A 1083126-nucleotide genomic window follows, 5' to 3' on the forward strand; every position below is an offset into this window, starting at 1 on the left:
TGTGTTTTTCAGACCGTGAGGAGCATGAATATGTGTTTCTTCTGCAAATCTGAGCTCTGTGTCAAAAGTTGCGTTTTCTGGCTGAATTGAGCCCTACTGCCAATTCTCAGATGCCCTTTGGTCTAACTCCCCAGGGAAAGCTCGTACTTGAAAATTGAAGGCGTTTTTGTGCTTTTCAGACTGTGAGGAGCATGAATATGTGTTTCTTCTGCAAATCTGAGCTCTGTGTCAAAAGTTACTTTTTCTAGCTGAATTGAGCCCTACTGCCAATTCTGAGATGCACTTTCATCTAACTCCCCAGGGAAAGATCGTACTTGAAAATTGAAGGCGTTTTTGTGCTTTTCAGACCGTAAGGAGCATGAATATGTGTTTCTTCTCCCAATCTGAGCTCTGTGTCAGAAATTACTTTTTCTAGCTGAATTGAGCCCTACTGCCAATTCTGAGATGCACTTTGGTCTAACTCCCCAGGGAAAGCGCATACTTGAAAATTGAAGGCGTTTTTGTCCTTTTCAGACCGTGAGGAGCATGAATATGTGTTTCTTCTGCAAATCTGAGCTCTTTGTCAGAAGTTACTTTTCCTAGCTGAATGGAGCCCTACTGCCAATTCTGAGATGCACTTTGGTCTAACTCCCCAGGGAAAGCTCGTACTTGAAAATTGAAGGCGTTTTTGTGCTTTTCAGACTGTGAGGAGCATGAATATGTGTTTCTTCTTGAAATCTGAGCTCTGTGTCAGAAGTTGCGTTTTCTGGCTGAATTGAGCCCTGCTGCAAATTCTGATATGCACTTTGGTCTAACTCCCCAGGGAAAGCTCATACTTGAAAATTGAAGGCGTTTTTGTGCTTTTCAGACCGTGAGGAGCATGAATATGTGTTTCTTCTGCAAATCTGAGCTCTTTGTTAGAAGTTACTTTTCCTAGCTGAATGGAGCACTACTGCCAATTCTGAGATGCACTTTGGTCTAACTCCCCAGGGAAAGATCGTACTTGAAAATTGAAGGCGTTTTTGTGCTTTTCAGACCGTGAGGAGCATGAATATGTGTTTCTTCTGCAAATCTGAGCTCTGTGTCAGAAGTTAGGTTTTCTAGCTGAATTGAGCCCTACTGCCAATTCTCAGATGGACTTTGGTCTAACTCCCCAGGGAAAGCTCGTACTTGAAAATTGAAGGTGTTTTTGTGCTTTTCAGACTGTGAGGAGCATGAATATGTTTTTCTTCTGCAAATCTGAGCTCTGTGTCAAAAGTTGCATTTTCTGGCTGAATTGAGCCCTACTGCCAATTCTCAGATGCACTTTGGTCTAACTCCCCAGGGAAAGCTCGTACTTGAAAATTGAAGGTGTTTTTGTGCTTTTCAGACTGTGAGGAGCATGAATATGTTTTTCTTCTGCAAATCTGAGCTCTGTGTCAAAAGTTGCGTTTTCTGGCTGAATTGAGCCCTGCTGCAAATTCTGAGATGCACTTTGGTCTAACTCCCCAGGGAACTTGAAAATTGAAGGCGTTTTTGTGCTTTTCAGACTGTGAGGAGCATGAATATGTATTTCTTCTGCAAATCTGAGCTCTGTGTCAAAAGTTGCGTTTTCTGGCTGAATTGAGCCCTACTGCCAATTCTCAGATGGACTTTGGTCTAACTCCCCAGGGAAAGCTCGTACTTGAAAATTGAAGGTGTTTTTGTGCTTTTCAGACTGTGAGGAGCATGAATATGTTTTTCTTCTGCAAATCTGAGCTCTGTGTCAAAAGTTGCATTTTCTGGCTGAATTGAGCCCTACTGCCAATTCTCAGATGCACTTTGGTCTAACTCCCCAGGGAAATCTCGCACTTGAAAATTAAAGGCTTTTTTGTGCTTTTCAGACTGTGAGGAGCATGAATATGTTTTTCTTCTGCAAATCTGAGCTCTTTGTTAGAAGTTACGTTTTCTGGCTGAATTGAGGCCTACTGCCAATTCTGAGATGCACTTTGGTCTAACTCCTCACGGAAAGCTCGTACTTGAAAATTGAAGGCGTTTTTGTGCTTTTCAGACCGTGAGGAGAATGAATATGTTTTTCTTCTGCAAATCTGAGCTCTTTGTTAGAAGTTACGTTTTCTGGCTGAATTGAGGCCTACTGCCAATTCTGAGATGCACTTTGGTCTAACTCCTCACGGAAAGCTCGTACTTGAAAATTGAAGGCGTTTTTGTGCTTTTCAGACCGTGAGGAGAATGAATATGTGTTTCTTCTGCAAATCTGAGCTCTGTGTCAAAAGTTGCGTTTTCTGGCTGAATTGAGCCCTACTGCCAATTCTCAGATGCACTTTGGTCTAATTCCCCAGGGAAAGCTCGTACTTGAAAATTGAAGGCTTTTTTGTGCTTTTCAGACTGTGAGGAGCATGAATATGTGTTTCTTCTGCAATTCTGAGCTCTGTGTCAGAAGTTACTTTTTCTAGCTGAATTGAGCCCTACTGCCAATTCTGAGATGCACTTTGGTCTAACTCCCCAGGGAAAGCTCGTACTTGAAAATTGAAGGCGTTTTTGTGCTTTTCAGACCGTGAGGAGCATGAATATGTGTTTCTTCTGCAAATCTGAGCTCTGTGTCAAAAGTTGCGTTTTCTGGCTTAATTGAGCCCTACTGCCAATTCTGAGATGCACTTTGGTCTAACTCCCCAGGGAAAGCTCATACTTGAAAATTGAAGGCGTTTTTGTGCTTTTCAGACCGTGAGGAGCATGAATATGTGTTTCTTCTGCAAATCTGAGCTCTTTGTCAGAAGTTACTTTTCCTAGCTGAATGGAGTCCTACTGCCAATTCTGAGATGCACTTTGGTCTAACTCCTCACGGAAAGCTTGTACTTGAAAATTGAAGGCGTTTTTGTGCTTTTCAGACTGTGAGGAGCATGAATATGTGTTTCTTCTGCAAATCTGAGCTCTGTGTCAGAAATTACGTTTTCTGGCTGAATTGAGCCCTGCTGCAAATTCTGAGATGCACTTTGGTCTAACTCCCCAGGGAAAGCTCGTACTTGAAAATTGAAGGCGTTTTTGTGCTTTTCAGAAAGTAAGGAGCATGAATATGTGTTTCTTCTGCAAATCTGAGCTCTGTGTCAGAAGTTATGTTTTCTGGCTGAATTGAGCCCTGCTGCAAATTCTGAGATGCACTTTGGTCTAACTCCCCAGGGAACTTGAAAATTGAAGGCGTTTTTGTGCTTTTCAGACCGTGAGGAGCATGAATATGTGTTTCATCTGCAAATCTGAGCTCTGTGTCAAAAGTTGCGTTTTCTGGCTTAATTGAGCCCTACTGCCAATTCTGAGATGCACTTTGGTCTAACTCCCCAGGGAAAGCTCATACTTGAAAATTGAAGGCGTTTTTGTGCTTTTCAGACTATGAGGAGCAGGAATATGTTTTTCTTCTCCAAATCTGAGCTCTGTGTCAGAAGTTACGTTTTCTGGCTGAATTGAGCCCTGCTGCAAATTCTGAGATGCACTTTGGTCTAACTCCCTAGGGAAAGCTCGTACTTGAAAATTGAATGTGTTTTTGTGCTTTTCAGACCGTGAGGAGCATGAATATGTGTTTCTTCTCCAAATCTGAGCTCTGTGTCAAAAGTTACTTTTTCTAGCTGAATTGAGCCCTACTGCCAATTCTGAGATGCACTTTCATCTAACTGCCCAGGGAAAGATCGCACTTGAAAATTGAAGACGTTTTTGTGCTTTTCAGACCGTAAGGAGCATGAATATGTGTTTCTTCTGCCAATCTGAGCTCTGTGTCAGAAGTTACTTTTTCTAGCTGAATTGAGCCCTACTGCCAATTCTGAGATGCACTTTGGTCTAACTCCCCAGGGAAAGCTCATTCTTGAAAATTGAAGGCGTTTTTCTGCTTTTCAGACCGTGAGGAGCATGAATATGTGTTTCTTCTGCAAATCTGAGCACTGTGTCAGAAGTTACGTTTTCTGGCTGAATTGAGCCCTACTGCCAATTCTGAGATGCACTTTGGTCTAACTCCCCAGGCAAAGCTTGTACTTGAAAATTGGAGGCGTTTTTGTGCTTTTCAGACCGTGAGGAGCATGAATATGTGTTTCTTCTGCAAATCTTTGCTCTCTGTCAAATGTTAGGTTTTCTGGCTGAATTGAGCCCTACTGCCAATTCTGAGATGCACTTTGGTTTAACTCCTCACGGAAAGCTCTTACTTGAAACTTGAAGGCGTTTTTGTGCTTTTCAGACCGTGAGGAGCATGAATATGTGTTTCTTCTCAAAATCTTAGCTCTGTCTCAAAAGTTACGATTTCTGGCTGAATTGAGCCCTACTGCCAATTCTGAGATGCACTTTGGTCTAACTCCTCACAGAAAGCTCTTACTTGAAACTTGAAAGCGTTTTTGTGCTTTTCAGACCGTGAGGAGCATGAATATGTGTTTCTTCTGCAAATCTGAGCTCTGTGTCAAAAGTTGCGTTTTCTGGCTTAATTGAGCCCTACTGCCAATTCTGAGATGCCCTTTGGTCTAACTCCCCAGGGAAAGCTCGTACTTGAAAATTGAAGGCGTTTTTGTTCTTTTCAGACCGTAAGGAGCATGAATATGTGTTTCTTCTGCAAATCTGAGCTGTCAGAAGTTACTTTTTCTAGCTGAATTGAGCCCTACTGCCAATTCTGAGATGTACTTTGGTCTAACTCCCCAGGGAAAGCTCGTACTTGAAAATTGAAGGCGTTTTTGTGCTTTTCAGACCGTGAGGAGCATGAATATGTGTTTCTTCTGCAAACCTGAGCTCTGTGTCAAAAGTTGCGTTTTCTGGCTGAATTGAGCCCTACTGCCAATTCTCAGACGCACTTTGGTCTAACTCCCCAGGGAAAGCTCGTACTTGAAAATTAAAGGCGTTTTTGTGCTTTTCAGACCGTGAGGAGCATGAATATGTGTTTCTTCTGCAAATCTGAGCTCTGTGTCAAAAGTTGCGTTTTCTGGCTTAATTGAGCCCTACTGCCAATTCTGAGATGCACTTTGGTCTAACTCCCCAGGGAAAGCTCATACTTGAAAATTGAAGGCGTTTTTGTGCTTTTCAGACCGTGAGGAGCATGAATATGTGTTTCTTCTGCAAATCTGAGCTCTTTGTCAGAAGTTACTTTTCCTAGCTGAATGGAGTCCTACTGCCAATTCTGAGATGCACTTTGGTCTAACTCCTCACGGAAAGCTCGTACTTGAAAATTGAAGGCGTTTTTGTGCTTTTCAGACCGTGAGGAGCATGAATGTGTGTTATTTCTGCAAATCTGAGCTCTGTGTCAAAAGTTGCGTTTTCTGGCTGAATTGAGCCCTACTGCCAATTCTCAGATGCATTTTGGTCTAACTCCCCAGGGAAAGCTCATAATTGAAAATTGAAGGCGTTTTTGTGCTTTTCAGACCGTGAGGAACATGAATACGTGTTTCTTCTCCAAATCTGAGCTCTGTGTCAGAAGTTACGTTTTCTGGCTGAATTGAGCCCTGCTGCAAATTCTGAGATGCACTTTGGTCTAACTCCCCAGGGAAAGCTCGTACTTGAAAATTGAAGGCGTTTTTGTGCTTTTCAGAAAGTAAGGAGCATGAATATGTGTTTCTTCTGCAAATCTGAGCTCTGTGTCAGAAGTTATGTTTTCTGGCTGAATTGAGCCCTGCTGCAAATTCTGAGATGCACTTTGGTCTAACTCCCCAGGGAACTTGAAAATTGAAGGCGTTTTTGTGCTTTTCAGACCGTGAGGAGCATGAATATGTGTTTCTTCTGCAAATCTGAGCTCTGTGTCAAAAGTTGCGTTTTCTGGCTTAATTGAGCCCTACTGCCAATTCTGAGATGCACTTTGGTCTAACTCCCCAGGGAAAGCTCATACTTGAAAATTGAAGGCGTTTTTGTGCTTTTCAGACTATGAGGAGCAGGAATATGTTTTTCTTCTCCAAATCTGAGCTCTGTGTCAGAAGTTACGTTTTCTGGCTGAATTGAGCCCTGCTGCAAATTCTGAGATGCACTTTGGTCTAACTCCCTAGGGAAAGCTCGTACTTGAAAATTGAATGTGTTTTTGTGCTTTTCAGACCGTGAGGAGCATGAATATGTGTTTCTTCTCCAAATCTGAGCTCTGTGTCAAAAGTTACTTTTTCTAGCTGAATTGAGCCGTACTGCCAATTCTGAGATGCACTTTCATCTAACTGCCCAGGGAAAGATCGCACTTGAAAATTGAAGACGTTTTTGTGCTTTTCAGACCGTAAGGAGCATGAATATGTGTTTCTTCTGCCAATCTGAGCTCTGTGTCAGAAGTTACTTTTTCTAGCTGAATTGAGCCCTACTGCCAATTCTGAGATGCACTTTGGTCTAACTCCCCAGGGAAAGCTCATACTTGAAAATTGAAGGCGTTTTTCTGCTTTTCAGACCGTGAGGAGCATGAATATGTGTTTCTTCTGCAAATCTGAGCACTGTGTCAGAAGTTACGTTTTCTGGCTGAATTGAGCCCTACTGCCAATTCTGAGATGCACTTTGGTCTAACTCCCCAGGCAAAGCTTGTACTTGAAAATTGGAGGCGTTTTTGTGCTTTTCAGACCGTGAGGAGCATGAATATGTGTTTCTTCTGCAAATCTTTGCTCTCTGTCAAATGTTAGGTTTTCTGGCTGAATTGAGCCCTACTGCCAATTCTGAGATGCACTTTGGTTTAACTCCTCACGGAAAGCTCTTACTTGAAACTTGAAGGCGTTTTTGTGCTTTTCAGACCGTGAGGAGCATGAATATGTGTTTCTTCTCAAAATCTTAGCTCTGTCTCAAAAGTTACGATTTCTGGCTGAATTGAGCCCTACTGCCAATTCTGAGATGCACTTTGGTCTAACTCCTCACAGAAAGCTCTTACTTGAAACTTGAAAGCGTTTTTGTGCTTTTCAGACCGTGAGGAGCATGAATATGTGTTTCTTCTGCAAATCTGAGCTCTGTGTCAAAAGTTGCGTTTTCTGGCTGAATTGAGCCCTACTGCCAATTCTGTGATGCACTTTGGTCTAACTCCCCAGGGAAAGCTCGTACTTGAAAATTGAAGGCGTTTTTGTGCTTTTCAGACCGTGAGGAGCATGAATATGTGTTTCTTCTGCAAATCTTTGCTCTCTGTCAAAAGTTAGGTTTTCTGGCTGAATTGAGACCTACTGCCAATTCTGAGATGCACTTTGGTCTAACTCCTCACGGAAAGCTCGTACTTAAAAATTGAATGTGTTTTTGTGCTTTTCACACCGTGAGGAGCATGAATATGTTTTTCTTCTGCAAATCTGAGCTCTTTGTAAGAAGTTACGTTTTCTGGCTGAATTGAGCCCTACTGCCAATTCTGAGATGCACTTTAGTCTACCTCCCCAGGGAAAGCTCGTACTTGAAAATTGAAGGCGTTTTTGTGCTTTTCAGACCGTGAGGAGCATGAATATGTGTTTCTTCTGCAAATCTTTGCTCTCTGTCAAAAGTTACGTTTTCAGGCTGAATTGAGCCCTACTGCCAATTCTGAGATGCACTTTGGTCTAACTCCTCACAGAAAGCTCGTCCTTAAAAATTGAATGTGTTTTTGTACTTTTCAGACCGTGAGGAGCATGAATATGTGTTTCTTCTGCAAATCTTTGCTCTCTGTCAAAAGTTACGTTTTCAGGCTGAATTGAGCCCTACTGCCAATTCTGAGATGCACTTTGGTCTAACTCCTCACGGAAAGCTCTTACTTGAAACTTGAAGGCGTTTTTGTGCTTTTAAGACTGTGACGAGCATGAATATGTGATTTTTCTGCAAATCTGAGCTCTGTGTCAAAAGTTGCATTTTTTAGCTGAATTGAGCCCTACTGCCAATTCTGAGATGCACTTTGGTCTATCTCCTCACAGAAAGCTCGTACTTAAAAATTGAATGTGTTTTTGTGCTTTTCAGACCGTGAGGAGCATGAATATGTTTTTCTTCTGCAAATCTGAGCTCTGTGTAAGAAGTTACGTTTTCTGGCTGAATTGAGCCCTACTGCCAATTCTGAGACGCACTTTAGTCTACCTCCCCAGGGAAAGCTCGTACTTGAAAATTGAAGGCGTTTTTGTGCTTTTCAGACCGTGAGGAGCATGAATATGTGTTTCTTCTGCAAATCTGAGCACTGTGTCAGAAGTTACGTTTTCTGGCTGAATTGAGCCCTACTGCCAATTCTGAGATGCACTTTGGTCTAACTCCCCAGGCAAAGCTTGTACTTGAAAATTGAAGGCGTTTTTGTGCTTTTCAGACCGTGAGGAGCATGAATATGTGTTTCTTCTGCAAATCTTTGCTCTCTGTCAAATGTTAGGTTTTCTGGCTGAATTGAGCCCTACTGCCAATTCTGAGATGCACTTTGGTTTAACTCCTCACGGAAAGCTCTTACTTGAAACTTGAAGGCGTTTTTGTGCTTTTCAGACAGTGAGGAGCATGAATATGTGTTTCTTCTCCAAATCTTAGCTCTGTCTCAAAAGTTACGATTTCTGGCTGAATTGAGCCCTACTGCCAATTCTGAGATGCACTTTGGTCTAACTCCTCACAGAAAGCTCGTCCTTAAAAATTGAATGTGTTTTTGTACTTTTCAGACCGTGAGGAGCATGAATATGTTTTTCTTCTGCAAATCTGAGCTCTGTGTAAGAAGTTACGTTTTCTGGCTGAATTGAGCCCTACTGCCAATTCGAGATGCACTTTGGTCTAACTCCCCAGGGAAAGCTCGTACTTGAAAATTGAAGGCGTTTTTGTGCTTTTCAGACCGTGAGGAGCATGAATATGTGTTTCTTCTGCAAATCTTTGCTCTCTGTCAAAAGTTAGGTTTTCTGGCTGAATTGAGCCCTACTGCCAATTCTGAGATGCACTTTGGTCTAACTCCTCACGGAAAGCTCTTACTTGAAACTTGAAGGCGTTTTTGTGCTTTTCAGACTGTGACGAGCATGAATATGTGATTTTTCTGCAAATTTGAGCTCTGTGTCAAAAGTTGCATTTTCTAGCTGAATTGAGCCCTACTGCCAATTCTGAGATGCACTTTGGTCTATCTCCTCACAGAAAGCTCGTCCTTAAAAATTGAATGTGTTTTTGTACTTTTCAGACCGTGAGGAGCATGAATATGTTTTTCTTCTGCAAATCTGAGCTCTGTGTAAGAAGTTACGTTTTCTGGCTGAATTGAGCCCTACTGCCAATTCTGAGATGCACTTTGGTCTTACTCCTCACAGAAAGCTCGTCCTTAAAAATTGAATGTGTTTTTGTACTTTTCAGACCGTGAGGAGCATGAATATGTGTTTCTTCTGCAAATCTTTGCTCTCTGTCAAAAGTTAGGTTTTCTGGCTGAATTGAGCCCTACTGCCAATTCTGAGATGCACTTTGGTCTAACTCCTCACAGAAAGCTCGTACTTAAAAATTGAATGTGTTTTTGTGCTTTTCAGACCGTGAGGAGCATGAATATGTTTTTCTTCTGCAAATCTGAGCTCTTTGTAAGAAGTTACGTTTTCTGGGTGAATTGAGCCCTACTGCCAATTCTGAGATGCACTTTAGTCTACCTCCCCAGGGAAAGCTCGTACTTGAAAATTGAAGGCGTTTTTGTGCTTTTCAGACCGTGAGGAGCATGAATATGTGTTTCTTCTGCAAATCTTTGCTCTCTGTCAAAAGTTACGTTTTCAGGCTGAATTGAGCCCTACTGCCAATTCTGAGATGCACTTTGGTCTAACTCCTCACAGAAAGCTCGTCCTTAAAAATTGAATGTGTTTTTGTGTTTTTCAGACCGTGAGGAGCATGAATATGTGTTTCTTCTGCAAATCTGAGCTCTGTGTCAAAAGTTGCGTTTTCTGGCTGAATTGAGGCCTACTGCCAATTCTGAGATGCACTTTGGTCTAACTCCCCAGGGAAAGCTCATACTTGAAAATTGAAGGCTTTTTTGTGCTTTTCAGACTGTGAGGAGCATGAATATGTGTTTCTTCTGCAATTCTGAGCTCTGTGTCAGAAGTTACTTTTTCTAGCTGAATTGAGCCCTACTGCCAATTCTGAGATGCACTTTGGTCTAACTCCCCAGGGAAAGCTCGTACTTGAAAATTGAAGGCGTTTTTGTGCTTTTCAGACCGTGAGGAGCATGAATATGTGTTTCTTCTGCAAATCTGAGCTCTGTGTCAAAAGTTGCGTTTTCTGGCTGAATTGAGCCCTACTGCCAATTCTCAGATGCACTTTGGTCTAACTCCCCAGGGAAAGCTCGTACTTGAAAATTAAAGGCGTTTTTGTGCTTTTCAGACCGTGAGGAGCATGAATATGTGTTTCTTCTGCAAATCTGAGCTCTGTGTCAAAAGTTACTTTTTCTAGCTGAATTGAGCCCTACTGCCAATTCTGAGATGCACTTTTGTCTAACTCCCCAGGGAAAGCTCATACTTGAAAATTGAAGGCGTTTTTGTGTTTTTCAGACCGTGAGGAGCATGAATATGTGTTTCTTCTGCAAATCTGAGCTCTGTGTCAAAAGTTGCGTTTTCTGGCTTAATTGAGCCCTACTGCCAATTCTGAGATGCACTTTGGTCTAACTCCCTAGGGAAAGCTCGTACTTGAAAATTAAAGGCGTTTTTGTGCTTTTCAGACCGTGAGGAGCATGAATATGTGTTTCTTCTGCAAATCTGAGCTCTGTGTCAAAAGTTGCGTTTTTTGGCTGAATTGAGCCCTACTGCCAATTCTCAGATGCACTTTGGTCTAACTCCCCAGGGAAAGCTCGTACTTGAAAATTAAAGGCGTTTTTGTGCTTTTCAGACCGTGAGGAGCATGAATATGTGTTTCTTCTGCAAATCTGAGCTCTGTGTCAAAAGTTACTTTTTCTAGCTGAATTGAGCCCTACTGCCAATTCTGAGATGCACTTTTGTCTAACTCCCCAGGGAAAGCTCATACTTGAAAATTGAAGGCGTTTTTGTGTTTTTCAGACCGTGAGGAGCATGAATATGTGTTTCTTCTGCAAATCTGAGCTCTGTGTCAAAAGTTGCGTTTTCTGGCTTAATTGAGCCCTACTGCCAATTCTGAGATGCACTTTGGTCTAACTCCCCAGGTAAAGCTCATACTTGAAAATTGAAGGCGTTTTTGTGCTTTTCAGACTATGAGGAGCAGGAATATGTTTTTCTTCTGCAAATCTGAGCTCTGTGTCAGAAGTTACGTTTTCTGGCTGAATTGAGCCCTGCTGCAAATTCTGAGATGCACTTTGGTCTAACTCCCTAGGGAAAGCTCGTACTTGAAAATTGAATGTGTTTTTGTGCTTTTCAGACCGTGAGGAGCATGAATATGTGTTTCTTCTGCAAATCTTTGCTCTCTGTCAAAAGTTAGGTTTTCTGGCTGAATTGAGCCCTACTGCCAATTCTGAGATGCACTTTGGTCTAACTCCTCACAGAAAGCTCGTACTTAAAAATTGAATGTGTTTTTGTGCTTTTCAGACCGTGAGGAGCATGAATATGTTTTTCTTCTGCAAATCTGAGCTCTTTGTAAGAAGTTACGTTTTCTGGGTGAATTGAGCCCTACTGCCAATTCTGAGATGCACTTTAGTCTACCTCCCCAGGGAAAGCTCGTACTTGAAAATTGAAGGCGTTTTTGTGCTTTTCAGACCGTGAGGAGCATGAATATGTGTTTCTTCTGCAAATCTTTGCTCTCTGTCAAAAGTTACGTTTTCAGGCTGAATTGAGCCCTACTGCCAATTCTGAGATGCACTTTGGTCTAACTCCTCACAGAAAGCTCGTCCTTAAAAATTGAATGTGTTTTTGTGTTTTTCAGACCGTGAGGAGCATGAATATGTGTTTCTTCTGCAAATCTGAGCTCTGTGTCAAAAGTTGCGTTTTCTGGCTGAATTGAGGCCTACTGCCAATTCTGAGATGCACTTTGGTCTAACTCCCCAGGGAAAGCTCATACTTGAAAATTGAAGGCTTTTTTGTGCTTTTCAGACCGTGAGGAGCATGAATATGTGTTTCTTCTGCAATTCTGAGCTCTGTGTCAGAAGTTACTTTTTCTAGCTGAATTGAGCCCTACTGCCAATTCTGAGATGCACTTTGGTCTAACTCCCCAGGGAAAGCTCGTACTTGAAAATTGAAGGCGTTTTTGTGCTTTTCAGACCGTGAGGAGCATGAATATGTGTTTCTTCTGCAAATCTGAGCTCTGTGTCAAAAGTTGCGTTTTCTGGCTGAATTGAGCCCTACTGCCAATTCTCAGATGCACTTTGGTCTAACTCCCCAGGGAAAGCTCGTACTTGAAAATTAAAGGCGTTTTTGTGCTTTTCAGACCGTGAGGAGCATGAATATGTGTTTCTTCTGCAAATCTGAGCTCTGTGTCAAAAGTTACTTTTTCTAGCTGAATTGAGCCCTACTGCCAATTCTGAGATGCACTTTTGTCTAACTCCCCAGGGAAAGCTCATACTTGAAAATTGAAGGCGTTTTTGTGCTTTTCAGACCGTGAGGAGCATGAATATGTGTTTCTTCTGCAAATCTGAGCTCTGTGTCAAAAGTTGCGTTTTCTGGCTTAATTGAGCCCTACTGCCAATTCTGAGATGCACTTTGGTCTAACTCCCCAGGTAAAGCTCATACTTGAAAATTGAAGGCGTTTTTGTGCTTTTCAGACTATGAGGAGCATGAATATGTTTTTCTTCTGCAAATCTGAGCTCTGTGTCAGAAGTTACGTTTTCTGGCTGAATTGAGGCCTACTGCCAATTCTGAGATGCACTTTGGTCTAACTCCTCACGGAAAGCTCGTAATTGAAAATTGAAGGCGTTTTTGTGCTTTTAAGACCGTGAGGAGCATGAATGTGTGTTATTTCTGCAAATCTGAGCTCTGTGTCAAAAGTTGCGTTTTCTGGCTGAATTGAGCCCTACTGCCAATTCTCAGATGCATTTTGGTCTAACTCCCCAGGGAAAGCTCATAATTGAAAATTGAAGGCGTTTTTGTGCTTTTCAGACCGTGAGGAGCATGAATATGTGTTTCTTCTCCAAATCTGAGCTCTGTGTCAGAAGTTACGTTTTCTGGCTGAATTGAGCCCTACTGCCAATTCTCAGATGGACTTTGGTCTAACTCCCCAGGGAAAGCTCGTACTTGAAAATTGAAGGCGTTTTTCTGCTTTTCAGACTGTGAGGAGCATGAATATGTATTTCTTCTGCAAATCTGAGCTCTGTGTCAAAAGTTGCGTTTTCTGGTTGAATTGAGCCCTACTGCCAATTCTGAGATGCACTTTGGTCTAACTCCCCAGGGAAAGCTCATACTTGAAAATTGAAGGCGTTTTTGTGCTTTTCAGACCGTGAGGAGCATGAATATGTGTTTCTTCTGCAAATCTGAGCTCTTTGTCAGAAGTTACTTTTCCTAGCTGAATGGAGCCCTACTGCCAATTCTGAGATGCACTTTGGTCTAACTCCCCAGGGAAAGCTAGTACTTGAAAATTGAAGGCGTTTTTGTGCTTTTCAGACTGTGAGGAGCATGAATATGTGTTTCTTCTGCAAATCTGAGCTCTGTGTCAGAAGTTGCGTTTTCTGGCTGAATTGAGCCCTGCTGCAAATTCTGAGATGCACTTTGGTCTAACTCCCCAGGGAAAGCTCGTACTTGAAAATTGAAGGCGTTTTTGTGCTTTTCAGACCGTGAGGAGCATGAATATGTGTTTCTTCTGCAAATCTGAGCTCTGTGTCAAAAGTTGCGTTTTCTGGCTGAATTGAGGCCTACTCCCAATTCTCAGATGCACTTTGGTCTAACTCCCCAGGGAAAGCTCATACTTGAAAATTGAAGGCGTTTTTCTGCTTTTCAGACCGTGAGGAGCATGAATATGTGTTTCCTCTGCAAATCTGAGCTCTGTGTCAGAAGTTGCGTTTTCTGGCTGAATTGAGCCCTGCTGCAAATTCTGGGATGCACTTTGGTCTAACTACCCAGGGAAAGCTCGTACTTGAAAATTGAAGGCGTTTTTGTGCTTTTCAGACCGTGAGGACCATGAATATGTGTTTCTTCTGCAAATCTGAGCTCTGTGTCAAAAGTTACTTTTTCTGGCTGAATTGAGCACTACTGCCAATTCTGAGATGCACTTTGATCTAACCCACCAGGGAAAGCTCGTACTTGAAAATTAAAGGCGTTTTTGTGCTTTTCAGACTGTGAGGAGCATGAATATGTTTTTCTTCTGCAAATCTGAGCTCTGTGTCAGAAGTTACTTTTTCTAGCTGAATTGAGCCCTACTGCCAATTCTGAGATGCACTTTGGTCTAACTCCCCAGGGAAAGCTCATACTTGAAAATTGAAGGCGTTTTTGTGCTTTTCAGACCGTGAGGAGCATGAATATGTGTTTCTTCTGCAAATCTGAGCTCTTTGTCAGAAGTTACTTTTCCTAGCTGAATGGAGCCCTACTGCCAATTCTGAGATGCACTTTGGTCTAACTCCCCCGGGAAAGCTATTACTTGAAAATTGAAGGCGTTTTTGTGCTTTTCAGACTGTGAGGAGCATGAATATGTGTTTCCTCTGCAAATCTGAGCTCTGTGTCAGAAGTTGCGTTTTCTGGCTGAATTGAGCCCTGCTCCAAATTCTGGGATGCACTTTGGTCTAACTACCCAGGGAAAGCTCGTACTTGAAAATTGAAGGCGTTTTTGTGCTTTTCAGACCGTGAGGAGCATGAATATGTGTTTCTTCTGCAAATCTGAGCTCTGTGTCAAAAGTTACTTTTTCTGGCTGAATTGAGCACTACTGTCAATTCTGAGATGCACTTTGATCTAACCCACCAGGGAAAGCTCGTACTTGAAAATTAAAGGCGTTTTTGTGCTTTTCAGACTGTGAGGAGCATGAATATGTTTTTCTTCTGCAAATCTGAGCTCTTTGTCAGAAGTTACGTTTTCTGGCTGAATTGAGCCCTACTGCCAATTCTCAGATGCACTTTGGTCTCATTCCTCATGGAAAGCTCGTACTTGAAAATTGAATGTGTTTTTGTGCTTTTCAGACCATGAGGAGCATGAATATGTGTTTCTTCTGCAAATCTGAGCTCTGTGTCAAAAGTTGCGTTTTCTGGCTGAATTGAGGCCTACTCCCAATTCTCAGATGCACTTTGGTCTAACTCCCCAGGGAAAGCTCATACTTGAAAATTGAAGGCATTTTTCTGCTTTTCAGACCGTGAGGAGCATGAATATGTGTTTCTTCTGCAAATCTGAGCTCTGTGTCAAAAGTTGCGTTTTTTGGCTGAATTGAGCCCTACTGCCAATTCTCAGATGCACTTTGGTCTAACTCCCCAGGGAAAGCTCGTACTTGAAAATTAAAGGCGTTTTTGTGCTTTTCAGACCGTGAGGAGCATGAATATGTGTTTCTTCTGCAAATCTGAGCTCTGTGTCAAAAGTTACTTTTTCTAGCTGAATTGAGCCCTACTGCCAATTCTGAGATGCACTTTTGTCTAACTCCCCAGGGAAAGCTCATACTTGAAAATTGAAGGCGTTTTTGTGTTTTTCAGACCGTGAGGAGCATGAATATGTGTTTCTTCTGCAAATCTGAGCTCTGTGTCAAAAGTTGCGTTTTCTGGCTTAATTGAGCCCTACTGCCAATTCTGAGATGCACTTTGGTCTAACTCCCCAGGTAAAGCTCATACTTGAAAATTGAAGGCGTTTTTGTGCTTTTCAGACCATGAGGAGCATGAATATGTGTTTCTTCTGCAAATCTGAGCTCTGTGTCAAAAGTTGCGTTTTCTGGCTGAATTGAGGCCTACTCCCAATTCTCAGATGCAGTTTGGTCTAACTCCCCAGGGAAAGCTCGTACTTGAAAATTGAAGGCGTTTTTCTGCTTTTCAGACTGTGAGGAGCATGAATATGTTTTTCTTCTGCAAATCTGAGCTCTGTGTCAGAAGTTACGTTTTCTGGCTGAATTGAGGCCTACTGCCAATTCTGAGATGCACTTTGGTCTAACTCCTCACGGAAAGCTCGTAATTGAAAATTGAAGGCGTTTTTGTGCTTTTAAGACCGTGAGGAGCATGAATGTGTGTTATTTCTGCAAATCTGAGCTCTGTGTCAAAAGTTGCGTTTTCTGGCTGAATTGAGCCCTACTGCCAATTCTCAGATGCATTTTGGTCTAACTCCCCAGGGAAAGCTCGTAATTGAAAATTGAAGGCGTTTTTGTGCTTTTCAGACCGTGAGGAGCATGAATATGTGTTTCTTCTCCAAATCTGAGCTCTGTGTCAGAAGTTACGTTTTCTGGCTGAATTGAGCCCTACTGCCAATTCTCAGATGGACTTTGGTCTAACTCCCCAGGGAAAGCTCGTACTTGAAAATTGAAGGCGTTTTTCTGCTTTTCAGACTGTGAGGAGCATGAATATGTGTTTCTTCTGCAAATCTGAGCTCTGTGTCAAAAGTTGCGTTTTCTGGTTGAATTGAGCCCTACTGCCAATTCTGAGATGCACTTTGGTCTAACTCCCCAGGGAAAGCTCATACTTGAAAATTGAAGGCGTTTTTGTGCTTTTCAGACCGTGAGGAGCATGAATATGTGTTTCTTCTGCAAATCTGAGCTCTTTGTCAGAAGTTACTTTTCCTAGCTGAATGGAGCCCTACTGCCAATTCTGAGATGCACTTTGGTCTAACTCCCCAGGGAAAGCTAGTACTTGAAAATTGAAGGCGTTTTTGTGCTTTTCAGACTGTGAGGAGCATGAATATGTGTTTCTTCTGCAAATCTGAGCTCTGTGTCAGAAGTTGCGTTTTCTGGCTGAATTGAGCCCTGCTGCAAATTCTGAGATGCACTTTGGTCTAACTCCCCAGGGAAAGCTCGTACTTGAAAATTGAAGGCGTTTTTGTGCTTTTCAGACCGTGAGGAGCATGAATATGTGTTTCTTCTGCAAATCTGAGCTCTGTGTCAAAAGTTGCGTTTTCTGGCTGAATTGAGGCCTACTCCCAATTCTCAGATGCACTTTGGTCTAACTCCCCAGGGAAAGCTCATACTTGAAAATTGAAGGCGTTTTTCTGCTTTTCAGACCGTGAGGAGCATGAATATGTGTTTCCTCTGCAAATCTGAGCTCTGTGTCAGAAGTTGCGTTTTCTGGCTGAATTGAGCCCTGCTGCAAATTCTGGGATGCACTTTGGTCTAACTACCCAGGGAAAGCTCGTACTTGAAAATTGAAGGCGTTTTTGTGCTTTTCAGACCGTGAGGACCATGAATATGTGTTTCTTCTGCAAATCTGAGCTCTGTGTCAAAAGTTACTTTTTCTGGCTGAATTGAGCACTACTGCCAATTCTGAGATGCACTTTGATCTAACCCTCCAGGGAAAGCTCGTACTTGAAAATTAAAGGCGTTTTTGTGCTTTTCAGACTGTGAGGAGCATGAATATGTTTTTCTTCTGCAAATCTGAGCTCTGTGTCAGAAGTTACGTTTTCTGGCTGAATTGAGCCCTACTGCCAATTCTCAGATGCACTTTGGTCTCATTCCTCACGGAAAGCTCGTACTTGAAAATTGAATGTGTTTTTGTGCTTTTCAGACCATGAGGAGCATGAATATGTGTTTCTTCTGCAAATCTGAGCTCTGTGTCAAAAGTTGCGTTTTCTGGCTGAATTGAGGCCTACTCCCAATTCTCAGATGCACTTTGGTCTAACTCCCCAGGGAAAGCTCGTACTTGAAAATTGAAGGCGTTTTTCTGCTTTTCAGACTGTGAGGAGCATGAATATGTTTTTCTTCTGCAAATCTGAGCTCTGTGTCAGAAGTTACGTTTTCTGGCTGAATTGAGGCCTACTGCCAATTCTGAGATGCACTTTGGTCTAACTCCTCACGGAAAGCTCGTAATTGAAAATTGAAGGTGTTTTTGTGCTTTTAAGACCGTGAGGAGCATGAATGTGTGTTATTTCTGCAAATCTGAGCTCTGTGTCAAAAGTTGCGTTTTCTGGCTGAATTGAGCCCTACTGCCAATTCTCAGATGCATTTTGGTCTAACTCCCCAGGGAAAGCTCATAATTGAAAATTGAAGGCGTTTTTGTGCTTTTCAGACCGTGAGGAGCATGAATATGTGTTTCTTCTCCAAATCTGAGCTCTGTGTCAGAAGTTACGTTTTCTGGCTGAATTGAGCCCTACTGCCAATTCTCAGATGGACTTTGGTCTAACTCCCCAGGGAAAGCTCGTACTTGAAAATTGAAGGCGTTTTTCTGCTTTTCAGACTGTGAGGAGCATGAATATGTATTTCTTCTGCAAATCTGAGCTCTGTGTCAAAAGTTGCGTTTTCTGGTTGAATTGAGCCCTACTGCCAATTCTGAGATGCACTTTGGTCTAACTCCCCAGGGAAAGCTCATACTTGAAAATTGAAGGCGTTTTTGTGCTTTTCAGACCCTGAGGAGCATGAATATGTGTTTCTTCTGCAAATCTGAGCTCTTTGTCAGAAGTTACTTTTCCTAGCTGAATGGAGCCCTACTGCCAATTCTGAGATGCACTTTGGTCTAACTCCCCAGGGAAAGCTAGTACTTGAAAATTGAAGGCGTTTTTGTGCTTTTCAGACTGTGAGGAGCATGAATATGTGTTTCTTCTGCAAATCTGAGCTCTGTGTCAGAAGTTGCGTTTTCTGGCTGAATTGAGCCCTGCTGCAAATTCTGAGATGCACTTTGGTCTAACTCCCCAGGGAAAGCTCGTACTTGAAAATTGAAGGCGTTTTTGTGCTTTTCAGACCGTGAGGAGCATGAATATGTGTTTCTTCTGCAAATCTGAGCTCTGTGTCAAAAGTTACTTTTTCTGGCTGAATTGAGCACTACTGCCAATTCTGAGATGCACTTTGATCTAACCCACCAGGGAAAGCTCGTACTTGAAAATTGAAGGCGTTTTTGTGCTTTTCAGACTGTGAGGAGCATGAATATGTTTTTCTTCTGCAAATCTGAGCTCTGTGTCAGAAGTTATGTTTTCTGGCTGAATTGAGCCCTACTGCCAATTCTCAGATGCACTTTGGTCTCATTCCTCACGGAAAGCTCGTACTTGAAAATTGAATGTGTTTTTCTGCTTTTCAGACCATGAGGAGCATGAATATGTGTTTCTTCTGCAAATCTGAGCTCTGTGTCAAAAGTTGCGTTTTCTGGCTGAATTGAGGCCTACTCCCAATTCTCAGATGCACTTTGGTCTAACTCCCCAGGGAAAGCTCGTACTTGAAAATTGAAGGCGTTTTTCTGTTTTTCAGACTGTGAGGAGCATGAATATGTTTTTCTTCTGCAAATCTGAGCTCTGTGTCAGAAGTTACGTTTTCTGGCTGAATTGAGGCCTACTGCCAATTCTGAGATGCACTTTGGTCTAACCCCTCACGGAAAGCTCGTACTTGAAAATTGAATGTGTTTTTGTGCTTTTCAGACCGTGAGGAGCATGAATGTGTGTTATTTCTGCAAATCTGAGCTCTGTGTCAAAAGTTGCGTTTTCTGGCTGAATTGAGCCCTACTGCCAATTCTGAGATGCACTTTGGTCTAACTCCTCACGGAAAGCTCGTACTTAAAAATTGAATGTGTTTTTGTGCTTTTCACACCGTGAGGAGCATGAATATGTTTTTCTTCTGCAAATCTGAGCTCTTTGTAAGAAGTTACGTTTTCTGGCTGAATTGAGCCCTACTGCCAATTCTGAGATGCACTTTAGTCTACCTCCCCAGGGAAAGCTCGTACTTGAAAATTGAAGGCGTTTTTGTGCTTTTCAGACCATGAGGAGCATGAATATGTGTTTCTTCTGCAAATCTTTGCTCTCTGTCAAAAGTTACGTTTTCAGGCTGAATTGAGCCCTACTGCCAATTCTGAGTTTCACTTTGGTCTAACTCCTCACAGAAAGCTCGTCCTTAAAAATTGAATGTGTTTTTGTACTTTTCAGACCGTGAGGAGCATGAATATGTTTTTCTTCTGCAAATCTGAGCTCTGTGTAAGAAGTTACGTTTTCTGGCTGAATTGAGCCCTACTGCCAATTCGAGATGCACTTTGGTCTAACTCCCCAGGGAAAGCTCGTACTTGAAAATTGAAGGCGTTTTTGTGCTTTTCAGACCGTGAGGAGCATGAATATGTGTTTCTTCTGCAAATCTTTGCTCTCTGTCAAAAGTTAGGTTTTCTGGCTGAATTGAGCCCTACTGCCAATTCTGAGATGCACTTTGGTCTAACTCCTCACGGAAAGCTCTTACTTGAAACTTGAAGGCGTTTTTGTGCTTTTCAGACTGTGACGAGCATGAATATGTGATTTTTCTGCAAATTTGAGCTCTGTGTCAAAAGTTGCATTTTCTAGCTGAATTGAGCCCTACTGCCAATTCTGAGATGCACTTTGGTCTATCTCCTCACAGAAAGCTCGTCCTTAAAAATTGAATGTGTTTTTGTACTTTTCAGACCGTGAGGAGCATGAATATGCTTTTCTTCTGCAAATCTGAGCTCTGTGTAAGAAGTTACGTTTTCTGGCTGAATTGAGCCCTACTGCCAATTCTGAGATGCACTTTGGTCTTACTCCTCACAGAAAGCTCGTCCTTAAAAATTGAATGTGTTTTTGTACTTTTCAGACCGTGAGGAGCATGAATATGTGTTTCTTCTGCAAATCTTTGCTCTCTGTCAAAAATTAGGTTTTCTGGCTGAATTGAGCCCTACTGCCAATTCTGAGATGCACTTTGGTCTAACTCCTCACAGAAAGCTCGTACTTAAAAATTGAATGTGTTTTTGTGCTTTTCAGACCGTGAGGAGCATGAATATGTTTTTCTTCTGCAAATCTGAGCTCTTTGTAAGAAGTTACGTTTTCTGGGTGAATTGAGCCCTACTGCCAATTCTGAGATGCACTTTAGTCTACCTCCCCAGGGAAAGCTCGTACTTGAAAATTGAAGGCGTTTTTGTGCTTTTCAGACCGTGAGGAGCATGAATATGTGTTTCTTCTGCAAATCTTTGCTCTCTGTCAAAAGTTACGTTTTCAGGCTGAATTGAGCCCTACTGCCAATTCTGAGATGCACTTTGGTCTAACTCCTCACAGAAAGCTCGTCCTTAAAAATTGAATGTGTTTTTGTGTTTTTCAGACCGTGAGGAGCATGAATATGTGTTTCTTCTGCAAATCTGAGCTCTGTGTCAAAAGTTGCGTTTTCTGGCTGAATTGAGCCCTACTGCCAATTCTCAGATGCATTTTGGTCTAACTCCCCAGGGAAAGCTCATAATTGAAAATTGAAGGCGTTTTTGTGCTTTTCAGACCGTGAGGAGCATGAATATGTGTTTCTTCTCCAAATCTGAGCTCTGTGTCAGAAGTTACGTTTTCTGGCTGAATTGAGCCCTACTGCCAATTCTCAGATGGACTTTGGTCTAACTCCCCAGGGAAAGCTCGTACTTGAAAATTGAAGGCGTTTTTCTGCTTTTCAGACTGTGAGGAGCATGAATATGTATTTCTTCTGCAAATCTGAGCTCTGTGTCAAAAGTTGCGTTTTCTGGTTGAATTGAGCCCTACTGCCAATTCTGAGATGCACTTTGGTCTAACTCCCCAGGGAAAGCTCATACTTGAAAATTGAAGGCGTTTTTGTGCTTTTCAGACCGTGAGGAGCATGAATATGTGTTTCTTCTGCAAATCTGAGCTCTTTGTCAGAAGTTACTTTTCCTAGCTGAATGGAGCCCTACTGCCAATTCTGAGATGCACTTTGGTCTAACTCCCCAGGGAAAGCTAGTACTTGAAAATTGAAGGCGTTTTTGTGCTTTTCAGACTGTGAGGAGCATGAATATGTGTTTCTTCTGCAAATCTGAGCTCTGTGTCAGAAGTTGCGTTTTCTGGCTGAATTGAGCCCTGCTGCAAATTCTGAGATGCACTTTGGTCTAACTCCCCAGGGAAAGCTCGTACTTGAAAATTGAAGGCGTTTTTGTGCTTTTCAGACCGTGAGGAGCATGAATATGTGTTTCTTCTGCAAATCTGAGCTCTGTGTCAAAAGTTGCGTTTTCTGGCTGAATTGAGGCCTACTCCCAATTCTCAGATGCACTTTGGTCTAACTCCCCAGGGAAAGCTCATACTTGAAAATTGAAGGCGTTTTTCTGCTTTTCAGACCGTGAGGAGCATGAATATGTGTTTCCTCTGCAAATCTGAGCTCTGTGTCAGAAGTTGCGTTTTCTGGCTGAATTGAGCCCTGCTGCAAATTCTGGGATGCACTTTGGTCTAACTACCCAGGGAAAGCTCGTACTTGAAAATTGAAGGCGTTTTTGTGCTTTTCAGACCGTGAGGACCATGAATATGTGTTTCTTCTGCAAATCTGAGCTCTGTGTCAAAAGTTACTTTTTCTGGCTGAATTGAGCACTACTGCCAATTCTGAGATGCACTTTGATCTAACCCACCAGGGAAAGCTCGTACTTGAAAATTAAAGGCGTTTTTGTGCTTTTCAGACTGTGAGGAGCATGAATATGTTTTTCTTCTGCAAATCTGAGCTCTGTGTCAGAAGTTACGTTTTCTGGCTGAATTGAGCCCTACTGCCAATTCTCAGATGCACTTTGGTCTCATTCCTCACGGAAAGCTCGTACTTGAAAATTGAATGTGTTTTTGTGCTTTTCAGACCATGAGGAGCATGAATATGTGTTTCTTCTGCAAATCTGAGCTCTGTGTCAAAAGTTGCGTTTTCTGGCTGAATTGAGGCCTACTCCCAATTCTCAGATGCACTTTGGTCTAACTCCCCAGGGAAAGCTCGTACTTGAAAATTGAAGGCGTTTTTCTGCTTTTCAGACTGTGAGGAGCATGAATATGTTTTTCTTCTGCAAATCTGAGCTCTGTGTCAGAAGTTACGTTTTCTGGCTGAATTGAGGCCTACTGCCAATTCTAATATGCACTTTGGTCTAACTCCTCACGGAAAGCTCGTAATTGAAAATTGAAGGTGTTTTTGTGCTTTTAAGACCGTGAGGAGCATGAATGTGTGTTATTTCTGCAAATCTGAGCTCTGTGTCAAAAGTTGCGTTTTCTGGCTGAATTGAGCCCTACTGCCAATTCTCAGATGCATTTTGGTCTAACTCCCCAGGGAAAGCTCATAATTGAAAATTGAAGGCGTTTTTGTGCTTTTCAGACCGTGAGGAGCATGAATATGTGTTTCTTCTCCAAATCTGAGCTCTGTGTCAAAAGTTGCGTTTTCTGGTTGAATTGAGCCCTACTGCCAATTCTCAGATGGACTTTGGTCTAACTCCCCAGGGAAAGCTCGTACTTGAAAATTGAAGGCGTTTTTCTGCTTTTCAGACTGTGAGGAGCATGAATATGTATTTCTTCTGCAAATCTGAGCTCTGTGTCAAAAGTTGCGTTTTCTGGTTGAATTGAGCCCTACTGCCAATTCTGAGATGCACTTTGGTCTAACTCCCCAGGGAAAGCTCATACTTGAAAATTGAAGGCGTTTTTGTGCTTTTCAGACCGTGAGGAGCATGAATATGTGTTTCTTCTGCAAATCTGAGCTCTTTGTCAGAAGTTACTTTTCCTAGCTGAATGGAGCCCTACTGCCAATTCTGAGATGCACTTTGGTCTAACTCCCCAGGGAAAGCTAGTACTTGAAAATTGAAGGCGTTTTTGTGCTTTTCAGACTGTGAGGAGCATGAATATGTGTTTCTTCTGCAAATCTGAGCTCTGTGTCAGAAGTTGCGTTTTCTGGCTGAATTGAGCCCTGCTGCAAATTCTGAGATGCACTTTGGTCTAACTCCCCAGGGAAAGCTCGTACTTGAAAATTGAAGGCGTTTTTGTGCTTTTCAGACCGTGAGGAGCATGAATATGTGTTTCTTCTGCAAATCTGAGCTCTGTGTCAAAAGTTACTTTTTCTGGCTGAATTGAGCACTACTGCCAATTCTGAGATGCACTTTGATCTAACCCACCAGGGAAAGCTCGTACTTGAAAATTGAAGGCGTTTTTGTGCTTTTCAGACTGTGAGGAGCATGAATATGTTTTTCTTCTGCAAATCTGAGCTCTGTGTCAGAAGTTATGTTTTCTGGCTGAATTGAGCCCTACTGCCAATTCTCAGATGCACTTTGGTCTCATTCCTCACGGAAAGCTCGTACTTGAAAATTGAATGTGTTTTTCTGCTTTTCAGACCATGAGGAGCATGAATATGTGTTTCTTCTGCAAATCTGAGCTCTGTGTCAAAAGTTGCGTTTTCTGGCTGAATTGAGGCCTACTCCCAATTCTCAGATGCACTTTGGTCTAACTCCCCAGGGAAAGCTCGTACTTGAAAATTGAAGGCGTTTTTCTGTTTTTCAGACTGTGAGGAGCATGAATATGTTTTTCTTCTGCAAATCTGAGCTCTGTGTCAGAAGTTACGTTTTCTGGCTGAATTGAGGCCTACTGCCAATTCTGAGATGCACTTTGGTCTAACCCCTCACGGAAAGCTCGTACTTGAAAATTGAATGTGTTTTTGTGCTTTTCAGACCGTGAGGAGCATGAATGTGTGTTATTTCTGCAAATCTGAGCTCTGTGTCAAAAGTTGCGTTTTCTGGCTGAATTGAGCCCTACTGCCAATTCTGAGATGCACTTTGGTCTAACTCCTCACGGAAAGCTCGTACTTAAAAATTGAATGTGTTTTTGTGCTTTTCACACCGTGAGGAGCATGAATATGTTTTTCTTCTGCAAATCTGAGCTCTTTGTAAGAAGTTACGTTTTCTGGTTGAATTGAGCCCTACTGCCAATTCTGAGATGCACTTTAGTCTACCTCCCCAGGGAAAGCTCGTACTTGAAAATTGAAGGCGTTTTTGTGCTTTTCAGACCATGAGGAGCATGAATATGTGTTTCTTCTGCAAATCTTTGCTCTCTGTCAAAAGTTACGTTTTCAGGCTGAATTGAGCCCTACTGCCAATTCTGAGTTTCACTTTGGTCTAACTCCTCACAGAAAGCTCGTCCTTAAAAATTGAATGTGTTTTTGTACTTTTCAGACCGTGAGGAGCATGAATATGTTTTTCTTCTGCAAATCTGAGCTCTGTGTAAGAAGTTACGTTTTCTGGCTGAATTGAGCCCTACTGCCAATTCGAGATGCACTTTGGTCTAACTCCCCAGGGAAAGCTCGTACTTGAAAATTGAAGGCGTTTTTGTGCTTTTCAGACCGTGAGGAGCATGAATATGTGTTTCTTCTGCAAATCTTTGCTCTCTGTCAAAAGTTAGGTTTTCTGGCTGAATTGAGCCCTACTGCCAATTCTGAGATGCACTTTGGTCTAACTCCTCACGGAAAGCTCTTACTTGAAACTTGAAGGCGTTTTTGTGCTTTTCAGACTGTGACGAGCATGAATATGTGATTTTTCTGCAAATTTGAGCTCTGTGTCAAAAGTTGCATTTTCTAGCTGAATTGAGCCCTACTGCCAATTCTGAGATGCACTTTGGTCTATCTCCTCACAGAAAGCTCGTCCTTAAAAATTGAATGTGTTTTTGTACTTTTCAGACCGTGAGGAGCATGAATATGTTTTTCTTCTGCAAATCTGAGCTCTTGTAAGAAGTTACGTTTTCTGGCTGAATTGAGCCCTACTGCCAATTCTGAGATGCACTTTGGTCTTACTCCTCACAGAAAGCTCGTCCTTAAAAATTGAATGTGTTTTTGTACTTTTCAGACCGTGAGGAGCATGAATATGTGTTTCTTCTGCAAATCTTTGCTCTCTGTCAAAAATTAGGTTTTCTGGCTGAATTGAGCCCTACTGCCAATTCTGAGATGCACTTTGGTCTAACTCCTCACAGAAAGCTCGTACTTAAAAATTGAATGTGTTTTTGTGCTTTTCAGACCGTGAGGAGCATGAATATGTTTTTCTTCTGCAAATCTGAGCTCTTTGTAAGAAGTTACGTTTTCTGGGTGAATTGAGCCCTACTGCCAATTCTGAGATGCACTTTAGTCTACCTCCCCAGGGAAAGCTCGTACTTGAAAATTGAAGGCGTTTTTGTGCTTTTCAGACCGTGAGGAGCATGAATATGTGTTTCTTCTGCAAATCTTTGCTCTCTGTCAAAAGTTACGTTTTCAGGCTGAATTGAGCCCTACTGCCAATTCTGAGATGCACTTTGGTCTAACTCCTCACAGAAAGCTCGTCCTTAAAAATTGAATGTGTTTTTGTGTTTTTCAGACCGTGAGGAGCATGAATATGTGTTTCTTCTGCAAATCTGAGCTCTGTGTCAAAAGTTGCGTTTTCTGGCTGAATTGAGGCCTACTGCCAATTCTGAGATGCACTTTGGTCTAACTCCCCAGGGAAAGCTCATATTTGAAAATTGAAGGCTTTTTTGTGCTTTTCAGACTGTGAGGAGCATGAATATGTGATTCTTCTGCAATTCTGAGCTCTGTGTCAGAAGTTACTTTTTCTAGCTGAATTGAGCCCTACTGCCAATTCTGAGATGCACTTTGGTCTAACTCCCCAGGGAAAGCTCGTACTTGAAAATTGAAGGCGTTTTTGTGCTTTTCAGACCGTGAGGAGCATGAATATGTGTTTCTTCTGCAAATCTGAGCTCTGTGTCAAAAGTTGCGTTTTCTGGCTGAATTGAGCCCTACTGCCAATTCTCAGATGCACTTTGGTCTAACTCCCCAGGGAAAGCTCGTACTTGAAAATTAAAGGCGTTTTTGTGCTTTTCAGACCGTGAGGAGTATGAATATGTGTTTCTTCTGCAAATCTGAGCTCTGTGTCAAAAGTTACTTTTTCTAGCTGAATTGAGCCCTACTGCCAATTCTGAGATGCACTTTTGTCTAACTCCACAGGGAAAGCTCATACTTGAAAATTGAAGGCGTTTTTGTGCTTTTCAGACTATGAGGAGCAGGAATATGTTTTTCTTCTGCAAATCTGAGCTCTGTGTCAGAAGTTACGTTTTCTGGCTGAATTGAGCCCTGCTGCAAATTCTGAGATGCACTTTGGTCTAACTCCCTAGGGAAAGCTCGTACTTGAAAATTGAATGTGTTTTTGTGCTTTTCAGACCGTGAGGAGCATGAATATGTGTTTCTTCTCCAAATCTGAGCTCTGTGTCAATAGTTGCGTTTTCTGGCTGAATTGAGCCCTACTGCCAATTCTCAGATGCATTTTGGTCTAACTCCCCAGGGAAAGCTCGTACTTGAAAATTGAAGGCGTTTTTGTTCTTTTCAGACCGTAAGGAGCATGAATATGTGTTTCTTCTGCAAATCTGAGCTGTCAGAAGTTACTTTTTCTAGCTGAATTGAGCCCTACTGCCAATTCTGAGATGTACTTTGGTCTAACTCCCCAGGGAAAGCTCGTACTTGAAAATTGAAGGCGTTTTTGTGCTTTTCAGACCGTGAGGAGCATGAATATGTGTTTCTTCTGCAAATCTGAGCTCTGTGTCAAAAGTTGCGTTTTCTGGCTGAATTGAGCCCTACTGCCAATTCTCAGATGCACTTTGGTCTAACTCCCCAGGGAAAGCTCGTACTTGAAAATTAAAGGCGTTTTTGTGCTTTTCAGACCGTGAGGAGCATGAATATGTGTTTCTTCTGCAAATCTGAGCTCTGTGTCAAAAGTTGCGTTTTTTGGCTGAATTGAGCCCTACTGCCAATTCTCAGATGCACTTTGGTCTAACTCCCCAGGGAAAGCTCGTACTTGAAAATTAAAGGCGTTTTTGTGCTTTTCAGACCGTGAGGAGCATGAATATGTGTTTCTTCTGCAAATCTGAGCTCTGTGTCAAAAGTTGCATTTTCTGGCTTAATTGAGCCCTACTGCCAATTCTGAGATGCACTTTGGTCTAACTCCCCAGGGAAAGCTCATACTTGAAAATTGAAGGCGTTTTTGTGCTTTTCAGACCGTGAGGAGCATGAATATGTGTTTCTTCTGCAAATCTGAGCTCTTTGTCAGAAGTTACTTTTCCTAGCTGAATGGACTCCTACTGCCAATTCTGAGATGCACTTTGGTCTAACTCCTCACGGAAAGCTCGTACTTGAAAATTGAAGGCGTTTTTGTGCTTTTCAGAAAGTAAGGAGCATGAATATGTGTTTCTTCTGCAAATCTGAGCTCTGTGTCAGAAGTTATGTTTTCTGGCTGAATTGAGCCCTGCTGCAAATTCTGAGATGCACTTTGGTCTAACTCCCCAGGGAACTTGAAAATTGAAGGCGTTTTTGTGCTTTTCAGACCGTGAGGAGCATGAATATGTGTTTCTTCTGCAAATCTGAGCTCTGTGTCAAAAGTTGCGTTTTCTGGCTTAATTGAGCCCTACTGCCAATTCTGAGATGCACTTTGGTCTAACTCCTCACGGAAAGCTCGTACTTGAAAATTGAAGGCGTTTTTGTGCTTTTCAGAAAGTAAGGAGCATGAATATGTGTTTCTTCTGCAAATCTGAGCTCTGTGTCAGAAGTTACGTTTTCTGGCTGAATTGAGCACTACTGCCAATTCTGAGATGCACTTTGATCTAACCCACCAGGGAAAGCTCGTACTTGAAAATTGAAGGCGTTTTTGTGCTTTTCAGACTGTGAGGAGCATGAATATGTTTTTCTTCTGCAAATCTGAGCTCTGTGTCAGAAGTTATGTTTTCTGGCTGAATTGAGCCCTACTGCCAATTCTCAGATGCACTTTGGTCTCATTCCTCACGGAAAGCTCGTACTTGAAAATTGAATGTGTTTTTCTGCTTTTCAGACCATGAGGAGCATGAATATGTGTTTCTTCTGCAAATCTGAGCTCTGTGTCAAAAGTTGCGTTTTCTGGCTGAATTGAGGCCTACTCCCAATTCTCAGATGCACTTTGGTCTAACTCCCCAGGGAAAGCTCGTACTTGAAAATTGAAGGCGTTTTTCTGTTTTTCAGACTGTGAGGAGCATGAATATGTTTTTCTTCTGCAAATCTGAGCTCTGTGTCAGAAGTTACGTTTTCTGGCTGAATTGAGGCCTACTGCCAATTCTGAGATGCACTTTGGTCTAACCCCTCACGGAAAGCTCGTACTTGAAAATTGAATGTGTTTTTGTGCTTTTCAGACCGTGAGGAGCATGAATGTGTGTTATTTCTGCAAATCTGAGCTCTGTGTCAAAAGTTGCGTTTTCTGGCTGAATTGAGCCCTACTGCCAATTCTGAGATGCACTTTGGTCTAACTCCTCACGGAAAGCTCGTACTTAAAAATTGAATGTGTTTTTGTGCTTTTCACACCGTGAGGAGCATGAATATGTTTTTCTTCTGCAAATCTGAGCTCTTTGTAAGAAGTTACGTTTTCTGGCTGAATTGAGCCCTACTGCCAATTCTGAGATGCACTTTAGTCTACCTCCCCAGGGAAAGCTCGTACTTGAAAATTGAAGGCGTTTTTGTGCTTTTCAGACCATGAGGAGCATGAATATGTGTTTCTTCTGCAAATCTTTGCTCTCTGTCAAAAGTTACGTTTTCAGGCTGAATTGAGCCCTACTGCCAATTCTGAGTTTCACTTTGGTCTAACTCCTCACAGAAAGCTCGTCCTTAAAAATTGAATGTGTTTTTGTACTTTTCAGACCGTGAGGAGCATGAATATGTTTTTCTTCTGCAAATCTGAGCTCTGTGTAAGAAGTTACGTTTTCTGGCTGAATTGAGCCCTACTGCCAATTCGAGATGCACTTTGGTCTAACTCCCCAGGGAAAGCTCGTACTTGAAAATTGAAGGCGTTTTTGTGCTTTTCAGACCGTGAGGAGCATGAATATGTGTTTCTTCTGCAAATCTTTGCTCTCTGTCAAAAGTTAGGTTTTCTGGCTGAATTGAGCCCTACTGCCAATTCTGAGATGCACTTTGGTCTAACTCCTCACGGAAAGCTCTTACTTGAAACTTGAAGGCGTTTTTGTGCTTTTCAGACTGTGACGAGCATGAATATGTGATTTTTCTGCAAATTTGAGCTCTGTGTCAAAAGTTGCATTTTCTAGCTGAATTGAGCCCTACTGCCAATTCTGAGATGCACTTTGGTCTATCTCCTCACAGAAAGCTCGTCCTTAAAAATTGAATGTGTTTTTGTACTTTTCAGACCGTGAGGAGCATGAATATGTTTTTCTTCTGCAAATCTGAGCTCTGTGTAAGAAGTTACGTTTTCTGGCTGAATTGAGCCCTACTGCCAATTCTGAGATGCACTTTGGTCTTACTCCTCACAGAAAGCTCGTCCTTAAAAATTGAATGTGTTTTTGTACTTTTCAGACCGTGAGGAGCATGAATATGTGTTTCTTCTGCAAATCTTTGCTCTCTGTCAAAAGTTAGGTTTTCTGGCTGAATTGAGCCCTACTGCCAATTCTGAGATGCACTTTGGTCTAACTCCTCACAGAAAGCTCGTACTTAAAAATTGAATGTGTTTTTGTGCTTTTCAGACCGTGAGGAGCATGAATATGTTTTTCTTCTGCAAATCTGAGCTCTTTGTAAGAAGTTACGTTTTCTGGGTGAATTGAGCCCTACTGCCAATTCTGAGATGCACTTTAGTCTACCTCCCCAGGGAAAGCTCGTACTTGAAAATTGAAGGCGTTTTTGTGCTTTTCAGACCGTGAGGAGCATGAATATGTGTTTCTTCTGCAAATCTTTGCTCTCTGTCAAAAGTTACGTTTTCAGGCTGAATTGAGCCCTACTGCCAATTCTGAGATGCACTTTGGTCTAACTCCTCACAGAAAGCTCGTCCTTAAAAATTGAATGTGTTTTTTTGTTTTTCAGACCGTGAGGAGCATGAATATGTGTTTCTTCTGCAAATCTGAGCTCTGTGTCAAAAGTTGCGTTTTCTGGCTGAATTGAGGCCTACTGCCAATTCTGAGATGCACTTTGGTCTAACTCCCCAGGGAAAGCTCATACTTGAAAATTGAAGGCTTTTTTGTGCTTTTCAGACCGTGAGGAGCATGAATATGTGTTTCTTCTGCAATTCTGAGCTCTGTGTCAGAAGTTAATTTTTCTAGCTGAATTGAGCCCTACTGCCAATTCTGAGATGCACTTTGGTCTAACTCCCCAGGGAAAGCTCGTACTTGAAAATTGAAGGCGTTTTTGTGCTTTTCAGACCGTGAGGAGCTTGAATATGTGTTTCTTCTGCAAATCTGAGCTCTGTGTCAAAAGTTGCGTTTTCTGGCTGAATTGAGCCCTACTGCCAATTCTCAGATGCACTTTGGTCTAACTCCCCAGGGAAAGCTCGTACTTGAAAATTAAAGGCGTTTTTGTGCTTTTCAGACCGTGAGGAGCATGAATATGTGTTTCTTCTGCAAATCTGAGCTCTGTGTCAAAAGTTACTTTTTCTAGCTGAATTGAGCCCTACTGCCAATTCTGAGATGCACTTTTGTCTAACTCCACAGGGAAAGCTCATACTTGAAAATTGAAGGCGTTTTTGTGTTTTTCAGACCGTGAGGAGCATGAATATGTGTTTCTTCTGCAAATCTGAGCTCTGTGTCAAAAGTTGTGTTTTCTGGCTTAATTGAGCCCTACTGCCAATTCTGAGATGCACTTTGGTCTAACTCCCCAGGTAAAGCTCATACTTGAAAATTGAAGGCGTTTTTGTGCTTTTCAGACTATGAGGAGCAGGAATATGTTTTTCTTCTGCAAATCTGAGCTCTGTGTCAGAAGTTACGTTTTCTGGCTGAATTGAGCCCTGCTGCAAATTCTGAGATGCACTTTGGTCTAACTCCCTAGGGAAAGCTCGTACTTGAAAATTGAATGTGTTTTTGTGCTTTTCAGACCGTGAGGAGCATGAATATGTGTTTCTTCTCCAAATCTGAGCTCTGTGTCAATAGTTGCGTTTTCTGGCTGAATTGAGCCCTACTGCCAATTCTCAGATGCATTTTGGTCTAACTCCCCAGGGAAAGCTCGTACTTGAAAATTGAAGGCGTTTTTGTTCTTTTCAGACCGTAAGGAGCATGAATATGTGTTTCTTCTGCAAATCTGAGCTGTCAGAAGTTACTTTTTCTAGCTGAATTGAGCCCTACTGCCAATTCTGAGATGTACTTTGGTCTAACTCCCCAGGGAAAGCTCGTACTTGAAAATTGAAGGCGTTTTTGTGCTTTTCAGACCGTGAGGAGCATGAATATGTGTTTCTTCTGCAAATCTGAGCTCTGTGTCAAAAGTTGCGTTTTCTGGCTGAATTGAGCCCTACTGCCAATTCTCAGATGCACTTTGGTCTAACTCCCCAGGGAAAGCTCGTACTTGAAAATTAAAGGCGTTTTTGTGCTTTTCAGACCGTGAGGAGCATGAATATGTGTTTCTTCTGCAAATCTGAGCTCTGTGTCAAAAGTTGCGTTTTTTGGCTGAATTGAGCCCTACTCCCAATTCTCAGATGCACTTTGGTCTAACTCCCCAGGGAAAGCTCGTATTTGAAAATTAAAGGCGTTTTTGTGCTTTTCAGACCGTGAGGAGCATGAATATGTGTTTCTTCTGCAAATCTGAGCTCTGTGTCAAAAGTTGCATTTTCTGGCTTAATTGAGCCCTACTGCCAATTCTGAGATGCACTTTGGTCTAACTCCCCAGGGAAAGCTCATACTTGAAAATTGAAGGCGTTTTTGTGCTTTTCACACCGTGAGGAGCATGAATATGTGTTTCTTCTGCAAATCTGAGCTCTTTGTCAGAAGTTACTTTTCCTAGCTGAATGGAGTCCTACTGCCAATTCTGAGATGCACTTTGGTCTAACTCCTCACGGAAAGCTCGTACTTGAAAATTGAAGGCGTTTTTGTGCTTTTCAGAAAGTAAGGAGCATGAATATGTGTTTCTTCTGCAAATCTGAGCTCTGTGTCAGAAGTTATGTTTTCTGTCTGAATTGAGCCCTGCTGCAAATTCTGAGATGCACTTTGGTCTAACTCCAAAGGGAACTTGAAAATTGAAGGCGTTTTTGTGCTTTTCAGACCGTGAGGAGCATGAATATGTGTTTCTTCTGCAAATCTGAGCTCTGTGTCAAAAGTTGCGTTTTCTGGCTTAATTGAGCCCTACTGCCAATTCTGAGATGCACTTTGGTCTAACTCCCCAGGGAAAGCTCATACTTGAAAATTGAAGGCGTTTTTGTGCTTTTCAGACTATGAGGAGCAGGAATATGTTTTTCTTCTCCAAATCTGAGCTCTGTGTCAGAAGTTACGTTTTCTGGCTGAATTGAGCCCTGCTGCAAATTCTGAGATGCACTTTGGTCTAACTCCCTAGGGAAAGCTCGTACTTGAAAATTGAAGGCGTTTTTGTGCTTTTCAGACCATGAGGAGCATGAATATGTGTTTCTTCTGCAAATCTTTGCTCTCTGTCAAAAGTTACGTTTTCAGGCTGAATTGAGCCCTACTGCCAATTCTGAGTTTCACTTTGGTCTAACTCCTCACAGAAAGCTCGTCCTTAAAAATTGAATGTGTTTTTGTACTTTTCAGACCGTGAGGAGCATGAATATGTTTTTCTTCTGCAAATCTGAGCTCTGTGTAAGAAGTTACGTTTTCTGGCTGAATTGAGCCCTACTGCCAATTCGAGATGCACTTTGGTCTAACTCCCCAGGGAAAGCTCCTCCTTGAAAATTGAAGGCGTTTTTGTGCTTTTCAGACCGTGAGGAGCATGAATATGTGTTTCTTCTGCAAATCTTTGCTCTCTGTCAAAAGTTAGGTTTTCTGGCTGAATTGAGCCCTACTGCCAATTCTGAGATGCACTTTGGTCTAACTCCTCACGGAAAGCTCTTACTTGAAACTTGAAGGCGTTTTTGTGCTTTTCAGACTGTGACGAGCATGAATATGTGATTTTTCTGCAAATTTGAGCTCTGTGTCAAAAGTTGCATTTTCTAGCTGAATTGAGCCCTACTGCCAATTCTGAGATGCACTTTGGTCTATCTCCTCACAGAAAGCTCGTCCTTAAAAATTGAATGTGTTTTTGTACTTTTCAGACCGTGAGGAGCATGAATATGTTTTTCTTCTGCAAATCTGAGCTCTGTGTAAGAAGTTACGTTTTCTGGCTGAATTGAGCCCTACTGCCAATTCTGAGATGCACTTTGGTCTTACTCCTCACAGAAAGCTCGTCCTTAAAAATTGAATGTGTTTTTGTACTTTTCAGACCGTGAGGAGCATGAATATGTGTTTCTTCTGCAAATCTTTGCTCTCTGTCAAAAGTTAGGTTTTCTGGCTGAATTGAGCCCTACTGCCAATTCTGAGATGCACTTTGGTCTAACTCCTCACAGAAAGCTCGTACTTAAAAATTGAATGTGTTTTTGTGCTTTTCAGACCGTGAGGAGCATGAATATGTTTTTCTTCTGCAAATCTGAGCTCTTTGTAAGAAGTTACGTTTTCTGGGTGAATTGAGCCCTACTGCCAATTCTGAGATGCACTTTAGTCTACCTCCCCAGGGAAAGCTCGTACTTGAAAATTGAAGGGGTTTTTGTGCTTTTCAGACCGTGAGGAGCATGAATATGTGTTTCTTCTGCAAATCTTTGCTCTCTGTCAAAAGTTACGTTTTCAGGCTGAATTGAGCCCTACTGCCAATTCTGAGATGCACTTTGGTCTAACTCCTCACAGAAAGCTCGTCCTTAAAAATTGAACGTGTTTTTGTGTTTTTCAGACCGTGAGGAGCATGAATATGTGTTTCTTCTGCAAATCTGAGCTCTGTGTCAAAAGTTGCGTTTTCTGGCTGAATTGAGGCCTACTGCCAATTCTGAGATGCACTTTGGTCTAACTCCCCAGGGAAAGCTCATACTTGAAAATTGAAGGCTTTTTTGTGCTTTTCAGACTGTGAGGAGCATGAATATGTGTTTCTTCTGCAATTCTGAGCTCTGTGTCAGAAGTTACTTTTTCTAGCTGAATTGAGCCCTACTGCCAATTCTGAGATGCACTTTGGTCTAACTCCCCAGGGAAAGCTCGTACTTGAAAATTGAAGGCGTTTTTGTGCTTTTCAGACCGTGAGGAGCATGAATATGTGTTTCTTCTGCAAATCTGAGCTCTGTGTCAAAAGTTACTTTTTCTAGCTGAATTGAGCCCTACTGCCAATTCTGAGATGCACTTTTGTCTAACTCCACAGGGAAAGCTCATACTTGAAAATTGAAGGCGTTTTTGTGTTTTTCAGACCGTGAGGAGCATGAATATGTGTTTCTTCTGCAAATCTGAGCTCTGTGTCAAAAGTTGCGTTTTCTGGCTTAATTGAGCCCTACTGCCAATTCTGAGATGCACTTTGGTCTAACTCCCCAGGTAAAGCTCATACTTGAAAATTGAAGGCGTTTTTGTGCTTTTCAGACTATGAGGAGCAGGAATATGTTTTTCTTCTGCAAATCTGAGCTCTGTGTCAGAAGTTACGTTTTCTGGCTGAATTGAGCCCTGCTGCAAATTCTGAGATGCACTTTGGTCTAACTCCCTAGGGAAAGCTCGTACTTGAAAATTGAATGTGTTTTTGTGCTTTTCAGACCGTGAGGAGCATGAATATGTGTTTCTTCTCCAAATCTGAGCTCTGTGTCAATAGTTGCGTTTTCTGGCTGAATTGAGCCCTACTGCCAATTCTCAGATGCATTTTGGTCTAACTCCCCAGGGAAAGCTCGTACTTGAAAATTGAAGGCGTTTTTGTTCTTTTCAGACCGTAAGGAGCATGAATATGTGTTTCTTCTGCAAATCTGAGCTGTCAGAAGTTACTTTTTCTAGCTGAATTGAGCCCTACTGCCAATTCTGAGATGTACTTTGGTCTAACTCCCCAGGGAAAGCTCGTACTTGAAAATTGAAGGCGTTTTTGTTCTTTTCAGACCGTGAGGAGCATGAATATGTGTTTCTTCTGCAAATCTGAGCTCTGTGTCAAAAGTTGCGTTTTCTGGCTGAATTGAGCCCTACTGCCAATTCTCAGATGCACTTTGGTCTAACTCCCCAGGGAAAGCTCGTACTTGAAAATTAAAGGCGTTTTTGTGCTTTTCAGACCGTGAGGAGCATGAATATGTGTTTCTTCTGCAAATCTGAGCTCTGTGTCAAAAGTTGCGTTTTTTGGCTGAATTGAGCCCTACTGCCAATTCTCAGATGCACTTTGGTCTAACTCCCCAGGGAAAGCTCGTACTTGAAAATTAAAGGCGTTTTTGTGCTTTTCAGACCGTGAGGAGCATGAATATGTGTTTCTTCTGCAAATCTGAGCTCTGTGTCAAAAGTTGCATTTTCTGGCTTAATTGAGCCCTACTGCCAATTCTGAGATGCACTTTGGTCTAACTCCCCAGGGAAAGCTCATACTTGAAAATTGAAGGCGTTTTTGTGCTTTTCAGACCGTGAGGAGCATGAATATGTGTTTCTTCTGCAAATCTGAGCTCTTTGTCAAAAGTTGCGTTTTCTGGCTGAATTGAGCCCTACTGCCAATTCTCAGATGCATTTTGGTCTAACTCCCCAGGGAAAGCTCATAATTGAAAATTGAAGGTGTTTTTGTGCTTTTCAGACCGTGAGAAACATGAATATGTGTTTCTTCTCCAAATCTGAGCTCTGTGTCAGAAGTTACGTTTTCTGGCTGAATTGAGCCCTGCTGCAAATTCTGAGATGCACTTTGGTCTAACTCCCCAGGGAAAGCTCGTACTTGAAAATTGAAGGCGTTTTTGTGCTTTTCAGAAAGTAAGGAGCATGAATATGTGTTTCTTCTGCAAATCTGAGCTCTGTGTCAGAAGTTATGTTTTCTGTCTGAATTGAGCCCTGCTGCAAATTCTGAGATGCACTTTGGTCTAACTCCCCAGGGAACTTGAAAATTGAAGGCGTTTTTGTGCTTTTCAGACCGTGAGGAGCATGAATATGTGTTTCTTCTGCAAATCTGAGCTCTGTGTCAAAAGTTGCGTTTTCTGGCTTAATTGAGCCCTACTGCCAATTCTGAGATGCACTTTGGTCTAACTCCCCAGGGAAAGCTCATACTTGAAAATTGAAGGCGTTTTTGTGCTTTTCAGACTATGAGGAGCAGGAATATGTTTTTCTTCTCCAAATCTGAGCTCTGTGTCAGAAGTTACGTTTTCTGGCTGAATTGAGCCCTGCTGCAAATTCTGAGATGCACTTTGGTCTAACTCCCTAGGGAAAGCTCGTACTTGAAAATTGAATGTGTTTTTGTGCTTTTCAGAGCGTGAGGAGCATGAATATGTGTTTCTTCTGCCAATCTGAGCTCTGTGTCAGAAGTTACTTTTTCTAGCTGAATTGAGCCCTACTGCCAATTCTGAGATGCACTTTGGTCTAACTCCCCAGGGAAAGCTCATACTTGAAAATTGAAGGCGTTTTTGTGCTTTTCAGACCGTGAGGAGCATGAATATGTGTTTCTTCTGCAAATCTGAGCTCTTTGTCAGAAGTTACTTTTCCTAGCTGAATGGAGCCCTACTGCCAATTCTGAGATGCACTTTGGTCTAACTCCCCCGGGAAAGCTATTACTTGAAAATTGAAGGCGTTTTTGTGCTTTTCAGACCGTGAGGAGCATGAATATGTGTTTCTTCTGCAAATCTGAGCTCTGTGTCAAAAGTTACTTTTTCTGGCTGAATTGAGCACTACTGTCAATTCTGAGATGCACTTTGATCTAACCCACCAGGGAAAGCTCGTACTTGAAAATTAAAGGCGTTTTTGTGCTTTTCAGACTGTGAGGAGCATGAATATGTTTTTCTTCTGCAAATCTGAGCTCTTTGTCAGAAGTTACGTTTTCTGGCTGAATTGAGCCCTACTGCCAATTCTCAGATGCACTTTGGTCTCATTCCTCACGGAAAGCTCGTACTTGAAAATTGAATGTGTTTTTGTGCTTTTCAGACCATGAGGAGCATGAATATGTGTTTCTTCTGCAAATCTGAGCTCTGTGTCAAAAGTTGCGTTTTCTGGCTGAATTGAGGCCTACTCCCAATTCTCAGATGCACTTTGGTCTAACTCCCCAGGGAAAGCTCATACTTGAAAATTGAAGGCGTTTTTGTGCTTTTCAGACCGTGAGGAGCATGAATATGTGTTTCCTCTGCAAATCTGAGCTCTGTGTCAGAAGTTGCGTTTTCTGGCTGAATTGAGCCCTGCTGCAAATTCTGGGATGCACTTTGGTCTAACTACCCAGGGAAAGCTCGTACTTGAAAATTGAAGGCGTTTTTGTGCTTTTCAGACCGTGAGGACCATGAATATGTGTTTCTTCTGCAAATCTGAGCTCTGTGTCAAAAGTTACTTTTTCTGGCTGAATTGAGCACTACTGCCAATTCTGAGATGCACTTTGATCTAACCCACCAGGGAAAGCTCGTACTTGAAAATTAAAGGCGTTTTTGTGCTTTTCAGACTGTGAGGAGCATGAATATGTTTTTCTTCTGCAAATCTGAGCTCTGTGTCCGAAGTTACGTTTTCTGGCTGAATTGAGCCCTACTGCCAATTCTCAGATGCACTTTGGTCTCATTCCTCACGGAAAGCTCGTACTTGAAAATTGAATGTGTTTTTGTGCTTTTCAGACCATGAGGAGCATGAATATGTGTTTCTTCTGCAAATCTGAGCTCTGTGTCAAAAGTTGCGTTTTCTGGCTGAATTGAGGCCTACTCCCAATTCTCAGATGCACTTTGGTCTAACTCCCCAGGGAAAGCTCGTACTTGAAAATTGAAGGCGTTTTTCTGCTTTTCAGACTGTGAGGAGCATGAATATGTTTTTCTTCTGCAAATCTGAGCTCTGTGTCAGAAGTTACGTTTTCTGGCTGAATTGAGGCCTACTGCCAATTCTGAGATGCACTTTGGTCTAACTCCTCACGGAAAGCTCGTAATTGAAAATTGAAGGCGTTTTTGTGCTTTTAAGACTGTGAGGAGCATGAATGTGTGTTATTTCTGCAAATCTGAGCTCTGTGTCAAAAGTTGCGTTTTCTGGCTGAATTGAGCCCTACTGCCAATTCTCAGATGCATTTTGGTCTAACTCCCCAGGGAAAGCTCATAATTGAAAATTGAAGGCGTTTTTGTGCTTTTCAGACCGTGAGGAGCATGAATATGTGTTTCTTCTCCAAATCTGAGCTCTGTGTCAGAAGTTACGTTTTCTGGCTGAATTGAGCCCTACTGCCAATTCTCAGATGGACTTTGGTCTAACTCCCCAGGGAAAGCTCGTACTTGAAAATTGAAGGCGTTTTTCTGCTTTTCAGACTGTGAGGAGCATGAATATGTATTTCTTCTGCAAATCTGAGCTCTGTGTCAAAAGTTGCGTTTTCTGGTTGAATTGAGCCCTACTGCCAATTCTGAGATGCACTTTGGTCTAACTCCCCAGGGAAAGCTCATACTTGAAAATTGAAGGCGTTTTTGTGCTTTTCAGACCGTGAGGAGCATGAATATGTGTTTCTTCTGCAAATCTGAGCTCTTTGTCAGAAGTTACTTTTCCTAGCTGAATGGAGCCCTACTGCCAATTCTGAGATGCACTTTGGTCTAACTCCCCAGGGAAAGCTAGTACTTGAAAATTGAAGGCGTTTTTGTGCTTTTCAGACTGTGAGGAGCATGAATATGTGTTTCTTCTGCAAATCTGAGCTCTGTGTCAGAAGTTGCGTTTTCTGGCTGAATTGAGCCCTGCTGCAAATTCTGAGATGCACTTTGGTCTAACTCCCCAGGGAAAGCTCGTACTTGAAAATTGAAGGCGTTTTTGTGCTTTTCAGACCGTGAGGAGCATGAATATGTGTTTCTTCTGCAAATCTGAGCTCTGTGTCAAAAGTTGCGTTTTCTGGCTGAATTGAGGCCTACTCCCAATTCTCAGATGCACTTTGGTCTAACTCCCCAGGGAAAGCTCATACTTGAAAATTGAAGGCGTTTTTCTGCTTTTCAGACCGTGAGGAGCATGAATATGTGTTTCCTCTGCAAATCTGAGCTCTGTGTCAGAAGTTGCGTTTTCTGGCTGAATTGAGCCCTGCTGCAAATTCTGGGATGCACTTTGGTCTAACTACCCAGGGAAAGCTCGTACTTGAAAATTGAAGGCGTTTTTGTGCTTTTCAGACCGTGAGGACCATGAATATGTGTTTCTTCTGCAAATCTGAGCTCTGTGTCAAAAGTTACTTTTTCTGGCTGAATTGAGCACTACTGCCAATTCTGAGATGCACTTTGATCTAACCCACCAGGGAAAGCTCGTACTTGAAAATTAAAGGCGTTTTTGTGCTTTTCAGACTGTGAGGAGCATGAATATGTTTTTCTTCTGCAAATCTGAGCTCTGTGTCAGAAGTTACGTTTTCTGGCTGAATTGAGCCCTACTGCCAATTCTCAGATGCACTTTGGTCTCATTCCTCACGGAAAGCTCGTACTTGAAAATTGAATGTGTTTTTGTGCTTTTCAGACCATGAGGAGCATGAATATGTGTTTCTTCTGCAAATCTGAGCTCTGTGTCAAAAGTTGCGTTTTCTGGCTGAATTGAGGCCTACTCCCAATTCTCAGATGCACTTTGGTCTAACTCCCCAGGGAAAGCTCGTACTTGAAAATTGAAGGCGTTTTTCTGCTTTTCAGACTGTGAGGAGCATGAATATGTTTTTCTTCTGCAAATCTGAGCTCTGTGTCAGAAGTTACGTTTTCTGGCTGAATTGAGGCCTACTGCCAATTCTGAGATGCACTTTGGTCTAACTCCTCACGGAAAGCTCGTAATTGAAAATTGAAGGTGTTTTTGTGCTTTTAAGACCGTGAGGAGCATGAATGTGTGTTATTTCTGCAAATCTGAGCTCTGTGTCAAAAGTTGCGTTTTCTGGCTGAATTGAGCCCTACTGCCAATTCTCAGATGCATTTTGGTCTAACTCCCCAGGGAAAGCTCATAATTGAAAATTGAAGGCGTTTTTGTGCTTTTCAGACCGTGAGGAGCATGAATATGTGTTTCTTCTCCAAATCTGAGCTCTGTGTCAGAAGTTACGTTTTCTGGCTGAATTGAGCCCTACTGCCAATTCTCAGATGGACTTTGGTCTAACTCCCCAGGGAAAGCTCGTACTTGAAAATTGAAGGCGTTTTTCTGCTTTTCAGACTGTGAGGAGCATGAATATGTATTTCTTCTGCAAATCTGAGCTCTGTGTCAAAAGTTGCGTTTTCTGGTTGAATTGAGCCCTACTGCCAATTCTGAGATGCACTTTGGTCTAACTCCCCAGGGAAAGCTCATACTTGAAAATTGAAGGCGTTTTTGTGCTTTTCAGACCCTGAGGAGCATGAATATGTGTTTCTTCTGCAAATCTGAGCTCTTTGTCAGAAGTTACTTTTCCTAGCTGAATGGAGCTCTACTGCCAATTCTGAGATGCACTTTGGTCTAACTCCCCAGGGAAAGCTAGTACTTGAAAATTGAAGGTGTTTTTGTGCTTTTCAGACTGTGAGGAGCATGAATATGTGTTTCTTCTGCAAATCTGAGCTCTGTGTCAGAAGTTGCGTTTTCTGGCTGAATTGAGCCCTGCTGCAAATTCTGAGATGCACTTTGGTCTAACTCCCCAGGGAAAGCTCGTACTTGAAAATTGAAGGCGTTTTTGTGCTTTTCAGACCGTGAGGAGCATGAATATGTGTTTCTTCTGCAAATCTGAGCTCTGTGTCAAAAGTTACTTTTTCTGGCTGAATTGAGCACTACTGCCAATTCTGAGATGCACTTTGATCTAACCCACCAGGGAAAGCTCGTACTTGAAAATTAAAGGCGTTTTTGTGCTTTTCAGACTGTGAGGAGCATGAATATGTTTTTCTTCTGCAAATCTGAGCTCTGTGTCAGAAGTTACGTTTTCTGGCTGAATTGAGCCCTACTGCCAATTCTCAGATGCACTTTGGTCTCATTCCTCACGGAAAGCTCGTACTTGAAAATTGAATGTGTTTTTGTGCTTTTCAGACCATGAGGAGCATGAATATGTGTTTCTTCTGCAAATCTGAGCTCTGTGTCAAAAGTTGCGTTTTCTGGCTGAATTGAGGCCTACTCCCAATTCTCAGATGCACTTTGGTCTAACTCCCCAGGGAAAGCTCGTACTTGAAAATTGAAGGCGTTTTTCTGCTTTTCAGACTGTGAGGAGCATGAATATGTTTTTCTTCTGCAAATCTGAGCTCTGTGTCAGAAGTTACGTTTTCTGGCTGAATTGAGGCCTACTGCCAATTCTGAGATGCACTTTGGTCTAACTCCTCACGGAAAGCTCGTAATTGAAAATTGAAGGTGTTTTTGTGCTTTTAAGACCGTGAGGAGCATGAATGTGTGTTATTTCTGCAAATCTGAGCTCTGTGTCAAAAGTTGTGTTTTCTGGCTGAATTGAGCCCTACTGCCAATTCTCAGATGCATTTTGGTCTAACTCCCCAGGGAAAGCTCATAATTGAAAATTGAAGGCGTTTTTGTGCTTTTCAGACCGTGAGGAGCATGAATATGTGTTTCTTCTCCAAATCTGAGCTCTGTGTCAGAAGTTACGTTTTCTGGCTGAATTGAGCCCTACTGCCAATTCTCAGATGGACTTTGGTCTAACTCCCCAGGGAAAGCTCGTACTTGAAAATTGAAGGCGTTTTTCTGCTTTTCAGACTGTGAGGAGCATGAATATGTATTTCTTCTGCAAATCTGAGCTCTGTGTCAAAAGTTGCGTTTTCTGGTTGAATTGAGCCCTGCTGCCAATTCTGAGATGCACTTTGGTCTAACTCCCCAGGGAAAGCTCATACTTGAAAATTGAAGGCGTTTTTGTGCTTTTCAGACCCTGAGGAGCATGAATATGTGTTTCTTCTGCAAATCTGAGCTGTTTGTCAGAAGTTACTTTTCCTAGCTGAATGGAGCCCTACTGCCAATTCTGAGATGCACTTTGGTCTAACTCCCCAGGGAAAGCTAGTACTTGAAAATTGAAGGCGTTTTTGTGCTTTTCAGACTGTGAGGAGCATGAATATGTGTTTCTTCTGCAAATCTGAGCTCTGTGTCAGAAGTTGCGTTTTCTGGCTGAATTGAGCCCTGCTGCAAATTCTGAGATGCACTTTGGTCTAACTCCCCAGGGAAAGCTCGTACTTGAAAATTGAAGGCGTTTTTGTGCTTTTCAGACCGTGAGGAGCATGAATATGTGTTTCTTCTGCAAATCTGAGCTCTGTGTCAAAAGTTACTTTTTCTGGCTGAATTGAGCACTACTGCCAATTCTGAGATGCACTTTGATCTAACCCACCAGGGAAAGCTCGTACTTGAAAATTGAAGGCGTTTTTCTGTTTTTCAGACTGTGAGGAGCATGAATATGTTTTTCTTCTGCAAATCTGAGCTCTGTGTCAGAAGTTACGTTTTCTGGCTGAATTGAGCCCTACTGCCAATTCTCAGATGCACTTTGGTCTCATTCCTCACGGAAAGCTCGTACTTGAAAATTGAATGTGTTTTTCTGCTTTTCAGACCATGAGGAGCATGAATATGTGTTTCTTCTGCAAATCTGAGCTCTGTGTCAAAAGTTGCGTTTTCTGGCTGAATTGAGGCCTACTCCCAATTCTCAGATGCACTTTGGTCTAACTCCCCAGGGAAAGCTCGTACTTGAAAATTGAAGGCGTTTTTCTGTTTTTCAGACTGTGAGGAGCATGAATATGTTTTTCTTCTGCAAATCTGAGCTCTGTGTCAGAAGTTACGTTTTCTGGCTGAATTGAGGCCTACTGCCAATTCTGAGATGCACTTTGGTCTAACCCCTCACGGAAAGCTCGTACTTGAAAATTGAATGTGTTTTTGTGCTTTTCAGACCGTGAGGAGCATGAATGTGTGTTATTTCTGCAAATCTGAGCTCTGTGTCAAAAGTTGCGTTTTCTGGCTGAATTGAGCCCTACTGCCAATTCTCAGATGCATTTTGGTCTAACTCCCCAGGGAAAGCTCACAATTGAAAATTGAAGGCGTTTTTGTGCTTTTCAGACCGTGAGGAGCATGAATATGTGTTTCTTCTCCAAATCTGAGCTCTGTGTCAGAAGTTACGTTTTCTGGCTGAATTGAGCCCTGCTGCAAATTCTGAGATGCACTTTGGGCTAACTCCCCAGGGAAAGCTCGTACTTGAAAATTGAAGGCGTTTTTGTGCTTTTCAGAAAGTAAGGAGCATGAATATGTGTTTCTTCTGCAAATCTGAGCTCTGTGTCAGAAGTTACGTTTTCTGGCTGAATTGAGCCCTGCTGCAAATTCTGAGATGCACTTTGGTCTAACTCCCCAGGGAAAGCTCGTACTTGAAAATTGAAGGCGTTTTTGTGCTTTTCAGAAAGTAAGGAGCATGAATATGTGTTTCTTCTGCAAATCTGAGCTCTGTGTCAAAAGTTGCGTTTTCTGGCTGAATTGAGCCCTACTGCCAATTCTCAGATGCACTTTGGTCTAACTCCCCAGGGAAAGCTCATACTTGAAAATTGAAGGCGTTTTTGTGCTTTTCAGACTATGAGGAGCAGGAATATGTTTTTCTTCTGCAAATCTGAGCTCTGTGTCAGAAGTTACGTTTTCTGGCTGAATTGAGCCCTGCTGCAAATTCTGAGATGCACTTTGGTCTAACTCCCTAGGGAAAGCTCGTACTTGAAAATTGAATGTGTTTTTGTGCTTTTCAGACCGTAAGGAGCATGAATATGTGTTTCTTCTGCAAATCTGAGCTGTCAGAAGTTACTTTTTCTAGCTGAATTGAGCCCTACTGCCAATTCTGAGATGTACTTTGGTCTAACTCCCCAGGGAAAGCTCGTACTTGAAAATTGAAGGCGTTTTTGTGCTTTTCAGACCGTGAGGAGCATGAATATGTGTTTCTTCTGCAAATCTGAGCTCTGTGTCAAAAGTTGCGTTTTCTGGCTGAATTGAGCCCTACTGCCAATTCTCAGATGCACTTTGGTCTAACTCCCCAGGGAAAGCTCGTACTTGAAAATTAAAGGCGTTTTTGTGCTTTTCAGACCGTGAGGAGCATGAATATGTGTTTCTTCTGCAAATCTGAGCTCTGTGTTAAAAGTTGTGTTTTTTGGCTGAATTGAGCCCTACTGCCAATTCTCAGATGCACTTTGGTCTAACTCCCCAGGGAAAGCTCGTACTTGAAAATTAAAGGCGTTTTTGTGCTTTTCAGACCGTGAGGAGCATGAATATGTGTTTCTTCTGCAAATCTGAGCTCTGTGTCAAAAGTTGCATTTTCTGGCTTAATTGAGCCCTACTGCCAATTCTGAGATGCACTTTGGTCTAACTCCCTAGGGAAAGCTCGTACTTGAAAATTGAATGTGTTTTTGTGCTTTTCAGACCGTGAGGAGCATGAATATGTGTTTCTTCTCCAAATCTGAGCTCTGTGTCAATAGTTGCGTTTTCTGGCTGAATTGAGCCCTACTGCCAATTCTCAGATGCCCTTTGGTCTAACTCCCCAGGGAAAGCTCGTACTTGAAAATTGAAGGCGTTTTTGTGATTTTCAGACCGTCAGGAGCATGAATATGTGTTTCTTCTGCAAATCTGAGCTGTCAGAAGTTACTTTTTCTAGCTGAATTGAGCCCTACTCCCAATTCTGAGATGCACTTTGGTCTAACTCCCCAGGGAAAGCTCGTACTTGAAAATTGAAGGCGTTTTTGTGCTTTTCAGACCGTGAGGAGCATGAATATGTGTTTCTTCTGCAAATCTGAGCTCTTTGTCAGAAGTTACTTTTCCTAGCTGAATGCAGCCCTACTGCCAATTCTGAGATGCACTTTGGTCTAACTCCCCAGGGAAAGCTAGTACTTGAAAATTGAAGGCGTTTTTGTGCTTTTCAGACTGTGAGGAGCATGAATATGTGTTTCTTCTGCAAATCTGAGCTCTGTGTCAGAAGTTGCGTTTTCTGGCTGAATTGAGCCCTGCTGCAAATTCTGAGATGCACTTTGGTCTAACTCCCCAGGGAAAGCTCGTACTTGAAAATTGAAGGCGTTTTTGTGCTTTTCAGACCGTGAGGAGCATGAATATGTGTTTCTTCTGCAAATCTGAGCTCTGTGTCAAAAGTTACTTTTTCTGGCTGAATTGAGCACTACTGCCAATTCTGAGATGCACTTTGATCTAACCCACCAGGGAAAGCTCGTACTTGAAAATTAAAGGCGTTTTTGTGCTTTTCAGACTGTGAGGAGCATGAATATGTTTTTCTTCTGCAAATCTGAGCTCTGTGTCAGAAGTTACGTTTTCTGGCTGAATTGAGCCCTACTGCCAATTCTCAGATGCACTTTGGTCTCATTCCTCACGGAAAGCTCGTACTTGAAAATTGAATGTGTTTTTCTGCTTTTCAGACCATGAGGAGCATGAATATGTGTTTCTTCTGCAAATCTGAGCTCTGTGTCAAAAGTTGCGTTTTCTGGCTGAATTGAGGCCTACTCCCAATTCTCAGAGGCACTTTGGTTTAACTCCCCAGGGAAACTCGTACTTGAAAATTGAAGGCGTTTTTCTGCTTTTCAGACTGTGAGGAGCATGAATATGTTTTTCTTCTGCAAATCTGAGCTCTGTGTCAGAAGTTACGTTTTCTGGCTGAATTGAGGCCTACTGCCAATTCTGAGATGCACTTTGGTCTAACTCCTCACGGAAAGCTCGTACTTGAAAATTGAAGGCGTTTTTGTGCTTTTCAGACCGTGAGGAGCATGAATATGTGTTTCTTCTGCAAATCTGAGCTCTTTGTCAGAAGTTACTTTTCCTAGCTGAATGGAGCCCTACTGCCAATTCTGAGATGCACTTTGGTCTAACTCCCCCGGGAAAGCTATTACTTGAAAATTGAAGGCGTTTTTGTGCTTTTCAGACTGTGAGGAGCATGAATATGTGTTTCCTCTGCAAATCTGAGCTCTGTGTCAGAAGTTGCGTTTTCTGACTGAATTGAGCCCTGCTGCAAATTCTGGGATGCACTTTGATCTAACCCACCAGGGAAAGCTCGTACTTGAAAATTAAAGGCGTTTTTGTGCTTTTCAGACTGTGAGGAGCATGAATATGTTTTTCTTCTGCAAATCTGAGCTCTGTGTCAGAAGTTACGTTTTCTGGCTGAATTGAGCCCTACTGCCAATTCTCAGATGCACTTTGGTCTCATTCCTCAAGGAAAGCTCGTACTTCAAAATTGAATGTGTTTTTGTGCTTTTCAGACCATGAGGAGCATGAATATGTGTTTCTTCTGCAAATCTGAGCTCTGTGTCAAAAGTTGCGTTTTCTGGCTGAATTGAGGCCTACTCCCAATTCTCAGATGCACTTTGGTCTAACTCCCCAGGGAAAGCTCGTACTTGAAAATTGAAGGCGTTTTTCTGCTTTTCAGACTGTGAGGAGCATGAATATGTTTTTCTTCTGCAAATCTGAGCTCTGTGTCAGAAGTTACGTTTTCTGGCTGAATTGAGGCCTACTGCCAATTCTGAGATGCACTTTGGTCTAACTCCTCACGGAAAGCTCGTAATTGAAAATTGAAGGCGTTTTTGTGCTTTTCAGACCGTGAGGAGCATGAATGTGTGTTATTTCTGCAAATCTGAGCTCTGTGTCAAAAGTTGCGTTTTCTGGCTGAATTGAGCCCTACTGCCAATTCTCAGATGCATTTTGGTCTAACTCCCCAGGGAAAGCTCATACTAGAAAATTGAAGGCGTTTTTGTGCTTTTCAGACTGTGAGGAGCATGAATATGTGTTTCTTCTCCAAATCTGAGCTCTGTGTCAGAAGTTGCGTTTTCTGGCTGAATTGAGCCCTACTGCCAATTCTCAGATGGACTTTGGTCTAACTCCCCAGGGAAAGCTCGTACTTGAAAATTGAAGGCGTTTTTCTGCTTTTCAGACTGTGAGGAGCATGAATATGTATTTCTTCTGCAAATCTGAGCTCTGTGTCAAAAGTTGCGTTTTCTGGTTGAATTGAGCCCTACTGCCAATTCTGAGATGCACTTTGGTCTAACTCCCCAGGGAAAGCTCATAATTGAAAATTGAAGGCGTTTTTGTGCTTTTCAGACCGTGAGGAGCATGAATATGTGTTTCTTCTGCAAATCTGAGCTCTTTGTCAGAAGTTACTTTTCCTAGCTGAATGGAGCCCTACTGCCAATTCTGAGATACACTTTGGTCTAACTCCCCAGGGAAAGATAGTACTTGAAAATTGAAGGCGTTTTTGTACTTTTCAGACTGTGAGGAGCATGAATATGTGTTTCTTCTGCAAATCTGAGCTCTGTGTCAGAAGTTGCGTTTTCTGGCTGAATTGAGCCCTGCTGCAAATTCTGAGATGCACTTTGGTCTAACTCCCCAGGGAAAGCTCGTACTTGAAAATTAAAGGCGTTTTTGTGCTTTTCAGACCGTGAGGAGCATGAATATGTGTTTCTTCTGCAAATCTGAGCTCTGTGTCAAAAGTTGCATTTTCTGGCTGAATTGAGCCCTACTGCCAATTCTGAGATGCACTTTGGTCTAACTCCCCAGGGAAAGCTCATACTTGAAAATTGAAGGCGTTTTTGTGCTTTTCAGACCGTGAGGAGCATGAATATGTTTTTCTTCTGCAAATCTGAGCTCTTTGTCAGAAGTTACTTTTCCTAGCTGAATGGAGTCCTACTGCCAATTCTGTGATGCACTTTGGTCTAACTCCCCAGGGAAAGCTCGTACTTGAAAATTGAAGGCGTTTTTGTGCTTTTCAGACCGTGAGGAGCATGAATATGTGTTTCTTCTGCAAATCTGAGCTCTGTGTCAAAAGTTGCGTTTTTTGGCTGAATTGAGGCCTACTGCCAATTCTCAGATGCACTTTGGTCTAACTCCCCAGGGAAAGCTCGTACTTGAAAATTAAAGGCGTTTTTGTGCTTTTCAGACCGTGAGGAGCATGAATGTGTGTTTCTTCTGCAAATCTGAGCTCTGTGTCAAAAGTTGCGTTTTCTGGCTGAATTCAGCCCTACTGCCAATTCTCAGATGCACTTTGGTCTAACTCCCCAGGGAAAGCTCGTACTTGAAAATTAAAGGCGTTTTTGTGCTTTTCAGACCGTGAGGAGCATGAATATGTGTTTCTTCTGCAAATCTGAGTTCTGTGTCAAAAGTTACTTTTTCTAACTGAATTGAGCCCTACTGCCAATTCTGAGATGCACTTTTGTCTAACTCCCCAGGGAAAGCTCATACTTGAAAATTGAAGGCGTTTTTGTGTTTTTCAGACCGTGAGGAGCATGAATATGTGTTTCTTCTGCAAATCTGAGCTCTGTGTCAAAAGTTGCGTTTTCTGGCTTAATTGAGCCCTACTGCCAATTCTGAGATGCACTTTGGTCTAACTCCCTAGGGAAAGCTCGTACTTGAAAATTGAATGTGTTTTTGTGCTTTTCAGACCGTGAGGAGCATGAATATGTGTTTCTTCTCCAAATCTGAGCTCTGTGTCAATAGTTGCGTTTTCTGGCTGAATTGAGCCCTACTGCCAATTCTCAGATGCCCTTTGGTCTAACTCCCCAGGGAAAGCTCGTACTTGAAAATTGAAGGCGTTTTTGTTCTTTTCAGACCGTAAGGAGCATGAATATGTGTTTCTTCTGCAAATCTGAGCTGTCAGAAGTTACTTTTTCTAGCTGAATTGAGCCCTACTGCCAATTCTGAGATGTACTTTGGTCTAACTCCCCAGGGAAAGCTCGTACTTGAAAATTGAAGGCGTTTTTGTGCTTTTCAGACTGTGAGGAGCATGAATATGTGTTTCTTCTGCAAATCTGAGCTCTGTGTCAAAAGTTGCGTTTTCTGGCTGAATTGAGCCCTACTGCCAATTCTCAGACGCACTTTGGTCTAACTCCCCAGGGAAAGCTCGTACTTGAAAATTAAAGGCGTTTTTGTGCTTTTCAGACCGTGAGGAGCATGAATATGTGTTTCTTCTGCAAATCTGAGCTCTGTGTCAAAAGTTGCGTTTTTTGGCTGAATTGAGCCCTACTGCCAATTCTCAGATGCACTTTGGTCTAACTCCCCAGGGAAAGCTCGTACTTGAAAATTAAAGGCGTTTTTGTGCTTTTCAGACCGTGAGGAGCATGAATATGTGTTTCTTCTGCAAATCTGAGCTCTGTGTCAAAAGTTGCATTTTCTGGCTTAATTGAGCCCTACTGCCAATTCTGAGATGCACTTTGGTCTAACTCCCCAGGGAAAGCTCATACTTGAAAATTGAAGGCGTTTTTGTGCTTTTCAGACCGTGAGGAGCATGAATATGTGTTTCTTCTGCAAATCTGAGCTCTTTGTCAGAAGTTACTTTTCCTAGCTGAATGGAGTCCTACTGCCAATTCTGTGATGCACTTTGGTCTAACTCCCCAGGGAAAGCTCGTACTTGAAAATTGAAGGCGTTTTTGTGCTTTTCAGACCGTGAGGAGCATGAATATGTGTTTCTTCTGCAAATCTGAGCTCTGTGTCAAAAGTTGCGTTTTTTGGCTGAATTGAGCCCTACTGCCAATTCTCAGATGCACTTTGGTCTAACTCCCCAGGGAAAGCTCGTACTTGAAAATTAAAGGCGTTTTTGTGCTTTTCAGACCGTGAGGAGCATGAATGTGTGTTTCTTCTGCAAATCTGAGCTCTGTGTCAAAAGTTGCGTTTTCTGGCTGAATTCAGCCCTACTGCCAATTCTCAGATGCACTTTGGTCTAACTCCCCAGGGAAAGCTCGTACTTGAAAATTAAAGGCGTTTTTGTGCTTTTCAGACCGTGAGGAGCATGAATATGTGTTTCTTCTGCAAATCTGAGTTCTGTGTCAAAAGTTACTTTTTCTAACTGAATTGAGCCCTACTGCCAATTCTGAGATGCACTTTTGTCTAACTCCCCAGGGAAAGCTCATACTTGAAAATTGAAGGCGTTTTTGTGTTTTTCAGACCGTGAGGAGCATGAATATGTGTTTCTTCTGCAAATCTGAGCTCTGTGTCAAAAGTTGCGTTTTCTGGCTTAATTGAGCCCTACTGCCAATTCTGAGATGCACTTTGGTCTAACTCCCTAGGGAAAGCTCGTACTTGAAAATTGAATGTGTTTTTGTGCTTTTCAGACCGTGAGGAGCATGAATATGTGTTTCTTCTCCAAATCTGAGCTCTGTGTCAATAGTTGCGTTTTCTGGCTGAATTGAGCCCTACTGCCAATTCTCAGATGCCCTTTGGTCTAACTCCCCAGGGAAAGCTCGTACTTGAAAATTGAAGGCGTTTTTGTTCTTTTCAGACCGTAAGGAGCATGAATATGTGTTTCTTCTGCAAATCTGAGCTGTCAGAAGTTACTTTTTCTAGCTGAATTGAGCCCTACTGCCAATTCTGAGATGTACTTTGGTCTAACTCCCCAGGGAAAGCTCGTACTTGAAAATTGAAGGCGTTTTTGTGCTTTTCAGACCGTGAGGAGCATGAATATGTGTTTCTTCTGCAAATCTGAGCTCTGTGTCAAAAGTTGCGTTTTCTGGCTGAATTGAGCCCTACTGCCAATTCTCAGACGCACTTTGGTCTAACTCCCCAGGGAAAGCTCGTACTTGAAAATTAAAGGCGTTTTTGTGCTTTTCAGACCGTGAGGAGCATGAATATGTGTTTCTTCTGCAAATCTGAGCTCTGTGTCAAAAGTTGCGTTTTTTGGCTGAATTGAGCCCTACTGCCAATTCTCAGATGCACTTTGGTCTAACTCCCCAGGGAAAGCTCGTACTTGAAAATTAAAGGCGTTTTTGTGCTTTTCAGACCGTGAGGAGCATGAATATGTGTTTCTTCTGCAAATCTGAGCTCTGTGTCAAAAGTTGCATTTTCTGGCTTAATTGAGCCCTACTGCCAATTCTGAGATGCACTTTGGTCTAACTCCCCAGGGAAAGCTCATACTTGAAAATTGAAGGCGTTTTTGTGCTTTTCAGACCGTGAGGAGCATGAATATGTGTTTCTTCTGCAAATCTGAGCTCTTTGTCAGAAGTTACTTTTCCTAGCTGAATGGAGTCCTACTGCCAATTCTGTGATGCACTTTGGTCTAACTCCCCAGGGAAAGCTCGTACTTGAAAATTGAAGGCGTTTTTGTGCTTTTCAGACCGTGAGGAGCATGAATATGTGTTTCTTCTGCAAATCTGAGCTCTGTGTCAAAAGTTGCGTTTTTTGGCTGAATTGAGCCCTACTGCCAATTCTCAGATGCACTTTGGTCTAACTCCCCAGGGAAAGCTCGTACTTGAAAATTAAAGGCGTTTTTGTGCTTTTCAGACCGTGAGGAGCATGAATGTGTGTTTCTTCTGCAAATCTGAGCTCTGTGTCAAAAGTTGCATTTTCTGGCTGAATTCAGCCCTACTGCCAATTCTCAGATGCACTTTGGTCTAACTCCCCAGGGAAAGCTCGTACTTGAAAATTAAAGGCGTTTTTGTGCTTTTCAGACCGTGAGGAGCATGAATATGTGTTTCTTCTGCAAATCTGAGTTCTGTGTCAAAAGTTACTTTTTCTAACTGAATTGAGCCCTACTGCCAATTCTGAGATGCACTTTTGTCTAACTCCCCAGGGAAAGCTCATACTTGAAAATTGAAGGCGTTTTTGTGTTTTTCAGACCGTGAGGAGCATGAATATGTGTTTCTTCTGCAAATCTGAGCTCTGTGTCAAAAGTTGCGTTTTCTGGCTTAATTGAGCCCTACTGCCAATTCTGAGATGCACTTTGGTCTAACTCCCTAGGGAAAGCTCGTACTTGAAAATTGAATGTGTTTTTGTGCTTTTCAGACCGTGAGGAGCATGAATATGTGTTTCTTCTCCAAATCTGAGCTCTGTGTCAATAGTTGCGTTTTCTGGCTGAATTGAGCCCTACTGCCAATTCTCAGATGCCCTTTGGTCTAACTCCCCAGGGAAAGCTCGTACTTGAAAATTGAAGGCGTTTTTGTTCTTTTCAGACCGTAAGGAGCATGAATATGTGTTTCTTCTGCAAATCTGAGCTGTCAGAAGTTACTTTTTCTAGCTGAATTGAGCCCTACTGCCAATTCTGAGATGTACTTTGGTCTAACTCCCCAGGGAAAGCTCGTACTTGAAAATTGAAGGCGTTTTTGTGCTTTTCAGACCGTGAGGAGCATGAATATGTGTTTCTTCTGCAAATCTGAGCTCTGTGTCAAAAGTTGCGTTTTCTGGCTGAATTGAGCCCTACTGCCAATTCTCAGACGCACTTTGGTCTAACTCCCCAGGGAAAGCTCGTACTTGAAAATTAAAGGCGTTTTTGTGCTTTTCAGACCGTGAGGAGCATGAATATGTGTTTCTTCTGCAAATCTGAGCTCTGTGTCAAAAGTTGCGTTTTTTGGCTGAATTGAGCCCTACTGCCAATTCTCAGATGCACTTTGGTCTAACTCCCCAGGGAAAGCTCGTACTTGAAAATTAAAGGCGTTTTTGTGCTTTTCAGACCGTGAGGAGCATGAATATGTGTTTCTTCTGCAAATCTGAGCTCTGTGTCAAAAGTTGCATTTTCTGGCTTAATTGAGCCCTACTGCCATTTCTGAGATGCACTTTGGTCTAACTCACCAGGGAAAGCTCATACTTGAAAATTGAAGGCGTTTTTGTGCTTTTCAGACCGTGAGGAGCATGAATATGTGTTTCTTCTGCAAATCTGAGCTCTTTGTCAGAAGTTACTTTTCCTAGCTGAATGGAGTCCTACTGCCAATTCTGTGATGCACTTTGGTCTAACTCCCCAGGGAAAGCTCGTACTTGAAAATTGAAGGCGTTTTTGTGCTTTTCAGACCGTGAGGAGCATGAATATGTGTTTCTTCTGCAAATCTGAGCTCTGTGTCAAAAGTTGCGTTTTTTGGCTGAATTGAGCCCTACTGCCAATTCTCAGATGCACTTTGGTCTAACTCCCCAGGGAAAGCTCGTACTTGAAAATTAAAGGCGTTTTTGTGCTTTTCAGACCGTGAGGAGCATGAATATGTGTTTCTTCTGCAAATCTGAGCTCTGTGTCAAAAGTTGCATTTTCTGGCTTAATTGAGCCCTACTGCCAATTCTGAGATGCACTTTGGTCTAACTCCCCAGGGAAAGCTCATACTTGAAAATTGAAGGCGTTTTTGTGCTTTTCAGACCGTGAGGAGCATGAATATGTGTTTCTTCTGCAAATCTGAGCTCTTTGTCAGAAGTTACTTTTCCTAGCTGAATGGAGTCCTACTGCCAATTCTGAGATGCACTTTGGTCTAACTCCTCACGGAAAGCTCGTACTTGAAAATTGAAGGCGTTTTTGTGCTTTTCAGACCGTGAGGAGCATGAATGTGTGTTATTTCTGCAAATCTGAGCTCTGTGTCAAAAGTTGCGTTTTCTGGCTGAATTGAGCCCTACTGCCAATTCTCAGATGCATTTTGGTCTAACTCCCCAGGGAAAGCTCATAATTGAAAATTGAAGGCGTTTTTGTGCTTTTCAGACCGTGAGGAACATGAATATGTGTTTCTTCTCCAAATCTGAGCTCTGTGTCAGAAGTTACGTTTTCTGGCTGAATTGAGCCCTGCTGCAAATTCTGAGATGCACTTTGGTCTAACTCCCCAGGGAAAGCTCGTACTTGAAAATTGAAGGCGTTTTTGTGCTTTTCAGAAAGTAAGGAGCATGAATATGTGTTTCTTCTGCAAATCTGAGCTCTGTGTCAGAAGTTATGTTTTCTGGCTGAATTGAGCCCTGCTGCAAATTCTGAGATGCACTTTGGTCTAACTCCCCAGGGAACTTGAAAATTGAAGGCGTTTTTGTGCTTTTCAGACCGTGAGGAGCATGAATATGTGTTTCTTCTGCAAATCTGAGCTCTGTGTCAAAAGTTGCGTTTTCTGGCTGAATTGAGCCCTACTGCCAATTCTGTGATGCACTTTGGTCTAACTCCCCTGGGAAAGCTCGTACTTGAAAATTGAAGGCGTTTTTGTGCTTTTCAGACCGTGAGGAGCATGAATATGTGTTTCTTCTGCAAATCTTTGCTCTCTGTCAAAAGTTAGGTTTTCTGGCTGAATTGAGACCTACTGCCAATTCTGAGATGCACTTTGGTCTAACTCCTCACGGAAAGCTCGTACTTAAAAATTGAATGTGTTTTTGTGCTTTTCACACCGTGAGGAGCATGAATATGTTTTTCTTCTGCAAATCTGAGCTCTTTGTAAGAAGTTACGTTTTCTGGCTGAATTGAGCCCTACTGCCAATTCTGAGATGCACTTTAGTCTACCTCCCCAGGGAAAGCTCGTACTTGAAAATTGAAGGCGTTTTTGTGCTTTTCAGACCGTGAGGAGCATGAATATGTGTTTCTTCTGCAAATCTTTGCTCTCTGTCAAAAGTTACTTTTTCTGGCTGAATTGAGCCCTACTGCCAATTCTGAGATGCACTTTGGTCTAACTCCTCACAGAAAGCTCGTCCTTAAAAATTGAATGTGTTTTTGTACTTTTCAGACCGTGAGGAGCATGAATATGTGTTTCTTCTGCAAATCTTTGCTCTCTGTCAAAAGTTACGTTTTCAGGCTGAATTGAGCCCTACTGCCAATTCTGAGATGCACTTTGGTCTAACTCCTCACGGAAAGCTCTTACTTGAAACTTGAAGGCGTTTTTGTGCTTTTCAGACTGTGACGAGCATGAATATGTGATTTTTCTGCAAATCTGAGCTCTGTGTCAAAAGTTGCATTTTCTAGCTGAATTGAGCCCTACTGCCAATTCTGAGATGCACTTTGGTCTATCTCCTCACAGAAAGCTCGTACTTAAAAATTGAATGTGTTTTTGTGCTTTTCAGACCGTGAGGAGCATGAATATGTTTTTCTTCTGCAAATCTGAGCTCTGTGTAAGAAGTTACGTTTTCTGGCTGAATTGAGCCCTACTGCCAATTCTGAGACGCACTTTAGTCTACCTCCCCAGGGAAAGCTCGTACTTGAAAATTGAAGGCGTTTTTGTGCTTTTCAGACCGTGAGGAGCATGAATATGTGTTTCTTCTGCAAATCTGAGCACTGTGTCAGAAGTTACGTTTTCTGGCTGAATTGAGCCCTACTGCCAATTCTGAGATGCACTTTGGTCTAACTCCCCAGGCAAAGCTTGTACTTGAAAATTGAAGGCGTTTTTGTGCTTTTCAGACCGTGAGGAGCATGAATATGTTTTTCTTCTGCAAATCTGAGCTCTGTGTCAGAAGTTACGTTTTCTGGCTGAATTGAGCCCTGCTGCAAATTCTGAGATGCACTTTGGTCTAACTCCCCAGGGAAAGCTCGTACTTGAAAATTGAAGGCGTTTTTGTGCTTTTCAGACTGTGAGGAGCATGAATATGTGTTTCTTCTGCAAATCTGAGCTCTGTGTCAAAAGTTACTTTTTCTAGCTGAATTGAGCCCTACTGCCAATTCTGAGATGCACTTTGGTCTAACTCTCCAGGGAAAGCTCGTACTTGAAAATTGAAGGCGTTTTTGTGCTTTTCAGACTGTGAGGAGCATGAATATGTATTTCTTCTGCAAATCTGAGCTCTGTGTCAAAAGTTGCGTTTTCTGGCTGAATTGAGCCCTACTGCCAATTCTCAGATGCACTTTCGTCTACCTCCCCAGGGAAAGCTCGTACTTGAAAATTAAACGCGTTTTTGTGCTTTTCAGAAAGTAAGGAGCATGAATATGTGTTTCTTCTGCAAATCTGAGCTCTGTGTCAAAAGTTGCCTTTTCTGGCTGAATTGAGCCCTACTGCCAATTCTGAGATGCACTTAGGTCTAACTCCCCAGGGAAAGCTCGAACTTGAAAATTGAAGGCGTTTTTGTGCTTTTCAGACCGTGAGGAGCATGAATATGTTTTTCTTCTGCAAATCTGAGCTCTGTGTCAGAAGTTACGTTTTCTGGCTGAATTGAGGCCTACTGCCAATTCTGAGATGCACTTTCATCTAACTCCCCAGGGAAAGCTCGTACTTGAAAATTGAATGTGTTTTTGTGCTTTTCAGACCATGAGGAGCATGAATATGTGTTTCTTCTGCAAATCTGAGCTCTGTGTCAAAAGTTGCGTTTTCTGGCTGAATTGAGCCCTACTGCCAATTCTCAGATGCATTTTGGTCTAACTCCCCAGGGAAAGCTCATAATTGAAAATTGAAGGCGTTTTTGTGCATTTCAGACCGTGAGGAGCATGAATATGTGTTTCTTCTGCAAATCTGAGCTCTGTGTCAAAAGTTGCGTTTTCTGGCTGAATTGAGCCCTACTGCCAATTCTCAGATGCACTTTGGTCTAACTCCCCAGGGAAAGCTCATACTAGAAAATTGAAGGCGTTTTTGTGCTTTTCAGACTGTGAGGAGCATGAATATGTGTTTCTTCTCCAAATCTGAGCTCTGTGTCAGAAGTTACGTTTTCTGGCTGAATTGAGCCCTGCTGCAAATTGTGAGATGCACTTTGGTCTAACTCCCCAGGGAAAGCTCGTACTTGAAAATTGAAGTCGTTTTTGTGCTTTTCAGAAAGTAAGGAGCATGAATATGTGTTTCTTCTGCAAATCTGAGCTCTGTGTCAAAAGTTGCGTTTTCTGGCTGAATTGAGCCCTACTGCCAATTCTCAGATGGACTTTGGTCTAACTCCCCAGGGAAAGCTCGTACTTGAAAATTGAAGGCGTTTTTCTGCTTTTCAGACTGTGAGGAGCATGAATATGTATTTCTTCTGCAAATCTGAGCTCTGTGTCAAAAGTTGCGTTTTCTGGTTGAATTGAGCCCTACTGCCAATTCTGAGATGCACTTTGGTCTAACTCCCCAGGGAAAGCTCATACTTGAAAATTGAAGGCGTTTTTGTGCTTTTCAGACCGTGAGGAGCATGAATATGTGTTTCTTCTGCAAATCTGAGCTCTTTGTCAGAAGTTACTTTTCCTAGCTGAATGCAGCCCTACTGCCAATTCTGAGATGCACTTTGGTCTAACTCCCCAGGCAAAGCTTGTACTTGAAAATTGAAGGCGTTTTTGTGCTTTTCAGACCGTGAGGAGCATGAATATGTTTTTCTTCTGCAAATCTGAGCTCTGTGTCAGAAGTTACGTTTTCTGGCTGAATTGAGCCCTGCTGCAAATTCTGAGATGCACTTTGGTCTAACTCCCCAGGGAAAGCTCGTACTTGAAAATTGAAGGCGTTTTTGTGCTTTTCAGACTGTGAGGAGCATGAATATGTGTTTCTTCTGCAAATCTGAGCTCTGTGTCAAAAGTTACTTTTTCTAGCTGAATTGAGCCCTACTGCCAATTCTGAGATGCACTTTGGTCTAACTCTCCAGGGAAAGCTCGTACTTGAAAATTGAAGGCGTTTTTGTGCTTTTCAGACTGTGAGGAGCATGAATATGTATTTCTTCTGCAAATCTGAGCTCTGTGTCAAAAGTTGCGTTTTCTGGCTGAATTGAGCCCTACTGCCAATTCTCAGATGCACTTTCGTCTACCTCCCCAGGGAAAGCTCGTACTTGAAAATTAAACGCGTTTTTGTGCTTTTCAGAAAGTAAGGAGCATGAATATGTGTTTCTTCTGCAAATCTGAGCTCTGTGTCAAAAGTTGCCTTTTCTGGCTGAATTGAGCCCTACTGCCAATTCTGAGATGCACTTAGGTCTAACTCCCCAGGGAAAGCTCGAACTTGAAAATTGAAGGCGTTTTTGTGCTTTTCAGACCGTGAGGAGCATGAATATGTTTTTCTTCTGCAAATCTGAGCTCTGTGTCAGAAGTTACGTTTTCTGGCTGAATTGAGGCCTACTGCCAATTCTGAGATGCACTTTCATCTAACTCCCCAGGGAAAGCTCGTACTTGAAAATTGAATGTGTTTTTGTGCTTTTCAGACCATGAGGAGCATGAATATGTGTTTCTTCTGCAAATCTGAGCTCTGTGTCAAAAGTTGCGTTTTCTGGCTGAATTGAGCCCTACTGCCAATTCTCAGATGCATTTTGGTCTAACTCCCCAGGGAAAGCTCATAATTGAAAATTGAAGGCGTTTTTGTGCATTTCAGACCGTGAGGAGCATGAATATGTGTTTCTTCTGCAAATCTGAGCTCTGTGTCAAAAGTTGCGTTTTCTGGCTGAATTGAGCCCTACTGCCAATTCTCAGATGCACTTTGGTCTAACTCCCCAGGGAAAGCTCATACTAGAAAATTGAAGGCGTTTTTGTGCTTTTCAGACTGTGAGGAGCATGAATATGTGTTTCTTCTCCAAATCTGAGCTCTGTGTCAGAAGTTACGTTTTCTGGCTGAATTGAGCCCTGCTGCAAATTGTGAGATGCACTTTGGTCTAACTGCCCAGGGAAAGCTCGTACTTGAAAATTGAAGTCGTTTTTGTGCTTTTCAGAAAGTAAGGAGCATGAATATGTGTTTCTTCTGCAAATCTGAGCTCTGTGTCAAAAGTTGCGTTTTCTGGCTGAATTGAGCCCTACTGCCAATTCTCAGATGGACTTTGGTCTAACTCCCCAGGGAAAGCTCGTACTTGAAAATTGAAGGCGTTTTTCTGCTTTTCAGACTGTGAGGAGCATGAATATGTATTTCTTCTGCAAATCTGAGCTCTGTGTCAAAAGTTGCGTTTTCTGGTTGAATTGAGCCCTACTGCCAATTCTGAGATGCACTTTGGTCTAACTCCCCAGGGAAAGCTCATACTTGAAAATTGAAGGCGTTTTTGTGCTTTTCAGACCGTGAGGAGCATGAATATGTGTTTCTTCTGCAAATCTGAGCTCTTTGTCAGAAGTTACTTTTCCTAGCTGAATGCAGCCCTACTGCCAATTCTGAGATGCACTTTGGTCTAACTCCCCAGGGAAAGCTAGTACTTGAAAATTGAAGGCGTTTTTGTGCTTTTCAGACTGTGAGGAGCATGAATATGTGTTTCTTCTGCAAATCTGAGCTCTGTGTCAGAAGTTGCGTTTTCTGGCTGAATTGAGCCCTGCTGCAAATTCTGAGATGCACTTTGGTCTAACTCCCCAGGGAAAGCTCGTACTTGAAAATTGAAGGCGTTTTTGTGCTTTTCAGACCGTGAGGAGCATGAATATCTGTTTCTTCTGCAAATCTGAGCTCTGTGTCAAAAGTTACTTTTTCTGGCTGAATTGAGCACTACTGCCAATTCTGAGATGCACTTTGATCTAACCCACCAGGGAAAGCTCGTACTTGAAAATTAAAGGCGTTTTTGTGCTTTTCAGACTGTGAGGAGCATGAATATGTTTTTCTTCTGCAAATCTGAGCTCTGTGTCAGAAGTTACGTTTTCTGGCTGAATTGAGCCCTACTGCCAATTCTCAGATGCACTTTGGTCTCATTCCTCACGGAAAGCTCGTACTTGAAAATTGAATGTGTTTTTCTGCTTTTCAGACCATGAGGAGCATGAATATGTGTTTCTTCTGCAAATCTGAGCTCTGTGTCAAAAGTTGCGTTTTCTGGCTGAATTGAGGCCTACTCCCAATTCTCAGAGGCACTTTGGTTTAACTCCCCAGGGAAAGCTCGTACTTGAAAATTGAAGGCGTTTTTCTGCTTTTCAGACTGTGAGGAGCATGAATATGTTTTTCTTCTGCAAATCTGAGCTCTGTGTCAGAAGTTACGTTTTCTGGCTGAATTGAGGCCTACTGCCAATTCTGAGATGCACTTTGGTCTAACTCCTCACGGAAAGCTCGTACTTGAAAATTGAAGGCGTTTTTGTGCTTTTCAGACCGTGAGGAGCATGAATATGTGTTTCTTCTGCAAATCTGAGCTCTTTGTCAGAAGTTACTTTTCCTAGCTGAATGGAGCCCTACTGCCAATTCTGAGATGCACTTTGGTCTAACTCCCCCGGGAAAGCTATTACTTGAAAATTGAAGGCGTTTTTGTGCTTTTCAGACTGTGAGGAGCATGAATATGTGTTTCCTCTGCAAATCTGAGCTCTGTGTCAGAAGTTGCGTTTTCTGACTGAATTGAGCCCTGCTGCAAATTCTGGGATGCACTTTGATCTAACCCACCAGGGAAAGCTCGTACTTGAAAATTAAAGGCGTTTTTGTGCTTTTCAGACTGTGAGGAGCATGAATATGTTTTTCTTCTGCAAATCTGAGCTCTGTGTCAGAAGTTACGTTTTCTGGCTGAATTGAGCCCTACTGCCAATTCTCAGATGCACTTTGGTCTCATTCCTCAAGGAAAGCTCGTACTTCAAAATTGAATGTGTTTTTGTGCTTTTCAGACCATGAGGAGCATGAATATGTGTTTCTTCTGCAAATCTGAGCTCTGTGTCAAAAGTTGCGTTTTCTGGCTGAATTGAGGCCTACTCCCAATTCTCAGATGCACTTTGGTCTAACTCCCCAGGGAAAGCTCGTACTTGAAAATTGAAGGCGTTTTTCTGCTTTTCAGACTGTGAGGAGCATGAATATGTTTTTCTTCTGCAAATCTGAGCTCTGTGTCAGAAGTTACGTTTTCTGGCTGAATTGAGGCCTACTGCCAATTCTGAGATGCACTTTGGTCTAACTCCTCACGGAAAGCTCGTAATTGAAAATTGAAGGCGTTTTTGTGCTTTTCAGACCGTGAGGAGCATGAATGTGTGTTATTTCTGCAAATCTGAGCTCTGTGTCAAAAGTTGCGTTTTCTGGCTGAATTGAGCCCTACTGCCAATTCTCAGATGCATTTTGGTCTAACTCCCCAGGGAAAGCTCATACTAGAAAATTGAAGGCGTTTTTGTGCTTTTCAGACTGTGAGGAGCATGAATATGTGTTTCTTCTCCAAATCTGAGCTCTGTGTCAGAAGTTGCGTTTTCTGGCTGAATTGAGCCCTACTGCCAATTCTCAGATGGACTTTGGTCTAACTCCCCAGGGAAAGCTCGTACTTGAAAATTGAAGGCGTTTTTCTGCTTTTCAGACTGTGAGGAGCATGAATATGTATTTCTTCTGCAAATCTGAGCTCTGTGTCAAAAGTTGCGTTTTCTGGTTGAATTGAGCCCTACTGCCAATTCTGAGATGCACTTTGGTCTAACTCCCCAGGGAAAGCTCATAATTGAAAATTGAAGGCGTTTTTGTGCTTTTCAGACCGTGAGGAGCATGAATATGTGTTTCTTCTGCAAATCTGAGCTCTTTGTCAGAAGTTACTTTTCCTAGCTGAATGGAGCCCTACTGCCAATTCTGAGATGCACTTTGGTCTAACTCCCCAGGGAAAGCTAGTACTTGAAAATTGAAGGCGTTTTTGTACTTTTCAGACTGTGAGGAGCATGAATATGTGTTTCTTCTGCAAATCTGAGCTCTGTGTCAGAAGTTGCGTTTTCTGGCTGAATTGAGCCCTGCTGCAAATTCTGAGATGCACTTTGGTCTAACTCCCCAGGGAAAGCTCGTACTTGAAAATTGAAGGCGTTTTTGTGCTTTTCAGACTGTGAGGAGCATGAATATGTGTTTCTTCTGCAAATCTGAGCTCTGTGTCAAAAGTTGCATTTTCTGGCTGAATTGAGCCCTACTGCCAATTCTCAGATGGACTTTGGTCTAACTCCCCAGGGAAAGCTCGTACTTGAAAATTGAAGGTGTTTTTGTGCTTTTCAGACTGTGAGGAGCATGAATATGTTTTTCTTCTGCAAATCTGAGCTCTGTGTCAAAAGTTGCATTTTCTGGCTGAATTGAGCCCTACTGCCAATTCTCAGATGCACTTTGGTCTAACTCCCCAGGGAAATCTCGCACTTGAAAATTAAAGGCGTTTTTGTGCTTTTCAGACTGTGAGGAGCATGAATATGTTTTTCTTCTGCAAATCTGAGCTCTTTGTTAGAAGTTACGTTTTCTGGCTGAATTGAGGCCTACTGCCAATTCTGAGATGCACTTTGGTCTAACTCCTCACGGAAAGCTCGTACTTGAAAATTGAAGGCGTTTTTGTGCTTTTCAGACCGTGAGGAGCATGAATATGTGTTTCTTCTGCAAATCTGAGCTCTGTGTCAAAAGTTGCGTTTTCTGGCTGAATTGAGCCCTACTGCCAATTCTCAGATGCACTTTGGTCTAATTCCCCAGGGAAAGCTCGTACTTGAAAATTGAAGGCTTTTTTGTGCTTTTCAGACTGTGAGGAGCATGAATATGTGTTTCTTCTGCAATTCTGGGCTCTGTGTCAGAAGTTACTTTTTCTAGCTGAATTGAGCCCTACTGCCAATTCTGAGATGCACTTTGGTCTAACTCCCCAGGGAAAGCTCGTACTTGAAAATTGAAGGCGTTTTTGTGCTTTTCAGACCGTGAGGAGCATGAATATGTGTTTCTTCTGCAAATCTGAGCTCTGTGTCAAAAGTTGCGTTTTCTGGCTGAATTCAGCCCTACTGCCAATTCTCAGATGCACTTTGGTCTAACTCCCCAGGGAAAGCTCGTACTTGAAAATTAAAGGCGTTTTTGTGCTTTTCAGACCGTGAGGAGCATGAATATGTGTTTCTTCTGCAAATCTGAGTTCTGTGTCAAAAGTTACTTTTTCTAGCTGAATTGAGCCCTACTGCCAATTCTGAGATGCACTTTTGTCTAACTCCCCAGGGAAAGCTCATACTTGAAAATTGAAGGCGTTTTTGTGTTTTTCAGACCGTGAGGAGCATGAATATGTGTTTCTTCTGCAAATCTGAGCTCTGTGTCAAAAGTTGCGTTTTCTGGCTTAATTGAGCCCTACTGCCAATTCTGAGATGCACTTTGGTCTAACTCCCCAGGGAAAGCTCATACTTGAAAATTGAAGGCGTTTTTGTGCTTTTCAGACTATGAGGAGCAGGAATATGTTTTTCTTCTGCAAATCTGAGCTCTGTGTCAGAAGTTACGTTTTCTGGCTGAATTGAGCCCTGCTGCAAATTCTGAGATGCACTTTGGTCTAACTCCCTAGGGAAAGTTCGTACTTGAAAATTGAATGTGTTTTTGTGCTTTTCAGACCGTGAGGAGCATGAATATGTGTTTCTTCTCCAAATCTGAGCTCTGTGTCAATAGTTGCGTTTTCTGGCTGAATTGAGCCCTACTGCCAATTCTCAGATGCCCTTTGGTCTAACTCCCCAGGGAAAGCTCGTACTTGAAAATTGAAGGCGTTTTTGTTCTTTTCAGACCGTAAGGAGCATGAATATGTGTTTCTTCTGCAAATCTGAGCTGTCAGAAGTTACTTTTTCTAGCTGAATTGAGCCCTACTGCCAATTCTGAGATGTACTTTGGTCTAACTCCCCAGGGAAAGCTCGTACTTGAAAATTGAAGGCGTTTTTGTGCTTTTCAGACCGTGAGGAGCATGAATATGTGTTTCTTCTGCAAATCTGAGCTCTGTGTCAAAAGTTGCGTTTTCTGGCTGAATTGAGCCCTACTGCCAATTCTCAGACGCACTTTGGTCTAACTCCCCAGGGAAAGCTCGTACTTGAAAATTAAAGGCGTTTTTGTGCTTTTCAGACCGTGAGGAGCATGAATATGTGTTTCTTCTGCAAATCTGAGCTCTGTGTCAAAAGTTGCGTTTTTTGGCTGAATTGAGCCCTACTGCCAATTCTAAGATGCACTTTGGTCTAACTCCCCAGGGAAAGCTCGTACTTGAAAATTAAAGGCGTTTTTGTGCTTTTCAGACCGTGAGGAGCATGAATATGTGTTTCTTCTGCAAATCTGAGCTCTGTGTCAAAAGTTGCATTTTCTGGCTTAATTGAGCCCTACTGCCAATTCTGAGATGCACTTTGGTCTAACTCCCCAGGGAAAGCTCATACTTGAAAATTGAAGGCGTTTTTGTGCTTTTCAGACCGTGAGGAGCATGAATATGTGTTTCTTCTGCAAATCTGAGCTCTTTGTCAGAAGTTACTTTTCCTAGCTGAATGGAGTCCTACTGCCAATTCTGTGATGCACTTTGGTCTAACTCCCCAGGGAAAGCTCGTACTTGAAAATTGAAGGCGTTTTTGTGCTTTTCAGACCGTGAGGAGCATGAATATGTGTTTCTTCTGCAAATCTGAGCTCTGTGTCAAAAGTTGCGTTTTTTGGCTGAATTGAGCCCTACTGCCAATTCTCAGATGCACTTTGGTCTAACTCCCCAGGGAAAGCTCGTACTTGAAAATTGAAGGCGTTTTTGTTCTTTTCAGACCGTAAGGAGCATGAATATGTGTTTCTTCTGCAAATCTGAGCTGTCAGAAGTTACTTTTTCTAGCTGAATTGAGCCCTACTGCCAATTCTGAGATGTACTTTGGTCTAACTCCCCAGGGAAAGCTCGTACTTGAAAATTGAAGGCGTTTTTGTGCTTTTCAGACCGTGAGGAGCATGAATATGTGTTTCTTCTGCAAATCTGAGCTCTGTGTCAAAAGTTGCGTTTTCTGGCTGAATTGAGCCCTACTGCCAATTCTCAGACGCACTTTGGTCTAACTCCCCAGGGAAAGCTCGTACTTGAAAATTAAAGGCGTTTTTGTGCTTTTCAGACCGTGAGGAGCATGAATATGTGTTTCTTCTGCAAATCTGAGCTCTGTGTCAAAAGTTGCGTTTTTTGGCTGAATTGAGCCCTACTGCCAATTCTCAGATGCACTTTGGTCTAACTCCCCAGGGAAAGCTCGTACTTGAAAATTAAAGGCGTTTTTGTGCTTTTCAGACCGTGAGGAGCATGAATATGTGTTTCTTCTGCAAATCTGAGCTCTGTGTCAAAAGTTGCATTTTCTGGCTTAATTGAGCCCTACTGCCAATTCTGAGATGCACTTTGGTCTAACTCCCCAGGGAAAGCTCATACTTGAAAATTGAAGGCGTTTTTGTGCTTTTCAGACCGTGAGGAGCATGAATATGTGTTTCTTCTGCAAATCTGAGCTCTTTGTCAGAAGTTACTTTTCCTAGCTGAATGGAGTCCTACTGCCAATTCTGTGATGCACTTTGGTCTAACTCCCCAGGGAAAGCTCGTACTTGAAAATTGAAGGCGTTTTTGTGCTTTTCAGACCGTGAGGAGCATGAATATGTGTTTCTTCTGCAAATCTGAGCTCTGTGTCAAAAGTTGCGTTTTTTGGCTGAATTGAGCCCTACTGCCAATTCTCAGATGCACTTTGGTCTAACTCCCCAGGGAAAGCTCGTACTTGAAAATTAAAGGCGTTTTTGTGCTTTTCAGACCGTGAGGAGCATGAATATGTGTTTCGTCTGCAAATCTGAGCTCTGTGTCAAAAGTTGCATTTTCTGGCTTAATTGAGCCCTACTGCCAATTCTGAGATGCACTTTGGTCTAACTCCCCAGGGAAAGCTCATACTTGAAAATTGAAGGCGTTTTTGTGCTTTTCAGACCGTGAGGAGCATGAATATGTGTTTCTTCTGCAAATCTGAGCTCTTTGTCAGAAGTTACTTTTCCTAGCTGAATGGAGTCCTACTGCCAATTCTGAGATGCACTTTGGTCTAACTCCTCACGGAAAGCTCGTACTTGAAAATTGAAGGCGTTTTTGTGCTTTTCAGACCGTGAGGAGCATGAATGTGTGTTATTTCTGCAAATCTGAGCTCTGTGTCAAAAGTTGCGTTTTCTGGCTGAATTGAGCCCTACTGCCAATTCTCAGATGCATTTTGGTCTAACTCCCCAGGGAAAGCTCATAATTGAAAATTGAAGGCGTTTTTGTGCTTTTCAGACCGTGAGGAACATGAATATGTGTTTCTTCTCCAAATCTGAGCTCTGTGTCAGAAGTTACGTTTTCTGGCTGAATTGAGCCCTGCTGCAAATTCTGAGATGCACTTTGGTCTAACTCCCCAGGGAAAGCTCGTACTTGAAAATTGAAGGCGTTTTTGTGCTTTTCAGAAAGTAAGGAGCATGAATATGTGTTTCTTCTGCAAATCTGAGCTCTGTGTCAGAAGTTATGTTTTCTGGCTGAATTGAGCCCTGCTGCAAATTCTGAGATGCACTTTGGTCTAACTCCCCAGGGAACTTGAAAATTGAAGGCGTTTTTGTGCTTTTCAGACCGTGAGGAGCATGAATATGTGTTTCTTCTGCAAATCTGAGCTCTGTGTCAAAAGTTGCGTTTTCTGGCTTAATTGAGCCCTACTGCCAATTCTGAGATGCACTTTGGTCTAACTCCCCAGGGAAAGCTCATACTTGAAAATTGAAGGCGTTTTTGTGCTTTTCAGAGTATGAGGAGCAGGAATATGTTTTTCTTCTCCAAATCTGAGCTCTGTGTCAGAAGTTACGTTTTCTGGCTGAATTGAGCCCTGCTGCAAATTCTGAGATGCACTTTGGTCTAACTCCCTAGGGAAAGCTCGTACTTGAAAATTGAATGTGTTTTTGTGCTTTTCAGACCGTGAGGAGCATGAATATGTGTTTCTTCTCCAAATCTGAGCTCTGTGTCAAAAGTTACTTTTTCTAGCTGAATTGAGCCCTACTGCCAATTCTGAGATGCACTTTCATCTAACTGCCCAGGGAAAGATCGCACTTGAAAATTGAAGACGTTTTTGTGCTTTTCAGACCGTAAGGAGCATGAATATGTGTTTCTTCTGCCAATCTGAGCTCTGTGTCAGAAGTTACTTTTTCTAGCTGAATTGAGCCCTACTGCCAATTCTGAGATGCACTTTGGTCTAACTCCCCAGGAAAAGCTCATACTTGAAAATTGAAGGCGTTTTTCTGCTTTTCAGACCGTGAGGAGCATGAATATGTGTTTCTTCTGCCAATCTGAGCACTGTGTCAGAAGTTACGTTTTCTGGCTGAATTGAGCCCTACTGCCAATTCTGAGATGCACTTTGGTCTAACTCCCCAGGCAAAGCTTGTACTTGAAAATTGGAGGCGTTTTTGTGCTTTTCAGACCGTGAGGAGCATGAATATGTGTTTCTTCTGCAAATCTTTGCTCTCTGTCAAAAGTTACGTTTTCAGGCTGAATTGAGCCCTACTGCCAATTCTGAGATGCACTTTGGTCTAACTCCTCACGGAAAGCTCTTACTTGAAACTTGAAGGCGTTTTTGTGCTTTTCAGACCGTGAGGAGCATGAATATGTGTTTCTTCTCAAAATCTTAGCTCTGTCTCAAAAGTTACGATTTCTGGCTGAATTGAGCCCTACTGCCAATTCTGAGATGCACTTTGGTCTAACTCCTCACAGAAAGCTCTTACTTGAAACTTGAAAGCGTTTTTGTGCTTTTCAGACCGTGAGGAGCATGAATATGTGTTTCTTCTGCAAATCTGAGCTCTGTGTCAAAAGTTGCGTTTTCTGGCTGAATTGAGCCCTACTGCCAATTCTGTGATGCACTTTGGTCTAACTCCCCAGGGAAAGCTCGTACTTGAAAATTGAAGGCGTTTTTGTGCTTTTCAGACCGTGAGGAGCATGAATATGTGTTTCTTCTGCAAATCTTTGCTCTCTGTCAAAAGTTAGGTTTTCTGGCTGAATTGAGACCTACTGCCAATTCTGAGATGCACTTTGGTCTAACTCCTCACGGAAAGCTCGTACTTAAAAATTGAATGTGTTTTTGTGCTTTTCACACCGTGAGGAGCATGAATATGTTTTTCTTCTGCAAATCTGAGCTCTTTGTAAGAAGTTACGTTTTCTGGCTGAATTGAGCCCTACTGCCAATTCTGAGATGCACTTTAGTCTACCTCCCCAGGGAAAGCTCGTACTTGAAAATTGAAGGCGTTTTTGTGCTTTTCAGACCGTGAGGAGCATGAATATGTGTTTCTTCTGCAAATCTTTGCTCTCTGTCAAAAGTTACTTTTTCTGGCTGAATTGAGCCCTACTGCCAATTCTGAGATGCACTTTGGTCTAACTCCTCACAGAAAGCTCGTCCTTAAAAATTGAATGTGTTTTTGTACTTTTCAGACCGTGAGGAGCATGAATATGTGTTTCTTCTGCAAATCTTTGCTCTCTGTCAAAAGTTACGTTTTCAGGCTGAATTGAGCCCTACTGCCAATTCTGAGATGCACTTTGGTCTAACTCCTCACGGAAAGCTCTTACTTGAAACTTGAAGGCGTTTTTGTGCTTTTCAGACTGTGACGAGCATGAATATGTGATTTTTCTGCAAATCTGAGCTCTGTGTCAAAAGTTGCATTTTCTAGCTGAATTGAGCCCTACTGCCAATTCTGAGATGCACTTTGGTCTATCTCCTCACAGAAAGCTCGTACTTAAAAATTGAATGTGTTTTTGTGCTTTTCAGACCGTGAGGAGCATGAATATGTTTTTCTTCTGCAAATCTGAGCTCTGTGTAAGAAGTTACGTTTTCTGGCTGAATTGAGCCCTACTGCCAATTCTGAGACGCACTTTAGTCTACCTCCCCAGGGAAAGCTCGTACTTGAAAATTGAAGGCGTTTTTGTGCTTTTCAGACCGTGAGGAGCATGAATATGTGTTTCTTCTGCAAATCTGAGCACTGTGTCAGAAGTTACGTTTTCTGGCTGAATTGAGCCCTACTGCCAATTCTGAGATGCACTTTGGTCTAACTCCCCAGGCAAAGCTTGTACTTGAAAATTGAAGGCGTTTTTGTGCTTTTCAGACCGTGAGGAGCATGAATATGTGTTTCTTCTGCAAATCTTTGCTCTCTGTCAAATGTTAGGTTTTCTGGCTGAATTGAGCCCTACTGCCAATTCTGAGATGCACTTTGGTTTAACTCCTCACGGAAAACTCTTACTTGAAACTTGAAGGCGTTTTTGTGCTTTTCAGACCGTGAGGAGCATGAATATGTGTTTCTTCTCAAAATCTTAGCTCTGTCTCAAAAGTTACGATTTCTGGCTGAATTGAGCCCTACTGCCAATTCTGAGATGCACTTTGGTCTAACTCCTCACAGAAAGCTCTTACTTGAAACTTGAAGGCGTTTTTGTGCTTTTCAGACCGTGAGGAGCATGAATATGTGTTTCTTCTGCAAATCTGTGCTCTCTGTCAAAAGTTAGGTTTTCTGGCTGAATTGAGCCCTACTGCCAATTCTGAGATGCACTTTGGTCTAACTCCTCACGGAAAGCTCTTACTTGAAACTTGAAGGCGTTTTTGTGCTTTTCAGACCGTGAGGAGCATGAATATGTGTTTCTTCTGCAAATCTGAGCTCTGTGTCAAAAGTTGCGTTTTCTGGCTGAATTGAGCCCTACTGCCAATTCTGTGATGCACTTTGGTCTAACTCCCCAGGGAAAGCTCGTACTTGAAAATTGAAGGTGTTTTTGTGCTTTTCAGACCGTGAGGAGCATGAATATGTGTTTCTTCTGCAAATCTTTGCTCTCTGTCAAAAGTTAGGTTTTCTGGCTGAATTGAGCCCTACTGCCAATTCTGAGATGCACTTTGGTCTAACTCCTCACGGAAAGCTCGTACTTAAAAATTGAATGTGTTTTTGTGCTTTTCACACCGTGAGGAGCATGAATATGTTTTTCTTCTGCAAATCTGAGCTCTTTGTAAGAAGTTACGTTTTCTGGCTGAATTGAGCCCTACTGCCAATTCTGAGATGCACTTTAGTCTACCTCCCCAGGGAAAGCTCGTACTTGAAAATTGAAGGCGTTTTTGTGCTTTTCAGACCGTGAGGAGCATGAATATGTGTTTCTTCTGCAAATCTTTGCTCTCTGTCAAAAGTTACGTTTTCAGGCTGAATTGAGCCCTACTGCCAATTCTGAGATGCACTTTGGTCTAACTCCTCACAGAAAGCTCGTCCTTAAAAATTGAATGTGTTTTTGTACTTTTCAGACCGTGAGGAGCATGAATATGTTTTTCTTCTGCAAATCTGAGCTCTGTGTAAGAAGTTACGTTTTCTGGCTGAATTGAGCCCTACTGCCAATTCGAGATGCACTTTGGTCTAACTCCCCAGGGAAAGCTCGTACTTGAAAATTGAAGGCGTTTTTGTGCTTTTCAGACCGTGAGGAGCATGAATATGTGTTTCTTCTGCAAATCTTTGCTCTCTGTCAAAAGTTAGGTTTTCTGGCTGAATTGAGCCCTACTGCCAATTCTGAGATGCACTTTGGTCTAACTCCTCACGGAAAGCTCTTACTTGAAACTTGAAGGCGTTTTTGTGCTTTTCAGACTGTGACGAGCATGAATATGTGATTTTTCTGCAAATTTGAGCTCTGTGTCAAAAGTTGCATTTTCTAGCTGAATTGAGCCCTACTGCCAATTCTGAGATGCACTTTGGTCTATCTCCTCACAGAAAGCTCGTCCTTAAAAATTGAATGTGTTTTTGTACTTTTCAGACCGTGAGGAGCATGAATATGTTTTTCTTCTGCAAATCTGAGCTCTGTGTAAGAAGTTACGTTTTCTGGCTGAATTGAGCCCTACTGCCAATTCTGAGATGCACTTTGGTCTTACTCCTCACAGAAAGCTCGTCCTTAAAAATTGAATGTGTTTTTGTACTTTTCAGACCGTGAGGAGCATGAATATGTGTTTCTTCTGCAAATCTTTGCTCTCTGTCAAAAGTTAGGTTTTCTGGCTGAATTGAGCCCTACTGCCAATTCTGAGATGCACTTTGGTCTAACTCCTCACAGAAAGCTCGTACTTAAAAATTGAATGTGTTTTTGTGCTTTTCAGACCGTGAGGAGCATGAATATGTTTTTCTTCTGCAAATCTGAGCTCTTTGTAAGAAGTTACGTTTTCTGGCTGAATTGAGCCCTACTGCCAATTCTGAGATGCACTTTAGTCTACCTCCCCAGGGAAAGCTCGTACTTGAAAATTGAATGTGTTTTTGTGCTTTTCAGACCGTGAGGAGCATGAATATGTTTTTCTTCTGCAAATCTGAGCTCTGTGTAAGAAGTTACGTTTTCTGGCTGAATTGAGCCCTACTGCCAATTCTGAGACGCACTTTAGGCTACCTCCCCAGGCAAAGCTTGTACTTGAAAATTGAAGGCGTTTTTGTGCTTTTCAGACCGTGAGGAGCATGAATATGTGTTTCTTCTGCAAATCTTTGCTCTCTGTCAAATGTTAGGTTTTCTGGCTGAATTGAGCCCTACTGCCAATTCTGAGATGCACTTTGGTTTAACTCCTCACGGAAAACTCTTACTTGAAACTTGAAGGCGTTTTTGTGCTTTTCAGACCGTGAGGAGCATGAATATGTGTTTCTTCTCAAAATCTTAGCTCTGTCTCAAAAGTTACGATTTCTGGCTGAATTGAGCCCTACTGCCAATTCTGAGATGCACTTTGGTCTAACTCCTCACAGAAAGCTCTTACTTGAAACTTGAAGGCGTTTTTGTGCTTTTCAGACCGTGAGGAGCATGAATATGTGTTTCTTCTGCAAATCTGTGCTCTCTGTCAAAAGTTAGGTTTTCTGGCTGAATTGAGCCCTACTGCCAATTCTGAGATGCACTTTGGTCTAACTCCTCACGGAAAGCTCTTACTTGAAACTTGAAGGCGTTTTTGTGCTTTTCAGACCGTGAGGAGCATGAATATGTGTTTCTTCTGCAAATCTGAGCTCTGTGTCAAAAGTTGCGTTTTCTGGCTGAATTGAGCCCTACTGCCAATTCTGTGATGCACTTTGGTCTAACTCCCCAGGGAAAGCTCGTACTTGAAAATTGAAGGCGTTTTTGTGCTTTTCAGACCGTGAGGAGCATGAATATGTGTTTCTTCTGCAAATCTTTGCTCTCTGTCAAAAGTTAGGTTTTCTGGCTGAATTGAGCCCTACTGCCAATTCTGAGATGCACTTTGGTCTAACTCCTCACGGAAAGCTCGTACTTAAAAATTGAATGTGTTTTTGTGCTTTTCACACCGTGAGGAGCATGAATATGTTTTTCTTCTGCAAATCTGAGCTCTTTGTAAGAAGTTACGTTTTCTGGCTGAATTGAGCCCTACTGCCAATTCTGAGATGCACTTTAGTCTACCTCCCCAGGGAAAGCTCGTACTTGAAAATTGAAGGCGTTTTTGTGCTTTTCAGACCGTGAGGAGCATGAATATGTGTTTCTTCTGCAAATCTTTGCTCTCTGTCAAAAGTTAGGTTTTCTGGCTGAATTGAGCCCTACTGCCAATTCTGAGATGCACTTTGGTCTAACTCCTCACGGAAAGCTCTTACTTGAAACTTGAAGGCGTTTTTGTGCTTTTCAGACTGTGACGAGCATGAATATGTGATTTTTCTGCAAATTTGAGCTCTGTGTCAAAAGTTGCATTTTCTAGCTGAATTGAGCCCTACTGCCAATTCTGAGATGCACTTTGGTCTATCTCCTCACAGAAAGCTCGTCCTTAAAAATTGAATGTGTTTTTGTACTTTTCAGACCGTGAGGAGCATGAATATGTTTTTCTTCTGCAAATCTGAGCTCTGTGTAAGAAGTTACGTTTTCTGGCTGAATTGAGCCCTACTGCCAATTCTGAGATGCACTTTGGTCTTACTCCTCACAGAAAGCTCGTCCTTAAAAATTGAATGTGTTTTTGTACTTTTCAGACCGTGAGGAGCATGAATATGTGTTTCTTCTGCAAACCTTTGCTCTCTGTCAAAAGTTAGGTTTTCTGGCTGAATTGAGCCCTACTGCCAATTCTGAGATGCACTTTGGTCTAACTCCTCACAGAAAGCTCGTACTTAAAAATTGAATGTGTTTTTGTGCTTTTCAGACCGTGAGGAGCATGAATATGTTTTTCTTCTGCAAATCTGAGCTCTTTGTAAGAAGTTACGTTTTCTGGCTGAATTGAGCCCTACTGCCAATTCTGAGATGCATTTTAGTCTACCTCCCCAGGGAAAGCTCGTACTTGAAAATTGAAGGCGTTTTTGTGCTTTTCAGACCGTGAGGAGCATGAATATGTGTTTCTTCTGCAAATCTTTGCTCTCTGTCAAAAGTTACGTTTTCAGGCTGAATTGAGCCCTACTGCCAATTCTGAGATGCACTTTGGTCTAACTCCTCACAGAAAGCTCGTCCTTAAAAATTGAATGTGTTTTTGTGTTTTTCAGACCGTGAGGAGCATGAATATGTGTTTCTTCTGCAAATCTTTGCTCTCTGTCAAAAGTTAGGTTTTCTGGCTGAATTGAGCCCTACTGCCAATTCTGAGATGCACTTTGGTCTAACTCCTCACGGAAAGCTCGTACTTAAAAATTGAATGTGTTTTTGTGCTTTTCACACCGTGAGGAGCATGAATATGTTTTTCTTCTGCAAATCTGAGCTCTTTGTAAGAAGTTACGTTTTCTGGCTGAATTGAGCCCTACTGCCAATTCTGAGATGCACTTTAGTCTACCTCCCCAGGGAAAGCTCGTACTTGAAAATTGAAGGCGTTTTTGTGCTTTTCAGACCGTGAGGAGCATGAATATGTGTTTCTTCTGCAAATCTTTGCTCTCTGTCAAAAGTTAGGTTTTCTGGCTGAATTGAGCCCTACTGCCAATTCTGAGATGCACTTTGGTCTAACTCCTCACGGAAAGCTCTTACTTGAAACTTGAAGGCGTTTTTGTGCTTTTCAGACTGTGACGAGCATGAATATGTGATTTTTCTGCAAATTTGAGCTCTGTGTCAAAAGTTGCATTTTCTAGCTGAATTGAGCCCTACTGCCAATTCTGAGATGCACTTTGGTCTATCTCCTCACAGAAAGCTCGTCCTTAAAAATTGAATGTGTTTTTGTACTTTTCAGACCGTGAGGAGCATGAATATGTTTTTCTTCTGCAAATCTGAGCTCTGTGTAAGAAGTTACGTTTTCTGGCTGAATTGAGCCCTACTGTCAATTCTGAGATGCACTTTGGTCTTACTCCTCACAGAAAGCTCGTCCTTAAAAATTGAATGTGTTTTTGTACTTTTCAGACCGTGAGGAGCATGAATATGTGTTTCTTCTGCAAACCTTTGCTCTCTGTCAAAAGTTAGGTTTTCTGGCTGAATTGAGCCCTACTGCCAATTCTGAGATGCACTTTGGTCTAACTCCTCACAGAAAGCTCGTACTTAAAAATTGAATGTGTTTTTGTGCTTTTCAGACCGTGAGGAGCATGAATATGTTTTTCTTCTGCAAATCTGAGCTCTTTGTAAGAAGTTACGTTTTCTGGCTGAATTGAGCCGTACTGCCAATTCTGAGATGCACTTTAGTCTACCTCCCCAGGGAAAGCTCGTACTTGAAAATTGAAGGCGTTTTTGTGCTTTTCAGACCGTGAGGAGCATGAATATGTGTTTCTTCTGCAAATCTTTGCTCTCTGTCAAAAGTTACGTTTTCAGGCTGAATTGAGCCCTACTGCCAATTCTGAGATGCACTTTGGTCTAACTCCTCACGGAAAGCTCTTACTTGAAACTTGAAGGCGTTTTTGTGCTTTTCAGACCGTGAGGAGCATGAATATGTGTTTCTTCTCAAAATCTTAGCTCTGTCTCAAAAGTTACGATTTCTGGCTGAATTGAGCCCTACTGCCAATTCTGAGATGCACTTTGGTCTAACTCCTCACAGAAAGCTCTTACTTGAAACTTGAAAGCGTTTTTGTGCTTTTCAGACCGTGAGGAGCATGAATATGTGTTTCTTCTGCAAATCTGAGCTCTGTGTCAAAAGTTGCGTTTTCTGGCTGAATTGAGCCCTACTGCCAATTCTGTGATGCACTTTGGTCTAACTCCCCAGGGAAAGCTCGTACTTGAAAATTGAAGGCGTTTTTGTGCTTTTCAGACCGTGAGGAGCATGAATATGTGTTTCTTCTGCAAATCTTTGCTCTCTGTCAAAAGTTAGGTTTTCTGGCTGAATTGAGACCTACTGCCAATTCTGAGATGCACTTTGGTCTAACTCCTCACGGAAAGCTCGTACTTAAAAATTGAATGTGTTTTTGTGCTTTTCACACCGTGAGGAGCATGAATATGTTTTTCTTCTGCAAATCTGAGCTCTTTATAAGAAGTTACGTTTTCTGGCTGAATTGAGCCCTACTGCCAATTCTGAGATGCACTTTAGTCTACCTCCCCAGGGAAAGCTCGTACTTGAAAATTGAAGGCGTTTTTGTGCTTTTCAGACCGTGAGGAGCATGAATATGTGTTTCTTCTGCAAATCTTTGCTCTCTGTCAAAAGTTACTTTTTCTGGCTGAATTGAGCCCTACTGCCAATTCTGAGATGCACTTTGGTCTAACTCCTCACAGAAAGCTCGTCCTTAAAAATTGAATGTGTTTTTGTACTTTTCAGACCGTGAGGAGCATGAATATGTGTTTCTTCTGCAAATCTTTGCTCTCTGTCAAAAGTTACGTTTTCAGGCTGAATTGAGCCCTACTGCCAATTCTGAGATGCACTTTGGTCTAACTCCTCACGGAAAGCTCTTACTTGAAACTTGAAGGCGTTTTTGTGCTTTTCAGACTGTGACGAGCATGAATATGTGATTTTTCTGCAAATCTGAGCTCTGTGTCAAAAGTTGCATTTTCTAGCTGAATTGAGCCCTACTGCCAATTCTGAGATGCACTTTGGTCTATCTCCTCACAGAAAGCTCGTACTTAAAAATTGAATGTGTTTTTCTGCTTTTCAGACCGTGAGGAGCATGAATATGTTTTTCTTCTGCAAATCTGAGCTCTGTGTAAGAAGTTACGTTTTCTGGCTGAATTGAGCCCTACTGCCAATTCTGAGACGCACTTTAGTCTACCTCCCCAGGGAAAGCTCGTACTTGAAAATTGAAGGCGTTTTTGTGCTTTTCAGACCGTGAGGAGCATGAATATGTGTTTCTTCTGCAAATCTGAGCACTGTGTCAGAAGTTACGTTTTCTGGCTGAATTGAGCCCTACTGCCAATTCTGAGATGCACTTTGGTCTAACTCCCCAGGCAAAGCTTGTACTTGAAAATTGAAGGCGTTTTTGTGCTTTTCAGACCGTGAGGAGCATGAATATGTGTTTCTTCTGCAAATCTTTGCTCTCTGTCAAATGTTAGGTTTTCTGGCTGAATTGAGCCCTACTGCCAATTCTGAGATGCACTTTGGTTTAACTCCTCACGGAAAACTCTTACTTGAAACTTGAAGGCGTTTTTGTGCTTTTCAGACCGTGAGGAGCATGAATATGTGTTTCTTCTCAAAATCTTAGCTCTGTCTCAAAAGTTACGATTTCTGGCTGAATTGAGCCCTACTGCCAATTCTGAGATGCACTTTGGTCTAACTCCTCACAGAAAGCTCTTACTTGAAACTTGAAGGCGTTTTTGTGCTTTTCAGACCGTGAGGAGCATGAATATGTGTTTCTTCTGCAAATCTGTGCTCTCTGTCAAAAGTTAGGTTTTCTGGCTGAATTGAGCCCTACTGCCAATTCTGAGATGCACTTTGGTCTAACTCCTCACGGAAAGCTCTTACTTGAAACTTGAAGACGTTTTTGTGCTTTTCAGACCGTGAGGAGCATGAATATGTGTTTCTTCTGCAAATCTGAGCTCTGTGTCAAAAGTTGCGTTTTCTGGCTGAATTGAGCCCTACTGCCAATTCTGTGATGCACTTTGGTCTAACTCCCCAGGGAAAGCTCGTACTTGAAAATTGAAGGCGTTTTTGTGCTTTTCAGACCGTGAGGAGCATGAATATGTGTTTCTTCTGCAAATCTTTGCTCTCTGTCAAAAGTTAGGTTTTCTGGCTGAATTGAGCCCTACTGCCAATTCTGAGATGCACTTTGGTCTAACTCCTCACGGAAAGCTCGTACTTAAAAATTGAATGTGTTTTTGTGCTTTTCACACCGTGAGGAGCATGAATATGTTTTTCTTCTGCAAATCTGAGCTCTTTGTAAGAAGTTACGTTTTCTGGCTGAATTGAGCCCTACTGCCAATTCTGAGATGCACTTTAGTCTACCTCCCCAGGGAAAGCTCGTACTTGAAAATTGAAGGCGTTTTTGTGCTTTTCAGACCGTGAGGAGCATGAATATGTGTTTCTTCTGCAAATCTTTGCTCTCTGTCAAAAGTTACGTTTTCAGGCTGAATTGAGCCCTACTGCCAATTCTGAGATGCACTTTGGTCTAACTCCTCACAGAAAGCTCGTCCTTAAAAATTGAATGTGTTTTTGTACTTTTCAGACCGTGAGGAGCATGAATATGTTTTTCTTCTGCAAATCTGAGCTCTGTGTCAAAAGTTAGGTTTTCTGGCTGAATTGAGCCCTACTGCCAATTCTGAGATGCACTTTGGTCTAACTCCTCACGGAAAGCTCTTACTTGAAACTTGAAGGCGTTTTTGTGCTTTTCAGACCGTGAGGAGCATGAATATGTGTTTCTTCTGCAAATCTGAGCTCTGTGTCAAAAGTTGCGTTTTCTGGCTGAATTGAGCCCTACTGCCAATTCTGTGATGCACTTTGGTCTAACTCCCCAGGGAAAGCTCGTACTTGAAAATTGAAGGCGTTTTTGTGCTTTTCAGACCGTGAGGAGCATGAATATGTGTTTCTTCTGCAAATCTTTGCTCTCTGTCAAAAGTTAGGTTTTCTGGCTGAATTGAGCCCTACTGCCAATTCTGAGATGCACTTTGGTCTAACTCCTCACGGAAAGCTCGTACTTAAAAATTGAATGTGTTTTTGTGCTTTTCACACCGTGAGGAGCATGAATATGTTTTTCTTCTGCAAATCTGAGCTCTTTGTAAGAAGTTACGTTTTCTGGCTGAATTGAGCCCTACTGCCAATTCTGAGATGCACTTTAGTCTACCTCCCCAGGGAAAGCTCGTACTTGAAAATTGAAGGCGTTTTTGTGCTTTTCAGACCGTGAGGAGCATGAATATGTGTTTCTTCTGCAAATCTTTGCTCTCTGTCAAAAGTTACGTTTTCAGGCTGAATTGAGCCCTACTGCCAATTCTGAGATGCACTTTGGTCTAACTCCTCACAGAAAGCTCGTCCTTAAAAATTGAATGTGTTTTTGTACTTTTCAGACCGTGAGGAGCATGAATATGTTTTTCTTCTGCAAATCTGAGCTCTGTGTCAAAAGTTAGGTTTTCTGGCTGAATTGAGCCCTACTGCCAATTCTGAGATGCACTTTGGTCTAACTCCTCACGGAAAGCTCTTACTTGAAACTTGAAGGCGTTTTTGTGCTTTTCAGACTGTGACGAGCATGAATATGTGATTTTTCTGCAAATTTGAGCTCTGTGTCAAAAGTTGCATTTTCTAGCTGAATTGAGCCCTACTGCCAATTCTGAGATGCACTTTGGTCTATCTCCTCACAGAAAGCTCGTCCTTAAAAATTGAATGTGTTTTTGTACTTTTCAGACCGTGAGGAGCATGAATATGTTTTTCTTCTGCAAATCTGAGCTCTGTGTAAGAAGTTACGTTTTCTGGCTGAATTGAGCCCTACTGCCAATTCTGAGATGCACTTTGGTCTTACTCCTCACAGAAAGCTCGTCCTTAATAATTGAATGTGTTTTTGTACTTTTCAGACCGTGAGGAGCATGAATATGTGTTTCTTCTGCAAATCTTTGCTCTCTGTCAAAAGTTAGGTTTTCTGGCTGAATTGAGCCCTACTGCCAATTCTGAGATGCACTTTGGTCTAACTCCTCACAGAAAGCTCGTACTTAAAAATTGAATGTGTTTTTGTGCTTTTCAGACCGTGAGGAGCATGAATATGTTTTTCTTCTGCAAATCTGAGCTCTTTGTAAGAAGTTACGTTTTCTGGCTGAATTGAGCCCTACTGCCAATTCTGAGATGCACTTTAGTCTACCTCCCCAGGGAAAGCTCGTACTTGAAAATTGAATGTGTTTTTGTGCTTTTCAGACCGTGAGGAGCATGAATATGTTTTTCTTCTGCAAATCTGAGCTCTGTGTAAGAAGTTACTTTTTCTGGCTGAATTGAGCCCTACTGCCAATTCTGAGACGCACTTTAGGCTACCTCCCCAGGCAAAGCTTGTACTTGAAAATTGAAGGCGTTTTTGTGCTTTTCAGACCGTGAGGAGCATGAATATGTGTTTCTTCTGCAAATCTTTGCTCTCTGTCAAATGTTAGGTTTTCTGGCTGAATTGAGCCCTACTGCCAATTCTGAGATGCACTTTGGTTTAACTCCTCACGGAAAACTCTTACTTGAAACTTGAAGGCGTTTTTGTGCTTTTCAGACCGTGAGGAGCATGAATATGTGTTTCTTCTCAAAATCTTAGCTCTGTCTCAAAAGTTACGATTTCTGGCTGAATTGAGCCCTACTGCCAATTCTGAGATGCACTTTGGTCTAACTCCTCACAGAAAGCTCTTACTTGAAACTTGAAGGCGTTTTTGTGCTTTTCAGACCGTGAGGAGCATGAATATGTGTTTCTTCTGCAAATCTGTGCTCTCTGTCAAAAGTTAGGTTTTCTGGCTGAATTGAGCCCTACTGCCAATTCTGAGATGCACTTTGGTCTAACTCCTCACGGAAAGCTCTTACTTGAAACTTGAAGGCGTTTTTGTGCTTTTCAGACCGTGAGGAGCATGAATATGTGTTTCTTCTGCAAATCTGAGCTCTGTGTCAAAAGTTGCGTTTTCTGGCTGAATTGAGCCCTACTGCCAATTCTGTGATGCACTTTGGTCTAACTCCCCAGGGAAAGCTCGTACTTGAAAATTGAAGGCGTTTTTGTGCTTTTCAGACCGTGAGGAGCATGAATATGTGTTTCTTCTGCAAATCTTTGCTCTCTGTCAAAAGTTAGGTTTTCTGGCTGAATTGAGCCCTACTGCCAATTCTGAGATGCACTTTGGTCTAACTCCTCACGGAAAGCTCGTACTTAAAAATTGAATGTGTTTTTGTGCTTTTCACACCGTGAGGAGCATGAATATGTTTTTCTTCTGCAAATCTGAGCTCTTTGTAAGAAGTTACGTTTTCTGGCTGAATTGAGCCCTACTGCCAATTCTGAGATGCACTTTAGTCTACCTCCCCAGGGAAAGCTCGTACTTGAAAATTGAAGGCGTTTTTGTGCTTTTCAGACCGTGAGGAGCATGAATATGTGTTTCTTCTGCAAATCTTTGCTCTCTGTCAAAAGTTAGGTTTTCTGGCTGAATTGAGCCCTACTGCCAATTCTGAGATGCACTTTGGTCTAACTCCTCACGGAAAGCTCTTACTTGAAACCTGAAGGCGTTTTTGTGCTTTTCAGACTGTGACGAGCATGAATATGTGATTTTTCTGCAAATTTGAGCTCTGTGTCAAAAGTTGCATTTTCTAGCTGAATTGAGCCCTACTGCCAATTCTGAGATGCACTTTGGTCTATCTCCTCACAGAAAGCTCGTCCTTAAAAATTGAATGTGTTTTTGTACTTTTCAGACCGTGAGGAGCATGAATATGTTTTTCTTCTGCAAATCTGAGCTCTGTGTAAGAAGTTACGTTTTCTGGCTGAATTGAGCCCTACTGCCAATTCTGAGATGCACTTTGGTCTTACTCCTCACAGAAAGCTCGTCCTTAAAAATTGAATGTGTTTTTGTACTTTTCAGACCGTGAGGAGCATGAATATGTGTTTCTTCTGCAAACCTTTGCTCTCTGTCAAAAGTTAGGTTTTCTGGCTGAATTGAGCCCTACTGCCAATTCTGAGATGCACTTTGGTCTAACTCCTCACAGAAAGCTCGTACTTAAAAATTGAATGTGTTTTTGTGCTTTTCAGACCGTGAGGAGCATGAATATGTTTTTCTTCTGCAAATCTGAGCTCTTTGTAAGAAGTTACGTTTTCTGGCTGAATTGAGCCCTACTGCCAATTCTGAGATGCATTTTAGTCTAACTCCCCAGGGAAAGCTCGTACTTGAAAATTGAAGGCGTTTTTGTGCTTTTCAGACCGTGAGGAGCATGAATATGTGTTTCTTCTGCAAATCTTTGCTCTCTGTCAAAAGTTACGTTTTCAGGCTGAATTGAGCCCTACTGCCAATTCTGAGATGCACTTTGGTCTAACTCCTCACAGAAAGCTCGTCCTTAAAAATTGAATGTGTTTTTGTGTTTTTCAGACCGTGAGGAGCATGAATATGTGTTTCTTCTGCAAATCTTTGCTCTCTGTCAAAAGTTAGGTTTTCTGGCTGAATTGAGCCCTACTGCCAATTCTGAGATGCACTTTGGTCTAACTCCTCACGGAAAGCTCGTACTTAAAAATTGAATGTGTTTTTGTGCTTTTCACACCGTGAGGAGCATGAATATGTTTTTCTTCTGCAAATCTGAGCTCTTTGTAAGAAGTTACGTTTTCTGGCTGAATTGAGCCCTACTGCCAATTCTGAGATGCACTTTAGTCTACCTCCCCAGGGAAAGCTCGTACTTGAAAATTGAAGGCGTTTTTGTGCTTTTTAGACCGTGAGGAGCATGAATATGTGTTTCTTCTGCAAATCTTTGCTCTCTGTCAAAAGTTAGGTTTTCTGGCTGAATTGAGCCCTACTGCCAATTCTGAGATGCACTTTGGTCTAACTCCTCACGGAAAGCTCTTACTTGAAACTTGAAGGCGTTTTTGTGCTTTTCAGACTGTGACGAGCATGAATATGTGATTTTTCTGCAAATTTGAGCTCTGTGTCAAAAGTTGCATTTTCTAGCTGAATTGAGCCCTACTGCCAATTCTGAGATGCACTTTGGTCTATCTCCTCACAGAAAGCTCGTCCTTAAAAATTGAATGTGTTTTTGTACTTTTCAGACCGTGAGGAGCATGAATATGTTTTTCTTCTGCAAATCTGAGCTCTGTGTAAGAAGTTACGTTTTCTGGCTGAATTGAGCCCTACTGCCAATTCTGAGATGCACTTTGGTCTTACTCCTCACAGAAAGCTCGTCCTTAAAAATTGAATGTGTTTTTGTACTTTTCAGACCGTGAGGAGCATGAATATGTGTTTCTTCTGCAAACCTTTGCTCTCTGTCAAAAGTTAGGTTTTCTGGCTGAATTGAGCCCTACTGCCAATTCTGAGATGCACTTTGGTCTAACTCCTCACAGAAAGCTCGTACTTAAAAATTGAATGTGTTTTTGTGCTTTTCAGACCGTGAGGAGCATGAATATGTTTTTCTTCTGCAAATCTGAGCTCTTTGTAAGAAGTTACGTTTTCTGGCTGAATTGAGCCCTACTGCCAATTCTGAGATGCACTTTAGTCTACCTCCCCAGGGAAAGCTCGTACTTGAAAATTGAAGGCGTTTTTGTGCTTTTCAGACCGTGAGGAGCATGAATATGTGTTTCTTCTGCAAATCTTTGCTCTCTGTCAAAAGTTACGTTTTCAGGCTGAATTGAGCCCTACTGCCAATTCTGAGATGCACTTTGGTCTAACTCCTCACAGAAAGCTCGTCCTTAAAAATTGAATGTGTTTTTGTGTTTTTCAGACCGTGAGGAGCATGAATATGTGTTTCTTCTGCAAATCTGAGCTCTGTGTCAAAAGTTGCGTTTTCTGGCTGAATTGAGGCCTACTGCCAATTCTGAGATGCACTTTGGTCTAACTCCCCAGGGAAAGCTCATACTTGAAAATTGAAGGCTTTTTTGTGCTTTTCAGACTGTGAGGAGCATGAATATGTGTTTCTTCTGCAATTCTGAGCTCTGTGTCAGAAGTTACTTTTTCTAGCTGAATTGAGCCCTACTGCCAATTCTGAGATGCACTTTGGTCTAACTCCCCAGGGAAAGCTCGTACTTGAAAATTGAAGGCGTTTTTGTGCTTTTCAGACCGTGAGGAGCATGAATATGTGTTTCTTCTGCAAATCTGAGCTCTGTGTCAAAAGTTGCGTTTTCTGGCTGAATTGAGCCCTACTGCCAATTCTCAGATGCACTTTGGTCTAACTCCCCAGGGAAAGCTCGTACTTGAAAATTAAAGGCGTTTTTGTGCTTTTCAGACCGTGAGGAGCATGAATATGTGTTTCTTCTGCAAATCTGAGCTCTGTGTCAAAAGTTACTTTTTCTAGCTGAATTGAGCCCTACTGCCAATTCTGAGATGCACTTTTGTCTAACTCCCCAGGGAAAGCTCATACTTGAAAATTGAAGGCGTTTTTGTGTTTTTCAGACCGTGAGGAGCATGAATATGTGTTTCTTCTGCAAATCTGAGCTCTGTGTCAAAAGTTGCGTTTTCTGGCTTAATTGAGCCCTACTGCCAATTCTGAGATGCACTTTGGTCTAACTCCCCAGGTAAAGCTCATACTTGAAAATTGAAGGCGTTTTTGTGCTTTTCAGACTATGAGGAGCAGGAATATGTTTTTCTTCTGCAAATCTGAGCTCTGTGTCAGAAGTTACGTTTTCTGGCTGAATTGAGCCCTGCTGCAAATTCTGAGATGCACTTTGGTCTAACTCCCTAGGGAAAGCTCGTACTTGAAAATTGAATGTGTTTTTGTGCTTTTCAGACCGTGAGGAGCATGAATATGTGTTTCTTCTCCAAATCTGAGCTCTGTGTCAATAGTTGCGTTTTCTGGCTGAATTGAGCCCTACTGCCAATTCTCAGATGCATTTTGGTCTAACTCCCCAGGGAAAGCTCGTACTTGAAAATTGAAGGCGTTTTTGTTCTTTTCAGACCGTAAGGAGCATGAATATGTGTTTCTTCTGCAAATCTGAGCTGTCAGAAGTTACTTTTTCTAGCTGAATTGAGCCCTACTGCCAATTCTGAGATGTACTTTGGTCTAACTCCCCAGGGAAAGCTCGTACTTGAAAATTGAAGGCGTTTTTGTGCTTTTCAGACCGTGAGGAGCATGAATATGTGTTTCTTCTGCAAATCTGAGCTCTGTGTCAAAAGTTGCGTTTTCTGGCTGAATTGAGCCCTACTGCCAATTCTCAGATGCACTTTGGTCTAACTCCCCAGGGAAAGCTCGTACTTGAAAATTAAAGGCGTTTTTGTGCTTTTCAGACCGTGAGGAGCATGAATATGTGTTTCTTCTGCAAATCTGAGCTCTGTGTCAAAAGTTGCGTTTTTTGGCTGAATTGAGCCCTACTGCCAATTCTCAGATGCACTTTGGTCTAACTCCCCAGGGAAAGCTCGTACTTGAAAATTAAAGGCGTTTTTGTGCTTTTCAGACCGTGAGGAGCATGAATATGTGTTTCTTCTGCAAATCTGAGCTCTGTGTCAAAAGTTGCATTTTCTGGCTTAATTGAGTCCTACTGCCAATTCTGAGATGCACTTTGGTCTAACTCCTCACGGAAAGCTCGTACTTGAAAATTGAAGGCGTTTTTGTGCTTTTCAGACCGTGAGGAGCATGAATGTGTGTTATTTCTGCAAATCTGAGCTCTGTGTCAAAAGTTGCGTTTTCTGGCTGAATTGAGCCCTACTGCCAATTCTCAGATGCATTTTGGTCTAACTCCCCAGGGAAAGCTCATAATTGAAAATTGAAGGTGTTTTTGTGCTTTTCAGACCGTGAGGAACATGAATATGTGTTTCTTCTCCAAATCTGAGCTCTGTGTCAGAAGTTACGTTTTCTGGCTGAATTGAGCCCTGCTGCAAATTCTGAGATGCACTTTGGTCTAACTCCCCAGGGAAAGCTCGTACTTGAAAATTGAAGGCGTTTTTGTGCTTTTCAGAAAGTAAGGAGCATGAATATGTGTTTCTTCTGCAAATCTGAGCTCTGTGTCAGAAGTTATGTTTTCTGGCTGAATTGAGCCCTGCTGCAAATTCTGAGATGCACTTTGGTCTAACTCCCCAGGGAACTTGAAAATTGAAGGCGTTTTTGTGCTTTTCAGACCGTGAGGAGCATGAATATGTGTTTCTTCTGCAAATCTGAGCTCTGTGTCAAAAGTTGCGTTTTCTGGCTTAATTGAGCCCTACTGCCAATTCTGAGATGCACTTTGGTCTAACTCCCCAGGGAAAGCTCATACTTGAAAATTGAAGGCGTTTTTGTGCTTTTCAGACTATGAGGAGCAGGAATATGTTTTTCTTCTCCAAATCTGAGCTCTGTGTCAGAAGTTACGTTTTCTGGCTGAATTGAGCCCTGCTGCAAATTCTGAGATGCACTTTGGTCTAACTCCCTAGGGAAAGCTCGTACTTGAAAATTGAATGTGTTTTTGTGCTTTTCAGACCGTGAGGAGCATGAATATGTGTTTCTTCTGCCAATCTGAGCTCTGTGTCAGAAGTTACTTTTTCTAGCTGAATTGAGCCCTACTGCCAATTCTGAGATGCACTTTGGTCTAACTCCCCAGGGAAAGCTCATACTTGAAAATTGAAGGCGTTTTTGTGCTTTTCAGACCGTGAGGAGCATGAATATGTGTTTCTTCTGCAAATCTGAGCTCTTTGTCAGAAGTTACTTTTCCTAGCTGAATGGAGCCCTACTGCCAATTCTGAGATGCACTTTGGTCTAACTCCCCCGGGAAAGCTATTACTTGAAAATTGAAGGCGTTTTTGTGCTTTTCAGACTGTGAGGAGCATGAATATGTGTTTCCTCTGCAAATCTGAGCTCTGTGTCAGAAGTTGCGTTTTCTGGCTGAATTGAGCCCTGCTCCAAATTCTGGGATGCACTTTGGTCTAACTACCCAGGGAAAGCTCATACTTGAAAATTGAAGGCGTTTTTGTGCTTTTCAGATCGTGAGGAGCATGAATATGTGTTTCTTCTGCAAATCTGAGCTCTTTGTCAGAAGTTACTTTTCCTAGCTGAATGGAGCCCTACTGCCAATTCTGAGATGCACTTTGGTCTAACTCCCCAGGGAAAGCTAGTACTTGAAAATTGAAGGCGTTTTTGTGCTTTTCAGACTGTGAGGAGCATGAATATGTGTTTCTTCTGCAAATCTGAGCTCTGTGTCAGAAGTTGCGTTTTCTGGCTGAATTGAGCCCTGCTGCAAATTCTGAGATGCACTTTGGTCTAACTCCCCAGGGAAAGCTCGTACTTGAAAATTGAAGGCGTTTTTGTGCTTTTCAGACCGTGAGGAGCATGAATATGTGTTTCTTCTGCAAATCTGAGCTCTGTGTCAAAAGTTGCGTTTTCTGGCTGAATTGAGGCCTACTCCCAATTCTCAGATGCACTTTGGTCTAACTCCCCAGGGAAAGCTCATACTTGAAAATTGAAGGCGTTTTTCTGCTTTTCAGACCGTGAGGAGCATGAATATGTGTTTCCTCTGCAAATCTGAGCTCTGTGTCAGAAGTTGCGTTTTCTGGCTGAATTGAGCCCTGCTGCAAATTCTGGGATGCACTTTGGTCTAACTACCCAGGGAAAGCTCGTACTTGAAAATTGAAGGCGTTTTTGTGCTTTTCAGACCGTGAGGACCATGAATATGTGTTTCTTCTGCAAATCTGAGCTCTGTGTCAAAAGTTACTTTTTCTGGCTGAATTGAGCACTACTGCCAATTCTGAGATGCACTTTGATCTAACCCACCAGGGAAAGCTCGTACTTGAAAATTAAAGGCGTTTTTGTGCTTTTCAGACTGTGAGGAGCATGAATATGTTTTTCTTCTGCAAATCTGAGCTCTGTGTCAGAAGTTACGTTTTCTGGCTGAATTGAGCCCTACTGCCAATTCTCAGATGCACTTTGGTCTCATTCCTCACGGAAAGCTCGTACTTGAAAATTGAATGTGTTTTTGTGCTTTTCAGACGATGAGGAGCATGAATATGTGTTTCTTCTGCAAATCTGAGCTCTGTGTCAGAAGTTGCGTTTTCTGGCTGAATTGAGCCCTACTGCCAATTCTCAGATGGACTTTGGTCTAACTACCCAGGGAAAGCTCGTACTTGAAAATTGAAGGCGTTTTTCTGCTTTTCAGACTGTGAGGAGCATGAATATGTATTTCTTCTGCAAATCTGAGCTCTGTGTCAAAAGTTGCGTTTTCTGGTTGAATTGAGCCCTACTGCCAATTCTGAGATGCACTTTGGTCTAACTCCCCAGGGAAAGCTCATACTTGAAAATTGAAGGCGTTTTTGTGCTTTTCAGACCCTGAGGAGCATGAATATGTGTTTCTTCTGCAAATCTGAGCTCTTTGTCAGAAGTTACTTTTCCTAGCTGAATGGAGCCCTACTGCCAATTCTGAGATGCACTTTGGTCTAACTCCCCAGGGAAACCTAGTACTTGAAAATTGAAGGCGTTTTTGTGCTTTTCAGACTGTGAGCAGCATGAATATGTGTTTCTTCTGCAAATCTGAGCTCTGTGTCAGAAGTTGCGTTTTCTGGCTGAATTGAGCCCTGCTGCAAATTCTGAGATGCACTTTGGTCTAACTCCCCAGGGAAAGCTCGTACTTGAAAATTGAAGGCGTTTTTGTGCTTTTCAGACCGTGAGGAGCATGAATATGTGTTTCTTCTGCAAATCTGAGCTCTGTGTCAAAAGTTACTTTTTCTGGCTGAATTGAGCACTACTGCCAATTCTGAGATGCACTTTGATCTAACCCACCAGGGAAAGCTCGTACTTGAAAATTGAAGGCGTTTTTGTGCTTTTCAGACTGTGAGGAGCATGAATATGTTTTTCTTCTGCAAATCTGAGCTCTGTGTCAGAAGTTACGTTTTCTGGCTCAATTGAGCCCTACTGCCAATTCTCAGATGCACTTTGGTCTCATTCCTCACGGAAAGCTCGTACTTGAAAATTGAATGTGTTTTTCTGCTTTTCAGACCATGAGGAGTATGAATATGTGTTTCTTCTGCAAATCTGAGCTCTGTGTCAAAAGTTGCGTTTTCTGGCTGAATTGAGGCCTACTCCCAATTCTCAGATGCACTTTGGTCTAACTCCCCAGGGAAAGCTCGTACTTGAAAATTGAAGGCGTTTTTCTGTTTTTCAGACTGTGAGGAGCATGAATATGTTTTTCTTCTGCAAATCTGAGCTCTGTGTCAGAAGTTACGTTTTCTGGCTGAATTGAGGCCTACTGCCAATTCTGAGATGCACTTTGGTCTAACCCCTCACGGAAAGCTCGTACTTGAAAATTGAATGTGTTTTTGTGCTTTTCAGACCGTGAGGAGCATGAATGTGTGTTATTTCTGCAAATCTGAGCTCTGTGTCAAAAGTTGCGTTTTCTGGCTGAATTGAGCCCTACTGCCAATTCTCAGATGCATTTTGGTCTAACTCCCCAGGGAAAGCTCATAATTGAAAATTGAAGGCGTTTTTGTGCTTTTCAGACCGTGAGGAGCATGAATATGTGTTTCTTCTCCAAATCTGAGCTCTGTGTCAGAAGTTACGTTTTCTGGCTGAATTGAGCCCTGCTGCAAATTCTGAGATGCACTTTGGGCTAACTCCCCAGGGAAAGCTCGTACTTGAAAATTGAAGGCGTTTTTGTGCTTTTCAGAAAGTAAGGAGCATGAATATGTGTTTCTTCTGCAAATCTGAGCTCTGTGTCAGAAGTTACGTTTTCTGGCTGAATTGAGCCCTGCTGCAAATTCTGAGATGCACTTTGGTCTAACTCCCCAGGGAAAGCTCGTACTTGAAAATTGAAGGCGTTTTTGTGCTTTTCAGAAAGTAAGGAGCATGAATATGTGTTTCTTCTGCAAATCTGAGCTCTGTGTCAAAAGTTGCGTTTTCTGGCTGAATTGAGCCCTACTGCCAATTCTCAGATGCACTTTGGTCTAACTCCCCAGGGAAAGCTCATACTAGAAAATTGAAGGCGTTTTTGTGCTTTTCAGACTGTGAGGAGCATGAATATGTGTTTCTTCTCCAAATCTGAGCTCTGTGTCAGAAGTTACGTTTTCTGGCTGAATTGAGCCCTGCTGCAAATTCTGAGATGCAGTTTGGTCTAACTCCCCAGGGAACTTGAAAATTGAAGGCGTTTTTGTGCTTTTCAGACTGTGAGGAGCATGAATATGTATTTCTTCTGCAAATCTGAGCTCTGTGTCAAAAGTTGCGTTTTCTGGCTGAATTGAGCCCTACTGCCAATTCTCAGATGGACTTTGGTCTAACTCCCCAGGGAAAGCTCGTACTTGAAAATTGAAGGTGTTTTTGTGCTTTTCAGACTGTGAGGAGCATGAATATGTTTTTCTTCTGCAAATCTGAGCTCTGTGTCAAAAGTTGCATTTTCTGGCTGAATTGAGCCCTACTGCCAATTCTCAGATGCACTTTGGTCTAACTCCCCAGGGAAATCTCGTACTTGAAAATTAAAGGCGTTTTTGTGCTTTTCAGACCGTGAGGAGCATGAATATGTGTTTCTTCTGCAAATCTGAGCTCTGTGTCAAAAGTTGTGTTTTCTAGCTGAATTGAGCCCTACTGCCAATTCTCAGATGCACTTTGGTCTAACTCCCCAGGGAAAGCTCGTACTTGAAAATTAAAGGCGTTTTTGTGCTTTTCAGACCGTGAGGAGCATGAATATGTGTTTCTTCTGCAAATCTGAGCTCTGTGTCAAAAGTTGCGTTTTTTGGCTGAATTGAGCCCTACTGCCAATTCTCAGATGCACTTTGGTCTAACTCCCCAGGGAAAGCTCGTACTTGAAAATTAAAGGCGTTTTTGTGCTTTTCAGACCGTGAGGAGCATGAATATGTGTTTCTTCTGCAAATCTGAGCTCTGTGTCAAAAGTTGCATTTTCTGGCTTAATTGAGCCCTACTGCCTATTCTGAGATGTACTTTGGTCTAACTCCCTAGGGAAAGCTCGTACTTGAAAATGGAATGTGTTTTTGTGCTTTTCAGACCGTGAGGAGCATGAATATGTGTTTCTTCTCCAAATCTGAGCTCTGTGTCAATAGTTGCGTTTTCTGGCTGAATTGAGCCCTACTGCCAATTCTCAGATGCCCTTTGGTCTAACTCCCCAGGGAAAGCTCGTACTTGAAAATTGAAGGCGTTTTTGTGATTTTCAGACCGTCAGGAGCATGAATATGTGTTTCTTCTGCAAATCTGAGCTGTCAGAAGTTACTTTTTCTAGCTGAATTGAGCCCTACTCCCAATTCTGAGATGCACTTTGGTCTAACTCCCCAGGGAAAGCTCGTACTTGAAAATTGAAGGCGTTTTTGTGCTTTTCAGACCGTGAGGAGCATGAATATGTGTTTCTTCTGCAAATCTGAGCTCTGTGTCAGAAGTTACTTTTCCTAGCTGAATTGAGCCCTACTGCCAATTCTGAGATGCACTTTGGTCTAACTCCCTAGGGAAGGCTCGTACTTGAAAATTGAATGTGTTTTTGTGCTTTTCAGACTGTGAGGAGCATGAATATGTGTTTCTTCTGCAAATTTGAGCTCTGTGTCAAAAGTTGCGTTTTCTGGCTGAATTGAGCCCTACTGCCAATTCTCAGATGCACTTTGGTCTAACTCCCCAGGGAAAACTCGTTCTTGAAAATTGAAGGCGTTTTTGTGCTTTTCAGAAAGTAAGGAGCATGAATATGTGTTTCTTCTGCAAATCTGAGCTCTGTGTCAAAAGTTGCGTTTTCTGGCTGAATTGAGCCCTACTGCGAATTCTCAGATGCACTTAGGTCTAAGTCCCCAGGGAAAGCTCGTACTTGAAAATTGAAGGCGTTTTTGTGCTTTTCAGACCGTGAGGAGCATGAATATGTGTTTCTTCTGCAAATCTGAGCTCTGTGTCAGAAGTTACTTTTTCTAGCTGAATTGAGCCCTACTGCCAATTCTGAGATGCACTTTCATCTAACTCCCCAGGGAAAGATCGTACTTGAAAATTGAAGGCGTTTTTGTGCTTTTCAGACCGTAAGGAGCATGAATATGTGTTTCTTCTGCAAATCTGAGCTGTCAGAAGTTACTTTTTCTAGCTGAATTGAGCCCTACTGCCAATTCTGAGATGCACTTTGGTCTAACTCCCCAGGGAAAGCTCGTACTTGAAAATTGAAGGCGTTTTTGTGCTTTTCAGACCGTGAGGAGCATGAATATGTGTTTCTTCTGCAAATCTGAGCTCTGTGTCAAAAGTTACTTTTTCTGGCTGAATTGAGCACTACTGCCAATTCTGAGATGCACTTTGATCTAACCCACCAGGGAAAGCTCGTACTTGAAAATTAAAGGCGTTTTTGTGCTTTTCAGACTGTGAGGAGCATGAATATGTTTTTCTTCTGCAAATCTGAGCTCTGTGTCAGAAGTTACGTTTTCTGGCTGAATTGAGCCCTGCTGCAAATTCTGAGATGCACTTTGGTCTCATTCCTCACGGAAAGCTCGTACTTGAAAATTGAATGTGTTTTTCTGCTTTTCAGACCATGAGGAGCATGAATATGTGTTTCTTCTGCAAATCTGAGCTCTGTGTCAAAAGTTGCGTTTTCTGGCTGAATTGAGGCCTACTCCCAATTCTCAGATGCACTTTGGTCTAACTCCCCAGGGAAAGCTCATACTAGAAAATTGAAGGCGTTTTTGTGCTTTTCAGACCGTGAGGAGCATGAATATGTGTTTCTTCTGCAAATCTGAGCTCTGTGTCAGAAGTAACTTTTCCTAGCTGAATTGAGCCCTACTGCCAATTCTGAGATGCACTTTGGTCTAACTCCCTAGGGAAAGCTCGTACTTGAAAATTGAATGTGTTTTTGTGCTTTTCAGACTGTGAGGAGCATGAATATGTGTTTCTTCTGCAAATCTGAGCTCTGTGTCAAAAGTTGCGTTTTCTGGCTGAATTGAGCCCTACTGCCAATTCTCAGATGCACTTTGGTCTAACTCCCCAGGGAAAGCTCATACTAGAAAATTGAAGGCGTTTTTGTGCTTTTCAGACTGTGAGGAGCATGAATATGTGTTTCTTCTCCAAATCTGAGCTCTGTGTCAGAAGTTACGTTTTCTGGCTGAATTGAGCCCTGCTGCAAATTCTGAGATGCACTTTGGTCTAACTCCCCAGGGAAAACTCGTTCTTGAAAATTGAAGGCGTTTTTGTGCTTTTCAGAAAGTAAGGAGCATGAATATGTGTTTCTTCTGCAAATCTGAGCTCTGTGTCAAAAGTTGCGTTTTCTGGCTGAATTGAGCCCTACTGCGAATTCTCAAATGCACTTTGGTCTAAGTCCCCAGGGAAAACTCGTACTTGAAAATTGAAGGCGTTTTTGTGCTTTTCAGACCGTGAGGAGCATGAATATGTGTTTCTTCTGCAAATCTGAGCTCTGTGTCAGAAGTTACTTTTTCTAGCTGAATTGAGCCCTACTGCCAATTCTGAGATGCACTTTCATCTAACTCCCCAGGGAAAGATCGTACTTGAAAATTGAAGGCGTTTTTGTGCTTTTCAGACCGTAAGGAGCATGAATATGTGTTTCTTCTGCAAATCTGAGCTGTCAGAAGTTACTTTTTCTAGCTGAATTGAGCCCTACTGCCAATTCTGAGATGCACTTTGGTCTAACTCCCCAGGGAAAGCTCGTACTTGAAAATTGAAGGCGTTTTTCTGCTTTTCAGACCGTGAGGAGCATGAATATGTGTTTCTTCTGCAAATCTGAGCTCTGTGTCAAAAGTTACTTTTTCTGGCTGAATTGAGCACTACTGCCAATTCTGAGATGCACTTTGATCTAACCCACCAGGGAAAGCTCGTACTTGAAAATTAAAGGCGTTTTTGTGCTTTTCAGACTGTGAGGAGCATGAATATGTTTTTCTTCTGCAAATCTGAGCTCTGTGTCAGAAGTTACGTTTTCTGGCTGAATTGAGCCCTACTGCCAATTCTCAGATGCACTTTGGTCTCATTCCTCACGGAAAGCTCGTACTTGAAAATTGAATGTGTTTTTCTGCTTTTCAGACCATGAGGAGCATGAATATGTGTTTCTTCTGCAAATCTGAGCTCTGTGTCAAAAGTTGCGTTTTCTGGCTGAATTGAGGCCTACTCCCAATTCTCAGATGCACTTTGGTCTAACTCCCCAGGGAAAGCTCATACTAGAAAATTGAAGGCGTTTTTGTGCTTTTCAGACTGTGAGGAGCATGAATATGTGTTTCTTCTCCAAATCTGAGCTCTGTGTCAGAAGTTACTTTTTCTGGCTGAATTGAGCCCTGCTGCAAATTCTCAGATGCACTTAGGTCTAAGTCCCCAGGGAAAGCTCGTACTTGAAAATTGAAGGCGTTTTTGTGCTTTTCAGACCGTGAGGAGCATGAATATGTGTTTCTTCTGCAAATCTGAGCTCTGTGTCAGAAGTTACTTTTTCTAGCTGAATTGAGCCCTACTGCCAATTCTGAGATGCACTTTCATCTAACTCCCCAGGGAAAGATCGTACTTGAAAATTGAAGGCGTTTTTGTGCTTTTCAGACCGTAAGGAGCATGAATATGTGTTTCTTCTGCAAATCTGAGCTGTCAGAAGTTACTTTTTCTAGCTGAATTGAGCCCTACTGCCAATTCTGAGATGCACTTTGGTCTAACTCCCCAGGGAAAGCTCGTACTTGAAAATTGAAGGCGTTTTTGTGCTTTTCAGACCGTGAGGAGCATGAATATGTGTTTCTTCTGCAAATCTGAGCTCTGTGTCAAAAGTTACTTTTTCTGGCTGAATTGAGCACTACTGCCAATTCTCAGATGCACTTTGGTCTAACTCCCCAGGGAAAGGTCATACTAGAAAATTGAAGGCGTTTTTGTGCTTTTCAGACTGTGAGGAGCATGAATATGTGTTTCTTCTCCAAATCTGAGCTCTGTGTCAGAAGTTACGTTTTCTGGCTGAATTGAGCCCTGCTGCAAATTCTGAGATGCACTTTGGTCTAACTCCCCAGGGAAAACTCGTTCTTGAAAATTGAAGGCGTTTTTGTGCTTTTCAGACCGTGAGGAGCATGAATATGTGTTTCTTCTGCAAATCTGAGCTCTGTGTCAGAAGTAACTTTTCCTAGCTGAATTGAGCCCTACTGCCAATTCTGAGATGCACTTTGGTCTAACTCCCTAGGGAAAGCTCGTACTTGAAAATTGAATGTGTTTTTGTGCTTTTCAGACTGTGAGGAGCATGAATATGTGTTTCTTCTGCAAATCTGAGCTCTGTGTCAAAAGTTGCGTTTTCTGGCTGAATTGAGCCCTACTGCCAATTCTCAGATGCACTTTGGTCTAACTCCCCAGGGAAAGCTCATACTAGAAAATTGAAGGCGTTTTTGTGCTTTTCAGACTGTGAGGAGCATGAATATGTGTTTCTTCTCCAAATCTGAGCTCTGTGTCAGAAGTTACGTTTTCTGGCTGAATTGAGCCCTGCTGCAAATTCTGAGATGCACTTTGGTCTAACTCCCCAGGGAAAACTCGTTCTTGAAAATTGAAGGCGTTTTTGTGCTTTTCAGAAAGTAAGGAGCATGAATATGTGTTTCTTCTGCAAATCTGAGCTCTGTGTCAAAAGTTGCGTTTTCTGGCTGAATTGAGCCCTACTGCGAATTCTCAAATGCACTTTGGTCTAAGTCCCCAGGGAAAACTCGTACTTGAAAATTGAAGGCGTTTTTGTGCTTTTCAGACCGTGAGGAGCATGAATATGTGTTTCTTCTGCAAATCTGAGCTCTGTGTCAGAAGTTACTTTTTCTAGCTGAATTGAGCCCTACTGCCAATTCTGAGATGCACTTTCATCTAACTCCCCAGGGAAAGATCGTACTTGAAAATTGAAGGCGTTTTTGTGCTTTTCAGACCGTAAGGAGCATGAATATGTGTTTCTTCTGCAAATCTGAGCTGTCAGAAGTTACTTTTTCTAGCTGAATTGAGCCCTACTGCCAATTCTGAGATGCACTTTGGTCTAACTCCCCAGGGAAAGCTCGTACTTGAAAATTGAAGGCGTTTTTCTGCTTTTCAGACCGTGAGGAGCATGAATATGTGTTTCTTCTGCAAATCTGAGCTCTGTGTCAAAAGTTACTTTTTCTGGCTGAATTGAGCACTACTGCCAATTCTGAGATGCACTTTGATCTAACCCACCAGGGAAAGCTCGTACTTGAAAATTAAAGGCGTTTTTGTGCTTTTCAGACTGTGAGGAGCATGAATATGTTTTTCTTCTGCAAATCTGAGCTCTGTGTCAGAAGTTACGTTTTCTGGCTGAATTGAGCCCTACTGCCAATTCTCAGATGCACTTTGGTCTCATTCCTCACGGAAAGCTCGTACTTGAAAATTGAATGTGTTTTTCTGCTTTTCAGACCATGAGGAGCATGAATATGTGTTTCTTCTGCAAATCTGAGCTCTGTGTCAAAAGTTGCGTTTTCTGGCTGAATTGAGGCCTACTCCCAATTCTCAGATGCACTTTGGTCTAACTCCCCAGGGAAAGCTCATACTAGAAAATTGAAGGCGTTTTTGTGCTTTTCAGACTGTGAGGAGCATGAATATGTGTTTCTTCTCCAAATCTGAGCTCTGTGTCAGAAGTTACTTTTTCTGGCTGAATTGAGCCCTGCTGCAAATTCTCAGATGCACTTAGGTCTAAGTCCCCAGGGAAAGCTCGTACTTGAAAATTGAAGGCGTTTTTGTGCTTTTCAGACCGTGAGGAGCATGAATATGTGTTTCTTCTGCAAATCTGAGCTCTGTGTCAGAAGTTACTTTTTCTAGCTGAATTGAGCCCTACTGCCAATTCTGAGATGCACTTTCATCTAACTCCCCAGGGAAAGATCGTACTTGAAAATTGAAGGCGTTTTTGTGCTTTTCAGACCGTAAGGAGCATGAATATGTGTTTCTTCTGCAAATCTGAGCTGTCAGAAGTTACTTTTTCTAGCTGAATTGAGCCCTACTGCCAATTCTGAGATGCACTTTGGTCTAACTCCCCAGGGAAAGCTCGTACTTGAAAATTGAAGGCGTTTTTGTGCTTTTCAGACCGTGAGGAGCATGAATATGTGTTTCTTCTGCAAATCTGAGCTCTGTGTCAAAAGTTACTTTTTCTGGCTGAATTGAGCACTACTGCCAATTCTCAGATGCACTTTGGTCTAACTCCCCAGGGAAAGCTCATACTAGAAAATTGAAGGCGTTTTTGTGCTTTTCAGACTGTGAGGAGCATGAATATGTGTTTCTTCTCCAAATCTGAGCTCTGTGTCAGAAGTTACGTTTTCTGGCTGAATTGAGCCCTGCTGCAAATTCTGAGATGCACTTTGGTCTAACTCCCCAGGGAAAACTCGTTCTTGAAAATTGAAGGCGTTTTTGTGCTTTTCAGAAAGTAAGGAGCATGAATATGTGTTTCTTCTGCAAATCTGAGCTCTGTGTCAAAAGTTGCGTTTTCTGGCTGAATTGAGCCCTACTGCGAATTCTCAAATGCACTTAGGTCTAAGTCCCCAGGGAAAGCTCGTACTTGAAAATTGAAGGCGTTTTTGTGCTTTTCAGACCGTGAGGAGCATGAATATGTGTTTCTTCTGCAAATCTGAGCTCTGTGTCAGAAGTTACTTTTTCTAGCTGAATTGAGCCCTACTGCCAATTCTGAGATGCACTTTCATCTAACTCCCCAGGGAAAGATCGTACTTGAAAATTGAAGGCGTTTTTGTGCTTTTCAGACCGTAAGGAGCATGAATATGTGTTTCTTCTGCAAATCTGAGCTGTCAGAAGTTACTTTTTCTAGCTGAATTGAGCCCTATTGCCAATTCTGAGATGCACTTTGGTCTAACTCCCAAGGGAAAGCTCGTACTTGAAAATTGAAGGCGTTTTTCTGCTTTTCAGACCGTGAGGAGCATGAATATGTGTTTCTTCTGCAAATCTGAGCTCTGTGTCAAAAGTTACTTTTTCTGGCTGAATTGAGCACTACTGCCAATTCTGAGATGCACTTTGATCTAACCCACCAGGGAAAGCTCGTACTTGAAAATTAAAGGCGTTTTTGTGCTTTTCAGACTGTGAGGAGCATGAATATGTTTTTCTTCTGCAAATCTGAGCTCTGTGTCAGAAGTTACGTTTTCTGGCTGAATTGAGCCCTACTGCCAATTCTCAGATGCACTTTGGTCTCATTCCTCACGGAAAGCTCGTACTTGAAAATTGAATGTGTTTTTCTGCTTTTCAGACCATGAGGAGCATGAATATGTGTTTCTTCTGCAAATCTGAGCTCTGTGTCAAAAGTTGCGTTTTCTGGCTGAATTGAGGCCTACTCCCAATTCTCAGATGCACTTTGGTCTAACTCCCCAGGGAAAGCTCATACTAGAAAATTGAAGGCGTTTTTGTGCTTTTCAGACTGTGAGGAGCATGAATATGTGTTTCTTCTCCAAATCTGAGCTCTGTGTCAGAAGTTACGTTTTCTGGCTGAATTGAGCCCTGCTGCAAATTCTCAGATGCACTTAGGTCTAAGTCCCCAGGGAAAGCTCGTACTTGAAAATTGAAGGCGTTTTTGTGCTTTTCAGACCGTGAGGAGCATGAATATGTGTTTCTTCTGCAAATCTGAGCTCTGTGTCAGAAGTTACTTTTTCTAGCTGAATTGAGCCCTACTGCCAATTCTGAGATGCACTTTCATCTAACTCCCCAGGGAAAGATCGTACTTGAAAATTGAAGGCGTTTTTGTGCTTTTCAGACCGTAAGGAGCATGAATATGTGTTTCTTCTGCAAATCTGAGCTGTCAGAAGTTACTTTTTCTAGCTGAATTGAGCCCTACTGCCAATTCTGAGATGCACTTTGGTCTAACTCCCCAGGGAAAGCTCGTACTTGATAATTGAAGGCGTTTTTGTGCTTTTCAGACCGTGAGGAGCATGAATATGTGTTTCTTCTGCAAATCTGAGCTCTGTGTCAAAAGTTACTTTTTCTGGCTGAATTGAGCACTACTGCCAATTCTGAGATGCACTTTGATCTAACCCACCAGGGAAAGCTCGTACTTGAAAATTAAAGGCGTTTTTGTGCTTTTCAGACTGTGAGGAGCATGAATATGTTTTTCTTCTGCAAATCTGAGCTCTGTGTCAGAAGTTACGTTTTCTGGCTGAATTGAGCCCTACTGCCAATTCTCAGATGCACTTTGGTCTCATTCCTCACGGAAAGCTCGTACTTGAAAATTGAATGTGTTTTTCTGCTTTTCAGACCATGAGGAGCATGAATATGTGTTTCTTCTGCAAATCTGAGCTCTGTGTCAAAAGTTGCGTTTTCTGGCTGAATTGAGCCCTACTGCCAATTCTCAGATGCACTTTGGTCTAACTCCCCAGGGAAAGCTCATACTAGAAAATTGAAGGCGTTTTTGTGCTTTTCAGACTGTGAGGAGCATGAATATGTGTTTCTTCTCCAAATCTGAGCTCTGTGTCAGAAGTTACGTTTTCTGGCTGAATTGAGCCCTGCTGCAAATTCTGAGATGCACTTTGGTCTAACTCCCCAGGGAAAACTCGTACTTGAAAATTGAATGTGTTTTTCTGCTTTTCAGACCATGAGGAGCATGAATATGTGTTTCTTCTGCAAATCTGAGCTCTGTGTCAAAAGTTGTGTTTTCTGGCTGAATTGAGGCCTACTCCCAATTCTCAGATGCACTTTGGTCTAACTCCCCAGGGAAAGCTCATACTAGAAAATTGAAGGCGTTTTTGTGCTTTTCAGACTGTGAGGAGCATGAATATGTGTTTCTTCTCCAAATCTGAGCTCTGTGTCAGAAGTTACGTTTTCTGGCTGAATTGAGCCCTGCTGCAAATTCTGAGATGCACTTTGGTCTAACTCCCCAGGGAAAACTCGTTCCTGAAAATTGAAGGCGTTTTTGTGCTTTTCAGAAAGTAAGGAGCATGAATATGTGTTTCTTCTGCAAATCTGAGCTCTGTGTCAAAAGTTGCGTTTTCTGGCTGAATTGAGCCCTACTGCGAATTCTCAGATGCACTTAGGTCTAAGTCCCCAGGGAAAGCTCGTACTTGAAAATTGAAGGCGTTTTTGTGCTTTTCAGACCGTGAGGAGCATGAATATGTGTTTCTTCTGCAAATCTGAGCTCTGTGTCAGAAGTTACTTTTTCTAGCTGAATTGAGCCCTACTGCCAATTCTGAGATGCACTTTCATCTAACTCCCCAGGGAAAGATCGTACTTGAAAATTGAATGTGTTTTTCTGCTTTTCAGACCATGAGGAGCATGAATATGTGTTTCTTCTGCAAATCTGAGCTCTGTGTCAAAAGTTGCGTTTTCTGGCTGAATTGAGGCCTACTCCCAATTCTCAGATGCACTTTGGTCTAACTCCCCAGGGAAAGCTCATACTAGAAAATTGAAGGCGTTTTTCTGCTTTTCAGACTGTGAGGAGCATGAATATGTGTTTCTTCTCCAAATCTGAGCTCTGTGTCAGAAGTTACGTTTTCTGGCTGAATTGAGCCCTGCTGCAAATTCTGAGATGCACTTTGGTCTAACTCCCCAGGGAAAACTCGTTCTTGAAAATTGAAGGCCTTTTTGTGCTTTTCAGAAAGTAAGGAGCATGAATATGTGTTTCTTCTGCAAATCTGAGCTCTGTGTCAAAAGTTGCGTTTTCTGGCTGAATTGAGCCCTACTGCGAATTCTCAGATGCACTTAGGTCTAAGTCCCCAGGGAAAGCTCGTACTTGAAAATTGAAGGCGTTTTTGTGCTTTTCAGACCGTGAGGAGCATGAATATGTGTTTCTTCTGCAAATCTGAGCTCTGTGTCAGAAGTTACTTTTTCTATCTGAATTGAGCCCTACTGCCAATTCTGAGATGCACTTTCATCTAACTCCCCAGGGAAAGCTCATACTAGAAAATTGAAGGCGTTTTTGTGCTTTTCAGACTGTGAGGAGCATGAATATGTGTTTCTTCTCCAAATCTGAGCTCTGTGTCAGAAGTTACGTTTTCTGGCTGAATTGAGCCCTGCTGCAAATTCTCAGATGCACTTAGGTCTAAGTCCCCAGGGAAAGCTCGTACTTGAAAATTGAAGGCGTTTTTCTGCTTTTCAGACCGTGAGGAGCATGAATATGTGTTTCTTCTGCAAATCTGAGCTCTGTGTCAGAAGTTACTTTTTCTAGCTGAATTGAGCCCTACTGCCAATTCTGAGATGCACTTTCATCTAACTCCCCAGGGAAAGATCGTACTTGAAAATTGAAGGCGTTTTTGTGCTTTTCAGACCGTAAGGAGCATGAATATGTGTTTCTTCTGCAAATCTGAGCTGTCAGAAGTTACTTTTTCTAGCTGAATTGAGCCCTACTGCCAATTCTGAGATGCACTTTGGTCTAACTCCCCAGGGAAAGCTCGTACTTGAAAATTGAAGGCGTTTTTGTGCTTTTCAGACAGTGAGGAGCATGAATATGTGTTTCTTCTGCAAATCTGAGCTCTGTGTCAAAAGTTACTTTTTCTGGCTGAATTGAGCACTACTGCCAATTCTGAGATGCACTTTGATCTAACCCACCAGGGAAAGCTCGTACTTGAAAATTAAAGGCGTTTTTGTGCTTTTCAGACTGTGAGGAGCATGAATATGTTTTTCTTCTGCAAATCTGAGCTCTGTGTCAGAAGTTACGTTTTCTGGCTGAATTGAGCCCTACTGCCAATTCTCAGATGCACTTTGGTCTCATTCCTCACGGAAAGCTCGTACTTGAAAATTGAATGTGTTTTTCTGCTTTTCAGACCATGAGGAGCATGAATATGTGTTTCTTCTGCAAATCTGAGCTCTGTGTCAAAAGTTGTGTTTTCTGGCTGAATTGAGGCCTACTCCCAATTCTCAGATGCACTTTGGTCTAACTCCCCAGGGAAAGCTCATACTAGAAAATTGAAGGCGTTTTTGTGCTTTTCAGACTGTGAGGAGCATGAATATGTGTTTCTTCTCCAAATCTGAGCTCTGTGTCAGAAGTTACGTTTTCTGGCTGAATTGAGCCCTGCTGCAAATTCTGAGATGCACTTTGGTCTAACTCCCCAGGGAAAACTCGTTCTTGAAAATTGAAGGCGTTTTTGTGCTTTTCAGAAAGTAAGGAGCATGAATATGTGTTTCTTCTGCAAATCTGAGCTCTGTGTCAAAAGTTGCGTTTTCTGGCTGAATTGAGCCCTACTGCGAATTCTCAGATGCACTTAGGTCTAAGTCCCCAGGGAAAGCTCGTACTTGAAAATTGAAGGCGTTTTTGTGCTTTTCAGACCGTGAGGAGCATGAATATGTGTTTCTTCTGCAAATCTGAGCTCTGTGTCAGAAGTTACTTTTTCTAGCTGAATTGAGCCCTACTGCCAATTCTGAGATGCACTTTCATCTAACTCCCCAGGGAAAGATCGTACTTGAAAATTGAATGTGTTTTTCTGCTTTTCAGACCATGAGGAGCATGAATATGTGTTTCTTCTGCAAATCTGAGCTCTGTGTCAAAAGTTGCGTTTTCTGGCTGAATTGAGGCCTACTCCCAATTCTCAGATGCACTTTGGTCTAACTCCCCAGGGAAAGCTCATACTAGAAAATTGAAGGCGTTTTTGTGCTTTTCAGACTGTGAGGAGCATGAATATGTGTTTCTTCTCCAAATCTGAGCTCTGTGTCAGAAGTTACGTTTTCTGGCTGAATTGAGCCCTGCTGCAAATTCTGAGATGCACTTTGGTCTAACTCCCCAGGGAAAACTCGTTCTTGAAAATTGAAGGCCTTTTTGTGCTTTTCAGAAAGTAAGGAGCATGAATATGTGTTTCTTCTGCAAATCTGAGCTCTGTGTCAAAAGTTGCGTTTTCTGGCTGAATTGAGCCCTACTGCGAATTCTCAGATGCACTTAGGTCTAAGTCCCCAGGGAAAGCTCGTACTTGAAAATTGAAGGCGTTTTTGTGCTTTTCAGACCGTGAGGAGCACGAATATGTGTTTCTTCTGCAAATCTGAGCTCTGTGTCAGAAGTTACTTTTTCTATCTGAATTGAGCCCTACTGCCAATTCTGAGATGCACTTTCATCTAACTCCCCAGGGAAAGATCGTACTTGAAAATTGAAGGCGTTTTTGTGCTTTTCAGACCGTAAGGAGCATGAATATGTGTTTCTTCTGCAAATCTGAGCTCTGTGTCAAAAGTGGCGTTTTCTGGCTGAATTGAGCCCTACTGCCAATTCTCAGATGCACTTTGGTCTAACTCCCCAGGGAAAGCTCATACTAGAAAATTGAAGGCGTTTTTGTGCTTTTCAGACTGTGAGGAGCATGAATATGTGTTTCTTCTCCAAATCTGAGCTCTGTGTCAGAAGTTACGTTTTCTGGCTGAATTGAGCCCTGCTGCAAATTCTGAGATGCACTTTGGTCTAACTCCCCAGGGAAAGATCGTACTTGAAAATTAAAGGCGTTTTTGTGCTTTTCAGACTGTGAGGAGCATGAATATGTGTTTCTTCTCCAAATCTGAGCTCTGTGTCAGAAGTTACTTTTTCTAGCTGAATTGAGCCCTACTGCCAATTCTGAGATGCACTTTCATCTAACTCCCCAGGGAAAGATCGTACTTGAAAATTAAAGGCGTTTTTGTGCTTTTCAGACTGTGAGGAGCATGAATATGTTTTTCTTCTGCAAATCTGAGCTGTCAGAAGTTACTTTTTCTAGCTGAATTGAGCCCTACTGCCAATTCTGAGATGCACTTTGGTCTAACTCCCCAGGGAAAGCTCGTACTTGAAAATTGAAGGCGTTTTTGTGCTTTTCAGACCGTGAGGAGCATGAATATGTGTTTCTTCTGCAAATCTGAGCTCTGTGTCAAAAGTTACTTTTTCTGGCTGAATTGAGCCCTACTGCCAATTCTGAGATGCACTTTGATCTAACCCACCAGGGAAAGCTCGTACTTGAAAATTAAAGGCGTTTTTGTGCTTTTCAGACTGTGAGGAGCATGAATATGTTTTTCTTCTGCAAATCTGAGCTCTGTGTCAGAAGTTACGTTTTCTGGCTGAATTGAGCCCTACTGCCAATTCTCAGATGCACTTTGGTCTCATTCCTCACGGAAAGCTCGTACTTGAAAATTGAATGTGTTTTTCTGCTTTTCAGACCATGAGGAGCATGAATATGTGTTTCTTCTGCAAATCTGAGCTCTGTGTCAAAAGTTGCGTTTTCTGGCTGAATTGAGGCCTACTCCCAATTCTCAGATGCACTTTGGTCTAACTCCCCAGGGAAATCTCGTACTTGAAAATTAAAGGCGTTTTTGTGCTTTTCAGACTGTGAGGAGCATGAATATGTTTTTCTTCTGCAAATCTGAGCTCTGTGTTAGAAGTTACGTTTTCTGGCTGAATTGAGGCCTACTGCCAATTCTAAGATGCACTTTGGTCTAACTCCTCACGGAAAGCTCGTACTTGAAAATTGAAGGCGTTTTTGTGCTTTTCAGACCGTGAGAAGCATTAATATGTGTTTCTTCTGCAAATCTGAGCTCTGTGTCAAAAGTTGCGTTTTCTGGCTGAATTGAGCCCTACTGCCAATTCTCAGATGCACTTTGGTCTAATTCCCCAGGGAAAGCTCGTACTTGAAAATTGAAGGCTTTTTTGTGCTTTTCAGACTGTGAGGAGCATGAATATGTGTTTCTTCTGCAATTCTGAGCTCTGTGTCAGAAGTTACTTTTTCTAGCTGAATTGAGCCCTACTGCCAATTCTGAGATGCACTTTGGTCTAACTCCCCAGGGAAAGCTCGTACTTGAAAATTGAAGGCGTTTTTGTGCTTTTCAGACCATGAGGAGCATGAATATGTGTTTCTTCTGCAAATCTGAGCTCTGTGTCAGAAGTTACGTTTTCTGGCTGAATTGAGCCCTACTGCCAATTCTCAGATGCACTTTGGTCTCATTCCTCACGGAAAGCTCGTACTTGAAAATTGAATGTGTTTTTCTGCTTTTCAGACCATGAGGAGCATGAATATGTGTTTCTTCTGCAAATCTGAGCTCTGTGTCAAAAGTTGCGTTTTCTGGCTGAATTGAGGCCTACTCCCAATTCTCAGATGCACTTTGGTCTAACTCCCCAGGGAAATCTCGTACTTGAAAATTAAAGGCGTTTTTGTGCTTTTCAGACTGTGAGGAGCATGAATATGTTTTTCTTCTGCAAATCTGAGCTCTGTGTTAGAAGTTACGTTTTCTGGCTGAATTGAGGCCTACTGCCAATTCTAAGATGCACTTTGGTCTAACTCCTCACGGAAAGCTCGTACTTGAAAATTGAAGGCGTTTTTGTGCTTTTCAGACCGTGAGGAGCATGAATATGTGTTTCTTCTGCAAATCTGAGCTCTGTGTCAAAAGTTGCGTTTTCTGGCTGAATTGAGCCCTACTGCCAATTCTCAGATGCACTTTGGTCTAATTCCCCAGGGAAAGCTCGTACTTGAAAATTGAAGGCTTTTTTGTGCTTTTCAGACTGTGAGGAGCATGAATATGTGTTTCTTCTGCAATTCTGAGCTCTGTGTCAGAAGTTACTTTTTCTAGCTGAATTGAGCCCTACTGCCAATTCTGAGATGCACTTTGGTCTAACTCCCCAGGGAAAGCTCGTACTTGAAAATTGAAGGCGTTTTTGTGCTTTTCAGACCATGAGGAGCATGAATATGTGTTTCTTCTGCAAATCTGAGCTCTGTGTCAGAAGTTACGTTTTCTGGCTGAATTGAGCCCTACTGCCAATTCTCAGATGCACTTTGGTCTCATTCCTCACGGAAAGCTCGTACTTGAAAATTGAATGTGTTTTTCTGCTTTTCAGACCATGAGGAGCATGAATATGTGTTTCTTCTGCAAATCTGAGCTCTGTGTCAAAAGTTGCGTTTTCTGGCTGAATTGAGGCCTACTCCCAATTCTCAGATGCACTTTGGTCTAACTCCCCAGGGAAATCTCGTACTTGAAAATTAAAGGCGTTTTTGTGCTTTTCAGACCATGAGGAGCATGAATATGTGTTTCTTCTGCAAATCTGAGCTCTGTGTCAAAAGTTGCGTTTTCTGGCTGAATTGAGCCCTACTGCCAATTCTCAGATGCACTTTGGTCTAACTCCCCAGGGAAAGCTCATACTAGAAAATTGAAGGCGTTTTTGTGCTTTTCAGACTGTGAGGAGCATGAATATGTGTTTCTTCTCCAAATCTGAGCTCTGTGTCAGAAGTTACGTTTTCTGGCTGAATTGAGCCCTGCTGCAAATTCTGAGATGCACTTTGGTCTAACTCCCCAGGGAAAACTCGTACTTGAAAATTGAATGTGTTTTTCTGCTTTTCAGACCATGAGGAGCATGAATATGTGTTTCTTCTGCAAATCTGAGCTCTGTGTCAAAAGTTGTGTTTTCTGGCTGAATTGAGGCCTACTCCCAATTCTCAGATGCACTTTGGTCTAACTCCCCAGGGAAAGCTCATACTAGAAAATTGAAGGCGTTTTTGTGCTTTTCAGACTGTGAGGAGCATGAATATGTGTTTCTTCTCCAAATCTGAGCTCTGTGTCAGAAGTTACGTTTTCTGGCTGAATTGAGCCCTGCTGCAAATTCTGAGATGCACTTTGGTCTAACTCCCCAGGGAAAACTCGTTCTTGAAAATTGAAGGCGTTTTTGTGCTTTTCAGAAAGTAAGGAGCATGAATATGTGTTTCTTCTGCAAATCTGAGCTCTGTGTCAAAAGTTGCGTTTTCTGGCTGAATTGAGCCCTACTGCGAATTCTCAGATGCACTTAGGTCTAAGTCCCCAGGGAAAGCTCGTACTTGAAAATTGAAGGCGTTTTTGTGCTTTTCAGACCGTGAGGAGCATGAATATGTGTTTCTTCTGCAAATCTGAGCTCTGTGTCAGAAGTTACTTTTTCTAGCTGAATTGAGCCCTACTGCCAATTCTGAGATGCACTTTCATCTAACTCCCCAGGGAAAGATCGTACTTGAAAATTGAATGTGTTTTTCTGCTTTTCAGACCATGAGGAGCATGAATATGTGTTTCTTCTGCAAATCTGAGCTCTGTGTCAAAAGTTGCGTTTTCTGGCTGAATTGAGGCCTACTCCCAATTCTCAGATGCACTTTGGTCTAACTCCCCAGGGAAAGCTCATACTAGAAAATTGAAGGCGTTTTTGTGCTTTTCAGACTGTGAGGAGCATGAATATGTGTTTCTTCTCCAAATCTGAGCTCTGTGTCAGAAGTTACGTTTTCTGGCTGAATTGAGCCCTGCTGCAAATTCTGAGATGCACTTTGGTCTAACTCCCCAGGGAAAACTCGTTCTTGAAAATTGAAGGCCTTTTTGTGCTTTTCAGAAAGTAAGGAGCATGAATATGTGTTTCTTCTGCAAATCTGAGCTCTGTGTCAAAAGTTGCGTTTTCTGGCTGAATTGAGCCCTACTGCGAATTCTCAGATGCACTTAGGTCTAAGTCCCCAGGGAAAGCTCGTACTTGAAAATTGAAGGCGTTTTTGTGCTTTTCAGACCGTGAGGAGCATGAATATGTGTTTCTTCTGCAAATCTGAGCTCTGTGTCAGAAGTTACTTTTTCTATCTGAATTGAGCCCTACTGCCAATTCTGAGATGCACTTTCATCTAACTCCCCAGGGAAAGCTCATACTAGAAAATTGAAGGCGTTTTTGTGCTTTTCAGACTGTGAGGAGCATGAATATGTGTTTCTTCTCCAAATCTGAGCTCTGTGTCAGAAGTTACGTTTTCTGGCTGAATTGAGCCCTGCTGCAAATTCTCAGATGCACTTAGGTCTAAGTCCCCAGGGAAAGCTCGTACTTGAAAATTGAAGGCGTTTTTGTGCTTTTCAGACCGTGAGGAGCATGAATATGTGTTTCTTCTGCAAATCTGAGCTCTGTGTCAGAAGTTACTTTTTCTAGCTGAATTGAGCCCTACTGCCAATTCTGAGATGCACTTTCATCTAACTCCCCAGGGAAAGATCGTACTTGAAAATTGAAGGCGTTTTTGTGCTTTTCAGACCGTAAGGAGCATGAATATGTGTTTCTTCTGCAAATCTGAGCTGTCAGAAGTTACTTTTTCTAGCTGAATTGAGCCCTACTGCCAATTCTGAGATGCACTTTGGTCTAACTCCCCAGGGAAAGCTCGTACTTGAAAATTGAAGGCGTTTTTGTGCTTTTCAGACCGTGAGGAGCATGAATATGTGTTTCTTCTGCAAATCTGAGCTCTGTGTCAAAAGTTACTTTTTCTGGCTGAATTGAGCACTACTGCCAATTCTGAGATGCACTTTGATCTAACCCACCAGGGAAAGCTCGTACTTGAAAATTAAAGGCGTTTTTGTGCTTTTCAGACTGTGAGGAGCATGAATATGTTTTTCTTCTGCAAATCTGAGCTCTGTGTCAGAAGTTACGTTTTCTGGCTGAATTGAGCCCTACTGCCAATTCTCAGATGCACTTTGGTCTCATTCCTCACGGAAAGCTCGTACTTGAAAATTGAATGTGTTTTTCTGCTTTTCAGACCATGAGGAGCATGAATATGTGTTTCTTCTGCAAATCTGAGCTCTGTGTCAAAAGTTGCGTTTTCTGGCTGAATTGAGCCCTACTGCCAATTCTCAGATGCACTTTGGTCTAACTCCCCAGGGAAAGCTCATACTAGAAAATTGAAGGCGTTTTTGTGCTTTTCAGACTGTGAGGAGCATGAATATGTGTTTCTTCTCCAAATCTGAGCTCTGTGTCAGAAGTTACGTTTTCTGGCTGAATTGAGCCCTGCTGCAAATTCTGAGATGCACTTTGGTCTAACTCCCCAGGGAAAACTCGTACTTGAAAATTGAATGTGTTTTTCTGCTTTTCAGACCATGAGGAGCATGAATATGTGTTTCTTCTGCAAATCTGAGCTCTGTGTCAAAAGTTGTGTTTTCTGGCTGAATTGAGGCCTACTCCCAATTCTCAGATGCACTTTGGTCTAACTCCCCAGGGAAAGCTCATACTAGAAAATTGAAGGCGTTTTTGTGCTTTTCAGACTGTGAGGAGCATGAATATGTGTTTCTTCTCCAAATCTGAGCTCTGTGTCAGAAGTTACGTTTTCTGGCTGAATTGAGCCCTGCTGCAAATTCTGAGATGCACTTTGGTCTAACTCCCCAGGGAAAACTCGTTCTTGAAAATTGAAGGCGTTTTTGTGCTTTTCAGAAAGTAAGGAGCATGAATATGTGTTTCTTCTGCAAATCTGAGCTCTGTGTCAAAAGTTGCGTTTTCTGGCTGAATTGAGCCCTACTGCGAATTCTCAGATGCACTTAGGTCTAAGTCCCCAGGGAAAGCTCGTACTTGAAAATTGAAGGCGTTTTTGTGCTTTTCAGACCGTGAGGAGCATGAATATGTGTTTCTTCTGCAAATCTGAGCTCTGTGTCAGAAGTTACTTTTTCTATCTGAATTGAGCCCTACTGCCAATTCTGAGATGCACTTTCATCTAACTCCCCAGGGAAAGATCGTACTTGAAAATTGAAGGCGTTTTTGTGCTTTTCAGACCGTAAGGAGCATGAATATGTGTTTCTTCTGCAAATCTGAGCTCTGTGTCAAAAGTGGCGTTTTCTGGCTGAATTGAGCCCTACTGCCAATTCTCAGATGCACTTTGGTCTAACTCCCCAGGGAAAGCTCATACTAGAAAATTGAAGGCGTTTTTGTGCTTTTCAGACTGTGAGGAGCATGAATATGTGTTTCTTCTCCAAATCTGAGCTCTGTGTCAGAAGTTACGTTTTCTGGCTGAATTGAGCCCTGCTGCAAATTCTGAGATGCACTTTGGTCTAACTCCCCAGGGAAAGATCGTACTTGAAAATTAAAGGCGTTTTTGTGCTTTTCAGACTGTGAGGAGCATGAATATGTGTTTCTTCTCCAAATCTGAGCTCTGTGTCAGAAGTTACTTTTTCTAGCTGAATTGAGCCCTACTGCCAATTCTGAGATGCACTTTCATCTAACTCCCCAGGGAAAGATCGTACTTGAAAATTAAAGGCGTTTTTGTGCTTTTCAGACTGTGAGGAGCATGAATATGTTTTTCTTCTGCAAATCTGAGCTGTCAGAAGTTACTTTTTCTAGCTGAATTGAGCCCTACTGCCAATTCTGAGATGCACTTTGGTCTAACTCCCCAGGGAAAGCTCGTACTTGAAAATTGAAGGCGTTTTTGTGCTTTTCAGACCGTGAGGAGCATGAATATGTGTTTCTTCTGCAAATCTGAGCTCTGTGTCAAAAGTTACTTTTTCTGGCTGAATTGAGCCCTACTGCCAATTCTGAGATGCACTTTGATCTAACCCACCAGGGAAAGCTCGTACTTGAAAATTAAAGGCGTTTTTGTGCTTTTCAGACTGTGAGGAGCATGAATATGTTTTTCTTCTGCAAATCTGAGCTCTGTGTCAGAAGTTACGTTTTCTGGCTGAATTGAGCCCTACTGCCAATTCTCAGATGCACTTTGGTCTCATTCCTCACGGAAAGCTCGTACTTGAAAATTGAATGTGTTTTTCTGCTTTTCAGACCATGAGGAGCATGAATATGTGTTTCTTCTGCAAATCTGAGCTCTGTGTCAAAAGTTGCGTTTTCTGGCTGAATTGAGGCCTACTCCCAATTCTCAGATGCACTTTGGTCTAACTCCCCAGGGAAATCTCGTACTTGAAAATTAAAGGCGTTTTTGTGCTTTTCAGACTGTGAGGAGCATGAATATGTTTTTCTTCTGCAAATCTGAGCTCTGTGTTAGAAGTTACGTTTTCTGGCTGAATTGAGGCCTACTGCCAATTCTAAGATGCACTTTGGTCTAACTCCTCACGGAAAGCTCGTACTTGAAAATTGAAGGCGTTTTTGTGCTTTTCAGACCGTGAGGAGCATGAATATGTGTTTCTTCTGCAAATCTGAGCTCTGTGTCAAAAGTTGCGTTTTCTGGCTTAATTGAGCCCTACTGCCAATTCTGAGATCCACTTTGGTCTAACTCCCCAGGGAAAGCTCATACTTGAAAATTGAAGGCGTTTTTGTGCTTTTCAGACTATGAGGAGCATGAATATGTTTTTCTTCTGCAAATCTGAGCTCTGTGTCAGAAGTTACGTTTTCTGGCTGAATTGAGCCCTGCTGCAAATTCTGAGATGCACTTTGGTCTAACTCCCTAGGGAAAGCTCGTACTTGAAAATTGAATGTGTTTTTGTGCTTTTCAGACCGTGAGGAGCATGAATATGTGTTTCTTCTCCAAATCTGAGCTCTGTGTCAATAGTTGCGTTTTCTGGCTGAATTGAGCCCTACTGCCAATTCTCAGATGCCCTTTGGTCTAACTCCCCAGGGAAAGCTCGTACTTGAAAATTGAAGGCGTTTTTGTTCTTTTCAGACCGTAAGGAGCATGAATATGTGTTTCTTCTGCAAATCTGAGCTGTCAGAAGTTACTTTTTCTAGCTGAATTGAGCCCTACTGCCAAATCTGAGATACACTTTGGTCTAACTCCCCAGGGAAAGCTCGTACTTGAAAATTGAAGGCGTTTTTGTGCTTTTCAGACCGTAAGGAGCATGAATATGTGTTTCTTCTGCAAATCTGAGCTCTGTGTCAAAAGTTGCATTTTCTGGCTGAATTGAGCCCTACTGCCAATTCTCAGATGCACTTTGGTCTAACTCCCCAGGGAAAGCTCGTACTTGAAAATTAAAGGCGTTTTTGTGCTTTTCAGACCGTGAGGAGCATGAATATGTGTTTCTTCTGCAAATCTGAGCTCTGTGTCAAAAGTTGCATTTTCTGGCTGAATTGAGCCCTACTGCCAATTCTGAGATGCACTTTTGTCTAACTCCCCAGGGAAAGCTCATACTTGAAAATTGAAGGCGTTTTTCTGCTTTTCAGACCGTGAGGAGCATGAATATGTGTTTCTTCTGCAAATCTGAGCTCTGTGTCAAAAGTTGCGTTTTCTGGCTTAATTGAGCCCTACTGCCAATTCTGAGATGCACTTTGTTCTAACTCCCCAGGGAAAGCTCATACTTGAAAATTGAAGGCGTTTTTGTGCTTTTCAGACTATGAGGAGCAGGAATATGTTTTTCTTCTGCAAATCTGAGCTCTGTGTCAGAAGTTACGTTTTCTGGCTGAATTGAGCCCTGCTGCAAATTCTGAGATGCACTTTGGTCTAACTCCCTAGGGAAAGCTCGTACTTGAAAATTGAATGTGTTTTTGTGCTTTTCAGACTGTGAGGAGCATGAATATGTGTTTCTTCTGCAAATCTGAGCTCTGTGTCAAAAGTTGCGTTTTCTGGCTGAATTGAGCCCTACTGCCAATTCTCAGATGCACTTTGGTCTAACTCCCCAGGGAAAGCTCGTACTTGAAAATTAAAGGCGTTTTTGTGCTTTTCAGACCGTGAGGAGCATGAATATGTGTTTCTTCTGCAAATCTGAGCTCTGTGTCAAAAGTTACTTTTTCTAGCTGAATTGAGCCCTACTGCCAATTCTGAGATGCACTTTTGTCTAACTCCCCAGGGAAAGCTCATACTTGAAAATTGAAGGCGTTTTTGTGCTTTTCAGACCGTGAGGAGCATGAATATGTGTTTCTTCTGCAAATCTGAGCTCTGTGTCAAAAGTTGCGTTTTCTGGCTTAATTGAGCCCTACTGCCAATTCTGAGATCCACTTTGGTCTAACTCCCCAGGGAAAGCTCATACTTGAAAATTGAAGGCGTTTTTGTGCTTTTCAGACTATGAGGAGCATGAATATGTTTTTCTTCTGCAAATCTGAGCTCTGTGTCAGAAGTTACGTTTTCTGGCTGAATTGAGCCCTGCTGCAAATTCTGAGATGCACTTTGGTCTAACTCCCTAGGGAAAGCTCGTACTTGAAAATTGAATGTGTTTTTGTGCTTTTCAGACCGTGAGGAGCATGAATATGTGTTTCTTCTCCAAATCTGAGCTCTGTGTCAATAGTTGCGTTTTCTGGCTGAATTGAGCCCTACTGCCAATTCTCAGATGCCCTTTGGTCTAACTCCCCAGGGAAAGCTCGTACTTGAAAATTGAAGGCGTTTTTGTTCTTTTCAGACCGTAAGGAGCATGAATATGTGTTTCTTCTGCAAATCTGAGCTGTCAGAAGTTACTTTTTCTAGCTGAATTGAGCCCTACTGCCAATTCTGAGATGCACTTTGGTCTAACTCCCCAGGGAAAGCTCGTACTTGAAAATTGAAGGCGTTTTTGTGCTTTTCAGACCGTGAGGAGCATGAATATGTGTTTCTTCTGCAAATCTGAGCTCTGTGTCAAAAGTTGCGTTTTCTGGCTGAATTGAGCCCTGCTGCAAATTCTGAGATGCACTTTGGTCTAACTCCCTAGGGAAAGCTCGTACTTGAAAATTGAATGTGTTTTTGTGCTTTTCAGACTGTGAGGAGCATGAATATGTGTTTCTTCTCCAAATCTGAGCTCTGTGTCAATAGTTGCGTTTTCTGGCTGAATTGAGCCCTACTGCCAATTCTCAGATGCCCTTTGGTCTAACTCCCCAGGGAAAGCTCGTACTTGAAAATTGAAGGCGTTTTTGTGATTTTCAGACCGTCAGGAGCATGAATATGTGTTTCTTCTGCAAATCTGAGCTGTCAGAAGTTACTTTTTCTAGCTGAATTGAGCCCTACTCCCAATTCTGAGATGCACTTTGGTCTAACACCCCAGGGAAAGCTCGTACTTGAAAATTGAAGGCGTTTTTGTGCTTTTCAGACCGTGAGGAGCATTAATATGTGTTTCTTCTGCAAATCTGAGCTCTGTGTCAGAAGTTACTTTTCCTAGCTGAATTGAGCCCTACTGCCAATTCTGAGATGCACTTTGGTCTAACTCCCTAGGGAAAGCTCGTACTTGAAAATTGAATGTGTTTTTGTGCTTTTCAGACCGTGAGGAGCATGAATATGTGTTTCTTCTGCAAATCTGAGCTCTGTGTCAAAAGTTGCGTTTTCTGGCTGAATTGAGCCCTACTGCCAATTCTCAGATGCACTTTGGTCTAATTCCCCACGGAAAGCTCGTACTTGAAAATTGAAGGCTTTTTTGTGCTTTTCAGACTGTGAGGAGCATGAATATGTGTTTCTTCTGCAATTCTGAGCTCTGTGTCAGAAGTTACTTTTTCTAGCTGAATTGAGCCCTACTGCCAATTCTGAGATGCACTTTGGTCTAACTCCCCAGGGAAAGCTCGTACTTGAAAATTGAAGGCGTTTTTGTGCTTTTCAGACCGTGAGGAGCATGAATATGTGTTTCTTCTGCAAATCTGAGCTCTGTGTCAAAAGTTGCGTTTTCTGGCTGAATTGAGCCCTGCTGCAAATTCTGAGATGCACTTTGGTCTAACTCCCTAGGGAAAGCTCGTACTTGAAAATTGAATGTGTTTTTGTGCTTTTCAGACTGTGAGGAGCATGAATATGTGTTTCTTCTCCAAATCTGAGCTCTGTGTCAATAGTTGCGTTTTCTGGCTGAATTGAGCCCTACTGCCAATTCTCAGATGCCCTTTGGTCTAACTCCCCAGGGAAAGCTCGTACTTGAAAATTGAAGGCGTTTTTGTGATTTTCAGACCGTCAGGAGCATGAATATGTGTTTCTTCTGCAAATCTGAGCTGTCAGAAGTTACTTTTTCTAGCTGAATTGAGCCCTACTCCCAATTCTGAGATGCACTTTGGTCTAACACCCCAGGGAAAGCTCGTACTTGAAAATTGAAGGCGTTTTTGTGCTTTTCAGACCGTGAGGAGCATTAATATGTGTTTCTTCTGCAAATCTGAGCTCTGTGTCAGAAGTTACTTTTCCTAGCTGAATTGAGCCCTACTGCAAATTCTGAGATGCACTTTGGTCTAACTCCCTAGGGAAAGCTCGTACTTGAAAATTGAATGTGTTTTTGTGCTTTTCAGACCGTGAGGAGCATGAATATGTGTTTCTTCTGCAAATCTGAGCTCTGTGTCAAAAGTTGCGTTTTCTGGCTGAATTGAGCCCTACTGCCAATTCTCAGATGCACTTTGGTCTAATTCCCCACGGAAAGCTCGTACTTGAAAATTGAAGGCTTTTTTGGGCTTTTCAGACTGTGAGGAGCATGAATATGTGTTTCTTCTGCAATTCTGAGCTCTGTGTCAGAAGTTACTTTTTCTAGCTGAATTGAGCCCTACTGCCAATTCTGAGATGCACTTTGGTCTAACTCCCCAGGGAAAGCTCGTACTTGAAAATTGAAGGCGTTTTTGTGCTTTTCAGACCGTGAGGAGCATGAATATGTGTTTCTTCTGCAAATCTGAGCTCTGTGTCAAGAGTTGCGTTTTCTGGCTGAATTGAGCCCTACTGCCAATTCTCAGATGCACTTTGGTCTAATTCCCCAGGGAAAGCTCGTACTTGAAAATTAAAGGCGTTTTTGTGCTTTTCAGACCGTGAGGAGCATGAATATGTGTTTCTTCTGCAAATCTGAGCTCTGTGTCAAAAGTTACTTTTTCTAGCTGAATTGAGCCCTACTGCCAATTCTGAGATGCACTTTTGTCTAACTCCCCAGGGAAAGCTCATACTTGAAAATTGAAGGCGTTTTTGTGTTTTTCAGACCGTGAGGAGCATGAATATGTGTTTCTTCTGCAAATCTGAGCTCTGTGTCAAAAGTTGCGTTTTCTGGCTTAATTGAGCCCTACTGCCAATTCTGAGATGCACTTTGGTCTAACTCCCCAGGGAAAGCTCATACTTGAAAATTGAAGGCGTTTTTGTGCTTTTCAGACTATGAGGAGCAGGAATATGTTTTTCTTCTGCAAATCTGAGCTCTGTGTCAGAAGTTACGTTTTCTGGCTGAATTGAGCCCTGCTGCAAATTCTGAGATGCACTTTGGTCTAACTCCCTAGGGAAAGCTCGTACTTGAAAATTGAATGTGTTTTTGTGCTTTTCAGACCGTGAGGAGCATGAATATGTGTTTCTTCTCCAAATCTGAGCTCTGTGTCAATAGTTGCGTTTTCTGGCTGAATTGAGCCCTACTGCCAATTCTCAGATGCCCTTTGGTCTAACTCCCCAGGGAAAGCTCGTACTTGAAAATTGAAGGCGTTTTTGTTCTTTTCAGACTGTAAGGAGCATGAATATGTGTTTCTTCTGCAAATCTGAGCTGTCAGAAGTTACTTTTTCTAGCTGAATTGAGCCCTACTGCCAATTCTGAGATGTACTTTGGTCTAACTCCCCAGGGAAAGCTCGTACTTGAAAATTGAAGGCGTTTTTGTGCTTTTCAGACCGTGAGGAGCATGAATATGTGTTTCTTCTGCAAATCTGAGCTCTGTGTCAAAAGTTGCGTTTTCTGGCTGAATTGAGCCCTACTGCCAATTCTCAGATGCACTTTGGTCTAACTCCCCAGGGAAAGCTCGTACTTGAAAATTAAAGGCGTTTTTGTGCTTTTCAGACCGTGAGGAGCATGAATATGTGTTTCTTCTGCAAATCTGAGCTCTGTGTCAAAAGTTGCGTTTTTTGGCTGAATTGAGCCCTACTGCCAATTCTCAGATGCACTTTGGTCTAACTCCCCAGGGAAAGCTCGTACTTGAAAATTAAAGGCGTTTTTGTGCTTTTCAGACCGTGAGGAGCATGAATATGTGTTTCTTCTGCAAATCTGAGCTCTGTGTCAAAAGTTGCATTTTCTGGCTTAATTGAGCCCTACTGCCAATTCTGAAATGCACTTTGGTCTAACTCCCTAGGGAAAGCTCGTACTTGAAAATTGAATGTGTTTTTGTGCTTTTCAGACCGTGAGGAGCATGAATATGTGTTTCTTCTCCAAATCTGAGCTCTGTGTCAATAGTTGCGTTTTCTGGCTGAATTGAGCCCTACTGCCAATTCTCAGATGCCCTTTGGTCTAACTCCCCAGGGAAAGCTCATACTTGAAAATTGAAGGCGTTTTTGTGTTTTTCAGACCGTGAGGAGCATGAATATGTGTTTCTTCTGCAAATCTGAGCTCTGTGTCAAAAGTTGCGTTTTCTGGCTTAATTGAGCCCTACTGCCAATTCTGAGATGCACTTTGGTCTAACTCCCCAGGGAAAGCTCATACTTGAAAATTGAAGGCGTTTTTGTGCTTTTCAGACTATGAGGAGCAGGAATATGTTTTTCTTCTGCAAATCTGAGCTCTGTGTCAGAAGTTACGTTTTCTGGCTGAATTGAGCCCTGCTGCAAATTCTGAGATGCACTTTGGTCTAACTCCCTAGGGAAAGCTCGTACTTGAAAATTGAATGTGTTTTTGTGCTTTTCAGACCGTGAGGAGCATGAATATGTGTTTCTTCTCCAAATCTGAGCTCTGTGTCAATAGTTGCGTTTTCTGGCTGAATTGAGCCCTACTGCCAATTCTCAGATGCCCTTTGGTCTAACTCCCCAGGGAAAGCTCGTACTTGAAAATTGAAGGCGTTTTTGTTCTTTTCAGACTGTAAGGAGCATGAATATGTGTTTCTTCTGCAAATCTGAGCTGTCAGAAGTTACTTTTTCTAGCTGAATTGAGCCCTACTGCCAATTCTGAGATGTACTTTGGTCTAACTCCCCAGGGAAAGCTCGTACTTGAAAATTGAAGGCGTTTTTGTGCTTTTCAGACCGTGAGGAGCATGAATATGTGTTTCTTCTGCAAATCTGAGCTCTGTGTCAAAAGTTGCGTTTTCTGGCTGAATTGAGCCCTACTGCCAATTCTCAGATGCACTTTGGTCTAACTCCCCAGGGAAAGCTCGTACTTGAAAATTAAAGGCGTTTTTGTGCTTTTCAGACCGTGAGGAGCATGAATATGTGTTTCTTCTGCAAATCTGAGCTCTGTGTCAAAAGTTGCGTTTTTTGGCTGAATTGAGCCCTACTGCCAATTCTCAGATGCACTTTGGTCTAACTCCCCAGGGAAAGCTCGTACTTGAAAATTAAAGGCGTTTTTGTGCTTTTCAGACCGTGAGGAGCATGAATATGTGTTTCTTCTGCAAATCTGAGCTCTGTGTCAAAAGTTGCATTTTCTGGCTTAATTGAGCCCTACTGCCAATTCTGAAATGCACTTTGGTCTAACTCCCTAGGGAAAGCTCGTACTTGAAAATTGAATGTGTTTTTGTGCTTTTCAGACCGTGAGGAGCATGAATATGTGTTTCTTCTCCAAATCTGAGCTCTGTGTCAATAGTTGCGTTTTCTGGCTGAATTGAGCCCTACTGCCAATTCTCAGATGCCCTTTGGTCTAACTCCCCAGGGAAAGCTCGTACTTGAAAATTGAAGGCGTTTTTGTGATTTTCAGACCGTCAGGAGCATGAATATGTGTTTCTTCTGCAAATCTGAGCTGTCAGAAGTTACTTTTTCTAGCTGAATTGAGCCCTACTCCCAATTCTGAGATGCACTTTGGTCTAACTCCCCAGGGAAAGCTCGTACTTGAAAATTGAAGGCGTTTTTGTGCTTTTCAGACCGTGAGGAGCATGAATATGTGTTTCTTCTGCAAATCTGAGCTCTGTGTCAGAAGTTACTTTTCCTAGCTGAATTGAGCCCTACTGCCAATTCTGAGATGCACTTTGGTCTAACTCCCTAGGGAAGGCTCGTACTTGAAAATTGAATGTGTTTTTGTGCTTTTCAGACTGTGAGGAGCATGAATATGTGTTTCTTCTGCAAATTTGAGCTCTGTGTCAAAAGTTGCGTTTTCTGGCTGAATTGAGCCCTGCTGCAAATTCTGAGATGCACTTTGGTCTAACTCCCCAGGGAAAACTCGTTCTTGAAAATTGAAGGCGTTTTTGTGCTTTTCAGAAAGTAAGGAGCATGAATATGTGTTTCTTCTGCAAATCTGAGCTCTGTGTCAAAAGTTGCGTTTTCTGGCTGAATTGAGCCCTACTGCCAATTCTCAGATGCACTTTGGTCTAACTCCCCAGGGAAAGCTCGTACTTGAAAATTGAAGGCGTTTTTGTGCTTTTCAGACCGTGAGGAGCATGAATATGTGTTTCTTCTGCAAATCTGAGCTCTGTGTCAAAAGTTACTTTTTCTGGCTGAATTGAGCACTACTGCCAATTCTGAGATGCACTTTGATCTAACTCCCCAGGGAAAGCTCATACTAGAAAATTGAAGGCGTTTTTGTGCTTTTCAGACTGTGAGGAGCATGAATATGTGTTTCTTCTCCAAATCTGAGCTCTGTGTCAGAAGTTACTTTTTCTGGCTGAATTGAGCCCTGCTGCAAATTCTCAGATGCACTTAGGTCTAAGTCCCCAGGGAAAGCTCGTACTTGAAAATTGAAGGCGTTTTTGTGCTTTTCAGACCGTGAGGAGCATGAATATGTGTTTCTTCTGCAAATCTGAGCTCTGTGTCAGAAGTTACTTTTTCTAGCTGAATTGAGCCCTACTGCCAATTCTGAGATGCACTTTCATCTAACTCCCCAGGGAAAGATCGTACTTGAAAATTGAAGGCGTTTTTGTGCTTTTCAGACCGTAAGGAGCATGAATATGTGTTTCTTCTGCAAATCTGAGCTGTCAGAAGTTACTTTTTCTAGCTGAATTGAGCCCTACTGCCAATTCTCAGATGCACTTTGGTCTAACTCCCCAGGGAAAGCTCATACTAGAAAATTGAAGGCGTTTTTGTGCTTTTCAGACTGTGAGGAGCATGAATATGTGTTTCTTCTCCAAATCTGAGCTCTGTGTCAGAAGTTACTTTTCCTAGCTGAATTGAGCCCTACTGCCAATTCTGAGATGCACTTTGGTCTAACTCCCTAGGGAAGGCTCGTACTTGAAAATTGAATGTGTTTTTGTGCTTTTCAGACTGTGAGGAGCATGAATATGTGTTTCTTCTGCAAATTTGAGCTCTGTGTCAAAAGTTGCGTTTTCTGGCTGAATTGAGCCCTACTGCCAATTCTCAGATGCACTTTGGTCTAACTCCCCAGGGAAAGCTCATACTAGAAAATTGAAGGCGTTTTTGTGCTTTTCAGACTGTGAGGAGCCTGAATATGTGTTTCTTCTCCAAATCTGAGCTCTGTGTCAGAAGTTACGTTTTCTGGCTGAATTGAGCACTACTGCCAATTCTCAGATGCACTTTGGTCTAACTCCCCAGGGAAAGCTCATACTAGAAAATTGAAGGCGTTTTTGTGCTTTTCAGACTGTGAGGAGCATGAATATGTGTTTCTTCTCCAAATCTGAGCTCTGTGTCAGAAGTTACTTTTCCTAGCTGAATTGAGCCCTACTGCCAATTCTGAGATGCACTTTGGTCTAACTCCCTAGGGAAGGCTCGTACTTGAAAATTGAATGTGTTTTTGTGCTTTTCAGACTGTGAGGAGCATGAATATGTGTTTCTTCTGCAAATTTGAGCTCTGTGTCAAAAGTTGCGTTTTCTGGCTGAATTGAGCCCTACTGCCAATTCTCAGATGCACTTTGGTCTAACTCCCCAGGGAAAGCTCATACTAGAAAATTGAAGGCGTTTTTGTGCTTTTCAGACTGTGAGGAGCCTGAATATGTGTTTCTTCTCCAAATCTGAGCTCTGTGTCAGAAGTTACGTTTTCTGGCTGAATTGAGCCCTGCTGCAAATTCTGAGATGCACTTTGGTCTAACTCCCCAGGGAAAACTCGTTCTTGAAAATTGAAGGCGTTTTTGTGCTTTTCAGAAAGTAAGGAGCATGAATATGTGTTTCTTCTGCAAATCTGAGCTCTGTGTCAAAAGTTGCGTTTTCTGGCTGAATTGAGCCCTACTGCGAATTCTCAGATGCACTTAGGTCTAAGTCCCCAGGGAAAGCTCGTACTTGAAAATTGAAGGCGTTTTTGTGCTTTTCAGACCGTGAGGAGCATGAATATGTGTTTCTTCTGCAAATCTGAGCTCTGTGTCAGAAGTTACTTTTTCTAGCTGAATTGAGCCCTACTGCCAATTCTGAGATGCACTTTCATCTAACTCCCCAGGGAAAGATCGTACTTGAAAATTGAAGGCGTTTTTGTGCTTTTCAGACCGTAAGGAGCATGAATATGTGTTTCTTCTGCAAATCTGAGCTGTCAGAAGTTACTTTTTCTAGCTGAATTGAGCCCTACTGCCAATTCTGAGATGCACTTTGATCTAACTCCCCAGGGAAAGCTCATACTAGAAAATTGAAGGCGTTTTTGTGCTTTTCAGACTGTGAGGAGCATGAATATGTGTTTCTTCTCCAAATCTGAGCTCTGTGTCAGAAGTTACTTTTTCTGGCTGAATTGAGCCCTGCTGCAAATTCTCAGATGCACTTAGGTCTAAGTCCCCAGGGAAAGCTCGTACTTGAAAATTGAAGGCGTTTTTGTGCTTTTCAGACCGTGAGGAGCATGAATATGTGTTTCTTCTGCAAATCTGAGCTCTGTGTCAGAAGTTACTTTTTCTAGCTGAATTGAGCCCTACTGCCAATTCTGAGATGCACTTTCATCTAACTCCCCAGGGAAAGATCGTACTTGAAAATTGAAGGCGTTTTTGTGCTTTTCAGACCGTAAGGAGCATGAATATGTGTTTCTTCTGCAAATCTGAGCTGTCAGAAGTTACTTTTTCTAGCTGAATTGAGCCCTACTGCCAATTCTCAGATTCACTTTGGTCTAACTCCCCAGGGAAAGCTCATACTAGAAAATTGAAGGCGTTTTTGTGCTTTTCAGACTGTGAGGAGCATGAATATGTGTTTCTTCTCCAAATCTGAGCTCTGTGTCAGAAGTTACTTTTCCTAGCTGAATTGAGCCCTACTGCCAATTCTGAGATGCACTTTGGTCTAACTCCCTAGGGAAGGCTCGTACTTGAAAATTGAATGTGTTTTTGTGCTTTTCAGACTGTGAGGAGCATGAATATGTGTTTCTTCTGCAAATTTGAGCTCTGTGTCAAAAGTTGCGTTTTCTGGCTGAATTGAGCCCTACTGCCAATTCTCAGATGCACTTTGGTCTAACTCCCCAGGGAAAGCTCATACTAGAAAATTGAAGGCGTTTTTGTGCTTTTCAGACTGTGAGGAGCCTGAATATGTGTTTCTTCTCCAAATCTGAGCTCTGTGTCAGAAGTTACGTTTTCTGGCTGAATTGAGCACTACTGCCAATTCTCAGATGCACTTTGGTCTAACTCCCCAGGGAAAGCTCATACTAGAAAATTGAAGGCGTTTTTGTGCTTTTCAGACTGTGAGGAGCATGAATATGTGTTTCTTCTCCAAATCTGAGCTCTGTGTCAGAAGTTACTTTTCCTAGCTGAATTGAGCCCTACTGCCAATTCTGAGATGCACTTTGGTCTAACTCCCTAGGGAAGGCTCGTACTTGAAAATTGAATGTGTTTTTGTGCTTTTCAGACTGTGAGGAGCATGAATATGTGTTTCTTCTGCAAATTTGAGCTCTGTGTCAAAAGTTGCGTTTTCTGGCTGAATTGAGCCCTACTGCCAATTCTCAGATGCACTTTGGTCTAACTCCCCAGGGAAAGCTCATACTAGAAAATTGAAGGCGTTTTTGTGCTTTTCAGACTGTGAGGAGCCTGAATATGTGTTTCTTCTCCAAATCTGAGCTCTGTGTCAGAAGTTACGTTTTCTGGCTGAATTGAGCCCTGCTGCAAATTCTGAGATGCACTTTGGTCTAACTCCCCAGGGAAAACTCGTTCTTGAAAATTGAAGGCGTTTTTGTGCTTTTCAGAAAGTAAGGAGCATGAATATGTGTTTCTTCTGCAAATCTGAGCTCTGTGTCAAAAGTTGCGTTTTCTGGCTGAATTGAGCCCTACTGCGAATTCTCAGATGCACTTAGGTCTAAGTCCCCAGGGAAAGCTCGTACTTGAAAATTGAAGGCGTTTTTGTGCTTTTCAGACCGTGAGGAGCATGAATATGTGTTTCTTCTGCAAATCTGAGCTCTGTGTCAGAAGTTACTTTTTCTAGCTGAATTGAGCCCTACTGCCAATTCTGAGATGCACTTTCATCTAACTCCCCAGGGAAAGATCGTACTTGAAAATTGAAGGCGTTTTTGTGCTTTTCAGACCGTAAGGAGCATGAATATGTGTTTCTTCTGCAAATCTGAGCTGTCAGAAGTTACTTTTTCTAGCTGAATTGAGCCCTACTGCCAATTCTGAGATGCACTTTGGTCTAACTCCCCAGGGAAAGCTCGTACTTGAAAATTGAAGGCGTTTTTGTGCTTTTCAGACCGTGAGGAGCATGAATATGTGTTTCTTCTGCAAATCTGAGCTCTGTGTCAAAAGTTACTTTTTCTGGCTGAATTGAGCACTACTGCCAATTCTGAGATGCACTTTGATCTAACCCACCAGGGAAAGCTCGTACTTGAAAATTAAAGGCGTTTTTGTGCTTTTCAGACTGTGAGGAGCATGAATATGTTTTTCTTCTGCAAATCTGAGCTCTGTGTCAGAAGTTACATTTTCTGGCTGAATTGAGCACTACTGCCAATTCTGAGATGCACTTTGGTCTAACTCCCCAGGGAAAGCTCATACTAGAAAATTGAAGGCGTTTTTGTGCTTTTCAGACTGTGAGGAGCATGAATATGTGTTTCTTCTCCAAATCTGAGCTCTGTGTCAGAAGTTACTTTTCCTAGCTGAATTGAGCCCTACTGCCAATTCTGAGATGCACTTTGGTCTAACTCCCTAGGGAAGGCTCGTACTTGAAAATTGAATGTGTTTTTGTGCTTTTCAGACTGTGAGGAGCATGAATATGTGTTTCTTCTGCAAATTTGAGCTCTGTGTCAAAAGTTGCGTTTTCTGGCTGAATTGAGCCCTACTGCCAATTCTCAGATGCACTTTGGTCTAACTCCCCAGGGAAAGCTCATACTAGAAAATTGAAGGCGTTTTTGTGCTTTTCAGACTGTGAGGAGCCTGAATATGTGTTTCTTCTCCAAATCTGAGCTCTGTGTCAGAAGTTACGTTTTCTGGCTGAATTGAGCACTACTGCCAATTCTCAGATGCACTTTGGTCTAACTCCCCAGGGAAAGCTCATACTAGAAAATTGAAGGCGTTTTTGTGCTTTTCAGACTGTGAGGAGCATGAATATGTGTTTCTTCTCCAAATCTGAGCTCTGTGTCAGAAGTTACTTTTCCTAGCTGAATTGAGCCCTACTGCCAATTCTGAGATGCACTTTGGTCTAACTCCCTAGGGAAGGCTCGTACTTGAAAATTGAATGTGTTTTTGTGCTTTTCAGACTGTGAGGAGCATGAATATGTGTTTCTTCTGCAAATTTGAGCTCTGTGTCAAAAGTTGCGTTTTCTGGCTGAATTGAGCCCTACTGCCAATTCTCAGATGCACTTTGGTCTAACTCCCCAGGGAAAGCTCATACTAGAAAATTGAAGGCGTTTTTGTGCTTTTCAGACTGTGAGGAGCCTGAATATGTGTTTCTTCTCCAAATCTGAGCTCTGTGTCAGAAGTTACGTTTTCTGGCTGAATTGAGCCCTGCTGCAAATTCTGAGATGCACTTTGGTCTAACTCCCCAGGGAAAACTCGTTCTTGAAAATTGAAGGCGTTTTTGTGCTTTTCAGAAAGTAAGGAGCATGAATATGTGTTTCTTCTGCAAATCTGAGCTCTGTGTCAAAAGTTGCGTTTTCTGGCTGAATTGAGCCCTACTGCGAATTCTCAGATGCACTTAGGTCTAAGTCCCCAGGGAAAGCTCGTACTTGAAAATTGAAGGCGTTTTTGTGCTTTTCAGACCGTGAGGAGCATGAATATGTGTTTCTTCTGCAAATCTGAGCTCTGTGTCAGAAGTTACTTTTTCTAGCTGAATTGAGCCCTACTGCCAATTCTGAGATGCACTTTCATCTAACTCCCCAGGGAAAGATCGTACTTGAAAATTGAAGGCGTTTTTGTGCTTTTCAGACCGTAAGGAGCATGAATATGTGTTTCTTCTGCAAATCTGAGCTGTCAGAAGTTACTTTTTCTAGCTGAATTGAGCCCTACTGCCAATTCTGAGATGCACTTTGGTCTAACTCCCCAGGGAAAGCTCGTACTTGAAAATTGAAGGCGTTTTTGTGCTTTTCAGACCGTGAGGAGCATGAATATGTGTTTCTTCTGCAAATCTGAGCTCTGTGTCAAAAGTTACTTTTTCTGGCTGAATTGAGCACTACTGCCAATTCTGAGATGCACTTTGATCTAACCCACCAGGGAAAGCTCGTACTTGAAAATTAAAGGCGTTTTTGTGCTTTTCAGACTGTGAGGAGCATGAATATGTTTTTCTTCTGCAAATCTGAGCTCTGTGTCAGAAGTTACGTTTTCTGGCTGAATTGAGCCCTACTGCCAATTCTCAGATGCACTTTGGTCTCATTCCACACGGAAAGCTCGTACTTGAAAATTGAATGTGTTTTTCTGCTTTTCAGACCATGAGGAGCATGAATATGTGTTTCTTCTGCAAATCTGAGCTCTGTGTCAAAAGTTGCGTTTTCTGGCTGAATTGAGGCCTACTCCCAATTCTCAGATGCACTTTGGTCTAACTCCCCAGGGAAAGCTCATACTAGAAAATTGAAGGCGTTTTTGTGCTTTTCAGACTGTGAGGAGCATGAATATGTGTTTCTTCTCCAAATCTGAGCTCTGTGTCAGAAGTTACTTTTTCTGGCTGAATTGAGCCCTGCTGCAAATTCTCAGATGCACTTAGGTCTAAGTCCCCAGGGAAAGCTCGTACTTGAAAATTGAAGGCGTTTTTGTGCTTTTCAGACCGTGAGGAGCATGAATATGTGTTTCTTCTGCAAATCTGAGCTCTGTGTCAGAAGTTACTTTTTCTAGCTGAATTGAGCCCTACTGCCAATTCTGAGATGCACTTTCATCTAACTCCCCAGGGAAAGATCGTACTTGAAAATTGAAGGCGTTTTTGTGCTTTTCAGACCGTAAGGAGCATGAATATGTGTTTCTTCTGCAAATCTGAGCTGTCAGAAGTTACTTTTTCTAGCTGAATTGAGCCCTACTGCCAATTCTGAGATGCACTTTGGTCTAACTCCCCAGGGAAAGCTCGTACTTGAAAATTGAAGGCGTTTTTGTGCTTTTCAGACCGTGAGGAGCATGAATATGTGTTTCTTCTGCAAATCTGAGCTCTGTGTCAAAAGTTACTTTTTCTGGCTGAATTGAGCACTACTGCCAATTCTCAGATGCACTTTGGTCTAACTCCCCAGGGAAAGCTCATACTAGAAAATTGAAGGCGTTTTTGTGCTTTTCAGACTGTGAGGAGCATGAATATGTGTTTCTTCTCCAAATCTGAGCTCTGTGTCAGAAGTTACGTTTTCTGGCTGAATTGAGCCCTGCTGCAAATTCTGAGATGCACTTTGGTCTAACTCCCCAGGGAAAACTCGTTCTTGAAAATTGAAGGTGTTTTTGTGCTTTTCAGAAAGTAAGGAGCATGAATATGTGTTTCTTCTGCAAATCTGAGCTCTGTGTCAAAAGTTGCGTTTTCTGGCTGAATTGAGCCCTACTGCGAATTCTCAAATGCACTTAGGTCTAAGTCCCCAGGGAAAGCTCGTACTTGAAAATTGAAGGCGTTTTTGTGCTTTTCAGACCGTGAGGAGCATGAATATGTGTTTCTTCTGCAAATCTGAGCTCTGTGTCAGAAGTTACTTTTTCTAGCTGAATTGAGCCCTACTGCCAATTCTGAGATGCACTTTCATCTAACTCCCCAGGGAAAGATCGTACTTGAAAATTGAAGGCGTTTTTGTGCTTTTCAGACCGTAAGGAGCATGAATATGTGTTTCTTCTGCAAATCTGAGCTGTCAGAAGTTACTTTTTCTAGCTGAATTGAGCCCTACTGCCAATTCTGAGATGCACTTTGGTCTAACTCCCCAGGGAAAGCTCGTACTTGAAAATTGAAGGCGTTTTTCTGCTTTTCAGACCGTGAGGAGCATGAATATGTGTTTCTTCTGCAAATCTGAGCTCTGTGTCAAAAGTTACTTTTTCTGGCTGAATTGAGCACTACTGCCAATTCTGAGATGCACTTTGATCTAACCCACCAGGGAAAGCTCGTACTTGAAAATTAAAGGCGTTTTTGTGCTTTTCAGACTTTGAGGAGCATGAATATGTTTTTCTTCTGCAAATCTGAGCTCTGTGTCAGAAGTTACGTTTTCTGGCTGAATTGAGCCCTACTGCCAATTCTCAGATGCACTTTGGTCTCATTCCTCACGGAAAGCTCGTACTTGAAAATTGAATGTGTTTTTCTGCTTTTCAGACCATGAGGAGCATGAATATGTGTTTCTTCTGCAAATCTGAGCTCTGTGTCAAAAGTTGCGTTTTCTGGCTGAATTGAGGCCTACTCCCAATTCTCAGATGCACTTTGGTCTAACTCCCCAGGGAAAGCTCATACTAGAAAATTGAAGGCGTTTTTGTGCTTTTCAGACTGTGAGGAGCATGAATATGTGTTTCTTCTCCAAATCTGAGCTCTGTGTCAGAAGTTACGTTTTCTGGCTGAATTGATCCCTGCTGCAAATTCTCAGATGCACTTAGGTCTAAGTCCCCAGGGAAAGCTCGTACTTGAAAATTGAAGGCGTTTTTGTGCTTTTCAGACCGTGAGGAGCATGAATATGTGTTTCTTCTGCAAATCTGAGCTCTGTGTCAGAAGTTACTTTTTCTAGCTGAATTGAGCCCTACTGCCAATTCTGAGATGCACTTTCATCTAACTCCCCAGGGAAAGATCGTACTTGAAAATTGAAGGCGTTTTTGTGCTTTTCAGACCGTAAGGAGCATGAATATGTGTTTCTTCTGCAAATCTGAGCTGTCAGAAGTTACTTTTTCTAGCTGAATTGAGCCCTACTGCCAATTCTGAGATGCACTTTGGTCTAACTCCCCAGGGAAAGCTCGTACTTGAAAATTGAAGGCGTTTTTGTGCTTTTCAGACCGTGAGGAGCATGAATATGTGTTTCTTCTGCAAATCTGAGCTCTGTGTCAAAAGTTACTTTTTCTGGCTGAATTGAGCACTACTGCCAATTCTGAGATGCACTTTGATCTAACCCACCAGGGAAAGCTCGTACTTGAAAATTAAAGGCGTTTTTGTGCTTTTCAGACCATGAGGAGCATGAATATGTGTTTCTTCTGCAAATCTGAGCTCTGTGTCAAAAGTTGCGTTTTCTGGCTGAATTGAGCCCTACTGCCAATTCTCAGATGCACTTTGGTCTAACTCCCCAGGGAAAGGTCATACTAGAAAATTGAAGGCGTTTTTGTGCTTTTCAGACTGTGAGGAGCATGAATATGTGTTTCTTCTCCAAATCTGAGCTCTGTGTCAGAAGTTACGTTTTCTGGCTGAATTGAGCCCTGCTGCAAATTCTGAGATGCACTTTGGTCTAACTCCCCAGGGAAAACTCGTTCTTGAAAATTGAAGGTGTTTTTGTGCTTTTCAGAAAGTAAGGAGCATGAATATGTGTTTCTTCTGCAAATCTGAGCTCTGTGTCAAAAGTTGCGTTTTCTGGCTGAATTGAGCCCTACTGCGAATTCTCAAATGCACTTAGGTCTAAGTCCCCAGGGAAAGCTCGTACTTGAAAATTGAAGGCGTTTTTGTGCTTTTCAGACCGTGAGGAGCATGAATATGTGTTTCTTCTGCAAATCTGAGCTCTGTGTCAGAAGTTACTTTTTCTAGCTGAATTGAGCCCTACTGCCAATTCTGAGATGCACTTTCATCTAACTCCCCAGGGAAAGATCGTACTTGAAAATTGAAGGCGTTTTTGTGCTTTTCAGACCGTAAGGAGCATGAATATGTGTTTCTTCTGCAAATCTGAGCTGTCAGAAGTTACTTTTTCTAGCTGAATTGAGCCCTACTGCCAATTCTGAGATGCACTTTGGTCTAACTCCCCAGGGAAAGCTCGTACTTGAAAATTGAAGGCGTTTTTCTGCTTTTCAGACCGTGAGGAGCATGAATATGTGTTTCTTCTGCAAATCTGAGCTCTGTGTCAAAAGTTACTTTTTCTGGCTGAATTGAGCACTACTGCCAATTCTGAGATGCACTTTGATCTAACCCACCAGGGAAAGCTCGTACTTGAAAATTAAAGGCGTTTTTGTGCTTTTCAGACTTTGAGGAGCATGAATATGTTTTTCTTCTGCAAATCTGAGCTCTGTGTCAGAAGTTACGTTTTCTGGCTGAATTGAGCCCTACTGCCAATTCTCAGATGCACTTTGGTCTCATTCCTCACGGAAAGCTCGTACTTGAAAATTGAATGTGTTTTTCTGCTTTTCAGACCATGAGGAGCATGAATATGTGTTTCTTCTGCAAATCTGAGCTCTGTGTCAAAAGTTGCGTTTTCTGGCTGAATTGAGGCCTACTCCCAATTCTCAGATGCACTTTGGTCTAACTCCCCAGGGAAAGCTCATACTAGAAAATTGAAGGCGTTTTTGTGCTTTTCAGACTGTGAGGAGCATGAATATGTGTTTCTTCTCCAAATCTGAGCTCTGTGTCAGAAGTTACGTTTTCTGGCTGAATTGATCCCTGCTGCAAATTCTCAGATGCACTTAGGTCTAAGTCCCCAGGGAAAGCTCGTACTTGAAAATTGAAGGCGTTTTTGTGCTTTTCAGACCGTGAGGAGCATGAATATGTGTTTCTTCTGCAAATCTGAGCTCTGTGTCAGAAGTTACTTTTTCTAGCTGAATTGAGCCCTACTGCCAATTCTGAGATGCACTTTCATCTAACTCCCCAGGGAAAGATCGTACTTGAAAATTGAAGGCGTTTTTGTGCTTTTCAGACCGTAAGGAGCATGAATATGTGTTTCTTCTGCAAATCTGAGCTGTCAGAAGTTACTTTTTCTAGCTGAATTGAGCCCTACTGCCAATTCTGAGATGCACTTTGGTCTAACTCCCCAGGGAAAGCTCGTACTTGAAAATTGAAGGCGTTTTTGTGCTTTTCAGACCGTGAGGAGCATGAATATGTGTTTCTTCTGCAAATCTGAGCTCTGTGTCAAAAGTTATTTTTTCTGGCTGAATTGAGCACTACTGCCAATTCTGAGATGCACTTTGATCTAACCCACCAGGGAAAGCTCGTACTTGAAAATTAAAGGCGTTTTTGTGCTTTTCAGACCATGAGGAGCATGAATATGTGTTTCTTCTGCAAATCTGAGCTCTGTGTCAAAAGTTGCGTTTTCTGGCTGAATTGAGCCCTACTGCCAATTCTCAGATGCACTTTGGTCTAACTCCCCAGGGAAAGGTCATACTAGAAAATTGAAGGCGTTTTTGTGCTTTTCAGACTGTGAGGAGCATGAATATGTGTTTCTTCTCCAAATCTGAGCTCTGTGTCAGAAGTTACGTTTTCTGGCTGAATTGAGCCCTACTGCCAATTCTCAGATGCACTTTGGTCTAACTCCCCAGGGAAAACTCGTTCTTGAAAATTGAAGGCGTTTTTGTGCTTTTCAGAAAGTAAGGAGCATGAATATGTGTTTCTTCTGCAAATCTGAGCTCTGTGTCAAAAGTTACTTTTTCTAGCTGAATTGAGCCCTACTGCCAATTCTGAGATGCACTTTGGTCTAACTCCCCAGGGAAAGCTCGTACTTGAAAATTGAAGGCGTTTTTGTGCTTTTCAGACCGTGAGGAGCATGAATATGTGTTTCTTCTGCAAATCTGAGCTCTGTGTCAAAAGTTATTTTTTCTGGCTGAATTGAGCACTACTGCCAATTCTGAGATGCACTTTGATCTAACCCACCAGGGAAAGCTCGTACTTGAAAATTAAAGGCGTTTTTGTGCTTTTCAGACCATGAGGAGCATGAATATGTGTTTCTTCTGCAAATCTGAGCTCTGTGTCAAAAGTTGCGTTTTCTGGCTGAATTGAGCCCTACTGCCAATTCTCAGATGCACTTTGGTCTAACTCCCCAGGGAAAGGTCATACTAGAAAATTGAAGGCGTTTTTGTGCTTTTCAGACTGTGAGGAGCATGAATATGTGTTTCTTCTCCAAATCTGAGCTCTGTGTCAGAAGTTACGTTTTCTGGCTGAATTGAGCCCTACTGCCAATTCTCAGATGCACTTTGGTCTAACTCCCCAGGGAAAACTCGTTCTTGAAAATTGAAGGCGTTTTTGTGCTTTTCAGAAAGTAAGGAGCATGAATATGTGTTTCTTCTGCAAATCTGAGCTCTGTGTCAAAAGTTGCGTTTTCTGGCTGAATTGAGCCCTACTGCGAATTCTCAGATGCACTTAGGTCTAAGTCCCCAGGGAAAGCTCGTACTTGAAAATTGAAGGCGTTTTTGTGCTTTTCAGACCGTGAGGAGCATGAATATGTGTTTCTTCTGCAAATCTGAGCTCTGTGTCAGAAGTTACTTTTTCTAGCTGAATTGAGCCCTACTGCCAATTCTGAGATGCACTTTCATCTAACTCCCCAGGGAAAGATCGTACTTGAAAATTGAATGTGTTTTTCTGCTTTTCAGACCATGAGGAGCATGAATATGTGTTTCTTCTGCAAATCTGAGCTCTGTGTCAAAAGTTGCGTTTTCTGGCTGAATTGAGGCCTACTCCCAATTCTCAGATGCACTTTGGTCTAACTCCCCAGGGAAAGCTCATACTAGAAAATTGAAGGCGTTTTTGTGCTTTTCAGACTGTGAGGAGCATGAATATGTGTTTCTTCTCCAAATCTGAGCTCTGTGTCAGAAGTTAAGTTTTCTGGCTGAATTGAGCCCTGCTGCAAATTCTGAGATGCACTTTGGTCTAACTCCCCAGGGAAAATTCGTTCTTGAAAATTGAAGGCCTTTTTGTGCTTTTCAGAAAGTAAGGAGCATGAATATGTGTTTCTTCTGCAAATCTGAGCTCTGTGTCAAAAGTTGCGTTTTCTGGCTGAATTGAGCCCTACTGCGAATTCTCAGATGCACTTAGGTCTAAGTCCCCAGGGAAAGCTCGTACTTGAAAATTGAAGGCGTTTTTGTGCTTTTCAGACCGTGAGGAGCATGAATATGTGTTTCTTCTGCAAATCTGAGCTCTGTGTCAGAAGTTACTTTTTCTATCTGAATTGAGCCCTACTGCCAATTCTGAGATGCACTTTCATCTAACTCCCCAGGGAAAGATCGTACTTGAAAATTGAAGGCGTTTTTGTGCTTTTCAGACCGTAAGGAGCATGAATATGTGTTTCTTCTCCAAATCTGAGCTCTGTGTCAGAAGTTACGTTTTCTGGCTGAATTGAGCCCTGCTGCAAATTCTGAGATGCACTTTGGTCTAACTCCCCAGGGAAAGATCGTACTTGAAAATTAAAGGCGTTTTTGTGCTTTTCAGACTGTGAGGAGCATGAATATGTGTTTCTTCTCCAAATCTGAGCTCTGTGTCAGAAGTTACTTTTTCTAGCTGAATTGAGCCCTACTGCCAATTCTGAGATGCACTTTCATCTAACTCCCCAGGGAAAGATCGTACTTGAAAATTAAAGGCGTTTTTGTGCTTTTCAGACTGTGAGGAGCATGAATATGTTTTTCTTCTGCAAATCTGAGCTGTCAGAAGTTACTTTTTCTAGCTGAATTGAGCCCTACTGCCAATTCTGAGATGCACTTTGGTCTAACTCCCCAGGGAAAGCTCGTACTTGAAAATTGAAGGCGTTTTTGTGCTTTTCAGACCGTGAGGAGCATGAATATGTGTTTCTTCTGCAAATCTGAGCTCTGTGTCAAAAGTTACTTTTTCTGGCTGAATTGAGCCCTACTGCCAATTCTGAGATGCACTTTGATCTAACCCACCAGGGAAAGCTCGTAATTGAAAATTAAAGGCGTTTTTGTGCTTTTCAGACTGTGAGGAGCATGAATATGTTTTTCTTCTGCAAATCTGAGCTCTGTGTCAGAAGTTACGTTTTCTGGCTGAATTGAGCCCTACTGCCAATTCTCAGATGCACTTTGGTCTCATTCCTCACGGAAAGCTCGTACTTGAAAATTGAATGTGTTTTTCTGCTTTTCAGACCATGAGGAGCATGAATATGTGTTTCTTCTGCAAATCTGAGCTCTGTGTCAAAAGTTGCGTTTTCTGGCTGAATTGAGGCCTACTCCCAATTCTCAGATGCACTTTGGTCTAACTCCCCAGGGAAAGCTCGTACTTGAAAATTGAAGGCGTTTTTCTGCTTTTCAGACTGTGAGGAGCATGAATATGTTTTTCTTCTGCAAATCTGAGCTCTGTGTCAGAAGTTACGTTTTCTGGCTGAATTGAGGCCTACTGCCAATTCTGAGATGCACTTTGGTCTAACTCCTCACGGAAAGCTCGTACTTGAAAATTGAATGTGTTTTTGTGCTTTTCAGACCGTGAGGAGCATGAATGTGTGTTATTTCTGCAAATCTGAGCTCTGTGTCAAAAGTTGCGTTTTCTGGCTGAATTGAGCCCTACTGCCAATTCTCAGATGCATTTTGGTCTAACTCCCCAGGGAAAGCTCATAATTGAAAATTGAAGGTGTTTTTGTGCTTTTCAGACCGTGAGGAGCATGAATATGTGTTTCTTCTCCAAATCTGAGCTCTGTGTCAGAAGTTACGTTTTCTGGCTGAATTGAGCCCTGCTGCAAATTCTGAGATGCACTTTGGGCTAACTCCCCAGGGAAAGCTCGTACTTGAAAATTGAAGGCGTTTTTGTGCTTTTCAGAAAGTAAGGAGCATGAATATGTTTCTTCTGCAAATCTGAGCTCTGTGTCAAAAGTGGCGTTTTCTGGCTGAATTGAGCCCTACTGCCAATTCTCAGATGCACTTTGGTCTAACTCCCCAGGGAAAGCTCATACTAGAAAATTGAAGGCGTTTTTGTGCTTTTCAGACTGTGAGGAGCATGAATATGTGTTTCTTCTCCAAATCTGAGCTCTGTGTCAGAAGTTACGTTTTCTGGCTGAATTGAGCCCTGCTGCAAATTCTGAGATGCACTTTGGTCTAACTCCCCAGGGAACTTGAAAATTGAAGGCGTTTTTGTGCTTTTCAGACTGTGAGGAGCATGAATATGTATTTCTTCTGCAAATCTGAGCTCTGTGTCAAAAGTTGCGTTTTCTGGCTGAATTGAGCCCTACTGCCAATTCTCAGATGGACTTTGGTCTAACTCCCCAGGGAAAGCTCGTACTTGAAAATTGAAGGCGTTTTTGTGCTTTTCAGACTGTGAGGAGCATGAATATGTATTTCTTCTGCAAATCTGAGCTCTGTGTCAAAAGTTGCGTTTTCTGGTTGAATTGAGCCCTACTGCCAATTCTGAGATGGACTTTGGTCTAACTCCCCAGGGAAAGCTCGTACTTGAAAATTGAAGGCGTTTTTGTGCTTTTCAGACTGTGAGGAGCATCAATATGTTTTTCTTCTGCAAATCTGAGCTCTGTGTCAAAAGTTGCATTTTTTGGCTGAATTGAGCCCTACTGCCAATTCTCAGATGCACTTTGGTCTAACTCCCCAGGGAAATCTCGTACTTGAAAATTAAAGGCGTTTTTGTGCTTTTCAGACTGTGAGGAGCATGAATATGTTTTTCTTCTGCAAATCTGAGCTCTGTGTTAGAAGTTACGTTTTCTGGCTGAATTGAGGCCTACTGCCAATTCTAAGATGCACTTTGGTCTAACTCCTCACGGAAAGCTCGTACTTGAAAATTGAAGGCGTTTTTGTGCTTTTCAGACCGTGAGGAGCATGAATATGTGTTTCTTCTGCAAATCTGAGCTCTGTGTCAAAAGTTGCGTTTTCTGGCTGAATTGAGCCCTACTGCCAATTCTCAGATGCACTTTGGTCTAATTCCCCAGGGAAAGCTCGTACTTGAAAATTGAAGGCTTTTTTGTGCTTTTCAGACTGTGAGGAGCATGAATATGTGTTTCTTCTGCAATTCTGAGCTCTGTGTCAGAAGTTACTTTTTCTAGCTGAATTGAGCCCTACTGCCAATTCTGAGATGCACTTTGGTCTAACTCCCCAGGGAAAGCTCGTACTTGAAAATTGAAGGCGTTTTTGTGCTTTTCAGACCATGAGGTGCATGAATATGTGTTTCTTCTGCAAATCTGAGCTCTGTGTCAAAAGTTGCGTTTACTGGCTGAATTGAGCCCTACTGCCAATTCTCAGATGCACTTTGGTCTAACTCCCCAGGGAAAGCTCGTACTTGAAAATTGAAGGCGTTTTTGTGCTTTTCAGACCGTGAGGAGCATGAATATGTGTTTCTTCTGCAAATCTGAGCTCTGTGTCAAAAGTTACTTTTTCTAGCTGAATTGAGCCCTACTGCCAATTCTGAGATGCACTTTTGTCTAACTCCCCAGGGAAAGCTCATACTTGAAAATTGAAGGCGTTTTTGTGCTTTTCAGACCGTGAGGAGCATGAATATGTGTTTCTTCTGCAAATCTGAGCTCTGTGTCAAAAGTTGCGTTTTCTGGCTTAATTGAGCCCTACTGCCAATTCTGAGATCCACTTTGGTCTAACTCCCCAGGGAAAGCTCATACTTGAAAATTGAAGGCGTTTTTGTTCTTTTCAGACCGTAAGGAGCATGAATATGTGTTTCTTCTGCAAATCTGAGCTGTCAGAAGTTACTTTTTCTAGCTGAATTGAGCCATACTGCCAATTCTGAGATACACTTTGGTCTAACTCCCCAGGGAAAGCTCGTACTTGAAAATTGAAGGCGTTTTTGTGCTTTTCAGACCGTAAGGAGCATGAATATGTGTTTCTTCTGCAAATCTGAGCTCTGTGTCAAAAGTTGCATTTTCTGGCTGAATTGAGCCCTACTGCCAATTCTCAGATGCACTTTGGTCTAACTCCCCAGGGAAAGCTCGTACTTGAAAATTAAAGGCGTTTTTGTGCTTTTCAGACCGTGAGGAGCATGAATATGTGTTTCTTCTGCAAATCTGAGCTCTGTGTCAAAAGTTGCATTTTCTGGCTGAATTGAGCCCTACTGCCAATTCTGAGATGCACTTTTGTCTAACTCCCCAGGGAAAGCTCATACTTGAAAATTGAAGGCGTTTTTCTGCTTTTCAGACCGTGAGGAGCATGAATATGTGTTTCTTCTGCAAATCTGAGCTCTGTGTCAAAAGTTGCGTTTTCTGGCTTAATTGAGCCCTACTGCCAATTCTGAGATGCACTTTGGTCTAACTCCCCAGGGAAAGCTCATACTTGAAAATTGAAGGCGTTTTTGTGCTTTTCAGACTATGAGGAGCAGGAATATGTTTTTCTTCTGCAAATCTGAGCTCTGTGTCAGAAGTTACGTTTTCTGGCTGAATTGAGCCCTGCTGCAAATTCTGAGATGCACTTTGGTCTAACTCCCTAGGGAAAGCTCGTACTTGAAAATTGAATGTGTTTTTGTGCTTTTCAGACTGTGAGGAGCATGAATATGTGTTTCTTCTGCAAATCTGAGCTCTGTGTCAAAAGTTGCGTCTTCTGGCTGAATTGAGCCCTACTGCCAATTCTCAGATGCACTTTGGTCTAACTCCCCAGGGAAAGCTCGTACTTGAAAATTAAAGGCGTTTTTGTGCTTTTCAGACCGTGAGGAGCATGAATATGTGTTTCTTCTGCAAATCTGAGCTCTGTGTCAAAAGTTGTGTTTTCTGGCTTAATTGAGCCCTACTGCCAATTCTGAGATCCACTTTGGTCTAACTCCCTAGGGAAAGCTCGTACTTGAAAATTGAATGTGTTTTTGTGCTTTTCAGACTGTGAGGAGCATGAATATGTGTTTCTTCTCCAAATCTGAGCTCTGTGTCAATAGTTGCGTTTTCTGGCTGAATTGAGCCCTACTGCCAATTCTCAGATGCCCTTTGGTCTAACTCCCCAGGGAAAGCTCGTACTTGAAAATTGAAGGCGTTTTTGTGATTTTCAGACCGTCAGGAGCATGAATATGTGTTTCTTCTGCAAATCTGAGCTGTCAGAAGTTACTTTTTCTAGCTGAATTGAGCCCTACTCCCAATTCTGAGATGCACTTTGGTCTAACTCCCCAGGGAAAGCTCGTACTTGAAAATTGAAGGCGTTTTTGTGCTTTTCAGACCGTGAGGAGCATGAATATGTGTTTCTTCTGCAAATCTGAGCTCTGTGTCAGAAGTTACTTTTCCTAGCTGAATTGAGCCCTACTGCCAATTCTGAGATGCACTTTGGTCTAACTCCCTAGGGAAAGCTCGTACTTGAAAATTGAATGTGTTTTTGTGCTTTTCAGACCGTGAGGAGCATGAATATGTGTTTCTTCTGCAAATCTGAGCTCTGTGTCAAAAGTTGCGTTTTCTGGCTGAATTGAGCCCTACTGCCAATTCTCAGATGCACTTTGGTCTAACTCCCCAGGGAAAGCTCATACTAGAAAATTGAAGGCGTTTTTGTGCTTTTCAGACTGTGAGGAGCATGAATATGTGTTTCTTCTCCAAATCTGAGCTCTGTGTCAGAAGTTACGTTTTCTGGCTGAATTGAGCCCTGCTGCAAATTCTGAGATGCACTTTGGTCTAACTCCACAGGGAAAACTCGTTCTTGAAAATTGAAGGCGTTTTTGTGCTTTTCAGAAAGTAAGGAGCATGAATATGTGTTTCTTCTGCAAATCTGAGCTCTGTGTCAAAAGTTGCGTCTTCTGGCTGAATTGAGCCCTACTGCGAATTCTCAGATGCACTTAGATCTAAGTCCCCAGGGAAAGCTCGTACTTGAAAATTGAAGGCGTTTTTCTGCTTTTCAGACCGTGAGGAGCATGAATATGTGTTTCTTCTGCAAATCTGAGCTCTGTGTCAAAAGTTGCGTTTTCTGGCTTAATTGAGCCCTACTGCCAATTCTGAGATCCACTTTGGTCTAACTCCCCAGGGAAAGCTCATACTTGAAAATTGAAGGCGTTTTTGTGCTTTTCAGACTATGAGGAGCATGAATATGTTTTTCTTCTGCAAATCTGAGCTCTGTGTCAGAAGTTACGTTTTCTGGCTGAATTGAGCCCTGCTGCAAATTCTGAGATGCACTTTGGTCTAACTCCCTAGGGAAAGCTCGTACTTGAAAATTGAATGTGTTTTTGTGCTTTTCAGACCGTGAGGAGCATGAATATGTGTTTCTTCTGCAAATCTGAGCTCTGTGTCAATAGTTGCGTTTTCTGGCTGAATTGAGCCCTACTGCCAATTCTCAGATGCCCTTTGGTCTAACTCCCCAGGGAAAGCTCGTACTTGAAAATTGAAGGCGTTTTTGTTCTTTTCAGACCATAAGGAGCATGAATATGTGTTTCTTCTGCAAATCTGAGCTGTCAGAAGTTACTTTTTCTAGCTGAATTGAGCCCTACTGCCAATTCTGAGATGCACTTTGGTCTAACTCCCCAGGGAAAGCTCGTACTTGAAAATTGAAAGCGTTTTTGTGCTTTTCAGACCGTGAGGAGCATGAATATGTGTTTCTTCTGCAAATCTGAGCTCTGTGTCAAAAGTTGCGTTTTCTGGCTGAATTGAGCCCTACTGCCAATTCTCAGATGCACTTTGGTCTAACTCCCCAGGGAAAGCTCGTACTTGAAAATTAAAGGCGTTTTTGTGCTTTTCAGACCGTGAGGAGCATGAATATGTGTTTCTTCTGCAAATCTGAGCTCTGTGTCAAAAGTTGCGTTTTCTGGCTGAATTGAGCCCTACTGCCAATTCTGAGATGCACTTTTGTCTAACTCCCCAGGGAAAGCTCATACTTGAAAATTGAAGGCGTTTTTCTGCTTTTCAGACCGTGAGGAGCATGAATATGTGTTTCTTCTGCAAATCTGAGCTCTGTGTCAAAAGTTGCGTTTTCTGGCTTAATTGAGCCCTACTGCCAATTCTGAGATGCACTTTTGTCTAACTCCCCAGGGAAAGCTCATACTTGAAAATTGAAGGCGTTTTTCTGCTTTTCAGACCGTGAGGAGCATGAATATGTGTTTCTTCTGCAAATCTGAGCTCTGTGTCAAAAGTTGCGTTTTCTGGCTTAATTGAGCCCTACTGCCAATTCTGAGATCCACTTTGGTCTAACTCCCAGGGAAAGCTCATACTTGAAAATTGAAGGCGTTTTTGTGCTTTTCAGACTATGAGGAGCAGGAATATGTTTTTCTTCTGCAAATCTGAGCTCTGTGTCAGAAGTTACGTTTTCTGGCTGAATTGAGCCCTGCTGCAAATTCTGAGATGCACTTTGGTCTAACTCCCTAGGGAAAGCTCGTACTTGAAAATTGAAGACGTTTTTGTGCTTTTCAGACCGTGAGGAGCATGAATATGTGTTTCTTCTGCAAATCTGAGCTCTGTGTCAGAAGTTACTTTTTCTAGCTGAATTGAGCCCTACTGCCAATTCTGAGATGCACTTTGGTCTAACTCCCCAGGGAAAGCTCGTACTTGAAAATTGAAGGCGTTTTTGTGATTTTCAGACCGTCAGGAGCATGAATATGTGTTTCTTCTGCAAATCTGAGCTGTCAGAAGTTACTTTTTCTATCTGAATTGAGCCCTACTCCCAATTCTGAGATGCACTTTGGTCTAACTCCCCAGGGAAAGCTCGTACTTGAAAATTGAAGGCGTTTTTGTGCTTTTCAGACCGTGAGGAGCATGAATATGTGTTTCTTCTGCAAATCTGAGCTCTGTGTCAGAAGTTACTTTTCCTAGCTGAATTGAGCCCTACTGCCAATTCTGAGATGCACTTTGGTCTAACTCCCTAGGGAAAGCTCGTACTTGAAAATTGAATGTGTTTTTGTGCTTTTCAGACCGTGAGGAGCATGAATATGTGTTTCTTCTGCAAATCTGAGCTCTGTGTCAAAAGTTGCGTTTTCTGGCTGAATTGAGCCCTACTGCCAATTCTCAGATGCACTTTGGTCTAACTCCCCAGGGAAAGCTCATACTAGAAAATCGAAGGCGTTTTTGTGCTTTTCAGACTGTGAGGAGCATGAATATGTGTTTCTTCTCCAAATCTGAGCTCTGTGTCAGAAGTTACGTTTTCTGGCTGAATTGAGCCCTGCTGCAAATTCTGAGATGCACTTTGGTCTAATTCCACAGGGAAAACTCGTTCTTGAAAATTGAAGGCGTTTTTGTGCTTTTCAGAAAGTAAGGAGCATGAATATCTGTTTCTTCTGCAAATCTGAGCTCTGTGTCAAAAGTTGCGTCTTCTGGCTGAATTGAGCCCTACTGCGAATTCTCAGATGCACTTAGGTCTAAGTCCCCAGGGAAAGCTCGTACTTGAAAATTGAAGACGTTTTTGTGCTTTTCAGACCGTGAGGAGCATGAATATGTGTTTCTTCTGCAAATCTGAGCTCTGTGTCAGAAGTTACTTTTTCTAGCTGAATTGAGCCCTACTGCCAATTCTGAGATGCACTTTGGTCTAACTCCCCAGGGAAAGCTCGTACTTGAAAATTGAAGGCGTTTTTGTGCTTTTCAGACCGTGAGGAGCATGAATATATGTTTCTTCTGCAAATCTGAGCTCTGTGTCAGAAGTTACTTTTCCTAGCTGAATTGAGCCCTACTGCCAATTCTGAGATGCACTTTGGTCTAACTCCCTAGGGAAAGCTCGTACTTGAAAATTGAAGGCGTTTTTGTGCTTTTCAGACCGTGAGGAGCATGAATATGTGTTTCTTCTGCAAATCTGAGCTCTGTGTCAAAAGTTGCATTTTGTGGCTGAATTGAGCACTACTGCCAATTCTAAGATGCACTTTGGTATAACTCCCCAGGGAAAGCTCGTACTTGAAAATTGAATGCGTTTTTGTGCTTTTCAGACTGTGAGGAGCATGAATATGTGTTTCTTCTGCAAATCTGAGCTCTGTGTCAAACGTTGCGTTTTCTGGCTGAATTGAGCCCTACTGCCAATTCTCAGATGGACTTTGGTCTAACTCCCCAGGGAAAGCTCGTACTTGAAAATTGAAAGCGTTTTTGTACTTTTCAGACTGTGAGGAGCATGAATATGTGTTTCTTCTGCAAATCTGAGCTCTGTGTCAAAAGTTACTTTTTCTAGCTGAATTGAGCCCTACTGCCAATTCTGAGATGCACATTGGTCTAACTCCCCAGGGAAAGCTCGTACTTGAAAATTTAAGGTGTTTTTGTGCTTTTCAGACTGTGAGGAGCATGAATATGTTTTTCTTCTGCAAATCTGAGCTCTGTGTCAGAAGTTACGTTTTCTGGCTGAATTGAGCCCTGCTGCAAATTCTGAGATGCACTTTGGTCTAACTCCCCAGGGAAAGCTCGTACTTGAAAATTGAAGGCGTTTTTGTGCTTTTCAGACCGTGAGGAGCATGAATATGTGTTTCTTCTGCAAATCTGAGCTCTGTGTCAAAAGTTACTTTTTCTAGCTGAATTGAGCCCTACTGCCAATTCTGAGATGCACTTTGGTCTAACTCCCCAGGGAAAGCTCGTACTTGAAAATTGAAGGCGTTTTTGTGCTTTTCAGACTGTGAGGAGCATGAATATGTGTTTCTTCTGCAAATCTGAGCTCTGTGTCAAAAGTTACTTTTTCTAGCTGAATTGAGCCCTACTGCCAATTCTGAGATGCACTTTGGTCTAACTCCCCAGGGAAAGCTCGTACTTGAAAATTGAAGGCGTTTTTGTGCTTTTCAGACTGTGAGGAGCATGAATATGTATTTCTTCTGCAAATCTGAGCTCTGTGTCAAAAGTTGCGTTTTCTGGCTGAATTGAGCCCTACTGCCAATTCTCAGATGCACTTTCGTCTAACTCCCCAGGGAAAGCTAGTACTTGAAAATTGAATGTGTTTTTGTGCTTTTCAGACCGTGAGGAGCATGAATGTGTGTTATTTCTGCAAATCTGAGCTCTGTGTCAAAAGTTGCGTTTTCTGGCTGAATTGAGCCCTACTGCCAATTCTCAGATGGACTTTGGTCTAACTCCCCAGGGAAAGCTCGTACTTGAAAATTGAAGGCCTTTTTGTGCTTTTCAGACCGTGAGGAGCATGAATATGTGTTTCTTCTGCAAATCTGAGCTCTGTGTCAAAAGTTACTTTTTCTAGCTGAATTGAGCCCTACTGCCAATTCTGAGATGCACTTTGGTCTAACTCCCGAGGGAAAGCTCGTACTTGAAAATTAAACGCGTTTTTGTGCTTTTCAGAAAGTAAGGAGCATGAATATGTGTTTCTTCTGCAAATCTGAGCTCTGTGTCAAAAGTTGCGTTTTCTGGCTGAATTGAGCCCTACTGCCAATTCTCAGATGCACTTAGGTCTAACTCCCCAGGGAAAGCTCGAACTTGAAAATTGAAGGCGTTTTTGTGCTTTTCAGACCGTGAGGAGCATGAATATGTGTTTCTTCTGCAAATCTGAGCTCTGTGTCAAAAGTTGCGTTTAATGGCTGAATTGAGCCCTACTGCCAATTCTCAGATGCACTTTCATCTAACTCCCCAGGGAAAGATCGTACTTGAAAATTGAAGGCGTTTTTGTGCTTTTCAGACTGTGAGGAGCATGAATATGTTTTTTTCTGCAAATCTGAGCTCTGTGTCAGAAATTACGTTTTCTGGCTGAATTGAGCCCTGCTGCCAATTCTGAGATGCACTTTGGTCTCACTCTTCACAGAAAGCTGGTACTTGAAAATTGAATGTGTTTTTGTGCTTTTCAGACTGTGAGGAGCATGAATATGTGTTTCTTCTGCAAATCTGAGCTCTGTGTCAAAAGTTGCGTTTTCTGGCTGAATTGAGCCCTACTGCCAATTCTCAGATGCACTTTGGTCTAACTCCCCAGGGAAAGCTCGTACTAGAAAATTGAAGGCGTTTTTGTGCTTTTCAGACTGTGAGGAGCATGAATATGTGTTTCTTCTCCAAATCTGAGCTCTGTGTCAGAAGTTACGTTTTCTGGCTGAATTGAGCCCTGCTGCAAATTCTGAGATGCACTTTGGTCTAACTCCCCAGGGAAAGCTCGTACTTGAAAATTGAAGGTGTTTTTGTGCTTTTCAGAAAGGAAGGAGCATGAATATGTGTTTCTTCTGCAAATCTGAGCTCTGTGTCAAACGTTGCGTTTTCTGGCTGAATTGAGCCCTACTGCCAATTCTCAGATGGACTTTGGTCTAACTCCCCAGGGAAAGCTCGTACTTGAAAATTGAAAGCGTTTTTGTACTTTTCAGACTGTGAGGAGCATGAATATGTGTTTCTTCTGCAAATCTGAGCTCTGTGTCAAAAGTTACTTTTTCTAGCTGAATTGAGCCCTACTGCCAATTCTGAGATGCACATTGGTCTAACTCCCCAGGGAAAGCTCGTACTTGAAAATTTAAGGTGTTTTTGTGCTTTTCAGACTGTGAGGAGCATGAATATGTTTTTCTTCTGCAAATCTGAGCTCTGTGTCAGAAGTTACGTTTTCTGGCTGAATTGAGCCCTGCTGCAAATTCTGAGATGCACTTTGGTCTAACTCCCCAGGGAAAGCTCGTACTTGAAAATTGAATGTGTTTTTCTGCTTTTCAGACCGTGAGGAGCATGAATATGTGTTTCTTCTGCAAATCTGAGCTCTGTGTCAAAAGTTACTTTTTCTAGCTGAATTGAGCCCTACTGCCAATTCTGAGATGCACTTTGGTCTAACTCCCCAGGGAAAGCTCGTACTTGAAAATTGAAGGCGTTTTTGTGCTTTTCAGACTGTGAGGAGCATGAATATGTATTTCTTCTGCAAATCTGAGCTCTGTGTCAAAAGTTACTTTTTCTAGCTGAATTGAGCCCTACTGCCAATTCTGAGATGCACTTTGGTCTAACTCCCCAGGGAAAGCTCGTACTTGAAAATTGAAGGCGTTTTTGTGCTTTTCAGACTGTGAGGAGCATGAATATGTATTTCTTCTGCAAATCTGAGCTCTGTGTCAAAAGTTGCGTTTTCTGGCTGAATTGAGCCCTACTGCCAATTCTCAGATGCACTTTCGTCTAACTCCCCAGGGAAAGCTAGTACTTGAAAATTGAATGTGTTTTTGTGCTTTTCAGACCGTGAGGAGCATGAATGTGTGTTATTTCTGCAAATCTGAGCTCTGTGTCAAAAGTTGCGTTTTCTGGCTGAATTGAGCCCTACTGCCAATTCTCAGATGGACTTTGGTCTAACTCCCCAGGGAAAGCTCGTACTTGAAAATTGAAGGCCTTTTTGTGCTTTTCAGACCGTGAGGAGCATGAATATGTGTTTCTTCTGCAAATCTGAGCTCTGTGTCAAAAGTTACTTTTTCTAGCTGAATTGAGCCCTACTGCCAATTCTGAGATGCACTTTGGTCTAACTCCCGAGGGAAAGCTCGTACTTGAAAATTAAACGCGTTTTTGTGCTTTTCAGAAAGTAAGGAGCATGAATATGTGTTTCTTCTGCAAATCTGAGCTCTGTGTCAAAAGTTGCGTTTTCTGGCTGAATTGAGCCCTACTGCCAATTCTCAGATGCACTTAGGTCTAACTCCCCAGGGAAAGCTCGAACTTGAAAATTGAAGGCGTTTTTGTGCTTTTCAGACCGTGAGGAGCATGAATATGTGTTTCTTCTGCAAATCTGAGCTCTGTGTCAAAAGTTGCGTTTAATGGCTGAATTGAGCCCTACTGCCAATTCTCAGATGCACTTTCATCTAACTCCCCAGGGAAAGATCGTACTTGAAAATTGAAGGCGTTTTTGTGCTTTTCAGACTGTGAGGAGCATGAATATGTTTTTTTCTGCAAATCTGAGCTCTGTGTCAGAAATTACGTTTTCTGGCTGAATTGAGCCCTGCTGCCAATTCTGAGATGCACTTTGGTCTCACTCTTCACAGAAAGCTGGTACTTGAAAATTGAATGTGTTTTTGTGCTTTTCAGACTGTGAGGAGCATGAATATGTGTTTCTTCTGCAAATCTGAGCTCTGTGTCAAAAGTTGCGTTTTCTGGCTGAATTGAGCCCTACTGCCAATTCTCAGATGCACTTTGGTCTAACTCCCCAGGGAAAGCTCGTACTAGAAAATTGAAGGCGTTTTTGTGCTTTTCAGACTGTGAGGAGCATGAATATGTGTTTCTTCTCCAAATCTGAGCTCTGTGTCAGAAGTTACGTTTTCTGGCTGAATTGAGCCCTGCTGCAAATTCTGAGATGCACTTTGGTCTAACTCCCCAGGGAAAGCTCGTACTTGAAAATTGAAGGTGTTTTTGTGCTTTTCAGAAAGGAAGGAGCATGAATATGTGTTTCTTCTGCAAATCTGAGCTCTGTGTCAAAAGTTGCGTTTTCTGGCTGAATTGAGCCCTACTGCGAATTCTCAGATGCACTTAGGTCTAAGTCCCCAGGGAAAGATCGTACTTGAAAATTGAAGGCGTTTTTGTGCTTTTCAGACCGTGAGGAGCATGAATATGTGTTTCTTCTGCAAATCTGAGCTCTGTGTCAGAAGTTACTTTTTCTAGCTGAATTGAGCCCTACTGCCAATTCTGAGATGCACTTTCATCTAACTCCCCAGGGAAAGATCGTACTTGAAAATTGAAGGCGTTTTTGTGCTTTTCAGACCGTGAGGAGCATGAATATGTGTTTCTTCTGCAAATCTGAGCTCTGTGTCAGAAGTTACTTTTCCTAGCTGAATTGAGCCCTACTGCCAATTCTGAGATGCACTTTGGTCTAACTCCCTAGGGAAAGCTCGTACTTGAAAATTGAATGTGTTTTTGTGCTTTTCAGACTGTGAGGAGCATGAATATGTGTTTCTTCTGCAAATCTGAGCTCTGTGTCAAACGTTGCGTTTTCTGGCTGAATTGAGCCCTACTGCCAATTCTCAGATGGACTTTGGTCTAACTCCCCAGGGAAAGCTCGTACTTGAAAATTGAAGGCGTTTTTGTGCTTTTCAGACTGTGAGGAGCATGAATATGTGTTTCTTCTGCAAATCTGAGCTCTGTGTCAAAAGTTACTTTTTCTAGCTGAATTGAGCCCTACTGCCAATTCTGAGATGCACATTGGTCTAACTCCCCAGGGAAAGCTCGTACTTGAAAATTGAAGGTGTTTTTGTGCTTTTCAGACTGTGAGGAGCATGAATATGTTTTTCTTCTGCAAATCTGAGCTCTGTGTCAGAAGTTACGTTTTCTGGCTGAATTGAGCCCTGCTGCAAATTCTGAGATGCACTTTGGTCTAACTCCCCAGGGAAAGCTCGTACTTGAAAATTGAAGGCGTTTTTGTGCTTTTCAGACTGTGAGGAGCATGAATATGTGTTTCTTCTGCAAATCTGAGCTCTGTGTCAAAAGTTACTTTTTCTAGCTGAATTGAGCCCTACTGCCAATTCTGAGATGCACTTTGGTCTAACTCCCCAGGGAAAGCTCGTACTTGAAAATTGAAGGCGTTTTTGTGCTTTTCAGACTGTGAGGAGCATGAATATGTATTTCTTCTGCAAATCTGAGCTCTGTGTCAAAAGTTGCGTTTTCTGGCTGAATTGAGCCCTACTGCCAATTCTCAGATGCACTTTCGTCTACCTCCCCAGGGAAAGCTCGTACTTGAAAATTAAACGCGTTTTTGTGCTTTTCAGAAAGTAAGGAGCATGAATATGTGTTTCTTCTGCAAATCTGAGCTCTGTGTCAAAAGTTGCCTTTTCTGGCTGAATTGAGCCCTACTGCCAATTCTGAGATGCACTTAGGTCTAACTCCCCAGGGAAAGCTCGAACTTGAAAATTGAAGGCGTTTTTGTGCTTTTCAGACCGTGAGGAGCATGAATATGTGTTTCTTCTGCAAATCTGAGCTCTGTGTCAAAAGTTGCGTTTAATGGCTGAATTGAGCCCTACTGCCAATTCTCAGATGCACTTTCATCTAACTCCCCAGGGAAAGATCGTACTTGAAAATTGAAGGCGTTTTTGTGCTTTTCAGACTGTGAGGAGCATGAATATGTTTTTCTTCTGCAAATCTGAGCTCTGTGTCAGAAGTTACGTTTTCTGGCTGAATTGAGGCCTACTGCCAATTCTGAGATGCACTTTCATCTAACTCCCCAGGGAAAGCTCGTACTTGAAAATTGAATGTGTTTTTGTGCTTTTCAGACCATGAGGAGCATGAATATGTGTTTATTCTGCAAATCTGAGCTCTGTGTCAAAAGTTGCGTTTAATGGCTGAATTGAGCCCTACTGCCAATTCTCAGATGCACTTTGGTCTAACTCCCCAGGGAAAGCTCATACTAGAAAATTGAAGGCGTTTTTGTGCTTTTCAGACTGTGAGGAGCATGAATATGTGTTTCTTCTCCAAATCTGAGCTCTGTGTCAGAAGTTACGTTTTCTGGCTGAATTGAGCCCTGCTGCAAATTCTGAGATGCACTTTGGTCTAACTCCCCAGGGAAAACTCGTACTTGAAAATTGAAGGTGTTTTTGTGCTTTTCAGAAAGGAAGGAGCATGAATATGTGTTTCTTCTGCAAATCTGAGCTCTGTGTCAAAAGTTGCGTTTTCTGGCTGAATTGAGCCCTACTGCGAATTCTCAGATGCACTTAGGTCTAAGTCCCCAGGGAAAGCTCGTACTTGAAAATTGAAGGCGTTTTTGTGCTTTTCAGACCGTGAGGAGCATGAATATGTGTTTCTTCTGCAAATCTGAGCTCTGTGTCAGAAGTTACTTTTTCCAGCTGAATTGAGCCCTACTGCCAATTCTGAGATGCACTTTCATCTAACTCCCCAGGGAAAGATCGTACTTGAAAATTGAAGGCGTTTTTGTGCTTTTCAGACCGTACGGAGCATGAATATGTGTTTCTTCTGCAAATCTGAGCTCTGTGTCAGAAGTTACTTTTTCTAGCTGAATTGAGCCCTACTGTCAATTCTGAGATGCACTTTGGTCTAACTCCCCAGGGAAAGCTCGTACTTGAAAATTGAAGGCGTTTTTGTGCTTTTCAGACCGTGAGGAGCACGAATATGTGTTTTTTCTGCAAATCTGAGCTCTGTGTCAGAAGTTACTTTTCCTAGCTGAATTGAGCCCTACTGCCAATTCTGAGATGCACTTTGGTCTAACTCCCTAGGGAAAGCTCGTACTTGAAAATTGAATGTGTTTTTGTGCTTTTCAGACCGTGAGGAGCATGAATATGTGTTTCTTCTACAAATCTGAGCTCTGTGTCAAAAGTTGCATTTTCTGGCTGAATTGAGCACTACTGCCAATTCTAAGATGCACTTTGGTATAACTCCCCAGGGAAAGGTCGTACTTGAAAATTGAATGCGTTTTTGTGCTTTTCAGACTGTGAGGAGCATGAATATGTGTTTCTTCTGCAAATCTGAGCTCTGTGTCAAACGTTGCGTTTTCTGGCTGAATTGAGCCCTACTGCCAATTCTCAGATGGACTTTGGTCTAACTCCCCAGGGAAAGCTCGTACTTGAAAATTGAAGGCGTTTTTGTGCTTTTCAGACTGTGAGGAGCATGAATATGTGTTTCTTCTGCAAATCTGAGCTCTGTGTCAAAAGTTACTTTTTCTAGCTGAATTGAGCCCTACTGCCAATTCTGAGATGCACATTGGTCTAACTCCCCAGGGAAAGCTCGTACTTGAAAATTGAAGGCGTTTTTGTGCTTTTCAGACTGTGAGGAGCATGAATATGTTTTTTTTCTGCAAATCTGAGCTCTGTGTCAGAAATTACGTTTTCTGGCTGAATTGAGCCCTACTGCCAATTCTGAGATGCACTTTGGTCTCACTCCTCACAGAAAGCTGGTACTTGAAAATTGAATGTGTTTTTGTGCTTTTCAGACCGTGAGGAGCATGAATATGTGTTTCTTCTGCAAATCTGAGCTCTGTATCAAAAGTTGCGTTTTCTGGCTGAATTGAGCCCTACTGCCAATTCTCAGATGCACTTTGGTCTAACTCCCCAGGGAAAGCTCGTACTTGAAAATTGAAGGCGTTTTTGTGCTTTTCAGACTGTGAGGAGCATGAATATGTGTTTCTTCTGCAAATCTGAGTTCCTGTGCGTGCCAGCACCCATAATGCAATGCGAACCCTCCCGCATGTGCACATGACCCTCCCCCGCGCATGCACCCAACATTGTGCATGCGCGCCCTGCATATGCACTTCGGGCACCCCTCTCTCAGTTTTGGGCCTGGAAAGTCATTCTTTTGAGGGCAGTCCGGGGCTTCCCTGTGTCCCCGCCCGATAAGACTTCTGGCATAGCCCCAGGCCTCCGGAGAGAAGCCCTGGCCTGCTGCTCCTGCCACCGCCATCCCCTTGCCCCCAGCAGGAGCGGTTCTCGTACTGCCCCAGGACTGGAGGAGAGCGCAGCTGCTCACTCATGGAGATCCACCGGTGGGGAAATCATCATGGAAAGCGGTAACACATTCAATTTTCAAGTACGAGCTTTCCCTTAGGAGTTAGACCAAAGTGTATCTGAGAATTGTCAGCAGGACTCAATTTAGATAGAAAACTTAACTTTTGACTCAGAGCTCAGATTTGCAGAAAAAAGACATAGTCATGTTCCCTATGGTCTGAAAAGCGCAAAAGAGCCTTGATAGTACAGTGGTTTAGTGCACCCTGTTATTAACACAGCTGCCTGCAATTTCTGCTGGTTCGAATCTCTCCAAGGCTCAAGGTTGACTCAGCCTTCCATCCTTTCTAAGGTAGGTGAAATGAGGACCCAGTTTGTGGGGGCAATAAGCTGACTTTGTATAAAATATACAAAAGAATGAAAGCTATTGCTTAACACATTGTAAGCCGCCCTGAGTCTCCGGAGAAGGGCGGCATATAAATTACATTAAAAAAAAACAGACATTCAATTTTCAAGTACGAGCTTTCCCTGATGAGTTAGACCAAAGTGTATCTCAGAACTGGTGGTACGGATCAATTCAGCCAGAAAACGGAACTTTTGACACAGAGCTCAGATTTGCAGAAGAAACACATATTCATGTTCCCTATGGTCTGAAAAGCACTAAACACATTCAATTTTCAAGTACGAGCTTTCCCTGATCAGTTAGACCAAAGTGTATCTCAGAACTGGTAGTACGGATCAATTCAGCCAGAAAACGTAACTTTTGACACAGAGGTAAATTTTCAGAAGAAACCCATATTCATGTTCCCCACAGTCTGAAAAGAACAAAACACATTCCATTTTAAAGTACGAGCTTTCCCTTAGGAGTTAGACCAAAGTGTATCTGAGAATTGGCAGTACGGATCAATACAGCCAGAAAACGTAAGTTTTCACACAGAATTCTGATTTGCAGAAGAAACACCTATTCATGTTCCCTATGGTCTGAAAAGCGCAAAAACACATTCAATTTTCAAGTACGAGCTTTCCCTGAGGAGTTTGACCAAAGTGTATCTCAGAATTGGCAGTATGGATCAATTCAGCCAGAAAATGTAACTTTTAACACAGAGCTCCGATTTGCAGAAGGAACACATATTCATGTTCCCTATGGTCTGAAAAGCACTAAACACATTCAATTTTCAAGTACGAGCTTTCCCTGAGGAGTTTGACCAAAGTGTATCTCAGAATTGGCATTACGGATCAATTCAGCCAGAAAACGTAACTTTTGACACAGAATTCTGATTTGCAGAAGAAACACATATTCATGCTCCCTATGTTCTGAAAAGCGCCAAAAAACATTCAATTGTCAAGTACGAGCTTTCCCTGAGGAGTTTGACCAAAGTGTATCTCAGAATTGGCAGTACGGATCAATTCCGCCAGAAAACGTAACTTTTGAAAAAGAATTCTGATTTGCAGAAGAAACACATATTCATGTTCCCTATGGTCTGAAAAGCGCAAAAACAAATTCAATTTTCAAGTACGAGCCTTCCCTGAGAAGGTAGTCCAAATGTATCTCATAATCGGCGGTAGGGCTCAATACAGCCAGAAAATGTAACTTTTAACACAGAGCTCAGATTTGCAGAAGAAACACATATTCATGTTCCCTATGGTCTGAAAAGCGCAAGAACACATTCAATTCCCAAGTACGAGCTTTCCCTGAGGAGTTAGACCAAAGTGTATCTCAGAATTTTCAGCAGGACTCAATTCAGACAGAAAACGGAACTTTTGACTCAGTGCTCAGATTTGCAGAAGAAACACATATTCATGTTCCCCACGGTCTGAAAAGCGCAACAACACATTCCATTTTCAAGTACAAGCTTTCCCTTAGGAGTTAGACCAAAGTGTATCTCACAATTGTCAGCAGGACTCAATTTAGAAACAAAACTTAACTTTTGTCTCAGAGCTCAGATTTGCAGAAGAAACACATAGTCATGTTCCCTATGGTCTGAAAAGGGCAAGAACACATTCAATTCCCAAGTACGAGCTTTCCCTGAGGAGTTAGACCAAAGTGTATCTCAGAATTGTCAGCAGGACTCAATTCAGACAGAAAACGGAACTTTTGACTCAGTGCTCAGATTTGCAGAAGAAACACCTATTCATGTTCCCTATGGTCTGAAAAGCGCAAAACACATTCAATTTTCAAGTACAAGCACCTCTTACTGCGCCCACTCCATGAGTGAGAAGCTGAGCTCTCCTCTGGTCCTCCTGGGGTAGCTCGCCTCCCCGCTGGCAGCTTTTCCTTCTCCTTGCTGCTCCAGGAAAAGCCTGAGACTTAGCTTTCCTTGACAAAGTGCTTCATCATTTCAGCGCAGGGAATACGCGTGGCGCCGGGGGATCCGTGCAGCTACTATCCCACCCCTCCTCAGCCTTGGCCACGCCACGAGGCTCCAACTCAAGGAGGAGAAGACGGAGGAAGGGAGGGGGAGTCCAAATGGCAGCTACCTGAAGCAAGCTGCAGCGCGATTATGCAGGGCTGTTGGAGAAGCGGCAGAAATAGCAGCCAGGGCTGGGCTTTCAGCGGGTAAGCAACGCTACCTCTGCCATGGGGAACTTTGGATAGGGCAGGGGCAGGCTGTGCGAGCAGCCTGTCTCTTAGCTGGCGAGAACGGCTACAGCCTGCCCCCGGTCTCTCTCTCCAAAGTTCCTCATGGCAGAGGCAGTGTTGCTTACCCGCTGAAAGCGCAGACCTGGCTATTTCTGCCTCTTCTCCAGCCACTCGGAGCCCTGCATAATAGCGCTGCAGCTTGCTTGAGGTAGCCCGCGTTTAGACTTCCCCCGCCCCCCTCTTCCTCCATCTTCTCCTTGAGTTGGAGCCTCGTGGCGTAACCAAGGCTGAGGAGGGGTGGGATACTAGCTTCAGGGATCCTCTGGTGCCACCCATTTCCCCTGCCCTGCAATAATGAAGCGCTTGGAGAAAACAGCAGAAAGCAGAGGATGAGGAAGTTGGGAAGCCATGAAACAGGATTAAGGGAAGGAAGGGAACGGATAATTCAAGCAGTATATTGGTCTTTCCGTACAACGGAAGGAGCAGCAGACTGGGGCTTCAATCCCTTCCCCCAAAGGTCTGGGCCATGCCTTGCACAGCCTGCCCCTGCCCTCTCCAAAGTTCCCCATGGCAGAGGCAGCGTTGCTTACCCACTGAAAGCCCAGCCCTGGCTGCTATTTCTGCTGCTTCTCCAACCGCCCTGCATAATCACGCTGTAGCTTGGTTCAGGTAGCTGCCATTTGGACTCCCCCCCTTCCTCCATCTTCTCCTCGAGTTGGAGCCTCGCGGCGTGGCCAAGGCTGAGGAGGCGTGGGATAGTAGCTGCACGGATCCCCTGGCGCCATGCATGTTACCTGCACTGCAATGATGAAGCGCTTTGCCGAGGAAAGCTGAGTCTCAGGTTTCTCCTGGAGCAACAAGAGAAGGAAAAGCTGCCAGCGGGGAGGCGAGCTGCCCCAGGAGGACCGGAGGAGAGCACAGCTTCTCACTCATTGAGATCTACCGGTTGGGAAGTGGGCGCGGTAAGAGGTGCACTGACCACAAAGCGGTCATGCTCCCTAGCCAGAGAGGGTTGCACAAACCTTTGCTGGAGTGAACATGCAACCCTCTCCTGCCAGGGAGCATGATCGCTTCCTGGCTCGTGCATTTCTTACCACTTTCTGCGACCATTTTCCCACTGGTGGCTCTCCATGAGTGAGGAGCTGCGCTCTCCTCCAGTCCTCCTGGGGCAGCTTGCCTCCCCACTGGTGGCTTCTCCTTCTCCTGCCTGCTCCAGGAGCAGCCTGTCTGTTGCCCAGCGAGAATGGCTTGCCACCACAGCCTGCCCCCGCCTCTCTGCCCCGGCAGTTGCTCCTGGTGCTGACGGAGAAGCAGCAGCACGACAACCGCTCTTGCTGTGGGCAAGGGGGTGGCTGTGGCAGGAACAGTAAGTGCGGGCTTCCCTCCACCCCTCCCTTCCTCCCTCTGGAGGCCTGGGGCTATGCTAGAAGTCTGCTCGGGTGGGGAGACAGGGAAGATCCGAACCGCCCGTCCTTGCCACCACCGCCCCTTCGCCCTTGGCGGCAGCGATTCTCACACAGCCGCTTCCCTGGCAGTGGTAGGAGCAGCTGGCAGGGGAGAGGGGATGGCGGCCGGCTGCGGCAGAAGACTGTTTGAGCTGGCTAAGAGGCAATGTTCTTCCTCCTGCCAGCCTTGAGCTCAGCTCCAGGCAGCATCCAGCCAGCCATACCTGGCCTCCCCCTGTGGCAGACCACATGGATTCCAGGCAGCGCAACTTCGGGGCCTTTCCTCATGGTGGCGGTGACGAGGCAGGTAGGCAGCCGGGTGCATGGGAGCGACTGGCGGCAGCGCTCCTGGCTGGTAAAGGGCGGAGTCCCGGGGCTGCATGCAGGCAATGACGGCAAAACTGGTGCGCACGCGCACTAAGACATTAAGGCCAGCTGATCGTTGCACACGCATACGCACCAGTAACCAGCAGACTAGCTGGCTGGTGCGCATGCGTGCCCTGGAGACCTGGAAGAAGAATGGGTGATGCCACGCGTGCCGGGCGACATGGCTCTGTGTGCCACTTCCGGCACGCGTACCATAGGTTCGCCAACACGGCCTTAGGAGTTAGACCAAAGTGTATCTCAGAATTGTCAGCAGGACTCAATTTAGAAACAAAACTTAACTTTTGACTCAGAGCTCAGATTTGCAGAAGAAACCAATATTCATGTTCCCCACGGTCTGAAAAGCACAAAACACATTCCATTGTCAAGTACGAGCTTTCCCTGAGGAGTTTGACCAAAGTGTATCTCAGAATTGGCAGTACGGATCAATTCAGACAGAAAACGTAACTTTTGACACAGAATTCTGATTTGCAGAAGAAACACATATTCATGTTCCCCACAGTCTGAAAAGCGCAAAAACACATAAATTTTTTAAATACGAGCTTTCCCTGAGAAGGTAGACCAAATGTATCTCAGAATCGGCAGTAGGGCTCAATAGAGCCAGAAAATGTAACTTTTAACACAGAGCTCCGATTTGCAGAAGAAACATATATTCATGTTCCCCACGGTCTGAAAAGCACAACAACACATTCAATTTTCAAGTACGAGCTTTCCCTTAGGAGTTAGACCAAAGTGTATCTCAGAACTGGTAGTACGGATCAATTCAGCCAGAAAACGTAACTTTTGACACAGAGCTAAATTTTCAGAAGAAACCCATATTCATGTTCCCCACGGTCTGAAAAGCGCAAAAACACATTCAATTTTCAAGTACGAGCTTTCCCTGAGGAGTTAGACCAAAGTGTATCTCAGAATTGGCAGTACGGATCAATTCAGACAGAAAACGGAACTTTTGACACAGAGCTAAATTTTCAGAAGAAACCCATATTCATGTTCCCCACGGTCTGAAAAGCAGAAAACCCATTCAATTTTCAAGTACGAGCTTTCCCTGAGGAGTTTGACCAAATTGTATCTCACAATTGGTAGTACGGATCTATTCAGCCAGAAAACGAAACTTTTGAAACAGAATTCTGATTTGCAGAAGAAACACATATTCATCTTCCTTATGGTCTGAAAAGCACAAAACACATTCAATTGTCAAGTACGAGCTTTCCCTGAGGAGTTTGACCAAATTGTATCTCACAATTGGTAGTACGGATCTATTCAGCCAGAAAACGAAACTTTTGAAACAGAATTCTGATTTGCAGAAGAAACCAATATTCATGTTCCCCACGGTCTGAAAAGCACAAAACACATTCCATTGTCAAGTACGAGCTTTCCCTGAGGAGTTTGACCAAAGTGTATCTCAGAATTGGCAGTACGGATCAACTCAGACAGAAAACGTAACTTTTGACACAGAATTCTGATTTGCAGAAGAAACACATATTCATGTTCCCCACGGTCTGAAAAGCGCAAAAACACATAAAATTTTTAAGTACGAGCTTTCCCTGAGAAGGTAGACCAAATGTATCTCAGAATCGGCAGTAGGGCTCAATAGAGCCAGAAAATGTAACTTTTAACACAGAGCTCCGATTTGCAGAAGAAACACATATTCATGTTCCCCGTGGTCTGAAAAGTGCAACAACACATTCAATTTTCAAGTACAAGCTTTCCCTTAGGACAGGGATGGCGAACCTTTTTCTCGTGGCGTGCCGGAAGTGTGTATGTGCGCGCGCAACAGCTCCTGTGCGTGCCAGCACCCATAATGCAATGCGAACCCTCCAGCATGTGCACATGACCCTCCCCCGAGCATGCACCCAACATTGTGCATGCGCGTCCTGCACATGCACTTCGGGCACCCCTCTCCCCGTTTTGGGCCTGGAAAGTCATTCTTTTGAGGGCAATCCGGGGCTTCCCTGTGTCCCCGCCCGATAAGACTTCTGGCATAGCCCCAGGCCTCCGGAGAGAAGCCCTGGCCTGCTGCTCCTGCCACCGCCATCCCCTTGCCCCCAGCAGGAGCGGTTCTCGTACTGCCCCAGGAGGAGTGGAGGAGAGCGCAGCTGCTCACTCATGGAGATCCACCTGTGGGGAAATGATCGTGGAAAGCGGTAAGAAATGCGCGAGCCAGGAAGCGGTCATGCTCCCTGGGAGGAGAGGGTTGCACATTCACTCCAGCAAAGGTTTTTGCAACCCTCTCTGGCCAGGGAGCATGACCGCTTCCTGGTCAGCGCACCTCTTACTGCACCCACTCCATGAGTGAGAAGCTGAGCTCTCCTCCGGTCCTCCTGGGGCAGCTCGCCTCCCCGCTGGCAGATTTTCCTTCTTCTTGCTGCTCCAGGAGAAGCCTGAGACTCAGCTTTCCTCAGAAAAGCGCTTCATCATTTCAGCGCAGGGAACACGCGTGGCGTCGGGGGATCCGTGCAGCTACTATCCCACCCATCCTCAGCCTTGGCCACGCCACGAGGCTCCAACTCAAGGAGGAGAAGACGGAGGAAGGGAGGGGGAGTCCAAATGGCAGCTACCTGAAGCAAGCTGCAGCGCGATTTTGCAGGGCAGTTGGAGAAGCGGCAGAAATAGCAGCCAGGGCTGGGCTTTCAGCGGGTAAGCAACGCTACCTCTGCGGTGGGGACCTTTGGATAGGGCAGGGGCAGGCTGTGCGAGCAGCCTGTCTCTTAGCTGGCAAGAACGGCTACAGCCTGCCCCCGGTCTCTCTCTCCAAAGTTCCTCACGGCAGAGGCAGTATTGCTTATCCGCTGAAAGCGCAGACCTGGCTATTTCTGCCTCTTCTCCAGCCACTCGGAGCCCTGCATAATAGCGCTGCAGCTTGCTTGAGGTAGCCCGCGTTTAGACTTCCCCCGCCCCCCTCTTCCTCCATCTTCTCCTTGAGTTGGAGCCTCGCGGCGTAACCAAGGCTGAGGAGGGGTGAGATACTAGCTGCAGGGATCCTCTGGTGCCACCCATGTTCCCTGCCCTGCAATAATGAAGCGCTTTGCCAAGGAAAGCAGAGTCTCTCGGTCAGGCAGGAGGCAAGATCTGGCATCGCAGGCATGGGAGACTGACAGCCTTGCAAGCCCATTCTCTCTTGGCTGCTTGGAGAAAACAGCAGAAAGCAGAGGATGAGGAAGTTGGGAAGCCATGAAACAGAATTAAGGGAAGGAAGGGAACGGATAATTCAAGCAGTATATTGGTCTTTCCATGCAATGGAAGGAGCAGGAGACTGGGGCTTCAATCCCTTCCCCCAAAGATCTGGGCCATGCCTTGCACAGCCTGCCCCTGCCCTCTCCAAAGTTCCCCACGACAGAGGCAGCGTTGCTTACCCGCTGAAAGCCCAGCCCTGGCTGCTATTTCTGCCGCTTCTCCAACCGCCCTGCATAATCACGCTATGCTAGAAGTCTGCTCGGGCGGGAAGACAGGGAAGATCCGGACCGCCCGTCCTTGCCACCACCGCCCCTTCGCCCTTGGCGGCAGCAATTCTCACACAGCTGCTTCCCTGGCAGTGGTAGGAGCAGCTGGCAGGGGAGAGGGGATGGCGGCAGGCTGCGGCAGAAGACAGTTCGAGCCGGCTAAGAGGCAATGTTCTTCCTCCTGCCAGCCTCGAGCTCAGCTCCAGGCAGCATCCAGCATCCAGGAGTTAGACCAAAGTGTATCTAAGAATTGGCAGTAGGGCTCAATTCAGCCTGAAAACGTAACTTTTGACACAGATCTCAGATTTTGAAGAGAAACACATGTTCATCTTCACCAGGGTCTGGAGGGCTGGGAAACCGCTTCATGATATGTGAACTTTCTGCAAGGAGTTAGCCCAAGTCGTGTCAGAATTGGTGGTAAGACTCAGATAAAGAAGAAAAGTTTTGACACTTTTGACACAGAACTGAGATTTGGAAACGAAACACATATTAAAGTTCTGAATGGTATGGAAATAAAAAAAAACCCTGTCCATTTTGAGATGTGAGCTTTCCCTGAGGTGTTACCTGAAGGGGGATCTGAGAATTGGCGGTAGGACTCATTTCAACCAGAAAACCTTACTGGTTTGGAAAATAAACATATTTATGTTTTCCAAGGTCTCGAAAGCCAAAAACCCGCTCCAATTTGAGATGTGAACTTTCCCTGAGAGTTAGCTCAAGGCATAACTCAGAATTGTTGGTAGGACTCAATTAAGGAAGAAAACTTCAGTTTTGACACAGAGCTCAGATTTGGAAAAGAAACACAGTTTAAGTTGTGCAGTGTGTGGAAAGTCGAAAAACCACTCCATTTTGAGTTCCAGCACTCCCTAAGAAGTTAGCCCAAGGGAGATTGAGAATTATCGGCAGGACTCAATTCAGCCAGAAAACATCAGTTTTGACACAAAGTCAGATTTGGAAAAGAAACACACATTAAAGTTCAGCAGGGTGTGGAAAGCCAAAACACCACTCCATTTTGAGATCCGAGCTTTCCTTGAGGAGTTAGCCAAAGGGGATCTCAGAATTGGTGGTAGGAATCAATTTAGCCAGAAAAGGTCACTTTTGACAGAGTTCAGATTTGGAAAAGAAACACATATTCATCTTATCAGGGGTATGGAAATCAAAAAATACCTGTCTATTTTGAGATGTGAGCTCTCCCTGAGGAGTTAGCCCAAGGGGTATTTGAGAATTTGGTGTAGGACTCCCCAGCCAGAAAACTTCGCTTTTGACACAGAGCTCGGATTTGAAAAAGAAACACACAATCAAGTTGCACAGGGTGTGGAAAGCCAAGAAATCACTCCATTTTGAGACATCACATTTCCCTGAGGAGTTAGCCCAAGGCGTATCCGATTTTGGTGCAGCACTCAATTAAGCAAGAAAACTTCACTTTTGAAACACTCAGATTTTGGAAAAAAACATAGTCAAGTTCAGCAGGCTGTGGAAACACTACTCCATTTTGACATGTGAGCTTTCCCTGAGTAATTAGCCCAAGTCATGTCTCAGAAGTTCAATACAGCTAGAAAATTTCACCTTTGACGCAGAGATTTTTTAAAAAATTTGATTTATATGCCACCCTTCTCCAGAGACTCAGGGCGGCTTACAATGCGTTAATACAATGCCTTCATACTTTTGTATATTTATACAAAGTCAGCTTATTGCCCCCACAAACTGGGTCCTCAATTTACCTACCTTAGAAACGATGGAAGGCTGAGTCAACCTTGAGCCTGGTGAGATTCGAAGTTACAGTAATTGCAGACAGCTGGTGCTAATCACAATGTTATCAGTCTGCTGAGCCACCAGGCTCAGATTTTTTCCAGATTTGGAAAAGAAATACACATTCAGCAGTTCAGCAGTGTGTGGAAAGCCAAAACACCACTCCATTTTGAGATCCGAGCTTTTCTTGAGGAGTTAGCTAAAGGGGATCTCAGAATTGGCAGTAGGAATCAATTCAGTCAGAAAAAGTCACTTGACACAGAGCTCGGATTTGGAAAAGAAACACATATTCATGTTGAACTGGGTCTGGAAAAACGATAATCCACTCCACATTGAGACATGAGCATCCCCTGGTGAGTTAGCCCAATGGGTATTTAAGAATTGGGGGTACAACTCTGTCACTTTTGACACAGAGTTCAGATTTGGAAAATAAACATATTTATGTTCCCTAAGGTCTAGAAAGCCAAAAACCCGCTCCATTTTGAGATGTGAACTTTCCCTGAGAGTTAGCCCAACTCAGAATTGTTAGTAGGACTCAATTAAGGAAGAAAACTTCACTTTTGACACAGAGCTCAGATTTGAAAAAGAAACAAATATTTAAGTTGTGCAGTGTGTGGAAAGTCGAAAAACCACTCAATTTTAAGTTCCAGCTCTCCGTAAGGAGTTAGCCCAAGCGGGATCTGAGAATTATCGGCAACTGAATTTCGCCAGAAAACATCAGTTTTGACACAGAGCTCAGATTTGGAAAAGAAACAGACATTTAAGTTCAGCAGGGTGGGGAAAGCGAAACAACCACTCCATTTTGAGATCCGAGCTTTCCTTGAGGAGTTAGCCAAAGCGGATCTCAGAATTGGCGGTAGTAATCAATTCAGCCAGAAAATGTCACTTTTGACAGAGAGCTCAGATTTGGAAAAGAAACATATTCATCTTCACCTGGGTCTGGAAGGCTGGATAACCGCTTCATATTGACGTGAGCTTTCTGCAAGGAGTTACCCAAGTCATGTGTCAGAATTGATGATGGGACTCAGTTAAGGAAGAAAAGTTCACTTTTGACACAGAAGTGAGATTTGGAAATGAAACACATATTGAAGTTCTGAATGGGATGGAAATCCCCAAAACCTGTCCATTTTCAGATGTGAACTTTCCCTGAGGATTTAGTCGAAGGGGGATCTGAGAATTGTCTGTAGGACTCATTTCAGCTAGAAAACTTCACTTTTGACACAGAGCTCAGATTTGGAAAAGAAACACATGTTAATCTTCACCAGGGTCTGGAGGGCTGGAAAACCGCTTCATATTGACATGTGAGCTTTCTGCAAGGAGTTAGCCCAAGTCAAGTGTCAGAATTGGTGGTAGGACTCAATTCCGTCAGACAACTTCACTTTTGACACAGAGCTTAGATTTGGAAAGGAGACTCATATTCATGTTCCCTTGGGTCTGGAAAACCAATTTACAAATCTAATCTTTCCAGGAGGAGTTTGACCAAGCTTAAAATTGACGGTAGGACTCAATTCAGCCTGACAACTTTTGACACAGAGCTCAGATTTGGAAAAGGAACACATATTCATCTTACCAAGGGTATGGAAAGCCAAAAAAACCCTGTCCTTTTTGAGATGTGAGCTCTCCCTGAGGAGTTAGCCCAAGGGGTATCTCAGAATTTGGTGTAGGACTCCTCAGACAGGAAACTGGGTCTGAAAAGCCGATAACCCACTCCACATTGAGACACGAGCGTTCCCTGGTGAGTTAGCCCAATGGGTATCTAAGAATTGGGGGCACAATTCTCTGTCACTTTTGACACAGAGCTCAGATTTGGAAAATAAACATATTTATGTTCCCTAAGGTCTGGAAAGGCAAAAACCTGCTCCATTTTGAGATGTGAACTTTCCTTGAGAGTTAGCTCAAGGCATAACTCAGAATTGTTGGTAGGACTCAATTAGGGAAGAAAACTTCACTTTTGACAGAGAGCTCAGTTTTGGAAAAGAAACACAGTTTAAGTTGTGCAGTGTGTGGAAAGTCGAAAAACCACTCCATTTTGAGTTCCATCTCTCCCTGAGAAGTTAGCCCAAGGGGGATTGAGAATTATCGGCAGGACTCAATTCAGCCAGAAAACGTCAGTTTTGACACAAAGCCAGATTTGGAAAAGAAACACACGTTCAAGTTCAGCAGGGTGTGGAAAGCCAAAACACCACTCCGTTTTGAGATCCAAGCTTTCCCTGAGGAGTTAGCCCAATCAGAATTGGGGTAGGACTCAATTCAGCTAGAAAGCTTCCCCTTTGACACAGAGCTCAGATTTGGAAAAGAAACACATATTCATGTTCACCAGGGTCTGGAAAGTAAAAAAACTGCTTCATATTGACATGTTAGCTTTCCCTCAATATGATCTCAATATGGAATGGGCCAATATCAACATGAATGTGTTTCTTTTCCAAACCAGAGATCTCTTCAAGAAAATTGGAAATATGAAGGGAGCATTTCATGGAAAGATGGGTATGATAAAAGACCAAAATGGCAGGGACCTAACAGAGGCAGAAGAGATTAAGGAGAGGTGGCAAATTTACACAGAACTATAGAAGAAGAAGCTTAACATCCTTGATAAACACTGACTTCGAGGTAGACATCCTGGAATGCGAAGTCAAATGGGCCTTAGGAAGTCTGAGCAACAACAAAGCTAGTGGAGGCAACAGTATTCCAGCTGAGCTATTCAAAATCTTAAAAAACAATGCAGTAAAAGTGCTACTCAATATGCCAGCAAATTTGGAAAAGTCAACAGTGGCCACAGAATTGGAAAAGGTCAGTTTACATTCCAATTCCAAAGAAGGGCAATCCCAAAGAATGCTCAAACTACTGCACCATTGCACTCATTTCACATGCTAGCAATGTTATACTTAAAATCCTACAAGTTAGGGTCCAGCAGTATGTGGACCGAGAACTACCAGAAGTGCAGGTAGGATTTCCAAGAGGCAGATCAACTAGAGATGAAATTGCCAACATATGCTGGATCATGGAGAAAGCTAGGGAGTTCCAGAAAAACATCTACTTCTACTTCATTGACTATGCTAAAGTCTTTGATTTTGTGGATCACAACAAATTGTGGCAAATTCTCAAAGAGATGGAAGTACCAGACCATCTTATTTGTCTCTTGAGAAACCTATATGCGGATCAAGAAGCAACACTGAGAACTGGACACTGAACCACTGATTGGTTCAAAATTGAGAAAGGAGTCCAGCAAGGCTGTATACTGTCACCCTGGCTTCCTATTTTTGCCCTGCTCAGCCAACAATCTTAAAACTATGGAACTGAATGTATGTCCTTGTTCATTGCAATTTGAGGCTACCAATTAGTTTCGGTCTCTTCTAACCACTTGCTCATGTTCTCGCACGTCCAAAGTAAATTATAAAAAACATGTAAGTAGCATTTAGTGGCAGGGGGAGGGAATAGGAGGGCTAGAAAAAAACAGGGGTTACTAAAATGCTCATAGTTTGTTTTTGCGTTATTTAATATATTTTTTTAAAAAACCCACTTCAAAAAATTCAGATTTTTAGAACACAACTTTTCAAGAAGAAACAATATTTTAGAAATGACCTTTTTGTATTTATGTTTTTGCACATGCAGTGAAACTAATGTTTAAAATATTGTTCCATTTCTGTAGGAAGAAAGTTTCTTCTTAACCTTAAGTTTTAATATTTTTAGATATTCTATCTTAGTGGTTCCCAAACTTTTTCAGTCCATCGCCCCCTTGGTACTACAAACTCATCCTCAGTGCCCCCCACCCAGGGGTGGGTTCTACTTACCTTTACTACCGGTTTGCAGCGGGGCCGCGCATTCGCACATGCACGCACTCTTCTGCACATATGCAGAAGCGTTTTGGTGATGTCGGGGTCAGTGGGCGGGGCCTCCTGCCAGTTTTACTATTGGTTCTATATAACTGGTGAGAACCGGGCAACCCACCACTACCCCCCCTATAGATAGCATTGTTCGGAATAGCGGTTTGCATGACCCACTAAGGAAGATAGTAACAGTAAAATACATGGAATACAGCCATTTTTGGCCTCCTGAAGCCTTACCCCGCATGTCTCATTTTTGTGAAAAACGGGCCCACTTTTCGCAAAAACAGGGTGCGCAGAGCCTTTGGGAGGCCTGCAGGCTGCTCCAATACAAATCTATCCCTGTAACAAAAATAGCTAACACTATTAGTTAACACTACAGAAATCCCCTGAATCAACCAATCTAGAGCAATGATTCTCAGCTGGGGGTTCCTTTTGAATTTGCTGACCACCAGCGAGTGGGAGAAAGCTATTTCACAGAGGAGGGGATGGAGAGGGCTGTGGGATGAATTCACACCCATTCCCAGACCCCTTGGGATCAACCTGCAGCCCTCCCCTGCCTCCTCAGGCGGTGGAGCGTGTGGTGGGGGGATGCTTTTTAAGAAGTCACAAAGAGGGCTGAGAGCTGGTTTCTGTCTCACAAGTAAGATTTGGTCCAGAACCAACCCCAACATAAAGGTCTTTTATTTGCTCCTTGTACTCTTTGTCTTTGCATTTTTAACAGGTAATAAATTAAATTTCCGATGATGTAAAAATAGCTCATAACTCACCTTTCTAGACAGCTATTATCATGTCTAAAAGTAAGATACTCTTCTCTATCTTTTGTCTGGAGTACCATTTAATTCCAGAAGTCCAAGTTTAAAGAATGGACTTCTGGAATTAAAGCTCAATTTTTTAGCTAAAACTTAATTCACATCTGTTAGTTTTGTTTGAGCAGTGTGAACAATTGACAGTGTGATCCTCCAAAGGTATGAAAAATATATCATTGATTTTTCTTTGGCATTTAAACTAGATAACCAATGTGAAAAAGTGCATCAAGGAAGGACTGGAAAGCCAATTCATACTGAACTGTATTGGGTTTTCTGTTATTTGAATAAAATGAAAAGAAATCAAATAGTGGTACCTAGTGTGGAAAAAGAGACGAAATAATGGGTCATTCTCAACACTTGAATTCTCTACACTTCAAATATCTAGAAATTATTATGGTTAAGTGAGCTTTGCCCCATTTTACGATTTTTCTTGCCATAGTTCAAATCAAAGTTCAAATCAAAGATTTGATAGTTCAAATCAGAGATTTGATAGTTCAAAGATTTCTGAGACCAATGTTGAATACTTAAATTTCAGTAATCACCAATCCCAGTTTTAAAATGAGTTTAGAATCAGTGGGAGTCACTGATAACAATGAACTACTAGCTACTGATAATGAGTCCAGCCCTGCCTTTCTTTTCCTTCTGTTCAAGTTTTGCAAGTATTTTTTCCAGGTATATGTTTTATTCCAATGTATACACACCATTATTGTTAGGGAAAAATGGGTCTTCCAAGCAATTTTAAAAGACACTGTCAGAATGACTCTGCCCTCAGCCCCCCTTGTGGCTCCTTGAAAAACATCTCCCCCACATATGTAAATGAAAAGAATAAGCTTAAAAATCCTAGCCCTTTAAAACTGAAAATATGGAGAATTGGGAGGATGAATATGAGACACTAAGAGAGATGTTTCAAAAGGTAAGGGAGGCATTTAAGGGAAATAAAGAAGCAGAAAATTGGTTAGCTTGCAAAAAAGAAAGAGAAAAGATGAATGAGAAGCAAGAGAAAAAAGGAGATAATATTGAAAAGGAAATAATTGAAAAACAAGATAAAGATGATTACACTGGGTTCAATGATGATAGAATAAAAATGGATATGGGAAAATACACCCCAAATATGACGAAAAGAGAAATAAATGGGGTAAGATTGAGAATGAAAAGTAATAGAGTTAAAATTAAAGGAAAAAGGCTGAAGGGGAGATATAAGAACAGGAGAAAGAAGGTAAAGAAATGGGAGAAAAGGAGGAAAACATCAAGAAAGAGAACTGTGGAGAGACTAAGAGAAAGTGGTTAAGAGTCAGTGAAAATGTTAATTTGTTAATAAAGAGAAGGATGCTAGTTGTAGAAATTATATGTGAAAATGCTGTTAAATGAAAAATAGAACAATATAATGTGAAAGAAAGAATGATATTGGAAGAAGCACTAAAAGGAGAGAATAAATTATAATATAAGAATTAATTGAATAAGATGGAATATGGAAATTAAATGTAAAACTGAATGAAATTGAAATGCAAAAAATGATTCAAATGATATACTTGTAAGAAGTAAAGTAAAAATATATTGTTAAAAGTAAAAAGTCTAAGGATTGGAAGATTGTTTGAGTAAAGATTTTTTTAAAAATGGAATAAGATGAAATATACTGCTAATAATTAAAAAGATGAGGGGAAATTTTGAGAAATATACTTGATAAATGAAAGAAAGACCAGAGTTGCCTGGACTCCATAGTGGAAAATATAAAATTGAAAATGAATACAGCAATAGAGAGGGATGAAGGAAGGAGAGAGAGGGAAGGAAGAGAAGGGAGGAAGGAAGGGAAATTAGAGTAGGAGTGAGGGTAAGAGAGGGAGGAAGAGAGGAGAAGAAGGAGAAAGGAAGGGGAAGTAGGGAAGAGAAGAAGAGGGGGGGAGAGAAAGTAAGAAGGAAAGAAAAGAAAAGAAAAGAGAGAGGTGGTAGGTTTGAGGAGAAAGATTGCTATACAATAAAAAAGATGAAATGGAAGAAAGGCAACCCCAAACAAATATAAAGATATTAAGATAAAGAGTGAATTGTTAAACTTTAAAGAATAAAAGAGAATGAATATGAATAAATAGCAATAATTAGAAACACACATACAAACATACAATGTATTTTCTTTGAACAGAGTATTTGGCCAGTTCACAAATTTAAACAGTGTTTAGTCATTTCAATTAAATTTACAATTTCTATATTTCCTTTTTGCCATATTTATTCCTCATCTATTTTTTTTAAAAAAACAATATTACCCTTCATCCTCATCTCTAATCTTAATCAAATTCAATTTTTCCCTTTTATTCTATATTATACCCCTTCCCATTGTCATCTATTTTTATATCCATCCTCACATTGGTTAATTATGTAATATTACAGTTGTTTAATACAAATTCAACATTTTAATATATGTACCTGGATGAAGCTATCTATCTGGACCCGTACCAGTCGGGCTTCAGGCAGGGGTACAGCACAGAAACGGCATTGGTCGCATTGGTGGATGATCTCTGGAGGGCTCGGGACAGGGGTTATAGAGGTGCAGATGACAGACTCAATAATTCCTCTGTAGAACTTTATCAGCAGCTCTTGGGCAGATATGGTAGAACCTAGAAATTTGAAGGTCTCTAGTATTGATACTGTGTTGTCTAGTATTGTAACCGGTGGTAGTATGGGAGAGTTTCTCCTAAAGTCCACCAACATTTCTACGGTTTTGAGTGTGTTCAGTTCCAGATTGTTCTGGTTGCACCACGAGGCTAGTTGTTCAACCTTCCGACTGTATGCGGATTCATCAGTCTCGAATGAGACCGATCACTGTTGTGTCATCTGCAAACTTCAGTAGTTTAACAGATGGATCGTTTGAGATGCAGTCATTGGTATATAGAGAGAAGAGATGTGGAGAGAGCACACAGCCTTGTGGGGCCCCTATGCTAATTGTGGGGCCCCTGTGCTAATTGTATTGATAGCCATGGCATTGTTTTGGAGAAAACATTCACACAAAAGGAACCATACCAGTAGATATGTAGGAAATGTTTTAATTACTTTTATATTGAGAATTATGGCTGTAACACTAAATGTATTTTCCTATCATGCCTAATTGAGTACATTTAGCATAAGCTAAAATCTTAAACCTATTAGTTGTTATTCACTTATCTGAAATGGTATAGGTTCTCCTGATTGAGCAGAGGGCTGGACTATAAGACCTCCAAGGTCCCTTCCAGCTCATTCTATTATATCATAAAAAATCAATCTACCATTTTTTCTTAATTAATTATCTCTGAGTCCCAAAAAGAAAAATTCTATTTTCTTTACAATAATAATCTTTAAAATCCTTCGTATAAATTTATATCCAAAATTTCTTAATTTTTGTGCAAATCCACCAGCATAATAAAATGCCCCTTATGTTTTCATATTTTCAACATTTGTACATTTTGATAATTTATTTGGTGTCATAGACCAATGATACATCACTTTACAATTTTTCTCATAAATTATTAATCTAAATTTAATACCAGTTTCCCACATTCTTTCTCAAATCTCTATGTTTTACCTCAAATTATTAGCCCATTTTGTCATGCCCATTTTAACATGTTCTTCTGTTTCAAACATTAATAAAATTTTATTAATTTTTGCTATTATGTTCATAATTTGTACACATTATAGTTCAATTTCAAATTATGTTTTGTAATTTTCAATTCAAATTGACTTTTTATTCATATTGTATTTTTTATTCATATTGTATCTTTCATTTAACTGTGCATATAATCAGAAACAATGTCCTTCTACAGTTAATTGTTCTCTTGACTTTATCTCAATTTTTCCACCCTCTTGTACACTAAATGACACTAAATCTTTGTATGCTAACTATTTATTTCTATCAGCGGTTACTCTTCTATAGAATGCTTCCTGTATGGAGGTTGATAAAAGATATATTTGGACTCCTGGGTTTATATTTCAATATAGCACTTTTCACATAATGATTTTTAAAATCTACATTAATATTAACTTTATTGTATCATAAAAAAGCTCATGTCTGACAAACTTCATTATTTTATTTCTCAGCAGGTCCCATTTTTTCATCCAACCCAAACAAAATACTGCAGAATACAATTTTAAATCAGGTAATCCTAATCAGTCTTTTGTATCCTGCAGAATTTATATTTAATCTTTGGTTTCTTTCTCTGCCATAGAAATCTAGATAATAACTTGGCCATTGTTTAAAAGGCAAACCATTTTTCAAAATTGGTATTGTTTGAAATAAAAACAACACTCTAGGTAACATTTTTATTTTTCTCCCAGAAATTTCTCCAAGAAAGAATAAATTTCATCTTTCCCCATCTTAATAGATCTTAATTTCATTCCATACTGTAATATAATTATGTTAAAATAACATACCATTCATGTTTGACATAGTAATATCCAAATATTTTACCTCTTTTAAAATTTGAAAACCAGTTATTAAGATTTTTTTCATTGTAATCATGTTTCTATGTTATTTAACTCCTCATGAAGAAGCTCATTTAATACACTGCTCTGTTTCAAAGCCTCTACGTTGTAAACATCTTCACTAATGACAGGTATGTTATCTGTTCGTTTTTCAGCTGCCAGTTCATCCTCATTGTCAGAAAGTGAGCAGAGAAGAGTATCATTTTCATAGGTAGGAAAATAGTACCTAAACAGAACAAAAAAAAGTAATATATCTAATTAATGTTTTCTTTGCCCACACCACTTATAGCATTATGACTGAACCTAACATTACTGAAATGGACATGGCTACTGCAACCACATAAACAGCAATAGCCTGTCATATAAGCAGAAATTGGCAATAGTTGCGGCTATCTCTTGCTACTGCTGTAGTTTGTGTGATACTGGTTAGGGTGGACTGAAATGCTATGCGGTGCACTATAGATCTATTACTATTTCAGTGCTAATGGAAGAATGGCAAGGCAGCAATAACTGCTACTGCATGTAGGTAACACCAAATAAAGAACACATGTAATTGGATCCTATTCCCCAATTCCAATTCTTAACACAGTTCCCAATGAAATGGGAAGCATCACTGGGAAACTGCTTCACAATTTATGATATGTGCACATAATGAATATGTTCACATGCATATATATTCATATAATCAATATTTTCAGTCACTACAGATTCTTGAAGGTACAAACCAACAATGCTGGTGGTGCTTGTTTTTGAATTTCAAGTCTGTAGTTAATTAATTCTGTTTTCCTACTTTCTGTAAACTTTAAATCATCTTGCATTTTTAAACACATTGAATAGTTTGTAATAGAAAACTTACTGTTCTCTATTTGTCACTTATTAAGTGATATGCCCTGTCTAATGAAAATATTCTATCCTTTCTTTTTAAATCTAGCAAAAATACCTAGCAAATTGTATTAGTGCTTTTAGTTTGAAAGTGTGTAGATCAGAGAGCATTCTGAATGATTGGCTGGTTTGTAGCCTGCATAGATTAAGAGAATACAAACCTTGACTGTCAAATTAAGTCTTATAATACACTGTCTACAATATTGATGGAACACGCATACATAACTTACTGTGGTTGATCCCAAACAGATCTTTCAGGTAGAACTGCTATATGTTTGCTATCTTCCAAATGACATATTAACTCTTTTTTTAAATGGAATTTTTTCTCACACTTAAAACACTGACATTGGTGCACCTGTCTTCTGATGAAATTCATTAGTTTTACTTGTTGATAGAAATTCAGATCTAGTAAACAAAAAATAGGTTTTAGGGAAGAAGTAGATATATCTAAATAAGATTCTTGGATCAAATTAATCTTGTGTTTCTAGTATTTAAACTACATTTATTATTCTTAAATAAGTTAAAGTTCTGCATATCTTTTGATCTTTTGAAATAGAAGGGTATGACAGATTCTGACATCTATTGTATATTGCTTAAGGAGAAATAAAGCAAATAGTGCCATGCCACTACTTGTTATTTACTACTTCAGTGCTGAAACCTGAGCAGCTATTAAGAAATCATGCAGCTCATTTATATGTCGATATATATTAACATTTAAGAAAGGAAAATTGCAGTAAAAGTCCAGGTAATTAAAAAAAACCTTGAATTGTATAGATTGATTTATATTCTAACACCCCCCTCCATTTTTTATGAGGAGCAATTTCTTTAATACAAAGTATGGATTACTTACCATGCTCAGATTTAATTTTTAGCAAGTTAAATCCATGAGCCTCCTAGGTTTGGAAAGAAAAAACGTTTTTGAAAGATTTTGAATTAGTTATATTTGCTGAATGCTAATTTTGTGAAAACTAGAAATAGTATAATTGTACTGTACAATATTATACTGCTCAAAAAAATAAAGGGAACACAAGCAGAAGACATCCGAGATCTGAATGAATGAAATAGCCTTATTAAATACTTTGTTCTTTACATACAGTAGTTTATACACTGCCCAAACAACTAAAGGGAACACAAAACTACTGTATGTAACGAACAAAGTATTTAATAAGGCTATTTCATTCATTCAGATCTTGGATGTCTTCTGCTTGTGTTCCCTTTATTTTTTTGAGCAGTGTATATTAATAATAATAATAATAATAATAATAATAATAATAATAATAATAATAATAATAATATTTCTATACCGCCCTTCTCCCGAAGGACTCAGGGCGGTGTACAGCCAATTTAAAAACACAAGACAAAACAATGATTAAAATTAAAATAATTAAATAAATTTGGCCGGTTTAAAACCCCCAAAATTTAAAATACCCCAATTTAAAATTATTATGTTGATAGCCCAGCCTGGCGGAACAACAGGGTCTTCAGTGCGCAGCGAAACACCCGGAGGTCGGAGATATTGAAGCATACTGCTGTATTATTTTTTACCCAACTATTTGTTGCAATTATAAATGTTACAAAAAAAATCCAATAAGCACAGTGAAAACATAAATTCTTCTAAATGTTTGCTGCCTTCTCAAAGCCTTACAATTAGGGACTATAACTTTTATCCAGCAAACAATGTTTATATAAATCATGTCTTAGCACGAAGTTTAAAGGAGCCACAGCTTCTTAGGTGAATATTTTTAGTCACTAAACTTTATCCCAAGTTGGATGCAGACTTCAGCCCCTTTCAGTTTTTCAGTTTAACACATAAATCATTTCAAACTGAACAGGCAACTCCATCACAGATACAGCCCTTTTCCTACTCTCTCAAGTATTAAAATAACTTGGGGAGGCATGGTTGTCACTGCGTTTTTTATTTCCCAGCTGAGCTTCATTATTTTTGGACTAATAGACTTACTGTAGTTTGCCAAGTTCCTTATCAGTATTTTACTACGCATGTCCGCATTCCTTCACTTGCTTCACACACTCTTTCCTTTGTTCTCTTGCCAGAAAGGTCCGGCTGAGAAATAGCCGGCAAAAGCTATTTCAAAATGTAGCAATTACTTTTCTTAGTTAGTGAGGTGTTTTATTTTCTTTATAACAAATAAATGAGTTTTATTAGAGAACTTTTCTTCGTGTTTTCTTTTTCAGAATATTGCAACAAGGAATAAGCCACGATCCATCCTCTAATTAAACCAGGGTGATTTGTCCCAGAGCCAAATATGGGATTAATCAATGCCCTGACAATGGTCACGGCGGTATGACAGTCACTTTGAGGGCTCTCAAGGACCCGTCGATATCTCCGCTGTCCAGAGATCCTCGGTGATCTAAGTTGTCCTGTAGGAACGACAAACAAGAGGAGCACATACCAGTCAGCACAGGGAGATCGTAAACTCCCTGGCAGAATCGGAAGAAGCTCCTCAAACTGGACAGTGCAGAAAGCGACCTAGAAGTCGCTAGGAAGCTGGGGCGGCCGCAACAAAAGAGGAAGAAAAGAGACAGCATGTGACATTGAGGTGAGAGTGACTTGTTTTGTTTTTTTTTTGTTTTTTTTTTGAGAGTTTCTCTTCAAATCCATCTGAAAGATCCATAGAGTGGAAAAGACTAACTGAGAGCGAGGAGTGAGAGTGGATGTGTATTCGCTCTCACATCTAGTAATTTGATGACGAGGAAAGCGCAATCGGAAGTTTTTACTATATTGTTATTGAAGGGGGGAAAAAGGATTTAGGGAACTTTTAACTTTTATAAAACTTGACAATAAAAATTTGGATAATGAATTTAATGGAAGATTTGAATGAAATGTTACAGAATGGTGGTGATTGCTAGAAGAAAATTTTGAAACAACAAAGCTTAAAGAAGTGAATGTACTGTGTTAATGCTAAAAGTTAACCTGCAGTGTCATTTAGTGGCAGAAGAAAAAAATAGATCTTTACTTTGAAGAAATCCAAATAAATTGACCTTGACATTTTGGCTAAATGATAATAGAACAGCTGTGGAAGAGAGAAGACTAGACTTTGAACTTGTTTTTGAACTTTTTTTTTCTTTTTGGCATTTAATCTTTTTTTTTTTCTCCTGGGGTGACTAGTTCTTTTTGAAGTATTTTGTTTTGAGACTTGCTGGTGGGAAAGTGAAAAGTCTATATTCTTGATTTGTTTTTTACCCAGATGCTTTTTTACTGAATTTAATAGAATTGGACTATCAAAGTTTGGATTATGACCTGAAGAGTCAGAAAAAAAAAAACTTTTTTTAAAAAATCTTTTTTTTGGTTATTCTTGTTTGGATTTTGATTTTGAATTTTTTTACCTTTTGGGCAGCTGGATTAGCTTTTCTTTTTTTCCTTCTCTTTTCTCTCCTCTTGTTTTTTAAATTTCTTTATGGGAGATTTGGAATCTTAAATTTTTGGAGGAAGGTGGTTTATTGGGATTTTCCCCCCCTCTTTTTTCTTTTTGCTAATTCAACCATTGAGTGGATTAGATATTTGGATTATAATTAAACCACAAGTGGATTACAAATTATAGAAATGAAGAAATTTACAGCCCATTTGCATCCAGCATCAAGCCCCTCAGCAGCAGAAACACAGAAAACTTCAGAGATGATGGGACTAAGAAATTTTATGCAATCGCTTCATGATGATATAAAACAGGAATTAAAAGAAATGAAAGATAACTACACACCTCTGGTTAAAAGAATAAAACAGGATTTGGAAAAATGGGAGAAAGTGCAATTATCACTCTTGGGCAGGATAGCATCGATAAAGATGAATATCCTGCCCAAGTTTTGGAATACCTATTCCAAACGATACCATATCCTGCCCAAGTTTTGGAATACCTATTCCAAACGATACCCATTATTTTAGACAAATTTTTTTTCACAGAAATCAAAATTATTAGGAAATTCATTTGGGCCGGGAAAAAAACAAGAATTAATTTGTGATCACTACAAGACAACAGAAGCAGGGGAGGTTTTGGACTCCCAGCGTGGGAAGTATATTATAAAGTGGCCATCCTAGAATAGATAAGGGAATGGGTTAATTTAAGAAACAAAAGAATCCTAATTTTGGAAGGGCACAATCTACAAAAAGGGTGGCACGCCTTCTTGTGGGACAAAAAGAAAAAGACCAAGTATGGGAGGAAATTAGAAGAAAACAATACATGAAAATCCCGAATTGGCTATTGACGATGGAAGCCATGATATACCCAAATACATTAGAGATTAATAAAATGATTAGTTACAAAGAGCTTCTAGATAATCAAGGAAATCGTATAAGTAATCAATCGGTAGATGAACAGGGAATACATATTGACTGGTGGCCATACCTACAGATTCAATCTAGGTACAAAAAAGATAAGGAAGAATTTGGCATTGAGATGGAAACAAACACATTAGACAAATTACTAATAGGCCCAGAAAAAAAGTACTATCTAGATTATACAATTATCTTTTAGAATTCGATAGGGCAGAAGAGGTAGTAAAAGAGCCAATGATAGCATGGGCCAAAAATATTGGACATAATATAAATTTGGACGAATGGGAGATGATTTGGAATAGTAACTATAAATTAACAAAAGCGGCAACATACAAAGAAAACCAATATAAAATGCGATATAGATGGCACCTAGCACCCGTGAGATTAGCCAAAATCTATCCAAATGTAAGCCCCAAATGTTGGAAATGTGGATGACACCAAGATACCTTCTTTCACATGTGGTGGTCCTGTCCCGAAGCGATGAGGTATTGGAAAAATTCAAAATTGGCTACAAGAATCAACCAATGAAAAAATCAAATTGATACCTGAAACATTCCTCCTGGGAATACTAAAGACAAAATATCGGGGAAAAAAAAGATATCTAATCATACATATACTCACTGCACCAAGAATAGCATACGCCCAATATTGGAAAGGAAAGGACATACCACCAGAGGAACATATTATTCAGAAGGTTCTGGAATGTACCGAAATGAACAAATTAACGTTAGTATTAAATGAGAATGAAGAATATTATACGGTGTGGGATGATTGGTACAGGTGGATTGATAATAGAATAAAGAATAGATAAAAGTTAATATAAATTTTAAGATGCATATGTAAATTACGTTATATTACGATGAAAAGTAAAAGAAGAATCAATGTAACCTGTGTAGAAAAATAACACTGACTGATTGTACTGTATTGTATTATAATAAATTTCAATGAAAATAAAAAAAAAAGAAATGAAAGATATGATGGGGAAAAATGAAGAGGGAACCCAGAAAGTAGAAGAAAAGGCAGAAATGACAGAGAAGAAAGTTGAGGAATTAGAAGAAAAATTGGTGTCAACTGATAAATTACAAGAAAGAACAATTATCATGCTGGAAATGGAGCGTTCTGAATTCTACTTAAGATTTCAAAATATAAAAGAAGAAAAAAAGAGAAAATTTACCTGAGGTGATTGCTGAGATTTTGTCAGAAGTTTTGGAACAATCCAAGGAAAAGATTTTAAATGAGATTGATGAAGCATTTAGAGTTTCAAGATATGCAATGAGGAATAAACTACCAAGAGAAGTACGTGTAAGATTTACAAAGAAGGCAGTGAAAGCAGAGATACTACAAGTAGCAAGAATTATAGCACTGAAACATAAAAATAAAGAACTTGTGGTTTTACGACAAATACCCAGAAGAGTTAGGGACTTGAGAGAATATCAATTTTTAACAAAATTCTTAATATTTAAAGGAGTGAGTTTTAGATGGTTAATACCTGAAGGAATTATGGTGACATGGCAAGAACAAAGACATAGACTTGATTCTATTGAAAAAGCAAAACTATTTTATCAACAATTTTGTGGACCATTAGAAGAAGAATCTACTTCAAGCAATCAAAAAATTAGAAACTAAATTACAGAACAGCCCACAAAATTCCCAATTACAAGAACAATTGATTTTTCATAAACACAAACTCAATTTAGTTGATCAGGAAGAATTGGTTAGAAACTTTAAGGCAAATAAACAAGTATACTTCAAACAAGCAAATAAGCCAGGAAGATGGCTATCTTATAAACTTAAAAGAGAGAGAGAGAAAAGAACCATCTACCAACTACAAGATGAAAATGGAGATTACCAACACACAATAGAAAAGAAAAAAAAGATTGCACATAAATATCTTGAGGATCTCTATAAGAAAGAAAGAATAGATGAGGATCAGATTAGAGAGTATCTAAAAGAAAAAAGAACCCGAGAAATAAAAGACGAACTGAAAGAAACCCTGACTAAGGATATAACTATGATGGAATTAAATCAAGCAATTAGATCCCAGAAAAGTAACAAAACACCGGGCCCCAATGGTTTTCCATCAGAATTTTATAAGGTAATAGAAGAACAAGTAGGACCAATAGTGGTTGATCTATACAATGAGATATTAACATCAGCTAAAATGCCGGATACATGGAGGGAAGCATTAATTTCGCTAATCAGGAAGGGGGATACAGATGCCAGACTGATACAAAACTATAGACCAATCTCTTTGTTAAACGTAGATTTTAAATATTTGCTACTATTATTGCCAACAGATTAAAGAAAATTTTAAACGACTATATACACACTTAGATCAAAATGGATTTCTTCCAAATAGACAAATCAGGAATAATTTAAGAATAATAATGGACAGTTTAGAATATTACGAAGCCCACCCGGAGAAACAAGTAGCCTTCGTCTTCTTGGACGCCCAAAAGGCATTTGATAACCTCAATTGGCAATTTATGATTCAACAAGTTTATGATATGAATTTGGGCACTAAATTTGAGAAATAATAACAGCAATATATTTGATACAAAAAGCAAAAATTATAACTAATGGAGAAAACACCCAAACTTTAAATATAGAGAAAGGAGTTCAACAAGGTTGTCCTCTATCTCCTCTGCACTTCATACTGTCACTAGAAGTATTATTAGAACGAATCAGACAAAATTCAGAAATAAAAGGATTGAAAACCAGAAATGAAGAATATAAATTGCAAGCATTTGCAGACGATTTGGCTTTTATTATCGAAAAACCAATAGAGAAAGGACAAATACTAATTAAGGAATTAGAAAGATATGGCGCTGTAGCAGGACTGAAAATCAATAGACAGAAAACATAACTTCTAGCAAAAAATTTAACAGAACTACAAATAACAGAATTGGAAAGAACACTTGGACTCCAAACAACAAGAAAAATTAAATACTTAGGTATATGGTTAACAGCACATTGCAAATCGATAAAGAAGAAGAACTATAACAAACTATTACAACAAACAAAAAAAGATTTAAAACTATGGATTAACATGCAACTGTCACTTTTAGGAAGAATAGCAGCCATAAAAATGTCTATATTACCAAAATTTCAATACTTGTTCCAGTTAAATTAGAAAAGACCTTTTTTAATGACCTCAATAAAACAATAGCAAAATTTATCTGGTAGGGGAAAAAACCCAGAATAAAAATGAAATTACTACAAGATATGAAGAGCAGAGGAGGATTTGGATTGCCAAACTGGGAATTATACTATAGTGTAGCAACATTAGTTTGGTTAAAAGATTGGATCAATTTGAAGAATAAAAGAGTACTAGCTATAGAAGGTCACGACCTGCAGAGAGGATGGCATGTCTTTCTGTGGGAAACAGGATGTATAAAACAACAATACTTCCACAGACACTTGATTAGAGATTCGCTAATAAATAATTGGATTAAAGTTAAAAATAAAGACTACATAAAAATCCCAAAATCTTCCACAATGGAAGCGATGACCCATCCAAACAATTTAGATTTGAATAAAATGTTAAAATATAAAGACCTATTAGATAACCATGGACCTTACAGGACCTCCAAGAACAAGGGCTACGAGTTGACTGGTGGGCTTATCTCCAATTACAAAACTGATATAAACAAGATATAAAAGATTATGGAATATATCTTAAACCACAACAACTAAACAAAATTTTATTAGGACCAGACAAAAAAATATTACTAAAATTTACAAATACCTTTTGGAAATAGAATTGGAGGAAGAAGTAGTGAAAGGATGCATGATTGCATGGGGTCAAAATATTGGACACAACATAAAACTATCAGATTGGGAGAACATATGGAACAGAAACCATAAACTAACAAAACCAGCAGCATATAAAGAAAACGCATATAAAATGTTCTACAGGTGGCACTTACCCCCTTCGAGTTTAGTGAAAATGTACCCTAAAATGAGCCCCATATGTTGGAAATGTAAAAAGAAAGAGGGAACATACTACCATATGTGGTGGTCCTGTCCTGAGGCTCGAAAATATTGGCTAAAAATTAAAGATTGGCTACAGGAAATTACTAATGAACAATTAGACTTAGAACTGGAACTCTTCCTATTGAGGATCTTCAAAAAAAAAAAATGTGAAGGGCACAAAATATCTAGTACTACACATATTAACTGTTGCCAGGATTGCCTACGCTCAATATTGGAAACAGCCATGTACACCCGCAGAGAAACTGGTCATACAAAAGATCATGAATTGCGCAGAAATGGACAAATTAACACTGAGTTTAAAAGATAAAGAGACATCAATATTTTACAATGTGTGGGAACAGTGGTATAACTGGATAGAACAGAGATAGATTGAAGATAGATAGTTATTAAGTACAAGTAATAGATAAAATAAGAATGTAAATACGCACAATTTAATTTTTGTAAATAATGAACGAATTATTGTCACAAGAAAAACACCACAATTAGCTGTTGTTGAGTGAAATAATTTTTTATGTTTTTAATGTAATAAAAGTTTAATAGAGTTTATAAAAAAAAAGAAGATTTGGAAGCAGTAGGACAGACAAAACAGAGAAATGAAGAGAAAGAGAAAGATGAAAAAACAAAAGAAGAAAAAGCGTTAAGGGAAGGGGTGAGATTCAAAGATTCAATGGAACAAAGAGAGACAAGGGCGATGAAGTTAAAAACTACTACTACTACTACTACTACTACTACTACTACTAGTAATAATAATAATAATAATAATAATAATAATAATAATAATAATATTTTATTTCTATACCGCCCTTCTCCCGAAGGACTCAGGTGTACAGCCTATTTAAAAACACAGACAAAATAGCAATTTAAAATTTAAAATAATTAAATAAATTGGCTCAGATTTAAAACCCCAAAAAATTTAAATACCCCTGTCTTCCTACTTTCTTTCCTGCTGTCAGTGCTTCAGGCCAGCCAAAATGGCTGTTTTTTTCCCCTCCGGAATTAAGAGGTTTCTCCTGAACCTTTGGGATGGTTGCTTTCCCCCCAAGGTCCTTTTTTCTATTGATCTCTCCGGGATCAATAGTGCCTAAAACGGGAATATTGGAATTTCAAGAATGGAGCTCCATTCTCTAGTTCCAAATAAGTTGACATCACCGCCGGAAGTCCAAGAAATGCATTGTTATTGGTATGGGAAAAAGTTAGAGATAAATATTATGTGAAAATACCAATATGGTTATCAACAATGGAAGCTTTAATACAACCGGATGTTTTTCATTTTGGAAATTAATTATCCTTATACTAACATATATTGTTAGATATAAGGATTTATTAATAGATAAAGCGGAATTGAAAGGGAAACGAGAATTGGAAGAACAGGGGATTGAAATGGATTGGTATATGTATTTGCAAATACAAACAAGATATGAAAAAGATGCTAAATTACATGGTTTTTACTTAGAAAAGACTGAGCTGGATAAGATACTCACAGGATCAGAGGATAAATTAATAAAAAAATGTTATAACTTTTTATTGAGTATTGAATTAGAGGAAGAACAAGTAAAGGAAACAATGATAGTTTGGGCAAAAAAAATTGGATATTCAATTGACTTAGATAAATGGCAACAGTTATGGGAAAGGAATTACAAACTAACAATGTCCACTTCATATAAGGAGAATCAATATAAAATGTTTTACAGATGGTATATGCCCCCTGAGAAATTGGCAAAAATGTTTAAAGACAAATCAGCTAAATGTTGGAAATGTCACCAGTTACCAGGTTCATATTACCATACGTGGTGGACATGCTCTGAAGCAAAGAACTATCGGAATAAAATTAAATTATGGTTGGAGGAAATGATACAACAACGTATGGATTTAAAACCAGAGCTGTTCCTATTGGGTATCTTACCAGAGAAAATTAGTAAAAACAATATATATTTGATTATACATGTAGTAATAGCTGCGAGGATTGCCTATGCACAAAATTGGAAAGCAGAGAATATACCATCGGAGGGAGAAGAAATTAAAAAAATTTTAGATTGTGCAGAAATGAATAGATTAACTATGAAGATAAAAGAAAGAGAAGACTCAGAATATTTTAAGATATGGAATCAATTAAAAAAAAAGATATAAATAAGCTTTAATAGAGATAGATATAGCATGTTACAACTAGAACATTAGATCAGTGAGAAATGTTTGTAATGGACTTGGCGAGAACGAAGATAGTAGAAAAGTTTTTGGAGATAACACCGAGATGTCATATGGAAGAAATGAATGGTGTACTAAATGTTTGTTTGTCTAAAAAAAATAAAAAACTTTTTTTAAAAAAAAATTAAAATAACTCAAGAAGCGTGGGAAATTCTGGAAAATATGATCATAAAAGTCCAGTCCAACACAACACCATTGAAAAAGAAAAACAAGAAATTCAAGAAGAAACCAACATGGTTGCACAAATATGCCTCTGATAAACTGAAAGACAAAAAGGACAAGTACAAAAAATGGAAAGAGGGACACATAACCAAGGCAGAATATCAGCAGATAGCCCAAATCTGCAAAGATTAAGTCAGGAAAGCAAAGGCTCAGAATAAACAAAGACTTGCAACAAAAGTCAAAAACAATTTAAAAAAAGTTTCTTTCAACATATAAATAACAAGAAAAAAAGGAAACAATCCATCCACTACAGAGAAAAGATGGCAAGGAAGTCACAGGCAGTAGAGAGAAAGCAGAGTTGTTTAATTCATTCTTTGCATCAGTCTTCATGCAAAAAGAAACTATATCCCAACCTACCAAAAGTATAATTGTAAAAGACAGACTAGAAATAAAAATTAAAATAAACAGGAAAATGGTAAGAGAACACCTGTCTGATCTTGATAAATATAAATCATTGGGACTTGATGGATTATATCTCAGAGTTCTGAAGGAGCTGGCAGATGTTATTTCAGAATTATTGTACCATTTCAGAATTATTGTACCATATCTTAAAAAAATCCTGGAGCACTGGGGTTTGGAAAAGAGCTGATGTGGTTCCCATCTTTAAAAAAAAGGGGTGGGGTGGGGAACCAAACCCAGGAAACTACAGACCAATCAGCCTAATATCAATACCTGGAAAGATACTAGAAAAAATAATTAAAAAACAGACCTATGAACATCTAGAAACAAATAGTAGCCAGCATGGGTTTGTTAAAAACAGACCATCTTATTTCATTCTTTGACAGAGTGACTAAATTAGTAGACCAGCAAAATGCTGTGGACATAGTATACTTAGACTTCAGCAAGGCATTCAACAAAGTAGACCACAACTACTTCTTGGTAAACTAGAGAAATATGGGATAGACAGTATCACCACCAGATGGATTTGTAGCTGGCTGACAAACCATACTCAATGAGTAGTCCTTAATGGTACTACATCTACATGGAGGGAAGTAAGCAGTGGGGTACCACAAGTTTCTGTCTTAGGTCCAGTATTCTTCAATATCTTCATAAATGACTTAGATGAGGGAATAGAAGGGAAGTCATCAAATTTGCAGATGATACTAAATTGGCAGGAATAGCCAACATCCAGAAGACAAGCTCAGGATCCAATAAGATCTTGACAGACTTGAATGGGCCCTATCCAACAACATGAAATTTAATGTGGAGAAAAGCAAGGTTTTACACCTAAGCAGGAAAAACCAAGGATACAAGTACAAATTAAGTGAAACCTGGCTCAATAACTGTGTGAGGGACCTTGGGGTTCTAGTGGATGATCACTTAAACATGAGCCAGCAGTGTGCAGCAACAGCCAAAAAAGCTAATATAATCATTGGCTGTATAAATAGAGGCATAGAATTAAAATCATGTGAAGTAACGCTTTATAAATCCTTAGTAAGACCACATCTGGAATATTGTATCCAGTTTTGGTCACCACATTACAAAAAAGATGTTGAGACTTGGGAAAAAGTGCAAAGAAGAGCAATTAAGATGATTAAGGGCATGGAGACAAAAATATATGAAGAACAGTTGCAGGAATTGGGTGCGACCAGTCTAGAGAAAAGAAGGACTAGGGGTGATATGATGACAGTATTCCAGTATTTGAGGGGCTGCCACAAAGAAGAGGGGGTCAACTTATTCTCCAAAGCACCAGAAAGTAAGACAAGAAACAACCGATGGAAACTAATCAAGAAGTGAAACAGTGGTGGTATTCAGCTGATTCTATCTGGTTTGGGTGAACTGGTAGTGGCAGCTGCGGAAGGCTCCGCCCACCAACCTGGATGTCATCACGTCCAGTTTTTGACGCTCTGCGCATGCACGGAAGGACCTGCATGCACGTGCTCACATTTGTGAACCAGTAGCGAGGGTAAGAGAATACCACCCCTGGAAAGAAGCAACCAGGAATGAAGGAGAAACTTCCTGACAGTGAAAACAATTAACTAGTGCAGGGGTCAGCAATCTTAAACATTCAAAGAGCCACTTGGACCCGTTTCCTACAGAAAAAAAAAACTCACCGGGAGCCACAAAATCTGGGTGGGCATGGCCAACTCAATGTCACTTACTCCCACCCAGTCACATGACCACCTAGCCATGCCTACCCAGCTACAAAACTATTATCTATGTCTCTCTCCCCCTCTCCCTATCTCCCCCTCTCCCCCCTCTTTCTGTATCTCTGTGTCTGACCCTCTCCCTATCTTCCCCCCTCTTGTGTCTCTCTCCCTCTGTATCACTCTCTCTCCCTCTCTTCCCCCCTCTCTATGTATCATTCTCTCTCTCTCTCTGTATGTGTGTGTATGTCTCTCTCCCACCTCCCTTCGGGCGACCTTCCTCCTCCTCCCCCCTCTTCTCGTAACTCCCTGGCCAGCTGTGGCTGAGCCAGAAGCGTTCGCACGCGCATGGAGACCCTCCTCAAGTGAGCGCCAAAACACAGTAAAGGCATGCGTGGGGTGGGTGGCCGCTCACTTAAGAGGGTCTTAACAGGACGCGGCTTCTCTCTTGCACTAATGCTCTGGCCATCGCCTTGCCATGTCATCGCCCACCCCTGGCAGTTCTTCGGCCGAAGGGAGCGCGGAGGGAGAGAGAGAGAGAGAGAACATGCATGTGTCTTTCCTGAGGGCGTAACTTTAACTCTGTTGAGGCAACTGAAAAGTTCATGTGGATGTGTAATAGTTGCATATTAGGAAGTCATATGAATTGCTAAAGCAATATGTTACTCTCTCTCTTATACAACACTAATAGTAATTACCTTGGGGATTTGTATTGCCATTTCAAAGTGAGGAGTTTCCATTCCTGTCCCATCACTGGTTGGCCCCGCCCCTCTTATTTCTTTTTGGGACTCTAGCCTGAAGTGGCAGGAAGCGAAGGCTGCCTTATGTGCAAATGTGGCGCAAAAGCAGATACAGGGCAGCTTCACTCCTGCACTCTCCGGCGACCCTCTTCCCCCTCCTCCTCTCAGGACGCCCAGGCCAGCTGTGGCTGAGCTGGGAGCGTGCACACATGTGGGGAGACCCTCCTCAAGCGAGCACCAAAGCTCAGGAAAGGCGCGCACGGGGCGGGCAGCGGCTCACTTGAGGGTCTCTTCGCACGTGCGCACACTCTCGGCTCATCCACAGCAGGCCATGGGGTTACGAGAGGAGGGGGGGAGGAGAGTGCAGGAGCAAAGCTGCCCTGTACCTGCCTTCACGCCACATTTGAGCGTAAAGCAGCCTTCGCTTCCTGCTACTTTGGGCTGGAGTCCAAAAAAGAAATAAGAGGGGCGGGGCAAACCAGTGATGGGACAGGGAGCCGTGGCAGAGGGCCCAAAGAACCGCTTGTGGCTCTGGAACCGTGGGTTGCCGATCCCTGAACTAGTGGAACAGTTTGCCTTCAGAAGTTGTAGGTGCGTCATCACTGGAGGTTTTTAAGAAAAGACTGGACAGCCACCTATCTAAAATGGTATAGGGTCTCCTTCTTGAGCAGGGGGTTGGACTAGAAGACCCTCAAGGTACCTTCCAGCTCTATTCTGATTCTTTGGATTCTCTTTTACAAACCTCATGTGTTGATACTGGAGGTTTTATGGAGAGGTGTACTTGTATTCTTTGCACCATGTATCCTGTCCACACATCTAGAATGTTAATTAAATGGAATCCTAGACCGCAAACAAAAGTGCTACATTACATTCATGGAAAGCATAGCTGCCCTTTAAGAGCAAGATCAGTGTCTATACATCATTCTCTACTAAATCTGAAGCCCACCATACATTTATCTAAACCCCTAAACGATTTAAAATAGATTTCCTGAAACTTCTGAGTCAAGATGTTCCTCCTTTCTCCAACATGAATAGCTCTGCATCTAATCTATCTATCCAAGGCTATAATTCCATTAAAATTAATGAATACTAACAAAGAAATTAAAAGACGCTTGCTCCTGGGGAGGAAAGCTATGGCAAATCTAGACAGCATACTAAAAAGCAGAGACATCACCCTGCCAACAAAAGTGTATATAGTCAAGGCTATGGTTTTCCCAGTTGCAATGTATGGCTGTGAAAGTTGGACCATAAGAAAGGCAGAGCACCAAAGAATTGAGGCCTTTGAACTATGGTGATGGAGAAGACTCCTGCGAGTCCCTTGGACTGCAAGGCGATCAAACCGGTCAGTCTTAGAGGAGATCAACCCTGACTGCTCTTTAGAAGACCAGGTTCTGAAGATGAAACTCAAATACTTTGGCCACCTAATGAGAAGGAAGTCTGGCTGGAGAAGAGCCTAATGCTGGGAAAAATCGAGGGCAAAAGAAGAAGGGGACGACAGGGAATGAGGTGGCAGGATGGAGTCACTGAAACAGTCGGCATGAGCTTAAATGGATTCCAGAGGATGGTAGAAGATAGGAAGGAACAAAGAAAGAAATAACAAACAACTGGTGTATTATAATGGCTAAGGTGTTAAGGACTGGGGAGATGTAAGTCTACCCTTAGTCAGGGAAATTCACCGGTTCATCTCTCTGCCCAACTTTTTTTTACAGGTTTATTGTAGATAAAATGAAGAGGAACCTCATGAAAGTTCCTCTGAGCTCTTGGGGGAAAATTGGATCTAAATGGAATAAAGAAATTCATAATAAAGAACCTGCTAAAACAAATACCTTCCTAACAAACCCACAATATGTAATTTACAATGCATAATCTAAAATTATACATTACTACATTCTTCTTACCTCCATGTGAACATAGAGTTTTTCTGTGGTGTCAGTTTGCTTTTCACAGAAGAGACAGATTGCACAAACAGGATGTTCTTCCCAATCAGACCAGTCCCTATAAAAAAAAACAATGCAAAGAACCATCTGTAACTGGCATTTTGGAATTATTAGAAAAATTGTAGGCATGGAAACAAAATCTGTTTTAACTCATCTATTCCTGCAAAAAGCAGAAAGGTGTAATTCTGCTCTCATCAGTCAGCTGCAATCTTAAACTATTTCCTCTTCCATACCTGTCCCCATTGGCTTTTAGTTCCTCCTTCCTACCCCTGAAGATACTCAGTTTTCTGTTATCACTGAGCAGGTTTAATCCACTCTACGTTGTTTTGTCATATATACTTTTTCCCACATATTATTTTTGTAGCATTGCAAGTTTTGCAATTCCCAAGCATGCTGCTATTTTCTTCTTATTCTTGGTCTTAGTATTTTGAGGAGATAACTATTCCATCTATTAACTGTTATAAATTGTAACAACATACATCACCCAAATGGGTCAAAGGTACTTATGACTGGATGCTGCTTATGTCAAAGAAAGAAAAAAATAACATATCCCAGAATGGGGTTTTTTTTGCAGTTACCAAAATTTAAGTGGTTAATTTTTAGCAGCAAAACAAAGTAGATGCCATGTTTTTAAGCTTAAGTATAGTTTTATCCCGCTAAAAACCAACACCTCCCCGCTATCTCTTTTCCATGTACTGCAATGATGCCACCATAATATTCTGACTCCATTGTGATTTAATAGCATTGCTTGTGTCAACAGATATTTTACAACCTATATCCTGGCACCAAAGAGCCCTGAGATCCTCTTAACGTGGAGGAATGTTTATGATAGCCATGTGGATCGTTTTACTTTAAAGGATAACAGTGTGAATACATGTTTGTTTGGGTTCTCAGGGAAACTAGTAAAGAAAACATCTTCACACTTGTGTATTGGCTAAAATCTGCATTCTGATTTAAAGGGAGAGGTCTCTACTGCTTTAATCCTACTTGTCTTGCCTAAGGGTATTCAGATCTTGCTTTAACTTGCTTGCTTTCACTTCTGCTTAATAAAAGGTTCCTTTTGAACGACCACGTTTCAAGAGTCTTTACTTTCTTAAGTTGGCAGGAGAGGCAATCATTACACTAACATTTTTTCCTTAGGGTGCAAAAGTAAATTTGAGGTGGGATATTGTCATGCCAATTTATAATCTTTATATACTATTGTTGCTCTCTATCCCCATCTAGTGGCCGGACAGACAAATACCAATTATATTGTTTTGAAGTTGACCCAATCCCTTTACCCATCAGCCTGCACTCTCAAAACAAGTGCACTCTCAAAACAAGTGCACGCTGGGAAGCCAGACTTCATTTTTCTTTAGCATTTGGAGGAGACAGAAGCACAAAGAAGAATCCATCTTAATCTGTGGCACATGTTCATCCAAGGACAAATCCACATCCCAGACAGAGCATCACTGGTAAGATTTAGATTGCTTGTATTTATTAATTGTTATGTTCAGCAGTAACTCAATCCTGCCTATCTTGTATTTGGTTCTCATTATATGTATTTCTATCTTCCCCAGTTTCACCATATCTTGTTCTTTCAATAAAGCATCTAGATCTATGCACACAGTTTGTTTTATTGGCGGATAGGTAGATTTAGCTACATGTTGAGCTGCACACAGACTAACTGATAGTGAGGACAGAACTGATATAATTTAAAAAATAAAATGAAAGGTATTAAATTATCCTTTTTTAATCTGACTATCCCAATTCACTTCCATTCCCCATAATTACTAATCATACTTGAAAATGTTGAAAATCTCATTTTTAATTTTTTCAGTGACTGCTATTTTGTCTATCATTATCATGTCATCAAGCCTAAAGAAGCCCATGTTACTAGCCCTTAAATATGAAACAAAAATTCCAAATACTCTTCTTGATTGTGGAACAATTCTTGATCATCTTCTGACTGAACCTGTTCCCAGGACTTCCCAAATTCCTGAAAAAAATAAAAATGTGTTAAGCAAACTAAAAGTTTTAGATTTATTCAGAAAAAGCAGACATTCCTAAATTAGAAATGGAAACTCTCAGCAATCCTTCCCCTTGGTGATATCCACTGAAGAACTTGAATGCTGCAGCTTAGTAACACCTGGAGAGTCACTGGCTCACCTTTATCTCATCTAAGTTTTGTCTGTACCTTATCTGATGGGGTACTTAAGATAAAGTAATTTCATAGTTTTTTATGTAAAATATTAATTCACTCAGTTGGAAATGTATTTCTCCTTGTGAAAATAACTCAAATGCAAGGAAATATGGGATTTCATCAAGAGTCCATAGCAAGCATGACAATCCCTTACAGGAACTGAATTTTGACCCGTATCACAGTTTTATTATGGAACCCAAATCATGTTCATTTCTTAGGTTTGCTGGATTTTGTAATGATTGTATTCCTGACTCATATGATAAATGTGTGTGATTCAAAAAAAGGTCCTAACAATTAAGTACTGATGGCATGCTCATTATAGGATATGGAAATCATCCAATGTATTTAACTATTTTTATGTACTTTTCTGCATTGTTGTGGAAAGTACTAGTCTAGTGGAAAGCTCTATGGAGCAAGATAAGCCCTCTTTGAATAAATGACGGATGGATTAAAAAGAAGTCTTTCATTTTCAGGAAAATGTCTGAGTTCCTATGTTAGTATACTGATAAAGAGTATTAGCTACCTGAGAATACCAATACATTGGATTGAAATAAGACTGAGCATTACTAAAAGATAGTGAAATACAAGGCACTATATTTGTTTCTCTGCATTGACATAAAGTCTAGTTTTAGGATGGATTTCTTTAATGTGCTATCCTGTACAATGAAACCATTTACCTATGCATGATGGGTCCCCATTTCCTTACAGGAACTGATCTATGGTTTGTAGATCTTCCTGGGCTCAGACTGTTATAGATAAGAGTAATTTTATTTTAATCTTCCAGTACTGTAAATTTTTGGGGAAATAAAGAAGTTTCTTATGGTTCAAAGCAGTGGTCACCAACCGGTGGTCCATGGACCAGTGGTGGTCCACAGAAAAATTATTTGAGGACCCCTCAAACTACGGCCCCTAGGCTGGATACATGCAATGAATGTTTGTGTTGCTGCAGAGTCTCCCCCTTCTGGTTCTTTTTGTGCAGGTCAGAGGGGGGCAGAAATTCCGACTTGGGGTCTGCTTTAGACTCCTGGTGCGGGGCTTTGGGTGAAGCCTGGAGGGAAGTGCCGCTGGTGCGAAGAGCCGAAGGGCCTTGTTCCAGAAGGACAGCATCATGGTCTGGAACTGGCTGACCATCTCAGCCTGCTTAGCCTCCAGGCGCTGGCACCTGGCCTGCAGGTCTTTCTTCTGCTTGGAAAGCCTATGCTTGTAGTCCTCAGTGAGGAAGCGCGGGAGGACCCCTTGGAGGGTAGAGCCGAGGATTTTGTTCAGTATCTGCATGACAAAATCACTCAGATCCGGGAAGATTTGGACTCCGACTGGGTAGTCTCAGGGGGAGGGACTGGGGCAGGTCTTGAGAATGTTATCTGGGATGAGTTTGATCCTGTGACCCCTGAGGACGTGGACAGGATTCTGGGTAGACTGAACGCGACCACTTGTTTATTGGACCCGTGCCCCTCCTGGTTAGTGCTGGCTTCCCGGGAGGTGACGCGAGGCTGGCTCCAGGGGATTATAAATGCTTCGTTGGGTGAGGGTGACTTCCCCGCCGCCTTGAAAGAGGCGGTGGTGAGGCCTCTCCTCAAGAAGCCTTCCCTGGACCCAGCAGTGTTGGCTAATTATCGTCCAGTCTCCAACCTTCGTTTTGTGGCGAAGGTAGTTGAGAGTGTGGTTGCGCGACAGCTCCCCCAGTACCTGGATGAAGCGACGTATCTGGATCCGTTCCAGTCGGGCTTCAGGCCTGGGTACAGCACGGAAACGGCATTGGTCGCGTTGGTTGATGATCTCTGGAGGGCTCGGGACAGGGGCTGCTCCTCTGTCCTGGTCCTATTAGATCTCTCAGCGGCTTTTGATACCATCGACCATGGTATCATGCTGCACCGGCTGGAAGAGTTAGGGGTGGGGGGCACTGTTCTACAGTGGTTCTCCTCCTTTCTCTCTGACCGGTTGCAGTCTGTGTTGGCAGGGGGGCAGAGGTCGTCCCCGAGGCCCCTCGTATGTGGGGTGCCACAGGGGTCGGTCCTCTCGCCCCTTCTGTTCAACTTTTATGTGAAGCCGCTGGGCGAGATCATCCGTGGTTTCGGGGTGAAGTTCCATCAGTATGCTGATGACACCCAGCTGTACATCTCCACTCCGGACCACCCCAACGATGCCCTTGAAGTGATGTCCCGGTGTCTGGAGGCCGTGCGGATCTGGATGGGGAGGAACAGGCTCAGCTCAACCCATCCAAGACCGAGTGGCTGTGGTTTCCGATGTCCCGATATAGTCAGTTGATGCCATCGCTGACTATTGGGGGCGAATCACTGGCCCCCATGGAGAGGGCTCGCAACTTGGGTGTCCTCCTGGATTCACGGCTGTCTTTAGAAGAGCACTTGACGGCCGTGACCGGGAGGATTTTTCATCAGGTTCGCCTGATCCGCCCTTTCTGGATCGGGACTCCCTACACACAGTCACTCATGCCCTTGTCACCTCCCGACTGGACTATTGTAATGCTCTCTACATGGGGCTCCCCTTGAGGAGCACGCGGAGGCTCCAACTGGCGCAGAGTGCGGCCGCGCGGGTGGTTATGGGAGCAACATGGCGCTCCCGTGTAACACCTCTCCTGCGCGAGCTGCACTGGCTCCCGGTGGTCTTCCGTGTGCGCTTCAAGGTTTTGGTTACCACCTTTAAAGCGCTCCATGGCTTACGACCTGGTTATTTACGGGACCGCCTACTACCACAAATAGCCTCCCACCGGCTGGTACGCTCTCATAGAGAGGGTCTCCTCCGGGTGCCATCAGCCAAGCAGTGTCGACTGGCGGCCCCCAGGGGGAGGGCCTTCTCTGTGGGGGCACCCACTATCTGGAATGAGCTCACCCCGGAGATACGGAGGATCCCGGATCTGCGCACCTTCCGCCGTGCTCTTAAGACCCTTTTATTCCAGCAAGCCGGCCTGGCCTAATTTTTCTCCCCTTTCTTTTAAATTTTAAATTGAAATTTTAATTTGTTTTAAATTTATTGGGATTTTAATTGTCGTGGGCCAATATTATTTAATTTGGTTTTAAATTGTTTTTAACTTTTGTATTTCTGTATTTTATCTTGTGCCTGTTCACCGCCCTGAGTCCTTCGGGAGTAGGGCGGTATACAAATTTAATAAAACAAACAAACAAACATAAAACAAAGTATTCGAGTTATTACCGACTATAAGGCATCTTCCCTGACATGTAAGAGTGACATAGATTTTTTAAACAAGCTAAACATGTTTTTTGGACAGTTTGGAGGCTGCAAACAACATTCCAGGAAGGAAGGCTGTCCCCCTTCCTGATGAACAGGTTTGATACAACTGCTGTTTGGAAGGTCCTGTGGAAAGTCAACATTCAAAAAGCTATGGGTTCTGAAGAAACCGGAAGCGTCGTGGTGAGACCGGCTGGAAAAATAGTGGGCTCTGACAACCTCCATGAAAATCCAGCCGGACAAACCGCTGTTGGGGGAGTCTTCGGACCGGAACTGTCCTGTAGGAATGGTGAAGAAGGAGAGGTGCCTTGGATGACCAAGAGGAACAGGCAAGTTCCTTGAAAGGCCATTGAAAAATGACTGCTCTGAAGCTAGGATAACCGGACTAGGTTTTTTGTGCAGGAGCAGTGTCTGAACGGAGTGCTGGTACCGGGTGAGTGATTGGCCAACTCACAGGTAAAAAAAGAAACTGGATTTAAAATTGGACCTGGAGAAACTAAAAATAATAAAAGAAACCCGAGGAAAAGCACTCTTTATGTGGATTTAAAATATTTTGACAGCTTTGATACTCAGTTGATCTGAGAATATTGTGGATTTGAGAGTGACATCTGTTGGCAGAAAGAGACTACTGCAATATTGGTTGGAAGATAGAAGAGAAAATAACAGCTGTGACCTTGACTAATAAAAGATAATCCTGAAACTGTGAGAACTTTTAAGGAATATCTGTTTTTCTGAACTGCTTGGTTTCAACTCTCAACAGTTGTGGAAGATAACAAAGCTTTAACTTGGAGTGGATTGGATAAATATTTGAACTGGATACTATTTGGAACTAAAAAGAGACTATATGGACTTTAAAATTTTAATTAAATATAAATCAAAAGCTTTAACAATTTTTTAAATTGACAATATGGAGTCTTGGATGTGTGAGGAATTAATTGAGATGTTTAAAAACATGTGTGGATCACTAAAGGGTAATAAAAAGTCAGAAATTTTGCTGGAACACACAGAACAGGAAAAAATGAGCATAAATGAGGAGCAAGAAAATAATATTGAAGGAAAAGGAATTGAATGCAAAAAGCAGTTAGATGATTTCACTGGGATTAACAATGGCAAAAAAAGAGTGGATGGGGGGGAATATTCCCCCCAAAAGAATCAATCAAAGGGAAAAGAAGGAAATAGTGGAAAGAGATTAAAAGGCTTGGGGAGAATTACTTGAGTAATATATTTAAAAGTGACAAAAAGGATTCAGGAGAAAAGCTATAATAAATACAAAAAGAAAAAAAGAAAAAGAAGAAGTTAAAAGAATGGGATAAAAGGAGGAAATTATTAAGAAGTGGAATTTTGGAGAGACCAAGAGAAAATGGTTAAAGAGGGAAAAAATAGTGGAAAGGAGGAAGGGAAATAAGGTTATTAGTAGATTTAAGGGAACTGTATTAATATTATTAATTGTAGACTGTCAATTAAGTTAAAGGGTTTTAATGTAAGAAGTGAATATGATGATGTATATTGCTTATAGCAAAACAGAATAGCAAATAAAGTATGAAATGGCAATTGGATTTAATTATGAAGACAAGTTAAATTAAGAGACAAAATTGAAATGTTAAAAAGTGGGATGGGGATTTTGAGAAATATATTCTGCAAAAGGAGAAATAAGATAATTAATTGATGTTAGTGTAAGAAATTAGGAATTAAAGGGTGGATAGTGATACTGTTTATGTATTATGTATTAAGAAGAGATTAAGATCAGATAAAGAAATATGGAAAAAGAATATTGTGGCCGAAATTGGAAATATATAAAATGTATTGGGGGGGGGGGGAGGAGAAAGAAGAGATGAAATAACAAGATATGGTGAAAAATGATGAATTTGTGATAAAGAATTATATAAAAGGGATGAATATGGAAAAAGTGGGAAGATTGGAATAGATTATAAAAATTAATATATATAAGATGTATAAGATGTGACCTGGACAACACTCTGTTCATAAAATATGTGTGATGAAAGAAAAAATGTTAATAAAACTTGTTTACAAAAAAAAAAAAGAAAAAAGCTATAGGTCCTGATAATACCCCTGGGCAAGTACTTAAGGAGTGTGCTGACCAGTTGGCCACTGTTCTCACAGACATCTTCAATCTCTCATTGCATCAGGCCATGGTTCCGTCATGTTTTAAGACTGCAATCATTGTACCAGTGCTCAAAAAACCAATACATGCTTTAATGATTACCGTCCAGTTGCACTCACTTCCATTATGATGAAGTGTTTTGAGAGATTGGTAAAGGATTATATGGTTTCATGCCTTCTCCCTACATTTGACTGTAATGAGTCAAATGTAGGGAGAAGGCATGAAACCATATAATCCTTTACCAGAAGTACCTCTATAGATGATGCACTTCCTGTATGCTTCATCTTAGCTTGGCGCACCTGGAGGAGGAGAATATTTATGTGCAGATGAATTGATTTTAGTTCAGCATTCAAGACAATCATTCCTCAGCATTTGGTGAACAAACTGGGCCTATTAAGTTTTAATATTCCTTTATGTAACTGGATACTTGATTTCCTTATTGATAGACCCCCGTTTCTGCAAGTTGGAAGAAAAGTTTCCAACTCCATCTCCTTGAGTACAGGTTCCCCACAGGGCTGTATCTTGAGTGTGCTATTGTTCACCTTGATGACCTATGACTGCTGTGCCAAATCTGCTACAAATCATTTTGTGAAGTATGCAGATGACACGGCAATGGTGGGCCTTATCCAGAACAATAACGAAGATGCTTATAAGGAAGAGGTGAAGACTCTGGTGGACTGATGCAATAAAAGTAACCTGGTTCTAAATGTTAATAAAACAAAGGAGATCATCATAGATTTTAGAAAAAGCCATCATGGTCATACTCCACTCAGTATCAAGGATGCAGCTGTAGAGCTGTAGAGGTGGTCAAACGTATTAAGTATCTGGGGGTGCAGATAATTAACAATCTGAATTGGTCTCTCCACATGTCATCCTTAGTGAAGTGTGCAAACCAGCGTCTGCATTTCCTGTGTTGGATGAGGAGAGTACATCTTTCTCCTTCTGTCCTGGCCACTTTTTACAGAGGAATGATTGAGAGCATTTTAACAAGTTGCATCACTGTTTGGTTTGATGGTAGCAGTGCCTCAGCTAGAAGGTCTGTACAGAGAGTGGTAAGGACAGCTGAGAAGATTATAGGAAGCTCGCTTCCCATTATTTAGGATGTTGCTTAAAAGCGCCTGTGCTTAGAGCTCAAAGCATTGTTAGAGACCCCATACACCAGTGGTGGGTTCCTACCGGTTCGCTCCGGTTCAGGTGAACCAGTAGCAGCGGTGGCGGGAGGCTCAGCCTATCCACCCAAACGTCATCAAATATGCAGAAGCTTTGCACGCACAGAAGCTTCACACGAGTGAACCAGTAGCAAAGGTAAGTGAAACCCATACCTGCCACAGACCCACTTTACGGCCTGTTTCTGTTGCTTCCCTTTGGGAGGAGGTTTTGCAGTATTTCTAGCAGGACTACCCGATTCTGTAACAGCTTTGTTCCCTATGCCATCCTTCTGGTAAACTCGCAAGATTCATTTTTCTCATCATGTACATCTATACATGCAAATTAGACTATGTTGTTTCTCTGTATCATATAATATATGTGGGTATATACATAATTTTTCTTTCTTTCTTTGTCATGTTTATGTAGTGTATATTGGAGATGGTGACCCTTTGAGAGCTGTATGCAACAAATTTTCATTTTAATGTACACCGATTAGTGTACATTTAAAGTGACAATGAAGTTTTTTTAATAAGGGGGGGAAATGATGAGATTGCTGCACACTTTTATGATGGGAAATTCGGAGGGGGAATTGACAGTTGAAGAAGAACAGAGCAGCCTGGAATCCAATTTGTGCTGGTGCCCTGGCATCCTCAAGTTCGTTTGCCCTGAGTGTGGAATTTCACCAACCCAAACATCTCAGAGTTTATCACAATATCACAGTGATGCTGGATTGGCTATGCTATGGATTACGGGGGGAGGTCTAGGGAAACTGGGGTTTTAGTTCTGTATTGCTGAGTGGGAATTTCAGATTCCACTTGATTCTACTGCAATCAGTATTCCTTAGTAAAAGTGCCTTTCACTTCAAATGGAGTCAAGAGTTTTATTTCCTTAAGGGATTAAACTGGGGCAGGTCTGACATTAAGCAGAATCTGCAATTGTGATCAGCCTGGAAAGGACATCACTTCTAACGTGGGGACCGTGCACACAGTGTCAGCTCAAGCGAGTGACCAGGAGACCGAATGCTGGGGGGAGGCTTCATCCAGGCCCCTTTCCTGGCTGGATCTCTCTGAATGGTGGTCCCTGGGCATTGGAAGGAAGGACTGGGAAGAGAAGCCCTTGGAGGTGACTTTCACCTGCAGAAACTGTGGCAGTCCCCAGTGGAACAGAGAATAGAGCTGGAAAAACTGGAGGAGGAGGAAGAGGCGGGCAGAGAACAGGGCCAAGCTGACTGGATGATGGAGCAAGCTATCAATTTTGTGCGGGGAGCTTTCAAAAACCTCAAGGCAAAGAAACCACAGCAGAGCGGAGACAGTTCTTTGCAAGGTGAGTCTGGTGCAGTAGGATGGGAGGAGGGGAATCAGTTTTGGCAGGCAGGGGGGAATAGGTTGAATGTTGCAATGCCTCTGCGGTTGTTTGTAAGGGCAAATGACTGCTATGGTGCTTCAGCATTAGTAATTTCGGGACTTTTGGGGGGACACTTGGGGGAGTTATTGCGTAACTTCGAACAGCCACAAAATGAACTGTCGTAACTCGAGGATTACCTGTTCTTCAGAATGAACAAGATACAAATAATTTGGTGGTATAGGTTAACTTTCTTGACTTTCAGTTTTATCACTGGTGATTTTTACTTGGATTTCTCTGGGTACTGCAAGTGATCCAACAAAAATAAATCAGTACATAGCTACTATGTGATCTTTGGACATTGTGACAAGAGCTTGGCCTTTTATTGCCAATTTAAAACATGCGATTTAACGCAGGAGGTATCTGTATTGCCTAAAATTGTGAAATGACAAAGTATTTATATTCAGTCCAATTACCTCTTCATTTCATGAGTTCAGAAATGTCCAGAGGATCTAAAACTCCCAAATTACAGAGGATTGGAACACAGCACATGTTTTGTATGCCTACTATATTTTTTCTAAACAATTTAAAATATTGCTTAATTATTTGCAAGAATTCTGAAATTAAGAATTGTAATACATTGCATTAACTAATGAAGGTTTGCAACCTGAGAGTCTTTATGTACTGTAAGTGTATCTCAACCACTTAAGGCTGCCAAGCAATTAATCAACTAACTATTAAGTTGGAAGGATTTCTTGAAAAATTCTAAGGTAAAGGTTGACAACAAGAAGATAACTGCCAACAAGGAAAAAGTGCTTTAATTCTGAATAACCCAAAGAGACAGAATTGCCTGTAAAATTCTCAATCCCCAACAGTTATGGTGTATTACAGATAACACAGATTCACTTATATCTTATTTTTACTATACTATATAGTTATTTTAAAATTGATAAACTTATTTTTTTTAAATCTAAAATTGTAATCTGATATGATTTTATAGCATTATAATAGAGTTCTGAGTTCCATAATTGCTTCACAGTAGCTTTTATGGTCTATGTTATTACTACAGTTTTGTAGCTATTTCCTTTACAATTTAAAGGCACAGGCTGTTCTTAAATTATACCAACTTAAATTATATCAACAGTTACAGTTGATTTTGTAACCTTACAATTGATTCTGTAGCCCCAAATTAACAGCCAATAATAGCCACTTTTAGTTGGTCAAAAACTGAAACAGTCATTTGACTGAACCCAGTTAAATGATCACCCGTCTGTGCATGAAGCACATTAATAGTTGGTATTTTATTGTTGATCTAAAATGCAACTTGGTATTAATTCAATATAATTAAAAGGAAATATAAATTAAATATATATATGTATACATACAGCTTACCAAATAATTAATAATATAAAATCTGTCATATTCTTGGTTTTTAGCATTGATTTTACGATGTTGCTTCTTCCTCATGTGGTCCTTGAGTTTGTTCTTATCCCCAAATGTTTTTTCACAGTATAAACATTGGAAACTAGGAGTTAGCAAAAGAAAAATGAAATTATTATAATACTATCAATTAGCAAAATTACTTGTGATGCTAACCAAACTGGTTCATTTTTAAATATGTAAGACTCTCTTTATAGGCATCAGAAAGATATTTAAGAAAACTTTTGTTAATAAATTATTCAAGCAACATCTGCAGCATCCAAAATCAACTCTGTTCAATTGTTAAACTGGAGAGGCAGTTTAATGTAATGGTTAAGGTGTTAGCCTATAAACCAGGAGATTGTGAATTCTAATCCCACTTTAGGTATGAAAAACCAGCTGGGTGACTTTGAGCCAATCATTCTCTCTCTCTTATCCCAACTCACCTTATGGGTCGTTATAGAGGGAAAACAGAAGGAAAGAATATTGGTATTTTTGTGCCATGAACTGCATATGAAAAAAAGATGGAATAAAAAAATCTAAAAATAAAAATTAAAGTGCCCGGAATCTAGGCTCAAATATCACTTATTTTATAACTAACCCACAACAATATGACTTATTTTATAATTAACTCACAGCAATGTTAAAAGCCTCCCAAATCCTTCCATGATTAAATAGATGTCAGGTAAATCAGTAATAGACAGTTTCAGAAAAGATACAACATTCAGAACAGTGGTAATTCAACTTTTTATTTATTAAAAAAGAGAAGAAAAAAGAGAAAGTAAATATATAAATTTAAAACAGAATGTGGAGCTACCATTATAAAACAAAACTAATAACATAAGGGTGCTTTTTCAAGAGGCAATTAGACTTTCTGGTTTTTCTTTGAAGATGTTTAGCTTTTTATCCAAGAAGCTTCTTCACCTCTGACTGGATGGTGGGGAATGGAAGGATTTATACTCCTTACAGACAACTGGTCATTTGCATTCTTTCAGTGAGTTGTTAAGGCCACCTGGAGGTTTATCTGTGTCATCAGGGTCAAACTTGATTAGTGCAAATGGGTGTGGAGCAGTAGTGGGTTCCACTTACCTTTGCTATCGGTTCGGAATCGGGAGTGCGCACGCAGGGCACTTCTGCGCAGAACCTTCTGTGCATGCGCAGAGTGACCGTGATGATGTCCGAGCGGGTAGGCAGAGCCTCCCGTCGCCGCCACTACTGGTTCACCCGAACCGGGGCAGACCACTAGAAACCCAACACTGGTGTGGATCCTTCTTGGAACTGTTGAAAGGACTGTGTTATAGACTGCAGATAGATGATGTCATATCCCGCCCACTCTAGTTTAGAGAAGGCTGTTCAATTTTGACATAGATAGTCTCTTTGACCCATCTTTCAAACCAGTGGTCCTCTCTGTCCAAATTGTGGGCTTTGCTGTCTTCAAAAGAGTGGCCTTTGTCTTTCAAATGCAGATGGACTGCTGAATCTAGTCCTGATGGGTTTGTTCTCCTATGTTGTGCCATGTGTTTATGAAGTGGTTGTTTTGTTTCCCTAATGCAGAGATCTGCACATGGCTCATTGCCTTTTACTGCACATACCACATTGCTTAGTTTGTGTCTGGGTGTTTTATCCTTGGGGTGGACAAGTTTCTGCCTTAGGGTATTCTTGGGTTTGAAGTATGTTGTGTTGGCTGAAGATCCTCCTAAGCTTCTCCGATATTCCTGCAACGTATGGAATGATAACGTTGCTTCATTTATTGTATTCTTTGTTGTCTGCTATGGAGGAGCTCCTATAGGGTCTTTTTTGAGATTTGATGAAGGCCCATTTGGGATAGCCACACGTTCTGAGGGCTTCCTTGATATGTTTTAGTTCTTTGTCTTTCCCATCTTTGCTCATAGGCAGGCCTTCAGCTTGGTTGTGTAGGATTCTGATGACTCCCATTTTATGCTCCAGTGGGTGGTGGGAATCAAAATGTAATTATTGATCTGTGTGTAGGGGTTTTCTGTAAACTTCAATGTTTACAGGCTTCTGTATTCTTTGATGTGTACTGAACAGTCCAGGAAGGCTAGACTATTTTCCTTAACACTTTCCCATGTGAATTTGATGTATTTGTCCACAGAGTTGATATGTTTGGTGAACCCTTCCTGTGCCATCTATGTCAAAATTGAACAGCCCTCTCTCAACAGAGGGGGACGGATATGACATTATCTATTTCCAGTCTACAACACAGTCCTTTCAACAGTTCCAAGAAGACTCCATTCCCATTTGCACTAATCAGGTGACCCTGACAACAGATAAACCTCCATGTGGCCTCGACGACTCGCTAAAAGAATGCAAATGACCAACTTTTTCCAAGGAGTATAAATCCTTCTATTCCCCATTCAGTCAGAGCTGAAGAAGCTTCTTGGGTGAGAAGTGAAAAGTCTTCAAAGAAAAACGAGAAAGTCCAATTGACTCTTGAAAAAGTACCTTTGGGACAATTGTGACTGAATGACTGAGAATCTCCATAGACAAAACTAATATCACATACCACTTATGTAGATACTTTAATTCAGTGCTTCCCAGACTTTGTCCTTCATTCTCAAACTTTTCTATCAGAAGATCCTTTTTACCCAATATTACCGTACTTTTTGAAGTATAAGACACACTCCCCCCCCCAAAGAGGGTGGAAATATTGGTGCGTCTTATACACCGAACACAGCCATTTTTGGCTTCCTGAAGCCCCCCCCTCCGGCGCATCACATATTTTCAAGAAACGGGCCTGTTTTTCGCAAAAACGGGACGCACAGAGGGTTTGGGAGGCCTGTAGAGTGCTCCTGGGGGACGGGGAGGGCAAAAACTTTTTTTTCTTGCTTACCTCTTCAAAATCTTGGTGCGTCTTATACACCGGTGCATCTTATAGTCCAAAACATACGGTAATAAACTACTTTAAATTAATTGAAATGTCCTGGCTGTCAGGGTTCCAAGTAACATACGCATAGCAAACAAAACTCTGAGGTAGGTAAATTCCTCAAAGAATAAGTTTATTGGATAAATCATATTGGCACAGGCTGGTGAAAACTGACTTTGCCTATTCCTGCGGTTTTCACCTAATTAAAAGTTTTTCACTTTCTCAGAACAATCATTCACATGGTCCAATCAGGATACTGTCCAGTTGCTAGGTGACTCCAGTCCCCTCCTTCCGAGCAGCTGCAAGAACGTCTTTGGTTCCCAAGAGAAAGTATTTTGTTTTGACTATAAACCCCAACTATCTCTATTCCCTCCTCCCTATACCTCTTCTCCAGTGTCTCAGCGCTGAAGTCTTAAAATGGCCTCAGTCAGGCCAGCTTCAGGGTTGACACTGGCTGTGCTTGCGCTATCCTTTCCTGTGTCACTTTTTCCCAATTTTGGACAATTTACCCAGGTTTGAGAAGCCAGACAATTAACCCAGGTTTTAATTCTTGGCCATATACAAATAGGTACCTGTCAATTTTTTTCTGAAGAACATCCAAAAACTCCTTACAGTTCACAATGTTATCTGGCAATCCAATATTGAATGCATGATCTTTTGCCATGTGATTGACAAGGACTGACCTAAAAAATAAAAGAAACAAAATACAGTGTATCTTTTTCTTCTTCTACCTACATTTTAGGGCACCATTAAATATACTCAAATGAAAACCATAATGCTTGGAATTAAGCAGTGCTGCTAGAATGAAGGTAGTTTATCCTTTTGCTTAGATTTCCAATTTCACTGTAAACAGCATGCAGAGATGAATAATACTCAAAGCAACTCTTAATATTCAGAAATTCACAAATGCTACTTGAAATACGTTCCACGAGTGACTAAATAACTGTAGTGATTCTTTTACTGATAGAATTTGTGCTTAACCAAAGAAAAATGTGAATTTCAGACCAATAAAACTATTATTGAATAACTTTCTAGCAGCAAAGATTTTTGACGCATATATTTGCAAGTTATTTCCGTCTCATATCAGCATATCACAACATCATCTGCATCTTTAAAACCAAAATCAATTACTGATTTTGATCAATATGGTAATTATGCATTTCAGACTGCAGCAGAAAAGACAAATGATTTCAACAGAGGAGGGTGGGCAATATATTTCATACCTCATTAGAATGGAAACACTGGTGGCAAACAAACAGAAGCACATATATTTATTTAAAGCAAAGACTATACAAAGATAATACAGAAATCAATTTTATTACTTGGAGCGATAATCACTCACTATGTAGATTCCACTCACAAAGTAGTACTACTGTAATTCATTGATTATTTAGATACAGCAAACCAAACATATTGCCTCCCCTCCCCTCTCAAGTCTCAGTTCAGTAATTCCTGTCTTGGTTAAATGCTGTTTGAAGTTCAGAGAGTGGAGCCCACACATCCTGGCTCATTCCCATGTTCATATCATACTATTTGCTGGGCTGAATAGTTGTATCAAAAATAGAATAATATAGAGAACCAGAATGATATTCAGGGTGAGCAGGGCACAGCCTACATATCATTTTGAGATTCCAGGATTCAAAACTTTCTGCTTTGTTAAGTTTCAGTATGTTGAAACTTTGAACTTTTGTTAACTAAAAATAATAGAAATAATTTAAAATTTAATATAGTTTTAAAAGGTAAAGGTAAAGGTTCCCCTCACATATACGTGCTAAGTCGTTCCCGACTCTAGGGAGCGGTGCTCATCTCCATTTCAAACCGAGGAGCCAGTACTGTCCGAAGAAATCTCTGTGGTCATGTGGCCGGCATGACTAAACGCCAAAGGCGCACGGAACACTGTTACCTTCCCACCAAAGGTGTCCCTATTTTTCTATTTGCATTTTTTATGTGCTTTCGAACTGCTAAGTTGGCAGAAGCTGGGACAAGTAATGGGAGCTCACCCTGTTACGCGGCACTAGGGATTCGAACTGAACTGCCGACCTTTCAATCAACAAGCTCAGCGTCTTAGCCACTGAGTCACTGCGTCCCACTATAATAATATATATATTATATATATATTTGTTTTCTCAGGTTTTCGCGGGTGTTTGTATGTAGGTCTTTGGTTATTCGGGTCTTCTCCCACGTAAAATTGGAAGTGTCTTGGCGACGTTTCGACGAAGTCTCATTCGTCATCTTCAGGCTGGTGTTCTCGGCTTCATGCTTCCAGGAGCAATGTGAGATCGCAGCTGTCTCTTCCTTTTAACTGCTAGTGGAGGTGTGAGCTGATTGGGTGGGAACTTGGCTGTGTTCTGATTGGGTGGAGGTGTGTTCTGATTGGTTAGGGGCTTGGCTGTGCTCTGATTGGCTGGGGTTGTGTTCTGTTTGGGTGGGGGCTTGGTTGTGCTCAGCTTAGTCTGAGTTGCAGGGGGATTTGAGCTGGTGAGCTGCGTTGTTGTTGTTTGGCTTCGTGTTTGTGGCCGTGCGAGCTCTTCATGGTGGGTGTCAGTCTGCTTCATGTATGGATTGGAGGGTTTTAAAGTGGCTAATGATGCAGCTGCGGTCTGGCTTCTGGTCCTTGGTCGTGGCTCATTATCAGTGTGGGTTTGAGTCTGCTTTCTGCGTGGATGTGTGGTGGTGACATCAGGTGTGGCACTCGTGAGTGTGGGTCTGGTGTCATTCGTCGTGTTAGGGACTCGTTTGTCAATAAGGGCGGGTTTCCAAATGGCTGGTAGGCGGGAGGTATCGTCTCGTTTGTTCATGCTGTGTGGGCGTTTTTCTATCTCAATGGCTTCTCTGATTATTCTGTTGTTAAAGTGTTCAGTTTTGGCGATAGTTCTGGTCTTTTTAAAGTCAATATCATGTCCTGTGGCTTTAAGGTGTTGGACCAGGGAAGAAGTTGGTTCCTCTTTTCTGACTGAGTTCTTGTGTTCTTCTATGCGTGCACTTATTCGTCTGTTGGTTTGTCCGATGTATGTGGTGGGGCAGGCGGTGCATGGGATTTCATATACTCCTTGATTTTCTAACTCAATTTTGTCTTTGGGGTTCCTTAGGATGGTGGATATTTTTCGGTTTGTGCAGAATGCTGTCTTGATGTTATGTTTGTGGAGGATTTTGCTTATTCTGTCTGTGGTGCCTTTTATGTATGGGAGGAGGGCCTTGCCGTTTTCTTGTTCTCTGTCTTGGATTTTAGTGGGGGTTTCTTTTTGGATTAGGTTGGTGATCTTATTTCTTTGGAATCCATTGGATGTGAGTACGTTAGTGAGGGTGTGTAGTTCGGTTTTTAGGTGTTGTTCGTCAGCTAAGCGTTTTGTTCTGGAAATGAGTGTTTTGGCCACAGAGTTGATCTGGGCAGGGTGGTGGTGTGAGAGTGCGTGCAGATAGCGGTTTGTGTGTGTTTTCTTCTGGTATATAGTGTGTCCTAGGGAGCCATTGGATTTTCTGTAGACTAAGACATCCAGGAAGGGAAGTTGGTTGTTCACTTCTGTTTCCATGGTGAACTGTATTTTGGGGTGTAGGCTGTTGAGGTGTGTGAGGAAGTTGTCCAGTTTTTCTTTCCCATGTGGCCAGATTATGAAGGTGTCGTCCACATATCTGAGCCAGAGTTTGGGTTTGTGATCGGATTTTTCTAGGGCTTGGGTTTCAAAGTATTCCATATAGAGGTTGGCAATGACAGGTGAGAGGGGTGATCCCATGGGTGCTCCTTCTGTTTGTTTGTATTTCTGTCCATTATAGATGAAGTATGTGTTGGATAGGCAGTGGTTGGTCAGATCTAAGATGTGCTTGGGGGGGTTATATTTGTTTTGGATAACTGTCAAGGCTTCTTTGATTGGTACTTGGGTGAAGAGGGATATGACATCAAAGCTCACGAGTAGGTCACTGGGCTGTAACTTTTGTTGCTTTATGATGTCTATGAACTGGAATGAGTTTTTTACGTATGAGGTGATGGATTCTGCATAGGGCTGTAGTTGTTTGGCGAGAAATTTGGCTAGGTTTTGTAGAGGTGAGCCTATGGAGCTGACTATGGTACTAAGTGGGGTTCCTTTTTTGTGTATCTTGGGGAGACCATAAAGCTTAGGGCATCTGGATGATTTCTCTCTGGGTATGATTCTTTGCTGAATCTCTTCGCTGATGGGGGAGGCTTTTATTTTGGATCTGGTGGTTTTTTCCAGGTAGGTGGTGGGGTCTGTGTTTAGGGGTTTGTATATGGAGTCTTGGAGTAGGTTGGTTAATTTGGTTTGGTAGTCAGATGTGTTCATAACCACCGTGGCATTGCCCTTGTCTGCTGGTAGGATTATTATGCTGGTGTCTTCTTTCAGGTTAAGTAGTGCTGTCTGTTCCTCTTTGGGTAAGTTACTTTTGGGTGGCTTGCTGGTGCAGAGGATATTGGTGATTTCGAGTCTGATTCTGTTTGCATAGTCGGGGTTGATTTTGGTCAGGCTGGTTTCAACTCCGCATATAATGGTTTCAGTGGGGATGCTTTTGGGAGCGACTGCAAAGTTGAATCCTTTGGAAAGGACATTGGTTTCGGCTTTGGTGAGGATCCTATCTGAGATGTTATGCACTGTTTGTTTCATGTGTGGCTGTGAGGGTGGAGGGGATTGTTTCTGGCGTTCTTGTAGTCTTCGGAGTTTGTTGGTGTGTGTGTCTGTCTTGAGGGTGGTCTGTGTTTCGGCTCTCCGGATGGCAAGTTGTTTGGATTTGTCCCAAAGTGCGGGGTGGATCTTGTTGCTGAGTTTGAGGTGAAGTGTGAGGAGATATTTGTTGATTCGGTCTAGGAGGAATCTTTTTCTGTGGAGTTCATTTCTGATTAGGGCTAGTTCTGTTCTTTTCAGAATGCGTTTGGTGGCTGCAGAGTTGAAGTGGAATTTCAGTTGGAAGCCTGTGGGGATTAAATTTTGATCTCGGCAGTTGCGTAGGAATGCAAGGTCACATAAAATGGAAGCTCTTTGGACTTCGAGTTTTTCATAGGTCCTGGTCAGATGGTGGATTTCCTCCCCGTAGAGGTGGGATATTTGTTTTCTCAGGTTTTCGCGGGTGTTTGTATGTAGGTCTTTGGTTATTCGGGTCTTCTCCCACGTAAAATTGGAAGTGTCTTGGCGACGTTTCGACGAAGTCTCATTCGTCATCTTCAGGCTGGTGTTCTCGGCTTCGTGCTTCCAGGAGCAATGTGAGATCGCAGCTGTCTCTTCCTTTTAACTGCTAGTGGAGGTGTGAACTGATTGGGTGGGAACTTGGCTGTGTTCTGATTGGGTGGAGGTGTGTTCTGATTGGTTAGGGGCTTGGCTGTGCTCTGATTGGCTGGGGTTGTGTTCTGTTTGGGTGGGGGCTTGGTTGTGCTCAGCTTAGTCTGAGTTGCAGGGGGATTTGAGCTGGTGAGCTGCGTTGTTGTTGTTTGGCTTCGTGTTTGTGGCCCTGCGAGCTCTTCATGGTGGGTGTCAGTCTGCTTCAACGCAGCTCACCAGCTCAAATCCCCCTGCAACTCAGGTGGTGGTGTGCTTCCATTTGCTCCTGTAACACATATACATATACATATATATACACACACACACACACACATATATATAGATATACATATATGTCTATGTAAGTTTTCACGGGTATATATGTGTGTACAGTTTATATCTTGAGTTTCTTCCCGTGTAATTGTAAACATATCCTTAAAAGGGTAGTAGCGATGTTTCCACGAGTTCGCATTCGTCATCTTCTGGCTGATGTTCTCGGTTTGGTGCTTATGGGCAAACTGTGATTGTAACTGACGTTTTTCTATGAAAAGAGGCAAAGGTGTATTCTGATTGGGCGACAGTGTTGTTGTATTCTGTTTGGCTGATGACGTAGATGTATTTCGATTGGGTGGAAGCGCTGTTGCTTGGTTGTGGGTCAATGGATAAGTTATGCTGGAACTGGTGGCAACACAGGCCACCTTTGATCTATGGTTTATATTTTGTGTTAAGATTCGTCTGTCTATGAGAGCAGGTTTCCAAATAGTAGGCAGACGGGAAGTGTCATCACTTTATTCATACAATATGGTCTTTTCTCTATTTCAATGGCCTCTCTGATTATTCTGCCATTGAGATGTTCTATTTTTGCAACTGTTTTTGTGTTATTTTGTGTTATTAAAATTAATATTATGTCCTGTGGCATTTATGTGTTGTACCGGGGCAAGCAATTGCTCTCAGACAGCAAGTGCGAGCCCCCAACACCTGATGTGGTCCCCTGCTCCCGCCATATCTGCCCCTCCCATTCACCGTGCCGATGGTACAGCCCTCATAGATATCGTCCCCCATCCCTTTTCCAATCCCTCGTCCAGTGCCCCCCCGGATTGTTACCCTGTGCCGGGCACGGCTCTGACCCTGGTGGATTTCCCCCCCCATCCGCCATAGTCATCTTCCCAGTATCTTTAAAAGAATAATTACAACCCCCCCCCAGAACCCCTTAAAATCTTTAAATCTTGCAGGACGAGGAGTTCCGACACCGAATAAATATAGCCATCAGGGGAAACAGTCCAAGGGTGGGGGACCGCTGATGTTATAAGCGTAGGGAAAATTCCAGTCCATGGTCAGGCTGCCAAGCTCCACTGTCCTCTCACGACAGTGGCTAAGGAGGTGCATATCATTCGACCCTGAAAGTTTCCAGGGCGGCCGTCTCTCACCAGGCCAATCCATGGAGACTTTGATAGAAAGCTCAAGGATGAGGATAGCCATATTCCGCCTCCTCAGGCCTCATGTCCATAGAACCAGTATCCCTCCTGGGATTAGCAGCATCAGGGAATCCAATATCCAGCTCAAAGGAGGTTTAAGTTCGTAAATGTTCGTCAAAGAAGTTCTACATGGTAGGGAATCCAGACAGGCCAGATGGAAGTGGGGAAAAATTAGGAGTAGTTCAGCAGGCCAAGATGGATGGGAAGCTATGATCGTAATAGGCCAATAGGCCAAAACTCAGTCCGAAGGAAGGAGGGGGGGGATTCAAACCGCATAAGTTTGTAGTCATTTTCCGGCCCCAATAACCCTCAACCTTCCATTCTAGTGGGTGAAGCTCCCCTATTTCGTCCCCCCCATCCAGCTCACCCTGGGGGGGGGTCTCTGGGTCTCCCTGGAGGTAACCCTTCCCTCAAGGGTCGTATACTCTCCAGTCACCCCAAAATCAGATCTAAAACCACTGCTGAAAAGTCCTGGTCCGTCTGTTTGGAAGTCTGTAGGCCCTTGGGAGCCGCCCCAACCTTAGGCGCCCCCGTCACGACCACCGCCGCGGCCTCCGCAGTCCCCACCGCCATCCGCGCCATTGGCCCCCCCACGGACGTCCCCAGCCGCCCCCTGCCTCCAAAGATCCACCTCGAGGCATCCAGGGGCGTGGGGAACCTCCGTAGGGGCCTCACAATGCCGATGTCGTCCAGGAGCTGCCGCCGCCGCCGCCATGACCACCCGCGACCGCCGCCGCCGCTCCCCTGCAGGCCGCAGACCGTCACCCACCGTCGTCCTGACGTCATCCCCCTCAGCGCTGGGATGGTCCGGGGAGCCGACAAAGCTCCCAACGGGCTCCTCAGATGTTGCTTCGCCCGGGCGGGGGGTCATAGATGTTCGAAATGACCCCCCTGAGCCCCCCCAAGCCGAGGCATCGCCCCCAAGAAGCCGAGACTCAACGTCGGAGCGCCATCTTGGGCATGCGCAGAAGACCAATATAGGGCAAGATGGCTTTCCCATTGTTTTGTTCCTCTTGTTGATTTCTCTTCTGTCTGGGTGTTGCATGCTGGATCATACTGATGATTTTATTTCTACAGAACCCATTTGATGTCAGTATGTTAGTTAATGTATATAATTCTGTTTGTAAATGTGCTTCATCAGCCAGACGTTCAGTTCTTGTGGTTAATGTTTTGGCAACAGAGTTTATTTGTGCTGGATGGTGATGTGATTTAGCGTTGAGATAGCGGTTCGTATGTGTCTTCTTTTGATAGATGGTATGTCCTAAGGTGCCATCAGATTTTTTATAAATTAATACATCAAGGAAAGGCAACTGATTTTCTGATTCTATCTCCATGGTGAACTTTATTTTGGGATGGAGGTTGTTCAAATATACTAAGAAGTTTTCCAGTTTATCTCTTCCATGCGGCCAGATCACAAAAGTGTCATCAACATATCTAAGCCACAATTTTGGCTTGTTAACAGTTTTTTCTAAAGCATTGGTTTCGAAATCTTCCATGAAAAGATTAGCGATAACCGGTGATAATGGTGATCCCATTGGTGCACCTTCTATTTGTTTATATCTCTGTTCTCTGTGTATGATATATGTGTTGGATAAACAATGTTCTGTTAAGTCTGTGATATGTTTCGGTAGTTGATATTTGTTTTTAATTGATGACAGGGCTTCTTTGACAGGTATTTGCGTGAATAGTGATACAACATCGAAGCTTACAAGTAAGTCATTTTCTTTTATGTGTTGCTTTTTCATTATTTGTATAAAATGGTATGAGTTCTGTACATATGAAGCAGCGGATTCTGCATAAGGTTGTAGATGTTTTGCTAGGTATTTGGCTAGATTTTGTAACGGTGAGCCTATGGAACTTACTATGGGTCTAAGAGGTATTCCATCTTTGTGTATTTTTGGGAAGCCATACAGTTTTGGACATTTTGATGATTTTTCTCTGGGAATAATTGTTTGTTGGATTTCTTTACTTATAGTACTTGATTTTATCTTTATCTTCGTGGTTTTTTCTAGATATGTTGTTGGGTCTGTGTTTATGGGTTTATATGTGGCATCTTGAAGTAAGTCAGACAGTTTCTTTTCATAGTCCACTCTGTTCATTACTACCGTTGCATTGCCTTTATCTGCTGGTAATATCATTATGCTATTATCGTTTTTTAAAACTTGTAGTGCTTTTTGTTCTTCTTTTGATAAGTTGCTTTTAGGTGGTTTACTAGTGCGTAGAATGTTGGTGACATCATGTCTAACTTTATCAGCATCATCAGCACTGAGTTTCTTTAAGCTGGTTTAACTTCGTATATGATGGTTTCTATAGGGATTTTCTTAGGTGCCACTGCAAAGTTAAAGCCCTTTGCTAAGACATTTGTTTCTGCTGTTGTTAGTTCTTTATTGGAAACATTGTATACTACTTGTTTTAAATGATGCTGTGCTGTGGTTAGAGGTTTTTTATGTTCTAATTTCTTAAGTTTCTTTAAATGTCTGTAAGTTTTATGAGTGGTTTCTATTTCAGATCTCCAGATGGCAAGTTGTTTTATTTTGTCCCATAATATGGGGTGAATAATATTGCTTATCTTTAAGTATAAAGTTAATAGATCTTTGTTTACTTGATCCAATAGGAATCTTTTGCTATGAATTTCATTTCTAACTAATGCCATTTCAGTTCTTCTCAGAATGCGTTGGATAGATGTTGTGTAGGTATGGAATTTCAATTTAAAGCAAGTAGGTATTATATTTTGATCATGACAGTGACATAAAAATGTTAAATCACACAGTATTCGAGTTCTTTTTATCTCTAACTTCTTGTAAGTTCTGGTAAGTTTATACATCTCCTCCCCGTAGAGGTGTGATATTTGTCTATGTAAGTTTTCACGGGTATATATGTGGGTACAGTTAATATCTTGGGTTTCTTCCCGTGTAATTGTAAACATATCCTTAAAAGGGTAGTAGCGACGTTTCGACGAAATCGCATTCGTCATCTTCTGGCTGATGTTCTCGGTTTGGTGCTTATGGGCAAACTGTGTGATTGTAACTGACGTTTTCTATGAAAAGAGGCAAAGGTGTATTCTGATTGGTCGACAGTGTTGTTGTATTCTGTTTGGCTGATGACGTAGCTGTATTTCGATTGGGTGGAAGCGCTGTTGCTTGGTTGTGGGTCAATGGATAAGTTATGCTGGAACTGGTGGCAACACAGGCCACCTTTGATCTATGGTTTATATTTTGTGTTAAGATTCGTCTGTCTATGAGAGCAGGTTTCCAAATAGTAGGCAGACAGGAAGTGTCATCACTTTATTTATACAATATGGTCTTTTCTCTATTTCAATGGCCTCTCTGATTATTCTGCCATTGAGATGTTCTATTTTTGCAACTGTTTTTGTGTTATTAAAATTAATATTATGTCCTGTGGCATTTATGTGTTATACTAATGATGATGTGTGTTCTTTCTTTTGTACTGAGTTTTTATGTTCCTCGATGCGCACACTCATTCTTCTGTTGAAAACAATGGGAAAGCCATCTTGCCCTATATAAAAGGAACAACGGATAAAATTAGCAAAGTACTGCATAGACACAACATCAAAACCATATTTTGCACAGATAGAAAGATATTGTCTATTCTGAGAAACCCTAAAGACAAAATAGAATTAGAAGATCAAGGCATATACGAGATCCCATGTGCTTCCTGCCCCTCAGCATATATTGGACAGACCAACAGAAGAATGAGTGTGCGCATCAAGGAACATAAAAACTCAGTACAAAAGAAAGAATACACATTATCATTAGTACAACACATAAATGCCACAGGACATAATATTAATTTTAATAACACAAAAACAGTTGCAAAAATAGAACATCTCAATGGCAGAATAATCAGAGAGGCCATTGAAATAGAGAAAAGACCATATTGTATGAATAAAGTGATGACACTTCCCGTCTGCCTACTATTTGGAAACCTGCTCTCATAGACAGACGAATCTTAACACAAAATATAAACCATAGATCAAAGGTGGCCTGTGTTGCCACCAGTTCCAGCATAACTTATCCATTGACCCACAACCAAGCAACAGCGCTTCCACCCAATCAAAATACACCTATGTCATCAGCCAATCAGAATACAACAACACTGTCGACCAATCAGAATACACCTTTGCCTCTTTTCATAGAAAAACATCAGTTACGATCACACAGTTTGCCCATAAGCACCAAACCGAGAACATCAGCCAGAAGATGATGAATGCGATTTCGTCGAAACATCGCTACTACCCTTTTAAGGATATGTTTACAATTACATGGGAAGAAACCCGAGATATTAACTGTACACACATACACACACACACACACACATACACACACACACACACACATAATGTAATAATATATAATAGTAATATAGTTACTATTTATTTAAATAGTAAACATATGTTTATAAAATACTATTAAACATATTTTATGCAGCCTCATAAAAATGACTCTTAGTGGCTCGCATACATAGAAAAGAACCTGATATCAAACAATCCCGTACATAAATAAAAACACAGCAACACTGCAAGAATAGAAATAAAATAAAAGATGACAATATGAAATCCAATTGGAAGAAGGCTGTTTGAAAAATCTTGGTTTTTTGGAGTTTGGTGAGAACAGCAGAGAGGAGCCAGTCTGACAGCTGCGGCGTGCGGTCCTCAGACCCCCCCCTTTTTTTAACCTTTTAAAAGCATTTTTTTACAACCTATTCGCCTGAATAGGTTGTAAAAAATGCTTTAAAAAAATAAAAAAGTTGGCCAGTCACATTACCCCCACCAAGACACACCCACAGAACTGGTAGTAACGAATTTTACATTTCACCACTGATTACAATTAACCTATTGGGTAAAGTCAATGGCTAAGGATCAACAAAAGCCAATAGCTGTTGAGTTATGTGGTTCACACCTTTGCTATAGGCAACTACCCTAAACTGTAAGCATAATATAATAACAATGTCTGAAAGCTGTTCTGTGAAACCCCATCTGAACTTTCCCCAATTATACAGCATCAGGATGTTCATGAACATAAAAACATACTGTAAAATATTCGGTACTAACCTGTTACCCAAAAAAAGCTGGTCACAAAACATGCATATGCCATGAAAATCTGCATCATATCTTTCTTGCTGCTGTTGATCCAGAATATCTTTCTATTGATTGAAAAACAAAATATTCCATCATATTTTTAATAAGAACCTGTTGCAAATTATTCCTAGAAAAAATCACTTTAATTCATTCACTTAAACCATTCATTACTTCATTAATCATTTACCATCTTTTACATGTTTTCTTCCATTATAATATCATATTGCACTGTGCTGAACTATATACAACATATTCTTGTAATATATTGTATAATATGTGGTGCAATATCATTTGACCATTGGAAAAAACATTTTGCTGTTATATATATATATATTTTCTGAGGTTTTCGCGGGTGTTTGTATGTAGGTCTTTGGTTATTCGGGTTTTCTCCCACGTAAAATTGGAGGTTTCTTGGCAACGTTTTGACGAAGTCTCATTTGTCATCTTCAGGCTGGTGTCTTCGGCTTCGTGCTTCTAGGAGCAATGTGTGTGATCGCAGCTGTTTCTTCCTTTTAACTGCCAGTGGGGGTGTGAACTGATTGGGTGGGAGCTTGGCTGTGTTCTGATTGGGTGAAGGTGTGTTCTGATTGGTTGGGGGTTTGGCTGTGCTCTGATTGGATGGGGGTTGGCTGTGCTCTGATTGGATGGGTGTGTGTTCTGTTTAGGTGGGGGCTTGGTTGTGCTCGGGTTAGTCTGAGTAGCAGGGGGATTTGAGCTGGTGAGCTGTGTTGCTGTTGTTTGGCTTCGTGTTCGTGGCCGTGCCACCTCTTCATGGTGGGTGTCAGTCTGCTTCATGTATGGATTGGAGGGGTTTAAAGTGGCTAATGATGCAGCTGTGGTCTGGCTTCTGCTCCGTGGTCGTGCCTCATCATCAGTGTGGGTTTGAGTCTGCATTCTGCGTGGATGTATGGTGGTTACATCCTGTGTGACTCTTGTGAGTGTGGGTCTGGTGTCATTCTTTGTGTTAGGGACTCGTTTGTCAATAAGGGCGGGTTTCCAAATGGCTGGTAGGCGGGAGGTATCATCTCGTTTATTTACGCTGTGTGGACGTTTTTCTATCTCGATGGCTTCTCTAATTATTCTGTTGTTAAAGTGTTCAGTTTTGGCGATTGTTCTGATCTTTTTAAAGTCAATATCATGTCCTGTGGCTTTGAAGTGTTGGACCAGGGAAGAAGTTGGTTCCTCTTTTCTGACTGAATTCTTGTGTTCTTCAATGTGTGCACTTATTCTTCTGTTGGTTTGTCCGATGTATGTGGTGGGGCAGGCGGTACATGGGATTTCATATACTCCTTGATTTTCTAACTCAATTTTGTCTTTGGGGTTTCTTAGGATAGTAGATATTTTTTGGTTTGTGCAGAATGCTGTTTTGATGTTGTGTTTGTGGAGGATCTTGCTGATTCTGTCTGTGGTGCCTTTTATGTATGGGAGGAGGGCTTTGCCGTTTTCTTGTTCTCTGTCTAGGATTTTAGTGGGGGTTTCTTTTTGGATTAGGTTGGTAATCTTATTTCTTTGGAATCCATTAGATATTAGTACGTTAGTGAGAGTGTGTAGTTTGGTTTTTAGGTGTTGTTCGTCAGCTAAGCGTTTTGTTCTGGAGATGAGTGTCTTGGCTACGGAGTTGATCTGTGCTGGGTGGTGGTGTGAGAGTGCATGCAGATAGCGGTTTGTGTGTGTTTTCTCCTGGTAGATGCTGTGTCCTAGGGAGCCATTGGATTTTTTGTAGACTAAGACATTCAGGAAGGGAAGTTGGTTGTTCGCTTCTGTTTCATGGTGAACTGTATTTTGGGGTGTAGGCTGTTGAGGTGTGTGAGGAAGTTGTCCAGTTTTTCTTTCCCATGTGGCCAGATTATGAAGGTGTCGTCTACGTATCTGAGCCAGAGTTTGGGTTTGTGATCCGATTTTTCTAGAGCTTGGGTTTCAAAGTGTTCCATGTAGAGGTTAGCAATGACAGGTGAGAGCGGTGATCCCATGGGTGCTCCTTCTATTTGTTTGTATTTTTGTCTGTTATAGATAAAGTTTGTGTTGGATAGGCAGTGGTTGGTCAGATCTAGGATGTGCTTGGGGGGGTTATATTTGTTTTGGATAGCTGTCAAGGCTTCTTTGATTGGCACTTGGGTGAAGAGGGATATGACATCGAAGCTTACGAGTAGGTCGCTGGGCTGTAAGTTTTGTTACTTTATGATCTCTATGAACTGGAATGAGTTTTTTACATGTGAGTTGATGGATTCTGCATAGGGCTGTAGTTGTTTGGCGAGAAATTTGGCTAGGTTTTGCAGAGGTGAGCCTATGGAGCTGACTATGGGTCTAAGTGGGGTTCCTTCTTTGTGTATCTTGGGGAGACCATAGAGCTTAGGGCATTTGGATGATTTCTCTTTGGGAATGATTCTTTGCTGGATCTCTTTGCTGATGGGAGAGGCTTTTATTTTGGATCTAGTGGTTTTTTCCAGGTAAGTGGTGGTATCTGTGTTTAGGGGTTTGTATGTGGAGTCTTGGAGTAGGTTGGTTAATTTGGTTTGGTAGTCAGATGTGTTCATAACCACCGTGGCGTTTCCCTTGTCTGCTGGTAGGATTATTATGCTAGTGTCTTCTTTCAGGTTAAGTAATGCTGTCTCTTCCTCTTTGGGTAAGTTGCTTTTGGGTGGCTTGCTGGTGCAGAGGATGTTGGTGATTTCGAGTCTGATTCTGTTAGCGTCGTCGGGGTTGACTTTGGTCAGGCTCGTTTCAACTCTGCATATAATGGTTTCAATGGGGATGTGTTTGGGAGCGACTGCAAAGTTGAATCCTTTGGAAAGGACATTGGTTTCGGCTTTGGTGAGGATCCTATCTGAGATGTTATGCACTGTTTGTTTCATGTGTGGCTGTGAGGGGGGGAGGGGTTTGTTTCTGGTGTTCTTGTAGTCTTCGGAGTTTGTTAGTGTGTGTGTCTATCTTGAGGGTGGTCTGTGTTTCGGCTCTCCAGACAGTGAGTTGTTTGGATTTGTCCCAAAGTGCGGGATGGATCTTGTTGCTGAGTTTGAGGTGAAGTGTGAGGAGATCTTTGTTGATTCGGTCTAGGGGGAATCTTTTTGTGTGAACTTCACGACGCTAACAGAATCAGACTCGAAATCATCTGACCCAATAATTGAGAAAGCAACAGCAGAGGAACCATCTTGAGAGACTGCACACGTCTCACCACATTCCGGATGATGACCAGGCGTTCCTGAGAAAGGAAGACTAGGCTGGATAAGATGTTGATTTGTGCACTGAGGTGGACAAGGTCGATAGAGGGAGTGAGATGACTCTTCTCCCAGTTCACGGTGAACCCATGTTCCTGGAGCATCCTCATTGTTACCTGGAGGTCGAGTTCCGCCTGTTGGGGTGAGTAAGAGCATGCGCGAAGATGGCGGCTCGTAGGTGAAGCTCCGATGCCTCGGAGGAGAAGTAGGGCTTACTGAGGACTTTTGGGGGGGCCGAATATCAGCTGTTGGCCCCCGCCCAGCAAGAGGAATGTGTGGGCAGCCTGTCGCGAGCTTTTGAGCTCCCCTGGATGATCGGCGTGGGCGGCTGGAGCCGAAAAACGCCGCGAGGCTATGGCGGAGGTGAACGGGAGGCTGGAGCAAGGTCGGGGCGGCGCCGGGTTGCCTTGGCGTCCCCCCCAGCGGCGCCCTCCCAGTGTTGGCCGGAGCGGGGAGGGGTGTGGGGAGACAGCGGCTCGTTGGAGCGTCCCCCCCGGAAAAGCACCCCGATATGGTTCCCAGCTGTCAGCAGCGGCCGCGACGGTTGGAGCGGCGGCTGCGGCGGCTGGGGATGAAACGACGGCCGCTTGGGCGGTGCTGGGTGAAACGGCACTATCCTGGCTGTTCTCAGACCGACTTTAGACCTTTTTACCAGGGTCGGTTATTTACTGCGGAGGGAGGAAGGGAAGAATGCAGTCTAACTGGTTGCTGACTTCTGAAGACCCCTGAAGACCGGGGCTTAAAGGGGATTAGAAGACCCTATGGAGACTGGGGGTTTGGCAAAGTTGGGCGACTGGCCTGCCTCCCCCTAGCCTGTATCCATTTTCCCCTCCCCGCCGCGGCCTGGTTATGGGCGTGGGCGGGGCCGTGGCCATTTGATCTGGACCTTATCTGCACCGGCACTGGACTGCATTGGACTTATTGGACCCCTGACCTGACCTGACTATAATTGACCCCTGGTTTCCGGCTATATCATCAGTCCCAGTCACATTTACAATGCCTTGCTATGTGGAGAGGCTTAAGCCTGGGTGTGGTCACCGAGGGAGTCACCTTGCTGTTATTGCCACTGAATTAGACCTGTCGATACCAGCCGCCGTGAGAGGGTGGCTTGGTCATTGTTTTCTCAGGACATCGGCTTGAGACTCCTCTCCACTGCCGTGAGAGGACAGTGGAGCCCCGGTTCTGATCCGCGCCAAAATGGTGAACTGTCTCTCCTGGACTTTTAAGTGTACCATCATTGAATCCTTAGCTTGACTCTATTTCCCCAGGTGAACTTGCAGGAATGTATTCACCGGCTGAGCTCTTTGCCTTGCGAGACTCCCCCCTCTCGCAAGCCTGGCCTTCCATTTTATCGAAGGCCTACCTCGATGAAGGGCTTTGGAACTCAGAGAGGTGGCATGTCGCGAAGAGGGGGTTGAGGGGTTTTTTATATAAAGTTTTAGCAAATGTCTTAAGGGGTTCCGGAGGGGGGGAGGGTTGGATCAGAAGTAAGGCCATGGGTATGGGGGATAACCCACTAAGGGGAGGGCCAGGTAAGGCTATGGAGCACGGCATGGGGGGTGGGGGGCCCGGGGTCAAGAGGGGGGATAAAGTTCATCCAGATAAGGTTTTTACCATCAGTACTGTGGGTGGGAGGGGTAGATATGGCGGGAGCAGGGGGCCATATCGTGTTAGGGGAGCGCGCGCCCGCTGTCTTCGAGCGGTGGCGCGCTCCGGCCCCCAAAGCTCCACTCGTTTTCCAGGTGGCGCAGATCCTCAGGGCCCTGGCCTCCGTCTGATGTTATGCAATGCCAGGTTTGTAGTAAATAAAACCCCCCTCATTTGTGATCTTGTTCAGGAGGGGGGAGCGGACCTGGCAGGTATTACGGAAACCTGGTTGGGCCAAGAGGGGGGGGCCCTCTTGTTGAAATGTGCCCACCACGTTTCCGCGCATTCCATCAGCCGAGGTTGCAGGGTAGGGGCGGGGGGGTAGCGGTTATTATTAACGAAGGTCTGAGACCGAGGGAGGCCACTGTTCCTCAGACGGCCGGCTGTGAATCCCTTCTTGTGAAATGGGGCCACGGGGTTCAGATGGGTTTGCTGATCACATACCTGGCTCCCTGCCATGTGGCAGAAGCCCTGCCCGAGCTACTCAGTGTCATCGCCACGGTGGCAGTTGAGACCCCTAGGCTTATGGTCATGGGGGATTTCAACTTGCCGTCCGTTGGTGAGGCATCTGAGGTGGCTCGGGAGTTCATGGCTTCCATGACAGCCATGGACCTGACCCAGTTAATTCATGGCCCTACCCACACGGGGGGAAACACGCTGGATCTGGTTTTTGTCTCTGGACAGTGGTTGAGTGATCTCGAGATAGGGGATATAGTCATGGTCTGATCACTCTCTCCTTCGTCTCGACCTTTGAACCACTACACCCCGCCGCAGGGAGGCGGAGCCGGTAAGATGGTTCCGCCCCAGGCGCCTGATGGAACCGGATAGGTTCCAGATGGAGCTTGGGCCATTCCCTGAGGCTCTGGCACACGCCTCGACTGGAGACCTAGTGGCCGCCTGGGATAGGGCGGCCGCTGGAGCTCTGGATCGGGTCGTGCCTTTGCGGCCTCTGACCCGGCGCTGATCTCATTTAGCTCCTTGGTTCACTGAGGAGCTGAGGGAGTTGAAGCGCCGGAAAAGACGCCTAGAGAGTAGTTGGAGGGCCAGTCTTTCTGAATCTGACCGGACAGTGGTAAGAGCTCATATTAGGAATTACCTAGTGGCGATAAAAGCAGCGAAATGTAGCTATTTTGCTGCTCTTATTGCATCATCAGATAATCGCCCGGCCGCCCTGTTTAGGGTGACCCGCTCCCTGCTCCACCAGGAAGCGCGGGAGGACCCCTTGGAGGGTAGAGCCGAGGATTTTGTTCAATATCTGTATGACAAAATCGTTCAGATTTGGGAAGATCTGGACTCCGACTGGATAGTCTCAGGGGGAGGGACTGGGGCAGGTCTTGAGAATGTTATCTGGGATGAGTTTGATCCTGTGACCCCTGAGGACGTGGACAGGATTCTGGGTAGACTGAACGCGACCACTTGTTTATTGGACCCGTGTCCCTCCTGGTTAGTGCTGGCTTCTCGGGAGGTGACACGAGGCTGGTTCCAGGGGATTATAAATGCTTCGCTGGGTGAGGGTGTCTTTCCTGCCGCCTTGAAAGAGGCAGTGGTCAACAAACAGCGAACCTATCTGAACCCTGAAACTTGGAAACGCAAGTATCAGCGCTTTGTTGACTTTTCAAACCGAGACAAATTTGAGTGAGTGAAAGTGCTTTGAAAAAAAACATGGCGCTTAGCCTTAAAGTTAACGAGCCAATGAATGTGGATTGGTGAAGTTATTTTGTGTTACAAGTTTCCAAGTTGTTGCAAAGTTACTTTGTTTGCTATAAGAGAAGAGAAGCAAGTGGAAAATTTCTCCCTTTTTAATACTGGACTTTGTTTTACTTTAGCTTTTAACTGATTAAATCTGGGGGACTTTTTTAGAAGTCTTTGTGCAGGAGGGAAAGGAAAAGGAACTTCCCCTTTTAGAAAATCCAGACTACGTGGCAAGATGGCTTCAAAGAAGCAGGAAGGGAAGGCAGCAGGGGGGGGATCCCCCACACATAAACAAGAAACGCAGCCTCCCTCTGCACAGCAGTTACAGACCCAGAAAAAAGAATTTGATGTGGGAGATTTAAAACAATTTATTTCTAAAACTCTGGATGATAAATTTTTAAAATGTCAACAGGAGATAGATGATAAACTTCAAAAATCACATCAGGAATTTATGCAGGAAATTAATGAAGTTAAAGATATGGTGAAACAGAATCAAAATAAGGTGACCAAAAAAATTTCAGAAGTGGTGTCTGGCCTGGCAGAATTTATTGGGAAAGTTGATTTTAAAGTTGAAGAATTTAAATCAGAAGTTAATGTCAAGATGAAAGACAATGATTATAAAATTGATGAAGTTGACAATAAAATGCAGAGAATTGAAGATGAGATTGTTATGATACAATTCCGGGCGATGGAATTCGCCATACGGCTTCGGGGAATTCGAGAGGGGGAGAGACAGGATTTGAGACAAGTTTGTTCTGAAGCCTTGGCCAAGATTTTACAAGTTAATCCTGATGTGGTATTTCACAAAATAGATAAAAGCTATAGAGTGAACTCTTGGGTGGCCAGACAAAGACAACTGCCTAGAGATGTGGTCATATATTTTACAGATAGGGGAATTAGAAATGATATCCTGCAAAAATCTTTTCATACTTCTGTACAAGTGGGGGGTTCACGACTTGAAATCTTTAAAGAACTACCTCCTAAAATGTTGAAAGCCAGAAAAGAATTTGGTTTTCTTGTTAAGGAATTGAGAAATTTACAGATACCCTTCCGGTGGGACGCTCCTGCTGGGATAATTTTTAGATATAAGGGAGAAGGATATCGGTTGAATACCGTGGAGAAGGCACAACACTTTTACACTACTATTCTTAAGGAAAGAACACCATCTCCACGTACATCCACAGTTTTGGAGATTAAAGAGAGTGAAGAGAGGCAATTGCAAGAACAGTCTAAGCAGGAATTAGAAGTAGTGCAAGGTGCAGAAGGAGGTTTTTTGAGTGAGCCCTTGTTTGATTCTTCTCCAATTTTGGATTTGATTCAGTTGACTGAAGTTAAAGATCAACGTATAACTAGAGCTCAATCTAAACTACTTAAACAAAAGCAACAACAACAACAGGAAAGACAAGACAAGAAGGCAGTTAAGAGTACTGTACAAGAGAGTGGAGCGATGGGAGGAGCGAGATCGAAGCTTTCGGATGATCTTCAAGCATTTTGCTCTGTGCTCCAGAAAGAGGCTGATGACCTTTAAGTGTTTATCTTGGAACGTCAATGGGTTGAACTCAGCACAGAAAAGGAAGAAACTATTTACATATTTGAAACAATTTAATAATGATATAATATGTCTACAAGAAACGCATATTACAACTCAAGATCAAAAATATTTGATAAACTCAAAACTAGGAACACATTTTATATCTTCAACTTCGCAGAAAAAGAATGGTGTGGTTATTTATGTAAATAAAAAGTTAACAGCTAAAGTTATAGAAGCAGATCAAGATGGTAGGTTTGTAGCAATTGAATTGTTTACAGCAAATGGCCAAATTCTTTTGATTGGAATTTATGCTCCCAATCAACAACAGGACTATTTTTATAAGATGTTACATACTAAAATATTGCAATGGGACTATAGATCTATTTTAATTATGGGAGACTGGAACGGAGTAATTGATTCTAAACTAGATAAAAAGAGTTTGGCAAAGTCTAGAATTAGACTACCACAGACTTTTTTTGATATGAAAGAAGATATGGAATTAAAAGATGTTTGGAGAATACATAATCCAAAAGAATTGGATTACACTTTCTTTTCTGATAGACATAGATCCTTTTCTAGGATTGATTTTATCCTGTTGTCAAATGATCTACTTGTTAAGACAAAAAGAACAAAGATTTTTCCAAGAACTTTGACTGACCATAGCCCTGTATGGATAGAAATTGAGATGGATAAGGTTGAGAGACGTTCTTGGAGATTAAATGAGAACTTGTTTAGATATGAAAAAAATACAATAGAACTTAAAAAGCATTTGAAAGAATTTTTTGAAACAAATTTGAATAAAGGTACCCCAATTGAAATTGTTTGGGACGCAAGTAAAGCTTATATGAGAGGGGTACTTATCTACATGAACTCTAAACATAGACTGTTCCGACAAAAGAAAAGATCTGAATTGGAAACGGAAATAAAGAATAAAGAACAGTTACTTATTAAAAACCCAACAGATGAAAGAATACGAAGTGCTATAAAACTTTTGAAAGACCAATTTCAAATGCTTATGGCGGAACAAGTTGCAACAAATTTACAATATGCGAAGCATAATACATTTTGCAACGCTAACAAACCGGGCAGATGGTTAGCTTACACACTGAGGAAAAAACAAAGTATACGGACTATTGATAGTATTGATATTGGAGGGAAAGAAATTTTTCAACAAAAATTAATTAAAGAAGCTTTTGTGGACTATTATACCAAACTATATGCCAAAGAGGAGGTGCAGAATGGACTTATAGAAAAATATTTAAATGATAAGAGAGTTACAAAAATTACTGATCAACAAAAGGAAAGAATGAATCATCTTATAACAGAGGAGGAGATAATAGCAGCAATTAAACAGTTAAAAACAGCCAAAGCTCCTGGCACGGATGGTTTGACCGCAGTGTATTACAAAACTTTACAAGCTGAAATGGTGGGACAACTTAGAGATTTATTTTGCAATATTCAACAAGGGGGTAAAATACCCCCATCATGGACAACTGCTTATATATCTTTGATACCAAAAGAACAAGTTGGTCCTAAAAAACCAGAGAATTATAGACCAATATCTCTTTTGAATACAGACTATAAAATCTATGCGAAAGTATTAGCCAACAGGTTGATGCCAGTAATTCAAAAGGTGATTCATGAGGATCAAGCGGGATTTATTGAGGGCAGATATATGAAGGACAATGTAAGGCAAGTAATAGATTTATTGGAATATCTTGATAGGAATAAACAGACTCCTGCAGTGCTGGTTTTTTTGGATGCAGAGAAGGCCTTTGATAGAGTGGATTGGAATTTTCTACTAAAGACTTTAAAAAAGATGGACTTTGGGGACCAATTTATACAGGCGATTTTAGCAATTTATCAAGAGCAAAAGGCACAGATTATTATTAATGGAAGTCTGACGACAGAGTTTAAAATTGAAAAAGGAACAAGACAGGGATGTCCGTTGTCCCCACTTTTATTTATTTTAACATTGGAAGTCTTGCTAAATACAATACGGGACTCTAAAATTTTGAAAGGCATAATGATAAGGCAAGAGGATTATAGAATAAAGGCATTTGCAGATGATCTGGTTGTTACCCTATCACAACCAATGGAATCAACAATCCTGATGAAGGACATTATACAAGACTATGGTAGAGTTTCAGGTTTTAGACTGAATTCAAAAAAGACTAAAATGATAGTTAAAAATATGACACAAGATCGCAAACATGAGCTTGAAAGGAGGGCAGGTTTTGAAATTGTAACTAAGGTAAAATATCTTGGAGTCCAGGTTGCAGAATCAAACATGAAATTGTTTCAAAATAATTATGAGGTGTTGTGGCGAGAGGTTCAGAAAGACATGGAGACTTGGAAAAAGCTGCAACTGTCTTTACTTGGAAGAATAGCAGCAGTTAAGATGAATATTTTGCCAAGATTTCTGTTTTTGTTTCAAATGATTCCGGTGCTTAAAAGTGATAAACAACTGAAAGTTTGGCAGTCTGGTGTGAATAAGTTTGTCTGGAACGAGAAGCCGAGAGTGAAATTGAAAATTATGCAAGATGTTCCAGAAAGAGGAGGCCTTAAACTCCCAAACCTACAGTTATATTATGATGCAGCAGCTTTAACTTTAACAAGTGATTGGTTTGGAAGTAAAAAGACTGGAATATTGAATGCAGAAAGTTTTGATCTTGAATTTGGATGGCATGCTTATTTATTTTATGACGACAAAGTAGATAAAGTATTTAAAAGTCATATACTTAGAGACTCTTTGATGAGAGTCTGGAAGAAGCACCGACTCAAATGGGATTATAAAATACCGCTATGGCTGGATCTTGGTCATACTTTGTGGAATACAAATATAATGTCACTCGGGGGGTTTTTATATAAAGAGGTTCTTTTCACAGATGCGGGCAGATGGCAGCTGAAGACATTACAGACACTGTTGGATGAAGGGTTTAACTTAACTTGGTTACAATATAATCAATTACAACTGAGATGGAAAGAGGACCAAAAAACTGGTATTATGTTGCATGAGGAAGAATTGGTTAGACATATAAGAGAGAAAGGTCCAATGCATATTAAAAGGCTTTATAATGTTTTGTTAGAAAGAGATTCAGAAACGGAATTAGTTAAAGATTGTATGATTAAGTGGGCACAGAATTTTGAAGAACCAGTGATGCTGGAAACTTGGGAAAAAATTTGGGTTCAGAATGTTAAATTTACACAGTCGCAAAACCTGAGAGAAAATTTTTATAAAATGTTTTATAGATGGCATTTAGATCCTAAAAAGTTGTCATGTATGTACCCTAATGTTCAGCCAAAATGTTGGAGATGTGAATGTTTAGATGCTACGTATTATCATGTTTGGTGGACCTGTAGGAAAGTTAGGGCTTTTTGGATAAAAATTTGGTGGGTCATGCAGAATGTTTTGAAGAAAAACATTCAATTTTCTCCACAGTTGTTTTTATTGGGTATAGTTAAGGGTTTTACACGGGGTGAAATAAAACTGATATTGTATATGATAACAGCAGCAAGATTGTTGATAGGTAAATATTGGAAGAATGAAGCTTTGCCCACTATCGAAGAATGGACTTTGAAGATGGCTAGTTTTGCAGAGATGGCGAAGATTTCAGCATATTTAAAAGACTGTCCACAAGAGACTTATGAATGGGAATGGAAAAGGTGGATAGAATATGTTCAGAACAAATACCAAACTAGAAAGTATCAAATAGCTTTTATTTGAAAATAATGTATTAGAAATATTTTAATGTAAAGAGACAAAGAGGAAAAATTACACAGGGGGAGGGATGGGTTCAAGCTTATATATCAGTGTTATTAGTTATGAGTACATAATAGGGAAGTCTGGGGGGGGAGGGTTAGGGAGGGTTAGGGAGGATGGGAAGTTTGGGGAGGGAGGTGGGGGGGGGGTGAAAAAAGGGGTGAAAATGTAATTGTAAAACTTTTGCAATAAAAAAAAAAAAAAAGAAAGAGGCAGTGGTGAGGCCTCTCCTGAAGAAGCCTTCCCTGGACCCGGCAATGTTGGTAAATTATCGTCCGGTCTCCAACCTTCGTTTTGTGGCGAAGGTTGTTGAGAGTGTGGTTGTGCAACAGCTCCCCCAGCACCTGGATGAAACGACGTATCTGGATCCGTTCCAGTCGGGCTTCAGGCCCGGGTACAGCATGGAAACGGCACTGGTCGCGTTGGTTGATGATCTCTGGAGGGCTCGGGACAGGGGGTGCTCCTCTGTCCTGGTCCAGTTAGATCTCTCAGCGGCTTTTGATACCATCGACCATGGTATCATGCTGCACCGGTTGGAAGAGTTAGGGGTGGGAGGCACTGTGTTGCGGTGGTTCTCCTCCTTTCTCTCTGACCGGTCGCAGTCTGTGTTGACAGGGGGACAGAGGTCGACCCCGAGGCCCCTCATATGTGGGGTGCCGCAAGGGTCGGTCCTCTCACCTCTCCTGTTCAACATTTATGTGAAGCCGCTGGGCGAGATCATCCGTGGTTTCGGGGTGGAGTACCATCAGTACGCTGATGACACCCAGCTGTACATCTCCATCCCGGATCACCCCAACGATGCCCTTGAAGTGATGTCCCGGTGCCTGGAGGCCGTACGGATCTGGATGGGGAGGAACAGGCTCAGGCTCAACCCATCCAAGACCGAGTGGCTGTGGTTTCCGACGTCCCGATATAGCCAGTTGACGCCATCACTGACTATTGGGGGCGAATCATTGGCCCCCACGGAGAGGGCTCGCAACTTGGGCATCCTCCTGGATTCACGGCTGTCTTTAGAAGAGCACTTGACGGCCGTGACCGGGAGGATTTTTTATCAGGTCCGCCTGATTCGCCAGTTGCGTCCTTTTCTGGATCGGGACTCATTACGCACAGTCACTCATGCCCTCGTCACCTCCCGCCTGGACTATTGTAATGCTCTCTACATGGGGCTCCCCTTGAGGAGCACCCGGAGGCTCCAACTGGCGCAGAGTGCGGCCGCGCGGGTGGTAATGGGAGCGACATGGCGCTCCCATGTAACACCTCTCCTGCGCGAGCTGCACTGGCTCCCGGTGGTCTTCCGGGTGCGCTTCAAGGTTTTGGTTACCACCTTTAAAGCGCTCCATGGCTTAGGGCCTGGTTATTTACGGGACTGCCTACTACCACCAATAGCCTCCCACCGGCCAGTACGCTCTCATAGAGAGGGACTCCTCCGGGTGCCGTCAGCCAAACAGTGTCGACTGGCGGCCCCTAGGGGGAGAGCCTTCTCTGTGGGGGCACCTACCATCTCGAATGAGCTCCCCCCCGGAGATACGGAGGATCCCGGATCTGCGCTCCTTCCGCCGTGCTGTGAAGACCTTTTTATTCCATCAAGTGGGCTTGGCCTGATCTCTTCCCTTTTTAAATATGTAAATTTTAATCTGTTTTTAAATTATTGGGGTATTTTAATTTGTCTGGGCCAAAAAGTTTAATTTGATTTTATCGGGTTTTTAAATTTTGTGTATTTATGTATTTTATTGTTGGCTGTTCACCGCCCGGAGTCCTTCGGGAGTAGGGCGATATACAAATCAAATAAAGTAAACTAAACTAAACTAAGAGAGAATTAAAATATCATCTAGATAACATAGCAGTCTGATAGGCGTTGCTCGTAAATGAGCAGCCACCACGTCCAGGAGCATGATGAAGGTGCGGGGGGCAGACAAGAGCCCGAATGGCAAAGCCCTATACTGGAAATGGGCCCCATTGTAGCAGAATCTAAGGAATCTCTGGTGAGCTGGTCTGAGGAGAACATGGAGATAAGCCTCCCGGAGATCAATGGATGCCAAAAAATCTCCGCATCTGATGCCGCCCAGGATACTATGCAGAGATTGCATCTTGAAGTGCCTGTACTGTATATGTAAATTCAAGCGCTTCAGATCTAGCATGGCCCTGCTTCCCCTCGACTTCTTTTGAACCAAGAAGAGTATCAAATAGGAGCCAGAACCCCAATGATCTGGGAGCACTGGCTCAATGGTTTGAATGGCCAGGTGGTGTTGAATTTTGGCTTCCATCAGAGCTCTCTTGGAGGGATCCGTGGACCTGGAACATCAAATGAATCTCCGTGGGGGATCGGAAATAAATTCGAGGGTGACCCCGAGGGAAACTGTCTGAAGAGCCCAGGCATCGGTGGTCGTATGGCGCCAGGTGGTTACAAATTTGGCAAGCCGACCGCAATGGGCTCGAGATCTGAGTAGTTACTTATTTCTGTGGTAGGGGTGGAAGTTTTAGCCCTGAAAGGGTCGTTGAGAGTGAGGTTGCTGGGATCACTCTCTGAAGGGTTGTCTGCCCTGGGCTCTATCAGTGGGGTGGTTGAAGGGCCGCTGGTAGGCTGGGGATTGGAACCCGGGATCCGAAGGACAAAAGGAATGCCTTCGGTAAGGAAAGGAGGATCGCCGATTGGACCATCTGGAGACATAGGGAAGGACCTTCTTCTTGTCCCTACCTTCTACGAGGATCGGATCTAAGGCTTCCCTGAAGAGGGAGCCCCCTTTAAATGCTGCTGCGGCTAACCGCCATTTGATCCTCATGTCCACCTGCCAATGGCGCAGCCAGAGGTGGCATCTGGATGTGATATTGGATGCCAGTGCTCGTGACGCAAATTTTGCTGAGTTGAGTCAGCGGAAAACTCAGCAGCGGCGATCAATTTATTAACATCCTGATGCAGATGAGAGTCCTCTGGGGAAATCCTGGAGTGCATCTGATGTAGCCAGATGAGAGACATCCTGACAAAGGACGCGGCCATGGCAGATCTGATGGCCCATGCAGCAGCCTGGTGTGTCTTACGGGTTGAAATTTCAGCCCTTCTGTCTTCAGTTCGAAGACCCTCAGCAGCATCAGAAGGCAGAATGCTAGGCAAGGTCAGATGTGCCAAGGGGACGTCAATCCTCGAGCTCCTGGTCCACGGTGTACAATTTTTTGTCTAGTCCACTTGAAGTCGGAATGGACCCCAGCTGAACCCATTGCCTTTGGACTATGTCAATAAAGAGCTTGGGCAATGGGATGGTTTCATGCTCTGTGAGCACCTCAGTGAAAAGAAGGTTGGTGGAATCTTGAGGGTCCAAAGAGCCCTCTTGACATGCAACTGTAACACACATAGTAGCAGTAACCGTCACCTTATGCAGCAGGGTCTTAAACATCTCATGGCGGAAGTGACTGGTGGCATGGGGTCTGTCAGAGGCAAATTCTTCTTCCTCACCAGAGAGATTGTAGTCAAAAATATCGTCACCCATCAGCAACGGATCGCTATGGTGGGACGGAGAAGGTGAATGAGTAGCTTGCGAAGAGTCAGTGTCCATGTGGCTCGACGGTTGGACAGGTCTGGGTGCCTGAACCAGAACTGACAATGGAGCTAAAATGCCCCTTTGTGTGAGAGCTGCATCGATTCCTCTGGTCACAGTATGAATAATGAAATCGCACATTTCCTGTGGCATGACAGAAACGTGGCCTTCCACTGGACGGAGCCCCGCTGCAGTAGGAGTAAAGGTTGCAGACGGCTTTGTCAGCCTGGGGATCTAGGCAGTTCCGCGATGGAAGCAGATCCTTGAGAGAAAACTTCTCTGATTACCGCCTGATTATCTTGTGCTTCAACAGAGAGATTGGGAAACCAGGTAGAATGGTCCTGAGATATTTGAGGTGAGGGCTCCTGTTTTTGAGCTAAGATGGGGTGCCCCCCAGGTTCAGAAGAAGCAGTGGCGCTGTTGGTTGCTGCCTTCTTTGGGCCTTGTCAAACTGCTTGCTTAAGACAAGGTGTCTGCGTTTGACATCTTTCTCTGCAGCAGAAGACGAGGATGCAGTGGCAGAAGATTTAGCCCTGGTTGAATGGGCTTTGGATTTTGATCTGCCCCTCTGTGTAGTAGGAAAGGGAAGAGATCTAGATCGACGTGAGGGAGAGCGGCTGCAATCCGCTATTGTGTAATGAGTCTCCCTCCAGGCAAACCGGTCAAATTCAGTGGATCTGCAGACAAGGTAGTAAAAGCCCTCCTAAGGTGGCGCAGAACTGACAGAACAGCTAATTACCAGAGGAGAGCTGCCAGAAATGGTAGGGAGCCAACAACACAGCTCCACAGGGCCCTGAGCAGGATCAATTAAAGGCGAGGGTTAGGCACGGAGCTGATAGGACGATCCCAAAACTCCTTGGGGAGGGCTGAGAGAAACGGCGCGGAGCCAGCAACACAGTTCCACAGCACCTCTAATCAGATAGAAAATGGCGTGGAGCTGACAGAACAGCTCAGGCATCCACACCAACAGATACAAAATGGCTTAGAGCCGACAACACGGCTCATCTAGCACCCTTGCAAGTGAAACAAAATGGCGCTGAGCCGTCAGAACAGCTCCCTCGCGGCAAGAAAACAAGCCTGAAATGACAGGAGCCGACAAAACAGCTCTGCGAATGGCAAGGCAATGGGCCACGCAGGGAGAGTTCAGCTCCGAGAACACGGAGCTCCTCTTGATCCCTGCAGTGCCAAGGTGACACCATGGCTTCCCTCGCACTTCCAATCCACTCACTGTTAGGTTGCGCTCTCCGCGAGGTGATGAAATTGGCAGGGATTGGTGAAAATGGCGATGCCCGGAGAGTGGAATCCACGACACCAGTGGCAAGCTGCAGCTCAGCTGAGCGGCGCTCGGCCAAACATGAGGTCCCCCCCGCTACCGCAAGTTCAGCAAGAATCCAGCAAGGAAACAGCCACAATAAAAAAAGTTAAAATTCTTCCAAAAATGCTAGTCAGAAAGTCCATTAGAATGAGCTGAGGCTTATATCAGAGGCTTAACAATTGCCTATACTGCACAAAAAAAGCCAAACAAACAACAAATAAAACAAAATTTACAGACAATATTACATCAATATGAATTAGATCTACAGAAACAGCCACATAACCAAAAAAATAAGGAGAAAATAAATTTAACAAGGCATAAATTAAATTTGATCACAACAACAGAAATAGCAAGAAAAATAAAAATCGCTAAACAAAACCAATTTGAACATGCAAACAAAACCGGACGAAGGTTAGCATATAAATTGAAAATAGAAAAAAAGAGGAATATTATAATACAGTTAAAAGACGTAGATGGTTGTTTATACCAAAATATTGAAGACAAAAAACAAATTGCAAAGGAATTTTTCAAAAACTTATACGCAAAGGAAGAGATTAAAGAAGAAAATATCATAGAATATTTAAATAAAATAAAGATTCCAGAATTAGAAGAAGAACATATAGAATTATTGAACAGACCAATCTCAATGTTAGAATTAATAGAAGCGAGGAAGAAACAAAAAAATAACAAGACACCGGGAACAGACGGTATACCGGCAGAGTTTTATAAGACATTCCAACAACCATTAGATGATATATTAATACAAGTTTTCAATGATGCAATAATAGAAGCTGAAATTCCGCAGTCATGGAATGAGACAATAATCACATTAATACCAAAACAAGATTCGGATCCCACGGAAATTAAAAATTATAGACCAATTTCTCTTCTCAACGTAGATTATAAACTATTCACATCAATTATAACACAGAGATTGAAAATCAATAATCAAATACTATATACATCCTGATCAAAATGGTTTTATTCCTGGAAAACAAATTCATAACAATACAAGAACAATTATTGACATTCTGGAATTCTATGAGCAAAGATCGGAAAACCAGTTAGCTCTAATTTTCCTAGATGAGCAAAAAGCGTTTGATAATCTCAACTGGACATTTCTAATAGCACAATTAGAAAAGATGAAATTTGGAGAAAGATTTATAAAAATGATTAAAAAGATATACAACACCCAAACAGCAAAAATACAAATTAATGGAGATACAACTGAACAATTTGATATAAAGAAAGGAGTGAGACAAGGATGACCATTATCTCCTATATTGTTTATATTAACATTGGAAATATTACTAGAAGAAATCAGGAAAGATACAGAAATAACTGGACTAAAAATAAAAAATCAAGAATATAAACTGCAAGCCTTTGCGGATGATATAGTACTCATCTTAGATAAACCCATACAATCTGGACCAAAATTAATGATAAAAGTACAACAATATGGAGAAGTAGCGGGATTGAAAATTAATAAACAAAAAACTAAAATTTTAATAAAGAACCTTAACAGGTATCAAGAAGAAGAATTGGAAAATATATTAGGGATACAACAGCAAAGAAAGTTAAATACTTAGGAGTATGGATTACAAACAAAATATCAACGTTGAAGGAAGACAATTATATTAAACTGGCTAAACAAATAGAAAAGGATTTGGAAAGATGGGCAAAACTCCAATTGTCTCTTTTAGGCAAAATTGCTACCATTAAAATGAATATAAGTGTTATACTTATTTAGGGTGATACCAGTAAACCCAGGAAGAACATATTTTAAAGATTTAGACAGAATGATATTAAAAAGCAAGAATCAAATTAAAACATCTACAAGACAAAAGCGAGAGAGGGGGAATGGGACTCCCTGATTGGCAGAGTTATTACAAAGCCTCAGCGTTAACATGGATAAAAGATTGGATCGAACTCAAAAACATAAGAACATTAATATTGGAAGGTTTTGACTTGACAAGGGCATATCTTTGGGGAGAGAAAATTATAAAACAAGAACAATTTCGCAGACACATTGTAAGAGACAATTTGCTTAAAATATGGAATGAAATCAGAAAATATCACTATGATAAGATTCCTAGGTGGACTTCCATAATGGAAGCACATATTTATCCAAATACAATAGATACAAATAAATTAAAAACATATCAGGACATCTTAAATGAAGAAGGAAAACTAAAAACAAGAGAAGAATTGAGAATGCAAAATGTGGAAATAGAGTGGTGGTCATATTTGCAATTAAAATCCAGATATAAATCCGATATGGAAAAAACTGGAATTCAAATGGAATCAAATCAGTTGGATAAAATTTTATTAGGCCCCAATGAGAAATTAATAACCAAAATTTATAATTTTCTATTGGAATATAAACTAGCAGAGGAAGTAGTTAAAGAGAATATGATTACATGGGCGACGAATTTTGGGTATGCAATAGAATTAAGTAAGTGGGAAAAATTGTGGAAAAGTATTAATAAATTAACATTATCTGTACCATACAAAGAAAATGCTTATAAATTGTTCTATAGGTGGCATTTACCACCGGCACGAATTTCTAAAATGTTTCCCAGTACATCTCCACTCTGTTGGAAATGTAAAGCGCATAAAGGGACATACTATCATATATGGTGGTCATGTCCCAAAGCTAAAAAATTCTGGAACAATATAAACATGCAACTGGAACAAATAATAACTCAAAAGGTACCATTAAAACCAGAAATTTACTTATTAGGAATACCTACAAGCAAATATGAAAAAGAAATAATATATTTAATAACACACATTTTGACTGCAGCAAGAATCATATACGCAAAAAATTGGAAACAAGAAGAGGTCCCGACTCAAGAGAAATTAATATCCAAAATTATGGAATGTGCTGAGATGGATAGACTCACCAAGGAGATCCAAGGAAAGGAAGAATCTGAATATTATCTGGTCTGGCAAAAGTGGTATAAATGGTTAGCGGTAAGTGAAAAAAAAGAGAAGAAGAAAGAAAGAAAAATTAAATAAAGGAAAAGATATCAATAGAGTAAAATAAATTTTTACATCAAATAAAATTTAAGAAAGAGACACCAGATATCAATAAAATAATATCATTATATAAGATGAGAGAAATAATATATACTGAAGAATATAGGATATTGATATTGTAACAATTCAGATATTATAGGGTAGATGTCATTAAGATGATGCTTGTTGTAAATTGTTTTACTTGCATTTATAAATGTATTATGTGGTTTCTTAAATTAATAAAAGTTTAAAAATTAAAAAAAAAAGAATGAGCTGAGGCTAAAAGGGTCTCTAAGGCTGGACTGAGTTAATGAATTGGAGCCACACCGGAAAAGGAGGTGTGTTTAAACAAATCTTAACTCAGTCTCTGGCCAATGACATGAGGACAACCCATTCAATGCACTCTCTAAGCAGCGCAATGGAGAACAAGGAAGAAGACCTCCTGAATATTATGATAGAGTTGTTGGCGGACAACCTGAAGATAAGTAAGTGTGAGTTGCAAAATGGTATTGACGAATTGTATAGGGTGCATACTAATTATGCACAGCGAAATGAATTGCCACGTGAGGTACACATACGATTTACTAAAAAAACAATTAAAGATGAAATCTATAGGTGAATGCGAGATACAATGATGACATACAAAGGGAACGAGATTCTGACTCTCAAACAAATACCCAGGAGGGTAAGGGAGCAAAGGCGGAGCTACCACTTCCTCTCCTCCCAACTTATCAAATATAAAATAATGTTCCGGTGGTTTATTCCAGAAGGTTTACTAGTGACCTGGTAAGACAAAAAAATTAGGTTGGATACATCAGAGAAGGCTCAGGAATTTTACGATCAGTGTATAGCAATAGATGAAGAGAGGGAAAGTGGGGACGAGACAGAAGATAAGAGTCAGGAAGAAGGGAAGGAGTCGGAATTGGAATTATAGGAGAGGATTGAAAGAGAACAGCGGGAAAGAACAGGGACAAGGTCAAGGACACAAACAGAAACGAGATTAAGGAAAGGAACCAGGGCTGTCAGTAAAAGGTAAAATGGAAGAAGAAATTAAATTAATTTTGATTTATATAAATGGTTTAAACTCCCCAACCAAAAGGAGACGGATTCTATCCAAATTACAAAAACACAATTCAGACATCACACGGTTACAAGAAACCCATATTAAAAAGCAACAAGGACATCTATTAGAAGACCCTAAATTAGGAAAACTATATTCAGCTCTTGCACCACAAAGAGAGGAGTAGTTTTATATATTAAAGATTGACTACAACCAAAACAAATTTATGCAGATGAGGAAGGTAGAATTTTACTAACTGAGATAATAAGACAAAAAAAATGTTATTGGTGGCTATCTATGCACCGAACATTAGACGGAACATTAGAGGAATTTTATTACAAATTACATAAAAAAATAGTGGAATTGGAAACTGAAAATATTTATTTATTGGGAGACTTTAATGCGGTCATAGATACAAAATAAGATTATGGATCTGGGAAGAAAAATAAAAAGCAGAAGAGGATACTACCACCCACTTTTTTTGACATGGTGCAAGAACTGAATCTAAAAGACATCTGGAGAGCACAATATCAATATATTTAAACAAAATAATATCTTACCAGTCTTTGTTGTTGAAGTTTCTCCCTTAGTTCTCTGTCTTCAGGTAAGGCATCACATAAAAGAAAATAATTGTCCTGATCCTCTGTTACAAAGTAAACATAAGTGTCAAAGCAAATAGTGTAACTTTTGTTAGTATACTAAGATACTTCTTAAATGGCACAATGCATTGAGATCTCAAATTATGCAAATATGAAAAGATGAAATGGTTACTCATCCTAATCTCCTATATAGATAGAGCAGAAGAGGAAGCTGTAACCAAAAATATATTTAAATCCTGGGAAATTAGAAAGCAAAACAAAGGAATTCAAAACAACTGTTCCTTGATGGGCTAGGTAGAAGTTGAAATAGAGGAGAGCTTGTCAGGCTTTCAAGATTGTCAAGATTGAGTTGCAATGTCCTAACCACAAACTACACAGAGGCCATGTGGCCTCTGAAGCAGGCCCCAGTTTGGGATTCATTTTGGCCATTCTGAAATAGCTCCTGCTTCCAGGACATCATCAGATGGCCTTGTAATGTATAAAAGGCTGATGGGTGGATCAGCTGGTTGTCGTTCACAAAGCAATCTCTTCATGGAGATGGACTCAAAAGCACTCAAAAAGCAATCCATGATTCTGTGCTGCCAGGACCCCGGTTCACTCTCAAAGAGTTGCCACTGGAAGGATTTGCTCTAAGAGTTGCCTGCTGGATGATGCCGTACCTATGTAGTGAATGAGATATTCTGATATTTTGGGTAAGAATATAGTCATTCATCTAGATGACATTTTGATTTTTTTCCCAAGACTATTCTCTACATTCTTGTTCGTGTCAGGAATGTGTTCAATACACATCCCAAAATAAACTGCATGGTAATTTGGAAACATGTGACTTTGATCTTCCTCAATTAAATGATCTGGTTGATTGGATTTTTATGGAAGGTATGCAGGTAGAACATTCAAATGTTCAGGCTTCCAATGTGTGGTTTCCAATTTTGGAATTTGCCAACATTTTACAAAATATTAATCTCTGTATAGAGAACACTAGGCCATTAATTCAACTTCTGAAAAATGGAATGCCAATTTAAATAGTCTATTCTAGAAGAAAGCATCTTTTGGGTATTGACCCTCTTTTCATTTCAACTGCATCTCAAGACATCTAGATATTCTGGAACTTTGTCTAGAGTAAGAACAGATGTTAAAGATGCCATATCTGTCTTTGAGTCAGAGCTGTAATACTAAGTTGGCCAATTTGCTCCAGAGCATGTTTTTCAGTGCAGAGGTTTAGTCAAATATATAATCCTGAATTAGGGTTGTTAATTTGCAGCAAGATTTTGTTGAGCATACCAGATAACGTAAATCTAATCTTAACCTCTATTTTTCACTCTAAGTATGTATATATAAGAATATGTATAATAATATTCCCCCTATTCCTAATCTCTTTATCTATTCTAATTCTTAATACAGCCAATCTTGATTATTAACAAAAAGAATCCTTCCTAACCATCATCTCTCACCCTCTTAGGAGTTACACTTTTTCCCTTTTCAACCTGCCTTCCATATTCCTCCCTTAAGTCCTCATCTACATCTTTCATATTCCGTCCAACCATTGTTTCCATTTCCATATTTTTTGCTGCCAATTCTCTCCTGGATTTGCCAAACCCTCCATCTTTTCCCCAGAGATATCTTTCGGTTTACTCAATTCCATTTTTCTAACTCTTAATATAAATTCTCCCAATTTTATATCACCCAGCTTTGTTATCTCCTCCTTCTTTTCTTCTTGTTTTGTTTGTTGTGTGGCCTGTTCTATACCTTCTAAACTTCCAATTGTCCCCCTTGATTCCTGGGTTTTATTTTCTTGTTCTATTTATTGTGTAGACTGTTCTATACTCTCTACACTTCCCATTATACCCCTTGGTTCCTGGATTTTATTTTCTTGATTCATTATTCCTTGTTGTGAATCTTTGGTCTTCCCAGTAATGACGTGTAATAAATCTTTTATCACCCTGGAATTTCTCATCATAGTGGTGTAAATATTTTGGATCATCCACACAGTTTCTTGTTGGAGTGCCTCCAATTCTTCCTAATGAGCCTTCTTGTCTTGTTTTAAAAAGTCCAGATATCACTAAATATTCAGTCAATTGCCACTGCTCAAAAGTTATCTTCTTTTTTCACTTCCCATTGTCAGCAAACTGCTTAATATTGTTCATCAGGAAATACAATAGTTATATATTTTTTAAAATTATTTTTTATATCCCACAATTAGTCAGTTGGTTCTATTTATGCAATCCAGGGGTTTTTCCAAGTAATTCCTTAAGTCCACTCTTTAAATTGCTAGTTAATTCCAATATTCAAAAGTTATTCCCTTAGATATCCTCCAGGTTTCCAAGGTTAATCCTCTAATAACTATATATTAGAAAAGTATATAGTAGTAGATAATACAACAGACCTCCAAATGTACATTTTTCTTATCAGAATTTTTCAGGGTTATTTTGTTATTCTAGAAGTAAACATTCACCAATAGAGGGTGCCATCCGTTTAAAATTCAACATTAAGACTCTTCTTCCAGTTAATTATTTCCAGATTGATTCAAAACAAATATTCAATTGTTCCATAAACAGTCAAATATCCATGGTAGCTATTTTGGCTGCCTCGTCCTCATCTTTGGTAAAGAGGAAACCCTGTGTCAAGCAAAAGAGTTGCCACTCTCTGCCGCCTACAGGCAGCTTGTCAGATCTGTGTATCTGCTATTCTTTGTGGAAGAAGTGGGGGGGGGAGGATTTGGAGTTGTCACATTTAGTTCTTTTTCCTATGTGTCCTATTTCCTGCCTGGTCCTCTTAGTATAAACTTTAACCTGATTTATAACCGTTGCCTGGTGTCAGGAATGCCTGGAGAATTCTCACACCTTGGGAAATGAAAGGGGAAGGAGGAATGAGTGGATTGCAAGATGACCCTGAGAAGCTCTTCTTATCTGTTTCTCAGAGAAGCTGGTACAATTCATCTTCACACCGGTGGATTGGTCAGAATCCACATTGGACGGTGGGGAGGGGGTTCCTAATTTCCTTTATCCTGAACTACATACCCTGAAGGTCCCCAGAGCCTGTGTTTTGACTTGCTTTCTCCTTTTGAAATCCAAAGTTCTGAAGAGTTTGTACTTTCTTGGAAGGGGGGAAGAAGCTGATCCTTATGGAGCTCCTCCTTTATATGTCACTCCTACAGAGTGACTTTAGGCCCCTGGGGGGCCCTCTGACAAAGAGAATTTGGCGTGGGGATACAGAACAACGCTTCCCTGCGCCAACCTCGCCGCGACGTGTAACTGGAAATCTGCAGCCAGATTTTGGAAAGTCCTCTGTCGCATACTGGTTATTTACATTCATTTGTCACTATCTCATCTCCCAGTCAAACAGGAAATTAGAGAAGACTAAATGTTGAAACCATTTTTGCATTGTTAGTTTCTATAAAGATATGTTTGGAGATAATCTTGATGAAGGAATGTATTAGTTATTAAGAAAAATGACAACTCAGTTCTGGGAAAGTAAAAACTCTGAGAACCCCAAATAATCCCACAATAATTATGTTTGGTATAAAAGGAAGCAGAGAGAAATTCTGGCAGGCCTTCAACGTTTTATTATTATAGCTTACAACAATGAAGTAGCATTCCTATATTCCTGGCAATGTCTGTTTCCTGACTGGTCTACCTTGAACTTCTGACAGTTTCTTATCAATGGGACAATTAGGTTGATTTCTTGTCATTTGCACTCTCTGCACTTCTCAATGGTTCCCTTTCAAACAGTTTATGGACCATCAAGCAGTTTATGGAAACAATCCTCTCTGCTTAAAAATTTTGTCTCTATGGTTCCATAACTCGTGATTTCCTCTAAGACATAGATGGCATAGTTCCTTTTAATATAACAGTCAGATTTGGCTAAAGCTGTGCATAAACATATAGCAGGTACATATACATATGGAAGAAGACACTAAGATTGCTGTGGGGGATATAGTTTATCTATCCATAAAGTTTTTTTACTTTTCTCCAATCTATCCAAGAAATAAGTTTCAAGGTTTATTGGCCTATTCCCTATTATAGATCAGTACAGCTCGATGGTTATGCATTTGCAACTGCCTACCTCAGACAACACACATTTTACAATTCTGTTTGTCTATGGAGATTCCCAGTCTCCAGGTCATGGTTGTCTCAAAAGGTGCTTTTTCAATAGACAGCTGGACTTTCTTTGTTTTTCATTGAAGACGTTTCACTTCTCATCCAAGAAGCTTCTTCAGTTCTGAACATTTTGATTTTCTTTTTCTCCATGGGTCCTTCTTTTCAACTTAAAGTGCAAAATCTGATCAAAGACTTAACTCATCTTAATTATTTGATTTTCAAATAGAAATTGGTGAGAAGATATGGTCCCAAATTTGACTATTTTCTGCTGCATTTCAATTCCTAAAGTATTTTGGGAATCGCAATAAAATGTGATTTAGGGTTGCCCAGTCCTATCCCTATATCTTTAACTTTACAGTATTTCACAGCCACAAACTAAATCAAAGCATTTATGGAACATAAATCCTCAAACAGGTGTTTTTGCATGTAAGATAATTAAGTACAAAGTAAAAACTTGGTGATTAGTAAAAACAGAGATCTTTCACACCAGGTCTACAAAACTTCTATTACAAAACTCACTTACCTAAAGCTGTTTCAGAGTTTGTTTTTATTATACAACAGAAGTCAGCAATAGGCTGTTCTGTGAATCTTTTCTTCCAGTACAATACATACCTTCAGAGGAGAAAAATAAGAAAAATTATAGACAACTCTATAATTGTCTTACTATACAATTAATTAATTCTATTAACATTTAAATAAATAATTCTTGCAGTATTTGGAAACTTCATTAGTACTTCTACTCTTCTATGAAGGCATTTCTTCAAACACTTCTATTTAGCCATAATAATATACCCAACATATGAATAAGATACAAATTGAGAATCCTTTGTTAAACATTTTTCAGATGAACAGCTTACACACAGAACCCAGACATTATGACTGGAATTTGTTTTTAAACATGGGAAGCTAAACGTATTGAATAACCCAACTATTTAAGGATTTTATTTGCTCTACATTCTTTCTTTCTATTATTTTATTTATTATTTATTTATTTATTTATTTATTATTTATTTATTTATTTATTTATTTCAATTTATTTATTTCACCCTTCTCCTAGTGGACTCAGGGCGGTGAACAGCCAGAGCTAAAACATATGCAGATACAAAATTTAAAATTGTTAAAAGAATTATATAACTGGCCCAATTTGAAACAGTTCAATTTAAAACCCCATGACAATTTAAAACTAAAAAACTAAAAAAACTAAAAAAGGGGGAGGGGGTTCACGCCAGCCCTGCTTGATGGAAAAGAAAAGTTTTCAGGGCATGGCAAAAGACCCGGAGATCCGATATCCTTCGTATCTCCGGGGGCAAATCGTTCCAGAGGGCAGGAGCTGCCACAGAGAAGGCCCTCCCCCTGGGGGTCGCCAGCTGACATTGCCTGGCTAACGGCACCCTGAGGAGTCCCTCTCTGTGGGCGCGTACTGGTCGGTGGGAGGCTATCGGCGGCAGAAGGCGGTCCTGCAAATACCCAGGTCCTATGCCATGGAGCGCTTTAAAGGTGGTAACCAACACCTTGAAGCGCACCCGGAAGACAACTGGAAGCCAATGCAGCTCACGCAGGAGAGGTGTCACATGGGAGCGCCCCCTGGCTCCCATAATCCCCCGTGCGGCCGCATTCTGCATCCGTTGGAGCCTCCGGGTGCTCCTCAAGGGGAGCCCCATGTAGAGAGCATTGCAGTAGTAGGCGGGAAGTGACAAGTGCCTGAGTGACTGTGCGTAAGGAGTCCCGATCCAGAAAGGGACGCAACTGGCAAATCAGGCGGACCTGATGAAAACCCCCCTGGCCACGGCCATCATATGCTCTTCTAAAGACAGCCATGCATCCAGGAGGACACCCAAGTTGTGAGCCCTATCCGTGGGGGCCAATAACTCGCCCCCAATAGCCAGCGATGGCACCAGCTGGCTATATCGGGACGCCGGAAGCCACAGCCACTTGGTCTTGGATGGGTTGAGACGAAGCCTGTTACTCCCTATCCAGATCCGCACAGCCTCCAGGCACCGGGACATCACTTCAAGGGCATCGTTGGGATGGCCTGGGGTGGAGATGTACAGCTGAGTGTCATCAGCGTACTGATGGAACTCCACCCCAAAGCCACAGATGATCTCACCCAGCGGCTTCACATAAATGTTGAACAGAAGGGGCGAGAGGACCGACCCGAGGCACCCCACAAACAAGGCGCCTCGGGGTCGACCTCTGCCCCCCTGCCAACACTGACTGCGACCGGTCGGAGAGATAGGAGGAGAACCACCGCAAGACGGTGCCCCCCACTCTCAACCCCCCCAACCGGCGCAGCAGGATACCATGGTCGATGGTATCAAAAGCCGCTGAGAGATCTAACAGGACCAGGATAGAGGAACAACCCCTATCCCGAGTCCTCCAGAGATCATCCACCAACGCGACCAATGCCGTTTCCGTGCTGTGCCCAGGCCTGAAGCCGGACTGGAGCGGATCCAGATAGACAGCTTCATCCAGGTACCCAGGAAGTTGTCGCACCACTACACTCTCAACAACCTTCGCCAAGAAGGGAAGGTTGGAGACCGGACGATAGTTAGTCAAAACAGCCGGATCCAGAGCAAGCTTCTTGAGGAGGGGCCTCACCACCGCCTCTTTCAAGGCGGATGGCAAGACACCCTCACTCAAGGAAGCGTTGATAATCCCCTGGAGCCAGCCTCGCGTAACCTCCCGGGAGGCCAGCACCAACCAGGAGGGACACGGGTCCAATAAACATGTGGTCGTGTTCAGCCGCCTGAGTATCCTGTCCACGTCCTCGGGAGCAACAGGATCGAACTCCTCCCAAATGACAGTCTCAAGACCGGCACCCATCATCCCGTCTGTACCTACCCAGTCAGAGACTAAGCCTTCCCGAATCTGAGTGATTTTATCGTGCAGATACTGAACAAAATCCTCAGCACGACTCTGCAAGGGATCCTCCCGCGCTCCCAGATGGAGGAGGGAGCGGGTCACCCTAAACAGGGCGGCCGGGCGATTATCTGCCGATGCGATAAGAGCGGAAAAATAGTTACATTTTGCCGCTTTTATCACCACTAGGTAAGTCTTAATATGAGATCTTACCAGTGCTCGGTTGGGTTCGGAGCGACTAGATCTGCAACTGCTCTCTAGGCGTCTTTTCTGGCGCTTCATCTCCCTCAGCTCCTCGGAGAACCAAGGAGCCAGGTAGACTCGGCGACAGGTCAGAGGCCGCACAGGCACGACTCGGTCCAAAGCGTCAGCAGCCGCCCTATCCCAGGCGGCCACCAACTCCTCAGCTGAGCCATGAGTCAGAGCCTCAGGAAATGGCCCAAGCTCCATCTGGAACCTATCAGGATCCATCAGGCGCCTGGGGCGGAACCATCTGGTCTGTTCCGCCTCCCTGCGGTGGGGTGTGGCGGTTAGAAAGTCAAGCCTAAGAAGGGAATGATCCGACCATGACAAGGGCTCAGTCACTAACTCCCCTATCTCAAGATCATTCATCCACTGTCCAGAGACAAAAATCAAGTCCAGAGTGTGTCCTCCCGTGTGCGTGGGTCCATGAATTAATTGGGTCAGGTTCATGGCCGTCATGGAAGCCATGAACTCCCGAGCCGCCTCAGATGCTTCGCCGACAGACGGCAAGTTAAAGTCCCGCATGACCATAAGCCTGGCGGTCTCCTCCACCACTTCGGCAATCACGTTGAGGAGCTCGGGCAGGGCCGCCGACACATGGCAGGGAGCCAGGTACATAATCAGCAAGCCCATCTGCCTCCCTTGTCCCCACTTCACAAGGAGGGACTCACATCTGGCTATCTGAGGTACAGTGACCTCCCTTGGGGTGATACCTTCCTTTACCAGAACTGCCACTCCCCCACCCCTCCCCTGGGACCTCGGCTGATGAAATGCGTAAAGCCTGGAGGGCACATCTCAACGAGGGGGACACCCCCCTCCTGGCCCAACCAGGTCTCCGTAATACCTACCAGGTCCGCACCCCCCTCCTGAACCAGATCACAAATGAGGGGGGCTTTATTTACCACGGACCTGGCATTGCACAACATCAACCGAAGGCCCCGGGCCTGAGGGTCTGAACAACCCAGGGTGCAAGACGAGCATTGAGGGCCGGAGCACGCAATCGCCTGCAGACAGCGAGTGCGCCCTCCCCTAACACGATATTTTGCTTTAAGTCTTGATATTGCATAAGAAATAAATGGATTCTTTGTGCAAGCTTGGTTTCAAGCCTTTGAAAAATGTATGTTGTTATGAATGCTGAGCCTTACTTAGCAGTTTAATTATCCAACAAAATAAATATTGAAAAGTTCTGCAGGAGCCAGCTACAGTATATACCACAATACCATGTGCTACCATATGGCCATTCTATCTAAGAAGTCAATTTCTGGATGTATGTATAATAGAAATACAATATGCCAAGAAAAGGAAAAATGAATCAAATATTCTTAGTAGACCTTTATAAAACATATACAAAAATCTTTGTTAGAAAACTTGAAAATTATCACTTCCGGTTTCCTCGTCTTCGGCTGCGGCGGTGCCTTTTGAAGCTCCGCCAGCCCCGCCGCTTGTAGAGCCGCTTCGCGATTAAGAAGCGGCTCGAAAACTTCAAAAATCTCTAGGATTTTTGAAGAGAGATCGCAGGGCACAGGTTGAGCCCCTGCAACCCCCCCAGGGAATAGTTTCTGGGGAGGGAACAGGAGCGGCTCCCATTCAACCTGCTGGAACTCCGGGCGGCGTGGGACAAGTCTGCTTCTGCAGAACAAGCCGGCTACAGGAAACTTTAAACTGAAAGAAAAGGAACCAGCCTTAATAAGCAGCATACTGTTACTTGAACCCTGAAACTCGGAATCGCAAGTATTAGAGTTTTCTTGGCTTTCTAATTTGAGTGAAAAAATGTGGATGAGTGAAAGTGAACTGCAAAAACATGGCACTTAGCCTTAGAGTTAACGAGCTGGCGAGTGTGGATTGCTGAACTCATCTTGCTTTGTTACAAAGTTTCTAAACTGCTACGAAGTTGCTTCGCTTGCAACAAGAGAAATAAGAGAGAAATTTCTCCTTTTTCAATACTGGACTTTGCTTTACTTTGGTTTTTATTTGATTAAATCTGGGGGACTTTTTCAGAAGTCTTTGTGGAGGTGGGAGAGGAAGAAGAACTTCCCTTTTTAGTAAAACCAGCCTATGTGGCAGGATGGCCTCAAAGAAGCAGGAAGCGAAGGCAACAGGAGGTGGATCTCCCACACATAAAGCACAGCCTCCCCCAGTACAACAGATACAGACTCAGAAAAAAGATTTTGATGTGGGAGATTTAAAAGAATTTATTTCTAAAACTTTGGATGATAAATTTCAAAAATCTCAACAGGAGATAGATGATAAACTTCAAAAATCACACCAGGAATTTATGCAGGAAATTAATGAAGTTAAAGATATGGTGAAACAGAATCAAAACAAGGTGACCAAAAAAATATCAGAAGTGGCGTCTGGCCTGGCAGAATTTATTGTGAAAGTTGATTCTAAAGTTGAAGAACTTAAATCAGAAGTTAATGTTAAGATGAAAGACAATGATTATAAAATTGCTGATGTTGACAATAAAATGCAAAGAGTTGAAAATGAGATTGTGATGGTACAATTCAGGGCAATGGAGTTTGCCATACGGCTTCGAGGAATTCGAGAAGAGGAAAGACAGGATTTGAGACAGGTTTGTTCTGAGGCCCTGGCCAAGATTCTACAAGTTAATCCTGATGTGGTTTTTCACAAAATAGATAAAATTTACAGAGTGAATTCTTGGGTGGCCAGACAAAGACAATTGCCCAGAGATGTGGTCATATATTTTACAGATAGAGAAATAAGAAATGACATCCTGCAAAAATCCTTTTACACTTCTGTGCAAGTGGGGGGCTCACGAATTGGAATTTATAAAGAATTACCTTCTAAAATGCTGAAAACCAGAAAAGAATTTGGCTTTCTTGTTAAGGAATTGCAAAATTTACAGATACCATTTCGGTGGGACGCCCCAGTTGGTATAATTTTCAGATACAAGGGAGAAAGATATCGTTTGAATACCGTGGAGAAGGCAGAGCATTTTTACACTACTATTCTTAAGGAAAGAACACCATCCCCACGTACATCTACAGTTTTGGAGATTAAGGAGAGTGATGAGAAGCAACCTCAACGAGAACTGCAAAAACAGTCTAAGCAGGAATTAGAGGAAATGCAAGGCGCAGAAGGAGGTTTTCTGGATGAGCCTTTGCTGGAATCTTCTCCAATCTTGGACCCGGTTCGGATGATCAAAGTTAAGGATCAACGTATAACTCGAGCTCAATCTAAGTTACTTAAACAAAAGCAACAACAACAACAGGAAAGACAAGACAAGAAGGCAGTTAAGAGTACTGCACAAGAGACTGGAGCCATGGGGGGAGCAAGATCGAAGCTTTCGGATGACCTTCGATTATTCTGCTCTTTGCTCCAGAAAGATGAAGATGACGTTTAAGTGTTTATCTTGGAATGTTAACGGGTTGAATTCAGCACAGAAAAGGAAGAAATTATTTACATATTTGAAACAATTTAATAATGATATAATTTGTTTACAAGAAACGCATATCACAACTCAAGATCAAAAATATTTGATAAACTCCAAACTAGGAACACATTTTATATCTTCAACTTCGCAAAAAAAGAATGGTGTGGTTATTTATGTAAATAAAAAGTTAACAGCTAAAGTTATAGAAGCAGATGAAGATGGTAGGTTTGTAGCAATTGAATTGCTTATAGCAAATGGCCAAATTCTTCTGATTGGAATTTATGCTCCCAATCAACAACAGGACCATTTCTATAAGATGTTACATACTAAAATACTGCAATGGGACTACAGATCTATTTTAATTATGGGAGACTGGAATGGAGTAATTGATTCTAAATTAGATAAAAAGAGTTTGGCAAAGTCTAGGATCAGATTACCACAGACTTTTTTTGACATGAAAGAAGATATGGAACTAAAAGATGTTTGGAGAATACATAATCCAAAAGAATTGGACTACACTTTTTTTTCTGACAGACACAGATCCTTCTCTAGGATTGACTTCATTTTGTTGTCAGATGACTTACTTGTCAAGACAAAAAGAACAAAGATTTTTCCAAGAACTTTGACTGACCATAGCCCAGTATGGATAGAAATTGAGATGGATAAGGCTGAGAGACGTTCTTGGAGATTAAATGAGAATTTGTTTAGATATGAAAAAAATACAACAGAACTTAAAAAGCATTTGAAAGAATTTTTTGAAATAAATTTGAATAAAGGTACCCCGATTGAAATTGTGTGGGACGCAAGTAAAGCTTATATGAGAGGGGTACTTATCTACATGAACTCTAAACATAGACTGTTTCGACAAAAGAAAAGATCTGAATTGGAAATAGAAATAAAGAATAAAGAACAGTTACTTATTAAAAATCCAACAGATGAAAGAATATGCAGTGCTATAAAACTTTTGAAAGACCAATTTCAAATGCTTATGGCGGAACAAGTTGCAACAAACTTACAATATGCGAAGCATAATACATTTTGTAACGCTAATAAACCAGGCAGATGGTTGGCTTACACATTGAGGAAAAAACAAAGTATACGGACTATTGATAGTATTGATATTGGAGGGAAAGAAATTTTTCAACAAAAATTAATTAAAGAAGCTTTTGTGGACTATTATACCAAACTATATGCCAAAGAGGAGGTGCAGAATGGACTTATAGAAAAATATTTAAATGATAAAAGAGTTACAAAAATTACTGATCAACAAAAGGAAAGAATGAATTATCCTATAACAGAGGAGGAGATAATAGTAGCAATTAAACAGTTAAAAACAGCCAAAGCTCCTGGCACGGATGGTTTGACCACAGTGTATTACAAAACTTTGCAAGCTGAAATGGTGGAACAACTCAGACATTTATTTTGCAATATTCAACAAGGGGGTAAAATACCCCCATCATGGACAACAGCTTATATATCTTTGATACCAAAAGAACAAGTCGGTCCTAAAAAACCAGAGAACTATAGACCAATATCTCTTCTGAATACAGATTATAAAATCTATGCGAAAGTATTAGCCAACAGGTTGATGCCAGTAATCCAAAAGGTGATTCATGATGATCAAGCGGGATTTATCGAGGGCAGACACATGAAGGATAATGTAAGGCAAGTAATAGATTTATTGGAATATCTTGAGAAGAATAAACAGATTCCTGCAGTGCTGGTCTTTTTGGATGCAGAGAAGGCCTTTGATAGAGTGGATTGGAATTTTCTACTAAAGACTTTAAAAAAGATGGATTTTGGGGATCAATTTATACAGGCGATTTCAGCAATTTACCAAGAGCAAAAGGCACAGATTATTATTAATGGAAGTTTGACAACAGAGTTTAAAATTGAAAAAGGAACAAGACAGGGATGTCCGTTGTCCCCACTTTTATTTATTCTAACACTAGAAGTCTTGCTAAATACAATACGGGACTCTAATATCTTGAAAGGTATAATGATTAGGCAAGAGGATTACAGAATAAAGGCATTTGCAGATGATCTGGTTATTACCCTATCACAACCAATGGAATCAATAATCCTGATGAAGGACATTATACAAGACTATGGTAAAGTTTCAGGTTTTAGACTGAATTCAAAAAAGACTAAAATGATAGCTAAAAACATGACACAAGATCGTAAACATGAGCTTGAAAGGAGGGCAGGTTTTGAGACTGTACCTAAGGTAAAATATCTAGGAGTTCAGGTTGCAGAATCAAACATGAAATTGTTTCAAAATAACTATGAGGTGTTGTGGCGAGAGGTGCAGAAAGACATGGAGACTTGGAAAAAACTGCAGCTGTCTCTACTTGGAAGAATAGCAGCAGTTAAGATGAACATTTTGCCAAGATTTCTTTTTTTGTTTCAAATGATTCCGGTGCTTAAAAGTGATAAACAATTGAAAGTCTGGCAAACTGGACTCAATAAGTTTGTCTGGAACGAGAAAAAGCCGAGAGTGAAATTGAAAATTATGCAAGATGTTCCAGAAAGAGGAGGTTTTAAACTTCCAAACCTACAGTTATATTACGATGCAGCAGCTTTAACTTTAACGAGTGATTGGTTTGGAAGTAAAAAGGCTGGAATATTGAATGCAGAAAGTTTTGATCTTGAATTTGGATGGCATGCTTACTTATTTTATGATGACAAAGTTGATAAAGTATTTAAAAGTCATATACTTAGAGACTCTTTGATGAGAGTTTGGAAGAAGCACCGACTCAAATGGGATTATAAAATACCGCTATGGCTGGATCTTGGTCATACTTTGTGGAATACAAATATAATGTCACTCGGGGGGTTTTTATACAAAGAGGTTCTTTTCACAGATGCGGGCAGATGGCAGCTGAAGACATTGCAGACACTGTTGGACGAAGGGATTAATTTAACTTGGTTACAATATAATCAATTACAATTGAGATGGAAAGAGGACCAAAAAACTGGTATTATGTTGCACGAGGAAGAATTGGTTAGACATATAAAAGAGAAAGGTCCAATGCATATCAAAAGGCTTTATAATGTTTTGCTAGAAAGGGACTCAGAAACTGAATTAGTTAAAGATTGTATGATTAAGTGGGCACAAAATTTTGAAGAACCAGTGATGTTGGAAACATGGGAAAAAATTTGGGTTCAGAATGTTAAATTTACACAGTCGCAGAATCTGAGGGAAAATTTCTATAAAATGTTTTATAGATGGCATTTAGATCCCAAAAAGTTGTCATGTATGTACCCTAATGTTCAGCCAAAATGTTGGAGATGTGAATGTTTGGATGCTACGTATTATCATGTTTGGTGGACCTGTAGGAAAGTTAAGGCTTTTTGGATAAAAATTTGGTGGGTTATGCAGAATGTTTTGAAGAAAAAAATTCAATTCTCTCCACAATTGTTTTTATTGGGTATAGTTAAGGGTTTTACATCGGGTGAAACAAAATTGATATTGTATATGATAACAGCAGCAAGATTGTTGATAGGTAAATATTGGAAAAATGAAGCTTTGCCCACTATTGAAGAATGGACTTTGAAGATGACCAGTTTTGCAGAGATGGCGAAGATTTCAGCATACTTAAAAGATTGTTCGCAAGAGACTTATGAATGGGAATGGAAAAGGTGGATAGAATATGTTCAGAACAAATATCAAACTAGAAAGTATCAAATAGCTTTTATTTGAAAATAATGTACTAGAAATATTTTAATGTAATGAGGTAAAAAGAAAAATTATACAGGGGAGGGAGGGGTTCAAGTTTACACATAAGTGTCATATTAAGGGGTTTTTTTTGTGTGTTTTTTTTTACCAGTTATGAGTATATTATAGGGAAGTCTGGGGGGAGGGGAGGGTTAGGGAGGGTTAGGGAGGTTGGGAAGTTTGGGGGTGGTGGTGGTGGGGGGAAAAGGGGTGAAAATGTAATTGTAAAACTTTTGCAATAAAAAAAAAAGAAAACTTGAAAATTATAATTTGTATTTTAATTTGTACAAGAGAAGCGAAAGTAGGCAGTTCTATTTGCTCATGCCAATTTACAATGCACAAAACATATTGTATCTGTTGAATTCCAGTTATTTTATCCTTTGTATAAATGAACATTTCTCCCATCAAGTCTAATCCTTCTGTAATCTTTCCACACTAGAATAATGTTTTCTTCTAAAAAATTATTTAAAATTTTGTATATTCTTAATCTTTTAAGTTTGAGGAATATTCACTAGTTTCGACAAAATCCCTGGTAAATTTATGAACATTCAATAATTCTAATTTCTCATAATTAACACATAATGCTGAGACTAGTGCAAAACTGAAATGTTTTATTTATTTACTGGGCTTATAGGTCATTCTGACTACAAATGATTTTTTTTTTTAAAAAAAGTTTGTACAGCATTAACTTCTGTATGTCCAAGTTCATATCATCAACAAAAACTTTAGGAAGTATTCATTAACTTTCATATTTTGATATATGCATCACTGCATAGAACTGAGTCTAAAGTTAACCCTTTACAATGATAATAAAACTGAATAAATGCGTTTATATGTATATGTTAATAAGCAGTCTGTTTCTTCTCTCTTCCCTATCTCCTTATGACAGGGGTCGGCAACCCGCGGCTCCACAAGCGGCTCTTTGGGCCCTCTGCCACGGCTCCCTGTCCCATCACTGGTTTGCCCCGCCCCTCTTATTTTTTGGGGGGACTCCAGCCCGAAACGGCAGGAAGCGAAGGCTGCCTTACATACAAATGTGGCGTGAAAGCAAGTACAGGGCAGCTTCGCTCCTGCACTCTCCTCCCCCCCTCCTCTTGTAACCCCGACTGGCTATGGCTGAACTGGGAGTGCACACGTGCGGAGAAACCCTCCTTAAGCAAGCAGCTGCCAGCCCTGCACGCACCTTTCCTGAGCTTTGGCGCTCACTTGAGGAGTGTCTCCTCACCCGTGCGCAGCTCCCGGCTCAGCCACAGCTGTCCCGGGCATCCTGAGAGGAGGAGGGGGAAGAGGGTCGCTGGAGAATGCAGGAGCAAGCTGCCCTGTACCTGCCGTTGTGCCACATTTGCACATAAGGCAGCCTTCGCTTCCTGCCACTTCAGGCTGGAGTCTCCCTGCGTGTGCGAACACCCCTGGCTCAGACACAGCTGGCCAGGGAGTTACAAGAGGAGGGGGGAAGAGGAGGAAGACGGTTGCCCAAAGGGAGGGGGAAGACACACACACATACAGAGAGAGAGACACACACATAGAGAGAGACATACAGAGTGATACACAGAGAGGGGGTGAGAGAGGGGAAGAGAGGGAGAGACACAGAGGGGGGAGGGGGAGAGAGACATAGAGAATAGTTTTGTGGCTGGGTAAGCGTGGCTAGGTGGGAGTGAGTGACATAGAGTTGGCCACGCCCACCCAGGTTTTGTGGCTCCTGGTGTGTGTTTTTTTCTGTAGGAAGCAGGTCCAAGTGGCTCTTTGAGTATTTAAGATTCCCGACCCCTGCCTTAAGATAATCTGTTACAAGTACAATTTATTATCACAGTCTTAAACCAGAACAAATAAAAGCACTCAGTATATATACACTTAAGAATTCAGGTATAAAATAATAAATAACAACTAAAATGTGTATTTGCGGGACCGCCTTCTGCCGATAGCCTCCCACCGACCAGTACGCTCCCACAGAGAGGGACTCCTCAGGGTGCCGTCAGCCAGGCAATGTCCGCTGGCGACCCCCAGGGGGAGGGCCTTCTCTGTGGCAGCTCCTGCCCTCTGGAACGATTTACCCCCGGAGATACGAAGGATATCAGATCTCCGGGTTTTTCGCCGTGCCCTAAAAACTTTTCTTTTCCATCAAGCAGGGCTGGTGTGAACCCCCCCCTCTTTTTAGTCTTTTTAGCTTTTTAAATTGTCAAATGGGTTTTAGTTTTCAATGTTTTAAATTTTGGGGCCACAGTTATTTAATTCTTTTAATAATTTTAAATTTTGTATTGATATGTGTTTTAGTTCTGGCTGTGCACCGCCCTGAGTCCACTTGGAGAAGGGTGGGATATAAATTGATTAATTAATTAAATAAATAAATAAATAAATAAATAAATAAATAAATAAATAAATAAATAAATAAATCTATAATAAAATCCAGTGTCAATTATACATGGTCTGACTATACTGGCGCCTTCCCAGTTGGCCAATGAGCAATTTGATTTCGGACTCTGAAACTGGGGGCCATTCAAGTAAGTCCTTCATTGTATACCTTATACTCTCACTCTTTGTACATTCTCCAAAAGTAAAGTTCCCAGGTTGTAGGAGGTATGTGGATGTCTAATGGGGTATGAATTCTGTCAGAATGACTAGCTATTAGACACCAGAATAGAGAAGAGTTCTTTTGCTTTGCTGCCACAATTTAGCTGTTTCCAGGAGGACCTTGTGTCTTGTCTCTTCTTAAGAGCAATCAGTTGCTTATATTGTTTTTTGAGAGTAATAAGATGTTTAAGACTTGTTTTATCACCATTCCCAGTCTCGCTTTTATACATCTTATAGGCCAAGGTAAGAGCTTTCTTGGTTTCTACACAATCCTTGTCAAACCATGGTTTGGAAGCGATACAGGGACTCTTAGCTGAAAAATTCCGGTCATGTACTAGTATTGCTTGTAGCTTATGAACTATGTTTTTATATAGTTCTAGTAAATCTTGGGAAGGGTTGGCTGTAATAAAGGCTGAGCGAAGTTTTTGAAGATTGTCCTCTGATAGAGCTCTTCTCACCTTCTGGTCAAGTTGTTGGGACCATTTCACCCTATATCTTGTTTGGGCTGCTGGAGAAATTGCAGGAATAAATTGGTCCCCGAAGGGCATCTGCCGGATGAAGGGCTTCATGTATATACATAAAGGTAGATGATCGCTTTTCAGGTAAGGTAGGACTTCAAAATTTTCTACGTAATGTAATAAGTCCATTGAAGTTAGGATATAATCAATGGTGCTGGTTTTGGACCTTTCCATAAATGTAATCTCACCAGGAGTTGCCAGCCCAAGAGCTGTTGGATAAAGGTTGAATTTATTCACTATCTTTGCAAGACAGAGGCCAGTGAAATTTGCTCTCTTGTCTTTAGAGAATTGTGTGAGGGAGGAGCTGGTTCTTATGGGAACCTCTGATGGTGGATAATGATGGTATTTCGTATATAGTGTATAATCATTTGGTCCCAATCTAGCATTGAAGTCTTCCCCTAGTAAGACCCTGGCTTTTGGATGGTCCATGTGGAGTTTACTAATATAATATTCCAACTCCATCCATACTGCATCCATTCTTGTTTTCAATAAAACATATACCCAAAGCTCCTTTTCTTTTCTAGATGTAAATTTCACTTGTCTTGTTCCTTTTTTGTTTTTAGCTTTCCGTGCTGTATATACCTTTCAAATGGACATATACTATAAGCAAATCTGATAAGGAGCATTTATATTATTTGGGAATAAATCTAATATGCCACTTTTGTTTTGCTGTATTTTCCTTATACAAAGATAAGTGCTACCGTGTTTCCCTGGAAATAAAGCTCTAGCCTGATTTTTAAGAGTGCACCTAATGGAAGGCCAACCACAAAAATAAGCCCTAGTGAAGGGTGGTGGGGATGGCCAGCACAGGAGATGGTGAGCACAGAGGCAGCCACTGTCAACCCTGGAGCCATCTTTGAGGGTCTTCAAGGCTGGATGGAGCTGTGGGAATGGGAGGAGGGAGTAGAGATAGTTACGGGAATATGTAGCCAAAATAGCATTCATTCTTCTGGGAATCAAGGACACTCTCACCAGCACCTGGAGGTGAGGCATCCAGGATGGAGATAGAGACCTGATTGGGGCATGTGATGGTTATGTGTGATGGCAGGGAAAAACTTTGGATTTTGAACTGGGTGGGGAAAACCTGGGGGACTTCCGATTCGGGTTTTCACCAGCTATGCCAATATGACATGCCTAATAAATCAATTGAGGAACCCTGCCTTGTAGTTTGTATTTCATATGGGCTGTTACTTGGAACCCTGACAGCTGAGCCCACGCAGGTGAGTTGATTACCTGTCCAAGCAGCAGGCGGAGGCAGAGTGGGGGAAAATGCAGGCGATCCGGACGCACCGCATGAGCTGTGGAAAAGCAGAGAGTTGGTGAGTCATCTCTCAGCTTTCCTGTGGCCCGTGTAGCGCAATGAGATTGCCTGTCCTTTGCCCCGTGCCTCTGACTCCATCTGCTGCTGGTGCCACCGCGCAAAAAACAACCCTCCAGCAACCAGCTGCCCCAACCCACAGACTCTCGGCTTTCTGGTGGCATATCCAGTTTGCCTGCTTCCCCCGTGCACCTCTGCCTGCTGCTTGGACAGGGCATCAACTCACCTGTGCTGTGTTGGCTGCACCACCTGCGTGCCCCAACCAAAGGACTGGCAGGCTGCACCTGCTGCTGGATACCGGCGGTCCCCGCACGATTGCTGCCTCTTGTGCGCATGCCAGGGTGCGGCACACCCAGCTGGACTGATTGCCCTGAAATCATGTTTTCCCCAAAATAAACCCTAGTACTTATTTTGAAGCCCCCCAAAATAAGACCCAGTCTTATATTTTTGGGGAAACATGGTATGTCTAACAAATTTCAGACATAGTTTGGTAAACAATCAGATGGAAGCTTACAGTAAAGAGACCTACCACTTTGTGGTTCACTTAAAAGCAGTAATACGTTAAAGAAAGTCCTGCTGTAGTGTAAAGAGTCCTTGACTTACAACATTCATTTAGTGACTGTTCAAAGTTACAATGGCATTGAAAAATGTGACATGACCATTTTACACACCATTACATCCCCATGGTCATGTGATCAAAATTCAGACATTTGGCAACTAACTCATATTTGTGATGGTTGCAGTGTCCTGGGGTCATGTAATCACTTTTGTAACCTTTTGACAAGCAAAGTCAATAGGGAAGCCAGATTCGCTTAACAACCGTATTATTAACTTAATAACTTCAGTGATTCACTTAACAACTATGGCAAGAAAGGTCATAAAAAGGGGTAAAACTTACTTAACAGATGTCTCACTTAGCCAAATAAATTTTGGGCTCAATTGTGGCCACAGGTCAAGGACTACCTGTATTTAGGTAAATCCTGCTTTATTAGATGAGGAATAATTCAGTTGATATAATTCCTCAAATATTCCCTTTTGCCTTTCAATAAATCTTGCTAAAGACATTCTGTGAGAATGGTGCTTGAAAAAGAACTGTTGGTATAGGCAGATAACTGACAATTTTTTTACTATGGTTATTTTTTAGGTTTTCTTATTAAATTATTTGTATTTGTGTTTAAAATCTTCTGTAAAATACTTACATTTGAATATCCATCTTTTAACAGGACGAAATTTAAATATAAAATGGCAGAAAGTCAGAAAGAAATCAGAACCAAATATGTTTTGTTCCACTATGTAGAGTTGGTGCTAATTCATAGAATAACTTGAAATGAACGTTGGGCTTACCCAAGAGAGTCCAAGTGTGGGTTTATTTCAGTCTGTTGTGACGTCACTGAGTTGGAATTTTTTGGCCACATCTTCCTCTTTCCGGCCGAGCCTGTTTTTTCAACGAAACTGGAACCAGGGAAGACACCATCAGTTGGAAGAACCAATCACTCCTGGACCCCGGACCAGTACAAGCCAAGGTGGGATTTGGACTCTCTAGCAGCGCACATAGATGGAACATTCAAGGTAAGCCCAAGGTTCAATCTCCTGTACACTGCTTGGAGAGTCCAAGCGTGGGATATACCCAAGCTAAGATGATGTGGGAAGCAGATTGGTCCAGGATCCCCTCAGCCGGTAGGACTCTCTGTAAGACACGCCTCCCAAATGCTGCCTCAGCTGATGCGAACTGGTCCAGCTTGTAGTGCCTCACGAACGGTGAAGGGGAAGTCCAAGGCTCTACAGATGTCAAAAATGGATGCTTGCGTAGCCCAGGCAGCCGAAGTGGCAGCACTACGAGTACGGTGTGCCGTGATGCGACGAGGCACTGGATGACTTGTTGTTCATAAGCTAAGGCAATACATGCCTTGAGCCAACGTCCAATGGTAGATGGTGATACCTTTTTTCCCATCGATGTGGGCTGTAACAACATGAACAAGGCCTCCGTCCATCGAAAGGATGCCGTCCGCTTGACATAATGCCTCAAAGTCCTGTGCACATCCAGCGTATGCCAGCGCTTCTCCGTCTGATTTCTGGGATTCAGGCAAAAGTCCGGTAGAATAAGTTCCTGCACCCTGTGGAACCAAGAATTAACTTTTGGCACAAATGTAGGGTCCAAGCGAAGAATGACACGGTCCGGGTGAAAGATGCATAAATCCTGGCGCACGGAAAGCGCCGCCAGTTCAGAAATTCTACGTGCAGAATAGCCACTAAAAAAACAACTTTGAAGGTGAAGAGTCTGAGTGTGGTAGTCCGCAACGGCTCAAAAGGAGGCGAGGTGAGCGCCTGCAAGACCAGTGATAGGTCCCAGGTCGGGTAGCGATGAACAACAGGAGGTAACAAATTGGCAGCTCCTTTCAAAAAGCTGCAGACCTTAGGATGGTGTGAAAGTGGAATAGGTCCCTCACCTGGCAAAACCGTCGCCAAACCTACAACCTGTCGACGCAGCGTATTAGTTGACAGTTTCTTTTTCAGACCTTGCTGGAGAAAGGCTAGGACTTGTGGGACCATCGCGGCTGTCAGCACCAAATTCCCTCTAGCGCACCATCGACAAAACGCTGCCCAGGTGGCCTGATAAATGGGAACTGTTGACTGTTTCCTAGAAGCTAGAATGGTGGAAATTATCTCAGAGGGATAGTGTTCCTTCCAGAGAGCTTCCCGCTCAATCGCCAGGCAGCTAACTTGAGCCACTGAGGATCTGGATGTCGAATAGCGCCCTGACTGAGGGAGACCTGGTGTGGTGGTAATATCCGGGGCGCTGTGTCGACAGCGACATGAGGTCTGCAAACCATGGATGTCTCGGCCAATATGGTGCTACTAGTACCACCTCTCCCTGCTCCTCCAGGATCCTTCTGATCACCTTCTGAAGCAACAGAATAGGAGGGAAGGCATACAGCAACTCGGTCGGCCACGGGCAACGAAGGGCATTGACCCCTTCGGCTGTTGGAGTCCAAAATCTGGTGAAAAACCGAGGCAATTGAGTAGTCTGCAGGATAGCGAACAAGTCCAGAGTCGGGGCCCTGAAATGAACTGTAATGAAACAAATCTGGGTGAAGGTGCCATTCAGATTGGTCTATTATTGTCCGGCTCAACCAGTCCGCTGTTGAGTTGGACGTCCCGGCGATATGTTCTGCCCTCAAGGACCGAAGATGTCGCTCTGCCCAGAAACACAGTTTCCTCACTTCACACATGAGGGCTTTCGAACGAGTGCCCCCTTAGCGGTTGACATGCGCGTTGGCCATGACATTGTCCGTTAACAGAAGAACATGTCGATCTGACAGCTCGGCTTGAAATTGTCGAAGCGCCAGGTATGCAGCCCTCAGCTCCAGCCAGTTGATATTGTTGAGATCCTCCTGAGACCAGCGTCCTTGTGTCATAGTGGACCCCAGATGCGCCCCTCAGCCGAAGAGGCTAGCATCCGATGTTAGCACCAGTCTGGGAGGATCCCAAAACAGACATCCTTTCTCTAAAGCCTTCGACAGCCACCAATCCAAGGAGCGAAGCACCTGTTGAGGAACCCTGATTCTGCCCAGTGAGTTGCTGTGCCCTGACTTCTGACTGGGGAGGAGGAGCCACTGTAAGGCTCTGGTGTGCAATCGAGCCCAGGGAACTATGGCTAGGCAAGAAATCATTTTCCCCAACAGTTGGGAAAGAAGAAGGGACACTGAACCTGATGCCTGAACCTGCCTTATCAGCTGTCTTATACTATCCCTGCGTTCCTGAGACAGAAACACCTGGGATAATTGGGTGTCTATTACCGCCCCCAAATGGATCAGTCTGGTAGACGGAATCAGATGGCTTTTCTCCCAGTTTACTGAGAAGTCATGATACTGTAGAGTCTGGATGGTGAGTCGTAGGTCCCGCTCTGCCTGACTGAAGGACGATGACTGGATCAGCACATCATCTAGGTAGCACTGTAGACCGACTGGATGAGCCTGCAAACATGCCACCACCATGTCCAGTAATTTGGTGAAGGTGCGTGGTGCTGATGACAGGCCAAAGGGAAGGGCCCGGTATTGCCAGTAGCGGCCCGCAAAGGCAAACCTGAGAAATCTCCTGTGGGAAATCCTTATGGGCACATGGAGGTAGGCCTCTTTGAGATCTATCAATGTTAAGAAATCTCCTTGCCTGAGGCCCCCCAGGATTGAATGCAGTGAGTGCATTTTGAACCTTTTGTACTTTATATAATATTGAGGTTTTTCAAATTCAATATTGCCCTTTGGCTTCCCGAACTCTTGGGAACTAGAAAGAGTACAGAGTAAAACCCCAAACCCCTTTGACCAATCGGTACCGGTTCTATGGCTGTGATATCCAGCAAGTGCTGAATTTTGGTCTCCATCATGGCCCTCTTGGTGGCCTCCCTGGGCATTGGACACTGAATGAAACGATGAGGGGGTCTGGAACAAAATTCTAAAGTTAGTTCGAGAGTTACAGTTTGTAAGGCCCACACGTCCGTGGTGGTATCCCTCCACTGGTCGGCAAACATCTTTAACCTGCCAATAGGGATGTGGGCCCAGGAGTCACTTGGAACGGCGGTAGGGGCATCCCCCTGAAGCCCTGTAGGGGCGCCTGGACTGTGACTGCCGAGATCTGTCTTGGAATCCTGACCTGTCCTGAGATCTGTCTCAATGGAAATATGGTCTCTGAGACTGGGAGGCAGGGAATCCCACCTCCGTATTCCGAAAGGGCTGCCTACGGTAATAAGGAGTTGGTCTCCTATCATATCTCCTATTCAGTTGAGGTAGCACCTTCCTCATCTTTCCCTTCCACCAGGATGGGATCTAACACATCTCCAAACAGCTGCTGTCCTTTAAAGGGTGCAGCAGCCAGACACCCTTTGGACCTGACATCCGCCTGCCATTGGCACAGTCATAACAAGCGTCTGGAGGCCACATTAGACGCTAGAGCCCTAGAGGCAAATTTTGCAGCAGTAATAGATGCATCTGCCATGTATTCCATTGCTGCAATCAGTTTACTAAGATCTTGCTGGAGGCGGAGATCCTCTGGGGAAACTCTGGCCTGATGCTGCTTGAACCATAGGAGCGATGTTCTGGACATAAAGGAAGCCGCTGTAGCGGATCTAATCGCCCAAGCAGCAGCCTCGTGAGTCTTACGTGCGGCCAAATCTGCCTTCCTATCCTCTGACTTCAACCCTTCTGCGTTATCAGAAGGGTGAGTAGCAGCAGAAGCTAAATTAGTTAAGGGAGAATCCACTGTAGGAATTTGGAGAAGTTCTTCAAGTTCCTTCTCCACTGAATACATCTTTTTGTCCATGCCACTAGGCAGTGAAACAGATATAGGATGTTCCCATTGCCTTTTGATTGTATCGACAAAAAACTGTGGAGAGGGGATAACCTCCTGGGTAGTGACCTGTTCTGAAAACAGGCTAGCACAAAGATCCTGGGAATCCTTAGGAGCTGAAGCAGATTTGTCCACCTGGCCCACATTAGCAGTCATTTTAGCCTTAAGTAATAAGGTTCTGAAAAGATGAGGGCGGAACAAACCAGAGTATGCTCGCTTATCATGAACAATGCCCTCATCCCGACATCTCAAATTCACTTAATTCCTCCTCACCTTCCAGTGAAGCCTCACTGTGAAGGGATTGAGTGTCATGATAGGATTCTTCCCTGTAATCCCTATGTCTATGTGACTGATGAGGCACAGGATCTGCCCTGGAAGGCCCTGGATGGGAAGGAGCCAAAATACCCCTCTGGGCCAGCACCTCATCAATGTCCTGGGTAATGGTTTGCACAATGGCATAACGTAATTCTGAGGATAAAGTTTGTTGTACTGGCACCTGAGGGTGGAGACCCGCTGTGGGCGTAAAGGTGGCAGAAGGCACAGTGCGCTGTCTGCCTGGCACCTGAGAAGAATCAGGAGGAGGCTGAACCGTGGGCAATACATAACTCTCCTGAAAAGGAACTGCTTGAAACCCATGTTGTTCCTGAATAATAGTGGGAGACCAGTTAGGTTGCTCCTCTTGTACTTCCTGAGTTTGTAAAACAGTGGGAAAAATATTAGAAGCCTCACCCTGATCCCTTGAACCCACAGGGGATTTAGGAGCTGCAGCCTGTTGCTGAGCCTTTGCAAAATGCTTTTCCAAGGCTTTTTGCCTTCTCAGGGCATCCTTTTCAGCTGCTACAGAGGAAGATTTAGTCTGCTTAGCTTCGGTGCTAACAGAAGGCTTACTGGATCTCAATCTTGGTTTGTTAATGCTAGAGCATTCTGGCTGAGGTGAGGTGGTGAAGACCCCTCAGAATCACTGCTATTGGCCATAATAGACACATTTCACAATTTCAAACCAAGAAAATTAAGACAATAAAATAAAGGTTACTCACTGCGCAGTTCAGGGCTCAATTTACTCTAAACCGACAACACGGTTTATTTGTGAGTATAATATACAGCAGCAGCTATAATCAGGGCACTCCAGGAATAAAAAGGTTGTAAGGCTTTTATCAAGGATGTTAAAGCCACCAAACACAGTAAAAATAGACCAGTACAGAGGTGTACTTGCGTGGAAAGTAGCTGCTCCGGCTTCCAATTAGTAGATCAGGCCCAATCATCGCCCAGCTGCACTCATGTAAAGTATTTTGCTGCGTTGTATAGCCCAAACAAAATGGCGGCTATCGGCCGCATAGTCAGCGCTCCTTCTCCCTGCGATCCGCAGCTCTCCGACAACAAAAAGAGGAGGATTCCGAAGCCTCGGAGCTCCTGAAGGCCTCCGGTGCCTTTCCCAACAATCGGAGTGGCTATCCCATCCACGTGGCAATGGCCGCCGCCACAGCAATTGAAACGCTGCCTCACAGGGTGCCCAGCGCTAACTCGCTCTCTGCGCTCTGTCTGCAAGCCACCCAAGCCGAATTTTAAAGAGGCTCTTATATATATATATATAATTCCAACTCAGTGACGTCACAACAGACTGAAATAAACCCACGCTTCGACTCTCCAAGCAGTGCACAGGAGATGATATGTTTCTCTTCAGGGTGTTCAGTTTTAAGTTTGGAAATTTTATGTTTAAAATTCCAAAATGAGGTCTACATTTGTATAATGATCTAACTCTCCACTTTTTCATAACTAGAACTATTTGGCACATATACAGTGGGGCAAAAAAGTATTTAGTCAGCCACAAATTGTGCAAGTTCTCCCACTTAAAAAGATGAGAGAGGCCTGTAATTGTCATCATAGGTAGACCTCAACTATGAGAGACAAAATGAGAAAAAAAATCCAGACAATCACATTGTCTGATTTGGAAAGAATTTATTTGCAAATTATGGTGGAAAATAAGTATTTGGTCAATATCAAAAGTTCATCTCAATACTTTGTTATATATCCTTTGTTGGCAATGACAGAGGTCAAACGTTTTCTGTAAGTCTTCACAAGGTTGGCACACACTGTTGCTGGTATGTTGGTGCATTCCTCCATGCAGATCTCCTCTAGAGCAGTGATGTTTTGGGGCTGTCGCTGGGCAACACGGACTTTCAACTCCCTCCAAAGGTTTTCTATGGGGTTGAGATCTGGAGACTGGCTAGGCCACTCCAGGACCTTGAAATGCTTCGTTGCCCGGGCGGTGTGTTTGAGATCATTGTCATGCTGAAAGACCCAGCCACGTTTCATCTTCAATGCCCTTGCTGATGGAAGGAGGTTTGCACTCAAAATCTCACGATACATGCTCCATTCATTGTTTCCTGTACACGGATCAGTCATCCTGGTCCCTTTGCAGAGAAACAGCCCCAAAGCATGATGTTGCCACTCCCATGCTTCACAGTAGGTATGGTGTTCTTTGGATGCAACTCAGCATTCTCTCTCCTCCAAACACGACGAGTTGTGTTTCTACCAAACAGTTCTACTTTGATTTCATCTGACCATATGACATTCTCCCAATCCTCTTCTGGATCATCCAAATGCTCTCTAGCAAACTTCAGACGGGCGCGGACATGTACTGGCTTAAGCAGGGGGACACGTCTGGCACTGCAGGATCTGAGTCCCTGGCGGCATAGTGTGTTACTGATGGTAGCCTTTGTTACGTTGGTCCCAGTTCTCTGCAGGTCATTCACTAGGTCCCCCCGTGTGGTTCTGGGATTTTTGCTCACCGTTCTTGTGATCATTTTGACCCCACGGGGTGAGATCTTGCGTGGAGCCCCAGATCGAGGGAGATTATCAGTGGTCTTGTATGTCTTCCATTTTCTAATTATTGCTCCTACAGTTGATTTCTTCACACCAAGCTGCTTGCCTATTGCAGATTCAGTCTTCCCAGCCTGGTGCAGGTCTACAATTTTGTTTCTGGTGTCCTTCGACAGCTCTTTGATCTTCACCATAGTGGAGTTTGAAGTGTGACTGTTTGAGGTTGTGGACAGGTGTCTTTTATACTGATAACAAGTTCAAACAGGTGCCATTAATACAGGTAATGAGTGGAGGACAGAGGAGCCTCTTAAAGAAGTAGTTACAGGTCTGTGAGAGCCAGAAATCTTGCTTGTTTGTAGATGACCAAATACTTATTTTCCACCATAATTTGCAAATAAATTCTTTCCAAATCAGACGTGATTGTTTGGATTTGTTTTCTCATTTTGTCTCTCATAGTTGAGGTCTACCTATGATGAAAATTTCAGGCCTCTCTCGTCTTTTTAAGTGGGAGAACTTGCACAATTGGTGGCTGATTAAATACTTTTTTGCCCCACTGTATTCTTCACCATGGGTAATTCTAATCCTGTACCTATAGTTTCCAGGATGGACTTTTACATCTACAATTCTAAAACTACGAAAAAATGTAAATTTGTTGTTTGCATATCTATTATTTATTATCTGTTATTATTTCTCTTATTTAAACCAATCATTAAAATCTTCACTGATCTTCATTAATCATCTTCTTCCATTTGCAGTATTTACCAGAATAAACAATGGTTGATGTATTAGAATTAGATCATGGTATCTCTGTGCTAAGATCCATTACTTAATTTCAAGGAAACATACCTTCTAAAATCTGCAATCAGCTTGACATCTGCTATGACAAGTTTGTGTTTTATGATCATGTGTTTCAGATTTTGATTTTGTTCTGATATTGGATAATATTCTTCACAGAATAGACAAGGCACATATGGAGATTCTTCTTCAGCAGAAATGCCACCTGGACTTTCTGGCAGGGAAAGTGGTTCCAAAATATAGTCTTGGTGGTCTAAAGAGAATATCAGGATCAGAATTAATACATATGTACAAATATACTTTTTTGCAATTACATTCTATCTGCATTTTTTCTGAAATATAATCAATAATTCATATATGCATTTTTGCATAAACTCATATATACAAGAATCTATTTTAAACAATCAAGTAATGGTTTTCATTCTAGTGCCCAAGGACTGGCATGAATGGGAAAACAGAATCAGAATACCTTTGTCATCATGAAATGTATTCCTTAAATGTCTGCCATTCTGCTCCAAAATTCAACCCCCAACTCACCTTGCTTGCCCAGTCTAAACTATAAGCAATGGGGACACAACTTGTTGCTTCCTGTTGTCAAAGCCCAGAGAGGAAAAGGCAAACAATACTTCCATTGCAAAACACAAGACAAATTATAATTACATCATTTTCAAAATAGCATAGAACATTTGATGCAATTCCATTTAAAATGGCTGTGGTTTGTTCCATATTCAAACATGCCAGCAAGTTTTGTTCCTATTGAAACAAAACTCATGAAATACATACTGCTTTGAGTAAATCATTTGATGTAGCTCAAACCATTCTTTTGCAAATCCTTACTGTTTAACAAGGAAGAAAAACACATTTTCTAACAAAATATTAAATTCTTATTATTGAGCCACAATAGCACTTCTGGAAGCTACTGCTAAGGAACTGGATACTTTACTCTCTAATATGACAGATATCAGTCTAAATCAAAGGAAAATAAGACCCTTTGGGCTCTTGGTTTAGTCAACTAATCCTCAGCCTAATTTGAGAAATTATCTATGAAGGATAAATTCAGGCCTCTGGGAATAACTACATCACCTCCTTCCAAACATATTCTTAGACGAAAGAGAAAGAAAGTGTCAATAAATTGAGGAGATGGGGTTGTCTGAAAAAATGTGTTTCAAAGCAAGGGTGTCTAATTCACTTTTAGCACAAACCCTAACTATTGTTTCAGATCGACCTTTCCTATAATTTCCATCAGTTTGGCCAAAGAAACATGTTCTTTATATAATTTTTTCCCCAAAAGCCTAAGGAACTACTTACTAACAAGCAAGCAGGCAAGTGTACTTATAGTCTTTGATTTATGATCACAAACAGACAAATACTTTTGCACTTGATTTCATGGGGTTTTTTGCCACTATCATTAAGCAATCCACCTTCCTTTATTGATTTTGCTTGTTGGAAGCCCCCTGGAAAAGTCACAAATGGAGATCACATGTCTCCAAGATGCTGCAACAGTTTTAAATACATGTTGATTGCCAAGGACCTGAATTCTGATCATGTGACTACTGGGACAAGTATGAGGAATGTTCATAAGTCACTTTCTTCAGCACCACTGTAACTTTGAACAGTCATTAAATGCATGGTCGTAAATCAAGGACTACCTGAATACAGGAATCTCAATTCACTTGAATAAATAGTGGAATCCAGCATAGCATATGTCACATCCACATCCATCCATAAGGTTCATATATAATTAAAATGATATCTTATAAAATATTTATTCTTCCTTGCACGTGCACCAAAATGTCAGTTTTTTGGATGGTTTATCGCTAAGCAAGCTTCACATACTAGGGGCTATGTTTTGATCCCTGGCATCCTCAGATAGAAATGAACCTGTCTGCAAATTAGTGAATGAATTAGCTAGTCTGATTTAGAACAAGGCACATTTATGTATGTTCTTTCAGATTCTCCATCCAGTAGAATTGCAAAAGACATGGTTGTCAGAATTTCTTTTGCCTCTCCAAGTGAGGAGAACAAAGACTGTTGAGGGTTTTTTTGTGTTTTAAAATACTAGAAATATAATCCTTTAACAATTCCTAACTTCCCGTATCCCTTAGGTTCATCTTGGATCATGGCCACCTCCATATATAATTCTTGATATCCTGTACAATGTCTGGTTTAACACTCAAACAGATGGAAATGGCACATCCCTGCTCCTGAAGAATGCCAGAAATTCTCAGAACTATCTCATCAAACAAAATTAGGCATGACACATTTTTTGTGATCCTCTCATCAATTCCTATTAATCTGGACACACCCATGAGTTTAGCAGATACTACATTTGATTAAGTGCAGCAAGAAAAATTACTTAGACCACCTTGGACATTAACTTTAGTCTTTTGTAGAAACCCAAAACCAAAAGTAAAAAACCAAATTGAAATCTAGATTTTATTGTTCACAAACACTGGAGATATAGATGAAGATTATAGTGATATATTGTAGACTTTGTGTTATAAAAAGTTTTGGTTGATCTTTTAAGAATATGATATATAAATATGGGTATTGATGTGTTTGTCAGCTCACCATGTTGAAATAATTGTACCAAAACAAAATAAGTACATCTACTGCATTATTGTTTTTCTAATTAAAGCCAGCAGTTGAATTAATAAATTCATTAGCAACAAGCCTGCTTTATTATCTCATTCATACAGCTAGCTAATACAAGAGATTAGTTGAACTTGACAACAATTCCCAAAACAAGGAACAAAAAGAAATGTATTAAGAAGTAATAAACAGCAAAGAAAACAAATCAGTATAAGAAGAAGGATGCTTTCAGTAATTCTGAAACTCATATATTAAAAAGATGTGTATAACAAAAAGGGAAGAAATGGTTTCTCTAGTATTTATCTGCCAAAAAAAATCCTTTTTTTAATCAAGTATATTAGAAAAGAAGAAATAATGTCAATCAGGAAAATTTGCTAGCAAGGGGATGGAATAAATATCAGATGATTTCTATGATAGTTTTTAATGAGTGGCTTTATTACGTTTCCATGATCCTGAAAAGACTACCATTATGAAATTAGAATCCCTTCAGTTAGTCTCCATCTGCTTTCTAAGTCTACAAAATGCCAAATATATATTCTATAAACCAAATATTTTTAAGATCTGATTATTTTTACATTATAGTGATAGCACATAATACTTATAACTTAAGTTAACTTAAGAGAATTAGAACTAGAGAATACATAAATATGGCTAAGCAACTTTGTGCAGGGTTTATTGGAGAAGTATGGTAACAATGCATGGTGTCAGCATTCCAGCAAAAAACCCCTCTCCAAGTAAAGACACGGAAGCAAGGATTTTCCAAAGTCCTCTTTACTAGAATAGGCAAACTGGCACATCTGGGAAATCCCAAATCTGAAAAGCCCGGGCTTTCCTTCAGTAATTCAAAGCTCCCAAAACCATCCCATTTCTCCCCAGTCGGCCACATGCTCCAATCAACGTCCATTCCACCTCGACTCAGCCCCTGACCTTGACTTATGTCTACTAATTCTCCTCTCCTAAATCCTCCCTCCTACTTTCCCACACACGAGGAGATGGCAGCATTGAAGCTTCCGGCCTAATATGGCTTCCAAGACTGACACATGGTGGGACCACACTTGCCTTATCTTTGCCTCTGGAAATATGTAAATTCTCAGTGGTTCTATAATCTCTTCCCTACCACAAATGTCAAACATTGGTGGCAGTTTCTCTATTTTTTGAGAAGAAAAATATCCCCCACACACCACATACCCCCTCCCCCTCACACATGTAGGCTTAACAGGCTCTTAACAGTTTCAAAAAACAACAACTCCATATTCCCAAGAAATCCAAAAAAATCCTTTATCAATCTAATGTGTGCCAAGACTCACTAACTCTACACATCATTCTATCCACCGCTATCCAGACTACCTAAATTGTGTTAGATTTGATTATGGGACAAGAAGACAACAACTATGCTCTTTCATTGTTATAAAAAAAAGACAACTAAATTCATGTTAAATCCAATTGTGTTGATTCCTGATAAGTACAGCCTGTTTCCTGTGTCTATTTATAATAAGGTAATGGACAGGGACCTAAGACAAAGTGCAGATTGAAATATGGCAATTGTCAATTTAGTCAATTTAGCTATCTCTGCTAACTCCACCAACTTTTGTGCCATTCATCCATTGTAGGAATCGAAGTGTCATTCCATTTTTCTGCATAAAGTAATCTTGCTGCCATCAACATACAGTGCATTCAGATAGTATTCAGACCCCCTTCACTTTTGTCAATTTTGTTATGCTGCAGCCTGATTCAACAGTAGTTGAAATTCATTTTTCTCATTAATCTACACTCAGTACCCCATGATGACAAAGTACCCCATGATGACAAAGTGAAAACAGAATTTTAGAAATGTCTGTAAATTTATTAAAAAGGAAAAACTGAAACATCACATTGGCATAAGTAGTCAGATCCTTTGCAAGAACACTTGAAATTTAGCTCAGCACCTCCCACTTCTCTTGATCCTTGCTGACATGTTTCTACATCTTGATTGGAGTCAAGGTGTAGAAACTGTGGTAAAATTAAATTGATTGGACATGATTTGGCTTCTATAGAAGGCCTCAATGCATACTGTAGCAGAGCAAAAGCTATGAGGTCAAAGGAAGCTTCTCTTCAGTGCAAAACACAGAAAGCCCCCTTGGACTTTGCAAAGAAAGCACCTGAAGGACTCTCAGACTGTGAGAAAGAAGATTATCTGGTCTGTTGAAACCAAGATTGAACTGTTTGGCCTCAATTCTAAACATTATGTCTGGAGGAAACCAGGCACCACTCATCACTTGCCCAATATCCTCCCAACAGTGAAGCATCATGCTGTGGGGGTGTTTTTCAGCAGCAGAGACTGGGAGACTGGTCAGGATTGAGGGAAAGCTAAATGGAGCTGTGATGACCTGGGGCGTGGCATGAAAGCAAAACAACCAGAGAACAGGTCTAATTCCCCTTTATAGCTCCAACTGTGCCTCCAAACATTCAATACAAGTCCTGGAGCAAAGCTCTCACATGCACCTTCAGAAGCCTCTGGCTGCAAGTAGTCCAGTAAGCCAGGTTAACCAAACAGCAACCAGGGCCAGCAGTCCAATAAGTTAGCTAAACAGTAGCCAGAGCAAGAAGTTCAGCGAAGCAAGCAAACTGGCAAGCCCCACAAGACAGAGTACAGCAATCTCCAGGCTTTGGAAAGTGCACACGAGGCTCCACAGATTCAACGCTTGTTCCCGATAAATGCCCCTCCCACTGACACCTCCTTACATCTCAGTTCCCAGGTGTGCCTTGCAAAAGGGGGTGGGGCACTCTCTTCCCTCGTAGCTGGCTCAATCTGCCGTTTCTCTTCCCTCCTTGCTCACAGATCAGGAGGAGGTAGTCCTTGCTTTTCTCCTGAGCTCTCCCTGTCTGTAGGCCTTACTAATTCAGAAAAGCCTTGCCTGGATTGACTCTGCCCTTCCCCCGTTTCCTCCAAGGCCAACGGAACTGGCCTCTCAATCTCTGCCATTCCTGTTCCAGCTCAACTTCCCCCGCAGATTCAGACTCCAACAGGGGCATGACAGGAGCAAAGTACAGGGATATTGTCAATTGAAACTTGTTCCACAGTGCTCAGGACCTCAGACTATCCAACACGACAATGAACCTAAGCACACAGCCAAGACAAGACAGGAATGGCTTAGGGACAACTCTGTGAATGTCCTGGAGTGGCGCAGACAGAGCCCTGACTTGAACCCTATTGAACATCTCTGCAGGGACCTGAAAATGGCTGCCCACTGATGGTTGTCATCCAACCTGACTGTGTTTGAGAGGAGAGCAAGGAAGAATGGCAGAAAATCCCCCAATCCAGGTGTGCAAAGCTTGTCGCATCATATCCAAAAAGACTCGAGGCTATAATTGCTGCTGAAGGTACAAAGAACTGAATGAAGGGTCTGAATAGTTATGCTAATGTGATATTTCAATTTTTTTCTTTTTAATAAATTTACAGACATTTCTAAAATTCTGTTTTCACTTTAGTGATATGGGGTAGTGAGTGTAGATTAATGAGAAAAAAAAAGAACTTCAATAACTGTAGAATCAGGGTGCATCATTCCAAAATTGACAAAACTGAAGGGGGTCCGAATACTTTCTGAATGCACTGTATATTATATCAAATTTATATATATCCCATTTTCCCCCAAGTCCTTTTCCATTAAACCCAAAAGAAAAGTTTCTGGTTTTATCTTTACATTCACTTTAAGAACCTTCTGTTCTTCATTAGGATATGAATCCTACTCGAATATTTCTTTGCTTTATCACAGGTTCACTATAAATGATAAAAAGTCCCTTTTTACATTTTAGTTCCAACATCCATTTGAAATACCTTTATACATTCTTGACAACCTGTCTGGTGTTAAATACCAGCGATACATCATCTTATAACATTTTTCTTTTAAATTGTAATTTGGTAAACCCAAATTACAATTTAAAAGAAAATCTGGTAAAACCCAATCTGGAAAACCAAATCCAAGGAGGCATCTTCGTAAAAAACCTTGTTTCATATCTATTCCAAACTCTTAGAATGGCACGTCTAACAATGTGGTTGTTAAAATCAACATTTACTTTAACCTTGTCATACCATAAAATCTTAATTCATGACCTTCTAGATCAAGTAGCCTCTTATTTTGAGGTTCACCCACTCTTTTAAACGGACCAAACAACTTGCATCAAAATACAATTTCCAATCTGGTAAACCCATTCCCCCCTTTTTCCTTATTATCTTGTGGTGGTTTATATCTAATTCTTGGATTTTTTCCCTTGCCATATATACTGAGAAATATCTATCTGTCATTGTTTAAATGATTAAACACGTCTAGAAGCCTGAATAGTGGAAATCACCCACCCTGAGAGATTGTCCTTCCTTAGGAGGATCCTCTAAAGTGCCAGACGGTCAACTGGAGCCACTGTGGCTCTGGGTGCAGTATGACCCCCTGGCTGAGAAAGATCCTGTCCCTGGGAATCCTCCAGGGACAGGCAACAGACAGGCTCACCAGATCCGTGTACCAGGGCCAGCGAGGCCAGTGTGGGACGACTAGCAGGACCTCTGCTCTCTCCGCTAACATCTTGCGAATTACCTGTGGGATGAGCGGAAGGGGTGGAAAGGTGTAGAGCAGGCCCTGAGGCCAGGGACACCAGAGAGCGTTGCAACCCTCGGCCCCGGGGCATGGAAAACGGGCAAAGAATCGAGGCAATTGAGTGTTGGTCGGGTGCGCAAACCGGGCGTCCAAATCGGCAGGACAACTCGCAGAAGAGCAAAGGATGAAGATGCCACTCTGCGTGATCTATCTGCGTCCTGCTCAACCAATCTGCTTGGATATTGGTGGACCCGGAGATGTGTTCCGCCGTCAGAGAGATCGTGTGCTCTGCCCAGGTTAGCAGTTTGGTTGATTACTCTATGAGTGGCACGACCGAGTGACGCCTTCACAGTTCATGTGCGCTTTTGTGGTCGTGTTGGCCTGCTACGGAGGAGCAGAAGTGGCTTAGGGCAAGCTGGATTGCCCGTAGCTCCAGACAGTTGATGTCATTGAGCAACTCCGTCGGAGACCAACGACCCTGGGTTACTCAGGAGTGAAGATGGGTGGCCCACCCGAGCAGGCTCGCATCCGTTGAGAGTCACGCATTAAGGTTCTTGAAACAGACATCCGTTGTGCATGGCCCTTGAGGTCCACCAGTGAAGGGACAGAAGTACAGTCACCGGGAGCTGAATCCGCGCCCTGGAGTTGCTGCGGCAGGTTCTCTGGTACGGTAGAAGGTACCACTGCAACAGACGGGAATGAAATCTCACCCAAGGGATGATAGTGATGCACGAGATCATTTTCCCAAGCAACTGCGACAGGAGGATCAGTGGCACAGTCCAGAGCGAGAGAACCTGGAGCACCAAGGAATTGATGCTGAGGCAGCGATCCGGAGACAGAAAAACCTTGCCCTGAACAGAATCTATCACTGCACCCAGGTGGAGTATGCGAGTGGTTGGATGAAGCTGGCTTTTCTCCAGGTTCAGGGAAAAGCAGTGTAGTTGCACGGTCTGGCGCACCATGACAAGATCCCGCAAGGCTTGGTCAATAAAGGATGACAAGATTAGAATGTCATCCAAGTAACAGAGCACTCTGATGGGAATCTGCCTGAGGGAGGCCACCACTGTTGCCAGTAATTTTGTGAAGGTCCTGGGGGCCGATGACAGGCCGAATGGCCTGTCGTCGTATTGAAAATGCCGATTGGCATACGCAAAACGCAGGAACCTTTGGTGTGAGGTCCGAATTGGAATGTGAAGATAGGTCTCTTTGAGGTCTATTGAAGTCATCAGATCCCCGTGTCTTATGCAACCCAATATCAACTTGCGGGATTGCATTTTGAATTGGTGGTACACAATAAGTTTGTTCAGTTCCTTGAGGTCTAAGATCCCTCACCAGTCCCCTGGTGACTTTTGGTCACCAGGAAAAAGATGGAGTAGAAGCCGGTCCCTTGTTGTTCTGTGGGAACCGGCTCTATGGCACAGATGTCCAGGAAGTGTTGGATTTCTGCGTTCATCAACCTCCTCTTCTCTGGGTTGGCCGAAACCGGGCATTGAATGAATCGGTTGGGAGGGCTGGAGCGGAATTCTAAGGTGAGTCCCAGCCTCACTGTTTGGAGGACCCAGGCATCCGTCGTGGACAATTCCCATTGGCTTTGGAAATGCTGGAGTCAACCGCTAATGGGAGAAATAGATAGGCAGTCACTTGCCTCTTCTGAAGGGCCTATTGCCTGATCCTCTGAACGGGCGCTTGGCTGGGGGCTGGCGCCTACCTCTGTCTCGAAAGGTAGACCTGTCGGAGGGTCTGATGAACCCCTGGGCATAGGGTCGGCTATTGTAGGACCCACTGGGTCCGGTCTCAGTCCGAAAGGGCTGCCGTGGAGTATAAGGCGTGTACCGACGATCAGCCCATCTGTATGAAGAAGGCATTACTTTTCGTTTATCTTTGCCCTTCACCAATATTGGGTCTAAAGCTTTGCCAAACAGGTTGGATCCCTTGTATGGAGCCGATGCCAGCTTCCACTTGGATTTAATATCCGCCCTCCAAGGGCACAACCAAAGGAGGTAGCGAGAAGTTACCGTTGAAGTTAGGGCTTGGGAAGCAAACTTTGCAGGATCCAAAGATGCGTCAGCAGAGTATTCCGTGGCCACCACCAATTTATTAATGTCCTGATGGAGCCACGTATCCTTGGGAGGAATACGGTCCTGCAGCTGGCGTAGCCAAATTAACGAGGCACGATTGAAGAAGGACACCGATGTAGCTGCTTTAATAGCCCAAGCTGCTGCTTGGTGTGTTTTGCAGAAAGTGAGTTCCGCCTTTCTGTCCTCCGTACATAGGCCATCAGTGATGTCATTGGATAACACGGTGGACGATGTCAAATGCACAACCGGGGCATCCACTAAAGGCAGTTGAAGTAAGTCCTGAAGATTGGGGGCTGAACAGTAAAGCTTCTTGTCCAGACCGTTCGGTGCAGCTAGGGAGCCTGGAATGCCCCACGGATGTTGGACGACCTCAGAGAAAAGTTGCGGACAGAGAATAAACTCCTGCTCCGCTTTTGGCACTGTAAACAACTCATCATGCAGGCGAGAAGCATCTTACGTGTCAGACTGACCTTCCAAGGACACCAGATTAATCGTTACCTTGGCCTTATGCAATAAGGATTTAAAAAGGGATGCACAGAAGAGCTGTGTAAGAGGTGATCTGTCCGGTAAGAGGCCCTTGTCATCTGAGAACTCCATCTCCCAGTGGTCCTCCTCATCCCACAAGGAATCCTCGCTATGGACAGAATCCTGGATGGCGGTGTAATCTGGATGGCGGTCCACATGTATCAGGGCATGCGAATAAGAAGCTGTCTGCAAGGCAGAAGGGTGAGTGCCATGATGAGCTCCAGCCGCTATAAATTTAGAGATTGTCTCTGTAACCAGAGTCTGGATATCAAAAGGCAGACTCGGCTGTATCCCATCCCCCGTGTGGAGCCTTGCAGCAGTGGGGGTAAATATAGCTTCTGGAGCAGCGCGTCCAACAGACAGTTGGGAGGAAGCTGAAGCCCCAGAACGAACCTGTCTAAACACTGGGTCTGCGTGGGAGCATGCAACCACATCACACTGTGACACGGCCACTTCAGAATTTCGACCCTGGGGATTCATCTGACGAGATCTGAGGGCCTGAGGTCCCTAGGCCACTGCTTCAGATGTGGTTGATGGTTGATGGCCAGAGGTCTGGGCCTTATGCTGAGCCAAGGAGAATTGCCTTTCCAAGGCCCTATTTCTCCGCTGTGCATCCTTCTCATTGGCCGACAAATGTTTGGAGGCCCAGGAAGTAGACGGCTCAAACCTGCTAGAAGCATGCTTAGTGTGTGTCTTACTCCCTTTGGGTGCAGGCTTCGCATGCACAATGGGCTTGCGGGGGCTGCAGGTTTGTTCCAAGTCTGATGACAGCTCCGAGTCAGCCATGGTATGAAGCCGCTTAGACAATAACACAGGCCAGTCAGGCCAGTAAGGGAAGCTGGAAAGGCAAGTAAATGGCACGATTTTTTTTTTTAGGACAGGTGGGGTGTGTGTGCAAGTAATTATGTCTTCAGCTCAGACTCCAATCTAAATCCCCAATGCACAGTGCCTGGATCTGACAACAGGTAAGTTGGGCTGCTATAAAATGTCTGCCTGACAATAGAAGAGGCAAGGAAAGTCCGTGGTCGAAAACACTGTGTCAGGTTTCGATGCTATCTCAAAATAAATGAATTTCCAAACTGCCGATCTTTGAGGAAATTTTCTCTTTATTGAGCATAGTGATCTGTCCCTGGCTCTTTCATGGTCAGCACTGAGCTTTGCCCCCCAAGCCCTCCCTTTCCGATCCCCAATTCTCTACGTCTCATTGGCTATCTTCCAAGCCACTCTCCTCATCCCATCTCCATCAGATCACAGGAATGTCTCCCCTCCTCCCATCTCCGAGGAAACAGAATCTTCAAAGGAATTAAGTAGGCAAAAGTTCAAGCTTCTCCTCTCTTTTCATATATCAGCGCTGGAATGCTGACATCCGGCCCCTCCCCCTTCATTTTCCCAGTGAGGCTTGCACGAGACAAACAACAAGTTTAGTACCATTACCCCGTCTGAGGGTGTGTCAGGCGGTCAGCTTGGATGTTTGTGCTCTTGACCCAGGAAGCTCCTGACAAGGGGTAACCCTTCCACTAAATTAAGTATTGGAGGCGCCCTCTGTGCCACCTCGAATCAAGAATTCGCTGTACTTCATACTGAGTGTGGCCCCCAATGATCAAGGGCCCCGGGGGATCACATGGGACCGACCTTAAAGTTGAGCCCACCACAGGTTTCAGGAGACTACTGTGAAAAATGGGGTGTATCTTTCCTAGTAACCGGGGCAACTGCAATTGTACTATGACCGGGCTGATTATTTTTACTATAGGAAATGGTCCTATAAATTTCGGGCCCAGCTTCCTGGTTGGGAGCCTGAGTCTGAAATACTTGATGGAGAGGTAGACTTTCTCTCCTACTCGGAACGGTCTTTGGGGGGCTCAGTGCTTATCTGCTTGTTTCTTATAAGACTGTGCCGCCTTGCCTAATGCCTTCTTGATGTTCTCCCAGGTTTCTCTCAGCGTTGCCATCCAATCGGTAAAGCTAACTGAAGAAGGGGGTTCACTTGGGTACTCTGGCATAGGGATGAAATCCATACCCCTTACTATCTTAAATGGGGTTAGTCCTGTGCTACTGTGGACAGCATTGTTATATGCGACCTCCGCAAAGGATAGGAGGTCCGCCCAGTTCGATTGTTGGTAGTCAACGTAGCACCTCAGATACCGCTCTATCATGGCATTCAATCTCTCCGCCCCCCAATTGGTGCTCGGGTGAAACGCTGAGCTGAGGCCTTGGGATGATCCTATGGATCGGAGGAATTCCCTCCAAAATTTTGCTGTAAACTGGACACCTCGATCGGAGATGATTCTTCTGGGTACTCCGTGCAGGCAGTAGATGTGTTTCATGAACAGTTTGGCCAACTGGCAGGCTGAGGGTAGTCCACTGCAGGGTACATAATGTGCTTTTTGGAGAATAAGTCTGTTACAGTCCAGATCACTGTGTTTCCGCCACTCCTTGGCAGCTCTACTATGAAGTCCACAGCAATCTCCTCCCATGGCCTTAACGGTTCAGCCACTGGCTGCAGCAGCCCAGGAGGTTTTCCTGGTTGGGTTTTCATCGTGGCACAGATAGTACAACTTTTTACATAGCTGTCTACGTCTTTTCTCATGTAGGGCCACCAAAACTGTCTCCGTGCTAAATGCAGAGTCTTTAGGAAACCGAAACGCCCTGCTGGTTTAACGTCGTGACTCCTCTTTAGGACCAGGGTGCGTAGAGTCTCTGGGACATAAAGTTTCGTCCCTTTCCATGCTAGGTCGTCCCTTTTTGTCAAGAGATGTCAATTGTCTCGGAACCAGGCGTCCGCCAATGTTTCTGCTTTGAGCCTTGTCGTCAGGTCACTTGCTGGTTGGCTCTGCTGGTCGCGATGCTGGCGTCTGGTGGTTACCTGACCCACTCCTTGAGGAGAGGGGATGATGGCATTCACCACCTGCTCCCGTTCACTGTTGTATTGGGGCATTCGGGAGAGAGCATTGGCCAGAAAGTTCTTCCCCCCTGGGATGTGCTTCAGCTCGAAGTTGAAATGATTGAAGTATTGGGCCCACCGGACTTGCCTGGTCGATAATTTCTGTGGGGTCCTAAGGGCCTCCAGGTTTTTATGGTCAGTCCAAACCTCAAATGGTCTCTGGCCTCCTTCTAGCAGATGTCGCCAGGTCAACAGCGCCCACCTCACTGCGAACGCCTTTTCCCACGCCACCCATCGTCTCTCTGTGTCGGTGAGTTTACGGATGTGTAGGCACAGGGATGTAGGTCCCCTTGGCTATTCTTTTGGAGTAGGACAGCCCCCACGTCACTGGCATCTGCTTGGATGACGAAGGGTTGCTCGGGGTCAGGGTGCTTCAGGACTGGTTCTTTTGCAAACATTTCTTTTAGTGTCTCGAATGCCTGTTGGCAGGCCGGGTCCCACTGTAGAGGCTGTCCCGGGTGGGGTTTTGTTGCCGGAGTCCCTGTTTTTAGGAGGTCCATCAGAGGTTTGGCAATTCTTGCAAAGGAGAGGATGAATTGCCTGTAGAAGTTCGCGAACCCCAGGAAGCTTTGCAGTTGTCTTCGGGTGCGAGGGGGTCGCCAGTCTAGGACTGATTGTACTTTGGCTGGGGCCATTTCTATCCCCTCGCTTGACACTCGGTAACCTAAGTAGTCTAGCCGCAACTGGTGGAACTCACATTTTGATAGTTTGACATAGAGGTTCGCCTTCAGTTTTTCCAGCACTTTGCGGACGAGGGATATGTGTTCGTCTATGGTTTCTGTGTAAATGAGGATGTCATCTAGGTAGACGAGGACTCCCTTATAGAGGTGGTCGTGTAGGACCTCATTTATGAATTGCATGAACACCGCTGGGGCCCCCTGTAGCCCAAATGGCATCACCTTAAATTGGAAACTCCCTAGTTGGCAGTTGAATGCTGTCTTCCACTCGTCCCCTTTCCTGATGCGTATTCGGTAGTAGGCTTCGTGAAGGTCTAGTTTGGTGAAAACTTTCCCTTTGGCCAGGTGGGCTAGCATGTCTTTCATTGGGGGGGGGATATAAGTTGTGTATGCAGACAGCGTTGATATCTCTAAAATCAACTACTAGGTGCATAGAGCCATCTTTCTTCTCTTTGAAAAGGACCGGTGCTGCGACTCGCGGTTTGGCTGGCTAAATGAAACCCCTTTGTAGGTTCTTGTCTATGTAGTTTCGCATTTCTTGCATTTCACAGGGCATCGCGTTGGGGGGTAGGACGTCACACTCGGCCTCGCTAAACACCTCTGCAAGGTCTTGGTACTCTTTTGGGATCTGTTCTTCTTCATGGGAGCTGTTGGATGTGGGCCCCAGCTTCGCAATACCCTTTGGGAGGGGCCCTTGTGTCGGCGTCATCTTCTTTTGTTCAGGTGGGAAAAGTTGGGGCTTGTGGGGGGGGCGTCTCTCCTGGTTGGAGCAGCAGAGGTTGGGGCCCCTTTACTATCCTCAATCTGTGGGTTCCCTCTTGCCACCAGATGATTGGGCCCACTTGTCTAGCCAGGAAAGTCCCAGTATGACTGGATCGGTCATCTTGGGGGCTATTATGAACCGAATTGGGCTTTGTCTTACCTGAAAGCCCTTTCTGATTGTGGTGGGTCCGGTGGTCATCTTCCATGGGGTATGCTCATCCGATGACGACGGATCGGGTCTGCTAGCTGAGAAGCTCCTCCCTTCCTGTAGCCTCCCAGCTTTCTGATGAGATACGATTTGTAGCAGACCTACACGGTGAGCTGCAAGAAAGGAAACAGGACACCAGGACCCCGCCGAATCGGCCCTGGGCATAAACAGGGCGGGGCTGACCACCGGACCCACCACAATCAGAAAGGGCTTTCAGGTAAGACAAAGCCCATTCTCATTGATCTTGGGTCCGGTGGTCATCTTCCATGGGACATACCAAAGCCTAGAACTATAGGGAGGGACTTGCCCTGGCCGATGAGGAGGTCCGCTGAAGGACCTGTTGGAGAACCCTACGCCCAAATGCCGCATCCGCAGATGCGAACTGGTCTAGTCGATAATGTCTAATGAAAGGGGTCGGGGACGACCAGGCTGCAGCCCGGCAGATTTCCTCCAAGGAAGCTTAGGTGGCCCAGGCAGCCGAGGTGGCCGCACTGCGGGTGGAGTGGGCCGTGATCCGGGGTGGAACTGGCAACGCCTGGGACCCGTATGCTGTGGCTATGGTGGCTCTGATCCAACGCCCCACCGTAATGGATGAGACTTTTTGGCCCATACTGGATGGCTGGAAGGAGACCAGAAGGGATTCCGATCTCCTGAAGTCAGATGTCCGACGGATGTAGATCCGAAGGGCCCTCCTCACGTCCAGGGAGTGCCAGGCCCGTTCTAAGGGCCGGCTGGGACGTGGACAAAAATTCGGAAGGACTAGTTCCTGTGCTCTGTGGTAAGGGCAATTCACCTTAGGGAGGAACGTGGGGTCTAACCTAAGCACCACCCGGTCAGGATGAAAAACACAGAGATCAGCCCTGATGGAGAGGGCTGCCAACTCTGAAATTCGCCTGGCCGAAGTTATGGCCAGCAGAAAGGCGACCTTATAAGACAGGAAACGTAGGCCCACTGACCTTAGGGGCTCGAAGGGGGCCCTAGTGAGGGCGTCTAGTACTAAGGGCAAATCCCAGGAAGGGTATCTGTGGATAGACCCCGGGCGAAGGTTAGAAGCCCCCCTGAGGAAGAGGCGGATAAGGGAACGGCTCGAGAGGGGGTGTTTAGAACCACAACACAAAATGGTGGACAGGGCAGAGACCTGTCGGCGGAGCGTGTTAGGGGCCAGGCCCGCTTCAAAGCCGTCCTGTAAGAACACCAGTACCTGCACCATGGAGGCCGCCGTAGGGACGATGGAGCGACGGTTGCACCATGACACAAAGGAGCGCCAGGTGGAGTCATAAATTCGTGTCGTTGAAGGGTGTCGAGCCGCTTGGATGGTGCTGGCGACACGAGAAGGAACCCTGGCCGCCGTCAGCAAGCTCCGCTCAACCGCCAGGCGGTTAGCTGAAGCCATGCCGGATCCGGGTGGAGCAGCGGCCCTTGACGAAGAATCACTGTCGCGAGGAAGACGCCAGGGATGCTGGACGGACAGGGCTTGGAGGTCCGCGAACCATGGCCTACGGGGCCAGAACGGAGCAATCAGCAGGAGCTCCGCCCGGAGGAACAGCATCTTTCTGATGACTTTGGGAATGAGAGGCAGAGGCAGAAAGGCATAGAGGAGGCAGGCCGGCCAGTCGCTGTGTATTGCGTCCACGGCCTCTGCCCCCGGTTCCGGGTAGCGAGAGAAGAACCTCTCTGTCTGGTGATTGGTCTGAGTGGCGAAGAGGTCCACCACAGGGAGGCCCAGGCGGTCGGTGATCATCCGAAACAGGTCCGGGTCGAGTGCCCACTCCCCCTGGTCCACTGACTCCCGGCTGAGCCAGTCCGCCTGGGTGTTTGTCACGCCCGATATGTGAGATGCCCGGAGGGACCTCAGGTGAGACTCTGCCCAGGCTCCCAGACTCTCGGCCTCCTCCATGAGGTGGCGAGACCGGGTCCCCCCCAGGCGGTTTACATGAGCCTTGGCGGCTACATTGTCCGTCCGTACCAGAACTTGTTTGTCTGACACCTGATCCTGGAAGATCTGGAGAGCCAGATGGATGGCCCAAAGTTCCAACCAGTTTATATTGTGTGTCAAGTCGGACTGGGACCAGCGCCCCTGGGCCATGGACGAGAACAGATGAGCCCCCCAGCCCAGAAGACTGGCATCTGTTGTCAGAATAAGGTATTGGGACACCCTGTACTCCCTCCCCTTGAGGACTGCTGCTGAAGACCACCACTGGAGGGAGAGGAGAACCTTGTGGGGAAGGAGGACCTTGCGGTCGGAAGTCCCTAGTTGACGCTTTTGGTACGGGAGCAGAAACCACTGCAGATCCCTGCAGTGGAGACGCGCCCAAGGAATGATCCCGATGCAGGAGACCATCTTTCCCAGGAGCTTGGACAGGGATGCCAGGGAGACTGGTCTCCCTGACGACACTGACCTGACCAGTGACTGCAGGCTGGACAGGCAGTCCTGGGAAAGATAAACCCTGCCCTCCACCGAATCGATTATGGCCCCCAGGTGCTGTATGCGAGTCGTGGGTATCAAATGGCTCTTGGCCATGTTGACGGAAAACCCGTGGCTCTCCAGGACCCGGAGGGTGGTTTCCAAGTCCTGGCGCGCTAGATCCTCCGAAGTCGATTGGACGAGGAGATCGTCCAGGTAGGCCTGAATCCTTATTGGAAGAGTCCAGGGGTAGCCCACTAGCGCGGCCATGATTTTTGTAAAAACTCGGGGCGCCGAGGATAGGCTGAATGGAAGGGCTCGATATTGATAATGACAACCCGCATAATAGAAGCGAAGGAACTGCCTGAAATCCGCGTGGATGGGGACATGGAGATAAGCCTCTGTCAGGTCTATTGATGAAAGGAGGTCCCCGGGCCTGATGCCCTCCAGGATGGAGCTGAGGGACTGCATTTTGAACCAACGGTAGATGACCCGTCGGTTCAGGGATTTGAGGTCTAGAATTGCCCTCCAACCCCCTGACGACTTCTGAATGACGAACAGGCAGGAGTAAAAGCCTTGTCCGTGCCGCTCCTGAGGGACCGGTTCGATGGCCTGAATTTCGAGTAGATGTTGAATGGCCGATCCCATCAGGAGCCGGCGAGCCCGATCCCGAGAGAAGGGGCATTTGAGAAATCGGGTCGGGGGGTGGAGAGAAATTTGAGGGAGAGGCCCACCCTGACCGTCTCCCTGACCCAGACGTCCGAGGACGTGGCCTCCCATTGGCTGGCAAACAGGGCCAGGCGGCCGCCGATGCGAAGGCTTGAAGAACCGTCAGCGGGATCTGCGGGCAGAGCACCCACGATCCCCACGGAAGGAGTGTTTGAATTGGCCCCGCTGAGATTGGAACCCTTGACGCTCGGAGGGGCGGAATTGTCTAGATGGGAAGGACCTCTGACCTTGGCGAGGGTAGGAATTTCCTTCTGGCCCTCGAAAGGGACGAAAGGAGGAGGAGGAGGAGGGGAATCTTTGGCCTGATCTACGAGACATGGCCGGTAAGTATTTACGTTTATCCCTGGATTCTGCTAAGAGAGGTTCCAGTGGAGTCCCGAATAAGAGGGAGCCTTCGAACGGGGATGACGCCAGGCGCCACTTAGACTTGGCGTCTGCCTGCCATTGCCTGAGCCAGGAAAGTCTACAGGCCGTGATAGTCGCCCCCATGGCCTTAGCCGTGAACCTGGATGAATTCAAAGTGGCATCGGCCGAAAACTCTAATGCCGCCAGTACCTTGTTAATGTCCTGATGGGAGCGTGAGTCAGACACTGGAAGACATTCTTGCAGCTGCTTGAGCCAAAGAATGGAGGCACGGTTGAAGAAAGAAGCTGCCATTGTAGATCTGACTGCCCATGCAGACGCTTGGTGAGACTTGACCAATACGTGCTCCAGACGGCGTTCCTCCGGCCGGAGGTTCTCCTCTGGAGGGCCCGCAGTATATGATGAGGCCGAAAGGGCTGCAACAGGAGCATCAACCGAGGGCACTTGTAGAAGGGAAGAAAACTCCGGGGCCATATTATATATGCGCTTGTCCAGTGTATTGGGTCTAGGCCCCGATGCAGGAGCGAGCCATTGCTTAGTGAGAACATCCCTGAACAACTTGGGCCCTGGGATCTCTTCGGTCTCAATGAGAGGTTCCTCAAAGAGAGGTACAGAAGAAGAAGAAGTCCCCTCCCCCGTCGAATTAGGGCGGGGTGTCCCTAAACCAGTCGTTAGCTTAGCTTTATGCAATAAAGATCTGAACATTTGTGGTTTGAATAGACCTATGAAAGAAGGTTGGTCTGGGGATAAGTCATCATCGTCAGACAACTCAGCATCCTTCACATCCTCACCAGCGAGAGAACCTTGGACAGAAGAAGCTGATGAATGAGCTCTGGCAGAGGGTTGAGCCCTATCGGACATGAGGCAGGAACCTTCCACATCTATGTGAGAAGGTGAGTCAGAGACCCATGAGGCTGTTCTTCGCTGCCTGCCAGCTTGAATGCCCTGCTGTATGGCCTGATGTATGTAAGCCACCAAATCTGGGGAAATTACAGGCCCCTCTTGAACTTGGTCACCCGTACTCTCTCTGCAGGGCTGGAGAAGGAGAAGCCCTGGGCACCACAGGAGATTGAGCCCTAGGGGACCTTTCTTCCTGATTTCCAAAAAGGGATTCATTAACTGTGGCTGCACACAAATCCCATCCCCATCCGGGGACAAGGCTGGAAGCTGGGCCTGAGGAATGGATTCAGGTCTCACAGGTGAGGAGGCCCAAGTAGGGATAGAGGTTGAAACATCAGCTTCCTTAATGGAGGCCTCCTTGAGGGCCTTTTGTATTGAGCGCTCAATGGCCTGGTGCAGCCTCACCTCCTCCCTTGATCTAGACTCTGAAGATTTGGAGGAGGATTTCTTAATCTTTTTTGTAGGAACCTCAGCTGAAGTTCCAGGCTGGTCAAAGGAAGTGCCCTGTCTTTTGGGCTTGGACTGCCTGGTGGATGCCATCGTGAAGAAGGGCCCAGACCATGCAGAATTGCAAATGGCGGAGGGAGCAGGAGAGTCAAAATGGCGGCCGCCACGAGGAGAGGAGGGATCCCTGGAGTGACCTAGCAATGGCTGCCACAGCCGTCTGCCAAAGAAAAGGCAATTAGGGCAAGGAGGGGAGGTCAGATCCTTTAAACTACCCCCCCCTTCAGGGAGAAACTTACAGCCGCCTGCGTTGAGCTCCAAACCTCCGAAGCTCTGCTGCTTCTCCTTTAAATCCCTCCAGGCGCGTGGGTGAAAGCCCAAGAGGCGCCAAAATGTTGCTGCGCTGGGCAGCCGAACTGCCCTGCCCGCGGTCCCAAAGGAGCTGAAAGGCGAACCAGTGGAAGCAGAGGCAATCCTGCCCCTGAAGGAAGGCTCACAGCTCCTGCGCCTTCCGGCGCGATGCAGCCCAGCGGAGCAGAGAAGGCTGCGACTTTCCCCGCCCCTTCTGAAGCTGATGCGGCGGGGGGGGAAACAATCAATTAATTCCTGCCGAAGGGCTGCTACAGCGGCATAGGGAGGAGGCCCCTCTCGCTGTCAGGGAAGGCTCTACCTAGTGGGAGCCTATCCCACCGCAAGCGGTCTTCAGCGGCCTTGGGACGAAACCTTGCTCGCTGAAAACGTTCCCCCCCCTGGGGGGTAAACAGGCAGGAAGGCAGGAACCAATTTAGAAAAATTCCAATTAAAAGTTAGAAAAAAACCTCCAATTTAAGGAGCAGCTCAAACCGTGACTTGATCCAAATCGGATCGAGTCTGAAAGCTGGGAGGCTACAGGAAGGGAGGAGCTTCTCAGCTAGCAGACCCGATCCGTCGTCATCGGATGAGCATACCCCATGGAAGATGACCACCGGACCCACGATCAATGAGAACGTCTCCCAGTGATCCCCTAGCTCCAGCTTCACTGGCTCGGTCAGGTGTGTGGCGTAAGCCCCGCCTACTAGGGTCCCATCAACTTGCTCAAATCGAATTGGGTGGTTGAGCTTCTTAGCTCGGATCCCCAATTTTAGGACTGTGGGTAGATTAATCAGGCACTTAGTGCAGCCCGAATCTATCAAGGCTTGGAAAGTCCCTTGGGTCCTTGTTTTTGAGGCTGTTAGGCGTATGGGGAAAAGGAAAGGGTGGATGGGTCCACTCAACATTGGGTCGTCTTCACCATCATCCTCGCTGTCATACGAGTCGGGGGATTGATCTCCATCATCTGGGACTCTCCTTGCTTCGGTCAGGTGGTCGAAGACCTCTGTGCCTGGGGGAGATTTCGTGGCGCATCGGTGGCGTGGTTGGGGCCCCGTTCCGGTCGTGCCTTTAGCCGTGGGTTTGGCCTCGGCCCTGAGGTTCCACACGCTGCTGCCAGATGGCCTGTTCCCCCACATCTGTAGCACCTCATTAGGTTCCGCGGAACGAAGGGCCATAGGCCGTAGTGCCTCGTCTGGTATGTGGTCTCGGGTCCGATTGGTATCTCTTCTTGACCTCTGGTTGCTTTAGCATATTGTTGGCGTGCAGTCCCCTCTCAATTTGCATCACCACCCGGAACCATTCGGAGAGTCGGTTCGGGATGTCCCAATAAGCGGTCACTTGGGCGATTCGCTTATCTAGGCTTGTTCTGAAGAAATACACCAGTAGTCACTCTGGTAGGGGAGATAAGGTGCCAACGACTCTTCTGAATTCACGAATGTGCTCCTTGATGGGCTTCCCTTTCTGCATTAGGTTTCTGAGTTTGTCTTCCACATAGGGGTCCTCCCCTGCCTCCTCGAACCTAGCCCGTAGTAGTTGCAAGAAACATCTGCATCTTGCAGTTGGGGGGCCCTATTCTTGTAGAGGGCTGCTGACCAGCTCCTTGCTTCTCCCTCCAGCCCTTCTGAAATGGCACTGACTAGGGCTCTGGGGAATGGATAGAGGTGTCCATAGCGCTCGATGTAGATCTCAGCTGGGTCAAGGAACTGCGCTACCTGGTCTGGATCCCCATTGAACTTCCCTCTGAACCGGGGTGGCTCAGCCCTCGGTGGCCCCTCCTCCCATTGCGGGGCTCTGTGAGCCTGCCCAGGGTGCTGTTGGACTTCCTCATCTCTCATTTGGGGATGGGAGGGGGCGATGTCCTGCTTAGGCTGGTGTGCTTGCTGGGCAGAGGGGGAACCCATGGATGTACACTGGGACTTTCTTTCCTTCTGGTGTGGGAGGGAGGAGGCTGCGCTCCCGTCTATGGTGACTCAGTTCAACAGGCTCAGCTGGCCTCCCCCTCTCCTTGGGCCTGCAGGGTGGTCCCTCCCCCAGTCAGACGGCACGGTCAAAACCTTCCTTCAAGTTCTCCATGGGGCTCTCGAGTGGCAGCTTTGAAGCTTTTTGCTGTCTGGCTTGTTGCCAGTCCCATAACCAGTCCGCCCTTCCCAATTCACTCAGAGCAGTGGTTCTCAACCGTTTTTTGCAATTCAATTTCTTTCTGTCTAATTTCTTCCAATATATTTCTTGGGATTTTTTTCTTCTCTAGGTGATTATATTCTATAAAATAACCCCTTACAACTGCTTTACTAACATCCCAAAGAGTCATTAAATTTGTCTCTTTACCTAGATTATAAAAATATTCATTTAATTTCTTTTTACAGTCCTTTCTGATTGTCTCCTTTTGCAAGATAGATTCATTTAATCTCCATCTATAAGTCAAACTCTTTTTTCTATGTACCAAAAGAACTGGGTTGTGATCAGAAAAAGATTTAGATCAAATGTCAACTTTTAGAATTTTATTTGCAAGATTTTTAGAAGTGCATATCATACCAATCCTTGAAAAATACTTATGTCTTTCTGAAAAAAGTATATTCTCTAGCAGAGCCGTTTCTTTGCCTCCACATATTGATCTTTCCAAGCATCTGCTGCAGTTTTTTATTTATTTATTATTAAATTTTTAATTAAAGACAAAACACAAAACCACACCCAGTGTATAATACAAAATAGGGAGAAACAGAGGAATTTTTTCTTCATTTTCAGGTCTTCCAAAATTCTCTTTGCATTGGCACTGGCATTATTTCTTCCAAGTTCCCGATTGCGTAGTTCACAAATAGTTGCCATATCCTCCAAAATATATTTTCTTTCAATAGTCCTTTTTTGAATTTTATATCACACGTTAACTTATCATTAAGAGCAATTTTCCAAACTTCTCTGAACCATTCATTTATTTTGTATTCAATATTCAATTTCCAGGATCTTGCAATCACAATTCGTCCCATAATGACCAATATCCTTACAAGCTCTCTTTCATCAATTGTTAACACCTTGTCATTCAACTTTAATATGAGGATGGTATCTACTCCCAACCTTACCTTTTTAATTATTTTACTAGATTCTTCTTCTATTCGTAACCAAAAATTCTTCACTTTACAACATCCATACCACATGTGTTCGTATGTCCCATTCTCCACTTTACATCTCCAACATAACTTGCTAGCACTTTTATTCATTTTATATAATCTTATTGGGAACAGGTACCATTTCCAGATAACTTTATAACTATGTTCCTTTATTCTTATTGATAAGGTCCTCATTATTCTACTATTCCAATTCAAAATCCATTCCTGTTCTGTAATATCTGTTTCTAAATCTTTTACCCAATTATCTTTCATCACCATTTGTAAATTACTATCCAAATTAATAATTTTATATACCTTACTAACCAATCTCTTAATTCCAATTTCTTCCATTCCTAATTGGGATACTATTTCTTCAAATTCCGTTTTTAACCTTTCTGCCCTCGTTTTATTCTTATATTTCTTATTCCAATTGTTAACCTGTATCTTCTCCCACCAATTCAATTTCCACTTTTCTTATATTTCCTCTTTTTTTAAATCATCTCTTACCACATTTATCCATTCTTTTATTCCTTCCAGATTTTCTTCTTTTAACACCTGTTTCCTCTCCCTATTTAAATTTATGGGAAAATCCCCAACTTCCAAATTCTCCAATTGTAATCTATCTGGAATCAATTTTCTGTCAAATTTATTCCAAATTTTCAACAAACTATTTAACAAATCATTTCTAACTTTAATTTTTTCCGCTATATTCTCCATAAAATATATTCTTCCCCATTTTTCAATTTCTCCCAACTCAAATTTTCCCCATAATTCGTTTCGACTAACAATTATTTTAACTACAGTCCTCACTTGAAAGGATCTATAATAATTAATCAATTTAGGTATCCCAAGACCTCCTTCCTTTTGATTTTGATACCATAATTTTTTAACTATCCTAGACCTTTTATCACCATTACAAAATTTGTCGATTTTCTTTTGATATAATTCCATATCCTTTTCAGTGATATATATTGGGAGCATTTCAAATAGAAAATTGAATTTCGGTAATAACATCATTTTACTTAATGCCACTCTCTCAAACCAAGAGAAATTTAATTTCTTGTACTTCCCAATTTTCTCATCAATTTCTCTTATCAGTTTGTCATAATTCAACTTTTTCATTTCATTTATCTTTGTTGATAATATTATTCCTAAATATCTTATATTTTCTTTAACTTTTATTCCGAATTGATTTTTAAATTTCTCTTTTCCTTTTTTTTATATCCCAATTTAATAACATTTCTGATTTAGCCCAATTTATAGATAATCCAGTAAACTCTTTAAATTCCTCTAAGTGCATCTTAATCTTTTCAATATCTTTTTCTGGATTTTTCATTACAATCAGGGTGTCATCAGCATACAAATTAATTTTAACACCTTTATATCCAATAATATCTTCGTCTTCTTCTATTTTTACTGCTAAGATCTCCATAGCTAGTAAAATCAATACTGGGGATAAAGGACACCCTTGTCTTGTACCCGCTTCCAGAATTATCTATTTTGTTAAAATCCCATTCACTTTTACTCTGGCAACCCCCTTTTGATATAATTTTGAAATAACTTGAGTAAATTTATCTCCAAATCCATAACACTTAATCAATTCTATAATCGTTTCCCATTGAATTGAATCAAATGCTTTAAATATATCCAACGCTAATATTCCTATTCTATCATTATATTCTGCAATATTTATAATATTCAAAACTCTCCTAACTATGTCTGACATATATCTACCTTTCACAAAACCTACTTCATTACCATTTATATATTTGTCTATAAAGCTATTTAATCTATTCGCTAAAATAGCTGTAAATATTTTTGCATCCTGATTTATTAGGGAAATAGGTCTATAAGATTCTACAAATTCTAAATCTTTTCCTGGTTTGGGAATCAAAGAAATCAGTGATCTATTCCAAGACGCTGGAATATCCGCACCATGCAAAATTTTGTTATACAATTTTTCTAATTTTGGCACTATTATGCCTTTAAATTCCTTATAAAATTCTGCCGGCAACCCATCCTCACCTGGTGCCTTCCCCAATTTTAATTTTTGGATCGTTTCTATAATTTCTTGCTGGGTTATACTTCCCTCCATTTTTTCCTTATGTTCCATTTCTATTTTTCTATGTTCATATTTTTTTCAAAAAGTCCTTCAATTTCTTACTATCTATTTCCTTTTTAGAGTAAAGCTTTTGAAAAAAATTTCTAACAATCTTACATTTATCTTTTTTCTTATTACATCTTTTACCTTTTTCATCTATTAATATTCCAATTTCTCTTCTACATTTCTTATCTTTAGCCATCCTTGCCAATAATTTAGAGTTCTTATTACCAAATTCAAAAAATTCTCTTTTCAAATACATTAAATTCTTTTTAACAACTTCAATATCTTCAATTATCTGCTTATCTTTTAATTGTCTCAATTCTTCCCCAATTTTTTTATTTTTAGTTCTTGAAAATTCATTTTCTAATTCTTGTATTCTTTTCCCTTCCATTTCCATTTTTTTATAATCTTTATACTTTTTACATGACAATTTTATACTTTCACCCCAAAAAATCGCCTTCATTGTATCCCATACCACATTATAATTCACTTCATCATTATCATTCCATTTCCAATTTTCCTCCCAAATTTCAATCATTCTTTTGTCTTCTTCATTTTTATACAATTTAGCATCATACCTCCAATTATTCTCTTTTTTCTCAGTATATAGATTCAACTCCATAATTACATTTGCATGATCTGATTCTTTAAATATCCCTACATCAACTTTTCCAACTCTATTAAGTAAATCTCTTGACACCATAATATAATCAATCCTTGAATATGTATTATATACTTTAGAATAGAAAGTATAAACCCTTTCTTGACCTTTAATTTCCCGCCATGTATCAAATATTCCATTTTCTATCGTCCAATTATCTAATATACTCATTTGAACATTATCACCATACCGGGCTACATTAGTAGTATCATATTTACTTCAAATAAGATTGAAGTTATCCGTCACAATCAGTCTACCCTTACTTTCTTTCCACAGTATTTTTGATATTCTCATCAGGAATTCATTTTGTTTTTCATTAGGTGCGTAAATATTAACCAATGTTACAGTTTCTTTGTTAATATTACCAACAATTATCAAATATCTACCTTCAGAGTTCGCTACACTTTTTAATTTTTCAAACTGAACTCTTACTTGAAATTAAAGTTGCGACCCCTCTCGATTTTGAGATTCCAAATGATTTCTCATAGAACTGTATTCCTTTTATATACAACTTATTTGAGTCCTCAGACTTTTGATGAGTCTCTTGCAAAAAGATTGTATCAGGTGACTCCCTTCCCATTTTTAATTCTAAGCGTTTTCTTTTAATTTGATTCCCAGTGCCTTTAACATTCCATGACATAATTTTAATCACATCCATCATTATATTCAATATTTTCCATTTCTTCCTCCTTCTCCCTACTGTGAATCTTTCCCCAACCCACCACCAATAACAAATTTTTTTTAAAAAATTTTCTTCTTCTTCCCCCATCGCCTTCATTCAATTCCAGCCGCCTTGTCTTCCAAAAATAGGGGAAAGGGAATGTGTCTGTCAATCCAGCCATCTCTAGCTCCAGGCATTGTTCTTATGCTTCTTTCTATTACTCTATTACTTCTTTTCCGCACTCAGATCCATCACTTGAGTCAGGCCCAGAACCGAGTTGATCTTCCATCTCACTTTCTTCACCAACATTTTCTCCTCCATTTTCTCTACTTTTTTTTTTTTGAAAATCCAACCGCTCTTTTGTTGGCTTTCTTTTACGTTGTGGTTTAACTTTAAGTTCTGGGCCCTCCTTGTTCCTTATCCAGATTTAATTCCTTCCTCACTCCATATCCACCCATCTGAAGCAACTCAGCTTTCATACTAATAACATCATCTTCTTTCTCAATCAGCCCAAGTTTATGCAAATAATCAACAGGATCAATTTTAGTATCATTAGTATGCATTCTTCTATTATAAAAATTATAAAATTATAAAAAAAATTTAATTGTTGTGGGAATCTCCAATTATATTTAATGCCTTTATTTCTCAATAATTTTGTAATTGGATTTAAAGTGTGCCTCCATATACGTTCCTCCCGAGAAATATCCTGGTAAACCTCTATCTTGTCCCCTTCTATTTGAAGAATCTTATCTCCATCCTCTCTAATTTTTGACATCACTTTCAATTTATCGTTTATACTTGCAAATTTAATCAGAACGTTTCTCTTCTTTCCTTTATTACGTCTCATTCCAATTCTGAAGACACTTATTAAATCCTCCACCGTCATCATTTTGTCCATTCCAATTGAGTTTAGCCAGTCCAGTACTCTCTTTCGTATATTATCTACAGTTTGTTCAGAAATTCTTCGGAAGACCAGATTGGCTTTCCTTACTCCTTCCTCCAATAGGCATAATCTCTTATCTTTTTGACAATATTTATAAACGAGATCCCCGATTTATCCATCCATTTTTTTAATATGTATTTGCAATTGATCAATGTCATCTTTTATCATAGCTGTCTCTGCTGCATATTTTGCAAAATTATCATTAATCTCACCCATAAATTTTTTATGTTTCTACATTTTGAGCTTTAATCTGTTCCAATTGTTCAGCTCTTTCTTTCTTTTCCTCCTCCATTCTTTTATTTAAACCTTCATCCATTGTATTTAATCTTTCAGTAATTTAATTGAGAGCCAATACTATTTGTGCCATATCAGTTGTCATCTGGGCTGAAGATTTTATACTCATATGATCAATAATCAATAGTCAGTAATCAAATTTTATTTGCTTAGAGGGTCTAACAAGGGACCATGTGCTGCTTTCCAATTTCGTATAAAAAGTCTGAGACAGCTTAAAAATTGGAAAAAGAAAATCTGAGATTCCAAATCACTTTCATCCACTTTTAGCACAATCTTTACAAAAAAAGAAATTTTTATCTTGTTTTTAATTCCCCAGTCGTGTAATATTTCTGTTCAACCATCCGATGGCAGCATCCACAATCCACTGATTGTGTATCCAATCACAATCAGCTTATTACAACATACTATCATCCGCCTTCACTTTTAACTTTATCGCCATTTTTACTTGCAAGTCATTGTATAAATAATAAATTTCAACAATTTATCTTCCCTTCTTCCACCTAATCTTTTCTTTCTACTTTTATCCAGTCAGAGGAATTTTATTTACTGAGCAAAGTTTCAAAAGTTCCTTATTTAAGTCTTCGTCCTTTCTTTTTTTTCCCCCCGAGCGTTTTAACAACCACAATTGGAGTGCTTGATGTAATTCCAAACTTTACTTACTCCTCGAGTGTTACAAACTCTGCAACTCCGCAGGACTGATCCCCTTGGCTTAAAACTATCATTATCGCCTTTTTAATGTCTTCAGACTGCCAGTTATGCGTTTATCTCAATCCCCTTCCCCCATTCCCCTCCAGGCGGTTGAGCCCCCTGGAGAGTTTGCAGGGTTTCCGGGAACCGAGACCCAATCCAAACCAATCCTTAAAATCAGAACGCTCTCTGCTCACTTTTAAACTTCTTCTCAGCTTTTCTTTTACCGTGCTATTTCAGGTTCTTCATCGCTTTCAGTTTACTATGCCGGAGCGAGACATTGGAGATGTTACTACGCTGGCATCAGGCCACACACCCCTGGCCTATCTCTTTCACAGACTCTAAATATGCATGCCGAGGCACAAGTCTGAAAAAGCCATATTTGGCCTTCTATTTGGCAAATGGCCAGCCAGCAGAAATTTTGCCTCAGAGCAATAGTTTCCAGTCAAAGGTAAGGAATAGGCAGGTGGCCCTGGAATTTTTTCAGGGCCTTTCTTTTGTCTTTGACTGGACACATTGCCTCAAAGGTGCTTTTTTTAAAAAGAGAATGCCATTGAATGGTAGAGATTTGGGAGGGAACAAAGCAGCCATCCATCCTTCCCAGGACAGAGTCTTGATTTTATTTTTTCTAAGAAGCCTCCAATTCCCTTTTTCCTGTATGTGATGTAAAGTAGCTTCTTAGTTAATTACTTTCCTTTGTGAGCTAGAGATAAGCTAGCAAAAGCATAAAAGGAAGTTCAAAGGCCTTTAGAATGGGACGCTGCTCGCCTGAACGTCCCTTCTGGGCGTGCTGCTGGAGAATCCAAGAGCGTGGGTAGTTTCCCCTCAGCTTGCCTGATACTGAGTGTATATGTCTTTAAGAAGATCGTTGACCCCCAGGACCCGGCTGAGGCTCAGTTTCTTTCACAAAGAAAAGCACAAGTCCAAAAGACATCCGGAACCCCAGAGCAGTAGCCGGTCAGGGTGGGTTGGATTCTCCAGCAGCGCACTCAGAAGGGACGTTCAGGCGAGCAACGTCCCATTCTCTGGCGCGCTGCTTGGAGAATCCAAGAGCGTGGGATGTACCCAAGCAAGTATTAGACTGGGGGGGGGAGGCTGAGTGCTCCTGGGTGGCTGGAGCGGAGATAACAGATTGTAGGACACGTCGTCCAAAGGACGCCTCAGCCGAGGCGAAGGAGTCAACCTTATAATGTCGTATGAAAGGGGTAAGTGAAGTCCAGGATGCTGCACGGCAAATGTCTAGGATGGATGCCTGTGTGGCCCAAGCTGCCGTCGTTGAGGCGCTTCTAGTTGAGTGCGGCAGAATGCGCCCAGGCGGCGCTTTATTCCTAAGGGCGTAAGCTGTGGCGATACATGCCTTGAGCCAGCGACCAATTGTTGAAGAAACTTTGTGTCCCATTGACGCAGGCAAAAAGGAGATGAAGAGTGCCTCCGATTTTCGAAACTGAGCAGTCCGTTTGATGTAATAACGGAGTGAACGCCAGATGTCGAGGGTATGCCACATAACCTCTCTGTGATGTTGGGGCTGCAGACAAAAATCCGGCAGGATCAGTTCTTGAGAACGGTGGTAGAGCGAATTGATTTTTGGCAAAAAAGAAGGGTCCATCCGAAGCACCACTCTGTTCGTGTGGAAGATACAGAGGTCGGGACGGACGGATAGAGCCGCAAGTTCAGAGACTCTCCTGGCCAAGGTAATCGCCACGAGGAACGTGACTTTCAGAGTCAGGAAATAAAGAGTGGCGGAAGGCAAGGGCTCAAAGGGCGGTGACATCAGTGCCTGGAGGACCAGAGCAAGATCCCATGTGGGATACCGGTGGACTACCGGGGGGCGGAGATTAGTAGCCCCTCGAAGGAAGGTTTGAATCTTCAGGTTCATCGACAATGGACAATCCGATGCGCCTGGTAAGACCGAGCTCAAGGCCGACACCTGCTGGCGGAGCGTGTTCGGTGTGAGGCCTTTCTCAAGACCATCCTGAAGAAATTAGAGTAGAACAGATACGGAGGCCCCGATAGGATCGATGGCATTTGTGGTGCACCAGCGTCGAAAAGCACGCCAGGTGGCTTCGTATATTCGAGTAGTAGAAGCCCGGCGGGATGCTTGCATGGTGGAAATAACTCACCCTGACAGGTTGTCCTTCCTCAGGAGGGTCCTCTCAAATGCCAGACGGCCAACTGGAGCCATCCCGGCTCCGGGTGTTGGATGGGCCCCTGGCTGAGAGATATCTGGTCCTGGGGGATCCTCCAGGGACGGCTGACAGGTCCAGTAGATCCACATACCATGGCTGACGCGGCCAGTGCGGGATGACGAGAAGGACCTCCGTACCCTCCAACAGGATCTTGCGCACCACTCTCGGGATGAGCGGAAGAGGCAGGAAGGCGTACAACAGGCTGGGGGGGGCAGGGACAGCGGAGAGCGTCCGTTCCCTCGGATGTCGGACTGGGAAACCGGGAGAAAAACCGAGGAAGCTGTGCGTTGCAGGGGCTCGCAAACAAGTCCAGAATGGAACCCCAAACCGGGTCGATAGTTCCCGGAAGATCCCCGGGTCCAAGCGCCACTCTGCATGATTGATCTGGGAACGGCTCAGCCAGTCCGCCTGGATGTTGTCCGTCCCTGAGATGTGTTGCGCCGAGATAGAAAGTATGTGCTTCTCCGCCCACGAAAGAAGGGATATGGCCTGGTCCAACAGAGGTTTGGAGTGAGTGCCGCCCTCCCGATTGACATGTGCCTTGGCTGTGGTGTTGTCCGTTAGGACTAGCACATGTTGTCCCTCTATCTCGGGCTGGAAGTGTCGCAGAGCCAGGTGGATCCCACGCAACTCCAGCCAATTTATATCGTGTCGTAGGTCCGTCGTCGACCAACGGCCTTGTGTCATCCTGATAGAGAGATGGGCACCCCAACCCAGGAGGCTCGCATCCGTGGTCACAGTTACTCTATGCAGTTCCTGAAACAGGCACTCCCTCGTAATTGCGGCGGAGGTCCACCAACAGAGGGACCATTTGATCGAACTGGGAAGACTGATTCGTGCCCTGGAGTTGCTGCCCAGAGACTTCTGATAAGGTAGTAGGTACCATTGAAGGGGGCGGGAGTGGAGACAAGCCCAAGGAACGATGTTGATACACGAGATAAGTTTCCCGAGCAGTTGAGACAGCTGTAAGACGGAAACTTTCTGAGAGGAGCGAACCTGCGAAATCGAAGTTGCGATGCTCAGACGACGCTCCGGTGCCAGGAAGACGTGACCAGAAGTCGAGTCGATGATTGTTCCAAGATGCAAAATACGAGTGGTGGGCTGCAGGTGGTTTTTCTCCAAATTCAGAGAAAACCCGTGCCATTGCAAGGTGTCTCGTACAACCTCCAGGTCGTTGAGGGCCCTCTAATGAGAGGCTGAGAGGACAAGGATGTCGTCCAAGTAGCAAAGGACCCTGATGGGAATGAGCCGGAGAGAAGCGGCAACTGCTGCTAGGATTTTCGTAAAATTTTGGGGTGCCGACGAGAGGCCGAACGGCATGGCCATGTACTGGAAGTCCTGGTTGGCGTAGGAAAAACGAAGAAAACACCCGTGGGATGGTCTGACTGGTATGTGGAGGTAGGCCTCCTTGAGGTCGATAGAAGTCATCATGTCCGATCGCCTGATGCAGCCCAAGATCGAGTGAAGGGACTGCATTTTGAATTGATCGTAAGTGATCAGTTTGTTCAGCTCTTTTAGATCCAATATCCCCCTCCAGCCCCCGGAATTCTTTGGGACGAGGAAAAATATAGATTAGAAACCGGTTCCACGATGTTCTCTGCGAACCGGCTCTATAGCGCAAATGTCCAGAAGATATTGAATTTCCATGGACATCAGGCACATCTTCTCGGGATTGGTGGAGACCGGACATTGGATGAATCGATTGGGAGGGCAGGAGGAGAACTCCAGTGTCAGACTGAGACGAATAGTTTGGAGGACCTATTCGTCCGTTGTCGAAAGGGCCCACTGATGAAAGAAGTAACCAAGACGACCGCCGATGGGGTAGGGCTCGGTGCAGTCATTTCCCTCGTCTGAAGGATCGTGAACCCGCGCCACGAAATGGACGTTTGGCGGGCTGCTGACGTCTAGCACGGTCATGAAAGGCAGACTGGTCGGAGGGACGATCATAGGAGAAAGATGACGGCCGGTAAGTGGCAGAGCTGCTGGTTCCGGGCTCGGACCGAAAGGACTGCCGCTGATTGTAAGGAAAATAGTGGCGATCTGCTCTGTGATAAGAGGATGGCATGATTTTCCATTTGTCCTTATCCTCTATGAGGATAGGGTCCAGCGCCTCTCCGAAAAGCCGGGAACCTTTATATGGAGCCGAGGCGAATCTCCATTTAGACTTTACATCAGCCCGCCAATTACGGAGCCACAAAAGGCGGCGTGAGGTGACAGTGGATGCCAGCAAGCGGGAGGCGAATTTGGCCGCTGCCAGGCCCGCATCGGCGGACTATTCGGTGGCAGCCACCAACTTGTTAACATCCTGGTGAAGGTGCCGATCGTCAGGTGGGAGCCGCTCCTGAAGCTGGCGAAGCCAGATGAGTGAAGCCCTGTTGAAGAACGAGGCAGACGTGGCGGCCCGTATAGCCCAGGCCGCCGTCTGGTGGGCTTTGCGAAATATGAGCTCGGCCCTTCTGTCCTCGGATCGTAACCCATCCGCAATGTCAGTGAACAGGACCGCGGAGGAAGTCAAGGTGGCGATAGGAGCATCCACTGTTGATAGTGCGAGCAGATATTGCAGGGTGGGAGCCGAGCAGAACAGCTTTTTGTCGATGCCATTCAGTGCCGCAAGAGCCCCGGGCTGAGACCAGGGACACTGGACCACTTCAGAGAAGAGCTGCGGGCAAGGAATGAATTCCTGGTCCGGCTGTGGGACGGCAAAAAGAGCGTCATGGGGATTGGAATCATCCTGGCGTTCAGGGAGAGCCTTGGAAGCGGCCAACTGTGTGATAGCAATGGCCTTGTGGAGTAAGGCCTTGAACAGAGAGGGCCAGAACAGACCCGTAAAGGTTGGTTTCTCAGGCAACTCATGTTCGTCGTCCAAAAACTCCATATCCCTGACGTCGTCATACTCAAATTGGGAGTCATCACTGTGGGCCGACTCCTGCAAGGAATATTCCCTGGGGTCGACCTCGGCATGATGGACGACCTGCCTGGAAGCTTCAGGGTGACAGGCTTGAGATGTACAGGCCTGTGATGGACCTTGGATTTGAGGCCCTTGGGGTGGGATGCCATGAGGAAAACCCGCCGCCATCATCCTGGAGAGAGTAGCCCAGATCATAGCCTGAATATCTTAATAACCAGGTTGAGGACCATCAGGCGGGCGGAGCCCTGCCGACGTAGGAGTAAAGGTGGCCTCTGGCAGACGACGTGGTGGGGGAGGCTGGGACAGAGGAACGGTCGCTGCGGTTGGAGGTAAAGCAGTCAAGTCGGCCTGCTGACGCAAAACGTTCACTTGTGGCACAACGATGAACCCAGCCGAATCCCCTTGAAGAGAGGCCGGAGCTGGTAGCGGGTCCCACGGATGAGGAGATGCGGGCGCCACTGTGGGAGGGGCAACCGGTGCAGTATGGGCCTGAGCCTTGCGCTGTACCTGGTCAAAACGACGCTCCAGGGCATCATGTCTCCGCTTAGCGACCTTATCCTCCGCATTAGATGACTTGTGAGACTTAGATGTAGAAGATTTAGTAGAACAGGAGGTGGTTTTGGAGCGCTTCTTTGTCTCCTTCTTTGAGGAAGTTTAGAAGACTGGGCCTTGGGAGGACTTTGTGCCTGTTCAAGATCTGACGAGAGCTCTGAATCGCCCATAATAAATTTGGAGACGGGTCGCAGACCAAATGTATATATATATAGAAAAATATATACAAGCGGTTTTCTTTTTGAGGGGGGGGTTATGGTATGAGTTCTGTACATATGAAGCAGCAGATTCTGCACAAGGTTGTAGATGTTTTGCTAGGTATTTGGCTAGATTTTGTAACGGTAAGCCTATGGAACTTACTACTATTTGTGTATTTTTGGGAGGCCATACAGTTTTGGACATTTTGATGATTTTTCTCTGGGGATAATTGTTTAAACAAAGATCTATTAACTTTATACTTGAAGATAAGCAATATCATTCACCCCATATTATGGGACAAAATAAAACAGCTTGCCATTTGGAGAACTCATACCATTTCATACAAATAATGAAAAAGCAACACATAAAAGAAAATGACTTACTTGTAAGCTTCGATGTTGTATCACTATTCACGCAAATACCTGTCAAAGAAGCCCTGTCATCAATTAAAAACAATATCAACTACTGAAACATATCACAGATTTAACAGAACATTGTTTATCCAACACATATTTCATACACAGAGGACAGAGATACAAACAAATAGGTGCATCAATGGGATCACCTTTATCACCGGTTATCGCTAATCTTTTCATGGAAGAATTCGAAACCAATGCCTTAGAAAAAACTGTTAACAAGCCAAAATTGTGGCTTAGATATGTTGATGACACTTTTGTGATCTGGCCGCATGGAAGAGATAAACTGGAAAACTTCTTAGTATATTTGAACAGCCTCCATCCCAAAATAAAGTTCACCATGGAGATAGAATCAGAAAATCAGTTGCCTTTCCTTGATGTATTAATTTATAAAAAATCTGATGGCACCTTAGGACATACCATCTATCAAAAGAAGACACATACAAACCGCTATCTCAACGCTAAATCACATCACCATCCAGCACAAATAAACTCTGTTGCCAAAACATTAACCACAAGAACTAAACGTCTGGCTGATGAAGCACATTTACAAACAGAATTACATACATTAACTAACGTACTGACATCAAATGGGTTCTGTAGAAACAAAATCATCAGTATGATCCAGCATGTAACACCCAAACAGAAGAGAAATCAACAAGAGGAACAAAACAATGGGAAGGCCATCTTGCCCTATATAAAAGGAACAACAGATAAAATTAGCAAAATACTACATAGACACAACATCAAAACCATATTTTGCACAGATAGAAAGATATCGTCTATTCTGAGAAACCCTAAAGACAAAATAGAATTAGAAGATCAAGGCATATACGAAATCCCCTGTGCTTCCTGCCCCCAACATATATTGGACAGACCAACAGAAGAATGAGTGTGCGCATTGAGGAACATAAAAATTCAGTACAAAAGAAAGAACACACATCATCATTAGTACAACACATAAATGCCACAGGACATAATATTAATTTTAATAACACAAAAACAGTTGCAAAAATAGAACATCTCAATGGCAGAATAATCAGAGGCCATTGAAATAGAGAAAAGACCATATTGTATAAATAAAGTGATGACACTTCCTGTCTGCCTACTATTTGGAAACCTGCTCTCATAGACAGACGAATCTTAACACAAAATATAAACCATAGATCAAAGATTCATCACAATGCCTGTGTTGCCACCATTTCCAGCATAACTTACCCAGTAACCCACAACCAAACAACATCGCTCCCACCCAATCAAAATACAGCTACATTATCAGCCAATCACAATACAACAACACTGTCGACCAATCAGAATACACCTTTGTTTTTTGGGAAAATGACAGTCAGTTCGATTATGTATTGGAATTTTGAAAAAGAAAACCGTAATAAAAATATATCATAAATATATATATATATATATATAAAATATATCTTTTCATAGAAAAACGTCAGTTACAATCACACAGTTTGCCCATAAGAACCAAACCAAGAACTTCAGCCAGAAGATGGCAAATGTTATTTTGTCGAAACGTCGCTGCTACCCTTCTAGGGATATGTTTGCCATTACACGGGAAGAAACCCGAGATATTAACTGTATTAACTTAAAATCCTAGCTTAAAATCTTCTAAAAATCATTACAGAGCACTCTGCAAGGTCCTTTAAAATCTTAGCTAAAATCCTACCAGTAACTTTAAAAGTCTTTCTTATAGCAACGTTTCGACAGGCTCACAACCCTGTCATCTTCAGGCTCTTATCTAGTTTAAAAGCTGTGGGTGTGTTGTCGGAGCTGTCGCTTTTCTATGTTTGCTGCTGCTGACGTATGCTGATTAGTCTGTAACTCTATGTTGTGATTGGAGGACAGCAGTTTTTCTTCCTGCTTCCTCATCCCGGCTGTTTGGCTGCGAGTTACAGGCCTAACTTTCTCAGGTTCTCTGTTATTATCTGTCTGCTGTAGAGGGGAAAGGATTCTGGTAGGCATCACAGCACCCTTGATTGTTAGTTGAGATCTCAGCCTGTCTTCTGGCTTGATCCTCTCTCTCTCCCTATTTCTAGCCACCCTCTGCAAAGAAGGAAGAATTCTGGCAGGCCTTACAACATATACACACCCGCGAAAACTTAAGAAGACAGATATATATATATTCTACAGCTAGGGCTGTAGAAAAATCTTGGCTACATAGGAAAAACCTGGCTAAAAGAAAAACATATTTGCTTTAATTTATATGCCGCCCTTCTCCGGAGACTCAGGGCGGCTTACAATGATGCATTTGAATCATTTCAAATGATACCTATTCCATTAGATTTTTTTTTTTTTTTTTGCAGAACTTAATAAAATTACCACTAAATTTGTCTGGGCTGGGAAAAAAGCAAGGATAAAATTGCGATTGTTACAGTATAGCAGAAGTAGGGGTGGTTTTGGTCTTCCGGCATGAGAAATATACCATAAAGCTGCCACTCTAGTCTGGATAAGAGAATGGGTTAACTTAAGAGATAAAAGAATTTTAACCTTGGAAGGACATGGCCTACAAAGAGGGTAGCATGCTTTTATGTGGGATAAAAAGAAAAAGACACAAATATATTTCTTTAGACATAAGATTAGAGAAGCACTAATTTGAGTATGGGAAGAAGTAAGGAGGAAGCAGTATATGAAAATTCCGAGCTGGTTATCAACTATGGAAGCCATGATCTATCCCAATACAGTATAAATTAGTAAAATGGTTAGATATAAAGAAATTTTAGATAATCATGGAAAACTTAAAAGCAATCAGGCTTTAAAAGATCAGGGAATATCTATCGATTGGTGGCCATATTTACAAATACAGTCCAGATATAAGAAAGATATGGAAGAATTTGGCATTGAGGTAGAATTAAATGAATTAGATAAGTTGTTGATGGGTCCAGAAAGAAAATCAATATCTAGACTATATAATTATTTATTAGAATTCGATAGCGCGGAGAGGTGATAAAAGAACCAATGATATCTTTTGGTAAAAGAACCAAAAATATAGGACATAATATAAATTTAGATGAATGGGAATTTATTTGTAATAAAAATTACAAATTAACAAAATCGGTAGCATACAAGGAAAATCAATATAAAATGCTATATCGATGGCATCTAGCGCCTGCAAGATTGGCGAAGATATATCCAAATTTAAGCCCCAAGTACTGGAAGTGTAACCACCACCAAGGTACCTTCTTTCATATGTGGTGGCTATGTCCCGAGGCGAAGAGGTATTGGAGCAAAATACAACATTGGTTACAAGAACTAATCAACAGTAAAATCGAACTAATTCGAGAAACATTTCTCCTGGGCATACTAAAAACTAAACACACACACAAAAAAAAGGTATCTGATTTTACACATACTTACAGCAGCAAGAATTGCTTATGTGCAACATTGGAAAGGAAATAATGTACCACCAGAGGGATTAATTATTCAAAAAATATTCAAATGTGCTGAAATGAAGAAATTAACTTTAGAACTAAAAGGAAAACAGCATTCAGAATACTATGCGGTGTGGGATAAATGGTACATGCCCACTGTATGCAAAACATAAATTTGTTCCATCTGGAGATAACCAGAACACCGAATCTTCTTATGCTGGGAGAACAAGAAAGAGGCAGCCAGGGGCAGGGTCTTCACACGACCTAGCGTCTCCTGGGCCTTGGTACCTGTTACAGTGGGAGGCAAACATGTTTCTTTTCTTGTGGACACTGGCATTACACACTTACTCCTAAATCAGGAGCTATATCAGTTTTTGGAACTTCTGGACAAGCCCAACGTAACTCCTTTTTACAACCCTTGGAAATGGCAGTTGGAAGGAAAAAGTTGATATATAGCTTTTTGTACATGCCTGACTGTCCTATTCCTCGTTTGGGACGTGACTTTCAAAATTACAAGCCACTATTTCTTTTGACCAAGGGAAAGTCACTATGTTTCTACCTAAACATGAATCCTGGAAACTTGTTTTGCCTCTCTTGGAAACTATTTATATATAAGAGCCTCCACATCCAAGGAAATCTATCTTACATGCAGTTAAGCCATGGGTGTAGGCATCAGGTTTCCCAGGGCAAGCAAAATATATTCCTATGGAGATTACTCTGAAACTGTAGGCTGAACCTATGCACATTAAATAGTATCTCAGGAGGCTAAGGCAGGATTGAAGCCAATTATTGAGTATGGTCTTCTCAAAAAGGGGAAGTCCGCTTATAATAGTCCCATCCTACCTGATAAAAAGCCTGATGGATCCTTTTGTTTGGTTATTGATCTCTGCTTTTATTAATTCACTTACAGTAACCATTCACCCCACTGTGCCAAACCCTTATATACTGATGTCTCTGATTTCACCTGATTTTGCATGGTTCACTGTATTGGATTTAAAGGATGCTTTCTTTTGTATTCCTCTTCAAGTGGATAGCCAGAAATTGTTTGCTTTTCAATGGTCTGAAAATGAACACATGCAGGGCACTCAGACATATTGGACTTTTACACCCCAAGGATTTAAAAATAGTCCAACTATTTTTGGAGAAGCTCTTGGGTCTGATTTACTTAGATGGACCCCCTACCAGGAACGAATACCACAATGTTGCAATATGTGGATGATTTATTACTGGGAGCTCTCTCTGAGGTAGAATGTGAACAAAACACTATTAGTCTTTTAAATTTTCTGGGTGAATGTGGCTATAAAGTTTCTTTACCAAAGGCTCAGTTAGTTCAAACTTCTGTTTTCTACTTGGGATTCAAAATCTCTCAAGGACAGTGTCAGCTTACCTCCCAAGGTATTGAAGCTGTCTGCAGAATTCCACCCCCTAAAACCTGTCGTCAACTCAGGGAATTTTTGAGGATGGCAAGATTTTGTTGTATTTGGATCCCAAATTTTGGTGTTTTATCCAAACCTCTTTATGAAGCCACAAAAGGAGAAGATAGCGATATTTTAAGTGGATCTCTCAATGTGATCATGCATTTCATCAACTTAAACAAGCCTTAATATTCGCACCAGCTTTAGGCTTGCCAAAGTTAAACTGTTTTACCTTTCAGTAGACAGGGGAAAAGGAGATCGCAACTGGCGTTTTAACTCAGAAATTAGGCAGCTGGGAGTGGCCTGTGGCATATTTTTCTAAACAATTAGATCGTGTCGCTCTTGGATGGCCAGCCTGTCTGAGGGCTGCTGCTGCTATAGCACTGCTAATTGTTGAGTCAGAGAAGCTCACTTTTAGAAAGGACTTAGAAGTGAGAGTGAAGTTAAAGAAGTTAAAGAGCTTTTACAGATTAAATGCAGCCATTGGCTCACCACCAACTGTTTAACAAAATAACAAGCTATTTTTTCTGCCTCTCCAAATGTCAGACTTGTGACTGTTAATAAACTTAATCCAGCTTCTTTGATGCCTGCAGATGATTTATCTGACGATTTTCCTCATGATTGTTTGCAAGTTCTTGATGTGGTCTATTCCAGTAGACCAGATTTGACAGATCAACCTTTACAAAATGCTGAATTGGAACTGTTCATTGATGGCAGTAGTTATGTTTTGGATGGCCAGCAAAGAACTGGGTATGCTGTTGTCACTCTTTTTTTTAATACGCAGGAAGCACTGCCTATTAATACATCAGCTCAAAAGGCAGAACTCGTTGCTTTAAATCTGCTTTGAAATTGGCAAAAGGGAAAATGATCAATATTTCCTTGGATAGCCTTTGGTGTTGTACATTCCCATGGAGCCCTGTAGCAGGAAAAAGGTTTAATTATAGCCAAAGGTAGTTAGATTAAATATGAAGAAATATTGCAGAGCAGGTCGCAGCCAGGAGGGCCTTCGTGCAAGTTGTGCGCCAGTTACGCCCTTTCCTGGACCTGCAATCCGTACCAACAGTCACTCATGCCTCAGTTATTTCCCGTCTTGACTATTACAACACGCTCTACATGGGGCTGCCCTACAAGAGCATCCGGAAGCTCCAGTTGGTGCAAAATGCAGCAGCCTGCATGGTTTTGTGCAGACCCCAGTGTGCACATGTATCACCTCTCCTGCAGGAGCTGCATTGGCTGCTGATTTGCTTCCAGGTGCAATTCAAGGTGCTGGTTGTCACCTTTAAAGCCCTTCATGGCTTGGGACCAGGTTATCTGAGGGTCTGTCTCTTGCCAGTCACATCTACTCAATCCATCAGAGCGGGGAGGCAGGGAATGCTGTGGGTCCCATCCCTGAGGGAGATACATCTGGTGGGACCCAGAAGAAGGGCCTTCTCTGTGGTGGATTTTAATCTGATTTTCTCTCTTTTAAAGTGATGTTCAGATTAGCTTTTAACATTTCTAAACTGATGAACAAGCTGGAGACTAACTCCAGATAAGTAAAGTTGGTCAGTACAACTTGGGATCTGGCTTATCTCTTTTGTGAATTCTAAACAACCTTTTTCCTTACAATTTATAACCCTTCAGACCTCAGACCTCATTTTAATGAGCATGTATGCTATTATCCTGTCCAATCAATTTTCCTCTTTCAGAGTTCTTTGTTATGTTAACTATAAAACAGGATAAAAGCTAAAGATTGGGATTCCCTAGCAGGCATTACGGAGACCTGGTTGGGCCAGGAGGGGGGAGTTCCCCTCGTGGATATGTGCCCACCAGGCTTCGTGCATTTCATCAGCCGAGGGCTCAGGGTAGGGGCGGGGGGGGTGGCAGTTATCATAAAGGAAGGTCTGGATCCGAGGGAGACCACTGTTCCACAGATAGCCAGATGTGAGTGCCTTTTTGTGAAGTGGGGCCGTGGAGTACAGATGGGCTTGTTGATCACGTACCTGGCTCCCTGCCACGTGGCAACGGCCCTGCCCGAGCTGCTCAACGTCATAGCCAAGGTGGCGGTTGATACCCTCAGACTTGTAGTCATGGGGGATTTCAACCTGCCATCCATCGGCGAAACGTCTGAGGTGGCTTGAGAGTTCATGGCTTCCATGATGGCCTTGGACCTTACTCAGTTAATTCATGACCCCACTCACACGGGTGGACACACTCTGGACTTAGTTTTTGTCTCTGGTCAGTGATTGAGTGGCCTTGATACAGGGGATATAGTCATTGAACCCTTGTCATGGTCTGACCACTCACTCCTTCGACTGGAGGACCGACCAGGTGGTTTCGTCCCAGGCGCCTGATGGATCCTGATAGGTTCCAGATGGAGCTTGGGCCATTCCCTGAGACTCTGGCTCATGACTCGGCTGAAGACCTGGTGGCCGCCTGGGATAGTACGGCCACCGGGGCCTTGGACCGCATCGTGCCTTTGCGGCCTCTGACCCGGCACTGAACTCACCTAGCTCCTTGGTTCTCCGAGGATCTGAGGGAGATGAAGCGCTGGAAAAGACGCCTAGAGAGCAGTTGGAGGACCAGCCGCTCCGAATCCGACCGAACACTGGTGAGGTCTCATATTAAGACCTACCTAGTGGCGATAAAAGTGGCGAAATCCAGCTATTTTGCCGCTCTTATCATGTCATCAGATAATCGCCCAGCCACCCTATTTAGGGTGACCCTCTCCCTCCTCCATCTGGAAGCACGGGATGACCCCTTGCAGGGTCGAGCTGAGGATTTTGTGCAGTATCTACATGACAAGATCGCTCAGATTCGGGAAGGGCCGGCCTCTGACTGGGTATGTCCGGACGGGATGACTGAGGCAGGTCTTGAGAGCGTTATCTGGGAGGAGTTCGATCCTGTGGCTCCCAAGGACATGGACAAGATCCTGGGACGGCTGAACGTGACCACATGTTCATTGGACCCGTGTCCCTCCTGGTTGATACTGGCTTCCCAGGAGGTTACACGAGGCTGGCTCCAGAGGATTGTTAACGCTTCTCTGAGTGAGAGGGTCCTGCTGGCTGCTTTGAAAGCAGCGGTTGTGAGGCCCCTCCTCAAGAAGCCCCCTCTGGATCCAGCTGTTTTGGCTAACTATCGTCCAGTCTCCAACCTTTGCTTCGTTGCGAAGGTTGTTGAGAGTGTGGTAGCGCAGCAGCTTCCCCGGTACCTGGATGAAGCTGTCTATCTAGACCCGCTCCAGTCCAGTTTCCGACCTGGGTACAGCACAGAAACGGCATTGGTCACGTTGGTTGATGATCTCTGGAAGGCTCGGGATAGGGGTTGCTCCTCTATCCTGGTCCTGTTAGATCTCTCAGCGGCTTTTGATACCATCGACCATGGTATCATGTTGCACCGGTTGAAGGGGCTGGGGGTGGGGGGCACCGTTCTGCGGTGGTTCTCCTCCTACCTCTCTGACCGGTCGCAATCTGTGCTGACATGGGAGCAGCGGTCGACCCCGAGGCGCCTTGCTTGTGGGGTGCCACAAGGGTCGGTCCTCTCACCCCTTCTGTTCAACATTTATGTAAAGCCACTGGGCGAGATCATCGGTGGCTTCGGGATGGAGTTCCATCAGTACGTTGACGACACCCAGCTGTACATCTCCACCCCAAGCCACCCCAACGATGCCCTTGAAGTGATATCCCAGTGCCTGGAGGCTGTGCGGGCCTGGATGGGGAGAAACAGGCTGTGTGCTTCCGGCATCCCGATATAGCCAGCTGGTGCCATCACTGGCTATTGGGGGCGAATCATTGGCCCCCACGGAGAGGGCTCGCAACTTGGGCGTCCTCCTGGATGCACGGCTGTCTTTAGAAGAGCATATGACCGCCGTGGCCGGGGGGCTTTTTATCAGGTTCGCCTGATACGCCAGTTGCGTCCCTTTCTAGATCGGGACTCCCTACGCACGGTCACTCAGGCACTCGTCACCTCCCGCCTGGACTACTGCAATGCTCTCTACATGGGGCTCCCCTTGGGGTACACCCGGAGGCTCCAGCTGGTCCAGAATGCGGCCGCACGGGGGATTATGGGAGCGATGGGGTGCTCCCACGTGACACCTCTCCTGCGCGAGCTGCAATGGCTCCCGGTGGTCTTCCGGGTGCGCTTCAAGGCGTTGGTGACCACCTTTAAAGCGCTCCATAGCTTAGGGCCGGGGTATTTACGAGACCGCCTTCTGCCACCAATAGCCTCCCACCAGCCAGTACGCTCGCACAGAGAGGGCCTCCTCAGGGTGCCGTCCGCCAAACAGTGTCGGCTGGCGACCCCTAGGGGGAGAGCCTTCTCTGTGGCAGTGCCCACCCTCTGGAACAACCTCCCCCCAGAGATACGTACAATACCAGACCTCCAGACTTTTTGTCGGGCCCTAAAAACTTATTTATTTCACCTAGCCGGGCTGGCTTGACCCCATAGTTTTGGTTAATTTTAAATTGATTTTAATTGGGTTTGTTTTAAATTGCGGCCAAAAATATTTAATTATTTTAAAATTGTTTTTTAAATTTTGTATGTTCTGTTTTGTTCTGGCTGTTCACCACCCTGAGTCCTGTTGGAGAAGGGCGGTATACAAATTAAAACAAATAAAATAAATAAATAAATAGAGAGGAATCCCTTTTGTCTGAATATTCTGATAAATTGTAATAAAATGAACTTCCTGTCCCGGTTTGTCTCTTTGGAAAATATGCATGTCAAGGTACGAGCCCGAAAAAGCCATATTTGGCCTTCAGTATTCATGATCTACAGGAATAACGAAGGGTGGGAAGTTTCAACTCAAGGACTCATTTCAAGCCACTTTTAATGGCTGTTCTTCCTCCCAAAAATGCCACGCTGCCCTTTAATAACATTTAAAAAATTGAAACCCAATTCCTTCATGCTTCTTTCAAGGGGCCATTTTTACGGAATTACATATAGACTGAAGGACTTCTCGCTGCCTTGCGGAAAACGAACCAGATTCTCTTTTAAGCCTTTAACTCCGTCCTCCATCTTTGCCCAGCGTCTCATTTTTGAGCTTCTAAACAGAGTCCCGGGAATCTTGACACTCGAGGCACGCTTCTTCCCCTTAACAGGGAAAAGCGCCGGGAAGAAGATATCCGACTTACCCTTCCCCTCCTCAGCCGCCCAGTCCCGCGAACAAGCCATCCCGTCAGGGATGTAGGTACAGCAATTTCTCCCCAAAGCGCCGCCTTCCAGCCTTGGATTGGCGCCTATACCAATAGGAAGCGGTAAGGCGTCTCCCTTCCCCGAACTCCTCCTTCTTCCCTGGCCCAAAGTATGTCGGGAGCGGCCGTCTTTTGGTTCACCAGCGGGCTCCGCGAAGAAGAGCTGCAAGAAGGATAGGCGTGTCTTTCGGGGTGGCTGGTGAGCAAAATACTCCGTTTCCCAGCATGCAGAGGGGCCCTGAAGATTCGGTGGGGTGGAGACGGAGCTCGCTGTCACTGTCTCAGAGCTCGAGCTGGTTTAGTCAATCAGAACAATGACTTCTCCGCTGAAGGCTGCGGAGCGAAGCTGAGCCGCGCGCAAAAGCAATCACGCCTGTATTACCGCTGGCCGCTGGGCGAGGAGGAGAGAGTTATTGGCAACGGCAGCAGTTGCTGCTGTTTTTTTGAGCTGGAGAGGATCTGCAGCTGTTTCTGGTATTGTTTGCAAAAAGAGGACCAAAAGGCACACTCATGTGGATTCCTACAGAGCACGAGAAATACGGAGTCGGTGAGTGACATCTCCCTTCGGCATTTGATGCCTCTCTGTCCTCTCTGCCATCCCCGGGGCTGTTCTGTGGGGCTCGGAAAATAGACCAGGGAGGAATCTCCGTTCGTACACTCTATCCTTTGCTCCCGCACTAGTTCCTAGCTTTGATCAGAGCAATTCTGTATTTTTCTACTGTGCTGTCCAGAAAGACGTTTAAGGTTTCGAGAGAAAGAGTGTGTACTGTATTGGTTTCGTCGTCGCCGCTTTCTCGCAGTTTCCCCTTCCTGCTTTTTGCCTCCCCTGTCCCCGAAGTGTCGTTTGGACAGCTTTTGGTTTTAAAAATGTAGAATAAATAAAAAAGAGGAGAGATAATTTATTCAATTGCAGTAGTGGTTACTAGTTGTCGTGGGGAGAGACTAATTGCTTTTTGGAATACTGTATTGGAAGATGCTTTTAACCGAGCGTCCGATTTAACCGCATCTTTCAAAGGTCCACTGAATCCGCGTCCAGAAAAAGCAGTCTAAGCAATGCCGGGATGCTGTTAAAAATCTGTGGCTTTGGTTGTCGAGTGTCATTGCAACTTAAAACTGCCACCTCCTTTGTAAATCGTAAACAACACCAACGTACGGTTGAATGTGGTGTGTGTTTAGTTTAAAATCGGATAGTAGCCTACTTCTAATGCTGGTGATGTTTTTGTTCTGCTTTTTTTAATACAAAAGTGTTTGCCTTACACAAGAAAACAGACTGGGCATTGTCAAGGAAGTTACAGGGCAGAGCATAAAAAAGCTGTTTATATCGTCTTTTGTTCAAAAGATGAACAACAAAGAACATTAGATGTTGACTGATGGATGTGGAATTTCACATCCTTCTCTGTTCACCCATCTGCTGAATACTTAAAACCACTTACTCCTTTTATTCTTTTTCTATTCTGATACCGGGTTTCCTCGAAAATAAGACCCTGTCTTATATTTTCTGAACCCTGAAATAAGCGCTTGACCTTATTGCCATGCACTCAAAAACCCGATTGGGCTTATTATCAGGGGATGTCTTATTTTGGGGAAAACAGGGTACTTATCTGATACTGATTCTGAAACTGTCAAAAAATAATAATACAATCATGTAACTAAGCTTTTTTAAATCTGGGAACCTGTGATAACACTTTCTACCATATATTTTTTATTCAGATAAAAAATAATTGAAAGACCAAGAGCATAAACTTTAATTCATAAACTGGTTTTTTTGTTGTTGTTGTTTTTTTGCTAGATTAATTTTCTATTTCTGGCTTGGAGCTGGAGTGCAGATACTTTTCGGCTGATAAGCAAAGTAATGAATCCCAGACTATTTACATGGAAGTAAACCCTACTAGAAAAATTAGCTTCTTGATAAACATACATAGGATTGAATTAGAATAATGCTTCTTGTTTTTAAAGTCTTCTGAAAAACAAAGATATCAATATTTGCACAAAATAGCTAGTGAAAGGCATGACAAAAATATTAGAAATTAGAGATATGCCACACTGTTGAATAGTGTATTGGACAAAACAATTAAAACAAAAATGCAAATACTTCCCTATATGATATCACATGCTTAATAAATAGTAGGAGGAAATACAGGTTCCGCACAATTAACATTCTTAAAATTGATCCCAGATGTTGTTTCTGATCCAAATATTAATTTACAAAGTTCATTAATAGATTTTCTTGATTTCTGTCTAGATATTGATTATGATTACTGCAACAATGTATAGATTTTTCAAAACCATTCTAGTATATAATGGAACAGCATGTGTAATATTGGTGGTCAAATATTTCAAGTTATAAAAACCTTGCTTTTTTTAAGGGAAAATAAAGACAAAAATATCAAATAACATTTTTATTAGAAGGTTATTTTAGCTGCATGGAAAGGAAAAGTAACATGCTGAACAATAACTACAAAATTAATCTGATTGACTATGTATATGTATGTGTTTCTGTGTGTATATATATTCAGCCTGATTCCACAGTTGTTGAAATTCATTTTTTTCTCATTAATCTATATCTTGTACCCCATAATGACAAAGTGAAAACAGAATTTTAGAAATGCCTGTAAATTTATTAAAAAGAAAAAAATAAAATATCTCATTGGTATAAGTATTCAGATCCTTTGCAACAACATTTGAAATTTAGCTCATGTGCCTCCCATTTCTCTTGATCCTCGCTGACAGGTTTCTACACCTTGATTGGAATCAACCTGTGGTAAATTAAATTGATTGGACACGATTTGGAAAGGCACACACACATTATAAAAGGCCTCACAACTGACAATGCATACTATAGCAGAGCAAAAGCCATGAGGTCAAAGGAACTGCCTGCAGAGTTCAGAGACACGATTATAGCAAGGCACAGATCTGGGGAAAGGTACAATAAAATTTCTGCTGCACTGAAGAGTCCTAAAAGCACAGTGGCCTTCATAATTCTCAAACGGAAGAAGTTTGGCACAACCAGGACTCTTCCAAGAGCTAGTCACCTGGTCTACCTGAGCAGTTGGAGAAGAAGAGCCTTAGTAAGACAGGTGACCAAGAACCCAATGGTCACTCTGGCTGAGCTCTAGAGATCCTGTACGGAAGTGAGACAGAATTTCAGAAGGGCAACACTGCAGCCTTCCACCGATCTGGGCTTTATGGCAGAGTGGCTAGACAGAAGCCTCTCCTCAGTGCAAAACACATGAAACCCCACTTGGAATTTGCAAAAAAGCACCTGAAGAACTCTCAGATTGTGAGAAACAAGATTCTCTGGTCTGATGAACCAAGATTGAACTGTTTGGCCTCAATTCTAAACATTATGTCTGGAGGAAACCAGGCACTGCTCATCACCTGCTCAATATCCTCCCAACACTGAAGCATGGTGCAGGGCAGCATCATGCTGTGGGGGTGTTTTTCAGCAGCAGAGACTGGGAGAATGGTTATAGTTGAGGGAAATCTGAATGGAGTAAAGTACAGGGATATCCTCAATGAAAACCTGTTCCACAACGTTCAGGATCTCAGACCGGGCCAAAGGTTCACTTTCCAACATGACAGGGATCCTAAGCACACAGCCAAGACAACACAGGAATGGCTTAGGGACAACTCTGTGAATGTCCTGGAGTGGCCCAGACAGAGCCCTGATTTGAACCCTATTGAACATCTCTGGAGGGACCTGAAAATGGCTGTCCACTGATGGTTGCCATCTAACCTGATTGAGTTTGAGAGGGTTTGCAAGGAAGAATGGCAGAAAATCCCCCAATCCACGTGTACAAAGCTTGTTGCATCATATCCAAAAAGACTGTAGGCCCGTGATGGCGAACTTATGGCATGCGTGCCACCTGTGGCCATATCAGTGGGCACACGAGCTCAGTTCTGGCATGCATGCGCGTGCCAGCCAGCTGATTTTCGGGCCTTCTGGGCCCACCAGAAGTAGGGAAACAGGCTGTTTCCTGCCTTCAGAAGGTCTCGGGGGTGGTGGGGAAGGCCCGATTTTCTCTCTCACCTGGCTCCAGAGCCTTTCTAGGAGTCTCAGGAGGGTGAAAATGGCCTTCCTCACCCCCCCCAGAGGTCCTCCAGAGGCCAGAAACGGCCCATTTGCCAAATTCCAGTGGGACCCCCGCCCCCCCCTCCTGGCACGCAATGGCAAAAAGGTTAGCCATCACTTCTCTAGGCTGTAATTGCTGCCAAAGGTGCTTCAACAAAGTACTGAGTGAAGGGTCTGAATAGTTATGCTAATGTGATATTTCAGTTTTTTTCTTTTTAATAAATTAACAGACATTTCTAAAATTTTGTTTTCACTTTGTCATTATGGGGTATTGAGTGTAGTTTAATGAGAAAAAAATGAATTATAATAACTGTAGAAGCAGGCTGCAGCATAGCAAAATTGACAGAAGTGAAGGAGAGCTGAATACTTTCTGAATGCACTATATATTCAGTATGTTGCTCCTTCTCTAGATATAATTATATTTTCTATGGAAGAATATCAATTTTACTAAACTATTATCCATCTAATATTGAAGCCTGACATGCATTTTAATGAAAAACAAATACAGTATTTTTGAACTTGCCTTTACATATTTAAATATTGATGTCAGCACTTCAAGCTGCATTTACTCTAGTGCTGACATAAGAAGGAGAAGGGAGGTGTCTGGAAAGGGACGTTTGACTTTTCACCTACTTATTTTCCCTGGAGATAATATCCCCTAGGAGATGGGATGGGAGGGGGAAATTCCTTTGAGCTGGAGCAGTAGATTAGGGGTAGAATGACTTGGAAGATGGCCAATGAGTGCAGGGGAGTGGGGAACGGAAAGGGAGGGTTTTGGGTCTGGAAGTCAGTGTTGGCTTCAATGGAGTCGGATTTTAGAATGTCGTGCTTAATCAATAGGAGTTTTCCTTCAAAGACTTTGTTTGAAATGCAATTTATTTGAGACGACCTCGAAACCTGACAGAAAGCCAACACTCCTTTCCAAGCCAAACTGGCTGACCTCCAGATCTCCAGCTCCCTGCCAGATGTATGGAGTGAGTGGAGAAGAAGTCCGGATGTCATGGCAGAAAGCAAACTGTCCGAAGAGAGTTTAATTCAGGCAACTGGAAAAGAGCCAATCTTGATCCCAGCCAGTTTGGATGCTATGGACCCTCAACCCCTCCCTCCTCCAGCGAAGCTGCAAGACAGCCAAGGTCAGACGATCGTGCCACAAACCAAGAAAAAAAAAAGATGAGTATTGGTGGGCTTTGCCAAAATCTGCAGAAGCTGAGTTTCCCTTCCTGAACGCGCAAGGGAAGGGGAAACCCCTGAGTGAATTGGGGAGGGCAGACTGGCTATGGGATTGGCAGCAGGCCAGGCACCAAAAAGCTTCAGGGAAACCACTCGAGAGCCCCATAGACGAATTGAAGGAGAAATTTGACCGTGCCATCATTCAAGAGGAGGGGCCATCATGCAGGCCAGAGGAGAAGGGAGAGCCAGTTTGGTCTGCTGAACCGAGAGGCCGTAGACTGAAGCACAGCCCTCCCCCCTCCCATAGCAGAAGGAGAGGAAGCCCAAATATGCATCCATGGGTTCCCCCCTTACACAGCAAGCAGAGCAGCCTAGATAGGACATCACCTCCCTACCCTAGAAGGAGAGATGAGGAAGTGGCACAGAGGGCAAGTTTACAGAGTCCCGCAGTGGGAGGAGAGGGCAGAGAGGGAGGAGCCATCCCGTTTCAGAGGGAAGTTCGATGGCAATCCAGACCAGCTAGCGCAATTCCTCGACACAGCTGAGATCTACATCGAGCGCTATGGCACCTCTACCCATTTCCCAGAGCCCTAGTGAGTGCCATTTCAGAAGGGTTGGAGGGAGAAGCAAGGAGATGGTCAGCAGTCCTCTACAAGAACAGGGCCCCCCAACTGCAAGACGCAGATGGGTTCTTACAACTACTACGAGCCTGGTTCAAGGAGGCAGAGGAAGACCCCATGTGGAGGATGAGCTCAGGAACCTAATGCAGAAGGGGAAGCCCATCAGAGAGCATATCCGTGAATTCAGGAGAGTCATTGGGATCTTACCTCCCTTACCAAAGCGACTACTAGTGTATTTCTTTAGAACAAGCCTAGGCAAGCGAATCGCCCAAGTGACCGCTTATTGGGACATCCCGAACCGACTCTCCGAATGGTTCCAAGTAGCGATAAAAGTCGACAGAGGGTTGCAGGCCAACGACATGTCAAAGAAACCAGATGGAAAGCAGAGAGGCCAACCGGACCAGGGACCACCCAGTAGATGAGAAACTACAGCACAGCCTACCCAGAGGCCAGTCGCCCCACGGAGCCCGCTGAGGTGCTACAGGTGGGGGGGGATTGGTCACCTGGCAGCAGCGTGTGGAACCCTGAGGCCGCAGTCAGACCCACCGCCCAAGGCACAACCGGAACGAGGGCCCAAGCACGCCACCAACATGCCACGGAAAATCCCCCAGGGTCCAGAGGTCTTCGCCCACCTAACTGAAACAAGGGGGATCCCAGATGATGGAAATCAATCCCCCGAATCATATGACAGCGAGGACGAGGATGAAGACGACCCAATGGTGAGTGGACCCATCCACCCTTTTCTCTTCCCTATACGCCTAACGGCCCCAAAAACAGGGACCCAAGGGACTTTCCAAGCCCTAATAGATTCGGGCTGCACGAGGTGCCTGATTAACCTACCCACAGTCCTAAAATTGGGGATCCGAGTCAAAAAGCTCAACCACCCAATACGATTTGAACAAGTTGATGGATCTCTAGTGGGGGGAACTTACGCCACACACCTGACCGAACCAGTGAGGCTGGAGCTAGCAGATCACTGGGAAACGATTTGGTTCATAATAGCCCCCAAAATGACAGATCCAGTCATACGGGGACTCTCGTGGCTGGACAAATGGGGTCCAATCATCTGGTGGCAAGGGGACACGCAGGTTGAGGATATCAAAGGGCCCCCAATCCCTGCCGCCCCAACCAGGGGAGATGCCCCCCATGCAGGGACCCCAATCCCTCCCACCTCAGCAAAAGAAGACACCGCCAATGCAAGGGCCCCTCCCTGAGGGTATAGTGGGGCAACTGTCGGCCGCATCCGACAGCTCTTATGACACAGATCAGATCCCAGGGGAGTACCAAGACCTTGCAGAGGTATTCAGTGAGGCCGAGTGTGACGTGTTACCCCCCCACTGCGAGGCCAATTGTGCTATTAAGATCATCCCTGGAGCGAAACTGCCTAAACCTAAACTGTATGCCATGACACCCCATGAAATGTGGGAAATGCGGAACTACATAGACAAGAACTTACAAAGGGGTTCCATTGAGCCAGCCAAACCACGGGTCGCGGCACCGGTCCTTTTCAAAGAGAAGAAAGACGGCTCTATGCGCCTGGTAGTTGATTTTCACACTATCAATGCTGTCTGCGTACACAACTTATATCCCCTTCCCCTCATGAACGACATGCTAGCCCACCTGGCCAAAGGAAAAGTTTTCACCAAACTAGACCTTCGGGAAGCTTACTACCGAATACGCATCAGGGAAGGAGATGAGTGGAAAACAGCATTCAACTGCCCCCTGGGGAGTTTCCAGTTCAAGGTAGTGCCCTTTGGACTGCAAGGAGCCCCGCCGGTGTTTATGCAGCTGATAAATGAAGTCCTACATGAGCACCTTTACAAAGGGGTCCTCATCTACCTGGACGATATCCTCATTTACACGGAAACCATAGACGAACACATACGTCTCGTCCGCCAAGTGCTGGAAAAACTGCTGAGGGCGAACTTGTATGTCAAACTGTCAAAATGCGAGTTCCACCAATCACGACTAGACTACCTAGGCTACCGAGTATCAGCCAAAGGAATAGAGATGGACCCAGCCAAAGTCCAATCAGTTCTACAGTGGCAGCCCCCTCGCACCCGCAGACAACTGTAAAGCTTCCTAGGGGTCACAAACTTCTACAGCAGCGGTTCTCAACCTGGGGGTCGTGACCCCTTGGGGTCGCCAAAGCCATCTCTTCCCCCCCACGCCTTCACTCACCCTCACCCTCTGCCTCTGTTGGATCGCCAGTCACTGTTCGCTTACCCCGCCCACTCCCAATCTATTGCTGCCTCCTGAGTCCCAGCTGATGGCTAGAGGGAAACAAACCAGTGATGGGATTCTGCCAGTTCTAGGTGGTTTGGCCAAACCGTTTGTTAAATTGCTGGCTCGCCCCGCCCCTTGCCAATAAATAGTGGGGGTGGGGCGGGGCGAGGGGTCGGCGAGCCAGTAATTTAACAAACGGTTCGGTGTTTTTTTGCAATTTATTGGCCTCGCAGCACACCGAACCATTTGTTAAATTGCTGGCTCATCCGCCCCTCGCCTTGCCCCGCCTCCCACCCACGCGGCGTCAGCCTACCCTAGCCCAGGGCTGGGCAATTGTGACTCTTTTACAACCTGTGGACTTCAACTCCCGCCTAGCCCATTCTGGGGAATTGTGGAGAATTCTGGGAGTTGAAGTCCACAAGTCTTAAAGCTGCCAAGGTGGGAGACATCTGCTGTTACACTGTAGAATCCTTTCAAGCATGAAGATGGCCAAGTATCCTCCTTGAGAGACAACAGTTGAACATCAGGGGGTCTGTTAGAAGGCAGGGCTACATTTGGAAATTTTTGCATTTTTGCATTTTTGCAGGTGGTGCAATACAATCTGGTGTCGTATCGCAGGTTAGTGAAGGGATGTGGCTGTCATGGAAGGTTTGGGGGGGTGAGGGACCACTGTGTTTGTTGTGTAGAGAGGGGGAGGGGAACAGAGAGAACGTTGCTGCCAGCCCTGGATAACTCTCCGAGGTTGGATTAGATCTTTCTCAGCAACTTTGGGTGAATCGGCTCCAGGCCGGGTCAAGGGCTTAGAGTCGGAGTTTTACAACCATAGTGAATTAGCTTTAGGACTTGAAAACCAGCTAAATGTTAGTACAAGGGATTTCATTAGCCAACACAGTATGCTCACTTCTCAGACAGTCTTGGCCATTTTTGACCAATTTGCAGAGGTGCGTTTAAAGTTGGACTCTGTGATCAATCTTATTTCTGCGGCACAGACGAAAAAGCCGCAGGTACGTTCAACTGGCTGTCAGACAGAACGACCTGGCCAGATGGTGCAACCGAGGGAAAGAACAAGCGGACAATATATTGACTGTAAGCATGGAAAAAAAGCAAGAGATGGTGAGCTGGTTGGACCTGAAATCCCACGGTACAAGAGTGGGGGGGGGGAAACAGGCGATTATTGAAGGAGCAGATTGTATTGAATATATATAATTCTGAGATAAATGTGGGTAGATGGTCTTCAAAAAAACAGATAGTGACCTCTTTGTCACAGCTTACTCGGTGTGACAAGGGGGCAGTAGATTTGGCAGCATATGAACATCTTCCACAACGTGATAATTATATCAGAATTCTTTTTAAGTTCAAACAACAGCTCTTCCCAAGCCTGCTTATGCGAATGAGAGGATTTTTGGCTTATTATCAAATTTTACCTACCCGAGTTTTTTCTAGTGGTGAGGCCATTCCGCTAATTCAGAGAGCCCCTAGGGAGAGTGTGGCAGTGCATGGGACAGCTGTTTGGGAAAGTGGACTGAATAGGGAAAGCAGGCTGGCCAAGGTAGGGAGGAGATTTAGTGTTACAGAGGAAATGTCGGTTAGGGTGTTGGACCCAGCTGAAGTGAAACTTCCTTCAATTGGCTTGGTACAAGATGAGACATTTGATTCTGCCTGTTTGGAAACTTTTTCCTCACTTTCACAAATGGAGCAGTAAGAAGTACTTAAAAAACTTAAAGAGACGAGGAAGCTGCTGAAGCAGACTATTTCTTCTGCCGCTCCTTTAGCGTCGATAGCTCTACCCCCTTCAAGGCACGATGCAGCTCCGGAGAGCCAACAGCCTATAAACCCAGGAAGCCTGATGCCCACGTCTATACAGCACAAGGTACCAGAGACAGTAGATTTGATAACACAAAGTGTTGTGGGACAAACATCGGAGATGGAAGGCACCCAGGAAGGAATCCCCCAATCCCCCTTAGCGGCAAAGATGATATCAAGAAACGACACAAACGCGGTGCCTCATGCAAAATCATTTACCGTGGAGGCAGAGACTAATAGAGCCCATGGACCTGCAAGTCCGAAAGTAACAGGCAGTGCAATGATGCCCAAACAGACTTCTATTGAACTCAGGCGATTAAATGGGTGTGTGTGTGTAAACGAGGGAGGAGGGGTAGGAGAGATTATCCAAGAAGCCTGACTAGGAAATAGTGAGCAACCACGTCCTTCAAGAGTGCACTTCCTCTCTTGGAATGTGGCAGGATGGAGAGGAAGTTGGTGCACAGATGATTGTATTAAATTTTTAAATAGGTACCATGTAATTGCCTTGCAGGAGACATGGGTTAGCAACGATGAGACCCCAATTGAGCTCCCCGGGTTTAATATTTGGCAGCTGCCAGCAAAGAGAGTAGCTAAAAAAGGAAGAGCCTCTGGAGGATTGGGCATTTTGGTGAAAGCCGAACTAGGATGGAAGGGAAATGAGATATGCTTGGAGGATGGCCCTCTATTTTTTCAAGCAATCCATTTGAAATATGAAGGGAAGTCAATGATATTTGCAAATGTGTACGTCAACCCAGCAATGGGGGATTTGTGGGAGACTCTAGAGGTAAAAATATTAGAAATACGGAAAAAATTCACAAAAACACCTCTAATTTTGGCAGGAGACTTTAATGCGTGTGTGGGTCCCTCGTTGGAACCTTTTGTTGAAAACGGTACAATTCCTGAGGGATATTTACATAACCAACAATCATGGGTCTCCCAAGACAGGAAAAAGAACAAAGATGGGGGGAAATTTCTAACTATGATATATAACTGTAACCTCCAAATTGTAGGCCAGTACTCGGAGCTCAGAAGGTACCCCATAACTTTTTTTGGCCCCAAGGCATGTAGTTCTATTGATTATTTTTGTGTCTCTCACAGCCTAGTAGCAGGGGCAACTTCGGTCTTGACGTTACCAAGGTCAGAAAGTGATCACCTTCCTATTGCGACGTCCCTGGCAATCCCTTCAGATTTAAGGAAAAGGAATCAATCAATCCAACAAATAGGCCTCAACTTAGAAATAGCCCAAGAGAAAAGATTAACATGGAAGAGGGTTGATAGCAAAGCAGTGACTGAATTTATGAATTCACCATGTATGGAAGCCTTAGCGCATATATGCGCAAACAGTACGGGTGAACAAGAGCCTATAGTTTGTTTTGCGGAAATATGCCATAAATTGAAGCATTTTTCCATGACTACCAAGCCAATGGGCCCGTCTGATTCTAGTAACTCATCATGGTTTGACAGTGACTGTAAGGAAAAGAAAAAACAGCTTAGGAAAACACTTAGGAGATACTTAAGCAGCCCAAACATGGAACTACAGAAGGAGTATATTACCATAAGGCAGAAATATAAGCAGCTACTGAAGAGAAAAAAGGCCTCCTATATCGACAACCTATGGGCTGGTCTAGAACAGGCAGCAAAGCTGGCCTCCCCCACACTATTCTGGTTGGAGGTCTCAAAAATTATTAGAGATAGAAAACCAATAAGTGACCCAAACATTAGTGCAGAAAGATGGGAGAAGCATTTGGCCTCGCCAGCAGCAGTAGAAAACTCTGATGAGCTTATATCCTCTCCGAGCTTGATACAGGAATATGAAGCCTTACCGCAGTGGGAAGAAGTGTCAGTCACGGAGGTGAGGCGTTTAATCTCCTCCCTGAAGATAAACAAAGCTCCAGGACAGGATGCGCTCCCGGCATCCTTATTTAAAGATAACATAGCCTGGTGGGCGCCTGTCTTGGCGGGTCTCTTTACTTTTATCAATAGAACAGGGCAAATTCCTGCCAGTTGGCGTTCATCAATAATTATCCCCTTACATAAAAAAGGTTCTAGAGATAATCCTGATAATTTTTGATTAATTAGTCTAATCGATATTTCAGCAAAAATTTATGCTAAGCACTTGCTTCATAAATTAGAGGACTGGATAATGAGAAATAACATCTTAGCTGAAGAGCAGTCAGGTTTCAGGAGCAGAAGATCTACTATGGATAATTGTTTTGTGCTGGACCATCTAATAACAAAGTTTAAGTCTTGGAAAAAACCTCTGTATGTGGCATTCATAGATTTGATAACTCTCCGAGGTTGGATTAGATCTTTCTCTTTCTCTCTCTCTCTCTCTCTCTCTCTCTCACACACACACACACACACATCATTCTTTCTTTGGTATCATAGCACTGATGGCCCTTCCAGGATTACAAGGCTGAAGGCTTCGGATGGAGCATTTTGGGGATGTGTGTCTGTGCTGCAATCCCAAGTAAAGAAAGATCAGCAGGAAAAGGAGGAGGAGGCCGGCAGCTGGGGAGGTGCTCTGGAGATCTGGGCTGAGTTTCACAGCCCTCACTGGTTCAGCTGATCAGCGGGCAGCAATTAAGGGGCTGAACCTCCAGGAGGTGACCGGGGAAGGGAAGGGCTGCCTCCTGTGCTGGCCACACCCACCCCTTCACTAGGGCTTATTTTCGGGGGAGGGTGTATATTTATGCCCGCCCCAAAAATCAGGCTTGGCCTTATTTTGGGGACATGTCCTATTTTCAGGGAAACACAGTATTATAAACCTGCTTCATTTAGTAATGAACATAACCTTTAGGAATGCTCACAATATTTGTATTAAAGTGTTTGAATTCAAAATAGCCTCTGTTCAACTTTCCTGCCACCCGCTATCTCAACTGCTGTCAAGAGCCACACCGCAGGGTGCTCTTTCTTCTGATTCCCCTCCGAGGGATCTGGGACTCCAAAAAGTCCACCACTCAGTTGGAAGTTGCTGAAAAAGCGACTCTCTAGACTGGAGAGCCCCTTTACACAGCTTTCTTCCTTGACAGCTGGCTCAACCCCTGATCACTTAGCTGTTTTTGATATTGTCAGTCATTGCATTCTTTTGGATTGACTGCAAGGTTTGGGAGTTGGAGGTACCATGTTATGGTGGTTCTCATACTTTTTTGGGGGGGATCTGCTCGGTGTTGGTAGGGAGAAAGGGATTGAGTTGGATGTCCTTGCTTTGCAAGGGGCTCTGAGTCTGATATATTGTATTTTCCCCTTGTCGGGGTTCCAAGTAATACACCCAGAGCAAGCAAAACTCTGAGGCAGGTAGATTCCTCAAAGAAAAGTTTTATTTGATATATCAGCACAGTTCTGATGAAAACGAACTCTGAAGTTTTCACCTAATTAAAAGTAAAAGTTTTTCCTCTTCCCCAAGCAATCAGTCACATTGTCCAATCAAGGTGCCATCCGGTTGCCTGGTATCATCATTCTATCTCTCTCTCTGACCAGGTGCAACAATGTCCTTGGTTCCCAGGAGAAAGTATTTTGTTTAGGCTACAAAACCACAGCTATCTCTATTCCCCCCTCCCTATTCCTCAGCTCCAGTATGGCAACACTGAAGCTTCAAAATGGCTTCGGTCAAGTCAGCTTCAGGATTGACAGATGGCCCTCCTTAATTGAAAAGGACTTTTTTTTAAATTTTGATTTATATGCTGCCCTTCTCCAGAGACTCAGGGCGGCTTACAATGCATCAAGCAATAGCCTTCATACTTTTGTATATTTATACAAAGTCAGCTTATTGCCCTCACAAACTGGGTCCTCATTTCACCTACCTTAGAAAGGATGGAAGGCTGAGTCAACCTTGAGCCTTGGAGAGATTTGAACCAGCAGTAATTGCAGACAGCTGTGTTAATAACAGGGTGCTTAGACCACTGTACTATCAAGGCTCTTGACTTCCTACAAAGAAAAATTTCCTACAAAAAAAAAAGAAAGCACAGAGAGGTTACTCAAAGTTCAGTCTAACCTCCCCTTCCTCCCCCTGGAGACCGCTTAGGATTCTGGGGGTACTCATCATGAAACTGTTTGACTAACCTATCTGCTTTCACATCCCAACTCTTGACCCAGGTGGCCTCAGAGCGTGAGTATCCCTTCTACTGCACAAGGTACTGCAACTGGCCCCTGTGCAAATTAGAATCCAGGATCTTCTTCACCTTGCAATGTGTTTCCCCTTGCACTACTATTGGTTTTGGGGCTGCTGGTCTGATCTGGGAGCCTACTGCCGGCTTTAACAAGCTGCTGTGAAAGACTGGATGCACTTTCCCTAAAAAGCGAGGGAGTTTAAGCTGTACCATAACAGCTGATTATTTTCACTATAGGGAAAGGCCCTATAAACTTTGGTCCTAGTTTTTTGCAAGGGAGTTTTAACTTTAGGTACTTCATTGAGAGATAGATTTTGCTCCCGACTCGGAATGGCACTTGGGAGCTGCAGCATTTGTCAGCTTGCGTTTTATGGTTTTTTGCCATTTCCTGTAAAGCCTGCTTGGTATTTTCCCACCCCTGCTTCAGTGACTCCATTCATTTAGTGACATGGATGAGGGGGGCTCCCTGGGAAGTTCAGGCATGGGGATGAATTCCATGTCACTGGTGACCTGGAAAGGGGTCAAGCTGGTGCTGCTGTGCACTGCATTATTGTAGGCCCCATCAGTGAATGGCTGCAACTCTGCCCAATTAGACTGCTGATAGTTGACATAACACCTCAAGTACTGCTCCACCCTGGTGTTCACATGTTCTGTGGACCCATTGGTACTTGGATGGAATGCTGAGCTAAACCCCTGTGAGGACCCAGTGGACCTAGTGAACTCCATCCAGAACTTAGCGATGAATTGGAGAGATGATTCTGTGGGGGACACTGTGTGTTCTGCACCCGTCTCCACACACACACAAACACAGCCAGCCGAGGGTTAAGAAAGCACTTGGCACGCACACAGGTTGTTATCAGAAACTTGGTAGCAATACGAGCACCGACTGCCAAGTGCTTTTACTTCAATAAACGGAATATCCCTTCACCAGATAAACAGAAATACACACATTTTATAAATAGTCCAGTTCCAAACAAGAAACCTTCGGCAGCTTTAAGCGTTGTTCAAGTGACTAGCCAGAGTTAGTTTTTGTTCGTCACAGAGTCTTAAATGGCCACCACACACTCTTATATAGTCTCTGGGGTGTGGTCCAGTGACTCAGTTATAATCCCTGGCACACCTCCTTAACTGCTGCAACCGTTTATCACGCCTTCGTTGGCGTGGATCCAGGAATGACAGATCACCTCCCTTGCTCTCATCGGAGACACCTGGCTCCTGGCTAATCTCCTCTTCCTCGGCCAGCACTTGAGGCAGTGCCAGAGGGGAGGGGCCTGGAGAGGGAGGCCTGGCCGACTCCTCTTCTTCATGTTCAGAGCCTTCTTCCTCTGATGAGATAGGCTCGGAGGGCGGGGCCACAACACTGTGCAACCTATAAATATGCCTTATAAACAGCCTGGACAGTTTTTTTTGCTGGCAGAAGCCCTGGGCAAGCTATGAAATGGGCTTGCTTCAAGAACAAATCTATTACAGTCCAAATGACCATATTTCCTCCACCCTCAGGGAGCTCAACAATTAAATCCATGGCAATCTCTTCCTAGAATCTGGATGGGTCTGCCACCTGCTGAAGCAGCCCTGGGGGTTTCCCTGGCCTTTTTTTTCATGACTTCACAAGTGGCACAGTTTTGACATAGTCCTCAACGTCTTTTTTCATCTTTGGCCACCAAAAGTGCCTTCTGGCCAAGTGCAGGGTCTTCAAATAGCCAAAGTGTCCCGCTTGCTTAGAATCGTGACTCTGCTGGAGTACTTGAAGTTGCAGGCTACTAGGCACATACAATTTTGAGCCTTCCCAGACTAGTCCATCTCTCAGGGTCAGTGCCTCTTTATTTTCGGCTGGCAGTTTGTCCCTTAGTTTTTGGGTCAACCCCCTCCATCTGTGGCCTGTGCTCTGATAGTGGCTTGCAAGGCAGGTTCGGAGGAGGGAATCATAGCATGAACCACCTCTTCACATTTACTATTGTACTGTGGCTTACGTGATAGGGCATCTGCCAGGAGGTTTTTTCCCTCAGGGATGTATTCTAGCTCGAAGTTGAACTGGTTGAAGTACTGGAATGAACCTGCTTTGGGGGAAGTTTTTGTGGAATCTTGAGTGCCTCTAGGTTCTTGTGATAAGTCCACACTTCAAATGGAACGTGGCTTCCCTCAAGAAAGTGTCGCCAGTTCATTAGGGCCCATTGGACTGCATAAGCTTCCTTCTCCCATACCTCCCACCTTCTTTCAGTCTCAGTTAATTTTTTGGAGGTGTATGTGCAGGGTTGTAAGTTGCCTTCAGCATTCTTCCAAAGGAGAACTGCTTCGACGACCACATCGCTGGCGTCGGCTTGGACTTTGAAGGGCTGTTCTGGGTTAGGGTGCCTGAGGATTGGCTCCTTGGCTAATAGAGCTTTCAGTGCCTTAAATGCCCGCTGGCATTCTAAAGTCCAGTTTAGAGTTGGTTTGGCCATAATTGCTGCCCCCCCATCACCATTTTTAATAGCTTGGTGATGGGCAGGGCAATTTCAGCAAAGGAGGGAATGAATTGCCTATAGAAGTTAGCAATCCCCAAGAAGCTCTGCAGCTGTTTTTGCATGTGAGGGGGCTGTCAGTCTAAGACCGCTTTAACTTTAGCTGGGTCCATCTCTATGCCTTCGTTTGACACTCGGTAGCCCAGGCTAGTCTTATGGAATTTGCATTTTGACAACTTTACCTATAACTTAGCAGAAAAGAGTTTTTTCAGCACTTGGCACACCAATTTAACATGCTCTTCTAGAGTCTCAGTGAAAATGAGAATGTCGTTTAGGTACACAAGGACTCCTTTATACAGGTGTTTATGTAGCACTTCATTTATCAGTTGCATAAAGACTGCAGACTCCCTGGAACTCAAAGGGCATCACTTTGAATTGAAAGCTTCCCAAGGGACAGTTGAAGGTGGTTTTCCACTCGTCTCCTTCCTTAATTCACACCCAGTAGTATGCCTCTTATAGATCTAGGTGTGCCAGCATGTCTTTTATGAGGGGGAATGGGTATGTGTTTTCCACACATAGGGCATTAACATCTCTAAAATCCACACAGAGCCTCATCGACTCTATTTGAAAAAGAAACCTCTGTTTACTATATTTTGCTCCTGGGTTGTCTAAAAATAGTCACACTGTGTGCACTCTGACAGGTTATGGGCCCAGTCCAGAGCAAAGGCTGGAGTGATTAGAGAAACCAGAGAGAAGAGAAACCCAGTGAGAGTTTGCACCAGAGTCAGAGGGGTTGTGCATCATGGTTTGTTAGTGGTTGGTGCTTGTAACGGAAACAAGCAACCTGGCTTCTGTTGGCATAATGGGAGGAGATTTTGTGTTATCTCAGCTGAATGAGACAAACTACCTCTCCTGGAATATAAAGATGGAGATGTATCTATGAAGGGAGGAGTTGTGAACGATAGTTACTAATCCACCAGCAGTCCTGGATGATGGGGACGGGAGAAGAAATGAAAAGGCATTAGCCAGCATAATTCTGGCTTTAGAGGACAGTCAGCTGATACATGTGAGGGGTCTCCAGTCTGCAAAAGAGTGCTGTGAGGCATTGCGCAGTGTGTATGTTAGAGAGACTGCGGGCAGTAAAGTGTTGCTGACAAGGAGACTGTATAAAGCACAACTAAAACGGGGAGAGCATGTCCACACATCTGCAGGCTATGAGAAAGACATTCCTGGAATTAGAGGAAAGAGGAATGACGTTTACTGAGGCACACAAGGTGTATGTGGTGCTCAGTTCATTAGATACTTCATGGGATGTTCTTGTGACTAGCCTAGAGTCTATGCAAGAGAGGGACCTAACCATGACATATTTGATTGATCAATTGTTGGGGGAAGAACAGAAATGGCTGGAGAGGCAACTAGGAAGGGGAGGAGATAATGCTGAGCACAGGCCAACAACTGCAACAACCCAGGATGCCAGCAGAGCAGCTGAGACTGTTTACACAGTGAAGCGGTGCTACACATGTAGTTCTACAGAGCATCTCCAGAGATTCTGTCCTGAGAGGAGAAAAGGAGGAGCAGTGAGACAAGGGTGTAGGACTACTCAACAGATGAGGAGTGGTTCTTCATCGTTGATGTTTTCCTTGGCAGCAACATCATCTGAAAACACTAGAAACATTTGGTTGTTGGACAGTGGGGCGAGTCAGCATATTGCTAATAATCCACAAACGTTTTCTGGCTTGAGACCAGCTAAACAAACATTGGTTAGTTTGGCCAATGGTCAACGATCTACTGTTAAAGAGGAAGGTAAAGTACCTGAGATAGGAGAAACATTATACAATGTCTTATAAGTACCTGAATTAGATCATAATCTGTTGAATGTTTCCAGGTTAGATAGCCATGGGTATGAAATACTGTTTGCTAGAGGACAATACACTATAAGGAAGGGTGGAAGAATTCATGCATGAGGAGTTAAGCAGGATGGTCTGTACATACTAGGAAGGCAAGAGAATAGTTGTGTACGAACACTTACAAACACTCCCAGACATGACAATTGTGTACATTTATTGCATAGGAGATTGGAGCATGTAAATTTTAGAGTACTGCAGAAGATGCCAGACCTAGCTGAGGGACTTGGGATATAGAAATGCAATGTGTATTTAGATTGTGCTGTTTGTAAGGCATCAAAGTCCAGGGTGTATCCTGTAAGTAAGAAAAACTCAAGGCAAACAAACAGAGTCATACCTAGGAGACCTGAAATGTTTAATAATTGAATACCTCCTGCACGGTTCACTGCAAATGGGGTTAGAGTAGGTAGTATTCGTAATAAACCCAGTAAGTACCAAGAGATGTGGTCATTGCCTAAGGAAGAACAAGATAAATGGAGGAAGGTAAAGAGAGTGTCAGGCAGACAGATAAACCAAACTGAGGAAACTGAGCTAGTGAAAAGAGAAAATGAAGGTATTCAGCCAAGAGATGGTGAACAGGATGTAAAGAAAAGGGGTGTTGGTCCTACCTGACACGCTCCTTCTCGGGGTGCGGGGAAGATCATCCAGGATTGGGTAGTGCTCTTGCTTCGCTGTTTGGAGACTGAGTTAATTTTTCTTAGCCACACCTACCCTGCCTGGGTGCTCCCCAGTTCGATGAGGCGCAGCAAAGATGATGATGATGAGGAGGAGGCTCACAATCTGCAAAAACATAAGCCCCTCCCAGACTATGGACCAGACGGTCACCAGGGTGGGGCTGGATGATCTTCCCCGCACCCTGAGAAGGAGCGTGTCAGGTAGGACCAACCCCCCCCTCTCCATTGTGGTGGGGAAGATCATCCAGGATTGGGACTTACCAAAGCCGGTTAGTCGTACAGGAGGGAAGCCGTCTGGGCCCAAGTCCCGTGTTGCGTTCAAATGCTCTGGAGGACTCTTCCGGTGAGCCGCCAAGTGTAACAGCAGGGGCTGGGGATAGGGAGACCAAAGACTCCCCTTACCTTTCTGAGAGAAGAACGTGCGCCCGCATCCAAGGCGTGGCCGTGGCACAGGAGGCCGTGCTGAGAGACACGATGTCAGCTGTGCTTCCTTCAAAGTCCAGGAAAGAATGAGCCAAACTCCATATTTTATAGAGTAATGTACTTTCACTGGAAGATGAAATGAACGCAAGCAAGGAAAGCTGAAACTAAAGCAATAGGCGCGAAAGTTGCATATAGAAAGCATCCCCTCCCACTGTCCATCATCAATCACCCAATCCAAAGGTCTCTCAGAGGTCAGGTCGACACACGTCTGGCATCGTCATCAATCAGGAACGCGATGACGGTTGGCCCGATAGCCACTTCGGTGCTTAGGTTTCGTTTCTTCAAAAATCCACCAGCTTGCTTCCCTCCCCCCACGCTCTTCCCACCCCCGTTTCTTATGGCAGCCAAAGCAGAAAGTCGGAGGCTGACATTCGGCCCCTCCAGAGAAAAGACATTAGTCCTAGATAGGGAATATGAAGGAAAGGGAGGGGAAAAAATTGCAATATAGACATTAAGGCTTATCAGGATATTTGTTATGAAGCAACTGTACTTTCTTTGGTGCTCGGACATCATGCTTGTTCACCCACTCAGCTTGAGACAACGGGAAATGTTTCCAAGCCACCAAATATTGCACCCTACCATGGTGTTTCCTAGAGTCTAAAATTTCTTTGACTTCGAAATGTTGCTCCCCTTCTATCAGTATGGGAACAGGAGCAGAATCTTGTTCCGGTCGTAAAGGTGACAAGTGTTCTGGTTTCAACAAACTAACATGAAACACAGGGTGTATCCGTCTCAACGTTTTTGGCAATTCTAATTCAACTGTGACTGCATTAATAACTCTAGTGACCAGGAAAGGACCCACATACTTGGGTCCAAGCTTTTTTGATTTCTGTGAAGTCTGTAAGTATTTGGTGGAAAGATAAATCCTGTCACCCACTTTATATACATGTGCCCGGGACCGTTTTTTATCTGCTTGTGTCTTATGCGCTTGGTGTGCATCATCTAAGGCTTTTCGAGTTACAGTCCAAGTGCTCCGTAACTGTTCGATCCACTCAGCTAATGATGGGTTTTGTGGGGTGTCTTGTGGTAACTCGGGAATTGGCACAAAATCCTGACCAGACGCTACCTTAAACGGAGTGAACCCGGTGCTTCTATAGATAGAATTGTTGTATGCCACCTCCACAAATGGCAATAAGTCCACCCAGTTGTCTTACATAACATGTAAGATGTTATGTAAGATGTTACATAACATCTCAGGTACTGTTCTAACACAGCATTGGTTCTCTCAGAGGCCCCATTAGTCTGGGAGTGGTGGGCGGAGCTTAGTCCTTGGGCGGAGCCTATTAACTTTAAAAACTCCTTCCAAAAGTTGGAAGTAAATTGTACACCCCTGTCCGAAATTATACATTTTGGAGCTCCATGTAATCTGTAAATATGACGAATAAAGAGTTTTGCAAGAGTTTTTGCTGAAGGGATTTTAGAGCAGGGGATGAAATGCACTTGTTTGGAAAACAAATCCATTACTGCCCAAATGATTGTGCACCCTTCCTTAGAAGGGTACACCCTACCTTAGAAAGGAAGAAAGGCTGAGTCAGCCTTGAGCCTGGTGAGATTTGAACTTGCAGTAATTGCAGGCAGCTGATGTTAATAACAGTGCTTTAGTCTGCTGCGCCACCAGGGCGCTAGTATACACTAGTAGTCCCTCTTCTCTTATTTCTATCACTTATTCTAGCTTTTAATCCTGTCACTCTTTATAAAAAAACTTTTCCTTTCTATCTTATCTAATTTCTAAGCATGTCACCCACCTAAAAGAAAAAAAGAAATGAAAGAGAAGGAAAAACAAATCAGAACAAAAAGGAGAAATCATCTATCCATTGTCTCTTGCCCACGTCAGTACTTTAATTGCTATGCTTTAAAAGAGAGAGAGAAAGGGAGAGGCAAATCAGAACAACAACAAAAAAGACTCATCTATCCATCATTTCTTACCCACTTCAACACTCTAGTTGCTATGCTTTTTTTAACTTGTCTCCCAAATTCCTCTCTTGGCTCTTTTTTTGTATCAAAATCTGCTTCATGGCTATTCAGTCTCAGTATTTCTCTCACCTTTACCTTCTTCCAATGTCTAATTTCCAAAATTTCTGCCCAGGTCCCTGTCTCCTTTTTAAACATATCTTCCAACTCTCTTAATACATTTTCCCCCTGGTTTAATTCATCAATCACTATTATTTCAATTGCTAACTCCTCTTTGTCTTCTTTTTCCTTCATTTCTTCTGCTGACTCCTCCCTTTCCTGGGTGTCTTGTTCTTTACTCATCATCTCTTGTATGGTATTTTCCATTTTTTCCATGATCTCCATGGTGTCTTTTGTGCTTTGAAAAAGTAACACCATCTCCTTTGAAATTCCACTCGTTTTTGCCTTATAAAGTATCTTGTTTTCTTTTCTTTTTTTCAAATTCAACTTTTGTCCAACAGTCCAAGAACTATTTATTCAGTTCTTAAGTTGTCCTTCAGGGAGTACACTAGTCTCAGTTCTTTATATTCAGTAGATAAACAATCAGTTACATTTAAATAAACCCACAAGTTATCCAAAACCTCTTTGTGTCCCCTTTACAAGTTCAATCTTCTAGCCTATCATTCAGGGGTCCCTTTAGTTGAAAGAAAACTTCCTTATTATCATATCAAGGTGTCCAGTAATCATAGAGTAATTAAAAATAATCCAATAGGTATTTTCCTGCAGGTCCTCCAGGCTTGTAATTTTGCCTTTCGTCAGCTGGTGGTACTCTCAGCTTCAGTAATGCCACTAGTCAAATGTTCTTTTGGTTATAGAATGATCATGAAAGCAGAATAAGTTTGGTAAGTACATGATTCCAGCATTTCAGAATGCCTTCCCAGTACCACTTCTTCCCAATTTAAGAGTCCAATTTTCTGTATATTTCAAGATTTATTATTTTTCTCTCCCATGCCCCTCACTTCCAGTCTGGTAGTTTCTCAGAATGCTTGGACACCACTTTTACAAATAGTTCTGAGCCAATAGTTCTAAATTGTTCCTTGGGGTTAAATTTAAAGAAAATCCTCTCCCCCCAGATCCAGCCACTGTTCACCTGCTTTGCTCCAGCACCAGTCTAAGATGGTCATCAGTTGTCACAGCTTTGTGGCAGCCATCTTTAGTTGCCTCTTCTTCTTGCCGTGGCTGAGAGGAAAAGTGAACCCCAGGTTTCAAGGAGACCTGCGACTCTCCTTGACCTCACAGAGTGCCCCTTTTTGCTTCACCACCCCTCCAGGGTGGCTTTGGCCCCTCATGGAGCCCACCAACAGGAAGAATTCAGCACAGGCGATGGAGCTCCATTCTCCTGTGTCTGAAAGATGCCATGACGTCAACCAGAAGTCCTGATTTTGATTTTTCTAATCTATTAAAAATTATTTTACTTTTTATTACCGAATTCAGTCCATTTATATTGATTGACATTAATTTAAATTCTTCTTCCATAGTTATTTGTAGATAGATTTTGTCGTTCTAGTCATTCTTATCTCTCTTGGTTCTTTTGCTCTTGCCCCCTCTCTTATCACTATTTCCTCCCAGTCTCTTTCATCTTTTTTTTTTTGTATGCTCCTCTCTTCCATCACTCCTTCTCATTGTTTTGGCTCTTCTTTATCACTTATTCTCATTTCCTCTGTGATCCCCTGTGGATCCCCTGTGATCCAAAATATTGCTCATAAAATTGTTCTTCTTTTTCTATAGAGTCCAATCTGTGTCTTTGCTCCATCCAGGTCACCAGTATTCCCTCTGGAATTAACCATCTAAAGTTTACTCCATGCTTCATTAATTGTCTTGTTAAGAATTAGTATTCTCTCCTTATTTATCTTACTCTCCTTGGGACCTGTTTTAGTACTACGATTTCCTTCTTGTATTTTGAAGGCTCATCACTCGCTCTTTGTAGAATTTCTGCCTTCATTGCTTTTTTTGTGAATCTCACATGGACCTCTCTGGGAAGTTTATATCTCGCCGCATATCTAATGTTGACTCTAAGTATCTCATCAATATCTGCCAGAATTTTTTCTTTGTCCACTTCTAGGGCATCTGCCAATAACTCTGCCATTATTTCTGCTATATTTTCTCCTTTTTCTTCCTCCATATTCTGGAACCACAAATAATAGTCAGCCCTGTCCATTTCCAGAGAGATTATTATTCTCTTTATTTTTGTCTACCAATGTAAATCTATTATCAACTTCATCCACTTTTTTCTCTGCTTGTTCAACTTTTTCTTCTACTTTCTGTATATGTTGTTCATTACTTGCCATCATTTGTTGAACATTCTCTAGCTTGTCTTCTACTTTCTCAATTTTTTCTTTGACTTCTTTGAAATCATCCCTCAACTTTTCTGATCTGCGTCTGGGCATTTCTATGTTGAAGCATCAAACGAAACACAAGCCTGCATCATCGTGCAATGCTTGGATCATTGCTTCAATTCTATCTGCATTGTGTTTGCTTTCTCTTGTTGTAATAAAGCATTCAAGGTCCTCTGTCCAGCTGCTGACGATGATGCTGACAGTGTTTTCCATATTGTTATATTGTTATGTATACTACTATATAATGTTTTAAAGTTAATATGTAGAGGGAAGGATCAGAAGCTGAAAGATGATTGTATTATATACCTTTAAACAATATTATTAAGGTTATCATGGTTATTAACATTGAATAATATATAATACAAACAATTAAATGATGAGTGATACAATACAAGGTGGGGCAAATATTACGTTATCAACTTTAATTGCATATTTATAATGTTATGATAATATGAGTATGACTAATGTAATTAATATAATTAAAATGGATAAGAGATGAAGGATAGAAATATAATACTTACATAAGATTGGCATTATCTATGAAATAGAGGTAGAAATTAGAAAGGGGGAAATAGTACAATAAATATTGTTATATAACATGTTAAAATCAGCAGGTAGATGAAAGGATAAGTTGAAAGATGACTGTATTATGTATAAAGTTACTAGAAAGATGTGAGTATGGTTATTGTAAGGTGATCAAAATTGTCAATTTTATTATTATTATTTGGTATCAAAATTAACACCCAGAAACCATACTGTTTATGTATTTAATACTTATATACATTTAAAAATAAAAAACTTAAATAAGTACAAGGATGCAGCTGTAGAGGTGGTCAACCATCTTAAGTATCTGGGGGTGCAGACAACTAACAATCTGAACTGATCTCTCCACATGTCATCAGTGAAGCGTGCAAACCAGTGTCTGCATTTCCTGCATCAGATGAGGAGAGCACATCTTTTTTCTTCTGTTCTGGCCACTTTTTACAGAGGCACAATTGAGAGCATTTTAACAAACTGCACCACTGTTTAGTTTTGTGGCTGCAGTGCCTCAGATAGAAGGTCCATACAAGAGTGGTAAGTACAGCTGAAAGGTTATAGGAAGCTCACTTCCCGTTATACAGGATACTGCTTATAAGTGCTATATGCTTAGAACTCAAAGCATTGTTCGAGACCCCACACACCCACTTCATGGTCTGTTTCTATTGCTCTCCTCTGGGAGGAAGTTTCGCAGTATTTCTAGCAGGACTACCAGATTCTGTAACAGCTTTGTTCCATATGCCATCCATCTGGTAAATGCGCAAGATTAGTTTTTCTCGCCATGTACATATATACATCTGAACTAGACTGTTGTTTCTCTGTGTCATATGATATATGTGGGTATATGCATAATTTTGTATTTATTTAGTTATTTTATAATGTTTATGTAGTGTATATTGGAGGTGGAGACCCATTGAGAGCTGTATGCAACGAAATTTCATTTTAATGTATGCTGATTAGTGTACATTCAAAGTGACAATAAAGTTATTCTAAGTTCTAAATTATTTTAAGCTATCTCCAATTCCCCCTCTGGAGAATGATCATAGATGGGCTTTTCCCATCAGGTTCTCCCTTTCCAGAGGAGCTTCAGTCTGCTTCATTCCCACCCCCACCCCCCCACAAATGTTTTGGGACACTTGTTAAAACAGTTCTGTCTGCACAGAAATATAATCCTTTATAATATTCAGGTAGGGTCTATTGTAACATGGTTCATTTCTAAAATAGTATATTTTACATGGTTCATTTCTAAAATAGTATATTTTATATGTATTTGTGTGAAAATTGTTATTGTTAACCACTTAGAGCCCCTGGGAATGGATTAATACAATAAACAAGCAAATTGGTTGAGAGCTTTGTAACATTTCCTGGGAACTTTTAATTCCAGTAGCTAACGAGGCTTAAAGGGGCTAAAGCCTGCTAGGTAGGCTTGGTTCACATTCAGATAACTTAAGAGCTGTTTGTTAATGGTTCTGAGTCAGTTTTCTGAGATGAGCAAGCTCTTAATATGTAGAAAACTGATTATTGGCAGTGGAATATTACTCCTTCACTCACAAAACATCTAATCAGTTACAATTTATGAAATAAAGAAGAGGTTGCAGAGCAGATTTCATACTTCATATAGCAAGCTCAAGAATCAAGAAGTACACCGATTTTAAAAAAAGAAAAACTTCATTTATGCTAGTCAGAATAAAAATACCATGTCTTGAAAACCCTAAAACTAAGAAAGACTTATAGCAAGCCAATTTGACACTCCCCCATGATACCCACCTTTAAACAATGCTGCCTTATCTTGCATCCACTGAATTCTTCCTCCCCACCTGTTTCCCTTAGTTTTTCAAACCAGTTCTAAATGGTTACTTCAGTCTGCCTAATGGCAGTACAACTCATTTATCAACAACAGCAAAACTGTGACTGGAAAGCTTCTTTCAACCCATCACCCAGCTGGAGAAGATATAAGTAGGCTATCTGTGTCTTGCTAAACAAGGCTATGCTGTAAATAGTTTATTTTATATTTAGTATAATATGTTGTGTTAACTTAGTCTTTGTAGATAATGAACAGTGGCTCAATATAGTGTGCAAAACCAGCCAATCATACTTCATTCAATGAATAGATTTAATGTGATAGCCATGATAATCTTAGGATTTCTGGATGGAAAGGTTTTTATTCCGTAACAGCTCTATGCTTGGCACTATAGATAATTTAAAGAAAAGTCTTGAGGTTTTAATATTGATTTGACTAGCAGGCTAGCTATGCTGTAATCCTGTTTTTACATATTTTAGAATTCATCACAATAAATGCACATGTTTTATATAAATACATGAATTTTACTTGTTTCATTTAAAAGAGGTTGCAAACTCTGACTTTCTACATATTACTACTCAAACTATTAAGTTTATCACTGAAGACTCTTCTGTTAAGTTTCCTCATTTACTAAAATTAAATGGAAAAAATATTTTGAGTCCTTAGTAATAGTTCACCAAAAAACTAACTTGGCATCTGCTTTATATTTTCTGGATGAAAAAGATCTTTTCAGTGAAGATCTTTTTTTTTTATTCATGGAACTCTTTTCTGAATTTTTGCTTGAGTCATGTTATGATGTGTTAAGTAGTTTTAGTTTGCTTAAAATAAAATAAAATAAATAAATAGATTCATAAAATAAATAAAATAAAATAAAATAAAATAAAATAAAATAAAATAAAATAAAATAAAATAAAATACTTGCTGAAAAGCACCGCCTTCACTGTGCTCATCAGAATGACCCATCATGAAGAAAAATGCCTTCAACAATACTTGCAGGACCGTATAGAGCAGCGGTTCTCAACCTGGGGGTCGCGACCCCTTTGGTGGTCGAACGGCCATTTCACAGGGATCGCCAAAGCCCTCTCTCACCCTCCCCCCTTGCCTTCACTCACCCTCACTCTCTGCCTCTGTTGGATTGCCAGCCGTTCGCTTACCCCGCCCACTCCCAATCTATTGCTGCCTCCTGAGTCCCAGCTGATGGCTAGAGGGAAAAAAAAAACTGTTTAAATTCTTGCCGCGGGGCTTCAAAGGGCTGCCCTATAGCTGATCAGTGTTAAAAGAAAACAAATGAGTAGACCGGTGCCTGCAAAAATAGAAAAAACAGCCCCTTTCAGTTTCAGGATAGGTTAATTAGCACAAGTTGATTAGATCAGCCTCGACTCTCAGCTGATTTGCTCTCAGCTGTTTTGCGGAGGGCTCTGTTGCTAGGTGCAAAAAAATCTGGAGCAGATTTTTTTTCCCCTAGCTATCCTGAAAAATGAAACTGAAAGTAAAGCAGGGTCTTTGCTGCAACGTGACAAAATGAGGCAGAGAGAGATTTCTTTTTCTTTTTCCTCACCAAAAAAGGTAGGTGCAAAACTGCAAACAATGGGAAATTTAAGGCAAAAAAGGAGGTTCAAGATTTTAAAACACAAAAGAAAAAAAGCTCTATTTAACTAGGGAATTGTAATAATTGAGATCCTATTAATTGTATATTGTGTTGAAAGCAGAAATGGTTAAGTTGTGGTTTGGAGGAATATATGGGGGAAACTATTTGGTTTATTATTATTGGTAAATATAATTAATTAATTTGTAAGAAATTGGATTGCATGGAAATAATTGGAATATTCATGTTCATATTGATTAATATACAAAAAAGATAGTTATATAACTAATTGATTTATATTAAAATGTTGAATTTGTATTAACCAACTGTATTACATAATTACATAATTAACCAATGTGAGGATGGATATAAAAATAGATGACAATGCGAAGGGGTATAATATAGAATAGAAGGGAAAAATTGAATTTGATTAAGATTAGAGATGAGGATGAAGGGTAATATTGGTTTTTTACAAAAATAGATGAGGAATAAATATGGCAAAAAGGAAATATAGAAATTGTAAATTTAATTGAAATGACTAAACACTGTTTAAATTTGTGACTCAGCCAAATACTCTGTTCAAAGAAAATAAATTGTATGTTTTTATGTATGTTTCTAATTATTGCTATTTATTCATATTTGTTCTCTTTTATTCTTTAAAGTTTAACAATTCATTCTTTATCTTAATATCTTCATATTTGTTTGGGGTTGGTTTTCTTCCCTTTCATCTTTTTTTATTGTACAGCAATCTTTCTCCTCAAACCTACCACCTCTCTCTTTTCTTTCCTTCTTACTTTCTCTCCCCCCCTTCTCCTCCCTACTTCCTCTTCCTTTCTCCTTCTCCTCCTCTCTTCCTCCCTCTCTTACCCTCACTCCTACTCTAATTTCCCTTCCCTTCCTTCATCCCTCTCTATTGCTGTATCCTTTTATGCATATGGACTACTCAGAGGGCTGAAAAAGTTATTTCTGACTGGTCCTCGCACTTTTGACCAGTCCTCGAACTTACGACTGTCCTCACATTTTACGTTTTTGCCCTATCTTGTCACCATGGTGAAGAGAAGCAGTTGTGAAATGAGTGACACGGTTGTTAAGAATGCTACAATGGGCATAAATGATGACCAGTCATAAGTGCGAAGATCGGTCAAAAGTGCGAGGACCTGTCAAAAATAACTTTTTTCAGCCTTCTGGGTAGTCCTTTTGTGCACATGGACTAGTCAGAGGGCTGAAAAAGTTATTTTTGACTGGTCCTTGCACTTTTGACCAGTTCTCGAATTTACAACTGTCCTCACATTTTACGTTTTTGCCCTATCTTGTCACCATGGTGAAGAGAAGCAGTTGTGAAATGAGTGACACGGTTGTTAAGAATGCTATAATGGGCATAAATGATGACCAGTCATAAGTGCGAAGACCGGTCAAAAGTGCGAGGATCTGTCAGAAATTTCTTTTTTCAGCCTCTGGGTAGTTCTTTTGTGCACATGGAGTACTCAGAGGGCTGAAAAAGTTATTTTTGACTGGTCCTTGCACTTTTGACCAGATCTCAAATTTACGACTATCCTCACATTTTACGTTTTTTGCCCTATCTTATCACCATGGTGAAAAGAAGCAGTTGTGAAATGAGTGACATGGTTGTTAAGAATGCTGCACGGGCATAAATGTGAGGATGGTCATAAGTGTGAGGACCAGTCAAAAGTGCGAGGACCTGTCAGAAATGTCTTTTTTTCAGCCCTCTGAGTAGTCCCTATACACATAGCCATGGCCACCCGGTCACATGACCAACTAGCCATGCCCACCCAGTCACATGACCTCCAAGCCACGCCCACAAAATAAGCCACGCCCACAGAACTGGTAGTAAAAAAAATTAGAACCCACCCCTGGTTGGGGGTCACCACAACATGAGGAACTGTATTAAAGGGTCGCGGCATTAGGAACGTTGAGAACCACTGGTATGCAGGACTCCTGGTTGAGTGCCAAAGCAGATGAAATTCAGAAGTTTGCTGATAGAAATGATTCTAAACTGTTCTACGAAGCCCTCAGATCCTTGTACAGTCCTCTGCCCTCAGGGAGCTCCCCTTTACTGGATTCAGATGGTGAAACTCTCATTACTGAGAAGACTCTGATTTTACAGCATTGGGCTGAGCACTTCCAATCCATACTGAACCACCCATCTTCCATCATCAATGAGGTGATTGACAGAATGCCTCAGGCAGATATCAATGACAGCCTGGGTGCCCCACCATCAAAGAGTGAAACCCTACAGGCCATCAGCCAACTGTCCAGTGGCAAGGCCCCAGAATCTGGTGCGATCCCAGGGAAGTCTATAAGGATGGTGGTGCAATGCTTGTTGACACACTTACTCAGCTATTCCAGTCCTTCTGGAATCAAGGATCCATTCATTAGGGACTGAAAGACGCATCCACCGTACACCTCTACAAGAGGAAAGGGAATCGACAAGTCTGTGATAATCATAGAGGAATATCACTGCTTTCCATCACAGGCAAGATCCTTGCATGAGTGTTGCTGAACCACCTGACTGACCACCTAGAACAGGGTTTATTACCCAAGACACAGTGCGGTTTCCGCAAAGAACGTGGCACAGTGGACATGATCTTCACAGCCCGATGGCTCCAAGAAAAGTGTCAAGAGCAGAATCGTGAATTGTACACCATTTTCGTGGATCTCACCAAGGTGAGATGCTATCAATTGCAAAGGTCTGTGGCATTATGTCGAAGTTTAGGTGCCCTGATAGATTAATCCTGATGGTATGTCAGTTCCACAATAGCACGACAGCTCGTGTTCTGGACAACGGAGATGCTTCAGAGGCCTTTCCCATCACAAACACTGTCAAGCAAGGGTGCATTCTCGCACTGACCCTGTTCAGCATAATGTTTTCAGCCATGCTGTCAGACGCCTTTGAGAACAGTTCCTTGGGTGTCAGCCTGAGATACAGGACCGATGGGAGACTGCTCAACCTGTGAAGACTCCAGGCTGTCACCAAGATAAAGGAGACTGTGCTATGAGACCTCCTTTTTGCTGACAACTGTGCCCTGAATGCTGGATCAGAGCAGGAAATGCAAGCCAGCATGGATAAATTCACAGCAGCATGCGGCAACTTCGGCCTCCTCATCAACACAAAGAAGACCGAAGTGATGCACCAGCCAGCTCTGAATGCCCAACACCAAGAGCCCATCATCACAGTGAAGGGACAAAAGCTGCAAGCAGTGGACCAATTTACATACCTTGGTAACACCCACTCCTGTGCAGTGACAATTGACACTGAGGTCAACTGCAGAATCGCATTTGGCAGACTACTGACCAATGTGTGGATCACTGTGGAATAAGCCTTGCTACAAAGCTCAAAGTCTACCGAGCAGTAGTGCTAACTACCCTGATGTATGCCAGTGAGACTTGGACTGTATACAGGAGGCATGCTAGGCGACTGAAATATTTCCACATGATCTGCCTCCGCAGACTTCTGAGGATCCGGTGGCAGGACAAGGTACCAGACCCAAAAGTCCTCTCCAGAGCAGTCCTGCCATCAGTTTACATCCTGCTGATTAAAGCCAAGACACACTGGGCAGGTCATGTTGCAAGAATGCCAGACCACCGCATCCCCAAAAAGCTCCTTTATGGTGAGCTGTCTCAAGGAAAGCGATTGCATGGGGGACAAAGGAAGTGATAAAAAGACATGCTGAAAGCCTTTCTTGAGTCCCCTAGATATCGATACCATCTTCTGGGAAACCCTGGCACAAGATAGACCGACATGGCGCACATTGATCCACCAAGGCTGCCAGACATTTGAAGACAGAAAGACAACCGTAGCACAAGAAAAGCAAGCACTCCATAAAGCCAGAGCTGCCAATGCTGCAATAGTGCTGCCCACATATGTCTGCTTGACATGGGGCAGAACATTCCGTGCCTGTATAGGCCTTACCAGCCACCTGCGGACACACTGCGGATTCAAAATTCTTTGAATCAAAATCAACTCCTGGAAACTATATGTTCAGTTCTCAGCCCATATTTAATAACTATAGTTCTTTGCAGAAAAAGAAGAAGAAAACATGAATTGGACACTGTTTAGAATTTTTTGGCTGAATAGTATATTTACTGTATCTGTTTTTCTGGTAACAATACATATTTCCATAAACCACATCAGGAGACTGTATATTTTGTTTTGAAATTGCAACACAGTAATATTAAGATGGGTGTCTGATGGGTAAATGAAGTGTTGCTTTTAGATTTTTAATTCTTACTAGAATGTCTCAAAAGAGAACAGGCAATGAACAGGCAATTTCTTTTTAACAGGGTTTGTAGTACATTCACATACTTCATGTCTGTTGAAGCCTAATTAACCAATGTTTTATGCAATCTTGAAAATATGCAGGATGAAAAAAAAACTTTAAATATAGATAATTGTGGACAGTCTAATTGTGACCTGCAGAAGTTTATAGTACATGAGTAGGGTGCACATGTGTTCAAAATATTTTTATCATGCCCTGTGAAGAACTGTGTTTCCATTTCATTACATATTAGTTTTAATATATCTTTCGAGCATATTTTGAGGTAGTTCGGAGTGGAGTTAGTATCTTTATGTAGTGATGCTGAGCCAAGCAGTTTTTGATAGAAAAAAATTACATGAAGGCTGATTTGACTGACCAAGTTTTTTTTTTTAAAAAAAACTTTTCTGAACTACAAATAGTGGATGTTGAGTAATCAGAGGAAGCTTTCGTAAGTTCTGATTCCAATTAGTAATTATTTTTTGCCTTTAAGTTGTGTAAGAGTTTAAACTACAGAATTTGTCAGTGTTTTCAGTTCTTTCTTTTTTAAAAATGAAGTATGATTTTTAAGAACATTTATCTATTTGTCTTGTCAGGAATAAGCAGAAATAATTGGCTAATAATTTTTTGAAATATGCATTAGTTTTCTGACAAAGAGTCAATTGGCATAATTGAAGATATTGTGGGGTTTTGTAGTTTTTTGAAGAAACTGAAGTAAATTATGTAGGATAACCATACGTTGAGTTTTTGCAGAATTCTATACAGAATTCTGACACATCTGTTTATCTAAAACTATACTTAGGTAATATTTACCATCAGAGAATTAAATATCTCCTGTCATATAGGCAAGTAGACCAAATGTAAGAGTAAATAATCAACACACAGTGGGCCATTAAAATAATAACAGATGGACAAATATGCTACTGGATGTCTAGTCCCTCAGTAACATTATGACAGGGTATAGTAGAGGTACTCTTTGACATATGACCACAATTGAGCCCAGAATTTATGTTGCTAAGTGATGTTGGAAATGAATTCAACCAACAAGCATAGGTGGATGAAAACAAAGAGACTTTATTAAAAGAAAATAATAAAAACAATTTTGCAAAATAGGGTGGTATCCCAGCAGACCTCAACAAGGAGTTTGAGCCAGGAAGCCACACCTGAAATTTCAAAAGCGTTACATTTTATAGTTCCCTATCCCGACACGCCCCCCCCCAATGCCCCTCCTACATCGCATCCAGTGACTGATCACGGCTAATCCGAAGCGCTTTTTAGAGAGAACATCATCTCTTTCGCTAATTACATGTTCATCAACACCTCCCTATAACTACACATCAAATATTTTGCAAGCATGGCTCTTTCTTATCTTTATTGCCTTGGCATTAAAGAGTGGGCCTCTTTCTAACAGGCCTCAAACAAAAGAAGATCTATTCTAACACAACATTGTTACACATTGGTATGCTTTCAACATGTTCTCCAACTATCTTAAAGCAGAATAAAATCTAACAAATTTACCAGAGTAGCAGAGTTGGAAGGGACGCTGCAGGTCATCCAGTCCAACCCCATGCCTGAGCAAAATTGAATCTTCACTTATATGCATTTCTAACCTATATACCTACATACTATTTTATTTTTGAATTTTCTCATATCCTACAATCCACCCATTCTATTTTTTACACATTTCATAAAATAAAATATTACTTCCGGAATTCTCTTAAACTTTCTCTAATTTCTTCAACATTTTCAAATTTCATCATAGCAGTACATTCATTTACATCATTCAACATCAGCATCATGTGTTTCTCTTTATTTTGTATGGCAGTTATCATACCTTCAATAGTACTTTGTACTACATTCTTTATAAGGGGTATAAGACATGGTAAACAGATTAATCCAACATAACCATACCTGCCATAAATAAAACTTGCTTCCAATTATTAAAAATCCTCCCCCCAAAAAATCCTTCACCATCCAGAATCCCTGTCCATTTTTGTACTGGAACATGAGCTATTTTTCTCATCTATCTGTGATTTGTCTAATTACTTCTCCTGTATCAATTTCTAGGCAACAGTTAGTTAAATTAAATTTACCAAAGACGCCTCCCTCTTTAAGTAGTACATTCCATCAGCTGCCCAATTTTTATATCACTGGGTTGTACCAATCTTTTTGCTCTAACATTATTTGCTAAACTATCATGCACAATCAGTCCCAACAGTTGTTTTTGCTTCATGGGAAGAAGGAAAAAATCTGGTTTAATTATTTCCAATATACAAGATACAACATACCACCCCTTGGATAGATATCCATAGGCATATTTTCCACATATCCAATACATACCTTCCAGAGCTACCCAGTCCAGGGTGTGACTTTCAGGATCCTTCAAGTAAGCCATCTCCATTATTTTACTTCATGTTCCTCTTTCGAGGTTCCACTTTCTTCCCACCAACTGTTGTTAGTCCATACAGTTAAGCAAATCTTTCTAACTCCCTTCTTTTTCTTCTTTCTCTCATAGCACACTTTTCTTACCAAATTCATTGTTAACGCCCAAGTACCCTCTTTTCCTTTTGTAAATTTTAGAGTTTCTTCAGCCAATTGCATGGACATGTTTATTGCTTTCTTAGGGAATTCAGGCAATTCTAATTTCTCAAACTCCTGATAGTATGACCAAAATATACTTTTGTGTACTGGTTTTACTTTGGTGGTTTCTAAATTAGTGTGTTCTCAATCTTCCCCTCCCTCTTTGTTATTTTATACATTGCCTACACTCTTGTAATGGTTGGGCTGCATTTAAGAGTATAATAAAAATGTCCCCCAATAATCTTCAATGATTTTAATGTCACACTCTATCTTGCACCCAGTACACAGAACACAATCAATGCAATGAGAACAATAGCAGCACCCACAAGCACAGTTACAAAACCAACACATCTGGGAGCACGCACAATTGAATCTGCTCAGTTGTAGTCCTCTTCAGTTGGGGAAACAGCATAGGCAACCACTCAGTCCTAAGAAAGAAAAATACAAAAATAGCCCAGATGATGAAGAACGCTATTCCCACTGGTAACATTACTGCTCACCAGTCCATTGGGTTCTTTGGATTGTCAACTTCAATGGATCTCCTTGGTGAGATTCCACCTTCCACTCCTTTGGGGCTGGCACGGGCCCTTTCACTTGGGGTTTAACTTCTCCTTCCAGCTCTGGATCAACACCCAATCATCGTGGTGGAATTTGTCGACTGGAAACTCCAAAGGTGGTGTTTGGGCTAATAGTCCTGTTTACTAAGAACTTCAAAATATCTGGTCAATTTATACACATATTGTTTCAACACTTTGTCTCTGGTTTCCAGGGAATCAATGCATATGCTTCCTGGAGTGAAAACTACTCCAAACAACAATTCATATGATAATAATCCAATATTCTTTCTAGGTTCAGTCTAACTAAACTCTTGACACTACTGTTGCTGTAGCATTACTGCAGGGAAAAGCTTCAACCCACCCTGTGAGGTGGTCCATTAATGACCAATAAATATTTTACTCTCCCCACTTTTGGTAATTCTGTAAAATCCACTTGAATACATTGAAATGGTCTTAAAGCTGGTGGTCTCCCACCCATCTCAAATTCCAAGGTTCAGATTCAATTAATTTTGCATACAGGCATTTCGTACGATCAGCATACCAATCAATCCAGAGTCTGCAGTATCCAACCAAACCTAAGAATTTCCTTAGTTCTTTCTTGTTTTTAGGTAGAGGCTGAGATGCCACCCCTTCTATCAGGAGTGATTTTCCTACTCCCTTCACTAATTAAGTGTATTCTAATGCTTTGTCCACTTAATCTGATCTCTGTCAATTAAAAACACCACTTCCTCTTCCTTAGGTCCCACTACTAAATTTATCAAGGGCTCTCTGTGGAACTCAAAAAGGAATCACCCAACACCACTAATACTGACTTTCATCTTCTGCCATCATATTGTACACTTATGCCTCCCTTCTTTGGATTGGGCAGTCTTTAACTCTGTCTTCCCTGCCCGTACCACCACTTCTTCTACCCATTATCACTTGGTTCCACCCTCGCATTCCTTTCTTCCTTCCCTGTCCGAAGGTTCCCTATGATCCAAAAACAAATCACATACCTTCTCCCTTCCATCAGGTTCTATTTTCTCTAACTCCTTCTTTTTTTTCCCAAAATTTTTATTTTTCAAAACACAAAACATAAAATACATCTTTTTAGAGCAGGTGCTTGTCCCATCATATAATAAGTACAATTACTAAGATTCCCACAATTTTGTTCCCATTTTTATCCAATTACATCTTTTTTTAAAAAGAAAAAAAAAATCTTATTCTAAACATTTATCATTTAGTTATTTCGCCCAACATTCTAGACTATAAACACCATTCTAAATCTCTATCATTTTAACAATATTTCATATATATTTCTCAATTTAAGACCCATTACACCAAATCTATATTTCACCTCTTCTTGATCACAACTAATATCCAAATGTTATCAAAAATTTATTTCCCTTTTCTCTTAGTAGTTTATATATCTCCAATCTGATTATTTAACTGGTTCACAGTTATATTATTATTCTCCTGCAAAGTTTCTTCCACTTCCTCCTAATTTTATTTTTTAGCTGGTTCACATCTTGATCTGCTGCTTTCCAGCAAGGCTTACCTCCACTCCTGACCTTGAATTGTTTTGGCTGGTTCACAGTATGATTTTAACTACACACCAACCTTATCTCCTTTACTACTCCTATATTTATTTTATAACTGGTTTACAACTTAAATAGTTGTTTTCCAGCAGTGCTTTCCTCCGCTCCCACCTTTATTTTTAACTGGTTCACAACTATATTTCAATTATTCCCCAGGTATAGTCTCCTCCACTCCTAACTTTATATTTTTTGGCTAGTTCACAGTTTAGCTTTAGCTGTTACCCAGTATATGCTTTCCTCCACTCCTAATCTATATATTAATTGGTTCGCAGCTTTACTTTAACTGTCTTCTAGTGCATATTTTCCTCCGCTCCTACCCCTATTTTTAACTGGTTCACAATTATATTTCAATTGATCCCCAGGTATAGTCTCCTCCACTCCTACCTTTTTATTTTTAACTGGTTCACAGTTCATATAAACTGTTACCCAGCATATGCTTTCCTCCACTCCTTACTCTGTTTATTGGCTGGTCCACAGCGTTGCTTTAACTGTTTTCCAGCTCATGCTTTCCTCCACTCCTAACTCTTATTTTAATTTTTAACTAATTCCAAGCTTTGTTTCAACTGTTTTCTAAAATAATACCTTCCTCCACTCCTAGTCTCTTATTCAATCTGTTAGCTTCAAATTACTTCACAATGTATTACCCATATTGTTTTTCCATTTATTCTCCTTCATATTTCTAATTTAAAATAAATATATATATTAACAAATATCTTCCAATGTCTTAAAAAAACCTTTTCTTCTAAGTTGTTGAATCTATGAAAAATTCAAAGTTTAAGAAAAAGTTAAAGCCTCCAGAGATCATATTTTTCTTAAATCATTTGTGCTCTTATTTCTTAACCAAATTATTTGTGTATTTATATATATATTTTATTTATTTATTTTATTTTATTTTGAATTATATATTATATATATATATATATATATATATATATATATATATATATATATATTAAATATATATATTAAAACAAGGTAGTGATAGTAATAACAAGGAAAATAATAACAATAGTAATTACAATAAAAAAATAAGGAAGTAATAAAGACATCAGTAAAAAAGGAAAAGGGAGTTTAAAAATAACAAAAAAAAAGAATTAAACAATTATATTAGAGAGAAAAAAGAGAGAAAATAGGGAAGGGAAAAAAAGCAAATGAGAAAATAATAAAACAAAGAGAAAAAAGAAAGATAAGAAATAAAAAGAAAGCATAGAAAAGAAAGAAAAGTATCTCCTAACATTAATCATTCACCCAATAACAATTACATCCATTTGAATCAAAATGTGATATTTTGTTATTTTGTTACTTGATTTATTCCATTGTTTGTTTATTTTTATCCAATCTGTCCAAATGTATTTCTTTTCCCTTTCAGTGTCATCAAAGTTATAAGTTCTGCAAAGTTAATTCTGGAACTATTCCATATATGGTATCATCATGTCTTCCTTTTGTTGCCACGCCTTTCTCTTATAATCATTTTTATTTAATTCAGTTTCCATTATTCCATTTAATTTCTTCTTTCAAATCTTCCATAAGTCCTCCAGTGAACAGATTATGTATCAGAAACCAAGGTCTCTAAGTCTTTTCTCAGTATCAATTCAGTACAAGTAATAAGCAACATAGTTTCTCTTTTCAATTAACAAATAGTCTGTGATTCATACTTTCCCTTCAGAGCTAGCAGCCATTTTATCCATCACCGTTTGTCCTTAAAACATAGTTGTTTCCTCTTCTCCTTCCTCTCTCCCAGATATAATCCAGTCTCACTCCACAAAATCAGTCTAGCCTCATTTATCCACAGGGAAAAAAAACAATAGTTTAAAAAATTGTAACTAAGCCATTTCCACACAGTCATAATAAGTGCTTTCTATCAAACAGGACCTTTGTCTTTTAGCCCCTGTAGTTCTTAGCCGCTATTAAAACAGGGGCATACTTGTTGCAATCCACATCTGAGGGCAGCTCCCGCCTGGGTAATTGTTAAACTCACCCGGCATACAAGCTCCCTGTTCTTCTCTGCTTCTCCTCCTCTCCTCCAGCACGATCTTTGTTCCTGGTTGCCGCGGTTTTGGGACAGCCGCCATGGCTGTCGTTCCACTGCCGCCAGCCTGAAGGGAAAGCCTCCAGCCCCAAGGAACCTGCCCATTCCTCTCAGCCGCCCAAGGGGTCCCCTCTTGTCCCCCTGTCCCTTCAAGACAGGGGAGGTCCGAAGACCTGTCAGCGGCAGCTTGGCAGACCGGGTTTTGGCAGAGCTCCGCGGAGCTCTCCATTTCCCCTGTCTGTGTCCCCGCAGCGCCAACCGGAAGTCTCTAACTACTTCTTCTTATAACACTAAACATTCAATTCCTCCTACCACTGCCATCCTGCTTCCAAGTCAGCACAAGTCTGTGCAGACCAACTTAAAGACAACTTTCTGGCTTCCACTAAAACTTCCTCTCTCCCTTCTACTATTGTATATCCATCTATAAACAAATTAGCTCTTTCTTCCAAAGGAACATCCATTAAATCAAGTTTAACCCTAGACTATAATACAACTACCCCAACACAATAATGTTACTGCTTTCATTAATCAAATGTCCTAAGTATTTTATCTCTCTTTCTACATATTATAACCCATCTCTGTAACAATTTCTAAAAGGGCAACAACTTATGCTGCTAACAAACAAATAATGCCATAGGATGGAGCACCTAAGCATTCAAAATGCACACAGACATAAAGATATTTTTTTTAAAAAAATGGAGGTAAGAAGAACAGCTTCAAAAATAAAACAAACAATATAAATGAAGTATTTTGGATCAATGCTCTGAAATATATTTGGATCAAACTTTAGTGTCAATTCTCTGCCTTTAGTAAAATGTGAGTCAGATTCAGAAAATCTTTCAAAGTCATTTTTTTAAAATATAGGTTTAATTAAGCATTTTAAACCTCAAAAATTTCCAGAAAAAAAATAAAATCAAAATTGTATTCAGAGCAGAAAAGAAAATATATCTGCATAGCTTTTATATGCAGATGAAAGAGACCAAAACAGTGAAAGGTGAGCAGGTCACCCATTTTCCCCTCCTTTCTTAGACAGGCTCAGCAGAAAGAGGGAGGTAAGAGAAAGGGGAAAAAATGGTTAAAACGAGCAGAAAAGCCTCACTCCACACTCCACTCAGCATTCTTTCAACAAAACAACACTCTCTGCATTTCTCTCTAGCCTCAACAACTCGCAGACATTTTCTACAAATTTCTACTTACTTCACAACAACAACAACAACAACAACAAAACCTTGCAACTTACTGTTTCTTTATACGAAAGGGAATCAAAGTACATTCACACCAACTTTTACCCTCAACATACTCACATTTGCACTGCAATCAAACTGCTTATGTACACCAATTTCACATGCAAAAATCCCATTTCATGTAAATCAATCATTACAAATATTTCAGGGAGCTTTTTTCACAAGCCAATGAGCTCCATTTTCTAAATAATTTTGTGTACTATTATTAGAGGATTTCATCCTCCATCCAGCTCCTTCCACTTTTTCTTTCCTTGGTCAATCTGTAGCTCATTCTTCAAACAGTGGGAAAACTCAGGAAGTAGTTTTAATCACAAATGTGATTTTGGGCCCTAACCTCTGCCTGTTTCCCACAGCTTCAAGCCCAAGTTTACTTAATTTGCTGGCCAGCCAAACATATCATAATCAATTCAATCCCATTCAATTCTACACACTATCATTATAGATGCAAATCAACAAAATAATTTTTAACAGAAATCACATCAAATTAATCAATTCAAATTATCTGATTCTTCCCATTTAGACAGGCTTTACCTTTTTATTACCTGATAAACCCCGAGTGGGAAGAACAATAAACAATTTCTTCTCTATTTTTAGTTCTTTCAGAGTTCTCTAGCTCTTTTAAGAATGGTAAATTATCAAAATCTTTATAACACTGCAGTATTTCTTTTCTCCTACTTTGGGGTCCTCCTACCACACATAACAGCATAAACTAACCATATCTTCTTTGGTCAGCCCCAAGATCTGAATCATCTTACTGTATGGTGGGGCTTCCCAACTTCTAAGTATTTTTCCCTAAAGGACTAGTCAGGGCTATTTACAGTTTGGGATTCTTCCTAATTGTTTTAGTGAACTTCTCACTTTTACTCAAAGTTACACCCATTGTTCTATCTCCTCAAGCACTGGATTGTCTCTGCCCTGGGGATGTTCTGTCTAGCTCTTTCTAGCTTGGGTCTCCCAGCAGACGCTGGTGTATTTCTAAAGATCCAAAATGTATAGAGACTTTTGTTCACACATCATTTGCACCTGGCCAGGGCTCTCATGAGCAAGTTTGAACTCCACTTTTCTTTTCTTTTCTCTCTCTCTCTCTCTCTTTTTAAAACAACTTTACTGCTGTAACAGTTTTAACATGTCCCTGGGTGGGCTAGCACAGTCCAGAGAGGACATTTCCCTTGGGGCCACCTGAGTGTCCCATGGATTAGTTACCAGACTGGAATAATCCTTACCAACTTGATCAGTCCTTTACCACAGCCCGAAGACCTCTAGGGACTACTCCACAAGTCTCAGATTTTCACAGTCCTGAATTTCCCTTGCCTGGTTACCAGACTTGAGACATCCTTACCAATTTGATCTAGTGAGACCTTTATTACAACACCTTTCAGGCGCGAATCACCACTCCTCTATCGTTTCGTCCTTTACTATGGCCAAAGACCACTAGTGATTTCTCATCCACACACTTCTCACACAAGTCTCAGATTCTCATAGTCCTACCCAACCCACCAACCACCTAGGGAGTGCATTCTTATTTTACCAGAACTACTTACCCCTAGGTTTGTGCACAAAGTCTGCCCGGTCTATTCCGGCACTTCCAAAAACCTGGTACCTTCCCTCTCTTTCCGTTTCAATCGGCCACTATTTAAAACAGGGGTCCATGTTTTTCTCTGCACTCCTGAACAGCCAAGTCGACTGCAGACCATTGAAATCAACGGGGCATGCCTTCTTTACTCGACCCCACTGCCCAGGACACCAGAAGAAAACAAAAGATTGCCCGCATCCTCCACCATTTTGTTGGAAATGAATTCAACCAACAAGCATAGGTGAATGAAAACAAAGAGACTTTATTAAAAGAAAATAATAAAAACAATTTTGCAAAATAGGGTGGTATCCCAGCAGACCTCAACAAGGAGTTTGAGCCAGGAAGCCACACCTGAAATTTCAAAAGCGTTACATTTTATAGTTCCCTATCCCGACGTGCCCCCCCCCCAATGCCCCTCCTACATCGCATTCAGTGACTGATCACGGCTAATCCGAAGTGTTTTTTAGAGAGAACATCATCTCTTTCGCTAATTACATGTTCATCAACACCTCCCTATAACTACACATCAAATATTTTGCAAGCATGGCTCTTTCTTATCTTTATTGCCTTGGCATTAAAGAGTGGGCCTCTTTCTAACGGGCCTCAAACAAAAGAAGATCTATTCTAACACAACATTGTTACACATTGGTATGCTTTCAACATGTTCTCCAACTATCTTAAAGCAGAATAAAATCTAACAAATTTACCAGAGTAGCAGAGTTGGAAGGGACGCTGCAGGTCATCCAGTCCAACCCCATGCCTGAGCAAAACTGAATCTTCACTTATATGCATTTTAACCTATATACCTACATACTATTTTATTTTTGAATTTTCTCATATCCTACAGTGAGAAATTTGTTAAATGAGTTTTGCCTCATTTTACAACTTTTCTTGCTACATTTGTTTTTTTTTAAGTTTTTTTTTATTTTTTTAAACACGCAGACAGACACACATACAATATATTTTTTCTGAACAGAGTATTGGTTGGTTCACAAATTTAAACAATTTTTAATTTCAACACAATTTATATATTCCCTTTTTGCCATAGTATTTATTCTCTCTATTTTTCTTCCCCCCTTTCTTTTCTCTCTTTTTTAAAAAATCATATTACCCATTCATCCTATCTCTAATCTTAACCAAATCCCATTTTTCCCTTCCTCTCTATATTAAATCCCTTACATTTGAAATCTCCTTTAACATAGTTCCTAATATTACAATCATTCATTTCATATCAAAATAATAAGACATTTTATACCATACATTCCTTAGATCTTATTCCACATAATATACTCCAACATCTTAATAAAAATCAGTTAATTATATAACAGTTTTTTTTCTCTTTGTATAATAATAATAAACCAAGCTGCTTCCTTAAATCTTATCTCTAATTTTTAAATACTTTGTCAAAAGTATATATTTACTCTTCAAACCACATCTTAATTATTTCTCTTTTCACCTCAGTCTAATTAATTCAAATATGCAATTAAAAATATTTATAAGCTCCAACAATACAGTTAAAAATATTCCAATCATTACAATTTCTCTAATTTTAAGTAAAACATATTTCTAAATCTTATTTCATTTCATTCGTACATCCATATAATTTTACATTATTTTAAATTACTTGATTAGTATCACAATGTTATCTTTTTTCTAACATTTATTTCATCTATAAATTTTACTTCAATTCATATTTCAATTCAAAATGTATACAGCATATTCCTCTTTCATTTCTTTCTCCCTTTCTCCTTTTCTCCCTTTCTATTTTTATTTTCTTTTTCTTTCCCCTTCTTTTCTTTTGTGCTCCTGAACTCTCCTATTTTGTCCTATATTTCCCATTATTTCCCATCTCTTTTCCCTTTTTCTTATATTTCCATTGTTAATCCCAATGTAATCATTTTGTATTTTAAAGTCATAAACTGTTCTATTTTGCCCTATATTTCCCATTGTTTTCCATCCCTTTTCCTTCTTCCTTGTATTTCCACTGTTAATCCCAGTGTAATCATTTAAATTTTTTATATTCTTTCCATTTCCCACTCTTTTCCTTCTTTGTCTCTTTCTCCCTTTCCTATTTTTTCCATTGTTAATCCCAATGTAATCTTTAAAGTTTGTTGTTTCGATGAAGAAAGACGCGTAGGCAGGAAGATGGTTCACGGGAAGGCCTCTCGGGTGGAAGGCACCTTGATCAAGGCACCCCGATTCCATCCAAACGGCTTCCTTTTATTGTCATTTTACAACTATCATGGCAAAACATCAATCAACGTATACTTGTCCTGATTGGCTACAGAAAGCTCGTGAAGTCCATATGGATCCCTGGTGTTTCCCTCATGTTATTTCCTGTAACAGACAATTGCCTACGTGTTGGGCCCTCATGCCTGGTATGTCTGAGATAAGGTCTTCCAGACATCCTGTTTTACATTTCTAAGAAGATTAGGACATATGGTAATGTTGTTTACCCAGTGCGGTTTGCCAGCAACTGAGATAACACCATCTCCACATATCCTCCTTTTTTATTTTATTTTTTATTGTTTAATATTTTGCAAGCATACATAATTTCAGATTTGGAGGGCCGAATTCTTGGACGAAATATCGCTAATAACCCAGGCAAACATTGTAAGCAACAACAACAACAAATTAAGGCAATGATGACTATTATAATGATGGATACTATTTGTCGCACCCATCCAAAATCTGGGAGCCAAGACCATAACCATTCCCATGGAGATTGTGGAATAGTGGAGCCAATTGGATTATCTGCAATCATATTTTCCATGTGCTCAATTGTAGTTGAAATGTTTGCTTTATAATCAGTAACATACATACAACAATGTGAATGAATCAAAGCACATACACCACCCTTGGCTGCTAAAATAATATCTAAAGCATAACGATTTTGTAACACTATATCTCTAATTTGTGACATCTCTTCATTGATCAATTTTAGGGAGTAAACAGTAGCCTTAAATAATGCAGTTGTCCAATTTGATAAAATATGCAAATCTCTATAATTCATCATTACTCCTAAAGGAGGAAGAACACCCCTTGCTAACATGGTTGCAGTGTAATAATTAATGGGATTTTGAACATCTATGTTTCGACGATTCCTTAATCGTCCTTTAAGTAAATGATCAGATATCACTACAGAGGGAGCAATGTATCCCAGAGTACAACGACCAGACCACCATGCAGGAATATGTTTATATGCCCTTCTACCACACAGCATCCAAATATTATTTAAAAGTGGAACTGCTAAATTATCTGGTGACTGGGTCTGCTGGACCATAGACTCCACTGCATTACAAAGAAACAATCCAATGCATTTTAAAACATCTGTTGGTCCTGAACATGGGCATGTTGTAGGACATCTTAATATCTGGAATGTACATCCATAGTGAGTGAAATTGTGTAAATGTTCATATATGGTGCTATTAAAAAAAGAATTGTTTCTCTTCATAGTGGTGCTAAGAACAAATGTTGTGTTACAGTAAGGATACTTTCCAACGTCCACTGATGCACGTCTAGTATTATTGTTAAATTCCCAACAGTATGTAGCTGTTTCTTGAAACCTGCTTCCAATGGCTAGAATATTGTTCTTGCCAGTTGTCGCAATGCCTCTAACGCCTCCATCCTTCCAAGTGAAAGTCTTCCATCTCGTGTCATTAAAAGGAACAGCATGTATTAAAAGTCCTCCTTTGGCATGTGGGGGAACGTGCATGCAGATCCAGCAATCAGTTTTACCTATTAATCGAGAGATATTCTGCACATCCCATATATAGGAATTTTGATCCCAAAGTCCTTGCTCTGGAATTCCATGTTGCAAAGTCATTGTAGCCACACAAGAAGGGAAAATACACATAAGAATAATACACATTATAATGGTTACAGAATTAGCATTTAAACAAGCAAAAGCTGCTACTAAAAAGTTCTCTGGTGTTTGCGATATGTCCTTTTCCTGTAGCAGTTTTGTAGATTGAGCAGAGAGAGCTTTAATCTGTCCCCAGGTCACTTGATGAGCTTGGTGAGGTGCTCGATCCCGATCCTGCTGAGGGTTTTGCAGGCTGAGTGAGAAGTTTGGGATTGGGTTCTTCAGTCCTTGGTGCCACACCATCCTTCCACGGTTTCACACACCGAGCAGGGATCCACACCGGACCTGTATGTGTAAGCACAGCAGCATATCCCCTTCCCCATGTCAATAAGGGAACAGGTCCATGCCATTCACGGTTAGGCAATAACCTATACATTACCTGTGGCTGGGGATGACTTATTCTACTTCCAAAATGATCATCTACTGGAGTTGATAAATTTGTGATATTAAGATGATTCAGAGTAAGCAGAACTTTATTTAACCATTCCTGTTTACCAGGGAGACCTAGAGGAATTCCCCCCGTTTGTTTATGTTTGTCTAAAGCAGACTTTAATGTATAATTGGCTCGTTCCACTACGGCTCGCCCTGTAGAATTAAAGGGTATGCCAAAAAGATGTTTAATTTGCCATGTGCCACAAAATTCAGCAAAGGAGCGACTACAATATGCAGGGCCATTATCTGTTTTTAACGTAGAAGGCAGACCCATGACAGCAAATGTTCGAATACAATGATTAATAACATGTTTAGTAGCTTCTCCTTTCTGAGGGGTAGCCCAAATAAAATGAGAAAAGGTATCAATGGTTACATGAAGATATTTCCAAGGAGCGAAAGAGGGATATCGAGTTACATCCATTTGCCAAAGTTCGTTTGCTTTAAGCCCTCTTGGATTCACCCCAATGGAAGGAGATGGGGTAATTTGAGAACATTGAGGACATTGTTGTATGATGGCTCTAGCATGATCTAGAGGAATGTGAAATTGTTTTGCTAAAGCCTTGGCATTTTGATGAAACATAGAATGACTTTCCCATGGAGTAACAGATAAAACATGTTGCTTCGTTGCAGTGTCTGCAACAGTATTTCCTTCTGATAACATACCTGGGAAAGACTGATGCCTCCTAATATGTGCAATATAAATTTGATTCTTTCTGAAGTGCAAAAGCTGTTGCAACGTTAAAAAGAGGGACAAGAGATCCTCATCCAAAGATGGTGTAACATATGCACCAGGGAGGGAGGTGACAATTTGACAAACATACTGACTATCTGAAATAATATTAAGGTCTTGAGTTGGAAAGGTTTGCAAAGCCAAAATTACCACTGCAACTTCTGCACGCTGAGCAGATTTTTGTGGGGGTGTTATTTTAGTAACCCATTTTCCATTCTCAAGCCAGGCAACTGCACCCCACTTTGCCCCCCCATCAGTGAAGACTGTGAGGGCATTCACCAAAGGTTTTAACGAGATACCATTCTGAACTATGATTTCTATCTGATTAAAAGCAAGCAGGCGTGGATCTGCAGGAATATGATAAGAGATTTTCCCAACGTAATCAGTCAGTGCTGCTTGCAAAGAAGAGGAGAGGCTAACCATACGCTCCCAATCTTTTAATGGCAATGGAACTACAATATTAACAAGATCGAGACCTAGGAGGACCTTACAGCATTCCTCTCGGCTTGTCGTTCGTTCAGAACTGCGATAGGAAATAATCACCAGTAACACACAGAGAATCAGGGTTTACTTTGGCAATGATAAGCTTGCAGTCAAAAGTAAAGTACAAGTCGGTGTTTTGGTTCAAAGTCAGCGCTGGGTGTAATCACACCACAGCGCTATTTAACAAAAACTCAGCCCCTTAAACATACATCCGGTGATTATCAATCAAGCACCCCCCACTCCCTTAACAGTAACAGCTGCGAGCAGCGAGGACAGCAGAATCGGAGAGGCCCAGCAACGTCATCAATCATTGCCCTGAATGCTGCTATCCAGGAACTGTTTGTGTGTTCTCTGCGGCTGCTTATCTCCACTCCTTCGTCTCCCACACACCCCATTGATGGCGAGCTCCGGCAGGACTCGACAGGCGGCCCCCCCTACCAGGAGCTCACCTATAAATGGAAAGCATACAGATGTTAGTCACTGTTACGATCCTGCATTAGGTTTGGCTGGGTATTTCCGATGGAACCGTTGTATCAATCGGGCAGCGTGAACATCGGGTGCTGCCACCCACGAGGCCTGTGTTACAGGGTATCCTTTCCACCGCACAAGATATTGTAACATCCCCCTACGAACCCTGGAGTCCAATATTCGGTCTATCTCATATTGGTTGGTATGCACGGGACCCGGTGGAGTAGTTGAGGTACCTGGCCTTTCTATCGTCACCGGTTTCACCAAACTGCTATGGAATACGGGATGTATCCTACTGAACAGAGGGGGAAGTTTAAGAGCTACCGTTACCGGATTGATGACTTGTGTTATGGGAAATGGTCCTATATATTTAGGTCCTAATTTTTTACTGGGCAGTCGGAGTTTAAGGTATTTCGTAGATAAGTATACTTTGTCTCCTATCCGGAATGGTTTTGGATCAGCTCTTTTCTTGTCTGTATATTTTTTGTACTCGTCTGCTGCCTTTTGTAATGCTGTTTTTACACTTGGCCATACATTACTAATTTTATCGGCCCAACTGCGTGGCGTGTCACCGTCTGTCATAGGGGGATCTAACTCTGGAATGGCTGAAAACTCTCGGCCATATATTACTTGGAAAGGGGAGAACCCAGTACTGCGGTGGGGTATGTTGTTATATGCCACTTCGGCGAAAGGCAGGAGTCCTGACCAATTCGTCTGCTGGTATGAAACGTAGCATCTGATATATCTTTCGACCATGGCATTGGCCCGTTCAGCCGCCCCGTTAGTGCTCGGGTGGAATGCTGAACTTAACCCTTGAGAGGACCCAATTAAACGGACAAATCGTCTCCAAAACTTAGAGGTGAATTGAACACCGCGGTCGGATATAATCCTCTTAGGTGCTCCATGGAGACGATAGATATGTTGCAAAAAGAGTTCGGTTAATTGTCGCGCGGATGGTATGCTTTTACATGGCACAAAGTGGGCCTGTTTCGAAAACAGATCTACCACCGTCCAAATTACAGTGTGGCCATGGCTAGGGGGGAGATCTACTATGAAATCCATAGCTATCTCTTCCCAAGGCCTGCTAGGATTCGCGACTGTCTGTAATAGTCCTAACGGTCGTCCAGACCAGGGTTTGGCGGTTGCACAGGTTGTACAACCTTTTACGTATGTTTCTATGTCCTTACGCATTCGTGGCCACCAGAATTGCCTCCTCACAAGGTGTAGAGTTTTTAAATACCCAAAATGGCCTGCTGATTTGGCATCATGGCACCTGCATAACACTACGTTCCGTAAACGTTCTGGAACATATATTCTATTCTCCCTCCACGCTATTCCATCATTATAGCTAACCATAGAGGGGTTTTGGATTACCCATCGATCCTGTTGTAAAGCTGTTTTAAACTCGGTACGTAAGTGACCATCTACTTCTGTAAGTCTTAATAGGGTTTGGGAAGGTGCAATTAGAGGTTCTATCACTTCCTCTCGCTTGCTATTATACTGTGGCATCCGGGACAGTGCATCAGCCAGGAAGTTTTTCCCAGCAGGAACATACCGCAACCGGAAAGAGAAACGCTGAAAATATTGTGCCCACCTTATCTGTTTGGGAGATAGTCGCCTGGGCGTTTGTAAGGCTTCTAAGTTTTTATGGTCCGTCCATACCTCAAAAGGATGAGACGCCCCCTCCAAGAGATGTCGCCATGTCATCAACGCCCAACGGACCGCGAATGCCTCTTTTTCCCAGATCGCCCATGCCCGCTCTGTCGTGGTTAACTTTTTAGACGTATAGGCACAAGGTTGTAACCCTCCCTGCTGTGTTCTTTGTAGGAGTACTGCTCCTACAGCCACGTCGCTAGCATCTGCTTGGACTACGAATGCCTGCGTTGGGTCTGGATGCTTGAGTACTGGTTCTTGAGCAAAGAGTGTTTTTAACTGCTCGAAAGCCATTTGACACGCTGACGACCACGTCAACGCTTGTCCCGGCTTTGGTTTAGCTGTGGCCGGTTTGGTCCGTAACAGATCTGTTAGTGGTAGGGCTATTTCAGCAAATCTGGGAATGAACTGCCGATAGAAGTTTGCAAAGCCTAGAAAGCTCTGTAATTGCTTTCTGGTTCTAGGGGCCTGCCATTCAAGCACTGCCTGGACTTTTCTGGGATCCATCTCTACCCCGCTCTCTGATATTCGATAGCCTAGATAATCTATCCTCTTTTTGTGAAACTCACATTTGGATAGTTTCACGTACAGCTTAGCAGCTAATAATTTGTCTAAGACCTGTCGGACCAGAGATATATGTTCCTCTTCAGTTTGCGTGTAAATTAAGATGTCATCCAAATATACAAGGACACCCCTGTACAGATGTTCATGCAGCACTTCATTGATGAACTGCATGAACACCGCAGGGGCGCCCTGTAGTCCGAACGGCATGACCTGGAACTGATAGCTTCCCAAGGGACAATTGAATGTTGTTTTCCACTCATCCCCTGGTTTGATTCGTATCCTATAATACGCTTCGCGTAGGTCGAGTTTCGTAAAGATACGACCGGTGGCTAGGGCAGCTAACAGGTCCTTCATTAAGGGAAGTGGATAGAGGGGCTCCACACACACTGCATTGAGATCTCTGAAGTCAACGCATAAGCGTAAACCCCCGTCTTTCTTCCCACGAAACAGGACAGGGGCAGCCATCTTTGATCGACTAGGTGTGATAAAACCCCGGGCCAAGTTCTTGTCTATATATTTCCGTAATTCTTTTAGTTCGGGTTGTGTCATTGAATACATCCGGGGCTTGGGTAGCTTCGCCCTGGGTATTAACTCAATACTGCAATCCGTAGGCCGGTGAGGGGGCAGGGTCTCACATTCCTCCTCACTAAAGACTCTGGCGAGATCCCTATACACATCAGGATACGTCGTGTCTACTAGTGGGCTCTCTGCTTCTATTCCCCCTGCTGGCTCCTTTTCCTCCTTGGTAGGGGGAGGTCCCAACGGTAATCGAAGTTTGCGAAAACCCCCTTCCCACCATATCGTAGGAGCCCACTTGTCCAACCATGCTAATCCTAAAATCACTGGTTCTAACATTTTCTCCACTATAATAAACCGAATAGTTTCGGTGTGCTCCCCAATATCGAGGTGCACCTTTTCTGTTATATGAGTCACTGGTGCCCCTCCCAGCAATGAACCATCCATTTGTTCAAAGGTAATAGGGGTTCTCAACCGCACAACCCGCAGCCCAAGCTCGTCAACTATCGCCCTACGAATTAAACAACGAGTACACCCTGAATCAATCAATGCCTCATATCGGCGTCCAGTGGTGGCCCGTGGGTTTCGGAGTACGACTGGTACCACAAAAGGTCGGATGGGGTCGCTCACCATCGGGTCATGTGGGTCCTCATCGTCATCATCACTATCCCCAGCCGCAATCGGGAACTTTTCCGCCACCACTTTCTTAGTATCTGTAGCCAGGGGATCCCTCTCCATACAGGATGTTCGAGTCATTTGGGACCGTTCGGATGTTGGTCGGCCTCTGCCTCTCAACACAGCTCTAGGAGGGGGGTTTTGGTCCAAGTTACGGGGCATGGGATGAGGACAGTCGGCTGCTCGATGACCAAGGCGATTACATCTGAAGCAACGAAACGCAGGCCGCTGGATCCTTTCCCCCAAGCCGGAGCCAGCATTCGGTCTAGTCTCCTTGGGTGTTTGTGTGCGTTCTGCTGGTCGTTTTCCTTGACTTGCAACCCCTTCACCCCGTATACGGAATTCTCGGAGACCGACGTCCAATTCGATGGCTGCCTTGTACCACACACTCAACTTGGGGGGCAAGCCCCGGTACACGCAGGCTTGCCGTAAATCACGGTCTAGTCCTTTATGGAATTGGTGCACCAGAAGACGTTCTGGCCACCCCACCAACCGAGCCGCAATCTTTCGGAACTCCTGTACATATTCCTTTGCTGGTACGCCCCGTTGCTTAAGCGCAAACAAATCCCCCTCTGCAACCTGGGCGCTTGTTTCGTCTTCAAATCTGGCACGAAGAGCCTCCAGAAATCGTCCCAGGTCCACGAGTTCCCTTGCATGTTTAGCATGGAGGCCTGCCACCCACTCAGCTGCTTCTCCCGTCAGGACCCCTGTAACAGCAACCACCATAGCCCACTGGGAGGGATACCACTGTCCATATTGGTCCATATGGCTTATCACCTGGCTTAAGAAAATAGCCACTCGTTCAGGGTTTCCGTCAAAGGAAGTCTGCAGGGCAGGTGGTCCCCAAACGGCCTGCGGGACCCACAGCCCCGGCGGGGCCCCCGGAGGCCAAGGCATGGGGCCTGGGGTCCTCGCTGCTCCAGTCGCTCTCCTGTCCTGCCTAGGTTGGTCCCTCGCCGCCCCACGACCCCCAACAGGTAAGCCCCCTGCCAATTGCGTTGGTTGGGGCTCAGGACCGGCTCCAAGGTCTCCCGATGAGGCACCTTGGTCTTGTTCTGGAGGGGGTTGGTCCATGGATCGTCTAGAGGTCCGCTCCATCCTCAATTTAGGACTTGTGAGCCGGAACTGGGTCTCCGAAGCGGTCACCCCTGTATCCTGCCAAGAAGAACCTGGAGGCTCCAGCCCTGCAACCCAGGGCTGCCAGGATGGGGCGTCACGAAATCCAGATTCCCCAAAACGCTCACGTAGCGTATCCATGGTGCTGGGACCGGATGAAGCAGGATACCCCCAATCCCCTTCATCCTCCTCAGTCCATCGTCTTTCCCTCCAGCCCTGGAAAGATGCTCCCAAGCGAGGGGGTGTTGGCATCCGTGGCCCGAGGAGAACAGAGCTGTGCCACCAATCCCCCGTCCGAGCCCGTTGTCCTGGAAAACTCTCCTCCTCCGGCCGGGGCGGGGCGCTCTTGGGTTGCTTGACTTTTGGTTTCACTGCCAACTGTTCCACACTCTCCTTCACCTCCTCTATCAGTGGTTCCTCCCCCTCCACATCTCCACCACACTCCTGCTCTTCCAAGGCCGTCCCTTCTGCCATATCCCCCTTTGCTGCAAAGCCACAGGGAATCCTCACCTCTTGCGAAAAGGAACCAAGCGCTGACTTTCTCTCGGCTTGTCGTTCGTTCAGAACTGCGATAGGAAATAATCACCAGTAACACACAGAGAATCAGGGTTTACTTTGGCAATGATAAGCTTGCAGTCAAAAGTAAAGTACAAGTCGGTGTTTTGGTTCAAAGTCAGCGCTGGGTGTAATCACACCACAGCGCTATTTAACAAAAACTCAGCCCCTTAAACATACATCCGGTGATTATCAATCAAGCACCCCCCACTCCCTTAACAGTAACAGCTGCGAGCAGCGAGGACAGCAGAATCGGAGAGGCCCAGCAACGTCATCAATCATTGCCCTGAATGCTGCTATCCAGGAACTGTTTGTGTGTTCTCTGCGGCTGCTTATCTCCACTCCTTCGTCTCCCACACACCCCATTGATGGCGAGCTCCGGCAGGACTCGACAATTCCCTTCCTTTAAAAATCAACTCTGCATGCATTTGTGCTGGCCCACTAATAGTATGACCAGGGCTATGTGAAAGATATAGCCATTCAATTATTAACAAGGAAGGCTTAGGCTTATTTTGTTGTTGGAATTCCTGAGCTAATACTGCTGTAGGTTGTTTTGCGGTTGGAATAATAATCATTGACAAAGGAAGATTTTCTTGACATCTATCTACCCAAACCAATTTCAATGCTTCATTAAGTTTTGTGAAGACTGCTTTATGAAACAAATCCTTCCAATCTTGTGGAACTAAATTGTAACCATTAGAAATACCTTTCATCATCCCAGTAGTATAGGTGGAACACAAACCTGTCTCTGTGATGCCTTTCCTCAGCTCTCTCAGAATTTGATATGGCAAAGGATTCCACTGATATTGACCTTGCCCCTGGGGATTAACCGTCTTTATGACAGGAAAAGCTTGGAGACCCTCTGTTATTTCTACCCCAGTGAGAGTTGCTTTTTGTTGCTCTTCCTGAAACCCTGCTCTGACAGCTGAAAGTGTCTCCTGTAAAGGAGGAACCAATAAGGGAGCTGTCGGGGAACTAATTTCTTCTGGCTGCAATGTAGTTGTAGCTGGTAAAGTTAGCTGAAAATGAGAAGGAGAGAGAGCAGACCCCTGATCAGAAGACAGAGAAAGAGATGGAGACGGTGCCTTGAGTCCCCATAACCTCTACTGCTTCCTTACATTTTTGCCACAGCAACAAATGCTTTATTTCTGCTCATGGTGGTGAGTGTAAGTGAGTTCCAATTTTAATCCAATCCTGCAAGTCCAAGGTTCCATCTTCTGGATACCATGGGCATTGGCAACCTATTTCATGTACTAATTGTTCTAACTCTCTTAACTTAATTCCTGCCATTCCATTACTTTTAAGTATTTTTCTCAATTCTTGTGCATGAAGCTTCTGCAAAATTGAGATTTCCATCCCCATCCTTACGAAATATTGGGAGCGAAGTTCACTGAGGTGCACCTGGGCTCGTCCGGCCGAGTAAGCATAGGAGGAATCACGTCGGGGTCACCAGATGTTGTTTCGATGAAGAAAGACGCGTAGGCAGGATGATGGTTCACGGGAAGGCCCCTCGGGTGGAAGGCACCTTGATCAAGGCACCCTGATTCCGTCCAAACGGCTTCCTTTTATTGTCATTTTACAACTATCATGGCAAAACATCAATCAACGTATACTTGGCTACAGAAAGCTCATGAAGTCCATATGGATCCCTGGTGTTTCCCTCATGTTATTTCCTGTAACAGACAATTGCCTACGTGTTGGGCCCTCATGCCTGGTATGTCTGAGGTAAGGTCTTCCAGACATCCTGTTTTACATTTCTAAGAAGATTAGGACATATGGTAATGTTGTTTACCCAGTGCGGTTTGCCAGCAACTGAGATAACACCATCTCCACAAAAGTTCTCCTTTTTATTATTGCTACCCACATCCTCATTTGATTTTCCATAGTCAATCTCTTTGTCTTTGTCTTCTTCTTTATTGTCAGTCTCTCTTTCTTGCTTCTCATTGGTTATTTCCTTGTCAACTTGTATGTGTTCTAACTCAGTTTTTGAATCATCAGATTTCTGTTTACCATGCAACATCGTAGTCATTTCCCTTATTTCCATTTTTGGTGATAAGAACATCATTTTCATCATTTCCTTAAATTCCTGCACCATTTTGTTCTTTCTGAATTAATATTATTCCAATTTAAAGTTGCTTTGTAATCCTCCATTTTTAATCATCAAAGTCAAGCTGTTTACAGACAAACAGACCCTCCTTAGTCCAGCTGTTATTGCTTTCAAAGTTCAAGGTTCCCTCACTGTTGTTATTCCTTTCAAAGTTCAGAGTTTTTTCCAGAGCAAAAATTTAATGTTGTAATGATCTTGTTTCTCCTGAAGATGTCTCTCTACAATCCACAATTCCAATCAATAATTATCCATTATTATCCATTGATAATAAGTATCCATTTTGTTTGCAATCTACTTTAACAATCTTTACTAGTTTAAATTTTTCTCCTTTTTTCTTTATATGCACCAAATCAGTTTATAGTCCAATCTGAATTTACCAAGTCCAAATTCCAACTTTATATTCCAGTTCAAGTTCAATTTAAAGTCTTTAGCTGGGCTTTTCTATTACAGGCTTTTCTTCATTCTTTAATTTTCTTTTAAAGTTCAAAATTTTCTAAACAGTTTATATCCTGTCCTGTTCCAAAGGTATTTTCTTTTGGGTTTCTTTTCTTATAGTCAATTTAGTCTCTCCAAATTTTATATCCACATTTAAAATTTAAGTATCCAGTTCCATTTTGGGCTTTAGTGCTTTCACTTCCGCTTTCTCTCTTCTCTATCAATTATCTCCCCCCAATGCTATTTAGCTGCTGTTTCCACACTGGGGTAACTTTAAAATTTTCAATTTTTTTTCCTTTATTACCTGTGAGTTGGCCAGTCACTCACCCGATACCAAAACTCCGCTCAAATCTTCACTCCTGCACAATTCTTATTCCTGATGCCCCAGCTTCATGGCGGTTCGCAATGTCCGCTGTCCTCCGTCGTAGGATCAAAGAGTTTTCTCTGGTTTTTCGAGGAACTTGCCTGTTCCTCTTTAGCCAACTGAGATGCCTCTCCTTCTTCACTGTCCCTACAGGACATTTCTGGTCCAAAGACCCCCCAACAGCAGTTCGTCTGGCTGCATTTTTGCCAGGCTTGTTAGAGCCTGTTGTTTTCCCAACCAGTCTCACCACGATGCTTCCGGGTTCCCACTTTTCTTGCTACATTTGTTAAGCGAATCACTGCAGTTGTTAAATTAGTAACACAGTTAAGTGAATCTGGATTCCCAATTGACTTTGCTTATCAGAATGTCACAAAAGGGCATCACAGGACACTGTAACCGTCATAAATATGAACCAGTTGTTAAGCATTCAATTGTAAATCATGTGATAATGGGGATGCTGCAATAGTCATGTGCAAAAAATGGTCATAAGTCAATTTTTTCAGTGCAATTTCAATTTTTTTGTAAATTCGAATGATCAGTAAACAAACAATTGTAAGTTGAGGACTACCTGTATGTGTGCGGAGAGATGAACTGAATCTTTTCCATCAGGTATCACCTGGGGAAATGAATTGTCCCCTTTTTTGCTGTTTAAAACAAAAAGAAAGAATAAAAGCAACACATTTAATGGAGCACTAAGCTATGATTTGAGTTCCCCCCATCAGGAAGGTAGCTTGGTCACACCCTGTATCACATTAACTAATATGAAGTGTTATGATCATAGGAGGAACTGAGTCACATTTGCTTGATGGTTTCAGGCTCTCATATGATAGGTTGGAGGAAAGAAACTTTTGGACAGTCTGTTGGACAGAGAAGAGAGGGAAAGGTAATAAGGAATGGAAAATCTTGAATGTAAAAGTAGTCAATGACTTTGAATTCTGGTCTTATGTATCATATGCTCACTTATTGCCAACATCAAGCACATTTTAGGGATATTTTTGTGTCCTTCCACTGACTATAAATATGCAATACAATAGGTAGCTTTAGAAGAATGAACATGTGATTTTCCAAAATACTGATGAACTACACCTGGTAATTTTAACTTTCTCCTGTCCATACACCTAGGGCTGCTGAAACTTATGGTTAGGGACTGTATTTTCCACACACAGTAACTACCATATACCATCATTGAGGACATCCCTTCCTTTCCAAAGATAGCTCAAAAGGATTCCCTGAAGCAGCAAAATGGCCTCTAATTCCTGTCTTTCATCTGTTTCTGATGCAGCAGTTCACCCTTCACTGAACCTACTCATCAAATTGAGGGATTGTGTAGTCAAGCCCTGCCATAGCCACTTCATGCAGTGTTTCACTCTGAGGACAAGCAAGATGTATTGGTTTTGTGCTTGCTCCAGAAGACAGTAGTAGTTATTTCCCTTTGGGATGTTGATTTTGGTCTTTGTTGGCAAGATTATCTGAACATGATTAGGAGTTACTGTCCAGAAGAACTGACTGCCTTGATGCCTTGCATTATTAGGGTATTGATGCAAGGAAAGCAAATGAATTTAGACATCTGTAAGCTGTTACAGGGTAAGGTCCAGTGATCAGCATATTTTATGAGCTGGTTTGTCTATTTTCCATTATGTGCAATGAAGTAACTGCTTCAAATTGTTGTTCAGAACTCTGGGTGGATTAATTTGTCATTTTTCCATATCAGCTGCACAAAGCAAGACTTCAGATGTATCCTGGAAATGTAATTGTAAACAAGCTTTTCTTTTATAATGTTCACCAATTTTCTGTACTCTTTATTAATCCAAAAAATATTCCCACTGAGATCTGTTTTCTTTGTCTATATTAATTCAATTTGTTCAAAAGCACTTTCACCAAAAATAATATTTCAAAATGTATATTTATTTATTTATTTATTTATTTATTTATTTATTTATTTATTTTCAAATTTATAGAGCGCTCTTCTCCCGAAGGACTCAGGGCAGTGTACAGCCAAAATAAAAAACATAGATACAAACATTAAAAACAATTTTAAAAGATATATATAAATTTGGCCCCAAAGTTAAAAAGTTGTAACAAAACATATTAAAAACATTTAAAAAGCATTAAGCCAGCCCGGCTTGCTGAAAAAGGAAGGTCTTCAGGGCACAGCGGAAGGCACCGAGGTCTTGAATTCTTCGTATCTCTGGGGGCAGTTGATTCCAGAGAGCAGGTGCCTCCACAGAGAAGGCCTTCCCCTGGGAGCCACCAGTCTACATTGCTTGGCCTATGGCACCCTGAGGAGGCCCTCTCTGTGGGAGCGCACCGGTCGGTGGGAGGTCGGTGGTGGCAGCAGACGGTCTCGAAGGTATTCAGGTCCTATGCCATGGAGCGCTTTAAAGGTGATAACCAACACCTTGAAGCGCACCCGGAAGACCACTGGGAGCCAGTGCAGCTCACGCAGAAGAGGTGTTATGTGGGAGCGCCATGCAGCTCCCGTCACTACCCACACGACCGCATTCTGGACCAGGTGAAATCTCTGGGTGCTCTTCAAGCTCTTCCCCCTGGCCACAGCCGTCAGATGTTCCTCCAAGGACAGCTGTGTATCCAGGAGGATGCCCAAGTTGCGAGCCCTCTCCGTGGGGGCCAACGACTCACCTCCAATAGTCAGTGATGGGGTCAACTGACTATATCGGGATGTCAGGAACCACAGCCACTCAGTCTTGGATGGGTTGAGCCTGAGCCTGTTCCTCCCCATCCAGATCCGCACGGCCTCCAGGCACCGGGACATCACTTCAAGGGCATCATTGGGGTGGCCCGGGGTGGAGATGTACAGCTGGGTGTCGTCAGCGTACTGGTGGTACTTCATCCCGAAGCCACGGATGATCTCACCCAGCGGCTTCACATAAAAGTTGAACAGAAGGGGCGAGAGAACCGACCCCTGAGGCACCCCACATATGAGGCATCTCGAGGTCGACCTCTGCCCCCCTGCCAACACGAACTGCGACCGGTCCGAGAGAAAAGAGGAGAACCACCGTAATACAGTGCCCCCCATCCCCAGCTCTTCCAACCGGCGCAGCATGATACCATGGTCGATGGTATCAAATAGTTTAAAATATCCATTTTAAACTTTCTTATACCTATGCCTTTGCCAAAAGTTTTTAATTGTTTGGAACCCCCCTTTTATTTTTTAATCAAGAAATAATATTGATACACTAATTGGAAGTCTCTTATCATGGCACTCAGAAGATCACTCTTTAGTTATAAATTAATTACATCCAAAAGTATTTAAGGATCAGGCTTGAACTCACTTTGTGTCTAAATAGGCTGCCTTACAGTGATGAGCTTAGTTGAAATCCCTTGATTCCTTGCCTCTCAACTCACAAATCACAGCAAAAATCTTGTAACCTGCACTTTACTTATAAGGAGTTCAGAGGGGATGATCTCACTATCGCTCTTTTTTTCTGAGAATTTTCTCTGGCCAGAATTTACCATTTGGCCACTGATCTCTGTTGCATTGCCTTCAGGGAGTCTAGTCCATCATGAATCTCATCAGAAGCCATAAAAGCTCCTCAGATATCTGAAACATATTTTCATACATATAGTTTTAGATTCTTAATTCTCTTCAACTTGAGTTACAGGCATCAGTTCTATGTTTTATTTTCGCAAAACGTTAATCTGAGGTCTGAGCCTGGTGCCAAAGCCAATGAAGAAAACCGACACTAGATGCAAGTTTTGTTTGCTTTTATTGAAGCACTCCGAGAAAAGGAGTCCTGGCTAGAAAATGCCAAGGAACCTTGAACAATAGAATTAAGAAAGCAGAATGTGGAACGTGGGATAAGGCACGTTTATAAGGTATATAAAACAAATAATCTAATAAACATTTTAGTAATGACCTAATAATTGTCCTATTGGTCTCTAGCCATCCCTGTTCCTAAGCCTTGGATAATGAATGTTCCAGGAGTTATCTAATACACATTCTATTTGCTCCAGGCCATCCATATCTGATATCTCTAACTTCTAGCTGAGATATGCAAGATGTCTAACTCTTTGTTACTGTTATCAGTCCTAGAATAGAAAAAAACAGCTAGAATTGATACAAGTGTTACATATACATATTCTCTGTGAATAAACATTCTTTGTTCTTGCCAGTCAGACTCCACAATTACAGGCATCTCAGTTTTCTTTCAAGTGCATGCCATAACCTTGTTTCATTTTAGCAGACAGCCCATCTCTACTGCCCCCCTCCCAAGTCCCTTGCTGCATCATAAATTGGGCATATTTTACAGCAACTAGAAGTGCTCATCAGCCAAGATGCAATTGTTGTAATATTTTGACTGCTTGGGCTAGGTAACAGAAAGAACTGAAAGAACTCAAGAAGAAAACAAAGATGAAATTATATCTATTATCTACAAGATTTATTACTTTATTTTATAAACCTACTATTTTAGTGTTATTGTATTTTACAATACAGTATATGTTATGACCTAACATATACAATTTACTTAATGAGATAAACATATTAAAAAAATAATTGTAGTAGTTAAGGCAATGGCCTTCTGAGAGAAAGGGTTAGAAGGGTAATAGAGAAAAGGAAAAGTGAAGAAAAAAGAGAGAGATTTATTACCGGTCTGTCTTTGCTGTTCTGCCTGGAAAGTAGAGGAGAAGTGATGATTCACTAAGGGAAACCCAGCTGGAAAGCTCATCATCATACAGGAGATGAATTGGTGGCTTCGGATTCAAGTGGGAAAAAAAGAAGCAGCTTTGCAGACAAGGGATATCCTATTTAATTGTTTTTGTTTTTTTATTGAAAAAGTTTTTCAAATACAAATTTTTCCCCCTTTTTTTCCCCCTCCTCCCTAACCCCCCTCCCCCTCCCCTTAAACTAAACAATCAATAAACTAACCTGTCTCCACCCACTTTCTTACAAGACTACCATACTTAATAAATCTTAATATCTTTATTCTTCTGCCCACTCCCCTAAAAAATATTCCCTTATGTAAATAAAATCCTCTTAAAAAGACTTTAGGCTTGTAATCCATATAATATCTTCTGTAATGTCTTTCAGCTGGATTGTAAACTCCATCACCCATGTTAAGGTAACATCACATCCTAATTCCAACAGTATGTTCGGTATCTTCAATTACTGTCTGCCTCCATCAATAGCAAATATCTTCATATTAAAAAAAACAACAACAACCACCCGAGTGACTTTATATTTCTATTCCATATAGTGTCTGTAGAGGTGTCTTTTATCCAAAATATTAATTCCTACCACCGTAATAGGGTAACAACCAGATCTTCTGCGTGCCCCAATCCCATAACTCTCTTGCCTTGTAACTCAGCATAAACGTAGTATATTTATCAAAGAATCCGGAAAAAAAAAGATAGTTCCAATCCATTCAATTTAAGGCCCTTTTCACATCCCAAAAGTACAGCACTGCAGAGGTCTGTCACTCTCCTCAGGATAAAATAAACCAATACTTTGCCAATTATCTTTTCATATATTCAATCATCTCTTAAATAACTGGCATTACACTGTTGTTTAGTTTAAAAGTTTTTGTTTTTGTGAGACCTGCTTCTTCTTTTCTTGACTTTTTGTGGGTTGGATCTCCATCCTGAATTCCTTTCTGTAAATTGTATATCAACTATTTGGCTTTCATGCTGATCTATAACTTGATCTTGTTGGTTTTGCTTTTGTGGCTTAAATCTTTCTGGTTCTATAAGTTGTATATCAACTGATTGATTTCCATGCTGGTTTGTGACTTGATAAGTCGTTACATTAGAATCCGGAACCGCCTCTCTTGTATTAAATAGTCCAGCTGAGACCTCTGAAAGAGAATCCAAAAGCGGCTCATCTGTAGAGACCTCTGTAACTTGTTGTTTCTTCATTACTTGCATGTCCTTCTGCTTTTCTTGAATTTCTATCTCTTGTTGATTTTGCTTTTTAAGGACCTTGTAGTAAAATTCTTCCGCTTTTTCAACAGTATTTAACTGATATCTTTCTCCTTGATATCTCAATATTATACCCACTGGAACATCCCACCTGAATAAAATATTTTGTTTTTTTAGCTCAGTCACCAAGAGTCCAAATTTCTTTCTATCTTTTATCATCTTAGGCGGCAGTTCTTTATATATCCGGATTTTTCTCCCATACAGTTGTGGAGTAGAATTAAAGCATTTTTGCACAATATCATTTCTTATTTCTTTATCTGTAAAGTAAATCACCACATCTCTAGGCAGTTGCCTTTGCTTTGCAATCCAAGAATTTACTCTATAGGCCTTGTCAATTTTACAAGATACCTCCTCAGGATGAACCTTTAAAATCCCAGCCAGAACTTGAGCAGATATTTTTCTTAGATCATCTCTGTTATTTTCCTGTAACCCTCTCATTCTGACCGCAAATTCTGTGAGCCTGTATTGCATCATTACAACTTCTCTTTCAATCCCTTGCTTTATATCTTCTGCATTGTAAGTCTCATGACCAGCTTCCTTTTTAGACTTTACTTCTAAACTATTGTCTTGAATATTTATCGAATCATTTTCAATTCTTTGTATTTTATTGTCCAAATTATAAATCTTATCATCAACTTCCTCAATTTTAGACTCTAATAATTTGATATTTGTATCCATCTTTATGACAACTTCTGAAAAAGCATTAGTCACTGTTACAATCTTTCGTTGCAGATTATCATACTTTAGTTGTATCATTTCTTTAATTTCCTGCCTTAATTTTTCAAATTTCTGGTTCACAGTCTCATGATATTTTGCCATTTCCTCCTGAAGAAATTCTTTTAAATTAAAACCATTCTGCAAAGTCTGTAGGCTCAGAGCTTGTTCAGATAATTGTGGATGGGGGAGCACCCCCACCCCCACCGCTTGTCTGTCAGGCTTCATTAACTTTAACGCCATCCTGCCACACAAAAAAGCTCTTTTTTAAAAAAGAAAACTTTTCCCCAAACAAGATCAAATACAGATCTCCAAGAAAAAAGAAACTTAAAATGGATATTTTCCTTCTAGTCTAGCCGGCACTGTATATTTCGCTACTGTGTAGCTTATTACGGAAGGACTTTCACTTTCGGCTTTCTCAAGCCTCAGCAGTCGCCATTTTAAACTTATTTTTTCCGTTCAAATAGAAACACTTGTAAAATCATTAAAAATACTTGCGATTAGGGTCCCAGGTACAAATCTTGCTCTCTTCAATTAAACCATCTGTTATTTTATTAATTGATCCAGTCCTGGCGCCTAGCTCTGCAAAAAAAAAGCAGAGTCATCCCGAAGCCCGGCGCATCGGCGAGGGAAAATAGGGAGCCCCGCTCTGCTTGTCCCCAAGAGCAAAAAAAAAACTCTGGGGACTTCGCAGAGGGCTCTACCTACCCTCGCCTGCTCTAACTCACATTTCCATCAGGAAATGGAGTTTTTCGAGCTGCCTTTCAGATGTAAAGGCGGCTCCTTACAGGCAACGGGGCTGGCGGTCACGGAGGACCGTCTGGCGGTGACGGAAGCCAGACAGGAAGTGGCTATCCTATTTAATTGTTATTGCAGGCCAGGACAGTTTTAGATTTGGATCTGGGAATCAGAAATAATACTGATGTTGATGGTCTCTGAAGAAAGTTGATTTCTTATGCTTCTAACCCTAACAAAAGATAGGCAGTAGGTTTAAAGTGTGTTAATTGTATTTATTTATTTATTTGTAACATTTATTGGACATCCATCTTACAGTAATTCTTAAGGTAACCCTGGGCAGCTTACAGTTACATCTAAGCTAAAACATACAAAATTAAAATCAAAGACATGGGGAGGGCTGGGGCACAGTGTGTGTGTGTGGGGGGGGAAGTGGGATCAATCAACCACCTCTATTGTGCTGTTCTCTCACTGGAGCCCCAAGCCGACTGGCAAAACCACATCTTTAGGCCCTTATGAAAAGATAAGAGGGTTGGAGCCAACCTCACATCAGGGGGCAAGATGTTACAGAGAGCAGGACCAACAGCAGAGAAGGCCCTTCTCCTGGACTCTGTCAGCTGGAATAATCGGGTTGATAGGACCCGCAACATGCCTCCTTTGCCAGCATGAATGATAGTAGCCAATCCCAGTGGGGTTATCTCCTTGTTTTCAGTGCTTTAGTTAGTCTTTGATAGGTGATTTTGTTTTATATTATTATATATTTATTATTTATTTATTAAATTTATTTGCCACCCATCTCATTTTGAAGCGACATTAGAACTTCAGGATTGGGCATTTGCAAAGTCAGGAGGTCCTCATACTAGTGGTATATTCTATTGTCCTTTTCAAGGGATAATTTAAGTAGTTTTCTGAGTTGTTTATGTCAAGTATTTGCATTGGCACATGTGTCATATAGACACCAGTGGAGGCAGAGAGTGTCTCCACCCCTATGTGGAAAGGAGGGGCTTACCCTGAGTATAAAACCCCCTCCAACCTTTTCTACCTCGCTCTCTCTCTCACTTCTTGTGTTTGTTCCTCATGAGACTTGATCTCTGTTGTACATAGTTAATATGATTTATCATATGAATAAATATGTTTAAGACATTTATTTATGCATCTGCCTCTGAACTCTTCTATGCTCTGGGTGTTTCTACAATCCCAATTCCACAGAATGGTAGCAAAGGGAATGGTAGCAGAACTCCACTCCAGGAGCTGTTGAAAAGGCAAGATGCCCTCCAAAATAACCTGTGAGAGAAGCTCTCCTGTTGTGACCAGAGGCCTTCAACGGAGGAGAACTTCACATCAGCCCCAATCTGAATCGCCGATGGAAAACACCCGGCGAAGACGGTCTCTTCTTAAGGACCTCCAGCCCCGCCATCTGTAGAGCCGCTTCGATATCAAGAAGCAGCTTGAAAACTCCGAAATCCGTAGGATTGCAGGAGGAGAGAAGGCAAGTTACAGGTTGAGCCCCTGTGAGCCCCCAGAGAATCGCTGCTGGGGAGGAAACAGGTGCGGCTCCCTTTCAACTTGCCAGACTCCGGACGGTGTGGGACGATTCTGCTTCCTGCAGAACAAGCCGGCTGCAGCAAACGTTTAAATTGAATGAAACCAACCTTAACAAACAGCGGAAATATCAACTTGAACCCTCAAACTTGGAAATCGCAAGTATTAATGCTTTGGTGACTTTTTAACTTAAGAGAAAGTACGAACGAGTGAAAGTGATTTGAAAAAAAAAATGGCGCCCAGCAGCAGAGTTAACGAGCTAGCGAGAGTGATCTTGTGAAGCTACTTTGATCTGTTACAAAGTTGCTCTGCCTGTAATAAAGAGGAACAGGAGAAGAGGAAAAAACTCTTTCTTTAAAATCTGAGCCTGCTTCAGTCTAGTTTCTATTTGATTAAACCTGGGGGACTTTTTCAGAAGTCTTTGTGGAGGTGGAAAAGGAAAAAGGATTTCCCTTTTCAGAAAATCTAACCTACGTGGCAGGATGGCTTCAAAGAAGCAGGAAGGAAAGGCAGCAGGGGGGGGGATCCCCCACACATAAACATGAACTGCAGCTTCCTCCCGCCCAACAGACTCAGAAAAAAGATTTTGATTTTGAAAATTTAGAAGAATTTATCTCTCAGGCTTTGGATGATAAATTTCAAAAATCTCAACAGGAAATAGATGATAAACTTCAAAAATCTCAACAGGAAATTATGCAGGAAATCAATGAAATTAAAGATATGGTGAAACAGGATTATGGCAAGGTGACTAAAAAAATATCGGATGTGGCGTCTGGCCTCGCAGAATTTATTATTAAAGTGGACTCCAAAGTGGAAGAATTCAAATCAGAACTCAATGTTAAGATTAAGGACAATGATTATAAAATTTTTGATGCTGATGATAAAATGCAGAGAGTTGAAAATGAAATTATAATGATGCAATTCAGGGCCATGGAATTCGCTATAAGGCTCAGAGGAATCAGAGAGGATGATAGACAGGATTTGAGACAGATCTGCCTTGGCTGTGTTATTAAAAATTAATCCTGAAGTGGTTTTTTATAAAATAGATAAAATTTACAGAGTGAATTCCTGGGTGGCCAGACAAAGACAATTGCCTAGAGATGTGGTGATATATTTTACAGACAGAACAATAAGAAATGATATCCTGCAAAAATCTTTTCTCTCCTCTGTGCAAGTGGGGGGGGGGCTCAAATTGGAGTTTATAAAGAATTGCCACCCAAAATGTTGAAAGCTAGAAAAGATTTTGGTTTTCTAGTAAATGAATTGAAAAAACAAGAGATACCATTCCGGTGGGATGCCCCAACTGGTATAATTTTGAAATATAATGGAGAAAGACATCGGTTGAACACTGTTGAGAAGGCGGAACATTTTTATTCTACTATTCTTAAAGAGAGAACACCATCTCCACATACATCCACAGTGTTGGAGATTAAGGAGAGTGATAAGAAGCAACTCCAGCAAGAGCTGCAAGAACAGTCTAAGCAGGTGGAGCCAGAGGAAATGCAGGGTGCTGTAGGAGGCTTTCTGGAGGAGCACCTGTTAGAATCTTCTCCAATCTTGGACCCGGCTCGGATGGTTGAAGTCAAAGACCAGTGTATAACTCGTGCAAAATCTAAGCAACTTAAAGAAAAGCAACAACAGGAAAGACAATACAAAAAGGGAGCTAAGAGTACTACACAAGAGACTGAAGCCACGGGGGGAGCAAAACTGAAGATTTCGGAAGATCTTCAGCTATTCTGCTCGTCGCTTCAAAAAGATAAAGATGACAATTAAGTGCTTATCTTGGAATGTGAATGGGTTGAATTCATTACAGAAAAGGAAGAAGTTATTCGCATATTTGAGACAATTTAATAATGATATAATTTGTTTACAAGAAACTCATATTAGAACTCAAGATCAAAAATACTTGATAAATTCTAAATTAGGAACACATTTTATAGCTTCAACTTTGCAAAAAAAAGAATGGTGTGGTTATTTATGTAAACAAAAGATTGACAGCTAAAATCATAGAAGCAGATGAAGATGGTAGGTTTATAGCAATTGAATTGCTTACAGTAAACAGCCAAATTCTTTTGATTGGAATTTATGCTCCCAACCAACAACAGGATCACTTCTATAAAATGCTACACACTAAAATACTGCAATGGGACTATAGATCTATTTTAATTATGGGAGATTGGAATGGAGTAATTGATTCTAAATTAGATAAGAAGAGTTTGGCGAAATCTAGGATCAGACTACCACAGACTTTTTTTGATATGAAAGAAGATTTGGAATTAAAAGATATTTGGAGAATACATAACCGTAAAGAATTGGACTATACTTTTTTTTCCGATAGACATAGATCCTTCTCTAGGATTGATTTTATTTTGTTGTCAGATGATCTACTTGTTAAGACAAAAAGAACAAAGATTTTTCCAAGAACTTTGACCGATCATAGCCCAGTATGGATAGAAATTGAGATGGGTAAAATTGAGAGACGATCATGGAGATTAAATGAAAACTTGTTCAGATATGAAAAAAATATAACAGAATTTAAGAAGCAGCTGAAAGAATTTTTTGAAATGAACTTGAATAAGGGTACCCCAGTTGAAATTGTGTGGGATGCAAGCAAAGCTTACATGAGAGGGGTACTCATTTATATGAATTCTAAACACAGACTGAATCGACAAAAGAAAAGATCTGAATTGGAAGCAGAAATAAAGAATAAAGAACAGCTACTTATTAAAAATCCAACAGATGAAAGAATACGTGGTGCTATAAAACTTTTGAAAGATCAATTTCAAATGCTTATGGCGGAACAAGTTGCAACAAACCTACAATATGCGAGGCACAATACATTTTGTAATGTCAATAAACCGGGCAGATGGTTGGCCTATACATTAAGGAAGAAGCAGAGTATACGGACTATTGATAGTATTGATATTGGAGGGAAAGAAATCTTTCAACAAAAATTAATTAAAGAAGCTTTTGTAGACTATTACACTAAACTATATGCTAAAGATGATATGCAGAATGGACTTATAGAAAAATACTTAGATAATAAAAGAGTCACAAAAATTACTAATCAACAAAAGGAAAGAATGAATTATCCTATAACAGAGGAGGAGATAATAGTAGCAATTAAACAATTAAAAACAACTAAAGCTCCTGGAACGGATGGTTTGACTGCAGTGTATTATAAAACTTCGCAAGCAGAAATGGTGGAACAACTTAGAGATTTATTTTGCAATATTCAACAAGGGGGTAAAATACCCCCATCATGGACAACAGCTTATATTTCTTTGATACCAAAAGAGCAAGTAGGTCCTAAAAAACCGGAGAATTATCGACCAATATCTCTTCTGAATACTGATTATAAAATTTATGCAAAAGTACTAGCCAACAGGTTGATGCCAGTAATCCAAGAGGTGATTCATGATGATCAAGCGGGATTTATCGAGGGCAGATACATGAAGGATAATGTAAGGCAAGTAATAGACTTATTGGAATAACTTGAGAGGAATAAAAAGGTACCTGCAGTGCTGGTCTTTTTGGATGCGGAAAAGGCCTTTGATAGAGTGGATTGGAATTTTCTATTAAAGACTTTAAAAAAGATGGACTTTGGGGACCAATTTATACAGGCGGTTTCAGCAATTTACCAAGAGCAAAAGGCACAGATTATTATTAATGGAAGCTTGACAACAGAGTTTAAAATTGAGAAAGGAACAAGACAGGGATATCCGTTATCCCCATTGCTATTTATTTTAACACTAGAAGTCTTGTTAAATACAATACGGGACTCTAATATCTTGAAAGGTATAATGATAAGGCAAGAGGACTACAGAATAAAGGCATTTGCAGATGATCTGGTCGTTACCCTAACACAACCAATGGAATCAATAATCCAGATGAAAGACATTATACAAGACTATGGTAAAGTTTCAGGTTTTAGATTGAACGAGAAAAAAATTAAGATGATAGTTAAATATGACACAAGATCGTAAACATGAGCTTGAAAGGAGGGCAGGTTTTGAGATTGTACCAAAGGTTAAATATCTAGGAGTTCAGGTTGCAGAATTAAATATGAAACCGTTTCAAAATAATTATGAGATGTTGTGGCGAGATGTGCAGAAAGATATGGAGACCTGGAAAAAACTGCAGCTGTCTCTACTTGGAAGAATAGCAGCAGTTAAGATGAACATTTTGCCAAGATTTCTGTTTCTGTTTCAAATGATTCCGGTGCTTAAAAGTGATAAACAACTGAAAGAGTGGCAAAGTGGAGTGAATAAGTTTGTTTGGAACGAGAAAAAAACGAGTGAAATTAAAAATTATGCAAGATGTTCCAGAACGGGGAGGTCTTAAACTTCCAAACCTACAGTTATATTATGAAGCAGCAGCTTTATCTCAAGCAAGTGATTGGTTTGGAAGGAAAAAGACTGGAATATTGAATATAGAAAGTTTTGATCTTGAATTTGGATGGCATGCTTACTTATTTTATGAAAATAAAGTGGACAAAGTATTTAGAAGTCATATACTTAGAGACTCCCTGATGAGAGTTTGGAAGAAGCACCGACTTAAATGGGATTATAAAATACCACTATGGCTGGATCTTGGTCATATTATTTGGAATACAAATATAATGTCACTCGGGGGGTTTTTATACAAAGAGGTTCTTTTTACAGATGCGGGCAGATGGCAGTTGAAGACATTGGAGACACTGTTGGACAAAGGGATTAACTTAACTTGGTTACAATATAATCAACTTCAATTGAGATGGAAAGAGGACAAAAAAACTGGTATTATGTTGCATGAGGAAGAACTGGTTAGACATATAAAAGAGAAAGGTCCAATGCATATTAAAAGGCTTTATAATGTCTTGTTAGAAAGAGATTCAGAAACTGAATTGGTTAAAGATTGTATGATTAAGTGGGCACAGAATTTTGAAGAACCAGTGATGTTGGATACATGGAAAAATATTTGGGTTCAGAATGTTAAATTTACACAGTCACAGAATTTGAGGGAAAATTTTTATAAAATGTTTTATAGATGGCATTTAGACCCTAAGAAATTATCATGCATGTACCCTAATGTTCAGCCAAAATGTTGGAGATGTGATTGTTTAGATGCTACATATTATCATGTCTGGTGGACTTGCAAGGAAGTTAAAGCTTTTTGGATAAAAATTTGGTGGGTTATGCAGAATGTTTTGAAGAAAAAAATTCAATTTTCTCCACAATTGTTTTTATTGGGTATAGTTAAGGGGTTTACATTGGGTGAAACAAAGTTGATATTGTACATGATAACAGCAGCGAGATTATTGATAGGTAAATACTGGAAAAATGAAGCTTTGCCCACTATCGGGGAATGGACTTTGAAGATGGCCAGTTTTGCAGGGATGGCGAAGATTTCAGCATATTTAAAAGATTGTTCACAAGAGACTTATGAATGGGAATGGAAAAAGTGGATAGATTATGTCCAGAACAAATATCAAACTAGGAAGCATCAAATAGCTTTTATTTGAAAATGTTAGATTAAGATAGAAATATTTTAATGCAATGAAGATGAAAAACTATAAGGGGGATGGAGGGGTTCAAGTTTTATACAAAGGGGGTTTCTTCTTTTGATCCGAGTATATTGTGTGGAAGTCCGGGGGGAGGGGAGGGTTAGGGAGGGTTAGGGAGGATGAGGTTGGGAAGTTTGGGGTGGGTTGAGCGGGGGGGAAAGGGGTGAAAATGTAATTGTAAAACTTTTGCAATAAAAAAAAAAAGAAAACATCGAAGGGGGTTTCCATCCAGCTACAACCTGGCAGCCAGAGGCCACCCAGATGCAGCAAGAGATCCCAGGGGCTGAGCCAAGCGATGCTGGAGACGGCTTCTTCAGCACTGATGACGAAGGGGCAGAAGGACAAGATGAAAGTCTGGACAGGCAAGTGGCTGAGATGTCAGAAGAGGAGTGTCGAGCAGCGCTCGCCTCCCTCCTGAAGACAAGGGCAGCAGCCAGAAAGAGGCCTGAGAAGGCAGCACCAGAGATGCCTGCCATCCCGGTAAGGACTCCCCTGCCTGATCTCTCCAAGGTGGCGCCTGCCGCCAGAGAGACTCTCCCCTCACACATTTTCCCGCCAAACAAAATGGCCGCCAGCTCCCTTCTGGAGCCAACTTCCCCCAAGATGGTGGCTCCCCTGGGCACTTTGCCAGAACCACGAGCCAGGCCTACCCCAGCTCCACGGTCCAAGCCTATAACGCCAGCCAGTCAGTTCAGCACTCCAGCGGCCAAGAGAACCATTCCGAACCTACAAGCCCCTTGCCAGGCCGCGCCTACCACGGCAAGCATCAAAGAAGCCATAGAGACCCTGATCACTGCCCTGGAAATTAGGGAGCAACCTCCTACCAGCCACCCCGAGGTCCCAGATCCACCTCATCTGATGTGCCTCCAGTCTCCTGAAAGATCTCCAGGCTTTCTTCCAGCTCCTCCAAGGTTTCCCTGCCACACAACTGATTTTCGGGCCTATGCTGAGCCTTCAGCCAGGCCTGACTTCAGAACCCAGAGAGGAAGATCAGAGCTCCAACAAGAAAAGGCTTTGGAGCATGCTCCATTTCCTGCATGTGCCCAGTTGCTTCAAACTACAGAAAGACTACAAGAAGGAGCCAGACCTAAGCAATCAATCCCAGGCTTAGGGATCCCAATGCCATTCACAACAGGCTCTTTTCAGCCCTTTGAACAACTCCCCATGCAGTTTAATGGTAATAGTTTTGTAACTTTGCCAAATAATTTTGAAAAATTACATTTAAGTGGTCAGAATTTTAAAAAAATGGTGTAAAGAGATTCAGATAATTCTCTTAAGAGAAAATACCCTGGACATGATCAAAAGACCACCTCCTTTACCTTGGAGCCCTGAAATCGAGTTCCTGCATAAAAGAGCTTACACAACTCTGTTAAGTTCTATAGATACAGTTCTTTATGCCAGTCTTTCAGATGGTCTCACAGCTCAGGAAATTTGGACTGCCCTATATAATTTGTTCCATAGTGACAATATGGCTGCAATCAGCAGATTGTCAAGAATTTTTCACAATTATAAACTCAAACCTGGTGTCAAGATGGGGGAACATTTGGCAACGCTTAAAGCTATGAGGCATGAGCTTATACAGAGGGGGGAGCCTGTTCCTGAATCCACTTTAATTAGTGTAATGTTAAACTCCCTAGACAAATCCTGGAGTCCCTTCATTATTTCTCTAGAAGGGGTTTCTAGGGAACAAAGAAATATAGAATACTTTTCTGGTCGCTTTATTGAGGAAGATTTAAGGCGCAGAGATGAGGAACAACAAGAAATGAAGGAGGCATATCACAGGCCTAGGCCTCAGAGGAGGCGCCAGGACACAAGTGAAAGGATTAATACCCTTCCCACCTGCTTTGACTGTGGCATGCAAGGTTACTTTAAAAGGGAGTGCCCTCGCTCTAGGGCCAACACAGCTGGACCTAAGCATAATAAAAATAAAAGAGGCCGTGGAAGAGGGGGAGGTGGTCATAAAGGATACCAATTCTATAGTGTCACAGGTGACAATCCCACCTCCCAGGTACAGGATGCTGAGGGGCTGTGGCTTCTTGATTCAGGTGCATCAACGCATATAGCTAACAAGAAGCAACAATTTAAGATTTTACACCCACTCAAGTCCTCAGTAAAAGTTGCCACTGGGGACAAGGCAGAGGTAACTGGGGAAGGCGTGATCAATGTGCCTGGTATAGGAGATGTTACTGGGGCACTGTATGTTCCCTCAATCAAGAACAACCTTTTAAGTATTTTAAAATTGACTGAGGATAAAAATGTAAAACTGGTATTTGAGAAGGGTGGAGGTTATATTTTCAAAAGTGGGGATGTTGTTGGCGATATTGTAAAAATCAACAATTTGCCTTATTCTTCCCCAAAAGCAAAGGTCAAAAGGCACAAGACACCTAATAAGAGGGCACAGGGGGCTAGCGCCCAGATAGAGCAGAAAGCTCCTGTGCTAGCCCCCAGGTTGTCCAAACTCAAGGATGCTGGCCCTAATACCAATGAAGCTCCTAAACCGGCTCCTAGGACATCCAAAGCCATTAAGGCTGAGCCCATTAACATCACAACTCCTCAGCCAGCCCTGAGGAAGTCTAAGGTGACCATTAATCCTGTGCCTACTGTCATTACTGCACAGACTGGTAATGATAAGATACATAAGGTTGACAAAGTGTGCATGGGTAAACCTTTATATTTGGATTGTGCACATATTTTACACCGCAGGCTAGGCCATGCCAGCTTCCCGGTTATTAGGAAAATGCAAGATTTTTCCTATGGGCTTAAGATAAAGAATTGTAATACCTATTTGGAATGTGCCATCTGTAAGGCAGCCAAATCAAAAACTGCTGCTTTACCTAAGGTTTCTTCCCGACGTGCAAGGTACCCTTATCAGCTGGTACACATGGATTTGGTTGGTCCTTTTAGACCAGTGGTTCTCAACCTTCTAATGCCGCGACCCTTTAATACAGTGCCTCATGTTGTGGTTACCCCCAACCAGGGGTGGGTTCTAAATTTTTTTACTACCGGTTCTGTGGGCGTGGCTTATTTTGTGGGCGTGGCTTGGAGGTCATGTGACTAGGTGGGCATGGCTAGCTGGTCATGTGACTGGGTGGCCATGGCTATGTGTATAGGGACTACTCAGAGGGCTGAAAAAAGTCATTTCTGACAGGTCCTCGCACTTTTGACTGGTCCTCACACTTATGACCATCCTCACATTTATGCCCGTGCAGCATTCTTAACAACCATGTCACTCATTTCACAACTGCTTCTTTTCACCATGGTGATAAGATAGGGCAAAAAACGTAAAATGTGAGGATAGTCGTAAATTCGAGATCTGGTCAAAAGTGCGAGGACCAGTCAAAAATAACATTTTCAGCCCTCTGAGTAGTCCATGTGCACAAAAGGACTATCCAGAGGGCTGAAAAAAGAGATTTCTGACAGGTCCTCGCACTTATGACCGGTCTTCGCACTTACGACTGGTCATCATTTATGCCCATTGTAGCATTCTTAACAACTGTGTCACTCATTTCACAACTGCTTCTCTTCACCATGGTGACAAGATAGGGCAAAAACGTAAAATGTGAGGACAGTCATAAGTTCGAGGACTGGTCAAAAGTGCGAGGACCAGTCAGAAATAACTTTTTCAGCCCTCTGAGTAGTCCATATGCATAAAAGGATACAGCAATAGAGAGGGATGAAGGAAGGGAAGGGAAATTAGAGTAGGAGTGAGGGTAAGAGAGGGAGGAAGAGAGGAGGAGAAGGAGAAAGGAAGAGGAAGTAGGGAGGAGAAGAAGAGGGGGAGGAAGAGAAAGTAAGAAGGAAAGAAAAGAGAGAGGTGGTAGGTTTGAGGAGAAAGATAGCTGTACAATAAAAAAGATGAAAGGGAAGAAAGCCAACCCCAAACAAATATAAAGATATTAAGATAAAGAATGAATTGTTAAACTTTAAAGAATAAAAGAGAACAAATATCAATAAATATCAATAATTAGAAACACACATACAAACATACAATGTATTTTCTTTGAACAGAGTATTTGGCCGGTTCACAAATTTAAACACTGTTTAGTCATTTCAATTAAATTTACAATTTCTATATTTCCTTTTTGCCATATTTATTCCTCATCTATTTTTGTAAAAAACCAATATTACCCTTCATCTTCATCTCTAATCTTAATCAAATTCAATTTTTCCCGTTTATTCTATATTATACCCCTTCCCATTGTCATCTATTTTTATATCCATCCTCACATTGGTTAATTATGTAATATTACAGTTGTTTAATATAAATTCAACATTTTAATATAAATCAATTAGTTATATAACTACCTTTTTTGTATATTAATCAATATTACAATATTGCTGAGCACATTGTAAGCCGCCCTGAGTCTTCGGAGAAGGGCGGCATATAAATCAAATAAAAAAAAAAATATGAACATGAATATTCCAATTATTTCCATGCAATCCAATTTCTTACAAATCAATTAATTATATTTACCAATAATAATAAACCAAATAATTTCCCCCATATATTCCTCCAAACCACAACTTAATAATTTCTGCTTTCAACACAATATACAATTAATAGTATCTCAATTATTACAATTCTCTAATTAAATAGAGCTTTTTTTCTTTTTTTTGTTTTAAAATCTTGAACTCTTCTTTTGCCCTAAATTTCCCATTGTTTGCACCTACCTTTTATGGTGAGGAAAAAGAAATCTGATGCCTGATTTTACAACGTTGCAGCAAACAGCAAAGCCAACAGCCTGTTTTACTTTCAGTTTCGTTTTGAGCTTGGTTTGCACAAGGAGAAAAAAAAATCTGCTGCAGCAATTTAGCAAGCTGCAGAGCCCTGAGCAAAACAGCTGAGAGCAAATCAGCTGAGAGTCGGGAGCCGATCTAATCAAGGGGTAATTAGCCTATGCTGAAGCTCCGTGGGCCAATAAAATTACAAAAAAACACCGAACCATTTGATAAATTGCTGGCTCGCCCGCCCCTCGCCCACCACTATTTATTGGCAATAAATAGTGGTGCGGAGGGGTGGGGCGAGCCAGCAATTTAACAAAGCCCCATGGCAAGAATTTAAACAGTTTTTTTTTCCTCTAGCCATCAGCTGGGACTCAGGAGGCAGCAATAGATTGGGAGTGGGCGGAGTAAGCGAATGGCCGGTGATCCAACAGAGCAGAGAGTGAGGGTGAGTGAAGGCGTGTGGGGGGGGCGAGAGAGGGCTTTGGCGACCCCTGTGAAATGGCTGTTCGACCCCCAAACGGGTCGCGACCCCCAGGTTGAGAACCGCTGTTTTAGACCCTCCCTTGGCAAGGGGCGTTATTTTTTAACAGTAGTCGATGATTACTCTTGTTATGGCCATGTATTTATTTTAAAGGACAAAACTGAAGTCTTTACCAACTTCAAATATCTTTACAACCAGATCCAAACACAAGACAAGGTGTGCATCGCTCAGGTGCAGAGCGATAGGGGAACTGAGTTTATATCCAGGACTTTTGCAAAGTGGATGAAGGAGAGAGGTATCCTCCATTTTAAATAATCACCTCAAACGCCTTCAGAGAATGGCATTGTAGAAAGGAGAAATGGCGTGCTGCAGAATGTCATGAACTGCTTACTTGCAGATACCGACATGAGCCAAGGTTTTTGGGCAGAAGCGGTCAAAATGGCTAATTATCTAGTCAACAGGACATGGAGTAGTGCCATTAACCAAACCCCATACTTCCTGGTCCATGGAAGGAAACCTAGCCTCTCACACCTGAGAATGTTTGGTTCCTATGCCTGGGTCCATATTCCCAAGCATCTCAGAAGAAATGGGGGCAAGGCATCGAGGAGGCTCAGATTTATAGGTTATGCAACTGGCAGAAAGGCCTCTAGATTTGTAGACAAAAATAACCTTGTCATTGTCTCAAGATCAGCTTCCTTTGAGGAGGGGTCAAATTGGTCAAGAATTCATTCCAATGAACCCGGTTATTCCCCTATTAGAAATGACACTGAACTATCAGCACCACCTACAGAGGATGAACCAACATACTCCAAACTACAGACCAGCGAAGAGACGGATGGTGATGAATCCCTATCTGACTCTGACGATTTGGAGAAGCAATCCCTGGGTGACTTCACAACTCCCGCCTCACCAAAACGTCCAAATCTTCGCAGCACCTGGGACAGAGGCCTGCGTCATTTCGATTGGGAAGATGTATCCGGCAGCTCCAATTCTGACACCAATGCTCTGGATGACAGTGATGATGGTGACTGGCAATTCCCCAGACAGTCAAAATTCTCCAATAAAGGGGTGCCACCCAAAAGGTTGGACATTGGCTGTATGGCCTTGGTCAACAGCGTTACCATGGCCCCTAAAACATACACAGATGTCCTCCAGCTTCCCAAGGAAGAACAGCGCAGGTGGAGGGTGGCAAAGGAGCAAGAAATGGACAGTCTCAAAAAATTGAAAGTCTTCATCCCCATGGAAGTCCCCAAACAGAGGAAGGCAATTGGCACCCGTTGGGTCTACAAAGTCAAGCCAATGCCCAACAACAAACTCCTTTATAAGGCCTGGCTAGTAGCACAAGGCTACGCACAGTGCTACTTACAGGACTTTGATGAAACCTACTCCCCCACCGTGAGAGCAGAAAGTGTGAGGGCTGCTTTGGTCACCGCAGCAGCACATGGGGAACACATTTTTCAATTCGACGTGCAAACTGCTTATTTACATGCACATCTAAAACAAAAAAATTACATCAGAGGTGCCCCCGGATTCCAGCAGCAGGAAGGCCACACCTGGCTTCTGAAGAAAAGTTTGTATGGCCTCAAACAATCAGGCAGAATGTGGTACAAATGCCTGACTACAGCACTCAAATCACTGGGTTTCCATCCATCTCCAGCTGATAAATGTACCTTCACAAGGGATACCAAAGGGGGGCTGGAGAAAGTCCTAGTGTATGTCGATGACCTTTTATATATAGGGCCTGACAAGGGATGTAATATATTTGCCAGGACCCTACAAAAAAGGTTCACCCATCCATTGGCATGTGGGACAACAGAAATTTGTTTTGTGCTCCACCGCTGAGGCCAAATTTGCATGCCTATCAGAGGCAGGGAACGAGCTGATATGGTTTGATGCCTTAATCTCTAGCATCTGGACACCACCGATTTTGCCCAACCAAATTATAGAAGACAACACCGGGGCCATAGGCATTGCCAAAGCCTATGCGGTGGGGAAAAGGTCCAGACATATTGATATCCGTTATCAAAATGTTAGACAACTAGTAGAGATGGGGTTTATTTCTTTAACAAACTGTCAGACCAAACATCAAACAGCTGACATTTTCACAAAACCCGTACCAGCGGATAGGCACAAAGAAAGTTATGTCTCACAGGGTAAAATCTGTTGTGCATTGCATTAGTGTGTTTGCATGCCATTGGCTCGCAAGGAGGGGAACTGTCAAGTATTTGCAAGCCGTTGGCACATGTGTCATATAGACACCAGTGGAGGCAGAGAGTGTCTCCACCCCTATGTGGAAAGGAGGGGCTTATCCTGAGTATAAAACCCCCTCCAACCTTTTCCACCTCGCTCTCTCTCTCTCACACACACACACACACACATACACACACACACACACTTCTTGTGTTTGTTCCTCATGAGACTTGATCTCTGTTGTACATAGTTAATATGATTTATCATATGAATAAATACGTTTAAGACATTTATTTATGCATCTGCCTCTGAACTCTTCTATGCTCCTGGGTGTTTCTACGATCCCAATTCCACAGTTTAATTCTGCATAGCTGTATCCAGACGCACTTCCAGCTATATTCAAACCAAGTGGCTGTATAAGAGAATGCACAAACCTTTGCTTAATGGCAACAATTTACTTTTTAGGCAATCATGTTCAATGATTTTTGCACCTCCCCACTTATTTGTAGTGTGTGATGGGTAAAGTATTAGCTTCCTAATACTTCCTACTCACTTGTCGTGTTCTTTTTGTGAGCACAAATGTAATGTATGTACCAAGGAGCTTTCTTACTTGTAGAAGCTCCCCAATTATTGTTGTTAAAAAAATTGTTGAAGAACTTTAACTTTGTTCTTATATATGATTGCTTTAACTCTGTTTTTATTTATGTTTTTTATACTATGGTATGTTTTTATTGCAAACTGCCCAATATCACTTAAGTGAGATAGATAGTGTAAAAATACAATCAATAGAGGGCTATAGAAATGTGTAGTAGGAATGAAATAGGAGATGGTTCATGTTATGTGTCTCACATACAAGGGTGAAATCTACTTACCTTCCCTACCAGTTTGGAAGTGTGTGCTCAGTGCGCATGTGCATTATGTGCACACTTGCACCTTCTGCACATGCACAAAGCCATAGAATTCAACTTGTTTGCTGATTGTTCAATTCACAAATACTCCTTCCAGATTGAGGTACTCCATACCTTAGTGTGTGTGAATAAATGCCTTTCCTAATGAGCATTAAAAAAGTTTGAAAGAATTGGTTGTTGTAGATCTACATTGTGCCTCTGGACATTTTGTGTGCTTATTTAATGTAGTGAGTGATTATGTGTGCAATGCAGAGGTGGTATTTGACCGGTTGAGACCGGTTCGGGTGAACCTGTAGCGGAAATTTTAGCTGGCTTGCCGAACTGGTAAATACCACCTCTGGCTGGCCCCGCCCATGCCCTCCCAGTTGCCACTTGCCGCTCGCCCCTTCCGGCTGCTCACCCTGCCCACCCCGCCCTATATATGTTGCCTTCACCTCACAGCCCAGCTAATTGCCTCACCAGTCGCCTCGCCGATGCCTGCTCAAGTCACCAAAGGTAAGCAATGCATGCCGCCCGCTCACCCTTTGCCTTGGGTTGGGGGCTGGGATCCCAGGGATGCGCCATTCTCCAAGGCCCCGGAGCCACCGCCTGCCTCAGCCAGGTCAGGAAATGCACCTCTGTTTTCCGGCTCCGTCGTTGCCCCAGAGGTCCACCCACTCGCCGCCCACCTTGGCCTTACAAAGGTAACTAAAATAAGAGGATAAGGAGCTTGTTATATTAAAAATGATCAAGCCAAACAACTCCATATGATTAGAATCAGTATATATGTTTTATTTTATAACTAAACTAATAATTCAATCCTTAAATATTCTATCTCAGTACATTACATCACTGAAACACAGACGAGAGTGAGGGAAAAGAGAAGGTGAGTACCTTTTATATCAGGTGGGAGGGGGGAGTGGAACATTGCATTATGGGACATCTAGTTTAAATAGAACATGTTATATTGATGATGTTTATACCAGATTAAAACACTCTGGTATTTCATCTCAACAATACCCCTTCTAATACCAGATTGGTTTAATCGAAATAATTACAAGTACTGTAACTATAATATACTATTTATATATTTACACATAGTCTCTTTGTTAAATAAATATGCTGATTTGATGGGAGTGGTTTAGTTAATATATCTGCGGTTTGTTCTTTTGTTCTTTTGTTTTACAATATACTGCCTTTATAAATCCCATTTCTGATAACTGTCTCACATGTTTATATTTAATGTCTATATGTCTGGATCTTTGACCAATTGCGTCAGCTTTAGATACGTCAATGGCGGCGTTGTTGTTTTCCCGTATGATTATTGGATATGCAGGCTCTTTCCAAATGTCTATCATTAAATCATCGAACCATATTAAATTGTTTGCCGCTTTTGACAAACATACGAACTCTGCCTCTGTAGTTGAGGTTGATACAAGCTTTTGTTTACCCGTGTACCAATGTATTGGGCTTTCATTTAAATACATGACATAACCTGAGGTGCTTTTTCTTGTTTTAATGTCACTAGCCAGTCAGCATCTGCATAACATGAGAGTATTGGTGACTTGGATATGTTTGGAGTGAGTGTTAATGTGGCGTTCATTGTATGTTTCAGATACTTTAGCAATCTTTTAACAGCTTTCCAGTGATATATCTTCGGGTTATTTACATGTCTAGATAGTAAATTGACAGGGAGAGATATATCGGGTCTGGTCCAATTAGCTATATAGAGCAATGAACCGATTGTTGATCGATATAGTGTATTTTCATTAAAAGTTTCATCATCATTATACATATTTCTTATAAAATCAGCCTGCATAGGCGTATCAGATGGTTTAGCATTGGTCATGTTGCATTTTAATAACAATTCTAATTTTTTTTCTTTTTGTGATAGTATGAAACCATTCTCAGTTTTGGTAATTTGAACTCCCAGGTATTTATCAATCTTTCCCAATGATTTTAGTGAAAAATGTTCATTGAGTTTTTGAGCAAATTGATCAGATTTGGATTTACTTTTACCGATGTATAAAATATCGTCAACATATACTAATACCTTTTCATAGGAACCCTGATCTCTCCTGACAAACACACATTTGTCAGCTGATGTGTTTCAGAAAGGCAATCATACCAACGCTTACCCGATTGTCGCAGACCATAGAGACTTTTCTTTAATAACCATGTTTTGCCCTCATCTTGGTCAATTCCTGGTGGTGCTCTGACATAAATTTCTTTATCTAGTTGTGCGTGTAAGTACGCCGTCTGTACATCAAATTGAAACACATGTTCGTTTAGAATTGATGCAATGACTAGTGCGGTTTTTACACTTTCTGGCCTGACAGTAGAAGAATAGGTATCTGTGTAATCATCTGGAAATCTTTGAGAAAATCCTTGTGCTACAATTCTTGCCTTATATAAATTGTTGTTATCTTCTAAATGTTTTATCTTGAATACCCATCTCATTCCAATTGTTTTTGTGTGTGTGTGTGTGTGTTTGGGGACTCTAGCTGGTGTATATACTTTTAGTGCCCTTAAACTATCCATCTCTTTTTGCATAGCATTTTTCCACTTTATTTGTTCCTCCTTGGGAAGAGCCAAAATGTCCTCATAGTTTTTTGGCGTAGTGACATCACAATTAATGGACATCACATAATCCTTTAAGATTTTAGGCGTGTTCCCTTTGTTTGATCTAGGTGATCTTCTGATGTTTTTTTCTGCTTTATTAGTATTTTCAGATGATTCGTTGGTGTTCTCTTCATCAATGTCTCGTGTATTAATGATGTGGTGGCCTTCTTTCCAATTCTTAATAGCTACTTTATGTTTGATTGATTTGTTGATGTGTATGTGAGGTTTTGATTGTGTTTGATTATCTTTATATGTGTGTTTATCTAATATGATTTCATTTGAATGTATTTTGTTCCAATTAGCATTTTCATCAAAATTCGCCGATCCTGAAATTATTATTTTATGATTGTTGTCCATAAATCTATATGCTTTGGTTTTGGACTCATAACCTATGAATCTTAGCCTTTTTGAAATTTTGTCCCCCTTTCTTCTAAATTGTTTGGGAATATGTACGTTGGCCATTACCCCAAAGACATGAAAGTGAGATAATTTGGGTTGGCAGTTATACATGATTTCATATAGGGTTTTTTAAATTACGCTAGACCATAATCTATTCAATGTATAATTTGAATATAGAATGGCCTCTCCCCAGTATGAAAAACTTAATCCTGCATCTTCCAAAACACACCTAACCATAGTCTGTAAAATACCATTTCTGTGTTCAATTATGCCATTTTGATATGGCGAAAACAGTGAAGTTTTGTAATGTATCAAACCATTTTTGTTAATCCAATTACTAAATTCTTTGCACATGAATTCAGAACCTCGGTCTGTCATTATCTGTTTGACTTTGATATTATGTTGAGTTTCGACTCTCTTATAAAATTCTTTGAATTTTGCAAATGTTTCACTTTTGTGTTTGAGAGTGTACACAAAACCGTATCTACTATGGTCGTCAACAATTGAAAAGAAGAAATGTTTGTTGCCAATTGAAGGCTTCAATGGGCCAACTAAATCCATATGCACCAGTTGAAAAATGTGTGTGGTGCTCCTTATAGATTTCTTTGGTCGGGGTCTGTTTTTTAATTTTGAGCTTTTACAAATAGAACACTCTAAATAATTATCACAGTTGTTTACTTTAAGACCTTTAGAACAGTTTAACATCTTTTTTATAATCGGGAAACCAATGTGTCCCAATCTTCGGTGTAATAGGTGGGCGCAATTATCATGCATAGGTTTACCGATAGAAATACATTTGTTATTAATTGGTTCAGTTACAATATGTTCAATATTAACGTTATTAACATTGTTACTATTTTCCCCTTCTGTATTATATTCATTAGTATTACAATCATCATCTATATTCTCTTCCCCTTCTTTTCCATAGTCATCAGTATTACAATCGTCATCTATGTTCTTTTCCCTTTCTTTTTTCTCTACACCATCACTATCATCATCTTTGTTACTAAAGCTAGCACTTATCTGTTCAATAGATTCGTGAGATGGTATATAGTAAGGTAGTCCTCCTGATATAACTACGATTCCTACTTCTTTTCCATTGTTAGTTAACAATACATTACCATCTCTGAATAATACTTCTATTTTTGTTTCTTTACTCAACTTTACCTTAGCAAGAACATTGTAAGGTATTTCTGGTATGAAAAGAACATCGCTTACATTGCCAATACCTGAAATATGAACATTTTCCTTCCCATCAACTTTTACGAGTTTTTGATTGGCTAATTTAATGTTGAATGACATTTTGGTGAAGGAGGTAAACAATTCTTTGACACATGAAGTATGTGACATAGCCCCAGAGTCTAATAACCAGTAATTTCCTTTCTTACCCCTGTTAAGGATGGGATCAATATCCCTGAATTCGTTTACATATTCACTATTGTTCCTATCTTTTTCTCTTTCGGATACTCTACCCCTTCTTGGACTAGGTGATTTTTTGCCCCTTGAGTTAATATTTATTCTTTGATTACTATGAGTCCTGTCATAATATCTCTGCCTGGAATTAGATCTCTTTCTATGGGCATTGATATTGTGTGTTCAGACATATTCATTAATTGGTCTTTCTCTAAAATTTCTTGGGCAATCTTTCTTAAAATGATCCTTTGAACCACATGTATAGCACCCTTGTAGGACATTTACTTGCTCATCAAAATCCACCCTCCTTGTATTTCTGTTTTCCCTACGCATTAATGCTCTATCCCTTCTGAGGTTATCCTTAGCTATTAATCTTCCAGATAGACTTTCAAGAGATAAATTTCTGTATTCTGGGTTATCTAACTGATTAAGAAAATTGTCCCAGGATGAATCGAGGGAACTGATAATAATACTAATAAAACTCTTTTCAGGTATAATTTCTCCCCTTTGTAATAATTGAGATCTCATAGCATTTAATTTAAGCAAATGTTCACTCATGCTCATAGCTGGCTTTAATCTGGCAGAGTGAAATTCTCTAGAAATTCTAGAGGTAGTACTTCTGTTTTTGCTGTGGAAAAAATTACAGATTTTTTTCCATATTTCGAATATTGTAGAATATTGGGTATAATGTAGTAAATAGCTGGTTCAAGTGAGCTTAGCAATAAACAGAATGCTTTATGGTGGACGCAATCCACTTCTAATGACCATGGTTTTTTGGGTGGACTCAATATGAGGAAAAGTGCATTTTCTCTCATTAAAGCGAATTGAAATTGTTGGGCCTATTCTATTAAATTATTACCTGTGGCGCATAATTTAGGGATACCGTTTGGCAGAATGTTAGGTTGTGTACCACTGTTATTCATAAATTGTTGTTGAAGGTGACCCTGAACGTGAAAATATTGACAGAAGGGTATGGGTATACATGTAGTAAGGTTTGAAAATTCTGTTGGTCTTCTTTCTTGAAAGGTGATCGAATTTGTTGAAGTAAACAATGATTTATCTTGTGTTGATCGCTGATTGGAGATGCTCTCTGTGTGGTTGCTGTCAGATGTGGTATTTCAGAAGATTGTTGAATGTTTGGACCTTTCAAATTCAGTAGAAAAGGATTGTTGCCTGAAGATTGACTTTGTTTAGCAGGGTAGAATCCTTGCGTATAATAATCGCCCTGTTGATGTTGTAGATTGAATGACATCATGGGTACAGTATTGTTAGGTATGCTTCCATGAATGGTTTGATCTCCTGAAGTAGTTGCAGTCATTTCTTGAGGTTTTGTTGAAAAAATGTGATAAAACTGAGAGATATCTTCAGTAAGCATTGTATTCATCCCGAGAATCTCAGTTGAAGCTGGGTCGTTGTTTACAATGTTGCTTTTCGAAGACGTTTCTGTCTGAGTTTTCTTTAACAACCTGGCTGCTTCTTCTGTCTTCTGAGCTGTTGTTAGTAAGGTACCTGAATAGCGATCTGCTTCAGTGTTTTTAAAGATCGGGAGATTTAAAATGCTGCCAAATGCGGCTTCTAAAGTCTCTATTGTCTTCGCAATTTCTGTATCTGAAGGTAAGCTTTTGTCTTTGATTTTTTGGAGTTTGGTTGTCTGTATTAAATTTCTGGAGTGCCTTTGGCTTGTTTGAGATGCATTCGTTGTTATTGGTCTTTGGGCGGCCATTTTGATTGATTGAGTTTGAAAAGTCTGTTGCTCTGAAAATGGCGCCTTGGCTTCATTATCAGGTTCTGACAACATCAAATTGTCTCCTGAGGGGCTCGTTGGGTCAGCATCATTAGCTTTGATATAATCTTCTAAAGGCGATTTTATTTCCGCTTTTGAATTTTTACTTCTTTTAGATATATTAATTATTTTAGTTATAGTAGAATCTATATCGTTACCTTTAAAAGGTGTTTCATCTTGTTTCTCAATTTCTTCAGTGGATGTATTTATATTTTCTTCATCCGGAACAGCTCCTGTTATTGTCTTTACGGGAGTCAATTGAGCCGCTATTTTGTGGGTGAAGGCTCTCGTGTTAATTCTTATTTTTTCTGATTTTGACATCTTTTTTTTTTTTAAGTGAGTTAAGTTTGGCTAACCATCCTCTTGCTACCAAATTGTTATATTAAAAATGATCAAGCCAAACAACTCCATATGATTAGAATCAGTATATATGTTTTATTTTATAACTAAACTAATAAGTCAATCCTTAAATATTCTATCTCAGTATATTACATCACTGAAACACAGACGAGAGTAAGGGAAAAGAGAAGGTGAGTACCTTTTATATCAGGTGGGAGGGGGAGTGGAACATTGCATTATGGGACATCTAGTTTAAATAGAAAATGTTATATTGATGATGTTTATACCAGATTAAAACACTCTGGTATTTCATCTCAACAGAGCTCACTAAAAGCTGTCACACAGTGACCATCTTGCTCTCCTCCTCCTATTTTTTACATTTACATTTGTGCCGTTACTGGGAACTGATTTTGAGTTGTGAGCATTGGGGGAAAATTTGATAGTTAAAACAGTGCACAGAGTAAAAAATGTATAGCCTGGTAGAAGGTTAAGCAACAAATTCTTTCTCATAGTAGATCTACAGATCTAGGAACTGAATGGGGTTTTTTTTGTCCAGAAAAAATTTCCATTCTTCCTTCCTGCTTGACGCATGCAATTGAAATGTAAGGTTAAAGCTTGAAATGACTATTAATGAAGCTGCTATTGTTATGGGAAGAAAAAGGAATAGGTTTAAAGTGAAATGGTGGTGTAAAAGAGAGGTGGAGTTTTTTTTTTCCCATTTTGTTTCAGTCACTGACAGAATCTGATAATTTCCTAGCTGTTCCTAATAAATCCCACATGGATAGATTGCATTGTTCTATCAGTGCACTATCCACTTGTTGAAAGACCTGCTTTCCTATCTTATTGTTTAATGAGCTCTGTAACTATAGCAACACCCACTGGCAAACAGTGATATTACAGTACCGCTGTTGTCTCGCCTATAACTTTCTTCTCTCCTCTTGGCACACTGACCTAGAATTCTGCCCTACATCTTAGCAGAGTGTTTCTTTTTAATAGTCTTCATTTGGGATAATTCAGTTGTTGCACTTGTGTTTGCTAGGTTGGGATATAATAAGTGGCTTTTGAGTATTTTTTAAGCAATCACTACTGGTTAATTTAAATAAGAGCACTGTTTTCATGGGATTAACTCTTTGCAGTCAGATATGTACAGATATGATTGCTTTTCCATTGTATTGATATGATCATAGCCAATCCTTATCTAAACATTATAAACATACATGGTTTGTGTTGTTGTTGTTGTTTTGTCATTTTTCACTTACACAGGGTTACCTAAATTGGTTGTCATCAGACTTTAGAGAGTAACTTACATACATTCATTGCTTAAGGTGCTGGCCTAGAAACTAGGAGACTGTAAATTCTAGTTCCACCTTAGCTATGAAAGCCCAACTCACCTCACAGAGTTGTTGTGGGGAAAATAGGAGGTGGAAGGAGTGTTAGGTATGCTTATCTTATTCAATTACTTATAAAGTAATAAAGGCAGGATTAATAAATAAGTAATAAGAAGAAAAAGAAAGGGGTTGTGATATATATTAAAGGAGGAATAATAGCTAAACAAATCTATGCAGACTCAAAAGGAAGAACATTAATGGTGGAAATAAAGAGAGGATATACTTCAATTTTCTTAGTAGTTATTTATGCGCCTAATAAAAATCGGGGACTATTATAAGAAATTACATGAAAAAATAATTATGACAGGTCATAGGAACATTTGTATTGTGGATGACTATAACAGGATAGTAGACACCAAAAAAAAACTATGCCAGTGGTAAGGATAAGAAGAAGAAAAGAAGTTATAACTTTTTTACCCTTATACATCATCGGTTCTTCTCTGGTTATATTATATAGGATATCACAGTCTTTTTTCCTGGTAAATCTAATGTGGACCTCTCTTGGTAACTGATGTCTTCTAGCATAATTTGTTTGGACTCGGTATACCTTGTCCAATTCTGTTATTATTTCTTGCTTGTCCCTCTGTAGGGCCTCTGCAATCATTTCTGCCATTACCTGTCCCAAATCTTCCTTGTTTCCTTCAGTTACATTCTGAAATCTCAGATAGGTCCATTTCCAGTTGTATAATGGAGTCTTCAAGTTCTCTATTCTGGGCCATCAATTTTTGGTCTACCTGTTCCAGTTTCCTTTCATTTTGTTCCATTTTAATTTCTACATTCTTTATTTTTTGTTCATTTTTATAGATTGAATCTTGTATGGGATTTATTTTGCCTTCCAAGATCTGAATATCGGTTTTCATTTCATTGTGATTACTGGACATTTTCTCCTGCATCTTGACCATCGTCTCCTGTATTAATGTTAAGGTGGTTTTCATGGCCTGCATTGTTGGAATTACAATGGATTTTTCCATCTTCGTCTGTCCTTCTGTTGACCATTGAGTTGAAGGGGATGCCGTGGTAATTGTTGGGTTTGATGTAGTTTTCTTTCCCGCCTTTAAAGTTGTTGTGGAAAGACTAGTCATTTCTTTCAGTATCCTTCTCTGATCTCCCAAAATCCTATATATATTTTTCCAAGCTATCATCCACTATTATTACCTGTTTGTCTTATTCTTGTCCTTCTTTTCTTTTCTCGTATTAGTCTATAGTATCCCACTAATGATCTCCCAGTATTTTAATCAATAGAGACTTATATCTTTTAGCTTATGTTTTGTGCTTTCTTATCTCTTCTATTAATACATATATTCTCTAATTAAATTAGTCAAAGTAGTCTTAAATGTAATCTTAAATTTCTATACAGTAAAGTCTATATTTAAACATATAAAAATAGATTAAATCAATATCAAAGTCTATCTTTCAATTAATATTCTAATAGATTATAGGATTAATATTTAGTAAATTATACTTAGTTAATAATTAGCAATTAGCTTACTTCTCAAGTATTCACAAATTAATTAATTAATCACTCAACAATAGTATAGAAGAGGGGGAGGGGTGGTAAGAGAATAACAAAATAAGGAGTAATTATATTGACAGATATATAACAAAACACTATTCAGAAGTTATTCCACACTATTATAATAAAGCTCTTTTTAACATTCATACAACAACCTTTTCATACGTCTTCAGATCCTTGTGCTGTTCCAGCTATTAATACTTAAAGTTCTACTGTCTTTTTAAATTATTATCGATGTTCTTCTTCTGTCACCACACTGTCCTCGTGATTTTCCGTTCAAATATTAGTTCAGGTATGAGTCCAGATATCTTATAATAGTCCTTTTTTTCTTTTACAGTTCTATTAGTCTATTAGTCAATCCTCTTTCTCTATTTATGATCTACAATGGCGGCTCTTTCTACTTCCTTTTTTTCCGGCCCCAGTCTTATCTCTTTTGGCCCCAGTCTCTCTACAATACCAGCACTCCCTCCTATTTGATATTGACCAACTTTTCCTCTCTGTGCCTCTGCTGTACCAAAAGTATTGTTTCTCTTCGATGTCATCTTGTCAGTTGAAGTTATTCTGCTGATTCATTCTCCATCTGCCCAATCGCCGCTTGATCTCCTTCCGTGAGTCTTCTATTCTGACATGACCGATCTCACTTCTCCAAATTCTTGCACCTTTACAGTCTTCTGGCAAATCTCCACTACTAACACCATCTGCTCTGATCTTCTTCTCTCCCCATCTATTTGTCAGCTTATCACAGCCTCGAGTCTGCCATTTCAAAATGACAGACACATTCGTGCTGGGTTAACAGAGGCACCCATTCGAGCGGCAAGCACTCACCCCACGCTTTGCTGCTCTCCAGACTCCCTCTCTGGTTCTCAATGCCCTCCAGGCTCTTGTGCCTCTAAGGCAGTGGTTCTCAACCTTCCTAATGCCGCGACCCTTTAATACAGTTCCTCATGTTGTGGTGACCCCCAACCAGGGATGGGTTCTAAATTTTTTTACTACCGGTTCTGTGGGCGTGGCTTATTTTGTGGGTGTGGCTTGGAGGTCATGTGACCGGGTGGCCATGGCTATATGTATAGGGACTACTCAGAGGGCTGAAAAAAGTCATTTCTGACAGGTCCTTGCACTTTTGACTGGTCCTCACACTTATGACCATCCTCACATTTATGCCTGTGCAGCATTCTTAACAACCATGTCACTCATTTCACAACTGCTTCTCTTCAACATGGTATAAGATAGGGCAAAAAACGTAAAATGTGAGGACAGTCGTAAATTCGAGGAGTGGTCAAAAGTGCGAGGACCAGTCAAAAATAACTTTTTCAGCCCTTTGAGTAGTCCATATGCATAAAAGGATACAGCAATAGAGAGGGATGAAGGAAGGGAAGGGAAATTAGAGTAGGAGTGAGGGTAAGAGAGGGAGGAAGAGAGGAGGAGAAGGAGAAAGGAAGAGGAAGTAGGGAGGAGAAGAAGAGGGGGAGGAAGAGAAAGTAAGAAGGAAAGAAAAGAGAGAGGTGGTAGGTTTGAGGAGAAAGATTGCTGTACAATAAAAAAGATGAAAGGGAAGAAAGCCAACCCCAAACAAATATAAAGATATTAAGATAAAGAATGAATTGTTAAACTTTAAAGAATAAAAGAGAACAAATAGCAATAAATATCAATAATTAGAAACACACATACAAACATATAACGTATTTTCTTTGAACAGAGTATTTGGCCGGTTCACAAATTTAAACAGTTGTAGGAGGTTAGCACCCACCCCTTTCCTAGAAGAATGAAATATTTTGGGAAATATTAAAAAGGCAGAATATTATATTTCCCTACCCGGATGAGAAATGGAGAAGCATATTTTACAGACAAAGCAACTCCCACCTTCCTGCCCCCCACCCTTTGTTAATGGGCCAGAGGCAGAAAGTCAATCCTTTGTCAAAGGACATTTGCAACACAATAGCAACAGAAACTAACACAATGGGCCCCATCAAGCCATGTGATCCTGTCCACCATTAAACCATCTTTCCAAGCAGTCTCCATGTTTCCAGTGTCTTTTTCCCCACTTGGAGCAGAACCCAGAAGGATATTTCTTCCAACACAGTATTTAGTCATTTCAATTAAATTTACAATTTTTATATTTCCTTTTTACCATATTTATTCCTCATCTATTTTTAAAAAAACCAATATTACCCTTCATCCTCATCTCTAATCTTAATCAAATTCAATTTTTTCCTTCTATTCTATATTATACCCCTTCCCATTGTCATCTATTTTTATATCCATCCTCACATTGGTTAATTATGTAATATTACAGTTGTTTAATACAAATTCAACATTTTAATATAAATCAATTAGTTATATAGCTACCTTTTTTGTATATTAATCAATATGAACATGAATATTCCAATTATTTCCATGCAATCCAATTTCTTACAAATCAATTAATTATATTTACCAATAATAATAAACCAAATAATTTCCCCCATATATTCCTCCAAACCACAACTTAACCATTTCTGCTTTCAACACAATATACAATTAATAGTATCTCAATCATTACAATTCCCTAGTTAAATAGAGCTTTTTTTCTTCTGTGTTTTAAAATCTTGAACCTCCTCTTGCCCTAAATTTCCCATTGTTTGCAGTTTGCACCTACCTTTTTTGGTGAGGAAAAAGAAATCTCTCTGCCTCATTTTGTCACGTTGCAGCCAAGACCCTGCTTACTTTCAATTTCCCTTTCTCAGCATATCTAGGGGGGAAAAAATCTGCTCCAGGAATTTACCTCTTTGCAGCTAGCTAGCAACAGAGCCCTCCGCAAAACAGCTGAGAGTAGGGCGGCTCTTTGAAGCCCCGCGGCAAGAATTTAAAGTTTTTTTCCCCTCTAGCCATTAGCTGGGACTCCGGAGGCAGCAATAGATTGGGAGTGGGCGGGGTAAACGAACGGCGACCGGGCAATCCAGGAAAGGGTGAGGGTGAGTGAAGGCGTGGGGGGGGCGAGAGAGGGCTTTGGCGACCCCTGGGAAATGGCCGTTCGACCCCCAAAGGGGTCGCGACCCCCAGGTTGAGAACCGCTGCTCTAAGGGTTCCCAAAACATGAAGAAATCTGGGCTTGAAGAGTGGGGGGTCACTTTCCTTCCACCATCTTGCCACAAATCTCCAACTGGAAGTCAATGGTATGGTAGATGAACTAAATTTAATAGACATGTGGAGAATTCTTCACCCAAAGAAAAATAAATATACCTTTTATTCCAATCCTCATGCATCTTGGTCCAGAATTGATATGCTGTGGATGAATAGGGAACTAGGATTAGGAATAGAAAAAACTGAGATTTCCCCTAATATGTGGGCAGATCACAACCCCCTTGAGGTAACATACTCAACATACTCAACATACTCAAATATTAAAAGAAAAGGAGTATATAGAAAGGATAATGAAGGAACTGAGATTATTTTTTAAAGAAAATAAAAAACAACACACCTCGCTAACAAATTTATAGGATACTATGAAAGCCTACATAAGGGGGATAACAATAGCCTACAATGCAAAGAAAAATAAAGAAAAATGGAAGATGCACAATACTCTATTGGAAGAAATTGGAAATCTGGAGAAGCGACTCCAAATAAAACCAGGAGATGAATCAACTAAAGAGAATTTGACCCTTGTGAGACATAAGCTAAATTTATTAGAGCAAGAGGAAATTGCAAAAAACTTAAAACATTCTAAATAATTTTATTTTGAACATGCTAACAAAACCAGAAGGTGGTTGGCCTAAAAATTGAAAAAAGAGAGAGAAGGTCGGATTATCCAACAACTGGATGATATTCAGAATAATGAAGAAGAGAAAAAGAAAATAGCATAAGATTATTATGCAGATCTGTACAAAAAAGAGGAAATACCAATGGAGAAGATTGATAATTATCTAATGGAAGAAGAGATTATACCATTAGGGAAGGAAAAAAGGGAACTGTTGAATAAAGAAATAACATCAAAAGAACTGAGAGTGGCAATTTTAAGACTCAAGAATAACAAGACACCAAGACCAGATGATCTCCCAGGAGAAATCTATACAAAATTAGATGAAATTATAGAACCAATATTATTGGAAATTTGCAATGAAGCATTATATGAAGTGAAGATACCAGAATTGCGAAGGGAAGCAAACATCACTCTACTTCCGAAAGGAGATACAGATAAGAGTCAAATTAGAAATTATAGACCAATATCCCTTTTAAATACAGATTATAAAATATTTATGAACATTATTGCAGAAAGGTTGAAAAAAATACTAAACGTCACTATACATCCTGATCAAAATGGTTTTCTCCCCAATAGACAAATAAGAGACAATACGAGAATAATTGTAGACACCCTGGAAGCTCATCCAGAGAAACAAGTGGCTCTTGTTTTTCTGGATGCCCAAAAAGCCTTTGATAACTTGAACTGGCAATTTATGATTCAGCAAATTAAATTAATGAAATTTGGAACTAAATTTGAGAATATGATAGAGACAATATATAAATTACAAAGGGCAAAGGTAATAGTGAATGGGGATACTACAAATATATTCTAGATAAACAAAGGGCTATGACAAGGATGCCCATTGTCACCATTGCTATTTATTCTAACATTAGAAATCCTATTAAACAGAATTAGAGCAAATGGTGAGGTAAAGGGAATGGAAATAAAAAGAGAAGAATACAAGGCACAGGCCTTTGCAGATGATGTAGTGTTTATCATTGAAGAACCTCTTGAATCTGGCCCAGTTTTATTGCAAGAAATAGGAAGGTATGGGAAAGTATCTGGACTTAAAATCAACAAAGGGAAAACCAAAATGTTGATTAAGAATTTAACAATAACCCAGAAAAAAGAACTAGAAAAGGAATTGAATTTACAAATTGTTAAAAAAATTAAATACCTAGGGATATGGTTAACAGCAAGATGCTCATCCCTAAAAGAAGATAATTATGTGGCTTTGGTCCAAAAAATAAAAAAAGATTTGGAAAAGTGGAAAAAATTACAAATATCGCTTTTAAGTAGGATAGCGTCTATTAAGATGAATAATCTACCTAAACTACTATATATATTTCAAACGATACCCATCCCATTAGATAAAAAAATTCTTTACAGAACTTAATAAAATTATCACCAAATTCGTCTGGTCCGGGAAAAAGGCAAGGATAAAATTACAATCGCTTCAAGATAGTAGATGTATAGGTGGTTTTGGTCTCCCGGCGTGGGAAATATATCATAAAGCAGCTACTTTAGTTTGGATAAGAGATTGGGTCAATTTAAGGAATAGAAGAATTTTAACTCTGGAAGGACATGACCTACAAAAGGGGTGGCATGCTTTTATGTGGGACAAAAGGAACAGGACACAATCATATTTTTTTAGACATAAAATTAGAGATGCATTGATACGAGTTTGGGAAGAAGTAAGGAGGAAGCATTATATGAAAATTCCGGGCTGGCTATCAACCATGGAAGCTATGATCCACCCCAACACAGTAGATATCAGTAAAATGCTTAGATACAAAGAAATTTTAGACAAGGAAAACTTAAAAGTAACCAGGTACTAAAAGAACAGAGAATGCTCATTGATTGATGGCCCTATTTACAAATACAGTCCAGATATAAGAAAGATATGGAAGAATTTGGTATTGATATAGAACTAAACCAATTAGATAAATTGCTGATGGGCCTCAAAAGAAAATTAATATCTAGATTATATAATTACATATTGGAATTTGATAGAGTGGAGGAGACAGCAGGAACTGTCCAGTCTGAGAGGCTGCCTTTTGTGGGGTTCCAGAGTAATAATCCCTACAGGTCTGAGGCACCAAGTGCTGGACTCCTTGCATATTGGCCAGCCGGGCATTGCCTGAATGAAGGCCTTGGCCCACAGTTACTTATGGTGGCCCAAGTTAGATGGAGCCATCACTGTACGGGTCGCGGAGTGCCAACAGTGCCAGCTTAATAGTACAGCTCTCCCCCCGAGCACCATTGAGGGAGTGGGAGGAGCCAAGGGGTCCCTGGTCCCGATTACATGTAGATTTCGCGGGGCCGTTCCAAGAACATACTTTCATGGTAACTGTAGACACTTACTCAAAGTGGGTTGAGGTGACATCAATGGTCTCAACCACGGCTGACATTGTAGTTCAGGCCCTGCGGCGGCTATTTGCAACCCATGGGTTGCCCGATGTAGTGGTAACAGACAATGGCCCTCAGCTAATGTCAGCCACCTTCCAAACATATTTGGCAAGGCATGGGATTAGGTATGTCACCGTGGCTCCTTACCATCCAGCCAGTAATGGCCTGGTTGAACACGCCGTGAGAGCCGTCAAGGAAGTCCTCACCAAACTAGGGCCAGGGGACTGGCGAAATAAACTAGCCATCTATTTGCTAGCCCAACATGCAACCCCATGTCCAACGACCAACAGAAGCCCAGCCGAACTATTGATGGGATGTCAGCTGCGGATAGACCTGGACCGTCTGCATCCTGACTACTGCCCCGAGAAGCCCCCTGACTCCAGTGGCGGCACCTGTGTCTTCACCGAAGGAGACAGGGTGTATGCACAAAATTATGGGGGGGATCCTTGTTGGCTGCTAGGCAAAGTAATTGCAGTAACAGGGCCTCGCTCTTACAAGGTCCTGCTGGAGGATGGCCGTAGGCATGTGGACCAACCCGGTGCCGTCACTTGCCTCCATTAGACACAGGCACTAGCCAGGCCCAACTCGGCCCTGTCAGATCTGAGGCTACTGAACAACCATCAACCTCTACCCCTCAAACCGGGGTACAGCAGGCAGCGGTCTTACCAGTCGTTCCTGGGCCCACACCATCAGTTGATCCTCTTGTTAAAGTAGCAGAACAGTTGCAAGGAGTTCCGGAGGTGCTGAAGATAAGTCTGCCTAACCTGACTGAAAGTATTGGCCTGCGCCGTTCTGGGAGGAGCCGGAGACACCCAGCTTACCTTGCCAACTACGCATGCACCATCCAAGGAGAGAGGGGTGTTGCATCCAGAGGCCACAAACATGACAAGCAGCTGATTGGTCCAATCGATGGCTACCAGCCGGCAGGAAATGGGCACATCCTGATTGGCCCAGCCGCTGATAGCTCTGCATATTTAAGAGCTGTCAGTGCCTCAGAAGCTGCCCCAGTCTCCAAGGTCCTCAGCACCGAGCGGGTCTGATGTTGCTTGTATGTACACTGAGTGCTTATGCACCAGAGACAAATTCCTTATATGTGTCCAGTCACACTTGACCAATAAAGAATTCTGTTCTGTTCTGTTCTGTTCTTTGTGTAGCTTAAGCAGTGGTGGGATTCAGCCAGTTCGCACCACTTCAGGAGAACTGGTTGTTAACTTTCTGAGCAGTTTGGTGAACTGGTTGTTGGAAGAAATCATTAGGGCAGAGAACCAGTTGTTAAATTATTTGAATCCCACCACTGAGCTTAAGGGAAGGTGAAGTAATGCAGGGAGATTGTCCTGCTACTTGAAAGTTAAATTAACAGTGAAAATGATGTTTCTACAATAGGAAGTATGACATAGAGGTTATCTTGTTTTCTAGAACACAATCTAGGACCATGATGGTGAACCTATGGCATGTGTGCCACAGGTGGCACGCATAGCCATATCGGTGGGTATGCAAGCTCAGTGGACCGGTCTCACTGGAAGTTGGCAAACAGGCCGTTTCTGGCCTCTGGAGGACCTCCGGGGTGGGTGGGTGGGGAAGGCTGTTTTCACCTTCCCCAGACTCCTAGAAAGGTTCTGGAGGCTGGGGAGAGCAAAAAACAGGCCTTCCGGTCCCACCGGAAGTTGGCAAACGGGCTGTTTCTGGCCTCCGGAGGGCCTCCAGGTGGGTGGGTGGGGAAGGCTGTTTTCACCCTCCCCAGACTCCTAGAAAGGTTCTGGAGGCTGGGGAGAGCAAAAAACAGGCCTTCCGGTCCCACCGGAAGTTGGCAAACGGGCTGTTTCTGGCCTCCGGAGGGCCTCCAGGTGGGTGGGTGGGGAAGGCTGTTTTCACCCTCCCCAGACTCCTAGAAAGGTTCTGGAGGCTGGGGAGAGCAAAAAACAGGCCTTCCAGTCCCACCGGAAGTTGGCAAACGGGCTGTTTCTGGCCTCCGGAGGGCCTCCAGGTGGGTGGGTGGGGAAGGCTGTTTTCACCCTCCCCAGACTCCTAGAAAGGCTCTGGAAGCTGGGGAGAGCAAAAAACATGCCTTCTGGTCTCATCAGAAGTTGGCAAATGGGCCGTTTTCAGCCTCCAGAGAGCCTCCGGGGGTGGGGAAGGCTGTTTTCACCCTCTCCAGACTCCTAGAAAGGCTCCAGAGCCTGAGGAAAGAAAAAATGGGCCTATTGCCATCGTATGCCAGGAGCGGGGGGAGCAGGGAGGTCGTGCACACATGCATGGGGTGGGGTACATAGAATTATGGGTGTGGGCATGTGCGTGTGTGACACCCCGCCCCCCGCTCCTGGCATGTGATGGCAAAAAGGTTAGCCATCACTGATCTAGGAGATTGCAATGTGTGGGAAGAAAGAAAGGTCACTGCTTCAACCACACATACAACAATGGTTATGAAAAACATCATAGCCTAATGTTTTTCAAATAGTTAGGAACGTGTATTCTAATTAATCCCAATTAGAATAGTCAAACAGAAAGTGTGCCTTAATTTCTCTGAACAACTTGAGCCATAGGCTTAGAGTATCAATAATTACAAACAGGTGACATACGTGTTCATTTTGAAGTCATTATTTCCATTTATATTTTAACTTTTTATAAAGTTGTGCTGCCTCTGTCACTTTTGTTGTGGTAAAGATAAGTAGAACACTGAAAACTTGGCCACTATACATTTTCTTTCTTTCTTTATCATAAATTGTCACCCACTATTGTCTTTCTGTATTTTTGCAGTTTCATTCTTAACAGCAGGTTCTTTTATTAATAAGCCTTCAGTCTCAAGTGGTGGTATTATATTCAAGTTTTATCAATAGAGATTTCTTGATATTATCTGTGAATCTGCTTATTCGATGGAAGAGAGGAAATATATTTATTAACAGCAAGTGTCTTGAAATACTTTTTTTGCATTCACTTTTTTCACCACATGGAAATGTTTGATTAAAAGACTGCTAACTGAAAATAAAAAATAAAAAATCTTACTTATATCAGAAGTGGGTGATGTTATGGGGGATTGTTGTGGGGGAGGGTTCTATAAATATATTGTATTTATTTTGTTCATCTCATAACTGAGAGGAACCACCTTCAGGATTTTTAAGGCTGTCATTGATCTTGCATGCACTCAATTTTCCATTGTGAGAGAACAGCTGGTATTCTAAAGGCAATTTGTCATGTAGCTGAATCTTGAAATATCATTGCTGTTCCTTGATTGGGTTGATAATTCTCCATGTACATCTGAAGTTCCACAGCTGCTTCCTCCTTATCAGAATCTTGCTTTCTCGTGTAAATTTAATGGTTTTTCATTCTTTCTCACCCATGGACTTGTTTAGTTGAACATTTTCCTTTTACTCAGTTTCTGTCCTTTTCTCTACGTTGGGTTTATGGAATATACTATAAACTTTTATCTAAATGTTAGTGAATTTATTGTCTTATTTACCAATTAAATATATTTTCATCATTACATTTTTATCATTTCCTTTCCCAATCATTAAACCATGCATGTTAATTCAGTGTGGTATATTGATTTGTGTAAAGAAAGAGAGAATTGGACTACTTCCCCTCCCCTTAAAATTTGGAATTTTATCCAGGAGTGCCTACTGTTAGAAGGAATATCTATCTGGTTCCGTTCCAAGCTGGGAGAAAAACACTGGGAACATGGAGGCTGATTGGAAAGATGGTTTATTGGTGAAGCAGAACCACATGTAATTCTGGGCAGCTGATAAAATGGAGTTGAGAGTTTTAATACCTTCTTTGGACATTGTATTTGAGCTTCCTGTTCCTGTGCAAGAACATGTCCTTTAATATTCTATCTGGCTGTTGTCAGATTCCTACATAATATAGGGGTTATGTAGGGGTCATAGCTGGCTCTATAGGCAAAAGAGGAAATGCAAATCCTAGGTGTTTATCTGAGTTAATCTGGTCAACCTCTTTCTTATTGTTTATCTGAGCTCCCAGGTGAAGTTTGGACTGCTCTGGGATGGTGCAATGAAGGGGCTTTCATTCTGAAGGGGCGGTGGGTAATTTCTATTGTGCCTAATGGCTTTCATCCTGTGTTGGATCTTGGGTGAGGGCTGCTTCTAATCCTACCATTCTGCCTTTGTTTCAAAATATCCTGTTTTGAATGGGTTACCAAATCTGCATTTCTAAAAGGTGGCCTCCTCAGTTTCTGCTTGGAGCAGGGAAACGGGGAGTCGTTTCTGCCTTCCTTAAGTTTTTTTTATTTCTCCTTTAGGGGAAATATTTTATCCTGTCTTTATTTCCCAAAATACTTCATTCTTCTGGGAGTGGGGGTGGGCTTCCCACACTACCATGATGAGTGAGAAATCACCTTGGATAATTGATATAGGAAGACATTAAGTCCAGCACTCTAGTTTTTTCCTCATGCTGGAGAGTACAGTTGTTACCACATACAGATTGTCTAACTTCTTCAAAACTAATCTGTTGCCTTCCAGGTATGCTGAAAAATGCCAGTTTATCATGTAATTTGCTTAGCTTGCTCACAGAGTTCAGCACAAATATAATGTCTGAATGTGCATAAATTTTTGTTAGTTTTCTTTCACAAGTGTAATAAGATTTGTATGTTGTTCAAATCACAGATGAAGCCACATGTTACTTAATTCAAATTAAAAGAAATCATGTTGAAACTGAACTAATTTAAAAGAGTACATAGCAAAAGATAGCCAGGAGTCTTCAAGACTGATTACCCTCTCTATACTACACTACCTTGTTTGAGCTTTTGGAATTGGCTACAACTGCAGCCATGTATTCTATCAATATATTCCTATCTGCCTGCTCATTTTGCTACCTTTATGTTGACTACTGATAGGTAGCTTCCAGCTCTCTATCTAAAGGCCTTGGCTATCAGAAAGCACACTTCTATCTGAAGAGTTATTCAATCTAAATTCAGATGAATGCCAATTAAAGATAAGAGTACCAATGACTTCAAGTGGCTTATCACTAGACAGTTTACTGGCAATTAGATGGAATGACTCAAACAAGTGGGATGATGTAGAAGAAGCACCCCTTTAAAGTTAACATTAAAATTATGTAGGCCTTTATCACTTTGAATAGTTCTGGAAGAAGTAGGCAAAAATCTCAAATATTTAATATTAAGTATTAAAACTGCACCATAAATATTTCAGTAGTGGTTAGTGATTGGAGAAAAAGAATGGAAGGGAAGGAGAGGAAAGTAACATCAAAATTCCTGTTCATAATGTTTTTATGTATGTTTTTCATTTTTTCATTTGTATTCATTTTTCATTTTATTTTTTATTCCTTTGTATTCTTTAAATTTATTATTGCATAAAATTATGCAATATAATTAAAAAATATTTTTTGTGAAACATAAATTATTTTCTTGCTGAATTCTCCCCCCCCCCATGCTATTAAACAAACTGTCCGTTTTTATATAAAAAGGGGATTTTAAAAGAAGGCTGTTACTATATCTATAAATGTATGACAAAATCGCTCAGATCTGGCGAGATTTGGACTCTGACTGGGTAGATCAGGGCAGAGTGACGAGGAATAGTCTTGAGAATGTTATCTGGGAGGAGTTTGACGCTGTGACTCCTGATGATGTGGACAGGATTTTGGGGAGACTTAGTGCGGCCACATGTTTACTGGACCCGTGTCCCTCCTGGTTGGTACTGGCTTCCCGGGAGGTTACACAAGGCTGGCTCCAGGGTGTTATCAATGCTTCGCTGAGTGAGGGCCACTTTCCCGTTGCCTTGAAAGAGGCGGTGGTGAGGCCTCTCCTCAAGAAGCCGTCCCTGGATCCGGCAATATTGGCCAACTATCGTCCTGTCTCCAACCTTCGCTTTATGGCGAAGGTTGTTGAGAGTCGCGTGACAGTTCCCACAATTCCTGGAGGAAACATCTTATCTAGATCCGTTCCAGTCAGGTTTCAGGTCTGGGCACAGCACGGAAACGGCATTGGTCGCGTTGGTTGATGATCTCTGGAAGGCTCGGGACAGGGGTTGCTCCTCTGTTCTGGTCCTGTTAGATCTCTCAGCGGCTTTTGATACCATTGACCATGGTATCATGCTGCACTGGCTGGAAGAGTTGGGGGTGGGAGGCACCGTGTTGCGGTGGTTCTCCTCCTTTCTCTCCGACCGGTTGCAGTTTGTGTTGGCAGGGGGGCAGAGGTCGACCTCGAGGCCTCTTATCTGTGGAGTGCCACAGGGATCGGTCCTCTCGCCCCTTCTGTTCAACATTTATGTAAAGCCGCTGGGCGAGATCATCCGTGGCTTTGGGGTGAGATACCACCAGTACGCTGATGACACCCAGCTGTACATCTCCACCCCAGGCCACTCCAATGATGCCCTTGAAGTGATGTCCCAGTGCCTGGAGGCTGTGCGGATCTGGATGGGGAGGAACAGGTTCAAGCTCAACCCTTCCAAGACTGAGTGGCTGTGGCTCCCGGCATCCCGATATAGTCAGTTGACTCCATCACTGACTATTGGGGGCGAGTCTTTGGCCCCCACAGAAAGGGCTCGCAATCTGGGAGTCCTCCTGGATAGGCAGCTGTCCTTGGAGGAACATTTGACAGCTGTAACCAGGGGGACCTTTTGTCAGGTTCGCCTGATTCGCCAGTTGCGGCCCTTTCTTGATCGGGATTCCTTGTGCACAGTCACTCATGCCCTCGTCACCTCTCGCTTTGACTACTGCAACGCTCTCTACATGGGGCTCCCCTTGAAGAGCACCCGGAGGCTCCAACTGGTCCAGAATGCAGCAGCGCGGGTAGTGATGGGAGCAGCATGGCGCTCCCATGTAACACCACTCCTGCGCGAGCTGCACTGGCTCCCAGTGGTCTTCCGGGTGCGCTTCAAGGTGCTGGTTATCACCTTTAAAGCGCTCCATGGCATCGGGCCTAACTATCTTCGAGACCGCCTGCTGCTACCAACGACCTCCCATCATCCCGTGCGCTCCCACAGAGAGGGCCTCCTCAAGGTGCCATCAGCCAATCAATGCAGGCTGGTGACCCCCAGGGGGAGGGCCTTCTCGTGGGGGCACCTACCCTCTGGAATCAGTTGCCCCCAGAGATAAGGAGAATCCAAGACCTTAGCGCCTTCCGCCGTGCCTTTAAAACCCACTTTTTCCAGCAAGCCGGGCTGGCTTAAGAAGAAATTTTAAATGTTTTAATTGGTTTGTATTTTTAATTTTGGGCCAAATTTATATATATTTTAATTGTTTTTAATATTTGTATTTCATGTTTTTTAATTCTGGCTGTACACCGCCCTGAGTCCTCAGGGAGAAGGGCGGTATATAAATTTAAAATAAAATAAAATAAAATAAAATAAAATAAAATAAAATAAAATAAAATAAAATAAAATAAAATAAATAAATAAATAAATAAATAAATAAATAAATAAATAAATAAATAAATAAATCCAGTGATGTGAAATTTCAGTCCAAATTGAGGTGGGAAGATTTCACTAACTGCTTTTGCTTTCAATAGCACACTGCTAAATATCAAACGTGGTTTTTCTTTTCTTAAAAATATGGTTCAATAGAATTTAATATCTTTTCTAGTAATTGCAAGTTTTCGAGGAACAATCCCTCATGGTTTATCACTGGAGATTGGAGACACTGTTCAAATACTAGAAAAATGTGATGGTAAGTGTTGAAAAAGCAAGCAACTGTCACTTGTCAAGAGACTTAAAAATCAACTCACCTAATTATGCTAAAGCAAATATAAATGTTTGCTAAAGTTGAAAACCTATTTAATAAGACTAATAGCCAAATTTAATTTTGTATGAACAAAAGTTTATTGAAATAATAGATGTATTAATAACAGTAAAATTTATCCAGTCTGAAATGTCTCAAAATAATCTATCCAGTTTGTTGCTGTAAAAAGATAACTCTAATTGCAAGGAAATAATTATTCTGAATATAGTAACATTTTTTTTCTAGCAATAACTATAGAATAAAATCTGATTGGAGTATACATTACTTCTTTATAATGAACTGTTAAACTCTTTCCTCAAAAAAATTAGTTTATGTATTTTGAATTAAATTCATAAGATTTTGTTAGATTGTGTGTTTCTGTATGAAGGTACATATATTTATATGATGTAATGAGATATAGCAGGGGTGTCAAACCCAAGGCCCGTGAGCTGGATTCGGCCTGCAGGGTGCTTAGATCTGGCCTGCGCGCCCGACCTGGGGACAGCGAAGGACAGGTCCGCTGTGCCTCTGCCAGCGAAAATGGAGCTCAACAAGGTTGCGCGAAGCCCTCCCAGGCTCCATTTGCCACTTCCATTTTCGCTGGCAGAGGGCTGCAGGAGGCCGTTGTGGCTGAAAACGGAGCCTTGATGAGTGACGTTGAACTGGCCACGCCCTCCCTGGGCATGCCTCCTTGGTCCCCTGAGGTCAAATACAACCCTGATGCAACTCTCAATGAAATTGAGTTTGACACCACTGAGATATAGGGTAGAAAATAGAGCACTGTAGAAATACTGCAATACTCTGGAGTTCTTTTGTAAGATTTTGCTAAGTCTTTGTCACATGCATGCAAAGACAGCTAAGAGCAGCTTCTGAAGGAGATATGCAAGTGTGTAATCATGTGTAAATGATTACCTCAAGATTAATTAGAACAGTTTTTAAATCTGGATTTCCTTAGTCCTAGCCACTAAATTTGAGCATATTTTCTTTCTATAACTGTTAAACATGGAATTAAAGAGATTAAAAGGGTTTAAAAGAGTTTTCAAACTATTAAAGCAACTGTGTCACTTCTTAAACCTGCATTGATCTTTACATAGAAATGCTATTGAATGGTATGAATCTGATCTGCTTATAACTGATGATACAATAGTAGTATTCTATAAATATCCTTGTATATTTTTGTTATTTGGGGAAGATACATACAGGTAAATTTTCATATTAAATATATATGGAAGTTGAACTATAAATTCTTACAGTTGTATTTCTGTTGTACTTTTCTTTTGATAAACTGATTTTTAGTTGGAAACTGTCCAGAGATATTTGGAAGTCAGGCACTCTATAAATAAAGTAAAATGAAATATAAAATATTTCTTTTCAGGTTGGTACAGAGGATTTGCCTTAAAAACCCCAAATCTCAAGGTAAATTAATTTTTGCTTCTAAATTAAAATGTGTGTGAAAACTTGAGGTATTCATATAAAAGTAAAAGTACATAGTTTATTTGAGCAGTCATACAAAATGTGTGCCAAGTGGGAATAATGTTTAATTCTGGGTTAATTATTTGATAAGAGCTAAAGGGAAACTATAATTTGCTATGGGATTATGCTAAAATGCACTAAGAAAAAGATAACTCTGCATGTGTCTCCCAATGCCATTGTTGCAATACTTAGAAACCCCACACCCCAGGATCCTGATGATTTTAGCCATGAATGCTTAATTCTATAGTGCAATTTTTAATGTTGTCTGTGCTTTACAAAATAAAGCTCAAATAAGGTTAAGTCATTAAATCTTAAAGTACATATTTTGAATAATCTGCCTTCCCCACTCAAAATAGAAAATGTCATCCTTTTTATTATTGGTAAGGTCACTACACCTCCATCATTCCCTTGCTTGGAATTCTGATTTTATAAAGTTGGGGCTCCAGTTGGGGCTCTCAACTAGTGAACCCAAAATAAGGAAAAACTCTTGGGAGCTTTGAATTCCCAAAAATAAATCTTTATTGGATACACCATTTTGGAATCAAAACCAGCTCTGGTTTTCCCCTGCAAATGCTTGCTTAGTTAAACAATAACTTCCCTTTCCCCCCACCCCTGGATGATCATATTATCCAATTATGAGACATCATTTTGTTACAGGAACAGTCCATCTCTTTCTCAAACACCTGCAGTGGTGACCTTGATGATTGCCAGGCTCTCACAGTCCAAGACCCATCTTTCTTTTCTTTGAAGAGCACTGGAGCTGCCATCCTAGATTTTGCTGGGTGGGTAAAGCCCCTAGCTAAATTTTATCCATGAAGCTTCTAAGTTCCTCCATCTCTGTTGAGGACATTGAGTACATCTTTGCTTTGGGTAATTTCACCCCAGGCAGTATTTCAATGGCACATTCAGTGGGGTGATGGGGAGGGAATACATATGATACCCGTTCGTGAAATACTTCAGCCCCTTTTGGCCACTCTAAGCTAGTGCATTCACAGGTTCTATCTGTTGTGGTCCGCCAGCAGCCTGCGGAGCTGGCAGCAGAGTTGGACAGTGAGGAGGTTGAGAAGGACCATGGGCCAGTCCTGGAGTCTGGGGAAGGCTCGGATGAGGGCTCTATGTTGGAGGCAGAGAAAGGGCCATCTGGGAGGTACATGCTGCCTCCAGAGCCTCCAGAGTCGGACCTCAGTGAGGCAGAGGAACAGGGGGAGCCTGTTCCCAGTGCGCACATGTGCAGAACTGCCAGAAGGCAAGAACAGCTAAAACAAAACGGACGACTCAGAAGTAGGGCTGGGAGATGATTGGCTGCTCCCATAAGACTTAAAAGAGGAGCAAAGGCATGTGGGCCTTTGCAGGAAGCAATGTTTGTTCATTTGGTTCAGTTTAAAGCCTGAAGCTCTGTTTGATTCTGGACTCTGTGTGGCTTTGTCAATTAAGTCTTTGGCAGCGTGTCAAGGGAGATAAAGGTGGGTGATTATCCCGAAGGACTTCTCCCGAAGGACTCTTTATAACTAATTTGGACTCATCTGTGAATGAACAGAATTCACAGATGTTGCAAATAAAAGAGGTTTTTGGGACTACTCATTGTTTTAATGACTCAGGAAGCCTAGGTCAGAACACTATCTTTCCCATTCCCATGTCATCTGTTGTTCTTCTAGTTGACTGCTGGATTCCCTTTCTTCAGCCATGCCAACCCCAATATCATAGTCTCTGCCATTTAGGGGGCTATTATAAATTGAATAGTGTCCTCATGGCTCCCTGCCTTCAGGGTTACTGGCTTGGTTAGGCATGTGGCAGGCAACCCTCCAGTGAGGGAGCCATCAACTTGTTCAAACTTCATAGGCTGCTTCAATTTTTTAAGTCTCAGTCTCATCTTTTCCACAGTCCATTGGCTAACCAAGAAGCGGGTGTAATCCAAGTCGACCAGGGCAGTGAAGACCCCTCTTGCTCCTGAGTGGGGCACTAACATCACCTGGGTGGTCAAAGGGGTGATGGTTCCACTTACCATCAGGTCGTCGTTCCCCTCGCTGTCACTCTCGTAGAAGACCAGGTTAGGCTTGCTGGGGTTCAGAGTTCCCTCCCCTTTGCTGGAGGGGGAAGAGACCTCCATGACCTGTTGCACCACCTGTGTCTTCTCCTTCATCTTCCTCGGCACCTTCTTGGCCTTCGGTTGACTCTGAACCCTCGGCACTGACATGGACTCGGCCATTGGCAGCCCAATGGCCCTCTTCCCCACATCGGAAGCAAGTTCCAGGAGGGCATCACAGACTCTCCTTTGGAGTTGAGGGTGGGACTGTCAGCCCCTTGCACACTGACAGTCATCTCTCTTGGATTCGTCAGGGATGACCCTTGTGCTGTGTTTTGCTGGTACTCCAACAGGTCTAGCTTCATTGTGGTCGCCAGCTGGTACCATGCCCGGAGGTCCGGAATTCCCCGGGGCAGGTAGTTTTGGTACAGTTCCTTGTTTAATCTCAGAAGTGGTAGACCAGGAAGCATTCTGGCTACCCCCCTCAGCTTCCCAGCCAGGCTGCGGAACTCCTGAATGTATTTGGCTACAGGCCTACTCCCTTGCCTTATGGCACAGATCCTAGATTCCACTCACTAGGCTTGTGCAGGGTCTCCAAATCTAGCCTAAAGCTCATCCAGGAAGGCATCCACATCCCACAACTCAGGGCACCTTCGTCATGGAGGAACATCACCCAGTCTGCCTTCTCTCCTTCTAGTTTCAAAGTAATTGCGTTCACAGAGGGAACTTTGTCTGGGACATTGCTCCATATCTCTCCAAGTAGTTTCACATCTGGTTCAGGAAATAGGCTAGCTTCTCTGGCCACCCAATAAACAGGACCTTCAGAGATGAGGGTTCTCAGTCTTCCTGAACTCAATTAGCCTCACTTGAGCCTGAGCTCCTGCTGCTGCAGGATCCTCCTGGGCTTGTCCCGCAGCCAAAGGAGGGATGATAACCCTCCTGGGGGGACCTCAGCTCCTTGTCCCATGCTTCCCAGCCTCGTCAGTTGGGGTGGAGATGGGGATGCGGTTGTTGACGCTTGACCAGTCCCAAGTCCTGCTCCCAGGACCGACTATTTTGTCAGAATATTCATGACTGGGAAGACATGATAACAAGGTCAACCAATGAATAGGCATAGCAACTAAGTCAGCCAATTGGGAGCTGAGACAGACTGGAGCCAGGGCATGTCTTAGTCTGCAGCTTCTGATTCTGTGCAGAGTATTGAAACTCAAACCAAGCAGTCTGCATACTGTCTGATCTGAGCTGAAATGAAACTCTGAATCTGCTGTTGGTATTGTAAATTTACTTCATGTATTATTGTGAATATAAAGAAGTTAATGAATCCTGCTGCATCAGTTTATCTGTGTGTGTTTCTGGATTTGTTTTTTGCAACAAACTGACATAATTCATCAATGTCGCTGCTCCGCATCTCCATTCCAACAGATCTTTCTGCTGTTCCACTGAAAAGCTATGGCATGCTTAACTGGTTCTTCCCAGTCTGCAGCTCTCCTGGCCTTCCCTTTGCTCCCTCAAGTCATGGCCATTCCAGGCAGGATCAAGGGGAATTCTGCTTTGGCTGCCTTCCCCACTCTGCTCGGCCATCATGTCTTCGGTTCAAGGCAAATGGATCCTGCCACGGTTTCTTCATCACGCACCAGTGGCTGCTCAGCCTTCTCTGCCCTCACCTTGGATCGGGTCACCATCATCTGTGTCCTGGAGTCAGTATGGGCTGCTGCTGGTGCCTCCCGTGGAAGGACCAAATCAAGCTTCACTGCAGCATCAACTTTCCACTCCATCCTGGACATCGTTAGATCGCAGCTCTCTCGGAGGCATCCAAGTAGGCTGTGTTAAGTTAAAGAGAGCTGGTTTAATGTCAATTGTCTGTCAACTGCCCAATTAGCAAACCCAAAACAAGGAAACAGTCTCAGGAGAATTGAATTCCCAAAAGTAAAATTTTATTGGATACACCATGTTGGTACTGAAGAAACAAAACCAACTCAGGTTTCCTGTGCAAATGCTTGCCCTGTTAAACAATACTTTCTCCTTCTCCCCACCCCTGGTTGATCACATTATCCAATTATGAGATGGTCTTTTGTTATGAGCACGGTCCGTCTTTTTCTCAAGCACCTGCTGCGGGGACCTTGCTGCTCTCCATGCTCTCACAATCTCTGCATACATTCTCCACATTCCATTTTGAATTCCCGAAAGTAAAACTCTATTGGATACACCATTTTGGTACTGAAGAATCAAAACCAACTCTGGTTTTCCCGCACAAATGCTTGCTTAGTTATAAATAACTTCTCTTTCTCCCCACCCCGAGTGATCACATTGTCGAATTATGAGATCTCCTTTTGTGATGGGAACAGTCCATTTCTTTCTCAAGCACCTGCAGTGGTGACCTTGATGGTTGCCAGGCTCTCACGGTCCATGCACACATTCTCAACATTCTATTTCTCCCTTCCCTCCCCCCCCAGTTCATTGTCAAGTTGAAAAGCATTAAGGTTTGAAAGAAGCAAAGTAGTTCAATCTTGACACTCATCTGTTATCTTGCCTTAAATTAAAGGGGTTGGTGATATAACCTAAAATGGATGTCATAGCACTCAAGGTATCACTAAAAGTGATCACTAGCTTCCCAGAGGTTGCCGGGAGGAGCTGCTGGCTGTAAGCGGGGAGACTGGGAGGGAATACAGAGGACAAAGATAGAGCGAGCCTGCCTCCATTTCATTTTAACTTCCCGGAGGCTGCTGGGAGGAGCTGCTAGCTGTAAGTGGGGAGACTGAGAGGGAGTAAAGAATCATATAACTAAAAACCAAAAATAGCAATATAACATTCAGGGTTAGTGCACTTGAAATTGTGATTTTATTTTATTTCAAAATGACCGGCTTAGTTCAGTGCAATACTTGTTTTGCAGCTGTCTTTCGCAGTAATCTTTTCAAATTTGGGTACTGTCCTCTTTGAAAACAAATTACTTGTCTACATGGACAGATTACCTATCTAGAATCTCTAATCTGTGCTCTCCAAGAAGAAATTAGGTGCCCAATTCAGCCATTTCACTCTATTGAGCTGCCGCACTATCAGCCCCCTCTACCACAAAGATATAGGAGGAGAAGGGCAGTATGGACAACCATGGGATCTGGCAGGGTGAGTATTGTGAATCAAAAACACAAAACTTCCGCTGTGTTCCAACATAACAGATACAGTGCCCTAGCTGGCCTTAATAGGGACACTAAAGTGACAGGTCAAGGTAGTTGTGATAATGATAACTCAAATAAGCAGGGGATTGTGGTCCAAGATGAAGAACTTATTTTGGAAAGGGGAAAGTGTGAATCAGGTATTACACATCAGTCACACAAGAAGAGCAAGCTATCCAAAAAGAGACACTACCTTCTGATTGGTGATTCAATTGTAAGGGATGTAAATGTAGGAAAGGATATGGAGGTTTGAAAGAGGTCAGGTGTCTGCCAGGTGCTACTGCCAGCAGAGACAAGAGGCATATTCTTAAAATAGTCAAGAATGCCAGTAAGGACTATGATGTTGATGGTATTATACATCTTGGCACAAATGATCTGTCCCAAAAAGGTGTACTTTCTGTGCAGAATGATCTCCAGAGCTTGGGGTATGAATTTAGTAGTATAGGTTGTAGGCTTAGCTTTTCAGAGGTTTTACCAGTATACAGGTGAAACTCGAAAAATTAGAATATCGTGCAAAAGTTCATTTATTTCAGTAATGCAACTTAAAAGGTGAAACTAATATATGAGATAGACTCATTACATGCAAAGCGAGATAGTTCAAGCCTTGATTTGTCATAATTTTGATGATTATGGCTTACAGCTCATGAAAACCCCAAATTCACCATCTCATAAAATTAGAATATTGTGAAAAGGTTCAATATTCTAGGCTCAAAGTGTCCCACTCTAATCAGCTAATTAAGCCATAACACCTGCAAAGGGTTCCTGAGCCTTTAAATGGTCTCTCAGTCTGGTTCAGTAGGAATCACAATCATGGGAAAGACTGCTGACCTGACAGATGTGCAGAAAACCATCATTGACACCCTCCATAAGGAGGGAAAGCTCAAAAGGTAATTGGAAAAGAAGTTGTATGTTCCCAAAGTGCTGTATCAAAGCACATTAATAGAAAGTTATGTGGAAGGGAAAAGTGTGGAAGAAAAAGGTGCACAACAGCAGGAATGACTGCAGCCTGGAGTCAGGAAAAGGCTGGATTGTCAGGAAAAGGCCATTCAAAAGTGTTGGGGATTTCACAAGGAGTGGACTGAGGCTGGAGTCGGTGCATCAAGAGCCACCACACACAGACGGATCCTGGACATGGGCTTCAAATGTCTTATTCCTCTTGTCAAGCCGCTCCTGAACAACAAACAACGTCAGAAGTGTCTTACCTGGGCTAAAGACAAAAAGAACTGGTCTGTTGCTCAGTGGTCCAAAGTCCTCTTTTCTGATGAGAGCAACTTTTGCATCTCATTTGGAAACCATGGACCCAGAGTCTGGAGGAAGAATGGAGAGGCACACACTGCAAGATGCTTGAAGTCCAGTGTGAAGTTTCCACAGTCTGTGTTGATTTGGGGAGCCATGTCATCTGCTGGTGTTGGTCCACTGTGCTTCATTAAGTCCAGGGTCAACGCAGCCATCTACCAGGAGATTTTGGAGCACTTCATGCTTCCTTCACAGATGAGCTTTATGGGGATGCTGACTTCATTTTCCAGCAGGACTTGGCACCTGCCCACACTGCCAAAAGTACCAAAACCTGGTTCAGTGACCATGGGATTACTGTGCTTGATTGGCCAGCAAACTCGCCTGACCTGAACCCCATTGAGAATCTATGGGGCATTGCCAAGAGAAAGATGAGAGACATGAGAACCAAACAATGCAGAAGAGCTGAAGGCCTCTATTGAAGCATCCTGGTCTTCCATAACACCTCAGCAGTGCCACAGGCTGATAGCATCCATGCCACGCCGTATTGAGGCAGTAATTGATGCAAAAGGGGCCCAAACCAAGTACTGAGTACATATGCAAGCTTATACTTTTCAGAGGTCCGATATTGTTCTAGGTACAATCCTTGTTTTATTGATTTCATGTAATATTCTAATTTTCTGAGATTGTGAATTTGGGGTTTTCATGAGCTGTAAGCCCTAATCATCAAAATTATGACAAATCAAGGCTTGAACTATCTCGCTTTGCATGTAATGAGTCTATCTCATATATTAGTTTCACCTTTTAAGTTGCATTACTGAAATAAATGAACTTTTGCACGATATTCTAATTTTTCGAGTTTCACCTGTATAAGGAACAAAAAGGGAAAGGCCAGCATGTAGCGGAGTTTAATGTGTGGCTAAAGGAATGGTATAAAAGGGAAGGCTTTGGTTTTATTAGTCATGATGTCTGCAGCTGGTCCAATGAAAAACTGTACAAAAGAGATGGTTTGCATCCATCAAAGAAAGGGACTGAGTTACTTGGCATTAAATTCACCGATTTTCTGGATAAACATTTAAACTGAACAGCGGGGACAGAGAATTAATTGATATAGAACAGTTCTGTCTCCAACAATCTAAAATTAATAGAGTGATCAGTGCATGTAACATAGATGTTTGTGCAGGTAAGATTATCAACCTTGCTGTCAAGCAAAACCAAGCATTTAATAGTGCCATACCATGTGCACTAATCAAACAGGTGGCAAGAAAGTAGGGGCAGTCAGGCACAACACAGGTTATGTAGATAGTAAGCACAGGGTCAATCAAAATGGATTCAAATGTCTATACACCAATGCACAGAGTATGAGGAATAAACAGGGTGAATTAGAAATTCAAGTAAATGAGGGCAGATATAATATTGTTGCCATTACTGAAACTTGGTAGGATGAAACCTACAAATGGAACATACAGCTAGAGGGATTTAAATTATTTAAAATAAATAGACCAAATAAAAGAGGAGGTGGAGTTGCACTATATATAAGAAATAACTACATCTCTACAGAAATAGAGCACAACAATGATGAAAATTATCTTGAATGCATTTGGGTCAATATTAAAGGGGGGGATGACATTGCTGTTTCAAGAAGTTTAATCAAAATGCAGTTAGCCCTGATAAGCCATCATTAGGAATATGTATGTATGTGTGTGTGTGTGTGTGTGTGTGTGTATTCCTTTTTCATAGGCTTTTATGTGCATATTCTTTCTAGCTGGGTTTTACCTACGTAAACTTAGTTGTTCTACAGCCCTAGGTTCTGTGAAATCTCATTCACAAGTTCACAGTCCAACCTTGTCAGAGTTCGTTGTAGAAATTAAATCCAGAAAGCACACACAGGCAGACTGATGCAGCAGGATTCATTAACTTCTTTATATACATAATAATACATGAATTCTTCTTCAACATGGTAGCAGTTACAAGCAAAACACAAGGCAGGAGAGAACAGTTAGTTTCATTTCAGCAGGCTAGTTCAGGCTTGTTTCATTTCAGAACTGAGCACAGAGCTTAATACAAAGAGAGCCTCCTCTATACAGATCAGTTAAGCTTCTGCACAGACTCAGTTGCCTAAACCATGCGTAGACTTCTAGCTTAAGTTTCTGTTTATAAACAGCCTTCATTGGCTGAGTCTGTTACCATGCCAATTCATTGGCTGACCTTATTACCATGTCTCCATTCAGTCCCCATTGGCTGATCTATTCCAGTCCATGAATATTCATACTCTGACAAACCTATCAAAAACAGCAACACAAAAAACAGATTAGGAACCCAAGTTAAAATAGGGAAGAAAATGGTAAGTGAATACCTGTCTACCCTAGACAAGTTCAAATCACTAGGACCAGATGGATTACACCCAAAGGTTCTGAAGGAATGGGCAGATGAGATCTCAGAACCACTGTACAATATCTTTCAAAGATCCTGGAGCACCGGGGAACTGCCAGAGGACTGGAAAAAAACTAATGCAGTTCCCATCTTCAAAAAAGGAAAAAAAATTAGATCCAGGAAACTATAGACCTATCAACCTAACCTAACCAGAGAAGATTCTGGAAAAGATAATCAAGCAACGAATCAGCAGACACCTAGAAGCAAACAAAGAAATAACCAAAAGCCAACATGCGTTTGTCAAAAAGAGATCATGACAGACTAATCTTATTGCATTCTTTGACAAAGTGACAAAATTAGTGGACCAGAGGAATGCTGTCAATATAATTTACTTGGACTTCAGTAAGGCATTTGAGAAAGTAGACCATAACCTACTACTAGATAAAGTAGAAAAATGTGGGTTAGACAGCATCACCACCAGATGGATTCATAACTGGCTGACCAATCGTACTCAATGTGTAATCCTCAATTTCAGCTTTATGAGCTTAAGTTGCAAATGTGAATTTCTGTTCTGAGGTGCTTAAGAGTTGCTGTTGCTTCAAAGTTAAGCTTCAAATTTTGATTGATCACATTCTCAGACATCATTTGTTCCTTTCCTAAAACAGCAACCAAAATCAAATGTATAAATTGCTTTTAAAATGTTGTTTATCCAGGCACATTTCATATATCAGTGACTGTCTGAATATATAAAGATACACAATGTTTCTGTCTAGAAATTATTGACTTTTTAAAAATACATGTTTATATCACTCTTGATGGTTTATTGCATTTATTTAATTTCTTTTTCAGGGTATCTTCCCATCCAGCTTTGTTCACTTGAAAAATGTATGTGTTAAGAACAAAGGGTAAGTGGAAATTCGAAAACCCTGAATTTTAGCAAAAGACAAGGAAAAGACTTTGGTATCTTATAGCATTCCTAATGTAGTGGCAATATATTTAATGTGACAAATAATTAAGCATATGGAAATATCTGTATTTAATTAAATTACTTCATTATACTTTATTTAATTTAACTCTTTTTAAGCTGACCCAATTACTTTTTTGTGTATGCTGGTCAAGAATGGGACCTTCAGGCTCCTACCCTTGGCCGTGCCTCCTTCACCTCCAGCCTCCCACCTCAGCCCATTTACAGCCAGCTTTCCTCCTCTGCTAGGCCTCCCCCAGCCATTTGCCCTGGCCAATGGGCCTCTGGCCCTCTGGCCCTCTGGCCCATGCTTTTTGGCCCAGCCCATTCACCGAGACACCGTTTGGCCACACGGCCTGCCTGAATGTCTTCTCCCTCACTGCCCCTCTTGCAGCTTTTTGTGGTGATTTATTTTTCTTTTTTTTTCAGTCTTTCTTATTTTCTTTTGGAATAAATTCTACATGTCAAGATCCAGCTGCTGCCAAGGTCCCCTGTACCTGATCCTGCCTGCCTGACCCCAAGCGGGCAGTTGGTGCCAGGCAGGTGGCAGGGAAATGGGGAAAAATGCACCGAACTGCTGTCTCAGCAACGGCAAATGTCAGACTCAATTGCAGTCATAAAGTTGAGCAGGAGACCCTTGCAGAATCATGGAATAACAAAGTTGGAAGGGACATTGGAGGTCATCTAGTCCAACCCCCTGCTCAAGCAGGGTTATATTTATGACGTTCGCCATAAAGACAGGTAAAGAAATTTCAGCTAGTCCTCAACTTACAACTGCAGTGGAACCCCAAATTTATGTTGCTAAAGGGTCTTCCGGGCAGTATTCCTTGATTTACAACCATAATTGAGCCCAACATTTCTGTCTCTAAGCGACACACTTATTAAGTGAGTTTGGCCCCATGTCACGACCTGTCTTGCCGCCATCATTAAGTGAATCCCTGCCAGTGTTAACTTAGTTACATGGTTGTTAAGTGAACCCTGGCTTCCTGCTTGTCGGAAGGTCGCAAAAGGGCTCTATGACCTCATAAATATCAGGTGCCAAGCGTCTGATTTTTTTATTCTGTGACTACGGGGATGCTGCGATGGTCATAAGTGTGGAATAGGGTCCTAAGTCCTTTTTTTGGTGCTTAGTGACCAATGGTCACTAAGTGAATGGTTGTAAATTGAGGATTATCATTCAGTTCATTTAGTGACCATTGAAAGGTACAACGAAGAAAATGACTTAAAACTGTTTTTCACACTTACGACTGTCGCTTCATCCCTGTGGTCACGTGATCACAATTCAGACTTTTGGCAACTGACTCATATTTATGACAGTCACAGCATCCCAGAATCATGGGATCCCCTTTTGCAACCTTCTGCCAAGCAAAGTCAAATGGGGAATCTGGATTCGCTTAACAACCCTGCTCTAATTTAACAACTGCATTGATTCTCTTAACAACAGTAGCAAGAAAGCTCATCAAAGGAGGCAAAACTCAAGCAACGTCTCACTTAGCAACAAGTGTAGTGACTCAAGTGTGGTTGTACTACCTATAAAAGAAATGAAATTGCAGCCTGGAAGAGCCTTTAGCCAGATAAATTTGAGCCTCCATTGTGGTCGTAAGGTGAGGATCAGCTGTACTGAAGTCTAATTTCCTAACCATCGGGCTAAATCCAAGATACAATCTGGGGAATCCGAGATATAATCTGGGGAAGAGGAGATTTTACTTTGAATGGTGATCATAAGTTGGAGGACTCCCTCTATTCTGTTTGAATGACAGATCGGCATCCTGTTGGATGGCTGACCATCCTTCCACCTTCTCCGCTCTCTCAAAAACCCAACATCTTAATAACGAAAGGAGATTTTCCACCTGGCGCTGCTGTACATCTCTCTTCCCCACCTCTGAGCATGTACTGAGTTCAGCTGGCCTTGATCAGATGGGATTAATTCTATTTATGCCACATGCTTCGGATGGCCGCTTGGCCAGATCCCAAATCAATCCAATTTAGCCTTTCCCTCCAGCCTTTCCCTCCCTTCTATTTATGACCACAAATTGAGACTGAGCTTTACATTGTGAAATGAACAATTTACAAAGCGAATTTGTCCCATTTTCTGACTTCTCTCGCCATGTTTTTGAAGGAAATCGCTGCAGGTGTTAAATCAGTCACATGGTCATTGTGGTCAGAGATTTGGCTTCCCCAAATCTCCGTTGCTAAGCAAGACAGCTGTTCAGTGAGTTTGGACCCATTTTACGAGTTTTCTTGTTACCGCTGTTAAATGAATCATTGTTTAAGTCAGTCAGGCAGTCTTTAAGTGAAGCCGGCTCCCCCAGTGACTTTGCTTGTCAGATGGTCACAAAATCCGTGGTTTTGGGTGTGGTATCATCAGTACGCTGATAATACCCAGCTTTTTATATCCACCCCAGACCAGACCAGTGATGCCCTCGATGTGATGTCCCATTGCCTGGAAACGGTATGGACCAGGATGGGGAGGAACAGGCTCCGACTCAACCCCACCAAGACCAAGTGGCTGTGGGTACCGGCATCTTGGTCCGATTGAGATCTTCCATCGTTGACCATCGGGGTGAGGTGTTACCCCCTATGGATAGGGCTCGCAACTTGGGTGTCCTCCTGGATTCACGGTTGTCTCTGGAAGATCATGTAACGACCGTGGCCAGGGGGGCATTTGCCCAGGTTTGCCTTGTACACCAGTTGCGCCCTTACTTGGACCAAGATGCCCTACGCACTATTACTCATGCGCTGGTCACCTCCCGTCTTGACTACTGCAACGTTCTCTACCTAGGGCTGCTCTTGAAAACCACTCGAAGGCTTCAGCTGGTGCAGAATGCGGCCATGTGGGTTGTAATGGGAGCGTCCCGACACTCCCATGTTACACACCTCCTGCGCGACTTGCATTGGTTACCGGTTGCCCTTCAGGTGAGGTTCAAGGTGCTGGTTATTACCTACAAAGCCCTTCATGGCCTAGGCCCGGGATATTTGTCGGACCCCCTGCAGCCAGTGACAATCCCCAATCGCCCAGTGCATTCCCACAGACAGGGCCTCCTCAGGATGCCGTTGGCCAGACAGTGTCGGCTGACGACCCCCAGGGGGGAGCTTTCTCTGTGGGCACACCCACCCTCTGGAACCAGCTTCCTTTGGACCTCCGGATGGCCCCTGACCTTTGCTCGTTCCGCCACGACTTGAAGACCTAGTTGTTCCGCAGCCTGGACTGATGGGGGAGGGGGGGTAATGAATTTTTAAATTGTTTTAAATTGGGATTTTAATTTTATATTGGCAGGAATTATGCATTTTACCGTTGTGAGCTGCCCTGAGTCCTCGGAGATAGGGCGGCATACAAATTGCATAAAATAAATAAATAAAATAAAAAGAGGAATCACATGACACCAGGACATTGTGACCATCTTAAATGCAAGTCAGTTGCTAAGCAACTGATTGTAAATCATGTGACCATTGGGATAATGCAATGGTCGTAAGTGTGAAAAATGGTCATCAGCGGCCTTGTAACTTTGAATGGTCAGAGTATGAACTGTTGTAATTCGAGGATTACCTGTACTGTTTTCCAATTTGATGGCAGTCCTTGACTTTCGACCATCACGGCCAATCTTGACAGATGTCGTATATCCGTACCTAAGATTGCACTGTACGGAAAATCATATATCCTTCACACAACCTTCCTATGATGGTCACATAGCGAGACAGTTGTCAAACAGGACCATCCAACCATTTTACGACCATTGTTGCGGCAGTCACTAAGCAAATCCCACCATGGTTAAACAAACATCACCATTGTTAAACCAAAACCCTGGTTTGCTATGGCCTTGACAGCTGGAACTTCAGAACTGGGACATACATTTGGTTACCCCCCCCCCATAGGTTATAACTTGGAATGGTCACTAAGCGAGTGGTCATAGATTGAGGACTTCCTGTTACAAGACTTATCGAATTGGTTCAATTCCAGCACATCTGGAATCAGCTTTGTACAGAGTGTATGAGTGACTCTGCTACATGGTCTTTGGAGTATCTTGAGTTTATTTTGGTCTGTACGTAATCTTAGCTGGTTTTGACTAGCCACACTCAATTACCAAAGCAACTTTTTTTTTAGTCGAAAAGTAATGCCACTTTGGATTTTTATTTGACAGTTTTTTCTTCTGATTTTAATAGGCAGTTTGAAATTATTATTCCAGCAGAAGATTCTGTTATTACAGAGATGACTTCCACTTTAAGAGACTGGGGGACAATGTGGAAACAGCTTTATGTGGTAAATAAATCATTATTTTTCAATAGACAATATACTGTATTTGTGTATACAGTACTGCTTTTTGACAATATGTTCCCAATCCTTCAAAACAGAACATGCAACAGAAGAAAACAATGTAATCTTATCTGTGTTGAAAGAGAAACATATGCTAACATATACTGTGTTGAAAGAGAAACATATAATATCAAAAGAAAGCATAACAATGGCAATGGGCAAGCATTATAAGATCTTTTAAAGAACTTTCAGATACAGTAAAATACATTTTAGATTCAGGTGTTGGAAGAAAAGGCTGAAATCCCCATGGCATATGTAGTGATCAATAACTATAATTAAATATCAGAGATTTCTCCTTGATTCTTTAATGTTCCAACTTTAAAAAATCCATTTTAAAAAATTATTTTAGAAAAGATTATGTATGCCTCGTCTAGGAATTTTTAGGGGGACAGATATGCAGATATGCAAGATAAATTTCTTAGGGTATAACTAAAACATTTATTCATGTGTTACATATTTGTGATATCGGGTTTACTGGTTTTCTTGCTTCAGTAGTAACATTGGGTAGAATATACAGCTCCACTCTGGTTCTCCCACTCTTCTTAAATGTGGAAGGAATCAATAAATGAATACTTTATAACTTTTAAAATCAGAATGTTGTTTTTGTCAGCAAGCGTGTTTTGACTGCTTTATTCAAAGATTCTAAATTCAGGCCTGAATCCAAAGAAAGATAGATATCTATAAAGACAACTCTATATGTATACACACATTCCTTACAGAATGGATGTGGGCATGCATGTCCGCAACCCCTCCCCCCGCGCTTCCTCCGCTTTTGGCAAGCGACGGTAAAAAGGTTAGCCATCACTGCCCTACACCATTTCTGACAAATGACAGTCCAATCTCTTCTTGAAACACACCAACAACAGCCAAACCTCCTGCAACTGACCCCATCTCAGACACACCAACAACAGCCAAACCTCCTACAACTGACTCCATCCCATTGGGGTCACAACCCCTGGTGATCACAGAAAAGGAAGTGCCAGGAAAAGCACCAGGCCCAGACACGATAACTCTTTCTTGCTTAAAAGTCTGTGCTGACCAATTGGCCCCCATCTTTACCTGAATCTTCAATAAATCACTAGAGATGTGCCACGTTCCTTCTTGCTTCAAATGCTCCACTATCATCCCAGTGCCGAAGAAGCCCTCCATCAAGGAACTGAATGACTACAGACCAGTTGCTCTAACATCTGTAGTTATGAAAACCTTTGAAAGGCTAGTGATGTCCCACCTGAAAACCATCATGGATCTGCTGTTAGACCCCCTGCAATTTGCATACTGAGCAAATAGATCGACATATGATGCTGTTAATGTGGCTCTGCACTACATCGTACAACATCTTGAATCTCCAAAGACCTATGCAAGGGTCCTCTTTGTAGACTTTAGTTCAGCATTCAATACCATCATACCGGACATTTTTCTAACTAAACTAAATCAGTTAGCGGAACCTGAACACACTTGTAAGGACTCTGGGCGGCTTACACCAAAGATAGCATACTAAATAGCATATTGCCCCCAACAATCTGGGTCCTCATTTTACCCACCTCAGAAGGATGGAAGGCTGAGTCAACCTTGAGCCAGTGAGATTTGATCCGCTGATCTGCTGAACTAGCTAGTCAGCTGAAGTAGCTGCAGTACTGCACTCTAACCACTGCGCCACCTCGGCTCTTATCAAACAGTAGAGACCTTCAAATTTCTAGGTTCTATCATATCTCAAGCGCTAAAATGGACACTTAACATCAAAAACACCTACCATCCTCTCAGAATGAAAAACATGTAAAAAAACCCCACATTGTTAAGGAAATTCCACCTGAAATATCCTCACAAACCATCGTAAATGTGAATGTATTATATATTTTATGTCTTTCTAGGTGGATTTTCCATTTTTCTGAGGGGGATTTGGATTTGTCACATTTAGTTCTCTTTCCTATGTATCCTAAGTATCCTATTTCCTACCTGGTCCTCTTTGTATAAACTTTAACCTGATTTATAACCATTGCCTGGCACCAGAAATACCTGGAGAATTCTCATCTCCTGGGAAATGAGAGGGGAAGGGGGGACATATGGATTGCAAGATGGCCCTGAGAAGCTCTACTTATCTGCTTCTCAGAGAGGCTGGTATGATATCATCTTCACACCGGCGAATTGGTGGGAATCCACATCGGATTGTGGGGAGGGGTTCCTAATTTCCTTTATTCTGGACTGCATGCCCTGAGGGACCTCAGAGCCTGCTTTGAATGTTTTTTTGTTTTTTTTAATCAACTTTTTTATTTTTTAAAAAACAAAAACAAAACATAAAAACATTATCATTTCAAACAATTATAGACAGTGTGTCGATTGGTGACATTTTTTGTGTTGCTCCTCTTTTCACCTTATCACTAAACATCTCAACTTATTTCCGTATACATTTTTTTACTTATTTTATCTTATCTCAACTAGTTTCATAATTATCTCCAGGTTTTATCGTCGATCCATTGATAAAATAAATCCCATTTATTTTTATTTTTTTTTATTTATTTATCGAATTTCTATACCGCCCTACTCCCGAAGGACTCAGGGCGGTGTACAGCCATGAAATAAAACACATAAATATACAAAATTTAAAATCGAATAAAAATGAATTAAATAAATTTGGCTGAATTAATACCCATAATTTAAAATACCCCTAATTTTAAAATACATTAAAAATTTAAAATTTACATTTAAAAGGGAGAAGATTTAGGCGAGGCCCGCTTGATGAAATAAAAGCGTCTTCAACTCGCGGCGGAAGGTGCGCAGATCCGGGATCCTCCGTATCTCTGGGGGGAGCTCATTCCAGATCGTCGGTGCCCCCACAGAGAAGGCTCTCCCCCTAGGGGCCGACAGCCGACATTGTTTGGCCGACGGCACCTGGAGGAGCCCTTCTCTGTGGGAGCGTACTGGTCGGTGGGAGGCTGTTGGTGGTAGTAGGCGGTCCCGTAGATAACCAGGTCCTAAGCCATGGAGTGCTTTAAAGGTGGTAACCAGAACCTTGAAGCGCACCCGGAAGACCACCGGGAGCCAGTGCAGCTCGCGCAGGAGAGGTGTTACGTGGGAGCTCCATGTTGCTCCCATAACCACCTGCGCGGCCGCACTCTGCGCCAGTTGGAGCCTCCGGGTGCACCTCAAGGGGAGCCCCATGTAGAGAGCATTACAATAGTCCAGACGAGAGGTGACGAGGGCATGAGTGACTGTGCGTAACGAGTCCCGATCCAGAAAGGGACGCAACTGGCGAATCAGGCGAACCTGATGAAAAATCCTCCCGGTCACGGCCGTCAAGTGCTCTTCTAAAGACAGCCGTGAATCCAGGAGGACGCCCAAGTTACGAGCCCTTTCCGTGGGGGTCAATGATTCGCCCCCAATAGCCAGCGATGGCACCAGCTGACTATATCGGGACGTCGGAAACCACAGCCACTCGGTCTTGGATGGGTTGAGCCTGAGCCCGTTTCTCCCCATCCAGATCCGTACGGCCTCCAGGCACTGGGACATCACTTCAAGGGCATCGTTGGGGTGATCCGGGGTGGAGATGTACAGCTGAGTGTCGTCAGCGTACAGATGGTACTTCACTCCGAAACCACGGATGATCTCGCCCAGCGGCTTTACATAAATGTTGAACAGGAGGGGCGAGAGAACCGATCCCTGCGGCACCCCACATATAAGGGGCCTCGGGGTCGATCTCTGCCCCCCTGTCAACACAGACTGCGACCGGTCAGAGAGAAAGGAGGAGAACCACCGTAAAACGGTGCCTCCCACCCCCAACCCTTCCAGCCGGTGCAGCATGATACCATGGTCAATGGTATCAAAAGCCGCTGAGAGATCTAACAGGACCAGGACAGAGGAACAACCCCTGTCCCGAGCCCTCCAGAGATCATCAACCAACGCGACCAATGCCGTTTCCGTGCTGTACCCAGGTCTGAAGCCCGACTGGAACGGATCTAGATACGACGCTTCATCCAGGTACTGGGGTAGCTGTCGCGCAACCATTGATAAAATAAATATTGTTTATCTTCCTGTTCTCTTATTTTTAATGTCAATTTGCTCATTTCAGCACATTCCATCATTTTCTTAATGATTTCTTCATCAATAGGTATCTTTTCTCCTTTCCAGTTTTTGGCAAATACAATTCTAGCCGCTGTTAAAAGGTTCACAATTAAATATTGCAAATCTTTGTTATATGTCTCTGGTAAGATCCCTAATAAAAATATCTCTGGTTTCAAGTCAGTATGTCTCTGTCATTTTTTCCAACCATGTGTATATCTTAGTCAATATCTCTTTGCTTCTGCGCATGTTCACCACATGTGGTAATAAGATCCTGGAGTCTGGTGACATTTCCAACACTTCTCTGATTTATTCTGGAACATCCTGGCTATCCTCGTCGGGGATAGATGCCACCTGTAAAACATCTTCTACAAATTCTCCTTATATGCTGCAGACATTGTCATTTTATAATTATGTGAGCACAATTTTTGCCATTTCTCTAAATCAATACCATACCCAAAATTCTTCCCCCACGCTATCATTGATTCTTTAACTTGTTCATCTTCCAATTTTACCTCTAACAAATATCCATATAACTTTTTAATTACATGGTCATCAGAACCCAATAAAATCTTATCCAGATTAGTCAAAACATTATAAAAACCTTCTTGTTTGAGATCTTCTCGATAGCTAGAAAGTATTTGCATATATGAAAACCAGTCCATCTTACATCCCTGCTCTTCTATTTCCTGCTTTAATTTGAGTTCACCTTTTTCATCCAATAATTCCCTATATCTAACAATTTGTTCTCTCCTAAATGTCACTGGATATGAAAAAGCTTCAATTGTAGATACCCAGACTGGAATCTTCAAATAGTGATGTTTTTTAACCACATCCCAGTTCAGCCATAAGGCTTCCTGTAACTGAAAATACCCCTGTATTTCTAATTCCCTTTATTCTGGACTGCATGCCCTGAGGGACCTCAGAAACTGCTTTGAATGTTGCTTTGCTTTCATCCCTTTTCAATAAAAGGTTTCTTTTGAAATACAAAGTTTTCAAGAGTTCGTACTTTCTTGGAAGGGGGGAAAGGCTGATCCTTACACATCCTATGTTTTAGCCTCCTAATCATCCTGGTTGCTCTTCTCTGTATTTGTATTTGCATACAAATAAGAAGAAACTCACTACCAAAGCAAACTACACATCCATAAATGTGTATTTAAACAAAGGAGGATTTTTTAAAAGAAAAGATTAATTTAGTTTGACTATTTCCATCTCAATAAGCATGGTTTTCCCTCTTTTCCTGGATTATGCTTCTGGAACAGCAACAAATTTGAATAAGAGACATGATTTTGATAATCTGAAAATTAACTTCTGTATTTGACAGAGAAATGAAGGTGATCTATTTCACCGACTGTGGCACATAATGAATGAAATCCTAGATCTGCGACGTCAGGTACTGGTGGGTCATCTGACCCATGATCGGATGAAGGATGTAAAAAGGCACATTACTGCTCGCTTGGACTGGGGCAATGAGTGAGTAAGAGTCAATTGATAAAACTGTTACATTGATTGCCATTCATTGCTATTTTAATGTTTATGGCAAGATGACAAAAAGGCAATGGATTTTGCTGTGTGCTGATAGCTTGTTGCAAGTGGGCTGTGACATAAAGAATAAGCAGCTTTTCAGTAAGAAGGTTTAAAAAACCTTTATTGATGTCCTTAGGCTGTTTATACTCAATAAACAGACAATTTCTAGTAAAACCTCTTGTTTAAATGGAGGACAGTTCTTTTCTTGCCAAAGTCTTCTGTCTATTTGATCAGAAGAAGTTTTTCTTAAATTGTGAAGGCTGCAGGTAAGAGAAATGTTAAGAAGAGCCCTGTAGTTCTTTGAATGCTGCCAATTGCCTGAATTTATACCCTTCTTTGTTCAGTAACATAGGATGGCACTGTATTTTGATTTGAAAGTTCCAGACAGATAGTAGGAGCTGACCATGTAGATCTTTCCCATCACATTAATACTATACAAGGAATCCCTGAAAGATCATCATATCTGTCCTATAAAATAGTGTGAGAATATATGTCCTTGACTTAACAATGGAATGTTTAACAACCATTCAAAATTACAGTGACTCTGAAATATACTTTATGGTCCATAAAGCACTCCTGCCCAGCCATCAGAAAATGTGTTGTGTCCCCTCTCCCCATCACATAATTGCGATCTGGATGCTCATCATGTGATAACCATTTGCAGCCACCACCTTTTGGCTTCTCCAGAAAATCAGTGGGGAGGTAAGGATGGAAGTTTGCAAATTGCTGTGCCCTGCTGAAATGACTCTCTCTTGTCTCTGGGAGCTGGCTGAGAGACTTGCTTATTGAGAGGAGCTGAATTCCTCCACCAGGGTGAAGAAATGGAGCTTATATTCTGAAGATCCAACCTCTATTCTTGCAATCCACCAGAGCAGTTCTTTTCAATGCATTGAGGGGAGACAAATTCCTCCTGGGGAGTGGAGAAACTAAGTTGAGATCCTGAAGATCCAAGCTCTGATCTTTATGCCTAATAAAACAGTTTCCTTCTGTGCATGGAGGAGAGCTGAACTCAGCATTTTATTCTGTCTGCTTAATGGCCACAACCAGGATTACAGTCACTGAGTCACATCTCACTTAATGATCACTTCGCTCAACACCCAAGATTCTGGTCCCAATTGTATTTGTAAGTGGAGGACTACTTATAGAGTGTTGGCAAACCTTTTCAGCAGAGTGCCAAAATGGGAGCGTGCGCACGTGGGGGGGGAGTGCCAGAAACTGGAAGAGCAGCTCCCTGATGTGCCCGTGCAGGAGCGCCAGAAACTGGAAGAGCAGCTGAACAGCTGAGCTGCTGGTTTCTGGCGTGCGCATGAGTGCCGGTCACCTGGTCTTCCAGTTTCTGGTGCACATGCACGTGTGAAGACCAGTTGGCTGGTGCACATGTGTGCGCTGGAATCCGGAAGAGCAATGGGCGATGGCTGGCGTGCCCAGAGAGGTGGCTCTCAGTGCCACTTCTGGCACATGTGCCATAGGTTCGCCATCACAGACCTATAGTATGGGATTGTGCCAAGAGCAAACATTCCTTAGATGTCCCTGGTGAAGAGGAACACTTTATTAGAGCTGCCTCAAAGATTTGCTATTTAATTTTCAAAAATAAATATTGTTAGTGCTTCTATTGCTTTTGGCTGATATTGCATCTAAATTTGATTTGTTCTGCTGCACTGAGTGAGATGAATTTCTATTTGGATAGTGTCAGAAAAGGTTACAAAGTAAGAAAAGTACCCACTGGCTTAAAGCATTCAAGAAATCTTTGCTGTTATCTGAATATTTGCTTGAAAACCTTGAGTAAATCAACCCACTGTTAGAATTTTTATGATAGACAGGTATTTCTTTATGTGTTTATGCTTACTAAATGCATACCATATCAAAGTCTTTCACTTTGCTTATTACTGAATACATAATGCTTGGAAAGTGAAGAATTCATAGAACAATATTTTGTTGGATATATTTTGAATGCTGCCAGGCATAGCTCATGCTGATCTTGACATTATCTTGCTGACTTTGAAAGACTAATTAGAGCATCTATAGAATAGAGATGAAGCTTGTCAGAAAGAATAAAAACAGTGGGTTTCTTATAGTTGATAATATTTGTAAAAAGAGCTGTCTAAAAAACATTTTGGTGCTTCCATTTCCTTTTAACAGCTACATTCCAATAGTAAGGTGGTGGATGTACGGCTCTTTTGGCTCATTCTTCAAAAATTCCAAGTATATTAGGACTTTGTTTTATGTCTCTTTGATGTATGTTTCCTGACAGATAAATAGACAGACCTTAGAAAATGAACCATGTCATATGGATAAATTTCTATATCAGAAGTATGCAATCCAGAAATATTATCACTGCTGTCTAAGATTTTTATTTTTTTAATTTTGCAGTCTAGCCCTGGGATTATCTGATGATCTTGCACTCAATATTCTAACCTGTTTACCTATTTGAGACCAGCCAAAGAAAACTATCTAAGAAAAAAGGAAACAAAGCAGCTGTGTACAAACATACATATGTGTACAAACACACATACACACAAATATTTGGAAACAACTGCATCTTCTTCCAGATCTCTCTGTCCCAAATGTGTATTTGTACACAGCTGATTTGTTTCCCTTTTTCATATAGGTATATATATGAAAGATGTAGATAGATGTATAGAAAATATAAATATACCTTCCAGATATATTTGGATAGATAGATAGATATATAGATAGATGGATGGATGGATGGAAGAAAGAAAGAAAAGAAAGGAAGAAAGAAAGAAAGAAAGAAAGAAAGAAAGAAAGAAAGAAAGAAAGAAAGAAAGAAAGAAAGATGGATGATAGGAAGATGCAGTTGTTCCCAAATAGCAGTTGTTGCAAACTAGCTGTTTTTTAACTTTAACAGCCCTTATGAATATTGGAAGCTGACAAGGTGCTGGCTTTAGTTAAAAGCAGCTCTTTATTTTAATTCTAACTTTTACATTGATTTCAGGATAAAAACATAGCCTTTCTATTTTGCTTTCCTAAGCTGTTATTTTCCTGGACTGTGTTGTCAAAAATGTGAGTTATTTGCTATTAATCCCTTAGTGTTTTAGTACATAATTTTTAAAGTTAGATAATAGGTAGAGAGTGAATAAAGAATAAAACCATGCAATAGAAATGGCAGAAATGTGTTCTATTAATACTGCTTTTTATTATCTGTAATTTGCAATAATCATAGATTGTACATTGCATATTTTTCCTGTTAAGTGTGCAGGGATAATGGTAATAAGAATGATAGATTGCTTCAGATTTAAACTCTGTATGTTTTCTATAAATTTTAACTAAGAATTTTAAATTGTTCTTCTAATTAGACTTTGTACACATTTGCAGACAGCTAGGGTTAGATTTGGTTCCAAGAAAGGAATATGCAATGGTGGATCCAGAGGAAATCAGTATTACAGAGTTGTACCAATTGGTAAGCAAATAACTCATTTTATTTATGGGTGAATGCTGCTGTGTTGTGTGCTCTCCCCCTCCCCCTCCCTCCCTCCCCCTTCTCCCCTCTCCAAGATTGTCATGCAGAAGGAAAATCATTAAATCTATCCTGAGGTTTCTGGGAAAGAGTGCTAAAAATGTAATGGATATGTGAAAAAGTGACCTTTGTGTTTATCTGAAATAATGATTGGCTAATGAATCTAAAAACAAGATGTTGTCTAGTATTGTCTCACAAGAAACAGATGAACAATTCAAATGTTTGATTTAAACAATCACAAGTTGTTAACAAAAATAAAGTGATGAGCAAAAAATGCCTTTCTATATGTTTATATTTCATGAATTAAAATAAGCATAAACTGGTTTGATCTTTGTTTGGCACTCTAGATGGAACATCGTCATCACAAAAAAGACACACCAATCCCAGCAAGCAGCCACCATCTCTTTGTGCAGATGAAGAGTTTGATGTGTTCTAATCTAGGAGAAGAACTAGAAGTTATCTTTTCACTTTTTGATAGTAAAGAGAATCGACCAATCAGGTAGCACCTCCTTTTTAATAATGAATGAAGAAATATACAGCTTTATCAGTTCTGGCATTTACCTGGATAACAAAGTCATTTTGACTTTTTAACACTGAATCTTGAAGTCCATAAATATAGTCCCACGTGTATTTCATGTTGTTGTTGCTATTGAATGCTTTTAATCTGGCACTAAGTCACTGGACATGTGGGTTCAACTGATATGTGGATACAGAAAATTCTTACTCACTATACTAGAGATCATAAAAGTGTTAGCTAATGTATCTAATAAACTAATAGAGTTCATAAAGATAGGGATGCTCAAATAGCGTGTTAAGGCATTATGTATTTTGCTTGGTTTTTATTTAGAATGAGCATAATATTGCGACTTATAATAGACAATGGTTTGTGCCCTGGGATTCTAATAATGATGCATTATTTTATCTTAAACAATGGTTAAAATTAACAATGGCTTAGTGTGATGTATGATTTCAACTGTATCATGGATAGAGAAACCTAGTATAATAAGCATACACTATAGTTTCTGTGGAACATATTTTTGCTATAAATAAAATGGTTATATCTGATTAAATATTGCCAGTGATATTACTGACAATAATACATATTTTTTCTTCCTACGTTCACATGATTGTTTCCATTTTGACTCATGTCTTTTTGATTATTTTCTAGAAACGGTCATATTTTTTTAAAAAATAATGAATGGTAAGAAAATAAGAGAAGCAATTTTGAGCAGCGTCAAACATTGTAGTTTTTACACCCTAAATTCTGGAATAATAGCAACCACAAGGATGAAAGTGGTTAATAATAGGCCATAAATGGAAGGCTATTGCAATGTTATATATATTTGGGTATGTGAAATTCCCCAAAACAGGTTAAGTTAATTTATATTAAGAACCAATGAATCTGGGTCCTAGAAAACATATTGTAGGATGCAGTCACACAAAATATAGACTTGGCTAGCCTTTCCTTGCAAGTCTTCTTTCTTTTTGGCTACTATGACTCAGCCTTCCATCCTTCCAAGGCCAGTAAAATGAGGACTCAGATTGTTGGGGGCAATATGCTGACTCTGTAGCCCACTTAGAGAGGGCTATAAAGCACTGTGAAGCGGTATATAAGTGCTATTGCTATACCTTCACTTTTACAGACAGTGGAGGGACAGCAGCACATTTGGAAGACTCATATGGCTAGTTAGAAAGCTGTGTCTAGCTATCTTTGCTATGGAAAGCCACTTTATTTTTTCCCTGGAAAAAAGACAACCCTGCTTTATTGCAAAAAGCAAAGATACTTGATAGTCTAAGGAAGCTCTGTTTCCTCCTTATTATGCATTGGCCTAATGACATCTAAAATGTGTCCACTTCTGGATCTTGCAATTTAAGTGGGATCCTGACAAACTGGAGCATATCCAGAGATAAAGGTCTTGGAAAGAAAAACTTAAAAAGAACAGTAAGAACTGTTCAGCTGTGGCACAGAGATAGCAGATTCTCCTTCACTGGAGACATTTAAACAGAGGCAGGATGTTTGTCTATGGAGATGCTGTAGCAATAGATTCTTGAACTGGACTTGGTGTATATAATTGGACTGTGTGATCTCTAAATTGCTTCCAACCTTTACAGTCTGATTGATTTGAACGCTTTGCATAATCTTATTTGATACTATGAAACATAATATATTTTTATTTATTGACAAGTTATAATTTTTCTCAGAGGTGTAAAGCAGTTATTAACTTTGCATTACATGTAATGGTGATAAGAGAAAAGATGCAGATTATTTGCTGCATGATGCACAGGTTATTTCCTAATGGAAGGGAATCCACTGTTTTCCTCTGTGAGGTCCTGCCTCACCAGCATTCTCAAGAAAGCAGAACTCTTGAAACAAATGGCATTTCAAAAGGAACTTTTATTGGAAGACAATGATAGCAGAGAGAGTTTAGGCAGAATCTGAATTTCTGTTCTGCCCCAGCTACGGACCCCAAAGAACACAGCATACACAAAGTTTGTACAAAACTTAATTTACTAAAATAACTCAGCCTTTTTCAAAATAAATGCTGTTAATAAAGTTTCTTAACAGCCTATAAGAAACCAAAGATAAAGTAATCACAATCTTACTAAGGTTGGCAGAAAGCCCAGAAGCGATTTGCAGAGAATCCAGATGCGAAGGAGAGTGAACTAAAGTTGTTCCCTACAACTTGCTTCAGTTGGCGTTCCTCCTTAAATAGGCTAAGGGAGTGGCCAATTAGCCCCAAGCCTTACTCTCAAGGAGACCTCCTCCTCCTCAGGCAGCTCTGCGTGCCTGTGCATCGAGAAGAGGCTCCTCCTCTTCGTCCTCTTCACTTAAAGGAGCTTCTGGAGGTTCTGAAGGCCCTGGCTGAATCCCTGCCTCTGGCACCACATCTTCTCCAGCCTCCTCATTGTCTGACTTGAGTGCCAGCTGCACAGGCTGCTGGCGCAGCACCACACCAGCCTCCTTGTTGTCAGAATCAGCTACAATCCGCACAGGCCGCTGATGGGCCACAACATTTTCACGTGCTGGAGCGTTAGTTTAAACCCCTCCTTTTGAGGCCCCTCCCAATGTCCAGTTCATCTTTGAATCAATCCAAAGGTGCAAAGATGTTGTGAGAACTTCAGGCTGAGAAGGTGATAACAGGCAGTTCTTAGGCTCCACGATCTCGCAACTCCGGTGTTGACACAAAATAGATGGCCCAAGGAACATTCTTTCCCCCCTCCCAACATCCCAAAGATACAAGCAGAGAAAAGGAACAAAGGAAAATCACACACAAGCGTAACCCAAATCCTTCCCCCTCCTACCAGAATGGCAAGGTCCTGATAGAGATCTATGGAACCTGGGGCGTGGTTATGGCCGTGGTGGTGTGAGGACGTTTTCTCCACTTCGCAGGGCATTTTACGGAAGATAAATGTGGATTAAAGTGTTTGAAATGCACTGATAAGGACCAAAATTTTATAAATTGTATCGGAAGAGCTACTGGCCCAGTAGACTGACTTTGGAATCGGTAGGTCACCCTGAACGACTCGAATTTTGAAGCTTTTCATAGCGTGGGAAAGTGGAAGGAGCGAGGGGTGACCAGATAGGCAGTCGCGATTGCGTATTTGGAGCAAATAGCTGCCTTTGTTCTCATTATTACCGCGATCTGTGTTTGTTTTTGCTGGGGGATAAAGGCACGGAACATCAAAAGACCGGTGGAAAGGGTTTGTTTTTTTTTTCTTGGAAGAATAAGTGAATCTTAAATTGATCTTTTGTTTGTGAAAGTGCCTGAGCCGAAGCGGCACAACGCATTTCTGGGCAGTGCCTTCCAACGGATGTTAGCTTTTTCTTTTTCTTTTCTTTTTTCTTTTTTAGGGAAATTATGTAAGCTGAATTGAGAACTATAAACTTTTATTGCTGGTCCTTTTGAGTGCAATAATAAGCTGTCTCAGCTTCAGTTGTGGATTGCTGTCCCTTAATCTTCATTACAGACCCTCTTGGCAAAAGTGGATAATTAAAACTTATTAAAAAATGGCGACCCAACAATCTTTAGAAATGCAACAAGTTGCTGTGGCCTTAACTAAAATTGGTGAAAAGATATCAGGACTGTCAGATAGTATGGATAATATGATATTGGAAATTAAAAGAATGAAGCAAGAAATGAATGAAAATTTTGCAAAGCAAACAGTAGAAATGACAATAATTAAAGATGAAATTGAACAGATTCATACACATGATGCAAAGATAGATCGGCAAATTGGAGAAATCTTTTTTAAAAATGAACAACAAGATAAAAAAATTTGTCTTTTGGAAGAAGAAGCGAGGAAATATAATCTGGTTATTCGAGGAATTCAAGAAGAAAAAGTGGACAATTTGAAACAACGAGTTTTAAAATGGCTCAATGACCTGGATACACAAATCACATTTACAGCAACAAATCTGGCAAGTGTTTGTAGAATTCGGTTTAAAAGACAAAACGGCTTAAATAGAAATGTACTTGTCAGATTTGCAAATCTTAGTGGCAAACTGGAAGTGATGGTGAAAGTGAGAGAGATGGGTGAAGCTTTGAAATTTGAGGAGAAAATTATTCAAGTCTTTCCGGATATATCTAGAGAAGAAAGGGCGTGGAGATTTTTTTTGAAGCCAATTACAAAGGTTCTGAGAGACAATGGAATTAAATATAATTGGAGGCCGCCACAGCAACTAAAATTTTTTTATAAAGGAAGAATGAGAATAATTACTTTGGAAACAGATGCAGTGTCATACTTACATGAACTTGGATTGATTGTAAAGTATGAGGACATAACAGAGATAAAAGATCAAATGCTCAAGATGGGTGGAACATATGCAAAAACATCAACACCAGAAGAAAAAGGGGCTGCTGGAGGACAAGATCCTAAAGGATTAAAGCGGAAGGAAATCTCACCTGTGATGGTTGAACAAAAGTAAAGTCGTGATGATATAATGGGAGATGGAGCGGATAAGAAATTGAAGGATCTTGAAAAAGAATTGCAGGAAGCTGAGTGCGGGGAGAAGTTACCACCCTTTTCTCTGAGAGATGAATTTAAGTAGACTACCCGAAAGAAGTGACCCGACCATTAGCAAGTCCCCTCTCCCCCACTCTCTTTATAGAGGCGGAAACCAATTGAGGATGTGGGGGATGAAGATTGTTTGTTATTTAATGTTTGATGTGTCTTTTGTCCCTTTTTATTTTTTTTTTATTTTTTTTCTTCTATGTTGAATGTTGTTTGGAATGTGGGAGATTGGTGCTGGGATCTGGGCACAGAAAGGAAGAGGAGGGGAAAGGATTAAAAAAGTTACTGTTTAAATGGGTTTAATAAAAATAATGACATGGAATGTGAAGGGTACAGGGAACCAGATCAAGAGAAGACGATTGGAACTTAAAATTAAAAGAAATTTACCAGATCTATTATTTTTGCAAGAAACCCATCAGAAATCTGAAGGCTCAAATAAAATAGCACAGGGTGAAATATTGTATATGTTGTTTGTAATGTTAAAGTAATAAAAAATTATTTTAAAAAAAAAGAGATCTATGGAATCTGACATCCTGTCTTTCCTTTGCACTTATTAAAAGCCATTAATAAGGCTTTAAGCAGCATTACACCTGCTACCTACTGAGCCTTTTATTTACCAGATCTGTTTATGATGGATATATGTTTATGTGATTTGGGAAAAGAAAGGCAGAGTTTTTCAGTTATAATAAATAATTTTCTGAAAGAGGAATACCCAATGCTAAAATATTAGAGTAAGGTTCATTTTTCTAGTCATAAAACTACTCAGTGCTTAGATTTACATGGTTTGTAAGATAGAATAGAAAACCTCAGGTACATGATCCTAATCTCATCTTTATTAGAGCAACGGAAGTTTCTGTAAGGATTGCCTCTCCTTTCAACATAAGAAAGTAAAGACTCTTGAAACGTGGTAGTACAAAAGGATCCTTTTATTAAGCAGAAGTGATAGCAACCAAGTTAAAGCAAGATCTGAATACCCTTAGTCAAGACAAGTGGGATTAAAGCAGTAGAGACCACTCCCTTTAAATCAGAATGCAGATTTTAGCCAATACACAAGTGTGAATATGTTTTCTTTACTAGTTTCCCTGAGAACCCGAACAAACATGTATTCACATCGTTATCCTTTAAAGTGAAACAACCCACATGGCTATCATAAACATTCCTCCATGTTAAGAGGATCTCAGGGCTCTTTGGTGCCAGGATATAGGTTGTAAAATATCTGTTGACACAGGCAATGCTAGTAAATCGAATCCAAGTCTCCCCCTTCTCCCAATTAATTGGCAGTATCACTTTTAGGGATCTGACCGTTTCATTATACCAGTGGTTCTGAACTTGTGGTCAGTGGACCACTGGGGGAGAGTGGGCAATGTTACAGGAAGTCTGCAAAGATTTGAAGAAATGTTATGTTTTAAATATTAAGTCTTGGGAGTCTGTGGCCACAAAAGGTATTTAAAGGGGGTCCCTTGTAAAGAAAAGATTGAGAATTACATTACATTACATTACATTACATTACATTACATTACATTACATTACATTACATTACATTACATTCAGGAGTGAAATCTAAAATTTTTCCCTACCGGTTCTTTGGGCATTGCTTGATGGGGGGGTGTCCTGTGACTGAGTGGGCATGGCCAACTCAAAGTCACTCACAGCCACGCCTACTCAGTCACAAGACCCTTTCCCACCAAGCCATGCCCACAGAACCCAGTAGGAAAACTTTTTAAATTTCTATTCTGCCGGCGTGTCCTTACCATTCTCCCACAGCTCCGCCCACCCGCCCCATTCCCCGACTCCTATTGCCTACCTTTCTCCCGCAGCTGGCTGTCAGGGAAGGCAAGCACCCGAAAGGTACCTGAGTCACTCACTCTCCTTCTTGAATGAGCCACTCTGGTCCACGCGCCAGCTGCGCAAGCACACACCTTTTATTTAATTCACTCATCAGTGGCAGGTTGGGTGTGCGCTTGCACAGCCGGCGTGTGGACCAGAGTGGCTCATTCAAGAAGGAGAGTGAGCGACTCCTGTACCTTTTGGGCGCTTGCCTTCCCTGACAGCCAGCCGCGGGAGAAAGGTGAGCAGTAGGAGTCGGGGAATGCACCATTCCCCGATGCCGGCCTTGCCGCGGAGCCGCTGCCACTCGCCCTTCACCATGCGGCTCCGCCCACCCGCCCCATTCCCCAGAGTCAAATTTCTTCCCATTTTGAAGAAAGCTCGAATGGCATTCTTCAAAATGAAAAAGGTCTTCTGCAGTCACAACATAAGCCTAAGACTGAAAATCAGGCTTATCAAATGTTACATCTTTTCTATCCTGCTCTATGGAGTAGAGAGTTGGTCTCTGACAGAAAACCACTTGAAGAAAGTAGAAGCATTTGAAATGTGGATTTACAGACAGCTGTTACGTATAAGCTGGGTTAACAAAATCACAAATGAGGAGATGATAAGCCGTCTGGGAAAGCAAAGGGAAATAATCAAAGCCATTAAAAAGTGAAAGTTAGAGTATTTTGGACATGTGATGTGACACCCAGAAAAATACAGCATCCTTCACTTAATTGTCCAGGGAAAGATCAAAGGCAAACGAGGTCCAGGCAGAAGAAGAACATCATGGCTTCAAAACCTAAGGGAGTGGTTTGGACAAAACTCAGCAGCACTTTTTCATACAGCTGTTGACAAAAATAGAATTGCCAACATGATCGCCAATGTCCGATGGCGGACATGGCACAAGAAGAGGAATAATTGCATAAACATTAGCAATTATAAATTATAGCAGGTGGAGATTCTACGTCATATGTGTATAAACTTGGTATCCATGCATGTTCATGTTATAAGACAGAATATACTCAATTTATTTTTCCAAATAACAATTAGTAAAGGTAAAGGTTCCCCTTGCACATATGTGCTAGTCGTTCCTGACTCTAAGGGGCGGTGCTTATCTCCGTTTCTAAGCCAAAGACCTTTTTTTAAAAAAACAAGTTTTATTGATTTTTTTTCCACATACATATTTTATGAACTGAGTGTTGACCAAATCATATCTTATACAACTTGTCACATCCAAATACAATTTACATATTTCAATTTCTGTCAAAGTATTCTTTTTCCCTACTTTTTTATCTTGTCTTAATATCTTCTATACTTATTATATAAACAGTATCACCATCTGCCCATCCAATCCTAATTTCTTAACATTATTTCAATTAATTATCTTATCCATTGTTAATCATACATATTCTCTTTTAACTTTAATATTAATTCATTCTTCATCTTGATAAGTTTGAGTATATTCAGGGTTGCTCTTCTACCATTCCATCTCCCTTATTTTACAACAATCCTTCTCCTTCTCCTCTCTTTCCCTTCCCTCTCTCCTTCTATCTGTTTCTACTTTCTTCTTTCCTCCTCTGCTTCCCCTTCTCTCCTTCCCCTTCCTTTCCCCCACTCCTCCTTTCTTCCTCCCTTTCTAACTTTCTCTCCTACTCTTGTTTCCCCTCCCTTTCTTCCTTTCCTTTTACCTTTCTTCTATTCTTCTCCCTCCTTCCTCTCTTCTCCCCTCCTTTCTATCCCTCTACTCCTCTTTCCATTCTCTCTCCATTGTTGTATTTTTCAATTCAATATTTTCCAGAATGGTATCCAAGCAACCCCGATTTTTTCTCCATTTATTGAATATGTTTCTCAAAATCCCCATCACATTTTTTGGTTATTAACAATGTATTTGATCTTATTCCATTCTTACATTGAAACCTAATTAACCTTCCACCTCTTATTTTCCTTAATTCCTAATTTCTTATTCTAACATCAATTAATTATTTTATTTCATCATTTACAACATATTTTTTCAAAGTCCCCATCACGCTTTTTAACATTTCAATTTTATACCTTAATTTCAGTTATTTTCATAGTTAAACCAGATTACATTTCATATTACATCTGCTGATCCATTTTACAATAAGCAATATACATCTTGTTTGCTTCTTACATACAATTTCTACTATTAACACATTTCCCTTAAATCAACTAATATATGCTGTCGAGCCCAGCCATGGCTTGCCACACAAACACGACGATCATGCAATGATTCCAGGGGGGAATGGGCACCAGGTGGCTAGGCTTCAGTTGTGGTGATGGTTGTTCACTAGGTGTTACTGATGGTGGTGGTATCACATACGAAGACAAGTTGGAATGTACCACAAGATGACAGAGAAGCAGCATCGTGGCTTCAGGAGCAGCGTAATCTCGGCTAGAGCAAGCAGGAAGTGGCCACCAAAATACTAAACAGCTGAGACGCACTGCCAGGGTGGGGCGCGGGCGGCACGGCTTATTTAAATGATGCTGAGAGGCGGTTGCTCTCAGCGCTGACTTTAGACTATTCATACTCGTCTTTTCCTGATCTCCGTGTATAGCGAATTAAACAAGCACTGATCAACCCACCCGGTGAACTGGCTTTGATTGCTTCAGTGTTCGTTTGCATATTCGTGGATTGGAAACCCGAGAGAAAGTCGGCACTGGCTATACTCAACCTGCTGTTTGCAGCTGTGAGTAACGCTATGGCTGAGGGGACGTCTCCGGCTGTGCCTGATGCCATGGAGGCTGAAGGAGAAGAGGCGGTGGTTGTAGCTGTGACACCCAAGGAAAGTGAGGTCTTGGTGGTGCTGCCAAAGGAGAGGAAAGTCCCGAGTGAGGACCGTCTGGTAGAACATCAGGGGGAGATGGAGAAGGGGATAAAGCAATCCACCTCAGGGAATTGGTGGCACAGCTCTGCAATAACAGATCCTGGGGAGGCTCGGGACAGAACCCCACCACCTGTTGGGCCAGCAGCATTTCAAAGATGGAGGGAGAGACAGTGGACAGAAGAGGATGACCGGGACTGCAGTTATTCCACGGGTTCTGGGGCCACCACTATGCAGGTGCTTAGAGAACGCTTCGGGGAGGCTAGTTTTTGGGATGCGCCTTCATGGCAGCCCTGGGAAATGGGACTGGACCCCTCAAACACCTGGAGAGGGACTGGCAGCGGGTCTGGTTCTGATTCGCGTTTCCGCCTCATCAGCCCTAAATTGTGAAGAGAGCAGGATCCCCGATGGTTTAGGGGTACAGAACAACCTACTGGAGTCTTGTTACCAGCTACTGGGGAGGCAGTATGTGGGCCTGGTCGGGTCTAGCGGAAGTTATGAGGTACTTGACACCAGACCCCCACCTGCAAGGACACGGTTGGAATCCCACCGGCCAGTTGGTGGAAGTGGGGATAACATCAGAGGGTGTGAACAGGTGCCAGTTTGGCCTGTTGGTTCATGGCTTCAACAACCACCTTTCTGAGGCCCGCCACCCATCCAAGCCTCCTTCGATGGGAGTCCTGATAGAGTAGCATTGTTTCTCAGTCAAGTCATTAGCCATTTCGACCTCTATGGTAGGTTCTACCCCTCACAATGGGTGATGGTGGTAGCCGTCACAACAGCACTGAAGGGGGAGGCAGCAGATTGGGTAGGCGACCTCCACAGTGAGCATGCCCGGGAGCTAACAAATCTGGGCATGTTTCTGGAGGGTCTCAGGGTCCAATTTGAGGATGAAACCAGGGCCCAATCCGCTGAGGGTGAGATAGTAGCGATTAAACAATGTGGCCGGTCCGCTAAGGAATATGTTAGAGAGTTCAGGAAAATTGCAGGGAGACTGAGAACCTGGCCCAAACACTTACTGATTCATCAATTCCATATGGGACTGGATTGGGACTTGAGGCAGGCATGTGTCTATCGGGGATTGCTGCCACATCTTGCTGACTGTTCAAGGCCGCCATAGATATGGATATGGGATTTCAAGAGTTTAGAGACCGAGGCGAGGCCAGGATGGCATATCCACGATGGACAGCGGACAGAACACCCCCTAAAAGAGACAGTATCCAAGACAAGGGGAGGGCATTCGGCTCGTCGGCTGGTTTTCCGATGTTTCCGATGTAATCAGGAGGACCATCGCATGGCTGAGTGCCCCTTACCGCCACCGGGATTGCCAGGATTACAAACCCCTGTGATAGGAGACAAACCAAGAGACCGTAATTGACCGACGTCTGAACGAACATGACTTGCATCTCAAACCATACCCATGAAGATTGTTATGCCAGGGAAGGATGTTGGAGGACCATCCGAGGTGGAGGTTGGACAATTACCTTTGGTAGCTGAGGAGAGTGATGAGGATGCATCGATCGATGGTGAGCAGACCTGTTCGGCCATTTGTGATCCCTGTGATGATACAGAACACCCGCACAGCAGTGGGATGTGAACAAGGAGCATTAATTGATTCGGGATTTATCCAGTGTCTGATCCGTAGGTCTGTGGTGGATGAGTTAGCTGTACAAGTCAGGAAACTACATACACCCATCAAATTTGAGTAGATGGATGGTTCGGTGCTGGGGGGTCAACCGTCTACCCATGTAACTGACCTTGTCCAATTAGAGATAGGAGACCACTGGGAGCATATACAGTTCAAGTTGTGGATAAAATGGTTGAGCCCCTGGAACTTCCGGTTGGCGCTGCAGGGACACAGACGGGGATATGGCAAGCTCCACAGAACTTTGCCAAAACCCCGTCTGCTAAGCTGCCACCGACAGGTCTGCGGACCTCCCCTGTCTTCTAGGGACAGGGGGACAAGAAGGGACCCCTTGGGCAGCCGAGAGGAACAGGCAGGTTCCTCGGGGCCGGAGGCTTTCCCTTCATGCCGGCGGCAGTGGAACGACAGCCATGGTGGCTGTCCTGAAACTGCAGCAACCGGGAACAAAGATCGTGCTGGAGGAGAGGAGAAGAAGCAGAGAAGAATAGAGAGCGAGTATCTCGAAGCCGGATGAGTGACACCAACCCAGGCAAAATAACAAATATATTTGGATTTAAAAAAAAAAAGACCCCAAACTTCAAATAGCGGCTACAGAGCCGTGGGGCTTGAAGATTGAAAAAAAAAAATGGAAATGAAGACCAGAAATAGAGTTTGTTTTATTAAATTTGGCTTAATTAGCTTTTAACAACTCAGTAAATTGACTTCGCTTTTATTTGGAATGGATTGGAGAAATGTCTCTTTGGGAATTTACACCTTTGAAAGTTAACGAAGCTAATGAAGACAGACAGACAGATGGCTACAAAATTGCCATGGAGTCTGCGGTGACTAAGCAGGAAAGTGGATTGAAGTGTTTTTCTTTCCGTTTGAAAAAGAAACATTTTAAATGGCTTTTTACTTTGGATTACTTTGAAATTAACTTTAGATATATTGACTTTGGAGATTTCTATTCTGTCCCAGATGATTTTAAGAAGAAAGAAGGAATATTTTGGACATTTGACAATGGAAATTAACAAGCTTAGCAAAAAAAAAATTAGGTGTGGCACAGGAAAAAAAGACAGGAAGTTGATGCATCACACATGGAACAGACATTATAAAAGCATTAAAGGAACATACAGAATTTTTTAATTTGAACAGATGAACTTTGAAATGGAACATTTATGGACAGAGAGAAAAAGGAAGAAAAGGAGGAAATAAAGTAATAAATTTTAAATGTAACTAAACTGAAATGTAAAGATTAAAAGCCTAAAGGTATACACGTTTTTTGGATAAAAACAGAAAGGCTTCTAGAGTAATAAAAATAGAAAATAAGAGATGGCAATTAAAATAGAGGATGATATATAGGTGGTTAAAACAATAAAGAAGAGTATATATTACTGTGAGACAACTTTAAGAAAAATTTACTGCTTGATGTAACATATTTTAATTTTAATTTGCAAACAAATGTTAGATTGATAATTATGCTGGATTAAGGTTTTATTGAACAAAGTATCAGACACACAGATATTAGTGACAAATTGTGATTTAATTTAATATATGATGGAAATGATGATTATTATGAAATATATTGAGAATTAATTTGAAAGACTATGCTGGAAACTGACATAAAATAGATAATTATATGTTAAGGGGAAGTTAAAATAAGAAGGATGGATACCAAGTAGATAAGAGTTTGAGACTCGGAGGAAATATGTTGGAAACTAGTTAAAATGCTGGAAATCAGCCAAACACTTACAGGAGAGTTGGAGGAGACTATGCTGGAAATCAGCCAAACAAGAGTGGGAGCCCTGGAGGGGACTATGCTGGAAATCAGCCAAACATAATATGCTGGAAATCAGCCAATAAAATGCTGGAAATCAGCCAAACAAACAGGAGGAGAGTTGGAGGAGACTATGCTGGAAATCAGCCAAACAAAATATGCTGGAAATCAGCCAATAATGGCGGTAGGTTTGGAGGAGATTATATTGAAATTAGCCAAAAATAGTTGGTGCTCTGGAGAAGAATATGCTGGGAATCAGCCAAACAGAACACGTTGGATAATAGCCAAATAATAGAGGGAGGTATGGTGTGATAAATCTGTGTAACATGAAAAGTGTAATAGATGATAAGTTGGATAAAATCAAAGATAAATGGATAAAGTTTAAGATATTAAGAATCGAGGAAAGGGTCAAGAGATTAAGAATTAGATGGAATTTTATCTTATAAAGTGTAATAAAATGGAGTGGTATGGAATTTGAAATTAAGATTTGTGGTGATAAAATTGTAGGGTAAATAATTAGAATAAGAGGTTAGAATATTGTTAAAAATTTTTTTGATGCTGATGATAAAACATATAAGGTGAAGAAGAACAAGATGTAATTAAGTTTGATATATAGATATAAAAATGAGTGAAAGTTAATTTGAAATTAAAACTGTATTGATATAATGGATTTGCTTAGATGAAGATGTTAGAATTTATGTTAAAACTTGCTTTTTTATGTTTTGAATTTTCATTTGTAAAAGATGTAATGGGAAATTGTGAATGGAGCTTGTTAAAGAAATGTAAGCATGGTAACCATCTATGGACCGGATTGAGACTCTGCTCTTGAAAGTTATATTTTATGTTTAAGTTTGAAAAAAAATAAAAAAAAATATTTACAAAAAAAATATGGTTGAGCCCCTCATCCTGGGTCTCACGTGGTTAGACAAATGGCAGCCAACTATATGGTGGGAAAATGGGTTTAGGAAGCTGAGACTGACCCTTGGTCCTGAACCACCAAAGGACCAGGCAAAAGTGGAGACATCACATGAGGCGCTTAGTACTGGTGCGGGAGGAAGGTTTCCAGAGATGTACGAGGATTTGGAGGAGGTGTTTAGTGAAAAGGAATATGAGGTGTTGCCTCCACACTGGCCTACTGATTGCGCTATAGAATTGATATCGGGCTAGATTTCCTAAACCTCGCATGTATTCAATGACCCCGAAGGAACTCGAGAGCTTAGGTGTTATATCGATAAAAACCTAGCCAGAGGATTCATAAGACCCAGCAGTCTTACATGGTGGCGCTAGTTCTTTTTTGAGAAAAGAAAGATGGCAGTCTCTGTCTATGTGTTGACTTTCGTGGACTCAATGAGTGTGCGTAGAGCATTTGTATCCTCTTCCGCTGATGAAAGATCTATTATCTACCTTAGCATCTAGCAGAAACTAGACTTGCGAGAAGCCTACTACCAGATGCGCATTAGACCAGGGGATGAGTGGAAAACAACCTTTAACTGTCCCCTGGGAAGTTACCAATTCCAGATAATGCCGTTCGGTTTACAGGGCGCCCCGGATATGTTTATGCAGGTGATAAATGGAGTACTGCATGAACATTTCTATCGGGGAGTCCTTGTATATTTGGACGATATACTGATATACACAAAAACAATGGAAGAACACACCCAGTTGGTTCATCAGATTTTGGAGAAGTTATTGGTGGCTAAATTGTACATAAAATTGTCAAAATGTGAGTTCCATCAAACGGCCGTAGATTATTTGGGTTATCATATATCAGAGAAGGGGGTTGAAATGGATCCTAAGAAAGTACAAGCCATACTTGTACTGGCAGGCTCCTAAAACGAGGAAACAGTTACAAAGTTTCTTCGGATTTCCAATTTTTATTGGCAGTTTATTCCATCATTTGCACAATTGGCCTTGCTTTTAACGAATTTATTACGCACAAAACCTAGCACCACAAAACCATGACCAGGACAGTTGATCGCATGGATATCTGAGTGTCACACGGTATTTGAGATGCTAAAGGGACTGTTTGCTTGTGAGCCAGTCTTACAACACCCTGATCCAACAAAGCCGTTTATCATACAAGCAGACGCAAGTGATGTGGCTGTAGGAGCTGTTCTGCTCCAAAGGAATAACTATGGAAAACTACAACCCTGTGCATATACCTCGAGAAAACTCATGATTACAGAGAGGAGGTGAGCCATATGGAAAAAGGAGGCTTTCACGGTGAGGTGCGCCCTGCTCACCTGGCAGCATCTGCTTGAGGGGGCGGGGACTCAGTTTGAGGTGGGGACGGACCACAAAAACTTGGAAGCCTTACAAACGCCCAGGAAACTGTCCCCTAAGCAGGTTAGATGGGCACTATACTTTCAGAGATTCGATTTCACCCTGAAGTATGTGCCCGCCAGCAACAACTTCTTAGCAGATGCACTATCACGCATGCAACAGCAAAAGGGAGGAGGTGGTACAGGCGATGATACCTTTCCACCAATCGGTAGGGCAGATTGATAATACCAGGATGGTAAATCCCTGGTACGATGAGGTGAAGAAGGCTTTAGGGACAGACCCTTGGTTAGGTGGGAATAGACTTTTAGTGACAATGAGGGATGGTCTTGCCTGGAAAGGTGATAAATTATATATTCCACCAACCCTTCAACTCGCAGTGCTCGGTAAATGTCATGACGTTAAGCCTGCTGGTCATTTTAGGTTTCTCAAAACTTTGAACCTGGCCATACGTCAATTTTGGTGGTCATGGATGTGTAAAGACATAGAGGAATACACACGTAAGTGTAGAATTTGTGCTACAACAAAACCACGCCCTGGAAAACCTTTTGGCCTATTACAGTCGGTAGCCAATCCTAGGAGGCCATGGGATGAAATCGCTATGGATTTCATAGTAGACTTCCCAGAAAGCAATGGCAATATGATGGTATGGACTGTGATAGACCGGTTTTCCAAACAGGCACAATTCATACCATGTAAAGGGCTTCCCTCAGCAAGAAGGCTAGCAAAGATGTTCATTCAACACATTTACCGTCTACATGGCATACCCCATAGAATTATACCCCATATTATATATATGATAGGGGAGTGCAGTTTACTGCCTGGTTTTGGACGGATTTCATCCATATGATAGGGTCATCTCAAGGGCTGAGCTCAGCATTCCACCCTAGCACTAACGGTGCAGTGGAACGGACCAATGCTATGGTGGAACATTACTTGAAAAGCTACGTGTCATATCAGCAAGTGGACTGGTCTAGTCTCCTACCATTTGCTGAAGTGGCGAACAACAACGCTGTACATCAGAGTACTGGCCTTACTCCGTTCCACGTAGTGACAGGAAAGGATTTCCCTGCAATACCTGAGTTAGAGACACACACTCCAAGTCAACTGTCTCCTGCAGACTGGGCTGATAAAATCCGGGAGGTCTGGCCACAGGTAAAACAATCTTGATGAAGGTTGCGGATGAATATAAGTTGCAGGCCGACAAAAGGAAGACAGAAAATAAGCTGTTTCACATAGGTGACTGAGTATTCTTTTTTTTTTTTGAAAAGTTTTTTTTATTTTTTAAAACATAAAACATAAAATACATCTTTTTAGAGCAAGGATTTGATCCGGTATAAAGTAAATACAAATACTCACATTCCCTCAACCAATTTTGTTCCAAATTTTATCCATTTACATCTTTAAAAAAAAAGAAAGAAAAAAAATCTTATTCTAAACATTTAGATTTTAGACATTCTACTATGTCACCCTAAATTCTAAACAATTATTTCCAAATAGACATCATTCCAAATCTTTGTCATTTTAACAATCAATATTTCATATATATTCCTCATTTCTAAGACCCGTTACATCGAGTCTATATTGTACCTCTTTTAAATGGCAACTAGTATCCATAATCTTGACAAAGAATATTTTCCTCCTCTCTTAATTGTTTCTAAATCAATCAACATTTCTATCTAAAATTTGTCACTCCCAAAATACTTTATTTTAAAGTCTAATATTTAATGGATTCATAATTTAAATAGCTATTTCCCAACAGTGTTTTCCGCCACTTCTATCTCTATTTATTTAACTGGTTCACATTTTGGCTTAACTATTCTCCAGTATTGTCTCCTCCACTTCCTCCTGAGTTTATTTTTTGGCTGGTTCGCATCTTAATCAGTTGCTTTCCAGCAATGCTTTCCTCCACTCCTAACCTTACTTATTTGAGCTGGTTCACAGTATAATTTTAACTGCATACCAACGTTATCTCCTTCAATCCTCCTAAATCTATTATGAACCTGGTTCGCAACTCAAATAGTTGCTTCCCAGCAATGCTTTCCTCTGCTCCAACCTCTATTTTTAACTGGTTCACAACTGTATTTCAGTTGCTCTCCAGGTATATTTTCCTCCACTCCTAACTTTTTATTTTTTGGCTAGTTCACAGTTTTGCTTTAAGCACCTAGCGTATGCTTTCCTCCACTCCTAACTCTAATGGCTGGTTCATACCTTTACTTTAGCTGTTTTCCAGCCCATGCTTTCCTCCACTCCTAACTCTTATTTTTATTTTTAACTGGTTCCCAGTTTTGCCTTAACTGTTCTCCAGTATGATGCTTTCCTCCACTCCTACCTTATTTGTAAGACTAGGAGTGACCAAGTATTCTTATCCACCAAATATATTAAGCTCAGAATCCCATGTAAAAAACTGGGGCTGAAGTACATGGGGCCGTTCATGATCACCAAAGTCATTAATCTTGTCACTGTAATGCTAAAACTCCCTCCTTTGCTGAAAAGGATACATCCAGTCTTTCATAGCAGTTTATTGAAACCCATAGGACAAGTAATGTTCACAGATCCTCCTGGATCTGTTAATGGAAATGAATATAAGATAGAAGAGATACTAGATTATAAAACGGTAAGGGGACGGTTAAAATATCTGGTAAAATGGAAAGGGCATACATGTGAAGAGGCATCATGGGTTGACAGGGACGATGTCCAAGCCCCACGGTTGATCTGATAATTCCATAAAACATACCCACATAAACCAAGGATAACCCCTGATGGCTAATATTGATTTTCTGTTTGTTCCTTGCAGATGGACTCCTGGTAGAGGAGGCCACCTGTTGAGCCCAGCCATGGCTCGCCACACAAACATGACGATCATGCAATGATTCCAGGGGGGGAATGGGCACCGGGTGGCTAGGCTTCAGTTATGGTGATGGCGGTTCACTAGGTGTTACTGATGGTGGTGGTACCACATATGAAGACAAGTTGAGAATGTACCACAAGATGACGGAGCGGCAGCATCATGGCTTCAGGAGCAGTGTAATCCCAGCTAGAGCAAGCAGGAAGTGGCCACCAAAATACTAAACAGCTGAGATGCACCGTCGGGGTGGGACGTGGGCGGTGTGGCTTATTTAAACGATGCTGAGCGGCAGTTGCTCTCAGCGCTGACTTTAGACTATTCGTACTCGTCTTTTCCTGATCTCCGTGTATAGCGAATTAAACAAGCACTGATCAACCCACCCAGTGGACTGGCTTTGATTGCTTCAGCATTCGTTCGCATAATCGTGGATTGTGTCCTGCGAGTGAACTGAGCATGTGTGTGGCGATTGCGCACAAAGCGCGCGACCGAAGAGGCAATCGCGCATGAAGTGCACACACAAAGAGAACTGGTAGTAAAGCCGGTTAGAACCCACCCCTGATTTGTTGGGAACAAATGCTGAATTCATGGAGTGTTGAGTGCCGACATTTGAACTTTCCTGGATTCCTTGATTCTTTCTGGATTTCTGGATTACTTGCCTTGCTCCTTTGCTTTCTGGACTCCTCAACTTGCCATGCTGGATTTCTTGCTTTGCAGCCATGGTACTCACAGTGTTGGGCTAGACTATTTGCAGCCAGACGCTGCTTGAGGTGTGTGTCATCACTTTACTCTGGGACTTGCCAGAAACATGGAAGCGTTTGGGGAAATTTGAGCAATAAAGGAGCAGTTTGAACTGCCAGCTGCCTGTGTTACCTCTGTGCCATGCCCCGGGTTATCACAATATGTTTGAAGCATATGTTACTTTTAAATGGAAATAAAACCTTAATTTTGGAGATCATTAACATTAAACTATTACAGTTCTTGTTTTAGACTGAGCTACAGAGTGTTACAATACTGCTTCTACGTGAATTGAGATACTCCTACATTTTGAGAGGAAGATCTTGTTTGTCACTAGTTCAGAACAACTTGTTTATGCTTGCTGGTAGGTGCCATATTAAATCAATATTATTTTAGAAAACCTATAAAATGATGAACAACTGAAATGGTTATACAGGTAGTCCTTGACTTATGACCACAATTGAGCCCAAAATTTTTGTTGCTGAGTGAAACATTTGTTAATTTTGCCCCATTTTATCACCTTTTTGCCACAGTTGTTAAAACAATGAACACAGGGATGCTTCCAGGGATAGCAACCCAGGGACCATGTACGGCTTCAGACATGGTAAAGCGGACTCCAAGCAAGGGACAAATGAGAACATGTGTGGCTTCTGGATTCAGGAGCCACTAACCACACAACCCAAGACAGACTTCAAGATCAGGATGGCTAACCAGAGCACAGCCAAGGTCATAGGGAGAGGGAATGTACATATACCAGGGATTGGGAAAATAGAGGGGGTACTGTACGTACCAGAGATACCTCACAATGTCTTAGCCATTGCAAAGCTCACAACAGACACAGACACAGAGGTAACATTCAAGGAAGGCAGGGTACAGTTACTCAACCAAGGAAAAAGGGTTGGCAAGGTAACCACACATGATGGACTACCATACTTTACACCCAGTGAGAGCAGCAAGGGAAGTATAAACACAAGCATCACTCATGAGCAGGAAGGAAACACTGAAACAAGAGGGGGACCCCAGAGGGAAACAAACACTGTGTCACCAGGCAAAAACAAGGTATCCATGGGAAAACCCATCCACGACAATTGTGCCCACCTCCTTCACAGAAGGCTAGGACATATCAGCTTCCCGGTTGTAGAAAAAATGCTAGAATGTACAGAGGGTTTGAAAGTAAAAGACTGCAAAAATTATTTGGAGTGTTCAGTGTGTAAATCTTCGAAAATTAAGGTCAAAGCGAAGCCCAAAAGGTCAGAGCGCACAACTGACCACACATTTCAGCTAGTACACATGGATTTAGTGGGACCACTGAGGCCCTCCATTGGACACAGGAAAAGGTTTCTCCTAACCATAGTAGACGACTACAGCAGGTATGGCTATGTATACTCTCTCAAGCATAAAAATGAGACATTCCAAAGGTTCAAAGACTTTTATAAAAAGGTGGAACTGCAACATGGGGTGAAAATCAAACAGATAATGACTGACTGGGGTATGGAATTCATGGCCAAGGACTTTGCAAGATGGTTAAGGGAGAGGGGCATATTGCATTTTAGCTCCACCCCTTTTTCCCCATTTCAGAATGGGGTCTCAGAACGAAAAAACGGCGTACTCCAAACGATGATGAGGTGTATATTGGAGGACGCTGGAATGAACCAATCATTCTGGTCAGAGGCATTACACTATTCCAAATACACGCTAAACAGGTTGTGGTCAAGTTCAATCAATAAAACCCCATATGAACTAATGTACAAAAGAAAACCCAACCTAGCCCACCTACACATATTTGGTGCCCCAGCTGACGCCCACATTCCCCGACAGCTAAGGAAGAAAGGAGAAAAGGTGTCAAAAAGACTAAGATTCGTGGGCTATGAGCCTGGGACAAAGGGTTTCAGATTTGTGGACTGCAATAACAAATCTATTGTATCCAGGTCTGCGGAATTCCATGAGCACTCGAATTGGTCAAGGCTCCATTGCAATGACATTTTCCTTGGCAGAGACATGCACCCACACAACCAAAGTGACAAAGAACTGACCACCAGAGGGCCAGAGGAAACTGAAACAAACAGGCCAAACACCAAGAACTGAGAGCCGAGGAATGGAAAGAAGGACACCCCACACTGAACCTAGATAGCCTCACTGAAAAAGAAGCCGAATGCCTGCATGAAGCAGACACGCCTCCTGACAGACCAGCTAAATCCAGTAGGAACAAATTATCAAAGAGACTAGAGGACTATGTCATGTCCATACACACAGAGCATCTCACACCCAGTTCCTACGAAGAGATACTTGGCCTCCCTCAGGAAGAGAAAGAAAAGTGGAGACAAGCCATGGAAAAGGAGATGGAGAGCCTCCGAGACCTACAGGTATACTCACCAGCTCAAGTACCTGAGAACAAAAAGCCAATTGGGACCAAGTGGGTGTTTAAGGTCAAAACACTCGAAGACAAAGCGCTCTACAAAGCAAGGTTGGTCGTGCCATGCTTCGCCCAAAGGTACCCGGAAGACTACTGGACACCTACTCCCCCACAATCAGGGCTGAGAATGTCAAGAGCGCTCTAGTAATTGCCACCATCCTAGGGCTGGAAGTATTCCAATTTGATGTGCAAACCGCATATCTACACGCAGAATTGGATAAGGAAATCTATGTTAAGGCCCCACCAGGATACAATGAAGGGAAGGACAACACATGGCTTCTGAACAAAAGTTTATATGGACTCAAACAGTCTGGCAAGAGGTGGTACGACTGTCTAGCCAAAGCTCTCAACACCATGGGCTTCAAAGCCACCTCTGCAGACAAATGTTTTTTCACAAAGAGAGAGGGAGGAGCATTCGAAGGCGTTCTTGTGTATGTGGATGATATATTGTACATAGGGAAGCAAAGGACCAAATGCGATAAATTTGCCACCGAGTTAGGAAATCATTTCTCTCTGAAGTCACTAGGGAAGATAGACAAGTACCTAGGGGTGCAAGTAATTAAGACTGACAAAGGCTTCCGGATCTCACAAAGAGAGAAAATCATGGAACTGTTATCCAAATGCAACATGTCAGAGGCAAAACCCTGTGAGACACCCATGCAACCGGACTTCATAAGGAGCATATACAATGAAGCTGAACCCTTCGTTGACAGGTCGACAATAGGCTCGCTACTCTACATCGCCAACTGGACGAGGCCTGACATTGCTCTGGCTGTCAATCTACTGTCCAGACACGTGAGCAAGCCCACTGTCCTGCACTGGGATGCCATAAAAAGGCTGCTCAGGTACCTGAAACACAGTGTCAACGCCCAGCTGTGCCTCGAACCAGATCTGTCTGTGAAACCCAAGTTAACCTGTTATGCAGACGCTGACTGGGCAGGGGATGCCAAAAGTAGAAAAAGCACTTCCAGGTACATAGTCTTCTTAAACAATAGCCCTATACATTGGTATATGGGAAAACAGAAGCTGGTGGCCACTTCTACCACCGAAGCCGAATTCGTCTGTTTATCAAAAGCGGCAAATAACCTAGTGTGGTTCGATGATTTACTTACTGACATCTGGGCCGAGCCAACATACCCCATAGTCATACATGAAGACAATAAGGCGGCTATAGAAATATCAAAGACAGGGGGCGTGGTTATGGCCGTGGTGGTGTGAGGACGTTTTCTCCACTTTGCAGGGCATTTTACGGAAGACAAATGTGGATTAAAGTGTTTGAAATGCACCGATAAGAGCCAAAATTTTATAAATTGTATCGGAAGAGCTACTGGCCCAGCAGACTGACTTTGGAATCGGTAGGTCACCCTGAACCACTCGAATTTTGAAGCCTTTCATAGCGTGGGAAAGTGGAAGGAGTGAGGGGTGACCAGATAGGCAGTCGTGATTGTGTATTTGGAGCAAATAGCTGCCTTTTGTTCTCATTATTATCGCGATCTGTGTTTGTTTTTGCTGTGGGGCAAAGGCATGGAACATCAAAAGACCGGAGGAAAGGGGTTTTTTGGAAGAATATGTGAATTTTAAGTTGATCTTTTGTTTGTGAAAGTGCCTGAGTCGAAGCGGCAAAACGTTTCTGGGCAGTGCCTTCCAACGGATCTTAGGGGTTTTTTTTAAAGGAAATTACGCAAGCTGAATTGAGAACTATAAACTTTTATTGTTGGCCCTTTTGAGTGCAATAATAAGCTGTCTCAGCTTCAATTGGGAATTGCTGTCCCTTAATCTTCATTAAAGACCCTCTCGGCAAAAGTGGACAATTAAAAACTTATTAAAAAATGGCGACCCAACAACCTTTAGAAATGCAACAAGTTGCTGAGGCCTTAACTAAAATTAGTGAAAAGATATCAGGACTGTCAGATAGTATGGATAATATGACATTGGAAATTAAAAGAATGAAGCAAGAAATGAATGAAAATTTTGCAAAGCAAACAGTAGAAATGACAACAATTAAAGATGAAATTGAGCAGATTCATGCACATGATGTAAAGATAGATCGGCAAATTGGAGAAATCTTTTTTAAAAATGAACAACAAGATAAAAAAATTTGTCTTTTGGAAGAAGAAGCGAGGAAATATAATTTGATTATTCGAGGAATTCAAGAAGAAAAAGTGAACAATTTGAAACAACGAGTTTTAAAATGGTTCAATGACCTGGATACACAAATCACATTTATAGCAACAAATCTGGCAAGTGTTTTTAGAATTGGGTATAAAAGACAAAATGGCTTAAATAGAAATGTACTTGTCAGATTTGCAAATCTTAGTGACAAACTGGAAGTGATGGTGAAAGTGAGAGAGATGGGTGAAGCTTTGAAATTTGAGGAGAAAATTATTCAAGTCTTTCCGGATATATCTAGAGAAGAAAGGGCGTGGAGATTTTTTTTGAAGCCAATTACAAAAGTTCTGAGAGACAACGGAATTAAATATAACTGGAGGCCACCACAGCAACTAAATTTTTTTTATAAAGGAAGAATGCAAATAATTACTTTGGAAACAGATGCAGTGTCATACTTACATGAACTTGGATTGATTGTAAAGTATGAGGACATAACAGAGATAAAAGATCAAATGCTCAAGATGGGTGGAACATATGCAAAAACATCAACACCAGAAGAAAAAGGGGCTGCTGGAGGACAAGACCTTAAAGGATTAAAGCGGAAGGAAATCTCACCTGCGATGGTTGAGCAAAAGAAAAGTCATGATGATATAATGGGAGATGGAGCAGATAAGAAATTGAAGGATCTTGAAAAAGAATTGCACGAAGCTGAGTGCGGGGAAAAGTTACCATCCTTTTCTCTGAGAGATGAATTTAAGTAGACTACCAGAAAGAAGTGACCCGACCATTAGCATGTCCCCTCTCCCCCACTCTCTTTATAGAGGCGGAAACCAATTGAGGATGTGGGGGACGAAGATTGTTTGTTATTTGTTTGATGTGTCTTTTGTCTTTTTTTATTTTTTTTATTTTTTTTTATTTTATGTTGAATGTTGTTTGGAATGTGGGAGATTGGTGCTGGGATTTGGGCACAGAAAGGAAGAGGAGGGGAAAGGATTAAAAAAGTTACAGTTTAAATGGGTTTAATAAAAATAATGACATGGAATGTGAAGGGTACAGGGAACCAGATCAAGAGAAGACGATTGGAACTTAAAATTAAAAGAGATTTACCAGATATATTATTTTTGCAAGAAACCCATCAGAAATCTGAAGGCTCAAATAAAATGTATATAAAGGGTATGCAAATTTATGAAAAATCTTTTGGAACTTCAAAAGCTAGAGGAGTTGCAACATTGATATCAGATAGGGTATATTTTGAAAAAGAACAAGTAATTGTGGATGATGAAGGAAGATATGTAATAATTGTGGGAAATATTAATGAGGAAAAAGTGACACTGGTTAATTTATATCTACCGAATGAGAAGCAAAAAGAATTTCTTGAAAAAATAACTAAAATTTTGGGAATTGAAAGTGTAGGGAAAGTAATTGTGGCTGGGGACTTTAATTTAATTAGAGATAAAATAGATAGTACTAACCCCATTCGTTGTGGAGGAGCAAATAAAATGGGGACCTTAAATAAATGGATGTTTCGAAACGGCGTGGTGGATGCCTGGAGAGAAGTGAAAGGAACTGAAAGAGTGTACACTTTTTACTCTAAGATACATAATACATATTCAAGAATTGACTATATCTTAATTTCTAAAGATTTGTTGAATAATGTGGATAAGATAGATGTGGGAATTTTTAAGGATTCTGATCATGCAGAAGTTACGATGGAAATAGATTTTAATTTTGAGAAAAAAGGAAGTAGTTGGAGATATGATGAAAAACTGTATAAAAATGAGGAGGATAAAAAAATGGATATTTAAAAAATGGGAAGAATGTTGGAGATTGAACGATAATGGAGAGGTTAAATTTGAAACTGTTTGGGATGCAATGAAAGCAGTGTTTAGAGTGGAAAGTATCAAGTTATCAAGTAGAAAATATAAAAATTATAAAAATAAAATTGAAAAAGATAAAAGCCAGATTAAGGAATTGGAGAATCAATTTTTGCTTACTAAAGAAAATTTTTTTTTGGAGGAACTAAATTTGCTAAAAAATAAATTGATAGAAGAGATATAGAATTGGTAAAAAAGAATATGAGATATTTAAACAGGAATTTTTTTGAATTTAGTAATAAAACTCTAAGTTATTGGCAAGGATGGCAAAAAATAAAAGAGAGAAGAGAGAAATTGGAGCCTTGATAGATGATAAGGGTATAAGATGCTATAAAAAATTAGAAAAATGTGAAGTGGTCAGGAACTTTTTTCAAAATTTATATTCGAAAAAATTAATTGATCGGGAAAAACTGAGAAGTTATTTAGAAAAACATGTTGTGAAAATTGACCAAACATATAAAGACTTGATGGAAGAAGATATAACACAAGACGAGATTAATGGAGTAATACAAAAAATAAAATTAGGGAAAGCTCCAGGTGAAGATGGATTACCTGCTGAGTTTTATAAAGAATTTAAGGAAATAATAATACCAAAATTGCAAAAATTATTTAATGGAATTTTACATGGTGGAGAAGTTCCGTTGTCATGGAATAGAACGGTGATATCTATAATCCCTAAACCAGATAAAGACTTAGAAAGGATTGAGTCCTATCGGCCCATCTCTTTAATTATCAAGATGCAAAGATATTTACCGCCATTATAAGTAATAGATTAAGTAGATTTATAGATAGATATATAAGTTATAACCAAGTAGGCTTTGTGAAGGGTAGATACATGAGTGATATTGTCAGAAGAGTATTAAATATTATAGATGTTGCTGAATATAATGCTGATAAAATAGGTATAGTATCATTAGATATTTTTAAAGCTTTTGACTCTGTACAATGGGAAACTATTAAAACAATCGTTGAGGTACTAGGTTTTGGTAATAAGTTTATACATGTTATTTCAAAACTGTATCAAAAAAGTAGTGCAAGAGTGAAGGTGAACGGAAGGTTGACAGAAGAGATAAGATTGGAAGCGGGTACGAGACAAGGATGTCCCCTGTCTCCAAAATTATTTTTATTAGTTATGGAAATTTTGACTAAAATGATAGAAAAAGATGAAGAATTGGAAGGGTATAAGGGATATAAGATAAATCTGTATGCAGATGATACTTTGATTATTTTGAAAGATATAGAGAAAGATTTGAAAAAGATACATAAGCATTTCGAAGAATTTGAGGAAATGACAGGTTTGAAAATAAACTGGTCAAAATCTGAACTATTAATGAATAATAATGGTAAGGAGTGGGAGAATATGCAAGAACAACTTGGGATAAGGATTAAAAATACATTGAAATATTTGGGCATCACACTTTCACTCAAAGTTAAAGAAATGAAAAAACTAAATTATGACGTGGTGATGAATGAAATTGAGAAAAAGATAGATAAATATAAAATGATAAAGTTGTCTTGGTTTGGTAGAATTGCAATGTGTAAGATGATGTTGTTGCCAAAGTTTAATTTTTTATTTGAGATGTTACCGTTAAACTTGACAGAGAAAGATATTGAAGGATATCAGAAGAAATTGGATAAATTTTGCAATGGTGGGAAAAGACCTAGATTAGTGAAGAAAATGTCATATCAAAATCAAAAGGAAGGTGGATTGGGAATCCCCAAACTACTCAATTATTATTGGGCTTATGCTATTCAGACTGTGGTAAAAATATTTAAAGGTGAAGATAGTCATTGGAGAGATTTAGAATTAAAAGACATCAAGAGATTTGGCTTAGATAAAGCCAAATCAAAATGTGCAATTAATAGCTATTGGTTAAAGGGACTGAGTAAAATTTGGAATAAATTTGTTAAAATTTTAATTCCAGATATAATTTTCTTAGGGAAGACAATTGAAAATTGGCCGATTAAAACTAATATAAGTCGTGATAGGGTAATGGAAGATGAAAATATACAAATTATAATAGATTGGTTAAAAACTTCAGAAAATGAAAGGAGGAAAAAAGAAATCATTGAAAAATTGGGTTTAGGCTGGTTTGAAAATAATACAGATAGAAAAATGGACTAGGAAAGTAAGGGACAATTGTTCGATAAGTAGAAGTAAAACTGAACTTGAACATTTAGTATTCCAAATTATGAAAGATGAAATTAGGCTAAAGGGACTCGTTAGTAAGATATATAAGATTATAAATTTTGATGGAAAACCACAAAGGATGATGAAGTTGAATTGGGAAAAAGAACTTAATATTAAAATATCAGATTTAGATTGGAATGTGAATTGGAAGAGTAGAATTATGAAGACTTTATCTGTAAGGATTAAAGAGCATAATTATAAGGTTGTTTGGAAATGGTATTTGACTCCATTAAGATTGTCATTGATGGATAACAAAATTAGTAAACAATGTTGGAGATGTGATATGGAATTAGGGACTTATGAACATATGTGGTACAAATGTGATAAAGTTAAAAAGTTTTGGCAACAATTGGAGAAAATGATATTTGAAATGATGGGGAAAGCAATAATATTGAGACCAGAAACTATATTACTGTTGATAATTAAGGAAACAGAACCAACAAAATATGAGAAAGAATTGATTAGAATTATGATTATAACGGGTAGAATTATAATAGCCAGATATTGGAAATTAGATGTGAATTTTAGAATAGAAGAATGGTATTGTGAAATGTGGAAATTAGCTTTAAACGATAAAATGACATGCGATATTAGAATTAGAAATGGTGACTATAAAGAAGATATTTTCTGGAAAATTTGGAAACCATTCATGGACTATGTGCTGGGAAAATTGGATGCTTCGGTACCTGTACCCCGAGAACGTGGATTTTGGCGATCATGAGGATATATCTGAAGAACCAAATCTTCCTTTCTTATGTATAGCACAGGGTGAAGTATTGTATATGTTGTTTGTAATGTTATTTAAAAAAAATTAATAATTAAAAAAAAAAAAGAAATATCAAAGACAGATGCCGTGGGACAGAGATCGAGACACATAGACATAAAATATAAACATGTTAGGCAATTCTTAGAAATGGGTTTCATTAAAGCCATATACTGTGACACTGAACAACAAACGCAGACATACTTACAAAACCATTACCTCAAAAGCAACACGCATATCTCACATCAAGAATATGTGTATAGGACTTCCAGTCTGGCTTCTGTCGCCACCAGACGGTCCTCCGTGACTGCCAGCCCCGTTGCCTGTAAAGAGCCACCTTTACATCTGAAAGGCGGCTCGAAAAACTCCATTTCCTGATGGAAATGCGAGCCAGAGCAGGCGAGGGCAGGTAGAGCCCTCTGCGAAGTCCCCAGAGTTTTTTTTTACTCTTGGGGACAAGCAGAGCGGGGCTCCCTATTTTCGCTCGCCACTGCTCCAGGCTTCGGGAGGACTCTGCCTTTTTGCAGAGCTAGGCGCCAGGACCAGACCAACTAATAAAATAACAGATGGTTTAATTGAAGAGAGCGAGATTTGTACCTGGGACCCTAATCGCAAGTATTTTTAATGATTTTACAAGTGTTTCTAATTGAACGGAAAAATAAGTTTAAAATGGCGACTGCTGAGGCTTGAGAAGAAAGCCGAAAGTGAAAGTCCTTCCGTAATAAGCTACACAGTAGCGAAATATACAGTGCCGGCTAGAATCTAGAAGGAAAATATTCATTTTAAGTTTCTTTTTTCTTGGAGATCTGTATTTGATCTTGTTTGGGGAAAAGATTTCTTTAAAAAAAGAGAGCTTTTTTGTGTGGCAGGATGGTGTTAAAACTAATAAAGCTTGACAAACAAGCAGTGGGGGGGGGTGCTCCCCCAACCCACAATTATCTGAACAAGCTCTGAGCCTACAGACTCTGCAGAATGGTTTTAATTTAAAAGAATTTCTTCAGGAGGAAATGGCAAAATATCATGAGACTGTGAACCAGAAATTTGAAAAATTAAGGCAGGAAATTAAAGAAATGATACAACTAAAGTATGATAATCTGCAACGAAAGATTGTAACAGTGACTAATGCTTTTTCAGAAGTTGTCATAAAGATGGATACAAATATCAAATTATTAGAGTCTAAAATTGAGGAAGTTGATGATAAGATTTATAATTTGGACAATAAAATACAAAGAATTGAAAATGATTTGATAAATATTCAAGACAATAGTTTAGAAATAAAGTCTAAAAAGGAAGCTGGTCACAAGACTTACAATGCAGAAGATATAAAGCAAGGGATTGAAAAAGAAGTTGTAATGATGCAATACAGGCTCACAGAATTTGCGGTCAGAATGAGAGGATTACAGGAAAATGACAGAGATGATCTAAGAAAAATATCTCCTCAAGTTCTGGCTGGGATTTTAAAGGTTCATCCTGAGGAGGTATCTTGTAAGATTGACAAGGCCTATAGAGTAAATTCTTGGATTGCAAAGCAAAGGCAACTGCCTAGAGATGTGGTGATTTACTTCACAGATAAAGAAATAAGAAATGATATTGTGCAAAAATCCTTTAATTCTACTCCACAATTGTATGGAAGAAAGATCTGGATATATAAAGAATTGCTGCCTAAGATGTTAAAAGATAGAAAGAAATTTGGACTTTTGGTGACTGAGCTAAAAAAACAAAATATTTCATTCAGGTGGGATGTTCCAGTTGGTATAATATTGAGATATCAAGGAGAAAGATATCAGCTAAATACTGTTGAAAAAGCAGAAGAATTTTACTACAAGGTCCTCAAAAAGCAAAATCAACAAGAGATAGAAATTCAAGAAAAGCAGAAGGAGGTGGAAGTAATGAAGAAACAACAAGTTACAGAGGTCTCTACAGATGAGCCGCTTTTGGATTCTCTTTCAGAGGTCTCAGCTGGATTATTTAATACAAGAGAGGCGGCTCTGGATTCTAATGTAACGACTTATCAAGTCACAAACCAGCATGGAAATCAATCAGATGATATACAATTTATTGAACCAGAATGGAGATTTAAGCCACAAAAGCAAAACCAACAAGATCAAGTTATAGATCAGCATGAAAGCCAAATAGTTGATATACAATTTACAGAAAGGAATTCAGGATGGAGATCCAACCCACAAAAAGTCAAGAAAAGAAGAAGCAGGTCTCACAAAAACAAAAACTTTTAAACTAAACAACAGTGTAATGCCAGTTATTTAAGAGATGATTGAATATATGAAAAGATAATTGGCAAAGTATTGGTTTATATTATCCTGAGGAGAGTGACAGACCTCTGCAGTGCAGTACTTTTGGGATGTGAAAAGGGCCTTAAACTGAATGGATTGGAATTATCTTTTTTTGGATTCTTTGATAAATATACTATGTTTATGCAGAGTTACAAGGCAAGAGAGTTATGGGATTGGGGCATGCAGAAGATCTGGTTGTTACCCTATTACAGTGGTTGGAATTAATAATTTGAATAAAAGACACCTCTACAGACACTATATGGAATACAAATACAAAATCACTCGGGTGGTTGTTGTTGTTGTTTTTTATTATGAAGATATTTGCTATTGATGAGGGCAGATGGTAATTGAAGATACCGAATATACTGTTGGAATTAGGATGTGATGTTACCCTAACATGGGTGATGGAGTTTATAATCCAGCTGAAAGACATTACAGAAGATATTATATGGATTACAAGCCTAAAGTCTTTTTAAGAGGATTTTATTTACATAAGGGAATATTTTTTAGTGGAGTGGGCAGAAGAATAAAGATATTAAGAATTATTAAGTATGGTAGTCTTGTAGGAAAGTGGGTGGAGACAGGCTAGTTTATTGATTGTTTAGTTTAAGAAAAGGGATATTATGTTTAGATACGAATATATGTAAAAGATTTGAGTTAAGAGATATATCGATGGGGGTGGAGGAAATGGGTAGGCTATGAATTGAATAAATGTTAAATTAGGATTTATTATATAGTTTTATAGCAGAAGATTGTTTTGAAATGTTAGATTAATATACATAAAAGATTTGACTTATTATGCTAAATTAGGAGTTATTATATAATGTTATTGTAGAATGTCATTTTGAAATGTATAGTATAAGGGGGATATGATAATCTTACTAGAAAGAAAGGGTCAGCATATGGGGATGGAGTGAGGGGATGGTAAAGTATTATATAATCTGTTATGAATTTGGGTTTTATTATGAAGAAGTCACAGGGGGAGGGGAGGGGGAGGGGGGGTTAGGGAGAAGGGGGGGAAAAAGAGGGAAAAAAATTGTATTTGAAAAACTTTTTCAATAAAAAAAAAAGAAATGAAAAAATAAAAGAATATGTGTATATATGTAGATCATGTGTTTTATGTGCCTAACGTGTATGTTCACAAATATCATATGTCCGCCGCTGATTAGACATTTAGAGGGGGATTTGTCAGGGTAAATGTCTAATCCTCCCAGGCAGGGGCTGGCACCTCCCCATATCCCATCATACCCCCTTACCTCAGACTCTTCCCCTGGTGTATAAAAGAGTCCTACACGTGGGCATCCAGGAGTTCCAGAAGTGTACCTGCAAAGGCAAGACAGAGGTCAGTGACCTTTACCTTGAATGGGCCTACGACCACTCCAGGCCTAAAATAAAGAATTGATGGAAGAGATTCCACTGTCTCCTGTGAGTTATTGGGTTAGATCCATCCAGCATTAACATTAGATCTTGTACAAAAGTATAGAACTAGTGTTAAGGTGTTTAAAATTTAATAGCTGGAGCAATGAAGGGTTGGACAATGAGTAAAAACACACACTTATAATTGGTTAAAGAGAACTGGCCACTGCATGAGGGAATCTGAGTTGTAATTGGTTGCTGTGAGAGTAAAGGGAAAGTTTCCTTGTTTCCCACCTTTTTCCTCTGTGTGCCCTGAATGCTTTCTGTGATTTACCTGACTATGCTCCTGTTTGTCTATCTTATTTATTGTAAATATATTTATTTGTATAAAACAACAAGTTCATGTCAGTTTCTCTAACTCCATCTGGACACTGGCTGTATAATTCCTTGACAGGTTATGGGCCCAGAAGCAACCTGAAGAGCCAGTAGTATTTCTCTGAGGTAAAGGTTTTGTAGGAAGAAAAATCCATCTGGTTCAGTTCCAAGCTGGGAGAAAGGTGCTGTAAATAAAATGGAGGCTAGCTGCTTAGGACAGAAGGTCCGTTTTTTGCAGTTTTGGGATAGCTGACAAATTAGCTTGATGAGTGCAAGGATTTTTATACAGTTTACAGTATTTTGTAATTTTGAGGTTTGCTTTGTGTGCTTTTATTATTTGATTGGTTTTACTTGTTTCTCAAAGCCTTGTGATGGGTCTTAATTATCAGCTTCCTTGGTCCTAATCTTGTCAGGCATGTGTAATTGATTTTAACCTGTTATCTATTGCCTCTAGCCCAGCAGTCACCAACTGGTGCTCCGTGGACCAATGGTGGTCCGTGAGAAAATTTTGGTGGTCCGCAGAAAAATTATTTGCATTTTTATATTGCACTAAATCAGGGGTGCTCAAACTATGGCCCCTCAGCCAGATATGTGCAATGAATGGTTGTGTTGCTGCAGAGCGTCTCCCCCTTTGCGGTCTTTTTGTGTGGGTCGGAGTGGGGCAGAAATTCTGACTTCGGATCTGCTTCAGCCTCCTGAAGGGCGAAGGCTGGATGGAAGCGCCGCTGGTGGCGAAGAGCCAGAGGGCCTCATGGCCTGGAATTGGCTGACCATTTCAGCCTGCTGTGCCTCCAGGCGCTGGTACCTGGCCTTGCACTCCCGCAGGTCTTCCCTCTGCTTGGAAAGCCTATGCTCATAGTCCTCAGTGAGGTGCTTCTGCGAACCTCCTTCTTGGTCAGATCCAATTTGAACTGAGCTCTTTTGCCAACTCTTTCTCATGGTGGCTGCTTAGCTCCAACAACTGCTTCCTTTTGGGGCACTAAGGAGCCTGGGCAGGCAGGGGAGGAGGGGCTGGGAGGGGAGAGGCGAGTAGAGGTTGGCTCAATGTGAGTGACCACACCCTCCCAGTCACATGACCACTTAGCCATGCCCACCCAGCTAGTCATTAAGCAGATCATATTAGTGATTTGCATGATTTAAAATTATGAATTTACTGGTCCCTGAGGGCCGAAAGGTTGGTGACCCCTGTTCTAGCCTGCCTTTCTTAATGGACCTGTATAGTTTCCACTTTTCTCCATAAATGCGGTTAATCCCATCACCTGGAGGTGAATGTGTTTTGTTTTGTTTTGTTATATTTAATTTTTTAATTTATTTTGAATACAAGTAATGCAAACAATATGAACATACAAATCTAAATTCAAAAAAAAAAAGAAAAAAAAAGATACAAATAATACAGTGCGCTCCCACACCCGGAGACCATTTCCCCCCCCTTATATTTCTTCTTCTATAACAGCTAAAAATATATAATATATTCTAATTGTGCCCTTATCCCCTCCAAAACAGCATATGTTCTTGAGTAGGTGGAGGGGGTTAGGGTTCCCCTTGCTATCCTCAACTTCGACTTCCCCCTTTGCCACCAGATGATTGGGCCCCACTTGTCTAGCCAGGAGAGTCCCAGTATGACTGCGTCTGTCTTTTGGGGGGCTATTATGAATCAAATTACTTCCCAGTGATTCGCTAGCTCTAGCTTCACTGGTTTGGTCAGGTGAGTGGCATGGGCTCCCCCCAATAGGGACCCATCAACCTGTTCGAACTTGATCCGGTAGGCCAGCCTTTTTGCTCTAATCCCCAGTTTCAGGACTGTGGTTAGGTTGATCAAGCATCTAGTGCAGCCTGAGTCTATTAGGTCTTGAAAAGTCCCCTGGGTTCCTGTTTTTGGGGCTGTGAGGCATATTGGGAAAATGAAAGGGTGGATCGGTTCACTTACCATTGGGTCATTTTCACCTTCATCCTCGCTGTCAGAATCTGGTGACTGGTCATTGTTGGCTGGGGTTCCATCCCTTCGGCTGGGTGGGGAGGGCGCTCTGCAGTCTGGAGGGCTTTTTGAGATGTGTTGATGGCATGTCTGGGGCCTTGTTCTGGTTGTGCCCTGGGTGGTGGCTCGACTTTGGTTTTGGGGCTGGGGTTGCACATGCTGATGCCATGTGGCCTATCCCCCCACATCTGTAGCATTTCAGTGGGCTTCATGGGAGGGTTGGTTTTGGGGCCAGCTGTGGTGCTGTGGCTCCCTGTTGGCTGGGTGGTCTCTGGTCTGGTTGATCTTTCTCTTTGGTGTCTGGTTGCTTTCTCATGTCGTTGACGCACAATCCGCTGTCAACTTTTATGGCTACTTGGAACCACTCAGAGAGTCAGTTCGGGACATCCTGATAGGCAGTTAGCTGGGCAATATGCTTGTCCAGGCTTGTTCAGAAAAAATGAACTAATAGCCGCTCTGGCAAAGGAGGTAGCTTTGCCATGACTTTCCTGAACTCATGGATGTGTTCCTTAATGGGTCGCCCCCTCTGCTTTAGGTTTCTGAGCTCATCTTCCTCCTCCACCTCCTCAAATCTGGCCTCTAGCTGTCGTAATCTACTTCTTGCAGTTGGGGGGCTCTCCTCTTGTGGAGGGCTGCTAGCCATTCTCTTGCTTCTCCGTCTAGCCCTTTGGCAATGGTATTCACCAGGGCTCTGTGGGATGGGTAGAGGTGTCCATAGCACTCTAGGTGGATCTCAGCCGAATCAAGGAATAGAGCCAGCTGATCCTCATCAAATTTCCCCCTGAAGCAGTGCAGCTTGTTCAGCACTGCTCCGCCTGCACATGATGTGGTTGGCCGTCTTCCTTGTCTCTAGTTCGTAGAGAGGGGAGGCTGTCTGCTCTGGGTGTCCCAGAGAAGACTTTATATTCTACGTGGAGCATTCCGCTACCCTTGATGGGGATGTTATTTCCTTTATAATCTCTCAAACGAATATGACTACACATAAGCTTCCACTCAGCTTCGTGTTGCACCAATTTCTGTAGAGTCTGCCAGGATACAATTGTTGTTGCTGACCCCGTATCCACTTCTATCCAGCAGGGAGATCCCACAATAAGGACAGTAATGTAAATTTTACTACTTCCTGGAATCCCGATTTGATTGCTCACCCTCTCTGAACAACAGGCATCCGTGTTAATAGTAAAACATTCATCCTCTGGGGTTCTTAGCCTCAGTGGGCGATGCTTCCCCCTATTACACATTGAAGTCTGTCCAGTTGGGGGGGGGGCAGGCAATGCGTCATGGCAAACTTGTGCTAGGTGATCCTTCTTCCCACACTGTCTACAAATGGTGTTTTTATGGCAACACATAGCTCTCAGATGGTTTCCGCCGCACCCTATACATGAGGAGAACAACTTTCAATCCTCTGTCACTCTGCGATCCTTGCTGGTTGCTCTCGACTGATGGACATCATCATGATTATCTCCCTCATCTTCAGTGTCCTCCCATAATTCCACCTCTCCCGAATGGACGGTTTCCCCCCTTCTAGCCGCCAGGGGGCTGCCCGACTTCTGTATCTCTTCCGTCGATCGATGATTCGGCGGCTTGCGCCTCCTCTACTGCTGTCTGTAGCGTTAATGTTGGTTGCACCAATAATCGTCTCTGTAACCCGAACCCTACAGACCAAAGGGCTTCATCTAAGTTGCTAAATTCCCAATAGATAGCTGTTTTCCTGAGGGCCGCCATATAACAACTGATAGACTCACCCGCTGCCTGGTCCTTATGGTAAAAAGCATGTCTTCTAGTTATGCAATATGGTAAAGGAGCATAATGTTCCCTCATTTGCTTAATAATATGTCCCAAGGAACTGTCTGCAGGGGTTGGGGTGCAATGAGGGCCCTCGCCATCTCAAACACTTATTTTCCACAAATGCTCAAAAAAAGTGCTTGTTTACGATTGTCTGTGATATTTGTATAGTCATTAGCTTCCAATATAAAGTCAAAAAAGATTAGATAAGAATCCCACGTCTGTGTTTCAGGGTCAAACGGAACAAACTGTGGTGAGTTAGCCATTGTTTTTCCAAAACAAACAGTCTCCACTCACGTGTGCCTCTTTTATCTCTACATTGGCTCAGGGCCCAGCAATTCCTCCTTCGTCGCCAATGGAATGTGTGGGAGTGGGAACACAGACAAGAAGCCAAACTTCCAGCAGCAATGTTTATTGCAGATAATGACTCAGTAAAACCAACATGCAATTTCTAGCTGATAACCCCTTTTAAAGGAAACCTATCAGCCTTTAACCAATAACATTAAAATATGTCCCACACCTGCGTGGCAGAAGAAATTCTCTGCTCACACCTGCACGGACATAACAAAAATCATGGTCTTCTTGAAAGATGCAGACTTTTTCCTGTACTACTGCTTGAAGAAAGTGTCTTCTAAAAACTGGCAGTAGGTTTGGGGATTAATTTTGAGCCCATCTTCAACATGAAAAGATCCAACTAGCTCATCTTTGATAATACCAGCCCATACCACTACCCCACCTCCACCTTGCTGGCCTCTGAGTCGAATCTGATCCATAAAACCTTTGAAAAATCTGTCTTCAGATATTTTTTGGCCCAGTCTTGCCTTTTCAACTTGTCTTGTTCAGTGGTGGTCAGATTTCAGTGTTCCTTATTTGGCCATGTCTCTGAGTACTGAACACCTTGTGCTTCTGGGCACTCCAGGTAGGTTGCAGTTCTGGAATATGACAGCACTGGAGGATAATGGATTCTTGGTAGCTTCACATTTTATTCTTCTCAAATCTTTGGCAGTTAATGTGCATCTTTTTTTTTTCTCAACACCTTTCTTGCAACTCTGTTGATTATTTGCAACAAAATGTTTGATGGTTCTGTGATCATGCCCCAATATCTTAACAATTTCAAGGATGTTACATCCCTCTGAAAGACTTTTTACAATTTTGACTTTTCAGACTCAGTTAAATCTCTTTTTTGACCCATTTTGCCTGAGGAAAAGAAGCTGCCTAATAATTATGCATACCTTAATACAGGGTGTTGATCTCCTTAGGCCACACTTTTCCTCATTACACAAATACACATCACCTGATATGCTTATATCCACTAAGCATTCAGATTTATACAGCTTGGAGGTGGAAAATATATATAAAAATGATGATATGGTCAAAACACTCACCTGCCTAATAATTGTGCATACAGTGTAAATTACATCTATGGTACTATGCAAAGTTTTGAAGATAAAAGCTCACATTTGCTGTTTGCTCAAAAGTGTTTAATAATTATTAACATCAAATAATTTAGACATGCTTGGTGTAATAGTATTTTTTATTAAGAATTTGGATGGATGATCTTGAATTGAGGATCTTTGTGATAAGGGTTTGTGTCCACTTCAAGATTTCTGTTGAGGTTCTTACTTCTTTGTTGACCTCTATTTAATGTCTCGGTTCCTTCATGGGCATTGGATCTGTCATCGTTTCCCTTGCTGAAATCAGCAGAGCATGCCTTCTTCCCTGCAGGGCCATCTCTAGGCTACCCGGATGCCATTCTGGAGCCCCACATTGGGCACCAAATTGTGCATAACAAATTCACACAATACTTGGGTCAATCAGAAGTAAGATTTATTAAAAGTGTTTGCAAAGGCTAGTGAAATTTCAGGTCAGCCTATTTTATACAATTCTATCACTGGCCACTTGTCCCTCCTTACCAGACCCAGCTGATAAGCCCAGGTCAGTCCACCTATACTCTGCTATTTTACCTAAACTTTACACTTAGTTTGGCCTGTGTTGCTAAGCACCCAGCCCCTTCATTTCTCATCTTTTTGGTATTCCCTTATCTTGTTTTTCTGTACAACTCAGTACCTGGTATTTATCTCAATCCAGAAGTTGTGTATGTCCAAGGTTCACACATCGGACAAACATGGCTGTGGTCTAGATATATAATAGTATGTCTATACTTTAAAATACTAACTCTAGACAAATGAACAAAGAATAAACCTTATATAAATTGTATAATATCTTTCATAAGCAATATGATAATCTACATTATGGAAAATTATAACTTATTATATTGTATCCCATATTTACTTATTCCCTTGTTAGGTCAGGTAAAGACATAACTCTGTATGTCTTTATTCTGATAATAATAACTTTTAAAATATCCCCTACACTATTAAATCTAGAATTCTCCACTCCCCATATTTTTTCAAAATAAATAATTCATCTGTCTAGTCTACTTAACTGCCTTGGTTTGTCATTTTTTAAGAAGTATTTAACTCTTGCACAATAGTTTAGCAGATAATATTTTTCATATGTCCTTGTCAATATGAAAATCACTTACCTTTCCTGCAAACTTTGACTTCGCATGAAACTCTGAATTTTGGTACCAAAAATTAGAACCTATGTAGAAAATAGAATATTTCAGACCTATGAATTTCTAATATTGAATTTGAACTAATTAAAGCATTTCATCTGAATTTAAGTGACAAGAATGGAATCTTCACTGAAGACTGTTCAACCTTATGAAAGGTTTGGAAAATGTACAAGATGCAGCTGTTAATATTAGCCTTTTATTCTGCCTTTTAAAAGACTGGAATAGATGTTTTGGCTGCAATTTTTACTGTTGTATATGGAAAAGAACATATGGGTGACAAATTACTTGCCCTTGAGAAGAGCTGAAGAAACAGCTGAGAAAGCTTTATTTAAAAAATAATGCACAGAGCAATCTCTTATTTATGGCAAAACTTTGGAATAAGATGATTAGAAGACACAGAAAGGGAAGCCCCCTCCTCAAATTATGGATTTAATTTTAATCTCTTCAGTATTGTTTCTTTTGATTAGTATTTCTTTTAATAGCATCTTAAAATTGCATTTTAAGTTTCTAATTTAGATTCTTGAGTGAAAAGTTGATGACTGAGTACTGAGTCACTTATAATTTGTTCATTTTTTCATAAAATATAAGAAAACAAACGTCATACTGAAGTATAATGTACTTATTTTAAACTTTTTCCTCTTCTTGACTTTTTTATTTTTATCCTGCAAGAAAATTTTCATCACAAATTTTATCCTGTATCTGGATAAATCAGCTGGAATGGGAATAGCAATTCTTGGTTTAAAAAACAGAGCAAGTAATAATATTCTTTTTAGCTTCCACTTTTTTATTTGCTAAAACAAAATTTGAACATCCAAACAAGTATCGCAAATTATTTTTATCTAAGATGATTTTGTCAATTGTTTGTCACTATTTTTCTACCAGTAACCTTACTATATAAATGGATGAGCCTTTGTTGGTCCTGATAGATTATTTCTAGTTCAGTTACTGAGTTCAGTAACATATTAGTTGTGAAATGAATTTAAAATAATTCATTGACTGAAGCAGCAACTCCTTAATAATGAAAAATATAATTAAGGAGTTGCTGCTTTATTCAATGAGTTATTTTAAAGAGGCATCTGGCTTTGATTCCATATCAGTAGCTCTTTTAGCAATTAACTCAACCTCATGGAATTCTGCATTTTGACCTAGAGTGAGCTGGCTTTTGTAGCAAAAGTATCAGTTACTTTGGTAATTTAAAAAAAAAAAAAAGGCTTGTTTTGCAACCTTGTTCTAGAATTTTAGAAAAGATTGTTTTGAAAACAGTGATAAAAAATATTATTTATCCAAATACTGAATAGGGGGTGGGTTTGGGGTTTTTTTTGCACATTGCTGTGACAGATAAATTTATCTGTTCCAATTATAATATTTATCTTACAGTGAGAGATTTTTTTTAAAACTAAATCGGAATGGTTTGCCAAAATGTCCAGAGAAGCCAGAAAAATATTGCTCTCTTTTTGTGGTGAGTTGCTTTATATATGTTTGTCCTTATTTGCTGTATTTTAATGAGTTTTTTTATTCCTTATTCGGTAATCCAAATAAATGACCAGAGTGTATGCAATAGTGATGCTTCACACTAATATCTAAGAAATTAATAAGAACAAAGCAACATAATAATAATAAACTTGTCCATTTGGCCAATAACAAGTAGAGCAATTTTATTTTTAAATATATGATAGGCACAAAGATAGCTTTGATGTTGCTTCTGAGATATATTTTAGTTCAGAATTAAAGGAGTCTTTTGTTTTCCAATATGAAACATAGTGTTTAACATTTCAGTGGGACTTTGTGAGAAAGTTTCTAAATTAGGTTTAAGAATAATCTGAATGGGATTTATTTTGATGGATAGAATCAGATTTATGGTATAATATCACTTACATTGTGATTATTCATATCTGATCAACTAGGACTTCATCTAGTTTCAAAAAGCTGGCTGACATCATGGCAGCACCATAATAAAACTACAACTGGATAGCTTTTGATACTCAGGGCTACAACCATAACTGCACAGTGAGACCTATTTCTGCTAGAAGCCTAGAGATAGTCATTCCAAATTCTCTGACTTGAAATCTTGACTTAATGCAGATTTGGAGGATTGAAGACCTCCAAAAAAAGATGGTTACATCACTAACTTTTTTACTAATATTTCTCAGGACCATGAACACGTACAAATGTGTTAATGAAATATATTTGAATATCCCATATTTTATTTTTTCTTTACTGCTATTCAGTATGCTAGGCAGAAGTACACTTAAAATTTTTAAATTGTTTATATCAATAATCCATAAAAAAATTATATGATAATTTTGGATTGCTCTGATTCTTCACAGGATTTGGGAAGCAGTGAACTTAGGAAGGACATCTACATTACTGTGCACATTATACGCATTGGTATGCATATACTAATTTCTGCTGATAAAGAAGGAAAATTTTTAATTATACACCAATTGTTGTTAAGGAGCCACATACATTATATTAAATGTATTACATATCAGTCTCATATCCTTTTTAGGGCAGATATAAACTAACAGTTTTCTGTCCTATTAAACTATAGGGCAGAGTCACATGAATTGACAAGTTATTGCTACTGTTGTTATGTTATTATTACTACTTATTAAAACTTTGAAATGTTCATATGCGCAGAAAAACGATTGAAGTCTCAATTAAGCTAGCTACTCTGGAAGATATATGTATATGTATATGTGTGTGTATGTGTGGATTATCAAGTATAAATGGAATTGTTAATATTTTGTTGAGTTCATTTCCTATTTGAGCTGCATCTGTTCAGTTGCCTATGATTTCTTGCCCCTGCATCTATTCAGTTGCCTATGATGTCTTGCAAAGTCAAGACTAGATCCTAGGTTTGTTGTTCTCTTTTTTATTTTACTACAAACATTCCAATGAAATTTAATGGCAAAAGTGCAAGTTATTTTAAAACAAAGATGTGACAATAATGATCAAGCATGTGATTTGTTAATAAGAATGTGCCTTTTGTTGCTCCATAATTTAAATATATAATTCATGTGTATTTAAGGCAGAGATTGAGAGAACCTCTTTTCCTGATAAAAGATTTAGTGACTATATACAGCTGGAGCTTAAGAAATTTAATGTGGGTTCCTCTTTGGTAGCAATAGCAATAGCACTTAGACTCATATACTGCTTTACAGTGCTTTGCAGCCCTCTCTAAGTGGTTTACAGAGTCAGCATATTGCCCCCAACAATTTGGGTCCTCATTTTACCCATCTGGGAAGGATGGAAGGCGGAGTCAACCTTGATGTCAATAGAGGGCTTATAGTGAACTGTGAATGCTCCTAAGAAAAGTCAAATTTAGAATGCTGGCTCACATAGTTTAATGTAGGCATTTTGTCTATTTATTATACAATTAGGTCAATTCAGAAGGATACAGATTGAAGGTGCTCTTAAATGTTGGCACAGTTAGCATCCAATAAAATTATTAAATTAACTGCAGGTGGTAGCAGATATGTATTTATTTAGTGTCTTTTGTTTTTTTCTTTCACAATATATTTTGTTTTGACAGGCCGAATGGGAGCAGGTGAAAAGAAAAATGCTTGCAATATACAATATCGGCGACCTTTTGGTTGTGCGGTCCTCAGTATAGCAGATCTACTGGCTGGTGATACAAAAGATGACCTTATTTTAAAAGTATATATGTAAGAATACATATATTTGTTATATGTTCCAACAATATTTAAATCACATTTTATCAATGAAATATAATCTGTAGACTATTTTTCCTTTCAAGTTCTATGGATAAAATGAAATGAATGAGATTTTATCTTTATATATACATATATACATATACATATACATATATATATACATATATACATATATACATACATACATATATCAAAAAAATAAAGGGAACACAAGCAGAAGACATCCGAGATCTGAATGAATGAAATAGCCTTATTAAATACTTTGTTCTTTACATACAGTAGTTTATACACTGCTCAAACAACTAAAGGGAATACAAAACTATTGTACGTAACGAACAAAGTATTTAATAAGGCTATTTCATTCATTCAGATCTCGGATGTCTTCTGCTTGTGTTCCCTTTATTTTTTTGAGCAGTGTATATGTATGTATGTATGTATGTATGTATGTATGTATGTATGTATGTATAGTTTATACTTATACACACACATACCGTGTTTCCCTGAAAATAAACCCTACCCCAAATATAAGCCCTAGTGAAGGGGATGGGCATGTCCAGCACAGGAGGCAGCCATGTCCACCCCCTTCACTAGGGCACTTTGTCCCCTCACAAACATGGTCAGCGATCCATGAGGCAGTGCTTAGCACAGCAGCTCCTTCCCTTCTCCGGTCACCTCATGGAAGCTCGGCCCCTTAATTGCTGCCCTGCGGATCAGCTGAGCCAGTGAGGGCCAGGAGCTGCCTCTCAATCTGTCTCTCTAGGTGCCTGGAGGTGTTTCCAGCACACTCTCACCAACCCCAACCCTGCCCACAGCACCTGGCAATCTCCCAGCTGAGTGCCCCGCTCTTCTGCAACTCACCTTGTGGCTCTGGAGCAGGCGGCAACCATGATTTGCGCTCTGCCAGCTTGGGTCTTACTCGGACTGCTGCTACTGTACGATGAGGCAAAAGGCTGTGTGGTGCATCAGGATCGCCTGCTTCTCCCCCTCATGCTTCTGGCCAGCTGCTAGGCCTGCTGCACCTGCTGCTGCTGGCCTTACAGGAGCTCTTTGCCCTTTGGGCCACGCTGCTTTTGGCCACCCCGCAGCTTTGGTGGGCAGGAGTTCCATGGCGGCCCTGCAGCAGGATGGAGAAGGGAGGGAGAGATTGCCCCTTCCTCCTTTGTGCCTCAAAACCCTGTCTTCCCTGTCCACCAAGCCCCCAGCCTGCACCCCTGCGCTAGAAGGCAAGCAAAACACGCAACTCAATGTTACTGGTATGCCATGCAATGCAAGCCATGCAAAGCAAACTGCCCCAACAGTCTTGGCTCCAGGGATGATTCCGGATGCGGGGGGGATGCTGAAAAATTGCTCCACCCCTCTCCCACTGAAGCATGGTTCCACCCCTCCCCTGTCCTGCATGGCTTCGGAGGGCAGGAGCTCCCTTGTGGCCCTGCAGTGGGACAGATGGATGGAGAAGGGAGAGGAGATTGCCTCTTTCTCCTTTGTGCCCCACAACCCTGTCTTCCCTGGCTGCAAAGCCAGTCCAGGCAGGTTGGGGGTTGGTCAGCAGAGGTTGTGGAGGTCTCCAGCCTTGCAATTCTGTGCAGGGAAGGCAGAGGTTTGCTCTAGAGCTGTGGCAGAGGGAGGCCTCTGCAAGTAACATTGAGTTGCGTGTCTTGCTCCTGCGAAAGGGGTGCAGGCTGGAGGCTTGGGGGCCAGGGAAGATGGGGCTTCGGGGCATAAAGGAAATAGGGGCGATCTCCCCCTCCCTCCTGCTGCAGGGCCACTACAGAGCTTGCACAGGGCAGGGAAGGGGTACAGCCCGAAGGTGATGGCAGGCGAGATGGCATTGCTCTACCTTGCACTGCTCTCGGTTGGGCAGCTCCTGTTGGCCTGCAATGGCCACTTTGCCAGCAGTTGCCAGTGGAGCCTCCAGAGGCTGTGGAGACCTCCAGCCTTGCAATCATATGCAGGGAAGGCAGAGGTTTGCACTGCGGCAGAATGTTGCACCGGGAGGCCTCCACCCTGGGGATCCTGTGCTGTCTCCCTTTGGGATCATCCCCAGAGCCAAGAGGGTCAGACAGGTTGCTTTGTATGGCTTGCATTGCACGGCATACCGATAGCATTGAATTGCATGTCTTCTCACCTTTCCAGCACAGACGTGCAGGCTGGGGTTTCGGCGGCCAGAAAGATGGGATTTTGGGGTGCAAAGGAGGAAGGGGCAATCTCCCCCTCCCTTCTCCATCCCGCTGCAGGCAGGGCTGCCACAGAGCTCGCACAGGTTAGGGTAGGGGTGCAGCTCAAAGGTGACAGCAGACTAGGCGCTCTAGAGGTCGTAGATCTGAGCCAAGTTGTCCCATGCTAGGTAGGAGCAGCCCAGCATGGCAGCCAAGAGCAGTGCAGCCAGGATGGCGAAGAGATCCCATGAGGCTAGCAGCAGCAGGTGCAGCAGGCCCAGCAGCTGGGCAGAGGCATAGGGGAAGGACCAATCCTGATGGCCCGCATGACCTTCTGCCTCATCATAGCAGCAGCCTGAGCAAGACCCGAGCTCCAGTGCCCCAGGAGCAGCAGGGCCAACAGGCAGGGCAGGCAACACGCCAAGAGATTGGCCTGTTGCAGCCACAAGCAAGTAGACGGTTGGACAGAGGACAGGGCTGGCGATAGCAGCGTTCCCACTCCTGTCGGCACCTGCATTCATCAGAGCATATATATATATTTTCTGAGGTTTTCGCGGGTATTTGTATGTAGGTCTTTGGTTATTTGAGTTTTCTCCTGCGTAAAATTGGAAGTGTCTTGCCAAGACACTTCCAATTTTACGTGGGAGAAAACCCGAATAACCAAAGACCTACATATATATATATAATCAGTATATATATCCATCAGCTGGGGTCATGGATCAGTTGAATTTTAACAGAGAATAGCAATCTTGGTAACAACTAAGAGACTTAACACTTTCCATTCCCTACCATCTGCAGCAAGGATTTGCTTATTGAATATAAGAGATGAGGCTAGTAAGATTATCAGCCAGACAGAACAACTGTGGAAATAGAATATATGCATTCCACTCCGAAAATTGAGAAAAAAAATGGGAAATTTGTATTTTTGTCTAGTTCCTGAATGTGGTTCAATTTCTGGAGGTGTAAAGATTCAGAGCTATCTGAAATCTGACACTAGAAGGTTAGAGAAAGGCTTTAATCTCTTCTTCCCTCTAGTTCATTCTTAGCCAATTTGCTACAATACAATAAATTGTATTGATTAATCATATGCCTATATTAAAATTTTAAGAAAACAGTACAGAAGAAACAGTAGGACATCTTCATCCGTGCATTCAACACCAATCTCTTACAGATAGTTTATCTTTTTCAAAATGGTTTTGAGGTAAAAATTGTAGTAATATACAGTGGGGTGAAATCCAGCAGGTTCTGACATACTCTGGAGAACCAGTAGTGGAAATTTTGAGCAGTTCGGAAAACTGGTAATGGAAATTTTGAGTAGTTTGGAGAACCGGCAAATACCACCTCTGGCTGGTCCCAGAGTGGGGAGGGAATGGGGATTTTGCAGTATCCTTCCCCTGCCACACCCACCAAGCCACGCCCACCAAGCCACATCATGCCCACCAAGCCACGCCCACAGAACTGGTAGTAAAAAAATTTAGATTTACAGGTTTGAATTTTGGGACAACCAAAATGAGAGAAAATTTGAGATCTTATTCTGTGGTTTTTATTTGTCAGCCACGTTCTGGAAATGTTTGTTATTTTTAAAATTAGGATTAGGATTCATTATGTGTCTCGAGGGAAACTTTTCTCGAGTGGGGTCCCCAGGATCCTAAATTAGAGCTGTGGGAAGCAATGGAAGACTTTACAACAATATCATGGGCTAATAGTATAATGGATTCTTTTTACTTTTGTTAAAATTCAGTTAGAAGTGTTCCCTGCTGAACGTATCAGCAGTGGAGAATTTTATTTTCCAACTGTGTTTTCTATTGAGAATATATTTTTAAGCTTTTCTTTAAAGCAGAGAATAGGGTCTAGAATCATGAAGTTGGAAGGGACCATGTCAAGCCACGAAGTCCAACTTCTGATCTTTGCAGAAATCCAAATTAAAACACCTTGGACTTACTGATATATTCACTTAATCTAAATTCATATCCCACTGGCAGTTGATATAGGGCTGAGTTCTCATGTGCAAACTTGCCTAATAGCAGCAATAACTCATTTACCAATTAGAATTGCACACAATGTTATGAAACAATGCTCTGTCAAGGTTTCACATTGCATGCATATTACATATTTATATTATGTAAACAGACAATAGAACACGTGCTGCTGTCTCAGTTGATTAATCTGGTAAAATGATGGGTGAGTGGATTAAAGTTACTACTGAAAGTAACTACTTGGATAGCTACTGCAAAGGGCAAGTTTGCTCAGGATATCCTTCAATCTGGAGCTGACAGGATCATTCACATTTTTACTTTTCCTGTTGATACAGCATAAACTTCTGAGCAATGTTTTACAATGTTACTTTTTTTACAGGTGTAACACAGAGAGTGACTGGTTTCAAATTCATGAAAGCATCATAAAAAAACTAAATGCACGCTATAACCTGACAGGATCCAATGCTGGTAAATATATTTTATTTATTTATTTAATTTAATTTTATTAAATTTCTATACCGCCCTTCTCCTGAAGGACTCAGGGCAGTGAACAGCTACGAGATAAAACACATAAATACAAAAATTTAAAATGAATTAAAAATGAATTAAATAATTTGGCTGAATTTAAAATACCCCATAATTTAAAACAAATTAAAATTTACATTTAAAAATTTACATTTAAAAAGGGGAGAAGATTTAGGCCAGGCCAGCTTGATGGAATAGGAAAGTCTTAAGCGTGCGACGGAAGGTGCGCAGATCCGGGATCCTCCATATCTCTGGGGGGAGCTCGTTCCAGATCGTAGGTGCCCCCACAGAGAAGGCTCTCCCCCTAGGAGCTGCCAGTCAACATTGTTTGGCCGACGGCACCCGGAGGAGCCCCTCTCTATGGGAGCGTACTGGCCGGTGGGAGGCTATTGGTGGTAGCAGGCGGTCCCGTAGATAACCAGGTCCAAAGCCATGGAGCACTTTAAAGGTGATAACCAGAACCTTGAAGCACACTCGGAAGACCACCGGGAGCCAGTGCAGCTCGCGCAGGAGAGGTGTTACATGGGAACTCCACGTTGCTCCCATAACTACCCACGCGGCTGCACTCTGAGCCAGTTGGAGCCTCCGAGTGCACCTCAAGGGGAGCCCCATGTAGAGAGTGTTACAATAGTCCAGACGAGAGGTGACGAGGGCATGAATGACTGTGTGTAGAGAGTCCTGATCTAAAAAGGGATGCAACTGGTGGATCAGGCGAACCTGATGAAAAATCCTCCCGGTCATGGCCGTCAAGTGCTCTTCTAAGGACAGCCGTGAATCCAGGAGGACGCCCAAGTTGCGAGCCCTTTCCGTGGGGGCTAATGATTCACCCCCAATAGTCAGCGATGGCACCAGCTGACTATATCGGGACGTCGGAAACCACAGCCACTTAGTCTTGGATGGGTTGAGCCTGAGCCTGTTTCTCCCCATCCAGATCCGTACGGCCTCCAGGCACCGGGACATCACTTCAAGGGCATCGTTGGGGTGGTCCGGGGTGGAGATGTACAGCTGGGTGTTCGTCAGCGTACTGATGGTACTTCACCCTGAAACCACGGATGATCTCGCCCAGCGGCTTTATATAAATGTTGAACAAAAGGGGCAAGAGGACCGACACCTGTGGCACCCCACATATGAGGGGCCTCGGGGTCGACCTCTTCCCCCCTGTCAACACAGACTGCGACCGGTTGGAGAGAAAGGAGGAGAACCACCATAATACGCTGCCTCCCACCGCCAACGCTTCCAACCGGTGCAGCATGATACCATGGTCGAGGGTATCAAAAGCCATTTAGAAATCTAACAGGACCAGGACAGAGGAGCAACCCCTGTCCCAAGCCCTCCAGAGATCATCAACCAACGTGACCAATGCCGTTTCCGTGCTGTACCCAGGCCTGAAACCCGACTGGATCGGATCTAGATACGACGTTTCATCCAGGTACTGGGGAAGCTGTCGCGCAACCACACTCTCAACAACCTTCACAACAAAGCGAAGGTTGGAGACTATTTTCTGGTTTTGTTTGCAGACAGCACTTTGCTTTGCATGTGTTACAAAACATATGGTTCCTTTTCAGCTTGGAAGCTGTTTAGGGAACATTTAGGATAGGTTAGGAAATCACTGTTCCTGATTTAAAAAATTGAAAATTTTGTAACTTTATTCTTTTTATTTTTTATTTTTTAAAAATAGTTTTTATTAAGCATTTTTCACCTTTAAAAACAGAAAAAAACAATAAAAAACAAGACAAACAAAACAATGTATCGTATTTTTACAGACTTCCGCGTTGGCATGTATATTCTGCTTTTGTAATTAGCTCTTCTACTTTCTTTCTATCCTTTATAACAACTATAACAGCCGTTATAACCATACTAACTACGTATATTTACATTATACTTACATAATCAGTAATTTAACTTTGACCGTAATTAATAACTTTAATTATTATTTAATCAATATTTATTTAAAACTCCTATTTCTTATTTAGCTTTCTATTTTCTAGCCACTTGTACATTCTATTCCATACTTTGTAGTACTCCGAATCTTCTCTTTCCTTTATTTCCATAGTCATTTTGTTCATTTCTGCACATTCAAGTATCTTTCTGATCACTTTTTCCTCTGATGGCGTATTAATCTGTTTCCAATCTTGTGCGAGGGCAATCCTAGCCACCATTAATATGTGTAGTATTATATATTGCAAGTATTTTTCCATTCTTGGGTCTAATATTCTTAATAAGAACAGCTCCTGTTTAAGTTCTATCTTTCGTTGTGCAATTTCTTCCAGCCATCTCTTAATTTTACACCAGTATTTTTTTTGTATTGGGGCACGTCCACCACATATGGTAGTACGTTCCTAATTTATGGTTGAAGAGAGGGAGAAGGAGATGAAGAAAAGAGAGGGGAAAGAAGAGTAGGAGAGAAGGATAGAAAGGGAGGAAGAAAAGAAGAGTGGGGGAATGGGAGGGGAAGTAGAAGGGGAGGAGATTTATAAAGAGTAATCTATGGCCACATTTCCAACATTTGGGAGATAAATTTGGAAACATTTTGGCCAATCTCGCTGGGGGCAAATGCCATCTTTTATAGATGGCATTTTATAGAGATTTTCTTTATAGGCTACTGCCATCATAAATTTTAATTTCTTTTCCATAATTTATTCCATTCTAATTCTATATTGTGTCTGAAATTTCTGACCCAACTAATCATTGTCTCCTTTATGGTAATTTAGGTAATATATTCATTTTAATTGTTGAAATTCTGCCAATTAATGGTATTTGTAATTTAGTCTAATTCTCCAAATATTTTTGTATTTGTTGCAGTAGGTTATTGTAATTATCTTTTTTTATTGTAATACACTTTGCCAATAACCATATTCCCAAGTATTTAACTTTTTTGGCTCTCAAGATCCCCAATTTCTCCTCTAGTTCTTCATTCTGTCTATTGGTTAGATTTTTAGTCAATATTTTAGTTTTCTCTTTATTTATTTTGAGCCCTGCCACTTTGCCCAATTGGTTTATATCTTGTAGTAATTTTTGTCCAGATTCTAAAGGTTCTTCTATAATAAATGCCAAATTATCCGCAAAGGCCTGAACTTTGTATTCCTGTGTTTTAATTTTCAATCCCTTTATTATATATAATTTGTAACATTAGCTAACTCACCATTTTACTCAAATCTGTGGTATTTTGGTGTATCATTGCCTCTATAATTATAATTATAATTATAGTTATAATTTGTAACATTTCCACTAAGAGAATGAATAACAGAGGAGATAAGGGGCATCCCTGTCTTACTCCTTTAGCTATGTTGAAACCTTAATAAGGTCTCTTTTTTTTGCATAAATGTTTTTATTTTTATTTCTCATAAACATATTTACTGTATTTTTCATAGTATAAGACGCACCTGCAAAAGAGGCTGAAAATTTGGGTGTGTCTTACACTAGCCAGCGTTCTTCCCAGCTTTGCCTGCTCCCTCAACTCTCCGCTGTGCTTTAACGAGGCGCTAGTGAGTGAAGCAATCTCCATGCTTTCCTCCGATTCTCAGGTGTTCTTTAGAAGCTTTTTTTCAGCCCTAACTAGGCACTAGCCGAGTGAAGCGATCTCCCCACCCCTGCTTTGCCTGCCTTTCTTATTGCTGCTTCCTCTCAGCTGTGCCTTAGAAGCTGTTTTTTATCCCCAAGCAGGGGATAAAAAACCAGCAAACTAATGTGCTGAAGCTGACCAGACTAAGGATGCTAGCCAGATGAATACTTGGTAGGCAGATTCCCCTCTCCCCCTATTTTCCTCCCCAAAAACAAAGCTGCATCTTATACTCCGAAAAATACGGTAAGTGTACAATCTCTTATCCATCATTAATCATTGATCATTCATCTTATCCTTTAACTTTCATTTTTATTTTTTCGGGGCTGCTCTTTTACCATTTCCTCTTCTTTGTTTTACCACAACCTTTCCTCTTCTTCTTCCCTCCTCTTTCTTCTTCTGTCCCTTTCTACTTTCTTCATTCCTCCTCTCCTCCCCTTCTACTTCCCCTCCCATTCCCCCACTCTTCTTTTCTTCCTCCCTTTCTATCCTTCTCTCCTACTCTTCTTTCCCCTCTCTTTTCTTCATCTCCTTCTCCCTCTCTTCAATCCCTCTTTCTCCTTTCCTCTCTTCTCCCCTTCTTCCCTCTCTCTATTCCTCTCTCCTTTCCCACTCCTTTGTTGTATCCATTTTCAACTTAATTTAGAATAGTATTCGAGCAGCCCCGATTTTCTATTTACATATATCTAATATATTACATATATATAATTACATCTGTTTTATCATTCATGTACACTTTTAGAGTAGCTTTTTTCCTCTTCCCCCCTTCCCCCTTTTCCATTTACCTAGGTGTCATCTGAGTTTCTATTCTTTTTATTGTCTTTTCTCTTATTTATCTTTTCCCTATTCACTTCCTCTCTCTATCTTTAATTATATTTCTTTTCTAACCATTCATAAAAACTTCCCCATGTCTTGAAATACATCGATTCCTCTTTATCTTTTATTCTCAATGTTAATCTATTCATTTCTGCACATTCTAAATTTTCTTTATTATTTCTCCTTCCGATGGGATTTTGTCTGCTTTCCAGTTTTTTGCAAATACTATTCTAGCCGCTGTTATTATGTGAATGATCAAATATATATCTTCTTTGCTATATTTCTCCAGTATTATTCCCAATAAGAATATCTTTGGTCTTAGCTCTATTTGTTGCTGTAGCATTTCCTCTAACCATATCTGTATTTTAACCCAATAATTTTTCGCATCTTTACACGTCCACCACATATGGTAATATGATCCCGGCAGTTGATGACATTTCCAATATTTAGCTGATTTATCTTTGAACATTTTAGCTAATCTTTCTGGTGGCATATGCCATCTATAAAACATCTTATACAAATTTTCTTTATATGCTGTTGCCATTGTTAATTTTTAATTTCTCTCCCATAATTGTTGCCATTTCTCCAATTCAATAGTATACCAAAGTTTTTTGCCCATGCTATCATTGTTTCTTTAACTTCTTCATCTTCTAATTCAATTAGCAATAAGTATTTATATAATTTCTTAATCATTTTTTCATCTGTTCCTGTCAATATCTCATCCAATTCTGATTTCCCCAAATTAAAACCATGCTGTCTATGGTCTGCTTCAAATCTTGATTGTATTTGCAATCTTGTATACCAATCTGTCTCAATCTCTTGTTTTTCTAACTCTTCTTTTTGTTTCAATTCTCCCCGTTCTGTTAATATATCTTTATATCTAACAATATTCCCCATATTTACAATATTTGGATATGTCAAAGCTTGAAAGCCACATTGGTATATTAAAATAAGTTTTTTTTTCACTCTCTCCCACACTAATAACAAACCATTTCTTACATAATGTTTCCGGAAATATCCATGTATCCTTTGTTTCCCATACCATAGGAAAGCTTGCCAATCTAGTTGTAAATCATGTCCCTCCAACGTCAATAGTCTTATGTTTCTCAGTAAAATCCATTCCTTAATCCACGTTAATGCTACGCTTGATAATATAGTTCCCAATTCGGTAGTCCAAACCCACCTCTAATTCTTGCATCTTATAGCATTTTTATATTAATTCTTGCTCTTTTTCCTTGCCATACATTTTTCCAATTATTCTCTTCAAATTTTCAAAATACTTTTTCTCCAATTTTATTGGTATCGTTTGAAAGAGAAATAACAATTTTGGTAATATGCTCATCTTTATTAATGCTATTCTTCCCATTAATGATAGTTGCAGATTCCTCCATTTCTCCAAGTCTGTTTCAATTTGTTTTTTCAATTTATAGTAATTATCTTCCTTGATAGTTACACATCTTGACGTTAAATAAATACCCAAATACTTCACTTTCTTCACTATTTGAATGTCCAGTTTCTCCATTATTTCCTTTTTTAAAATTTTCTCTCATATTTTTTACTAATATTTTTATCTTATCTTTATTAATTTTCAGGCCTGCTACTTCTCCATATTCTTCTATTTGCTCAAGCAGCTTTGGAGCTGTCTCTACTGGATCTTCCATAATAAACACCAAATCATCCGCAAATGCTTGCAATTTATATTCCTCTTTTTAAATTTTCATTCCTTTTATATCCTTGTCCTGTCTCACTTTTCTATTTAAAATCGCTAGTGTCAAGATGAATAACAACAGAGATGATGGGCAACCTTGTCTTGTTCCTTTTCTAATATACACTTTTCCTGTCATTTTGCCATTTACCTTTGCCGATTGATCTTTGTATATAGTTTTAATCGTATTTATAAATCTATTCCCAAAGTCCATCATTTTTAACTGTATTGTCATAAATTGCCAATTCATATTATCAAACGCTTTCTGTGCATCTAAAAACAGCAATGCTATTTGCTTCTCTGAATGTGCTTCATAATATTCCAAGATGTTTAATATAATCCGCATATTGTCTCTAATCTGCCTTTTCGGTAAGAAACCATTTTGGTCCACATGTATAAACTTATTTAAAAGTTTTTTCAATCTTTCAGCCATAATTGGTGCAAAAATTTTATAGTCCACATTTAATAGGGATATTGGCCTAAAATTCTTTACTTGTTGTAAATCTGACTCTTCTTTTGGTATCAAGGTTATATATGCCTCCATCCATGAGTCCGGAATTTTGGCTTTCAATAGTAATTCATTAAATACCTGCAACATCACATTACTTAATAAAGTTGGTAGTTCTTTTTATTGAATAGCCCGAAGGCCTTTTCAAAAAAAAGAAAGAAAGAAAGAAAGAAAGAAAGAAAGAAAGAAAGAAAGAAAGAAAGAAAGAAAAAGATAAAACAAACAGTTACAGAAATAACAGTATATAAATATAGGATATATGACATTTAAAATTTAACAATATCGAAGTTCAATAACTAGATTTCCAAAACTAGATAACCCAAATAAGATAGCTCCTCTCTAACTCAGCTCATCTTTCTTACAATCAATGAAATTCTTTTCGATATAACTGGCTTGTATTGCTAAATATAAATATATAAAACATCTTGTAGTGTTTTATATACCTCTGCTGGTAATCCATCTGGACCTGGTGTTTTCTCATTCTTTTGTTTTTTAATTCCTCTACTAATTCCATCATTGATATTCTTTCTTCTAACATTTTTAAAATAATTTCTGGAATCTTAGGTATTTCAGCTTTTTCTAAGTATTGTTCTTTCTTTTCCACTGCAACTATCTCTTGTTTATACAGTCCATTATAATATTTCTCAATTATTCTTTTCCTCATTTTTGTAACATACATTTCCATCTTGGACTAATAATTGACTTATTAGCTTCTTTCTCTTTTTTCATTTTATATGCTAGCCACTGTCCTGGTTTATTTGCATTTTCAAAAAAGTTTTGCTTTGTAAATTTTATTTTGTTTGTCAACTCTTCATTTTCCATTAAATTCAATTTGTGTTTTTTCAAGCCCATCAGATTCTTAATTTTTTTGTCTTGTGGATTTTTCTGTAACTCAATCTCTAACTTCTTGTACTCCTCCCCTAATTTCTTATGCATTTGTTTATTTTGCTTATTCTGTTTTCTTAAATATGTCATTGTCAATCCTCTGAGGAGTGCCCATCTGACTGCATAGACTTCCTTTTCCCACACAGCTCAATGTTGTTCTGCTTCAGTTAAGTGTACACGCATGGCTGTAACTGTCCTTGGTCATTTTCTTGCAACGATACAGCCCCCACTGCCACATCACCGGCATCAGCTTGGATGACAAATAGCTTGTTTGGGTTTGGATGCATTAGCACTGGTTCAGCAGAAAAGAGCCATTTAAGTTTTCTGCCTGGCATTCTATAGTGCATTTTAGTGGTTGGTTGGATTTAGGTTTATCCCCCCCCCTTTTTTTTCCCCAGCAAGTTTGTGATGGGTAGGGCAATCAGCACAAACAAAGGAATGAACTGCCGGTAAAAATTAGCAAACCCTAGAAAGCTCTGCAATTGCTTTCTGATTCGGGGCGGTGCCCAGACTTACTCTGGGTCCATCTCAATCCCTCATGGGAAATTCTGTGCCCAAGAAGTCAATTTTGTCCTTATGGAATTCACATTTGGACAGTTTGATATACAACTGAGGTGCACAGAGTTTCTGTATGATTGCTCTACCAGTTTTACGTGTTCAGCGTTAGTTTTGGAGTAGATTAAAATGTCATCCAAGTAGACCAGAATGTCTTTGTATAAGTGTTCATGCAAAACCTTACTTATCAGTTGCATGAAGACTGCAGGCCGAATAGGACAGGGGTGAAATGCTCCCGGTTCGGACCAGCTTGGGCGAGTAGGTAGCAATGGTGGCGGGCAGTTTGGAGAACCGGTAGCAAAAATCCCTTCCCCCACCAGCCTCCAGCTTGCTTACCTTCGCACGACTGCCTTGCTTCGCTTGCTGTAATCCCTGCAATCCATTGCATCAGCAAGCAACTGAATCTCCCTCCTGCAATCAAGCGCATCGGTGAGCAGCTCTTTCTGCCTGCCTGCCTGCCTGTCTGCCTGTAAGTTTTTTTCCCCTTTGGGAGCTTTAAAAAAATAGTTAATTGGGTTTTTTTTTAGTTGTTCTTTTTTTAGACCTAGCCATTTAAAATTTAGGAAGTTTTAAATTTAGCTGCTTTTATATAAAAATAAAATAAAATAAAATAATATTTGTGCGGCTTTCTGAGATTTTGTGTGTTTCTGTAGTATTTCACTCTAACTACACAAATACACAAAATCTCACAAAGCTGTATGTGGAATTTTGTGTGTGTAAAGTGTGAAAGTTGGTTTTTGGGGCTTTTTGTGGCTGTGTGAGGTTCCTGCTTGTTGCAGGGGCCATTTTGGGTCTAGTACAGCTGCTTTTACATTGTGGGTGAGCCAGTTGTGTTTTGTAGGTTAAAAAAGGGCAAAGAAGTGACATCAACTTGGCCACACCCACCTGACCAACAAGCCACACCCACCCAGTCATCTGACCACTAAGCTCCGGCCACTAATTAAGCCACGCCCACAGAACCGGTAGCGAAAATGTTTAGATTTCACCCCTGGAATAGGAGCACCCCAAACTGGAAGCAGCTGAGTTGAAAGCAGTTTCCCACTTGTCTCCTTCTCTGATCCTAATGCGATAACAAGCCTCCCACAAATCCAGCTTGTTGAAGATCCTCCCCTCAACAGATGGGCTAGTGTGTCTTTCATGAGTGGGAGGGGGTACATGTTTTCCACACAAACTGTTGAGAGATCTATAATCTATGCAGAGATGTAAGGACACATCTTTCTTTTCTATAAATAGTACCTGGGAGGTGTCAGTGTATAAGAGTTCATAAATTGGAATAGACATGGTAACAGGTCAGTCAATGGGGACTGTTTGGTGACTCAAACAGCTCGGAGCCTGGGCATGGCTTAGCTTGACTGATTTGTATGTAAGAGTTGCTTTGTCCTTAAAATATAGCCTCTGTATTATATAGCTTCTATAGCTTCTGTGCATATGTGATTCTTTGCTTCTGGATTCTGAGTTCTGCTGCATGGGTAGTGTATACATGCAGCCTGCTTTATATTATTGTATATAAACAAGTTTCTTCTATAAATGATTCCTGCTGAATTATTTACTTGTGTGCTGTTGGATTGCTGCAAACTCTAACAGATTATGGGCCCAGAGCACACCAAGCACACAGTAAGACTAAACTATAATTAAGCTGAAAGACAGCCTGTGTTATAATAAAAAGAGAACAAGGCTGAGAAGGTTTGCAGGATGGCTGTTGAGTTCAAGGAGAGCTCTCTGCCTCGGTTGGGACAGAAGAATTATATTATTTGGGCTGCAAAAATGGAATTAGCCTGAAGGCTAAGGAGCTCTGGGATATTGTTATTAATCCACCCCAGACACCATTAGCAGCAGCAGATCAAAGGCACTGGCCTACAATATCTTAAATTTAGAAGATGAACAATTCTTGAATGTAGCTAATTTAAAAACTGCAAAGGAGGCTTGGCTGAAATTAAGAAGTGTACATGTGAGTGCGTCAGCATGTAATATTGTGCAATTATCGAGACAATTGTACAGAGCCAGACTGTTACCACAAGAGAATGTGGAGAAGCATTTGCTGCAAATGCAAACTTTATTTATTGAGTTGGAACAGTGTGGCATGCAGATCCCTGAATCTCAGAAGGTGCTGTTGGTGTTAAATACTCTCATAAAATGAAATGGGAATAAAGCAGGATAATCTTTATGTGTTGCAGCGACAAAAGGTTCAATGTGCCCAAACATTTGAAAATGTGGCACAACATGATTCATGTGTTCATCTCTTGCATAGAAAGCTTGGCCATGCCAGCTTCAGAGTTTTGCAAAAGATGCAACAGATTGGAAAAGGGTTAAACTTAAAAAGGTGTAAAGCATACTTGGACTGTGCAGTATGCAAATCATCAAAGTCTAAGGCATTCCCAGTAAGCAAGAGTAGCACAAGGCAGACATCAAAAGCTCTAGAGCTGGTACATGCAGATTTGGTGGAGCCAATGCAAGCCAGTTTGGGAGGAGCAAAGTATGTGCTGGTCATTGTAGATTACTACAGCAGATTTTGTTTTTGCTATTTACTAAGTGTAAAATAGAGATGCTACAGAAATTTAAGCAATGGGTAAGCTTTGTAAAAAGGAGATATAAACAACAGGTATGTGAGCTGCAAACTGACAGAGGTTCAGAATTCATGTCAACAAGTTTTCAACAGTGGTTGAGACAGTTAAGAATAAAACACAGATGCACAAATCCATACACAGCAGCTGAGAATGGCATGGTTAAGAGACAGAATGGTATCTTACAAATAATGAAGGACTCACTACTGGAGGATTCTGGTCTTAGCAGGTTGTATTGGGGTGAAGACATAGTGACTAATTGTTTGATCAATAGGCTGTGAAGTTCCTCAATTAATGATACTCCATATGCAGTGTTATATGGGAGAAAGTCATCTCTGGCACATTTAAGGGTGTTTGGAAGCAATGCATAGATACATATTCCAAAAGCAATCAGGAGAAAAGGTCAACCAAAGCGTAGAAAGCCTGGCTCAAAGAGCTATCACTTTAGTGATGGGAGCAAAAGAATAGTGATTTTCAGGTCTGCTAGCTTTGCAGAGCAAAATTGGAAAAGAATTGATGCCAATTTTTGGAATGATCCACTTAGTGACAGTGACCCACTTAGTAATGGTAACTCACTCAGTGACAGTGTCAGCGTTCAGGGAGGAGAAACTGAAAAAGAACAAGAAAAGGGGTCAGGAGAAGATGATGACTAGGATATCAAACAAGAGAGGGTTGACACACAAGAGCAGTCAATGCCACGCAGGTCAGAGCAATGGAACAAGAGGATTCTACCTGACACGTATTCTGCTAGTGAAATAAAGTTGTGTAATGTTTGGTGTAATGCCAAGAAACTATAAAGTATTGGCATTACCCAAAATTGAACAAGTAAAGTGAAAATAAGCCATGGACAAAGAAATGAAATCCATGGGTGAACATAAAGTGTTCACATCTATGACTTTGCCACAAGGTTGCAAAGCCATAGGATTTAAATGGGTGTACAAAAAAAAAGTACTACTCAACAATGAGGTACAATATGAAGCAAGATTAGTCGCACAAAGTTTTTCACAAAGGAAAAACGTGCACTGTGATGAGGTATTCGCGCCAACAGTAAAGAGTTGAAAGCATAAGGTTGGCATTAGCTTTGGCAGTGGCACGTGGCCATAAAATTTGGCATTTTGATATAACCACAGCATTCCTCAATGCAGAATTAGAGGAAGAAATTTACATGGTTCAAGCACCAGGGTATGAGAGTAAAAAGCCTAACACTGTATAAATTGAACAAGGCCATTTATGGGCTGAAGCAGTCAGCCAGGAATTGGAATATCTGTTTAACTATGGCATTGAAGGGTCTTGGCTTCAAGAGTTGCAAGGCTGATGGTTGCATATATACTGGAAAGTTAAAAGGTGGGGATTGTCAATTATTAGCATTTGTGGATAATCTTTGTTTCATTGCAAAAGATCTGTCACAGGTAAAAGAATTTGCTAATCAATTAGAGAAAAAAATGAATTAAAAGCTTTCGGAGAAATACAAAACTGTCTTGGTGTAGCGATACAAAAAACTGAGAAAGGTGGTTATGTTCTCAGTCAAAGGAGGAAAATTGAACAGCTGTTGAAGAGCTACAACATGTAGGATTGTAATTCTGCTCCAACACCTATGAGCACAGATTTCCATAACAATTTGGGTGAGGACAAAAGTGAAGGCTGTGATCAAGAGATATATCAGTCAGCAATAGGGAGCTTGCTATATCTGTCACAGTGGTCCAGACCAGGCATAGGTTATGCAGTAAGCATCTTAAGTCACTTTACTGCTGCACCAACACAATTGCATTGAATGGGTATAAAAAGGATTCTCAGGTATTTGAAGGGAACTTCAAATACAGGTCTCTGAAGAATTGAAGTTGAAATGTTATGTTGACAATGATTATACCAATGATGTAAAAACCAGAAAGTCCAATTCTGGGATTGTGGTATTGTTTGGAGGGGCTTTAATTGGTTGGAAGTCCAGAAAACAAACAACTGTAGCCATTTCTACGGCAGAGGCAGAATTTATTGCTCTGTCTGAACTTCGTTTGGAGGTAACTTGGTACATATAGCTGTTAAAGGATTTAAATGTAAAAATAACTGAAGCTGTAATGGTGTTTGAGGATAATGCTGCTTGCATTAAAATGGCATCAGGTGACAGAGTAAAGAATAGGAGCAAGCATGTGGGTGTTAAATATTGTAATGTAAAAGAAGCCATCAAATGTAAATTAATTAGCTTGCTTCACTGTTCATCAGAGGACAATCCAGAAGATATAATAACCAAGCCATCAGATGGAATGCACCATGGGAAGAATATTAAGTTATTCGGTTTTATATCTATTCCAGTCATGAAGGGAAGAGAGTCAGTGTATAAGACTTCATGAATTGGAATAGACATGTTAACAGGTCAGCCAATGGGGGCTGTTTGGTGACTCAGACGACTCAGACCCTGGGTGTGGCTTAGCTTGACTGATTTGTATATAAGAGTTGCTTTGTCCTTACAATATAGCCTCTGTATTATATAGCTTCTATAGATTCTGTGCATACAGTATGTCACAGAAGTGTGTACACCCCCTCACATTTTGTAAATATTTACTGTATTTTTTGGAGTATAAGACGCACCTTAGTTTTTGGGAAGGAAAATAAGTAAAAAGCTGATTGGTGGGTGGATCGGCCTCCCGGAATACCCCCGATCAGCTGTTTCTAGAGGTGAATTTTAGCGACAGGTTTTTTGGTTGTGAGCTCTGTGCCTTGCTTTTTTTTTTTTTTTTTGCTTTTTTTTCTGCCTCTGAAAGCCTCCGAAACAGAGCTTCAGAAAAAGGCTTTTTTTCTGAAGCTTCTTTCAGAGGCTTTTATTCTAAAGGACTATCTGTACTCTGTTCAATCTCCTTTCTTTAGTATTGGTATGTAGATTAACCTCTTCCGATCTGTTGGTTATTGTGTCATTCTCCAGATTTGTTAACATAGTTTGGTTAGAACCTTTACTGATTCTGCTTTTGTTGCTTGCCATATTATTTTAGATAAAAGCCTTTCAGAGGCTTTTTTCCTGAAGCTTTGTTTATGAGGCTTTTTTTCTGAAGCTTCTTTCAGAGGTGTTAGGAAATGATTTTACCTAACTTGTTGGGTTGGCAATATATCAACCATCATTGTAGCTTTAAGAATGCTGTATTGCATCATACTGTGTCCTGATTGGTTAGCTCTGTAGCCAATGTCCTTAAGAGGGAGCTAGAAACATGGTTTGTTTCTCTTTGTTTCTCTTTGATCTTTGCTGTTTGCTGTGTGCTCGTTACTGCTCTTTGCTGTGTTTGCTACTGTTTGCAACTGTTAATGTGTATGACTACAATGACTGGTAAGAAGACTTTGTTATTGGATTATTTACTATCTACTGCTTTATCTTGTGTCTGACCTGGACTGTTTATTATAGGCTGCGAGGATCGCCAGAGTCCATCGCTGCCTCCGTGGGTGGCATTTTTGGCCTCCACGCATCATGTTTTTGGCCATCACATGCTCCATTTTAGACACATTCCAGGCTGTGGGGATCACCACAGCACATCGCCGGTGATTGTTGCCTCCACACGTCATGATATCCGCACGTTGCATTTTTGGCCTCTGCATGTCCCGTTTTTTGCCTCCGAGCATCACATTTTTGGCCGATTCCAGGCAGTGGGGAACGCCACTGCCACTCCCCACCACCTGGAACCAGCCAAAAATGTGATGCACGGAGGCCAAAAACAGGGTGTGCAGAGGCCAAAAATGTGACGTGTGGAGGCCACATTTGGTGATGATATGCTGTGGCAATCCCCACAGCCTGGAACAGGTCTAAAATGGGGTATGCGGAGGCCAAAAATTCGCCGCGCAGAGTCCAAAAATGGCTGAAGGGTGGGGGCTGGTGGGTGGGCGGGGCTTCAACATTCTGTGTATAAGACGCACCACAATTTTCACCCAATTTAGGGGGGGAAGTGCACATTATACTCCAAAAAGTACAGTATATATTTTCATGTGACAACACTGAAGAAATGACATTTGACTACAATGTAAAGTAGTGTGTATACAGCTTGTATAACAGTGTAAATGTGCTGCCCCCTCAAAATAACACAATACACAGCCATTAATGTCTAACCTGCTGGCAACAAATGTGAGTACACCCATAAGTGATAATGGGTCCAAATGGGGTCCAAGTAGCTGTTTTACCTCCCTTGTGTCATGTGACGCATTAGTATTACAAGGTCTTAGGTGTGAAGGGGGAGCAGGTGTGTTAAATTTGGCGTTATCACTCTCACTCTGTCATAGTGGTCACTGGAAGTTCAACATGGCACCTCATGGCAATGAACTCTTTGAGGATCTGAAAAAATGAATTGTTGCTCTACATAAAAATGGCCTAGGCTATAAGAAGATTGCCAAGACCCTGAAACTGAGCTGCAGCACGGTGGCCAAAACCATACAGCAGTTTAACAGGACAGGTTCCACTCAGAACAGGCCTCACCATGGTCGACCAAAGAAGTTGAGTGCCCATGCTCAGCGTCATATCCAGAGGTTGACTTTGGGAAATAGACGTATGAATGCTGCCAGCATTGCTGCAGAGGTTGAAGGGGTGGGGGGTCAGCCTGTCAGTGCTCAGACCCTATGCCACATGCTGCATCAAATTGGTCTGCAGGGCTGTCATCCCAGAAGGAAACCTCTTCTAAAGATGATCCACAAGAAAGCCTGCAAATGGTTTGCTGCAGACAAGCAGACTTAGGACATGGATTCCTGGAACCATGTCCTGTAGTCCAATGAGACCACGATAAACTTATTTTGTTCATATGGTGTCAAGCATGTGTGGCAGCAACCAGGTGAGGAGTACAAAGACAAGTGTGTCTTGCCTACAGTCAAGCATGGTGGTGGGAATGTCATGGTCTGGGGCTGCATGAGTGCTGCTGGCACTTGGGAATTACAGTTCATTGAGGGAACCATGAATGCCAACATGTACTGTGACATACTGAAGCAGAGCATGATTTCCTCCCTTTGGAGACTGGGCCACAGGGCAGTATTTCAACATGACCTTGCTAAAGAAGCTGAGGGTAAAGGTGATGGACTGCATACAAGCATGTCTCTAGAGCATCTATTGAGCATCTGTGGGGCTCCTGAAATGGAAGGTGCGCAAGGTCTCTAACATCCACCAGCTCCGTGACGTCGTCATGGAAGAGTGGAAGAGGACTCCAGTGGCAACCTGTGAAGCTCTGGTGAATTCTATGCCCAAGAAGGTTAAGGCAGTGCTGGAAAATAATGGTGGCCACACAAAATATTGACACTTTGGGCCCCATTTGGACATTATCACTTAGGAGTGTACTCACTTTTGTTGCCAGCAGTTTAGACATTAAATGGCTGTGTGTTGCATTATTTTGAGGGGGCAGCACATTTACACTGTTATACAAGCTGTATTCTCACTACTTTACATTGTAGCCAAGTGTCATTTCTTCAGTGTTGTCACATGAAAAGATATACTTAAATATTTACAAAACGTGAGCGGGTGTACTCACTTCTGTGATATACTGTATGTGATTCTTTGCTTCTGGATTCTGAGTTCTGCTGCATGGGTATTGTATACATTCATCATGCTTTATATTATTGTATATAAACAAGTTTTTTCTACAAATGAATCCTGCTAAATTATTTACTCGTGTGCTGGTTGGATTGCTGCAAACTCTAACAAGTGGCCACTCAGGGTCTGGCTGGTTGAATAAATCCCTGAGCCAAGTTCTTATTGATGAATGTACGAAGTTTGTCTAGCTCTCTCAGAGTCATTGAGTAGAGCTTCGGTTTCGGTAGCTTAGCCCCTGGGATAATTTCAATGGTGCAATCTGTGGGCCGCTAGGGAGGAAGCTCATCTGATTTCTTTTCACTAAAACTTCCCTTAGGTCCCAATACTCTTTAGGAATGGCCAGTAGAGGTCTCCCTTGTATCGCGGTTTCTGCCTCTTGATACAAAACTCCCTTAGTAAAATGTTCCTTTGGGACAGCCAGTAGGGGTCTCTCTTGCCCTGCAGCTCCTCCCTCCTAATGCCTAATTCCTTTAGTTAGGTGCTCACGGCTGCGTTTGGATTTTCTGTGTGGTAGGAATTTTAACAGTCCCTTTCTCCAGTCCACCCAGAGATGGACCAGATGTTAGCCCATGACTTCAGCCAGGCTAGCCCCAGGACCAGGGGTCTTTCCATCCCTAGGGCAATTATAAAACTTAGAGTCTCTGAGTGGAGCCCATTTGCATCCTCAACGGTTCAGTAGCAAACGTACCAGGAATACCCCCTGCAGCTGAGCCATCCAACTGGCAAGAAGCAATTAGAGTTTTAAGTCTCCTCAAGCAAATCCCCAGTTTCTCCACCAGAGCTGGGCTGACTAGGCATCTAGTGCACCCAGAATCTAGAAGAGATTTTAAAGAGACTTTCTGTCCAGTTCCAAGAAGTTTTAATTCTATGGGCATAGTTACAGGGACAATGGGGCAACTTCTGAATCACTGTCGGTCAGCCCCTGGTCTTCTCTGGTGGGGTCGGAATTCTCTCCTCTCAGTTGGGGGAGGGAATGAACACTGGTCTCCAAGCCTTTTATTTATTTATTTTCATGTTTTATTTGTTTTATTTATATATAACATTCAATTTTCATCAAACAGTGTGTGTTCTGGGTACAGTTATGTTTAAATAGTCATATTACATATCTTTGTTGTGATATTCATCACCATCATATTGATAATATAATAACATAATAATGTAATAATATTAATACATAACACTTAACATCATCTTCTTTTACAACTCTCCACTTTACCATTTCCTCTTTTTCTATCTCCTCCTTTCTAACTTGTTTCTGTTATCTAGCCATTGATAAAATATCTCCCATATCAAAAAATATTCAGTTTCTTCTTTATCCTTAATAGTGTTAGTCTATTCATTTCTGCACATTCTAATATTTTCTTAATTACATTCCCCTCAGACAGGATCTCATCATTTTTCCATTGTTGCGCAAATACAATTCTAGTTGCTGTTAGTATATTCAAGATCAAGTATGTAGCCTTTTTATCATATTTTTCTGGTAGAATGCCCAACAAAAATATCTCTGGTTTCAGATCTATATGTTGTTTAATCATTTTTTCCAGCCACATGTGTATTTTCGTCCAGTATTTTCTTGCTTTTGGGCATGTCCACCACATATTTGGATGAACTTCCAGGTAGCTGACCAAAATGGCGGCTCCGTGCTAAACGCCGAAATGCGGAGGCATATGATAGGTACCTTTGAGGTGTTGGGGGGCCCGCAGAACATCTAATGGCCCCTTTCCTGGAAAGTGAAACATCACCCGTCCGATCGATCTATGGACGAAGGGGGTGTGGAGGACGCCAGTGATGGTGAGGCCAGAGCCTGCTTGCCTGATTGCTGCTGCCTAACAGATTTAAAGGCTCCCATTCTAATTGACAGTTACAACAGCTGTGGCGCTCGAATCGCTGGAGAAAGCTGCTCTGAAGCTGGTTGGGGCCTTGGGAGATGGCAGCAGCTGCGGCAGCGTTTTCAACGTCTGTAGGGATAATGATGATGGTGGTGGCAGTGAGGAGGGTGGAGACATCTGGAGGCTGCCATAGAAGAAGTCGGTGATGCAGAAGGCTCAGGATTCACTCTAAGTTTAGGGCGATCTGGATACCCCCTTTTTCTGATCTGCAGGGGGACTAGAAGTCATCTAAGGATGAAGGGCCTTTGAAAAAGAAGTCTGGAGGAGTACGGTTGAGTGGGCGGAAGACTACAAGAAGGGGATGTTGATTGATTTCCCCCTTTGATAAACCTCTCCCCCCCCATCAGGCCTAGGCCTAGTATGGCCTCTCAGCTCAATTTTAATGATTCCCTGCTTTGACACCCCCACCTGAATATCTCTCCCTCGCTGTGTTACCCCATCAGCTGTTGTTCCATCAGCACTTACTCCGCTCTTTGATATACCATCCTACCCCTTTAATTCCATCCCGGCTTCCATGGATATCGAAGGGAATGAAGACACTGACACTGTGAATCCTTATTTGCCCCCTGTTTATTTTGTAGGGGAATGGACCATCTCCTCTTAAATCCTTTTGGACTCTGGATTGATCATCATGAGAAGGCGGCCATTAAGACCTTTATTTCCCCCTGGACAGAATTCTAATTTTCAGATTTCTCATCACTATGAGAGGGCGGTTATTGTTCTAGTATGTTGGTGCTCTACATAACATCTTCTTCCCCTCTACTATGACCATCTCCAACACCTTCAGAAGATTGTCTCTCATCCCCTCCATCCTTTTCTTCTATTTACGGTGTACTCAGCTGCAGAATTCCTTGCACTGCGAGACTCCCCCCTCTTGCAGGTTTGGCCCTCTCAACTATCGAGGGCCACCCTTGGAACCCCGAGAGGTGGTACGCTAAAAAACGGAGGACCTGGGGTTTTTTAAATAGATTTTTAGACCCAATTTTAAGGGGATACGGGAGGAGGGTGGTTTTTAACAACAAAAATGAGACTGGGGGAGGGTCTCTTAAGGATCAGCAGCCATGCCATTCTGACGGTCCCGGTGGATTGGGGGGGTTGGGAGTCGTAGAGGATGTACGGAGAGGGGTGGGACATTCTATACCTGTGATGATGGGATGGGGCAAAAGAAATGGAAGTAGGGGTCGGGAGCATCACACCAGATGCATTCGGGTGGTGACTTGCTCCCATGCCTCCTGCTCACCCTGCTTTCCTGGGGATGCGAGAGCGAGGGACCCTGGTCTCTGTCTGGTGTATGTGAATGCCAGGTCCATGGTGAATAAAGCCCCCCTCATACGAGATCTTATTGATGAAGAGGGTGCGGACCTGGCCTGTATCACAGAGACCTGGTTGGGGCAGGAGGGGGGAATCCCTCTCTCTGATTTATGCCCCCTGGGCTTTCGTGTGCTGCACCAGCCGCAACACCAGGGAAGGGGCGGAGGGGTGGCGGTGGTTGTTAGAGAAAGTCTTAGTCCTAAGGAGGTCACTGTCCCTCAAATAGGCGGGTGTGAGTCTTCTATTGAAGTGGGACCCTGGAGTTCAGTTGGGCTTGTTGCTCACATACCTATCTCCCAGCTACGTTGCCACAGCCCTGCCCCGCACTGCTCGATGTCTTGACTGAAGTGGCTCTTGAACTCCCCAACCTTTTGGTTGTGGGAGATTTCAATCTGCCTTCGATCGGCGAGTCATCTGAGACAGTCTGGGAGTTCATGGCCTCCATGGCAGCCATGGACCTGACTCAGGTTATTCAGGGCCCAACTCATAGGGTAGGACACACACTCGATCTGGTTTTTCTCTCTGGGAAATGGATAAATGGTCTTGGTGGGGGGAACTTTCCATCGCCCCCCTGTCATGGACCAACCATTTCCTCCTTAGACTGGACTTTCAATCTACCAACCCTTGCCGCTGGGAGGTGGGACCCATTAAATGGTTCTGCCCCAGGCGCCTGATGGACCCAGAGAGGTTCTTGATGGAGCTTGGGACATTCCCCACCTCTCAATCCTACGATTCGGCTGAGGCTCTGGTGGCATCCTGGGAATGGGCGGCTGCTGACGCCTTGGACCGAATTGCACCTTTGCGGCCTCTGACCCGACGCAGATCCCAGGTCGCTCCTTGGTTTTCTTTTTTTCTTTTTTTTTTTATTGAAAAGTTTTACAAAAAACAAAAATTTTCCTCCCCCACATATTCCCCCCACAATTTTCCTCCCCTCATCCCACCCTCCCTCCCAGACTTCCTAGAGCAAAATACAAGGTGTTTCATTTAACAATCATAAACTAGATTAACCTACTTATCCTCGGACTACTAACTCCCCCCCTGAAACCTTAACTCCACTATAGATAACAAAATACTTCTAATACTTAACATTCATTCATAAGCTATTTGATATTTTCTTGTCTGATACTTATTTTGAATATAGTCAATCCATCTTCTCCATTCCGATACATATCTTTCTTGTGTATAGTCCTTCAAGTACGCTGAGATTTTCACCATTTCTGCTAGGTTCGTTACTTTCAATATCCACTCTTCAATAGTAGGCAAAGAGTCCTTCTTCCAATATTGTGCTACCAACAGCCTAGCTGCTGATATTAGATTCAAAATCAACTTAGTCTCTGATACTGTACAGTCCATAGTTGTTCCCAATAGGAACAATTGAGGAGTAAATTTCAACTTTTCAAAATATTCTGCATCACCCACCAAATTTTTATCCAAAATGCCTTGATTTTCTTACAAGTCCACCATATATAATAATAGGTTGCATCATTACATTCACATCTTCAACATTTAGTTTGCAAATTAGAATACATACATGATAATTTTTTAGGATCTAAGTGCATATAAAAAAAACATTTTATAAAAATTCTCTCTCAAATTTTGTGCTTGCGTAAATTTAACATTTCTGACCCAAATCTTTTCCCACGTTTCCATCATCACTGGTTCCTGAAAGTTTTGTGCCCATTTTATCATACAATCTTTAACCAATTCCGTTTCTGAATCTATTCCCAATAATGCATTATACAACCTTTTAATATGCATCTGGCTTTGATCTCTAATCTGTTTCACCAAATTTTCCTCATTTTGCATAACACCAAATTTTTGATCTTCCCTCCATCTAGCTTGAAGCTGACCATACTGGGCAGCTGTCTTTGTTTCGCCAACCAGGAATTAACCCTGTAAATTTTATCAATTTGAATTGCCACATCTTCTGGTCTTTCTTTAATTAACTCTGCCATAGCATCAGCACAAATATCTTTTAATTTTTCTTTGTTATTTTCTTTCAGGCCTCTCAATCTCAGAGCAAACTCCATGGATCTGTATTGTAACATTACCAATTCATCATCCACTTTCTCTGTTCTGGTCATGACATCACCCATTTTGCTTTCCAAATTTAAGTTGGCTTCATTAATTTCTTCAACTTTCCCATCAAGCTGGATAACAAGGTTTGACAATCCTGATACAGCATAAACAATATCTTCTCTTATTTCATTGTGTTTTTCTGCAACCACCTCCTTGATTGATCTGATATCCTCCTCAACTTTCTTTAATTTCCCTTCCACAAGTAGTGTTAGATTATTCCTTGCTGTGGCTTGATTATTCATAGCTTCTTTCATTGCTATTGCTTGATTATTCATAGCTTCACTCATTGATGTTGCTTGATTATTCATGGCTTCTTTCAGAAATTCTTTAAAATCATTAAGTGCAGCCTCCTGACTCTGAGTCTGAGTCTGTAGATCAGCCAGAAGTTGTGCTTTCTGTGTCACCACTGACACAACTGGAGAACCTCCCCCTCCTTTAACAATTCCTGGTTTCACTTGTCTAGAAGCCATTCCCCCCCTCTTTTAAGAAGATCTTTGAAAGCCACAAAGTCTTTTAAACAACTTTAAAATGTTTGTAATTTATAGTCTCCAATTTATTAGGCAGGATAGGGTTTTTTTTTTTTTTTTGGTTTTCCACAAACTCTCACTTCCCAGCAGTTACTAAGCAGCTAGTCACTCTCCCAGTGCAAAGTTCTCAAGCACTTTCGTTTCTGGCTTTCACTTTCAAAACCATAACAAAGACGCCATCTTCAGCCTCCAGCTCAATGAAATTCAGTTTGAAACAAAGTAACTTCGGAGTTAAGCTCTGTACTTTTAAAGCTTGTTCTCCTGTTTTCCGCTCTGCCTGCGCTTGTAATCAGTCAAACTCACTTTTGAAAGCAGGATCGGATCGCAGCTTCTCGCTTTGCTTTCGCAAAGTCGTCCTGGCTCCGGAGCTTCTTGGTGGGCTGGCTGAGAAGCTCTCACCCTCCAAGCCTCTGGAAATGTTCCAGAGGGCTTTCGGGGAGCTCTACTCTCGCCCACCGGCTCTCCTCTCCTTCTTTTCCCGAAGGAGAGTTTTTCAGCCGCCAGACAGCCGGTTTGTGCTGTCAAAGCGGCTTTTACGAAGACACAGGGCTGGCGGTCTTAAAAGACCGTCCACGGAGCCTGCGGTGCCGACCGGAAGTCGCTCCTTGGTTTTCCATGGAGCTCCGGGAAATGAAACGTCGGAAAAGACGCCTAGAGGAGAGTTGGAGGTCCTCCCAATCTGAATCTGATCAAACACAGTTAAGAACTCATACTAGGTCTTATCTAGTGGCGATGGAAGCGGCGAAGCGAGATTACTTCGCTGCCCTCATTGCATCTGCAGAAAACCGCCCAGCAGCCCTGTTTTGTGTGACCCGCTACCTCCTTAATCAGGGAGCGAGGGAAGACCCTTTACAGGGCAGAACTGAGGATTTTGTACAGTTTCTGCATGATAAAATCGCTCAGATCCGGATCGGATTGGACTCTGACTGGGCAGAATCCAATGGGGAGACTAGGGTAGGTCTTGAGAGTAATATCTGGGTTGAGTTTGACCCTGTTTCTGTCAAGGAAGTGGACAGGATTATGGGTAAACTTGGTTCCTCCACCTTCTTATTGGATCCTTGTCCCTCCTGGTTGGTTTCGGCTGCCAGGGAGGTGACTAGAGACTGGATCCAGGCAATTGTCAATGCTTCGTTGAAGGAGGGGGTCTTCCCCACCTCTCTTAAGGAGGCGGTGGTTCAACCTCTCCTCAAAGTCTTCCCTGGATCCAGACTCACTTAATAACTATCGTCCTGTCTCTAACCTTCACTTCATTGCAAAGGTTGTTGAGACTGTGGTGGTGCAACAGCTCCCACAGTTCCTGGAGGAAATGGAATATCTAGACCCGTACCAATCAGGCTTCTGACGCGGGCACATCACGGAAACGGCAATGGTCGCTCTGGTGAATAGTCTCTGGTGGGCTCAGGATGGTGGCTGTTCCTCCATCCTGGTCCTACTTGACCTCTCAGCGGCTTTTGATACCATTGACCATGGTATCCTACTGCAGTGACTTGTGGGGTTGGGGGTGGGTGGCACTGTTTTACAGTGGTTCTCCTCCTACCTCTCAGGTTGCTTGCAGTTTGTATGGGCAGGGGGGCAGAGGTCCACCCCAAGGCCCCTAAATTGTGGGGTGCCTCAGGGGTCAGTTCTCTCCCCCCTGCTCTTTAACATCTATATGAAGCCGCTGGGTGAGATCATTTGTGGCTTCGGGGTGAGATATCATCAATATGCTGATGATACCCAGTTATACATCTTCACACCAGACCACCCCAGAGATGCCCTTTTCGTGATATCTCATTGCCTGGAGGCGGTGCGGGCCTGGATGGGTAGAAACAGACTCAGACTCAACCCCTCCAAGACTGAGTGGCTGTGGATGCTGGCATCTCGGGTTTCAGAGACCCCATCACTTTTGATGGGTGGGAAAAACTTGCCCCCGTTGATAGGGCTCGCAACTTGGGTATCCTCCTGGATGCTTGGCTGTCCCTAGAAGACCACCTGATGGCCGTGACCAGGGGGGCCTTCGCATAGGTTCGCCTGGTGCGCCAGTTGCGCCCTTTCCTGGACCGAGATGACCTTCGCACTGTCACTCATGCCCTGATTACTTCCCGCTTGGATTACTCCAATTCCCTCTACATAGGCCTGCCCCTGAGATGCACCCGGAGACTCCAGCTGATCCAGAATGCAGCCGCACGGGTTGTTACGGGAGCCCCTCGTTACTCCCATATAACACCTCTCCTGCGTGAGCTACCCTCGTTACCACTGGTTCTCCGGGTCCGCTTCAAGGTGCTGGTTCTCACCTATAAGGCCCTACATGACTTAGGTCCGGGATATTTGCAGAACCTTCTCCTGCCTGCCTCTCACCGTCCTGTTCGCTCACATAGGGCTGCTCTTCTCAGGGTTCCGACGGCGAGTCAATGTCGTCTGGCGGCACCCAGGGGTAGGGCGTTCTCTGTGGGTGCTCCCACCCTCTGGAATGAGTTGCCTACTGAGCTCCGGATGGCTCCTGATCTCCGCTCCTTCCATCGGGACCTGAAGACTTGGCTGTTCAAGCAAATAGGCTGACTCTCATTCTGGGTTTTATTATTTATTATTTATTAATTAATTTGGTTTAAAATGGGATTTTGTTGTACATGTTGTCGAATGATGAACTGCCAATTTAAATTGGCAAACACTTTTTGTGCATCTAGGAAGTTCAGTGCTAATTGGAATATTATGAAGCCCAGGATGGGCTTCATAGTACTCCAGGACGTTCATAATCATTCTAGTGTTGTTCCTCAGCTGTCTTTTTGGTAGGAACCCATTTTGATCTGAATGAATGATTTCATTTAATAATCTTTTTAATTTTTCTGCAATTATAGATGCAAATATTTTGTAATAGACATTTAATAATGAGATGGGCCTATAGTTTTTTATCTGTTGGTGATCTGTATTTTCTTTCGGTATTAATATAATGTATACCTCTGTCTGTGATTTCGGTAGCTTAGCTTCTGCTAATGCTTCGTCTTATATCTCCAACATTAATGCCTCTAGTGGTCCTTGTATGGTTTTATACAATTCTGCAAAGAGTCCATCAGGTCCCGGTGTTTTATTATTATTATTATTATTTTCTTAACTGCCTCAGTTATTTCCATCATAGTTATTTTGTCGTTTAACATCATTCTCTTTGTGTCCAGTTTTTTGGTTATGCCCCTCTTGTCTAAATATTATTTGATACTATCTTCCAGTATATTTTCCTGGCTGTACAAACTCTTAAAAATTTTGAATTATGTTTTTTTATCTTCCATCCGATAGTGTACACTTCCTTTCTCATCCTGCAGTTGTTGTATTAGTTCCTTCTCTTTCTCTTTTTTATTTTGTATGCTAACTATCTCCCTAGTTTATTTGCATGTTCAAAAAAATTTTGTTTAACCATTTTAACTTTTTGTGCTATTTCTTCTTGTGCCAATAAATTTAATCTATGTTTTATTAAGTCCCTTTTTTCTTTTCTTTTATTTTTTGGGGGTTCTTTTTGTAGCTCTGACTCCCAACTTTTTAACTTTGTCCTGTAAATGTGTTTTGTTGTTGTTTCTTTTTTTTAATTCTTTTATTCTTCCTTGCCATGTATGCTATAGTTAAGCTTCAAATGTACGCTTTAGTTGTATCCAGTGGTTGGATTCAGCCAGTTTGCACCACTTCAGGAGAACCGGTTGTTAACTTTCTGAGCAGTTTGGCAAACTGGTTGTTGGAAGAAATCATTAGGGCAGAGAACCAGTTGCTAAATTACTTGAATCCCACAAAAGTTGTATCCCACAAATTTTGCAGAGATGTTTCTTCTTTCCTATTTTCTTTGAAAAAGAGTTTCATTTCTTTTTCCATCATTTGTGTATATTCCTTTCCTTTCAAGATGGTTTGGTTTGTCCATCTCTGCCTTTTCTTCTGTCCTTTCCATATCACTTTTAGGGGGTTGTGATCTGCCAATGTGTTTGTCATTATGTCTACTTCATTTATATCTCCTCTCAGTCCTGGGTTCATCCATACCATATTGATTCTTGACCATGATTTGTGTGTATTTGAATAAAAAGTGTATTGATTATTCTTTGTATTTAATTCCCTCCAGACATCTTTCATTTCATTTATTGGATTTGTAAATTTAGTTCTTGCGTCATCTCGAAAAATGTGTTTGGCAATGTTCTTCTCCCTCCCCCCCCTCTCTCTTGGTTTCTTTTATTGATTCTATAATCTTTTTTGATATCTACTACTGCGTTAAAGTTACCTATTAGGCAGATATTCTCATAATCAGTCTCCATTATTTTTTCATGTAATTTCCTATAGAATTCTTTCTGGTTATTATTTGACACATTGATTGCAGCAAGCAACATTCATTTCTGATTTGTTATGATTTCCATCATTAATATTCTTCCTTCCTCTTCAGCATATATTTGTTTAGGTTTTAGCCATTCTTTGATATATAGGGCTATTCCTCTCTTCTTTTGTTGTGTGAGGGATACATAGAGCTTTCCTATTTTGGGGTATTCTAGTATGTTGCCATATTGTTTCTTAATATGAACTACTTGTAGGCATACTATGTCCATGTTTAGTCTTTGTAATTTTGTCAACATTTGTTTCCTTTTTGCCGGGGAGTTCAATTCATTAATATTAATTGAAATCATCTTAATTTCCTCCTCCATCTTGTTATTTAAATATAGTCTCGGTCTTCTGGTTGTCCTTGTCTGTATTCTTGTTCTTGCACCTTCTCATTCAGTTTGTTCTTTTTCCAGCTGTATTCTTTCCTCTCGGTCTGCCTCCTTTTCTTCTGATTGCTGTTCTTCTTGACTCTTGCTCTCTATTTCTTCCCTACTTTCTTGTTCCTCATCTGTAGTGAAGTGATGCTCAAAAAATTCATGGGCTTTATCAAGAGTATCAATCTTAAATTTCTTGTCCTGCCTGTTGTAGTCTGCCAGCAGCCTGTGGAGCTGGCAGCGGAGTCAGACAGCAATGAGGCTGAAGAAGAACATGGGCCAGTCCTGGAGGCTGGGGAAGGCCCAGATGAGAGCACTGCATCAGAGGCAGAGATGGGGCCAGGGTCATCGGGGAGTGATGTGTGGACTTCAGAGCCTCCAGAGGCTGACAGTAGAGAGGCAGAGGAACAGGAGGAGCCTGTTCCTAGTGCATGTATGAGAAGAGATGCCAGAAGGCAGGAGTAGACAAAGCAGAGAGGACGACTCGGGAGTAGGGCCAAGAGGTGATTGTCCCCTCCCATAAGGCTTAAAAGACCAGCAACAGCTCTTGGCCTCTTTGCCGAAAACGTTGAAAGATTTGCTTCTTGTTTCACTGTATCCATTTCTTATTGGCGTCTTCTGCTTCTGAACTTTTGCCAAGAAAAGCCTTTGGCAGTTTGCCTAATTATATCAAGGTCAGTGATAAACTGAGGAATGGTGTTTTGAAGAATTTGCTTTAATTTAGTTTGGACTACACTGAGAACAAGTTAATTCTCAGCTGTTCTAATAAAGTCTGTTTGTTTTTGAATTGTTTGTATTTAATACTAACTACTTGGGCCTGGGTCACTACACTGCCACGTGATCAAGATTCTTTCTGGGATGAGCCACCTAAACATCACCTTATATTTGATCAGTTACGTAGTTAGGAATTGATAATGTTTTCTCTGTTCCCTGACTCTTCTAGGAATCTGCTTTAGAGTTTGGATTTCTCTCCCTTTATAAATCATTGGTTCCTCCCTTGTTCTCTTGTATATTTCATCTCTCGTGGTGAACCTCACGTGGACCTCTCTTGATAATTTATACCATCTTGCGTAATTTGTATGTATTCTATATACCTCATCAATATTACCTTGAATCTCATGTTTATTTTTCTGTAGACTATCTACTAGTAATTCTGTTATAATCTTCACTAAGTCTTCTTCCTTGTTTTCGGCTATATTTTGAAATCTCAGATAAAGGGCTGCTTTTTCCATTTCTAAATATACAATCAACTCTTCCAGATCCTTATTCACTAAATTAAGTTTCTGTTTCATTGTTTCTAATTTCTTTTCTGTTTGTTCTGCTTTTATTTCCACCATTTGTATTTTCTGTTCATTGTTCGTTGGATTGTTCCTATTTTCTCATCCATTTTTCAGATATCTCCCTTCATTTCTCCCATCTCATTTTTTATCTCCTCATGGTTTCTTGTTGTTGACTCTTGCGTTTTTATCATCATTTCCTGAATCATGAGGAGAGTTGACTGCATAGTCTGCATGTTCAGTGTGGAGCTTGATTTTTTTCCACACCGAGCATACTGTCTATTGAATGTTGACTTGATGTGGATGATGTTGTGGATGCTGGATTTGATGATGTCTTCTTTCCTATTTTAGTAATAGTCGTTATGCTTGTCATTTTCACAGCCCGAAAAATATTCTTCCAAAATAACATATATAAATTGCTATCCCCCTTTAAATCTTCCCCCTTTTCCTACAGTAATTTCTCCAAGTCTATAGAAAAATTTACTATTCCATATAACAGTGATGGCTAACCTTTTTGCCATCGCGTGCCAGGAGAGGGGGGGGCAGGGGAAGGTCGCGTGTGCACGTGCCCACACGCATGCGCATGCAACCCCACCCACCCCCACTCTTGGCACATGATGGCCTGGTAGGCCCGTTTTTCTTTCTTACCTGGTTCCAGATTCTCTCTATGCATCTGGGAAGGGCGAAAACAGCCTTTCCCACTCCCTTGGAGGCCCTATGGAGGCTGAAAGGGCCCATTTCCCAACTCTTGGTGGAAGTGACATTTTTTGCTGTCCACAGCCTCCAGAATCTCTCTAGGAGTCTCTAGGAGCCTCTCTAGGAGTCTCTGGAAGCTGGGGACAGGAAAAAACGTCACTTCCTGTCCCACCGGGAGTCAGGAAATGGGACCTTTCAGCCTCCGTAGGGCCTCCAAAGGAGTGGGAAAGGCTGTTTTTGCCCTTCCCAGATGCATAGAGAGGATCTGGAGCCAGGTAACAAAGAAAAACGGGCCTTCCCCTCCCCCCAGGCCCTCCAGAGGCAGGAAACAGCCTGTTTCCCTACTTCTGGTGGGCCCAGAAGGCCCGAAAATCAGCTGGCAGGTGTGCGCATGCACCCCAGAGCTAAGCTGGTGTGCCCACTAATATGGCTCCGCGTGCCACCTGTGGCACACATGCCATAGGTTCGCGATCACGGCCATATAATATTAAATAGTACTAATATAATGGTACTATAGGGATATATATATCAATTAATATGATTATATGTTAATATGGCTATATGTATAAATAAATGTTGAATAAATATATAAATATATGTAAATATATATTAGTTTAAGTACATAGGTTTATAAGTACAAGATTATATAAATATACCATAACTTTTAACAATGATCAATTGGGGTTTCTCTATGTATTATAACTTTATCAACCGCTTAATCCGATCTTGAAATTATACACACTTCTTTCTCCTTCCCCCCCTAATATTCTAGTATTTAGTATTCTAATTTATAATTTTTCTTCCCCGCCTTTTTTCCAGTCCACAAATTTTCCACAAAAACAAAGATAACAAAAAGGAAAAAGCATTCCTCTAACTGATGTTATTGAGGATATTGCATCAGTTACTTTGTGTCTTCATGTCTCTAGATGGCAGTCTCATTCTATTTAGCGCAGTCTCTCCAACCACTTTTAAAATTTTCTACAAAGTTCTATATTCCATCGCAATCACAATCACAGTCCCACTACATACGCATATAGTGTATCCTAAAAATATCCTAAAAATATAAATGCTATTTCAGGATTTCTCCTCTCTCCCTTATCCTTCTCAGTCAACAATATCTGTCTGATAGTATCAAGTGCTCCCATCACTAAGTCACCACTGCGTCTTGGGAGGGAAAATCCTACCCCTCTCTTTGGAGTTCCACTTTTGCTGTTAGTGCTGTTTGTAGGCAAATCGTTTTATTGAGCCTTAAATCGACTGGATCCTCACTGATACCATCGCACTGCTTCCCTCTTCTCTCTTCCCGATCTACGCCTGGCTGTCACAGCTCCAGATCCACCATATTGGCTGATCTCTTCCCTGCTGAATTTGAGGGGTCTTCTCTCGTCCAAACAGGAGCTCGTGTTTTTCCTCATCGAGTCCGGATCTTACCCTCTATCTTGTCAATCCCTCCAGGATTAACGCTGCCTTTTAAGGCCACCAAGCAAGGAAAATCAGTCAATGAGAACGGAGCCTCGTTCTTTTGCTCCACTTTGTCGTGACATCACCATTGGAAGTCTTGCTTTCAGATTTTGAAAAGCATCCATTGTGAATTGCATGGCTTGGCACAGTCGGGTTCATCCCCTTCCTCTACCTCATCCTCCAGCATTGCCAGCTCCTCTCTCCATTCTTTCCGACAAGTGCCTCTGGTGAGGGTGACTCCTTTTGTTCTCCCTTCCCAGTCATCTTTCTTCCCAATGCCTATGGACCATCTAGGCTTGGTTGAGTTTTGCAGGTTAGCAGCTTCCTCCCTCCCTCCATCCAAGCTTACAGTCATCTGAGGTTTGACCAAAGCATCGCCCCAGTATTTGGTTTCTTCTTGGTCACTGCCTTGGGTTAACATTGTTTGCATGGTCCCTTTGGTAGGGAAGGTGCCTCTCTGGTTGACCAATTTGGAGATTCCGCCTAATGTAAGGACCTACCTCAACTACCTACCTTCCTCCCTGTGGCTCCTGCCTGCACCCCCCACTCTTCTCATCACAACTTTGCCCCCTGCCCCTCCAAGTAGCTGCCACCTGCCGCTTGTCCCACTTCAAGCCAACTTTGCCAATTGCTGCTCCGAGCGACATGCTGCTGCTGCCACCGCCAGTGCCAACCGATCCTGTTTGCCCAATGCATGCCTCCAGCCTGGCTTGGCAAAGAATCCACTTCACTTCAGTGAAGGAAAGAAGCCCTACCATCCTGGTTCAGCAGTGCCCCACTGGCATCCAGCTTCACTGACAGTGGGCTTGCAAAGGGAAATTGTGAGCTGCTGCTTGCATCAAGCTAGACTGGAGAGAGAGAGGGAGTGCATGAGTGGGTGCCAAGGAGATGGTGGGAGAAGGGAAACCAGGCAAAGGGGCCAGCAAGGGGTGTTCACAGCATGCCATAGCACATGCACTTTCCCTCAATGGAAATAGACGGAGTAGAATCAAATGATAAAAAATCCAACATACATATAATACGTATAAATCCCAAACTTTTAAAGGCTTATCAGGGTATTTACTGTGAAATCTCTGTAAAGGTTTCGGAGCTCTAACATCTTGCTCATTCACCCATTCCAATTGAGAGGACGGGAAGTGTTTCCAAGCCAACAAGTACTGTACATTTTCTGGAATCAAGGATTTCTTTGACCTCAAAATGTTGTTCCTCTTCAATGAGAAGTGGAACCGGAGGGGGGGTTGGGTACAGACGAATCGAGGAGACAGGTACAGTTTTCAGCAAACTTACATGGAACACCGGGTGGACTTTCCGGAGGGTTTTGGGTAGCTCTAACTATACTGTGACCGGGTTTACGATTCACACAATGGGAAATGGTCCAACATATTTAGGCCCAAGTTTTTTTGACTTTTGGGTAGTTTGTAAGTACTTAGTGGAGAGGAAAACCCCATCACCTACTTGGTAATCCCTTGGTGTAGCCCATTTCTTATCAGACTGTTTCTTATGGGCTCTATGAGCCTTGTCTAACGCCTTACAAGCTACAGGCCAGGTAACCTGAAGCTGTTCAATCCAATCTACCAAGGATGGAATTTGAGGTTTTCCCTGTGGTAACTCCGGGATAGGCACAAAATCCTGACCCGACACCACTTTGAATGGTGTAAACCCAGTACTGCTGTGTATGGAGTTATTATAAGCCACCTCTGCAAATGGTAGTAAATCTGTCCAGTTATCTTGCTGGTAATTTACATAACACCTGAGGTATTGTTCCAACACCGAGTTAGTTCTTTCGCAAGCCCCATTAGTCTGAGGATGGTGGGCGGAGCTTAGCCCTTGGATGGAGCCTAACAACCTCAAGAATTCCCTCCAAAAGTGGGAGGTGAACTGAACTCCTCTAACGGAAATTATTCATTCTGGAACCGCGTGTAATCTATAGACATTTTGAATAAACAGTTTAGCCAATGTCTTTGCCAAGGGAATCTTGGAACAGGGTACAAAGTGCACTTGTTTGGAGAACAAGTTCGTAATCACCCAAATGACTGTATTTCCATTACTTTCAGGTAGTTCGACAATAAAATCCATGGATATCTCCTTCCAAGGAGCCCCCGGTCTGGCCACAGTCTGGAGTAACCTGGGTGGCTTCCCAGGTGGCCTCTTTGCTGAAGCACATACTGGGCAGCTAGCAACATATGCCTTGATATCCTTCTTTAGGGGAGGCCACCAAAATTGTCTTTTGACCAAATCTAGAGTCTTTACAAACCCAAAATGTCCAGCCACTTTTGCATCATGGGACTGTTGTAGCACTGCGTCCCTCAGACTGGCCGGGATATACAACTTGGCCCACCCATGCGAGACCATCATGAACAGTACACTTGTTGCCGTGAGAGGTGAACCAGTCATCAGTTTTTAGTGCTTCTTTTATCTGCTCCCATAAACTAGTGGGTAAGTCCAGTTCTCTTCTCGCCTGGGTTCTGGTAACAACAGGAGCTGCCAACTGTTTCAAAGGGATAACCGGGTGGATCACCTCCAGCCATGCGCCATTGTATTGAGGCAGTCGTGAGAGGGCATTGGCCATAAAATTCTTTCCTCCCAGTAGGTAGCACAAGGAGAAATTGAAGCAATTTATGTGTTGTTCCCACCAGACTTGTTTTGGCGATGAAAGGAGCTTCCATGTGAGGGTGTTTTAGAACCAGCGGAATGGATGCACAACTACCCTATCCTCCAGTTCACCTGGGGGTTCCATTTCCATAGCCAAGGCAGTCCAAGCGAAAGGGGTCATTCCATGCCTGGGGCCACGATAAAACTCAAGACCTCTCGGTGGTCCCCCATCCGCATTTCAATCAGTTCTATCACAAAGTGGGCTGCCCGCCCCCCAGCTACTGATCCATCCAACTGGCAAAATGCGATGGGCACTTTCATGGTTTTTAGTCTCAGTCCCAGTTTGTCCACCACCTCGGGGCTGATGACACACCTGGTGCATCCAGAGTCTAAGAGGGCTAGCATCTTCCCCTGGGCACTGGATGAAGGCACCCTTAGTTCTACTGGGATGGTCATGGGGCCCCCACGCTGACTTACCAGGGGGTCATCACCGGAATCAGTTTTGGTATCACTGTCATCTGTGGTGGTCGGAGTTCTCAACTCCGCCAGGCCTGGAGAAGCAAACTCAATGACTTCCACCTCCTTCAGGACCATCTCGCAATTCTTTGCTGGAGGCTTGTCAGCTCTCTTCCCATCAGTAGGGGTTGGCTTGGAGCTAAGTTTGGAGAAACAATCAGCAGCTCGGTGGCCTTCCTTCCCAAATTGGAAGCACACTGTAGATTTTGGCTTCATTGCTGACCCCCCTTTGGATGCTCTAGGGCATTCTTTCTGTGTGGCAAGGGAAGGCTTGTTCCAAACTCGGCCCCCATGGAAGCGATCCCTGATCAGGTCAATTTCCACATCAGCTGCCATCACGTACCAGTGTTGCAGGTCTCGAGGGCCCCCACGGGAGCAGCAACCCTTGTAGACATCCTCATTGAGGCCATCCTTATAACATTCCATCAGGGCTTCCTGGAACCACCCCCTCATGTGGTGCACCAGCTCGCGAAACTCCTGGTGTATTCAGCCACTGATCTCCGCCCTTGATTTATAGACTTCATCCTGATTCTGGCCTTCCATTCAGCTAGGGGGTCCTCGAAGCGCCCTCTGAGTTCCACCATGAACTGGTCATAATTCCTCAACGGGAGAATTTTCATCATGGAGGCCCACCCACCAGTCAGCAGCCTTCCCCTCCAGGGCCATAGTGATGCATCTCACATGGGCGGCTTCCGATGGGAAATCCTCTCCATACTCCTCCATGTGATTCCACACTTGGGATAGGAAGAATCCCAAACCCTTGGGGTCTCCTCCGTATTTTACATTAAGTGGAGGAACCTTTGGAATTTGATGCCTCCTGGTTCCTGCCCCCCTCATAGGGGGCCCTGGGCTGCAGTCGCAGCTTGAGCCCCAGCAGCTTGTTCTCTTTCTGGCTGAACCCCGGGAATCTCTTTTGTGCTTGCTGAAGCCTCTGCTTCCCCCCTGGGCATTCAGTCTCCCTCCGGGCTGGCAATGCATAACTTTCATGGGCTTTCCAACTCTCAAAAGCCTCTTTCAGGAGTTGCATGGCTTGAGTCAGCAGGAGATCTTCTCTGTCCTCTTCCTGCCAAGCTGCCTCTCCCCGCTGGCGTCTTGTAGCTGTCACCCCTGAGGGAATTTCTTCTGAAGGATCCATCCTCCCCATGCCCAGCGACCACTTAGCTCTGGCTGGCTTTTCTTCAAGCTGTAACTCTGACATCCAGTCTGAAACCTCCCTATCTCGCTTGGATAAGGGAGGGGTGGACCCAGCGGCTCCCATGTCCTCTTGGTCACTGTCTTGATCAGACACTCTTGGCTCAGCCCCCACAGTAGAGTTTTCTCCGGGATGGCTGTTAAAGCAGACTTTGTTTAATGTCAGGCTTGCCTCCATTCAAAACTCAAGAAAGAAAAACCCCGACTCCATGTTGGTAGAGGTACTTTTACTGAGTATGAACTGAATGCAGTGAAAGAAAAGCAAAATCTGAGGCAATAGGCGTGAAAATTACATATTGAAAGCATCCCCCAAATCCCTTCCCCCACAGTCCCAGGTTGAATGTCCAATCCACATCTCCCCAAGGTGTCATGTGGGGTACTTCTTTAGATGGCCCCATCTATCTTGTATGCTGGGACGGTTGACCTTGACAGTTATCAGTGCAGCTGCTAAAAAGACAGAATTTTCCTCCATTTTCTGAGACATCTCCACCAGCTCACTTCCCTCCCCCCCAAATACCTACAATACCTCCCCCCTCCTGTTACAATGGCAGCCGAAAGCAAGCAAGCATCATGAGGCTGACACCACGTTTCTTGTCACCCCATTAGCCAGCCTGTCAGTGGGAAATGAGTAGGTGGGCTTTATTGCATTCCAGGCATTTCCTACCCATATGGCACGCCACATTTGCAATGGGCGGGAGGTGTTTGGGGAAGGCAGTGGGGGAAGGGGGGTGGCAGAGGAGCCACTTTTGAGCCATTGGTTTTGACAGGGCGGAGAGTCTCCCCTTAGTTATGCAGGCAGAGGTGTGCTTCCTATTTCAGTAGTCCCCAGTAAGGGGGGGAAATATTAGGAATGACCCCCATCTCGAGCCTGAGATGGGGTTCATTCCTCCATCTTGGTGCTACTTGACCTCTCAGCGGCTTTCGATACCATTGACCATGGTATCCTTCTGGGATGACTAAGGGAGTTGGGAGTGGGAGGTACCGTGTTACAGTGGTTCTCCTCCTATCTCTCTGGTCGGTCACAGTCAGTGTTGGTAGGAGGACAGAGGTCAACCCCTAGGCCCCTCGTTTGTGGGGTGCCTCAGGGCTCAGTCCTCTTTCCCCTCCTATTTAACATCTACATGAAGCCGCTGGGTGAGATCATCCGACGATACGGGGTGAGGTATCAGCAATACGCTGATGATACCCAGCTGTATATCTCTACCCCGCATCAATTCAGTGAGGCGGTGGATGTGATGTGCCGGTGCCTGGAGGTCGTGAGGGTCTGGATGGGAGTCAACAGGCTCAGACTTAACCCAGACAAGACCAAGTGGCTGTGGATATTGCCTCCTAAACACTATGTTGATTGTCCATCCTTGGTTCTGGGGGGGGGAGAAATTGTCCCCCTCAGAACGGGCTCGCAATTTGGGTGTCCTCCTAGACTCACAGCTAAGATTAGAGCAACATCTGTCAGCTGTGGCTAGGGGGACCTTTGCACAGGTTCGCCTGGTGCACCAATTGCAACCCTACTTGGGTCAGGAGGCTCTCCTCACAGTCACTCATGCCCTTGTCACTTCACGGTTAGATTACTGCAACACGCTCTACATGGGGCTACCCTTGAAAAGTGTTCGGAGACTACAGTTGGTCCAGAACACAGCCGCGCGAGCTGTCGTGGGTGCACCTAGGTACACCCACATTACACCAATTCTCCGCGAGCTGCACTGGCTCCCTATTGGTCTCCGGTCACAATTCAAGGTGTTGGTTATTACCTTTAAAGCCCTACATGGCTCAGGGCCAGGTTATCTTCGAAACCACCTTCTACCGCATAGCTCCCAGCGACCGGTAAGATCCCACAGAGTTGGTCTCCTCCGGGTCCCGTCAACTAAACAATGCTGGTGGGCCCATGGGGGAGGGCCTTCTCTGTGGCTGTCCCAGCTCTCTGGAACCAGTTACCTCCTGAGATCCGGACCATCCCCACCCTATTGGCCTTCCGAAAAGTGGTGAAGACCTGGCTTTTCCGGCAGGCCTGGGGCCGTTGATCTCGCTGTTGCGATCTGGCGAGATCCGGCCATGAATGGTGTGAATGGGTTTTAATTGTTTTTAATGTTATAATTTTTAATGTTTTTATATATGGTTTTTAAATGCATTGTAAGCCGCCTTGAGTCTTTGGAGAAAGGCGGCATACAAGTTGAACAAACAAACAAATAAATATTAAACCATGGCTCAAGTGGGCTGCCGGGCTAACGGCAGAACATCGGTGCCCAGGATGGACCCACCATGCCACCCATACGTGCGTTTCCAACGGCAGCAGATTGTGTGTACAAAATGAGAGACTTTGCTTCCCCTGGGCAGTAGAGTTGTGTCTCTCATTAATGCCAGAGAGGCTGAGGAGAAGACATTGCGTGCCTGCCAAAATGTCTTTCTGACAGCCTCACCTGTAGCAGAGATGAGAATATCAACTGTCTCTAGCCCCTAATTCTCCTTAAGCATTGCCAAATGAGGAACAGCACTGGCAAACTTTCCAAGCCTGCCTAAAGCAAGTAAAGCTTTACCTGCAGGACGAAAAAGAGATGTTAATAGGGCTAACCCTATTAACATCTCTTTTTCGTCCTGCAGGTAAAGCTTTACTTGCTTTAGGCAGGCTTGGAAAGTTTGCAGCTTTTGTCTGAAGGAGGAGGAGGAGAGGGGAGAAGAAAGAGGGAAAGTGGCCGAGTGAGAAGTGCCCCACCTGCCAGGCACTGAAGCGCCGCTGCTGCTGTTGCAGCGAGCGAGAGAGCAAGAGAGCGATCCAATCCAACCTCTGTGTGTGTGTCAGAGAAAGAGAGAGAGAGAGATCTCCAATTCAACCTTGGAGAGTTATACCACGGCTGGTGGTGGTGTGCTCTCTCTCTCTCTCACTCACTTTCTGTTTGTCTCACTGTGGCAGCAGTGGCAGTGCTTCAGTGCCTGGCCAGTGGGGCGCTTCTCACTCAGCTGCTTTCCTTCTTTCTTTGTTTCCTCCCACCCCTCACCCACTGGAGGCCCCTGGATTCCCTCCCCAACCCCGCCTGGCACCCATAGGCATCACTCATGCGAGCAACATCAAGATGGCCATGCCCCCAGGCCACACCCAGTCAGCCATGACCACTCTGGCCACGCCTCTCCCCCCGACCCCCAGAGGACAACCACAATGCTGATCCAGCCCACAATGAAATCGAGTTTGCCGATTTCAAACAACCTACTTACTGTCATTTATTTTTCTCTTCTTGTTTGTAGGTCTAGCTGTCTCTCTTCAGCTACTCCATGGAGACATTGAACAAATCAGGAGGGACTACACATCCATGTTTACCCATGGAGTATCAATAGCAAGGAAGTTGGGCTTTTCCAATATTATTATGCCAGGTATGTTGTAAGAAAATCCTACCTTAACACGAATATTTAAGTGTGAGTAACTTTGTTTGGTTATTTATGAAGGCTTCGATGCCACTTCACTTGCAACTTTAAGTGGTTTCCAAGCAGAAAAATGAGAGTACAAACATGCAGTAACCCCAAACAAGTATAAAATAATAACCTAGTAATAATAATATAGATATTGATATGTATTACCAATGCCTGCTATTGTCCGACGCACAACCAAACATTTCAGCAACCAAATTCTCTTTGTAGTGTGGTGTTAAAAATTATCTTAAACAGCAGCAACAAAGTTATTTCTGATGGGAGGGCATTCCAAAAGATAGGAGCTCCTACAGAAAATACTCATTTCCAAGTTTCTTTTCATTGTACTTTGTACAGGGTGGGGAATATCATAAGATATTATCTATAGGTATGTTTGGAATGGGCAAATTCTATTTCAATTAAGTGATCTCAAAAACAATTATCCAAGAAAAAAATAGTTAACTGGCCCACTAAATAATCCAAAATGCATATGACCTTATGATCTTCAGCAAAGAAATGGCTCATAAATTTCTTTATCAACTAAATCTTTTTCAGTTCAACTAAATTGTTTTTTTCAGTTCAACTAAATTATTTTCAGTTCACTGAGGTTGTTTCTCAAATTGCTGATCGTCTATTCCCTTTTTTAAATATGTTAATATTGGTAAATATGTCTTAAATAAACATTTGTATGATTGCAAGGCAAAGTAAAGAAATAAAGATTACTGTGTCAGGAAGTAGAAAAATTTGGCATCAAAGCATTTTGGTTTCAGAGACTGACAGTAGTTGACATGTGTATTTTCTAGAATTCTGACCTCTTTATCTATGGGACTTAAAAATTGAGGATAGTTAATAGCCAGTTATTTCCACAAGATAAGCATTTGGATATTAAGTGGCACAGTGGTTAGAATGCAGTATTGCAGGCTAACTCTGCCCACAGCCTGGAGTTTGATCCTGACAGGCTCAAGGATTCAGCCTTTATCCATTCAAGGTCGGTAAAATGAAGACCCAGATTGTTGGGGGCAATATGCTGATATTGTAAACAGCTCAGAGAGTGCACTATGTAAAGTACTATGGAGCAATATATAAGTCTAAGTGCTATTGCTGTTTGCAAATAGATTGTTTTTAAAATTGCAACAACCAAGAATGAGTCCTTTCATAAATTATATAGATTCTTTCCTATTCTTTCTTGTTTGGTGTTATGCCATTACAAATAGGAGTAGAGGATCAATAGCAATCTTTTGTTTGTTGCTCTGATTCTACCTGAAATATTATGAGAATGACACAAAAATACTCAGAAATAGAAACTTAAACTTCATTTCATACCAATAATCCTCAATCACTATTTTAATAAAAATGTATTACTATCATAATTGTGCTCATCCTGAAAGTGTTTTATGCCTATTTACTGAGAAACAAAATCAATTGAACTTCATGTGGATTTATTTCTGAATCGATGTGCATAGAATGACATTATGAATGTCAGTTTATTTATTTATTTGTATCTTGCCTTTATTATTTTTATAAATAACTCAAGACAGTGAACAAATGTAACACCTTCCTTTTTCGATTTCCCCCCACAACAACCCTGTGATATACACTGAGCTATGAAACGATTGACCCAAAGTCACCCAACTGACTTAGCCACTTTTATGGCTAAGGTGGGAATTGAGCTCATAGTCTTTTGCTTTGTAGCTTTGTACTTTAACCACTAGATCAAATTGGCTCTCAGTTCATCCCATTTCTTAATCTTGCTGGTATACCAGTTACTTTTTTCAAAACTCTGTGTATATATAGCTGGTAATATCATGTACATTGCAAACTGATATTAAATTATTTTATTAAATATTTTTATTAAATGTCAGACATTCTCATTTGCTCCATCCCATTCTTTGTTATGATGCATGATACAACAACTCTCTCCTGTCCACTGTCACATTTTTCTCTGACTCCTATATATGCATTTTCTTCTTTTGATTTTGGAGATTAGGAGGTAGAGTGATGTGCAGTGATGTTGTGAAAATGCAAATTATAGTTGAAAAATATTTTTTTAATATTTTTTTTATTTTTAAACAAAAATAAAACATAAAAACATCATTATTCCATACAGTTACAGACAGTATATTGATCGGTTTGTATCCTTCTGTGCTCCCTCCTCTCTTCAAAATATCACTATACATCCCAAGGTTATTTTCATATATATATAAAAAAAAAGAAATTCACTTCATTTATCTCAGCATCCACATATTTTATGTTTATCTCCATTTTTTATTGTCCATCCATTGATAAAACAAATCCCATATCAAATAATATTGTTTATCCTCCTGCTCTCTTATTTCAAATGTCAATTTACTCATTTCGGCATAGTCCATCATTTTCTTTTTTTTTTTTTTTTTATTGAAAAAGTTTTTCAAATACAGATTTTTCCCCCTTTTCCCCCTCCCTCCTCCCCCCCACCCCCCCTCCCCTTGACTTCCTCATAGTAAAACCCAAGTTCATAACAGATTATATCATACTTTACTATCCACATACTCAATCTCCATATACTGACCCTTTCATTTTAATAAGATTATCATACCCCCCGTATACTATGCTATAATAAGCATTTCAAAGTGACATTCTATTATAACATTATCTAATAACTCCTGATTTAAAATAATAATATTATTATATCTCCCAATTTAACAATTTCTACTCGTAGTCTACCCTTTTACTACCCCTCAGACAATATAACATTTCAAAATATACTTCTATTCTAAGTATTCAAAAAGTCCTAATTTAACACTTATTCAGTTCCAGTAGCCATTTCGTTTCCCCCCTTCATTACAAATATTCACATCTAAACATTTCTTTAAAATAGACAATCCATAACCTAACCTTTCTCCACCCACTTTCCTACAGAATTACCATAATTATTCTTAATATCTTTATTCTTCTACCCAATCCCCTAGAAAAATATTCCCTTATGTAAATAAGATCCTAAAAGAAAAAAAAAAAACTTTAAACTTATGATCCATATAGCATCTTCTGGAATATCTTTCAACTGGATGATGAATTCCACCCATGTTAGGGTAACATCGCATCCTTATTCCAACAGTATTTTCGATATCTTCAGTTACCATCTGCCCCCATCAGCAACAAATATCTTCATATTGGAAAAGAAAAAACCCCGACAACCACCCGAGTGACTTTATAATTATATTCCATATAATGTTTATGGAGGTGTCTTTGATCCAGATAAGTGGTTCCAACCATCATAATAGGGTAACAACCAGATCTTCTGCGTGCCCCAATCCAATAAGTCTCTTGCCATATAGCTCAGCATACACGTATTTATCCGGAACTCCAAAAAACAAACAAGATATTTCCAACCATTTGGTTTAAGGCCTTTTTCACACCCAATAATTCAGCACTGCAGAGATCTGCCACTCTCCTCAGGATAAAATAAGCCAATATTTTGCCCATTATCTTTTTATATATTCAGTCCTCTCATAAGTAACTGGCATTACACTGTTGTTTAATTTAAAAGTTTTTATGTTTGTGAGACCTACTTCTTCTTTTCTTAACTTCTTGTGGGTTGGATCTCCATCCTAAACTCCTTTCTGTAGATTGTGTATCAACTATTTGGTTTTGCTGAAGAGTAGCTTGATCCTGTTGGGTTTGCGTCTGTGGCTGAGATCTTTCTGGTTCTGTAAATTGTATATCAGCTGATTGACTTACATGCTCGTTTGTGGCTTGACAAATCATTGCATTAGGGTCCGGAACCGCCTCTCTTATATTAGATAATCCAGCTGAGGCCTCTGAAAGAGGATCCAAAAGCGGCTCATCTATGGAGACCTCTTTAATTTGTTGTTTCTTCGTTATTTCCATCTCCTTCTGCTTTTCTTGGGTTTCTATCTCTTGTTGATTTTGCTTTTTAAGTACCTTATAATAGAATTCTTCCGCTTTTTCAAGAGTATTTAACTGATATCTTACTCCTTGATATCTCAATATTATACCCACTGGGACATCCCACCTGTATAAGATATTCTGTCTTCTTAACTCAGTCACCAAGGGCCCAAATTTCTTTCTATCTCTTAAGATCTTAGGCGGCAATTCCTTATATATCCAAATTTTTCTCCCATTCAGTTGTAAAGTAGAGTTAAAGGATTTTTGCACAATATCATTTCTTATCTCTTTTTCTGTAAAGTAAATTACCACATCTCTAGGCAATTGCCTTTGCTTGGCAATCCAGGAATCCACTCTGTAAGCCTTATCAATTTTACTGATTACGTCCCCGTGATGAACCTTTAAGATCCCAGCCAAAACTTGAGCAGATGTTTTTCTTAAATCATCACTATTATTTTCCTGTAAGCCTCTAATTCTGATCGCAAATTCTGTGATCCTGTATTGCAACATTACAGCCTCTCTTTCAATTCCTTGCTTTATATCTTCTAGATTATAAGTCTCGTGACCAGCTTCTTCTTTAGACTTTACTTCTAAGCTATTATCTCGAATATTTGCTAAGTCCTTTTCAATTCTTAATATTTTATTGTCCAAGTTATCAATTTTCTCCATTTTAGACTCTAGCAATTTAATATTTATATCCAACTTTATCGCAATTTCTGAAAAACCATTAGTCACTGTTACAATCTTTTGTTGCAAATTATCATACTTTAGTTGTATCATTTCTTTAATTTCCTGCCTTAAATTTTCAAATTTCTGATTCACAGTTTCATAATATTTTGCCATTTCCTCCTGAATAAATTCTTTTAAATTACAACCATTCTGCAGAGTCTGTAGGCTCAGAGAGTGGGGGAGCACCCCCCCCCTTTCTTGTCTGTCAGCTTTTATTAACGCCATCCTTCCAGCAGACTTTTCTCTTTTACCCCCCAAACAAGATCAAGTAATCACCAGGAAGAGAGGAACCTAAAATAACTATGTTGTTTCAAATTGTAGCCAGCGCTGTATATTCCGCAACTTTGTATCTGTTATAAAAAGACTCTTCTTTCTTCTACTTCCCAAGCCTCCGCGGCCATTTTAAAACTTTTTTTTTTTTCCTTCTCTTCACTTTAAAATGCTTATAAATTCATTAAGAATACTTGCGGTTTAGGGTCCCAAATCCAAATCCAAATCTCATATTTTTTTAAATAAATCCATCTGTTAAGTTCATTGATTAGTCCGGTTCCAGCGCCTGGCTATGCAAAAGTGCATAGTGCACCCGATGCCTGGAGCGGCGGCGAGGGAAAAAGGGGGAGCGCCAACCTGCTCGTCCCCAAGAGTTTAAAAAGACTCTGGGGACTTCGCAGAGGGCTCTACCCACCCCCACCCGCTCAGACTCGCATTTCCATCAGGAAATGGAGTTTTTCGAGCCGCCTTTCAGATGTAAAGGCGGCTCTTTTACAGGCAACGGGGCGGCGGTCGCAGAGGACCGTCTGGCGGCACCGGAAACCAGACAGGAAGCCAGATCATCATTTTCTTAATAATGTCTTCATCAGTAGGTGTCCTTTCTCCTTTCCAATTTTTTGCAAATACAATTCTAGCTGCTGTTAAAAGGTTCACAATTAAATATTGCAATTCTTTATTATATGTCTCTGGCAAGATACCTAATAAAAATATCTCTGGTTTAAAATCAATCTGTCTCTTAGTCATTTTTTCCAACCACGTGTGTATCTTGGTCCAATATCTCTTTGCATCTCCGCATGTCCACCACATGTGGTAATAGGATCCTGGAGTCTGATGACACTTCCAACACTTCTCCGATTTATTCTGGAACATTCTGGCTATCCTCGTCGGGGATAAATACCACCTGTAAAACATCTTCTACAAATTCTCCTTATAAGCTGTAGACATTGTCATTGTCATAATTATGTGACCACAATTTTTGCCATTTCTCTAAATCAATATCGTAACCAAAATTTTTCCCCCACGCTATCATTGTTTCTTTAACTTGTTCTTCTTCCAGTTTTACTTCTAACAAATATCCATACAACTTTTTAATTATATGATCATCAGAGCCCATTAAAATCTTATCTAAATTAGTCAAGACATTATAAAAACCTTCTTGTTTGAGATCTTCTCGATATCTAGAAAATATTTGCATATATGAAAACCAATCCATTTTATATCCCTGATCTTCTAATTCCTGCTTTAATTTAAGTTCACTCTTTTCATCCAACAATTCACTATACCTAATAATTTGTTCCCTTTTAAGTATTACTGGATATGAAAAAGCTTCAGTTGTAGATATCCAGGTTGGAATCTTCAAATGATATTTTTTGACCTTCTCCCAATTCAACCATAAAGCTTCACGTATCTGATGTCTTCTAAAATACCCTTGTATTTTTGTGCCTTTGTACCATAAAAAAGCGTGCCACCCCATCAACAGATCATGTCCCTCCAAATTCAATAATCTAGAATTTCTCAAAGTTATCCATTCTTTAGTCCACATTAAATTTGCTGCTTGATAATACAATTCAAAATTAGGCAAACCAAAACCACCCCCTGGCTTTAGCATCTTGTAACAGTTTTGATTTTATTCTCGCCTTTTTTCCTTGCCAAATATATTTCAGTATCATTTTGTTTAAATCTACAAAAAATTCCTTACCCAACTTGATTGGAATTGTCTAAAATAGGTACAAAATTCTAGGCAGAATATTCATCTTAATAGTTGAGATCCTACCAATCAAAGATAACTGCAGATTAGCCCATTTCATCAAGTCTTGCCCTATCTGTTGTTTAAGCTTATTATAGTTATTTTCTTTAAGTACACTACACCTTGGTGTTAAATATATCCCCAAATATTTTACTTTGTTTATAACCTGCATTTAAAGGATGTGCTTCATAATACTCTAAAGTATCCAAAATTATTCTTATATTATCTCTAATTTGTCTTTTTGGTAGGAATCCATTTTGATCCGCATGTATAAAATTGTTCAAATATCTCGTTAAGTCTCTCTGCCAATATTGAAGCAAAAATTTTGTAGTCCAAATTTAGCAAGGATATAGGTCTGTAGTTTTTGATTTGTTGTGGGTCTGTGTCTTCTTTGTGAATCAATGTAATATACACCTCAGTCCATGTTTTAGGTATTTGCTTCTTTGTCATCACTTCATTCATCACCTCCAATAGTGGAAGGGTCAAAGATTCTTGTAGTGTCCTGTAGTATTCAACTGGTAGACCATCTGGCCCTGGCGCCTTCCCATTCTTTTGCTTCTTGATTGCCTCTGTTAACTCCATCATCGTTATGTTTCTTTCCAACATCTCCTCCACATCTTTACAAATCCGAGGTAATTTTGCTTCTTGTAGATACTTTAGCACTTTTTCCTCCTCTATTGTCTCTCTTTTATATAGTTGTCTATAAAACTCTTGTATTATCTTCCCCATCTCTTTATTTCCAAATTTACTTTGCCCTTGTGCATCGACTAAGTGTGTTATTTTCCTCGATTCTCTTTCCTTTTTCAATTTATAAGCTAACCATCTGCCTGGTTTATTTGCATTTTCGAAGTAGGTTTGTTTGACACTTCTTATTTTTTGGGCTAATTCTTCTTTCTCCAGTAGATCCATTTTATGCTTTATTGTATCCATTTTGATTTTGATATCCTTCTTGTGTGGATCTTTCTGGAGTTCCTTTTCGAACCTTTTGTAATCATTGGTTAATAATTTCAAAGTTAGCATTTTTTTGCATTGCTTTTCCTTGTGTAGTCTATAATTATTCCTCTGGCATATTATCACAGGATTATGGTCCACCCATAAATTGGTTTTTATTTCCACATAGTCTATATTCAGCAACAAATCCATTGTTGTCTGTATCATATCTAATCTGGACCAAGATGAATGTCTGTCAGAGTAGAAAGTATATTGTTTGTTTCTTTCTCTCCATGTATCTTTCATATTTATTTCCTCCATCATCTTAAAGAAGGATCTTGGTAGTATCTTTCTAGTATGTTTTGTTGCCTTATTCGTTTTGTAATCCAAATTTTCATCCACAATTCCATTGCAGTCCCCCATCATACATATATTATCGTATTCCATTTCAATTATTTTATTATGTAATCTTCTATAAAAGTCACTTTGATTTTCATTTGGAGCATATATTGCTATTAAAAGAATTTTCATATTGTTATCAATTATTTCAACCATCAAAATTCTACCTTCTAAGTCTGAATATTTTTGTTCTGCCACTATTGTATTTTTAATATATAATACGACTCCTCTTTTTTACTTTGTGATAGGGATAAAAAGGTTTTCCCAAGTTTTGGTTGTGTCAATAAGTATTCGTGTTGTTTTTTAATATGTACTTCTTGTAAACAAATTATATCAGCTTTTAGTTTCTCTAATTTGTGGAATACTTTCTTTCTTTTAATAGCCGAATTAAATCCATTTATATTTATTGAAATTAATTTCCTTTCTTCCATATTCATATTTTATATGTAGGTTTTATTGCTCTAGTAGATCTTAATTCACGTTGTTCCTTTTGTTAGATAGCTCCCCCAACTGCTCCCTCTGTCGACTCAAGTATTGCCAATTCTTCCTCTGTAAATTTTATTGGGACTACAGGTTGGATTTCAAATTGCATTTCCTTTTCTTTTTCTCTAAGAAATTGATCATAGAAAGCTCTTGCTTTATCAATTGTGTTCAGCCGGTATCTTTGAAGTTGCCATACAAAAGTTAGCCCTTCTGGGGTCAACCATCTGTAGTTAATTCCTTTTTGCATTAAGATTTTCGTCAAAAACTGGTACTCTCTTCTCAGCTCTCTTATTTTCCTTGGTATTTGTTTTAAAACCACCACTTCTTTTTCTTTGTATTTCAAGGTTTTTTCTCTTGCTGCTTGAAGAATTTGTGCTTTAATCGATTTCTTAGTAAATCTTATATGTACCTCTCTTGAGAGTTTATTACGTATTGCATATCTAGTGTAAACTCAGTAAATCTCGTCAACTCCTTCCATCACCTTCTCTTTAGTAGTTTCTAAGGCTTCAGACAGCAACCCAATCATCACATCTGGAAGGTTTTCTCCTTTTTCTTCTTCCACATTTTGAAATCTTAAATAAAATTCTGCTTTTTCTATTTCCCATCCGATTAATCCACTTGCTTCTAATTCCACATCTCCCAGTCTATTCTCAATTTCTTTTATTTTCTCTTCCTTTTGGTCTTCCTTCTTCTCTAGTTTTGACAGTCTCTCTTCATTATTCACCATTGTTTGCTGAATATTATCCACTTTTTCATCTGTCTTAAGTAGCTGTTGTTCCATCCTTTAAACTTTTTCATCTGCCTTAGATAGTTGTTGTTCCACTTTAGTCAGTTGTTGTTCCGTTCTTTGTACTGTTTGTAAAATTGTTTGTATTGGCGATTCTTTATCTTTGTCTTTTTCTTGTTGCAACATTGTCTAGATAGATCTTTGCCCACCAGATGGTGATGATGCAGGTGTAGTTGCAGCAGATCCCACTGTTGCTACTTTTCTGCTCATTTTGTAATCCAATCAAGTGAAGAAAAAAAGGAAGAAAAAAAAAAGAAAAAAAGAAAAAAAATCCAAAAAAGAGGGAGAAAAAGGGGGAGAAAAAATAAAGGAGGAAAAATCAAGAACAGAAAAAAGACAAAAAAATTGATCAAATCAAGCTCTTCTGGTTCTTCCAAGCTGTAATCCTTTAGATATTAAAAAGGAAAAGAGAAAAAGAGAAGAATAGAAAAAGCAAAAAAAAGGGATCCAGCAAAAAGAGGTAAAAAAGAAAAATAAACCATAAAAAGTCAAAAAGATAAAAAATAAAAATAAGGATACCAATTACAAAAAACAAAAACAAAAACCAGAAGTTCTTCAGGCACTTGATTACCTTAATCCAATACAATTATATCCAAATTGTGAGAAGGGGCAGGAAAAAAAAAGAAAAAAGAACAGAGAAAGCTCAAAAATATGAGAATCAAAGGGAAAAAAGAGAAAGCATTCAGAGAGTGATACTTTAGTCAAGCCACGATATTAAGAGCAATAGTTCAGAAAAAAAAAAAAATCGCAAGTAGCAGCTCTACAGAACACAGTGACCTTATATCTTATTTCAAGGCTTCTGTTTCCATAAGAACCAGCCAAAGCACCTGTTTAAACAGTGCAAATAAACCACATTCTCCAACTGTTCACAGGTCTTATCAACTTCACATACAGCCTCTTTGTTTTGTCTACACTGTAGCTCTTAGCTGTCAACTTGAATAAACATAAAAACAAGTTTCTCCAGCAGGTACACTCTCCTGTCTTTCTACTAACAAAGATTACCAAAAAAGAAAAGTTTTATAAGTTTTAAAACTTTTAAAAGGAATAAAACAAGAAGAAAAAACTTCAAACCCAATCAAATACTCCAGCCAATATCCACCAGTTCTTCTCTTAAAAAAAAACAACAAAGATTACCAGTCCTGCTAAGCTTCTCTCTTTCAATTCAGTCCCAGTCTCAGTCAATAGTGAAAGTGAAGCAATTAAACAATTAAATCCTTTAGCTAAGTAGCCGAATAGGGTAAAAATATTTTTTCCCCTTCTTTAATTTCGCCGCTTATCTCATCTTAGATGCAATCTTCAAAACCATTTGCCCTCAGGGTGTTCTCTGTATTATTTAGTAATTGAAAGCTCTCACCGATCCGATACGCTGTCACTTTCTCTCTCTCTTCAAGCTGCCCCAGCCTTGGCAGCCATTAATGGCTGCTACCCCGACACGGGAAAAAGAGCTTTTCCTGGATCAATCAGGGGGCTTGTGGTACCCCTGAGATCGCAGAGAAGTGCTCTACACTACCGCAGTCAAAACTAGATTGCGGGGTCCCGAAGGAACCGTCTGGGATCGGGGCTGTCGGCGGGGGTTTCTGGAGCTCAGAAATCCCCGTGCGTGTTGCGCGGCATCAGCTGACTCCTCCCCCAATTGAAAAATATTAAATCATTAAGGGACTTGGGTTAGCTGCCAGCAATTTTTTCTGCATATAAATTGTAATGTGAAATTTCATTGACTTTATGCTTTTGTTAGAATACTGTACAACCTTTGTCTATCACCATTGGTATAAATGAAATTTGTGCTGATTGGAACAGTTTTATCTTAATAATTATGAAGCTAATAAGCTATTATAGAAAATAAAAAAGCAAAAAAAGTATTTTGGTTTAATTTACCTTATTGTGCCATACCTCTTAGATGCTAACTTGGAGGACACTGCCCTTTAGTTTAGGTCTGACATTATTTCAGAAATAATCTATAGTTTCAATGAAAAAAATATTCTTTATATATCCCTGAACATATATACTTTAATACTACAACTGGTTGATAATACAATTCCTGATAACCAATCATTCCCCAGTTATCCAGGAAAAATCATTTATTTACAGGTAGTTTTAGACAAGTTGTTCACTTAGAAAAAAGAAAGTGAGATATTAGAAGCCTATAGTTGATGTAATTATTGTGGAATAGTTAACTCCCCATATAAAGTTGGCACATAAAACTGTACATAATCAGCTGAGAATGTTTTTTTCTTTTTTTTTTAATTAAAAAGTTTTACAAAAAGTTTACATATTCCCCCCCCTTCCCTACCCCAGCCTCCCCCCTTCCCCCTCCTCTTCCCAGAACAAATTACAGGGTATAACCTTCAACAATCATGATCAATCCTAGTCTAAATAATTATAACATTCCACATCTCTTGTTCCTTCAATTCCCTAATTACCCGCCTAACTTGATTACTTAAAGACACACCAAATATCTATATAGTTATTCATAACCTATCTGCAATTTCTTATTCCGGTACTTGTTTTGAATATAATCTATCCATCTTCTCCAGTCTCTTAAATATCTTTCATTTGAATGATCCTTCAAGTACGCCGAAATTTTTGCCATTTCCGCTAGGTTTGTAACTTTCATTGTCCACTCTTGGATTGTAGGTAAATCTTGCTTCTTCCAATATTGTGCCACCAACAGTCTTGCTGCAGTTATTAAATTCAAAATCAATTTAGTCTCTATAACTGTACAATCCGTAACTATACCCAGCAGAAACAGCTGTGGTGTAAATTTCAACCTCTTTTTAAGAATATTTTGTAAAATCCACCAAATTTTTATCCAAAACGCTTTAACCTTTTTACATGTCCACCAAATGTGAAAATAAGTGGCATCCACACAATTACATCTCCAACATTTTGGTTGTACATTCGGATACATACGAGATAACTTTTTTGGGTTTAGATGCCATCTATAAAACATTTTATAAAAGTTCTCCCTTAAATTTTGCGCTTTAGTAAATTTCACATTTGTCACCCATATTTTTTCCCAAGTTTCCATCATTATTGGCTGTTCAAAATTCTGCGCTCATTTTATCATACAGTCCTTAACTAATTCTGTTTCCGAGTCCATCTCTATCAATATATTATACAATCTTTTTATGTGCATTGGGCTGTGGTCTCTAATTTGTTTAATTAAATTTTCATCACTTTGTATAACACCAGTTTTCTGGTCTTTTCTCCATCTGGCTTGTAATTGTACATATTGAAACCAAGTTTGAATTATTTTCTCCTCTTTCAACACATTCACAGGTTTTGATTTTAATATACCTCCCTCCATAATGAGAATATCTTTATATGTAATTACATCCTGTCTACTTTCTATACTCGTATTCTCTATTGCGTGCCTGGGTGCTGTCCATATAGGTATCTTTTCATTTAACTTGTATTGATATTTCTTCCAGACACGCAATAAAGCATTTCTCAATATATGACTCTTAAATGCTCTATCCACCCTTTTTTTCATACACTAAATAAGCATGCCAACCATAGACCAAGTCATGCCTTTCAATATTCAATATCCTTCCATTTGTTAGATTAATCCAATCACTAATTGCTGATAAATCAGCTGCTTCATAGTACAATTTTAAATTTGGCATTTTCAATCCTCCTCTTTCTCGTATGTCCTGCATTATTTTCAGTTTTATCCTTGGTTTCTTACCTTGCCATACGAACTTATTAATACCTTTCTGCCATTCTTCCAGGTTGGCATCCTTTTTTAGTATTGGTATCATTTGAAAGAGGAATAAAAACCTAGGTAAAACATTCATTTTTATAACTGCTATTCTACCCAACAAGGACAGTTGTAATTTTTTCCATTTATCCATTTCAGCTTGTATTTTATGCCATATCAGTTCATAATTATGCTTATATAAGGTGACCAGATTTTAACATTGGTAAAGAGGGACATTGTGGGCGTGGCTTACTTTGTGGGCGTGGCTAGCTGGTCACGTGACTGGGTGGGCGTGGCTAGCTGGTCACGTGACTGGGTGGGTGTGGCTAGCTGGTCATGTGACCGGGTGGCCATGGCTATGTGTATAGGGTAAGGTGAACAGATTTTAACATTGGTAAGAAGGACACCATTGTGGGCGTGACTTATTGTGTGGGCGTGGCTTGGAGGCCATGTGACTGGGTAGGCGTGGCTAGCTGGTCATGTGACCGGGTGGCCATGGCTATGTGTATAGGGACTACTCAGAGGGCTGAAAAGTCATTTCTGACAGGTCCTCACACTTTTGACTGGTCCTCACACTTATGACCATCCTCACATTTATGCCCGTGCAGTATTCTTAACAACCATGTCACTCATTTCACAACTGCTTCTCTTCACCATGATGACAAGATAGGGCAAAAATGTAAAATGTGAGGACAGTCGTAAGTTCGAGGACTGGTCAAAAGTGTGAGGACCAGTCAAAAATAACTTTTTCAGCCCTCTAAGTAGTCCATATGCACAAAAGGACTAACCAGAGGGCTGAAAAAATCATTTCTGACAGGTCCTCGCACTTTTGACTGGTCCTCACACTTATGACCATCCTCACATTTATGCCCATGCAGCATTCTTAACAACCATGTCTATTTATTCATATTTGTTCTCTTTTATTCTTTAAAGTTTAACCATTCATTCTTTATCTTAATATCTTTATATTTGTTTGGGATTGGCTTTCTTCCCTTTCATCTTTTTTATTGTACAGCAATCTTTCTCCTCAAACCTACCACCTCTCTCTTTTCTTTCCTTCTTACTTTCTCTTCCCCCCCTCTTCTTCTCCTCCCTACTTCCTCTTCCTTTCTCCTTCTCCTCCTCTCTTCCTCCCCCTCTTACCTTCACTCCTACTCTAATTTCCCTTCCCTTCCTTCATCCCTCTCTATTGCTGTATCCTTTTATGCATATGGACTACTCAGAGGGCTGAAAAAGTTATTTTTGACTGGTCCTCGCACTTTTGACCAGTCCTCGAACTTACGACTGTCTTCACATTTTACATTTTTGCCCTATCTTGTCATCATGGTGAAGAGAAGCAGTTGTGAAATGAGTGACATGGTTGTTAAGAATGCTGCATGGACATAAATGTGAGGATGGTCATAAGTGTGAGGACCAGTCAAAAGTGCGAGGACCTGTCAGAAATGACTTTTTTCAGCCCTCTGGTTAGTCCTTTTGTGCATATGGACTACTCAGAGGGCTGAAAAAGTTATTTTTGATTGGTCCTCGCACTTTTGACCAGTCCTCGAACTTACGACTGTCCTCACATTTTACATTTTTGCCCTATCTTGTCATCATGGTGAAGAGAAGCAGTTGTGAAATGAGCGACATGGTTGTTAAGAATGCTGCATGGGCATAAATGTGAGGGTGGTCATAAGTGTGAGAACCAGTCAAAAGTGTGAGGACCAGTCAAAAATAACTTTTTCAGCCCTCTAAGTAGTCCATATGCACAAAAGGACTAACCAGAGGGCTGAAAAAATCATTTCTGACAGGTCCTCGCACTTTTGACTGGTCCTCACACTTATGACCATCCTCACATTTATGCCCATGCAGCATCCTTAACAACCATTTCACTCATTTCACAACTGCTTCTCTTCACCATGATGACAAGATAGGGCAAAAATGTAAAATGTGAAGACAGTCGTAAGTTCGAGGACTGGTCAAAAGTGCGAGGACCAGTCAAAAATAACTTTTTCAGCCCTCTGAGTAGTCCATATGCATAAAAGGATACAGCAATAGAGAGGGATGAAGGAAGGGAAGGGAAATTAGAGTAGGAGTGAAGGTAAGAGGGGGAGGAAGAGAGGAGGAGAAGGAGAAAGGAAGAGGAAGTAGGGAGGAGAAGAAGAGGGGGGGAAGAGAAAGTAAGAAGGAAAGAAAAGAGAGAGGTGGTAGGTTTGAGGAGAAAGATTGCTGTACAATAAAAAAGATGAAAGGGAAGAAAGCCAATCCCAAACAAATATAAAGATATTAAGATAAAGAATGAATGGTTAAACTTTAAAGAATAAAAGAGAACAAATATGAATAAATAGCAGTAATTAGAAACACACATACAAACATACAATTTATTTTCTTTGAACAGAGTATTTGGCCGGTTCACAAATTTAAACAGTGTTTAGTCACTTCAATTAAATTTACAATTTCTATATTTCCTTTTTGCCATATTTATTCCTCATCTATTTTTAAAAAAAAAAACAATATTACCCTTCATCCTCATCTCTAATCTTAATCAAATTCAATTTTTCCCTTCTATTCTATATTATACCCCTTCCCATTGTCATCTATTTTTATATCCATCCTCACATTGTTTAATTATGTAATTATGTAATACAGTTGTTTAATACAAATTCAACATTTTAATATAAATCAATTAGTTATAAAACTATCTTTTTTGTATATTAATCAATATGAACATGAATATTCCTATTATTTCCATGCAATCCAATTTCTTACAAATCAATTAATTATATTTACCAATAATAATAAACCAAATAATTTCCCCCATATATTCCTCTGAACCACAACTTAACCATTTCTGCTTTCAACACAATATACAATTAATAGTATCTCAATTATTACAATTCCCTAGTTAAATACAGCTTTTTTTTCTTTTGTGTTTTAAAATCTTGAACTCTCCTCCTAAATTTCCCATTGTTTGCAGTTTTTCACCTACCTTTTTTGGGGAGGAAAAATAAAAATAAAAATAAATCTCTCTCTGCCTCATTTTGTCACGTTGCACCAAAGATCCTGGTTTCGTTTTCGTTTCTGCAGCTTAGCTAGGGGAAAAAAAAAACTCTTTACACTGATTGCCTGTAGGGCGGCCCTTTGAAGCCCCGGGCAAGAGTTTAAACAGTTTTTTTTTTCTTCTAGCCATCAGCTGGGGCTCAAGAGGCAGTGGGACTGAGGAGGCAGAATGAAAAATCGGGACTTTTTTGAAACGCCGCGGGACGCGGGACAAATTGCTAAAAATCGGGACTGTCCCGCCAAAAGTGGGACGTCTGGTCACCTTATGCTTATACAATTTACCATTAGAAGATGCAATATAAACTCCTAGGTATTTAACTTTTTTAACTATTTCACATCCCGTTACCCTTTGTAACTCCTCTTTTTGATTTGTTGTCATATTTTTAACTATCATCTTTGTTTTTCCAATGTTTATCTTAAACCCAGATACTTGACCATACTGTTTTATTATATCCATCAAAACCTTTGCTGATTCCACTGGATGAGTTAAGGTCATAACCAAATCATCTGCAAATGCCCGTACCTTGTATTCATAGTCTCTAACTTTGATTCCCTTTATCTCATCTATATTACGTATTTTGTTTAGCAACAATTCCAAAGTTAATATAAATAATAATGGCGATAAGGGACATCCCTGCCTCGTACCTTTTTCAATTTTAAAAGTTTCTGTCAAACTGCCATTAATAATTATCTGAGCTGTCTGTTCCTGATATATTGCTTTTATGGACTGCATAAAGCAATTCCCAAATTGCATCCTATTAACCACTCTCAATAAAAATTGCCAATCTAATCGATCAAAAGCTTTTTCCGCATCCAAAAATATAAGCACCGCAGGGATTTGGTTATTCCTTTCCAAATATTCCAATATGTCAACAATTTGTCTTACATTATTTTTCATTTGTCTACCTTGTATAAAACCAGTTTGGTCAGCATGAATCATTTTTTGCATTACTAGCATTAACCTATTTGCCAATATCTTAGCAAATATTTTACAATCTGTATTCAATAATGATATGGGTCTATAGTTTTTGGGATGTGTCAAATCTTGATCTTCTTTTGGAATTAACGAAATAAAAGCTGTTTTCCATGAAGGTGGTACCCCTTCACCCAACTGAATTCTATTAAATAATTCTTTAAGAGGTACAACCATCTCCAATTGTAAATATTTATAATACACAGCTGTTAATCCATCCGTGCCAGGAGCCTTACCAGTTTTTAACTGTTTAATTGCTGAGAGGATCTCCTCCTCTGTTATTAATTGGTTTAACTGTTCTCTTTGTTCTTCTGTAACTATAGGAATATTCTGTCTATCCAGATATGTCTCTATCTCTGCACCTTGTATTTTATCTGCAGTATATAGTCTTGCATAAAATTCTAAAAATGCCTTTTTAATCATATTTTGGTGATACACCTCTTTACCTTTGTACTCTATTTTCTCTATGGTACGAGATTTTTGTTTTTTCCTCAGCATGTATGCCAACCATCTACCTGGTTTATTTGCATTACAAAAAGTATTATGTTTAGCATATTGTAGATTGGTTGCCACTTGGTCTGAAAGCATCATATTAAATTGCCCACGTAATAGACTGATCTCTTCTTTGATTTTCTTATCCCCTGGGTTATCAATTAACACCCTTTCTTTTTTCTTGATCTCTTCTTCTAATTCCCTTGTTTTTTCCACCTGTCTACGCCTATATGCATTATTCATATTTATCAAAACTCCTCTCATGTATGCTTTACTAGCATCCCATCCCATATCCATAGATGTTCCCTTGTTCATATTAAAAACAAAAAATTCCTTCATTAGTTTTTTACATTCTATTACATTTTCTCATATCTGAAAAGGTTTTCATTTAACCGCCAAGATCTCCTAGATCTTTCCCCACACTCCAGTTCCATCCAAACTGGACTATGATCAGTTAAAATTCTGGGACAAATCTTTATCTTCTTTACCCTGGAAAAAAAATTGTTTGTAATTAATATAAAATCAATTCTTGAAAAGGATTGATGTCTATCTGAAAAAAATGTAAAATCTTGTTCTCTATAATTCCGTTCATGCCAAATGTCTCTTAATTCCATATCCTCCATCATGTCAAAAAAAGTCTTAGGCAGTCTGGATCGCAATTTAGTAGATTGTACTATTCTTTTCTTATCAATACTAGGGTCTATCACTCCGTTCCAATCTCCCATCAATATACATGAATTATAATCCCAATGTAGTAATTTTGTATGTATCAATTTATAAAATTTCTGTTGTTGTTGGTTAGGAGCATATATCCCCAATAAGAGTATTTTCTTTCCTTCTATCATTATCTCAATTGCCAGAAATCTTCCTTGTTGATCTGCCTCAACTAGTTTAGCCATCAAATCTCTTTTCAAGTAGATCACTATTCCATTCTTTTTTTCTGGGGCTGATGCAACAAAATGTGTTCCCAATTTTGTATTTATTAAATATTTTTGATCAGTTGTCCTTATATGTGTTTCCTGCAGGCATATTATTTCACTTTTAAATTGTCTCAAGTGGTGAAATATTTTCTTCCTTTTTTGTGGTGAGTTTAAACCATTAACATTCCAGGTTAAAAACCTAGAAGCCATCCTCAGACTCTCGAAGCTTGGCGAGAACCGCTTGATAATCCTCTTGGAATTTTCTTTTGGGTCTCGCCCCTCCCACAGCTTCTGCACCAGTATTCACTTCTTGTGATAAAGCCTGCTCTTGTAACTTTTTAAACTCTTCAACTTTACGTTTAGTAGCTGCTCTGGTTTGTCTTTGATCTTTGCTTTCTTCTTGTTTTTCAACTATATCCCATGCTTGGACAGCACTTGAAAGTTGCAGTACCTCCTCCTGCATACTCATAGCTCCGCCTTCCAATTGCTTCTGCAGATCCTCTTTCCGCCCCTCTGTCGCCTCTCTTGCTTTTTTAACTCCCGGCACTGGTGGTTGTCCAGCCAGTATGTTACTATAAAAATCTCTTGCTTTGCATGTTGTATTGAGACGATATCGCTCTCCTGCATAGTCCACCGATAATCCAACTGGCACTTCCCATCTGTACTGTATCTGTCGATTCCTCAGCTCATCTGCCAGAAAAGCATACTCTTTCTTGGATTTCAGCATTTTGGGTGGCATTTCTTTAAATACTGCAACTTCTTGTCCTGCCACTTGCAACTTGTAAAATCTCATTTCTAATCCTTCTGGTGACAAAGTAGATCACAACATCTCTTTGTAGTTTCCTTTGTCTAGCTACCCATGAATTAACACGATAGATCCGGTCAATTTGCCATTCAAGTTCACCTCTGGGCTGTCCTATAAACTGTGCCAGAGCATCTTCAAAAATCTCTTTCAAATTTTCCTTAGAATTTTCTTTCAAGCCTCTTATTCTCACAGCAAATTCCATCATCTTGTATTGTGTCAACAACATTTCAGCTTCTGTTTTGTCAATCTTAGTTTGTGATTCCTCAACTTTACCATCTAAAATCTCATTGGCTTGAACAACCTCATCAATTCTATCTTCTACATGACTAACATGTTTTGCCAGTCCCTGGAGTGCAAGAACTATATCTTCCCTTATATGTTGATTTCTTGTCTTAATTATGTCCTTCCTTTCTTCCATTTGTTCTGAGACTCCTTTAAATGCAAATGCAATGTCCTCTTTAAAACCTTCTTTAATTTATTTCATGGCTTCCTGAAACATCTCAAGTATTAACATTTGTGCTTGTGGTTGTGATTGTGGTTGTAATTGAGCTTGTGTATCTGCTGGAGGCAATAAAGTTTGCAACCTGCTAGTTTGAGCTGGGGAGCTTCCCGCACTCCCTGCTTTAGGCAGTACCAATTTTGTCTGCTTTGAAGCCATTTTAAAACACACAGTCTCAGAAACAGTTCTTAAAGTTCTTATAGCCAGCGAGGAAAAATCAGAAAATCTTTAAAATCTTTAAATTTTTATTCCCAAAGTACAAAATATAAGGTTAAATCCAAAACGTTTTAAGCGGAGTTGTTAACTGATAGGCATTAATGAGTTAACAAGTCTGTAAGAACTTTCTTCTTAACTTTCACTTTCGTCTCTTTGTCTTAACGAGCCAGCGCCATCTTCCCCTCCCTTTCCACTCCAGCTCCGCTCTTAGAGGCTCGAAAAGAAGTGATGTTCAGAGGAATTAAAGTATAAATACTTGCAATTATGTAGTCTCCTGTCTTTGTTCTGCCTGCTTCAATTTTCACTTTGTATCAATTTGTAGCAGGGGCGGACGTGGCGTTTTGCTCTGCCTTCTGGCAGAGGCGTCCCGGCTTTGGAGCTTTCCCAGGTTTTTGGGGAGCTCACACCTTTCGAGCCCCAGAATTAATTCTAGGGCTCTTATGGAGCTCTACCCTGCACCTTGCTGCTCGCTTCCCCCTCTTCTCCTGGGGGGGGAAGGTTCTTCACTGCTAGACAGTGATTTTTTGCTGTTCTAGCGGCTAACAAAGTCGCGGGGCTAGCGCTCACCCAGGGAGCATCCTCAACATCCTACGGAGCCGCCGGAAGTCCCGAGAATTTTTTTTTCTTAATGTTTAGTTGTAATCCCATGTCCATAAGGCAGCAATATAATGATAAATTATTTGCATTTAGTGACTTCAAACTTGAGTAATTTCACTTGCAGGGATCTAATTCATATATTGTATATTTATAATATATATTTGTAATTCATATATTCATATATTTGTAAATTCAGTAGCAATTTAGTGAACTGTATTTTATGCTGGAAAAACTCTAAATATAATCAGAACTGAAATATCAGATAACCATGTGGATTTTAGTAATGTATTTGTTTACTCTTTAAAAAACACATTTAGAAGAACCCAGCTGTTGATTTTTCCCTTATCAGTATATCCTCAAATACTTTTCTTCCAAATAAACCCCACTATTCTGCTTTAAAAAGTTATGTGTCTCCCTGAAAAAATCTAGGATGTTGTCATTGTACTGTATTCCTAATTCCACAGCAGCATATATAGTTGAGTTGTGTGATCTTGCCTTGAAAATGGTGACTGATACACACAGGCGTTTAGTGCTGACTGATTTGCTGATCTTGCAAGGAGATTAGGAGTGAGTCAGGATTTTTAAGTAGCAATGAAATCATGGATTTATTTCAGGTCAATATGGCTTGAAACATATGCAAGATCATTTATTATATGATCATAGATGTGACGACATGATTTGATGGTGAGGAATAAATTTTGATATGTGAAGCTATCAAAATGCTAATTCCATTGTGCACGGCTAGACTACCTGGGTTATCGAGTGTCAAATGAGGGAATAGAGATGGATCCAGCCAAAGTGCAAGCTGTCCAAGGTTGGCAACCCCCTCACACCCGTAGACAGCTACAAAGCTTCCTAGGGTTTGCAAACTTCTACAGGTAATTCATCCCCTCCTTTGTGAAGATTGCTAAACCCATGATGGACCTCCTGAAAAAAGAGGGAGCCCAGGAACAAAACCCCACCCGGGACAACCTCTACAGTGGGACCTAACCTGCCAAGAGGCATTTGAAAACTAAAAAAAATGTTTGCGAACAAACTGGTGTTGAAGCATCCTGACCGCAAACAATCCTTCGTCATCCAAGCAGGCGCCAGCAACATAGCAGTTGGAGCAGTGCTATTCCAAAGAAATAGTCAAGGAAATCTACAACCCTGTGCCTACACCTCCCGCAAGCTCATGGACACAGAGAGACGATGGGCAGCATGGGAAAAGGAGGTGTTCATGGTGAGATGGGCACTGCTAACCTGGCGACACCTGCTGGAAGGGGGCCAGAAACCGTTCAAAGTCTGGACGGACCACAAAAACCTGGAGGCCCTCAGGACCCCATGAAAACTATCACCCAAACAAGTCAGTTGGACTCAATACTCAATGCCCTGTTTCCACGCATTCCATCAGCCGAGGACACAGGGGAGGGGCGGGGGGGTGGCGGTTATCATTAGAGAAGGTCTTGGTCCGAGGGAGGCCACTGTTCCTCAGACGGCTGGATGTGAGTCCCTCCTTGTAAAGAGGGGTCATGGGGTGCAGATGGGCGTGCTGGTTACGTACCTGGCTCCCTGCCACGTGGCAGCAGCCCTGCCCAAGCTGCTCAACGTTATAGCTGTGGTGGCGATTGACACCCCTAGGCTTATAGTCATGGGGGATTTTAACCTACCATCCGTCGGTGAGGCGTCTGAGGTGGCTCAGGAGTTCATGGCTTCCATGACGGCCATGGACCTGACCCAGTTAGTTCATGGCCCTACTCACACGGGGGGAAACACGCTAGACCTGGTTTTTGTCTCTGGTCAGTGGTTGAGTGGTACTCAAGCCCTTGTCATGGTCGGATCACTCCCTCCTTCGCCTTGACCTTTGAACCGCCGCACCCTGCCACAGGGAGGCGGAACCATTGAGGTGGTACTGCCCCAGGCGCCTGATGGATCGAGATAGGTTCCAGACGGAGCTTGGGCCATTTCCTGAGGCTCTGGCACACGGCTCGACTGAGGAGCTGGTGGCCGCCTGGGATAGGGCAGCCGCTGGAGCTTTGGATCGGGTCGTGCCTTTGCGGCCTCTGACCCGGCGCCGATCTCACCTGGCTCCTTGGTTTACCGAGGAGCTGAGGGAGATGAAGCGCCGGAAAAGACGCCTGGAGAGTGGTTGGAGGGCCAGCCATTCTGAATCTGACCGAACACTGGTAAGGTCTCATATTAAGACCTACCTGGTGGCGATAAAAGCGGCGAAGTATAACTATTTTGCCACTCTTATTGCATCATCAGATAATCGCCCGGCCGCCCTGTTTAGGGTGACCCGCTCCTTGCTCCACCAGGAAGCGCGGGAGGACCCCTTGGAGGGTAGAGCCGAGGATTTTGTACAGTATCTGCATGACAAAATCACTCAGATTCGGGAACACCTGGACTCTGACTGGGTAGATTCAGGGGGGAGGAGAGAGGCAGGTCTTGTGAGTATTATCTGGGAAGAGTTTGATTCTGTGATGCCCGAAGACATGGACAGGATACTGGGCAGACTGAGCGCAGCCACATGTTTACTGGACCCGTGTCCCTCCTGGTTGGTGCTGGCCTCTCGGGAGGTTACACGAGGCTGGCTCCAGGGTATTATAAATGCTTCTCTGAGTGAGGGTGTCTTCCCTGCCACCTCGAAAGAGGCGGTGGTGAGGCCTCTCCTCAAGAAGCCTTCCCTGGACCCGGCAGTGTTGCAAATTATTGTCCAGTCTCCAACCTTTGCTTAGTTGCGAAGGTTGTTGAGAGTGTGGTAGCGCGACAGCTCCCTCAGTACCTGTATGAATCGTCATATCTGGATCTGTTCCAGTCGGGCTTCAGGCCTGGGTATAGCATGGAAACAGCATTGTTGCATTGGTTGATGATCTCTGGAGGGCTCGGGACAGGGGTTGTTCCTCTGTCCTAGTCCTATTAGACCTCTCAGCGGCTTTTGATACCATCGACCATGATATCATGCTGCACCGGCTAGAGGAGTTAGGGGTGGGGGCCACCGTCCTATGGTGGTTCTCCTCCTTTCTCTCTGACCGGTCGCAGTCTGTGTTGACAGGGGGGCAGAGGTCGACCACGAGGCCCCTTGTATGTGGGGTGCCACAAGGGTCGGTCCTCTCACCCCTTCTGTTCAACATTTATGTGAAGCCGCTGGGTGAGATCATCCGTGGTTTCAGGGTGAAGTACCATCAGTACGCTGACAACACTCAGCTGTACATCTCCAACCCGGACCACCCCAACGATGCCCTTGAAGTGATGTCTTGGTGCCTGGAGGCCGTGCGGATCTGGATGGGGAGGAACAGACTCAGGCTCAACCCATCCAAGACCGAGTGGCTGTGGTTTCCGACATCCCGATATAGTCAGTTGGTGCCATCACTGACTATTGGGGGCGAGTCATTGGCCCCCACGGAGAGGGTTCGCAACTTGGGTGTCCTCCTGGATTCACGGCTGTCTTTGAAAGGGCACATGACGGCCGTGGCCAGGGGACTTTTTATCAGGTCCGCCTGATTCGCCAGTTGCGTCCCTTTCTGGATCGGGACTCATTAAATACGGTCACTCGTGCTCTCGTTACTTCCTGCCTGGACTACTGCAATGCTCTCTACATGGGGCTCCCCTTGAGGAGCACCCGGAGGCTCCAGCTGGTCCAGAATGCGACTGCGCGTGTGGTTATGGGAGCGACATGGCGCTCCCATGTGACCTCCCTCCTGCGCGAGCTGCACTGGCTCCCGGTGATCTTCTGGGTGCGCTTCAAGGTTTTGGTTACCACCTTTAGAGCGCTCCATGGCATCGGACTGGGGTATTTACGAGACCGCCTTCTGCTACCAATAGTCTCTCACCGACCAGTACGCTCCCATAGAGAGGGGATTCTCAGGGTGCCGTCGGCCAAACAGTGTCAGCTGGCGGCCCCCAGGGGGAGAGCCTTCTCTGTGGGGGCACCTTCCATTTGGAACGAGCTCCCCCCGGAGATATGGAGGATCCCGGACCTGCGCACATTTCGTCATGCTCTCAAAACTTTTTTATTTCAGCAGGCTGGCCTGGCCTAACTCTCCTCTTTTAAATTTTTAATTCGTTTGATCTTATAAATTGGGTGTTTTAATCTGTGTTTCGGCCAAAATATTTAATAATTTTAAGGGACTTTTAATATTTGTATTATCTGTATTTTATCTTGGCTGTTCACCGCCCTGAATCCTTCGGAAGTAGGGCGGTATAGAAATTTGATTAATAAATAAATAAATAAATACTTCAACCATTTCAACTTCATACATCTTATACTCCAAAAAGTACAGTAATTGCAGATCGCAGAGTCCAATACATTTTATGTTTTGGGGACCATTCAGGGGCTCAGCTCTTCACATCATCCAGCTACTAATGGTACCTGTGAATGTATGAATGGGGTCTTGGAGCATTACCAACACGAAAATTGGGTGAACCTTCTTCTATTGGAGGTTGCCTACAATAACTTAGTACACAGTAGCACCAGGTTCATTTCATTTAAAATGGCCACAGGATAGGATTTTGTATCTATCCCTGAATTGCCTCAGGCAACTCCATCGACTGGATCGCTAAAAGAGTGGGTCACCCAGCTCCAGAATACCATGCCAGTGGTGATAAAGACTTTGGATGAAGCTAGGGAAACATAAAAAACAAGCCAATAAAAAGTGCATTAAGCCAAAGGACTTTAAAGTGGGAGATAAGGTATATATGTCAACCAAATTCTTACAATCTAGACAACCATCAGAAAAATTGGGGCTGAAATACGTTGGACCTTTCTCCATGAAAAGGATTATTAACTCAGTGACTGTAGAACTTTCTTTAAACATTTTATTAGATTATGGATATAACACAAAATACAAACGCAAATAGGAAGACACTGTTGGGGGGAGGGGAGTAGGGGCAAGAGAAGTGAGAGGAGGAGAGAGAAAAGAAAAAAAATGTGTTGACTTCCAACTCCCTCTGCTGCAGTAAAATTAAGTATTAACATCGAACCACAACTTTTTACTTTTCCATCATAATATAATAATATCAACCAAATGGAGTCAAGGGTCTTTCTTTCCTAAGGGATCAGATTGGGGCAGGTCTGACAGTCTGCCTCAGACATCTCATGGTTCCAATTATCCTTCAGGAAATACTTGAGGAATTTCCTAGCAATTTAGATGGCAGTTTTGTTTAGATGGCCTGACCCTATGGGCTGATCTTGGAGCAGGGGTGTTCATTGATTTCCTGATAATCTTTGGGAAAGGAAATACCAGGAGTTGTACTGTCAAAGATGAAGAACAAATCCACTTGGGACTGTGTGTCAAGTTTGAAAAACAACATAGGGTTAAGTGTTAAAGTGGCCTAGTACAGACCCTCAGAGTTTTTGCTTGCAATGGATCTATTACTTGGAACTGTGACCCATAGTCTTTTTTAATTAGACCCTTTTAAGGACCCTTTAAGGGAAAAATGGGTCAGAAGATTTGTTAGAGGGCCATGAAAACATGTTAGTAAAGCACTTCATGGATAAAATGGCTTGCCATTGCTTGGAATTAGAAGTTAGTCTGAAAAGATGAACAGAAAAATGACTTGTGAGGATATGTGGAAAGTGGGTAAACCTTTTACTCCTGACGAAGTAGACATAGACTTCGTACATTGTAATCCATCATCGGTGGATTGGATCTACACCCACCTAGCTTCTATAAATGGCCATAGAGGAGATACATCCAAGCAATGGTAAATGTCTCACTTTGGGAAGGAGTTTTCTAGAAACCCTAAAGAGGGTTCTAGAATGATATAAGTCCCACTAGTTAGACCAGAAAATCCACTCCATAGGAAGACAAATTATACTTTATTGATATTGGCTATAACAACAGAATCTGACATGTCAGATTGTGCAATATCCTCCTTCTTATAGCCTTATGAATTAGGGAGGTATATGCATGAACCACTTCCAATTTGTTTCCTATGAGTTAAAGAATGTTTCAGCCCTTTTTGCCTAGGTAACATTTCTTATTCATTTCTGTCAAGATAATTTCCCTTATTCTCCCTATAGAGATACAGTAGACGTCTTGACCGGATGTTTGGAAGCTCTGGGTTGGAAGTAACAAGTTGAGACTTTGTCTGAACAAGATGCGAGTGGCTGTTAAATGAGAAACCACCTGATTCTCAGATTGTTCCAATGGTAGCATTCCATATTCCACCAGAAAGAACTGGTTTCATAAACTGGGGGCTTTTCTGGACTCACAGATCTTGCTAAAATAATAGGTGGAAACTGTGACCATGAGAATCTTTGTCCAGCTTTGGTTAACAACAGTTAACTAACTGTTAAGACTGTTCCTTGAATGGGAAGCATTAGCCACACTCAGACATGCCCTTATCACTTCTTGAAGGGACTACTGTGGTGCAATGTATATCAGACTGCCCTTGAAAACCATTCATAAAAATTTCATCTGGTACAGGATATAGCTGCCCATCTAATAATAGGAAATTCCAAGTATTTTAATGTAATACCTGTACTGTGGAAGGTGCACTGGTTACCAGTTTCTTTCTGGGTACAATTCAGGAATATAATAGTAACTTGCAATATCCCATATGGCTTATCACCTGGATATCTATTTGACTGCATACTTAAAGTAGAAACTACCCATTGGTAGATATGTGCGTAGGATGAGCCTGGGTGGCGCAGCAGACTAAAGCACTGTTAAGTAACACCAGCTGCCTGCAATTACTGCAAGTTCAAATCTCACCAGGCTCAAGATTGACTCAGCCTTCCATCCTTTCGAGGTAGGTAAAATGAGGACCCGGTTTGTGGGGGCAATAAGCTGACTTTGTATAAAAAAAGAACACCACTGGGGGGGGGCGGGGTGAAAGCCCTACTAAGCAGGTATATACAAAAGTATGAAGGCTATTACTTAACGCATTGTAAGCTGCCTCTCTGGAAAAAGACGGCATATAAATCGAACCAATAAATAAATAAATAATAAATAAATAAATAAATGTGACTATAACACAACTATGCTAAGAATATCTCCCCCTCCCAAGACTGCAAGAAGAAACTTTGAAACAAGCTTTTTTCTGTTGGATGCCAATCAGATCAAGATCCTGTTGATTTTAGCAGACTTTTAGGTACTAGTATGGAGAATATATGTATTTTGACACTGCTAACAATGTATGATTGCTCTTTTATATCATTTATTATGAGGCACTGTTATACATTGTTTTGTAAAACACTTGTTTGACAAACAGCATAAAATAATATATGATTAACTAGCTGAATACCCTTGCTCTGCTACGAAACTATGTGATCGGGCTTGATAAATCGACACTTAGAGTTTGAAAATTAATGAGTTGTTACAATCGGCCTCTCCTCTCCCCTTCTCTCCATGAGGCTTGCCCCACAGAAGCCTGTCCTATGCTATCCCATTCTCTCCAGAGTTATTTTCAAGTTGGGAGGGGGAATAGAACATCTAACTAATTAGCATCAGAGCGTATTATAATAATATAGGAAATACTATATATTATACTATACTGTATGGTCATTTCGAAAAATCCTTTCTTAGTGAGCACCTAGAAGCTAAGAGGAACATATGAGGCAAATTTCAAGTTTGTAGGCTTTATGGTTCTGGAGATTTCGTGATTAATGCATCAGTGGCTTTTGCTTTTATCTAATATATATAGATAAATAATAATTCCCCCCTCTCTAGTACGTTCAGTGGCATACTACATCAATTTACTATGATTCACCATGTTTTTAAAAGGGTAAATCATTAAAAGAAATATAAATGTATAGTATAGCCCTTAAACAGTGGGACTGTATGGTTCCTAACAATCACAGGATGATGATGGTGTTGGTGGTGTTGGTACTGATAATTTTCTGGGACTATATGCAGCATGGCATATAATTTATTTGAGATTCAAGTATTGAATAATTTTCTATAAGCAAATGATAAAGGAATGGATTGAGGATACAACACACATTTGAGACCTCTCCTTCAATACAATACCTAGTTTGTGATCAAGATGATGGAACGGAAGAAATAGATATTTGGGCATATAAAGTGGATTTAGCTTTATTGAGAGAATAATTTATTTTTGTTTATTTAATTTATTTCTGCCTTTGTTATTACTATAAACAACTCAAGGGGGTGAACATATCTAATACTCCTCACTCCTCCTATTTTCCTCACAATAACAAGCTTGTGAGGTGAGTGGAGCTTGTGAGGTGAGACAGAGTAGCTAGCCTAAGGTCATCCAGCTGGCTTTCCTGGCTAAGTCAGGACTAGAACTCACAGTCTCCCTGTTCCTAGCAAAAAGTGTAAAAAGGGGAAATTTTCTTGACTTTAGATAAAATGTATACACAATTGACCAGGAGCAGTAGTGTGTGTTCATGTGTCTGTCTATTTATCTGAATAGAAAGAGAAAATATACGGAAAACATTTGAAGCCCACACCACAGATTCAAGTGTCAATGTACACAATTACCATGCAATTGTTCTGTCCCCGTACCACGCACACACCCAACCAGCCAGCGGAGGGTTAAATAAACTCTTCAAACACTCAACGTCAGTGATAAGAAACTTGGCAGCAACTCCGTGGCTGCCTGCCAAGAACTTTTACTCCGATAACACAGACAAAAATACACAGTTTGAATAGTCCAGTTTGTAATTAAATCCACAGCAAATAGGCGTTGTGTCCAAAGGTGCAAAGTGACTCATCAGAGATTAGCTTTGTCCGTCACAGAGTCTGAATGGCCACCACACTCCCTTTTATAGCCTGTGGGGTGTGGTCCAGTAACTCAGCTTAATCTCTGGCATGCCTCCTTTCTGCTGCGCACGCTTGTCTCTCCGACGCTGGCGTGGGTCCAACCACAATGTTTCTTCGTCACTATCCGACGGCTCGGAAACACCTGGCTCCTGGCCAATCTCTTCTCCTTCGGGAGACACCTGAGGCATTTCCAGAGAGGAGGGTCCTGGAGAGGGAGGCCTGGCCGTCTCCTCTCCTTCATGTTTGGAGCCTTCTTCCTCCAATAAGATAGGCTCGGAGGACAGAGCCACAACAGCAATTAATATTGAAATGAATTATTTCAGATATCAAGACTTTCAAACCAGTTTCCAGCTCATTATATATGTTTATATCTCAGTGTCATGCTGCTTGGGAATTTGTGTTATTAATCAACATGACAAATTTAGATGCTGGATGTGAGTACCATCTACAGGGAAATGTCTTCATGAGGAAAAATAAACTTCTCAACAAATGAAATCTTGTGAAATTTGAGTTTTGCCCATGTATTAATGGCTTTAATTATATTTCCAGCATTCAGTTTTGATTTTAATATTTTGCGGACCCTCCTGATGTATTCCTTTTGCACTGACTCTTTGACTTTTCCATTCAAGATGTTATCTGCTTCCAATATGTGTAGGTATTTGTAACCGTCATTTATTTATTTATTTATTAGTTCAATTTATATGCCGAGACTCAAGATGGCTTACAATGCATTTTAAAAAACTATTATAAAACCATTTAAAAATTAAAACATTAAAACCCATTCACACCTTTCATGGCCAGATCTCACAAGATCGCTCTGTCAAGTTTCCGAAAGATGCCCTAATTAATTCATGAGCCATGATCCAAACTTCAAAGGAAATATAGTGATTTATTTGGAGCACCATTTCGGCAATACTCGGATGCAATCAGGACTGACCCCACGTAGATTTACGTTCCCCTATGACCCTGTCTCTCCCCTCCCCCCTGGCCATGTCATAAATCACATTCTCCAATTAACCACTTTGGCTGGCTGTGAAACCTAACACCCTCCTTCTGATTGCGATCAGAAAAATGTATGGAATTCACTTCAGGTCTCCCTCCCTCATGCTCATGACAACTTGAAAGCTTTGCAAGTTGACATTCAGCTCCCCTCACTTCCTGAGGGCAACCTGCGCAAAGCAAAACAATTTGAGTACAGATGTAGAGTTTAGGGATGTGACCCCCCCCCCCACCAGGCTTGTTTGGATTTTCTGCATGAAATTTGGCTATAAGGTGATCAGCCTGGATGTTTCGACTCTTTACCCAAGATGCCTCTGATAAGGGGTAACCCTTCCACTTGATTAAATATTGGAGTTGCCTCCTGTGCCATCTCGAATTGAGGATTTGCTGCACCTCATAATGGGTCTGGTCCCCTATGACCACGGGGCCTGGGGGCTCACAGGGTAGTGGCCTCAGGGTCAATCTGACCACGGGTTTTAAGAGGCTACTATGGAATACTGGGTGTATCTTCCCTAGCAATCGGGGCAACTTCAATTGCACTGTGACTGGGTTGATTATCTTTACTATGGGGAATGGTCCTATAAATTTTGGTCCCAATTTCTTGCTAGGAAGTTTTAACCTCAAATATTTTGTGGAGAGGTAAACTTTCTCCCCCAATTGAAAAGGCCTTTGGGGAGCTCAGTGTTTGTCTGCCTGTTTCTTATAGGTTTGTGCTGCCTTAGCTAGTGCTTTCTTGACATTCTCCCAGGTTGCTTTCAGTGTCGCCATCCAATCGGTCAAGCTGACTGAGGAGGGAGGCTTCCTTAGGTACTCAGGCATTGGGACAAAGTCCATGCCGCTTACTATCTTAAACGGGGTTAGCCCCGTGCTACTGTGAACAGCATTATTATACGCAACCTCAGCGAAAGACAGGAGGTCCGCCCAATTGGACTGCTGATAGTTCACGTAGCACCTCAGGTACTGCTCTACCATGGCATTCAGTCTCTCTGCCCCCCCATTGGTGCTTGGGTGAAACGCTGAGCTGAGGCCTTGGGATGACCCTATGGACCGTAGGAATTCTCTCCAGAATTTTGCTGTGAACTGGACACCTCGATCGGAGATGATTCTTCTGGGTACTCCATGCAGGCGGTAGATGTGTTTTAGGAACAGTTTGGACAACTGGCGGGCTGAGGGTAGCCCGCTGCAGGGTACGAAATGTGCCTGTTTGGAGAATAAGTCTATTACAGTCCAGATCACTGTGTTTCCATCACTCCTCGGTAGTTCTACTATAAAGTCCATTGCAATCTCCTCCCATGGTCTTGTGGGTTCAGCTACTGGTTGCAACAGTCCAGGAGGGTATCCCGGTCTTTTCTTCATTGTGGCACAAATGGTGCAACTTTTTACATAACTGTCTACGTCCTTTCTCATGTGGGGCCACCAGAACTGCCTTCGTACTAAGTGCAGAGTCTTTAGGAAACCGAAATGTCCCGCTGGTTTAACGTCGTGGCTCCTCTTGAGGATCAGGGTGCCTAGAGTCTGTGGGACATAGAGCTTTGTCCCCTTCCATGCTACGTCATCCCTTTTCATCAAGAGATGTTGATTGTCTCGGAACCAGGGGTCTGCCGATGTTTCAGTTTTGAGTCTTGTCGTTAAGTCACTTGCAGGTTGGCCTTGCTGGTCACGACATTGCCGTCTGGTGATTACTTGACCTACTCCTTGGGCAGAGGGGATGATGGCATTCACTACCTGCTCCCACTCACTGTTGTATTGAGGCATTCGGGAGAGGGCATCGGCCAGAAAGTTTTTCCCCCCTGGGATGTGTTTCAGCTCGAAGCTGAAACGATTGAAGTATTGGGCCCACCGTACTTGCCTGGGTGTCCTGAGGGCCTCCAGATTCTTATGGTCAGTCCAAACTTCGAACGGTTTCTGGCCTCCTTCTAGCAGGTGTCGCCAGGTCAGCAGGGCCCATCTCACTGCAAACGCTTCCTTTTCCCACGCCGCCCATCGTCTTTCTGTGTTGGTGAGTTTGCGGGATGTGTAGGCACAAGGTTGTAGATTCCCTTGGCTATTCTTTTGGAGTAGCACGGCCCCCACTGCCACATCGCTGGCATCTGCTTGGATGACGAAGGGTTGTTCGGGGTCAGGATGCTTTAAGACTGGTTCTTTTGCAAACATTTCTTTTAGTGTTTTGAATGCTTGTTGGCAGGTCAGGTCCCATTGTAGAGGTTGTCCTGGGTGGGGTTTTGTTGCTGGACTTCCTGTTTTTAGGAGGTCCGTCTGAGGTTTAGCAATTCTTGCAAAAGAGGGAATGAATTGTCTATAGAAGTTCGCAAACCCCAGGAAGCTTTGCAGTTGTCTGTGGATGCGAGGGGGTTGCCAGTTTAGGACTGATTGTACTTTGGCTGGGTCCATTTCTATCCCCTCGTTTGACACTCGGTAGCCTAAGTAGTCTAGCCATGACTGGTGGAATTCGCATTTTGATAGCTTGACATATAGGTTCGCCCCCAGCAGTTTTTCCAGCACTTGGCGGACGAGGGGTATGTGTTTGTCTATGGTTTCCGTGTAAATGAGAATGTCATCTAGGTAGAAGAGGACCCCCTTATAGAGGTGCTCATGCAGAACCTCATCTATCAATTGGATGAACACCGCCGGGGCTCCCTGCAGTCCAAATTGCATCACTTTAAATTGGAAACTCTCTAGGGGGCAGTTGAATGCTGTTTTCCACTCATCAAATAAATGAAAAAATGAATGAATCTCCTTCCCTGATGCGTATCCGGTAGTAGGCTTTGTGGAGGTCTAGTTTGGTGAAAACTTTCCCTTTGGCCAGGTGGGCTAGCATGTCTTTCATGAGGGGAAGGGGATATAAGTTGTGTATGCAGAGAGCATTAAAATCTCTATAATCAACCACCAGACGCATAAAGCCGTTTTGTCGGATGTGGCTGCCAGATGTTCTGGTGTGCTCTTTTGGAGGGTTCCCTGCATGGGTGGTATTTCTGCTTGCTGGTGCGGGAGGGATTGGGGCCCCTTTGCTATTCTCAGTCTGCGGGTACCCCCTTGCCACCAGATGGTCGGTCCCCACTTGTCTAGCCACGAGAGTCCCAGTATGACTGGATCTGTCATTTGGGGGGCTATTACTAATTGAATTACTTCCCAGTGATCCACTAGCTCTAGCCTCACTGGTTCAGTTAGGTGAGTGGCATAGGACCCCCCATTAGGGACCCATCAACCTGTTCGAACCGGATTGGGTGGGTCACTCTTTTTGCTCTGATCCCCAGTTTCAGGACTGTGGTTAGGTTGATCAAGCATCTAGTGCAGCCTGAGTCGATCAGGGCTTGAAAGGCCCCCTGGGTCCCTGTTTTTGGGGCTGTGAGGCGTATTGGGAAAACGAAAGGGTGGACTGGTTCCCTCACCATTGGGTCATTTTCACTCTCGTCCTCGCTATTATAGGATTCTGGCAACTGGTCATCATTGTCTGGTGTTCCCCCCACTTCGGCTGGGTGGGAAGGGACCTCTTCAGCCCGGAGGGCCCTCTGGGACCTGTTGGTGGCTCATTTGGGGCCTTGTTCCAGCTGTGCCCTGGGTGGTGGCTCTGGTCTAGGCCTTGGGGCTGGGGTCGTGCACACAGATACCATGTGGCCCTTCCCCCCACATCTGTAGCACTTCAGCAGGCTTTGAGGGAGGGCTGGTTTCAGGTCGGGTTGCTCACTGTCTTTCGTGTCTGGTTGCTCTCTTATGTTGTTGGCACGCAATTCACTGTCGACTTTTATTGCTACTCGGAACCACTCAGAGAGCTAGTTTGGGATGTCCAAGTAAGCGGTTACCTGGGCAATTTGATTGTTCAGGCTTGTTCTGAAAAAGTGCACTAGCAACCGCTCTGGCAAAGGGGGTATCATCAGTGTACTGCTGATAACTCTCCCTGTATCTTTGGATGATCTCACCCAATGGCTTCATGTAGATGTTAAATAGGAGGGAGAGAGGACCGAGCCCTGAGGCACCCCGCAAACAAGGGGCCTAGGGGTCAATTTCTGTCCTCCTACCAACACCGACTGTGACTGACCAGAGAGATAGGAGGAGAACCCCCGTAACACAGTGCCTCCCACTCCCAGCTCCCTTAGTTGTCCAGAAGTATACCATGGTCAATGGTATTGAAAGCCGCTGAGAGGTCAAGTAGCACCAAGATGGAGGAATGACCCCCATCTCGGGCTCGCCAGAGATCATCCATCAGTGTGACTAAAGCAGTTTCCGTGCTGTAGCCAGGCCTGAACCCAGTTCCCACTTCTATTTCTTTATATTTTTTCCATTTTTCCTCGCTACATGGATAGTATAGCGCATTTTTCAAGTCGAAAGTTCATTCTGATGTCGCTGCTGAACAGTTGAACTGTGATTCAAGTTCAGTGGGGCTCTTCACATACAGTTTTAAGTCATCCATGTATAGTAGATGATTTATCTTGCCATTTGGCTTGAGTTTTTGTAGCCCAGTTTTGTGTTTCATAGGATTATTGCTAGTGGAATTAATGCAATGCTAAACACTAGTGGCGAAAGTGAGCCCCCATGGAAGATTCCTCGTCTGATGTTGACTTCACCAATGTTCTCCCCATTTGCTGTTAGAACTGTTTTCCATTTTTGCATATTTGCTTTAAAAAATGTACAAATATTTTTGCTGATTCCAAAGTTTTCCAGACAGGTATTAATCCAGCTGTGGGGCAATGTGTCAATGTGTCAAATGGCTTCTTGTAATCTATCCATGCCATATTTAAATTTGTTCTTCTTTGTTTTGCATTTTTTAGTACCATTTTTATCAATGAGCAGCTGATCTTTTATTCCGCTTTATTTTTGGTAATTTCCTTTTTGTTCTATTGGGTATCAGATGATTGAATACTGAATTTCCCAGTACTCTTGTAAAAAGTTTGAATGTTGTTGGCAGACAAGTAATTGGGCGATAGTTGCTTGGTTCTGTGCCCTTTTCTGGATCTTTCATTAAGAAGTATGTTCGGCCAGCTGATAACCATTCTTTGCTTGTTGCATTTTGAAGCATTTGATCAAATTGAGTGGCCATGCGGTGATGGAGGCTGGTTAGGTGTTTTAACCAGTATCCATGCAGTTCGTCCAGGCCAGGTGCGCTCCAGCTCTTGACCTTCTTTATTTGTTGTGCAACTATACCAGTTGTTATTACAATATTCTCCATTTTGTTTTGTGTTGCTTGTTTTTGACTATCTTTGATCCAGGAGGCAGTTTTGTCATGTTCCACTGGGTTTTCCCACAGTTGTTTCCAAAAGTTCAAAGTTTTTTCTTTACATGAGTGAACATTAGTATGATCTCAACTTACATCAAGTGACCGATAGAAGAGGTGTTGATTTCTTATAAACTGGCATTTTCATGATATTTTATTCGTCCTTTGTATCTTTCAATTTTCTTTGCAGTTGCTATTACATGCTGTTTTAGTTCTTCCATAATTTCTGTTATTGTTTTTTCCTCCAGTTTTTTGTGTAAACTGTTTTTCAGCTTTTTATTCTTTAGTTTTCCTTCTTTCAAGTATTTCAAATTGCTGACATCTCCTCTTTTCTTTTTTTTATTTTCAAGACGAATTTTCCACTTTAATGTTCCAGTGGGGTTGTTGTTGTTGTTGTTTGGCATTTTATAACCCAATTGTGCAGTTATAATGACAGCTGTGCTGTACATTAGTTGGTTTGTATCACGTAGTGTGCTGGATGGGATGGAAGTTAAAATGTTGTTCACGGTATTTAGTAGATCTTTCACTTATTTGCTATGTACTTCGAGAATGGCAGGCAGTCTTTTTCTTTTTGTGTTTTCTTTGATGTGGTTTTCAATCTTTTCTTTCAGCATTTTTGCTAGATCACTTAACTCTATAGTTTCGAGTTGTTGCACAGGAAGATCTTCATCCTGTATGTTGGTTTCTTCCACTGGTTGGTCAGTTTGTTCAGGTGTTGGAACAGTTTCTTCAGCCTGTTCCTCATTACTTGTTGTTTTCTTTCTAGCCAATGTTTCTAGATGTTGCATTTCCACATCTGTGAAAACTTTATTACAGATGATGAAACGTCTTTGATCCATTAATCTTTGTTCAGTTATGTCGCTTTCTGGTTGTTTTTCCTTCCACAGTTGCACCATTCTTTTTTGAAATCCCCTGGCTGTTGGTTCTGCCTGGTAGTAACATTTGATGATTTCTCGATTTTCTTTGGTTGTCCAAGTTTTGCGCTTTTGTCCCAGTCGCTTTACAGTTGCATGCCCTGGTTCCCCAGCAGCAGCAACTGAGCCCTGTAGCCCATTTTTTGAAAGATGTCCAGGAGCCATAGCATATGACATGGTCTTTGTTGACCCAGGCGACGACCGATCTGGTATGGAATTTTGTTGATTTCTTCTCATCATTGGTGATGGTAGGTGCCTGAGTTGGTTTACAGTGGCTAAGCCACTACCGATCTGAAGACCAGCAATCCCATGACCATAGGGACTGCACACGATAGCCATCCAGGCCCAGCCACAGGATTATTATTATTATTATTATCTTTATTCATTAAATATGAAATTTAGTAAACTGAAAATTCAAAAATGCATCACAAATACCATTGACTGGTGCTAATGGTTGATACGGGTTGCTGCCAGTGTTCTAGGTATCAACCAAGTACCTTCTTAAGATGTATGATGTTGTAAGTAGCACAGTTTTTTGCAGTTCCACTGGTGTTATTGCAGGAAGCTGCAATTTGCTGATGTATGTTATAAAATTCTTGGACATGGTGCCAAGTGCCCCGATGACAATGGGTATCACTGTTACATGTTTCATCCATAGCCGTGTAGTTTCGATGGCCAGATCGTGATATTTCATGATTTTTTCCAGTTCTTTTTCTTCGATTCTGGCATCTCCTGGTACTGCGATGTCAATAAATTGTATGTTTTGGTTTTTTTTTTTTTTTATTGCAAAAGTTTTACAATTACATTTTCACCCCTTTCCCCCCCCCTCCACCCCCCCAAACTTCCCCATCTCCCCAACCCTCCCTAACCCTCCCCTCCCCCCAGACTTCCCTATAATATACTCATAACTCGTAAAAAAAACACATAAAAAAACCCCTTAATATGACACTTAAGTATAAACTTGAACCCCTCCCTCCCCTGTATAATTTTTCTCTTTACCTCATTACATTAAAATATTTCCAATACATTATTTTCAAGTAAAAGCTATTTGATACTTTCTAGTTTGATATTTGTTCTGAACATATTCTATCCACCTTTTCCATTCCCATTCATAAGTCTCTTGTGAACAATCTTTTAAGTATGCTGAAATCTTCGCCATCTCTGCAAAACTGGCCATCTTCAAAGTCCATTCTTCAATAGTGGGCAAAGCTTCATTTTTCCAATATTTGCCTATCAACAATCTTGCTGCTGTTATCATATACAATATCAATTTTGTTTCACCCAATGTAAAACCCTTAACTATACCCAATAAAAACAATTGTGGAGAGAATTGAATTTTTTTCTTCAAAACATTCTGCATGACCCACCAAATTTTTATCCAAAAAGCCTTAACTTTCCTACAGGTCCACCAAACATGATAATACGTAGCATCCAAACATTCACATCTCCAACATTTTGGCTGAACATTAGGGTACATACATGACAACTTTTTGGGATCTAAGTGCCATCTATAAAACATTTTATAGAAATTTTCCCTCAGGTTCTGCGACTGTGTAAATTTAACATTCTGAACCCAAATTTTTTCCCATGTTTCCAACATCACTGGTTCTTCAAAATTTTGTGCCCACTTAATCATACAATCTTTAACTAATTCAGTTTCTGAGTCCCTTTCTAGCAAAACATTATAAAGCCTTTTGATATGCATTGGACCTTTCTCTCTTATATGTCTAACCAATTCTTCCTCGTGCAACATAATACCAGTTTTTTGGTCCTCTTTCCATCTCAATTGTAGTTGATTATATTGTAACCAAGTTAAATTAATCCCTTCGTCCAACAGTGTCTGCAATGTCTTCAGCTGCCATCTGCCCGCATCTGTAAAAAGAACCTCTTTGTATAAAACCCCCCCGAGTGACATTATATTTGTATTCCACAAAGTATGACCAAGATCCAGCCATAGCGGTATTTTATAATCCCATTTGAATCGGTGCTTCTTCCAAACTCTCATCAAAGAGTCTCTAAGTATATGACTTTTAAATACTTTATCAACTTTGTCATCATAAAATAAGTAAGCATGCCATCCAAATTCGAGATCAAAACTTTCTGCATTCAATATTCCAGTCTTTTTCCTTCCAAACCAATCACTCGTTAAAGTTAAAGCTGCTGCATCATAATATAACTGTAGGTTTCGAAGTTTAAGACCTCCTCTTTCTGGAACATCTTGCATAATTTTCAATTTCACTCTCGGCTTTTTCTCGTTCCAGACAAACTTATTCACTCCAGTTTGCCAGACTTTCAATTGTTTATCACTTTTAAGCACTGGAATCATTTGAAACAAAAAAAGAAATCTTGGCAAAATGTTCATCTTAACTGCTGCAATTCTTCCAAGTAGAGACAGCTGCAGTTTTTTCCAAATCTCCATGTCTTTCTGCACCTCTCGCCACAACACCTCATAATTATTTTGAAACAATTTCATGTTTGATTCTGCAACCTGAACTCCTAGATATTTTACCTTAGGTACAGTCTCAAAACCTGCCCTCCTTTCTAGCTCATGTTTGCGATCTTGTGTCATATTTTTAGCTATCATTTTAGTCTTTTTTGGATTCAGTCTAAAACCTGAAACTTTACCATAGTCTTGTATAATGTCCTTCATCAAGATTATTGATTCCATTGGTTGTGATAGGGTAACAACCAGATCATCTGCAAATGCCTTTATTCTATAATCCTCTTGCCTAATCATTATACCTTTCAAGATATTAGAGTCCCGTAGTGTATTTAGCAAGACTTCTAATGTTAGAATAAATAAAAGTGGGGACAACGGACACCCCTGTCTTGTTCCTTTTTCAATTTTAAACTCTGTTGTCAAACTTCCATTAATAATAATCTGTGCCTTTTGCTCTTGGTAAATTGCTGAAATCGCCTGTATAAATTGATCCCCAAAATCCATCTTTTTTAAAGTCTTTAGTAGAAAATTCCAATCCACTCTATCAAAGGCCTTCTCTGCATCCAAAAAGACCAGCACTGCAGGAATCTGTTTATTCTTCTCAAGATATTCCAATAAATCTATTACTTGCCTTACATTATCCTTCATGTATCTGCCCTCGATAAATCCCGCTTGACCATCATGAATCACCTTTTGGATTACTGGCATCAACCTGTTGGCTAATACTTTCGCATAGATTTTATAATCTGTATTCAAAAGAGATATTGGTCTATAGTTCTCTGGTTTTTTAGGACCGACTTGTTCTTTTGGTATCAAAGATATATAAGCAGTTGTCCATGATGGGGGTATTTTACCCCCTTGTTGAATATTGCAAAATAAATCTCTAAGTTGTCCCGCCATTTCAGCTTGCAAAGTTTTGTAATACACTGCGGTCAAACCATCCGTGCCAGGAGCTTTGGCTGTTTTTAACTGTTTAATTGCTACTATTATCTCCTCCTCTGTTATAGGATAATTCATTCTTTCCTTTTGTTGATCAGTAATTTTTGTAACTCTTTTATCGTTTAAATATTTTTCTATAAGTCCATTCTGCACCTCCTCTTTGGCATATAGTTTGGTATAATAGTCCACAAAAGCTTCTTTAATTAATTTTTGTTGAAAGATTTCTTTCCCTCCAATATCAATACTATCAATAGTCCGTATACTTTGTTTTTTCCTCAATGTGTAAGCCAACCATCTGCCCGGTTTATTGGCATTACAAAATGTATTATGCTTCGCATATTGTAAGTTTGTTGCAACTTGTTCCGCCATAAGCATTTGAAATTGGTCTTTCAACAGTTTTATAGCACTACATATTCTTTCATCTGTTGGATTTTTAATAAGTAACTGTTCTTTATTCTTTATTTCTATTTCCAATTCAGATCTTTTCTTTTGTCGAAGCAGTCTATGTTTAGAGTTCATGTAGATAAGTACCCCTCTCATATAAGCTTTACTTGCATCCCACACAATTTCAATTGGGGTACCTTTATTCAAATTTATTTCAAAAAATTCTTTCAAATGCTTTTTAAGTTCTGTTACATTTTTTTCGTATCTAAACAAATTCTCATTTAATCTCCAAGAACGTCTCTCAACCTTATCCATCTCAATTTCTATCCATACTGGGCTATGGTCGGTCAAAGTTCTTGGAAAAATCTTTGTTCTTTTTGTCTTGACAAGTAAGTCATCTGACAACAAAATGAAATCAATCCTAGAGAAGGATCTGTGTCTGTCAGAAAAAAAAGTGTAGTCCAATTCTTTTGGATTATGTATTCTCCAAACATCTTTTAGTTCCATATCTTCTTTCATGTCAAAAAAGGTCTGTGGTAATCTGATCCTAGACTTTGCCAAACTCTTTTTATCTAATTTGGAATCAATTACTCCATTCCAGTCTCCCATAATTAAAATAGATCTGTAGTCCCATTGCAGTATTTTAGTATGTAACATCTTGTAAAAATGGTCCTGTTGTTGATTGGGAGCATAAATTCCAATCAGAAGAATTTGGCCATTTACTGTAAGCAATTCAATTGCTACAAACCTACCATCTTCATCTGCTTCTATAACTTTAGCTGTTAGCTTTTTATTTACATAAATAACCACACCATTCTTTTTTTGCGAAGTTGAAGATATAAAATGTGTTCCTAGTTTGGAGTTTGTCAAATATTTTTGATCTTGAGTTGTGATATGCATTTCTTGTAGACAAATTATATCATTATTAAATTGTTTCAAATATGTAAATAATTTCTTCCTTTTCTGTGCTGAATTCAACCCGTTAACATTCCAAGATAGACACTTAAACGTCATCTTCATCTTTCTGGAACAAAGAGCAGAATAATCGAAGGTCATCCGAAAGCTTCGATCTCGCTCCCCCCATGGCTCCAGTCTCTTGTGCAGTACTCTTAACTGCCTCCTTGTCTTGTCTTTCCTGTTGTTGTTGTTGCTTTTGTTTAAGTAACTTAGATTGAGCTCGAGTTATACGTTGATCCTTAACTTCAATCATCCGAACCGGGTCCAAGATTGGAGAAGATTCCAGCAAAGGCTCATCCAGAAAACCTCCTTCTGCGCCTTGCATTTCCTCTAATTCCTGCTTAGATTGTTCTTGCAGTTCTCGTTGAGGTTGCTTCTCTTCACTCTCCTTAATCTCCAAAACTGTAGATGTACGTGGAGATGGTGTTCTTTCCTTAAGAATAGTAGTGTAAAAGTGCTGTGCCTTCTCCACGGTATTCAAACGATATCTTTCTCCCTTATATCTAAAAATTATACCAACTGGGGCGTCCCACCGGAATGGTATCTGTAAATTTTGCAATTCCTTAACAAGAAAGCCAAATTCTTTTCTGGTTTTCAGCATTTTAGGAGGTAATTCTTTATAAATTCCAATTCGTGAGCCCCCCACTTGCACAGAAGTGTAAAAGGATTTTTGCAGGATGTCGTTTCTTATTTCTCTATCTGTAAAATATATGACCACATCTCTAGGCAATTGTCTTTGTCTGGCCACCCAAGAATTCACTCTGTAAATTTTATCTATTTTGTGAAAAACCACATCAGGATTAACTTGTAGAATCTTGGCCATGGCCTCGGAACAGACTTGTCTCAAATCCTGTCTTTCCTCCTCTCGAATTCCTCGAAGCCGTATAGCAAACTCCATTGCCCTGAATTGTACCATAACAATCTCATTTTCAACTCTTTGCATTTTATTATCAACATCAGCAATTTTATAATCATTGTCTTTCATCTTAACATTAACTTCTGATTTAAGTTCTTCAACTTTAGAATCAACTTTCCCAATAAATTCTGCCAGGCCAGATGCCACTTCTGATATTTTTTTGGTCACCTTGTTTTGATTCTGTTTCACCATATCTTTAACTTCATTAATTTCCTGCATAAATTCCTGATGTGATTTTTGAAGTTTATCATCTATCTCCTGTTGAGATTTTTGAAATTTATCATCCAAAGTTTTAGAAATAAATTCTTTTAAATCTCCCACATCAAAATCTTTTTTCTGAGTCTGTATCTGTTGTACTGGGGGAGGCTGTGCTTTATGTGTGGGAGATCCACCTCCTGTTGCCTTCACTTCCTGCTTCTTTGAGGCCATCCTGCCACGTAGGCTGGTTTTACTAAATAGGGAAGTTCTTCTTCCTCTCCCACCTCTACAAAGACTTCTGAAAAAGTCCCCCAGATTTAATCAAATAAGAACCAAAGTAAAGCAAAGTCCAGTATTAAAAAGGGAGAAATTTCTCTGTTATTCTCTTGTTACAAGCGAAGCAACTTTGTAGCAACTTTGTAACTTTGTAACAAAGCAAGATAACTTCACCAATCCACACTTGCTGGGTCGTTAACTCTAATGCTGGGCGCCATATTTTTTCAAGTCACTTTCACTCATTCGCATTTTTTCTTAAATTGAAAAGTCAACAAAACGCTAATACTTGCGATTCCAAGTTTCAGGGTTCAAGTGTATATCCGCTGCTTGTTAAAATTGGTTCCTTTCGCTTTAAATGTTTACTGCAGCCGGCTTGTTCTGCAGAAGCAGAATCGTCCCACGCCGCCCGGAGTCTCAGCAGGTTGGAAGGGAGCCGCGCCTGTTTCCTCCCCAGAAACAATTCCCTGGGGGGTTACAGGGGCTCGACCTGTGCCCTGCTATCTCTCCTCCAACAATCCTGAGGATTTTGAAGTTTTCGAGCCGCTTCTCGATCGCGAAGCGGCTCTACAGGCGGCGGGGCTGGCGGAGCTTCAAAAGGCACCGCCGCCGCCGAAGGCTAGCAAACCGGAAGCTCGTATGTTTTGGTTTTTGACAACTGTGATATCTGGTGTGTTGTGTTCCAAATGATTATCCATCTGTATTAGAAAGTCCCACAAGGGACTTCCAGCAGTGACAACATCGTGAGTGGGGTGAGGAAACGGGGCTGCCATTTCTGGAACTCGAAACTCTCTATTAGAAGCTCTTTGTGAGCATTCCCGATCCCGTAGAGATCGGGAAATAAAAGGGGAAGTCTTGAAGCCCCCAGGCATAGCGCTAGCATTGGAGGGGATACAAGACGAACGCCTTTAAATTGGTGGACAGGAAGTCGGCCTTCAGGGTAGACAGGAGCGATGGTGGCCACCTAGAGCGAAGCTAAGAGTGGATAGCAGTTTCGAGCGGTTGAGCGAAAAATCCCCAGAATTGATGAACTGTTCAGAGAAGCGCGGACTGAGGTGGGCACAAAATCGATGGACTAATTAGCGGTGGCAATTTAAAACCAAAGCGCAATAAGACATAAGGAGTAACAGCGCGAGGAAGAAGAAAACCACGGAGTGACTAGGCAATATTGGAGGACTGAAATCCTTAAGATCCCGAGGCTGTGGCGGAGGAGCAGGAAGCTGGAGAAGGAAATATCTAAGGCGAATTGGAAGGACTTTAGAACTGCCTGGAGGACTTAAGAGTACGACTGGCGATAGTAACAACTGTAGAGATAAAGACTAAGACGAGGACCAAGGGGGAGAAATACGGACACGAAGGGACAGTAGGAAATAGCCACATTTAAAGCCATTTAAAGCCACCGACGAGACTGGACTAGAAAGCTAAGTACTACCAAGGAAATGGGGGGGGGGAGAATCCTTTTTCCTTGCTTCTATTGTTAACAGCTCTTATATATTGTATATATTGTATATATTGTATAGTTAGCAAGGTAACGAAAAATATATAGAGGAAATAGGAAATATATTATAATTTATAATTTAGAAATATATATTGTGTAGTGAATCTATATAATTTGAAAAAGGTGGAATGTGAATGAATTATAACAGAGATTGATTGATTGAAAATATTGTAAAGTAAGAAGTGAAAATCTGTAGAAAAATAATTAAGTACTGTTGAATGATTAGTAATTAATGATAGTGTGATTAAAGTGTGGATAGTTTATATGTCTAGAAGTAAAAAGAGGTGAAGAATTTGAAGGAATAGAGGAAGGAAAATTAACGATTAAGAATTATATGTTAGCCTGGGAAAGTCTCTCACAAGCATTAAAAATGTCAACAATACCTACCATAACAAAAACAGGGAAAAAGCCAGCTGTAAATGCCACAGTAATGGTGGCATCACCACTACAACAAAAAACATTAGATAATATGGTGGAAAAAGAAAAGGAGAAAGAAAAACCAGAATTGACTTTAAATACCATGCAAAGTATGTTTTCAATGATTCAGGAAACATTATTAAAAACACAGGAAAAAATAGCAGAGAATCACGAAGAAATGAGAACATTCCATGCAGAGATTAAAAATGAAATCGGAGAAGTTAGGGAGGATATTAAAAATATGAACGATAAAATTGGAGATTTTCAACTATCAATAACAGAAAACGAATAAAGAATTAGAAAAGCAGAAACAAAAATAGATCAAGTAGAGACAAAAGTAGAGGCAATGGAATAGAAAACCTTTCAATTAAATAAGGAACTGTCTGACTCATTAGTGATGCTTGAGATGGAGAAAGCCTTATATTTCCTCCGTTTTCAAAATATACCAGAAGAAAAAGATGAAGACTTGGGTGAAAAAATGGCAGAGATAATGGCAGAAATAATACAAAAAGATAAACTGGAAATAAAAGGACAATTGGACGAAACTTATCGTGTACATACAAATTATATAAGAAGGCACCGATTGGTGAGAGAAATACATGTTAAATTTTCAAAATGATCAATTAGAGACGAGGTATATAGGAAATCTAGGGAAGGGATGTTGACATATAAAGGAAAAGAAATCACAGTGTTAAAACAAATACCCCGAAGTATCAGGAACCAGCGTCAACAATACCAGTTCCTAACAAATCAGCTGAATAGATATAAAATAACCTTTAGATGGCTAACTCCGGAAGGGATTTTGGCCATCTGGGAAGACAAAAAATATAAAATAGACACGCTAGAAAAAGCAAGGGAATTCTACAACACGCACTTTAACCAGGAAGATGAACAGGAAAGTAAAGAAGAAACAGACAGTAGAAGCCAGGAAGAAGAGCAAATAGAGGTGGTGCGAGAGAAGGAAGTAAGGAGAACTCAAGAGAAAGAAAGGGAGGAAAGAGAAGGTGCAAGAACAAAATCTCGGATGGAAACTAGACATAGTAAAAAACAATTACATTGGGCAATGAAAGAGGCAATGAAACGTTTTTCTGTAAATATAAATGGCCTGAACGCACCAAAGAAAAGATCTCAAACTTTCACAAAATTACAAAAAATAGGAGCAGATGTGACTTGCCTTCAGGAAGTACACATTAAAAAAGGACACCAAAAAATATTAGAAAATTCAAAACATGGTATCATGCTGCACCGGCTGGAAGAGTTGGGTGTGGGAGGCACTGTGTTACGGTGGTTCTCCTCCTTTCTCTTCGACCGGTCACAGTTTGTGTTGGCAGGGGGGGCAGAGGTCGACCTTGAGGCCTCTCATTTGTGGAGTGCCGCAGGGATCGGTCCTCTCGCCCCTTCTGTTCAACATTTATGTGAAGCCACTGGGCGAGATCATCCGTGGCTTTGGGGTGAGTACGCTGGTGACACCCAGCTGTACATCTCCACCCCAGGCCACCCCAACGATGCCCTTGAAGTGATGTCCCAGTGCCTGGAGGCTGTGCGGATCTGGATGGGGAGGAACAGGCTCAAGCTCAACCCTTCCAAGACTGAGTGGCTGTGGCTCCTGGCATCCCGATATAGTCAGTTGACTCCATCACTGACTATTGGGGGCGAGTCGTTGGCCCCCACAGAGAGGGCTCGCAATCTGGGAGTCCTCCTGGATATGCAGCTGTCTTTGGAGGAACATCTGACGGCTGTAACTAGGGGGACCTTTTGTCAGGTTCACCTGATTCGCCAGTTGCAGCCCTTTCTTGATCGGGATTCCCTGTGCACAGTCACTCATGCCCTCGTCACCTCTCGCCTTGACTACTGCAACGCTCTCTACATGGGGCTCCCCTTGAGGAGCACCCGGAGGCTCCAGCTGGTCCAGAACGCAGCAGCGCGGGTAGTGACGGGAGCAGCATGGCGCTCCCATGTAACACTGCTCCTGCGCGAGCTGCACTGGCTCCCAGTGGTCTTCCGGGTGCGCTTCAAGGTGCTGGTTATCACCTTTAAAGTGCTCCATGGCATAGGGCCTAGCTATCTTCGAGACCGCCTGCTGCTACCGACAACCTCCCATCGACCCATGCACTCCCACAGAGAGGGCCTCCTCGGGGTGCCATCAGCCAAACAGTGCAGGCTGGTGACCCCCAGGGGGAGGGCCTTCTCTGTGGGGGCACCTACCCTCTGGAATCAGCTGCCCCCAGAGATAAGGAGAATCCAAGACCTCAGTGCCTTCCGTCGTGCCCTTAAAACCTATTTTTTCAAGCAAGCCGGGCTGGCTTAAGAAGAAATTTTTAAATGTTTTAAATGTTTTAATTGGTAGTGAGTTTTAATTGGGCCAATTTATATATCTTTTAAGTGTTTTTTAATATTTGTACTGCATGTTTTTTAATTCTGGCTGTACACTGCCCTGAGTCCTCAGGGAGAAGGGCGGTATAGAAATTCAATAATAAATAAAATAAATAAATAATAAAATAATTTAAATTTGATAAATTTTATTTTCTAGCACAGAAAATAAAAATGGCCAAACAGAATTATTTTGAGTTTGCAAACAAAACGGGTAGATGGCTGGCCTACAGACTGAAAAAAGATAAAGACAAAAGAATGATACACCAATTTAGAGATGCAAATGGGGAAATCCACTACAGCAGGAAAGCGAAAAAAAAGAAATTATCCAGACATTTTATGCAAATTTATATAAACAAGAAGAAGTAGAAGAGGAAAAGATAAAACAATATATAGAAAGATCAGATATTCCAGTAATTACAGATGAACAAAGAGAAATGTTAAACAGACCAATAACTAAGATGGAATTGGATGCTGAACTGAAAAAGCAAAAAATAATAAAACTCCAGAACCAAACGGCCTACCGGTGGAATTATATAAAACTGTACAAGAAACAATAGGAGGGACCATGCTGGAGCTATATAATGAGGCTTTAGAGAAGACAAAAATCCCGCTAACCTGGACGGAAGCAATAATTACAATCATACCCAAAGAGGATACTTATCACCAATTAATTCAAAACTTTAGACCAATATCTCTATTGCATACAGATTATAAAGTATTTGCAATAATTTTAGCGGAAAGAATCAAAAAAGTACTGAATAATTATATTCATCTGGACCAAAATGGATTTCTGCCGGGCCGCCAAATTAAGAACAATATAAGAGTAATAATAAATGCACTTGAATATTACGAAGCACATCCGGAGAAACAAGCTTCAATGGTTTTCTTTGATGCCCAAAAAGCATTCAACAACTTAAATTGGAAATTTTTAAAAGGGCAACTAGAGAGTATGCAATTCGGAACAAACTTTGAAAAAATTATAGGAGAAATATACATGAAACAAACAGCAAAAGTAATTTTGAACGACCACATGACTGATCAATTCGATATAACAAAAGGGGTTAGACAAGGATGTCCACTTTCTCCACTACTGTATATTTTAACATTGGAGATCTTGCTAAAAAAACATTAGGGAAGACCAAGAAATCAAAGGGTTAAAAATAAGATGAGAGGAGTACAAGGCTCAGGCTTTTGCTGATGACTTTGTATTTATAGCAGAAGAGCCATTAGAAGTAGTACCAAAATTGTTTAAGAAAAAAGAAGAATTTGGAGAGGTGGCTGGCCTTAAAATAAATAGAAATAAATCAAAATTAATACTAAAAAATCTTACGAAGATCCAAGAGACAGAACTGGAGAACAGGATACAAATCCAAGCAATGAAGAAAATAAAATAAAATACTTAGGGATCTGGCTGTCACCAAGAATCTCATCAATAAGAGAAAACAATTATGGACTTCCGGTTTCCCTGTCTTCGGCAACGGCGGCACCCTTTGAAGCTCCGCCAGCCCCGCCGCCCGTAGAGCCGCTCCGAGACGAGGAAGCGGCTCGAAAACTTCTAAATCCGTAGGATTGAAGAAGGAGAGATCGCAGGGCACAGGTCGAGCCCCTGTAACCCCCCAGGGAAGTTTCTGGGGAGAGAACAGGCGTGGCTCCCTCCCAACCTGCTGAAACTCCGGGCGACGTGGGACGATTCTGCCTTTGCAGAACAAGCCGGCTGCAGGAAACTTAAAGCGAAAGAACCAGCTTTAATCAACAGTGAAACTATCTGAATCCTGAATCTTGGAAACGCAAGTATCACCGCTTTGTTGACTTTTCAATCTGAGAAAACGCGAATGAGTGAAAGTGCTTAGAAAAAACATGGCGTTTAGCCTCAGAGTTAACGAGCCAGCGAGTGTGGATTGGTGAAGTTATCTTGCTTTGTTACAAAGTTTCCAAGTTGCTACAAAGTTGCCTTGCTTGTTATAAGAGAAACAATTGGAAAATTTCTCCCTTTCAAAATTTGACTTTGCTTTACTTCAACCTTTATTTGATCAAATCTGGGGGACTTTTTTAGAAGTCTTTGTACAGGAGGGAAAGGAAAAGGAACTTCCCTCTTTAGAAAAACTAGATCACGTGGCAGGATGGCTTCAAAGAAGCAGGAAGGGAAGGCAACAGGGGGGGGATCCCCCACACATAAACATGAAACGCAACTTCCCCCTGCTCAGCAGTTACAGACTCAGAAAAAAGAATTTGATGTGGGAGATTTAAAAGAATTTATTTCTAAAACTTTGGATGATAAATTTCAAAAATCTCAACAGGAGATAGATGATAAACTTCAAAAATCACATCCGGGGATAGATGATAAACTTCAAAAATCACACCAGGAATTTATGCAGGAAATTAATGAAGTTAAAGATATGGTGAAACAGAATCAAAACAAGGTGACCAAAAAAATATCAGAAGTGGCATCTGGCCTGGCAGAATTTATTGGGAAAGTTGATTTTAAAGTTGAAGAATTTAAATCAGAAGTTAATGTTAAGATGAAAGACAATGATTATAAAATTGCTGATGTTGACAATAAAATGCAGAGAGTTGAAGACGAGATTGTCATGATACAATTCAGGGCAATGGAGTTTGCTATACGGCTTCGAGGAATTCGAGAGGAGGAAAGACAGGATTTGAGACAGGTCTGTTCTGAGGCCCTGGCTAAGATTTTACAAGTTAATCCAGATGTGGTTTTTCACAAAATAGACAAAATTTACAGAGTGAACTCTTGGGTGGCCAGACAAAGACAATTACCTAGAGATGTAGTCATATATTTTACAGATAGAGAAATAAGAAATGATATCCTGCAAAAATCCTTTTACACTTCCGTACAAGTGGGGGGCTCACGAATTGGAATTTATAAAGAATTACCTCCTAAAATGCTGAAAGCTAGAAAAGAATTTGGTTTTCTCGTTAAGGAATTGCAAAATTTACAGATATCTTTCTGGTGGGACGCACCAGTTGGCATAATTTTCAGATACAAGGGAGAAAGATACCGTTTGAACACCGTGGAGAAGGCACAGCACTTCTACACTACTATTCTCAAGGAAAGAACACCATCTCCACGTACATCTACAGTTTTGGAGACTAAAGAGAGTGAAGAGAAGCAACCTCAACGAGAACTGCAAGAACAGTCTAAGCAGGAATTAGAAGAAGTGCAAGGTGCAGAAGGAGGTTTTCTGGATGAGCCCTTGCTGGAATCTTCTCCAATCTTGGACCCGGTTCGGATGATTGAAATTAAGGATCAACGTATAACTCGAGCTCAAGCTAAGTTACTTAAACAAAAGCAACAACAACAACAGGAAAGACAAGACAAGGAGGCAGATAAGAGTACTGCACAAGAGATTGGAGCTATGGGAGGAGCGAGATCGAAGCTTTCGGATGATCTTCAATTATTTTGCTCTTTGCTCCAGAAAGAGGCTGATGATGCTTAAGTGTTTATCCTGGAATGTTAATGGGTTGAATTCAGCACAGAAAAGGAAGAAATTATTTACATATTTGAAACAATTTAATAATGATATAATTTGTTTACAAGAAACGCATATCACAACTCAAGATCAAAAATATTTGATAAACTCCAAACTAGGAACACATTTTATATCTTCAACTTCGCAAAAAAAGAATGGTGTGGTAATTTATGTAAATAAAAAGTTAACAGCTAAAGTTATAGAAACAGATGAAGATGGTAGGTTTGTAGCAATTGAATTGTCTACCGCAAATGGCCAAATTCTTCTGATTGGGATTTATGCTCCCAATCAACAACAGGACTATTTCTATAAGATGTTACATACTAAAATATTGCAATGGGATTACAGATCTATTTTAATTATGGGAGACTGGAATGGAGTAATCGATTCTAAATTAGATAAAAAGAGTTTGGCAAAGTCTAGAATCAGATTACCACAGACCTTTTTTGACATGAAAGAAGATATGGAACTAAAAGATGTTTGGAGAATACATAATCCAAAAGAACTGGACTATACTTTTTTTTCTGACAGACACAGATCCTTCTCTAGGATTGACTTTATTTTGTTGACAGATGATTTACTTGTTAAGACAAAAAGAACAAAGATTTTTCGAAGAACTTTGACTGACCATAGCCCAGTATGGATAGAAATTGAGATGGATAAGGTTGAGAGACGTTCTTGGAGATTAAATGAGAATTTGTTTAGATATGAAAAAAATATAACAGAACTTAAAAAGCATTTGAAAGAATTTTTTGAAATAAATTTGAATAAAGGTACCCCAATTGAAATTGTGTGGGATGCAAGTAAAGCTTATATGAGAGGGGTACTTATCTACATGAACTCTAAACATAGACTGTTCCGACAAAAGAAAAGATCTGAACTGGAAATAGAAATAAAGAATAAAGAACAGTTACTTATTAAAAATCCAACAGATGAAAGAATACGTAGTGCTATAAAACTTTTGAAAGACCAATTTCAAATGCTTATGGCGGAACAAGTTGCAACAAACTTACAATATGCGAAGCATAACACATTTTGTAACGCTAATAAACCGGGCAGATGGTTGGCTTACACATTAAGGAAAAAACAAAGTATACGGACTATTGATAGTATTGATATTGGAGGGAAAGAAATCTTTCAACAAAAATTAATTAAAGAAGCTTTTGTGGACTATTATACTAAATTATATGCTAAAGAGGAGGTGCAGAATGGACTTATAGAAAAATATTTAAACGATAAAAGAGTTACAAAAATTACTGATCAACAAAAGGAAAGAATGAATTATCCTATAACAGAGGAGGAGATAATAGTAACAATTAAACAGTTAAAAACAGCCAAAGCTCCTGGCACGGATGGCTTGACTGCAGTGTATTATAAAACTTTGCAAGTTGAAATGGTGGAACAACTTAGAGATTTATTTTGCAATATTCAGCAAGGGGGTAAAATACTCCCATCATGGACAACAGCTTACATATCTTTGATACCAAAAGAACAAATCGGTCCTAAAAAACCAGAGAACTATAGACCAATATCTCTTTTGAATACAGATTATAAAATTTTTGCGAAAGTACTAGCCAACAGGTTGATGCCAGTAATTCAGAAGGTGATTCATGATGATCAAGCGGGATTTATCGAGGGCAGATATATGAAGGACAATGTAAGGCAAGTAATAGATTTATTGGAATATCTTGAGAAGAATAAACAGATCCCTGCAGTGCTGGTCTTCTTGGATGCAGAGAAGGCCTTTGACAGAGTGGATTGGAATTTTCTATTAAAGACTTTGAAAAAGATGGACTTTGGGGATCAATTTATACAGGCGATTTCGGCAATTTATCAAGAGCAAAAGGCACAGATCATTATTAATGGAAGTCTGACAACAGAGTTTAAAATTGAAAAAGGAACAAGACAGGGATGTCCGTTGTCCCCACTTTTATTTATTTTAACACTAGAAGTCTTGCTAAACACAATACGGGACTCTAATATCTTGAAAGGTATAAAGATTAGGCAAGAGGATTACAGAATAAAGGCATTTGCAGATGATCTGGTTGTTACCCTATCACAACCAATGGAATCAATAATCTTGATGAAGGACATTATACAAGACTATGGTAAAGTTTCAGGTTTTAGATTGAATCCAAAAAAGACTAAAATGATAGCTAAAAACATGACACAAGATCGTAAACATGAGCTTGAAAGGAGGGCAGGTTTTGAGACTGTACCTAAGGTAAAATATCTAGGAGTTCAGGTTGCAGAATCAAATATGAAATTGTTTCAAAATAACTATGAGGTGTTGTGGCGAGAGGTGCAGAAAGATATGGAGACTTGGAAAAAACTGCAGCTGTCTCTACTTGGAAGAATAGCAGCAGTTACGTAGCAGATGCTACGTATTATCATGTTTGGTGGACCTGTAGGAAAGTTAAGGCTTTTTGGATAAAAATTTGGTGGGTCAAGCAGAATGTTTTGAAGAAAAAAATTCAATTTTCTCCACAACTGTTTTTATTGGGTATAGTTAAGGGTTTCACATTGGGTGAAACAAAATTGATATTGTATATGATAACAGCAGCAAGATTGTTGATAGGTAAATATTGGAAGAATGAAGCCTTACCCACTATTGAGGAATGGACTTTGAAGATGGCTAGTTTTGCAGAGATGGCGAAGATTTCAGCATATTTAAAAGACTGTTCACAAGAGACTTATGAGTGGGAATGGAAAAGGTGGATAGAATACATTCAGAACAAATATCAAACTATAAAGTATCAAATAGCTTTTATTTGAAAATAATGTATTGGAAATTTTTTAATGTAATGAGGTAAAGAGAAAAATTATACAGGGGAGGGAGGGGTTCAAGTTTATATATAAGTGTTATATTAGGGTTCTTTATGATTATGAGTATGAGTATATTATAGGGAAGTCTGGGGGGAGGGGAGGGTTAGGGAGGGTTAGGGAGGTTGGGAAGTTTGGGGGGGGTGGGGGGGGAAAGGGGTGAAAATGTAATTGTAAAACTTTTGCAATAAAAAAAAATAAGAGAAAACAATTATGATAAATTAATAATAGAGATAAAAAAAGATTTGGATAATTGGAAAAACCTACAGATCTCATTAAGGGGAAGAATTTCCACTATTAAAATGAGTATCTTACTAAAACTGCTATACCTGTTCCAGGTTGTGCCAATAAAATTAGAGAAAAAATTCTTTGAAATTTTAAATAAGATGATTTCTAAATTCATATGGCAGGGGAAACGACCATGAATAAAACTGAAGTTACTCCAGGATACCAAAGATAGAGGAGGAACAGCACTCCTGGATTGGGAACTTTACTATCAAGCTGCGGTGTTATCATGGGTTAAAGACTGGATGGAACTGAAAAACAGCAGAACATTAACAATCGAAGGTCATGATTTACAAGTGGGCTGGCACTCCTTTCTATGGGATGAAAAATATAAAACACACACTTATTTTAAGAGACATACAATTAGGAACACATTACTATTAATTTGGCTCAAAATTAAAAAACAACAGTATACAAAAATTCCGATTTGGCTTTCACCATCAGAAGCGTTAAGGCATCCAAACGTAACAGAACCTAAAAATATAATTAGATACAAAGACTTATCTGACTATCAAGGGAAATTGAAAACTAAACAACAATTGGAAACAGATTTAAATAGAGAAATCGATTGGTGGACCTTCTCACAGATTCAATCGAAACATAAGGAATATATAAAAACATACGAAATTCACAAAGATTCACAATTAGAAGAAGGATAGAATAGAAATGTAAATATGTATATAAATAACTTCCTACGGGCAGATAAATCCGTAGAGGGAAATTTAAAAAGAAAGGGATAATCCAAATATATAGTATAGATTACTAAGGGGAGAATTCTTAGGGGAGGAAAAGAGTGGGGAGGGGGAAATGGAAAAAGAAAATTATTAGGTTAAGATTAAGGGGAATAAGTATAATCGTACTAACTGAAGGACCAATACGAAACAAATGCTTCAAAAGATTAATTTACTTACATCTTATTTGTTGTGTAGATGTTTTTATATGTGTTTTATACGTGTTTTAATAAAGTTTATAAATTTTTAAAATTAGAAAGTCCCACAAGATCTTCACTGTTTCATTTTCTGTAATTTTTTCCACTTTGTGCTCCCATGACTTTTTGGATATGTTGTATTTTTTACATAGTGGCCAGTGGACTAATTTACCAACTCAATCATATCTAGCTTTGTAAACAGTTTGTGTGATTTTGCTGCACTCACATATTAAGTGTGAAACAGTTTCAATTTTGTCATTGCAAAGTCAGCAGTTTAGATTGTCAGTGGATTTTTGTATCTTTGCTTTCATGGTGTTAGTTTGTAGTGCTTGTTCTTGAGCAGCAAGTATTAAACCTTCTGTTTCTTTCTTGATTGTTCCCATCTTAATTCATGCCCATGTAAAGTTGTCATCACATTTTCCTTCAATGTTTTTCAAGTGCTGTCCATGCAAAGCTTTGGTTTTCCATCTATTAATCTGTCATCCAGCTGTTTTTCCTTATATTCTGCCTTTGTTTCTGTTGTTTTTATAATGTTCTCCGTTTACACAGCCTGCAGCAATTTTTCTGTACTTTGGTTCACATAATCATTCAAACTTTGTTTTTCTTCTTCTACAGTTTGATGGATTTGCAATAGTCCTCTGCTTCCTATTTTTCTTTGTAGATTCAACCTGTCGATGTCACTTCGTAAAGCGTATACATATTCAAAAGTGTGCATGTTTTCCGGTCCATGTTTTCCACTTCAGCCAAAGTCCAGTTGATGAGTCCAGCTGAGTAGCGTACCACTGGAACTGCCCACGTATTAATGACTTTAATTATGTTCCCAGCATTCAGCTTTGATTTTAATATTTTGCGGACCCTCCTGATGTATTCCTTTTGCATTGACTCTTTGACTTTTCCATTTAAGATGTTATCTGTTTCCAATATGCCTAGGTATTTGTAACCATCATCCTTTGCTAATGCTTTTATTATGTTTCCATTTCCCAGTTCTATTCCTTCTATTTTTTCCATTTTTCCTTGCTTCATGGATAATATAGCACATTTTTCAAGTCCAAAGTTCATTTTGATGTCACTGCTGAACAGTTGAACTGTGTTGAGTATTGATTTAAGTTCAGTGGGGCTTTTTGCATACATTTTTAAGTCATTCATGTATAGTAGATGGTTTATCTTGCCATGTTGGCTTGAGATTTGGTTTCCCAGTTTTGTGTTTTGTAGGATTATTGTCAGTGGAATTAATGCTATGTTGAACAGTAATGGTGAAAGTGAGTCCCCCTGGAAGAGTCCTCATCTGATGTTGACTTTGTGAAGTTTCTGAAAGATGCCCTAATTAAATCCTGAGCCTCGAGCCAAGTTTCAAAAGAAATCCAATTATTTATTAGGAGCACCATTCTGGCAATTACTCAAATGGAGTCACGTAACCTCCCACGTATTTGCAGGCCCCTATGACCCTGTTCCTCCCTTCCTCCCTGGGCATGTCATAAATTATGTTCTCCAATGGACCACGTTGGCAGGCTGAAAACTCCACCCCTCCTGCTTACCACAGTAACCTAGGATACAATCTTTGACAAAGCATGTGTGGAATGTATTTTCCATTGGGGCAGCTGAGCAGCTTCATCAGTTCTCCCCCTCCTGCTTATGGCAACTTGAAAGCTGGTCTGGAAAGCTTTGCAAGTTGACATTCGGCTCCCCTCACTTTCCGAAGGTGACTTGTGCAAAGCAAAAATAATTTGAGTGCAGGTATAAAGTTTAGGGATGCGGCCCCCCCAAGCTTTTTTGGATTTTCTGCATGAAATTTGGCTATAAGGCGATCAGCCTGGATGTTTTGACTCTTTACTCAAGATGCCTCCGATAAGGGATAACTTGATTAAATATTGGAGTTGTCTCCTGTGCCACCTTGAATCAAGGATTCGCTGCACCTCATAATGGGTTTGTCCCCCTATGACCATGGAGCCCGGGGGCTCACAGGATAATGGCCTCAAGGTCAACCCGATTACGGGTCTTAAGAGGCTACTGTGGAAGACCAGGTGTATCTTCCCTAGCAGTCGGAGCAATTTCAATTGCACTGTGACTGGGTTGATTATCTTTACTATGGGGAATGGTCCCATGAACTTTGGCCCAGATTCCTGCTAGGGAGTTTTAACCTCAAATATTTTGTGGAGAGGTAAACCTTCTCCCCCAATTGGAATGGCCGTTGGGGAGCTCAGTGTTTGTCTGCCTGTTTCATATAGGTTTGTGCCGCTTTAGCTAGTGCTTCCAGGTCGCTTTCAGCGTTGCCATCCACTCAGTCAAGCTGACTGAGGAGGGGGGAATCCCTTGGGTACTCAGGCATTGGGACGAGATCCATGCCGTTCACTACCTTGAACGGGGTTAGTCCTGTGCTACTGTGAACAGCATTACTGTACGCGACCTCAGCGAAAGACAGGAGGTCTGCCCAATTGCACTGCTGATAGTTCACGTAGCATCTCAGGTACTACTCTACCATGGTATGACCCAATGGACTGCAGGAACTCCCACCAAAACTTAGCAGTGAATTGGATCCCTCTGTCTGAAATAATTCTTTGTGGTACTCCATGTAGGAGGTAGATGTGCTTCAGGAACTGTCTGGCCAACTGGTGGGCTGAGGGTAGTCCACTGCAGGGTATGAAGTGCGCCTGTTTGGAAAATAGGTCTATTACAGTCCAGATCACAGTGTTTCCCCCACTTTTTGGCAACTCTATTGCAATCTCCTCCCATGGTCTCATCCATTGCAATCTCCTCCCATGGTCTCGTTGGCTCTGCTACCGGTTGCAGTAGTCCGGAGGGTTTACCTGATCATTTTTTCATTGTGGTGCAGATGGTGCAACTTTTCACATAAGGCATTTATGCCAAGCCACCAGAATTGCCTTTGTGCTAAGTGTAAAGTCTTTAGGAAGCCAAAGTGGCCTGCTGTTTTAGCGCCGTGGCTTCTCTGGAGGATTAGGGTATGTAGGGATTCTGGAATGTAGAGTTTCATCCCTGTCCATGTGAGGTCATCTCTTTTTGTCAAAGTGTGTTGATTATCTCGGAACCAGGGGTCTGCTAGCAGTTCAATTTTGAATTTTGCAGTTAGGTTGCTCACTGATTTATCTTGTGGGTCTCAGTGTTGTTGTCTGGTGGTCACTTGGCAGCTACTTGAGTATGGGGAATGATTGTGTCCACTACCTGCTCTGCTCGCATTTGTACTAGGGTATAAGGGAGAGGTCATCAGCTAGAAAGTTCCTCCCCTCTGGGATGTGCTTTAGCACGAAGTCGAAATGGTTGAAGTATTGAGGCCAATGGATTTGTTTGGGTGATAGCTTTCTTGGGGTACTGAGGGTCTCCAGATTTTTGTGGTCAGTCCAGACTTTTAATGGTTTCTGGCCTCCTTCCAGCAGGTGTCACCAGGTTAGCAGTGCCCATCTCACTGCGAAAGCCTCCTTTTCCCATGCGGCCCATCATCTCTCTGTGTCTGTGAGCTTGAGGGAGGTGTAGGTGCAGGGCTGTAGGTTTCCTTGGCTGTTTCTTTGGAGTAGCACTGCTCCCACTGCTATGTTGCTGGCATCTGCTTGAATAACGAAGGGTTGTTCAGGGTCAGGATGCTTCAGCACTGGTTCCTTTGCAAACATTTTTTTTAGTTTTCAAATGCCTCTTGGCAGGTTAGGTCCCACTGTAGAGGTTGTCCCGGGTGGGATTTTGTTCCTGGGCTCCCTCTTTTTTCAGGAGGTCCATCATGGGTTTAGCAATCTTTGTGAAGGAGGGGATGAATTGCCTGTAAAAGTTCGCGAACCCTAGGAAGCTTTGTAGTTGTCTGCAGGTACGAGGGGGTTGCCAGCCTAGGACAGCTTGCACTTTGGCTGGATCCATCTCTATTCCCACACTTGACACTCAATAATCCAGGTAGTCTAGCCGTGCATGATGGAATTTGCATTTTGATAGCTTCACATACAGTTTGGCTGCTAGATGTTTTTCTAGTACTTGGTGGACAAGGGATATGTGGTCATCCATGGGCTCCGTGTAAATGAGAATATCATCTAGGTAGATGAGAACCCCCTTGTAGAGGTGCTCATGCAGCACCTTGTTTATTAATTGCATGAACACCGCTGGGGCTCCCTGCAATCCGAGAGGCATCACTTTGAATTGGAAGCGCCATTCAAGCAGTTGAATGCTGTTTTCCACTCATCTCCCTCCCTGATGCATACTCCATAGTATGCTTCTCTGAGGTCTAGTTTGGTGAAGACTTTTCCCTTGGCCAGGTGAGATAGCATGTCCTTCATGAGGGGGAGTGGGTATAGGTTGTGTACGCACACGGCATTTATTCCTTGAAAGTCCACACACAATCTCATAGTTCCATCTTCTTTTTCTTTGAAGAGGACTGGCGCTGCGACCCATGGCTTGGCTGGCTCAATGAACCCTCTCTCTAGGTTTTTGTCTATGTAATTGCACATTTCTTGCATTTCCCGGGGTGTCATGGCATACAGTTTGGGCTTGGGTAGTTTTGCCCCCGGGGTGATTTCAATGGCGCAGTCTGCTTCAAGGTGGGGAGGCAGGACATCACCCTTGGCCTCACTGAATACTTCTGTGAGGTTCTGATATTGCCTCTGGATCTGTTCAATCTCTGAGGTTTTGTCCGATGTGGCTGCCAGTTGTTCTGGTGGATTTATTTATTTATTTGTTTGTTTGTTTGTTTGTTTGTTTGTTTGTTTGTTTATTTTATTTCTTAGATTAATATGCCGCCCTTCTCCCGTAGGACTCGGGGAGGCTAACAGAATAAAAAACATATAACAATAAATAAAACTAAAATCATCCAAATGTAAAAATTCCAACAACTAAAATCTTGAAGGGTTCCCTGCATGGGCGGTGTTTCTGCTTGCTATCCTCAGTCTGTGGGTACCCCCTTTCCACCAGATTGTTGGTCCCCACTTGTCTAGCCAGGAGAGTCCCAGTATGACTGGATCTGTCATTTTGGGGGCTATTATGAATCAAATTACTTTCCAGTGATCTGATAGCTCTAGCCTCACTGGTTCGGTCAGGTGGGTGGCATAGGCTCCTCCCATTAGGGATCCATCAACTTGTTCAAACTGGATCGGGTGGGCCAGTCTTTTTGCTCTGATTCCGAGTTTCAGGACTGTGGTTAGGTTGATCAAGCATCTAGTGCAGCCTGAGTCTATTAGGGCCTGAAAAGTCCCCTGGGTTCCCATTTTTGGGGGCGTTAGGCATATTGGGAAAACGAAAGGGTGAACTGGTTCACTCACCATTGGATCGTTTTCGCCATCTTCCTAACTGTCATAGGGTTCCGGCTATTGGTCGTCGTTGCCTGGGGTTTCCCCCCCTCCTTAGGCTGGGTGGGGAGGGACCTCTGCAGCCAGGAGGGCCTTCTGGGATGTGTTGATGGCACGCTTGGGGCTTCGTTCCGGTTGTGCCCTGGGTGGTGGCTCTGGCCTTGGTTTCAGGGCTGGGGTTGCACATGCTGCTGCTATATGGCCAATCCCACTGCATCTGTAGCATTTCAGCAGGCTTCGTGGGAGAGCTGGTCTTGGGGCAGGCTGTGGTGCTGTGGTTCCCTGTTGTCTGGGTGGTCTCTGGTCTGGTTGACCTCTCTCTTTGGTGTTTGGTTGCTTTCTCATGTTGTTAGTGCACAGCCCACTGTCAACTTTTATGGCCACTCGGAACCACTCAGAGAGTCAGTTCGGGATGTCCTGGTAAGCGGTTACCTGGGCGCTTTTCTTGTCCAGGCTTGTTCTGAAGAAGTGCACCAACAGCCGCTCTGGTAAAGGAGGTAGCTTCCCAATGACTCTCCTGAATTCATGGATGTGTTCCCTGATGGGTTGCCCTCTTTGCATTAGGTTTCTGAGCTCATCTTCTGCATATGGGTTCTCCTCTACCTCCTCAAATCTGACCTCTAGCAGTTGTAAGAAGTCATCTGCGTCTTGCAGTTAGGGGGCTCTCCTCTTCTGGAGGGCTGCTAGCCATTCCCTTGCTTCTCCCTCTAGCCCTTCTGCGATGGCATTCACTATGGTTCTGAGGGATGGGTAGAGATGCCCATAGCATTCTAGATGGATCTCGGCCGAGTCAAGGAATAGAGCTAGCTGGTCTGAGTTGCCATCAAACTTTCCCTTGAATTGGGGTGGTTCATTCAGCGCTGCTCCTCCCTCCTCCTGTGGGCCCCTGTAAGCCTGCGCTCGATGCAGCCGGCTCTCTTCCTCAGCTCTAGTTTGGAGAGAAGGCAGGGGTTGTCTGCCCAGGCTGGCCTGCTTGCTGCGTGAGGGGCACTGGATGCAGTCCTGGGCTTTTTCTCCTTCTGACAGGCGGAGAAGGGGGGCTGCATTCCAGTCTGCGGCTCCTCACTTCAAAAGGATCAGCTGTCCCTCCCCTCTCCTTTGGCCAGCATGATGGTCCCTTCTCCTGAATGGTGATATGGTCAAATTCCTTCCTCAGTTGCTCTATGGAGCTCCCCAGGGGCTCCTCAGGACCTTTGAGAGCCTGGCTTGTTCCCAGTCCCACATCCAATCCACTCTTCCCAGTTCACTCAGGGGCTTCCGCTTTTTCTGGACATTGGGATGAGGGAACTCAACCTCAGCTGCTTTAGGTGTTAATCTCCACCAGTACTCATCCCTTCTTGCTTCAGCTGCTACAACGGGCATCTCAGCTTTGATGTCTGGGGGAGGCTGCACACCAGTTGCAGTCGGGCTGCTGGAGCCTGGAATTGCCTATTTTCCAGTTGCTTGTAGCAGGCTTTCTTTGGACAGTCTGCCCTCTGCCATGGTTGCCTGATTTTCTCTCCAAGCCTCCCAGATATCGGGGAGTGATTTGGGAGTCCGGGATTCAGGTAGCCCGGCAATCTCGCTTGATTTAGTAGAGTTGACTCTCTGTGAAGTTTCTGAAAGATGCCCTAATTAAATCATGACCCTTAAGCCAAGTTTCAAAAGAAATCCAGTCATTTATTAGGAGCACCATTCCGGCAATTACTCAAATGGAGTCAGCACTAATCCCCTCACGTGATTTGCAGGCCCCTATGACCCTGTTTCTGCCTTCCTCCCTGGGCATGTCATAAATCACGTTCTCCAATGGACCACGTTGGCAGGCTGAAAACCCCCACCCCTCCTGCTGACCCCAGTAACCTAGGATACAATCTTTGACAAAGCATGTGTGGAATGTATTTTCCATTGGGGCAGCTGAGCAGCTTCATCAGTTCTCCCCCTCCTGCTTATGGCAACTTGAAAGCTGGTCTGGAAAGCTTTGCAAGTTGACAGACTTCACCAATGGTCTCCCCATTTGCTATTAGAACTGTTTTCCATTTTTGCATATTTGCTTTCAAAAATGTACAAATATTTATGCTGATTCCAAAGTTTTCCAGACAGGTGTTAATTCAGCTGTGGGGTAATGAGTCAAGTGCCTTCTTGTATTCAATCCATGCCATATTTAAATTCGTTTTTCTTTGTTTTGCATTTTTTAGTACCATTTTGTCAATGAGTAGCTGATCCTCTTGATTTTTTATAATTTCCTCTTTGTTCTACTGGATACGAACTGTTTTCCATCAGATGATTGAATACTGAATTTTCCAGTATTCTTATAAAAAGTTTGAACGTTGTTGGCAGACAAGAAATTGGGCGATAGTTGCTTGTCTCTGTGCCCTTTTTCTGGATCTTTCATTATCAAATATTTTGACCAGCTGTTAACCATTCTTCACTTGCTGCATTTTGAAACATTTGATCAAATTGAGTGGCTATGCGATGATGGAGGTTGGTCAGGTGTTTTAGCCAGTATCCATGCAGTTCGTCCAGGTCAGTTGTGCTCCAGTTCTTGACCTTCTTTACTTGTTTTTCAACCATGTCAGTTGTTATTACAATTAGGTATTATTGTTGTTGTTGTTGTTATTGTTATTATTGTTGTTATTGTTGTTATTGTTGTTATTATTATTATCTTTTTAAAGATATGCTGAGGTGATATTTTTGTTTTGGTTAACTTGCTTTATTTTTTTCTCCTGTAGGTGAAATGAGAAATGATCTATATATCACAATAGAAAGAGGAGAATTTGAAAAAGGAGGGAAAAGTGTGGCCAGAAATGTGGAAGTCACAATGTACATTGTGGACAGCGGTGGACAAATTTTGAATGTAATTTCTGTTTAACTTCTTTTTTAAATTATAAATATTATTTCAAATTACAACTTTTATAATGGGGAACAACCCAGAGATTATGCTCCTAGATGACTAACAGTAGGATTTTTTAATGTCTGAGTTAAGCTTTGCCAATTCTGCTAAAGAGAAATCTATATGTTAGGTACTGACATACCATTACATTAGTTTCAAACAATCTGTTGTTAGGCCTGCATAATTAATGTAATGAAACTGAAAAGAGATCATGAATTATGCTGATATTGGACTGGACCTGTTAAATTGCTGCTGGATCTGTCTGAACTCTTCCCAATAGCTTGAATTGCAATTATCAGCTTCTTAGTGAAAGATGCTCAGACGTTCTATTCTGAGGATCTGTCTGTTGCAGTCAATGTAAACTGTATCCAAGGTACAAACCATTGATTGAAATTTTAGTAATCTCCCTAGTTTCCAAGTGCAATCTTTAAAGGTGGGGATGATATACTCAAATTTCCTAGTAACAAACTTAATGACATTCTCTTTAACATGGCAAAAGAATGCCAGTACATCCCTAATGTCTAAAGACTGATATTATGATTCCCAGTCTTAATCAACTGTTCCAGAGCATTAACTAACTGGCAAATATAAGGCCTTCATGACTGCTTCTAGCCTAAATTAATTAAAGTTTTTGGCCAGATCTGCCTAGGCAGCCATATATTTTTGGATCATTACGTGGAACATAGACACCGTCCACCTCAATACTAGCCTCCAGTGCCTTCACAAATGATAGATATTTTGGGCCCTACCCAAGGCTCTGGTCAAGCCTGTAGTACAGTGGACTAAAGCACTGTTATTAACATCTGCTGCTTGCAATTACTGCAAGTTCAAATCTCACCAGGCTCAAGGTTGACTCAGCCTTCCATCCTTTCAAAGGTAGGTGAAATGAAGACCCAGATTGTGGGGGCAATAAGCTGACTTTGTATAAATATACAAAAATATGAAGGCTATTGCTTAGCGCATTGTAAGCCGCCCTGAGTCTCCGGAGAAGGGCAGCATATAAATTAAAGCAAAAAATAAATAAAAAAATAAAAAAGATAAGGTAAGACAAGTGACCTATCTAGGATCCAAGTTTAAATTTTTGAGTTTTTTTGTTCCTTCTATCTTCCATGAAGGCCAAAGCACAAAATGAGATCTTGAAACCCAGTGATCAATTCCTAGCTGAGAAAGCCATAGAAATAGTGCCATTGGCTGACAATCTTTTAGGTGCATTAAATTTTCTTCATAATGCCTAAAAAGAATAGGGATTGGAGAACATCCTGAATTTTAAGTGGCTAAATTGACATGACAGTACTATCAGTTTTTCTTGGAGAAATTAAAGTTCATCTTAGGCTACGAGAACAATTTTGATTATTTTGAGAACAAAATAATCAATCTGGATGGTGAATATCATGGCCTCAGAATACTAAATAGCTCAATGTTTTCATTTCCTTTTTTAAATTTGACTAGTACAAAAGGCAAAGATGAAGAGGCAGAAAACATGCTGATGCTTCCAGACAGGGGTATCAAACCAGATGCATTACATGCAGGCCACGCCCACCTTGGCTCTGCAAAGGCAAAAAATGTCACAATATGCTGTGATACGTCATGTGACATGATCAAGTTTGACACCTGTGTTCCAGAAGATTCTAGCATTCTGAGTTAGTGCATTTGTCCATTGATTTACCATGAGCCATGCAGTTAGAGTGGACTGTCTCCCCCAGGGAACATAATGTCACATCAGATTATATACAGGTTATATTTACATATCTGGTAAATACATATTAGGTACCAAGACTTGTGCGATACAGATTACAATGTAATTTCTATGCAGATCATCTTAGCTTCCCATGGAACACTGACAGACAAATTTAAGATATCACCTATGCTTTTTCCTTGAAAAGGAAGAAGGAAATTAGGCTGGTGGTCCCTGTTCCTGAGATACTTTTTTCCAGTCAAGCCAATAATGTATAACCCAAAACACTCTGAGGGATTATGCTTCTCAATGCCCATAAATCAAGATATACATGCTGCTGGAGGAACTTCTCCTATAATGTCCCCATCTAAGGTTTTCACCTGATTCTGAAAATGTTACAAATCATCCGTTCAAATTTATCAACCAAGTGAATGTAAATCTGTTACCTTGAAAGTGACCTTCCTCATTGCCATAATATTATCCAGGTACATCTTTGGAGCTGGCAGTCTTATCAACTAATGAAGAAGTCTGTGATCATGTTCACTCAGTGGACTTGTGCACAAATCCCTCATGCATGCCCAAAGTGTACTCCACTTTCCACAGCGCACAGGTCTAATTCTGCCTACATCCAACCACTGTCTTAGAGCAACATTCTCCTAAGCTGGATTTTTGAAGAATAATAAATGCAGGCAGTCCTTGATTTACAACCACAATTTCTGTTGCTAAATGAAAGGGTTAAAAGTGAGTTTTTCCCCATTATATAACCTTTCTTGAAACAGTTACTAAGTGAATTACTACAGTTCAGGGATGAAATGTAAAATCCGTTATTACCGGTTCTGTGGGCGTGGCTTGGTAGGGGGGGGGTAATGTGACTGGGTGGGCGTGGCCATTTTTTTTTTTTAACTTTTCAAAACATTTTTTCTAATGCTTTGAAAAACCTCTGCCAATCAGGCAACTCAGCTGGGAGTTGCCAGAGACTTTTCAAAGCATTTTTTTACCACTTCTTCAGCCAAGAGGTTGAAGAAAAAAATGCTTTGAAAAGCCTCTGATGATCCCAGTTGAGCCATGTGATCATCAGCCATGTGATCATCATTTTTTACTTTTAAAAGCATTTTTTCTTCGGAAGAGGTTGTAGAAAAAATGCTTTCAAAAGTAAAAAAAAAGCCTCTGATGATCGTGCGGCTCAGCTGGGCATGGTGTGGGGGGGGGGGCGCAGGGATTTTTGCTACCGGTTCTCCGAACCACCCACCGCCATCGCTACCAGATCGGATGATCCGGTCCGAACCGGGAGCATTTCACCCTTGCTACAGTTGTTAAGTTAGTAACACAGTTAAGTGAATCTGGATTCCCAACTGACTTTGCTTGTCAGAAGGTCACAAAAGGTAATCACATTACCCCTAGACACTGCAACCATCATAAATATGAGTCAGTTGCCAAGCATCTCAATTTTATTCATGTGACCATTGGGGTGCTGCACAGAGATGGTATTCAGCCAGTTTGCACCGGTTCGCATGAACCGTTGGCAAAAATTTGGCCAAGGTCACCGAACCAGTAGCGATGGCCAGCTGGCCACGCCCCTGAACCGGTCCCTCAGTCGCCATTCACTCACCCCGCCCACCATGTTCATCACCGCCATGTTCTTCACGCACGCACATCACATTGCCTTGCAAGTCCAATGGGATATGCATGCGCGAAGAACATGGCGGCAACGGCAGCAGCTTTTTCCGTGAACTCCAGTACTTTTCTGGTACTCTTTGCCAGTGCTTTCCAGCAGCGGTGGCGGACTGGGAGCCACAGAAAATAAGCAGCAGGAACAAAGAGGCTGTGGTGGTGGGGGAAGCGGGGCTAGGGCCGGGGCCACTAAAGGAGGGGAAACGGTGGCGACTGGCGAAGGGAGGGCAGGGGTAGATAGGTGGAAATTCCAAAAATTTTCCTACCTTTTCTTGTGGGCGTGGCTAAGTGGGGGGGGTCATGTGACTGAGTGGGTGTGGGTGTGAGTGATGTCAAGTTGGCCATGCCCACTCAGTCACATGCCGCCCTCACCTAGCCATGGTCACTGAATCAGTAGCGAAAATTTTTGAAACCCACCACTGGTGTTGCAAGGGTTGTAATTGTGAAAAATAGTTGTGTCACTTTATCAGGGCTGTTGTAACTTTGAACTGTCACTTAATAAACTGTTGTAAGTCAAGGACTATTCCAAAAGAACCAAAAACTGGTTTAGATGATCACATTACTTCCTCCAGTTTTGTCTTTATCAGCCACAAGAAGTTTTCCCTACCTCTGGATTTTTTCAAAGAGAAGAATAGCATTTAAATGAAATCTGAAATGAACCGTTAAGTAACTATTCCACACAGTTGAAAAGCAATTCTATTAGACAAATTACTCTCTCTCATGCACACACAAAGTATTGCTGGTTTCTTGAATTTGCATCATTGGTATTTTGAATAAATGGGAAAAAAAAGACTTATTGTGGTATAGTGAATTTCAGAGAAATACCCAGAATCATCAGAGTGAATGTGTAAGGTGGGTGGTTATGTATATTGATTGAATGAATAAATGAATGAATGAATGAATGAATGAATGAATGAATGAATGAATGAATGAATGAATGAATATGCTTCCCCATGACAATTGGAAAACCTGATATAACATTTTTACAGAATTCATTTGCATACAAAATGCATATAAAATATAGTAATGCAGTAAGTTGCAATAAATCTAATATTAAAGCTGCAGACAAAATAAGTTAAAGCAAAATAAATGTAAAATGAGAAACACTGAAAATTATATAATACAGGCCCATGCCCGAAGGAAATATTGGCACAGTAGTCCCAAAGGTGCTTTTTCAAGAGACAATTGGACTTTCTGGTTTTTCTTTGAAAATCTTTTGCTTTTCATCCAAGAAGCCTCTTCAGCTGAAGAGAGTGGAAGAAACTTCTTCGATGAGAAGTGAAATGTCTTCAAAGAAAACCAGAAAGTCCAGTTGCTTCTTGAAAAAACACCTTTAGGACAGCCATGACCTGGATGACTGAGAATCTCCATAGACATTTGGGCATGGTAGGTTGATGAATGTGATAATACCATGGACCGTGATAAAGGATTTCCTTCATGCTTTCTTACTGAGTGAACAATAAGCATTTTTTCTGCCCTTACTGGTATTTAAATTAAATTTACCTCACTCTCTGTCTTTGCCCCTGCTTGTGCCTTTCAAAAGTCCATGGAAAACAAAATGTTATGTTCTGTTTACTGTAGATCTTTCAGGATACTGACCATTGGTTATACAAGTGAAGTAATTTGGGTTTTTTTTTAAATGCTTTCTTTTTAAGGATTTTATCTCCTTTGGCTCTGGAGAGCCACCAGCCTCTGAATTCCATTCTCTTGTGTTGTATCATAACAACAGTCCCAGGTGGGCTGAGCTGCTGAAACTACCTATTCCAGTGGATAAATTCAGGGGAGCACACCTTCGGTTTGAATTCCGCCACTGTTCCAGTAAGACCTATTCAGAAGTAGTAGTGATTTTAAATTACAATCTACATTTTTTAAACAAATGTTCTTCATACCTGCTGGTTGAGGAAAGGCTGTCATATGGGCATCACAATGAAAAAAAAAAAACCCGTATGCACTAAAACAGCAGTTTTGCATTAGAATATTCCGCAAAAATAAATGTATGGTTGCCTGTAACTGAAGATTAATTATGCTTTTAAACACCAATGATCCAACAACGACTGGTTATTTAATGACTGTTGGAAGGTAAAATGGCCTGGGAAATAGTGCTTCTATCTGTTGTAAAATGATGCGTCTCTCCTGGCAATCACATGAAGGATGCTTGGCAACCAGTTCACACTTACAGCTGGTTGTAGATTGAAAGAGAAATGGAAGAGTAGCTGATATGGGATTAGAATCTCTTGCCAGTTTAATTCAGAACAGAGAAAAATGTTGCCAAAAGGATGATGCAGAATGAGTTGTTAGATGATAAAGGCTTATTTTCTTCAAAAAAATTCCTTTTGATTTTAGTTGGAGATTGACCTTTCTTTTCCTTTTCAATCTCTTTTATTTCCTAAAGTCACAAGAGTTTGCATAGAATCCCCTAAACCTCTTGGATCATTTAATTATTTTAGTGAATCCAATATCTAAATTTCAAGTAATTTCTCTTTGGCCATTGTAATTTTAATGTATTTTTTAATGAAAAAATTGTGGATATAAATATTAACATATTTAATTTAATAGCAGTGTGCTTTTCCTATGTACCGTATTTTTTGGAGTATAAGGTGCACTCCCCCCCAAAAGTGGGTGGAAATGTCTGCGTCTTATTCACCAAATGTTGTCGAAGCCCCACCCACCCACTAGCCCCCACCCGCTGGCCATTTTCGGCCTCCACATATCATGTTTTCGGACTCCACATGCTCTATTTTAGACCCATTCCAGGATGCAGGGATCGCCACAGCACATTGCTGCCTCCGTGCATCGCATTTTCAGCTGGTTCCACAGGTGATGTGCTGGGCAATCCCGGCAGCCTGGAACGCGTCTAAAACAAAGCATGTGGAGGCTGAACACGCAATGTGCAGAGGCCAAAAATGTCAGATAATTATCTGAAACAGTGCCACTGAACCACACTGTCTATACTGGAAGGATGATTTTGTGTTTATACTTTCCCTCCATTTTGTCTAAGGGACTGAAGGGGGAGTGGCTTAGCCACCCTATAAATATGACCTCCCCACAGGGGAGACACAGGGGAGACACACAGGAGAAAAGAGAGAGGAAGGGATTATGCTCTAGGCACATTTACCTCAGAAATAAATAAAGACCAAGATACAATGTTCTGTGATTTAAAATGTAAATAGTTTATTGATTTTAAATAAACAAAGTTTTTCTTGATAAAAGAAATCTGGCTTAATTGTAGTTGCTGGGACATTCCAAGATCTTATTGACCTCTACAACATAAACTAAAAACTTTTCTAACGAATTGATAGCAAGAGGATGGTTGTGGTCTAATGATCTTTAGCAAGCTCACATATGTCATCTAAAATAAAAGGGGTCACTAAAAAGAAAATTACTTGGACCCGTGAATCCCCGGTATTAACCAGAGCCTGGAGGATTCAGATGGCTAGCCAGCATCAAGAAAACTGCAAAACAGACTTCCGGTTGGCATCGCAGGCTCCGTGGACGGTCATTTATGGCCGCCAGCCCTGTGTCTCCGTAAAAGCCGCTTTGACAGCGCAAATCGGCTGTCTAGCGGCTGAAAAACTCTCCTTCGGGAAAAGAAGGAGAGGAGAGCCGGTGGGCGAGAGTAGAGCCCCCCAAAAGTCCTTTGGATCATTTCCAGAGGCTTGGAGGGTGAGAGCTCCTCAGCCAGCCCGCCAAGAAGCTCCGGAGCCAGGACGACTCTGCAAAAGTAGAGCGAGAAGCCGCGATCCGATCCTGCTTTCAAAAGTGAGTTTGATTGATTTCAAGCGCAGGCAGAGCGGAAAACAGGAGAACAAGCCTTAAAAGTACAGAGCTTAACTCCGAAGTTACTTTGTTTCAATTTGAATCTTAAGCTGGAGGCGGAAGATGGCGTCTTTGTTATGGTTTTGAAAGTGAAAACCAGAAACGAAAGTGCTTGAGAACTTTGCACTGGGAGAGTGGATTAGCTGCCTATTAACTGCTGGGAACTGAGAGTTTGTGGAGGGAAGAGAATAAAAAAAAAACTACTCTGTCTGGCAAATTAGAGACTATAAATTAACATCTTTAAAGACTTCGTTGCTTTTAAAGAAAAGGGGGGGGAGGAAAAAAAGTGGCTTCTAGAGAAGTGAAACCAGGAGCTGTTAAAGGAGGGGGAGGTTCTCCAGTTGTGTCAGTGGTGACACGGAAAGCACAACTTTCAGCTGATTCACAGAGCCAGACCCAGAGTCAAGATGCAGCACTTAATGATTTTAAGGAAGCTATGAAAGAAGCCATGAATAATCAAGCAACAGCAATGAGAGAAGCAATGAACAATTTAACACTACTTGTTGAAGGGAAATTTAAGAAAATTGAGGAGGACATAAGCTCGATCAAGGGAGCAGTCGCAAAGGAACACGATAAAATAAGAGATGATATTGTTTTTGCTGTATCAGGACTCTCAAATCTTGTTATCCAGCTTGATGGGAAAGTTGAAGGAATTAATGAAGCCAACTTAAATTTGGAAAGCAAAATGGGTGATCTCATGACTAGAACAGAGAAAGTGGATGATGAATTGGTAATGTTACAATACAGATCCATGGAGTTTGCTCTGAGATTGAGAAGCCTGAAGGAAAATAGCAAAGAAAATTTAAAAGACATTTGTGCTGATGCTATTGCGGAGATAATTAAAGGAAGACCAGAAGATGTGGCAATCCAAATTGATAAAATTTTGAAATCTGGCTTAATTGTAGCTGCTGGGACATTCCAAGGTCTTATTGACCTCTACAACCTAAACTAAAAACTTTTCTAACAAAAAATGTGACGCACAGAGGCCAAAAACATGACGCATGGAGGCAGCAATGGACTGTAGCGATCCCCACAGCCTGGAACAGCTGATTGGTGGTATTCCGGGATGCCAATCCAACTGCCAATTAGCTGCTCATACTGAATCAGGCTGCGATAATGTGCTGAAGCTGACCAGGCTGTTTGCTGCAAGGACCCTATCCAGATGAATACTGATTGATGCTGGTAGGCAGAGGCAGAATTTTTTTTCTTGTTTTCCTCCCCAAAAACTAATGTGCCTCTTATACTCTGAAAAATATGATATTCTAAAATAAAAATAAGTTATTCTGAAGTTATCTTGAAGAATGCAGTATTGCAGGCTAATTTTGTTGACTGCTGGCTGCCTGCAGTTTAGCATTTCGATTCTCACCGGCTCAAGGTTGACTCAGTCTTCCATCTTTCCAAGGTTGGTAAAATGAGGACACTTAGAGAGGGCTATAAGGCACTGTGAAGTGTTATACAAGTTTAAGTGCTATTGCTATTCATTAAATTATAAGTATAATTGTGTGATCCGGATATATATCCTTCCAGCTTTGACAAATGCATGCAATTTTTGTAGCAAGATTTTTAAAATTGGTTTGCCCTCACCTTTTTCTTGATAGGGATGAGATAGAAAGTGGCTGGCCTAAGGTCCTCCAACTGGCTACACCAATCTGGTTCTCATGCTGATGGTAGAAGTCCTGAATTTAATTGAAGTCGATGGAAATCAAATGAATCATCTCTTAATTGCCTTGTGTGATTAATATATCTATACATTCAATTGATTACATGGCACTCTTGAGTTTAGTTGCAAATATATGTGCAATTTTATTTTATTTTCATTTATGAACTTTCATTCCAGCTTAGAATATGGTGTATTTTTAATGTGTGTGTGTGTTTCAGCAAAAGAGAAGGGAGAGAAGAAGATGTTTGGTTTTTCTTTCGTCCCTCTGATGCAGGAAAATGGAAGGACCCTGCCAGACGGAATTCATGAGCTCATTGTGCACAAGGTATTTTCAAAAAGAAGCCAGAAAAAACATAGCTTATTCAGTAAAAAAATCCTAGATTGATTCAACTGTCAGAAGAATGCTAGATTTGTCATTGTGAAACATGTCCTATCATCATACCCTTTCCAATTTATGTTGCTGATTCTTTATATTACACATGTATACATGGGTATAGATGAATTTAGCTCTCTCACACATGAGGAAAAAGGTGAATATCAGTTTTGAACATATCAAACTTGGGACATGAGGGATGTGGAAATTTTAGAGCATAGGAAGTGGATATAGATATAAAATATTATCAGTACATAAGTATCCTGAAAGCATAGCAAACCATGGATATACCTAGAAAGTACATAGGAAGAAAATGTTAGAAAATACAGTTGATTAGCAGTACAAATGTTTTTTCTAATGGCTTTAGATTTGACAGTTCTATGCTGCATTTTTTTTTATTAGGCATAGTGAGTTAAAATGCAATTTTAATTGTTCTCTCAGTGTGAAGAAAATACAAATCTTCAGGATTCTAGTCGCTACCTCAAATTTCCCTTTTCAAAAGGGCATCTTCTTGCAAACAACCACCAAGCAATAAAATCTACTAAGGAAACTTTCTGGATTACATCTTTTCTGTGTTCAACTAAACTCACACAAAATGGTAAAGTATACTGCATAATACAGTATAATAGATGAGCTTATTAAGATAAGTATATTGTATATAGTTGTTGATAAACCAAGAATTTTAAGTGCCAAAAGCCCCAAATCAGGTTCCACTTATCCACAAATGCCCTTGTCCATGGTATAAACAGCAACACTGTTTTACTATTTCTAATTCCCAGACATACTTATGTATGGGAATTAGAAATATATATGTGATGGTCTGCTTCACCCATTTGTGGTGAAGCAGACCATCACATTTTAAACAAAGATACATGAACTGAGTCAGCTTATCCATAGGTTGCACAATTTTCATATTTTGGTTAAAAATTTGAGGGTTGTCTTATTCATGGATAAGCTTATTCTCAGGCATAATACAGTATTACAAATATATTTTATAATTCAATATTAGTAATATTGATGCTAAACATATTTAATAGACTATTGATTAGCTCAATACATGAATAAATTATCTGTTGACCTGTTTGTAAGCAGACTAAAAATGCAGCAGTTTTAATGTGACAATATTTTTTAAGTAGCACATCTATAGATTGTTTTTTTTAATTACCATTCAATGCTTTCAGATTAAAAAAAAATGCCCTTACTGTGTTTATTGCCCAAAATGATAAAATATTGTGAGAAATATGAGGACTTCTGAGGAATATTATTAAAATTTTTGGCATTGAATATAATGCATGACACAGATTTAAATAAATGGAGCAAAAATGTAGTTTCATGTTGAACAGTGCAATTCTATTTCTCTACGCAGAAGTAAAATGCATTAATTTTTAGGGGATTACTTGTGAGTGAATAAAATGAATGTTATATTTCATGTGTCACAATTTTTTTAATAGCATATACAGATATGCAGCTTAAAACATGGGCTTCATTTAGGGGAGATATACAGTATAACCTTTTCCTTTTGGCTATTTCTAAAATTAATGTATGTATAATAAATTGTTTGCTTACAATTGTATTTTTGCTAAACTTTATTTTGCAGGAGATATGCTTGACCTTCTTAAATGGCGAGCTCACCCAGAAAAAATTGCAGGTTGCCTCTCAAAACTGAAAGAAATTGATGGTTCTGAAATAGTGAAGGTGAATACAATTGGCACTGTTTATTTTTCTCACTGAGATAAAATATAAGAATAACATTTCCAAAGGATATAATTCTTAAATTTGTCTTCCTTCACTTAGTTTCTTCAAGATACGCTAGACACTTTATTTGGGATTTTAGATGAAAATTCTCAAAAGTATGGCTCTCAAGTATTTGACTGTTTGGTAAGGCATATTTTATTATTCATTGTATTTGTTTTGATTTTTGAAATTGGCTAAAATAAACTAATATACATTTTTTCCCTTAGGTTCACATAATTAATTTGCTGCAGGACAACAAGTTTCATCATTTTAGGCCAGTTATGGATACCTACATTCAAAGTCATTTTGCAGGAGCTCTTGCTTACAGGTAGAAAGGTTTCAATGCTTTGAATATAGATGCAATCAGATGATTGGCAGTTGACAGCATCTTTAGTTCAAATGTGTTGCAGTCTCCATGGTTAAAACCAAAGTGTAATAAACTGATATATTAAACTAATTATACTTTGTTGTAAAAATTTATCTGAGCTTTTACATTTGGTTATCGATACTAAATCAATCATCTGACATATAATTCTTTTGCTTTTATATAAACCTAAGTTCATACTGTATGTGTCTTTAACTGTTTTCTGAGTTGGGAAAATGCTTAATATTAAACCAAATTCAAACTCATAGAGAGGTAGATTTATTCTCCAAAGCACCTGAGGGCACATCAAAAAGCAATGGGTGGAAGCTTGTTAAAGAGAGATCCTGTAATGATTGTCTCTCCTTCTAACCTAAGAAAGTAAAAACTCTTGAAACGTGGTTGTTCAAAAGAGACCTTTTAAGGAGAAATGTCCTGACAGAACAATGAATCAGTACAGTAGAAGTTTTCAAGAAAAGATTGGACAGCCATTTGTTTGGGATGATATAAGGTCTTCAGCCTTGGGCAGGAGGTTGGACTAGATCTCCAAAATCCTTTCTGGGCTTATGTTTTTAGGATTCTAAGTAGTTTCCCCCTAATTCTCAAAGGATTTATTAATAGCCCCTTAAACCACATGGTTTGAATATGAATGAGTAAATTAGAGCACAATCAAATCTGAGACTACAAAAGGAATGATGAAGGATTAAGGAAAGAATTTAGTTACTAGGTCAGTGTAACATTTTGAATTTGGAGGCTTGGATTTAGGTTGGCATCATACAGCAACTGTGGAAAATACCTATTTGAAGCTAGAAAAAGTTGTGGCTGCTTTTAAGGAGTTGTAGAAAGGAACCAGATTTGTATTTCATGTGTGATGCAGGACATTTTTGCCCTTGAACTGCTGTGCTGCACTAATGAGATACCTGACCATTTATGGTCTTATGGTACATTTCAATGGGCCACGATTGTTACATGTAGTGCTTGACTTACAGTTTGCCGTTTCGTAATCATTTTATAACAGATCTCTTCCCAAAGTACTTAGAACCCAGAAATGAAGTTCCTATGAATGCATAACCTGCATTCATGTGATCATATTTTGTATACTTGGCAAAAATACCTCATAGAAAACAATGGATTTGTTTAATGACTGCCATATCTGCTTTATGACTGCCACAAAAAAGATCATAAAATTGGATCAGTCACATGATGACCTTCTTTACAACAGTTGCAACTTAGAACCACAATTGGAAGTCTCCATTATGTTCATAAGTCAAGGACTACTTGTATACCTAACCTGGGACATGAAATATATCTTTCTTCTCCATATAGAAAGCAGTCATGGACTTATTATTCTCACAAAACAATATATACTCCAAGTCCTAACTTGGTCTGCTTTATTTGGTTTAATTCGCCTCCTTCAGAATAAATGATATGTGCTGTTCTCAAGGATTTTGAGAATCTCTCCCTTTATTTTCATGTAACATTTTTTATTGAGCCCAACATTGTATTGATTGAAATGTTCTCTCTAGGAATGTGTACAAAGTTTCATAGCTAATGGAGCATATTCATTAAACAAATATCTATTATATACCAAATCAGACTATTGGCCCACATTGCTTCAGGATAGAGTATTATTTTATATGAGTGGTACATATAGCTATTCTAACATTTGCCTCCGGTTCAAGGACAAATTATGCATTGTATTGTATTGTATTGTATTGTATTGTATTGTATTGTATTGTATTGTATTGTATTGTATTGTATTGTATTGTATTGTATTGTATTGTATTGTATTGTATTGTATTGTATTGTATTGTATTGCATTGCATTGCATTGCACTGACTGCACTGCAATGCAATGCAATGCAATGCAATGCACTACATTATATTATATTACTGAAAATACTGAGTGAGGAGAATCATGTCCTATTCAGACTGTGAGAGCAAAAATTATCGAGGATGTTTGAGTTCCTAACATTTGGAGATGAAAGCCAAAACAATGTTTATGAATCATGCCAGACTCAAACAAAATTTCATTCAGTGGTGGTGTCTCATTATTTAGAAGAATTCAGTGACCTTGCACATACTACAATGAAGTTGGCTAATGAACTTTCCTTCCCACCTAGAAAGCAAGGTATATTACTATCTTAAAAGCAATCAAACTATATTATATTTGTTAATATGTATACCAATAATAATGTACTATTCTCTACATTCATAATTCAGCAATTTAAATATAGGAGATTATCCACTGAATAGTTTTGTTTTCAATTACATTTTATTGGAATTGTTCTGCAGAATTGCTTACTTCCCTAGGAATAGTTTATTGAGGCTTAATTTTCAGTAGATATATGTACTGATTAAATTATGAATTATTATTCATGCAGGTTATTAGTCTACTTAACAATGAATTAAGACTTCAATGTAGAACTAAGTTTTGTTTTATATTTTAGAGATCTCATAAAGGTATTGAAGTGGCATGTTGATCGATTTACTGAAGCAGAAAGACAAGCACACAACCAGGAAGTATTAAAGGTAATAAACCTGAAACAAATGGTGTAATCTTAGCTAGCTTTTTCTAACCTGCTTCTATTCAGAGGCTTTTACGAGATTACAGTTCCTGTAATTTCCAGTTAGGGTTGCTGCATTTATCTGACACATCTGACTAGAAGCAGGTTGCAGAAGCTGATTTAATATGATTGTTAATATTTTTTGTATATAAATGTAAAAATGCTAATTCATAACAAATGAAGTTACCATAGCTTGTATCTGGAATAGAGTCAATTGCATTTTCCTGTGCAAGATTATTTTTATTAGCTTTTCTCAAACCTCTCATCCCATTGATTCACCCTGAAACTTGTGTGAGTGAGAGATTGCAACTGTGGAAAGAACTGTATGGGTGCATGATAGATCTCTCTCTCTCTATATATATATATATACAAGCGAAAACTACTGACGCATTAATCACAATATCTCCAGGACCATAAAGCCTACAAACTTGAAATTTGAAACGTATGTTCCCCTTGGCTTCTAGGTGCTCACTAAGAAAGGACTTTTTGAAATGACCATTAGAGCATTATTATTTCCTATATTATTATAACACGCTCTGATGCTAATTAGTTAGATGATCTACTTCCCCTCCCAACTTGAAAATAACTCTGGAGAGAATGGGATAGCATAGGACAAGCTTCTGTGGGGCAAACCTCATGGAAAGAAGGAGCTAGAAAGCCTGAGGGAGAGAAGGGGATAGAATAGGAGATGTTTCTGTGGGGCAAGGCTGAGGGAGAGAAGGGGAGAGGAGAGTCTTTTGTGGGGCCAGCCTGAGGGAGAGAAGGAGAGAGGAGAGGATCTATGGGGCCAAGCCCCTATTGGCCAAGTGTTTTTGAGTTGCACTATCCAGTCTGCCAAGGAAGGCATTTGAGGTTTCTCTTGAAGCAGCTCTGGCATAGCTACAAAATCCTAACCAGAGCCTACCTTAAATGGGGTAAACTCTGTGCTACTATGCATTGAATTATTCTATGCCGCCTCTGCAAATGGTAAAAGATCAGTCCAATTGTCTTGTTGATGTAGCACCGAACTACTGTAACAGGACCGAATTAGTCCTCTCTCACACTTTGAGTTTCCATAAGACTTTTAGACGTGTACGTGCAGGATTGTAGCAGGCCTTGGTCATTCTTTTGTAATAGTGCAGCCCCCACGGCTACATTACTTGTGTCTGCCTGAATTACAAAAGGAGAAGTTGGATCAGGGTGCTTTAGCATGGGCTGCGCCACAAACAGCTGTTTGAGTTTTTTGAATGCCACTTGGCACTCCATAGTCCACATAAGTAACTGACTCTGGCTTCGGCTTGCCTTCGCCCTTAGTTTTTAAAAGGTTGGTGATTGATAATGCAATTTTGGTGAATGAAGTGATGAATTGCCAGTAGAAATTGGCAAAACCTAGGAAACTTTGTAATTGCTTCCTAGGGGGCAATTTAACACTGACAGCACCTTTTCTGGGTCCATTTCTACTCCTTCATTAGATATACAATAACCCAGGTAATTTACATTTAGAAAGCTTCACATACAATTTGGCTGCTCAGAGTCTTTTTAGGACCATCCACACCAATTTCACATGCTCTTCCAGTCTAAGTATAGTCTCAGTATATATTAAAATATCATTCAAATACACCAACACCCCCTTATACAAGTAGTCATGCAACACCTCATTAATCAGTTATATGAACATAGCTGGGGCCCTCTGCAGCTGGGGCCCAAAGGGGAGTACTCGGAATTGAAAACATCCCAGAATGGCAGTTTTCCATTCATTGCCCTCCTTGATTTGAACCCAGTTATAAGCCTTCCACAGATCTAATTTAGTGAAGATTTTGCCTTTGGCTAGATGTGCAAGCATGTTTTTCATCAGGGGCAATAGATAGACATTTTCCATGCACACTGCATTTAGCCCTCTATAGTCTAGTGCAGAGTTCCATCCTTTTTCTCCCGGAGCAATACTGGGCCTGCCACCCATGATCTAGCCAGTTGAATGACATCCCATAGATCCCAGTACTCCTTGGGGATTCTGGGCTCACTTTTCAGGTGCTCCTGCATGACTGCCCCTAGCTCCCTTGTTTCTTTGGTTTTCTTGCCTCTGGGTGTGGAATTTCTTCCCCTTTTTTGATGACCTTATGCCAGATTTTTAAGAGCCCTCTTTTCCAGTTCACATAAGGTTTCCATTTCTGGAGCCAAGACAGTCCAAGCAGGAGGGATCTCTCCATCCCTGGTATAACTATAAAACTCAGAGTTTCTTTGTGCTTTCTGTCAACTGTCTGACTAGAGAACGCAAAAAAAGTAAACACTTTCAGGAGCTAAGAATTTCCAAAAATAAAACTTTATTGGATACACCATCTTGGAACTGCAGAAGCAAAACCGGTTCTGAGTTTCCCGCATAAATAACCGCTTAGTTCAGGGGTCCTCAAACTACGGCCTGTGGGCTGGGTACAGCCCGCTGACACAATGTATCTGGCCCATGCAGTGGTGGGATTCAGACCCGCCCCCTGCCCTGCCCCCCGCCCCACCACTCCCACCCACTCCTAGCATGGCTGAATTTCGGCCGAAGAGGTTGTAGGGAAAAAATGCCTTTAAAAGCCTCTGGCGATCCCAGCTGAGTCGCCTGATTGTCACAGGCTTCTAAAAGCATTTTTTCCTGCAACCTCTTCAGCCGAAGAGGTTGTAGGAAAAAAAATGCCTTTAAAAGTCTCTGGCAATCCCAGCTGAGTTGCCTGATCGGCAGAGGCTTCTAGAAGCATTTTTTTCCTGCAACCTCTTAAGGTTGTAGAAAAAATGCTTTTAAAAGTAAAAAGAAAAAGTTGGCCATGCCCACCCATCGTGACCCGATGGTGCGGTAGGTGTGCTGCCACCGCCACTGCCCGGGCGGGAGAGGAGAAAGAGAGATGAAGGAGAGAAAGAGAGATGAAGGAGAGAAAGAGGGGGGAGAAATAGATGGAGAGAAAGAGAGATGAAGGAGGGAAATGGGGGGAGAAAGAGAGAGATGAGAGAGATGAAAGAGACACATAGAGATACTTGTTTAAAAGAAAATACTTGGAGCCACAAAACCTGGGTGGGAGTAAGTGATATGGAGTTGGCAATGCCCACCCAGGTTTAAGGTTGTGTTTAAGTGTTTACATGTGTTTAAGGTTGAGTGTTTAAAGTTGCAAACCCCTGACCTATCCCATCCGATCGCTTCACCCTGCAGCCAGCCCTATAGGCCTGCGCCCACCTCCCACCTGGGCAGCAGCGGCCTACCTACCCCGGTTGTATCACCTTGCCCTGCAGCTTGCCCGAACGCCCACTCAGACTGCCTCCGACCGCTCCAGTAGGTCATTTTTATTTAATTAATTTAATTAAGTGCTGCAATTGGCATAAATAATGACCAGTCAAAAGTGTGAAGACCTATCAGAAATCACTTTTTTCAGCCCTCTGGGTAGTCCCTATGTGCATATGGACAACTCAGAGGGCTGAAAAAGTTATTTTTGACCAGTCCTTGCACTTTTGACCAGTCCTTGCACTTATGACTGTCCTCACATTTTACGTTTTGCACCCTATCTTGTCACCATGGTGAAGAGAAGTAGTTATGAAATGAGTGACATGGTTGTTAAGAATGCTGCAACGGGCATAAATGTGAGGATGGTCATAAGTGCGAGGACCGGTCAAAAGTGCAATGGCCAGTCAGAAATGACTTTTTTCAGCCCTCTGAGTAGTCCCTATGCACATAGCCATGCCCACCCGGTCACATGACCACCAAGCCACACCCCCAACTAAGCCATGCCCACAGAACCGGTTGTTAAAAAAATTGAATCCCACCACTGAATGGAATGGAACAAGGTTTCTCTTCCCCACCCCCATTTGCTCTTGTAGGAGACGTTTCTTTCTTGATAGAGAGATGGGAGGGAGAGAGTGAATGGAATGGAATGGGATTCAGCAAGGTTTGTCTTCCCCACCCCCATTTGCTCTTCTAGGAGAGAGGGAGGGAGAGGGAGAGGGAGAAAGATGGATGAATGTTGATTGTAACCTCCTTGGAGCTGAGAAGAATTGCTGCAAAACTGAGTTTTCTGAAGTGGACCACTAGACTTGTAAACAACTTAAAAAATGATCTAGTAAAAAGAAAAGTTAAACAAAAGCAAATAAAACATTCCCAGGAGGAAAACAAATTAAAGTTTCATTTGTGTGTATTATTTAATGCACTGCTAAATTGGCAAAATGGACTGCTAAATTGGGCACGCCCACCCAGCCATGGCCACCCAGTCACATGACTACCTAGCCACGCCCACCCAGTCACATGGGGGGCCCAACCACACCCACCTAGCCGGTCCGCCCCCCCCAGCAGTCTGAGGGACCCTGAAGTGGCCCCTTGTTCAAAAAGTTTGAGGACCCCTGGCTTAGTTAAACAATAGATTCCCTTTTCCCCCACCCCTAGGTGTTCACATTGTCCGTTTATAAAACTTCCTTTTGTTACGGGAACAATTCATTTCTCTGTCTAACACCTGCTGTAATGACCTTGATGGGGTTCAGGCTCTCACAGTCCATAGATAAAATCTTAGCATTCCATTCCACCCCTCCATCTTCCCGCTTGAATGACAAGTTGAATAGCAATATAAACTCAGAGGAAGTAAAGCAATTCAATTTTGGCATACCGACCCCCTGGAGGAAGGTTAGACCTAGAAAAATATCAAACACAGATTAACATTTTTACTCAGGAATCTTTAGCTCTCAATTGTCCCTTTGGACATTGTGGTTATTTAACACGGAACCTTCTGACTAGTTCTAACATTATGGGCAGCACTAACATTATGGGCAGCAACCCACTCAGCATCAGTTGAGAGGTATCCTTTCCACTGAACTAAGTATTGTAATCCCCCTTTAAAACAATTTGAGTCCAGTTGTAAGGACCAGCCTCTCCCCCCCTTCAAGAAAGTAGACTCTTGAAAAATTAGCAGGTCAAAAGGAACCTTTTATTGAACACCCCTGTCTGAGATAATTCGTTGGGGAGATCTATGGAGGTGATAAATGTGTAGTAAAACATTTTTGCTAATGCCTTGGCCGTTGGGATTTTCTGGCAGGGTATAAAATGGACCTGTTTTGAAAAAAGGTCTGTTACAATCCAAATAACTGTGTTTTCTGCGCTTTCAGGCAGTTCCATTATAAAATCCATGGAAATCTCTCTCCAGGGTGCTGAAGGTTTTGCTACAGTTTGTAAAAGTCCTGGGGATTTTCCTTGTCGTTGTTTTGCAGCTCTGCAGGTGGGGTAGCTAGCACAGTAACTCTCAATATTTTTTTTAAGGGATGGCCACCAGAATTGTCTTTTGATGAGGTGTAGAGTTTTTACAAATCCAAAATGTCTAGCTATTTGGAGTCGTGGCATTGTTTCATGAGGTCCAGTCTTTGGCTGACAGTTTGTTCTTTACCCAGGCTAAACCGTCTTTAAGTAAGCAAATATGTGTGTGAGCTTGGAACCAGTCATCCTTAAGCAGTGCCACCTTAAATTTGGAATCCGTCACATTGTCAGAAATCGGATCTTTTTTGGCTTGTGCTTGGGTGATTACTTTGGCTGCTAGCTGGGGTGTCTGAAGGATAGGTTTAACAATTTCAGTCTTTTTGCTGTTGTATTGGGGTTTTCTGGACAGGACATCAGCTAAAAAGTTTTTCCCTCCTGGGAGATACTTGAGAATGAAATTAAAACGTTTAAAGTATTACGCCTAATGCACTTGTTTGGGGGAGAGTTTTCGTGGAGTTTTCAGAACTTCTAAATTTTTATGATCAGTCCAGACTTTGAAAGGGATTTTGTTCCCTTCTAGGAAATGTGGAGGAGGACCCTTTGTATGGCGTATGCCTCTTTTTCCCATATGGCCCATTTTTGTTTGGTTTCTTGGATGTGTATACACATGGTTGCAATTGACCGCTCCTACTGCCACATCACTGGTGTCTGCTTCGGTAACAAATAGTTGTTCTGGGTCTGGGTGTTTTAGGATTGGTTCGGTTGAGAATAGTTGTTTACGTTTTTCAAATGCCGTTTGGCATTCCATGGTCCAGCCTTGGTTTTGGTTCCCCCCTCCCTTTTTGTTTTTAACAAGTTTATAATAGGGAAGACAATTTTTGCAAAAGCCAGAATTAACTGATGGTAGAAGTTTGTGAATTCCAGGAAACTTTGTAGTTGTTTGCAGGTTTGGGGTGGCTCCCAATCGATGATGGCTTTTACTTTTTGTGGATCCACTCTATTCCCTCGTGGGATATTTTATATACCCAGGTAGTATGCCTCTCATAAATCTAGCTTTGAAAAGAGTTTTCCTTTAGAGAGATGGGCCAGCATGTCCTTCATAAGGGGTAGTGGGTATATATTTTCCATGTTGACTATGTTTAAATTTCAATAGTCCACACAAAGGCATAAGGTACCATCTTTCTTTTCGCAGAATAATACTGGGGCTGCTATTTTTGCTCATGTGGGTTCGATAAATCCCCTTTTTTTATTTTTGTCGATAAACGTTCTGAGTTTATCTAATTCTATGGGGGACATGCAGTGCATTTTCAGTTTCAGAAGTTTAGCCCCCAGCAGAATCTCAATGGCACAGTCATGGCGCGATGAGCTGGGAGTTCATCAGATGCCTCCTCACTAAACACTTCAGCCAAATCCTGGTATTCTTTGGGAATGCTAGTGGGCTCAGCAGGGTGGCCAGCAATGGCCCTTTCCCTGTTCTCTTTTCCTTTCTCTCCTTCCTCTGGGATGTTCGCGAAAATGATGTGGCCCTAGAATTTTACAATTCCTCTCTTCCAATTTATTTTAGGATTCCACTTCTGTAGCCATGTGAGCCCTAGGACTAGTGGCCATTCCATTCCTGGGGCAACTATGAAAATGAGGGTCTCGCTTTGAAGTTTTATTTGTAATTGTTCTGTGGCAAAAATGTCTGGCTCCCCCCTGCTACTGTCTCATCTAGCTGGCAGAAGGCGATGGGGGTTTTCATTTTCCTTAGGTAAATTCCCAATCTCCCTACCAGGGTTGGGCTGATTAGGCATTGGGTTTACCCCAAGTCCAGTAATGCTGCTACTTCCTTCTCTTTCCCTCGGCTGGGGATAAAAAGTCTTAGGGGCAGGGTGAGCAGTTCAATTGAGTCGCTTACCAGTGGGTTGTCTTCCGGATCGCTTTCAGACTGGCTCAAGTCTTCTCGGGGTGCCGGAGTTCCTTCCTCTGGGTTTTGAGAGGAACGGAACTCCATGGCCTCTTGGCTTCTCAGCCCGGTTTCTTTTCCTCGGTGGGGAGTTTGCAGGTTTGCCCCCTGACATGCAATCAGGATTTCTGGCAGAGGCTTTTGAATGGTACTCTGCTGCATGGTGCCTTCCTTCCCACACTTGAAGCAACCTAATGGCCTTGGTGCCATGGTGGTTTGGGGTTTGAATGGCTCCCACTTCCCCTGGGGTGGGGATCTTCTCCAAGCTCTGCCACTGCAGTACTGGTTTCGGGTCATATTCATTTATTTTGAGATAGCATCGAAACCTGAAACAGTCTGTCAGGTTTCGATGCTATCTCAAAATAAATGAATTTCCAAACTGCCGATCTTTGAGGAAATTTTCTCTTTATTGAGTACAGCCATCCGATCCTGGCTCTTTCGCGGTCAGTACTGACCTTTACCCCGCAATCCCTCCCTTTCCGATCCCCAATTCTCTGCTTCTCATTGGCTATTTTCCAAGCCACTTTCCTCATCTCTTTTTTGTCAGATCACAGGAATGTCTCCCCCCCTCCCATCTCCGAAAAGACAGAATCTTCAAAGGGATTTAGTAGGCAAAAGTTCAAGCTTCTCCTCTCTTTATATATGTCAGTGCTGGGACACTGACAGCCTGCTTTATGTAAGGACCAGCCTCTCCACCCTTCAAGAAAGTATAGACTCTTGAAAACTTTGCAGTTCAAAAGGAACATTTTATTGAAAAGAAGTGAAAGCAAGTCAAAATTCAAAGGAGGCTCTGAGGTCCCACAGGGCATACAACTAGGATAAAGGAAATTAGGAATCCCTCCCAACAGTCCAATGTGGATTCCACCACAGGTGTGAAGATGTTTTTGTACCGGCCTCTCTGAGAAACAGATTAGAACTGTTTCTCAGGGCCATTTTCTGGCATTGCAATCCACATGGCCCTCCCTCCCCTTACATTCCCCAAGAGGTGAGAATTTTCCAGGCATCAGAGATGCCAGGCAGTAGTTATAAATCAGGTGAAAGGTTATACAAAAAGACAAGGCAAGAAATAGGATACCTAAGCTACATAGAAAGGAAAAAGAACTAAATGTATCAAAACCAAACTCCCACTCCCCTCTTCCACTAAAGAATGGCAAATACACAGATTTTGATTTCATAGTGTTCCTGACCTCCCACTTTAACAGCAGGTGGAGGCACCTTTGTCTCAACTTAGAACTGTGAAAGGATTTTATCAAACTACAGTGGAACACTGGATGGACTCGCCTAAGTACCTTTGGCAACCGCAATTCTACCATGACTGGGTTTATAATCCTAACTATTGGAAAAGGCCCTATGTATTTGGGACCCAGTTTCTTACAGAGTTACCTCAACTTTAAGTATTTAGTAGATATACTTTATTCCCAGTCCTAAATTCGTTCTGGAGGGCTTTTCTCCAGTCAGCCTGTTTCTTTTGCGACTCTCTGGCTTTATTCAGTGCCTTTTGAATGTTCCCCCAGGCAAATTTTAGGATGTCCATCCATTCACCTAGTGTTATCGAAGGGGGGGGGGTTCCCTCAGAAATTCTGGCATCGGTACGAACTCAACACCTGTGGCTACCTTAAATGGAGTGAACTTGGTACTATGTACCAAGTTATTAAAAGCTACTTCTGCAAAAGGCAGGAGCTCCACCCAATTGGTCTGCTGATAGTTTACATAGCAATGTAAGTATTACTATTATACATTGAAGTATTGAAATTGTAGGCCAACATACCAAAAAATCTACTGTAAAAGACAAACTAGAAATAAAAATTAAAATAAGCAAGAAAATGGTAAGAGAACACCTATCTGACCTTGATGAATATAAATCACCAGGACCTGACAGATTACATCCCAGAGTTATGAAGGAGCTGGCAGGTCTTATCGTAGAACCATGGTATCATGTCTTCCAAAAATCCTGCATTGGGGAAGTGACTGAGGATTGGAAAGGGGCTGATGTGGTTCCCATCTTCAAGAAAGGGGGAAAAAAAACCAGACCCAAGAAACTACAGACCAATCAGTCTAATATCAATACCTGGGAAGATCCTGGGGAAAAAAAAACAGATCTGCGAACAACTAGAAGCAAATAAAGTTATAACTAGTAGTCAGAATGGGTTTGTTAAAAGTAGATCATGCCAAACCAATCTTATTTCATTCTTTGATAAAGTGACTAAATTAGCAGACCAGCGAAATGCTGTGGACATAGTATACTTAGATTTCAGTAGGGCATTTGACAAAGTAGACCGCAACCTACTTCATGGTAAGCTAGAAAAATATGGAACAGACAACATTAATCAGATGGGTTTGTAGCTGGCTGACAAACCGTACTCAATGAGTAGTCCTTAATGGTACTGCATCCACATGGAGAGAAGTAAGCAGTGGGGTACCACAAGACTCTGTCTTAGACCCAGTACTCTTTAATATCTTCATTAATGACTTAGATGAGGGAATAGAAGTGGAACTCATCAAATTTGCAGATGACATTAAACTGGCAAGAACAATGAACACCCCAGAAGACAAGCTCAGGATCCAAAAAGATCTTGACAAACTTGAACAATGGGCCCTATCCAACAAAATTAATTTTAATGTAGAGAAAAGGTTGACTCAGCCTTCCATCCTTTCTAAGGTAGGTAAAATGAGGACCCAGTTTGTGGGGGCAATAAGCTGACTTTGTATAAAATATACAAAAGTATAAAAGCTATTGCTTAATGCATTGTAAGCCACCCTGAGTCTCCGGAGAAGGGCGGCATATAAATAAAAAAAAAGCAAGCAAGGTTTTATACTTAGGCAGGAAAAATCAAAGATATAAGTACAGATTATACAAGACCTGGATCAAAAAGAGTAACTGTGAGAGGGACCTTGGAGTCCTAGTGGATGTTCACTTGAATATGAGCCAGCAGTGTGCAGCAGCCACCAAAAAAGCTAATACAATCCTGGTTGTATAAACAAAGGCATAGAATCAAGAATATGTGAAGTATTAGTGCCGCTTTACAAAACCCTAGTAAGACCACACCTGGAATACTGCAACCAGTTTTGGTCACCATACTACAAAAAAGATGTTGAGACTTTAGAAAAAGATCAGAGAAGAGCAACTATGATGATCAAAGGCCTGAAGACTAAAACATATGAAGAACGGATACAGGATTTGGGTTTGGCTAGTCTTAAAAAAAGAAGAATTAGGGGTGACATGATTGCAGTATTCCAGTATTTGAGGCTGCCACAAAGAAGAGGGGATCAAATTATTCTCCAAAGCACCAGAGGGCAAGAGAAGAAACAATGGTTGGAAACTAATCAAAGAGAGAAGCAATCTGGAATTAAGGAGAAACTTCCTAACAGGACAATTAGTGGAACAACTTATCTTCAGAAATCGTGGGTAGTCCATCAGTGGATGTTTTTAAGAAGACACCAGACAGTCACTTATCTGAAATGGTATGGATTTTCCTGCTTGAGGAGGGGGCTGGACTAGAAGACCTCCAAGGTCCCTTCCAGCTCATTCTATTCTACATTGTTCTACTGTTGCATTGGTCCCTTCCACCTCCCCCATTAGAACTCAGATGGAATCCTGAACTAAGCCCTTGGGAGGAACCTATTAACTTTGTGAACTCCTGCCAGAACTTTGTTGTAAACTGCACCACCACCCCTGTCTGAAATGATGCGTTTTGGAATTCCATGCAACTGATAAACATGTTGCACAAACATCTTGGCCAGGCTCCGGGCTGAAGGAAGCTTTGGATTAGCAATGAAGTGCGCTTGCTTCAAAAACAGGTCCACCACCGTCCAAATCACTGTGTTCCCGGCACTCTCAGGCAATTCTACAATATAGTTCATGGCGATCTCTTCCCATGGTCAGTTAGGGTTAGCCACCAGCTGGAGCAGCCCAGGAATCTTCACAGGCAACTATTTCATGGACATGCACACTGGACAGCTTGTCACATATCTTTTGATGTCTTTCTTCATCTTAGGTCACCAGAATTGCCTCCCTGGCAAGTGAAAGGTTTTTACAAACCCAAAGTGGCCTGCCGGCCTTACATCATGGCTTCTCTGCAGGTTCTGGGTCCTTTGGTTGGCTGGAATATACAGTTTGTCTTCCTTCCATGTCAGGTCCTCCCTTATTAACAGCTCTTTCTTGTGGTCTCTGAACCACTCATTTTCCTTCATGGCTTCCCTCAGCTGTTGGGTCAAAGCATCATCAGCCAGTTGAGGAGTACCTAGTGGCTGTTGCTGCCAATTGCTGAGAGGGGATGATGGAGTTAACTATTTCCTCCCAAGTGCTTTTATATTGGGGCATTTGGAAAAGTGCATCCGCGAGAAAATTCTTCTACCCTGGCAAGTACTGAAGGGTGAAATTGAACCAATTAAAGTACTGAGCCCATCGTTCTTGTTTGAGAGACAGTTTCCAGGGGGTTTTCAGGGCCCCCAAGTTCTTGTGGTCTGTCCACACTTCAAAAGGGATTTTACTGCCTTCCAGAAACTGCCTCCAGGTCATCAGTGCTCAACAAATGTCATAAGCCTCTTTTTCTCACACTGCCCAACATCTTTCAGTGTCTGTCAGCTTTTGGGAAGTGTAGGTGCAGGGCTGGAACGCTCCCTTTGCATTTCTTTGGAGCAGGACGGCCCCCACCTCTACATTGCTAGCATCAGCTTGTATTATGAAGGGCTCCTCTGGGTTTGGGTGTTTAAGGGTTGGTTCGCCCACAAAGAGCCGTTTGAGCTTTTTGAAAACTGCTTGACATTCCATAGTCCAGTTAAACAACTGGCTCAGTTTGGTTTCACTCCCCCTCCTCCCTTCTTTAGTAGCTCGGTGATAGGCAGGGCTATAAGGGGATGAACTGTTGGTAAAAGTTGGCAAAACCCAAGAAGCTCTGCAGTTGCCTTCTGGTTCGGGGGTTTCTCACTCTAATATTACTTTCACCTTTCCAAAGTCTATCTCCACTCTTACACTGGACACTCAGTACCCCAAATAATCCAGGCTGGGTTTATGGAAATTACACTTGGACATTTGGCATAGAGCTTGGCTTCCAATAGCTTCCTCAGCACTTCCTACACTAGCTTTACATGATCTTCCATTGTTTCAGAATAAAAGAGAATGTCAAGCAGGTACACCAGTACCCTCTTATATAGGTGCTCCTGCAGCAGGTCGTTTATCAGCTGCATGAATACCATGGGTGCCTCCTGCAGTCCAAAGGGCATCACCTGGAATTGGTAGCACCTTAAGGGGAAATTGAAGGCTGTCTTCTATTCATCTCCCTCCTTAATCCTCACTTGGCAGTACACTTCTCTCAAGTCCAACTTGGTGAACACCTTACCCTTGGATAATATCCTGGTATGTCTTTCATGATGGGGAGTGGGTACATATTTTCCATGCAGACCCCATTAATTTCTCAAAAATCAATGTATAATTTCAAAAAGCCATCTTTCTTTTCTTTGAAGAGTACTGGGACCACCATGAATGAAGCCCCTAGCCAAATTCTTATCCATGAAATCCCTGAATTCCTCCATCTTCCTTGGGGGTCATTGAGTACATCTTTGGTTTGGGAAGTTTTGCCCCAGGCAGTATTTCAGTTGCAGAGTCCGTGGGGTGGTGCAGGGGGAGTAAGTCCAATTCCTGCTCACTAAATACTTCTGCTAAATCATGGTATTCTTTGGGGATGCTTGGCTCTGCTTGCTCGCTCTCAACTAATACATTAGCTGGCTCCACTTTCACTTCCCCCACTGATGGTGCTCACTCAACTCTGTGCATTTTCTCCATCCCCTGTGGGTTTCCCATTTTATTTCTCAGGTGTCACTTGTTGCCCTCCCACTGAACAGATTCCGCTTTTTCAACCACGAAAGACCCACTGCTCCTTGTCCCTTACTTCTTGACCCTGCCAATTGGGGCAGAGAAGGGGATGAGATGGCCAATGCCTGGCTGATTTCAAGCCCTGCTCCCAGGACTGATGACTTCATTGATGTCACTCCATGCATCCCCATCCTGCTGAAACTCTCCCACAGTTGCTCTACTAAAGGGCTGCGGTATATGGTCAGGAATTTCCACTCCACAGCTCTCCTGGCCTTCCATTTGCTTTCCCGAGTCAAGGCAACCCCTGGCGAGATCAAGGGAAATTCCTCCTTGGCTGCCTTCCCCACCCCTCCCAGCCATCAGGTCTTTGGGTTAGGACAGCGGTTCTCAACCTGGGGGTCGAACGGCCATTTCACAAGGGTCACCAAAGCCCTCTCTCGCCCCCCCCACACCTTCACTCACCCTCACTCTCTGCCTCTGTTGGATCGCTGGCCGTTCGCTTATCCGCCCACTCCCAATCTATTGCTGCCTCCTGAGTCCAAGCTGATGGCTAGAGGGAAAAAAACTGTTTAAATTATTGCCGCGGGGCTTCAAAGGGCTGCCCTACAGCTGATCAGTGTTAAAAGAAAACAAATGAGTAGACCGGTGCCTGCAAAATTAGAAAAAAACAGCCCCTTTCAGCTTCAGGATAGGTTAATTAGCACAAGTTGATTAGATCAGCCTCGACTCTTAGCTGATTTGCTCTCAGCTGTTTTGCGGAGGGCTCTGTTGCTAGGTGCAAAAAAATCTGGAGCAGATTTTTTTCCCCCTAGCTATGCTGAAAAAACAAAACTGAAAGTAAAGCAGGGTCTTTGCTGCAACGTGACAAAATGAGGCAGAGAGAGATTTCTTTTTCTTTTTCTTCACCAAAAAAAGGTAGGTGCAAAACTGCAAACAAAGGGAAATTTAGGGCAAAAAAGGAGGTTCAAGATTTTAAAACACAAAAGAAAAAAAGCTCTATTTAACTAGGGAATTGTAGTAATTGAGATACTATTAATTGTATATTGTGTTGAAAGCAGAAATGATTAAGTTGTGGTTCAGAGGAATATATGGGGGAAATTATTTGGTTTATTATTATTGGTAAATATAATTAGTTGATTTGTAAGAAATTGGATTGCATGGAAATAATTGGAATATTCATGTTCATATTGATTAATATACAAAAAGATAGTTATATAACTAATTGATTTATATTAAAATGTTGAATTTGTAATAAACAACTGTATTACATAATTAACCAATGTGAGGATGGATATAAAAATATATGACAATGCGAAGGGGTATAATACAGAATAGAAGGGAAAAATTGAATTTGATTAAGATTAGAGATGAGGATGAAGGGTAATATTGGTTTTTTTTAAAAAATAGATGAGGAATAAATATGGCAAAAAGGAAATATAGAAATTGTAAATTTAATTGAGATGATTAAACACTGTTCACTGTTTAAATTTGTGACTCGGCCAAATACTCTGTTCAAAGAAAATAAATTGTATGTTTGTATGTGTGTTTCTAATTATTGCTATTTATTCATATTTGTTCTCTTTTATTCTTTAAAGTTTAACAATTCATTCTTTATCTTAATATCTTCATATTTGTTTGGAGTTGATTTTTTTCCCTTTCATCTTTTTTTATTGTACAGCAATCTTTCTCCTCAAACCTACCACCTCTCTCTTTTCTTTCCTTCTTACTTTCTCTTCCCCCCTCTTCTCTTCCCTACTTCCTCTTCCTTTCTCCTTCTCCTCCTCTCTTCCTCGCTCTCTTACCCTCACTCCTACTCTAATTTCCCTTCCCTTCCTTCATCCCTCTCTATTGCTGTATCCTTTTATGCATATGGACTACTCAGAGGGCTGAAAAAGTTATTTTTGTCTGGTCACTTTTGACCAGTCCTCGAACTTACGACTGTCCTCACATTTTACGTTTTTGCCCTATCTTGTCACCATGGTGAAGAGAAGCAGTTGTGAAATGAGTGACACGGTTGTTAAGAATGCTACAATGGGCATAAATGATGACCAGTCATAAGTGTGAAGACCGGTCAAAAGTGCGAGGACCTGTCAGAAATGACTTTTTTCAGCCCTCTGGGTAGTCCTTTTGTGCACATGGACTACTCAGAGCGCTGAAAAAGTTATTTTTGACTGGTCCTCACACTTTTGACCAGTTCTCGAATTTACAACTGTCCTCACATTTTACATTTTTTGCCCTATCTTATCACCATGGTGAAAAGAAGCAGTTGTGAAATGAGTGACATGGTTGTTAAGAATGCTGCATGGGCATAAATGTGAGGATGGTCATAAGTGTGAGGACCAGTCAAAAGCGCGAGGACGTATCAGAAATGACTTTTTTCAGCCCTCTGAGTAGTCCCTATACACATAGCCATGGCCACCCGGTCACATGACCAGCTAGCCACGTCCACCCAGTCACATGACCTCCAAGCCACGCCCACAAAATAAGCCACACCCACAGAACTGGTAGTAAAAAAATTTAGAACCCACCCCTGGTTGGGGGTCATCACAACATGAGGAACTGTATTAAAGGGTCGCGGCATTAGGAAGGTTGAGAACCACTGGGTTAGGAGATCCTTTCATGGTTCCTTGATCCCACACCAGTGGCTGTTCCACCTTCTCCGCCCTTAGCTTGGATTACATCACCACCGCCTGTGCCCCAGACTCCGCATGGGCCATTGCTGGTGCTTCCTGCAGAGGAGCAGCTCCAGGCTTCACCACAGCATCAGCTTGCTTCTTGGTTCCAGACATCATTATGTTACAGCTCTCTGGTAGGATCTGTTAAATTGTGTGGAGAGCTGGTTTAATGTCAACTGTCTGACTAGTGAACCCAAAAAAAGTAAACACTCTTGGGAGCTTTGAATTCCAAAAAGTAAAGTTTTATTGGATACACCATATCAAAACTACAGAAGCAAACCCAGCTCTGGGTTTCCCGCGTAAATGACTACTTAGTTAAACAATAGATTCCCACCTCTGGGTATTCACATTGTCCAATTATAAAACTTCCATTTGTTATGGGAATAGTTCATTTCTCCAACTAAACCTGTAGTAATGATCTTCATTTTACATTACATTGCATTACATTAGAGGGGTTCAGGCTCTCATGGTCCGTAGACGAAATCTTAGCATTCCATTCCACCCCTCCCTCTTCCCACTTGAATGACAAGTTGAGTAGTGATAGAAACTCAGAGGAAGTAAAGTGATTCAATCTTGACACTTTCCCATTCTCATTGCCACTGGCTCAGTTATAAAATTAGACACACACACACACACACACACACACACACATCCATCTAGTTGGCAAAATGCTATTGGCACCTTCAACTGCTTGAGACTCAGTCCCAACTTTTCCACCACCTGAGGGTTAATCACACACCTGGGGCAATTCGAGTCCAGTAGAGCTACACCCTTGACAGCCATGGTCATGCACCTGACTCGGACCGCCTCTGTCTCCTATTCATCCCCATACTCCTGCATGTAGTTCCAGACTTGTGCCACAAAGAACCCCTGTACTTCACTCCCAAGGCTGGAATGTTTGGGGCCCAGCATCTTCAAGGGGGCAGTTCCTTCAGGTGGAGGGGCTCGTGTAGCAGCAAATGGTGGTGGTGGCATCACTGGTATTGGTGCCGGTGCAGGTAGAGCAGATGCAACTGTTGCCATGACTGCTGTCACCGCAGCTCTGCCACGGCTTGGCTTGGGGTAGTTTGAGGAGCCTGAGTGGTCATCTCAGTGAAAGATTCCCAGATTCTGTATCATCTCTTGCAATAGATATAGGGTATGCTCAGCATGGCATCTTCCAGGTCCACATCAAGAGGGAGGACTTTGTCTCTGTCCCCCTGACACCACTCCGGCCTGTGGGAACTTCTGCTTCCTCACATAAAAGTTCCTGTCATGGTTCCGAGTAATGTTCCCAATCAGTTCAAGACTCAAGAAAGTCAAGGCTATGACTTTCTCAAAGATCCTGTTTATTATTGGGTACATCATATTGGCACATTCAAATGTGAAATCAACTCTGAATAATTCCCATGCTTTGGTATAATTAAAAAACAGATACCGGCCACCTCCCTTGTATCACAGGTCATGTTAGCCAAGCTGGTGATGAACTTCTCAGCACTCCCTCCTGCCATTGCTAGGGCACGTTGAACTGGCCTTGGTTCTCACGAGCCTTATCACTGTTATGTCTGGCACTTTGGAGGAAAACATTCTACATTCCATAAGTCCCCCTCCCCCCACCACATGGCAACTCAGAAATGAAGCAGAGAAAAATATGGCTTCAGCTAGATGTCAGCTTTGGAAGCCATATTAGGCCGGAAGCTCCAATGCTGCCACCTTCTCATGTGTGGGAAAGTAGGAGAGGGGTTTAGTAGACATAATAGCATTCTTCCTGTTGGTCAAGGTCAGGACAATCCCGCATCTGGAGAAGGAGTGGTCAGGGGGCTGGATCGGGATGGAACAGACTATGATTGGAGCATGTGACCAACTGGGTGAAAAAGGGGATGGTTTTGGGAGCTTTGACTTACTGAAGGAAAACCCGGGCTTTTCAGATTCGGGTTTCCCCAGATGTGCCAGTTTGCCTATTCTAGTAAAGAGGACTTTGGAAAATGCTTGCTTCCGCGTCTTTACTTGGAGTGGGGTTTTTTCTGGAACGCTGACATTAGAGTCATTTCAAGAGTTGACAGTTTTCCCCGAAAGTCATTCCTCTGGGTCCTCCTTTCACCCCATGCCCAATGACAATCTGGGCCCAATAGGTTCCTTGTCAATGTCTAGCTCCTCCAGCTGTTCTGCTTCATCTCGGATGTGGCACAGTCTGGGAGGGGATCCACCCAGAGCTCCGGTCTCTTCCAGTTCACTCTCGTGGCTGGACATTTAGATGTTTGGTCCCCACTGTAGACTGCAGTCTCCAGGTTGACTGTTAAAACAGACCTTTCAATCCCTAGGAAAGAAAACCCTTGACTCCATTGATTCAGAGAAAAGGTACTTTTACTAGGAAAGAACTGATTGCAGCAAAAGTCAGGCAAGGTCTGAAGCAAAACGTAAAGAAACTAATTGAAACTAACCCCAGAGCTCACCCCTCAGTAGTCAGGCAACCAAAGTTCAATCATCAGCCAGGAAGATGCTTTGGGAACTTCTCTGGTCCAGGTGCATTGCTCCTCCTTCGTGCATGCTGACCCCAGGACAGTTGGCCTTGAAGAAGTTAAAGAACTCAAGCTGACCTCTTTGAGTCCAGGCCTCCCCATCACTTCTCAGAAATTCCAGTTTTACCTCCTGCACTTTTCTCAACTCCCAAATACCCATTGCTTCCCCCCTATAGTTTCCATGGCAGCTGGCAGCAAGCTTGAAATAAAGCAAAGATAACCAGGCTGACACTGCCTTTCAATTCCCCTTAATTTAGAAAGACTGGACATGTCCCATGTGATATCCCTCCTGCACGAGCTGCATTAGCTTCCTGTGGTCTTCCGGGTGCACTTCAAGGTGTTGGTTATGACCTTTAAAGTGCTCCATGGCATAGGGCCTGGGTACTTATGGGACCGCCTTCTGCAGCCGATAGCCTCCCACCGGCCAGTTCGCTCCCACAGAAAGGGACTCCTCAGGGTGCCGTCAGCCAGGCAATGTCGGCTGGCAACCCCCAGGGGGAGGGCCTTCTCTGTGGCAGCACCTGCCCTCTGGAACGACCTGCCCCCGGAGATACGTAAGATACCAGATCTCCGTCCTTTTCACTGTGCCCTCAAAACTTTTCTATTTCATCAAGCTGGGCTGGCGTAAACCCCCCCCCCTTTAGATATTTTTAATTGTAAATGGATTTTAGTCGGGAGGTTTTAAATTTTGAGCCAAAATTGTTTAATTCTTTTAAAATTTAAAATTTTGTATTGGGATGTTTTTTATTTTAGGCTATGCACCGCCCTGAGTCCAGCAGAAGGGCGGTATAAAAATTCAATAAAATAAAATAAAAAAATTTTAAAAATTTAAAAAACCCCAATGAATTTAGCAAAGAGTGAATATGGAAAGTTGCCCTTTTTTGATATGAGCTATTCATTTTCTATGTTAGGCTATATGCTATCTAACGTGCTATTAGAAAAATGTTATTATTATAAGGGGGAATGATAGAAAATCACACATTTTTATTTTATAGGCCCAAGAATATATATTTAAATATATAGTTCAGTCTCGGAAACTATTCTCTCTTGCTACTGGTGGACAAAATGAGGAGGAATTCTGCTGTTGTATTCAAGAGCTTTTGATGTCAGTACGATTCTTCCTTTCCCAAGAAACTAAAGGAACCAATGCTTTATCTCAGGCCCAAGTAAGTTCTGCAAAAATACTGCCTTACACAGTTTCTTCTGTTTTTCACATTGTTTCTGTGCATGGTAACTGATATATAAAAACATAGTAGTGTTTAAATGTGACATGTTAATGCTTCTGATTTATTTTCAGCTATAATGACATTTCATTTCATTCACATATTGGTAACAAAAGTTGGATCAAATATCTGATAGTACTGTCTTTCTATATGAAGCTTTTGGCTAAATTAACAAGCTATAGAATTGTTTTGTTTCCAGTTGTCTTCCATGATTCAGATGCAGCATTTGCAGTTGGCTATTTTTTGTTTTGTTTTTTAATTCTAATCCTTCTCTATTTTCACCATAGTCTTTGGATTTCTCATATTCATTTAGAACTGCAAATAACTCATAATAATGTTATTTATATTCTTTTTTTCCATTGGAACAAATTAAAACTATTAAGAGCAAATTCCAAATATCTGTTTTTCTTAGAAAATAGAAAAGGTATAATTTTTAAAATTAAATCCAAATAGTTTAAATTTCTTTTTCTGTCTGTTTAAACATTTGTAATATACTTAATTTTTTCTGTGTTTGTTCCCAGGCAATCTTTCTCAGTTCCTTCCCAGCTATATATTCAGAATTGTTAAAGCTCTTTGATGTGAGAGAAGTAGCAAATTTGGTGTGTGATACTCTAGGGAGCTTGCCAATCATTACAAATGCGGATGATTCTCTTCAAGCAGTGAAACTTCAGTGCATTGGAAAAACAGTGGAAAGCCAATTATATACCAATCCAGGTAGAAAAGCAAATACCATTGCTAATTAATATTGAAATAGCTCCTGACACATTCTGATTGTATATAAAGCAGATAAAATTTAATCACATTTGGATTTTACAGTAAAATAGGTATGGTGAATCTGCATGACGCCTTTGAATCATTTTTTTGCAACACCAGAAGTCCAGCAGTCCAATTATATAGGTGTTGTATGCTGCCCAGAGTTACTTTCCTGTGAGATGGCAACTATATAAATATGATAGGTAGATGGATGAATGGATGGACAGATGGATGGACAGATGGACAGACAGATGGACGGATGGATAAATAGACAGGCAGATAAATAATAATAATAATAACTTTATTGTCATTGTACATGTATACACAGTATACTCATAGAACGAAATTCACTTAACACCCAAAGACCAGGTCTAACACACATAACAATCCCCAATGGGATTGGGGCTCTGTCTTCCTAGCTGTCTGTCAGAAAGATAACTCTCCAAATAGAAAAGAACCAAATTTGGTATAGTGGGAGAAGCCAGGACAAAAAAAAAAGGGTCCAGTTTGGCCAGGTACTATGGATAAAAAAAGTACAGGATTTTTTTTTCTCTGTGCAGCCCTAATGGACCAAATCTCAAAATGCTGCCAACTTCTGAGCTGCTTTCCTCCTTTCTGTTCATAAGACCTAAAGTGGAGCATAGATAGCCTTCCAAGTGCTCATCTCAGGGATGCAGACTCAATACAGAGTTCAGAAACATAAATGTAGAAGCAATATGTATGCATACGTGTGGATGAGTACATTTGTAAACTGATCAAAAAGTTTTGAAGGAAAAAATATCTTTCTGTTCTAAAGCTATTTATCTGCTAGTCAGACTTGTATAGCATTGAAGGGGAGGGGGAACATGTTTTGGGGTTTTCTTTGCCAGAAGTGTAGAGACACATAGAGTATTTGATGTTCTGTGGCAATTAACTTTGCCCTGCTGCCAAAATTGATTTATGGCTGTTCATTAGCTTTCACTGGATTTACTTCATGCTCAAACTCAAATGTTTATAAATGTTTCTAATGTTTTTAAATGTACTTTTTTTTTTTAAGATTCTGAGCATATTCCATAGTAAAGCCCAAAGACAATAAACAATAGTCAAATTTCTCTTGTAAGTCACATGAAGAATGTACTCATCCAGGAACACTGGATCATAGAAAGACAGTATCCATAGTATATATTTTGTCTTCCAGAGTCTCGGTATGTTTTGCTACCAGTAGTTCTGCATCACCTTTATATGCATCTGGAAGAGCAAAAGGATCTGATCATGTGTGCACATATCCTTAGCAACATATTTTCCTTCGTTAAGAAAAATAGTTCTGTAAGTAGAAGGAACATCACAGAAAATGGGCTTTTAATTGTTAAGAAGTCTATTTCAAAGGGAAGTAAGACTAAAGTTTATTATTAAGATGCTCCTTTAGTATGTTTCATTGTTATTTATAATGTATCTGTGCATGAACAGTACTTGTAGAAATGTTATTTTATTAGAAAGTTATACTTTTGGGAGTTGATACTTGCTTAGGTATCTCATCAACTGTTTGAAAAAATAAAATAGCATTGATTTTTCAAAAAGATTATGGTTCAGAAATATAAAAAATGCTTAATATTTTTGAAAGAAGGAGAATAAATTATTAATTTAAAATATATTTATTTTATCAGTTTGCTTCAGCTTCAGTTTATCAACTGATTTCAGCTCACTTCATAATACTGGGCATATTATCAGAGATGTCTGTTGAAGTGAGAAGAAATTCATAAAAACTTAAATGCCTTTTAGTAAAATTAATAGTCAGAAAACATGATACCAGACTCCTCTTGATTTTTTGCCACTGTAGATTAATGTGGTTCTCCTATAATATTTGAAGTTAAGTCTGACCAATATCAAGTATTATGAAGATATTATTTTTGATAATTTGAAAATATATTTTCCTTGCATGTAACCTATTAGCTCTTTCACTTTTATAGCTGCTATATATTATTACATTTATTTTTTGATCAATTACAGTACAATATCTTTTTCAATCATATTATTACCAAACCATTTACCTCCCATCCATTCCTGAGAATCTGATTTTTTTTTTATAAGTAAAGAACTTTACATAGTTCTCTATTAAATTTCAATCTGCTTTTGTTACTGCAACATGGTTTATGTGGAACTACTCTTGTTTGGCTCAGAAGCTAATGCTAGCATGGAATGCAGTATCTAGTCTTTGGTATTAGATATCAGCCTTACATCCTCATTGTATTGAGGCAACTCACTGACTGCCAAATAATTACCAATGTTTAGTGTTTTTCCTAAAACATAAAAATCTCTAAATATTTTGGAACCAGTTACACCACCCTTACATTGATTGATTGATTGATTGATTGATTGATTGATTGATTATCCAATTGAATTTGATGCCTGGCAATCATGTAGATTTTCTTCATGAAAGTATTTGCATAGGAAAGGTTTAAATAAATATCTCTTAAATTGGCATATCTAGCATGCAGTATCTAATTGTTCCCATTAATAATATGACTTGTTTTACAACAAAATGGAATTATTAGATTTATTTTCAGTACACCAAAGTGTATATCTTGTTTTTCTTTTTCAAAAAAAAATAAAAGGATAAGTCAGTATTGGAAGAAATAGATGTAATTGTGAACAGTCTACTAGATGTATTACTCAGAACCATCTTGGAGGTCACAAGCTGCCCACAAGCAGCAGGTTCTACCATGCGGCTTCAGTTTCAGGATATTACAGTAAGTATTACAGCAGAAATACTTATCATGAATGTTGAACTACTATGTATTATTTTTTATAAAGAAACAAATTTTTGGTCTAAAATGTGTGCATGTATACACAAGTTGCTCCAGTTCGCAAGCTGGAGCATTTGCTCATTTTAGATTAAAATGTTGGAAGAACCCACATCTGAATTTGCAGATTGATCAGAAACAAAGTTCAGTTGGTATATGATTATTCTGAACTGAACTGTTAGGGTATTTACAATACCAGTACGCAGTATTTTCACTGACTAAAGGACTGATAGTAAGTATTCCAAAAAGAGTACAGTGTATTGCTAACTTGTCATATTAGATGCAAATAAACATACATTTGTGTTTTTTTTTTCAAATTATAAATCTGTTACTATCTTGTCAAGAATGTGCAGTCTATGGTTTTATGTTAGTGTTAGGACTGCTGGGTTATAAAGGTTTCCACAAAGTTTGGAAGTCCTTTTTGAAAAAAAAGAATTGCAGAAAATATGCAACAATGTCAGATCTGCCCCAATCTGATCCCCTAGGGAAGTAAAACTCAACTCCATTTGGTTGAAGTGAAAAGGTACTTTTACTAAGAGATGCTGGATGCAGTACAGTCAAGCAGAATCTAAAATTCCCATGTGCCAATACAGAACTAAACCCTTGGTTCCCCTTTGCCCTCCCCCTGTCCATGTGTAGCCAATCTGACACTACCAAAATGTTTTGAGAAACACTGAGATGTTTGGGCTGATAAAATTCCATGCTCAGGGTAAACGGCTTTGAAGATGCCAGTGCACCAACCGGATTCCAAAGCACTCTGTTCTTCCTCAGCTGCCAATTTCCCCTCCCAATTTAGACCCTCGTGTATTGTACATTCATTTTTGTGAGCTTGGAACCACTTATCCCCCCAATTTGAGGTTTCACTCTCGCCTGCACTCGGGTTGTGTACAAGCTGACGGGACAGAATAACTGGTCTAACTTTCCTGTTTAGCATTGTTGTATTGAGGCATCCTGGATAGTGCATCATCCAAGAATCCCCCCCTCCCCCGGGAGTTAGTGTAGACTGAAATTAAATTGGTTAAAATACTGAGCCCACCAAACTTGCTTGGTCGATAATCTCCTGGATGTTTTTAGGGCTTCTAAGTTTCTATGATCAGTCCACACCTCAAAAGGGGTCTTGCTCACCTCCAGGAAATATCTCCACATTAAGAGTGCCCAACATATTGCATAAACTCCTTTTCCCAAACCACCCATCACCGCTCAGTGTCAGTCGGTTTCCTGGAGGTGTATGCACATGATTGTAGGGCACCCTGCTGTTCCTTAGTAAAAGAACAGCTCCCATGGGTGTATCACTAGCACCTGCCTAAATAATAAATGTGGCGTTAGGGTCTGGGTGTTTTAGCACTGGTTCGGCAGCAAACAACTGTTTGAGTTTTTCAAATGCTGCCTGGCATTGCATTATCCACTTTAGTGGCTGGCTTGGTTTGGGTTTCCCCTCCCCTTTTGTCTTTAGCAAATTGGTTATGGAGGTAGTCTGGGTGAATGATAGGATAAATTGGCAGTAAAAGTTCATGAACCTCCAAAAGCTTTGCAACTGCTTTCTGGTGTGGAGTGGAGCCCACTCTAGCACCACTCTAACTTTCTCAGGGTCCGTCTCTATTCCCTAATGAGAGATGCAGTAGCCCAAGAAGTCAATTATATTCTGGTGGAACTCGTATTTTGAAAGTTTAGCATACAGTTGAGCAGCCATGAGTTTTTAAAGGACTGCTCTAACCAGTTTCACATGCTCTGTCATAGTCTCAGTGTAAATCAATATGTCATTCAGATAGACAAACACACCCTTTTAGAGGTGCACTTCATTTCTCAACTGCATGGAGACAGAGATACTGGATGCAGTAAAGTCAAGTGGAATCTAAAATTCCTGTGCACCAATACAGAATAAACCCTTGGTTTCCCTTTATACCTCCACCCATTGTCCATCTGTATGTAGCCAATCTGGCACTGCCAAGATATTTTGAGAAACGCTAAGGGGTTTGGGCTAGTAAAATTCCACTCTCAGGATAAACAGCCTTGAAGATGCCAGCGCACCAACACAAACAAGTTTCCAAAGTGCTCTGTTCTTCCTCAGCTGCCAATTCCCCCCTCACAATTTCCCATCATATACATCTTTATTTCCCATTCTTCCCCCCTCTCCTTCCCAATTGATTTTATTTTATTTGTTTATTTATTTGTTTAAATTTCTATACCGCCCTTCTCCAATATAGGACTCAGGGCGGTGAACAGCCAAAATAAAAACAAGACATACATACAAAACATACAAAATCTAAAAACTGATTAAAATAATTAAATCTTTTGGCCGTAATTAAAACAATTCCAATTTAAAATCAGTGTAAAATTTGACTGAAGCCAGCCCAGCTAGTTGAAATAAATGGGTTTTCAGGGCCCGACGAAAAATCCGGAGGTCTGTTATTGTACGTAACTCTGGGGGGAGGTTGTTCCAGAGGGTGGGTGCCACCACAGAGAAGGCTCTCCCCCTGGGGGTCGCCAGCCGACATTGTCTGGCGGACGGCACCCTGAGGAGGCCCACTCTGTGTGAGCGTACTGGCCGGTGGGAGGCTATTGGTGGCAGAAGGCGGTCTCGTAAGTACCCCGGCCCTAAGCCATGGAGCGCTTTAAAGGTGGTCACCAACACCTTGAAGCGCACCCGGAAGACCACCGGGAGCCAGTGCAGCTCGCACAGGAGAGGTGTCACATGGGAGCGCCTCGTCGCCCCCATAATCCCCTGCGCGGCCGCGTTCTGGACCAGCTGGAGCCTCCGGGTGCACCCCAGGGGGAGCCCCATGTAGAGAGCGTTGCAGTAGTCCAGGCGGGAAGTGACGAGTGCCTGAGTGACTGTGCGTAGGGAGTCCCGATCTAGAAAGGGGCGCAACTGGCGTATCAGGCGAACCTGATAGAAAGCCCCTCTGGCCACGGCCGTCAAATGATCTTCCAAAGACAGCCGTGCATCCAGGAGGACGCCCAAGTTACGAGCCCCCTCCGTGGGGGCGAGTGATTCACCCCCAATAGCCAGCGATGGCATCAACTGGCTATATCGGGATGCCGGAAGCCACAGCCACTCGGTCTTGGAGGGGTTGAGTCGGAGCCTGTTTCTCCCCATCCAGGCCCGCATGGCCTCCAGGCACTGGGACATCACTTCAAGGGCATCATTGGGGTGGCCTGGGGTGGAGATGTACAGCTGGGTGTCATCAGCGTACTGATGGAACTCCACCCTGAAGCCACGGATGATCTCACCCAGCGGCTTTACATAAATGTTGAACAGAAGGGGCGAGAGGACCGACCCTTGTGGCACCCCACAAGCAAGGTGCCTCGGGGTCGACCCCTGCCCCCCTGTCAACACAGATTGCGACCGGTCAGAGAGGTAGGAGGAGAACCACCGCAGAACGGTGCCCCCCACTCCCAACCCCTCCAACCGGTGCAACATGATACCATGGTCGATGGTATCAAAAGCCGCTGAGAGGTCTAACAGGACCAGGATAGAGGAGCAACCCCTATCCCGGGCCCTCCAGAGATCATCCACCAATGCGACCAATGCCGTTTCCGTGCTGTGCCCAGGCCGGAAGCCGGACTGGAGCGGGTCTAGATAGACAGCTTCATCCAGGTACCGGGGAAGCTGTTGCGCCACCACACTCTCAACAACCTTCGCAACGAAGCGAAGGTTGGAGATTGGACGATAGTTAGCCAAAACAGCCGGATCCAGAGAGGGCTTCTTGAGGAGGGGCCTCACAACCGCTTCTTTCAAAGCGGCCGGCAGGACCCCCTCACTCAAAGAAGCGTTAACAATCTTCTGGAGCCAGCCTCGTGCCACCTCCCGGGAAGCCAGTACCAACCAGGAGGGACACGGGTCCAATAAACATGTGGTCGCGTTCAGCCGTCCCAGGACCCTGTCCATGTCCTCAGGAGCCACAGGATCGAACTCCCCCCAGATAACGCTCTCAAGACCTGCCTCAGTCATCCCGTCCGGACATACCCAGTCAGAGGCCAGCCCTTCCCGAATCTGAGCGATTTTGTCATACAGATACTGCACAAAATCCTCAGCTCGACCCTGCAAGGGGTCATCCCGCACTTCCAGATGGAGGAGGGAGCGGGTCACCCTAAACAGGGCAGCCGGGCGATTATCTGATGACGCGATAAAAGCGGCAAAATAGCTAGTTTTCGCCGCTTTTATCGCCACTAGGTAGGTCTTAATATGAGACCTCACCAGTGTTCGGTCAGATTCAGAGCGGCTGGTCCTCCAACTACTCTCCAGGCGTCTTTTCCGGCGCTTCATCTCCCTAAGCTCCTCCTTCTGACACGGTAGTAAGCCTCCCTTAAGTCCAGCTTTGAAAAATTTTTCCCTTTAGCGAGGTTTGCTAATATATCTTTCATAAGGGGGAGGGGATACATGTTCTCTACACTGATAGTATTCAAATTACGAAAATCAACACAGAGACATTTTGAGCCATCTTTTTTCTCTCTAAATAGCACTGGCGCTGCGATTTTTGGTCGGGCTGGCTCGATGAAACCCCTTGCTAGGTTTTTCTCAATAAATGTTCTCAGCTCTTCCAACTCCCTCGGTGACATGCTGTACATCTTGGGTTTAGGGAGTTTCACGCCGGGTAAGATTTCTATTGCACAGTCAGTGGCGCAGTGCGGGGGGAGCTCATCTGAGGCTTTTTCACTAAAAACCTCAGCTAAATCCTTGTATTCTATGGGTATGCCATCAGTTAGTATGGTGTGACCAGACATGGCTGTTTCTCGATTCTCTGCCCCCTCCGTTCTTTTATGTGGATTCTCAGCAAAAGTCACATTCCTCTGGAAATTTATGATGCCTTGTTTCCAATTGATTTTGGGGTTCCATTTTTTCAGCCATGCAAGGCCCAGAACTAACGGCCATTCCATGCCAGGTGCCACTATAAATGTAAGCCTTTCCTCGTGGCTTCCGATGCCTATATGTAGAGGCTTAGTGGCAAAAGAAGCTGGCTCCCCTCCTGCTATTGACCCATCTAGTTGACAGAAAGCAATGGGGATTTTCAGCTTTCTTACATTAATCCCTAACTTCCCTACTAGAGTTGGGCTGATCAAATAACGGGTGCACCCTGAATCCACTAGAGTGGAGATATTTATCTCCCTGTCCTGGTTTGGGATAAATAGACTTAAGGGGAGGGTAAGCGGTTTAACTGGTTTGCGTACCAGTGGCTCATCATCTGGATCACTTCAGAATGAGTGTGATTCCTTATGTTCAGATGCCAGGGTTTCCTCCCCAAAGGGGGGAGGGGATGGAATCTCTGTGGTCTGCCTGCTCCTCAGGACAGTCTCCTTCCCACGCCGACCCGGTTTTGCCGGGTTCTCCCCCAGTGGGTGGTTCCGGCCGGGTGTTTGCGAGCGACACTCTGCAGCTCGGTGCCCCTCTTTTCCACACTTGAAACAGGCTGAAGATCTCGGGGAGAATGCGGTTTGTTATTTGATGGGCTCTTGCTTCCATTGGGGGGTGGATTTCTTCCATGCTCGCCCCACTCGATACTGGTTTCTGGCCATATTGATCTCAGCTTCTTCGGCAGTGACATACCATTCATATAGGTCATTCGGTGCCCCTCGGGCCATGTAGGCATTGTATAGATCATCACTCAGCCCGTCCTTGAAACAGCTCACCAAAATATCTTCCGGCCAGTGCACACGACATGCGAGGTCCCGGAATTCTTCAGTATACTCTGCTACTGGCCGTCGCCTCTGCTTCACCACCTTAATGCGGTCACGTGCTTTGCGATCTGCCAGTAGGTCCTCGAACCAACGTCACAGGGCCATCATGAAATGGTCAAAATTCCGCAGTTCTGGTGCGTTGGCGTTATGTAGGGTCACCATCCATCTGGCTGCGGCACCCTCGAGGGCTAGGGTCACAACTCGCACTTGGGATCCTTGGATTTGGAAATCACGCCCATATTCTTGCATGTAGGTTAGCACATGTGCCACAAAGAATCCTAATTGTTGCGGATCCCCATCAACCGTCACCCCAAGGGGGGGAATTTCTCTTTCCAGTTGCGGGACCCAGGGCTGGTTGAGAATGGGCACCGGTGTGCGTGCTGCCTGTGGAAGGGTTTGCTGGGTCTTCTCCCACTGCTGCTGTGCCCTCTGCTTGATAGGCAGGCTCCAGAAGGGGGGTGCCTCCTGTGGCATCCTCCACAACGGCTGCCCCTTCCGCGCCCTTTGGTTGTTGTCCTGGCTCCCTTCGGATGTTGAGATTTTCCAAAGTTTCCATCACCAATTGGGTTATATGCCTCTTCAGATAATCCTCCCTCAGTGGTGCTTCGGTCAGTCCCCCTTGGTCAGCAAGGGCTTCTAGTTCCAGTTTCCACCCTGGTTTTCAGTTGCCACGGTTGAGGGTGACTCCCCTGGTTCTCTCATCCCAACTGTCTTTTTTCCCGATGCCAAATGACCAGCGGGGCTTTTCAGGATTCTCCAGGGTTACCTCATCCTCTCCGATGAAACGTGATTGTTCAAAAGGATTCTTTTATTAAGCAGAAGTGACAGCCATCCAGCTAAAGCACAATCTGAATGCCCTTAGGCAAAGCAGTAGGATTAAAGTGGTAGAGACCCCTCCCTTTAAGTCAGAATGCAGATTTTAGCCAATACACAAGTGTGAAGATGTTTTCTTTACTATTTCCTTTGAGAACCCGAATAAACATGCATTCCCACCACTACCCTTTAAAGTGAGACAACCCACATGGCTATCATATAAATTCCTGCAGGTAAAGGGAATCTCAGGCCTCCTTGGCACCAGGATATAGGTTGTAAAATATCTGATGACACAGGCCATGCTAGTAAATCGAATCCAAGTCCCCCCTTTCCTCCACTTGAATGGCAGTATCACTTTTAGGGATCCGACAAATGTATTGATTTTGTATGATACAGTATTGTATGAATGGTTTTCCTATATTTTCACCATGTGTGTTTCTGTACATATCAGTATAGTTCCATATGTTGACCACCTCTGTATGTTGACCACTTTTGTTCAGTCCCTTGGGTGGTCAACTTTCAGAGGTTTTATTGTAATTTATAATGGAAGATGGATTCCTGCAGTCTATTCTGAACAATTAGTATGACAGCAAATATTTTATAGACCTACGTCTCGATTATATCATTTTCTACCAGCAATAAGTATTATAGAAATATAGACTATATGTAAATTATTTTTCTCTACCTCAAAGATACAATTGTAATGTTCCTTAATCTTCAACTCTTTGAAGGATTATTTGTGTAATGTCCTGCCTCACCAGACTTCTCAAGAAAGCAGAACTCTTGAAATGAAAGCCATTTCAAAAAGAAACTTTTTATTGGAAATTGTGATAGCAAGAGATCTAGCCACGAATTAAGTTTTCCAACTCGAAACATTAGATTAAAACATTGCAGACAGAGCCCCTCCCAAAGTCCAATACATCATCAAGCCAATCCCGGTGTCTGAAGATGTTATAGAAAATTCAGGCGGAGAAGGTGATAAACATCGGTCTCCAAGGCAACCCGGATGCTGTTCTTTGGAGATGAGATAAGGCAGCTGGCTCAAGGCACATTCCATTCCCCCTCCCAAGGTCCCAAAAGTTACCGCAAAGCAAAGTAAGAAATAGAAACAGAAACCTCATACAGAGATTCCCAAGAAGCCTCCCCCCTCCCATCAGAATGACAGTATCCCAAAGGAATGTATGGGACCTGACATGCCACTCCCCCTAGAAAAACGGGAAGTTCACCTGAAGGAAATAGAAATAGGGAAGGGGAGACAGCAAAATATACAATCAGTGCAGCTTGTCTGAGTACAATTGATGAAACAAATGTATCAATCTAGGAGCATTTACATGTTTCTTGTGAACCCATTCATTTTGTGAGGAAGGGAGGTGCTTCCATGCCACCAGGCTCAATGGAATTTCCTAGAATCCAGAATCTCCTTAATCTCAAAATGTTGTTCACCTTCAACCATAATAGGTGGTGGAACAGGGGAAGGAGCGGGATGGAAGTCAGGGGTGATTTCAGGCTTCAGCAAACTACAATGAAAAATGGGGTGGACTTGCTGTAATGACATAAGTTGCAGTTCCACCGTGACTGAATTAATAATGTGAATGATGGGAAAAGGGCCAATGTACTCAGGTCCTAACTTTTTGGACGGTTGCGAGGATTTTAAAAACCTGGTGGAGAGGTAAACTATGTCACCCACCTTGTAAGGTTTAGGTTCTATTCTTTTCTTGTCTGCTTGAGCCTTATAGGCAACCTGGCTTCATCCAGAACCTTGCGGACACCTGGCCAGGTGGTTTGCAGGTGATTTATCCACTGTTTTAAAGAGGGAATTTCTGGTTCATTTGAAGGCAATTCTGGAATGGCGTTAAATTCTCGCTCTATGGCTACTCTAAAAGGGGTGAATCCTGTGCTAGTATGTGCAGCATTGTTATAGGCAACTTCTGCAAAAGGCAGTAGCTCGGTCCAGTTGCCCTGTTGATAATGAATAAAACAATGCAGGTATTGCTCTAGAACAGCAGTTCTCAACCTGGGGGTCGCGACCCCTTTGGGGGTCGAACAACCATTTCACAGGGGTCGCCAAAGCCCTCTCTTGCCCCCCCATGCCTTCACTCACCCTCACCCTCTGCCTCTGTTGGATCGCCGGTCACCAGTCGCTTACCCCGCCCACACCCAATCTATTGCTGAGTCCCAGCTGATGGCTAGAGGGAAACAAACCGTTTAAATTCTTGCCGCGGGGCTTCAAAGGGCCACCTACAGCTGATCAGTGTTAAAAGAAAACAAATGAGAAGACCGGTGCCTGCAAAAATAGAAAAAAACAGCCCCTTTCAGCTTCAGCACAGGTTAATGACCATAAATTGATTTGATCAGCCTCCGGACTCTCGGCTGATTTGCTCTCAGCTGTTTTGCGGAGGGCTCTGTTGCTAGCTGCAAAGAGAGGAGCAGATTTTTCCCCCCTAGCTTTGCTGAAAAAACGAAACTGAAAGTAAAGCAGGCAGAGAGAGATTTCTTTTTCCTCACCAAAAAAGGTAGGTGCAAAACTGCAATCAATGGGAAATTTAGGGCAAAAGAGGAGGTTCAAGATTTTAAAACACAAAAGAAAAAAGGCTCTATTTAACTAGGGAATTGTAATAATTGAGATACTATTAATTGTATATTGTGTTGAAAGCAGAAATGGTTAAGTTGTGGTTTGGAGGAATATATGGGGGAAATTATTTGGTTTATTATTATTATTGGTAAATATAATTAGTTGATTTGTAAGAAATTGGATTGCATGGAAATAATTGGAATATTCATGTTCATATTGATTGATATACAAAAAAGATAGTTATATGACTAATTGATTTATATTAAAATGTTGAATTTGTATTAAACAACTGTATTACATAATTACATAATTAACCAATGTGAGGATGGATATAAAAATAGATGACAATGGGAAGGGGTATAATATAGAATAGAAGGGAAAAATTGAATTTGATTAAGATTAGAGATGAGGATGAAGGGTAATATTGGTTTTTTAAAAAAATAGATGAGGAATAAATATGGCAAAAAGAAAATATAGAAATTGTAAATTTAATTGAAATGACGAAACACTGTTCACTGTTTAAATTTGTGACCCGACCAAATACTCTGTTCAAAGAAAATACATTGTATGTTTGTATGTGTGTTTCTAATTATTTATTCATCTTTGTTCTCTTTTATTCTTTAAAGTTTAACAAATCATTCTTTATCTTAATATCTTAATATTTGTTTTGGGGTTGATTTTTTTCCCTTTCATCTTTTTTATTGTACAGCAATCTTTCTCCTCAAACCTACCACCTCTCTCTTTTCTTTCCTTCTTACTTTCTCTCCCTCCCTTCTTCTCCTTCCTCCTTCCTCTTCCTTTCTCCTTCTCCTCCTCTCTTCCTCCCTCTCTTACCCTCATTCCTACTCTAATTTCCCTTCCCTTTCTTCATCCGTCTCTATTGCTGTATCCTTTTATGCATATGGGCAACTCAGAGGGCTGAAAAAGTTATTTTTGATTGGTCCTCGCACTTTTGACCAGTCCTCGAACTTACGACTGTCCTCACATTTTACGTTTTTTGCCCTATCTTATCACCATGGTGAAGAGAAGCAGTTGTGAAATGAGTGACATGGTTGTTAAGAATGCTGCACAGGCATAAATGTGAGGATGGTCATAAGTGTGAGGACCAGTCAAAAGTGCGAGGATCTGTCAGAAATGACTTTTTTCAGCCCTCTGAGTAGTCCCTATACACATAGCCATGGCCACCCGGTCATATGACCAGCTAGCCATGCCTACCCAGTCAAATGATCTCCAAGCCACACCCACAAAATAAGCCACGCCCACAGAACTGATAGTAAAAAAATTTAGAACCCACCCCTGGTTGGGGGTCACCACAACATGAGGAACTGTATTAATGGGTCACGGTATTAGGAAGGTTGAGAACCACTGCTCTAGAACCAAGTTAGTTCATTCCGTCGCCCTCATTTGTTTGCAGAAGATGACTAGAACTAAGCCCCTGTTCTGTTCCGAGAAGGTTCAAGAAGGCTTTCCAGAACTTGGAGGTAAACTGGATCCCTCTATCTGAAATAATCCACTGAGGGGCATCATGCAAGCACTGTATGTATGTATGTATGTATGTATGTATGTATGTATGTATGTATGTATATATTTGTTCTCTTTTCTTTTTGTAGGTCTTTATGTGTATTTCTCTTTAGCCAGGTTCTTCCTACGTAAACCAAGATTTTTCTGCAGCCCTAGTGGATTGGGATTTCACTGAACTAGGGCCGCAGAAAAATCTTGTGTCAAAACGTTGCCAAAAAGAAAACTTTTAAAGGTTAGGATTTTAGCCAGAGTTTCAAAAGACCTTACAAAGTGTTTTGTTGGGATTTTGGAGGATTTTAAGATGGGATTTTAGCCAGGATTTTAAGCATTTTAACTAACAGACTTTTAATGACGTGGGAAAACACCCAAGATTTTAACCTTTTACGTATGTATGTATGTATGTATGTATGTATTTCTTTTTAGCCAGGTTCTTCCTACATAAACCAAGATTTTTATGCAGCCCTAGTTCAGTGAAATCCCAATCCACTAGTTTCTAGGCTTTTTTTCTCCAGAAGCCAGCAAGCCCATTGGGCAGCAGGGAGCTTGCTGGCTGCTGGAGAAAAAAAGCCTAGAAACTAGTGGATTGGGATTTCACTGAACTAGGGCTGCATAAAAATCTTGGTTTACATAGGAAGAACCTGGCTAAAGAGAAAAACACATAAAGGCCTGCGAAAAGAAAAGAAAACACACACACACACACACACACACACACACATAAAGTTTTTTATTTTTATTTCTTATACACATATTGTAAATGTACATTCTCTTATCCATAACTGATCGTGTATATATATATATATATATATATATATATATATATATATATATATATATATATATATATATATATATATTTTTTTTTCTAACGAAAGCATAAAAATAAGACATTTTAATTACATTTGGGGTTGCTCTTCTACCCTCTCTTTTCCTTCTTTTCACAACAAACCTTCTTCTCCTTCTTTCTTTCCCCTCCCTCCCTCCCTCCTCTTCTCTTCTACTTTCTTCCTCCTCCTCTCCTCTCCTCCCCTCCTCCCCTTCCTCTCCCCCACTCCTCCCCTCTTTCCCCCCTTTCTCACCTTCTCTCCTGCTCTTTTTTTTTATTGAAAAAGTTTTTCAAATACAAATTTTTCCCCCTTTCCCCCCCAAACCCCCCTCACCCTCCCCTCCCCCCATGACTTCTGCAAGATGAAATCCAAATTAATATCACATTATATAATACTTTGCCACCCTTTTACACCACCCCCTATGTGTTAAACATTTCTTTCTAACATTATTATTATATTCCCCGTATACTATACATTTCAAAACAGCATTCGGCTATAAAACTATATAATAGATCCTAATTTGGCATTTATTCTACTCATAATCTGCTCATTTCCTCCACCCCCATACATATATCTCTTAATTCAAATCTTTTAAGTATATTAATATCTAAACATAACATCCCTTTTCCTAAACTAAGCAATCAGTAACATTACCTATCACCTTGTACCATATCAATTTTGTTTCACCCACTTTCCTACAGGTCTACCATACATAATATATTTAATATATTTAATAATTTAATATCTTTAATATCTGCCCGTATCACTAAAAGATATTTCCATATATAAATAAAACCCTCAAATGACTTTAAATTTGTATTCCATATAGTATGTAATGTCTTTCAACTAGATTGTTAATTCCATCAACCATGTTAGGGTAACATCAAGTCCTGCTTCCAACAGTATATTCAGTATCTTCAATTACCATCTGCCCCCATCATTAATAAGTATTTCTGTATATATAAAAAAAAAACCCGAGTGACTTTATATTTATATTCCATATGGTATCTTCTGTAATGTCTTTTGTCTAGATTATTAATTCCAACAACCACGTTAGGATAACAGCCAGATCATCTGCATGCCCCAATTCCATAGTTCTCTTGCCTTATAGCTCAACATATACGTAATCCATTTTTCAAAGAATCCAAAACAGAAAGTTCCAATCCGCTCAATCACAGGCCATCTTCCACATCCCAAAAACACCCGCATTGCAGAGATCTGTTATTCTTCTCAAAATAGTATAAGTCTGTAATTTGCCTCAGCTATATTTTCATGTATCAGCCTTCTATAAATCCCGCTTATTATATTTAATCGTCTCTTAAATAACTGGCATTAATCTGTTGGCTAAAAAAGAATTGTAGTTTAATTTTTTTTAGTTTTGTAGAACCTGCTTCTTCTTTTCTTAACTTGTTGTGGTTTAGATCTCCACCCTAGTTGCCTTTCTAGGACTTGTATATCAGCTGATTGAATTACATGCTGGTCTTTAACTTGATAAGACATCAAATTGAGATCCAAAGCCGCCTCTCTTGTATTTATAGGTGATCCAGCTATAGCCTATGAAGGAGAATCCAAAAGCGGCTCATCCAAAAAGCCCTCTATAACTTGTCGTTTTTCTATTACCTCCATCTCCATCTGCTTGGCCTGAGTTTCAATCTCTTGTTCATTTTGCTTTTCTTTATCCCCCTCCTGTATTCCTGACACTGATGACATACGTGGAGATGTTGGGCCCATTTTAAAAACCTTGTAGTAAAATTCTTCCGCTTTTTCAACAGTGTTTAATTGATATCTTTCTCCTTGATATCTCAATATTATACCAACTGGAGCATCCCACCTAAATGGGATGTTTTGTTTCTTTAATTCAGTCACCAAAAATCCAAAGTCCTTTCTATCTTTTAACATCTTGGATGGCAGCTCTTTATATATCCAGATCTTCATTCCATTCATTTCTAGAGTGGAGTTAAAAGACTTTTGCACAATATCATTTCTTATTCCTTTATCAGTAAAATAAATCGCCACATCTCTAGGCAATTGTCTTTGCTTTGCCACCCAAGAATTTATTCTGTAGACCTTATCAATCTTACAGAATACTTCTTCAGAGCTGACCTTTAAAATCACAGCCAGAACTTCAGCAGACATCTTTCTCAAGTCCTCTCTGTTATTTTCCTGTATTCCTCTCATTCTGATCGCAAATTCCATGGATCTGAATTGCATCATTGTAACTTCTTTTTCAATCCTTTGCTTTATATTATCTACATTGTAAATCTTGTGATCAGCTTCCTTCATTTTAGACTCTACTTCTGAGCTATTTTCTTGAATCATTGCCAAATCATTTTCAATTCTTTGTATTTTATTATCCAGATTATGAATCTTATAATCAGCTTCCTTCATTTTAGACTCTATTTCTAAATTGATGTCTTTATCCATCTTTAGAATTACTTCTGAAAAGCTTTTCAAAGCTGTTACAATATAGCGCTTCAGGTTATCATACTTTTGTTGAACCAACTCTTTAATTTCCTGTCTAAATTTTTCAAGATTCTGGTTCATAATCTCATCATGTCTTGCCAACTCCTCCACAACAAATTCCTTTAAATCTTTAAAACCATTCTTCTGCATCTGCAAGCTCAAAAATTGCTCTTGTGATTTATAAATGGGGGAGCCCCCCCCCCCACAGCTTGGTTGTCTGGCTTTGTCAGTTTTAACGCCATCCTGCCATGCAAACAGACTCTTTTTAAAGAAAAAGTCTTCTCTCCACACAATATCAATATCAAGTCTCTAAGAAGGAAGAAGCATGAAACAGAAATTTTTCTCTTCTCTTGTAGCCAGTGCTATTGCTTCAAATACTTTATAACATATTAAGCCATTCAAACGGAAAGACTTTCGCTTTCAGCTTTCTTCTCAAGCCTCAGCCAGCCACCATTTTAAACCTTTTTTTCCCTTTCACTCTTTCTTCATTCTTAAAATCAATCATAGGGTTGTTACAAATACTTGCGATTTAGAGTCCCAAATCTGGATTTCGTCCTGCTTATTCAAGCAATCTGTTAGTTTTCACTGATTAGGTTGGTCACATCGTCTAGCTCTGCAAAGTGCAGAGTTCTCCCGAAGCCTGGAGCAGCGGCGAGCTGGATAGGAGCCTCATCCTGCTTCCTCCCCAAGAGTAAAAAAAAACTCTGGGGATTTCGCAGAGGGCTCTACCTGCTCTCGCCGGCTCTCCTCACATTTCCTTAAGGAAACAGAGTTTTTCGAGCCGCCTCTCAGCTGTAAAGGCGGATCTTTACGGGCGGCGGGGGTGGCGGTCCCAAAAGACCGTCTAGCGACGACGGAAGCCAAACCGGAAGCCCACCTTCTCTCCTGCTCTTGTCCCCTATCCTTTCTTCCTCTCCCCTTTCTTCCATTCCTCTCTCTCCCTCTCCTCCTCTCTCCCTCTCCTCCTCTTTCCTTTCTTTCTTCTTCGTTGTGCAATATTTCCCTTATCTGGTATCCAAGCAACTCCAATTTTCTAATAATATATACTTTCTTTTCAATTTATTTCCCATTTTACCCAATCTATCATGTCATAATTGTACATTTATATTTATAATCTTCTTTCTTCCCCCCATCCCCCTTTTCCATTTACTCTGGTGTCATCTGAGTTTCTATTTCTTTTTTATCTTATCTATATAGCTCGTTGATCCCATTTAATATCCTTTCCTTACTTTCTTCCATTGCTTCTGCTAATATATCTGCAATTTTCTCATGCAAGCGATATATGTGTAGTAAAAATAGCTTAACTAGGGCTTTTGCTGTAGGAATCTTTTGGAATGGTATAAATGGACCTGCTTCAAAAAGAGATCAGTAACAACCCAGATTATTGTATTTCTGGAATTGTTGGGCAAGTCTACAGTAAAATCCCTGGAGATCTCTCTCCGGGGTGTTGAAGGGTCTGCCACCGGCTGTAGTAGACTGAGGGTCTTCCCTTGCCTGCACTTAGCTGTAGCCCAAATGGGACAGCTTGCTACATAGTTTTCCACATCCTTCTTCAACAAAGGCCACCAGAGTTGCCATTTTAGTAAGTGTAAAGTTTTCACAAAACCAAAATGACTGGCTAATCTAGAGTTGTGACAGGCTTGCACAGCTTTCAGTTTTTCATTAGCTGGGACATAAAGTTTGTCTTCCATCCAAGCTAACCCATCCTTTATTGTGCAGATGTGTTTGTGAGCACAAAACTAGTAGTTTGTTTCCAATGCTTCTTTGAACTCCATGATGGTGGCATTGTCTAAAGTGGAGGGATCCTTCTTTGCCTGGGAGTATGTGACAATTTTGGCTGCCAGCTGGGAAGCCGGGAGCATAGGCTTAACCATTTCTATTTTTAGCACTGTTGTATTGGGGACAGGGCGTCTGTCAGAAAGTTTTTCCCCCCTGGTAAATACCTCAAAGTAAAATTAAACCATTGGAAATACTGTGCCCACCGGATCTGTTTTGGAGGCATTTTCTTCCGGGTTTTGAGAGCTTCTAAATTCTTGTGGTTGGTCCTCACCTGGAAGAGTATTTTAGCCCCTCCAGGAAATGTCTCCAAGTTAGGAGTGCCGACCTATCTGCAAAAGCCTCTTTTTCCCATATTGCCCACCTTTGTTCAGTTTCAGTTAATTTTTTAGAGGTGTTCGCACATGGTTGCAATTTGCCTTCTTCATTTTCTTGGAGTAGAACTGCTCTGACTGCCACATCATTGGTGTCGGCTTGAATTACAAATGGTTTCTTCGGATCCAGGTGTTTTCAGTTGGGCCGAAAAAAGCCTTTTCAATTTTTAGAATGCTGCTTGGCATTCCATAGACCATTTTAGTGGCTGACTGGGTTTCAGCTTATCTATCCCTTTGGTTTTCAACAAATTAGTAATTGGAAGCATTATCTGGGCAAAAGAGGGGATGAATTGCCAATAGAAGTTGCCAAAACCCAGGAAGTTCTTCAATTGCTTGCAGGTGTGAGGGGTGTCCCACTCCAGCACCGCCCTGATTTTTGCGGGATCCATTTCCACTCCATGGTGGGAGATTCAGTATCCCAAGTAATCTATTTTGTCTTGGTGGAATTCACACTTGGAAAGTTTGGCAAACAACTTAGCTGCTGTTCTGACCCAACCTTAGCAGAAGCAAGAAACAGACTCTTTCTCACAAAAAAAACTCTCTTTATTTACCTCTTGTGAATTAATTGCATTTACCCACCGAAAAGTCCAGGCAATAGTCCTTCAAGGTAGGGGTGAAATCTAAATTTTTTGCCACCGGTTCTGTGGGCATGGCTTAGTGGGCGTGGCTTGGTGGTTGTATGACTGGGTGGGTGGGGCCAACATGACATCACTCACATCACTCTTTCTTTCTTCTCTCTCTCTCCCTTCCTTGGTTTCTCTTTCTTTCTTCTCTCTCTCTCTTGTCAGCCCCACTGTGCCGGGTTGTCATTCTGGTGGGGACGGCAGCCGATGGAGCCAATCACCCCACATTCCAGCCACCTGGGAAACCTCAGCCTGCCTCCACTTGCTAACCCTGCATCCTGTCACTCACTGGTGGCTCCCTCTCCTGCTTGCTGCTTCCGGAACCGCTGCCGTGATCTCAGATCTCCTTGTCACTGCCAGCCTGCTACCACCTCTCAGCTGAGAGGTGTACAGGAAACAATGGGCATTTGGGCTGGCACTGGCTGCTTCCATGCCTGTGCAGAGGCCCCAACCCTGATTGGGAGCAACATCGCTGCCCAGGCTGCCCAGGATTACTCAGAGCTTGCCCAGGAGTAATCAGGGCTTGATAGCCCAGGCAGCACAGGATTAATTAAGGCTTGCTAGCCCAGACGAGGTGCAGCTGGAGTTGTGTGCTGGTTGCATGGCTGGGGGGGGGAGTCAGAGGGGAGTAGTGAGGTGGGACATGCCGGGCGCGTCCCCTGTCTTTGGCTGGATGCAGGCAATGGGACCCAAGGCGGAGGGAAAGGCAACCAAAGAACCCGTGGAAGCCAAGCGCGCCAGATCCAAAAGGTGAACGAGCCTCACCATGTTCCCCCAAGGTGGCTCTTCTTCAGCCAGTGCAGTGGGTCTCCCTTCTTACATCTGCCCACCCTCCCAGGCCTGCCCATGCACACCCCAGCAGAGCAGCAGTCTCGGCTCCAGTGGCTGCTGCGGGAGAAGGAGGAAAGTGCTTTGGGAGGGCGGGCAGCCCGGCCCAGAAGTGGCACATCCCCCGTCATGGGCTGGATGCAGGCAGCAGGGAAGGCAAGTGGGTGGCAGTCACCCAAAGGCCATGTGGAAGCTGAGCGTGCAAGACCCAAAGGGCGAGCGAGTCTCGCCATGTCCCGTGTTTCACGGTGGGAGAAGGAAGAAAGCGAATGGCAAGGCTGCCCTGGCCAAGCGATCATTGCACCTCCCCAGCCTTGCCCGCCACCTCCATGCACTGTGCCCTCTCTCCACCAGTGTTCGCTTTCATTTTAGGGTAGGAGAAGCCAAGCTCCAAGCGCACGGAGGTGGCGGGCAAGGCAGCCCCGGCGCACCTGTTGCTGGGAAGGCGCAATGATGGCTCTGCCAGGGCAGCCTCGGCATGGGCTGCATTGGCCTCTCTGCCCGTGCCATGTCCCGCTCTGGCTGGCTGTGCAACTACAAGTGCGGCGACCTGGTCTTCGCCAAAATGAAGGCTACCTGCACTGGCCTGCTCAAGTAAGCACTGCCAGCCAGGTGAAAGGGAAAATGCCACAGGCTCTGTGGTGGTGTGGCTGGGCCTGGCCTTCTCCCCACTGGCGGCTTCCACGTCTCTCGCTTCGCTTCTTCACTAGCAGACATTCTGCGGATGCGCAAAATCTTCTGCGGATGCACAAAACCTTCTGCACATGCGCAGAAGGTAAAAAACACATTACTTCCTGGTTAAAACCAGGAAGTAATTACACTTGGAAGGGTGGGCAGAGCTTCATTCTGCCATCACTACCGGATCGCCAAACCAATTGCGACGATCGCTACTGGATTGCCCGATCAGGTCCGAACTTGGAGCATTTCACCCCTGCTTCAAGGAGTTAATTCCAGTAGCAGACCTTATCAGTTCCTGGTGATATTGCAAGGCTGTGAATTCCCAGTTGAAAGGCTGCAAATTAAGTTCTGGCAAGCAGTCTTTGTGGCACAAAACACAATGAGCAAAATCTTCAGAAATACGAACTGTAGTCTCCTACAAAAATCACTCCTCTTTCCTTCTATTTATTCCCCAGCCAGAGAGGGGCCATTCAGCGTCCACGTGTGCTTTGCTTCCTGAGTCGACTCCTTGTTCTCCGTTGTTAACCTCTCCTAACTGCTCTGCGCATACGTGCATCTGAACATGCCCCAGCTGTTCTTCCTGCTCACTCATATCAGCCTCCAAAGGCAGCTGCCTCTACGGTGACTGGGAAATGTTGGACTGCCCTAGCTTTATCTCTGCGTCCAATGAAGAGCATCCATCAGAGCCTTCTCCAGACTCCAGCACTGGCCCAAGTTCCTTCCCAATCTCCTCATCGTCTGAGTCTGTGGCCAGCTCCGCTGGCTGCTGGTGGGCCACAACAGTTGCTCTTAGCTTTTTCAAGACCTCTTGTACTAACTTAACATGTCAAGTCTTAGTTTCAATGTAAATCAATATAAACCAAAACCTCCTTGTACAAGTGCTCATGTAGCAGTTCATTAATCAGCTGCATGAAAACAGCAGGTGTCTGAATGGCAAAACTTTGAATTGAAAACAGCCCAATGGGCAGTTAAATGCTGATTTCCATTCATCCCCCTCCCGAATTCAGATCTAGTAATAAGCTCTCTTAAATCTGGATTAGGATTTGGAAAAAATCCTCCCTTTGCCAAATGGGCTAGCACAGTGATGGCAAACCTATGGCACGCATTCCAGAAGTGGCACGCAGAGCCATCTCTCTGGGCATGCCAGCCATTGCCCGTTGCTCTTCCGAGTCCAGGCGCGCACATGCTCATTGGCCAGCTAGTCTTCGCATGCATGGGAGTGCCGGAAACCAGAAGAGCAGCTCCCTGGTGCACATGTGCACACTGAGCTTCTGGTTTCTGGTGTGTGCATGTGCACCAGCCAGCTGGTTTTCATGTGCGTATGCATGCCAGAAACCGGAAGACCAGGTGACCAGCACACTGGGGAACTGCTCTTCTAGTTTCCAGCGCTCCTGCACGTACACATCAGGGAGCTGCTTTCCTAGCTTCTGGTGCTTCCCCGTGTGCGCGCATGCTCCTGTTTTGGCCCTTGGTGCTGAAAAGGTTTGCCAACACTGGGCTAGCATGTCCTTCATCAGAGGTAGGGGGTACAGGTTTTCCTTGCAAATGGCATTCAAATTTCTATAGTCAACAGATAGACCTAACAAGCCATCCTTTTTCTCTCAGAACAGTACTGGGGCAGCACCTTGGGTCCAGCAGGTTCGATGAAAACATGCTCGAGGTTTTTGTCTATGAATTGGCACAGTTCATCCAGCTCCCGGGTGGTCATAGTGGCGTACATTGTTGGCTTAGGTAGTTTGGCCACCAGTAGAACCTCAATGGCACAGTCTGTAGTTCTATGAGGAGGGAGTTCATCTGAAGCTGCTTTGCTAAACACATCAACTAAGTCTCGGTACTCCCTGGGGATACCCGGTAGGGGTCCACTTGTCACAGAAGCAGCTACTTCCTCACTGTGCAGCATTCCCACCTTCTAAGGCTCCTCCCTCTGGGCCAGTTCACCATTAGGAAATTGGAGTATTCCCTCTGTCCAGTCCACCTTCAGATTCTATTTCTATAGCCAGGTTAGCCCCAAAACTAGAGGCCATTCCATCCCCGGCATTACGATGAAAGCAATGGTTTCAGAGTGGTTTGCCATAATGAGCTCCAGCAGTTCAGTGGCAAATATGGCTATGGTGCCTCCCGCAATGGACCCACTGAGTTGACAGAAAGAGACTGGAGTTTTTAATAGCCTTAATAAGCCCAACTTTAATCGGAAAACTGGGGATCCAACTAAGGCTATTACAAACTTCAGTCTCTTTCTGTGCACCCCGAATCCAACAATGCTTTAAGTCTCACTTTTCTCCCTGTTAGTAGGATTAATAGTTCTATGGGGATTGTAAGGGGTTTGACAGTCCCACTTGCCAACGGGTCTTTGCAGCCACTCCCTGAATTGTCAGGTTCTTCTGCAGGAGGGGTCGGAGTTCCTGGCACCAGAGGCGACTCTGGCAGGAACTCCACGACGGTGTGGCTCTTCAAAGCGGTGTCCCTGGGACTCTGTGGTGGCTTCGTGGACCTCCCCATGGCTTGCTTCTCTCCTTTTCGGGCAGGGATCTTTCCATGACAATCAGCTGCATGGTGGCCTTCTTTTCTGCAGTTGAAGCAGGCGGTTGAGCGTGGCAGGGCAGAGCAAGATTTGGCCGTCTCCCTTCTCTATTTGGGTAGGGATCTTCTCCAGGTGCAACTCACATGGTACCTGTTCTGGGCTTGGTCAATTTCAGCTTCCTCAGTCAAAACATACCAGTCATGCAGGCAGATTAGGGCTCCGCTGGCTATGCAGGCATTGTTCAGGTCGTCATTAAGCCCATCCTTGAACCAGCTCACCAGTATTTCCTCTGGCCAATCCATGCGGCAGCCAGATCTCAGAATTCTTCAATGTATTTGGCCAATGGCCAGTGCATGTGCCTGATGTGGTCTCTAGCCTTTCTGTCAGCTAGGGAGCCCTCAAATTATGAAGCCATTGAAGTTTTGGAGCTCTGGAGTGTCTGAGTTGTGGAGGGTCACCATTCAGCAGGCAGCCGCCCCTTCTAGGGCCAGGATAACAACCCTGACTTTGGCTTCTCCTGTGGGGAGGTCCCTCTCATACTCCTGCATATAGGTTAGCACGTGCACAAGGAAAAATCTCAGTTGATGGGGTTCCTCATCAAACTTGACACCCAGGGAGTGCCTTTCGCTCTAGAGGGGGAAGCCTCCTCCCACCAAGCCACAGGCCATGCCCCATGTCTCTCTGGGGCAGGTTTTCCGGGGTGACAGTGGACTTGCCAGTGGCTCCTGCACCATCAGACGTCTCTGGGGGCAGGGAGTCCTCCCGCTCGCCAGTAACCTCCTCAATGTCAGCATTCCAGAAAAACCCAACTCCAATTAAAAACTCCGAAGCAAGCATTTTCTCAGAGTTCCATTTATTAGAGTAGGTATACTGGCACATCTGGGAAAAACCTGAATCTGAGAGTTCCGGGTTTTCCCTCAGAAAATCAAAACCCCCAAAACCATCTTCTCACTTATCATTCCATCACATAGTCCAATCACCATCCGTCCCATCTTGAGACATCAATCCAACCACTCCTTCTCCAGATGCAAGATTGTCCTGACCTTGATCGAAAGAAGAATGCTATTTTGTTTTAGTACACTCCCTCTACTAAATCCCCCCTCCTCCTTTCCCACATGCAAGAAGGTGGAAGCTTCCGGTGCTAATATGGCTTCCAAAGCTGATACTCTCATGCCTTGTCCTTGCCCACAGCGCAGGGCGGGGTGCTCTAGATCTGCATGCCATGGGTGGCTTCTCTCATAAGGTTCATGGCTTCCCTCAGGGGTTGCTTGGACCAGCTTCCTCCACTTCATCATCGTCATAGAGGTTCTTCAACTCGCACTTCCAGCCCTGCCAGTGGCTCCTACGGGTGAAGGTGTCTCCCTTGGTTCTGCCGTCCCAGTTGCCCTTCTTCCCGACACTGAAGGACCAACTCAGTTTTGCAGAGCTGCTTGAGGCAATGTTCTCCTCGACCCAGGTACTGAGGATTTCCTCCTGCTGGGTTTTGGTAGAGGTTTCTTCTCAGCATTTGGCATCTTCTTGGTTGATGCCCTGGGTTCCCTGCATGTGCGATTCCCACAGTAGGGCTTTGCCTCTCCAGGTTGACCAGTTTGTAATTCTTGCCTAATGTAAAGTCCTGTCTCATCAGTCTTCTCAAGAAAGCTTGAGATGAAAGCCATTTCAAAATGAAACTTTTATTGAAAGATTGTGATAGAAAGAGATCTAGGCAGGAATTAAGTTTGCGTGCTCAAAACAGTAGATTAAAAAATTGCAGACAAAGCCTCTCCCAAAGTCCAATACATCATCAAGCCAATCCCGGTGTCTGAAGATGTTATGGGAAACTCAGGCCAAGAAGGTGATAAACGCCAGTCTCCAAGGCAATGCTGCTGCTCTTCTCCGGAGACAAGATAAGGCAGTTAGCTCAAGGCACATTCCATTCCCCCTCCCAAGGTCCTGAAAGTTACAGCAAAGCAAAGCAAGGAATAGAAACAGAAACCCCATACGGAGATTCCCCCAAAGCCTCCAGAATGACAGCATCCCTATAGGAATCTATGAGACCTGACAACTTGTAATGCTGATAGATTTGAGCAACACATTTTAAAAATTCACCCAAAAAGACTGTTGACATTAGTTTAGTAGTAGGCATAATAATAGCACTTACACTTATATACCACTTCATAGTATTTTGCAACTCTTTCTAAACAGTTTATAGAGTCAGCATATTGCCTCCAACAATCTAGGTCCTCATTTTACTGACCTCGGAAGGATAGAAGGCTGAATTAACCTTGGGCCTGAAAGAATTGAACTGCTGGGAGTCAGCAGAATTACCCTGCAATACTGCATTCTAACCACTGCACCACCACAGCTCTTAATAATACACAGCCTAAGGTGTTTCTAAATAAAACTTGGACAATTAAGTAGAGTTTTAAATCAAACATTTTTCATTTTAATGAAATATCCTTTTGAGAAACCCAGTTTGCACTTTCTACAAAATTGCATAAAGGTCTACATTATTTTCGATGTAGAAGAATAGGTTCTTGGGGGTCCTTGCACAATATTATATAAGTCCTTGTATGGCAAAGTTTCAATTACCACATTGAATACTTAATTTTTATATGACTCATTGCACAGCATAAGACATGTATACACTGTTATGTAGCAAGTATGCAGTACTATAGTTGCTTATGGCAACATACTGAGCCAAATGCTTTTGAATTATTTGTGAAAAAAATGATGCCACTCAGTTTGAATGTAGGTGGCAGGTTCAGTCTTGGTGTGTTTTCAGGAAACCTTTCTGTGTTTGTTAAAATGTGAAATAAGTCTCTTAAAGGATATGTAGGTGGGTGTATACAAAATTATAACTTTCCATCCAAAGTTCAGAAACTAATGATATAGAATGAATGAATGAAGCCTAAGAAACAAGTTTCTATAATTTTCAGTTGCACAATGCTTCTCTCTTAAACATACTTTATATCACATATTCAATGAAAACAACACAGATATAAGTTGTATACTGAGAAGCAAATTGTAGTTCAAGTATTTAGCCAATTACTGCCAAAATCATTCAATAAACAGTGTTATAATTTCTAGTGATATCAACATGACAGTTAAAGCATGTAATGAAATGAGCATTCTTTCCACATAAGCTTTCATTTATATGAGGGGTTTCAAATAGGAGAAATACTTATTTTAATCATATAAAATTTTTATTTTAATTAAAGGCTAAAAAAATACAGCTATATACATTATACAACTATAATGTAAAGAACCTAAAATGTGTAGATATCAGGCTTCACATAGGTGCAAAATCCAGACACAAAATCTATTTTCAGGAGTTGGGTTACTCATAAACACAAATTGGCTTTGTTAGCCTCTTTATTGCAGACATTGTACATTTAAGATAAATGAATGAGTTAAAAAAAAAATCAAAACTCTTATATAAATCTGTGCTCCTGCACTTCAGTTCTAGGGTTTTTTCCTCCTACCTTTTCATTGTCTTTCTCATTATCTTGAGTTCCTTGGAAGGCACTTCTTCAGTGTTAATGATTTTCTCTAGTCTGAAAATCACCAGTTTCATTTCTTTCTTTCTTTTTTGCAAAAAGTTTTTTATTTTTTAAACAAAAACAACATAAAAACATCAACCTTCCAAACACTTACAGACAGTATTTTGATCGGTGAAAATCATTTCGTGCTCTCAAAATTTTCAAACTCTCATTATATGACAGATATTCTTACCTCTAATAAAAAACAAGTGCTTAAACATTTTATCCAAATTTCATTTCATATATAATATTTCATCTCTATGCTTTATTATCTATCCATTGATAAAATAGCTCCCATATCAAATAATATTGTTTATCTTCCTGTTCTCTTATTTCAAATGTCAATCTACTCATTTCGGCACAGTCCAACATTTTCTTAATAATTTCTTCATCAGTAATCATCTTCTCTCCTTTCCAGTTTTTTGTAAATACAATTCTAGCCGCTGTTAAAATATTCACAATTAAATATTGTAATTCTTCGTTAAATGTCTCTGGTAAGATCCCTAATAAAAATATCTCTGGTTTAAAATCAATATGTCTCTTTGTCATTTTTTCCAACCACGTGTGTATCTTAGTCCAATATCTCCTTGCTTCTACGCATGTCCACTACATATGGTATTAAGATCCTGGTGTCTGATGGCATTTCCAGCACTTCTCCGATTTGTTCTTGAACGTTCTGGCTATCCTCGTCAGGGGTAAATGCCACCTGTAAAACATCTTATACAAATTGTCCTTATATGCCGTAGACATTGTCATTTTATAATTACATGACCACAATTTTTGCCACTTATCTAGATCAATACCATAACCAAAATTTTGCCGCCCTGCTATCATTGATTCTTTAACTTGTTCTTCTTCCAGTTTTGCCTCTAGCAAGTGTCCATACAACTTTTTAATTACATGGTCATCAGAGCCCATCAATATCTTATCTAAAGTAGTCAAAACATTATAAAAACCTTCTTGTTTGAGATCTTCTCGATATCTAGAAAATATTTGCATATATGAAAATCAATCCATTTTAAGTCCCTGATCTTATAAGTCTTGCTTTAGTTTAAGTTCACCCTTTTCATCCAAAAATTCACTATATCTAACAATTTGTTTCCTTTTAAATATCACTGGATATGAGAAAGCTTCAATTGTAGATACCCAGACTGGAATCTTCAAATAATGATATTTTTTAATCCTCTCCCAATTAAAAAGCAAAGCTTCACGTATCTGACGTCTTCTAAAATACCCCTGTATTTTAGTTCCTTTGTACCATAAAAGGGCATGCCACCCCATCAACAAATCATGTCCCTCCAAATTTAATAATCTAGTATTTTTCAATGTTACCCATTCTTTAATCCACATTAAGCTAGCTGCTTGGTAGTATAATTCAAAGTTAGGTAAGCCAAAACCGCCCCTCACTTTAGCATCTTGTAACAACTTAATTTTTATTCTTGCCTTTTTCCCTTGCCAAATATATTTCAATATCATTTTATTCAAATCTGTAAAAAAATCCTTGTCCAACTTTATCAGAATTGTCTGAAGCAAATACAGCATTCTAGGCAAAATATTCATCTTAATGATTGCAATTCTCCCAATTAAAGATAGTTGCAAGTTTCCCCATTTTTCCAAATCTTGTCCTATCTGTCGTTTAACCTTGTTGTAATTATTTTCCTTAAGACAACTACACCTTGTTGTCAGTTGTATCCCCAAATATTTTACCTTATTCGTGACCTGCATATTTGAAATCTCCATCAATTCTTCTCTCTGTTTTTTCAACATATTTTTAGTCATTATCTTTGTCTTTTCTTTATTTTTCTTTCTTTCTTTCTTTATTTTATTTCTATACCGCCCTTCTCCTGAAGGACTCAGGGCGGTGTACAGCCTAATTAAAAACACAAAGACAGACAAAATTTAAAAGTAATTAAAATTATTAAATAATAGGCCCAATTTATAAAACCCCAAATTTAAAATCCCATTTAAAACCAATTAAAATCTTTACATTGATAGCCCAGCCTGGTGGAACAACATGGTTTTGAGGGCACAGCGAAAAACACGGAGATCAGAGATTTTACGAATTTCTGGGGGCAGATCATTCCAAAAGGCAGGGGCTCCCACAGAGAAGGCCCTCCCCCTGGGTGTCGCCAGCTGACATAATTTGGCCGATGGCACCCTGAGGAGACCCTCTCTGTGGGAGCGAACTGGCCAGTGGGAGGCCACTGGTGGCAGAAGACGGTCTCGAAGGTATCCAGGTCCAATGCCATGGAGCACTTTAAAGGTGGTAACCAACACCTTGAATCGCACCCGGAAGACCACTGGGAGACAGTACAGCTCACGCAGGAGGGGTGTCACGTGGGCACAACGAGTTGCGCCCATAACCACCCGTACGGCCGCATTCTGGACCAGTTGGAGCCTCCGGGTGCTTTTCAAGGGGAGCCCCATGTAGAGAGCATTGCAGTAGTCCAGTCGGGAGGTGACAAGGGCGTGAGTGACTGTGTGCAAGGCGTCGCGGTCCAGAAAGGGCCGCAACTGGCGGATCAGGCGAACCTGATAAAAAAAAACCCTGGCCATGGCTGTCATATGTTCTTCTAAAGACAGCCGTGCGTCCAGGAGGACACCCAGATTGCGAGCCCTCTCTGTGGGGGGTAAAGACTCACCCCCAATAGTCAGCGATGGCACCAGCTGACTATATCGTGATGCCGGGAAACACAGCCACTCAGTCTTGGAGGGGTTGAGTCTGAGCCTATTTCTCCCCATCCAGACCCGCACGGCCTCCAGGCAGTGAGACATCACATCAAGGGCATCGTTGGGGTGGTCTGGGGTGGAGATGTATAGCTGAGTATCATCAGCATGCAGATGGACTCTCACCCCAAAACCACGGATGATCTCACCCAGCGGCTTCACATAAATGTTGAACAGAAGGGGCAAGAGGACCGACCCCTGCGGCACTCCCCATGCAAGGCGCCTCGCAGTCGACCTCTGCCCCCCTGTCAACACAAACTGTGAGCAGTCGGAGAGGAAGGAGGAGAACCACCGCAAAACGGTTCCCCCTATTCCTAACCCCCTCAACTGCTGCAGCATGATACCATGGTCAATGGTATCAAAAGCCGCTGAGAGATCTAACAGGACCAGGACAGAGGAGCAACCCCTGTCCCGAGCCCTCCAGAGATCATCCACCAACGCGACCAATGCCGTTTCTGTGCTGTACCCCTGCCTGAAGCCTGACTGGTACAGGTCCAGATAGATAGCTTCATCCAGGTGCCCGGGCAGTTGTCGTGCCACCACACTCTCAACAACCTTCGCCACAAAACGAAGGTTGGAGACCGGACGGTAGTTGGCTAATTCAGCCGGGTCCAGGGAAGGCTTCTTGAGGAGGGGCCTCACCACCGCCTCTTTCAAGGCAGCGGGAAAGGCACCCTCACTCACCCTCACTGGCTGCCCTTACCTCCTCATTGTGTGAGGAGTGTGTCCCTCCTTCCATTTTCCACTGGCTGGACGTGACAAGATCTCTCACCTTTGAGCAGGGGTGGGTTCCACTTACCTTTGCTACCGGTTTGCAACAGGAGCGTGCACGGCACTTCTGCGCATGTGCACAGTGTCTGTGATGATGTGCAAGCAGGTGGGCGGGGCCTCCTGCCACCTTTACTACCGGTTTGCAAGATTCGGACTGAACCGGTAGCAATCCACCACTGCCTTTGAGGCTTCTAGTTCTAACTGAAGATAGTGTATATATGTGTGGGAGGAGAAAGAGGAGTTCCATTTTTTTATTCACCTGAAATTGATGAGACCTTTCCCCTTTCAGGTTTTTATCTGTCTCCCTCCTCCTGACACCAGCCATCCTCCAACTTTTCAAGAATTCTCCCATTCTAGAATTCCAAGTGGGATAGATTTACTCTCCCTGTTTTCATTAGCCATATACAAGTTTGTTTAAATGAAAAGACATTTTATGTGTGCATCTTATAATTGTTCTCTGGTGAAAATTTGCCTGCATCCAAATTTCTTCCATTTTTGTGCCATTTGAAGTATTAAGAGTCTGATAGTAATAGAAATAGCACTTAGACATTTACCACTTTACAGTGCTGTACAGCCCTCTAAGCAGTTTACAGAATCAGCATATTGCCCTCAACAATTTTGGTGCTCATTTTACCCATAAGGTAAATTTTTTTACCCATACTCGGAAGGATGGAAGGCTGAGTCAACCTTGAGACTGGTGAGATTTGAGCTGCCAAATTGCAGATGGCCTGCAGTCAGCAGAAGTAGCCTGCAGTCAGAGGTAGTATTTAGCCAGTTTGGACTGGTTCGGGTGAAACGGTAGCAGAATTTTTAACTGATTCACCAAACCAGCAAATACCACCTCTGGCTGCCCCCACCCCCACCCACCCAGTCGCCCAGTCACCGCTTACTCAGGCTGTCCCCTCTGCCTGCTCCGCCCATCCCTGTCCCACCCCACCCAACCCCACCCCACCCCCCATATTTGTTGCCTTCGCCACATGGCCCAGCCTTGCCTTGCCGCAGTGCCTTGCCCGCTCTGCTCACCAAAGGTAAGCATGCCGCCCGCCTGCCCTTTGCCTCAGGTTGGACTTGGGGCCCAGCCAGGGCCCCAGACCTTCTGTCCGCTCGTTGTTCACCTTGGCCGGGTCGGGTAATGCACCATTCCCCGGCTCTGGCCTTCCCCAGGGCCTCTGCCTGCATGCCGCCCACTTGCCCTCCATCTCGCTCACCTTCATCTGCGCCTTGGTGGGGGTCCCTGGTGAGGCTCGGCCAGCGAGCCTCCAGCTGCCGGTAGTTTTCGGCTGCCTTCTGAGCAGTTGCACTGCGACACCATCCCTCCGGTGCAGCAAGCCATTCTCCTGGCCAGGTCTGGCCACGAACGGCACCAGCAGGCAATGGGGTGCGCGTGCACAGCTGGTGCAAAGAACAGGGTGGCCAGCAATGGTGGTGATGGGACTTCAGGCCTCTTTTTCGGCCTGTAGTTTTTGGTAGTTTTCGGCGCAAGAAGCCTGCAGCCACTGTCTCTTTTTCGGCGTGAGAAGCCTCCAACTGCCATTGCCGGCTCAGTTCCAGCTGGCAAAGAGGCAGCAGCTGGAGGCTTCTCGCGCTGAAAAAGAGGTGGTGGCTGCAGGCTTCTTGTGCCAAAAATTACCAAAAACTATAGGCTGAAAAAGAGGCCGGAAGTCCTGTCATGGCCATTGCCGGCCATCCTGTTCTTTGTGCTGGCCATGCCCCATTGCCAGACCCAGCCAGGAGAACGACCTGCTGTGCCAGAAGGATGGCATCGCAGCGGAGCTTCTCAGAAGGCAGCCGGATTGCAGTGTCCCTTTAAGGTACTTTGACCTGGGGGGGGAAGGGGGCCATAAAAGGACAGGCTGCAGGAGCTGCCTTTTCTGCCGGTTCTGTGGGCGTGGCTTGGTGGGGTGACATCGAGTTGGCCATGCCCACTTGACCTTGCCATGAGTGATGTTGAGTTGGCCACACCCAGTCAGTCACATTACCACACCAAGCCACGCCCACAGAACCAGTAATAAAAAAATTTGAATCCCACCACTGCCTGCAGTACTGTACTCTAACCACTGTGCCACCGTGGCACAGTGGAATATGAAAATATGTATAGTTTGGGATTGAAATGTTGGGATCTTGGTGTTTCCTAAATTTGGTTTTATTCTTGCAATATTTTATTATCTAACATGAAACTCAGCAGCTTTCTTCTGTGCTGAATGTTGGAGGCACAGGATTTCATAATTCACAGTAACTGGATTCTCAAAGTTAGCTTTTGGTCATGTCACAGAATAAATTCTGTTGGCTTTGTTGGGGCTTTTTTGAATCAGAGAAGGGGTTGCCCAGTTTTGCATTCTTAATTTGTCATTAGATAAATTATAAATTTACAAATTGAATTATTGGATCACATTGAATATATATCTAATGTTGAATGAGGGAGGATATAAATTTGCATGAATTCTTATCAGAGCTGTGGCTGTTGCAGCAGTTGCTGCTGCAGGTCATGGGCCAAGATTAGTATGAAAGCTACTGGTTAGGATAAGGTCTGATCCATCTGTTGGGCTAGCCTCTAGCTGGTTCATCATCTGGATCTGATTCTGGATGATGGGTTTGCAAGAAAGTATTTAGTCAAGATCTAATCCTTGATTTCTAGGGAAAGGTTTTCCTCCCATATGGATAGGAATATCAATCAATCAGAATCGAGCTGGAAGGGACCTTGGAGGTCTTCTAGTCCAACCCCCTGCTTCTAGTCCAACCCCCTGCTCAAAAGGTTGGAGACCAGGGGTCTCCAACCTTTTGGACCTCAGGGACCACCAAACTCATAATTTTAAATCCCGTGGACCACTGGGGAGGGGGGGAGACTCAGCCGCCTTTTGGGCCTACCTGCCTGCTTCTGCGAGGCCTTCAGGTGGGAGGCCCGAGAGAAAGTGCCTGGTCCAGGCACACAGCTTGGAAACCTCTTTTGTGTTCCTTCTCTCAAGAAGCTTGGTCAATCTGAGTGAAGGAAAACGAAGACAGGCAGACTGACGGTGGCTTGCTGACATTGGTGGGAAAGTCAGTCCCATATTCCAGAGCTGTGGTAGTCACAGGACTGGCCCTTTGGTCATCCCAGAGCAGCTCCTCTACCCGGATGCACCAGCCTGCAGTGGAGCTGCCTGCTCCCTGACAGGCCAGTGCACCCGGGTGGAGGAGCTGCTCCAGGATGACCAAAGGGCCAGTCATGTGACTACCACAGCTTTGGAAAATGGGACCAGGCCATGGTGGGGCTGGAAATCTCTGCCATAGGGGGTGGCATGTGCAATGTGCAACTTTGCAGGTGGTGCAACATGCGAAAAGGAGCACAGCCCTTGCTGGCCTGAATGAGATAATGGTGCTGTTACAGAGGGAGGGTGGGGGGGCCCAAGCAGGCTGAAGTGGCGGTGGCGATGGCTGGAAGGTGCAGGAGTGAAGTGCCACTTGCATTTGCATGGCATCAGCATTCCGCCTTCACCATGGTATATTTGTGCCAGCTGGTGGAACCCTTGTCTCCTGCTGTTTGGGGCTCAGAGTGGTAAACTGCATCCAGGAAGCTCTACAGCTTTTTTCCATTTTATCATTTCTTCCCTACATTACATAACTGTCCTATTTTAAATTTAATCAGCATCAACCTAGAATCTTAACCGGTGCTCCATTATTATTTTTTGCACAACATTACCAAGGCAATGCAGCAAAGAAAGCAAAGCTAATAAATCTCAGTTCCCCCACTTTGTGCTAAAATTTTTTAAAGAATTTCTACTCATTTCCATTTTAAAAGTATAGGCATATGTATGCCTGGGATTTATCCACCAATCCAATAGAAAGCCCGGTGTTTCTAAATCTTTGTTTTGTTTTTAAATTGCACAGGCAAAGAAAGCAGGTTGGAAGCAAATGGAGGACTTGGGAAAGTAATGATTGGGGAAAAAATTAATGAGAAAAACAGAGATGTCTAGAAAGGGACAGCTGATGTAAATAATAATAATTTTTAAAAATCACAATCAAAGGGGATTTTGGCAGCTAACACTGGAAAAGCCAGCTTTGGAAAGCGCCAGCTGGGTATAAAAAGAGGAAGGGGTCTTTTTTTCCCCCAGAAAGAGCCACAGGGAAAGAAGGGGGAAGAGCCAGTTGGCTTTGTGAGGAAAAGTCGGGCAAAGATACCTCAAAGATATCTCCAGGAGAAGGAGGTTTCCGCCTCCTCCTCCTCCTGGAACCGCTGCTGCTCTTCTTCCTTTCTTCCTGGCTGTAGCCACCCAACCACTGAAGATCCAGTATTTCCACCTCATCCAAAAGGCTGGCTGGGGGCAAAAGGATGGAAGGGGTGGTGAGGGCTTTGTGGGATCCCCCTAATGGGGGATGGCTTGAAGTACACAAAGGGCTTGGCTTGGCATACGAGAGCCAGCACTGGGCTCGACTTGCCGGCTGGAGGAGAGCTACTGCGGGGGGACTGATGAGGGGGCACTTGGGGCTCTGAGCAGTAAGCCGCATCCAGGAAGCACGACAGCAGAGAGAAGCAGCCGGAGTCAACCCTGGCTTTGCTGTCCATTGCAGATGCTAGATTGGCCCCCTGCAAACTCTCGTCTTGCGAGGAGCCCGGCCAAGGTTTCCTGTGCCGCTTCAGCGAGTGCTCCTTGAGAGACGAGAGTTTGCAGGGGGCCGATCTAGCATCTACAATGGACAGCAAAGCCAGGGTTGACTCCGGCTGCTTCTCTCTGCTAACAGGCGGCCAAGCTAACTGCCTGATGGACCCCATCCTGTCTCTGGGAGTCAAAGCGCTGAAGCGCGAGCAGCGCAGGAAACCTTGGCTGGGCTCCCTGAGAGAAATGCAACAATTTCTCTGTGGACCACCAAAACTTTCTCACGGACCACCAGTGGTCCACGGACCACCGGTTGGTGACCGCTGCCCTATACCATTTCAGATAGGTGGCTGTCCAGTCTTTTCTTAAAAACCTCCAGTGATAGAGAGCCCACGATTTCTGAAGGACAGCTTTTACACTGGTTAATTGTCCTCACTGTTAGGAAGTTTTTCCTTAATTTGAGGTTGCTTTTCTCTTTGAATAGTTTCCATCCATTATTTCCTGTCTTTGATTTTTGCTCCAGGGAGACAATATAACTCCCTAGATGGACTGCCTAATCTGCAGACTATACTTTCTGTTCCCTTAAGAACTGAATCTCGTATCACCAATATTCACCTTTTTTTCCCTAGGGAAGTCTGGAATACTTTTCTTCCTGTCACAAGAATGCTGGGTTGTGCCTCTTTTTTAGAAACTATTGATGAATGCTCTTTTGTAAGTGTCTGTATATTTTCTTCCAGTGGGAGGCTACGAAAGCGATTGTTCAGTTCCAGAGGGGCTTCATTGGAGTGGGCTGGGTTAGTAGGGGTTTTGCTCTTGGGTGTTGTTGTTTCCTTCTAAAAGTGACATGTTTCCATTGGTCTTGTTCTTTAGATACATATGTAGGCTTTTTTTACAGAAGCTTGTTTGTTCCCTATTGTGTTCCATTTGGGTGTATCAGTTTTCTTCTTTATGTTCATATATGGGGTCATTTTTAGAAGCTGTTTGCTCCCTATTGTGTTATATTTTGGTGTAGTTTTCTTGTTTAGGTTGGGATTTCTCACTTTGTTCATTGAGTTTCAGAGTGGCTAGAGTTGCCTCTAGACACTTTACTTTTTCTTCTAATAATTCAAGTAGTTCACATTTGATACATACATAGTTTGGTTTTGTGTGGGCATAAGCTGAAACATATGACACACTTTGCAAGTCACTATAGTGGCACTCTCTATTTCCATTACTTTTTTTTCTTTGTTTGCTAAAAAAATAAAAAAATTCTAAAAATTAAGTATTTTCCTTATTGCAAAGTATCAATTTACAAGGCTTCTTGACCTTTTGTTCTCTGTCTTGAAAAAATTCATCTCTATCTTCCCTGTTTTAAGCACCTATTTTTCTTTCTGTGATTCTTTATTTTTTCCTCTTAGATTAAAAATGTAAACATTTCTAAAGAATTAAAATAAATAATTTTTTTCAAATGTTTAGTTGACAAAAGAAATTGAAAAATTGAAAAAAGAATTTTAAACTTGAAAAAGATTTAAAAATTGAAAAAAGAATTTAAAATTAAAAATATTTAAAGTTGAAAAAAGATTAAAATTTGAACAAATAATTAAAAATTTTAAAAAAATTTAAAAATTGAATTTTTTTTTTTAAAAAGCCCATGATTGGAGACATGCCACTTGCGGCCCAGCCCAGCCAGTGGGTGGGCAGCCGGCCCTTGTGGGAGAGGCAGTTGCTGCACTGGGGCCAAGAGAGGCGGTGGTGGTGGCACTGCATGTGTAACCCCGGGACATCTGCCCTCTCTCCCGGAGCTGCCGTTCCAGAGCTTGCCTTCGCCTCTGCAGCCCACTGGCCCCTCTTGTTCTTCTCTTTCTTGGTGCAGCGCTTCTGCTTGTTGGGCCACTTCCCTGAAGCCGGCAGCTCCGTGGTCAGCTGCTTTGCTTTTTCCCTCTTGAGGCTTGCGCAGCAGCACTGGCATGGGGGAGGCAGGCCCTCTGCTGGTGCTTATTCGGTGCAGCTTCAGGCAAGCCAAGGGACAGTGGGACGAAGGGGCTGGTGCATTGGGATCGCCTCTGCCTCCCCCATGCCTCTGCCCCAACCTTCTTCTGGACTGGGGGCCGGGGCATGGAACTGGCGGCGATAATGGTGGCATATTCAAAAAGGGGAGTGGCTCCGGTAACTTTCACTTGCAAGAAGCCTGCAGCCGCTGCATATTTCAGTGCTTGCCTTTCCTGACAGCCAGCTGCGGGAGGAAGGTAAGGACACACTGTGTGGCAAAGGGAGTGCGAGCGGCGGCTCTGGGGCAAGACCAGAGTTGGGGAATGGTGCATTCCCCAACCTGGTTGAAGCAGGAGGCAAGCAGGCAGTGGCTCCAGGGCCCCAGGGAATGGCATGTCCCTGGCCCCCAGCCCCCGACCCAAAGCGAAGGGAAAGCTGGTGGCGAGCGGGCAGTGGCTCTGGGGAAAGGCCATGTTCAAGAAGGGGAGCAGCTCCGGTAACTTTCGCTTGCAAGAAGCCTGCAGCCACTGCATCTTTCCGTGCAAGAAGCGCCTCCAGGAGCACTGAAAAAAAGAGAGGATGCAGCTGCAGGCATCTCACAAAAAGGGAAAAGGCAGAATAGAAATTTAAAAAGTTTTCCTACCATGTTCTGTGGCCATGGCTTGGTGGGGGGGTGGGTCATGTGGGCATGGCTGTGAGTGACATTGAGTTGGCCATGCCCACTCAGTCACAGGACACACACCCCCACCAAGCCACACCCACAGAATCAGTAGGGAAAATTTTTAGATTTCACCCTGCACAAGAGTATTATTTTTATTGCAGGCAGGACTGAAGTTATGCATTTGTCCTCACCAAAGCATATAGAAATTAAAGACCTTATAAAGGTCTGGGTTTCTTAATTAAAATTCTAGAATTTTTCCTCCTGTCTTTCTGTGTCAAAAGTTATTTGAACATTCTCTTCATGGCCTTGGAAGTATCTGATATATGTTAATATAATGACTCCTTCTGTCTTGTGAACTACTGTTTCTTTCCTCACTGGAATAATTTCTATAATTGCTAGGCTATTTTCAGTTGCTTTTTTTTTCCAGCTACTATTATATATGTCATAGTATTAGTATATATGTCAAACTAATCTCATTTTAAAATATTGAATATGAGAACACATGAATATACCTTCAACAAGAAGTTGTGCCCAGGAAATCAAAGTATTTCTTTAATGTGCCTACTGATAAATATGTCAGTTTAGAAATGTAGCCTAAGAACATCAAAATATTTTGGATTAAGCAGAATCTTTCAAAAGGGGATTTCTTCTACTTATCCATTATATATATATAATGGTAATTGAAAAACAATTCTTTTTTCATCCCTTCAAGACTGTAAAACTTTTCTTTTTTTATTTCTTTTAGGGGGAGTTTGTTTCATGTCTTTTGTCATTATTGCGACAAATGACTGACAGACATTACCAGCAACTCCTTGACAGATTCAAGACAAGAGACATGCTGAGAGTAAGTCTTTTTCTCCCCAGGATTGATTATTTATTTATTTATTTTATAATTTGTGTGATCTCTTGACATAGGGTCAGTGATATAATGTATCAACCAGCACAGCTTTGATATAATGGTCAAAATAATTAGTAGAAGCAGATAACATGTTTAGAAAATCCTTATAAGAATAATAAACAATAATATACTAGTTTTATCTATATAAAGTTCTGAAGAAGCTTCTTGGATGAGAAGCGAAACATCTTCAAGGAAAAACAAAAGAAGTCCAGTTGCCTCTTGAAAAAAGCATCTTTGGGACAACCATGACATGGATGACTGAGAATCTCCATAGACATTTAGATATGCATTTAAAGGAACAAAAATTATCTTTCCAGAATAAAGGAACAGGCATTGGAAGAATTCAGCACTGGTTTCTCTGGTCTATTTCTCACCTCAACTAAGAACCCAAACACATTTCTAATAGTATAAAAACATATCTATCATGTCAAATGTGTAATATTATTGAATATTCTATGTTAATCAAAGATGATTAATACGATGAACTTTGATAGCAGATTGATAGATAAATACTCATATCTGCAGTCTTATTTGTATTTCAAGCAACCTTATAAATCATAGTTATCAATCAATAAAACCCTGTATGCACAATGGGTATATACCGCTTTTCCCTGAAAATAAGACCCAGTCTCATTTTCTTTTGGGCTTGAAAATAAGCACTCAGGCTTATTTTCAGGGAGGTCTTATTTTTGTTAAGTGCAGGAGGCAGTGAGTGCGGGGGCTGATGGGAGTGGGAGCACAGCTACTGCTGGCATCGCCTTCTCTGTCCCACTGTCTGCTTGCCTGCAGTTGCAACGAACCAAGTTCTCAGCATGCCCTGGCCTCCACCAGCTCTGCCTGCTGCCCCAGCTTCTGCTGGAACACTTCTCGGCTGGGGGGCCTTGCAGGGGCACTTTGCCCTTCTGACAGGGTGGTTGGAGGCTGGAGCATGCCAAAAGCTTGGCCCCTGTCTGTGGGACGGAGAGGGCGGGGCCAGTGGTAGGTACCCAAACACTTTTTGCCCAGAGGGAAATAACGCTTTGTCTGCTTGCAAACCATCATTTCAAACCGTCCCCTTTGTAAACACATGAAACTTTGAATCTCTGTCATTTGTCCATCTGGGCAAAAAGTTCTGCTATGAGCAGCTTTCTCCTGTGAGCAGCTCCACCTGCTCTATCAGCCTCGCAGCGTTCAGCCCTGAGCAGCTTCATCGACGCTACGAGCCTTGCAGCGTGCTACAAACGACTCCACCTGCCCAATGAGACTCATCGTGTCAGTGGAGCTGCTCGTGGCACAATGCTGTGAGGCTTCTTGCACTAGTGGAGCCACTTGCAGAACACCACAAGGCTCATTTGGCCGGTGGAGTCACTCACGGCACAATGCCGCAAATCTTTTTTTAAAGAGTTTTTTATTTTTTAAGACAAACAAACATTTAATACATCAATCATCCCTCCCCTGTGACATCTCAGTATTTTTTTTTTTTTAATTTGATTTATATGCCGCCCTTCTCCGGAGACTCAGGGCGGCTTACAGTGCGTTAAGCAATAGCCTTCATACTTTTGTATATTTATACAAAGTCAGCTTATTGCCCCCACAAACTGGGTCCTCATTTAACCTACCTTAGAAAGGATGGAAGGCTGAGTCAACCTTGAGCCTTGGAGAGATTCGAACCAGCAGTAAATTGCAGGCAGCTGTGTTAATAACAGGGTGCTTTAAACCACTGTAGTACCAAGGCTCTTATTGACTTCTTCAGTTCTTTTTATTCTTCTTCTTCCAACAGTTTCTTCTATCTTAATCGTCATCCAAACCACTATAAAAGTTCATTCCTATAACCATATTCTTGCCATCAAATTTTTACACATAGTTATAAAATTAATCATTTATATCTTTTCCAACCAGCAATAAAAATAATTCCATATTCTAAAGTATTCTAATTCTTCCCTATCCTTAATCATCAAAGTTAATCTATTCATTTCTGCACAGTCTAAAAATTTTTTTATTACTTGTTCTTCCAAAGGTATTTTCTCTGCTTTCCAATTTTGAGCATAAACAATTCTTGCAGCTGTTATTACATGTATAATCAAGTAAATATTTTCCTTACTAATTTTTTCAGAACGGATACCCAATAGGAACAACTCTGGTTTAAGTTCAATATGTAGCTGTATCATTTCTTCCAACCAGGTTTTAATTTTATTCCAATAGTTTTTTGCTTCAGGGCATGTCCACCACATATGATAATAGGATCCTGGTAGTTGGTGTGGTAGTTGGTGACATTTCCAACAGTTCGCTGATTTGTCTTTAAACATTTTTGCTAACTTCTCCAGTGGCATATGCCATCTATAAAACATTTTATATTGGTTTTCCTTATATGCGGTGGACATCTTTAATTCATAGTTCCTTTCCTATAGTTGTTGCCATTTTTCAAGTTCAATTGAATGTCCAAAATTTCTTCCCTAAGCTATCATTGTTTCTTTTACCTGTCCTCCTCCAATTCAATATATAGCAAAAACTTATAAAAAAAATGTATTAAATTTTCTTCCATTCCTGTGAGTATCCTATCCAATTCAGTCTTTTCCAAATAAAAACCATGTAACTAAGCATCTTTTTCATATCTAGTTGTTATCTGCATATACATATACCAATCTGTCTCAATTCCCTGTTCTTCCAATTCTTGTTTCTCTTTCAATTCCCCCTTATCCGTTAATAAATCCTTATATCTAACAATATTTCCAAAATTAAAAACATTTGGGTGTATTAAAGCTTCCATCGTTGATAACCATATTGGTATTTTCACATAGTATTTATCTCTAACCTTCTCCCAAACCAACACTGGAAGGGCATGATTTGCAACTGGGTTGCATGCTTTTTTGTGATATGGTAGAAATAAGATACATACATACTTTCATAGACATTATATAAGAAATGCATTTCTTATATAATGTCTATGAAAGTATGTATGTATCTTATTTCTACCATATCACAAAAAAGCATGCCAGCCCAGTTGCAAATCATGCCCTTCCAGTGTTAACAGCCTTATATTTCTTAGTTCAATCCATTCTTTCAGCCATGTCAATGTTGCTGCTTGGTAATATAATTCCCAATTTGGTAAATCAAATCCCCCTCGCAAGCTCGTGTCTTGTAGCATTTTCAAACTTATTCTTGCTTTTTTCCCTTGCCATATAAATTTCCTCATTATTTTATTCAGATGATGAAAGTATGTCTTTTCATTTTTTATTGGCACCATCTGGAATATAAATAACAATCTTGGTAATATGTTCTTCTTTATCAATGCAATCCGTCCCATAAGTGATAGTTGAAGATTCTTCCATTTTTCCAAATCTTTTTCAATTTGTTGTTTTAATTTATAATAGTTTTCTTCCTTTATTGTTGCACATTTTGAAGTTAAATGTACTCCCAAATATTTAACTTTCTTCACAACTTGTATATCTAACTTTTCTTTTATCTCTCTGTTTTGTTTTTCTGTTGTATTTTTCATCAAGATTTTTGTTTTGTCTTTGTTTATTTTCAAACAAGAGACTTTTCTATATCTTTCTATGTGTTCTAATAGTTTAGGGCCTGTTGTTTGTGGTTCTTCTATAATGAATACCAAATCATCTGCAAACGCTTGTAATTTATACTCCTCTTTTAATTTTCATCCCTTTTATCTCATCATTTCATCTAATATTTCTGTTTAGGATTTCTAGAGTCAGAATAAACAATAGTGGTGATAGTGGACTGTCAGGGTGGCAATTAATCCCATTCTGCTTTTGGGTAATTGCACCTTGATTAGAGAATGGATCGTGACCTTCCCTTGAAGTATACTTTAAGAAAATAAACCTGAAGATATATTTTCTAAGAAAAACTCATTTATTTGTTATAAAGAAAATAAAACATCTTACTAATCTAATTAGTTACATCTTGGCAGCTTTCCCGGCCACCTCTCTTGGCCAGAGAACAAAAGAAAGATAGAAGAACGTGAAGGAATGTGGACATGTGCAGTTAGCTACTGATAAGAACTTGGCAAGCTACAGTAAGTCTGAAAGTTCAAAAATAAAAACTCATCTGGTAAATACAAAAACGCAGTGACAACCCCTTCTTTGCCAGTTGAGCGAATATCAGGACATCATCAAATAAGGCACATCTTCTTACGCAGATACTCGTGTTGAGCTGCTGGAAGCGGTTTGTTGAGCATATCAGCAATTTGATCATGTGTAGATACATACTGCAATTTTACAAAACCTTTTTTCACTAATTGTTTTATGTTTTGATAACGGATGTCAATGTGTCTGGACCTAGAACCTGTGAAATGTGATTCAGAAATATAAACCACCAATTCATTGTCTTCCATCATGGTGATTGGTCAGATTGGACGTGCCCAGATATCTGTGACCAAAGCATCAAACCACATTAGAGAATTACCTGCATCTGAAACACAACATATTCAGCTTCGGTAGATGAACAAGAAACAAAATTCTGCTTACGCACTTGCCAATAAACAGGACATCCATTTAAGAACATCATATAACCTGAAATACTTTTATGTGATTTCTTATCACTCGCCCAATTAGAATCTGCATAACAACATAATTCTGCATAATCAGTATGTGTTGGTTCTAACAATAACTTCATATGTTTAGTGTGTTTTAGGTATTTCAATAATTTCTTAACACATGACCAATGAAACTGTTTTGCCTTACCTACGTGTCGAGATAAGAGATTAACACTAAGTGCAATGTCGGGTCTGGTCCAACTACTAATGTACAACAGTGACACAATAACTGAACGATAAAGTGTTTGATTCTCGAACTCAGGACTTGCTTCATGTGTTAAGTTGTGAAAATCTGTTTGCATGGGTGTCTTTGTTGTGTTAGCATCCTTCATGTTGCAATGATGCAAAATTTGTTCAGTTTTATCCTCTTGTGAAAGACTAAACCCCTTCTGTGTTTTGTCAATCTGAACACCTAAATAAGTGCTAATATGACCCAATGATTTCAATGTGAAGTATCTCTGCAAAGCTTTGGCAAAAATTTCACTCATTTTCTTATTTGGACCAATATAAACAATATCATCAACATAAACAAGAACTATCTCATATGCATTGTTAGATCTTTTTGTGAATACGTACTCATCAGTTTCAGACTTAATAAAGCCCATTGAATTTAATTTGTCAGTAAGACATAAGTACCACATTAAAGCAGACTGTTTCAGACCATAAAGACTTTTGTTTAGAAACCAGGTATCCCCTTCTTGCTGTCGGAATCCTGGAGGGCCTCTCATGTAGATCTCTTCATCTAGGTCTGCATGTAGATAAGCTGTGTCAACATCGAACTGGAAAACTTCTAAACCAAGAATAGTTGCTGTTGCTAAAGCAATTTTTACATTCTCAGTTCGGACTGTCGGTGAGTAGATATATGTGTAGTCCTCAGGATAACGTTGAGCGAAACCCTGAGCTACAAGTCTGGCCTTGTACAATGACTCACCATTTGGCTTTTTCGGCATATTTGTAAAAAATAATTAGCGTACCTCAGTAACTAAAAACTAATTGCCTATGCGCTTATCATCAAAAGTAACAAGCAAGGAAAGAACCATAAATCAACCATCGTCCTGCTACCAGGTGTCAGGGTGGCAATTAATCCCATTCTGCTTTTGGGTAATTGCACCTTGATTAGAGAATGGATCGTGACCTTCCCTTGAAGTATACTTTAAGAAAATAAACCCGAAGATATATTTTCTAAGAAAAACTCATTTATTTGTTATAAAGAAAATAAAACATCTTACTAATCTAATTAGTTACATCTTGGCAGCTTTCCCGGCCACCTCTCTTGGCCGGAGAACAAAAGAAAGATAGAAGAAAATGAAGGAATGTGGACATGCGCAGTTAGCTACTGATAAGAACTTGGCAAGCTACGGTAAGTCTGAAAGTTCAAAAATAAGAGCTCTTCTGGTAAATACAAAAACGCAGTGACATGAACAACCTTGTCTAGTCCCTTTCATTATATTTATTTTTTCCGTCATATCTCCATTCATCATTATCTTAGCAAATTGTCTATCGTAGATTGTTTTTATGGTATTTATAAATTTCTCCATAATGCCACCAATGTCTCACTGGTGCTGCCACTCGTGTGCACGATGCCACAATACCGCAAGCAACTCCACCAGAGCAATAAGCCTCATGGCATTCTGCCATGAGCAGCTCCATTGGCAAGAGGAGCTTCGTAGTATTCTGCTGCAAGCAGCTCCACAAGCAGCTCCCCTGGTGAGACAAGCCTCATAGCATTCAGCCGTGAATTGCTCCAACAGCACGACAAGGTAAGCAGGTGTGGGGCACATGGGGAACCTTCACTCCGCCACCCCTACCATAGCTTTATTTTTACAATTATGTCTTGTCCCAGCCAGACATGGGCAAGGCTTAACTAGGGCTTATTTTGGGGGTAGGGCTTACATTGGTGCAGGTGTGAAAATCGGACTAGGGCTTGTTTTTGGGTTAGGTCATATTTTCAGGGAAGCACAGCATAACCGCTACTGCCTAACACAAATCAGAAACTGATTTTATTATGATGTCATAATTATGATGTCATAATTTTGTTACGGCTTGCTACCTCAAAATTGCATTATTTCAATAGTCATTCATGTTGTGCCGCATTTTCAGTTCATGATCATATACTAAATGTCAATTTCTTTGTAACATTGCAAATCAAAGGCAAGGGTGGTTTTGTCAGTTGCCAAGAATATCGTTGTAGAGGGATTCCTTTTGTGGCCCTCTTGGAACGTCTCGGAACAGCAGTCCATTCTTCTTCTGCTTCGTCCTCATCCTCACATTCGTCGCTAGTGTCAGCATCCGCGGCTTGTGAAAATGGAACATCAGGTTGAGAAGAACCAGTGGACGGAACATCTGCCCGTGAATCTTGATCATCAGGCTGTGTGGCATTAGTAGTATCATCTCTAGGAAAATAAACTCCAGGATCATTGGAATGAAGCCTGGACCAGTCAACATCTTCCTCAAAATTAGCAGATTGGGAAATCACAATTACATGTTTAGAGTCAATAAATTTGCTCCATTTTGAGTTGTCATCAATACCCATAAATCTCAATCTCTTTGCTGCTGGACCTCCTTTTCTTCTTTGAACTAAGGGAATGTTCACCATACCATATGAACCAAAAATATGGATGTTTTTGAGATCGGGCTTGTACCCATACAACATGAAGAAAGGAGTCTGATTTATTACACTGCTCCAAGTACAGTTGACAATGTAATTTGCTTATTTGATAGCTTCACCCCAGTATGGCATACTAAGGTTGGCGTCTTCTAGGAAACAACGCATCATGGTTTGCAGGACCCCTTGTCGTCGTTCTATGACTCCGTTATGAGCCAGTGTGTAAGGAGCCGACGTCTGATGAAGAATTCCATTCTTACGCATCCAGTCCTGGAAACGCTGAGACATGAATTCAACATCACGATCACTCTGGATTCTGGCGATGCGAGCTTGGTGTTGGGTAGAAACAAGAGCTGCAAAGTCTTTAAAGATCTGAAAAGTCTCAGATTTTTCTTTCATAGGATATACATATTCATATCTAGAATAATTATCAACAATTGTTAGAAAATATTTTCTACCACCAAGTGTTGGCGGAAAAGGACCAACTATGTCAGTGTGAACCAAATCAAAAATGCATGTTGACAGGCGTGTAGCGCGTTTGGGAATGGCTGCTGCTTTGGATTTGGCTTTCTTGCAGACAGCACAATCCAAAAACACCTTACACCCCTTTAGATCCAAACCTTTTGCGAACTCCGGCATCTTCCTAAGAACACGGAAACTGGCATGCCCCAATCTTCTATGCCATTTATGGATACACCTGGAATGCAAAGGTTTACCAGTTAGTGAATTCTCAACATTAACAGTTTTATGAGGAACCTCAGGCTTTCTCTGAGCAACCTGTTTCCTTATTTTCTTTTTGTTGGCTTTAGGAGCCTTTGGAGTAGCAACAGGATCTCTCTCTGGAGCATCTCTCTCTGGGCCTGTGCTCTCCCTTTTTGGAGTTTGTATACTTGCCTGTGTTTGTGATTTAGGCTTTGGCTTTAAGTAATAAACACCACCAATTAACATGGCTTCAGCAACAATATCTCCATTTTAACTATGTAACTTGCTTTTTCAAGGTGGTGAGCCTGGAACTTTAATGCTCTAGACAAATGACTCTGACTAAGCAAATTACTAGTTGCTGTTAGTATATAATAAACATCAGGAATGAATGCATCAAGCTCTCCAAAATAAACAGTTCCTTTTCCTTTGACCTGACAAGGATGATTGGAAAAAGAATAAATTTCACGTAGTTCAGGTTCAGGCTCGTGCATCTCTGTGAAAAGTTCCTTTCTGTAGGTAACAAACAATTCTGCACCACTGTCCAAAGTCCACAGGAGTCGTCATTCATAGTCATTCATGTTGTGCCACATTTTCAGTTCATGATCATATACTAAATGTCAATTTCTTTGTCCTTAATGACACGTATGTTCCATAACTAGGAATCCTTTGGGTATAAATTAATGTGGATAACCATAAAATATATCTCAATTTACTGTGCAATGTAAATGAAACCTCTTGGATGCTTAAGTGTTAAGCACCATGTGTGTCTGCCTGTCTCCCTTCACTAAATATATTTTATCTTGAGCATTAATTTCAATTAGTATGCATGGCCTATTTGCAAGCCACAAAATTGCACAACTCTGCTCCATGCAGAGATCATTAGCATGAAAGAGCAGATGAAATAAAGCAGGCAGAAAAGAGTAGAAGATAGAAACAAAATTTATAAAAAAAACTATTCACATTTTATTAAATAACTTTTTATTGCTAGTTATTTCACTCAGGTAGTCCTCAACGTATAACTATTCATTTATAGTATAATTATTCATTCCTTTCGAAGTTAGAACGGCAGTGAAAAAAGTGAAAAAAGTGACATAACTTACTCTCATACTTACAACTGTTGCAGCAGTCCCATGGTCACATGATCAAAATTCAGGTGATTGGCAACTGATAGTTGCATTGTTCTAGGAACATGTAATCACCATTTGCAATCTTCCCAGCCAGCTTCTGACAAGCAAAGTCAATAGGGGAAGTCAGAGTCACTTAATGACATGTGAGTCACTTAATGATTACAGTGAATCATTTGACAACTGTAGCAAAAGAGGTAGTAAAATGAAGCACAACTCATGTGCCTTGCTAACAACTACCTGCTTAGCAACAGAAATGTTGGGCTCAGTTGTGGTCATAAGTCAAGGACTACCTGAACTGTTATATTGTTTTGCCTTTAATATAAAACAATGTGACACCAGAAAATATGCATGTTTAATGCAACTTTGTCTATTTTCTACAGGCATTCAATAGAGCAACAGCTATGTCTACATATGCTAAGGCAGTGTTAAGCCTGTACAGTAACTAGGTGTAGTGGAAAATGAATAACATTATTCTCCAGCATACGCTGCAAAATTAACTTTTTTTTAGTGCTTCTCTGTCTAGGTCTGGGGTATCAAACTGGTTCCCCGCGGGCCAGATGCATCATGTGCAGGCCACACCCACCCCAGCTCCACGAATGGGGAAACATTGCAAAACCTGTTTTATCAGGTTCGCCTGATACGCCAGCTGCGCCCCTTTCTAGATCGGGACTCTCTACGCACAGTCACTCAGGCACTAGTCATTTCCCGCCTGGACTACTGCAACGCTCTCTACATGGGGCTCCCCCTGGGGTGCACCCGGAGGCTCCAGCTGGTCCAGAACGCAGCCGCACGGGGGATTATGGGGGCGACGAGGCGCTCCCATGTGACACCTCTCCTGCGCGAGCTGCACTGGCTCCCAGTGGTCTTCCGGGTGCGCTTCAAGGTGTTGGTGACCACCTTTAAAGCGCTCCATGGCTTAGGGCCGGGGTATTTACGAGACCACCTTCTGCCACCAATAGCCTCCCACCGGCCAGTACGCTCGCACAGAGTGGGCCTCCTCAGGGTGCCGTCCGCCAGACAATGTCGGCTGGCGACCCCCAGGGGGAGAGCCTTCTCTGTGACGGCGCCCACCCTCTGGAACAACCTTCCCCCAGAGTTACGTATAATAACAGACCTCCGGATTTTTCGTCGGGCCCTGAAAACCTATTTATTTCAACAAGCTGGGCTGGCCTGAGTTAAATTTTAAATTGATTTTAAATTGGGTTATCTTAATTTCGGCCAAAATATTTAATTATTTTAATACTGTTCTTAAATTTTGTATGCTTTGTTTTTATCTTGGCTGTGCACCGCCCTGAGTCCTATTGGAGAAGGGCGGTATAGAAATTTAATAAATAAATAAATAAATAAATAAATAAATAAATAAATAAAATGTCACGTGATGGCACCTTGACGCAGCAAGTTTGGCACCCATGCTCTAGGTAGAAAGAGTAATTAATAACTCCATTTTTAATTTAGAAGAACAAGTTGACTACCACATTCTTCTGATAGGAAAATATTTTGCTTCTAAATAATTTGTGATTTGGGATCCATTTTTAAAAAAATGAAAATATGCCAAAGCTACTTCAAGTGAATCCTATTGAAGATGAATTGTCATAGAAATGATTACTTGTCTGCTGAATTATATCTTTTAAATGCCTGAACAGGTCTTCTTTTTCTTTTCTGTCTTGTCCTATTCTCTGATTTCTTTCCCATTCATCACATCCATCCAGGTTTTCTCCTTTCAGCTCCTTCTTCCCCATCTCCATCCTGTTCCTTGTCCCTTTCTTCTCTGCTGTATCTGCTGGGAAAGGGGAGAAGAGTTTTTCTGTACTTCTGGGAATGGTTTATTGTTTCTGTATAAGGTGGCTGACATATGCCAATCACAGTTGTAAGTGTCAGGTTTCGATGCTATCTCAAAATAAATGAATTTCCAAACTGCCGATCTTTAAGGAAATTTTCTCTTTATTCGAGCACAGCAATCTGATCCTGACTCTTTCGCAGTCAGTACTGACCTTTACCCCCCAATCCCTCCCTTTCCGATCCCCAATTCTCTGCTTCTCATTGGCTATCTTCCAAGTCACTTTCCTGATTCCTTCTTCGTCATATCACAGGAATGTCTCCCCCCTCCCCATCTCCGAGGAGACAGAATCTTCAAAGGGATTTAGCAGGCAAAAGTTCAGGCTTCTCCTCCCTTTATTTATATATCAGTGCTGGGACGCTGACATCAAGTGGATTGCCTTATTTTACAGGCAGTATACCTTTTTTTCCTTTGTTTTTGTTCTGCTTTTGCTCTTTTTTGGCATGGACCTTTTGACAAGAATGTGTTTGTATATGTATTTGTGTATGTGTGTGTGTGTGTGTGTGTGTGTGTATCAATATACGAATGTAACATCCATGCTGGTGGTTCTCAACTTACAACCATTTGTTTAGTGATTGTTTGAAGTTACAATGGCACTGAAAAAGTGACTTATGACCCTTTTTCACATGTATGATAGTGTTGTGGTCCACCAGCAGCCTGCGGACCTAGCAATGGAGTCAGACAGTGAGGAGGCTGGAGAGGACAATGGGTCAGTCCTGGAGTCAGGGGAAGGCCTGGACGAGGGCTCTGCATCAGAGGCAAAAATGGGGCCAGGGCCATCTGGGAGCGATGCGCGGACTCTGGAGCATCCAGAGGCGGACAGAGGAGAGACAGAGGAACAGGAGGAGCCTGTTCCTAGTGCATGCATGTGAAGAGCTGCCAGAAGGCAAGAGCAGCTGAAGAAAAAAAGACAACTCAGGAGTAAGGCCAGAAGATGATTGGCCACTCCCATAAGGCTTAAAAGAGCAGCAACGAGCCATTGGGTTCTTTGTAGAAAAGCAACGTTGATTCCCGTGCTTCTTGTCAGTGTCTCTTAAACTTTGTGGGAGTTTTGCCAAGAAAAGCCTTTGGCCCGTTGCCAAAGACATCAAAGGTTGGTGATAAGGCCGGCGGACTGGTTATTAAGAATTTTGTTTTGGACTAAGCTGAGAATGAATTAATTCTCAGCTGTTTTAATAAAATGAGGACTGAATTGTGTTTGGTAATCACTACTTGGGCCTTGGTCACAACAGATAATTGCAGCATCTCTATGGTCATGTGATCAAAAATTGGGTGTTTGAAAACTGGTATCTATTTATGATTGTTGCAATGTCCTGGGGTCTGGGATCATGTCATTACTATTTGCAACCTTTCCAGCTGGTGTCCAAACAAGCAAAGTTAATGGGGGAAGCCAGATTCATTTAACCACCACATGAATCACTTAACAACTGTAGTGATTCGCTTAACAACTGTGGCAAAAAATGATTGTAAAATAGGGCACAACTCATTTAACAAGAGCCTTGCCTAGCAGCAGAAATATAATCATAAATTGGGACCTATATATATTTAGAGAAAAGAAAGTCTTCAGGACTGATTTCAACTTGATTTGGGAACTTTAGGCCTTATATGGCATTTTGGTCTATATAGAAATTTCTTTATATCTATCTTGTGAGAATGAAATCTTAAATTCAGGACAAACATAATATAAATTCAGATAAATGTAATATATGGTCACAAGAAATGCTTAATGGAAACCAAATAAATACAATCTGAAGAGTAAATAGTACTCAGTACTATGGTACAATTTATTTTCTTTTTTTCAAAAACTATTTAAAGTAAAGCATTCTTGCTTTTATTTTACAAAGTGGAATTAATATTGCTAGATGATTGATTACCAAACTTTCATGGGATTTAGAATCCAATATCATTTTTTACATTCATCAGTTTCTTTTTACCAATATTTTTAAAAATCCACATTTTTTAAAAAATGGACAAATGCTGTAGGAAAAGTAGTAATCATGTAGCTTATAAAAAAAAAGGAGGAGAAACCGGAAGCGTCGCAGCAAGACCAGCTGGAAAAATAGTGGGCTCCAATGAGTTCCACAAAAATCCAGCCAGACAAACTGCTGTTGGGGGGTCTTCGGACCGGAACCATCCTGTAGGGATAGTGAAGAAGAAGAGGTGCCTCAGATGACCAAGAGGAACAGGCAAGTTCCTCGAAAGTCGGAGGCTGTTCTTCGAACCAGCGGCGGGGGTGGCGTCCATTAAAAAATGACCGCTCTGAAGCTGGGGCAACTGGAATAATATTTTTGTGCAAGAACGGTGTTTGAACGGAGTGCTGGTACCAGGTGAGTGATTGGCAAGCTCACAGATAAAAAAGGAGTTAAAAAAACAACAACTTCAAAGGTGCCCCAGAGCGGAAATCAGCAGTTCATTGGCACTTGGGAATACCAAAGCCCAAGAAAGAAAACTTTATAACTGGATTTAAAATTGGACTTGGAGAAATTAAAATTAATACAAAAAAAAGGAACCCGAGGGAAAGTACTTTTTATGAGGATTTGAAATATCTTTGACAGCTTTGACACTTGAAGGAAGAACAAAGAGGAGGTTAAAATATTAAAAGCCAAAAAAGGAAATTTTATAACTGGACTTAAAACTGAATTCGGAGAAACTAAAAATATTAAACGGAAAAGAAATCCAAGGGAAAGTATTTTCTATGTGGATTTAAAATACTTTTGTAAGCTTGATACTTTGTTGTTCTGAGAACATTGTGGACTGGAGAGAGATATGTGCTGGTGGAAAGAAAGACTGGCCTGAAAATTGAAGAAAATAATAGCAGTGACCTTGACTACTAAAAGAAACTGTGAGAACTATTAAGGAGTATTTGGTTTTTTAAAAATTGCTTGGTCTCGAATTTCAAGGTGGAAAACTTTAAATTGGAGAGGATTGGACAAATATTTGAACTGGATATTATCTGCAAATAAAAAAGAGACTGTATAGACTTTAAAATCTTAATTAAATATAAGTTAAAATATTAACAATTTTTAAAATTGATAATAGGGGAGTCTTGGATGTGTGAGGAATTAATTGAGATGTTTAAAAACATGCGTGAATCATTAAGGGCAACAAAAAGTCAGAAATTTTGCTAGAACACACAAAACAGGAAAAAGAGAATATAAATGAGAAGCAAAAAAATACTGTTGAAGGAAAAGGTATTGAATGTAAAAAGTTAGATGATTACACTGGGATTTACAGTGGCAAAAAAAGAGTGGATGAGGGGAATATCCCCCAAAAAAGAAGCAATCAAAGGGAAGAGAAGGAAATGGAAAAAGATTAGGAAAAAGCTTGAGGAGAATTATGTGAGTAATAGACTCAAAGGTTAGAAAAAGGATTCAGGAGAAAAGATACAATAAATATAAAAATAAAAAAGAAGAAGTTAGGAGAATGGGATGAAAGAAGAAAATTATTAAGAAGTGGAATTTTGGAGCAACCAAGAGAAAATGGTTAAAAGGGAAAGAATAGTGGAAAGGAGGAAGGGAAATAAGGTATATATTAGTAGATCTAAGGGAACTGTATTAATATTATTAATTGTGAATGTAAGAAGTGAATATGATGATGTATATTGTTTATTGTAAAATAGAACAGCAGATGAAATATGAAGTGGCAATTTGGTTCAATTATGAAAATAACTGAAATCAAGAGACAAAACTGAAACATTAAAAAGTGTGAAGGGGATTTTGAACAAATATGTTGTAAATGATGAAATAAAATAATTAATTGAGGCTATAGTAAGAAATCAGGAATTAAGGGCGGATAGTGATTTTTTTTTTTAAATTTGATTTATATGCCTCCCTTCTCCAGAGACTCAGGGGGGCTTACAATGCGTTAAGCAATAGCCTTCTTACTTTTGTATATTTATACAAAGTCAGCTTATTGCCCCCACAAACTGGGTCCTCATTTTACCTACCTTAGAAAGGATGGAAGGCTGAGTCAACCTTGAGCCTGGTGAGAATCGAACTTACAGTAATTGCAGACAGCTGGTGTTAATCACAATGCTTTTAGTCTGCTGAGCCACCAGGCCCTTAATACATGCTTATCATGTATTAAGAAGAGATTAAGATTAGATGTGGAAGGTCAATTAAGTTAAAGGGTTTCAATGTAAGAATTGAATATGATGAAGTACATTGTTCATAGCCAAAAAGTGTGATAGGGATTCTAAGAAATATATTTTATAAATGGAGAAATAGGATAATTAATTGATGTTACGCTAAGGAATTAGGAACTGAAGGGTGGATGGTGATACTGTTTATATATTATGTATTAAGAAGAGATTAAGATAAGAAAAAGAAGTAGGGAAAAAGAATATTAAGGCTGAAATTGAGATATTTAAATTGTACTTGGAAAAAACAAAAAGGAAGATTGGAATAGATTATAAAAATCAATATATAACTATGTTATAAGAAGTATAAGATGTGACCCGGTCAGTACTCTGTTCGTAAAATATGTATGTGAAAGAAAAATTTAATAAAACTTGTTTAAAAAAAGAAAGAAAGAAAGGGAATTTTTCCTTGAATGTCTTATCTTAATGCTGAAGCGTGTCTCAGATGTTGAAGCATTCATATGAATTGACAAGGCAACTAGACTTTCCTTGTTTTTGCTTGAAGACATTTCACTTCTCATCCAAGAAGCTTCTTCAGTTCTGAAACAATTTTCAATACTGTACTTAGGGAAAAAATAGAGTACCGTACATTCTGGATTTGAATGAACATGCTACTTAAAATGCAAACCACTTAAGTGGAGGTGATGATTACTCAAATGATATCAGATACAGCTTATTCTCATTTGAATCTATAATGCAGAATTTCACAGTGGTGTAATTTGACGAGAATCCTAATAGGCAAGGAAATCCAATAGAAATTATCCTCATTGACTTTAAAAACCATTTATACTTACAATTTGTGAAAAAAGCCACAATGGTAGTAGGACTTAAGACCAATCTATCTGTTAGCGTGAATTTAAATATTTTTTAAATAAAACTTCGAATCAAAGTTTGTTTCTTTCTCTCCATTGTCCATCTAACTATAAGCAGCTAAATTATTATGATATTATTTGAAATTTTTTTGGAAAAAAAATTGTCTTTTTTCGCTTTAGAATATAATTTTCTCTTGATTTGAATTTTTTCTAATGTATTTGCTAAAGAAATTTTCTAAAAGTATATTTTTCTTATCGTAAAAAATAATTTAGGCTTTTTGTTTCTCTTAGAATTTCTTGTTACAGATATTTACTGTTTTTCGAATATTAATACAGCCAGAAATGTTTCCAAAAGATTGGACAGTGATGCGTTTAGTTGCTAACAAGTAAGATTTCTTAAATACAAATATAATCATAATATGGGTCTATCTATATTGAGATTGTGTGCTTATTACTTTTTGTTTATAAAATGCCAACAAATTTAATTTCCTTATAATGCAAGCCAAGGAATTTCACAGCTTTTTTTAACCTTATGATTTTATTTGAATATAACTATTTTATTGTCTGTCTGTCTATCTGTCTATCATCTATGATGTTTATGATTGGTAGTTAATGAGATTATCAATGAGACACTTATTTTATTCCAGTTAAACCTTAAATATTTCCCATCCTCTAGTGAATAACAAAGGCATGCATTAAATTGAAAATATTTTTAAGATCAGTATAAAACAGTCTCATCAATAAGTTACAAGTTGGCAGCATTCTTATGAACAAAACTTTAAATATTGACTATTTAGACAGAATAAAATGCCTGTCTGTTTCCCCAGAGTTCTCAACAAACTAGATTCTTTTTTTAATACAGTTGCCTAACTCTTCTATGAAAATATAACATAACAAACGAACAAAAAGTGTGATTGCAAAAAACACTCAAGATGAAAGAGGTGCAATCTAGGTGACATCCAAATTCAAATCAAGATCTTGTTATAATTTGAAAAGAAGTTGAGATGGGGTGGGGAAATGCCTAAACACGTTCAGCTATTCATTTCTTCAGCAGAGTCCATCTCCCCAAATCCTACGGTATTTTGATCATGTAGTTATCTGCAGAATAATCCAGTTCAGGAAGCAAGATAGAGTTAATATTTGGGTAAACACAAGAAAGATTCTTTGCAAATAATAGATTTGCCTGAGAATGCCTGGGTATTTAAGCCTTTAATTCAATGATGGAAAAGCCCTGATGATATTAACAGCAGTCATTGATTTTGAACAAAAGGGATGGTTCTGCATTAGTAAGACCTTAAGTCCTTAAATTTAAATTTCATGCCAAAAAAGAAAAAAACAATTGGGACAAACGAACCTAGCAATACACTAATGTATTAACTAATTCTGTTCCATTCTCAATAATACATTTTGTGAGTAAGAAATATACAGTAGTAGCCAAAATTGTGGAAACCTTTTGAGAAAAGTGTATTTTTATTTATTTATTTATAAATAAATTTATTTATTTATTTATTTATTTGAATTTGTATACCGCCCTACTTCCGAAGGACTCAGGGCAGTGAACAGCCAAATAAAATACATATAATACAAATGTTAAAAAAAGTTTTTTTTGAGGTTTGATGGCTAATAACACCACTTTTTATGTAGTACCATAAAATTATATATCAATGGAAAGATAATTTAATCAAGAATGTAATGCAACAAAGTTTGTTCAATTATCTGTATTCTATGAAAAGTTATAGCCAAATAACCAGAAAAAGGAAGCATAATTTACTTAGGTTGATATCAGGTAGCTTTCCTTTATCTGAGTGTAGCCAATGAGCATGAGTGTTTAGAGAGCGAATCAGATGTCATCTTGTTTTGGCACTGAGTCAATCAGATCATAGTAGGATTCAGTTATTGATGTCATGTATTGAAGCTGAGAGGAGGACATTTGTCAGTGTGTTATGTAATTGCTATCAAGTTGGTTGGATTTATGGCAAAAAATACAGAAAGAGATGGAAAATTGGAAAAAATTACAACTGTCTTTGCTGGGTAGGATAGCCGCTGTAAAAATGAATATCTTACCAAAATTTTTATTTCTTTTTCAAATGATACCTATACTTAAAAAAGATGAAAATTTGAAGGAATGGCAGAAGGGCATAAAGAAGTTTGTGTGGGCAGGGAAGAAACCGCGAGTTAATCAAAAGATAATGCAAGACACCTGAGAAAGAGGTGGTCTTAAAATGCCTAATTTAAGATTGTATTATAAAGCCGCTGCCCTCTCAGCAATTACAGAATGGATAAATTTAACGGAGGAAAAGATATTGAATATTGAAGGATATGGTCTGGTCTACGGCTGGCATGCTTATCTATTGTATGACAAGAAAGTAGATAAGACTTTTAAAAGTCATATATTAAGAAATGCTCTATTGCGTGTCTGGAAAAAGTATAAATATAAATTAAATGATAAGTTACCAATATGGACAGTACCCAGACATGCGATAGAGAATATAAATTTGGAGCAAAAGCAAGATAAGATTACATATAAGGAATTCCTTTATAAGGAAGGAGTCAGATTACAATTAAAATCTTTGGAGCAATTAAGAGAAGAAGGAATTATTAGGACTTGGTTTCAGTATGGGCAGCTGCAGGCCAGATGGAGAGAAGATAAAAAAATTGGTATTTTGAAGCAGGATGAAAATTTGATAAAGCAAATAAGAGATAAAGGTCAAATGCATATTAAAAGGTTGTATAATGTATTAGTGGAAATAGATTCAGAAACAGAGCTAGTCAAGGATTGTATGATAAAATGGGCACAAAACATAGGTGAACCAATAATGATGGAAACATGGGAAAAGATATGGGTTAGAAATGTAAGATTCACCCAAGCTCAAAATTTAAGAGAGAACTTTTATAAAATGTTTTATAGATGGCATTTAGACCCAAAAAAACTAGCCTGCATGTATCCAAATCTACAACCTAAGTGTTGGCGATGTGAGTGTGAAGATGCTACATATTTTTATATATGGTGGACATGTAAAAAAATTAAGGCTTTTTGGATAAAAATATGGTGGATTATTCAAAATATTTTAAGGAAAAAAATTAAATTTACACCACAGTTTTTTCTGCTGGGGATAGTTACGGATTGAACTGCAATAGAGACTAAGTTGGTTTTGAATTTAATAACAGCTGCCAGGTTACTGGTGGCACAGTATTGGAAGAAGGAAGATCCACCCACTATTGAGGATTGGACACTAAAAGTTGTGCATTTGGCAGAAAAATTTCATCATACTTTAAAGACCATTCAAATGAAAGATATATATCTGAATGGAGAAGATGGATTGACTATATACAAAAAAAGTATCCGAACAAGAAGATACATATAGCTTATGAATGAAATAACTTTTAAGTAGTTTATGTTTATAGGTTTTTTGAGTTATAAGGAGTTAAAAACTTAGGGAGAATATGAATGCAATAATTTGTTAGTGTCAGCATCTCAGTGCTGACATAGAAAAGGGAGATAAGCCCTGAACTTTTGCCTGCTAAATCCCTTTGAAGCTCGGTCTCCGTGGAAATGAGGAGGGGAGAACATTCCTGTGAAATGACGAGACAAGAAGTCAGGAGAGTGACTTGGAAGATAGTCAATGAGAAGCAGAGAATTCGGGATCGGAAAGTCAGGGATTGGGGGGCAAAAGGTCAGTCTTGTCCACATCGAGTCATGATCCGGTTGCTGTACTCGAATAAAGAGAAAATTTCCTTAAAGATTGGCAGTTTGGAAATTCATTTATTTTGAGATAGCATCGAAGTCTGACAGTTAGCATATTTTAGCTTTATGTTTGTGAATGTTACACCCTGTGCTTGTTCTGGGAAGTCTAGGGAGGGGGGTGGTGGGGAAGGAGGGGAAGGGGGGTGGGAGGCGGGGGGGTGGGAGGGGTTGAGGGGGGAAGGGTGGGGGGAGAAAATGTTTGTATTTCCTATAAAACTTTTCAATTAAAAAAAAAGTTGGTTGGGTTTCATTTAGTGAGCTTAAAGTAATGGTGCAAAGAGTTGACTGGTCATTCAGAAAGTGATGTAAAATAGTATTATTAAGTGAACAAGGCGACAGTTATAAAGAAATTAGAAGAAAAATTGGTGGAAACTTAACCAAAGGTGGCATTTCTAAGTTTTTGGAGAGGTATAAGGAGACTCAGTCACTACAAGACCACACTAGGAAAGGCAGGAAAAGGTGCACAACAGCAAGTGGTGATATAAAAATTAAAAGACTGTGCCTACATGACAGAAGAAAATCATCTGGGTGTATACAAGATGAAATGGTGCAATGCAATGTGAAGTTGAGTGCAAGGGCTGTTCGGCGCAGACTGCAGGAATTTGGCCTAAAATCAGAATTCTACGAAAAAAGGCACTTTTATCTCTCAAACAAAGATTGAAAAGCATTACATTCTTGATTAAATTATCTTTCCATTGATATATAATTTTATGGTACTACTCAAAAAAAGTGGTGTTATTAGCCATCAAACCTCAAAAACAGTTGATAAAGAAAAAACTATTTGAGATTGGAACAAGAGAATTTAAGAAAATAGTTGGGAATTTTATTATGTTATTTGAATTTAAAATTAGGGGCATTGGAGTAAGATTGATATTAAATTGATTCTTTAACTAATTAGTGAAACTATGATGTCTGGAGTTTAAGAGACAAAAATATAAATAATTGATAAAGTAATAGAATGGTAAATAATAAACCATTTAAGTTAATATGAAGAAATGAACTGTATCTTTATGGAAGTGAGTATAAAATATATGGATGTATGATGAATGTAAGAATTGGAATATTTTTAATTAATGAAGGGTACTATAACAAATGGAATATTTTTAATTATATATTTGGAACTTAACTAAATAAGAAAAGAAAGTTGAAATGATATTGGATTATGAATTACTTAGATATATTTAATTGGGCTTGATAAAAATGTCAAAATGTCAGAATCCTCTGCGCATGCCCAAGATGGCCGCTCCCAGCTGAGCGGCGGTGATACCTGGGGGAGATTCCCTGGCTTTTTGGGGGTTTTCGGGGGCCGGACCAGCTAATTTTGCCCCATGTCTGGCGAGGGGAGCTTCCCACCAATCGGGTGTTATCTTTTTGAGAGCTGGCAGCTCTCCAGGACGCGATAGCCGGGAGGAGACGGAGGCAGCTGCGCTGCGGCTTTACGAGCAGGGAGAGCGGCTTCGGTGTCTCCCCGCGGCTGCCGGACTGTTGGAGTGGGCAGTGGCGGCATCGGCGATACAGTCTCTCCCTGGAGCTCTGAGGGGATGGCAGGGGCTTCCTAGCGATGGATGGAGATGTTTTTTCGGAGAACTGGGATCGTCGGGGCTGGCACTTGCTTCAATACTGGGATGAGCAGCTGTGAGGGACGACACCAGAGGGGGTGAAAAGGAGGAGGAATCTGCTTAGGGAGAGCGAGGAGCCTCTGACCACGATGTACTATTAATGTCAGTTCCTTGGAACTATTATTACAACTTAGATGGGAGGCTTACCTGGAGGGGGCCTCTTCCTGGTCCTTCCAGAGGTTCCCCCCCTCCCTTATGTGGATGGGGGTGAGCTAGAAACATTGCTGGTTCTGACTGTCGGAAAAGACCTCGGGCCAAGCTCTTATGCCCCATGTGGTCTGTTAGCCTCTGTGAGGCCACTTATCATCTGGAGGTTTCTCTGAACAATACGATGATATTTGCCTCCCATGGACATCTATAGCCTCCTGATTCGCCTCCTGATTTGCCTAAGGTGCAACCGCCAGAACCATCGGAGGCTTCTCTTGGCCCGCGGACCTGTAGATTGGTGGCTGTTATTAATGCCCCCCAATTGTAGAGCGAGATATTCCAGATTTCAAGCCTTGCATGGAGCCGGATGATGACTGCGGTTTCTGGCCCTTCCCAGCTTTCGTGAGAGGGCAGCTGGTGTTAACATCTGGCCTCGAAGCGGCTTAAGACACCATCCACTGCTGTGAGAGAGCAGTGGAATTTATTGAATTTATTGACGTGGAATTGATTGAATATCCCTCCCCAGACTTTGGACTATCTTGATTACCCCCAGGCCGTGGACTTCCCCCTTGATTAATTAATTAATTGATTGATTAGATGTATTCACCAACAGAACTTCTTATTCTGCGAGACTCCCCCCTCACGCAGGTGTGGCCCTCCACTTTATCAAGGGCCTACCTTTATGACGGGCTTTGGCACCCCGAGAGGTGGCATGCCGCAAAAAGGGGATTGAGGGGTTTTTTAGGGAAACTTTTTGATAGATTTTTAAGGGATTTTAAGGGGTGGGAGGGTTGTGTGGGTTTGGGGGTTAACCCACGGGGGAAGGGGTCCAGCCCAGCTGTCAGTGGGGCCACGGAGGGTGCGGATTCCGGGGGTAAAGGGGACATCAGAGTCCATTCTGTCGAGGGCTTCTCTATCAATGTGTTGAGTGGGAGGGGCAGATATGGCGGGAGCAGGGGGCCGCATCATGTGGTGGGGGCGCGCACTCGCTATCTTCAAGCGGTAGCGTGCCCCGGTCCCCATAGCCCTTCTCGCACCCCAGGCTGTTCAGACTCTCAGGGCCCGAGCCTTCGGCTGCTGTTGTGCAATGCCAGGTCCGTGGTAAATAAAGCCCCCCTCATTTGCGATCTTATTCAGGAGGGGGGAGTGGACCTGGCAGGTATTACAGAGGCCGGGTTGGGCCATGAGGGGGGGTTCCCCTCGTGAATATGTGCCCACCAGGTTTCCGAGCATTCCATCAGCCGAGAGCTCAGGGCAGGGGCGGGGGTGGTGGCGGTTATTATAAAGGAAAGTCTTGATCCGAGGGAGACCACTGTCCCACAGATAGCCGGATGTGAGTCCCTTTTTGTGAAGTGGGGTCGTGGAGTACAGATGGGCTTGTTGATCACGTAACTGGCTTCCTGCCACATGACAACGGCCCTGCTCGAGCTGCTCAACGTCATTGCTGAGGTGGCAGTTGGTACCCCCAGACTTCTAGTCATGGGGGATTTCAACCTGCCATCTGTCAGCGAAATGTCTGAGGTGGCTCGAGAGTTCATGGCTTCCATGACGGCCATGGACCTTACTCAGTTAATTCATGATCCTACTCACATGGGTGGACACACTCTGGACTTAGTTTTTGTCTCTGGTCAGTGGTCGAGTGGCCTTGATACAAGGGATATAGTCATCAAACCCTTGTCATGGTCTGACCACTCGCTCCTTCGACTGGACATTCTAACCACTGCACCCCGCCGCAGGGAGGCGGGACTGACCAGGTGGTTCTGCCCCAGGCGCCTGATGGACCTTGATCGGTTCCAGATGGAGCTTGGGCCATTTCCTGAGACTCTGGCTCATGACTCGGCCGAGGACCTGGTGGCTGCCTGGGATAGTGCGGCTGCCGGGGCCTTCGACCGTGTCGTGCCTTTGCGGCCTCTGACCCGGCACCGAACTCACCTAGCTCCTTGGTTCTCCGAGGAGCTTAGGGAGATGAAGCGCCGGAAAAGACGCTTGGAGAGTAATTGGAGGACCAGCCGCTCTGAATCCGACCAAACACTGGTGAGGTCTCATATTAAGACCTACCTAGTGGCGATAAAAGCGGCGAAATCTAGCTATTTTGCCACTCTTATCGCGTCATCAGATAATTGCCTGGCCGCCTGTTTAGGGTGACCCGCTCCCTCCTCCACCTGGAAGTGCGGGATGACCCCTTGCAGGGCCGAGCTGAGGACTTTGTGAAGTATCTGTATGACAAAATCGCTCAGATTCGGGAAGGGCTGGCCTCTGACTGGGTATGTCCGGACGGGATGACTGAGGCAGGTCTTGAGAGTGTTATCTGGGAGGAGTTCGATCCTGTGGCTCCCGAGGACATGGACAGGGTCCTGGGACGGCTGAATGCGACCACATGTTTATTGGACCCATGTCCCTCCTGGTTGGTACTGGCTTCCCGGGAGGTGACACAAGGCTGGCTCCGGAAGATTGTTAACGCTTCTTTGAGTGAGGGGATCCTGCCGGCTGCTTTGAAAGAAGCGGTTGTGAGGCCCCTCCTCAAGAAGCCCTCTCTGGATCCGGCTGTTTTGGCTAACTATCGTCCAGTCTCCAACCTTCGCTTCATTGCAAAGGTTGTTGAGAGTGTGGTAGCGCAGCAGCTTCCCCGGTACCTGGATGAAGCTGTCTATCTAGACCCGCTCCAGTCCGGCTTCCGGCCTGGGCAAAGCACGGAAACGGCATTGGTCGCGTTGGTGGATGATCTCTGGAGGGCTCGGGATAGGGGTTGCTCCTCTATCCTGGTCCTGTTAGACCTCTCAGCGGCTTTTGATACCATCGACCATGGTATCATGTTACACCGGTTGGCAGGGTTGGGGGTGGTGGGCACCGTTCTGCGGTGGTTCTCCTCCTACCTCTCTGACCGGTCACAATCTGTGTTGACAGGGGGGCAGCGGTCGACCCCGAGGCACCTTGCTTGTGGGGTGCCACAAGGGTCGGTCCTCTTGCCCCTTCTGTTCAACATTTATGTAAAGCCGCTGGGTGAGATCATCCGAGGCTTCGGGGTGGAGTTCCATCAGTACTCTGATGACACCCAGCTGTACATCTCCACCCCAGGCTACCCCAACAATGCCCTTGAAGTGATGTCCCAGTGCCTGGAGGCCGTGCGGGCCTGGATGAGGAGAAACAGGCTCCGACTCAACCCCTCCAAGACCGAGTGGCTGTGGCTTCCACCATCCCGATATAGCCAGCTGCCGCCATTGCTGGCTATTGGGGGCGAATCGCCCTCACGGAGAGGGCTCGTAACTTGGGCGTCCTCCTGGACGCACGGCTGTCTTTAGAAGATCATTTGACGGCCGTGGCCAGGGGGGCTTTTTATCAGGTCCACCTGATACGCCAGTTGCGCCTCTTTCTAGATCGGGACTCCCTACGCACAGTCACTCAGGCACTCGTCACTTCCCGCCTGGACTACTGCAACGCTCCCTACATGGGGCTCCCCCTGGGGTGCACCCGGAGGCTCCAGCTGGTCCAGAACGTGGCCGCGCAGGGGATTATGGGGGCGACGAGGTGCTCCCATGTGACACCTCTCCTGCGTGAGCTGCACTGGCTCCCGGTGGTCTTCCGGGTGCGCTTCAAGGTGTTGGTGACCACCTTTAAAGCGCTCCATGGCTTAGGGCCGGGGTACTTACGAGACCGCCTTCTGCCACCAATAGCCTCCCACCGGCCAGTACGCTCGCACAGAGTGGGCCTCCTCAGGGTGCCGTCCGCCAGACAATGTCGGCTGGCGACCCCCAGGGGGAGAGCCTTCTCTGTGGCGGCGCCCACCCTCTGGAACAACCTCCCCCCAGAGATACGTACAATAACAGACCTCCGGATTTTTCGTCGGGCCCTGAAAACCTATTTATTTCAACTAGCTGGGCTGGCTTGAGTTAAATTTTAAATAGATTTTAAATTGGGTTGTTTTAATTTACGGCCAAAATATTTAATTATTTTAAACTGTTTTTAAATTTTGTATGTTCTGTTTTTTACTTTGGCTGTTCACCGCCCTGAGTCCTGTTTGGAGAAGGGCGGTATAGAAATGGAAACAAATAAATAAATAAATAAATAAAATAAAATGTACTATTTGGAATAATTAGTAAAGAAAAAAACTATTTGAGATTGGAATAAGAGAATTTAAGAAAATAATTGGGAATTGTATTATGTTATATGAATTTAAATATAGGGGTATTAAAGTAAGATTGATATTTAATTGATTTTTTTTCTTTATTGAATATGTTTAACTGTTGAAATGTATTATTTGGAATAGTTGATAAAAGAATTTTTTTTTTATTGAAAAGTTTTATAAGAAATACAAACATTTTCCCCCCCACCCTTTCCCCCTCCCCCCTTCCCCCCAACCCCTCCCTAGACTTCCAGAACAGGCACAGGTTATAGCATTCACAAACATAAAGCTAAAATATGCTAACAAATTATTGCATTCATATTCTCCCTAAGTCTTTAACTCCTTATAGCTCAAAAAAACTATAAACATAAACTACTTAAAAATATTTCATTCATAAGCTATATGAATCTTCTTGTTCGGATACTTTTTTTGTATATAGTCAATCCATCTTCTCCATTCTGATATGTATCTTTCATTTGAATGATCTTTAAGATATGATGAAATTTTTGCCATCTCAGCCAGATGCACAACTTTTAATGTCCACTCCTCAATGGTAGGTGGATCTTCCTTCTTCCAGTACTGTGCCACCAGTAACCTGGCAGCTGTTATTAAATTCAAAACCAACTTAGTCTCTATTACAGTACAATCCGTGACTATTCCCAACAAAAAAACCTGTGGTGTAAATTTAATTTTTTTCCTTAAAATATTTTGAATAATCCACCATATTTTTATCCAAAAAGCCTTAATTTTTTTACATGTCCACCATATATGAAAATATGTCGCATCTTCACACTCACATCGCCAACACTTAGGTTGTAGATTTGGATACATGCAGGCTAGTTTTTTTGGGTCTAAATGCCATCTATAAAACATTTTATAAAAGTTCTCTCTTAAGTTTTGAGCTTGTGTGAATCTTACATTTCTAACCCATATCTTTTCCCATGTATCCAACATTATTGGTTCACCTATGTTTTGTGCCCATTTTATCATACAATCCTTGACTAGCTCTGTTTCCGAATCTATTTCCACTAATACATTATACAACCTTTTAATATGCATTTGACCTTTATCTCTTATTTGCTTTATCAAATTCTCATCCTGCTGCAAAATACCAGTTTTTTGATCCTCTCTCCATCTGGCCAGCAACTGACCATACTGAAACCGAGTCTTAATGATTCCTTCTTCTCTTAATTGCTCCATAGATTTTAATTGTAATCTAACTCCTTCCTTATAAAGGAGTTCCTTATATGTAAACTTATCTTGCTTTTGCTCCAAATTTATATTCTCTATCGCATGTCTGGGTACTGTCCATATTGGTAACTTATCCTTTAGTTTATATTTAAACTTTTTCCAGACACGCAATAGAGCATTTCTTAATATGTGACTTTTAAAAGTCTTATCTACTTTCTTGTCATACAATAGATAAGCATGCCAGCCGGAGACCAGACCATATCCTTCAATATTCAGTATCTCTTCCTCCGTTAAATTTATCCTATCTGTAATTGCTGAGAGGGTAGCAGCTTCATAATACTATCTTAAATTGGACATTTTAAGACCACCTCTTTCTCAGGTGTCTTGCATTATCTTTTGATTAACTCGTGGTTTCTTCCCAGCCCACACAAACTTGTTTCTACCCTTCTGCCATTCCTTCAAATTTTCATCTTTTTTAAGTATAGGTATCATTTGAAAAAGAAATAAGAATCTTGGTAAGATATTCATTTTTACAGTGGCTATCCTACCCAGCAAAGACAGTTGCAATTTCTTCCAATTTTCCATCTCTTTCTGTATTTTTTGCCATAACGGTTCATAATTATGTTGATATAATTTCATATTTGCAGTCATAATATAAACCCCTAAATATTTAACCTTCTTAGCTATTTCAAATCCTGTTAACCTTTCTATCTCTTCTTTCTGGCTTCTGTCCATGTTTTTAGCTATTATCTTTGTTTTAAAACCAGTTACTTGTCCATATGAGCAGATTATATCCATCAAGGCTGTAATCGATTGTACCGGTTGGGCTAAGATAACCACCAGGTCATCCGCAAATGCTCGTAGCTTATATTCATGCCGTCTAATTCTGATTCCCTTTATTATATCATTCCCACATATTTTATTTAAGAAAATTTCCAGCGTCAAAATAAACAATAACGGAGACAAGGGACAGCCTTGCCTTGTTCCTTTTTCTATATTAAAATTATCTGGTAAACCACCATTGATTATTATTTGCGCTGTTTTTTTTTGATATATTGCCTTAACAGATTGTATAAGATGTTCTCCAAATTGCATCCTTTCTATTAGTTTTAATAAGAATTGCCAATTCAATCTGTCAAAGGCTTTTTCAGCATCTAGAAAAACTAGCACTGCGGGGACCTGGTTGTTCCTTCCCAAATACTCTAATAAGTTAACAATTTGCCTTACATTACTTTTCATTTGTCTTCCATTTATAAAAGATAAAAGAATTATTGGTGAGTAGAATAAGAGAATTTAAGGAAATAATTGGGGATTGTATTATGTTATGTGAATTTAAATTTAGGGGTTCAAATTTTAAGGAGGGAAAAGAAAAAAGGAATTATACTAGCATGAGACATCAAGATGAAGGGTAATATTGATTTTTTAAATTTAGAGAAAATAAAAGAAAAATTGAATATATAAAATTGTTAAAAGATGAACAAAAATCTGTACAAATTTAAAACTGGGCCAATATTCTGTTCAGAAAAGGTGCATTGTATGTTTGTTTGTTTGTTTTAAAAAATAAAAAAAACTTTTTTAAAAAAACCTCAAAAACACACTTTTCCCAAAAGGTTTCCATAATTTTGGCTACTACTGTATTGAGAATATTTCAGTCTTCACAGGATGAGGTTCAAAGTCTGTATAGACTTATAGACTCCTATTTCAGACCATTTTAAAGATTTATATTTGTGTATCATTTTTTCTGTAAATGGTTTCTTGTATTAATAAAAAAATAAGAACAAAGATATAAAATAATATGTATATTGCTATGTGAACAATTAAATATATAATCCATCTTTTGTTTTTCTAATAGTGTTATTATTACAACAGTGTTATATCTTTCTGATGCCCTTCGCAAAAACTTCTTAAATGAAAATTTTGATTACAAGGTAAGCCAGCACTTGGTTTGGATTATGTTATGCATGTTTTTATTTAAAGCATTTGTGTAGCCTCCCATATTAAACTAAACTCTAGGTGGCTTACAACCAAGTATGAAGCTCTTTCTGTCAAATGTTTTTTTAAATTGTTTCTCCAATTTAATCATCTTACCCCAGTGTATGTGTCAGCAGTGGCAGCTATTTTGCAACACAGATGAGAAAATATCTCCATGTATGTAACATTTAATTAAAATCGGCTTTGCATTTAATATTTCATATTTGAGTGGTGATGAATTAGAATTGATTTGATTTGAACTTGTACTTTAAAACAATTCTACAGACACAGGACTGTTCAAAGAAGTTGGCAGTCAGATTGGGGAAATTTCGGAATTATAGGCAAAACATAAAAAAAATAGTTAGAACAAACTCTGCATGTGGGGAACTGGTGGTTGTGCCTGACATCACTTGATGAATCATATTTAACTAATTTATAGATAAGTCAAAACAAATATTTGAATTATTTTGTGGTAGGTATTTGAATTCTGTTAGATTCTATCTTTTAACTTATAAATGAACTTAGGCATGTAAGATCTGTGTCATGTAGCTACACCAGGGGTGTCAAACTCAATTTCATGGAGGGCCACATCAGGGTTATGGTTGACCTCAGGTGGCCGGGTGGGTGTGGCCGATTGGGTTGGTGTGGCTGACTGGGTGGGCATGGCCAGCTTGACACTGCTCACTGGGCATGGCTGGCTGGGTGAGCATGGCCAACTGGGTGGCCAGCTTAATGCCACTCACTGGGCGTGGCTGACTCGGGACCGAACAAGTCATACTGGCTAACTTGATGTGGGGACAATTTGGTGCCCTACAAGCTCCTCACCTCCCCAAACTGCTAGCTTGTTGGGGCAGCCTTCCCTCATGCTTTTATTTGTATTTGTGTAGTTTCTAATAAAATTATAAATATAAATTTTGGGAATCCTGCTCCTGGTTTATTTGGGTACAAGAGATTAGTGACTCACTAAAACCTGTTAACTTTGGAAATGATACAATGATTATTTGAAACTTTGCAATTATTGGCATCCATTTAAGTTTTCTACCACAACAGAGAGCAACTTCCAATCTAGGTACATCAGCTTGATAACACAAACAAAGCAATTCATCTTTAGATGGAATCCTTCATTAAGGCAGTTTCAGGGCAACTCTGCACAGGCCAAGTGCCTTAGTGAAATATGGCTTCTGATCTTTATATATTTATGGCAGTGGTGAAATGTAAAATTTGTTACTACTGGTTCTGTGGGCGTGGCTTGGGGGGGGGTAATGTGACTGGGTGGGTGTGGCCAACTTTTTTTTTACTTTTTTAAAGCATTTTTTTACAACCTATTTGGGTGAATAGGTTGTAAAAAATGCTTTTAAAAGGAAAAAAAAGGCTCTTATGATCACAGCTGTGGCGCGCAATTGTCAGAGCCTTTTTTATACCTTTTAAAAGCAGGAAGTAATGATACCCAGGCGGGTGGGTGGAGCCTCGCACTGCCATTGCTACCGGTTATCCGAACCACCTGCCACAATCGCTACCGGACCGCCTGATCCAGTCCGAACTGGGAGCATTTCACCCCTGATTTATAGCTAATGCTGTCAAACAGGCAGTGATACTCTATCCACACATCCTAGGTACCACAATTGAATAGAGATTCAGTTGTAAGCATTTATACGAGGAGGAGTTTCTCCAGCCTTTTCTCTCCAGTTTAAAAACACTGTTTCTACATATTTACAGCAATCCATTGGAGATGTAACAAGGATAATGCTTCTTTAAAACACATGTATTTACAATTCTTTACTAATGCTTTATTAAGTTTGGGAGAAATTATTGGATTGCATAAATAGAATTATGTGACAAAAGCAAATATTTCTCTCCAACATCCAAAAAGCCCAGAAATAGAGTTCAAAATGCTTGAAATATCCATCCAAAGTTTAGCATTAGCAGGCAATGCTGGTTAGATCTCTAGGGTCTGTCCTTTGGGGGAGAGACCAAAGCACCCCTCCATTGACTTCCAGACATTTTCCACAAAGCCTTAGAGCATAGTGTGCTTTGGGGGCCCAGGTGTGGCGAGGCAGACAAGCTTCAGATGTTGGTGGAAGAGTGAAGCATGTGTATGCGCACCTGCTGGGATGGGGCGGGCCGATGCAATGTGGGCCGGTCCCTTGCATTTTCCACAATGTCCCAGCAGGCCAGATTCAACCACTTTGCAGGCTGAATCCGGCCCGCGGGCCTTGAGTTTTACACCCCTGAACTACACTAATAGTATCTTTAAAAGAAATGCAATGATCAAATTATTGTCTATTTGCAGATTTGGGATTCTTATTTTTACCTTGCTGTCATATTTATAAATCAGTTCTGTCTACAGTTAGAAATGTTCACACCTTCTAAGAAAAAAAAAGTACTAGAAAAGTAAGTATAATTTTTGGGCTTTTTTAAAAAAATAGAGAAAATCAGTGTCTGTGGCATTTATTTTTTTCTGTACAAAATATTATTAGGATTGAAAATTGTCAAAACTATGTGAGATTTGCTGTTGATTATTACTGAGAGACAGAATTTTGTTTTTCAAGGCAGAATTATTTGAAGTACATTTGATTTCTTAAGTATGTTTTAGTGGGATGTACCTGACAACATTGACTAAACTGAATTTGAATATCTGGTTTACAGTACTTTGATTCAATGATTAAAGCTCACTGAAATTAATGGAAATAACTTGCAGGAAAATATATATTCAAACCCTAAGAAGCGTGCGCTTGTATAAGGTCCAGTCTCTCCTCCCCGTTCAAGAAAGCATTTCAAAAGGAAACTTTTATTGAAAGCAAGTGATTGCAAGACAAAGGAGAGCAGGATCTAAATTCCCCTCCCCAGGCAATTCAGTTAGGCTAAAGCAGTTAGAAACCCCTCCCCTCACTCCGATGTTGAATGAGCCATCCACAAATGCGAAGATGTTGAGAGAATGGCAGGCCTGAGAAAGAGATAAGAAGCAATTCTGAGGTGCTTCTTGCAGGAGCCTGCAGAACTGAGACAAAACAGATGGCCCTCCCCCCTTATTACATTCCTCAAAGGTAAATCAAGCATAAGGCACATAGGTTCCAGGGTAAACGTTACTGTATAAACTAAGGGAATACAGGATGTATAGGAAACAGGAAGAGGACAATAAGCTAATAAATGCACAGGAATGGCAGTATCACGATAGGGATCTGGCAACTTATTAGAAATGACGATGTATGTAATTAAATCTTTGCTTTGCTTGCATTGATGATTCCTAAGGTTATAGACAAAAGTTATTTATTACTGATACCACTTACAGGAGTGCCAGCGGACTGCAAAAGCCTCCTTCTCCCAGATTGCCCATCTCCTTTCAGTCTCAATCAGGTTCCGGGAAGTGTAGATGCAAGGTTGTAAAGTTCCATCAGCATTCACTTGAAGTAGCACCACCTGCACGGCCACATTGCTGGCGTTGGCTTGGATTACGAAAGGGGCCTCCATGTCAGGGTGTTTGAGGACAGGCTCGGCTGCAAACAGTCATTTCAGTTTCTCAAAAGCCGCCTGGCACACCAGGCTAGTGTGGTCTAGTGGCCGGCTAGGCTTTGGCTTAGCCTCCCCCTTTGTTTTTAGGAGATTGGTAATTGGTAATGCATTTTTTGCAAATGAGGGGATGAATTGTCAATAAAAGAAAGCAAAACCCAAAAAGCTATGCAGCTGCTTGCGGGTCCCTGGATGCGCCCACTCCAGGAATGCTCGGACTTTCTCTGGATTCATTTCTATCCCCTCATTTGATATGTGGTAACCCAAATAGTCAATTTTACTCTGATGGAACTCACACTTCGACAATTTAGCATATAGCTCAGCCACCCTGAGTTTTTTCAGTACTGACTGCACTATTTTCACATGTTCGTCCGTGGTCTCAGTGTAAATAAGAATGTCATCTAGGTAGACCAGGACCCCCATGTAGTACCTCATTAATCAATTGCATGAACACCACCGGGGCCCCTTGCAGTCCAAAGGGGAGCACCCTAAACTGGAAACAACCCAGGGGGCAATTGAAGGCAGTTTTCCATTTGTACCCTTCCTTAATTCGAACTCTGTAGTAAGCCTTTCTCAAGTCCAGCTTAGTGAAAATCTTCCCCTTGCTCAGGTGAGCTAACATGTCCTTCATAAGGGCCAGTGGGTAAATGTTTGTGATGCAAATGGCATTCAGATTTTTATAGTCAACACAAAAGCGAAGAGAGCCATCTTTTTTTCTCCCGGAACAATATCGGGGCAGCCACTTGTGGCCTAACTGGTTGGATGAAGCCGCATTTTAAGTTTTTATCAATAAAGGTCCGCAGGTCCTCTAGTTCAAGAGGGGTCATGGAGTAGATCTTTGGTTTTGGGAGCTTCACCCCTGGGAGGATTTCTATGGTGCAGTCCGTGGGCCGGTGAGGTGGGAGCACACCTGACACCCTCTCGCTAAAAGCCTCCATGAGGTCCCAATATTCCTTAGGGATTTTCTCCTCCCCAGCAATGCATTCGCTCACTGCCACTGCCAACTCCTTCACGGCTTTGGCCAAGCAGAAGGGTTTTCCCCCTTCCTTCCCCTGGTGGGTGGAGCGGATGCCTTTCCTCCAATTCACCTGCAGATTCCATTTTCGGAGCCAGGGCAGTCCAAGCAAGAGGGGTCGTTCCATGCCTGGGGCCATGATAAAACTCAAGACCTCTCGGTGGTCCCCCATCCATATTTCAATCAGTTCTGTCACAAAGTGAGCTGCTCCCCCAGCTACTGACCCATCCAACTGGCAAAACGCAATGGACACTTTCATTCTCTTTAGTCTCAGACTCATTTTTTCCACCACCTTTGGGCTGATGACACACCTAGTACACCCAGAGTCTAAGAGGGCTAGCATCTTCCCCTGGGCACCAGATGATTATATCCTTAGTTCTACCAGGATGGTCATGGGGCCCCATGCTGACTTACCAGGGAGTCATTGTTGGTGTCAGTTTTGGTTTTGATGTCCCCTGCAGTGGTCGGAGCTCCCAACTCCCCCAGGCCTGGGGGAGTGACCTAAATGACTTCCACCCCCTTTAGGGCTGTTTCATGGTTCTTTGCTGGTGACTTGTAGGCTCTCTTCCCTCCAGCAGGAGTCGGCTTGGAGAAACAATCCACAGCCCAGTGTCCCCTTCCCACATCTGAACCACACTTTGGATTTAGGCTTAGGAGCTGAACCCCCTCTGACAACTCTGGAAGCCTCTTTCTGGGAAGAGGAGGAAGGCTTGTTCCAGGCACGGCCCCCATGGTAGCGATTTCTTGCCAGGTCAATTTCCACGTCGGCTGCCAACACATATCAGCATTGCAGGTCTTGGGGGGGGGGCTCAAGAGCAGCAGTCTTTGTAGACATCTTCATTGAGGCCATCCTTATAAATTCCATCAGGGCCTCCTGGGACCACCCCCTCATGTGGTGTACCAGCTCGCGAAACTCCTGGGTGTATTTTGCCACCGATGTCCGCCCCTGATTTATAGACTTCATCCTGATTCTAGCCTTTCGCTCAGCTAATAGGTCCTCGAAGCACACTTGGAGGGCTGTCATAAACTGGTTGTAATTCCTCAGTGGGGGGGAATCCTTGTTATGGAGAACCACCATCCAATCAGCTGCTATCCCCTCCAGGGCCATGGTGACACACTGTCAGACTTCGATGCTATGTGAGCTGCTTCTAATGTGAAATCCCCTCCATATTCTTGCATATGGTTCCACATGTGGGTTAGGAAGAATCCCAAAGCCTTGAGATCTCCTCCATATTTTACTGCTAGCTGAGGAACCTTTGGAATTCGATGCCTCTGGGGGACTACCCGCCCACCGGGGGGGGGGGGGCTGGGCTGCAGCTGCCACTTGAGTTCCAGCAGCTTGCGCTAGCTCTGGCCATGCTCTAGGCATCTCTTCTGGGCATGCAGAGGCTTCTGCTTCTGCTTCCCCCCCTGGGTGTTCAGCCCCCCCCCCCATGCAGGCAATGCATACCTTTCACATGTTTTCCGACTTTCAAAAGCTTATGCAGAGCCTGGGTCAGCAGGAGGTCTTCTTTATCCTCTTCCTCCAGACAGCTACCATGCCAGTGTCTGGTAGCTGTCACCCCAGGAAGGATCTCTTCTGGAGCCTCCATCCTCCATCCTCCACGCCCAGCGACTATTTGGCTCTAACCAGCTTTTCTTCAAGCTGTAATTCAGACATCCACTCCAATGTTTCCCAGCTGCAGCAAAACTGGGGGGGAGTGGATGCAGTAGCTGCCATGTCCTCCTGGCCACTGGCTTGGTTAGACATTCTTTGCTCAGCCCCCACGGTAGAGTTTTCTCCAGGATGGCTGTTAAAGCAGATCTTGCTTAATGTCAAAAGTGCCTCTGTTCAAAACTCAAGAACGAAAAACCCCAACTCCATGTTTGTAGAGAAAGGTACTTTTACTGAGCATGAACTGAATGCAACAAAAGGAAATCAAGTGTAAGGACTGCCTCTCCTTCCAATTTAAGAAAGTAAAAACTCTTGAAACATAGTATTTCAAAAGGAACCTTTTATTAAGCAGAAGTGACAGCAATGGATTCAAAGCAACGTCTGAATACGCTTAGGCAAGACAAGTAGGATTAAAGCAGTAGAGACTCCTCCCTTTAGCCAGAATGTAGATTTTAGCCAATATACAAATGTGAAGATGTTTTCTTTACCAGCTGCCCTGAGAACCGGATAAGTATATAGTCCCATTGCTATCCTCCATTATCCTTTAAAGTGAAACAATCCACATGGCTGTCATAAACATTCCCCAAAGTTAAGAGGATCTCAGGATGCTTTGGTGCCAGGATATAGGTTGTAAAATACCTGTTGACACAGGCAATGCTAATAAATCAAATCCAAGCCCCCCCACCACTTCTCCCAACTGAATGACAGTATCACTTATAGGGATCTGAAAACAAGATCTGAGGCAGTAGGCACGAAAATTACCTATTGAAACTATTCCCAAATCCTTACCCCCAAGGACCCTGGCTGAATGTCCAATCCCTAGCCCCCCAAGGCAACATGTGAGGTGCATCTTCAGATGGTCCCATCCCTCTGGTATGCCAGAACGGTTGACCTTGACAGACTATCACCAACTCCATTCAGCTGTGCCGAAGATGATGAGAAAATTCCCCCCTTTCATGAGACATCTCCACCAGCTCACTTCCCCCTCCCAAATACCTGTATCCCAAATATCATAGTAATGGGTATTACTATGGCAGCTGATAGCAAGCAAACAACATAGAGACTGACAACCACTTTGATTCTTCAGCAGTAAGAACATGAGCAGCATCAAACCGTCTGTAATAATATCTGCAGTTGTCTTCCACAAATGCTTGTCCGTTATTGGATGCAGGCACAGTGTTTGAATAGTTCAGAAGTATTCTTTCTGTGATGTGTTGTGATTTTCTAGCTGCTTTTCATTTCCTGTTTTAATAAGTATTTTGTGAAAACTCTTGGTTTTTTTCCCTTCTATAATAACAAATTTCTTACTTGCTGCAGACATACAAAAAGTAAGTTTCATGAGAAAGTGAATATTAATTATCTGACCTGATTTTTTTAAAATGTAACAGATATGGTGATATGCGGGTGACAATGGGATGTGAAATCTTCAGCATGTGGCAAAATTTAGGTAAGATTAATTATATGGCTTAGGTTTTAAATTTGTATAAATGTTTGACTTTCAGTATGTGTGTTTAGGAAATGTTTTATGCAAAAATGTTCATTCTCTATGCAGAAATGGTCAGTACTCCTGCATGTCACCTAGTTCATGGGATGTGGGCAAGGCAGCCTTTGAATTAGAAATACATGCAATAATTTCAGTAGTTTGACATATAATGGTCAGGTGTAAATAGTGAAGAGTTTGATTAGCCATTTTATTGCTCAAGCCTATATACAAGAATTTCCTCAGTCTGAGGTTTTGCACCTAGGTAAAACTAGATAAAGTTCAACAGCATTCAAAGAAGGTTGGACTTCACCCACTTGTGCCCATTTAAAGACTCTAAACTAATTCCTCCTTTGAATCCTTCCCCTGGCTCAGGCAGTCTCTCTCCTACAACTAGGCTTTAGTGATTCTTAAGGCATAGTGGCCAAAATGTGCCAAAACTGATTGGTATTGTGTGCTTACGTGGGAATGTGGCATATTGCATAATAAAGGCTGGTAACCAAGCTTGTTCTTTCTTTAATAACATACTTTAATAATATATTTTTTACACTTGTTATTACAAGTATTACATGAAAACCTTGTAATGGAAGGTAGATTATCATGTATGGCAACCGTGGCATGTACAATATATGAGGAGTATATATGCATTAATGAATGAAATGAAAGAAAGAAAAATAGATATTTTGCCTGTTTGTAAAACTAAAAGAAAGAATCAAGTGTAATAGATCTGAATGAAGGTAGACTGGTATTGTCTTATGTATGTATAGATACCAGGTTGTGATGGTATAGGTGTACTATGAATGAAGAAACTTCTATGTATTTCAGGAAATATAAATTGGTGTTATTTACATAGTTTTTGATCTATATGAAAGAAGGAATTATTTGATTGGTGATATTTGCTCAATATTAGATTAATATTACTGAAACTGTAAAATATATTTTATTTATGTTAGTGCCAATAAGTCAAATTGCTCTTGCTGACTAATACTGTGTATGCTCCCCAAAAGCCTGATTTTAGAAATACATTGTAGCTCTTCCAAAAATGTTCCAGCAGTTTTGTCCTACTTCTCTGTTTGTCCCACAGCCTGTCAGGTATAAATGCCCTGCCCGTGCCAAGGATCAGCTATAGCTCAGTAGTGCAGGGGTTAACCCAGACATCCAACTGGTCAGCTCCTCCCATAGACCCCTCCTTACCTGAATCCCCACCCACAGGTATAAAAGGTGGGCACACTCCTCCATGTTGTCCAGATCCTGATGTAACTAGTGATGATGTGCAGAACCTGTAAATAAAAGAGATATATTTAATCAGATGACTCAAGTCTCTTCATTGGGCCTGATCCATCAATCCTCGTAACAATATGGTAGCAGAGGATGGTTTGTAAGGCCCAGTGACACCAAACCACAAGACAAGGACGCATAACTACCTGCGGAATGGCGACACCTCCGAAGCAACGGGAAGGCAACCCATCGGACTCGCCAGGGAAGGTAGGAACCCTGACCGCCCCCAAAACCACCGCGATGGAAGGAAAGGGGGAGATCCAGAAAGAGAAAAGGACTCACCACAACGACCAAGAAGAAGAAAAGCTGCGACTCGACGTCCTGCAGCTGTTGAAAGAGCGAGCCGGCGACAAGAACCTCCTTGCCGACCTGCGGAGCTTCATAATCGACCGTGAGGTGGCAAGGAGCGAAGAAGACTCCAACTCCGAACTCGAGGAGCTGGACTCGGTGAGTGGATCGCCCAAAAGGGCACCCCCAACGGCCACCGAGCCCCGAAGCCCCGCTCAAGATTTGAAACGGCGGCCATCTTTGTCCACGTGGTCGGACAAGATGGCCGACCCCCCAACCAATCGGCAGCCAGAATTCAAAATGGCCGGCGCACGAAAAATGCCGGAACATGAGACATGATGAAAGTGACCGGGGAGAGGGGACAGAATCCGACTCCGACCCCTGGTACACCCCCAGCGAGCGGCAAGTAGATAGGGCCATGAAGACCCTTGCCGCCGCCTTCGGCCCAGGCCTCAAAATTACAAAAGAGAAACCGGAGAGGCCAAAACAGAAGGGAAGGCGAGGAGAGGGGCAACGAAGCACCCACCCGAGAGCCACCGACGCCCGTGTCAGCTCGCCAGCCCACCTACGCACCCCAGGGACACCGCGCCTCCGATCGCCCAGGCCGCACACACCAGACCGCATGGACTGGGGCAGCTACTTACAGCCATCACCGGAGCTTCAGCGCCGCCAGGATCTTCATTCCGGAGAAGCAGCTGCTGGATGACGTCTTCTGGAGCACACCTGGACCCCCAAGACTGAAGCCGAGGCCTACCCGACCGATAGAGGCCTCTACTCCGGAGCCGCGATGAACAGGTCCTTCCACGGCGACGGCGGAGCTGAAATGGACTTCGCGCATGCGCTCTTTCGCCTAGAAGAAGAAAAAAGAAAAAAATTACAAAGCGGGACTTTTAAACTACCGGCAAGCGTTCCCATGCCTTACTGCTGCTATAGGCACATAAGGAACCATGGACAGCAGCCAGCAGTAAGTAATTTTACAAATAGTGCTGGGAACTTACCAATAGACTTTCCTAAGTTGAGAATGGATGGGGGCAATATCCTAGAGTGGTCACAGCAGCTCCAGGTGGTGTTCCTAAAAGAAAACATGTCTCATTTTATTAATGACCCCCCAGAGAGGCCATGGACTTTAGAGCTGGATTGCATGCACCATAGGGCATTCTATCTTTTAATTGCCAGCATATCCCCCACAATTTACCACTGTATTGGCCATAACCTCACAGTATCAGAAATTATAGGGAAAATGTTTGGGTTATTCTACAGTGAGAGTGTGTCCACCACCACACAAATTTCCAAAGACTTCTTTTCCGCCAGACTTAAGCCAGGGACCCCCATGAGTGAGCACCTAGTGTCCTTAAGCGGTACCAGAGCAGAGCTACACCTTAGGGGAGAAGTTATTTCCGACCAGATCATGAAAAGCGTGATAATTAACTCTTTAGATCACTCATGGAATAACTTCTTAACACACTTAGACACCGTTAGTCTAGGAATGCTATCCGTGGAGAAGCTATCCAACAAGCTAATCGCGGAAGATAATCTGAGAAGGAGCCGCCCTGGCCCTCCCAGAGAACATAAGAGTGAGAAGAGAGTAGCCTTCCAAGAGAAACAGCACAACACGCCAGAGTGCTACATCTGTGGGTCGAGGGGACACATCAAAAGGGACTGCCCCAAGAACTATAGGGAGAGGGGCAGGCCAGAGCATAGGTACAGACAAACGGAAAGGCACACATCTGAAGAAAGGTATAAGCGCAGGGACTCACCCAATCCCAGGGACAGGAGAGGGAACAGAGATAGCTCGCGCGACAGCAGGACAGGATCCTTATACGGGATAGGGGAGCACACACACACCACACATCAAGACAAAGGCACCAGCTCATGGCTCCTAGACTCGGGAGCCTCCAACCACACCACCTACAATCAGAAACTACTCTCATCATTCAAGAGGGAGGACTTTTCAATCAAAGTTGCGGACCAAAACCAGGTTAGAGTGACGGGCAAGGGGACAGTTACATTGCCATGCGTAGGGAAATTAGAGGGGGTACTGCTAGTCCCGGAGATACCCCATAACATCCTAGCCGCAGTAAAGCTTAGCAAGGAATCAGGGGTTGAGGTGACTTTTACAAAAGGTAATGTCAAAGTTAGCAAGGAAGGGGAAGATATAGGGAGAGTAACCGTCAACCAAGGGTTACCTTATATAACTTTCTATGAAAATGACACCCACAGCGTATACACCAGTTCAGAGAACACAGAGGACACTGACCAGGGCAGGACTGAGGGGGAACAGGTAGACGGGAGAGAAATAGATAGCGATAGTAACACGACGCAAGAAACACAACACAAGAGACACACCCAAAGGGGTCCCTCAATAGGCAAACCCATACATGACGACTGCGCTCACCTGCTACACCGGAAGCTAGGGCACACCAGTTTTCCCGTGGTCCAGAAAATGGCCAATTGTACCGAGGGTATCAAAATAAAAAACTGTCAAAACTACCTCGAGTGCTCGGTGTGCAAATGTTCTAAATTAAAGGTAAAACCCAGACCCAAGAAGTTGTTACGTGCCGCCAAACAAATATTCGACTTAGTCCACATGGACCTGGTAGGGCCCCTAAGGCCATCCGTAAATTATAAGAAAAGGTACTTCCTCACTATAGTGGATGACTGTAGTCGATATGGCTTCGTCTATACCTTAAGAAAAAAGGATGAGGCCTTCCAAAAATTCAAGGAGTTTTACAAAAGAGTAGAAACCCAAAACAACACCCGAATCAAACAAATCATGACCGACAGAGGATCTGAGTTTCTATCTAAGGACTTCTCCCATTGGCTCAGGTCCAAAGGCGTGATTCATTTTACGTCGTCCCCGTTCTCCGCCTTTCAGAACGGGGTCGTAGAACGACGGAACTCCACGCTCCAAACAATGGTCAGGTGCGCCTTAGAGGACGCGGGCCTTGGCCAACACTTCTGGTCTGAAGCCCTGGTCTACTCCAACTACACACTTAACAGAACATGGTCCAGTGTGATAGACAAAACACCATACGAGCTCATGTATGGCAAGAAGCCTCAGATAGCACACTTACATGTATTCGGCGTAACTGCTGATGTACACATACCCAAGCAGTTGCGCAAGAAAGGGGATAAGGTATCCAGAAGACTGAGGTTTATGGGATACGAGCCGGGAACCAAGGGCTTCAGGTTTGTGGACAGCAATAATAGATTTGTGGTATCTAGAACAGCGGCATTCCATGAGCAAGCCAACTGGTCCAGAATACACTTAAACGAGGTACCCACCAAGCGAGAGGATAGTCCAATCGAGCAAGCTCAAAACAAAAGCGAGACAGTGGATAGACAGGAAGGGAGCAGGCCCAAGCCCAACCTCCAAGGCATCAAGGTTGAGGGATGGAAAGAGAATCATCCCAAGATAAGTGTCGACTCACTGACACAAAGAGAGGCCAGATACCTGCATGACACTGAGCAGACAGTAGTCAGACCGGTCAGGTCAACCAGGAACCAACTGCCAAGAAGGCTAAATGATTACGTGATGCACGTGCACACGAATCACGTTACGCCAAACTCCTACGAATAGGTACTGAGACTACCCCAGGGGGAGAGGACAAAGTGGGAATTAGCCATGGCCAAAGAACTGGACAGTCTGAGGAAGCTAGAGGTCTACACCCACACCAAAGTCCCAGAGGGCAAGAACACAATAGGCACCCGATGGATCTTCAAGATCAAGAACTTAGAGGGTGGCCAAAGCCTATACAAAGCAAGATTAGTTGCCCAGGGGTTTGCTCAAAGGTTTCCGGAGGACTACACAGACACCTATTCGCCCACCGTAAGAACAGAGAGCGTCAAAAGCGCCTTGGTCATCTCATCCCTGCTAGGGCTGGAGGTACACCAGTTTGACGTGCAAACCGCCTACTTGCACGCCAAACTAGACAAAGAAATATACATCAGAGCGCCCCACAGCAAAGAAACCAACAGAGGGGACACCTGGTTACTTCACAAGAACCTGTACGGGTTAAAGCAATCAGGCAAACACTGGTACGAATGCCTGGTAGAGGCCCTAAAGTCTATGGGATTCACGGTGACCATAGCTGACAACTGCTTCTTCACCAGGAAAGAGGGGGACTCGCCAGAATACATCCTAGTTTACGTGGATGACATACTATATATCAGCAAGCACGAAGGGAACCGCAACACCTTCGCCAGCAGACTGAGCGAGCATTTCACCCTAAAATACCTTGGAAGGATAAACCGGTACCTGGGGGTACAAGTCAACCAAACACCAAAAGGTTTCCAACTGTCACAGAAAGAGAAAATAGAAGAGTTACTCCATAAATGCAACATGGCAGACGCCAAGGGGTGCGATTCACCCATGCAGACGGACTTCCTAAAAAACATGCATGATGAATCACCCGAATTTGGAGACAACACGCTGTACAGGTCAGTCATAGACTCCCTCCTGTATATCGCTAACTGGACAAGACCGGACATTGCTCTATCTGTTAATTTACTGTCCAGGCACGTGAGCAAACCCACCACATACCACTGGGACGCGGTGAAAAGGGTGCTAAGATACCTGAAACAAAGTGCCAATGCATGCTTAACCCTAGAGCCTGAAAAATCCGACGAACCCATCCTCTCCTGCTACACTGATACTGACTGGGCCGGAGATGCCAAAGGCCGGAAAAGCACGTCTGGGTACATATTCTACTTAAATAACAGTCCGGTGCATTGGTACACAGGTAAACAAATCTTGGTGGCAACCTCGACCACTGAAGCCGAGTACATATGCCTCTCCAAAGCCGCCAACAATCTCATCTGGTTCGACGACCTACTCGCCAGCGTGTGGAGAGAACCAGCTTACCCAATAAATATCTACGAGGAAAACAAGGCCGCCATAGAAATATCCATGTCCGACGCTGTAGGGCAAAGGTCAAGGCACATAGACATAAAGTATAAACACGTGAGACAGCTCTCCAGAATCGGTTTCATAAAGGCCATACACTGCGATACAGAAGAACAGACCGCAGACATACTCACAAAACCTCTACAAGGCAAACAACACTCACACTTAGTTTCCAAGCTCAACATTCGCCTCAAGGCACCACACAGTCAGTCAGGATCACAGACACAGGTCAGGCATTTAGAGGGGGATTTGTCAGGTATAAATGCCCTGCCCGTGCCAAGGATCAGCTATAGCTCAGTAGTGCAGGGGTTAACCCAGACATCCAACTGGTCAGCTCCTCCCATAGACCCCTCCTTACCTGAATCCCCGCCCACAGGTATAAAAGGTGGGCACACTCCTCCATGTTGTCCAGATCCTGATGTAACTAGTGATGATGTGCAGAACCTGTAAATAAAAGAGATATATTTAATCCGATGACTCAAGTCTCTTCATTGGGCCTGATCCATCAATCCTCGTAACACAGCCCCTAAGCATTATTGAGCAGGATGTCTCCCAGATTCCATCTCCCAACTTCCTATGCTCCCCAAAGAGAACAGAAATGCATTCTGGGGAAGGGATGGTGTTAGGTACAGTAATGGCCAAAATTGTGGAAACCCTTTGGGGAAAGTGTATTTTTAAGGTTTGATGGCTAATAACACCACTTTTTTTTTTTGAGAAGTACCATAACATTATATATCAATGGAAAGATAATTTAATCAAGAATGTAATGCTTTTCAATCTTTGTTTGAGAGATAAAAGTGCCTTTTTTCGTGGAATTCTAGATTTTAGGCCAAATTCCTGCAGTCTGTGCCGAACAGTCTTTGCACTTAACTTCACATTGCATTGCGCCATTTCATCTTGTATACACCCAGATGATTTTCTTCTGTCATGTAGGCACAGTCTTTTAATTTTTATATCATCACTTGCTGTTGTGCACCTTTTCTTGCCTTTCCTAGTCTTGTAGTGACTGAGTCTCCTTATACCTCTTCAAAAATTTAGAAATGCCACCTTTGGTTAAGTTTCCACCAATTTTTCTTCTAATTGCTTTATAACTGTAGCCTTGTTCACTTAATAATACTATTTTATACCGCTCTCTGGGTGACCAGTCAACTCTTTGCACCATTAATTTAATTTTATTACGTTTTACAAGCTCACTAAATGAAAGAACACAAAAAATCCCAACCAACTAGATAGCGATCACATAACTCACTGAAAATGTCCTCCTCTTAGCTTCAATACATGACATCAATAACTGAATCCTACTGTGATCTGATTGGCTCATTGCCAAAACAAGATGACACTTGATTGGCTTTTTAAACACTCATGCTCATTGGCTACACTCAGATGAAGGAAAGCTATCTGATATCAACCTAAGCAAGTTGTCCTTCCTTTTTCTGGTTATTTGGCTATAACTTTTCATAGAATACAGATAATTGAACAAACGTTTTTGCATTACATTCTTGATTAAATTATCTTTCCATTTATATAGAATTTGTGGTGTTATTATAGCCATCAAACCTCAAAAATGCACCTTTCCCAAAAGGTTTCCGCAATTTTGGTCACTACTGTAGTTAGATTTCACATTAATGCAATATGTTCAGTTGAAATTTCAAAAAGTACTAGAAATTATATGGACAGAATAATCTTTACTTTTCATTTTCTATTGTAATTATGTAAATTGAGCTAATGTGCATCTTTTCTATTTATTTGTTTGTTTGCTTTATTTGTATTTATCGAAAAAAACTGTATTGGAAAAACTACTGAGCAAAACAGGCTGTACATTCTTAGTCCAATTCCAAACATAAATCTTCATAAAACTAGAGTTCTTTCCTCTAGTATTTTGTTCTTGAGAATAGTTCCACTCAATGTATCCTCTTACCTTTTAGGAGAACACAAAATCTACTTCATCCCAGCACTGATCAGCCCTTTCTTAGAAGTGACATTGATACCTCAGCCTGATCTGCGGAATGTTGTCATTCCTATTTTTCATGATATGATGGACTGGGAGCAAAGACGTAGTGGCAACTTTAAACAGGTATTTTTGTCAATTCTTTAGGGGAAGATAAATTAATTTTTCAAGTTAATCATTCTTAGACAACATTATATCATTATGTTATGCTTGTTTACTTGTTTCAATTAAAATTATAATCTAATCAATTATTCTCCTGAGTTAGTATATGCTAGTTTTACAAATGGTAAAAAGGAAAAAAAGTGTGTGAATTTGACAAACAGATAAAGTTATTTACTACCAGCACTAGATTTATGGATTTACAAAATGGCCTAGTTGTTTGTGGATTTTATAAATGTTTGCCCTGGCCTCAGTTCACTTTACAAGTAGTCTTTGAGTTAAGAATGTAACCAAGCCTGAAATTACAACTGTAATGTTGTGCCAGTCATTAAAAGGATCATCATGTGACCTATCCAATTTTATGACTTTTTGGCTATAGTTGTTTTGTTTATTTGTTTGTTTTAATATAGTTTTTTATTAATCTATAATATGATATACAAAGAGAATACAGAAGAAATATTAGGGAAATTAGGGAAGGAAAAAGGGAAGTGGATAGTGGGGGAAAGCAAGGGAAAAAGAAAAAAAAGGCATTGGCTTCCAACTCCTTTGGTGCAGTAAAATAAGGCATTAATATCTACTCTCAACTTTTTACTTTTTAATAATAATATAATAAATTAGCCATTTCTATAGCAACAAATCTAATCGGTAAAACCCAAAATCAAAGTTTCATTTTTTTCCACCTCAAGCACAAAGTCCAGAAGAGGTTTCCAAGTAGAAATAAAGGTATTTGTGGTTTTTTTCTTTAATTTAATTAAAACAGTCAATTTAGCCATTTCTGCTAACTCCATCACTTTTTGCAGCCATTCATCCATTGTGGGGATCGAGGTAACCTTCCATTTCTGTTCGTAAAGTAGTCTTGCTGCCGTCAACATATATAACATCAGAGTTCCGAATTTTTTTCCCAAGTCTTATTTCGTTAAACCCCAAAGAAAAGTTTCTGGTTTTCTTCCTATATTCACTTTAAGAATTTTCTGTATTAAGATATGAATCCTACTCTGATATTTCTTTGCTTTATCACACGTCCACCATAAATGATGAAAAATCCCTTCTTTTCATTTACATTTCCAACATTCATTTGAAGTGCCTTTATACATTCTTGACAATTTATCTGTAGTTAAATACCAATGATACATCATGTTATAGAAATTTTCTTTTAAATTATAGTTTAATGTAAACTTTAAACCTTTATTCCACATATTCTCCCACTGTTCAAGCATTATATCCAAAATTCCTTGCCCACTGAATTATACAATGTTTTACTTGTTCATTTTCCAGATTTAAATTCAATAACACTTTATAAACTTTAACAATAATATGTTCATCACTACCACACAGTAGAGTTTCTAATTCATTTTTAACAAAGTTAAACTCATGATTCTTTTTATCTAATTTAAATCTTTCTTTCCATTGTAAATGTGTAAAACAATGACAAACATGACCTTCTGATTCTAGCTCCTCCTTAGATTTGAGGGTAGGGTCCCCTAAGTTAAAAGATATTATTTTACCATAAGTCTACCAGTTTAGCCTTGTCACCATTTCCTTTCTAAACAAAGCTTCCTGTGGGGAAACCCAAAGAGGCACCTTCATGGAAAACCATGTTTTATATTTATTCCAAACTCTCAAATAGCACATCTGACAAAATGATTGCTGAAATCAACATTTACTTTAACTTTATCATACCATAGATAACCGTGCCAACCAAATCTTAATTCATGGCCTTCTAAGTCCAGTATCTTTTAATTCTGAAGGTTCACCCATTCTTTTAACCAGACCAAACAGCAGGCATCAAAATACAATTTCAAATCTGGTAGATCCAGACCCCCTCTTTCTTTAGCATCTTGCAAAAATCTGTATCTAATTCTTGGTTTTTTTCCCTTGCCATATAAACTTTGAGATATCCCTCTGCCATTGTTTAAATGGAATATCAGTTGCAAGTATTGGTATTATCTTAAACAAAAAAAGCATTCATCTTTTTTTTTATTATTAAAGAGTTTTACAAAATTTTTTACAAATATTTCCCCATCCCCCCCTTCCTTCCTTACCCTCCCCCCCGACCCCACCCCCGAACTTCCCAGAACAAAATACAGGGTATAACAATTAACAATCATATACTAAGCTAAGCTAGCTAGCTATGGACTCCTATCCCCCACTTCACACTTTAACTCCCCTTTTACTTAACTAAATATGAATACTCTTAATTTTTCTATTCATTCATAAGCTATTTGATACTTTTTAGTCCGATATTTGTTTTGAATATAATCAATCCATCTTCTCCATTCCGATATATATCTTTCTTGTGAATAGTCTTTCAAATATGCTGAAATTTTTGCCATTTCTGCTAAATTTGCTACTTTTAATGTCCATTCTTCAATAGTAGGCAAATCTTCCTTCTTCCAATATTGCGCCACCAAAAGTCTAGCTGCAGTTATTAAATTCAAAATCAATTTAGTCTCTATAACCGTACAATCTGTAATTATACCCAACAAAAACAACTGTGGAGTAAACCTTATCTTCTTTTTAAGAATATTTTGGATAATCCACCATATTTTTATCCAAAATGCTTTAACTTTTTTACAAGTCCACCGTATATGATAATAAGTGGCATCATCACAATCACATCTCCAACACTTAGATTGCAAATTCGGATTCATACAGGCTAGCTTTTTAGGGTCTAAATGCCATCTGTAAAACATTTTATAAAAATTTTCTCTTAAATTTTGCACTTGCGTAAATTTCACATTTCTAACCCGTATTTTTTCCCAAGTTTCCAACATTATTGGTTCCTGAATATTTTGTGCCCATTTTATTTATTATTTATTTATTTATTATTCAAATTTCTATACCGCCCTTCTCCTTTCGGACTCAGGGCGGTGAACAGCCAAAATAAAAACATCTATACATAACATTACAGTTAAAAAATAGAGTTAAAATAATTTATAAATTTGGCCTGTAATTTAAAACTTGTCAATTTAAAATCAATATTAAAATTTTAAAACTAACCCTAAAATCAAGACAGACCGGCTAACTGAAAAAAATAAGTTTTTAGGGCCCGACGAAAAGTCAGGAGGTCGGAGATCACTCGTATCTCTGGGGGTAGATTGTTCCATAGGGTAGGTGCCACCACAGAGAAGGGTCTCCTCCTGGGGGTCGCCAGCCGGCATTGTCTGGCCAATGGCACCCTGAGGAGGCCCTCTCTGTGGGAGCGAACCGGCCGGTGGGAGGCTATTGGTGGCAGAAGGTGGTCCCGTAAGTACCCTGGCCCTAAGCTATGGAGCGCTTATCATACAATCCTTAATTAATTCTATTTCTGAATCTATTTCTATCAATATATTATATAATCTTTTCATATTGGCAGTGGCCAGTTGATACACCCAGGCTTATGGTCATGGGTGATTTCAACTTGCCATCCATTGGTGAAACATCTGAGATGGCTCGGAAGTTCATGGCTTCCATGATGGCCATGGACCTGACCCAGTTAGTTCATGGCCCCACCCACAGGGGGTGTCACACTCTGGACTTGATTTTTGTCTCTGCCAGTGGTTGAGTGGTCTTGTTATAGGGGATATAGACATGGAACCCTTGTCATGGTCAGATCACTCACTCCTTCGCCTGGACCTTTGAAGCGCTACACCCCGCCGCAGGGAGGTGGAGCCAACAAGATGGGTCCGCCCCAGGCGCCTGATGGATCCTGATAGGTTCCAGATGGAGCTTGGGCCACTTCCTGAGGATCTGGCACATGACTCGGCTGAGGACCTGGTGGCTGCCTGGGATCCGGCGGCTGGTGGGGCCTTGGATCGTGCCTTTGTGGCCTCTGACCCGGTGCCAATCCCTCGTGGCTCCTTGGTTTACCGAGGAACTGAGGCGCCGGAAAAGATGCTTGGAGAGTGGTTGGAACGCCAGTCTCGCTGAATCTGACCGAACACTGGTAAGGTTGCATATTAAGACCTACCTAGTGGCGATAAAAGTGGCAAAGTGTAACTATTTTTCCGCTCTTATTGCATCATCAGAGAATCATCTGGCCACCCTGTTTAGGGTGACCCGCTCCCTGCTCCATCCTGGAGTGCAGGAGGACCCCCTGGAAGGCAGGACTGAGGATTTCGGACAATACCTGTATGACAAAATCGCTCAGATCCGGGGGGATTTGGACTCTGACTGGGTAGATTCGGGCAGGGTGACGAGGAATAGTCTTGAGAATATTATCTGGGAAGAGTTTGACTCTGTGACTCCTGATGATGTGGACAGGATTTTGGGGAGACTTAGTGCGGCCACATGTTTACTGGACCCGTGTCCCTCCTGGTTAGTACTGGCTTCCCGGGAGGTTACATGAGGCTGGCTCCAGGGAATTATCAACACTTCATTGAGTGAGGGTCACTTCCCTGCTGCCTTGAAAGAGGCAATGGTGAGGCCTCTCCTCAAGAAGCCTTCCCTGGACCCGGCAGTATTAGCCAACTATCGTGCTGTCTCCAACCTTCGCTTTGTGGTGAAGGTTGTTGAGAGTGTGGTCGCGCGACAGTTTCCACAATTCCTGGAGGAAACATCTTATCTAGATCCATTCCAGTCGGGTTTCAGGTCTGGGCACAGCATGGAAATGGCATTGGTCGCGCTGGTAGATGATCTCTGGAGGGCTGGGGACAGAGGCTGTTCCTCTGTTCTGGCCCTGTTAGACCTCTCAGCGGCTTTTGATACCATCAACCATGGTATCATGCTGCACTGGTTGGAAGAGTTGGGGATGGGGGCATTGTGTTACGGTGGTTCTCCTCCTTTCTCTCAGACCGGTCGCAGTTCGTGTTGGCAGGGGGGCAGAGGTCGACCTCAAGGCCTCTCATTTGTGGAGTGCCTCAGGGGTCGGTCCTCTCGCCCCTTTTGTTCAACATTTATGTGAAGCCGCTGGGTGAGATCATCCATGGCTTTGGGGTGAAGTACCATCATTACGCTGATGACACCCAGCTGTACATCTCCACCCCAGGCCACCCCAACGATGCCCTTGAAGTGATGTTCCAGTGCCTGGAGGCTGTGCGGATCTGGATGGGGAGGAATAGGCTCAAGCTCAACCCTTCCAAGACTGAGTGGCTGTGGTTCCCGGCATCCCGATAGAGTCAGTTGACTCCATCACTGACTATCGGGGGCGAGTCTTTGGCCCCCGCAGAGAGGGCGCGCAATCTGGGAGTCCTCCTGGATATGCAGCTGTCCTTGGAGGAACATCTGACGGCCGTGGCCAGGGGGACCTTCTGTCAGGTTCGCTTGATCCGCCAGTTGTGGCCCTTTCTTGATCGGGATTCCCTGAGCACAGTCACTCATGCCCTCATCTACTGCTGCAACGCTCTCTACATAGGGTTCCCCTTGAGGAGCACCCGGAAGCTCCAACTGGTCCAGAATGCGGCCGCACGGGTAATCACGGGAGCCGCCTGGCGCTCCCACATAACACCACTCCTGCGTGAACTGCACTGGCTCCCAGTGGTCTTCCGGGTGCGCTTCAAGGTGTTGGTTACCACCTTTAAAGCTCTCTATGGCATAGGACCTAGTTATCTTCGAGACCGCCTGCTGCTACCATGACCTCCCACTGAACTGTGCGCTCCCACAGAGAGAGCCTCCTCGGGGTGCCATCAGCCAAACAATGTAGGCTGGTAACCCCCAGGGGGAGGGCCTTCTCTGTGGGGGCACCTACCCTCTGGAATCAGCTGCCCCCAGAGATAAGGAGAATCCAAGACCTCGGTGCCTTCCGCCATGCCCTTAAAACTTTCTTTTTTCAGCAAGCCGGGCTGGCTTAACATATTTTTAAATATAATTTTAAAATTTTTAATTGGTTTGTTATCTTAAATTGGGGCCAAATTAATATATTTCCTTTTAATTGTTTTTAATGTTTGTATTGTATGTTTTTATCTGGTTGTACACCGCCCTGAGTCCCTCGGGAGAAGGTGCGGTATATAAATTCGAAATAAAATAAAAAATAAAATAAAATATGCATTTGGCTTTGATCTCTAATTTGTTTTACCAAATTTTCCTCGTTCCACATGATACCGATTCTCTGATCTTCTTTCCATCTAGCTTGCAGCTGTCCATACTGAAACCAAGTTTGGATTATCCTTTCTTCTTTTAATACGTTTTGTATTAAAATGTATTAGTCCTCTCCTGCCGATGACACAGGCTCAGGTAACGGAGCCACAACACATTTAAGGACTTTAACTGCAATATACCCCCTTCCATTTTAAGAAGCTCTTTATAGGTAATCACCTCTTGCTTTTGTTCTACACTTATATTCTCTATCGCATGTCTGGGTATTGCCCATATAGGTGTCTTATAATTTAATTTATATTGATACTTTTTCCAAACTCGTAACAAGGCATTCCTTAGTATATGGCTTTTAAAGGTCTTATCCTCCTTCTTATCATATAATAAATAAGCATGCCAACCATATAACAAATCATATCCTTCAATATTCAATATTCTTTCTTCTGTTGAATTAATCCAGTCACTGATTATTGATAGGACAGCTGCTTCATAGTATAATCTTAAATTAGGCATTTTAAGACCTCCTCTTTCACGTATATCTTGCATTATTTTTAACTTTATTCTCGGTCATCTCCCTGCCCAAACAAAGTTATTAATACCCTTCTGCCATTCCCTCAAATTTACATTTCATTTTTTCATTTTATTTCATTTTATTAAATTTGTATACCGCCCTTCTCCTGAAGGACTCAGGGCGGTGAACAGGCACGAAATAAAACACATAAATACAAAAGTTAAAACATGATTAAAACCCAATTAAATAATTTTTGCCCGAGACAATTTAAAACTCCCAATAATTTAAAACGAATTAAAATTTGAGTTTAAAGATTTAAAAGAAGGGGAAAAAAATTAGGCCAGGCCGGCCTGCTGGAATAGGAGTGTCTTCAAAGCATGGTGGAAAGTGCGCAGATCCGGGATCCTCCGTATCTCCGGGGGGAGCTCGTTCCAGATAGTAGGTGCCCCCACAGAGAAGGCTCTCCCCCTAGGAGCTGCCAGTCGACATTGTTTGGCTGACGGCACCTGGAGGAGCCCCTCTCTATGAGAGCGTACCGGTCGGTGGGAGGCTGTTTGTGGTAGTAGGCAGTCCTGTAAGTAGCCAGGTCCTAAGCCATGGAGCGCTCTAAAGGTGGTAACCAAAACCTTGAAGCGCACCCGGAAGACCACCAGGAGCCAGTGCAGCTTGCACAGGAGAGGTGTCACACGGGAGAGCCATGTTGTTCCCATAACCACCGGCGCGGCCGCACTCTGCGCCAGTTGGAGCCTCTGGGTGCTCCTCAAGGGGAGCCCCATGTAGAGAGTGTTACAATAGTCCAGGCGGGAGGTAACGAGGGCATGAGTGACTGTGTGTAGGGAGTCCCGATCCAGAAAGGGACGCAACTGGTGAATCAGGTGGACCTGATGAAAGAGCCTCCCGGTCACGGCCGTCAAGTGCTCTTCTAAAGACAGCCGTGAGTCCAGGAGGACGCCCAAGTTGCGAACCCTCTCCGTGGGGGCCAGCAATTCGCCCCCAATAGTCAGCGATGGCGTCAACTGACTATATCGGGACGTCGGAAACCACAGCCACTCGGTCTTGGATGGGTTGAGCCTGAGCCTGTTTCTCCCCATCCAGATCCGCACGGCCTTCAGACACCGAGACATCACTTCAAGGGCATCGTTGGGGTGGTCCGGGGTGGAGATGTACAGCTGGGTGTCATCAGCGTACTGGTGGTACTTCACCCCAAAACCACGGATGATCTCACCCAGCAGCTGTACATAAATGTTGAACAAAAGGGGCGAGAGGACCGACCCTTGTGGCACCCCACATATGAGGGGCCTCAGGGTCGATCTCTGCCCCCCTGCCAACACAGACTGCAACCGGCCGGAGAGAAAGGAGGAGAACCACCGTAGTACAGTGCCTCCCACACCTAACTGTTCCAACCGGTGCAGCATGATACCATGGTCGATGGTATCAAAAGCCGCTGAGAGGTCTAACAGGACCAGGACAGAGGAGCACCCCCTGTCCCGAGCCCTCCAGAGATCATCAACCAACGCGACCAATGCCGTTTCCGTGCTGTACCCGGGTCTGAAACCCGACTGGAACGGATCCAGATACATCGTCTCATCCAGGTGCTGGGGAAGGTTGGAGACCGGACGATAATTAAACAACATTGCCGGGTCCAGGGAAGGCTTCTTGAGGAGAGGCCTTACCACCGCCTCTTTCAAGGCAGCGGGGAAGTCACCCTCACCCAATGAAGCATTTATAATCCCCTGGAGCCAGCCTCGCGTCACCTCCCGGGAAGCCAGTACTAACCAGGAAGGACACGGGTCCAATAAACAAGTGGTCGCGTTCAGTCTGCCCAGAATCCTGTCCACGTCCTCAGGGGTCACAGGATCAAACTCATCCCAGATAACATTCTCAAGACCTGCCCCAGTCCCTCCCCCTGAGACTACCCAGTCAGAGTCCAAATCTTCCCGAATCTGAGTGATTTTGTCATACAGATACTGAACAAAATCCTTGGCTCTACCCTCCAAGGGGTCCTCCCACGCTTCCTGGTGGAGCAGGGAGCGGGTCACCCTAAACAGGGTGGCCAGGCAGTTATCTGATGACGCAATAAGAGCAGCAAAATAACTATATTTCGCTGCTTTTATCGCCACTAGGTAATTCCTAATATGGGATCTTACCCGTGTCCGGTCCGATTCAGAAAGACTGGCCCTCCAACTACTCTCTAGGCATCTTTTCCGGCGCTTCAACTCCCTCAGCTCCTCAGTGAACCAAGGAGCCAAATGAGATCGGCACCAGGTCAGAGGCCGCAAAGGCACGACCCGATCCAGAGCTCCAGCGGCCGCCCTATCCCAGGCGGCCACTACGTCTCCAGTTGAGGCGTGTGCCAGAGCCTCGGGAAATGGCCCAAGCTCCATCTGGAACCTATCAGGTTCCATCAGGCGCCTGGGGCAGAACAATCTTACCGGCTCCACCTCCCTGCGGCGGGGTGCAGCGGTTTGAAGGTCGAGATGAAGGAGAGAGTGATCTGACCATGACAAGGGCTCAGTAACTATATCCCCTACCTCAAGATCACTCAGCCACCGTCCAGAGACAAAAACCAGATCCAGCGTGTTTCCCCCCGTGTGGGTAGGGCCATGAATTAACTGGGTCAGGTCCATGGCTGTCATGGAAGCCATGAACTCCCGAGTCACCTCAGACGTCTCACCCACGGACGGCAGGTTGAAATCCCCCATGACCATAAGCCTGGGGGTATCAACCGCCACCGCGGCGATGACGTTGAGTAGCTCGGGCAGGGCTGTTGCCACGTGGCAGGGAGCCAGGTACGTGATCAGCAAACCCATCTGAACCCCATGACCCCACTTCACGAGGAGGGACTCACAGCCGGCCGTCTGAGGAACAGTGGCCTCCCTCGGTCTCAGACCTTCTTTAATAATAACTGCTACTGCCCCGCCCCTGCCCTGTAACCTCGACCGATGGAATGTGAGGAAACCTGGTGGGCACATCTCGATGAGGGGGACCCTCCCTCCTGGCCCAACCAGGTCTCCGTAATACCCGCCAGGTCCGCTCCCCCCTCACAAATAAGATCACAAATGAGGGGGGCTTTATTTACTACGGACCTGGCATTGCACAGCATCAGCCGAAGGGTTGGGTCCTGAGGGTCTGTGCAACCTGGGGAACGGGTGGAGCCTTGGGGGCTGGAGCATGTCACTGCTTGTAAACAGAGGGTACATGCTCCCTTGACTTGATATGGCCCCCTGCTGCCGCCATACCTACCCCTCCCACTCGCTGTAATGATATTCAGAACACTATCTGGACAAACTATGACTCCCCCCTCGACCCCAAGATCCCCACCTCCCACGCCGTGCTTCCTTGCCAGGCCCACCCCTCCCCTTTGTGGGCTATCCCCCATACCCATGACCCGCATTCCAATTAAACCCTCCCCCTCCCTAGAACCCCTTAAAAAATTTACAAAATTTTTTGATATAAAACCCCTCAACCCTCTAGTTTTTGCATGCCACCTCTCGGGGTTCCAAAGCCCGTCATCGAGGTGGGCCCTCGATAAAGTGGAGGGCCAAACTTGTGAGAGGGGGGAGTCTCGCAATGCTAGCAGGTCAGCTTTCTTGTACGTCATTGTACGTCTGAGTCCAAGGTGAAAAAGAGGGCCAGTCCAGGGTTCATAGTCCAGAGAGACCCTTCAGGGTACAGATGGATTTCATAGAATTTCATAGAATTTCATAGAGCTGGACTCCACTGTCCTCTCATGACAGGAAGAAGGTCCAATGTCCTTTCCACTCCAACGGGGCAATGATCAAGCCACCCTCTCACGCTGGCTGGTCTCACTGGAGATAGTCATACCAGGGGTGTTACTACAGCTCCTTCGCTGGAGTAGAAATGGATCCCTCAGCTCTCCCATAGACTCTCTATCCGGCTAAGGCGTAGGTGAAATGAAGAATAAGGGGGAGGTCCCGCGTGATTATTCTGGAAGTAGTCCTGCAGGGGGGGCAGGTGGGAGGGGGAGAGCAATATCCCCAGAGGAGGATAACAACATCACCTCCTCCGCCATGTAGTTAATCTTGGCCACCATCATGCTGTCATATCTCAGCTACGGTCATCCACTGCTACTGCCTCGGATCCGCCGCCTCCAGTGGTGGGGGGGAGGGGGGCCATCATCCAATGTCCCAGCCACCCACCTCCTGGCTCTATCGTCTCCGTCACTCCTTCTCCTTCACATGGGAGAGGGAGAGGCCTCCACAACCCGAATGTCAGGGGGAGCAGCCCGAATATCAGGAGGAGCAGTTTCAAACAAACTAAACTCCCCGACTGCTGCCATCCTCGCCACCATTCTCCCTCGCATGGCACTTCCACGCGCCTCTCAAACGCCAGCCGCCCGCACCAACCGCGATGTTCCGGGGGGCGTAAAAGCCCTCCCCAGGCTGGGCAGGAGCTCTTCTCGCCGGGGGCTGGGGCCATAGATGTTTTACCGGCCCTTAAACCCCTCGGCGTGGTCGACTGCTGCCCTCTCCTTCACATGGCGCTTCCACGCGCCTCTCCAAATGCGCCTCTCCAAATGCCGGCTCCCGCTCCAGCCGCGATGCTCCGGAGGGCGTAAAAACCCTCCCCAGGCTGGGCAGGAGCTCTTCTCACCGGGGCTAGGGTCGTAAATGTCTCTAACGACCCCTAGACCACTCGGCATGGCCCAAAACCACCCCATCTCTCTCAGGAGCTACCCAGTCGCCGCCATCTTCGCGCATGCATATTCACAAGATCTTTCTTGAGTATTGGTATCATTTGGAACAAAAATAAAAACCTGGGTAAAACATTCATTTTTATTGCTGCTATTCTTCCCAACAAAGATAATTGTAATTTTCCCCAATTCTCCATCTCTTTCTGTACTTTTTGCCAAAACAATACATAATTATTTTTATATAATTTCACATTTGAAGCTGTAATATATACCCCTAAATATTTAACCATTTTTACTATTTCAAATCCTGTTAATCTTTCTAGTTCTTCTTTTTGCTTCACCATCATATTTTTAGTTATTATCTTTGTTTTTTGTTTGTTTATTTTGAATCCAGTCGCTTGTCCATATTGGCTAATTATGTCCATTAAACCTATAATTGGTAGTTCTTTTATTGAATAGCCTGAAGGCCTTTTCAAAAAAAACAACAATCGATAGACCAAATACTGTTACAAGTTTTTAACAAAGCACTACTGATAGCAGAAATTCCAAAATCTTGGACAGAAACTATTATTACATTAATACACAAAGAAGACTCAGATCCAACGCAAATTAAAAATTACAGACCAATTTCATTACTCAACGTGGACCATAAGCTATTCATGTCAATACTAGCTCAGAGACTCAAAGCAATAATACATAACTATATACATCCAGACCAAAACGGTTTCATACCTAAAAGACAAATAAAGAATAATTTGAGAATGATTATAAATATTATGGAATATTATGATCAGAAGATAGACAGAGAAATGGCCATAATCTCCCTTGATGCCCAGAAGGCCTTCGACAATTTGAATTGGTCTTTTTTCATAAAACAACTTGAACTAATGAACTGTGGAGAGAAATTTCATAACCTGATTAAAAAAATTTATTCCCAACAAACAGCAAAAATCTCAATAAACGGTGACATGACACAAATTTTTGATATTCAGAAAGGAGTACGACAAGGATGTCCCATGTCACCGCTACTATTTATAATAGCATTGGAGGTATTATTAAACGAAATAAGGAACGAGGAAGAAATCAAAGGACTCAAGATCCGGGGAGAGGAGTACAAATTGCTCGCCTTTGCAGACGATGTAATTTTCAACTTGGAAAACTCAAGACGATCTGGACCCAGACTGATGTCGATGATAGAACAATACGGGGAAGTCGCGGGCCTCAAAATAAACAAACAAAAAACAAAAATAATGACGAAAAATATGACCCAGACTCAGAGATCGGAATTAGAAGAATAATTAGGAATCCAATTAGTAAAGAAGATAAAATATTTAGGTATTTGGCTGACGGCGAAAGCAACCACGATCAAAGAAGACAATTACACGAAATTACTAAAAGAAATTAAAAAAGACCTGGAAATCTGGAACAGGCTACAATTGTCATTGATGGGCAGAATCAGTTCAATTAAAATGAATATATTACCGAGGGTTCTATATCTATACCAGGTAATACCATTACATCCAGGAAGGGACTTCTTCAAAAATCTCAACAAAATTACAATGACCTATATATGGCAGGGAAAGAAGGCTAGAATTAAGATTAAAGCGCTACAAGACACACGAGACAGAGGAGGCCTCGCAGTACCAGACTGGGAGCTATATTATAAAGCAGCCGGATTGACCTGGATCAAAGAATGGATGAGATTAGATGACAAAAGAACGTTATATCTAGAAGGCTTTGATCTCATACGAGGATGGCATGCGTTCCTATGGGATGGACCAGACAAACAACACATGTACTTCCAAAGACACATAATTCGGGCCTCACTCTTCAAGATTTGGCACGGAATTAGGAAAACTTATTATACTAAAATACCAAAATGGTGGTCCCCGATGGAGGCATTGATATTTCCAAATACCCTTGAAATCGGAAAGATTATGAGATACCAAGATTTACTGAATCATGAAGGAGAACTTACTCCAAGACATCAACTCCAAAATGGCGATATAAATATTGATTGGTGGCACTACACTCAAATATACTCAAGATACAAGGCGGATAAAATCAAATATGGAATTGCAAAAGATCTGAACGAACTGGACAGAATTTTATTAGGAGCAGACCAGAAAATGATTACTAAAACATATAACTACCTTTTGAGAGACAAATTAATAGAAGAAACAGTTAAACATAATATGACAATGTGGGCCAGGGACATAGGACATAATATTCAATTGGCAGACTGGGAGAAATTATGGAAGCAGAACATTAAAATGACAAGAGCCACATCTTACAAGGAGAACCTCATTAAAATGTTTTATAGATGGCACTTACCACCAGCCCGACTTGCCAAAATACACCCAAACACTTCGGCGTTGTGTTGGAAATGTAAATCAAAAAAGGGGACATATTATCACACTTGGTGGAAATGTAGGAAAGCCCAACACTATTGGCAAGATATAAAAAATATTATTGACGAAATAACGAACATTCAAATAGAAAACAGTCCAGAATTTTTTCTATTTGGCATGATAATGGCACAACATCCTAAGGAAACGAAATATCTCATCATACATATCTTGACAGCAGCAAGACTACTGTTCGCGCAAAACTGGAAATCAGACCAACTCCCATCCAAAGACAAAATTGTTGCAAAGATAACAGAGTGTGCTGAAATGGACAGATTGACGCTGGAACGCCAGGAAAAGGAAGAAAGCAAATACTATCTTGTATGGCACCAATGGTATCAATGGCTGGAAAGGAAAATCAGCAAAAATGTAGAGGACAGAAATTAGGGTAAAGACTTGCACAAGGAGATGAACCCATAAGAAATGTACATTTGTAGTGAAAAGTTATAACATTGGAATTAGACATTTAATAATTACTCTTTATTAAACTATATAAGCTCAATGACATATATTCTGTTGATGACAAAAACGTAAATGTAAAATGTTAGGTGGGTTTGTAGGTGGTGGGTTTTTTGTTTGTCTTTGTATTGTATTGTATTGTATTGTCTTTATATCTGTGTTTATATTTTAATAATAAAAAAAATTAAAAAAAAAAGAAAAGATAAAACAGTTACAGAAATAACAGTCTAAAAATATATGATATATGACATTTAAAATTTAACAATATCGAAGTTCAATAACTAGATTTCCAAAACTAGATAACCCAAATAAGATAGCTCCTCTCTAACTCAGTTCATCTTTCTTACAATCAATGAAATTCTTTTCGATATAACTGGCTCGTATTGCTGTCTTCCTTTTAAGATAGCGAGTGATAGCCCTTATCAGGGGAGGAGAGTCTGCCTTCAATAGAAATGATAATTTATGCCTTACATTCCAGTGGGGAAATTTATTTATAATTGGGGACAGATATTGTTTTCTTACTTCCTCATACAACTTACATTCAAATATTATATGTGCCGTATCCTCCATGACGTTTGCCCCACATATACATGTTCTTTCATCATGCGGGATTTTCCGGTAACGGCCGAATTTGACGTTGGTATCTAAAAGTTCAAATCTAAACTTGACAAATAGTTCTCTCTCCACTGATGGCATTTCTAGATGTAAATATTTTTCCAGGGTAAAAGCTGTTTTAACTGCTGTCAGAAGCTTAAGGGAGTGATTAGTTGAAAGAATTGCCATGTCCATTTGCCCATGTATATCTTTAATCCGTTGTTTAACTTGCTTCAGTATGTCACACAACGGGAACCCTACGCCATATCGATTCAATATTTCTGACAGCCGAGTTAGCCAGGAATACCTTTGAGGATTTGAAATCTGCTGTTCCTCTAGGCAGATTTTGGGAAGTCTGCTGGCTTCCATCTGAGTCATTTTTAGCCAATAGGCTACTGCCCTAATAATTATGTAGGTGTGCAGTGAAAAATGTCCCAATTTAGCTCTGATGGCTGCCGCCGAAGTGGAATTGTTTACCCCCAGCATCCTCCTTAACAAATTATTTTGAGTTCTCTCCAATATGGGGGCCTCTGTAAGACCCCAGATTTTGGCACTGTAGAGCATAATCTGAACAAGGTTAGCCTGAAAGGCTTTACGAATTGGTAAAATCAAGGTTGGTTGAATACGTTTACTTAATTTGGAGGCTTGCCCCAGCTCTGATCTTTTGAGAAAGGTATTGATAGTGTGGAGTCCAACCACCTGCACTGGAAAAAACAATTCCAAGATAGGTATATTGGGTAACTTGTTCAATCTTTGTGTCATTAATATGCCAATTATGCTTTTTATTCTTATCACCAAAGACTAAAACTTTTGATTTAGCTACATTTATAGTCAAATGGTTTGTAGTACAATAACGTGAGAGCTTGGCGAGAAGTCTCCTCATCCCTATTTGGGTTCTAGAAAACAGCACTAAGTCATCGGCGTACATTAATACATTAATAAATCTTGAGCCTATTTGGGGGCTATGCATCAGAAGATCTTCCATCTGCGCTGGGATATCATTTATATAAAGGTTAAAAAGAGTAGGGCCCAACAGGCAGCCCTGCCTCACTCCTCTAGTTGTCGGTATGCTGTTTGTTGAGGCCCCATTTCCTGCATATCTGACTCTAATTGCCGTATTAGTATAGAGTCCTGATCAAAAAAATAAGTCTGGGGTCCATCCCCATGGCTTGTAGTTTCCTCCACAGATGGTTCCTATCTATAGAATCAAAAGCAGCGGTAAGGTCAATAAAGGCGGTATATAGCTTTGGGTCTTGTATTTATTAATTAAGTGGGAAAGGACAAAACAATTGTCAATGGTAGACCTACCCAATCTAAAACCTGCCTGCTCATTTGCCAGAATTTCCTTATCCAAGCACCCGTCCTCTATTTTATTTAGCAGATGCTTCATATACATTTTTAAAATTATATTGAGAAGGCTGATGGGTCGATAGTTAGATGGGGTGGCTCTGTCACCTTTCTTGAAAATTGGAAAAACTATAGCTAACCTCCACCCTTCAAGGATTATCCCTACTTTATCGATATAAGTAAACAATGCTACCAGCAGCGGTACCCAGAAATCAATGTTGGACCTAAAGAGTTTGGATGGCAGCAAATCCTCTCCGGGGGACTTCCCGGCCTTTAAGGATTATATTATATGTTTAACTTCAGTAGAGGTAACTGGTGTCCATTCCGGACATTTCCTTAATTCCTGCTGGAGAATATCCAGTTGCAAGACATTCGTTGTATTGTTACCGTCAAATAAAGCAAGATAGTGCTTCTCCTATTTTACTGCTGATATATCAGTGTCCATGAATGGGGAACGTTATTTTAATATACCGGCTATCTTGTGCCAAAAGATCGTAGGGAATTGGGATTTCGCTGCCATTTCTACCTCTTTCCATATCCTGGTGTTATAGCTACTTTTCTTGTTTTTCAGGAGGGATTTGTATGCTCTCCTGAGTTGAACCATATTTGAATAATCACCATCCTGTCTGGACCAGTTAATTTTCCTAACTGCGGCTCTTAGATTTGCATTCAACCTATGGCAATCTTCATCAAACCACTTTCTAGAGATCCCATCTACTTTGCTATCATTCTGGATCATTAAGTTCTTAAGAGTAGAAGTTAGCTCTATATAAGCTGGTATTGGGGTGTTGTCTCCGGGCTTAGATTGGGAAATTTCCCTTGCTAGCTGTCTGGCTTCGTCTGAGCCCAGATAAGTGGTCACAGATTCAACATCAAGTCTGTGCCAATATAACCTTTTGTAGTTATAAACCCGGGCGTTTACTAAAGTGTCAGTTTCCTCTCTTAGAGGCCTAACTTCTGAAGAGAGTGAAACCAGAGCCATGATGGGAAAGTGGTCACTTTCCTCTCTAAATATAGCTCTTACATCTGAAAAATGGTGTACTAAACTAGAGGAAGTGCAAATATAATCAATAGAGGTTGATGTTTTGTTGGATGAGAAAGTATAGGGATATATATATAATACCCCTCACTCAGGCCACTAAGTACTTGCATATCATTCATAAACAGCAGAGAAATTAACCTCTGGGCATATTTATTGGCCCTCTTGTCCATTGAGGACCAGGTGAACTCATTATAAAAGTATCCAGTTGGTACCAGGCCTTGCTTAGCATAGCTCTTCATTGAGGGGCCTAGTCTTGCGTTAGTATCTCCAGCTAATATAATTTTTGCTTGGGGAAAGCGTCCTTTTAAAGTAGCTAATACTGAATCTAATTCATCCCACAAATCCCTTCCTAGAAGGTGGAGTAAAAAAGGAGCAATATATACATTAATTAAGATTAAGTCCATCTCCCTGAACAAAAATTTAATAGGCAATAAATATTGGAATTGAGGGTCTAAAGAAATTTCTTCACCCTTCCATCCTGTATCCCTTTTGACCATCGTGGTTAGGCCCCCAATTGCCCTCCCTCTTAAATTGACTTTGCCTGACGGTTTTTGCCATGAGGCAAAGCCCGGTAAGCTGATCTGTAGATCATTAGTAGTCAGCCAGGTTTCTTGAAAGAGGATGAGATGATGTGTTAAAATCAGTTTTATAAGATCCATCCCGTTTGCAGTGCCTTTCCAGCCAGCTATATTCCAGGACAGGAGGGAAAGGCTAGGGATATATGATGCCCTAGTTATTGACCATTTGTTGTCTAGTCAATCACCCTGAGGCACGACTCCTTGTGTCTCTCTCTCCACCCTTCTGGAGGAGGGGCCCGGAATTACTACCACCGCCTTCTCTGGAGTGCCAAAGGAGTCAAAAGTGGCCTCTGGTTGTTGCGGAAGTCTCTCACCCGTTCTTAAGGGAGACAAGACATGTGAGGGCAGTTGCACACTTGGGGGAGGGTGAACTTTTGCCGTTACGTTCATTGTCTTTGTTTCTTTGAAAAGTCTTTTGCCTTCCCTTCTATCCCGCTGGACGGATTTAACAACTTTAGGCCTTGTCTGATCATGCTTTCCCCGTTCTTCCAACTTGGACAGCCTTCTCGTTAAACTGCAGGCTTCTACTAGTGAAGATCTTAACAAGTCAAATTCAATTAACATTGACCTTTGCTCCTTTGGAGACAAGGAGACAAATTCGCTGATTATAACATCCTCGGGCTTATCGGTACTTGCCTTCATATGTGGGACCTCCCTGGTCTAGTCTGTGTCCATAGTTTCTCCGGATTCTAGACAAAAGACCCTGGAGGTAGCAAAGTGGTTCCTGGATACAATTTTTGATGTTTGGTTTCCGCAGAGGTCTGTCACTCTCCTCAAGATAATATAAACCAATACTTTGCCTCAGCTATATTTTCATGTATTCAATCATCTCTTAGATAACTGGCATTACACTGTTGTTTAGTCTAAAAGTTTTTATTTTTGTAGGACTTGCTTCTTCTTTTCTTGACTTTTTGTGGGTTAGATCTCCATCCTGGTTTCCTTTCTGTAAGTTGTATATCAACTGTTTGGTTTCCATGCTGATCTATAACTTGATCTTGTTGGTTTTGCTTTTGTGGCTTAAATCTCCATTCTGGTTTCTTTTCTATGAGTTGTATATCAACTGATTGATTTCCATGCTGGTCTGTAACTTGATAAGTCATCACATTAGAATCCAAAACTGCCTCTCTTGTATTTATAAATAGTCCAGCTGAGATCTCTGAAGGAGAATCCAGAAGCGGCTCATCTACAAAGATCTCTGTAACTTGTTGTTTTTCCATTACTTCCACCTCCATCTGCTTATCCTGAATTTCTATCTCTTGTTGATTTTGCTTTTCTTTATTCCACTCATGTATTATACATGGAGATGTTGAACCCATTTTGAGAATCTTATAGTAAAATTCTTCCGCTTTTTCAACAGTATTTAGTTGATATCTTTCTCCTTGATATCTCAATATTATACCAACTGGAGCATCCCACTTGAATGAGATGTTTTGTTTCTTTAGCTCAGTCACCAAAAATCCAAATTTCTTTCTGTCTTTTAATATCTTGGGCGGCAACTCTTTATATATCCAGATCTTTCTTCCATTCAGTTGTAGAGTAGAATTAAAGGATTTTTGCACAATATCATTTCTTATTCCTTTATCTGTAAAGTAAATCACCACATCTCTAGGCAATTGCCTTTGCTTTGCAATCCAAGAATTTACTCTATAGGCCTTGTCAATCTTACCAGATACCTCCTCAGGATGAACCTTTAAAATCCCGGCCAGAACTTCAGCAGATATTTTTCTTAAATCATCTCTATTATTTTCCTGTAAGCCTCTCATTCTAACCGCAAATTCCGTGAGCCTGTATTGCATCATTGTAACTTCTTTTTCAATCCCTTGTTTTATATTTTCTGCATTGTAAGTCTCGTGATCAGCTTCCTTTTTAGACTTTACTTCTGAGCTATTATCTTGAATATTTATCAAATCATTTTCAATTCTTTGTATTTTATTATCCAAATTATAAATCTTATCATCAACTTCCTCCATTTTAGACTCTAATAACTTGATATTTTTATCCATCTTTATAACTATTTCTGAAAAAGCATTAGTCACTGTTACAATCTTTCGTTGCAAATTATCATATTTTAGTTGTATCAATTCTTTAATTTCCTGCCTAAATTTTTCAAGATTCTGGTTTACAATCTCGTTATGTCTTGCCATCTCCTCCAGAACAAATTCTTTTAGGTTAAAGCCATTCTTCTGAGTCTGCAAGTTTGAAACTTGTTCACATAGTTTGTAAATGGGGGAACACCCCCCCCTCTGCTTGTTTGTCTGGCTTTGTTAATTTTGATGCCATCCTGCCACACAGACAAACTCTTTTTAAAGAAAGAAGACTTCTCTCCAAACAAAGTCAATATCAAATCTCCAAGAGGAAAGAAACATAAAATAGAAATTTTTCTTCTCAATTCTAGCCAGCGCTGTTTATTCTGCTACTTTGTAGCTTGTTAAACTATTCAGACGGAAGGACTTTCGCTTTTGGCTTTCTTCTTCTCAAGCCTCAGTGGTCGCCATTTTAAACTTTTTTTCCCTTCACTTTTAAGATCGCTTATAAATCATTAAAAATACTTGCGATTTAGGGTCCCAAGTCCAGATCTCATCCTCTTTAATTAAACAATCTGTTGATTTTCATTGAAAGGCTTGGTCTCGCCTCCTGGCTCTGCAAAAAACAGAGTTCTCCCGAAGCCCGGAGCAGCGGTGAAGAAAATAGGGAGCCTCATCCTGCTTCGTCCCCAAGAGTAAAACAAAAACTCTGGGGACTTCGCAGAGGGCTCTACCTGCCCTCGCCTGCTCTATCTCACATTTCCTTATGGAAATGGAGTTTTTCGAGCAGCCTTTCAGCTGTGAAGGCAGCTCGTTACAGGCGACGGGGCTGGCGGTCCCAAGGGACCGTCTGACAGTGACGAAAGCCAAACCAGAAGCCCGTATCTGAGTAGATCTTTTAATAAAGGATCAGATTTCAATAGCTGTGCAAGTGAGAGAATTATCCTTTCCTTTGAAGTCTATCGTCCTCTATTGCATGGGATTTTCCTTATCCTTAAAGCAATTTGTTTCTTTAACAACCTTCTTCCTTGATGAGGGTTGACATCACTACTTGGAATGCTTTGTTGTTTGGATTGAGATCTTAAACCCTTCCACTCTCTCCGCGCATCGGGAAGGAGTGCAGTCTCACCTTCCTTAGCTGCAGGGTGAGGGTTATTTAAATATTGAAAGATCCTCTCAATGTCTCTTTTGATTGATGTCAGTAGGTCATATATTGAACCTACTGTATGCGCAGTTAACATGCTCTGAGTACAGACCATCTCTCTGAGGTCTGAATATGTCAGAACTTCTCTTAAACAGCTAGAAGTAGGAGAGGGGATAAAGCTTGAAAAATCATCCATTCTAGCAGGCGAGTTTAAATCTGAAATCCGGGAAAAAAGCTCCCTTTCTGTATCTCCCTCTCCCAATGATACAGTCGACGGAAACAAAGTTCGAAGTTCGGCTTGGGGTTCTGGATTACACCTCTCCATAAAGTCATCCAATTTAAGCTGTTTAAGAGGCTTGGAGTAGTTAAACACTGTCATAGATTTTGGGGAGAGAGAGTAAGATCTCTGCCTCTTACTTTTCTTTACCATTTTGGTAGATAATTGATCCAGTATCTCCTATAACTGATTGTACTGGTTGAGTTAAAGTAACAACCAAGTCATCTGCGAATGCTCTTAGTCTATAATCATGATGTCTAATTTTAATTCCCTTTATTTTATTTGACCCTTGTATTTTATTCAATAAAAGTTCCAGAGTTAAAATAAACAATAAGGGTGACAAAGGACATCCCTGTCTTGTTCCTTTTTCAATTTTAAAAGTTTCTGTTAAACCACCATTCATTATTATTTGTGCTGTTTGTCTCTGGTATATTGCCCTAACAGATTGTGTAAAATACTCTCCAAACTGCATCTTTTCTATTATTTTCAATAAAAATTGCCAAGTCAATCGATCAAATGCCTCCCCGCATCCAAAAAAATAAGCACTGCAGGGACTTGGTTGTTTCTTTCCAAATATTCCAATAAGTTTACAATTTGTCTTACATTACATTTCATTTGTCTCCCACTTATAAATCCAGATTGATCATTATGAATCATTTGTTGCATAATTATCATTAGCCTATTTGCTAATATTTTAGCAAAAATCTTATAATCAGTATTTAAAAGCGATATTGGCCTATAATTTTTGGGTTGACTATGATCTTGATCCTCCTTTGGAATCAATGAAATAAAAGCTATTCCCCAGGATGGGGGTACATCTCCTCCAGCTTGAATTTTGCTAAATAGTTCCTTAAGCGGTTCCACCATTTCTAAGTGCAAATTTTTATAATAAACAGCTGTCAGTCCATCTGTGCCTGGAGCTTTACCCCCTTTTAACTGTTTAATTGCTAAAATAATTGCCTCCGAAGTTATTGGTTGGTTCAATCCTTCCCTTTGCTCTGGAAAGGAATATTCTCCTCCTGTAAATATCTATCTATGTCTTTACCTTGAATTGTATCACTAGCATATAACTTTGTATAAAATTCTAAAAAAGCTTTTTTAATCATATTTTGTTGATATACCCCTTTACGTTTGTATTCTATTTTTTCTATAGTACGTAGCTTTTGTTTTTTCCTTAACAAATAAGCTAACCATCTACCTGGTTTATTTGTATTACAGAAAGTATTGTGTTTAGCATATTGTAAATTAGTTGCCACTTGGTCTGCCATCAGCATATTAAACTGCCCTCGCAACAAATTTATTGTTTCCTTTATTTTCTTATCTGTTGGATTCAATATAAGTGCCTGCTCTTTCTTTTTTATTTCCTCTTCTAAATCCCTCCATTTCTTTTCTTGTCTACATCTATATTTATTATTCAAATGTATTAAAATTCCTCTTATATATGCTTTACTTGCATCCCAAACCATTTCCATAGGTGTACCCTTGTGCATATTCATAACAAAAAATTCTTTCATTTGTTTTTTACATTCTTTCACATTTTCCTCATATCTAAACAAATTTTCATTTATCCTCCAAGACCTTTTAGATTCCTTTTCCTGCTCCAATTCCATCCACACCGGGCTATGATCAGTTAAAGTTCTTGAACATATCTTCGTCTTATTCACCCTAGAAAAAAAATCATTAGTGATTAATATAAAATCAATCCTGGAAAAAGATTGATGTCTATCAGAAAAAAAGTAAAGTCCTTTTCTTCAACATTTCATTCTCGCCAGATATCTCTCAGCTCCATATTGTCCATCATATCAAAAAAAGATTTAGGCAGTCTAGCACGATTTTGGATATTTTGAAATAATCCTTTTTTGTTCTTTTGAGTATCCAATACTCCATTTCAGTCACCCATTAATATACACAATTTGTAATCCCATTGTATTATTTTGGTGTGCAAAAGCTTATAAAATTTTTCTTGCTGTTGATTTTTCTTGCTGTTGATATACTCCAATTAAGAGTGTTTTCTTCCTTTCTATTAAAAGTTCAATTGCAATGTATCTTCCTTGAACATCTGCCTCAGTTAGTTTGGCTGTAAAATCTGTCTTTAGGTATATAACTATACCGTTTTTCTTCCCTGGAGCAGATGCAACAAAATGTGTTCCCAATCTTGAATTTATCAAATATTTTTGATCTGTCACTCTAATATGTGTTTCTTGCAGACAAATTACATCATTTTTAAACTGTTTCAAATAGTGAAATATTTTCTTCCTCTTTTGTGGTGAATTTAAGCCATTAACATTCCAGGTCAAAATTTAATTGCCATTCTTGGCACCTTGAAGCTTCTGGAGCGCCAGCTGGAAATCCTCCTGCACCTTTCTCTTCAGCCTTGCTCCTCCCACTGCTTCTGTTTTTGTAGTTTCTTGAACTTTCATTTGAGTTTGCTGTATCTTTAGGTCTTGTTCTCTTCATTTGGCTGCAGCTCGCGTCTGTCTTTGATCTTTTGGTTCTTCTCTTTTTTCTACTAATTCCAAAGGTTGAACAGTACCAAAAAGTTGCAATAAATCTTCTTCGATAAGCGAAATCTCTCCTTCAGCTTGTGGCTGTTTACCTTCCTTTTGTCCCTGTATTGCCAGCTCTTCGTTTCTTCTCCTCATTTCCGGAGATGATGGGCATCCAGCCTTTAATACATTAATGTAAAAATATTTTGCCTTCCAAATTGTGTTATACCTTTCTCCCAAGTAATTCACCACTAGTCCAGCTGGAACATCCCATCTAAACTGGATCTGTCGATTTCTAAGTTCATCCACCAAAAAAGCAAACTCTTTTCTGCTTCTCAACATTTTTGGAGAGATTTCTTTCAGTATTAAAACCTCTTGTCCTGCCAGTTGGAGTTTATTTTTATAGAAGGCTTGTAAAATTTCATTTCGGATCCTCCTGGTTGTAAAATAAATCACAATATCTCTTGGCAATTGTTTCTGTCTGGCAAACCAGGAATTAACGCAATATATTTTGTCAGTTTACAATAAAAGATCTGCTTGTTGCTCTCCAGTTATCTTTGCAAAAGCCTCTGCAAAGATATCTCTCAAATTCTCTCGATTGTGCTCTCTCAAACCTCTTACTCTCAGAGCAAACTCCATCGCTCTATATTGTAACATCATCACTTCATCGTCTACCCTATCCATCTTGATCTGAACTTCATCCATTTTATTTTCCAAGTTCACATTAGACTGATTAATTTCTTCTACCCTTTCATCCAACAATTCAATGTGTTTTGCCAGACCCTGAAATGCCATTACAATATCTTCTCTTATTTCCTTATTCCGAGTTTGGATAGCCTCCTTAATTTCAGCCATCTCTTCAGACACTCCCTTAATTTTTCCCTCTAAAACAGAGGTTTGCTGCTTAAAAGCCTCCTGTAAAGACTCTTGTAGAGCTTCCAAAGTCAATATTTGTGGATTTGGAATAGACAAAGACTGTAGTTTAGATGGTTGTGCTGGTGATCCTCCAGCACTTTTAAAAGAGCCGGGTTTTGTTTGCTTAGAAGCCATTTTTAACTTTCAATTTATACTTCTTGCAGCAACCAAATCAATAAGTCCAATTGTTTTTGAATCTTTTGTAAATATTGTAATTTATTTAAAGTCCATACTATAATCTTTCCACTTTAAATCTTTCTTTCTTTAATATAGAATCCAATAATCTTGAACAGCCTTAAGAGCGCTAACAATGTTAGCAACACTTTCACTATAACTTTCACTTTTCCACACTCTGTTACAGTCCAGGCGCCATTTTTCCTTTCCTTTTTTTAAAATGAACATAGAAGGAAGAAATATGGATACAGAGTTAAAGTTCAGTACTTGCAGTTACTAGGACTCCTGTTTTTGTTCTGCCTGCTTTGGGATTAATTTAAAACTGAATGTTGATTGCAGGTGTGGTCGCAGCGTCTTGTTCTGCTTGGAAGTAGAAAAGTCCTGGATCCGGAGCTCTGTCGGGCTACCAGGGAGCTCTCACCCTTCAAGCCCCAGAATTATTCCTAGGGCTTTTGGGGAGCTCTACCTTCATCCAGCTGCTCACCTTCCTCTCTTCTCCCGAGGGGAAGGTTTCCAAACTGCTAGATAGCTGATTTGTGCTATTTTAGCGGCTTTTACGAGATCACGGGGCTGACGATCCGAAAGGAACGTCTGCCAGCGCCTGCGGTGCCACCGGAAGTCCGTGATAAGACATTCATCTTAATTACAGAGATTCTGCCCAATAGTGATAAGTGCAATTTATCCCATCTTACTAGATCTTTTTTAATGTCATTCCAGAGAAGTACATAATTGTTTTGGAACAGATGTCTGTTTGTCAACATAACCCCCAAATATTTCACCTTTTTCTCAACCCTAAAACCAGACTTTTTACTCAATATATCCCCATCCTGTGTGGTCATATTCTTAATCAGCATTGATGTTTTCTGCTTATTTATTTTGAAACCTGCTAAAGACCCAAGCTCCTTTAATTTCCTCAATAAATATTCTATGTTGTTTTTTGGGTCTTGCAGAAATATCACCAAGTCATCAGCAAAAGCCCTCAGCTTATAAACGTCCTTCTTAATATTTATACCTCTTATTTTCTCATCTTGCCTGATATCTCTATTCAAAACTTCCAACACCAGGATAAACAGCAAAGGAGACAAAGAACATCCTGTCTTGTTCTCTTTCAGATTTCGCATGTGTTAGTTAAGTCATCATTAATAACAATTTTTGCTTGTTGTGATGCTGTGAGGCAAGCTGTGATGACAGCTTTGACCCCTTGGATAAAATTCCCACCAAAATCCATTATTTCCAGTGTTGAGATGAAATACCAGAGTGTTTTAATCTGGTATAAACTTCATCAATATAACATGTTCTATTTAAACTAGATGTCCCATAATGCAATGTTCCCCTCCCCCCTCCCACCTGATATAAAATGTACTCACCTTCTCTTTTCCCTTACTCTCGTCTGTGTTTCAGTGGTGTAATGTAGTGAGATAGAATATTTAAGGATTGACTTATTAGTTTAGTTATAAAATAAAACATATATACTGATTCTAATCATATGAAGTTGTTTGGCTTGATCATTTTTAATATAACAATTTGGTAGCAAGAGGATGGTTAGCCAAACTTAACTTACTTAAAAAAAAAAGATGTCAAAATCAGAAAAAAGAAAAAGAAGAAAAAAGAAGAATTAACACGAGAGCCTTCACCCACAAAATAGCGGCTCAATTGACTCCCGTAAAGGAGCTGTTCCGGATGAAGAAAATATAAATACATCCATTGAAGAAATTGAGAAACAAGATGAAACACCTTTTAAAGGTAACGATATAGATTCTACTATAACTAAAATAATTAATATATCTAAAAGAAGTAAAAATTCAAAAGCGGAAATAAAATCGCTTTTAGAAGATTATATCAAAGCTAATGATGCTGACCCAATGAGCCCCTCAGGAGACAATTTGATGTTGTCGGAACCTGATAACGAAGCTAAGGCGCCATTTTCAGAGCAACAGACTTTTCAAACTCAATCAATCAAAATGGCCGCCCAACGACCAATAACAACGAATGCATCTCAAACAACCCAAAGGCACTCCAAAAGTTTAATACAGACAACCAAACTCCCAAAAAATCAAAGACAAAAGCTTACCTTCAGATACAGAAATTGCGAAGGCAATAGAGACTTTAGAAGCCGCATTTTAAACCTCCCGATCTTTAAAAACACTGAAGCAGATCGCTATTCAGGTACCTCACTAACAACAGCTCAGAAGACAGAAGAAGCAGCCAGGTTTTTAAAGAAAACTCAGACAGAAACGTCTTCGAAAAGCAACATTGTAAACAACGATCCAGCTTCAACTGAGATTCTCAGGATGAATACAATGTTTACTGAAGATATCTCTCAGTTTTATCACATTTTTTCAACAAAACCTCAAGCAATGACTGCAACTACTTTAGGAGATCAAACCATTCATGGAAGCGTACCGAACAATACTGTACCCATGATGTCATCCAATCTACAACATCAACAGGGCAATTATTATATGCAAGGATTCTACCCTGCTAAACAAAGTCAATCTTCAGGCAACAATCCTTTTCTACTGAATTTGAAAGGTCCAAACATTCAACAATCTTCTGAAATACCACATCTGACAGCAACCACACAGAGAGCATCTCCAATCAGCGATCAACACAAGATAAATCATTGTTTACTTCAACAAAATTCGATCACCTGTCAAGAAAGAAAACCAACAGAATTTTCAAACCTTACTACATGTATACCCATACCCTTCTGTCAATATTCTCACGTTCAGGGTCACCTTCAACAACAATTTGTGAATAACAGTGGTACACAACTTAACATTCTGCCAAACGGTTTCCCTAAATTATGCACCACAGGTAATAATTTAATAGAATGGGCCCAACAATTTCAAATCGCTTTAATGAGAGAAAACACACTTTTCCTCATATTGAATCCACCCGAAAAACCGTGGTCATTAGAAGTGGATTGTGTCCACCATAAAGCATTCTGTTTATTGCTAAGCTCACTTGAACCAGCTATTTACTACATTATACCCAATGGTTCTACAATATTCGAAATATGGAAAAAAATCTGTAATTTTTTCCACAGCAAAAACAGAAGTACTACCTCTAGAATTTCTAGAGAATTTCACTCTGCCAGATTAAAGCCAGCTATGAGCATGAGTGAACATTTGCTTAAATTAAATGCTATGAGATCTCAATTATTACAAAGGGGAGAAATTATATCTGGAGAGAGTTTTATTACTATTATTATCAATTCCCTCGATTCATCTGGGACAACTTTCTTAATCAGTTAGATAACCCAGAATACGGAAATGTATCTCTTGAAAGTCTATCTGGAAGATTAATAGCTGAGGATAATCTCAGAAGGGCTAGAGCATTAATGCGTAGGGAAAGCAGAAATACAAGGAGGGTGGATTTTGATGAGCAAGTAAATGTCCTACAAGGGTGCTATACATGTGGTTCAAAGGATCACTTTAAGAAAGATTGCCCAAGAAATTTTAGAGAAAGACCAATTAATGAATATGTCCGAACACACAATATCAATGACCATAGAAAGAGATCTAATTCCAGGCAGAGATATTATGACAGGACTAATAGTAACCAAAGAATAAGTATTAACTCAAGGGGCAAGAAATCACCTAATCTAAGAAGGGGTAGAGTATCCAAAAGAGAAAAAGATAGGAACAATAGTGAATATGTAAACGGGATTGATCCCATCCTTAACAGGGATAAGAAGGGAAATGTTCATATTTCAGGTATTGGCAATGTAAGTGATGTTCTTTTCGTACCAGAAATACCATCTCACGAATCTATTGAACAGATAAGTGCTAGCTTTAGTAACAAAGATGATGTTAGTGATGGTGTAGAGAAAAAAGAAGGGGAAGAGAACATAGATGACGATTGTAATACTGATGACTATGGAAAAGAAGGGGAAGAGAATATAGATGATGATTGTAATACTAATGAATACAGAAGGGGAAAATAGTAACAATGTTAATAACGTTAATATTGAACATGTTGTAACTGAACCAATCAATAACAAATGTATTTCTATCGTAAACCTATACATGATAATTGCACCCATCTATTGGCCCCCACGGAGAGGGCTCGCAACTTGGGCGTCCTCCTGGATTCACAGCTGTCTTTAGAAGAGCACTTGACGGCCGTGACCGGGAGGATTTTTCATCAGGTTTGCCTGATTCGCCAGTTGCGTCCCTTTCTGGATCGGGACTCGTTACGCACGGTCATTCATGCCCTCGTCACCTCCCGCCTGGACTATTGCAATGCTCTCTACATGGGGCTCCCCTTGAGGAGCACCCGGAGGCTCCAGCTGGCGCAGAGTGCGGCCGCGCGGGTGGTAATGGGAGCGACATGGCGCTCCCATGTAACACCTCTCCTGCACGAGCTGCACTGGCTCCCGGTGGTCTTCCGGGTGCGCTTCAAGGTTTTGGTTACCACCTTTAAAGCGCTCCATGGCTTAGGACCTGGTTATCTACGGGACCGCCTACTACCACCAATAGCCTCCCACCGGCCAGTACGCTCTCATAGAGAGGGACTCCTCCGGGTGCCGTCAGCCAAACAGTGTCGACTGGCGGCCCCTAGGGAGAGAGCTTTCTCTGTGGGGGCACCTACCATCTGGAATGAGCTCCCCCCAGAGATACGGAGGATCCCGGATCTGCGCACCTTCCGCCGCGCTGTGAAGACCTTCCTATTCCATCAGGCGGCCTTGGCCTAATCTCTTCCCTTTTTAAATATGTAAATTTTAATCTGTTTTTAAATTATTGGGGTGTTTTAATCTGTCTGGGCCAAAATGATTTAATCTGATTTTATTTGGTTTTTAAATTTTTTGTATCTATGTATTTTATTGTTTGGCTGTTCACCGCCCTGAGTCCTTCGGGAATAGGGCGGTATACAAATCAAATAAACTATAAACTATAAACTATAACTAACACCGAAGATTGGGACACATTGGTTTCCCTATTATAAAAAAGATGTTAAACTGTTCTAAAGGTCTTAAAGTAAACAACTGTGATAATTATTTAGAGTGTTCTATTTGTAAAAGCTCAAAATTAAAAAACAGACCCCGACCAAAGAAATCTATAAGGAGCACCACACACATTTTTCAACTGGTGCATATGGATTTAGTTGGCCCATTGAAGCCTTCAATTGGCAACAAACATTTCTTCTTTTCAATTGTTGACGACCATAGTAGATACGGTTTCGTGTACACTCTCAAACACAAAAGCGAAACATTTGCAAAATTCAAAGAATTTTATAAGAGAGTCGAAACTCAACATAATATCAAAATCAAACAGATAATGACAGACCAAGGTTCTGAATTCATGTGCAAAGAATTTAGTAATTGGATTAACAAAAATGGTTTGATACATTACAAAACTTTGCCATTTTCGCCATATCAAAATGGCGTAGTTGAACGCAGAAATGGTATTTTACAGACTATGGTTAGGTGTGTTTTGGAAGATGCAGGATTAAGTTTTTCAAATACAAATTTCCCCTTTTTTTTCCCCTCTCCCTCCCCCTCCCTAACCCCCCCTCCCCACCCATCCCCCCCTGTGACTTCTTCATAACAAAAAAAACCTAATTCATAACAGATTACTTACTCCCTCCTCTAGATATTGACCTTTACTTACTAAAAATATTATTAATATTATAACATCCCCCTTTATCCATACATATCAAAAAAGAGAAAAGAAAGGGAAAAAAAAAGACATTATACTATGACATTATAGAATAACTTCTCCACTTTAAAACTATACGATAAGTCCTACTTTAACATTTAATCTTCTATATATATTACTATAACATTTCAAAGCGGCCTTCCCCATAAAATCTAGTTTAACATTTATTCCACTCTATCCATTTCCTCCACTCCCCTAAATATAACACTTAAAAATCCCTTTTCTTAGACTAATCAATCTACTAACTAGCTTATTCACCCACTATCATGCAAAATTGCCATACACAACATTTCTTAACATCTTTGATTCACTGCCCACACTACTTAAAAATATATGTCTATATTTTCCATTATATCTAAATAAAAAAAAAGAAAAGACAATGACTTTAAATTTATAATCCATATAGTATCTTCTTTGAGGTCTTTCCACTGGATTGGTAGAACCAACATCCATAATCGGGTAACATAGCTTACTGGTGCAACAGTTTATTCAGGATCTTCAATCATATCTGCCCCCATCAGTAGTAAATATCTTCTTATATGTTTAAAAATAAAAACAACCACCCGAGTGACATTATAATTATATTCCATATAGTAATAATTGTGGGTTTCATCAGGATTATTAATTCCCATCATCGTAGTGGGTAACAACCCGATCTTCTGCATGCCCCAGCATAATTCTCTTGCCTTGTGATTCAAGATAATATAATATGTTTATCAACACAAAAAGAAATTCCAAAATGGATAATTCAAATCCATCAGTTTAAGGCTCGTTTCACGTCCCCAGATTACGGCCATGCAGAGATCTGCCACAAACCTCAGGATGATATTAACCAATACGTCGCCTCTTCTGTGTTTACACATAATCGTTCATATTTTTAAATCACTGGCTTCACTGTTGCCTGATTTAGAAATTTCTGTTTTTATGCCACCTATTTCTTTTTTTCTTTTCTTTTTGTGGGTTTGGTTTCCATCCTGGTTCCCTTTCTACAAAATGTGTATCATCTGGTCGGTTTTTATTCTGCTTTGTAGATTGGTCTTGTTGGTTTTGCTTTTGTATCTCATATTTCTTTTTTATCCCTTGTATATCCCCTAATTGGTTTCCATGTTTATCCTTGCCTTGATAAGTCATCACATTAAGATTAGATGCCTCTTCTCTCAAATTTGTAGATAGTCCAGCTGGGGTATCCAATAAATACAAAGGCAATTCATCTGGTACAGTCTCTGTAATTCGATATTTTACCTTTATTTCCGGCTCCTTCTGCTTATCCTGTATTATACCTGGAGATGTTAAGTTCATTTTCAACCTATTTTGATAAAATTCTTCCGCTCTTTCAACAGTATTTAGCTGATATCTTTCTCCTTGGTATCTAAATATAATACCAACTGGGGCGTCCCACCTGTAGGAGATATTTCTCTTTTTTAACTCATTCACCAGAAAACCAAATTTCTTCCTTTCCATCAATATCTTAGGTGGGAGTTCCTTGTAAATCCAAATCTTTCTTCCATACAATTGCAAATTAGAATTGAAGGAATTTTGAACCTTTATTAATAACCTTTATTATTCCTAATTTCCTTATCTGTAAAATAAATCACCACATCTCTAGGCAATTGCCTTTGCTTAGCAATCCAGGAGTTGATTCGATAAACTCTGTCGATCCTACAAAACACTTCGTCAGGTTGAACCTTTAGAATCCCAGCTAGAAATTCAGAAGATATTTTCCTTAAATCATCTCTATTATTTTCCTGCAAACCTCTTAATCTTATCGCATATTCTGTGAAATTATATTGTACCATTAAAATCTCTTTTTCAATCTTCTGTTGCAGATTTTCTGCATTACCATACTTTTGATCAGCATCCATTTTAGGTTTTTCTTCTAAGCTATTATCCTGAGTGTTTGTCAAATCATTTTCAATTTTTTGAATTCTATTGTCCAATTTATCTTGAATTTCTTCCATTTTAGACTCTAGTACATTAGTATTTGTGTCCAACTGTATCATAAATCCTGTAAAACCATTAACCACTTTTGAGAATTTTTTCTCCAAAAAATCAAACTTAGATTTCACCAATTCTTTAATATCCTGCTTAAATTTTTCAAATTGCTGATTCACAATCTCCTCCCTTCTTTCAATCTCCTCTATAAAAAATTCTATTATATTAAAATCAGGTTTCTGAGACTGAAGAATTAAGACTTGTTCCTTTAAGTTGTTGGTGGGGGGATCCCCCCCTTCTTGTTTATCTGACTTTATGAGTCTCAGTGCCATGTTTCCACCCAGGCAGGCTTTGTTAAAAAAAAAGCAAGAAAGAAAAAAAAAAAAGGACTTCTTTCCAATCAACAACAATATCAGGTCTCCAAGGGAAAAAAAAGAGAAAAAGACACAGGAGCGAAGTTTTGTCTACAAATGTAGCCAGTGGTATTTATTCTGCTACATTGTAGTAATAGAAAACGGAAGGACTTTCCCTTTCAGCCTCTCCTCCAGCCGACGCCATTTTAAAAGGCTTTTTTTTTCCTCTTTCTTTTCCTCCTCTCTCTTAAGTAATTTTTTTTTTAAAAAATCAGTAAAATACTTGCGGTTCAATATTACAGGTCCAGCTCACATTTTCTTTGAGTAGTCTGTTAAATTTGCAGGCTTGCTTTTGACGCCTGGCTCTGCATCAGCAGAGGTCTCCCAAAGCCCGGAGCGGCGGCTGGGGATATGGGGCATCTCATCCGCTCCGTCCCAAAAGTAAAAAAAAAACTTTTGGGACTCCGCAGAGAGTTCTACCCACCCCTGCCGGCTCTATCTCCGTTTCCTCATGGAAACGGAGTTTTTTCGAGCCGCCATTCCGTTGTGAAGGCGGCTCTAACAGGCGATGGAAGCTGACGATCCCAAAGGAACATCTGGCAGCGACAAACAGCAACCCGGAAGTCCAGGATTAAGTTTTTCATACTGGGGAGGGCCGTTCTATATTCAAATTATACATTGAATAGATTATGGTCTAACCTAATTCAAAAAACCCCATATGAAATCATGTATAACTGCCAAGTCAAATTATCTCACTTTCATGTCTTTGGGGTAATGGCCAACGTACATATTCCCAAACAATTTAGAAGAAAGGGGGACAAAATTTCAAAAAGGCTAAGATTCATAGGTTATGAGTCCAAAACCAAAGCATATAGATTTATGGACAACAATCATAAAATAATAATTTCAGGATCGGTGAATTTTGATGAAAATGCTAATTGGAACAAAATACATTCAAATGAAATCATATTAGATAAACACACATATAAAGATAATCAAACACAATCAAAACCTCACATACACATCAACAAATCAATCAAACATAAAGTAGCTATTAAGAATTGGAAAGAAAGCCACCACATCATTAATACACGAGACATTGATGAAGAGAACACCAACAAATCATCTGAAAATACTAATAACACAGAAAAAAACATCAGAAGATCACCTAGATGAAACAAAGGGAACACGCCTAAAATCTTAAAGGACTATGTGATGTCCATTAATTGTGATGTCACTACGCCAAAAAAACTATGAGGACATTTTGGCTCTTCCCAAGGAGGAACAAATAAAGTGGAAAAATGCTATGCAAAAAGAGATGGATAGTTTAAGGGCACTAAAAGTATATACACCAGCTAGAGTCCCCAAACATAAAAAAACAATTGGAACAAGATAGGTATTCAAGATAAAACATTTAGAAGATAACAACAATTTATATAAGGCAAGAATTGTAGCACAAGGATTTTCTCAAAGATTTCCAGATGATTACACAGATACCTATTCTCCTACTGTCAGGCCAGAAAGTGTAAAAACCGCACTAGTCATAGCATCAATTCTAAATGAACATGTGTTTCAATTTGATGTACAGACAGTGTACTTACACGCACAACTAGATAAAGAAACTTATGTCAGAGCACCACCAGGAATTGACCAAGATGAGGGCAAAACATGGTTATTAAAGAAAAGTCTCTATGGTCTGCGACAATTGGGTAAGCGTTGGTATGATTGTCTTTCTGAAACACTTGGGCTGATAAGTTTCACCGCCACATCAGCTGACAAATGTGTGTTTGTCAGGAGAGATCAGGGTTCCTATGAAAAGGTATTAGTATATGTTGATGATATTTTATACATCGGTAAAAGTAAATCCAAGTCTGATCAATTTGCTCAAAAACCCAATGAACATTTTTCACTAAAATCATTGGGAAAGATTGATAAATACCTGGGAGTTCAAATTACCAAAACAGAGAATGGTTTCATACTATCACAAAAAGAAAATTTATTAGAATTGTTATTAAAATGCAACTTGACCAATGCTAAATCATCTGATATGCCTATGCAGGCTGATTTTATAAGAAATATGTATAATGATGATGAAACTTTTAATGAAAATACACTATATCGATCAACAATTGGTTCATTGCTCTATATAGCTAATTGGACCAGACCCGATATATCTCTCCCTGTCAATTTACTATCTAGACATGTAAATAACCCGAAGATATATCACTGGAAAGATGTTAAAAGATTGCTAAAGTATCTGAAACATACAATGAACGCCACATTAACACTCACTCCAAACATATCCAAGTCACCAATACTCTCATGTTATGCAGATGCTGACTGGGCTAGTGACATTAAAACAAGAAAAAGCACCTCAGGTTATGTCATATATGTAAATGAAAGCCCAATACATTGGTACAGGGGTAAACAAAAGCTTGTATCAACCTCAACTACAGAGGCAGAGTTCGTATGTTTGTCAAAAGCGGCAAACAATTTAATATGGTTCGATGATTTAATGATAGACATTTGGAAAGAGCCTGCATATCCAATAATCATATGGGAAGACAACAACGCCGCCATTGACATATCTAAAGCTGACACAATTGGTCAAAGATCCAGACATATAGACATTAAATAGAAACATGTGAGACAGTTATCAGAAATGGGATTTATAAAGGCGGTATATTGTAAAACAAAAGAACAAACCACAGATATATTAACTAAACCACTCCCATCAAATCAGCATATTTATTTAACAAAGAGACTATGTGTAAATATATAAATAGTATATTATAGTTACAGTACTTGTAATTATTGTTGAGGGTAAAACTTCCCTCTGCATAGTAGGCAACGGACCAGACAGCAAAAAGATATGTTGCTGGTGAAACACACAAATACTCACAGACTCTGAACAATGGGGGAAAAAAACAATCTTTACTCTTAGTGAAAAAACAAACTTGGTTTCTCAAAACAATGATAACACATCTTCGAATAATCACTCTCCAACACAAAACATAGTTTGCTTACAGTTCTCTTCAGTCACACACAGTCCCTCTTCAGGAGATCAATCATCAAATAGCAGGAGCAGGAGCTCCCGGGCTTCCTGTCTACTTTTATGGCTGCCTGATAATAGCACAGCCAATCATTCTTCTTATATCATTTAAAGTCACAAACATAGTTTTTCTATATATTACTTACCCAACCATAGGATAAATATCCAACATTCTCCCCTTTGGGTAGCGTAATATATTTACAATCTCAAACCATATTGTTCACATGTATCTTTATGTTTCCTACTTCCTTGTGCTTTTGTGAAATGATCAGCCACATTGTCTTCTGATGCACAATATACAAGTTCTATCATCTTGTTCATTATACACTCTCTTACATTTAGATACCGAAGATCTGTATGCTTCGTTCTAGTTTTTACAGCTATATTCGTCGCCATTTGAATCGCTGCCTGATTATCTTTGTATACTGTTATAGGATCTCTTATATTTATTCCTATATCTAGCATCAGTTGCTTAATACTAATCAGATCAGTACATAATAAAGATAAACAAGAAAATTCTGCCTCCATTGTAGACATACTCAAATGCTTCTGTCTAATTGAATGCCACCATATTAAAGACTTTCCCAGAAATACAGCGATTCCTGAGGTTGATTTCCTTGTATTCACATCTGTTGAGAAACTAGCATCCGCATAAGCTATTACGGGTAAATCTTCTGATGGTTGTAGATACAATGCATGATGCATGGTATATTTCAAATACCTTAGGATACGTTTTGCTCCCTGCCAGTGTCTTTCTGTAGGTTCCTTGTTAAACCTAGCCAATTGGTTAACACTATAAGATATATCGGGCCTAGACCAATTACTAATATATGATAAGCTGCCAACCAGCGATTGGTAAATCCCTTTATCAAACAACAGACTGTTTACATCAGTGTTACAATAATCTTGAACCATAGGTGTCTTTGATGGTTTACATAACTCCATCCTAAATTGTTTTAATAAATTATTGATTTTATCAGTTTGGGATAATTGAAATTTTCCCCTGTTTTTTTTCAATTTGTAAACCCAGGTATTGTTGTATCTCCCCTAGATTTTTAATTCTTTTTTTTTATTGAAAAGTTTTACAAAAAAAAAATACAGAAATTCCCCCCCCATGTTCCCCCCACCCTTCCCCCCCTCATCCCCCCCTCCCCCCCAGACTTCCCAGAGCAAAATACAAGGTATTTCATTTAATCAATCATAAGATAGATTAACCTACTTATCCTCAAAGTACTGACTCCCCCCCTGAAACCTTAACTCCACTATAGATAACCTAATACTAACATTCATTCATAAGCTATTTGATCCATTCCAATACTTATCTTTCTTGTGTGTGGTCCTTCAAATACACTGAGATTTTCGCCATTTCTACTAGGTTTGTTACTTTCAATATCCACTCTTCAATAGTAGGCAAAGAGTCCTTCTTCCAATACTGAGCTACCAACAGCCTAGCTGCTGATATTAAGTTCAAAATCAATTTAGTCTCTGATACTGTACAGTCCGTAGTTATGCCCAATAGAAACAATTGAGGAGTAAATTTCAACCTTCTTTTCAAAATGTTCTGCATCACCCACCAAATTTTTATCCAAAATGCCTTGATTTTCTTACAAGTCCACCATATATGATAATATGTTGCATCAGTACATTCACATCTCCAACATTTAGCTTGCAAATTCGGCTACATACATGATAATTTTTTAGGATCTAAGTGCCATTTATAAAACATTTTATAAAAATTCTCTCTCAAATTTTGTGCTTGCGTAAATTTAACATTTCTGACCCAAATCTTTTCCCACGTTTCCATCATCACTGGTTCCTGAAAGTTTTGTGCCCATTTTATCATACAATCCTTAACCAATTCCGTTTCTGAATCTATTTCCAATAAGGCATTTATACAACCTTTTAATATGCATCTGACTTTGATTTCTAATCTGTTTTACAAGATTTTCCTCATTTTGCAAACACCAATTTTTTTATCTTCCCTCCATCTAGCTTGAAGCTGACCATACTGAAACCAAGTATAAATTATCCCTTCTTCTTTTAATTTATCTAAAGATTTCAGTTGCAACTTACCCCTTTCCAAAAGAAGAAGCTCTTTATAAGTAATCACCTCTATTTTTTGCTCTATACTTATATTTTCTATTGCATGTCTGGGGTTTGCCCATATAGGTATCTTATAGTTCAGCTTATATTAATACTTTTTCCAAACCCTCAACAATGCATTTCTAAGTACATGACCCTTAAACACTTTCATCTTTAGCCTTGTGAGCATCAGCTGAAGCTCCTCCTCCACCTTACTCTTCGGCCTAGCCCCCCCCCCCCGCTTCTGTTTTTTGGACTCCTTGAGATAAATCTTGGGATTGTTGCCTTTTTGATTGTTGTTATTGTATTTTATAAGTTGGTCGGGTCAGTCATTGTGCTTTTGGCTCTCCCTTCTTAGGTGGTTCCAAAGTTGGGGGTAAACCCCCAAGATCCAAATCTTCTTCCATGATAATTCCTCCAGCTGCAACTTCAGCATAGGTTTGTATCCGTTTTCTATCTTTTTCTTGTTGTAACATCTCCATTTTCTTCCTTCCCCCCCCCTGGTGAGGGTGGGTATCCAGCCTGTAAAACATTTACATAAAAATCTTTTGCCTTCCAAACTGTGTTTAACCGGTATCTTTCTCCATTATAAGTCACTATTAGACCAATTGGAACGTCCCATCTGTATGCCACTTGTTGATTTCTCAATTCATTTACCAGGAAGCCAAAGTCTTTTCTACTTCTCAACATCTTTGGAGGAATCTCTTTCAAAACCACCACCTCTTGCCCAGCCACCTGAACTTTATTCTTGTAAGAAGCTTGTAAAATTTCATTTCTGATCCTCCTAGTTGTAAAATAAATCACCACATCTCTTGGCAGCTGTCTTTGTTTTGCCAACCAGGAATTAACCCTGTAAATTTCATCAATTTGGATTGCCACATCTTCTGGTCTTTCTTTAATTATCTCCGCCATAGCATCAGCACAAATGTCTTTTAAATTTTCTTTGCTATTTTCCTTCAGGCCTCTCAATCTCAGAGCAAACTCCATAGATCTGTATCGTAACATTACCAATTCATCATCCACTTTCTCTGTTCTGGTCATGACATCACCCATTTTGCTTTCCAGATTTAAGTTGGCTTCATTAATTTCTTCAACTTTCCCATCAAGCTGGATAACAAGATTTGAGAGTCCTGATACAACAAAAACAATATCATCTCTTATTTTATCGTGTTCCTTTTCCCTTCAACAAGTAATGTTAAATTATTCATTGCTTCTCTCATTGCTGTTGCTTGATTATTCATGGCTTCTTTCATAACTTCCTTAAAATCATTAAGTGCAGCATCTTGAGTCTGAATCTGGCTCTGTGAGTCAGCCGGAAGTTGTGCTTTCTGTGTCACCACTGACACAACTGGAGAACCTCCCTCTCCTTTAACAGCTACTGGTTTCACTTGTCTAGAAGCCATTTTTTTTCCTTCCCCCCCCTCTTTTCTTTAAAAGCCACAAAGTCTTTAAAGATGTTTGTAATTTATAGTCTCTAATTTGCCAGGCAGAGTAGTTTTTTTTTTCCTCTTTCCTCCACAAACTCTCAGTTCCCAGCAGTTAATAGGCAGCTAATCCACTCTCCCAGTGCAAAGTTCTCAAGCACTTTCGTTTCTGGCTTTCACTTTCAAAACCATAACAAAGACGCCATCTTCCGCCTCCAGCTCAAGATTCAAATTGAAACAAAGTAACTTTGGAGTTAAGCACTGTACTTTTAAGGCTTGTTCTCCTGTTTTCTGCTCTGCCTGCGCTTGTAGTTACTCAAACTCACTTTTGAAAGCAGGATTGGATCGCGGCTTCTCTGCTTTCGCAGAGTCGTCCTGGCTTCGGAACTTTTTGGCGGGCTGGCTGGGGACCTCTCACCCTCCAAGCCTCTGGAAATGTTCCAGAGGGCTTTCAGGGAGCTCTACTCTCGCCCACAGCTCTCCTCTCCTTCTTTTCCCGAAGGAGAGTTTTTCAGCCGCTAGACAGCCGATTTGCACTGTCAAAGCAGCTTTTACAGAGACACAGGGCTGGCGGTCATAAATGACCATCCACGGAGCCTGCGGTGCCAACTGGAAGTGATTTTTAATTCTGAAATGAATTTTTAATTGATCAACAATCCTGCTGGTCTCTTGTTCATTTTCGGTAATCAAAGCTATGTCGTCAGTAGAAAGAAGTAATAACGACACTTTACCATCCCTCTCCATTCTAAATAAACATGGATCTGCTAATCCTGCTTTGAATCCAATCTTCTCTAATGTTCTTACAATACACTGGTTCCATTTGTACCCTGACTGTTTTAACCCCTAAAGGCTTTTCCTTAATAACCAACAGTCAGTTGTCCCATTCTCCTCTAATCCTGAGTGTTTCTTTAAATAGATTTTGTGCTGTAGTGGTGTATGTAGGTATGCTGTCTCTACATCCAAATGATTAACTATATATTTATATCTAGCTGCCCATACCAACGCTGCTCTCAGTGTAATGGCTTTTAAACTTGGAGCGAATACCTCATCATAATCTTCAGGAGATTGATTAAATTCTTGAGCTACCAGCCTAGCCTTATATATTGATTCACCCTTTATACCAGTCTTTAATTTATATATCCACTTACTACAGAGTATAGTTCTACCTTGTGGTATTTTTACAGTTTCATAAACATTTAAATTCTGCAAAGATTTTAGTTCTTTAGTCATCGCAGATCTCCACATTTCCTGGTCTTCAGGTGGAAATGTGGTTAACTCATTATATGTTGTAGGAACTTTGTTTATTTGATAAACCATTGTTGCCCGATACCTATCAGGTGGTCTTGTTACTCTATTCAACCTTCTTGGAAGATCAGGACTTACAGATGGTCTCTCCACCTTCACCTGTTCCTGTACTACGTCCTCCTCTACCTCTTTGTTCTAGATTTCTGGCATTTCATTAGTAGCTTCAATCTGAGTTTCAATGATAATCTCATTCTCAGTCCCCAATTTATTCCACCCTACATGCTCCATAAACTTTGCATTCACACTGTTAACTGCCGTTGTTGTTCCTTTTAGCCAAAATCTGTAGGACCTGTGGTTTGAATTATAACCAACAAATATTAATTGTTGTGGCCTACTCTGGCCCTTACGTCTTAACTGTGATGGAATATGTATCCATGCAGGTGACCCAAATGTGTGAATGTAACTCAAATCTGGCTTCTTTCCGTGCCATACAGTATGGGGAATTTTCTTAGTGATTGTATTTATGACATTGTTCAAGAGTGTATTTGCACATATTATGGCTTCTCCCCATAGATTGGCCGGTAAACCTGCATCAGCTAACATTGTTCTCATCATTGCTTGTAAAGTTTGTCCTCTCCTTTCAACATATGAGTTACGTTGTGGTCTATATGGAGCTGAACATTTATGTTTTATACCAGCATTGTCCAACATTGATTTAAACCTCGTGTTTACAAACTCAGTACCGTTATCAGTTACAATGGTAACTATTTTTTGCTTTGTTTTTCTCTTGACAAACTTGATCCACTGAACAAAATACCGAAATGTATCTGTCTTATTCCTCAATAGGTAGCAAAAACCATACCTGGAGTAATGGTCAACTATGCTTAGGACATAACAAGCACCCCCTAGACTAGCTTTCATTGGCCCTATTAGATCAGCGAATACCACTTCCAGTGGTCTCTTCATTTTAAATCCGTCAAACCTATTGGCAGGGAGTGTTCTGCTCTTTTGCTGATTACAAATATTGCAATTTAAATACTGGTTACATGACTTCACCTTCAACCCATCAACTAATTTAACAGTTCTCTGCAGCATCTTAAAACTGATATGCCCCATTCTTCTGTGAAGCAAGTGAACACATTCTTCATGCGGTTTGACATTCGAGCATACAGCATTTGTAATATGATTATTAGATAATACATACAAACCATATTTCAATTTTCCAGTAATCTTCGTTCCACCCTTTTCAATTAAACAATCATTATCCCTAAAAGTTACTGTATATCCTAGCTTAAACAATACTCTAACCGATAATAAATTAAAGTTTAGATTTGGAACATATAACATATGCATTTTTTCTTTTACATATGGACATATCGCCGTTCCCTCACCACATGCCTTTAGCTTCCACCCATTTGCTAAAGAAATCTTATTGTTACTGGGCAACATTTTTACAAAATAGTTTCTAGTTCTGATAATGTACAGCGATGCCCCACTATCAATAACCCACGATTCGTGGTTAACCAGTGCCTTATCAGACATAGTTACATTACATCGTTTCCTATCTTTAACCATGGTTGTTAATTTCAGCCTTCTACAAAACTTGGCTATATGACCCTTCTTGCCACAATTAAAACAATGTTTCACAGCATATACATGGTTATTTGCATTTGCATTTATATTAGTTGACCCAGGTTCTTCTCTCAGCTGTTTTCTTTCTTCTCTCCTTCTGGCCTCTTCTAGTAGTCGTGAGGTTACATTGGCCAAAGTTAGTTCTTGCTGTGTGAGGACTTCAAATGATGTTACTACGTCGTCATAGTTCTCATCCAGCGATGATAACAGTATATAAACCTGTTGCTGCTCAGAAAAAACCACCTCCTTCTGATGTAGCTCTCAAAAAACGCCTTTCATGTAATTCAGGTGTGTTAACATGTCACCACCCTTAAGGAGTCGTGTGCGAAGTAACTTTCACGTAATGTTAATTTGTGCCCCCACAGTGTCACGCACATAAAGCCGTCTCAAATTACCCCAGCATCTTGCAGCAGACTGTTCACCCTCAATGTGAACAAGCTGGGTATTGTCTAAAGTCAAACCAATTATGCACAATGCACTCTCATTTTTCCTCTGGAACTCCGCTATCTTCCTGGCATCCTCGGCATCATCAGCATTCCAGGAGGTCACATCTGGTGGGTTTTGCACTACATCCCATAGCCCTTCTTTGCGCAACAGTAGACTGCACTTGGACCAGGATTTGTCGTTGGTGCCATCCAGCCGGGTAACCAGCGATAAATTTGGAGCTTGACCTTGTGCCATCCTCATCAGGATATGAAATATATCAGAACGCCTGGAGGAGTAATGTGTGTTGCAACTCCCTTATTGCTGTAATCGGTACATACAAACTGGGCCCATAACCAGTGTTGAGGTAAAACTTCCCTCTACATAGTGGGCAACGGACCGGACAGCAAAGAGATATGTTGCTGGTTAAACACACAAATACTCACAGACTCTGAACGGTGAAAAAAACAATCTTTACTCTTAGTAAAGAGATGATACTCAGCTGTACATCTCCACTCCAGACCACCCCAATGATGCCCTTGATGTGATGTCTCGCTGCCTGGAGGCCGTGCGGGTCTGGATGGGGAGGAACAGGCTCAGACTCAACCCCTCCAAGACCGAGTGGCTGTGGCTTCCGGCGCCCCGATATAGTCAGCAAGTGCCATCGCTGACTATTGGGGGTGAATCTTTGCCCCCCACGGAGAGGGCTCGCAATCTGGGTGTCCTCCTGGATGCATGGCTGTCTTTAGAAGAGCAGATGACGGCCGTGGCCAGGGGTTCCTTTTATCAGGTTCGCCTGATTCGCCAGTTGCAGCCTTTTCTGGACCGGGACGCCCTGCACACGGTCACTCATGCCCTTGTTACTTCCCGGTTGGACTATTGTAATGCTCTCTAAATGGGGCTCCCCTTGAAGAGCACTCGGAGGCTCCAACTGGTCCAGAATGCGGCCGCGTGGGTGGTTATGGGCGCAACTCGTTGCACCCACATGACACCCCTCCTGCGCGAGCTGCACTGGCTCCCAGTGGTCTTCCGGGTGCGATTCAAGGTGCTGGTTACCACCTTTAAAGCGCTCCATGGCATAGGACCTGGGTACCTTCGAGACTGTCTTCTGCCACCAATAGCCTCCCACCGACCAGTTCGCTCCCACAGAGAGGGTCTCCTGTGGGTGCCATCGGCCAAGTTATGTCGGCTGGCGACACCCAGGGGGAGGGCCTTCTCTGTGGGAGCCCCAGCCCTGTGGAACGAACTGCCCCCGGAAATACGTAAGATCTCCGGCCTCTGGGTGTTTCGCTGCGCACTGAAGACCCTGTTGTTCCGCCAGGCCGGGCTATCAACACAATAGTTTTAAATTGGGGTATTTAAAATTCTGGGGTTTTAAATTTGAGCCAAATCTATTTAATTATTTTAAATTTTAATCGCTGTTTTGTCTTGTGTTTTTAAATAGGCTGTACATTGCCCTGAGTCCTTCGGGAGAAGGGCGGTATAGAAATAAAATTATTATTATTATTATTATTATTATTATTATTATTATTATTATTATTATTATTATTATTATTGTTATTATTATTGAAAAAACAAACTTGGTTTCTCAAAACAATGATAACATGTCTTCGAATAATCTCTCTCCAACACAAAACATAGTTTGCTTACAGTTCTCTTCAGTCACACACAGTCCCTCTTCAGGAGATCAATCATCAAATAGCAGGAGCAGGAGCTTCCGGGCTTCCTGTCTACTTTTATGGCTGCCTGATAATAGCACAGCCAATCATTCTTCTTATATCATTTAAAGTCACAAACATAGTTTTTCTATATATTACCTACCCAACCGTAGGATAAATATCCAACATTTATTTCGATTAAACTAATCTGGTATTTGAAGGGGTATTGTTGAGATGAAATACCAGAGTGTTTTAATCTGGAGAAACATCATCAATATAACATGTTCTATTTAAACTAGATGACCCATAATGCAATGTTCCACTCCCCCCTCCCACCTGATATAAAATGTACTCACCTTCTCTTTTCCCTCACTCTCGTCTGTGTTTCAGTGGTGTAAATATTCAGTGATAGAATATTCAGTGATAGAATATTTAAGGATTGACTTATTAGTTTAGTTATAAAATAAAACATATATACTGATTCTAATCATATGGAGTTGTTTGGCTTGATCATTTTTAATATAACATCCAGGACTTTAAACATAAAGGCCCAATTTAACTTATCAAAAGCCTTCTCTGCATCTAAGAATATTAAAGCTGCCTGTTGTTCATTATTCATTGTTGTTCATTATGATACCGTAAGTATTCTATAATATTCAAGACAGTTCTCTTGTTATTCCTTAACTGTCTTTTTGGCAGAAATCCAGACTGATCATCATGAAAACTTTTTTTAATCTTTCTGCCAAAACTGCAGCAAATAATTTATAATCCTTATTTAATAGTGAAATCAGTCTATAATTCTTTATCATGACATCCTGACCCTCCTTCGGGAGCAACACAATATTAGCTTCTTTCCAGGTTGGGGGTATCCTTCCCCCCTGTAAAATATAATTCATTATATCCTTTAATGGCTGAAGAAGTTTGTTTTCAAAACATTTATAATATTGACTTGTAAGCCCATCTGGGCCAGGAGCTTTACCTGATTTCATTTTTCTTACAGCTTCTGATATTTCAAAGATAGTTATTGGGTCATTCATAAGTTGTCTCTGATTTTGTGAAAGGTTCGGCAAGTGTTGTCCTAACAAATACTCATCTTATCTAACTCCTGTATTTTATACAAGTTAGAATAAAAGTTATGAAACATTGTTTTAATTTGCTCAGTTATTACATGATTGCCTTCACAAATTTTTTCAAACATTCTCTTCTCCCTTTCCTTTTTTAGTCTATATGCCAACTATCTTCCTGGTTTATTTGCAAACTCAAAATGTCTTTGCTTCACATAATTCAGTTTTACTTCTATTTCTTGAACTGTTAGCGTAATAAATTGATTTGATGCAAAAAATTTAGAGTTCATAGGTGCCTTTTGCAATTTGATTTCTTTCGGTCTGATTCTGTCCAATATCTTTTGCATCTTTTCCAGAGATTTTTTCTTCTCTAGATGATTATATTGTATAAAGTAACCCCTCATAAATGCTTTACTAGCCTCCCAGACTTGGCTGTAGTTATTAAGTAAACTCATTAAGCATATCCATGGTAATTAAGTGAACGCTGTGGTTGTTAAGAGAACCCATTATTTGCAATGGATGGTTTTTTTGCTACAAAGTAAATGTCTGGCAAAAATTGTAACTTTTTTTTGTAAATCATGGCCAAATGACCACAGGATGCTGCAAGCAGTCATAAATGTGGATCAGTTGCTGAGCACTCAAAATACAATCATGAGACTTGCAGCGGGAGGACAGTCATTGGAATTTCAAATCCAAGTTGTAAGTACCATATTGAGCTTTATTGCTCCAATAGGCACTGAGTGAATGGTCATAAATTGAGGACATCCGGTCCTGTCCTGTCCTGTCCTGTCCTGTCCTGTCCTGTCCTGTCCTGTCCTGTCCTGTCCTACCCTCAAGAATAGCCTATATCACAATATCAATACGACTGTTAAATACAGTTTGAATTTATCTACTTTTTGTTAGTTATGCACCCGATAATGATAATGTATCCGTTCAATTGTATCTGATTTTCAGTGATTCTATGGACCAAGTACTGTATCCCTAGATTTTCTTATCTTGTATATCTTATTTCAATTGTTTTATGTTCTGGCTGGTTGTTGGCTTTGATGGTGTCTAGACACCATGTTTTCTGGTGGCCTCATTTCCTTTTACTGCTGCCCATTTCAGGTACAACTGAAATGTGATGTGTCTGGTTTTATTTATTTATTTATTTATTTATTTATTTATTTATTTATTTATTTATTTATTTATTTATTTATTTTCTATACCGCCCTTCTCCCGAAGGGCTCAGGGTGGTGTACAGCCTGATTAAAAGCACAAAGACAGACAAAATTTAAAAATAATTAAAATTATTAAATGATAGGCTCAATTTAAAACCCCAAATTTGAAATCCCATTTTTAAAACCAATTAAAATCTTTACCTTGATAGCCCAGCCTGGTGGAACAACAAGGTTTTGAGGGCACAGCGAAATATAAGGAGATCAGAGATTTTACGAATTTCTGGGGGCAGTTCATTCCAAAGGGCAGGGGCTCCCATAGAGAAGGCCCTCCCTCTGGGTGTCGCCAGCCGACATAATTTGGCCGATGGCACCCTGAGGAGACTCTCTCTGTGGGAGCGGACTGGCCGGTGGGAGGCTACTGGTGGCAGAAGACGGTCTCGAAGGTATCCAGGTCCAATGCCATGGAGCACTTTAAAGGTGGTAACCAACACCTTGAATCGCATCCAGAAGACCACTGGGAGCCAGTGCAGCTTGCGCAGGAGGGGTGTCACATGGGCACAACAAGTTTCGCAGCCGCATTCTGGACCACTTGGAGCCTCCGGGTGCTTTTCAAGGGGAGCCCCATGTAGAGAGCATTGCAGTAGTCCAGTCGGGAGGTGACAAGGGTGTGAGTGACTGTGTGCAAGGCGTCGTGATCCAGAAAGGGCTGCAACTGGTGGATCAGGCGAACCTGATAAAAAGCCCCCCTGGCCACGGCCGTCATATGTTCTTCTAAAGACAGCCGTGCATCCAGGAGGACACCCAGATTGCGAGCCCTCTCTGTGGGGGGTAAAGACTCACCCCCAATAGTCAGCGATGGCACCAGCTGACTATATCGCGACGCCGGGAACCACAGCCACTCAGTCTTGGAGGGGTTGAGTCTGAGCCTATTTCTCCCCATCCAGACCTGCATGGCCTCCAGGCAGTGAGACATCACATCAAGGGCATCGTTGGGGTGGTCTGGAGTGGAGATGTACAACTGAGTATCATCAGCATACAGATGGACTCTTACCCCAAACCCACGGATGATCTCACCCAGCAGCTTCACATAAATGTTGAACAGAAGGGGCGAGAGGACCGACCCCTGCAGCACTCCTCATGCAAGGTGCCTCGAAGTCGACCTCTGCCCCCCTGTCAACACGAACTGTGAGCAGTCAGAGAGGAAGGAGGAGAACCACCGCAAAACGGTGCCCCCTATTCCTAACCCCCTCAACCGCTGCAGCTTGATACCATGATCGATGGTATCAAAAGCCGCTGAGAGATCTAACAGGACCAGGACAGAGGAGCAACCCCTGTCCTGAGCCCTCCAGAGATCATCCACCAACGTGACCAAATGCCGTTTCAGTACTGTACCCCTGCCTGAAGCCTGACTGGTACGGGTCCAAATATTCCAGAACTTGCTTGTGTGTTACCTTGGCTGTCTATAGAATGTGCAGCACAACAGCTTGAATAAGTCGATTTTCCTTCTAGTTTTTTCATGGTTCAATTTTAGCAACTATAAGTAGCTATAGGAAACACGTTAGTGTGGATTAATCTGCATTTAGTTTCGTTCCACCACACAGAGAAGGCACACTTCCTGGCTCCCAACATGTGACATTGTTTAATTGAAGAGACTTCTGCCATTATATACCAACTGATCAGAAACCATAGGAGTTAGACAGTCCCTCCAATAATCTTTTTACAATTTTTTTATTTTATTTTGATTCAAACATCATCTTCCATTAAACAGTATGTCATCTGGGTACAAATATTTTGTGCAAATATTTTATACAATAATAATTAAAATTTACAGTCATGTTTATTATTTTATCTATTCCTAACTTAATACTAATATTAATATATACCATACCTAATACTATAACAGTCATCTTCTTAACTTAAAGTTTATTAAAACATTTTCTCTATTTCACTCCTCTGCTTTTTCCACTTTTCACATTTATTCTTTAACCATTGATAAAATAATTCCCATATGTTATAGTAATCAAATTGTTCCTTCTCTTTAATTTCAAGTGTTAACCTATTCATTTCTGCACATTCTAATATTTTCCTAATCACATTCTCATCCATAGGGATCTTTTCATTTTTCCAATTTTGTGCAAATATAATCCTAGCTGCAGTTATTATGTGAATTATCAAATATACATTTTCTTTACTGTAAGTTTCTGGTAAAATCCCCAACAAAAATAATTCAGGTTTCAGATCAATATGCTGTTGTATCAACTCCTTCAACCATATACATATTTTTATCCAATATTTTTTGGCTTTTGCACATGTCCACCACATATGATAATACGACCTCGGTGTCTGGTGGCATTTCCAATATTTCGCTGATTTATCTTTAAACATCTTTGCCAAACTTGCCGGTGGAAAATGCCATCTGTAAAACATCTTATACAAATTCTTTTTATATGCAGTCAACATTGCTAACTTATAGTTTCTATCCCATAATTGCTGCCATTCTATTGTATAACCAAAATTTTTTGCCCATGCTATCATTGTTTCCTTCACTTGTTCTTCTTCTAGTTTAATATGCAGTAAATAACTATACAATTTTTTATCACCCTCTCATCTGTTCCTATTAATATCTTATCCAATTTTGTCAATTCCATATAAAAACCATATCATTTTGCATCTTTTTGATATCTAGATTGTATTTGCAGTTGCGTATACCAAACCATATCAATCCTTTGTTTTTTCAATTCTTGTTTAGTTTTGAGCTCATCCTTTTCAGTCAAAATATCTTTATATCTAACAATACTTCCCATATTAATAATATTTGGATGTATAAGTGCTTCCATCATCGAAAGCCAAACCGGTATCTTCAAGTAATGTTGTTCTATAAAAGCATTTCTTTTATAGTGTCTTTGAAAGTAACCATGTATCTTGTTTTTCCCATACCACAAGAAGGCATGCCAGCCCAATTGCAAGTCATATCCCTCCAATGTCAATAGCCTTGTATTTCTAAGTACAATCCATTCTTTCATCCATGTTAACACTGCTGCCTGATAATACAGTTCCCAATTAAGTAGTCCAAAACCTCCTCTAGCTCTTGCATCTTGTAACATTTTAAAATTAATTCTTGCTTTTTTTCTCCTGCCAAAGATATTTCACTATTACCATATTTTTCAGAGTATAAGACACACCTTTTTCCCCCCTAAAAGGGGGTGAAAATTTAGGTGCGTCTTATACACCAAATGTAGCCCCGCCCACCCACTGGCCTCCACCCTTTGGCCTCTGCCTCGCAGCAGTTACCCTTCTTGCAAGCAAACAGCAAGAAAAAACAGCTCCTTTCAGCTTCAGCAAAGCCTAATTAGCACAAGTTGATTGGATCGGCCTCCTGAATCTCAGCTGATTTGCTCTCAGTGGTTTTGTGCAGGGCTCTGCTGCTTGCTGCAAAAAGATAAATTGCTGGAGCAGATTTTTTTTCCCCTTGTGCTAATCAAGCTATGCTGAAAATGAAAATGAAAGTAAAGCAGGCTGTTTGCTGTTTGCTGCAACAAGGCAAAATTGCTCAGAGGCAGAGGGAGATTTCTATTTCTTCTTTTCCTCACCAAAAAAGGTAGGTACGTCTTATACTCCGGTGTGTCTTATACTCCGAAAAATATGGTATTTTATTAAGATCTTCAGAATAATTTTTCTCCAATTTTATCAAAATTGTTTGGAACAAATACAATAACCTCGGTAATATGTTCATCTTAATTGTGGCTATTCTTCCTATTAACAATAGTTGCATTTTTTTCCATTTTTCCAAATCAATCTTAATTTGTTGAATTAGCCTGTAGTAATTATCCTCCTTAATCGTCACACATCTTGCTGTCAATTGGATCCCTAAATACTTTACTTTCTTTGCAATCTAACTATCTAATATCTACATTAACTCTCTTTTCTCAGTAATATTTTTTACTAAAATCTTAGTTTTTTCCTTATTTATTTTCAATCCTGCCACTTCACCATACTCTTCTATTTCTTTTAACAATTTTGGTCCTGTTTCTTACGGATCTTCTAAAATAAAAACCAAATCATCTGCAAATGACTGTTTGTATTCTTCCTTTTTATTTCCATGCCCTTTATCTCCTTGTCTTGTCTTATATTTCTATTTAATACTTCCAACATCAATATAAATAATAATGGAGACAGAGGACATCCCTGTCTTGTGCCTTTCATAATGTTAACCTTTTCAGTCATATCTCCATTTACCATCACCTTTGCAGTTTGCTTATAATATATTGTCTTAATCATATTAATAAATCTCTCCCCAAAGTCCATAACTTTTAGTTGTAACATCATAAACTGCCAATCCACATTATCAAACGCCTTCTGTGCATCTAGGAAAATCAGCGCCACTTGCTTCTCCAAGTGTACTTCACAGTATTCCAGTGTATTCAAAATTATTCTCATATTGTCTTTGATTTGTTTCTTAGGTAAAAAACAATTTTGGTCTGTATGTATAAATTGATTTAAAAGTCTCTTCAAACTTTCTGCCATTATTGAAGTAAATATAGTTTACTATAGTTTATTTGTCCTCATTCAATAGGGATATCAGCCTATAATTTTTTATCTGTTGCAAATCTGAGTCTTCTTTCAGTATGAGGGTAATATATGCTTCCATCCAAGAGTTTGGTACTTTCGCCTCTAATAATAATTCATTAAATACTTCCAACATCGGGTTACCTATAGTATTTTGTAGTGTTTTATATAGTTCTGCTGATAGCCCATCTTTTGTCATTTAATTGCTTCTATTAATTCCATCATTGTTATTCTTCTAGTGCTATTTTAGCAGTTTCTGATATTGTAAGTAGTTTTGTTTTTTCTAAGTATTGTATTATTTTCCCTTCTGGGATTTTTTCTTGATCATATAATTTTTCATAATAATCATGAATTATTTTCTTTTTATCATCATTTCTATAATATGAAGTCCCTTCATCATCTGTTAATTGGTTGATCAATTTTTTTTCTCCTTCTTCAGTCTATATGCCAAACATCTTCCTGGTTTGTTTGCGTTCTCAAAAATTTTTTGTTTAGAGCTTCTAATTTTTTGTGCTAGATCTTCTTTGTCTATTAAATTCAACTTATACTTTTTTAAGTCCATTTGATTTTTTTAAATTCTTTTTTTCTGGCTCTTTTTGTAATTCCATCTCTAACTCTTCTAATTTCTTTCGAGCTTTTAAAATTGTTTGATTCATTGTCCACCTTACTTTCCTCTTTTGTCTCTTCCATATAGCATCTATGGGGTCATAGTCCACCCAAGAATTTATTTCAATGTTTATCTCTTGTATATTACGTATTAATTCGGCTGATATCCACATCATGTCTATTCTGGACCAAGACATGTGTCTATTTGAGTAAAATGTATATTGACTTTTTTCAGAGTGCGTTTCTCGCCAAGCATCTTTTTTTTATTTATTTATTTTATTTTTTAGACAAACAAACATTTAATACATCAGTCATCCCTTCCCTGTGACATCTCGGTGTTATCTTCCAAAGTTGTTCTTCTTCTTCTATGAGTTTCTTCTATCTTGATCTTTATCCAAACCATTATAACAATTCATTGCTAAAACAATATTCTAGTCATCGAGTTTTTATACATAATTATAAAGTTAATCATTTATATCTCTTTTCCAACCAATGATAAAAATAATTCCATATCTTAAAATATTCTGACTCTTCCCTATCTTTAATCATCAAAGTTAATCTATTCATTTCTGCACAATCTAAAAAATTTTTTATTACTTCTTCTTCCGAAGGTATTTTCTCTACTTTCCAATTTTGAGCATAAACAATTCTTGCAGCTGTTATTACATGTATAATCAAATAAACATTTTCCTTGCTAATTTTTTCAGAGAGGATACCCAGTAGAAGCAACTCTGGTTTAAGTTCAATATGTAGCTGTATCATTTCTTCCAACCAAGTCTTAATTTTATTCCAATAATTTTTAGCTTCAGGACATGTCCATCACATATGGTAATAGGATCCAGGTAATTGATAACATTTCCAACATTTAGCTGATTTATCTTTAAACATTTTTTTTAACTTCTCCGGTGGCATATGCCATCTATAAAACATTTTATATTGATTTTCCTTATATGTGGTGGACATCATTAATTTATAGTTCCTTTCCCATAGTTGTTGCCATTTTTCAAGATCAACTGAATGTCCAAAATTTCTTCCCCAAACTATCATTGTTTCTTTTACTTGCTCCTTGTGACGAAATGGGGTTGAGGGGTACCCCGGACCGTGAACCAGCTCATGAGTAAACACACTGAGACTGAAATGATTCTGACAGAGGCGTCTTGTGTAAAAATATAATTTACTTTAAAACATTTAAAAAGCACTATGTCTTTAAGAAAACACATTAAAAACAAAGTCTTATCTGGGTATGTGAAACAAGGCTATCTCCCTAGATCCCTCTCCACAATACCAAAGCAGTTCACAAAAGAATAAAGCTAGCATGAAGGTAAGCAGCTTCGGCGTCGATACATCATCAAGGCCATCATGGTGGGAGCAGCACGAGCTTCACAGCTGAAAGTCACCTGAAGTAAAAACAGTTCAAAAAGCAAACATTGCTTGAAGCTTGTGGGAGGAAGAAGGTCCAGCAACAGCAGTCCCGATGATAGCTTGCGTGCTACAAAACAGCAAAAGGCAAGCATCCGTGGGAGTCTCTCTGTAGCGGTGTCTGGAGTCCTTATCTGCATTCTTCTCCCATCTGCGGCGTTGCAACAAGCTTCCTGCAGGAGCTGTGCATTTAGGCCTAGATCAGACTAGGCCCAAGTAGCAAGCAAAAAGTCCTTGCTTATATAGGGAGTTAACCTGCAATTAACTAGGGCGGGGAAGGCTTGCAGGTAATTGCCAACAGCAGATGGCTTGATTAAAACCATACTGTTTGTGAGTAGGCAGATAGCCACAGCAATCCTGGAAACACTCGTGACAATCCCCTTCTCTGCGGCTATTTGACTGGTTAACAAACATACATTCTACATTGGGTACATATATACATCAATGGTAAGTACATTCACATAGCCATCGACATTTTTCCCAGAAGATAGAGGTGTTGGTCACGGGGCAGCGGTTTGGTAAACACGTCCGCTACCTGTTCCTTGGTTTCACAATACACAGTCTTAATGAAACCTGTTTTCACCAATTGCCTCACATGTTTGTTTTGTATATCAATATGGCGCGATCTCTGGCCTACAGCATCAGCTTCCGATATGTTAATGGCAGCCATGTTATCCTCATAGACTTTTATAGGTTGCATGGGCTGCCTCCATAAGCTTACCAGAAGATCATCAAACCAAACTAGGTTATTGGAAGCTTTGGACAAACTCACATACTCAGCTTCCGCTGTGGAGGTTGCAATTAACTTCTGCTTCCCAGAGTACCAATACACGGGGCTACTATTTAGGTATACAATGTACCCCGAGGTACTTTTTCTAGATCTAACATCCCCTGCCCAATCGGCATCCGAAAAACAACTCAATCTTAATTCTCTAGTTGCTTCTGGTTCCAATAACAATGAATAGTTCACAGTACCTTTTAAATATCTCAGGAGTCGTTTGATTCCGCTCCAATGGTACTGTGTGGGATGTTCAGAATGTCTAGATAACACATTTACACTTAGACTGATGTCCGGTCTAGTCCAATTTGCAATGTACAACAATGACCCAATCACGGACTTGTAAAGGGTCTTATCCTCAAACTCCGTACTCTCAGTGTACATATTCTTAAGGAAGTCTGTTGCCATAGGGGTATCGCATGGCTTCGCCTCTGCCATGCTACACTTTTTAAGCAATTCCTGAATCTTATCTTCCTGAGAGAGCCGAAACCCCTTCTCGGTTTTTACGAATTGCACCCCTAAAAATTTGCTAATGTGACCTAATGGTTTTAGGGCGAAACTCTTACTTAGGTCCTCAGAGAACTTCTTAAGCCTGTTCTCTGATCTACAAATATATAGTATGTCATCGACGTACAACAGTACTGTTTCCCTAATGCCCTGATCTTCCTTGACAAAAACACATTCGTCAGCCGACGATGGTAAAAAGCCCATCTCTCTCAGGCTTTTTGTGAGACACTCGTACCATCGCTTACCAGATTGTTTTAAGCCATATAGGCTCTTGTTCAACAACCACACATCGTCTTCCCGATGGCTTACTCCCTGAGGAATCCTCACGTACAGCTCTTTGTCTAACTGGGCATGCAGGTACGCGGTCTGAATATCGAACTGATATACATGTTCGCCTCGCATGGTAGCGATGGTGAGAGCTGTTCTCACGCTCTCAGGGCGCACCGTGGGCGAGAAGGTGTCCTCATAATCGTCAGGGAATCTCTGCGAAAATCCCTGCGCCACTAGTCTCACCTTATAGATAAAGCCCCCACCTTCAATGGGCTTTTGCTTGAAAAGCCACCTGGTGCCGATCACCCTCTTGTCCTTGGGCAATCTTGTTGGCATGAATACATCGAGCCTTCTCAGGCTGTCTAATTCTGTATCCATGGCGGCCAGCCACTTCTGTCGTTCATGGTCAGGTAAGGCCAACACATCCTCATATCTCTGAGGGGTGGCCAAAACCTGGTCGACTGAGGTAACAAAGTCGTCGTACCTCTTAGGCTTATTGCCCCTGGTAACCCTAACTGGTCTGCCTTTAGGGGAGTCACTTACATCAGAGTCGTCCGATGAGTCATCTACCTCGTGACTATCACTATGCGTCTCAGAAGCTGGGCGCCTATCCTTCCTGGCTACCCCCATCTTGCGCTTCAATACCCCTTTCAAGGGTGCCTGGGATGCACGCTTCCCAGAACCAGATGTATCCCTATCCTCGGGTAGGTTTTCCGATACATCCTCCGATTGCCTATAATGACTACGGGAAGGGTTCCGAGTAAGAATCTCATTGGCATGGATCTTACTCCAGTTGGCCCCTTCGTAAAAAGTGGCAGACCTTGATATCATTAATTTCCCGTTAGGGTAGGCAAACCTAAATGCCTTGGAGCCCTGCTCATAACCAACAAATCTCAGTTTAACAGAGATTGGGTCTCCCTTTCTCCTGAGCTCCTTCGGGACATGAACATCGGCCATCACCCCGAAAACGTGGAGGTGTGCCAAGCTAGGCTTATGGCCATATAGCACCTCGTATGGGGTCTTCTGCACTACACTAGACCACACTCGGTTCAAGGTGTAATTCGCGTATCTAACTGCTTCTACCCAATACGCGAAGTTTAATCCGGAATCCTGTAGGGCGCACCGCATCATAGTTTGTAATACATCGCTGTGCTGTTCTGCAACGCCATTTTGAAACTTAGAGTAAGGCGCGGTGCGTAAGTGGACTATACCCTTACTCTTTAACCAGCTGGAGAACTGATTCGAATTAAATTCAGTTCCTCTGTCAGTCAAGATCTTCTTAACTCTGATCTTGTGCTGGTTCTGGACTAAGTTACAAAATTCCTTAAACTTAGTCAACGTTTCACTCTTGGACATTAGGGGAAAAACGAATCCAAATCTGCTATGGTCGTCTACTATGGTAAGAAAGTACCGTCTCTTACCCACGGAAGGTGCAAATGGACCCACCAAATCCATGTGGACGAGCTGAAACGGGTGTTCAGAGTACCTCTGAGACTTCTCGGGCGCAGATTTCGCCTTCAACTTTGCACTCCTACAAATTGAACAGTCTAGGAATGTGTTACAGTCATTGATATTGGTTCCCCTTGAGTGTTCGGTTACCTTCTTTACTGTAGGAAAACTCACGTGACCTAATCTACGATGCATCAAGTGAGCACATTCATTGTGCAACGGCTCACCTGTAGCAATTGCATTAGCATTTTCAGGTTTCCTACTATCTGACTCTAAGTTAAAATTTAAAAACTTTTTATTAACTTTACATTTGTCTTTACAAGGCTTCCTCTGGTGAAAGTCTTGATCCTCATCACCTAGTTCTAACTGTGATTCATTGTTACTACCAAATGAGATAACATAATTGCTATCACTGCAGGACTCAGCATTCGTATTGGGGGAATAATAAGGCAAGCCACCTATCTTCAAAACCTCCCCAATCACACATTTGTTGTTTTTGATCACAGCTGTTCCTCCTGAGAACAGAATCTCCACTCTAGGGTTCTCAGATATCCTCATCAGGCTTAGCAGATTATGATCTATCTCTGGTACATACAATGCTCCGTGAATCTTCCCTATCCCAGGGATATAAACATCTCCAATGCCAACAACATTCACCTTTTTACCGTTTGCAACTTTGACCATGGATTGATGCCTTCTCATATTAGCAAACAACCTTCGGTCACTGACAACATGGTTACTGGCTCCACTGTCCATTAACCATAGTTGCTCTCGCTGTTCCCTTGTAAGCTCTGACTCAGTAGTTTCCACTATACCTACAGAGCTATTATTAAACCTGGGATTGTTCCCTTTGTTGCCTCCATTTGGCTTTTTACCCCTTCTGTGGTTAGGAACATCTATACTTGGCTTTCTACCAGGAGGCAATGGCCTCCTTTTACATTTATTATCAGAAGGTACCTTTGAACATGCCCTAGCATTCACATTTTGTGGGCAATCCCTTCTATAATGTTCTCTTGAACCACAATTGAAGCATTCTCCGATAGTATATGCTCTATCTGAACTATCGGGCCTTCTTAAAGGTTTTTCCTTTTTGTGAAAAGCCGCCCTGCATTTTCGCAAGTTATCTTCAGCAATCAGTCTGCCAGATAACACTTCTAAAGATAAGTTATTACAACTAACATTATCCAGTTGCGATATGAAATTATCCCAGCTAGGGTCAAGGGAATTGAGTATAACAGTAATGAGGGTTTGTTCAGACACTGTTTCCCCCCTCAACATCAATTCCTGCCTTAACCTGTTTAACTCACATAAGTGTTCATTAATATCTACTCCCGCCTTCAACTTTGCGGAATAGAACTCCCTATAAATTCTGTTTGTAACATGGGAGCTTTTTGAACAAAATAGCTTATGTAGTTTCACCCAAACTTCTGTTACGGTCAGGTTACTAGGTATACTGGGATATAGTGCAGGGTTAATGGACATCAATAAAATACAAAAGGCCTTATGGTGTAAAATATCAACTTCTAAGGACCATGGTCTAGGTGGGGGTTTTAACAGCAACGATAAAACATTTTCCTTCATTAAAATTACTTGAATACTTTTAACCCATTCCTTAAAATTTCCTCCACCCACACTTAAACTTTTAAAATTAGGAGGAAGGACCTGTACATTATTAAACATGGAAATAGACATTAATTGATGTTCAAAATGTGGTCCGTCCTGGAACGGGCAATAAGGCATTGGAATGGAAGCACACAGCACAGTGTCTTCCATCTGGTATTCTGACGATCGTTCCTCCCCAATGGGAGGGATTAAAACTTCACGTTGTGCGGATGCAAAACTCATCCTGGCTTGATCACAAAAACTCGAGGGTCCTCTCTGGTGCACATCTCTAGGAATTTTTGGACGCGCTCCCAAATTCCTATCTTCAGTTGAGGTAGCCTCCGGAACCGTCCTGGATGTCGATGTCGTCACGGATGGATATATCCCACTCGTGGCGTGCGCTGAATTAGTCGCAGACATCAGGGGGGCTTTGGAATGCTCAGCTCCTATTTGTTGAGCCGATGGTGCCTGCAAACCATCGCCTAAAATGGTTGCCAAAGTCTCTATCACACTTGCAACCTTATGCTCAACATGAGAGTCTCTTAAATTTTTAGCAGAAGTCACTGATGTCATCAAGGGAGCTAAAGTCTTTATAGCCTGATCTATGATGGCTTCAACAGCAGGTGGCGCAATGTCAACTTGGCCATGCTGGTTTAACAAAGAAGCAGGAACATTTGAATCAGGCAGTCTGTTATCCCCCATTACCCACTTATGGTCTGAGGTGGGGGTTTTAGGAAAAGATTGAAAGTCTCTTACCGATCCGGTGTTTTGTAGGACTTCAATCTTCTTTCCTTTCACGGCTGAATTCTTTAATAATTCACTAGAATCAGCAGTTGGGTTCTGACTTACTGTGGGCAAACCTAAAAACTGAAGGATTGCCTTTCTAAACTCATCATCCACCTCTGTATTTGTTTTCAAGACCTGAAGTGGCGTTCTTCCAGTCTCTACCTCTTTTGGTGATGATGGTTTATTCACTATCTTAGGCCCTTCAGGAGTTGAGGCCTCTGCTCCAAAACTTATAGCTCCACTATTCTCTAAGTCAATTAGAGTTTGGGGTTTTTCAGCCAAAACATTTTTGGCCTGAGCCCCAGACAGTCCAGTTTGTGACTTCATACTTTGTGCTGCTGCTGCTGCCCTAGTCAACATCTATTCAACTGCAGACATTCAGTCTAGCGCGTTACCACATGAGCGTAAGTTCGTTAAACCATCCTCTGCTACCAACTGTTACGAAATGGGGTTGAGGGGTACCCCGGACCGTGAACCAGCTCATGAGTAAACACACTGAGACTGAAATGATTCTGACAGAGGCGTCTTGTGTAAAAATATAATTTACTTTAAAACATTTAAAAAGCACTATGTCTTTAAGAAAACACATTAAAAACAAAGTCTTATCTGGGTATGTGAAACAAGGCTATCTCCCTAGATCCCTCTCCACAATACCAAAGCAGTTCACAAAAGAATAAAGCTAGCATGAAGGTAAGCAGCTTCGGCGTCGATACATCATCAAGGCCATCATGGTGGGAGCAGCACGAGCTTCACAGCTGAAAGTCACCTGAAGTAAAAACAGTTCAAAAAGCAAACATTGCTTGAAGCTTGTGGGAGGAAGAAGGTCCAGCAACAGCAGTCCCGATGATAGCTTGCGTGCTACAAAACAGCAAAAGGCAAGCATCCGTGGGAGTCTCTCTGTAGCGGCGTCTGGAGTCCTTATCTGCATTCTTCTCCCATCTGCGGCGTTGCAACAAGCTTCCTGCAGGAGCTGTGCATTTAGGCCTAGATCAGACTAGGCCCAAGTAGCAAGCAAAAAGTCCTTGCTTATATAGGGAGTTAACCTGCAATTAACTAGGGCGGGGAAGGCTTGCAGGTAATTGCCAACAGCAGATGGCTTGATTAAAACCATACTGTTTGTGAGTAGGCAGATAGCCACAGCAATCCTGGAAACACTCGTGACAATCCTCCTCTAATTCAATGTACAACAAGAAATTATAAAAAAAAAAATTATTAAATTTTCCTCTGTTCCTGTGAGTATCCTATCCAACTCAGTCTTTTCCAAATAAAAGCCATATAGTTTAGCATCTTTTTCATATCTTGTTCGTATCTGCGTATACATATACCAATCTGTCTCAATCCCCTATTCTTCCAGTTCTCATTTCTCTTTCAATTCCCCCTTATCCGTTAATAAATCCTTATATCTAACAATATTTCCAAAGTTATTAAAGGTGTATTAAAGCTTCCATTGTTGATAGTCATGTTGGTATTTTCACATAATATTTATCTCTAACCTTCTCCCATACCAATAACAATGCATTTCTTATATAGTGTTTATGAAAATATGTATGTATCTTATTTCTACCATACCATAAAAAAGCATGCCATCCAGGAGTGAAATGTAAAATTTGTTACTACCGGTTCTGTGGACATGGCTTTGTGGGGGGGGAGGTTAATGTGACTGGATAGGTGTGGCCAACTTCTTTAAAAAAAAAAACTTTTCAAAGCATTTTTTCTAATGCTTTGAAAAGCCTCTGCCAATCAGGCAACTCAGCTGGGATTGTCAGAGAGGCATTTTAAAAAATACCTCTCTGCCAATCAGGCAACTCAGCTGGGATCGTCAGAGAGGCATTTTAAAAAATACCTCTCTGCTGATCAGGCAACTCAGCTGGGAGTTGCCATAGACTTTTCAAAGCATTTTTTTTACCACCTCTTCGGCCAAGAGGTTGCAGAAAAAAATGCTTTGAAAAGCCTCTGCTGATCCCAGCTGAGCGGCACGATCATCAGAGGCTTTTTTTTTTTTTACTTTTAAAAGCATTTTTTCTTCGGAAGAGGTTGTAGAAAAAATGCTTTTAAAAGTAAAAAAAAAGCCTCTGATGATTGTGCGGCTCAGCTGGGCATGGTGGGGGGTGGGGCACAGGGATTTTTGCTACCGGTTCTCCGAACCACCCGCCGCCATCACTACCAGATCGGGCAATCCGGTCCAAACCGGGAGCATTTCACCCCTGATGCCATCCCAGTTGTAAATCATGCCCTTCCAATGTTAAAAACCTTGTATTTCTTAATTCAATTAATTCCTTCAACCATGTCAATGTTGCTGCTTGATAGTATAATTCCCAAATCCCCCTCGCAATCTCGTGTCTTGCAGCATTTTTATACTTATTCTTACTTTTTTCCCTTGCCATATAAATTTACTTATTATCTTATTAAGATATTGAAAGTAAGTCTTTTCAATTTTTATTGGCACAGTTTGGAATAAAAATAGCAGTCTTGGTAATATGTTCATCTTTATCAATGCAATCTGTCCCATAAGAGATAGTTGAAGATTCTTCCATTTTTCCAAATCTTTTTCAATTTGTTGTTTTAATTTATAATAGTTTTCCTCTTTTTTTTATAAAAGTTTTTTATTTGAAAATACAAACTACACAAAACAAATCACGACAAAACATACAAAACATGTAAACATATAAACAAGAATTCTAATATATATCAAGTTTATCGTAACTGTACTGTATGTTCTTATTTGTGTTTTCGACTCCTTACTGCTATTGGTCTTTCTCTTATATCTAGTTTGTTGGTTCATTGTTAAACCATGTTCGTAAGTTTATATTCCTATTACTCTATTAGTTACTTCGCTTACATGCTAATTTTTCCCTTTTCTGCCTTCCAACCAGGTGTACCACTTTTCCCATACTAAATAGTAATCGTGTTCTTCTCTATTTTGTAGTTCCTTTGTGAGTCTATCAATTTCTGCACAATCCATGATTTTGTTAATTACTTTTTCTTCGATTGGTATGTCATTTCCTTTCCAATTTTGTGCAAAAATTATTCGCGCTGCTGTCGTTATATGAATAATTAAGTATTTGATTTCCTTTTCATATTGTCCATTTATTATACCTAGTAGAAAGATTTCTGGTCTCATTTCTATTCTTTGCTGAATTATTTCTTCTATTTGTTTTCTGATTGTTAGCCAATATTGCTTTGCCAGTGGGCAGGTCCACCACATATGGTAATAAGTCCCTTTGTGACGTTTACATTTCCAGCATGTTGAGGGCGTATTGGGGAACATTCTTGCCAGTCTAGCCGGTGGAAGGTGCCACCTATAGAACATTTTGTATAGGTTCTCTTTATAGGGTACAGACATTGTTAATTTATAGTTTATTGTCCATAATTTTTCCCACTTGTCTAATTCAATGTTGTAGCCGAAATTCTTTGCCCATGTTATCATATTTTCCTTGACTATTTCTTCTTCTAATTTGTATCCTCGTAGAAAATTATAAACTTTTAAAATCAATTTATCTTGTGGTCCTTGTAGGATTTTATCTAATTTGTATTGGCCTTTTTGGAATCCAAATTGTGCCAAATCTTTTTTATACCTCGATTTAATTTGTAAGTATGGCCACCAGTCAATGTCTGTACCCATGTCCTTCAATTCTTGCCTCGTTCTTAGTTCCCCTTGATTGTTGAGCAAGTCTTTGTATGTTTTCATTTTGGTGTTGTCCATGGCGTTTGGGTAAATCTGAGCTTCCATGGTCGACAACCATTCTGGAATTTTATTATAGTGTGTTTTTTTGATACTCTGCCAGGTTTGATATAATGCATGCCTAATCATGTGTCTCTGAAAGTATCCATGTCGTCTGTCAGTGCCCTCCCATAAAAATGCATGCCATCCTCGTTCTAGGTCATATCCTTCCAAATTCAATAATCTTTTATTTTTAAGTTCCATCCAGTCTTTGATCCAAATTAATGCTGATGCTTTATAATAGGATTCCCAGTCCAGTAGCGCCAGTCCTCCTCTTTCTCTTGTATCCTGTAAATGTTTTGTTTTAATTCTTGCTTTCTTGCCTTGCCAAATATAATCCGATATTAATTTATTAATGTCCTTGAAAAAATTCTTCCCCAGTTTTATTGGAATTACTTGGACTAAGTATAGAATTCGGGGTAGGACATTCATTTTAATTGAGGCGATCTTTCCCAAGAATGACAATTGTAGTTTTTTCCAAGTTTCTAAATCTTTTTTAATTTGTCTTGTTAATTTGCCATAGTTTTTTTTTTTTTTTAATTTGATTTATATGCCGCCCTTCTCCGGAGACTCAGGGCGGCTTACAATGCGTTAAGCAATAGCCTTCATTCTTTTTGTATATTTTATACAAAGTCAGCTTATTGCCCCCACAAACTGGGTCCTCAATTTACCTACCTTAGAAAGGATGGAAGGCTGAGTCAACCTTGAGCCTTAGAGAGATTCGAACCAGCAGAACTTGCAGGCAGCTGTGTTAATAACAGGGTGCACTAAACCACTGTACTATCAAGGCTCTTGATAGTTATCTTCTCTAATTGATGAACTTTTATTGGTAAGCCATATTCCTAAATATTTTACTTTCTTTGTCGTCTGTATGCCTAATTCGTCTTCTAGATCCTTTTCTTGTTCGCTGGTAAGGTTTTTGGTTAGTATCTTTGTTTTTTGTTTATTGATTTTAAGTCTGGCTACCCTCCCATATTTTTCTACTTGATCTAATAGTTTAATGCCAGTTGTTATTGGTTGTTCTGTAATGAATATGATATCATCGGCAAAAGCCTGTAGTTTGTACTCTTCCCTCTTAATTTTTAGGCCTTTTATTTCGTTATCTCTTCTAATTTCTTTCAGGAGGGTTTCCAGAGCTAGTATAAGTAATAGGGGGGACAGAGGGCACCCCTGTCTCACCCTTTTTGATATTTGAAATTGTTCTGTCAAATCACCATTTATTGCTATTTTTGCTGTTTGTGAAGAATAGATTTTTTTTATCATATTTATAAATTTATCACCGAATTTCATTGCTTCCAGTTGAAGTATGAGAAATTTTCAATTTAAGTTATCGAAGGCTTTTTGCGCATCTAAAAGAATTAAGGTGATTGTTTATCTACATTCATTTCATAGTATTCTAGTATGTCGATTATTAGTCTCATATTGTTTCTTATCTGTCTCTTTGGGATAAAACCATTTTGGTCTGAATGAATGTATTTGCTAATTATTGTCTTGATTCTTCCTGTGATAATTGATGTAAATAATTTATAATCCACATTTAAGAGTGATATCGGTCTATAATTTTTAATATGTGTGTGGTCGGTCTCTTCTTTTGGTATCAATGTAATGATGGCCGCAGTCCAGGAGTTAGGAATTGTGGCTTCTAGTATTGCATCATTGAATACTCCAAGTAGGATTTCATCTATTGCGTGTTGGCAGTTTTTATAGAACTCTGCAGGTATTCCGTCTGGGCTCGTGGTTTTATTTGTTTTCTGTTTCTTTCTTGCCTCTATTACTTCTGTTATCGTAATTGGCCTATCCAACAGATCTCTGTGTGCTTCTTCTAATTACCCTGCCAACAAAAGTGCATATAGTCAAGGCTATGGTTTTCCCAGTTGCAATGTATAGCTATGAAAGTTGGACCATAAGAAAGGTTGAGCACCAAAGAATTCAGGCCTTTGAACTCTGGTGGTGGGGAGAGGACGTGGCCGGCATACAGTATAGATTCTAGAGCTCCAGAAGAACACCGATATCCCAGCCAATTTTGGGGATCCCTAGGGATCATAACTGTTTTGTAGGGACAGTGAAGAAAGAAGACACAAGCTGGCACGGATAGAGAAAGAGCAAGTTCCCTGAAGTGCCGGCATTAGTCTTCGACCCATCGGCAAAGGAAGGCAGCCATGGAGCTGTCAAAAGCCGGAGTGGCCACGATCAGAAAGAGGAAGTGCAGGAGTGGCGATTGAACAGAATATTGTTACCGGATGAGTGATTGGCCAACTCTCAGGTAAGAAGAAAAAACTTTTAAAAGCTTGAAAGAAGTCCCAACAAGCAATTAGGGGCTAATTTGCTCTTGGGAATTTAAGCGGAGGAAGAAAAAAAAAGAGGAACTTTTAAAATGTTAAAACGAAAGCCCTAAAAGGAATCTTCCACCTGGATTTAAAATTGGATTTTGAAAGAAATAAAAACAAGACAAGGGAAAAGGAGACAGAGGAACATTTTTTAAATAATAAAAAGATTTAACTCGGAAGAGAGGAAACAGGCATTATAAAATGAATACTTTGTTGCTGAAAGAGTTGTGAATTGAAGAGAGACATCTGCTGGAGAAGAGATCGTGGGAAAGAACCGTAGGAGTATACAGCTGAAAAGATTAAGAGAAGCAGAGAGGACGAGGACTGAGATTGTGATGGCTCAAGTGAGCATTTGAATTGGACACTATCTGGAAAGAAAAAGGAGATATCGCATGGATTTTGAAACTAGAAGTATAAGTAAATGAAAATAATAAATTATAAAATTCTAGCCTTCTAAATGACAATATGGAGAATTGGGAGGATGTATGTGAGATATTAAGGGAGATGTTTGAAAAAATAAGAGAAACATTTAAGGGAAATAAGGAAGCAGGGGATTGGTTAGAATGCAAGAAAAAAGAAAGAGAAAAGATGAATGAGAAGCAAGAGAAACAAGGAGAAAATATTGAAAAGGAATAAATGAAAATAAAGTTAAAGATGATTACACTGGGGCTTACAGTGATAGAATAAAAATGGATAAGAGAGAATACATCTCAAAACTGAAAGGAAGAGAAATAAATGGAGAAATATTGAGAGGGAAAATTAACAGAGTGAAAATTAAAGAAAAGAGGCAGAAAGGGAGATATAAGAAAAGAAAGAAGAAGAAGGTAAGGGAATGGGAGAAAGGGAGGAAAGCATTAAGAAATGGGATTGTGGAGAGTTTAAAAGAAAATGGTTAAGAGTCAGTGAAAATATTAATATGTTAATAAAGAGAAGGATATTAGTTGTAGAAATTATATGTGAAAATACTGTTTAATGTAAAATAGATCAGTAGATGAAATGTGAAAAAAAAGAATTGTTTTTTTTTTAATTTTTTAATGCAATTTTATTGAATTAAGAACATATTACAATTCAAACTAAATGGTTCGGCAACGTGTAGTCATATTGTATATTTACAAGTGCGGTATCTAGTCAATTATCTAATCATTTATACAGTTTGTACAAAAATTCTTATGAGTAAAATTGATTACTGTTTAATTAAAGTACTATAGTATACAGGATTATCTAGTCGTTGTGCATTATTCCACATAAGTATTAACTTTTGCATTTAATTTCTAGCCACCTATACCACAAATCCCAGATCGCATAGAATTCTGAATCTTCCTTTCCGTTTAACACATACGTTAATCTGCACATTTCTGTGCAGTCAAGTATCTTATTGACTATCTGTTCCTCAGTTGGTCCTTTTTTCTCTTTCCAATATCTAGCATAGGAGAGTCTAGCAGCTGTAATAATATGGATAATCAAATATTTCTTGTCCTTTCCAAGTGTTCATTTTAGCACTCCCAGGAGATAAATTTCCGGGAGGAAGTTAATGTCCTCCTTTAATATTTCTTGGATCCATTTTTGTATTTTTTTCCAAAACTTCCTTGCTTCCAGACACATCCACCACATGTGATAGAAGGTACCTTGGGGGTGGCCACATTTCCAACATTTAGGGCTTGCATTTGGGTAGATCTTAGCAATTCTAGATGGTGCTAAGTACCATCTATATAGCATCTTGTACTGATTCTCCTTATAGCTTATTGCTCTCATCAGTTTGAGATTGCTATTCCATATTTCTTCCCAATCATCAAGATTTATCTTTGATTCGATGTTTTTCCCCCAAGCAATCATTTGGTCTTTTAATATTTCCCCTTCTCTATCATATTCGAGAAGGTAGGAGTATAATTTAGCTAATAATTTGTTCTCACTACCTAGCCATACCTTATCGAAACTATTTGTCCCCATCTCTATTCCCTTTTCTTGTTTATCTTTACTAAAGCGGGATTTAATTTGTATATAGGGCCACCAACCGATATGGATCCCTTGCTCTTTTAGTATCTCATTAGGTATAAGGTTGCCACTATTATCCAGAATATTTTGGTAAGTGACCATTTTCTCCCTGCCTAATGTATTTGGATGGACTAGAGCCTCCATTGTAGATATCCATTTTGGGTATTTCAAATAATGTTTATGCCTGATTTCTTTCCATGTCTTCATTTTTTTTTTATTGAAAAGTTTTACAAAAAGTTTACATATTCCCCCCCCTTCCCTACCTCAACCTCCCCCCTCCCCCCTCCCCTTCCCAGAACAAATTACAGGGTATAAACTTCAACAATCATAATCAATCCTAATCTAAACAATTATGACATTTCACATCTCTTGTTTCTTCAATTCCCTAATTACCCGCCTAGCTTTATTACTTAAAGACACACTAAATATCTATATAATCATTCATAACCTATCTGCAATTTCTTATTCCGATATTTATTTTGAATATAATCTATCCACCTTCTCCAGTCTCTTAGATATCTTTCATTTGAATGATCCTTCAGGTACGCCAAGATTTTTGCCATTTCCGCTAGATTTATAACTTTCATTGTCCACTCTTGGATTGTAGGTAAACCTTGCTTCTTCCAATATTGTGCCACCAACAGTCTTGCTGCAGTTATTAAATTCAAAATCAATTTAGTCTCTATAACTGTACAATCCGTAACTATACCCAAAAGAAACAGCTGTGGTGTAAATTTCAACCTCTTTTTAAGAATATTTTGTAAAATCCACCAGATTTTAATCCAAAACGCTTTAACCTTTTTACATGTCCACCAAATGTGAAAATAAGTAGCATCCTCACAATTACATCTCCAACATTTTGGTTGTACATTCGGATACATACGAGATAACTTTTTTGGATCTAGATGCCATCTATAAAACATTTTATAAAAGTTCTCCCTTAAATTTTGCGCTTTAGTAAATTTCACATTTGTTACCCATATTTTCTCCCACGTTTCCATCATTATTGGCTGTTCAAAATTCTGCGCCCATTTTATCATACAGTCTTTCCATGTCTTCATTAATGTATCTCTAATTTTGTGTTGGTGGAAGTATATCCCCGTCCCTTTTCCTTTGTCCCAGAGGTAGGCATGCCAGCCTCTCAATAGGTCATGCCCTTCCAGTTGTAGGATTCTCTTATCCCTTAATAAGGCCCACTCACGTAACCATACTAAATTGGCTGCTTTATGATAACAATTCCCAGACTGGAAGTCTGAATCCACCCCTATTCCTTTTTTCTTGCAGGGATCGTAATGCAATTCTCGGTTTTTCCCCTCCCCAGATGAACTTCCTTACTATCCCATTTAAGTCCGAAAAATATTTTCTGTCAATACTAACAGGAGTAGTTTGAAATAAGTATAGTAATTTGGGGAGAACACTCATCTTGATAGTGGCTATCCTACCGAGGAACGATATTTGCAATTTCCCCCATCTATCCAAATCTTGTCTTATCTTTGTCAATAGGGGTGTATAATTATCTTCCTTCAAGGTTGAGCATCTGGCAGTAATCCAAATCCCTAAATATTTAATCTTCTTAACTATTTGAATGCCCAAATTATTTACTAATATTTCCTGTTCTGTTATTGGGATATTTTTTGTTAGCATTTTAGTTTTTGTCATATTTAATTTAAATCCTGACAGCCTCCCGTATTCATCTAATTCTTTCAATACTTTTGGCCCTGTTGTTAGTGGGTCCTCCATTATTAGCACTACATCGTCGGCAAAAGCTTGAATCTTAAAAATTTCATTCCTAATTTCCAGTCCCCGTATTTCTTTATTTTGCCTAATTTTCCTTAACAATACCTCCAGGGCCAATATGAATAAGAGTGGAGAAAGTGGACAGCCTTGTCTCACCCCCTTACCAATCCGGAAGGATTTAGATACATCCCAATTCAAAATAATGTTTGCACTCTCTTTATCATAAATTGCTTTTATCGCGTTCTCGAAATACCCCCCGAAATTCATTTTTTGGATTTGTTGGGTCAAAAATCGCCAGTTTAGGTTGTCGAAAGCCTTCTGGGCGTCGAGGAAGACCATGGCCAACTGTTTCTCGGAGTGTATTTCATAATACTCCAACACGTCCATCACCACTCTCATATTAGACCTAATCTGTCTACCGGGGAGGAACCCATTTTGATCGGGGTGGATCCAATTATTTAATATTATCTTCAACCTACCCGCTAATATTCCCATAAATATTTTATAATCCGTGTTGAGTAAAGAGATCAGTCTATAATTCCTTACTTGCTTGGGATCGGTACCTTCTTTTCCTATCAATGTGATGAATGCCTCCTTCCACGATTCTGGGATCCTGGAGCCTCTCAGGGCCTCATTGCAGATTATCAGAAGTTTTGGTATGAGTATTTCTGCCAGGGAGAATTCTCCTGGGAGACCGTCGGGACCAGGCGTTTTGTTACTCTTTAATTTGGATATTACCCCCTTCAATTCCTCTAATGTAATTTCTCTATTCAGCGCTTCCCTTTCCTCCTCCTTTATCTGTGGGAGATTCTCTTTGGTAAGGTACTGATTGATATTATCAATTGAGGTTTCCTCCTGACTATATAATGTCTCATGGTAGTGTCTAACAAACTCCTGTTTCTCCTCCTCATCCTCTAATATTCTGCCTTCCAAATTCTCCAAGCTATTTATAACACCCTTCTCCTTCTCTTTTTTTAATTTATACGATAGCCATCTCCTGGGCTTATTTGCGTTGTCGAAATAATATTGTTTGGATTGTTGGATTTTTTTCGCCAATTCTTCCTGTTCCAATAAATTTATTTTATGTCTTGCTGTCATCCATTGCTCTTTTATTTTAGTGTCGCTCGGGTCTTGTTGTAATCTCTTTTCTGCTTCTTCCAGTTGGGCCAGCAGATCCTTCTGGACCTTCCTTTTCTCTTTGTTGTTGTATATATTATGCGATATTACTAATCCTCTTAAGTATGCTTTCATTGTATCCCAAACACATGTTAGTGGAGTTTCCTGATTCTCATTATCCAGAAAAAAAATTGTAGGTCCCTCTGCAATCTCTTTGTAAACTCTACTTCCCTAAGAATATGGGTATTTAGTCTCCATCTCCTTCGTTTGGTCCTATTTATGCTCTTCCACTTAATCTCTAAAGGGTTGTGGTCAGCCCAAACGTTCGGGGTAATTTCAACGGAATGAATATCTAGCCCTAAATTTCTACTGACCCAAAACATATCAATCCTTGACCAGGACATCTGGGGATTTGAATAGTATGTGAATTGCTTATCGCTCGGATGTAGCGTACGCCAGAGATCTACTAAATTATGCTCATCAACCAAGTCAAAAAAGGTTTTGGGGAGTTTTTCCCTTTTAGTTTTTTTCTTTAATCCGCTCTTGTAGTCCACCTCCGGGCTTACCACCCCATTGAAGTCCCCAATAATACAAATATTTGTATATTCCAATTCAGCTATTTTATTATTTAATTTCCTGTAAAATTCCCCTAGGTCTCTGTTTGGAGCATAGATGGCTACTACTAAAATTGGAATATTACCCCTCTTAATTTCAATTGCGAGAAATCTCCCTTTGTCATCTGAGTATTTAAATTCAGCAGCAATTCCTTTTTTTACGTATAATGCTACCCCCCTTTTTTTTCTCTCTGCCAGAGAGGTAAAGCCAAATTTCTCAAATTCTAAATATTTCCTCTCCTCTTTCTTTATGTGGACTTCTTGGAGGCAAATTATTTCCAAATTAAGCTTAATCAATTTTGAAAAGATATGTTTTCTTTTCCTTCCGTTATTTAAACCGTTTACATTCACCGAGAACAATTTCCAACCCTCCATTATCTAATTAACTATGTAGTTTTTGTTTATATTTACAGCTCTTTGTGGTCTTTGCTTCTTTCCTGTAGTTTCTTTGGCTTCCTTCTCTTCTGATTCCTTATCCTCTAGTGTATCTTCCTTAGATTTTTTTAACTGTGCGTTGATCTCATCCTGGGAGGCTATATCCAATTCCTCCTTGCTACTTTGGCCTTCCTCCTCACTTCTCAGTTGGTCCAAAAGTTCTTGAGCAGAGACTAAGCTGTCAATCTTAATCCGTTTTCCTTGCCAGGTGATGAGCATTCCCTCCGGTATAAGCCATCTAAAGGGGATGTTTCTCTTATTTAATTGTATCGCCAAGAACCTGTAGTCCCTTCTCAGATCACGAACCCTCTTGGGAACTTGTTTCAGCACTATTACTTCTTTGCCTTTAAAATTGATAGGTTCATCTCTTACTATATTGTATAGCACGTCTTTCACTTTCCTTCGGACGAATCTGACATGGACTTCTCGAGGGAGTTTATTCCTCCTGGCATAGTTGGTTTGCACCCTGTAAATTTCATCCAGCTCCTTTATCATATTGTCTTTATCTTGTTGTAAAATTCCAGCTATTAAATCCACCATAACATCTCCCAGGTCTTCGTCTTTTTCCTCCACCACATTCTGAAAGTGAAGGTAAAAAGCTGCCCGGTCCATCTCAAGCTGGATAATGGAGTCTTCCAGCTCCCTATTCTGGGCCATCAATTTCTGGTCGACCGAGTCGAGGTTTCTCTCGTTTTGCTCCACTCTCGTCTCGACCTTCTTTATCTTTTTCTCGTTATTATGGATGGACTCTTGGATCTCGCTCATTTTCTGATCGATAGAATGAATATCAGATTTAAGTTCAACAAGATTGTTAGTCATTTTTTCTTGTAGGAGGAGCATCGTTTCTTGAATAGTTGACAGCGTCGTTTGTATTGCTTGAATGGTTGGTAACATTGCTGACTTATCTGCTTTCGTTAGCACCTCAGTAGGTTTTTGCTGGGCTGGAGAAGACATTGTTAATACAGGGTTGGAGGACGTTTTCTTTCCAGTCTTAAATACTGCCGATGAAATGCTTGTCATCTCCTTTAGGATTCTCTTCTGATTTGTCAAAATTACCTCAATGTGCTTCCAAATTATCATCCACTATCCTCTCTTCTAGTAGCAAGGTTCAGATAGTTCTTCTAATCCTAAATTTACTAAATTTTCCTGTCTGCACATAACAATTCTTACAGATATTATTATACGAGGTTATATATAAATAGACTCAATATGATTACTAAATGCTCATTCCAATTATGGTCTAGGTTATATCTATATATAAAATCAAGTACAATTAATTAATCCAAGTCTATATGTCGTGATAAATACTAAATCTCTTCAATCTTAGCCTTGCAATACTAATATAAAATACTATTCCACCCTTATTAAATTAATCAAGCACGCTCTAAAAATAGTTCTTAAATAAGTATAAATATGGGTATCAATCTGCTAAATATAAAAGGGTGACAATTCAAATAGAGAAGGGTTGTACAAAAGGAGTAGATTGAAATCTATTAAATTTTTTCGAGGTAATATATAGTACTAGACAAGAAAAGTTATCTAAAATAGTTAATCAAGAAAGGGAAGAGGGCTTCAAAACCATATAAATAGAGAGATAATTATAGAATAATTAATAGTTACTAAGGTAGTAAATTGATAAGTTAATTAATAGATTAATAAGTTGATAAGTTAGTGTCAATATTGGTATCGGTGATAATATTGATAGATAATAAGAAGTACTATAAATAGAGTTTTATAAAGTTCATTACTCTTGTTTCGTTAACTGCTGCCATTTTCAAGGGAGTTCTTCCACCTAAAGAACTGTCTCAGTTTATTAAGAAGAAAGTCTCAAATATGTCCAACAATCAGCAAATCTTAATAAACAGGAACACAGTTGGGAGGAAGGATCACAGCTCAGAATGTTACACAATTTTTCCTGTTGTCAAATTTCAAGTACCCGTTATAACATATGGCTGCACTTCCGGTTTCTTCCTTCGGGAAAAGCCAGTCAGCTGGAAGATGGCAGCGAAATGACAGCAGGAGGTATTGTTGCAATGTGTCCTCACGGTATTATCCACCAAATCTGATTCTAAGCCTCTTCATCCACAATCGATATACAAGTGCCTGCAGCTGAATTCACCCCCCCTCGGCACAGTAAACTCTCCTTGCCCCTCGCAGCCTCGCAGCCTCACCAGCAGTTCACACTCGGTCCGCTCGCTCCGTTGTTAGTATTCGCCGCCTTTCCACCGCCGTGAGTCCTATTAGCTGGTTCGGCTCGCAGCTCTTTGAGGTCCGCTCCTACGATCACCTGAGATCTGTAGTCAGGTCTCCTTCTCACGTTGGCCGCCCCGAACTCCTCGCTTCCTCGATGTTGGTGGAGATCGTGACTTCGGGTCCGCCATTAAACGGTGGACGCACCTATGTCGGTTTGACAGAGGAATCTGTCCAAGCGAGAGGTGTTTGCACACCACTCTCTCGCTTTTCAGATCCCCTCTCTTGTCCGAGACGCTCTCTGGGCGATCTTGCCCCTCAGGGTCCCCAAGACATGGCGAAAAAGCAAGTGCCGTGGAGCTGAGCTCGCTCACACAGCACCCTGCCGCCACAATCCCCAACTGGAAGTCCTCTTGTTTTTGATGTTGGAGGAAGCACTAAGTGGAGAGAAATAAAAGCAACAAAATAATTAATTGAAATTAAGATGGGAATTGAAATTGAAATGTAAAATTGAATGAAATTTTAAAAAGGGAAAAAAGAAAATTGTGGCAAAAATTGTAAAATGTATTTGAATTTGATAAATTGTATAAGATAAGATATGGCCAATACTCTGTTCAAAAAAGATGTGGGTGAATGTGGGGGGAAAAACCCCCAATAAAACTTGATTTTAAAAAAAAAGAACTCTGGTGGTGGAGAAGACTCCTGCGAGTCCCTGCAATGCAAAGCGATCAAGATCCTGAAGATGAAACTCAAATATTTTGGCCACCTAATGAGAAGGAAAGACTCACTGGAGAAGAGCCTAATGCTGGGAAAGATTGAGGGCAAAAGAAGAATGGGACATCAGAGAATGAGGTGGCTAGATGGAGTCATTGAAGCAGTAGGCGTGAGCTTAAATGGACTCCAGAGGATGGTAGAGGACAGGAAGGCCTGGAGGAACGTTGTCCATGGGGTCGCGATGGGTCGGACACGACTTCGCAACTAACAACAACAACTCTTATAATATAAAAAAACAAAAAGAGAAATATATACAATGGTTGGAGGAGGAAATTAGGGAACTAGAGAGTAAATATATATAAAAAGTAGAGAGAATAGGATTATGTTAGAACTATCAGCTAAAAGAAAAGAGTTGCAAAATATTGAGATAGAACAGGTTCAAAGAAATCTAATAAACAGGGAATTTTATGAAAATAGTAATAAAAATTCTAGAATGCTGGCTAGAGCCACAAAAAAAGGCAAAAATCCTGATTGGAGTAATAAAAAATGATAAGGGGGAAAGATGTAATATGATGAGAGAAAAATTGTTGATATTTCAGAAGTTCTTCGAAAAGCTACAGTATATAAGGGAAATGACATAAATGTGAAGGAAAGTCAGGCATATAATAGAAAATAATATAAACTGTAAAATTCAAGAATACGATAAAGAAATAATGGAATCACAAATAGAGGAAAAGGAAATAATGGAAGTTATTAATAAATTGAAAATAGGTAAGGCACCAGGGTTAGATGGATTAGGTGTAGAATATTATAAAAATTTTAAAGAACTATTGGTGCTGAAGATGAAGATAATCTATATATATAAAAGTGAAAACCACTCACACATTAATCACAAAATCTCCAGAACTGTAAAGTCTACAAACTTGAGATAGGAGAGGATCTATGGGGCAAGCCTGAGTGAGAGAAGGGGATAGGAGAGGATCTATGGGGCCAGCCTGAGGGAGAGAAGGGGGTTAGGGTTAGGGTTGCGGCCCCGTTGTGAACCGGTAATAAAGGTAAGTAGAACCCACCCCTGGATTGAATTGAAAGCAGTGGTGGGATTCAAATAATTTAACAACCAGTTCTCTGCCTTAATGATTTCTTCCAACAACCAGTTCTCCAAACTGCTCAGAAAGTTAACAACCTATTCTCCCGAAGTGGTGCGAACTGGCTGAATCCCACCACTGATTGAAAGAATGGGTTAGTAAACTAAAAGAAAATCAGATATATAAATGGGAAGACTGGAAGAACAAGATAAAGAATATAACACAACTAAAGAACGTTTTAGCAGATATTAAATTGAATTGGTTGAATTTAATACAATTAGAAAAATGGATAAAAGTGGAAGAAAGATTCGAGGAGAAAGATAGACAGTTAACAAACTTTGAAATGATTATAAAAGAATGTGAGGTGAATGAAGAAATATAGGTAAAGGAAGAATTGGGAAAATATATAGAATATTAACTGAATTAGAAGAGCAGGCAAAAGGTTTAAAATTAATTTGGGAATCAGATTTAAGGGAAATACATGATAACGATTGGAAAAATATTTGGAATAGGAGAATATATAAGAATATGTCAGTTAGAGTTAAGGAAAATGGATATAAAGTGATATGGAGGTGGTAGCTAACACCATGTAAATTAAATCAAATAGATGGTAAATATACAAATATTTGTTGGAGATGCAAGAAAGAGGTTGGAATATATAAACATATGTGGTGGGATCGTGATAGTGCACAAAAAATATGGGACATGGTGTTTAGAGAAATTAGCGCACTTTTGAATGTAAATTTAGATATGTCACTGAGTATTGCATTACTGTTGCTGGTGGAAAAAGAGCATATAAATGAAACAAAGAAGGAATTGATTGTAAATTTGATTAGGTTAGGGATGGCTAAATATTGGGGATGAAATTGGGATATTCAAAGAAATGAGTGGTATAATGAAATTCGGAGTATGGCAACAAATGATAAATTAACAACAGAAATTAAATTTTAAAAAGGGATGATCAAAGCAATTATAATGAAATATGGGGGGATTTTATAAAATCAGTGTTGGTGGAAGGTAAAGAGAATAAACCTACTCAAGAATATATGTTGTTTTGGGGGGGATAAGGGCACAATTGGAATATATTGTATATCTTGTAGTTATTATTATTATTATTATTATTATTATTATTATTATTATTATTATTATTATTATTATTTCAATTTATATACCACCCTTCTCCTATTGGACTCAGGGCGGTGCACAGCCAAGGATAAAAACATACCAATACAAAATCAATTTAAAATCAATTAAAAGAATTATACAGCTTTGGCCCACAATTTAAAACAATCCAATTAAAACCCAATTTACACTTAAAAAGCTAAAAAGCTAAAAAGAGCTAAAAGAGGGTGGGGGGGTTCACGCCAGCCCTGCTTGATGGAAAAGAAAAGTTTTTAGGGCACAGCAAAAGGCCCGGAGATCTGGTATCCTTCGTATCTCCGGGGGCAAATCGTTCCAGAGGGCAGGTGCTGCCACAGAGAAGGCCCTCCCCCTGGGGGTCGCCAGCCGACATTGCCTGGCTGACGGCACCCTGAGGAGTCCCTCTCTGTGGGAGAGTACTGGTTGGTGGGAGGCAATCGGCAGCAAAAGGCAGTCTCGCAAATTGTTATAGAAGAAGAAATATATGGGGGGGGGAATGGTCTCCGGGGGGGTGTGCACTGTAATATTTGTATTTTTTCCCTTTTTTTGTATTTAGATGTATGTGTATGTTTGCATTATTTGTATTTAAAATAGAAAAAAGAAAAAAAAGATGAAGCTGGCACATAAGAAGGGTGGACAAAAATTAGGAATCGTATCTAAAAGATCCCTTAGGGGAGGCAGTTAAAAAGGCAGTTAAGGAAATAAATGTTATCTGACCAGACAAAAGAAGTTGGGGCTGAGCACTTTGGAAATCCCTCTCCAAGTTGCACCAATATCTACCAGACTTGAAAAACAACAAGGCAAGAGTAGTTGTCATTCCTGGAAATCAACCAAGCAAGGACTTCTGGAGATAAAAGGGGTCTTAAAGCCTGCCCGCTCTTGGAGTCATTTTTTAATCCAGACTTGGTGACTTCCATCCCTTTGGACAGTGGCTGACAGCCAAGTTAAAAAGGATGTGGGTAAGTGAGGATGAATATGTGTGCATATGTGAAAAAGAGCAAATGTGCATTGTAACCAGTAACGTTTTGTGGTTACTTTACATTCACTTTGCCTCAATGTTTGGTTGAATGTGATTTGATTTCAGATCACTGGAATTATCTCTTCCTAACAGAAGAAGGGACCTTTACAAGAAGCTTACCCAGGGACCTGGGAGACTGGTGAAATTCCAGAACATTTTTTTTCCTCTTTAGATCAGATAGGCAGCTCAGCCACAGCCTTAGTTGCTGCCTATATTACATATGCTCCCAGGTTCATCTTACAATCACTAACTCATATACACACAATCCTGGTCAATAGGTAATTTGAGGTAATTTCTACATAAGGAGAACTCTTTATTTGCTAGAATATGATGTAATATAGCCCTGTCCCTCTTCACAAGAAATGGCTGGGGAAGGGGATTTAATCAGACACTGGAGGAAGATGTGTCTGTCAGAAACATCATTTGTCATTTACTGCCATTTGTCAGAAATGGTGTAGGGCAGTGATAATTAACCTTTTTGGCACTGAGTGCCAAAAGCATGTGCACGTGAAATCGTGTGTGCGCGCACGCACACCCATAATGCATGCGTGTGACCCCCCCATGTGTGCCCAGTCCCCACGCATGCGCACACATCTCCCACATGCCCCCTGCACATGCACGACAGAGACCCAAAACCAGCTGCCTGGCAGGAGGCACGTGCGCATGCATAGCGGAGCTGAGCTGGGGCGACAGCTCACATGCCCACAGAGAGGGCTCTGTGTGCCACCTGTGGCACACATACCACAGGTTCACCATCACAGGTGTAGGGTCTCCTGCTTGGACTAGATGACCTACAAGGTCCCTTCCAACTCTGTTAATCTGTTAAATTGTTTACCATTTTAAAAATTAGCAGTCTAGAAATTAATATATCTCCCCCAGAATTAGGGACAAAGGTAGAATGATATACAGCATTATCTTATTCAGACCACCCATAATAGACTTTAGAGGCTATTAAGTATTCACTATCCAGTTAAGTAAAAATGCACATTTTTAATTTATTATGGTCACTGACTAGAATAGAACAATTAACAGCAGATGTACAGATGCATGTTCTAAGCATTTGGAATGAAGAGTTGAGGGTAGTAATCTACTAATGGTTATAGAGTGCAAAAATCTGTGATTATGGATTATCCTTTTGGGCAAAAAAATATGGGAGCAGATAGAATTTTGCAGGTTGTCATCAATAAACTCATTTAGGTAAACAAGTTCTATCCAGACCTGAAATGAACGTATATAAGCCTTAGAACCATGATTGCAGTGGTTTATTCCTCTCTTTCTCAAATGAATGTGTGTAATACTTGTTCCATAAAATGTGGGTAGTTGCTGCAATGCTATGATGTGAGAGCGAAGGCAGAAAGATTGATGTCTTGCAGACAGTGAATTTTGCATAGCTGGAAATTTTATGCACACTGAGATTAGTTATGAGTTTGAAACCAGTCCATTCCCATGTCAGTTACCGTGATTTTTGATGTTTGCAGATGGTAAGTAGGAGGAAATCTATATGTTTTGAAATAAGCTTGAAGCTTAAAGCTTTAGTGCCTTCATTGAAATTAAAGCTTAAAGTACCTTCATTGAAATTAAATGACTGAGTAGGCAAGGCATATTTGTGTGTAGTGAAGCTGCCAGTATCGCTAGTGTCTAATAAGGCTTGCAGTTGGTTCCCTTGGTTTAGCAAAAGTTTCTCCTGTACCTGTTGTCCTAATTCAGAGGTGATCAATTCATCTTCCGAAGAGGCCACATGAGAAACTGGGAGTGATTTCGAGGGCTGAATCCTTGAAATGTACAGTATAACGTACAATGTATGGTACAATAACCTGATTTTTTTTCCAAAATTTTTTGTTATTTTTCAAAACACAAAACATAAAATACATCTTTTTAGAGCAGGTGCTTGTTCCGTCATATAGTAAGTACAATTATTAAGATTCCCACAATCAATTTTGTTCCCATTTTTATCCAATTACATCTTTTTTTAAAAAAAGAAAAAAAATATCTTATTCTAAACATTTATCATTCAATTATTTCGCCCAACATTCTAAACTATAAACACCATTCTAAATCTCTATCATTTTAAAACATAGTTGTTTCCTCTTCTCCTTCCTTTCTCCCAGATATAATCCAGTCTCACTCTACAAAATCAGTCTAGCCTCATTTATTCACAGGGAAAGAAAAAAAAATAAAAATAGTTTAAAAAATTGTAACTAAGCCATTTCCACACAGTCATAATAAGTGCTTTCCATCAAACAGGTCCTTTATCTTTTAGCCCCTGTAGTTGTTAGCCACTATTAAAACAGGGGCTCACTTGTTGCAATCCACATCTGAGGGCAGCTCCCGCCTGGGCAATTGTTAAACTCACCCGGCATACAAGCTCCCTGTTCTTCTCTACTTCTCCTCCTCTCCTCCAGCATGATCTTTGTTCCCGGATGCCACAGTTTTGGGACAGCCGCCATAGCTGTCGTTTCACTGCCACCAGCGTCAAGAGGAAGCCTCCGGCCCCGGGGAACCTGCCCGTTCCTCTCAGCCACCCAAGGGGTCCCTTCTTGTCCCCCTGTCCCTTCAAGACAGGGGAGGTCCGAAGACCTGTCGGCGGCAGCTTGGCAGACGGATTTTGGCAGAGCTCCATGGAGCTCGCCATTTCCCCGTCTGTAATCCCGCGGCGCCAACCGGAAGTTCTCAATAACCTGAGTTGATGTCCTCAAACTCCATTACCCCATTTCTGATCAAATAATGCAATGCTTCTTCATCTTCCTCTCTCAGCAGTACAGATACTTGTGAGTGTATGACAAGTGCTGTTATCTAAAAGTTGGGAATTTTGATGATCAGTTCTGACTTATTCTAGAAGAATGGTTGGAGGAGTTTGTTGTGTTTCAGTTCTACTTTCAAAATTTCCTCAATGGCTTGTTCATTCAGTCTGTCTATTTCATACTGTACTTCATCAATAAGTTAATTGCTTCCTGTTGCACTTTGTCAGAGATTTCATTGGCCCCATTGTTGTTGGAGTTGAGCTCCTTCTTGGCGACATGGTTGTCAGTGTTGAGAGAGGAGGGAGTGCAGAGCCTTGCTTTACCTTACTTCAGACTGGCTTGGCCTAGTACAGCTCTGCTGCCACCACAGTGCATCTGCTTACTCAGTAACTCCTGGCTGCCCTCTGCCCACTCACCTGCAAGGCTGTGTTTCAGCAGAGGCAGTGGTGGCTGGCTGAGCCTGGGTTGCTGCTGCCTCCCAGACAGTGGTGGGATTCAAATAATTTAGCAACCGGTTCTCTGCCCTAATGACCAACTGGATAGGTACGGCTGGGTGATCATGTGACTGGGTGGGTGTGGCCAACTCAACATCATTCACATTGAGGGGCACCTCGCCTTGCCTGGCCTCTCCTCACCAAGCCCAGCCATGCCTCACCCCTCCCCTCCCAGCCACTCCTTGTCACACCCGGCTGCTCACCTAGCTGGAATGAGTAGTTTTCAAATAAAAAAATGCTTGCCTTGTGCAAATAAATGACAAACATCTTAACTTCAGGTTTGATGCATCTTGCAAAGTATTACTGCTCACTCTAGTCTCCTTTCCTACTAGCAGGTCCATCTCAGATTGTAATTTGCTACAACCTCTCTTGTCTTTTGCATCATTCTATGGGAGATTATTCTGAAATGTTATCTTTGATGTTTGTAGCTTTACAAGTTTGTTTCCTCCAACACTGTTTTCACATGCAATTCTTACAAGTTATTTTGACATTCCTTCATCCTTTTAAACAAAGTAGTGGTTAAAGTGCTGGCCTAGAAACCAAGAGACTCTGAGTTCTAGGCCCATTTTAGACTTGAAAAAATGACTCAGTGACCAGTCACTCTCTCCCAGCCCAAACCACTTCTTAGATTGTGGTTGTGGGGAAACTAAGAGGAGGAAAGAATATTAAATAAGTTCTCCATCTTGAGTTCCTTATAAAGTAACTAGCTGAATACCTGTGCTCCGCTACGAAACTATATGATCGGGCTTGATAAATCGACACTTAGAGTTTGAAAATTAATGAGTAGTTAGGATTGGTCTCTTCTCTCCTTCTCTTCCTCAGGCTGGCCCCAGAGAAGCCTCTCCTCTCCTCTCCCTCAGGCTTGCCCCACAGAAACCTCTCCTCTCTATCCCCTTCTCTCCCTCAGGCTGGCCCCATAGATCTCCAGAGTTATTTTCAGGTTGGGAGGGAGAATAGAACATCCAACTAATTAGCATCAGAGTGTGTTATAATAATATAGGAAATACTAATGCTCTGATTGTCATTTCAAAAAATCCTTTCTTAGTGAGCACCTAGAAGCCAAGAGGAACATACATGGCAAATCTCAAGTTTGTAGGCTTTATGGTTCTGGAAATTTCATGATTAATGCGTGAGTGGTTTTCACTTTTATATATATATAGATCTATATTTATAGATAAAGACAGGATAAACATCAAACAAAATAAATAAATCATTTGTGAGAATGATGTCCTTTTAAAGAAGAAGGACTGCCTTGTTACATGCCTTACATTACTGCATTTATTTCATTTTTATCCACTTTATTTTTTTCTACTTTTTGTTTATTCATCAATGATGGCATAGCCTGTGAAATTCTTACCTGTCTCACATGCCAGGCTTATGTGGGAAAGCCACCCATCCATGTGACTGATAGGCAATGGCAGCAAAAATCACTAAGCAGCTACATTAAGACAGAAAAGTGGAAGCACCAGGGTGCAAAAAGCAGAGGATCTCAGGGAGAAGAGAGCTGAGACATCCACCTTTCATTAAACTGGCACAACCTAGTCAATACAGAAAGGTAGGAAAGTCATCCATGCCTCTTTTATATGCTTTTTCCATTGGAAATTTTGAGATTGTTTCAAACTGACAGCACAAAGATTGCCTCAGCTCTACAATACTGGTGATCTTTTTAATGATCTTTCACTTTTTATCTAGAGAAGTACCGACAGGATTTAAAAAGCAAATTCCACCATGCCCTTTTTTCCATTTAATCAATTTTGCCAAACATCTCCCCAACTCACAATAAAATAGCACTCACAACTCACAATAAAATGGCACAATAAAATAACGCTGTTCCAATATTTGAGGGGCTCCTACAAAAATGAAGGGATCAATCTATTTTCCAAAACACTAAAAGGCAAGACAAGAAACAATGGATGGAAACTAACCAAAGAGAGGAGCAACCTAGGACTAAAGAGAAATTTTCTAAGTGTGAGAGCAATCAACCAATGGAATAGCTTGCCTTCAGAAGTTGTGGGTGCTCCAACACCAGAGGCTTTCAAAAAGAGATGGGACAACTATTTTTCTGAAATGACATAGGGCCGTGATGGCGAACCTATGGCACATGTGCCCAAACTGGCACACATGGCCATGTCGCCTGACACGCATGGCCTTGCCTGTTTGTTTCTCAGGTTTCTGGCATGCATGCGCGCACCACAATCAACTGTCCTTCGTGCGTGCGGCAGTTTCAAAAATTGGTGAGTGCATGCGCAGCAGCCAGCTCATTGTCAGTTGCGCATGCACGTCAGAACCCAGAAGTTCAGCTTTTCTGGCACATGATCCCTTTGCACACACGGCAGTGCCAAAAACTGGCCTGCGAATGCACGCTGGCCAGCTGATCATCGGACGTGCATGTGTGCTAGAACCTGGAAGTTCGGCTTTTCCAGAGCATGGCCCTGACAAGAGAGCGTGTGCGACGTTTCCGCACGACCTTTTCAGCACTCAGTGCCGAAAAGGTTCACCATCACAGACATAGGGTCTCCTGCTCGAGCAGGGAGTTGGACTAAAATACCTCTGAGGTCCCTTCCAACTCTATTATTCTATGTTTCTATGTTCTAAATTGGGTGCTTCACAACAAAAGCAATAAAAGCTGGTTGGACCACACATGCATTAAATTCAGGGCCTGTATGATCAAGCTGCATCATTATCCCATCCTGTACCTTTTCCCCCAGGAAGAAACAAGAAGTAGCCAATGCTGCAGCAGCTATAAAAGGTCTTGGGGAACTCTAGGGAGCGTCAGCTCATCACAGAAGTGTTACTTAATATCCTTTATAATTTAAAAACAGGTAATAATCTTGGTCAACCAGCTGGGGGCATCCCTTTTCTTAAAGAAATTGATATTTATCTGCATCATGATTATGGTATGGCTCGAATCTGTTCTTTTCAGTCAAGGAATAATTTGAAAGAAAGTAATTATTTACTGTAGTAGGCAACTATGGTACTGTATTCCTACCTTTTTAATCACTCACAATAAAACATGCAGAGTCTGGATCCTGTTGGATATCAAGTAACAGTTTAAATAAGCCAATCAGGAATCAGTCCTGAGAGCGGGGAATTTGGAGGCACGTCAGTGGCTGTAGCCGCGGACAGCTCCAGCCTATATAAAGGGCTGCCCGGGCTAGAATAGCCATTGCTGTTTCCGGAGTTAAATAAAGAGTTTCCAGTTACATTGTGTCGAGTCTTCCTTCAATCGCCCACGATCTAACATTGGCGACGAAGGTGGGATCTGAAGGAACAGGACTGCACATCAATCTCCAAGCAATCATCAGCCACCCATCTGATCCACCGCATAATACCGGTCAGATCGTCGGCTATCGTGATGTCTGCAATCACACCACCCGCTCCATTCAACCCAACCGGGGAAGATTGGGAAGCTTACATGGAGCGATTCTATATGTTCATGGAGGCGAACGATCTGGTGAGCTTATCAGAGCAGAGAAAGAGGGCCCTTTTTCTCACCCATTGCGGCCCGGCAGTGTTTAAAATGGCAAAGGGACTCGCCACCCCAGCCGATCTGAAGACCATGACCTGGACAACGTTGCAGGAGATACTCAAGGCACACTACACACCGCAAACATCATCCCTGGTAAGACGGCATGAGTTTTACCGGAGGGACCAAAGAGAGGGAGAGACGATCAGTGCGTTCGTGGCGACCTTGCGAGAAATAGCTGCCGCATGCGATTTCCTAAACCTGGAAGAGGCTATGAGGGACTGTCTAGTACTGGGACTGAGAGACCTCACATTACAGAGTAGGTTGCTGGCCCGGCCTCAAATCACATTCAAGGAGGCCTTGGAAGAAGCATCCACAACCGAAGCATCCCAGAAATCAGCGGCGGCTATGAAGAAGATGAAAAGCGGCCACCCTTAAAGGAGGAGGCGGCCGTGCACTATGAAAGAGCGGAATCGGGTTCGGAGGAAGAGTACGAGGAGGATGAAGTCCATCACCTTCGAGCTGATCGTAAGGAGAGACAACAGGGGAAGAGAGAGGCCTGGTGCTTGGGATGCGAAGGAAACCACCCAAGAGCCGAATGCAGATTCCAGGATGCTATTTGCCAAAGATGCGAAAAGAAAGGGCACATAGCGAGGGTTTGCAGGGCATCCCAGCCAGCCTCCAGAAGGACCAGACCCCCCCGATCGCCAACGAACAACAGAAAGTTCCAAACAAGTGGAAAGAGACAACTGTTTGGGCGAGGACAAAGAAACGATGACCACCGGGCGGATCGAGGTGAAACCCATCAAACCATCGTGATCGGCCACGCCAGCGCGGGGAGAGCGAACAAGATGGCGGCGACAGTCTTGATCGAGGGGAGACCTGGCAAAATGGAGGTGGACTCAGGATCCAGCCTATTGATGGTATCCTGGAGAACAATCAAGAAGCTGCTGCCACACATCACAGTCCGCAACCTCAAACGACAGCGCCTCACGCTCATCGACTACCAAGGGAACCGGATTCCTGTGGTAGGCATTGGCAGATTCAATGTTGCCTACAAGACATTCAAAGCCACACTACCCCTCACAATTGTGGACAGAGACAGGCCCAGCCTGCTGGGCATGGAGTGGTTCAAGCCACTGGGGCTAGCCATCACCACCGTTGATCACATCAGAAACGACACCTGGGAGGAGGACCTGATGAGGGAGTTCGCAGAAGTATTTAACAACAAGCTAGGCAAGTACAAAGGGTCCCCAATCTCATTCAATTTAGACCCCCAGGTAGCCCCAATCCCCGAATCAAAGGGGAGAGTCCCCTTTGTGCTATGGCCAAAAATAGATGAACAAATAGATAAACTGGTCGCGCAGGGAGTCTTAGAGCCAATAGACTACGCGAGATGGGAAACCCCCATCGTGACACTGATTAAACCTGACGGGTCAGTACGCTTGTGCGGAGACTATAAAAGTACATTAAATAAGGCGCTCCAACAAAGCGCATACCCCGTGCCAGTAGTCCAGCACCTTTTGCATTCCCTGGGGAGGGGAAGAATCTTCGCAAAATTGGACCTAGCACAAGCGTACCAACAGCTACCCGTAGATGAAGCCACCGTGGAAGCACAAACCATTGTTACACACAGGGGCGCGTTCAAATGTAAGAGACTGCAATTCGGGGTGAGCGTAGCGCCCGGACTATTCCAAAGCCTGATGGAATGGCTCCTACAGGGAATCGAAGGGGTCGTCCCTTATTTCGACGATGTTTTAATATCAGCAAGGGACATGACCCAATTGGAGCAGCGACTGAGGGAGGTGTTGACAAGGTTCCAGAAAGTGGGGCTCAAAGTAAAAAGGGACAAGTGCCAACTAGCAGAGACCCAGGTCGAGTTCCTGGGATACTTGATAGATGAGTTGGGAATTAGACCCACCCCCGGAAAGCTGAGAGCGATCAAAGAAGCACCCACCCCAAAAAATAAAACCGAACTGCAGGCATTTTTGGGGTTGCTTAACTTTTATAATATCTTCCTGCCGCAGAAAGCCACCACTGCTGAACCACTTCACCGGCTGCTGGACAGGAAGGCAGAATGGAGATGGGGGGAGCGAGAGAGGAAAGCGTTCGAAGACATAACTTCGGACTTAACTTCGGACAGAATTTTGATGCAATACAGCGGGACATTACCAATAAAGCTAACTTGCGATGCATCCCCCTTCGGCATTGGAGCTGTATTGAGCCGCAAGATGCCAAACGGAACAGAAGCCCCCATCGCATTTTTCTCCCGGACTCTGTCAAAACCCGAACGGAACTATAGCCAATTGAACAAAGAAGCGCTAGCCGCAGTAGCCGGAATAAAAAGGTCCCATGAGTATCTCTACGGTCGGAGCTTCGAACTGATAACCGACCACAAGCAGCTTTTAGGCATCATAGCAGGGGACAAACCAACACCCCCCGTTTTGTCACCCAGAATGCTAAGATGGGTGGAATTCCTGGCAGCCTACAATTACACACTGCTCCATCACCCTGGGAAATCAATCGACCATGCAGACACCCTCAGTAGGTGCCCACTTCCAGAAACGGGGGAGGATCCAGCGCCAGCGATGACCACGCTGCTAATAGAGACAATGGAGGAAGCCCGAATATCTGCAGCCGACATCGCAAGGGCCACCTCGAAGGACAAGATACTGGCGCGAGTTTTAAATTGGATTTGGAAGGGGTGGCTGGAAGAAAAGGACATAAGCCCAGATTTCCTGCCATATAGATGGAGGCAAAATGAACTGTCAGGACTAAGGGGGTGCATGTTGTGGGGAGATAGAGTCGTTGTTCCAAACACATTAAGACAACAGACACTCAGATTACTCCACGACAGGCACCCGGGGATTGTGAGGATAAAAGCTCTGGCCAGAAGCTATGTGTGGTGGCCAGGGATGGACAAAGAAATTGAGACGTGGGTGTCCTCGTGCGCGAACTGCCAAGAGTCTAGGGCAGCTCCAAACTCAGCCCCGTCCACGATTGGGAAAACCCGGGAACACCATGGGCCAGATTACACATCAATTTCGCAGGGCCATGCAAAGGGAATACGTTCCTAGTCATTGTGGACGCGTACTCGAAGTGGCTCGAAGTAGTGCTCATGACAACAACCACGGCAGACACAGTGATTAAAGTTTTGAGACGCCTATTCGCCACACATGGCATTCCTGATCTCATAGTCTCCGACAACGGACCACCATTCACATCAAACGTGTTCAAGATGTTCCTCGCTGACCAAGGAATAAGGCACGCATTGTCCGCCCCGAAAAAGCCATCGACGAACAGTCTTGCGGAACGGATGGTGCGATCTACAAAGGAGACGCTGATGAGACTAGGCCCAGGGGACATTCAGGCCAAATTAGATAAACTATTGGCCATCCAGAATATTACACCAAGCGCCACGACCCACCGAAGCCCAGCGGAATTATTAATGGGCCGTAAACTGAGATCCTCTCTGGACAGACTGCACCCGCAGTACAGCACAGAGAAGCTGTACGACTCCACGAGCAGGATCCGGGAGTTCCAGCCAGGGGACAGCATATACGCAAAAAACCTGAGCGGAAACCCACTCTGGGTACCGGCGACAATAACTCAGGTGACGGGTCCCCTGTCCTACCGGGTCCAAACAACAGACGGCCAGCACTGGAAAAGGCACATCGACCAGATCAGAGGAAGATTAATGAGGGCCGAGAGTGAACTCCAACACAACAACCAGGGGGAAGGAAAAGACAAACAAACAGCAGCAGAGTGGGCCAGTCCACAAACGCCAGGACTGGACATGCCAAACACCAGCCCAGAAGAAGATAACAGCGAGCACGTACCTGAGGCCACGGAGGAGGTGACAAGCGCCGGAAGGAGCTGGAGGGGACAGCCAAGTGAAGTGGGAGAAGGAGGCGAATCCAGGCCAGAAACCGAGTTCGAGAGAGTTCCGGAGCCCACACAGAGAGAGCAGCGGACCTCAATCTCTCAACCCGAAGGCACCGGGACGACTGAACTGCGCAGGTCCGGTCGAACCTCCAAACGACTCGCCTACTTATGTGACTACGTAGCCTAGGAGACACCGGACTGGCGGACGCTGAACTAGGGGGGAGGAGTGTTGGATATCAAGTAACAGTTTAAATAAGCCTATCAGGAATCAGTCCTGAGAGCGGGAAATTTGGAGGCACGTCAGTGGCTGTAGCCGCGGACAGCTGCAGCCTATATAAAGGGCTGCCCGGGCTAGAATAGCCATTGCTGTTTCCAGAGTTAAATAAAGAGTTTCCAGTTATATTGTGTCGAGTCTTCCTTCAATAGCCCACGATCTAACAGATCCAAACCAGGAAATGCCAGTGGAGAATTCTGGGAGTTGAAGTTCAAACATTTTATAGTTTCTGAGGTTGAAAAATTGATATAAAGTGAGATATAAAAACTTATCCTGCTTCCTTCCTAATATTCCTATCACCTTAGGAAGGGGAATGTTCAGTATAGCACAACTGGGAAATTTGGGATTGTGGAATGGAGGAAGTGAACTTTTACTTACAAAGTAGGCTTCCCAATTAAAATAACTTGACTCTATAAAACTAATAAATTTAGGATTAAAATTAGCTGCACTGGTGGAAAATTAGGAGTACTGAATAACTTGCACAGTGAAAATTGCACTGCTATTATTTAATAGACCATAATAGGTCATCTTCCTAATAAAGGCTTAATTAACATACCAGCTTTGTACATCTAGTACTTGGTAGGTTACCTCTTATAATATGCATGGAGTTGTCATATTTTGTAATTGAAACACAGAGTACTATAATTTGATTGGCATAGCATTGTGGGATATATGCAAATTTAACTATGCACCCATTTGGTCCAATAAGATGCTCCTAGTGGGTTTATAATTCTTCAACTCTTGAGTTCTTCAACAAGGCAGTGCAATACTTCTACCATCTCTAATAAGTGTCCAGATTCTCTTTAAATCTCGATTATCATTCTTATATCTTTATCAGTGCACAGGATGCTTTCCCAGTTTTACAAAGGTAAATATTCTTATTCCACACACATACAAAGGAACCTGAAGATGCACACACATTACACATTTCTAAACCCACTCCATTAAATTCATTGGAACTCCTGCGTTATAGAGTAGATCGGGTAGCGCTTTTAAAAGAAGCCGACTTCCACATGCATTTTTTCTTTATAACAGAAATTTGAACAATTATACTACTTTGGGGATGGTATTGGTGGTGTTTTACGAATGGTATGCTGCACCAGGGTTACAGAGATCATGTTGTTGGCTGGTAGATAGCACACATCTTTCACAACCACAAGGTCCCAGAATATACTGGAGACCAGTATAAATTAGGCAGCCGCCAGATAGGTGGATCAGTGACTTTGCAAGTTATAAGGCGGCTTTTGAGAGAATAGTGCAGTTCAGTTGCAACAGCATCTTTTTCTTCCCAGCCCCGATCTCCAATCGGAATAGTGCTTTCTGCCGATGCAATGCATGATGTAGCCAGCTTGCTTGAGAAGAACTGGAGATAGTGGCTTTTTGCTCTCACTGAGCTTCTCTGCTCGAAGGGGAAGTGTAGTAAAAGGTCCTTTTATTTGCAGGATGGCCTTTGGCAGACCCCTGAGCGGATAAAATAATGTGTCTGTGACAGGGGTGAAATCTAAATTTTTTTGCTACCGGTTCTGTGGGTGTGGCTTAATTAGTGGGCAGGGCTTGGTGGTAAGGTGACTGGGAGGGCGTGGCTTGTTGGTCAGGTGGGCGTGGCCAAGTCAATGTCACTTCTTTGCCCTTTTTTTACCTACAAAACACAACACAACACAATTGGCTCACCCACAATATAAAAGCAGCTGTGCTAGACCCAAAATGACCCCTGCAACAAGCAGGAACCTCACACAGCCACAAAAAGCCCCAAAAACCAACTTTCACACTTTACACACACACAACACAACACAACACAACTGGCTCACCCACAATGTAAAAGCAGCTGTGCTAGACCCAAAATGGCCCCTGCAACAAGCAAGAACCTCACACAGCCACAAAAAGCCCAAAAAACCAACTTTCACACTTTACACACACAAAATTCCACATACAGCTTTGTGAGATTTTGTGTGTTTGTGTAGTTAGAGTGAAACACTACAGAAACACACTAAATCTCAGAAAGCTGCACAAATATTATTTTATTTTAATTTATTTTTATTTTTATATAAAAGCAGCTAAATTTAAAACTTCCTAAACTTTGAATGGCTAGGTCTAAAAAAAAGAACAACAAAAAAAAACCCCAATTAACTATTTTTTAAAGCTCCCAAAGGAGAAAAAAACTTACCCAATAGAACAGGGGTCTCCAACCTTGGCAACTTTAAGACTTGTGGACTTCAACTCCCAGAATTCCTCAGCCAGCTTTGCTTTGCTGGCTGAGGAATTCTGGGAGTTGAAGTCCACAACTCCCTGCCTGCTTGATTGCAGGCAGGGAGATTCAGTTGCTTGCTGATGCAATGGATTTGCAATGGGATTACAGCAAGGTGTTGCGACCAGCAGCTAAGGTAAGCAAGCTGAGGGGAGGGGGAGGGATTTTTGCTATGAGCCATTTAAAAGGAAAAAAGTTCTTTTCTTTTACATGGCTCTGGCGAGCCAAGCTGAGTTGCCTGATTAGCAAGCAACTCAGCTGGGATCGTCAGAGCTTGGCTGGTCAGAGCCATTTAAAAGAAAAAAAAGGCTCTGATGATCGCGTGGCTCAGCTGGGCATGGGGGGCGGGGGCAGGGATTTTTGCTACCGGTTCTCCGAACTGCCTGCCACCATCGCTACCTACTCGCCCAAGCCGGTCCGAACCGGGAACATTTCACCCCTGGTCTGTGGGGATTAGCCTTCATTAGAATCAGCTCGGAGGGAAAAGTTCCCTTTGAGTGAAGGCTGGGTGATCCGTTTGTTGGCCGTTTGTCCCTCGGCAGCATCCTTACACCAGCCCTGTGTGGAGAAGTCAGCTATGGAGTAGAGCCGCCGCATCAGCAGTGCTGTTCCTTGGGCACCAGGAGGGCAGTCCCGTTTCCGCTCCCAATCCTGGGGTGTTGAGTGGGAGGCAGAGGTGGTCAGAGCCAGAGGCCTTCCCCCCTGGCCCTCACAGGGATATGACCCATTGAGCCCCGGGGGTAGTGCCCGTCTCTGGGGAAAGTAGGTCTCCCTATCAGAGAAGCAGGTGAAGGGGGGGGGGTCTTCCACTCACGAAGGGGATATGGAACCGGTGTGAACTGGCTGAATCCCACCACTGCTCCCAGGGTACTCCAGGAAAGGGACAAGTGCTGCATAGATGCAGAAAAGTACTTTCTCTCATCACCCTCCCATGGCCGCCAGCTGACTGAAGGCGTACATAGTACTCACAGAGTAGACCCAGCTTGACTTCATCTTATTTACATTTGACTTCTTATTTCCAATTGACATCATGCGGGCTGGACAGGGATAGCTAAAGGGCCAGATGTGGCCTATGACTGTAAAATGCCCAGGTCTGTCCTAATGACTACTGGATGCCTTTTTCATGATCATTTCCTTGGTCACTTACAGTTAATTTATTGGATTTCTTTCATTGTATCCTTTGAAATTATACTTTCTGCATAATGGACATCTCATTGCTAAATAACCCCCTTCTCCACAAGTGCAACCTTCTTTGCTCCTTCTTTTCAAGACAGATCTATACAAAACAGTTGAATTTTACAACTGGATAAACTTTCTGCTACTTGCTTTTTAAGCCCTGGATACTATATAGTCCTCTGATAATGGTCTTGTCTGGTCTCAAAACCTTTTCTCACGTTATTGGTTGGAAGTTCCTTCTTCCCTTCCTTCCTGAAAATATGCTCACAGCATATAATGACTTTCAAATAGCAGTAAATACCAAGGAATTATATCTGCAACTAAAGAGTTAACCTGAGATAAATATTTGACTCTTATTCAAAAAATACTGTTTTGATTAAAGAAAATAATTGTACAGAAATATCTTATTTCAGAGAGAACCGGAAGCATCGCAGCAAGATTGGCTGGAAAATAGCTTAATTAAAACATGATTGTGTTTAAATTAAAGGGTTTCAATAGAAAAAAGGAACATTGAGAAATATATGTGATAAAGGGAGAAATAAAAGAATGAAATGAATTAAGATTAATATTAGGGGGTTAGGGCGGATGGCAATATTGATTATATACTAAATATTAAATAGAGATGAAAAACAAAAAGTAGAAAAGGAATAATATGGCATAAATTGAAATATATAAATTAAATTTGGGGGAAATAAGCTGTATAAATTTTGACTCGGTCAATACTCTATTCAGAAAAAAATGTAATGTTTGTGTGTATGTTTGTTGTTTTAAAAAAATTATACACACACACACGCACACACACATATATAAAGAAATATTCTATTTCAGGATTACTTGGGATATAAGAAATACTCCTTGAGTAACGTATTGTTTGAAATATAGTGTTTTGGTATGAATCTATCATAATATGCTACAATATTCATAATTCCAAATCTGAAATCTTTCCTTATAGTTTGCCAAATTGTACCATAATCTAATTCATTTTTCCTACTTAAGCTCTCTTTGAGATGCCAAGCAAGGAAGTACTAAATGTGCCATCTGCTATTGCAATTTGTAGTCTATTTCTTGGTGTAGCATGAAGGTATTCTGCATGTTCCCTTTCCTGCTGTTTCAAATGTAACAAAGCAAAAGCACTTAATTATTGAAGTGAAATAGCAGAATTAAAGGAGTTGAATTTGCAAAAATACCTGGGGGGGGGGGGAAAGAAAGGGTTCATATCCATATGAATATGCAATATTAGTAGATTCTGTAGATTCATTGTTATTTTAATAGGGCTAAGTATATACAGCAGTAAGTACAAGTAGATTCAGAGTTATTTTATATGGATTATTTTACGTATATGTAGTATTCATACTTTCTGATTTCTCTCTGCATAAATTACCATTTAAAGGTTTCGGCTATCATTTATTTTCCTTTTTTATAGTAATTTTATTAAACATTATAATCAGAAAGATAAAAACTAATACAAACTAAGAAAAATAAAAGATTAAAAAGAAATAATAGAAAGTGCAGGACAATAATATAAAAGTGATACAGAAATATAATTTTATGGTATTTTATTTATATATATATTAAATTACTCTATTTTATTCCAATTTCATTTTAAATTGTATTTTATTCCAATTTCATTTTAAATTGTATTTTATCCAATTCCATTTTAAATTGTTTTTATCAGATTTTAGTAATAATTTGTGTCTGGAACTCTGCACTTTGATATGACCCAAGGGCTAATCAATAAAGTAAACTGATAAACTGAAGAATATAAAAGAAAAAGAAAAATAGAAAAGAAAAATAAGACTATAGCAAAGGAAAAGAAAAGAAATATATAAATTACTCTCCTCTTCATCACAACAAATATCTTGTTCCTTCTCACAAAATTCTTCAAAACTTTAGCAAGTCTATTTTATAACCCAATATAAAAAAGTTACCCATGTTGCTCTTTTGGTTTGTTATTTGTATATTCCTTGTCATTATTAATATATCAGTTAGTTTCATTTAAATATCCAGTTTAACATCTTATTCCACATAAGACATGTAACCTGTCATTTTTAAGTCTACTTTCACATCAGTCTCACTCTTGTCTGGTAAAAGATGTTCCCTCTTCTACAACATTTTTAAAATACATGACAGACACTCTTAAAATTAACTTCCCATGGTTCACAAATATTCTTCAATATGGCCAATATTAATGCATTTTGCTCCTTTCTGCATTAGTAAGTCAAATTTAAGTGTTCTTTTCCTTTAACTGCAATCTTTATTTTGTTTAGATTGCCTCTAGTGTCCAATCTTCAAAATCCCATTCTATCAGTTTTTTAAGAATTCAAAACAACAGCATTTTTCTATAGGAAGAGTTCTACAATTAATTAGTTATAATTTCAAAATCCTATTTCAAATTAACCTGGGCATTTTGTAATTTTCCAAAATCAATGCTAATTACTCTTTTCTGTTTATTTTTTTAAAAAAAATCCTTAAAAGTGTATTTAAATTTTCTTTTGTGTAGGATGGAAAGAGACTTAGCTAGTGCTGTAAAATCTGTCATTCCAAAGGTTCATATTAACTGAAAAGCAATTAAGAAGCAATTCTCAAAAGTGATTAGAAAAATACTTCTGGGGAAGAAATAGCAAACTGAAGTCTTTATGGAGATTCTCAGTCATTCAGGTCATAGTTATCTCAGTTTGTTATCTTCTGTTGTAGGAAAAATGACGGACTAGGACAAGCTCTTCAGTGCAGGAAAGAGTTTTTATTTGCTCAAGACATAACAAAAGGAGATAAGAGGCTAGAAGACGCCTCAAGGGCAATAAGGAAGCAGCACCCCTTATCCAGGGATATGCATGACATTTGGGATGCAATAAACATTAAACAACAGAATGTATCTGTTTAGGGTCAGTTTGCCCTTCTACAATTCTGTACCTACGTCAAATACCGTTTGTCATTTCAGCACCTTGGCACGGGAGAGGCACTTCTGTCTTGACCAAAGATTTGGATTTCTAATATTTGAGTTTTATCCCAATATCGAATCTTGGCCTGGCTCACTTCAGTTTGATAGCAAACTGAAGGTAGCTCTGCTGTGGTCGGAAGCTGGTGAGTGTAGATAGAGGTGGTGAATGGACTGGCTCGTTGCGATTCCTCTCCAGAGAAGGAAAGAATTGGAGATCACTAAAAAGTTTTCCAGACAGTTGCTTTTCACAAGGAGATCTCAAGATAATGGTCTCCAATTCAATTCAATGAGATTCAATGGAGAAAAAAAAAGTAAGATTCTACATTTAGGCAAGAAAAACCAAAACCACAGGTATAGAATAGGCGCCACCTGGCTCAATAGTTGTAACTGCAAAAGGGATCTTGGAGTCCTAGTGGACAATCACTTAAATACCATGTTTCCCAGAAATTTGACCCCCCAAAATAAGGGTGTGGCCTTATTATCAGGTTTGGGGGGTGTCTTATTATTTTGGAGGTGCAGGAGGCGGCGAGTTTGGGACTGGATGTCCTGTCACCGCCATCGCCTCCCCTCCCTGTTCTTCACACCATCCAAGCAGCTGGCCAGCGCTGCCCTGGCATATCCCACCGCCACCTCGTGAAGCAGGACTCTGCAAGGCTTGTTGTGCCATTGCACGCATGAATGGCAGCACTGCTGTGAGTTCATCATACTGGCACAGCTGGCAAGGAATGCGACAGAGCTGCCAGTCTCCGGTAAGACACGAATCTCACAGTGGGATGCAATTTGGGGGTGGCAGGTGGGGCAGGGCGGTCCACGAGACACGCATTTTGCTGGAGACTGGCAGGTCCGTCGCATCTCTCGGCCAGTCTATGCAGGGAAACACCTTGCACGGTAAAGAAAAAATTCTCATGAGTTTGAGAAGTTATTAATTGCTTGCACTCATGAGAAGTTTTTCTTTTCTGTGCAAGGTGTTTCCCTGCACAGACCAGCCAAGAGAAGCAACGGAGCAGTCAGTGTCTGGTAAGATGCACGTCTCGTGGTGAGGCGCAATTTGGGAGAATGGGGAGGGGCAGGCTGCAAGACATAAACCCCAGCTGGAAGTCGTTGGAAGTGGAGAAGAGGCCGGTCGGGCCGTCTGCTTGCTGCCGTGTCTTCTGGCAGCCAGGGCAGAGAGGCAGTGAAAGGTGAAGGGAGCTGCAGCCCCACATGGAGGTGGAACCATAGAGCGGGAAGCACACTTCCAGAGTGGCTGCTGCCAGAAGACTCTCTGCCCCGGCTTCTGGAAGACTCAGCAGCAGGCAGCTGGCCCGACTGGCCTCTTACCGTTCAGTGAGTGGCGCTCTGCCCAGCTGGAGGGGGCGTTGTCAACTGAATGGGCACTACGTGGCAAGAGGTGCTGGGCAGCTGCTCTCTTGCAAGTGGGGCAGGAGTTTGCAGGCAAGGGGGATGGATGGATAGATGGATGGGAGGCGGGCGAGCGCCAAGAACACTGGGGAGAGATAGAGATAGACGGCCGAAATGGCCGCCGCCCCCGCTGCCGAGTCAAAGAGTTTCCTCCGACCTCCGAGGAACTTGCCTGTTCCTCTTGGTCATCCGAGGTGCCTCTCCTTCTTCTCCGTCCCTACAGGACAGATCTGGTCCGAAGACTCCTCGACAGCGGTTTGTCAGCCCGGGGTTTCGCAAGGCTCATTAGAGCCCGCTATTCCCTGTCTGTCTTGTCGCACACTTCTGGTAGAATCCTATATAGACAGCTTCTTAAAGCAGCAATAACCCTGCTGACTCATCCTGGTCCATAGCCTTACAGTGGCTGGTCAGTTTTAAATCATCATTACCCTGATACTCCTCCCATTTAAAGCTGAACAGCTGAATGCTTTAACATATTCATGATGCTTTCTATTTCTATTATGTCCTTGCCTCCTGCTTCAGTTCCTGCTCTCATTCCTACACATGCTACTAGTACCATTACTACTATAGCTGCTAGAACTACTCCTACAGTCAGAATCTACTGACTCTGCACATTATTCTCATTATTCTCCATTACATCCTGTTTACCATTCCTTGGCTGTTACTGTTACTTTCTCTTTTCACTAGCTTGGTTTCCTCACTTTGGTTTAGCTACCTGCCTGACATTCTCTTTAACTCTGGCTTCCTCCATTTATCTCATTGTTCCTTAGGCAATGACCATGACCATATCTCTTGGTACGTACAGAGTTCATTATGAATACCACCTATTCTAACCCCAGTAGCTTTGAACCTCTCTGGAAGTAAACCTTTATTATACCCTTCAGGTCTCCTAGATATACCTCTTTGTTTGCCTCAGTTTGCCTTGGGTTTTTCTCACAGGATACAGCCTGTATTTTTCCTCTTTACAAGCAGTGCACTCTACATACATCTTGCACTGCTTTGGCTTTTTCTGTGGCTTATGCCCCCTAATTAGGTCTGGCATCTTCTGCGGCTCTCTGAAACTCACATGCTCCACTCCCCTATGCAAAAAATGTACACAAGTGTCATATGTAGGAGCATTCGTAAGTGCACGTGCACAACTATTTTACTGCCTTCCTAGAACGTACAGGCCATCCTTCTTAAACCCTCGTGCATGTATCCTTCTATCTTTCCTCATGGAGTATTGCCCTCCTGCAAATAGTATTTCATAACCCTGCCTGTCTAACTTGGATGCACTTAACAGATTATGTTCTAATACAGGTACATATAGGATATTGTACAAAGTTTCTCCTATCTCCGGTACATAAACGTTAACCTTCCCCTTTTACAGCAACTCTTTGACCATTGGCCAGACTAACCCATGTTTGCATAGCTGGTTTCAAACCAGAAAAAGCTTGTGGATTATTAGCAATATGCTGGCTCACCCCACTGTCCAATTATCAAGTGTTCCTGGTGTTTTCAGACACTGTTGCTGCCAGGGAAAACGATGCTGGAGAACCATTCCTCATGTGTCTCGCTGCTCCTCTGTTTCTCCTCTCAAGGCAGGGTCTCTGGAGATAGTCTGTAGAACCACACGTGTAGCATCTCTTCACTGCATAAACTGTCTCAGCTCCTGTGCCAGCATCCTGGACTGTTGCAGATGCTGATCTGTGCTGAGCGTTCTCTCCTCCCTTTCCTGGTCACCTCTCCAGCCATTTTTGCTCCTCCTCCAACAATCGACCAGTCAAATATGCCATGGTTAAACCCCGTTCTTGCATGGACTCTATACTAGTCACAAGAACGTCCCATGAACTGTCTAAGGAACTGAGCACCACATACACCTTGTGTGCCTCAGTAAATGTCCTTCCTCTTTCCTCTAACTCAAGGAATGTCTTTCTCATAGCCTGCAGATGTGTGGACATGTTCTCCCCCAGCTTCAGTTGTGCTTTATACAGTCTCCTTGTCAGCAACACTTTACTGCCCACAGTCTCTCTAACATACACACTGCTCAAAGCCTCCCAGCACTCTTTCACAGACTGGCTATCCCTCATGTGTATCAGCTGACTGTCCTCTAAAGCCAGAATTATGCTGACTAATGCCTTTTCATTTCTTCTCTGGTCCCCATCATCCAGGACTGCTGGTGGATTAGAAAGAATCATCCACAACTCCTCTCTCCACGGGTACATCTCTGTTATGTCCACGCAGGCGCGAGCAGAGGCTTTTCCTTCGGCAGTGCAAATGCGGGACATATTTTAAAGTTATTGGTTAAAAGCTGACAATTTCCTATAAAAAAGGGCTGTCAGCAGGGAACTGCATGTTGGTTTATAATGAATCCTTATCTTAAATAAACGTTGCTGCTGGAAGTCTGGCTCCTTGTCTGTGTTCTCATGCACAACATTTCAATCTCCATCTTTACATTCCAGGACAGGTAGTTTGTCTCATTCAGCCGAGACACCATGAAACCATTATACTGACGGAGGCCATGCTGCCTGCTTCCTTTCACTAATCACTCTCAGACCATGTTGCACAATCCCTCTGGCTCTGGTGCAAGCTCTCACTGGGTTTCTCTTCTCTCTGGTCTCTCTAGTCACTCTGGCCTTCTCTCTGGACTGGACCCATAACCTGTCAGAGTGTTTACAGCGTGACTACTATTCTTAGACAACCCAGGAGCAAAATACAGGACACAGAAGTTTTGTCATTACAAACAGTATATACAAGACTTCTATATACAGACATACACATGGTAGGCACATACCAGGCAATCAATCAATCTTCAATTCTACACGGAGAGCTACAATGCAGATAGAACATGACGAGGAGAGAGATACACGAGGAGAGAGAAAGACGCCCTCTAATGGCCTCCCTTATATAGACAGCTTCTTAAAGCAGCAATAACCCTGCTGACTCATCCTCAGTCCTAAAGCGGCAATAACCCTGCTGACTCATCCTGATCCACAGCCTTACAGTGGCTGGTCAGCTTTAAATCATCATTACCCTGACACTCTGCCATTTGAGTGCTGCATCTCTCCCATAGCCCCACAGCCCATCACACGCTGGCAGGCAGTAGGCTTCCGATTGGGTGGCAGCTAATTGTTCCATGTGGCCAAAGGCCCAGAACAAATAGTGTCTCAGTGAATGGGCCAGGCCAAAGGGAGCAAGGTGGAGGGCCAGTGGAGGAAGAAAGCTGGCTATAAATGGGCTGAGGCAGGAGACTGGAGGTGAAGGAAGCGTGGCCAAGGATGGGAACCTGAAGGTCCCGTTCCGTCCAACACTGGAGGTTTTTAAGAAGAGATTGGACAACTAAAACAATATAGGGTTTCCTGCCTGAGCAGGGGGTTGAACTAGAAGTCCTCCAAGGTTCCTTCAACTCTGTTATTCTGTTGTTTTATTATTCTCACCAAGCTTTTTGGAGAATAAGGTTAGATTATAGTATCAGACTGTTAAATAGTATAGAAAGAAATACAGGTTATAATAATGCGAAAGAATGATCGGAGCGATTGAAAAAGTTTTTATGCTGAGGCATATACAATGAGTCTTTTTATTAGTAGTGGGGAGGATTCCAAGCAGGGAACTTAGGTAGTGTTTGTTTGTTTGTTTGTTTGTTTGTTTGTTTGTTTGCATGAATAGCTATCTCAAGAATTGGAAATGCCAACATTTTACAGCCAGCTTATATTATTTATATTATATGCATTAAATATATGATTATTACTATGAAATTATTTCAATTCTACAAAGAGACAAAATAATGTTGTAATGTATTCCCTTAGCTTTTAGCTTTTAGGTTTTATTTGATTTATATACCGCCCTACTCCTGAAGGACTCAGGGCGGTGAACAGCCACAAGATAAAACACATAAATACAAAATTTAAAAGCAAAATAAAACCGAATTAAACAATTTGGCCCAAGACAGATTTAAAACACCCCAATAATTAAGAACAGATTAAAATTTACATTTTAAAAGGGAAAAAAGGGAAAATTAGGCCAGGCCAGCCTGATGGAATAAAAAGGTCTTGAGAGCGCGGCGGAAGGTGCACAGATCCGGGATCCTCCATATCTCCGGGGGGAGCTCATTCCAGATGGTAGGTGCCCCCACAGAGAAGGCTCTCCCCCTGGGGGCCACCAATTGACATTGTTTGGCCGATGGCACCCGGAGGAGCCCCTCTCTATGAGAGCGTACCGGCTGGTGTGAGGCTACTGGTGGTAGCAGGCGGTCCCATAACCAATCCTAAGCCATGGAGCGCTCTAAAGGTGGTAACCAAAACCTTGAAATGCACACGGAAGAGCCAGTGCAGCTCGCGCAGGAGAGGTGTTGGTGTTACATGGGAACGCCATGTCGCTCCCATAACCACCCGCGCGGCCGCACTCTGCGCCAGTTGGAGCCTCTGGGTGCTCCTCAAGGGGAGCCCCATGTAGAGAGCATTACAGTAGTCCAGGCGGGAAGTGACGAGGGCATGAGTGACCGTGCGTAAGGTGTCCTGATCCAGAAAGGGACGCAACTGGCGAATCAGGCGAACCTGATGAAAAATCCTCCCGGTCATGGCCGTCAAGTGCTCTCTAAAGACAGCCGTGAATCCAGGAGGACGCCCAAGTTGCGAGCCCTCTCCGTGGGGGCCCGCGATTCACCCCCAATAGTTAGTGATGGCACCAACTGACTATATCGGGACGTCGGAAACCACAGCCACTCGGTCTTGGATGGGTTGAGCCTGAGCCTGTTTCTCCCCATCCAGATCCACACGGCCTCCAGGCACCGGGACATCATTTCAAGGGCATTATTGGGGTGGTCCGGGGTGGAGATGTACAGCTGAGTGTCATCAGCGTACTGATGGTACTCCACCCCGAAATCACGATGATCTTGCCTAATGGCTTTACATAAATGTTGAACAGAAGGGGCGAGAGGACCGACCCTTGTGGCACCCCACATATGAGGTGCCTCGGGGTCGACCTCTGCCCCCCTGCCAACACAGACTGCAACCAGTCAGAGAGAAAGGAGGAGAACCACCGCAACACAGTAACCCCCACACCTAACTCTTCCAACCGGTGCAGCATGATACCATGGTCGATGGTATCAAAAGCCGTTGAGAGATCTAATAGGACCAGGACAGAGGAGTAACCTTTGTCCCGAGCCCTCCAGAGATCATCAACCAATGCGACCAATGCTGTTTCCGTGCTGTACCCAGGCCTGAAGCCTGACTGGAATGGATCCAGATACATCGTTTCATCCAGGTGCTGGGGGAGCTGTCGCGCAACCACACTCTCAACAACCTTCGCCACAAAGCGAAGGTTGGAGACCGGATGATAATTTGACAACACTGCCGGGTCCAGGGAAGGCTTCTTGAGGAGAGGCCTCACCACTGCCTCTTTCAAGGCGGCGAGGAAGTCACCCTCACCCAATGAAGCATTTATAATCTCCTGGAGCCAGCCTCGCGTCACCTCCCGAGAAGCCAGCACTAACCAGGAGGGACAGGGGTCCAACAAACATGTGGTCGTGTTCAGTCTACCTGTGGAATCCTGTCCACATCATCAGGAGTCACAGGATCAAACTCATCCCAGATAACATTCTCAAGACCTGCCTCAGTCATTCCCCCTGAAACTACCCAGTCGGAGTCCAGGTCTTCCCGAATCTGAGTGATTTTGTCATGCAGATACTGTACAATGTCCTCGGCTCTACCCTCCAAGGGGTCCTCCCGCACTCCCTGGTGGAGCAAGGAGCGGGTCACCCTAAACAGGGTGGCCGGGTGGTTATCTGATGACGCAATCAGAGCAGCAAAATAATTACACTTTGCTGCTTTTATCGCCACTAGGTAATTCTTAATATGAGATCTTACCAGTGTCTGGTCAGATTCAGAAAGGCTGGCCCTCCAACTGCTCTCTAGGTGTCTTTTCCGGCGCTTCATCTCCCTTAGCTCCTCAGTAAACCAAGGAGCCAGATGAGATCGGTGCCGGGTCAGAGGCCGCAAAGGCATGACCCGATCCAGAGCTCCAGCGGCCGCCCTATCCCAGGCGGCCACTAGGTCTCCAGTCGAGGCGTGAGCCAGAGCCTCAGGGAATGGCCCAAGCTCCATCTGAAACCTATCAGGCTCCATCACTGTTCCTCCATCTGTGGAACAGTGGCCTCCCTCGGTCTAAGACCTTCTTTAATAATAACCACTACCCCCCCGCCCTCCCCTGTGACCTCGGCTGATGGAATGCGTGGAAACCTGGTGGGCACATTTCAATGAGGGGAACCCCCCCCCCCGGCCCAACCAGGTCTCTGTAATACCTGCCAGGTCCGCTCCCCCGTCCTGAACAAGATCACAAATGAGGGGGGCTTTATTTACTACAGACCTGGCATTGCACAACAATAGCCGAAGGCCCGGGCCCTGAGGGTCTGTGCAACCTGGGGAACGAGTGGAGCCTTGGGGGCCAGAGCGCGCCACCACTTGTAAACAGCGAGCGCACGCTCCCCTGAAACGATATGGCCCCCTGCTCCCGCCGTATCTGCCCCTCCCACCCACAGTATTGATGTTAGAAACCATCTGGATAAGCTCTAACCCCCCCCTCGACCCCGGGTCCCCCACCCGCCATGCTGCGCTTCACAGCCAGACCTGACCCTCCCCTTAGTAGATTATCCCCCATATCCACAGCCCGAATTCTAATCTGACCCTCCCCCCCGGAACCCCTTAAAAGTTTGGCTAAAAATTTGTGTAAAAAACCCCTCAACCACCTCTTCGCAGCATGCCACCTCTCTGGGTTCCAAGACTCGTCATCAAGGTCGGCCCTCGATAACGTGGAGGGCCAGACCTGCGAGACTCTTTAAAACTCTTAATCTAACCATTATGAAAGGAAGATAGTTCTAGAAAATACTTGTTCCGCTGTAGATTTTATCTTGAGTTTGGTTTAAAACCTCTATTTTTTTGTTGTTGTTGTTTATTACAGGTGGAAGCAAAACTGATTGACAAATTGGATAGCTTGATGTCAGAAGGAAAAGGTGATGAAACTTACAGAGAGCTCTTCAACAGTATGTGAGTAATAAATGTATTTTAAAAATTCTTTGACTTAGTTTCTTTTATCAAATAATATTTGTCTAAATGGGTAAAGAAATATACTCCCTCTGTATATAATGTTTACGTTGTGGGAGAGAAAGGAATTTCTTTCTATTTAAATCAGTAATTCTGGTATTTATTTAGTTGTTAGAACTAGAATATACAGTACTTATTAAGATCCTAAATAATTACTAATATTTTAAAGTGAAATGCCTATTTTCTAGACAGCATTTTTTATAAGTTTTCTCAGTGGAATAGTTACAAACACTATCAGTTTTTATGGATTTTTTTGTTACTTACATTTAAAAAGTATTAGCATGCCAATGCAAAACAAATGCTATACAAAATTAAATCAGCCAATGAGATCAAATTAAATTCATTTGTTTCTGTTGGACACTTATAGGGCAATATGTGTATTCAATCTGTCTAAAAACTAAAACAGGTAAAAATTCAATTCAAAATTGATTTCATGGGAGTTAAGCATGTACATTTATCTGCTCATTTGTGATGGTTTAGATTAACAGAACTCATCTTCAATAGTAAAATAATCGGAATAGAATTTACAGAAATATTAATAAAATATATTAATATATCATTTTAATTTTTGATTGAAAGGGTGTCATATTTGTAGGTTTACAATCTCTGCATTGTAGTAATTCCCACAATGATTGTCATGCAACAAACGTCTGGATTTTAAACCTCTAATATTTGGAACAAAAAGCAAACTTGTAATAATGTGTTTTCAAAATTTTAAGATGGGTGGAATTAAGGAACATTTGAAAAGCCTCAGCAAACAAAACTAACAGGTTTATTAGAATGTATATTATATACAGATTAATCAAGCAAAAACAAGAAACACATATAATAGTGTGGAGCTCTTGGTTGTTTGCCATCAAGCATTTCATTACCTAACTAGATAACATCATCAGTGCAAGTTGGGTAATGAAATTGATGATATTACTGTTGGAAATGATTCCCCACAAAAAACTTGGATCGGTAAGAAAAGAAGTTTATTTACCCAAAATAAAATAAAAAAGGCAGTTTGCAAAGTGCAGTGGGTCTTGGTGGGAAACTTCAACAGAAAGTTCTAAGCCACACCCCTGAATTCAAAAGCAAGGCATTTTATACACCCTAGTGTGATGCCTCATTCCCTCCCCTTTGGTCTCATTGGATAGGTCCTCCAGGGTTACAACTAATCCAAGGCGCCTATTAAGAATACATTAACCCCCTTCCCACCCTTCAATTACAGCCTGCTCGGCTTTCCCTCTTATATACAGAAGGTCCCACACTTTGATGGGCCCCCCTGCTTTCCCTGTTCTGTCGGTCATGGCTCGGAGGAGCTAGCAACAGGCAGGGGTGCAGCTAGAGGCCAAACAGAGAAATGAGATCCAGCTGCTGTCCAAGGGTGAAGTCACTCATACATGCACACACACTCTTCCTCCTTCCCTAACAAAAGATCTTGTGCTCTGGCAAAACCCCCATGCCCTCCAGACTTGTTAGTCTTTCTGTGGTTAGGAAATGCATAGAGGAAGTAAGATCCAGCTACAATTTATTTATTTATTTGTTTGTTTGTTTGTTAGTCAACAAGTCCAAGGAAACAAGTAACAGTATAGACATAGAGATGGACACATATAAAAGGAAATAAGCAAAACATAGCCATAAACACATGCTAAAATAAATAAATATAAATAAATAAATAACAACAGGACCAGGTAGAGTGTTCCAGACATTTACTACTCTATTGCAGAAGTCATACTTCCTACAATCAAGATTAGAGCGAATTACATTGAGTTTGAATCTACTGATAGCCCTTGTGTTATTGCGGTTGAAATTAAAGTTCTCATTTATAGGTAGGACATTTTGGTAAATAATTTTATGAACCAAGCTTAGGTCGGAACATAGACGGCATAGTTCGAGGCTATCGAGGCCTAAAATTTCAAGCCTGGTGGTATAGGGAATTTTATTTCGAGCAGAGGATTCGAGTATTCTTCTAGTAAAATATCTCTGGACTCTCTCTAATGTATTGATGTCTGAAATACAGTGAGGGTTCGAGGCAGGTGAGCAGTATTCAAGTATAGGTCTGGCAAAAGTTTTGTATGCCCTAGTTTGAAGTATAGTGTTACCAGAGAGAAAACTTTGTAAAATAAGATTGACAACTCTTAATGCCTTTTTTGCAATGATGTTACAGTGAGCTCTGGGGCTTAGATCTTTTGAAATGAGTACTCCTAGGTCCTTGACAGAGTGTGGGTCAATTTGGGAGAAGGGTCCTCTTACTCACACACATGCAGACATACACACGTTTCCCATGCTTTTCCATGCTTTAAAATTAAAATTTAGAAGTACTCACCTTCTTTCCAAGCAGCCTTTGAGCTCAACACTCAAAACCCCTTTAAAACCTAGTCCCAAATGGCCAAGGCCCAAGAAAACTTACTCACAGATTCAATGGATATGCTGCTAGCAAGGGAAGCTTACTTGGGCAAGGTCCATTGTTTAGGTTAGCTTGGAATCCCATGTCTGGAGTGCCAAATTGTTGGAAGAAATATCCTTCTTGGTTCAGTTCCAAGTGGGGAAAAAGACACTGGAAGCATGGAGACTGCTTGGAAAGATGGTTTAATGGTGGACAGAATCACATGAGTTGAGTTCCTGAGTAGAAAAGGGGAGGAGATGCTGGGAGTGCCTTGGTTTTATGCCCTCTATTCGGCCCCACCTTAGTGTTTCCAGTTCCTGTGTAAGAAATGCATCCTGATTGGTTGTCAAACTCCCAGGGGGCGGTGATTTTAGCTAACTTTGTAGGTTGTCTCCCAGGCTTGCTTCCTTGCCATGTGGTGAGTTTTTGTTGCTAGATGGGTCCTATTATGTTTTTTGTGTTGCAGATAATGGCCCATTGACAAAGGTGTGGGACAGGGAGCTGCAGGGAGCTCCTTTGTCTTTAAAACATGTTTCTCCATTTCTCATCCAGGGAAATGTAATATTCTGTCTTTTTAATATTTCCTAAAATATTTCATTTTCTAGGAGAGGGATGGGTTTATTTCCTACATTACCTAGTTGGTTAATGAAACACCTGTAAGTAAATAACCAAGAGCACCAAGAACTCCACAGTTTGTCCCTGAATCCACTGATATGTTCTTCTGTTGGAACATACCCCATAATACCTGCTATCACACTATCTTTGTGAATAGCCAACTTGGAATTTATTTAGATAAACATCTATAATACTGTGTTGTAAATTAAGGTAATGGTCAAATTATGTGCTCTAAAATGATAGTTTCATAAAGTGCTGAATAATTGTCAACAAGCCTGGAAAGTCATCAGATACATCTGATGAAGTACCAAACAATGTGTCCTTCAATTGGTACTAAATACAGGCTTTGATAGGTAATATTTTCTGAGTAAAAATGTTAAATATATATTGGTGTTGAATTGTTGACTTCTGGTAAATTGTTCAAATGAAGCTCTTTTTTGTTTGAGAAGCAGCATGAAAAGACTCAAAATTATATGCTCACGTAAAGGCCTTAGCAAGTACAGTACCCCATAGGTGAACCCCAAAGTACTATCAAAGAAGACAGAGTTTAAGAAGAAAAAGACAAAACCCAGCATCAGAAACTTACATCTAAGCAAATAGTGGTACAATTAGATATTAATTTTCTTGTTAAAATACAAAGGGCTTAAATATTCATCCTTTTTTACTATTTGTATGTATTTAAAAGCAGGGAAATAAAAAGTCATGCACTCAACCATCCTTTGGTTTCTCTAACCAACATGAGAATAAACACAATTGTTCAAACTAGGTTTTTTGTACAATATGCTGTGTGTGTGCTCAGTGAATGCTAAGGATTAGTGCTAAAGGCAAGGAATGGTATTTAGAAAGCAAACTATCTTCAGAAACAGGTTTAGAGGAATATAGAATAACCCATATTATAATGAAACATGTGATGGAGTTTTTCCCTCAAGATATGCATGACAGAATGCTAAAAAAGCTGAAATATGCCATTCTCTGACCTGTCTAGGTATTTCCTGAGGTAACTAAGTCTTGTGTTTGAGAAGATCTTTTGTTATGAATATTTACTTTAAGTATTATCTTTGAAAGGTTGCTGTATGAATGCCAATGCCTTGAATGAATTCTTGGAAATGTACTCACTCATCCACCAAATCAATCTATCTATCTATCTATCTATCTATCTATCTATCTATCTATCTATCTATCTATCTATCATCTATCTATCCATCTATCTTTCTTTCTTTTTCTTTCTTTTTCTTTCTCTCTCTCTCTCTTTCTCTCTCTCCCTCCCTCCCTCCTGAGGTAAGGCTATAATTAATATGATTATAACCACCTCTTTCAAGATGCTCTCTCACTTTGAGCAATTTTTAATGTTTGGTCATAGAGAAATTTTCAGATCTGAAAATATTTTTATGATAATTTCCTAATTCCTTATCATTTCCACAAAAAGTGAAGTGCCTTATATCCATGTTTTGTGGCCCATATGTATTTTCTGAAGTTCCCCAGGCAGATTTATAAATACCAGAGAATAAATTTCCTGGGATTTATTTCATGATTTTACCTAATCTATAGGCCTTCAAATATTTTTAGTTTAGTTTACTTTACTTTATTGTCATTGCACATGGTACAACGGAATTAGGCTGAACCAGATGCAAATAAACAGTACCCAAGAGCAATAGTATTTGCATAGAACTCTTGGCTTTCCTTTCCCCAGTTTTTTTAAAAAAATAATCTTTAAAGAAAAGAAGGCATACTACAAAACAAGCCATAAGATCTACAGCTGTAGTGGTACAGTGGTTAGAATGCAGTATTGCAGGCGCCTGCCCGCTGTCAGGAGTTTGATCTTGACAGCTCAAGGTTGACTTAGCCTTCCATCCTTCCAAGGTCAGTAAAACGAGGATCAGATTGTTGGGATAATATGATGACACTGTAAACTGGTTAGAGAGTGTTGTAAAGCACTGTTCTGTCCCCGTCTCACACACGCACACCAGCAGTCGACCAAGAGTTAAAATAAACCAGCAGACAAGAATTTCCTTTGATAACAGAATTGGCAGCAACCCAGTGGCTGCTTGCCAAAAGTTTTTACTTACAAAGGGAGGTTTATCTCCTTTGACCGAAACATCAAAGTAAGTCCACAAAAGCCAAAGAATAGTCAAGTCCAGTTCAAAAATCAATCCAAGCAGAGCATATAACAAAGTTCCAGAAATGCAGAATGACTTGCTAGCTTTCAGTTTTGTCTGTCACAAAGCCTGAATGGCCACCATACCCCCTTTTATCCCCTGTGAGGTGTGGTCCAGTGACTCAGTTTAATCTCTGGCATGCCTCCTTCTCTGCTGCGCACACTTGTCTTTTCGACGCTGTCGGGGATCCAGCCAAGACTTATCTCCGTCGCTGTCTAACTGCGGCTGCTCGGAAGTGTCTGGCTCCTGGCCTATCTCTTGGCCTTCGGAAGACACCTGAGGTATTGCAGAGAGGAGGGTCCTGGAGAGGGAGGCCTTGCCAACTCCTCTCCTTCATTTTCGGAGTCTTCTCCCTCCGATAAGACGGGCTCGGGGGTCGGAGTCACAACAAGCACTATGAAGTAGTATATAAATCTAAGTGTTATTGCTATTCCTATTGAAGATGATCTCAGGCATTTTTTTGAAAATAAAGATAATGGATGATTATAGTGTCAACTTGTTAAGATAAAGAAGAAAAAGATAATTAGGGCTTGTCAATTCTGAGACCAGAGGATGATGTATATAATATTACAAAAAGAACAAATTTACAGCTTTCTTTCATATTTAAACTATGCTCCATAACAATCTCATGGGAGCACCTATGACATAATCTCAATAGTCTAAATGTGCTCCTGGGCCTAAGAAATTACTCAATAGCTCAAGCTTCAAAGAAACAGGGACCTGGAAAATAATCTGAAATATAAAATGTGAAACAACTTCCAATAGTCCTACTTCATTCTTTAAACAATCCTGGAATTCAGTCAACTGTGCAGTCTTTAATTCCTCTCTTACAGGAAACAGACTTGTTTAGCTACAGGAAGGGAAACAGTAAATCTACTGCTCAGCACCTAAATATTTTCACTCTTTTATTTAGCATATAACTATGAAATTCATTCACAGGAGCAGACTTTTGGTTTTACTAGATTAGAATTAAGTTAGGTTTCTGGTTCTTGGTACTTCAGGGTACAAGAAAACCCAAGATAGCCTTGGATCATCTGAAAGCTATTTGGCAGCTTCTGGATAATATATACTGTAATATATTACAGTTTATTAGCATATAGTGATGGAAGTTATAATGCACAAGTAGCAATTGTTATGTATAGCTGACTTTTCATGCATTGGTGAACTTTGAATGATTCCACTTGCAATCATTTCGTTTGCATGAGTAGCACTTATGTGGTGTTAGTTCCATATGTCTTTTGTCATCTATTACCATTTTGACCTGAAGAAAAGAATACTTTATTTCTACTAGTTTGCCATGCCATGCTACTTTGCTATAGACATTTATCCATTGCTACCTATGCTTTGTTGTTTCCTTGGTGATTTTTTTCCTACTATACCCTGCAATTGAGTCTGGAATTTTTGCCTCCTTTTACCATTATCACTACTTAAAAGGAACCTACTGGATAAATATAAGCCTTATAATAATTGAACTGAAAGTTGGATGATTTTTTTTATTACCTATATAACTTGAGATGAGCATGACAATGAACATTTCTCCCTGATCTAGTATACTAGGATTTTTTTTGTACAAAACATACACCTATTAGTATAATATTTTAAAGCTTTTCCACACAACTTCTTCAAAAAGTGTAGTTGATTGAGTCAATGACCCTGTTTCATGCTTAAAAACATGTTTTATCTGATAATTTAAAAATGTAGAGCTCTATCTTGTAATATGGAAAGCAATAATCAAGAAGATATATGCAGAAGGTACTTATCTCAAGCTGTACAGTAGGTAAACATGCATGAATATGGATTTGGGAATAAGCATTTGGGGAAAGAGTATTCTGATATCTATTATTTAATTATTGAATAAAGGTGTGTGTATTGGTTATGGCTCTACTGACTTTTGTATTCATTCTTTGTTCTGGAGAACAGGGAAATAAGGAAATTGGGATAATGTATATCACCAAGAATTTATCATTTATTTAATGGTTAAATAAATGAAATTAACATGCAGAAATAACACCAAGGAAGTATATTTTTAAAAATCCCAGGAAAAGCCTTTTCCTGTGGCAGTTACAATGCAGTAAATTGAGTGGGTGCAGAACTACTGTTGGTTGAAATATGGGGGGGGGGGATCTTACATTGAGAAGATTTGAAATCTCATCGAACAGGAGCAGTGAGATGGGAAATGCTGTCTTCTAGGTAACAAAATTTTCATTTTTCCCTTGATGTCAAAATGCAAGTTTAATGAAGTACAGTAGATTGGTATATAATAAAATCCTGGCTCTTTTGAATATAATCTCTTCCTCTCTCTTTCTCTGCAGATGATAGATAGATAGATAGATAGATAGATAGATAGATAGATAGATAGACAGACAGACAGACAGACAGACAGACAGACAGACGGATGGATGATAGGTAGATAGATGATATTTGTGTTTTTTTCTGTATGTGTGAGTCTGTATATGCACATTTGCATGCAAACGCACACAAAGGCACACACATATATATAAACATATTTCTGTCTATGTTGAGTTGGAGTTGGCTAACCTTAAAAAATCAATTTGCCTTGTCAATGCTTCCTGGAGTAGAATTCCACTTTTTGGTCCTTATCCCAGGTAAGACAATATTTGCAGTTGTGTTTTGTATAAAATAACAAATATTAAAATGAACAGATATTGCTAAGACATTTTAGGTACCTTTGAGTATAAATTGGTTGTTATGGAGACTGGTAAAAATAAATGCTGATATTTTGCCCTGGGTTCATTCCTTCTAGCCTGCTGAAGAAAATTGAACGTGAAACATGGAGAGAAAGTGGTGTTTCATTAATCGCCACTGTAACCCGTCTTATGGAGAGGCTGCTGGACTACAGGTGAGCAATGGATGCATGCTTTTCAGCAAGAAATATTGTATTGTCTGCATTCTTCCGAAATGAATCATTTTGGGAATAATATAAACAGACACATATCAGTCATCAAGTTGTCAGATTGTACATTACAAATACTAGATTTTGTACATTACAAAATAGGTCGTCCTGCATGTAATACGCAAAAGATGAACTTATATTTCAACAGTGCCCCACATCTTAGACTCCTTATCTGTTGAAACTTTGCATGTCACAGAGAAAACTTATAACAGAATCAGAATGACATGCAATCTTTCTGTGCCCAGGAAGTTCTTCCCTTCCTTCCAATTTTGGGGTGGCATAATCAGGAAATATTTATGGAATCTAATTATTCATAATATATAACCAGTTTTAATTAGAAGCTTTATAGTAATGAAAAATCTGTAGATGAGTTTGATACCGGTTGCATTTCAATCAAAGCTAGACTTGCTTTTAGTACCATTAAAATCATGGGTAAAATTTGGGATCTCATGAAAGGGCAGAAAAATAGTGATTTAATATATTATTATTATATTTTAGTGTTAGGGGAAGAATGTCTGTGCAATGTTCTGCCGATGATGACAAAATAAGTTGATTGGCATTAGATATTAACATGAAATTGGCAGGGAGTGGGAATGAGGTGATATTTTCTCTTCTACCTTATACAAGAAAATGGTTTCCCCCGTCCTTGATTGTCCTTGCTATACTATGTCAAGAATGAATTCAGTGTCAGATAGCTTCTTTATCACATAAAGAAAGCATTCAATGTTGTCTTTATTTTTGCTGTATGAGGTTCTACAACTGGTAGAACTATAAATAGAGAATGAATCATCTTAGACTCTATACTTGCCTGATGCTCTCCAGTTACCCTGAACTATGCTTTCTAAAATGAGTAACAGGACAAGCCATTGTACCACATATATAAAGACACCCTGTAAGGAGAAGATTGCTCTAAATTCTGGGCATAGCAGAAGATCTTCACTGACCTCTAAAAGCTATTGCCTTCCATTTGTTCTTGCAAGGGCGCTGAATTTTATCTCTTCATGCAACTAATAGGAATGAATCTGAATCTTAAGAACAGGAATATTTTTATGTTCTTACAACTTTCTGTTGTGAACTGTGCTTCATTGCTACCAATAATCTTTTAAAAGAGATTCCAAATTGTTATTGGGCATCACTGAAAGGTCCACATTTAACAACAGATAAGGAATTTAATTTGCATTACCAGTGGTGTTAATATTATAATGGGCTATGATTTAAAAAACCATGTAATATGTCACAAAAATATTCCTATTGTAAATGTGGGTGGTGATACTGAATAGATGATTTCCTGATGATCAACTTCATGGCAGAGGCAAGATCCAAAGCTGAAATTTACTAATTCAGTATCTTTATTGCTAGGCTATGTTATTTGGCAACAATGTACATGCCATACTCTGGCTCTGTTAGAGTTCTAAGCATAGAGATTCTGACTGCCTCAGTCAGGTCTCTTAAGAAAGAAAGAGTGAAGTGATAGGCTCTTTTACTAAAAGTGCTGGCTGCAATAAAGTCAGGCTAGAATTAAATTTCCTGCACAAAAAAGTTACAGATTTTCCCCCTCATTCCCAGCCCTCCCAGGTGGCTCTGCCACAAGCTGGAGAAGTCCTGGCATTTTTCCTTGCCGCCTTTTGGCAGAGATACAAATAGGGTAGCTGGCAACATAATTTTCTATGTCCTTCTTTAGTGACAGCTACCAAAACTGGCGCTTGACGAAGTGCAAGATTTTGACAAAGCCTAAATGTCCCACTACTTTTGAATCATGGCTTTTCTGTAGAACCATTAATCATTGACTTTCAGGAATGTATAATTTATTCCCACCCAAGCTAAGACATCCTGCATCGTACATTCACCCTTATGGGTTTGGAACCACTTGTCCTTCTCTAATGCCCTTTTCGGGGTATCCCTTAGGTCCTCAGCTACCTGGACTTTTAGCTTAGCTTGCCCTCTGGCTGTGACTGGAACAGCTAATTGCCGGAATGGGATAACTGGTCTAATTACCTCCAGCTTTGAATAGGGCATCTGCTAGGAAGTTCTCCCCTCCCCACTGGGAGATATCACAGTATGACATTGAATCAGTTAAAGTACTGAGCCCAGCATACTTGCTTGGATGATAATTTGCGGTAGTCTTTAAGGCTTCTAAGTTTTTTTGTCAGCCTATATCTCAAAAGAGGTTTTTCCCCTTTCCAAGGAGTGTCTCCAGGTTAAAAGCACCAAGCGCACTGCATACACTTCCTTTTCACAAACCCCCGACCTATGTTCAGTTTTGATAAGCTTTTGGGAGATACAGGCAAAGGACTGCAGGACCCCTACTCATTTTTCTCCAGAAGCATTGCTCCCACTGCCATATCACTAGCATCTGCTTGAATGACAAAGGTATCATTGGTGTCTGGGTGTTTCAGCACCGGTTCTGCTGTGAACAGGCACTTGAGGTTTTCAAATGCTGCTTGGCATTCCATTGTCCATTTCAGCGGCTGGTTAGACTTGGGGTTCCCTTTCCCTTTTGTCTTTACTAGGTTGGTTATGGGGAGGGCTATCTGAGAAAATGATGGGGTGAATTGACAATAAAATTTTCCCAGGAACGTTTGTAGTTGCTGAGGGTCAATTCCTTCATGGGAAATGTGATACCCCAGATAGTCAATTCTATTTTGGTGGAATTCTCATTTAGACAGTTTAGCATACAATTGGGCTTCTCTGAGCTTTTTGAGCTGACTAATTTTACATGCTCTGCCATAGATTCGATATGGATTAAAATATCATCCATTTAGACCAGGGGTGTCAAACTCAATTTCATTGAGGGCCACATCAGGATTGTGTTTGGGCGGGGGGGGGGGCAGGTGGCCATGGCCAGCTCGCAGCCCTCCCAAGCTCCATTTTTGCTGGCAGAGCCATTGCAGGCCAGTCTTTCACTGTTTCCAGGACAGCCCCGTGGGCCAGATCTAAGCACCCTATGGGCTGGATCTGGCCTCAAGCCTTGAGTTAGACCAGAACCTGATTTAGACCAGAACCTCTTTGTACAGGTGCTCATGCAGCACTTCATTTATCAGCTGCATAAATATACAAGGGGCATCCTGCAGTCTAAAGGGGAGGACTCGGGAATTGGAAACATTACCGAAGGGGTAATTAAAAGCTGTTTTTCACTCATTGCCTTCCTTGACTCTAACTCAGTAATACGCCTGTAAGGTCCTACCTCTCTTTCCCGCTCAAGAAAGTAGAACTCTTGAAACAGTGTATTTCAAAAGGATTTTTATTGAGTAGAAAGTGATAGTAGAACAAAGGCAAAGCAGACTCTCTCAAGACCTTTTTATTTCAACAGGCTGGCCTGGCCTAACTTCCTTTTAATTGTTAATTTTAAATTTGTTTTAAAACAATGGGGGTGTTTTAATCTGTGTGGGACAAATTATTTAATGTGTTTTTATATATATTTTTTTAATTTTGGATTTTGTGTGTTTTATCCTTTGGCTGTTCACCGCCCTGAGTCCTTCGGGAGTAGGGTGGTATATAAATCCAAAATAAAGTAAAGTAAAGTAAAAGACTCTAAATCCCCTCAGGCAATACAGTTAGAAATAAGGCATTAGAAACCCCTCCTCCAGTCAGATGTGGATTCAGCCAATCCACAGGTGTGAAGATGTTGTTGCAACAGCCATCCTAAGAACTAGCTTACGTTAAAGTTTATACAAAGAGGACCAGGCAGGAAATAGGATACTTAGGATACATAGAAAAGAGAACTAAATGTGACAAATCCAAATCCCCCCCTTTTTCCACGAAGAATGGCAGATACACAGATCTTACAATATCCTTCATCAGCAGTGGGTAGATATTTTCAACACAAACAGTGTTTAGCCTGCAATAGTCAACGCATAGATGAAGGGAGCTATCTTGATTGCTATTATATTAAAATATTTTAATATGTTTATTACTTTGTGGCCAACAGTTCTCTGATTTTAGAGGATGATGAATGTTCACCTTATTTGCTTTATATTGCTTTATATAAAATAGCATATTACTGCTTTGATGTACAATGTACAGTGTACAAATGGACAAGAAAATAGCAAAAGAAAGGGAGAGAATGAAAGTTGGAATATATAAGGAAAGAATGCATGATGAAAGAATGTAGCTACATATTCCTTTAGTTTTTAAATTCATTTTGTATTTTATGGTATTAACATATACTTGAATCTGTAGTGTGTATGAATCTCTTAATAAAAATTATCTTGATAGATTATCTGATGTGCATAAATATATTTTCTGCATAATATTTCATTCAAAAGTTTTTTCCCTTGTCCAGGGACTGCATGAAAATGGGAGAAGTGGATGGCAAAAAGATTGGATGTACTGTCAGCTTGTTGGTGTGTATCTCTTTGATTCTGGATATCTTGCTATTTCATATTTAAAATATCAAAGCTTAGTTGAGAAGAATATTTTTTAACAGCCTGCTTTTCAGACAGATTAAAAGTACAAATTCTATTGCATAAGTAATGTACAGCAGTGAATTCAAAGCCTATTTTAAAAGAATAAAATATTTATGCTATATTGAATATATATTGCTAGTTACCTAGTCAATGTTTTTGGAAGTATGCGGGGCAAAAAGTGCAAATCCAGGAATAAAGGGATATGTGAGAGCTTAGCATATTCTACTAGACGTTTCTAAAGGATGAAAATGAGAACAGAGATTATTCTATTAGCCAAACCTCATCTAAACATATAAAATATCCATTGTTAGCATGGGCATTGGTAGCAATGTTCACCAATGTGAACAACCTATGCTAAGAGCTATTCGATTGCTGGATTGCTGGATTCGATTGCTATTTTAAAAAATAAATGCTGTGGCTAAACTGGAATGCCTTTGTTCATAAAAAATAAAAAAGCAAGAAGAGGCTAGAAACATCCAAATTTGTGCCATTTATTTCAAGAGCCAAATAGTTGTCAACAGCAAGAGCTTGCCAGAGTCTCAATCCTTGGTGACATTTTAATTGTAGGGTATTTTTTCATCTAAGGCATGGACTCCAACTGCCGTTTTCTTTCATTATTCTTTTCAGCATTTGGTAAATACTTTACCTTCAATCTCAGATACCTTTGATTAGATTTTTCTGATGTAGAAGAACATAGGCACGACTTACAATTCTGTTTATCCCCTTGCAAGACAATTCCAATATTTCAGCTCATGAGATTAAAAGGAAAAAGTGCTAGCTTTAGCTTGCAATATTGTTCTGCAATTCTATTTTACTTAACAATATGTAATGTACTCTTTTCTGACTATCAGCAAGAATATATTTGATACATTGCAGCAACGCCCACAGATCCTGCATGAAAGTGGATTTTCTGTAAATATTACAGGCTGAAGAGATGGGAAAATCAGAATAATATCTTTGGAATGATCACAGGGACAAATAACATATCAATGCACAATTCTATTTGACTTTAAATCTTTTATAATTACATTTTTACATTTCCTTCTTTATATAGCTTAGTTCAAAAAGACGAAGTTTTGTTTCAAGAGTTTTTTAAATATAATTTTAGCACAATTCCATGTCTAAAAATAGCATTATTATTTAAAACAGCTATTTGTAATAGACAGAAATTGAGTCAAGGCTATAATGCTCAAAGTTTTAATTTAGTTATGGGTAGCACTTTGTTTAGAAATATGTTTTTCTGTGATGCCTCATTAATATATGCAAATCATTGTTAGGCAGTCATTAAGTGAGGATAGAACAAACATAGATTTCAGTTGTTAGCTGGTATTCATGCATATGTGAATTAGTTATAAATGCACTTCTAATCCAGAATGCAAAACAAACAAAGGAAATAGTAGTAGAAAAATCCACAAGCAGGAGAGTTCATCTGTAAGGACCAGCCTCTCCTCCCCTTCAAGAAAGTATAGACTCTTGAAAACTTTGTATTTCAAAAGGAACCTTTTATTGAAAAGGGATGAAAGCAAGTTAAAATTCAAAGCAGGCTATGAGGTCCCTCAAGGTATACAATCCATGATAAAGGAAAGTAGGAACCCCTCCCCACCATCCGATGTGGATTCCCACCAATCCGCAGGTTTGAAGATGTTACTGTACTAGCCTCTCTGAGAAACAGATAAGGAGAGTTTCTCAGGGCCATCTTCCAGCATTGCAATCCACATGGCCCTCCCTCCCCTCTCATTCCCCAAGAGGTGAGAATTCTCCAGGCATTATAGGTGCCAGGCAATGGTTATAAATCTGGTTAAAGGTTATACAAGAAATAGGATACTTAGGATACATAGGAAAGAGAACTAAATGTGACAAATCCAAATCCCCCCCCCCTTCTTCCACTGAAGAATGGCAGATACATGGATCTGACATCATCCTAGTTACAATATGACTCTTATTTGAAAAATCCATCTCCTTACTAGGACAAAAATAAAAGTTATGCCTAGCAGAGAGATGGAAATAAATCCAACATCACGTGGTATGGTGATGGCATACCTGTTTCTAAGATCAACAAAAGGGGCGTTGGTCCTACCTGATATGCTCTTTCTCAGGGTGCGGGGAAGATCATCCAGGAATGGAAGATCATTCAGGAATGGGTGGAACTCTGCTTCTCTGCTTGGAGACCAAGTAATTTTTTTTTTGGCCACGCCTCCCCTGCCTGGGTCCTCCCCAGTTTGACGAAGGCACAGCAACAATGATGAGGCTCGCAACCTGTGAAAACAGTAACCCTCCCAGACTATGGACCAGACGGTCACCAGGGTGGGGCTGGATGATCTTCCCCGCACCCTGAGAAGGAGCGCATATCAGGTAGGACCAACGCCCCTTCTCCAGTGTGATGGGGAAGATCATCCAGGAATGGGACTTACCAAAACCGGTTAATCATAAGGGAGGGAAGCAGTCTGGTTCCAAGTCCCCCGCTCCGCACGATCCCCTGTAGAACTCACCTGTCCCTTGCAGCGCCAACCAAATGGGCATAACAAGAGACTAGAAGGATTTCCCAAATGTGTGACCCGTGCCACCGGCATGACCTCCCCGGAAGAGATGCCATGGCACTTGAAGTAGTGGACATTCCGGAAGCTCTCCATCGGACCATGCCAGCCCGGCTCCCTGTCCCATAAGCGATAGGTTGACCGAGATGCAGCGGGAGGAAAACTGGAAGGAACAAAGAAACTCCATTCCCCCCCCAATGGGGAAAGACCGCGAGAGGCCATTGAGTCGAAGCTCTGAGCGGCCAAGGCAGCCGAAGCCAGCTGCAGGTCCGGGCTGGGTCGCAGCTGAAGCCGCGGAGAGAACCGAGTAAGCGGTACAGCCATCCCTGGAAAGCACCTCAAACATAAGGCAATTGCCCATGTGGCCAGATGTAGGCGTATGGGACAGCCCACGGTATCGGCCCTCTGGAGGGGTCACCAGGAACAAGAGCCTGTGGTCAACACGAGGACCAGAATCGTCTGATCCCTGTCGGGAACCCACCATGCAGCTGCAGGCCCCCTGAGACCGCATGGCAGCTTCAACCCCGGGGAGCCAAACACAACAATGCTGGGAAGGTGAGTCCAAGCCAAGCTGGCCGTATAGAGGATAGGTGACCTCTGTCCACCTAGGTCCGCCCACCAGGTGCCTGGTCAAAACCCAGAGCCTGGAGAACCACTAAAATGGTAAAGGGCAGAAACAGTGTGAAGCCCAATGCCCACATCGTACTCCCAGGTGAAGACCGCCCTAACTTCCCGTTGGTGCCCGGCCGAGTGATGGCTTGCCAGGGCCCGTGACAAGGGAAAGTACCCCAAGGGTGTTTAAACCCGGCAAGGGACTCTGGTAACTACAAGCAAGTGGACCTAGATTGTGGTCCCAGGTGGACCAGGATGAGCTGGGCAAGATGGGAAGGATGCCCCTTCCCCGGCCAGGCCATGAATGGTGGAATGTGCTTGCCTCACCTAGGTGTGTCCCACCTATGTGATATCCTTTCTTTCGGCATCGGCGAATTAGGCACCAGGTGTTGTAGCCAGAAAGGTGGTCAGTCACCACTCCACGGCGGCAGTGAGAGGAGCTCTCACCCGACCAGTCCATCCCGGAAGGCTGAGAAGGCCCCACTACCCCAAGGTCCTGGGGGGGTTCCCATCCTGAGGGGCCTAGTGTGAAACATGCTATGTGGTTCATACGGGTTGCAGATAGACAACCTGGGACAAACAAGGATGTCCTGGGCTACACATTGTCCCGGATTCCCTGCAGTCAGAAGAGGCCGGCACATAGCTCCTTCCCAGCGAGTTGGTTCCATGTCATAAGACTACTGCCCTTTCCTGGTAGGGCAGTAGATGGCAACCCAAAGGGAAGGTCGGGCCCAATGGCCTCTAGTGATGACCCACTTCCTGAAGAAAGGCCGGGAACCGCATGCGCAGGACCAGAGTCCCCCCGTGGTGGGATCCCAACCAGGGGGGGAGACCCGCCGAGCCCGACTAAGGCCTATCAGGAGGGCCCATGCAGCGGACCAGACTAAAGAGTGCCGCAATGCAGGAGTCCAGGGTCCATCCATGGAACATAGCTATACCACCCCCCGTGCGGGTTCCACAGTACCCCGAAGTGAGCCACCGCATGGGAGAATACTGGCAAGCCTCCATGCAGTGTGACAGGGTCTGGTCATGGAACACCGGTAATGGTGATTACAAACCCTGTCTAGGCCGGAGGACAGAGAACGGCTGGAATAAACCGACCCTCGTAGTACCGATGCCTTAGTGGCTACCTCCAAGGTAAGTAAGGGAGGTTACAACCCTGCACGCGAACAGCCGGGGTAACGATGAGAGGTCACTATCCTGCCATCATATGAAATTGGCGGACTCCATAGGACAAATGGGTGTCAGAGAAAGGGACAAGGTCCACTTGCAGGAAACCACAGGGGCAAGCTGAGTGAAGACGAGTTTGTGGAGTCCAGACCAGTGCAAGCGCCTCCCCAGAGCCTGAGAACTGGGAGAAGGAGGAATGATGTAAGTACTATCAGTGGCCCCAAGGGCTATGGCTGTGGCCCCACCCCATTGTGCGAAGAGGTTGGAGCGCGTGCCCCGCCCAGAACTGACATCCTCCCCTGTGGTGGGCCCAGCCTACCGGCAGTCTGAATTTCACCAGACAAGAAGGTATCTGACTCCGAAGGAGCCTTATGAGAAGAGAGAGGGAAGCACCAACAGTGCCATCTGTACTATTCAGGCGGGGCCACATCACAGCCTGTCATTGAGGACTGGGTGAAGCATACCCTGAGGTGATGGTTGACATCAAATTACCTCCACCAATGCCAGCTTTTGATGCAGCCAGTGCAGGGGACTGTCGCCACGGAGGGGACGATTGATAAGGCCGTCAGGTGTGCTTTCTCGAAAGCGACCTCGGCTGAAGTCCCACGATGGGAATAACACATGCTTGAACTGTATCTGTAAACATTGTACAGAGTCAGTATAGTACCCTCAACCATTGGGGTTCTACTTTGACAGACCCTGAAGAACTGAAGCTGGGTCTATAATGAGCCCCGTCGGGTTGAACGTCCGACAACGGGCCTAGGCAGCGTGCAATGTGTCCTTCTGGCCCCTGCGACACTGAGAGGTACCGCTGCCCTGCTAAGGTCCATGGGGGAATTGTCCCTGGTGTCTGGCCACAAAAAGGGGTTGAGTACGAGACAGCCCCTTGGTGTCTATCTCCAGGTCAGACTGAAATACCACCTCATATTGCGTTAACAGTCAACTCAATAGGTAACAGCGCCGGTATCGTACCACCTTGAGATCAGAGGGTACAGCATGTGGGCTGCCCCCAGTACCAGGGGATGGGAGGTCATCCCTGGATTGTTCCCTAGGTTTCGAACGAAGGCACATGACCCAGGAAACCCCTGTGAGCCGTCTATGCTGATCTGCATAACTGCAGAGGCCATGGAACCCCGGAAAGGGGACTGGGAGACTGGATCCGAACCCAGGCTGGCCATGGCCCAGACCTGGCAATGGTGCCAAGGCCTTGTTGTCACCTTGAATAACATGAGAACGTGGGCGTTGTCATATTAGACAGCTCGCCAACTTGAAACCAAGTATAGGAAGCCATGTGGCTAGCCAGATCAGCTCATGTAATTTCTCCTAACCCTCGGAGGGTGTTTTTTTTCTTTCTATTGTTGTTGTTGTTGTTGTTGGTGGTGGTGGTGGTAGTGTGCTGCAGCCTTATAAAAGAGCCATGAGTGGTAGCCGGCAGAATCAACAGGCTAGCATGCCTGATCCATCCCAGTGGTGCTCCGTCCCTGGAACAGACCCATCAGCTTACGGCAGGTGGCACCAGGTCTCCCTGAAGGGAGCAGGGCTTCTGCTTCAGGCATGAACAAACTGAGACCTGTAGAGAAGGAAGACCAGAGCTGTCAAATGGTGCGTTCCAAAGATAACGACCTACTTGGTGCCAGCTGGTGGCGAAACACTGGTGTTTGAGAAATTTGAGAGCTGATAGCCGCCCCTGCTAGCTCCTGACATAATAAGGGAGCGCTGACTGTTGGCAGAAGTTGCCGCCCACTGGCCTCCAAGACCCAGGCAGGCTGGGCAGTGCCAGGGATTACTTCCTACCCTGAGTGATTGTTGCTCCTATTCCGGCAACCCACTGCACAAGGTGGCGGCTCTTGCCCTCTCCAGCTGTTGCCAGGCAAATCAGCTCATGATGAGCCACTGCCTCCTAAGCCAATTTGGTGGGACATCCGCCCCCCCATATGGATCCCTTGGTGAAACAGCTAGCTTGGTGCCGGCACCAAAGTGGTGAAAAAGGGCGCCAAAAATAACACCCACCGTTTATCTGCAGGGTGCCTGAGTTTGTCACTCTTGACTCCTGTCATGCAAGGCACCTTCCTCGCTTAATACATGTGGGAGCGGGCGGACTAGCTCGGGGGAACTTCCCCGGCTGCAATTGTTATGGCGTGAAGTCGATCACCCCTTCACCTCAGGCTGTAAAGCCGATGTTGACTGAATGAGGCCCCCCACTGCGGCCGCTTCAGTTGACTCCGCCACCGATTAGGTCTTGAGATAAAATGGGGGGGGGCAGACTGGCTCGAAGGGAGCTCTGCTGCCAAAACAACCTTAGCTTCTGGCGTTCCCGCTCACATGATCTCTCACACAATGCAGGCTGGCTCGTAGGCGCATTCCTGCCTCAGCTGCCGCAGCGTCTGACATTCACAATTGAACATAAATTCAAGGAGACAGGCCCGAAAAGAGCTCTCCATTAGTGGCTGCATTGTGGTTGGTGTCTCTGGGAATAGCTCCCGAGACTAGGCAGACCAGCTCTGAGGGAGCACTCCAGCCACCGCTCTCATGGTGCTCGGCGCCGGTGATGTTACCTCATAGTAGAAGGCAGTCTGGCTCGAAGCGAGCACTCCTGCCTCTGGGGCGATGCAGCTGATGCTGCCGACCTGTTACCTTGCAATATAGGCAGCTTGTCTCGCCAGAGCTCTCCTGCTGTGGCCGCAATAGCGCTGAGCACTGACATTGCCATTCTAGGCAGGAAAAGCAGGCTGGCCTGAACCAAGTGTTCCTGCTGAGGCTGTGAGTGCGCTGGTTGCTCCCATGCTCAACGAGCTGTAAGGGAGGCCTCCACTTTGTGTAGAAACGGGCAGAACGGCTGGCGAAGAGCACTCCTGCCACGGCTATGGGGCGCCGAAGGCGTCAGCCGCTTTCCAAGTACAAATCTGGCAGACTGGTTCATCATGAGCACTCCTGCCACGGCTCTTGAGGCGTCAAATGCACTTGCCGCTATCAGTATGCCTGGATGAAGCCGGGCAGGGACTGAGTCCCTCTCTACAGATGCAGAACATAGCCAGGGGTAGCCCTTACCAAGGCAAAAACCCCTCCGCTGAACGCGGGATTGGCAGGGACCTCGGCCGCTTGTCAGGCTGGTAGGGAGCTTTACCAGTGGACCGGCAAATCTCCTGGATCGCTGCCCAGTGATCTCCGAGCCTTGCTCGATAAGAAATTCCCTGTCATCATTGAAGTAATTAGGAATGGGTGAGCCTCATTTTCTCAGTCTCATCTCGTAGAAGACCGAGTCGAACTGGGGACGAGTCGAACCCTGCCTGGGTTGACAGGGGAGGCGTGGACAAAAAAAAAAAAAAAAACTAGTCGGTCTCCAAGCAGAGAAGCAGAGTTCCACCCATTCCTGGATGAGCTTCCATTCCTGGATGATCTTCCCTGCCACAATGGAGAAATTCTTTTGGTAGGTATAGTCATAATCTGAACTTTCTATGTCGCATACATGTAACATATGCTTTGTTATTCAAATAATTAACATAAATTCCCCAAAAATCTATATAGGTTGTCTATTGCAAGAGCATTCAATTTGCTTAAAGCTGGAACATTAGCTTTAGTCCAGAACTGCAGTAAAATTGTCACAAAGGACAAAGCATTGTCCCCTGAATTCTCAATCATGAATATCACATTTGGCACATTTTTGCTTTTAAAAAGATGGTCAAGGGAGTGGTAGGCATCTGACAATCTGTCCGCCTCTCATTCAAATAGCCATTCTGCTCCTGAATTTAGGTGGCATGATTTTGAAAGAGAGGGTTTTTTTCTTTCCTTCCTTCCTTCCTTAGGCTATTCTGTTCCCATTTCTACACTTTAAAAATGCTGAAAAGCAAGGAAGAAAAACCAACAAAAAACTCCACTACCTCTGATAATATCATTAGCGTGATTCTAATTTGTGGGAGTATGTTGTGAGGTTGTAATGCCTAAGTTTAGGAAAGTAGCCTATCAATTAGGATTTGGATAAAACTTCTGAAATTTTTAACATGTACTTTTATTCACTTTCTGAGTTTAATATATGTTATGTACATATGTCAGTCATACAATGTATTCCTTTCTTAACACAGAGACCATGTGGCACTATTCTGGAAGTGAGTGCCAGTTTTGGAAGCAATTGCAATGAATTGTGGCTGTTCAGAAATAGAATCCACTTCTTGGATGGTGCCAAAGGGCTGCTGTTATATAGAGAGCCTGAGGGGGTGGAGTGGCCAGCTCTCCTTCCCAAATGTGATCTCTGGTTCTTTGCTCTTCTTCTTCTTCTTCTTCTTCTTCTTCTTCTTCTTCTTCTTCTTCTTCTTCTTCTTCTTCTTCTTCTTCTTCTTCTTCTTCTTCTCCTTCTCCTTCTCCTTCTCCTTCTCCTTCTCCTTCTCCTTCTCCTTCTTCCTCTTCCTCTTCCTCTTCCTCTTCCTCTTCCTCTTCCTCTTCCTCTTCTTCTTCTTCTTCTTCTTCTTCTTCTTCTTCTTCTTCTTCTTCTTCTTCTTCTTCTTCTTCTTCTTTTAATTTGATTTATATGCTGCCCTTCTCCGGAGACTCAGGGCGGCTTACAATGTGTTAAGCAATAGCCTTCATACTTTTGTATATTTATACAAAGTCAGCTTATTGCCCCCACAAACTGGGTCCTCAATTTACCTACTTTAGAAAGGATGGAAGGCTGAGTCAACCTTGAGCCTGGTGAGATTCGAACTTACAGTAATTGCAGACAGCTGGTGTTAATCACAATGCTATCAGTCTGCTGAGCCACCAGGCTTATATTTTTAAAATATAAAATAATTGCTTAAGATTTGTGAACAAAACATTCACATCCTTTTCAGGACAGAGAGCAGCAAAATTAAGCTGAGTGATTTGTAGAATATAGTTATATTATCTGTTGTAATGATATTTTGTAATTTGCTTTGGTTCCAGAATTTCTATAAAACAGAACTGAATAAAGAAGAGATGTACATTAGGTACATACATAAACTATATGATCTGCACCTAAAAGCACAAAACTTTACAGGTAAATATTTTTTTCACATAGCCTGGACAAAATATTTTTGGAAATATTCTAAATGTATACCCTGTTTCCCCAAAAATAAGACCCAACTGGAAAATAAGTCCTAGCATGATTTTTCAGGATGCTTGTAATATAAGCCCTATCCCCAAAATAAGCCCCAGTTAAGATTGTTAGCCAGATGGATGCATTTAGTACCATATTTTCCCCAAAATAAGACCTAACCAGAAAATAAGCCCTAATGCATCTTTTGGAGCAAAAATTAATATAAGATCTGGTCTTATTTTTGGGGGAACCTAGATCTTCTCTGTTATTAGAAAAATTGGGTGATAATGTATTATTCTATTATTAATCTCAGGAAATGGGAGAAGCACATTTTATTCTTCAGGTACCAAAATAACTTGGTTAGATAAGACCAACCAATGGATACTGTAGATCACGGATGTCAAACTTGCAGCATCAGTTGCCGTCACGTGACATTTCGTGATGTTTTGTCCCTTCGCAGAGCTGGGGTGGATGTGGCCTGCATGTGATGCATCTGGCCCACAGGCCACCAGTTTGACATCCCTGCTGTTGATCATTATGATACAGGTTGACTTATGACTGTAATGTAGCCTGCCCATTATGGTTGCAACTTATGATAGTGATAGCCTTGCTTAATAACCCCAATCCCTCTTCTCCACATTGTGGTTGTTAAGCAGAGCATGGGTGCAACAGAGAGGGGGAAACCTTAGAAGGCCTTGTTCTGGCTCAGGCCTGCACTTGTAGCACCTCCCCAGCTCACCTGGTCACTCACCTTTTCAATAGATCTCTTTCGAGAAGCAACCTTTCTACTGCAAGGCCTTCTTACACAGAGGCCATGTGGCACTATTCTGGAAGTGAGTGCCAATTTTAGAAGCAGTTGCAATGAATTGTGGCTGTTCAGAAATAACATCCACTTCTTGGATGGTGCCAAAGTGGCCAGTTCTCCTTCCCAAACGTGATCTCTGGTTCTTTGCTGTGCTCCTTGACCTACCTATACTGTGGAGGCCATGTAGTGCCATCCCAGAAGCATAAATGTTGTGTAAAAGATGGCTATAACATTACTTTTAAGAATCCTTACTGCAAATAAATATGTAAATATGAATGTTGCATTCAATTATCTCAGAAAAGAATAATTTTTTTGGAGGGGGGGGAATTCGCCTACCTGTTAGGCCCATGGAACTAAGAATGACATAAGGAGTTGCTTCTGAGTAGTTTCCTTATTGTTGCTTGCCTATAGAAAGAAACCTTGCCAAACTAAAGCATCTATGTGCATAACTACCAGATATACCTTGTGTAATGTTAGGAAGAGTTCACCTTTCTACATTTGTCTCTTTGCTTGCTGGCCTATATTCCATTATACTATCCTCCATCTGCATTTAACATGTTACATTTTATTTATTTATTTATATATCAAACTTTTTAACTGCCCATCTCCCTCACCCATTTCTTCTCTCTTCCTGTTATCCCTATTTTGAGTAGTTCAGAAATGTTTGTATCTATTTTTGATTGACCCAAGCTCTGCAAAATATGGCTAAGCTTAACTGTAGTCTATCTGAAACAAGCTGTCTTAAAACAGTTAATAAAACTATTCTCCTTCTATAATCCAGTGTCAAGTTTAATGATAGTTTGGTGTTTGTTTTTTATTTAATTAAATAACAGTTAAATAAAATCAGAAGCAAAAGCATCTGGTCTCTTGCAGAAAAGAAGAGGAGAGAAACCTGAATAGGCAAAACTTTATCCTAACATCTAATGCTGTTGCAGTCTTAACATCAAGGAGCAAATTATCTAGTAATGTATCAATTATTTATGGAATGCATTTTTTCTGTTACTGTGGATACATTAAAATTGTTTCATGTTTATTTGTAAAACTTGATAGAAGCTGCCTATACACTTTTGCTGTATGATGAACTGTTGGAATGGTCAGACAGACCATTGCGGGAATTCCTAAGCTATCCTATGCAGACAGAATGGCAGCGTAAAGAATGTCTTCATCTCACGATAATCCAGAATTTTGACAGAGGAAAAGTAAGAAAATTTTGGCTGCTATTTTTCTTATTTGCTACTGCCTTCTTTTGAACAATTAATTATTAATATTGCTTGCCATCTATTATTTGAGATACAGCATAATTGATATGCAAATTGCACATACTCATATGAATTCTGAAGTTGGCTGTTTAGGGAAAATTTCAACCTGTACCCCATACCCATATTTCATTTAATATATATCTTTCAGATAGGTTCAAGTAGTTCAAATTGTGATAATGTTTTTTTAAAACAAGGATGATTCATCTTTGATCCAACAGTTGTACCTACTGTGTGTTGTATTGATGATTATGAGCTGTATTGTGTATTTTTAAATTCTATGATGTTCTTAAAATGACAGGGTCTACATCAATAAAAACCAAGTATATTTCAGATTTGATTATGTTAGCTAAAAAATTTATGGATTCAATTGTAATGCTAAAATATGAAGTTTTGATTATGGATTTAATATATTTCTATTGGTTGTTTAATTTCTGATGTATTCTAAGCTCCTGATGATTTGGGATAGAAGGAATCACACATTATTTCTTCAAGGGGTTTGGGCTTTTTGTTTCTTGATGAGCAAAACTGATGCCAGTATGTGCAATTTTATTTGGAATTACTTTGGAAATTAAACAGTCTTATAGAAGCAATTCATAATAAGTGTAAGGATTGTCTCTCCCCCTATCTTAAGAAAGTGAAAACTCTTGAAATGGAGTATTTCAAAAGGAATCTTTTATTAAGCAGAAGTGACAACAATGGATTCAAAGCAATACCCTTAGGCAAGACAAATAGAATTAAAGGAGTAGAGACCCCTCCCATTAGCCAGAATGCAGATTTTAGCCAATACACAAGTGTGAAGATGTTTTCTTTACCAGCTGCCCTGAGAACCAGATAAGCATGCATTCCCATTGCTATCCTCCATTATCCTTTAAAGTGAAACAACCTACATGACCTGTTCTGACCTAGGTTTCCTGATACAGTAAAAGTACACAATGAGTCCCAAAAACCCTCTTTTTATTTCAACGGCTGTGAATTCTGTTCATTCACAGATGGACTCAATTGTAAAGAGTCCGACAGAAGTCTGCCACAGTCCTTCAGGATAAGGCTGATAAGCACCCACCTTTATCTCCCTTGACACACTGCCAAGACCTAATTGGCAATTAAGTTTGCAAGGCCACACGGAACACAGAGTTAAAATGGAGCTGCAGAAGTAAAACTGGTCAGCACAAACAACGCTGCTTCCTGCAAAGGCCCATGTGCCTTTGCTCCTTCTTTATGTCTTATGGGAGGGGCCAATCATTTCCAAAACCTACTCCCAAGTCATCACTTTTTTTTTAACTGTTCTTGTTTTCTGGCAGCTCTGGGCACACTGGGAACAGGCTCCCCCTATCCCTCTCTCGCTGATGTCCAACTCTGGAGGCTCCGGAGTCCACACATAAGTCCCAGATGGCCCTGGCCCCCTCTCTGCCTCTGATGCAGAGCCCTTGTCCAAGCCTGCCCCAGACTCCAGGACTGACCCATGTTCCTCCCCAGCCTCCTCACTGTCTGACTCTGTTGCCAGCTCCACAGGCCACTGGTGGACCACAACATGGCTGTCATAAACATTCCCCAATGGTAAGGAGGTCTCAGGACACTTTGTGTCCTGACACGCCAGGATCTAGGTTGTAAAATATCCGTTGACACAGGCAATGCTATAAATCGAATCCAGCCCTCCCCCTTCTCCCAATTGAATGGCAGTATCACTTTTAGGGATCTGACATGCTGCCTTCCTTAGAAAAAGAAAGGCTCCACCTTTTAAAAATTAAAACTATAATATATTAACAAGGTTTGTTAGGGTTTTGGGAGTGAAATTTTCTCAGTAAGATAGGAGCCCTAACATGGTGTTTAGTGACCCATTCGTTTTGGGATGAGGGTAAAAGTTTCCAAGCAATTAAGTATAGGATTTTTCCTCTGTGGATCCTAGAGTCAAGGATTTCCTTGATTTCAAAGTATTGTTCACCTTCTATCATGATGGGAACAGGTGGTGTAGATGCAGGTGGCCTGAGTGATGAGATTACCTCTCGTTTGAGTAAACTAATGTGAAATACTGGGTGGACTTGCCTGAATGTCTTTGGAAGGAGTAGTTCAACTGTTACTGGATTGATGACCCTAATGATAGGGAAAGGTCCAATGAAATTTGGCCCTAGTTTCTTTGATGGCTGTAATAATTTCAGGAATTTTGTAGATAAGTATACTCTATCTCCAACATGGAAAGGTTTAGGTTCCATTCTTTTCTTGTCAGCTTGCATTTTAAAAGCCTCTCTAGCTTCTTTAAAGCTAATCTAACTACTGGTCATGTGTTTTGTAAAGTAGCCATTCACTCCTTAAGTGAGGGGATAGTGGGTTCTTCTGTGGGTAATTCAGGCATGGGGCTGAAATTCTGGCCTATTGCTACTCTAAAAGGGGTAAAACCAGTACTTGAGTGTACAGAGTTATTAAATGCAACCAGCAAAAGGTAAAAGTTCAGTCCAATTATCCTGTTGAAAATTAATAAAACATCTTAGATATTGTTCTAGCACCAAGTTCGTCCTCTCAGCTTTCTTACATTAATCCTCAACTTCCCTACTAAGATTGGGCTGATCAAGCAGCGGGTGCACCCTGAGTCCACTAAAGCAGAGATATTTATCTCCCTGTCCCGGTTGGGATAAATAGTCTTAAGGGGAGGTTAAGTGGTTTAATTGGTTTGCATCCTCTGGATTGCTTCCGAATGAGTGCGATTCCTCCTGCTGAGATGCTAGAGTTTCCTCCCCAAAGAGGTGGGAGGGGGATGGAAACTCTACGATTTCCCTGCTCCTCAGGGCAGTCTCCTTCCTGCACTGGCCAGGTTTTGCAAGTTTCCCCCCTGGTGGGCATTCTGGTTTCTGGGTGGGTGTTTGAGAACAATACTCTGCAGCTCAGTGCCCCTCCTTTCCACGCTTGAAACAGGCTGAGGATTTTGGAGAAAATGTGGTTTACGGTTTGAAGGGCTCTTGCTTCCATTGGGGTGGGGATTTCTACCATGCTCGCCCCGCTCGGTACTGGTTTCTGGCCATATCAATCTTGGCTTCTTCAGTGGTGAGGTACCACTCCTGTAGGTGATTTGGTGTGCCTCGGCCCACGCAGGCATTGTATAGATAATCACTCAGCCCATCCTTGAAACAGCTTATCAAAATGTCCTCAACACGCCACAACTGGTGTGTTGTGGCCAGTTCACACAACATGTGAGGTCACAGAATTCTTCAGTATACTCTGCCACTGGCTGTCGCCCCTGCTTCACCACCTTAATGCGGTCGCGTGCTTTCCGATCTGTGAGGGGGTCCTCGAAACGTTGTCGCAGGGCCATCATGGAATGATTGAAGTCCCGCAGTTCTGGTGCGTCGGCGTTATGCAGGGTCACCATCCATCTGGCAGCGGCTCCCTCCAGGGCTAGGGTAACAGCTTTTACTCGGGATTCTTGGGTTTGGATATCACACCCGTGCTCTTGCATATAGGTGAGCATGTGTGCCACAAAGAATCCTAATTGTTGTGGATCCCCATCAAACATCATCCCAAGGGAGGGAGTTTTTCTTTCCAGCTGCGGGGCTTGGGGCTGGTTGGGAATGGGCGCCAGTGCACATGCTGCCCAGGGGGGAGGGTTTGCTAGGTCCTCTGGCACCGCTGTTGCACCATCTGCTCGATTGGTGGGCTCCAGAGGGATGGTGCCCCCCCCTGGCATTATCCGCAGCTGCTGCCCTTTCAGTGCTCCTTGGCTGTCGTCCTGGCTCCCCTCGGATGTTGAGATTTTCCAAAGTTTCCATCACCAATTGAGTTATATGCCTCTTCAGACGATCCTCTCTCAGCAGTGCTTCGGTTAGTTCCCCCTAATCAGAGAGGGCTTCTAGCTCCAGTTTCCACCCGGGTTTCGGTTACCGTGGCTGAGGGTGACTCTTCTGGTTCTCCCATCCCAGCTGTCTTTCTTCCTGATGCCAATTGACCAGCAGGGCTTTTCGGAATCCTCTTGGGTTACCTCATCCTCTCCGATGGGGTGCAAGAAGCAGGCATCGGGCTAGGTTGATATCTCCCCCCAGCATTCGGCTTCTCCCTGTTCCCTGTTTTGTTTGGACATGGTTTGCAGGATCCCCTCAATAGAGCGAATATTGCTTCTCTGGGTTGACCTTTTTGCAGATGTTGCTTTCTGTAAGGATTGCCACTCCCTCTAGCTTAAGAAAGTGAAAACTCTTGAAACAGAGTATTTCAAAAGGGACCTTTTATTAAGCAGAAATGACAGCAATGGATTCAAAGCAAGTCTGAATACCCTTAGGCAAGACAAGTAGAATTAAAGCAGTAGAGACCCCTCCCATTAGCCAGAATGCAGATTTTAGCCAATACACAAATGTGAAGATTTTTTCTTTACCAGCTGCCCTGAGAACCGGATAAGCATGCATTCCCATTGCTATCCTCCATTATCCTTTAAAGTGAAACAACCAACATGGCCATCATAAACATTTCCCAAAGGTAAGGAGATCTCAGGGCGCTTTGGCGCCAGGATATAGGTTGTAAAATATCTGTTGACACAGGCAATGCTAATAAATCGAATCCAGCCCCCCCTTCCCCTTCTCCCAATTGAATGGCAGTATTACTTTTAGGGATCTGACAGTAAGATTGTTTGAAAAGCCCTGTGGGTATTCCTACCCCTTTTGTAACTCTTCTTGGGGTCTAGTTTTGTTTTATAAAATTTATGCAGTGGCCTCTTTCAGTGTAAAGGATAAGAAAGAACTGTGGGACCATATCTTTGACTTTGTTTTCCTTCCTCCCTCTTCACCTGGAAGATGTAGAGAAGTAGAGCCTTTATTAAAATATCTTGATAAATGAATACCAGTTTCATATATAGTTTTCCATGCATAGGGATCTGGTAGAAACCTCAATGATATCCACATGACACCATTTTGCAGATAAATGAGTTACAGACTTGCATCACATGACTCAAGTATATGGGTGTCAAACTCGATTACATCACGTGACGTATCATGACATATTGTCACTTTTTTGACTGCGGAACTGGGGTGGGCGTGGCCTGCGTGTGATGCATCTGGCCTGTGGGCCATCAGTTTGACACCCCTGCTCAAGTATATAATTGTACAAATGATGTCATTATGCATGAAATGTCATATGCCCTTTTCCCTGCCCATTTCCTGCTAAAACTCAGTCTTCTGTTTCAGCAGTTCCTAGTTTATGGATCATTGTGCAGTTTTATGTAAATGCTTCCCTAACAGTCACAGTGATGCATAGAGAATGAGATGGATCTTGAGAATCTTTGTACTTTAGAAGTGGTTCCTCTTTAATGGTGGTATGCTCTTTAGAAAAATAAAACTTTTTTTTTTACATTAAACTCTATTTGGGATGCTTTAAAATGAATATCTTAAAAAAAACTATATGTGGAGGAGAATTAAACTACTCTATGCCCTTGCAGTGAATTATGTCTTGTGAGAAATATTGATCATATGGACCTAGCCTATGCTCCCCTGCTTAAACATGTATATTTTAATCAACCTAATGTAGACAGAATTGTTGACACAGCATGTTGCAAACACTAATCAAGCAAAGTGTATTACAATTTTGACCCTAGTAGGGAGGAAAGCCAATATATAAGCTCTGCTTCAAGAAGCAAAGTGATTTAAACCAGTATTAGGGGTACCTTCTGACTCTCCTCTATGCTACATATACCAAATATTTGAATAAGGTTATGCGTACAGTTTTGCCAATGGTATTCAGTAGTATATGAATTCCAGTCTAGGAACCTGGCAAGTCAGTTATTCTGAACATCTGTGAATGAAATTTAATTATATTTAATGTATTGACAATTTTCATAAGCAGCTGTTCTCTTCCTTTTCAATAATATTAGTAATTGTTAAGGGAGAGATTGAACTGCTAACAGGAGATACTTGAAAATTTGTTGGGAACAAATAAAAACCTTCAGATTCTTCTCTCTGGTGAAAATTTCTCTTTCTTATTTGTCTACAGTGCTGGGAAAATGGTATTATTTTATGCAGGAAGATTGCTGAGCAATATGAAAGCTATTATGACTACAGAAATCTCAGCAAGATGCGGGTAATAAAATTGAATTTTTTAAATATAAATATTATTCACACAGTACAGTACAGTCTTTCACAATTAGACTACCATTTTTATCCACAGCGAGGACAGCCCTGAATTTAAGATCATCCTTTGAAGCAAAAGTAGATAAAAACAAAAATAAATAAATAACCTAATAACCTAAAAAAGACAAACATTGTGTGATGCCTAATGATGCCCTTATTAATTTTGGGTTGTCAGTTCCAGCTGAATCAGATACTTGATAATCAAACAGAGATACAAAATTTATTCATCTTCTGTGGGTGAAACTAAGAATGTAAGTGTAATAGTGACTTTTGTTTTAAGGTATAGTATCAATGACTATTTATTGTATGAGTTTCAGCTATTGGGTAGTTTTTAAAATGTAATGAATAAACAAACTAGGATTGTGCAAGTGAATCTAGGGTCACATGAGTGTAGGCTTTCATGGCTGATATCTGTTGGGCAATGTTGGGCTTCAGGATTTAGCAACCGTGGTCTAGATAACAGAGTTTCTGATGTTTCACCAACAAATATGGCTGGCATCTTCAGAGCAAGATGGTTTGCTATACAATCTACAGGCAATTGAGCAGCGACTGACTGGGCTCCTGTCTTTATACACAAGTGATCTGATAGCTGTAGAGCCAGGAAATCTGAACTCTAGACCACAGTCACAAAATCAGTTTACTTTGATTAAAAAGTTGCTCACCACATCCTATCTGTCATTTGCCAAAAATAGAAGACAGGGTGTTTTTTTTTGCAGGCATTGGAAAACACAAGCCAGAAAAGGCAGACTAATGTGTTTTCTGGTACAGCTTCCTAAATATTAATGCAAACTATGTAGGAGGAGGTGTGCGCTATGTCTTCTATAATGCTCGCCAAAGTAATTTAATTTCAGTTAATGATTTGGAAAAGGTAAATGACACATCTTCTGCAATACTTGTTGAAAGTTTCTGCATAAACAGCCTGGAGCTCTGTAACACTTGCCAAAAATTTCACTGATGGCACCATTGCAACACTCATTTGCTTCTAGGCGATTCACTAAACCTTTTGGCAAACAGTCTGGAGTAGATCAGCAGCCCCTCCTTTTTTTCCTGTAGCTGTGCAAAGCAGAACAAAATTGAAGTAACATGATGTAACATTTTGCATCATGAAGTGCTATACCATAGTACTTTGTGAAATAGCTTTGAAGGAGTACTTCAGTTGAACTTTTGAATCCCCACAAGACCATAATAAGTGTACGATTGAAAAAGAATACAAATCAAAATAGATAAGAATGAAGGAGGAGCCAAACAAGTGCTATTTCTTTTGATAAATCCAAAACTCTGTCTAGTACCATTTTATATAACCATTGGATTGAAATCATTTTTTGATATCTATAGATCACAGTTGAATGATATTTCTTGTTTTTCTTTTTTGTTTAGTACACAAAAAGTACACAAAATGTCCTTCTTTCTCATTTCTTTATTTATCTAAATCCACACAGTTGATGGAAGCTTCTTTATACGATAAAATTATGGATCAGCAACGTTTGGAGCCTGAGTTTTTCAGAGTTGGATTTTATGGGAAGAAGTTTCCATTTTTCTTACGGGTGAGTTTGGATTTTTTAAATACAAATGTTAACATGCATGACAATGTTAGGCTAATACTATTAGAACATTTACAGATTAAAAACTACAGTATGTACAGCACTTTAATAAAATTATGTGTAACATAATTCTGAATTGCGCACGCCCAAGATGGCGACTCCTGACGGAGCTCCGGTTTTGCGGGGGTGATGCCCTGGCCGTTAGGGGGTCCTTAGGGCCAGATTGTCCATCTATGGTCCATGGCGTGGTGAGAGGGCTGATTCGCCGATTCGTTGGGAGCATTTTGGCTCCGGAAGATCCTTTGGGAGAGCAGTTTATGGCTTGGCTCTCCGGAACAGCTTGAAGTGAGACGGGCGGTGCTGGCGGGGTGTAAGATGGCGAGATAGGCCTGGAGCTCCGTGACAGCCGACCCTGCATCCGTCGGAGGCTGCCAGAGGGATGGCGGTGCACGGCGGCGGTGGCCATTTGGCACCCTTGGCGAGACTCCGCTGGACCCTGGTGATGGCAGGAGCTGCCTGCGGAGGCCAGCGGTGGGCAGAGTCGGCACGGAGGAGGCCGATGGTGATGGCGGCAGTGACGACGGCGCCCGAAATGGCAGTTACCGGCGGCGGTAGTGGGAGCGGCGGAGACCAAAGAGGCCACAAGCGGGAGAGCAGGGACCTGCCTGATTATTTTCAGCGGAAACTCCTGGGCGACGGAGGGAAGCTGACCCATTCATTGTCGGGCCAGCCCTGGACCGTCTCCCAGAGGCTTCCCCCCTCTTTTTTCTATGTGGGGGGGGGGTTAAACCAGAGGTACTTTATGCATGGAAGACCTGAAGGTGGCTAAGGAGATGGGAAGGGGACTGTGGTGTCTACCATGGGGGCTTTGCTCTGGTATGTCACTGCCTTACTCCACCTCCCCCCCTCCTGTATTTTTCATCTCACGTGCCCCTTTTGTGGCCGGATATTCAGCCTTTTGTGATCATTTACTATCCAGGTTTGTTGTTTCCTGTGTGTCAGGATGAGAGTTTCCCTACTTTTATGTCATCTGAGTCTCCCTGGATTCGCTACTACATATTTCCCACAGACTATCTGTGTCTCTGAACTCAAGGATTGGCTATTCTATCTGTGCCTAGGTACAACATTGAAAGAACCGGACTAAAGCTGCTGTTTCTCTCCTCTATATCTGGTTGCTGTGAGAGGGTGACCGATGTTTACATCTGAGTTCAAAATGGCTTAAGTTTTCTACCACTGATGTGAGAGGTCAGTGGGACTAAAATGACTTGTACCTCTGATTGATACTCTCTCCACGGGACCCTGGATAGCTAGGACATCCCCACCAGCTATGGACTATCTAGCTACAAAATGTACTCGTTGGGAGAACTCCTCAAACTGCGAGAGCCCCCCCTCTTGCAGGGCTGGCCCTCTGCTTTATCGAGGGCCTATCTCGATGATGGACTTTGGAGTCTGGAGAGATGGCATACAGCAAAAAGAGGGTTATGGGGTTTTTTAGGGAAATTTTTTAATAAGATTTTAAGGGATTCTGGGAGGGGGTAGGTTATGTGGGTTTGGGGAAAAACCGCGGGGGAGGGTATCTGAGCCAGCTGAGGGGCGCGGCATGGGAGGTGCAGACTCAGGGGTCAGGGAGGGGGTTAGAGCTTATGATGCAGATGGCCATGACATCGATACTGTAGGTGGGAGGGGCAGATATGGCGGGAGCAGGGGGCCACATCATTTTGTGGGAGTGCGTCCTCGCTGGTTGCAAGCGGTTGCACACTCCGGCCCCCAAAGCTCTTCTCGTTCCCCAGGTTGTACGGAACCTCGGGCCCCAGGCCTTCGACTGATGCTGTGCAACGTCAGGTCCGTGGTAAATAAAGCCCCCCTTATTTGTGACCTTATTCAGGAGGGGGGTGCGGACCTGGCGGGTATCACGGAGACCTGGTTGGGCCAGGAGGGGGAAGCCCCCCTTGTTGATATGTGCCCACCCAGTTTCCGTGCATTCCATCAGCCAAGGTCACAGGGGAGGGACGGAGGTGTGGCGGTTATCATTAACGAGGGTCTTGGACCGAGGGAGGCCACTGTTCCTCAGACGGCTGGATGTGAGTCCCTCCTTGTGAAGTGGGGTCATAGGGTGCAGTTGGGCTTGCTAGTCACGTACCTGGCTCCCTGCCATTTGGCAGCAGCCCTGCCCGAGCTGCTCAACGTTATAGCCGTGGTGGTGGTTGACACCCCCAGGCTTATGGTCATGGGGGATTTTAACCTGCCATCAGTTGGCGAGATGTCTGAGGTGGCTCGGGAGTTCATGGCTTCCATGATGGCCATGGACCTGACCCAGTTAATTTATGGCCCTACTCACATGGGGGGACACACACTGGACCTGGTTTTTGTCTCTGGACAGTGGGTGAGTGATCTTGAGATAGGGGATATAGCGATTGAACCCTTGTCATGGTCAGATCACTCCCTCCTTCGCCTGGACCTTCGAACCACCACTCCCCGCCGCAGGGAGGTGGAACCGACCAGGTGGTTCTGCCCCAGGCGCCTGATGGATCCTGATAGGTTCCAGATGGAGCTTGGGCCATTTCCTGAGGTTCTGGCACACGACTCGGCTGAGGACTTAGTAGCCGCCTGGGATAGGGCGGCTGCTGGGGCTTTGGACCGAGTCGTGCCTTTGCGGCCTCTGACCCGGCGCCGGTCTCACCTGGCTCCTTGGTATACTGAGGAGCTGAGGGAGATGAAGTGCCGGAAAAGACGCCTAGAGAGCAGTTGGAGGGCTAGTCGTTCTGAATCCGACCGGACACTGGTAAGATCTCATATTAAGAATTACCTAGTGGCGATAAAAGTAGAGAAGAGTAACTACTTTCCTGCTCATATTGCATCATCAGATAATCGCCCAGCCGCCCTGTTTAGGGTGACCCGCTCCCTGCTCCACCAGGGGGTGCGGGAGGACCCCTTGGAGGGTAGAGCTGAGGATTTTGTACAATATCTGTATGACAAAATCGCTCAGATTCGGGAACAGCTGGACTCTGACTGGGTAGATCCAGGGGAGATGAGAGGGGCAGGTCCTGAGAATATTATATGGGAAGAGTTTGATCCTGTGACTCCCGAAAGCGTGGACAGGATACTGAGCAGACTGAGTGCGGCCACATGTTTATTGGACCCGTGTCCCTCCTGGCTGGTGCTGGCCTCCCGGGAGGTTACACGAGGCTGGCTCCAGGGGATTATAAATGCTTCTTTGAGTGAGGGTGTCTTTCCCGCCGACCTGAAAGAAGCGGTGGTGAGGCCCCTCCTCAAGAAGCCTTCCCTGGACCCGGCTGTGTTACCAAATTATCGTCCTGTCTCCAACCTTCGCTTTGTTGCGAAGGTTGTCGAGAGTGTGGTTGCACGACAGCTGCCTCAGTACCTGGATGAATTGACTTAGCTAGATCCGTTCCAGTCGGGCTTCAGGCCCGGGTACAGCACGGAGACGGCATTGGTTGCATTGGTTGATGATCTCTGGAGGGCTCGGGACAGGGGTTGCTCCTCTGTCCTGGTCCTATTAGACCTCTCAGCGGCTTTTGATACCATCGACCATGGTATCATGCTGCACCGCTTGGAAGGGTTGGGGTGGGGGGTTCTCCTCCTTTCTCTCCGATCGGTCGCAGTCTGTGTTGACAGGGGGGCAGAGGTTAACCCCGAGGCCCCTCATTTGTGGGGTGCCGCAAGGGTCGGTCCTTTCGCCTCTCCTGTTCAACATTTATGTGAAGCCGCTGGGTGAGATCATCCGTGGTTTTGGGGTGAAGTACCATCAGTACGCTGATGACACCCAGCTGTACATCTCCACCCCAGACCACCCCAATGATGCCCTCGAGGTGATGTCCTGGTGCCTGGAGGCCGTACGGATCTGGATGGGGAGGAACAGACTCAGGCTCAACCCATCCAAGACCGAGTGGCTGTGGTTTCCGACGTCCCGATATAGTCAGTTGGCGCCATCTCTGACTATTGGGGGCGAGTCGTTGGCCCCCACAGATGGGGTTCGCAACTTGGGCGTCCTCCTGGACTCACGGCTGTCTTTAGAAGAGCATATGGCAGCCGTGGCCAGGAGGACTTTTTATCAGGTTCGCCTGATTCGCCAGTTTCTGGATCGGGACTCGTTACGCATGGTCACTCATGCCCTTGTCACCTCACGCCTGGACTATTGCAATGCTCTCTACATGGGGCTCCCCTTGAGGAGCACCCGGAGGCTCCAACTGGTCCAGAATGCGGCCACGCGGGTGGTGATGGGAGCAATGTGGCGCCCCCATGTGACCCCCCTCCTGCGCGAGCTGCACTGGCTCCCAGTGGTCTTCCGGGTGCGCTTCAAGGTTTTGGTTACCACCTTTAGAGCGCTCCATGGCTCAGGATCAGGGTACTTACGAGACTGCCTTCTGCCACCAGTAGCCTCTCACCGACCAGTTCGCTCCCATAGAGAGGGGCTCCTCAGGTTGCCGTTGGCCAAACAATGTTGACTGGCGGCCCCCAGGGGAGAGCCTTCTCTGTGGGGGCACCTGCCATCTGGAACAAGCTCCCCCCGGAGATACGGAGGATTCAAGACTTACGCATCTTCCGCCGCGCCCTAAAAACGTTCTTATTCCAACAGGCTGGTCTGGCCTAACTCTCCCTTTTAAATTGGGTTTTAAAATGTTTTTTAGATAAATTGGATGTCTTACATTTGTTTTTTGAGCCTAAATTATTTAATCTGTTTTTAATAGTTTTTTAACTTTTGTATGTCTTTGTATTTTATCTTGGCTGTTCACCGCCCTGAGTCCTTCGGGAGTAGGGCGGTATACAAATATGATAAATAAATAAATAAATAAATAAATAAATAAATAAATAAACATTTAAACATACTTTGAAATTTTCATCTGTCTTCTGGTATTCTGCTTTATGTTGCTCCTTATCAAGATTAATTCTGTTTCATGCAGTCTTTTCATGAATGACAAAAAGATGGCTAGGAACTATTTTCCATTGTCACAGAGACTAGCCCCCCCCCCCCCCGCTGCCCCCCATTGAGAAAAAGTTGCTGGTGAGATAATAATGAAAAACAGTGCGCAGAGATGACTAAATTAACCCATGAATTAAATGATGACGAGAAGTCAGTTTACTATATTGTGTGGGAAAGGTGGTACAAGTGGATACATGATAAAATGAAAGAAAGACTTAAAGGTGTGTTAAATAATGGTTAAAAGTGATTTGAAATATCACCAAGTATTATTTATGTAAATAGTTAAAACACTGCACATCCGATATCAACTGAAAATGACATTACATTTATGTTTTTTATGTTTTTGTTTGTATGTTTTTCTTTTTCTCTGTTTGTAAAAAATCTTAATAAAGTTTCTACAAAAAATAATAATAATAATGAAAAACATGCTGATGGTAACATCTGTAAAATCATGGAAAAGTCTGCCTAGGTAGGTTGTTGTTCTCCCATTTCCAGAAAAGAAGGTAGTTTAATTGATTTTCCTGTACACTGCATTGACATCTTGAGTTCATTGGTGTTGGAGAAGATTCCTGCAGATACCATGGATCAGAAAACAAGCCAATGGGTCATCAAACAAATCAACCCAGAATTCCCACTTAAGGTACAAATAGCCAGGCTCAAATTCCCAACTTTCTGGGAAAGTTGAAAGAAAAGAAAAAGAGAAGAGGATGACCAGTAGCAAGGTGGATCTCTTATGTGCATTGCTAAGGGGCTTGAAAAAACAAGTTAGGGTCAAATCATCTTGGAGAAAAGCTATCTATGTGCTCCCTAAGAGCTGAAAATGATTTGATGACACATATTCAGTTTAATCGATTTTCCTGTACATTGATGAGGATAGAACTAGATAATCCTTGTGGTCTCTTCTAATTCCACAGTTCTGTGATTTGAAGAGGTTGGATAGTAAAGAACACCTAGTAGTACACGGGATGAGGTAGTTATTCCCATTAGGAAAAATTTCCACTATACAATTCTGTAAGGTCCCAAAATACACTTGAGTCACCAGAATGCCAAAGAGAGAGACTCAAGACGAGGCTTGCAAAAAAAACAGATTTTATTTATGGCCAAAAACAAAATACTGGGTGGAACTATATCCAGAACATACAGATACAATGCATGCGAGGAGATAGCCACACCTTGGGGAAGGTATGGCGTCCTTTTATACCCTCAGAGACGTCAGCTTAGTACCCAACTCTGGCCTCCCACTCCAGGCCCGTGCATTCCTTGTTGCCCTGCAAGGGGGAATAGAAACTTCCCAATTAGTCATCTTGAGCATTTCTTTGTTTACTCAATTGGCCACTTAGGCCCCCTGGCCCTGGAAAGTAGGAGTCTATCCAGATCAACATAAATTAAGACTGAGATACGTACCATGCTCTTAGATGGCACAAGAAAAAAACAGGGAGAAGATTGATATGGGTTCAGGTCAAATGGCAGGGACATATGTTTGACAAATACCAGATACATGCCATGCCTAATAACAGAATATGTTTGTTACAGGAGATACAAATATAAAGGCATAATATATGTGATACAAATACAAAGGCATATGTGTATTACAAGAACCTAATGGTTACAGAATCTAGTATACCAGTATATCATATCCTAGTATTATTTATTATATCCTTATTATTGTTTCCCTTCAATTCATACTAGGCCTTTTAGGTCTAGCCAGCCTCAGCAGGCAAACTCTAATATACGAACTACAGCAGAGGTGATATTCAGCAGATTCTGACCAGCCTTATCTCATTATATGGTTGGAAAAGGAAGAGCATTTTAATAGCCTTTTCAGTCAATTGTGGATAGGCTTTGAAAATTCAGCAAGTGGTAGTTTCTTAAATGCAATGCAAAGCCTGAAATAAATGAACTTTAACACTCCATCAAATTAAAATCCATCCGTCTATTGTACATTTTGAATGGTTTTTTTTTTTTTACCTATGCATGTGTTAGGTTCAGCTTGTAGCTTACTCCTAACCTGTTGGTCAGGCAATATATCTGTTTCTTTAAGAAACAACTGAGCCACGTAATCAGGGTTTGCTGAACCCTGTAATTAGGCTACAGTGCATAAATAAGCAGCACAGAGAAGCGTTCCTTCTTCCTGAATGATCCTGTTGCTTCCTGCGTCTTTCTGCTGATTGTTATATGGTACTGTATACCAAGAGTTACTAAAGTCTGTTTGCTTTGGTAAGGGAAGATACTTACTGGACTGATATTACTGTTTATGACCTTGGACTGTTTTACCTACACCGAGACTGCTTCTTATCTTGTATATAAAGTATTTTTCTCACACGAGCTGTACGTTTATCTCCTTCCCTGTGTGTTTCTGCTCTGCTCGTTGCATAAGCAACAAATACTTTTTACACACACCCTAACAGCATGATTTTTTAACATCCTGTGTTAGTCATTTGGAAAATATTGGTTATGAAGGACTTCAAAAGGTTGATTTTTCACTATTCAGCATCCAAAAATCATGTTTGTTTATATCACTTATCAGAAAGAGCTGTCAGCCCAGTAACACACATTTACAGCAGCTCTGCCCAGTTTTATTATTTTATTATATAATTAACTTTTTAATAGTTTTACTGGACATTTTTTTACTTAACTAAATTTGTTTGGATGAAATGATAGTGAAGACAAATACACAGATAACGGATTTTGCCTGGAACTGATAGTTATGCGGAAAAGAAAGAAACGCCATGGTGCTAGCCTGGGACATCTCCCTCCTTTGAACTCTGCAAAACAACCAAGAATTGAGGAGCACTTCTCATGAAAGAGAACTGTAAGTAAAATAAATTCTCCACCCATCTCTAACAAATTTGAAGCACTAGAATGGGACTACCAAACAGAGGTGGCAAACTATTAGATCTTCCTCGTTTCTTGTGGAAGAGCAAAATGGTAGCCAGTCACCATTACAAGAAACCAACCCAGGTATTTGTTCCAGGAGAGTTGAAATGAAGCCCAAAAATAATAAGAAAGATCAGAACATAAAGAGGCTATCATGGGAAAATTCAACTGAGTTTATGGCAAAACAATGCCTCCGCATAGTGCAAATATTTGAGCAGCTTACAGCCGTAAAACATGAATTGAAGACATTGAATCTAGCTGTTTTTCTTCAAAAGCAAGGACCCTCTACTCCTACAAAAGCCTTTGTAACAGACATAGTCAAATCTCCCACTCTGGGCAAGTATGCTAATAAGAAGCAAGAGCAAAAGTAATCACTAAAGAACTTGTCAAAAAGCCACAACTTTCTAAGAGTAACACACTATCTTCTGATAAAGCAAAGAGAGGGGAACTTACAAACATTAAAGATTCCTTGGAAGCCAGAAAAGTCTCCTCCACCAAATTAAATTGTTCATTGCAAACACAACAGATCTCTCTCAGAATTTGCATGAAGGGACTTAATGTGGGACATTGGAATACCAGGAAAGCAATCCTAGCTTCCTTAGGTCGGCTTCTTCACTACCAAGGTGTGTAGATTGATCTGTGTGCTGTCGATTGGCTCCCAGATGTCCCAAATTGGAAGCAGATATGCCTGTCCTTTAAACAGCCTACCATCCCTTTGATGCTATTCAAGATGAGAGCATATCTAGAATTAGAATAGAATAGAGCTGGAAAGGACCTTCTAGTCTAACCCCCTGCTCAAGCAGGAGAACCTATACAATCTCAAACGAGTGACTGTCCAGTCTCTTCTTAAAAATATCCAGTGATGGAGCACCCACGATTTCTGAAGGCAAGCTGTTCCACTGATTAATTGTCCTCAATGTTAGGAAGTTTCTCCTTAATTCCAGGTTGCTTCTCTCTTTGATCAGTTTCCAACCTCTGGTGCTTTGGAGAATAATTTGACCCCCTTTTCTTTGTGGCAGCCCCTCAAATACTGAAATACTGCTATCATGTCACCCCTAATTTTTCTTTTCTTTAGACTAGTCAGACCCAAAATCTGCAGCCGTTCTTCATATGGTTTAGTCTCCAGGCCTTTGATCATCTTAGTTGCTCTTCTCTGAACTTTTACCAAAGTCTCAACATCTTTTTTGTATTATGGTACTAAGGGTTCTGTAAAGCAGCACTAATACTTCATGTGATCTTGATGTCAGGGTTCCAAGTAATGGACCCAATGGAATCAAAACTCCAAGGCAGACACGTTCCTCAAAGTATAGATTTATTAGGCACATCATATTGGCACATCTGGGGAAACCCAACTCTGAGCTCCCTTTGGGTTTCCCCCTAATGAAAAGTAAAGTCCCCACCCCCCTGCCATGCAGTTCATCACATAGTCCAATCAGATCACAGTCCAATGGTCACTCAGTCTCAGACCCCACCTCCTTGCACCTGGTGGGAAAACTCTTGGTTCTCAGGAGAAAGAATTTTATTATGGCTACAATTCCTCAGTTATCTCTTCCTTCCCCCTCCCGTTCCCACAGCACGACTTTCTTTGCTGTGGCAACCCTGAAGTGCCAAGGGGGGAAATGGTTCCAGGGCTGACACTTGATTCTATGCCTCTGTTTATACAACCCAGGATTGTATTAGCTTTTTTTGGCTGCTGCTGCACATTGCTGGCTCATATTCAAATGATCATCCACTAGGACTCCAAGGTCCCTTTCACAGTTACTGTTTTTGAGCCAGGTCTCGCCTAAACTGTACTTATACCTTTGATTTTTCCTGCCTTAAATGTAAAGCTTTGCTTTTCTCCACATTAAAATTCATTTTGTTGGTTAGTGCCCATTGTTCAAGTTTGTCAAGATCTTTTTGGATCCTGAGTTTGTCTTCTGGGGTATTGGCTATTCCTGCCAGTTTAATATCATTTGCAAATTTGATGAGTTCCCCTTCTATTCCCTCATCTAAGTCATTTAGCTTCCTTTCAACTTTTTCCTACCAGAGTCTTATGTGATTAGTCTTTAATAGCTAATATGCTATCTCCCAAGGTCGCTGCTTCTTCACTCTCAACCTTGAGAGAGCAAGAATGGAGTCAGTCAGCCTTACTTGATGAAGATGTTCTCAGCACAGAAGCTGGAGTTATTAATGTTTTTGGTTCCTACCATGAAAAGAACAAGACAATATACTGTTTAAACTAGAAAATCTGAAGAAAATCTTGTTGGTCACAATCACCACAGCTGAGCCACTTACAGACTTTGTATCTCCAAACTTTGAACTCTCACTTTCCCCTCAGCAAATTACCTAAAAATGGCCCTATAAAAAATAGAAGTCTGAATCCTCTTGGGCTAAAAGAGGGTCCTGCAGTTGAAGAGCAGTCATTACTTTCATTGGGAAATTCCATGGGGACTCCATCAGGGAATGGGCAGTATCCTTGCCAACTTCCATGACATAGAGCCAGAGGCAGCATGATTTAACATTTCTTTGCCCGACACCTCTCCACAAGTCCCTCACAAGGCAAGTGTTGTTAAATGCTGCCAATGTCATCCACTCCAAAAAAACACCTCCAAGAGCTGATGCAGGATGTATATGAGTCAAGTCATCCCTTGGAGGAGGCCATAATGGCTGCTGATGACCTCCCAGGCTAATATGATAACCTCACAGCTTCTTGTCAAAACCATATCTCCTGATGGGCCTCAAATGGCTATCTTTCCCCACTTTTAACTTGGAATATAGTTGCCTGGTCAGTCCCATCAAAAGACCAACTTTTTTGACTATATATATCACAATTTGATGTCTTCCTCCTACAGGAAACCTGGGTCTCTTCAGAGGTGGGGTTAAATGTCTACTGGGTTAACTCTATCCCAGGTGCCCCGAGCAAGGCCGGTGGGAGATCTAAAGGTGGTATAGTGACCCTAGTTAGCACAGTTCTGCAATTTAAATGTGTCTCACTGTCCTCTTTACAACCATTTTTTGTGACTACTTTTTTGTGACTACCTTGCAGGTGGAGCCAAACAGGTGGAGATTTTGCTTTTAAATATTTATATTCCCCCTCCTAATAAGAACAATCTGGTCAACAATATTTGGGAGCACATAGAAAATGTTATCTCTAGTTGTTTAGACAAATATCCCACAGCTGCAATAATTATAGGTGGGGATTTAAATGCTAGGATGGGACCAAATGATCATACACTATTTAACCAATTTAAGATTCATGATGAGGAGAAACCTTTATAGAGAAATCCTTATATTCTAGAGCAGTGATGGCTAACCTTTTTGCCATCGCATGCCAAGAAAGGGGGGAGGTGGGGGAGGTTCACACATGTGTGTGGCCACACCCATAATTCTATGTGTCCTACCCTGCACATGCGCATGCAACACCCACGCCCCCCACCCCGCTCCTGGCATGCGATGGCCTGGTAGGCCCATTTTTCTTTCTTACCTGGCTCCAGATCCTCTCTATGCATTTGGGAAGGGCGAAAACAGCCTTTCCCACTCCCTCGGAGGCCTGAAAGGGCCCATTTTCCAACTCCCTGTGGGACAGGAAGTGACGTTTTTTGCTGTCCCCAGCCTCCAGAGCCTCTCTAGGAGTCTCTGGAGGCTGGGGACAGCAAAAAACGTCACTTCCTGTCCCACCGGGAGTTGGGAAATGGGCCCTTTCAGGCCTTTGGAGGGCCTCCGAGGGAGTAGGAAAGGCTGTTTTCTCCCTCCGCAGATGCATAGAGAGGATCTGGAGCCAGGTAAGAAAGAAAAACGGGCCTTCTCCACCCCTGCCCCTCCAGAAGCAGGAAACAGCCTGTTTCCCCACTTCTGGTGGGCCCAGAAGGCCCGAAAATCAGCTGGCCGGCGCGCACATGCACCCCAGAGCTGAGCTGGCGTGCCCACTGATATGGCTACATGTACCACCTGTGGCACACATGCCATAGGTTCACCATCACGGTTCTAGAGAATTTAAAGACCTAAAAGTTAACAGGGCAGGTCTATGTGGAAGGCAGATAATTGCATATCTAGACCTTTGTATCCTTAACGGTTCCATAAGTGGGATCACCCACCAGAATACAGGTAGTCCTCGACTTACAACAGTTCATTTAGTGATCGTTCAAAGTTACAACAGCACTGAAAAAAGTGACTTATGACAATTTTTCAAACTTACGATCATTGCAGTATCCCCATGGTCTCGCAATCAAATTTCAGACTTTTGGCAACTGTCTCACATTTATGATAATTGCAGTGTCCCAGGATCATGTGATCACCTTTTGTGACCTTCTGACAAGCATAGTCAATGGATAAACCAGATTCACTTAACAATTGTGTTACTAACTTAACTGCAATGACTCACTTAATTGTGGCAAGAAAGGTCTAAAATGGGACAAAACTCACTTAATTGTCTCACTTAGCAACATAAATGTTGGGCTCAATTGTGGTCATAAATCGAGGACTATCTGTACACCAGTGGTGGGTTGCCCCTGGTTCAGACTGGTTCGCAAGTGACCTTTTATCGTGTGACCTTTTGAATTTTGTACAGAAGATGGAAGTAGACTCATGACTGGAAAGTATAAGGTGACCAGACGTCCCGCTTTTGGCGGGACAGTCCTGCTTTTGAGCAATTCGTCCCGCGTCCCGCGGCGTTTTAAAAAAGTCCCGATTTTTCATTCTGCCTCCTGAGTCCCCGCTGATGGCTAGAGGGAAAAAAAACTGTTTGAACTCTTGCCGCGGGGCTTCAAAGGGCCGACCTACAGCTGATCAGTGTTAAAAAAAAAAACTTGGTATATTTGCGGCGCAAGGCAGCCCTCGTTTCCTGCCGACTCGGAGCGGTAAACAGCGTCTGGTTCAGGGAGCAGCCGGATTTTGCTCTCCATTGCTCTCTCGGTCCCCTGCAAGCTCTCATCTCTCGAGAAGCCCAACCAAAGTTTCCCGCGCCATTTCAGGGAGCGTTCCTCGAGAGACGAGAGCTTGCAGGGGGCCGAGAGAGCAATGGAGAGCAAAATCCGGCTGCTCCCCGAACCAGACGCTGTTTACCGCTCCGAGTCCCAAGCGACAGGAGAGGAGGGCTGCCTTGTGCTGCAAATATACCAAGGTGGAATCCTGATGCCGCCCTTACAGCGGAGAGAAGAAACCAGATTTTGCTCTCCATTGCAGACACCAGATCGTAATGCACCACCTGCAAAAATGCGAAAATTTCCAAATGTAGCCCTGCCCTCTTACAGCTCTCCTGATGTTCAACTGTTGTCTCTCAAGGAGGATACTTGGCCAGCCTCATGCTTGATGTCTCCCACCTTGGCAGCTTTAAGACTTGTGGACTTCAACTCCCAGAATTCTCCACAATTCCCCAGAATGGGCTCGGCGGGAGTTGAAGTCCAAACGTTGTAAAAGAGCCACAATTGCCCAGCCCTGGGCTAGGGTAGGCTGATGCCGCGCGGATGGGAGGAGGGGCGGGCGACCCAGCAATTAAGTTGTGGTTTGGAGGTATATATGGGGGAAATTATTTGGTTTATTATTATTGATAGATATAATTAATTGATTTGTAAGAAATTGGATTGCATGGAAATAATTGGAATATTCATGTTCATATTGATTAATATACAAAAAAGATAGTTATATAACTAATTGATTTATATTAAAATGTTGAATTTGTATTAAACAACTGTATTACATAATTACATAATTAACCAATGTGAGGATGGATATAAAAATAGATGACAATGGGAAGGGGTATAATATAGAATAGAAGGGAAAAATTGAATTTGATTAAGATTAGAGATGAGGATGAAGGGTAATATTGGTTTTTTTAAAAAATAGATGAGGAATAAATATGGCAAAAAGGAAATATAGAAATTGTAAATTTAATTGAAATGACTAAACGCTGTTTAAATTTGTGAACCAGCCAAATATTCTGTTCAAAGAAAATACATTGTATGTTTGTATGTGTGTTTCTAATTACTGCTATTTATTCATATTTGTTCTCTTTTATTCTTTAAAGTTTAACAATTCATTCTTTATCTTAATATCTTTATATTTGTTTGGGGTTGGCTTTCTTCCCGTTCATCTTTTTTATTGTACAGCAATCTTTCTCCTCAAACCTACCACCACTCTCTTTTCTTTCCTTCTTACTTTCTCTTCCCCCCACCCTCTTTTTCTCCTCCCTACTTCCTCTTCCTTTCTCCTCCTCCTCCTCTCTTCCTCCCTCTCTTACCCTCACTCCTACTCTAATTTCTCTTCCTTCATCCCTCTCTATTGCTGTATCCTTTAATGCATATGGACTACTCAGAGGGCTGAAAAAGTTATTTTTGACTGGTCCTCACACTTTTGACCAGTCCTCGAACTTACGACTGTCCTCACATTTTACATTTTTGCCCTATCTTGTCATCATGGTGAAGAGAAGCAGTTGTGAAATGAGTGACATGGTTGTTAAGAATGCTGCACAGGCATAAATATGAGGATGGTCATAAGTGTGAGGACCAGTCAAAAGTGCGAGGACCTGTCAGAAATGACTTTTTTCAGCCCTCTGGTTAGTCCTTTTGTGCATATGGACTACTCGGAGGGCTGAAAAAGTTATTTCTGACTGGTCCTCGCACTTTTGACCAGTCCTCGAACTTACGTCTGTCCTCACATTTTACGTTTTTGCCCTATCTTGTCACCATGGTGAAGAGAAGCAGTTGTGAAAGGAGTGACATGGTTGTTAAGAATGCTACAATGGGCATAAATGATGACCAGTCATAAGTGCGAAGACCGGTCAAAAGTGCAAGGACCTGTCAGAAATTACTTTTTTCAGCCCTCTGGGTAGTCCTTTTGTGCATATGGACTACTCAGAGGGCTGAAAAAGTTATTTTTGACTGGTCCTCACACTTTTGACCAGTCCTCAAACTTACGACTGTCCTCACATTTTACGTTTTTGCCCTATCTTGTCACCATGGTGAAGAGAAGCAGTTGTGAAATGAGTGACATGGTTGTTAAGAATGCTGCACGGGCATAAATGTGAGGATGGTTCATAAGTGTGAGGACCAGTCAAAAGTGTGAGGACCTGTCAGAAATGACTTTTCAGCCCTCTGAGTAGTCCCTATACACATAGCCATGGCCACCCGGTCACATGACCAGCTAGCCACGCCCACCCAGTCACATGGCCTCCAAGCCACGCCCACACAATAAGCCACGCCCACAATGGTGTCCTTCTTACCAATGTTAAAATCTGTTCACCTTACCCTATACACATAGCCATGGCCACCCGGTCACATGACCAGCTAACCACGCCCACCCAGTCACATGACCAGCTAGCCACGCCCACAAAATAAGCCACGCCCACAATGTCCCTCTTTACCAATGTTAAAATCTGGTCACCTTAGGAAAGTACTATCAAGTACTTCTAATTCTGACATCCCACTGGAAATTTCTTTTTTTTCTTTTTTTTTATTGAAAAGTTTTTACAAACATTTTAACCAAGTTTTGAACCCCACCTCCCCACCTCCCTACCCATTACCCATCCCTCCCCTCCCCCTTCTCCCCCCCGACTTCCCAGAGCGAAATACAGGGTATTTCATTTAGCAATCTTAATCTAACATATGCTAACTATCTATAAACTCTTTTCATCCCTTTTTCACTTTAACTCCCTATTTACATAGCTAAGTAATAACATATCTTCTTAAATCCAAATATTCATTCATATACTATTTGAAACTTTTTAGTCCCATATTTGTTTTGAATATAATCAATCCATCTTCTCCAATCCACAATATATCTTTCTTGTGATTGGTCTTTCAAATATACTGAGATTTTCGTCATTTCTGCTAAGTTCAATACTTTTAGTGTCCATTCTTCTATAGTAGGTAGATCTTCTTTCTTCCAATATTGTGCCACTAACAGTCTTGCTACCGTTATTAAATTTAACATCAAATTAGTTTCAATAACAGTACAGTCTGAGATAATACACAGCAAAAATAACTGTAGGGTGAAACTTATCTTTTTCTTAAAAATCTTCTGGATAATCCACCATATGTTTATCCAGAAAGCTTTAACTTTTTTACACGTCCACCATATATGATAATAAGTTGCATCATCACAATCACATCTCCAACATTTAGGTTGTTGGTTCGGATACATACATGCTAATTTTTTAGGATCTAGATGCCATCTGTAAAGCATTTTATAAAAATTTTCTCTTAAATTTTGTGCTTGTGTAAATTTCACATTTCTAACCCAAATTTTTTCCCAAGTTTCCATCATTATTGGTTCCTGGATATCCTGTGCCCATTTTATCATACAATCTTTAACTAGTTCAGTTTCTGAATCTATTTCTATCAACGCATCATATAACCTTTTTATGTGTGATTGACCTTGATCTCTAATTTGTTTTACCAAATTTTCATCAGTTATTATGATACCAGTTTTCTGATCTTCTTTCCATCTCGCATGTAACTGTCCGAACTGAAACCAAGTTCTTCTCTTAATACATTTAAAGACTTTAATTACAATGTATTCCCTTCCATTATAAGAAGTTCCTTATATGTGGTCCTGTCTTGTTTCTGTTCCACACTTATATTTTCTATCGCATGTCTGGGTATTGCCCATAGAGGTATCTTGTGATTTAATTTATATTGGTATTTTCTCCAGACACGCAACAGAGCATTCCTTAATATGTGAGTCTTAAAAACATTATCTGCCTTTTTATCATACAACAGATACGCATGCCATCCATATTATAAATCATATCCCTCAATATTCAATATTCTATCTTCCGTTAAATTAAACCAGTCACTAATTGTTGATAAAACAGCTGCATCATAATATAATCTCAAATTAGGCATTTTAAGACCTCCTCTTTCACGTACATCTTGCATTATCTTAAGCTTTACTCTTGGTCTTTTCCCTGCCCAAATAAATTTATTAATACCTTTCTGCCATTCGTTCAAGTTCACATCTTTCTTAAGTATTGGTATCATTTGAAACAAGAATAAAAATTTTGGCAGGATGTTCATTTTCACCGCTGCAATTCTTCCCAGCAGGGACAACTGTAATTTATTCCATCTTTCAATCTCTTTTTGTACCTTTCACCCCAACAATTCATAATTATTTTAGTATAATTTCACATTTGAAGCTGTAATACATACTCCCAAATATTTAACCTTTTTAACTATTTCAAATCCTGTTAATCTTTCTAGCACTTCTTTTTGTCTTGTAGTCATATTTTTTACTATTATTTTAGTTTTCTGCTTGTTTATCTTAAATCCAGACACTCGCCCATACTGTATTATTATATCCGTTAACTCTAAAACCGATTTGGTTGGTTGGCTCAATGTAATAACCAAGTCATCTGCAAACACTCTTAATTTATAATCTTGATGTCTTATTTTAATCCCCTTAATTTTGCTTGAATCACGTATTTTAATCAGTAATATTTCCAATGTTAAAACGAACAATAATAGTGACAGGGGACAACCCTGTCTTGTTCCCTTTTCAATTTTACAAATTTCCTTTAAACTACCATTAATTATTATTTGGGCTGTTTGTTCCTGATATATTGCCCTAATAGATCGTAAAAAATGATCCCCGAATTCCATCTTCTCTAATACTTTTAATAAAAATTGCCAATTCAGTTGGTCAAATGCTTTCTCAGGATCCAAAAAAATCAGCACTGCAGGAACTTGGTTATTTCTTTCCAAATACTCCAGTAAATTTACAATCTGTTTTACATTATATTTCATTTGTCTTCCGCTTATGAATCCTGATTGGTCATTATGAATTATTTGTTGCATAACCTGCATTAATCTATTTGCTAATATTTTGGCAAATATCTTACAATCAATATTTAAAAGAGAGATTGATCTATAATTTTTTGGTTGACTAAGATCTTGGTCTTCCTTTGGAATCAGTGATATAAAGGCTGTCCTCCATGATGGAGGCACTTCTCCTCCCATCTGAATTATTCTAAATAACTCCATTAACGGTTCCAACATTTCAACCTGTAGGCTATTATAATAAGTAGCTGTCAAACCATCTGTACCTGGTGCTTTACCCACTTTTAATTGTTTAATTGCTAAGATAATTTTCTCAGAAGTTATTGGATAATTCATTCCATCCCTTTGCTCCTGTGTAAGTATAGGAATATTCGCTTCTTGTAAGTATCTATCTACAGTATATCTAAACCTTGAATTGTATCACTAGCATATAACTTTGAATAAAATTCTGCGAATACCTTTTTAATAATATCTTGCTGATACACCTCTTTTCCTTTATGCTCTATTTTCTCTATAGTACGTGATTTTTGTTTTTTCCTTAACATATAAGATAACCATCTACCTGGTTTATTATTATTATAAAAAGTATTAAGTTTGGCATATTGTAAATTAATTGCCACCTGGTCTGCCATCAACATATTAAACTGCCCTTTCAAGAGGTTTATTGTATCTTTCACTTTCTTATCAGTTGGGTTCAAAATAAGTACTTTCTCTTTCTTCTTTATCTCCCCACTGGAAATTTCTAAGAGCTAAGTCAATCTATCCACTAAGGCTTGATAACTATAATACCCAGGTGAGAATTAAATGGACTGAGAAAAATGCAATTGAAATCATCAAATGGATGCAAGCCTCAGAAACTCTAGAATTGTATGCACATCTGCTAGGAAGTAAATTTCAAGGATCATATTTAGATAGGTTTGAAACCTTAATCTAAAATCAGTTCTCATCAATGGAACACTGCCTCATTCCAGAAAGTGGGTTATAAAGAATAGAAAATGGTTTGATCGGAATTGTGTACAATTAAAGAGGACGTATAATAAGGAGTACAGAAAAAGTAAAAACTCTTCTGAGAATCAAACTCACTACCTAAGATATTTGAAGGCTCAATATAAGGCCTTTTTAAGGAAAAGAGAAGGCATTGAAGGAATCCTGGTGTAAATTAATCAAATCAGTTTGGGATATCACTAGAGAACTAGGAAAATCACTCCCTCCCCCACTTGGTAACTAAGTACCAACTCATTCCTGGGAGGAATACTTTAGAGCAGGGGTGTCAAACTCAATTTCATTGAGGGCCACATCAGGGCTGTGGTTGACCTTGAGGAACTGGGTGGTCATGGCTGACTGGGTGGGTATGGCTGACTGGGTGGGCGTGGGCAGCTTGATGTCATTCCCCAAACTACTGGCATGTTTCCTTTTTGCATTGGGTAGACTGGGCCAAAGCCATGCTGGTCTGATCTTTCCTCTTCCCATTGGATAGACCAGGACAGCCCCGCAGCCCAGTTCCAACCACATTGCAGGCCGGATCTGGCACCCGGGCCTTGAGTTTGACACCCCTGCTTTAGAGAGTTGTATATGGACCCTGCCCATGAAATGAATGAGAGCCAGATTAATTTGGATGCAGCCCCTTACTGACCTCCAGTTACACCACAAGAGTTATACCAGTTGATCAGATCCCTTAACGTTAATAAGACTCCCAGTCTGATTGTATTCTCCCAGAAATAATTAAAAGAACCTTAGCTGATGGACACCCCTTTTAGCATCTCTCTTTACATTTATAGATCTGACTGGATGTATGCCAAGAGATTGGGGAATGTTAATTATTGTACCAATCTATAAAAAGGGCAATAAAAATGGTCTATGTACTGTAACTACAGGTTCATTAGTCTACTGAGCATTGTTAGCGAGTTGTATGCTAAGTGCCTAAACGATAAAGATTGGATAATCTCAGAGGGCATAATTAAAGACAAACAAACTGGATTAAGGGAAGGGAGATCAACAGTTGACTATATTTTGATAGTTCACCACAGTGTATAAAAATATACTTATAAAAAGAAATCCTCTCTTTTTGTGGCCTTCCTTGACTTTAAACAGATGTTTGATTTGATATCCAGACATACCCTCTGAGATAAACTAAAAAGTACTAATATTGATAAAGCCTCCTCTATCTCAAACAAAAATTATATTCTAACCCCACCATAAGTATGGTGTAACCCACAAGGGACTTTATCTGGCTCAGTAAGTATATAAAGAGGAGTATGCCAGGGATGTATCTTGGTCCATTCCCTTTTCAATCTGTATATTAATTCCCTGATTGATCTTCTGCATAACCTAGACTTCCATCCTCCCAATTTAGTATAACACAAAATACCGATACTTCTTTATGCTGACAATACCGCTATTATTTCACAAACCCCTATTGGACTCAAGAGAGCTATTTCAGCAACATTAAAATACTGTAGACAAAATAATATAATCCTCAATTTCAATAAATCAAAAATCCTAGTTTTTCCTAAAAGAGCTATTCAATATTCTATTCTGTCCCCATCTCACACACGCACACCAGCAGTTGACCAAGAGTTAAAATAAACCAACAGACAAGAATTTCCTTTGATAACAGAATTGGCAGCAACCCAGTGGCTGTTTGCCAATAGTTTTTACTTACAAAGGGAGGTTTATCTCCTCCGACCGAAAACATCAAAGTCCACAAAAGCCAAAGAATAGTCAAGTCCAGTCCAAAAAATCAGTCCAAGCAGAGCATATAACAGAGTTCCAGAAATACAGAATGACTTGCTAGCTTTCAGTTTTGTCTGTCACAAAGCCTGAATGGCCACCACACCCCCTTTTATCCCCTGTGGGGTGTGGTCCAGTGACTCAGCTTAATCTCTGGCACGCCTCCTTCTCTGCTGCATGCGCTTGTCTTTCTGACGCTGTCGAGGATCCAGCCAAGACTTATCTCCATCGCTGTCTAACTGCGGCTGCTCGGAAATGCCTGGCTCCTGGCCTATCTCTTCTCCTGCGGAAGACACCTGAGGCATTGCTAGAGAGGAGGGTCCTGGAGAGGGAGGCCTTGCCAACTCCTCTCCTTCACTTTTATTTTTATTTTTATTTTTTATTTATTTTTTTTAAATTTGATTTATATGCCGCCCTTCTCCGGAGACTCAGGGCGGCTTACAATGAGCTAAGCAATGGCCTTCATACTTTTGTATATTTTTATACAAAGTCAACTTATTGCCCCCACAAACTGGGTCCTCAATTTACCTACCTTAGAAAGGATGGAAGGCTGAGTAAACCTTGAGCCTGGCGAGATTCAAACCTGCAGTAATTGCAGGCAGCTGGTCTTAATAACAGGGTGCTTTAGACCACTGTACTACCAAGGCTCTTTTAGAGTCTTTTCCCTCCGATAAGACGGGCTCGGGGGTCGGAGTCATAACATACTCTTGGAGAATAGAAGGACACAATCTAGAACAGGTCTAGAACATTCAAATACCTTAGGATGGTTTTGGAAGGCACACCTGAATCACATGATGCAATCAATCCTTAGATCATCAAATGCTATCAAACACTTTACACAGGCAAAGTCTGTGACAATTAGTCCCCACAGCCTTAAAACTCTTTGAGGCTAAAACACTGACACAAATTCTCTACGGGACACAAACAGAATTTTTTTTTTTTTAAAAAAATGTCTTTAGAAACCATGCAAACAAAATTCCTGAAATCCATTTTAGCTGCACCTAGAAGGACATCAAGTTGAGAATTGAGACAGGAATGCCTCAAATTCAGGTAAGAGCTTGGAAGATGATAATAATTTACTGGTTGAAAATTCAATTCTTCTCAGAGGGCTTGACTCCTTTAGTCCTGATAGACAACTTTTCCTCTCCCTGGAAAGAATAAGCTGGCCTTCTATCAGGGGTGAAATCTACTTACCTTCCCTACTGGTTCGAAAGTGCATGTGACACGCACACACATGGACCCTCTGTGCATGCGCAAATCCTTCTGTGCATGGTCAGAGGGTAAAAAAAGGTTACTTCCTGTTTGACGACCGGGTGGGTGGGCGGAGCCTCGCACTGCCGTCGCTACCGGTTCTCCAAACCACCCACCGCCATCGCTACTGGTTCGGCCGAACTGGTCCGAACCGGTAGCATTTCACTCCTGCCTTCTATGGACTTCCCCCACTGTTTTTAATATCCCTACGCTATGATCAAGCCAAGCAAGTGGTTACGAACAGAATAAGAGACATGGAGTTCCAACTAGAACTTAACAGGATATCCCTCCACAGTAGAAACTGGATTAACTGGAATGTGTGAGAATCAACAAAGTATCTGAAAGACTTGACTTTTCCTAAGAGTAGAATAGCATTTTTAGAGCCACTTAATTTTTAGAACCACTCTTCAGCACTCCTGCAGGTCAGGTATGATAAAACCCGAATAGCTGATTGAATGTGTACATGTGGCAATGGGGAAAGAGAAGATATCTCATATGTCCTACTGCGCTGCAAGTTCTACAGGGACATCAGATTAATGTATATTCTCCCTCTATTAGAGTGATTTCTAGGGAGATCAGATGATTTTTACATGAATCATCCATCTCCTTCAAGATTCAAATCCAGCCATCACTCGTGCAGTAACAAAATGTTGTGCTGCTGCAATGGTAATAAGAAAAAACACCTTATTCATATTACTACTTTGCTTTGTTATTTTCCAATCATTTTTAGATAATGTATTTGTTTTAATATTTAACTTTTGTGCTGGTCTGTGACTGTAATAAAGAAAAAGTATTTAAGTATTGGGAAGCAGTCCAGCTCATGGCAGTAGATACAGTTTTTCCAAACTTCTAGTTTTTACTTGAAAGTTCCCAACTCTAAATAACCATAATTGTTTGTGTATTATTTCAAATCAAATGGTGTCCTATAGAGAAAGCAGCTTGCTCGGTTCACAATTCAAGCAGTAAGACACAAGTGCCGTCTCTCAGGATAATTGTTGCACTTTGATATGTAGCAGTAGTGTTTTATGAGTTCTTCCTTCTCCATCATGCAAAATAATAAAAATACATGAAATCAAAGGTTTAATAAGATTTAGTAAAATTCATATTTTTATTTCATCAAGAACATTGTTAAGTGAATCTGGCATTTTTCTTTTACTGAAAAAGTATGTCAATGAAATGGGGCGTTGGTCCTACCTGAGACGCTCCTTCTAGTAGGGTGGAGACAGCAGCCAGGATGGGTGGTGCTCAGTTGCTCATGATTGGTGGACTGAGTCTGCCATAGTTGTTAAGTCCCGCCTATATTGCCTAGGATACCCAGCTTTTGGCGAAGGCAGGAAACGACAGACTCAGCGTGTGGAAGACCAAGGAAAGGTAAGGAGAGAAAGGACAGAGACCAGACTGGCGCAGGGAGGGTCTGGCTGCTGTCTCCACCCTACGAGAAGGAACGTCTCGGGTAGGACCAATGCCCCTTCTCCATAGTGGGTGGAGACAGCAGCCAGGATGGGACATACCCAAGTTCACAGCCCCAATTAATGGGCGGGGCCAGGTTGGACCGAGGGACCCTCCCCCGAAAGAACCCCCTGCAGCACCCGACGTCCAAAGGCGGCGTCCACTGAAGCGAATTTGTCAATCTTGTAGTGGTGAATGAACGGTGACGGAGAAGTCCACGTAGCCGCCCGGCAGATCTCCAACAAGGAGGCCTGAGTAGCCCAGGCTGCTGACGTCGCTGCACAGCGGGTGGCGTGCGGTTAACTGAGGAGGACGCGGCAGGGAACGCAGATCGTAGGCAGTAGCGATAGTGTGATGTATCCAACACCCGATGGTAGAAGATGAGACCTTGGAACCAAGCGACCCCGGCAGAAATGACACAAAGAGAGATTCAGACCTGCGGAAAGAGGCTGTCTGCGCAATGTAGATCTTCAATGCTCTACAGACGTCCAAGGTATGCCAACGCCACTCCCTAGGATGTGTAGTTCGCAGGCAGAAATTGGGCAAGGTAAGTTCTTGTATGCAATGAAAAAGTTTGTTCACCTTGGGCACGAAAGTAGGATCCAGCCGGAGGACAACACTGTCCGCATGGAAAATACAAAGGTCACTCCGAGTGGAGAGAGCGGCCAGCTCGGAGATGTGGCGAGCTGAGGTGGTGGCCACCAAAAAGGTGACCTTACAAGACAGCAACCTGAGGCTTGCAGTCCACAAAGGCTTGTACGGGGGACCCGTAAGTGAGCTCAAGACCAGCGATAGGTCCCAGGTAGGGTACCTATGCAAGGTGGGTAGACACAAATTAGAGGCTTCCTGCAGGAAACGGCGGAGCAGCAGATGTTAAGCCAAGGAGTCCAGAGATCCGCAGGCAAGGACTGAGGAAATGGCCGCCAGTTGTCGGCGCAGTGCATTAGGAGACAGACCCTTGGCAAGACCCTCCTGCAGAAAGACGAGGATGTTGACAATGGAGGCATGAAGAGGTTGAACTCCGTGCTGAGTACACCACATGAAGAAAGACTGCCAGGTCACCGAATAGATCCGGTTGGTGGAAGGCCGCCGGGAAGCCTGAATCGTCTGGATAACGTCCGCTGGAAGGTTGACGCTCCTCAGAGAGCGCCGCTCAATCTCCAGGCGGTCAAATTGAGCCACAGAGTGTCCGGGTGCCGCAGGGTCCCTTGTGTCAGGATGTCCTCCGCCTGAGGGATGCACCAAGGAGAGGCAACTGACAAGGAAACAAGGTCCGCATACCAAGGCCTCTGAGGCCAGTGAGGGGCCAGCAGAATCAGCTCCGCTCGTTCCGACAGTAGCTTGCGGATCACCTGCGGCAGGAGAAGGATCGGTGGGAAGGCGTTCAGTAGCCCTGTCGGCCATGGGGATCTGAGAGCATCTGAGGCCGCTACGCGATGAGCAGGATACCTCGTGAAAAAACAGGGGAGCTGGCGTCGCGAACAGATCAACCTCCAGGACGCCGAAGCACAGGGTCAGGTCCCTGAAGATCCGAGGGTTCAGATGCCACTCTGCGTGATCCAGGTGTTGACGGCTTACGCAGTCTGCCTGAACATTGTCCACACTGGAGATGTGCTCCGCAACCAGAGAAGCCAGGTGACGTTCCGCCCAGAGCCCGAGCGACATGGCCAGAGACATGAGGGAGCGGGATCTCGTGCCCCCCAGCCGGTTGACGTGGGCCTTCGCGGTGACGTTGTCTGTAAGGACCAGGACATGGGAGCCGGAGATGAGATGCCAGAAAGCCCGAAGAACCAAGAATATCGCGTACAATTCCAGCCAGTTGATCGCATGGCGAGACTCGCGACTGCTCCATGTGCCTTGTGCCGTCTGTCCCAGACAATGGGCTCCCCAGCCCTGCAGACTCGCGTCCATGGTCACTACCACCCTCTGCAGATCGAAGAATAGGGAACCCTTTGAAAGTGCTGGAGACCACCACCACTGAAGGGACCTGCATACTGACAGAGGAACCAGGTCCCGGAGGGACGAAGTGCCCCTGCCCGCCTTCTGCAATGGCAAGAGGAACCACTGAAGATCACGGGAGTTCAGCCTAGCCCAGGGGACAATGCCAATGGTGGAAATCATCTTCCCCAAGAGCTGGGAAAGAATCTGGGGTGAGACCAACCTACTTGCCTCTACCTGTGCCACCAGGGCCCTTAAACTATCTTGGCAATCTTGTGATAGGAAAACCTCCCCTGCCACAGAATCTATGATTGCCCCCCAAATGGAGGAGCCGGGTAGAAGGGACAAGTTGGCTCTTTTTAAAGTTAATCGAGAAGCCATGCGCAGCGAGAGCCTGCAAGGTAACCTGCACATCCAAGGCTGCCTGCAACGGAGACTAAGATAAAATTAGAATATTGTCTAAGTAGCATTGCAGACGAACCGACTTGGCCCTAAGGGACACCGCTAGGGCGGACAACACCTTTGTGAAGGAACGTGGAGCGGAGGAAAGGCCAAAGGGAAGGGCCGTATACTCATAATGCATTCCAGCGTAACAAAATCTAAGGAACCACTGATGGGCGGGGAGGATGGGGATATGAAGATAGGCCTCGGTGAGGTCTATAGAAGAGAGGAGATTGCCCCTCTGGACGCGGTCGAGGATAGACTTCAAGGAATGCATTTTGAATTTTCGGTATGCAATGTACCGGTTCAGCAACTTAAGGTCTAGAATTGGTCTCCACTCCCCCGATGACTTCGGAACCAAAAACACACGAGAGTAAAAACCTGACCCCTGGTCAGGAGCAGGAACTGGTTGGACAGCCCTGATAGAAAGGAGATGCTGCAGTGCAGCCTTCATAAGGGCCCGCCTCAGGCGATCGCGAGACAACGGACAGCTGACAAAAAACATAGGAGGAGTGGAGAGGAATTCAATTGCCAATCCTGATTTTAAGGTTGCCAAGACCCATTTGTCCGAAGTAGTAGCCTCCCAGCGACTGGCAAAGAGACCCAATCTGCCGCCAATGGGTGGACACGGACTGCATTCAATGACGGCGGTGGAAAGAGTGACCCCCCTCTCCCATGAAAGGGCCGTTTGCTAGCAAAAGGCCTACCTCGAGAAGCCCTGTCCGGGTTATAACGATGATGAGACTGGGATTGTCCCTGGAACCTGGAGGAAGGGAAGGAACAGGAAGACCCCCCCGTCGTGACCTCGGTAGGGCATGCAAGATGGATAAGGATGAAAGCAAGGTTCGCCCCTATGATAAACAGTCGGAAGAACCCTCCATTTGTCTTTAGTCTCCATAAGAAATGCATCCAAACCATCCCCAAACAGCTTGGAACCCGCAAACGGAATAGACGCCAACCGCCATTTGTGCCTGGCATCCGCCTGCCAGTGACGAAGCCAGACCAGCCAATGGGCAGCTACCGCAGAAGCCAGGGATTTTGCCGCAAAGCAAGCCGCGTTCAATGTGGCATCCGCTGAGAATTGTACGGCCGCAATGATCTTGTTTAAATCCTGCCATATGCGGCTATCGTCAGAGGCCAAGGACTCCTGAAGTTGGCGTAACCAGAGGAGAGTGGTCCTATTAAAGAAAGACGCCATGGAAGCGGAGCAGATGGCCCAAGATGCCCCCTGGAAGGCGTGCTGTAAAACCTGGTCTGCTCTCCTCTCCTCAGGGCGGAGACCCTCAGCCGATCTCCTAGCATGGTCGCATTGGGGGGCAATGCTGCCACTGGTGCGTCCACTGATGGAATTTGAAGTAGAGTAACTAGATCGGAGGACACGTTGAAATTTCTCTGTTCTGTAGTTGAAGGGGTAACCGTCGTGCCAGGCGAAACCCACTGCTTTCTGACGACCTCCAAAAACAGAGGTGGAGTGGGGATCAGTCCACAGTCTTTGGAGGATCCAGGTCCCCTGGAGGTGTGGAGGAAGACGGCACCGGCGCAGCCAGGGAGGAAGCAAGCCCCACTGTATTGATGGCTTTAAAAAGCAGGGACTTGAACAATGTTTGGGGAAACAGGCCGGTGAAAGCTGGCTGTTCTGGAGGCAGTCCCTCATCCTCCGAGAGCTCACGCTTCAGCGGGTCAACGCCACCTCGAGAAGAAATATGACTATCTGCCAAAGAAATAGGTGAGTCAGGAGTGGCTATGGAGAGAGCATCGTCACAGTCTGCCTCATGTGAGATGGCAGAACAGTCAGAATGCACCAAATGCTCATTATGAGGAGGTCGAAGCTGGGCCAAAGACTGTTGTAAGGCCGATGCAATGATAGTCTGCAGTTGGTATGGAGAGAGGAGGATTGGAGCGTCCGGAAGTGCTGGCCCTGATCAAGGGGGTACCACTGTGAGCTGGTGAGGAGAGGAAGACCGGGGAGGACCAGTCGGAACCGGTTGCATCAAGCTGTCCGGCTGTATGACCAACTGACCATCCAACAAGGACAAGTGGTCCGAAGGATGCACCGACCTTGGGGGCTGGGGCTCTCAGAAGATGGAACCGTTAAGGCTACTGGTGCTACTTGCGAGGGTTTGGCAGCCCGCTCACAAAGCTTAAGGGTCCTGTCCCTGCGCATCTTGGCCCGCATGGAAGCAAAGAGCTTGGAAGGCCCACGACGGAGCTCCAAAGGTTGGTCACCAGTAGTGAGATCCGAGGGAGGATGAGTTCCCTCCACAGTGACCGATCAGGACGTGCTGCCTGCGGCCAAACTGGCTCTCCACCCATGCTTGGACTTACGGCCTTAGGCATGGTGCCATTGCCGGGAAAAAGGGATGTTCTCTTTAACTCTGCTAACTGTCAAATATGGCGAGCGGTGCAGACCAAAGTCTGGAGGCCACAGGGACAGTCCAGGCAAAGTCTAGAGCAAAGGTTGGGCCGCGGCCAAAAACCAGTGAGAGAGGGGGGCGCGACACGCCTGCTCAGTGCCCACCTAGCAGGAACAATGGTGAGAAAGGGGCAGCCGTCAAGGCGTAGAGACGTTCACGTCAAAGAAGGGGGCGCAAGACCCCACCAAAACCCCTTCCTGCGTCACCTTGACATCCGGAACCCAGAAGGGACCGTTAAGACGAGTGGTTTCAAAAACCAGAAGCCAGAGAGCCGATCTTGGGGGTGTAAGAACCCCTCAAATAGGGCACCCCAGCCCCTCTATCAGGGGACTAATGGGGGAAGGGGGGCGCAAGACCCCACTCTCAGGTCGCCAACCAAGAAGCGTGGCCTTGTAGTTTTCTCTCTCTCTCTCTTTTTTAAATTTTATTTTATTTACGAAAGTTGGGTGGGGCGCGAGACCCCACACTCAAAACTGACAGCTGAAGGGCGCGTCTGGGCAGTGCTTAGGCTGCAGAGGTGAAATACATTCTCAGTGTCTACAAAAATGGCGGCCGACTCGCCGCCCAAACCTCAAACAAAATGGCGGCCGATAGTCCGCTCGAACTGCCTCAGCGATGAAGGACGAACTGGCGGCTGATACTCCGCCCGAAGAATCGCTCACTGGCTCCAAATTGTAGCAACAAACTGCCCAAAGCCGGTCACTCAAGTAATAAAAGACAGCAGCCAACACGCCACTCAAAAAGACACACACGCGGTAACCAAGATGGCCACCGACATGCAGTCCAAAAGAAGAAGCCATGAGAATGACGGCTGAAAGCAAAAAACCTCCCCAGCCACAATGGCGAGGAAGTAATCGGCAGACGACACGCCGCCCACAACAGCTGTTAGTCGCGCGAACTGATCAAAGGGAAGGAGAAGAGCATGCAGCCGCCATGAGAAAGAGAGGCTTGTCAAATTAAAGGAAAGGGGAAGGAAGGCAATCCGCCCCCCCCCCTTAAATTCAAAAAACCAATACCTTTGTGGACCAGAGGCAAAAGAGAAGTCAAAGACAGGCAGAATCAAAAACCAGAATTTCAAGCAGAAAGGGAAATAACAGGGAGAGAAGACTATCCACACGCCTAACCACCTTGACTGACTGAGTCAAAAGCTGGGTATCCTAGGCAACATAGGCGGGACTTAACAACTATGGCAGACTCAGTCCACCAATCATGAGCAACTGGGCACCACCCATCCTGGCTGCTGTCTCCACCCACTATGGAGAAATGCAATAACTACTAGTACTGTTTGGTGCTATTGTCTTGACTTGTGCTAATGTGCCAGAACTTTTATCCATAGTTAGTTTTGCACTATTAGTGCAAATGTCAACACAATTGTTCCAGATGAACCATGAGGTTCAAAAAAGCTATTCAACACTTTGTATACTTCAAAACCAGTTGTTTTTGTTGCCATGCAATAAAAGAAGATCATCTATGATTAGTTGCTGCTGATACCAGATGAATATGAGCAAAACAGCAAGTCCATCAAAATCTATAGATTCATTTACTTGTAAGGCACAAATATAACTCTGCAGACAAGATATTCAATCTGTCTCAGTGGTGGGATTCTGCCGGTTCTAGGGGGTTCGGCCGAACCGTTTGTTAAATTGCTGGCTCGCCCCGCCCCTTGCCCCGCCCCTCCGCACCACTATTTATTGCCAATAAATAGTGGTGGGCAAGGGGCGGGCGAGCCAGCAATTTAACAAATGGTTCGGTGTTTTTTTGTAATTTTATTGGCCCGCGGAGCTTCAGCATAGGCTAATTAGCCCTTGTTTAGATCGGCTCCCGACTCTCAGCTGATTTGCTCTCAGCTGTTTTGCTCAGGGCTCTGCTGCTTGCTGGAGCAGATTTTTTTTCCCCCTAGCTATGCTGAAAAACGAAACAAAGTAAAGTAGGCTGTTGGCTTTGCTGTTGCTGCAACGTTGGAAAATTAGGCAGGCAGATTTCTTTTCTTTTTCCTCACCAAAAAAGGTAGGTGCAAACAATGGGAAATTTAGGGAAAAAGAGGAGAGTTCAAGATTTTAAAACACAAAAGAAAAAAAGCTCTATTTAACTAGGGAACTGTAATAATTGAGATACTATTAATTGTATATTGTGTTGAAAGCAGAAATGGTTAAGTTGTGGTTTGGAGGAATATATGGGGGAAATTATTTGATTTATTATTATTGGTAAATATAATTAATTGATTTGTAAGAAATTGGATTGCATGGAAATAATTGGAATATTCATGTTCATATTGATTAATATACAAAAAAGGTAGTTATATAACTAATTGATTTATATTAAAATGTTGAATTTATATTAAACAACTGTAATATTACATAATTAACCAATGTGAGGATGGATATAAAAATAGATGACAATGGGAAGGGGTATAATATAGAATAGAAGGAAAAAATTGAATCTGATTAAGATTAGAGATGAGGATGAAGGGTAATATTGGTTTTTTACAAAAATAGATGAGGAATAAATATGGCAAAAAGGAAATATAGAAATTGTAAATTTAATTGAAATGACTAAACACTGTTTAAATTTGTGAACTGGCCAAATACTCTGTTCAAAGAAAATAAATTATATGTTTGTATGTGTGTTTCTAATTATTGTTATTTATTCATATTTATTCTCTTTTATTTTTTAAAGTTTAACAATTCATTCTTTATCTTAATATCTTTATATTTGTTTGGGGTTGGCTTTCTTCCCTTTCATCTTTTTTATTGTACAGCAATCTTTCTCCTCAAACCTACCACCTCTCTCTCTTCTTTCCTTCTTACTTTCTCTTCCTCCCCCTCTTCTTCTCCTCCCTACTACCTCTTCCTTTCTCCTTCTCCTCCTCTCTTCCTCCCTCTCTTACCCTCACTCCTATTCTAATTTCCCTTCTCTTCCTTCATCCCTCTCTATTGCTGTATCCTTTTATGCATATGGACTACTCAGAGGGCTGAAAAAGTTATTTCTGACTGGTCCTCGCACTTTTGACCAGTCCTCGAACTTACGTCTGTCCTCACATTTTACGTTTTTGCCCTATCTTGTCACCATGGTGAAGAGAAGCAGTTGTGAAAGGAGTGACATGGTTGTTAAGAATGCTACAATGGGCATAAATGATGACCAGTCATAAGTGCGAAGACCGGTCAAAAGTGCAAGGACCTGTCAGAAATTACTTTTTTCAGCCCTCTGGGTAGTCCTTTTGTGCATATGGACTACTCAGAGGGCTGAAAAAGTTATTTTTGACTGGTCCTCACACTTTTGACCAGTCCTCAAACTTACGACTGTCCTCACATTTTACGTTTTTGCCGTATCTTGTCACCATGGTGAAGAGAAGCAGTTGTGAAATGAGTGACACAGTTGTTAAGAATGCTACAATGGGCATAAATGATGACCAGTCATAAGTGCGAAGACCGGTCAAAAGTGCGAGGACCAGTCAGAAATCACTTTTTTCAGCCCTCTGGGTAGTCCTTTTGTGCATATGGACTACTCAGAGGGCTGAAAAAGTTATTTTTGACTGGTCCTCGCACTTTTGACCAGTCCTCGAACTTACGACTGTCCTCACATTTTACGTTTTTGCCCTATCTTGTCACCATGATGAAGAGAAGCAATTGTGAAATGAGTGACACGGTGTTAAGAATGCTGCAACGGGCATAAATGTGAGGATGGTCATAAGTGCGAGGACCGGTCAAAAGTGCGAGGAACAGTCAGAAATGACTTTTTTCAGCCCTCTATAGTCCCTATGCAGATAGCCACGCCCACCGATCACATGACCAGCTAGCCATGCCCACCCAGTCACATGACCAGCTAGCCACGCCCACCCAGTCACATGACCACCAAGCCACATCCCCAACTAAGCCACGCCCACAGAACCAGTTGTTAAAAAAATTGAATCCCACCACTGATCTGTCTCCATGTTTGCAGCTAAATTTTTAATTCACTGAGTTACTGAATCGTTCCAAATAGTTCTGCCATAATTTCTTTTACAATCTTTTCATCCATATGAATTGTGCAGCTTTTGTGTGTACTTCTCCAACAAATAGCAATAGCATGTAGACTTATATACTGCTTCGCAATGCTTTACAGCCCTCTTTAAGCGATTTACAGAGTCAGCATATTGCCCCCAACAATCTGGGTCCTCATTTTACTGACCTCAGGAGGATGGAAAGCTGAGTCAACCTTGAAGCAGGTGAGATTCGAACTGCCAAATTGCAGGCAGCCGGCAGTCAGCAGAACTTGCAGTATTGCATTCTAACCACTGCACCACCACGGCTCATGCAATACAACAACTTAATATAATAACATTTAATATTAAATTGTAAAATGTTTTAAATAACATTGTAAAACTTAGAAAATATTTTACATATCATGTAGCCTCTGGAAACTTCAACGTATATTTATTAAAAAATGAGAATGAAAAAGGCAAATGAGTTAAAATATTATGAAAACAGTTTTGACCTTGTAGACCACACAAAAGCGTCTGCGGAACTGAACAACACGGGCAAGGAATTTTCCTGTTCAAAATGACTATTCAAAGTTACAACAGCACTGAAGAAAGTGACTTATCACCATTTTTCATGCTTACAACTGTTGCAGTAACTTCATGGTCACATGATCAAAATTCAGACATGTGGCAAGTAACTCATAGTCATAACGGTTGCAGTGTCTTGGGGTCATATGATCACTTTTTGCCACCTTCTGGCAAAGCAGTCAATGTGGAAACCAGAATCACTGAACAATGGTGTTACTAACAACTGCAATGATTCACTTAACAACTGTGGCAAGAAAGGTCACAAAATAAGATAAAATTCACTCTACAACTGTTTCACTTAGCAACAAATGTTTTATACTCAATTGTGGTTGTATGTCAAGGACTACCTATAATTAAACTGATGATAAACTGATTCATGGAGTTTGTCAGTCCATCTGCCTTTTACTTGTGACATTCCTACTATGGCAGATTTGAAAACTATAGCTATGTTGGCTTCTACAATGGTAATGTCAACTTGCAAAGCTTTCAAGTTGCCATGAGCAGGAGGGAGGGAGACCTGAAGTGAATTCCATACATTTTTCTGATCGCAATCAGAAGGAGGGTGTTAGGTTTCACAGCCAGCCAAAGTGGTTAATTGGAGAATGTGATTTATGACATGGCCAGGGGGGAGGGGAGAGACAGGGTCATAGGGAAACGTAAATCTACGAGGGGTCAGTCCTGACTGCATCCGAGTATTGCTGGAATGGTGCTCCAAATAAATCACTATATTTCCTTTGAAGTTTGGATCATGGCTCATGAATTAATTAGGGCATCTTTCAGAAACTTGACAGACAGTCAGGACTCCTTTTAAAAATCTGTAAAGATTACCAGGTTTCCTGAATCCTGGACTCTCCAACAGCTCCCCGATGCCTCGGGTGCTGGGAGGGAAAATCAGGCAACCATGGCCGGAGACAAGCTATCTGGAGAGAGCCTAATTGCAGATGGAATGCAGCCTCCCTCGGACATCAAAGCTGAGATGCCTGCTTCAGCGACGGAAGCAAGAAAAGATGAGTATTGGGGGGGAGTTAATCTCTAAGGCAGCTGAATTTGAGTTTCCCCACCCCAATGCCCTGAAAAAGGGGAAGCCCTTGAGCGTGCTGGAAAGAGTGGAATGGAGGTTGGACTGGAAACAAGCCAAGCCCCTGGGGAGTTCCAGAGAGCAGCCAAGGAAGGAATTTGACCAAGCCACCCTTCCCGAAGACGGGCCGTCATGCAGGCCAAAGGAGAGGGGAGGAGCAGAGGATCCCTTTGAAGTGAGGAGAAGCAGACAGGAGCACAGCCCCCCTTCTCCAACCATCAGAAAGAAGCCGCAACCAGTGTCTTTCCCACGCAGCAGGCAGGCTGCCCAGGCCAGACAAACCCCTCTCTCCCTCCAAACTAGAACTGAGGAAGAGGGCCAGTTACATCAAATGCAAGCATACAGAGGCCAACAGGGGGAGAGAGGAGCAGTGCTGAGTGAACTGCCCCAGTTCAGAGGAAAGTTCGATGGGGACTGATTTTATCAGTCAAACACAAAAAAGTGCAAAGTTTATATATTAACCTGGGATTCCTCATTATAGGATTACACTTAAAAATCATTTTGCTATTGTAGTCTGTGTTTTGTGAGATTCATGTTTGCTTCTCTTATGGAATGACTAATTGGGAGCCATTGTGGCAACCACATGGATTTTGAATATGAAGACAAATGTAAACATTTAGTTCTTTTCCATCTAAACTGGTACTTTTCGGTTTTTAATTTTTTCAATAAAAATCTGATTAAATATTGTTTGGGGTATGCATCTAACAAAAAGGATATTTAACTGGCTCTAGTTATGCATACAACAAACAAAGATCAAAATTATTCTTGAAAGAAACAAAATTCAAATAACTGCAAGTACTCTAATATATTGTTTTATTTTTGGAATTAATATTAATGCATCTTTAGTTTCTCCTGAATTCGTTTTCAAGAGTACTTCTGTTTTAGAACTCCTCCAAAATAAAAGGGTGGGGCATTTTTTACCCTGCATTTTTAATAGCTAGGGATGGAGTGTAATTGAAAATAGAAGACAAAAGCAGAGAGGCTGCCCCATTAAAGAGCACATCCATGGATTTAGGAGAGTTGTTGGGAGGCTACCCCCTTTGCCAGAGCGGTTGCTAGTGCACTTTTTCAGAACAAGCCTGAACAATCAAATTGCCCAGGTAACCGCTTACTTGGACATCCCAAACCAGCTCTCTGAGTGGTTCCGAGTAGCAATAAAAGTCGACAGTGGATTGCGCGCCAACAACATGAAAGAGCAACCAGAAACGAAAGGGAGCAACTCGACCTGAAACCAGCCCTCCCTCAAAGCCTGCTGAAGTGCTACAGATGTGGGGGGAAGGGCCACATGGTATCTGTGTGCACGACCCCAGCCCCAAGGCCTAGACCAGAGCCACCACCCAGGGCACAGCTAGAACAAGGCTCCAAACGAGCCACCAACAGGTCCCGGAGGGCCCTCCGGACTGAAGAGGTCCTTTCCCACCCAGCCGAAGGGGAGGGAACACCAGGCAACGATGACCAGTTGCCAGAATCCTATGATAGCGAGGACGAGGGTGAAAACGACCCAATGGTGAGGGAACCAGTACACCCTTTCGTTTTCCCAATATGCCTCACAGCCCCAAAAACAGGGACCCAGGGGGCCTTTCAAGCCCTGATAGACTCAGGCTGCACTTGATGCTTGATCAACTTAACCACACTCCTGAAACTGGGGATCAGAGCAAAAAGACTGACCCACCCAATCCAGTTCGAACAGGTTGATGGGTCCCTGATGGGGGGAGCCTATGCCACTCACCTGACTGAACCAGTGAGGCTAGAGCTAGTGGATCACTGGGAAGTAATTCGATTCGTAATAGCCCCCAAAATGACAGATCCAGTCATACTGGGACTCTCGTGGCTAGACAAGTGGGGACCGACCATCTGGTGACAAGAGGGTACCCACAGACTGAGAATAGCAAAGGGGCCCCAACCCCTCCTGCACCAGCAAGCAGAAATACCGCCCATGCAGGAAACCCTCCAAAAGAGCACACCAGAACAACTAGCAGCCACATTCGACAAAACCCCAGAGACCGAACAGATCCCAAAGGAATATGCAGAAGTATTCAGCGAGGCTGAGTGCAACATCCTGCCTCCCCACCACGAGGCAGATTGCGCCATCGAAATCATCCCTGGGGCGAAACTACCTAAACCCAAACTGTATGCCATGACGCCCCGTGAAATGCAAGAAATGCGGAACTACATAGACAAGAACCTACAAAGGGGTTTCATTGAGCCAGCCAAACCACGGGTCGCAGCACTGGTCCTCTTCAAAGAGAAGAAAGACGGCTCTATGCGTCTGGTGGTTGATTTTAGAGATTTTAATGCTCTCTGCATACACAACTTATATCCCCTTCCCCTCATGAAAGACATGCTAGCCCACCTGGCCAAAGGGAAAGTTTTCACCAAACTAGACCTCCGCAAAGCCTACTACCGGATACACATCAGGGAAGGAGATGAGTGGAAAACAGCATTCAACTGCCCCCAAGGGAGTTTCCAATTTAAAGTGATGCCATTTGGACTGCAGGGAGCCCCGGCGGTGTTCATCCAATTGATAAATGAGGTTCTGCATGAGCACCTCTATAAGGGGGTCCTCGTCTACCTAGATGACATTCTCATTTACACGGAAACCATAGACGAACACATACCCCTCGTCCGCCAAGTGCTGGAAAAACTGCTGGGGGCGAACGTATATGTCAAGCTATCAAAATGCGAGTTCCACCAGTCATGGCTAGACTACTTAGGCTATCAAGTGTCAAACGAGGGGATATAAATGGACCCAGCCAAAGTACAATCAGTCCTAAACTGGCAACCCCCTCGCACCCGCAGACAACTGCAAAGCTTCCTGGGGTTCACGAACTTCTACAGACAATTCATTTTCTCTTTTGCAAGAATTGCTAAACCTCTGATGGACCTCCTAAAAACAGGGAGTCCAGCAACAAAACCCCGCCTAAGACAACCTCTACAGTGGGACCTGACCTGCCAACAAGCATTTGAAACACTAAAAGAAATGTTTGCAAAGGAACCTGTCAGGTATGCTTCCTTCAGTATCCAGGAAAGAAAAACCCAAACTCAAGCATCTTGAAGAATTTGGTACTTTTACTGAATATGAAAAGATTAACAACCCAGGAAAAGCTGGAAGTGAGCAAAACGCGTGAAATGCATCTACTAAGCTTCTTCCCCCCCTCGTGTTTATAAATCATCATCCAATCCAAAGGTCTTCCAAAGGTCAGGTGGCAACACGTCTGGCAGCGTCATTCATCAGGAATTTCGGACAGTTGGTCAGCCATCCCCTTTTGAAAATTTAGTTTCGTTTCTTACGAAGCCCCTCCTACAAAGACAAAACCAACTCCTGCTCCCTTCCCCCCCTTAGCTCCAGACTAATCCCTCCCCCGTTTCTTATGGCAGCTGAAGCAGGCAAGCTGAGGCTGACATTCAGCCCCCCTTGGAGAAGAGACGTTAGTCCTAAATAAAAGAAAAGAAAAGAGAGAGAAACAGAATATATACAATAATTATGGTTTATCTGGGTATTTGGCATAGAATTGTTGTATTTTCTTGGGAGCTCGGACATCCCGTTTATTTACCCATTCAGCCTGAGATAGAGGAAAATGTTTCCAGGCAATCAGATATTGGACTTTACCATGGTGTTTTCTAGAGTCCAAGATTTCCTTAACCTCAAAATGTTGCTCCCCCTCTATGAGAATGGGAATTGGAGGGGTGCTTTGATCAGCCCTTAGAGGAGATGAGTGTTCAGGTTTCAATAAACTAACATGAAATACAGGATGTATTCGTCTCAAGGTTTTTGGCAATTCCAATTCAACTGTCACTGGATTAATCAGTCTAATCACACGGAATGGTCCTACATACTTAGGCCCCAGCTTTTTGGACTTCTGGGTGGTTTGCAAGTATTTGGTAGACAAATAGACTTTATCCCCCACTTTATAAATGTGAGCTGGGGACCTTTTCTTATCGGCTTGTGCCTTATGAGCTCGATGTGCCTCATCTAATGCCTTCCGAGTCACTGCCCAGGTGCTCCTTAGTTGTTCAATCCAATCCATCAAGGAGGGATTTTGGGGATCATCTTGAGGTAACTCGGGAATGGGTACAAAATCCTGGCCCGATGCTACCTTAAAAGGGGTGAATCTGGTGCTACTGTGTACAGAATTGTTATATGCCACTTCTGCAAATGGCAACAAGTCTACCCAATTGTCCTGTTGGTAATTTACGTAACACCTAAGGTATTGTTCGAGCACCCCATTGGTTCTTTCACAAGCCCCATTTGTCTGAGGGTGGTGACTGGAACTCAACCCCTGTGCGGAGCCTATCAATTTCAAAAATTCTCTCCAGAAACTGGAAGTAAATTGCACACCCCTGTCAGAAATTATTCTTTTTGGAGACCCATGTAGTCGGTAAATCTGCCGAATAAACAATTTTGCGAGGGTTTTTGCTGAAGGGATCTTTGAGCAAGGTATGAAATGTACTTGTTTGGAAAACAAATCAGTTACTACCCAAATGACAGTGCAGCCCTCACTGTCTGGTAAGTCCACAATAAAATCCATAGATATTTCCTTCCATGGGGCGTTCGGTCTAGCCACACTTTGCAGTAATCCAGGGGATTTTCCTGGAGGTCTTTTAGCCAAGGCACATACTGGACAGCTAGCCACATATGCCTGTATGTCCTTTTTTAGTGCAGGCCACCAAAACTGTCTCTTAACAAGATGTAAAGTCTTGACAAACGCAAAGTGTCCTGCGGCTTTGGCATCATGCGCATATTTCAATATGGTTGGCCTTAATATGGTCGGAACATACAATTTCGATCCAACCCAAGCTAGTCCGTCGCATTCATTCGAGTGTGCATTCATTCGAGTGGATTTTAAACCACTCGTCAGCTTTTAGCGCTTCTCGTAACTTTTCGAGTAAATCCCCCGAGAGTTCTGGATCGGTTTTACTCTGCACTCTGGTAGTGACAGGTGTTGCCAATTGCGTTAAGGGGATCATTGGTTGAACCACTTCCTTCTTTATGCTGTTGTACTGTGGCAATCTGGAAAGTGCGTCCGCCATGAAATTTTTTCCCCCAGGAAGGTAACGTAAAGTGAAATTGAATCGCTTGAAATGTTGGGCCCAGCGTGCCTGTTTGGGTGACAATTTGCGTGGTGTTTTTAATGCTTCTAGATTCTTATGGTCAGTCCACACCTCGAAAGGGTGTTTCGCCCCTTCTAAAAATTGTCTCCATGTTAACAGCGCCCATCTAACTGCAAATGCTTCTTTCTCCCATATGGCCCATCTCCTTTCTGTCTCGGATAGTTTACGGGATGTGTAAGCGCAGGGTTGTAATATTCCATTCTCATTCTTTTGCAAGAGTATTGTTCCTACGGCGACGTCGCTAGCATCAGCTTGTACTACAAAAGGTTGTTCTATGTCGGGGTGTTTGAGCACAGGTTCAGCTGCAAACAATCGTTTTCAGTTTTTCGAAAGCGGCCTGACAGTCCATAGTCCATTCTAGTGGTTTCGAGGGTTTGGGTTTTACTTCCCCTTTGGTTTTGAGGAAGTTTGTAATTGGCAGTGCGATTTTTGCGAAAGAGGGGATAAATTGTCTATAAAAATTAGCAAACCCTAAGAAACTCTGCAACTGTTTACGGGTGCGTGGTGCGGCCCATTCCATTACTGCCCGGACCTTTTCCGGGTCCATCTCTATTCCCTCATGCGATATACGATATCCAAGATAGTCGATTTTGTCTTGATGGAATTCACATTTAGAAAGTTTGGCATAGAGTTCAGCTGCTCTGAGTTTATTCAAGACCGCTCGAACCAATCTTACATGGTCGGCCATGTTGTCAGAATAAATTAGAATATCGTCCAAATAGACCAACACCCCCTTATATAGATGCTCATGCAGCACTTCGTTGATCAACTGCATGAATACAGCCGGGGCCCCCTGTAGTCCAAAAGGGAGTACTCTAAATTGGAAACATCCCAGTGGGCAATTAAATGCTGTCTTCCATTCATCTCCCTCTTTTATTCTCACTTGGTAGTATGCCTCTCTTAAATCAAGTTTGGTAAAAAAATTTCCCTTCCCTAAATGGGCCAACATGTCCTTCATAAGTGGGAGGGGATAGACATTTTCCACGCAAATGGCGTTCATGTTTCTATAATCAACAACTAATCTGAAGGATCCATCTTTCTTTTCGCGGAACATTACTGGCGCTGCCACCTTGGGTTTGGCTCGTTCGATAAATCCCCGTTCTAAGTTTTTGTCAATAAAATTTCGCAATTCCCCCAATTCTCGAGGTGTCATGGGGTATATTTTTGGTTTGGGAAGCTTCACCCCTGGGAGTATTTCAATGGTGCAGTCAGTGGCCCTGTGGGGAGGCAGAGCATCCGATGCTTTTTCACTAAACACTTCCTTGAGGTCCCAATATTCCTTTGGAATTTTCTCTTCTCCCTCAATATAGTTAATGGCTACTGCTGCCCCTTCTGGTCTTATGTCGTCCCTTAGGGAGGGGCCTTCCTTTTCCGGAGTTGGTTCTGCCGTATGGATGCGCAGGACCCCCGTTTTCCAATTTACTCGTGGGTTCCATTTACGAAGCCAGGGCGGTCCTAGAATCAGGGGCCTTTCCATGCCAGGTGCTACGATAAAGCTGAGCTTCTCTACATGATTCCCCAATTGTAGTTCAAGGGGTTCGGTCATAAAACTAGCTGGGCTCCCTCCTGCAATCGACCGATCTAATTGACAAAATGCAATGGGTCTTTTTAAAGTTTTCAGTCTCAGTCCCATTTCCTCCACTACTTTGGGGCTAATTATGCACCTAGTGCACCCCGAGTCCAACAGGGCTAACAATTGCGCGTGAGTTCCTGTGGAGGGCACCCTTACTTCTACGGGGATGAGTAAAGGTTCTTCCGTGTGACTCACCCGTTCGTCGGTGTCAGAGTCGGAGTCCGTCTCGCTGTCGTCATCATTGGTCGGAGTTCCAACTCACCCTGGTTACGGGGAGTGAACTCAACGACTTCTCCTTTCAGGGCGGTGCCACGGGTTTTGGTGGGTGTTTTATCGCTTTTCTTTTGGCTGGCCCCGGTGGCTTTTGGCGGTGGTTTGGAGAAACATTCGGCCGCCCGGTGACCCTCCTTCCCACATTTCAAACAGGTGAAGGGCTTTGACTTGGGTTTGAATTCGGTCTTCCCGCCAGTCATCTTGGCCGCCCCCTTATGGTAGAAAGAGGATGACTGGTCCCCCATCCGCCTTCCTCGGAGTTCGCTCCGTTTCAGCTCGATCTCCACATCCTCAGCTACTATGTACCATCTATCCAAATCATCGGGGACCCCCATGCTCCTGCAGTCTCGATATATCTCTTCATTCAATCCATCTTTGAAACTCTCCAAAAGAGCCATTTCTGACCAGCCTGTCATATAAGGTGCCAGTTCACGAAACTCTTGGATATACTCTGCCACCGGCCTCCGGCCCTGCTGAATGCTCTTCATTCTGAGTCTCGCCTTTCGTTCAGCTAAATGGTCTTCAAAACGCCTTCTAAGGGCCCTCATGAACTGGTTGTAATTTCTCAGCAAGGGGGAGTTGTTATTGTGGAGAACCACCATCCACTCAGCCGCTACTCCCTCTAGGGCATTCGCAACACTTCTGACTTTAGCCGCCTCTGTTTCGTAGTCCTCCCCCCAATCCTGCATGTGGTTCCACACTTGGGTCAGGAAAAATCCCAAGGTTTTAGGATTTCCATCAAACTTCCCAGGAAGGGGGGGGGGGTTTGGGCTTTTTTCGTCTGCGGGGGGGGGCCTGCAGGGCTGGGGTTCTCTGGCCGGCTGCATCTCTTCCTTGAGCTGCCGAAACCTGGGATGTTCCCTCCTCAAACTCTTCCTCTCCCCCGCTGGCTGTCTCTTCGGGCTCCCCCCTGGGTTCTGCTTCCCCCTTCTCCACAGGAGTTTCAAAAGACTCACGGTTTTTTCTGCTTTCTTCCACATCACGGATAAGCTGCAAGGCTTGATCTATCATGAGACGTTCCTTCTGCTGTTGCATCCACACTGCCTCCCTTTTATGGGGTCTGGAAGTCGTCACTCCCTGGGGATTCTCCCCCCAGTCCGGCAGTCTCCCCACTCCTTTGGACCATCTAGCTTCCTCCGGCTCCAAACGGAGTTTTTCCAACCATTCTGCAGTTTCTCTTTCTGACTGGAGGGCGGTTGAACTCGCTGCCCCCATCTTCCCTTCTTCATCACTCCCTCGATCTGACATACTTTGGATTTTCAGTCCCCTCGGGTTTTGTCCGGGATGACTGGTTGTGACTTCCAGCTTAATGTCAGGTATGCTTCCTTCAGTATCCAGGAAAGAAAAACCCAAACTCAAGCATTTTGAAGAATTTGGTACTTTTACTGAATATGAAAAGATTAACAACCCAGGAAAAGCTGGAAGTGAGCAAAACGCGCGAAATGCATCTACTAAGCTTCTTCCCCCCCTCGTGTTTATAAATCATCATCCAATCCAAAGGTCTTCCAAAGGCCAGGTGGCAACACGTCTGGCAGCGTCATTCATCAGGAATGTCGGACAGTTGGTCAGCCATCCCCTTTTGAAAATTTAGTTTCGTTTCTTACGAAGCCCCTCCTACAAAGACAAAACCAACTCCTGCTTCCCCCCCTTAGCTCCAGACTAATCCTCCCCTGTTTCTTATGGCAGCTGAAGCAGGCAAGCTGAGGCTGACAGAACCGGTCTTAAAGCATCCTGACCCCGAACAACCCTTCATCATCCAAGCAGATGCCAGCGATGTGGCAGTGGGGGCCATGCTACTCCAAAAGAATAGCCAAGGGAATCTACAACCTTGTGCCTACACATCCTGCAAACTCACCGACACAGAAAGACGATGGGCGGCGTGGGAAAAGGAAGTGTTCGCAGTGAGATGGGCACTGTTGACCTGGCGACACCTGCTAGAAGGAGGCCAGAAACCGTTCGAAGTTTGGACTGACCATAAGAACCTGGAGGCCCTCAGGAGCCCATGGAAGTTGTCGCCCAGGCAAGTACTGTGGGCCCAATACTTCAATCGTTTCAACTTTGAGCTGAAACACATCCCGGGGGGGGGGAACTTTCTGGCTGATGCCCTCTCCCGAATGCCTCAATACAACAGTGAGCAGGAGCAGGTACTGAATGCCATCATCCCCTCTGCCCATGGAGTAGGTCAAGTAATCACCAGACGGCAACGTTGTGACCAGCAAGGCCAACCTGCAAATGACTTAACGACAAGACTCAAAACTGAAACATCGGCGGACCCCTGGTTCCGAGACAACCAACATCTCTTAACAAAAAGGGATGACCTAGCATGGAAGGGAACAAAACTCTATGTCCCAGAGACTCTACGCACCCTGATCCTCAAGAGAAGCCACGACATTAAACCAGTGGGACATTTTGGCTTCCTAAAGACTCTGCACTTAGTATGAAGAAAGTTTTGGTGGCCCCCACATGAGAAAAGATGTAGACGGTTATGTGAAAAGTTGTACCATCTGTGCCATGACGAAAAAACGACCGGGAAGACCTCCCGGGCTGCTGCAGCCAGTAGCTGAACTGACAAGGCCATCAGAGGAGATTGCAATGGACTTTATAGTAGAACTACCAAGGAGTGGTGGAAACACAGTGATCTGGACTGTAATAGACTTATTCTCCAAACAGGCACATTTCATACCGTGCAGCAGGCTACCCTCAGCCCGCCAGTTGTCCAAACTGTTCCTAAAACACATCTACCGCCTGCATGGAGTACCCAGAAGAATCATCTCCGATTGAGGTGTCCAGTTCACAGCAAAATTCTGGAGAGAATTCCTACGGTCCATAGGGTCATCCCAAGGCCTCAGCTCAGCGTTTCACCCGAGCACCAATTGGGGGGGGGATGGAGAGACTGAATGCCATGACAGAGCAGTACCTGAGGTGCTACGTGAACTATCAGCAGTCCAATTGGGCGGACCTCCTGTCTTTTGCTGAGGTTGCGTGTAATAATGCTGTTCACAGTAGCATGGGGCTAACCCCGTTTAAGATAGTGAGTGGCATGGACTTTGTCCCAATGCCTGAGTACCTAAGGAAGCCTCCCTCCTCAGTCAGCTTGACTGAATGGATGGCGACACTGAAAGCAACCTGGGAGAATGTCAAAAAAGTGCTAGCTAAGGCAGCACAAACCTATAAGAAACAGGCAGACAAACACCAAGCTCCCCAAAGGCCTTTTCAATTGAGGGAGAAAGTTTACCTCTCTACAAAATATTTGAGGTTAAAACTTCCTAGCAAGAAATTGGGACCAAAATTTATAGGACCATTCCCCATAGTAAAGATAATCAACCCAGTCAGAGTGCAATTGAAGTTGCCCCGATTGCTAGGGAAGATACACCTGGTATTCCATAGTAGCCTCTTAAAACCCGTGGTCAGATCGACCCTGAGGCCACTAGCCCGTGAGCCCCCAGGCCCCGTGGTCATAGGGGGCCAGACCCATTATGAGGTGCAGCAAATCCTCAATTCGAGGTGGCACAGGAGGCAACTCCAATATTTAATCAAGTGGAAGGGTTACCCCTTATCAGAGGCATCTTGGGTAAAGAGTCGAAACATCCAGACTGATCGCCTTATAGCCAAATTTCATGCAGAAAATCCAAACAAGCCTGGTGGGGGGTCACATCCCTAAAGTCTACATCTGTACTCAAATTGTTTCGCTTTGTGCAGGTTGCCCTCGGGAAGTGAGGGGAGCCGAATGTCAACTTGCAAAGCTTTCAAGTTGCCATGAACAGGAGGGAGGGAGACCTGAAGTGAATTCCATACATTTTTCTGATCGCAATCAGAAGGAGGGTGTTAGGTTTCACAGCCAGCCAAAGTGGTTAATTGGAGAATGTGATTTATGACATGGCCAGGGGGGAGGGGAGAGACAGGGTCATAGGGGAACGTAAATCTATGGGGGGTCAGTCCTGACTGCATCCGAGTATTGCCGGAATGGTGCTCCAAATAAATCACTATATTTCCTTTGAAGTTTGGATCATGGCTCATGAATTAATTAGGGCATCTTTCGGAAACTTGACAGGTAGTCTTTGTTTAATAACTGCAATTGGGACTGGCAATTCAATCATTAAGTGAAGCAGTAGCTAAGTGAAACTGTGTTTCTGCTAATATCTTACTTCAGTTTTCCTTTGCTTTACAGACAGTGTTGTCAATACCAGGATTGCTTGTAAAGTTACTTTTTCATTACCGTTTTAACTATGAACAGTCACTATCCAAGGCAGTTGCTAAGGACTAGCATACCTCTATATGCTAAGAAACTTATTTTCATTCTGTGTTCAATAAAGATTTACACAAACACTTTATAATTTCTATATATATAATATTTTCTTTTTATGTTCAGTGTATCTAAATAATATGTGCTCTTGGTATTTCCTTGCACACTTTCTTCCATCACAACTACTCTCCTCATGCAAGTATAGTATTTTTCTTTATGATTTCATGATGGTTGATAACCAGTGACAATTTAATAAATACAATACATCAAAGATGTGGAAATCTTATTTATAACTGCACAACTTTATGTTCCTACAGTAGCAGAAAAGGTAAATAAAAAATCACACTTCAAGTGAAGCATATATTATTGGATTTTTTTTTAAAAAAAGAATTCATAAATGGGCATTGGAATAAAAGTGGGATTTAGCAACATCAGAATATTCTTGTAAATGGCCATAAGTAAAAATCACTTGAGAGTAATTTCTTTATATGATTAATTATGCTTTACTAATCGATTTACTTTCTCAATTTTAATGTAAATAAAATATCTCTTTCAGATCATAGTTATGTTTTTTCATATGAGCTGGTGTGAAAACAGCTGAAAACAGACTACAGATTGCCTCGATTTATAACCATTCATTTAATGACTATTCAAAGTTATGTCGGTGTGAAAAGAGTGATTCATAACAATTGCAGCATCCTAGCAGTCATGTATCAGAATTGGGGCATTTGATAACTGGCATGTATTTATGATGGTTATAGCAGCCTGGAATTTCCTGATTGCCTTCTCAGGGGCTTTTGACAAGCAAAATCTATGGGGGAAGTGGGATTCCCTTAAAGACCAGTGTGAAAAATATCATAAAATTGGATGCATCCCACTTAACTACTGTGTTGCTTAGTGACAGAAGTCCCATTCTTGATCAGAAAGCAAAAACTATCTGTGTGTGTTCTATTTTTCCCACTGATTTTATCAGTCAAACACAAAAAAGTGCAAAGTTTATATATTAACCTGGGATCCCTCATTATAGGATTACACTTAAAAATCATTTTGCTATTGTAGTCTGTGTTTTGTGAGATTCATGTTTGCTTCTCTTATGGAATGACTAATTGGGAGCCATTGTGGCAACCACATGGATTTTGAATATGAAGACAAATGTAAACATTTAGTTCTTTTCCATCTAAACTGGTACTTTTCGGTTTTTAATTTTTTCAATAAAAATCTGATTAAATATTGTTTGGGGTATGCATCTAACAAAAAGGATATTTAACTGGCTCTAGTTATGCATACAACAAACAAAGATCAAAATTATTCTTGAAAGAAACAAAATTCAAATAACTGCAAGTACTCTAATATATTGTTTTATTTTTGGAATTAATATTAATGCATCTTTAGTTTCTCCTGAATTCGTTTTCAAGAGTACTTCTGTCTTAGAACTCCTCCAAAATAAAAGGGTGGGGCATTTTTTACCCTGCATTTTTAATAGCTAGGGATGGAGTGTAATTGAAAATAGAAGACAAAATTCTTCTCTGAAAGACTTACAAAGGAGGAACATTGCTAAAGAATCTTAGAACAAGAGGAAACTGTCCACATTTATTTATAGAAAGAGCTTTATTTTCTTTCATTATGCAGAACAAACAATTTGTTTGCCGAGGACATGATTATGAACGTTTGGAGGCTTTTCAACAGCGGATGTTAAATGAGTTTCCACATGCCATTGCTATGCAACATGCCAATCAACCGGATGAAACCATCTTTCAAGCAGAGGCACAGTGTATCCCTATTATTGTTTTAAAGCCATGCATGTTAATGTCTACTAGTTTAACTTTAAATGGAGCAGTGTGTGTAAAATCCACATTTAAAATCCACTGTACAGATCTGGATTTACTTTAAAAGTAGTAATGGAAAAAGGAAATTAAATATACTAATAGCAGATGCAAAAGCTGTGTCATGATGTTACAAAGAAAATGGAGATACATGTTTTATAGATGACATTTACCCCTGGCGAGATTGGCCAAAATGTTTTCTAATAGCCCACCAAACTGCTGGAAATGAAACCACCAACAAGGGACATACTACCACATGTGGTGGATATGTCCCAAAGCCAGAGATTATTGGTTAAAAATTAAAAAGTGGTTGGAGGAAATTATTGAACAAAAAATTGACATAAAACCAGAGCTATTCCTTTTGGGCATAATAAAAGAAATTGGGCATGAGTAAAGAAATTCAATACCTCATGCTCCATAAACTCACCGCAGCCAGAATTACATATGCCCAAAATTGGAAACAACAACATACTCCATCAAACACAATGATTATAAAAAAGGTGCTAGAATGCGCAGAAATGGACAAATTAACAATGGAATTAAGGGACAGAGAGGAAACAGTATACTACGAGACATGGAATGGGTGGTATAATTGGCTGGAAAAGAAGTCTTAAATCAATGTATAGTGAATGTTAAGAGATGATAATATAACGAAAAAATATATATTTAGTATGTAGTAGATATGTATATATTGTATATATTATATAAATAAGTACTTAAGAAATAAGAATGTACATGTATATAATAAGCCGAAATATAAGTTGAAATTAAGGAAACATTCCGATAACGGAAAGCTGTAAAAGTGTAATTGTGATTTTAAAGGTGAAAAATATTGAATAAAAAATATTTTTTTAAAAAATGGAGATACATGAATAGTGATATAGTATCAGCATGGTTTTTCAGAAAAGGGCTATAATGCAAGGAAAGAAAGAGAAGAAGAGGATGACCAGCAGCAAGGTGACTAGACTTACAGAAGCAATGGATGCAATAGTGGATGACCAAACCCAAAAGAGCAGGTTAGGGATAGATTGTCATGCAGAGTATCTATGTGGTATCTAGGAGATGAAAATTACTTGATGGGACATAATCATTGATCAGCACGATCATGCTAACAGAAAAATGGACTAAAAGAAAAGAGAGAAAATAATAGCAACAAAAAGATTTAGTTAAATTACATGTTTCCTTTTGATTAAAATGAAAACTCAAGGTAGCTTACACTTTACAAAATAAAAAAATGGAGTATATACAAAAAAGTAATCATATCATTGAACTTTAAATGTTTGTCTAATGATTGAATATTGTCCTAATGGATATTCTAAAACAGAAAGAAAACAGTTTGCATAGAACTCTTAAGATGAAGGAGTGACATAGGATAATGTGTCTGGCAGGTTCCCTTCTCAAGATCTTAGTTTGTGGTCGGGGGTTTAGTAATAGTAGTTCTTTCTTTCACGGTACAAGAGAACAGTGGGACTAAAATATTAGGCAAACTCATATTTTTGTTTTCCAGATACTCTGCTCTGGCAAATTCCAAATCAGAAAAGAAGTATTGCTTGTTTAACTGTTATGCATTTTACCTTGCTTTCTTTCATCTAGCAAATGCATCCCCTTCTGTTTACTTAGTACTTAACATTTTATATATAGATCTGCAAATCTATGCTGTGACACCAATTCCTGAAAGCCAGGATGTATTGCGAAGAGAAGGCATTCCAGATAATATCAAAAGTTTTTATAAAGTAAATCATATTTGGCGATTCCGATATGACAGGCCATTTCACAAAGGGACCAAAGACAAAGATAATGAATTCAAGGTATATTATCATTCCAATTCTCATTAGCAAATATTTGATTCATTTCATGGTTTCCTAGAAGAATTCATAGAAATGAAAAGTAAAACTAAATGACTCACCGGGGTTTGTTATATGTTAAATACATATTTTTAGTTTCCTTTTTTTAAAGAAAAAGTTTTTCAGTTTTATTTCTTATACACATAATATAAAATGTATATTTTCTTATTCATAATTAATCCTACATATACATGTTTTCCTTAAAGAAAGCATTAAAATAAGGCATTTTAATTACATTCGGAGTTGCTCTTCTACCCTTTCTTCCCTCATTTCGCAACAACCCTTCTTCTTCTCCTCCTCTTTCCCTTCCCTCCCTCCTCTCCTCTCCTACTTTCTCTTCCCTCCTCTCCTACCTCATCCTACTTCCCCTTCCTTTCCCCCACTCCCCTCTTCTTTTCCCCCTACTCACCTTCTCTCCTACTTCTACCCTTCCTTCCTCTCCTTTTCCCTTTCTTCCATTCCTCTCCCTCCCTCTCCTCTTCCTACCCTCTATTCCTCTCTCCTTTCTATCTTCTTTGCTGTGGAATATGCTCCTTGTTTGGTATCCGAACAACTCCTGTATTCTAATAGTATATACTTTCTTTCAATTTCTTTTCAGATTTATTCTCAGTATTATCATCATAATTGTACACTTATTCTTATTCTTCTTTTGTTTCCTCTCCTCCCATCCCCCTTTTTCATTTACTCTGGTGTCATCTGGGTTTCTATTTCTTTCTTCTTCTTCTTTTTTTTTTTTTTTTTGCTTTAATTTATATTCCGCCCTTCTCCGGAGACTCAGGGCGGCTTACAATGCGTTAAGCAATAGCCTTCATACTTTTGTATATTTATACAAAGTCATCTTATTGCCCCCACAATCTGGGTCCTCATTTCACCTACCTTTGAAAGGTATCCTCTCCCTTGTTTAACTTTCTATTATCTAAATCATTTATCTATCCTCTTATCTTCATATTTCTTTTCTAACCATGTATAAAATCTTTCCCATGTCTTGAAATACACTGATTCTTCTTTATTTCTTATTCTTAAAGTTAATCTATTCATTTCCGCAGAGTCTAAAATCTTTTTTATTACTTCACCTTCTGATGGAATTTTTTCTGTCTTCCAATTTTGTGCAAACACAATTCTTGCTGCTGTTATATGTATAGTTAAATACACATCTTATTTACTATATCTCTCTGGGAGAATACCCAATTAAAAAACCTCTGGTTTTAATTCTATAGATTTATGTAATATTTCTTCAACCATTTCTGTATTCTAGACCAATAATTTTTGCTTCTAAACATGACCACCAGATATGATAGTATAATCCCGGCAAATGCAAACATTTCCAACATTTGGCTGATTTATTCTTAAACATCTTTGCTAATATTTCTGGTGGCATATGCCACCTATAAAACATTTTATATAGATTTTCTTTATATGCAGTTGCCATTGTCAATTTATAATTCCTTTCCCATAGTTGTTGCCATTTCTCTAATTCTATTGCATATCCAAAATTTTTCGCCCATGTTATCATTGTCTCTTTTACCACTTCATCAGGGGTGAAATGTAAAATTTGTTGCTACCGGTTCTGTGGGTGTGGCTTGGGGGGGGTTTAATGGGTGGGCGTGACCAACTTTTTTTTTTTTAACTTTTCAAAGCATTTTTTCTAATGCTTTGAAATGCCTCTGCCAATCAGGCAACTCAGCTGGGATTGTCAGAGAGGCATTTTAAAAAATACCTCTCTGCCGATCAGGGAACTCAGCTGGGATCGTCAGAGAGGCATTTTAAAAAATACCACTCTGCCGATCAGGCAACTCAGCTGGGAGTTGCCAGAGACTTTTCAAAGCATTTTTTTTACCACCTCTTCGTTCAAGAGGTTGCAGAAAAAAATGCTTTGAAAAGCCTCTGATGATCCCAGCTGAGCCGCGTGATCATCAGAGGCTTTTTTTTAACTTTTTTTTTATTGAAAAGTTTTTACAAACATTTTAACCAAGTTTTGAGCCCCACCTCCCTCCTCATTACCCCTCCCTCCCCTCCCCCTTCTCCCCCCCCTGACTTCCCAGAGCGAAATACAGGGTATTTCATTTAGCAATCTTAATCTAACATATGCTAACTATCTATAAACTCTTTTCATCCCTTTTTCACTTTAACTCTCTATTTACGTAGCTAAGCAATAACATATCTTCTTAAATCCAAATATTCATTCATATACTATTTGAAACTTTTTAGTCCCATATTTGTTTTGAATATAATCAATCCATCTTCTCCAGTCCACAATATATCTTTCTTGTGATTGGTCTTTCAAATATGTAGAAAAAATGCTTTTAAAAGTAAAAAAAAAGCCTCTGATGATCGTGCGGCCCAGCTGGGCATGATGGGGGGTGGGAGTGCAGGAATTTTTGCTACCGGTTCTCTGAACCACCCGCCGCCATCACCACCGGATCGGGCAATCCGGTCTAAACCGGGAGCATTTCACCCCTGCTCATCTTCCAATCTAATTTGCAACAAATAATTATACAGTCTTTTAATCATTTTTTCATCTTTTCCAATCATTATCTGATCCAACTCTGATTCCCCCAAATTAAAACCGTATTGTTTCAAGTCTTTATCATACTATTTTTTTATTGAAAAAGTTTTACAAATACAGATTTTCCCCCCTTTCCCCCCCCTTTCCCTCCCTAACCCTCCCTTACCCTCCCCTACCCCCATGACTTCCCCAGGGTGAAATCCAAATCCAAATCACATTATATAATACTTTACCGCCCATCTACTCTACCCCCTGTGTACTATACATTTCTTCCTAACATACAACTATTCTACCTCATATATACTATACATTTCTACACAACGTTCAGCTAAAAGTTATCTGATACTTCCTGATTTAATATTTATTCTGCATAATCCATTCATTTCTCCACTCCCGTACATAGATCTCTTGGGTCCGGTCTTTTAAATATGCTGAAATCTTCACCAAAAAACTGGCCACCTTCAGAGCCCATTCTTCGATAGTAAACATAACATCCCTTTCCCAATATTAACCAATCAATAACCTAGCTGCTATCACCATATACAATATCAATTTTATTTCACCCAGTGAAAAATCCTTAACTATACCCAATAAAAACAATTGAGGAGAAAATTGGAGTTTTTTCCTCAAAACATTTTACATAACCCACCAAATTTTTATCCAAAAAGCCGTCACTTTCTTGCAGGTATATATGATAATATGTAACATCCAAACAATCACCTCAGATTAATCCCTTCTTCCAAAAGTATATTTAATGTCTTTAATTACCATCTGCCCCCATCATTGAAGAATACTTCTATATATAAACCCCCCCCCCGAGTGACTTTATATTTATATTCCGTATGATATAACCAAAATCCAACCACAACGGTCGTCTTTGTTTTTTCTTCTATAATGTCTTACATCTGAATTGTTAATTCCATCAATCGTGTTAGGGTAACAACCAGATCGTCTGCAAATGCCCTTGTTCTGTATTCCTCTTGCCTTATAGCTATTCCCTTCAACGCACTCATAATCCATCTTTCTCAAAGTTTGTGATAGAAAGTTTCAATTCACTTGATCACAGGCCTTCTCCGCATCCAAAAACACCAGCATTGCAGGGATCTGTTTATTCCTCTCAAAATAGTCCAATAAATCTGTAATTTGCCTCACATTATCTTTCATATATCTGCCTTCTATAAGTCCTGCTTAATCATAATGAATCACCTCTTAGATAACTGGCATTAATCTGTTGGCTAATACTTTTGCAAAAATTTTATGATCCGTATTCTAGAGAGATATTGGTCTAAAATTTTCTGATTTTGTAGAACCTGCTTCCTCTTAAGGGGGTATTTTACCCCCTTGTTATATTCGGTTTGGCTCCTCCCATGGCTTCGAGTTTTTGTGTTTTACCCTTGACTCCCTTCTTGTATAGTGACTTAGACCTCTGCTGTTGTTGTTGTTTGTAGGCTGAAAGAGTTATACGCTGATCTTTAGCTTTATAACCCCCTGTGGCTCCTTGTGTTTCCATTGCCTCCATCTCCAACTGCTTCCACTGCAATTCAATCTCTTGTTCAAATTGCTTTTCTTTATCACCCTTCTGTATTCCTAACACTGAAGATGTACATGGAGATGTTAGGCCAATTTTTAAAACATTGAGGTAAAATTCTTCTGCTTTTTCCACAGTATTTAGTTGATATCTCTCTCCTTGATACCTCAATATTATGTCAACTGGAGCATCCCATCTAAATGGAATTTGTTGTTTCTTTAATTCAGTCACCAAAAATCCAAAATCCTTTCTGTCTCTTAACATCTTAGGCGGAAGCTCTTTATAAATCCCAATCTGCCTTCCATCCACTTGTAAGGTAGAGACAAAAGACTTTTGCAAGACAAAAGACTTTTGCAAAATTTCTTATTCTTCTATCTATAAAGTAGATCACCACATCTCTAGGCAATTGCCTTTCCCTGAATTCACTCTGTAAACCTTGTCAATCTTGCACAAAATCTCTTCAGGGCTAACCTTTAGCATCACAGCCAAGGCATCAGCACAGACCCTTCTCAAATCCTCTCTGTTATTTTCCTTTATGCCTCTCAATCTTACAGCAAACTCCATAAATCTAAATTACATCATTGTCATTTCATTTACAATCCTTTGTGTTTTATTGTCCACATTAGAAATTTTATAATCAATCATTCCTTCATTTTGGATTCTACTTCTGAACTAAGTTCTTCCACTTTTTTATCAATCTGGACAACTGCTTCTGAGAAGCCAGTCCAAACTGTCAGTATATCTTGCTTCACCTTGTCATACTTTTCTTGAACCACCTCCTTAATTTCCTGTTGAGATTTTTTAAACTTCTGATCCATAATTTCATCTTGTTTCATCAGAGCCGCAACAATAAATTCCTTCAAATCTTCAAAACCAGTCTCCTTTATCTGGCTCTGTGTCTGCAAGCTGGAAGGCTGCTCTTGTGACTTATAAGTGAGGGAGCCCCCCCCCCTACAGCTTTAGTGTCTGGTTTTGTTTGCTTTGAAGCCATTCTGCCACATAGTCTAACTTTTTCTAAAAAAGGAAGTCTTCCCTCCCTTTTCACCACCACAAAGTCCTCTCAAAAATTTCCCCAACTTTAATCAATTAAGGGAGAAGGAATAGATCAAGATCTCTTTAAAAAAGACTTTTCTGTTTTATTCTAGCCAGCGCTGTTACTTTAAGTACTTTGTAGCATATTGAAACAATCATGCAAATCCACTTTCGCTTTCAGCTTTTCCTACCGCTGAAGCTGGACGCCATTTTAACAAACTTTCACTCTTTCTCCATTCCTTAGATTCAATCACAGGGCTAGTACAAATACTTGTCTTTATCATATCTTGATTGTATCTGCAGCCCTGTATACCAATCAGTCTCAATCCCTTGTTTTTCTAAGTCTTGTTTCTGTTTTAATTCTCCCTTCTCTGTTAAAATGTCTTTATATCTTACAATCTTGTCCATGTTAATCATATTTGGATGTGTTAACGCTTCTATTGTTGAAAACTACATTGGTACTTCCATATTATGTTTTTCTTTCACTCTTTTCCATACTACCAACAAGCCATTCCTTACACAATGTCTCTGGAAATATCCGTGAATCTGATTTTTTCCATACCATAAGAAAGCATGCCATTCTAGTTGTAGGTCATGTCCTTCCAAAGTCAATAGTCTTGTATTTCTCAATAAGATCCATTCTTTAATCCAAGTTAACATCACCACTTGATGATACAATTCCCAATTTGGTAGACCAAATCCTCCTCTAAACCTGGAGTGTTGAAGCAATTTAAGGTTAATTCTCGCTTTTTTCCCTTGCCATATGTATTTCCACATCATTGTATTCAAACTTTCAAAGTATTTTTTCTCCAACTTTATTGGAATTGTTTGAAAAAGAAACAACAATCTTGGCAATACATTCATTTTGATTAACACTATTCTCCCCATTAAAGATAATTGTAAATTTTTCCATTTTTCCAAATCTGTTTCAATTTGATTTCTTAATTTATAATAGTTATCTTCCTTCACTGTAATACATCTTGAGATTAATTGGATACCCAAATATTTCACTTTCTTCACTATTTGAATATCTAACTTCTCCATTAATTGCTTCTTTTGTTTTTCTCTCATATTTTTAACTATAATTTTTGTTTATCTTTATTTATTTTCAACCCAGCTACTTTTCCATATTCCTCTATTTGCTCAATTAACTTTGGACCCATTTTTATTGGTTCTTCCATAATGAATACTAAATCATCCACAAATGCTTGTAGTTTATACTCTTCTTTTTTAATTCTCATCCCTTTTATTTCTTTGTCTTGTCTTATTTTCCTGTTTAAAATTTCTAGGGTCAGAATAAATAATAGTGGAGATAATGGACATCCTTGTCTGGTTCCTTTTCTTATATCTACTTTCTCTGTTATTTAACTGTTTATTATTACTTTAGCCGATTGGTCTTTATATATGGTCTTAACCATATTGATAAATCTGTCCCCAAAATCCATCTTTTGTAATTGTAAAATCATAAATTGCCAATTCACATTATCAAATGCTTTCTGCGCATCTAAAAATAACAATGCCATTTGTTTCTCTGAATGTGCCTCATGCCTTCCAATGTATCCAAAATAATTCTTATATGGTCCCTAATTTGTCTTTTAGGCAAAAAACCATTTTGGTCTGGGTGTATAAATTCATTTAAAAGCCTCTTCAATCTTTCTGCCATAATTGATGCAAATATTTTATAATCTGTATTTAATAGTGAAATTGGTCTATAATTCTTTATTTGTTGTAAATCTGTTTCTTCTTTTGGTATAAGAGTTATATATGCCTCCATCCATGAATTCGGTGCCTTGGCTTCTATTAACAAATCATTACATACTTGTAACAATATATTACTTAGTACATCTTGCAACTTTTTATATACTTCTGCTGGTAGCCCATCTGGTCCTGGGGTTTTTCCATTCTTCTGCCTTTTAATTCCCTCCATCAATTCCATCATTGTTATTCTTTCTTCTAATGCTTTTTAAAATTGTTCTGGTATTTTAGGGGTCATTACCTTTTCCAAATATTGTTCTATCCTTTCTTCTGGTATCTGCTCTTGTTGATATAATTTCTTATAATATTTCTCAATTATCTTTTTCTTTTCCTCATTTCGGTAACATATCTTTCCCCTTTGATCTAATAATTGAGTTATCAGTTTCCTTTCTTTTTCCTTCTTCATCTTGTATGCCAGCCACCTTCCTGGTTTATTTGCATTTTCAAAAAAGTTTTGCTTTGATGCTTTTATTTTCCTTGCCAATTCTTCATTTTCTATTAAATTCAATTTATGTCTCCCCAATTCCATTAGGTTTTTAGTTTTTTTGTCTTGTGGATTTTTTTGCAATTCCTTCTCTAACTTCTTATATTCCTGTTCCAACTTCTTTTGAGTTTGTCCTGTTTGTTTGTTTTTCCTGCATATGTCATTGCCAAACCCCTTATATATGCTTTGCTAGTGTCCCATACATTTTGCAGTGATGTATCTTCTTTTCTATTTTCTTTGAAGAAAAAAGTCAATTCTTTTTCCATATATTGTGTAAAATCTTTCTCATTTAATAGGCTTTGATTTAATGTCCATCTCATTCTTTTTTTTTTTTGTCCTTTCCATATCATCATTATTGGATGCCCATATATTTGCTTCTATATCAATGTTTTCTATCTTGGATATTAAGTCTATGGACATCCACACCATATCTATTCTTGACGATGACATATGCCTGTTTGAATAGAATGTATATTGTTTTTCCTTTAAATTTCTTTCCCTCCAAGCATCTTGTAAACTTAATTCATCTACCATTGTATAGAATGTTTTCGGGAGTGTCTTTCTTGGTTTTTTATTCATTTTTGTAGATTTATAATCTAACTCATTATCAACAATCGCATTAAAATCTCCAATTATGCAAATATCTTCATATTCATATTCTAATATTTTCTGGTGTAATTTTGCATAAAATTCTTCTTGATTTTCATTTGGAGCATATATACCCACAATTAATATTTTTTTATAGTTCATTACAATTTCTACCATTAATACTCTTCCTTCCTCATCCTCATATATTTGTTTGGATTGTATTGTCTGTTTGATGTAAAATGCTACTCCTCTTTTGCTTTGACCAGCCAAAGTTGTATACAATGTCCCTAGTTTTATTTGCTCCAAAAAAAATTTATGTTGTTTTCTAATATGCACTTCTGGTAAACATATAATTTCTAATTTTAACTTCTCTAATTTATTAAATATTTTTCTTCTCTTTATCACTGAGTTTAATCCATTTATATTCAATGATATTATTTTAATTTCTTCTTCCATTTCTTATTTATTTGCTTTGTTGATCTAGTCATTCTTATCTCCCTTAGTTCCTTAACTTCTTTCGCCCTTGCTCCTTCTCTTAACACTCTCTCTTCTTGTTCTTTTGTTGTCTCTCTTGGCTGTTCTTTCTTCTCCTCCTGTTGTTCATCCCCTTTTTCTTCCCTCAACCTTCCTTCCTCTTGGACATCTATGTATTGTTTATAAAATAACTCTGCTTTCTCTATTGAATCTAGTCTGTATCTTTGTTCTTCTCTGTTCACCAATATTCCTTCTGGAATCAACCATCTAAAATTTATTCCTCTCTTTATTAAACATTTCGTGAGAAATTGATATTCTTTTCTCAAATCTCTTCTTGGAATTTGTTTCAGTGCCAGTACTTCTCTCCTTTTATGTTTTATCGTTGTGTTTCTCATCAATTGCAATATCACTGTTCTCAGTGTTTTCTTGGTGAATCTGACATGAATTTCTCTAAGTAGATTATATTGCATATCTTGTGTGCACTCTCTATATCTCATCAATTCCACTTAATATCCCTTCCTTACTTTCTTCCATTGCTTCTGCTAGTATCTCTGCAATTTTCTCTGCTAAATTTTCTCCCTTTTCTTCTTCAATGTTTTATCTTAGATAAAAATCAGCTTTATCCATTTCCAGGGTTATAATTGTTTTTTCCTGATTTTTATCAGTAATTGTAAGTCTACAGTTCATCTCTTCAACTTTTTTCTCCGTTGCTTTTGCTTTTCCTTCCATTTGCTGCAATCGTTGTTCATTTTTCCCTATCATTTCTTTAACTTCTTTCAATTCTCCTTCCATTTTTTCCATTCTCCCATCTACCTTGTCTAATCTTGTCTTAAGATCTTCATATGTAGTCTGTAGCATATTTTTTAATTCTATGTTTATTTTCTCTTGCTGTGGCATGGGTTCTGTTGTTTTTTTGCCCAATAGTACCAGATGCTGCAGATATTGATGGTGATGATGAATGTTGTGTTGTTTTCTTCATCTTCTTCTTGTTGTTGTTTTTCAAATCTTACTGCCCAATTTATAATGCAAATATTCGATTTCTACAATTCAAACTGCCCACTCAGACTCTTCAGGTTCTTGCTACCCTAATCCACATAGATTTAATCCATATAGGATAAAAAAAAAAGGTAGAAAGACTGTAACTGAAAAAACAACACCAAAAACAATGAAAAATCAAAAACAGTCAAGATGCCCCAAAAAGGCAAAAAAGAAAGAAAAAAAGAAAAAAAGAAAGAAAGAAAGAAAGAAAGAAAGAAAGAAAGAAAGAAAAGGAAAAAGAAAAGCAAAAGAGAAAAAATATTTTTCAAATTTTACTACCCAGTTTTATAATCCAAATATTCAATTTCTTTAAATTCAAAATGCCCAATCAGATTCTTCAAGTTCTTGATACCCTAATCCACATAGATTTAATCCATAAACTATACAAAAAGCCAAGAACAATCAAACAGCCCAAAAGGGCAAAAATGAAGGGGGGAAAAAATTAAAAAGATGGGGGGGGGAGAAGATAGAACCAGATCAGCGCAAAAAAAGAAATAAAAATTCACTAGTCCAAAACTCAGGTATTTGCCCAAAATATCCAACCAGGCGATAAAAAGATGAAAAAAAATGTATATATCTCCCCCCAAAAAACTTTAAAAAAAAAACAAAAACAAAAACCCTGCCAATGAACTCTTTTAAGTCCAGGAAGAGGGAATTTCTACAAGAAAAAAGAAAGAGGAAAAGGCACAAAAAGAGAAAAACCAGAAAGAAAAAATAATATTCCAAAGTACCACTATTCCAAAATCTTCCAAAATTTATAGCCTCATCAAACGAAAGGAAACAACAAACAGCTTTCCTTCTTCTTCTTCTTTTTTTCTTATATATCTTCCCCCTTCTATTACAAAGTCACTAGACCACTTCTTATCAAAATCCACTTGCCAGTTTCCAAAACATCCCAAAGTCAGTCCCTTCTCATCTTTTCCTTTGTCCAATTTATCTCTTTAATTTCCTCTGCAATCCAAAATAGTCTTAAAGAAAAAATAAACCCCCAGCTTCAAAACTCCAAACTCTGATTTGCAGTTCTTTAGCCCAAAATGCCTCTTTTCCCAATCTGCTTATCTTCCCAATCCCTATTTTTCTACTGAAACTTATATGGAAACAAGAGATAGTGATGAGGACTGATAGTACTGATTAGGAAAAAAAAGGAACCTAGGTACCCAGCAAAGATGAAAAGCTTAAAGCTAAATTATCAAACAGAAGCCAGAGGGACACAGTTCTGTCAAACTGACTAGCGGCAGAATCATTTAGAGCAATGGCCCCCATCCTTTTGGCACCAGGGACCGGTTCTGTGGAGAGAGGATTTTCCACAGACTGGAGGGGATGTGGTTTCATGTGCTGCTTTCATCTCATGGATGGGGCTTCTCTTGTTTGCACAGCCCAATTTCTGGCATGCCACAGGACTGGTGCCAGTCCATGGACCGGGGATTGGGGACCTCTGATCTAGAGACCTGAGTACGTGTTGTCTAAAACTTAAGCAAATGAACTTTGCCACGGTTAGAAGAAAGTAGATTATGAGTTTTCTGAGATCAAGAATTTTCATCACTTGTTGAGTCTTTATTATGCTAAGCACTTCCAGTTCCTTCAAGCTTTCATCAAAGAATGAGTCTCCAACATCTTTGCCATTCTTTGAATTCTGTTATTTTAGATGTTTTTTTTTAACTTATCAAGATCTTTTAAATTTCTATTTCTATTGTCTATGTTAGAAGGCAGCACTTGAAGAACTTTGAATGGGCTTGGAATTTAAGCAGTGTTTGGGCTGGTTAGTACTTGGCTGGGGGTTCATTTGCTAATACTGTAGGTTATATTGAGATGTTGAAAAAAAAATTCAGAAAAAAGCTGTACCAAATCACTTTTGAGTTACTGCCAAGAAAGTTACTATCCCATTTTATTTAAATAAACTGATAAATATTCCCTCTACCTTTTTATCATTCAAAATTAAATACATAAATTATTGTAGATACATGTTCCAGGACTCAACTTTATGATGCCTCACTCCAAAAATAGATTATGTAATTGGCATTTTATTTTTTATTTCAGAGTTTGTGGGTAGAGAGAACAACACTGATCTTGGTGCAGAGTTTGCCAGGAATTTCCCGATGGTTTGAAGTGGAGAAACGTGAAGTTGTGAGTACAAGCTGGGAAAAATAGATGACCCTCCATTATTACCATAGAATATTAGATGTCAAATATATTTTGCATCCATGCTTTAAATTGCTTATATTAGAATAAAAAATAGCAAATAACAATAAAGCTCAAGTCTGATTTGGAATCTGTTCTAAGAAGTCAGAGAGAAAAGGAAAGGAAGAAATTTGTTTATAGAATTATTAGTGCTTTAAAACTTGATAAATTGATGAATTGATAATTACAGTTTTATTACTTGAATATGAAGAGCTATGGCTAAGAGAAATAAATTTAAATATGTGATGTTCTATAGTACAATATGATATTGAACTCCTTTATTATGTTGCTTAATAAATAATACAATACGAGATGGTATATTGAATATGTTGCTCTAATATCTGAATACCAAAATATTCTCATACTAGCTCCAGTGCTAATGTTGTCCAGTAACTTTTTTCAGACTCATCCTTAATCATAGAATAAGTACATTATTCTTACAGAATTTTCTGGTCTTTGGAATTCCTATTTAAGGCATTTATTTGATAAAAATCACTCATTTAGAAGTATGATGAATTGGTACTTGAATTGTAACTATATAATTAGAACTGATATAATTATATTTTTTTAGTATGGCTCATTGAATGGTTATGAGAAGCTACTGCCTTGTCGTGGCGAAGGGGCTTGCATAGCTCAATGAAGCTTTGAGCTATGCCGTGCAGGGCCACCCAAGACAGACAAAGCAGAGAACTCTGACAAAACGTGATCCATTGGAGAAGGAAATAGCAACCCATTCCAGTATCTTTGCCATGAAAACCCCATGGACAGTACCAAAAGGAAAAAAGATATGACACTGAAAGATGAGCCCCTCAGGTCGGAAGGTGTCCAATATGCTACTGGGGGAGAGCAGAGGGCTAGTACTAGTAGCACCAGAAAGAGTGAAGCAACTAGGCAAAAGCATTCTCAGCCGTGGATGTATCTGGTGGTGAAAGGAAAGTCTGATGCTGTAAAGAGCTATACTCCATAGGAACCTGGAATGCAAGCTGGACGTGGTCAAACAGGAGATGACAAGACTGAACATCAACATCTTAGGAATCAGCGAACTAAAATGGACAGGAATGGGTGAATTTAATTCAGATGACCATCAGGTATACTACTGCGGGCAAGATTCCCTCAGAAGAAATGGAGTAGTCTTCATAGTCAATAAAAGAGTAGAAAAAGCAATACTGGGATACAATCCTCAAAATGATAGAATGATCTCACTTCAAATCCAAGGCAAACCATTCAATATCACAGTAGTCCAAGTCTATGCCCCAACTACTGGTGCTGAAGACGATGAAATTGACTGGTTCTATGAAGCACCTTATAGAATTAACACAAAAAAATGATGTCCTTATCATCATCATGGGGGATTGGAATGCTAAAGTAGGAAGCCAAAAGATAACCAGAATAACAGGCAAGTTTGGCCTTGAAAATGAAGCAGGGCACAGACTGATAGAATTTTGTCAAGAGAATACGATGATCATAGCAAACACTATTTTCCAACAACCCAAGAGATGACTCTACACATGGACATCACCAGATGGTCAACACAGAAATAAGATTGACTGTGTGCTCTGCAGCCAAAGATGGAGAAGCTCTATGTAGTCAATAAAAACAAGACCAGGAGTGATTGTGGCTCAGATCATGAGCTTCTCATTGTAAAATTTAGGCTTAAATTGAAGAAAATAGGGAAAAGCACCAGGCCACTCAGGTATGAACTAAATCATATCCCTGATGAATATACAATAGAAGTGACAAATAGATTTAAGGAATTAGATCCGATAGACAGAGTGCCTGAAGAACTATGGATGGAAGTTCGCAACATTGTACAAGAAGTAGCAACTAAAACCATCCCAAAGAAAAAGAAAGGCAAGAAAGCAAAATGGTTGTCTGAGGAAGCTTTGCAAATAGACGAGGAAAGAAGGGAAGGGAAAGGCAAGGGAGAAAGAGCCAATTGAATGCAGAATTCCAGAGAATAGCTAGAAGAGATAAAATGCTCTCTTAAATGAACAGTGCAAAGAAATAGAAGAAAACAATAGAATAGAGAGGACCAGAGATCTCTTCAAGAAAATTGGAGATATGAAGGGAACATTTCATGGAAAGATGGGCATGATAAAGGACCAAAATGGCAGGGACCTAACAGAGGCAGAAGAGATTAAGAAGAGGTGGCAAAATTACACAGAAGAACTATACAAGAATGAGCTTAACATCCCTGATAACCATGATGGGGTGGTCACTGACCTCGAGCTAGACATCCTAGAATGTGAAATCAAATGGGCCTTAGGAAATCTGAGCAACAACAAAGCTAGTGGAGGAGACTGTATTCCAGCTGAGCTATTCAAAATCTTAAAAGACGATACAGTAAAAGTGCTACACACAATTTGCCAGCAAATTTGGAAAACTCAATAGTGGCCACAGGATTGGAAAAGGTCAGTTTACAATCCAATTCCAAAGAAAGGCAATGCCAAAGAACATTCAAACTATCGCATCATTGCACTCATTTCACATGCTAGTAAAGTTATGCTCAAAATCGTACAAGCTAGGCTCCAGCAGTATGTGGATCGAAAACTACCAGAAGTACAGGCAGGATTTCAAAGAGGCAGAAAAACTAGAGATCAAATTGCCAACATACACTGGATCATGGAGAAAGCTAGGGAATTCCAGAAAAACATCTACTTCTGCTTCATTGACTATGTTAAAGCCTTTGATTGTGTGGATCACAACAAATTGTGGCAAGTTCTTAAATAGATGGGAGTACCAGACTATCTTATTTGTCTCTTGAGAAACCTATATGCGGGTCAAGAAATAACAGTGAGAACTGGACACGGAAGCACTGATTGGTTCAAAATTGGGAAAGGAGTCCGGCAAGGCTGTATACTGTCACCCTGCCTATTTAACTTATATGCAGAGCACATCATGAGAAAGGCAAGGCTAGATGAATCAAAAGTTGGAATTAAGATTGCCAGGAGAAATATCAACAACCTCAGATGTGCAGACGATACCACTCTAATGGCAGAAAGCAAAAAGGAACTAAAGAGCCTCTTGATGTGGGTGAAGAAGGAGAGTGCAAAAGTTGGCTTGAATCTCAACATTACGAAAACTAAGATAATGGCATCCGGCCCTCTCAATTCTTGGGAAATAGATGGGGAAGAAATGGAGGTAGTGACATATTTTATTTGACTGGGCTCCAAGATCACCGCAGATGATCTTGCAGCCAAGAAATTAAAAGACACTTGCTCCTGGGGAGGAAAGCTATGGCAAATCTAGACAACATACTAAAAAGCAGAGACATCACCCTGCCAACAAAAGTGTGTATAGTCCAGGGGTGAAATTCAAAATTTTTCCCTACCAGTTCTGTGGGCATGGCTTGGGGGGGGGTGTCCTGTGACTGAGTGGGTGTGGCCAACTCCACATCACTCATGGCCATGCCCACTCAGTCACATTGCAGTGAAAATTACCGGAGCTGCTCCGCTTCTTGAATGCACTGGTGCCGCCCTGCATATCGCCCTTCATAGCGCACATGCATATTGTTGACTGCTCCTGCTGCACCGGAGGGACTTGCCCGGGCAAGTCCAAGCAGAACGGCGCATCAGGCAACGGTGTGCACGTGCATGGCCGGCGCATGGTTCAAGGTGGCGCCATGGAGCAGCTCCAGTTATTTTCACTGCAAGAAGCCTGCAGCCGCTGTCTCTTTTTCAGCGCAAGCCCTACGCTCCAAAGTACTGAGGATATGTGGTTTTCCCCTTCCTCTTTCCTCGTCTACATAAAAGCAGTCCGGTTCCCAGTGGCTACTCCAGAGAAGCAGGTGTGGGTTCCAGTTTGGCTCTTTCTGGGGATTTTTGGTAGCCCCCCGACCTCCCGCTTTGTTTGACTTTACTTGAGAGCATAGGAAGTTGGACAGACCCTATTTGGAACGTCAGCAAATTCTTCGCCTCCGAGTCCTAACTTCAAATCCTCTGAAAGGAGATACTGTTGGGGGTAGGTTTCCCTTTCAGTCTCCTGGAAGTGTGTTCACTCTTCATGTACCTTTCCTACAGTTTCCGGCTGTTTCGTCAACATAAGGACACATCGCGTGGCGAAGGGAGAACAGACAGTGAGCACGCAGGGTGCGTGGGGCCAACCAGGGTGGTTTTTACCGGTTTTTACTGGTTCGGCAAACCATTTACAATTGTCGCTACTATCTGATCCAGTCCGAATCGGTCAAATTTTCACCCCCGGTATAGTCAAGGCTATGGTTTTCACAGTTGCAATGTATGGCTGTGAAAGTTGGAACATAAGAAAGGCTGAGCGCCAAAGAATTGAGGCCTTTGAACTATGGTGCTGGAGAAGACTTCTGCGAGTCCCTTGGACTGCAAGGTGATCAAACCGGTCAATCCTAGAGGAGATAAACCCTCACTGCTCTTTAGAAGGCCAGATCCTGAAGATGAAACTCAAATACTTTGGCCGCCTAATGAGAAGGAAGGACTCACTGGAGAAGAGCCTAATGCTGGGAAAGATTGAGGGCAAAAGAAGAAGGGGACGTCAGAGAATGAGGTGGCTGGCTGGAGTCACTGAAGCAGTAGGCATGAGCTTAAATGGACTCCAGAGGATGGTAGAGGACAGGAAGGCCTGGAGGAATGTTGTCCATGGGGTCGCGATGGGTTGGACATGACTTCTCAACTAACAACAACATTTAATAATAATCACTCATTTAAAAGTGTGATGAATTGGTACTTGAATTGTACCTATGTAATTAGGACTGATATAATTATATTTTTTTAGTATGGCTCATTGAATGGTTATGAGAAGCTATTGAAACAAATTATGTGAATAAATAACAAAATATATTCATAACATCTGGAGGTTCTATATAATTAAAATGTCAGAGTTATTTTTATAAATTTTGGCTACAATTAAATGTTCAACAGTAGACACTTCTGTATTTTAACATGGCCATATGGTTATGGCCATGTTAAATTGTGAATAACTTATTTGGAGAAAGGTTTCTCTAACAATTCTTCAGTTTGTGGTTAGGGGTTCATATGTGCCACCAGACTTAAACAGCTTCAACCTTGTTTGAGAGTTTAGATTTTACTTTTTCCTTAAGTATTTGGAGCTGATTGAATGGAATTCCCTTTTGGTTGTTTTTATGATGGTGTTTGGTCACCATTTGATATTCTGCACTTCACATTTATATTTTGTGTATGTTAAATGTGGGGTGGAATGGGATTTAATTTATTATTTATTTTTTTGATATGGTATGTTGCCCAGAGTCACTTGTTTGAGTTGGATGGTTTTATAAATCTAGTAAGTAAGTACAGTAAATAAATAAATCAGCCAAATGTTATAAATAAAAATACAAATTAATAAATGACTTGTTCATCAAATGAGATTAAAATGAACTGTGTGCTTCCTGTGATATAGTTATCAGTTATGCAGTTAGGATTTCAAAACTATCTTCCCATTTCTAGTTCTATGTAACTTTCATCTGCTTACACATACAGTAGAAGCTAAAGTGCCAAGTTTTCCAAAATTGGATTTATATGCTACCACTTAAAATTTATTGATATCATTGGAACTGAATTGTGAACAATTTATTCAGAAAAGGAAAAAAACATTGTAATCCCTCCAAATATTGTTTTAAGAACTTATACAAATTGGTAATCATAAATTACATCCGTAATTATAAAAACCATAAAGAATGCCAGAATTTAGAGATTTTCATTCAACATGAAAATCTCAGAATGACAGACTATGAAATAGTGTGAAAATCAGCATATATTGTTGTGACTTTCAGGTGCAAATCAGCCTTCCTTGTTTTATTTTTGCCATTTTTGTTAACGATGTCTAGGTGGAAATGAGCCCATTGGAGAATGCTATTGAAGTATTGGAAAATAAAAACCAGCAGTTAAGGACATTGATCAGTCAGTGTCAGACTCGACAGATGCAGAATATCAATCCACTTACAATGTGTTTGAATGGTGTAATTGATGCAGCAGTTAATGGGGGAATTGCCAGGTATCAAGAAGTAAGTGTTATTCCGTATGTGTTGGGGTTAGATTGCATTCTTTTTTCAGTATCCCAAATACTAGTTGCTAAGGAGCAATAGTAGAAAACTGTTGTAGCTTTATAGCTTGAGCTTTCAGTTGTCCATTAGATTCTATAGAATACTATATTATTATTATATGTGTCTTCATCCTTGCCAATATTTCTTGTAATTCTCTATTCTCCCAATTCACTAAACCTAATTTAGATAAATGCTAATGTTTTATTTACATTTATTGTTATATTAACTACAAATAATTAAAATCTGAATGGCTAATATTTCAATTGATTTTCAAATCTGCAATATTTATTATACAGGTAGCCTTTGTTTAACAATCCTAACAGAGGTTGGAATCTCATTCATTGAGTGAAGCAATCATTAAGTGAGATGTCCATGCAGGGGTGAAATCCAGCAGGTTCTGACAGGTTCTGGAGAACCAGTAACAGAAATTTTGAGCAGTTCAGTAGCGGAAATTTTGAGTAGTTTGGAGAACTGGCAAATACCACCTCTGGCTGGCCCCAGAGTGGGGTGGGAATGGAGATTTTGCAATATCCTTCCCCCAGTAGTGGGGAGGGAAAGGGGATTTTGCAGTATCCTTCTCCTGGAGTGGGGTGGGAATGGAGATTTTGCAGTATTTTCCCCCTGCCATGCCCACCAAGCCACACTATGCCCACCAAGCCACACCCACAGAACCGGTAGTAAAAAAAATTGGATTTCACCACTGTGTCCATGTGACTGCTTTGCTCAATGATTGCAACCCTGGCACTCCTGATTGAAGTTATTAAGTGATCTTCTTGGTCAGGAAAGTGCTGCCTGCTAAAACATTTCAACTATACACAAAGCTGAAATCCTCTTTGGACACAGCTCTGAGAGTGAAAGGTCTGCCTGCTGAGGATTTCAGTTCCTAGGAAATAGCCTTTTGCTCTCAAACATTCCTGCAGCCCACCAAAGTATTTTCCCCCCTGCCTATGCATGGAAGGAAATCTTTTGTGGGACAGTCAGAACAGAGCTGAAATTCTGAAGATTTTAGTTCCATTCCTGTAACCCTTCAAAAGATTTCAACTCACTTCCATACCAGTGGTGAACTGGTTACTACCAGTTCTGTGGGCATGGGTTGGTGGTGGTGGGGGAATGTGACTGGGTGGGTGTGGCCAACTTTTTTTTTACTTTTAAAAGCATTTTTTCTACAACCTTAAGAGGTTGCAGAAAAAGCTGCTTTTAAAAGCTTCTGACGATCAGGCAACTCAGCTGGGATCGTCAGAGGTTCTTAAAGGCATTTTTTTTTCTACAACCTCTTCGGCTGAAGAGGTTGTAGAAAAAATGCTTTTAAAAGCCTCTGACAATCCCAGCTGAGCCGCCCAATCATCAGAGGCTTTTTTTTTTACTTTTTAAAGCATTTTTTCAGACGAAGAGGTTGTAGAAAAAATGCTTTTAAAAGTAAAAAAAAAGCCTCTGATGATTGCGCAGCTCAGCTGGGCATGGGGGGGGCAGGGATTTTTGCTACCGGTTCTCCGAACCACGCACCACCATCGCTACCGGATTGGGCGATCCGGTCCAAACAGGGAGCATTTCACCCGTTCCATACCCTCTGCTGCAACATTCCTGCTGACTTCCCCATTGACTTTTTGAGGAAGTCAGCAGAGACCATTGCAAATGGTGATCACAGATCATTGTGGGGGAGGCTTGGTGAAGGCTTGGCAATATTGTAAGTGTAGACCAATCGCCGAGCACCCGGCGATTGGTCTACACTTGGGGGGGGGGGTGCAATGTTTTGCAATGCTTAGAAGTGCTTTATAGGCCACAGAGCACACTTTTCAAAGTTGTTATTAATTTGACTCATCATTAAATGAGAATTACCTTTATGCTTTTAAATTCTTTCTTTAAGAAGCTCAAAACAAGTACACTATATTATGCTTTTGTTTCCCCATGATTATTATCAAAACAACTCTGAGAGCATTAGACTGAGGAAGTTATGAATTTCTATATATACTCAGATTTGAATATTTTTCTATCTAGTATAGTATTCTGATTATTACACTATTCTTTTGTTACTATTGTTTTAGTTTTTTCTGTGTGTAAAATAACATTGTGAGAATACATTTTTGCTATGTTATCATGCAATGTAGTATGTTACATATTTATTATTTTTACAAATTACTCAATGTAATGAACATATTTTTTAAATACGTTTTTTTTATTTTTTACAAATATATCAATGCGTGAACAGTGTGGCACCTGGGTGTCATACATTCTAATAGAACTAAAACAAGAATTAATCATAGTTATTACCTTCAATCAACAGTATATATTTCTATTAATAATACACATTTATATTACGTTGCAGTCTGTCATTATCCAATTATTCCTTGTTTTCTTGTTATTGCTTTTATTTTATTAAAAAAAGCAAAGAAAGAGAGAGAAAAAGAAAAGCAAGTCAGAACAACAACAAAAAGGAGAAATAATCTATCCATCGTCTCTTGCCTGCTTCAATATTTTAATTGCTATGCTTTTTTTGACTTGCCTCCCATATTCCTCTCTTGGATCTTTATCCCTATCTACATCTACTTCTTGGCTGTTCAATCTAGATATTTCTCCCACCCCTACCCTCTTCCACTGCCTAGCTTCCAAAATTTCTACCCAGGCCCCTATTTCCCTTTCAAGAGTATCTTCCTGTATCTCCAATTCTCTTTTCAGCTCTCTTAATATGTTTCCCCCCTCATTTAATTCATCAGTCACTGTTATTTTCATTGTTATCCCCTCCTTGTCATCTTCTTTTATTCTTTGATTCTTCAGCTCAATATTTTCTTCCATTTCTTCTGCTGGGTCCTCCCTTTCCTGGGCATTTTGGTCTTTACTCATCATCCCTTGTATAGTATTTTCCATTTTTTCCGTAATTTCCTTAAATCCTTTCTCCATTTTCCTTTGTGTTTTGAAAAAGTAACGCCATCTCCTTCAAAGTTCCACTCATTTCTTCCTTATAAAGGAAGAAATTTATTTTGTTTTAAACAATTCAACTTTTGTCCAGCAGTCCAAGAACTATTTATTCAGTCCTTAAATTGCCCTTCAAGGAGTGTACTAATTACAGCTCTTTATATCCCTTAGGTATGCAATCAATTCCATTTAAATAGTCCCAGAGTTTATCCAAAGCCTCTTTGCATCCCTTTTACAGGTTCAATCTTCTAGCATAACATTCAGTGGTCCCTTTAATTAGATAGCTTCCTTATTTTTGTATTTGAGCCTCCAGTAGTCATGGGATAGAGTTAAGGATAATCCAGTAAATATTTTCACAGTCCTTCATGTAGGTATTTCCAAACTTGTAATTTTTCCTTTTGTCAGCAGGTGGCACTCTCAACTTAAATTTCAGTATTGCCAATAGTCAATTATCATTTTATTTACAAATCCATTATAAAAGCAGAATAAGTTTTGTAAATAAATTATTCCAGCATTTTAAAATGCCTTCCCAGTACCATGTCTTCCCAGTTTAAGAGTCCATTTTTCTGTATATTTCAAAAATTATTATTTTTCTCTCTAACGCCTTTCACTTCTGGTCTGGTATTTTCTCAGAATGCTTAGATGCCGCTTTAACAAATAGTTCTGAACCAATAGTTCTAAATTATTTCTTGGGGTTAAGTTTAAGGCTAAATGAAATCCTCTCCCCCAGTTCCAGTCACAGTTCACCTACTTCGCTCCAGCACCAGTCTTAGTTGTTCTTCGGTTGTCCCAGCTTTGTGGCAGCCATCTTTAGGCTGCCTCTTCTTCTTGTCGTGGCTGAGAGGGAAAATAAACCCTGGGTCAGACAGGATAGCTGCGACTCTCCGCGACCTCATAGGGTCTCTTTGCTTCACTGCCCCTGCAATGGCTCCTCTTGGAACCCACAAACAGGGAGATTTCAGCACAGGGAACGCAGAGTCTCGTTCCCTGTGTCTGATACCACTGCAACATCAACTAGAAGTTGAATCAATGTAATGACCATATTAAACACCTCCCATTTTCCCCACAACAACAACCCTGTGAGGTGGGTTGGGCTGAGAGACAATACTGGCCCAACTGTCTTTAATTTTTATTAACCATGCTGCTTAGGACAAAATCAAATGTCAGGGTGAGGGAAGATAAACTGGAGGACAAAATAGAGCTCTCATCTTCTGGTAGATAAATATTAATTTCTGCTACGGATATGGGCCCATGAATTTGCAGTTCCCATACTATTGAATGAAAGAGTGCAGAGAAGAGCAACAAAGATGATTCAGGACTGGAAGTTAAAACATATGAAGAACGATTGCATGAACTGGGTGTGTCTAATGAAAACAAGGACTAGGGATGACATGATAGCGGTGTTCCAATATTTAAGGGGCTGTCATAAAGAAGGGAGGATCAACCTAAAGACAATAAGCAATGCATGGAAACTAATTCAAAAGAGAACCAACCTAGAACTAAGGAGAAATTTCCTGACAAAACAATTAATCAGTGGAATGATTTGCCTCCAGAAGTTGTAGGTGCTTCAGCACTAGAGGTTTTTAAGAAGAGATTGGACAACCGAAATGTATAGGGTTTCTTGCTTTAGCATGGGGTTGGACTAGTAGACCTCCAAGATCCCTTCCAACGCTGTTATTCTGTTATTTTAAAAGTGCATCAATTTTGATAATTCCAAAATGTGAAAGTCTTCCCCTTTGATGCAGGTTACCATATTTGTTTACTATTTTATCAATGTATACATTCATGACATATAACTGATGTAAGAAACCTGTAGCTATATTTCCTAGATTTCAAAATAGATAATAAAACATGATTCCATGTAATTTAATAAGAATTTTGCAGATTTTTGTATAAATCAAGTAATTTAAACAGATCCTGATAGAACTTAGTGCATCCATAGATGGTCTAAATAGTAATCAAGATAATGTTAGAGAAATAGGATTTTTCTATAATACATATATTATATGCATAACTTTGAAATAACATGGATGACTTTGTGCAATGATTGTGTTCTTCTCAGGCATTCTTTGTGAAGGAATATGTTCTGAACCATCCAGAGGATGGAGAAAAGATCACATGCTTAAGAGAACTGATGCTTGAGCAGGTAAAAGAAAATTCAAGCAAGCTGCTTTCAATCAATTTTAACAGAACTGTCATATACCTAGGGGAAAAAAATGTACATTATAGCAATTTTCCATTCAGATTCTATTGAGGATTTTTCAAGTATTTAGAAGGACTAGACAGGGAAGCAAACTAAGAGTTATTGATAAGATGATTTTAAAAGGCTATCTCTTTGATGTTAAGAAGAGGTGGTTAAACAGATAGGATTTTACTCTCCATATCTGTATGTGCCTTAGTGCAATAATAATCTAAATGTATTGTAAGGAAATATGAATAAACAGCAAATAAATTCCACCTGCCTTAGTGCAGGTAGGAAAGAAGAAATAAAGTTGTGATTTTAAGTAATTCCCAATATTATCCTACAATTTTAATTCTTTCTTCTTTTAAAATTGATAATAAAATATTTAAACTAGAAAATTGTTGGAATTTATTATTGTATGTGCTAATTTGTGCTGGGTTTCACACATGGTCATTTTCTTTGTATGGAGCTCAGAATAGCCAGTAGAACTCCTTGAACACTGTTATCAAAAGAGAGGCAACTAAATAGATAGCACTCATAATACAATTAGTCCTTGTTTAATGACCTTAATTGGGACAAGAATTTCCATCACTAAGTGAAGCGGTCATTAGGTGAAAAAACATGTGATTGCATTACTTAGCAACAGCAGTTCTGGTATTCCTAGTTGTGGTTGTTAGGTCAGGACCCTCTCATCAGGGTCTAGGACCGTGATGGTGAACCTATGGCACACCTGCCACAGGTGACACGTGGAGCCATTTCTGCAGGCACGTGATCTGTCACCCTAGATCAACTTCACCGCGCATGCACATGCGCCTCCCACCAGCCTGCTGATTTTTGGTACTCTGCCACATATGCGGGAGATGCACATGCATGCCCATGCCACCAGGCCCCTCCCAGGAATCCCCACGCGGCCTGTTTTGGATGCCAGATAAGTACAGGGCTCGTGTGAGGCTCTGGGAGGGTGAAAAACAGGCCTACCGGAAGTCCAGAAATGAGCCGTTTCTGGCCTCCAGAGGCTTCAGGGAGGCCTGCTAGGCCCAAAATGGGGCATGGGGGGGTTGCACACACCTGCGCAGGGGGGCGGGGCAGCACAGAGATTGTGCACGCATGCGCAGAGGGGCGGGGCGTGCATGGGGGGCATTGCATTATGGGTGTGGGCACGTGCGTGTGATAGCCCGAGGAAAAAAAGATTAGCCATCACTGATCTAGGACCTTCAGGCCCACCTTGGGCATGCCTCCTTCACCTCAAGCCACCTGCCTCAGCCCACTCACAGCCAGCTTTCCTCCTCCACTGGCCCTTCCCCGGCGATTCTGCCTGGCCAATGGGCCTCTGGTCCTTTGCCCCTTGCCCTTTGGCTCGGCCCATTCGCCAAGACACTGTTTGTCCTGGGAGTTTCGCACCATGGGACAAAAAGCCACCAGCCTATCAGGTGGCAGGCAGCAATGGGACTGGGAAGGCTGACCGAGGGGTCTGGAATGTGGATGTGATTGGTGACAGGTTACTGAAGAGAGCAAGGCAAGCAGGCAAATGCTTCCTGTGCGTGGTTCATGCTGGTGCTAGAAGGGGGAAGCAAGCAAATGCTGCTTGCGCACTGCTCCTGGGGGGCTGGGGAGGGCACAGGCAAATGCTGCCTGCATATAGTTGGTGCTGATGCTGGGAGAAGGAAACAGGCAAACACTGCCTGCACACTGCTCCTAAGGGGTGGGGTGGGGGGCGCAGGCAAATGCTGCCTGTGTGCGGCTCGTGTTGGTGCTGGCGCAAGCAAATGCTGCTTGCGCACTGCTCCTGGGGCGCTGGATGATGGCAGCAAGGTATTAGTGGTAAACACAGCTGCTGGTGGTGTGAGGGGTGTCAAATGGCATGGCGTGTAATGGGGGGGGGCAACTGAATTGCCTGTTCAGTGTTAAGCCAGAGTCCAGGTGCAGAGGCAACAGATGTGAGAGTTCAAATTGGGAAGCCCCCTCCCACTGCTGCCTGCCTGTTGCCTGCGGTGGCACCATTTTCACCCCCGCCATTGCCTCTGCACCTGGTCTCCCCCTGCCCCCAATCCTGCCTGCCTGTTGCCGAATGGGCAGTTTGGCTTCCCCCCCACCATGTGCCACCACCTTTCAACACACACGCCACAGTTTTTGCCTGCTTTCTCCTCCCAGCACCAGCATGAGCCACACGCAGGCAGCATTTGCCTACTCCCCCCTCCCAACACCAACACCAGCCATACGCAGGCAGTGTTTCCCTGCTTCCCTTTCCGAGGACCAGTACGAGTGGCGCGCAGGCAGCGTTTGCCTGCCTGCCCCCCCTTGCTCTCTTCGGTAACCTGTCACCAATTGCATCCCCCTTCCAGCCCCCTCAGTCACCCTTCCCATCCCTATCTTTGCCACCTGTCACCCGATTGGCAGGTGGCTTTTTGTCCTGTGAAGTGAAACTCCTGGTACAAACAGTGTCTTGGTGAATGGGCCCAGCTGAAGGGCAAGGGGCAAATGGCCAGAGGCCCCGTTGGCCAGGGAGAATCGCTGGGGGAGGGCCAGCAGAGGAGGAAAGCTGGCTGTGAATGGGCTGAGGTGGGTGGCTGAAGGCGACAGAAGTGCAGCCAAGAGTGGGAGCCTAAAGGTCCTATTCCATCTCATCATTAGACAAGGAACTCATGTTTCCTTGTAGTGCTTACTTGGGTTTCAACTCCCCCGCCCCCAGCTATTTCCACCCCCTGCCCTTTTGGCTACCCTGTACTCCACTGCCATCTACACCTGCTACTCCCCACCACTCCAGCTGACTTTTGTTGTCTTGTTCCTGCTGCTGCTGAAGCACACCTAGTCCTTCCTGTGGCCTTGGACGGCTTCAAGGACACTGTGCAAGACCACCCTGAGGCATAATGAAGGCCAGCAACTGCCTAGGCCAGGTACACTTTCTCAGCAGCAGGAGGAAGAAAGCAGTTAAGGTAAGCAGAGTGCAAGGGCAGGGAGGGCAGGAAGACCAAAAGAGCAGAGATGGGAAAGATAGGCAAGTGGGGTAGAAGTGCCTGCAGCTGTTGTAAATGCAGGTGGGCAGTCAAGAGCCTAAATATTAATCATGTGATTGTGGGAGGCAATGTAGTGGCCATAACTTTGAGGACTGTTCATAACTATCACTCATTCAGCATCATTGTAACTTTAAACCATCACTGAACGGATTGTTGTTAAATGAGGCCTACCTATATTAGAGTTAATGTATTAAAAAGTCTGATATTGGAAGTTTCCAGGAACCGGGCATGGATAATCTAGTGAAGAGAAGGACCAGGGGAGACATGATAGCAGTGTTCCAATATTTGAGGGGCTGCCACAGAGTGAAAGGGGTCAAGCTATTTTCCAAGGCATCCGAAGGCCAGACAAGGAATAATGGATGGAAACAGAACAAGGAGAGATTCAACCTAGACATAAGGAGAAATTTTCTGACAGCAAGAACAATCAACCAATGGAACATCTTACCTTCAGAAGTTGTTGGAACTTCATCACTGGAAGCTTTCAAGAAGAGATTGGACTGCCATCTGTCAGAAATGGTGTAGGGTCTCCTGTTTGGGCAGGGTGGTGGTGGACTAGATGACCTAGAGGGTCCTTTCCAACTCTGTTAATCTAATCTGAATCCAGTTTAATTTGTATTTTATTGTCTTGCCCAAATCAAGCAAGCTTTATTGTTAATTTTAATTGTCATATATTTGAAGTAAGATTTGATTAGCAATTGGCATTGGAAGCTAGCTTGTTTCATCAAAACCTTGTACTCCCTTCTTGAAGGAAAAATATAATTAAGGGTCAGATGAAGTACTAATATTTAATGAATGAATGTCTGACATTAATTGGTTTTTAATCCCATCACTAAATCATGAGTCATCCATATTGTCTCAGTATGAACTGAGTATATAGCATTAATAGTACAAATTCCTGAATTGTATTACTATAGTATTGAACTCTCCCCCCCTCTCTCTGTGTGTGTTCAAATATTTTGTTTTGGATTTTGTTCTAAGGCCCAGATTCTTGAATTCGGCTTAGCAGTCCATGAGAAGTTTGTCCCCCAGGATATGAGACCTTTACATAAAAAACTGGTGGATCAGTTTTTCATGATGAAATCTAGTTTAGGAATACAGGTATGTGATATTCCACATTCCATACAGATATGTGGTCTTCCAAAGACGGTACATTTGAAACCAAATATAGAAATGTCTGCATCTGAAATAACATTTTTATTAAGCAATAAACAGTGACATCTTCTGGCTGCATGGCTGCATGGCTGCATTGATTTTCTTAAAAGTTTATGACTTCAGCTGAGAAATAGATTTTTTTAAAAAATTAAGAAACACCATCTAATTTTAGTTTACTATATTTCACTTTTCCCATAAGATATTCATTTAAGATGTAAACATATCTTTAAAATAGTAATTCTTATTGTCAAATTTGAATTTAGGAATTTGCTGCATGCATCCAGGCTAGTCCAGGTCACTTTCCAAATGGAAGCCCACGTGTCTCTAGAAATTCTGTCCCTATATCCATGAGTCCAGAGGTGGGCAGAATTTCTAGACATAGGTAAGTTAAAGCTACAAACAAATAAATTAAAAAAGCTTCCTGTGTTTCTAATTTAGGGACATCTTTTATAAGGTGTATAACAGGGATGGGGTAGCATTCAAAACCTTAAGAAAGTTCTGATCTTCTAAAATAATTGTATTTAGCTGCTAAGAGAGTTGTGAAATATTCACAAAAGGATTGGATAGATCACTGTGATGGAAGGGATAATGTAGGAGAGAAATTGTACTGCAGAATTTGGAAATAGACTATTTTATTTTGACATCAGATGGATGTCAAATCAAATGGATTTGTAATTGGCTGACAAACCGTACTCAACGAGTAGTCCTTAATGGAACTATATCTACATGGAGGGAAGTAAGCAGTGGGGTACCACAAGGTTCCGTCTTAGGCCCAGTACTCTTCAATATCTTCATAAATGACTTAGATGACAGTATAGAAGGGGAACTTACCAAATTTGTAGATGATACTAAACTGGCAGGAATAGCCAACATCCTAGATCAGTGATGGCGAACCTTTTTTTCCTTGGGTGCCGAAAGCACGCACATGCCAACATCCATAATGCAATGCCTCCCACAGGGCAGCCCCCCCGTGCATGCGTGTGCCCCCCTGCACTCCCCCTGCCCCTGTGTATGCACACGTGACTCCTCCGTACTCCCCCCGCCCACCGCGGGTGCACATTTTTGTGCTAGCAGGCCTCCCTGAAGCCGCCTGGAATCAAAAACGGCACAGGGTCTCCTGGCAGAGACCCAAAAATCAGCTGGCTACCAGGAGGTGCGTGGGTATGCATGGTGGAGCTGACCTGAGCATTGGCTCGTGTGCTTACAGAGATGGCTCCGCGTGCCACAGATGGCATGCGTGCCATAGGTTCACCATATGGCCCTAGATGATAGGCTCAAGATCCAGATGGATCTTGACAGACTTGAACACTGGGCCTGATCTAACAAAATGAAATTCAATGTAGAAAAAAGTAAAGTCTTACACTTAAGCAAGAAAAACCACAAGTATACATATAGACTGGGTGAAACCAGATGTCAGCGTTCCAGCGCTGACATATCAAAGGAGAGGAGAAGCTTGAACTTTTGCCTACTTAATTCTTTGAAGATTCTGTTTCCTTGGAGATGAGAGGAGGGGGGACATTCCTGTAATCTGACGGAGATGGGATGAGGAGAGTGGCTTGGAAGATAGCCAATGAGATGCAGAGAATTGGGGATCGGAAAGGGAGGGCTTGGGGGGCAAAGGTCAGTGCTAACCGCGAAAGAGCCAGGGACAGATCACTATGCTCAATAAAGAGAAAATTTCCTCAAAGATCGGCAGTTTGGAAATTCATTTATTTTGAGATAGCATCGAAACCTGACACTAGGCTTAATATTTATTTATTTATTTTATTTATTTATTTTATTTTTTTATTAATCATATTTTTATGCCGCCCACTCTCCGAGGACTCTGGGCGGCTTACACCAAAGACAGTATACTAAATAGCATATTGCCCCCGACAATCTGAGTCAGGGGCATTTTATCCACCTCAGAAGGATGGAAGACTGAGTCAACCTTGAGCTGGTGAGATTTGATCTGCTGATCTGCTGAACTAGTAGTCAGTACTGCACTCTAACCACTGCGCCACCTTGGCTCATAATAGCAGTAACTGTGAGAGGGATATTGGAGTCTTAGTGAACAACCAATTAAATATGAGCTAATAGTGTGCGGCGGCTGCCAGAAAAGTTGATGCAATTCTAAATTGCATTAATAGAGGGATACAATCAAGATCAAGTGAGGTACTAATACCACTCTTATGCCTTAGTAAGACCACACCTAGAGTACTGCATCCAATTTTGGTCACCACACTATAAAAAAGACGTTGAGACTCTAGAAAGCGTGCAGAGAAGAGCAACCAAGATGATTAGGGGACTGGAGGCTGAAACATACAATGAATGGTTGCAGGAACTGGACATGGCTAGTCTAGCAAAGAGAAGGATCAGGGGAGACATGATAGCAGTGTTCCAATATTTGAGTGGCTTCCACAGAGAGGAGGAGGTCAATCTATTTCCCAAAGCGCCTGAAGGCCAGACAAGGAATAATAGATGAAAACTGAACAAGGAGAGATTCAACCTAGAGATAAGGACAAATTTTCTGACAGTGAGAGCAATCAACCAATGAAACAGCTTGCCTTCAGAAGCTGTGGGAGTTTCAACACTGGAAACTTTCAAGAAGAGACTGGACTGCCATCTGTCAAAAATGGTGTAGGGTCTGCTTGGGCGGGGGGTTGGACTAGATGATCTACAAGGTCCCTTCCAACTCTGTTAATCTGTTAATCTGACATGACAGAAAACATTCTGAAATGAATCAATACTACCTGTTCATACATAATCTTTCACAATCAGTTTAAAAATATCAATACAGGTAGCCCTTGACTTTCAACCACTATTGAACTCAAAATTTCTGTTGGTAACCAAGACAATTGTAAGTGAATTTTGCTCCTTTATGATCTTTCTTGCCACAGTTGTTAAATGAATCACTCCAGCTCTTAAGTTAATTGTTAAGTGAATCTGGCTTCCCTACTGACCTTGCTTGCTGCAATAGTCATAAGTATGAAAAGTGGTCATATTTCACTTCTTTCACTGCCGTTCTAACTTCAAATGGTCACTAAATGAACTGTTGTAAATTGAGGGCTACCTGTATGTGGATGTATATTTTATACATGGATCCTGTGGAATTAAGCTATTAAAAGTAGGACATGATAAACTGAAAATAGAGCCAGGATTAATGAAATTTATTCTGTTCTTTGCTTGCAATAGTCCATTATGTTACCCAGCTATCAACAGATACTCTTCCTCATCATTGTCCTCTCAAGCATCTGCAGAGGTCAGCAATATAACTGGACAATCCGAGAGCTCAGATGAAATTTTCAACATGCAGGTACCAAATAATACTTTATCTGAGATGGATAAACGTACACCTTCTAAGGCTTGTTATAGGATGGGAAATTGTGAGAGAAAGCAGCAAATCCAAAAAGGACTGTGAAGATTTGAATTTACTGATAGTTGAAACAATGTAATGTAATGTAAAGTGTCCATTAACTTGTAAGTCATTATATAATAGCATTCTGTTTAAAACAATGCATCTTTAAAATATAGTACTAGTAACCAAAAGCTAATTAATGAATACATCAGGGGGGAAGTTAATTTTGATTTCATTAAGTCCAGAGGAAAGTGGTTTCTTTTTTATGGTAAAGTCCCAAAGATACAATATGTATCTTTATCAAGCATATCTAGTGTATGGTTGCTTTATTGTAGGCTTGTAGGCACTTGCTATATACTTATTCTTAAATATCCACAAAGGAAGCAGTGATATCTTATAGCAATAGCACTTATATACTGCATCATAGTGCTTTACAACACTCTCTAACAGAGACAGAGTCAGCATATTGCCCCAGCAATCTGGGTCCTCATTTTACCAAACTCGAAAGGATAGAAGGCTGAGTCAATCTTGAGCCGGTAAGGATTGAACGCCTGGCAGTGAGCAGAATTAGTGCCACCAGTGTGCCACCACGGCTCATATACTGATACTTACCGTATTTTTTGGAGTATAAGATGCACCGGAGTATAAGACACAGCTTAGTTTTTGGGGAGGAAAATAGGAAAAAAAAATCTGCCTACCAGGTATTCATCTGGCTAGCGTCCTTAGTCTGGTCAGCTTCAGCACATTATTTTGCTGGTTTTGAGCATGCGTGCATGCTTTTTATCCCCTCCTTGGGGATAAAAAACAGCTTCTAAAGCACAGCTGAGAGGGAGCAGCAATGAGAAAAGCAGGCAAAGCACGGAGATCGCTTTACTCACTAGTGCCTCATTAGGGCTGGAAAAAAGCTTCGAAAAAGCTACATTCGGAGTATAAGATGCACCCAAATTTTCAGTCTCTTTTGGGGGGGGAGTGTGTCTTATACTCTGAAAAATATGGTATATCATATATGTATACTGATATGTGACATTCAGTGACTCTGCCACCAAAAATTTCAAAAACTAACAAACAAAAATATAAGTTTAAAAAAAGGGCAAAAACTCATCTACCAAATATGTTTGCCACCAAAAAAACTAGAGCAAAACTGTTTCCACAGATATAGGTGAGAGACTTGGCCCTAACTCTCCCTAGAGTATTAAGTAAACTCACAGTTATAAACTTTAAAATATGATGCCATAATACTATTAATGCCAGTTTAAATACAGTTTTTATTGTATGAAACCTGACATGTAGTCATAGTCTTGTGTGAAAAGTGATATGGTTCTGTACCAGTATAATTATTATATAATTATTTCTTGATATGGGTAAATGTCCATGAAGGTGGAAGAAAATGGTTAAGCCTTATTTATTTTTATACTGCTAAGAATTGTAAAATAGACCAGTTTCCACATGAGACTTAGATTTTGTTGATATGTAAGGCAAGAATCCTTTGGAATGTGACTGCTTCTCTGGAGACCTAGTGTAGAATTTTGCCCTGAGTTGCCAGGCTTAAATTACTGTTTATGTACAAATATGCATCTTTTGAAATAATTTTAAAATGAGTAAGATGCCAGGATTCTTCAATGATGTATTAACAAGAGAAAAACCAAGTCCAGATAAGTATATATATCACACATAAGATTATCAGTCAAACACAATAAAGTGCAAAGTTTTAATATATTAACCCTGGGATTCCTCATTATAGGATTACATTAAAAAATCATTTTCCTACTGTAGTCTGTGGTTTGTGAGATTCACGCTTGCTTCTCTAATGCAGTGTTCCCCAGCCTTTCTGGCTTGGCCAGACTGATAGGGGGGAGGAGAGGGGAAGAGAGGGGAACTGGGCAATGCACATGTCCGTGCACACAGCTTGACTCACTTGAGTGCAGGGTTGCTGTGCACGCATATGCACACGCAACTGAACTGCAAGTGGAGCTGCACATGCATGTGTATGCGTGGCAGCCCGCCATTTGCACAGGGTAAGCTGCATGCACTTGTCTACCAGCCTACGGTTTGGTTGCGAATAGGCCATGGCCTGGTAGTGGATCATGGCCTGGTTGTTAGGAACCCCTGCTTTACTGGAATAATTAATCCAGAGCCACTGTGACAACCACATGGATTTTGAATAAGAAGACAAATGTAAACATTTAGTTATTTTTTATCTAAGCTGGTACTTCTCAGTTTTTAATTCTTTCAATAAAAATCTGATTAGGCATTATTTGGGGTATGCATCTAAGAAAAAGGATATTTAACTTGCTCTAGTTATGCATACAACAAGCAAAGACAAAAATTATTCTTGAAAGAAACAAAATTCAAATATCTGCAAGTACTCAAATATATTGTTTTATTTTTGGAATTAATATTAATGCATCTTTAGTTTCTCTTGAATTCTTTCTCATGAGTACTTCTGTCTTACAATTCCTCCAAAATAAAACATTTTTATTTTTTACCCTACATTTTTAATAGCTAGGGATAGAATGTAATTGAAAATAGAAGACAAAATTCTCTTCTGAAAGACTTACAAAGAAGGAACATTGCTAAAGAATCTTAGAACAAGAGGAAAAGACCTTGTTATTTTATAAAATCTACAATTATTTTATAAATGTTGGCACAATCAATCAATGGTTACTAAAGGAAATAAATTAGACAAAATCTGAGCTGGTCATTATAGAATAATCTGAATTGGATTTAGGTTGCAGTCATATAAACAAGTTCCTCTGTGCCATTTTTCTTGTAGGCAGTAGACAAGCATCAGGTTACATCTTCAATCATTTATGTATCATCCAACCATATTTTTGCTTCAAATATTACATTTTCCATAAGCCTAAGAGGTTTTGTAATGAGCTGCTGTCAGTGCATGTTGCTGCTGTTTTTTTCACCAAGTTGCATGATACTGAGAGTTTGTGGCTTTTATGTATTTCCAGCCAAGCCCATCTACCTCAAGTCTGAGTTCTACTCATTCTGCTTCCCCTAATGTGACCAGCTCTGCTCCATCCAGTGCTAGAGGTTAGTGTTTTATTACACAACAATCCTTATGGAATCTTTATGGATCAAAACTATACTATTAGATCTAAATCACATTACATGGAAATTCTACATGGGATATAGGCCTCTGTAAATTTTTTATCAATATGTGTCCCCCACCCAAATAATCCACCATATTGCAGATTGAAGAATTGCATTGATTCTCTAGGTTTGTCTTGTATTCTAGGCTCACCTCTGTTATCAGACAAGCTTAAATATTCCAGAGAAAACTCTTGCCTATCTCCAAGGGAGAGGCCCTGTAGTGCCATTTACCCTAATCCTGCTGAACCTTCACAGGTAGGCATTACTCAGGGTGCAGTTAAAGAGCTACATTCCTGAAAATGAACTGTCATGGTAGACAAATGTTTTAGTTCACCTTATTGATTCTTATTATTTTAAAGTTTCTATAATCTCAATTTATAAGGAGGGGCTGGCCTGATTAGTGCTTGGTTGGGAGACTTCTGGGGCTGTATCAGGTTACAGCGGGAACTTAAAAAAACAACAAAAATAAACCATTCCAGAAGAATGAAGTGACAAACCATTTCCATACTGTTGCCAAAACCCTACATGCATACATCCATTCAAAATCTTTTTGAATTTACAGATAGATTAAGTGACAATTTCAGGAAACTTGGTTTAGATGCCCTGATTGTTGATTGCTATTCAGAAAAAGTGAAAAACTCCAGGTTGTCTACTTCTGGCTTACCTACACCAACCTTTTGAGCTATTTCTTTAAGAATGTCAGATAAAAATGATGTTCCTTTTGTTAATAAAATCACCTCTTATTTTAAAGTAGGCAAAGTCTGCATGAAGTAAAGGCATGAATGGACATTTTTCATTTATATATCTCATCTCTAAGTAAATTATTACTTAGTACTTAATAAATAAATTATTTTTATTTAATACATGTTTAAAACCTATGCAGTTCTTTACATTTTATCAGATAATTAGCAATGTATTTGTGATGCTGAGACTTGGATCAGATATGATCTATTTCCTCTTGATCACTGGACTCCTAGGTCAGTTTACATAAAACTGCTCTTTCAGAGGATCTTAATTTAAAAAAAATATGTACTGTTCTTATATCTTTTTTTTTTTTTTTTTTTTTAAATATACTTTATTGAGTTTTCCAATATTTAAAAAGACAAAATACAATCTCAATCTTGATCCGGGGTACGGTGTTTACACATTTCATAAGTCAAATATTGGATGGATTCCATCCATAACTATCACTATACATTATATTATACAATACTATATAATCGTCTACATTTCTATACCATTGAGTCCATTTCTGGTGTTTAAGCAACTATAGCCTATTATCGTACTTTTATCCTATTCTTTAACCAATTATACCAAATTCCCCATACTTCATAGTGCTTAGAATTTTCTTCATTTTTTAGCTCGTTTGTCAGTTTAGCCATCTCTGCGCACTCTAGGATTTTATTTATTAATGTTTCCTCAGAGGGGGTAGATTTAGATTTCCAAAGTTTCGCAAAGGCTATTCTAGCCGCAGTAATAATTTGAATTGCCAAATGGGTTTTATTATTGTTGTGACCATCTTCCGTCATACCTAAGAGAAAGAATTCCGGGGCCAGGACTATCTCCTGTCCCATTATTTCAGAGAGCCAGAGTCGGATCTTTAACCAAAACTTTTTGGTCTCAGGACAAGTCCACCAAAGATGATAAAAGGTGCCGACCGTTTTTCCACATTTCCAGCATAAAGCAGAAGAGTTTGGGAATATTTTAGCCAGCCTGTCCGGGGCTAGATACCACCTATGCAACATTTTGTAGTGGTTTTCCCTGAATGTTGACGATTTTGTTATTTTGAGGTTCCTATTCCAAGCTGTCTCCCAGTCATTGAAATTAAGGCCATATCCTAAGTTTTTCTCCCAAATGCTTAACTGTTTTTTAGCTATCATCTCCGCTCTATCCTCATCTAATATAAAGTTATAAATTTTGGATAACATTTTCTTATCTGGACCCCAAATGATTTTATCAAAATATCCATATTTCATTTCAATACCCCTTCTATCTCTATCTTCTTGAAATCTAGACTTAATTTGGAGATAGTTCCACCAGTCCAGATTGAACCCCTGGTCCCTCAATGCTTCCAAAGGTTTGAGCTTCCCTTCTTCGTCCAGGATATCCTTATATGTGCCCATTTTATAGTTTCCTCTCCTATTTGGGACCACTAGAGCTTCCATAATCGACAACCAGCTAGGAACCTTGGTATATATCTTCTGTCTAATTTCCCGCCACGTACAAATCAATGTCTCTCTTATTTTATGTTTATGAAAATACGTTTTCCTCCTATCCTTTATATCCCAGAGGTAAGCATGCCATCCTTCATGGAGGTCATGTCCTTCTAGTGTCAGAGTTCTCCCTTCTTTTAATTTAATCCACTCCTTTATCCAAATTATTTTTGCCGCCTTTTGGTATAATTCCCAATCAGGGAGCCCAAACCCTCCCAAGTTTCTTTTCCCTTGAAGTGTCTTAAGAGATATCCTTGATTTCTTACCCTCCCACAAGAAATTCCTAATATATTTATTCAAATCCAGGAAGAATTTTTTATCCAGAGATACCGGTATGTTTTGAAATAAAAATAGAAATTTCGGTAGAATATTCATTTTGATCGCCGCAATTTTCCCGGTCAGGGACAATTTAAGTCTCCTCCACCTATCGAGGTCTTGATTGATTTTCTGCAATAAGGGAATATAGTTATCATCTTTTAATGAAGATAGTCTTGCGGTAATCCATATTCCCAGATATTTTGTTTTCTTAACTACCTGGAGGCCTAGTAGATCTTCTAATTCTTTCGTTTGTAGGTTTGTCATATTTTTCACGATTATTTTAGTTTTGTTCTTATTAAGTTTAAGGCCCGCGACTTCTCCATAGTTCTGAACTTCCTGCATTAATTTTGAGCCGGTGTCTAATGGGTCTTCAATTATAAAGGCGACGTCGTCCGCAAAAGCCTGGGTTTTAAATGTTTCCTTCCTAATCTTTAAGCCTTTGATATCTTCATTTGCTCTAATCTTTCTAAGTAGGACCTCTAGTGCTAGAATGTAAAGTAAGGGGGATAGGGGACATCCCTGCCTGACTCCTCTTTGGATCTGAAATGTCCGAGTTCTGTCTCCATTCACTAGTATGTTTGCCCTTTGATTATGATAGATATTCTCTATCATCCTCCTAAAGTTAGTCCCGAATCCCATTAGATCTATTTGATTTATCATGAAGGTCCAATTTAAATTGTCGAATGCCTTTTGGGCATCAACAAACATTAAAGCCATCTGCTTTTCAGGGTGTTGTTCATAGTATTCAATAGTATTTAAGACTGTTCTCAAGTTGTCTCTAATCTGTCTCCCAGGGAGAAAACCATTTTGATCCTTGTGTATCCATCGGTTTAGAATTTTCTTAAATCTCTCCGCAATTATAGTCATAAATAATTTATAATCTGCGTTAAGCAGTGAGATGGGTCTATAGTTGGAAATCTGTTTCGGGTCGGCACCTTCTTTCAGAATGATCGTCAGGTAGGCTTCCCTCCAGGAGTCTGGGATTGTTATACCAGCAATAACATCATTTAAAATTTCTAGCAGTTCCAATTTCAGGGCATCATCAAATTTTTGATATAGTTCCCCAGGGAGACCATCAGGGCCTGGGGTTTTATTCTTCTTTATTTTAGATAAGGCAGATCTTAACTCCTCTATGGTGATCTTTTCATTTAACATTTCCTTTTCTTCTTCCGAAATTTGAGGGAGGTTGGCTTCCAACAAATACTGTTCTACCTTATTTAACTCAATTCCTTCGTTTTTGTAAAGACACTCATAAAATTTTCTTATACTTTCTAATTTATCTTCTTCCTTTGTCAACAAGATGCCCTGCGGGTCTTCTAAAGCTAATATTTGGTTTTTTTCCTTCTCTTTTTTTAATTTATACGCCAACCATCTCCCCGACTTGTTAGCATTCTCGAAACAATAATGCTTAGATCTTCTTATTTTTTGAGCCATCTCCTCCTGGTCCAATAAATTCAATCGGTGTCTCAACATCAACCACTGTTGTTTCGTCTCCTCGTCTCCCGGTCGTTGCTGTAATTCGGCCTCAGTTTGTATTAATTTTTGAGTAAGTTCTTCTCTACTCTTTCTTTTTTCCTTATTTTTAAAGGCAGTATATGAAATAGCTATTCCCCTGACATACGCCTTCATAGTGTCCCACACAATTTCTTTGGCTGTCTCTCGATTCCCATTTTCTAAGAAGAAGCGTTTGATTTCTTCATTCAATTTTAGTGTAAACTCTTTTTCGTTTAAGAGATTAGTCCTTAAACTCCATCTCTGTTGTATTTTCTTCATATCGTGGGACCAACTGATTTCTAGGAGCTTATGATCTGCCCAGGTATTAGAGTCCATATTAACTTTCTTTATTTCTAACGCCAATTTTCTGGTAGCCCAAACCATATCGATTCGGGACCAGGAGTTCTGTGGGATGGAATAAAATGTAAATTGTCTGTCCTGGGGATGTAAGGTACGCCACATGTCAATTAAATTTATCTCATCTACTAAGTCAAAGAAGGTCTTTGGTAGGGGAGATCTTTTATTCTTTTTTGTTATATCACTCTTATAATCAAGCTTTGGATCCACAATTCCATTAAAGTCCCCTAGCATACAAATTTCAAGATGTGCCCAATTTGCCAACTGTTCCTGCAATTTCCTGTAGAATTTCCCTTGTTTTTTATTCGGTGCATAGACCCCTACCAATAACAGCCTAGCATTGCCTCTCGTTATTTCAACTATAAGTATTCTCCCTTTTCCATCTTTATATTTGCATTCTGCCATTATTCCTTTCTTAACGTAGATGGCGACCCCCCTTTTCCTTTTCTCTGCTAATGAGGAGAATACTTTACCAAATTTACAATAATTTAGATAATCAGCCTCATCTTTTTTTATATGAACTTCTTGGATGCAGATAATATCGGGGTTTTGTTTCGCCAATTTTGACAATATTATCCTTCTTTTTTTGTAATCATTTAAACCGTTCGCGTTTACCGATATGATCTTAGTATCGTTCATTTCTAAAATTAGTTTCTAGTCTCTTGTTCTTACTTGCCTTTTAAAGTTACGGCTCTCACTGGTCTTGATTTTTTTCCTCTTTCCTCAGAATCCTCCTTTTTCTTCTCCTCTTCTATATCTTCTCTAGTAATTTGCTCTTGGGATATCTCTTCTTCCGTATTTACTATCTCGTTATCCTCCTTACTAGTTTGCTCCTCCTCTCCTCCCCTTAGTTGTTCTAAAAAGTCCTGAGCATCACTTAGACAGTCAATTCTTATTTTCCTCCCTTGCCAGGAAATTTGCAATCCTTCTGGCAAAAGCCACCTAAAAATTATATTCCTCCTGTTTAGGTGGTTTGTCAGGAACCTATAATTTTTCCTCCTTTCCCTCACTCTTCTCGGTATTTGTTTCAGAATATTAATTTCTTTTCCTCCATAGGTAATTTTTTCCTCCCGGGCTATGTTATACAGGATGTCCCTAACTTTTTTCCTAGCAAAACGCACATGGACCTCCCTGGGGAGTCTGTTCCTTCTTACATAATTCGTCTGGACTCTGTACACCTCGTCAATCTCACGAATTATTTCCTGCTTATCTTGCTGCAGAGTTTCTGCAATCAATTCTGCCATCTTATCACCTAAGTCCTCCTCTTTTTCCTCCGAGATGTTCTGGAAACGCAAGTAAAACGAGGCCTTATCCATCTCAAGTTGGATCAGCGCGTCTTCTGTTTCTTTGTTTTGTGCCGACAAGGTTTGGTCCACTGTGTCCAGTTTTTTCTCGTTTTTTTCAATTCTTTGTTCTGCTTTTAGAATTCTGTTTTCGTTACTAGCAATAGCATTTTGGATTTCGTTCATTTTAAAATCAAGAGCATGGATGTCTGATTTTAATTCAGAGTGGCTATTCAAGAGTTTTTCTTGCATCGCAAGCATTGTTTCTTGAATTGACTGGAGGGATGCTTGCACCGTTTGCAATGTAGGAGTTGCAGGGGGTTTGTCTAGTTTCTGAAGACCTTCCACTGATTTTTGGGTAGCTGGGGAAGACATCGCTAGGGTAGGTATAGATGTCGCTTTTTTACCGGTTTTCGCAATTGTGGAGGTCAGACTTGCCATATCTTTCAGGACCGATTTTTGGTCTTTTAGTATCTCCTCTATCTTTCTCCAGATTCTCATCCAGTGGCACTAGCCACTTTTTCTCTGAGGAGCTTTCTTATATCTTTATTTCACTCCTTTGTTAGTCCTCCCTACACTCTCAATAATTTCCACTTAATAGTAAGTTCTAGATTTCTAAATTACTGTGGTAGACTGCTATACACTTTCCAGCGATTAACAGTCACTAATTATATAATTATATAATTATGTAATTAAAATTATATAGTTCTCCTCTAAATAGATTAAATAAAATATCAATCCTAATCAATTAATCACTTATAAGAATCTAAATTCACTCTTAATATTAAATAAGTAATATAAATAGATTGTACAAATAATTATTTTAAGTTAATAAATTCTAAATTCTAAGTTCTAATCCTAGTAAAGAGTATTGGTATAGGTAAGTACAAATAGACATTCTGGGTTATATAAGTTGACCATAATAAGATAATAAATTAATGAAGTCTGAGTTCAAATCTTAATAAAAATTGAATATAGATAAATATGATAAATATAAATAGGAATAAATAGATTACTATAAATATAAATAAATATGAAATACTATATATTACTGTACTATGAATATAAACACTATATAGTAATTAATTAGTAGGATACAATTCCCGATTCTTGTATATGATCAGACCCTATTTTTTTTTCCTTTTTTATCTAGTAATACTTATAGAGATCTGAATTCTCATATATAATCAACCCCCCTTTTTTTTTTCTTTTTTTTTTTTATATATTAAATATATATATATATATATATATATATATGTAATTTTTCCCTTTTGTATATATCTATAAGATAGCTTAACAAATCTGATTATTAATATTTATCAATTTGAAAAGAAAAACAGAGTTCAATTATTACTATCCAGATATTCAAGAGAAGGATAAAGAAAATATTGACATATATGAAAATGTGGGTATAAGTATGTTATTTTACGGAGTTATGGGGTTTAAATAGGAGGTCTTCAGTTTCTTCAATTTCCCGCTTTGCTGGGATCCAGCCAAACTCTATGATATTAGTCTCTGCCAGAATGTCTTCTTGTTCAACCACTGCTCATCCACTCTTCCGGATTAATGGACGTACTTCCTGTTTGATAGGAGCCTCAAACAGCCAGTCACTGTATTGCTCCTGCTCTCTTCCACTCGATCCCGATATAAAACGCCAGTCCCAGCAATGGTCTTTCTTTTCTCCTTTACTCCCTCGCCACACCGCACCTTCCAAAAACTCTTTACAGGTACGATCCACTCCCTCCGTTTTCTCGTCTGCTCTTCGGTTTATCAGATCGGATCGCCGGGAGTACGGGCTGCTCTATCCTCTCTGTCACTGCCTCTCGCCGCTCCGAGCGCTCCTCTCCCAGCTCCTCCTTACCGCACGATCTCAGGTATAGGGAAATAGGCTTGAGTCTGTCACCGCACCTCCGATCTTCTTCTAAGCTTCCCGTCTTTGTTGGTTATTGCTGCTTCGTGCCCGCCATGAATGGCCGCTCACCGCGTTGGCTAGGCAGAGCCGCCTGGTCCGGCGAGAGGTGATCGCACCCACCTCCCGCTCGTCCGGCTTCCTCTTTTGCCCGCAGGGCTCTCCGGGTCCCGCGTCCCCCAAGGGGATCCCCAAAACGCGATGCTAAAGGGTGTTGAGGAGCAGCGAGCACTCACTCACACCCTGTCACAGCAAATCGCCAACCGGAAGTCTCATAGCCTTAACTTTAGATTTGGTGGGGTGGATGCCAGTTCCATCAATGAGATAGCCCAGGAACTCGACCTCCTGGACCCCAATGATGCACTTATCTCTCCTGACTGTCAAACCCTTCTCCTTAAAGCGCTGTAGAACTAGCTTCAGTCGCTCAAGTAGCTGGGTTTTAGAGTGGCCGGAGATTAAGACATCATCAAAGTACGGCACCACCCCTGGAATGCCTTGAAGAAGGTGTTCCATCATAGATTGAAAAATTCCTGGGGCTGCATTGACTCCAAATTGGAGACGGTTACATTTAAATGCGCCCCAGTGGGTGACAATTGTTGTGCCTCCACTGTTTTTTCATCTACTGGCAGTTGCTGGTAAGCCTGGGCCAGGTCCAGTTTGGCAAATATTGACCCACTCCCTAGTGAATGCAGCAGATGTTGCACCACTAGAACTGGGTATGCGCTCTGTTGCAAAGCCTTGTTGATTGAACATTTATAGTCGGCACAGATGCGCACAGATCCATCATGCTTCATGGGGGTAACATTGGCCCTTTTTTTTTATTAGAAATTTTATTATTGCATCTCGGCCCTTTTCTGTTCAGGAACTCAAACCATGTGATCCTGTCCACCATTAAACCATCTTTCCAAGCAGTCTCCATGTTTCCAGTGTCTTTTTCCCCACAGGAGCTGAACCCAGAAGGATATTTCTTCTAATAAAACTATGGGGACCTCAAGGAAGCATAAGATATCTCAGTGGCTTGGGGGAGAAGTTGGGTGGTTGGAAGCAGGTAGCCTCTTCCAGCACTTGGCCCTCCATGGTCATACCACCCTGAGATACCTCATGTACACTTAACAACCTGTGCATTTAATTAATAAATGATCCATTCATTTAATGTGAGCCAATCAATAAATTCTCAAGTTATGAATGTAATTCACAGGCTCTACTACATTTGTAACTTGAGGATTACCTGTACTGCATTCTAATCATTGCAAAAAAAATAAAAAATAAGATAATTGAGAAATATATGTATTAAATCAGTAACATTAAAGAGATTATTGATTAATCCATATGTCACTAGAAAATATTTTAGGACACTTTATTTCTATGAATCATGTACTTTTCCCCTCTACACCTATACAAAGAAATCTAAGGCTCTGGAAAATTCAAATGACAATTGTTATATCTGGAGTACTATTAATACATTTATTTAATTATAATTTATTTTTCAACCATAAAATGGACAAAGTGTAGTCCTGGTCTATTCAATAGTAAAGAAAATGATAAAAAGTAACTTTAAAAATTAATATTTACTAGTATCAAATACCGGTAATAATATCAATATTGCCTGAAATACAAAGAAACAAGCAATGTATCTATATAAATTTTAATTAAGAACCTTGCATTGTAAACTGTACTGTTCTTATATCTATTTAAATATTGGCAATTCATTTTTCAAGACAGAAAATACTGGTTTATAATTGGCTTTGTGGCTTTAGTACATCATTACTTAAGTCTTGACATGTCACAGTAATACTCAGTAACAGTTATGTCTTGGCAAATACTAATTCCAAATTCTTTCTGAATTTTTCTACCATCCTCAGCTAGAACAGGAAACAGCACAGAAAAATTTCTATATGGTGGCTTATAAGAATGCCACACAAAGTATGTGCCATTTTTGTTCCTAGCCTACAAATTCTTTGCCAAGTAGAATGAAGGTTCCATTCTACAATGCATCAGAGATTCACCAAGAGAGCCTGAGGAGCAGGTAGGTCCAGAAACTGCTCTTCCACAGGCTCATTCAGCAGGAAAAATGTCCCAATGTGTCATCACCCCCAGTAGCCCCCGCAGGATAAATAGTAAAAAATATTTTTCTCATGCAAGCATTATGAATTAAGTCTTGAATGGTTCATTTTTCCCTTACTATCTTAAAATAAATCTAAGAGATGAGGATGATTTAGATGAAGTCCCTTTCTTGAAAAACAGCACTTGAATTATCATATTATCATTGAGTTATCATACAGTATGGACACTGTTGAAATTGCATATATCTTTGTCAGGGGTGGCATAGATATTGGTTGGAAATATAGTTTTCTTAGAGTTCTGGCACTAGATCAATTGGTTACATCACTGCAGGAAAAAAAAATAGGTAAGTCATTCCTACCAGAATGTTAAAATGGTGAGCAAGACTTGGCCACAGATCTGTCCTGTCAGCTTTTTTGTGTTTGGATCAGGAATATATCCATCAAACTCTGTTCATTCTTTTCCATACTAATCTTTTATTGTTGTACTTTCCATGTCACAAAAAAAAGGATCAAATCACATCGCAGCTTTTGTTAAGGGTAAATATTTAAAGTGGGCTATCATGGCATAGGCTTTAGTGCCAAGATGCCATATATTATATTGTGTGACTTAATTATGCTGTGAATTCATGTACTGGGATGTTATATTTAGTTTCTATTGAGTATGGCTAATCAGGAAAACTATTATTCTTATTATGGTTCATCACACACAGTCAACCAGATATTTAGACTGGATTTGGCATTTATATGCACCTACTTAGTTCTTCCAAAGGACTTGGGATAGGCAGATATTGTTGGCTGATGGTGTGACCAACCATAATAATAATACTTTGGCATATAAGAAACACCAAATGAAGACTAGGAAAGAGGCACGGCCAGTACATTAAAAACATTAGCAAGCAGAGAGAACAACAAGATCTGGCAATGGCTAAGAACAGTAAAATTGAAGAAAAAGAGAAGGGCTAATTCTGGCTGCAAAAGACAAAAGAAATACACAGAAAGCCAAAACTGAGAAGACAGCACCAGACAGCAAATGTCATCTCCCCAAACAAGCTGAAAGAACAGTGGACCATCAAATTAGTAAAAGATCACTGACTACAAACCACAGCATGACAAAGTAGCAACAATGGAGTCCTGAAATATTTGCAAGAAATATGTCTTTCTGGCAAACAGGAACTAGTGGGCCCACAAAACAGGAAAAATAATAGAAAATGAAGGAGCTAAAGTTCTGTGGATCTTTAGGTTTCAAATTGACATACAACAACAGTTTGGGGTTTTTTTTGCAAATTTTTATAAAATTTATCAGGATATAAAATACAAAAGAAAATGAAAGTAGGAAAAGGTAAGGGGGGAAATGTAGGATAAAAGGGGGAATAGAAAGGAAAGTGTTGATAAGAAAGACAAAAAAGTCTTGGTAGTGGACATTGCAATATCTTGAGATGGCAGAAGAGAAAGAAGTAGAAAAAAAAACACAACATATAAAGACCTGCAAGTAGAACAGCTGTAGCAAAAGAAAGCAAAAGTAGTACCAATAATATTAGTTGCTTCCAAAACATCTAGAACACTACTTGAACAGAATTAACATTACCATCAGTCAGTTGCAAAAACTTCACTTGAAACAGCTTACATCCTGTGACAATACTTTAATATTATCAAACAATAACATGTCCTTGTGAAGGCCTGGATAGGTAGACAAAAATGCCAAATCCAGTCTAAATAGCTGGTTAACTGTGTGACCAACTATAATTAACACTTTTTAAAATGGTAAGATATTTAAATCATCAAGATCTGTCTTATACTTATTCTCTATGCTGAAACCCTGCATGTCTTCTTGTGGTGAAATTATGCATTTTGGTGTAGTTGTCACACCTTTTTCTCTCTCCTTAGTACAGCATGTGTTCATAAATATATAAAAATGTTGCTTTCTCATAAATAGATCTGCAAACAACTAGAAACAAATGAAGTTATAACTACTAGCCAGCACGAGTTTCTCAAAAACAAGTCATGCCAAACCAATTTTATTTCATTCTTTGATAAAAGTAACTAAATTAGTAGGCCAGCAAAATGCTATGGACATTGTATACTTAGATTTCAATAAGGCATTTGACAAAGTAGACCACAACCTACTTCATCATAAATTAGAAAAATGTGAAATAGAGATCACCACCACCCGATGGATTTGTAGCTGGATATTCAATGAGTAGTCCTTAATGGTACTACATCTAGATGGAGGGAAGTAAGTAAGGTTCCATCTTAGGCCTAGTACTCTTCAATATCTTAATAAATCACTTAGATGAGGGAATAGAAAGGGAACTTACTAAATTTGCAGATGATACTAAACTGGCAGGAATAACCAATGCCCTAGATCAGTTATCATGAATTTTAGTGTGGAAAAAAACCCAAAATTTTACATTTTGGAAGGAAAAATCAAAGGTATAAGTAAAATTAAGTGAGACCTAGCTGAAAAACAGTAGTTGTGAGAGGGACTTGGGGTCCCAGTGGATGATCACTTGAATATGAGCCAGCAGCCAAAAAAGTTAATATAATCCTGGGTTGTATAAACAGAGGCATAGAATCAAAAGCACATGAAGTATTTGTACTGATTTATAAGTACAAGTAAGTCCACACCTGGAATACTGGGACTAATTTTCATCACCACACTATAAAAAAGATGTTGAGACTTTGGAAAAAGTTCATAGAAGAATATGTAACATGATTAAAGGCACTGGATATATGAAGAATTGTTGCAGGATTTGGGATTGGCAAGTCTAAAGAAAATAAGAACTAGGGGTGACATGATAGCAATATTCCAATATTTGAGGGACTGCCATAAAGAAGAGGGGTCAAATTGTTCTCCAAAGCATCAGAGGGCAGGATAAGAAACAATGGTTGGAAAATAATCAAAGAGAAAAGCAACCTGGAATTAAGGAGAAACTTCCTAACAGTGAGGACAATTAACCAGTGAAACAGATTGCTTTCAGAAATCGCGGGCACTTCATCACTGGAGGTTTTTAAGAAGAGACTGGACAGCCACTTGTCTGAAATGGTATAGTCTCCTGCCAGGGCTGGACTAGAAGACCTCCAAGATCCTTTCAGCTCTATTCTATTCTAAATATATTGCTTGCTTCAGATAGCTCACAATTTTACATGTTGGTTTGCTTCTACCATTTTATCAGTGACTTCAGTTCCTGGGCTGAGTCTTATATATTTTCTCACTGAAAAGCTGTTACATTTTATTCTTATGAATGTTGCATATAATTTGGCAACTCTTGAGTAATTGCATTGATAGTTAGTGTACTAGATGGGTAGCTTAGCATATGCAACCAATTAATGTATTGAATACTCTAAGTGTTCTTCCTTCCTTCTTTCTGCTAAATTTTATTTTTTAACACATCCAATTTTTTTGTTTCCTTAATACACTTGTCTTAAATTGGTAATTGGCTTAAATTTGTTTTTCAGATATGTCTATGAAACAATTTTAAAAGAAGGTAGTAAGATTAATTAACTGCAATATGAGTCTTGCTGTAAACTGTCAAAGGAAACATCAGGTTTTCATTCATTTTATTTTGAGTCATGTATGGCTTGTAAATCAGGATATATCCAGATTCAGTCCTCTTGAAGAAAGAGAAAAAGGATATTTTTTCTAGCAGTACCACCTTAAAGTCTCTGTATTCTTGTGGTTGAACTTGAATGAATATCAGTCCTCTTAAAGCATTTCATTTCCTATGTCTAATGGGACCCTCTCATATTTTTGCTTCTGACATTTCTGCTGAAATAGCTAATCTTTTCTTGTTTCTAAAGCTGTAACTGAAATTCACTATCATAAAAACACACTATTTTGAAATTTTAGAGAATTGTGTTCAATCATAATGGTGATGGTGCTTTGCCTCGAAGTGACCCTAGTTTGTCTGCCCCTGAGAAAAGTAAGCATTATTTTAATATTCTACTATATATTTTTATAAAATACAAAAGACAGTTAATAAACAAATGTAAAGCAGTATTTATTGATATTGCATCTCAAATACCAAACATATGTAACTGATGTCAAATATGCTGGATATATTTCTGATATTTATTTTAATTCTCAAAAGTTTTAACAATTAATATTTGTGTTGCCATGGCTTAACAGCTGTAACTAGTGCTCCCAGCAGTTGGAGCCTGGATAATGGGAAAGAAGCCAAAAACATGTCAGAGAGTAGAAAGCTCATGTCTCCTCCTGTGCCACCTCGTCCCACTGGTAAGTCTGTACTTCATTAGTCTTCTTTTTTAATACAACTAACTCTACACATGTTGTACCTAAAGCTGGATCCTGCCTGGATGTGATTTTAGCCAGATGATTTTAGAACAGGAACAGTAAATCAGCCAGGAGGGTGAAGGGACCATAGAAAAGAAAAATTAATTTTGGAGAAAATGCTGCAAGTGGAACAAACATTGAGGAGGGCAACTAAGTTGCATGTTGAAACAACAAAACAAGAAAAGTTACATTCCTAAATTCTGGAATAAAGAGAAGGCACAGCTTTTGGTGTGAAGCTTTATCTGTAATGGTCCTTAGTTCACATTTCTGCATGCCTATGAGCAACCTAATAGTTTGGTGTAATGGTTAAGATACCAGGCTAGAAATTGGGAGACTGAGTTCTAGTCTTGCCTTAACCACAAAGCCAGCTGGGAGACGTTGGTCCAGTCACTTTATCTTAGCCCTAGGAAGCAGGCAATGTCAAGCCACTTCCAGAAACTTGTCAACAAAACTGGAGGGACTTGCAATCAAACAGTGAACATTGAATAGAAACAATCACAACAAAATTCAAAACGTAATTAAGTGCAATGAATTTAATTATTTTTCAGATTTTTAGTATCTTTCTTTTCTGCCACATTTAAAAATTATAGTTTTGTGATAACCTCTGGAAGAGGTTTTGAAAGGATTTGGGAACCCTAGATTGTACAATTTTATTTGGAATAGAATAGAATAGAACAGAACAGAATCTTTATTGCCAATTTATCACTAATCAGCATACATTAAAATGAAATTTTGTTGTATTCAGCTCTCAAAGGATAACCATTATGCATATACCCACAAAAATACACATATATGACACAGAGAAACATCACAGTCTAATTCAAATGTATACATATACATGGGGGGAAAAAAGAATACGAGTTTACAAGACTATAGAATAGACCATGAAGTGGGTGTGTGGAGTCTCTAAAATGCTTCAAGCTCTAAGCACATAGCGCTTATATGCAGTATTCTGAATAATGGGAAGTAAGTTTACTTACTTCCCATTATAATCTTCTCAGCTGCCCTTACCATTCTCTGTATGGACCTTCTATCTGGGGCCTGCTGCTACCAAACCAAATAGTGATGCAGTTTGTTAAAATGCTCTCAATTGTGCCTCTGTAAAAAGTGGCCAGGACAGAAAGAGAAAGATGTGCTCTCCTCATCTGACACAGGAAATGCAAATGCTGGTTTGCTGTTTCACTAAAGATAACATATGAAGAGTCCAAGTAGGATTGTTAATTATATGCACCCCCTAGATCAGGGGTGAAATGCTCCCGGTTCGGACTGGATTGGGCGATCTGGTAGCGATTGTTACAAGTGGTTCGGAGAACCGGTAGCGATGGCGGCATGAGGCTCCGCCGACCTGTCCAGGTGTTGTTACTTCCTGCTTTTAAAAGGTAAAAAAATGGCTCTGACGATCGCACACCATAGCTGTGATCATCAGAGCCTTTTTTTTACCTTTTTAAAGCATTTTTTTACAACCTATAATAGGTTGTAAAATAATGCTTTTAAAAGGTTTAAAAAAGGCTCCAATGATCACAGCTGTGGCGTGCGATCATCAGAACTTTTTTTTTACGGGGGTGGTGGGGTTCCGTTTTTGCTCCCAGCAGGCTTTCCTGAAGCCTACAGCCTTGATACAAAGTGGAGCATGACTATGCTGGCCCTTTCTAAAATCAACAGTGATCTCCCTGAAGCCTGCTAGGCCAAAAATGGGGGGTGTAGGCAAAAAACGGGTGGGAGGGTCCATTTTTGAAAGAGAGAGAGAGAGAAAGACGGAGAGAGAGAGAGAAAGGAAGGAGGGAGGGAGGGAGGGAAAAAGGAGAGGAAAGAAGGACTACAAACCTGGCACTAGATGCAGCTTCAGAGGATAATCCAGGGCTGAAAGGGACCTGGAGGTCATCTAATCAAACCCTGCTCCAGCAGGACATTGTTAGTGAGTTTCTGTCTTTTGATCTCCAGTCACATGTTTACATAGCCATGCCCACCCAGTCACATGACCCCCATCAAGCCACGCCCACCAAGCCACACCCACAGAACCGGTAGGAAAGAAATTTAGATTTCACCACTGCCCCAGATACTTAATACTATTAACCATCTCTACAGCTATAGCCTTGATAACAAGTGGAGTATGATTATGCTGGCTCTTTCTAAAATCAACAGTGATCTCCTTTGTTTTGTTAACATTAAAAACCAGGTTATTTTTATTGCAACACTCCACCAGAGCCTTCATCTCTTCCCAAAAGAATCTTCATTGTCATCCTGGACAAGCCCCACCACTGCCATGTCATCCACATAGTTGATCTGGCATTCCTAATAAATATTGTTTTTGCTATACTTTTGGCTTTGCCTGTCATGAAGAGTAAACTGAGGGAGAGATTGAGAAGACTGCTTTGAGATGTTATTATTTTGCTGTGAATCTGAGCAAGTGGGTGGGAAAGCCAGTACAATTTAATTTTTAATAGGCCTGATGGTCCAAGCTTCTTTAGAGAAATGAGAAGACCTTATAATGATTAATTTTCCAATGATCCTTTTAATTTTAGTTCTGTTACCAGCTTCTCATCTGCAGGAAAGACATTTTGGTGGTTACCAAATACCATATTTTTTGGAGTATAAGACACACTTTTCCCCCCTAAAAGAGGCTGAAAATTTGGGTGCATCTTATACTCCGAATGTAGCTTTTTCGAAGCTTTTTTTCAGCTCTAATGAGGCGCTTGTGAGTAAAGTGATCTTCCGAACTTTGCCTGCTCCCTCCAACTCTCAGCTGTGCTTTAGAAACTGTTTTTTATCCCCAAGGAGGGGATAAAAAGCGTGCACACGTGCTCAAAACCAGCAAACTAATGTGCTGAAGTTGACCAGACTAAGGACGCTAGCCAGATGAATACCTGGTAGGCAGAATTTTTTTTTCCTATTTTCCTCCCCCAAAACTAAGATGTGTCTTATACTCCGATGCATCTTATCCTCTGAAAAATACGGTATATGTATTTTGGGCTTTATGATATGATGGAAATATAACCCCTAATTACTATTTTTCAACCTTCTAAAATATTGCAGTAGTTTCCACGGGTATATTTTTTTTAACTGTGGGGTTAATACAAACCAATCCTGGCCTAGTCTGATAATTCATTTTATTACTTTATACTATTTCTTACTTGAGAGTTATATGAGAGAGAAGTGAATGGAGCGAACATGTGGTTAACAAGATCCCCCAATAGTGATATTCCCTCTACTGCATACTCTCAGTTCATGTTTATCTTCTTATAAAATTTCTATTGATATAAAGTATTTTCAGTTTCAGTGCTTCATGCTTATTTTGTCCAGGAGATTTTCTTCTGGCTATCTGTCACTGGTTTAATGGGAAGCTCTATGTTTTCTATCTGAGGTCTGTATGTCTGACTCTGTTTTTAATCCTGTTGCAATTTTACAATCTGCGTCTTTATCAACATATTATATGATATGTGTTTTATAAATCTGAGTGTAAACTGCATCTGCATTTTTTCCTTCCCCTCTCCTCTCTCACATACATTTTTCTTCATTTTGGCTAAGCTGTTCGTTTCTATCAAGCCATCACAGTCCTCACTTACTCTAAACTATGTTAAATTCATGTGAAAATGATTTTCTCCACAGCATCACCAGTTCGACACATAACCTCAGTTTCCCCTTCTGCTGGAAGATCTCCAATGAAGGTACTGTTCTTTCTTCAATACATTTAGAAGCAGAACTACATTATTTATTTCTCATAATTTACATTAATTGTGGCTGACTTTTCACCTTCAAAACATAAATATGTATTTATGCCTTCCCAATTTGTGTAGTGTGATGGGAATAAAGAACTAAGCTTTTTAGTCATTTCTGTTCTGATAAATGAACAAATCATGTAAGGTTCCATAAAAGACAATAGGCTGAATACATTCAGGAGATAGTGGTCACACATTGGAATGAATATAAAGAGATTAATTTCTTTATCTTAATTTCTCTCACTGTACAACATAACATAACATAACATAACATAACATAACATAACATAACATAACATAACATAACATAACATCATATCCATGCAATTCCAGGAGCATTCACAATGTATGACTGCTGATACATTATGTTCAAGATACATTAAATCCTCCTTGTTGAGCAATGGGGACTCAAGTTATTTGGGTTATGATTTCTCCCAACATTCATAGGTTGTTGAATTTGATTTAGCTTGAAGGTACCACCAATATTGCATAGTTCACATGTCTACTATATTAACTTTCTGTGATCTGATATACTAAATAACACAAATATAGATTGGGTGATTGTAATTTAAAAGTAGATACAAACCACAGTAATTCAAGATTTTATAGTATCAATTTCAGTTTTTGATGCTCAGATTACAAAACTGTTACGTTATAACAATAAGTATTGTTATAACATGAATAATAACAGGGATTCAGAACTAATATAAAGGCATGTTTCTCTACTTCTTTTACCCTCCTAGACTCTTCTTTCTATTTCCAGACTAATTTTTTCTTTTCTAAACTCAGGGTTCTGTGCAATCATTTTCATCATCTCCTATGGACTACCATTCTTCCAGGCTCATTTCCAACTCTCCAGTCTTGTCTGGAAGTTACAGCAGTGGCATTTCTTCACTTAGTCGATGTAGCACATCTGAAACATTTGGTTTTGAAACGCATATCAATGAACATCCAGTTCCTCTTTCTAATTGCAACATTTCCGAAGAGCCAATAAGAAAAGATAGCAAGATTCCTCCACCTTATAGTGTTTATGAGCGAACTCTGAGGCGTTCTGTCCCACTACCTCACAGCCTTTCCATTCCCATTTCTACAGATCCACCAGCATTACCCCCAAAACCTTTGTTGGTCAGACCAAGCAATTTGGAGCACAGCAGCAAGAGAACAGAACAGGTGCCTCAACCCAGGCCTCTTCCACGAAAAGTCTCTCAGTTATAAATATAAGTCAAAAAGTCATTTTTTGAATGACTTAAATAAAAAACATATCTAATATAGGCACTTTAATATTTTTCACAAATCTTCCTGGTGATTTTTAAAAACTGCTTAACTTTAAGTACTTAACTAAGTGCTAGCTTAAAAAGCCAGAACCTAGAGGCAATGAGACTGAAATTCTATCTTTAGCATAGCATACAGCAAATGTGATTCTGCATATAAATTTGAACTAGAAGTCTAGCTGTTCAAACAACATCAAAGCATACTTTCCCTTGAAAGCCTTATATTAGTGCAACAGTGTACTTTCTGACAGAATAAAATTTGATTTGAAGCAGAAGTGAAATGCTACTGGTACAGATCAGTTCGGGAGGACCGGTAATGGAGATTGGGGCTGGTTTGCTGAACCAGTGGCAATCGCTGGCTGGCCACACCCCCAAACCGATCCACGGCCTGCAGCCCTGCCATGCTTCCCTGCCTTCCATGCGGCCTTCCCGTGGCCAGCTTGCAAAGGCAGGCAAGCTGAAGGCCACGTGGAAGGCAGGCAAGCATGGCAGGGCTTCAGGGAAGCTAGCAGACAACTCCCTTCCCCGCAGCCCTGCCATGCTTGCCTGCCTTCCATGTTGCTAAACTCATTGTTGGGAGTGTCAGCGATCTAAGGAAACGTGTTCCAGCTCTTCAAGATCGACTTTAAGAGCGCCGAGAACCCGACAGCAAAAGTAGCGACAGCGGGGGCGACAGGGACGTGTGTGTATGTGTCCGTCCCTCCACGATCCTCCTCTCCCTGGTGACAGCCAGGGCTTCACCAGCTCCTCTTTTCCTCAGAGGGGCGGTGTCTGCCTCCAAGTCCTTGCGGAGGGACACATATACACACGCTCCTGTCGCTCCCGCTGCCACTACTTTTGCTGTTGGCTTCACGGCACTCTTAAAGTTGATCTTGAAGAGCCTGGAACCCGTTTCCTTAGATCGCCGCCAAACTCATTGTTGGCAGCATCAGCGATCTAAGGAAACATCTTTCAGCTCTTTAAGAGCTGTTGACTTTAAGAGCACCGAGAAGCCGACAGCAAAAGTAGCAGCAGCAAGGGCGACGGACATGTGACGTGTCCCTCCACGGTCCTCTCCCGGGTTTGCCACCGCCTCTTTTTCTCACACACATACACACATGCCCCTGTCACACGTGGCCGCACAAGAGAACTCTCCGGCATGGCACAGTTCCAGAATAGCAGGAGAGCCCAAGCAAGCTCTGCCCCCACCGCCGCCACTGCTGCCTGCCTTCGCCAGGCCCGGCCGTGCCACCACGGAGCCCACGGCGCTTTCCCTTCAGCCTGGGCAGCAGGATGCAGTCCCAGCCGAGGCCTCCCTGGCTGGGCGATTGCCGCATCTCCGCAGCAACAGGTGCGCTGGGACCACCTTGCCCACCTTCGTCACTTCCATGCACTGTGTGTGGAAGGGGCCGTCGCTGCCGCTGTCGCCACCCTCCCATCCAGCCTGGCTGCAGAGTGCAGACGTCCGCCTGCCCTAAGCAACCCGGCTGCCGTTCACTTTCATTTTGCGGCAGGAGAAGGAAGAAAGCAAAATGCCTATTGACATGCTATTGCGTTTTATTCAATATTTGTATGTTGTTTGAACTTGTCTCTTAGATATCTTTTTTCTAGCATTCCAATAGTGGTTAGTTTACATGCTTGTAGAATTTTCCCCCTCCCATTTTATTTTATTTTATTTTAGATAGGTGCAATTTACAGCTCCATAAAGATAATAAACGTTAATCATTATTGTATTATAGAAAATATAGCCAATATGTACAGTTATTTTTTAAAAAAGATCATTGATTTCAGACACAGAAACTAACTTCTCAGATTATTTTAATAGCCAAAATGAATAAGTCATTTTAAATGTGAATCAAGAAAAAAACCACTCGAACTCTTAAGATGAAAATGCTGAAAGCAATTGGGTGCAAGCAAATGTTCACGAGAATGCTATTTACAAGAAGAATTAATTGAAGCAGCAAATTTTTAAAGACAAGATTCAGCCTTTTTATTGTTATATATAAAGTTTCTGAATGAAAGTTCTTCCATTCTGTTGTTCTATATTCCACTGCAAAAATGTAGATAAAATAATTTAAGGGACAGTGGTTTAGATCGTGGAAAGTGAGAGGATTTTAGGGCACAGACTGAAAACTTGTTGGCAACTAAATGTAATCCAGATTTCAGCCCCAATCCTGCAAAATGTTTTCTCTAAAAGTGCTCTTACTCATCCCAGATGGAGCCCTAACTGGTATTTTGCTAGAAAACTCCTGTGTTTTTGAAAGCTTACATTTAGTTCTATAACTGTATAAACAAAAGTGTACAGGCAATTTTTCCATTTCTTATTTCTCCCCCTCCCCCAAAAAAACTTACTATTTGTAGTATTTGTTTGATATCATGAAGTCTGTACTTTTCAATTGTACCATTAAAGTTACCTCCCTGTTTGGTTGGGAAACTTGTATTGATTTTATCAGTTTATCTTATTGATAGTTTAACTGGAACATTATTGACCCCTTTTTATCTCAATGAGAAACTCTCAGTAGGTTTATGCTATTAATGGTAGCTATAGAAGTTTTATATAATGTTCAAGTATTTTTGTACATAACTGGTTAATTTTAATAAGAAGTACAATGGGGGAGGAAAGCAAATGGTTGTGTATGCAGTAAGATGGTTATAATTATGCCAAATACTTTATGTAATTGGGGGAACAGGAACACAGGGAATAATATTTGTACATATGTGTTTTTAACAATAATTCTGCCATATTGATTCTACAACTTTGAATGTCAAAAATATATTAATATATGTTGAAATACCTATGTTTAGCAAAAATGTTTACAACTGGAAAAAGGGCATAAAATTTAGGTTTGTAGGTTGCTGATTTTGAGGCCCGAGATTTCTGAATTTGCTTGATCATAACATTTTTTTGTGTCTGCATAACTACATTTTTGGAATCATAAGCTACATTTTTATGCTTTTAAAATATATTGTAATTTAAATAAACTGTCACAAACTGGATAATAGATCTACTTTGATCCCTTCCTATATTGTATTTAGAATTAAATCTGTGTTTGCCTGGTGCTTCAGATAGAATCAGTATTATTTGCTGCTTGTCCATTTTTAAAATATACTTGAGAGGAAGCAAAATTTTTACTCGTGTGCACGTATTACTGACGTCTGCTTAGCAGCAAAACATTTTAATGTAGTTTGTTTACAGATAATTATATTGGTTGTTGAGAAACCATAAATACAAAATAAATTTGATTGAAATTCATTGACCAGTTTTATTTTCTGCTAAGTGGTGCATTAAAATCAATTTGTGAGGAAATTAAAATAGACTCTTATTTTTGATTAGGCTTCATATATGATTTTAAGAAACAAAGATAAAACCTAATATCTTTTTTTGTTCCCTCTCTCCAACACAGTTCAATTCAAAATTTATCTTATTTATTAACATTTTCATGATATCCTAGTCAAATTACTCTGGGTGATAAACTCAGAGTGTAATAAATAACAACAAGAAAACCACATAAAATCAAGTAGTCAGTTTCTATTGTCACTAAGTGAAATAATTGAAAATCTACCTATATATGTATATAGCATCTGAGGACCAAGATGCTATATCATCGGGGTACAACTGAGAAGGTCTGCTTCCTCAAATGCACTTTATGTCAGGCTGGAATCTTAAGCAGGGGCTGTATCATTTGGTATGATTGGTTACCATGGTATTTAGAAATTTATATGTATGTCTGGCACTTTGAATTGATATCAGAAATCTATTGGTCAGTATAATACCGGCAAAAATGATTTCATCTCTTAAAGTTCCTCTTTCTGACATTCTGTGAATGAGGAAGTATTACCTGCATAATTCAATTTGGATGAGAATATTTCAAACATAATATCATTTGGTTATATAGAACAATGAAATGACAATAATCCTGGGAAGAAGAAATTGACAGCTGAAGGCTGTGTTAGACTTCTGTGTCACTGCACATGAGCGAACATACAATATGTGTCATTCAGAAATGGTTGCAAAGTTGTTGCACCTATACTTCTGCAAATGTTAATGTTTAGGGGACACTCAAACAATAAAGCAGGAAGTTGGATCAACCAATCAACATGCAGGACACATATCTCCATACAATATATAGTTGAGTTTTGGGAAGCGTGCGTGTCGACCCATCTGCAACCATCTACATTTGCCGAAGGAACTTACCAAGGAACTTGGAACAAGGAAAAAATCATAACGTGAAGAATGTTAAAATCATTCCCTTTCCTTTTCTCTTTCGTCTTAAATTAATTATTACTTCTTAAATTAATTATTTAAACAGTAAATAATTTTAAAAAATATATTTTATGATATGAAAGAAATGTTATCTTGAGTTATATATTCATAAAATTTGGTAAACAACAGAAAACATAGTAACTAAGTAAATACAGGTAGTCCTCGAATTACAACAGTTTGCTTAGTGACCAAAGTTACAACAGCACTGAAAAAAGTGAGTTATGACCATTTTTCACACTTATGACCATTGCAGCATTCCCATGGTCATGTGATTTACATTTGGATGCTTGACAACTGACTCACATTTATGACGCTTGCATTGTCCTGGGGTCATGTGATCACCTTTTGTAACCTTTTGTCTACTTGACAAAGTAGACCATAATCTACTTCTTGGTAAGCTAGAAAAATGTGGAATCACCACCAGATGGATTTGTAGCTGGCTGACAAACCATGGTTAGTAACAACCATGTTACTAATTTAACAACTGCAGTGATTCACTTAACAAATGTGGGAAGAAAAGTTGTAAAATGAGGCAAAACTCACTTAATACATTGTGGGTTCGCTTATGGTGGTATGTTGAGGACTACCTGTATTAGACTTGTAATAGTATAAAAAGAAATGGCTTTCAAAATACTTCAGTTATCCAAAGCTTTAAAAAAAAATTCAAAATACAGCTTTTGAATAACATTTACCCTGTAGTAAATGTCTTGGGGGCACATATGGATGATCAATGGCAGCCAACTTATAAATAAAGCTAATTCGTTGCTGGTGCTTCTTGAACGATATCAATTAAATGAATTTAAAACATGATTGTTATGACAATCAATATAGGAGCTGTAATTGGTTATGTGCCATCAAGTTTGTATTGCTTCTTAGCTATCATATAACTCTTCTCCAGGATGATTTGTGCCCAATTTTGCACTTAGGTCATCCAACAGTTCACCTAGCATCATTGTAATTCAGTCCCTTCACCTTGCTGCTGGCAGTTCCAATTCTCTATGGACTTCTTCAGGGAGCTGGGTGTTCACATAATGGGTGCAGAATAGAATATTTTGAGTCTGTACATTTGTGTCTCAATGGAAAATTCTGAGTTGATTTATTCTATGATGCTTTTCTTTTCTTGTTCTGCATAGTATCGCAGCAAAAATCAAAGAAGTAGCTGAGTACCTAACAATGAATCTGAAAACAATAAGAGATTACGAACAGTTAGGGAAGAAAGTTAAAGAATTAGGAGCGCAAGTGGTGTTTCATCTATACTTTCAACAAGAGGCCAACATCCAACAAGGGAGCAAAGGATTTTATTTATTTATTTATTTATTTATTTGTTCAACTTATATGCCGCCTTTCTCCGAAGACTCAAGGTGGCTTACAGTACATTTAAAAACCATATATAAAAACATTAAAAATTAAAAACAATTAAAAACAACACCATTCATGGCTGGATCTCGCCAGATTGCAACAGCGAGATCAACGGCCCCAGGCCTGCCGGAAAAGCCAGGTCTTCACTGCTTTTCGGAAGGCCAATAAGGTGGGGATGGTCCAGATCTCAGGAGGTAACTGGTTCCAGAGAGCTGGGGCGGCTGGCTCTCTGCCCCAGAGAAGGCCCTCCCCCGCGGGCCCACCAGCCGGCACTGTTTAGCTGATGGGACCCCGAGGAGACCAACTCTGTGGGATCTTACCAGTCACTCGGAGCTATGCGGTAGAAGGCAGTCTCGAAGATAACCTGGCCCTGAGCCATGTAGGGCTTGAAAGGTAATAACCAACACCTTGAATTGTGACCGGAGACCGGAGACCAATAGGGAGCCAGTGCAGCTCATGGAGAATTGGTGTAATGTGGGTGTACCCACGTCAGCTTGTGCAGCTGCGTTCTGGACCAACTGTAGTCTCCAAACACTTTTCAAGGGTAGCCTCATGTAGAGCGCGTTGCAACAATCTAACTGTGAGGTGACAAGGGCATGAGTGACTGTGAGGAGAGCCTCCTGATCCAAGTAGGGTCGCAATTGGTACACCAGGCAAACCTGTGCAAAGATCCTCCTAGCCACAGCTGACAGATGTTGCTCTAATCTTAGGAGGACTAGGAGGACACCCAAATTGTGAGCCCGTTCTGAGGGGGACAATTTCTCCCCCCCCCGAACCAAGGATGGACAATCAACATAGTCTTTAGGAGGCAATACCCACAGCCGCTCAGTCTTGTCTGGGTTAAGTCTGAACCTGTTGACTCCCATCCAGACCCTCATGGCCTCCAGGCACCGGCACATCACATCCACCGCCTCACTGAATTGACGCAGGGTAGAGATATACAGCTGGGTATCATCAGCGTATTGCTGATACCTCACCCCGTATTGTCGGATGATCTCACCCAGCGGCTTCATGTAGATGTTAAATAGGAGGGGAGAGAGGACCGAGCCCTGAGGCACCTGCAAACGAGGGTCTTAGGGGTCGACCTCTGTCCTCCTACCAACACCGACTGTGACCGATTAGAGAGATAGGAGAAGAACCACCGTAACACGGTGCCTCCCACTCCCAACTCCCTTATCGAAAGCCACTGAGAGGTCAAGTAGCACCAAGATGGAACAATGACCTCCATCTCGGCCTCACCAGAGTTCATCCATCAGTGTGACCAAGGCAGTTTTTGTGCTGTAGCCAGGCCTGAAGCCAGACTGAAAAGAGTCTAGATAATCCGTTTCCTCCAATGACCACAGGAGATGAAGTGCCACCACTTTCTCTACAACCTTTCCCAAAAAGGTTGTAGAGAAAGAGACTCCAGCAGAATTAAAGAAAGTTCTTTAATTCTGCTGGATCCAGGGAAGGCTTCTTGAGGAGGGGCCTTACAACCACTTCCTTTAATGGTTGCAGGAAGGCCCCTTCCCTCAAGGACACGTTAACTAAAGCCTGGAGCCAGCCTCATGTCATCTCCCTGCTGGCCAAAACCAGCCAGGAAGGGCACAGGTCCAACAAACAAGTGGAGGAACTCATCGCTCCTACAGCCTTGACTCAGGAGTCACAGGCTCAAATTCATCCCACACAATAGGACTAAGACCTGCCCCCATCATCTCGGTCATAATTGCCCAATCAGAGTCCAGGTCCATCCAAATCTGAGCGACTTTATCCAATAGAAACTGCACAAATTCCTCAGCTCTACCCTGCAAGGGCTCCTCCACTCGCCCTGCATTAAGGAGGGAGCGAGTCATCCTAAATAGGGTGGCTGGGCACGAATCAGTGGATGCAATAAGTGCAGAAAAATGCGAACATTTTGCCGCCCATATCGCCACTAAATAAGTCCTAATAAAGGCTCTTAAGAGTGTTCAGTCAAATTCGGAGTTACCGGTCCTCCAGCGTCGCTCTAGATGTTTCTTCTGGCGCTTCATCTCCTGGAGCTCCTCAGTAAACCAGGGAGCTTTCCTGGATCCACTGCCATGGAGAGGTCGCAAAGGCGCCATCCGGTCCAGTGCCCCAGATGCCACCCTATTCCAGGCAGCGACCAGGGACTCAGTCGGACTGTGGACAAAGGAGTCAGGTATCTCCCCAAGCTCCTTCTGGAACCTTCAGGGTCCATCCTCCAGGTGCCTGGGGCAGAACCACTTAATCAGCTCCACCTCCCTGCGATGGAGGAGTAGAGTCCTGAAGTCTAACCTCAGCAGGAAATGATTTGACCACGACAAAGGGGAAGCATCTCCTTAATTCCAGATCATATCTCCACTGCCCCGAGAGAAACACCAGGTCAAGTGTGTGTCCCCCCCTATGAGTCGGACCCTGAATTACTTGGGTCAGGTCCATGGTTGTCATGGAAGCCATGAACTCCTGAGCCACATCTGAGGATTCGCCAAGTGACGGCAAATTAAAGTCCCCCAGTACCATAAGCCTGGGGAACTCCACCGCCAGCCCAGCTACCACCTCTAGCAGCACAGGCAGGGCTGTTGTAACGCAGCTGGGAGGCAGGTACGTCAGCAACAAGCCCAACTGAACCCCTGAGTCCAACCTCAAGAGAAGAGACTCACACCCAACAATCTCAGGGGCAGGGATCCTGTGAGGGCAAAGACTCTTCCGGACAATAGCTGCCACTCCTCCACCCCTTCCCTTTAGTCGCGGCTGATGCAAAATCTGGAACCCGTCTGGGCACATCTCTGAGAGGAGCACACCTCCCTCCTGGCCCAGCCAGGTCTCAGTTATGCATGCCAGGTCAGCCCCCTCCTCCAGGATTAAGTCTCCAACGAGGGCGAGGCTTGTTGACAACAGACCTGGCATTAAACAGCAACAGCCTGAGGCCAGGGCCCTGACATCCAGAGTCACCAGGTATACGAGGCGAGCCTGGTGAACCAGAACCAGAGGGGCCGGAACAAGTAATCGCTTTGAGACAGCGAGTCCTAGTTCCCCGAGAGTGGCCTACCCCTCGGCTCCCACCATATCTACCTCTCCCAGTCATAACCGCAATGCTCCAGCTCTCTAATACCCTAGAGCTCCCCTCCCCCACCTCAATGGCCCCCCTCCTCTCTGACAGGCAACGCACCCCACTCACACTGAGCCGGGAGTCATATCTGAGCCCCCATCTGCTTCTGTTTGCACACTCAGCAGAGGGGGCTCCATTCCCCCGGCTCCCTCATTCTCCCCAAATTCATCCACTCCAAACCCACTCCTTCCATCCAATCCATCCCGACACACTCACACATACACACACATGCACCCTCCCCAAGGTAAAATTAATAAAATTAATATCTCAAGCAGAAAGGTGTCAAGTAAGTTCAAACAAAAAATTAAAACAACTCTAAAACTGTTCTGGAGACTCCGCAGATGGTTGTGAGGAGCCACGTATTGAGGTATCCCAGTTATTTGTCTTTCAAATGCTCCTCCTGATTGAAGTTCTGCTTTCCTCTCCACCAGTACAGTCTAAGGAGCCACGACTTGGCTCTATTTAAGAACATTGCACAGGGAATAAATCCTGGTTCTCTCCGAAGAGAGTCTCTAGCCCTGGATGTCTGTTTTACCATGGAAAGTGAAAATTAAAGTCAGTTTGGCTGAAAGTTTTCCCAGGAAGGGCTCAACGACTGCAAAGAATGCTAATTAACTTAGTGGGTTTCTCTGCGTCTGCTTTCAGCTTTCAGCTTGATTAGTAATGTTTCAAATCCTGAAGTTGCTGACTCATTCTTCAAGTAAACCATAACTGAGCTTGTCCATAGATTAAGGGTCTTAATCTATGGATTTACAGGCTTACAGTTGTTCTGGCCGTTGGTTTCTTTCCTCCCTAAACTGCCCCAGCCAGCCAGCCCCAGCCAGCCTGCCTGGTGGAGCTGAGGTAACAAACAACCTTGGGTGGTGAAAAGGGCTCTAGGACCCAGGGGAACATGGGCAGCCAAGCTCAGGGAGCCAGACTGCAAATTCCTCTCCGTAGCTCGGTTGGCTTGTTATTTCCTCTTAGTTATTGTTGTTGCTTTGACTGCTTCCTTCGTTTGCCTTCGTTTGCCTTCTCCTCCCTTCTCTCCAAATGTAAAGATAAAAAGGTGGCAAGCACAGTGAAGCAGGGGGTCTTGTTCTCCTTTAGACTCCTTTAGACTCTCTTTGAAGTCTTTGGTTGATCAGATTGAGTTCACGTAAGTGGGAAATGCGTTCCCAAACGCAATCATGCCCAAAGGCCAAAACTTATTATTTCCTGGTTATTGTATTATTTATTTGTTATTTAATAATAAATATATTATCTATCGGTTATTGTAAGGATGATAGAAGGATTTAAGACTCTATACCAGAGGTCTTCAAACTTGGCAGTTTCAAGACTTGTGGACCTCAACTCCTAGAATTCTCCAGCCAGCTATGCTATGTTATGCTGGCTGGAGAATTCTGCGATTTGAAGTCCATAAGTCCCAAAGCTGCCACGTTTGGGGATCCCTACTCTATACACACAATTTGCATTCCAGTTCCTATTAGAAGAGGCAAGAATTGCTGTTGGTTTGTGAGAGAAGACAGGCTACCTACAAAATGCCCAGCTCTTGTGCTGCCCTGCCCATTTAAGGCCCCTAGCCAGCATAGCAACTCATTTAGAAATGAACCACTGGCTTAAAAACTGGTGTCATCCACAAAACTTCGGCTTCCTAGACCATGGTCTGCATTACTTAGATGAAGGACTACTGGCAAGGGATGGACCGCACTTCACAAGAACTGGAAAAAATATATTCAGAAAATGACTGGCTCATCTTATCAGAAAGGCTTTAAACTAAAATTGCAGAGGGAGGGGGGAAATCTTCACGACCTTTAGAATCTAATTCCAAGCAAAAACCATAAGGAGGAGTATCCATAATCACATAAAGAGGAGGTAAAGAGAAAGAAGAAATAAAAAAGAAAAACATAATGAAGTAGAGAGTGATGGAAAGGATGGAAATCCCAGTTACAAAATAGGAGATACAAGAAACATACTCAAGGCCCATAAAGGACTCAAATGCCTATACACTAACATTCAAATTTATGGAAAAAACAGGGTGAACCTGAAGTATTAGTACATGAAGGCAGATATGATATAGTTGCCATTACTGAAACTTGGTGGGATGAAACTCATGACTGGAAGGTACTGATGGAACAATACAAACTGTTCAAAAGAAACGGACTTAACAAAAGAAGGGGTAGAGTTTCATTATATATATTCTTCATATAATATAAAGATCACTACTATACTGGACCTAATTCTTACTAATAGAGAAGAAATGATACAGGGAGTTGAACTTGTGGGAGAGTGTCCATATAATATTGAAATTCAATATAATGGAAACCAACCAGTGATGAAATCTAAAATTTGTTACTACCGGTTCTGTGGGCGTGGCTTGGTGTGTGGGGGTAATGTGACTGGGTGGGCGTGGCCATTTTTTTTACTTTTAAAACCATTTTTTACATGTAAAACCATGTAAAAAATGCTTTCAAAAGGCTCTGACGATCCCAGCTGAGTTGTCTGATTGTCAGAGGGTTTATAAAAAACCCTCTGCCAATCAGGCAACTCAGCTGGGATCGTCAGAGCTTGAATCGTCAGAGCCATTTAAAAGAAAAAACTTTTTCTCTTTTAAATGGCTCTGACAATCCCAGCTGAGTTGCCTGATCGGCAGGCAACTCAGCTGGGATCATCAGAGCTTGGCTCGTCAGAGGCATTTAAAAGAAAAAAAGCCTCAGCTGGGCATGTGGGGGCGGGGACAGGGATTTTTGCTACCGGTTCTCGCCCGAGCCGAGCCGAACCAGGAGCATTTCACCCCTGAAACCGATGCAATAGAATATAATCCAACCAGTGTCTTAAACTTTAAAACAGCTGATTTTAACAAACTCAGAGACAGCTTAAACAAAATTTCATGGATAAAACTCTTAAAGGGGAAAACAACTCAAGAAGTGTGGACAACACTGAAAAATAAGATCATAAAAGCAACACAATACTATATAAATAACAAGAAAAAATGTCAAGGAAACAGTCCACTAAAGAGAGAAGATGGCAAGTAACAGGCAGTAGAGAGAAAGCAGAGCCACTTAACTCATTCTTTGCATCAGTCTTCACACAAAAAGAAACTATAGCCTAACCTACCAAAAACATATCTGTAAAAAACAGACTAGAAATAAAAATTAAAATGAGCAAGAAAATGGGGAGAGGAGGAGGGAAAACAGACCCAGGAAACTACAGAACAATCAGCCTAAAACCAATACCTGGGAATATACTGGAAAAATAATTTAAAAACAGATTTGTGAACATCTAGAAACAAAGTTATAACTAGTAGCCAGCACAGATTTGTTAAGAACAGATCATGCCAAACCAATCTTTTTTCACTCTTTGACAAAGTGACTAAATTAGTAGATCAGCAAAATGTTGTGGACATAGCATACTAAGACTTTAGCAAGGCATTTGACAAAGTAGACCACATAACCCACTTATTGGGAAGCTAGGAAAGTTGGGATAGATAGCATCACCACCACCTAAGGTACAAGTACAGATTAGGTGACATCTGGCTCAAAAACTGTGAGTGGGACAGTTTAACAGATTGACAGAGTTGGAAGGGTCATCTAGTCCAAACCCCCACCCAAGCAGACCCTACACTATTTCTAGCAGGTGGCAGTCCAGTCTCTTCTTGAAAGCTTCCAATGATGAAGCTCCCACAACTTCTGAAGGCAAGCTGTTTCACTGACAGAAAATTTCTCCTTATTTCTAGGTTGAATCTCTTCTTGTTCAGTTTTCATCCATTATTCCTTGTCTGGCCTTCAGGCACTTTGGGAAATAGTTTGACCTCCTCCTCTCTGTGGCAGCCCCTCAAATATTGGAACACTGCTATCATGTCTCCCCTGGTTCTTCTCTTCGCTAGACTAGTCATGCCCAGTTCCTGCAACCGTTCATTGTGTGTTTCAGCCTCCAGTCCCCTAATCTTGGTTGCTCTTCTCTGCATTCTTTCTAGAGTCTCAACATCTTTTTTATAGTGTGGTGATCAAAACTGGATGCAATACTCTAGGTGTGGTCTTACTATGGCTTTATAGAATGGTATTAGTATTTCACTTATCTTGATTGTATCCCTCTGATAATGCAATTTAGGATTGCACTGGCTTTTTTGGCTGCTGAGGCTGCACACTGATCATGTCTCTACAAGCCTTTTTCTCCACACACTTAAGAGTGTCCAAATGGAAGGTCCTGAGGTGGGATGAGAGGAAAACACTAATTTGAGAATAGAACACCTAAAGCCATTTTAGCCTATCTGTGCTTGTAGTCTATATCTATGTATCTATATATTTATATATTTGTATCTGTATCTCCATCTTTATATCTATATCATCCATCTGTCTATCTAATCTGCACACACATGCAGAATATACTGTAAGAATGTTAGCAATAATTGTTGCTAGGAACAGGAGGAAATTTGAGAAATGTCCCATTAATAAATTGTATGGATATATTGGTATATATTAAGAATGAGTTGAATTGAAGCAAACCTAAGTATAAGAATAAAAGTATAATGCAATATGTTTATTATTGGGATATCCTATTGCTGACAATTAAAACTCCATTTACACTATAGCAACAACATTGTCAAGATTGAATCGCTTTGCTTCTTTCAAACCTTAACCTTTCAACCTTGCCAATGAACTGTGGGGAGGGAAGAGGGAAATGAAATGCAGAGAAGGTGAGAACACGGAAACCATCAAGGTCACTGCTGCAGGTGCTTGAGAAAGAGATGAAGTGTTCCCATAACAAAAGTACGTCTCATGATTGGACAATATGATCACCCAGGGATGGGGAGAAAGGAAAGCTATTGTTTAACTTGGCAAGCATTTGTGCAGAAAAACCAGAGCTGGTTTTGTTTCTTTAGTATCAATATGGTGCATCCAATAAAGTTTTATTTTTGGAAATTCAAATCTCCTGAGAGTGTTTCCTTGTTTTGGGTTCACTAGTTGGACAGTTGACAGAGATATTTGAATAATGCAAACAGAAATATAGCTAAGATGAAGCCTGAGAATCAGATGAAAGAAAGCTCTCTGAGAAAATACTGTACCATCAACTTTGTATTCTGCAACTTATAACTATGCCTGACAATAAGCAAGGTCTTGTTTTAACAGCCATCCCGGAAAACTACCAAGGGGGCTGAACAAATAATGTCTGATCAAGACAGCGACCAGGACCAAATGGGAGCTGTCAACTCAGCAGCTTCGTCACACCACCTGGGGGGGGGGGGAGCCTCAGACTGGATGGCTAATTTATGGCTGGAAGAAGAATCGGAGCAAGCCAGATGGTCGCTGGGAGTGGGAGTATGCCTATCCTGCTGAGAAGGAGGGGGAACGCCTCAGGGATGAACTGGAGGCTGCTGCTTGTGGGGGAGAGAGAGAGCAAGCTGGGGAAGGAACAGCTCAAGCTTCTGGAACTCAGGTGGGTGATGCAGCAGCCCAGGGGCCCCCGGCAAGACAGGCACCAACCCAGAGGCAAAGAAAGGCAAAATTTCCCCCGATATCAGAAAAGTTCGGAGGAGACCTGAAGAAATTGGGATTTTTCCTGACCCAAGTGTGGACCCATATCCAGGACTGAGGAGAGGACCTCTCAGATGCCACACACGTGAGGTGCATTACCAAAGGCCCTAGAGGGGGTAGCAGCTGAATGGATGGTGGGGCTCCACAATAATAACTTCCCCTTGCTGGGAAATTATGATCAATTTATAACGCCCTCAGAATGTGGTTTGAGGACCCCTTAGCTGAGTGAAAAGCGAGAATCAGAATGAAGGGCATTCACCAGGGCCGGAGATCAGTGGTGGAGTACACCCAGGAGTTCCGCGAATTGGCACCCTACATGAGAAGGTGGTCAGAAGTGGCCCTACTAGAGAATTATAAAGATGAGTTGAATGAGGACGTCTACAAAGATTGCCATTTATGGGGGGCACCTGACGACCTGCAGAACTGGTACGTGTTGGCAGTGGACGTAGAGATCGACCTGGCCCAAAGCCATCTCCATGGTGGGTGCACTTGGGATTATTCCACAAGGGGGCACCAAAGGCAGCAGTGGGGAAGGCAGGGCCCAAGCCAAAATCCTCCATGTGTTTCAAATGTGGGAAGGAGAGGCACCAAGTCGCTGAGTGCTTCTCCAAGCCAGCGCCCAAGGCAACCTCTACCAAAAGAAAGAAGGCTGATAAAACATCTGCGAAAGCCCACGAGACGGCCCTTAAAGGAGAAGTTGTTGAATTCGCTCCCCTGAAACAAGATGAGTTGGGAACTCCGACAGACCGACACCGATTCCAATGACAACAACCTGATGAGTCAGAAAGGGGGCCCCATGACCATCCCAGTAGAACTAAGAGTACCATCCACCGGGGCCCATGGCCAGATGCCAGCCCTCCTAGATTCTGGATGCACCAGGTGCGTAATCAGCCCAGACATGGTTGAACATATGGGTCTAAGACTAAAAGCGATGAAAAGGCCCATCGCATTCTGTCAGCTAGACAGATCGGTGGCAGGAGGGGGCCCAGCCCATTTTATGACTGAGCCAATCGAGATGCAAATGGGGGATCACCTGGAGACTCTTAGTTTTATTGTGGCCCCGGGCATGGAACGGCCCCTCATACTTGGACTGCCTTGGCTCCATAAATAGTATGTATAGTATAGTTTATTGAATAGCCCGAAGGCCTTTTCAAACAAAACAGAAAAGAAAAAGGGAAAAAGATAAAACAGTTACAAAAATAGCAATCTAAAAATATATGATAGATGACATTAAAATTTTATTGTGGCCCCGGGCATGGAACGGCCCCTCATACTTGGACTGCCTTGGCTCCATAAATAGAACCTGCACATAAACTGGAGAATGGGAGTTTTGCACATCCACTCCAAAAAAGCACGGAAGGAAGGGGAGGAAACCCACTTCATGGACAGAGTGAGAAACGAAGGGGCAGCAATGGCAACTGACCACATTACAGGGAAGGAAAATATCCCAAAGGAGTATTGGGACCTCTGGGAGGTTTTCAGCGAGAAGGCATCAGATGTGCTGCCCCCCCACCGGCCAACTGACTGTACCATTGAAATACTTCCTGGAATAAAACTCCCTAAGCAAAAAATCTACCCCATGACCCACCCGGAGCTGGGGGAACTACAAGACTTTATTGACAAAAACCTAAAATGGGGTTTTATCCAACCAGCTAGGCCGTGGGTGGCAGCGCCGGTACTTTTCCCGGAGAAGAAGGATGGGTTGTTTCGCTTGGTGGTTGACTACAAAAACCTTAATGCCATTTGCATAGAAAATGTCTACCCCCTGCCACTCATGAAGGACATGCTAGCCCACCTAGGCAAGGGGAAAATTTTCACCAAACTGGACTTACGGAAGGCCTATTATAGAGTTCGGATTAAGGAAGGGGATGAATGGAAAATGGCTTTTAACTGCCTGCTAGGATGTTTCCAGTTTCAGGTGCTCCCTTTCGGACTGCAAGGAGCCCCTGCTGTGTTCATGCAATTAATTAACGAAGTGCTGCATGAACACCTGTACAAATGGGTTCTGGTCTACTTGGATGACATTCTTATCTACACCGAGAACATAGACGACCATGTAAAGTTGGTGAGGACCATCCTGAAAAAACTTAGGGCCGCTGAACTGTATGCCAAACTATCGAAGTGAGAATTTCACCAAATACAATTGACTATCTGGGGTACTGCATCTCACATGAGGGAATAGAGATGGATCTGGAAAAGGTCTGGGCAGTTTTGGAATGGGCCCCACCCCGCACCCGCAAACAACTACAGAGCTTCCTGAGATTTGCTAACTTCTATAGACAGTTCATCCCCTCGTTCGCCAAAATCGCATTACCAATTACAAATCTTTTGAAAACAAAAGGAGAAGTGAGACCAAAGCCCTCCTGGCCACTCGAATGGACTATGGACTATCAGGTGGCATTTGTGAAACTAAAATGGCTGTTTGCTGCTGAACCGGTCCTTAAACATCCTGACATGGAAGCTGATGCCAGCAACGTAGCCATCGGAACAGTGTTACTACAAGCGAATGCAGAAGGAAAGCTGCAACCCTGTGCCTATACCTCTCGTAAACTATCAGAGACTGAGAGGAGATGGGCCATATGGGAGAAGGAGGCTTTTGCAGTTCGTTGGGCACTGCTAACATGGAGACAATTCCTTGAAGGAGCTAAGCACCCGTTTGAGATGTGGACTGACCACAAAAACTTAGAAGCTTTGAAAACGCCACGAAAACTGTCCCCAAAACAAATCCACTGGGCTCAACACTTCAAACAATTTAATTTCTCCCTGCGCTACCTTCCTGGAGGGAAGAACTTCATGGCAGATACCCTTTCAAGACTGCCACAATACAATAGTGTTAGAGAGGAGGTGATTCAGCCAATTATCCCCTCAATACAACTGGCGGCACCAGTAGTTACTAGAGCCCAGGCAAAAACAGATCCAACTTTGTCTGACGACTTGACTAAGCAGCTACAAGAAGCTCTAAAGACCGACGAGTGATTTATGGCCCATTCAAATGAGTGTACACTTCGGGAAGGACTTGCTTGAGCCAAGCTGTATGTTCCTGCCAGTCTGAGAGCAACAGTTTTACAGCACACCCATGATGACAAAGTTGCCGGGCATTTTGGGTTCGTGAAGACATTATATCTAGTTAAGCAGCAGTTCTGATGGCCCACACTAGAAAAGGACATAGAGGCATATGTGGCCAGCTGTCCCGTGTGTGCTTTGGCCAAGAGACCTCCTGGGAAGCCACCTGGATTGCTTCAGAGTGTTGCCAGATCGGGTGCCCCATGGAAGGAAATATCCATGGATTTTATTGTAGAATTGCCCGAAAGTGGGGGGAACACAATTATTTGGGTGGTTACTGATTTGTTTTCTAAACAAGTGCATTTCATCCCATGTCCCAAGTTCCCTTCTGCAAAAACACTTGCAAAAATGTTTGTCCAACATGCATACAGGTTACATGGAGCTCCAGAGCGGATAATTTCGGATAGAGGAGTTCAATTTACCTCCCATTTTTGGAAAGAGTTCCTAGGGTTGTTAGGCTCTGCCCAAGGGTTAAGCTCTGCCCACCACCCCCAGACTAATGGGCAGGGGTGAAATCTAAAATTTTTTGCTACCGGTTCTGTGGGCATGGCTTAATTAATGGGTGGGGCTTAGTGGTCAGGTGACTGGGTGGGTGTGGCTTGTTGGTCAGGTGGGTGTGGCCAAGTTGATGTCACTTCTTTGCCCTTTTTTAACCTTTTTTAAATACAACACAACACAACTGGCTCACCCACAATGTAAAAGCAGCTGTGCTAGACCCAAAATGGCCCCTGCAACAAGCAGGAACCTCACACAGGCAAAAAAAGCCCAAAAAACCAACTTTCACACTTTACACACACACAACACAACACAACACAATTGGCTCGCCCACAATGTAAAAGCAGCTGTGCTAGACCCAAAATGGCCCCTGCAACAAGCAGGAACCTCACACAGTCACAAAAAGTCAAAAAAACCAACTTTCATACTTTACACACACAAAATTCCACCTAGAGCTTTGTGAAATTTTGGGTGTTTGTGTAGTTAGAGTGAAACACTAAATCTTACACACTAAATCTCAGAAAGCTGCACAAATATTATTTTATTTTATTTTTATTTTTATATAAAAGCAGCTAAATTTAAAACTTCCTAAACTTTAAATGGCTAGGTCTAAAAAAAGAACAACTAAAAAAAAACCAGTTAACTATTTTTTTTTAAAGCTCCCAAAGGGGAAAAAAACTTACAGGCAGGCAGGCAGGCAGAAAGAGCTGCTCACCAATGAGCTTGATTGCAGGCAGGGAGATTCAGTTGCTTGCTGATGCAATGGATTGCAGGGATTACAGCAAGCGAAGCAAGGCAGGTGGTGTGAAGGTAAGCAAGCTGGAGGCTGGGGGGGGGGAGGGATTTTTGCTACCGGTTCTCCGAACTGCCAGCCGCCATCGCTACCTACTCGCCTGAGCCGGTCCGAACTGGGAGCATTTCACCCCTGCTAATGGGGCTTGTGAGAGAACCAATTCCATGTTAGAACAATATCTGAGATGTTACATAAATTATCAGCAAGATAACTGGGCAGATTTACTGCCGTTTGCAGAGGTGGCCTATAATAACTCCATACATAGCAACACGGGGTTTAACCCTTTCAAGGTGGCCTCTGGCCAAGATTTTGTGCCCATTCCAGAGTTGCCTTAGAAAAACCCACAAATCCCCTCCTTGGTTGATTGGATCAAACAGTTACGTGGCACTTAGTCAGTAACACGTAAGGCACTGGATGAAGCACATCGGGCTCATAAAGCCCAGGCCAATAAGAAGAGGGTTCAAGGACGGACTTATAAAGTTGGTGATATGGTTTACCTTTCCACCAAATACTTGCAAACTACCCAAAAGTCTAAAAAGCTTGGTCCCAAGTATGTGGGTCCTTTTCCGATAGTTCGGATCATTAACCCAGTCACAGCACAATTGGAGTTACCAAAAAATTTGCAGCGAATTCATCCGGTGTTTCATGTCAGTTTGCTGAAACCGGAGCATTCGTCCCCTTTACGTCCAGACCAAGAACCTCTTCCTGTCCCCATACTAATTGAGGGGGAACAGCATTTTGAGGTCAAGGAAATCTTAGACTCTAGAAAGCATTGTGGTAAGGTGCAGTATTTGGTGGCCTGGAAACATTTCTCATTATCTAAGGCTGAATGGGTAAATAAACGAGATGTTCGAGCTCCAAGGAAAGTACAATTGTTTCACTCCAAATATCCTGATAAACCTTAATCTGTTTTTATGTCATGCTTTATTTCTGTGATCATCTGTTTTATGTCATTTTGGTTTCTTGTAGAAATAATGCCTCTTCTGCAGGAGGGCCGAATGTCAGCCTCCGCTCTTTCATTGCTTACTTGCTCGGCTGCCACGAAACAGGGGGAGGGGGGAGCTATTGGAATTCTTGGGAGGGGGGAAATGAGCTAGAGGAGAAGGAAAGAAAACCTTTGCTGCAGTGTTTTCTTTGAAACTGATAACGTCTCAAGGTCAACAGTCGTGGCATAGCAAGAGGATGACACTGCAGACGTTTGCACCCACATGACCCCTGGAGAACCTGTGGATTGGATGATTTACGCTGGACAGTTGGGGGGGATGCTTTCTATATGTGATTTTCACGCCTATGCTTCAGACCTTGCTTTTCTTTGGTTGCATTCAGTTCTCACTCAGTAAAAGTACCTTTCTCTATGAAAATGGAGTCAGGGTTTTTCTTTTTTGAGTGTTGAAAGGAGGCATGCCTGACACCTACTTTCATTTCAATAATTATTGCTATTAAGAACTTTGAGATACATGGGGAAAAGTTCAATTACCTGATAACTACTTGCCACTAGAGCATCAAAAAGCCTAGCAGAAGGAAGTGATTACAGAATATAGTTCAGCCCACTACCATGATCAAAATGTCAGAAATCTGGTATTTTTCTTAAATCAGGATGAGGGGTGAAATTTGACCAGATTGGACCGGATCAGGAAAACCAGTAGGGACAATTTGAATTGGTTCATCAAACCGGTAAAAATCACCCCTGGTTGGCCCCTCCTACGCCTGCCCGGTCACCCAAATGTGCTCACCCCTTCTGGCCACTTGCCCCTTCTGGCCATTCACCCCACCCACCCATCCCCACCCTATATATGTTGCCTTTGCCATGTGGCCCAGCTAATCACCTCGCCAGTCGCCTCGCCTGCTCAGCTCACCAAAGGTAAGCAAATGGCATCCGCTCACCCTTTGCCTTGGGTTGGGGGCTGTAGCCCAGGGATTCCCAAGGCCCCAGAGCTGCTGCCTCCCTCCACCAGCCATTCCCCGGCTCCGGCCTTGCTCTGGAGCTGCCACTCGATCACCGCCTGCTGCCTGCTCTCCCTTCATCACGCAATGTATCCTTACCTTCCTCCCGTGGCTGGCTGCCACGGAAGGCAAGCCAGGGCTGAGCCGTCACCACTGGGCTCCCTGCCAGCCCACATCTCACCCTTGTCGCAAGATGCCTGCAGCCGCCGCCTCTTTTTTTTGGTGCGCCAGAAGGCGCTTCTTGTGCCAAAAGATGCAGTGGCTGCAGGCTTCTTGCAGCAAAAATTACCAGAGCTGCTCCGCTTCTTGAATGCGCCACTGCCATCACCACCCTGTTCCATGCGCCGGCCGCACATGCACACACCATTTATTTATTCATTTGTCATTCAGCAGCAGCAGCAGGCAACAGTGTGCATGTGTGTGGCCAGTGCATGGAACAGGGCGGCGATGGTGGCAGCGCATTCAAGAAGTGGAGTGGCTTCAGTAATTTTTGCCGCAAGAAACCTGCAGCCACCGCATCCTTCGGTGCAAGAAGCGCCTCCAGGTGCACTGAAAAAAAGAGACGGCGGCTGCAGGCATCTCATGAGAAAAGGAAAATAGGTAGAATAGAAATTGTTTTTTTTTCCCTACTGGGTTCTGTGGGCATTACTTGGGGGGTGTGTGAATGTGACTGAATGGGTGTGGCTATGAGTGACGTCGAGTTTGCCATACCCACTCAGTCACAGGACACCCTCACCAAGCCACGGCCACAGAATCAGTAGGGAAAAAATTTGAATTTCACCACTGATCAGGGCCTAGAAATTTCAGCTACACTCCAGAAAAGGAATTACTGATTTCAAAATTTTCAAATGGTGCCTTTTCACTGAATGGCAGTGGATGAGCCTTGTCCAATATATCATATATAGTACCGTGTTACCCCAATAATAAGACCCTGTCTTATATTTTTTTGAATCCTGAAATAAGTGCTTGGCCTTATTGCCATGCGCTCAAAAGCCCAATTGGGCTTATTATCAGGGGATGTCTTATTTTGTGGAAAACAGGGTATCTTAATTAATCAAAGCCTCTGCAATTCCAGACTAAACAATGGGGCCCAATAGTATACAATAAGTAAAGGAAAACAATCCTTCAGCCCATTTTAATGATGCTAGCAGCTGCACTCAGATTCTCACCGTGGAATATGAATTAATTATATTTGTCTCCTCAGTGCTGTTTGCTGTGCAAAAGTTGTGACTAATCAGCACTGTATTATTGTCCTAAAGCAGGGCTGTCAAACTCCTGGCCTTTGGGCCGGATGCATCATGCACTGGCCACACCCACACCCAGTTTAGCAAAGGGGGGGGAAGTCCCAATACATCACAAGGCCCTGCTGTGACGATGTGAGTTTGACATCCCTGTCCTAAAGAGTGAAAAGCAATCATTTTATGACTACAGATTACAATAAGGCTGCATATGTCATGGCTGCCTGGAGAGACTGCAGTGAAGGTGGAGGAGAACAAAAAATGCCCTCCTGCTCGTCTACAATAGACTGTTCTTGGGGGACAAATGTCCATCCAATAATTCCACATTAGTTTAATTACAATGTTCTATAATGATACAGCATAATTTTTCTGGGTGTGTTGGGATGTACATTTATTGCCATTTGTCCTTTCAGAATTTCACCCACATGCTGATTAAAGTGTGTATACCTACTATACTATACCTCTTATTAATTTCCTCCTGCTTTGCACTTTCTAGTTAATAGAACATTTTATATTTCCATTTATAAGAACTTCATGCCTTATTTTCTCTCTTTCTCCTGTCTATAATTCTGGCTCAGTTTCCCAGTCCTCAGTTCACCTTTAAAAACTTTTGGAAGTGGACTCATGCTGGTTTGACATAATGCAATAGATATAATGGTGCAGATTATTTTCTTCCTTCAAGGAAACATATATATATATATATATATTCATTCATATTCCCGAAGGAAGAAAATGTAACATTTATAACAATAATATTCAGGTTTTCAATATACTTAATTATTAATATAATTAACGAGTGAAGGTAAAGACATATGTGTCTGAGGATAATGTTGCAGGATCCAATCAGGGTCAATCACCGAGACCAGAGATTTAGTCTTCTGAGCTTTTTGATTTCTGCTGGAGCCCTCCTGTAATATAATTAATGCATATGTTCATCTGAATGTCCAGAAAAATAGCAAAATAACTCACAAAGATTCTTCTGACATCTTAGTCAATATGTTTATCACAGCATAAAATTTCATAGATTTCAATCAACTTGATCAGAAACCAAGGTACCTTTATTTTTTAAAAACAAATAAACATGGTTACCCCTTCTGAAAGAAGAATGGGTAGGTGGTGATTTTTCATTGAAAATAACTTGGAAGAAAATTGTGAAAATATTATTATTCCTTTCTGTAAAGAAGAAACTACAGTCCATATGTTGTGGAATGAAAGGACCAAGCAACATTCCTGGGTCAGCCAGAGACAGTTTTATTGCACAAGGTTCAGAGCCAGTTTTGTACCTGAAGCTTTGAACCAGGAGAGAACTCTGATACAACGGTTTTTATACATTTCTAAGACAAAGGATTCAGTGAGATCATACATTTTCCATATACGGTTATCATGAGATCATACATCCGATTTTCCCTATATGGTTACATACATTGGATAATATGTTCATCTAATTACTTAAACCATTAATTTTAGTTTATAAAATTATCTTAGCCACACAACTTTTCCTAAGTGCTTGTAGTTGTTAATGGGAGAGTTACTGCTGTCCTTGGGTAAATTTATTGGATTAAGTAACTCTTTGTAACATATAGGTCTTTGTGTCATTCACAGTGAGGTCACTCAGATGTTTTCTTTCAGATGTTTCCTTTCGTGACATCTAGGTTTCATCAGAAGATATATTACCACTTAATGAGGTTTAACTGTTAATGTAATCTCCAACAAGCACTTTCCTCTCTTATAATAATGTGAATAGAGAGGTTCTCTCAGAGTTCATGTATCCAAGCACGCCTTCCCCCTATAACAATGTGAATAGAGAGGGTCCTCCAGAGCCTATATATCTGACTCTGTATGATTCCTATTTTATTCACATTATTTCTTTTATCTACATTATTCCCCACTTTGAAAGTTTTTCCATGCAGAAACTTTCACCATTCCTTACATGTTCAACTCTTTAGTAAATATTATTCCATTCCTTTGGATAAACAAAGCTAACATACAATATCTAACAAAATATGACTAATCCAGGCAAGAGATAGATATTTCTTGATCTTCACTCTATTAATCCTTGGAGGTACTCCCTCCATTCTTTTCCAGACTCCATTTCTACATATGTATCTGTTTCAGAGTTTCTATGTTCAAGAAAGCGCTCTGTCAAAACTAATTCCTTCGCAGTCTGTATCTCTTTCACTGCTCTGATAGATAGTTGTTTCAGCACAGGGATTGCACAAGGAATAAAAGCTAGGCCTGCCACAGCCAAATCAACAAGAATAACATTTGTTTAATCCAGCCGGATCCAGGCAACCAAGAAAACCACCTGTCAGTTGTTTGTAACCTCTGACTTATCTTGGATGCCTTATCCTGCAATACCTTGGCAATTTTTCTGACCACACCTGATTTATTCATATAGAAACAACAGTCTTCTCCCAGAAATACACACATACCTCCTCTCTCTGCAGTTAGGAGGTCTAAGGCACATCGATTTTGTAGGACCACTGCTGCCAATGAATCTATCTGGTCTTGGACTTCTACCAGGGTTCCAGCAATTTGGTTCAGGCTTTCTTGGAGCTCCTCTGATAATTGCTGAAATTGTATTACTGAGTGTGTCACTCCACCTACACCTGTTCCACTGCAGTTCCTATCCCCATGATTACTAATAGTGGGACTAGGGTTGGTACCCGTTTCTGAACATGTCCCATGAGAGGAACAGGGATGGTATGTTTCTGAACATGTCCCATGAGAGGAACAGGGATGGTATGTTCTCCACTGACAACACCTATTTTAGGAAAAAGGTGTACTAGTGTGCATGTTCCAGTCCAATTTGTTGGCAAACATAAATTCACATCCTTCCCGCAGAAGAAGAAAACTCCTTTTTCCCTTACACATACACCTATGTTCATGGAGAAAGCATGGGTCCGATGGTTCTTTTCATTAGTCCAGACCCTCAAAGTCCCCGCCACAAACATTCCAGCAAGTGGCTGTAATGGGACTTCTAGTGAAGGGTCCTTTTGCTTATCTTTGAGGATTGGACCTTCAAAAAGATACCGGGAGGTAGTATTCCAGGGGGAAAGAAGACACATAAACCTGTGTTGGACCTAATGGAGAGCCAGATAGTGAAGCGAGGGGGCTGGAATAGACTGGTGCACCTTTCCTTGGATACATTCCAGGACCCCTTCCATCCTCCCCATCTTGTGATGATGGCAGTTGGTGGTGATGAGAAAGTGAGTGGTGTGCAGAAGGAAAAAGATCTTTGGTTAGTTTTACATCCCTAAGGTTCATTCTAGGACCAAGGTACACTTCTGATGGACATTGTTCTTTTGTCAGGGATCCTATAGGCCTACCAGGTTTCTGATGTCTCTTTACACACAGGGAAGGTGACCCTATGATTTAACAAGGTTTCGACCCAATTCCAGTATCCCTGATATGCAATCTCCTCTTTTCAATTATTGTAGGGGTCCGTTCTCTTTTTCTATTCCTCCCTTTACCGGGATTGTCAAACTCTTAACCTTCGGTCTAGGGGTTGGTTTAGGACTAAGGTACCCACTCCACCTTCTGATGCCACGTTGTTGGCGGGAATGGACTTGACCCAAAGTGTCCCCATTCAGTGTCCTGATGCTGCTAGGTCCCCTGGGATTCTTGACATCTTCAAATCCTTCCGCAGAGACAAGGGGGATTTCTTGGACACTGACGCAACATTGGGAACTACTGTTCAAGATAGTATCACTCACTAGTGATAGTACCCAAAGCCATAAATAAATCATAATGACCTAATTCCTACACCCACAAGGCCTTAAGAGCGCAAGATCCATAGTTTATAAATTCACCACGTCAGGAAGAGGGTTAGGGGTATGCATAACTTGGGGTAGGGCAATATCAATTGTATTAAAACAATACCAACAGAAGGGCTACAGCAGCTGTTGCCCAGAGTCCCCACACCCAATCTTCCTCTAGCATGAGTGTCTTTAAGTAGTGCACACTGGATTCTATTACAGTTAATGGATTTTACATTACAAACTACAATCATGGAATGTTGTCTTCCTCTGTTCCAAGCTTCGGCCGTGCGCGGGGAACTAGCTTCTGGGGTGGTTCAGCAAGGCTGACGATCACCACCATGCATTGAGAGTCCACTGCTGGTAGGACTCAGCAGGGTGTAGTCTTCTTGAACTTCAGCACCAATGGCCTGTCAGTTTTTATTACCTGGTATGTGACTGGATCACTCTGGTCTGCGGGCTTCAGTCTTGTCCAATGGATCCAGGATCTTCCTTCTAAGGTCTTAAAAGCACAATTACAAAACCAATACATCTGGGAGAGCGCGCAATGGAATCTGATCAGTTGTAGTCCTCTTCAGTTGGGAAACAGCATAGGCAACCACTCAGTCCTAAGAAAGAAAAATACAAAAATAGTCCAGATGATGAAGAACGCTATTCCCACTGGTTACTGCCCACCAGTCCATTGGGTTCTTTCGATCGTCAACTTCAATGGATCTCCTTGGTGAGATTCCACCTTCCACTCCTTTGGGGCTGGCACGGGCCCTTTCACTTGGGGTTTAACTTCCTTCCAGCATCCAATCATTGTGGTGGAATTTGTGGACTGGAAACTTCAAAGGTGGTGTTTGGGCTAATAGTCCTTGTTTCCTAAGAACTTCAAAATATCTGGACAGTTTATACACATATTGTTTCAATACTTTGTCTCTGGTTTCCAGGGAATCAATGCATATGCTTCCTGTAGTGAAAACTACTCCAAACAACAGTTCATATGATGATAATCTTTCTAGGTTGGGTATAATAAAACTCTCGACACCACTGTTGCTGTAGCATTACTGCAGGGAAAAGCTTCAACCCACCCTGTGAGGTGGTCCACTATGACCAATAAATATTTTACTCTCCCCACTTTTGGTAATTCTGTAAAATCCACATGAATACATTGAAATGGTCTTAAAGCTGGTGGTCTCCCACCCATCGGTTGTTTCCTGACAGCTTGTTCATTCACCTTTTTACAAATCAAACATTTGTTTATAATTGATGTTACTGAAGGATATATCTCAATACAACCATAGCTTTTTAAAAGTTCATCTACAATAGCTTGAATTCCCCAATGACTCCACCCATATTTTGCCAAATGTATGCACTATCTGTCGAGTGTCAGCCATTCCCTCGACACATGATCCCGGGGACTGTGACAAGCCAGAAGAACAGAGACACGGTGAAGGGGGGTGTTGTAGCGTTTAGCAGGGCACGGTGATATCAGGTGGTGGATGGTATAGGGAATCTGGGGACAGGGTCAATAAAACGATGTCAAAGGAATCAAACGCCCTTCAATACGAGGGACAGCGAGATCCGGAAGTAACTGGCAATCCACAACGAACCTGAAGGAGTAAATAGCGCGGTCACTTTAAATGCACAATTGAGCAAGGGCGGGGCGCTTGGGGGCATTCTATAAAGCCAGATAAGTGGAGGAATCGGGCGTCTCCAACTTTGTTTTTCATCAGAAAACTTCAGCGCTTACTGTATGATCACCGTGTAAGCTACGATTAAACTGGATAGCTTCACCTTTGAGTGTGTGTGTGTGGTGTTTGTTCGGCGGAGCACAGGTGGTTCCAGAGGAGGCTGACAGAAAGTCAGAGACACTTTATTCTTCTGTCTGAGGACTGCAAGCAGCTGTGATGGCAGAGGGCGTGATGGATGATGTCACGATGTTAGATTTTGGGACGGAGCTGGAGGCAGAGGAGGGGGAGAACGTGGAGACGGAGGAGCGTAGTGAACAGCCAGTGGTACGCCCCAAACAGAGAGTGGTGTCACGCCCGCCCCCAGAAGACAAGCAGGAAAGACAGGATTCATTGGGGACTGAAGCTACTCGAAAACCATCTGGAAATTGGTGGCAAAGTACTGCTATACTGGGGAAGTTGGGGTTTCAGACGTCAGCTACCCCCCCTCTAGCCCCTCAATTCCAAGGATGGCAGGAAAGGCGATGGATGGAGGAGGAAGAGGGGGACTGGAGTTATCCTTCCGGCCCCGGTATAACCACCATGGATATGTTGAGGGAGAAGTTTGGGGAAGCTAGCTTCCGGGATTCCCCCTCTTGGCAGCCCTGGTCCCCTGGGGCAGACCAGTCAAATACGTGGCAGAGTAGGGTGGGAGCGTCAACGGGCGGAATGTCCAAATCCAGGGTGCGTTTGGCCAGTCCAAAGCTGCGAGTAGACCGTAGTCGATACAGGGGCGGAAGGGATGAAGACCCTGCTCCCCGGGGGGGGGGTTCCTCGTCAAGCGAGGAGATACATGGTACATGACGACAGCCACATAGTCAGGGGCATCGTGAGGACCAGGAAGGTGAGCCTGCTGCTAGATGGTCCCGCTCACGGGAACGAAGAGCCCCTTGGGGTGGAGAACGGTCCAGGCGTGAACAGGATCCAGCACCTGCATGGATCCCAGGGCCTTGGGTACAGCAAATACCATGGGGTCTCCCTCCCTTACAAGCCACGTTCGATGGGAATCCAGACCGTGTAGCCCTCTTTCTAAGCCAGGTGATCAGCTACATGGATGCTTATGGGCACTATTATTCCTCTCAGTGGGCCAGAGTAGTAGCAGTTACGATGGTTTTGACGGGTGAGGCAGCTGACTGGGTGGCCAGTTTACACACCATGCATGCTCGAGAACTGGCAGATTTGGGACTGTTCCTGGAAGCGTTACGGAGTCGATTTGAGGATGATGCCAGCACCCAGGCCATTGTTGAAAGCGATCTAGTTTCACTGAAACAAAATGGACGAGCGGCTAAAGACTATGTAAAGGAATTTCGTACCTTGGCTAATCGGTTGAGGGGCTGGCCCGAACGTTTATTAGTTCACCATTTCCATAAGGGTAAGGTGACCAGACGTCCCGCTTTTGGCGGGACAGTCCCGCTTTTGAGCAATTTGTCCCGCGTCCCGCGGCGTTTTAAAAAAGTCCCGATTTTTCATTCTGCCTCCTGGTTCCCGGCTGCCTCCTGAATCCCCGCTGATGGCTAGAGGGAAAAAACCTGTTTAAACTCTTGCCGCGGGGCTTCAAAGGGCCGCCCTACGTTAATTAGCTCGGCTTCCCCCTCTCAGCTGATTTGCACAGGGCTCTGCTCTTGCTAAATTGCTCAGTTATTTTTTCCTCTTTGTGCAAACCAAGCTCAAAATGAAACTGGAAGTAAAACAGGCTGTTGGCTTTGCGGTTTGCTTGCAACGTTGGAAAATTAGGCAGCAGATTTATTTTCCTTTTCCTCACCAAAAAAGGTAAGTGCAAACAATGGAAAATTATTTAGGGCAAAAGAGGAGAGTTCAAGATTTTAAAACACAAAAGAAAAAAAAGCTCTTTTTAACTAGGGAATTGTAATAATTGAGATATTATTAATTGTATACTGTGTTGAAAGCAGAAATGGTTAAGTTGTGGTTTGGAGGAATATATGGGGGAAATTATTTGGTTTATTATTATTGGTAAGTATAATTAATTGATTTGTAAGAAATTGGATTGCATGGAAATAATTGGAATATTCATGTTCATATTGATTAATATACAAAAAAGATAGTTATATAACTAATTGATTTATATTAAAATGTTGAATTTATATTAAACAACTGTATTACATAATTACATAATTAACCAATGTGAGGATGGATATAAAAATAGATGACAATGGGAAGGGGTATAAAATAGAATAGAAGGGAAAAATTGAATTTGATTAAGATTAGAGATGAGGATGAAGGGTAATATTGTTTTTTTAAAAAAATAGATGAGGAATAAATATGGCAAAAAGGAAATATAGAAATTGTAAATTTAATTGAAATGACTAAACACTGTTTAAATTTGTGAACCAGCCAAATATTCTGTTCAAAGAAAATACATTGTATGTATGTGTGTTTCTAATTATTGCTATTTATTCATATTTGTTCTCTTTTATTCTTTAAAGTTTAACAATTCATTCTTTATCTTAATATCTTTATATTTGTTTGGGGTTGGCTTTCTTCCCTTTCATCTTTTTTATTGTACAGCAATCTTTCTCCTCAAACCTACCACCTCTTTTCTTTCCTTCTTACTTTCTCTTCCCCCCCTCTTCTTCTCCTCCCTACTTCCTCTTCCTTTCTCCTTCTCCTCCTCTCTTCCTCCCTCTCTTAACCGTCACTCCTACTCTAATTTCCCTTCCCTTCCTTCATCCCTCTCAATTACTGTATCCTTTTATGCATATGGACTACTCAGAGGGCTGAAAAAGTTATTTTTGACTGGTCCTCGCACTTTTGACCAGTCCTCGAACTTACGACTGTCCTCACATTTTACATTTTTGCCCTATCTTGTCATCATGGTGAAGAGAAGCAGTTGTGAAATGAGTGACATGGTTGTTAAGAATGCTGCATGGGCATAAATATGAGGATGGTCATAAGTGTGAGGACCAGTCAAAAGTGCGAGGACCTGTCAGAAATGACTTTTTTCAGCCCTCTGGTTAGTCCTTTTGTGCATATGGACTACTCAGAGGGCTGAAAAAGTTATTTTTGACTGGTCCTCGCACTTTTGACCAGTCCTCGAACTTACGACTGTCCTCACATTTTACATTTTTGCCCTATCTTGTCATCATGGTGAAGAGAAGCAGTTGTGAAATGAGTGACATGGTTGTTAAGAATGCTGCACGGGCATAAATGTGAGGATGGTCATAAGTGTGAGGACCAGTCAAAAGTGTGAGGACCTGTCAGAAATGACTTTCCAGCCCTCTGAGTAGTCCCTATACACATAGCCATGGCCACCCGGTCACATGACCAGCTAGCCACGCCCACCCAGTCACATGGCCTCCAAGCCACGCCCACACAATAAGCCACGCCCACAATGGTGTCCCTCTTACCAATGTTAAAATCTGTTCACCTTACCCTATACACATAGCCATGGCCACCCGGTCACATGACCAGCTAGCCACGCCCACCCAGTCACATGACCAGTTAGCCACGCCCACAAAATAAGCCACGCCCACAATGTCCCTCTTTACCAATGTTAAAATCTGGTCACCTTACATAAGGGGCTGGATAGAGACCTACGTCAGGCCTGCATTTATAGGGGCCTTGGTCCTTACATAACAGCCTGGTATAAAGCGGCTGTCGAATTGGATGTAGGCCTGATGGAGTTCCGGATGAGAAGCGACACCGTGACCCCACCACGGAAGGTGTTAGAGAAGCCGCCAACAGGGCGGGGAGGCATTCGAACATATATGCCTATAGGAGTAAGAGGTGGTATTGCCTCACGAAGACCGGTGTGACCAGGAGGGCCACAGAGCGCTTGATTGCCCACTCCCGCCTCTCCGGACCCCAGACATCCAGGCATCAGGTTCCGGTAGGCAGGCGGGTTTCCGTTCCAAACTATCGGAGCGCTCTCGTATCGCGGCTCAAACAAGAGGGGGCGAGGCCAATGGTCGTGATGGCAATGGTGGCTCTCCTGCTGTCAGAGGAGGAGGGGACATTGAGGACGAAACGGAACACACGGATCCTATGGTATGTGATCCTGTCCGACCTTTCATTATCCAGGTGACACTAAAACATCCTGGGTCGGGTAGACTGGAACAGCAAGAGGCCTTAGTAGATACCGGTTGCATCTGTTGTCTTTTACGAAGGGCGATAGCAGACAGTCTTGGACTCCGTGTAGTGAGATTGCAGAAACCTATTTACTTTGAGCAAATGGATGGTTCAACGCTAGGAGGACAACCGGCTACCCATGTTACAGAGCCTGTGACACTTGAGATTGGGAATCATCGGGAAGTAGTACGATTCATGATTGTAGAAAAAATGATTGAACCCATCATTCTAGGTCTATCATGGTTAGATAAGTGGAAACCTACCATTTGGTGGGAAGGGGTTTTTCACAAATTACGCTTGGCAGTAGGCCCTGATCCACGTGAAGACAGTAGAGATGTAGGAGCGACTGGAAGGGAGATGTCCTGTCTAGAAAAAGTCCCACACGTATACAAAGATCTATGGCGTGTGTTTAGCAAGAAGGAATGTGAGGCCCTTCCACCCCACCGTCCTACAGACTGTGTGATAGAGTTGAAACCAGGTGTTAGTCTACCTAAACCCCACATGTATTCCATGACTCCCCTTGAATTAGAGGAATTGCGGTGTTATATAGATCAGAACCTAGCCAGGGGCTTTATCTCGCCCAGTCGTGCGCATATGGCAGCGCCAGTTCTGTTTAAGGAGAAGAAAGAAGGAGGGCTAAGATTGTGTGTTGATTTTCGGGGATTAAACGCTGTCTGTATGGAACCCCTTTATCCCTTACCCCTTATGACGGATTTGCTTTCCACTCTCACGACAGGGAAGATCTTTACTAAGTTGGACCTCCGAGAAACGTATTACAGGGTCCGGGTAAAAGCAGGTGATGAATGGAAGACCACATTTAACTGCCCTTTGGGCAGCTATAAGTTCCGGGTCATGCCATTTGGTCTACAGGGGGCCCCTGCAGTTTTTATGCAGTTTATCAATAGTATACTCTATGACCACCTGTATCGCGGAGTTCTCATATATCTAGACGATATTCTGATATACTCCAATACCCTAGAAGAACACGTTCATCTGGTACGGCAAATATTACTGAAGTTGTTGAAGGCTCAGTTGTATGTAAAGCTATCGAAATGCAAATTTCACAAGACAGAGATAGATTACTTGGGGTTTAGGATTTCAGAAAAAGGGATTGAAATGGACCCAAATAAGGTTAAGACAGTGTTGGAATGGCAGGCTCCAAAGACCCGAAAACAGTTACAAAGTTTTCTGGGCTTTGCAAATTTTTATAGGAGATTTATCCCCTCATTTGCTAAGGTGGCTTTCCCGTTGACTGATCTCTTAAAGACGAGAAAAATTGCAGTCGGGAAAGGCAACCCACAACAAAAAATCAATTGGACGGTATCATGTCAACATGCATTTGACACGTTGAAAACCCTCTTCGCTAATGAACCCATACTAAGACATCCTAACACATCGAAACCCTTTGTAATACAGGCTGATGCAAGTGATGTGGCGGTAGGGGGTGTTCTCCTACAAAGAAATGAACATGGGGTTCTTCAACCATGCGCCTACACCTCCCGAAAACTAACCAATACAGAACGAAATTGGACGGTTTGGGAAAAAGAGGCGTATGCCATAAAATGGGCCTTGCAAACGTGGAGGCATTTGCTAGAAAGGACTAAGGTAGAATCTGAGGTATGGATGGATCACAAAAATCTAGAGGCACTTCAATCGCCTCGTAAACTGTCCCCGAAACAGGCACGTTGGGCGCAATATTTCCGCAGATTTACCATCAAGCTGAAAGCGATACCAGGGGGAAAGAACTATTTAGCTGATGCCCTACCGTGCATGCCACAATTTGAGAGCCAAAAAGAGGAGATAACACAAGCCTTAATACCTTATAAACAGACAGGAAAGCAAGGAAGGGACATATTCCCACTCCCCACAACCTGGGTAGTGGAGTTGAGGAAAAAATTAGCGACAGACAGTTGGTTGAAGACCAATCCCCAGATAGTGACACAGAAAAGAGGACTAATGTGGAAAGGAGATAAATTATATATCCCCGAAGGATTGAGAGATAAGGTGTTACGACAATGCCACGATGTAAAAACAGCAGGGCATTTCGGTGTCGTGAAAACGTTGCATCTAGTGAGGAGACAGTTCTGGTGGCCACGTATGCGAAAAGAGGTAGAGACATATGTACAAGGCTGTCCCGTCTGTATAAGAGCTAAACCCTTGTCAGGGAAACCGTCTGGTTTATTACAGTCCGTGGCTGAACCACAGAGGCCTTGGGAAGATATAGCCATGGATTTCATAGTTGAATTGCCTCCCAGCAAAGGACACAATGTAATATGGACTATTATTGACCTGTTTTCCAAACAGGCGCATTTTGTCCCCTGTAAAGGACTACCGTCCGCAGGGCGTCTAGCACAACTATTTGTCCAACACAAATATATCGACTTCATGGCACACCCAAACGTATAATCTCAGACAGAGGTCCCCAATTTACCACCCGGTTCTGGAGACGTTTCCTAGGACAATTAGGAACAGAACAGGGACTGAGCTCTGCGTTCCACCCAAATACCAACAGAGCCGCTGAAAGAGCCAATGCTATGGTAGAAAGGTATCTATGTTCTTATGTGTCATACCAACAAACAGACTGGTACGAACTCTTACCTTTCGCAGAATCAGCATATAATAACACCGTGCACAGCAGTACAGGTTATACACCCTTCCTAGTAGTTTCTGGAAAAGAGTTCCCAGCCATCCCTGATCTAGATGTACAAATGACTAGTTCCCATAGTCCAAAAGAATGGACACATCAAAAATGCATTAGAAAAAGCTTCTGAAGCGTACAAAACCCAAGTAAACAAACAGAGACAAGATAACCTACCCTTCAAAATAGGAGAAAAAGTGTATTTGTCCACAAAATATATCAATCTGCATATGCCCAGTAAAAAATTAGGTCCAAAGTATATAGGTCCCTTTCCCATCACCAAAATAATAAATCCTGTAACGGTATCCTTACAACTACCCCCCTTACTGAAAAGAATACACCCAGTATTCCACAGTAGTCTCCTAAAACCAGCAGCCAAAATAAGAGAGACAGGAACACATCCAGGGCCTGTGGCAGGAAACTCATACGAAATTAAAAAGATCCTCGATTCTAAGATATATCATGGGAAGCTTAGGTATTTAGTACATTGGAAGGGATATCCTATATCAGAAGCAACATGCGTGAAAACAAAGGATATAGATGCTCCACGATTACTAAAACAATTCCATGAAACATATCCAAACAAACCAGGTGGACACTTTCCCACTTAATGAGAATAACCAAATGTTTTTATGTCCCTACAGAAAGAGACCTGGTGGGGGGGGCGCATGTCGAGTGTCAGCCATTCCCTCGACACATGATCCCGGGGACTGTGACAAGCCAGAAGAACAGAGACACGGTGAAGGGGGGTGTTGTAGCGTTTAGCAGGGCACGGTGATATCAGGTGGTGGACGGTATAGGGAATCTGGGGACAGGGTCAATAAAACGATGTCAAAGGAATCAAACGCCCTTCAATACGAGGGACAGCGAGATCTGGAAGTAACTGGCAATCCACAACGAACCTGAAGGAGTAAATAGCGCGGTCACTTTAAATGCACAATTGAGCAAGGGCGGGGCACTTGGGGGCGTTCTATAAAGCCAGATAAGTGGAGGAATCGGGCGTCTCCGACTTTGTTTTTCATCAGAAAACTTCAGCGCTTAGTGTATGACCACCGTGTAAGCTACGATTAAACCGGATAGCTTCACCTTTGAGTGTGTGCGTGTGGTGTTTGTTCGGCGGAGCACAGGTGGTTCCAGAGGAGGCTGACACTATCCCAAATGCATATGTGGAATCTGACTATTTTTCCTTCCAAGAGCACCCACCCCCTTTTTTAAATTTGATTTATATGCCGCCCTTCTTCGGAGACTCAGGGTTACAATGCGTTAAGCAATAGCCTTCACACTTTTGTATATTTTACAAAGTCAGCTTATTGCCCCCACAAACTGGGTCCTCAATTTACCTACCTTAGAAAGGATGGAAGGTTGAGTCAACCTTGAGCCTGGTGAGATTCGAACTTACTCTGGTTTCTCTTCAGATCGTATAAATTTTTTGCCTTTTTATCACGAACTTACTAATTACAGACAGCTGGAGTTAAATTACAATGCATTTGTCTACTGAGCTATCCAGGCTCCCTATCCATGGAGCTTAATTTAGTGCATACAATTCAAAGGTTTGAGCAGACCAATTTCGAGGCAAACCCCTTGTTTCCAGGATCTCTTTAGTGTGTCCTTTTATAATAGCATATCCGTTTTTCCGTACTCCCTCCTCCACCCTAGAGGAACCATTTATAAAAATTGCTTCTCCTTTCTCCAGGGGGTGTTCCTCCAAATCAGGTCTTATTTTTGTATGTAAATCAATTACTTCAGCACAATAATGTTCTAATCCAAACTGATCCATTGATCTGGTGTTGGCTAAGAACTGTGCTTGATTCAAATTGTGATCTGTAGTTAAAATCAAGTCTGTCTGCTGCATTAAAATTGTTTCATATTTTAGACTTCTGGAATCAGTTAACCACCGCCCCGCTTTTTGCTGAAGGATGGTTCTGACTTGATGTGGGGTGCTTACAATAAGGGCTCCCCCAAAGGTCAATTTCCTACTTTCTGAGCCAACACCCCTTGTGCAATTCAATTTTCTGTGTTTACAAAGAGATGGAATGGCTTTTCCAAATTTGGTAAACTTAATACAGGAGCCTTGATTAAAGCTTGTTTCAAATTTTCAAGGCTTCCTCTTTCGTGTCCCTCCCATTTCAAACTCCAAGGTCCAGATTCAATTAATTTTGCATAGAATTACCTTAATTCTTGCTTGTTTATAGATAGAGGCTGAGACGCCACCCCTTCTATTCTATCAGGAGTGATTTTCCTACTCTTGTTGGAAGGAAAAAAGAAGCCTTTTCCTTTAAGGATTGTTGAAAGGCAGAACTTCCCCTTCCTGAATTCAAAACTCCCGGCTGGGAGATTACTTCGAAATAATTGGAGGTCAGCTGCTTGAGAGTAGAATCAGTTTATTGTTTCTAGGGAGGCAGGCAAGAAACAAATACAAGCATACCATTCCGAGGCTAGCCTGTCTTAACTGTAAGAGTAATCCTTTTTTTATATCCTAAAACATCTTTTGATTTTCTATGTGACCCTTTAAAGTCTTTTGATTTGGTGTGTGAATTCTTTGATTTGTGTGTGTGATTGTTTTATGGTGTTTAAATCCTGTTTTTGTTTGTGATTAGGTTCTTCTGTCCTGGATCTGGCAAATAAGTAATTGTTTTATAGTCCACTCTCTGTTTTTCCTAGCCCTTTGTAGTTGTTCGTTCCCTATAATTATTCAGTTTGCTATTTCTGTGTTTTAGTGAATCTCTTCTCTCTCTCTTTTTCTTCTCCTTATGTGTTTAAATTACTTTGGCTTGATTTCTTTTCCTTTTTGGGTGTTTGTTTTTCTTTCCTGTGTCCCACATCTGTTTGGATGTTGCAGGCCCCTGTAATTCTTTTTCTTCCTTTGTTGTGGAAAATAAGGTGGCTTCAGCTTCTTAATGGCCCATTGGTAAAGGTGGGGGCTGAAACTCTGCCTGAGTTTCTGCTTATTTTCTTTAGGGGAATTTCCCTGCTCTTTTAATATTGAGCTTCTCCTATCTTCCAACACTCCCTTCACTAATTAAGTGTATTCTAATGCTTTGTCCACTTAATCTGATCTCTGTCAATTAAAAACACCACTTCCTCTTCTTTGGATCGGGCAATCTTTAACGCTGTCTTCCCTGCCCATATCACCACTTCTTCCCATTATCATTTGGTTCCACTCTCACATTCCTTTCTTCCTTCCCCGTCCAAAGGTTATACAACATCCATAACCTTCCAAAAACAAATCACATACCTTCTCCCTTCCATCAATTCTACTTTCTCTAACTCCTTCTTCTTATAAAACATTCAATTCCTCCTACCACTGCCATCCTGATTTCCAAATCAGCACAAGTCTGTGCAGACCAACTTAAAGGCAACTTTCTGACTTCCACTAAAACTTCCTCTCACCCTTCTACTATTGTAACCCATCTCTGTAACAAATTCTAAAAGGGCAACCACTTATGCTGCTAACAAACAAACAAAAAAGCAAACAAACAAACAAATCTGAAATATATTTGGATCAAGCTTTAGCATCAATTCTCTGTCTTTAGTAAAATGCAAGTCAGATTCAAAAAATCTCACTCAGGGAAGAAAAGAAAATATATCTGTATAGCTTTTATATGCAAATTGCAGAGAGAGAGAGATAATGAACAGAACAAAAGCCCGTAGCCCACCCTTTTCCTGCTTCTCTCCTCCAAAGGAAGGGGGGGAGGGAGAGGAAAAAATGTTTTACAGCAAGCAGACAAGCCTCACTCCCCCTTCACTCAGCATTCTTCCAACAAAGCAACATTTTCTGCATTTCTCTCTAACCTTCACAACTCACAGACATTTCCCACAAATTTCTACTTACTTCACAATAGCAACAACAAAACCTTGCAACTTACAGTTTCTTTATATGAAAGGGAATCAAAGAACATTCACACCAACTTTTACCCTCAACACACTCACATTCGCGCTGCAATCAAACTGCTTGCGTACACCAATCTCACATGCAAAAATCCCACTTCATGCAAACCAATCATTACAATTATTTCAGTGAGCTTTTTCACAAGCCACTATTATTAGAGGATTTCATCTTCCCTGCAGGTTTGGAAATGATTACATACATATACATGCACACGTATCATCAAACATTTCCAGATCTGTGGAGGTTTTTTTTGTTTTTGTTTTGTTTTAATTTTAACAGAAATCACACCAAATTGATCAAGTCAAATTATCTGAGTCTTCCCATTTAGACAGGCTTTACCTTTTTACTACCTGCTAAACCCCGGGTGGGAAGAACAGTAAACAATTTCTTCTTTATTCTTAGTTCTTTCAGAGTTCTCTGGATCTTTTAAGAATGGTCAATTTATCAGAATGTTTATAACACTGCAATTAGTTCTTTTCTCTTACCACACATAAGATCACACACATTTTTTTTAACTTTTATTGCATAAGGTTTTCTTTCTCCCCTCTCTTTTAGTACCACCCATCCTAACAACACTACCCTTGGCTCACGACGCTGGACGTTCCGACAGTTGTCAATGAGAACCGCAAGGGTTTAACCACCCACAAAATACTTAATTCCTTACTAGAGACTTTAGGACGACGCCTTGTCTCCTAGGGGGGTGATCAGGCCCACTCTTCACCACTAAATTGGTGGGTACTTCTTAACAGAGAGACTTGAACTCCCTGACTTATACTTACCTGTAGGCGTTTTCCTTCTTTTTCTTTTCTTTTCTTTTTGTTGAGGTCTCTGTGTCTGGCTAACCTTTGAGGATCCTTGACTAGCCTGCTCGCAAGCAGGTTCATGGCAGCTCCTCACCGAAAGATTCCGTAGACTTCAATGGAGTCTTTGTGGCCGGCCAGTGAACTTTCCTTGGGGAGGCGTCGGTTCCTGCTGGGGCAGCCTGTCTGGCAGAACAAAAGTTCTTTGTTCCTTAGTCCCATCTGCCAGGGTGCCATAAATGTTGTGGAATGAAAGGACCAAGCAACATTCCTGGGTCAGCCAGAGACAGTTTTATTGCGCAAGGTTCAGAGCCAGTTTTGTACCTGAAGCTTTGAACCAGAAGAGAACTCTGATACAACGGTTTTTATACATTTCTAAGACAAAGGATTCAGTGAGATTATACATTTTCCATATACGGTTATCATGAGATCATACATCCGATTTTCCCTATATGGTTACATACATTGGATAATATGTTCATCTAATTACTTAAACCATTAATTTTAGTTTATAAAATTATCTTAGCCACACAACTTTTCCTAAGTGCTTGTAGTTGTTAATGGGAGAGTTACTGCTGTCCTTGGGTAAATTTATTGGATTAAGTAACTCTTTGTAACATATAGGTCTTTGTGTCATTCACAGTGAGGTCACTCAGATGTTTTCTATATGGCTGTCTTTTCATGACATCTAGGTTTCATCAGAAGATGTATTAATGAGGTTTAACTGTTTGTTAATGTAATCTCCAACAAGCACTTTTCTCTCTTATAATAATGTGAATAGAGAGGTTCTCTCAGAGTTCATGTATCCAAGCACGTCTTCCCCCTATAACAATGTGAATAGAGAGGGTCCTCCAGAGCCCATATATCTGACTCTGTATGATTCCTATTTTATTCACATTATTTCTTTTATCTACATTACATATTTGGAGAAACCCAAAAAAGAAACGCTTTCTTTAGGAATTAAGTGTCCTATAGGGAAAAATAGTCTCAGTTAAAAGTGACATAAAGGCTTTATCTGGGAACATTGCTTTGAAGATATATGGAGAACACCTAACTGGGATAAGCTGTGGTGAATGTGGTGAAAAAATAGGAAAAGTGTAAGCCAAAAAGTGGAGAAGCATGAGTCAACACTTCAAAGTGTTGTTGGATAAAGTTTGATAAAACAACAGAAGATATATTACTGGAATTGTTGGAATATATGTTTGGGATGCTTATGTTTACCCAGGCAACTTGGGAAATAAGCGTCTGATGATACTCTATCAGGGTAGAGGTTCCCCGACCTCTGATCTGTGGACCAACACTGGTCCATGGAATGCTAGTGCGCATGAGCACACACACACACACACACACACACGTGTGTGTGTGTGTGTCTCCTCCCCCCACCCAGAAAAAAACAGGATTCAGAAACGTGAACCAGGAAACCCAGGGGGGGACTCCCCTCTGGACTTGGGGGAGTGGAGAGAGACGGGGTGGGTTGGGGGGGCTACCGGTCTGAGAACTTGGTGAGTTCTGCAGCTGCTGCGTTTTATGCCTGTTGCCTCCAATCAAGGCCCTTTGCTTCCTCATGGAAAATGCTCCAAAGTGGGTGGGGAGGCAAAGAGCTAGTCAATATCACAGAGTGATACAAACTGCGAGGAGAAAGGAGAACTTGCCGAGGCAGGGAAAGGCGAATTTAGAAGCTGTTGGTATTTTTTTTTCTTCTTAACTTTGCAGCGAAGGTGGATAGAATAGCTCAGACTGGACGTTGAATATAACATCGTGAGGAAACATCAAAATAAAATTTTTGCAGCTGTTAACACTTTGTTACCCAGGCTCTCCCGAAGGGAGAAACCGGAAGTGCAGCCATAAATGACAACGCACATTTGAAGCTTGACAGCAGGAACGATTTTGAGTTGCTCTGAGCTGCGGTGCTTTTCTTCAAACAGTATTCTGTTTATTAAGATTTAACTGTCCCGGAACTTCCGGTTTGCGAGCTTCGGCGACGGCGGTGACTTCTTAAAGACCGCCAGCCCCGCCGCCTGTAGAGCCGCCCCGCGAACGAGGTGCGGCTCGAAAACTCCGAAATCTTGAAGATTGCAGGAGCAGAGACAGCAGGGTACAGGTTGAGCCCCTGTAACCCCCCCAGGGAATTGCTTCTGGGGGTGAAAACAGGTGTGGCTCCCTTCCAACCTGCGGAGACTCCGGGCGGCGTGGGACGATTCTGCCTTCAGCAGAACAAGCCGGCAGCAGCAAACTTTTAAAGTGAGAGGAATTAATTTCAACAAACAGCGGAAATATCAACTTGAATCCAGAAACTTGAAAACTGCAAGTATTGGTGCTTTGTTGACTTTTTAAATCAAAAAAGAAAGTGAGCGAGTGAAAGTGATTTAAAAAAATATGGCGTCCAGCGTTTGAGTTAACGAGCTAGTGAAAGTGGATTTGTGAAGCCTCCCTGCTTTGCTACAAAGTTGTAAAATTGCTACAAAGTTGCTCTATCTAAAGAAAAAATTTCTTTTGCTAAAATTTGACTTTGCTTTACTTTAGTTCTACCTGATTAAATCTGGGGGACTTTTTTAGAAGTTTCTGTGGAAGAGGGAAAGGAAAAAGAACTTCCCTCTTCAAAAAAACTAGTCTACGTGGCACGATGGCCTCAAAGAAGCAGGAAGGGAAGGCATCAGGGGGGGGATCCCCCACACATAAACATCAAACGCAACTTCCCCCTGCTCAACAGCTACAAACTCAGAAAAAAGAATTTGATGTGGCAGATTTAAAAGAATTTATTTCTAAAACTTTGGATGATAAATTTCAAGAATCACAACAGGAGATAGATGATAAACTTCAAAAATCACATCAGGAATTTTTGCAGGAAATTAATGAAGTTAAAGACATGGTGAAACAGAATCAAATTATGGTGACCAAAAAAATATCTGAAGTGGCGTCTGGCCTGGCAGATTTTATTGGGAAAGTTGATTTTAAAGTTGAAGAATTTAAATCAGAAGTTAATCTTAGGATGAAAGACAATGACTATAAAATTGATGAAGTTGACAATAAAATGCAGAGAATTGAAGATGAGATTGTTATGATACAATTCCGGGCGATGGAATTTGCCATACGGCTTCGGGGAATTCGAGAGGAGGAAAGACAGGATCTGAGACAAGTTTGCTCTGAAGCCCTGGCTAAGATTTTACAAGTTAATCCTGATTTGGTATTTCATAAAATAGATAAAATTTACAGAGTGAACTCTTGGGTGGCCAGGCAAAGACAACTACCCAGAGATGTGGTCATATACTTCACTGAGAGAGAAATTAGAAATGATATCCTGCAAAAATCTTTTCACACTTCTGTACAAGTGGGGGGCTCACGGCTTGTAATTTTTAAAGAATTACCTCCTAAAATGCTGAAAGCTAGAAAAGAATTTGGTTTTCTTGTTAAGGAATTGAAAAATTTACAGATACCCTTCCGGTGGGATGCACCAGCTGGGGTAATTTTTAGATATAAGGGAGAAGGATATCGGTTGAATACCGTGGAGAAGGCACAACACTTTTACAGTACTATTCTTAAGGAAAGAACACCATCTCCACGTACATCTACAGTTTTGGAGATTAAGGAGAGTGAAGAGAGGCAATTGAAAGAACAGTCTAAGCAGGAATTAGAAAACGTGCAAGGTGCAGAAGGAGGTATTCTGAGTGAGCCCTTGCTGGATTCTTCTCCAATTTTGGATTTGATTCAGTTGACTGAAGTTAAAGATCAACGTATAACTAGAGCTCAATCCAAGCTACTTAAACAAAAGCAACAACAACAACAGGAAAGACAAGACAAGAAGGCAGTTAAGAGCACTGCACAAGAGATTGGAGCTATGGGAGGAGCGAGATCGAAGCTCTCGGATGAACTTCAAGCATATTGCTCTGCGCTCCAGAAAGAGGCTAATGACCTTTAAGTGTTTATCTTGGAATGTCAATGGGTTGAATTCAGCACAGAAAAGGAAGAAATTATTTACATATTTGAAACAATTTAATAATGATATAATATGTTTACAAGAAACGCATATCACAACTCAAGATCAAAAATATTTGATAAACTCAAAACTAGGAGCACATTATATATCTTCAACTTCGCAGAAAAAGAATGGTGTGGTTATTTATGTAAATAAAAAATTAACAGCAAAAGTTATAGAAGTAGATCAAGATGGTAGATTTGTAGCAATTGAATTGTTCACAGCAAATGGTCAAATTCTTTTGATTGGAATTTATGCTCCCAACCAACAACAGGATTATTTTTACAAGATGTTACATACCAAAATATTGCAATGGGACTACAGATCTATTTTAATCATGGGAGATTGGAATGGAGTAATTGATTCTAAATTAGATAAAAAGAGCTTGGCAAAGTCTAGAATTAGATTACCACAGACCTTTTTTGACATGAAAGAAGATATGGAACTAAAAGATGTTTGGAGAATACATAATCCAAATGAATTGGATTACACTTTCTTTTCTGATAGACATAGATCCTTTTCTAGGATTGATTTTATCTTGTTGTCAAATGATCTACTTGTTAAGACAAAAAGAACAAAGATTTTTCCAAGAACTTTGACTGATCATAATCCTGTATGGATAGAAATCGAGATGGATAAGGTTGAGAGACGTTCTTGGAGATTAAATGAGAACTTGTTTAGATATGAAAAAAATATAATAGAACTTAAAAAGCATTTGAAAGAATTTTTTGAAATAAATTTGAATAAAGGTACCCCAGTTGAAATTGTTTGGGACGCAAGTAAAGCTTATATGAGAGGGGTACTTATCTTCATGAATTCTAAACATAGACTGTTCCGACAAAAGAAAAGATCTGAGTTGGAAATGGAAATAAAGAATAAAGAACAGTTACTTATTAAAAACCCAACAGATGAAAGAATACGAAGTGCTATAAAACTTTTGAAAGACCAATTCCAAATGCTTATGGCGGAACAAGTTGCAACAAGCTTACAATACGCGAAGCATAATACATTTTGCAATGCTAATAAACCGGGCAGATGGTTGGCCTACACATTGAGGAAAAAAGAAAGTATACGGACTATTGACAGTATTGATATTGGAGGGAAAGAAATCTTTCAACAAAAACTAATTAAAGAAGCTTTTGTGGATTATTATACTAAACTATATGCCAAAGAAGAGGTGCAGGATGGACTTATAGAAAAATATTTAAAGGATAAGAGAGTTACAAAAATTACTGATCAACAAAAGGAAAGAATGAATTATCCTATAACAGAGGAGGAGATAACAGCAGCAATTAAACAGCTAAAAACAGCCAAAGCTCCTGGCACGGATGGTTTGACTGCAGTGTATTACAAAACTTTACAAGCTGAAATGGTGGGACAACTTAGAGATTTATTTTGCAATATTCAACAAGGGGGTAAAATACCCCCATCTTGGACAACTGCTTATATATCTTTGATACCAAAGGAACAAGTTGGTCCTAAAAAACCAGAGAACTACAGACCAATATCTCTTTTGAACACAGACTATAAAATTTATGCGAAGGTATTAGCCAACAGGTTGATGCCAGTAATCCAAAAGGTGATTCATGAGGACCAAGCGGGATTTATTGAGGGCAGATACATGAAGGACAATGTAAGGCAAGTAATAGACTTATTGGAATATCTTGATAAGAATAAACAGATTTCTGCAGTGCTGGTTTTTTTGGATGCGGAGAAGGCCTTTGATAGAGTGGACTGGAATTTTCTACTAAAGACTTTAAAAAAGATGGGCTTTGGGGACCAATTTATACAGGCAATCTCAGCAATTTATCAAGAGCAAAAAGCACAGATTATTATTAATGGAAGTTTGACGACAGAGTTTAAAATTGAAAAAGGAACAAGACAGGGATGTCCGTTGTCCCCACTCTTATTTATTTTAACATTGGAAGTCTTGCTAAATACAATACGGGACTCAAAAATTTTGAAAGGCATAATGATAAGGCAAGAGGATTATAGAATAAAGGCATTTGCAGATGATCTGGTGGTTACCCTATCACAACCAATGGAATCAATAATCCTGATGAACGACATTATACAAGACTATGGTAGAGTTTCAGGTTTTAGACTGAATTCAAAAAAGACTAAAATGATAATCAAAAATATGACACAAGATCGTAAACATGAGCTTGAAAGGAGGGCAGGTTTTGAAATTGTACCTAAGGTAAAATATCTTGGAGTTCAGGTTGCAGAATCAAATATGAAATTGTTTCAAAATAACTATGAGGTGTTGTGGCGAGAGGTTCAGAAAGACATAGAGACTTGGAAAAAGCTGCAACTGTCTTTACTTGGAAGAATAGCAGCAGTTAAGATGAACATTTTGCCAAGATTTCTGTTTTTGTTTCAAATGATTCCGGTGCTTAAAAGTGATAAACAACTGAAAGTTTGGCAAACTGGACTTAATAAGTTTGTCTGGAACGAGAAAAAGCCGAGAGTGAAATTGAAAATTATGCAAGATGTTCCTGAAAGAGGAGGCCTTAAACTTCCAAACCTGCAGTTATATTATGATGCAGTAGCTTTAACTTTAACAAGTGATTGGTTTGGAAGTAAAAAGGCTGGAATATTGAATGCAGAAAGTTTTGATCTTGAATTTGGATGGCATGCTTACCTATTTTATGATGACAAAGTTGATAAAGTATTTAAAAGTCATATACTTAGAGACTCTTTGATGAGAGTTTGGAAGAAGCACCGACTCAAATGGGATTATAAAATACCGCTATGGCTGGATCTTGGTCATACCTTGTGGAATACAAATATAATGTCACTCGGGGGGTTTTTATACAAAGAGGTTCTTTTTACAGATGCGGGCAGATGGCAGCTGAAGACATTGCAGACACTGTTGGACGAAGGGATTAATTTAACCTGGTTACAATATAATCAATTACAACTGAGATGGAAAGAGGACCAAAAAACTGGTATTATGTTGCATGAGGAAGAATTGGTTAGACATATAAGAGAGAAAGGTCCAATGCATATTAAAAGGCTTTACAATGTTTTGCTAGAAAGGGATTCAGAAACGGAATTAGTTAAAGATTGCATGATTAAGTGGGCACAAAATTTTGAAGAACCAGTGATGTTGGAAACATGGGAAAAAATTTGGGTTCAGAATGTTAAATTTACACAGTCGCAAAATCTGAGGGAAAATTTCTATAAAATGTTTTATAGATGGCATTTAGATCCTAAAAAGTTGTCATGTATGTACCCTAATGTTCAGCCAAAATGTTGGAGATGTGAATGTTTGGATGCTACGTATTATCATGTTTGGTGGACCTGTAGGAAAGTTAAGGCTTTTTGGATAAAAATTTGGTGGGTCATGCAGAATGTATTGAAGAAAAAAATTCAATTTTCTCCACAACTGTTTTTATTGGGCATAGTCAAGGGTTTTACATTGGGTGAAACAAAGTTGATATTGTATATGATAACAGCAGCAAGATTGTTGATAGGTAAATATTGGAAGAATGAAGCTTTGCCTACTATCGAGGAATGGACTTTGAAGATGGCCAGTTTTGCAGAGATGGCGAAGATTTCAGCATATTTAAAAGATTGTTCACAAGAGACTTATGAATGGGAATGGAAAAGGTGGATAGAATATGTTCAGAACAAATATCAAATTAGAAAGTATCAAATAGCTTTTATTTGAAAACAATGTATTAGAAATATCTTAATGTAAAGAGACAAAGAGGGAAAATTATATAGGGGGAGGGATGGGTTCAGGTATATATATTAGTGTTATTAGTTATGAGTACATAATAGGGAAGTCCGGGGGGGGAGGGTTAGGGAGGGTTAGGGAGGACGGGAAGTTTGGGGAGGGAGGTGGGGGGGTGAAAAAAAAAAAGGGTGAAAATGTAATTGTAAAACTTTTGCAATAAAAAAAAAAAAAAGATTTAACTGTCCCTTGGATCTGTTGGAGACTTCCTTGCAATTAATTAACTGAACTATTTTGTCACATGGAAGAATTTTTTTGATTGTGGTAGTACTCAATTAAATAATAAGAGTAATCAATTTTTTTAAAAAATATATTACTGATTATTGAAATATTATTGATAGGCCTTGATATTAATTACTAATAACTACTAATATTACCTTATTTATTAGTCTATAATTCCATAATCACCCCTTTATTTATATCTTTATCTATAGCTCCCTGTTGCTATTAAATTGATACCTATATTTACATTTATCTTAGATTATATAGAATTAAAATATATAGAATATATTTACATATATAAAATTAAATTATTGATTAGATTTAATGAACTTAATAAGTGTGCAATAGCACGATTGGGTGAATATTGAAAATTGATTATTGAAGAGTTTAAGAATTTATTAATACATACTGGTCTGGATTGGATAACTGTATTTCATTGATAGTTGTTACTGTATAATATCTAGCTTATATTTATATATAACCTTAACTAATAACAACCGAATGAACTGTTGTGAGTTGAGCTCTGAGCTGAGTGGGAAGTTGAGTAAACCCACAGTTGGATGAATCAGGTCAATCTTATTATTAGAGTGAGAATAGTGCATGACAATTTGGAAGAACATTGAGGCAATCCTGACAAATCAGAAGATAATTTTAAAAGAAATGACAAGCATTTCATCGGCAGTATTCAAAGCCGGAAAGAAAACATCATCTAATCCTACACTAACAATGTCCTCTCTGGCCCCACAAAAATCCACTGAAGCGCTAACTAAAACGGACAAATCAGCAATTTTACCAACCATCCAAGTGATACAGGTGACCCTATCAACAATTCAAGAAACTATGCTTTTGCTACAAGAAAAGATGACTAATAACCATGTAGAATTAAAAACTGCTATCCATTCCATCGATCAGAAAATGAGTGAGATTCAGGAGTCCATTCACAACAAGGAAAAGATAAAGAAGGTCGAGACAAGGGTGGAGCAGAATGAAAGGAACCTTGACTCGATGGATCAGAAATTAATGGCCCAGAATAGGGAGTTGGAGGACTCTATTATCCAGCTTGAGATGGACCAGGCAGCCTTTTACCTTCGTTTTCAAAATGTGGTAGAGGACAAGGACGAAGATTTGGGGAATGTTATGGTGGACTTAATAGCTGGAATTGTCAGCGTTCCAAATTAGGCTCTCTTCCAGCGCTGACATAACAAGATGAACTTTTACCTAGTTTTGTATGTACAGATAGTGTTTCCTGGGAGACGAGGGTGGGGGCTACATTCCTGTGAAAAGAACGTGCCGGGAGGTAGAGATGGATCTGCATGATGGCCAATGGGACATTGGGGTTGGAGAGCGGAAGAGGAGGGGGTTGGAAGGAGGGGCCAGTTTGGCTACAAAATGAAATCAGGAATGTCGGCTTTTTATGTTCTTAAATAAAAATGATTCATTAGAGAGATTGCGCTTGAAAATGAAACTTATTTAAGATAGCACCGAAACCTGACAGACAGCCAAACTCTCCTCCAAATCCAGGCTGGCTGAGTTTAAATCATCCCGTTCCCTCCCAGACATCTGGTCGGACGGACTATGGCTGAAGCCAAGCTCTCGGAGGAAAGCCTGCTTTAAGAAACGGGAGGAGCAGAAGCGGGCGTGATTCCAGCCAACTTGGAAAATACAAAGGTAAAAGATAAAGAAAAACCCCTAAGTGAATTGGGAAGGGCGAGCTGGGGATGGGAATGGCAGCGAAGCCCAAACAAGGCAGCACCTCCCCACCCCAGGATGAAAGACGAGGCAGAGGACTACCAACACCAAGGCTGGCCCTCCAGAGCTCAGCACAGAGAGGAGAGGGCAGAGAGGGAGGAACCACCCCAGTTCAGAGGGAAGTTCGATGGTGACCCAGACAACCTCGCCCAATTCCTCGATTCAGCTGAGATATACATAGAGCGGTTCGGACACCTCTACCCTTTCCCCAGAGCCCTAGTGAATGCTATCTCGGAAGGGCTGGAGGGAGAAGCAAAGAGGTGGTCAGCATCACTCTACAAATACAGGGCCCCCCAGCTACAAAATGCGGATGGGTTCTTGCAACTATTGAGAGCCCGTTATGAGGAGGAGGAGGAGGACCCCTATGTGGAAGACGAGCTCAGAAACCTAATGCAGAGGGGGAAGCCTATCAGAGAGCATATCCGTGAATTCAGGAGAGTCATTGGGACACTGCCTCCCCTACCAGAGCGATTGCTGGTGTATTTTTTTAGAACAAGCCTAGATAAAAGAATTTCCCAAGTGACTGCCTATCGTGACATCCCAAACCGACTCGCTGAATGGTTCCGGGTAGCGATAAAAGTCGACAGAGGGCTGCGGGCGAGTGACACGTCAAAACCACCAGAGGAAAAGGAGAGAGGCCGACCAGACCAGGGGCCACTCAACAGACAAGAAACCCCAACATCACAGCCCTCCTACAGACCAACTGCCCCACGGAGCCCACTGAAATGCTACAGATGTGGAGGAAGCGGCCACATAGCAGCAAGATGTGGAACGCCTAGACCGGGACCAGCTCCACCGCCCAAAGCACGACCGGAACGAGGGCCCAAGCGCGTCACCCACGTACCACGGGAAGCTCCCCAAATCCCGGAGTTTTTCGCTCATCTGACCGAAACCAGAGGAATCCCAGTGGAGGGAGATCAGTCCCCCGAACCCTATGACACGGAAGACGAAGGCGAGGATGACCCGATGGTGAGTGGACCCGTCCATCCTTTTCTTTTCCCCATACGCCTAACAGCCCCCAAAACAGGGGCCCAAGAGACATTCCAAGCCATAATAGACTCGGGTAGCACACGGTGCCTAATCAACCTACCCACAGTTCTAAAATTGGGAATCCGAGCTAAACAGCTCAAACAACCAATTCGCTTCGAGCAAGTTGATGGTTCCCTAGTGGGAGGAACGTACGCCACACACTTGACTGAACCCGTGAGACTAGAACTCGCAGATCACTGGGAGACGATCCGCTTCATAATAGCCCCCAAGATGACAGAACCAGTCATATTGGGACTCTCATGGCTCGACAAATGGGGCCCAATCATTTGGTGGCAAGAGGGAACCCGCAGGCTGAGAATAGCAAAGGGGCCCCAACCCCTGCCGCCCCGACCAGAAGAATTCCCTCCCACGCTGAAACCCCAAAGCAGCCCTCCACTACAGAAAAAAACACCACCAATACAAGGGTCCCTCCCAGAAGGTGCAGCAAAGCAATTGGCAGCCGCACCCACCACCGCTTGTAACACAAACCAGATCCCAAGGGAGTACCAAGACCTTGCGGGGGTATTCAGCGAGGCCGAGTGTGACATTCTGCCCCCCCACTGCGAGACCGATTGTGCCATCGAGATTATCCCAGGAGCGAAACTACCCAAACCTAAAATGTATGCCATGACGCCCCGAGAAATGCAGGAAATGCGGGACTACATAGACAAAAACTTACAAAGGGGATTTATTGAGCCAGTGAAACCAAGGGTAGCGGCGCCGGTCATGTTTAAAGAGAAAAAGGACGGCTCCATGAGACTGGTAGTTGACTTTCGAAGTATCAACGCTGTTTGCGTACACAACTTGTACCCCCTCCCCCTCATGAAAGACATGTTAGCCCACCTAGCTAAAGGGAAGGTTTTCACCAAACTAGACCTTCGAGAAGCTTATTACCGAGTACGCATAAAGGCAGGAGATGAATGGAAAACAGCATTCAACTGCCCCCTGGGTAGTTTCCAGTTTAAAGTAATGCCTTTTGGATTGCAAGGAGCCCCGGCAGTATTCATGCAGTTAATAAACGAAGTCTTACATGAACACCTTTACAAAGGGGTCCTCGTCTACCTGGATGATATTCTTATCTACACAGAGACCATAGACGAACACATACCCCTCGTCCGCCAAGTACTGAAAAAACTGCTACGGGCAAACCTATATGTCAAACTGCCAAAATGCGAATTCCACCAATCACGGCTAGACTACCTGGGCTACCGAGTATCAAATGAGGGGATAGAGATGGACCCAGCCAAGGTCCAATCAGTTCTACAATGGCAGCCCCCTCGCACCCGCAGACAACTGCAAAGTTTTCTAGGCTTTGCGAACTTCTACAGACAATTCATCCCCTCCTTCGTGAAGATTGCCAAACCTTTGAGGGACCTCCTAAAGACAGGAAGCCCAGCGATGAAACCTCGCCCGGGACAACCCCTACAGTGGGACCTGACCTGCCAACAGGCATTTGAGACGCTAAAAGGACTGTTCGCGAAAGAACCTGTCTTAAAACACCCGGATCCGGAACAGCCTTTTGTCATCCAAGCAGACGCAAGTGATGTGGCAGTAGGAGCCGTGTTACTCCAAAAGAACAACCAAGGTGATCTACAACCCTGCGCCTACACCTCCCGCAAACTCACCGATACGGAGAGGCGATGGGCGGCGTGGGAGAAGGAAGCGTTTGCAGTAAGGTGGGCCTTGTTGACCTGGTGGCACCTTCTAGAGGGAGGCCAGAAACCATTTGAAGTCTGGACTGATCATAAAAACCTAGAGGCTCTAAAAACCCCACGAAAACTGTCGCCCAGGCAAGTGCGGTGGGCACAATACTTCAATCGTTTCAATTTCGAGCTTAAGCACATCCCAGGAGGGAGAAATTTCCTGGCTGATGCCCTCTCCCGGATGCCCCAATACAACAGTGAGCGGGAGCAGGTAGTGAATGCCATCATCCCCTCCACCCAAGCTGCGGCCGAAGTGATCACCAGACGGCAACGACGTGACCAGCAAGGCCAACTTGCAAGTGACTTAACTGCAAAATTAAAAAATGAAACGCTGACCGACCCCTGGTATCGGGACAATCAACATCTCTTGACAAAAAGAGATGAACTAGCATGGAGGGGGACAAAACTCTATGTCCCACAGAGTTTACGCATCCTGATTCTCAAGAGGAGCCACGACGTTAAACCAGCAGGACACTTCGGGTTCCTAAAGACTCTGCACCTAGTACGAAGGCAGTTCTGTTTTTGCTCTACACTTATATTCTCTATCACGTGTCTGGGTATTGTCCACATTGGTAACTTATCGTTTAATTTATACTTATACTTTTTCCAGACACACAATAAAGCATTCCTTAGTATGTGACTTTTAAAAGTCTTATCCACTTTCTTGTCATATAATAAATAAGCATGCCAACTGTAAACCAAATCATATCCCTCAATATTCAGTATTCTTTCTTCTGTTGAATTCATCCAGTCACTAATTGCTGATAGGGCAGCTGCCTCATAATATAATCTTAATGTCAGTCTCCACTTTTACTGCTTTGGCTGCCATAGAAACTGGGGAGGGGGAGAGCTAGGGGGCCTGGGAGGGGAAGCGTGCTGGAGAAACGAAACTGAATCCTTGAAGTTGCTATCGGGTCAACCGTCGTGGCATTCCTGATTGATTATGCTGCCAGACGTGCTTCCACCTGACCCTGGAAGACCTTTGGATTGGATGATTTATGATGGACAGTGGGAGGGGATGCTTTCTATATGCACTTTTCGCGCCTATTGCTTTAATTTCAGCTTTCCTTTGGTTGCGCTCACTTCATCTTCTAGTAAAAGTATCTTTCTCTATAAATCATGGAGTTTGGGTCATTCTTTCCTGGACTTTGAAGGAAGCACACCTGACATTAAGCTGAAATTCATCTCCAGCCATCCCGGATAACCACCAAGGGGGCTGATAAAAAATTATGTCAGACCAGGAGGGTGAAGAAGACCAGACGGGAGCATCTGGTTCTACGATAACGTCATTTCAAGCAGAGAAAGAGGCTGCAGAATGGATGGAAAAACTTTGGCTGAGAGAGGAGCCTGAAGAAGCTAGATGGCCGAGAGGAGTAGGAAGGCTGCAGGACCTGCGGAGGACCCCCCAGGGAGTAACCAGCTCCAGACCCCGTAAGAGAGAGGCAGTGTGGCTGCAAGAGCAAAAGGAAAACCTCATGATGGAGCAAGCGTTGCAACTCCTCCGTGATATCGAAGAAAGCTGAAAAAGCTGTGAGTCTTATGGGTTCCCTGTGGAGAAGGGAGGAGACTGCCCCAGGGGGGATCCAGAAGAGACAGCCTGTGGGGGAGAAGAAGAGGAAGCTGGGGAAGGAACATCTCAGGCTTCTGGAGTTCAAGTGGGGGATGCAGCAGCCCAGGGACCCCCAGCCTTGCAGGCCCCACCCCACAGGTGTAAAAAACCAAAATTTTCCCCCCTAACCGGAAAATATGATGGGAATCTGAAGACATTGGAGCTTTTCTTGACCCAAGTGTGGAATCACATGCAGGACTGGGGGGAGGACTACTTATCAGATGCGGCTCGAGTGAGATGTGTCACGAACGTCCTAGAGGGAGTAGCCACTGAATGGATGGTGGTCCTCCACAATTATAACTCCCCCTTGCTGAGGAACTACCACCAGTTCATGGGGACTCTTAGGAGGCGGTTTGAAGACCACCTAGCTGAACGGAAGGCGAGACTCAGAATGAAGGGCATCCAGCAGGGCCGGAGATCAGTGGCAGAATACACCTAAGAATTTCGCGAGCTGGCACCCTACATGACAGGGTGGTCAGAAGCGGCTCTACTGGAGAGTTTCAAAGATGGGCTGAATGAAGAAATATACAAGGACTGTAGAGGGCGGGGGGTCCCCGAAGACTTGCAGAGTTGGTACGTAGTAGCTGAGGATGTGGAGATCGAGCTGGCCTGAAGCCAACTCCGAGGAGGCCGTGCAGGAGCTCCGTTATCCTCCTTCTACCGCAAAGGAGCGCCAAGGGCGGCCGTGGGGAGAGCGGAATTCAAACCCAAATCGAAGCCCTTCACCTGCTACAAATGTGGAAAGGAAGGCCATCAGGCTGCAGAACGTTTCTCCAAGCCAGTGCCAAAATCTAACGTCTCGGGGCCCAAGAAGGCCGACAAAGCGCCCGCAAAAGGCCATGACACCGCCCTGAAAGGAGAAGTCATTGAGTTTGCTCCCCGAAACCAGGATGAGTTGGGAACTCCGACCACCGCAGACGACAGCGGGACAGACTCTGACTCCAACTCCAATGATCTGGTGAGTCACACAGAAGACCCCATGCTCGTCCCCATAGAAATAAGGGTGCCATCCACAGGGAAACATGCGCAGATGTTAGCCCTGTTGGACTCTGGGTGCACCAGGTGCATAGTCAGCCCGAAAGTGGTGGAGAAACTGAGCCTGAGGCTAAAAATGTTAAAAAGGCCCATTGGGTTCTGTCAGTTGGACGGATCGATTGCAGGAGGGGGCCCGGCCAGCTTTGTGTCCGAACCTATTGAAATGCAATTAGGAGATCACGTAGAGAGCCTCAGATTTATTGTGGCCCCTGGCGTGGAACGACCCCTAATACTTGGACTGCCCTGGCTCCGTAGATGGAACCCACGGGGGTTCTGCATATTCGTACCGGAAAACCGAGACTAGAAAGGGAAGAAACCCCCCTTGAGGAAGGTATAGAGCCCGAAAGAGCGGAAATAGCAGTAGGCCACACTGAAGGAGAGGAGAAGATTCCAAAAGAGTATTGGGATCTCCGTGAAGTTTTTAGTGAAAGGGCCTCGGATGTGCTGCCTCCCCACAGAGCTACGGACTGTACCATTGAAATACTTCCTGTGTCAGCATTCTGATGCTGCCATAAAAAGGAGGAGACGAGGCTTGACTTTTCACCTATTTATTTTCTCTGTAGATAATATCCCCTAGGAGATGGGATGGGAGGGGTACATTCCTGTGGGCTGAGGTCAGAAGCTGGGGAGACTGACTTGGAAGAAGGCCAATGAGAAGATGAGAATTGGGGAACGGAAAGGAAAGGGTTTGGGGGTCAGAGGGTTAGTATCGGCTACGACGAAGTCAGGGCCAGATCTGTCGTACTCAATAAATGGAATATTTCAGCAAAGATTAATTGTTTGGGAGTGTAATTTATTTGAGATGACATCGAAACCTGACAGATAGCCGATACTCCTTTCCAAGCCAAGCTGGCTGACCTCCAATCCACCAGTTCCCTCCCAGACATACAGAATGAATGGAGATATTCAACTGATGCCATGGCTGAAGAAAGTTTAATTCAGGCAACTGGAAAAGAACCAGTCTTGATTCCAGCCAGCTTGATTCCAGCCAGCTCTCAACCCTGCCCGTTTCCCCTGGCAAAGTTGCAAGATAGCCAAGGTCAGACGATCGTGCTGCAAGCCAAGAAGAAGGCAGATAAGTACTCGGGGATTTTGCCAAAAGCCACAGAGGTTGAGTTTCCCTTCCTGAACGTGCAGGAGAAGGGGAAACCCCTAAGTGAATTGGGGAGGGCAGACTGGCTATGGGACTGGCAGCAAGCCAGGCACCAAGAAATTTCAAGGAAGCCACTCGATAGCCCTATAGATGAATTGAAGGAGAAATTTGACCGTGCCATCCTTCGGGAGGAGGGGCCATCATGCAGACCAAAGGAAACGAGAAAACCAGTTTGGGTTGCTGAACAGAGAGGCCGTAGGCTGATCCGCAGCCCTTCCCCCCTCCCTAGCAGAAGGAGAAGGAGCCCAAAAATGCATCCATGGGTTCCCCCCTGGCCCAGAAAGCAGAGCAGCCTAGATGGGACAGCACCTCCCTACCCTAGAATGAGAGATGAGGAAGAGGACCATCAGCACTGAGGCCAGACTTACAGAGCCCGCACTGGGAGGAGAGGGCAGCAAGGGAGGAGCCACCCCATTCAGAGGGAAGTTCAATGGTGACCCAGACCACCTAGCCCAATTCCTTGATACCGCTGAGATCTACATAGAGCGTTATGGACATCTCTACCCATTCCCCAGAGCCCTAGTGAGTGCCATTTCAGAAGGGATGGAGGGAGAAGCAAGGAGGTGGTCAGCAGCCCTCTACAAGAACAGGGCCCCCCAACTGCAAGACGCAGACGGGTTCTTACAACTACTACGAGCCCGGTTCGAGGAGGCAGAGGAGGACCCCTATGTGGAGGACGAGCTCAGAAACCTAATGCAGAAGGGGAAGCCCATCAGAGAGCATATCCGTGAATTCAGGAGAGTCATTGGGACCCTGCCTCCCCTACCAGAGCGACTGCTGGTGTACTTCTTTAGGACAAGCCTAGATAAGAGAATTGCCCAAGTGACCGCTTATCGAGACATCCCGAACCGACTCTCCGAATGGTTCCGGGTAGCGATAAAAGTCGACAGAGGGCTGCGGGCCAACGACATGTCGAAGCAACCAGATAGCAAGGAGAGAGGCCAACCGGACCAGGGTCCACCCAGTAGACAAGGAGCTGCCGTACCACAGCCCACTCATTGCCCAGTCGTCCCATGGAGCCCGCTGAGGTGCTACAGATGCGGGAGGATTGGTCACCTGGCAGCAATGTGTGGAACCCCTAGACCGAGACCAGATCCACCGCCCAGGGCACGACCGGAACGAGGGCCCAAACGCACCACCCACGTGCCACGGAAAGCTCCCCAGGAGGTCTTTGCTCACCTGACTGAAACAAGAGGAATCCCAGATGAGGGAGATTAATTCCCCGAATCTTATGACAGCGAGGACGAGGGTGAAAATGACCCGATGATAAGTGGACCCATCCATCCTTTTCTTTTCCCCATACGCCTAACAGCCCCGAAAACAGGGACCCAAGGGACGTTCCAAGCCCTAATAGACTCTGGCAGCATGAGGTGTCTGATCAACCTATTCACAGTCCTAAAATTGGGGATCCGAGCTAAAAAGCTCAAACACCCAATTCAATTTGAGCAAGTTGATGGATCCTTAGTAGGGGGAACTTATGCCACACACTTGACTGAGCCAGTGAGGCTGGAGCTAGCAGATCACTGGGAAATGATTTGGTTCATAATAGCCCCTAAGATGACAGACCCAGTCATACTGGGACTCTCGTGGCTGGACAAATGGGGTCCAATCATCTGGTGGCAAGAAGGGACCCGCAGGTTGAGGATATCAAAGGACCCCCAACCCCTGCCGCCCCAACCAGGGGAGATGCCCCCCACGCAGGGACCCCAATCCCTCCCACCTCAGCAAAAGAAAACACCGCCAACACAAGGGCCCCTCCCTGAGGGTACAGCGGAGCAACTGTAAGCCGCATCTGACAGCTCTTATGACACAGATCAGATCCCAGGGAGTACCAAAACCTTGCAGAGGTATTCAGTGAGGCCGAGTGTGACGTTCTACCCCCCCCACCACAAAACCGATTGTGCTATCGAAATCATCCCTGGAGCAAAACTGCCTATACCTAAACTGCATGCCATGACGCCCTGTGGAATGCAGGAAATGTGGAACTACATAGACAAGAACTTACAAAGAGGATTCATTGAGCCAGCTAAACCACGGGTCGCGGCACCGGTCCTTTTCAAAGAGAAGAAAGACGGCTCTATGCGCCTGGTGGTTGATTTTCGCACTATCAATGCTGTCTGCATACACAACTTATATCCCCTTCCCCTCATGAATGACATACTAGCCCACCTGGCCAAAGGGAAAGTTTTCACCAAACTAGACTTTCGGGAAGCTTACTACCGAATATGCATCAGGGAAGGAGATGAGTGGAAAACGGCATTCAACTGCCCCCTGGGGAGTTTCCAGTTCAAGGTAATGCCCTTTGGACTGCAAGGAGCCCCGGCGGTGTTTATGCAGCTGATAAATGAAGTCCTACATGAGCACCTTTACAAAGGGGTCCTCCTCTACCTGGACAATATTCTCATTTACACGGAGACCATAGACGAACACATACACCTCGTCCGCCAAGTGCTGGAAAAACTGCTGAGGGCGAACCTGTATGTCAAACTGTCAAAATGCGAGTTCCACCAATCACACTAGACTACCTAGGCTACCGAGTATCAACCGAAGGAATAGAGATGGACCCAGCCAAAGTCCAATCAGTTCTACAGTGGCAGCCCCCTCGCACCCGCAGACAACTGCAAAGCTTCCTAGGGGTCACGAACTTCTACAGACAATTCATCCCCTCATTCGCAAGAATTGCCAAACCTCTAATGGACCTCCTAAAGACAGGGAGCCCGGTGACAAAACCCCACCCGGGACAACCCCTACAGTGGGACCTGACCTGCCGACGGGCATTCGAGACACTAAAAGAGATGTTTGCAAAACAACCTGTCTTAAAGCATCCTGACCCTGAACAGCCCTTTGTCATCCAAACAGATGCAAGCAATGTGGCAGTGGGGGCCGTGCTGCTACAAAAGAACAGCCAAGGTAATCTACAACCCTGCGCCTACACCTCCTGCAAGCTCACCGGCACAGAGAGGCGATGGGCGGCGTGGGAAAAAGAAGCGTTTGCGGTGAGATGGGCGTTGTTGACCTGGCAGCGCCTACTAGAGGGAGGCCAGAAACAGTTCGAAGTTTGGACTGATCATAAGAATCTGAAGGCCCTCAGAACCCCACGGAAATTGTCGCCCAGGCAGGTCCGGTGGGCTCAATACTTCAATCGCTTCAACTTCGAGCTCAAGCACATCCCAGTGGGGAAGAACTTTCTGGCTGATGCCCTCTCCTGGATGCCCCAATACAACAGTGAGCGGGAGCAGGTAGTGAATGCCATCATCCCCTCCACCCAAGCAGTGGGTCAGGTGGTCACCAGACGGCAACGACGCGACCAGCAGGGCCAACCTGCAAGTGACTTAACGACAAGACTAAAAATTGAAACAGCAGCGGACCCCTGGTTTCGAGACAATCAACACCTCTTGACAAAAAGGGATGACCTAGCATGGAAGGGGACAAAACTCTATGTCCCACATACTCTATGCACCCTGATCCTCAAGAGGAGCCACGATGTTAAACCAGCGGGACATTTTGGCTTCCTAAAGACTCTGCACTTAGCACGGAGACAGTTCTGGTGGCCCACATGAGAAAGGACGTAGACAGTTACGTAAAAAGTTGTACCGTCTGCGCCATGATGAAGAGACGACCAGGATGCCCTCCCGGGCTGCTACAACCAGTAGCTGAACCAACGAAACCATGGGAGGAGTTTGTGATGGATTTCATAGTAGAACTGCCAAGAAGTGGTGGCAATACAGTGATCTAGACTGTAATAGACTTATTCTCCAAACAGGCACACTGTCAGCGTTCCAAATTATGTTCTCCTCCAGCGCTGACATGAATGAAAGAGGGAGAAGCTTTGCTTTAATGCTGAGATGAACTTTTACCTAGTTCCCTGCTCCTTAGTAGATAGCGTTACCTGGGTGACAGAGGGAGGGGGGAAATTCCTGTGAAAAGAAAGTGCTTGGGACGAAGAGATGGATCTGCACGATGGCCAATGAGACATTGGGGTTGAAGAACGGAAAGGGAGAGGTTTGGAAGGAGGGGCCAGTTTTGGCTGCACAAAGAGTTCAGGGATGTCGTTCTCCTATTTTTAAATAAAAAAAAAGATTCATTAGAGACCTTACATTTGAGAATGAAGTTTATTTAAGATAGCAACGAAAACTGACAGACAGCCAAACCTCCTCCAAAGCCAGGCTGGCTGATTTTAAATCATCCCGCACCCTCCCAGATGTGTGGTCGGACTGGAGGTTATCTCCAGACACTATGTCTGAAGCCAAGCTCTCGGAGGAAAGCCTGCTTCAAGCAACGGGAGGAGGAGAACCGGCCGTGATCCCAGCCAGCTTGGAAAGTACAAAGGCTCAACTCTCCCCGCCTTCCCACTCGGCAGAACTTCAAGCCAAGAAACGTGAGCCAGATAAGTACCCGGGGACTGTGCCAAAAGCCTCCGAGGCTGAATTTCCCTTTCCAAACGTGAAAGATAAAGGGAAACCCCTAAGTGAATTGGGAAGGGAGAACTGGCAATGGGAATGGGAGCAAGCTAAAAAACAAACTAAGCACCAAGAAATTCTAAGGAAGCCACTCGAAAGCCCCATAGATGAGTTGAAAGAGAAATTTGACCGTGCCACCCTTCAGGGGGAGGGGTCATCTTGCAGACCCAAAGAAAAGAGAGAACCAGTCTGGGCTGATGATCCAAGAGGCCGTAGGCCAAAGCGCAGCCCCCTCCACAGCAGGAGGAGGAGGAGCCCAATGACGCATCCATGGGTCCCCCCCATCCCAGCAAGCAGCGAAGCCTAGATGAGGCAACACCTCCCTACCCCAGGATGAGAGACGAGGCAGAGGACTATCAACACCAAGGCCGGCCCTACAGAGCTCAGCACAGAGAGGAGAGGGCAGAGAGAGAGGAACCACCCCAGTTCAGAGGGAAGTTCGATGGTGACCCAGACAATCTTGCCCAATTCCTCGATTCAGCTGAGATATACATAGAGCGTTTTGGACACCTCTACCCTTTCCCCAGAGCCCTAGTGAATGCTATCTTGGAAGGGCTGGAGGGAGAAGCAAAGAGGTGGTCAGCATCCCTCTACAAAAACAGGGGCCCCCAGCTGCAAGATGCGGATGGGTTCTTGCAACTATTGAGAGCCCGTTATGAGGAGGAGGAGAAGGACCCCTATGTGGAAGACGAGCTAAGAAACCTAATGCAGAAGGGGAAGCCTATCAGAGAGCATATCCGTGAATTCAGGAGAGTCATTGGGACACTGCCTCCCCTATCAGAGCGATTGCTGGTGTATTTTTTTAGAACAAGCCTAGATAAGAGAATTTCCCAAGTGACTGCCTATCGGGACATCCCAAACTGACTCTCCGAATAGTTCCGGGTAGCGATAAAAGTCGACAGAGGGCTGCGGGCGAACGACATGTCGAAACCACCAGATGGAAAGGAGAGAGGCTGACCGGACCAGGAGCCACTCAACAGATGAGAAACCCCAACATAACAGCCCACCCAGAGGCCAACTGCCCCACGGAACCCACTGAAATGCTACAGATGTGGGGGGAGTGGCCACATAGCAGCAAGATGTGGAACCCCTAGACCGGGACCAGCTCCACTGCCCAAAGCACGACCGGAACGAGGGCCCAAGCGCACCACCCACGTACCACGGAAAGCTCCCCAAATCCCAGAGTTTTCCACTCATCTGACCGAAACCAGAGGAATCCCAGATGAGGGAGATCAGTCCCCCGAACCCTATGACATGGAGGACGAAGGCGAGGATGACCCGATGGTGAGTGGACCCGTCCATCCTTTTCTTTTCCCCATACGCCTAACAGCCCCCAAAACAGGGGCCCAAGGGACTTTCCAAGCCCTAATAGACTCTGGTAGCACAAGGTGCCTAATTAACCTACCCACAGTTCTAAAATTGGGATCCGAGCTAAAAAGCTCAAACAACCAATTCGCTTTGAGCAAGTTGATGGGTCCCTAGTAGGGGGAGTGTACGCCACACACTTGACTGAACCCGTGAGACTGGAACTAGCAGATCACTGGGAAACGATCCGCTTCATAATAGCCCCCAAGATGAGAGACCCAGTCATATTGGGACTCTCGTGGTTGGACAAATGGGGCCCAATCATTTGGTGGCAAGAGGGGACCCGCAGGCTGAGGAGAGCAAAGGGCCCCCAACCCCTGCCGCCCCGACCAGAAGAATTCCCTCCCACGCTGAGACCCCAAAGCCGCCCACCACTGCAGAAGGAAACACCACCAACACAAGGGTCCCTCCCAGAAGGTACACCGAAGCAATTGGCAGCTGCACCCGCCAGCGCTTGTAATGCAGATCAGATCCCAGGGGAGTATCAAGACCTTGCAGAAATATTCAGCGAGGCCGAGTGTGACATTCTACCACCCCACCGCGAGACCGATTGTGCCATCGAGATTATCCCGGGGGTGAAACTACCCAAACCTAAAATGTATGCCATGACGCCCCGTGAAATGCAGGAAATGCGGGACTACATAGACAAGATCTTATGAAGGGGATTTATTGAGCCAGTAAAACCAAGGGTAGCGGCACCGGTCCTGTTTAAAGAGGAAAAGGACGGCTCTTTGAGACTGGTGGTCAATTTTTGAAGTATCAACGCCGTTTGCGTACACAATTTATACCCCCCCCCAATGAAGGACATGCTAGCCCACCTAGCTAAAGAAAAGTTTTCACCAAACTAGACCTTCGAGAAGCTTATTACCGAGTACGCATCAAGGCAGGAGATGAATGGAAAACAGCATTCAACTGCCCCCTGGGTAGTTTCCAGTTCAAGGTAATACCCTTTGGATTGCAAGGAGCCCCGGCAGTGTTCATGCAGTTGATAAATGAAGTCCTACATGAGCACCTTTACAAAGGGGTCCTCGTCTACCTGGACGATATTCTCATCTACACGGAGACCATAGACGAACATATACCCCTCGTCCGCCAAGTACTGAAAAAACTGCTGAGGGCAAATCTGTATGTCAAACTGTCAAAATGCGATTTCCACCAATCACGGCTAGACTACCTAGGCTACCGAGTATTAAACGAGGGGATAGAAATGGACCCAGACAAGGTCCAATCAGTTCTACAATGGCAGCCCCCTCGCATCCACAGACAACTGCAAAGCTTCCTAGGCTTCGCAAACTTTTACAGACAATTCATCCCCTCGTTGGCGAAAATTGCCAAACCTTTGACGGACCTCCTAAAGATAGGAAGCCCAGCGACGAAACCCCGCCCGGGACAACCCCTACAGTGGGACCTGACCTGCCAACAGGCATTCGAGACACTAAAAGGAATGTTTGCGAAAGAACCTGTCTTAAAACACCCTGATCCTGAACAGCCTTTTGTCATCCAAGCAGACGCAAGTGATGTGGCAGTAGGAACCGTGTTACTCCAAAAGAACAGCCAAGGTGATCTACAACCCTGCGCCTACACCTTCCGCAAACTCACCGACACAGAGAGGCGATGGGCGGTGTGGGAGAAGGAAGCGTTCGCAGTAAGATGGGCGTTGCTGACCTGGTGGCACCTACTAGAGGGAGGCCAGAAACTGTTTGAAGTCTGAACTGATCATAAAAACCTGGAGGCCCTAAAAACCCCACGGAAACTGTCGCCCAGACAAGTCCGGTGGGCTCAATACTTCAATCGTTTCAATTTCGAGCTTAAGCACATCCCAGGAGGGAGGAATTTCCTGGCTGACGCCCTCCCGGATGCCCCAATACAACAGTGAGCGGGAGCAGGTAGTGAATGCCATCATCCCCTCCACCCAAGCAGCGGCTCAAGTGATCACCAGACAGCAACAACGTGACCAGCAGGGCCAACTTGCAAGTGACTTAACTGCAAAATTAAAAAATGAAACACTGACAGACCCCTGGTTCCGAGACAATCAACATCTCTTGACAAAAAGAGATGACCTAGCATGGAAGGGGACAAAGCTCTATGTCCCACAGACTTTACGCACCCTGATTCTCAAGAGGAGCCACGATGTTAAACCAGCGGGACACTTCGGGTTCCTAAAGACTCTGCACCTAGTACGAAGGCAGTTCTGGTGGCCCCACATGAGAAAGGACATAGACAGTTATGTAAAAAGCTGCACCATTTGTGCCACGATGAAGACAAGACCAGGGTGCCCGCCTGGACTGTTGCAACCAGTAGCTGAGCCGACAAGACCATGGGAGGACATTGCGATGGACTTCATAGTAGACCTACCGAGGAGCAGTGGAAATACAGTGATCTGGACTGTAATAGACTTATTCTCCAAACAGGCACACTTCATTCCTTGTAGCGGACTGCCCTCAGCCTGTCAGTTATCCAAACTGTTCCTGAAACACATCTACCGCCTGCATGGAGTCCCCAGGAGAATCATCTCCAACCGAGGGGTCCAGTTCACAGCAAAGTTCTGGAGGGAGTTCCTACGATCCATAGGTTCATCCCAAGGCCTCAGCTCAGCGTTTCACCCGAGCACCAATGGGGGGGGGTGTGGAGAGACTGAATGCCATGATAGAGCAGTATTTAAGATGCTATGTCAACTACCAACAGTCCAATTGGGCAGATCTCCTATCGTTTGCGGAGGTCGCGTATAATAATGCTGTCCACAGTAGCACGGGATTAACCCCGTTTAAAATAGTGAGTGGTATGGATTTCGTCCCCATGCCAGAGTACCCAAGGGAGCCCCCTTCCTCAGTCAGCTTGACCGATTGGATGGATATGTTGAGGGAAACCTGGGAGAACATTAAGAGGGCGTTGGCCAAGGTGGCACAATCCTATAAGAAACAAGCAGACAAGCACCGAACTCCCCAAAGACCATTTCGAGTGGGGGAGAAGGTTTATCTCTCCACCAAGTATTTGAGACTTAGACTCCCGAGCAAGAAATTGGGCCCGAAATTTATAGGACCTTTCCCTATAGAAAAGATAATCAACCCAGTTACAGTACAACTGCGATTGCCCCGGCTACTAGGGAAGATACACCCCGTTTTCCACAGCAGCCTCCTGAAGCCTGTGGTGGGGTCAACTTTAAGGCCGGTGCCACGTGACCCCCCCGAGCCCCTGGTTGTTGGGGGCCACACTCATTATGAAGTACAGCGAATTCTTGATTCAAGATGGCACAGGGGCCGCCTCCAATACTTAATTAAGTGGAAGGGTTACCCCTTGTCGGAGGCTTCCTGGGTGAAGAGCACAAATATCCAAGCTGATCACTTTATAGCCAAATTCCATGCAGATCACCCGGGCAAGGCGGGAGGGGGTGGGACACACCCTCAGATGGGGTAACGGTACTTAATTTGTTTTTTTTCTTGAAACAGGCCTCCCTGGAAAAATGAAGGGAGAGGGGCTGGATGTCAACATTCTGATGCTGCCATAAAAAGGAGGAGATGAGGCTTGACTTTTCACCTACTTATTTTCTCTGTAAATAATATCCCCTAGGAGATGGGATGGGAGGGGGGACATTCCTGTGGGCTGAGGTCAGAAGCTGGGGAGACTGACTTGGAAGATGGCCAATGAGAAGATGAGAATTGGGGAACAGAAAGGGAAGGGTTTGGTGGTCAGAGGGTTAGTATCGGCTACGACGAAGTCGGGGCCAGATCTGTCATACTCAATAAATGGAATATTTCAGCAAAGATTAATTGTTTGGGAGTGCTATTTATTTGAGATGACATTGAAATCTGACACCCTAGGGTGAAGCTCCCTAAGCCAAAAATCCATGACCCCTCGTGAACTAGGGGAATTGTGAAACTTCATTGATAAAAATCTAGAACGGGGTTTTATCCAACCAGCCAGACCAAGGGTGGCGGCACTGGTATTGTTCCAAGAAAAGAAGGATGGCTCCTTTCGCTTGGTAGTTGATTATAGAAATCTTAACGCTATTTGCGTGGAAAACGTTTACCCCCTACCACTCATGAAGGACAAGCTGTCTCACTTAGGTAAGGGAAAAGTATTCACCAAACTTGACTTACGGGAGGCATACTACCGAGTGAGAATTAAAGAGTGAATGAATGGAAGACAGCATTTAATTGCCCACTTGGATGTTTCCAGTTTAGAGTGCTCCCGTTTGGACTACAGGGAGCCCCTGCTGTGTTCATGCAATTGATTGGGCATTTTGAGACCTCCTCTTTCACGTATATCCTGCATTATTTTTTGCTTTATTCTCAGTCTCTTTCCTGCCCAGACAAAATTATTAATACCCTTCTGCCATATCTTCAAATTTTCATCTTTTTTAAGTATTGGTATCATTTGAAAAAGAAATAAAAACTTAGGCAAAACATTCATTTTTACTGCTGCTATTCTACCCAACAAAGACAATTGTAATTTTTTCCAATTTTCCATCTCTCTCTGTATTTTTTGCCACAACGGATCATAATTCTGCTTAAATAATTTCACATTTGATGTCGTAATATAAACCCCTAAATACTTAACTTTTTTTACTATTTCAAATCCTGTTAGTCTTTCTAATTCTTTTTTATTTGTAGTCATGTTTTTAGTTATTATCTTCGTTTTCCCTGCATTTATTTTAAATCCAGATACTTGTCCATATTGATTAATTATATCCATTAAATCTATAACCGACTGTAATGGTTGGGTTAAAGTAACAACCAAGTTGTCTGCAAATGCTCATAATCTGTAATCATACTGCCTAATTTTAATTCCCTTTATTTTATCCGACCCACGTATTTTACTCAACAAAAATTCCAAGGTCAAAATAAACAATAATGGAGACAAGGGACATCCTTGTCTTGTTCCTTTTTCTATATTAAAAGTATCTGTTAAACTACCATTAATTATTATTTGCCATTTGTTTCTGATATATTGCCTTAATAGATTGTGTAAAATGTTCTCCAAACTGCATCTTGTCTATTATTTTCAATAAGAAATGCCAGTTCAATCGATCAAATGCCAGTTTGATCATTATGAATCATTTGTTAGATGACTGTCATTAACCTATTTGCTAGTATTTTAGCAAAAATCTTATAATCTGTATTTAAAAGTGATACAGGCTTGTAATTTTTTGGCTGGGTGTGGTCTTGGTCCTCCTTTGGAATCAGAGAAATAAAAGCTGTCCTCCAGAATGGGGAAACATCTCCTCCAGATTGTATATTAGTAAATAATTCCTTAAGTGGTCCCACCATTTCTAACTGCAAGTATTTGTAATAAGCGGCTGTCAAACCATCCGTCCCAGCGGCTTTACCCACTTTCAACTGCTTAATTGCAAACATAATTTCCTCAGAAGTTATCGGTTGATTTAAACCCTCCCTTTGCTCTTTTGTAATTATAGAGATATTCTCTTTCTGTAAATATCTATCTATATCTATACTTTGAATTTTATCACTAGCATACAACCTCGTATAAAATTCTAAAAATGCGTTTTTAATCATAGTTTGCTGATAAACCTCTTTACCTTTATATTCTATTTTCTCTATAGTCCGTAACTTTTGTTTTTTCCTTAACAGATATGCTAACCATCTGCCTGGTTTGTTAGCATTGCAAAAAGTATTGTGTTTAGCATATTGCAAGTTAGTTGCAACCAGATCTGCCATTAACATATTAAATTGCCCTCGCAGTAAGTTAATTGCCTCTTTTGTTTTCTTGTCTGCTGGATTCAATATCAAAGCTTGTTCTTTTTTTTTTAATTTCTTCTTCTAAATCCTTCCTTTTTTTTCCTGCTTATGTCTATGTTTATTATTCAGATATATCAAAATACCTCTCATATATGTTTTACTTGCGTCCCAGACCATTTCCAAAGATGTACCCTTATGCATATTCATAATGAAAAATTCTTTCATAAAATTTTTACATTCTTTTACATTTCCCTCATATCTAATCAGATTTTCATTTAACCTCCAAGACCTCTTAAATCCCTTTCCATACTCCAATTCCATCCAAACTGGACTATGATCCGTTAAAACTCTTGGACATATCTTCATCTTCTTCACCCTAGAAAAAAGATCATTGGTAATTAATATGAAATCAATCCTAGAAAAAGATTGGTGTCTATCAGAAAAAAAGGTAAAATCTTTTTCTTCAGCGTTCTTCTCTCACCAGATGTCTCTCAACTCCATGTCATCCATCATTTCAAAAAACGATTTTGGCAATCTGGGCGTGTTGAGATATTTTCCAAGAGCCCCTTCTTATCTTTTTTAGTGTCCAAAACTCCATTCCAATCACCCAATAAAATGCATGATTTATAATCCCATTGTAGTAACTTGGAATGTAAAAGCTTGTAAAAATTTTCCTGTTGTTGATTCGGTGCATATATTCCAATTAAAAGTATTTTCCCCTTTTATTAAAAGTTCAATTGCTATGAATCTTCCTTGATCATCTGCTTCAATTAGTTTAGCAATTAAGTCTTTTTTTAGGCATATAACTATACTATTCTTCTTCTCTGGAGCAGATGCAAAAAAATGTGTACCTAGCCTTGCAGTTATTAAATATTTTTGATCTTTCCTTCTAATATGAGTCTCTTGTAGACAGATTACTTCATTTTTAAACTGTTTCAGATAATAAAATATTTTCCTCCTCTTTTGTGGTGAATTTAGGCCATTAACATTCCAAGTCAGAAATCTAGTTGCCATTCTTGGCGCGCTGAAGCTTCTGGAGCATCTGCTGGAAATCTTCATGCATTTTGCTTTTTGGCCTTGCTCCTCCCACTGCTTCTGTTTTTGTAGTTTCTTGTGTTATCATCTGGAGTTGCTGCACTCTTAATTCTTCTTTACGCTTGGCTGCTGCTCGGGTCTGTCTTTGATCCTTAGGTTCTTCTATTTTTTCAGATACAAAAAAGCTTGAGCAGTAGTCGAAAGTTGTATTAAATCTTCTTGAATAATCAAAGCTTCCCTTTGGGCCTGTGCCAATGATTCTTCCTTCTCCCCCTTTCTTGTCCCCTCTGCTTCCGTCTTCCTTCTAGCTTCTGGGAACTGTGGGCATCCAGCCGTTAGTACATTGGTGTAAAGATCTCTTGCCTTCCACACTGAATTAAGACGATATCTTTCTCCTGAATAGTTCACCACTAGTCCAGCTGGAACCTTCCATCTGTGCTGTATCTGACCGTTTCTCAGTTCTTCCACCAGAAAAGCATAATCCCTTCTGGCTCTCAACATTTTGGGAGGGGATTTCTTTCAATATTAAAACCTCCTGCCCTTCCACTTGAAGTTTATTTTTAAAAGTGGCTTGTAAAATTTCATTGCGTATCCTCCTTGTAGGATACAATGTCTCTTGGTAAATATTTCTGTCTGGCGACCCATGAATTGACATCATAGATTTTATCAATTTGCCATTCAGAATTTGCTTTTTGTTCTGTGCAAATGCTTCTGCAAAAATCTCTCTCAAATTCTCTTGCTTATTTTCCTTCAGACCTCTTATTCTCAAAGCAAATTCCATGCCTCTATATTGTATCATTGTTACATCAGCCTCTGCTCTTTCCATCTTATTTTGAACCTCTCCCATTTTATTTTCCAAATTCACATTAGACTGCTTAATTTCTTCCACTTTTTCATCTAATAATTCAATATGGCTTGCCGGATCTTGAACTACCATGACAGTATCTTCTTTAATTTCCTGATTTCGAATTTGAATAAACTCTTTAATTTCAGCCATCTCATCAGCGACATCTCGAATTTTATCTTCAAACACAGAAGTAATTTTTTCTCTGTAACAGAGGCTTGTGTTTTAAGGGCTTCCTGCAACATTTCAAGTGTTAATATTTGTGGTTCTGTTGGGGCAGAGAAAGACTGCAATTTAGACATTTGAGCTGGTGAACTAACTACTGGAGCAGCCAGCTGTTTCGAGGGGATAACCGGGTGAATCACTTCCACCCGAGCACTATTGTATTGAGGTAGTCTCGAGAGAGCATCTGCCATAAAGTTCTTTTCCCCAGGAAGGTAGTGCAGAGAGAAATTAGATCGGTTAAAATGTTGGGCCCAGCGGACTTGCTTAGGTGACAACTTCCAGGGCGTTTTTAGGGCCTCTAAGTTTTTGTGATCAGTCCACACCTCAAAAGGGTGCTTTGCCCCTTCCTGGAAGTGCCTCCATGTTAGCAGCGCCCAGCGAACAGCAAAAGCCTCCTTCTCTCAGATAGCCCATCTCCTCTTGGTTTCAGATAATTTCCGAGAGGTATAGGCACAGGCAAATTTCCCTCAGCATTGGCTTGAAGTAACACTGCCCTGACAGCCACATCACTGGCGTCAGCCTGGATGACAAACGGAGCATCCATGTCAGGGTGTTTAAGTACCAGTTCGGCGGCAAACAGTCGTTTCAGTTTTTCAAAAGTTGCCTGGCCTTCCATAGTCCACTCGAGAGGCCAGGAAGGCTTTGGCTTCACCTCCCCCTTTGTTTACAGGAGGTTAGTAATCGGTAAGGCAATCTTTGCGAACGAGGGGATGAACTGTCGATAGAAGTTAGCAAAGCCCAGGAAGCTTTGTAGTTGCTTGCGGGTCCCATGGTCTCAGTGTAAATAAGAATATCATCCAGGTAGACCAGGACCCTCTTGTAGAGGTGCTCATATAGTACCTCATTGATCAGTTGCATGAATACTGCTGGGGCCCCTTGTAATCCAAAAGGGAGCACCCTAAACACCCTGGAAACAACCCAGCGGGCAATTGAAAGCAGTTTTCCATTCATCACCTTCCTTAATCCAAACTCTGTAATAAGCCTCCCATAAGTCCAGCTTAGTAAAAATCTTCCTCTTGGCCAGGTGGGCTAGCATGTCTTTTATGAGGGGCAGTGGGTAAACATTTTCCACACAAATGGCATTGAGGTTCTTATAGTCAACACAAAGGTGAAGAGACTCATCCTTCTCCCAGAATAGCACCGGGGCGACTACTCGTGGCCTAGCCGATTGGATGAAGCCGTGTTTTAGGTTTTTATCGATAAAGTCTTGTAGCTTCCCCAGCTCCCGCAGGGTCATGAGGTAGATTTTTGGTTTAGGGAGTTTCACCCCTGGGAGGATTTCTATACTACAGTCTGTAGGCCGATGGGGGGGGGGGCAGCATATCTGATGCCATCTCACTAAATACCTCCCGGAGGTCCCAGTACTCTTTTGGGATCTTTTCCTCCCCCACAAGGCGTTCTTTTGCAGCTGCTGCCAACTCACTCACCATTTTGGCCATGCAATAGGGGCTCCCCCTGCTCTTCCCTTGCTGGCTAGAACGGATGCGCAACATACCAGTCCTCCAATTTACATGCGGGTTCCATCTTTGGAGCCAGGTAGAAGGGGTCGTTCCATGCCAAGGGCCACAATAAAGCTCAGAGTTTCTTGATGATCCCCCATCCACATCTCAACTGGTTCGGTTACAAAATGGGCTGGGCCCCCTCAGCTACCCATCTGTGTAACTGACAGAATGTGATGGGCCTTTTCATCGTTCTTAGTTTTAGACCCATCTTTTCCACGACCTCAGGGCTGATGTCACACCTTGTGAACCCTGAATCTAGAAGGGCTAGCATCTTCCCTTTGGCTCCGGTAGATGGTACCTTTAGTTCCACTGGGATGGTCATGGGCCCCCCACTCTGACTTATCATGAGGTTCTCATCGGAATCAAATGGTGGTAACCAAAAATCTTATCAATAGCCAGAAAAGGGAACTAGAGAGGAAACTGGAAATACAGACAACCAAGAAATTTAAATATCTGGGAATCTGGCTGACAGCAAAATGTTCATCAATTAAAGAGGACAATTACAATAAACTACTCCAACAAGTAAAAAAAGATTTGGATAATTGAGGAAAAGTACAATTATTATTAATTGGAAAAATAGCCACAATCAAAATGAATATATTACCAAAAAATTTATTTCTATTTCAAACAATACTAATAAAATTAGGAAAGAAATTTTTTCAAGAGTTAAAGTAACAACAAAATTTATTTGGCTAGGGAAAAACCCCCAAATAAAACTAAAACTATTACAAGACAGCAGAAACAAGGGCAGTTTTGGACTCCCTGATTGGGAACTATATTATCAAGCAGTGGCAGTGATGTGGATAAAGGATTGGATAAATCTAAAAAATAAAAGGATATTGACAATAAAGGGTCACGATTTACAGTTAGGCTGGCATGCATTTATTTGGGAGGGAAAAAATAAAACACATACTTATTTTCAGAGACACCAAGTTAGAGAAGCCCTGCTATATGTATGGGGGAAAATAAAGAAAAATCAATATACTAAAATACCAATTTGGCTATTAACCATGGAGGCATTGATATACTCTATCAATGGATATACTCTGGATTTAGATAAAATAGTAAGATACAAAGATCTATTTGTATCTAAAGATCTATTGGATGATTAAGGGAAATTAAAAATAAATCAAGAATTAAGACATCAAGGAATAGATATAGATTGGTGGCCGTATTTGCAAATTCAGGCAAGATATAAAAAAGATCTAGAAAAGTACGGCTTTTATAAGGAACAACAAGAGTTCTATAAAATAGTACAGGAGATGGAGGAAAAATGATTATGAAAGTGTACAACTATTTCTTGAGATTCCAAATGGAAGAAGAAACGGTCAAAGAAACTGATAATTTGGGCAAAGAATTTTGGGTATACTATTGAATTAGAATATTGGGAAAAATTGTGGGGAAAAAATTATAATCTAACAATGTCGGCAACATATAAAGAAAATTTATATAAAATGTTTTATCATTGGCATTTACCCCCCAGCAAGATTGGTGAAAATGTTCCCAAATAGATCAGTGGAATGCTGGAAATGCAAGCATAAGCAAGGTACATTTTTTCATATCTGGTGGACATGTCCAGAAGCCAGGAAATATTGGGCTAAAATAAGAAGATGGCTAGAGGAAATTACAAAACAACAAATTGAGTTAAAACCAGAATTATTTTTATTAGGTTTAGTAAGAGGAAATTATTGTAAGAAAATTCAATATATTATACTGCACATAATAACTGTGGCCAGAATCCTCTATGCGCAAAATTGGAAAAACAAGGGCACTCCTTCTGATGGAATGGTGATAAAAAAGGTGCTAGAATGTATGGAGATGGACTGGCTAACAATGGAAATAAAAGAAAGAGGAGAAAAGGAATATTATTTGATTTGGGACACATGGTATAATTGGTTAGAGAATAGAAGTAAAGAATAAGAACATAAAGATAATTTAAGAGATATTTTTTAAGATAAAATATATATAGTTACAAATAATGACACAATATATAGAATAGATATGTATTTAAATGGTAAGGAAGAACAATGAAAATAACTGATATGTACTTATGAGTGATACTGGTACTGGAGCACGGTAAAGATTGAAAATGTGGTATAAAATGAAGAAAACCGTTCAATAAAAAAGATTTTAAAAAAAGAGAGAAAGGAGCTTTACATTACCAAAATGAGAACAAAAATAATAATAATTCAAAACTATTATGAAAAGCTGTATGAGGAAGAGAAAGTTTCAGAAGAGAAAATTAAACAATATTTGGAAAAAGTGGAATTACTTAAAGTACCAGAAACAGTGATAGCTATGTTAAATGAACGAATATCAATGATGGAATTGTCAGAAGTGATTAAGAGACGAAAAAGCAATAAAACGGGCTACTGGCAGAATTTTATATTTACAAGATACTCTAAGCCAGGGGTGTCAAACTCAAGGCCCATGGGCCAGATCTGGCCTGTGGGATGCTTAGATCTGGCCTGTGGGGCCACCCTAGAAACAGCAAAGGACTGGCCTCCTGCCGTCCTTTGCCAGTGAAAATGGAGCTTGAGCTCCATTTTTACTGGCAGAGGGCGGCAGGAGGCTGTCACGGCTGAAAATGGAGCTTGGAAGCCTGTTTTTGCTGGCAGAGCACTCAGGCCACCACAGACGCTTCCAACACAAGTGATGTCAAGCTGGGCACACCAAGGGCATCCCCACTCTGGCCCCCAAGATGCGGCCCTCTATAAAATCAAGTTTCATTGATTTCAGTTTCAACCCTGATGCGGCCCTCAATGAAATCAAGTTTGACACCCCTGTTTTAGGCCCATCAATGTTCATCAAAGTTTATAATGAAGTATTGATTGATGCGAAGGTACCAAATTCGTGGATGGAAGAAAACGTTGCCCTTATTCTGAAAGAAGACTCAGATTTAATGCAGATATAAAATATAGGCCCATATCCTTACTAAAATATACACATCAATAATACCACACTTCCGGTTGGAGCCGTTGTCATCGTTAGACGGTCTTTTTAAGACTGCCAGCCCTGCTGCCCGTAAAGAGCCGCCTCAACAGCTGAGAGGCGGCTTGAAAAACTCTTCGATCCGGAGGATTCGGGAGAAGAGCCAGCGCGACGAGGTAAATTCCCCTTCAAAGTCCCCAGAGTGTTTTTTGGCTTCTGGGGAGGAAGCAGGGTGAGGCTCCCTTTACAGCGCGCTGAAGCTCCGGACTCCGGGGACAACTCTGCAATTAGCAGAGCCAGGCGACGCGTCCAACAAAACAAGTGAAAGCTAAGAAAATTTTTAAAAATAAGCAGGGTGGAATCTGGACTTGAAATTCAAACCGCAAGTATTTTCATTAGCCCTGTGAATGAATTCAGTAATTGAGAAGAAGTAAAAGTTCTTTTAAAATGGCGCCCGGCTTTAGCAATAAGGAATGCTGAAAGCGAAAGTGGAATTGTTTGAGCTCATTGCGCTACAAAGTAACAAAAAGTAACAGCGCTGGCCAGAAGAAAGGGAAAGAGTTCTTTTTAAACTGACTTGATTTGTTTCCTCTCCCTTGGGACTTGACTAAAGCTGGGGAAATTCCTGAAAGGTTTTTGTGGTGGAAAGGGAGAGAGGTCATCTTTTTTAGAAAGAGTCAGGCTGCGTGGAAGAATGGCTTCAAAGCAAACAAAGCCAGCTAAAGCTGCTGGGGGGGGGCTCCCCCACTCATAAACCACAAGAGCAGCCTTTGAGCTTGCAAACACAGACTCAAACACAAGAATCTGGATTTAATGATTTGAAGGAATTTATTGCTGAGGCTTTGAGGAATCAAAATGAAGCTTTAGACCAGAAATTTGAAAAATCAAAGCAGGAATTTAAGGAGGTGATTCAAGAAAAGTATGACAAAATGAAATGGGACATATTGACAGTCATGACTGGCTTATCAGAAGTAGTGGTCCAGATTGATAAGAAAATGGAACATCTTAGCTCAGAAGTAGAATCTAAAATGAAGGAAGCTGATCAAAAAATTTCTAATGTTGATAATAAAACGCAAAGGCTTGAAAATGAAGTGACAATGATGCAATTTAGATTTATGGAGTTTGCTGTAAGACTCAGAGGCATAAAAGAGAACAATAGAGAAGACTTGAGAAGGGTTTGTGCTGATGCTCTGGCTGTAATGCTAAAGGTTGACCCTGAGGAGATTTTTTGCAAAATTGATGAGGTTTATAGAATGAATTCCTGGGTGGCAAGACAAAGGCAACTGCCCAGAGATGTGGTGATCTATTTTACAGATAGAAGAATAAGAAATGATATCTTACAAAAGTCTTTTGTTTCTACTATTCAAGTGGATGGAAGAGAGATTGGGATTTACAAAGAGTTGCCACCTAAGATGCTGAAAGATAGAAAAGATTTTGGATTTTTTGTGACTGAATTAAAGAAACAACAAATTCCATTTAGATGGGACACTCCAGTTGGCATAATATTGAGGTATCAAGGAGAGAGATATCGATTAAATACTGTTGAAAAAGCGGAAGAATTTTCTTTCAGTGTTTTTAAACCTGGTGCAGCATCTCCACGTACTTCCTCGGTGTTAGCCGTAGTGGAGGGTGAGAAAGAGAAGCAATTTGAACAAGAGCTTGAAGAGCAGAGGAAACAGACTGAGATGGAGGCATTGGAGACTCAAGGAGCGACAGGAGGTTTTTTAGATAAACCTTTGCTGGATCTTCCCTTAGAGTCCTTAGCTGATCCACCTAAAAATACAAGAGAAGTGGCAGTGGATCTTGATTTGATGTTGCACAGTGCTAAAGATCAGCGTATAACTCGAGCAGTTTACAAACAACTTCTAGAGAAACAACAACACCAGAGCTCTAAGCTACCACAAGATAAACAGGGAGTCAATGGTAAAGCACAAAAATCCGAAGCCATGGGGGTAGCTAAGCCGAAGACTACTAGTCTGGAACAGCAACTTCAGCAAATGTTCTTATCGCTTCAGGAGACTACAAATGACAATTAAGCTTTTATCTTGGAATGTGAACGGATTGAACTCACCACAGAAAAGGAGGAAGATATTTCATTATTTGAGACAATTTAACAACGATGCTATTTGTTTACAGGAAACTCATATTAGAACACAAGGTCAAAAATATTTGATAAATTCTAGATTAGGAACACAGTTTATAGCTTCAAATTTGGAGAAAAGGAATGGTGTAGTGATTTATATAAACAAAAGACTGCCAACAAAAATTATAGAAGCAGATGATTGTGGAAGATATATAGCAATAGAACTTCTTACAGATAACAGTCCAATTTTGGTGATTGGAATTTATGCACCTAATCAGCAACAAGAAAACTTTTATAAATTACTGCATTCTAAAATACTACAATGGGACTATAGATCTATCCTACTTATGGGAGATTGGAATGGAGTAATAGATCCTAAAATAGATAAGAAGAGCTTGGCAAAATCATGTGTCAAACTACCACAGGTTTTTTTTGATTTGAAAGAAGACTTGGAACTGAAAGATATATGGAGAGTGCATAACCCAAAAGAATTGGACTTTACTTTTTTTTCAGATAGACACAGATCCTTCTCTAGGATTGATTTTATTTTACTTACAGCTGACTTGCTTTTAAAAACAAAGAAAACAAAGATATTTCCGAGGACTTTATCTGACCACAGCCCAGTATGGATAGAAATAGAAATGGGAAAGAAAGAGAGAAGATCTTGGAGAGTAAATGAAAATTTGTTTAGATATGAAAAAAATGTAAATGAACTTAAAAAACAAATGAAGGATTTTTTTGAAATGAACTTGAATAAGGGTACCCCTATTGAAATTGTTTGGGATGCGAGCAAGGCCTATATGCGGGGGGTACTGATTTATATGAACTCTAAACATAAATCAAATCGACAAAGAAAAAGCTTAGAATTGGAAGGGGAGATAAAGAAAAAAGAGCAGTTACTTATAAAAAATCCAACGGATGAAAAATTACAAGGAATTATAAAACTTTTGAAAGATCAATTCCACATGCTTACAGCGGAACAAGCAGCAACTAATTTACAATTTGCGAAACACAATACATTTTGCAATGCTAATAAACCGGGCAGATGGTTGGCTTACACATTGAGGAAACAGCAGTGTACTCGGACTATTGGTAGCATTGAGTATAGAGGGAAGGAAGTATTTCAACAAAGACTAATCAAAGAAGCCTTTTTAAATTATTATACTAAATTATATGCCAAAGATGATATACAGAATGAACTTATAAATAAATACCTAGAAGAAAAGAGAGTTATAAAAATTTCTAATGATCAAAAGGAAAGAACGAGTTTACCAATAACAGCTGAGGAGATTACAGTTGCTATTAAACAACTGAAAACAGCTAAAGCTCCAGGAACGGATGGCTTAACTGCGGTGTATTATAAAGCTTTATAAGCAGAAATGATTGAACATCTTAAAGATTTATTTTGTAGCATACAACAAGGGGGAAAAATACCCCCTTCATGGAAAGCAGCTTTTGTTTCTTTGATACCGAAAGAGGAGGCAGGTTCTACAAAACCGGAAAACTTCAGACCAATATCTCTCCTGAATACGGATTATAAAATTTTTGCGAAAGTATTAGCCAACAGATTAATGCCAGTTATTCAAGAGGTGATTCATCATGATCAAGCAGGATTTATAGAAGGCAGATATATGAAGGATAATGTTAGGCAAATTATAGACTTATTGGAATACCTTGAGAAGAATAAACAGATCTCTGCAGTCCTGGTATTCTTGGATGCGGAGAAGGCCTTTGATCGAGTGAATTGGAATTTTCTATTAAAGACTTTAAAAAAGATGGACTTTGGGGATCAGTTTGTACAGATTGTCTCAGCAATTTATCAAGAGCAAACAGCACAAATTATTATTAATGGAAGTTTAACTACTAATTTTAGTATAGAAAAAGGCACAAGACAAGGTTGTCCGTTATCCCTGTTGTTGTTTATTCTAACTTTAGAAGTCTTGTTGAATACAATACGGGATTCAAGCACTTTGAAGGGAATAGTGATAAGGCAAGAGGATTACAGAACAAGGGCATTTGCAGATGATCTGGTTGTTACCCTAACACAGCCGATGGAATCAACAATTCAGATGAAAGACATTATAGAAGAATATTTATTTTATGAAAACAAGGCGGATAAAGTATTTAACAGCCATATACTTAGAAGCTCCTTGATGAGAGTAGGAAGAAGCACCGACTCAAATGGGATTATAAAATACCGTTGTGGTTGGATCTTGGTCACATTATACGGAATATAAATATAAAGTCACTCAGGGGGTTTTTATACAAAGAAGTACTTTTTAATGATGGGGGCAGATGGCAACTAAAGACATTGAATACATTGTTGGAAGAAGGGATTAACTTAACTTGGTTACAGTATAATCAACTTCAACTGAGATGGAGAGAAGATCAAAAAACTGGCCTAATGTTGCATGAAGAAGAATTGGTTAGACAGATAAAAGAGAAAGGCCCAATGCATATTAAGAGGGTTTATAATGTTTTGTTAGAAAGAGACTCAGAAAATGAATTGGTTAAAGATTGTATGATAAAATGGGTGCGAAATTTTGGAGAACCAGTTATGATGGAAACTTGGGAAAAAATATGGGTTCAGAATGTTAAATTCACACAGTCGCAGAATTTGAGGGAAATTTTTTATAAAACGTTTTATAGGTGGCATTTAGATCCTAAGAAATTATCATGTATGTATCCTAATGTTCAACCGAAATGTTGGAGATGTGATTGTTTAGATGCTACATATTATCATATATGGTGGACATGCAAGAAAGTAAAGGCTTTTTGGATAAAAATTTGGTGGGTTATGCAAAATGTTTTGAAGAAAAAAATTCAATTTTCTCCTCAATTGTTTTTATTGGGCATAGTTAAGGGTTTTTCAGTGGGTGAAACAAAATTGATATTGTATATGGTGACAGCAGCTAGGTTATTGATTGGTCAATATTGGAAAAGGGATGACATGCCTACAATTCAAGAATGGATTTTGAAGATGGCCAGTTTTGCAGAGATGGCGAAGATATCAGCATACTTAAAGGACCGGACTCAAGAGACTTATGCGTGGGAGTGGAAGAAATGGATAAATTATGTGCAGAATAAATATCAAAGTAGGAAGTATCAGATAGCTTTTAGCTAAATGTTGTGTAGAAATGTATAGTTTATAGGGGGCAAAATAGCTTATTGTTATGTAGAATTGTATACTACACAGGGGGGGAGAATGGAGGGCTGGTAAAGTGTGATATAATATAATGTGGATGGATTTCACCTTGGGGAAGTCATGGGGAGTGGGTAGGGTTTGGGGGGGTAAGGGAGGGATGGGGGAAAAAAGGGGGGGGGAATTGATGTTTGTAAAACTTTTTCAATAAATAATACCACAGAGGCTAAAAAAGGTTTAAATGAATTCATACATCCTGACCAAAATGGCTTCCTGGCTAAGAGAGAGATTAAAAACAATATGAGAATGATTTTAAACACATTGGAATATTATGAAGCACATCTTGGAAAACAAATGGTGTTGATCTTCTTAGATGCACAGAAAGCATTTGACAACGTAAACTGGAAATTTATGTTGTTACAATTAAAATGGGCGTTGCTCCTACCTGACAAGCCCCTTTTTTGAGTAGTCCCAGGAGTGTCCAAGAATGGGTTAATTCGTCTGTTCCTGTTGAGACCAAGCTGTCAATTTCTTTTGGGCTACGGCCCCGTCCTATTCCTCTCTGCCCCAGTTTCAGCAAGGACATAACTGTGAAGACAAGCTCAGGAAAGGTAAGCAGTAGATCCCGGACCACAGACCAAGCAGTTGCTAGGGTGGGGCTTGGACACTCTTGGGACTACTCAGAGAAGGGGCGTGTCAGGTAGGACCAACGCCCATTCTCCTGAAAGCTCCCAGGAGTGTCCAAGAATGGGACTTACCAAAGCCAACCCATCTGTCAGATCCCTAAAAGTGATACTGCCATTCAATCGGAGGAGGGGAGACACTTGGATTCGATTCACTAGCATTGCCTGTGTCAACAGATATTTTACAACCTATATCCTGGCGCCAAAGAGCCCTGAGATCCCCTTTACCTGCAGAAATTTTTATGATAGCCATGTGGGTTGTTTCACTTTAAAGGATAATGGTGGGAATGCATGTCTGTTTGGGTTCTCAGAGAAACTAGTAAAGAAAACATCTTCACACTTGTGTATTGGCTAAAATCTGTATTCTGACTTAAAGGGAGGAGTCTCTACCACTTTAATCCTACTGTCTTGCCTAAGGGTATTCAGATCTTGCTTTAACTGGATGGCTGTCTGCTTAATAAAAGAAATCGTTTTGAACAACCATGTTTCAAGAGTTCTCACTTTCTTAAATTAGAAAGAGAGGCGATCCTTACACCATCTACGGGTGGGTAACCACTTCACCGGAATCCTCGGCATCCATATGTACTCTTTGTAACACCCTCCGACCAAAGGACGCCTCTGCAGAAGCGTAAACGTCAACTTTATAATGACATATGAAGGGTGAAGGGGACGCCCAAGTGGCGGCTCTGCAGATATCCTCAATGGATGCCTGCGTCGCCCATGCTGCGGTGGTGACAGCACTGTGTGTAGAATGGGCCGTCACCCCCCGGAGGGGTTAGTAAGGCCTGAATTTGGTAAACCATCGTTATACAAGCCTGCAGCCAACGGCCTATGGTCGAAGAGGTCACCTTGGTACCTCTCAAGGAGGGATGGAATGACACGAATAGTGCCTCCATCCTCCTAATAGGGGATGTCTTTTTGATGTAAATCCGGAGAGCCATCCTTACATCCAAGGTATGCCATTTTCTTTCCAGGGCAAGGGTAGGCCCTGGCTAGAAATCCGGCAAAATGACCTCCTGGGCCCTATGGAACCTGGAGTTCACCTTGGGAATGAAGGAGGGGTCCATTCAGAGGACCACCCTGTTAGGATGGAATACACATAAATCCTTTCAGAGTGAAAGAGCTGCCAAGAGCTGGCTGAGGTGATAGCCACCAAAAACATGACCTTAAAGGTCAGAAAGCGTAAGCTCACAGTCCGCAAGGGCTCGAAGGGTGCTGATGTCAGGGCCTGGAGTACTTTAGACAAGTCCCGAGTCCTAAATTGGGTACCTATGGATTACTGGTTGCCCCCTTGAGAAATCTCCGAAAGTCTGGATGATGAAACAGGGATGTTCTTTTCCCACACCTCAATACCATGGAGAGTGGACCTGTCAAAGGAGGGTGTTGTGTGACAGACCCCTGTCCAGACCGTCCTGTAAAAAGTCCAGGACTTGGGGCACCGATGTGGAGGTGGGTTCAATGTTCCTGACCATACACCAGTTGGTAAAGGCTGTCCATGTTGAATCGTAAATGTGATTTGTAGATGATTGTCGTGAAGCCTGAATAGTCTGAATGACCCTGGAGGAGGACTTGTCCCTCCTCAGGGGTCTCCTTTCAAGTGCCAGATGATCAAGTGGAGCCACTGTGGCTCCTGATGGTTCAAGACCCCCTGGCTGAGGGAAATCCTCTCCTGAGGGATCTTCCAGGGCCGAAAAATTGAAAGTCCTACCAGGTTCGCGAACCAAGGGCGCCTAGGCCAGTGGGGGGCCATGAGGAGGACTTCCACCTGCTCCAGTAATATCTTACGAGCCTTAGTGGCGCAGCAGACTAAAGCACTGTTAAGTAACACCAGCTGCCTGCAATTACTGCAAGTTCAAATCTCACCAGGCTCAAGGTTGACTCAGCCTTCCATCCTTTTGAGGTAGGTAAAATGAGGATCCGGTTTGTGGGGGTAATAAGCTGACTTTGTATAAAAAAGAACACTGCTTAGGGGGCCCCCGAAAGCCCTACTAAGCAGGTATATACAAAAGTATGAAGGCTATTGCTTAACGCATTGTAAGCCGCCCTGAGTCTCCGGAAAAGGGCGGCATATAAATTGAACTAATAAATCTTCCGGATGACCCCCGGAATGAGGGGAAGAGGCGGAAAGGCATAAAGCAGTCCCCTGGGCCAAGGGCTGCGGAGGGTGTTGGTCCCCTCTGCCCCCAGCAACGGAAACCTGGTGAAATATCTTGGTAGTTGAGCATTCAGTGGGGAGGCAAACAGGTCCACCACTGGATGACCGGACCTCTCAGTCAGTTCCTGAAAGAGATTGGGATGCAACCTCCATTCCATATTGTCTATTGTGGACCTGCTGAGGCAGTCTGCCTCTGTGTTTGCTGTTCTCACAATGTGCTCCACTCTCAGCAAGTGTTTCTCTGCCCACCTTCCCAAGCGCTCTGCTTCCATCATGAGGCCCCGGTAGTGACGGTTTATGTGAGCCTTGGCCGTCACGTTGTCAGTGAGAATTAGGACATGTTGTCCCTGGATCATGTCCCTGAATTGGCGAAGGGCTAAGTGTGCCACCCGAAGCTCCAGTCAATTTATGTTGTGGGTCAGATCCGCTGGAGTCCAACAGCCCTTAGCCATGTGGGCCTATAGATGGGCCCCCCAGCCAAAGAGGCTGGCATCCAATGTAATCATGATGCAGCTGGGCTCCTTGAAGATACAGCCCTTGTCTAAAGCTGGGGACATCGACTTCCGGTTTCCTTGTCTTCGGCGACGGCGGCGCTCTTTGAAGCTCCGCCAGCCCCGCCGCCTGTAGAGCCGCTTCGCGATCGAGAAGCGGCTCGAAAACTTCAAAATCCTGAGGATTATTGGAGGAGAGATAGCAGGGCACAGGTCGAGCCCCTGTAACCCCCCAGGGAATTGTTTCTGGGGAGGAAACAGGCGCGGCTCCCTTCCAACCTGCTGAGACTCCGGGCGGCGTGGGACGATTCTGCTCCTGCAGAACAAGCCGGCTGCAGGAAACTTAAAGCGAAAGAACCAGCTTTAATAAACAGCGAAACTACCTGAATCCTGAAATTTGGAAACGCAAGTATTAGCACTTTGTTGACTTTTCAATCTGAGAAAATGCGAGTGAGTGAAAGTGCTTTGAAAAAACATGGCGCCTAGCTTCAGAGTTAACGAGCCAGTGAGTGTGGATTGGTGAAGTTACTTTGTTTTGCTACAAAGTTTCCAAGTTGCTACTAAGCTGCCTTGCTTGTTACAAGAGAAATAACTCGGAAATTTTTTCCCTTTTCAATATTGGACTTTGCTTTATTTTAACCCTTGTTTGATCAAATCTGGGGGACTTTTTTAGAAGTCTTTGTGCAGGAGGGAAAGGAAAAGGAACCTCCCTCTTTAGAAAAACTAGATCACGAGCCAGGATGGCTTCAAAGAAGCAGGAAGGGAAGGCATTAGGGGGGGGATCCCCCACACACAAACAGCAAACGCAACTTCCCCCTGCTCAACAGTTACAAACTCAGAAAAAAGAATTTGATGTGGCAGATTTAAAAGAATTTATTTCTAAAACTTTGGATGATAAATTTCAAGAATCACAACAGGAACTTCAAAAATCACATCAGGAATTTTTGCAGGAAATTAATGAAATTAAAGACATGGTGAAACAGAATCAAATTATGGTGACCAAAAAAATATCAGAAGTGGCGTCTGGCCTGGCAGATTTTATTGGGAAAGTTGATTTTAAAGTTGAAGAATTTAAATCAGAAGTTAATGTTAGGATGAAAGACAATGATTATAAAATTGATGAAGTTGACAATAAAATGCAGAGAATTGAAGATGAGATTGTTATGATACAATTCCGGGCGATGGAATTTGCCATACGGCTTCGGGGAATTCGAGAGGAGGAAAGACAGGACTTGAGACAAGTTTGCTCTGAAGCCCTGGCTAAGATTCTACAAGTTAATCCTGATTTGGTATTTCATAAAATAGATAAAATTTACAGAGTGAACTCTTGGGTGGCCAGGCAAAGACAATTACCCAGAGATGTGGTCATATACTTTACTGAGAGAGAAATTAGAAATGATATCCTGCAAAAATCTTTCCACACCTCTATACAAGTGGGGGACTCACGGCTTGTAATTTTTAAAGAGTTACCTCCTAAAATGCTGAAAGTTAGAAAAGAATTTGGTTTTCTTGTTAAGGAATTGAAAAATTTACAGATACCCTTCCGGTGGGATGCACCAGCTGGGGTAATTTTTAGATATAAGGGAGAAGGATATCGGTTGAATACCGTGGAGAAGGCGCAACACTTTTACAGTACTATTCTTATGGAAAGAACACCATCTCCACGTACATCTACAGTTCTGGAGATTAAGGAGAGTGAAGAGAGGCAATTGAAAGAACAGTCTAAGCAGGAATTAGAAAACGTGCAAGGTGCAGAAGGAGGTATTCTGAGTGAGCCATCGCTGGATTCTTCTCCAATTTTGGATTTGATTCAGTTGACTGAAGTTAAAGATCAACGTATAACTAGAGCTCAATCCAAGCTACTTAAACAGAAGCAACAACAACAACAGGAAAGACAAGACAAGAAGGCAGTTAAGAGCACTGCACAAGAGATTGGCGCTATGGGAGGAGCGAGATCGAAGCTTGTGGATGAACTTCAAGCATATTGCTCCGCGCTCCATGAAGAGGTTAATGACCTTTAAGTGTTTATCTTGGAATGTCAATGGGTTGAATTCAGCACAGAAAAGGAAAAAATTATTTACATATTTGAAACAATTTAATAATGATATAATATGTTTACAAGAAACGCACATTACAACTCAAGATCAAAAATATTTGATAAACTCAAAACTAGGAGCACATTATATATCTTCAACTTCGCAGAAAAAGAATGGTGTGGTTATTTATGTAAATAAAAAATTAACAGCAAAAGTTATAGAAGTAGATCAAGATGGTAGATTTGTAGCAATTGAATTGTTTACAGCAAATGGACAAATTCTTTTGATTGGAATTTATGCTCCCAACCAACAACAGGATTATTTTTACAAGATGTTACATACTAAAATATTGCAATGGGACTACAGATCTATTTTAATTATGGGAGATTGGAATGGAGTAATTGATTCTAAATTAGATAAAAAGAGCTTGGCAAAGTCTAGAATTAGATTACCACAGACCTTTTTTGATATGAAAGAAGATATGGAACTAAAAGATGTTTGGAGAATACATAACCCAAATGAATTGGATTACACTTTTTTTTCTGATAGACATAGATCTTTTTCTAGGATTGATTTTATCTTGTTGTCAAATGATCTACTTGTTAAGACCAAAAGAACAAAGATTTTTCCAAGAATTTTGACTGATCATAGTCCTGTATGGATAGAAATCGAGATGGATAAGGTTGAGAGACGTTCTTGGAGATTAAATGAGAACCTGTTTAGATATGAAAAAAATATAATAGAACTTAAAAAGCATTTGAAAGAATTTTTTGAAATAAATTTGAATAAAGGTACCCCAGTTGAAATTGTTTGGGATGCAAGTAAAGCTTATATGAGAGGGGTACTTATCTACATGAATTCTAAACATAGACTGTTCCGACAAAAGAAAAGATCTGAGTTGGAAATGGAAATAAAGAATAAAGAACAGTTACTTATTAAAAACCCAACAGATGAAAGAATACGAAGTGCTATAAAACTTTTGAAAGATCAATTCCAAATGCTTATGGCGGAACAAGTTGCAACAAGTTTACAATACGCGAAGCATAATACATTTTGCAATGCTAATAAACCGGGCAGATGGTTGGCTTACACATTGAGGAAAAAACAAAGTATACGGACTATTGATAGTATTGATATTGGAGGGAAAGAAATCTTTCAACAAAAACTAATTAAAGAAGCTTTTGTGGATTATTACACTAAACTATATGCCAAAGATGAGGTGCAGAATGGACTTATAGAAAAATATTTAAAGGATAAGAGAGTTACAAAAATTACTGATCAACAAAAGGAAAGAATGAATTATCCTATAACAGAGGAGGAGATAACAGCAGCAATTAAACAGCTAAAAACAGCCAAAGCTCCTGGCACGGATGGTTTGACTGCAGTGTACTATAAAACTTTACAAGCTGAAATGATGGGACAATTTAGAGATTTATTTTGCAATATTCAACAAGGGGGTAAAATACCCCCATCCTGGACAACTGCTTATATATCTTTGATACCAAAAGAACAAGTTGGTCCTAAAAAACCAGAGAACTACAGACCAATATCTCTTTTGAATACAGACTATAAAATTTACGCGAAGGTATTAGCCAACAGGTTGATGCCAGTAATCCAAAAGGTGATTCATGAGGACCAAGCGGGATTTATTGAGGGTAGATACATGAAGGACAATGTAAGGCAAGTAATAGACTTATTGGAATATCTTGATAAGAATAAACAGATTTCTGCAGTGCTGGTCTTTTTGGATGCGGAGAAGGCCTTTGATAGAGTGGATTGGAATTTTCTACTAAAGACTTTAAAAAAGATGGGCTTTGGGGACCAGTTTACACAGGCAATTTCAGCAATTTATCAAGAGCAAAAAGCACAGATTATTATTAATGGAAGTTTGACGACAGAGTTTAAAATTGAAAAAGGAACAAGACAGGGATGTCCGTTGTCCCCACTTTTATTTATTTTAACATTGGAAGTCTTGCTAAATACAATACGGGACTCAAAAATTTTGAAAGGCATAATGATAAGGCAAGAGGATTATAGAGTAAAGGCATTTGCAGATGATCTGGTGGTTACCCTATCACAACCAATGGAATCAATAATCTTGATGAACGACATTATACAAGACTATGGTAGAGTTTCAGGTTTCAGAGTGAACTCAAAAAAGACTAAAATGATAGTCAAAAATATGATACAAGATCGTAAATATGAGTTTGAAAGGAGGGCAGGTTTTGAAATTGTACCTAAGGTAAAATATCTTGGAGTTCAGGTTGCAGAATCAAACATGAAATTGTTTCAAAATAACTATGAGGTGTTGTGGCGAGAGGCTCAGAAAGACATGGAGACTTGGAAAAAGCTGCAACTGTCTTTACTTGGAAGAATAGCAGCAGTTAAGATGAACATTTTGCCAAGATTTTTGTTTTTGTTTCAAATGATTCCGGTGCTTAAAAGTGATAAACAACTGAAAGTTTGGCAAACTGGACTTAATAAGTTTGTCTGGAACGAGAAAAAGCCGAGAGTGAAATTGAAAATTATGCAAGATGTTCCAGAAAGAGGAGGCCTTAAACTTCCAAACCTACAGTTATATTATGATGCAGCAGCTTTAACTTTAACAAGCGATTGGTTTGGAAGTAAAAAGGCTGGAATATTGAATGCAGAAAGTTTTGATCTTGAATTTGGATGGCATGCTTACCTATTTTATGATGACAAAGTTGATAAAGTATTTAAAAGTCATATACTTAGAGACTCTTTGATGAGAGTTTGGAAGAAGCACCGACTCAAATGGGATTATAAGATACCGCTATGGCTGGATCTTGGTCATACCTTGTGGAATACAAATATAATGTCACTCGGGGGGTTTTTATACAAAGAGGTTCTTTTTACAGATGCGGGCAGATGGCAGTTGAAGACATTGCAGACACTGTTGGACGAAGGGATTAATTTAACCTGGTTACAATATAATCAATTACAACTGAGATGGAAAGAGGACCAAAAAACTGGTATTATGTTGCATGAGGAAGAATTGGTTAGACATATAAGAGAGAAAGGTCCAATGCATATTAAAAGGCTCTACAATGTTTTGCTAGAAAGGGATTCAGAAACGGAATTAGTTAAAGATTGTATGATTAAGTGGGCACAAAATTTTGAAGAACCAGTGATGTTGGAAACATGGGAAAAAATTTGGGTTCAGAATGTTAAATTTACACAGTCGCAGAATCTGAGGGAAAATTTTTATAAAATGTTTTATAGATGGCATTTAGATCCTAAAAAGTTGTCATGTATGTACCCTAATGTTCAGCCAAAATGTTGGAGATGTGAATGTTTGGATGCTACGTATTATCATGTTTGGTGGACCTGTAGGAAAGTCAAGGCTTTTTGGATAAAAATATGGTGGGTCATGCAGAATGTTTTGAAGAAAAAAATTCAATTTTCTCCACAATTGTTTTTATTGGGCATAGTTAAGGGTTTTACACGGGATGAAACAAAATTAATATTGTATATGATAACAGCAGCAAGATTGTTGATAGGTAAATATTGGAAGAATGAAGCTTTGCCTACTATCGAGGAATGGACTTCGAAGATGGCCAGTTTTGCAGAGATGGCGAAGATTTCAGCATATTTAAAAGATTGCTCACAAGAGACTTATGAATGGGAATGGAAAAGGTGGATAGAATATGTTCAGAACAAATACCAAATTAGAAAGTATCAAATAGCTTTTATTTGAAAACAATGTATTAGAAATATTTTAATATAAAGAGACAAAGAGGGAAAATTATGTAGGGGGAGGGATGGGTTCAGGTATATATATCAGTGTTATTAGTTATGAGTACATAATAGGGAAGTCTGGGGGGGGAGGGTTAGGGAGGGTTAGGGAGGACGGGAAGTTTGGGGAGGGAGGTGGGGGGGTGAAAAAAAGGGGTGAAAATGTAATTGTAAGACTTTTGCAATAAAAAAAAAAAAATAAAGCTGGGGACATCTACCAGTGGAGGGGCTTTAACACATCCAGGGGAACTCATTCTCTGGTGCATGAGTTACAGCTGCCTGTCCGTTGATATGGGAGGAAGAACCAGTGAAGGGTCCTGGCATGCAGTCTCGCCCAGAGCACTATTGAAATGCACAACACGAACATCCCTAATAGTCGAGCTAGCAGGGCAATTGGAACCATGCGTTCTGATTTTACCTGCCGGATCAGGGAAATCAGGTTGTCCTTGAGGTCTTGGGATAGGAAGACCTATCTCAGCCTGGTGACTATTTCCGTCCCCAGATGCAAGAGCCTCGTGGCTGGAACCAGATGACTCTTTGGGAAATTGACGGAGAAGCTGTGATCTTGTAAAACTGTGATCATAGTCTGTAATGCCTCTGTTGCCTCGTCGAATGAAGACACTTCCACAAGGATGTCATCTAAATAGCATTGTAGGCAGATTGGTATCGACTGGAGGTAAGCCACCAGCACTGCCAGAACCTTGGTGAAGGCTTGGGGCGCCGACACCAGGCCGAAGGGCAATGCCCTGTATTGATAGTGGGTCTGTTTGTAGCAGAAGCGTAGATACTGACAATGTGCCGGGAGGATTGGCACATGGAGGTAAGCCTCCGTAAGGTCGATAGACGCCAGGAACTCACCCTCCCGAACTCCCTCTAGGATGGATGTGAGGGAGTTCATTTTGAACCTTTTGTAGACCAGATACAAATTTAATTTTTTTAGATTTAGAATTGCTCTCCACCCCCTCCCCCCAAAGACTTTGGAACAATGAAAAGCCTGGAGTAAAACCCCCATCCTTTTTGGCTCTCCAGGACCGCCTCGATGGCTTGAATCTTAAGCAGATGCTGGATGGCAGTCTCCATGAGGCCTTCCTTTTCATTGTTCTTCGGGACAGGGCAACAAATAAAGTAGTTCGGGGGAGTGGAGAGAAAGTCTAGGCTGAGGCCGAGCCTCACTGTATTGAGGAACCAGAGGTCCCTTGTGATCATCTCCCATCGGGATGCAAAAAGTGCCAATCTGCCGCCAATGGGAGGGTTGGTTGGGTAGTCATCATGGTCTATGAAAGGCCATGCCCCTCCTGCCCCTCGAAAGGGCCATTTGTTCTGGAGGTTTTGCCTGGGCTGGTTGCGAAACCCCACCGGTTGTCGCTCTGCCCTCTGAGGGAAGAACTGTTGTTGTTGTTGAGAAGGACTCAAGTCTGGTCTAAATGAAGACCTGCGGTAGTATGGTGTGGTACATCGATCAGCCCGTTTAAAGGATGATGAAGGACCTTTCGCTTCTCCTTATTTTTGATAAGGACTGATTCCAGAGCCTCCCCAAAGAGGTTGCCCTCTGTATAAGGAGCAAAGGTGAGCCTCCATTTGGATTTGGCATCTGCTTGCCTATTTCGGAGCCAAAGCATCCTCCTCGATGTGATGGAGGAGGCAAGGGATCTGGAAGCATATTTGGCCACGGATAAAGTTGCAATTCAACCTTTTTATTGTCTGGTTTCAGCCCTTCCACTATGTCGCCTGAGACAAACGAGGGTGAGACCAGAGAAGCCACTGGGCCATCTACTTTTGACAATTGCAGTGGTTCTTCCAACTTCGGTGCCAGATTGTAAAACTGGTGGTCAAGCCCGCTTGGAGTTGGGAATGACCCTGGCTGCACCCACTGTTGCTGCACCACATTTATACATAACTGAGGGGCAGGTAAGTCCTCCTGTACCATGGCTGGCTTAGAAAACAGATGGTCACTGGGGCTAGTGGGTCCCACGGATCCTGGGTTGGGATCTAATCCCATCCCTGATATCACCCATGCCTTGTGCAAAATTGATTTAAAGATGGCAGGAGGGAAAAGGCCGGTGAAGGCCAGCACATCGGGTGTTAAACCCTCATCCTTCGACAATTCTGCTTCTCCTTGACTCCCCTCCTGCATTAGTGAGTCCTCTCCATCAGAGGAGCCATCGGGTGATTGGGACTCCTGCCAGTAGGACTGGTCCCTTGCTGATTGTATGCCCTGTGGAAGATTGGTAGAAGGTTTTGCGGGCAGGGCTGCTGGGGCAGGGATGTTCTGCAATCTATCTACAATGCCCTGAGAGATGGCCTGTGCTATCAGTGATTTAAGATCAGCAGGCAAATCAGAGGTATGGTTTTCACCTTGCCACAAACCTGTGGATGTAGGTGTAAATGTTTCAGAAATTTCCTTTCTGGTGGTGAAATGCTGTGATGCAGCAGTTGTTGCTGGGCAGAAAGGGGAATCTGTTTCAATTGCAATATCAGCATGAGGAGACAAATTAAAGGAATGCCCACTTGCTCCCTCTGGTTACCAGGCCTGTGTAATTGCAGGCTCTGGAGGCAGCAATGTCTCAGATAGAAAAGGGCGGGAACTTTCTCTCGGCCAGTCCACCCAACTGCACTGGAAACAAGCAAACACCAGAACGGAATAAAGCAGTTGCAATCCTTTAATTAGGTTCAGCACAGCAAACACAGGCAGGAGAAAGGCACAAGCCGGAAACAAGGTTTAAAGTTAGCGCTACACGCAATCGCAGTGTAGCGCCTTTTATATACACAGCAATAAATCAAGTGGCAATTAAACAGTTAACATCACCCCTCCTTCCCCTAGCTGGCCTGAAGGAGGAGCACAATAAATCAATTAACAATCAAACAGTCAACATCATGCCTCCTTCCTCAAGCTGGCCTGTAGGAGGAGCGCGCCTCTGTTACAGCACAAGGCAGCGTCATCTGCAAACACCATGCCCCCCCCATCTCCGATGAAAGAGTTTGCTTCGTTTTGTGTGCGGGTGGTAAAGACTTCTCAAACAACTGATGACACGCCCCCGGAGAGTCCAACAGCTTGCCCCCTCCTCGTCGTCCTCCCTAGTGATGGCGAGAGCCAACCGAGGCTCGACAGGCGGCTCCTCTCTACCAGGAGTCCACCTGCAGGAAATAAAATAAAGATGTTAGCATAGCAACCGTTCTACCCACTGGGACCTGGTTTATTTGGATATTTACGATGATACCGACGGAGCAACCGGTCGGCATGAACGTCTGGAGCTGCTACCCAAGATGCTTGTGCTAGTGGATAACCCTTCCACCGTACTAAGTACTGTAACCTGCCTCTACGTAGACGTGAATCCAATACTTTATCTGTCTCATATTGATCTGAATGACTCGGTCCCGGGGAAACAGGCTGATGTGTGGGCCTTTCCTCTTTGACAGGTTTAAGGAGGCTGCTATGAAAAACAGGATGTATTTTTCCTAACAGTGAAGGTAGCTTAAGCATGACACTGACAGGGTTGATCACACGTATTATAGGAAAAGGACCTATGTATTTGGGACCTAGTTTCCTACTAGGTAATCGTAATTTCAAGTATTTTGTCGATAGATACACGTGATCCCCTACAGAAAACGGTTTTGGGTCGGCTCTTTTTTTATCAACATAAAGTTTGTATTCATTTGCTGCTTTTTGAAGCGCCGTTTTTATCGCTGGCCACGTTTGTCGGATCTTGTCGGCCCAACCGGAATGTGTAGATACCCCTGTAGCTGGAGGTTCTACCTCAGGTATGGCAGGGAATTCTCTTCCATAGATGATTTGGAAAGGAGAAAATCCCGTGCTACGGTGGCTGATATTGTTGTACGCGACTTCAGCGAACGGGAGTAAGGCAGACCAATCAGTTTGCTGATACGAAATGTAGCAACGTAGATATCGTTCCACAGCGGCATTAGCCCGTTCAGCTGCTCCATTTGTACTGGGATGGAAGGCTGAACTTAATCCTTGAGTGGACCCTATCCTGTGAATGAAAGATCTCCAAAACTGGGCGGTGAACTGGACACCCCGATCTGATATAATACGCTTCGGGACCCCGTGAAGGCGGTAGATATGTTGTATAAACATGTCTGTCAATCGTCGGGCAGATGGTAAACCCCGACAGGGTATAAAATGCGCCTGCTTTGAAAATAGGTCTACTACTGTCCAAATAACGGTATGTCCATTGCTGGGCAGTAGGTCCACTATAAAATCCATCGCCACATCCTCCCACGGACGACTAGGATCAGCCACCGATTGTAATCGACCGAGTGGTTTTCCTGACCATGGTTTTGCTGCCGCGCATGTGGGGCACGATTTAACATAACGTTCAATTTCACCACGCATTCGTGGCCACCAAAATTGACGTCTAATCAGGTGAAGTGTTTTAAGGAAACCGTAATGACCTGCTGGTTTGGCATCATGGCACCGTCTTAAAACTGTAGTTCGAAGCGGTTCTGGAATGTATAAACGATCCCCATTCCACCCTAATCCATCTCGTAAGATTACTGACGTTTGGTTTTGATTTACCCACGTATCCTGGCTGATAGCTATCCGAAGATTCGTTAAGAAGGACGCTTCTTTCCGTAACACCGCCGCAACCGCATGCCCACTCTCAATAGGTGGTATAAGAGATTCCACTACTTCCTCGCGCTTACTGTTATATTGTGGCATACGAGAAAGTGCATCGGCGAGGAAGTTCTTTCCTGCTGGCACATATTTGAGTCTGAAATTGAATCTTCGAAAATATTGTGCCCAGTGTAGTTGTTTTGGGGACAGACATCTAGGCGTTTCTAATGCCTCTAAATTTTTATGGTCTGTCCATACCTCAAATGGGATAGTAGCCCCTTCCAGGATGTGACGCCATGTAAGTAGAGCCCAACGGACAGCGAAGGCCTCCTTTTCCCAGATCGCCCACCCTCGCTCTGTGGTGTTTAATTTACGTGAGGTATAAGCACAAGGGCGTATCCTATCCTGTTCATCTTTTTGCAGCAACACAGCTCCCACAGCAACGTCGCTAGCATCGGCTTGAACGATGAATTCACGAGACAGATCAGGGTGTTTAAGTACCGGTTCTCTGGTAAAAAGATATTTCAACTGTTCAAACGCACTTTGACATTGAGCTGTCCACTGCAATAACTGGTTTGGTCTTGGTTTTATCACAGGAGTTTTAGTGCGTAACAGGTCTGTTAACGGTAGTGCTATAGCGGCAAATGCAGGGACGAATTGGCGATAGAAATTCGCGAAACCAAGGAAACTTTGGAGTTGTTTCCTGGTTTTCGGTGCTTGCCACTCAACTATAGCTTGGACTTTACGTGGATCCATTTCTATCCCATTGCTTGAGATCCTGTACCCGAGGTAATCTACCTTTGACTTATGGAACTCACATTTCGAAAGCTTTATAAACAGTTTAGCCGCTAACAACTTCTCTAAAACCTGACGGACTAACACAACGTGTTCTTCCAAGGTGCGCGTATATATTAGAATGTCGTCTAAATAAACAAGAACTCCTCTATACAAATGTTCATGCAAAACTTCGTTGATAAGCTGCATGAACACCGCTGGAGCGCCTTGAAGTCCAAATGGCATAACTCTATATTGGTAGCTACCAAGAGGGCAGTTAAAAGTGGTCTTCCATTCATCGCCCTGTTTGATACGTACTCGGTAGTACGCTTCCCGTAAATCGAGTTTTGTAAATACCCGTCCTGTAGATAGCGCAGCTAACAAATCCTTCATAAGCGGAAGGGGGTATAGATGTTCCATACATACTCCATTCAAACCTCGGAAGTCAACACATAACCGAACCCCACCGTCCTTCTTCTCCCTGAAGAAGACTGGGGCAGCCATCCTAGATCTACTAGGGACGATGAAACCTCGAGCTAAATTTTTGTCGATATATTGTCGTAACTCGGATAATTCTTGTTGGGTCATGGAATACATCCGAGGTTTCGGTAACTTAGCCCCAGGCACCAACTCGATAGCGCAATCCGTAGTCCAATGGGGGGGTAGTACTTCGCATTCCTCTTCACTAAACACGGCTAAAAGGTCTTGGTAAACAATAGGAAAGTCCGGTGTAAGCAACACCTCTGTGGAGGCACAGCTATTGTCCTGTCCCTCATTCGACTGTCCCACTGAAGAAGTAGGGGACGGGACAGCAGGTCCCAAAGGGATTCTAAGCTTACGATAACCTCCCTCCCACCAGATGTGAGGTTGCCATTTATCTAACCATGTGAGACCCAGAATAACTGGCTCTATCATTTTTTCAACCACAATAAACTGGATGGACTCTTGATGTTCACCTATCACCAACAACACTTGTTCAGTTACGTGGTTAGCAGGCGCCCCCCCCCAATAATGACCCGTCCATCTGTTCGAACTTCACAGGAACTTTTAGCTTTTTTATCTGTAGGCCCAGAGCATCCACCACACTTCTCCGCACCAGACAACGGGTACATCCAGTGTCTATTAAAGCACCATACTGAAAACCTGTTGTGCTTTGGGGATTCCTCAGCACCACAGGTATGACAAAAGGGAACACAGTTTTGCTCACCATAGGGTCCTCCGGCTCGTTGTCATCACTGTCCCCTGACACCACCGGGAATCTCCCCGCCACAGTGGTTGGTGTAATATCACGAACCTGATGATCTACGATGGACTTTGGTCCTTGAAGTGCTTGGGTACGTTCTTGTGGCTGCCGTGGTCGGCCTCTGGTCGCTACCCCCATAGCCGGCTTTCGGGTTTGTACTCGTACCGGAGGTACAGGACATTCAGCCGCTCTGTGTCCTATCTGATTGCAGCGAAAACAACGAAACGCCGGTCGCTGAGACCTTTCAGGTAGGACGCTGCTGGGCGGAGGTACTTGAACCCGCGTGGTTGGCAGCTTTTCTGAGGCCCTCTCTGTGGGAACCCGTCTCTGTCCCACATTAACTTCCGACCGAGGCCTAAACTCCCGGAGTGTAATGTCCAGTTCAATAGCGGCTTTAAACCAAACAGCCAGGCGCGGAGCCAGGCCTCGGTACGCACAGGCTTGACGTAACTCACGATCCAGCCCCATCCGAAATTGCTGGACTAGCATCCGTTCGGGCGAGTCCCTTAAGCGACTAGCAATTTTCCGGAAATCACGTACATAGTCCTTTGCAGGAACACCCCGCTGTTTGAGGGCTACAAGATCTCCTTCCGCAATTTGTACACTGGAGTCATCCTCAAAAGCAGACCGGAGAGCTTCCAAGAACCTACCCACGTCCACTAGTTCTCTAGCTTGGTTGCGATGTAATCCCGCCACCCAGTCTGCTGCATCACCGGTTAACACAGCTGTAATGGCTACCACCATGGCCCATTGTGATGAATACCAGCGACCATACTGGTCTAGATGACTAACCACCTGGCTTAAGAACAACGCCACACGGTCTGGGCTCCCGTCAAAGGTGGCTTGCAGTGCAGGAGGGCCCCAGATTGGAGGTGGTGCCCACATCCCAGGAACCGGGATCCATGCTGGGGGTGGTACAGGCGGTCTGTTCTCCCCATCTCTCCTCAGATCTCCAACGGGCCTCCGTTCCCCCACAGGACGTTGTGCCCACCTTCCAGCTCCTACCTCTCTTCTGGTCGATGGCTGTTCGGAGCCCCTGGTGCTATCCTCCCTCTTAGGCAGGTGGTAGTCCCGGTCTTCGAATTGGCCCTTTCCTTTTCCTGTTTCCTGTTCCCTTCGGAATTTGGGGCTAGCGATGCGAAACCGAGCCTCTGGCCTGGAAAGGCCCTCATCCTGCCAAGACTTGCCTTGTAACGGTTCCGCCCCAGCGGCCCAGGGTTGCCAAGACGGGGCGTCCCGGAAACTCCCTTCTTCAAACCGATCTCTTATGGCATCCATAGCACTGGATTCAGGCCCTGTATTATCATAGCCCCAATCCGCCTCTTCCTCGTCTGTCCAACGTCTCTCCCACCAACCTCTAAATGACGGACCCAATGGGGGGGTATGAGTAGAACTAGGCCACCAGCCCCCACTGGAAACCTGTCCCGAAGGGTCTAGCCCTTGACTCTGCGCACCAGCCGTCTCCACACAGTCCTCCTCACGTGGCTGGCACAGCTTGGGTCTGACTACCGGTTGATGAGGGGTTGCAGTTTGTAGCTTCTCCTCTTCCACAACCACCTCCTCCACGTCAGCCTCTAGAGGGACCTCCAACTCCGAATCACCCAGCGCCGTCCCTTCTGCCATCACCGACAGCCTTTCTTGCCGGACTGCAGCTAGGGAACGTAGGCAGTTGAAATTGGTGAGTGGTGGGAGCGCTAACTTTCTCTCGGCCAGTCCACCCAACTGCACTGGAAACAAGCCAACACCAGAACGGAATAAAGCAGTTGCAATCCTTTAATTAGGTTCAGCACAGCAAACACAGGCAGGAGAAAGGCACAAGCCGGAAACAAGGTTTAAAGTTAGCGCTACACGCAATCGCAGTGTAGCGTCTTTTATATAAACAGCAATAAATCAAGTGGCAATTAAACAGTTAACATCACCCCTCCTTCCCCTAGCTGGCCTGAAGGAGGAGCACAATAAATCAATTAACAATCAAACAGTCAACATCATCCCTCCTTCCTCAAGCTGGCCTGTAGGAGGAGCGCGCCTCTGTTACAGCACAAGGCAGCGTCATCTGCAAACACCATGCCCCCCCATCTCCGATGAAAGAGTTTGCTTCGTTTTGTGTGCGGGTGGTAAAGACTTCTCAAACAGCTGATGACACGCCCCCGGAGAGTCCAACAGCTTGCCCCCTCCTCGTCGTCCTCCCTAGTGATGGCGAGACCCTTTCTGCAGCAGCCCGATTAAAGGCTTGCTGTGACTGTTCCTTCTCAGCTCTGTGAATTTGCTTCTCTAGATCTTTGTGCCTTCTGTTGGCATCTTTTTCAGAAGCCTTAGAATGCTTCTGCTTACCCTGGACCCAGATTTAGATGTGGCCTTCTTTCTGGGAGCAGCTTCCCCTTCCAGGGGAGAACTGCTTGAGAACTGCTTCATCGATCTATGCCCAGCAGCTCTTCCCGCCATTTTGTTTTTCAAACTCCATTGACATTTATTTATTTATTTATTTATTTATTTATTTATTTATTTATTTATTATTTATTTATTTATTTATTTATTTATTTATTTATTTATTTATTTATAAAATTTGTATGCTGCCCTATCTCCGAGGACTCAGAGCGGCTCACAACGACAATTGACCAAGCGACTGTTAAAAAGAACAAATATACACAAAAGAATAAAAAAGTTTTTTAAAAATTTAAAACATACTACCCCATCAGTCCAGGCTGGGGGACATAAATAGCCAGGTTTTCAATTCATGGTGGAAGGTGCGAGGGTCAGGGGCCAACCGGAGCCCCAAGGGAAGTTGATTCTAGAGGGTGGGGGCACTCACAGAGAAGGCTCTACCCCTGGGGGTCGCCAGCCGACATTGTCTAGCCGATGGCACCCTGAGAGAGCGCACCGGGCGATGGGAAGTTGACGCCGGTTGCAGGTGGTCCGACAAATAGCCTGGGCCTAAGCCATGAAGGGTTTTATAGGTTAACACCAGCACCTTGAATCTCACCTGGAGGGCAACTGGCAACCAATGCAAGCCGCGCAGGAGTGGTGCAATATGGGAGTATCGGGTCCCTCCCACAACAACCCGCATGGCCGCATTCTGTACCAGCTGAAGCCTCCGGGTGGTCTTCACGGGCAGCCCCAGGTAGAGAGCATTGCAGTAGTCAATCCGGGAGATGACTAGCGCATGAATGACTGTGTGTAGGGCATCTCGGTCCAAGTATGGGCACAACTGGCGCACCAGGTGAACCTGGGCAAACGCCCCCCTGGTCACGGCCATGATATGACCCTCCAAACTCAGCCGTGAATCCAAGAGGACGCCCAAGTTGCGCGCCCTGTCTACGCGGGGGCAACACCTCGCCCCCAATAGACAGCATTGGAACTTCTTGCTCGGCCCGAGATGCCGGTATCCACAGCCACTTGGTCTTGGCCGGGTTGAGTCGAAGCCTGTTACTCCCTATCCAGATCCGTACCACTTCCAGGCTCCGGGACATCACGTCGAGGGCATCACTGGACTGGTTCGAGGTGGATATAAAAAGTTGGGTATCATCAGCGTACTAATGATACCCCACCCCAAAACCATGGATGATCTCTCCCAGTGGCTTCATGTAAATGTTGAACAGAAGGGGCAAGAGGACCGACCTCTGGGGCACCCAAGTGAGGGGCCTCATGGCTGACCTCTGCCCCCCTGCCAACACCGCTTGCGTACGACCCGAGAGGTAGGAGGCGAACCACTGTAAAATGGTGCCACCGACTCCCAACCCCTTGTGGCGTCGCAGCATGATACCTTGGTTAATGGTATCAAAAGCCACCAAGAGATCTAATAGGACCAGGACCGAGGAATGACCCCTGTCCCGAGCCTTCCAGAGAGCATCCACCAGCGCGACCAATGCCGTCTCCATGCTGTAACCGGGCCTGTAACCCAATTGGCATGGATCTAGGTAATCTGCTTCATCCAGGGCCACCGGAAACTGACATGCCACCATAGTCTCAACAACCTTCGCCAAAAAGTGAAGGTTGGAAACCAGACGAAAGTTGCCCAAAATGGTTGGATCTAAGGCAGGTTTCTTTTTTTTATTGAAAAAGTTTTACAAATACAATTTTCCCCCTTTCCCCCCCTTTCCCTCCCTAACCCTCCCTTACCCTACCCTCCCCCCATGGCTTCCCCAGAATGAAATCCAATTATACATTTCTTCCTGACATTCTAGTATACTATCCCCTGTAAACTATACATTTCTAGACAACATTCATCTAAAAATTATCTAATACTTCTTAGTTTAGTATTTATTCTACACATAATCTATACCTATCCTCCACTCCCTTACATAAATCTCTTGTGTCCGATCTTTTATATATGCTGATAACTTCATCATTTCTACAAGACTAGCCAGCTTCAGAGTCCATTCTTCAATAACATCCCTTTTCCAGTATAATCTAGTTTATCACCATATACCCTATCAGTTTTGTTTCACCCACTTTCCCGCAGGTCCGCCATATATAATTATTTATAAAATCTAAACAATCACATCAGATCCTTCTTCCAACAGAGTATTTAGTGTCTTTAGTTGCCATCTGCCCACATTGTTAAGAAATACTTTTATGTATAAAACCCCCCTGAGTGACTTTATATTTATATTGCATACAATATCTTCTGCAAAGTCTTCCATCTAGATTATTAATTCCATCAATCATGTTAGGGTAACAACCAGATCAACTGCAAATGCCCTTGTTCCGTAGTCCTCTTGCCTCATAATTATTCCCTTCAATGTACACATAATCCATCTTTCTTAAAATCTATAATAGAAAGTTCCAATTCACTCAATTATAGGCCTTCTCCACATGCTTAAACACCAGCACTGCAGGGATCTGTTTATTCTTCTCAAGATAGTCCAATAAGCCTATAATTTGCCTCACATTATCTTTCATATATCTGCCTTCTATAAGTCCTACATAAACATAAATCAATTCTTAGATAACTGGCATTGATATGTTGGATAATAGTTTTACAAAAATTTATAATCCATATTCAAAAGAAATATTGGTCTAAAACTTTCTAGTTTTTTTTTCTTGCCTTGTGGTGGCTTGAAGCTATGCTGTTGTTGCTTTTCTGGAATTTGTTTATATGCTATTCGAGTTGTATGCTGATCTTTAACTGTGGAGGACATTAGATCAAGATCCACAGCCACTTTTCTTGTTTTTTTAAGTGGTCCAGCTAAAACCTTTAAAGGATAATCCAAGCGTGAGTCATCCAAAGAGCCCCCTGTAGTTCCTTGTATTTCCATTGGCTCCACCTCCATCTGCTTCCACTGGACTTTAGTCTTTCGTTCAATTTGCTTTTCTTTATCTCCCTCCTGTATTCCTGACGCTGACAATATACGTGGAGATGTTGGGCCAATTTTAAAAAATTGCGATAAAATTCTTCCGCTTTTTCAACAGTATTTAATCGATATCTTTCTCCTTGATATGTCAATCTTATGCCAACTGGGACATCCCATCTGTATGGAATCTGTTGTTTCTTTAGTTCAATCACCAAAAATCCAAAATCTTTTCTGTCTTTTAACATCTTAGGCGGCAACTCTTTGTAAATCCCAATCTGCCTTCCATCCACTTGTAGGGTAGAAACAAAATAATAATAATAATAATAATAATAATAATAATAATAATAATAATAATAATAATAATAATAATAATTTTATTTCTGTACCGCCCTTCTCCCGAAGGACTCAGGGCGGTGTACAGCCTATTTAAAAACACAGAAACAAAACAACAGTTAAAATTTAAAATCATTAAATAATTAGGCTCCAATTAAAATCCCAGAAATTTAAAATACCCCAATTTAAAACGTTATGTTAATAGCTCGGCCTGGCGGAACAACAGGGTCTTCAGAGCGCAGCGAAACACTCGGAGGTCGGAGATCTTACGTATTTCCGGGGGCAGTTCATTCCACAGGGCTGGGGCTCCCACAGAGAAGGCCCTCCCCCTGGGTGTCGCCAGCCGACATAACTTGGCCGATGGCACCCTGAGGAGACCCTCTCTGTGGGAGCGGACTGGTCGGTGGGAGGCTATTGGTGGCAGAAGTCGGTCTCGAAGGTACCCGGGTCCTATGCCATGGAGCGCTTTAAAGGTGGTAACCAACACCTTGAATCGCACCCGGAAGACCACTGGGAGCCAGTGCAGCTCGCGCAGGAGGGGTGTCACCTGGGTGCAACGGGTTGCACCCATAACCACCCGCGCGGCCGCATTCTGGACCAGTTGGAGCCTCCGAGTGCTCTTCAAGGGGAGCCCCATGTAGAGAGCATTACAATAGTCCAACCGGGAGGTGACAAGGGCGTGAGTGACCGTACGCAAGGCGTCCCGATCCAGAAAGGGCTGCAACTGGCGGATCAGGCGAACCTGATAAAAGGCCCCCCTGGCCACAGCCGTCATGTGCTCTTCTAAAGACAGCCGTGCGTCCAGGAGGACACCCAGATTGCGAGCCCTCTCTGTGGGGGGCAAAGATTCACCCCCAATAGTCAGTGATGGCACCTGCTGACTATATCGGGGCGCCGGAAGCCACAGCCACTCGGTCATGGAGGGGTTGAGTCTGAGCCTGTTCCTCTCCATCCAGGCCCGCACGGCCTCCAGGCAGCGGGACATCACATCAAGGGCATCGTTGGGGTGGTCTGGGGTGGAGATGTACAGCTGAGTATCGTCAGCGTACAGATGACACTTCACCCCAAAACCACGGATGATCTCACCCAGCGGCTTCACATAAATGTTGAACAGGAGAGGCGAGAGGACTGACCCTTGCGGCACTCCCCATGCGAGATGCCTCGAGGTCGACCTCTGTCCCCCTGCCAACACAAACTGCGAGCGGTCGGAGAGGAAGGAGGAGAACCACCGCAGAACGGTGCCCCCTATTTCTAACCCCCTCAACCGCTGCAGCATGATACCATGGTCGATGGTATCAAAAGCCGCTGAGAGGTCTAATAGGACTAGGACAGAGGAGCAACCCCTGTCCCGAGCCCTCCAGAGATCATCCATCAACGCGACCAATGCCGTTTCTGTGCTGTACCCCTGCCTGAAGCCCGACTGGTACAGGTCCAGATAGATAGCTTCATCCAGGTGCCGCCACGCTCTCAACAACCTTCGCCACAAAACGAAGGTTGGAGACTGGACGATAGTTAGCTAATTCAGCCGGGTCCAGGGAAGGCTTCTTGAGGAGGGGCCTCACTACCGCCTCTTTCAAGGTGGCAGGAAAGGCACCCTCACTCAAAGAAGCACTTATAATCCCCTGGAGCCAGCCTCGTGTAACCTCCCGGGAGGCCAGCACCAACCAGGAGGGACACGGGTCCAATAAACACGTGGCGGCACTAATCTTACCCAGAACCCTGTCCACATCCTCGGGAGTCACAGGATCAAACTCCTCCCAGATAACATTCTCAAGACCTGCCCTCGTCTCCTCCCGCGGACTCATCCAGTCGGAGTCCAAGCCATCCCGAATCCGAGTGACTTTATCATGCAGGAACTGTACAAAATCCTCAGCACGACCCTGCAAGGGATCTTCCCGCACTCCCCCCTGGAGAAGGGAGTGGGTCACCCTAAACAAGGCGGCTGGGCGGTTCTCTGCAGATGCGATAAGAGCGGAAAAGTGGTTAGACTTTGCCGCTTTTATCGCCACTAGGTAGGTCTTGATATAAGACCTCACCTGTGTCCGGTCGGAATCGGATTGACTAGTCCTCCAAATGCTCTCTAGGCGTCTTTTCCGACGCTTCATCTCTCTCAGCTCCTCAGAAAACCAAGGAGCCAGTTGAGATCGGCATCGGGTCAGAGGCCGCAAAGGCACGACGCGGTCCAAAGCTCCGGCAGCCGCCCTTTCCCAGGCGGCCACCAGCTCTTCAGTCGAGTCGTGTGTTAGGGTCTCAGGAAACGGCCCAAGCTCCGTCAGGAACCTTTCGGGGTCCATCAGGCGCCTGGGACGGAACCATCTAGTTGGCTCCGTCTCCCTGCGGCGGGAGAAGGCGGTAGGAAAGTCTAGTTGGAGGAGCGAATGATCTGTCCATGACAAGGGTTTAATATCTAGGTCCCCTCTACCAAGATCATTCAACCACTGACCAGAGACAAAAATCAGATCCAGAGTGTGTCCCCCTATGTGAGTTGGGCCTTGAACTAACTGGGTAAGGTCCATGGCCGTCATGGAAGCCATGAACTCCCGAGCCGTCTCTGACGCCTCACCCGCGGATGGAAGGTTGAAATCCCCCATGACAATAAGTCTGGGGGTATCAACCGCCACCCCGGCAATGACGTCGAGTAGCTCGGGCAGGGTCGCTGCCACGTGGCAGGGAGCCAGGTACGTAGTCAGCAAACCCATCTGCACCCCACGGCCCCACTTCACACAAAGGGACTCACATCCGGCTATCTGAGGAACAGTGGTCTCCCTCGGACAGACTTTCCCTAATAATCACCGCCACTCCCCCACCCCTCCCCTGGGCCCTTGGCTGATGAAATGAAAAGACTTTTGCAAGATGTCATTTCTTATTCTTTTATCTGTAAAATATGTCACTATATCTCTGGGCAATTGCCTTTGTCTTGCTACCCAAGAATTCACTCTGTAAATCTTATCAATTTTGGACGAAATGGGCGTTGGTACTTACCTGATACGCCTCTTCTCTGACTGTTGGGCACGGCAGTCAGGATGCAGTCAGGATGGGAGGAGACTTGGTTGAGTATTGATTGGACCGGGTCTGCAGAGTCAAAGAAGTCCCTCCTCCTGGCTGTAGCTGTCAGTTTTGAGACGAGGGCGTAGCTGCAGAAGACGTGTCTAGGACGATAAAGAAAGAACATTAGAACTCCCGCCCCTCCCTGGAATTGACCACGCCAAGACCGGCCCCATGTAGGGTGGGGCTGACTGCCATGCCCAACAGTCAGAGAAGAGGCGTATCAGGTAAGTACCAACGCCCATTCTTCTATAGTCGGGCACGGCAGTCAGGATGGGACATACCAAAGGCAGGTGTCCAGTCGGGAGGGAGCAGGCCGGCCCTGGGATTAGGAGGCAGCTTGGACCTGTTGTAGGACCCGTCGTCCAAATGCTGCATCCGCCGACGCGAATTTGTCCAAGCGGTAGTGGCGGATAAAGGGCGTCGGAGAAGCCCAGGTCGCAGCCCTGCAGATCTCATCAATGGGAAACATCCTATCTAGATCCGTTCCAGTCGGGTTTCAGGCCTGGACACAGCACGGAAACGGCATTGGTCGCGTTGGTTGATGATCTCTGGAGGGCTCGGGACAGGGGTTGTTCCTCTGTTCTGGTCCTGTTAGACCTCTCAGCGGCTTTTGATACCATCGACCATGGTATCATGCTGCACCGGTTGGAAGAGTTGGGGATGGGGGGCACCGTATTACGGTGGTTCTCCTCCTTTCTCTCCGACCGGTCACAGTTTGTGTTGGCAGGGGGGCAGAGGTCGACCTCAAGGCCTCTTATATGTGGAGTGCCTCAGGGGTTGGTCCTCTCGCCCCTCTTGTTCAATATTTATGTGAAGCCGCTGGGCGAGATCATCCGTGGCTTTGGGGTGAGATACCACCAGTACGCTGATGACACCCAGCTGTACATCTCCACCCCAGGCCACCCCAACGATGCCCTTGAAGTGATGTCCCAGTGCCTGGAGGCTGTGCGGATCTGGATGGGGAGGAACAGGCTCAGGCTCAACCCTTCCAAGACTGAGTGGCTGTGGCTCCCAGCATCCCGATATAGTCAGTTGACTCCATCACTGACTATTGGGGGCGAGTCGTTGGCCCCCACAGAGAGGGCTCGCAATCTGGGAGTCCTCCTGGATAGGCAGCTGTCCTTGGAGGAACATCTGACAGCTGTAACCAGGGGGACCTTTTGTCAGGTTCGCCTGATCCGACAGTTGCGGCCCTTTCTTGATCGGGATTCCCTGTGCACAGTCACTCATGCCCTCGTCACCTCTCGCCTTGACTACTGCAACGCTCTCTACATGGGGCTCCCCTTGAGGAGCACCCGGAGGCTCCAACTGGTCCAGAACGCAGCAGCGCGGGTAGTGACGGGAGCAGCATGGTGCTCCCATGTAACACCGCTCCTGCGCGAGCTGCACTGGCTCCCAGTGGTCTTCCGGGTGCGCTTCAAGGTGTTGGTTATCGCCTTTAAAGCGCTCCATGGCATAGGGCCTAGCTATCTTTTTTTTTTATTGCAAAAGTTTTACAATTACATTTTCACCCCATTTTCCCCCTCCCCATCCCAGCCCCCACGCCCCACCCTAACCCCCCCAAACCCCCCTAACCCTCCCCCCTGACTTCCACAAAATATAATCCCATCAAAATCCCCTTTTTATAAAACTTGAACCCCTCAGACCCCCTTAAAAAATTTTTTTTTATCTTCACAGTTTTCATACATTTCTATTTTTATATAATACTTTCAATGAAAAACTATTTGGTACTTTCTAACTTGATATTTGTTCTGGACATAATCTATCCATTTTTTCCATTCCCATTCATAAGTCTCTTGTGAGCGATCTTTTAAATATGCTGAGATCTTCGCCATCTCGGCAAAACTGGCCATCTTCAAAGTCCATTCTTCGATAGTGGGTAAAGCTTCATTTTTCCAATATTTACCTATCAATAATCTCGCTGCAGTAATCATGTACAATATCAGCTTAATTTCATCCTGTGTAAAACCCTTTACTATACCCAATAAAAACAATTGTGGAAAAAAAGGAATTTTTTTCTTCAAAATATTCTGCATAACCCACCATATTTTTATCCAAAAAGCCTTAACTTTCTTACAATTCCACCAAACATGATAATATGTAGCATCTAAACAATCACATCTCCAACATTTTGGCTGAACATTAGGATACATACAGGATAATTTCTTGGGATCTAAATGCCATCTGTAAAACATCTTATAAAAATTTTCCCTCAAATTCTGCGATTGCGTAAATTTAACATTCTGAACCCATATTTTCTCCCATGTTTCCAACATTACTGGTTCTGCAAAATTCTGTGCCCATTTAATCATGCAATCTTTAACCAATTCAGTTTCTGAGTCCCTTTCTAACAAAACATTATATAGCCTTTTGATATGCATTGGACCTTTCTCTTTTATATGTCTAACCAACTCTTCCTCATGCAACATAATACCAGTTTTTTGGTCCTCTTTCCATCTCAGTTGAAGTTGATTGTATTGTAACCAGGTTAAGTTAATCCCTTCGCCCAACAGTGTCTCTAATGTCTTCAGTTGCCATCTGCCCACATCTGTAAAAAGAACCTCTTTGTATAAAAACCCCCCGAGTGACATTATATTTGTATTCCAAATAATATGACCAAGATCCAGCCACAACGGTATTTTATAATCCCATTTGATTCGGTGCTTCTTCCATACTCTCATCAAAGAATCTCTAAGTATATGACTTTTAAATACTTTATCCACTTTGTTTTCATAAAACAAGTAAGCGTGCCAACCAAATTCGAGATCAAAACTTTCTATATTCAATATTCCAGTCTTTTTCCTTCCAAACCAATCGCTTGCTTGAGTCAAAGCTGCTGCTTCATAATAGGTTTGGAAGTTTGAGACCTCCCCTTTCCGGAACATCTTGCATAATTTTCAATTTCAATTACATGGCGCTCCCATGTAACACCGCTCCTGCGCGAGCTGCACTGGCTCCCAGTGGTCTTCTGGGTGCGCTTCAAGGTGTTGGTTATCGCCTTTAAAGCGCTCCATGGCATAGGGCCTAGCTATCTTCAAGACTGCCTGCTGCCACTGATGACCTCCCATCGACCCGTGCGCTCCCACAGAGAGGGCCTCCTCGGGGTGCCATCAGCCAAACAGTGCAGGCTGGTGACCCCCAGGGGGAGGGCCTTCTCTGTGGGGGCACCTACCCTCTGGAATCAATTGCCTCCAGAGATAAGGAGAATCCAAGACCTCAGTGCCTTCCGCCGTGCCCTTAAAACCTTCCTTTTCCAGCAAGCCAGGCTGGCCTAATTTTTTAAGTGTTTTTAAGTATTTTGTTTATTGTTTTTAATTAATGGGGCCAAATTTATATATATATATATATTTTAACTGTATTTTAATATTTGTACTTGATGTTTTTACTTGGCTGTTCACCGCCCTGAGTCCTCAGGGAGAAGGGTGGTATACAAATTCAAAATAAAATAAAATAAATAAAATAAAATAAAATGGACGCCTGGGTGGACCAAGCCGCCGATGTGGCCGCGCTCCATGTGGAGCGGGCGGTGATGTTGCATGGGACTGGAACAGAGCGAGTCTCATAGGCCGTCGAAATGCAGGCTCTAATCCACCGTCCCAAAGTGGGTGACGAAATCTTTGATCCCAAAGACGCCAGCAGGAAAGACACGAACAGTGCATCAGAACGTCTGAAGGATGCTGTGCGGGAGATATACACTTTAATGGCCCGTCGGACATCGAGGGTATGCCAACATCTTTCAAGGGGGTGGCGGGGGGAAGGGCAGAAATTTGGGAGCAGCACTTCTTGGGGTCGGTGGAAAATCGAATTAACCTTCGGGATGAAGGAGGGGTCCAGTCTCAACACCACTCTATCTTGGTGGAATAGGCAGAGTTCTTTATGAATGGAGAGGGAAGCCATTTCCGAAATTCGTCGGACAGACATAACCGCTACTAGGAAGGCCACCTTAAAGGAAAGATGCCTCAGGGAAACCTCACGTAGTGGCTCGAAAGGAGGACCAGTGAGTGCCGTCAGTACCGTTGGCAGGTCCCACGAAGGGTATCTGTGAATGGTAGGAGGTTGGATGTTGGCGGCTCCAAGTAGAAACTGGCAAATGAGCGGATTCCTGGAGATCGGGTCCGTCGAAGAGCCAGATAAGACGGTGGAAAGAGCCGCCACCTGACGCCATAACGTATTGGACGATAGACCAGAGACAAATCCGTCCTGAAGGAATTTGATAACCAGCATGACAGAGGCAGACGTAGGAGATTGGTGACGTCTTCCACACCACAACGAAAAAGCCCGCCAGGTAGCCTCATAAATACGGGTAGTTGAAGCCCGCCTAGATGCCTGAATCGTGGATATGGCTCCCATGGAGAGGGGAAGAATGGTCAAGAGGCCCCGCTCAACCTCCACGCGGCGAACTGGAACCAGTGCGGGTCCGGGTGTTCTAGCTGTCCCTGAAGAAGAACAATTTGATTGTCTGGTATTCGCCACGGGGCCTGCACCGAGAGAGACTTGAGGTCGGCAAACCAGGGATGTCGATTCCAGGAAGGAGCAATTAGTATCACTTCTGCTCATTCCTGTAGCAGCTTCCGCAACACCTTGGGTATGAGGTTGACCGGAGGGAAGGCGTACAGAAGCTGATTGGACAGCCAAGGAGTCCGCAGAGCGTTCACCGCCTCTGCTCCCGGACACGGGAACCTGGTAAAGAAGCGTGGGAGTTGGTGGTTGGCAGCGCTGGCGAAAAGGTCTACTGTTGGCAGACCGAAGCGGAGAGTCACTTCTTGGAATAGCTGTGGAGGGAGCGACCACTCCGCATTGTGCCATTGTTGACCGACTGAGAACGTCGGCCGTCCGGTTTCGGACCCCCGAGATGTGCGCTGCCCATAATGAGGCCAAATGCCTCTCCGCCCAGTAACCTAGGCGTTGTGCTTCCCGCATCAGAACCCTGGAACGGGTGCCCCCGAGTCTGTTTACATGCGCTTCGGCAGTTACATTGTCGGTTAGCACAAGGACATCTCAGTGGAGGACGTGAGCTCTGAAGGCCTTCAGAGCAAGGAAGATAGCTCATAGTTCTAGCACATTGATATTCAACTATTGTTCCCGGGGGGGGACCAAAGACCCTGCGCTAGGTGCGGGCCCAGATGAGCTCCCCAGCCCGACAAACTGGCATCTGTCGTGAGGAGGAGGGGCTGAGGTTCCCGAAACCTGGTGCCCTTGAGAAGTGCCGCCGATGTTCACCAGGAGAGAGATTGGAGCACTGGACAAGGAAGAACCAATCTTGTGGCCGACGTGTCCCTATGCGAGCGTTGAAAAGGAAGTAGTAGCCATTGTAAGTCCCGGCAGTGTAAACGCGCCCAAGGGACTACACCAAAGGTCGAAACCATTTTGCCAAGAAGGCGAGACAATGAAAGGAGAGAAGATGACCTCTGCCCGCGTAAACGGGTCGTTAGGTTCCTCAGGTTGTCAATTCGGTCAGGAGATAGGAAAACCTCTGATGACAGAGTATCAATTACCGTCCCGAGGTGATGAATGCGGGTGGTAGGGGTTAAGTGGCTTTTATTCCAATTAATTGAGAACCCATGCTCCTGGAGGACCTGTAGGGTAGTAGCTATATCTGACTGTGCCTGCTGTAGTGATTGGGATAATATGAGAACATCATCTAAATAGAAGAAAATCCTGACTGGGAATGGAGGAGATATAGCCCATAAGGGCCGCCATTATTTTAATAAAGACTCTAGGGGCCGAGGACAAGCCAAAGGAAAGGGCCCTGTACTGATAATGTTTATTATTATAACAGAAGCGGAGAAACCTACAATGTTCGGAAAGGATGGGGACATGGAGGTAAGCTTCTGTTAAGTCCATGGATGACAAAAAATCCCCTTCTCAAATACAAAGTAAAATAGTTTGCAGGGAATGCATCTTGAACCGGCGGTATGTTATGTACCGGTTCAAGGATTTCAAATCAAGGATCAGGCGCCAGCCTCCAGAAGCTTTTGGTACAAGAAAAAGGCGATAATAAAATCCCTGGCCCAGTTCGTTAGAAGGTACTGGCTGAATGGCCCGAATAGATAATAAGTGGTGGATGGCCGCTTCCACCTGGGCCCGCTTAAGTCTGTTAAGGGAGACTGGACAACATAAAAATCTACAAGGAGGGGTGGAAACAAATTCTAGTGAAAGACCATATCTAATAGTATTCTTTACCCAAGCATCAGTCACCGTGGCCTCCCATGTAGGGAAGAAAAGTGCCAAACGGCCCCTGAGCCATGAGGGAACCTGACCCCTGGCGGGCCCTCCGGAAGGGGCGCCCCCTAACCCCGCGGGGAGCCCTCCTGGGGGGGAATCTAGAGGCCTGTCTGACCTGGTTGTCTTGATGGAAAGGTCCCCTGTGCTGGTAGGAATGTTGCGATCTCTGCGGATAATAGCCTGAGTCGGAACCTCGAAAGGACTGAGGCCGAAAGGAACCAGATGATCGGTTGTCCGATCGACAAGACATTGCAAGTAAAATCTTCTGATGGTCTCTGGTCTCGATAAGAAGGAGTTCCAGGGATGCCCCAAACAGCTTGTCCCCCGCAAATGGTGATGAAGCCAGGCGCCACTTATTGTGAACGTCAGCCTGCCAAGATTTTAGCCAAAGCAACCGACGAGCTGTAACTGTGGAACCAACGGCCTTAGCGGAAAATCTAGCGGCGTTCAAGGAGGCGTCAGCTGAAAATTCCACCGCTGCTAATATCTTATTTATATCCTGATGTGCTCGCACATCAGAAGGAGGAATGCGACCTTGTAATTGTTTTAACCAAAGAATTGAAGCGCGGTTAAAAAAGGACGCTGCTGACGCCGCCTGGACTGACCAGGCCGCAGCCTGGTGGCCCTTGATGAGGCTCCGCTCAGTCTTATGTTCTTCCGGGAGAAGCGATTCCTCCGCCGGTCCTGAAGAGGGAGAGGGCGAGGCGAGAGCAGCCACCGGGGCATCCACTACTGGAATCTGTAAGAGAGAAGCATACTCCGCCACTAAATTATATAAGCGTCTATCCAAACTATTCGGAATTGGGCCCGTACTGGGATTTTTCCATTGCCTCTGTAACACATCTGCAAACAGTTTCGGGGCTGGAACTATTTCAGCTTGGACTGTAGGTTCCTCAAATAGGGAAGAAGAAGTAACAGGTGCCTCAGGCTGAGGTTGGGATTTAGCCGCTGGAAGGCCTAACCCAGTTGTGATTTGCGCTTTATGCAATAATGAGCGAAACATCTGCGGGCGGAACAAGCCCACGAATGAGGGTTGATTGGGTTCCAGGCCCTCATCCTCAGACAAATCCTGATCAATAATAGCCTGTTCCTCGTCACCTGAAAGGGATCCCTGATTGTCTCTAGAGGGAGAAACTGCTCGCTCTGGGTTCTGGGTGGAGGCCTGTAAGGGCTGAGAGCTGACTGAAGGGGTATGGCGACTCAAATAGTCTGACACCTTGGAGGATGCCTTCTCCTGTAATCCCTGTGCAATGCCCTGTTTAATGGACTCCGCAATTAATTGGGCTAAGGCTGGAGTAATTTCTAAATTGTGGCCTTGAGAGGCCTGATTCATGATATCCCTGGAAGTCTGGGGAACCGTTCCTGATTGCTGGACCGGTTGTGGAAGGTTGGCTGGAGAAACCCCAGATGAGAATACAGCCGCTCTATCAGGAGTAATAGACTCCTCTGTGACCGAAATATCAGGTGATAGATTAGGAGCCAGGATAGATGAAGGCTCGGCCTCCTCAGGAATAGGGTCCACTATAGGTGCTGGGTCAGTTGAAGGGCCAGCATGAACTTTGGATGAGGATGCAGCTTTGTTAAAGGCCTTTTCTATGGCCTTGTGCCGCCTCTCCTCATCTCTAGACATTGGGGCCTTATGGGAGGTCTGAATCCTAGGCTTTTTACTATGATTGCTCGAGGAGGATTCCCCTTCTAGGCCCCACTGCTTGTGGGAATGTTTGCCTTTGGTGGAAGTACTATGAGCCCTGGCGTCCGCCATTTTGAGAGGGCTATAAAATGGCCGCTTAACTTCCCGATCAAGAAGAGGCCCACCGTTGGCCCGCGAGGGCGGTAACTCACTGTTTATGAGGAAACACTTGAAACGGGCCAGAATGATCCCAGCGAGTGCTTGCCAGCCGGTCAAAGCACTACAGAAAAAAAGCACTAAATCCTCAACGCGCTGAGAAGCAGCCAATCGATGGAGCTGGGCCGCGTGGCAATATGGAGGCCAATATGATCGCCGAGGGGTTCTCCGGCGAAGTGCCAGCCAGCCGGCGTGGACACTGAAGAGGAAGCGGCGCGGTCGAGGCGCGTAGAAGCCGCCGTCAGTAAATTCGCCGCCTGCTCGATCGAGGCGCGTAGAAGCCGCCATCAACAGATTCACCGTCCGCTCGTCTCATGCCGCCGCCAGAGCTCCCGAGGCCGAATGCGACGGAGAGAACTCGTGCGCATGGCCGAAGTGATTGCCAGCTGGCAATCCCACCGCCGAGCGGTCTTCAGCGGAGCTAAAAAGCTTCCCTTGCTGGAACGGGCTGTAATTCAAACCGCAATTCAAAGGGGCTCCTTTTTTTTTGAGAGAGAGAGATTCGAAGAGCTGTCTCTAGACACGACTGGTCCTGACTCGACCGAGTCAAAAAACTGACAGCTACAGCCAGGAGGAGGGACTTCTTTGACTCTGCAGACCCGGTCCAATCAATACTCAACCAAGTCTCCTCCCATCCTGACTGCATCCTGACTGCCGTGCCCGACTATAGGAGAACCTCTTCAGGGCTAACCTTTAACATCACAGCCAAAGCATCAACACAGATCCTTCTCAAATCTCTATTATTTTCCTTTAATCCCCCTCAGTCTTACAACAAATTCCATAAATTTAAATTGCATCATTGTCACTTCATTTTCAATCCTTTGCATTTTATTATCCACATTATAGATCTTATAATCAGCTTCCTTCATTTTAGACTCTACTTCTAAGTTGGTTTCTTCGAGGGCTCAGGGCAGGGGCGGGGGGGTGGCGGTTATTATAAAGGAAGGTCTGGATCCAAGGGAGACCACTGTTCCACAGATAGCCGGATGTGAGTCCCTCTTTGTAAAGTGGGGTCGTGGAGTACAGATGGGCTTGTTGGTCACGTACCTGGCTCCCTGCCACCTGGCAACGGCCCTGCCCGAGCTGCTTAACGTTATAGCCGAGGTGGCGGTGGACACCCCCAGACATGTTATTATGGGGGATTTCAACCTGCCATCTATCGGTGAAACGTCTGAGGTGGCTCGAGAGTTCATGGCTTCCATGATGGCCATGGACCTTACTCAGTTAATTCATGACCCCACTCACACAGGGGGACACACTCTGGACTTAGTTTTTGTCTCTGGTCAGTGGTTGAGTGGCCTTGATATAGGGGATATAGCCATTGAACCCTTGTCATGGTCTGACCACTCGCTCCTTCGACTGGACTTTCTAACCGCTGCACCCCGCCGCAGGGAGGCGGAACCGACCAGGTGGTTCCGCCCCAGGCACCTGATGGACCCTGATAGGTTCCAGATGGAGCTTGGGCCATTTCCTGAGACTCTGGCTCATGACTCGGCTGAAGACCTGGTGGCCGCCTGGGATAGTGCGGCTGCCAGAGCCTTGGACCGTGTCGTGCCTTTGCGGCCTCTGACCCGGCACCAAACTCACCTAGCTCCTTGGTTCTCCGAGGAGCTTAGGGAGATGAAGCACCGGAAAAAAAACGCCTGGAGAGTAGTTGGAGGACCAGCCACTCCGAATCCGACCGAACACTGGTGAGGTCTCATATTAAGACCTACCTAGTGGCGACTTCCTGTTTGCTGCTGGCCGCCGCCAGACGTTCCTTTGGGATCGTCAGCTTCCACTGCCTGTCAGAGCCGCCTTCACAACGGAACGGCGGCTCGAAAAAACTCCGTTCCCATGAGGAAACGGAGATAGAGCCGGCAGGGGTGGGTAGAACTCTCTGCAGAGTCCCAAAAGTTTTTCTTTTACTTTTGGGATGGAGCGGATGAGATGCCCCATATCCCCAGCCGTTGCTCCGGGCTTTGGGAGACCTCTGCTAATGCAGAGCCAGGCGTCAAAAGCAAGCTTGCGAATTTGACAGATTACTCAAAGAAAATGTGAGCTGGACCTGTAATACTGAAGCGCAAGTATTTTACTTATCTTTTAAAAATTACTTAAGAGAATAGAGGAAGAGAAAGAGGAAAAAAGTTTCTTTTTAAAATGGCGTCTGCCGTGGCTGGAGAAGAGTTTGAGAGGGAAAGTTCTTCCGTTTTTTATTATTACAATGTAGCGGAATAAATACCACTGGCTACATTTGTAGACAAAACTCCGCTCCTGTTTTTGTTTTTCTCTTTTTTCCCTGGAGGCTTGAGTGTTGCTGGCTGGAAGTCTTTTGTCTTGTTTTTTTTTTTCTTCTTCTAACAAAGCCTGCTTAGGCGGAAACATGGCACTGAGGCTTGTGAAGTCAGACAAACAAATAGGTGGGGGGGATTCCCCCACTAAGAATTTAAAGCAACATGTTTTAACTCTTCAGTCCCAGAAACCTGATTTTAATATAATAGAATTTCTCTTAGAGGAGATTGAAAGAAGGGATGAGATTGTGAATCAGCAACTTGAAAAATTTAAGCAGGAAATTAAGGAATTGGTGAAATCCAAGTTTGACTTTTTGCAGCAAAAAATTTTAAAATTGCCAGAATTCATGATTCGGTTGGATACAAATACTAATTTACTAGAGTCAAAAATGGATGAAATTCAAGATAAATTGGACAATAGAATTCAAAAAATTGAAAATGATTTGTTAAATATTCAGGATTATAGTTCAGAAGAAAAATTTAAAATGGATGCTGACCAAAAGTCTGGTAATGTAGAATATCTGGAACAGAGGATTCAAAAAGAGGTTCTAAAGATACAATATAATTTCACAGAATATGCAATAAGACTTAGAGGTTTGCAGGAAAATAACAGAGATGACTTAAGGAAAATATCTTCTGAATTTCTAGCTGGGATTTTAAAGATTCAACCTGAGGAAGTGTTTTGTAGGATTGACAGAGCTTATCGAATAAACTCTTGGACTGCCAAGCAAAGGCAATTGCCTAGAGATGTGGTAATCTATTTTTCAGATAAAGAAATTAGGAATAAAATTGTGCAAAATTCCTTCAATTCTAATTTGCAATTGTATGGAAGAAAGATTTGGATTTACAAGGAACTCCCACCTAAGATACTAATGGAAAGGAAGAAATTTGGCTTTCTGGTGTCTGAGTTAAAAAGGAGAAATATTCAATTCCGGTGGGACGTCCCAGTTGGTATTATATTGAGATATCAAGGAGAAAGATACCAGTTAAATACTGTTGAAAGGGCGGAAGAATTTTATCAAAATAGGTTGAAAATGAATTTAACGTCTTCAGATATAATACAGGATAAGCAGAAGGAGCTGGAACTAAAGACAGAGACTGTACCAGATAAATTGCCTTTGGATTTATCGGATACCCCAGCTGGATTATCTACAAATTTGAGAGAAGTGCCATCTGATTTTAATGTGATGACTTATCAAGGCAAGGACAAGCATGGAAACCAATTAGAGGATATACAAGGGATAAAAAAGAAATGCGAGACACAAAAAATTAGGATGGAGGTCAAACCCACAAAAAGAAAACAAAAAAAGAAATAGGTTGTACAAAAATAGAAATTTCTAACCCAAGCAACAGTGAAGCCAGTGATTTTAAAATATGAATGATTATGTGAAAACATAGAGGAGGCGACATATTGGTCAATATCATCCTGAGGATAGTGGCAGATCTCTGCATTGCCGTAACTTTGGGACATGGAAAGAGCCTCAAATTGATGGTTTTGAATTATCTACTTTGAAACTTCTTTTTGTGTTGATAAATATATTATAATTATCTTGAATTATAAGGCAAGAGAATCACATTGGGACATGCAGAAGATCGGGTTGTTACCCAATACGATGATGGAAATTAATAATCCTGATGAAACCCACAATTATTATTATACGGAATACAATTATAATGTCACTCGGGTGGTTGTTTTTACTTTTATATATATAAGAAGATGTTTACTACTGATGGGGGCAGATATGATTGGAGATCTTGAATAAACTGTTGCATCCGCAAGCTATGTCACCCTATTATGGATGTTGGTTTTAACAATCCAGTGGAAAGACTTCAAGAAGATATTATATGGACTATAAATTTAAAGTTATTGTCTTTTCTTTTTTTATTTAGATATAATGGAATATATATATATATATTTTTAAGTAGTGTGGGCAGTGAATTAAAGATATCAAGAATTGTTGTGTATGGTAAATTTGTAAGACAGTGGGTGAATAAGCTAGCTACAGACTGATTAGTTTAAGAAAAGGGATTTTTAAGTGATACATTTAGGGGAGTGGAGGAAATGGATAGAGTGGAATAAATGTTAAATTAGATTTTATGGGGAGCCCGCTTTGAAATGTTATTAAAGTAGGACTTATTGTATAGTTTTAAAGTGGAAGGTGGTTTTGAATTGTTGCAACAATGCATAGATATAAAACACTATTATGCTAAATTAGAGTTATTTTATAATAGTTATAGTATAATGTGTTTTTTTTTTTTTTTTTTTTCTCTTCTTCTTTTCTGAAATGTATGGATAAAGGGGGATTTATAATACTTTTAGTAAGTAAAGGTCAGTATTTTGAGGAGGGAGTAAGTAATCTGTTATGAATTAGGGTTTTTTTTTTGTTACGAAGAAGTCACAGGGGGGGAAGGGTGGGGAGGGGGGGCTAGGGAGGGGGGGGAGGGGGGGGAAAAAGGGGGAAAAATTTGTATTTGAAAACCTTTTCAATAAAAAAAAAAAAAAAGACCTACCTAGTGGCGATAAAAGCGGCGAAATCTAGCTATTTTGCTGCTCCTATCGCGTCATCAGATAATTGCCCGGCCGCCCTGTTTAGGGTGACCCGCTCCCTCCTCCATCTGGAAGTGCGGGATGACCCCTTGCAGGGCCGAGCTGAGGACTTTGTGCAGTATCTGTATGACAAAATCGCTCAGATTCGGGAAGGGCTGGCCTCTGACTGGGTATGTCCGGACGGGATGACTGAGGCAGGTCTTGAGAGTGTTATCTGGGGGGAGTTCGATCCTGTGGCTCCCGAGGACATGGACAGGGTCCTGGGATGGCTGAACGCAACCACATTTTATTGGACCCGTGCCCCTCCTGGTTGGTACTGGCTTCCCGGGAGGTGACACGAGGCTGGCTCCAGAAGATTGTTAACGCTTCTTTGAGTGAGGGGGTCCTGCCGGCCGCTTTGAAAGAAGCGGTTGTGAGGCCCCTCCTCAAGAAGCCCTCTCTGGATCCGGCTGTTTTGGCTAACGATCGTCCAGTCTCCAACCTTCGCTTTGTTGCGAAGGTTGTTGAGAGTGTGGTGGCGCAACAGCTTCCCCGGTACCTGGATGAAGCTGTCTATCTAGACCTGCTCCAGTCCGGCTTCCGGCCTGGGCACAGCACGGAAACGGCATTGGTCGCGTTGGTGGATGATCTCTGGAGGGCTCGGGATAGGGGTTGCTCCTCTATCCTGATCCTGTTAGACCTCTCAGCGGCTTTTGATACCATCGACCATGGTATCATGTTGCACCGGTTGGCGGGGTTGGGGGTGGGGGGCACCGTTCTGCGGTGGTTCTCCTCCTACCTCTCTGACCGGTCGCAATCTGTGTTGACAGGGGGGCAGCGGTCGACCCCGAGGCACCTTGCTTGTGGGGTGCCACAAGGGTCGGTCCTCTCGCCCCTTCTGTTCAACATTTATGTAAAGCCGCTGGGTGAGATCATCCGTGGCTTCGGGGTGGAGTTCCATCAGTACGCTGATGACACCCAGCTGTACATCTCCACCCCAGGCCACCCCAACGATGCCCTTGAAGTGATGTCCCAGTGCCTGGAGGCCGTGCGGGCCTGGATGGGGAGAAACAGGCTCCGACTCAACCCCTCCAAGACCGAGTGGCTGTGGCTTCCGGCGTCCCGATATAGCCAACTGACGCCATCGCTGGCTATTGGGGGCGAATCACTCGCCCCCACGGAGAGGGCTCGTAACTTGGGCGTCCTCCTGGATGCACGGCTGTCTTTGGAAGATCATTTGACGGCCGTGGCCAGGGGGGCTTTTTATCAGGTCCGCCTGATACGCCAGTTGCGCCCCTTTCTAGATCGGGACTCCCTACGCATGGTCACTCAGGCACTCGTCACTTCCCGCCTGGACTACTGCAACGCTCTCTACATGGGGCTCCCCCTCGGGTGCACCCGGAGGCTCCAGCTGGTCCAGAACGCGGCCGCGCGGGGGATTATGGGGGTGACGAGGCGCTCCCACGTAACACCTCTCCTGCGCGAGCTGCACTGGCTCCCGGTGGTCTTCCGGGTGCGCTTCAAGGTGTTGGTGACCACCTTTAAAGCGCTCCATGGCTTAGGGCCGGGGTACTTACGAGACCGCCTTCTGCCACCAATAGCCTCCCACCGGCCAGTACGCTCGCACAGAGTGGGCCTCCTCAGGGTGCTGTCCGCCAGACAATGTCGGCTGACGACCCCCAGGGGGAGAGCCTTCTCTGTGGCGGCGCCCACCCTCTGGAACAACCTCCCCGCGGAGATACGTGCAATAACAGACCTCCGGATTTTTCGTCGGGCCCTGAAAACCCATTTATTTCAATTAGCAGGGCTGGCTTGAGTTAATTTTAAATTGATTTTAAATTGGGTTATTTTAATTTACGGCCAAAAATATTTAATTATTTTAAATTTTTTTTAAATTTTGTATGTATTGTTTTTTATTCTGGCTGTTCACCGCCCTGAGTCCTATTTTGGAGAAGGGCGGTATAGAAATTTAAATAATAAAATAAATAATAATAAATCATACCTTTCTTGCACCAGTTTCTTAGTTTCCTGTTGAAATTTCTCAAACTTCTGGTCCATAAGCACAATAATAAATTCCTTCAAGTCTTTAAAATCAGTGCTTAAAAACTGCTCTTGTAACTTATGAGTAGGGGAACCCCCCCCCCAATACAGCTTTGTTATCTGTCTTTAAAGCCATTCTGCCAGACAGACTCTTTTTTAAGAAGGAAATCTTCTCTCCCTTCTCACCAGCACAAAATCCTCTCAGAATTAATCAAATCTCTAAGGGAGATAGAACATAAAAACAGTTTGGAAAAAAAACCTTTTTCCTTCTCTTCTAATCAGCGCTGTTATTTTAGATACTTTATAGCATACTGGAACAATCAGGCAAGTCCACTTTCGCTTTCAGCTTTTTTTTTTTTCTTTCAAGCAGCTAAAGCCGGGCGACATTTTAAACCTTCATTCTTTCTTCAAACTTAAATCCAATCACAGGGTAATATATATATAAGTGCAGTTTTAGATTCCAAATCCGGATTTCACTCTGTTTATTTTAATCCTTTAACTTTTACTAATTACGTTGGTCGTGCCGTCTGGCTCTGCAATAAGCAGAGTTCCCCCATCGTCCGGAGCCTCGGCGAGCTGGATAGGGAGCCTCATCTTGCTTCCTCCCCTGAGGCAAAAAAGACACTCTGGGGACTTCGCAGGGGCTCTACCTGCTCTCGCCGGCTCTTCTCACGCTTCTTCAAAGAAGCGGAGTTTTTTTGAGCCGCCTCTCAGCTGTGGAGGTGGCTCTTTACGGGTGGCAGGGCTGGCGGTCATAAAAGACCATCTGGCGACGACAGCGACCGGAACCGGAAGCCTCCTAAGGCAGGTTTCTTAAGGAGGGGTCTAACCACCCCCTCCTTCAAGGCGGCGGGAAAACTCCCTCCATCCAAGGATGCTGTTATCACTGTCTGGATCCAACTTTGTGTCACCTCCCAAGCTGCATAAACCAGCCAGGAGGGACACGGGTCCAGTATGCAAGTGGTCGCACTCAGCTTCCTCATGATCCTGTCCACTTCCTCCGGGGTAACAGGATCGAACTCTTCCCAGACAACAAGACCTGCTGCCTCCCCACCATCCGACCCTGCCCAGTCAGAGTCCAAGCCGTCCCAAATCTGAGCGATCTTGTCCTGCAGATGTTGGCTAAACTCCTTGGCTTGCCCCCACAAAGGGTCCTCCCTTGCCCTCTGATACAGGAGGGAGCAGGATACCCTAAACAGGCCAGCTGGGCGATTATCTGCGGACACAATGAGGACAGAGAAGTATGTATGCTTCGCCGCCGCCATTGCCTCCAGGTAAGACTGTGTGAATGATCTTAGCTGGGCTCAGTCAGATTCGGAATGACTAGTCCTCCAACAGCTCTCTGGGCCTCTCCTCCTGAGCTTCATCCCCCGGAGCTCCTCAGTATACCAAGGAGCAAGCCAGGGTCTGCGCCGGGTCAGAGGCCTCAAAGACATGACACGGTCGAGAGCCCCAGCGGCTGCCCTATCCCAGACCTCCACCATGGTCTCGACCGGGGCATGGGAGAGAGAGAGAGGGATCATCCCAAGCTCCGTCTGGAACCTCTCCGGGTCCATCAGGCACCTGGGACAGAACCAGATGGTCGGTTCCGCATCCCAGCAAGGTGGGGCGGCATTCTGGAAGTCCAACCAGAGGAGATGATGGTTGGTCCATGACAGGGGGAAACGACAAATACTCCCTCACCGAGCATAACACGCCACTGCTCCGAGATAAAAACAAGATCCGGTGTGTGCCCTCCCTCATGAGTCGGTCCCTGAATAATCTGAGTCAGGTCCATGGATGCCATGAACTCCCGAGCCACCCCCGACCCCCTGCCCAGGGAAGGCAGGTTGAAGTCCCCCAGCACCATAAGTCTGGGGAGCTCCACCACCAACCCCGACAGGGCGTCGAGTAGGCCAGGCAGGGCCACTGTCATGCAGCTGGGAGATAGGTACGTGATCAGCAGGCCCAACTGACCCTGTGGACCCCATCTCATGAGGAGGGTTTCACATCCATCTATCTGCAGAACAGTGACCTCCCGCAGACTAAGGGCTTCCCTGATAACAACCACACCCCACCTCCCCTTCCCTGGGCCCTCGGTTGGTGCAGCACCCGGAAACCTGATGGGCAAAGTTCAGTCAGACACCTCCCTCTGAGCCCAACCAGGTTTCCGTAATGCAAGCCAGGTCTGCGTTTTCCTCCTCAATCAAATCCCGAATGAGGGGAGCTTTGTGAACCACAGACCTGGCATTAAAATAGACCAACTGGAGCCCAGTGTCCTCATCTCTCAAACCCCCAGGAAGTCGGATAGAACCAGGAGGGTCGGAGCACGCCACTGCTCGAAGACAGTGGGGGCGAGCTCCCGAGTTTTGATACGGCCCTCCGTTCATCCACCTGCCTCCATTCCCAATCTCCATTCCCATATTCCCAATCGGAATATGAGCTCCCACCCTTTCCCTTAGGGCCCCCAAGGGCCCCCATCCCGCCCCCCTCCACCATTCTCCCCCCAAAGCCTGGACTGCCACTGGCCTGTCGGAGCCCCCGCAGTCACCTGCCGGCAATATCCCTCCCCTCTCCCCAGTCCCCTTAAAAAATTAGTTAAAATAAATACAGTGTCCCCTTAAAAAACCCTTAAAGCCTGTATGCCACCTCTTGGGGTCCCAAGACCCGTCATTAAGGTAGGCCTTTGCTAGGCCAACAGGCCACTCCCAGGAATGGGGGGCATTCCTCAAAGCCACTAAGTCCGCGCTGGAGTATGTAATAAGCATCCTCAAAGATGGAAGGGGTACGTCCAAAAGTAAATGGGGAAACGGATGGTCCACCCCTGGAACAGGAGCCTCCAAGCCCAAGCGTCCTCCCATGACGAAGGGAATAAAGGCAGGTGCTGGTCCTTGCCGCCCTCTCACCGCAGCAAGGTTCCTGAGTCCAGAGAGCGCTCTCCCAAGGTAGAACCATCAGCCAATGTGACCCTCTCACCGCCACATGGCCCGGTCCTGATGGGGAAAAAAAGGTCCACAGCCGCCCTCTCACGGCGGTGGGCAACAACCTCAGGATCGACCAATCTGGGACTGCCAGTAGGAATCCAAGGCATTAGATGACAGATCCAGATTGTGCAGGTGTAGCAAGCAATCCCAGAACACATGGGTATTGATCTCCAAATCCAGGGCCAGGTCAGGCCCAGAATCGCCCAGGTCCTCCAGCCTGCGCATTCAGCTCAGTCAATAAGGGTCTCCGGAATCCCACCAGAAGTTAATTGCATGGGGGGGGGCAGAGGAAAGCCAGCCGCAAGAGCCCAAAACAAAAGGCCCAGCGCCAGGCTTCCTCCCCACTCCACGGCCAGTCCAGCAGCCACGTTCACTGCAGGCTGGAGGGGGGGGCAATAGTCTAAGAGGGGAAAGGGAAGCAACTGTGAAAACACAGAAATGCAGCTCCCCCTGGTCTTCCTGGCTTGGCATCTCTCCCACCAAGGTAAGCCACCCCAAGGGTGGACCCTGGGTCGCCACGCTGCCCATAGTCTCCTGGCCGCTCGTCAATAATTCAGATGAACAGCCGTCCACAGCCCCCCTTGTCGTTGCAGCCGTTGCAGCCACAGAGTCGTCTTCCACTGCCACGTCCACTCGACCACACCTCCAGCTCTCTTCCTGGCTCATTCAACAGCCCAGCGGCCAAAACCGTGGCGAAAACGCTCAGCGTACCGAAGGATGCTGCCTCACGTGCCGGTCTATGGCGCCAGTCTATGGTGCCGAACTTCATCCCTCGCAAACCTTTGGAGGTCTACCCAGCGCCCCTAGACTCATTGGTACCTCCTACAGTAGTCCCGGCGGGGTCAAGGTAGAAAAAAACCCTAAATCCCCCATATTCCTCGCAGGATGTTACAGCCCCAAACGAAGCTCACCCCAGCGTGGCGGCCATGTTCTCCGGAAAACCATCATTGCTGCAACTGCCGTCTGGTGCCTGCCTGCAATATCAGTAAACCTAGCCAAGACTAGGCAGGGTCTTTAAGCCTTGCTTTGGGCAAATGGCTAGTTGGAGCCATGAATGACTCGCATGACCCAGCTGAGCAAGAATGAGGAGCCAACGATCCCACTGGCTCCATGGCAGGTGCTGCAATGTGCCACCACTAAATTGAAGCTCAAAGCTGCAAGGGAGAGAAGGCCGATGATCCTGTCGGTTCCGAGAGCATGCTGCAATCAGCCGTGGCAACTGTGAGCCCGCAGTTGCCCCGATTTAAAATGGCAATCCCAATCGCCAAAACACGTGGCGGCAAGCTGCTGCTGTAAAGCGAGCCACCGCTTGAAATAATGCTCCAACTCACGATCTGATGCTGAAGTCCTAGCAATGTCCAAGGAATGCATTGAAACATCTCTTCAGGTTAAGACCAAGCCGAAACTGGGGCAGAGAGGAATTGGACGGGGGTGTGGCCCAAAAGAAATTGACAGCTCGGTCTCAACAGGAACAGATAAATTAATCCATTCTTGGACCCTCCTGGGAGCTTTCAGGAGAAACTATGGACTTTGGTGAGAGATTTATTAACATGATAAAGGCAACATACCATAAACAAACGGCAAAGGTGATGGTAAATGGAGATACGACAGAGAATTTTAATATAAAAAAAGGCACAAGACAAGGATGTCCACTATCTCCTTTACTATTTATATTGACATTGGAAGTGTTAAATAGAAATATTAGACAAGATATAGAAATTAAAGATATGGAAATAAAAAAGGAACAATACAAGATACAGGCATTCACAGATGATTTGGTTTTTATTCTGGAAGACCCACAAGAAAATAGACTTAAATTAATTAGAAAAATAGAAAAACATGATGAAGTTGCAGGACTGAAAAAAAATGAAGAAAAAACCAAAATAATAGTTAAGGCAGGACTGCTGCTGCTGCCGGAGCGTGTTTGCAGCAGCTCCTCTTGGTTTTATTTTATTTTATCAATTTTTAGTATACCCATTGGAGCCTTTTTATTTAAATAATATTTTTCGGAGACGATAACAGAGTAGACCACAACACAGACAAAATTTTGGCTGATAAGGACTAATAAGGCATCGGGAAAAGAAAGAAGCGCCATGGCACCAGCCCGGGATCTCTCCCACCAATGAAGAATGCAAAACAACCCAAAATTGACAAGCACTTTGTTGACAAGAGATTTTTAAGTAAAAATACCCCCCCCCCGCTTCATTTCCAACAATCTGGAGAAGTTAGAACGACCGGCAAAGAGATTTGACAAAACAACAGATACTAGACTTTCCCGATTTGGGGGGAGGGGAGCAAAATGGCAGCCAGCTGTTTTCACAAACGAGTCCAGCTACAGCCTGTATGGAGACCAAGATAAAGTCTAAAAAGTTTAACAACAAACTAATACAGAGTGTGGAGAGTTACCGTACAACAGAATTTATGGCAAAGCAATGCCTTCTTACAGCACAAATGGTTGTTTCAATATTTGAGCAACTAATAACCATTTAACATGAAGTAGAGACACTGAAAAAAGATATAGCTGTTTTTCTGCAAGCACAACATCGGGCTACAGGCACCCCCACTAAAGTCCGTACAGCAAACTTGGGTAAATCCCATACTCTGGATAAGGAAAAGGAAAAAGAGGCAGGCCCGTGGGGGAGGGCCTTCTCTATGGCTGCCCGGCTCTCTGGAACCAATTACCTCCCAAGGTCCGGACTGCCCCCACCCTATTGGCCTTCCACAAAGCGGTGAAGACCTTCCGGCAGGCCTGGGGCCGTTGATCTCGTTATAATGATCTTGCGAGACCTGGCCACAAATTGGAGTGCATGTGTTTTAACGTTTTTAAAGTTTTTAATGTTTTAATGTTTTTCTTTTTAACATTTTTTATGGGATTGTTCGCATTGTTTTATTCTTTGTTGTAAGCCGCCCAGAGTCCCTTGGGAGTTGAGTGGCATAGAAATGCAACAAAATAAATAATAAAATAAAATAAATAAATCTACATTCCCCCACTCAATAAGAATAATTTGATCAATAAGATTTGGGACGGCATAGAAGATTTTATCCTGGCCTGCTTAAATAAATACCCTACAGGAGCAATAATTATTGGGGTGCGGGGGACTTAAATGCTAGGATGGGCCCAAATGATCAAGCATTATTTAATCAATTTAAGATCCATTATGATGAGAAGGTACCAGGAGAACCCTTGCATCCCAGACAATTTAAAGACACTAAGGCAAATCGGGCAGGACTGTGTGTAAGACAGATGACTGCACTCTTGGACCTTTGTACCCTGAATGGTTACACTTGGGGTGACTACCCAGCAGACTATACTTATCGGGTAACAGGAAGAAAATCCACAGTTGATTACTGGATAATATCATACAACCTCCTGAAGTTCTTACAAAAGATGGAGGTAGACTCGCATGTGGAAAGCGATCACGATTCACTTATCCTTACTCTTACATTACACCAGAAATTACTAAGGGTTGGCTCAATCTATCTACCCAGATTAGAGAGCCAAAATACCCAGATAAAAATTAAATGGACCAAGAAAAATGCAAAGGAAGTTACTAAATGGATGTTAGTTCCAGAAACCATAGAATTACATACATCTCTACTAAGAAATAAGTTTGAAGGACCATACTTAGAGGAGTTTGAAACGTTAATTAACTAACAGAATACTAGCTCACTCCAAAAAGCTGGTTTTAAAGAACAAAAAATGGTTTGATAGAGATTACGTGCAATTAAAAAGGATATGTTATGTATGTAGATTTTGGGCGGGCAATTTGAATTAACTGACTGTCAGCTGATTGGCTGACCACCACAGCTGCAAGGTATATAAAGGGAGCTGTTTCCCCTGGTCAGTTGCTGGGTTCTCACCCTACAATAAAGAGCTGTTGTCACTCACTGCCTGGCTTGCTGCATCCTCATTCATCCAATTTAACATTGGCGACGAGGATGGGATTTTGAGGCCAGAAGCCACGGAAAGAGCTGAAGCCATGAGCCGATGAGAGACCTGAAAACCCGAATCCAGCCAGGCGAGCGAGCGGAGTACTTGGAGAATCTACCGATGATGTCTGCCTACGTACCGCCAGCGCCTTTCAACCCAACAGAGGAGAAGTGGGGATCCTACATGTCCCGCTTCGAAGGTGCTTCCTGGTGGCCAGCGACCTACAGGGGCTACCCGACATACGGAAGAAAGCCCTGTTCCTGAGGCATTGTGGACCCAAGGTGTTTGATATGGCCGAGGCCCTGTCGGAACCGAACTCGGTCCACACCATCTCGTGGCAAATGCTTCAGACACTGCTGAAGGACCATTACACCCCAACGCCATCGAAGTACGTGCAGCAGTTTGACTTCCGGCAACGCCTGCAGCATGAGGGAGAATCAATCAACGAGTACGTCGCTGCCCTGCACAAGGCTGCAAACCAGTGCGAGTACTGAGACCTCGATGAGATGCTGCTAGAGCAACTAATCTGCGGAGTGAGAGATATTCGCTTGCAGAGAAGGTTGCTCGCGAAGACAAATCTCATGCTACACATCGCACTGGACGAGGCGAGGGCTCACGAATCCTCCTCCAAGGCAGCCAAGAGACTATAGGGAACGACACAGAGCAGAACGACACAGAAGCCAGCCCCGGTTCACCAGGAAACCATAGGCACGGGGAGCGAGGAAGAGTCGGACGAGGAAGTCTGCCCGACCGAACAGGACCGGCAGGACCGGCGAGGCCACCGAGATCCCTGTGTGAGTTGTGGAGGACCCCATCCACGCCAGACCTGCAAGTTCCGAGATGCCATTTGCAGGCAATGCAAGCGGAAGGGGCATATCGCGAGGGTCTGCAGAGCCAAGCAGAACCCCCATTACAAGCCACGGAGCAACGCTAGCCAATCAGAGACGGCGCAGTGGACGAGAACCAATCCGAAAGGCGGCTACAGGAAGAGTGCGAAATCCGAGAATCTCGAGGCCTGCACCATTTGAATTGGCTGGACCTGCACATCCCCTGGGGAGAAGACCTACACGATGGTCGACATTGAGGGGCATGAGTGCGTAATGGAGATCGACACCGGATCCCCAATTACCATCATGTCCTGGGACAAGCTAAAGGCCGTCCCCAGCATCCAGAGACGGTAACTATGGTGCCAGCGGCTGGGATTGTGTGACTACCAAGGGAACCGTATCCCCGTGGAAGGAATCGGTGAGTCCCAGGTGGATTACGGGGAATTCCGGGAAAGCTCCCAAGCCTCCTGGGCATGGACTGGTTCAGAGCCCTGGGCATGGGATTCACCGGAGTCCACAATGTGTGAAGCACCCTGAAGGACGACCTGATGCAGGAATTACAGGACGTGTTTGACGAGCGGCTCAGCAAGTATGTGGGGACCCCTATTTCATTCAACTTCGACCCCAATCTTGCCCCCATCCGGCTGAAACCCAGGAGGGTACCTTTCGCCCTAAAGCCCAAGATCGATGTGGAACTGGATAAATTAATCAAGCAGGGGGTGTTAGTGCCAGTTGATCATGCCCAATGGGAGACCCCAATTGTGACCCCGTTAAACCGAACGGGTCTGTGCACATCTGCGCAGACTATAAGTGTACGATCAATAAGGCCCTGCAACAGAGCGCTTACCTGGTTCCGATCGTACACCATCTGCTGCATTCCCTAGGGCCAGGCAAGATCTTTGCTAAACTCGATCTTGCACAGGCATATCAGCAGTTGCTGGTAGATGGCGCTACCGCAGAGGCACAGACTATAGTAACACATAGAGGTGCCTTCAAGTGTATCAGACTCCAATTCGGAGTCAGCATAGCTCCAGGACTGTTACAGAGCACCATGGAGTGACTGTTACAGGGGATCCCCAGGGTAGTCCCGTATTTTGATGACGTGCTCGTCACCGCAGAAGACGAACAGCAACTAGGGGAGAGGCTGAGACACATACTAGAGAAGTTCAGAAGTGCAGGACTCAGGGTCAAACGCAACAAGTGCATGATCACAGTCCCTTCTGTGGAGTTCTTGGGGTATCGGGTAGACGGGACCAGCATACACCCTACCGAGAGCAAGATTAGGGCGATCCAAGAGGGCCCCCCCCAAAGATAAGGCAGAACTACAAGCGTTCCTGGGACTATTGAACTTTTACGCAATTTTTCTAAGGGATAAGGCAACAGTAGCGGAGCCCCTGCACAGACTGTTGGCCAAGAAGTCCAAATGGATTTGGGGGAAGGCTGAGGCTACCGTGTTTGCTGCCATAAAGAAACTCCTGTCGGCCGAGAGTTTTCTAATTCAGTACAACTCTACGCTTCCCCTAGTGCTAGTCTGTGATGCGTCCCCCTTCGGCATGTGGGCCTTCCTGAGCCACAAAACAGTCTAGAGACGCCCTACTACTCCCTGACTCTTTTGAGCGCCGAATGGAACTACAGTCAACTTGACAAGGAGTCAAGCAGCCGTCTCAGGAGTCAAGAAGTTCCATGAATACCTGTTCGGCAGAGACTTCGAACTCATCACAGACCATCGCCCCCTCCTGGGTCTCATAGCAGGGGACCGACCCACCCCGGCAGCCCTATCTCCCAGGATGACACACTGGGCCATCTTCCTGGCAGCATACTCCTATCGCCTGGTACATCGACCAGGAGTGAGCATGGGCAATGCCGACGCCCTCAGCCATTGCCCGTTACTGGACAGGATAGAGGACCCCACACCCGGAGTTCCAGTCCTGCTGATTGACATCTTGGACTCGGGACCCATCACTTCAGCAGAGGTGGTGAGGGCTTCAACCAGAGACCATGTGATTAGGACAGTCACGAGTTGGGTCACGAGGGGGTGGCCGGAAAAGACTGAGGGTGGGGAATTCAAACATTTCACTAACAAAAAGGGCGAACTGACTATGCAAGGGGGTTGTCTATTGTGGGGCGATCGGGTCATTGTTCCCTTGTGCCTAAGGGAAAAAGTTTTGAATCTGTTGCATGAGGGGCACCCCGGGATCGTAAGGAGGAAGGGGTTAGCTAGGAGTTACGTTTGGTGGCCCTTAATGGATAAGGACATCACTGAGTGGGTGGGGAAATGCCAGCCCTGCCAGGAGTCTAGGCCAGACCCCCCCACAGCATCAGTCAGGGAATGGGAATGGCCCCAGGGTCCCTGGTCCAGGATACACATAGATTTCACAGGCCCATTCCATGGGCAGGTATTCATGATCGTCGTGGACGCTTTCTCCAAGTGGTTGGAGATCAGACTCATGAAAACCACTACCACCAATGCCGTCATTAGGGAGCTAAGGCAGTTGTTCGCCACCCATGGCCTACTGGACACCTTAGTCTCAGACAACGGGCCCCAGTTCACGGCCACACAGTTTGAGGGGTACCTAGCAGAGTTGGGGATCAGACACGTACTCTCCGCTCCGTTTCATCCGGCTAGCAATGGATTGGTGGAGAGATTTGTGAGAACGGCTAAGGAAGCCATCTCATGCCTGGGCCCCGGGGACTGGCAAGAATGGATAGACAAATTCTTAATGGCCCAACACACCACGCCATGCACCGCCATAGGCAGGGGCCCGGCGGAACTTCTAATGGAGAGAAAGCTCAGAGGAGTCCTAGACAGGCTACACCCCAGTTATTCCCCTGACAATTTCAGAGGAGCAGAGAAAAAGCTTAGGGAGTTCACAATAGGGACGCCAGTGTTCGCTAGAAATTACAGGAACGGGCCCCTCTGGGAAACCGGGACAATCACGGAGGTCACCGGGCCCAAGTCTTATAGGGTAGACATGGGAGATGGGAGGATTTGGCGGCGGCACATTGATCAACTACAAAAGCATTTAGCCGCCAACACAAAAGACAGTTTCGATGAACTGCTCCCTAACTACCAACCGAACTCTAGACCTAACTCAAGCCCGAGTGAAGCGGAGGACTTAGCTGTCGGCCCCGAGATCCAGCGCCACCCCATCATGGAAGATCAACCAGCCAAAGAAGTCACTGCCCACAACGAATTCTCGGAGGTTCCATTGGCGGAGCAGGGAGAAACAGGGAGTTCCTCTGACCTGCTCGACGCCACACCTCCGACTGAACTGCGCAGGTCAACTAGGGTGCGGACACGCCCTGGTCACCTGAGAGACTATGTATGTTAATGTTCACCCCAAGTGACTTCTGGGAGGGGAGGAGTGTTATGTATGTAGATTTTGGGCAGGAAGTTTGAATTAACTGACCGTCGGCTGATTGGCTGACCACCACAGTTGCAAGGTATATAAAGGGAGCTGTTTCCCCTAGTCAGTCGCTGGGTTCTCACCCTACAATAAAGAGCTGTTGTCACTCACTGCCTGGCTTGCTACGTCCTCATTCACCCAATTTAACAGGATATATAATAAGGAGTACAGAAGAAGTAAAAATGACCTTCTGAGGATCACACTCATTTCTTAAAACAGTTGAAGGCACAGTATAAGACTCTCCTAAAAGAAAAGAAAAGTGTGGCTTTGAAAGAATCTTGGCAGAGATTAATTACATCAGTCAGGACAAAAAATACATCCCTTTTTTGGTACATCACCAGAGGATTGGGGAAATCCCCCTACCCCCAACTAATCAGGTACCGATTCAGGCCTGGGAAGAATGTTTTAGAGAGTTATATACAGACCCTGACTATGTAAATAAGGAGAGCCAAATTAATTTGGACCAAACTGCTTACTGACCCCGTTACACCAGAAGAGATATCCCGTTTGATCAGAGCCCTCAAGGCTAATAAGGCACCTGGTGCTGATAATGTCCTCCCAGAAATAATCAAAAAGAACACCAGTTAGTGGGCCCCCCTTTTAGCATCGCTGTTTACATTTATAGATAAAACGGGCCGTATGCCAAGAGAATGGGGATTAGAAATTATTATACCAATCTATAAAGAGGGTAATAGAAATGATCCAGGAGATTATAGACCCATTAGTCTTCTGAGTGTTATTAGTAAATTGTATGCTAAACACCTAAACTATAAACTCCAGGACTGGCTAATTTCAGGGGGGATAATCAGAGATGAACAAGCTGGCTTTAGAGAAGGAAGATCTACGGTGGATCATATCCTGATATTTCACCATCTGGTGCAAAAATATACGTACAAAAAAAAAATCCTCTCTCTACGTGGCCTTCCTTGATTTTAAGCAGGCCTTTGATTCAATATCCAGGAACACCCTATGGGAGAAATTAAAATGCACGACAATCGATAAACGCCTCCTTTTCCTCATACAAAAATTGTATGCCAATTCCACCTTGAAAGTGAGGTGTAATCCTCAAGGGACTTTAACCGGCCCAGTAAGGATTCAAAAAGGGGTACCGGAGGGCTGCATCCTGTCCCCCTCCCTTTTTAACTTCTATATTAACTCCCTGATTGATTTCTTACAGAACCCTGATCTACATCCTCTTAACATAGCACAATGCAAAATCCCGATTCTCCTATATACCGACGATGCTGCTATTATTTCACAAACTCCCATAGGACTGAAGAGAGCAATTAGGACAACACTTGGCTTCTGTAGACAGAACAAGTTGGTCCTTAACTTTGATAAATCAAAAATTTTAGTTTTTGCCAAAAGACCCAGATAATACTCCTGGAAAATTGAAGGGCACAAATTGGAACAGATTAGGACATTTAGATATCTTGGGGTGGTCTTCCACTTGCAAGGGACACGGAAGGCACACCTGGAGCAGGCATTGCAAGCAGCCAATAGGTCCTCAAATGCAATTAAACACTTCTTTTATACAAGCAGAGGTCAATTAGTACCTGCTGCCTTAAAACTTTTTGAGGCCAAAACATTGGCATAAAATCTTTATGGGGCACAAACCAGAATCCTTGCAAAGAAAAACTTGCTAGAAACTATACAAACCAAATTCCTGCGAGCCATCTTAGCTGCACCCAAAGGAACTCCAAATGCCCAGCTAAGAAATGAGACAAGTATGCCTCAAATTCAGGTAAGAGCCTGGAAGATGATGATCATTTATTGGCTAAAAATTTCTTTCCAGAGGGACTGTCCCCGCTAGTGCGGACTGACAACTTCCCCTCCCCCTGGAAACAGGCAATAGTTCACAAGCTGGGCTCTTATGGGCTGTTATCGGTATTCTTAATGTCCCTCGGCTTTGACAAAGCAAAGCAAGTGGTAGTTGATAGAATGAAGGACATGGAGTTCCAAGAAGAACTAAATAGGTTGCTCTCCACAGTAGGGACAGAATCAAGCAGGGTGCGTGGGAATCAGCAAGATATCTAAATGATCTGATCTTCCCAAAACAAAGAATAGCTTTCTTCAGAGCCAGATTTAATATTCTCCCCTCAGCACTTCTCCAGGGTAGGTACAAGAGAACACCAATAGCAGAAGTGGTATGCATATGTGGAAAAGGAGAAATCAAAGATATCTCACATGTTTTATTGTACTGTCAGTTATACAGAGTATGTAGGTCAATATATACTGCTCAAAAAAAATAAAGGGAACACAAGCAGAAGACATCCGAGATCTGAATGAATGAAATAGCCTTATTAAATACTGTAACTTGTTCGTTGTATGTAATGAACAAAGAATTTAATAAAGCTATTTCATTCATTCAGATCTCGGATGTCTTCTGCTTGTGTTCCCTTTATTTTTTTGAGCAGTGTATATTCTCCCCTTACTAGAGAGATTGCCAGGGAGTACAGACGACTTTTATGTAGGCTTTCTCCTCCAAGACTCAAACTGGCTACTATGCGGGCACTGGCAAAATTCTGTGTCACTGCAATGTCCACAAGAAAAAAACTGGTTACAGAATTATATATGTCAACTGGTGCCAATTTTTTGGAGATATCTATAACAATTATTGGAAAAATACATTTACTCACATACTTATTGGCTCTCCACTCATGTAAATTAGGGAGTGACCCTAACGGTTTGAGATTATGTATTTTCATAACAGGGATGTTATTATTCATGATTAATGTTAGTATTATTTTTAATTTATTGTACGTCTATTGCTGGTCGATGACCGTAATAAAGTTTTTATTCATTCATTCATTCAAAATAATAAGTTAAAAATGTTACAGACGAACAGAAAAAAGAACTAATGAGGAAAATAGGGATACAGATAGTCAAGAAAGTTAAATATTTAGGAATTCAACTACCGTATTTTCCAGCGTATAAGACGACTTTTTAACACAGGAAAATCTTCTTAAAAGTTGGGGGTCGTCTTATACGCCGGGAATAAGCCTACAATATCTACCTTGACAGACTGATGGAAGCGGTAAGAGCGGCTACTACCATCTCTAGTCATTGCTAGAGATTTCTAACCCGAATCTGAGTTGCCGTCGCTGACCGATGACGCTACGGGAGCGCCGACAACTTTGAGGGGAGGCTGTGCTGATCTCGTCAAGGCTGCATGCTGCTGAATGCTTGACCCAGCTGGTTGCTGAGCGGAGCTTCCCCCAGGCATCCAGGTGGATATTACCGGCGTTCCGACTTCCCCACACAGCTGGGGCTCGCCATCACTGGGGGTCAGCTGGGGAAGTCAGAGCGTCGGTAATATCCACCTGGATGCCTGGGACGGTGAGGGAAGCTCTGCGCAGCAACCAGCCGGGTGCAGCATTCAGCTGCATGCAGCCTTGACGAGATCGGCACAGCTTCCCCTTAATGTTGTCGGCACTCCCATAGTGTCATCGGTTTGCCCGACACTTAGTTGCTAGCTGTCTAGGTCGTCGTCCTGGAGTAGCAACTCTTGTCTGCCTTGGAAGGGAGCGACAGCCGCATCCCGCCGCCAGGCAAAGGCTGGAGAAGGAAAAAGCCCGCCAGGCTGTCTGCACTCACCTTCCCTCCGAAAGCCCCTCCATCTCATCCGCCCCAGGGCGGAGGGCTGCCTTTCGCAGAGCAGCTGCCTCCGCCTCCTCCTCCCTTCAGTCTGTCTCCTGCGCGCGGAGGCTGCGTCTGCTGCTCCCTGCTCCTCCGCCCCCTCCCGTCCCTCCCCGGCTGCTGCCCGGCTGCAGCTAGTCTGGCTCTTCGTGACAGCAGGCAGCAGACCCAGAGCCACGGGAAGAAAGGAGCGGGGCCGCGGGAGGGAGGGGGGCAGGGAGGACGAGCTTCCTGCCCAGCCCCTCATGCACCTATTCGCAGCATCTACTGAAATCTGCAGGGTCGGATGTGCAAAGGAGCCAGACCGGCCTCTGCCCACCAACTGGCCCAGCGGCGAGGGAAGAAAAGTTATTCTCCCGCGGGGGCTTGCCTGGCTGCCTGGCTGCCGCTAGTCTGGCTCTTCGTGACAGCAGGCAGCAGACCTGGAGCCGTGGGAACAAAGGAGTGGGGCTGTGGGAGGGAGGGGGGAAGGGAGGATGAGCTTCCTGCCTAGCCCCTCGCGCGCCTATTTGCAGCCTCTACTGAAACCTGCAGGGTCGGATGTGCAAAGGACCCGGACCGGCCTCTGCCCGCCAACTAGCCCAGCGGCAAGGGAAGAAAAGTTATTCTCCCGCGGGGGCTTGCCTGGGTTTTTCATCGGTTGCAGGGCCTCTTCTTTGGTCACATTCTGGCACAATTCCCTTTCGGCAAAGGGCAACTAACCCGGTGCTCTGCCACTGTGGTGCAAACTTCTCTGCAGGCTTGTCGACGCTGCAGATCTGTTTTATTCGGGGAGCTGCTTCTTCCCACTCTCCCCCCCCGGAAAAAAAATCCCCTGTCAAAAGGGAAGGCCGTGACTTGGCCATAGTTCATTAAGCCTCTTTTAAGTTCGCCACGGCATCGGCCAATGCAGAAGCGAAGACACGGGAGGGGATCCAGTTTCAAAGTCAATTCCCCCCCCCTTTGGCTGGAGGCTGAAAATTTCTTGGGGAAATACATTGGGGAACAAAATCCGTTGAAGGAACCAGCTTCCAAACTTTCACGTTAGAAGCGGTTCTAAGCGCCTTCACCGAAAGCAGATAAATGCCTCGCTTCAGTTTCGACCTTCTTGCTGTGGGGCACTTTGGGGAGGCGATCGTGCATGCAAGTCCTCCTCGGCTCTTCCAGCCTACCTCGCTGTACTTTAAAAAAAGGACCGTATGCTGAACGTTATCCAATTGCTCATATAGCACATCGCCAAATAAGGTACTCCGTAAAACTTTGCCCATCTCGCAAGAGAAAAAAGGCATTGTAGCTCCAAAACAAGCCGTTCAAATGCACATTTCTAGAGTTAGGGATGACCTTCACTGAGAGTAACTTTCTACAATTACATGTTCCAAACTTGAATCCTCCAGGTGTGTTTTGATTTCAATTCATACAATCCCCAGCCAGCACAACATTAAACAGTACATGTTCAACCGAGCAAACTAGTTTCACCTTCTTCATTGCAGTGAAATAAAACAACCTAGTTTAGATAATAATAAACTATATTTAGAATGCTCTTTATTAGCCTTTGTTACCTATTAAATAAAACTAACCTTATTTCCACTGATCCTCTCATTTATAGGGAACTCAATTGCAAAAATCTATTATATGTACCCTAGACCAGAATGTTGGGTCTCTTCACAAGATAAAAGACCAACAATATGTAAACATACTACCAAAAAATGGACATAATTTCCAACACAAAGCCGGTCCATCTAGTATCCTAATTTAAAGCTAGGGGGAAACAAGTTTTTTAAAAAATCACTCAAAGGTGGGCATTTGCCCAGACAGCTGGGGCTCGCCATCACTGGGGGTCAGCTGGGGAAGTCAGAGCGTCGGTAATATCTACCTGGATGCCTGGGGGAAGCTCCGCTCAGCAACCAGATGGGCCCAGCATTCAGCGGCATGCAGCCTTGATGAGATCGGCACAGCTTCCCAAATCTGAGTTGCCGGCGCTGACCGATGACGCTACGGGAGTGCCAACAACATTGAGGGGAAGCTGTGCTGATCTCATCAAGGCTGCATGGGTGACAGGACAGGGTGACAGGGAAAAAACCTGGTACGAAATACCATATTGAAATCAAATCTGATATTTTTTAATTTTTATTTGGTGTGCATTGGAAGAGGGGTAGTCTTATACGGCGAGTATAGCCCAAACCCTATATTTTAACAGGAAAAGTAGGGGGTCGTCTTATACGCCCAGTCGTCTTATACACCGGAAAATACGGTAATGGCAAGGTGTGTAATGATTAAAGAAGATAATTATTATAAATTGGTGTAACAAATTAAAACAGACCTGGAGAAGTGGAAAAATCTACAATTGTCATTGATGGGAAAAATAGCCACTATAAAAATGAATATTTTGCCAAGATTACTATATTTATTTTAAACAATACTGATAAAATTGGGGAAAAAATTACTTTGAAGCATTAAATAAAACAATATTAAAATATATTTGGCAAGAGAAAAAAACAAGGATAAGTTTGAAAATGTTGCAAGATTTTAAAATGGAGGTGGTTTTGGGCTACCAGATTGTACTACCAGGCTTTGATACTTACTTGGGTGAAAGAATGGATTGGTTTGAGGAATAAAAGACTATTTACCTTGGAGGGACATGATCTCCAAGTAGGTTGGCATGCTTTTTTATGATATGGAAAAAACAAAATACATAGCTATTTCCAAAGACATTGTATTAGGAATGCATTATTATTAGTATGGGAGAAAATTAAAGAACAACACTATTTGAAAATACCGGTCTGGCTCTCCACAATGGAAGCATGATTTATCCAAATGCTATTGATATAGAGAATGTTACCAGATATAAAGATATTTTAAATAAAAGGCGGAACTTAAAACTAAGCAGGAATTGAGTGATCAAGGGATTGAGATAACATGGTGGTCATATGTGCAGATACAATCTAGATATGAGAAGGATGTTAAAATGTATGATTTCTATAAAGAATTAACAGAATTAATCCGATATTAACAGGGACAGATGAAACGTTAATAAATAAAACATATAGCTATTTGTTAAGTATTAAGATGGAAGATGAACAAATAAAAGAGACAATGATAGTATGGACTAAAATTTTTGGTTATGTGATTGAGTTAGATAAATGGCAGAAACTATAGGATAGAAATTATAAATTAACAATGTCTACTGCATATAAAGAAAATCTTTATAAAATGTTTTATAGATGGCATTTTCCACCCTCAAGGTTAGCAAAGATGTTTAAGGATAAGTCTGCAAAATGTTGAAAATGCCATCAGACATCTGGTTTGTACTATCATATGTGGTGGACATGTCAAAAAGCGAAAAATATTGGATAAAAATACATACATGGATTGAAAAATGATAAAATAGCATACTGATTTGAAACCAAAGACATTTTTATTGGGCATTTTACCAGGTAAGTACAATAAAGGGAATATATTTGATTTCACATGTACTGACTGCACCTAGAATTGCATTTGCACAACAATGGAAAGGTGAAAAGATCCCAACAGATGAAAATGTGTTTAAAAAAATACTAGAATGTGAAGAAATGGATAGACTAACACTTATAATTAATTATAATTAAGGAAAAGAAAGAAACTGAATATTTTTTGACTTGGGACTTATTTTATCAATGGTTAGCTGACAAAAACAGGAGCTAGAAAAAGGGAAATATATGGAAGTATCAGTGATATAAGGAAAGTACCCTGTTTCCCCTAAAATAAGACATCCCCTGATAATAAGCACAATCTGGCTTTTGAGCGCATGGCAATAAGGTCAAGCGCTTATTTCAGGGTTCAAAAAAATATAAGACAGGGTCTTATTTTTGGGGAAACATGATATGTTAAATTGGTTAAACAAATTTCACTGTTGTTGTTGTTGTTGTTATTATTATTATTGATACGAATGTAATGAATTTGTATACACTTTGACTATTATTTCCTACGACTTGTACCCAGACAACACACTGTTCAATTGAAATTGGAATTTTTATGTTATAAAATAAAAAATAAAAAACTTTAAAAAAAAATACAAATACAGCATTATGTTGTAGGTGCCATTCTTACAAAGGCTTTGATGGATGGCAGCAGAACTATCTGTAATGTTAACCATTAATTCAGATTTTTTATCATTAATCCTGGTTGGTTGGTGTGTACGCCTGAAAAATATATATCTGTATTTTAGTTCTTCAAATGTAGAATATTTTTATGCTCTTCAAGCATAAAGTTTCTGTGAAACTTTAAGGCTAAAAGGCACAGCTTTTTAAACTTAATCCTTTACCCAGAAAAATGCTTAGTTTAAATGAAGGAATGAAGAGAGAAAATTGCTAGTGTTTGTCTTTCTCTCCACTGTTGCAAGAATGGCAACTTACTAAGAGTCACAAGTAATTGGGTAATCTCCTATGAGTCAAGCTCATAGGACACTCAGGGCACAACAATAAATTGTTCTCTAGAAACTCAAGCAGCACTCTAGAGCTAGTAGTAGAGGAGTCAAAGTTAAGGCTTGGATAGAAAGTGCCTTTTATTACTAACACTAAACACTCTTAGTAGAAAGATAATCAGCTATTGCAGAACCTAGCAATCCATGTTGGGGTTCAAATCTTGACTCTCTTTCTTCCATTTTTACATAATAATGAAATTCTTGCTGTTTTTTGACTTCCGGTTGGTGAATCCCAGCGATATGGTGCTGTGACAGCAATTGCTGCTTGCAGCGCCACTTTTTCATCGTGTTTTGGGGTCCCTTCGAGGCGTGGGAGCTCGGAGAGCTCCGTGGACGATAGCGGGGTGTCAGCAGGCAGAGCGGTGAGGAGCAAGTACTCTCTGCTGGACTGACTGCCGCTGTCAAACTAACGCGGCGTGTCTGCCTTAAATGGCAGACTTGAAGTTGTGATAGCCAACAAAAGACAGGAAGCAAGAAGATTTCGGTGAAGTTGGTGCCTATTATCATTCGTACCTACTCTCCCCTGAACACGCTCGGAGTGAGTTTAATCGGATTGTGCTGGCTGCGTCGGATAAGAAGGATCCTGGAAGGAATTGGTGGCGATTGTGAGGCTGGAGGAGATCGGTGGGAGGCGAGATCACAAATGAGCCGGTGAGACTGAGGATACTTTTAGAACGGGAGACGGCGCTTCCAGGGGATTGGATTGGTATTTTGTTTTGAGCAAATAAACTTCGAAAGCTGAAAGTGTGGAATAGACTATTTGAATAAAGGAAACTGGACTTCGGAAGTGCAGCAATTGTCAGGACTAACAATAAGACTGTCTTGAGCTGAGAGAGTGAGAAGGAGTCCTTGGGGAAGACAACGTGGCTGATGAAATCTGAATGACAATGCAAATGGAGAGTGATTGAACTTAAGAGCAACGCGAAGCAGATTATACAGCAAAGCGTGCCTACTGCACCATTGTAAAAGAACTTTTTTTATATTTTTGGTTGCTTCTTTTATGATTGAGAGAAGTTATTGAGCAATCAATTAATTAACGAGTTGGGCAAATGGGCAAACATCGGCTGATGTTGTGCAACGCCCGGTCCATGGTAAATAAAGCCCCCCTCATTTGTGATCTTGTTCAGGAGGGGGGAGCGGACCTGGCGGGTATTACGGAGACCTGGTTGGGCCAGGAGGGGGGATCCCCCTTGTTGAGATGTGCCCACCTGGTTTCCGTGCATTCCATCAGCCAAGGACACAGGGGAGGGGAGGGGGGGTGGCGGTTGTCATTAGAGAAGGTCTTGGTCCGAGGGAGGTCACTGTTCCTCAGACAGCTGGTTGTGAGTCCCTCCTTGTGAAGTGGGGTCATGGGGTGCAGATGGGTGTGCTGGTTACGTACCTGGCTCCCTGACACGTGACGGCAGCCCTGCCCGAGCTGCTCAATGTTATAGCCGCGGTGGCGGTTGACACACCCAGGCTTATGGTCATGGGGGATTTTAACCTGCCATCTGTCGGTGAGGCGTCTGAGGTGGCTCGGGAGTTCATGGCTTCCATGACGGCCATGGACCTGACCCAGTTAGTTCATGGCCCTACTCACACGGGGGGAAACACGCTAGACCTGGTTTTTGTCTCTGGTCAGTGGTTGAGTGATCTTGAGATAGGGAATATAGTGATCGAGCCCTTGTCATGGTCAGATCACTCCCTCCTTCGCTTTGACCTTTGAACCGCCGCACCCCGCCGCAGGGAGGCGGAACCATTGAGGTGGTACTGCCCCAGGCGCCTGATGGATCCTGATAGGTTCCAGACGGAGCTTGGGCCATTTCCTGAGGCTCTGGCACACGGCTCGACTGAGGAGCTGGTGGCCGCCTGGGATAGGGCGGCTGCTGGAGCTTTGGATCAGGTTGTGCCTTTGCGGCCTCTGACCCGGCGTCGATCTCGCCTGGCTCCTTGGTTCACCGAGGAGCTGAGGGAGATGAAGCGCTGGAAAAGACGCCTGGAGAGTGGTTGGAGGGCCAGCCGTTCTGAATCTGACCGAACACTGGTAAGGTCTCATATTAAGACCTACCTGGTGGCGATAAAAGTGGCGAAGTATAACTATTTTGCCACTCTTATTGCGTCATCAGATAATCGCCCGGCCGCCCTGTTTAGGGTGACCCGATCCCTGCTCCACCAGGAAGCGCGGGAAGACCCCTTGGAGGGTAGAGCCGAGGATTTTGTACAGTATCTGTATGACAAAATCGCTCAGATTCGGGAACATCTGGACTCTGACTGGGTAGATTCAGCGGGGAGGACAGAGGCAGGTCTTGTGAGTATTATCTGGGAAGAGTTTGATTCTGTGACGCCCGAAGACGTGGACAGGATACTGGGCAGACTGAGCGCAGCCACATGTTTACTGGACCCATGTCCCTCCTGGTTGGTGCTGGCCTCTCGGGAGGTTACATGAGGCTGGCTCCAGGGGATTATAAATGCTTCCTTGAGTGAGGGTGTCTTCCCTGCCACCTTGAAAGAGGCGGTGGTGAGGCCTCTCCTCAAGAAGCCTTCCCTGGATCCGGCAGTGTTGGCAAATTATCGTCCAGTCTCCAACCTTCGCTTCGTTGTGAAGGTTGTTGACAGTGTGGTAGCGCGACAGCTCCCCCAGTACCTGGATGAATCGTCGTATCTGGATCCGTTCCAGTCGGGCTTCAGGCCTGGGTACAGCACGGAAACGGCATTGGTCGTGTTGGTTGATGATCTCTGGAGGGCTCGGGACAGGGGTTGTTCCTCTGTCCTGGTCCTATTAGACCTCTCAGCGGCTTTTGATACCATCGACCATGGTATCATGCTGCACCGGCTAGAGGAGTTAGGGGAGGGGGGCACCGTCCTACGGTGGTTCTCCTCCTTTCTCTCTTACCGGTCGCAGTCTGTGTTGACAGGGGGGTAGAGGTCGACCCCGAGGCCCTTTGTACGTGGGGTGCCACAAGGGTCGGTCCTCTCGCCCCTTCTGTTCAACATTTATGTGAAGCCGCTGGGTGAGATCATCCGTGGTTTCGGGGTGAAGTACCATCAGTATGCTGATGATACTCACCTGTACATCTCCACCCCGGACCACCCCAATGATGCCTTTGAAGTGATGTCCCGGTGCCTGGAGGCCGTGCGGATCTGGATGGGGAGAAACAGACTCAGGCTCAACCCATCCAAGACCGAGTGGCTGTGGTTTCCGACATCCTGATATAGTCAGTTGGTGCCATCACTGACTATTGGGGGCGAGTCATTGGCCCCCACGGAGAGGGTTCGCAACTTGGGTGTCCTCCTGGACTCACGGCTGTCTTTAGAAGAGCACATGACGGCCGTGGCCAGGAGGACTTTTTATCAGGTCCGCCTGATTCGCCAGTTGCATCCCTTTCTGGATCGGGACTCGTTAAATACGGTCACTCATGCTCTTGTTACTTCCCGCTTGGACTACTGCAATGCTCTCTACATGGGGCTCCCCTTGAGGAGCACCCGGAGGCTCCAGCTGGTCCAGAATGCAGCCGCGCGGGTGGTTATGGGAGCGACGTGGCGCTCCCATGTGACCCCCCTCCTGCGCGAGCTGCACTGGCTCCCGGTGGTCTTCCGGGTGCGCTTCAAGGTTTTGGTTACCACCTTTAGAGCGCTCCATGGCATCGGATCGGGGTATCTACGAGACCGCCTTCTGCTACCAATAGCCTCTCACCGACCAGTTCGCTCCCATAGAGAGGGGCTCCTCAGGGTGCCATCGGCCAAACAGTGTCGACTGGTGGCCCCCAGGGGGAGAGCCTTCTCTGTGGGGGCACCTACCATCTGGAACGAGCTCCCCCCAGAGATACGGAAGATCCCGAATCTGCGCACGTTTCGCCGTGCTCTCAAAACTTTTCTATTTCAGCAAGCTGGCCTGGCCTAACTCCCCTCTTTTAAATTATTTTTTAAATTTTTTAATTCGTGATTTTATAAATTGGGTGTTTTAATTTGTGTTTCGGCCAAAATATTTAATAATTGTAAGGGATTTTTAATATTTGTATTATCTGTATTTTATCTTGGCTGTTCACCGCCCTGAGTCCTTCAGGAGTAGGGTGGTATAGAAATTTGATTAAATAAATAAATAAATAAATAAATAAATAAATAAATAACAAGAAAAAAAACATTAGAAAATTTATATATTTACAATTATATATCTATATCAATATTATATATATTACATATTCCATTTCAGATAATTTAAATTAATTGTGAACTTATTTAGAATTTATTAAGTACTTTTTAGATTTTTTTTATTGAATTTATACACTCTATAATCTTATATATTCTATAATTGGATTTTTTCTTTTCTTCTCCTCCTTTCTTCTTCTTTCAATTATTGATTCTTAATTTTGATTAGCTTTTTATAACTTGAAATATTGAATATTGAGATTGCATAATTAATTAATTATTTATATGTGTACTTAGATTGCTTAAGATATATTAGAAAGTCATCAGTGCCTAAGTGTTAAATAAGGATAGGTAAAGCTCATTTGCTTAAGTAGTGATAGCAGGTGAGAAGGTTATCTTAGTTCAAATTAGTTTAAATATTAATTGATTAATAAGTGACATTACAAGATAGATTTGTGCAACGGATAAAAATCTGAATTATTGTATTACTAAACAATAGTAATGTGGGAGGGAATCTTAAAACAAGGGAAGAATTGATGGAACAAGGTACTTCTATAGACTGGTGGCCATATAACCAAATTAAATCCAGATATAAAAAAGATAAGGAGGAATTTGGCATTGAGACGAGCATAAATGGATTTGACAAGATATGGATGGGTACGGATGACAAAATTCTAGCTAAATTATATAATTACTTATTGGAGTGCGATATGGCAGAGGAAATAGTTAAAGAACCGATGTTAGCATGGGCCAAAAATATAGGACAGAATATAAATCTGAACGAATGGGATTCAATATGGAATAATAATCTTAAAATGACAAAGGCTACGGCTTACAAGGAAAACCAATACAAGCTGTTTTACAGATGGCATATGGCCCCAGCTAGGATAGCGAAGATCTACCCCAATTCGAGCCCTAAATGTTGGAAATGTGACCATCAGCAGGGTACTTTCTATCACTGCTGGTGGACTTGTAATCAGGCACAAAAATTCTGGAGGATGATATGGATGTGGATTAGAGAAATAATAAAAGAAAATTTTGATTTCGAACCAAAAGCCTTTCTCCTGGGAATTTTGAAAATTGAATATGCAAAAAAGAAAAAGTATTTAATTATACATATTCTGATAGCTGCTAGAATTTCCTTTGCCCAGTATTGGAAAGAAAAACAAATACCACCTCAAGAACATGTTATTGGCAAAATACTGGAGTGCACCGAAATGAATAAACTGACTTCAGAAATTAATGACAGAGAAGATTCGGAATTTTATAGCGTGTGGGACATGTGGTACAAATGGATGGGTAAAAGAAATAAAGAAGGAAATAGAGTACAGAGATTAAGTATTAATTAATAAACAAAATCCATGGAGAAATGAACAGTATTACATCTAGTCTTAGAGATTTGAGCACTATTATCTTTAAGTGTTTTGAAATTAAATTTAGCTTTAAGAAACAATATCAAATAAAAGACAAGTAATAATGTATGTAGGTGTATATATGTATATTTGCACCAATGAACCGAAAATGTATTGAATGTATCACTATATGTTATAATAAAAATCAAATTAAAAAAGAAAAGAAAAGAAATTCTTGCTGTTTTTTTTTTAAATCTGGATATGGAGGGGAGCTGCATCCTGTTTTGATCATGTTCTGGTCTGGTCTCCAATTCTTAGTTTCCACCCTTGGCAGTTTCAATTCTCCCTTCTTCATGGACATATCTATGAAACTTTCATTACCTTCTTCTAGAGAACAAACGTTTTTTTTCAACTTCCCCATTTAGCTTACAATCATGGTTTTCTCCACTGGTCTCCCATTCAAATACTAACCAGCCCTGTCCCTACTGAAGTGCTGTCATTTGCTGAGCCCAGCAAATGACAAACATAAGGAGTTCCATGCGCTATGGAACCAGAATGACTGGTTACACTACACAGAACTCTGCTTTACACTGTCAAAAAGCTTGTTTGCTTGCAAAAAGCTGCCCTAAATACCAATCATTAGATTAGAAATGGGGGAATACACACTGAAGATCAATGACATTCACAGCAATCATGGAAAACTAAACCATTCTGTCTGAATACCTTCCTTTTCATCAGCAATACCTGCAACCCAGAGTTACAAATCAGGCAGGGTGCCATAGCACCTTGAGGAATTAAAATAGTTAAAATGCAACAATAACTATCAGCAGCCAACTCTTGCTCATAAGGTGAAACCCTTTAGCAGAGAGTTCATTTAAGCTCTCCAGAAAGAGGATGGGCACACTTGGGCTACAAAATGCTGAGCTAAAGAGACAAATTAACGAAATCTCTGCCCTCCCAAGCTTGTCAAGATCACAATAAAATTAGTATATGCCATAGATACCTAAATAAACTTCAAGCCTGGTGCCTTGCTTTTATTATCATGAGAGAAAACTAAAACCAATTGGAGGGAGGATCCACACTTCTATTTTTTAAAATCTTACTATCAGTGAGCAATCATGTGCTTTGGCCACTCCGAAGCAATGCAAGAGACACCTGTCCCAAACATGCTTTTTCTTGAAAAAAGCACCTTTGGGACAACCATGACCTGGATCACTGAAAAATCCCCATAGACAAGAGACTCCTGTGCTCAGTGAACTGACAAAGCACCCTTTCCCACCCAGAGAAGCAATCCTTAGATCCATTTGCACCACTTAAAAATACTGTCTGGTCTCAATCACCTCCCAAGATATCCTAAGGAAATTATCCAGATTTAAGGAAAGATCACATGCCCCCAGAAAGGCAGTAAAAAAAATCAGACAGAGTGCCAAGCTTGCATCCTGCCTCTCAGCCATTGCTTAACGCAGCGGTTCTCAACCTGGGGGTCATGACCCCTTTGGGGGTCGAAGGGCCATTTCACAGGGGTCACCAAAGCCCTCTCTCGCCCCCCCCACGCCTTCACTCACCCTCACCCCCTGCCTCTGTTGGATCGCCCGTTCGCCGTTCGCTTACCCCGCCCACTCCCAATCTATTGCTGCCTCCGGAGTCCCAGCTGATGGCTAGAGGGAAAAAAAACTTTAAATTCTTGCCTCGGGGCTTCAAAGAGCTAGCTGCAAAGAGGTAAATTCCTGGAGCAAATTTTTTTCTCCCTAGCTATGCTGAAAAGCGAAAGCAAAAGCAGGGTCTTTGCTGCAACGTGACAAAATGAGGCAGAGAGATTTCTTTTTTTTTTTCCTCGCCAAAAAAGGTAGGTACAAAACTGCAAACAATGGGAAATTTAGGGCAAGAGGAGGTTCAAGATTTTAAAACACAAAAGAAAAACAGCTCTATTTAACTAGGGAATTGTAATAATTGAGATACTATTAATTGTATATTGTGTTGAAAGCAGAAATGGTTAAGTTGTGGTTTGGAGGAATATATGGGGGAAATTATTTGGTTTATTATTATTGGTAAATATAATTAATTGATTTGTAAGAAATTGGATGTCGAGTCCTGCCGGAGCTCGCCATCAATGGGGTGTGTGGGAGACGAAGGAGTGGAGATAAGCAGCCGCAGAGAACACACAAACAGTTCCTGGATAGCAGCATTCAGGGCAATGATTGATGACGTTGCTGGGCCTCTCCGATTCTGCTGTCCTCGCTGCTCGCAGCTGTTACTGTTAAGGGAGTGGGGGGTGCTTGATTGATAATCACCGGATGTATGTTTAAGGGGCTGAGTTTTTGTTAAATAGCACTGTGGTGTGATTACACCCAGCGCTGACTTTGAACCAAAACACCGACTTGTACTTTACTTTTGACTGCAAGCTTATCATTGCCAAAGTAAACCCTGATTCTCTGTGTGTTACTGGTGATTATTTCCTATCGCAGTTCTGAACGAACGACAAGCCGAGAGAAAGTCAGCGCTTGGTTCCTTTTCGCAAGAGGTGAGGATTCCCTGTGGCTTTGCAGCAAAGGGGGATATGGCAGAAGGGACGGCCTTGGAAGAGCAGGAGTGTGGTGGAGATGTGGAGGGGGAGGAACCACTGATAGAGGAGGTGAAGGAGAGTGTGGAACAGTTGGCAGTGAAACCAAAAGTCAAGCAACCCAAGAGCGCCCCGCCCCGGCCGGAGGAGGAGAGTTTTCCAGGACAACGGGCTCGGACGGGGGATTGGTGGCACAGCTCTGTTCTCCTCGGGCCACGGATGCCAACACCCCCTCGCTTGGGAGCATCTTTCCAGGGCTGGAGGGAAAGACGATGGACTGAGGAGGATGAAGGGGATTGGGGGTATCCTGCTTCATCCGGTCCCAGCACCATGGATACGCTACGTGAGCGTTTTGGGGAATCTGGATTTCGTGACGCCCCATCCTGGCAGCCCTGGGTTGCAGGGCTGGAGCCTCCAGGTTCTTCTTGGCAGGATACAGGGGTGACCGCTTCGGAGACCCAGTTCCGGCTCACAAGTCCTAAATTGAGGATGGAGCGGACCTCTAGACGATCCATGGACCAACCCCCTCCAGAACAAGACCAAGGTGCCTCATCGGGAGACCTTGGAGCCGGTCCTGAGCCCCAACCAACGCAATTGGCAGGGGGCTTACCTGTTGGGGGTCGTGGGGCGGCGAGGGACCAACCTAGGCAGGACAGGAGAGCGACTGGAGCAGCGAGGACCCCAGGCCCCATGCCTTGGCCTCCGGGGGCCCCGCCGGGGCTGTGGGTCCCGCAGGCCGTTTGGGGACCACCTGCCCTGCAGACTTCCTTTGACGGAAACCCTGAACGAGTGGCTATTTTCTTAAGCCAGGTGATAAGCCATATGGACCAATATGGACAGTGGTATCCCTCCCAGTGGGCTATGGTGGTTGCTGTTACAGGGGTCCTGACGGGAGAAGCAGCTGAGTGGGTGGCAGGCCTCCATGCTAAACATGCAAGGGAACTCGTGGACCTGGGATGATTTCTGGAGGCTCTTCGTGCCAGATTTGAAGACGAAACAAGCGCCCAGGTTGCAGAGGGGGATTTGTTTGCGCTTAAGCAACGGGGCGTACCAGCAAAGGAATATGTACAGGAGTTCCGAAAGATTGCGGCTCGGTTGGTGGGGTGGCCAGAACGTCTTCTGGTGCACCAATTCCATAAAGGACTAGACCATGATTTACGGCAAGCCTGCGTGTACCGGGGCTTGCCCCCCAAGTTGAGTGTGTGGTACAAGGCAGCCATCGAATTGGACGTCGGTCTCCGAGAATTCCGTATACGGGGTGAAGGGGTTGCAAGTCAAGGAAAACGACCAGCAGAACGCACACAAACACCCAAGGAGACTAGACCGAATGCTGGCTCCGGCTTGGGGGAAAGGATCCAGCGGCCTGCGTTTCGTTGCTTCAGATAATCGCCTTGGTCATCGAGCAGCCGACTGTCCTCATCCCATGCCCCGTAACTTGGACCAAAACCCCCCTCCTAGAGCTGTGTTGAGAGGCAGAGGCCGACCAACATCCGAACGGTCCCAAATGACTCGAACATCCTGTATGGAGAGGGATCCCCTGGCTACAGATACTAAGAAAGTGGTGGCGGAAAAGTTCCCGATTGCGGCTGGGGATAGTGATGATGACGATGAGGACCCACATGACCCGATGGTGAGCGACCCCATCCGACCTTTTGTGGTACCAGTCGTACTCCGAAACCCACGGGCCACCACTGGACGCCGATATGAGGCATTGATTGATTCAGGGTGTACTCGTTGTTTAATTCGTAGGGCGATAGTTGACGAGCTTGGGCTGCGGGTTGTGCGGTTGAGAACCCCTATTACCTTTGAACAAATGGATGGTTCATTGCTGGGAGGGGCACCAGTGACTCATATAACAGAAAAGGTGCACCTCGATATTGGGGAGCACACCGAAACTATTCGGTTTATTATAGTGGAGAAAATGTTAGAACCAGTGATTTTAGGATTAGCATGGTTGGACAAGTGGGCTCCTACAATATGGTGGGAAGGGGTTTTTCGCAAACTTCGATTACCGTTGGGACCTCCCCCTACCAAGGAGGAAAAGGAGCCAGCAGGGGGAATAGAAGCAGAGAGCCCACCAGTAGACACGACGTATCCTGATGTGTATAGGGATCTCGCCAGAGTCTTTAGTGAGGAGGAATGTGAGACCCTGCCCCCTCACCGGCCTATGGATTGCAGTATTGAGTTAATACCCGGGGCGAAGCTACCCAAGCCACGGATGTATTCAATGACACAACCCGAACTAAAAGAATTACGGAAATATATAGACAAGAACTTGGCCCGGGGTTTTATCACACCTAGTCGATCAAAGATGGCTGCCCCTGTCCTGTTTCGTGGGAAGAAAGACGGGGGTTTACGCTTATGCGTTGACTTCAGAGGTCTCAATGCAGTGTGTGTGGAGCCCCTCTATCCACTTCCCTTAATGAAGGACCTGTTAGCTGCCCTAGCCACCGGTCGTATCTTTACGAAACTCGACCTACGCGAAGCGTATTATAGGATACGAATCAAACCAGGGGATGAGTGGAAAACAACATTCAATTGTCCCTTGGGAAGCTATCAGTTCCAGGTCATGCCGTTCGGACTACAGGGCGCCCCTGCGGTGTTCATGCAGTTCATCAATGAAGTGCTGCATGAACATCTGTACAGGGGTGTCCTTGTATATTTGGATGACATCTTAATTTACACGCAAACTGAAGAGGAACATATATCTCTGGTCCGACAGGTCTTAGACAAATTATTAGCTGCTAAGCTGTACGTGAAACTATCCAAATGTGAGTTTCACAAAAAGAGGATAGATTATCTAGGCTATCGAATATCAGAGAGCGGGGTAGAGATGGATCCCAGAAAAGTCCAGGCAGTGCTTGAATGGCAGGCCCCTAGAACCAGAAAGCAATTACAGAGCTTTCTAGGCTTTGCAAACTTCTATCGGCAGTTCATTCCCAGATTTGCTGAAATAGCCCTACCACTAACAGATCTGTTACGGACCAAACCGGCCACAGCTAAACCAAAGCCGGGACAAGCGTTGACGTGGTCGTCAGCGTGTCAAATGGCTTTCGAGCAGTTAAAAACACTCTTTGCTCAAGAACCAGTACTCAAGCATCCAGACCCAACGCAGGCATTCGTAGTCCAAGCAGATGCTAGCGACGTGGCTGTAGGAGCAGTACTCCTACAAAGAACACAGCAGGGAGGGTTACAACCTTGTGCCTATACGTCTAAAAAGTTAACCACGACAGAGCGGGCATGGGCGATCTGGGAAAAAGAGGCATTCGCGGTCCGTTGGGCGTTGATGACATGGCGACATCTCTTGGAGGGGGCGTCTCATCCTTTTGAGGTATGGACGGACCATAAAAACTTAGAAGCCTTACAAACGCCCAGGCGACTATCTCCCAAACAGATAAGGTGGGCACAATATTTTCAGCGTTTCTCTTTCCGGTTGCGGTATGTTCCTGCTGGGAAAAACTTCCTGGCTGATGCACTGTCCCGGATGCCACAGTATAATAGCAAGCGAGAGGAAGTGATAGAACCTCTAATTGCACCTTCCCAAACCCTATTAAGACTTACAGAAGTAGATGGTCACTTACGTACCGAGTTTAAAACAGCTTTACAACAGGATCGATGGGTAATCCAAAACCCCTCTATGGTTAGCTATAATGATGGAATAGCGTGGAGGGAGAATAGAATATATGTTCCAGAACGTTTACGGAACGTAGTGTTATGCAGGTGCCATGATGCCAAATCAGCAGGCCATTTTGGGTATTTAAAAACTCTACACCTTGTGAGGAGGCAATTCTGGTGGCCACGAATGCGTAAGGACATAGAAACATACGTAAAAGGTTGTACAACCTGTGCAACCGCCAAACCCTGGTCTGGACGACCGTTAGGACTATTACAGACAGTCGCGAATCCTAGCAGGCCTTGGGAAGAGATAGCTATGGATTTCATAGTAGATCTCCCCCCTAGCCATGGCCACACTGTAATTTGGACGGTGGTAGATCTGTTTTCGAAACAGGCCCACTTTGTGCCATGTAAAAGCATACCATCCGCGCGACAATTAACCGAACTCTTTTTGCAACATATCTATCGTCTCCATGGAGCACCTAAGAGGATTATATCCGACCGCGGTGTTCAATTCACCTCTAAGTTTTGGAGACGATTTGTCCGTTTAATTGGGTCCTCTCAAGGGTTAAGTTCAGCATTCCACCCGAGCACTAACGGGGCGGCTGAACGGGCCAATGCCATGGTCGAAAGATATATCAGATGCTACGTTTCATACCAGCAGACGAATTGGTCAGGACTCCTGCCTTTCGCCGAAGTGGCATATAACAACATACCCCACCGCAGTACTGGGTTCTCCCCTTTCCAAGTAATATATGGCCGAGAGTTTTCAGCCATTCCAGAGTTAGATCCCCCTATGACAGATGGTGACACGCCACGCAGTTGGGCCGATAAAATTAGTAATGTATGGCCAAGTGTAAAAACAGCATTACAAAAGGCAGCAGACGAGTACAAAAAATATGCAGACAAGAAAAGAGCTGATCCAAAACCATTCCGGATAGGAGACAAAGTATACTTATCTACGAAATACCTTAAACTCCGACTGCCCAGTAAAAAATTAGGACCTAAATATATAGGACCATTTCCCATAACACAAGTCATCAATCCGGTAACCGTAGCTCTTAAACTTCCCCCTCTGTTCAGTAGGATACATCCCGTATTCCATAGCAGTTTGGTGAAACCGGTGACGATAGAAAGGCCAGGTACCTCAACTACTCCACCGGGTCCCGTGCATACCAACCAATATGAGATAGACCGAATATTGGACTCCAGGGTTCGTAGGGGGATGTTACAATATCTTGTGCGGTGGAAAGGATACCCTGTAACACAGGCCTCGTGGGTGGCAGCACCCGATGTTCACGCTGCCCGATTGATACAACGGTTCCATCGGAAATACCCAGCCAAACCTAATGCAGGATCGTAACAGTGACTAACATCTGTATGCTTTCCATTTATAGGTGAGCTCCTGGTAGGGGGGGCCGCCTGTCGAGTCCTGCCGGAGCTCGCCATCAATGGGGTGTGTGGGAGACGAAGGAGTGGAGATAAGCAGCCGCAGAGAACACACAAACAGTTCCTGGATAGCAGCATTCAGGGCAATGATTGATGACGTTGCTGGGCCTCTCCGATTCTGCTGTCCTCGCTGCTCGCAGCTGTTACTGTTAAGGGAGTGGGGGGTGCTTGATTGATAATCACCGGATGTATGTTTAAGGGGCTGAGTTTTTGTTAAATAGCACTGTGGTGTGATTACACCCAGCGCTGACTTTGAACCAAAACACCGACTTGTACTTTACTTTTGACTGCAAGCTTATCATTGCCAAAGTAAACCCTGATTCTCTGTGTGTTACTGGTGATTATTTCCTATCGCAGTTCTGAACGAACGACAAGCCGAGATTGGATTGCATGGAAATAATTGGAATATTCATGTTCCTATTGATTAATATACAAAAAAGATAGTTATATAACTAATTGATTTATATTAAAATGTTGAATTTGTATTAAACAACTGTATTACATAATTTATTTATTTATTTTTAATTTGATTTATATGCCGCCCTTCTCCGGAGACTCAGGGCGGCTTACAATGTGCTCAGCAATAGCCTTCATCCTTTTGTATATTTATACAAAGTCAGCTTATTGCCCCCACAAACTGGGTCCTCAATTTACCTACCTTAGAAAGGATGGAAGGCTGAGTCAACCTTGAGCCTTGGCGAGATTCGAACCTGCAGTAATTGCAGGCAGCTGGTCTTAATAACCAGCTTAATAACAGGGTGCCTTAGACCACTGTACTACCAAGGCTCTTGGTAATTAACCAATGTGAGGATGGATATAAAAATAGATGACAATGCGAAGGGGTATAATAAATAAATAAATAAATAATTTTATTTCTATACCGCCCTTCTCTCGAAGGACTCAGGGCGGTGTACAGCCAATTTAAAAACACAACACACAACAATAATTAAAAATTAAAATAATTACATAGATTTGGCCGATTTAAAACCCCAAACATTTAAAATACCCCAATTAAAATTATTAAGTTGATAGCCCTGCCTGGCGGAACAACAGGGTCTTCAGTGCGCAACGAAACACTCGGAGGTCGGAGATCTTGCGTATTTCCGGGGGCAGTTCATTCCACAGGGCTGGGGCTCCCACAGAAAAGGCCCTCCCCCTGGGTGTCGCCAGCCGACATAACTTGGCTGATGGCACCCTGAGGAGACCCTCTCTGGGGGAGCGGACTGGTCGGTGGGAGGCTATTGGTGGCAGAAGACGGTCTCGAAGGTACCCGGGTCCTATGCCATGGAGCGCTTTAAAGGTGGTAACCAACACCTTGAATCGCACCCGGAAGACCACTGGGAGCCAGTGCAGCTCGCGCAGGAGGGGTGTCACGCGGGCACAACGAGTTGCGCCCATAACCACCCGCGCGGCCGCATTCTGGACCAGTTGGAGCCTCCGAGTGCTCTTCAAGGGGAGCCCCATGTAGAGAGCATTACAATAGTCCAGCCGGGAGGTGACAAGGGCATGAGTGACCGTGCGCAAGGCGTCCCGGTCCAGAAAGGGCTGCAACTGGCAGATCAGGCGAACCTGATAAAAGGCCCCCCTGGCCACGGCCGTCATATGCTGTTCTAAAGACAGCCGTGCGTCCAGGAGGACACCCAGATTGCGAGCCCTCTCTGTGGGGGGCAAAGATTCACCCCCAATAGTCAGCGATGGCACCTGCTGACTATATCGGGACGCCGGCAGCCACAGCCACTCGGTCTTGGACGGGTTGAGTCTGAGCCTGTTCCTCCCCATCCAATATAGAATAGAAGGGAAAAATTGAATTTGATTAAGATTAGAGATGAGGATGAAGGGTAATATTGGTTTTTTTAAAAAATAGATGAGGAATAAATATGGTAAAAAGGAAATATAGAAATTGTAAATTTAATTGAAATGACTAAATACTGTGTTGGAAGAAATATCCTTCTGGGTTCTGCTCCAAGTGGGGAAAAAGACACTGGAAACATGGAGACTGCTTGGAAAGATGTTTTAATGGTGGACAGGATCACATGGCTTGATGGGGCCCATTGTGTTAGTTTCTGTTGCTATTGTGTTGCAAATGTCCTTTGACAAAGGATTGACTTTCTGCCTCTGGCCCATTAACAAAGGGTGGGGGGCAGGAAGGTGGGAGCTGCTTTGTCTGTAAAATATGCTTCTCCATTTCTCATCCAGGGAAATATAATATTCTGCCTTTTTAATATTTCCCAAAATATTTCATTCTTCTAGGAAAGGGGTGGGTGCTAACCTCCTACAACTGTTTAAATTTGTGGACCGGCCAAATACTCTGTTCAAAGAAAATACGTTGTATGTTTGTATGTGTGTTTCTAATTATTGTTATTTATTCATATTTATTCTCTTTTATTCTTTAAAGTTTAACAATTCATTCTTTATCTTAATATCTTTATATTTGTTTGGGGTTGGCTTTCTTCCCTTTCATCTTTTTTATTGTACAGCAATCTTTCTCCTCAAACCTACCACCTCTGTCTTTTCTTTCTTACTTACTTTCTCTTCCCCCCCTCTTCTTCTTCTCCCTACTTCCTCTTTCTCCTTCTCCTCCTCTCTTCCTCCCTCTCTTACCTTCACTCCTATTCTAATTTCCCTTCCCTTCCTTCATCCCTCTCTATTGCTGTATCCTTTTATGCATATGGACTACTCAGAGGGCTGAAAAAGTTATTTTTGACTGGTCCTTGCACTTTTGACCAGTCCTCAAACTTACGACTGTCCTCACAATTTATGTTTTTGCCCTATCTTGTCACCATGGTGAAGAGAAGCAGTTGTGAAATGAATGACACGGTTGTTAAGAATGGTACAATGGGCATAAATGATGACCAGTCATAACTGCGAAGACTGGTCAAAAGTGCGAGGACCTGTCAGAAATCACTTTTTTCAGCCCTCTGGGTAGTCCTTTTGTGCATATGGACTACTCAGAGGGCTGAAAAAGTTATTTTTGACTGGTCCTCGCACTTTTGACCAGTCCTCGAATTTACGACTGTCCTCACATTTTACGTTTTTTGCCCTATCTTATACCATGTTGAAGAGAAGCAGTTGTGAAATGAGTGACATGGTTGTTAAGAATACTGCACAGGCATAAATGTGAGGATGGTCATAAGTGTGAGGACCAGTCAAAAGTGCGAGGACCTGGTCACATGACCAGCTAGCCATGCCCACCCAGTCACATGACCTCCAAGCCATGCCCACAAAATAAGCCACGCCCACAGAACCGGTAGTAAAAAAAAATTAGAACCCACCTCTGGTTGGGGGTCACCACAACATGAGGAACTGTATTAAAGGGTCGCGGCATTAGGAAGGTTGAGAACCACTGGCTTAACGCAATCAGGCAGGCAGCAGTGGGCTGAAAAGATTACCTCATTGCTTTCTCATGGGGGTGGGGAGAAGACCTCATGAAGCCCTTTTTCTTGTAACAAACAAAGAAGCCAAAGACTAGCCAGATCGCTCCATTTAGAGAAGATTACAGATCCAGGGAAGAAAGAGGCCTCTCTGTGGGCACGTGTGCTGTCGCCAGCTGCTCTTTCGGTTTCTGGTGCGTGCATGTGCGCTGGCCAGCTAGTCTTCGCGTGTGCTGGAGCGCCAGAAACCTGAAGCACCGGAAACCCGCATGCATGCGCTGGCCAGCTGGTCTTTAAGTTTCCAGCTCTCTGGCGTGCATACCGGCCAGCTGCTCTTTTGGTTTCTAGTGCTCTGGCACACGCACATGTGCACACGAGTTCTGGTTAAGGCACTCAGTACCGAAAAAGTTCAAAATCCCTGACTGAGAATCTAATCATAGATGCAAATTTATAAACACTGCTATCTACTGTTGTAGTTATTGCACAAATTATATATCCCAATATCCCCACTCAACAACTACTTCCTTATATTACTCCCATTTTCAGATTGCAGTTCTACAAATCTGTTTCTTATGCTTCTTGTCCTTCTTGCTGTTCTGAATGTCCACAGAGCTGCTACTGCAGCTCTGGCCTTGGTTCTCTGAAGGGCTAGCACTGGAGCCGCTGGGACTCTGGCTGGGTTGAGGAACTAGGGCGGCGGCTGCAGCCTCTTTTGGCTTCTATTTTCTGTCTCTGGGTTTAATGCTATGCGAGCAACAACGGCAAATATTTGGCTGGGATGCCTTTATTGCTTCTGGTATATCTCCTGAGTGAAATCTCTTGTGGCCTAGTTTCTTCTTTTATAGCACTTGGATAATCTTCCTTGTTATTTTTCCTTTTATACAGCTGCTACATTTCATTAATTGATCACATGGACTGATTTTTATTCCACTTGCATAGTCATTCCCAGTTAATTTCTTTATTATGTCAGGATTTCTGTGTCCAAGTCATCTGTGCCATGTGTGAATGCAGTTAAAATCCTTGGCAGAATTAACCACCTGATTGTAGTTCAGCTAATACAGCTCATCTGTAATTTTAGCCCTTGCAAGTAACATATTCCCTTTTATGATGAGACAACTGTCCCCTTTGACATTGCCTTGTTTTGTGAGCTTTTTCACTGACAAATATTACTATCAAGAGCAGGGACACACAGTACATTTTTCACAAGTATCTTTCTGATGACACTCTGAGAAATAGGACAGTAAAGAAAACTTTCTATTCCTTCTGATTCTGTTATTTGCCCACTAGGTGTGGTGATTTTTTCTGTTTTATTCTGGTCAAGATGAAGAAAGTAAGTGTTATGTCCTTATAAGGACATCTGCCGGGATTGGCTAATCCACCGGCGGGAGATTCAAACAACTGTCATTGGACGGCTGAGTCTGCCGAAGCGTATAAAAGAGCTCCGGCAGCACAGCCGTCCGTCTTCATTCAGAGCTGAAATAAAGGTACTGAATGGACCAGAGCTGGTCGCGTCTTCCTTTCCCTGCGCCTATCTAACACTGGCGACGAAGGTACCTAGGACCAAAGCGACGAACCTCGTGGCACCCTGCCAACACCACAAAAGAGTTAGTCACTGAGCTGAAGTCACCGACTGAAGTCACCCGAAGCTATGGCGGCACCAGAAACCGCATTGCTGACACTAGCCCCTTTCCGACCAGGAAAGGAGAAATGGACATCCTATATGATCCAGTTTCGCCAGTTCCTGAGGGGCAACAACATCTGAGATGTGGACGACGACCACAGAAGAGCCGTGTTCCTGGCCCACTGCGGCACTGAAGTCCTGGAGATGGCCGTTGACCTCGTGGCGCCAAGGGACATCGAAGAGATGTCATAGACGGATCTGCAGCAAGTGCTCCAAGACCACTACGCACCGACGGGAACCCCGGTTGCCAACCAACTCATCTTCCACCAGAGGGACCAACGTGAAGGCGAATCCATCAAAGAATTCGTGGCCGCCCTGCGCCAAATCGCAGCCAACTGCGAATTCGACAATGTGGACAATGCCATCAGTGACTGCATTGTGTTTGGTATGAGGGACAGGGCCCTCCAGAAAAAATTCTTGAGCAGAAAGAAGTTAGTGCTCAAGGATGTCGTGGAAGAAGCCACAGTTGCCGAAACATCTGAAAAAGCGGCAGCCGCAATGCTAAGAGCCAAAGGGATCCACAAGATCCAGAGGGCACCCCAGTCTTCCACAGAGGAGTCAGCTGCCGGATCGGATTCGGAGGAAGAGATGGCCATGCATAAGGTCTCCAGACCCCCGAGGCAGGAAACTGCTCAAAATGGCGATTGGGGGGAGCATTGTGCCATCTGCAGAGGAGACCATGCCAGGGGCAAGTGCAGGTGGAGAGATGCGACTTGCAGACACTGCAACAAGAGGGGTCACATAGCCGAAGTCTGCAGAGCCGAGGATCCAGCCCCAGAACCGTCCAGCCACCGGCCGCGCGAAAATCGCAACGACTACGCAAGATCATCTAGACGGTCCTACTACCAGCCCAGATGGAGAGAAAGTGACGGCGGCCGGAGGAAAGCAGTCCATCAGACAACCATAGACCACTCAGACGACGACAGCACCACCAAGTGCCACGTGACGGTGCATGTGGAAGGAACCCCATGTTCCATGGAAGTAGACTCGGGATCGATCTACTCCATCATGGACTGGCAGCAGCTGAAGCACCTCAAGTCTGGAGTCTCCAAGAGAGATCTGAAGTTCTTACGGTTAAGGCTGGTCGATTTTGGAGGAAACCCGATCGGAGTCCTGGGAAGAACGTCACTGCGGATTTCCTACCACAACTTCCAGGGCGACCTCCCCATCACCATCGTCCAGAATAGCCGCCCGAACCTACTAGGCATGGAATGGTTCAAGCCACTAGGGCTCGAGATCAGAGGGGTTCACCAAATCTGACAGGACAAACTCGACACCCTCCTTGAAGAGTTCAAGGAAGTCTTCGATGGTAAGCTGGGGAAATTTGTGGGGAAGCCCATTTCCTTCAATTTAGATAAGGCAATTACACCAATTAGGCTTAAGCCCCGCAGAGTTCCGTTTGCCTTGAGGCCCAAAGTAGATGCTCAGCTAGATAAGCTGATTGCCCAAGGCGTATTGGAGCCAATTGATCATGCAGCATGGGAGACCCCCATTGTGACCTCCATGAAGCATGATGGATCTGTGCGCATCTGTGCCGACTATAAATGTTCAATCAACAAGGCTTTGCAACAGAGTTCATACCCAGTTCCAGTGGTGCAACATCTGCTGCATTCACTAGGGAGTGGGTCAATATTTGCTGGACCTGGCCCAGGCTTACCAGCAACTGCTAGTAGATGAAAAAACAGCGGAGGCACAAACAATTGTCACCCATCGGGGCGCATTTAAATGTAACCATCTCCAATTTGGAGTCAGCGCAGCCCCAGGAATTTTTCAATCTATGATGGAATGCCTTCTTCAAGGCATTCCAGGGGTGATGCCGTACTTCGATGATGTCTTAATCTCCGGCCACGCGAAAACCCAGCTACTTGAGCAACTGAAGTTAGTTCTGCAGCACTTTAAGGAGAAGGGTTTGAGAGTCAGGAGAGATAAGTGCATCATTGGGGTCCAGGAGGTCGAGTTCCTGGGCTATCTCATTGATAGAACTGGCATCCACCCCACGAAATCTAAAGTTAAGGCTATCCACGAAGCTCCAGCCCCCCAAAACAAAGCGGAGCTTCAGGCTTTCTTGGGACTACTGAATTTTTAGTGTCTTTTTAAAACAGAAAGCCACCACTCCATCGCATGTTGGGGAAAGTGGTTCCGTGGAAATGGGGGACAGAGGAGGAAACAGCCTTCAAAAACATCAAAGGACTGCTCTCTTCAGACAGCGTCTTAATGCAATATCACGAGACGCTGCCCCTCCTGCTGACCTGTGACGCGTCACCATACGGGATTGGAGCAGTCCTCAGTCACCAACTCCCAAATGGAACAGAGGCACCCATCGCCTACTTCTCAAAAACGATGTCCAGCACCAAAAGGAACTATAGTCAGCTGGACAAGGAAGCCTTGGCCATCGTCGCGGGCATCAAGCGCTTCCATGAGTACCTGTATGGTCGGAACTTTACAGTTATCACAGACCATAAGCCACTGTTGGGACTATTCGCGGGCGACAAACCCACACCAAGCTACATGTCACCCAGGATGACACGCTGGGCAATCTTCCTTGCCGGGTACTCATATACGCTAACCCACAGACCCGGCAAGACCATCGGAAATGCCGATGCCATGAG

The 1083126-nt window shown here is 42.1% G+C and overlaps 3 protein-coding genes, 1 long non-coding RNA gene and 3 pseudogenes across 17 annotated transcripts; 3 read left to right on the forward strand and 4 right to left on the reverse strand.

Annotated features, from left to right (window-relative positions):
* Nucleotides 1-165187: 165187 nt before the first annotated feature.
* ZNF277 (zinc finger protein 277) lies at nt 165188-301329 on the reverse strand. Of its 2 annotated transcripts, XM_087874163.1 has the most exons (13): nt 301055-301170; nt 296179-296862; nt 256947-257148; nt 233846-233934; nt 229187-229269; nt 207826-207917; nt 196591-196701; nt 193108-193240; nt 183628-183695; nt 181679-181775; nt 167096-167138; nt 166476-166650; nt 165188-165589 (listed from the first exon to the last, which is right to left on the reverse strand). In XM_087874163.1, the coding sequence occupies exons 3-13, from the start codon at nt 257003-257005 to the stop codon at nt 165397-165399; spliced, it is 1143 nt and encodes a 380-aa protein (XP_087730289.1). In that variant the 5' UTR covers nt 257006-257148; nt 296179-296862; nt 301055-301170; the 3' UTR covers nt 165188-165396. The 2 variants fall into 2 exon arrangements, with proteins under 2 accessions (XP_087730289.1, XP_034264748.1); XM_034408857.3 differs by lacking the exon at nt 296179-296862 and having other exon boundaries at nt 301055-301329.
* On the reverse strand, nt 221218-229114 carry LOC148112867 (uncharacterized; annotated as a pseudogene).
* DOCK4 (dedicator of cytokinesis 4) lies at nt 301207-928983 on the forward strand. Of its 12 annotated transcripts, none has more exons than XM_087874156.1 (54): nt 301251-301661; nt 402511-402594; nt 404021-404061; nt 404776-404900; nt 413767-413822; nt 418043-418139; nt 423571-423719; nt 427110-427194; nt 427599-427750; nt 467268-467349; nt 468218-468278; nt 469426-469558; nt 474079-474167; nt 511823-511948; nt 574192-574316; nt 579354-579516; nt 583393-583499; nt 583989-584145; nt 585145-585242; nt 585342-585425; nt 585509-585609; nt 588092-588173; nt 607316-607486; nt 608065-608257; nt 609474-609601; nt 610888-611022; nt 646710-646808; nt 662903-662997; nt 675286-675361; nt 677695-677795; nt 682969-683027; nt 691458-691606; nt 793575-793660; nt 801439-801465; nt 801624-801719; nt 806056-806116; nt 815410-815503; nt 817398-817546; nt 823565-823651; nt 825141-825245; nt 871491-871632; nt 873326-873492; nt 884971-885057; nt 890924-891100; nt 896112-896195; nt 900224-900343; nt 900661-900779; nt 903572-903692; nt 906695-906776; nt 906982-907091; nt 920321-920393; nt 920600-920707; nt 924371-924429; nt 925270-928983. In XM_087874156.1, exons 6-54 carry the CDS (start codon nt 418089-418091, stop codon nt 925693-925695), a joined length of 5631 nt encoding a protein of 1876 aa, XP_087730282.1. In that variant the 5' UTR covers nt 301251-301661; nt 402511-402594; nt 404021-404061; nt 404776-404900; nt 413767-413822; nt 418043-418088; the 3' UTR covers nt 925696-928983. The 12 variants fall into 12 exon arrangements, 11 of the variants coding, with proteins under 11 accessions (XP_087730280.1, XP_087730281.1, XP_087730285.1 ...); XM_087874157.1 differs by lacking the exon at nt 404776-404900 and adding an exon at nt 414311-414622 and having other exon boundaries at nt 301347-301661; XM_087874152.1 differs by lacking the exon at nt 404776-404900 and having other exon boundaries at nt 301232-301661.
* On the forward strand, nt 427913-432385 carry LOC148112868 (uncharacterized; annotated as a pseudogene). The gene has a single exon (XR_015728985.1). The product of XR_015728985.1 is annotated as an uncharacterized LOC148112868 (transcript).
* Nucleotides 450426-453100, forward strand: LOC148112869 (uncharacterized). The gene has a single exon (XM_087874164.1). The coding sequence runs from the start codon at nt 450426-450428 to the stop codon at nt 451464-451466; it is 1041 nt and encodes a 346-aa protein (XP_087730290.1). The 3' UTR covers nt 451467-453100.
* On the reverse strand, nt 715140-716027 carry LOC148112870 (uncharacterized; annotated as a pseudogene).
* A 94633-nt stretch (nt 928984-1023616) lies between the features above and the next one.
* LOC117660701 (uncharacterized) lies at nt 1023617-1029594 on the reverse strand. Its single transcript, XR_004589769.3, has 3 exons — nt 1028533-1029594; nt 1028186-1028352; nt 1023617-1025159 (listed from the first exon to the last, which is right to left on the reverse strand). It is a non-coding gene; the product is annotated as an uncharacterized LOC117660701 (long non-coding RNA).
* Nucleotides 1029595-1083126: the final 53532 nt, after the last annotated feature.

This window comes from Pantherophis guttatus, chromosome 7 (genome assembly GCF_059756535.1).
Source record: "Pantherophis guttatus breed Tessera chromosome 7, ASM5975653v1, whole genome shotgun sequence".
NCBI classification, from domain to species: Eukaryota; Metazoa; Chordata; class Lepidosauria; order Squamata; family Colubridae; genus Pantherophis; species Pantherophis guttatus.

Coding starts and splice junctions, on each gene's coding strand:
- DOCK4 (XM_087874152.1), top strand. CDS start 301,625: ATGTGGATTCCTACAGAGCACGAGAAATACGGAGTCG. Junction 683,028..691,457: donor CAGCATGTGGCAAAATTTAG/GTAAGATTAATT, acceptor CTTACCTTTTAG/GAGAACACAAAATCTACTTC. Junction 801,466..801,623: donor CTTTTTGGTCCTTATCCCAG/GTAAGACAATAT, acceptor CATTCCTTCTAG/CCTGCTGAAGAAAATTGAAC.
- LOC148112869 (XM_087874164.1), top strand. CDS start 450,426: ATGGCGACCCAACAACCTTTAGAAATGCAACAAGTTGCTGAGGCCTTA.
- ZNF277 (XM_034408857.3), bottom strand. CDS start 301,094: ATGGCTTGTTCGCGGGACTGGGCGGCTGAGGAGGGGAAGG. Junction 229,270..233,845: donor AAACTCTGAAACAGCTTTAG/GTAAGTGAGTTT, acceptor ACTTTGTAACAG/AGGATCAGGACAATTATTTT. Junction 167,139..181,678: donor AACTCTATGTTCACATGGAG/GTAAGAAGAATG, acceptor TTCCAAACCTAG/GAGGCTCATGGATTTAACTT.